This window comes from Schistocerca cancellata, chromosome 8 (assembly GCF_023864275.1).
Source record: "Schistocerca cancellata isolate TAMUIC-IGC-003103 chromosome 8, iqSchCanc2.1, whole genome shotgun sequence".
NCBI classification, from domain to species: domain Eukaryota; kingdom Metazoa; phylum Arthropoda; class Insecta; order Orthoptera; family Acrididae; genus Schistocerca; species Schistocerca cancellata.
The window spans coordinates 492,306,838-493,460,270 of NC_064633.1; the positions used below are offsets into that span (position 1 = coordinate 492,306,838).

Consider the following 1,153,433-nt stretch of genomic DNA (forward strand, 5'->3'; position numbering starts at 1 on the left):
AGACACATTTAATCTAAGTGGAACAATACCTTGTTTCAGGGATTCATTAAAAATGTGACAAGACTGCATTTAAAAAGCCACGACAGTGCTTAAGTATCTCAGTTGAAATATTATCAACCTTACAAGAGTTTTTTGATTTCATCTCTCTGATTATCTTATTGATCTCACTAATTGTTAGGGGGGTTATCTGCATCTGGCAAACTCTGGCATTGTTACCATTGTGCAGGAGAGCCGTTGCATCAACACTGAGCCTTCGCAGCCAATTATTTCAGCAGCTGTTAAATAATGTTTATTGAAGATATTAGCAACTTCCTCAGTATTATTTACAATATTTGCATCCTGAATTAATTCTGTGTCAGTCATGTACTCTACTTTTTTACCGCTCTCCCTTTTTATATCTTGCCAGATGGTTTCTGATTTTTAATTGAGTTATCAATTTCAGATGCTATGTTCATAGTTTTGGATTTTTATTACCCTTTTTAAAATATTACAGTGCAATCTGTAGTCCTGCTTTTTGATAGAATCATTAGAGAGCCTTAGGGATTCATATAATTTTTTTTTTTTTTGTTCTACAGGAAATTCTGATCCCTGTAATGATCTAGGGTTTCCACAAAGCAGCCTGAGGGTTGTTTCTCAAGATTATTTTTGGGACTATAGCTTCAAACAATGACACAAACTCATTAGAGAAGAGATTAAATTTTTCATTAATATTCCTCTCCATAAATACAAGGGTCCAGTCGATCTGCTGTAATGGTAAGGGAAGGTTGAAGATTTCTATGATATCGTTATTGACTGGCCTGACAGTTTTAAAGGATTGTTTCAGTTTATCACACAGTTTGATATCATTTACTGCAAGCAGCTGACCATTAAGAATTTGACTTACAATAATCCTGCCGCTTCTGTATCTGTCCAGGAATAAATCGTCAATTAGGCTCTTACTAGAACTAGTTACTCTAGTGTGAAAGTTAACTACTGAAATTAGGTTAAATGATTCCATCAGGTTCTCTAGTTCTCTTCTGCTGTTCTTTGTAGTTAAGAAGTTAATAATAAAACCACCCATTATAATTAAATCCTTGTGTTTTCAATATATTTGGTTCAAAAGTTGTTCCTTATAGTTTAGAAATATATATATTTTCCCTGCGTGTAAACGGCAAAAATTATAACTGACTTATTATTTGTAGTAATTTCTGTTCCACATGTTTCAAAATGAGAATCTATACTGTAAGTACTTATATCTAGGGATTTATATTTTACATTGGTTTTAATGTAGATTGCAGTCTTTCCTTTCTCCTTTATAGTTTTACAATAGCTGGCTGATAATGAGTATCCATCAATTTGAGGCATTTCAGTTCCACTTGTCACATGGTGTTCTGTAAGACATATTACTTTTGCATGGTTTACAGATTCAGCGTCAGTAATTTCAAGATTTAGAAGCTCCAGTTTGCTTCTGATACCATTGAGGTTTTTGTGTAACACACAAAATTTACTGCTACTGGCAATTCTTGGTTCGTTGCTACATTTCGATAGCTTAGCATTCCTCATAATCTTTGACTGTTCGGTAAATTATTACACCTTGGATTATCACCAGGAGCTGATTCCAAAATCAAGCTACATGAAGTCACCTCTTCCTTCATATCTCTGACACTCAAGTAGCTTAAAATCATTTTACCATATTAATTATGAGAGCAGCAGAAAAAAACAACTTTTAACAAACAGAAAAAACACAAAAAACACAACACTGTGCTACCGAGAGCTGAGCATAAATTAAAGTTCTTCATAAGTAACAGCTTGTCCCTCTTGCATAAGACTTCTCACCATATGACACACTTCAGCTTCTCTTTCCACCTATTTAATTTTCATATATTTATTTTTTTCTCTTGTGCCTAGTCACTGTGTTGCTGTATGCCATGAACAATACAGTCTGTTCTGTAGTTCTTCTATCTTTAAAAGACAAGCATTGTAAAATGATTCAGTTAAATCTGACACATACGTCCGAAGCTATATTTTCCTACTTTGGTCCTTGATTCATCAAAAAACAGTTATGGCACTTCTTGATCTGATCTGTTCGAAGTATAAATGGAAACCTTATACCATGTCGTCAAGCACAAGGATCGAAATTAATTCAAAACCCTAATCATTGGTTACATCGACGTAAATAACGTTGCTGTGACATTTTTTAAACATTTCATTATGAGCTTATCCATGATAGTAATAATAACACTAACAATAATAATAACATTGTTTTCTCTTCTCAAGAGTGATTGCCTTCGTCTGCTTACATCTTGTGGCTTGTAGAACAACACTCAGCAGTTAGCACAGTCTAACATATAGAGTCGTGACACCCACTGCTGTGAAAACTGTTACCATCCCACAGTTGGTGCGATGCTAGCGCCCCAATTGGCGAGAAAGCAGCCATAAAATTTAAGTTTGTTTTTAATCATTTTCCTTGTTAATTAGTGATACAGTTATTAAATTTTTGTGTTCCAAGTGTTACTAAGTATTCAAGAGACATAAATGATCATGAAATATATGTAAAAACAGCCAAATCTCCCTCATTCAGTGATTTAAGCTACAACTTAATGATGAAGAAATACTTTCGAATATGTCTATATTGCAGCTTACGCCACTGAAAACAAGAGAATATAAACACATATTTCATGCATGAGAAGAATATATTTCTTTTCTTACCTGTTCTTATTATGACAGGCACTTTCCTCTGATGCATAACAACTTATTAGGGAGCTTAATGTTACACACCGTCTAATACTTTACTTTACTTTCTAATACATAAATATTTTAGTAAATGTAATTACTTTTGTTTCAAAACTGAATGTGTTGAAGTTTCTTATTGTTTGTGGCTCAAATGCAACAACAATTGTGGAACTGGGTTCTCCTGCGTTGGGTAACAGTTTTATTGTGTTTATTCTTTTCTTATCATGTCTCGGTGGTTTTTCCTTCGGCTATAGTTGTGGTAGCTTATCTGCAAAGTTAAATAATGTAGGTATTGCATTCCATACACGTTATCTATCTTCTACACTCAGTGATTTGGCTGGAAGTGTGCCAAAGAAAACTTCACTTTCTGTGAAAGGTCAGGTCCTCTGCTGTTTATTAGCAGTTTTTTCCCTTACAGAACACGACATTCTCGAGCAAATATTTGTAGGATACAAGAAAATCGTAAACAAACTGTTCTGTAATGTAACAGTTCATACCTCCTAAGGTCGTTAGGAAACCTAAAAAAGACAAACAAGGTGTCTTATTCTTGTTGCTGCAATTTATTGCGCTACAGACGCTCCTGTTTGTAAAAATCATTCTTCGCACCAACATAACAATTAAAATTCGCTTTCGCTTTCACAAGATATCGTCTGACTCAACAGTATACCTTCCTGGCCGCTTGGGGCGCAGCAGTGACAGTGGGTAACAAAAATGAGACAGAGTGTTGCGACTGTTGAGTTAGACTGTGGTAGTTAGCGCTAGTGGTGATCTCATTAACCCACACTTATGCACTGGTACCTATGTTTTTATGTGATATTCAAGTGAATCTTATTGGACTCCTACATCATAATACTACCTGAATGTAAATTATGGTATTTCTCAATGTTACATAAACCTTTTTTGTTACCAAATGTATTCGCTTTAACTTTGGAGCAGATAGAGGTCCTCTTATTTTGTTGTATATTCCATGGAACTGAATTCTGTTCACAATGTCAGAAGCTATCATTTTTTCTGTTTCTGTCAAGCCTAAATTATTTTTAATATTCTGATGACCCACGTAAGTAGTCAAGTATTTGATTTTGTAGCTACCATCTTCAGTCTTGATCACTTCAGTGCCAGGAAATCAGACATTGTGAACTTCATTACATGTCATGTGACACTAATCTGAAGTATAATAAGATCCACATGTTTTATTTGCAAACTAATACCTTCTTCTAATCTATGTGTGTTTCTTTCAAGGCACATAAAATTACGATCCTGGTTAAAATGTTTACGACATAAACTAATGAAATATTTATAAAATATTTGCACCCTTCATTTTGGAGCAATACGCTCAACTTTTTTCAGTGTGCCAGTAATACATTTTTCTTCGAATTCTTGTTGTAATCTGAGCCTTTTCCGCACTCTGAACATCGGATATCAAGCCACTTATCAAGCAACTTAAGCCAGTCTGCTGTCTCACAGAATTTTCAGCTTTTCCCATAAGATATAGGACCTGTGGATCTGTAGTCGCACATCAGGAGCTAGACACAAGTCAGGGTGTTACAGATGGCTCCCCCCCCCCCCCCCCGTCGAGGGCAGAGGCACAGATAAAAAAACATCAAGAAAGGACGTGTGACAGCGTAACATCTCTGATTTTGTAAATGTGGATCGCTGCCCCGCGAGGCTGGGGAGTTAATGTGCTCTGCACGCTCGTAACGCTTACACCTGTTATGTGTATGTTCTTGCTAATAGATGGTGTGGAAATCGTACCACTACGTTGTGTCACTATTCCACTGTCACACCGCAGGTACATCACTTCCCACAGTGATAACACCGAATTTCCGCGTCGCGCAGCGATTTTGCTGGTTACACAAACGAGAATGCTGCCGTTACAAACGGTACAACCTCACCGTTTCTGCGGCAATGTCGACAACATCTCTCAACAAGCGGTCGTGAACTCCACCAACATCCTGTGTGAAAAATCGAAATTACCAGCCAAGGGCCGGCCGCTGTGGTCGAGCGGTTCTAGGCGCTTCAGAATGGAACCGCGCTGCTGTTACGATCACAGGTTCGAATCCTGCCTCGGGCATGGATGTGTGTGATGTCCTTAGGTTCGTTAGGTTCAAGTAGTTCTAAGTCTAGGAGACTGACGACCTCAGATGTTCAGTCCCATAGTGTTTAGAGCCATTTGAACCAGCCAAGGCTTGGCCAAACTACAGTGCCGAACGATATAGCGACAGTCCCTTCATTGTATGCCACATCTTTGGAACAAACTCGCATCGCCGCCGATGCCAATCAGCGTATTGTGCCACGACGAGTGTCGAATTTACCGAGTGACTTCACGATAAACATTCCAGATTTGACACCAAGTAAATCTATTCCTGGTATTTCAGACAAAAGTGCAGCAGAGATTCACAATAAACAATGGTCGCCCAAGTCCATAACAAATGTTAATCTAAGTGCCTTCGACTTATGCACAGGACAAAACATCGTGTGTTCCTATGGGTTATGACACTCGCATTAACGACCTGAACCATATGGACGCCTCCCACAATGCCGTTATGGTTGAAAAACAAAAGTCCACGCCACACCACTCTGTCGTTTTGTTGCATCATCAGTTTGCAACGGATCAAGGTTTACATCACCTTTCAGTGATGCATTCCGTTTTCCAAATCCTCTTCTGACTGTTGCGACTAAATGCGAGTTCCGCAAACTATGGCATCACTCATATCCCAACTGTGCTGGGCATCATAATAGACTCGCTTCCATTCCAGCACCGTGCTTCGCATTTGCATCACCTGCACCCAACACCAAAACCAACATGGGCTATAAGAACGCGTTTTTCACGACCTCATCTAGGCAAGGTCAGATACCGCTGCCTCCCAGTTTGAGAGAAGTCACACCCGTGTCAGCCACGTCGTGATGACTGCACATCCGCATGAACTCCATGAGACACACACAGTACTGCTGGATAATAAATGGACTATGCCTTCCTTCTTTATGGTGCTGGGACCTCATGGCCACTCTCAGATGCATTTTCTGCTGTCTCAGACATCTTACCCTGGAAAGGTCATACCTACTGCACACCTGCCTTCCAAACAGCCACTCGAGTTCTACCCATATCGCTGCATGAGGCCGACGCCACCCACACCAAGACTTGACCTGCTTCATTACATACCCCCTACATCGAGCTGCATTTTCTGCCCGTCTCATGCACCAATGCTCCCACGCCTCCCTCTGTACCACGCCCACCTTGCGATGGTGTCTTACAACCAAACCTACTATCCAAAACTACTGTTGTTCCATGCTGATTTTCCTGCGATGTGATTTGCCCTCAGCGAACCATCTTTGAGACAGTGTGGATCTTATTAGCGACTTGCTTTTGAACATTAAGGCTTCTCAGAAATACGAAACTGCCAAGAACTACTGATACAACGACTAACATGTACGCCTTAGCAGCAGCTACAACTCGTCATCAACAAGACTACTTTGGGCAACAGCAAGCTACCTTCCCGCTGGTGCTGCCTGAGAACTCTAATTGACCTAACGCTCCTGTCTGAGTACATGCTATTGACGCTTTAACACCTAAAACTGACAGAAAATATTTAAACAGCGATGTTGGCGCATCACGAGGCACCACCAGAGATTAAACTTCGACATGCTGATAGAATGCAGACACTATAACAACACTGATTTCTAATCAACAACCAATAGCGCTACAATACATTCGACGCCAGTACGCATGCACCAAAACCGATTTTGCACGGTCCTGGCCGAGCTGTCCCGACGTTCTGCACAACTGCAGACCGCCCGACGATGGCTGGAGCGACCCGACCCAGGCCGTGTGCCCCACTTCTACCATCTTGAACCCAATTGTGTATAAACAAAAGCCATGCCAACCAAATGCATCTTCTGTTTCCACAACAGACACACGACAATGTTACTGCTGGTTTCACACTAGATTTGGGCAGGACGCACAGCGTTGCAGACAATCCTGCAACTACCCATACTAGTACAGCAACCTGATGGAGACGCGCCTCTCCACATCAGAACAAAACAGCACCTACGCAGGGTTTCAATGGTCAGATGGTCAATACCTATTTGTCCATGACAGGCACCTGCCCACATACTTCCTCATTGATACTGGAGCCGATATGAGCACACTACCGCCTGATACACTGTCGCCGTCACAACTGCAACTCCATGTGGCCAGTGACACTGTAATCACAGTTGTTGTGACTGCACACATCACTCTCGACCTTGTCATAGGTTCGCAAATACTTGGACATTCCTAGTAAGAGAGACAGCTGAACCAGTCCTGGAAGCTGACTTCCTCCAACACAACCAACTACTGCTAGATTTAAACTGCGTCCTGCTATTACAATGGGATGGCCAGCAGTCGATCCATGTTGTGGTCAACGATACACTACCTGCCGGCACTGCAACATGCTCAGTCACACTGCCACTGCTCGATCCACTACTCGACCTGAAGCAACAATGTGAATATGTTTAAAGGCAACTGAGTACTCATCGTTGCATCATGACAACCAGGTCAGCTGCTCACCCATGAACAACTACAGAGACTAATCGTGGACGCCACAGCAGCACTAAATGCAAGTCAACAGTATCTCGATGACTTTCGTCATCTCGACCCGATCATTACCGTGGCGCCGTTACTACAGACACTACACAGGTTAGTGAAGCGCCATAACTCTACTTGGGTGCGCTCCTGAGACAATGCCATGTGACGTTAACAGTGACAACGAATCACGTTGCTCGTCGCTTCCTGGACTAACTCCACATTCCCCCATTAGACCACATACAATCTGTGCCACGTGGAACAAAGAACTATAATTGGCCCCTGTGCAGCGACTTCCACTACCCCAATGCCCTTACAATCCTTGACAGATACCCATGCCGAACTAGCACGATCTTTCCCACGTCTTGACCGGGAAAAAATTTTCAGCGTCACTGATTGCAAAACAGCGTATCTGCAAATTCCAGTGGCAGCTGAAAGCGTACCAAAAACTGTGATAATCACCCCATTCGGTCTCTTTGAGTTCCTCTACATGCCTCGTAGACTAAAAAGCGTTGCACAGACATAGAAAAGATTTATTGATAGCGTACTTTCAATTTACCTTTTTGTTAGGCATATCTAGATGACGTTATAATATTTTCGAGAAACGAGCAAGAGCACAACCTTCATGTCGTCCATGACAAGCTGGCCTCTCGTGGGCTCTTGATAAACGATGAAAAGTGTCATATTCGACAACCTTTGTTGGACACCAGATCGATGCATATCCTAGATGATTAGCAGATTTAGAGCCACCAATGTAAAAAACAATGGCATCCTGAAACTCCCATTCCCACAAGAAGATCCATCCGAATCCCTGGCTGAGGAACTAAGGAGGCGCGGAGGGGGGATGGGCCAAGAGAGAACATGTGGAAGAGGACAAGCAGGGGAGATGGAAGTTACGGTGGAGAGAAGTGAGGCGGAACCCAACCAGTAAACCCATCCGAGAGCAAGCAGCTGGCATGTGATGGCCCAAAGCTGGAAAAAGAATAGAATAGGAGGGGGGAGCAGGGGAAGATCAGATAGTGATGGTATATGAAACTAGCAGGTGGCAGCACCAAATTGAAAGGGGAAGGACCCCAGCACCAACCAGAAGACTATCGACAGGGCTAGGGTGAAAATTACCAGTGACTAAACAGAGGCCACAATGGTGAACCAGGCCCGAGAGGAGCAATGTGGAAGGGGTGGCTGACCCATAAACTTGACAGCCATAGTCCAGACAGGACAGAATTAATGCCCGGTGAAGGCAGAGAAGGGTCAAATGATCTGCAACCCGAGACGTGTGTGTAAGGAAGCCAAGGCCGTTGAGTTTACACAAACAGCCAACCTTCAAATGACAGATAAGGAGCAATCAAGTAAGCTTGCCAAAAAGAAAACCCAAGAAATGGAACTGGGGAACCATGGTCAGGTGTTTGCCATTGAGGTAGAGCTGTGGATCAGGATGGATTGTAGTAGTACAGCAACGAATGTACCACCCTCTACTTACGGGGAGAGATCTGAAAACCGTGTGTGTACGTGTCCACGCGGAATCGCACCAGATAGCACACTGGAGCTGCTGCTCCGCACAGGCCAATGAGTGGAAGGTATCCCAAATACAGAAATCACCCCTATACAGAACTAGTGTGACCAACGATCCGGCAGAGTCCACAAGTCCATTAATAGCGATTAGAAAAAGGACACTTAATACTGATCCCTGTAGAACACCATTCTCCTGAGTCTGCAGAGAGCTGAGAACAGTGCCAATCCAAACTCAGAACAACCAGTGGGACAGGAACTGGTGAATAAAAATCAGTAGGGGGCCCCACAGACCTCATCCATTGAGCATAAAGGTGGATGTGATGGTGCCAAGTTGTGTCACAGGCTTTACGAAGATTGAAGAAAACTGCAACAAGATAATAAAATGGCAGCACTGAAAAAAGGCCTGACGAACTGTGGTTTCTAAAGGAAGCAGATTATCAATCCGAGATCAGCGCTCCCGAAAGCCACACTGATAGAGAGATGATAGATCCCAAGAGTCAAGGACCCAACTGAGCCGAAGCACCACCATCCATTCGAATAACTTAAACGGAAAACTGTTCAGGCTGATGGACTCTTTAACTATCAAGGGACAACAGACCCTTGCCAGACTTAAGGATGGGAACCACAAAACTGTCTCTCCACAGTGAGGGGAAAATGCCTTTGAGCCAAATATAGTTAAACGCCTGAAGGAAATATTGATCTTGCAGAGAATTGAGGTGTGGAAGCAATTGGTTATGGATGGAACCAGGGCCAGGAGCTGATCATGGGAAGAAGAGAGTGCCAGACAAAACTCCCATTCAGTAAAAGGTTCATTGTAACATTCAACCCGACAAGGGGTAAAACATAAGCAGGAAGCTCCAGCCCATTGCTTCCAGAGGAGGAAGGCCGTACAATAGGAGGCTGACACCAATGCTGTTGTAAAATGGTTCATTAGGTGTTCTGCGAAAACTGATGGATCTGTACACAAAGGCCACCTGGAAGGGCAAGGTCCGGAATGGATGACTGCCGCTGACAACCATGGAGTGTACACAGTGTAGCCCACACCGGTGATGAAGGGATAGAAGAACCCAAAGAGGAGACAAAGCTTTCCCAACATGTCCATTTGCTCTGTTTGATTAAGCAACAGGCTTTGGTGCAAAGACATTTAAAGGTAATTAAGACCGCAGAGGCCATGTGCTGCTTAATATGCTACAAGGCACAGCTACGATCACAAATGGTAGCAGCAGCAGCAGCAATAGCTGTACTCTGTCATGGAACTGGAAAGGCAAATGTGGCCCGTCAAATGGGGAATGGCAATGCTGGCAGCAGACATTATCTTACTGGACAGATCAAGTACTCCATCAATGGGTCATTCCACATCAAGGGGACTAGGGGTCCCCAACTCAACTGTCTCCAAATCTAATTAAATTTTGTGTGAAGATTCTATGTGGTCTTTGATGTTTGTGTACCAAATTTCAGTCCAGTATCTTCAGTGGTTGAATGTTTAGGGGCTTTTCAATAGAGGCTACTCATCTTTGCAATAAATACAAAGGTGTAAATGTGCCAAGTTTGCTAGGCTTTGCTTTAATAGATATAGATACATTTTTATGCTGAATCACACCATGGCAAAAATTAAGGATTTACCAACATCTAAGTATAGATACAAGCCTCAAAAGTAGCTAAAAAATTTGTTGCACCATTCTGAGAGACGAGATGTGACCAACAACTGCTACTTTACATACGAACCAATCACACCACAACTTCAGAGGGTTATTCCTACCTGTGATGTCTATAAATGGATCAAATTTAATTAACATTAGATGCCTCGATGAAAAGATACGCATCTGCAAACTTGGCCAAAATTTTCTAGGTGCACATTTTAGAGTATTTTTGGGGCGCAATATCTCAACTGTGTATTGTTCAATCTTTTTTTCCTGCTACAGCTGGAAAGAGAGTGCTTTAAGCTTCCAAAGCTATATTGTTTAATATCTGGATCTTGCATATTGATGAGTATGAATAGGTTTCGAAAGGTATTATTTTAGCACATCGAGAAGATTGAAAAGTGAAACACTTTGCTCATTAAGTCTCATAATCAATCTTTTTATTCCAGTATATAAATCAGTTTCAAACATCAATTTAACACATGCCATAAAAACAAGTATAATACACAACAAAGAAAATTTGCAAAACAAAAATACTAATGAGTCAGTTCCATTTTTGGTTTAACAGTTCTACAATTTTGTCAAGGGCAAATTGTGGACAACCGTATTGTCATCCTGATCCTGATGGTGCTTCTTAAATCATGAAAATATGTTGCTCAGAATCCAGCAATTGTCATTAGCAGTTGGCCAGTCGAAGGAATAAGCAGAACTGTGTGAGTGCATAAAGCTGATGAGGACATCTTTATTGTTCATGTGGAACTTCACTTGTTTCCAAACCACCATAAATTGGCATACATACCTGCAACATATTGTCCTGGTTGTAAACTTGCAATTGAGATTGCTGGAATTTCTTCATCTGCTTCAAAGGCATGAACTGTGAATTCTGTAGCATCATTTGAACCTCTAATTGCTCTGAGCTGATTACAATTAACTGGCTTAAATTGATTTTCTCTTGTTCCAGATATTGCATGTCCCATGGCAAACCTTGTTTCTTGATCAGGCAGATTTTTTTCGGTCTCTTCGTTTGGTGCATAAAAAAACTTAATGACTGGAATACCATCATCAGAGAATTTGAACAAATTGTATGGAGTCAATATTTGGTTATCTAAGGGTCTCTGTAGACTAGTACAGGCTGCTAGCCTTTTTGCTGTTCCTCCAATGCCATCACAAGCCGATTTACCATGGCTTGTTCCAAAAGAATTCCACTCGGCAGCGAGGCCAAAATCACTTTCATGCAGACATAAATTGATGAAATTTTTGAAATTCTTATACTGAACAGCTGAAACATCACTAAAGTAATAAATGTTCTTAATGTTTTTCAAGCTTTGTCTTTAAATAAGATATAAACGTTATTTGAAAGACATGAACAGCAATGTTATCATGACGGAGACAGTTGCTGATCATACAAGTGCTAATACTCTTGATATTCTTCGCCACCAAACTAGACAACAAATGGATGCAATGTGGCCTGACTATTCTCCAAATGAAATCTTTGCAGAGTATCCGGAATAACAAATGAATAATTCTCAGCAAAATCCATCAATATAATTAATTCATTTTCGTCAAGATTTCTTTTTAGCTGCTTAAGGTGCATTTTGGCACAAAGTGGTGGCTTCTTAAATTGTTGAGTTTCAAAATCAGTGCCTCCATGAGATCTTTAACAGTTCCTGGCATGTCTCTACTGCGTGTCAGTATGGACCCATTGCTTGTATTCCGTTGTTTCTTTAAGTCATAGTCTTTAAAAGAATCTTCAAGAAAAGCCTCTAGTTGCATTTTTCCTGGCCATTCCTCACAATGTTGCTGCATACAATCTTTTGATTCCAAACTGCATACAGTTTTTTTTCATCAAATTCTTGCAGTAATCTAGGCTGGATGTTGCTGAAGCCAACATTAGACATTTCAAGGAACTGTACATACACATACTGAATGTTATCCAAAAGACTTTTAGTACACCATTTCGGCCAGAGCTCACACAATTTTGAGAAGCTCAGTTGATTTCCATATTGCTTACAATAAGCAATGAACATTTCTTTCAGGTTACAAGGGAGCAGGTGTTTATGCTTGTGAATCTTTTCCCCATTTATTCTCACTGAAACACAATCCTTTCTGCCAGGGCATAAAAAAAGTGAGGACATTTTATTTTACTTCAAGACTGAGCTTTACCCCTTTTTGGTTCACAGATGCTGCCAAAATCCCGTCTTCCATCTTAAGTTTCCTAGCCTTCTTCATCGTTTTACTTGAAACAGCAAATTCTTTAGCCATTTTTTCAATAGACCAGCTATTTGGCCAGGGTCAAACTTTGAAATTTACAGCAACTGCTTGACGTCTGAAGTTTAATCTTAAGTTCTGCAATTAAGATGTCCATATCTTTACATTTTTGGCATTCTTCCATTTGTATTTGAGCAATATCTGCTTGGCTCACACCCACAGCTGTGGCAATTACCTTTAGCTTTCAGAACTTTGCACTTTATGTATACCATTGAATCCACTGACTCTCCAAGCGATGATAATGAAGTATTAGCAGTAAAGCAAGCATCAAAACATCTATGTTTTCAGTGGATGGTGATTCTTGCTTATCCTGGTGGGATGATTCTTTTTGGACCACTTTATGCCTACATTTGGCACAAATTTTCAGACCACATTCAAAAACATCATTACTCGGTAACTTCAACATATGAGACATTGCAATGGCTATTGATGTTAAATCCTTCATGATTACACACTTTTCTTTACCAATGGGTTGCAGCAAGTCTTCTGCAGGAATTGAAACTTTGTCATCAACAAGCCATTATGGTATGGACAAATTTGGGTATCTCCAGTAAAATCAAGCCCAGACCTACATCGTAGACGCTCCTCGTCCACTGGAGACATTTCCTTAACTGATTGTAGTTGCCTTTTTCCATAATAGAATGATGCTGACTTACGACAATCAACTCCATCTGATCCACCAAAGAAGCAGGATGCAAGGGTCCCTTGGTTAACTTTATACAACAGTTTACTAACCTATAACAAGCAATTCCAAAAGCTCCTGAATATCCTGATTTGAAGCATATCAGATTCAGACTTGTTTTTGTATCAAATATACAAATAAGCATATCAAAACATATTGTTTTAGTGCATACCTTCAGCTACAACAATGAGTATTGATTATTCAAACACTCAGTACTCAACACTAAGAATGTACAATGTAAACACCAAAGATTACACCACACAGAAGACTGACACTGTGAAAACAACCAACAATAAAAGCAACAACAAAGTGGTGATTCAGCAATCTATCACTGCTGCAAGGATAGAGCCTTAACAAACTATTGCTGCTTGTTATGCCGATGGAAACTGAGTGACAATGCATATACGCACCACCACACACTGTAGAGTTAAAACGTTTTAAAGCAACATAGTGGTCCATTATGATATTCTAGATTTTGTAATCTTATGAGCATTTTCTAAGGTTTTATTATATTTATATTCTATACTGTAAAATAATGTAAAAATACTTCCCATTAGCACAGTTACATTCCTTAAACCAAAGGCAAATCTTATACTATTAAAAGACACTACAATTCCAATTTTTTTGATTTACTACTTCAAACTGTGTTAATTTTTTGTATTTATTGATAATCCATTTTTCCACTTTTGACATACGAGGGTTGCCCAGTAAATATTGCCCCATATTTTTTTTCTCCGAAATAAAAAATATTAGAAATGTGACACTTTAGGTGCGAGTTATTTGAAGTTTCCCGCGTGTGTACGCAAAGTTTCAATTTCCTCCGACAGAGAGCGGTGGTGTAGGAATGTTCTAAAATGGCGTCTGCAGGTGACATCCGTCATAAACAACGTGCAGTGATTGAATTTCTCGTAGCAGAGGAAGAAACCGTGGGCAATATTCATAAACGCTTGTGCAAAGTCTACGGAACATCTGCAGTCGATAGGAGTACTGTTGGTCGCTGGGCACAGAGGGTGAAAGCATCAGAGGGCGGTGCTGCGGAGCTCCGAGATTTGCCGCGGTCGGGAAGGCCTCCCACGGCTGTCACGCCTGACATGTTGCAGCGGGCTGATGTTCTCATTCGACGGGATCGACGCATTACGACTCGACAATTGGCACTGGAGTTGTCAGTAAGCAAAGGAAGTGTGGATGTGATTATCAATCAGCTTGGATACTCAAAAGTGTGTGCATGATAACGCTCGTCCTCACACAAGTTTGAGGACTTGTGAACACATCGCGAAACTGGGTTGGATAGTGTTACCCCATCCACCCTACAGCCCCGATTTGGCTCCTTCAGACTTTCACTTGTTTGGGCCAATGAAGAATTTCATTCGTGGAAGACGTTTTGCCGATGACGAAGAAGTGATTCACGAAGTGACAACCTGGCTCCGTAGGCAGAGTACAGATTTTTACCGGCAGGGAATACACGCTCTTGTGTCTCGCTGGAAAAAGGCCATCGAACTTGAAGGAGATTATGTGGAAAAATAAAGCAAGTAGACAAAACATCAGTCTTTCACATATGTATATTTGATTGTTGTGGAATAAATACTTCTGGAGAAAAAAAAGCAACATAGTGGTCCATTATGATATTCTAGATTTTGTAATCTTATGAGCATTTTCTAAGGTTTTATTATATTTATATTCTACACTGTAAAATAATGTAAAAATACTTCCCATTAGCACAGTTACATTCCTTAAACCAAAGGCAAATCTTATACTATTAAAAGACACTACAATTCCAGTTTTTTTAATTTACTACTTCAAACTGTGTTAATTTTTTGTATTTATTGATAATCCATTTTTCCACTTTTGACATATATTCTTACTCATCAATATGCAAGCTCCAGAAATTATACAATATAGCTTTGAAAATTTGAAGCATGCTTTTTTCACCTGTAGCAAGAAAAAGAGGAATGAACAAGACAGTTGAGATATTGTCCCCAAAAAATTTGCATACAGAAAATTTTGGCCAACTTTGCAGATGTGTATCTTTTCATCTAGGCATCCAATGTTAATTAAATTTCATCGACATATAGATATCGTAGATAGGATTAACCCTATGAAGTTTTGATGCGATTGGTTCACATGAAAAGTAGCAGTGGTCAGTCAAACCTTGTCTCTCAGAAGAGCGTGACAAATTTTTTACCCAGTTTAAAGGCTTTTATTTATATTTGATGATGATGACCCATACTCCAAGGAGCACAGGGGGACGATGCAGGAGACCTGCACTGCTGACTAGGCAAGGTCCTAGCAGAGGTGGTTTGCCATTGCCTTCCTCTGACTGTAATGAGGATGGATGATGATGAAGATGATATGACGACACCCAGTCATCTCGAAGCAGGGGAAATCCCTGAACGAGCTGGGAATCGAACCCAGGGCCCCGTGCGCAGGAAGCAAGAACACTACCACAATACCACGAGCTGCAGACTTATCTTTAGTGTGGCTTTAGGTGTGGCTAAACCCCTAATCTTTGGCATAGTGTGATTCAGCATAAACAGTAGTCTACATGTACTAGAGCAAATGACCAAATGTCTGCTAGAACTTTTAAAAAAGCCTAGCAAACTTCACACATTTGCATTTTCAGATGTGATGTGAAGGTGAGTAGCCTCTCTTTAAAAGCCTCTAAAAATTCAACCACTGAGGATACAGGACTGAAATTTGATATTTAAGCATTAAAGACCATATAGAACCTACACCAAATTTCATTAGATTTGGAGAGAGTCGAGTGAGGGGACTTTTTAATATTGGTCCCTTTTAAATGGAATGACCCCAGTGCAACCTGACAAAAAAGGTGGAAACATGACCTGGAAGGTATATAGAGGCCAATCAGTATGACGGCGATCCCAGTGGGGTAACCTGGTCATGGGGAGGTGGGAAGGAAACAAGAGAATCAACAGGAAGTGGTTACTAACACAGAGGTCCTCATTTGGAAACCAGTGTAAGGAAGGTAGAAGGGGAGGGGAAGAGAACGAAATATCAATGGCAGAGAAAGTTCCATATGCAGCACTAAAATAAGTAGGGGAGAATCATCATTAAGAAAACACAGATCGTGATCCACGATCCACAAGAAATTGGTCACTGAGGAGCCCCTGACTAGAAGCACTGCCCCAGAAAGGGTGATGGGCATTAAAATCCCAAAGGAGGAGGAAGGGAGGCGAGAGATGCTGAAGAGGGCAGTTAGGGCAGCAGTTGTAGGTGGCCTGTCAGCAGGGAGATAAGAGATTGCACAGTCCAATTGATCCCAAATGGCAACCGCTTCCAATGTGGTATGAAGGAGGATTCATGTACTGACAATATCTGCACAGGCCAACATGCATACGCCACTGGAAGCCCTCAAAGGGCTGACCTGGTTCCGCTAACAGAAAGCACGATACCCATGAAGGGACGATGAGTGAGCATCAGTAAAGTGAGATTCGTGGAGAACACAAACTACCCAGTGAAAGGCAATAAGGGACTACAAATCAGGGAAGTGATAGCAGTTGCTACTACAGTTCCATTGAATAATCACAGAGTGGGTATCTTAATGGGTGGTGAACAGGTTGGAGCCACCAGGACACCACCCATCACCAAGGACGATGGGGTGACATCCTTAAATAAGATGTCAGACTCTTGTTGCGAAGGAGGAGATGGCACCTTAAAGGGCCATCACAGTGGCCTTGTCTTGGGACTTACGTTTCTTCTTCTTCTTCTTCTTCTTCTTCTTCCTCTCTTTTGGAGGTTGAGGAGGGCAGGGCATGGAGAGAGAGCAGGCTTCTGCAAGATCAAGACACTTCTTCAGCCAGCGAGAGGGAAAGGGAATCGCAGGGAAGGGTGATAGGAGAGGGGGACAGGACTGGCGTAAGGAAGAGGTAGGAAGGCGAATGGATGTAACACAGGCAAAAGTAGAAGACATCGACAATGGATGGAATGTATCATATTTTTGACAAGCCTCAGTATAAAACAAACGATCCAGAGACGTATTCTTGTATTTTCTTTTCTTTCTTGGAAGCTGGGAAATCTGGTGAGTGTGCAGAGTGGCAGTCATGACAATTTGCACACACAGGTGGCGGAATACAGGAGCTCCACTCATGGAGTCGGTGTCCACAGTCAACACTCAGAGGGTCCATCGTACAGCGGGAAGACATGTGTCCAAAATGCATGCACCGAAAGCACCTCATGGATGGCAGGATGTACGGCTTCACTTCACATTAGTAACACACAAGCTGGACCTTCTCTAGGACTTTATCTCCCTCAAAGGCCAGAATAAAGGTACCAGTATCGGCGTGTGTCTTTACTACCCTTCTGCGCATGGTCAAAAAATTGAACGTGCGTCACTCCAGATTAGCCTGGAGTTCCTCATTAAGTTGAAGGATAAGGTCCCTATGAAAAATCACTCCTTGGACCATATTCAGAGACTAGCACGGTGTAATAGATACTGCGATATCGGCAAGATGATAACGAGCATGAAGAGCCACAGACTGGACGGCATAAGAAGCTCTGATCAACAGGGAACCCGATAGCTTCTTAGTGAGAGACTACTTCGCCAAACTTATCCTCAATATTCTTCACAAAAAACAATGGCTTTGTGGTGGTAAATGTGTCCCCACTCAACCTAGTACAGACCGTGCAGTGGGAAAAGTGTTTCACCCCAAGCCGGCAAGTCTGGCCCACATCCCAGGGCGTAGCCAGGGAAGGGAAGGCTGCAGGGTCATAAGAAGCAGCATTCAATGACCTGTTACCACTTTAACAGATGGCCATTTGAGAATTGAGAGATTTTTGTGGTTTGATACACTTCACACAAACAGCATCTGCCCTAATACCACCCGCTCTGATCAGGGGCTCTCTCCATGGGTGCCATCGAGCGACAGAAAGGGCCATTTGGCAAGGCGGCCGTTGCTGGAAGTTCCCATGCTCCAAAATGACAAGCAACCACTCCTAGGCATACAGGTAGAGGCAACAGCTCAGTTCTCAGAAGTGTGAACCCTGTGTTTTAAGAGAACTCAGCCTGATGAGTTAACAGCCTCACCAAACAGACTGACTACATATGCTGGTGACCTAGTGAGATGGAGGGGGCTACAGTGGGGAAGGAGGGGGGAGAGGGCAGAAGAATCCATGCTGCAGATGCTAGAGAGAGTTCTTCCCCAAATAGCTCACACTAAATACAGAAAATTTAGAAGTGGAGGTCAAACACCAAGGTGGGGCCAAAAATGTCAAACAGAATGAAAGAGAACAGGCAACAAGAACAAAACTGTAAGGAATGTGCGAAACCAGGTGGTTAGCCGGGTCAACTTAATTAAGAACACTGAGAGGAGAGGAGGTGGGAGTGGGCAAAGGGTGAGGATGGGGGAGGGAGGGGCACAGGGAAGGAAATGCAGCACGGGAAGAAAGAATGGGCAGCAATAGCTCAAGGCCCCAAGGGTGCCATGCACGAACTCACAAAAGAACCGCGACCCACTTGGGTGGGGGGGTAATATGTGGGGGTGGGTCTAGAGATAGAATGTAGCCTTCCTCACCCTCTCCCCCAATCACCACTTCCAACAGATTTGTTATGGAGGATACCATTCTGCTCGATGAAAGGAGGCAGAAGTCCTCAGTGTAGCTGTAGAAGGATTAGTGGGGGACAATCTTTTTGCCAGAAGTGAAATGCTTGGGAGGCCATCGGGACCTATTACTGAGGATGGAAAATGTGTACACACTTTAGCTACATTTAGTGCATTGAATATTACGCAAGTCAAATTTTTTGTTACCAGTACAGGATGTATGGATCTTGATTTCTTTTCTGAGACTGGAAGTACATTAATCATTTGGAGGTTGTGTGCTTGTGTTTTGCACTACTTCTTAAAGACCTGGCAAGTCAGCAAGTTACAGTTCATGCAAAGTGGTTTCAGCACTCTCTCAAAATGACCAGCCACAATCTCCACAGATTGGTTGTTTATATATTGAGACAACATGTAGTCAAAGTGCAAGCCTTTGAAACATCACAGTTTTATGTTACATTCTCAGACCATTATTTTCATTTTATTTGGAAAAAGGCATGCCTTTACAGGCCAGAATAAATGCTCCAGTGTTTATCCTATTATCTTTCAGGACTCATTGGACATGGTACATAAAATGAACTTCCTGTTTTTCTCAACTGGTTTCTGTCTCATCAACTTGGAGTGCAAGGATGCAGAGAAAAATTATACCTTGCATTGTGTTGAAGTTCTTACATGGTGTGACTGTTACCTAGATAATGACAAGCAGACTTCACATGAAATGGCACTCTTCGATTTTCTTCATCTCATATAATTCAAAAGTCACTGTCCAGACACGAGTTTCCGTAAGTAGTACGACTGTTGTCTCCCAGCCCCCCATCCCCCAACTTAAAAAGTAAAATCACCTCTGAAGAATAGAAGATTTCCAAGGTCTGTTAAGTAGAACACACTCGTTACTTAGTTGTTGGTAGGTCACATTGTAGAATAGTGGTCTTATAATTGTAAAGCCAGTGGTTTCACTCTTGCTAGTAACCTTATTTAAATCCCATCTTTACTAGCAAAAAAGAATGTTCATTAAAAAATAATCATGTAGCCTACTTAGAAATAATTATTTTTTAAACATGTTTGACATTTTGCATTTCAGCATCATATTTTAATTTATTTCTAATACTGGAATTTTTATGCCAGTAGTAATTAAAACCAAAAAGGTATTTTTATTAAAATTATGATTCACTATGAGTTTATTAACATTTATATTTGTTAATATTTCTATTTATTATAAATATCAAATTTAAATAGAAGTACAAAAATGATACTACTAGCAACATTTAAACCAGCTATTTTATGATCACAAGACATGCACTCGGCCACCTACAGTTATGTTAAAAAGGTTACAAACGACATACTTAAGAACACTTTGAAATCTTCTGACCTTTCAAGATGACTTTTTGACCTTTTTTTAATTGTTATTTTAAGAATTACGCTCTTTGATAAGTACGAAGAAAATCAAAGATGGCCAGCCCATAAGGGCCCCTTGTGAAATGTAAACATACAACTTGCACCCATGAAACAGAAATTAACTATGTTAACTCTATTGACTTGTTAACCATTGTTAAAATCTGCCATTAAACCTATCTACGAAAAACGTAATTAGCTAATTATGTCCACAGTTAGTAAAACACACACACACACACACACACACACACACACACACACACACACACACACACAAAAATTACACTTAACATACCATCCCTGTCAACTGAAGTTAGAACCACATAATCCAATCCCCATGATGCAATAGCTGTAGCAGTATGTAATGGTTCATTTGGATCTGGTGGTGGAGGTGTTCTTGATGTTTTCACTGAGCAAAATCTACAGCCTCGTGTGCAGGTATCACCCAACAACTGTAAACAAATACATTTATACCATATGAGAAATATTTACACTTCCTTAGATTTCAGTTTAAAAAATTTCAGATTAGTAACTTATAGTTTCAATATAATGCGCAAATATTAATTTTCAAGCTGGTATCCTCCACAAATAAATATGAATTGACAGAAACCAGACAGACAGACAGACAGACACACACACACACACACACACACACACACACACACACACACACACACACACACACACACACACACACTTCTACTGTTGTTTGGTCATACCAAAGTATGTTCAGTAAACCATGGCAAAAAGTACATTCTCAAGAACTGTAAACATTGAAGTTGGTAGGTTTCTGTCTTGGGCAGTGTTGTTAGCATTCCTCGGTGTTGTAAAAAGGCAAAGTGACCGAGTATTAGAATTTTATATGCAAGAAAGCATCAGTAGTCTTTAAAGCATACAAGAAATACTGGCAAACAATGTGTGAGGTGAACAGCAAAATTAGCATGAATAGTTAAGCCAGTAATAGTACTGTCCATGAAAAGCAAGGGTCTGCAATGGAATGTCAGCAGGTGTAAATCTAAAACTGGTATTCAATCCAAAGCGAAGTGAAAGGTTCATTTCTTCAAACCTACTTGCATCTCTCTGAAAGAGTAATTTAACACCCCATCAATTTGGAACTCGAGTTTTCTACAGAAACATTACGTGTTTTAGTTAAAATGCTGTATCACAAGGAAGAATGGGGTAGACGAATTGATAAAAACAACCATCAACCATGGCTTGGCAGCCACAGCATCATTTTAAAGCAAATATACAGTAAAATTACCATTATTGTCGCTGTAGCGGTTCCATGTGTACCACCTCCCCAGCATTCCCCTATGTTGGGACATCTTGCTTCTTCACATACTGTATGTAAATTCAGTTGACGTAATTGGTCTTTTATCTTACTGAAATTTTTGCCGGTTGGAATGTTCGTTTTCAACCATGGTGGCAATCTTAATCGTTCAGATTCACCTTTCTCGCGTTTCAATTTTCCATCGTAATTGCTCCAGTCCCTCTCAGGTTCTTGCAAAAATTCTTCTAACCCAGGGCCACTGGCAAGTTTCTTCTTAATTTTTTCCGGCAACGTATACTTCGTCCGATGACCCTACAAATTAAAGCCATCAGTCACAACCGTAAACACATCACAATGGTACAAACAAACAGAGTAAATAGCAGCAATACTTCGAACGAAGAACGACTCCCAAATAGGCAGTACTTCCGTGACTGAACGAGCCCATTTAACCTCATTGCTTCTGAATTTACATTAAACGAGGTGACACTTTTCAGTAAGCATTAACAGATCTGTTTGCAACATACACTAATTTGTATAGCTCTAGACTGCACTAGCAGACATCACGCTCAACTACGGAATTTCCTCACAACACTTCAAAGTTCAAAGATAGTCATTCCACATATACGACAATAAAGCCGCCTTCCCAAAGGCATCGAACACTTGCACGTAGGGCAGACTCGTTCTAGCTCCTGACGTGCAACTACGCCTTCAGACGCACGAAGTCAGCCGAGTTTAGGGGAGAAATACGAATTTCACTGATTTTTGTTTGGTGCACCACATGAAGTCAACTTGATCCTTAGAACCGACAGGTATACTGTACTGCCAGTGAAAGCATTTATTAACACACTGAAATTAAACGCATTTGAAAAAAAAAGTTTTCACTCTAGATGTTATATCACGTTCTTGTTCTCTGCTTGAGACGGGTTTATTTATTTACTTATTTTATTGCGAGTTCTGTTGATCCTGACAGCAATGGAGTTGCAAGAATACGGAACGAGTCAGTGTTTTTACACTGTTAGCAATATAGCAGCACACAATATGGTTAATTCATGACAAGACTCATGGTAACGACATGGAACACTACTAGAAATAAAAACGTATTACATACATTAGAATTAATACTTATGTGTACACATTCAAATTAACAAATCAAAGTAACTCTTCAAGCTTTCCCGGCGAATGTGCTGTAAATAGTCTTCACTGGGCAAGCGCGGAGAGCCGATTTGCGATTTTCGGCAGAGGAAGTTTGAATATGGTAAATCATTGCGCATGCACGATTTACGCTGCTGCGCATTCTTCGCGCGCGTGTCCGAGAAACGGGGCGTGAGTCGTACTTAGCCACCAACAAGGTTGAACAACCTGAAGATGTCAGACAGTTACTCTGAGGAAATATTGTGGAATTTGCACAACATGATCCGGTGACAAACCCATGAAGACTATTTACAATATCAAAGTATATTGAGCAACAATATAACACTACAGCAACAAATAGTTTACATTTATGCTCACATTGAATGGCTAACTCAGTTGTATAATAGAAACCTGTCCCTATGCACTAAAAAATTCACTAATTGAATAGAATGACTTTGTAGTAGGTATTCCTTCAGTTTCATCTCGAACTTTGTTGTTTCAGATGCAAGACTTTTGATGCCTGTATAATTTACTCGTTTCTGTACAAGGATATAGGTCGTCTGGTTGTTATAGAAGTCCTAATTTGACCTTGTGTTGTGACTATGATGTTCACTAGTGGTGTTGAAGAGGGAGTCGTTTTTATTAATGAAACATACAAGGGAGTATATGTTGAGATACATTGTAAATACCTGTAGTTGCCTAAACAGATTCCTTCATGAGCACCTTGGTTGCACACCACTCATGATGCGTACTGCTCTCTTCTGAGCAATAAAAACTTTTTTTGCCAAGGGCTGCTTGCCCCAAAAGATAATTCTGTAAGACAAAAGTGCATGGAAGTTTCCGAAATAAGCAGCTCTTCTGTGTGGTTGATGCAGATATACATAAGACAAATGTTGCAGAATGTAGCCTTTTTTTTAGATCTAGAATATGCCTGGACCAAATTAGTATGCAATTTATGTACACACCCAGGAATTGAGCTGAGTCAGCTTGCTTTATTTGTTGTCCATTACGTTCTATATTTATGTTGCCCAATTCTTTATGTTCCATCTGAAACTGCGCAAAATGATTTTTTTATGTTCAGAGAGAGTCCATTACAGTTAAACCATTTCAGACTGTCATCAAATGCATTGTTCACAGATGTTTCCTGGTTGTTTCCTGTTGCTTTATCAACTAGAAGAGAAGTATTGTCAGTGAATAGGGTGAACTTGCTCACTGACACAGTGCAGTGTGGAAGGTCATTTATAAATATAAGGAACAGTAAGCCTTGAGGCACTCCAGTGTTTCCACTTGGATAAAGCTGGGATCCCATTGCTGTCAATACCTATTATTACCCTTTGCTTCCTATCTGAAAAGTAGGGTTTAATTCATGTCCCCATTGTTTCACTTAACCCATAGTAGTCTGCTTTATTTAGTAGAATTTCATGGTTGACTCAGTCAAAAGCCTTGGATAGGTCATATAGGATTCCAATTGTTAAGAGATTCGTGAATTTGATCGGTGAAACTGAAAATAGCATCATCAATTGATAGGCCCTGCCAGAAACCAAACTGACATTGACTGAGAATGTTATGGCTGTTCAGGTGATTAACAGTTCTCTTGAATACCAGTTTCTCAAGGACCATTGAAAAACTTGTTATCAGGAATATTGAGCAGAGGATTGTTACATCACTTTTCTTGAAGAGTGGTTTCACACAGACACAATTAATCTAAGTGGAACAATACCTTGTTTCAGGGATTCATTAAAAATGTGACAAGACTGCATTTATATAGCCACGGCAGTGCTTAAGTATCTCAGTTGAAATATTATCAACCTCACAAGAGTTTTTTGATTTCATCTCTCTGATTATCTTATTGATCTCACTAATTGTTAGGGGGGTTATCTGCATCTGGCAAACTCTGGCATTGTTACCATTGTGCAGGAGAGCCGTTGCATCAACACTGAGCCTTCACAGCCAATTATTTCAGCAGCTGTTAAATAATGTTTATTGAAGATATTAGCAACTTCCTCAGTATTATTTACAATATTTGCATCCTGAATTAATTCTGTGTCAGTCATGTACTCTACTTTTTTACCGCTCTCCCTTTTTATATCTTGCCAGATGGTTTCTGATTTTTAATTGAGTTATCAATTTCAGATGCTATGTTCATAGTTTTGGATTTTTATTACCCTTTTTAAAATATTACAGTGCAATCTGTAGTCCTGCTTTTTGATAGAATCATTAGAGAGCCTTAGGGATTCATATAATTTTTTTTTTGTTCTACAGGAAATTCTGATCCCTGTAATGATCTAGGGTTTCCACAAAGCAGCCTGAGGGTTGTTTCTCAAGATTATTTTTCGGAATATAGCTTCAAACAATGACACAAACTCATTAGAGAAGAGATTAAATTTTTCATTAATATTCCTCTCCATAAATACAAGGGTCCAGTCGATCTGCTGTAATGGTAAGGGAAGGTTGAAGATTTCTATGATATCGTTATTGACTGGCCTGACAGTTTTAAAGGATTGTTTCAGTTTATCACACAGTTTGATATCATTTACTGCAAGCAGCTGACCATTAAGAATTTGACTTACAATAATCCTGCCGCTTCTGTATCTGTCCAGGAATAAATTGTCAATTAGGCTCTTACTAGAACTAGTTACTCTAGTGTGAAAGTTAACTACTGAAATTAGGTTAAATGATTCCATCAGGTTCTCTAGTTCTCTTCTGCTGTTCTTTGTAGTTAAGAAGTTAATATTAAAACCACCAATTATAATTAAATCCTTGTGTTTTCAATATATTTGGTTCAAAAGTTGTTCCTTATGGTTTAGAAATATATATATTTTCCCTGCGTGTAAACGGCAAAAATTATAACTGACTTATTATTTGTAGTAATTTCTGTTCCACATGTTTCAAAATGAGAATCTATACTGTAAGTACTTATATCTAGGGATTTATATTTTACATTGGTTTTAATGTAGATTGCAGTCTTTCCTTTCTCCTTTATAGTTTTACAATAGCTGGCTGATAATGAGTATCCATCAATTTGAGGCATTTCAGTTCCACTTGTCACATGGTGTTCTGTAAGACATATTACTTTTGCATGGTTTACAGATTCAGCGTCAGTAATTTCAAGATTTAGAAGCTCCAGTTTGCTTCTGATACCATTGAGGTTTTGGTGTAACACACAAAATTTACTGCTACTGGCAATTCTTGGTTCGTTGCTACATTTCGATAGCTTAGCATTCCTCATAATCTTTGACTGTTTGGTACATTATTACACCTTGGATTATCACCAGGAGCTGATTCCAAAATCAAGCTACATGAAGTCACCTCTTCCTTCATATCTCTGACACTCAAGTAGCTTAAAATCATTTTACCATATTAATTATGAGAGCAGCAGAAAAAAACAACTTTTAACAAACAGAAAAAACACAAAAAACACAACACTGTGCTACCGAGAGCTGAGCATAAATTAAAGTTCTTCATAAGTAACAGCTTGTCCCTCTTGCATAAGACTTCTCACCATATGACACACTTCAGCTTCTCTTTCCACCTATTTAATTTTCATATATTTATTTTTTTCTCTTGTGCCTAGTCACTGTGTTGCTGTATGCCATGAACAATACAGTCTGTTCTGTAGTTCTTCTATCTTTAAAAGACAAGCATTGTAAAATGATTCAGTTAAATCTGACACATACATCCGAAGCTATATTTTCCTACTTTGGTCCTTGATTCATCAAAAAACAGTTATGGCACTTCTTGATCTGATCTGTTCGAAGTATAAATGAAAACCTTATACCATGTCGTCAAGCACAAGGATCGAAATTAATTCAAAACCCTAATCATTGGTTACATCGACGTAAATAACGTTGCTGTGACATTTTTTAAACATTTCATTATGAGCTTATCCATAATAGTAATAATAACACTAACAATAATAATAACATTGTTTTCTCTTCTCAGGAGTGATTGCCTTCGTCTGCTTACATCTTGTGGCTTGTAGAACAACACTCAGCAGTTAGCACAGTCTAACATATAGAGTCGTGACACCCACTGCTGTGAAAACTGTTACCATCCCACAGTTGGTGCGATGCTAGCGCCCCAAGTGGCGAGAAAGCAGCCATAAAATTTAAGTTTGTTTTTAATCATTTTCCTTGTTAATTAGTGATACAGTTATTAAATTTTTGTGTTCCAAGTGTTACTAAGTATTCAAGAGACATAAATGATCATGAAATATATGTAAAAACAGCCAAATCTCCCTCATTCAGTGATTTAAGCTACAACTTAATGATGAAGAAATACTTTCGAATATGTCTATATTGCAGCTTACGCCACTGAAAACAAGAGAATATAAACACATATTTCATGCATGAGAAGAATATATTTCTTTTCTTACCTGTTCTTATTATGACAGGCACTTTCCTCTGATGCATAACAACTTATTAGGGAGCTTAATGTTACACACAATCTAACACTTTACTTGACTTTCTAATACATAAATATTTTAGTAAATGTAATTACTTTTGTTTCAAAACTGAATGTGTTGAAGTTTCTTATTGTTTGTGGCTCAAATGCAACAACAATTGTGGAACTGGGTTCTCCTGCGTTGGGAAACAGTTTTATTGTGTTTATTCTTTTCTTATCATGTCTCGGTGGTTTTTCCTTTGGCTATAGTTGTGGTAGCTTATCTGCAAAGTTAAATAATGTAGGTATTGCATTCCATACACGTTATCTATCTTCTACACTCAGTGATTTGGCTGGAAGTGTGCCAAAGAAAACTTCACTTTCTGTGAAAGGTCAGGTCCTCTGCTGTTTATTAGCAGTTTTTCCCGTAACAGAACACGACATTCTCGAGCAAATATTTGTAGGATACAAGAAAATCGTAAACAAACTGTTCTGTAATGTAACAGTTCATACCTCCTAAGGTCGTTAGGAAACCTAAAAAAGACAAACAAGGTGTCTTACTCTTGTTGCTGCAATTTATTGCGCTACAGACGCTCCTGTTTGTAAAAATCATTCTTCGCACCAACATAACAATTAAAATTCGCTTTCGCTTTCACAAGATATCGTCTGACTCAACAGTATACCTTCCTGGCCGCTTGGGTCGCAGCAGTGACAGTGGGTAACAAAAATGAGACAGAGTGTTGCGACTGTTGAGTTAGACTGTGGTAGTTAGCGCTAGTGGTGATCTCATTAACCCACACTTATGCACTGGTACCTATGTTTTTATGTGATATTCAAGTGAATCTTATTGGACTCCTACATCATAATACTACCTGAACGTAAATTATGGTATTTCTCAATGTTACATAAACCTTTTTTGTTACCAAATGTATTCGCTTTAACTTTGGAGCAGATAGAGGTCCTCTTATTTTGTTGTATATTCCATGGAACTGAATTCTGTTCACAATGTCAGAAGCTATCATTTTTTCCGTTTCTGTCAAGCCTAAATTATTTTTAATATTCTGATGACCCACGTAAGTAGTCAAGTATTTGATTTTGTAGCTACCATCTTCAGTCTTGATCACTTCAGTGCCAGGAAATCAGATATTGTGAACTTCATTACATGTCATGTGACACTAATCTGAAGTATAATAAGATCCACATGTTTTATTTGCAAACTAATACCTTCTTCTAATCTATGTGTGTTTCTTTCAAGGCACATAAAATTACGATCCTGGTTAAAATGTTTACGACATAAACTAATGAAATATTTATAAAATATTTGCACCCTTCATTTTGGAGCAATACGCTCAACTTTTTTCAGTGTGCCAGTAATACATTTTTCTTCGAATTCTTGTTGTAATCTGGGCCTTTTCCGCACTCTGAACATCGGATATCAAGCCACTTATCAAGCAACTTAAGCCAGTCTGCTGTCTCACAGAATTTTCAGCTTTTCCCATAAGATATAGGACCTGTGGATCTGTAGTCGCACATCAGGAGCTAGACACAAGTCAGGGTGTTACAGATGGCTCCCCCCCCCCCCCCCCCCCCCGTCGAGGGCAGAGGCACAGATAAAAAAACATCAAGAAAGGACGTGTGACAGCGTAACATCTCTGATTTTGTAAATGTGGATCGCTGCCCCGCGAGGCTGGGGAGTTAATGTGCTCTGCACGCTCGTAACGCTTACACCTGTTATGTGTATGTTCTTGCTAATAGATGGTGTGGAAATCGTACCACTTCGTTGTGTCACTATTCCACTGTCACACCGCAGGTACATCACTTCCCACAGTGATAACACCGAATTTCCGCGTCGCGCAGCGATTTTGCTGGTTACACAAACGAGAATGCTGCCGTTACAAACGGTACAACCTCACCGTTTCTGCGGCAATGTCGACAACATCTCTCAACAAGCGGTCGTGAACTCCACCAACATCCTGTGTGAAAAATCGAAATTACCAGCCAAGGGCCGGCCGCTGTGGTCGAGCGGTTCTAGGCGCTTCAGAATGGAACCGCGCTGCTGTTACGATCACAGGTTCGAATCCTGCCTCGGGCATGGATGTGTGTGATGTCCTTAGGTTCGTTAGGTTCAAGTAGTTCTAAGTCTAGGGGACTGATGACCTCAGATGTTAAGGCCCATAGTGTTTAGAGCCATTTGAACCAGCCAAGGCTTGGCCAAACTACATTGCCGAACGATATAGCGACAGTCCCTTCATTGTATGCCACATCTTTGGAACAAACTCGCATCGCCGCCGATGCCAATCAGCGTATTGTGCCACGACGAGTGTCGAATTTACCGAGTGACTTCACGATAAACATTCCAGATTTGACACCAAGTAAATCTATTCCTGGTATTTCAGACAAAAGTGCAGCAGAGATTCACAATAAACAATGGTCGCCCAAGTCCATAACAAATGTTAATCTAAGTGCCTTCGACTTACGCACAGGACAAAACATCGTGTGTTCCTATGGGTTATGACACTCGCATTAACGACCTGAACCATATGGACGCCTCCCACAATGCCGTTATGGTTGAACAACAAAAGTCCACGCCACACCACTCTGTCGTTTTGTTGCATCATCAGTTTGCAACGGATCAAGGTTTACATCACCTTTCAGTGATGCATTAGGTTTTCCAAATCCTCTTCTGACTGTTGCGACTAAATGCGAGTTCCGCAAACTATGACATCACTCATATCCCAACTTTGCTGGGCATCATAATAGACTCGCTTCCATTCCAGCACCGTGCTTCGCATTTGCATCACCTGCACCCAACACCAAAACCAACATGGGCTATAAGAACGCGTTTTTCACGACCTCATCTAGGCAAGGTCAGATACTGCTGCCTCCCAGTTTGAGAGAAGTCACACCCGTGTCAGCCACGTCGTGATGACTGTACATCCACATGAACTCCATGAGACACACACAGTACTGCTGGATAATAAATGGACTATGCCTTCCTTCTTTATGGTGCTGGGACCTCATGGCCACTCTCAGATGCATTTTCTGCTGTCTCAGACATCTTACCCTGAAAAGGTCATACCTACTGCACACCTGCCTTCCAAACAGCCACCCGAGTTCTACCCATATCGCTGCATGAGGCCGACGCCACCCACACTAAGACTTGACCTGCTTCATTACATACCCCCTACATCGAGCTGCATTTTCTGCCCGTCTCATGCACCAATGCTCCCACGCCTCCCTCTGTACCACGCCCACCTTGCGATGGTGTCTTACAACCAAACCTACTATCCAAAACTACTGTTGTTCCATGCTGATTTTCCTGCGATGTGATTTGCCCTCAGCGAACCATCTTGGAGACAGTGTGGATCTTATTAGCGACTTGCTTTTGAACATTAAGGCTTCTCAGAAATACGAAACTGCCAAGAACTACTGATACAACGACTAACATGTACGCCTTAGCAGCAGCTACAACTCGTCATCAACAAGACTACTTTGGGCAACAGCAAGCTGCCTTCCCGCTGGTGCTGCCTGAGAACTCTAATTGACCTAACGCTCCTGTCTGAGCACATGCTATTGACGCTTTAACTCCTAAAACTGACAGAAAATATTTAAACAGCGATGTTGGCGCATCACGAGGCACCACCAGAGATTAAACTTCGACATGCTGATAGAATGCAGACACTATAACAACACTGATTTCTAATCAACAACCAATAGCGCTACAATACATTCGACGCCAGTACGCATGCACCAAAACCGATTTTGCACGGTCCTGGCCGAGCTGTCCCGACGTTCTGCACAACTGCAGACCACCCGACAATGGCTGGAGCGACCCGACCCAGGCCGTGTGCCCCACTTCTACCATCTTGAACCCAATTGTGTATAAACAAAAGCCATGCCAACCAAATGCATCTTCTGTTTCCACAACAGACACACGACAATGTTACTGCTGGTTTCACACTAGATTTGGGCAGGACGCACAGCGTTGCAGACAATCCTGCAACTACCCATACTAGTACAGCAACCTGATGGAGACGCGCCTCTCCACATCAGAACAAAACAGCACCTACGCAGGGTTTCAATGGTCAGATGGTCAATACCTATTTGTCCATGACAGGCACCTGCCCACATACTTCCTCATTGATACTGGAGCCGATATGAGCACACTACCGCCTGCTACACTGTCGCCGTCACAACTGCAACTCCATGTGGCCAGTGACACTGTAATCACAGTTGTTGTGACTGCACACATCACTCTCGACCTTGTCATAGGTTCGCAAATACTTGGACATTCCTAGTAAGAGAGACAGCTGAACCAGTCCTGGAAGCTGACTTCCTCCAACACAACCAACTACTGCTAGATTTAAACTGCGTCCTGCTATTACAATGGGATGGCCAGCAGTCGATCCATGTTGTGGTCAACGATACACTACCTGCCGGCACTGCAACATGCTCAGTCACACTGCCACTGCTCGATCCACTACTCGACCTGAAGCAACAATGTGAATATGTTTAAAGGCAACTGAGTACTCATCGTTGCATCATGACAACCAGGTCAGCTGCTCACCCATGAACAACTACAGAGACTAATCGTGGACGCCACAGCAGCACTAAATGCAAGTCAACAGTATCTCGATGACTTTCGTCATCTCGACCCGATCATTACCGTGGCGCCGTTACTACAGACACTACACAGGTTAGTGAAGCGCCATAACTCTACTTGGGTGCGCTCCTGAGACAATGCCATGTGACGTTAAGAGTGACAACGAATCACGTTGCTCGTCGCTTCCTGGACTAACTCCACATTCCCCCATTAGACCACATACAATCTGTGTCACGTGGAACAAAGAACTATAATTGGCCCCTGTGCAGCGACTTCCACTACCCCAATGCCCTTACAATCCTTGACAGATACCCATGCCGAACTAGCACGATCTTTCCCACGTCTTGACCGGGAAAAAAATTTTCAACGTCACTGATTGCAAAACAGTGTATCTGCAAATTCCAGTGGCAGCTGAAAGCGTACCAAAAACTGTGATAATCACCCCATTCGGTCTCTTTGAGTTCCTCTACATGCCTCGTAGACTAAAAAGCGTTGCACAGACATAGAAAAGATTTATTGATAGCGTACTTTCAATTTACCTTTTTGTTAGGCATGGGCTCTTGATAAACGATGAAAAGTGCCATATTCGACAACCTTTGTTGGACACCAGATCGATGCATCTGGTGTGCGTACTACTCCAGAGAAAACTGACCAGATAAACCTCCTCCTCCTAGTTTCCAACAACTACTGATGAACCATTTGCCACACACCGCTGAGACTTTGCTACCATTCATCCAAGTTTTGCATGGAAAGAATACATCTGCTAAAAGATGCCTTGGTTGGACACTGCAAATACAGGTAGCCTTCGAAAAAATAAAAGAATACCTGTTCCACACCACAACCCTCGCTCACCCATCGCCCGATACACACCTAATTATTGTGTCTGATGCTAGCGATCATGTGATCGGGCTGCTTTACAGCAAGAGATTGGTGTAATCACTCAGCTGCTCAAGTTTTTCTTAAGCAAATATACCGACACACGGAAAAAACGGTCCACTTTTGGCCACGAACTACTTAGCCATATATGAAACGGATTGTCACTTTCAAGATGATGTTGAGGGAGACCCCTTACCATATGTACAACCAATTGCCCATTGGCAGACTAATTCCGCATCACGTCGGCGGATTTTGCACCTAGGAGATTCCACCACCTAGATTTCGTAGCACAGTTCACTACCAACATTCTACATGTTAAAAGTACATTACATTAAAAGATACCAATAATATTGTGACGGACTGTCTTTCGTGTATTGCAGCTACCTCCACCCACTTGGAAACTGATAGAATCGCCGATGCTTGAGCTTCAGATGCCGATCTCCACAGCTTGTTGAACAAACCAGACTCTGAACTCCAATTGCAAAAACGCACGCTGCCTAGCGTGACCAAACAAGTTTGGTGTGATGTTTCGAATAGTCGTCCAGAGCCGTATCACAAGACAATTTGAACTTCTCCACAACCTTGCACATCTGGTCGTGCGCCCCACTGCATGCAACAACATGGATGGTTTGTCTGGTCTCACATTAAAAAGGATTGTGCCACGTGGGCCACATTGACATTGTAGGGCCACTCTCTGAAGCCCATGGTTATCGTTACATTCTGTCAATGGCAGATCACATGACATGATGGGTGGAGGCCACGCCCATTTCCGACGTATCAGTAGAGACAGTAGTAAAAACTTTCATCAACAGTTGGAGTGCCAGATTCGGCTGCCCGGCCTCCTTAACGTCGGACTAGGATCGATAGTTTGAATCCCAACTGTTCACTGATTTATGATACCTATGCAGATTCCACCACACAATCCAACGGCCTTGTGGAACAGAGACATCGGATGATGAAAGCTGCTCTCATGTGCCTCTCAGAATGGTGGGTGGAGGCCCTTATATGTGTTATCCTGGGCATTCGCAAGGCACATAAAAACGTCATTCATGCATCGCTCGCCGAAATACTATACAGTGAGCCCTCTCTCTACCCACTGAGTTCATAGCGCATGAAATGGTTCCCATGGACCAGTACTTACCAGACTTAAGTGGGTGTGCACAAGTATACAAAACATCTGTGTGTCACCTCACACTCCTTTCACATGACACAACGAATTTTTATTCATACAGACCTGGCTAAGTGTTCCCATGTGACGCAACGTACAGATGCAGTAAGACCCGCCCTACAACCGCCATTTACTGGACCATACCGAATGTTGAAACGCGATACGCACACTTCTGACATCATAATTGCAACGATGTCAGTGAACAGGCTTAAATGGGCGTGGACTTTAGCGGACCTGTCAAAACAGACAGTCCCCACCTCCTATGCACCCATTAGTCAGTTTTCCAAGTCCGTGTGAAGCTCCACGATTTCCTGCCGGACGACATATCAGTCACAGTACGCAATACTGGCTTCATGACTACCGCTACCTACATGGACAGAATGTCGAGTGCAAGCTCTGTCACACACAGTTTCGTGCACACCTCATCTGTACCACCAGAAGTTGACATGGCGGGGCTCACTTCCCATTTTCAGCAGACAGTACACTCGCCATCACCGCCCCAGCTTACACCACTGCCAGCTTCACAACGCCTCCTGTGGACGCAACAATACAAGGCAACGCCGCCAACATGTCTCCCTCTTGAAAAGCTGCCACCAAGCCAGCAACAATTAAAGATTCTGCCGAGACTGCTTCCTTATCTGCTAACGCTACCCGTTTACCCGTTCGTTAACGGCGAAAACCCGTTCGTTGCACAACCGATGTCATGCTTTGGGCTCGCCCTACGTTCCCCGGCGCACATTGCTGCCTACGACATGTATTCCAGCATAGCCACCTACATCACATCAAACAGATGACATTCCACCACAGTCTCTCCTCACATGCTCCGCACTGCAGGAGGGAGGGGCTCTGTGGTGACTTTATATCTCTGACTCTGTAAATGAGGACTGATGCCCCATGAGGCTGTACGCTTTTAATGCTTACACCTGTTATGTATATGTGTTTACTAATAAATAGTGGGGAAATCGTGTCTCTCTGTTACCACATCGCCGATTCCCCACTTCCCAAAGACAATTAAAGAATTAACTACGGAAGGTACAAGAGTTCTCCTACCTCTCATGTTGCAGTCTTATACCTATGACGAGAAGCTAATCCCTAAGTCAACGACCATAAATGCACATTGTTGTCACTGTGTCAGTTCTACAGTATCATTACGTCGAAGTAGCATGATAAAGAAACGACTACTACCAAACAGACATCCACTGCTAAAATGAGTTTTGATTCACACAACTGCCAACCACCCAGCTCACTCATATCAACAATATAGTTCTCCCTGTTACCTCGATACAGTAATGTAGGATCTCAAAGGTTGGCGAGATAGTGCTAAATAAAATAGGCTATTTGTTCGGAAGAGACCAATTCTTGACCACTTCTACCAGCTGTGGATTGGAGTCAGACTGTTTGAACCAGAGTTCTTCAAAGTATCTGACAGAACAGTAAGTGCAATGGAAAACATATCTCTCATATATCACACCATTTCAAATTACTTTAATTATCCATCAGGAAACGCTTTAACTGAAAGCCCTGTATTCTATACAGATAAATGTGCAGCTGATTTTGGCGCAAAATATAGCAGAGATATTGATACAGATGAACTAGTTAATGAAACAGCTACTTTTAAGTTTTTGCTGACAGAGCTGCTGAACAGAATTGATACTGCGTCCCATTTGGATATTTTTAAAGTTTTCCAAGGTGTGGATCTGGAGATGGTTATCCAAAAATCAGAATAACTTTGAGGATGTTTATGACAATTCCAATGATAGTACCAGTTTGGGATGGCAGTCTCAGAAAATTGAAGGTGATAAGAAACTACTTAAAACTGATTTGGGGCGAAAACTGACTGTAAAATTTAGGTACTTTGCTGACAGATCAAACACAACTAAAACTAGATTTCAGTGATTTGGTTTGTTCAAAGCAAGGGAATACAAGGAGAGTTCAAAAAAACAACTTTGCTTATAATATTCTTATTGCTCTTTGCACAAATTTTCAAACATTGCCTCCTCAAAATAGTACCCTACACCAGAAATACATAGTTCCTAACGTATCTTCAGTTTTTGGAAAGCCTCCTCGTACGCACTTTTTGGGCAGATCACTTGTTGCATTGTCCTGAATCTCTTCTACAGTTTGGAAATGACGTTTGTTCAAAGTGAAATGTATTCACAGCTGCGAATATGTACAATCATCAGCTGTATAGTCGAATAACAACAGCGAAAATTTGTGCCAGACTGGAACTCGAACCCAGATTTCCCTCTTATCGCGAGTGGTCGCCTTACTATTTGCCTGTCTGAGTACAACTTACAGCTGTTGTCATGAGGCAACATCCAAGTCTGATTTTTCCTCAATTCAGGCCTCTTCCTGTGCACAGAATCCTTTAAACGTGGTTAACTTCCTTGTTTACTATCTGACCAGGTGGTATAAACTCCTAATGGATAAAAACTTCGCAGTCAAAAAAACCCAAACACAACCTGCCATCCAAGCTCCCCTTGGTCATTAATCAACCCATCTGTGCTTTTTCTACACAAAGAGACCCTTTTTGATTTTAGCTGTAACAACTATCTAAGCAATCGAAGTCTCTGTAACAGATTTTTCAGGTTGGTAACAAATTTTGACACACACACATTATTCTTCAAGTTCTTTCATTGTCACTTTGTCACTAATCGGATGAAAAGCTTGTGCACATGCTCACATCATCGTCTGTAACTTGGCAACTAACAGTCACACTGAAACGAGCCTCACGCCATCTTGTTGTTAAACTTACCACAAAGGTGTGCTCAGTAGCTGCAGCATGCTTCCGCTGCAGGTTGAGGCGCTATTTAAAGAGTTCAGTCCTTTTTTGAACACCCAACATACAATAAAATTATAATAAAATCACAATTCCTGGAAAGGGATATTTTCCAACCCTTAATTACAGCACTTTTTTAAATATTTTTCATTTAATAATTCATGCACTGTTAATAATTTATGAGGATCAGATAAAATGTTTTGCCATAAACAATAAGATATACATTTTGCTTTACTCTCATTTTTTTTAGAAAGGATAGACAAATTGTATATTTTACTGTAATGATAGCATTTACTTGTTATGTGTCATTTTTATTTAACTCACTTACAAGGCTAAAAAAAAGATAGATTTGCTAGAAAGGTAGCTTTATTTGGAAGAGGGGTGCACCTTTGGCAGTTCTGTGAAAGGTTCAGCATCATTCCAGTACAATTCTCCTTGAATATGCACCATGTATTCAATATTTACTGGAAACAATAATGTAGTGCGCAACACCCTAGTACAGTTTTATTCACTGGTAAGAAAATTTGTTTCCAAAGTATTTGGAACTTAGCAGCTGTAATACTAAAGGATTGAGGGTTAATTACTTTTCTGTGTCTTTTAGATGCACCTCTGGGCTACATAGCGTCTTTGACTGCTAATTCAAAACGTCATGGTTCCCAGGTTCAAACATCGCCATTGCTTAAATGTTGAATAAAAATCAGCAACAATGGCAGCCGAAGGCTTCCAGCATAAGAAGTCACCTTCATTCTGCCAATGGCCTTGTCAAAGTGGGTGGAGGAGTGGACAGAGGTCCACGGTGCTCTCCTGCCTTTGGGGTGGGAAACTGCCCCTAAAAGGCAGGAGAATCAGCAATGTTCAATGGCGTGAGGAGGCAGAAGGTAATGGAAACCACTTCATTAAAGATACATGATGTGTATCCACCTGACATGTGGCCTGTAATTCAAAAGTACAGGCTGGTCAGAAAATGTGTGAAATGCTTGTAGGGATGTTACAGGGCAGGTTATACTGAGACATAAATGTTAAGAAAAAAATTCGATACGTTGCTTCGTTTCCGAGTTATTTAGCATAGAATTTAGCCAATCGGGGCGTCGCGTGCCACATTCAAGCGGCCTACCAGGGGCGGTGTTGCCCAACGAATGCTTTGTCTCGTTAGCTGAAACTTGAATTTACGCGCTCGACGATCTGATTGACTAAGTTCAATGCTAAATAACTCGGAAACGGCGCAACGTACCGAATTTTTTCGTAACATTCATGTCTCAGTACAACCTATCCTGCAACATCCCCACAAGCGTTTCAGACATTTTCTGACCACACTGTATTTTGATGATTTCTCTAATAGCAAAACAATACAGATTACCTCCCATTCGGAACTCCAGCAGGGGACTGCCAAGAGGGAGATGACTATGAGAAAAAGACTGAACAACCAACGAAAGGGAAAGGTTCTAAGAGTCAGGGCATGGAATGTCAGAAGTTTGAACATTGTAGAGAAACAAGAAAATCTGAAAAGTGCTAAAGCTCAATCTAGAAATAATGTGGATCAGTGAAATGAAATGAAAATAAGACAAACATTTATGGTCAAACGAGTACAGGGTAAGATCAATAGGAGCTTAAAATGGTATTATGGGGTTAGGATTCACTACGAATGGGAAAGTAGGGCAGAGCGTGAATTACTGCGAACAGTTCAATGATAGATATGGTTGTTCTCATCGGAATATACAGCAAACCAATACCGACAACAGCAGTTCAGGCACACATGCTGATGTTGCAGAGGATGAAGAGACAGAGAAAGTATACGTGGATATTGAAAGGGTAAATCAGTACTTAAGGAGATGAAAATCTAATAGTCATGGGAGACTGGAATGCAGTCGTAAGGGAAGGAGTAGAAGAAATGGTTATGGGAGAATATCAGCTTCATAGTAGGAGTGAGAGAGGAGAAAGACTTACTGATATCTGCAATAAAAATCGGATGGTACTCGGTACAAGAGTCACAAGAGGAGGGAGTATACCTGGAAAAAAATGGATAAACTGAAGGTTCCAGCTGGATTACATCACTGTCAGGGAGAGATTCCGAAATCTGATAATGGATTGTAAGGCATATCGAGGAGCAGAAATAAACTCTGATCACAGTTCAGTAATGATGTTTAAGAGACTAGCCAGGATGAATCAATGCACAAAGAATTGGGATACAGCAGTACCAAGGAATGTAGATATGCTTGAACTTCTCTGAGACTACACCTGTTGTGATAATGAATAGCTCAGTGGGCAGTTCAGTTGAAGAGGAATGGGCATGTCTAGAAAAGGCAATTACAAAAGTTGGATAGAAAAACATAATCAAAAGGAAGGTAACTGTGAAGAAACCATGGGTAACAGAAGAAATACTTCAGTTCACCAAGAAAAGAAGGAAGTAAAAAAATATTCAGGAATACAAGTCACTTAGGAACGAGATAAATAGGAAGTGCAGAGAAGCTAAGGTGAAATGGCTACATGAAAAATGTGAAAACGTTGAAAAAGAAATGATTGTCAGAACGACTGACTCAGTAAATTCAAAACTACCTTCGGTGAAATAAAAAGTAAGGGCAGTAGCATTATCAGTGCAATGGGAATCCCACTGTTAAAAGCAAGAGGAGAGACTGGATAGGTGGAAAGAGCTCAGCCAAGCATTGCATGGCAAGTATACATCTGGTAAACGATGCCTCTTTTGGACTCTGCAAACACAGATAGCCATCGACAGAATAAACGAACAGCTCTTACACGTCAAGACTCTCGCCCTACCATCGCGCGACGCACAACTGATTATTGAGTCTGATACTAGCGATCACGTCTTCGGGACATCTCTACAGCAAGAGATCTGTGGAATCACTCAGCTGCTCAAGTTTTCCTTACGCAAACATATCGGCACACAGACAAAGTGGTCCATGTTTGCTCATGAACTACTAGCCATGTACGAAACACTTCGTCATTTTCAAGATGATGTTGAGGCGAGACCCCTTACCACACCTACAGATCATCACCCATTGACAGATGTATTCCGCATCCGGGAGATTGCGCCACCTAGATTTCGTAGCACAGTTCACAACCGACATCCTACACATCAAAGGTGGCGATAATATTGTGGCAGACTATCTTTCCTGTATTGCAGCTATCTCTACGCAGTTGGACTTTGATAGAATGGCAGATGCACGAACGATAGATGCCGATCGCACACAACTTGTTTAACAAAACATACTCCGGACTCCAATTGTTACAACGCACACTATCCGGCGCGGCAAAATAAGTTTGATATGATGTTTTTAAAGGACATGTCCGACTAGTCGTCCCAGAGCCGTATCGCAGGACAATTTTTGCCCTTGTCCACAGCCTTGCACATCCAGCCATGTGCCCTGCTGTACACCTCATCATGGAACGGTTTGTCTGACCTAACATTAAAAAGGATTGTGTCCCCTGGACCAGGACTTGCATCCTATGTCTGCATGCTAAAACAGGCTACCACGCACAGCCCAACTTTGATAAATTCCCGATTCCAACGGGGCAGTTCCAGCACTTCTACAATGACACAGTAGGGCCTTTCTCTTAATTAAATTAGAATTATATTAATACCTTCAGCTGCTGACGGGAGTTAATATATATCAAAGGGGACAGGTGAAAATGTGTGCCCCGACCAGGACACGAACCTGGGATCTCCTGCTTGCATGGCAGACGCTCTATCCATCTGAGCCACCGAGGGCACAGAGGATAGAGCGACTGCAGTGACTATCTCGCGCACGCCTCCTGCATGACCCACATTCTCACGTTGTATGTCCACACACTACATCCATAGTGTCCCACCCCAACACACTCATTACTCGTAGAAGACACTCTTACCAAGTCCCGTAAGAGTTCAGGCAATATGTGTGCATCTGCACAGAAGAAGGTCATGGCTGGTATTGCCAGACATGTCCAAAAGAACAGACACCATATCCATATAAGTTTAAAGTTCTGGCAATACCGGCCATGACCTTCTTCTTCTGTGCAGATGGACACATACTCCCCGAACTCTTACAGAACTTGGTAAGAATGTCTTCCACGAGTAATGAGTGTGTTGGGGTGGGACACTACGAATGTATTGTGAGGACATACAAGGCGAGAATGTGGGTCTTGCGGGAGGCGTGCGCGAGATAGTCCCAGCAGTCTCTGTGCCCTCGGTGCTCAGATGGATAGAGCGTCTGCCATGTAAGCAGGAGATCCTGGGTTCAAGTCCCAGTCGGGGCACACATTTTCACCTGTCCCCCTTGATATATATCAACGCCCGTCAGCAGCTGAAGTTATTAATATAATTCTAATTTCGTTCTAGACGTCTGCAGATCATCAATGGTGTCTATTATTTTGGACATGTCCGAAAGAATGTATGCTATTTTTCTTGACTTCCGGAAGGCGTTCGATACAGTTCCGCACTGTCGCCTGATAAACAAAGTAAGAGCCTACGGAATATCAGACCAGCTGTGTGGCTGGATTGAAGAGTTTTTAGCAAACAGAACACAGCATGTTGTTATCAACGGAGAGACGTCTACAGACGTTACAGTAACCTCTGGTGTGCCACGGGGGAGTGTTATGGGACCATTGCTTTTCACAATATATATAAATGACCTAGTAGATAGTGTCGGAAGTTCCATGCGGCTTTTCGCGGATGATGCTGTAGTATACAGAGAAGTTGCAGCATTAGAAAATTGTAGCGAAATGCAGGAAGATCTGCAGCGGATAGGCACTTGGTGCAGGGAGTGGCAACTGACCCTTAAAAATAGGCAAATGTAATGTATTGCGAATACATAGAAAGAAGGATCCTTTATTGTACGATTATATGATAGCGGAACAAACACTGGTAGCAGTTACTTCTGTAAAATATCTGGGAGCATGCGTGCGGAACGATTTGAAGTGGAATGATCATATAAAATTAATTGTTGGTAAGGCGGGTACCAGGTTGAGAGTCATTGGGAGAGTCCTTAGAAAATGTAGTCCATCAACAAAGGAGGTGGCTTACAAAACACTCGCTCGACCTATACTTGAGTATTGCTCATCAGTGTGGGATCCGTACCAGATCGGGTTGACAGAGGAGATAGAGAAGATTCAAAGAAGAGCGGCGCGTTTCGTCACAGGGTTATTTGGTAACCGTGATAGCGTTACGGAGATGTTTAACAAACTCAAGTGGCGGACTCTGCAAGAGAGGCGCTCTGCATCGCAGTGTAGCTTGCTCGCCAGGTTTCGAGAGGGTGCGTTTCTGGATGAGGTATCGAATATATTGCTTCCCCCTACTTATACCTCCCGAGGAGATCACGAATCTAAAATTAGAGAAATTAGAGCGCGCACAGAGGCTTTCAGACAGTCGTTCTTCCCGCGAACCATACGCGACTGGAACAGGAAAGGGAGGTAATGACAATGGCACGTAAAGTGCCCTCTGCCACACACCGTTGGATGGCTTGCGGAGTATAAATGTAGATGTAGATGTAGAAGAACAGACACCATATCCATATAAGTATAAAATTCTCTGAACTGGATGATTACCGCTACATTCTGTCAATGATAGATCATATGCCATGATGGATGAAGGCCACGCCCATTTCCAACATGTCAGCAGAGAGTAGCAAAAACTTCCATCAACAGTTCGATTAGCAGATTCGACTGCCTGGCCTCCTTAATGTCAGGTCAGCCTCGGTGGTTTGAATCGCAACTATTCAGTTATTATTATCAGTTCCACACAACCGCCTACCATCCACAATCCAATAGCCTCTTGAAACGGTTGCATCGAATGATGAAAGCTGTTCTCATGTGACACTCAGAATCGTGGGTGGAGGCCCTCCACATGTTCTCCTGAGCATTTGCATAGCACATAAACTGGACCTCGATGCATCGCTTGCTGCAACACTAAACAGCAAGCCCCTCTCTCTACCTGCTGAATTCGTAGCACATGAAACGGTCCCTACAGACCAGAATTTACCATATGTAGTCACAGGTGTACACACATATATACAAAACATCATGTGTCACTGCCCTCCTATCACGTGATACAATGAATTTTTTATTCATAAAGACCTGGCCACGTGTTCTCATGAGATGCTACGTACAGATGCAGTCAAACCCGCCCTACAACCACCATTTACAGCTCCATATCGAGTGATGAAACATGATACAAACACTTTTGATATTGTAGGTGTTGAAAAACAAGCAACAGTGTCAATGTAAAGGCTTAAACTAGTGTGGACTTTAGCGGACCTGTCACAACAGACACTTCCTGCCTCACTGCCTCCTATGCACCCATTAGTCAATTTCCAAGTGTGCGTGAATCTCCACGATTTTCTGCCTGACGATGGTTTCCCAAGATTACCAGTATCTACATGGACAGATGGTCAGGTGCTAGCACTGTCACATACAGTTTCGTGCAGACCACTCCTGTTCCACCAGAAGTCGACATGGTAGGACTCAACTACCATTTTTCAGCAGACAGTACACTCACCATCACTGCCCCATCTTACACAAGCAACAATACAAGGCAACCCCACCAATATGTCTCCCTCTTCAAACGCCGCTGCCGAGCCACCAACAATTAAAGACTCTGCCGAAAATACTTTCTTATCTGCTAACGCTGCTGGTGGCAACATCTTGGTTGCCCCACTGATGGTTCATTTTGGGCATGCCACGTGTCCCCTACACACCTTGCTGTCTACGATGTGTCTTCCATCGCATCCACAGTCACACAGCTGCCTACATCACTTCGGACAGCCCCCAGCAGCCTCTCCTCACGTGCTCCACCCTGAGTTGGGGTGGAGGATGGACTCTATGGCTGTGTAACATCTGCGACTCTCTAAATGCAGATCGCTGCCCCGCAATGCTGGAGAGTCTTTATTGCTCAGTTTTTGTGAGATAATTTGTGTTAACTTAACTAGATTTTGTATTAACGCTAATAAGTTGACTCAATTACTTACACAATTCTCTGATTTTTTTCGGTTCTTGTGTTCCTTTTTCTCCGAAAAGTTGAAAGCCTAAAAACTACTCACATGTTTGACAATTAAACTTGATCTGGTCTTTTGAACACATCACAGCATGACCGTTACTGTTACTTAGGCCTACACAATCACCGTGAAATGATTTCCACAATCCACACATTATAAATATTTCCGTACTTTTAGTTGTTTTTTTGCGCTTTAAACATTATTTACTATGGTCACTCACTGCCATCTCGGACACAGTCTAATAAGTACAGAATATGAACTGACAGAAAATCGAAGGAAGTTGGAAGTAATGAGAAGAAGTAGATATGAGAACAGCAAGAAAGTTAACATCATAATTGGGGGTCCTGAAATAGATGAAGTTAAGAATTCTGCTATGTAGGCAGCAAACGAAAGTCACAAAACATTTTTTTAATTGTCAGACAAAGTATAGTTAGAAAATGCGTTAAGTACTTTAAGCTTATGAGATAGAGATGTGTTGCTGACATATATTGATCAGCCAGAACATTATGTCCAGCACATCATAGCTGGTATATCCAACTTTGGCACGGATAACAGCAGCAGTGCGTCGTGGCACAGAAGCAATGAGGCCTTGGTAGGTTACTGGAGGGAGTTGGCATCACAGCTGCACACTTGTAAGTCACCTAATTCATGTAAATTCTGGGGAGGGTGAGGAGTGAACTCTGACACCACATTCAATCACATCCCAAATGTGTTGGGTCGGATTGAGATCTGGTGAGTTGAGGGAACTCGCCACTGTGTTCCTCAAACCACTCCATCGAACTTTTGGCCTTGTGACAAGGCGCATTATCTTGTTGAAAAATGCCACTGTCATCAGGAAACATGATCGTCATGAGGGGGCATATGTGGTCTGCAGCGATTGGTTGGCCGGTTGGTTTGTGGGAGGGGAGCAAACAGTGAGATCGGCAGTCCCATCGGATTAGGGAAGGATGGGGAAGTAAGTCAGGCATTCTGGGAACCATCCCACTATTTGCCTGAAACGATTTAGGGAAATTACGGAAGACCTAAATCAGGATGGCCAGGCGCGAGTTTGAACCATCGTACTCCTGAATGGGAGTCACCTTAAATCAGAGTGGGTTTAAATCGATAGTAGGTAGGTGGTCATAATGTTTTGCTGATCAATGTATATGAACATAATATTAACCCTGCAGAAAAGAGAAGTTAGTATTCTCCATCGAATAGGGCACAGAGACTCATGCAGGGAAATCTTTGTCCTTCATAAATAGCTCATATTCTACTCACTGTATCGTGACAAATTAATTTTATTTTTTTGTCACACATTAAAACAATTCAACTAAGAGCTCTGATATTCATATCTATAGTACAAGGAAGAAAGAGTGCTGCTATAGATGAACAAACCAAACTGAAACCAATAGACCATAGTCCATGCACTGATGACCAGATATGGTATAACAAACTGCACAGCTCGGTAAGGTGTCAGAAAGGGAGCTTATTCAAAAAGATTAGTGCTTACACTCTTTGAATGAATATTAATATTAAACTAAACTGATATCTTCGTATATTCTGTTATGTAAAACCTGAAGATCTGTAATAATTATAATTTGGCAACCAGTTCTGTTGTCTTACTAAGTATACTGATATTTGTACCATGTATATATTATTATTTATGCATGTGTACAATGTATCTGCTCTCTGCATGTACAAAAATTGTAAATTCTGTTGTCTTACTAAGTACACTGATATTTGTATCACTTATTTGTATATAAAATGCATATGCAAAACTTGTAAACGATTGTTATGACCTTTGCAAAAGTCAACAGTTGGTCTTCCATGAAAAAAACAAACAAGTAAACGTTCACCAACAGCAAATTTGTCTGTAATCAGTGAATTCTATTAAGTCACAAATGGAAGTGTTGTCAGAGGATCAACATGGAAATGCCAGTTATGTCTCTGGGTGTTTTAAACTAGACTTAGCAACTGAAAGGTATATACATAAAGTAAGTTAATTCAAGTTTTGTAAGAAAATATTATATTGACCAGAGATGGTCAAATGTAGTATCGTTTGTGCAGTACCGTAGCTGCTCAGTAGCAATTGCTGATTAAAGGTGTTATGGGTAATCTGTTAGAGTAACTTTAGATTGAGGGATGTATGGAGGACTCTCAAGTGTAAAGACCTGTCATACCTGATGTGTTGCTGGATATATACTTACTCACTATCGGCAGTAATGATTTTGTTTATTTGCAAGATACTATGATGTTTGCTAACTGTAAAAGGAATATCAACAGAAGTTGGAAATAATTAACATAAAGAGGGTTGTTTTGTTACTGATGCAATATGTGTATTCATAAGTGATGACTGAGACAATGTATAGTACTCAAATACAATGATTTAGTAAAGCTAATTGTTAATGTATAATCAGTTTATTGAGTGTGTTAATTGTGATCATTATTAATTTGCAAAGAGTCAATATACGAGTTTTAAAGTTAGTGCCATATTGTTACCAGTTCTCAGATCCATGTCATTTTTAATTAACTGTTTTTCTCAAGAAGTTACTGTCTCAGTCATATTTGATTTAATTAAAATGCATGCTAAGCAACAGCCTGACACAGTAGCTGCCTGCTAACTATACAATTTAAAGTATGGGTACTAACAGAGAGCAGTGTGAAGAGCATTATCATTGCACAGATAAAGGTAAGAAATATTATTATGGCAAGAATAGCATTCACTAAGCACAGGGTCCTTTTTTTCAAATTGATCAAGTTTTGTGTTATTACCGGGGCCAATTTCAAATGAAAAGTGTTCCATCAGATTCAGTTTTTGTGTTACAATAATTCATGCAGGTTTGGTTTGGTTTAAAGTTATTGACAGTATACTTCCTCACAGCTAAATTGCATTTACATTCCTGCAGTCAGGAAAGTTCAGTACAGGAGGGCAAAGTGCATAAGCAACGAGATAAAATACACATTCACCTGCTATTCCCATTCTTACAGTTGTGTTTCAGACTACTGTCAGTTACATAATTTCAATCATATTTGAAATGTAGATGTTTCACAATAAACACAAAGAAGTTGAATTCAATAGCAGCTGGACAGCAAATTAAACTAGCAGGAGGCGAAACTGAGCAACTTGTAAAGCCTTGGATTGAGAAAGATCTTCAGGCACAAATTTTTATGGGTTCGAATGTCAGAAGCAACTAGTTAGGTGCTTAAAATATTAGAAATTTATTTATTTATTTATTCATTTGGCATATACAAGGCAATCATTCTTACATTAATTGCTATATACTTGTACAATTATGGTAATAATACTCTTTACAGGTGTTCTTATAGTACTATACAACATTACATATACTCTCGAGCCACTTATATGGCAAGAAATCAGATTTAACAATTTATCGTTTGCAGAGAAATTTCTTCACTTACAAATATGGTACTAGTAAGCCATCTGTTCAAATATGTATGTAGACTCAAGAATACACAGAAGATTTAGCAGTAGACGACAGAGCTGTGAAAGAGAGCTGGATTATATCGCGAATTCTTGGAATATTACTACCGATGCCTTACAACTTCTGTACTACATGGAATAACATAGCAGAAGCTGACCAAAGTCTCGATGCATTATTTTAACATTTACATCTGGAAGTAGGTAGATTCATTTAAAATGAGGCAGAACACTCAAACATGTCCCAAAATGCTTTTATCTCAAATCAAAATAAACTCTTCATCAAAACAAGCCAGCAGGAAAAGACTACAGTTCAGTGTTTCAAATGCAAAAAACCAGGCATGTGAAGAAACACTGGAGGAAAAACCAATGTGCAAAATGTATTTATCATGTTGCAGAGAAAATTATTTGTGTAACAAGTGCAAACAAAAGGACTAATTTGCCAGGGAATATCCAAATGCAGAATTAGACAGAAATGAGATAAGTGAAAAACCTGAAAGTAAAGAATCAAAAGCTTTCAACAGTAAAGCGATAGATACTGTTGGATTATCTATTACCAATAAAAATGACACAAATTTGCAGTCTGACTGAGAAAACATTTAGAACCAAAATTGTGGCACCATGCAGTACATTACATTTAGAAGGGAAAGGTCAACAAATTATGTAAAATAAAATCAGTGTACATAACAAATTTTGCCAGGTAATGCTAATGAATTAGAAGCAACTGGAGTAGAAGACGTCGAATTAGAGGCTTTTGATCGAACACAACAGTACGACATAGTTCTGGAGAACATGTTACATGTACCAAATATAAACTTTAATTTATTTTCTGTTACTCATGTCTTAGATAAAAGCGATGTTCAGACTCCAAATGAGGACATCTCATTTTTCAATACTGCTGACAGTGTGGAAACTGTAGCAATAGGCAGATGTGAGCAACAGCTGTACAAAATGATGCATAATACAAAAGAATCCAACAAATGTACGACGGTAATCTCAGTTAAAATGTGGCTTCAAAAGCTAGCTCATCATGATGTTGATTACGTCCAAGGCATACTAAAAAGGAATGAGATTGATAACTGGATATAATATGTATATGTTGGTTGTTTTTACAGTATACAAATCTCATCCGACAAATAGAAAGTTTCTTGAAAATACTCCATATGTAATTCATGTTGACTTGTGTGAAGTCGGTCTTATGTCACTAGGAGCAGCAACGCCTTTTTTTTGTTTAAAGATGATTTCCTCTCATTTATGAACTGTTTGTTTTCTGAAGACGAAAGATGAAGCTGTTTTCAAATTAGAAATTTTCGTGAAAGTAGTAGGAAATTAGTTTGGAAAGAAAGTAAAATGTTTAAAGTTAGACTATAGGAAAGAAAACAAGAACTCTCTTTAAAGACCGTCTAGATGAATGTGGAGTTTTTTACACAAAGATTAATGCGTACACACTTCAAGAAAGTGGACAAATTGAAAGATAAATGCTGTTCAGTCAGCATGCTCCACAATACATGAATGGAACCTGAATGAGAATATGTGGGTTGAAACGATGAATTACGCAGTCTTTATCCCAATCAAACTGTAAGAAACTCAATAAAATGAAAAAGTCACACTGAATTGTGCATGGACGGAAATAGGCCTTATTAAGTGGAGAAATTTTGGATGTTCCTGCTATGTTCTGAAAATAAATCAAAGAAAGGAACCTTTCGTGGGTATGATTTGGATTTGCCCTGCTACAGAATCTATTTAGATGATGAAAAGGAGAGTGCTACCTCTGATAATGTTACTTTTGACAAAATAACAGAAAATAAAGAAGAAGCAACTGTAGAACGACTTTCTCAAGAAAAAGAAACAGATATCTGTGATGTCTCTGAAGATTACAGGGTGTCATCTGAATGTGTAACACAAAATTGAATCCCACGACCGGCAAAACCTTAGGTAGCCTGTCAGATTTACAGACTGCAAGACAGATCCTGTACAATGCAATAATGCAAATTTGGCATTATAGGTGAAGTTGAAGACATTTATCCTTCAAATACCGTGAAAGACAAAAATTGATATAGGGCAATATCTGTTGAATACAAATCTCTAATAAAATTGAAAATTTGGAGTCTTAGGGAACTTCCAAAAAATCAAAAACCTTTAACCTGTTTTTGGGTGTTGCATAAAAACGAGTTATGCTACCTTTTAAAAAGGTAGCCTTAACTTACATTTTCTATCTAATGGTTTGCTTTAAGCCACATATGGATTGGAAGAATTTCTATCTACTATCCCATTTTTCAGTTCTGGCTCACAAAAAATTATAAGAAATATAAATTATATTATAAAATTAGTATAAAATTAAGAGAAAATAAAAAGTTAATCAGAGATAAATAATTATTGTTAGTAAATTTATTCACAATTACCTAAACTTTTTCCTTTAATAACATTGTGTGTGTTTTAGACTCCTCTGACACTAAGTACAGGGCGCTACATGAAGATTAACTTCTGAATTGACAGAAGCAATCCATTTATTTGGGCTGCTATTAGTTACATAGGCGAAGGTGTTGTTTGTTTTAGCTAAATGGCAGCACTATCTACGCGTTACATTGTACTGACCTTCAGTAATGCGCACTCCCTGTGGTCAGCATATGTAGTAGAATTTATCTGAAGTAACGAGTCTTGAACTTTGTGTATAAAGCTGGAATTTGAGTGACAAACTTTATTTAAATTAAGTCATTTTCAACAGTTTATTTTGGGTGCTAATAAATTATTTTTTCACGTTATTTTATTTTCTTTGAAGAGAATAAATGTGAACAACATGGAATGTCAATACTCAGATTAATATGAAACAAAGAATAACTTCTGTTTAAAATGAGGTACATTCTCTAATAAGTTAAATGATGATTATCTCAGTGCAATCTGTTGACAGATTTTCGCACCAATGTATCTCAGACTCTTTCAGAAGTGCAAAATTTAAAGTATGTGAAATTTGTTTCGTTGTAACCTCTTTATTTTTGGAAATAAATGAATTCTGATTGCACTTTTGGATAGGACCCACGCCCCTATAAAAACCTGTACCTGCAATACACGTAAATAATTTGGGTTGTATAACAATTCAATGGTAAAATCTGTGTTGTTTATTTCTCAGCTACTTATCAATTGACTTTAAAAATTCAAAATACTAATATAATGTACATAATAAATGTCTAACCAAAAAAATATAATGAATAAAATCAGATATCATCTATTAATTAAAAATTTTCAATAAGTATTCTGTATTGAGAACCCTATGTCGAATTTTTCTTACTGTACATGACTATACAGAGATGTGTGTCTTGTGGGATCTTATCATTAGATATACCCACAAATTCTATTGTTGCCTTTTGACTTGTAACAGTAATCTGATATGCAACAAAATAAAATGAGCATATCAAATTCTACTGTTGTTGTTGTTGTTGTGGCCTTCGGTCCTGAGACTGGTTTGATGCAACTCTCCATACTACTCTATCCTGTGCAAGCTTCTTCATCTCCCAGTACCTACTGCAGCCTACATCCTTCTGAATCTGCTTAGTGTATTCATCTCTTGGTCTCCCTCTACGATTTTTACCCTCCACCCTGCCCTCCAGTACTAAACTGGTGACCCCTTGATGCCTCAGAAGATGTCCTACCAACTGATGCCTTCTTCTAGTCAAATTGTGCCACAAACTCCTCTTCTCCCCAATACTATTCAATACCTCCTCATTAGTTATGTGATCTATCCATCTAATCTTCAGCATTGTTCTGTAGCACCACATTTCGAAAGCTTCTATTCTCTTCTTGTCTAAACTATTTATCATCCACGTTTCACTTCCATACATGGCTACACTCCATAAAAATACTTTCAGAAACGTCTTCCTGACATTTAAATCTATACTCGATGTTAACAAATTTCTCTTCTTCAGTAACGCTTTCCTTGCAATTGCCGGTCTATATTTTATATCCTCTCTACTTCGACCATCATCGGTTATTTTGCTCCCCAAATAGCCACAGTAGAAGAAGAATGGGTAGCTTTGAAGAATGAAATAGTGAAGGCAGCAGAGGATCAAGTAGGTAAAAAGACGAGGACTAGTAGAAATCCTTGGATAACAGAAGAGATACTGAATTTAATTGATGAAAGTAAGTGAAGCAGGGTAAAAAGTAATTGATGAAAGTAAGTGAAGCAGGCAAAAATAATACAAACATCACAAAAATGAGATCGCCATGAAGGGCAAAATGGCTAAGCAGGGATGGCTAGAGGACAAATGTAAGGATGTAGAGGCTTATCTCACTAAGGGTAAGATAGATACTGCCTACAGGAAAATTAAAGAGACCTTTGGAGAAAAGAGAACCACTTGCATGAATATCAAGAGTTCAAATGGAAACCCAGCCCTAAGCAAAGAAGGGAAAGCAGAAAGGTGGAAGGAGTATATAGAGGGTCTATACAGGGGCGACGTTCTTGAGGACAATATTATGGAAATGGAAGAGGAGGTAGATGAAGATGAATTGGGAGATATGATACTGCGTGAAGAGTTTCACAGAGTACTGAAAGACCTGAGTCGAAACAAGGCCCTGGGAGTAGACAACATTATCATGGAATTACTGACAGCCTTGGGAGAGCCAGTCCTGACAAAACTCTACCATCTGGTGAGCAAGATGTATGACACAGGCGAAATTCTCTGACTTTAAGAAGAATGTAATAATTTCAATCCCAAAGAAAGCAGTTGCTGACAGATGTGAAAATTACCGAACTATCATTTTAATAGGCCACAGCTGCAAAATACTAACGCGAATTCTTTACAGACGAATGGAAAAACTGGTAGAAACCGACCTCAGGGAAGATCAGTTTGGATTCCATAAAATGTTGGAACACACAAGGCATACTGAGCCTACGACTTATCTTAGAAGAAAGATTAAGGAAAGGCAAACCTACGTTCCTAGCATTTTTAGACTTAGAGAAAGATTTTGACAATCTTGACTGGTATACTCTCTTTCACATTCTGAAGGTGGCAGCGGTAAAATACAGGAAGTGAAAGCTATTTACAATTTCTACATAAAGCAGATGGCAGTTTTAAGAGTCGAGGGAGATGGAAGGGAAGCAGTGGTTGGGAAGGGAGTGAGACAGGGGTGTAGCCTCTCCCTGATGATATTCAGTCTGTATATTGAGCAAGCAGTAAAGGAAACAAAAGAAAAGTTCGGAGTAGGTATTAAAATCCATGGAGAAGAAATAAAAACTTTGAGGTTCGCTGATGACATCGTAATTCTGTCAGAGACAGCGAAGGACTTGGAAGAGCAGTTGAATGGAATGGACAGTGTCTTGAAAGGAGGGTATAAGATGAACATCAAGAAAAGCAAAACGAGGATAATGGAATGTAGTCGAATTATGTCGGGTGATGCTGAGGAATTAGATTAGGAAATGAGACACTTAAAGTAGTAAAGGAGTTTTGCTATTTGGGGAGCAAAATAACTGATGATGGTCAAAGTAGAGAGGATATAAAATGTAGACTGCAAAGGCAAGGAAAGCGTTTCTGAAGAAGAGAAATTTGTTAACATCGAGTATTGATTTAAGTGTCAGGAAGTCGTTTCTGAAAGTATTTGTATGAAGTATAGCCACGTATGGAAGTGAAACATGTATGATAAATAGTTTAGACAAGAAGAGAATAGAAGCTTTCGGAATGTGGTGCTACAGAACAATGCTGAAGATTAGATGGATAGATCACATAACTAATGAGGAGGTATTGAATAGAATTGGGGAGAAGAGGAGTTTGTGGCACAACTTGAATAGAAGAAGGGATCAGTTGGTAGGACATGTTCTGTGGCATCAAGGGGTCACCAGTTTAGTACTGGAGGGCAGGGTGGAGGGTAAAAATCGTAGAGGGAGACCAAGAGATGAATACACGAAGCAGATTCAGAAGGATGTAGGCTATAGTACGTACTGGGAGATGAAGGAGCTTACACAGGATAGAGTAGCAGGGAGAGCTGCATCAAACCAGTCTCAGGAGTGAAGACCACAAGAACAACATCACACTGTATTGTGGGTCCGAAATAAATCGGTTGTTAAGGGACTTTAAGGGCGACCCAACTGTTTCAAGCAGCTTTGCCTTGTGTGGATTGTTTTTTTTTTTTTACTGCCTTCCCTCTGTCTGTCTTACATACTTGCGCCTTCTGCTCTGCCAAGTTCTCCCTCAGTCTTTCTTTCACATTTTCGTAACACGTTTATAGTCATTCAGGTGTTCTTTTTGTTACACCTGAAATGAATACGTTTGGTAGTTGCTAGTATTATTTTTCGGTAAAAATTTTCTTATAGTGTTGGCGGCATTTGCTTGGTATGCTCGTGATGAAAACAACTGTTGAATGCTTGGAATTGATGTCAATATTCTTAGTAAAACCTAACCACATAGAATGTAGGGAACAGTCTTTTGTGTTGTCCATAAAATAAATAATTAATGTGTTAGTTGCCAATATGAGCACACACGAAAATGCTGCCAATATTTTAAGTAAAATGTAACCCATTTTTGTATTCTATGAATCTTGAATTGTTATTGTTATACTGATCCAAGTGCCATGAAAAATAAAATAAAATTTAATCTTACCTGGAGTGAAATCAAACTTTGTCATTATATTTGAAGAGGCATCATTTTTCTACCTAAGTGTACACTGTCTGATTTTTTAAAGTTCGAATGCCGGCCGTGGTGGCCAAGCGGTTAAAGGCGCTACAGTCTGGAACCTCGCGGCCGCTACGGACGCAGGTTCGAATCCTGCCTCGGGCATGGATGTGTGTGATGTCCTTAAGTTAGTTAGGTTTAAGTAGTTCTAAGTTCTAGGGGACTGATGACCTTAGATGTTAAGTCCCATAGTGCTCAGAGCCATTTGAACCATTTTTTTTTAAGTTCGAATATTGTTGCATTACAGCCAGTTAGGTTCAGAAGGCTCTCAAGTTCAAATTTAGAAAAATTCTGCCTCCTTTTCATTGAACTCTGTGGCCTCCACAGCACAGGCACAATACGCACCTTATGAAACCAATCTAAAAAGCATGTGCGTAACTACCTCATACCACGGAGGTTACAATAGTTTAACCTCCTTGCCATAGACAGACAGCGATTATCATTATCTCTGTGTCTATAATGGGCACTTTCCTTTATAACATCCAGAGTTAAATGTTGTCAAATTCCCAGTTACCTGAATGCCTTTTGATAACTAGCGTTTAAGTTTGCTGCAGTGCAGGGACAGCTTAATCACGACTGATTTATAACTGTGATGATGGGACCCTCAGTTATCTTGCTTTTTAATCATGGTTGGTCCAGTCTGCCACATGGTTTCAAACTTACTCCATTTGCACTACTTAGCTCTCCACCCAATTTCCAGCATATGATGAGCAACCTGCTTCTCTTTGTTATAAATGTTAGATGGATCATTCACTCTATAAATCGTAATGCAATGGTACAAGTAATTTTGCATCTGTATTGAAAATTAATTAGTAAATACGGCTGCATGAAGAACTTTTATAAGATTTTGAAGTTTTATTCATCTATTTTTTTAATTATTAAATACAGGGAGCATCAAAAAAATGTATAGACACTTTGAACTGTTATAGACAATTTATTTCCCGTTCTACAAGGTTAGATATCTGTGAGAAAGTAATGTTATGCTTCTTCGACAGGTGGCAGCAGTGGCAAGGAACTAACTGCAACATGGCGGACGTGCGTTTGAGCTTTGAAGCGCGGAAGCTGATAATTAAGTGCTACTGGAAGTTTGAGAATGTAGCTGCGGTTCGAAGACAGTGGAGAAGTGAGTATGGTACAGAACCACCTTCAAGGTTAACAATTACACATCTACAAGACAAATTCGAAATTCATGGAACAGTGTGTGATGTAAATAAAGGTCGATCAGGGCGACCTCGTACAACTACAAGTGATGATTCCACAACTGCTGTCTTGGAAATGTTTCAGCGTTCGCCTCAAAAATCTTCAAGGCAAGCGGCACGTGAGAGTAATGTAACGGCTAGTAGTGTGCTACACCTTCAGAAGAAAGGCAGGTTTTGTGTGTACATTCCAAGGCTGGTGCAACAGCTAAGTGACGACGATCCAGATCTAAGGTTAGAATTTTGTGAATGGGTTCAGGAGAAGGTGACACGTGAACCAGGATTTATGGGGAGCATAATTCGGTCGGATGAAGCCCAATTCAAACTCAATGGAACTGTCAATAGGCACAATTGTGTGTACTGGGCTGAAGATAATCCCCACATTACAGTTGAAAAGGCTGTGGATTTGCCTGGCGTAAATGTATGGTCTGGTTTGCCTGCAAGGGGACTCATTGGGCCTTTCTGCTTTGAAGGTACTGTTACTGGAGAAACGTACCTAACAATGCTTGCTGACTCGATATTCCCTGTCATATTCCCTGCCATTCGTGCATTATATGGTAATGATGAGTTTTATTTCCAACAAGATGGCGCCCCGCTGCACTATCATAGGGACGTACGAGCATACCTGGATCACAATGTGACAGGCCAGTGGGTTGGACACATGCTCTCCAGACCTCACGCCGCTGGATTTCTTCTTATGGGGCACAGTAAAAGATGAGGTGTACAAACGTAGACCATGTAACCTGGACACACTTTGGAATGAGATTCAGGCAGTGTGCGCAGACATCTCATTCGACACTTTGGTACGATGTACGGAATCAGTGGTGGCTCGTACTCAGAAATGTATTGATGCTGAAGGCCACCAGTTTGAACATTAATCACATTTGCAAAGTACATTTATTTTGCCAGTTGGACTTGAAGCTTTCCATTTCCAGATATTTAATATTGTAGAATGGGAAATAAATTTTCTATAACGCTTCAAAATGTGTATACATTTTTTTGACGCGCCCTGTATATAGATGTAATATGTTAATTCCTGCCTCCCATATTTTACATATTACAATAATAGAAGTTCTTCTACAGAATAGAAGAAATTTTCAAGGAGAAACTTTTTCAGTTTGTTTTCAAATTTATTCATTGCTGTCTGTCAGACATGGTATATCACTGGATAAGTTATCAAAAATTTTAGTTGCAGCATTGTCCACCATTTTCTGCACTAAAGGCAATCTTAATGTGGAGGGATGAACGTCTTTTTCGTACTGGTATTGCAATTATATACATCATTTTTTCTTTTGAACTGCAGGAAATTATTTACAACAAACTTCATGAGGGAGTAAATCTACTGAGAAGCAGCGATCAGAATGACACTCCTTAAACACATGTCTACAAGATGGTCATGGGTGAGCACCCCATATTATTCTTACAGTATATTATTGATCAATCAAGATTTTACTTCTCAAAAATGAGTTACCCCAGAACATTATTCCATATGACATTATTACATGAAAATATGCAATATATGACAACTTAATGATTATTCTCTCATCAATATTCGCAGTGATTCTAAGTGGAGATGTGACTGAACTAAGTTTTTTAAGAGTTCCAAAATGTGTTTTTCCAGTGTAAATTCTCATCCTTATGGTAACCTAAGAATTTTGAAGTGTCCACCTTATTTATTATTTCCTGGTCATGTTTTCCACTTGTCATTGGTGTAGTACTTTTATGTCTGCAGAACTGAATATGTTGTGTCTCTATAAAATGGAGGGTGAGACCATTCATAGAAAACCAGTTCATCATACTTTCAAGAACACTGTTTACTATTTTTATGTTTCTGTGTGTAACTTGGTTTGATTACGATATTAGTCTCATTTGCGAAAAGAACTAATTCTGTTTGTTGTGTATGAGATAGAAGATCATTTACATGTATGAGGAACAATAGTGGTCATAAGATTGAGCCTTGTGGAACCTCACATGTAATTTCTCCCCAATCAGAATAATAACCCCAGACCATATTGACTGAATTACTAAGTATACTTTTCTGCATTCTTTTGATTAGCTAGGACATTATTCATTGATTGGCTATACTATGAGTTCCATAAACCCTCTGTTGATTAACACAGTCAAATGCCTCAGATATATTGCATAACTTACCAACCATCGACATTTTGTTGTTTAATGCTTGGAAAATAACACCCTAAATGCATAATGTATCTTTCCTACCTGAATGGCATTACCATTTTTTCGGAGGTATTTGAGGAACATCTAAGCCACCTGGCAACCATTTCGAAGCGTGTTCATACTGCAGTCCTGCACCTGAATCAGAGGAAGTGTCTCTGTGCTGCCCAATGAATAAATGTATTGGAGCACCTAGTGAATGGTGATGGAGCCTGTCCTGGTCGCGAATAAACAAGTGTATTCACAGATTTTGTGACCCCTCTGCACAGTGATGATGTGAGAGATTTTCCTTAAATGTGCTCATACTTCCAGCGATGAAACAAATTCATAAATTTACATATTTTGCATGCTTCAGAGGAAAAGGTGCATACCTGGGCACAAACATGGTCCCACAGGCAACAGCATGAATTACCAACAGTTATGGCGATTACTTTTGAAATAATAAACAGTTTACTTACTTTTTTCCAATGTCTCGTGTCGATTTGACTGTTTCTCAAGTGTCATAAATGCTTTTGGTTATAAAACTGATTGATAGAGTGCCTGCTCCTCAAAATATTCAATAAAGGGATTAGACATGATGGGAGACAAAGGATTCTTCAATATGACACCTTCAGAGTGTTCCTGAAAGTCATTTTTTTTATTTTATGGCCAACATTGGACCACTTCAGTCAATATTACGAATTAGCTTCTCCTGTCTTTTTGTTGCCTCAGCACTTTTTCATTCTTTCAGATTGTGCCATTCTCTCTTCATCCAATATCATCACACTTCCCATTCTCTGTTTGTTAATTTTTACTGGTAGTGTGATTCGTTTCTCCTGAAGTACCTTGTGTCCATCTGTCATGCCTTTCAAATCCTCCATCGTAATCTGTTATTTCATCAAGCTCTCCTTGATCTCTGTGATCAAGTTAATGCCATTCTTATTATCCCATAACTTCTCAATTATCCTCCTGATAATTCTATTTTCAGTGTTCCTCATCATCTGTCCTAGGAAAGAGAACCATTTCTTTTTCATTGTACCAGGTGATCAAAAAGTCAGTATAAATTTGAAAACTGAATGAATCACAGAATAATGTAGATAGAGAGGTGCAAATTGACACATATGCTTGGAATGACATGGGGTTTTATTAGAATAAAAAAAAATACAAAAGTTCAAAAAATGTCCGACAGATGGCGCTTCATCTGATCAGAATAGCAATAATTAGCATAACAAAATAAGACAAAGCACAGATGATGTTCTTTACAGGAAATGCTCAATATGTCCACCATAATTCCTCAACAATAGCTGTGCTCGAGGAATAATATTGTGAACAGCACTGTAAACCATCTCTGGAGTTATGGTGAGGCATTGCCGTCGGATGTAGTCTTTCAGCATCCCTATAGATGTCGGTCGATCACGATACACTTGCGACTTCAGGTAACCCCAAAGCCAATAATCGCACGGACTGAGGTCTGGGGACCTGTGAGGCCAAGCATGACGAAAGTGGCGGCTGAGTACACGAACATCATCAAACGACGCGCGCAAGAGATCTCTCACGCATCTAGCAATATGGGGTGGAGCACCGTTCTGCATAAACATCGTACATTCCAGCAGGTGTTTATCAGACAGGCTTAGGATGATGCGATTCTGTAACAAATCGGCGTATCTCTCACCCGTCACAGTAGCAGTTACAAAACCATAATCACATATTTCCTCGAAGAAAAAAGGCCCGATAACAGTAGATGTGGTAAATCCAACCCATACCATGACTTTCTCAACGTGCAATGGAGTTTCCACGACAGTTCTAGGATTTTCGGTAGGCAAAATTCTGCAGTTGTGGGCATTGACAGACCCTCGGAGCGCGAAATGAGCTTCGTCGTTCCACAACACGTTACTCAACCAATCGTCATCCTCCTCCATCTTTTGAAACGCCCACACCGCAAATGCCCTCCGCTTCACTAAACCGCCAGGTAACAGTTAATGATGCCGATGGATTTTGTACGGATAGTAGCAGAGGGTACGCCTCAGTGCCAACCAAACAATAGTGAATGGAATGCCTGTGTGACGTGCGACTGCACGAGCGCTGACTTCCCCGTGCATAGACGAACCCGCTACAGTCTCCATTTCTTCCTGAACTGTCTCAGCAGCATTACGCCTTGTGCTCGGTCGGCAACTACGGGGTCTATCGTCTAAACAACCCGTGGCTTCGAACTTCGAAATCATTCTCGCCACAGCTGCATTAGTCAATAGACCTTTACCCATTCGAATCCCCTTCCTATGGCGATAGGATCGTAACGCTAAACTAGCACATTCCCCATTCTGATAATACAGCTTCACTAAAAGGTAAAGTCAACATTCTGCGACTGCTGGCGCATCTGATTCTCCCTCTCATTACAGCTCCTTTTATACGCGATTGTCATGCGCAGTCACTGACGTTTTGCTGGCCAGCGCCATCTGTCGGATATTTTGTGAACTTTGTTTTTTTTTGGTTCTAATAAAACCCTATGTCATTCCAAGCATGTGTGTCAATTTTTACCTCTCTATCTGTATTATTCCGTGGTTTATTAAGTTTTCAAATTTATACTGACTTTTTGATCACCCAGTACTTGTCACTTGTTCTATTTCTTCATAAACTGTTTCATATGAAGCTATTATCCAAACTCGTGGTGGTTGTTTTAAATATAGTTTCCCTAGCATTTGTTATTTGCGTCTGTGTGACAGTGTTGTAATGCTTCAGTTTTGCTGCTATTGAGAGGCATTTTTTGTTGTATGTATTCTTGGTAACAAGATTTGTTTTAATCAGTTTGTTTATTCTACACTGCCAGGATGGATTCTCATTCAGTGCAGTTCACCCAAAATTTTATGGAACACTCTAAAAGCCATTGAACTTTTAAATTTCACAGGTGCAGTTTATCTTCAACTGTGTGGTGCAATTGTCGTTGAAAGTACGGCATTGTACCTATTACAGCTCAAAGTATTCGATGATGAGAATGGCTGTTTATTTCAAGGGAAACCCACATGTCGCCCTTTGTAGGCCTACTCATTCAAGTCATACAGCACATTCAACACAGTTTTCCACATTGTGATATTAAACTGTAAGCCTTGCCTTTGACGATTGCCTGGAGTGTAGTTGTGAGTTGGATTTCGTGGGACTTTTCACAGAGAGAGAGAGAGAGAAGGATACTGCTGAGCTACCTGGAGACAAAATGTGGGTTATTTGTTTGGCCGGCAGTGGCTGATGGAGGCGTGTGTCCCTTATGGCGGCGAGTTAGCCACGTTTTTAACGTGATGCAGTGTTAGTGAAAATTGTTCTTTAAACTGTTTCACACGAATTTGAGAGTTTTTATCGTATTACTGCAGAAGTATAAGCGGTTTGCTGATGTTCCAGTCACCAATAGTTTGCAACAGAAAGTAGTGCAGAGTAAACTATTGTGTTAATGCAGAAACTTGTGTGTGTGTTAGCAGATGAGATGAGATTGTCAGATGTTATGAAAGAGTTCATACTAATCTCTAGACTACAAGTTTCTTTCATCATAGTCCACAGAAGTCTATTTGTTGTATCAACTGACAATTGGTCATTCCTTGTGCTCATGTCTGGCGGCTTTTGCTGCCTCATTTGTGTTTCGAATGACACGTGATTCGAGAGCCATAAACCCTTCATGACAGTGACAAACAGCAACCATGTAGAAGATTGTGAATTCATTGAGTGTAGAAATGGAACATAATAATTATTTTGCTTCCACATTTAGTATTCAGTTGTTAGGTTACATTCCATTTATTTCGAAAGGTTAACTGATGTGAGGCAAGAACATGGGGAAACAACAACCGCATACCACAGTCAACAACAAGAGTTTCATGTGTTTTTCGCCATTTCCTGAAAAATATTTATGGCCCATCCTTTTTTTGTTGAAAAAATGCTTATAGAAATCTTATATTGGGATATGCTAAAGATCTGGCTTTTCCATTCATATTTACATAAGCAGCTGTATGTACAGTATTATAATACCTCCAAATGCGGCCACTTTTGCCAATACGGCGTCAGCGGTGGAGGAGGAGGACGGAGCCAGACACCCTGGGGCGAGCCTCCGCAGAGAAGACACTCCAGTCATTCTACAAGCACTCAGCGGGACCAGGCGGACATCCTCGCCTCACTAAGGAGGGACACGTTGTGAAGGGCCCGTCTGATAACGAGAAGCATGCCGAGAACTGATTGACACCTGCAGTTGTTAGGACGGAACGTGAAGAATTTAAGTGCGAAAGAATCTGATTTCTTCTGGCCCAGCGGCAGTCATTTTACCTACCTTAGACGGTAGGGGTGTGCTGACAATTCCAGCACCCCATGGGCACAGGGAGGAATGTACAAAAAGCGCAGGGAATTGGCTCAGGGAGGCGTGTGAAGGAAGATGCAACTTTAAGAAGATGTTTTTCTCGACAGTGAGGACATTCTCTATAAATCATGCGCGCCGGCAGATTTTGAGACGGAGCCCAAACATGAGTCTGTCCAGAGCTCACACAGAGAGAGCAGTTATAAAGAAATGTTGTGTAGCTCTTCTCCCAACAGCCTCGGAATGCAGGGAAACATTTTAAGCATATGAAATCGTTAGAAAGATGCCAATTCACGAGGCACACGCCGTCCATGCCAGACAGTAAATTTCCACCCCACATGGAGAGGTGTGGCGATGAAACGGCGATCTGCCATTGGGCTGCATTGAAAATTTCGTCCGCCAATTACAACGCCAAAAGGAAGAATATTTCGTAGAGGAGTTGAGCTGAGACATGGATGAGAAGCAAGAACGGAGCCGTGGAGATACCACAGAAGCAACAGACCATGGGCGCTCCTCCACCCATCGCCAACATCCGCCTTCTGACACCGTGGAAAGACCGCTTCGGTCAAGCAACCAACAACAGGCAGACAACGTGGGGATCGTATCTTGGCCCCGCTGCAAAGCTGCAATTGCTGGTGAGGTCAGCCGACTCGCGCCGCACAGCTCTGAGGCGATGCGATGAACCGACCAAAGCCTGCCCCTAACAGCAGTATACAACGAACGATAACGAAGAATGTTGAGACGATTCGTTCCCTCATCCTTTCCCTTAATAACTGAGTGATGTCCACGTCCAATCAAATCGGCACTGAGATTTATAATTTTGTTTTGGTTTGTGTAAACAGCAGGAAAATAAATACATTTCTTTCATGTTTTGACCATATGAGCAATGTTTTACATTCATACATGAACCCCTTAATTTGATACCCCTTTTGTTTCATTTCATTTAATTATTGATATCAATTAATTGTTGGCTCCTAACATGGGGCAATCTCATCAGTCATCTGCTCATCATTTCACGTCCTATAGCAGAGAGAAGAATTCACAGTTCACTACATTTTTGGCGCACAGTGCGTCTCGATCTGATTGGTAATTCTCATGGTATCTGACGTCACAAAATAATTTCTCAAGATCACAACAATTTTGGCGCCTGGCATGGGGCTACGATTTGACTTCATTCTCATGTTGTTGTTAGTGTGAGAACTTCTAAGTTTCGAGACACGACTCAGGAAGAATTCCCATTCCATTATTAGCAAATGTTAAACTTATTGTGTGAGATGGTGTGTTTGTGCGTTGCAGATGAGTATATAAAGTAGATATAGCGTTAGCTAATGTAGTTAGTTTTGGTTCCCACAACCTCCTCGTATTTTTTGATGTTGTTGTAGAATGTGTAGTTTGTTGTTGTGAATATTATGTTCCATTATTTCCATTGTTCTGTTCGCTGTTACCAGTGTTGTCATCAGCGTTGTACTGTCTCTGTTCATTCTGTGGAGTGCTTTCAGTTTTTGTTTTAGTTTCTCTATGTAATTGAGGTCTGGGAGACTCATAAAAATGGAAACAGTCAAGCCGTTTGAGGAACGTTTGGGGGCATGTGAGGAAACACAAAGCATATTTATGGCGGATACACGAAGACAGAGTCCACTAGATCGAATTCTCGCGATATTAGAAAACTACACATCGCAGTTAAGTCATAAGGGAGAAGGGTAAAACACAAATGGTTCAAATGGCTCTGAGCACTATGGGACTCAACATCTTAGGTCATACGTCCCCTAGAACTTAGAACTACTTAAACCTAACTAACCTAAGGACATCACACACACCCATGCCCGAGGCAGGATTCGAACCTGCGACCGTAGCAGCCCCGCGGTTCTGGACTGCAGCGCCAGAACCGCTAGACCACAGCGGCCGGCGGTAAAACACAGTTTGAAAGATTAGAAACTGAACTAAAATTTTGTAATCAAAAGCCTGATCGGTAGATCAGTAAAGTTAGGCATGATTTGAAGACTGAAACGGAAAAGGTACGGATGAAGGTCACCAACAGGCTGGACGAGGTGAGTATATAGGATGAAACAAAGGTTGACAACTTAGAAACACTGGTTAACGCAATGATGACTGATATCTCTTTGCGCATAGATGAGGAAAGTAAATCGTCCAAGGAAACACAAACACACATGTCAGTACTCGAGCAAGAAGCAATCTGACAAGGTAAGTATCGGGACAAATTATATTCTGGTGCAAAGTACCGTTATCCAAGATGGTGGCGACGATGTCATCCAATATGATGGTGATGACATCATCCAAGATGGCGGCCATGACGTCAGCTGATGACACAAGTACCGTTATCCAAGATGGCAGCTTTTGGCGGGAAAGTGCCACGCTCCCTCCCCTCCCCACCCCAGAAAATGGAGGACGTTCAAATTCCAACAGGACAATGCATCACACCAGGGGTTATCTCTACTAACCTAAGAAAATCAAGGAAAGATAGGTCACTTGGGCTACTTGTGTAGCTCAGATGGTAGAGCACTTGCCTGCGAAAGGCAAGCGTCCCAAGTTCGAGTCTCAGTCTGGCAAACAGTTTGAATCTGCCAGGAAGTTTCAAGAAATAATTATTTTTATATCTGCTATTAACTTTCTGCTGATTCTGCTATAAATTGGAGGTGTAACTCATGTATCTTTATTCCTACAATGGTCAACTCTTTGATAATAGTTATTGCTTCTTTCCTTCTTTGGCGATCCATTTAGCTAGTACTTTTTATGTGGTTGCCAATTAGTTTCATGAACTGAAAATTTTCAAGCATTGATCTCACTTAAATTCATAGTCATTATAATAAAAATCATTTCTAATTAAACAACATATTATAGATCCAGAGTTTCAGAGATTGAGAAGCCCTTGCTTATATCAACAAATATAATGTATAATTTGTCTGCTGAAGTGGCTGCTGCTGGTATGCCTTAACAGATACAAAACTGATCTATTTTTCCTATAAGTAGTTCAAGCAATCTAAATTTAATAAGAACTTCTCTGCTACAATTCAAATTTTGCTTCTTGCCTTGCATCCACTTTACAAGAGTATCTAGGAAGATAGAGAGATTTTTCTGTTCTCCTTTGTTTTATCCTTGGCAGAAGGGGGAGGGGGTTCTAGGTGACAAGTAAAAATGACTGGTAGAGGTGGTACATTTTGCTCAAGTGGGGATCTGATCCACTTCAAAAGATATGAAATGAAAAACTATGAACTATGTAGATTGGTCTCTGCCACAGCCATTGGGGATGTATAATGTGGCATACTGAAAGATCAGTTTCATAAATCATGGTTTCAAAGTACTAACATGAATTATCAATAGGAAATGGGATGGCAGATAGATGCTAACTTTGGGCAAAGTCATTTTGAGTTCTGGAGAACTGTGGAAACATGCAAAGTAATTCTGATCCTAAGACTTATCTTAGAAGATGGGCTGATGATAAAACCCCCATTTACAGTATCTGAACATTTAGAAAAAGCTTTTGACAGTGCTGACTGTTGTTAGGGATAAAAAACAGGTACCACTATGTACAATGTGTACAGAAAGCACACAGGATGTCCTAAGAGTTAAAGTATATGAAAGAACAGTAATAGTTGAGAAATGATTGAGACAATGTTACAGCTTATCTCTTGCATTATCCAACCAGTGAAGAAAACTAAGAGAAAAAGTGGAAAAGAAATTAAAGGTGAGGAAGCAGAAAAACCTGTAAAGTGTGCTTTTTTAGGCTAAGATAAGTGTCCAATGATGAATGAAATTAAGTAACGAGTAGCTCAGACAGGCAGGTATTAGAGATGTTAAAATATCCCAAGATTCTCATACATGCACAATGAAAAACAATGTTAGTATATTGTATCAGAATATCAGGAGATTAAAAAACAAACCAGATGAGCTTGTTGTTTGTTTACAAGATTTAGAAACTGAGGATATAATAGATGTACTATGCCTGCCTGAACATCACATAGTCACAGATATGGAAAAGGTGAATGTAGGTGGGTATAAACTTTGACCACAGGTAAGTAGAGTCTCTATGGAGAGAGGAGGAGTTTCCATATATGTTAAAATTCATCATAATCTGAAAAATTTAGAAACTAAAAATTTTATGTAGAGCAATATATAGAAGCATGTGCATGCGAGCTTAAGCTAAATAAGTGTATTTTTATAATTTTACCTGTGCATAGGCCCTCACTGAGAAATTTTCATACATTTTTGAAAAAAAAATGCGTTATTTGCTGCGCTATCTGTCAGACAGAAGGAAGCAAATTATTGTTTGTGGGAACTTCAGTGTAGATTTTCTGAAAAAGTTTAATGAAAGCTTCACCCTGAAGTGTTACTTTGTTTTTCAATTTTGTTACTCAGGGAGTATAGGAAAGCAGCACACTAATGGATAATGTTTTTATAAACCAAGATAAATTTGATCAATTTAAAATTTTTCCTGTTAAGAATGGTTCCTCTGATGATAATGCACAGCTAGTTACCGTCTATTACATAGCCCCAGACAGTAATGCAAAACAGTTCTCCAAAGCAGTGCATTTAATTAACAAGTTAACAACTGCAGATTTTACAGAAAGCTTGCAACAGTTGGACTGGGATGAGGTCTACAGGGAACCTTTGTGAGTATATTTGAAAACACTTTGCCTTTGAAAGCAATGAAACATAATTGTAAGAAAAGATCTAAAAAGCCATGGCTTACTAAATGGATAAAGCTTTCTTGTGAACAGAAAAGGGAAATGTATCTTATAGCTAGACAGAGTAATGATCCAGAAACAGTCAAACATTATAAAAATTACTGCACTTTGTTAAGAAAATTTATTAAGAAGTGCAGGAGTACGTGCATTATATCTGAATTAGCACCTCTAGTAATAAAATTAAAGAAATTTGGACTGATGTTAAAAGGGAAACAGGGCAACTGAGACCACAGGAAGATTGTATTACTATCAAACTCAATGAAAAGTTTGTTACCAAAAGTCAGAAGTAGAAAATATTTTAATAATTATTTTTTAACTGTTATAGAGAAAATAGGATCGAGCTAGTCATTAGAAAATGCAAGTATATATATATGGAAGAGGCAATATCTACGGAATTTGATAAAATTGAAATTCAACCCACATCTCCAACTGAAAGTAGGAAAATAAAAAATTCAATCAAATATACATGCTCGCTTGGAATTGATGGCATTTCCAAAATAGTACTAAAAGCTTGCTCCAACAGATATTTTGGATTCTCAGTCACATAGGTAGTAGCTCACTGAAACAGGCCATTATTCCTGGTAGACTGAAATATGCTATTGTTAAACCATTGCATAAAACAGTCTGATGCTAACAGTGTCAAATCTCACTTCTAACAGCTTTATTCACAATTTTTGAAAAATTAACACATTCAAGAGTAGCTTCACATGTCTGTAAAAATGAAATACTAACAAAATGTTAATTTGATTTTCAGAAAGGCTTGTCAACAGAAACGCTATATAGGGTTTCACTGAATTAGAGATTCTGAATAACCAAACATCCCATACTGGGATATTTTGTGATCTGTCAAAGGCTTTTGACTGCATGAATCATGAAATTCTTTTAGATAAGCTTAAGTTTCGGGTATCAGTGGGGCAGTGCAGAAATTAATTATATTTAATTTAAGTAATTATAATTAAGGATAAGGGTACTTATGAATGGTGGAAAAATCGAAATGTTTTTATGACTATTAAATTCTATAGTCTTTCCTGATTATATTGATATATACACTCCTGGAAATGGAAAAAAGAACACATTGACACCGGTGTGTCAGACCCACCATACTTGCTCCGGACACTGCGAGAGGGCTGTACAAGCAATGATCACACGCACGGCACAGCGGACACACCAGGAACCGCGGTGTTGGCCGTCGAATGGCGCTAGCTGCGCAGCATTTGTGCACCGCCGCCGTCAGTGTCAGCCAGTTAGCCGTGGCATACGGAGCTCCATCGCAGTCTTTAACACTGGTAGCATGACGCGACAGCGTGGACGTGAACTGTATGTGCAGTTGACGGACTTTGAGCGAGGGCATATAGTGGGCATGCGGGAGGCCGGGTGGACGTACCGCCGAATTGCTCAACACGTGGGGCGTGAGGTCTCCACAGTACATCGATGTTGTCGCCAGTGGTCGGCGGAAGGTGCACGTGCCCGTCGACCTGGGACCGGACCGCAGCGACGCACGGATGCACGCCAAGACCGTAGGATCCTACGCAGTGCCGTATGGGACCGCACCGCCACTTCCCAGCAAATTAGGGACACTGTTGCTCCTGGGGTATCGGCGAGGACCATTCCATGAAGCTGGTCTACGGTTCCGCACACCGTTAGGCCGTCTTCCGCTCACGCCCCAACATCGTGCAGCCCGCCTCCAGTGGTGTCGCGACAGGCGTGAATGGAGGGACGAATGGAGACGTGTCGTCTTCAGCGATGAGAGTCGCTTCTGCCTTGGTGCCAATGATGGTCGTATGCGTGTTTGGCGCCGTGCAGGTGAGCGCCACAATCAGGACTGCATACGACCGAGGCACACAGGGCCAACACCCAGCATCATGGTGTGGGGAGCGATCTCCTACACTGGCCGTACACCACTGGTGATCGTCGAGGGGACACTGAATAGTGCACGGTACATCCAAACCGTCATCGAACCCATCGTTCTACCATTCCTAGACCGGCAGGGGAACTTGCTGTTCCAACAGGACAATGCACGTCCGCATGTATCCCGTGCCACCCAACGTGCTCTAGAAGGTGTAAGTCAACTACCCTGGCCAGCAAGATCTCCGGATCTGTCCCCCATTGAGCATGTTTGGGACTGGATGAAGCGTCGTCTCACGCGGTCTGCACGTCCAGCACGAACGCTGGTCCAACTGAGGCGCCAGGTGGAAATGGCATGGCAAGCCGTTCCACAGGACTACATCCAGCATCTCTACGATCGTCTCCATGGGAGAATAGCAGCCTGCATTGCTGCGAAAGGTGGATATACACTGTACTAGTGCCGACATTGTGCATGCTCTGTTGCCTGTGTCTATGTGCCTGTGGTTCTGTCAGTGTGATCATGTGATGTATCTGACCCCAGGAATGTGTCAATAAAGTTTCCCCTTCCTGGGACAATGAATTCACGGTGTTCTTATTTCAATTTCCAGGAGTGTACATTATAGGGTTTCAAATGAAAAATGACCTATATATACCAAATTCTAAAGTTATGGTCATGTATGCCGCCACGTACCCTTTATTTCTGTTACAGAAACCAGTATTATTTCGAAAAGAACTCTGAAATTGCTCTTTCCAGTGATTATGTGTATGATACATGGTGTATGTAGGTAACAGTGCAGGTCTCTAGTTTCTGTAAATGATTATCTTTTGTTTCACTGAAGCAGTTTGTTCGCGTCTTACTGAATGTTAGTTGCACAAGTGCTACATATATTTGTGGAAGTACATATCCTTTAATGTGCAATAAATACGTAAATACGAACTACGCCACGCATCAAGAAATAAAGTAAAAGGAAATTCCGTGGTAACCAGTTCACAAACAAAGCTAGCCACACTGTTGAAAGTAACCTACGTATCAGTTCTTAAGGGAAGAAACTCATACACTGCAAGCCCCTGGTGACTTTTGTGTTAACAAGGACGCTGTTTGTCGTGGATTTGTTGTTGTTGATGTGGGCATCTTATATTCTTTGATAAAGGAATTGGCAAAATGTAAACAATGTTATGGTGTAGGCTGTCTAGAAATAACTGAACAACAAAGTAGCAGGAAGGGTTTAGCGTCAAAATTAGTTGTTCTGTGTAGATCCTGCAATAAATCTACCTCGAAAATGACTTTGAACATTGTGCATAATTAATATGATATGAATTTGAAGTCAGTGTATGCAATGTGTGCAATAGGAAAAGAAAAAAAGGCTGCTCGGACGTTTTGTGGTTTGATGGACCTTCCTCCTCTTCCCAGTAGGTTCAGCAAGTACATAAAAATACTTTTAGGTGCCTTGAATGCCATCAATGAAACACACAGTACAAGAAACTGTAAATATTAGTGGAACCAGGGACACTGCTGTTGCACTTGATGGGACATGGCAATGTCGAGGACATTGTTCCTTCAGTGTGTGTTGTAAATGCTACTTCTCTGGAGAATGGAAAAGTTGCTGATGTTGAGTGCTTATCTAAATACTGCCAAGCTGACACTGAAGGACATATTGAACATCAGTGTTCTAAGAATTATGATGGTTAAAGTGGAGGTATCGAGTGTGATGGAGTTCTAAAAATATTTCATAGGTTGGTGCCCATTTATAACAGTAGATATGCGAACTATGTAGGCGATGGGGACTCCAAAGCTTTGAATAAAACTAATGAGTTCAATGTTTATAGTGTTACCTAGGTAACAAAACTGGAATGTTGTGGACATGTACAAAAGAGGATGGGTGCTAGACTGAGGAAGCTACGAAGAGAAATGAAAGGAAAGTTGCTATTTGATGGAAAATCTCTGTTTGGCCGAGGCAGATTGACAGAAATTGAAATAGTCCTTCTTCAGAGTTATTATGGACTAGAAATTAGATGAACTACTCCTCTCAACGATATTCCAGCAATTAGAAAAGCAGTATAGGCCACCTACTTTCATAAGTTGTCCATAGATGACTACCCTGTTGATGGACTTTGCCCTAAAGGAGCAGACTCTTGGTGTGGTTACCAAAAAGCAAAAGAAAGTGGTCAAATATACCAATATAAGCATTCTCTTCCTGAGACTGTTATGAATGAAACAAAACCAATTTTTAGAAACCTGAGTGACCTTGTTTTGCTTAGTAAATATCTTCATAGGGGCACTCAGTACACAACTGAAAGTTTCAACCATTGCAAATGGGAAAGATTACCCAAGAATGTTTTTGTAGGACTAAATACATTAAACGTTGGTGTACTAGATGCAGTGATATGTTGCAATGATGGAGTGATAGGAAGGTTGAAAGTCCTGCGAAATTTAGGCATAAAATGTGACTCTAATATGGAAGAACAATTGCTTGCATGTGACAGACAAAGGGTGCTTGAAGCTGAAAGATTCGCTCTTCAAGTTATCAAAGAAGCAAGAAGAGCTATAAGGAACGCCGAGAGGAAGCTTGAAAATGAAGAAATGCTGCAGGATGAAGACTGCTTCAGGAATGTTCTGAGGCACAGTTTAATTGGACTCATATCTTCATTCGCAGTTTCCAGCAAATTGTAGTTTTCAGAATTCAGTTACAAATATTTCCTACAATTTATAAAGCATTGCTCTAATTTTTTCTCTAACTTGCAATAGTCCATACTTATGCAGTAGACCTAAGCTCTATTGCAGAATTAACTAAATTATAGAAAAAAATAACATTTTATTAGGAAAAAGATAATAAAAATTAAAATGTAAGATGTGATATTTTTTATCATTGTAATGCACATAATAGGTGGATTTAAATAGGTCTAGTACCTCAGCCATCATGTCATGCATATCTGGTAAAAATTTGGTCTCCTTCAAATGTATGACATTGGATTAAATCATACCTAAATTTCAGGAAGCATTTTGGAAAAAAATTACATTAATATCTTTGCAATTTTTAATAACCCTAAGCAGGTTCCAAAACATTCAAAATACTTCTAATTTGTTTAGAAAGTTTGCTGCATTACATGATATCAACAAAAAATCTGTAAAACATATACATTATAAACAGTGCCTGAAAGAAATAGATGCTCATTTTTATATAATATTGAGCCAGAAAAGTACACTGTATCCTTAACTGGAAGAATACAGAAGGTTGAAATTAACAGTATAGATAGTCTGCACCAATCAGCAGAGTCCTGTAACCAGGGAGGTATCAAGAACTGTGTCCCAAAGGTTTCAGTATTGGGTCCCTTATTGCTCTTAATATACAATAATAACTTGGTACCCTACATTCATGAAGAAACAAAGCTGGTTCTTTTCGCTAATGATACAAGTATAGTAATCACACCAAACAAACAACAATTAGCCGAGGAAATTGTAAGTAACGACTTTCAGAAAATTATTAAGTGGTTCTGTGCAAATGGACTCCAAATTTTGAGAAAACACAGTATATACAGATCTGTACAGTAAATGGCTAAAACAACTGATAAATATAGAGTTTAAACAGAAGTCTGTTGCTAAGAGAGAATATTCAAAATTTCTGGGTGTGTGAACTGATGAGAAATTGAATTGGACGAAACACATTGAAGACCTGCTGAAATGGTTAGGTTCAGCTACTTATCCTATTAGGATTGTTACAAGAGAAAGAGTATTCATAATATAAAAGCATGTAATCAGAATGATAGCTGGTGCCCACCCAAGATCACCTTGCAGACATTTATTTAAGGAACTTGGGATACTCACACTCCTTCACAATGCATATATTCACTTATAAAATTTGTTATTATTAACCCATCCCAATTCAAAAATAATAGCAAAGTGCATAGAAGCAACACTAGAAGAAAGGATGATCTTCACTATTCTGTGTTAAATCTGACTTTGGTACAGAAAAGGGGGAATCATGCTGCCAAAAAATCTTTGTTCATTTTCCAAATAGCATTAAAAGTCAGACAGATACCCAACCACCATTTAAAAATAAATTAAAAGAATTTATGAATGACAACTACTTCTTCTCAATAGATAAAATTTTAGATTTGAATTAGTAAAAAAATGAGAATAAAAAATAAACTGACACATTGTACATCATTAAGAATTGTCGTATTCATGATCTATGGAACAAATATTAATATAATGTAATGTAATGTAACATTGCAGATCTGTATAGAAATGGATAGGGGTTTGGGTGATCAGTTGTAAAGACTGGATAGTGTATTGAAAGGAGGTTATAGAATTAGCACCAACAAAAATGCAAATGAAAGTAAGTAATAGAGTGTAGTCAAATTAAATCAAGTGATGCTAAGGGGAGTAGATAAAGAAATGAGTCACTAAAAGTAGCAGACGTCTTTACTATTTGGGCAGCAATATAACCAACGATGATGGATGTAAATTTCCTTTATATAAAAGAAAATCTAATAAAAACAAGATTAGATTTTCTGAAAATGAAAAATATGTACAATTTGTATATAAACTGAGAAGTCTGTTTTTGAAGTACCATATTTGTCTGTAATATGGCGTTATGTGGAACTTAAAATGGGTGATAAACGGTACAGATGAGGATAATGATGTGTTATTGAAGAATACTGAGGAATGAGAGTGATGCTTTGGGCAGCTGATGAAGATGTACTGAATAGAATTAAGGAGACAAGAGGTTTTTGGCACAACTTCATTATAAGCGCTTGTATGTGTTGTTAAGTGTGTCATGTATTGTTCTTCAGGAATTCTTTAAAACTAAAATTTTATTTCTAATGTTGGTAGCACTAGTACTATTTGTAGTTATATCTTTCTTGCTAACTAAAAATATACAATTTTTTAGAGTAAAGTGACTGCATGAAACCTATTTTATATTTTTGGCAATTGAAGATTTAGTGATCTGAGGTTTTGTATTTAAATTATCACATAAAATGGCATCACATGCTGTATGTTATATTCTACTGATAGTAGACATTGTCTGAAATCAATGAGAAACAGTGATTAAAAGTTCCATTTTTTTGTAAGTTAATTAATAGAAACTGCCATTAAATGAGTGCTGAGTTCATGTTTTAAGTGGACATAGTTAACTCTTTACGTTATATCATACATCCGGAGCTCTGACCTGTAGGGCTAACTTGTATGTCCCATAAATAACGAAAATGCATGTAGTGTAGTGTGTGTTACATGATTTACTTCTATTTTTACGATTTTAATTTTTGCTGCAGTGTGGAATAAATGTGCATGTTGCTGCAGGGTAGTCAAACAGAGAATGGTACATGTACAAGATTGTATGGTGGAATTATAGTGGGTGATTGTGGAGAGGAACAGAATGGATAACTCAACGAAGATCTCCCAAGAAACTGTAGGCTCTGCAAAAAGTACAGGAGTGTCGCTGAGCAGGAGACAAATATTTGTGAACTAGATTACACAAAATTTGAACTTGGTAGGTCGAAGGGTGGGGAGTGGGACATCGTGGAAACTGATTAAAAGTGACAAATAATGGGTGAAATGCGAACAGCTCTTTAACTTCTTCATCTAGATTTGAGCCTACAGTACCTCATAAGTTTGATTTGTTACCTGAAGCTTCATCCAGCAGTAGGTCACAGAAAGGTGTAACAGGCTTCTAGCAAAGAAACTAACTGGAAGTCAGTTCCAGGAGAGAGTAGTAAGAAAAGGGTCTTGCCACTAGGGAAAAGTCTGGGTTGAAGGCCAGATGGTTAAAGACAAATTAGGAACAGGACACCAAGTTACAAGTACTGTAAAGACAAGTGACAAAGGACATAAGGAATTCGTGCAAAAATTTTGACAAAATAGATCAAGTTATCATAGTAGGTGGTATAGGGAACCGCCTTGGTAAAGACAGAAATTACAGCATGTTCATGCTCAACATATCCGCCACAGCTGTAAAATATTTTTATTTAAATATTGCAGAACAGTTGTTGCTGTCCAACAAATAATGATTTATGAACAAATTACAACATTAGTGGTGACCTGAATGAAAAAAGGAATACCAAAACTCATACATATGACAGTTTTTTGTAGGTACTACAGCGCCATAACAAGCCCTGGGTTAACACCACTGTGAACCATGCGATCATTGAGGCGAGCATGCTGCTGCTGACTGAAATGAAATCCCATATGAGTGCAGTCCCTATTACTATAATAGGGAGGTGGGAACATACTTGACATGCAATATACTTCAGTGAGAAGGAAAAAGAAAAGTTGGCTGAGCTTGTTGCAGAAAATGCATGGGTGCATTATTGTACAAAGAAAGATACCTGTGGTTACTGGTGATAAAGAGGTACCTTTCTTTATTTGGATTCAGGTACACTGTTATGAAAGAAGTTAAAATAACACAAGAGCCCCACAAAATTCTCAAGAAGGCACAGAAAAATGAACTTAGCTTATTTCATAAGAATAAGAGGCTTGAGTGACAAAATAAACAGCTTCTGGCCTGTTTGGAAAATTTAGAGAGCTCTATAAAGACAGACATCCTTTGCCTGTCTGAGCACTACATAACCACCAGGGTTGGAAAAGAATTGCTTATGAATTAATGCTGAAAGATAATTCACTTTTAATTGTAATTGGAAAACTTTGACCTGTTTGTGAGAGATATAAACTCCTTACTTATCTGTCAGACTGCAGCAAGCAGTTAGTAGTTTGATGTGAATTCAGTGTAGATTTTCTAAAGGATACTGACAGAAAAAAGGTATGGAAACCTTATTTGCATCCTACAATTCGATCTCAGTAATTAGCTTTCCAACATCGGTGGATAAAACACTAGGATTCTAATGTAAGAACATAACTGTTTATATTGGAATTTGCGCAGCTGAATAAGTATTAAGGAGAAAAAAGGACATCTTACTAATAACTATATTTGCACATTCAAGAACAAACAAAATTACAGCGAACACAACAGAATAATTAGCGCACACAAAGAGTGTTAGTCAATGTCAAAGAGGTCTATTTTACACAGGGCACTTTGCGCCGTCACACACGAAATATATTGTTCACACAATTCCAACACCCCTCCTTGAACTTATATTTTGTGTGTTGCTTCCACAAGATAAACCAAATAGTCCCACAATCTTCTCAAACTTCTCCCTTTCCAAGGGTTTGGTCAGAAGGTCAGCCAACATGTCTTCTGTATGCAGATAGTCCACGTCAATGTTCTGTCGCTCTACGTGGTCCCGAATGAAATGGTGCCGTATATTAATATGCTTTGTCCTAGCACTAGTAACATCATTTTTAGCTAGGTTTATGGCTCCCTTATTGTCACAGAAGATGGTTGTAGGTTCCTCAATTAAATTGGGTTCTATTTCACTTATTAATGTTCGTAGCCATAATGCTTCCTGTTTGGTGTAGGATAGTGCCATATACTCGGCCTCTACGGTGCTCAATGCAACAGTTTTTTGCTTTTGACAGGACCATGATGTGAGGCCCCCCATTAATTTAAAACAGCAGCCAGTGGTGGAGTATCTGTCTCCCAATTCACTCACCCAGTCCGCATCGCTATATCCCTCTAGTTTTGCGTTACCATCTCTATGGTATTTTAACTCATAGTTTGAGGTTCCTCTTAGGTATCGGAATATCCTCTTTACAGCTTTCCAGTGCTTTTCCTTTGTGTCTCTGCAATATCTGCTCACTGCATTGGTGGCAAAAACAATGTCGGGTCGTGATGTTTGAGACAAATATAACAGACTCCCTACTGCTTCTAAATAAGGAACATTCTTGTCACATTCCACATCAGTCTCATTTACACTTAACTTCACTCCTACTTCCATTGGAGTACTCATGGGTTTGCAATCACTCATGCCAAATTTCTTTAATATTTTTTCCGTGTATGATGATTGACTTATGGTCAATTCTTGTCTTTCTTCATCCTTAGTAATCTGCATACCTAAATAACGTTTGACTTCTGCCAAATCATGCACCTTAAACTTGGTTTGCAGCTGTTTCTTGAAAATTCTCATTTGGCCTTCACTTTTAGTCAGGATAAAGAAATCGTCCACCCATATCACCATTATTATTATTCTTTTCTCCCTTTATAGTAAATGCTGGGATCTGCCTTGGATTGCTTCATATTCATATTTATTAGAGTTTCATGTAGACACCGACTCCAGCAACGTCCACTTTGTTTAAGTCCATAAATACTTTTTCTCAAACGCCAAATCTTTTTACTTTCTGATCTGGTTTTTATGGCTTCCCTTGGTGGAATGACATATATCTCCTCCTCCAATTTCCCATTTAAATATGCCGTTTTAACATCCATATGATGAATTATTAAACTTCGTTTTACTGCCAAGGCTAAAAGATATCTCAATGATGCATACTTGACTACAGGTGAAAAAGTTTCTTCGTAATCTACCCCTTGTTTTTGTGAATATCCTTTTACCACAAGTCTTGCTTTGTATTTTGGTGATGAGCTTTCAGGGTTCTTCAAGTTGAATACCCATCTTGCCTGCAGTGGTTTCTTATCTCCTGGCATATCTACCCATTCAAAGGTTTCGTTCTGATATAAAGATTCTAATTCTCTCCTCATCGCTTCTTTCCATTCTTGAGAGTTTGGGCCACTCATTGCTTCTTCTGCTGTTCTTGGCTCATCATTAAAAGACTGTGATGTATACATCTCAAAATCCGGATTTTCCTTCGGTTTTGGTACACGAGAAGAACGCCTTACATTGTTTTCTTCATGTTTTTCATCCTCTAATTCATTGTCATCATAAATAGTATCCATTTGTCCTTGGCTGTCGTCTTCCTCTTCTTCACTTCCTATTTCCTTACACAAGGTTTCACCTTCTGAACTAGGTGCAGTTGACTTAGTGGTTTTGCTCTCTTTTGAGTCCTTTCTATTTTCAAAGAATATTACATCTCTACTTGTGACAATCTTTTTAGTCAATGGATCCATTAATCGGTAGCCCTTTGAATTTTCACAATAGCCTACAAAAATATACTTTTTAGCTTTCGGAGCCCATTTTCCTCTTAGCTGTTTTGGAATATGTGCCATTGCATCACACCCAAAAACCCTTATATTGCTTAGATCAGGTTTCTTTCCTACCCATATCTCATAAGGGGTTCTATTCTTTAATGCTTTTGTAGGTGATCTATTGTTCAAATATACAGCTGTTGACACTGCCTCTGCCCAAAAATCTTTGGATAATTCAGCGTCAGTCATCATGCTCCTTGCTTTCTCAACAATGGTCCTATTAGCCCTCTCAGCAACCCCATTTTGAGATGGGCTGTACCTTATGGTAGTTTAATGCCTTATTCCCTTTTCTGCCAGAAGTTTCTTCAATTTCTGGCTAATATATTCTCTCCCATTATCAGACCTGATGATCTTGATCTTCTTTCCTGTCCATCTTTCAACCATATTGCAATATTCCTCAAAGATATCTCTCACTTGGTCTTTAGAACTAAGAAAATAAACATGAGTATATCGAGAGTAATCATCAATAAACGTAAGAAAATAATTACTCCCACCTATGGATTCACACTCCATCGGGCCACATACATCTGTGTGGATTAACTGTAAGACTTCTGTGGATTTACTCTTACTAGTCTTGAAGGGTAACCTTGCTTGTTTTCCCTTTATACATGTCTCACAAGGATCCTTGGACACACTAAAATTCTGTATTCCCTTTACCATATCCTTTATTATAGACATACTCTTTCTATTTAGATGTCCAAGCCTCCGGTGCCATAAAAAACCTTCTGCTGAATATACTGAATCACTAACATTTGTATGTTTACTGTCAATGATATCCAACTTAAAATACCCCTTTCGTTACTTGCTGTAGCTATAACTTCACCACTTTCACTGATTACTCTTGCACCCTGGATGTCAAAGGTGACTGTATTTCCTTTCTTGACAATTTCCCCTACAGACAGCAGGTTAGTTGCCACATTTTTCACATAATGAACATTATGTGCTGTAACCAAATCTGATTCACCATTTACACTTACATGTAGATCTAGTTTCCCAGCCAGGTGACACTGGAGCGTGTTGCCATCAACAGCAGATATTCCCATATGAGTCTTATCTTTGATGTCATAAAGAAGTGATTTATCTTTAACAATATGCACAGATGCATCTGAGTCTAAAATCCATTCCATATCACGATTGCTCATCTCACCAAAAGAATAAAAACATGAGAGTGCCTTACCTTTGTTATTGGTCCTTCTCTCTGGGCTATCAGTAACATACCTCTCTTGCTGAGTGTCTGATCTTGGGCTTACTTTTTCTTTGCACTGAGACGCAATATGTCCCATCTTCTGACATTTATAGCACCTCACCAGTTTCTTCTTTTTGTTTTTTGAGTAGAGAGCAGACGCACCTTCCTTCTCCAATGTACAACAGCCCGGAGCACTCTTTATGTCCTGAAGGATTTTCACCTGAACACTGTCGCCTGTGATTGGTATACCCGAGCTTTCAAGTCCCATAATCATAGGTGCATACCTTTAGGGCAGTCCTGCCAACAGCAATGTTCCTATCCATTCGTCAGCGATCTCGAATCCGATGTTTCTCAGTCGGTTCGACTCAGTTATTATTTTGTTAACGTATTCGTCTACACTCTTACATTTGTCCAGACGAGTGGTAATTAACTCGCGTAATAATTCTACTTTTCTCGTAAGACCACCATCCTCGAATGCACTTCGTAAATTGTCCCAGACTTCTTTCGCTGTAGCAGCTTTTTCAACGTGAACATAATTCACCGAATCAATCAGTAATATCAATTTTGATTTTGCTTTCCTATCCTTACTTGAATAATTCTGATCTGTGGATTTCATTGTCCCACCTACCACGTCCCATAGGTCGTCTAAACGTAAATACGCTTCTACTGCGAACTTCCAGGTTGCATAGTTTTCACGACCTATAAGTCTTTCAATCTGTGGAATTTGTGCCGCACTCATTCTTAACAGTAACTTGCTTTTTATTGCCGTAAAGAACACCAAAAAATAATGCGGAAAAAAATTGCGATCGTTTTGTAAGGATAACTCGCACTTCACGTAAATTGGAACTTTTCCAATACTTTCTCCCTGCTATTTTGTTGATATACTTATTCCAAATGCACGCTGGGCCCATAACCTATTGGAATTTGCGCAGCTGAATAAGTATTAAGGAGAAAAAAGGACATCTTACTAATAACTATATTTGCACATTCAAGAACAAACAAAATTACAGCGAACACAACAGAATAATTAGCGCACACAAAGAGTGTTAGTCAATGTCAAAGAGGTCTATTTTACTCAGTGCACTTTGCGCCATCACACACGAAATATATTGTTCACACAATTCCAACAGTTTAGCCACCAGCAAATGCTCTGTTTGATTATAATGCACATTAAGTTTGCATAAAAAGGCAGTGCCTTACGGTACAGATAGTCTTCAGTGGAAATCAGAATAATTAAGGACTCCAGAAGAAACACATTTAGGAACAGCTTATGAGTGATGACCTAGTATGAAATTGATAATGCACTAAATTCTGACATAAAATTTAATCTATTTTATTAATATATTTTATTAATATATTTTAATAAATTCATATTATTACTTCAAAATAGCTTTCTGTATAAGCTCATCAGACAGTCCAGTAAACAGACATGTAGAAAATCATGGTTCACTGGTGGGATTGAAGTTCCATCTGAAAGGAAAACGGAAATATATCTGTTGGCAAGAATAATTAAAGACCCTCTGGTAGTTGCAAACTACAAAAACTACTCAAATTACTAAGAAAAATTATTACAAACCAACGAACATGCACATAATCTTAGAAATCAGTCAACCTTGCATCAGACTTAAAGCTATATGACATGTAGTGAAATGAGAGACAGGAAAACAGGCCACTAAGCAGGATAACATCACTACTAAATGAAATGGAAGGGCTATAAATGATCAGTCACAGTTGGTAGATATATTTAATAATCATTTCTCAAATGTATTTGAATATAGATGGATGAACAGTTATAGTGAAAAATCAGAAAAGTATGTTTAACATGCAACTTACATAAAATTCAGTCTTGTAGATGTCTCATCCACTCCTCCTCCGAAATCGAGAAAATTTTTTATTCTTTGAGAAATAAAATCTCATCCAGATTTTATGATGTTTTCAACATAATATTTAAGATTTGTTGTCATATAATAAGCCCTGTCATATCTGAAAATTGTAATGCACCACTAACTCAAGGCATGTTTCCAGAAATATTGAAATAAGCCTTTGTTTAACTACTCTATAAAAAAGTGATAGGGGAGATGTTAACAACTATCAATCAGTTTCACTACTGACATCATTTTCCAAAATTATTTGTTCAATAGTATCTCGTCTGAGCAACAATAATACTCTCACTAAATCACAGTTTGGATTTCAGAAGAGTTGCTCAACTGAGAATGCTATTTACGCATTCACTCACCAAATTTTAGAAGCATTAAACAACAAAACAGCAACAATGAGTCTTTTCCATGACCTAGCTAACGCATTTGACTGTCTGAATCACAATATTAGCCTAGAATAAACAGATGTTTTGTGGAATTGGTAATGTAGCCAAACAATGGACAATGTCACAGCTAACCAAAAGACTGCAGAAAGTTATACTTTAGAATGCAACCAAAATAATCAGGAAAGATTCTTTTAGCCGGGGAGAAATCATATATGGGGTTTAACGTGTCCTGTTCTAGGGAGACATCCAGAAAACTAGGCAAATAGTCACAATCACACAAATTTATTGATAAACAAGACGTTCCACTACTTCTAAGGTTCCTATGAGCCTGAATACAACAAAAGTCTCCCAAAAACAAAATAAATGAAAATTATTCACCAATGAAATTAGTTTAAAGTTCCAAGTTCACAAAGAAAATAACTAAATTCTGCAATGCTTGAAATAGTCAATCACTTTAGTGAGATAATAAAGCAATATTAAAAACTTTATCTTGAACAGAAAAAACTTTTTCTTGGTCATTTTTAGTAAATAAGTCTGCTTTCAACTTCAGTTTATAGAAAGAACAAATATTTGACGAAACCTTATGTAGATACTTCACTTGCTGAAGCATCAAGAGTCCAACAGTAACCAAAATCTTATGCGTCCGACAAGGATAGAAGACTTTAATTCTGGCACTGTCTTGTTGGTCAGTAGAAACGGTACAAATGATACTAAGTCCCATCTGGCATGTCACCAAACACTTGCAGTCCCAGGGCCTTGAAGGTGGTGTGCTGCTCAGGACAGCAACTGAGGCCTTGGCACAGCGTAGGTAAAGAGTTAACAGTTGCTGATTGTGACAAAAGGCATATGGAATATCTTCATTGGTTGGCCAGTCACCCTCTGGTTTGGTGGAGTACCAGTAGACTTGATCTACTTTGCTTCCACTATTCTGAAATAGAGCATACACAGATCAGTGAATTTTTCTCTTTTCCTCTTGTCTGCACAGCTGCGCTACTCAGGATTTACGCTGTGTTGCCGCTGCAGTGCAGATATTTGTGATGGCCTGTGGATGGAGAGAAATCGCTGCTCTGGGCGCGGACGGCGACGGGAGCGCTTTAGGCAGATGGTGTAGCAGGTGGCAGAGCAGCAGTCAGCACTGCCTCTGTGACTTTCTGCAGTGTCTTGACCAGGTGGGAAACATTTTCGACAACAGCAGGGAAGGAGGCGATCACTGCAGCCAGGTCGTCAAAGTTCACAGTGGCTGTTGCGGATTGCAGATGTGCAGTTGGGGACCAGGTGGCAGCCACTCCTGCTGCCTCCTGCTGCTTCCCCCTGAGGGAATCGAGATACTGCTCTTCTGGAGTGCCCTCTCAGACATGATTTTGGTGCAGGCCCCGTTGGGTGGAGGCTGCGGTTACAGCGTCAGTGGCTGGCATGTGCCTGGAGTTGTCCGGCCTCCCCACCTTCTGTGTCTATTCACGGACAGTGCATGCAGCGACTGGCAGACTGCTTGGGCAACTGGCGGTGATGTTGAGCCACAGAGGCCTTAATCACCTCACCAGCTCTTCTTAGAGGAAATCGAGCTCTGCTGCCTTCAGGAACCCTTTGAATACTATCTTCAGTAACTTCTCCAGAACGACTGTGTGCATGTTCCCATGCATTGATCTGTTGGACGCCTCTCCTGTTATCCTGGTGTAGTCTTCTGTGTTGGAGCCTTATAAACACACGAGGTTGCTTGCTGGAGCACTGCTTGATGAGCTGCATAAATCCTTTGTAGCCTTTCACGACCTCAAAGACGATGGGGAGCTCTCGTTGCTGCCACCGACCAGCTGTCGTTCCCGATCGTGAGTTGAACCCTTCCTTTGTGCTAAGATGTGACAGTGGTCCAGGCAAGTCCTGTCACGCTGTCATTTGCAATGGTGCATCTTATGCCATCGGTGGTGGAGACAGCAAGTTGCCTTTTCCTCTTTTGCGACTTTTTGACGCCAGCTGGCGCTCTGGACCCAGACTGCTTGCACTGCTCGCCATCAAAGCGAAACCATATGCTGTCTTTTTCCGAGCACTTCATCTCTTGTTCTGGGAGTGTGGTGGACAGTGTGTTGTGCACGATCATCAAACTCGTCTACCATAAATGAAAAGTACCAGTACTACAATATTACTTTTATTGTTAACCGGTTTTCTGGTTACAAGGCCATCTTCAGACCTTTACTGAGTATTATCACCAAAGAAGTTACAATGTTTGCAAACAACATTGGAAGAGAAGTACCACGTCTAAACTGAAGTAGAAACGTACAGTAAGTACCATCTTGTGATCCGAAGATGTATGTCAGGTCGTAGTACTCAGTTGGTCAGACAGTGTCATTGGTTGAGTAGGATCTTCCAGACAGTGGTCTGCCACACCCACAACGCCAGTTGTAATACGTGCATGGCGGGGGAGGGGGGGGGGCGGATTAGGCCTGTATGGCTCATGCGAATGGCTATCTGCCACACCCATCACTCTGCTCAGCAATCCACAGAATCCCTAACATCTCTGCACTATGTCGAAGCCATCACTCTGGGTTGGCCTAAATAGCCGCCTCACGAATGGGTGCTTGCACACCCATTTTCAATCCATGACATGGCGGGATGCATGAGGTACGGTTAGTCAACGACCTCTATTGTTTAAGACAGATTTGGTTAATCAGTGGGAATAGTGAAATAAACATCATTTTATTTTGTTATTCAGTTTTCTTTCGTTGTTTCTCAGACACTTTAAATCAAAGGCCAGTATTTATGTACATTCGTCCCTGCAAATGGCAGCCTTCACTTCGGAAACAATTTCCTCACTTCTCCGCTACGACAGGGTAGGGGCTTGGCTCAGTCATATTAATGCAGTGGCTTCCACGCTTTTGTATCTTCTCAACATTTATTTTACTATTTTCCTTTATATTCATAGAAAATTGCAATTGGTCAATGATGACTGGATACTTTTTTTACATTTAGAGTTCTTTCACAAGCAAATCCAGGTGCTTCTATGTAAATATTTTCGCTTACAAATAAGTGTAAGTGTCTTGAAATGTTGTTTGACTCCTCAGCATTTACCACACAAAATTAATGAAAAACATCTGTTGTTAGTTCCTAAATTCCGATGACTTTTTGTATCACAGATGTTATCTTGTAAGATGACTTTCTACCATGGGGCACTGGGTTAAGTGTACTGACTCGATGTAATGTCTAGCATGAATACACCCTGACATCACAGTGAAGTGACGTGAAGTGATGGACCATTGATGTTTAGCGTGTATCGATCTTAATTAAGAGGGGATAGGCTGATGCGAAAACCTTGGGGCATCAAAAAAGGGTTATTTTTGGTAATGGAGTCCGATTTAGGGGGTAAAAATTGTAGAAGGAAACAATACTTGAATAATGAAAGTGTGTTAAATGAATGCAGGTTAGCTCCATCAGTACTTGCTCCTAGGAGCTATGCATTCCACACTAACAATTGCATTGTTAGGGGAAGCCACCGATATGCTCAGTGCCTTGCGATGGAAATTAATGATGTATATATTCCTAAAAAATAAAGAAATAAATACACTCCTGGAAATTGAAATAAGAACACCGTGAATTCATTGTCCCAGGAAGGGTAAACTTTATTGACACATTCCTGGGGTCAGATACATCACATGATCACACTGACAGAACCACAGGCACATAGACACAGGCAACAGAGCATGCACAATGTCGGCACTAGTACAGTGTATATCCACCTTTCGCAGCAATGCAGGCTGCTATTCTCCCATGGAGACGATCGTAGAGATGCTGGATGTAGTCCTGTGGAACGGCTTGCCATGCCATTTCCACCTGGCGCCTCAGTTGGACCAGCGTTCGTGCTGGACGTGCAGACCGCGTGAGACGACGCTTCATCCAGTCCCAAACATGCTCAATGGGAGACAGATCCGGAGATCTTGCTGGCCAGGGTAGTTGACTTACACCTTCTAGAGCACGTTGGGTGGCACGGGATACATGCGGACGTGCATTGTCCTGTTGCAACAGCAAGTGCCCTTGCCGGTCTAGGAATGGTAGAACGATGGGTTCGATGACGGTTTGGATGTACCGTGCACTATTCAGTGTCCCCTCGACGATCACCAGTGGTGTACGGCCAGTGTAGGAGATCGCTCCCCACACCATGATGCCGGGTGTTGGCCCTGTGTGCCTCGGTCGTATGCAGTCCGGATTGTGGCGCTCACCTGCACGGCGCCAAACACGCATACGACCATCATTGGTACCAAGGCAGAAGCGACTCTCATCGCTGAAGACGACACGTCTCCATTCGTCCCTCCATTCACGCCTGTCGCGACACCACTGGAGGCGGGCTGCACGATGTTGGGGCGTGAGCGGAAGACGGCCTAACGGTGTGCGGGACCATAGCCCAGCTTCATGGAGACGGTTGCGAATGGTCCTCGCCGATACCCCAGGAGCAACAGTGTCCCTAATTTGCTGGGAAGTGGCGGCACTGCGTAGGATCCTACGGTCTTGGCGTGCATCCGTGCGTCGCTGCGGTCCGGTCACAGGTCGACGGGCACGTGCACCTTCCGCCGACCACTGGCGACAACATCGATGTACTGTGGAGACCTTACGCCCCACGTGTTGAGCAATTCGGCGGTACGTCCACCCGGCCTCCCGCATGCCCACTATATGCCCTCGCTCAAAGTCCGTCAACTGCACATGCAGGTCACGTCCACGCTGCCGCGGCATGCTACCAGTGTTAAAGACTGCGATGGAGCTCCGTATGCCACGGCAAACTGGCTGACACTGACGGCGGCGGTGCACAAATGCTGCGCAGCTAGCGCCATTCGACGGCCAACACCGCGGTTCCTGGTGTGTCCGCTGTGTCGTGCGTGTGATCATTGCTTGTACAGCCCTCTCGCAGTGTCTGGAGCAAGTATGGTGGGTCTGACACACCGGTGTCAATGTGTTCTTTTTTCCATTTCCAGGAGTGTATATAAAAGCTTTGTGTAATGACCAACCACCTATACAGAAACTTGATGGGCTGTATCAAGAAGATTTGAATAAACAGAGAATAAGCAGTACCTTAAAAATAGAACTAAGTTCAAGCTTCTTAGATTTAGAGTGCATTCTACTTAAACTCTGAAGACCGCCAACGTAATTCAGATCGCCATTATAACGAAATATCAATAGGTGATATCTTCTACTTCCCAACAAAAGCAAATGTCGGACCAGAACAATTAGTACAAACTTGCATGGCACTTTCCCAGAATATTTCCATATTTATACGAATCGCTCCAAAACCCCAGATAATGGCAGAGAGGGTTGGGCTCTTCTATGCCCAAAGACAGGTTACAAAAAATTGATTTTGCCTTCCACTGAAACTTCCAATTGCTTGGCAGAAGCTGTAGCTACACTGTCAACTTTAAAGTTTTCACAGAACCTCCCAACTGGAAACATTTTGATTTTAATGGATTCAAAAAGAGTACTCCAAGACATGCAAACACCTACCATTCTTAAGGGGAGCCGGAGGTGGTCAAATCCAAAAAATTACGATCTTTTTTTTTTTTGCTACCAAAATTAATTGGAACATTCCTCTTTAATGTAAACTTTGAATTATTGTTCTACTCGCCCTAGAAGTGGAGTTATTACCATTTTCCCCCATGCCTGCAGAGGAAATGGGCGGCGCTGAATGCATCTAACACCCTCTCGTGACTTCCTGGCGAACTGCTTGGGATTTTCTCGGCCTGTTACGTATACAGCGCCTTATGTTACGCATACAGCGAGTGTGCAAGGGTTGGCTACATTGTTTTCTGTGACAAATGAAGCGCTAAGAGAGCGGAACATCGTCTCTTTGCTGTTTACCGTTTCGAATTAGTTCAGTGTTGCGCCTGTTGTTGGTAGTATTACACTTCTTGTGTAAAGCGTTGTTCTGGTTACGATGCCACGTTTTAGTAACCGTGTATATAAGAAGAGGAAGAACGTAGGGAAAAGAAAATTAACACTAATACCAAGTTGCGATACTACAATTACTGAAACAGTGCGTTCTTCTGCTAAGCAACACATGGCTGGCCATAGAGCTGTGACATCTTCTAGCAAATACTACCTTGGGGATGGTGACTCCAAAGGATTCAAGACTATAGAGGAAATGAAATCATATGGAAATGAATTTGTAGTTGAAAAGTTGGAATGTATTGGGCATATGCAAAAGTGTATGGGTGCACGGCTTCGAAGGCTCAAACAAATTTTTGGTTCAAGTAAGCTCAGTGATGGAAAGAAAATAGGAGGGAGTGGCAGGCTTACTGATGAGGTGATTGAACGTCTACAGAGATACTATGGGTATGCTATAATGCAAAATACTAGTAATGTTAGTGACATGCGAAAAGCAGTGTGGGAATTGTTCCTTCATACTGCCTCTTCCAATGATTACCCTCAACACAGCCTGTGCCCAAAAGATTCCTGGTCCAAATATAATGCAAAAAAAGACTATGATCACAAACATGGTTTGCCAGCAGCTGTGATAAATGCAATAATACCAATTTTTCATGACTTAGCACAGCCAGAATTGTTACACATATGTCTACACGGAAAGACGCAGAATCCTAATGAGAGCGTAAACAATTTGATTTGGAAAGTGATTCCTAAAAGGATGTTTGTAAGCAAAAAAACACTGCACTTTGGCATTTATGATGCAATAGCAACCTACAACCAAGGGAACAGTGTGAAGAGTGAAGTTCTGAAGGCATTAGGATTTACAGCTGGGATGAACACTGTACGAGCACTAAGAAATATTGACAGAGAAAGGGTAAGAGGAGCAGAAAGAAGAGAAAGGCATATGAAGTACGATGGAACAACAGGCCAGAAAAGAAGACAGAAGAGGAAGCTTTTGGAGGATGAAGAAGAAGACCCTGATAATCCAACCTATAGTGCAGGAATGTATTGAGAAACTTTGATAGCCATTTCCCATAAATTAGAATTTTTCGAATATAAGGAACATTTTCTCAAATTCCACTCAAGCTAGAGAGATGAAATTTTTATACAGCTCACCTAGTGGTCAAACTTACATTATAACACAGCCATTTGGCAATATGTTCAGTAGTTTCATTTCAATTTAATTATAAAGCAATTATTTGTAAAAAAAATTGGGTCATTAATAAAAAAAATAATTGGAAGGAAACTAGAAAAGATACTCCAAAATCCCTCTGTCATAACTGCAATACTAAACCACTCTATATGTAAAACAAAATTCAAATTTTTCTATTTGGTAGTTTATTCATAAATGTTCCTCAAACTTAGTGATTTTAACATGGGCAGCAAAGGCACCTTCGGCTCCCCTTAAGAAAACTAATCCTCTAGTAATGGATATCTAAAAAACCACCAAAGAAAACGAATATCTCGGAAAGAGGATAAAATTAATGGAGATGAAAGAAGATGCTAACATGAAATATAATGAAACGATTGGCGACTTGCCAAAAGATTCCGCTCAAAATGGCACGTTTAAAAACATCTTGTTATCGTCATCATTCTTGAAGACTACATTATATAGAAGAATAAGATGTCAATGGAAATAAAAATGTTCGTTACCAATATGCGTCAAAGGGAAATATTATGGTCAAATAGAGCCAAACATTCCCTTGAAGCCCAGATCCCACACAATTAAGGTGAATAAAAAATTTATAAGTTCCATAATACGCATGATATTTAATCATAAATGGTACCCTAACCATCTTTACTGAATACATGCTCAAGATTACCCTTATTGTGAATGTGATGGAATAACAGTCAATATATCAATCACACATGTTTTGGATATTAATTGTATGCAAACCAGCAAATCGAATTTATACAACAGCTAACCTGATGTTATCAACGATTACCAACTACTATACAGTACCAACTACCTTTGATAGCAGTTTTAAAACTAATCATGAGATTCTTTGATAAGTGCAACATTATTCTGAAAAACTCCAAAACGCTGGGCGGTGGCTGTATGGCCTGCAGGTCAAAAGTCGCAATAAATAAGTAAACAAATAAATAAATGAAATATTTATTATACAGAGGTAATGAGAGCTGCACAGGATAAACTATCCGTGTAGACTACAACGACCCACTAGAAGCCCATTCATATGATTTCGATTCACATCTATAAAAAGGGACTCCACGAGAACTTCGACAACCGCATATGGATAGTCAAATCTCACCGCCACTGTAGTTTGAATCTTCAGGCCACTGGCATTGGCGCCACTTTAAAAGCATGTGGCAACTTGGCTTATGTTAGAAAAAAAAAATAATCCAAAGATAATATATCAATAAATTAAGCGGTGTGCTTGTGTGTTGTTTATGTACGTGTGGCATGACTTTAAGATGAGTTATGAATCATGGGTTTACATATTCAGCAGTGATATGAAAAGACCTGATTTTTTATGAACTGTGAGTGGGCTGTAGCGCCATAAAGAGAAAAAAAATGGTATAACGCTGTGTGAACAATTATTCGAATTCTATATTATGTGTGAAATATTCACTTTGTGTTTCCGTTTATGTTTTTATTTCAGTCGGCGCTGTTTAATTTTCAAAGCCTTTTGACAGTCGTTTTACTGTTAATATGTACATGTGCTTATATTCGTGGAATATTCCCAAGTTTGCTTGACAGGAATAAAGTCGGGTAAGTAGCTGCTTCGATATGGTTGGAATAGTTACATGCTATGTGTAAAAAAGAGAGGGAAATGTTAAGTTATATGTATCGTGTATTGTACTGTATCAGAATAAGTTTGTCCAAACTATAGGTGAAGCATGTAAGTAATCAATTTGTGGGTATATGGCAACAAAAATTCCCTTGGGGCGATCTCAATCTATACAACACAAATATTTTCAAATCTTGTATTTGCAACATATAGGGCCCACACTCATGTTTGCGCTGAAAGAACAAAAATTATAAAAGTTTCCATTGTTGTGAGACGATGGCAGTTTTCTATTAGTCTGCTATATTTCTGTTTAAAAAATAACTCTTAGGTTACACATTAAAATTACTAACTTTTATTTTTGTTGGACTATAAAGATTCAGTTCATGCGTGTGCAGACCCACTAGGATTTACAGATGGATACGTAACATTAGGTTGACACACATATGTCCTTAGAAAAAATTATGATATCTATGCTTGATGTGGTGTCATACATTCTTGTTGTTTCATCTATTTCCATTACTTCGTGGTTGTCTCTATAGATGATTTTCCAAAATTCCATAGTTCATTAGACAGCAAAGCTGCATGAAAATATGTGGAAAGGCCCTGCCTCAAGTCTGCTGTCATTTGGTGCCAACTGTTAAGTGTCCTCTCAAGCACAATTGCCTACATGTATAGAAAAGGATGTGTAAATCTTGTAATTTATGTGTTGTATTGGTATATGTAGGTCATTTCTTTCAGTCTATTGTATTACAAGCTGCTCTCACAGCTTGCTTCCAATTTCTCTTTGAATGAATATTGTGAGCAGGTGTGTTGAAGTTCACATTACACTCATTCTACTTTGTTCAGTGATGTTCCCATCACAACTTTTTTTTTTTTTTTTTTTTTTTTTATCTTTTGTCTTAGGTTTTGGTGATAGACTGATATCTAACATAGTATGAGGTCTATATGGCACTACAGAAGCGTCCGATTCCACCCACCTGCTTTGACCCATGACATCATCAGTATTTTGGAAACAGATACTTCCAGAGTATACAAAATGCAGACAACGGCATCACTACACACACACACACACACACACACACACCAATAAACATGAAAATAAATAAAAATGATACAATAATGTCTCACTCCAAAAATAAAATTAAAGTAACGGGACAACCGCAGAGAATTGGAGGTTTAGGGTGGGGACAAGCTAAATATATGACAATAAAAAATCACCCCACCACCCCAAAACAAATAACATCCAAAAAAATTAAATTACAGGATTGCCCTACACCAACAAAACCACAGGAACCAGACATTTCCGTTAACTGATTTAGCTCAACTGCAGCTACCAATATGAGAAAACCAGCACCTACAACACAAATACCCCATATTCATTACATCAGCTACCATAAATGTACAACACACAAAACATCACATTACTATACAGTAAAATTTAAAAAAAAATACGTGTCAACAAAAGCTGGCTATACCATCTAGGTACACACACATACCACGCCACAAATGTGACACCCAGCATATTCAGCAGTAAGACTGAACATCTGCAGAAACTGTATGACAGACATCACTCATCTCGGAACATAATGATGCACTTGTGAACATACGCCTACCTACCATCATACCTAACAAAAAAAAGCAATAAAAAAATTAAACTTCTTCTCACACATAAAACACAAAACTAATGAGATCAAAAATGTCAAACACATAAACAGAACAGAACTTTGATCACTCACTGAAAACACTTCCACAGTCAACGTGATGATACCAAGTACCTATGCTCAAAACCACATTAGCACGGTGACAGCCAAAATTCAAATGAACCCAATACCACAAGTTAAGTTCAGCACATCCACATCCACCACCAGAGGACACCATCAGATACAACAAGACGAAATCTACAAACACAATCAACTGGAAAAACACTGCGCCATAATGACGTCACTCACCACATCTAAGCAGACAGGTGTAATTGGACACTTCCATTGACCCATCTAGATTATATTTTAAGGTAAAAGTTTGGTTGAGGGTTGGTGAAGCTAGGGAATTTGTCAAGAAAGCAAGCAGTCAAAACTCTACAGTCCTGTGGGCTCTTAATACGTAAAATACATGTGATTTTATAATTGGCTGGTAGTGACACTGGCTGAAATTGACATACTGCATTCTTCAAAGCTTCCGTCAGATATTTGACACGCATTTGTGGTGATGTGTTATTGACACTTCAGTTGAAGATGCCGAAGTAATTTTGTATTTGTTTGACGTATTCTTGTCTAGTACTAGTCCTCAGTTATTGAACAAAACAGCCTTTTTTCTGGCTTTTTTAGTAGGTTTCAAGTGTTATGCAAACAAAAATGAGGATAAGCAGTCGCCGACCTGCAGGTAACAGAGACATGGCATATGAACATTACTTACAGCACATTCTATTGCCCCCCCCCCCCCCCAAATGTACAAATTTAAATCTATACCCTGCATATCACCATGAGGTGCATGGTGCGGGGTGCATCCCATTGGACCAATTATTAGGGTTTCTTCCCATTCCATTCACGTATGCAAGATACTATTAGAATAAAAAATATATTAAATATATTTCGTATGATAACAGATTTTTTTTGTTTTGGCTGCTTCCTGCATGAGCAGAACTATAGCGAACTCTAACTTCTGTATCTAGCGTCTTTCTAGAGCCAACTGACACTAGCACACTCTAGCGCAAAACTAGAATTAGATGGAGGCAAATAGTTCTTCTTTATGCTGTTAGACTGCGCACGCTGCCTCTTTGCAGCTGACAACTGACAGTCACTTTACACAGAAACTCGCATTTCAGACGACAATCGGCCATTGTTAATTTTTGGCCAGTGCTTTTACAGACCGTATTGTTTACATATTCAATATTCTGTATTAAAACAGTAGTGTTTGTAAAGCGTTGTTTTTCGCGGAAGCTACAGTTCACTTAGCTAAAAATGGACCGTTGTTTAAAAAGTGGTTCGTTGAAACGAGAAAGGCCTACAGGTCAAGAGGAAGATGATGCATTTTATGTTCAAGCAAGCAAGCAAGCAAGTCAGTGACTCTAAAACCGAAGTTGTCAGTGTCCATTGAACCTAAATCGTCGGCGTCCCTTGAACCCAACCCTTCCAAGATCAGTGTTAAGCTTACTGGAAAAATTAGAAAATATAACTCTGATAACTTGGAAATCGGTTTTACGTTCACTGGACCTGAGCAACAGCCTAAACCTCAATGTGTAATTTGCTATGAAAGCCTTTCGAATGAATGTATGAAACCAGCAAAACTCCGGCGCCATCTTGAAACAAAGCACCCAGAGTACAAAAGTAAGTCATTAGATTTTTTCAAGAATAAATTAGGAGAGTTGAAAACATCTCGTAAAACAATTACCAAACACTGTGGTGCAAATGTAAATGAAAATTCAACCCTTGTTTCGTACGAGGTGGCTCAGCTTGTTGCTAAATGTGGGAAAAACCACACAGTTGCTGAGGAACTTATACTGCCATCAGCAATAATACTTTGCAAGAGAATGTTAGGTGATGCAGCTGCTAAGGTAATAGTAACTGTCCCGCTCTCAAATAATATTGTTCAAAGATGGCTTACTGATATGGCAGTTAACGTTGAGAAACATTGCTGGCTAGACTTTGCATGAGTGACATGTATGCTCTACAACTGGATGAAAGTGCAGACATATCAAAAAAAGCTATAATGTTAGTTTTCGCACAATTCTTACCGGAGGACCAAGTGTTCGAAGATTTTCTTTTTTCATGCGAACTACTGCATACAACAGCAGATGATATTTTTACTGCATTAAGTAATAATCTCAATGAACACGATGTCACCTGGACAAAATGTGTAGGCTTGTCAACAGATGGAGCAAAGTCAATGGCTGGCAAAAAAACAGGACTTCTAGCTCGTATCAAAGCAGTAGCCCTGGAGGTGAAATGGACTCACTGTTGCATCCATTGTGAAGCCTTAGTAGCCAAAAGATTGCCTGAACCTTTGCAAAAGATACTTAACGAAGTAGTTCAAATCATCAACTACATTAAAACTAGACATGTGCAATCCAGATTATTTTCTTTGTTGTGTAAATAGATCAGCAGTGAGCATGAGCAACTTCTTATTCATATGGAAGTAAGATGGCTTTTTCGAAGTAGAATCTTGTCAAGATGTTTTGAATTTAGAGACAAGGTTCATGTCTTCCTTCTTGACACAAAGTATGCGGGTTTTCTCGCTAACTTCTCTTGGCTTTGCTCAGTTGCGTACTTAGCAGATGTGTTTGAACACTTGAATGTGTTAAACTTAGAGTTTACAAGGAAGAAATGTAGACATGTTCAAAGTTGAGTACAAGATTAGTGCTATGGTCAAAAAGTGTCAGATCTGGGCGTCAAGGATAGAAAACGAGTCACTAACTAGCTTTTCTACTTTAAAATAATTCTTGGAGTCAGGAGAGGAGAGTTTGCCTGACCAGATCAAGACCAATGTAGCTGAGCATCTATGCAGTCTAGCCACCACTTTTAGAGAGTATTTCCCTGAACCTGACCCTGACGACAGATGGATTCGAAATCCCTTCAGCTGTGAAGAAATAGACAAAATCTGAGCGTCACTGAAGAAGAGCAAACTTGTGGATCTGTCCAGCTGTGGTACGATGATAAACATTTCCATCGGTGATAAAATTACAGACTTATGGGCATCAGCACACAAGGACTACAAGAAACTTGGAAATAAGGCAATGAAAAAGATCCTTCCATTTGCAGCCACATATCGGTGTGAGCAAGCATTTTCTTCCATTGTTTCATGAAAAATAAATATAGGAATTGGCTCGACATGCGGTCGGATTTCAGAGTGAAAGTTTCAAGTTTGGAACCTAATATTTCATAAATAATGGACTCAAAGGTCAAATTGAACTCATCTTATTAAGAACTGAAAATTAAAACTAACTGTATTACTGATGGAGTACTCCGTTGTAACTGTATTTTTTCAAATAAGTAATACCTTGTGTGAAATTAGTGTTTTCTTATTTTTCATATGTCTACTCAATGCAATCTCAAGTATAGTACACTTGAGAGGCCAATACACTCAGTTTTAATTTTTTCCTGTCATTTTCAGTTCATACTCAACTTTTATTTTTTTGAGGAGTTTGTTATACTAAACACCCAGATTTGAAGATTTATTTTGAGCAATGATCAAAAATTTAACAATAACAATGATGGCTAAATTGAAAAAGTTTTAAGCTCAGTATTTTTTCAATAGGCCTAATGAATATGTCAGTGTTATTTCTAAGTACCGAAATTAGAAAACATATGAAAAGACTCTTAATTTGGCTTTTTTAGGTACTTGATACTGTGATAAGATAAGGTACCAATCATACTTGATGAGGGGGTCCTCGAGAAAATTTGTTGGGAACCCCTAGTGTAGGATACTACTTTTTTTTCATTTAGTGAATATTTCTGAACATTTTAGATCATATCAAGATCTTACTGAACATTCACGCAGCTTCTTTCAGAAAGTACTTGATTATAGGTAACTGCAACATCTGCAAATGTGTAATATTAATATTATTTGCAAGGTCATCAATATACAACACGAACAGCAAGGGTCCCAACACACTTCTCTGGGGCACATCTGAAGTTATTTATAGATCTGATGACTCTCCATCGAAGATAATATGCCATGTCCTTCCTAGCAAAAAGTCCTCAATCCATTCAAAAATTTCACTTGATTCCCCATATGATTCATACTCCTGTCAATACTTGTAGATATGGTACTGAGCCAAATGCTTTTTGGAAATCAAGAACATTGAGCGAGGTGGTGCAGTGGTTAGCACACTGGAGTCACATTTGGGAGGGCAATGGTTCAAATCCACGCACGGCCGTCCTGATTGAGGTTTTCCAAGATTTCTCTAAATTGCTTCAGGCAAATGCCGGGATGGTTCCATTGAAAGGGCATGGCCAGTTTCCTTCCCCATGCTTCTCTAATCTGATGGGACCGATGACCTCGCCGTTTGGTCCCTTCCCCCAGATCAACCAACCAAATCAAGAAATACAGCATCTACCTGATTGCCTTGATCCAAAGCTTTCAGTATATTATGTGAAAAGTGCGAGTTGGGCCCCACATGATTGATATTTTCAGAATCTGTGCTAGTTGGTATTGAGGAGATCATTATGTTCAAGATACCTCATCATATTTGAGCTCAAAATATTTTCTAAGATTCTACAGCAAATCAATGTCAGGGATATTGGACTGTAGTTTTGTGGATCATTTCTACTACACTTCTTGTAGATGGGTGTGACCTCTGCTCTTTTCCAAGAACTGGGCACAGTTTTTTGTTGGAGGGGTGTACTGTAGATTGTAGTTAGAAGAGGGGCTAACTAAGCCACAAATTCATTATAGAATCTGACAGGGATTCCGTCGGTCCTGGAGCTTTTCTCAGTTTTAATGATTTCAGCTGTTTCTTATCATCACTTGTACTAATACTTATTTCATTCATCTCTTCAGTGGTACAAGGGTTAAAGTCAGGCTATTCTGAGTTTTCTTTTGTGAAAAAACATTTGAAAATGGAGTTCGGCATTTCAGATTTTGGTTTGCTACCAATAGTTTCAGTTAATGTCTCATTCACAAGGGACTGGACACACAATTTGGTGCCACTAACAGCTTTTACATACAACTAGAATTTATTTGGGTTATGTGAAAGATCAGTTGATAATATTCTGCTGCAGTAGTCACTGAAGGCTTCGCACATTGCTCTCTTGACAGTCAAATGAGTTTCATTCAGCATCTCTCTATCTACAGTCCCATGCTTTGTTTTACACCTTTTATGCAGTAGTCTGTTTCTTTAGAAGTTTCCTTACTGTGACTATATCATGGACGCCCCCTCCCATTATGAACTGTTCTACTGGGTAAATTTCTAACCAGTGTGTGGTCAACCATTTTTTTAAACTTTGAGCCATAGTTTCTCTACATGCTCTTACCCTGTGCTGAAAGTTTCAAGTTTGTCATTGAGATAATGACACTACTGACTTTTTATCTACTTTACTGAACATATCTATCTTTCTGATCGTTTTAGTCGTCCTTTGTACTTTGTTAATTGTCGTTGCCACAAACGCGTCATGGTCACTGATACTAGTTTCAATGTGGACATCCTCAAAGAGGTCAGGTGTATTTGTCGCCATTAGAGCAAATATATTTCTGTTGTGAATGGTGTTGCTAATTGTGTTCTAGGTAGTTTTCAGAGAAGATATTTAGTAAAGTTTCACTGGATGGCTTACCACATCCACCACTAACAAAATGGTAATTTTCCAAATTAATTGTTGGATGATTAAAGTCTCTCTCGACAGTCAAAGGTGTTTCATTCAGCATCTCTACTGATTACAGTGTGATTGGGTTACTTACATCATCATGAGATGTGTCTTAACGGGCAATACAAGGATCCACTTACCATTTTATGCCTTTTTACTGAGTCTTGCCCAAACAATCTCACATGCAGCTTCAATTTCTAACTCAATGGATTTGAATTTTTTGTCTACAACAGAAATACACTACCTCCATTTCCCAATTGCCTATCCTTTCGATATACACTTAAATGTTCCCAAAAAATCTCACTTTTACCAGTTTCAGGCTTCAACTATCTTTCTGTACATAGTATTGTGTGAGCTTCACTGCATTTCATGAGCACTTCAAACTCACTCACTTTGTCGTGAATGCTTCGGCAGTTTACCATTAGGATTTTAATACTCTCACCTGTGGAAGGCATTTCTTTCAATCTTACACTGATACTTCTTGGTTATCTACAGCTGTCATTATCTGGACTGGGTTAAGAGTTGCTTAGTCAAAAAGCCCTTGTGTGCACCCCACACTGTCATCTACCTGAGTAGCAGCCACTGATGGGTAGTGCACACCTGATTGATTTAGGGGGACTACAGTTCTCAACCCTATGGCGCAAGTCCGGGAAGTCGCAGCCTACCTTGTCACAGAACCTTCAAAGTCTCTCTGTCTTTCCACTCAACTCAGAACCAAAGTTCCACAATCAGTTATGAGATGCTACAAACTGTGAACTTGCTTGAAATTCCATACACAAGGGTGGTCTTCTCAACCTTCTCTGCCAGTCCAAGTGACCTGAGTGTGACCTCAGAGCCCAGATGACAGACATCATTTGTTCCAATGAGGGCCACAACCTGCAGTTGGTTGCAACCTGTTCCATCAATGACTGCTGGAATGGCCTCTTCAACATATTGAATGAGGCCCCACTGGACATATGCACTTGACTGCACTTGGTATCCTTTCCTGTCTCTTGTTCCATTTCCCTAAGGGGTACCATAATTTGCTGTATGTTTGAACTGCCGAGGGTTAATAGGCCCGTACCCTTTTGTGTTTGCTTCCTCTTAACACTATACAAAACAGGCTTCCCCAAAATGGATGAAGTGAGTCCCACTGGCTGAGTTTCAGTGAGAGACAGCACATCAGACTTGTTGGCTGGCTCTCCATCTTCAGGCCATGTCATCCGCAGCTGAGAATGTGGATAGGAGGGGTCTGTGGTCAGTACACTGCTCTCCCAGTTGTTACGATCGTTTTCTGTGACCGGAGCCACTACTATTTGGTCGAGTAACTCCTCAGTTGGCATCACGAGGCTAAGTGTAAACTGAAAAATGCCAGCTGCACATGATGGCCCAGATGGTCACCCATCCAAGTGCCAGCCATGCCCGACAGCGCTTAACTTTGCTGATCTGATGGGTACCGGTGTATCCACTGTGGCAAGGCCATTGCCTCTTGTTGGCTGGGGCATCAGTAAAACACCGTGAGTCCTCCTTGCTCCTCATTCATCCTGTGCAGGTCACATAGATCTACCATTGACACACTACTTGCAATCAAGTGGAGAGATCCTGTACTTCCTGCAGAAGAGACAGGATCCACAGGAGAGGATAGTACTTGAGGTACTTCTGGTACTGTTATCACGGGTACATTACTCTGTGGAGCCCTTCCAACACACCAACTCACAGCAGCTGCCAATCACTTGAAAGTAGTCTGGGTGATTTCCACCTGCTTACAAACGTCAGTCAACTCATCCCGTGTCTGAGAACAGCATTCACAGTGGACTGCATTTTGGCTGGTACATTGTATTACAAGATATTGAACAAATAACTTTAAGTTAAGCCCGTTGATTATCTTTTAAGCTCTTCAGCTAAAAAGTTGTGATTTCTGTTAAGGTAACACAAAAACTGTGGTAAAAATTACTAGTTTTCTAAAATGGTTTGAGCTCAGTTATAGTTGTTATCAAATGTGAAAACAGAGTTAATTTATGATAAATGCAGATAATATATGGGGCTACTCCTCTTATAAGGGAAAAATAGATGTAACGTGATAGGTTAGTTAGTTAGAATAGCTGCTGCAGTAACTAAATTGCAAATGGCAATTTACTACAAACCGGCTGTAGATTATGCAAAGGACAATGGTATCTTCCATAAATTCTTAAAGGCACAGATTTATTTGTGTTGATATACAATAAAATTCAGGAGCGAGGTATTCTTTGGCAGAACTGTAACCCACAAACAGTGATTTGCTACAAAATAAATTGTGTGTGACTTTTCTCATGGTCATGATGATTTGCAAAAAATTGGCATTGTTTTGTCAAGTGAAAGTGTGTGGTTATACTTGTGTGAGTCTGTAGTATACTCTTGATACTGTTGAAGAATACCAGGACATTTGGTGATGGTTTTCCTTACTGTGTGGTGGTAATTACTTTCAATCACTCCCTTCTCTCATAATCTTCAACAACATATTGCACAATGTACACTTTCATCAGTCATATGGACAATTTAGTTACACTTATAGCAACCAACAAGCAAGCTGCCCATGATGCATGAAATAGGAAGATGGTTACCAGACTGTGAATAAAAGAGTAAATAAATATATAAATAAATTGTAGTAACAGTGGCAAATTAATTTTTTTTCTGCATGAATGAACTACTGAAAGAACATGCATAATTTCTTGTGGTAGCCTGCTTAAAATTTATTGTGGAGAGTAAAACACGCTTTCCATCTTCTTCACTTCATGGAGCAATCTTACAGCCTGTTCTGTCTTTACTGAAGCCATTTGTTCCTCAGTTGAGCTACATCTCTGTGTCCTATTTTTTTTTAATGGATAACCTGTTTAACTAATTTGCTGCCTCCCACTCCACCCATTCTGCTGGTATGTTGTTTCCATTTTATTGTGCATCCTTGCTCTATTTTTTTTCCTTTCTTTTATGCGGTATGTATTAAGTTCTTCTGTTATAATATTGTTTTGTATCTGATACCTTTCCTGAACAGTATAGAAGGCCATGTTGTGATTCTTATCTGTATTGAACACTCGTGGTTACCTATTGAAAAGAAGTGCATGTTGTCAACCACAAACCTCATTAGACTATTAATGTATTGTGTAATCAGTGCAGTAATCCCATTAAACAGTGGACTACATTCTGTTCATGTATCAGTGTTGCATATGACCACAGATAGCATTCTTATCTCTTTCACATATCAAAATGTTCGAAAATGTAATATTGAGGAAAAGTGAAATACACTAGTGAAGTGAAGTGTATGAGAAGTGGTGGCATTGGATAACATTGAGATTATTTAATTCATCATCTTTACCCCCCCCCCCTCTCTCTCTCTCTCTCTCTCTCTCTCTCTCTCTCATATATGCTCTACCCTCTGAACTCCTGTCATCATGCTGTGCAGCCATTGAACCATCTGTCGAAAGACCTACCTTAGTCTGTCCCACTACCCCCCGTTGCATCACACATCCTTCACTACCCCTGCACCACTTCCATCAGCCCAGGCAACTGCTTTCAATAATAGATAATTAGTGATCAATCTCCCAGTGGCTGTGGGAGTGTATGACTGGGTTACTGTGTGGTTGTTGTTATAATGGGTGCACTTTTATTAGAGAAAGAGCAAGAGCTTGAAAGCTAGTGTGAGTACTGTTTTCTGTTACTTGTTTCTATGCTTGACATATCAGTCCACTAAAGGCGAGTGGTTGTCTTAACTTTATTTTATATATTGTTATAGTGTCTCATTCATGAATTTACATGCCTGGAGCTTTTGTGTTGTACGTGATGGGGCAAATAAAAGGGATCCAGAGAACAAAGTTACAGAGCACAAAGATACACAGCTGGGGAAAGTAATAACCTAACTATAGTAGATGTTGAAATGACCACCATTCATCTCTCTGACACTTTCGGGCCCTGGTCAGCAAGTTCCTGAACACTGATCGAAGCTGGAATGCTGGAGCCTCATCTAAAATGTTCTACTGCAGTTATTGAAGACTATGAGGGCTGCTACAATATGCCCTAGACTTGAGCACTCCCCATGAAAAGTAACTGCACAGTGACAGATCAGGTGACCTGGGTGGCCAGCTAGGGCCATGACCAGACTGATCTTGAATGAGATTTTCACTCTGCAATGGAGTGTGCACTGATATGAAACTTCCTGGCGGATTAAAACTGTGTGCCAGACTGAAACTTGAACTCGGGATTTTTGCCTTTCATGGGCAAGTGCTCCACCACCAAGCTATCCAAGCACGACTTGCGACCCATCCCCACAAATTTACTTCCACCAGTACTTTGTCTCTTACCTTTCAAAATGAACTTTGTCTCCTACCTTCCAAAATTCGCAGAAGGTCTCCTGTGAACCTTGCAAGACTAGCCCTTGTGGAAGAAAGGATACTACGGAGACATGGCTTAGTCACAGCCTGGGGGATGCTTCCAGAATAAAATTTTCACTTTGCAGCAGAGTGTACACTGATATGAAATTTCCTGGCAGATTAAAATTGTGTGCTGGGCCAAGACTAGAACTCAGGACTTTTGCCTTTCACATACAAGTCCTCTACCAACTGAGGTAACCAAGCATGACTCACACTGTCTTCACAGCTTTACTTCCGCCACTATCTCTTCTCCTACCTTCTGAATTTCACAGAAGCTCTCCTGTGAACCTTGCAAGACTAGCACTTCTGGAAGAAAGGATATTGCAGAGACATGGCTTGGCCACAGCCGGGGGGGGGGGGGGGGGGGTGTTTCCAGAATGAAATTTTCACTCTGCGGCAGAGTGCTCACTGATATGAAATTTTTTGGCAGTTTAAAACTGTGTGCTGGACTGACACTCAAACTCGGGACCTTTGCCTTTCAATGGCAAAGGTCCTGATTTCGGTCCTGAGTTCAAGTCTTAGTCCAGCACACAGTTTTAATCTGCCAGGAAATTTCAGATTACTTCGTTAACAACTCTTTCAGATGTTGGTGCTGCAACAAGTGGCACCCACTTGTCTGACCACTTTTAATTTCCCCACCCTGTACTGTGTGCCTTTGCAATGTTGGTGTGCCATCTCAGTCCATATGATTCATACATCATTTACATCTTTGGGAAATCAATAGATTTTAATTACTTCATGTTATTTAAATATCTGAACTTCATATATTTAAAAAAAAAAGATTTAATAGAATAATGGCTGAATTTTCAATCTTAGCAGAAATAGCTGGATCATCTACAAAATCCAGGCACTTAATCTGAATACCTATGTTTTTGGTACCTAGTTTGATTCGGTTATTTATTCCAATTTTTGTAGTACATTTTTCCACCCTTGACTTACATAAAGGGCATGGGTGATATGTGGCACAGTAGTTCCTTGTCCAGAATCCTGCTTTTAATTTCAAATGGTTGTGGTCCTTTGCAGAGAATCATGGCTTGAATTTAGTATTTGTAAGGGGTTGCTTGACTAAGCTTATCAGTTTGTTATATTACTGAAATTATGGAGTATGGAGAACAGTGTTGACCCTATGTATAAATGACAAGGCAAAGGTGACTTGTTGTGTTTGTTACTTTTTTCCATACATTCTGTTCCAACACATGAAGGTCCAGTCGGTCATTGAATTTGTTTGTTTCTAGCATATAGCTGTATTCTACTTACTTCAAATAGTTTAATTTTTCCTTCATACTCTTGTAATAAATCAGAGAAAATAAGATGCTTTAGTGTCCTTATGAGGATAGTTACTTCAGTTTTTATAACTAAATTTTTGGTCTGTGCATTATATTGCAACGAGCAGTTGTCTTACATAGTTCTGGTTTGTTTCAGATTGTTGGGTACATTCTGGAAATGTGCTCGAATTGGTGAGAGGAAGAGTCCTTATGTAGCAGTTTGCTGTGTCGTCATGGCATTTAGCATTCTGTTTTTGTCATAGCTGTCCAGTAATGCACAGCTACAGTGTGTAATGATCGTGGAATAAAATAAAATGTAAAATATGTTTCATACCATATTCGTGGGTGCATTTGTATGAATGAGAACCATAATAAAAACCTGAATTTATATTTAAAATTGTGGAAGTATAACTCAGTTGCTTCTCGTATATTACAGTCTCAGTGCATAAAGGGTTAGAGGTTTGACTAAAATGCATTGTATGCCAGGTGATGAAAGGACTAATATAAAGATTTTGCTGTGAAGTGTGAAATACTAATTATTGAAAATTTACACAACAATGATTTATAACATGTCAAGGGTTGGAACCAAGAGCAGTTGTAAATAACTGATATGTAATGTTCTTTGTTAGTGCTTGGTTCTTCTAGTTGGCACAGGTGCTTACTTGATAACATGAGTATCACTGGTGCAGTATTGTTGCGGTGTTCAGAAGAAACAAATATAAAACAATTTTGTTACTAACACAGTGTTAAATGAAATGCATTTAATGAACAAAATATTACAAAAATGTTATTGATTATGAATGTTAGAATTGGTGTGGTAATGGAAAATCTTGGATGCAACAAATAAAGACTGTATAGAACCTGTGCTAAGCAGTGGATCGTGGAGTGTTAATGCTGTAGTTCTGTAGTTCGACTAAGCAAAGGTGAAGTGTTAGCTTCCAGATGATCTGGCACCTTGATGCTGGTCATATAACTTTTATGTTAATTGTATCTTTTTTTTATGGTTGCCATTCTCTAAATTTCTTGATGTAGTGGACCTGCTGTGCAGGGCCACAAAGTCTTGCCGTGTGACTTCTTCGCCTTTTGCAGAGGTTCAAGGGCCATAAGAGAGCTCTGAACAATGCAAACTACTACATGGTGTAAATGTCTTTTAATAACTCATCTGTATTTCATATCCAGTGTTAAGGACATTTACAACTGTGAGTTTACAAATTTCTTTCCATTTTGTAACCCGCAAAAATTGTTACATGTAATCATTTCGATACAGAATGGTATGACATTCTTGTTAAGCTATTCTTGTTAAGCTGTCTCCAGCTGTTCAGGACATTGTCATTATTGGCAGCACCTGTTGGCCTTCACTTTCCTAGACACCGTCAAATGGCGACGCCATTGTATAAGTGACCCACCATGACATGTGGAGATGCTCAATTGCCATCATGCCCTGTTCAGTGCACACAGTTCTCTAATTAGATCTGCACATACATCAAACTATAGTGCGCACAGTGCAAAGTTCTCTACTTAAATACTGCATGTACAGAATTTTTACATGCACCCCTTTTGTCAGTTTGAAGAAGTGTGACATGTTCTGAATGAACAACAGCTCACACTTCCCCCCCCCCCCCCCCCCCCCCTCCCCCGCTAAAATGAAAGATGTGTAAAACAACGTACATAACTGATTAAAATCATTTTATAACCTTCAACTTTTGTTAGATTATCATCATTATCAAACTTAAGTTCTCTTTAAGATTAAACACTTTTTCCCTTCACATAATAAAAACATGTCGGATCATATTTCTTATCTCAGTTTTTCAATTAATGATTATTTGGTTTTATCACATAATTCAGCTTCCTCGAGAAAAAGATATCTTGTCTTTTTAATATTTTCATTTCTTTCTTAACAGTACTTGTTCAAATTGCTAGTGAGTATTGATTTAACACCAGCATCAGTTCTTGTATTTTAATCTAGTAAATCACTTCCTCATTTCAGGTTTTATTGAACCATTATGATCCTCCAGCTACATTACCCGTACCTTGTTACATTGTCTTAAAACCCCATGAGAGATATTTGTTCTGTTTGATTTGGCTCTATTACGATTACAGTATTCGCACTCAAAGGTAATCTCATTTGAATAACTAGCAACAACATAACATTCGCAAGTTTATTGAGATGTAAAAAAATTAGGTCTTTATTTACCATCATTTTAATCTACTTTACTCCCACAATTTCACATCTCAGACGTGTATTTACTCAAACATGTAAGAAAACAAAGATTAAAAGTCATAATTGCCTAGATAAGGCTATTTGCTTTAAACTGTTTTGAAGAATACTTCGACGATGTGACACATAATTACTTTCCATCTTCCTAACTCTGCAAGAGCCCCACTTATACTTCATCCTCTGGACAGATACTATGTAAATATATTGTCCCTTCGTGATGTGTGTCCTCTTCTTTATCCTTCCATTAAAAAGAAAGTTCAGGGTATTCTTTCTGTAGATTCACCTGTCCAAGGATTAGACCACCCCTTCTTTGGGTTCACCTACTCTTCCTCTCTCCCATACCTTACATGAAGTCAGGTCCCATATCTTAAAAATTTTAACCACATTCCCAGTCTCTGACCATTGCCTTTGCGCCTTCAAATCATGAAGTTTCTCCACAGCATATCGACTTTACCTTATTATTTTAAATATACGTTTCCTGATTCTTTCTTTTGTGCTCCTGTTCCTATGCTTCTCGTAATGCTATAATTCACACACTGTGTTTCGAACTATTTAATAAAGAGCCGTCTCTCATGTCATCCTTTCGGCATTTGTTTTCCCTTTTATTATGCATACCATTCATACACATGTTGTCAAATGTTATTCGCCAAAGATCTGTTTATTGTTACTAGATTATAATGCTTATATTTACTTATTATCAAAATGGTCATATTCTGCCTACCTCAGAAATCATGCAAAAATTCAGTTTGGGGTGACTGGGACCCAGTGGTTCTACCTTACTATTTCTTCATTTCTTTAAACTGATACCAATATATATTACAGAGTAGTATTTCACATTCTGCTGAGCATACTTCTACATTTGTTGTTGATATCTGTTTCATCTTTTTTTTATGAATTACATGATACAAAACCTTTATTTTTTAGCATTTTAATCCTTCAATTTAACATCAAAAATGTAATTTATCAATAAGCATTGCATTTTGCTTAAACTTAAACAAATTCCTTATGCACTAGCACACTCCTATCAGACATAATTGAAGTTTTTTTTATACCAGTCATCTGTTAAACAAGTCATCAGCACTCCCTTACCACTGATAACACCAATTCCATCTACCACAGTCCCCTGCAGGTCCAAGGGTTAGAATAGGCCCAAGGTATTCCTGCCTGTCGTAAGAGGCGACTAAAAGGAGTCTCACACGTTTCAGCCTTTATGTGATGGTCCCCTGTAGGGTCTGACCTCCATTTTTCAAAATTTTCCCCAAGAGCAAGCCAATTGGGGAAGGGCACCTTACATGGTGCATCGTGTCCATCGTGCATTGAGATCTTTAGCCCAATTTCTTGCCATCGCATTGCAGTTGCGCCCATTCTCCATCTCTTGGGCGTTTTCCACCACACGCTATGCAGTATCACTTTCTGTGCCGACAATGACCATGGACTTCTTTGTACTTCATATCCAGCATGGTAGCCAGTCCATTGTGGCAGGGCCGCCATGTAACCTGTTGGTTGTAGCCCCATGACAACACGGATCACTCTGCTGATGCCTGCGCCATTAACTTCCCATGTATGCCAAGGAGTAGATGCCCTCACCCTGGGGCGTCAGGACTCCCAGCAATGGCCATCCTGCCAGGTGGCCTTTGCTGCAGTTGGGTGGCACCTGTGGGGAGGGCTCCTGGTAGGAGTGGGTGGCATCAGGGTGGATACCACGCCATGAAGCGTAGTTCGTCATCTCTTCCTGGCGGTCCGCCGCCAGCATTCTCTAAGCAGGCACAGTCGAACTTCAATGCCAAGAAATATGACCCCAACTCATTCCCCTCCCTGGCAACACCATGGGAAGAACACCAGGCTATGGATGGCAGTGAAGCTTATACGCCCTGGTACCTCATATGTACAAGAGTTGATGGGAAATCTTTCATGTACATGAAGCCCTAGTTTTTTGCGGAGCATTTGGAGGAAAAGTTTGGGGAAGTGGAAGGCTTGTCCAAAATGTGCTCTGAGTCAGTTTTGATAAACACAGCATCCTCTGCCCAGTCACGGGCATTACTTGCTTGTGGCAAGTTGGGGGATGTTTCTGTTACCATCACACCTCATAAGAGCTTAAATGTGGTCCAGGGTATTATATTCCACAGGGACCTTATTTTGCAGTCTGATGACGAGCTGCACACCAGTTTAGAGTGGTGAGGTGTTCATTTCGTTCGGTGTGTCCATCGGGGTCCAAGGGATTACCAGGTTGCCACCGGTGCCTTAATCTTGGCTTTCTAGGGTGACACATTGTCCGAGTAGGTCAAGGTGATGGTCTACCGCTGTGACGTCAAGCCATATATCCCTCCTCTGATGCGGTGCTTTAAGTGCTTGAAGTTTGACCATATGTTTTCCCACTGTACTTCCAGCATCACATGTCAAGATTGTGGACATCCATCCCATCCCAATACTCAATGTGCCCTGCCTCCCATCTGTGTCAACTGCGGAGAGCATCATTCCCCTTGGTCACCAGCCTGCAGGATTTTACAGCGAGAAAGAAAAATTATGGAATAAAAGACCCTGGACAGACTGACCTACACTGAGGCTAAGAGAAAATTTGAACGCCTGCATCCTGTGCGTATGACATTGTCTTACGCCGCCGCTACAACAGTTCTGGCACCATCAGCTCCGCCAAACCAGGTCACCTCTCAGAGCTGGAAGAATACACCTGCCCCCTTGATGGTGGGGAGCATTTCCCTCCCTGTTGCTCCTGCACCACCTACTTCTGGAGCAACACCCCCCCCCCCCCCCTCCCAATCATCAGGGACGTCCATCCCTACATCTAAGCCGGAGAAGCATAAGTCTTCTTCGACTTCTCTTACTAGGAAAGGATCCCTTGGGTCACTCTCTTCCCAGGTTTCTTCTAGTGGGAAAGACGACACCCGCCAGTGGCTGAAGAGCCAAAAAGCAACTGGTCGTAGTGTTTCACGCTCATCCTCAGTCCTGGAGACTGAGTCAGTGAAGTCCTCCCAGCCAGGGAAACCCAAGGAGCAGTGAGAGAAATCCAAAAAGAAAACCCCTAATCATCATCACATCATCATCATTTAAGACTGATTATGCCTTCCAGCGTTCAGTCTGGAGCAAAGTCCCCCTTATAAAATTCCTCCATGATCCCCTATTCAGTGCTAACATTGGTGCCTCTTCTGATGTTAAGCCTATTACTTCAGAATCATTGTTAACTGAATCCAGGTACCTTCTCCTTGGTCTGCCTTGACTCCTCCTATCCTCTACTGCTGAACCCATGAGTCTCTTGGGTATCCTTGCTTCTCCCATGCATGTAACATGACCCCACTATCTAAGCCTGTTCGCCCTGACTGCTACATCTATAGAGTTCATTCCCAGTTTTTCTTTGATTTCCTCATTGTGGACACCCTACTGCCATTGTTCCCATCTACTAGTACCTGCAATCATCCTAGCTACTTTCATATCCATAAGCTCAACCTTGTTGATAAGGTAACCTGAATCCACCCAGCTTTCGCTCCCGTACAACAAAGTTGGTCGAAAGATTGAACGGTGCACAAATAACTTAGTCTTGGTACTGACTTCCTTCTTGCAGAAGAGAGTAGATCGTAGCTGAGCGCTCACTGCATTAGCTTTGCTACACCTCGCATCCAGTTCTTTCACTATGTTGCCATCCTGTGAGAATATGCATCCTAAGTACTTGAAACCGTCCACCTGTTCCAACTTTGTTCCTCTTATTTGGCACGCAATCCGTTTATATCTCTTTCCCACTGACATTACTTTCGTTTTGGAGATGCTAATCTTCATACCATAGTCCTTACATTCCTGATCTAGCTCTACTTTGCAAACTTTCAATCGAACTGCCATCACAACTAAGTCATCTGCATATGAAAGACTGCTTATTTTGTGTTCACATATCTTAATCTCACCTAGCCAGTCTATTGTTTTCAACATATGATCCATAAATAATATGAACAACAGTGGAGACAGGTTGCAGCCTTGTCTTACCCCTGAAACCACTCTGAACCATGAACTCAATTTACCGTCGACTCTAACTGCTGCCTGACTATCCATGTAAAGACCTTTAATTGCTTGCAAATGTTTGCCTCCTATTCCATAATCTCGTAGAACAGACAATAACTTCCTCCTAGGAACCCAGTCATATGCCTTTTCTAAGATCTATAAAGCATAGATACAATTTCCTGTTCCACTCATAACACTTCTCCATTATTTGCCGTAAGGTAAAGATCTGGTCCTGACAACCTCTAAGATGCCTACAGCCACACTGATTTTCATCCAATTGGTTCTCAACTAATACTCGCACTTTCCTTTCAACAATACCTGAGAAGATTTTACCCACAACGCTGATTAAAGAGATACCACTGTAGTTGTTACAATCTTTTCTGTTTCCATGTTTAAAGATTGGTGTGATTACTGCTTTTGTCCAGTCTTATGGAATCTGTCCCAACTCCCAGGCCATTTCAATTATCCTGTGTAGCCATTTAAGACCTGACATTCCCCTGTATTTGATGAGTTCCGACTTAATTTCGTCCACCCCAGCTGCTTTATTGCACTGCAATCTATTGACCATTTTCTCCACTTCCTCAAATGTGATCCTATTTCCACCATCATTCCTATCCCATTGTACCTCGAAATCTGAAACATTACTGATCGTATTTTCACCTACATTGAGCAACTCTTCAAAATATTCCCTCCATCTGCCCAAGGAATCCACAGGATTCACCAACAGTTTTCCTGACCTGCCCAAAATACTTGTCATTTCCTTCTTACCTCCCTTTCGAAGACTGCTAATTACACTCCAGAATGGTTTTCCAGCAGCTTGACCCAAAGTCTCCAACCTGTTTCCAAAGTCTTCCCAAGATTTCTGCTTGGATACTGCAATTATCTGTTTGGCTTTGTTTCTTTCTTCAACATAACTTTCTCTGTCTACCTGAGTTCTAGTATGTAGCCATTTTTGATACGCCTTCTTTTTCCTTTTACAGGCTGCCTTGACTGTGTCTTTCCACCATGCTGTTTGCTTCATCCTACCTTTACATATTACTGTTCCAAGACATTCTTTAGCCACTTCTAGTACTGTGTCCCTGTACCTTGTCCATTCCTTTTCCAATGACTGTAATTGACTACATTCAACTAACTGGTACCTTTCTGAGATCACTGTTATGTACTTGTGCCTGATTTCCTTATCCTGAAGTTTCTTCACTCTTATCCTCCTACATATGGACCTGACCTGCACTTTCAGCCTCACAATCCCAATTTCACTGCAGATTAAATACTGATCAGTGTCATCAAAGAATTCCCTGAATACATGTGTGTCCCTCACAGCCTTCCTGAATTCCTGGTCTGTTATTATATAGTCAATGACAGATCTGGTTCCCCTGCCTTCCCAAGTATACCAGTGAATGTTCTTATGTTTAAAAAAGGAGTTTGTGATTACTAAGCCCATACTGGCACGGAAAACCAAGAGTTGTTTCCCCATTCCTGTTGGCCTCCATATTCTCTCCAAATTTACCCATAACCTTTTCATACCCTTCTGTTCGATTTCCAATCCTGGCATTAAAACCACCCATGAGCAGAACACTGTCCTTGTCCTGTACTCTAACAACTACATCACTGAGTGCCTCATAAAAACTATCCATCTTATCTTGATCTGTCCCTTCACAATGCGACTATACTGACACAATCCTAATTTTCTTGCTAGACACTGTCAAATCTATCCACATCAGTCGTTCATTTCATACCTTATTGCAACTACACTGGGTTCCATTTCTTTCCTGATGTAAAGCCCTACACCCCATTGTGCTATTCCTGCTTTGACTCCTGACAGGTAGACCTTGTATTCTCCCGCTTCCTCTTCTTTCTCACCCCTTACCCAAATGTCACTAACAGCTGAACCGTCCACCCCCATCTTACTTGCAGCCTCTGCCAGCTCTACCTTCTTCCCAGAGTAGCCCCCATTGATATTAATAGCTCCCCATCTCATTACCATTTGTTTGCCAAGTCGTATCTTAGGAGTCCCTGGTTTGTCAGTTAGAGGTGGGACTCCGTCACCTCCAAAGCTCCGAGGCATTTTGCTCTGATTGTTGCCAGCATCATATTTAAAGTACCAGGGAAGCAGGTTGCTAGCCTTACTTGCGCAGAGTCCCATTGAGTTTTACCCCTAACGGTTGAGGGACTAGCCGGTGGATTTGCTAGTCTTTGCTGTATGAGCACAAAGGTGACCACGACTCAGAATATGTCCGAGATGCCCAGCCTTATTCCAAAGTAACTGGTATCCTGACTGTTGGGACCACTTACTTGGCCACTCATACATTGCCCGTGGTTCATGAACTAGGACATGACTACATGAACCCACACCATGAACCCCTAAGACCAAGGAAATTGTGGTGGCACTCACACCACCGCTACCTTCAAGCTCTTCGGCTGAGGATGGAGTGGAGATTTTGGCATCCGCTGAGGACCTAGATCTCACCAGACCCTCAGACGCAATGGATATAGACTGCTCAGGCAATAAATCAGTGGCAGCAGGTGATTCTGAAGTGTAAACTTTCTCATTGAATGTTCCATGCCTTCCCAGTCTCACAATGTCATCCTCCAGTGGAATTGCGGCGGTTTTTCCCACCGCCTGGCTGAGCTACGGCAACTGTTAAGCTTTACACCTATCTGCATTGCCCTCCAGGAAACATGGTTCCCAGCAATGCGAATCCCTACCCTCTGCGGCTATAAGGGATATTACAGGAACCATAGCGACTATAATCGAGTGTCAGGTGGAGTTTGCATTTGTGTCCTAAACTTGGTCTCTAGTGAACATGTGCCCTTTCAAACCACTCTTGAAGGATGATGCAGGAAATAACTATCTGCAGTGTATATCTTTCTCCAGATTGTGCAGTACCTCTGAATGTATTAGCTGCACTGATTGATCAGCTCCCTAAACCTTTCCTACTTCTGGGAGATTTAATGCCTGTAACCCCTTGTGGGGTGGTACCATACTTACTGGCCGAGGCAGAGAAGTCGAAACTTTATTGTCACAATTTGACCTCTGCCTCTTAAATACTGGGGCCGCCACACATTTCAGTGTGGCTCATGGTAGTTACTCGGCCATTGATTTATCAATTTGCAGCCCAGGACTTCTCCCATCTATCCACTGGAGAGCACATGACGACCTGTGTGGTAGTGACCACATCATCTTTGTTTTAGATATACATACATACATACAAATATAATAGAGGGAAACATTCCACGTGGGAAAAATATATCTAAAAAGAAAGATGATGAATATACCTAAAAACAAAGATGAGTGACTTACCAAAAGAAAGTGCTGGCAGGTCGACAGACACACAAACGAACGCAAACATACACACAAAATTCAAGCTTTCGCAACAAACTGTTGCCTCATCAGGAAAGAGGGAAGGAGAGGGAAAGATGAAAGGATGTGGGTTTTAAGGGAGAGGGTAAGGAGTCATTCCAGTCCCGGGAGCGGAAAGACTTACCTTAGGGGGAAAAAAGGACGGGTATACACTCGTGCACACACACACATATCCATCCACACATATACAGACACAAGCAGACATATTTCAATATACAATATACAATAGCTAATAATTCTTTCTTAGTTGCTGTATAGTTGAGTTCATGTTTATTTAAACTTCTACTCATGAAGGCTATGGTTTTATGTTCTCAGGATCCCATTCACCTTGGAGTACCTCATGCCACACCATATTCCGAAGCATCTGTTAGTAATGTAAATGCTTCATTTACTACAAGGTGTTTTAATATTGATGCATTCATTAAAGCTTGCTTAATGTTTTCAAAAGCCTCCAATGCCACTTCATTCCATATCGATTTAGGTCCTTGCTTTAATAATGACAATAGTCTAGGATCGTTCATAGGTTGACTTTGTACATAGTGATGCTAAAGTTCAGCCAACACCAGGAAAGAATGTAATTTGTTTCATATTTTTTTGGCTCCGGACAATCTTTAACCATCCTTATTCTTTACGGATCATCTGGTTTTATTCAATGTATACATGCTAAATGCCCTAAAACTCGTTGATACGGTTTAAAATATGATTTTGATAACGTGATTGTCTCCTCATTTACTGCACGTCATAAACTTAATGGAACAGGATCTGCTCTACAGAAGCGTGGGCCATTATCTTTTATTTAAAACTGACAGAATACTTGACAATATCACCATGTTTATCAGAAATTACACCACATTCTTTAGCAAGATATTACATGAATACTGACTTGGTTTTGCAGTTGAAAGGTCAGATTTGTAAGCTTCAATCTGTATCTGGTCACTTAATCCCTTACAATCCGTTCTCGATTCCTCTGTGCTGACTGTTTGAGCAGTAGCGATTAAATGTGTGTTACCTAACAATACATTTGATCTATTCACAGAGTGATTTGTCTTAAATAGTTCTACTTAACGAGATTCTTCCCACACTCCATACGTGAATGTACCAGTTATTAAACTGGTACAATGGGACGTACCCTCTGCCATGCACCTCATGGTGGTTTGCACAGTATAGATGTATATGTAGAATCTCCACTGTTCCAGTACAACACTTTAGCACAAAGTCTAATTTCACTTTGCGTATCAGTAACCAGTCAATACCAACTGCAATTGCAAATTTACATATGGGACTAGTAATAAAATCTGCACAAAGTTCAAACTTATTTATATCTATGGGTAATCTTGTTTCTTCTTTATTTAATTTTCCCTTTTATTGCAACAGTGTGTACCCCAGTCACCGGTAATAGTACTCTTATTTCTAATTATCTCCAAAAATCTTCATATACCAGAGAAATATCACTTCCTGAGTCTGTGTAAATTTGTACATGCCTTTCCCCACACAGCATTGTAGGCTTTGTTTGCTCTTTTTCCAATAACTTTTTCCTTGTTGGAATAGCCTTGTTAAAGCAATCAGTTTCTCAGTATATGAGCCTATGATTTTATTGTTACATCCTGGATTCTGGCCAATGTTCCATGAAGTTCCCCCATTTCCTGTTACTGCAATGTGATAATTATTCTTTCCTGTGTCTTGGTTATTAAGACATCTATATTTTACCATAGCTTCGATAGGATTCGCGTTACTAGGTATAAATATCTGTATTACGAGGGTTGTTTTTTTAAGTAAGGGCTGTTCGCGCGTATAGTCCCGTAGTTCGTGCGGACGTCGCAAGACACCACGCCACTTGCCGGCATCCTTCCCGTTCACACTGATGCAAGTTGCAGCTCTGTAGCTGACGTGTACGCATCGCTGTGCTACTTTATAATGTTTATGATTATTGAATCGCCTGCCGTGTGTGAGATACGGTCAGTGATACATTTTTTGACCGCGAGAAGCCTATCAGCTGCAGAAATTCATCGCCAGTTAACAGAAGTTTATGACTTGAATGGAATGAGTGAAGGTAAAGTGCGTCAATGGGTTAGAGAGTTTAAAAATGGCCGTCAAAACGTCCATGACGAAGAACGCTCAGGCCGGCCCTCTGTGATCACTGATGATTTGGTGGCTGCAGTCGAAACAAAGATTCGTGAGGACAGAAGATTCACAATTTCCACTCTTTCTTTGGAATTTCCACAAGTTTCAAGATCGGTTTTGTACAAAATTGTGTCTGAAAACCTAAACTTTAAGAAACTGTGTTCTCGGTGGGTACCCAGACTCCTCACAGAGGACCACAAAGGGAAGAGATTTGCCACTTCATTGGACTTTCTGATTCGTTATAAGGAAGCAGGGGATGACATGTTGAGTCAAATTGTCACTGGAGATGAAACATGGGTATCCCATATCACTCCCGAAAGCAAGCGACAATTGATGGAATGGCGACACACAGCCTCACCCGTCAAGGTCAAAGCCAAACACGCTGTCAAAGCGCAAGATTATGGCAACTGTGCTCTGGGACTGGCGCGGTGTTTTGCTAGTGGACTTTATGCCACGAGGAATGACAATCGACTCAGATGCCTACTGTGCAACTCTAAAGAAGCTCCGCAGAGCAATTCAAAACAAAAGGCGTGGCATGCTGACAAAAGGAGTTTTGCTCCTGCATGATAATGCTAGGCCTCGCACCTCTCAAAAGACTCAGGATTTGATTGATTCTTTTGGCTGGGAAGTTTTGGACCATGCACCATACAGCCCCAACCTTGCTCCTAGCGATTTTCACCTTTTCCGGTACCTGAAACACCATCTTGGCGGGCAGCGCTTCAATGACGACGATGAAGTGAAAGTGGCCGTGAACTCTTGGCTGTCGGAGCAGGCGGCCGAATTCTTTGAAGAGGGAATTAAAAACTTAGTTGTACGGTATGACAAGTACTTAAATAACGGTATGACAAGTGCTTAAATAAACAAGGCAACTATGTAGAAAAATAGGTAAAAGTGTGTAGAATCAGAAAATAAGTTTTTTTACAAAAGTATTTGTATCTTTTTTAAAAATAAAAATGGCCCTTAAAAAACAACCCTCGTATTATTCTGTTGACCATTTATTTTTTTGTTTCCACTGTTGTTGTACCTTTTATCTACAAGATGCAAGTTACTTTGTTTTCTCTTTTAAAAATTTAGATGGATTACAGGTGCCTTCTCTATTTTCTGTGTTGTGGTTTGCTCCCCGAGTGTAATTTCATTATTATATACATTGAGGCCTTCTATAAAGGTTAACAGATCAACAGTGGTCCATCCCTTATACCGTATTTCTTTCTTTACATAATAAGGTAATGTTGTAACGACGACCTGTGCGAATTGTTTTTCCTCTACTGGTGTATCTAAATATATAGATCTAGTAAAGTGCAACACAATGTATTTCTTGTAACTGCCCCATGCATTAATGTAGTATTTAGATTCTAGTAATGCTAGTGTAAATTTCTCCTGTGTACTGAGAGACCAATATTTTCTTTTGAATTTTTCATGGAAATCATCCCAAGATTAAAGTCTCCTGTAAGCAGTTCCCTATTCTGCCTCATCTGTTACTAGATAAGTAAGTGGATAAGTAAGTGTAAAATCTATCTTCTTAGAATCTTCCCACTGCTTTGGAAAGATCGAGAGAACGCTCTTAAAAAATAACTTGACTGTATTATTGGTTTAAATTGAGGAAACTGCTTTGGTGAAGCCCTCCACTAAATCATTTGATACGCCAGAACTAGTGATAGTCCTTTTATTCCATAGTTATTGCTGAGTACTTTCTGAGGCTTGCTATAACTTCTGAAATTCTTTATGATGTTTTACAGCATCATCCAAAGAATTCATCATAGCATTAGCAGATTCAAGTTTCTCTTGTACCTGGTGTTCAACTAATGCCTGTAGACATTTCTTCAAATTAGTCAAAGCATTTGAGTCTGTAGTTGCATCAACCAGATCTCTCTTATGTTCTGTTGCTTCTACCCAGCCTCACATGTCTGATATTTGATAATTCATACTCTTGAAATTACTAGTTGAAGATTCTTCTATTTATGCCTCTAAACTGCTCAGCCTCCTTCCAGACTAAGTCACACAGTATTTCTGTTTCTAATTCCGTTGGTAAGTTTGCTAAAGTTTCTTCCATTTTAAAAATGCTATGAAAGGGATAGAGTGCTGCTCACTGTAAAGATAACCCATAGAGATGGCAAACAGACGCAATGGAAAGACTGTTAAGCATTATTGCTTTTGTCCAAAGCCTTCTATTTTAGAAGTTTTACCTACTTTTGTAAGTACCTTATACCTTTGCCTCTTATCTAAAATGCTACTTTTTAACTCCTCTCCTTAAATTTTAAGTGTAGTAATACTATTGGACATTTTGTCTGATTTATTTAATTTCCCTACTTGAGCTTTACTACTATTTGACAACTCCTCCAATTTCTTAAATACTTCTGACATATCGCTATCCATCTTGCTTGTAGTAATTGGCATAGAGTATAGACAGAATTATATACACTTAATAACACTTAAATGATATGTCTGTTTCAAAACCAGTCACCAATTAGTGAAATATGTTTCAAATACTTTTTACACACTATACTACTAAAATAAAATTTCTTTTCTGAGCGTTTATAGCTCACCTAATAGGTTGCATTGCTAATTGTCCTGTGCTGCTGTTGCATCATGTGTGGGTAAAGTGATGATGTGATGAGCCACTGTGCAGTTCTTGCGTAGTCAGCTGACTGGCCATTGCACTGCAAAGTGAAGCTGCACTGCAGTCGCATTAGTTGACTGCCGTCAAGATGCCATCAAATGTTGCTGCTGAACTTTGTAGCCACAAAATAAGCTTGTGAAATTTTTCCATATCGTTGATATAAAGCTTCCTTTCTCACATGCCAAAAGTTTTTACTCGGACACACAAATATATCTTCCTGTTGACCTGGTTATTGTGATCAAATATTTTCCTTTATCCAGTTCCTTGCAATAATTCAAAATTATTTTGTGTATGCCAAATAAAAATTACTTCTTCGTAAACATTTTAATTGCTTTGGGTGACACCAGAGCATGTGCTCACCTATCTCTTCTTCACTGTTTAATTAATATTATGAAAAGGGTAGATTAAACAATGGAAGATGCAGGATGGAATATAACAATATTGTGAAAAGGAAAATTGCTATTCACCATGTAGCGGAAATGCTGAGTCGCAGATAGGCACAACGAAAAGACTGTCGCAAATAAGCTTTTGGCCAACAAGGCTTTTATCGAAAATAGACAAGACACATGCAAATGCAACTCACACCCATGACTGGAGTTGTGTGTGTGGGTTGCATTTGCGTGATTGTGTGTGTGTGTGTGTGTGTGTGTGTGTGTGTGTGTGTGTGTGTGTGTGTGTGTGTTGTCTATTTTGGACAAAGGCCTTGTTGGCTGAAAGCTTATTTGTGACAGTCTTTTTGTTGTACATATCTGTGACTCATCACCTCTGCTATGTGGTGAGTAGCAACTTTCCTTTTCATAATATTGAAAAGGGTAGAGTGCTACTTACTATGTAGTGGAATGTTTGGTCATGGATAGGCACACCAAGAGACTGCCAAACAAGTAAGCTTTTGGCCAAAAGGCCTTCTTCTAAATCAGGCAACATACAACACACTCATTCACACAAATGCAACTTGCATACATATGCTCACTGTCTCTGGCTGTTGAGGCCAGACTGTGAGCAACAGCAAATGATGGAAGTAGTAGTCTGGGTGGTGGAGCTAAGGAGTAGGTTGGAGTGGGGAGGGTGAGGGATAGCAGTGTGGGGATGGTAAAGTGCTGCTTGTGGGAGCGTACAGGGATAAAGTAGGGAAGGGTAGGGCAGGGCAGCTAGGTGCAATCAGGTTATGCAGGATGGGGGTGGGGGATAAGTAAAAAGCCTGTAGAATAGACAGCTGTGTACTCTGTAGTGCTGGAGTGGGAACAGGGAAGGGTGTAGGTGGGTGAAGAGCTGTGACTAGCGGAGGTTGAGGCCAGGAGGGTTAGGGAACATAGGATGTATTATAGGGAGAGTTCTGACCTGAATAATTTAGAAAAGCTGGTGTTTGTACGAAGGATCCAGATGGCCCAGGCTGTGAAGCAGTGACTGAAATGAAGAACGTTGCGTTGGGCAGTGTGCTCAGCAGCTGGGTGGTCCATCTGTTTCTTGGCCACAGTTTGTTGATAGTCACTCACGCAGACAGCTTTGTGGGTGTCATGCCCACGTAGAATGCAGCTTAGCTCGTAGATCACGTGACTGGTTTCAGAGGTAACTCTGCCTTTTGTGGGATAGGTGATGGTGGGAAGATGCATTAGGCAGATCTTGGGTGTAGGTCTATAACAGGTATATGAGACAAGAGGTTAGGTATTGATGGATGAGGAAATTCTGTAGGTTTGCTGGGCAGTGGAATATCACATGGGAGCGGTAGGAAGGATAGTTGGTAGGACATTTACTCATTTCAAGGCACAAAGAGAGGTAGTAGAAAACCTGGTGGAGAATGTGATTCAGTTGCTCCAGGATTGCATGGTGGATTGCGGTTCTTTCCACAGATTTAAGGTTAGTGTGCATGTTGAGTGATTTGGGTATGATGAGGCAAGGCTGGGGTTAAGAAATTCTGGAAAGTTTACAGGTGTGTGGATCATGGTTGGATGGTTGAGAGAACTGAGTCAGGCAAGGTTCAATATTGGTCTGTAGTTGAGTCTGATTGGTGGGGATGGGAGAAGGACAGAAGGTCTTTAACAAGTCCAGCAGGATTGAATTTGGGAGTGGGGCAAAAGATAATGTCTTTGTAAAGGACTGATACTTCTGTGAGACTAAGGCTTTTGGAGGAAAGTTTCAAGAGTTTCAGGTCAGTTTAGGTTCTGGATTCTTTCTGATGGTGGGAGTGAGTTTTTGAGGGTGTGGCAAATGTAGTGGGTCTTCTGGGCAGGGTTTGTCAACTATGAGGGGATGTGGGAGAGGTTTGGAGGCTGTTGTAGAGGTAGTCCAAAGTAGGAGTTGGAGGTGAACAGGTTGCAGAGTTTTTGAGGTGGTGGTGTGCATGCTGCTCTAATTCCTGGAGGACAAGAGTTGCAGTGTGTGAGATGGGTTACATGAATTTGGGATTGCACAGCACGAGAATTTTACAGATGGAGAGATGGTTTGGGCCTGATTTACATGATTTTGCAAGACTATGTTGATGAGGGTAAAGGACTGCCGAAATCTGAACAGATGGAGGTCATTGTGGAAGGAAGGGTTGTAGCATGAATGGGTAATTTGAGGGTAAAGCCATTGGGGGGGATTCCATGAACCAGGCAACAATGCAGGTACAATATGTAGGATGGAGTTTTGGCTAGTGATAAGGAAACCTTTCTGTATTGGTGCAGATCCATAGTGGAAGATAAAAACACAGAGATACTAATAACACAGAAATATGAGTGAAAAGTAAGCAAAATATTTGGTAAAAATCACAGCATACAAGAACGCACCCTAGAGGCACTCAGGATTATTAGCAATGATTTAATTTTTTTTTTTAAGTTATGCTTTTGACACCACAAACATTTAAGAAATACACATTTAAAAGACAATACATCAATGAGCTAAAATCAGAGGTATTTGTTAACAGTTTCAGAACACAATTACCAGGAGCTTTTAATACACGTGTTAGACTAACCAGTATTGAAATTAAAAATCTTTAATATTCCAGAAATATTTAACCAGTATTGAAATTAAAAATCTTTAATATTCCAGAAATATTTAACTCAGTCACTCTATTAAATTCACTAAGACAATGAAACTCATCAAGGTACAGAAAATTTTTAAATCACTATAAAGCAAAAACAAACACTTTGCATAGTTAAAATGGAGCTGAAATTTGATGCATTAACCATAATAAGGTTACTGACTTGGGCTCAGGCCATGCATCAGTGAGTTGCTTGGTTCAGCTGAGACTCTTTTAAAACATACACAGGATACACACTATAATTATGTAACAGATACAAATTATGTATCACATGGGGATGCTTGCTCCCAGAACTAGAGAAACTGTGCCATTTTAGACCACAGAAACAAACAATTGAACAGGCAAATATTTTACAACAATTTAAACACATGGTCATTCAGAAGAAATGCAGATATAATTATAAAGAACCAACATACCAGTGCCTTGAAAACAAAAATAATACAAGATTCAAAACCCAGAGCATTCAAAATAAGGCAGAGGTACAGATTTTAAAGAAACAGCCTATGTACTTAATCAGGTAAAAATGAAACTAGAGCCAGTCAAAATGCGACCACCTTTACAGTTGCCTTAAAAATAACTTTGGCATGTTCTAATTACCAACTATGCTGGTCCACTTTTAAAACCCAGGCCAAATAACAGCCATTAGTAAGAGCTACACGTTCTGTAGGTTTGAACTCAATACAAGTTTCAGTTACCAGGGCAGAGAAAGTAATAGGGGCTTCTGCAAATCACACCCAACATATAATCACACACAAACCAGGTGCTCACCATTTATTTCTATGCCTGACTGTGAAGGCACAAGAAATTCTGGCAGGATCCCATCCATTAACCAAGGCACCAGAAATAGGAAGTGGCTGACTTAGAACAACAACTTGCTTCTGCAAAGACAGAGGGAAGCAATGATCCTTCATGCGGTATCACCACTCTCCACAGTAAACAACCACCAACAGCAATGTGGAAATGACACCTCAGTCCTTGGTGAGTGAGTCCTCTTTGTATGTGGAATAGGAAGCAAGGTCAGACTCTTCAAAGAGCTGTTCAAGCTGCAAGGCAGCCCACAACTGAGAGGCCAGGAACACCATCACTAGGGAATAAAACCATAGATGTTCAACCAGAATACACTCCTGGAAATTGAAATAAGAACACCGTGAATTCATTGTCCCAGGAAGGGGAAACTTTATTGACACATTCCTGGGGTCAGATACATCACATGATCACACTGACAGAACCACAGGCACATAGACACGGGCAACAGAGCATGCACAATGTCGGCACTAGTACAGTGTATATCCACCTTTCGCAGCAATGCAGGCTGCTATTCTCCCATGGAGACGATCGTAGAGATGCTGGATGTAGTCCTGTGGAACGGCTTGCCATGCCATTTCCACCTGGCGCCTCAGTTGGACCAGCGTTCGTGCTGGACGTGCAGACCGCGTGAGACGACGCTTCATCCAGTCCCAAACATGCTCAATGGGGGACAGATCCGGAGATCTTGCTGGCCAGGGTAGTTGACTTACACCTTCTAGAGCACGTTGGGTGGCACGGGATACATGCGGACGTGCATTGTCCTGTTGGAACAGCAAGTTCCCTTGCCGGTCTAGGAATGGTAGAACGATGGGTTCGATGACGGTTTGGATGTACCGTGCACTATTCAGTGTCCCCTCGACGATCACCAGTGGTGTACGGCCAGTGTAGGAGGTCGCTCCCCACACCATGATGCCGGGTGTTGGCCCTGTGTGCCTCGGTCGTATGCAGTCCTGATTGTGGCGCTCACCTGCACGGAGCCAAACACGCATACGACCATCATTGGCACCAAGGCAGAAGCGACTCTCATCGCTGAAGACGACACGTCTCCATTCGTCCCTCCATTCACGCCTGTCGCGACACCACTGGAGGCGGGCTGCACGATGTTGGGGCGTGAGCGGAAGACGGCCTAACGGTGTGCGGGACCATAGCCCAGCTTCATGGAGACGGTTGCAAATGGTCCTCGCCGATACCCCAGGAGCAACAGTGTCCCTAATTTGCTGGGAAGTGGCGGTGCGGTCCCCTACGGCACTGCGTAGGATCCTACGGTCTTGGCGTGCATCTGTGCGTCGCTGCGGTCCGGTCCCAGGTCGACGGGCACGTGCACCTTCCGCCGACCACTGGCGACAACATCGATGTACTGTGGAGACCTTACGCCCCACGTGTTGAGCAATTCGGCGGTACGTCCACCCGGCCTCCCGCATGCCCACTATACGCCCTCGCTCAAAGTCCGTCAACTGCACATACGGTTCACATCCACGCTGTCGCGGCATGCTACCAGTGTTAAAGACTGCGATGGAGCTCCGTATGCCACGGCAAACTGGCTGACACTGACGGCGGCGGTGCACAAATGCTGCGCAGCTAGCGCCATTCGACGGCCAACACCGCGGTTCCTGGTGTGTCCGCTGTGCCGTGCGTGTGATCATTGCTTGTACAGCTCTCTCGCAGTGTCCGGAGCAAGTATGGTGGGTCTGACACACCGGTGTCAATGTGTTCTTTTTTCCATTTCCAGGAGTGTAGATACAAGTGCACACCTAGCTCATTGCTGAGGTACAGAAATTGATTATAACTGTACCGAACTTAATAGGAATACTTAGTGTAAACCTAAAACATTGCTCATTTTTGAGGTAATATGAGTATGATGACCTAAATGAGTTCAAAAAGTGGACATAATACATCCACTATGATGATAACAATAATAATAAACCTAGAGAGGGTGAGCCATCTATGACTGTCTTTATATACTGAGACCAGTCATCAATAGTTGGACAGTTGCCTTCAGGGAATTTACTAACCATCTAGTGTCATGGCATATTACAAGTGCAGACCTTTTGATGGTAATCAGTACTAAGAATATAACCATATATACCCTTGAAGATATGTAAATGTTATAAATTGTGGTGCCTGAGACTCAGAGACTTACTTCATTCATTAATTTGATATATGTAAGACAGTCACAAAAAAAAAGTTTGGTTCTCATTAATAAGTTTAAAGAGTAATTTTGCACAGTATGTCCAGTTGGTAGGGAGGCCACAAAGTAGTTGTGTGTGATATTTGATTTAAGGATATTTATTGATGGGCAGTACTCCAATACAGCTGCTGTGCTGGCTACAGTCAATTTACACTGGAGCCGTACTCGTGCACCACAAGAAATTCCAGTTTTTTTTTCATGTTTTTCTGTCATTAAAAATATTGCTGTACTGATTGTTGATGTTACTCCTTTGATTGCCATTACAAAGGGCAATTTTTTTTCTCATTTTGTTTTAAATTAGGACCAAAACATTTTTGCTATTTACCACAGGGCATCACACCACATATCCAATAAACAGTTTTGTTAACTGAGAAAAGCTGACTTCAACCCAAAGTTTTTGTTTGAACTTGGCAGTGTCTTACTAGGCTCGGTCCCATTGGCGATGGCATGTTTTTGTCTTCCTCTGATCTTTAAACTAATTTACGCAGTCAGCGATTGGGGACCTCCAGGCCACTGTGCAGTTTAGCATTTCTCACATTGACAAATCTGCTGGAAGTGAAAGATGCAATAAGTGGCAGAAAAAGTCCTAGGACTGATTGAGAATCAGACCCCAGACCTTCAGATTTGCAGTCTGGTAGAGAACCACACTACACATTACAAACATAAAATAAAAAATTCACAATTAATGTACTTAATAACTAGCCTGATTACAATGAATTGGTTTTACAGAAAATTTAATGAACAGACAACAAAAACTTTCAAGGTGGTTTTACAGGAAGCTGCATGGAGGGATGTATATATTGTCACATATTTAAATGCTAAGTGATTAATATTTTGTTTGTATTTATAGACAAATTTCATTTAATTTTTAATAGCCACTCTTCTAAGAAAACCACAATGTATAACACTAATAATACACTGAAAAATCCTTTACAAAAGGAAATAAAATATCATGTTTAAGGGAAAGGAAATTATATGAAATGTTTTAGACAAATAGAGAAGTTGGAATGATTTCATGCTACAAGAAACACTATGCTGTCTCAAGAATAAGATTAAGAAAAACTCTAATATCTAAAATGAATATTTTAGGTAACATAATTATATTTAATGGGCAATAGTTAAACAAGAAACTGGGAAGTATTTAAGGAATGTAAGGACTTTGTTATTAAAGAAAGTAGCCAAATATTTTAGCAGTAATGTATTTAATAAACACTTCCTGGACGTATCTGAGACGAGTGGTGTGTATAGTTCAAGGGATAAAGCAATAGAATACATGCAAGAAGTAATGCTCAGTACAGTACATGCAGTCGGATCACAATTACTTTTTGCTCTTCAAGGTGGTACCCAGTTGTAGTAGTCCTGTAATGACTGAAACTTGATCTTTCCAAGACTCAAGCTTTTGTACAAGTTCAAAATGCCTTGTCAGTCAAATAAAATGTGTGACTGCCATTTTCATCAAGCGTGTGGGACTGAATCAGATGGAACCGTTACTGCTCATGGACCATAAGGGGTTGCCAGACGGAAAGTTGTGGCTCGGCATGAAGGTAAAGGGCTACTCCGGTAGGCACTTGCGACACTCCATTAACTTCTCAAAACATTGGCCCATCCCAATATTTTCCACATTAATCTATGAATATAAAGATGAATATTCGATATGAGTGGTGAGCTTTGACCAGTGATATAAGGAACACATGACAAATACTGTAAACAACGTGGTGATAATAACATGGTATCAGTAGCGATTTTTTGAAATGGGCTTCACTATAGGTCTGTCCATCATTACAACCGGCTTTCTTTAGTTTTAAATCTCTTGGCTTCACTAACTCGCAACCAAACCGTCACCTTCCAACCTGACCCAGGCTTCATGCAAAGCTACAGACCAGTCCATCACAACAGCCAGCTTTTCTTACTTTCACGTTAGATGGATTTGTGACTCACAACCAGACTATCACTGCCCACTTGAACCTATATTTTGGGCTAAGCTACAGATCAATCTGTCACCGCAACTAGTCGTTTGCTCCTGCCGTTCAGCTGCTTCCCCAACCAACAAAAAAAATCTGGTAACATATGCACCGAAACATGATGAGACAGCAACCATTAACATTACGCCACTGGCAAAAGCTGATGACTTGTATCGAACATTCTTCTTATCCATCCATCTTTTTTCTTGCACTGGTAGTCCCCCACACATGCAGCTTTTACCAGCTCCCTAAATTCCACACACCAAATTCCACTGTCTTTGTACTGGGCATTCCATCATGGATACATACAATGCTTCCAAAGGAGGATTCTCTGCCTTGGTTATCCAGCTTCCCCAACCAATTTTTTTATAGTGTTCCTTCCTACTTCCAACACAAATCATTACATCGATCAACATTTCATAGTTACTATCCCGGTAGACATCTTCATTTTTACTATGGATGCTACAAACATTGCCCCAAGCTTGCCTCCTGACACCATACCCATGACTTCATTCCTAATTTATTTGGCCAACCACATTCTAACCCATAATTCTTTCTTGTTTGAAGGCCAAATAAAAATAATAATAATAATAATAATAATAATAATTTGCAGAACTGTATGGATAATCATATGCCACCTTCCTGTATTAACCTGTTTGTTGAGCACTGTGGGCATTTCTTCCTGTTCCTCCAGTACATTAAAGCTGGATGTCCATTGGATCAGCATTTGACTGGTTAAGTGATTGGCTTGGTACAGTTAATTAATTACAAGATAAGTAAAGGGAATAGCAAGCGTCTGCTGCATAGGATCAAGATGGTGACTGATAAACACCATTGCAATGGTCTGTCAGATAGGGCACCTGTTGTTGGTTGTGTCGTGTTGTACTCGATTTTTAATTATTGTTAGGAATGCCAAACTTATAAATGTTGTTAATGAACTTAAGATAGTCTGATGTGAGAGTGGCAGGACATGAGATAAAACCAACATGTAGAGCAAACTGGCTGAAAATTGCATAGGCTGTGGGGATAGAAATTAAAAAGCTAAACATAACTTGGAATGTAATATTGTGCAATCAGATTTATTTAATATGTCATACAGTTTTACAAGAAAATACGACATATGGTGTAGCTTTAAGACTGGTAAAAGAATATAAAACTGAGTTGACCATGTATCTGTTGTATGTAATTAGTGAACTGCCAGCTACTCAGATTGAAGTTATGCTGTCATTTTTGTACTTCCGTCCAAAACAATGTTGCAAATTTCAGTGTATCCCTTGTAGACGATGAACTGTAACTGTGGTCTAAATTCATAAAATAAATTCTGTTATTTCAGCTAGCACCACAATTCTACTGGCTAGCTGCACTTGATCCAAGGTTTAATGTTCCTGTTACACCTACATCTGACGATGAGCCTGCAGTTGCTCAAAAACTAGTTAATGGTACAATAAGTCTTATCAAAACAAAAAGTGGCTGCTCTTGCATATTATTCCTGCATAAACTGCCAACAATGCAAAATTCTCTTGAATGAAATACATTGTATTAACACCACACTCTTTGATAGAAGCTTATATTTTTGTCAATTGTGCTGTAGTATGAGGAATGTTCATGTGAAAGGAAGTTGCATCTACAGTAACGAATAGGGACCTGGGAAGTAAGGGTGTGGAGTGCAGGAAGTGGTTTGGTATTTTAATGTGGGGGATAGCTTTTGGACAATTGGTTGCATGTGTTGGTCAACAAGGGCTGAGAGTCTTTCGGTGGAGACACTGTAACCAGCCGCAATGGGACGCCCAGGATTGTTAGGTTTGTGGATTTTGGGGAGCATGTAGAAGGGGGGGGGGGCTGTTGTTGGGGTGAGCAGGCAGATGGATTCAGGAGAGAGGTTCTAGGAAAGGCCTAAGGATTTCAGCAGAGGCTGGAGGTTACGTTGTAATTCATGGATGAGGTCACTTTGGCAGAGCTTGTATGTGGAGATGTCAGACAGCTGGCAGAGGCCCTCCGCCAGGTAGTTATTCCGGTTCATCACAACAGTGGTGGAAACTTTGTCTGCTAGGACGATGATCAGGTCAGGAATCATTTTTAGGTTGTGTAGGGCAGTCCTTTCTTCTGCTGGCAGGTTGTTGTTCTTAGGGAGGGATCTGGGGAAGGATGGTGAGGCTAGGTTGGAAGTTAGGAATTCCTGTATGGAGACTAGGGGATGGTTAGATGGGAGCGTGGAAGGTCAAGGTTGGACGGTGGTACAAATTGGGAGAGGCAGGGATTATACTGGCTTTGGATGGAGCGGTTGGTTGCAAAAAAGTGTTTCGACTGTAGGGAATGGGAGAAGAAGAGAAGGACTTTCACAAGTCCAACATGATTAAACTGGGCTAGAGCTGAATGAGAGGCCTTTGGATAGGACTGAAACTTCTGTGGGGCTGAGGATTTTGGTGGAAAGGTTAACAACAGTGTTCTGGGATTGTTTCTGTCTGGAAGATGTGGTAGGTTGAAAAGGTCAGGTAGGCATAACAGGCATAACAATCATGGGCCCCCATTGTGGCTGGTTACAGTGCCCCCACCGAAAGAATCTCAGCCCTTTTTGGCCAACACCCACAGCCAACTGCCCAAAACCCAGCCTCCCACATTGAAGATATGAACCATTTCGTGCACCAGCTCTCCACTATCCTCACACCCTTACCTCCCGGGTCCCTGCTTGTCACTGTAGATGCAACCTCCTTGTACACCAACATCCCTTATGCCCATGGCCTTGCTGCGATTGAATACTGCCTCTCCCAACACCCCGCAGATTCTAAACCTACCACTTCATACCTCATACACCTAAAAAACTACATCATAACCCATGACTACTTCACCTCTGAAGGAAAGGTATACAAACAAATTCGTGGCACAGTTGTGGGCACCTGTATGGCACCCTCATATGCAAAACTTTTTATGGGCCACCTAGAGGAAATGTTCCTAGCTTCCCAAAACCCCAACCAAATACGTGGTTTGGTTCAGATTTAATGGTGACATCTTATAATATGGGCCCGAGGCCAGGATACCTTATCCTCTTTCCTCCACATTCTCAACACCGTCTCGTAGATGGTCCCATCCACACCTCAGTCCACATCAAACCTACCAATCATCAACAGTACCTACACTTTGACAGCTGTCACCCCTTCCATGCTGAAAAATCCCTCCCATAAAGCCTGGCGACCCACGACAGATGCATCTCCATGGATGAGAACTCTCTTTCTCAGTATGCTGATAATCTCACAAAGGCCTCAGCAGACACACATAACCCCCAGACCTAATACACAAACAGACCCCCCCCCACACACACACACACACAAGAAACGCTGCCCTTGTCACCCAATGCCACCCAGGACTGGAACGACTGAACCACGTCAGGGCTTCTGAAATGGACATCCTACCCAAGATACTTCATTTCCCTTCCAAAGTGGTGTTCTGCTGCCCACCTAAACTCCACAACATCCTAGTCCATCCCTAAGCCACTCCCAATCCCATGCCACAGCGATCATACCTTTGTGGAAGACCCAGATGCAAGACCTTACCTATCCACCCACCCAGCACCTCCTACTCCAGTCCCATCGAAGGCCTATCCTACCCCTTCAGAGGCTGGGCCATCTGTGAAAGCAGCCATGTTACTTACCAGCTCTGTTGCAAACACTGCACAGCATTTGACATTGGTATGACAACCAACCAGCTGTCAACCAGAATGAACAGCCATCATGAAACTGTTACCAGAAACAAGGTAGGCCACCCCATGGTACAACATGCAGCAGAGCAAAACGTATGAGATTTCAATGGTTGCTTCACAACCTGTGCTATCTGGATCTTCCCAACCACCACCAACTTTTCTGAGTTGTGCAGATGGGAGCTACCTCCTTCACTCCCATAACCTGGCCTAAACCGAAGGTAACTCACTGTCCCCCTTCCACCCCCCACCAAATACTCTGTGTGTGAGGGGGAGGGGGAAGGGGGGCGCGCGTGTTCGTGTGATTGTTTCTCCTATGACTTGAGAAAGGAATTCCAATCTGAAAGCTAGCAAAGTAAAGCTCTGTACCTATTGAGTGTGTATCTGTCGATGACACAGTGCTTCTGCCTTTAGGTGAGTTGTCTCCTTTATTCCTAAATAAGCTGTTATCACGTACATTGGCAATGAATGATTAATCCTCATAACCACTCTTCATATTTTCATAACCTCTTCCTCAGTGCAATCAAGCCATCTTGTCATTTTCTTTGTAAAACCGATTATAAGAAGAACACCGTGATGTCACATTTATGAACAGTGAGGCACAAAGCTAAATCGAATACAGTTGAACAAGGTAACAGCAGGCTGTACATTTAAACAGTCAACTGTCTGAGTGGTGGTATGTCTACACTTGTCATTAGTACTCAGGGATTGGTGTGGAAGCACAAGTTAATTCATTGATAGTACTGAAGGAAGGCCCAGAGGCTGCACTTCAGTTCATCCACAGCATCAGAGGAACAGTGAAGTATGACGCGTTAACTCGTCAACAGCAGTCAAAGGATTAATGATATCCCCTCCCTCAACCATTGTTGTGATGGTGCCACCATTGCGGAAAGAACAAACCTGACCACAAAGCTTAGCCATCGACTACATGATTGTGTACCAGACAGCTAGATACTGAGGTCGATGGAAAGCTCCAGGGCTCAATCCGAAGCAGGAATGGAAATCACAGGTAGTAAATGATTCTTATTGGCCTCATCAATCTGAAAATATGGCTCTTGATGACCAAGAGAAGTAGACTACATGGTGTTTCTCACTATCAGTTGTGCTCTAGAGTTGGAAAATCCAGATGTAATCTCAAAAAATAAGGATTTCCATTCATCTCTACAAACTGCAGCTGCAGAGAAGTGCAGCCCATGGACCACAAGCTCTGCTGCCAATTTTGTCATGCATCCTGCACTCGGGAAAATTTGGTTCAAGCAGTTCTTGGAAAAAAATAAAGAAAAGGCAAAAGTAAGTCGTCCTCCCTTGGATAGAGTTGACATACAGTGAATAGTCACATTGTCAGATTAATAGAATTAGAAGGAAGGTCGGTGTTGGCTATAATTTTGATGATTTATTAACAGCAAAATCGATTTTTGATCACATAATGATCATCTTCAGTGCTTTAGTGTACAAATTAAAGCTCGTAGGCACTGGTGTCTAGTTATTAGCAGTAACAGAAGCTATGTTCAGTTTTCATAGCTTCTGTTACTGCTAATAACTAGACACCAGTGCCTACGAGCTTTAATTTGTACACTAAAGCACTGAAGATGATCTTTATGTGATCAAAAATCGATTTTGCTGTTAATAAATCATCAAAATTATGGCCAACACTGACCTTCCTTCTAATTTTATTTATCATATGGTTGTTGTGCACACAGCACTCCATGGAGTCACAAAACAATTGACAGATTATGTTACATGAATGAAACTAACCTCAAATGGGGCAACGTAACATGAGAGGTCACACAAGGATAGGTGCTGGGTATGCTCTTCTTGTTAGTTTATAAAGAAAAATCTTCCAATGACTTACGAGAATGGCTAAGACACTGCATTGTTTGTTGGTAAAACAAGAACACTAATCAAGGACTCAAACATATGCTTTACGGATTGCAGCCCAGATTGTTATTAAACAGACCTACAGCTGGTTTACACTAAACAAGTCTTAATCTTACAGATGTATAGTGTGCAGTCTAAAACAAGCAAAAGGGACTTCCTATGACCAGAAATAATCATTAATGGTACTATCCATGAATGTGGAATGTTTATCTTCCCATCATTGTTATCCACGCACCCCACTCAATCCAGAAACTGTCATATGTTCCAAAAGGCCTCAGCTAGCGACTTAACATAGTGGTCTTTAAGGACATTTGTGTGTTAAGCCCCCCCCCCCCCCCCCCCCCCCCCCAAGAACCATGGACCTTGCCGTTGGTGGGGAGGCTTGCATGCCTCAGCGATACAGATAGCCGTAGCCGTACCGTAGGTGCAACCACAACGGAGGGGTATCTGTTAAGAGGCCAGACAAACATGTGGTTCCTGAAGAGGGGCAGCAGCCTTTTCAGTAGTTTCAGGGGCAACAGTCTGGATGATTGACTGATCTGGCTTTGTAACACTAACCAAAACAGCCTTGCCGTGCTGGTACTGCGAACGGCTGAAAGCAAGGGGAAACTACGGCCGTAATTTTTCCCGAGGGCATGCAGATTTACTGTATGATTAAATGATGATGGCATCCTCTTGGGTAAAATATTCCGGAGGTAAAATAGTCCCCCATTCGGATCTCCAGGCAGGGACTACTCAAGATGACGTCGTTATCAGGAGAAAGAAAACTGGCGTTCTACGGATCGGAGCGTGGAATGTCAGATCCCTTAACCGGGCAGGTAGGATAGAAAATTTAGAAAGGGAAATGGATAGGTTAAAGTTAGATATAGTGGGAATTAGTGAAGTTCGGTGGCAGGAGGAACAAGACTTTTGGTCAGGTGAATACAGGGTTATAAATACAAAATCAAATAGGAGTAATGCAGGAGTAGGTTTAATAATGAATAAAAAAATAGGAGTGCGGGTGAGCTACTACAAACAGCATGGTGAATGCATTATTGTGGCCAAGATAGACACGAAGCCCACGCCTACTACAGTAGTACAAGTTTATATGCCAACTAGCTCTGCAGATGACGAAGAAATTGAAGAAATGTATGATGAAATAAAAGAAATTATTCAGATAGCGAAGGGAGACGAAAATTTAACAGTCATGGGTGACTGGAATTCGGTAGTAGGAAAAATGAAAGAGGAAGCCGCCTTATAGAATTTTGCACAGAGCACAACTTAATCATAAAAGAATCATAAAAGAAAGTTTTATACATGGAGGAAGCCTGGAGATACTGACAGGTTTCAGATAGATTACATAATGGTAAGACAGAGATTTAGGAACCAAGTTTTAAATTGTAAGACATTTCCAGGGGCAGATGTGGACTCTGATCACAATCTATTGGTTATGAACTGTAGATTAAAACTGAAGAAACTGCAAAAAGGTGGGAATTTAAGGAGATGGGACCTGGATAAACTGAAAGAACCAGAGGTTGTACAGAGTTTCAGGGAGAGCATAAGGGAACAATTGACAGGATTGGGGGGAAAGAAATACAGTAGAAGAAGAATGGGTAGCTTTGAGAGACGAAGTGGTGAAGGCAGCAGAGGACCTAGTAGGTAAAAAGGCGAGGGCTAGCAGAAATCGTTGGGTAACAGAAGAAATACTGTATTTAATTGATGAAAGGAGAAAATATAAAAATGCAGTAAATGAAGCAGGCAAAAAGGAATACAAACGTCTCAAAAATGAGATCGACAGGAAGTGCAAAATGGCGAAGCAGGGATGGCTAGAGGACAAATGTAAAGATGTAGAGGGTTATCTCACTAGGAGTAAGATAGATACTGCCTACAGGAAAATTAAAGAGACCTTTGGAGAAAAGAGAACCACTTGCATGAATATCAAGAGCTCAGATGGAAACCCAGTTCTACGCAAAGAAGGGAAAGCAGAAAGGTGGAGGGAGTATAAAGAGGGTCTATACAAGGGCAATGTACTCAATGACAATGTTATGGAAATGGAAGAGGATGTAGTTGAAGATGAAATGGGAGATATGATACTGCGTGAAGAGTTTGACAGAGCACTGAAAGACCTGAGTCGAAACAAGGCCCCGGGAGTAGACAACATTCCATTGGAACTACTGACGGCCTTGGGAGAGCCAGTCCTGACAAAACTCTACCATTTGGTGAGCAAGATGTATGAGACAGGCAAAATACCCTCAGACTTCAAGAAGAATATAATAATTCCAATCCCAAAGAAAGCAGGTGCTGACAGATGTGAAAATTACCGAACTATCAGTTTAATAAGTCACAGCTGCAAAATACTAATGCGAATTCTTTACAGATGAATTTAAAAACTGATAGAAGCTGACCTCGGGGAAGATCAGTTTGGATTCTGTAGAAATATTGGAACACGTGAGGCAATACTGACCCTACGACTTATCTTAAAAGCTAGATTAAGGAAAGGCAAACCTATGTTTCTAGCATTTGTAGACTTAAAGAAAGCTTTTGACAATGTTGACTGAAATACTCTCCTTCAAATTCTGAATGTGGCAGGGGTAAAATACAGGGAGTGAAAGGCTATTTACAATTTTTACAGAAACCAGATGGCAGTTATTAGAGTCGAGGGGCACAAAAGGGAAGCAGTGGTTGGGAAGCGAGTGAGACAGGGTTGTAGCCTATCCCCGATGTTATTCAATCTGTATATTGAGTAAGCAGTGAAGGAAACAAAAGAAAAATTCGGAGTAGGTATTAAAGTCCATGGAGAAGGAATAAGAACTTTGAGGTTCGCCGATGACATTGTAATTCTGTCAGAGACAGCAAAGGACCTGGAAGAGCAGTTGAACGGAATGGACAGTGTCATGAAAGGAGGATATAATATGAAGATCAACAAAAGCAAAATTAGGATAATGGAATGTAGTCGAATTAAGTCGGGTGATGCTGAGGGAATTAGATTAGGAAATGAGACACTTAAAGTAGTAAAGGAGTTTTGCTATTTGGGGATCAAAATAACTGATGATGGTCGAAGTAGAGAGGATATAAAATGTAGACTGGCAATGGCAAGGAAAGCATTTCTGAAGAAGAGAAATTTGTTAACATCGAGTATAGATTTAAGTGTCAGGAAGTCGTTTCTGAAAGTATTTGTGTGGAGTGTAGCCATGTGTGGAAGCGAAACATGGACAATAACTAGTTTGGACAAGAAGAGAATAGAAGCTTTCGAAATGTGGTGCTACAGAAGAATGCTGAAGATTAGATGGGTAGATCATATAACTAATGAGAAGGTATTGAATAGGATTGGGGAGAAGAGAAGTTTGTGGCACAACTTGACTAGAAGAAGGGATCGGTTGGTAGGACATTTTCTGAGGCATCAAGGGATCACCAATTTAGTATTGGAGGGCAGCGTGGAGGGTAAAAATCGTAGAGGGAGATCAAGAGATGAATACACTAAACAGATTCAGAAGGATGTAGGTTGCAGTAGGTACTGGGAGATGAAGAAGCTTGCACAGGATAGAGTAGCATGGAGAGCTGCATCAAACCAGTCTCAGGACTGAAGACCACAACAACAACAACAACAAACATGTGTTAAGTATGCAGATTATTGCAAATTACTTGGCAAACTCCCTTCACTTTTCTGGCAACAATAATATACAATATTCTAAATGAATACCCAAGTATTTTTATTGAAAAAGCACTTTCCAAATACTACAATGAACAACAATAGCAAATGCTGTTTGAGGTTTTCAGATAATAGTATATTGATGAGGTTATTGGGTATTTTGTCATATGAAGTTGCTGACAATCAATATTTTCATGTATATATTTGTTACACAACATAGTAAATGAAAAGTAGAGGGGAAAACCAGCAGACACATGTCCTGCAGATTCCAAACCTACCACTTCATACCTCATACACCTAAAGAACTACCTCCTAACCCTTTACAATTACACCTTTCGTGCAGATTCCAAACCTACCACTTCATACCTCATACACCTAAAGAACTACCTCCTAACCCTTTACAATTACACCTTTCGTGCAGATTCCAAACCTACCACTTCATACCTCATACACCTAAAGAACTACCTCCCTACCTCCTAACCCTTGACTACTACACCTTTGAAGGGAAGGTATACAAACAAATTTGTGGCACAGGTATGGGCACCTGCATGACACATTCCTATGCCAACCTCTTCATGGGCCACCTAGAGGAAATATTCCTAATTTCCTAAAAGCCCAAACCTCTGGTCTAGTTCAGGTGTATTGATGATATCTTTATAATCTGGACCCAATGCCAGGACACCTTATCCTCATTCTCAACACCTTCTCTCCCATGCACTTCACCTGGTTGTCCTCCACCCATCGTGCCACCTTCCTAGATGTCAATCTCCATCTGTACCTCAGTCCACATCAAACCCATCAATCACCAACAGTACGTACACTTTGACAGCTACCACCCCTTCCACACTGAAAAATCCCTCCCATTCAGCCTAGCCACCTGTGCCAGATGCATCTGCAGTGATGAGAAATCCCTTGCCCATTATGCTGAAGGCCTCACAAATGCCTTTGCAGACAGGCAATACCCCCAGACCTAATATACGAACAGATGTACCATGTCATATCACCCTCCCCCCCCTCCCACACACACACACCTGATCCTCACATCCATCCCAAGAACAACTCAAAGAAACATCCCCCTTGTCACCCAATACCGCCCGGGACTGGACTGACTGAACCACGTTGTTCGTCAGGGCTTTCATGTCCTGAAATGAGGGACATTGTACCCAAGATATTTCCATCCCCTCCCAAAGTGGTGTTCCGCTGCCCACCCAACCTCCATAACATCCTAGTACATCCCTATGCCACTCCCACCCCCAATCACAGGGATCATATCCATGTGGAAGACCCAGATTCAAGATCTACCATATCCACCCATGCAGCACCTCCAGTCCTGTCACAGGCCTATCCTACTCCATCAGAGGCCAGGCCACCTGTGCAAGCAGCCATGTTATATACCAGCTCTGCTGCAAACACTGCACAGTGTTTTACATTGGCATGAGAACCAACCAGCAGTCAACCAGAATGAACGACCACTGTGAAACTGTTGCTAGAAACAAGGTAGGCCACCCAGTGGCACAACATGCAGCAGAGCACAACATGCAAGATTTCAATGGCTGCTTCACAACCTGTGCTATCTGGATCTTCCCAACCACCACCAGCTTTTCTGAGCTGTACAGATGGGAACTATCCTTAGGGCACATCCTTCACTCCCATAACCTCCCCTGCCTAGACCCAAGGTAATTCATTATCTCCCCACCCCCCACTAAATAGTGTGTGTGTTAGATTTTCTCTTACTGCTTGAGAAAGGAATTCCATTCCGGAAAGCTAGAAAAGTAGAGCTCTGTACCTTTTGTGTGTGTATCTGCCGACAATGCAGCACTTCTGCCTTTATGCGAATCGTGTCCTTTATTCCTAAATAATTTGTTATTCTTAATCAGGACTTTCCATATGTTAATAAGTGATACCAGCTGTACAGAATCTGAAAGTAGCAATTCTAAGCCATCAACATTAGCAGGTGCATCACTGCAGTCTTTCGTTTCAACAAGAGAATAATAGTTTTTCTGAATCCAAAGAATTTGAAATTGACAGTAACTTTCAGAATCTGCACATCTCCATAGATTTGTAGCAACCATAAATTTGCAGAGCAGCTTCAAAGTCAGGAAATATTTTTTACACCCACAATGTAGTTCATCTCAGTGGTGACAAATCAGAGTGTGACAGAAGGAGTCAGTGCAGAAAGCAATCGAGAAATATACCCCTATGACATATGTATTTTGTGGCCTTTCTTCATTAGAAACCACTTTCACTATAATTTTTTTTTTCTTTTACTGAAGGAAGTTGCTACTTACAGCCATCTGAGTAATAGAAATGCATTCTCAGTGCACTTCACTAGAATGCACTGTCTCTTCAATAATTGTGAATGGAGCAATGTTGCTTGTGCACACTGTTCAGTTTGTTGTTGTGCCTTGTGTCATGTCAAGGCTAGACCATGCACACTTTGTCACTTTACAGCAAGGAAAGTTGTCAACCCTAGAAACTGTGCACTGAATTGGTTACACTATAGCAATTTCATAAGAACATTCAGCTGCTATGGTGAGACACAAAATACTGAAGATATATCTCATAGTGATCAACTGTGGCCAATAACACTGATGACCGCTACATAAAAATTATTGCCTAAAGGATAACATGAAAGAACTGCACACTGTCTTTTTAGAGGCAACTGGAAGTGCTGTTTTGGGCTGGCATCATATAAGGACATTAGACAACTGTCATTGATATCAAGGGTAATTTGAGGGCTGTGGAGTATTAGGTAACACTTCTTTGGGGAGCATGAAGCCAAGACTAGATCAATTACAGTGCACTCAGAGGATGTTCAGCAGCCATTCTTCCTGTGCTTCAGGCGCAAACGGAAAAACTCTTAATACATGGCACAACAGGAAGTAAGCTCTGTTACGCACATCACAGTAGTTTGTAGGGAATGGATATAGATGTAGACATAATACTACAATCTATTGCCCATCCATACAGTCAAAATTTCAGCAACAGATCCATCATTCAAGATGACTGTGCACAAGTACATTGCACAACCACCTTGTAAACCAGAGACAGAAGTCAGCCAAATGGAATAGCCTGCAGGATGTGCTGATGTGAAACTTCAGTGCACCATCACAGAAAGCCATCTCACACATTGCATATCATGAGGGTTGTCAATGAAGAGTGGGGCTGTATTGAACAGTAGCATCACAACTTCTTTGTCAACAGCATAATGAGGAAGATCAAAGCATGTGTGATGCACAGAGTGGAACAACATACTATGAATGTTACGCAGCAACAAATTTTAATTTCATAGACATGAACTTTCAAACTATAAGCCTTTCTTTTTGCTATAATTTCATTTTTATTGCGCAGAGGAGTTAGTTTTTTTTTACTTTCATAGGGCTTGTTCTTTCATTCTCTATTCACATTGAATCTAAGTCCACCCATATTTGTAGTTGATGAAAACTTTCTTTTCATCAGTGTAGAACTAATGGCTAGCCTTTAGTACATTCAAGGCATAGCGAAGCAGCGTATCCATCAGACCATTTATCGCAATTGAGAACAGTGTACTGAGTTGCTCTCATTTGGAACTGTTCACTCCAGTCACAAAGCAAGTTAAATATTCTGAAAGCTCAATATCTATTCACTGAACAACAGTACAGAACCATATCAAATGCCAAGGAGCACAGTGCTAACTTGTGTGCTTACAAAAAGAGAGCAAGCCATATTTTACACAACCACTACTTGGGGAAGCCACCTTGATTCCTATTCAGAATTGAAGAGAGATCTCATCATGTCAAGTGGCTTTGACAGCGTGTGGCCCAATCATAAACATGTCATTGACATGACGAAGAACATTACAGTGTCTTCAGTAACACAGATTTCATTAAGCCCAAAATATTACCAAATAAATCGCAGAAAGTAGTAGTTCCAGAATCTTCTTGAAATGCACAAAATGAAAAACTTTTGGAAGTGTCTAGTACAATTGAGTAACTTACACATCTATGTTGGGTTTGACTGGGAAACATTTGGATATAAACCACACTCTTGCTGCACCCATATACCAACAGTTTGCTCACTGAAAACAAACTGTCTCATGGATGGTTAGAGGAGACAGTACAGCATTAGGCAAGCAGGCAACGACGTGTGCTACCCAGATGTCAATGGTAACAACACACTCAAAAATGCAGTTCAGAAGAAAAATATGTAGTTCAGGGCCATCACCAATAGGTACACCAGAGTGCTTGCTGCATGTATTGGCAGATTACAATAGGTGAGGCTGTTGTGGTCTGTGGCAGCCCTTAAATCTGCTGCATGTGTTTTGCCATGAGACAAGGCGCTGGTGGAAATATGCTTCTGCATCAAACCTAGCGACCTCGCTGAATGTATGCAGGATTATATTGTTTAATCGATTGATACATCCAGCAAGATTACCCCAATGCCTTTTGAAAATCATTCATGTAGATGAAGAATAGAAATGGGACATGTGCCCTCACTCTGTATTTAGTTTTATTCCGGTGCTATCATTTGGTAGTGTAACCCATTGTTTTCAATTGTAGATATGTGACTCTATGTAAGGATCACAGAATATGCCAATAGATATTTTTTTCTTGTTTACTTTTATAGTTCTAATGGAACTACATTTGTGAGATATCTACCTCATGCAGAATTCGTTAAGGAAGTGACACTGAGCAGATTATTTTTCAGACAAGTGGTTCAGAATCCTGTTATCCTGAGAGAGAGAGAGAGAGAGAGAGAGAGAGAGAGAGAGAGAACACAAGGAGGAGGGGGATGGGATGTAATTAGAGATATTTACTTATCTCTACTTTTATAATGTCCCAAGAAAATCATTTGGGGTATATAATTTTCCCAGTTTGTAATTGAGAAACTAAATGCACGCAGTAATATTCCTTATTTAATTAAGTATTCAAGAAAAATAACTTCCCAGAAGCAGAACGGTGTAGAAATGTATGTTTTCACAATATGTATGGCATTACGACTTACTCACCTTATGCCTGTACAATGAGTAAGAGATACTTTGAAAAGAAAGCATGTATTACCTACTCCAGCCGTATCTTTCTGACCTTCCACTTTTGAGACGTATAAAACCAAAACCAAAGACGGTATAAAGGAGTATCAATTAAACCATTTTTTGTAATGTAACTGCAACCATATGGAACTTAATTTTTGTAAAGTACGAGTGCTGCAGCGTGTGGTAGTGACTAAACATTGCAGAAACTGTAACAACGAAGAGCAGTTGAACGGAGTGGTCAGTGTCTAGAAAGGTGGATATAAGATGAACATCAACAAAAGCAAAACGAGGATAATGGAGTGTAGTCAAATTAAGTTGGGTGATGCTGCATCATCATAGGTGTATTACTGATTTTAAAATACCATGTTAACTGACAAGAAAGGTAAGCGGTAGTGTATTAATGACGTTAAATAAAAAGTGTAAACACAAGTGTCCCAGTTTTTTTGTCTTTGAAATCTGGTCACCCTATATAAATGGGCATGACTTTTGCATATTTTGGTCTTTCAGAAAATATGCCTCACCTCACCAGCTGATTACAAAGGTAATTCAAGAGGGATGTTATCAAGCTGTCACAAAATCTCAGTACTATGGTTGATATACCATCATAGCTGGATAACAGAGGTACTGAAATTGAGGTTAGGAAAGCAACAACAGAAATTCTAAGTATGTTTCCAAATGTTCTTTTACTAACAATGGGGCCATCAGATGTGTTAACCATTGATTTTGATGAGTCTTAATTATGTTGTAGAATGGCCTGTCCTGAGTATCTGGCTAGCACCTCTCCATGTGAGGGCGCCTAGTTTCCAAGAAAACATATGTTGAAGTTTTATGCATAGCTCCTGTATCTACAACATTTATACTACTCTGACCAAGCAAGAGTTGCACAGTGGCAATGCTCATGGCTGCGATCCTGGCAGTATGGGTTCAAATCCTGCCTTTTCTTCATCATATCATCAAATAGTACAAGTCATTCCAGACACAGACAAAAGTACTCGTCTCCAATTTTAATCTCAATTATGTAATTAGTATCAATCAGACCAACTGCCAGTACTAATTGAAGCAAGGAACAATGAGCGATAACCATCCCTGTGCAGAAAAAAAGACTTCAAATAGGTCATTCCATCACAGCTCATGATTGTCTCAGGAAAGATGTTCCTTTACATTTTCTTATGCATAAAAACCCATCTGGGAAATTTGGGTGGACTGTTCAGAAAATGAGTTGATGAATTGGCTCATAAATTAAAAAATGTAATTGTGACCTGCTTAAAATCAGGGAAGATCACGAAAATGCTGTATGAAGAGTTTTTAAAATGTGTCATTCTTCTGCACAAGGGACAAGAAAAACTTGTATACCTTATTGATTTGTGGAGAGGGCAGACTGATGAAATATTTTACGAGCAAATCTTTGTAGGTGAAAGAAAAGCAGGTTCACCATAATAATTATCGTATGTACTCCATTTTGCCAACTCTACAATGTTTATTTTTGGAGACCAGTTAAAATTTTCACAAAAAAAAAAAAAAAAAAAAAAATGCACCTCACTTGTTAAAGACTAACAGAGAAATCACTTCAAGGGAAAATACCATAAAAATGTATTCTTTAATTCTGCATCAATTTAGTGCACATGCTTGTACAGAATGATCAGTTACTCAAAGTTCACATTGAAGTTTATCAAAGAGAGAATAACCTTTTTGAATCCAGTATAGCTTTTGAAATGCATGTTCCTGCAAGATAATAGCTTACATTAAATGTGCATGGTACTTTACAAATTTGTGTTTCAGTTGCTTCTACAAAAAATACCATCTGGAATTCTGTTCTAGCACAGCAAGTGATGCAAGCTACAGCCAGTTAAGATGATTCTGTAATCTGTTCTGTAAGAAATGGAATATTAATGAAATTACTAAAGCAAAAATGACTAGTATTGAATAATTTTGCATGACATACACTGTTTAATGACATTCTGTATGCTGAAACTGAAAAAGAAGGACATTGGCAGGATTTGTACCCGTACTGTCAGTGTGGTAGCCAGGAACTTTACCCTCTGCACTAATCTCACTTGTTTGAAACACTACTAATGTTACAGGTGTAGAAGGTACGCATCAAAACTCTACATTGATCTTCTCTGAAACTAGGAGCCTTCATATGAGAAGCCACTAGCCAGGTACTCAGGACTGGTCCCTCTACAACATACCTAAGACTCATAAAAATCTTTGATTAAAAGATCTGATAGCCTCTTGTAAGTGAAATAGATATTAGCATCAGTGACATTGAGAAACAGCCGATATCGCTAAAACTGAACGAAACTCCAGGGAGCAATGGACTTCCTATGAGATTCTCTACGAATTTGTGGCTGTGTTAGTCACTCTTTTAACAATAATCTTCTGTAGATCCATAGAACAAAATATAAGGGGGACCCAAAAAGTAATGGGAATCGGGCTGTAGTGGGGAGGGAGAGTGGGGAAACCCATTGTTCGTCCAGGTATCCATTACGGTCATGCCACCTGAGTCAGTGTGCAAAGTTGTGTCAGTGTGAGTGCTTTAGTTCACCCTATGAGAGTTTTTTTTAGTAAAACAACTTTTTCCAGTTCAGCGAAAACGTTATGGCAGATTGTCAACAGCAATGCAAGGCTGTGAAATTTTGTTTCCTGTTGGGGAAATCATCTGCGGAAACTATTGTAATGCTTAAGACTTCTTATGGGGATGCTGGCCTTAGTAAAACCAGATTCTATGAGTGATTTTCACATTTTTAAAATGTAGAAATGTCAATTGAAGACCAACCTTGTTCAGGATGCCCCTCAATGTCAGTAAGTGATGAAAACATTGACAAAATCAATGCCCTCATTCATGAAGATCCTTGTCGAACCATTGAACAAGTCTGTCAGATATCTGGAATATCATGGAGTTCAATTCAGAGGATTTTATCCAAAGATTTGCACATGAGAAAGGTTGCAGCCAAATTTGTCCCTCACCTTCCCACAGACGTGCAAAGGGAGCATTGACTTCAGGCATGTTTTGAGCTTCAGAATCGGCTCAAAGAGGACCCTGAATTTTTTTACAAGGTGATTACTGGTAATGAATCATGGTGCTGTGGATACGACCCTGAAACAAAGCAGCAATCAAGCCAATGGAAGACAAATGGCTCTCCTTGTCCCAAAACAGCTTTCCAGGTGAAGTCAAACATCAAGACAATGCTTATTTGTTTCTTCAATTGCACAGGTGTTGTGCATGCAGAGTTCGTTCCCCCTGGTCAAACTGTCAACCAGGAGTTCTGCTTGGAGGTTTTGAAAAGAATGGGGGAAAATATCTGGAAGAAGAGGGCAGTTCTTTGGTGCACAGGCAACTGGTTCTTCCATAACGACAATGTGCTAGCCCACACCGTCCTCTCCATAAAGCAATTTTTGACCAAAAACTGTAGGACACCAATTGTCCACCCCCCTACTCACCGGATCTAGCCCCCTGTGATTTCTTTTTGTTCCCCAGACTCAAAGTAAATTTACAAATTGTTTTGAACAATGGAAGGATCATTTGAAGAAGTGCATTGTGGTCAATGAGAATACTTTAAAGGTGATCAAAATCTGGTGTAAAAATATTAAGAAATAAAGACGTTATGACGAATTTTCTGTTCTCCCCCTCCTCCTTGTACTGTTCACAGTGGTTGGAAAGTCTTGATTAGAGCTAGTCCTCTACATTTAATAACACTCTCTCTGTTCCTGGCACGAGATACTTTGTTCCAGGATTTTACCCTAGTTTTCTTTCAGCAGCCAATGTAACTGTCCCTAATGTAAACAACAAAAAACTGTTGTGTAGCGTCATAAGAATATTTTTTAGAAAGAATTTAATTTTCCATCTTCTGTGTACCTTTGGTAAACTTATTCTCATTGTTAATCAAAGTAAAAATATATCTGGAGAGTGTGTGTGTCATAATTTAAGGTCTGCAGAAATGTACTTTTACCTTCTTAGCTTAAACGAATTGATGGGCTTGCTTTACTCTTGCCATCTGACCATTATGGTCAGACAAACAATTTACTATTGGACTCACATCTATTCCAGGTGGTTTCAAAATAAATTATTAATGTGTGTTGAGCTGTTCTTCTACTCTTGTTGGAAATTTTACTGAGAAGAACCAACCAATACCAGATATCAGTAACTCTAGGTGCTCTGAGTGTACACTGTTCAAGATCAAATCAATATTGAAAGTGTCCCTGACACTGACTGCCCAATTGTAGGGCCCAGTTTGCTGAGTGATTGGACTGGTGGGGCCCAGTGTCAGACAGATGGTTGAGAAAGACACATTACTGCTTTTAATGACAACATTTCTCTGTTCTCAATGAGAAGTAGTTAACCCCACTGCAGTGTAGCAGGCTGGTGATGGTCAATGGGTGGCTGGCCCCCACCTGAGATGGATGGTACTTGTGTAGGCACCCAGCAATGCTGATGTCAGAACTGGGAAGCGAGCCAATAACCCATCAGTAGGCCAAGGCTCTGACATTAGCGGCACGCTCCTTGCTGCTGTGTCAGCCCTGTGATGTTGAATATCCATGCCCAGACGATACAGGCATGGCTCACATCTTCCGTGGTTATGAGAGATGATTGCTGCATGGCACAAGATCCACTACCTGGTGGCAGGAATCTGATGGCAGCAGATCAGTATGCTGTAGAAACCAGCCTCCCAATGTGGGCATAATATGAGAAGATGCTGCCTCATCCTGCTCTTGAAACCATGGCTGCAGCTGGTGGCACACCACTGTCTCATTACATCATGTAGTCCTGTCATCATGGTAATACTGGCGGCTTCTGAATGCCACTGTCTCAAAATCCACAGTTATTGATACTGTTCTGGAGAGTGTACGTTGCACTATTGCCCAGCTCCCAGTCACATAGTTCATTATATAGTTCTAGCCCTTGTGTTGAGACCGTGACACCCACTCTGGCTATTACTGCTGCGTGGTGCAGGTTTTCCAGAGCATGGCTAGCTCATCTTGCAAACCTTTTGTGCGTGTGTTGCTATAACCTACATGTCACCATACAGAGTTTAGTGGTCAGAGGTAGCTAATGCAACAGTCCTTGGTGGCTTCTTTCAAATTTCATCTAAGACTAGCAGCGGCATTACATGGGAATGACCCAGCCCCTCAGGTCTTGGTCAGGACCAGTTCCCCACTGAGAACTACTTCTACCATTAAGATACAAAACAAGGGACACATTCCCAAGATTATACTAGGCTAGCAGTCTTAAGTACTACATATTTCTAATACTACATTAGACTTTATGGCTGCACCTTGTAACTTCTCTGGCACATCCACTGCTTTCTGTATGTGTTACCATTGCACAGATTTGCTCATACATTACATGGCTTTCTCCATGCCTCTATTCTTCCTTAAGTCTAACAAATTCACCTTTTACAAAATACTCTCCATCTCATGCTTGAGGGATCCATTCCACCTGGACTTGGATTACCCACAAATCCAGTTACTGAATGGCTTTCTGTCTCAAGTAAATAAAAGCTATGCAAAACAAAATCAGAGTCACTATGGTGCTAGGAATTGTGCCACTCGAGATCAAGGTTACCCATCATCCACCATCCCATTACTGTTCAACATGCTGCATTAGTTGCTCCACAGTAATCTGCCTCTCCTGTGCAGCTATCATCTGACTCTCCTGTGCAGCTATCATCTGATTCAGAGAATGAATTGGACTTGGTTCCCAGGTATCATTTAGAGAGGTAACATTTTGTTTAGGAAACATCTCCAAGGGTTCATTTGGCCAATACAGCTGCAGTTATGATATGTCCAATGAGTAGTTCCCATCATTGTAGCTGGTAAATGAAATGTTGGTCCTGTAATATCAAACTTGGTTCCATTAACTAACCCACTGCTTCCATCTTCCTACACCAAGTATACCCAATATACCCCCCCCCCCCCTCCCCCAAAAGGAAAGTATGGCTTCAGTTTCATCACCTCCTTTTGGCAAGGATGACCCTCTGCCTTGCCCTTGAACTATTGCGTGGCACATAAGTTTCCTCCCATCTGGATCTCATGAGTAAAAAATATGGTAACTACATCATTTTGACATTGTTGTAGTTCTTCGGCCATTGCCTCAAGCTAATTAATAAAACACCACTCTCTTTTATCTGCTAACACCTTTGTGTTTTTGTGTGTGTGTGTGTGTGTGTGTGTGTGTGTGTGTGTGTGTGTGTGTGCGCGCGCGCCACTGGTACTTTCACCAACACGTCCAACCCTGCACTACCCATTCTCACCTTTAAAGTTGCTACATGATATAAGAAAGGCAGATTGGTACTATTATGTACTGCTACTAACTGTAGTTCTAGTGGTGCCTCCTTCTGCACCTTTCTCAATGCCTTCAGACACTGTTTGGCTGGCAATAGGGCAGGACTTTTCAGCCTTGCGCACCTAACAAATGGCTTCGCACAAGCTCTTTAACTCCACTTTTGCATTCCAAACACTATCCCCTAGTGGCTGCAAAAGTCTTGTTAGTGTTATTCTTGCATCCAGCACTTTTATTCATACTTGAATTGCCTCTGAATTCTGGTTTAGAGTGCTAGCTGATGTTTTAGCATAACTCATTACTTCGCCAGTTAGCTGTCAAAACATAAGTGTGTTGCTCAGCATGCTGTTCTTCAAACTCACAATTCATGTGGCATGCCAGTAAACAACTACTATCTTCCCTTCAGTCAACTCCCCCATGGTTACTGCTGTCTTATTTATCTCAATCATGTCATTTGCATCTGCTCCCCCAAATATTGTCTTGAGTATCCTTCCTCCAGCATCTATCCATCCCCTTTTTCTCCTCCACAATTCTCATGGTACCACCAATACTACTTCTTGCATTTGTTCACTCAATCACCCATACACTACATATCACTTCTTGTGTTCCTCTGACACCTCTGTAAATACACCATTGCTGCTGTCTAAACTGCTATAAACCTTAGAAGACCTCATAGTTCCCATGCATTAAATATCACACTTAATGTCCACCTGTGGCTAGATAACACCACATCCTGCTGCCTTGGAAACAAAACTCCTCCCACGAGATGATCTTGCAGTGCCCCTACTGTGCCCTCACGGAATGGCAACCTGAGGACAGGGACCATTATCATCTTCCCTTTCCCAGAAGCCTGCTGTCTCAGGTCAGTGACTCACACATAATAATTAAAGATAATCATTAACCTAACACATACATGTGACCCTAGCCAACACTACTTTAACAACATACACAAAAATCCCAAGAAACACGATGAAACATAACAAAGCACATGGACTACCTTCTTGCCCTTAATGAATACAGCACATTCTAACGGTTTCGGCAACAAGAGAAGCGATGCAAAACTGGATTGCGAACTTCACACTTCTCTTACTACAGTTAACTTACTTGAAATGTTTAGCCAATCCTCTTCTCTGGATGTGCAGCTGCATCGACCTCCATAACTTCTTCTCTGAAGAACTAATGCTGGTTAGAGGAACCAAAAAGTTGCTATCTCTCTCACTTGAAATAACTCGACACGCTCATACTTTCAGTTCAGCTCAGGTGTATTTTCCTTTCCACAAGTTTCATATAAGCATACAAACTCTTGCAAGTCAACTACACCGATACCCATTAGATAAAATGAAAGATAATCACAATTGCCTGGTTTTAACAACCAAATAATTTATAGATGTTCCATTCGTCTTGCTTCGTTCAGAGCTAAGATGTTAAGTAAGTTAAAAGTCTATAGTCAAATGTTCATTTTTCTTTCTTTCTTTTTTTTTTCAACAATCACATTCGCTAACACAGCAAAGAATAGCATTTAATTACTCTGTGTACTCCACACAGTTTCTGTGGCTCTTGCGGCAAACACTTGTCAGTGTCGTTCGACTGCCCTGCTTATCGTCTTGTCATTACAAACTTCCAACCTGCACACAGAAACCGGCAGTGCAGAAGATACATTTCTGCTCTCTTACTTACTTTTAAAATATCGAGTGTTCGAGATGGTGGAAGGCCGAGTGTCTCTAGAATTTACACCGAAATTCTCGAGTCACTACATATCCCTCCCCTTAGCTCGAACACGCGATATTTTATACATATTCATTATGTACTTTAATATACCACATAACTATAATTTACATTTTAATCAGTATACATTATATTTCTTTTAGTAATCTTGTACTTAATATCTGGCTCTTCTTTTTTCATTTTGATGATAACTATCTGAGAATTTCACCTAATGTTGGAGTTAGTACTTTTACATCTAGGAATCATGCGGACAACATTTCTTGATTTTCAATCACAAACTCCAGGTGTCATAGACACTTAATTATTTCTTTGTTCATTCTAATTCTCTGTACTAGTTTTTCTTTAGTATGTAATAGTTTCATTACCTACAGTAGATTGTAGTTTGGAGAAACTCTGGGCAAATGAAATTGTTCTTTCCAACACTCATAAACATTAAACATAATAATGCTAGTGGATTATAGATTTCAAATTTACCGGAATAATTCCTACAAAATGTGTGACTTCTGTCACGATACTGTCCTTTTCCCTTTAGGAACAGTACCTATACCTTAGATACAGGTTGATCCTATGAATGCACTTCCTCCTCCTGTTTCAGGAGGTACGCCCCTCTCAGCTTAATTCCTATTTTCCTATGGTAAAGGTCAATCCCCTTCTTGGTGGCCCTGTCTGCACAGTATAGGTCAACCTTTCAGCCTTTCTTAGGTCTGCCTATCTGCCTTTTATATTCAATAAATGCTGGGTGCACCCCCTTAAACTTTACGAGTAGATCTCATGGTTCCTCGCCCTAGTATACATCTTTATGTACACTATAATTAAATATTCACTGGTAAAATTAAAAAAATCTACTTCACACTTAACACTTGCTTCTTAATACTCCATTTAATCCCCTAGAGTCCTCCTCTACTCTTTCACTTCTAAGCTTCCAGCAGACACCACATTTATATACACTATTCAATATACCACACATTTACTTATGCTGTACTTGTCCCACTATCCTACAAATCATCAGAACAAATGTTCGACTGACATTCCTGAATAATTATCACAATCAGTTCCTTCCTGGCTTATGCTCATTAGTTCCTCCTTGGCTTATGCTCTCCTTAATTACTCATAGTTTCTTCCAGGTACCTAGGCATCATAGTGAATGACAATGTGTGCATATTACCCTAAAGTGTCCCTATAAAACCATGCGTAGAACTGTCACAGTAAATGACAATGTGTGCATCCTTTCCCGATGTACACATTCCTTTCCCCCTACAATCCTTGATGGTTCTCCCCTTTTAATAAGTAAGATTTTTGTTTGCGTACTCATATTTTTGTGTGTATGCATAAGTGTGTTGGTGTAGCCTGATTCTTCAGCCTACTTATATAAAATAAGTTGAAGGTTATTGGAAATCACGGAAAATGAGAAGGACTTCTGTGATAGAAGTATATGAATATGTAAATAGGGAAAGACAGACAGGTACTCAAATGAGAAGTAAGAAAGGAAAAAGCAGAAATGGTTGCTAAGATCAAAGAAGAAAATGAAGATAGCCCCAAAGACAGGAAACCCTTCCCACCGCCCTTCCCCAGGATCTCTACCTTGTCGGTACTTGAGTGAGAAGCCGGAGGAGGTATGGTGTTAATCATCTCCTACAGAATGGACATTCTCACCTTCACCCTTGAGGTCCCCCAAGAAAAACCTTAGCAACATCTATGGAATGACAAATGGTGAAGAATCAGTCACACTTGTTTGCGAGGGTCGTTTGGGAGGCCTGGTGTGTGTTCTGTGTTAGCCATGTTTGTACTTACACTAACCACCCCTCCAAAAACTAATATAAACCCTCCACTATACATCCCATCTTACAAAAGTTAAAAAACCTTCTGCATGAAGTATAAAATTATGTATCATATTATCACAATTATGTAATGATTCACGCAAAATCCTATTTTCTATTAATCTAACATTCTTTGCAGTTTATTAATCTGCACATAGACCAACTGGATAAGAGATTTCTTTCAAAGAGTAGCTTAGGCAAAAATAAGACCTAACTATATGTGGAGAGCATCGGCTGCTGTCAGCATTACAATCGAGACCACCGCTGGCTAGAGCAGAGCGTGAAGGTGACTTAACAAGCACAATCCTCTAACAACTGAGGACAACTCCTAATGGTGGATGATAGGATAGTATAAGAAGTAGAGTGATAGCATAAGAAGTAGGGGGATAGTGTAAGATGTTGGAGGAATTCGGTGCAGGAAAATTTTATTGCAGAAGGAACACCGAAAACAACTAGGGATCCGATGGTCATCACTCCGCCCATTAACACAGAATGTTAATATCCCTGGGAGACAGATGTGACTCCGCCTGGATCCTATGGATTTTTGATTACTTACGGACCAATACTTCTCGTTAAATTTTGTGTGAAAGCCTCCCCACAACGGAACAATTACCACTTTACTAGGAAACACAACATTAAGTAAAGTTATTCTATTTTCTACTCTGCCATGGACAAGTTTGAATTCTTTGCACAAGTCATCTATAATATTGCTATTATCATTAACTTTGGAAAAGCAACAATCGAAACATTTCTGGAGATTATCCTCGCAGCAACTTTTCGATCGATTATTTCCTCTACCTGTTCCTCCAGATTACTTATATTTATTAAGTCTGAAGTGACTAGTTTCTCCTTAAAGTCACATTACACATTATCTACTCGGGTACTAACACATGAAATTTGCAATTGGACTAAAGGTATTAATTTATCCTGTTTTTCCATATTTTCTTTTAAGGTATGCAACCTCTGCTTTACAGCATCAAATGTAACATTGCATATACTTTGAAATGATCCTAATTTTTCACTGAATTCAGATTCAACATTATTACATTTATCTTCAATATCAAATTCTACTTTTTTAGCTAAGTCCTGAAACTGGTTACTCTGGGTCTGACTAAAGTCAGTGAACAGTTGGTTTACATGGATGGTCAGGTAATTACTTAATTCATCCTTTAAATCTAACTGCAAACTCTCCACTTTATCATTTAAGGCATTTAACTTAGCATTTAAAACTTCACCCTGTGCTTCTAGTTTTTCACTTAAAGTAGCACTTAGTTGCTTTCTTATAGCAGCTGAATCCACCTTCTGTTCATGTAATCTATCATTTAACTGAGTATTTACTAAATCTAACTTAAGACTTAGTTCTTGTCTTAAAGTGGCTGAATATGCACTCTGTGCATCTAATTTTTCACTTCGAGTTGCAATTTGAGCATTTGCAGCTGCACTTTGGTCATCTAATCTAGCATTCAGTTGAGTATTCACAGAGTCTCATTTCAGACTTAGTGCTTTAATTAAATTTGCTACCTCAGTCCAGTCTGGCATCTCTTTTGTTACTGCCATGGCCATGGCTGGCTCTGATGTTTCACCAGTTGTTTTTAGTATTATCCATATTTTTCTTGCTTTTAGATTGTGTTATCATTTAAAAAAAGTTCCCCCTCTGAATATAATAACTATACTAACAGTCTATTATTGACCAGTGTCCTTAACTTCACACTCACTTAATTGTCTTTTGCTCTCCCGGCGTATAGTTTTAGGCTGCATTGGTGAGCAGGTGTGGAATCAGTGCCGGTGAACAGCACGGGTGCTGGCAGTGTCAAAGGTTGGTTTCAGCGTCAGTGTCGGGAACAGATTTGTAGTCAGCACTGGTGAGCAGCAGCTGGCGTCATTGGCGTCGGTTGCTGGTTACGGAGTCCACACCCCTGCGATGTGTGAGGGCTGCTTACTCTCCACACTGGATCTTCATCATCGAATAGATCTCATTGTAACTCTTCTTAGTCTAAACTGTTGAGATTTTCCTTGGGCTTTTCTTGTATGGTATTTATTAATTTTCACCCCTTTTTACCATTTATGCAGAATCCAACTCTGCAAAACAATTTCCTTGCCTTGTTACTATTGGTTGCTATAGGAATTCATAATATCTTTTGATCTCGATTTCATTTGAAAATTCCTCTTTCTTCGAGTCCTGATCACGTCGGTCGCCACATTCTAACGGTTTCTGACAATAGAACATGTGGAGTAGATATACAAACTTTATGTTTTCACCAATTAACGATGTATTGGATTATGCAGAATAATATTCTCGCATTTCACATGTAAATGTTTCCATCTTCTCATATTTCACTCATATTTCGATCTTTTAACCCATTTGATACAATTAACTAACAACCAAATATTTTATAAACGTCCCACGTGTCTTGCTTCATTCAGTGCTAAGACATGAAGTAAGTTGAAAGTCTATAGTCAAATGTTCGTTTTTCTTTTTTTCAACAATCACATTCACTAACACAGCAAAGAATAGCATTTAATTCCTCCGTGTCCTCTCAAACAGCGTCTGTGGCTCTTGCAGCAAACACTTGTCGGTGTCGTTCGACTGCCCCGCTTATCGTCTTCTCATTACAAACTTACAACCTGCACACAGAAACTGGTGGCGCAGTAGCTACGTTTCCCCTTTCTTACTTTCTTTTAAAATATCAGGTGTTCAAGACGGTGGAAGGCCAAGTGTCTCTAGAATTTACACCGAAATTCTCGAGTCATTACAACATGAAGTACATGGTGCTTCTTGACTTGTTGCATACTCTTCTGCTTCTTCTTGTTCGCTCTCTTCTTTGGTTCTATAAATACTCCTCCTGGGTTCTGTGATAGAGCATCCTTGAACAGTCATAAGTGTTCTATATGTGTGATAATTGACCGCAGTCGTAACTGTAGCTTCATTCACAGGTAACATGGTTTCACTCAGTTGGTAAGGGCTCTGGTATTGTGTCACAAACTTATTTGTTTTTTCTTTCTGAGTATATGGACTCAACCACAGTACCCACTGGCCCACCTTGTAGTGAGTAAGGTTCCTGTGTGGTTCCCTGCCTCCTCTTCTCTCCCCAACACATTGGTGTTTGCTTTTTGGATCCTCACCTATACTTCTCTCACAGTTTGTGCAAACTCTCAGACTGACTCTCCAGTTCTGCTTCCCTTCTGCTCCATCATATCAAATGGCAATGGCATCTTTTTACCATATGCCACCTCAAATTGAGACAATTCTGTGCTGGTGTGCACTTTTGTATTATACACACTCACCACAAAAGATAAGTACAAATCCTGGTCACTATGGTGGGAGTTGAGGTAACAAATGGGCATCGTCAGGCTTGTTCAATAAACCAGTCCATCCTCCTGGTTGACTGAGAATGAAGTGAACTAGTTCTTAGTCTCTTGACTTCCAACAACCAACGTAACTCCTCCGTTAGGTCTGATATGAAGTTCGTCCTCTGATCCATTATCATTGCTTCTGGCACCCCAACTTCCAGCAACCATCTATTCACCAATGCCTCCATGACTGTGACTGCCTGTTGGATCAGCTTATCAAGAGAAAAGTCTATTATAGTCAGCACAAACTGATTCCCTGCTGGAGTTTGATTAAATGGTCTTAAGACATCCACCCACAAAACCTGAAACAGTTCCGTAGCTTCTGACGACCTGTGGAACAGTACTTTATTTCCACTTAAAGAAGCACATCACACACAAAGCACACAGTTCCTGACATACTGATTGACATCAGTTTTCCTTTCTTTCCACCAATACTTCACTGCCGTCCTCCGATTTGTTGCTGTGCACTCTCCATGGTCAGCCAAAGGTGATTATGCATCTTTCTAAGCACCTCTTCCCTTAGCTTCTCCGAGACTACCACTCGTGCCCCCAATCTTGTCTATTTACATAACAACACATCACGAATGCTTAATTTCTGCCGCATGCCATATTGCTTACATTCTCCATCAGCAACTTTGCTGCTTGGCAACCAGCAAGGTCTTGACATAGTACTTCTATCACTGCTGCCTTTCTGCTTAATGCATCTGCATTTCCATGTCTCTCCCAAGTTTGTGGCTTACTTCATACTCAAATTCACTGTGTTTCAGTGCCCATCTCACCAGTCTACTGAATGAGGCCTTCAAACCTAGTAACCACATCAAAGGAGCATGATTAGTCACTACTTTAAACTTTCTCCTGTAAAGGTAACACTGGAAGTATGTTACTCCATGTACCAGGCTAAGCATCTCCTCCTCCTTATTAGAATAATTTCTCTGGGTCTGCTCAGTTGTCTCAATGCAAAATCAATGGGTTTTTGTTTCCATTAAGCCCCAGACTCAAAATGCACCAAGAGCATGGTTCAATGAATAAAATAATAGCATAAATTCCTTCTGAAAATCCACGAACACCAACACTGGAATCAACATCAACACTTCCTTTAGTTCGTCAGATGCTTTCTGACAATCCACACAAATTGGATAAACTTTCTCGGCAATTGCATATGCAGTCACGCTATATCTGCAAACCCTCTCACTAATTTCCTACAGCAGTTTATGAGACCCAGGAAAGATTGTAACTATTTACTTTTGCCCTGGTGCTGGAAAATCTTGCACAGGCTGTATCTATCTCAGATCGGTCATCACACCATCCTTATTAATTACATATCTCAAGTAATTCACTTCTTCCAACACAAAATGACATTTCTCATTACTCAGTGTTGAACACTTTTCTCAGTCACAGCCTATGCTCTTGCATATCTCTCAAAAAAAAAAACAATCATGTCATCCAAATATACTAAACATTGATGAGGCTTTAATCCCTTCAACATACCACCTAATAAGCACTGAAATGTTGCTGATGCATTCTTCAATACTGATAATGTCCTGAAGGTAAAAGAACACAGTCTTTGGTCTGTCTTCTGGAACCATTTCCAACTGCTGGTACCCACTCCTCAAGTGCATCATTGATAAATACTGGCACTGCCCAAGATTATCAATTGTTTCTGTGATGTTTGGAATAGGATAAGCATCTGTGATAATCTTACCATTCAAATGGCCATAGTCACAGCAAAACTGATAATTTCTTGAACTGGCCATAGATTGTTTTGGATATGATTTCAATTCCTGCCCCCAATGGGATACTGCTTTCTTCTGTTATCCTACTGGCTAACTGCTGATTGATAAATTCTTCTAAACTTGGCTCTGGTACTGTGGTATTCTGTACAGCATCTAGTACACTGGCACTTCATTCCTGCAGGAATTCTGTGTTGCGGCGCAGGCATTGCAGGCAGTGGCCCCCATGGGAAAAAACAAATCCTGAAATTCTAACAACAGTTCTTCCATATATCCTCTTACACAATGCAGTCTTAGTGACACCTTATGCCTGTTATTGCTCTCATCTTCTGTCATGCCTTCTTCCTCTTCTGGAATCTCTAAAGTTGCCGCTAACATTCCCTTCAATGACTTAACCTACTCAGTGCCAAAATTATCCACGTTGGTGGGCATTATTTTGCCTCCATAATTTTTCTGTCTGTGTAAAACACTTTGTCTCACTAAAGGACAAACTGCATCTAATAAATCACTACCTTCCAGCAGTCCCACTATCCACAACATACCAGCTGGTAACTCAGGCTTCACACTCATCCAGAGTGACTTCCTGGTGCCATTCGACACACAATCACGTGAATTAAGCCTAGTGTCATTGCTTGTGGTTTAACTGGGTTTCCTAATAAAATAGATGCTCCTTTAGACAGATCAACACTGATGACAGCTTCCCTTAGTAGGAATATGTTCTCACTAATAAGAGTATGGTCCAATCCAACATGTTGAAACCTACACTAAAATTTTTCACACAGGAAGAAATGCACTGTCAAATTTGTTACTCATTTTTGCCACAAGGAGAACCACTTACAACAGTGATTTGCACAGCCCTTCCTGCCTAGTGAGTGAATTGGCAAATAAGCTGACTCAACCATGATAAGAGAATGTTGTGCCCTGTAGTGTGAAGTCCAAAGTGCACATACGCAAATTTTGAGCACTTAATCATACCAAAAAGGTCTCAAGTCATTAATTTTGAATAACTTGCAATTCACAACAACAGTACATTGTTGCAAATGTAATTGTTACATAAGTGACTAGCAGAGCAACGAAAATCAAGGCTGTGTATTATTTTACTTCACAGATGACTTTGCATTAAGCTGGACTTTAATTTGTTGATATCAAATATTTTATAACAATTCCTGTAGCACAGGTCTTATGATAATTTTTCAATAATGTATATTCTACTAACAATGTAACAATTCCTTTTTTATTCCCTGTAGCTATAAAAAAATGTGGTGTCTACTGGATGACAAAAACAAACATATTCCTTACACAAGACACACCTGATAAAAGAAAAATTAATGCATTCATGCACTTCACAATAATTACTAGTTTTATATAGACAAAATTGGGATGGAGTAAGTTGTTCTGAATAATGTGCTGTGTACCAGGCATACTTGTACTTGATCAAATTTGTAAAATGTGGTGATGCAAACTGACAATGCACAAATAACTGAAGTTTTAACAATCCTGTCCTGCTGATAAATCTGAAATGACATATAGTTATTGGAAATTATATTGTCAAACAGTATTCTGAAAAACGTTTCACACTGTCAAAAAATTTCTTTATTGAGAGCCTGAATCATTCTACTAGTTCTGGTTGGAAATTAAATTATATTAACAATCTTTTCATCGTTCTTCTAAAGACAATGGTGGTATTATGTTCAGGCCGAGAGTAAAAATATAAAAAAAAATTTAAAAAATTGAATAATTTTCTGCAATCAATAAGAAAATGTTTTGAATGTAATATTGAAACTTAACTGGATAGATAAAAAATCTACTCGCTAAGCAGCAGGAGAACACACATATAAAAGAAGGTTATAATTGGACAAGCTTTCGGAGCCAGTGGCTTCTTCTTCAGGCAGAAGGGTTGAAGGGGAAGGGAGAGGGGTGAAAGAAAAGGGCTAGAGAGGGTCTATGAAAATGGGGAGATTTTGGAAAAGTCACCCACAACTGCAAGTCAGAGGAGACGTACCAGATGGGATGAGAAGAAAAGACTGATTGTTGGCAACTGCACTGGACGAGATTTGAAAACCTGAGAGCTTAAAGGTGGAAGACAGGGTATATGCAAGACAGAGATTACTGTAGAAACATTGTATACGAGTTAATAGGAGAAAAAAGCTAAGTGCATTGTACGTAACGGAAGTCCATCCCCACTGCAAGACTTGCTCCCTATGCACCCTCCTACCACCACTTATACCAGCCCTGTAACTGGCAAAACATATACTATCAAACGCAGAGCCACCGTGAAACAACCCATCATATACCAGCTGTTACGTAAACTTATCAGCATGACTACCACCAAATTATCAATTAGGATGAATGGGCATAGGGAGAGGGTGTATACTAGCAACACACAATATCCTGTTGCAGAGCATGCTCTACAACATGACAGTTGTGTCCGTGGTGCCTGTTTCACCACATACACCATCTGGATTCTTCCCCCAGACAACAGTTTCTCAGAACTGTGCAGGTGGGAACTAGCGCTACAACATGTTCTTGGTTCTTGCCACCCCTCTGGCCTTAATTTACTTTAATTTCTTCTGTCTCAGCATTTCTTCAAAGTAATTAATCCTTCCTTCACTCTGTTTTAGTTTTCTACATATTTTATTTTCTTACTCGACTATTTTTTGCCGTACCCCTCCCACCTTTGTTATGTACAATGCTGTCAGCTTTTCACTCCTATTAACCCATAAACCATGTTTTAGCTGAAATTTCTGCCTTCCACCTTTAAGCTCTCAGGTTTTCAAATCTCATCCAGTGCAGTCCTCAACAATGTCTTTCCTTCTCATCCCTGTCTGGTAAGTCTCCCTGATCTGCGGTTCTGGGTTACTTTTCCAAAATCTACCGCTTTTCCTAGACCTTTCCAGTCCTCTTCCTTCCCCTTCAATACTTCTGCCTGTAGAAGGAGCCACTGGCTATGAAAGCTTGCCTAATTATAAGCTCCTTTTATGTGTGTGTTCTGCCACCACTTGGTGAGGAATTTTTATCTACCCAATTAAATTTCTTCAGATTACACAATTCACTGTTAGATTTCATAAAATGAAACTGACTTTGCACAGTGCTTAACTTGAAGTTTTTTCTCCCTCCTTTGTTTAACAAATAAATAAATAAATAAATAAATAAATTACAGTCTTTTCTTTCTCACAGAAAGCTACTACCGTAATGTTTTCTTTCAGCTAGGAAGGTACTGTATTTTTGTTTTGGTCTTTAATGAGCAAACAGTCTTTGTTTGAACCAAAGTTCATGGAATCATTTCTGATGAAATGTCACCATGAATGTCCAAGAAATTAATTACAAAATAATACATATGTAAATCTTCAGAGGAAATAGGCAATTTCAACTGCATGCCACGTTCTGTTTGCAAGGTTGAAAACATTAATTCAGTTCCGCATTACTGTGAAACTCGGAGCTTGCACAAAGACAGATGCTACTAGCAAGCATGTAAAAAGATAACACAAAGAAAATTAATTCAGTTTTATCTCCACTGTTAACACTTTGTGGTAACACAAAGGGAGCTTCTACTTGTTACAGATGTCAAATGAGTTGGAAATCTGAACGAATAATGACTGAACAATTGTGTCAGAGAAACTTATCAGCGGAAATTGAAATCCACTTTTGAATTTATTATTACTTTGCACCGTGTACCTGTTTACTGATGTTCCATCAACAAAAACTATTCACCCGCTGTGTTGCATGTGTACAGTCTGCTACAGCTATGGCACAAGTATATTCCTCCAACCAACCGGGGAACTGCAAACTTGGCAATTCTCAACATATATTTAAAAAAACTTGCAGTGTGTCTTAGCAGCTAAAATTTTGACATAGTGTTTCTTTCGGTGTAGTCTTCCTGGCCGGGGAGGGGGGAGGGGGGGGGGGGGGGGAACCATTCCTTGTAAGTTCCACCACACATCATCAAAGGTCAATAATGGCATTATGCTGATGCAGAAAGTCTAACCATAGGATCATACTGTCACCCTTGATTATATGAGACACAATTTCTAAACACTGCCTAAACTTGTCTCCAACAGAAAATTCACCTTTACCGACCCCAGTGGCCATATATCATTATCCCGCATCTCCTACAACCTGTAACATGGTGGGTTCCATTGCCTCCTACCTAATAAATCTCTCGAGCCCACTGACACATGTGCCCCTGTGTCCAATGGAAAGTTATCCCTTTTCCACTTACTATACCCACTATGGCACATGCTACCTCTGCATTCATATTTCCTGCATTTGTTTTTGCTGGGAATGCCATTTTAAGTGTATGGGGTTCCTTTTTGAGTTTAACGGGTGCTTATTACCACCACTCTGAAAACCACCAGTACTATTCCTGTATTACTGCTGAAGATTCATACCCCCCCCCCCCCCCCCTCTTCCGTCCACCTATTCCTTCTGGACTGGTGGCACTGCCTTTGCACATACTCCATACACCCACAATTAAAACATTTTACATTAGCTTTAAACACACTTTGTTTCTCTCTCACCCCTGTTGCAATATCAATTTTTTCAAATTCCATTGCCAGCCTCACTGCTGCATGGAGATATTTAGGTGCACCCTCCGGACATATCTGGTACTAAATACCTGAAGTATATAAAATAACTTGAGATGAAACAGATGTCCAGCAACTTCCATCATCCACCCTGTCCTGTGGATACTAAACTATTAATTCATTTTTAATTCCCATGTAAGATTCCCTAAACACAAATAAAACTACATCTTCAAATCAAATCATCATTTATTATTCATTTAAGGAAACAAAAAAATTAGTACTTGTATTGAACTAAAGGCAAATTATGGTGAATTAACTCCAATTTCTCTACATTAAGAGGTAACGAACTAATTTGCTTGTCTTCATAAACAAGGACAGCTTCAGAGAAAAGTCTTTCATTTTACAGACCACTACCAGGTGCTGAAAACTAAATTCTGTCAAATTTTGTCTACTTTGGGTACTATGCCACGTTAGTTGACCACCAAATATACGGGTCAGGAACGAAATCAGTTCGAACTGCCTTCAAATAATAGTGAATCTTGCATTTGTTTCTTGACCATCACATTGAATATCATTACTTTTATTTGCCACCTTGTTAAAGCAATCCTAAAACATTTCTTGAGCTTCGCAAGTCATTGTTGATTTCAGCTTTGTCTCCTCTACTTATTTTACCAGGAATTGGAAGATGCTTCACAAAACTCCAACAGGATCTTCTGCCGAACTATATCACCTTCAACAATACCCAAATAGTCCGTCTAAAATCATGGATCAAGAAAGGTAGCAGTCAAGTAATTTGGGTCTTCATTAAGAAGGTGACACAACTTTGTAATTCAGCTTTTAACAAGGCTCTCATGTGTGGTAAGTCACGTACTTTTTTTGTGCTGTCTCATCCTTATCTAAGCATTTATTTAATGCTGCAACATGTGATGTTACTTCAGATATGCAGAAAACATCAGAACTCATTTTTATTATTATTTCTTCAAAGGGCATCAAAGGTTTAATGCTCTGCTCCATCCAACACCTCTGAAGAGACGAAGTTAGTAAGCGTATCATGATCAGCCACATACAGCTGTAACACTGAGACTTTCCTGACATGTTTAGAGCGTGTGTTGAAGTCTCTATAATAGTCCAGCACACTGCTACAGAAAGATAGGTCATAACATAAAATTAAAACAGCTGCTCCAATCACAGATTTGGGTCGCTTGTACAATTTCAAGTTCAGGTGTAGTAGGTGCAGGACTATGAAAACCTTTATCAAAAAGACAATGAATTTAATTTGCTTCACTATGCATTAAAGGTAATTTTCTCAAGCCATCTATAACCACAGATAGCTTTCCTGAGTACATGACCATTAAGTGGAGGTAACAGAAAAATTTCTTGGTTTGCCTATCAGTTAAGTCATAGATTCCCCAAAATGACATGAAACTGCAGAAGAGCCAGTGGCCGTGGGTTTCAAAAATCCAGGCGAAGGCTGCGAAGAGTGGCACCAGCCTGTCCAATGGCTAGACATCTGGTGCCATCCCAGTAATGCCAACTTGTTTGTGGTTGGGCTGAAACACCTCTCAGCTGATATTCTAAGTGACCGTTAGTGTTCCTGTTCTGTACCACTCACGATGGAAACAGGGACCTTCTGCTCTCAAAGGAAGGATGTAGTGTGCGAGGATCTGAGTTTGCAAAACTACTCAGAGTTACCCTCTCGCCCTCAGTATGTTGCAGTGCGTGGTACCTTCCCCTCCCAGCCCCAGCCTCCTCTTTATCCCCATCACCCACAGACTGCTTCTCCCATTGGGGGTGTGGTTGCTATGCACAGTCTGGCCTCAGTTGCCAAAGGTATTGGTCTTGTGAGTCTGAGTTGTGCTTGTGTGAAAGTGTGTGTTTTCTATTTAGATGAAAGCCGTTTTGCAATTCACAACAAATCAAATGATCAATTTGTCATTCACTTGCTTCACGTATGAATGACAATGCCTGAATTCACCCAGTCCACCCAATCATCTCTACCTGACTGCAAGTGTACTCAGTTCTATACATTACAACATGAACTGTGACAATGTTCAGTCAAATAGCCAGCAACAGAGGACCCCAATACTGAATGTTTGAAGACAAAACAGGATGTAATCATTTGAAAATGGGCATAAGCCCAAAAGTGATCACATTTTAAATGAGCTGCCTTCCATTGTGATGATTAGTGGATGTTCTTCTACATTATCCTTTAAAGAAACAGTCATGGAGTTAAACAGCAGCTATGGTAGATAAAATTCACCTACTTTTTGTATAGTGGTAAATTCTTTGAAATGATTGATGGAATAGCCTTGGGTTCTCCACTGTCTCTGGTAGCAGCTAATTTCTATAGGCAGCATCTTGAAGGACACACATTAAATTCAGCTCACCTTTGACCAGCTTGCTTCTTTTGTTATGTTGATAACACCTTCATGATCTGTCCACATGGGACGGAAGCTCTTCACCTGTTCATTATCATATGATTAGTATGCACACTAAGATCAAGATCACTGCTGAAATGAAGAGAAGGAAAACTACCATTTTTATGTTTTGCTGGAATGAAAATTAGATGGGCAGCTTGGTCACACTGTTTACTGGGAACCAACACATACTGACCTATATCACAATGTCAAAAGCTTTCATCATCCAGTCCAACTGTTTTAAACATGCTGATATGTAGAGCTACAACTGTTTCTGATGAGCACCACATGTATTCTGAGATCAGATATCTGAAAAAGGTGTTCTGAAGGAAAGACTACAGTAAATGAAATTTTAATTTAGCAGTTTGTAAGAAATGAAAAGGCACAGATACTCAATCATCACAAGCTGATCCCACAGCACGCTTACATACAATTTCAGAATGGTGCACAAGCAATGATGCCACATTAAATATCATGATTTTGACAAATTTACTATTGCTTAAAATAGTCTTGTGGAGGCCTTTTGCCGCACATCTATCTTACAAGGGGAAAGTCTGACATGTCAGTCATAATTTTTGATCAAGCTTTTCAAGAACATTCTATACTGAAAATAAAGAGACACTGTGTTGGCTATTTGCTAGACATTCTGTAGTTTTTGAAAAAAATCAAGGTCACAGTTGATGAGAGAAAATAATATTTTCAATGTTATACATCGAAAGATAGCCTAGAAACAAACATTTTGATTTTGTTGTTGTTGTTGTTGTTGTTGCCTACAGTCCAGAGACTGGTTTTACGCAGTTCTCCATGCTCCTCTATCCTGTGCAAGCTGCTTCATCTCCCAGTACCTACTGCAACCTACATCCTTCTGAATCTGCTTAGTGTATTCATCTCTTGGCCTCCCTCTATGATTTTGACCCTCCACGCTGCCCTCCAATACTAAATTGGTGATCCCTTGATGCCTCGGAACATATCCTACCAACCAATCCCTTGTTCTAGTCAAGTTGTGCCACAAATTTCTCTTCTCCCCAATTCTATTCAGTGCCTCCTCATTAGTTATGTGATCTACCCATCTAATCTTCAGCATTCTTCTATAGCACCACATTTTGAAAGCTTCTATTCTCTTCTTGTCTAAACTATTCATCGTCCATATTTCACCTCCATACATGGCTACACTCCATGCAAATACTTTCAGAAACTACAGATTACAATTAAAGAACACCCTTAGCTGATTATAGGCGTTGACATACCTCAACGGGGACAGATGAAAATGTGTGCCCCGACCGGGACTCGAACCCGGGATCTCCTGCTTACATGGCAGACGCTCTATCCATCTGAGCCACCGAGGGCACAGAGGATAGCGCGACTGCAGGGATTTATCTCTGGCATGCCTCCCGCGAAACCCACATTCCCAATGTATCGTCCCGCACTGCATTCGTTGTGCCCCCGCCCATTATACTCATTACTCGTGACGCGTTGCTGATTCCCGTAAGAGTTCGGGCACCGTTTGTGCATACGCACAGAAGAAGAAGATGGTCAAGTGGCCGGTGAGCCTTAACTATATATATACAAAGATGGTATCTGTTCTTTCGGAACAGATACCATTGGTGACCGACCATGCAGCTCATTAGAATGAAATTACAATTAAAGAACACCCTTAGCTGATTACAGGCGTTGACATACGTCAACGGGGACAGATGAAAATGTGTGCCCCGACCGGGACTCGAACCTGGGATCTCCTGCTTACATGGCAGACGCTCTATCCATCTGAGCCACCAAGGGCACAGAGGATAGCACAGCTGCAAGGATTTATCTCTGGCACGCCTCCCACGAAACCCACATTCTCAATGTATTGTCCCGCACTACATTCGTAGCCCCCCGCCCATTATACTCATTACTCACGGCGCGTTGCCGATTCCCGTTTGTGCGAATGCACAAACGGTGCCCGAACTCTTACAGGAATCAGTAACGCACCGCGAGTAATGAGTATAATGGGCGGGGGCTCTACGAATGTAGTAAGGGGAGAGAGCAAGTACCATTGGATGTCAAAATAACTGCAGTTTCAGTCCCAAAGCAACATCCTAATTGGAGTTTGAAAACACTGCAGACCAAGGGACATCAACGCTAATGAGAAAGGACTTAGTGAAGAAGTGGGAAACAGGCATCCAAAACAGAGGATCCAGAGTTGACAAATTAAATGCGTTCAATAAATGGACATTCGACAAATTCGTTGAAGCCAGAAAGCATGTACAGTACGTAACAACTTCAGCAATGGGTGATAGCAGCAAGTATGTTCAATAAATCAGAGGACAGTAATTTTCATTTCACAGCATCATTATCACGGGAAAAAGAGGTTCAAAGTGACACACAATTCACCAATGTCTTGTCACGAACTACATTTCCATAAAAGAAGAGACATGGATAGAAAAAGCCCTTGAAGCTGCCAAGCTCTTTCAATGGCAGACCAAGGTCTTGACTGCCACCTATGACTGAGATTTTGTCAATCACCGAAACACCGCAAACAGGATGTGAGCATCATGCCAATATAGAAAGTACATTGGCTCATCGAGGTGAGAAAACAATGTTTGTTGCATTTGGTAGTGTGACAAAAGTTACACATTCATACATTATGCAATATTTCATCACTGCATCTGGAAAACTGCTGCCAACAGTGGTCTTGTGTTTGCAAGAACCCAATGGAAATTTCTGTCCATGGGTCTCTCAAGAAGCTGAAGCACTCCAAAGAGAATTTCAAAACATTTTCATCACGTGCTAAAAATCAGGAAAGCTGACCTCCCAACAGTATCAATCATATTTGGATCATGTTGTGAAACCTTTGGTGCAGCAAAAAACATATTTGCCCTGATACTCGATCCTTGGGGTAACCAAACTGACATGACAAGCTATGGTAGGACTTTTGTAGATGGTGATGCTCAGCTGATTTGCACTGTGGAAGTGATACCACCAAAATGTATCTGTCTTTGTCAACTGGGTGATGATTAATTTTGCCAGCAGACGAAGAATTTCACTGCATGTCTTCAAAATCGTGCAACATCACAGCAGAGCAGAAAATTACAGGATAGTATCCACTCTGCTGTTGACACCTGTCCTTTAAGATATGGTTTTATATGGCTGGAATACGTCCAAATTGATCTTTGATAGATCTGTGTTTAGCCATGTGAATCAGATGTGTTTTCCACAAAAAATGTAAATGTAACAAGATTACATTTGTGTGTTATGCATGGTGTAAGAGATATTCATGTTTTGGCAGTTTCACTCTATTGACTACAAGAATTCTCATGAATAGACAGCTGCTAGACGTGCAGAATGATGGGTACCCAAGCTACAGCAAGAAAACACAGTAACTCTAACATTATTAACTTTGGACCTCATATTATATATAAAAAAATGTTTCTCTTTGGATGATCTTTCAATGTATAGCACTAAAAATATCATTTTTCGTCGTCACTTTTCGTCCAGATTTTTTTTTTCCCCTTCAAAAACTACGGAGCGTCTAGCAAAAGGCCGAAACATGTGTACATGTCCTTGAAAAATGTTATCACACTATGACCCACATGTTAGACCCTACCCTTTTATCAATTCTGTATGTTCCTAGCTCACTATGGCCATCTGCTTATGCAGTGAGTTTCTTCCTTCATGCATTTGCTTCCATCCCGATCTTGCGATGCTGTTGATCAGATATCTGCATACTATTATTGCTGGCTACCAGTAAGGGACAATAGCTCAGTTCCTAGCCACAGCAGACATGCCACATGGTGACATGCTTTATACCGAGACGCTTATCGTAGTTTCAAGACACACCCACACTGCGTTGTCTCTACATCTTGCGAGCAGCTGGGCACGTAAATCAGTGTCTTGTACTGCATCTTCTGCAATTAATACTGTGTCATATGTCAAAAAATATCAGCCTTGTGCTGGTGAGACTCAGGGACAAGGTTATGAATTCCCTTTGTGTACACTATTCCAACCGAGCCATACCTTTGTCTAGTGCCACAAAGTGGCAAGAGACTTTCTTCAGCAACTGTAAATTTATGTTTTTTGTAGTAGAGTAGTCGTTAAAAATGTGTTTCTTAACCACATGTGGTCACTGGTCTTGTCTACCATGCCTTGTTTCAATATTTCGTAACCAAATTGTTATGTTATGTATGGAAGCTTTCCTACACTGACGACTCGACAATTAAGTTATTCAATTTAATTTCCTATTTCATCATGTTGATGTCTGCCTCATCCCACTAGCACTCATTTCAAATCCTGCTCATGATTGCATTGCACCAGCAACTTTGTTTTTCTTGCTGTGGATAATGGTGTGCTTTGGATCATGAGTTGTTTCTCTTGTGTGTGTTTCATCATCCCTTATGGAACTTAACAACTATGGCTTTTGCCACTGGCTCAATCGATGCCTTGGCACATGTGACTCCTGCTCCACCTGCTGATCACACACCTTGCAGAACTGGAATGGTGCCATGCTGACCTGTGCGTGCAACTCGCGGCAAAGCGACCACTGGTGCCCAAGTCCTCGGCACCAGACTCCACACCGATGCCTGCACACTGGCTCCTTCTCCTGCAACTACTTCTGCCATCTCACCTGCCTCCACACGCCGATCTCCCTGCATCATCACCACCACTCTGCCTAGCTGTGCCATGGCTCACCTGCTGCCCTTCAATCTGGGGGACCCGGCACCTGTGGTTTTCCTTGGCAGATGCTATCTTTGCCAGCTGTCACATCATCCAGGACGTCACCATGTTCACTATGGTAATCAGCCAACTGGAGCCAACTGGAGCCAACATGTGCGTGGAGTTGCACAACATAACCTCGTCACCCCCAGCCACTGAGCACTATGAGACACTCTGATGATGCAACACATGATGTCCAAAAAGCAGTGCGCCCCTTTCCTCTGAATACTGTTGGGACTGGCAACCCTCGGAATTCCTGTGCCACCTCCAGAGCCTGACGGAACTATGTATGGTCTCCGATGGTTCTCTGTACAACATCTGGCTGGCTCACCTCCTGGCCCTGATACAGATGGCTGTGACATCACATGCTGACCTCCCCCGAACATCACCGCCAGCCTCACTGACAGGGTGCATGAGACAAAGGCATGAGACACTCTGACTGCAATGAGACCTCCCATGGACCTTCACCATTGCTGACATCACTTACCCCATTATCGGAGTGGACTTCTCCCTGATACTGCTGGCTGGCACCTCATTGACAGCGATACCAGGAGATCAACAAAATGCACCACTCATTTTGCTGTTTCCTTCAATGTGATGCAGGTGGCATGTTCTGGCCATATGTTGATCTCCTGGTGCAATCTCCTGCTCTCACACCACCATCCAGCACACCTTAGGCGGTCCACCATTCTACTGTCCACTACATCAACACCAGCCCCTGACAACCCTCCTTCTGCTAACCATGGCCCCTGCCACTGTGCAAACTCAAGATTGCCTAGCCCAAGTTTGATCAGCTGCTCACTGTGGGCATGCTGTGTCCTTTGAATAGCGTGTGGATGTCCATACTTTGCCAAGGAGAGGCTCACCCATGTGCCAGTTATTGGAAGCTAAATGCCCTTACCATCACTGAATGGCACCCGGTGCTGCTACTATGAAGCTACAACAATGTGCTGGCTGGAGCTACAATTTTCAGCATGATCGACTGTGCCAAGGCATTCACCCAAATTCAGGTTGGACCCAAGGACATCCAGAAAACCGCCATCATCACGCCACCTGGGCTCTGAAAGAGGACCTTCATGACCTTTGGCCTGCATAAAGCAGCTCAAATGCGGCAGCATTTCTTGGACCGTGTCTTGCAAGCATTGCCCTGCTGTTTTCCTTACTTGGACGAGATACTCATTTTTTTTCCGGCAAAGCCCAAGAAACACCATGAGCCCTTCTTCAATATTTTTGAACAACTCCAGGATGCTGGCATCATCATAAACACAGCAAACTGACTTCTCAGCACCAGTGAGGTGGTATTCCTGGGCCATCTCATCCCCTTTGCTGGCTCACTTCCCCTGCCCGGCAAGATGCAAGTTACCCTTCAATTCCCACATCCAGTGACATTCAAGGGACTCCACTACCTACTCAGTACATTAACCTCCTCCTGCCGCCATCTGAGGAACCCTGGTGTTATGCATGAGCTGCCCTTCATGGCATCAAAACAAAGGGCAACAAGCCAGTGCTGTGGACCATGCAAATGGAGGACAGCTTCTTTGCCGCAAGTGATACTTAGTGGAGCTTGCCCATCCCCACCCCACTGCCCCACTTGCCCTTTTGGTCAATGCCAGCCACACAACCATCGACACTTTCCTGCAGCAGCATGCTTGTGACACCTGGCAGCTGCTCGCTTTCTTCTCCAGCATGCTTTTTGCTGCTCAACAACGCTGGAGTGCATACAACAGAGAGCTCCTCGCAACCTACAAGGCAGTCAAATACTTTCGGCTATTAGTGGAAGCCTGTCAATTCACAATCTTCACCCACCACATGCCTGTAACATTTGTTCTGGTGAAAGACATTTTACCAGCGCTCCCCATGTCAATTTTGGCAGCTGTTGTTCATCTCTGAATTTACTACTGACATACATCATGCCATCAGAAATGACAATGTCATCGCCGAGTGCTTCAGATGCACCTTCGCCATTGCCTCATCCCTGGACTACGAGGCACTTAGCACAGTCCAGGAGTATGACCCAGAATTCGCCCGTCTCTACATTCAATGTTCAGCAATTCCCAGCTGAGACAGCAGTATCTGGTGCTACATATTCATCGCCTCATTGTGCCCGCTCCTGACCGCTGCCTTCTGGAAGGTCATATTCGACCAATTACACAACTCGGCACATCTTGGTGTGGTCATGTCTGCCATTCTGGTGATGCAACATTTTGTGTGACCTGTGTGACCAGGTATTCAGAGGGACTGCAGAACCTGGGCCCGCACCTGCCTCACCCATCAGCATGTCAAGGTTGGCCACCATGAACACACACCCATCATCTTCCCAGATGTTAGGCATTCGCTTCATACATGTTGAACTGAACATCGTCAGTCCTCTACATTACTCTGAAAATTGCTGCTACCACCTCATCACATTGGACAGATTCACCCCCTGGCCTGAGGGAATGCAAATATGTGACGATGCTGCTACCACTCTAGCTGCAACTTTCATTTCCATGTGGATTGCTCATTTCAAGCTTTTTGTGCACCAACAGACCTCTGATGGGCTAACCTGCACCTGACACTGAGCTATTATCCAGCTGCCAGTGGCACGGTGGAATGGCTCCACCATATCTTGAAGATCGCCTTCACCTGCCACAACTACTGGGGGAATGCTGCCCTGCTGCTGGTACTTTTAGGCCTTTACGTTGGCCGCAAGGCCGGCCTCGAGACCTCTACTGCTGACCTTGTTTGTGGCCAACCGCTCACCATGCCTGGCAACTTCCTGGAGACTGCCAATAACATCATCCCACTTTGCAGGACTGCATGACGCCCCAATGGGCCACCCTTCCCCAGTGGCCGATGAACGCAGACCATTCATTCACGGCAACCTCATGTCATGCATCCACATTATGCAGTACACTGATGCTCACCAGCCTCCACTTTACTCACATTACGCGTCTGCACTGGATCCTGAAGTAGGATTCCAAGATGTTTACCCTGCATCTCCATGGTACCCCTAACCAGCGCATCTCCATGGTACCCCTAACCGGCATTCTGATCGATAAGATGAAGTCCACCTTTACACTGCCTGATCCCACACCACCCAGCCCAACTACCATCCTCGTCAAAACCCCGTAGAAACACGCACGCCACCACCAACACACACACCACCACCAATGCCAGTGCTTCCGATGGTGCCACCACTGATGACACCATGCCAAGCACCTCCATTGCTGAAACCTACAAGATGCTGGCTTGCCACACTACGGCTGTCGGAAATCCACAATGCTGCACTGGCACTGACACACCAGTCGCTAACACAGGCACCAGCATCCCCAACATTCAAGATGCTCATACGCCTGCCCCTCTACCTCTCCTGCAGCTTAAGTGTGATGCATCAAATTCACCTCCACCACCCTCAACAGCCCGGTATGCCCCTGATGCTGTATCGCAGCCTCCACCATTTCCACAACAACTTTATTCCACACATTCCCAGGGTCCTGTCTGCCCTCACGCAGGAGGCACTGGTGATTCATGCTGGTAACACCAGACCGAGCACTTTCAGCTGTCAAATTGGACAAAAAGCTGTCAACCCCTTCTCGTAGTCACCCGGCAATGCCGTTGTGCCCTTGCCTCCACAATCTTTAAATGACAATCACACCCAGCACCTGCCCACCCCTGCGTACGTAAGATCGGACAACGACTCAGGCCAACCTGGCCCGGCACCACCCACCCTAAGCATCGCCAGCTTACTCATCACTCACTCCCACTGCTGGTACCGCACCGCCTCTTGCTGTCACGCAGCGGACCAACATGCTATTGGCTGGAATGTCATGTGGTACACTGCTCCTTGCACCTGTACATCACCCTACCGTCTACCTTCTTACATGCACATGGCTGTAACTCCTGATGATAACAAAGTAGGAAGTAGTTGAAAGCTTGAGTTTACAATCAAATCTGACAGACCAAGGAATACGAGGAACATTAATCCAGAGTGTTTAAATATTTATTTAATTATAACTTATATTACACAACCTGCATTAGACAACAAGTCTGCAGGTTTAGTTAGAGTTATACGTCTTTGAAAAATCTAGAATCATGCCTATAAAGGCTAGGGGTTGGGGCCATTGTGAGGTCGTGATGAAGGAGCTGACTGCTGTTCATAAACAGCTGGAAGTTGCATTGATGACTATCCAGTGGCTGTGTAATTCATCAATGATACAGTGGCAGGGCAGTCTCCTGTTGTAAATGCCCTGCAGAGATTGCCTGCCAGCTACTTGTTTTCTAGTAGAGGAGCATCATGGCACAGAAGTGACAAAATGTGTACTCGGTGTGTATCCTGCAAGAAATTGTCAGCCAAGTGGAAGAGGCAATCCCAGGAGGAATCGAGAGCACAGCACAGATTGCAGTCAAATGTGGATCGTCACTCACATTGGCAAGAGTGACATCTGTCACATGGATTCTGAGGCCATTTTCAGTTCTTTGCAGAGGCTGGAAGAAGTGGTGAAGACAGTTAACCTCACTTGTGAGGTGTCTGTACAGTTGTTGATTTGCAGCATTGTGCTGAGGACTCTGGTCTGGAGCAAAGTGGGGGTTCTAAACCAGAGGCTTCATCATGCAGTATGCCAGACTTCTTGTCACCTTATGTTCCTGGAGTGCTGTGTTGCATTAGGTGAGTTTGTGTTATGTGTAAGCAATGTCTTGACTGTATTAGGGTTAAAATAGTAAATCAAACTATGTAACTGTGTTTACCTTGTCTCTTGCATGTTACCAAGTGAGAGCACAAGAGACCAGCATTGTGTACTTTCTTTGTGATGTGTCCGATAAGCAGTCGGTCGTGGAAAAACCTACCAGCCAATGGTCAGCCCACAGGAAAAGATGCCACTGTAGTGTGCACACAGAATAATGTGGCCGGTAGATGTACAATCGGCAGGGCACACATGGGGAGAGCAGTAGTGGCGGGGGTTACAGGCAGGTGCTGTAGGGGAAGTGTGATCCTAAACTGAAGCCTAAGCTCACATGTTTTTAAAAATACTAAATGGAACTCCTCCATTCCTAAACGTGCATGGAAGCCATTCAGAAAGATCTGTTACCTCTGCTTTGGTTAGTATGTAAAAAGAATTCTGCAGAAAATGAAACAATAGCAACAATTTATTTTCACCTGGCTTGTTAACCATTTTTCACTTTCAGAGAAGCATCATGTGTGGCAAATTTTGAGCAAAAACTGCACATTTCTCTTGTTGCCACATTAAAATTTGCTTCTTTTGTCAAAGCACAGTGGAGTTTTCACAATGTCTCCTCACTGACATGTTATGCAGACACAAGTGCAAGATAATTCTAAAACAGTGGTTTCTTAAGTGGGAAAATGAGGGGAAAGTACGGTCAATAGATTATGAAAAAGCAGGTCTTCAGAACAAAAATAAATATGTAATGTCTTCACATATGTTGTTCCAAAACCCATAGCGTAACATTTTTTCTTCAAAAAAGTCTGTGGTTAGTGGAATAACAAGGTAGATAATAAAGTTTTGCATAATAGCCCTGTGGCAAAATACCCTCCTCTTTCTGTGTTATCATTTGCCAAAATATCATTTCAGTATTTCAAGCCATTTAGGAAATATCAGGAATGTTGTGGATATTTCACTCTGGCTTTAGTGCCGGTGCACACAATCGCAAATGAATACTTTACATCCAGTGGTGGATACAGAAAAACCTCAAGGAGGGGGCGCTAAAGATATCTTGAGCTACCTTTACTTTTACCATAATAAAAAATAATCAAGTCACATGCAAAATTTACGAAAGTTTTATTTAAACTGATTATACACACATACAAGACAATGCCACCTTATTACTGGATATATATGCATCAATAGATGGGAAACTATTGTTACATTATTGGTAAAAATATTGTTACGAGTCTCTTAACAATATAATTACTGAGAAATTACTATGAATTACTATTATTAATACTTCACAATCAACTGATCACTCTCACTCTTGAGTAAGCTTCACATTTGCACTTGCTACAACTAGGACTTTTTACTTATTAATTCTTCAGTCTTAATATTTCTGCTTCTGAATGTAAACTAGCTTCCTATCTGGTGAATAGTCCATATTTATAATGCTATGTATTGAAGGGCCTCTGTACACAAAAATAGTGACTTTTACCAAGCAAATGTCAGACAGGACAATGTATTGAGATCACTACAGAATGGCCGTGACTTTTCTCATAGATATGTGTTAGCTATCTATGTGCAAGACAGAAACACATAAAATATGATGATGCGGACAAATGTGCTACACAGGAAAGTACAACTACTCGATAACTCGATTCAGTCGACTTGACTGACAAAAGAAATGAACGAATAGCGTGCAGGCTGACTGGGACGTGGCAATGTGGGCGGCACCGCAAGGGGCTACATCAGATCACTTTCCTCAATGTTGGTGACAGATAGTGACCTCCACCCAAGTCCAAAGAAAAATTCAATATGTTAGCTAAATTTCATACACAACAACATATTCTGTAATATGCATCAAACACAAAATCATAGCGACCCCTATTTTTCATTGCAAACTATTTCAAATATCACGCAGTGTCTTACTTACAGGCAAATATCACTATAACTGTGACCATTAATGAAATGATGAGCACATCATGAAGCTGACACATAATGCAATTTTTTTTTAAACTGAGTAGGTTCTGTAAAATTGTTTGGGAAAGACTGCAGGGCAGACACTTAAATTCTGTCATCACTGACTAGCTGAGAGGGGGCAAACACTGCCAGCCTCCCCTTCTGAACAAATGAATGAACTCACCCTCAGTTTTGAACAAAAATACGTCACTGCGCGCCAATTACTGTATCGTGTGCAGACACTGCTTGTCTGCACTGCTGCTGTTTAATTATTGTACATTGCTAAAGTAAAAGAATTGCATTGCTTTAAATATTTTGATATTATAAATCAATTGGTGTCTGATCACCCGCTAAACTGCAAAGTCTGTTTTATGTGCCAAGATGTTAATGACACTGAAGGCAGAAAGTTTGGTTGTATATTGTGTGGAATTATTTGTAAAAAATATAATGAAGCTGATTCATGAGATTTCTACAATATATGCTGAGTAAAGGTTGTGTTTGAAAATTTGAAAAATAATTATCAGAAACAAAGTGGGAGACTATTGCTGAACATCTGTGGAGAATTGATTTTATGTAAACTATCTTGAGCAGTGAAATAATTTTGCAAAAATAAGGCAATTTTAACCAAAGAGAGGAAGTGAATATTTTAAGCTATACATTTTTATTTATTTATATCTAAAAACAAAGATGATGTGACTTACCGAACGAAAGTGCTGGCAGGTCGATAGACATACAAACATACACACAAAATTCAAGCTTTCGCAACCAACGGTTGCTTCATCAGGAAAGAGGGAAGGAGAGGGAAAGACGAAAGGATGTGAGTTTTAAGGGAGAGGGTAAGGAGTCATTCCAATCCCGGGAGCGGAAAGACTTACCTTAGGGGGAAAAGCGGACAGGTATACACGCGCGCGCGCACACACACACACACACACACACACACACGGGGAAAAGCGGACAGGTATACACTCGCACGCGCGCGCGCCCACACACACACACACACACACACACACACACACACACACACACACACACACACATGTCCATCCACACATACACAGACACAAGCAGACATTTGAAATGTCTGCTTGTGTCTGTGTATGTGCGGATGGATATGTGTGTGTGTGCGAGTGTATACCTGTCCTTTTTTTCCCCTTAAGGTAAGTCTTTCCGCTCCCGGGATTGGAATGACTCCTTACCCTCTCCCTTAAAACTCACATCCTTTCGTCTTTCCCTTTCCTTCCCTCTTTCCTGACGAAGCAACCGTTGGTTGTGAAAGCTTGAATTTTGTGTGTATGTTTGCATTTGTTTGTGTGTCTATCGACCTGCCAGCACTTTCGTTCGTAAGTCACATCATCTTTGTTTTTAGATATATTTTTCCCACGTGGAATTTTTTCCTCTATTATATTTTTATTTATTTATTTTTACGAAGAAACAAAGTCTATAATCGGTAAAAAAAATTTGTATAAGCCAAAATTCAGTAATGCTGTTTTATCCACCAAGCTGCAAAGAAAGTTTTGTGGTATCCTGGGTGTGATTATTTGTGAATATAATAAAGTTAATATGATCTATGGAATATCTTCAGAGTAGCAATATCAGCAAGCTGCTGTACATTTCTAAAGGCACAAAAAACTCAGTTGAAAAGAAAATTTAACAACGAGAAGTTTCCTCCTTCCATTAGCTTAATTCTATGAGAGCCTAAGAAGAACCTGTAATGATGGGTGAAGAGAATAGGTAAAAAAAAAAAAACACCTATGAAAAAAAGTTATGGAAAAAATATATTCAAATTGGTGATGACCTGGATCAATGTAGTGGTCATGAGGTTGAGAATTTGCTTCCACTCCTCCCGCATTCACCTGCTTATTGCTACTGTATTGTGGTGCAACCTAACACAACAGGTGGTTCTATGACAAGACTGACTGTAGCTTCCTTGATCCACACTACATAGTGGACACTAGCAAAACAGCCTAGGAAAAGTCGATCAGTGCTATAGACCTAAAATGGCTATATGTGCGGCTGAGCATCTGTAGGGCACACGTGCTTTTCAAGTGAAACTCTGAGATCACCAGTAGAAAAATTAGTATCATATAAAGCAATTATACCAACAGTTTGGGTATTAAATCCAAAGAGTGACAGTCTTGAAATATCAGTTGTCAACTGCTGGAGTACTTACAGTAAAGTCTCAGAACCACAAGAGTAACTACGGTTGGTGGACACAGATTAATAATTGGCTGTACTTATCAGCCATCAGATTCTGACACACTGGTTGTAAAGTTATTCAAAAGTAGGGCTAAACTTGACATCTCAAAAATACCCCGAGTATACAATACTACTTAGGTGATGGCATTAATCTGCCAAGTCTCAACCAATAAAACTATTCATACATTGTTGGTAGTAAGGACAAACGGTACTGCAAAGTAACACTGAATACACTGTCACATAACTACCCAACACCCACATGAAAAATAAGTATTTTAAACTTTTGGTTACAAACACGCCCAATTGTTTTAGGGTGTTACCAGTGAGAGAGGGATTAGTGACCATGGCATTATCACAGGAACAGCAGTCACCATAGGAAAAATGAACAAGAAAGTTACGAGAGTATGTGTGTGGCTGAAACGATGGCGTTTACCTACCTAAAAATTGAACTGTGAAAATTTAATTGAATATTTAATTTAGATCCTGCAAACACAGAGAAATTGTGATTAAATCTGAAAGCTATTACAAATGAGAGTTCAGATAAATACATGCCAAGTAAAGTAATAGAAGACAGCAAAGACCCTGCTTGGTTTAATAGTACCACTCAGACAGTGATGGAAAAACAACATGCTATGCTGGATGGTAAATGTTCAACACAAACAAAAGTAACATCAAGTGTGCCCCAAGGAAGCACAATAGGACATCTAATGTTCTTACTATACATAAACAATTTATCAGGTAGAAACAGCAGCTCTATCAAACTGTCTGCTGATGATTCTATAGTCTACATATTACAGGAAAGTATTGTCATTGGATGATTATAAGGAAATGCAGAAAGTCTTGGATAGAATTTGCATGTGGCATAATGAATGTCTCCTCTTTTCAAATGTGGTAAAATGCAATGTAATGATTATAACAATGATAAAGAACCATAGAGTATCCAATGATAAGAATAGCGGTGGGCATATTGAGCATGTTAAAGGCAATCTCAAACTGCAAATACAGTAAAGCTTGCTTAAAAGAATTGCATGGGACTAAAATAATTTTCCAAATTGGACACGATTCTGGATTACACTAAACTCACTAGGATACATAAAATTTTTCAGGTGTCATGCATAAAAGATAAATTTGTAATTATACACGTATTTGCGAACCTCCACTCCTGTACAGCAGTTATTCCTTTACTGCACATAATAAAATAGGGCACTAGATTGTTACACTAATTGATAAATAATATGGTATTTCTGTATTTTTACCAATTTTAAATTTACTGCTGTGTGTATATGCACATTATTCCCATGATTATTTGCTTTATATTTCACTTTTTTCACCACATATCACAGAAGGAAACCAGTTTGAATTTCCTGTTCCAAATTGGTTTTTCTACACAATTTTTTTCTGCACTGTACAATAGTTCCAACAGATTGGGAGAACCTGTATATGCTGAAAATTGGTGCCTAGCATTGCTCCAGTACGTGCCTACACATGTCGATGATAATAGAAAATGAGAAATGCTGACAAACAGAGCACTCATGAATTATCTCCTACGATTTACCGACACTGCGCCTAACTTGTTTGTTGTTGCACAGAGCATTGCGGTTTGCTGTCTACACCCGCAGTGCCGTGCTGAACCTCTTTTCTTGGTTTTGCGCCACTTAACAGCATAGTCAGTTAGGGCTTTACACTCTTGGTGTTAAAAGCAGCGTCCTTATAAAGTCATGAATAACTAGTATATCCTGTAGTGCTACAATCTCCTTCCTGCATTATACAATGAATTATTAATTAAGTCTTAAAATTTGCACTCCATTTCCATGTTAAGCACGTTCTGTTTTCTTCTAAAAGTTAGCATATAAAAGTGCATTGAATGCATCAGGACTGAAATACTTGTAAAGCTTGGGCAGATTTCCAAATTACAGATGTTCTGCTTCAATAAAGTTTTACTGTATCAACATAGTTTATAGTCGTAGAGGTATCTTATCATGTGTAAATTACTGACATAGATGTGTAATCACATCACATCTTGTTGTCAATATTGAATTGATCACTGAACATCAAAGGTGATTCCAGCTGTATTTCTGAAATCAGATCCTTGTTATCTTTTATTAGTATGGAGCAAAATATTGAACACATACAAGGATATCTGAAATAGGGTTCACCCAAGTTGAGCTACTATGTTGGCACAATGTAGTCAGATGGGGCAATATAGCCATATAGGCATGATGACTGTATGTATGTATATGTGGGTATGTATGTTCGATATGTCTGAAGAAGGATTTATCTGAAAGCCAGCAATTTTCTGCCACGGACTTTGTACAAGTCACAACTCGTCTCATACCTCATGCGCGCGCGCGTGTGTGTGTGTGTGTGTGTGTGTGTGTGTGTGTGCGCGCGCACGCGCGCATTGGGGGGGGGGGGGGGGGGGGGGGCAGAAGTTGGAGAAAATTTAATAGCCAAGATTGTGTTTGGTACTATTTATTCCTGATGATCTGTTTCAACAATTAATACCATCACCTTCTGATCTTTAAAAAGCTTGTTCTATGTCCTGTTCTATTATGACTGCATCACACATGCCATGTTGACGTTATAGTGGATATTATGTAGCACATTCGACAGAGATACGTTAAAAAATAAAAATAAAAACCAGTTTTTCACAAATAAAACCAATACGTCACCTGCTTCCAGGATACTTCATGTCGAAATAGTTCATGGATGACCTGCTGGATGTGTGTCCAACAGTCACTCTTCCGGTGACACAGCTTGTCTAGTCTTTTCATGCTGTGATATGTCTCCTCCCCGTAGAGGTGCACGATACGGTTCTTCTGCTTCTCCTGGCGGACTTCATGTCAAAATAGTTCCTGGGTGAACTGCCGGGTTCCAGTGCCCGTAGGACACTGGCATCCGGCAATTCACCCATGAACTATTTTGACAAAAACAATGAATGCAGTTAAAAAGCACCTGTGTAACTAGAGATGTCCACAAGGCACTTTTTATCTGGTTATACCTAGTTATGCAAGGTGCTTTTTAACAGTATTGATTTTATCTGTGACATACCAGATTTTATTTTTATTTTTCAGAAACTGGTATGGAATTTGCTACATAATATCCACTATAATGTCAACATGATATGTGTGATGCAGTCATAATAGAACTGGCTGTATAATTACAAGGCTTTTTAAATATCAGGAGATGACAGACTTAACTGTTGAAACTGGTCATCAGAAATAAGAGAGTCCTGAATGCCATCTTGGATATTAAATTTTCTACAAAAGCAATTACAGATAACTTCTTCTTACCTCTATTTATGAGAAATTTCAAACATGTATATGCTTATGTGCATGAAAGGAAGAAAACGAATGGTTTTGGCATCTGAAATGAACTATTTATTATGAATATATTGCACAAATGTTATAATTACAGTCTCTATAACTGCTGATTTTTAAAGTACAATTCATTTGATTTCGTGTTTACAAAATTATTGTGTACAGCAAGTATACTTTTATGAAGTTAACTATTACAAATGCGATACCTAGTTCTAATGAAGGTGTCCTGCCTCCACCACAAGGCTAATTCTGGGTTCATAATGCTTATTGACTCAAATTTATAATATTTATGCTGTTACAAATAAGACAACAGATGAAGTTCTAATGCACTGCAATAAAAAGGCAATCACATTTTTCACATCACAAAAATAAGTTTGTACTTTGAGACCACAAAATATTCTGGTCATGTGTGTTCCATGTACTTGTCACTGTTCCCAAAAGCAACTTGTTTACTCTCCTATATCACACAGAAAATCATTTAGTTACTAAATAAATCAACTGTGTAATATATATGACATTTATTATTCCCCTTTGGAGTGAAACACTTCCATTTCCAGCCACAGTCAGCAAAAAACCTGTGATTCTATGATTTGTATGAATGCCTTTATACACAGATCTTCTGCATCAAAAGCAAAATACTAATTACTTTCAAAATGACAGCTTAGGCCTGTTACAGGAATTAAGTGGTGCTACCCAAAAGTTCTGGGACATTCACTACTAATGAAAATTACTTACCCTAATTTTCAACTTCCTCTGCTTAGGTACATTTACAGTGACTCACTTGATCTTCCACATATTCATGCACTCTGGAGCCCTGCTCTGTAGCTCCTTTGATGAGCTCTCTAGTGTGCTGCAACGCCTGTTGTGTTTCTATAACGTTTTTAAACGAGAAAAAGCTGTGCAGGGAAAAGCAGAAATTGTGAGGGAGACCTTGCTATGGTGGAGCAGCCTTATTGGATGTTCATGGGCTATGTAGCTTTTAAGGATCTGATGATAGGAGACATAATGGGTAACAGAAGCTACGCATGCAACTTTTCATAGTATAAAGATTTACAACAAGCGTGGTCTCTATTTTCATCCCTTGAACTTTAGGTAGCATCTTATTCATCTTTATGGATCTGAGAAACACATCCATTCACAGAATCATTATGATTTTTGTAAATTACTGGGCTGATTCTTTTAAATAAATGGAACAATTCACTGATATTAGAATGTCGCAAAAGAAATAACAAGATCATAATCTGAATTTAAAGTGTGAGAAATATTATCTAATCCCATGTCCATGGAAGACAAATACATTACTTATGAAACTGTTTACGTAAAATGTCTACTAATGAAAATGCTTCTTCCAGTCTCTTCTTGTATAAGAAGTTTCTGAAGCATTTGCTTCTTAAAAAGTTCACATGCTTATGTTCCTATAGTAAATCTAAAATATGCAGCATTGCAAAGGCAAGAATTCGAACTTTCGGAGCATACTTAGCATGTGGGCTACCAATCCACATGTCTTTAATGTCTATGTATCACCAAGTCTATCAGTAAATACAATGCACACAGTTATAGTGCTGTAATTTCAGTTCAAACACTAAAATGGAGCAGTGAATTCACAATGACTTTCTTTTTTATTACAAAGAATGAAGTAACTGTTACATCTGTATTATGCTGTTGTCCACTGGAAGCAAAAGACAAGGTACCTAAAATACAAACAAAAAAATATTTATGTAGGTTCCAGGACTACACCTTCAGTGGACACAAAATATTTATGCTGATGGTAATATAATGGATTCAAAAGAGAGATGTCACAGCTTTACAGTATCACTTTGAGCAATAATACTAACAACTGATCTTTTCAATCAGATTCTGTCAAGAGGTGTTCTGTTAGTTCATAACTGCTTTACATGCTCCATGACATAATGGAAGATGATTTATCACATATTCAAGATATTTTCAGAGTTTTCAACTGCAATTCACATTTGTCATTTAATATAATGGCAGCACTAAATTCAGAAACAACAATTTAAATGGTTTCAGTGACTGAGGGAAATGGCTTCCTAGAAGTAAGAAATTTCTTATAAACCATTGCTGATATAAGTAATTGAGTCACTATTGTAATAATTAATGCCCTGTAACAGTATATTCTCCCTGTCTTCTCCCATTCTTTCTTCACCCCCCCTTCCCCAACCTCTTACATACTGTTTTTTGTTTGCTGCACGGTATACACGCATTACCACCTTCCCTTTCCCCTTCCCCTTCCTTCTTTCTACACACAAAACATCTCACTGCAATGATATTTTTACTTGTTTTTAAGTTCATCAGTGCCTAATATAACTAGCAAATTTTATTCAAAGGAAAAACTACTCAATCAGGCCTTCCTTAGAATGATACCCTCTTTTTTTATCAAAATAGTATGAAAATAATTGTATACCAGTTGTTCTTTATTATGTACAACTGGTATTTGATTCAATTAAAAAAACTACACAAGGAATTGCTTTATACAGATCACATTGATGTATTGTAAAATTTCATACATAAAAAAGACAGTTAACAAAGATGTAATCACTAGTTCACTGGAGATTATTTTTCTTCAAATGAGCTAAGCTATATAATTTCTCTGTACAAAATGCACAAGGTAAAATGCATCAAAATATTTACATTACTGTTACATTCAAAATAGTTTTCATTCGGTTCAGACAGTCACTACGAAACATATAAATATAAAAATTAATCTCACTGTAATAAAAAAGATTCATCACATACTTATGCGAACATATATCTACTTTAGTCGAAGGTGTTCAATCGAATCGCTTCATTCATCCGTGTGTGTATACAAACTAAATATCTAGGAATTAAGTAACAGTATAGTACTGTTGCCTTCCTGATGAGTACTCTTTGTGCTATATTGTTCATTTCAAATATATATATTAGATAACAATATCTAACACGATCACATAACCTGAGTATATTCGTCCTGGCAATTGAGAAAAGCGATGCAAAAAGTTTCTTACTCTTCAGCCACAACTATTACATCTTCAACAGTCCATAGTCTTTCCTCAGCATGTCCTACTCAAATGCCAAAAGCAGAATGGCACATAGACTCACTATGGGAAACTGGATGTGCCTCCTGTTGAAACAACTACCTTATCATTTCCAGGTACTTCTGTTTGTGCTTACTCAGCATTTCTGTGACAGTGACTAGCTTCTTTAGGGTAACCTGGAAAGAAATTGAGTAGATAAATTGTTAAAACTGTTCCACACATCGGTTTTTCTGTCAGTAGTTCAAAAAATTATCTGCACACAAAGCAAAACATACATAAAAATTAAGGGAGAAACAAGAAAAAAGAAATTGTGTCTCATTTCTTGTTATCCAGAATTTTGCAATTATTTCAAGTACCAATAATATTCAAGGTGACGGTTCAGAGTGTTTGTGATATGGCCCAAACTTGCAATTTCTGTCAACATCCAGGGTGCCCTAGTTAAGGTTTCAGTTTCAAAATGCTGCAAGAAGGGAACCACTGCTCAGAATCACATCAAATTTGAACAGTGTATTATCAAATAAAAAATGAAAATTTTGCAAAGAGATGGCACTGTACGCATCAGATTATGCACACCAATACACGAGATGGCCAACATAATTGTCCCTATGAAGGGTGGCACACTGCATGTAAAGCTCTTACAAAAATGGTGACTGTGCTCCAGTAGCCTTGCCGAAGTTCCAGACACTCAAGAGTATGAAAAAAGGCATTGGTTCAATGTCTGATAAGGGCCAGTAGAAAATGATTACGACATGTGAAAAGACAGGTTCTTTTGAAGTGCAATATGGCAGGAGGAGGAAAGCAGTTGCTCTGACATCTGTCAAAGATGTAGCCACAGTGCAGGGGTCGAGCAGTGGTGTGCAAAGACGCGGTGCCTGAACAGATTGCCTGAACACTGGACTTGCCTGCGAGTACAGCGCATAAAATCTTATGAAACATCCTGCATTGCTATCCATACAAAATCACCATGTACAGGAGTTACTTCCTGCTGAGATGCTAGCAAGAAGAACATTCATTTTGGGATTTCTTGCTCGCATGGAAGTGGAAAAAGAATGGCCATGGAACATTCTGTGGACAGATAAAGCACATTTCCATCTCCAAGGACATCTCAATCTGCAGAATTACAGAAATGGACAACGGAAAATCTGCCCACACTTCAACCAGTACCACTTCATCCTACAAAGGTGACTGTGATGCTCATTGACAGCATCATTTATTGAAGAGCTGTATTTTATCGAGAAAATGAGTCCTGCAGATCCTGTTACTTGTACCCTCAGTGGTAAATGCTGTGTGAGTCCTCTGTGTACCAACGTCACTCCAATTCTTCAACAGCATGCATGTATAGATAGTACCCTTTTATGCAAGATGGCACCCATCTGCACACTGCAGAGGCAATTCGGAAATGATACAATTATCAGCCGTCATTTACCTACAGCAAGGCCGTCCGGATCATCTGATCTTAATCTGTGTGACTTCCAGCTGTGGGGTTTTCTGAAAGACGACGTGTTCAGTGCTCCAATTATGAACACAGCTGAATCGACAGCACACACTGTGCAACATATTCTAAATGTGACCCCTGAGACACTCTGACCTGTTTGGAACATGCTGTTTCTTGATTTCAACACATGGCAGAAAATGGTAGACAGCATATAAAACATGTGTTGCACCAGCCTCACAACAGTTTTGTTTTTAAAGTGTTTTATGGTCCCAGGACAATTAAAAACCAAATTAAGTTTGCTTTTTAGGTGGTTTTTGGATCCAAGACAATTAAAAAGCAATGTAATTTTGCTTCTTAGGTCGTTTTTGGACCCAGGACAATTAAAAATTGATGTCTTGATTTTGTGTGTTTTTGGCTTCAGGACAATTAAAAACAATTTTTTCCCATGCAATGCGGAACAACTTCATCAAAGCGTTGGCTGTAGAACTTGTCAGTCGTGTACACTGAACAGTATGCATGGTGTAATGTGCAACTCAAATCACAGTCATCGTACCGCAATTCATCTGTGATTTGTATCCAACCCCATTTACTTTTAGTTCCATGATGTTCCCCCTGGTGTCAACAATATGCTGTTCAAATTTGATGTCAAACAGTGGTTTTCTTTCTACAGCATCTTGAAACTGAAACTTTAAGTATGGACACTCTGTATTGTTATAATTTACCAATTGTAGCCAACTGTGTCTAAATGTAACATTCTATGGTGTGCTAATAAATGCTAATCGTGAACACTGTGCAACTAACTTTAGCTTTATGATTGAGGAAGTGGGTGAAGATACGTTGTTTTCATTTTGAAGTATTGAGGGACAGCATATAAAGAGACTTCTACAGAACTTATTTAGTTTTAATCTCCCTATCTACCCCCCCCCCCCTCCCCCCTCCTTTTCTCCTAACAGATCATTAAAAGTAACACAGTGAAGAAATAGGTAATATACCAACCCCTGCCTGTCCAAGGCATCTGGCTGTAAATCTACATCTACATCTACATCTACATCTACATGACTACTCTGCAATTCACATTCAAGCGCTTGGCAGAGGGTTCATCGAACCACAATCATTATATTTTGTATGAAAAACAGATTTTCTGGAATCAGTGCAATACTAAAGCAGTGGTTTGTGTTGTACTGAACAATGCTGACTAAAACAGGGGAAATAATGGGACCAGAGGAAGCTGGGGAAATTACACTGAGGTGATGAAAATCATAGAACACCCTGTTGGACCTCCTTTTGCTGGCCATAGTGCAGCAACTCAAGGTGGCATAGACTCAATGAACTGCTGGAAGTCATCTGCAGAAATAACAAGTCGTGCTGGCTCTAAGGCCGTCCATAATTGTGGCAGTGTTGATGGTGCAGGATTCTGTGCACAAACTGACCTCTCAATTACGTCCCACAAATGTTTGATGGGACTTATGTCAGGCGATTCTGAGTGGCTGAATCATTCGTACAAACTGTCCAGAATGTTCTTCAAACTAGTCATGAACAGTTGTGTCCCAGTGACATGGCATGTTGTCATCCATAAAAATTCCACCTTTGTTTGGGAACATGAAGTTCATGAATGGCTGCAAATGATCTCCAAGTAGCAGAACAAAACCATTTCCAGACAATGCTTGGTTCTGTTGGACCAGAGGGCCTAGTCCATACAGCGTAAACACAGCCCATGCAATTATGGGGCGACTACCAGCATGCACAGATTCTTGTTCACAACTTGGGTCCATGACTTTGAGGGGTCTGTACTACACTCGAACCCTACCATCAGCTCTGACCAACTGAAATCGGGACTCAACTGACCAGGTCACAGTTTCCCAGCCATCTAGGGTCCAAAAAATATGGTCACAAGTCCAGGAGAGGTGCTGCTGGTGATTCCTTGCTGTTAGCAAAGGCACTTGTGTCGGCCGTCTGCTGCCATGGCACAATAACGTCAAATTTCGTGGCACTGTTCGAACACATACATTTGTGGTACGTCCCAAATTGATTTCTTTGGTTATTTCACACTGTGTTGCTTGTCTGTTAACAATAACAAACCTATGCAAACGCTGCTGCTCTCTGTCATTATGTGAAGACTGTCGGCCACTGCATTGTCTGTGGTGAGAAGTATTGTCTGAAAATTTGTATTCTCAGCACACTCTTGACACTGTGGATCTCAGAACATAGAATTCCCTAATGATTTTCGAAATGGAATGTCCCATGTTTTTAGCTCCAACTACCATTCCACTTTCAAAGTCTATTAATTCTTGTCGTGTGGTCATAACAGGATGTACATGTGGACAAGGGGAAAAAATTCCCAGATTTCCTGGTTAAAAATACACTTTTTCCCAGGTGAAAATACATTTTTTCCATGTTAAGTGACAGTATATTTTCCCTCAGAACTGTAAAACTTATCAATTCTTTGAATGGTTAAGGTTTTATACAACAGTGTAGAACTTCTCAGCACTTTAGTAAACAAACACTGGGAGGAGGGGGGGAGGGGTCATTTTTAAAATGTCTGATGTGCAGCAGCATGTACGCTGCATATTTTTTGTATTACATTGCCCTACATGTTTTCATGTTACAAAAGTACACTCCTGGAAATTGAAATAAGAACACCGTGAATTCATTGTCCCAGGAAGGGGAAACTTTATTGACACATTCCTGGGGTCAGATACATCACATGATCACACTGACAGAACCACAGGCACATAGACACAGGCAACAGAGCATGCACAATGTTGGCACTAGTACAGTGTATATCCACCTTTCGCAGCAATGCAGGCTGCTATTCTCCCATGGAGACGATCGTAGAGATGCTGGATGTAGTCCTGTGGAACGGCTTGCCATGCCATTTCCACCTGGCGCCTCAGTTGGACCAGCGTTCGTGCTGGACGTGCAGACCGCGTGAGACGACGCTTCATCCAGTCCCAAACATGCTCAATGGGGGACAGATCCGGAGATCTTGCTGGCCAGGGTAGTTGACTTACACCTTCTAGAGCACGTTGGGTGGCACGGGATACATGCGGACGTGCATTGTTCTGTTGGAACAGCAAGTTCCCTTGCCGGTCTAGGAATGGTAGAACGATGGGTTCGATGACGGTTTGGATGTACCGTGCACTATTCAGTGTCCCCTCGACGATCACCAGTGGTGTACGGCCAGTGTAGGAGGTCGCTCCCCACACCATGATGCCGGGTGTTGGCCCTGTGTGCCTCGGTCGTATGCAGTCCTGATTGTGGCGCTCACCTGCACGGCGCCAAACACGCATACGACCATCATTGGCACCAAGGCAGAAGCCACTCTCATCGCTGAAGACGACACGTCTCCATTCGTCCCTCCATTCACGCCTGTCGCGACACCACTCGAGGCGGGCTGCACGATGTTGGGGCGTGAGCGGAAGACGGCCTAACGGTGTGCGGGACCGTAGCCCAGCTTCATGGAGACGGTTGCGAATGGTCCTCGCCGATACCCCAGGAGCAACAGTGTCCCTAATTTGCTGGGAAGTGGCGGTGCGGTCCCCTACGGCACTGTGTAGGATCCTACGGTCTTGGCGTGCATCCGTGCGTCGTTGCGGTCCAGTCCCAGGTCGACGGGCACGTGCACCTTCCGCCGACCACTGGCGACAACATCGATGTACTGTGGAGACCTCACGCCCCACGTGTTGAGCAATTCGGCGGTACGTCCACCCGGCCTCCCGCATGCCCACTATACGCCCTCGCTCAAAGTCCGTCAACTGCACATATGGTTCATGTCCACGCTGTCGCGGCATGCTACCAGTGTTAAAGACTGCGATGGAGCTCCGTATGCCACGGCAAACTGGCTGACACAGACGGCGGCGGTGCACAAATGCTGCGCAGCTAGCGCCATTCGACGGCCAACACCGCGGTTCCTGGTGTGTCCGCTGTGCCGTGCGTGTGATCATTGCTTGTACAACCCTCTCGCAGTGTCCGGAGCAAGTGTGGTGGGTCTGACACACCGGTGTCAATGTGTTCTTTTTTCCATTTCCAGGAGTGTATATATTCAATTTTCAACAAACACAGCAAGTTAGTTTCCGAAGCATCAAAATTTAGATTGTGATGTGCTTTTGTAAGCCAGTTGTAGCTTATGTAACATGATCTTGCAAGCTGATGATATCAGCTATTCATAGCATAGGACATCAGATGTAGTCAGCCATAGCAACATTACTGTTAAGTAACATGAACATACCAATAGCAAAAGTTAATGGTTTAAATTAATATACATAGTATAGCTATAAGAAAAGTTAAGCTTTTACATATAATATTGGACTTTTTTTTTTTTTTGGCATGTTGTCCACTTTGAGATACATTAGACAAATGTGCCAGCACAATTTCAAATAATGACATAAAAGTCTGGTCTTCTGGGCTCCAAAGTCTTCTAAGTGGCTGGCCCTCAAAGTGTTAAGCTTTAAACGAGAATCAAATATTCTGTGATCAAGAAATTCAAAGCACGGGCACACACATAACATAATTTATCTTGAGCAAAATGAAATTTATTTGTATGTAACGCTTTTCAAACCACCATTTGCAATATTTTCCTGCAACCTATTTAAGAATTCGTTTCAGCAGTTGTCAGAGAGCATCAGAAAACAGCTTTACTGTGCGTGCGGAGCTATGATGATGTAGGAAGCCCACATGTCTGTATGTATGTATATAGCATTAAGAGATCTTACATTACGTCATAAAGAAAACAGGACTTCAGAGGATACTCCAAGAGCATCTGAATTTTGTAAATCATACTAAAATGCATACTTTGTCTTAAAATAGACAGTCGTATGTCCAGATTCACAAAGAAGTAAGCCCCAACCTGATATCAAGCTTTTCAGTGTGGTTTTTAGGGTGGAAATTTTCTTGGAGTGCGAGTACCATATCTCATGTTTGGTTCTTTATTATGGCATAATGCCCTGCTTACCAGAAGATAAAACATAAACCTGAAATTCAGCAAACAGTTGACACTAACCAATAGAATTTCAAATAAATTTACTGCCTCTATGGTAACGATTAATAAAAACCAAATTTCTTAAGCAAACTGACAAAAATAACTTCATTGTCCTGCAACAAGGCAATTAATGCCCGACTGCCAAAAACCTGGAAATAATTTTTTTAGGTGAACAATGTAAACAAAGAGGAAACAGCAATATCACTAAATGTAAACATGGGTCACATGGACATCCCCCCCCCCCCCCCCCCCCCCCGCCCTCCCCACCCAACTAAACTCAGACTGCTCTGCGTATGCACAAATCTGGCAGCTTGGGTGCACCAAAAAAATTTTCCCGGATAGCATCTGGCTGCTTGTTGCTACTGCTGATGCGGTTAACAGCAACACTTCAAGTAGCCAGGAGTGAGAGGAGGTATTGCTCATATGTGACTCAACTGTGCATGTGCATCAGTCTGCTATCAACTGCTCAAATGAACCTAATCTGAACCTTTGTGACATCATGCTCATTGCAAGCAGTTTGTTGTTATGAAGTATTGCGTAGCCTTCAGCGTAAGCCTTTGACACATTTTACTGTTGGCAGACGCTTGTGTGTGCACTGTGTTTTGTTGTTGTAAATGGCACATTTCCTTTGCAACCCAAGTTTTATTTTGGGTTTTTCCCCTCGTTTATTTTTTATTGCTTCAATATTATTCTCCAGTAGTGGGCTGAAGTGAAATTCTTTGTTAGAGTATTAATTCTTACCAGTCAAAACAACAAAAATTTAACTGAAAACTAAAACAACGAAAAATTCAAAGAATTCTTAACAATTCCCGTGTTTTTCCTGGTTTCCTCACAGTTGAAAAGGTTATATAGTTTTTCCTGGATTTCTCAGGGTGCACATCAGAAACATTTTCACATGAATTACCTGAGTACAAATGACAGCTCTGCCAATGACTCCTATTTTATACCTTTTGTACACAATATTACCACATTCTGTATATGTGCACATCAGCTGATAGTATAAAAGTTGTTTACAAATTTTTAAATTCTAAAACTATGGACTGCTACTGGTTGTCGAATTACACCATTAACACAAACAATACGTTCAGTCTCCACACTATTAGCTTTTATTTTTGATAATTGTGTAGAATTTGGAGTATTTATGGAATCATTCAAGTTATCAAAAGTTATCACAGTTTTTTTAAAAAGCATCAAACAAATTCCCGAAAGATACAGAGCAGTCTCAACTGAGCCAATATTTTCAAAGATATCTGAGCCACTGCTACACACAAATAAGCAGCTACTTTGAAAAATAGAATCTCCTATGTAACAATCCCTCCCCATGAACCATGGACCTTGACATTGGTGGGGAGGCTTGCGTGCCTCAGCGATACGGATAGTTTTACCGTAGGTGAAAACACAATGGAGGGGTCTCTGTTAAGAGGCCAGACAAACGTGTGGTTCCTTAAAAGGGGCAGCAGCCTTTTCAGTAGTTGCAGAGGCAACAGTCTGGATAACTGACTGATCTGGCCTTGTAACACTAACTAAAACGGCCTTGCTGTGCTGGTACTGCGAACACCTGAAAGCAAGGGGAAACTACAGCCGTAATTTTTCCCAAGGGCATGCAGCTTTACTATATGGTTAAACAATGACGGCGTCCTTTTGGGTAAAATATTCCAGAGGTAAAATAGTCCCCCATTTGGATCTCCGGACGGGGACTACTCAATAGGATGTCTCTATCAGGAGAAAGAAAACTGGCGTTCTACGGATCGGAGCGTGGAATGTCAGATCCCTTAATCAGGCAGGTAGGTTAGAAAATTAAAAAAGGGAAATGGATAGGTTAAAGTAAGATATAGCGGGAATTAGTGAATTTTGATGGCAGGAGGAACAAGACTTCTGGTCAGGTGAATACGGGGTTATAAATATGAAATCAAATAGGGGTAATGCAGGAGTAGGTTTAATAATGAATAGGAAAATAGGAATGCGGGTAAACTACTCCAAACAGCATAGTGAAAAGAAAAAAAAAATGGTTCAAATGGCTCTGAGCACTATGGGACTTAACATCTGAGGTCATCAGTCCCCTAGAACTTAGAACTAGTTAAACCTAACTAACCTAAGGACATCACACACATCCATGCCCGAGGCAGGATTCGAACCTGCAACCATAGCGGTCGCGCGGTTCCAGACTGAAGCACGTAGAACCGCTTGGCCACAACGGCCGGCCAGCATAGTAAACCCATTATTGTGGCCAAGATAGATACAAAGCCCTCGCCTACCACAGTAGTAGTATAAGTTTATATGCCAACTAGCTCCGCAGATGACGAAGAGATTGATGAAATGTATGATGAGATGAAAGAAATTATTCAGATAGTGAAGGGAGACGAAAATTTAATAGTCATGGATGACTGGAACTCGATAGTAGGAAAAGGATGAGAAGGAAACATAGTAGATGAATATGGAATGGGAGTAAGAAATGAAAGAGGAAGCCGCCTGGTAGAACTTTGCACAGAGCGTAACTTAATCATAGCTAACACTTGGTTCAAGAATCATAAAAGAAGGTTGTATACATGGAAGAAGCCTGGAGATACTAGAAGGTTTCAGATAGATTATATTATGGTAAGACAGAGATTCAGGAACCGGGCTTTAAATTCAAAGAAATTTCCAGGGGCAGATGTGGACTCTGACCACAATCTATTGGTTATGAACTGTAGATTAAAACTAAAGAAACTCCAAAAAGGTGGGAATTTAAGGAGATGGGACCTGGATAAACTGAAAGAACCAGAGGTTGTAGAGAGTTTCAGGGAGATCATAAGGGAACAACTGACGGGAATGGGGGAAAGAAATACAGTAGAAGAAGAATGGGTAGCTCTGAGGGATGAATTAGTGAAGGCAGCAGAGGATCACATACGTAAAAAGATGAGGGCTAATAGAAATCCTTGGGTAATGGAAGAGATATTTAATTTAATTGATGAATGGAGAAAATATAAAAATTCAGTAAGTGAAGCAGGAAAAAAGGAATACAAATGTCTCAAAAATGAGATCGACAGGAAGCACAAAATGGCTAAACAGGGATGGCTACAGGACAAATGTTAGGACGTAGAGGCGCATATCACTAGGGGTAAGATAGATACTGCCTACAGGGGAAAAAAAAAAAAAAGAGACCTTTGGAGAAAAGTGAACCACTTGCAGGAATATCAAGAGCTCAGATGGAAACCCAGTTCTAAGCAAAGAAGGGAAAGCAGAAAGGTGGAAGGAGTATATAGAGGGTCTATACAAGGGCGATAATATATATATATATATATATATATATATATATATATATATATATATAATAATATTATAGAAATGGAAGATAATGTAGATGAAGATGAAATGGGAGATATGATACTGCATGAAGAGTTTGACAGAGCACTGAAAGACCTAAGTCGAAACAAGGCCCCGGGAGTAAACAACATTTCATTGGAACTACTGACAGCCTTGGGAGAGCCACGCCTAACGAAACTCTACCACCTAGTGAGCAAGATGTATGAGGCAGGCGAAATACCCTCAGACTTCAAGAAGAATATAGTAATTCCAATCCCAAAGAAAGAAGGTGCTGACAGATGTGAAAATTACCGAACAATCAGTTTAATAAGTCACGGATGCAAAATACTAATGCGAATTCTTTACAGACGAATGGAAAAACTGGTAGAAGCCGACCTCGGGGAAGATAAGTTTGGATTCCATAGAAATGTTGGTACACGTGAGGCAATACTGACCCTACGACTTATCTTAGAAAATAGATTAAGGAAAGGCAAACCTATGTTTCTAGCATTTGTAGACTTAGAGAAAGCTTTTGATGATGTTGACTGGAATACTCTCTTTCAAATTCTGAAGGTGGCAGGGAGCAGAAGGCTATTTACAATTTGTACAGAAACCAGATGGCAGTTATAAGAGTCGAGGGGCATGAAAGGGAAGCAGTGGTTGGGAAGGGATTGAGACAGGGTTGTAGCCTCTCCCCGATGCTATTCAATCTGTATATTGAGCAAGCAGTAAAGGAAATGAAAGAAAAGTTTGGAGTAGGTATTAACATCCATGGAGAAGAAATAAAAACTCTGAGGTTCGCCGATGACATTGTAATTCTGTCAGAGACAGCAAAGGACCTGGAAGAGCAGCTGCAAGGAATGGACAGTTTCTTCAAAGGAGGATATAAGATTAACATCAACAAAAGCAAAATGAGGATAATGGGATGCAGTTAAATTAAATCAGGTGATGCTGCGGGAATTAGATTAGGAAATGAGACGCTTAAAGTAGTAAATGAGTTTTGCTATTTGGGGACCAAACAACTGATGATAGTTGAAGCAGAGAGGATATAAAATGTAGCCAGGTAATGGCAAGGAAACCATTTCTGATGAATAGAAATTTGTTAACATCAAGTATAGATTTAAGTGTCAGGGAGTCATTTCTGAAAGTATTTATATGGAGTGTAGCCATGTATGGAAGTGAAACATGGACAACAAATAGTTTAGACAAGAAGAGAATAGAAGCTTTCGAAATGTGGTGCTACAGAAGAATGCTGAAGATTAGATGGGTAGATCACATAACTAATGAGGAGGTATTGAATAGAATTGGAGAGAAGAGAAATTTGTGGCACAACTTGACTAGAAGAAGGGATCAATGGTAGGGCATATTCTGAGGCATCAAGTGATCACCAATTTAGTATTGGAGGGCAGCATGGAGGGTAAAAATTGTAGAGGAAGACCAAGAGACGAATACACTGAACAGATACAGAAGGATGTAGGTTGCAGTAGGTACTGGGAGATGAAGAATCTCTAACAGGATAGAGTACAGGGCTATTACAAATGATTGAAGCGATTTCATAAATTCACTGTAGCTCCATTCATTGACGTATGGTCACGACACACTACAGATACGTAGAAAAACTCAAAGTTTTGTTCGGCTGAAGCCGCACTTCAGGTTTCTGCCGCCAGAGCGCTCGAGAGCGCAAAGAGACAAAATGGCGACAGGAGCCGAGAAAGCGTATGTCGTGCTTGAAATGCACTCACATCAGTCAGTCATAACAGTGCAACGACACTTCAGGACGAAGTTCAACAAAGATCCACCAACTGCTAACTCCATTCGGCGATGGTATGCGCAGTTTAAAGCTTCTGGATGCCTCTGTAAGGGGAAATCAACGGGTCGGCCTGCAGTGAGTGAAGAAACGGTTGAATGAGTGCGGGCAAGTTTCCCGCGTAGCCCGCGGAAGTCGACGAATAAAGCAAGCAGGGAGCTAAACGTACCACAGCCGACGGTTTGGAAAATCTTACAGAAAAGGCTAAAGCAGAAGCCTTACCGTTTACAATTGCTACAAGCCCTGACACCCGATGACAAAGTCAAACGTTTTGAATTTTAGGTGCTGTTGCAACAGCTCATGGAAGAGGATGCGTTCAGTGCGAAAGTTGTTTTCAGTGATGAAGCAACATTTTTTCTTAATGGTGAAGTGAACAGACACAATGTGCGAATCTGGGCTGTAGAGAATCCTCACGCATGCGTGCAGCAAATTCGCAATTCACCAAAAGTTAACGTGTTTTGTGCAATCTCACGGTTTAAAGTTTACGGCCCCTTTTTCTTCTGTGAAAAAAACGTTACAGGACTCGTGTATCTGGACATGCTGGAAAATTGGCTCATGCCACAACTGGAGACCGACAGCGCCGACTTCATCTTTCAACAGAATGGTGCTCCACCGCACTTCCATCATGATGTTCGGCATTTCTTAAACAGGAGATTGGAAAACCGATGGATCGGTCGTGGTGGAGATCATGATCAGCAATTCATGTCATGGCCTCCACACTCTCCCGATTTAACCCCATGCGATTTCTTTCTGTGGGGTTATGTGAAAGATTCAGTGTTTAAACCTCCTCTACCAAGAAACGTGCCAGAACTGCGAGCTCGCATCAACGATGCTTTTGAACTCATTGATGGGGACATGCTGCGCCGAGTGTGGGAGGAACTTGATTATCGGCTTGATGTCTGCCGAATCACTAAAGGGGCACATATCGAACATTTGTGAATGCCTAAAAAAACTTTTTGAGATTTTGTTATGTGTGTGCAAAGCATTGTGAAAATATCTCAAATAATAAAGTTATTGTAGAGCTGTGAAATCGATTCAATCATTTGTAATAACCCTGTAGAATGGAGAGCTGCTTCAAACCAGTCTCCCGGACTGAAGACCACCACCACCACCACCACCACCACCACCACCACCACCACCACAACAACAACAACAACAACAACAACAACAACATGTAAGAATCAGTTTGGTTTTTGCCAGGGGAGGAACACAACAGTAGCTGTTGTCGAAACTGTGGATCAAACTTTAACAGCTATTGAAGAGAAAAACGTGGTATCACTGCTACTATGTGGCCTGAGCACCTGATTGCATTCCTCTTGACATACTAATAAAGAATCTGGAGTTTTATTGGGTGCGTGGAAGTACATTAACTATGATGTATTCTTATTTAAGCAGCAGAAAGCAGTCTATCTCAGTCAGAAATGTAAATTCCTCCTTAATGGAAATCAGCACAGGTGTTCCACAAGGATCAATTCTTGGACTCTTCTTCATTGCAGCACTCAATTATTTGCCCAACAGCTCATTCTGTCATATGCTATGCAGATGATACAACACTACTTACCACACATCAGAGAATCTCAGATCTGAACAGGATAACTAGGATACAGCCTTGTAGGGGTTTATAGCTAATAAACTCCCATGTAATCCTGATAAAAGCCAACAACTCCTAATGAGAGTGTCTAATGAAATAGAAAATAAGTCAGTAAAACTTTTAGGTATTTACATTGACTCCAGACTCCACAGGGAAGAACATATCAATCACATATGTGAAAAAAATATATAACCTCATTTTGAAGGTAAGGGATTTAGTGAGGTTGGATTACCTTAGGGTGACATACTTTGGACTATTCCAGTCACACGTCATGTCGGCTAATTGTAGGGGGGACACTCCCCTCACATCAAGATTATTTTAAAAACAAAAAAAGGCCTACATATAATGTGTCTGTGCTCTGTGTTAAAAATAATATTTTAGAATTTGCTGCTATGGGAGAATCTCATAAACACAACACCAGTGCTAAGGCTAATTTAGATACACCAAGGCACAGGTTAGCAAGAAATGAAAATTCTCACACAGTGAACCTACTCAAAATTTTCTACAAAGTATCCATCTGTGTTTGCTCTATGGATCTCAAAATTTTTAGAATTAAATGGTACAGCTGGCTATCAGATGGCCCATTTTACCATATTAAAGAATTCTTTGAGATGCCCGAGGAGGATATTAGCATGTAACAAACTTCCCTATAGTGTATTGTATCATTATATGGTATGTTTATGTTCTGTGTGATTGTGCTCCTAAGGTTTTTTTTTATATAATTTTGTCATGTACACTCTATCCAGTTATTATTGCACAGTGTTTGTACCATAGTACATCATGGACACTAGCTCTTAGAAATCTTCCTGTAGCATATACTATTATTGTGGTGTTCAATATGTATACTACAGTTAAATGATATCAGCTTATTTTCTTACTATATACCTGAATGTATTATACAACAATGTTGAAGCCTATTTCATTATTAAATAATCAATGGTGAATAAAAATTCTCGATTCTTGTGTATTTCTATCCCATGAATTTTGATATCTCTGTGCATTACTGGACTTTCACTACATTCCATCGTGGGTACACTCCTCACATGTTAATGACTTCCCATTCAGTTTAAACACACAATGCTAATTATTCATAAACATTACAAGTACGGTAATCAGAAATAAGTGATGTAAAAAGGAATAACATGTTCCTCAGTTTTAAAGTAGAGAAAAAAAAGTGGCACAGTATTTACAATATCACGCAGCTTCTGTAAAATACCAGCTTCAAGAACAACAGCGCTTGGAATCACCACAAACCTTAAAGAGAAGATATGGAAGGTAACCTGATGAAGATACTCAACAGGTTTTTTTGCTATTTTCGAAGGTGAGGTTTTATACCATAATACTCCAAGACATCTCACATTAAAGGAGAAAAATTCCATATTACAAGTGTGCCATAAAAATGAAACATGGTACTCGTCCATTACTCTCAGGGGAAAATAACATTCAGAAACAGAATGGAAATCACAGGAAAGTGGTCAAACCTTGGAAAGAAGATCAGCCTAAGAGGGGGGTGGGGGTTATGAATAGGTGGTTTGATAAAACATGTGATAAACTGTAATCTGCTGAGATGTGGCTGAAAACAGAGATTATTACAAGGGTAAGAGACCTGCTAAAAGGTTGCAGCAAGGAAGAGAGCCTAGAATGCAGAAAGGAGACATAAAATAATGAAAGGACTCATATTGCAAAGTAAGGACTCATAGTGCAAAGTAAATGTGGAGAAACAGAGAAGTAGGTAGCAGAATAATCTCATGAAATGATACCATATAGTCGAAAGTGAAGCAAAATATACTGACTATAAGCCTAATCATATACCACTAAAAGTTGTCTACATACCTACATAAACAATATACTATACAATAGAAGCAATTAAATGAAAAATTAGGATGCAAACAACCTGAGCCATGAGATGGAGGAATAACATAACTCATATTAAATATCTGGTAATGGTTAAACACAATAAAGAAATGAAGTAAAACTATGTTCCCTGTGGAAGCTAGTTCTGTGACAGGAATGGTGATAGTTTACAATACAGGTGGAAAAGTACTGTCAGATGTATAGGAATGGAGCAAGAAACAAAATGAAACATAAATGTAGATATGAATGTCAAAGGACGGAAGGAAAGCTGAATTATTCACTTATGAATGTAGTAAATTGGAAAATATGACAAGAGAAGTGAAGGATATGAAGGTATGTTAAAGAAAACAGAGGAGGGAACAGGTGATAATGTTTCTCCTACAGTACCATGAAAATATACAGAGTGACAGAGAAATTAAGTGGCTGCAGGGTAGCAGTTGTAACTAGGAGAAATTTTGTGGTCCTGCAGCACCCAGATTGATTTCTGCAAGGACAAGCGTCCTCCCAGATGAATAGAAGGAAGCCTGGAAATACCTGTGTACACGAACAGACAAAGCACATGAAAGACCAACTAGATGAATCTACATTACAAGTAAAATTGTTCAAGTGATCCTAAACACATATGTAGGGGAGTGCTGTAGGGAAAACGCTGGCAGTGTAGCAGCCACAATTAACCTATTTCCAACAACATGTATCAGGAATGCTTCACAGCAGAAGGCAATGTAGTGTATATTGAATGTTCCCTGCTAAGATCTCTGCACACCAAGAGCATTGTCAGAAGAAAATACATTTTCTGCAGACATATAGTTCTGCTGTGGTACAGATAACAGGTGCCCCACAGTATGGGAGAGAAACTGGCAACTCCGAAGTATAAATATGCTGGAAGTACGATTCCTGTGGGCAAAACATCTAAATTGCACATGGATTCACCATGAAATTCTGCCAGCATGTGAACCAAATGCAATGTCATGTAGAGCCATAGTGAAATGGTGCCAACAATTTGAGCAAAGCCGCACAGGTGCAGGTGATAGCGATTGGGAATAACGGTTATTGACATTGAACACCTATGACAACTTCCAGGCAAACTTTTCAACAAACTGAAATACAATTTTGGAGGAAAGATATTTTCCAATGATGAGGAAGTTCATGCTGTAATTCTTGAATCGATCTGTGACCAAGGAACAGATTTCTATTGCCATCTGAAACAAGATGTTACCTGGCTTTTGCTAAGGGCTTGTAGTTCCTTTAGATGTGAGACACATATGTGGTGAAGTGTGCCTAAATCTCGAGCTGGATCACCTTTAATCCTTGCCTCCTCAGGTTCAGGCTTTTCTGGTAAATTCTGAAATGACATAATTTATAACAACAATTAAATTTTAACTCCAATGACATGTTCATCATTTATGTAAATATACAAATGAATTCTGTTTCTCAAATATTTGTCCAAAGTGGTGCAAATGGTCAGTATACAAAGCTTCTAATTATTAGTTATGAACATAAATTTAAACCTTCAAGCAGACTTACAGACAGCTGATCCAGGAAAACAACCATGCGCTCTTTGTTTTTGAGGATAAAGGGGTTGACAACTTCCATGTAGGGTTCCTTCCCTCCAAATTCAATGAGATTAGCAAGATTTTGAAGGCACTTAGCAACCATTATAAGAGATCTTGCAGCCATGGGTGGTGGAGGCTCTGTAACAGATGAAGATAACAAATTATGAGATATATGCAGAAATGTTGGCATTACGGATTACAGTTTTTTTTTTCCTTTTCTTTTCAAAGCAAAGATCATACAATGATGAACTGATGACGTACAGATTTCATGTTTATTTCAATGGGACAAAGATCAAGAATATAAATGTATAGAAGGCCATGTGTAGCTTTAAGAGATGAAATAGTGAAGACAGCAATAGGGTCTAATATGCAAGAAGAAAATACCCAGTAGAAATTCTTGGATAACACACGAGATACTGAATATATCTCACCAAGTACATCCTCATGCACAACTATTTCTCCTTTATTAGGAAAATATACAAACGAATCTGTGGCACAGGCATGACACCCATACGGCATGTCAACTTGTATGTGGGCCATGGAGAAGAAACCTTTCCAGTCTTCCCAGCTCAAACCCCTTGTCTGGTTCACTGATGAGATCTTTGTGACCTGGACCTATGGCCAAGACATCTTCATTCCCCACAACCTGAACACCTTACCTTCCCTTTTCTTCATCTGGTTCTCTTCAGTCCAATGTGCTACCTTTCTAGTTGTTGACCTCCACTTCTCTGATGGCTCGATCAGTACTTCTGTCCATATCAAGCTCACTAACTATCAACAGCACCTGCATTTTGACAGGTATCATACCTTCCAAACCAAAAATCCCCTCCTATATAGTTTGGCCATCTGTGGACGTCATATCTGAAGGGATGGATTCCCATGCCCAGTATGCTGAAGGTCTCAGTAAGGCCTTTATTGGAGTACAACAAAGCGGCCATACTACCCACATTAATATGTACTGAGAGAGGGGGAAAAAACTGCATACACCATCAAAGCAAAGAAAACAACAAAACAAAATTTTATTTTTTAAAATATCAATGATAATCCAGTCATGTCACAAATATAGAATACGTAAAGATCTCTCATCCACTTGTTTAACTTTAAACACTTCTTTCCTCAAAATGATATATAAAATTAGCCACGTATATCATTTCAGATGTAAAACGGACAAAGAATAAAATAATGGAAAGGCAGCCACACACCTACAATGGTCAATACATGGAGCACAGGAACGCATAACAGGAAATGGCATTCAGCAATCAATACCTGGAGCACATTAACACATAACAGGAAACGGCATTTACACTAGCTTTCGAGCATTCGCTCTTTTTCTAGCAGAAGTAAAGACATTCCCATGGCCCCGGCAAGACTAATTCTCCCCCCCCTCTCTCCCCCCCCCTCTCACCCCTTTTCAACCCCTCTCCCTTATCTGCTTCCTACTTTTCTCCCTTTTCATCTTCGTCTCCCCCTCCCCCCTTTCAGTATCCAGCACCTGTTTTTGCTCTACCTTCTGTACTCTTTTTGTTTTGTTGAATGATGGAATCATCTGTCCAAAGACCTGCTCTTTCCCACTACCCCCTCCTTCCAGCCTTCCCTACTCCCTCTGCACCTCCATCAACTCAGGCAACTGCTTTCAATAATTGGTTCAACACAGAAATTAGCTTGATTTTTTAATTTTTTTCCCGAGTTACTGAACAGAATAGAAGGAGTGAGCCATCAGGGAACTCTTCAGTTTAGACATGAAAGTGCGTAGATTACTGATAAAGATTTTTGAATTCTTGTGGCAGCTTACTGAAAATGGATGCAGCACAATAATGCAAGCCTTCCTTCAAAAAAGTCAAGGAGGTGCATTCCAAATGCAGATTGGATTTCTGCCTGATATTAACTGAGTGAAGGCTGCTTGGGAATAAGCTGATATTGTTAGCAACAAATGACATTAAAGAAAATATGTATTGAGAAGCCAATCAGAATTCCCAGACTACTAACAGGTGTTGACAAGAGATTCATGAACTTACACCACGCATTGCTCAAACCATCCATTTATGAGCCAAAAATACTCTCTTTGAATCAGAAGAGTTACCCCGAAAAATAATACTATATGTCATTAGTAAATAAAAATGAGCTAAATACACTACTTTTCCTGTTGAACTATCCCTTATTTCAGATACTGTTCTAATGGTAAATAAAGAAGCACTTAGTCTTTAAACGAGATCCTGAACATGGTCTTGCCACGACAGCTTACTGTCTATCTGAATGCCCAGTAATTTGAACTGTCCGGGCTCACTACTCATATGCCCTTTCTGTGTAATCACAATGTCAGTTTCTGTTGTATTGTGGGTTAGAAACTGTAAAAACTGAATCTTAATTGTTTCTGAGCTCCACGCATTGATCCATTATAGATGAAAGATTGCCTTTCCCTTATTTTACATATTTAAAACATAAAATATTCATACAATGACATTCACGAATATTCTGATTCAGTGGCTTTGTTAAAAGGTCAGCTTGATTTTTATTCATTGAAATGTACTGAATGTCAGTCTCCCTGATTAAATGGCATTACATGACAATTTTTTTATGTTATTTTCTTGATTTATCTGTATGGTTCTTGGTGTGTATAACTGTGGCTTGATTGTCGAAACGCTGCTCGACTCCAATCAGTTCTTTCAGTCAAGGCTCTTCAGTAACTCTCTCCATCCATACAATCTCTCCTGTGCAGGCTGCCATGTCACCTATTCTACTTGCACTATGCTCTATGCAACTGCAGTTTGTTCATACTCTTCCAATAGACTGGAGATTCTGCCACAATTATCACGTACCTGGTAATACTTTTTCAATCATCTTTGTAAGTAGCACAATCAGCATCAGCAAATGCTGCAAGTATTTGACCAGTGGGATAATATGTAAGTTTGTAGAGTGCTGTTTCCTTCAGATTTCTTAGTATCCTTTTTGTTTTGCTGGATTTCAATGGTTCACATTAAATTTTGAACAATATAATGACAACTTCGCCACCGAGAAAGCTATGTCTGGTCATTTGCCTTGTGAAAGATAAAGGCTCACAATACGGAGGGTTTTTAACTTCATTGTCACACTTCTCTTCAATGAAATTTGGTTTCATTTCTATTGGGGTCTCGATCCCTAAGCATTCTGAAGTCTGAATCTGTCAAGCAGTTGATTAATATATTCCCTCAGAGAAAGACTAATTGTTCCATATTCACGGTTTTCAAATTTCTCTCCAAATGTGTGACACTGTGCCCATGTGCTTGGTTTCAAAGTGACTTTCTAGAGAGTTTTCACCTTTTGCCTTATCTCTTCATTCTGTGGAAATGTAAGCATGTCATCCAGTGCAAATGTAAGCATGTCATCCACATATAATGGCAGATTAACTTTCCCTGTCTTTACACTTAATTTGTATACACATAGCTCTATACCATTTTGAACAAGTCCTTGTTTTTGTAACGAGTTATTTAAATGATGATTGCAGCACTTTGTTTCAGACCATATATTTACTTGCTTAACTTACAAATCAAACTTTGTATCTCTTGATGAAACTTTCTGGCTGGAGCACACATCCTTTATCCTTTCATTTGCTATGCACATATGTACCTACTCTTCACATCATACTGATCTCAAAAATGGCTGCTATCAATTCATGAATTATTTCAAAAGTCGAAACAGGACTATGAATATCATTACAGTCTATGCCTTCTACTTGACTACATCCCTTTGCAACCAAACCAGCTTTAAAAATTTGCTTCTCACCAGTTGTCTTCTTTTTATATACTCCATACGTTTTGTATTGGAATCATATCAGATGGTAGCTCAACCAATTTCCAAACATCATGTAATGTACCTTTATTCAGGAAAAGTGCAATTTCAGAGATTGTGTGTCCATAAAGTTCACAGGCCCACTTATAGATGCCACCTGGGTCAGCCCCCTGGTGCGCTCTGGTGAACCGCCAAAGAAACAGTATTATTTAAGTGCTCGCAAATGAGTGCTCAGTCTATTCTGTAACTTGTATTACTGTTGTCGAGTCAAAGTGCACAGTTCTACACGAAACCTGTACTTCATTGTATCTTATGTGTTACCCTATAAAGTACTATGTTCCATAAATCATGTTTGTTCTTGCTATAGCAAACTTGGCAATGAGTGAGGGATATGTTTTCTCCATGTGTTGGTGTCAGTGTTAGGCCTCCCAACAAACATCTTGATGTAAGAAATACTACAATGAATTATTACCCAGCAGCAAGGTTTCACGGATCAAAAGCAGGCTCCCGTTACCACTCTAAATCAAGTGGCATCTGTGTGTTCATGGCAGGTTAGTCTCCTATCAGTGTAACTTAGCCCTTTCCGGTATATGATGAACTGACTCAAGCTTGGGACACCTACAAGACATAGTCACACCATCATTTCAAGGTTTTTCACATGGGCGATGCATACCTGTGTAGTGCTTTCTTTCTTTCCTGGCTTTTGCCATGCATTTATCAGTTGTTGGGCCAACTTGCGCCTTTACAAGAACTAGCAATCTTTTCATTTGATGAAATGTGCAAGCTTCTCTCAACCTATTACTGTGACAGAATCCATGTCATTGGGATGCGTGTAGAGTTTTATCATTGTCAGAAATGCCCAAACTAATCTTACAAAGGCTGGCCTGCAGAGTAGCATGGGTTGAGCCATCGTTGTAAATTTGTCACTAGTAACCATCATGAATCCTACATAGATCATGTGGCACGTGATGTTATTATTAGTCTGGCCCAGAGAGGAAAATCCATGAAAAAGCACTTCAATGTGAGGATCCATCGCTTATGGATGTGCTCAATATGGCACAGTCCTTTGAAGTGTCATGGGCTGCAGGTGATCAGATTGCTGGAAGGGGGGGAGGTATTGGAAGTTACTCAGTCAATCCCTGTTTAGGCCGCATTCACAGTGGCACCGACAATGGTCGTCAGATACCATTGCCTGAGGTAGCATGATAACAATGGCTGACAGCTTGGTCACGGTGCTTGTAGTCTCATTCATCAGTTTTTGGTGGAGTTGAGGAGGTTAGGTTAGAATCTATTCTACGTATGAAGTTGGTTAGATTTTAACTTCCAAATGGATACCATGACACTTTGTGTTTGTATACAAATACTGCAATGCAATCTTTGCTATTAAAAAGACAGCAAATGCAGGTAAATGAGGTATAGGGCTGTCTCGAAAAGAAAGTGGCGAGTACTGTAAACTTCGATGCACTTTAAACATTTTCCCAGTGGACTTGAGAAAGAAAGAAACCATTTTTGGGGTGCTAGAGAGAAAACGTGAAAACGTTAGCTTTTATATTAGTATTTAGGGCATCATAAATGTCATCCAATGTATCGCACAAGAACTTTGGAACTGTACTTTTCAGAACATGGTATAGGCCTAGTTATTGGAAAGATGTAATTGCCAAGTGTCAAATATCAAAGTGTCACTTCTAGTTTTACTTGAGTCAGAACTGCACCTTTAATGTATCGGATTTTTCAATAGAACTCTAACCACACCTCCATAAGTACTCGAAACTGTTTTGCTGAAGTTATTTGAAGTTGTGCAGATATACACCAATCTTCAAAACTGTAATTCAGCACATGTGTGAAAGATAAACAAAGTTTAGAATAAGATACTCTGAACACTTAAAGCACTGAAAAGTGGAAAAAAATGTACCTATATCACATTTGCAAACCACTTCATGAAACAGAACCATCATTCTACTGGCATAAAAACAGGAGTAAGCAGTAATAATAGTTTGTAGACAGCTAATGTCCACCCACCACAGCTAAAAAAGATATGTTTCAGTGACTTCAAGCACAAGATACGCCATCCTTGTTACTTGAACGAATTAGTTTTTGAGGTTATAATCTGCACAAGAAACCGATTATGATATTCTTCATCCTCAGAATGGCACAAACTCCTCATTTGACTAAACTTATCAGTTTCTTAACTAAACAAACACCGTTTTTTGTGTTATTTCACAATTTTATTATTAATCTTACTGTACAACCTAGGTTTTGGGTTATAAGCCCATTTTCAAGTACATTACAGATTTCCAAAGATGATAATGTGCAGATAAACATGATGACAAGGCAAAGATAATCATCTTAACTTCTTAAAGTAGCAATCTATAGCTTAATGAAAAATTACTTCAATACCATTTTTTAACAAATGACATACATTATTACACAATTCAGCAACTACACTAACATGACATGACTAAAGTTATGCATCAACCAAGAACTTTTTAACTACAAAGGACTGGGGTCCAAAGTTCTGTTTCTATCCTGGGGTTGTGATCTCATCTAAGAGAGGTGAATAACTGAATTGGGTTTGCTCGTTTTACAGTAGGTGTGGGGTGTAAACATCTGTCTTAATTTCTAAAATTTCTAATTGGTTGAGTTTAGCCCCCTTTTCCTCTGTGTGTAGGACTTGTACATTGATTATGTATTTGTGGTTCTTGTTCAGGCTTCTTCAATCAATCTCCAGCTTCTGTGGTGTCCTTTAAGCCTAGTACAGATTGACCTCCCCGTCTGCACAATGTAGCAAGTCATGGTATGTGATTTTACAAACTCCACTTTTTGTGATGGCTGGCTGCTTGTCTTTTGCATTGAACAAGCAACTACCTATTGTCTGAGAGACATAGAAAAACACAGAGGAACCCTTTGCCTTCAAAATTTACTTATGTTATTTGATGTGTTCCCTATAAAAGGTAATCTGCACCTTTTCTTTTCCAGTTTGACTGTATTTTTCATTGGGGACAGTAGGAACCTGGCTTGTTTCTTTATAATTTTACCTACAATTTTATCAATGATGTTGGGGTTAAATTCATTATTTGTTGCTATTGTTTTTACTGTGTTAAGTTCCTGGTCAAAGTCTTCTTGGGACATAGGGATAGTGAGGAGATGGTGTATCATGTGGACCCTACTGTCCTCGAAAAACACAGACAAACAGGAAAAGGAATGGTGCAGAAAACCTTTTACAGGAAAAACATCAAATAGCATAAGTAGCAGTTTGGAGGCAAAATGGGTTTCTCTGTGTTTTTCTATGTCTCTCATTACATAAGAATGCTAAAAATTATATGGGTAGACTGGGTAACTAAAGAAGGTGTACTGAATCAAACTGGTAAAAACTAAAATTTATGGCACAACTTGACTAAAAGAAGGAATCAGTTGAAAGGACACACCAAGGTAATGTTAATTTGCTAATAATTAGAAGTGTGTTATGTAAAAATTGTTGAGAGAGAGAGAGAGAGAGAGAGAGAGAGAGAGAGAGAGAGAGAGAGAGAGAGAGAGAGAGAGAGCTGAATGTAGTAAGCTGGTTCAAATGGGTGTAAGTTTGCAATAGTGATGCAGAGAGGAAGAGGCTAGCTCAGTAAAGATTAGTGGTGACATCTGCATCATGGTAGTCTTTGGAATGAAGGCCACACCACCATAGAGGAATTACAGCCTAATAATGCAAACATACTGTTCCTTCCAGAAACTTCTATTATTGTTAATGCAATGTGGAATGAAAAAATACCTTATTAAGGAACATTTTATTCATACTTTCCCTTGCTCTGTGTTTATGATAAAAATACACACAGTGTCAGCAACTTTGGCATAAACAATTAAATAATCAGAAGACTCAGCACTCTTGACTGTCAAAGAAGCTACAGCTGGGTGCTACCGTATCAGTCTATGATGAAATGTGTCTGTCAGCACCATTAAATTTTCTAAAGCAATATTAGATTATTATTATTATATTGTTTTACGTGTTTTTTTATACTAGCTGAGTATGCAGTGTTACCTGGGTATGTACTTATTATAATCTATTATTCCATATACTCCTCCTCCCCCCCCCCCCCCCCTGGTCTGTCCATCTCCTCCTGCCACCTCTCTCTCTTTCTACCTCTTCCACACATCCCATTCTCTGACCATCTCCTTCCCCCCTCTCTGTCCATCTGCACCTACGCCCCTCTTTCTTTCCATCTCTACCTCTCCTCGTTCCTCTGTGTCTGTCCATTTCCTCTTCGCCCCTTTATCTGTTCATTTCCTCCTCTCCCTCTCTCTGTCCATCTCCATCTCCTCACTATCGTGTCGACTTCCTCCTTCCCCCTGTCTGACTGGCCATCTCCCTCCTCCCCTCTTCTCACCCCGACTGCAGCAGGATTTCTGGTTCCTACTCCCTTAGCATTTCTTTCCAGATAGTAAGTAATATGTGTACCAAGTTCGGCTGAAATCAATTCAAGTGTATACGAGGGGCTTCTTGCCCTCAGCTTTGCCCGCATATGTGTGTCACATACATTTAAAATATTTCACAAATATTTGTACACATACGTCACCTGCATTTCTAGCAAATTTTGCCCTGCAGTTTTGCATTTACACACCTAAATAGTAATGGCATCATATCTCCTGAACTGTGTGTTGTGCAATGATATAATTTTGCAGGTACATTCAGTGGTATTTGTGAATACCTTCAGCAAAATGTGTTGCAAACAGAGTTAGTAGAAAAGAAGTAATAAATTAGATCATCATGCCTGATGCAGCAGTTTAGCTGCATGAACACTAAAAATGTAGTAAGCAATAAACTTTATTCTTTTCATCATTTTGTGGTGCTATTAGTGAGAAAAAGTCTCAAAGATACTTCAATTGTGACTAAAGTTAGTTGCAAGCAACTGAGTGCTCACATTCTCAAACACTGGACGAGTATAGTCTGGCTGTTTACATATCAAGAGCTGCACTTCTTTTTCACCCCTGCTCTTACTCCTTTGAGAGGTAGGTGGCTCTTACCCCACAGTGGTTCTTTCCAGACAATAAGTGATATGTGTACAAAGCTTGGTTGAAATCAATCCAGTGGTTTAGGAGGAGATGTGGTACATATGTACATATATATGTACACACACTTTTACAATACATATGGATTATAACGTGAAATAATTGAAGATTCTGCTTTTAAATACACCCAAGGATTTGTTGTATGTCTGCTGAGCTCCATGGGTGAATCACATGACGTTCTGAAAAGTGCATAGATTGAACTTTTGTTCACAGTTGATGTAAAGAGAGAAATAACAGGAGTGTTTTATTCACTCCGTTATTCAAATCCGTTATTGCCTGGGTATTCATTTTGCCAATTTTATATCACAAATGAAAACAAAAAATGAACTGTGTTTGTAGTGTAATATCAAAAACATTTCATTTGCAAGTATTTGTGAAAACACCTCTGAAATTATATGAAACAGTCGTACACAGAAATATGCACAACATACAAATGTGATTTTGTGCAGTCTCCATGGCAACATCTCTTCATAGCTCAATAGACAGATACTGTTTTCATCTACAGTTACTTGCTTTTCGCAGTTGAAAGCTGTCAAAAGCACCATCATGTGTCAGGGATTTACTTAAGTTGACTCAACTGTAAGATTATCTTAGTAGTAAAGAATAAATGTGTTTAAAACTTCACACATGGTATGGAAGTTTTTCATGCATATCAGTGTTTATGACATCTTATTTTCTGAACTACAATAGGTAGGTGGTTCTTACCCCGACACTGATAGTTGCCTGACAGGTATAAATATGTGTACCAAGTTTGATTGAAATTGGTCCAATGATTTATGAAGAGGTGTGTGTAAAACACACACACACACACACACACACACACACACACACACACACACACAATTTTTATTATACACTATGTGATCAAAAGTATCCAGACACCTCGCTGAAAATGACTTAGAAGTTCATGGCGCCCTCCATTGGTAATGCTGGAATTCAATATGATGTTGGCCCGGCCTTAGCCTTGATGAGAGGTTCCATTTTCGCAAGCATACTCTCAATACTCTCAATCAGGTGCTGGAAGGTTTCTTGGGGAACGGCAGCCCATTCTTCACGGAGTGCTGCACTGAGGAGAGTTATCGATACTGGTTGGCGAGGCCTGGCACAAAGTCTGTGTTACCAAAGGTGTTCTATAGGATACAGGTCAGGACTGTATGCAGGCCAGTCCATTTCAGGGATGTTGTTGTTGTGCAACCACTCCACCACAGGCCATGCATTATGAACAGGTGCTCGATCATGTTGAAAGATGCAGTCGCCATCTCCGAATTGCTCTTCAACAGTGGGAAGCAAGAAGGTGCTTAAAATGCCAATGTAGGCCTGTGCTGTGATAGAGCCGTGCAAAATAACAAGCGGTGCAAGCCTCCCTCCATGAAAAACATGACCACACCTTAACACCACTGCCTTCGAATTTTACTGTTGGCACTACACATGGTGGCAGATGATATTCACTGGGCATTTGCTATACCCATACCCTGCCATCGGATCGCCACATGGTGTACCGTGATTTGTCACTCCACACAACGTTTCTCCACTGTTCAATCGTCCAATGTTTATGCTCCTTACACCAAGCGAGGCATCGTTTGACATTTACCGGCACAATGTGTGGCTTATGAACAGCCGCTTGACGCTGAGATCCAAGTTTTCTCACCTCCCGCCTAACTGTCATAGTACTTGCAGTGGATCCTAACGCAGTTCGGAGTTCCTGTGTTATGGTCTGGATAGATGTCTGCCTGTTACACATTATGACCCTCTTCAACTGTCAACGGTCTCTGTCAGTCAACAGATGAGGTCGGCCTGTACGCTTTTGTGCTGTATGTGTCCCTTCACATTTCTACTTCGCTATCACATCAGAAACAGTGGACCTACGGATGTTTAGGAGTGTGGAAATCTTGCGTACAGACGTATGACAGAAGTGGCACCCAATCACGTGATCACGTTCGAAGTCGTGAGTTCCGCAAAGCACCCCATTCTGCTCTCTTGCAGATGTTTAATGACTACTGAGGTCTCTGATATGGATTACCTGGCAGTAGGTGGCAGTAAAATGCACCTAATATGAAAAACGTGTGTTTTTGGGGGTGTCTGGATACATTCGATCACATAGCGTATGTATGGATTTCACACAACAGGTTAATCTATTATTTCTAATGTAATCAAAATTTGAACACCACTGATTAAAATTAGTTCATCTGTCTCCTTCTAAAGAGATGTGAAAAGTTTAGGGTTTAATATCTCACTAACAATAAGGTCATCAGAGACAGAGTTAAAACTCAGATAGGACAAGCATGGGGTAGGAAATCTGCCATCGTCTTTTCCAAGGAACCATTTTAGCAGTCACCTCAGCCAGTTTAGGCCTAACCATGGCAAACCTAAACTCAGATAAGGGGAAATGGATATGAACCATGCACCACCAAAGAGCTCGCCCAGTGTCTTACTCACTGCATCATGTTTCAAAGCATTTTCTAATGAGTTATGCCATTCAATGGCAAATATGAATTATTTTTTGCTATTACAAACTAAATCTCCAACCTAACCTAATGCACAGTGCATAATACAAACCGTATTTGTGATAAGTATTAAAATAATGTGTTCCTGAAACTATTACACAGTGCTGGATATATCTGTTACAGCTAGAATAATCTATTCTAAGAAACCACCACCTTACCACTTAAAACTAAATATCATGATTATTTTATGCAAATTTTAGTACACAACTGATGGAATGCACATTGTTCTTTCCATAGTTTAAGTGAAACTCCAAGATTCTATTAGAAAAACTGCAATCTTGTAAATAAATTACAAAGTTAATGGTAAATACAGAGAGTGAGACTTCTAAGATATTAGTTGTTAAGTCCCAGAAAATCCATCTCCCCTGTAAACCAGTATCATATTAGGGACTGAGAGTTGGCTCTAACCTGAATTTGTGACAGTAGGGAAATTTTCGATGTCAAGTGGAATGTACAGTAGATTGGAAAGCTACATTAGATTCCCCATGGGGTGAAGTATTAATAGCAACGAGCAGAAACATTAGGTATACTCAGGTCCAAAATGATCCAACAGCAAACTCATATCGACAAGAAAAACTGGGATAGTGGATTTAGACCAGTAACTGGTTATTTCTAATAACCACTGGACTGGTCGTCAAGTCATTTGAAGTCAGCCAAACTCAATAGCGCAGCAATACCCTGTGGGCATGGTATTAGTACATGAATACTTTTATTTTCCAAGTAACAGTCATTATTTTACACTTACATTACTGTCAGTAAGGATAAATAGTCTTATCAAGCAATACTGAGTAAATATGGCAGCCCACACACGAAAATGACATATTGTAGGTTCCTGGCTACAAACAGAGGGATTAGATGCAAAAAAATCTATTACAGAGATTTGAAAAAAAAAAAAAAAAAAAAAAAATAAGGGGTACCAACAAACCTAGCAGAGTAGGACTCATAGACAGTCACTAATGGACATCTTAAAAGATGAACTAAAATTCTTTTGTTCAGCCATGACAATGCAGGACAACTGTGATTAAGGCACTAGGGCATTACAAAACTGTAGTCTTGGTAAATATGTAATACAGTAATATAAGGCACAAAAAATCACCTTGGTTTAATGGTACCCCCAAGAACGTTGCAAAAATGCAGACTACTGTATATACTCGAAGCTAAGCCGCACTTTTTTTCCGGTTTTTGTAATCCAAAAAGCCACCTGCGGCTTAGAATCGAGTGCAAAGCAAGTGGAAGTTCTGAAAAATGTTGGTAGGTGCCGCCACAACTAACTTCTGCCGTCGAATATATGTAGCGCTACACGGGCATGCTTTGTAGGCACAAAGATAAATACTGGCGCCATAACCTCCGCATCATTTAAAAAAAACAGAGAGAGAGAGAGAGAGAGAGAGAGAGAGAGGTGGAAGACGAGCATTTTTTCTCCGCCCCAAGTTTCGACCACTGCATTTTCATACATTATCCAACGAAGTAAATACAAATTCCGTATTGTTCATCTTCGAATGTAGCAGAATTTCCATGTACTACGAAAATCCGACGTGCAAGACTGTTTGGGATGTTTGTCAATATGGCCAACTCTACTTTCTGAATTTTTTCCTACCTGTGAGAAGAGATGGTTGCTAATAGGAACCTGATGAAATGTGAATCACATGCAGTATTCTCTTCACCATAAGAATAATACGAATATCAACATTTTGTCATGTATTCTTTCGTGTTTGCTGCTATCTCATTTAAATCTTGCGTGCCCAATAAACTACGAAACTACAGTGAGACAACAGCAAACGCGGAAGAATATACGTATTGTGTCATGTTTATATTCGTATTATTCTTATGCCTAATAGTGATACAGTCAGAAATGAAGCAAGGCAACTGGCTAGATTTTTAATTCTAAGATGACTCTAATTTCTGTGCAGAATTTGATGTACTAAAGAAGCGGCCGCAAAGATTTTCAAACGGAGAAACATTTTCGCCTAACTCTCGTTCAGAACATGTTCTATCATACGCAGTCTATTATTTGGTTCTTGTTGATCATTATCAAAGAAAGCAGCAGTGTAAGTAACAACAAATAGCAGTCTCTTGCCATTGTTTCGCTAATGAGACAATTACTCTCTCTTTTTTTTTGAACTGTAAGCGGCGGTAGCGTGCACAAAAGCAAGCCATGCCGCGAGCGGCGACAGGCCGTAAACACGCACTATCAGAAGGCGACAAACAGTGCGTGACACAGTACAGTAATGCATTTTGAGCTTAGAGTGACGGAAACACCTATAACAAAGAAAACAGTACTTATCAGATCAAAGCAAAATAAGCAATCGATTCAAACCAGACGAAGCACGTGAAAAAGGAAGGGTACCCATATAAATACGGACGGAGCGCCTGACGCATAGCAATGGCTACCTGGTAAAGCTTAACTGCTAAGCTTCACGACTCGAACCAAACGACTGTACTGTATCGTCATTCATTCGACCTAAATTGTGTCTCATATTACAATGGACCAACTTTGTTTCGATTTGGAGGTGCGGCCTAAAACTTTACTCTCCCCTTGAATTTCGAGTCTCAAATTTCCGGTGCAGCTTAGATTAGGGAATTTTTTTTTTTTTCCTTTATTTCGAGTCTCATTTTTCAGGTGCGGCTTAGATTTGAGTGCGGCTTAGATTCGAGTAAATACGGTACTACACTCTTGCTACAAAAGAGAATGGGGGACAACTGAGACAGAAAACTTAATGGCAACTCGTGCACCTTTAAGAACGGTACACGTAAATCATACAAGAATTTACACATCCTGGCGTAAATTATATAAAAATGTTCTTGGAAGTTTTGGTCATATGTAATGTGAACGAATGGAACCAAACCTTCAATTCAATCTCTTGTGCACCGATTGGTATTCAAAGTAAAATCAGCTGACAGCAAACCAAAATATTAAATTCTGAATTTAAAACTTATGTACTTTCACTCATGATGCACACAATTTCAGAGACTGCACTTCCATACAGTTCACAGGCCCACTTATAGAGGCCACCTGGATCGGTCCCATGGCACACTCTGATGAGCTGCCAAAGAAACAGTATTATTTAAGCGATTGCAAACGAGTGCTTGATCTATTCTGTAACCTACATTACTGTGGCCCAGTCAATGTGTTCAGTGCTAACCTGTACCTCATTGTACCTCATGTGTTTACTATAAAGTACTACATTCTCTACACTGTGTTTATTCTTGCCGTAGCAAACTTGGCGATGAGTGAGAGTGATATTTTCTCCATGTGTTAGTGTGAGTGACAAGTCACCAAATGAATGACTCAATGGAATAAGTACTCCAATGTATCATTACACAGCAGCAAGGTTTCTCAGAACAACAGTAGGCTCTCACTACTGCTCCAAATCAAGTGGCATCTGCATGTTCGCGGCAGGTTATTCTGCCATCGGTGCAACCATTGCCCTTATACGATGAACAGGCTGAAGCTCTTACGAGACTCGTTACACCAACATTTCCAGGTTGTTGCATGGGTGATGCAAACCTGTGTAGGGCTTTCTTTCTTTCCTGGCTTTTGCCTTGCATTTATCAGTTGTGTCAACTTCTGCCTTTGCAAGAACCAGCAAACTTATTTGATGAAATGTGCAAGCTTCTCTCAAGCTATTACTTGACAGAATGCATGTCATTGATATGCATGTAGAATTTCACTGTTGTCAGAAATGCCCAAACCAATCTTACAAAGCCTGCACTGCAGAATTACATGTGTTGAGACATTGTTGTAAATTTGTTGCTAGTACCCATCATGAATCATACGCTGATCAGATGGTGTGTGATATTATTTGTCCAGCCCTGGATATGGAAGTCCGTGAAAAAGCACTTCAATGTGAGAATCTGACACTTATGTATGTGCTCAATATACCACAGTCCTCTGAAGTGTCACAGGCCGCAAGCAATCAGACTACTGCATGGGGGGAGGTATTGGAAGTTGCTCAGTCAACCCCTGTTAGATGTGCTGCAAGTGTTCAGGATGACAGGGAAGCTGTTGCAGCAGTACAATCTCTGACTCAGCATTGCATGGGGCAGAAGCGTCAGTTAAGACCACAGTACCAACTGGACGCTTCACTACAGCGACCGCACGCCCCCCCCCCCCCCCCCCTTTCATCTTGCCTGTTCTGCTTCGTCCAACACGAGTGTGCCGCATGCCCTAAGTGTTGGGCAATTCGCAACAAGTGTCGAAAGAAAGGTAACACTGCATCGGTGTGTAACTCTTCTTCAAATGTGGCAGGCACAGTAGTTCCAATTGACAAACTGCACCTCTACAATGACTGTTTCTCTGAACAAATTGTTTATTGATTTGCGTGTGTTTAATAAACCGCCAAAAATACAAGTGGACACAGGAGTTGCAGTGCTTTTGGTGAACGCACAAATGTACGTGGACTTTGGCTCCCCTTCCCTTACACAGGTTTCATGGAAGTTCGTTAGCTACTTCAATAAATAGCAGGTTCCAATCCTGTGTCAGCTATCCGCTCTAGTCCCTTACAAATATTTTTCACCCTCTCACCTTCCTTGTTGTGGATCATTCCCATACTGCAAATCTGTTCGGGTTACATGCAATCAACACTTTTGGTTTCTCCATTGCCAACGAGGTAAATTTAGTGTCAGATCAAGTCTCAAATCAGCAACTGGAGTTCCTATGCTCGTGAGTTTTCCTCACTGTTCTCCCCTGGGCTTGATTTTACGTTTTCAGGACCACATTACCGTGAAAGGGTCCACCTGCCCTTGTTTCTTTCAGGTGCAGCAGGTGACTGTCACATTGCATGACTCTGTCAAGGCTGAATTAGACCATTAATGTCATTTGATGTCATCCAGCCTTTTTCTTCCAGTGAATGGGCTACACCACTGGTCATCATTAAGAAGCTGATGGGTAAGCTTCACCTCTGTGGCTACTTCAGTGTCATGATTAATGCACTGTCCATGATAGGTACATTCCTTTTGCCCTGCCCTGATGAGTTGCCAGCAAAACTGTCAAGTGGACACTACTTTTCAAAGGTTGTTTTGTTGGAAGCATACCTCCAGCTCCCCTTAGATGATGCTACTAGGCACTTTCTCATTATCAATACATCTTTTGACCTATACCAATATCAAGTGCAATCTTGCCAAATCTCATTTTTTCCAGCCATCAATTGAGTATCTAGGTTTTGAAGCTTCTCACACAGGGGTCAAGCCACTGCATCACATGTTGATGCAAATATGGCTTTCTAATCAGTCCGGACCTAGTGTTTCATTAGGACAAGTTGCTTTGTTTCTATTTAGATATTGAGAACCATCACTAGTGCCACGATAGCATCGGCCATCACTGCGGATCCTGTACTTAGTTGGGTCCTCTTTTTTGTGCAGCACTGTTGGCCGGAAAACCCCCAGGTTGTATCTTGGATCCCTTGCGTAATTACTTCACTCTCAAGCACAGTCTTTCTGTGTTTGATGGAGTTCCTTTGTTAACTATGGAGGATGCTGCTCCCCAGTTTGTGATTCCTGCTTCCTTATGTCATAACGTACAGCAGCTTCTGCATGTCAGTCATTGGGCAACATCTCACATCAAAGCTTTGGCCAGCCACATGTGCAATGGCTGGTCATAGATTGGGACATCATGTGGCTTATTGCCACTTGCACTCACTGTGTTTGGCAACACACAGCCCCGCAGGTGTCTTTTTCACCTGGCTGACAATGCAGTGCCCATGGGAGCATCTACATGTTGATTCTGCTGGGCCCTTTCTAAATCAGTATCGGCTCACTGTAGTGGACGTCTATTTGAAGTTTCCCTACGTGGCACATTGTCCATCCATGTCTGCAACAGCCACTATTTTGACTATTTTGGCCGTGTTGAACATTTTTGCACCTGAGGGCCTTCCATTCACTGTGGTTACCGATAATGGCCCCCAGTTTGTTTCTTGAGAACTTGCATATTTTTGTCGGGCTTGTCATGTTCACCATCTCACCGCTAACCCTGTTTTAATGGAGGGGCTGAATGCATGATTCAGACATTTAAAACTGAGATGTGGAAGTATGGATCTGGCAGGGCCCTGAACCTGCTTTACGCCATTCATTGAGTTTCTTCCATTTCACTCCAGTGGGAGACAAGAGCCTGGCAAAGCTGCTACATGGATGCCAACCATGGACCCTCCTTCACTTGCTACATCTGATGCCGTCTCCACTGGTGTCACTATCCACTGGTGTCGCCAGCTCTGCGGTGGTTCAGACTGGGTGGGCCTGTCGGAGGTCATGGCTTCAGCTGCTGGCCAAACTGGGTTGCTGTCATCATCAAGTGCTCCTGGGGCCGGTGCCTATGCATCGTGCACACTCCTGATGAGTGGACATCCTGTCACTTCGACCAGCTGTGGCTGTGCATGGCAGTGTCTGTTCCAGAGGGCCCATCGCCTCCCTTGCACCTGCCACTGCCAATGCCTGTTCATGTGTTGCAGACAGTCTGGTTTGTGCTGCAGCGGGTTTTACTGCCTGGCAGATTGTTGTCTGGGGTTCCTGCCTCAGCCCCCATTTCTTAACTGCCATTGCCAGTGCAGCACCCGAGGCACCTGACACAGCAGCTGCCACTGCCTCTATTAATGGGTCCCATGTGGCCATCGTCTACAAAACCCCCACTGACCGCTGAACTTAACAAGGACGTCGTTATGGAGGCATCTCCCTCAGTCCTGCCCTATAGTATCTCACGAGAAGGGGGAAAGCACGCCAAATTCCCCCCTCATCACTTTTGCCCCTACTCGCTGGTGCCTGCCTACCACACGCTGCAGCAGCTGTTGTCATTGGGTAATGAAATGGACATCATCACAGTCATTGGTGTTTCCCATGACTCGTAATCTTAGTGCCTTGAGAGATCAGTGCTTTTTTTCTGTAGCATGGTTTTTTCTGTATCATGCATTTTTTTCTGAACCATGTATTTTTTGTGCTTTGTGTTTCTATGTATGTGGTTTTCCCACCGCTGGAAGGGAGGAATGATGTACCTTCAATCATGATGCACGCGATTTCAGAGATCACATGTCCATATAGTTCACAGGCCCACTTATAGAGGCCATGTGGGTTGGTCCCCTGGCACACTCTGGCAAGCTGCCAAAGAAACAGTATTATTGAAGTGATTGTAAATGAGTTCTCGGTCTATTCTCTAACCTGTATTACTGTTGTCCAGTCAATGTGTTCAGCACTATGCACAACCTGTATTTCATTGTATCTTACACGTTTCTCTAAAAAGTACTATGTTCCATAAGTCACATTTGTTCTTTCTATAGCAAAAACTGTATTCATACACAAGGATACAATATCAATGTTTGACTAATGCATACCTTCACGAATGAGAGATATTGAAACCCCTATCACTGAAACCAATTACGACTATTCAAAGCAAACATGAAATCAAGTCCCAGCAGAATACCTATGGAAATTTGTATCGAATAAACTGTGGAATTACCCACTTTCCTAATGATTATTACTGAGAATCTCTTGCACATTGAATGGCCCTGCAAGAATGCAGAAGTGTACAAACCATTCCTGTTTTGAAAAACAGGTTAATGAACAGATGCACAGAATTACGAATCACTTTCTATTACAAGATCACTGAGCACATTTTAAGTAAAAAATAATGAAGTTTTTGGAAGAAAAAAATACCCATTTCAAAGAATTGGCAGATGTTAAGGAAAAACAGCTTTCGTGAAACACTTCAGGCTTTATTTCCGCACTATCTTGGTAAGAGTAGATGCAAGTAAACACATAGTTACCATCTTCCTAGATATCCAAAATGTGTTTTACACTATACCAGACTGTCATCTAATAACCAAGACGAACTTCACAGATATCTGATTGATCTGAAAAATTTTTGGCTAACAGAATCCAGTATATTATACTGTATGACAACTGTTCAACAGAAACCTCAAGGAAGCATAATATGACAGTTAATGTTCTGAATATAAATAATCAATTCTCAGTCTCGGTAGCATTACCAGATTGTCTGCTGATGGTGCTATCATGCTTGACAGCATAATGAGTGTTTGGCAGGCAGAATGGCTACACGAGGAGAGCCTGAGAGTGAAATTTTAATTGACAATCTGCATATGTCATCATAATCTCTCTAAGAATATGAATTGGACACAGACAGGAACTGCAAAGACACAATGGTGTGCAAACATACTGCTCTCCATCCTTGAGTGGAACTGGAATAAAAATTCATATATGGTACAATATAAAGTAGCCTCTGTCTAGAACTGCACACAGTGCAGAGCTGTAGATATAGAAGCCTGTCAACCAATTCTAACACACATACCTGTATATAGCAATATTATGAAAGGGAAGTTGCTACTTAGCATATAGTGGAGATGCTGAGTCACAGATAGGCACAACAAAAATCTTACAGCCAGATAGGCCTTCGTCAAGAACACACACACACACACACACACACACACACACACACACACACACACACACACCGCAACTGCAACTCGTACACACATGTAACTGCAGTCTCTGATAACTGAAGCCACACTGAGTGTGGCTTCAGTTGCCAGAGACTGCAGTTGTGTGTGTGTGTGTGTGTGTGTGTGTGTGTGTGTGTGTGTGTATTTTTGATGTAGGTCTTGCTGGTTGAAAGTTTTTTTTGTGACAGTCTTTTTGTTGTGCCTATCTGCGACTCAGCAATTCCGCTATATAGTGAGTAGCAACTTCCCTTCTCATAATATTGTTACATTCCATCCTGGATTTTCCATTGTTTGATACCTGTATATAGGGATTACCACCACCACCACCACCACCACCACCACCACCACAGTAACACAATGCATAAATGGACACAGAAAAACTGACCACTTTGGCAGTGTCCAGTATTTAGTTTCAGTGTGTGCTCTACAGCATGAATCAAGAATAGCACAAATACCATTTGGATAATCCTATGCAAAACTAGTGCTCTAAAGTCAGAACAGGGGGATTAGCCCTCCAACATATCCTCTCATTCCTCCTCCCTCCTTGAATTAATCTCTATCATCATAAACTGTCCTTTCTTATGAAAGCATTTGTCAGAATTTGGCTCATTTTATTTTTATTATTTATTTATTTATTATTTTGTCCTCCCATAACTGCAACCACACATCTTCTCTCCCTTCATCTCATTTTCTTTTCTCCCTTTTCCCCCTTTCCTATTTAATATTCTTTAGTTACATTAGTCTTTCTATACACAACGCATGGTAGCTGATAATAGATAACAACACATGATGGTAACTGGCACAATCATTGCCTCTTCCAATCTAACTTTACTTTTATCTTGCTCCCTTCTATCATCTCAACACTTAAGCTAATATAGTGTTTGTGGTGTCACCGCCAGACACCACACTTGCTAGGTGGTAGCTTTAAATCGGCCGCGGTCCATTAGTACATGTCAGACCCGCGTGTCGCCACTGTCAGTAATTGCAGACCGAGCGCCACCACACGGCAGGTCTAGAGACGTACTAGGACTCGTCCCAGTTGTACGGACGACTTTGCTAGCGACTACACTGACGAAGCCTTTCTCTCATTTGCCGAGAGATAGTTAGAATAGCCTTCAGCTAAGTCCATGGCTACGACCTAGCAAGGTGCCATTAACCATTTCTAGAGAGAGTCTCACTTGTATCATCAAGAATGCTGTATACAAATGATGGATTAAAGTTAAGTATTCCAGCAGCTACGTACATGTATGTGTTACACTTCTTGAAGGTGAGTAATGTCCAGATTATGCCTATATGTGATTTTAAGTTTCCAAAATCAAATTTTCCTTTCTATATAATTTTCCAATTAAAGCAATCAAAGTTGACCACATTATAGAATAGTATGCCAAACTAAGTGACACTACAATCATCACTGGATATCCTCTGTGAGGGATAGCCCACATGCCTATCAGTGCTAGCAAATGGCAGCCTGTGCCTTTCCTTTTCATTTTGAAAAAGGCTCTTGGTCACCAGCAGTGTAACCTTCCAAAAGTGTGGAATGAGAAATGTCTGGCATTGTCATTGCTCAGATTACGCAGTTTGAAACTGCACGCTTGCTACTTTGCAGTCACTGGTGGATGACTTGTATGAAAACTGCACAAAACATAAATAATAATGGTTGTGAATGGTTGCAATACCAAGAAACCAGTTTACTTATATAAGCACTTCATGTTGCATCATAGATTTGTTCACACATTAATTTGTCAAACTTGAAAGAGACATGTAACAGAATCCACATAAAATTCACAAGCTCTTTCCAGCAAACCAAGTGGATTATCCTTTAAGATACACTCTGCCATGTCCTTGACACTCTCCTCTGCCACAGCCACCATCTACACACCGAGGTGGCTTCACCATCTCCCTCAGACGGGAAGAGGAATGCCGTATATGGCTAGTGCCTGAACACCTGGCACACCCATCATACAGCATTGTCCTTTGGGTTGCCGTCCAGCCAGACACCCGTATCTGACACTGCCCAATTTCACTGCCCCAACTGCTGCAGTAAGGATGGCACCACAAACACTGGGCACAGCCGGAACTATTTTGCATCCACAAAACCACATGATGCCGGCAGCTTTCTGGTATCCATACACCAAGTGGCCTTTATAGTACTGCTGCCTGCAACTCTCCAGAGGCCTAGGGCTGAGTCTAATTCTGAGTAAGTGACGAGTCATGAAACAATGCTACCAGATCAAGACAATGCCAGTGCACCACTGATTGTGAACGTGAATGATTCTGACCTTGCAGAGTAACCTATGGCAACACACACTGTGCTTTCTCTTGCACCTTTGTAGAACTGTACTTAATGAATGACAATTATTCTTATTAGATCAGGAAGATTTAATGTGTTCTTTCATAGAGAATCAGCATTCTGTTGTTCATATTTTCTTCTTGTTTTCTTATAGAAATAAATTTCTATCATTCAGTGCTACCTGGGCACCTACTTCTCTTCTGCGTCCACCATCCTACAACAGGATACTTCAGTTAGAGACGAGGATAAACTCTTCATGTTTTTTGCATCTTTGGAATTTTGTTCCAATACCTGTACTCATCCAGGTAGTTCCCCCTATGCATTAGTGTGCTTCCATGCTCATTTGACTGACATTCTACAGGTCTCTTTTCACTTATTCTTTTTCCACGGTTTCTTTGCATCTGAAATTTTGCTTCTGCAGCTTGTCCAGTTGTGCAGGCAGCAGTTGCTCCATCTGAATCAAGATACTGCTAATTTGTTTCAGTATTTCTTGGTAGCAACAACCCAAAATGCTATATCAGAGACAACACAGCTCCTGCCTCATTGTCTGCACTCTTCAGAGCTCCTGCAACAGTATCTCGGCTATCCCGATACTCTCCCACTGCAAGCTGACACTCCACTACTCCTGCTTCCTTCTGACTTTGACACAGCCTTGGATTCTTGGTCCACCTTTCTGGCTGCACTGGACCGCCTAATACACAATTCTGCTCTTACTGACACTTCTCTCCTGATCATCTTGACCTAGCCCCCCGCCCTTGCCCACTAGGCTTCTTGCTCTCTCACGTCCTGAACTGCTACCTTGGACTCATCCACGATGGCTCTTCTGATGTTTCCCAACATAGTGCCTTTGACACAGCATCCATGCCCACTCTGGCACCGCTGAACGCAGCTCCTAAGACCGCTTTGGTGCCTCCCCATGTGGCACTTTCATCTGCTCCTTCAAGTCCCGATGCAGGTCCCACGACCACTCTGGTGCCTCTCAATGTGGCTCCTACGACTTCTCCAGCATCTCCCTACATAGCTTCTCTGACTGCTACAGCACCTGCTGTTGTGGCTCCTCCAACATCTCTGGCACCGACCCAAACCAGCTCCTGTGACCAGTCAAGTGCCACAGCTCTCACAGGCCCCGTGGCACCTCTGTCCGCTGCGACGTCTCCTCCTGCCGTGGCACTGCTGGTTCTCACCTCCCTTCCAATGACTGCCACTACCTCCAGTATTGTTGCTGGCCAAGTCAGTATCCTCCTTCATTAGACCCACTCCTTTATTTCTGATGCCCTCAGTACCCACTCAATCCATGGTATTTCTTGTTCCTTCTGCTGCTGCCATGGTTCATATCCTCCGCCTGTTTCCACAGCTCCAGGCCTGTCTCCTCCTGATCCATCATCTGTCATCTTGCCTTTGGTGGGACCCTGTCCGGCAGTGTGCGCTCCTGGTCCCCTTCCTCGGCCACACCTCATCTTTCCACCTTCTTAGCGCTGCACGCCTCATGGTCTCACACTGAGCACCTCCCATCGCCTGCTCCCGCACCACAAGTACGCCCGCTACTGGCCTCAGCGCCACCCTCCGTGCCTTCTGCCGGTTACCTCTGTGCCGGTCGTCAGTCTGCCACACGATACACACTGGCCACCGGCCCTCCTGTGCCATCCACGCGTGCACACGGTCCACTCACCATCCTCTGTCCTGCCTGTCGCCTGTGTTCCTTCCATGACCACGGATTTGTGCAACTGCCCTAGAACATCTGTTCTCTCTCACACGCCAGGTCTTCTTGCTGACAGGCACCTTCACAGCAAACCCCTTGCCCACATCTTGCTACCACTCTGTGCAGTTCAGCTCTGATCGCGGCCCAGGCCATCTCCGCCATCCTCCAAAGTCATCTCTTCACCACAGAGACCGAGCACCAGCCCCTTCTCTTTGCCGGTGACCTTGTTATCCAGTCTGCTTTTCCAGGCGGCTGTGCCATCGCCTCTGTGCGGAAGAGGAGTGCCGTTTCCTCAGCTGCCGTCTCTGTCACGCATCAGGATGGTTTTGCCATCTCCCTCCAAAAGCAAGAGGAATCCTGTGTCCTTAGCTGTTGCCTCCACCATGGGCACTGTTCTAGATGGCTTCGCCATTTCCCTCTGAAGAGAAGAAGAATGCCATGTGCTGCTTGTGCCCAATGACCTCGTATACTCGCCACACACCACTGTCCACAGATGAGCTCCTGGCCAGTAGTAAAAACCTAAGTTTGCCTCAGAGTTGTTCATGGACTTCTACACCTTATATGAAATCATTTGATATCAGCATCATTCCACCTCCAATCAAATGGTGAGGAGATTAGTCCCAGCTTCCTAGTAACAAATGCTTAAGGCCGTAGTAGGACACACCATAGACATGGAGTCAATCCTCCTCTTATCAAACACTAAACATGACCACTCAACAGATACTTTCACTGATGTCTCCCCTGGAAGAAAGCCCTGGATATTCTGTTATCTGCTTGAAATGGCACAGTACATTGCAGCGACACCATGCCCAGCTTTTTTCCAGCAGTGATCACTACCTCGGACAAACACGTTGGCCTCCTGCTTTGAGCTGACTTCGCAGTTGCCCAACCCACACCACATGGGGTGGGGGGTGGTGGTGGGGGGTGGGAACCCTTCACTACTGGTGGCTGTGAACTGCCACATTCCTTACTCAGCTGTTGCCTACACTGGTAACTGGCAATGTTGGAATGAGTGCCACACAGGACACCTGTTTCTGCTTGTGAAATACACTATAAAAATTTATAAGCTCAGAAAGTTATCAGTGTCACCTCTTAATTTAATACTTGTCATGTTTTCTCTCTGTCAGCCATAATGAATTCTAGAGTGACTAAATACCATCACCATACAATTGCTAATCATCAGTCACTCATTTATCACAAATGCTTTCATTCTTGGCATAGCAAACATATAAGCTGAACATTACTTGTTCTATGTGCTCAATATACAAAGGAGAGGGACCTGGTGTTCCAGTCTCACACTTAAGATTTAAAAGAGCTAGCTTCTGAGCCAATGGGTACATCTGTCATCCAGGGATGCTGAGAGGCAGACACCTGTTATTTTATCTCTGAATGTGCTCTCACTTATATAATACACCTTGTGTCTTCTATGAAACTGATTAGAGAAAACTGCAGGCTTACCTACAAGTACACTTACAGGTAACAGTACCCACCCTTGCATCACCTGCCTATTTTCTTTAAGAGGTTGTACATCAAGAAATCAAGCAAATGAGTCCATACAGATTGATCACCTTTAGGACTTTATGTATGCACTTTACTTCTTGACTTGCAGATTTCTGGTTTTGCATGCTTTCTATCTGGAATATAGGGGCGACCACAGTAAATTGGACAAAGTTGAAAGTCACACATAAAATTACTTTCTAAAATTACATGTTCTACAAGTTACTTCACATTACATGACTAAGCACGACCAACAGGTAAATGGCATCTGAAACTAAAAGTAAGATCTGCTGTACAGTAAGATGTAAATCAATCAATGACCACAAAAAATTTACAAACTATTTTTTGTAAAACTATCCAACATTATATTTTTCTACAATATAAATACTAATACAAGATTACTGAACAATTTAGAACCCAAGACAAAGAACAGGAAACCACCTTCAGATGGTTTAAAAAATTGATTATTGGTAAATGAGACTGTTGAAGAAGGGGGGAAGATGAAGAGGTAGACGATGAGGAAGAAGATTTTGTAAAGTACGAGGCTCAGTTGTGGCAGTTTGTATTTTGCACTACACAGACTATGACAATATTACGGTACACAGTCTTCATTCTATTTAGGATGAACTGCTCAGTGTTCACTGTCCCAACATCTCTTGAATAAAATTTACATTGCTCAGAAGTACAAATGAGTCAGACTGTGTACAATGTAATTACCGCTCTATGTTATTTTCATGGACAGACCCAAAATAATAGTGCAACTGGAGAGTTGCACATGACAAACATGTATTAACGTTATTCATAATATCAGCAATACGATGTAAAAATGACATTAGATATAGTATAAAATATAGTAAACTTCAAAACTTCATTACAAAGTAAATCAAGTTCTGCCTGGTATCTCAAGATCTTAGCTTCTGTATATAAATATGATGTCCATTACCTGATATCAGATTAAACTGTCGAGGATTCAGAATTGCTGGGCAAAGTAACCTCAGGAATATGAATCCACTTACAACACGTGTGCGTACAAGTCTCTCATGAGGCCACTTGCTCATTACAGACCTCTGCAAGCAGCCACAGATGTATCTTACAGTCCTTCAACAGAAAAGTACAGAGAATTAAATACTGATATCAATTTACATAACATCTGAAAGAATGATAAATTATATGCGATTGCAGGCTTTCTTGGTGTATTTCAGCTATGAAATCTTCACCGGTCATCAGCCAAGTGGCATCTTCTAGTCGCAACGTTTACCGTATTTACTCGAATGTAAGCTGCACTTTTTTCCGGTTTTTGTAATCCAAAAACTGCCTGCGGCTTAGAATCGAGTGCAAAGTAAGTGGAAGTTCTGAAAAATATTGGTAGGTGCCGCCACAACTAACTTCTGCCGTCGAATATATGTAGCGCTACACAGGCGTGCTTTGCAGGCACAAAGATAAATACGGGGCCAAAACCTCTGTATCATAAAATAAATTAAAAAAGGTGGAAGACGAACTTTTTTTCTCCACCCCAAGTTTCCACCACTGCATTTTCATATATTATCCAACGAAGTAAATACAAATTCCGTATTTTTCATCTTCGAATGTAGCAGCATTTCATTGTACTATGAAAATCCGACTGGCAAGAGTGTTTGGGGTTTTTGTCAATATGGCCAACTCTACATTCTGAATTTTTTCCTACCTGTGAGAAGAGATGGTTGCTAATAGGAACTTTTATGAATTGTGAATCACATGCATACGAATATAAACATTTTGCCATGTATTCTTTCGTGTTTGCTGCTATCTCATTTAAATCCTGTCTGCCTAATAAACTACGAAACAAGAGTGAGACAACAGCAAACGCGGAAGAATATACACTCCTGGAAATTGAAATAAGAACACCGTGAATTCATTGTCCCAGGAAGGGGAAACTTTATTGACACATTCCTGGGGTCAGATACATCACATGATCACACTGACAGAACCACAGGCACATAGACACAGGCAACAGAGCATGCACAATGTCGGCACTAGTACAGTGTATATCCACCTTTCGCAGCAATGCAGGCTGCTATTCTCCCATGGAGATGATCGTAGAGATGCTGGATGTAGTCCTGTGGAACGGCTTACCATGCCATTTCCACCTGGCGCCTCAGTTGGACCAGCGTTCGTGCTGGACGTGCAGACCGCGTGAGACGACGTTTCATCCAGTCCCAAACATGCTCAATGGGGGACAGATCCGGAGATCTTGTTGGCCAGGGTAGTTGACTTACACCTTCTAGAGCACGTTGGGTGGCACGGGATACATGCGGACGTGCATTGTCCTGTTGGAACAGCAAGTTCCCTTGCCGGTCTAGGAATGGTAGAACGATGGGTTCGATGACGGTTTGGATGTACCGTGCACTATTCAGTGTCCCCTCGATGATCACCAGTGGTGTACAGCCAGTGTAGGAGATCGCTCCCCACACCATGATGCCGGGTGTTGGCCCTGTGTGCCTCGGTCGTATGCAGTCCTGATTGTGGCGCTCACCTGCACGGCGCCAAACACGCATACGACCATCATTGGCACCAAGGCAGAAGCGACTCTCATCGCTGAAGACGACACGTCTCCATTCGTCCCTCCATTCACGTCTGTCGCGACACCACTGGAGGCGGGCTGCACGATGTTGGGGCGTGAGCGGAAGACGGCCTAACAGTGTGCGGGACCGTAGCCCAGCTTCATGGAGACGGTTGCGAATGGTCCTCGCCGATACCCCAGGAGCAACAGTGTCCCTAATTTGCTGGGAAGTGGCAGTGCGGTCCCCTACGGCACTGTGTAGGATCCTACGGTCTTGGCGTGCATCCGTGCGTCGCTGCGGTCCGGTCCCAGGTCGACGGGCACGTGCACCTTCCGCCGACCACTGGCGACAACATCGATGTACTGTGGAGACCTCATGCCCCACGTGTTGAGCAATTCGGCGGTACGTCCACCCGGCCTCCCGCATGCCCACTATACGCCCTCGCTCAAAGTCCGTCAACTGCACATACGGTTCACGTCCACGCTGTCGCGGCATGCTACCAGTGTTAAAGACTGCGATGGAGCTCCGTATGCCACGGCAAACTGGCTGACACTGACGGCAGCGGTGCACAAATGCTGCGCAGCTAGCGCCATTCGACGGCCAACACCGCGGTTCCTGGTGTGTCCGCTGTGCCGTGCGTGTGATCATTGCTTGTACAGCCCTCTCGCAGTGTCCGGAGCAAGTATGGTGGGTCTGACACACCGGTGTCAATGTGTTCTTTTTTCCATTTCCAGGAGTGTACATATCATGTCATGTTTATATGCGTATTATTCTTATGCCTAATAGTGATACAGTCAGAAATGAAGCACGGCAATTGACTAGATTTTTAAATCTAAGATGACTCTAATTTCTGTGCAGAATGTAATGTACTAAAGAGGCGTCTGCACAGATTTTCAAATGGAGAAAAATTTTTGCTAAACTCTCGTTCAGAACATCTTCTATCATATGCAGTCTATTATTTGGTTCTTGTTGATCATTATCAAAGAAAGCAGCAGTGTAAGCAACAACAAATAGCAGTCTCTTGCCATTGTTTCGGTAATGAGACAATTCCTCTTTTTTTTTTTTTTTTTTCTTCCATTGTAAGCGGCGGTAGCGTGCACAAAAGCAAGACATGCCACGAGCGGCGACAGGCCGTAAACACTCATTATCAGAATGCGACAAACAATGCATGACACAGTACAGTAATGCATTTTCAGCTTAGAGTGACGTAAACACCTATAACAAAGAGAACGTCACTTATGAGATCAAAGCAAAATAAGCAATCAATTCTAACCAGACGAAGCACGTGGAAAAGGAAGGGTACCCGTATAAATACGGATGGAGCGCCTGACGCATAGCAATGGCTACCTGGTAAAGCTTAACCGCTAAGCTTACGACTCGAACCAAACTACTGTAGCTGTATCGTCATTCATTCGAACTAAATTGTGTCTCTTATTAAAATGGACCAACTTTGTTTCGATTTGGAGGTGCGGCCTAAAACTTTTCTCTCCCCTTGAATTTCAAGTCTCAAATTCAAGGTGCGGCTTAGATTCAGGAAACTTGATTTCGAGTCTCATTTTTCAGGTGTGGCTTAGATTCGAGTGCGGCTTAGATTCGAGTAAATACGGTAAATGGATTGCGTATCCATCATCTTCGATGGATCCATCTTTGATGGATACGCAATTCATTGAAGCATCGCGACTAGAAGATGATGCCACTTGGCTGATAACCCATGAAGATTTCATAGCCAATTATAAATTACTCTGAAAGAATTATATATGTCTAGAAACTGCATTTTATCCTAATCTTAGGCTGAATAACTCTGAGAAGGCAATGGCTCGAAACTAAAAATAACAAATAGCATAAGGTGGAGTAATACTGGACGGAATTTTCATACTTTTTAAGGTAACTTCGCAAAGAACATTAAATTCTCATGAAAAAAAGAGCGAGATATTTTGGATGACATTGTAGAATAATTTGATCAAAGAACTTTAGTCAAAAATATTTTTTAATTAGTCGGAGCTGTCCAATGTTGCCACTTTGATGGGGTAATTTCGGGCATTCATTTAATTTCAATGCAAAGGTCCATATTACCCTCTAATGGGTAATTTTGGACAGTGACTATCTTTTTAAAAAATAAACATACGTAGAAACATGTTTTACTTGTTTAGAAAACATTTTTTACAGATGGTTACAAAATATTCTACATATCTTCAGTAAATATTTGGCACATATTTAGAAAACCTTCACAGACATATTTACAAAATATTTCATTAATAAAGACAATCTACTCATACAACAAACCTGTAATAATCTACAATATGTTCTCAGTGAAAGAAAACTTCCCCTTTTCTTCTCTTGGAATGGTAACACTCTTACAATTTGACCTTTGTCTACAGTATTATCTGGCAAGAAAATAAACACAGATTTGCTGCCTTGATAAGGATGCTGAAATCTGACTCCCACTTCTTTTGTGCCCACTTCTGTTGTGATTCTGACAAAACTATCTATTTCACTGTTTCCCCCCAACCATGTGTGGGTAAGCCACAAGAAAAAAAGCCTCCACTTCCAGAACTGCTTCCTCCACTCTGCTGCTTTTGTCACTAGTGAGTATTGCATCATTATTCACAAGCAATTCAGACTCTGAGTCAGTATTTTCTCACTTTCTCATATTGATGCCTAAAATAGATTTTTCTGGGGCAACATCTAATTTTCAATTTTGTTGGACACTTGTGTTATTTTTCATTCCATAGCGAACATTCTGAAGCATATCTTCAAAGCTCAAAGACCAGGCTTCTAGAGAATTGATTTGAGAATTACCTCCCATCAGGCAATTTTTTGAGGACTCTTTCAAGGTCAAATGGAATTAATCCCACTGCACAGAATGCACTTCTTATATTGTCTTCTTTAGTTGCTGACATTTGTTAAGTTTTTCCTTCAAAAGTGAGGGGAAAGCATCTTTCGATACTGGCCCATGGGAGCTTTTCTTCCATAGTGTAAGCACTGCATGCCAAAAAAATGGTTCAAATGGCTCTGAGTACTATGGGACTTAACTTCTGAGGTCATCAGACCCCTAGAACTACTTAAATTTAACTAACCTAACGACATCACACACATCCATGCCTGAGGCAGGATTCGAACCCGCGACCGTAGCGGTCGCGCGGTTCCAGACTGTAGCGCCTAGAACCGCTTGGCCACCCCGGCCGGCACTGCCTGCCAAGCAGCTTCTAAAGGTCTGAAGAAATTTATGTCTAATGAAACTTTCTGGCAGATTAAAACTGTGTGCCGGACCGAGACTCGAAGTTGGGACCTTTGCCTTCCGCGGGGCAAGTGCTCTACCATCTGAGCTACCCAAGCATGATTCACGCCCCATACTCGCAGCTTTACTTCTGCCAGTATCTCGTCTCCTACCTTCCAAACTTCACAGAAGCTCTCCTGCGAACCTTGCAGAACTAGCACTCCTGGAAGAAAGGATATTGCGCAGACACGGCTTAGCCACAGCCTGGGGGATGTTTCCAGAATGAGATTTTCACCCTGCAGCAGAGTGTGCACTGATATGACACTTCCTGGCAGATTAAAACTGTGTGCTGGACTGAGACTCAAACTCGGGACCTTTGCCTTTGGCGGGTAAGTGCTCTACCAACTGAGCTACCCAAGCACGACTCGCACCCCATTCTCACAGCTTTACTTCTGCCAGTATCTCGTCTCCTACCTTTCTGGATCTATGTCTAATGGCTATAAAATACAAGTACTGTTTGGTGGCAACACAATAAAAAAAGATTTTATTCTTCTCACTTTCATCAATTACTTGCAGTGAAATGTGACTTGAAAGGTTGTCTCCTATCATAACTTTTTTCCCCTCCATTGACTTCAGGTAAGGCAGCACAGTAGTAATACGCCAGTCTTCAAATGTAGAGAAATGAAACCAACCACTTTTATTGCAATTATACCAGGTTCCTTTGTGACCTCCTCCTTGCCACGTGTCCATAATGCTCCAATTTGTAGACCACATAAGGAGGTAATAGTTTTCTGTCCCCAGTGGCAGCCACCATTACTGAATTACTACTCTTATATGAATCTAAGATGCTTTCAGGATGTTTTGTTCCCCTTCTAACTATTACATGCTTCCTCCCAGGCTCATCACACACATTTGTCTTGTCATAATGGATTACAATTTTGGGATCAATATTTTCCATTTTTTCACCAACATTCTGGAAATATGATTTCACTGTCTCATAACTCACTTCAGCACATTGCCTTTTAATGTTCTCAGATAGCTGGACACTTAATATAGCAGAGTGACGCTGTAAGAATGAACATGACCACTCAATCCCTGGCATGTTACAAGGAAATCATTTTTCTCTTCATCCACAATTATCAAGGTATCCTTTAACTATGTACCTATCATCATCACAAGTAAAAGGAAAATGCCAATGTGCAGCCCTTAAAATACCACGGACAAGTGTGTTCTCTTCAATGATACTTAAGACAGAAGACCTTCCAATCACTAGAGGGTTTGTATTACTGACTATACTCTCTAACGTTGAACATTGTACATTAAATTTGCTTGACATTTTCCTGTACGATAGTTTTCCTGATCTTACAGCAGCAACCACCTTTTCAAGATTTTCAGAATAATAATTGCGCCTCGAAAAAGCACCAAGCCTCCTTTTGTAAGTACACAGCATTGTCCGATATTACCCCAATGTCTGTGGTTATCTGTAAATAGTTCACTACACATTAGACAAAGTGAGATGTGGAGGCAAACTGTATTCACATTTCCTTCTTAACATTTAAGTAAGTAAGCTATAAGCAAATTAAGCTTACCAATTTTTTCCTTTCTTGTACAATGACAAAAGCATTTGCATTAAGATAACTAGCAACAATAGTACACTACACTGTAACTCTCAACACACCACTGTTTCAACTTCCAACTGCAACAATGCGTTTTCATGTACGCTTGGCAGTAAGTTAAGGTGTAAACAACAAAACATGCACCCGAAATAAAAGCTTGCATTCAGTGATGCCAATATAAGAACAGAAATATGCTCTTCCCGTCCAAAATCACCCCTATGTCCAATATTTCCCCATCTTACGTTACTAAAGAAAGTACCGATAAACAATCTGTTTAAGTTTCATAATTCTTTTACTGTGCTCTTGTAAACTTATACACATGATCACATTACAGTAACTTAAGAATACTGTGAGACATTCTACAATAATGACTTTACAAACAATAAATGCTTAGAAAGTTCTGCCTATTATTATAACTTTGTATAGAACTGTAGGGTGTCAACTAAACTGTTACTCACATAACCCTATTATTAAAGATGCATTACACACTTTCTTATAATGACGTACTTGCAACTTAAAACAACTATTGGGGAAATCAAGAAGTATCTGCACTCAATGTTTTCAGCTTATATATTACAATATTACATAATTCAAATGCATCACTTTGAATATAACCACTCTGGTTTAAATTGCAGACTTGAACTTACTGTAAGGCATATCACTGTGTTGTACACTACCTAACATTTAGTTTCAATTCTGAACAAGGCTACACTCCAGGCAAATACCTTCAGAAAAGACTTCTTAACACTTAAATTTATATTAGATGTTAACAAATTCCTGTTCGTTAGAAATGTTTTCGTTCTACAGCCAGTGAGCATTTTATTTTGTCCTCATTTTGACCATTACCAGCTATTTAGCTGCTCATACAGCAAAACTCATCTATTACTTGTAGTGTCTCATCCTGTAATCTAATATCTTAGCATCACCTGATTTAATTCAATCACATTCCATTACTCTCTCTCTCTCTCTCTCTCTCTCTCTCTCTCTATTTTGACCTATCCATTCAAATTCTATTCAACTGCTCTTCCAGATTCGTCGTCGTCTCTGATGGAATTATTATGTCAGCAGCAAATGTCTTTTTCTTCTCCTTGATTTTTAATTATCTCTCCAAATTTCTCCTAGATTTCTTTTCTACTTGCTGAATGTTCTGATTGAGTAACATCAGGGATAGACTACAGCCCTGCTTCACTCTCTGCCCTTTCATGTCATTCAGATTTTATAACTGTGGCGTGGTTTGAGTACAAATTTTAGATAACCTTTTGATCCCTGAATTATGCCGCTACTATCTTCAGAATGCCAAAGAGAGTATTCTAGTCAATACTACCAAAAGCTTTCTCTAAATCTAAAAATGCTATAAATATAGCTTTGCCTTTCTTTAAAATATCTTCTAAGGTAGGTCATACAGTCAGTATTCCTTTGCATGTTCCTGTATTTCTCTGGGACCCAAACTGATCTTCCCTGAAGTCGGCTTCTACCAGTATTCCATCATTTTGTAAATAATTTGTGTCATTAGTTTGCAACCATGACTAATTAACCTGTTGTTGTGGTTGTTGTTGTGGTCTTCAGTCCTGAGACTGGTTTGATGCAGCTCTCCATGCTACTCTATCCTGTGCAAGCTTCTTCATCTCCCGGTACCTACTGCAACCTACATCCTTCTGAATCTGTTTAGTGTATTCATCTCTTGGTCTCCCTCTACGATTTTTACCCTCCACGCTGCCCTCCAATACTAAATTGGTGATCCCTTGATGCCTCAGAACATGTCCTACCAACCGATCCCTTCTTCTAGTCAAGTTGTGCCACAAACTTCTCTCCTCCTCAATCCTATTCAATACCTCCTCATTAGTTATATGATCTACCCATCTAATCTTCAGCATTCCTCTGTAGCTTCTATTCTCTTCTTGTCCAAACTAGTTATCGTCCACGTTTCACTTCCATACATGGTTACACTCCATACAAATATTTTCAGAAATGACTTCCTGACACTTAAATCTATACTGATGTTAACAAATTTCTCTTCTTCAGAAACGCTTTCCTTGCCATTGCCAGTCTACATTTGATATCCTCTCTACTTCGACCATCATCAGTTATTTTGCTTCCCAGATAGCAAAATTAAACTGATAACTTGATTATTATTCACACCTGTCAGCATCTGCTTTCCTTGGAATTGCAATTATTACATTCTTCCAGATATCTGAGGATATTTTACCTGTCTAAAATATCTTGCACACCAAGTGGAATAGTTTTATCATGGCTGATTCTCCCAAGAGTTTCAATAATTCTCATGGAATTTTGTCTACTCCAGGGACCTTGTTTCCACTTAGGTCTTTCAGAACTTTATCAAATTATTCTCTCTTTACCATATCTCCCAACTAAACTTCATCTATTTCCTCTTTCCTTTCTATAAAATTACCTTCAAGTTTATTTCCCTTGCACAGTCCTTCTATATATTCTGTTCACGTTTCAGCTTTCCCTTGTCTGTTCAGCACGGATATTCACACAGCTTGTTCTCTTTTCTGCCAATGCCCTTCTAATTTTCCTATAGGTGGTATATATCTTTAACCTAGTTACACATCCTTCTACATTCTTACATTTTTTGTCATTTTGCACTTCCTGTCACACTCATTTTTGAGACATCTGTATTCCCTTTTGCTTGTTTCACTTTTATACATTATCCTTTTGTCAGTTACATTCTACATCTCAAACACTATCCAAGGATTTATACTGGGCTTTGTCTTTTCCCTCCTTTGATCCTCTACTACCTTCATTAATTCACCTCTCAAGGCTATCCATTTGTCATCTACTGTGTTCTTTATAATTGTTTCAGTCAATCATTGCATAATGCTCCCTTTAAAACTTCATGATTTCCTACCTTTCCACAAATTCTTCATTTTTAGTCTACAGTTCATGACGAATAAATTGTTGTCAGAGACAACATCTGCTTCTGGAAATGTTTTGCAAATATGGCTTCAGAATATCTGTCTTATCACTGGGCAACCTATCTGAAACTGCCTCATGTCTCAAGGTCTCATCCAACATGCAACCTTCTTTCCTGATTTTCAAATCAAGTATCAGCAATGACCGACTTAAACTCTGTGCAAAATTCTACCAGGCGGCAGCTTTCTCTTCCATTCCTTTCTCCCAGTCCATGTTCTCTTACTACATTACCCATGCTTCCTTTTCCTACTATTGAATTTCAGTCCCCATCACAATTAAATTTTCATCTGCTTAACTAGCTGAATAATTTCTTTTATTTTATCATACATTCTTTTAATCTCTTCATCATCTGCAAAGCAAGTTGACATATAAACTTGTACTAGTGTGGTGGGCACTCACTTTTTGTCTCCCTTGGCTATGATAGTGTGTCCAGTATGCTGTTCATAGAAGCTTATCCACATTCCTGTTTTCTTATTCCTTATTAGACCTACTCCTTCATTACCCCTATCTGATTTTTCACTTATATCCCTGTATTCATCTGACTGTCTTAATTGTGCCTACCTGCAGCTTAACATGTTATCTTTATAATAAATAGTAATCTATCTTTTCCTGCATTGTTGACCAGAAGTTTTATTTTTCTAATTTGAACCTATCCATTTCTCTTTTTTTAAATTCTCCAACCCACCTACCCAATTAAGAAATCTAGCATACCACACTCTAATCTGTAGAATGCCAGTTTTATTTCTCCTGATGACGACATCCTACTGGTCTCCACCCAGAGATCCAAATGGTGGACTATTTTGTCATTGGAATATTGTATCCAACATAATGCCATTATCATCTAACCACACATCTGTTGTAGAATTTTAGAACATGTTTTTTGCTCGAGTATCATGTCGTTTTTGGAAACTCAGAATCTAGTATGTAGGAATCAACATGGATTCCGGAAACAGCGATCGTGTGAGACCCAACTCGCTTTATTTGTTCACGAGACCCAGAAAGTATTAGATACAGGCTCCCAGGTCGATGCTATTTTTCTTGACTTCCGGAAGGCGTTCGATACAGTTCCGCACTGTCGCCTGATAAACAAAGTAAGAGCCTACGGAATATCAGACCACCTGTGTGGCTGAATTGAAGAGTTTTTAGCAAACAGAACACAGCATGTTGTTATCAACAGAGAGACGTCTACAGACGTTAAAGTAACCTCTGGCGTGCCACAGGGGAGTGTTATGGGACCATTGCTTTTCACAATATATATAAATGACCTAGTAGATAGTGTCGGAAGTTCCATGCGGCTTTTCGGGGATGATGCTGTAGTATACAGAGAAGTTGCAGCATTAGAAAATTGTAGCGAAATGCAGGAAGATCTGCAGCGGATAGGCACTTGGTGCAGGGAGTGGCAACTGACTCTTAACATAGACAAATGTAATGTATTGCGAATACATAGAAAGAAGGATCCTTTATTGTATGATTATATGATAGCGGAACTAACACTGGTAGCAGTTACTTCTGTAAAATATCTGGGAGTATGCGTGCGGAACGATTTGAAGTGGAATGATCATATAAAATTAATTGTTGGTAAGGCGGGTACCAGGTTGAGATTCATTGGGAGAGTCCTTAGAAAATGTAGTCCATCAACAAAGGAGGTGGCTTACAAAACACTCGTTCGACCTATACTTGAGTATTGCTCATCAGTGTGGGATCCGTACCAGATCGGGTTGACGGAGGAGATAGAGAAGATCCAAAGAAGAGTGGCGCGTTTCATCACAGGGTTATTTGGTAACCGTGATAGCGTTACGAAGATGTTTAACAAACTCAAGTGGCAGACTCTGCAAGAGAGGTGCTCTGCATCTCGGTGTAGCTTGCTCGCCAGGTTTCGAGAGGGTGCGTTTCTGGATGAGGTATCGAATATATTGCTTCCCCCTACTTATACCTCCTGAGATCACGAATGTAAAATTAGAGAGATTAGAGCGCGCACAGAGGCTTTCAGACAGTCGTTCTTCCCGCGAACCATACGCGACTGGAACAGGAAAGGGAGGTAATGACAGTGGCACGTAAAGTGCCCTCCGCCACACACCGTTGGGTGGCTTGCGGAGTATAAATGTAGATGTAGATTAGGGCTGCATGCCCTTGGGAAAAATAAGGGCTTTAGTTTCCCATTGCTTTCAGCTGTTTGCAGTAGCAGCACAACAATGCCATGTTGGCTAATGTCACAAAACTACCTCAGTCAGTCATCCAGACTGCTGTGCCTGCAACTACTGAAAATGCTGATTCACTCGCTTCTGCAACCATAGGTTATTACAGCCTCTACACAGATACCACTTCATTGTGGCTGCACCTACAGTACAGCTATCTGTATTGTTGAGGTACCCAAGCCAGCCCATCTCAGCAACGTACAGAGTTCATGGGGGGAAACATGAATTAACAGCATATATTACTACGAATCAGGCCATAGACTTATTCAGTGCTGGCATCAGTAATAAATATGGATGGATGTTCTGCTCTTTCCTCATCCTTTACAAGAGTTCATCTACTTTTGTACTGTCCAGTCCAATAGTCAACAACATGCCACGATGAAACGTTGTCTCTGTACTGCACTGAACGTCTTTTATGTATTTCTACTTATGGTAGACTTGGTGCTGTCTAGCAGCTGACAGTGTACCAGTTATAAACGATACAGCAAACCTATGAATAAGTGAAACAAAAATCCAGATACTCGCCGAATTACTCTCAGCCAGTGGCTCCTTCTTCAGGCAGAAGGATTGAAGGAGAAAGAAGAGGGGTGAAGGAAAAGGACTGGAGAAGTCTAGGAATAGAGATAGATTTTGAGAAAGTCGCACAGAACTGCCAGTCAGGGGATACTGTCTTAATTTACAGTGACTATGAGAAAGTACCATAAGGCATTTTGAGCGCCAATCTTACTGTATCTTGCCACAGCTTATGTTAACTGTCTCTTGCTCACTGTAGGATATCATAAACAACAAGACTGATTACATCATCATGAATTCTTTAATTTTGTCCTTATCAGAAAAGGAATTCCAAATATGTGATGTGGTTCAAACGTAATAGTACAAAGCTGTTTGGCTAGAGTCCTGTCTGCAAGTGAGATAGTTAATCGAACTAATACTCTATGGTTTATACAATAATGGAACATGAAAATAAATACTATTGAAGTGAAAGGGAAAGCAGGTTCAAATCTACTATGGATAACAAGTAAATACAATTCACTCAGACACAGCAAAACACAGGGAACAGAATAAAAACAGTAAATAAATTCTCGAGGGAAAGTTTTGAAAGGATCCACAACAGTGTGAAACATATACAACACAGAATAAATAAATGATTACACCATCACATGAATGCTACAACCAAATTACTTATAAAATTTACTATTTCATCGAATCAATCACAAGGTGTGGTACGAATGGTTATATTCTATGGTGATGAATCAGTCTGTATATGTATTTTTTACACAATACCTGTTGAGATACATCAATCTGAGCCCACAGTTCATTATGCAGACCACTTACGTACAATACTGGAGAAATTTGTAACACATTAAGACAAAGTATCTTGGCTTCTGCGAAAAAGAGCAGAATTTGCAATTATCTATAAAAAAAGGAAACATAATTCTTCCACAAAGTTTACAGCTTACAAAACTCTTGTTTAACTGATTCTAGAGTATTGTTCATCTGTTTGGGACACTTGCAAGGTATATTTAATTGAAGAGTTGGAGAAAATCCAAAGAAGATGAGCTTATTTCATCATCCATTTGTTAAGAAAATGTGAGAGTGTGATGAAACAGCTCATCCGATTCCAGTGCAGATGCTACAAGGATACTTTATTGGATCGATAAAAACCTACTTACCATGTGGTGGCAGAACACACACAAGAAAGAAGGTTATAATTAGGCAAGCTTTTGGAGCCAGTGGCTCCTTCTTCAGGCAGAAGGATTGAAGGAGAAAGAAGAGGGGTGAAAGAAAAGTACTGGAGAAGTCTAGGAATAGAGATAGATTTTGAGAAAGTCGCACAGAACTGCCAGTCAGGGGATACTTATCAGACGGGATGAGAAGGAAAGACTGATTTTTTGAAGACTGCACTGGACAAAATTTGAAAACCTGATAGCTTAAAGGTGGAAGGCAGGGTAATACGCAAGACAGAGATTACTGCTTAAACATCATGCATGAGTTAGTAAGAGCGAAAAGCTAAGTGCACTGTACATAACAGAGGTGGGAGGAGGGCGACAGAAAATAGACAGGTAAGAAAATGAAAGATGTAGAAAACTAAAAGGGAGTGATGAAAGGAATAGTTACTGAAAAGAAATGCTGAGACAGAAGAAATTAACATAAATTTATGCCAGATGGTTGACAAGAACCAAGGACGTGTTGTAGCACTAGTTCCCACCCGCGCAGTTCTGAGAAATTGGTGTCTGAGGGAAAAATCCAGATGGGGTGTGTGGTGAGACAGGTACCGAGGGCACAATTGTCATGTTGTAGAGCATGCTCTGCAACAAGATATTATGTGTTGCCAATATACACCCTCTGCCTATGCCCATTCATCGTAACTGATAATTTGGTGCTAGTCATGCCGATGTAAAAGGCCGAACAGTATTTACATAAAAGATGGTATATGGTGTGTCGTTTCACAGATGGCTCTCCCTGTGATAGTACATGTTTTGCCATTTACAGGGCTGGTATAGTTGGTGGTAGTTGGATGCACAGGGCAAGTCTTGCAGCAGTGACGATCACAGGGCAAGGAGCTGTAGGGTAGGGAGCTGGGTCCAGAAGGAGCATAGGGTCTGACAAGAATATTGTGGAGGTTGGGAGGGCGACTGAGAGCTATTCTAGGTGTGGTGGGGAACATCTCAGACAGAATGAATAGCATTTCAGGGGATGATTTTAGAAAGTCATGGCCTTGTCTAAGTAGCTGATTAACTGATTAATACATTGCAGACTAGGATAGTAGTGAGTGTGGAATGAAGCAGGGTTGCCCACCGCTATCCTGTTTTGGTTTTACACTCCTTCAGTGACTTAGTTAAGCAATGAACTTTTCAGATTCCGACTACAGATTCTGTGGCCTTCAGCCTCATAGTACAGAATTCAGAAATAGTTTAAATAAAATTCCCCTAGTAAAATCTATTATTTCAGTACATTCTAATATCTATTCTGAAAGTAATGAGCTAATCAATTTTATTGGAAATGCATACTATTAACAGTTATGGACAATGACGTATATTGTGCAATACATATTAAGTGAAATTCGAGTGAGCTAATAGATCAAATTCAGCTATAAGACTGCATCCAAAAGAAAGCCTAAATTTTACTGATTCCAGCAAAGTGTTTAAATTAACCTAAAGTATGTTAGTTAAATAGATATTAAGACTTAAAATCTGTAGCCTGTATGACTTTCAGTGCCAATTGTGACCAAACTACCAAATAATTCCGAGATCTAATTGTGACCAAACTACCAAATAATTCCGAGATCTGTTTCGATACTTTTGCTATCTTTATTTTTCTACGTAAAATAACTCCAGTCTCAACTTTGTAAGTGCATTAATTATGAATTAAGTAAATTTGAATATGTAAAAATTATTGTTCAAAAGGGCTGCCGTGGTTATAAGTCGGGAATTCCCACGGCGGATGCATAAGTTAGTTCTCGGTCAGATTCTCTTGGAGCAAAAGTGCACAAGTCAGTTAATTTTTCTGGTCGTACCAAAAAAGTGTAATTGTGAACATTGTTAAATACTGGAATTTTTTGACCTACCTAATGTGACAATCAAGTGTAAGAGGCCTGGTCACATGAATATTGTGTGTGCGAGTAATAACAAATAAATCGTACTGTGGTTGACATAAATGTTCAACAATGAATACGATCTTGACTTTTGAATTTGGAAAACTTCACCTAGGATCCTGGCTTCTTAATTTCAGTGTGATTTAGGTGAGACAGACGCAGCTACCGGGAAGACAATATTGAATAAGAAAAGCAAGGTAGGTCGAGGACACTGCGCACTATCTACTGGGTGAGGAAATGTTTCAATACCGGTACATCCGATTGTGACGTGAACTAGTAAGAGGCACTAATACAAACACATGTCCCGGCACATTACATGTGGTGCCTCAGGTGAGGATACAGCCCGGCATGTTACAAGTGACCAGTGGTGTGCTTCGAAATTGTTTTTGGATGGATCAGCAGTATCAGGATTGGATGTGATGGCCCAGGAAATGTTTTTCGAACTAGGCTGGTGGTGTAATTACATCCAGTGATGGCTGAGGTGAGAATAGTGATGTATTGCTGTAAAGAGTCTGCATGCAAATGAATACGTTTGCCTCAAATTCCAAGGACGCATGGGATGAAACATTTGACATGGAAAGGATGGCAACTGTCAAAAATGTAAGTACTGTTGTTTGTTAGTAGGTTTAATGTGGACAGAAGTGTGTAGCTGGTCTTTGGTGAGGATGAGATCAACGTCAAGGAAAGCGGCATGGGATTTGGAATAGGACCATGTGAAATTTAAGTGTTAGAAGGTATTCAGAGATTCCAGAAATTTAACAGGTCAACCTTACCACGAGTCCATATGATAAATATGTCATCAATGTATGTAAACCAAACCAGGGGCCGAAGAATTATGGATCCCATGAAAAGGTTGGTATAGGAAGGAGCCATCCTGATCCCCATGACCGTACCTCGGAGCTATTAGTATGTCTGCCCCTCAAAGATGTAGTAGTTGGTAAGCATAAATTTGATTAAGGTGAGTTTGGAATCAGATGGGCACTGACTGAGGAAATGTTCAACAGCAGACAGACCATTTACATGGGAGATGATGGTATAGAGGCCGGTGGCATCAATAATGACAAGCAAGGTGTGTGGTGGGAGAAGGACGGGTACAGATTTCAGACAATCTAGGAAATGGTTAGTACCTTTGCTGCTGATCAAATAAGGGAGATATAGTTTCAAATACAGCAATCTCTTGTGCTTACCAGGCTATCTGTGACCTATATGCCTCATCAGCTAATTTCCACTCCACCATACTTCTATCCTTCTATAAAATCCTGCAGTTATCTGCCCCTCATGTTTCCTTGGATGGCATCATCTACCAAGCAAACTTCAAACTGCAACAACATGCTAGACTTCACCTCCAAAAATAATTCCATCTTCTCTTACACTACCTGAACAGTGGTCTTTCCTTTCTTACCTCTCTGCAGCTCCCTAAACAGCCACACCATTAACCACCACTCCTCTCCTACAAATTGGACTTGGACAACCTTCTTAACACCCCACAGCCTTCACCACTGCCTCCCAGACCAAGAATAACTCATAATCACAAGAACCAGTCACAACATTACAGTCTAATCAACCTCTTGTCTAAAGTACTCTCCCCTCCTGAATTATCTGTACTATCTAAGGGTCTCACTTTCAGCCCTAAACCTACATTTGATCATGCTGCTTTGGTGAAGAACCTACTTTCCTTCACACATTATGTCAACTGGAAATATCAGTTTACAACCCAATCCCGAAACCTTTCAAACAGCAAACCTGACATTGACCCCTGTCTTGAACAGTTCCCACCATAATCCCAGCTTGATCCACCACCACTACATTAAAATCATCCCTTATAAGCCTTCCAAGAATTTCTCACTCCAGCATTGCTTCACAACCCTTCCTCAGGTCCCCACAACATGACCCTCACGTGTCCTCTTCAGAACTCCAGGCTCTATGTTCCCTAAAAGCTGATGACGCTCCTAGCATACAAAGAGTCTACCACTGTGGTACTTGATCAAAAGGAGCATGTTAGTGAATGGTCTGTGCCAGCTGTCTGACACCTCTACATACAGTGTCTGCCATCAATATCCCATCCCTGTGATTCAAACTGACCTGCAGTCCCTCCTTAAAACATCAGGCCCCTCATAAGGACTAACACCTCAATCCATAGAACTTGTCACCCCACCTTCTTGCTAAGGTCCACAAACCCAGTCATCCTGGCTGTCCTATAGTTGCTGGCTTCCCTCCTGTAGCAAAGATACCAATAATTTCCTAGATTGTCTAAAATCCATGTCCGTCCCACTCCCACCACACACCTTGTTTGCCATCATTGATGACATCCGTCACATGCATTGTCTGTCTGCTGCTGAACATTTCCTCAGTCTGCCCACATGATTCCAAAATTATGACCTCTTTCTTCTCACCTTAATCAACTTTATACTTACTAACAACTACTTCACCTTTGAGGGCAGACATACTAACTGATCAGGGGTATTGCCATGGGAACCAAGATGGCTCCTTCCTACGCCAACCTTATCATGAGTCACTTGGAGGGGGCTTACAGTGATCTGTAAGTCTTCAGCCCCTGGTTTGGTTTAGATACATTGATGAAATCTTTACCATATGGACTCATGGTGAGGCTGACCTGTTAAAATTCCTGGGATCTCAGAATACCTTTTCCCAATTAAATTTCACATGGTCCTATTCCGAATCCTGTGTCGCTTTCCTTGACGTTGATCTCGTCCTCACCGAAGGCCAGCCACACACTTCTGTCCACATTAAACCTACTAACAAACAACAGTACTTATATTCTGGCATTTGCCATCTTTTCCATGTCAAACATCCCCTCCCATACAGCTTTGGCATCTGAGGCAAACATATTTGTTCGGATGCAGACTCTTTACAGCAATACACCACCATTCTCAACTCAGCCATCACTGGACATAATTACTCCACCAGCCTAGTTCAAAAGCAGATTTCCTGTGCCATCACACCCAATCCTGGTACTGCTGATTCCTCCTAAAAACAACAACAGATCACACCACCGGTCAACTAGGTATTATCCTGGTCTGGAATGTATTAATCAGCTACTTCGACAAGGACATGACTTCCAAACATCATGGCCTGAAATGAGATCCATTCTGTCTGAAATTTTCCCCAATAGACCTAGAATAGCTTTCCGTTGCCCTCTCAATTTCCACAATATTCTTGTCAGACCCTATGCTCCTTCTGCACCCAGCTCACTACCCTATGGCTCCTTCCCTTGTAATCGTCCCTGTTGCGAGACTTGTGCTGTGCATCCAACTACCACCACCTATACCAGCCCTGTAACTTGCAAAACATATACTATCACAGGGAGAGCCACCTGTGAATTGACACGTCATATACCAGCTGTTATGTAGATACTGTTCAGCCTTTTACATCGGAATGACCAGCATCAAAGAATCAGTTAAGATGAATGGGCATAGGCAGAGGGTGTATACCAGTAACACGCAATATTCTGTTGTAGAGCATGCTCTATAACATGACAATCATGACCTCAGTGCCTGGATTCTTCCCCAGACACCCATTTTTCAGGACTTTCCAGTGGGAACTAGCGCTACAAAATATCCTTGGTTCTTACCACCCACCTGGCCTAAATTTATGTTAATTTCTTCTGTCTCAGCATTTCTTTTCAGTAACTACTCATTTCATCACTCACTTTTAGTTTTCTACATGTTACATTTTCTTACCTGTCTATTTTCCACCTTCCCCTCCACCTTGTTAAGTACAATGAATTTAGCTTTTCACCCTTATTATCTCGTGCATGATGTTTAAGCCATAATCTCTGTCTTGCATATTACCCTGTCTTCAACCTTTAAGCTCTAAGGTTTTCACATTTCATCCAGTGCAGTCCCCAACAATCAGTCTTTCCTTCTCATCCCGTCTGGTAAGCCTCCCATTGACCTGCGGTTCTGGGCAAGTTTCCTAAAATCTACCCCTTTTCCTAGACCTCTCCAGGCCTTTTCCTTTGCTCCTCTCCCTTCCCCTTTATACCTTCTGCTTGAAAGAGGAGCCACTGGCTCTGAAAGCTTGTCTAATTATAACCTTCTTTTCTGTGTTTGTTCTGCCGCTGCTTGGCGAGTAGATATTTTAAGTATACAATTACATTATTGTGTCAAAAATTGAGTGTTTTCATTATTATGCAAGATTAATATTTTGCATCACAAAGTTTTAACGTCAAGAATGTGTGTCCTAAGAAGAGTTGAGCAATATATTATTTTCTCTTACATAATGACACGAGGAGAAAATAAGAGGAATTGAAGCTAATATGAAGGCTTACTGACAGCTGCTCTTCCCATCCTCCATTTGCAAGTCAACAGAGGACAGTATACTGTAACCTCTTCAACACACTGTAAATTGGCCTGAGGTTGTAAATACAGATGTGGATAAGTCCAGAGCATTCTGTTCAATATGTGCCTGAGATTCACTCTGTTGGGGTAAGAACTGAGGGAAGAGTAGGGTTTATGGCCCACAGTGATTTTGTTTTTACAGAAGGAGTACAAACGCTGTATGACAAGGTGCAAGAAACTTGTTAATGGTGTCACTAAAAGTAAACACCCCAAATTACATTTGAAAAAATTCATGGAAACCAATGACAATCCCTGTCTGAAAGCCCAGATGGTATCTTAACTGTAGTGGCACCACAGTTTAAGATAGGGAAGTTAGATCTGGTGCAATATTTCTGTGCACAAGTTACAGCCAGGTGTGGTCTGGATTGAACTAGCGACATACAGCCAATCCACTACTGTCTTTTTTCCAGTTGATTTGCTACTTGTCTCACCCAGCAATATCTTTTTCCACAAGGTATCCTCAGTAAATTTCCTTTCTATGTGAGTGCTTTAATAATAAATATGGAACTAATATTTATAACTATAATAAAATATGTGCTATCTCAAAACCTGGAAGTCATATTACATGACATTTAAAAAATTAAACTAGTGGAATACAATGTTAACTACTGATTTCAGCAACATGGTTGCAAAGATTCTCAACATGAGAGGGAATACCCAATTCATTGCTAAGAAAAATAGATTACAGCAGTTGATGAAGTCACCAGTTTCACTGGTATTAACTTACTTTGGGCAAGCATCGGCAGACATAAAGATGGAATGAGTAACTTCATCAAGAACTTGAAGCAGAAACTCAGCATTGGCACAAGCATCATCGGGCGATTCCATCTTTGTTGGATTCAACTGTTGAAGAAAGACTATATTAAGTTGCATGCAAGTAAAAAAAGAAAAAAATTGTTTATTTTAAGCGCTTACTTCAGCACCATCTCAGGGGGTGATTATTATTTACTTTCAACCTCTCCAAAACACTTCTGTAACCGATTTTCTTCAGGTGTTGAAAACTATTGCTCCAAGTCACGTCTAAAAACCAGTGATCTGCTTTCAGCCTCCCCTTCCTTTCTCCCTCAGTTTCGTTTTTCCTACAGATATTTCTGGCAAACTGAGATTCATTTCCAAATGTGTGTGTGGTATATCACAATGGTATGTTTCAAACAATGGAAAATCCAGGATGGAATGTAACAATATTATGAAGAGGAAAGTTGCTACTAAGCATATAGCAGAGATGCTGCACACAACAAAAACGAGCGCGCACATATGCCCGCACGCACGCACACAACTGCAGTCTCAGTCCTACAGCTGTGTGTGTGTGTGTGTGTGTGTGTGTGTGTGTGTGTGTGTGTGTGTGTTTCTGTCGTTGATGAAGGCCTTACTGGCCAAAAGCTTTGTTTGTGGCAGTCTTTTTGTTGTGCCTGTCTGCGACTCGGCATCTCCACAATGGTATTTCTTTTAGCTACTGTTTTTTTCCTATTTTCTGTTTCATACTTTTATAATTTTACAAATTTTGTAGGATTCATGAGTACCATGATAAAGGTTTTGTTTTCAGTACAGCTACTCAAACTGTGTTGGAAGCAGTAAGATGGGAGTGACATGTAGCATTTTGTGGGGCAGTAATGGATAGCAAGCACGAGCTACCAACCACATAAATCACAACTGTGGGGCAGTTTAATTCTTGTGGAATGGCCATTGTGGTAATTTAAATGGCAGCTGGAGCCATGACTATATAAGGAGATAGTCTACTGAACTCCAGCACTTCACCAGATGACTAAAAGATAGGGAATTCTTTCCAAAACGTCACTGTGAATTGATGTGCCTAAAAACCAAGAAGATTTTATTGCATGTTTTTATAAGTTTATGTTTACTATAATTTTGGAGACCAGACTGGGCAAAGTAGGGGGTCTCCCTTGTCAGTCTACTGTATTTCCTGAAAATGTTTTCAAATTGTGATTGCCAAACATATTCACCACCGTTGATGGAGAATGCATGTGATTTTGAAGAGACAGGTGCAGATGAGGTTTTCTCTGCTCACCATTTATTTTTATTTTACAATTTCCATTGCCAACTTCAGCCCATATAAACAGGTACTCGTCAGCATTCAATTTCTTCTTTCTTCTGGTAGTCAATACAAATGGCATTCTGGGAACAAGTGTACCATATGGAACCTTAGCTAAAAGTCCTGTTGTCTCTGCTATACTCCATGTTTTCCAGGCTAAAATATTAGCATCTGGAAATGCTTCAAGGCCACCGTAGTCACAGTGATTGCCCCACACTACAGCTAGTGTAAGCCACGTACTACCTCCAAACAGAGCTTGTACATCACATGTGAAGTTCAGGTGGAGTCCTCGAAACACATTTGGACCTCCAGTAAGTTGTTGTTTATTGAACTGTCCAGCCAAGTCAATATCAATTGCCTTCAATGCACGATACACAGGAACGCTGTGCCGCAAGCGACGTCGCCATGCACGTCGCCGAGGCATTGCTGTGGCACGTTAACACAAGTGAACGTAGCAAGCCAACGCCCAGCGAGACCCAGAGCGATGCGTCCGTGCTCCTCGACGTTCGCAGAGCGAATGACGCTCCGCACTGCGGCACAGCTGCAGCCGGCGTCACCGCGCCGGAAGTCGCGCGCCTTATCGGAGCATTGCGCAAGCCACCGGAAGCGAGATTTTGAGCAACACGGGCCTAGTAATACTAGGGCCCGTGTTGCCCGGATTTGAATGCTCCAACTCTTTAAGTGCCCTTAAAGTTATTAAACCCAAGTATCTGAACCAAGAAAATCCTCTCTAGATTCTGGGTAAAAATCCAGGCAGGAATTCAGATAAACAAAATGAAACATGCTGCAGCTCACAACACTTATAATAAGTACACCACTGTAATGACGTGTTGGTGTCCCCGCAATTAGTGACATCACTGTTCTGGCAAAAAGTATGCACCAGTGGGAGAAGGAGCACATGACAGGAAGCTGTTATAGGTAAAACCCAACTCTTGGCCATTGTATACCACCTTCCAGCCGTTTTGAGAAAGTGAAGTTGCCTCATTTATGCTTGTTAGTGTACCAACTAGTTTGCAAGGCATATCACAGATTTTACGATTTTGTGAGTTGTCTGACCCCTTTAAATTAGCAGGAAGGAATAACACTGATCAACCAGAAAATTATGATCCCCTGCCTAATAGTCGATACATCCATGTTTGGCATGGATAACAGTGGCAAAGCATTGTGGTATCGAAGCAATGAGGCTTTGGTAGGTCTGGAGGGAGTTGGCACCACATCTGCACACACAAGTCACCTAATTCCCGTAAATTCTGGGGAGCAAGCCGATTCGCTCTGATGCCACATTAAATGACATCCCAGATCTGTTCAATACGGTTCAGATCTGGCGAGCCAGCACATCAATTGGAATTCACCACAGTATTCCTCACAGTCCTGGCCTTGTGACACAACTCAACATCTAGCTGAAAAATGCCACTACCATGGGGAAACATGACTCACGAAAGGGTGTACATGGTCTGCAACCAGTGTACGTTACTCCTTAGCCACCATGGTGCCTTGCATGAGCTCCACTGGACCTATGGATACCCACGTGAATGTTCCCCAGAGCGTAGTGAAGTTGCTGTCTGCCTGTCTCCATTCCACAGTACAAATATCAAGTAGCTGTTCCCCTGGAAGACAATGGATTTGCGCCCTCCCATAGGCATGACGGAAAACGTATCGGGATTCATCAGACCAAGCAACACACTGCCACTGCGCCACTGTCCAGCACCGATGGTTACATACCCATTTCAGTCATAGCTACCAATGTTGGCTGTGGAGGCCCATCATTAGGAGCATTCAGTGCACTGTGTTTTCTGACACACTTTTACTCTGCCCAGCATTGAAGTCATATGTTAGTTCTGCCACAATTCACTGCTTGTTCTGTTTTACCAGTCTGCCCAGCCTATGACATCCGACGTCTGTAATTAGGGGTGCCTGCCCAACCCCACAATGATTCAACATGGTTTCACCTTGGTTAAACCAAAACCTAACAAGTTGTATAATCTGAAAACTGCTTGTGCCGAGCCTTCAGGCCATCATAATCTACCCTCGGTCAAACTCAGACAGATTGCATCCCTTCCTCAATCTACACGCTCATGCACCATGCATGTGTCTGACTAGCAGTCATTCCTTGCCAGGTGACACTGCTATCATCTGGACGAGTTTATATCAATAGTAGGTTGGTGGTCAATGTTCTGGCTGATCAGTGTATTTCAGTGAGGCAATGGTTATTAGGACATTCAGTCTATAATGTTAACACCCAGTCAAGAGACTTCTGATTTATTACTTCAATCCCTTTGAATTTATTTTAGTTGGTTATTTGAACAGACATTTCTACATGGACTATTATAATAATTGTTAATTCTGTATAGTTGTACGTGATTTTTTGAGAAATGTAACTGACAGTAATGGAGAGCAAGTCAACTGCAACTGGTGTAACCATTAGCCATATTGACAATACTGGTTTTCCAAAACTGTATCATTATGAACTTACAGATATTTTCGTATTTGAACACTGCATTGGCATAAAGGACCAGCAACTATGTTTCATTATTTATTTAAATTCCAGTCACAGCTGCATACATATTCCTTATTGGTGACTAGATTTGAACAAGTCTATTTATTTTCGAATCAACCACTACCTGCATCTTTGTCAACTGAATGGAAAATAATTCCAGTATAACAAAACTCTTATGAATTAAAGTTGAAACAAATAAGACCTCGGTCACAGTTTTTAGTCTTATTAACCATGTGTCAACACTTCTAAGAGTGCCTTCATCAGAATTTAAATGTTTAAAGTGGCCTTTAACATAATTACAAATTTATGTGAAAAGAAAAATTTTATATAAAACTGTAAGAACTGACAAACAATACAAGACAGAGACAGTACTTACATGTTACATATAAAATAAATAACAGGCCAGAAGGGCTTTAGTCACATTTTTTTTAAAAAACAGAATGATTGAAGGCAAGTCACTATGGGCTGCTAATATCTGTAAAGCCACAGATAGCAACAGACTGAGGAGCCCGCGTTAACAAGTGTGGGCAGTTGAACATGACACCAAGAGTGCCATCTGGTAGCCGTAAATATAAGTAGGCTACTTAACATTTAAAATATAGACAGTTGAATGTTAAAATGAACAGTATTTAGTACTTGAACTCACAGGCAAAGTTTTATATGAAAACAGCAGTCATGGTAACATTTTGCTTATGTATAAGGATAGAAATACAGTTTTAAAACTAATTAACAGTATAAAAAGAAGCAGTACTTACATGTCACATATAAAATAAGTATAAAGCGAAACAGTTTAAGTCACAATTTAAAGTAAAATGTGTGGAAGGCGAGCCACTATGGACTGCTTGCATATGTCGTGCTTCAGACTGAGGTGCCCGCGTTAACAACTGCGGGCAGGTGAGCAGTGCACTGAGAGTGCCATCTAGTAGCCGCAAGTACATCTTGGCTACTTAATGTTCAAATGTAGACAGATGAATATTATGATGAACATTCTTCAGTACATGATGCAAAAGGCAATATTTTGTTTAACAGGAACAGATAATGTAACATTTTGTCTACATCAGAGCTTAGTAGTACAGTTCAATGTATAAAAACATCACTATACAAAATAGAAAATACAAAAAGGGGCTGAATGACACAGCCTGTAGAAAACGATATAACATGAAATACAGCCAACAAACCATTTAATAAATGAAAAATTATGAGTTGACTTAGATGGGGGGTGGCGGGGGGGGGGGGGGGGGGGGGGGGGGGGGGGGGGGGGGAACATTTCGGTAACTGCATGTGGAGGCCTGAAATTAAATGTCAAGTAACAGCTTTATACCGTTGAAAAAATTTTTATTACACAACTGCAGCTGCTCATTGAGAATGAGGCTATCATTTCGAGAAAGATTCTTAAAAATCTCCGATTCTTCAAGAATAGCTAATCTATGCCCTTTCTTCTTTGTGTGCCAGAAGATGGTCGGCAAAAGATGAATTTTGGGTGCTAATGCCAATTTTTCTCAAAAGGTGTCCTTTATACCTGGTTGTAAAGGCATGTTCTGTTTGTCCTATGTAATAAGAAGAGCAGGTGTCGCAGAAAATCTTATAGATGCCAGAACTTTCTAAAGGGGAGCGAGTCGATTTTAAATTATGAAGTTTTTTTCAGATTATGATTGGTAGAAAAGGCAACGTTGCAGTTGTATTTATTACAAAGAAGGTGTTGGATCTGATAGGAGATAGGACCAAAGAAAGGAATAGAAAAATATTTTTTTTGGGTTAGATTCAATGATAGAAGTGTCAAGTGTAGTAACTCTTAACAATTTTCTTTTTAAGGATGTTGTCTACTATGCCAGGTTCATACTCGTTATTAATTGCTATCGTTTTGAGTAAATTGATTTCATTGTTGAATTTTTCTTTCAAAAGTGGAATAGAAGTAGCTTGGTGAATAGCAGAGTGAAAGAAAGGGTTTTTATGAGATTGTGGATGCATAGAAGATGCAGGTACGATCTGATCAGTATATGTTTCTTTACGAAAAATATTGAATGAGATTTTATTTTCTTCTATTGCATGCGTCAAGTCAAGAAAGTTTAATTGGCGGGCCTCGTTTTCAAGTTCAATGGTGAAAGATATTTTCTCATGAAGTTCACTGAAGAGATTAAAAATATGGTCAATGCCATCAGCAGGTCCCTTGTAAATGACTAAATCATCAGCAATGTATCTGAAATAGGAGAGAATGCCTAGTGCTGTAGCTGAAAAATAGTTGAAAAAGTTTTCTTCTAGAGATTTGATGAAAATATTGGCAAGAATACCAGCTAAGGGATTTCCCACAGTGAGACCATCTGATTATTGGTAAAATTGTTCATTAAACTCAAAATAGTTGTACCTGACTACGACTGTGATGACATTCATGAAATGAGTGATTTGTTCATCTGAAAAATCTTTTTTGTAATGACATAATTTTTTTTCTATGATTGTAAGTGTTTCCTGTACAGGGACATTAGTACACATATGTTTGATGTCTAATGAAAACAACTTGGTGTCTGAACTGCATTCTAAATCTTTTATTTTATGGACTAAGGCATGACTATTGGGGATGGAACAGATGTTCTCGAAAATGAATGACTTTTTCAGAGTTTCATGTAGAAATTTGGCCAAATCATGGTACGCGCTATTCATACTATTGGATATCAGCTGTATCTGATGGTTAGGTTTTTGGATTTTAAATTGAGACAAAAGTTTTGGGGGCTGAGGGTCCATGTTAATAAGTATTTTCTTCTGAAAAGGTTTGATTACAAATTTTGCGTTATTGATGGCTGACCTGAGTTCTTTTTGTAGCTTTGGAGTCGGATCCTAATTCAGTTCCAAAATACTATTTTCGCTAAAAAATCTAAGGTTTTGGAAATATATTCAGACTTGTAGGCAATAACTATAGAGCAACCTTTGTCAGACTTAGTTATTAGAACATCTGCTTCTTTAAGTTTATTATTAATGGAATTAATTAATTTTCTATCATTATGTGTAACATTATGAAGGGAAGCTGTATTTTTACTGAGAATATTAGCTACATCATAACCAATTCTAGATTGACATGAATTATCTATTTTGCTACAATCAATACCAATTTTTAGATGGACAAGAATTTTTTTTTTAATCACATTTTTGTTTGACAAGTTAGCCATGACATTGTACTTCAGCCCTTTTTTAAGCAAGTCTGTTTCATTCTGTATAAAAGTAATGTTAGTTTTAATTAGAATTCTTTTATAAAATATGCGACCGCTTTTTTTAAAAGTACTTTGAGGACATTTTTCACCAGGAAACTGACAAAAAAGCGTATAAAGTTTCTTTTCATGCTCATGCATTATGCGTTGTTTACAAATTTCTAAATGTTCATTAAGCTGTATCCAGAAAGTGTAAATGTTAAAATTATAATTAATACGAAAAATATTTGTCAGCTCTAAATACCGATAATATGCCTCTTCACTAAGAAGGTCTTTTTTATGCATTACAATGGAATTATTTTGCAGTCGCAATGGTTCAAAAATGTACAGACTCATTCGAAACTAGTCACCATTAAAGAATATGTATGAAACTGTGATAGGAAACTAAATGAATGATGTATGTTTACTATAATAAGTACAAAATTTAACATACTTTTTTATATTAATTTATTTGTGCCTTTGGTGTCTATCATCAGAGATCAAATGCACACACAACTCTTACATGTGTATTATTATTTTAACAAAAAGATATCAACTAAATTATTCTGAAGGTTAATCTTCAGATGTATATGTCTTTGTGGAGTCCCCATGTGCCTCACAACATACAAACTGGAATCATACACGTGACCTTTCTTGCCAAAAAGGTATCCAGGTGTGTGAATTTTATCCATTAACTTACTGGATCTTTGTTCTCAGAGTGACGTAATGGCCAAGTGTCAATTCACATCCACACAAAACTAGGTAAAAAGTTTCTATTGAAACAGTACCCCCCCCCCCCAAATATTCATTACTTTAATCCATACCTAAGCTGCATTCCTGGTTGCAAGCATTATTCCCATTTGTTTCTGAGGGCCAGATCCCACACATGCAATAGTCAGACTGTTCTGCAACTTTTAATTTGTGTAACTTTTGTATTATTTTGTGTTGATGTTAGGATGATGATTGGATGTATTTCCACTAAAATATATTTACTACCTGCAGAACTTGACATGTTCAATATGGATGTTGTCGTACCCTCTGGAACAAAGAAGAAAGGCCAAGGAGGAGAAGAGCTGGATATTTAAGTACATATCTGGAGTTGGGTATCAAAAGCAGTAAGAGCCAAAGCAGGAGTCTCCATTATGATAAAGAAATCATGGGAAAAAAAAAAGAATCACAAATTGGACATTCATCAATCAACGTATTATAACTGTTGAAATGACATTATTTGCTAGGGAAGTTGTAATTACTGGCGTATATGCACCCACAAATGACACAAAAGATAAGGAGAAAGATACATTCTGGGCCACCCTCAGGGAGACTATTTAAAAAATCCCAAGAAGAAAGGAACTGATTACCATGGGAGACACGAATGGAAGAGTAAGAATTAGAGAATTCCGTAGAATAGTAAGAAAACATGGAGAGGAAGAATATAATGACAATGGGGAATGAGTGATTGCAATTTGTGAACAATTTGATCTAAAAATTACCAACACACTTTTCAAACACAAGGACAATCTTAAATATACTTGGCAAAAGACCACTAAAGAACTTCGTGGTATAATAGATTATATTATCATTAGGCAAACAAGTTGTTTCAAGGTAGTAGATGTCAGATCTTACAGAGGGGCCCAGTGTGGATCAGACCACCATCTAGTAAAAATGAAATCTTTTTGGCCATGTAAAAATGCAAGGAATGGTACAAGTAACATAAATAAAATGAACTAGATGGAGAAATATGAAAATTTACCTTTTAATATTGACAGCCTAAAAGATGAAAGTATCAGAACACTCTTTGCGGCCAGGATGGAAAGGAAACTGGTTCAATCATCTGAAGGGAGTACAGAGGAAATATATGACTACATAAAAACTAATGTAAAAACCATAGCAACAGAGATGTTAGGTAAAAAAGATAGCAACCACAATCGTGCAGCAGAGTGGTGGTCAGAGCAAATAGAAGTCCTCATTAGAGAAAAAAGAAATGTGTTCCTTCAGTGGTTGAATGATAAATCAGAAGAAACAAGATCAATATACAAAGAAAAGAAGAATGAAGTGATGAAAAAAATAAGGATGGAAAAAAATGAAGCATGAGAAAGAACATGTGCCAAAGTTAATAGCAAATTACAATTTGGGAGAGCAAAAGAAGGATGGTCAGTATTAAAAGGGCTTCGACAGGATACAAAAAGCAAAACCAATCTCCAACTGATGACACAGCAGGAATGGGAAGAGTATTCCCAAAAATTATTAAATGAGGACAGAGAAGAAAATCTAGAAGAAGGAACAGTGGAAGAAAATGGACATGAAGATGATGAGATCCAGACTTTAGAAAGTGAAGTACTTCAGGCGTTGAGAACAGGAAAGAAAGGTAAATCACCTGGACCAGGCAATATCAATCTGGAGTGTCTGAAATATGGTGGTGAAAAAATTGTGAAACTGATAACACAGCTCTTCAACAAAATGATACATGGACATTCAATACCCAACGAGATGAAGCTAGGTTACATTAATACCATATTTAAGAAAGGGGATCGCAAAATTTGTTCAAACTATCGAGGAATTTGTGTTACAAACACATTAATGAGAATTTTTGTGAAAGTAATTAAAAACAAACAGGAAAAAAAATTTAGAACCCAAGAAGAACAATGTGGTTTCATGGCTGGGAGATCACGTGTAGACCATATTTTCACATTACGGCAGATTTTGGAGAAACATTGGAGAAAATCAAAAAATATAGGATTAATTTTCATAGATCTAGAAAAAGCGTATGATACTGTTCCAAGAAAATTACTTTAGAGAGCACTACATATGGCAAACATAAACCATTCCTTGATTAAAATAATACAACAGATGTATAAAGAAAACATTTGCCAAGTGAAAGTTGGTAATAAACTTTCACAGAAATTTAGAACAAGCAAAGGCCTTTTACAGGGCTGTCCCATGTCACCATCATTATTTAAAACCTATACAGATATTAGCCTTAGAACATGGTTTTGTAAATGTAATAGTATGGGATTAGAAATAAGTTTACCTACATCATTTATTGTTTTCTGATGATCAAGTAGTCGTACCACAAGATGGGGAGGATGCTAACTATATGTGCAATCAAGTAGCAGTAATATACAAAACTTGGTGTTTGAAGATTAATTACCAAAAAACAGAGTACTTGACTAATGATTCAGATGAGCTATACAAGGATGGAAAGAAAATCAAAAAGATAAACACTTTCTGTTATTTGGAATCAATTTTAGAAATAGAGGGAAAATCAGGGTCAGAAATCAACAAAAGAATTAGTGGCGGACGGAAGGTCATTGGGATGCTTAACTCAGTCTTATGGAGCACGAATGTAATGAGCAGAACTAAAAAATTAATACACAAATCTATATAAGAGAGTGTGGTTCTGTATGGGATGGAGACCTGGACAATTAACCTGTGTTGTTGTTGGGGTCTTCAGTCCTGAGACTGGTTTGATGCAGCTCTCCATGCTACTCTATCCTGTGCAAGCTGCTTCATCTCCCAGTACCTACTGCAGCCTACATCCTTCTGAATCTGCTTAGTGTATTGATCTCTTGGTCACCCTCTACGATTTTTACCCTCCACGCTGCCCTCCAATACTAAATTGGTGATACCTCGATGCCTCAGAACGTGTCCTACCAACCGATCCCTTCTTCTAGACAAGTTGTGCCACAAGCTACTCTTCTCCCCAATTCTATTCAATACCTCCTCATTAGTTATGTGGTCTACCCATCTAATCTTCAGCATTCTTCTGTAGCACCACATTTCGAACGCTTCTATTCTCTTCTTGTCCAAACTATTTATCGTCCACGTTTCACTTCCATACATGGCTACACTCCATACAAATACTTTCAGAAACGACTTCCTGACACTTAAATCTATACTCGATGTTAACAAATTTTTCTCCTTCAGAAACGCTTTCCTTGCCATTGCCAGTCTACATTTTATATCCTCTCTACTTCGACCATCATCAGTTATTTTGCTCCCCAAATAACAAAACTCCTTTACTACTTTAAGTAGTCTCATTTCCTAATCTAATTCCCTCAGCATCACCCGACTTAATTAGATTACATTCCATTATCCTCATTTTGCTTTTGTTGATGTTCATCTTATATCCTCCTTTCAAGACACTTTCCATTCCGTTCAGCTGTTCTTCCAAGTCCTTTGCTGTCTCTGACAGAATTACAATGTCATCGGCGAACCTCAAAGTTTTTATTACTTCTCCATGGATTTTAATTCCTACTCCGAACTTTTCTTTTGTTTCCTTTACTGCTTGCTCAGTATAAAGATTGAATAACATTGGGGACAGGCTACAATCCTGTCTCACTCCCTTCCCAACCACTGCTTCCCTTTCATGTCCCTCGACTCTTATAACTGCCATCTGGTTTCTGTACAAATTGTAAATAGCTTTTTGCTCCCTGTATTTTACCCCTGCCACCTTCAGAATTTGAAAGAGTATTCCATTCAACATTGTCAAAAGCTTTCTCTAAGTCTACAAACGCTAGAAACGTAGGTTTGCCTCTCCTTAATCTTTCTTCTAAGATAAGTCGTAGGGTCAGTATTGCGTCACGTGTTCCAACATTTCTACGGAATCCAAACTGATCTTCCCCGAGGTCAGCTTCTATCAGTTTTTCCATTCGTCTCCAAAGAATTCGCGTTAGTATTTTGCAGCTGTGACTTATTAAGTTTCACATCTGTCAAAACCTGCTGTCTTTGTGATCGGAATTATTACAGTCTTCTTGAAGTCTGAGGGTATTTCGCCTATCTCATACATCCTGCTCACCAGATGGTACAGTTTTGTCAGGACTGGCTCTCCCGAGGCTGTCAGTAGTTCTAATGGAATGCTGTCTACTCCCAGGGCCTTGTTTCAACTCAGGTCTTTCAGTGCTCCGTCAAACTCTTCACGCAGTATCGTATCTCCCATTTCATCTTCATCTACATCCTCTTCCATTTCCATAATATTGTCCTCAAGTACATCACCCTTGTATAGACCCTCTATATACTCCTTCCACCTTCCTGCTTTCCCTTCTTTGCTTAGAACTGGGTTTCCATCAAAGCTCTTGATATTCAAGCAAGTGGTTCTCCTTTCTCCAAAGGTCTCTTTAATTTTCCTATACGCAGTATCTATGTTACCCCTAGTGAGATAAGCCTCTACATCCTTACATTTGTCCTCTAGCCATTCCTGCTTCGACATTTTGCACTTCCTGTCGATCTCATTTTTGAGACGTTTGTATTCCTTTACTGCATTTTTATATTTTCTCCTTTCAATAATTAAATTCAATATTTATTCTGTTACCCAAGGGTTTCTACTAGCCCTCGTCTTTTTACCTATTTGATCCTCTGCTGCCTTCACTATTTCATCCCTCAAAGTTACCCATTCTTCTTCTACTGTATTTCCTTCCCCATTCCTGTCAATTGTTCCCTTATGCTCTCCCTGAAACTCTGTACAACCTATGGTTCTTTCAGTTTATCCAGGTCTCATCTCCTTAAATTTCCACCTTTTTGCAGTTTCTTCAGTTTTAATCTACAGTTCATAACCAATAGATTGTGGTCAGAGTCCACATCTGCCCCTGGAAATGTCTTACAATTTAAAACCTGGCTCCTAAATCTCCGTCTTACCATTATATAATCTATCTGATACCTTTTAGTATCTCCAGGGTTCTTCGATGTATACAACCTGAAGCACATAAAAAAATTACAAGCTCTAGCAGATGGACTTCTGGAGAAGATCAGCAAGACTCTCCAGGAAAGAGAAGATAAGGAATACCGAAATATTAAGGAGAATATATGACGTAATGGACAGGAAGAAATTACAGTGGTACAGGCATGTACGACAAATAGAGGAAGCCAGAATACCAAAACTGATACTGGAGTGGGAACTGGAGGGGAGAAGAAGAAGACGACGACTTATGAACATCTGACTCCAAAATGAACAGCACACGAAGAGAATGGGCGCAGAGGAAGCGGACACACAAGATTGAAACACCTGGAGGAATATTTTGAAAATATAGTTAAAAAACATTTATTCTTTGTATAGTAATTTTCGAGTAAATTATTATGTTGGAGATAAGCCTATGTAATGAGGAAAAGCTCAAAATAATAAATAAATAATAACTTATATACTTGGAGAATGCATCTCAGAACACCAGCATAAAAAGTTTTAAAGTGCTGAAGAAAGAGGGCATATGGACAGCTGCACAAATGTTTTAAACTAAGGAGAGAGAGAGAGAAAAAAAACTTAAAAGTGTTTCCCAACGATTAAACCCTTGTCAACTTAACTTAAATGTTGAGAAAACTAGATTAACATAGGTATTACTACTTAAGATATGATTCACTTCCCAAATCTGTAGTAGCCTTTTTATTACTACCATCAAATATGATATCACTTCACACTTAATACACAGCTAAAACTGGTTTTAGAACTAACAAATATGTTGTCACCACAAAGACGAAAAAACAAGACAATTAACAGACCAGGCAAATCACATAAGAAAGATGAAAATAAAAATGAAAATTCCCTCAAATTCGAAGATATTTTCAACAGCATAAAATTAGCAACAAAAATGAGACATTAATGCATTCAATTCATTGTTATCTGGTAGTAGTGGCCTACCTCCATCTTCAAAGTATTAGTAGTTTATTTTTATGTCTATGTGTTCAGAAAGCAATGATTCCTTGTGTTTTTTAGACTGGTATTTTGGCCATGAAAAAGTACAAAACACAACAAAAGAATAAAATACTCAAAAAGGGCAGCTTACAAATCAGAAGAGAGATGCTATAATACAGACAATGCTTTACTGATGTCTTAATGACTTATTTGCATATTTACCTCACATGACTGTTTCGATTCAAGCAGTTTTAAAATAGTATCCTGAATAGCTGATTGTAGAAAACCAGTGCAGACAGATTTCATATATAAGTCCATGAGGGTAGTTGTGAGAGATGCTGCTCGGAAAAGCGTAGATGTTTCTTCTTCTTTCTCGATCTCAGCTTCATTTAGTGCTTTCAACAGGTCAGCTTCCTTCCTCTCATACCTGCACACAAAATTATCTTACTATACCAATTGCCTCCACGAAGATCTTTTAGTTATTTACACAAAGATATTTACATGAACAGCACAAGGTGAAACTGACTGTAAACTCAGCATTTTCACACTACTAGGAATATGAATACTTTTCTATAATTAAAGCTGTCCTTAAAACAAAGTTTGGTTTGAACACCACAAAGTTTATTAGGTAGTCGTATACTAGGTGGTATGTCCTTGCCTTCCTCCAACCTTTTGGACTGCTTTACCCAGCCAGTTAAATGGCGACAAATAGTTTAAAACGGATTGCAAAACAAGAGGTAACTTTCATGAAAAATCTCTCTCTCTCTTTTTAATGAAATGTCACAAAATTTGACACTTTTTTGGTTCCCACTTAAAAATGTTTTAAATCTGAGGGCAGCAGTTTATTTTTATTGTTGACTGATAGTTACTTACTTTCTGACAGTCCTTTTGTTCTGCCTATCTGCAACTCAGCATCTCCACTATATGTTGAGTAGCAATTATCCTTTCCATAATATTGTTACATTCCATCCAGGATTTTCCACTGTTTTATTTTCCCAAAAATGTTGTGTTTTTTAGAGATCTATAATTTGAAAAATAAATTACACTGAATAGTTTTGTAGTACCCAAGTTTGTTGTTGTTGGGGTCTTCAGTCCTGAGACTGGTTTGCTGCAGCTCTCCATGCTACTCTATCCTGTGCAAGCTTCTTAATCCCTCCAAGTACCTACTACAACCTACATCCTTCTGAATCTGCTTAGTGTTTCCATCTCTTGGTCTCCCTCTATGATTTTTACCCTCCATGCTGACCTCCTCTACTAAACTGGCGATCCCCTGATGCCTCAGAACATGCCCTATCAACCGATCCCTTCTTTTAGTCAAGTTGTGCCACAAATCCGTCTTCTCCCCAAATCTATTCAGTACCTCCTACCAATCTAATCTTCAGCATTCTTCTGTAGCACCACATTTCAAAAGCTTATATTCTCTTCTTGTCTAAACTATTAATTGTCCGTGTTTCACTTCCATACATGGCTACACTCCATACAAGTACTTTCAGAAACAACTTCCTGACACTTAAATCTATACTTCATGTTAACAAATATCTCTTCTTCAGAAACACTTTCCTTGCCATTGTCAGTCTACATTTTATATCCTCTCTACTTCGACCATCATCAGTTATTTTGCTCCCCAAATAGCAAAACTCCTTTACTACTTTAAGAGTTTCATTTCCTAATCTAATTCCCTCAGCATCACCCGACTTGATTTGACTACATTCAATTATCCTCGTTTTGCTTTTGTTGATGTTCATCTTATATCCTCCTTTCAAGACACTGTACATTCCGTTCAGCTGCTCTTCCAGGTCCTTTGCTGTCTCTGACAGAATTACAAGGTCATCAACAAACGTCAAAGTTTTTATTACTTCTCCATGGATTTTAATTGGTACTCCCAATTTTTCTTTTGTTTCCTTTACTGCATGCTCAATATATAGATTGAATAACATCAGGGATAGACTTCAACCCTGCTTCACTCCCTTCTCAACCACTGCTTCCCGTTCGTGCCCCTCGACTCTTATAACTGTCATCTGGTTTCTGTACAAATTGTAAATAGTCTTTCGCTCCCTGTATTTGACCCCTGCCACCTTCAGAATTTCAAAGAGGGTATTCCAGTCAACATTGTCAAAAGCTTTCTCTAAGTCTACAAATGTTAGAAACATAGGTTTGTCTTTCCTTAATCTATCTTCTAAGGTAAGTTGTAAGGTCAGTACTGTTCCATCATTTCTACGGAATCTAAACTGATCTTCCCTGAGGTCGGCTTCAACCAGTTTTTCCATTCGTCTGTAAAGAATTCGTGTTAGTATTTTGCAGCCATGACTTATTAAACTGACAGTTCGGTAATTTTCACATCTGTCAACACCTTCTTTCTTTGGGATTGGAATTATTATATTCTTCTTGAAGTCTGAGGGTATTTCGCCTATCTCATACATCCTGCTCACCAGATGGTACAGTTTTGTCAGGACTGGCTCTCCCGAGGCTGTCAGTAGTTCTAATGGAATGTTGTCTACTCCCGGGGCCTTGTTTCAACTTAGGTCTTTCGTGCTCTGTCAAACTCTTCACGCAGTATTGTATCTCCTATTTCATCTCCATCTACATTCTCTTCCATTTCTATAATATTGTCCTCAAGAACATCGCCCTTGTATAGACCCTCTATATACTCCTTCCACCTTTCTGCCTTCCCTTCTTTGCTTAGAACTAGGTTTCCATCTGAGCTCTTGATATTCATGCAAGTGGTTCTCTTTTCTCCAAAGGTCTCTTTAATTTTCCTTTAGACAGTATATATCTGACCCCTAGTGATACATGCATCAACATCCTTATGTTTGTCCTCTTAGCCATCCCTGCTTAGCCATTTTGCACTTCCTGCCGATATCATTTTTGAGACTTTTGTATTCCTTTTTGCCTGCTTTATTTACTGCATTTTTATATTTTATCCTTTCATCAATTAAATTCAATATCTGTTCTGTTACCCAAGGATTTCTACTAGCCCTCGGCTTTTTACCTACTTGATCCTCTGCTGCCTTCACTATTTCTTTTCTCAAAGCTACCCATTCTTCTTCTAATGTATTTCTTTCCCCCTTTCTTGTCAATCGTTCCCTATGCTCTCGCTGAAACTCTCTACAACCTCTGGTTCTTTCAGTTTATCCAGGCCCCATCTCCTTAAATTTCCAGCTTTTTTGCAGTTTCTTCCATTTTAATCTACAGTTCATAACCAATAGATTGTGGTCAGAGTCTACATCTGCTCCTAGAAATGTCTTACACTTTAAAATTTGGTTCCTAAATCTATCTGAAACCTTCCAGTGTCTCCAGGCCTCTTCCACATATACAACATTCTTTCATGATTCTTAATCCAAGTGTTAGCTATGATTAAGTTATGATCTGTGCAAAATTCTACCAGGCGGCTTCCTCTTTCATTTCTTACCCCCATTCCACATTCACCTACTAGTTTTCCTTCTCTTCCTTTGCCTACTATCGAATTCCAGTCACCCATGCCTATTAAATTTTCGTCTCCCTCCACTATCTGAATAATTTCTTTTCTCTCATCATACATTTCTTCAATCTCTTTGTCATCTGTGGAGCTAGTTGCCATGAACTTGCACTACTGTGGTAGGCGTGGGCTTCGTGTCTATCTTGGCTACAATAATATGTTCACTATGCTGTTCTTAGTAGCTTACCTGCACTGCTATTTTTTTATTCATTATCAAACCTACTCCTGCGTTACCCCTGTTTGACTTTGTATTTATAACCCTGAAGTCTAGTTCCTCCTGCCACCAAACTTCACTAATTCCCACTATAACTTTAATCTATCCATTTCCCTTTTCAAATTTTCTAACCTACCTCCCTGATTAAGGGATCCGACATTTCACGCTCCGATCTGTAGATGGCCAGTTTTGTTTCTCCTGATAAAAATGTCCTCCCGAGTCGTCCTTGTCCAGAGATCCAAATGGGGTACTATTTTAGCTCCAGAATATTTTACTGAAGAGGACACGCTTATCGTTTAACCATACAGTAAAGTCGCAAGTCCTTGGGAAAAATTGTGCTTGTAGTTTCCCTTGCTTTCAGCTGCTCGCTGTACCAGCACAGCAAAGCCATTATGGTTAATGTTACAAAGCCAGATCAAGATCAGTCAAACTGTTGCCCCTGCAACTACTGAAAAGGCTGCTGCACCTCTTCAGAAACCTCACTTTTGTCTGGCCTATCGACGGATACCCCTCCGTTGTGGTTGCACCTAGAGTATGGCTATCTGTATCACTGTGGCATACAAGCCTCCCCACCAATGGCAAGATCCATGGTTCATGGGGGGAGTAATCAAGTATAAATATGAAAACTACCAAATTAGCAGAAAAAAAACAAAATTGCCAAAAAATAACACTAATAATAACAGTAATTTTGTGGCTCACTGGTCTGGTGCAAGTCATTAAATAAACAAAAAATAACACTGAAACTGATAATAAAATAAAATGATTGTTTCCTGTCCCAAGCAATAAGGGACACAGAAAATCTTAGAATCAACTGAGAACTGACCCTGGGCCTTTGGATTTGTTACCCGTTAGTGGCCCACACACTCCTCTATACTTTCAACAATACTTTCTGTAAAAAACTTTACAAAAGTGGGAAGTTCCTGTTTCACAATGTGTTGATGTTTCTTCTATTCTTCAAAATTTCAGTAATATTTCTAAGAAACCTTTCAGCAACATTTAGGTTATAAACTTGATGAACTCAGTTGTTATTTTGTGTCTAATTCATTTTTGGGCTTTGGTTTCACAGAATGATATATGAGTAATAGTGTAACGTAAATTTTAGAAACACATGTTAACATAACATTAGATACAATGGGAGTAACTATTTATGACTAGCTCTTAACAAAAGCAACTGGACTGAATCACAAACTTACAAATGAAGGAAATACATATGTGGCAGATCTTGAGCTTTCAAAACAGCTCTGTTTGCACAGTATAGACATAGTTATGCGGACTAATGACAAGAAGTATATCTAACTTTTATGTGGACCATCTGTTTGTTAAGACATGTCATCAAATCATTTTTTTGTGAGATCTGTGAAACACAGTGAGTGGTTTACGGCAGAAGATGGCCCTACAGAACTGCTGAGCTTTTGTGTTGGTGTCAGAGCTTACAATACGCAATTCTTGAACTATCATGAGGTTCTTGACACCTTCATTATAGTGGCAAGTGGATTATACTTCACAATACTTTGTTATGAGAAATGAGCAATGGAACTGTATTATGAGACCATGAGACCACTACAGTCTATAGCTTCTTGTGGCAATAAGTATACTGTTATCTCGTATGTTGCGTGGACTCTTAAATGGCAACCTCTTAAACGTCTGTAACCTGCATTAGCTAGAAAAACAGCCATTCCACCTAAGTGAAGAATACAGCACCTTCCCACGGTACAGTAGTATTAGTAGGATCAAAATGCATTTTTTACAAATACAATGATCTTATCCCTGTGAAAGGAGATTCAGTTCCAAATGTGTCCTGCACCCATTAACTTTTCACTGCTGCGTCAGAGCAGTTATTAACAGTAATGGCTTTCTGTGCCTTTATCCTTATCTTGTTACCAAATTGGAGAACCTATGATGGTTCCTTCATTGTACATGGACTCTCTAGAAATGTAATCAGATTTTTCTGACACAACTAAGATTTCCTGTAAAATTGCCTCTGTCTGTGGAGACACTAACTTTTAGCATTAGTTTATTCACAGTAGTAGCAAAAGACATTGAAGAATTAGGGAACTGTTGTGATTTGTGTGATTTTATTGCTTTGCTGTTTGGTATGAATTTATTCACTTAAATTTTTTGGATCTTCTTCACGTTCAAGTAATATGACACTCCTGATTCTAGATGGTATAATTGTCACTACAGTTAATGCACAACTGACAAGACTAACTTGTAGTGCCAGGTTCAGAGGCTATTTGGCTATGATTTCTATATGCTGCCTAGACCTTATAAGTGTTTTAAAGTAATAAATCATGACTTTAAAGTACTCTGGAAGAACAGAGTCTCTGAAAGTCAGCTGAAATGTTGCCATCTTCCACAACGCTCTCTCAGCCTTTTTCATAACAACATGAAACGAATGGAAAGCTGACGTAACATAAGAATAGGTGTTTTAAAAAAAATCCTACAGTTGAGGTTGAGAAAAATAAGGGAGCTAGACTGTCACATAGAGAATGTAGAGGATCAGGTGGCCAAAATACATGAGTAAGGGAGATCATAATAGAAATTACCTACCAGCCTACTAGGATCACACACTCTTAGTAGCCGCAATGAAGGGGGTCAATTAAAAAGTATCTCATCTGCAGTTTTAGATCTTGTAGCTGGAGTAATTAGACTTTCCCATTGATGTTCCTATGTCTACCTTTAGCTATGGCTGTGATTAATTTAAATAGGAGTAGTGTACTGGATGCCAGTAATGGAATGCACTGAACAATTTATAATATTCTATGTAGTACTAATGATGAAGCAGATTAGTAATTATATTACTTTTCTATGAGATGACAATGCTTTATACTTAATTTTTATTACAAATAATGATATACAAGGGTTGTTACTACTTTCTACTGGATAGGTGGTAATAGTAATAATTTTATGGAGTGTTTAAATTAGATGACACACTAATATTGCTGATATATCATTATTATTGTTATGCACAAAGTATAAATTGTGCCTGACGATCAGGAGAACACAGCTGACGGCAACCAACTAAAGGAGAGTACAAAAAATGATCAGAGGATTGATGTAACAAGTTTCTATAACAAGGAGTTAAACCTAATTAAAGTACTTTGTGGGTGATGCTGGTAGTGTATGTACTGCAGGACTGGCAAACACCACTATCCTCCAGTGTGCCACTGAAGTACAAGGAGGGGGAAGGATATCCACCTTTAGGTTGGGTTGTCTTGGGGAAGGAGACCAGACAGCAAGGTCATCTGTCTCATCGGATTAGGGATGGAAGGGGAAGGAAGTCGGCTGTGCCCTTTCAAAGGAAGCATCCCGCCATTTGCCTGCAGTGATTTAGGGAAATCATGGAAAACCTAAATCATGATGGCCGGACACAGGATTGAATCGTTGTCCTCCCAAATGCAAGTCCAGTGTGCTTGGTCCCACATTTAGGGTCTATCTTCTATCCTCCTTTGGCTCAGGCTCCCTTGATCTTCCTTTTTCTATCATTTCTTCCTCTCTCTGAGTGACTGTATCTCTCTACTGTTTTTCCCACATTCAAATACTGCCACTGCGGCACCCTACTCATCTGTTACACTGAATTCCAAATGAGCAGCAATCCTCTTGGTACCACCTTCTGAAGTACCATTGAAGAAACATATCTTTTCGTCATTGGATCCCTATGGACAGTGCATTGCTCTTAATTTAGGATAATTAATATACTTATATGATGTGAAAGACTGTAGAGTTTTGAGGCAATAAACATCCCACTAGAAGAGTAGTATGTATCCCTACACGTTCTTATAAACGATACTCATAACAAAAAGTTATTTTATAACTTCTTGAATTTAGAGGTACCGATATTGTGTGGAGATTTTATTTTTATTTTGTATGGAAAAAGCTATATTAGTCCACAGCTCATGGTCTCGTGGAAGCATTCTCACTTCCCGAGCACGGGGTCCCAGGTTTGATTCCCGGCAGGGTCAGGAATTTTCACCTGCCTCGAGATGACTGGGTGTTGTGTTGTCTTCATCATCATCATCATCATCATCATCATCATCATCATCCATCCCCATTACGGCCGTAGGAACGCAATGGCAAACCACTTCCACTAGGACCTTGCCTAGTACAGCGGTGTGAGTCTCCCACACCATCCTCTACGCTGTGTTATGGAGTATGGGACTTCATCATCATCATCAAGCTATTTTAAGGAACAATGTGCACTTTCAACATGGGATGGCTATAGCACTGATTTCACAATTGAAAATATCTACTCAGACGCACAAATATGTATTCCATGGATCGCTGGCCTCACCAGCCTGCCCTGGAGATTCACAGACTACCAAAGCATTGTAATATTAACAATGAAGGAATGCTGCCAGATGCAAAGGAATGAACTTTTGCCAGACTACTATTATCCTGCATACAGAATGTTGACAGTAGTCATATAATGCAGTTCTTATATTTAGTGATGAGATAATACACAATTTGTTAACTCGAAAGTAGTATCACAAGTTACTCCTAGAAATGTGGTGTAGCAATTCTGGATTTTAAAGCAATTAGAAAAAAGTTGGAGAGAACAACGGTCACACCAAGGTAAAGCAGATAATACATCATTGGAAGAAATAGTTACAACACATAAGATGAATCATGAGGCAGCATAATGTTTGCTGTAAGCTATAATTTTACTATGAAAATATTGTCAAGGTTTTTAATTTTGTATTAAAATAAAGCTGATTTAATCCCCTAGGAGAATTTCTTATGTTGGAGTTTGCACTAAATAACAGTTGTAGCTTCAAGTATTTAACTGTTTTATGTTAAAGGAAAATTTTTAAAGTAGGGGGAAATAAATGTAAGTATGTATTACTTCCCTAATGAAACAGTTCTATTTGTATGAGAATAACTTTGTTAAACAATGGAAAATCTAGGATGGACCGTAACAATGTTACATTGGAATAAGTATCAATATAATGAAAGGAATAGTTGCTACTCATAGTATAGCAGAGATGCTGAGTCGCAGAAGGGCACAAAAGGGCACAACAAAAACACCGTCGGACAATCACATACACACACACACACACAAACACACACACACACACACACACACACACACACACACACGACCACAGTTTCTGGCAGCTGGAGCCAGACTCATAATTGTGTGTGTGTGTGTGTGTGTGTGTGTGTGTGTGTGTGTGTGTGTGTGTGTGTAGGTGTGTGTGGGGGTGGGGGGGGGGAGTAAAAAAAACACAACCACCACCCCCACAAACAACAACAACACAACTTGGAAATGAATATGCTAAAAGTAGTAGTTGCTAGTGTAGCTGAAAATTATTTGTAAGTGAAATAAAAAATGTGGCACTGATTGAAAACAGATGAGCACATTCATTAAATTAAAAGAACCCATCATATCTGCCACCAGTTAAAATACTTGGCTAATGGATACACACTTACTGTCAAAGCATAAAAATATTTTCCTTCAAAGAAAAAATTACACTGCAAAATCATACCTAAAAATACGCAGCAAAGAAGTAGCCAGTGGGGCTCTGTCCAAGTGGCATGTGTCTGCCAAAGCTCGAACCACTTCCAGAGATGGATCCAGTACCAACTGCTGCAGTGGAGAGTACTCTTCTTGTGGCATTATAAGGTCATGGAGATATCTTGTGCGCAGACGTAGTGAGCCCCATTCGCCGATTGGTGTGATGCCCGATAGCTGGTACCAGTCCTCTGTCTGAAGAGGTAAAAACATGACATAGCTGTATCCATTCCACATTTTGAGTGCAGAACATGACGTCAGAAAATATATAAATTATCACTGAATAATGACAATTTACTGCAAAAAAACTGAATTAACAAATACATTAGCATAGCTCTTAAGCAGACAGAGCTATATTAATGTACCATAAAATCAACACATCAACAACATTTGCATACATAGCATTTTTGGAGAAAGCAGAGCAGAAGCTGATACACTACTCTAAATGTGAAAATCTTATAAACACAGGAGAGGCATTGCAGAGTACACACATCTTTAAAGCTATTGCACCCTCCCCATTTTTCATTTTTGTTGTTGTCAGCTTTTAACATGACAGAACATGTAAGTTATCAGTTCTTCAGACGAAGAGTCTGAACGGAATTTACTGTGAACTTGCTGGAATAACTGTGAAAGCAATCACACAAACTTATTTACAGACACAATAGGAGAATCTTAAAAGGAAACTTCGATTTGAAACCATACTGTTCCAATATTGGTATATCACTCCAATATGAGTACAGTGTTTCAGAACTGTTACATCACACTTGACCTCGAAATTTTGCTTACAAATGTTGTGTTATCTACTTTTCTTTTCTGCATTAATCCCACTTATGGCAGGACCATTCATTATGCACAATCATCCAGTATAAAAATCCTCTCAGTATGTCACCCTACTGTAGTTAAATTCTGTTAATAAACAGAATTTTTCTGTATGGTAAAGTTTAGCTATTTATGTAACTTTCATTTCCTCCTGTTTCTAGTTTAACTAATTTTTTATCCCCCGTTGCCTCTCCTTTCCTCCATCTCTCCTTTTTTCTTTTCTTTTTTGCATTATTATTCCCATCTTTCATTTCTATGTTTCTATAAATCAATTTTTACTAATCACTCCACCCCTTCTGTCATCATTGAAGCTGATAAAGTGCTTACTAATGTACTATCTCCGATCTACGCTGACTGTCTCCTCCTCCTTCGCCATTCAAGTTATACAGAAAGCTCTCCAATTCCAGAACAGAAATGAAATGCTGCAACGTTTCATATTTATTATAGAACAAATACAAAACTTGAAAGTATTGGGCACTATCCAACTAGATAGCTTATCAACATCACAGGGCTTATTTCTTGGTCTTTACAGTGAGAGTATCATATAGTGACTGAACAGTGATACTGATTTAAGTCATACAGCAAATGGCCAAGGAAATCCACACAAAGCAAAAAAATGAGATGTCATTCTGGAGGCAGGGCAATGCTGACATGTGGGAAATAATACAATTAAACTGTAGAAGTATGGGAGATGATTCGTGTAGAGCTGGAAAAAATTACACAGCAAGTACTTAAAGAAGGAAAGCATTAATAAGAGCAATAAAATAAAATCATGTACTACAATGGAGGAAGCCACAAAATGCAGATAGCTCAACAGATTTCTTAATGACATGGATCTTTGTTTAGAGGATTCTATGTTTTGTGTTTAAACGTAGTAATAACTAAAAGATGGCATATAATACAAAAATCATAATGCTAGCAACACGGAAATTATTTATTTAACATCAGGATGTTTACATATAATATCTAAAGTGGTTAGTGTAACACCACTTTCAGATCAATTTTTATGTGCATCTAAGAACTATGATACTGTTAAATATAACACAATCAATGTACCTCATCCCCATTGGTCAAACTACTGAGCTCCACTGTCAACTCAGCAACTTCGGTATCCTTTGAACGCTTTCCTTTGTTGTACACAGTTACAGTGAATGTTAAAACATCTGGTGGGACATCACTGTGGAGAAAAAAAGAAAACCGATGACTGTAAAGTGTGTTATTTCTATGTTAACTGTAACGTTTCATTTCACTCCAACAACGAAAATCTTTTCTGGCTTGATAAACTGTTTTCACTAGTAAGATGGTGCAATTCCAACTGAAATGCAGTCTTCTGGAGAGACTACAGTCTACATTAAAAAGGTGAAAAGACTTAAAATTATGCTTCAGTAGTGTCAATTAAGTGCAATACCTGACAGCGCAAAGACGCCGAAAATACGTCACACACACGTACATCAGATAAAAAAGTAGTTTTATGAGATATAGATATCACTTACTCCAGAATAAACTCCTCATCCCAGACTGGATCTGGTCCTGTTTTTACTTTTGTACGGGCCACTTTCACTTGATTAAGAGATATAATACAAAAAGGGTTTGGCACTAACTTGTATGGCAACCTGAGGAAGAAAGAAATACCAAACACATATTGACCATAAATAAATGCACTCACATGAATTCTACAAGAAATAAAAACAACACACAAAACATATGAAGAATAGACTACTTTGAATGAACACAATTCAGTTTCTGTATTACATATAATTTAGTAACCGGGAAGGGGAAATAAAGTATTTCCAAAGGAATAGGGACAAAAAATTGATGACTAGGCATACATTTTAAAGCAGCTGCAATATATCAGTACCTATATCTAATTAGATGAATCAAATTGGCACAGTATGAAATAAGGTAAATATTATGTCACTACATAATCCTCCGATACACTGAAGGTAGTAGATGTAAGAGAACTGTTGGAACTAGAGGTCTGTCCTTTTAGAATGAAAGGACGGAAGCACTGAAAAAGTGACAACAGGAGAACAGAAATAACTGATTTCTGAATATTTTGTGTGTGTGTGTGTGTGTGTGTGTGTGTGTGTGTGTGTGTGTGTGTGTGTGTGTTTTTAGTGTGTTATATCTGTTGGATTTATCCATGTAATGTTCAGTTTTGCAGCAGAGTCTTCAGCTGTCCACTAGATCTCCCTACTGTACTGTTACATTCTTGCATAACACCTTTGGTAATTAAAGTCCGTTTCCAAAAGAGGATCTAAAATTTGATCATAATCTGCACATATATTATTGCAATTTATATGCAGATGTCTTCTCTACACATGAAAAATTATAATTACAGTTTGATTACAATTACTTGGTAGTTGACACTTGCAATGAAGTAGGCCATGTATTGGATACTACAATACAATTTTGTGTGCTCAAATGTCTGTACATAAATCCACAGGTGAAAGCATACACACCACTTGAAGTTTTCAAGATGTGCAGGGTACATGTGTGACCTTTTATTATTGGTAAACCCCTGCCTGCTGTCCAAATCTTAACCAATGTACTGCTGATGGCCATGTAGCAGTGCTGTATGGTCATGTGACAAACATGTAATAACAAACAGTTTTGATCAGTGTGTAAGGTCAAATTTTTATTTTTATGGTTACACAGAAGTTAAGTTAGCATAAATTACTGCTAGATAATCGTTTCATTTCATTTCAATGCAGATACAACTGTTCATTGCTGAGAATGTTAGAATGACCTATGATAAAAATGCACACCAGCCACATTATACACTGAAGTGACAAAGAAACTGGCATACGCATGCATATTCAAATACAGAGATACGTAAACAGGCTGAATACATCACTGTGGTCAGCAACGTCTATATAAGACAACAAGTGTCTGGCGCAGTTGTTAGATCGATTACTGCAGCTAAAACGGCAGGTTATCAAGATATAAGTGAGTCTGAACAACATGCTGCAGTCGGTGCATGAGCGATCGGACACAGCATCTCCAAGGTAGTGATGAAGTGGGGATTTTCCCCGTATGACCATTTCGTGAGTGTACCGTGAATATCAGGAATCCGGTAAAACATCAAATCTCCAACATTGCTGCAACCGGAAAAAGATCCTGCAAGAATGGTACCAATGATGACTGAAGAGAATGGTCCAACATAACACAAGTGCAACCCTTCTGTAAATTGCTGCAGACGTCAATGATGGGTGATCAACAAGTGTCAGAGTACGAACCACTCAAGGAAACATCATTGATATGGGCTTTTGGAGCAAAAGGTCCACTCGTGTACCCTTACTGACTGCACGACACAAAGCTTTACACCTCACCTGGGCCCGTCAACACAGACCTTGGACTCTTGATGACTGGAAACATGTTGTCTGGTCGGACGAGTCTCGTTTCAAATTGTATCGAGCAGATGGATGTGTAAGGGTATGGAGACAACCTCATGAATCAATGGACAGTGCATGTCAGCAGGGGACTGTTCACAGTTACAGTGATATGGGACCCCTGATATGTCTAGACATGACTGTGACAGTTCACACATATGGAAGCATCCTGTCTGATCACCTCCATCCTTTTGTGTCTATTGTGCATTCCAATGGACTTGGGCAGTTCCAGTAGGACAATGCGACATCCCACACATCCAGAATTGGTGCAGAGTGGCTCCAGTAACATTCTTCAGAGTTTAAACACTTTCGCTGGCCACCAAACTCCCTAGACATGAACATTATTGAGAATATCTGGGATGCCTTGCAATGTGCTGTTCAGAAGAGATCTCCACCGCCTCGTACTCTTGCAGGACTCATGATGTCAGTTCCCTCCAGCAGTACTTAAAGACATTAGTTGAGTCTATGCCATGGCGTGTTGCAGCACTTCTGCGTGCTTGTGAGGGTCCTACACATTATTAGGCAGGTGTACCAGTTTCTTTGGCTCTTCAGTGTATATAGCACATCCTTAATTTTGAAGGTCGGAGGGGTGGGGGGGTGGGGTGGGGGAGAGAGAGAGAGAGAGAGAGAGAGAGAGAGAGAGAGAGAGTGAGTTTCTTTTACCTGTAGTTCTATCTGATGGTTGATTTACAGAAGAGATAAAAAAATTGTCTTTGATGAGCTACAAACAGCAAAATCTTTTGTCAGATGTTGTATAGGCACAATCTATACAACTTGGGTATATGTAATTATACTGTTCTGTAATAAAACAGCTCGAATGTTACTGATGAATAATTGAATATCAAGAGTCAGAGCACATTAGTAGAATTGTACTTATCACAGAGTCTTGAAAAAATACAAATTTGTAGAAAGGAGCTTCAGTTTAGCAGTCCACTGATGTGCAGGGAATTGTGAATGTTTGGTCTCTACTGCAATCTTGCACCAGTGGTACCACTTGAAAATATGAACACCTGAAAAAGTAATTGTGAGCAGCTTTGCTACAGTCTGTGATTATGTGTAGGAGGTTCTTGGGCACTGCAGATTACTAAATTTTCAAAAGAAAGCCTATAAAAAATGTGCCACACAAAAATTAAGACTGTATGTAAACTTTCTGTCAGCATGGTAACAACCAAATAACAGCAGCAGTACAACATTGTAGGTGCAGATGAAGCTGATAAAGTAATGTTACAAATTAAGAACTTAAAAGTGGAGAGTACCAAAACACAACACAACAAAAAAATATTTTTATTCTTCTTTGTTAGGTAACAACTTACTGCTATGGTATTTTTGGCACTGAATATGTATTTGATCTCAAGTTTTTACTATTATTTGCTGTATTGTCACAATGGGGTTTTATTATAAACTAGAAAATTTGCAGAACACATGTATTTGGAATGAAGAGTAATTTAATTTTTCAGTATCTACAAAGATTTTATTGAATTATACTGTATTTTTGCTGTATCCTGCTAATAGTGTGTGTGTGTGTGTGTGTGTGTGTGAGAAAATTTGCAGAACACATGTATTTGGAATGAAGAGTAATTTAATTTTTCAGTATCTACAAAGATTTTATTGAATTATACTGTATTTTTGCTGTATCCTGCTAATAGAGTGTGTGTGTGTGTGTGTGTGTGTGTGTGTGTGTGTGTGTGTGTGTGTGTGTGTGTGTGTCGAAAGTAGTGTTGCCACATGTGCATACTTAAATTGACCAATTTTGTAGTAACCAAGTAATACATGAAACCGATCCGAATAACACAATTATAGCTTTATTCATAAACCTCTGAACAATAACGGAAATAAGTGTCCTGTGACTCCACACAACAAGACAAAAGAATCGTATGGAATATGCAACATAAATGATACAGAACAACTGATGTGAGTGATACAAACGAAAAGGACACAGTGAGAGTGAGTCAGTGCTGCTTTGTGCGTATATAGGCGTGAATCGCTGGTACATTGTGTGACAGAGATCGTGCCATGTGCACACTTCCCACAGGTGACTTCTAGTAGCTGGCCTGTGTTGATACGATTGTCAGTCGATTTACAAACACGCACACAGCGACATTACTCTCGGCGCACTCACTCACTCACTCACTCACACTCACAGACCCTAGTAGCGAGATACAGCAGTTTTCTTCCTCTCTTCTCATTAACACATCTAATATAGCTTTTTGTCTTATGAACTGCCAGTTGTACATCTTATCAAAAGTGACTAAGAACAGCCTCCCATCATATCAGTATTCTAGCGGCCTTCATACCATCTTTCCAGTTCTTTGATGTCTTGATGAATGTGCTCTCCTTTTTTCTCACTGATATTGCCCAATATTTCAGAGGGAGATCAATACAACTGTTCATATTCATAAAATGAACCTTGAAATTTTCCAATTGCTGTTATGACACAAGTACAATATGAGTCAGTTATGCTAATCAATTACACAAGTTGGGATTGAAAATAATTTTTCGAATGTTTGGTTCGACAAAAATGCCTTCCTCAATGTCACACTCAGTAGATGGGGAGACTTCTCATTGTAACATTTGAAACATTATCCGTCTTTGATTAAGGCCTTCACAAACCGTTTTGTTTGGCCCAAATTAATGAATTGTGCTACCTGACATTTCAGGTCTTTACAGGATTACGTTATTAATAGTCATTAAGTCACGGGCTGTCCCTAATAATAATCCGTACCTCTGTAGCATTCTCTGTTATCATAACAAAAGGCCGACAATAATGCTCAATATATCTCAGAACATAGACAAACTGTTGGCATTAATATACACTAAACTGAAGTATCTGGACATCTACTAGTGAACATAATTATGAATGTGTCCGCCCTTCAGCTTTATGGCAGTTTGAACTCTGCTGGGGTCACTGTCCATGAGCTGCCTGAATGCCTGTTGAGGAACGGTAGCTCATACTCGATGTCGATGTCGGATGCTGGGGTGTGGAGTGAAATTAACACAATAACTTGTCTCGAAAGTGTGGTATTGGCTTCAGCTCAGGACACAGGGCATAGCGGCCCATTTCAGGAATGCTGCTGTCCACAAACCATTGCCTTGTGGAAGTTGTTTTATGGCAGGTAGCACAGTCATACCAATACAAACAATCATCATCAGTGAACTGTTCCTATACAGCGTGCAGTTCACAATGCTGTAAAACATTTTCATACCCTTATACACTCAGTGTTTTCTTAACCAAAATAAGGAGACCACACCCTAACCACGAAAAACACCCACATACTGAACACTACTTTCTCGGTACTCCACTGTCGGCACTACATGATAGCAGGTAACATTCGCCAGGGATTTGTCAAACCCAAAGCCTTTCACTGGATTGCCACTCGGTTTAGTGTGGTCTGTCACTCCACATCACTTGTTCCCAGTCACCCAGTGATATCACTCTTTACATCACCTCAAGTGTCACTTATCACTGATTACAGAAATGTGTGATCAATGACAAGCTTCTCAACCATCGTATCCCATTCTTTTTAATTCCCGACACACAGTCATTGTGCTAACTGGATAGCTGACAACACCTTGGGACTCACAAGCAATTTCGTTAATTTCGTGTGATTTTTTACAATTGCCCTCTGCAATACTTGATGTTCCCTATCCATCAACCAGATGAGATCTGCCTGGTTTTGGTTTTGCTGTGATGGTTCATTTGTATTTCCACTTCACAATTGTGTTCCTAACAGTTGACTTGGACAGACTTGGAAAGGTTAATATGTCCCTGATGGATTTGTTACTCAGGTGACATCCAGTAACTAGTCAACATTCGAAGTCACTGAATTCTCCTGACTTATTCATTCTGCTGTCACTGCATCAGTTAATGACAACACAATGCTCCCTACCTCCTTTTATACTGGCAGGTCCACCTCTCATGACATCTAGTGGGCAATTTCACATTACAAAGGAGCACCTGGATACTTCTGATGAGATAGTGTATACAACTTACAGAAACATCCTGCACCCAAAAGAACATTAAAGTGTGAGTGAGAGTGGGAGTGTGTGAGAAAGAGAGAGAGAGAGAGAGAGAGAGAGAGAGAGAGAGAGTGTGTGTGTATGTGTGTGTGTGTGTGTGTGTGTGTGTGTGTTGTGCACATGAAAATCAGAAATGGCAGTTGAATATTTTATGATTGCTGAATACAAATATTAATTGTGACTTTGCTACCTTATACAAATATCTGGAATACATTCAATTAACTGACAGAATAACCATTCTCAGGGAAATGTATTACCTATGAGCATCAAGAATATGCAGCTGCAGGCACCTTAACTCTCTCAACCTTTGCACCTTGGGTGATCTTGTTTGCTGTGTTACACAAAGAGGCTTCAGTGCTGTTATCCAGTCCTACATATACATAAAACAAAACAAATTAACAACTTCCATATGTTGGAGAATGGAAAAGGTAGTATAAATATCAAATCATATTTTGGGTAACAATTAACACTAGTTGCAAGTAGCTGAATATCTCTTATTCTGATTGGATCATGAGCTTCAGTTCATGAACTACACTGAGAGAGGACAGTGTGTCCTTAAACAGTTTGCTCTACCATTGGCTTGCCCATGTATAGCAAAATCAAACCAGTTCTGGAATTTTATTAATTAGTTACACTATACCAATAAATTAAATTTTGTTAAAAGCCATACACATTATGTCACTGGCTTAAAAACAGCAATCTCTGGGCTTTTATACAGAGTATTTATTCCACGTAACAGATAGCCATAACATTTCATAAATGATTTAAAATTCTAAACATTTTAACTACTAATAGAAAACAAATAATCGAGTATTTTTCATGATGATTTAACATTTACAGTACAAGATTCTGAAGCAAGAACATGTGCCTTCAAATTGAATGTTATTTTTTCAACAGTGTTCATTAACTCTTATTAGTTATGATACATGTGTGTTAGATCACCAGCATGAATTTTATTGAAATTATGGGCACGAGTCAGTTTACAGGTTATATATATGACTTTTATGTCAGTAGGGCTACAAAGTGGTCATTTACAGGTAATTTACAGAGCACACTGTCTTTAAACATAATAAGAATGAAAAAAAAAAATGTCTTTAATACTACTCATTTAACTACCGATACACTTAAATTTAGTTTTTTTTTTTTTTTTTTTTTTTTTTAAGCTACACACGCAACAAGTTTTATTGAAACTTGATCTATGCAACAGAAGGAGCTGTTCAGAAGAAATGATTTTAGGCTGATTCTCTACCTGTTACACATATGCATTATGTTACTGGGCAAATTGTCAAAGGTTATTCTGCTGCATATTTAACTCCTTTCTGGACAGTGACAGTTTCATTAATGAGTAATAAAGCTCAGGTTTTCTTCTGGTGTTGCAGCTACAGACATTGTTCCTCTTATAAAATTGTGATTGATTATTTCTGATGAATTTCATTAGGAAATATACGTATTGTGAAGTTGTGGTTAAAATGTAAATTCCTTGATAGGTGTCTGTACGGTGTTTGTGGGTGAACACTACATATTATTCCTACTGCTTCCATTTGAGCAATCAGTACTTTCTTTCCAAATAAAAATTGTGCCACAAGACATTAATGAGTGGAAATACGCACATGTGTTGATTTGTTTATTTCTAAAATTAGCAATTAGCAAAATTAGTATGAGCAAAAGCTACTGAATTTCGCTCCCTGAAGAGAGTCCAGCTTCATAACTTTATGATGATGCAAATGAAACATTTTATAAAAAAACTGTTGCAAAATGTGCACTAAAGAATGTCAACACAATATAGTTTCAATTCCACTATGCGACCGAACATATGCTTTTGTGTGTCCAACCAAATAGTCATTTCCAGCGCTACATATAGTGGAAAATTTCGGCTGGAGTAACAATGATATTAAACAGGATAGATTGTGACTCACCACACACAGGAGACTTTTAAGTGGCAGAAAGACACATTTAAAAGTAGAATAAGTTACTGGACAGAATCCACCTCCAGATATAGAAAAACACAGTTCCCATTAACAGCGCCACTACCATCTGTGGGCGCTAAGCATGAGTCATTTGTGTATGTTTTTTCTTACATCTGTACAAGGATTCTGTCCAATAGCTTCTTTAAATGTGCTTGTGAATCACTCAATGCCTTCTCTACATAGTGAGAAGCAATTTATCCTATTTGTATTTCATAGTGTTGCTATTCCAGTGTTATATAAATACTTCAAGCATTTACCTAGTCATCTTTTTATAGGACATGAGCGAAAACTTGTGATTTGCTTGCTGCTCAGCTCTCAGATGTAATCTGGTTGGGATCCAGGCAACAAATACACATTAGACCATTGTTTGCTGCACATGAAAAACACTTCGTGTTTCAAATGAATGGTCTTATTGTATCAGAAAAAAGGTCAGATAACAACTTGCAGATACTGCTTCCACTGAGCACTTTACTACAGTTCCATCAAAGAGAGACATGCAGGCCATCCCACTGGGCTAGTGTCAAGACAAATACAAAGTGACCACCAGGTTTCGCCAGTGCATGTAGTATCTCTGCTTACTTTTCATCACTGTTCTTCTTTGTAGATTCCTTGTTACTTTATTTAGAAATAATTTATAACCAGATTCTAAAACATAACAAGGGGAATATCTCCACATACTATAGTCATACTCCTAATATAAATACATTTTTTTCCTTTTCTGCTTTCTTTTATTTACGCAATATATACACCATGCATACATAAAATCTACAAATTCTTATTCAAATCGTATTTTTCCAAATTCAGTGTATTATTTACAGGAAGCTGATAACAACAGCATAAACAGTTAATGTTGAAACAGTTTATGTAAAGAAATTTTCAACATCTACAGGCACTGTTACATTAAACCATACTGCACCTAGAACTGGCACAACATCTGCTATGTGTAACAAAAAAATAGCTAATCTATTGAAGCTGCTCCTTGAGCAACAGCACTTGCTAATGTGCAAGGACCATGTTGCACTTGAAAATTTGACCTCACTAATAACTGTCTGTTTTAGGATTGGCATGCTTTATTTGAAAGCCCTCCTCCCTTTTTTTACTAAAGAACATCTTGTCTTTCCTGAAAACTGTGTAATTCCACAGTTATCTTTTTTCAAAAGTATTGTTGTCATTAGAACGAAGTGGCCCAGTGTCAATAAACAAGCTAAAAAAATTGAAGAAACACGCGAATTAGGTGGCGCAGAGAGTGGGGTGGCCCATTCCCATGGTAGTTGTTGCCGACATTACTGTAGCTACAGCTGACCGTATAGCATGTGCCTCAAATTCTGCAGCCAGCACTCAAGCTGTGTCACGGGAATTCTCTCTCTCCCGGTCAACAGTTCAAAAGATTTTGCAGCACATGTTACACTGGTACCCCTACAAGATTCAGAATGTGCGCAAATGAAGCCGCAAGATAGGCTACAATGCTGTCACTTTGCCCTTCAGTTTTTGGCACACATGAAAATGGATAAGACATGGATGGGGACTGACCTTTGGACACAGGAGGCATATTTTACTCTGCATGGTGTTATGAATGGGCAGAACTGCTACAACACCACATGTTGTGCAGGAACTTCCACTGCACTCAGCTTATGTGACTGTGCAATATGGTTTCAAAAGCTCCTTCATTCTCACTCCACTTTTCTGAGCCTGTTAGGTGTACAGTGGCATCTGCATCTTGTAACGACTGCCTTCTGCAACACGATTCCAGCTTTGCGAGAACACAACTGTGTCCACACCACTATTTTCATGCAAGATGGGGCAACATCACATGTCACTAGTCAGGTGGCAGATTTCCTAGGTAATTTCGAGATTTGTGGCATTCCACATTCCCCAACTAAATCCATGTGACTTCTGGTTGTGGGAATATCTGAAAGGTAGTCTTTGTCAAGGATGTATCCAGACTCTTCCTGATCTGAAGGGTAGAATAAGATGACATATCACTCTGATTACACCGGATATGCTGCAAGCAACTGCCAACCACATTGTGTTACAGATGCAGCACATTGCTGAGTCAAAAGACCACAATGAACACATGTTGACATGTTGATAACTTGTGATGTGTTTGACCATTCCTCTCCTCTTCCTGCACGCACACCACATTCTGACTGCTTACTGCCTGGTGGCAGAAAGGGAAACCATTATTTTTCCAGCACATTTCACAAACGAACCGATTAATAAACATACCTATCATGTTTCAGCATCCTACGATGTATACAGCCCACACTGGAGCACTCAGGACACCATCAGTTTAATTTTAACCACACGGTATTTCAATTACAAAATTTGAGTTTATAGAAGAATCTTGGTGGACTTTTGTAAACCGGTATGTATCCATACTTCTGTGATATGAACCTATCATTTACACCTTTTTGAGGTTACTGTTAATGAGAACGGCTTCAATGCCTAATGTGTATGTGCTCTCAGTTTTTATGTTATTATTTAATAATTAATATCCTTGTATATTAAACTTTTATGATAACTGTCCTAGGTGTGTATTTAAATAGGCACTGCTCACAAATGCACAGTCAGTTGGTGCCCAGCAGACATTATAAAAAGTTCTGTGTCAGTTAGCACAGTTTCCAGTCAGTATGCACTAAATAATCACCGAGCAGCAGTGAATTAGCATCTAGCATTCTGCAATTGTAAAGTACGATGTCAGCAGTGTACACACAGACATGACTGAGTTATATAAATACAATCACTTGAATGGAACACCTACCACGTGTAGACGAAGTATTACTGTCACCCAAGATTACTAATCTGCTGTGTGGAACATATGAAGATTACTACACAGCTGATCATCATTGTGATAGTACTAATAAATACACATAAACTTGAATTGTTTGTTTTTCCTTTCTCAGAACAATAAAATTGAACTGAGTCATCAGAGAAATGTGTCTAGAGTTTATGAAAATATGACACCTGCAACTGCAACAGCAGCACTGTGAAACTCTACTACAGCAGCAACTCATATAGCATAGCACCAGTGGGTGGCTTGGCTACTAAAACAATAAGCTTCAGCTCTCAGAGCTAAATCAGTGTTGTCTCTGCTGCCAGCCACGTTTCCTCGATTTGATGCACAGAAGGAAGAAGGTGACATTCACCAGTGCCTGCTGCAGAAGTATATCGAGGGAATTAGCAATTCTGACATGTGCAATGTGATGTTTTAACCCCTTTGTAAACTAAATTTGTTATATTTTCCACAGTAGATGTCTGTTGTAAATTGTCTGAATGTTTCTCTGATTAAATACAAATTATAGTGGCCACTCATCTGGAATTTGTGCAACACAGGAAGCGAGACAGCTAAGTGAACAGCTCTTAGCTAGCAGATCACAAATGGCCTGAGCTAGCATTCAAAAATAAATATGAAAATGAAATGTGGACATGTTAATACACAATTCATGATGTTGGCCTTGTTCCATATAATGAGATACAGATTCAAGCACTGAAATAACCAAGCCAATCACTGGATGAGGTTTTGGCTATTGGATAATCCCGAAAGCGACTCAAAAGTCATCATATAATGCACTTGAAGTCTGAAACTACTGATAAAGCAGTAGCCAAATAAAAAAAGCTGTTAAGAAACAAGGAAAAACAAGTATCAAAGATAGAGAGAATATTGACAATAAAGCAACTGGATTGCTACGCAAAGAATGGAGATAATTAACCCCTTAACATAAAATACCGAGTTACCTCATTTTTATTGTTTTGACAGAAATTTATGATCCAGAGTACACTTGGGCAACTGAAGAACAGACCTTCAAAAAATAAAACATTGCTTATATCCATTTCAGCACTGATAGTTACATGTTTGGACACTAAAGAGCATCAGGTACTCCATTCATAGGCAAATTGTTGGGTTTTGTTTGAGGTTGTTGCTGCAAGATATCGACTTTACTATGTGCAGCTCTGGATACTCAATGACAAGAAGTGTTCTTTCACACTCTCTCCTGTATCAGCATTTAGGCAATGCTTCCAAAAAAAAGGATTGCTATAGTGATCCAGAGTTTGACATTGCATTTAGCGGCTCAGAAAGTGAAGAGGAATGTGATTTTACTTTATTACAGAGTAAAAGTGAAGACAGTTCATCAGTTGAGTGACAAATGCTCACCAGTGGTACACGTAGGCTATACTCCAGCCAGCTCCCCCGGCATTCATCTTCACAGGAAACTGTTGTGAAATACATGGACAGGTTTCACAGCTATTCAGAAACTAAAAAACGACCAAGTGTCAGGATATTTTAGTCAAAGTCCAGTGCACAAGTACACTCGGGATTTTACTATCGGTAATCTTCAAAATTTTGTAGCTCATTATTTTGAGCTTCAAAAGCTCTAAAGATTTATGTTCACAGGAAACAGTTGAGAAATATGTGGTTAGACTTAACAGCTACACAGAAACTAAAAAGTGACTTCAAGTTTCAGGATATACTAGTCAAAGTCAAGTGCACAAGCACATATGGGATTTTATTACTGGTGATTTTCAAAATATTGCAACTCATTATTTTGAGCTTTAAAAGCTGTCTTTACATGCAATGTCATTCATTATACAGGGTGTATCAAAAAGAATTATCCGATTTGGCATGTCTATATTTCTGAAACTAATAAACATGTACAACTAATTTTGTTCTTTGATGAACGAGAAACTCAAAAAATTTTGTTTCATACCTTTTCATAGGTGTTCTGTATGGTGAACAGCATATGTCAATACAGCATATGTCAATACAGTATTCAAATTGTTCCCAGACTGCAGTGAGCATGTCCTGAGTTACAGCTTCTACAGCTGCTGTTATGCAATGCCTCAGTTCATTCATTGTTGTCAGTAACGGAGGCATATAAACAGAGTCTTTTATAAGTCCTCACGAGAAATGTTGAGCTGTCTAACTGCGCGGTGAATGGATTTCTGGAGTCTCGTGAAAATATTGCAGATGTGTTTGACATCTGTGTGAGACACTCGGGGGCAGCCCGGCGATTTGCATTTAAACAAACAACCTGTTTTTCGGCATTGTTCGGGCCATCGTCTAATGCTCTGTGCTCTAGGAGGATCAACACCACACCTAGTATGAAAGTCATGCTGAACAGTTATTACTGATTAGCACTGTGCAAAATGTAGAACACAAAATGCTTTCTGTTGCCAGACACCACTTTTATTAGAGCTGAAGTGGGCTCACACTGCTACTACTGCGGGAACCATGTAAAACTCTACAGTTTACTCCTTCCAACAGTACGTTGCTCATGCACATATATCAACTAACATAATAGTTATGTTTTTTTTAATCGAATGATTCTTTTTGATACACCCTTTAGAATTGTTTCATTAATAAAAAAAATGGAATGTAGTCGAATTAAGTCGGGTGATGCTGAGGAAATTAGATTAGGAAATGAGACACTTAAAGTAGTAAAGGAGTTTTGATATTTAGGGGGCCCAATAACTGATGATGGTCGAAGTAGACAGGATATAAAATGTAGACTGGCAATGGCAAGGAAAGCGTTTCTGAAGAAGAAAAATTTGTTAACATCGAGTACTGATTTAAGTGTCAGGAAGTCATTTCTGAAAGTATTCGTATGGAGTTTAGCCATGTATGGAAGTGAAACATGGACGATAAATAGTTTAGACAAGAAGAGAATAGAAGCTTTCGAAATGTGGTGCTACAGAAGAATGCTGAAGATTAGATGGGCAGATCACATCACTAATGAGGAGGTATTGAATAGAATTGGGGAGAAGAGGAATTTGTGGCACAACTTGACAAGAAGAAGGGACCGGTTGGTAGGACATGTTCTGAGGCATCAAGGGATCACAAATTTAGCATTGGAGGGCAGCGTGGAGGGTAAAAATCGTAGAGAGAGACCAAGAGATGAATACACTAAGCAGATTCAGAAGGACGTAGGTTGCAGTAAGTACTGGGAGATGAAGACGCTTGCCCAGGATAGGGTAGCATGGAGAGCTGCATCAAACCAGTCTCAGGACTGAAGACCACAACAACAACAACAACAATAAAAAAATTATTTTTTGGAACATAATTTGGCATAAAATGTTAAGTTAAGGATTTAAACAATAAAAAGCTCACAAAATAAAAAGAAAATATAAGGATCATTTAAAAAGTCCTATACACTGCGTGACTGTTACAGTGGTGTGATCAAGTTGAAATTCATGTCGGTTGTGAGCGAGACTTCGCGTGTGACAGCCATTTACTTGTTTGCCAGTTCAAATGGCTGTGTTGTGAGTAACTCAGTTTTAAAATGGAAGCTGAAACCAAGTCAGGTTGGATTACATGTAGTGACCAGCGTTCCTACATCAAAATCTATTCCCTTCATGGAAAGGACCGAACAGAGATTTACAACAGTTTGAGGAAGATCTGTGGGAATAGTGTAGAGGATCATAGCTCCGTATAACGGTGGTGAGGTCATTTCCATGAAGGTCGGGTAAGCACTGAGGGCAACCCAAGGACTGGAAGGTCATCATCAGCAACGACTACTCGTCTCTCAGGTTACTGTTAATGATGTTTTGAGAGAGGATTGACGAAAAACACGAGGAAAGTGCATATAAGGCCAGAATGTTTGTCACTTCAGTTTACAGAATCATAACTGAAAAGTTAAAAAATGAGAAAAGTTGCTGCCTGATGAGTTCCACATGATCTGAGTGAAGATCAGATAAAAAAACATTGAAGAATTGCTTCAACATTATCAAACAGGAGGAAACAGTTTCTGGAAAGCTCTGTTGCACTTGATGAAATCTGGATATGAGATTTTGAGCCAGAACTGAAGTCCCAGCTGCCACAATGGAAAAGTTCCGACTCTCTATGCCTGAAAAAATTTCATTGCCAACAACCTGAGGTGAAGATGATGATTATTTTTGTGTACAACGTGAATGGAGTCACATCTACAAAAAGAGTGCCCTAGGGGACATTTGTAACAGGCGCATACTATGAACTGTTCCTGCAAAATGTTTCGTGTCCGATTATTTGTCAAAGGTCTGATATGCTTGCAGCTGGTGTCCTTATTTTGGACGATAATACAAACCATATATTACCCAGCCAGAGAGAAACATTCGATGAATGTGGATGAGAAATACTTCCCAATCCACCACAGAGTCCTGATATGAGTCTACAAGACTTTGATTTGTTTCCCAAACTGAAGGAACAAATCCAGGGAACATATTTTGATAAACTGATAATGCTCCCAGTGAGGTGATTCAAGTAATGAGACGACTCAACAATGAAGGTGCCCTAGCTGGAATACAAAGTTTCCAAAAGGTTGCAAAGTTGTTGTAAGCAAGAATGATTGTGTATACTGACGACTTGCAAAGGCATTTTGCAAACTACATTATTTTCTTCAATTCTATCTTACAGTTTGCGCGATTTCTGAAATGACCCTCATCACCACAAAAAGAAAAATGTCATTTTTTCCATTTTTTACTTTCCTGTGTGTCCACTGGCATTACTATATATTTTGCCTGCTGAACATACGAGTTGGCAAGCAATTCTGTCTTATTTATTACATCACTTTTTATGCTCTACATACCAAGCATATCTACAAAATTCCAGCTAGAAACCAGTGCATATGGAACACTAATATGTTTGATGTGGCTGACTCATATTCAACAACAAGAGCCATGAGCACACTGACGCCAACACCTACAAACATTTCCTTGATGAACTAGCCAATGTGTTGCATTTATATAAGTGTGCATGTACAGACGTGTATTATGTAGTCTAATTTTGCATACATTTATACAAACAACGAAATTGCAGTGAACATGTTTCTGCTTAAAGTTTTGTTTTCATGTGCTCATTTGTCTGTGACATGTATAGTTTGAAGTGGTGGACAATCAACTGACACCATGACCTTAGCACAGGTAAGACTACAAAGAATAAAAAAATTACTGAAAATTTGTTACCATAAGTCTTAGAAGATAGTGAAGATAAGGTCAGAGTTAATGCAACAGAGAAAAATGGCTAGAAGGTCAAGCATACAGAGACTGGCGCAATGATTATAGTGTGGAAGCAGAACTTACAAATATGTTTTAAGATGCTGCAATATCAGAAGATAAGGATGATGCTGTGCATCCTCCTATCACCACCTACTCCAGTCCAGTCACTAACATCACCTATCCCATTAAAGGCAGGGCTACCTGTGAAACTAGTCATATGATTTACAAGTTAAGCTGCAACCACTGTGCTGCATTCTATGTGGGCATGACAACCAACATGCTGTCTGTCCCCACGAATGACCACCGACAAACTGTGACCAAGAAACAACTGGACCATCCTGTTGCTGAAGACACTACCAAACATGATATTCCCTCATTTCAATGACTGCTTCACAGCCTGTGCAATATGGATCCTTCCCACCAACACCAGCTTTTCTGAGCTGCGCACAGGTGGGAACTTTCCCTGCAATACGTCCTACATTACCATAACCCTCCTGGCCTCAACCTACGTTAGTCACTGTCCTAACCCATCCACCTTGTTCCCATTTCAGCACTACACAGCTGTCATTTCACTGCCACACCCAGTCTTTTAATTTCTTTCTATTTCTCTCCTTTCCGCTACTGTCCACCCCCCCTTCTCTCCCACCCTCCGTCTTCACTGTCTGCCACGCCCACCATATTATCACTCCCCCTTCCCGCTCCAGCCTCCTCCTACCCCTACCCAGTTGCCACTCCCATCATGTACTGGTGCTGCTGCTCGTAATGTGGTTTCAGTTGCCTGAGGCTGCAGACATGTGTCTATTGATGACAAAGGCCTTAGTGGCCGAAAGCTATAATTGTGTGAATCTTTTTGTTGTGCCTATCGCGACTCAGCATCTCTGCTATATGATGAGTAGCAACTTTCCTTCTCTAATACTGTTACATACCTTCCTGGATTTTCCATTGTTTGACCTTTTGCTAAAGATTCACAAGCAAGACAAATGGATGTTTACTACAACAGCTTTGCTGAAATTCTTTGCGCTGCACAGGAACACTCCTAAAAAAATTGTATCTACCGAACTGGGAAAAGGAAATGCAATTGCTTGGTATTCCAAGATGTGCTGACCAGAAAATGAAAGGATAGGTGAGAGCTTAGTTACATTTTCACAGAATTTCTGAATACACTGTTGTAAGTGCTGAATGAATGCCACAAATATTCTCAAAATCACTGACAACTGTCAAATTCAATGTTAATAAGTCTGGGACTGATAGGTGGGGTCAGATGTTGTCATATTATTCATGTGATTGAAAGACCACCCACTTGCCTAAAAAACCAGTCTTACATATAATTAGCATACTACTTTTCATTTCACATTACTTGTACAACAAATGCCTGTGGATAAAATGGCACTATACGAATACAGAACAAAAATATTTAAGTAAGTACTTTCACCAATGTAAATTCAAGCAGGTATGTGAAAAAGACCTGCTACAAAAACAAGTTTTTGCAAAAGTGGCAATCAGATGACAGGAAAAATCAAGTCATAAGGAGGAGATGTAAAAAGTATGCCAATGATGCAAGCATATAGACACAACATACGAGTGCAGAGTTTGTTTAAGCAATCCTGGGCTTCAGAATGAAATTTTCTCTCTGCAGTGGAGTGTGTAGTCATACAAAACTTCCTGGTAGATTAAAACCATGGGCCAGACCAAGAATTGAGCTCGGGACCTTTTCTTTTTGCGGGCAAGAGCTCTACCAACTGAGCTATCAAGCATGATTCAAGACGCAGCTTTACTTCCGCCAGTACATCATCTACTTCCTTCCAAACTTCACAGAAGTTCTCCTGTGAAATTTTCATGACTAGCAATCCTGGAAGAAAGGATACTGAGCACACATGGCTCAACAACAATGTGGGCCATGTTTCCAGAATGAAGTTTTCACTTTGCAGTAGAGTGTGTGCTGATCCAGGAGTGCTAATTTCGCAAGTTTTGTGGGAGAACTTATGTGGAGTTTGGAAGATAAGAGATGAGGTACTGGCAGAAGTCAAACTGTATGGATGGGTCACAAGACATGCTTGGTAGTTCAGTAGGTAGAGTGCTTGCCTATGAAAGGCATAGGTCCCAAGTTCAGAGTCTTGGTCCACCACACAGCTTTAACCTGACAGGAAATTTTGGATTCTGGATTCTGCATGAATTGCTGTAAAATTACAAGGGCTTAGCAACAATTTTGTATTATAATGAGAATTATAAACAGTTTTGGTGAGATCTCTTCATTCATATGCATAGCTAGATGTAATCCCAGTGTAACTGACATTAGCATTTGTTGCATCTAGCTTCCTTCTCCATTGCAAAATTTATATTAGCAGTCGATATTGCATTACAGGACAGGAACATCAAGCTTTTGCACAAGTATGTTTTCAGCTTGAAGGTCACACACATTTACAAATGTCTGCCCAGTAGCCTAGTGACTCACGCTGATGCCTACAGTCAAAGTGTCATTTAATTTAGAAACAAAAATAAAGTAGAATGAAATTTTCACTCTACAGTGGAGTATGCACTGATATGAAACTTCCTGGCAGATTAAAACTGTGTGCCGGACCGAGACTCAAACTCGGGACGTCTGCCTTTCACGGGCAAGTGCTCTACCAACTGAGCTACCCAAGCATGACTCACACCCCGTCCTCACAGCTTTCCTTCTGCCAGTACCTCGCCTCCTCCCTTCCTTTCTCTCAGGAGTACTAGTTCTGCAAGATTTGCAGGAGAGCTTCCGTAAAGTTTGGGAGGTAGGAGGCGAGGTACTGGTAGAAGTAAAGCTGTGAGGACGGGGCGTGAGTCGTGCTTGGGTAGCTCAGTTGGTAGAGCACTTGCCCGTGAAAGGCAAAGGTCCCGAGTTCAAGTCTCGGTCCAGCACACAGTTTTAATCTGCCAGGAAGTTTCAAAAATAAAGTAGGTTGTCTTGACACAATGGCAAATTGGAGAATATTTTGTGAATAAAACTGTCTAGATTGCTTATTAAAATTTCCTTATTTATTATGGGTTTCAGCTGCTGCCATCAAATATCAAAAGACTTACATCTTATTAATAAAGATACTATTCCAGCAGTAAAACCAACACTGATAAGCCAAAACATTATGACGACTACCCACCACGATGTTGGATGCTGCCTGGTGGGTTTCGGGCAAGTGACATGGTAATAAAAGTATGTAAGTGGAGCAGACATGGATGGGGGTCACCCTAGCGAAGATATGGGCTGCAAATGGGGAAGTCCATTAAGATAAGTAACTTTGACAAAGGGCAGATTATTATTAAGCATAGCCTGTGAACAAGTACTTTGTAAATGGCAAAGTAGGAGGAGAATGAAATTATCAAAATGGCTCTGAGCACTATGGGACTTAACATCTGTGGTTATCAGTTCCATAGAACTTAGAACTACTTAAACCTAAGTAATCTAAGGACATCACACACATCCATGCCCGAGGCAGGATTCGAACCGGCGACCGTAACGGTCACGCGGTTCCAGACTGTAGCGCCGAGAACCGCACGGCCAATGAAATTATCACTAGGTGCTAAATGGTTGGATGTCCACAACTCTTCACAGAATGTGAGGTTCGGGGGATTGTCTGCTCTGTAAATTAGGATAGATAGTTATCTGTGGCAGCTCTGCTGAAAGAGTACAATGCTGGTGCATGCAAAAGTGTTTCAGAGCACACAGTTCATTATACATTGTTCAACATGGAGCTCCCCAGCAGACCACCCCTAGATGTTCACATGTTCACCTGACAATCATTTATGACTGCAATGGACATGGGACCATCAAGATTTGATCATCATTAAATGGAAACGTGTTGGCTCTTCAAGTGAATCACATTTTTGCTACACTAACTGTCTCCACAAACGCTGTCATCGAGGTGAACAGTGGCTCGAAATGCGCAGTGCACCACAAACGCAGGCTGGTGGGAGCAGTATTATGCTATGGGAGACATTCTCCTGCACCTGCATGGGACCTGTAGTGCAACTGAAGACACTGACAGCTACGATCCACGTGCGCCCCTCAATGTTTGATGTCTTCCCCGACGGTGATGTAATCTTTCAGCAGTATAACTGTCCATGTCTCAAAGCCAAAACCATGCTACAATGGTTTGAAGAGCATTGTAGTCAACTCACGCTGATATCTCAGCAACCAAATTCACTTAATGTAAATCCTGTGGAAACTGTCTGGGTCACTATTGGGCGCATCACCACATATGCAAATCAGCGGTCTCAACCGTATTTACTCGAATCTAAGCCGCACTTTTTTTCCGGTTTTTGTGATCCAAAAAAACCGCCTGCGGCTTAGAATAGAGTGCAAAGCAAGCGGAAGTTGTGAAAAATATTGGTGGGTGCCGCCACAACTAACTTCTGCCGTCGAATATATGTAGCGTTACACAGGCCTACTTCGTAGGCACAAAGATAAATACTGGCACCAACACCTCTGAGTCAGGAAAAAAAAAAAAAAAAAAAAAAAAAAAAAAAAAAAAAAGGTAGAAGACGAGCTTCTTTCTCCGCCCCGAGTTTCGACCACTGCATTTTCATACATTATCCAACGAAGTAAATACAAATTCCGTATTGTTCATCTTCGAATGTAGCAGCATTTCAATGTACTACGAAAATCCGACTGGCAAGACTGTTTGGGATGTTTGTCAATATGGCCAACTCTACATTCTGAATTTTTTCCCATCTGTGAGAAGAGATGGTTGCTAACAGGATCTTTTATGAATTGTGAATCACATGCAGTATTCTCTTCACCATAAGAATAATAAGAGTATAAACATTTTGCCATGTATTGTTTCGTGTTTGCTGCTATCTCATTTAAATCCTGTCTGCCTCATAAACTAAGAAACTAGAGTGAGACAACAGCAAACGCGGAAGAATATACATATCATGTCGTGTTTATATTCGTATTATTCTTATGCCTAATAGTGATACAGTCAGAAATGAAGCACGGCAATTGACTAGATTTTTAAATCTAAGATGACTCTAATTTCTGTGCAGAATGTAATGTACTAAAGAGGCATCTGCAAATATTTTCAAACGGAGAAAAATTTTCGCTTAACTCTCGTTCAGAACATCTTCTATAATACGCAGTCTATTATTTGGTTCTTGTTGATCATTATCAAAGAAAGCAGCAGTGTAAGTAACAAGAAATATCAGTCTCTTACCATTGTTTCGCTAATGAGACGATTCCTCTCTTCTTCTTTTTTAATTGTAAGCGGCGGTAGCGCGAACAAAAGCAAGCCATGCCGCGAGCGGCGACAGGCCGTAAACACGTACTATCAGAATGCGACAAACAATGCACGACACAGTACAGTAATGCATTTTCAGCTTAGAGTGATGTAAACACCTATAACCAAAAGAACTGCACTTATCAGATCAAAGAAAAATAAGCAATCAATTCAAACCAGACGAAGCACGTGAAAAAGGAAAGGTACCCGTATAAATATGGACGGAGCGCCTGACGAATAGCAATGGCAACCTGGTAAAGCTTAACTGCTAAGCTTACGACTCGAACCAAACTACTGTCGCTATATCGCCATTCATTCTACCTAAATTGTGTCTCATATTACAATGGACCAACTGTTTCGATTTGGAGATGCAGCCTAAAACTTTTCTCCCCCCCTAAATTCCTAGTCTCAAATTTCAGATGCGGCTTAGATTTGGGAAAATTTTTTTTGCTCGATTTCGAGTCTCATTTTTCAGGTGCGGCTTATATTCGAGTGTGGCTTAGATTCGAGTAAATACGGTAGTTACTCAAATTACATGACCTGTGCATAAACATCTAATGCCACATACCCCCACAAACAAATTATAGGATCCCTGATTTGCAGAATCAGTGATGTATTTCATTTCAAAGGCAGACAAACAAGCTATTCAGCACGTGGTCATAATGTTTTGGCTCATCAGTCTATGCCTTAGTACTGACACAGAATCCTTTTTGTAAGTTTTTTTGATAAATGGTGGTGGCTGTAGCTGAAATATCATAACAAATAAAGAAATGTTAATTGGTGATCTAGATGGTTTTATTCATAAAATACAATGATCATGGATTTATACACAAAATTAATTTCCTTTACTAATAACTAGGAGAAAGCTTTCTAAACTATGGCAAAAGGAGGTTCCATTCAAATGACACGTTCCATTCAAATGACACATAACGGTGACAGCACTGTATAAGAAAAAGGTGAAGTGAACTCTGATGTTTCTATTATTTTCATCTTCAGCATCTGAGAGCATTTTTCAATATTGATGTAGTCTGGATGTTTGGTTTTCAAAAATTATGACAAACATCTCTAGTATCAGAAACTATCCTATATAATGATCTAAAAGAACTACATAATATGTGGAACGTTTTGAACCAGCACTAAAACAGGCACTAAACCATGAAGCAAAAAAAATCATGGAAGAAATCTCTCAGTTTTGCAGAGCTCATCCAGATCCTGTCCCTGTCTATCAACTTCAGTGCTGCATTGGTCAGACTGCACGAGTAAAATGTGGTCATATCAGTTCCATCCATGCAGTGGAATACCTCTTCGTGTCATATGTAAGCCTCATAAGAACCTTCAACTGTGTAGCAAGTATTGATGTATATTCCTTTTCATGCCCAAAATAACGTATGTCAAAACTAATGCTGACAGGGAACAGTATTTTTGCAAAAACTGTTTTAATGGATGTATAACAACATCTTTTTTTTAGATATCATTTAAAAATTTGTTATCCATAGGCCCTTTTTTTATCACTAAAATCGCCTGCCTTTTGAGCTGCCAGAGCAAAAACTATTTTTCACTTATTTTTGGAACAGATGATTAATGGTATCACTCAGTATTTTAATTTCCTCGACAACATCACATTAATGGCGTTGTGGGAACAACATATTAGAAAGCACGAAACATTGTTCATATACAGTTAATGAGTTCAAATGCAATTTAAAAATACTATTTTTATTTATTTTCTTGTTTCATGAATTTTAAGGTCACACACTACTTAGTTAGGACTGGTTAAAAATCAAAAGAAATTTAGAAAGCAGTAACACATCAATTTTCAGCCTCTACTGGATGAGTGCAGGGAGATGTAATTGAAATTTAATAGGCAGTGATTTTACATTCCCTTGAGTCTGAATCAAACAGTGGGCAGTGCCTGGGATGGGATCTAAGGCGTCAGAAATACAAGAGCCACTGTCCGGTCAAGATGTTGCTCAGGCTCCATGGACTTGCTTTCATCTCTAGCCCCTTAACACATCCAGAGCAGTTAAAGCGCTATTCATTAGCTGACACATTTGTCTTCCTTAATCTGTATTTCATAGGTTGTTAGTGCATACCGCAATGCACAATGAATGTCATTGTCAGAGTCTGCTAGGTATGCTTAAGTTTTAGAGACATTCTGTTATTACATATCTTCTTGATAACAATAAGTGAGATTTAATTTGAGAAGTCCCACAAGCAGAAATCACTTACTAGAGGAATGCTATTAGTAGAAGAAAAGGAATGACCAGTGAGAATGCCTGTAGCTGGGAAAAAATTGAGTCATTTTGAACCTCTGGGCTGACTGGCTGGAAGACCTCAATGTCTAGAAAATTTCAGAAACTGTTTGGGGGTCTAATGAATGAGGAGTTGGTTGTACAGGCCATCTGAGTGCGAGAGGCAAGTCATGGGGTTTCTAAGCTAGAAGTAATCAAACAACAGTGTTACATGTTTCTGAATTGGAACTTAATAATCTACAGTGATTGCCATAGCCCTTCCAGTTCGAAAAGTTTACAAGAATTCGTATATGGATTCCTATGTATGGTTGTGGAAATCCGATAACTATTTTCCAGTTTTTGCAGGTAAGTGCTATGGCTTAAGCATGTGCACATGATTACTTGGCAGAGGCATTGTATTAGGCAACAGAGCTATTAACTAGAGGTTAGGACATACGTGACCCAGGTATCAGATGGTTTTAATTAAAGAGCAAGCTACTCACAGAGACCCAATGTGGGAAACTTAGTAGGTATTCTAATGCTTTAATGTGGAACTGATTTACGCTGCAAAAAAATTAGACCCAATTCTAGCCACTAGGTGTAAATCTGGCACTGTGAATGCAAGAAAGAAATACAAAAAGGTTTCCACATGTGTAACAGACTAGGAATGGGACATGGCAAAAAAGGAAAGGTCAAGCACGTGAGAAAAGCATAATGTTGATTTAACTGTTAACTGCAGCTTACACAATTTGTTCAATATGAACACCGCAGATGTCAACGTGATGCTGTATCTATCAAATGAAGTGATCAACAGTTTCTCATGGCAATTCAAGTGGAATCTGAGCAACATGTTCCTGTAAACTGGCCTTAATATCATGTAGAGACAGAATGTGTCCCTAGTAAATGCGTTCTTTTAGATATCCCAAGGGCCAAAAGTCACGTGGATTCAGATCAGGTGATCTTTTGTGCTATGCCTCTGGAAAACATCTGGGGCTAATACGTTGGTGGAAGATTGCATTACGCAGATCTTCCACTGGGCAAGTGACATGAGGTGTTGCTCCGTCTTGCATGAAAACAGTGGTTTCTACACAGTTGTGATCTTCCAAAGCAGGAACCACATGCTCTGCAAGAAGATCTTGATAATGTGCAGACATATGGTACATCCAACTGGGCCTCTAGGTGTGTTCTGTTCAAAAAAGAACGGATCGAGACTAGGTGCTTGAGAATCCACACCACACAGTCACGTATGGCGAGAGTAATGGCTCATATGCACAACATGTGGTTTAACAGTGCCCCAAAGTTGGCAGTTCTGTGTATTCACTGCAACCTGTAGTGTAAAATATGCCTTGTCACTCCACAGAATATTGCCCATCCATATGTCATCAACTTTGATCCAAACCAGGAACTGGAGAGCAACTTCAACTTCTGAACATTGCTGTGGATTATGAACTTTCAGTTGCTGCACTGTCTGGATTTTGTATGGATATCAGTATAAAACAGACCACAAAGTTCCTGTATTGTTGACCACAGGACGAACAATTCTCGTGACACGGCATGAGCACTTTTACTACACACGGCACATCTGCATGGTCAGTTATACCAACAGCAACCTCATCAATCACTTCCACTGTGATAAGATGCCTTTGTCTTTCACATACCACACCAAGTTCGCCTGAATTTTTTAATTTCATTATCATCATCTTTGAACCACTTAATGACTCTGGGCCTCTTCCCAGACCTTTCAGTCAGTGATACTCTCTCAATGCAAAACTGTAATTGCTGCCACTCAAAAACATTTCACTAACAGCGCCTGGTCACTCTTCTCGACATCCATAGTGTTCACTCACATGACAGTGTGGATGTCATACAAATAGTGTAAATTGTCAGATTTGTACCTGGTGGCCAAATGTGGAACCAGGTTTTTTTCAGCATAAATCAGTTACACATTAGCATATCTGCCAAATTTTGCTGCCGTAGATAATTACAGCCCACACTGGACCTCCATGAGTAGCTGCATTTTAAATTATAAGAATCTGGTATAATTCAAGTAAATAAAATCTATTTGTTCCCAAGAAAATCAGAAGCATTTTGATTTTGGTCCAACTTTTGACCTAAAATAATACTGAACTGTTATTCTGTTTTGTCTTTATGGATATGCGTGTGGACGCTGCAATAAATCTGTTGAAAGTGGTGCAGTCACTGTTAATAGTGTACATTTTCCAGTCCAGTGGTTGAACCCTGCAGCATTTCTGATTGCAGTTAGATAGCTTACATGGCTTGCATCATTGATTTACAAATGACAACCTTGTCTTGCAGATCAAAGTGAGGCCGGCAATACTTACCAAGGCTGTTTGTTGTAATAGTGCCGACAATTAATTCAGGTTCACTGATAAATATTTCCTTAAATAATAAGTGCTGTAATATGTCTCTCCAAGTTCCCGCTAGTCACAAACTACAACATGCTTTTTACTTTATTCAGTCCCATCTTTGTAGTTGTTCAAAAAACTGTTCACTGTCTGCAGTAAGTAACTGACTGTCAAGGCTTGAATTTTGATAAGAGGGAAATAATTTCTTACAGTTAGACTCGCACTTAAAAAAATACCCTAGGCTGCACAGATGAATGTAACAGCACTAACAATGGCTGTAAATTCCTATTATGCAAAGAAATAAGATCCATCCACATAGGACTGTCTGAGTGTGTTTCACCTGGTGGTCCATCAGCCCTTAAAATACATTCCTATATGAGCCACACACTAAATGTAGCACATGAAGTCATCATCCTTATCACAGGGAATGAGGACAATCGAGTAGTTACACCATCCCACTAAAGGAATACAAATTATAACTGCTGCGCAAATCTCACTGAGGCATGTTTGAAATGGGTTGGCTGCAAGAACATGTGTGTATTGGCTGCGAATCAATTCTGACATAAAATAAACAAAAAATAACCATGATTTTTAACTGCTAACTCGGTTAAAAAAAAATGAGGCAGTGCTTTTTAAGTACTCACATCCTGGGCTACGCTCCATTACTATAGGTGAGAGGTGAGAATACTTGTGCATTTCAGGGCACCTTTCTTGAGCATTGCACAAATTATAGTAGTGACTACATGATCGAAATTTTTATACATCATATGGATAAGGCCCCCCCCCCCCCCGCCCCCCGCCCATGAACCATGGACCTTGCCGTTGGTGGGGAGCCTTGCATGCCTCAGCGATACAGAAAGCCGTACCATAGGTGCAACCACAACGAAGCAGTATCTGTTGAGAGGCCAGACAAACGTGTGGTTTCTGAAGAGGGGCAGCAGCCTTTTCATTAGTTGCAGGGGCAACTGTCTGGATGTTTGACTGATATGGCCTTGTAACACTAACCAAAACAGCCTTGCTGTGCAGGTACTGCGAACGGCTGAAAGCAAGGGTAAACGACAGCCGTAATTTTTCCAGAGGCCATGCAGCTTTACTATATGGTTAAATGATGATGGCGTCCTCTTGGGTAAAATATTCCAGTCGTAAAATAGTTCCCCATTTGGATCTCCGGACGGGGACTACTCACGACAACATTGTTATCAGGAGAAAGAAAACTGGCGTTCTAAGGATCGGAGTGTGGAATGTCAGATCCCTTAATTGGAAAGGTAGGTTAGAAAATTTAAAAAGAGAAATGGATAAGTTAAAGTTAGATATAGTGGGAATTAGTGAAGTTCGGTGGCAGGAGGAACAAGAATTCTGGTCAGGTGACTACAGGGTTATAAACACAAAATCAAATAGGGGCAATGCAGGAGTAGGTTTAATAATGAATAGGAAAATAGGAATGCAGGTAAACTACTACAAACAGCTTAGTGAACGCATTATTGTGGGCAGGATAGATACAAAGCCCACGCCTACCACAATAGTACAAGTTTATATGCCAACTAGCTCTGCAGATGACGAAGAGATTGATGAAATTTACGATGAGATAAAAGAAATTATTCAGATAGTGAACAGAGACGAAAATTTAATAGTCATGGGTGACTGGAACTCGATAGTAGGAAAAGGTAGAGAAGGAAACATAGTAGATGAATATCGAATGGGAGTAAGAAATGAAAGAGGAAGCCGCCTGGTAGAACTTTGCACAGAGCATAACTTAATCATAGCTAACACTTGGTTCAAGAATCATAAAAGAAGGTTGTATACATGGAAGAAGCCTGGAGATACTGGAAGGTCTCAGATAGATTATATAATGGTAAGACAGAGATTTAGGAACCAGGTTTTAAATTGTAAGACATTTCCTGGGGCAGATGTGGACTTTGAACACAATCTATCGGTTATGAACTGTAGATTAAAACTAAAGAAACTACAAAAGGGTGGGAATTTGAGGAGATGGGATCTGGATACACTGAAAGAACGAGACATTGTAGAGAGTTTCAGGGAGAGCATTAGAGAACGATTGACAAGAATGGGGGAAAGAAATGCAGTAGAAGAATGGGTAGCTTTGAGAGATGAAATAGTGAAGGCATAGGATCACATTGGTAAAAAGATGAGGGCTAATAGAAATCCTTGGGTAACATAAGTGATATTGAATTTAATTGATGAAAGAAGAAAATATAAAAATGCTCTAAATGAAGCAGGAAAAAAAGGAATACAAATGTCTCAAAAATGAGATCGACAGGAAGTGCAAAATGGCTAAACAGGGATGGCTAGAGGACAAATGTAAGGACGTAGAGGCGCGTATCACTAGGGGTAAGATAAATACTGCCTACAGGAAAATTAAAGAGACCTTTGGAGAAAAGAGAACCACTTGCAAGACTATCAAGAGCTCAGATCCAGTTCTAAGCAAAGAAGGGAAAGCAGAAAGGTGGAAGGAGTATATAGAGGGTCTATACCAGGGCGATGCTCTTGAGGACAATATTATAGAAATGGAAGAGAATGTAGATGGAGATGAAATAGGAGATACGATACTGCGTGAAGAGTTTGACAGAGCACGAAAGACCTAAGTTGAAACAAGGCCCCAGGAGTAGACAACATTCCATTAGAACTACTGACAGCCTTGGGAGAGCCAGGCTTAACAAAACTCTACCATCTAGTGAGCAAGATGTAAGAGACAGGCGAAATACCCTCAGACTTCAAGAAGAATATAATAATTCCAATCCCAAAGAAAGCAGGTGTAGACAGATGTGAAAATTACCGAACTATCAGTTTAATAAGCCATGGCTGCAAAATACTAATGCAAATTCTTTACAGACAAATGGAACAACTGGTAGAAGCCGACCTCGGGGAAGATCAGTTTGGATTCCGTAGAGATGTTGGAACATGTGAGGCAATACTAACCCTACGACTTATCTTAGAAAATAGATTAAGGAAAGGCGAACCTACGTCTCTAGCATTTGTAGACTTAGAGAAGGCTTTTACAATGTTGACTGGAATACTCTCTTTCTAATTCTGAAGGTGGCAGGGGTAAAATACAGAGAGCGAAAGGCTATTTACAATTTGTACAGAAACCAGATGGCAGTTATAAGAGTCGAGGGGGCACAAAAGGGAAGCAGTGGTCGGGAAGGGAGTGAGACAGGGTTGTAGCCTATCCCCAATGTTATTGAATCTGTATATTGAGCAAGCAGTAAAGGAAACAAAACAAAAATTTGGAGTAGGAATTAAAATCCATGGAGAAGAAATAAAAACTTTGAGGTTCGCCGATGACATTGTAATTCTGTCAGAGACAGCAAAGGACTTTAATGAGCAGTTGAACGGAATGGACAGTGTCTTGAAAGGAGGATATAAGATGAACACCCACAAAAGCAAAATGAGGATAATGGAAAGTAGTCTAATGAAGTCGGGTGATGCTGAGGGAATTAGATTAGGAAATGAAACGCTTAAAGTAGTAAAGGAGTTTTCCTATTTGGGGAGCAAAATAACTGATGATGGTCGAAGTAGAGAGGATATAAAATGTAGACTGGCAATGGCAAGGAAAGCGTTTCTGAAGAAGAGAAATTTGTTAACATTGAGAATAGATTTAAGTGTCAGAAAGTCTTTCCATAAAGTATTTGTATGGAGTGTAGCCATGTACGGAAGTGAAACATGGATGATAATTAGTTTAGCCAAGAAGAGAATACAAGCTTTTGAAAGTGGTGCTACAGAATAATGCTGAAGACTAGATGGGTAGATCACATAACTAATGAGGAGGTATTGGAGAGAAGAGAAATTTGTGGCACGACTTGATTAGAAGAAGGGATCGGTTGGTAGGGCATATTCTGAGGCATCAAGGGATCACCAATTTAGTACTGAAGGGCAACGTTGAGGGTAAAAATCGTAGCGGGAGACCAAGAGATGAATACACTAAGCAGATTCAGAAGGATGTAGGTTGCAGCAGATACTGGGAGATGAAGAAGCTTGCACAGGATAGAGTAGCATGGAGAGCTGCATCAAACCAGTCTCTGGACTGAACACACAACGACTACAATGGATAATGTGCACCACATCAGCAGCAATGACCACAGAACTGACAAAAATACAGGGCAGGTCTGAAAGAGTGCCAGTTTTGACATATCGAAGTGATAATTTTATTTTTATGAAAAATACAAACAAAATACATAAAGTACTCATCTAACCTTCCCATTTCAGGTATGAAAATTGTGAGGAAATTACCTCCTCTACCGTGCTGGCCTGCAGGAACTCTGTCCATGACAGAGTCCATATGACTGCACGACAAGCTTCCACATGCATTTCACTCACAACTCATTAAAATTCCTCCTCCAAGTCAGGAATGTTATGATGTTTATTGGAATACACCATTGACGTAAGATGACCCTAAAGAAAAGAGTCACAAGGAGATAAGTCACATGACCTTTGTGGCCACAAAAAGTCCCTTATCATCGTACAGTATTGGTCTCCATTGGCTGTCACATCTTGTCTTGCCTCATCTTCAAAAAAGTAAGGGCTGATGACGCTGGCCAATGAAAAGCCACATCAATCTGTTACTCATTGTTGACGTGTTTACCATTTTTGGATCATGCAAGGATTTTCTGACCCCAAGTTCTGTTTATTTACAAAACCATTTAAGTGCATAAATGCTTCATCACTGTAGATGATTTTGTCAGGGAAGCTGTCATCCTCTTAGAACTCATTTTGTTGAGTGTCGTCCCTTCTCATGATCTCTCTGCTGCGTCAGCTGAATTTTATTGGCGTAGTAATGGAGATTGTACAGGAGAATTCTCAGTATTGAAGAACAGCTGAAGCACAGTTGTTGGGAATAGTGATGAATTGATTTCACTGGGCTAACAGCCACACTGTCACAAGCCACTGAAATGTTCTGCTCACTTTGACCATAGCGATGACACCAAAGACTTTTAAGGTTTACTGTTGTACCCGTCTCAAAGAACTTTTTCAGAAGTCTGCAAACTGTTGATTCACTCGCTGCCTCATTACACCCTACGACTGTGCAATTCTCCATTATGATAAAATGTTTTCATGATTACCTCACGTTGTGCGCAAGTGAACTGCTACGTGGTTAGACACCAAATGCGAGAAATTCAATTGGGCCAACAATCAGAATCTTCCTGGAAATAGAAACGAATCAAAACATTGTCACCAACTGAGAAACAAAAATTTACCAGCCATTTAAAAGCCATTGCTCTTTTCGAACCACCCTTTATTTGTTACCATGGTGATAGGCCAAGAATATCATGTAATGGGTCCCAATACAAGATCATAACATTTGCAGAATGTTACAAAAGAAATATTATTGAGTAATTGTCACTCCACCATTCAACACAGCTTCTGATAATGAATCATAAGAAATGAGTGACTAATGGTTCCACAAAAGATGATCATGTCACATTTTTATTCACATGTTAAGTCCATCTCAGTCATAAGGCAGCAGCCCTGCAAAGCTCCTGCATTTATATGGAGGCACTGGACACTGCCGAGCCTTTACCAGCTCACACCAGGGGCTTGGAAGAATGGCAATATCTCTCCTATGCAGGCTTTGCAATTTTAATGTTGAGGGCAGAAATGTACCACCAATCGAGGCTGGGAAATGCTCACTACTGATTACACACACCATCACAATGGTTCAATGAACCATAAAAAAATCTCCAGCCACCTGCAGCACCCACAATCCACTAGCACAGGGATCAGCCAGAACAATGGCTGACACCATGCCCAGAGGAACCTCAGTGAGCAGAACTGCTTCTCCCACTCGTGGAGGTTCCCACTCCATTGACAGAGATCACATTGTCACAAGCAGAGCTGGGAGTATAATATTCACCACCCATCATTGTGTAGCCACTGGAGAGGACCTCAACAGTAACAACCCCCCTCCCCCCTTACCTCACAAACGACACCATAAGGTCCATCAATGCCATTCCTATGGGTTGGTTAAAGAGGATGAGATATCTCTTTCCCCTACCTGATGTTATTGTGACATCAGATGAAGAAACTGCAAGGCTGCATGGCACCTCCATTGAACACTTCAGAACAGTGCAAAGTGAGGTATAATTTGCAGGCTGGTAAGGCTGACCCCATTTGCCACAGGCCACCTGTGGAGTACTATAAATTACAAATGGCTGCGCATAACTGGACGAAGAACTACCTTCGCCAGTGAGAGATGATGGCTTAAATGTCAGGAAACCCATTTCATCCCATGGAGATTTCATCCACACAAGAATACTTCCACAGCCTGAATGGTGCCTTATTGGTAGGTGGGATGGATCACTTCATGTGCTATTCACTATACTGTTACACTTGCTATCACTGTGTACCAATGTGTACAACGACTCTGCAATCCAGGCAAAATGTCTCCACAATCTGAGTATGCAACAGCTTTGTTTCAGCACCAAGCTAATCTCTGTGCCCTGTGACGTGGTGAGCAGAGGTACATGTGTGGTGGACAGTCTTTCACTTTCCTATAACCCACAGTGAGATGTGTGGTATGGTTCCTCATAGGTTGTTTTTTTCCAGCATTGACTTGCAGAGTCTTCTACTACAATGCAGGCCACCTATCTGCTTCTACAAATCGTGACAGATGGTCGTGACCCCTCTCATCAACACATTGCCGCACACAGCAGTTGACACTGGTGACAACAGTTCTCCCCAAATTGAGGTAATCACATACATCAATGATGTTGTGGCACATGAAAAGTGCTGTGCTCACATAACCATGGTGATGGAGTTTCCCATTTCAGGCACCCATGATCTGGCCATGAACTAATATGCTGATATTAGGCATCTTGCCTTTCCTATATTTAAATGTTATGCAGATGGCCAGTGCAAAATCTGACAACATACTGTTCATCTCACAAACCAATTAATTACAATTCTGTCTGTCACAGTGACAGGATCGCTGTCGCTCTCCACCACAGCTCTCCAACTCCATTTCAATCGCTCGTGCTTGTAATTATTTGATGTTGACTAAGCCTTACATCAGCATGTTGTACATACAATGGATGACTACACAAATCTTATAACTATATACAAGCTCCAGAGATACAACAGATGTCATTTTAGCTAAGTGTTAACAAGTTTTATAGTTATCAGTGTTTCATTGTGCTGCACACCTAAGAAAATGTAGAAACATATTTGCAGCTAAATGGAAGAACCTTGAGAAATTGCGGCACAGGTAATGGTTATAAAATACTGAGGCTTTCTAGAGTTACTTTCAAGTGGTAACAAGAAAACATCAGCAAACATGGAACACCTTTGCATGGTACACAAATCTAATTCTATTATGGTTTACATTATACATATGATCACATAGTGATCATTTGCATATGAAAGCATAGTGATTATTTCATAGCTTTCTCTCAGTTTTGACTAAGAACTGACTACCTTTAAACTCCACACATAGCGAGCAGAAGACAAAGTGTGCTGACTACAACACGTTCACCACACAGTCACTTGAGACTCAAGTTCACATGATTTTGCTTTATCAGATGGTGTATTGTGTTACTCTCTGTGCTTATTTTGTGAGTTTATGTTGTTGTGAGCAAATGTTGAAAAGCTGAAGGCTGCAGTGATAAAGTAATGTTATCAGTTACAGTTGCTCATTTTTAAAGGTGAAGAAAAAGAAGAATAAGAGGAAGAAGACAAAGAAGAAAAACAAAAAGTCCACTTGTTTCATTCCAGCATGCACACCTAGGTACAGAGGAAAAAGATAAACTTAACACCTCCAAAAACTGACATAAAACTTTCAAAATGAGTGAGAGCAATTCCTCAGAAAGACAGGCATCAGACTCATGACTGTTTTGTGTGTGATTGACATTTTGATGATAAAACTCATTATGAAAGCAGACTTAACATCAAAGGTGAATAACTTGAAATCCCAAGATAAAGGTGGTCCCTACAATCAGGAGCAACTCTTATACAATAGAAAATCTGTCAAGAAAAATGTATGGAATAAATTGGTATCAGCTGTGGCAGGAATTTCACTAAAAACACAGAAGTATAATAATATGGAAGTTGTACGATTACATCATAAATTAAGAACAGTAAGTGCCACAATCAATCTATTGTGAAAGATGCTCTGAGATGTAAAAAGTTAAGATGACTCAATCAAATCTCCTAGATCATTGTAAACTCAATAAGAAACAGAAAATTATACCTGACACTATATTAAAGAAATGTCAACTGAGAAATAATAAGAGAATGTGGTATGATGATAAGTTCCTTTTGGACAGTGTGTGCTTACAAATTATGTAGTCCAACAGATAGAGACATTGTTTGAAGCATGGATTCTTGTCACTTTCTTCCAAAATACATCTCCAATATTTAGTAAAGGTTCTTAAATGCTCATATCGAATTAATACACATGCTATGGAAACAATTCAGAATTACTTTTGGAACAACAACATGAAAACAAATGCAGAGGTGTGATGATTTTTGATGAATTGAAGCTTGAAGAAGAACTGTATTTCAATAAAACTGCTGAAAGTTCATGGTTTAGTCAATTTAAAGGAATATATTCCAGATGATTATAAAAATAAACTTGCAAATTATTCTCTGGTATTTATGGTTTTTCCTCAGCTGCATGGCTGGATTCAACCTGTTGATGTGTACGCAAGTTGCAATGCAACTCCTAGCGATGTCCTCTTGCAGATATCGATTCAAGTAATTATCCAGGTACAGCAAGCCAGAACAAAAATTACTGCATTCAGTTCTGATGACAGTCAACTGAATGAAAAGGTCTGTAAACATATAGGAACATGGGGCATAAAAACACCTGCTCTACACCAAATTCAGTTAATGAAACCTGAAGAATATGGGCATTTTCAGATGATATGCATGGAATAAAGTGCTTAAGAAATAATTTTTGTGATACTTTTTAAAGATTGCGATCATCAACTACAATTTTTATCAAAGAATTTACCAAGAAACTAATTGCCTAGAATTCTCTGGATTGAAAAATTTGTCACAAGGTAACTTGCACTCACTTGGATCTGACATCATTCTAACAAATGAATGTGAGATAAGCTCTGCTACAGTTGTTTAGTAACTCCGTAGGCAATGGCATAAAATTCTCCAAGAAACAATTAACTCTTCTTTTCCTAATGGTGCTTTGTAAAAAACCTCGAGAGGCTCGCAAAAAGCCAATGAAATGGAGGCGTATTCTTACTGGTAAAAGTATCAGCTTTGCTTCTGAAAGAACTGGACAATCTCTAAGAATAACCATTGACAGTAACTTAGGAATATCTGAATACTTAGCAAGAGGTTTCAAATATGTCCTGAAAGCAAAATTTGATCAGGATCTACATGAACATCATTTCAGTATAATAAGGTCTCTTGAGTTGCAATGATCATCCATCAATAATAGACTTCCTCAGCTTGCACCTGCTACAGTGAGTTTGCATTCCTGTAAAACATTCATTATCTTTTGGTGGAAACTGTGAACATAAATGTGAATTTTTGCTGACAGCACATGTAAGCTAAATGTGGATGTTACCTACACAATTGCACCAAATGAACAGAGACAGAATTTTTAAACTGGAAAGCATACTTAAGGAAACACTGTGCATTCTAAGTAACTTCACATAGGCTCAATCTGATCCTCAACATATGATAGAGATTCTTGAAACCAATTTAGCACAGGAATGTTTTAGTTTATCATCAGGCAGTTTATAAGGTGCATCAAGCAAGAAGAGTCACGAAACGTGCCCTAAGTGTTTGTGCCTTTTACGTGGGAATTCATCTCACATGCCACTCTTTTTGCTTACATCTATTAGAGATGATGGCTCTTCTATAAGAAAGACACTGCTCACATATCATCCAACGAAACACATCAATGTTCTTATGCAAGGAGAAAATGTTATAGTGGTAAAACTACGTGGCAACAGTTTATGGGACAACATGTTTTTATGAATGTCTAAATAGTTTGGATCACATCAGCTTTGAAATATTCAGTGCCGGATGCTGCAAAGATCATGTGACTCATATTGTTCCTAAGCAGATTCTTCATCACATGAAATACCGATTTTTCACTGGCATTAATCAAATTTGGAAGGAGATGACATCTTTAAAAACTTCAAAGACTCCCTGGAAACTAACCAAACTAGTTGACAACTAATCTCCACTGAGGTAAGTTAGTTAAAATTCACATACCTTTCTTTTCATTACACAAATTTCATGAATTGATGAGTTTTGTGCTGCATTTATACAATGGGAACATGTAATTCCATGGGTTGCATACAGAGCAACTGATATCTAGTGGCAGGAAGAGTGAACTAGGGAATCGGCACACTTTCTCATCTACTTACTACGTGCACAATAAGAAGTGTACTCTACCAATGTTTATCACGTTATCAATAACAAAAGACCAACTCAGTTATTATATCTAAATATAGGTAATAATCAAAATGGACAGCTATTATGATATTGTTCTGAACTAAATTATCAACTTTGAGAGTAAAATTGTATTTACTTAAGCAGGAAAGGAAATGCAATATCTCCTACAATTCAACGGTGAAATTAATAATGATTTCTGGACCTCATACTATAAAGCTGTATTTACTTTTGAATAATTTAAGGACATTTATGAACATTACCTGTGTGGTGTCAGCAGAATTAGAACACAAATAGGTGATTGTAGCCAAACATGGCAGTGCACGTTCAACAAGCTGGAAGCAATGTGGTCGATCAAAAACACTATCATGGACCTGATACAGGTAGGCACAGCTGAGATCAATAAGACCCTTTGGTTTTGTACGCTGTAAAAGCAAAATAATAAGATTTAATGCACAGAAGGACTAATAACAGCAAAAATAAACACCTGCAGTACTTCACAATTCATAATGTATTCTAACTGACAAAAAATGTGTAAAACATTTGGAGGTGTGAATGGAAACAACAACCAGCCACCTTTTGCTTTTGCAACCCTAGGACCTCTACAAGTAATCTGCATCTAATTTTGATAATGCAATCTATTTAAGCAAGAGAGCGTAATTTCAACTTACATATAGCAGATTGTTGATGGACACAAAGTTCATATAGTACACGAGAGCCTGATATGGCTCACCACTGATGAAGAAAATTATTCTGATTTTGATAATTATAGAACCACTTTGTGCTGTTATGTCAATATCATGAAAAGGATAGATTGCTGCTCCACCATATAGCAGATACGTCGAGTCACAGATGGGCACAACAAAAAGACTGTCAAACAAGTTAGCTTTCAGGCAAAAAGGCCTTCTTCTGAATTCGACAACATACATATGCACACTCGTGTAAATGCAACTCACACACATGACCACTGTCTTGCCTCGGCAGCCAGGGACAGTGGTCATGTGTACGCGAGTTATGTTTCCGTGAGTGTACATGTGTATGTTGTTGAATTCAAAAGAAGGTCTTTCTGGCTGAAAGCTGAATTGTTTGATGGTCTTTTTGTTGTGCCTATCTACGACTCAACATCTCCACTATACGTTGAGTAGCAATCTATTCTTTTTATAATATTTACATTATTCCATTCTGGATTTTACATTGTTTGATTATGCTGTTATGAGTTGCCTTGCCCCACGACAAGGAATCCTGTAATTGGTTCTAGTCCTTCTCCATAGTTTATCAATTACTATTTCCTCAATACAACTGTTTTTGATAATTCTTAACTTTAATTTCCATTCTTATTAGTTCCTCAGGTGGTTAAGGGGATAATGTAATAGATACAGATGAGTAAGGACTGGGAAGAGAGCCATTCCAGACTTATATGGATGGCATGATACGTTGTCAATAACAATGTAAGTATGGTTTGATTTCCAGTGCATTTGCAAACAGTGTTTATCATTGAAACAAGAAATAATGGGACTAGATGTTTAAATAAAACAACAAATGTAATAGTTTTGTGCTTACGATTTATAGGTGGGACCAAATTTAAATTGACCATTTCTTGTCATCCTCATATACACAAGGAACATATAAAGTTTGAAACTCTCATTTGAGAAGGTATTTTAATGTTACTAAGTCACAGAGCAACCTAAATTTGAAAAACAGTTAGAGTGTGAGGGAAAACATTCTGTATTTTGGAGACAAGAAGCTCCATACAGCACAAAACCTGAAAACAGTTCTGAAAAAAATCACCAGGTCACCAAAGACTTCAATAATGGTAGAGACAGATCAATGATACAGTACTGAATGACAATGTCCCCCTCCCCAATGGAGAGAGACAACAAACAGATTGAGTTTCATACAAAACACTAAAAAACTGAGCTACCAGGAGAATCAGGAACATGGAATTCCGCAAGAAATTGTGATTAATCCAGAAATCATTCTAGTGTGATGCGTGTGTGTATTTTCAAAAGGCAACACATGCAGCAGTGCTGTCATCCACAGAGGGCACCTCAGAAGTGTGTGTGTTTGAGAAGGGGTTGGAGGGAGGGAGGGAGGGAGGGAGGGAGGGGAGAGAGGGAGGGGGAGAGAGAGGGGGAGAGAGAGGGGGGGGGAGAGAGAGAGAGAGAGAGAGAGAGAGAGAGAGAGAGAGAGAGAGAGAGAGAGAGAGAGAGAGATGCTTGGCCCCAGTACTCTATATATGTTGCTACAGCTCTGTGTACAAAATTGCTTCCTGCTGCTGCTGAATGTTACTTATATACTGTGTTCAAGTTGTTAATGCTTCCATGGAATATGTTGTGTTCAGTCTATTGGTTGTGTTGTACTTATACCTAATTACAACGCTATTGGCGACGAGTGTGGTCTTGTTCTCCACACAGATTTCTATTCTGGTTGGTCCTCTGTTTTCTCTCCTGATGGGTGATGGTGTTATGGAGGACATTTAAATTGGTTAGTTGAACAGCAAGAACCATTCACCACTGTGTTGCATCACCAATCACAGTTGCTGGACATCAAACTCGGGCACTTCAATCATTGGCTTCTGTTTTGTGTAGCTGGGATCCTCCTCCATCTGTGTCACCTGCTATTTTGCACTCTGCAGCCCCCATGGTTTATCTGCCTCTCTTTTCTACATATGATAAGGCTGTTGAGGGATGGGACGCATACAAGAAGTGTCTGTGACAACACTTCCAAGTTTTTGGGATTACTGATGCTATTTTATGTCATGTCCTGTTCCTTTCATGGATATCGACAAGAATGTATCAAGTCATATGGCAACTCACTCCTTTGCAGGATCTATATTCTTAAACATCTGACCAAATGTGTGAACTTCTTTCAAAATACTACTGCCAGCGCACACATTATTGCAGCCCACACTGAGTTTTACCACTGTAGGAAGCAACCACATCAATCTATCAAGCATGGGTGGCTGAACTCCATGGGTTAAGTAATCATCATCATTTTGTGTCCATTGTGAATAAAGGACCGTTTGCTGATCAGATGATGAGAGATGATATCATTTGTTTAGTGCGTCGTGAGGTGTGGGAGTGTGCTCTCCAGTGTGAAAATCCATCCCTCTCCGAGGTTTTAGCTATTGCGTAGTCATTCGGGGTGTCGCAAACTATGGGTAACCAAATTGAGCCAAGTTGTGAGATATTAGCAATCCAACACTCTCCTTCACACCAAACTTCAGATAGTTTGGAGGGGGAAGACATGGCTACAGCAGCTGACACACGATCACAGCGTCGAGGCAGCAAGCGTCACTCCCAGCAGCAGCCGTACCAACAAAGTAAACAGGCCAGTAAACAGCAACGTACATATTCCAAGCTCCCAACCTGCCTTATTATTTCATTAACAATGAGCACCCAATCTGTCCAAAATGCTGGGCTATCTTTCATGACTGCAACAAAAAAGGTCACATTGTTGCAACAATTCAGCACAACAATCCTGATGCAGATATGGACATAAACATTGTATCGGCTATTTCTGTTGCGCCAAATAAGCTTTTCATTTATGTTAGGTTTTTCATAAAGTTCTGTGCATGCAAGTGGCCTAATTTTTTTCAGACCCGTTTGATTACAGTGGCACTCAGGAAACAATTCAAAGAGATGAATAAGATTCCATCATGGAATCCAGTGCTGTTCTGCATTTTGCATCAAATGAATGATCTACCCTCTCTGTTATGGTAAAGAAACAGCTGAGCTGGTTATACCTCTGCAGTGATTTTAAAGTTTCTGTGAACACACAATCTATAGTGGATACACACCCAATACCATGCCTGGACAAACTCCTTGCAAAGTTATTAGAGTCTTAAAAAACTGACTTGTCACGTGCCTATTTCCAACTCCCTATAGATAAAGAGTCACAAATATATTAGCTGTCGATACTCTTTTTGGACTGTAACAATACTTGGGGTTGCCTTTTGGAGTTGAAAATGCTCCTGCTATTTTTCAACATTTTTTGGAGCAACTTAATAGTGTCTGTGCTGGGTTGTATAGACTATTTTGATGACACTGTAGTTTCCATTGCCTCTACCGAAGAACATTTACAAATATCCGTACTCTCTTCTGTCCTCCAAGCAGCCAGATTGATGTGCAATTTGCAAAAATGTCAAATTTTCCAATCTTCTATCATTTATCTCTGGTTTGAAGTTTCTCACAAGGGTCTCAAACCCCTGCATCAACATGTTTCTGCTGTTGTATCGCTTCCATGCACTATGTCAGACAAAGAAATTCAAGTTTTTTTGCAAAGTTGCCTACTATCATAAATGTTTACCTGGGGCAGCGACAATTGCAAAGCCACTACGTGCAATGCTGCTCAAAAGTACCCAGTTTCACTGGTTGCCAGGTTGTGAAGCTGCGTTTTCCACCCTTAAGACCATGATGCTGTCTGTGCCCTGCTTAGTGACATAACAACCAGGTCTCTATTTGGTCCTTGCAACAGATGCTTCCCAATATGGGTTGGGGGCGATACGGGCTCATAGATATCCCGATGGCTCTGAGTGGCCTATTGCTTATGACCCAAAAATGCTTACTCCTACCAAAACTAGGTACATTCAGATAGAAAAGGAAGCTTTGGCCATTGTATATGCTGTGAAGAAATTCCAGGTTTTCCCCATGGTACCAAATTCCACTTGGTTACTGATTGCAAACCATTGTTTTCCTTATTTAGTCTTTCTGGGCCATTACCGGACAAAGAGGCATATCACATTACACGTTGGGCTCTTTTCATTTCTCATTACAACTACGAAATTCATTTCTGCTCTATGAATCAACATGCAAATGCCAGCCAGTTTGGACCCAGGATTTGATCAAGAGGAATTGCATTGTTTCCACATTGATGTCGCCGCACAGCAGATGTTTGATGCTTTTCCTGTGACTAGCACACGGGCTGCGGATGCTGTGGCCATTTTGCAGAAGGTCAAAACATTTGTATAACATGGTTGGGTTGGCCACATTCATCACCTTCTCATATGTACGAACCGCTCCATAATTATTACATCTTTTAATATCGATTATCTGTTGTGGTTGGTGTTCTGCTTTTAGATACAGATCACATGGCCCCGTGGGTAGTGAACCTTTCACTGCTTTGTTCGGAGGTTCTCTCTTTGTTACATGCAGGTAATTGGGATGTATTGTGCACAAAAGTGTTGGCCTGTCGACACATGTTTTAGCCCATCTTAGATGGTGACATTCACCTGGTTGCCTCCTGTCCACAATAGGTGCTTCATTGATTCCTTGGCCGATGCAGTTGCTTGCATAGGATCATATACATGTGGATTTCGCTGGCCCCTTTCTCAATGCTTATTGTCTATGGATCGTTGACACATATTCTTGTGTTCTGTATGTCGTTCATTGTGTTTCCACATCCATAACTGCTACCATCACAGCCTCATCCAAAAGTTTTTCATTTGAATGCTTGTTTACGATGTTACTGCCCGGTAATGGTCCCCAATTTTCATTGCAGGAGTTTGTGGCATTTTGTGATTCCCATGGGGTCTGTCACATGCTAGCCCCACAATCTAACAGGGAGGCGAAACACATAGTGTGAACCCTCAAAAGTCAGATGAAAAAGTATGTTAACAACTCTTCATCTGATGCTGTCTTAGATCGGTTTCTCTCCCCATACCGTTTCACACAGTTTGGCAAGAAGAGCCCAGAGGAGCTACTCCACCGACACGAGCCGAGGCCACTGCTACACCTCTGGTGTCCACCTGGACGTCAACAAGTGCATCCGCCACACCTGTTATGGCTGGGTGTGGCTGTCTGGGCGCACGGTTTCAGATGTCATCCTACATGGATTCCAGTTGTCATCACCAGATGCTGGGGGTGGTGTTCCTGTGACATCTTCATCGAGGACACCTCTGCTTGAGTCACCATGATTCAGCTTTGCCTTCATGTGGATGGCCAGGTACCCCCTGATGTCACAGCATTGCCTCAGCTGAGCCAGTCTACATCGGACACCACGTCACCCGCTGCTGCCGGCTCTCCATTCCCGCGCAGGTGAGGGCATCCGTCCTTGGTGGCTGAACCAACAGTTTGTCTATTGCCTCCGACACCATTGCCAGGGATTCCAGCACCTGTTCCTAGCAACTACTGATCAGTATCATCAGCACAGCTAGCACCGTCACCAGAGTCGATGCCCGAGTTTGACATGGAAACAGTTACGGCGCTGCTGGTGTTGCTGTATGGTTTGACACAGGAAGGAGGAAACAGAATGTGTCTGCACCCAAAGCACTTCAGACTGTATACTCCCATTGCAGCATGCCACCTTAGCCAGAGCCCAGCAAACGATGACAGCATGGGTGTCTAAAAAACCTGTGATCTCCCTAAAAGAGGAGAAATGCAATGACACGCATGTATTTTCAAAAGGCCATGCTTGTGGCAGTGCTGTGTCATCCACAGGGGGTGCCTCAGAGAGAGAGAGAGAGAGAGAGAGAGAGAGAGAGAGAGAGAGAGAGAGGATGAAACTCGGGTACTACACAATCATGTGTAAAAGGAAAGGCTTTAATGCAAAGTCATTGCTGGCTGAGAGCAAGCTCAGATTGTGGAAGCAAGTCAGCTGAGAAGTTTTCATGAGAACAATCCACACATTTGCCTAAGCATTTAGGGAACCTAAAAATTTTAAAACTGAATGGCCAGACAAGGAACTGGGCCCAAGTCCTGTTGAATGCAAGACTAGTGTCTTAATCACTGAGCCATTCTCCTACTGTATGGAGAAAGTAGGACAAAATTAAATCTTGGTCTATTTCTCTTTATAGTCATTTAGCATTTACTATTTTACACAATTACTTTGTGAAATACAGGTGAGTAAAATACAATTCTTTTGTAGTTATTGCGTACATTAGAAAAATGAATTATTTTACAAACTGAGTGCCCGACTACTGTGTCAATCACAATTATTTTCCTTTTTTATGGTTATATAGGCAACAAAAGAGTGAGTTTGGTCCAGAGTTTCATTGCACTTTTATTTCTAGAAGTAGCAGCAGTAAAGTTTCAGTGCCTTCCTAGCACGTTGTATGAAATGGAGAATGGACACCATAAAGCAGCTGGCTTACTGATACTGTACCACAGATTCGATTTCTCTCATTTACACACTGTGTGCAGAGTAAAATAAATGTAGAATGTGCCCTTCAGATAAATATGCACTCAGTCATAGTGATTACATGCACATAATATAAAGTGATAACAATTTGATGAATAAATTCAATTTAAAAAACAGTCAATCTCACAAAGAGACATCTGACTACCGTCAAAAAAAAGTTTTCGGGATATGTATGTTATTCCTTTTGGAAGAGAGAATGAATGGTTAAGAAAGGCTGGAAATGAAGAGAAGGTTACTCACACCCAGTGTCAAGTACTGTTCAACTGTTTTGTTTCCTTGTAATTTATGTGAATTCACTCACCTTTGGATTATCATAAAAATATAAATGAGTATCAGTTCCATCAACCAATAACACAAAATACATTGACTTCCATTTCTTGTTTTTCTCACTCTTCTTGTTGAGGTAACCCTGCATTTTAATGCCTGAAAACAAAACACATATTGTGCAATAAAACAGGTCACTGAAGTTTAAACTAAAAAGAGCATTTTTTTACTTCAGTTTCCTTACCTTTATTTTTCTTCACCCCTGATTGTTCCCTGCATTCACGAAGTGTGGCATAAATCTTCTCAGCATGCTGTACTTCTTTTGATTTTATTGTTCCATCTCCATCCATATTCTACACCAGGAAAATTGTATTGTCATAATTTGAAAAATTCACAAAAACAATGTTTTTTTATATAATCTGTAGTACTGTGGGTTCATAACAGGACAATGGCACCACCTGGATGTGGCAACAATTTCAGTCAAACATGTTTATACTCTTATTTAGTGAACAGTTCAATCTGCAATTTGTGAACAAGTGCACTTTGTAAATGACACTTTGGAAGCAAAAGTAAATATTCATTATGTCATCAGAACTCTATTTTCATGGTGGTGCAGCAAATGTATGTGATGACAGTACACTATTTGCTACATAGATTTGTTTGTTTAGTGACAGTATTTTTCAGGAAAGTACTTGCAGAAGTTATGCATATTTTTTAAAGCGCAGGAACTGTTGATTTTTTTCAACAAACGCAGTAGTGCTCGATAAGTACAAGAAATTATATGTGGTCCACTGTTGAGAACTGTGATGTGTCAAATGGCTCTATGGTTACTTGGCACAGTAATGCAATAGTGAAGGGAGGTGGACCAGCAGTCCCCCATAAGAATCAGTGGTATTTGGTAAAAAGTTAAGTCAAGCATTATGATTCGTCACCATCAAAAATCATAAAAAAACATGAAGAATGTATAGAAAATGCATAAAGGCATCCTAAGTTTGGAATTACATTTAAAGGAACATCAGCAAAAACAAACAGAACCATTATAGAGGCTTAAGACTTGTGAGGTGATGTAATCAAAAGTGTGTCATTCAAATGAAACACTCGACACACAGGCTATCATAGCAATGAGTGTATTTGTTGCTCACGGGTTGACTTTTTTGTACAAGGCAGTTTGTGTGTTTCGGCAAAATGTTGTGTAATTAGTTATGGTTAATAACAAGGTGTGTTTGGTTTGAGAGGGGGGGGGAGGGGAGTCAGCCCAAAATTGATAACCACTGCAGCAATAAACTGTACAGTCATGTAACTGAGACAGGTGAAAAAAAAAAAAAAAAAAAAAAAAAAAAAAAAAAAAAAAAAAAAAAAAAAAAAAAGTCAAATCTTCCTCAATATTACATAGCTGCAGACCTTCCATTCTGAAGCAGCATACCTCGAATCAGCTTAGAGCATTGCAGCTAAGAACCTTTATTTGAAGATGTTTGTGTAAAACACGGTGTTATTGCAGTGCTAATGTAAAATCTGCCATTTTCATCCTGTTATACATAAGGCATTAAAATTTATCCTGTGTCTTTTTGTCAGCTAAAAATGGAAATGAGTGTTTGGCGTCATTGGCTGGGAGGCCCCTTGCGGGGCAGGTCCGGCCGCCTTGGTGCAGGTCTTATTACATTCAATGGCACATTGGGCGACCTGCACGCCAGATGGGGATGAAATGATGATGATCTTCCCTGCAGAGAGAGAGAGAGAGAGAGAGAGAGAGAGAGAGAGAGAGAGAGAGAGAATGTCCCTTCCAGAGGAGCATCAGTAGCGTCTACTGTCCCCTACAAAGACAGGGACAGTAATAGGTTCTCCCGTGGTAGGAGTTTTTTAAATTCCTCTGTAAGCTTCCTGAATCTAACCATTTTCCACTTGGGAGAGGGGTGGAGTAATTCTCTGGGTAGGTAGTCTAGTCTTGGTCATATCCACATAGAATACCATGCAGCAACGTTGATAAACTATATATGTGTTTCCACGGGTGACCCTTGTTGTGGAACAGGAAATATCTATGATTAATCAGGAATAGGAGGTAGTGGGAAGATTATGGAGCAAAATGTTGGGACCAGGAGTGGCACAGGGATGGGCAAAGACATTTCATGGGTTAGATGGGTGACAGAATACCACTTTGGGAAGGGTATAGGAAGGATACTCCTCACTTCAGAACTGATGTGCGATAGTCGAGGCCCTGGCAGAGAACGTGTTTCAGTTGTTCCACTCCTGTGTATGCTAAGTGGTGATGAGTCCACTACTGTCAGGTTTTGTAACTTCTCAGGAGGTGTACAGAATAGTTGGGTGTGTTGGGAGACAAGCATGACAAATTATGTCTCTCGATAAGGCATTTTGGTTTGTTTTGATCTGTGAAACCCTCAGCAATGCCTTAGGCATATTGGGAGCCGGACTACTTGTTTTGTAGGGGACATCCATGCTTGCGAACGGGTACAAGAAGGCCTTTTGTACATATTGAATGCAGCAGCTTTCACAGCTATTGTTTGTGATTAATAAGTTTTATATGAAGAAGTTTTCTTATGAGGCCATCAATGAATTATAAAGTAACAAAATGAAGTGGCAATTCAAATACTGAAATGGAGATAGCTTACTGGGTCATTGAAGGTTAGTTGAAATGATGGAAGAGAAAGAGTTTGTGGAGGAGAGAGGACAGGTCAGTTTCATATCATGTAAAAGCCGATGACGAAACAGAACTAGGCGAGGTGTTTAAGATTCTGGTTGGGTACAAAGGATTCTTCTATATAGCCCACAAAAGTCTTTTTATTTTTTTTAATTTTTTGATAAGGCACTCAAAGTAGTATTATGGTTAAAGTTATAAAAAAATGGTTCAAATGGCTCTGAGCACTATGGAACTTAACTTCTGAGGTCATCAGTCCCCTAGAACTTAGAACTACTTAAACCTAACTAACCTAAGGACATCACACACATCCATGCCAGAGGCAGGATTCGAACCTGCGACCATAGCAGTTGCGCGGTTCCCGACTGTGGCACACAGAACCGCTCTGCCGGCGTTATAATTACAATGACTGTCATATGCTTAATTTCTATTCTCACTTTGTTTCCATGTGTCTTTGTCCTCCACTGGACTGTTATATTTCTGTTCCGTCTTACCTAATTCCTGTCTTCAGCTCCTTACCTCTTTCTATTACTCTAAACCCTCCATTTTCCCCTGTACTTTTTTGACGTTGTTTCTGGCAGCGATAATTTAGCACGTTGTTGCCATTTTCTACATGTCTGTCTGCTGTTCAGTCCTACTTCTTTATAGCGAAAAAAAAAAAAAATGCAAATGGCTCTGAGCACTATGGGACTTAACATCTTAGGTCATCAGTCCCCTAGAACTTAGAACTACTTAAATCTAACTAACCTAAGGGCATCACACACATCCATGCCCGAGGCAGGATTCGAACCTGCGACCGTAGCAGTCCCGCGGTTCCAGACTGAAGCGCCTAGAACCGCACGGACGGCTTTATGGTGAGTTGCAATTTATCCTTATACACATATTTACATTCAATACTGGATTATACATCAATTTGTTTCAACTTTAACATTTTATGGAGCAAAAAAGTGCAGGAAGCCTAGTTTGTTGCTTGTCTAAATTAGCAGGAGCATAAACTAAAATTACAAGAATTTCTGTTTCATTATTCAGGTTTATAATAATGTATAGAGCACAATTTTAAGAACATGTTATTCCATTTTTATGAATAAAAGTCATTAATGTTCATAACACAGTCTTGCTAGGAGATGACATTCTCTTTTAAATTTGTGATACTTACCCTACTCACAGCCATAACTAATGTGTGGCCTTCCACAATCTGTTCCTTTCTATATCTGTTTATGACAGCATCCAAACATTCAAATGTACGGCCACCCATCAAATATCGAACACCCTTCTTCTCAATACGAAATCTCTGAATCTGATTATTGATGTGAAAGAACAGAGAATAATCACCAGGTGAGTTGTCACTTGGTCTAACAAGGAAGCTTCCCGGTCCAGCTATAAAAAACAACCTTCACATTAAAGTGACCGGCAACACACTAACTCATCTAAACACTGATTAAAACTCATATTTTACATACCTTTAACAAGCATATCAACAGCTTCACTTTTGGTAACATTTGGATGAAACCAACTAAAAACAGTATTTGGATCAATATTTTCATCCAAGTCTTCAACCAAATCTCGGAAAATCATTCCCTGTTCGCCAGTCCGATGTGCCGTTACCCACAGCCATCCATCTCCCATGTCATTATGGACAAAAAATATATCACCTTTCTGAAAACTAAATATAAAGTAAACTGATTAAACCCAAAAGTGTGACTATAAAGATACAGTTTTATACTCTATCATATCTACAACAATAAGAACCCAAAATAAACAAAACCATATTGCACTTTCAAAGCCCACAAGCAAACAATGTTTTTCACATTCTTAGGGAATAAACCGTGCATAAATAAGGTATTTCCAGTATCACTGATAGACTGGAAGTGGTAACTCATAATTCAAAATTAAATGTGGTGTGTTGTATTTGTGAAGACCATATGGAACAAAAATTATTAAAAATAAGCACTTGTGTGTTTCAAACGCTGATATATGTTTTACTTTTTATCTATTTCATGTAAATGAAATACATCCGTCATTCATTCATTTATAAGTGTTTACAGATCCCTTCAAAAGAAGAGAACACTGGAGAAATGTGGGACAGAAAGGAATTCATTAGTAGCAGAATTAGCTAATATAAATTGCCTCTGTATGCTCGTTAACTACCAATCTTATATGAAATTAACCAGAAATATTATTTTTATTATATTTCTACATTAAATGCCAGCTTAGGAACTTAGATTAAAATCACTATTTTGAAAACAAAGTAGTTTTCAACCATTTATACACTTAGCTGTCGATTACCTACTCCATCATCAATAGTAATTTGCACATTGTATGATGCAAGGATTACTTAAGTGCTTAATGGGATTGGCAATTCCAAACACACAGTTTATAAGTGCGGCATTGGGTTATGCTTTTTATTTATAGATATACATTTTTAGAATAAACAACTTCTTACACACACTAACAGAAACCTTAAACAAAAGCCCAAATTCTCTTTTTTCCATATTCTGTCTTGTAATTGCATATACCACAGCAAACCTAAAACAGATTTTAGTCGTCATTTTTAAATACCATTTAAGAGAATAGGTGTTGGTGTGCAAGGCATAATAATGCTAATGTCCTTGAAGAAAATCATGCGTGTATTATTGATAACATTTTCACTCAGCACATTTGCATAATAAATCCTTCATTGATGTTATTGCTTAACAAGTACTTAACAATTCATCCAATGTAAACACAGGAGAGACTTATGATTGGGGGGAAATTAAATTATGGTGTTCCACAACACTCAATTTTAGGTCCATTAGTGTTTCTGAAAAATGTAAATGACCTATTTAGTTTAAATGATCTTCTGTCTAGTTTACGACAGGCAAAAATAATTCATTTACCAGATGACACTAGTATTTTAATCAGTCCAAATAGACGTACAGCAACAGATGAAAAGATAAGTAATGCTCTTATAAATGGTCCCAGTTTCAAATACACACATTACAGATTTGCTTATCTAGCGGTAATATACCAATGATAAATGAAAAATGTGGCGAGGCAACTTCAAAAATTTTAGTTATTCGATAAAGTCATATGGATAATTTTGTGGGGTAATTCATCTGAAGTAAATTTTCACTGCTCAAAAACATATTGTGAGAACAATATGTGGTGCTCATTCGTGATCATCTTGTAGACATCCGTTTCAGATGTTAGGTAGTTTGACTATCGCTTCACACTACAGCTCACAGGGAACAATGATGTATACAATTACAGAGCAAGAAGAAAAAATGGCATTAATTATTCCATAGCTTGGTTGTGTTTAGCACAAAATGGGGTGCACGATCCATCCAATAAAATTTTTGATCACTTATCCAATGTCTGATGGATGGTAAAGTTAAATTTGATCATATGGGATCATATTCTGGGTAACTCGTCAAACTGAGCAGCAGTTTCTAGATTATGAAAGCGTGTAACAAGACTCATTTGTGGTGTAAATTCAAGAACATCTTGCAGAAATCTGTTCAAGGAACTAGGTAGTCTAACCACTGCTTCTCAGTACATTTCTTCCTTGGTGAAATTTGATTCAAATAATATGCTCTATTTCCAATCAGTAGCTCAATAGTTAGTATCAATACTGTGAATAAGAACCATCTACATAAAGAGCTAAAATCATTTTTGTTGGTCCAAAAACGGGCACAATATTCAGGAACACACATTTTCAATAAATTGCCAACAACCATTAAGAACTTGGTTTCAGATAAAGTACAGTTTAAACAGAATTTGAAAGAATTTCTGATAGGCAACCCCAACTCTATAGATAAATATCTTGAGAGGGACTGTCAGAACAGCTTAGGTAAAAATGTCTGTTAGATTTCAGTTTTACCAGTCGTTTGTCTCAACAGTCAAAATTAGGAATCAATTTGTGTACGATAAATTTAACCTGATGTGTAGAAACGATTAATTCACATTTGTATTAAGAGACTCATTCCATATCACCAGATTAATCATACAAATGACCTCTGGAACATAAAACTAGCTACCTAGTGTTTCTTGAGAACGTTATCATGCAAGGCAAAATATCATTCCCATCAGCAGGTCAGCAACACAAACTGAAAAATACAAAGCTAACTTTCATTTGATTTTTTTAATCACATTGTCAGTGAGTTGGTTCCATTTTAAAATGTTACCCACATAAACACTAAGTATTGTGCATCAAGTCTCATTTAGTAGTCGACCCATGATATTTACTTCTGTCATAGACATCTGCTACCGACATTTATTTGAAACTGAGTAATTTTGTTTTTTGTAAGATAGGTAGCTGTGCAATATCCACAAATGATGAAATTTAGTGGCCTGCTGAGTATAGTGTACACATGAAGGGTAGTACCTGTATTTGGCCTTCACACATATGCAAGGCAGTTAGCAAAGCGTACAATAAATACCCGCAAACCCTTGGAGAAAAAAAATGATGAAATGCTCCTAACTTCCTCAAATCCAAGTACTCTATGAGAAAATAATTGCAAAGAAAGGGAGTAAGATAAGAATTAATGTTCTGTTTATGATGAGATCATCAGAGATGAAGCAAAATATCAAATGGGATGGAAACAGGCTGTGTCCTCTTTGGTGGAATCACCTTGTCATTTGCCTTAAGCTATTTACAAAAATAATTACAAATGAGAAACAGAACAACAGTGTAATTTGTGAGGTAGACAGATGATAACAATTCTTTCATTTGGAAATATGTTAATGTCATTTCAGCTATCAGAGAAAACTTCAAACAGTGTAGTTAAAATATTTAAATAACCATTTGCAAACTTAATCTCACTTGTTGTAAAAGATGATCGAAGTCTGTAAAATAGATTAAAAGGAACATTACCACTGTCCTATGCACTTTTTTTTCCACCCAACACAATACATTTCAGGAATTTATTCCTACTGTCAATTATTATTGGTTCCACTCCACCATGGATAGTTCTGCTCCACCATGGATATACATCAGTCTCAGCTGAAGACATTGTATGTACACAGATGTAGATCCCATATACGACATGATAATGGAAAGAAATTACTACAAAATGTGTTTCTGGTGATAACGATCACTAATTCTGTTCTCCCGAGTTACTTACAAATATTTAAAATGAACAATGACCTTCTTCCATCCATAAAGGGAACTTAGAAAATCATAAAAAAACATCACAAAAAGGGTAAGACATTGAGTCACAGACAGGCTCAACAATAAAGACTGCTATACATTTACACTTTCAGCCAAAAGGCCGTTTTCTGAAGTAGGAAATACACACACACACACACACTCTCTCTCTCTCTCTCTCTCTCTCTCTCTCTCTCTCTCTCTCTCTCTCTCGCCTGACTGGAGAGGCAATCTGTTGGTGGTGGAGGTGAAGAAGAGGCTGGATCAGGAGGCAGAGGGATAGCAGGGTATGGATGAGGGAAGGTGTAGTGCTTCTTGGAGTAAGCAGGGATATGGTTGGGGCTGCTAGGTGCTATTGGCAGCTTTGTGGAGGGATAGAGGAGGGTGCAGTGGTTGAAAAGAAGGCTGTGTAGTGCTGGGGTGAGAGCACGGGAGGTGATAGGTAAGTGAAGGACAGAGACTTGCAAAGGACGAAAACAGAGGAGTTAAGGGAACATATGATATACTGCAGGAAGAATTCCCACCAGTGCAATTCAGAAAAGCAGGTGTTGGTAGGAAAGATCTAGCAGGTGCAGGCTGTGAAGCAGTCACTGAAGGAAGTGCGTTGTGTTGGGTAGCAATTTATGCAGACAGACAGTTTATTGGTTGACATGCCCACATAGAAAGAAGCACTTGCAGTTTACTTTGTATGTTACGTGACAGCTTTCACAAGCACAGCTTCCTTTGATGGAGTAGGAGATGTCCTCGATTGAACTGAGCAGGTGGTGCTGATGCTGGTTGTGGTAGTGGTACGAGGATGTATAGGATATGTCTTGCATGTGGGTCTATTGCAGGGACATGAGATATGAGACAAGCAGTTGGGAATGGGGGTGAAGTAAGGATGGACAAGGATACATACTCATCACTGCTCCCAAGTCCTTGCCTCATATACCTGCAATATACTTAGATACATACTCCCACTCCCACTACCTACTATTCCAGTCTGGTCCCAGGTACCTTCTATCCCATCAAAGGCAGTGCTACCTATGAAAGCTGTCATGTGATCTACAAACTGAGATTCAACTGCTGTGCTGCTTTCTACATAGGCAGGACAACTAACAAGCTGGCTGTCAGTATGAATGGCCACCAACAAACTGGCCAAGAGAAAGCTGAACCACTGAGTTGCTGAGCACGCTGCTCAGCACAATGTGTTTCACTTCAAACCACTATTTCACAGCCTGTGCCACCTAATAAAACCACCTTTTCTGAACTGCAAAGGTGGAAATGCTCCCTGCAATATATGCTACATTCCTGGAAACCTTCTGGCCTCAACCATTGCTAGTCCTTACCTACCCATCTATCCTCTTCCCTATCCCCACTCCAGCACTACAAAGCTGGCTATTTCATCAACTCACCGACTACTCTTCGTCCCCTCCTCTACTCTTCTCCTTTTCTGCTTCCCTTCGCCTTCCCTCCCTAAACCTACCAGTTCTATCCTGTCCCCACCACAGCCCTGCAGCATACTCCCACAAGCACTATACCTTCCCCCCACCTTACTCTGCTATCCTTCTCCCTCACCACCCCAGCCTCTTCCTTACCCCCACCATCCACAGATTGCTTCTCCCATCAGGCGCCGTTGCTACATGCAGTACAGTGTCAGCAGCCAGAGACAGTGGTCATATATGTGCGAGTTGTGCTCGTGTGAATGTGTGTGCGTTTTCTAAATCAGAGGAAAGCCTATATACCCAAAAGGGTAAATGTATAGCAGTCTTTTTTTTTTATGCCTGTCTTCGGCTCAATGTCTCCTCTATATGCTGAGTAGCAATCTATCCTTTTCAATAATATTGTCAACATTACAATTTATGTGACAATTTAAAATTTCATTAGTTCCGCATTTTAATAAGGATCGCTTTCATGTTTTTGTTGTGTTTTTAACACACTAACTGGTACAGGCATAGTGATGGATGTTTCACCACCCGGACCAGCCAGGCATCGAGCTCTGCCTTAGCTGCTGGTGGCCTCGTGGCAGTCGCCATGTTAACGGCCTAACTTGTGAACTTTTATTGCAAATGCCAGAAACACTCTTAATTTCTCAGGTCTTGTCTTTGTGTACTGTATTATGCATGTCACACACTGAAGGATGTTTCTGTTGCTACTGCTAGTTTATGTATTTGTATTCAAGTGTAAACATTCCAATTGTCTTTACAAATGCTTCTACAGAATCTACAGTTATTAATTCCTCAAATAAATTTCACAGTTAATTTCTGAAATATAAAAACTGTTGATTCTTTTAGCATTTCAGCAAAATCTCTGATGGCAACAAAGGACAAAAATATCAAAAGTATAACTTCACATAGCAGCATAATTTTTATGGGCACGCATTTCGAACTTTATCTCTAATGCTCCTTTTAAGAAGGATCTTAAGAACTGAATTTGTGGTTTCTTTTTCTGTAGTTTGTGTTAACTGTTCTGCATTTCATGAACTTTGCAGATTGTTATTCTGCCTGGTATGAAATAAGATTTGCTGGAAGATCTGCTGTTTTGCTATTTGCTGTGTACAGTTACCTGCCTTGTTTATTATTGCTTAAAATGTCCTATTTTAATTAGGAAGCATGTATGACCAACATACATTACCTTATTTGCTTTTTATTTACTGAGGCTGGGAAATGATTCAGGCAAATCAACAAGTAATAATTAAAAGACTTGACACTGATGATGCAAGCACTTAATGTTTGTCCATGGCACCCTACACTTGAATTACCATCAGCTGGGTTAACTGTCCTGTTATTTACATGAAGCCCTACACAAATAAGTTACAAGAAACTAATGTCATTCGTCATTTTTTCTAGTGACGCATTGTTGTTACAGATCCATACGCATTCAGAATTTCATTAGCAAAATCTACTTTAAAATGAGGATTCACCAAATAATTTTGTGTAAAGTCAACACTGTTCTTGTCACATGCAATTTACATTACTACAGTATATCACAAAGAATTTTTTTGATAATTTGTTGTACAGTTCGCATAAAATAGTACTAAGTGCACACAATATTTTATTCCCTAACACAATACATTATAACATCTGGATGAACTAGTCCAATCTGAAGACTTGGCAAATTGTAGTATCAGCGTATGTCTCACGATTGAAATCTTATGTCTTGGCACAGCTTATGTAGCTGTACAACTTCTGTGTGGGATTATTTGTGGCCGCCTTTTTCTTTCAGTCAGTTCTGAAAGTCAATTCTGTGGTTATTCTTGTCAAAACCCTCAAGAATAATACGAAAGAAGTCTCCCTTTTTCTGAATTACTTTTTTGCATAATGCATTATCTTTGACGTCTCTGGTCACACTACGTAAGATTTTTAACACCGTGTATTGTATACTCCTGTAATTTTTTTTCTGCAAGTCTTCTAGTCAATGACATAATGTTCTGATCTTTTTTCTTCTCATTGACATTTGACCCAACATATGTTGTGTGTGTAAAAAAGGCTCAAATGGCTCTGAGCACTATGGGACTTAACAGTCCCCTAGAACTTAGAACTATTTAAACCTAACTAACCTAAGGACATCACACACATCCACGCCTGAGGCAGGATTCGAACCCGCAACCGTAGCTGTCACGTGGTTCCAGACTGAAGCGCCTAGAACCGCTCGGCCACTCCGGCCGGCTGTTGTGTGTCCTTTTACTAGAAAAAGAGCAATATGTCAGAAGATAGTGTGAATATTGTATGCTGTTACAAGTTTCTGTGCTCCACCCACCAATCTTCTATAGGTGAATGGCTGCCAACTCCTTTTACAAACTATCCTGTTCAGGGATTTCCATTATTGTTGTACTTCAGACAAAATGTTCACTACATCCTATTCATTAAATCTCTCTATATACTAGTTTAAGCATAGAGTTTAGGTATTTTTTGTATTGTTAACACTTTACTTCCATTTTACATGTTGCGCCGTGCGTCAAAACCTTCCACAAAGTTTTGATATTTTTCAACATTGTGCCTCTCTGGTGGAATCGGTTGTGTAGAAGCTTTATGCCAGAAATGATTGTGGTGCGAATGTTGTCCATGAGGCAGCATGGCTCATGTAGCGAAGGAGTCTCGAGTTAGCAGCAGCACGAGGAAGGTGGTGAGTGCACTAGGAGCAATCCATGAATGTGTCAGAAAAGGACTTGGCTGTATCCAGAGTGATAGTGTGGCCTCGTTGTTGTTGAGAGCCATTGTTTGGGAAGCTGTAATTTGGAAAGGAGCTCCCTTCTGCATGCAAGAGCACTTTAGTTGCACAATACTGGTGTTGCCCAAAGGAGACTGGCAGTTAAAGCAACAGTTGAAAGTCTGTGCAGCCATCACTATACTGTCACTGCACCCTGGTTGCATTGGCACATGAGTACTGGATAATCTCACATGGAGCTGAGTAACTTTATCATTGTGTACTTGCCCATCTGTGTGTTGTAGTTGTTCGTCTTGCTAAACTGTATTCTAGTTCGCCCTTGTGGGGGGAGGGGGGGGGGGGGGGGCGTTAGTTCCAAGTGAATGGCCATTTGTTTGTTTTAACTGTTTATGTTACAAGGTTGTCCCTGAGTTTGCCCTGGTGGGAGGCCATTATTTGTACATGTGTGTGGGTCTGGTGGTAATTAACAAATTTTAAATTGTAGCACAAGAAACTGGTGTGTACAAAACTTGCAATAAAGGGGTTCCACTGTAATTTATTGTGTATTTCAAGAGCTTTTGTTAAAATGGATGTATCTAAATACTTTGTGTGTTTGAATTGCTGTCAGTTTTGTTATAAATTTCTTTAAAGATTATTATATTAATTTTGAAATTTTATCACAAATAGTTATCAATCTTGAGCTGAAACTTAATTGATGTTATAATTGATTTGTAATAATTGTTGTTAATAAAATTGTTTTAAAGGATGTCTGAACTCATGTTAGCCCAGCACCTTACCACTCCTTAATAGCTCCTACTGTATCACATGTAAAATGAGTACGAGCAGTCATTAGCGAGCTTCCATATGCCTCAGACTGATATAGAAGCCTCCTAAAGACACCCTTAGCAGATGGGGACAAAATAGATCCCAGAAACCACGGTATAATAGCCAGGAGAATTTCAGTAATTTTTACCTTTCTGGGCATGAAAATCTGCATTTTATGATATGATAAAGCTATTACGACCCCAAATGAGGGCATTGTATGATTACACATGATACATTATTACTCAGACCATTAAACTTATAGGACTATTTAAACAAATTTAAGTGTGCTCTCTTTATTCAAACACCGTATATGAAATAATTTGTACATGGATTGTTCAAATACAATGTAGCATGGAAAGGACTACCACAATAAAAAAAAAAAAAAAACCACATGGTTTCTACACTATACCGATGAGCCAAAACATGACCACCTGTTTATTAGCATGTTGGTCAACTGTGCTACCGATTCTGCTTGGTATGGATTAGACAAGTCCTTGACAGGATTCTAGAAGTCTGTGGCACCAGATATCTATGCACAGGTCAAGAAATTCCTGCAAATTACTGGATGGTGGTTTGTAAACATGCAGATGGTACCCGATCCATGTTCCAGTGGGTACAGATTAGGCACATTTGCTGATAAAGACATCCTTGAGTTCACTACAATGACCCTCAATGCACTGTAGCATGATTATGACATTGCAACATGGACAGTTATCTTGCTATAAGAAGTCATCACCATAGGGGAGACTTCAAGCATAAAGCAATGTAGGTGGCACACGAGGTTATGTAGTTCACTGCTATCACAACGCCTTAGATTGCCACCACAGATATCTTGGAAGCCCCACAGCATAATTCTGCCCTCATCAGCCTACATCTGTGGTGCAGTGCATGTTTCTACATCTACATCTACATTTATACTCCGCAAGCCACCCAACGGTGTGTGGCGGAGGGCACTTCACGTGCCACTGTCATTATCTCCCTTTCCTGTTCCAGTCGCGTATGGTTCGCGGGAAGAACGACTGTCTGAAAGCCTCTGTGCGCACTCTAATCTCTCTAATTTTACATTTGTGATCTCCTCGGGAGGTATAAGTAGGGGGAAGCAATATATTCGATACCTCATCCAGAAACGCACCCTCTCGAAACCTGGCGAGCAAGCTACACCGCGATGCAGAGCGCCTCTCTTGCAGAGTCTGCCACTTGAGTTTGTTAAACATCTCCGTAACGCTATCACGGTTACCAAATAACCCTGTGACGAAACGCGCCGCTCTTCTTTGGATCTTCTCTATCTCCTCCGTCAACCCGATCTGGTACGGATCCCACACTGATGAGCAATACTCAAGTATAGGTCGAACGAGTGTTTTGTAAGCCACCTCCTTTGTTGATGGACTACATTTTCTAAGGACTCTCCCAATGAATCTCAACCTGGTACCCGCCTTACCAACAATTAATTTTATATGATCATTCCACTTCAAATCATTCCGCACGCATACTCCCAGATATTTTACAGAAGTAACTGCTACCAGTGTTTGTTCCGCTATCATATAATCATACAATAAAGGATCCTTCTTTCTATGTATTCGCAATACATTACATTTGTCTATGTTAAGAGTCAGTTGCCACTCCCTGCACCAAGTGCCTATTCGCTGCAGATCTTCCTGCATTTCGCTACAATTTTCTAATGCTGCAACTTCTCTGTATACTACAGCATCATCTGCGAAAAGCCGCATGGAACTTCCGACACTATCTACTAGGTCATTTATATATATTGTGAAAAGCAATGGTCCCATAACACTCCCCTGTGGCACGCCAGAGGTTACTTTAATGTCTGTAGATGTCTCTCCGTTGATAACAACATGCTGTGTTCTGTTTGCTAAAAACTCTTCAATCCAGCCACACAGCTGGTCTGATATTCCGTAGGCTCTTACTTTGTTCATCAGGCGACAGTGCGGAACTGTATCGAACGCCTTCCGGAAGTCAAGGAAAATGGCATCTACCTGGGAGCCTGTATCTAATATTTTCTGGGTCTCATGAACAAATAAAGCGAGTTGGGTTTCACACGATCGCTGTTTCCGGAATCCATGTTGATTCCTACATAGTAGATTATGAGTTTCCAAAAACGACATGATACTCGAGCGAAAGACATGTTCTAAAATTCTACAACAGATCGACGTCAGAGAGATAGGTCTATAGTTTTGCGCATCTACTCGATGACCCTTCTTGAAGACTGGGACTACCTGTGCTCTTTTCCACTCATTTGGAATCTTCCGTTCCTCTAGAGACTTGCGGTACACGGCTGTTAGAAGGGGGGCAAGTTCTTTCGCGTACTCTGTGTAGAATCGAATTGGTATCCCGTCAGGTCCAGTGGACTTTCCTCTGTTGAGTGATTCCAGTTGCTTTTCTATTCCTTGGACACTTATTTCAATGTCAGCCATTTTTTCGTTGGTGCGAGGATTTAGAGAAGGAACTGCAGTGCGGTCTTCCTCTGTGAAACAGCTTTGGAAAAAGGTGTTTAGTATTTCAGCTTTACGCTTGTCATCCTCTGTTTCAATGCCATCATCATCCCGGAGTGTCTGGACATGATGTTTCGAGCCACTTACTGATTTAACGTAAGACCAGAACTTCCTAGGATTTTCTGTCAAGTCGGTACCTAGTATTTTACTTTCGAATTCACTGAACGCTTCACGCATAGCCCTCCTTACGCTAACTTTGACATCGTTTAGCTTCTGTTTGTCTGAGAGGTTTTGGCTGCGTTTAAACTTGGAGTGAAGCTCTCTTTGCTTTCGCAGTAGTTTCCTAACTTTGTTGTTGTACCACGGTGGGTTTTTCCCGTCCCTCACAGTTTTGCTCGGCACGTACCTGTCTAAAACGCATTTTACGATTGCCTTGAACTTTTTCCATAAACACTCAACATTGTCAGTGTCTGAACAGAAATTTTCGTTTTGATCTGTTAGGTAGTCTGAAATCTGCCTTCTATTACTCTTGCTAAACAGATAAACCTTCCTCCCTTTTTTTATATTCCTATTAACTTCCTTATTCAGGGATGCTGCAACGGCCTTATGATCACTGATTCCCTGTTCTGCTCTTACAGAGTCGAAAAGTTCGGGTCTGTTTGTTATCAGTAGGTCCAAGATGTTATCTCCACGAGTCGGTTCTCTGTTTAATTGCTCGAGGTAATTTTCGGATAGTGCACTCAGTATAATGTCACTCGATGCTCTGTCCCTACCACCCGTCCTAAACATCTGAGTGTCCCAGTCTATATCTGGTAAATTGAAATCTCCACCTAAGACCATAACATGCTGAGAAAATTTATGTGAAATGTATTCCAAATTTTCTCTCAGTTGTTCTGCCACTAATGCTGCTGAGTCGGGGGGTCGGTAAAAGGAGCCAATTATTAACCTAGCTCGGTTGTTGAGTGTAACCTCCACCCATAATAATTCACAGGAACTATCCACTTCTACTTCACTACAGGATAAACTACTACTAACAGCGACGAACACTCCACCACCGGTTGCATGCAATCTATCCTTTCTAACCACCGTCTGTGCCTTTGTAAAAATTTCGGCAGAATTTATCTCTGGCTTCAGCCAGCTTTCTGTACCTATAACGATTTCAGCTTCGGTGCTTTCTATCAGCGCTTGAAGTTCCGGTACTTTACCAACGCAGCTTCGACAGTTTACAATTACAATACCGATTGCTGCTTGGTCCCCGCATGTCCTGACTTTGCCCCGCACCCGTTGAGGCTGTTGCCCTTTCTGCACTTGCCCGAGGCCATCTAACCTAAAAAACCGCCCAGCCCACGCCACACAACCCCTGCTACCCGTGTAGCCGCTTGTTGCGTGTAGTGGACTCCTGACCTATCCAGCGGAACCCGAAACCCCACCACCCTATGGCGCAAGTCGAGGAATCTGCAGCCCACATTGTCGCAGAACCGTCTCAGCCTCTGATTCAGACCCTCCACTCGGCTCTGTACCAAAGGTCGTGCAGCCATTCGCCCGTATGACGGTGTATAAGTACCCAGCCACTGATCTGGTGTAACAAGAAATGTTTTTCATTTGACAGGCAACACATTTCTACTGATCGACAGTGAAAACTTAGTGATGCTGTGTCTACTGCAGTCATAACTGATGATGTCATTGGGTCAACACAAGAACACACAGGGGTCATGTTATGTGGAGCTCCACATTAAACAATGGCCTTCAAATGATGTGCTCTGAAACACTTGTGCCTGCACCATCACTGTACTCTGTCATCAGATCTGCTACAGATTGCTGCCCATCCTGGATTACACAGCTGGGGATACTTCGACTGCTACATTTTGTGATGAGATGTGGACGTACAATGCCATACAGCCTACCTGAGATTAGATTAGATTAGTTTTTCGTTCCATAGATCCGTGCGGAGGAGATCCTCGTGGCAATACTAATAGTATGAATATATACAATACATCATTTGTTTCTATTAAAAAATTCATCAATGGAGTAGGAGTTGGCCACTAGTAAGTCTTTCAGGCTCCTTTTAAACTGATCTTTATTTGTAACTAAATTTTTTACATTTGCTGGCAAATTATTGAAGATGAGTGTTCCTGAGTAGTGGACCCCTTTTTGAACTAAAGTAAGTGCTTTTAAGTCCTTGTGCAGATCATTTTTGTTCCTGGTATTGTACATATGAATTGAGCTGTTTGTTGGAAAAAAGAGATATATTATTTAGGACAAATTTCATTAAGAAGTAAATATACTGAGAGGCAGTAGTGAGTATACGCAGTTCTTTGAAGAGGTTTCTACAGGACGTCCGTGAATTTATTCCACAAATAATATGTATTACACGCTCTTGGGGCTGAGAACTTTTGTTTGACTTGAAGAGTTACCCCAAAATATTATACCATATGACATTATGGAATGAAAGTAGGCAAAGTATGCGAGCTTTTTCATTTTTATGTCTCCTATGTCTGCTAACACTAATTGCAAATACAGATTTGTTAAGGCGTTTCTGCAGTTCTGTGGTGTGCTCCTCCCAACTGAATTTATTATCAAATTGTAATCCCAGGAATTTAAGACTGTCAACCTCTTCTATCTGCTCTTCTTCATACTTTATGCATATGCTCGGTGGAAAACTCTTACAGGTTCTGAATTGCATATAGTGACTCTTTTCGAAGTTTAATGTCAGTGAGTTGGCTTTAAACCATTCATTAATATATCATTAGCAGATCTTTCTAGAACTACACTCGACATACTATTTATTGCAATACTTGTGTCATCTGCAAACAAAACGAACTCTGCTTCTGGCAGTGTAACTGATGAGAGATCATTAATGTACACAAGAAAAAGCAATGGCTCTAAGATGGATCCTTGTGGGACACCACATGTAATTTTTTCCCATTCTGATGATGACTTAATTTACTAGTCCCTTGCACTGACACCCTTTGTTTCCTGTTAGCGAGGTAGGACTAACCATTTTGCAGCACTGCCCGTGACACCATAGAATTCCAATTTATTTAAAAGAATGTTGTGGTTCACACAATCGAATGCCTTTGACAAATCACAGAAAATACCTGCTGCCCGTAACTTGTTATTTAATGAATTAAGTACATTTTCACTGTAGGTGTAAATAGCCTTCTCAATATCAGAACCCTTCAGAAATCCAAACTGTGTCCTTGATAATATGTTATTTGTGGTCAGATGGTTGAGAAGCTGCCTGTACATTACTTTTTCTAAAATTTTTGAGAATGCTGGCAAAAGTGAAATCGGTCTGTAGTTTGATGGTATCTCTTTATCCCCTTTCTTGAACAGAGGCTTAATATCTGCATATTTTAGCCAGTCTGGAAATGTCCCAGTTATAATTGACTGGTTACACAAGTAACTTAGAATTGTACTAAACTCACAAGAACATGCCTTAGCTAACTTTGCTGGTATTTCATCGTAACCACTAGAATGCTTTGTTTTTAAAGATTTTATTATGGAAGTTATGTCTTTAAGTGAAGTGAATGACATATTCATGTACCTGAAGCTATTTGTAAAGGCTAGTTTCAGATATAGAAGGGCATTATTTACTGATCCTGACAATCCCATTCTATCAGTAATGGATATAAAGTACTTATTAAATAAATTTGCCACACTACGCCCATCGGTTACTAATGTGTCATCTACCCTTAGTGCTATTTGCTCCTGCTCCTTTCTGGTTCTACCAGTCTCCTCTTTCACTATATCCCATATTGTTTTTATTTTGTTCCCTGACATTGCTATCTTTTTCTCGTAGAGCATTTGTTTAGATGTCTGAATTACTTTTTTAAATATTTTACAGTATTCCTTGTATTTAGCTAAATCATCAGCATTGGAGCTATTCTTGGTCGACAGATACATTTTCCTTTTTGTCTTACAGGAAATCTTTATTCCTTGTGTAATCCATGGTTTCATTATAGACTTCTGTTTAATTTGAGTAACTTTTAGAGGAAAACAGTTTTCAAACATGGTACTGACATTCTTCATGAATGTGTTATATTTTTCATTCATGTCATGAGCACTATAAACATCTTTCCAGTTCACATCTTTGAGCAGTTTTCTAAAACACTCACCATCCTTCAACCATTTTCCATAGGTGCTCACAACAGTAATATGCCAACAGGTGGACAACTTTGCTTTTTCAAAGATTGTTGTTTCCAGCCGAAGTGCCACAACAATGTGCCCTTTGTCAAAAGTGCTTATATCTGTGGATTTCCGCATTTGCGGCACTATCTTCACTATAATGACTGCCAATTCATCTCTCTTAAACATCCATTCTTTCCTTACTGCATCACTTGCCTGCAAAACCACGAGGAGGCATTAACCCTCATGATGGGCAGTGATCACAATGTTTTGGTTCATGAGTGCATGTGTCGTCATTTAAACTGAATGTATTAGCAGTCTCAGATAAAAATGTGTGTTTCTCTGATACAGGTGTCATGTTGCAACCAATCATATACAGTTATTAGATATTGGGTCCATTTCCAATGCCTAACAACCAATTCCATGGCTTTATTGTGCATCCAAATGTTTAGAGAGATCACTAACACATGACTCAAGTGAAAAAGTGTAAAAAATCTGAGACTTAAGACCCCTGCTTATTCTTCAGCTCTTGCAAGGGTACTTGCCATCTGCAACCGGAGAAAACTAAAGAATAAAAGAATGCATAGATTTTCCCCAAACAATGAACTTAATAAACATCAACTACAATGAAACTTAACAGGTAGAAAAACCCAAAAATATTAAAATCATTTGACTGTAAATAAAAATCTCAATGCATCTACTGAGAACTAAATACTTAAAGTCTAAATCTGTTCAGACATTTAATTCAAATTACGTTAATATTGAAAAACTGTTGTTTCAGGTACAATCTTTATGTTATTACAAATTCTAATTTATATCTGAATTACAGACTATAGCAAATCTCATCTTTGATTATTGAACTGAACTTCAGAGCTTGACAAGTTTTAACTGTCAAACCTCAATGTCAAAAGAAAAACTCCCATTTGCTTTGTATTTTATTACAATTATATATTTTAATGTTTGTGTGTGTGTGTGTGTGTGTGTGTGTGTGTGTGTGTGTGTGTGTGACTTACCAAGAAATTGTTAGTACACAGCAGTAAACACATTTCACAACACTTAACAACTTTCTTGTTTGAGCACTGTGGTATCCATAAAAAAAATTTCAGACAAAGAAGGCAGCTTCAATTCAACATCATATTAACAATATCATTAGAGACTCAGCAAAGGTACAGATCAGACAAGAATTGGAAAGGTAGTTTTCCATGTCATTTTCAAGGGAATTATTGTTACTCACCATGTGAGCATTTGAGAAACTCAAACTGGGATAACCTGCAGGGAATGAGCCCCATTTCTATCAAACAAGTAATGTGCCTCAGACACTGAACTATTTGACTTGGTATAAATCAGTTTCATAGCAAGATAATCTTCAGATAATGGTGTTTTTTAAACATTAGAAATCTCATATGTCAGTCAAGTACACATGTTCTTATAGCCAATGTATACAACATAATCTGATTTTTTTCCCCTTCAATTCTTGCAATATCAGTCAAATGCCCAACAGAACACATGTCCAATGATGGTGATAAAAAGTGAACTTCAAAATTAGAGTTCTGTGAATTCTCTTGATTATCACTCTCACAATAGTTAATTTGTGTCAGCTAGTTTCTAATTATGTGTGCTGATGGTACTACACACAAAATAAAATAATTTAGTGCCTTCTCATCCTCTTCTCAAGCTGCTAAAAGATGGGGAATTTTGGAAGGGAACTGGTTAAAAATTTCATATGTCTGTCTTCTTTGCTTTATTTTGTAAGATGATTTGTGAGTGTTACTGTTCTTCTTTCATACCTACTGTTTAGTCCTTTAAATTACAACTTTCAGAACTTCATCAGTCAAACATTTAACTTTGCAAATAATAGTTTTAGACTTTTTTAAAACATCAAATGTATTTTGCAGCAACTAATTTTTTAACATGTGGTATTGTGTAAATTTCAACTAATAAACATTTTGCAAGCTGAAATTTGTAAGACTGAAGAATTAGAGAAAATATTAATTTTTCTGCTTCTAAAGCATTTAAGAAACACTTCTGGCTACACGTAAAATCAACACTAAACCTTCATCTACAAAGTAGGCAGAACTATGCTCCAACACTATATGGCAACAAGCTAGTCTGTTGAAAACACACAAATAATTAGTAAATTATTTTAGGCTTTTTATTTCATACAGCTAAGAGCTATGGAATGATGCAATATACACGAAGTATATTAAGGGCCCAAGTCTACCACAAATATTACAATATCCACAATATTTACCATAGAGATGGGCACTTATCACTGTGGTTCTTATTTCACTTACCTGAGGAACCATACTTTAATCACTATCACCAAAGTCGAGACCTTTATAAGCATTCACACTGCCATGGTCCTTTCTGTGACTGCACCAAAACATTTCGATCTTAAAAAAGGGCCAGCTAACTACACTACTGGCCATTAAAATTGCTACACGAAGAAGAATGCAGATGATAAATGGGTATTCATTGGACAAATATATTATACTAGAACTGACATGTGATTGCATTTTCACGCAATTTGGGTGCATAGATCCTGAGAAATCAGTACCCAGAACAACCACCTCTGGCCGTAATAACGGCCTTGATACGCCTGGAAATGAGTCAAACAGAGCTTGGATGCCGTGTACACGTACAGCTGCACATGCAGCTTCAACACAATACCACAGTTCATCAAGAGTAGTGACTGGCATATTGTGACGAGCCAGTTGCTCGGCCACCATTGACCAGAAATTTTCAATTGGTGAGAGACCTGGCGAATGTGCTGGCCAGGGCAGCAGTCTAACATTTTCTGTATCCAGGGAGGCCCGTACAGGACCTGCAACATGCGGTCGTGCATTATCCTGCTGAAATGTAGGGTATCGCATGGATCGAATGAAGGGTAGAGCCACGGGTCGTAACACATCTGAAATGTAACGTCCACTGTTCTCAGTGCCGCCAATGCGAACAAGAGGTGACCGAGACGTGTAACCAATGGCACCCCATACCATCACGCCGGGTGATATGCCAGTATGGCAATGACAAATACACGCTTCCAATGTGTGTTCACCACAATGTCGCCAAACACGGATGCGACCATCATGATGCTGTAAATAGAACCTGGATTCATACGAAAAAATGATGTTTTGCCATTCGTGCATCCAGGTTCGTCGCTGAGTACACATTCGTAGGCACTCCTGTCTGTGATGCAGTGTCAAGGGTAATTTCAGCCATGGTATCCGAGCTGATAATCCATGCTGCTGCAAACGTCGTCTAACTGTTCGTGCAGATGGTTGTCTTGCAAATGTCCCCATCTGTTGACTCAGGGATCAAGATGTGGCTGCACGATCCATTACAGCCATGCTGATAAGATGCCTGTCATCTCAACTGCTAGTGATATGCGGCCATTGGGATCTAGCATGGCGTTCCGTATTATCCTCCTGAACCCACCGATTCCATATTCTGCTACCAGTCATTGGATCTCTACCAACGCGAGCAGCAACGTCGCGATACAATAAACCGCAGTTGCGATAGGCTACAATCTGACCTTTATCAAAGTCGGAAATGTGATGGTAAACATTTCTCCTCCTTACACGAGGCATCACAACAATGTTTCACCAGGCAATGCCGGTCAACTGCTGTTTGTGTAGGAGACATCGGTTGGAAACTTTCCTCATGTCAGCACGTAGGTGTCGCCACCGGCACCAACCTTGTGTGAATGCTCTGAAAAGCTAATCATTTGCACATCACAGCATCTTCTTCCTGTCGGTTAAATTTCGCGTCTGTAGCATGTCATCTTCGTGGTGTAGCAATTTTAATAGCCAGTAGTGTAGTTTACAACTAATTTAATGATGTAGCAGTAGCATCAGGCTGGCGCTCACCAGGTCAGATACAGGAATAATTATTTTACAGGCAGTATGTAATGGGACACCCTTTTCTAACATAACCTTTTTTTTTATAGATGTAGCCTATACCAGGATTAATCTTGACTGTTTCACTGAAAGAATTTCATTTGATTTTGTATGATGTATTATATTTCAGACTAAAATGCATAAAAAGAAATTAATTTGTTACAATCGTTACAAACTATATGTGCAGTTAAAATTACTCTTCTTTTAAAAATATTTGAAATTATGAAATATCTGATATATTCAAAATTCATATTATTAATTGCACAATTTAACACTAATTATTAAATTTATTTCTGGACTCCCTTATGAAATAATGATATAACTTGGTGGAAATTCTTCTTTTGTCAAGAAAGTTTGTAAACTCTTTTGCTTTGTAAACTCTTTGGATTATTGTGAGTACCGTTGAATGTTAGTAGTAGTGGGCATGCCTCTGATGGAAACATGTGTTTTTTAATTTTGTCTACAACAATGAAATTGATGATTATGAAAATGGAGATTGTGAAGTTAGTGTGATATAAAAGAATGGGATGAAAAAAGAAACCTGTAGCAACAGATAGAACTTCATCAGTTATTTAGTCATCTGGAACCCAGTAAGTAAAAATTTCAGCCACAAGAATTACCCCTAGATGCAAGAACTGGAGCCAATAACAAGAAGAGAAAATAAATATAAGTAAAAAGTTTTTCTTTTGTATATCTTACACCTCTTGAAGCTTTCGAAACTTAGACACAGAGGTATATAATGGTGAGGTTTGGGAGGGTAAGATTACGACACTTTGGGGCAATAGATAATCATGGTAGTTTCAGATAAACTGCTAATTCTGCAGAGCCATTTGCTCAGTGAACTGGATGTGGTGATTTGGAAATAAATTAACTACTTTGATCACAACAGGATATTGTTTTAATAAACAAAAAATCCTGTATCTGTACATTGATTGTCCTGTAAAGTGTTACAACTTAACACTGCAGAGCACACAGATTCAAAAAACAATGATTAACTGAAATTTTTATGCTTTTAACCAGACTCCTGTGACCCGATGTTCAAGTATGTGAGTCTTGGTATACACAACCAAAGGCTCTCTAAGCACTATGGGACTTAACTTCTGAGGTCATCAGTCACACAACCAAAGTTCTAGGATCTGATTGTAAGACTACCCATGGAGTTTTTCTGTCACTTGTAGCCTCTTTCACCTCTAGCAATAATTTTTTTGATGCACAAAACATCAAATTACATCATGATTCACATTCCACGTAAACTATAGGTTCCTATGAAAGTCAGAGGGAAGCAAGAGCATATCATCTCCAATAGGACCTTGGTTAGTAAGGTATATAAGTTGAGGACAGTTTTATAACTAGTCTTAAGTATTTTATTAAATGTGAGATAACTTTTATATGTTATTATATTTGATCAAGAATGAAGGCTTCACACTAGCACATCATTAAACTAGATCACGAAGTGAATGTTAAAAGGCAATTTTTTAAAGATTTAAATATCTACAAGAATAAGCAGAGTTAATAGGTGGGCTGAAGTGTGTTTTTTTTACTGTGTTGTAATTAAAACAGCCACATATTCCAAACTGTTTTTTTCTCCCAATAACCTCCTCTTGCAGTGATTTACTTTTTGTGTAGAAAGTAACAAATTATATCAGCTGCTTGAATTCTGTTCTTATACAGGTGCATTCGGTCATTTTGTACAAAGATTGATTGTCGCTACTTGCACAATAAATACTCCAAGACTGATAGATGAACTCCCTTACGTGAAACATCCCCTGCTAAAAGCAATAAAAAGGAGTAACTCATAAAATCATTTGTACAATCCACTTTCTTCCAAAATGTATCAAATATTGCCTTTAATATTTAAAATACATCAATCAAAATGGTCCAATTTAAGAATACTGTATTGGGAAAGGAATGGGCTACACTTCACCAGGCGATACATCCACATCTTGCATTATATGGCAAGTATCTTCAGATTTTCATGCTGTCACATAAAGGGCACTGTTTTTAATTACTCTTATGCTGGAAGATACCGATTATTTTATCTATACTGGTTACAGTACTTTCTACAGTGTACACCCCTTGGGTGCACAAAGGGAATGAAAAAGCTTTGGACCGGTATCAACATTCAACTTCTCCTTTTATTTATATGTTCAATACAGACTTACAGATCAACCATCTCAACATCAAATACACATTCCTAAGAATGTCTTAGCATTTATTCATAGTAGTAATTTGTGCATGAAATCTTCCAGGAGATGCCATGACCAGTCGTGTTATTTTCACCAAGGGTCAGTGGAAAGTTAGGACACCATCTCCAATAATTTTTAAACAAACACTGAAGTTTAATAATTCATCCACTTTGAGCCATTACAATCATACTGATTACACAGCATGTCCTAGAGGAATAATTTGAAGCATAGTATACGTGGACTCAACTGTATACCTTAAAGAGCTACAAGCAGTTTTTCCATCTTCACTACTGTGAAATGATCTTGTCTACTCTTGTCTACTCACAGCTACACACACACAAATGCTCACAGCTCTTTAAGGTATACATTTTGGAGCCCATGTTGACAAGACCTATTTGCTCTGAATGACTGTTCTTGTCATATCACTGAATACTGACCACCACTCCTGGATTATCCTGCGTAAACACATGAACTGACTGTCCTCAACAGAGCACTGCCAAGTAATATGTGAAATGTTAGAACAGAACGTTAATTATACCCAATGTTGAGTATAAACAAACTGTTCAATAAAAGTTTTGTGTCATCTGCAGAGCTGTGAAGGTGTGTGGACTTAAAATTGTGGGGTACAGACAATGAAAGAATAAGCCTTATGGAACTAAATATTTTACTGTCAAATAAAAACAAAATAACAGCAGTTAGTTACAATGTACACACAATTATACATCTAAGAAATAAAAATCTACTGCTGTGTTAAATTCAGTATCATACTGGTCCAACACACGCTTTGTAACATGCTCGGATGCTCCTCCCAGGCTGTCCGCAAGAAGGTTGAGACACTGCTGCTCGAGCCTGCCTCGTTCTTCTACAGGGGCTATATTGATGTTACCCAATATGTGGGGTTCGTGTGACTATGCACTGTAAGTTCCGATTGGTCCCAAGAATGCTCAACTGAGTTCATGTACACAAATACTACAGGTCATTCCATTCAGTTGATTCCTGCCTCCTAGAGGGCAATATTTACACTGAGGGCACAGTGTGCTCTTGCAGAATTAAGGCAGCACCAAAATATTGACTGTAGAGCTGGCCAACAGATTAGAGAATCCTGTACCGGTATTCCACAGCCCTAAAATTACCCTCAGTGGTGACGAGAGACTTCCGATGTCCATAGAAACTAACTTGATCCACCTCACCACTGAATATATGAGACTGCATGCCTGAAACTTACATTCAAACCTAGCCACCTCCATGCTCTCTAACAACGATCATAAGATGTCAGAATAATCTTGCCTGTCCTTGACAATAAAGCTGTCATTGATTCAGATGTCATTTGTTAACCTCTCATGCACCAGCAAGGGGTGGTTTGTGCCAATGTTGGCAATGGATGTCTACATGCAACATTGATCATGTGGAGACAGTTGCATACAGTGTAGATCAAGAACGCCCTCCCAGTTGCCTCCAAAAAGCTGCACAGACTTCTATTGCAGTCTCCTGGGGTATCTATGGTCCATAATTTGTAGGTAGCAGTCATTAGCTGTGTTGACTGCAGGCAGTCATTACAAAGCAGATCTTCAGTGTGTTGTGTGTTCACAATAGCAGTTAAATGATGTCACTTTGGTGAACATCGCTTCGGCAGAAGACTTACGCTGACAACCCCGCTTGCAACAAGGTGACAATGAGTGCACACACTCTTAGCCTAAATGACTTAGGCAAGTGACTGAACAGTGTACGAAGATGTATTGGCCTGTTCACAATAGCCACAATATGCTCTACTGACTTCAATGACACTGCAGGTTTACTATTCACTTTCTGTAGTCAAAAAGGGCATTCAGAATAAGATTTTAAATACAGAAAACACAAACGAAACAAGTTAAGTTATAAGAGTTGAAGGACGTGAGGACGAGGCAATAATCGAGACAGGAGTGAGTGTTGTAGACTAAAGGGGCTCTCACAAATTCAATACGTAATGCTCAATACTGAATATTATGCACTTATACTGACTGTCAGAGCATACTGATGGTTTGTGCAATATACTGAAGGAATCTGCAGGGCTTTAAAAATACTGACACTTGCTCAGTATATTGTACTGTGTAATGATAATATTGTGCAATACACAGCAGCAGCTGCTGCTGCTGCTGCTGCTGCCACCAAGACTTTGTAATTCGTGGACATGCAAAAACTGATGTAATGATGATTATGAATCTGAATATATCAGAGTTGCAGATATGCACAACAGAAAGACTATAGCACATTGAGCTTTCAGCCAAGACGTCCTGTCCTCATTCCTTCACAACCTCAACACCTTCTCTCCCACCTGTTTCACCTGGCCCTCCCCAACCCAGTGTGCCACCTTCTAGATGTTGACCTCCCTCTGATGGCTCCATCCACATTAAACTCACCAACCACCAACAGTATCTGCATTTCAATCGCTACCTTCCCTTCCACTCCAAAAAAATCTATCCCGTACAGCCTGGCTACTCACAAACACTGTATCTGCAATGACAAGGACTCTTGTCCTGTATGCTAAGGGTCTCAAAGACCTTCAGACAGGCACTATCCCCCACACCTAATCAGCAAACAGATTTCTGGACTGGAACAGCTTAACCACATCCTTCATCAGGGCATTGATTATCTATCATCATACCCTGAAATGAGTGACATCCTACCCAAGATCATTCCCATCCCTCCTAAAGGGGTGTTCCATCACCCACCCAACCACAACAACGTTCTAGTCCATCCCATGCCAGTCCCAATCCTAATCCCTTGCCACAGGGATTGTGTATAAGACTCATGTTGAAGACCTGTCCAATCCATCCACCCAGCACTTCTTATTCCAGTCTTGTGACAGCCTTATCCTACTCCATCAGAGGCCAGGCCACCCGTGAAAGCAGCCACATCATATACCAGCTTTGCTACAAGCACTCCACTGATTTCCACCAGGATGAATGGCCACTGCCAAACTGTGGCCGAGAGAAAAGTGGAGAACCCTGTGGCACAACATGCAGCTGAGAACAATATACTTTATTTCAATGGATATTTCACAACTCAGGCCATCTATATCCTCCTCTCCACCACCAGCTTTGCTGAGCAGTGCAGAAGGGAGTTATCTTTACAACACATTTGCTGTTCCCGAAATTATCCCTGCCTCAGCTTATGGTAATCTACTGACCCCACACCCTTCACCCAACAGTTTCCACCTCCCTCTGTCCTATCACCTCATCCCAACTGAAATCCCCTCACCCTCATTGTTCGTATTTCTTTCTACCAATGCACTCATCGGTCTTTTCCCTTCACTGCTCCTCTCCTTTTCCATTCCCCATTCTCCTCTTCACCCCTTAACTCCCCAAGCCTCCCCACAACCTGGCAGTATCATCCCAACACCATCCAGTCCCTGCATGCTCTGGCAGACAGTGCTCTTCTCTCTTACACCCTTTATCCTGCTATCCCTCCCCCACCACATTCCGGATTGCTGCTTTCATTCAATGGGATACTTGCATTCTGGCTGGAGTAACCAGGGATAGTGGTTGTGTGTGTGTGTGTGTGTGTGTGTGTGTGTGTGTGTGTGTGTGTTCAATATGTAACACTCTTTCCATTGCGTCTGTCTGCAAATAAAGGTGTTATCTTTACAGAGAGTAGCCTTCTATCCTTTTCATAATGTTGGTGATGCTTTAACCTGGACTTTCCATTGTTTAATACATATGTAAAGACAGAGGAAAGGAAACATCTGCCGAAGTGCACTAAAGGAAGTATTTTTATTACATATTTAATACTTCTAAATTAATTAGACGTAGAAAATCCGACAAAAGTTTTTAAGTGCAGGGAAATAACACTCAACTGCTTATTTGTTCATTTCAGAAACTATAATTATCTATTGAAGAATTACATTAACAACACTACCTGCTGAACTCCTACAATAACACATCTTACTCCTTTCAAGTTTATAGATCACTTCTTGCATTATGGAAAGTGAAATACCATTATTATCTGTTTTTGTTGTTTTGTTTTGTTTGGTTTTAGGGCGCAAAAACAACTAGGGTCATATGCGTCCAAGTCAAAACTTTATAACACGAAGACAGGGGGGGGAGGGGGGGGGGGGGGGAATTAAAAAATGGCTATATGTCAATCCCAAGTGACTTAGGAGAAGACAGCTAAAGACAGGGATGTGCAGAAAGAGCTACAAAGACGTCATACAGAAATGAAGGTCCAGGACTAAAAATTAAATGGCCTTTGCCATATTGCTACAACGGATAAAATTAAAACATGGTTGACAGCCCACACATTGTTTGCTTCAATGGCCGATAACTCCGATTGGAAACCTAGGCAGGAATGTAAATGATTAAAAAAATGGGCATTCCATCAGAAAATGGTGGACAGTTAAAACCTAGGCACAATGTGTACAAAGTGGTGGGAGTGCACCACTTAATAAATGGCAATGGCTAAAAGGCAGGGCCCAGTACGCAACTTGGTTAAAATGACCTCCCAGTAGGAGGGCCGAGAGGGGGTCATCCAAGCCCCTGGGAGAGGCTTAACAATTTGGAGTTTATTCCCATGAAGAGATGACCAATGGCAATGCCAAAGCGAACCACCTCCTAACAGACGGCGACACAGAGATCATTGGGAGGGAACATCTGAACTAGGGGACAGAGGTATGAGGACTGCAGCCTTGGCAGCAATGTCAGCAGCCTCTTTTCCTGGCAGATTGACATGCCAAGGAACCCATATAAACATCACAGTGGCCCCAGAAAGAGTGAGGAAGTGACAGTCTTCCTGGACCCATTGCACTAAGAGATGGGCGGTGTACAGTGCACAGAGACTGAGGGGAACAGAGAATCTGAGCAGAAGACTTGTATTAACGTGGCTCTGCAATGGCTGTGCGGCATGGATATTGTCGCCATTTGTGGTGCAGTGTTCCTGTGTACAAGTCATTGAGAGCAATAGAGATTGACCTGGCTGGTCAATTCAATAAGCAGCAGCTTATGGGTGGTCCAAATATTTTTCGTGGACTACGAATGCAGTTCACATGTGATGTCGAAGCTGTGTTTGGAGGCAGTACATGGTTGACCTTGGCTGCAGTATGGGGGAACCATGCTGATTATGGTGACCTTGTACGTATTGAACAGAGACTGAGGGGAACTGAGACAGTCTGAGCAGAAGATCCAATTGAAAAGCCTTTGTTGCCAAATGTACTCCGAAGCCTGATACATGGCAAAGAGCTTGGCTGGAAATACTGAGCAGTGCACCGGAAGCTGCCACCGAAAAATGTTGGCGTCAATGACAGAGTCACACCCGACACCATGGTCGGTCCGAGAGCCTTCAGTGTACAGAATGATACAGTCGCAAAGTTCCATGAGAAAGTCGTGAAACTGAAGGCGATACAGTGAGGCTGGAGTAGTGTCCTTAGGAAGTGAATGAAGGCCAAGGTGAACATGGGCTGCCACAGGAAGCCAATGTGGTGAAAGGTTCACACCCATCAGGAAAATTGCAGGTAGTGTGAAGTTAAGCTGCTGGAACAAGAGCCAAAAGCAGACTTCAGGAGGTCCAGAGAAGAGGGACGTACTCCATACTGGCAATCACAGGAGTAATTGAAGGAGGAGGCATAGGATGGGTGGCCAAGCATACCTCCTGAGGAGAAAGTCACAGCAGTAGGACAGTGGGAGTTCAGCAGTTTCGGCATACATACTCTCAACAAGGCTAGTGCAAAAGGTGCCAGTAGCCAACAAATGCCACAATGGGGGAGAGCTTAAGATTGACAGACGTGCAGATGCATAAACAAAGCACCCATAGTCTGATTTCGAACGGACAAGGGACCAGACAGACGTGCAGATGCATAAACAAAGCACCCATAGTCTGATTTCGAACGGACAAGGGACCAGTACAAATGGACAAGGGTGGTCTGATCTGCACCCCAGGAAGTACCACTGAGGACACATAGGACACTGAGGGACTGCGTACAGCAGGCTGCCAGTTAAGACATGTGGGAGGACCAAGAGAATTTCCTATCGAGCATGAGCCCCAGGGCAACAGCTCAAGATGTGAAGATGGTGGGAGGAAACAACTGTACCACCGGAAATTCAAACAAACAGTTTTGTCAGTGGAAAAATCAAATCCATTGTCAATGCCTCATGAGTGAAGATGATCCAAACATCGCTGAAGACATCACACAATGAGACAGGTCTGTGGAGAATTGCAGTAGAGGGCAAAATTGTCAACGACAAGGGAGCCGGAAAAACCTAGTGGGAGAGGGTTAATGTCATTAGCAAAAAGAATGATGCTCAGGATGAAACCGTGAGGCACACCATTTTTCTGGATAAAGGTGTCTGACAAGGCAGAGCCCACACATACTTTTAAAACTCTGTCTTTTAAAAATTTCTCAATGAAACGGGGCAGGTGGCTACAGAAGCCCCACGTGTAGAGAGAGTGGAGGATACCAGTTCTCCAGCAGGTGACACAGGCCTTCCCCAAATCCAAAAACATAGTCACAGTCTGGCATTTCCCCAGAAAAACATTCATGACATGGGTGGACAAAGTGAATAGATGGTTAACTGCCGAATGGAACGCTCAAAATACTTACTATGCAGTGGTTAGTAGCTTGCGAGACTTGAGCCACCATACCAGCTGGTCATGAATCATACATTCCAGTACCTTGCAAACACAGCTGGTGAGTGAGATGGGGCAGTAGCTAGAAGGAAGGTTTTGTCCTGAGTGGGCTTAAGTATGGGTATGACAATAGCTCCATGCCAGTGACTGGGAAATGTGCCTTCTGCCCAGATGCAGTTGTACATATTAAATATAAAGTGCTTGCCTGCAAGAGAAAGGTGCTGCAACATCTGAATGTGAACAGTGTCTGGCCCTGGGGCGGGGGATCAGGATTAACAGAGCATGACCTAGCTGCTCATAGTAAAGGCGGCATTGCAGCACTCACGATTCTGAGAAGAGAAGGGTATCGCTCGAGCCTCCTCCACTCGTTTCCGATGGAGAAAGGCAGGATGACACTGGGAAGAGCTTGAAATTTCCACAAAATGACGGCCGAAGGTGTTTGAGATAGCAATAGGGTTAACAATGACATCATCTGCTACTGTCGGGCTGGAAATTGAGGGATGGATCTTGGTTCCAGAGAGCTGTCAGAGGTTTGTCCACACAACAGAGGAAGGGTTGGAACTGTTAAAAGAACAAGTGAATGAAATCCGGCTTACTTTTTTGCTATCCTAAAGAACGCGACGATACTGTGCATGCATGTGTTTATAAACGAATGCAGTTTGCTATCTTAGGACAACGGGGTTAAAAATGTGGAGAGTATGTCTCTGCACATGAATTGCGTTGCGGCATGCCTCAGTCCACCAAGGGACTGGGACATGGCATGGTTAAGAGGAAGTGTGAGGAATGGAGCGTTCTGCAGCGGTAAGGATAATTTTTGTAAGATATTCCATCTCGTCTTCACAACTGGCAAAACCTCCTCCTTTGAAGGGTGCCAGGGAGGTGTAAAGCCGCCATTCAGCCTTAGTAAGCTGCCATTTAGGTGTGCACGAGGGTGGGGTAGGAGTCAGCAAACGGACAACACAAGAGAAATGATCACTTGAGTAGGTGTCAGAATGGACCACTCGAGATGATGAGCAAGCTGGGCAGTGCAGAAGGATAGGTCCAAAGGGAAATAGGTGTGCAAGGAGCAGAAAGCAATGTGGGTGCTCCTGTGTTAAGGTAGATGAGGTTAAATTGATTAAGAAAGTCAGCCAAGAAGGCACCACAGTAATGACCCATTTGAAGAATTAAACAGTGCAGCTGCATCAGATCCCAGCCAACTGCTTATTTGATTCTTAATTATCTCTTTGACAACTGCCTTATTATGGGATTGTTTCACTAGCACAGAAACCAAGTCATTTTCCTGCATGGATCTTAAATTTGTATATTACAGGTTCCCAGGTCATCTGAACAGCTCTTCCGACACTGTCATCTAGCATGACCTAACATTGATATATGGTGTGCAAAGTCTGCAGCAGACTCCAGGGACAGTATTGCAAAACAAATCATACTTGGTGGGAGGAGGGTGGTGGTGGTGGTAGTGGTGGTGGGAGGGGTAATTTGCTACGAACAGATAAGCCTTTCTGAAGTACTGGGTTATATAGTCCTCTGAGCAAAAAGTATAAGACTTTACAGTTATTATAAGGAAGAAGAATAAAAAATATCGTGTACCTTTTTCTGTGGGGGAATAAAGAACTTTTATAAGAAACCAATCTACGTATTACATACTTAACTGCAAAAAGGAAAAAAGGCATCTCTCATTCCTGGATGGAACAATACGTAAAATAAGAGTGTCAAAGGCAACCAACCACCAACAGCATATTGATGTGTGAAGCACAGAACCATTATTCAATGGACAGTGTTACATGTTTCTATGCTGCACCCATCAATCCATTATAGGTGATGGGTAGCCTTTGGTTGGTTGGTTGGTTGATTTGGGGGAGGGGACCAAACGGTGAGGTCATCAGCCCCATTGGATTAGGGAAGGATGGGGAAGGAAGTCTGCTATGCCCTTTCAAAGGAACCATCCAAGCATTTGCTTGAAGTGATGTAGGGGAAACCATGAAAACCTAAATCAGGATGGCTGGACGCAGACTTGAACCGCCATTCTCCCGAATGTGAGTCCAGTGTGCTAACCCCTGCACCACCTTGCTCAGTGTGGTAGCCTTTCCCTTATTTTACGTGTTAATAATAATAATAATAATAATAATAATAATAATAATAATAATAGTAATAATAAGTCTGTTGTTATAAGATTTATTAAATGATGAACTTCCAAACCAAATAATTAAGACTTGGCAATAGTCTTGGATAGTGCATATTCTTAATTAGTTACTCTATTTATACTGTTAATGAAGACTCACCCCGCCAGAGGACAGATAATAGTATGGTATGACCCAAAAATACGATTCTCTACCGGATAACATGTTGGAGTTTTTTTTAATATCACATAAGAGTATGTGGCTGGTCTTTGCTACTGTGACTGATCTAATTCCGTCACAGTGCACAGCATCTGTAACAGTGTTCAAGCTCCAGGGTCCGTCCTCTGACATCCAGGAACATGCGACACACACACACACACACACACACACACACACACACACACACACAGGGTCTACCTGGCAATCCAAGCTGTGCCTGTCCATAGGTGAACTGACAGGTGTCTGTGCCCCATGGGGCAATATTTGAACATTTTCATCGAACATTTTCATCTATACTTTAATAATACATTGCACATGTAATCAATCTGAGGTTATAAAAGAGACTTATTGAGAGGTACCAAACATATTCAATGCCTTGTCACCTTTGTTCTTCAGTTTTCTGAAAGTTGGGCTCAAGTATCCACTTTTTTAAAAATAAACCTTAACAGTGTTCATCATATCATAGTAACCTGAACACCAACGATACCACTCAGTTCAGTTCACTGACTGCCTCCAACATTCTCTTTAATAAATCTTTTCTTTTTTTTTTTTAGTGCAACACTGCCCTTGGGTTTCAATATCAAAATTTCATGTTTAACTGCACACAACATAAATCGTGACACAAAATTCGTTGTTGGAAATTATGGGTTATACATGAAGTTTCAGTACTGTTTACTCTATGCAAATCTCATATTTAGGTATTTGTTATGATCTCAAAGTTTCAAGTAACCAGTGCATGACACTTTATACTGTGCCTCTATTTATCTTAGCCCAACTTCCTTCCAGATAAACTGCCTACATGGAGGAAACACTTATCAAGGGCTGTCACTAATACACTTCCTGTCTACTAACAACTGCACAAGCAATGAGACATTACCACTGTAACTACTGTAGCACGAAGTGCATAAGCAATTTAAACAGTAACTGAAAGAATCTATCACAACTTCCAAAATAAGCATCCCCGTTTAATAACAAGGCCACCATTTAAATGATGCATTTATTATGAAGAAATGGGAAAGTGCTTTGATGACAAAATCTTTATAGAAGTGAAGAGTGATTTGTCCCAACACTTATTAATCCTCTAATTAGAATACAAAAAATGCCATGTCAAAAATTAATATTAACATTAATCTATATAAAATTACTGCTAATGAGATGGAGCATTATTCTGAAAAATCCCACTTTCCTTTATAATGAACATTAGATTCACATAAGACTTTATGAGCACATGTATCCTGCTCAAAATAATTAGTTTTTTCTTCATAACACGTTAAAATATTCTTGTCTCAGCCTGTTGTTGATTTTCATTCCTGTATATAGGGAAATGAATACACAGTTTTAAGTGTTAACAGGAAACACAAAATTACCTTTATTTTTGTACTACATGAATTGCCAGGACTTTTTCGAAGAAGAACAGAGTTCTCACAGTAGCGACAATTTTGAGTACAAAGGTTTAACTGTTTGGTAAACATTACAGTAAAATGGGTATAACACAAAAGGAATGAGTTTTGAAACTACTCCTGGTGTGACACATGTATACAATCGAAGGACTACAGCAAGGAGGTCATAAAAGACATCACTAATTACATTGAACCACAATACATCAGGTAACCAGCTGCACCTTGTTACCTGCACTGGATGTGAATTATGGATCTGGTGACAAACCACCATTCACAAAAGTAAAATGACAAGAAACATCCTGATTGACATCTACATCTGTCTTCCACAAGCCATCTTACACACTACAGCAAAAGCTACCTCATGTGCCACTATCATTTTCACCTTTCCTATTCAGTCTGCATATGTTGCACAGGAAGTAAGCCTCTGTATGAGAGCAATTTCTTTGATGTTTCTCTCATGGTCATTCTGTAACATGTATGTTAAAGGACTCTTCTTGGAACATACACCATGTGCTTTTAACAGTGTATCTCTTAGTTCTCCTGCTGGAGTTGGGTGAGCATCTCCATGACATTTGGCCTGTTGTCTTTCACCTCTAGACCTCTAACCAATGTTTAACAATTTTTCTGATGTTTCATGGGCCCAAGTGGCTGGCATTGCCAAAGATTCAACCTCCATTGATGGTGGTCATAACCCACAAAGAGACAACAGTGCTGTGTATCTATCACACTCTCATTAAACAAGCTTTTGATTAAATACACTATTTCGAGTACATTTATGGATATTTTGTAATTGTCACTGTTTTCAGTGACTGACTGCCAACTAAGTAGTACAATACTGAATCTTTTCTACTATTTGTGCACAGTCTGTGATTAACCAGTCGTTGATCCACTGCATGTTTTCCACCCTTTTGCTATAATTTCCTACATGCTGTCTGCCTGTCTTAACAATAGTTATACTGATAATTTATGTAACATACTATAACAGTTAAAAAAATAATAGACCTGCATTACCAAAGACATTAAGAAATTAGTGGATTAACAACAAGTAATAATTTTGCAGCAAGGTGCAGATCTGCTGACAGCTTTTACTCAGTTACATTCTCCTGTGAAATTCAGAATGGTGAGTTTCCAAATAACTCCTACAGCAGAATTCTGTGACAGGACTTTTCTCAGATTACTAAGTGGTACACAGAAATGGTTGATGGAATTGACCAGTAACAATATGAAAATGACATATCTCTTAACAGTCTTATCAATACAAACAGAAATTACAGAAGCATTCATAGCATAAATGTAACAGCTTAAATAACTGGACATCAAAGCCCTAAAATGTGATGGTGTTATCATTGGGTGTGTTGACCTGCTGATAATGGATGTTAATTTTAACCAAGACTGAATGATGTGACAAAGGTAATTTGATGTTATAACGACTGATTCTTGTTCTGTTATGTATTTTATGCATAACAGATTCCGATGAGGTTTATAGTCACAATTTTGATGTTGCAGGCTGAAGCAAGATGACTGGTATCAATGTGTTCCATTTTCCCCTCTAACTTTCTGAAAATTTTTTACAATTTGCAATACTTCATCATAACAGAAATATCAGATAATGTCAACAATTAACACATGTCAATCTGCAAGAAGAGAAGCTAAACCTGTTCTCACCCGAAGGGTTGATTTGAACAGTTTACCATGGACTCCACACTACAACCAGGCATTTTTAACATATGCAGATCTGTCACAGGTATAAGGAGTGATGGGCAAATAAAATATTCCAGGACTTACTTCAAACATTTGGATATGTAATCTCACACACCCAATTAGCCACTGACAAGCATAATCATCACATGCTTATTGATGCTTCTTACAGAAGGTAAATGATTCAGGATCGATTTATTTGTTTATTAACATCATTGCACATATGATGTGAAAACAATAGAGCAAATTTGTATAAGAAGATGCCTTGCATGTGAATATGACTAAGATATGTGTTTATCAATGTATGAGAAATTTTATCAAGTTTGAGAGTGGTTAGTCAATTCTTCAAAGTTAAACAGTAATTTTTAGTCAACAGAACATTGGAAAGATAATGTTTCTTGTTAGTGAGATCATGACAAAGAGGATGACTGTTTATAGATGGTATCACTGGTGATAGAAGGAAGCCTAGTGACAATAACAAACTTTTTTTGATGAAATGGTCTTGTATTTAACATAAGAAGGTAAGTAGCAGAAAATGGGCTGGTAGTGCTGCCTGACAACAGTAAAAATCAGTTCAGCTGGAACATGGTAATGCATAAAAATGGACTGTCCTGGATGGATAGGTTTGTGAATTTCTGAATGTATATAGATAGTGGTAGTTGGAGGATGGTGTTGTTGAGCAAGCATATTTTGAATGGGTCAATGCATTTTAGCTGATGCTGATGCTAATGTATTGGTACTCTGTCATCTATCCAATCTAAGTAATATCCTTGTCCAGCCATCGGAAATACGGAAGCGTCCGATCCCGCCCGTCTGCTTTGACCCATGACGTCACAAATATGGCGGAAACAAAAACACACACACACACACACACGCACTCCACAAGAAGCCTAATGACGCTAACGGGACAAGCGTGGGAAATGGGGTGTTTTGGGTAGGGGGGCAAACTAAATACAAACAAATTTAGACGCCTTGCTTAGCTACGACGTGTAAGTGAAGACAGCCATGCATGAATACCCACCAACCTCCCCATGGGTCGTAACCCCAGCAACCCATAGAAGATAAAGATGCTTCAGTAGCTGATTAGTGTTTGTCTTTTTAAAAAAAAAAAAATCTCACGGGATAGAACGAACAGATCAGAGAGATAAATATAATAAAGTAAAACAGAAATTGGAGGAAACAGATAATTAAAATAAGTAATAAGCGTTTTTAAATTTTAAAAAATCTCATGAGATAGAACGAACAGATCAGAAAAGTAAATAAAATAAGATAAAACAGAACTGGAGACAGCCACACTCAAACCAAACTCCGCACCGTCATGACGTCACACACAACACCCTTACGTCACAGGTCAAAGCCGACGTGTGGGTTCGGACGCTTCTGTCGACCCCAGCCATCTTTGAGTCACATCACCGTAGTCTTACTGTGTAATACCCAAATGCAAAACAAGTCCTACACATCTGTTCAATCAACCTTTCAACAACCACCAATTTCTGCTGACAATATATAAAACTTTATTAGAGGTGCACACACACTTGTAAAAGCTGTCACGTTGCACAATAGTTTCATTACAATTTCTGTAGCTTTCTGTGTGGAGGAAACCAATTTGTCATAGTAAAATTGGGGCCAAGGGCATGTTAATTGCAGTTCATATAAAAATGTATTTAACTTAAATAACTGCTTCGTGATCTGCATCATTTGGTTTCTCTGATGAAAGCTCAATGTGTCTGAACTGCACAGAAATAGTCACTACCCATCCAATATGCACTTCAGCCTGAAATCTTTTCCTACCAGCTATTCTCTGTCTGCTATCTTTTTCTACTTCCTAGCTATCACAGTTCTCAATCTACCCCCACCCCCCCTCCTCCCAATGCTTCATGTATTTCACTCAATTAGTATATCTGGTTTTACACATCATCCAGATGTAAGGCATTCACTGTAAAGCAATAGCAGGGATGTACCTGTCAACTAGATCCTGAACTGTAAAAGTCAGGAAATGACCTAAATCATACCAACTCAACCTGCCTCTTCCCACAGCAATAAGCAATCTATGTCTACTTTAAGCATGTTGTTACCAGAGACACCATTTGGGGGGAGACACACACAAGGTTCAGAGACTGGATCGATAAACCAAGAAGAGGTTTTAGGAAGTATTAACCAGTATTTATAAATGAAAGTACAACTAATCTGTAAACAAATTCGGTCACTTGTTTAATTTGCTAACAACTATGCTACCATGTTTACTTTTACTGAACTAAATTAAATAAAAATACATACACATTCTACAAAACAAAGTGTTTATATTATGTACACATGTAAATGAGCACTAGCTTTCTACAAATTAATTTTACACACACAAGAGAGAGAGAGAGAGAGAGAGAGAGAGAGAGAGAGAGAGAGAGAGTGTGTGTAAAATGACAGTCTGCACTATCTAAAATGTGACTGCACCAAAAAGTATACCAAAACTACCCAACAAACGCCACGCTGGGTTGTTTAAAAATGTTTGCATTTAGATGAAGAAATATAATAGCGCATGCTTAGTTGATATACCACTCAATGGAAGCAAACTCACCTTAGCTCATCAGTGTCGGGCATTTTGGTGTATGGTAAAATGGCAACAATTCTCTTCTTATCGTTTACTGGTTCAGGTGGAGGAACAGGATGCATTAACCTTTCGCGTTTCAAAAGGTCTGAGCAGCTTGTGTAGTAACCTATGAGATCAGACAGTGAATCGAACTGCCTACCACCAATGTAGAAATCACCACAGACAGCAGTTATCCTTAAACAGAAACGCAGTTCATTAGTTTGCGTCAGGATTACTAGACGGATCGTTGCTAAATCTTAAATGCTGTTACCTAAAGTGATTGATTCCTGTTCGACCAAGATACGATAACACGTACGACCCTGGTTTTCTGTCACTTTCACGAACAAGGTAACTTCCCATTTTTGCTGCTTGCCATAGACGTTCTTCGGCTGTATACCGATCAAGCCGTCCATGGTACCATCTGCAAAACATTGAATTTTTTGGTCTTTTGTGATAAACAGATGATGGCATAGAAACAGTCACATACACAACCTTGCATTTTCGTGTGACAAATCACTAACAAATCTTATCACTCACAAATTTTCAGGAGGTGCTACTACCGTTGACACATTAGCACCTTCAGCTTCTTCGGCGTCTCCCAAAAAAGGATCGAACTCCTCCCCAATAGCACCGTCGTGTCCTTCATCACTCCCTGTGCTAGGGGAACCCTGAAGCTTTTCTTTCGGCAGAATTATCCCCGTCGCCGGTCCACCCCTCACAAACTCAGCCATCTTGGCTTTAATCTTACCTTCCTATTACTAATACCTTATCATCCTTCACTCCCCACACGCCTCACGCTATAATGAAAACTGACTTCTACCCTAAACGTCAAATTATCTTTGCACTACACCAGACGAATAAACAGGTTATAATGTTTCACATCTCTGCCTGCCTGCAAACAAAGTACTATCACAGATTTTCTAACACGCGTGCTGTTGGAGAAGGGTAATTTTCATATTCACTTAAGTCACTTCTTAAGTAATAAAAGGAACTAGTTAACATAGTTGTTGTGGTATTTAGAATTTCGTAACATGGCCAAAAGGATTAATGCTACGGATTTATAAACAATTGTTTGTATTGATTATGTAGCTGAAAGTTTGCATGTGCAGAGTATTCCCTTGCTGTGAGGAAACTCTCGAAGTGACAGTAACATTTTGAATTAGGGATGTGAATTTGGCCAACCTGCACATATCGAAGTGCTTTGTTCTTCGAAAGAACGCGGGAATCACAGCACAAACAAACAAGTAGAATTTTGTGATTTCTTAGATTCAAGTTCACCGAAAGACGAATAGGTACTTTATTTGCAAATAACGCGCATTTTCATTAGTAACATGCCGACTGTGTCAGATGAACAAATCAAAGGTGCGTTACGAACCACTGAAATTACATTTAATACTCTGATGTAATTGATACACCATTTCGGACGTTTTGTTACAGAAATCTTTCGAGAGTATGCCATTTCCAAACACAAGGATGAACTAATGGCAATACTGCAGACGTCTGACGACCTTCAACATCATTCAGTTATAGTTCAGTAAGTCATTCATATATACTGTTAAGAAAAGTGTCAAAGTGAAAACTTTGCCTTCCGTAGCCATTTCTGAATATTAATTAAATGTACGTTATCCAGAAGAATGTAACTGATGCTAATAGGAACATCCGAAAAATAAGATTAAAAAATCAATGATTTCCACATACGCACATTTTCTGCTCTGTTTCCCACTTGGTTGTCATTCTCAAAGCACTTTTGATATACAATTTGTTATAAACACTCTGACTGTCCACTATCTGGAATTTCATCCACACCAGAACTGACGATTCCAACATATTGGTATCTAAAAAATAACTAAACAAGTCAATTCTTGAGCATCGGAAAATATGTGAATCATAATGTAATTCAAACATTTATAATAAAAGTCACTTAATAGCTAGTTATCTAGACAGACTCCACCATGTTAGCTAGAATTGGTATTGTTGAGATTGATTTGTAGATTGATTATTTAGCCAGATCACCTCTTCAGTTGACGGATACTGTAGGTGTTAATTTAAAGAGGAATGGGACATTACAGAAGAGTGCCATTTTTTTATTATTGCTCCTGGTAGTTTAGCAGCTTCAGAAGAAATCTTGATCGCAACACAGCATGTGTTATAAACATTAATTCTTATTATGTTACTTGGATGCAATATTTTAGGAGTTAATCCAATTTTGGAGTTGTTCTTGTATCAGAGCTTCATCTAAAGTGCTTTCCACTATCTACAATACCTACCGAATTGTCTAGGATCATACCGCATCACTGTGATTTTTTTTTAGTTCATTGTGATGAGCATTTTTAGTATAATTAACATGACAGCTTTGTAAAAGGATGCTTTACTAACTGAATAGAGCTGTATATGCACTACAGTGACTGCACATATATGAACAAGCAAGAACCACAGAGTAATAGTAAAAACAAGGAATAAATAGATAATATTTGATAGTAATTTAAAAATTTGACACATCCCTTTAACTGATATTGACACACAATAGGAAGTTCAAATAAACAGTGACACTCTAACTACATTAACGACATCTGATTCTACTATCTTATTGTAAAATGATATTTTGTATCTACAGGGTGTTACAAAAAGGTACGGCCAAACTTTCAGGAAACATTCCTCACACACAAATAAAGAAAAGATGTTATGTGGACATGGGTCTGGAAACGCTTAATTTCCATTTTAGTTTCTTCCACCTACGCTCAATGGAGCACGTTATCATGATTTCATACGGGATGCTCTACCTGTGCTGCTAAAACGTGCCTTTATAAGTACGACACAACATGTGGTTCATGCACGATGGAGCTCCTGCACATTTCAGTCGAAGTGTTCGTACGCTTCTCAACAACAGATTCAGTGACCAATGGATTGGTAGAGGCAGAACAATTCCATCGCCTCCACGCTCTCCTAACCTCAACCCTCTGTATTTTCATTTATGGGGGCATTTGGAAGCTCTTGTCTACGCAACCCCGGTACCAAATGTAGAGACTCTTCGTGCTCGTATTGTGGACGGCTGTGATACAATACACCATTCTCCAGGGCTGCATCAGTGCATCAGGGATTCCATGCGACAGAGGGTGGATGCATGTATCCTCGCTAACGGAGGACATTTTGAACATTTCCTGTAACAAAGTGTTTGAAGTCACGCTGGTACGTTCTATTGCTGTGTGTTTCCATTCCATGATTAACGTGATTTGAAGAGAAGTAATAAAATGAGCTCTAACATGGAAAGTAAGCGTTTCCGGACACATGTCCACATAGCATATTTTCTTTCTTTGTGTGTGAGGAATGTTTCCTGAAAGTTTGGCCGTACCTTTTTGTAACACCCTGTATATGCTTGGATCTAGAATTTGTCGCAAGTTTTTTGCAAACTAAATTTTTATTGTTTCAATATATTTTAAGTGACTTTGTGACACTACTTGGCTCTAACTTGGACATAACTTGTCTAAACCAGGTAAGTCTTGAAAATTTGATACCAAAACTGTGTGTCCAGCTTCGCAAGTAGAGAGTGCAATAGACCCCCAAATTAACGAATGGTTGTTTTTATGCATGAACAGCTATTGATTATCTACCATTGATTCTTATTTTCCAGTGTATTAGTGGAGGCCATTTCTGGTATCATCTCTGTAAAATTCTAGCATACAGTCAATGGTTCCCTTTAAATATTGGCAATGGACCTTTTTTAAAACAGTGATTATTCTGCTAAGGAGACTGTCGGCAAAATATATGTCAGGTCTGGAGGTTTGCCATAGATATGGAAGACTTTTTATTGACTCCTGATAAAGCATGTTATGACTATTGATAGTTACTCCCCCTACAGTTCCTGGAAATTTAGCTGAAGCTCTTTGACTGGGCACTTGTCAGCTCCATCTTGTTCTTGTGTATTGTTGTTTATGTCTCTTGCATTAGTACAAGACCTCAATCTTACAATCAACTTGTGAATCATTCTATTCTCCAGTAAGTATAGGACCCAATATCCCACAAGTACACTGACGTCAGTTGATTCAACAGCTTCAAGTACAAACCAAGTTTGAGTAGTGTTGACACTGGGTTGGCTACTCTCATTCCTAATTTCTCCAGAAATTTCCTTGCATAGGATTCTTGGGATGTCACATTTTTCTTTTTTTTATGATTTTGTGTAATTTCCATACCTACGCATTGCTACACTGGTCCTAAGACTTTTTATCTCAAATTCATTTCAAAGGATTTTTGTTGTGATTCAGGACACTTCCATCTTTTGTGAATAATAGTGTATTGTTTAAATCCATAAAAAGATTAATTCAGCCTCCATATTTTCCAGTGTAGTGACACCATAAAGACAACTGTGGTGATAACAGCTTGGCCGATCTCTAGTTCTCTCAAGCTGCCATAGATAAGGGATATCTAATGGATGCGTGTTTGACCAATGGTGCAAAGATTTCCTGATAATTAACTTCTTGAACTTGAGAGCACAGTTTTACCACTAGTCACATCTTAAATGTTTCTGAATATAATATAATTTGATAGATAAAAAAACCTACTCAGGTAGCGGCAGTAGGATAAAACGCACATAAACAATGTGGATGTGTACAAGCTTTCAGAACCAGTGGTTCCTTTTCTGGCAGACAGATTGAAAGGAGAAAAAGAAGAATGAAGGAAAATCAGTGAAAAGCATTAGGAAATATGGAAAGTTACGGAAAAGGCACATAGAACCCTTGCTCAGGGTATACTTACTGGATGGGATGAGAAAGAAAGACATTAAATGTTTTTGGTAGTTCTGCATGTTCAAATGTGACATTATGAACCAGAAATGAGAATTCTTTCTTCAGTGCTTTCTTTCCATCCTGCCTTATTTCTCTCTTCTAAGACTTCTGTGACATCCACGCCTTCATTTGGAAATCCTTCTTTCAAGTAGCAAGTAAAATGGTCAGGCCATTCGTTGAGTTTTGGTCCTCTGCTTGACCTTTGAGGTGTAACCCGCTGTTGAACTATGGATCTATTTTTTGATTCTAATGTTCCCCATCTTATTATTCAGTTTCCATTGACTCACTGTCAAAACCACAAAAAGGTTCATTACCATTGTAATTTCTTCTTCATTGTGTGGAATACTGTTGTAACGAAGGACAGCTTCGTGTTCTAATCGTAATGCATTGATAATCTTAGGTTCTTCTAACTTTGAACTCCAAAAAATCTAATTCTCCAGGAAATTTACATCCCTCCTGACAGTTTTATCGCAAGTCTCCCTATCAATGAATCAATAGCTTTTTATTACACGGCAGTAGCCCATGAATGTCAACTTCAGTGTCTTTATATCCTGCTTCTTTCAGTGGGGTTTTGGAATGTGAACCATTGCAAGGCATCCTAAAATCTTAAAGTGAGAGTCTCCTGTACCAAAAATTCATATGGCGTTTTATTTTCTAGCATGGTGGACAGAGAACAGTTTGATAGGTCTATGCATCTGTAGACAAAGATTGAGCCCAGTACCAGTACTCCTTTTAGTTAGTTGGTATTGGAACTTCATAGAATAGGTTTTTTTCAATCAATGTTTGATTAGCTGTCTCTGCAACACCGTTTTGCTGTGGAGTATATCAGACTGAAAGCTTGTAGATGATATCCTCAGAAGCCAAAAAGCATTTTGTTTAATTGTTGACATATCCTGTTCCATTGTCAGCCTGCAACTTTTTGAAATTTATGCATGTCTGCTTTTCCACCTTGACTCGGGCAGTCGGGTGAAAGTAAATTTGCGTAAAAACAATACACATCATTACATATGCTACATTGTCTTTTTCAGAGCTTAGACTGACGCCCACAAATTTATGATAAGGGTTTCTGATCAGTTAACAGGTTGAATTTTCACACGAAACATCATGTTGCTGTAAATTACTGCTAAAGCTTCCTTTTCAGTTTGGGAATAGTTTATTTGTGTTAGTTAATGCTTTGGAGGCATAAGTGATTGTGCTTTCAGAACCATCCTCCTGTTTTGAGACGAAACTCCTACAGTCCTTTACTGAGAAGCATCCATAATTAGCATCAGCTGCAAGTCCGGTGAGTACAGCAACAGACAGTGTGCTGTTATGAGACAGTCATTAAAGTGTTGAAAAATCTGTTGACAGGAAGCTGACCACACAAATTTGATGCTCTTTTTGTGCAGCTGTTGAGCGGTGAGTGATTTGTGCTGCTTGGAGAATAAACTGTGCATAACAAGTGATCTTGCCAAGATAGGACTTAATTGTTTGAGCATAATGGGTGGTGGCATATTTATTACGAGGGTCACTCCAAAAGAAATGCACACTGTTTTTGTAAAAAAACAGTTTAATTCTGCATGTGTGAAAGTTTTACAGTGTGCAGATACATCCTTCCCGCTTGTTTTCAAACTTAGTTCAACCTGTTCCCGTGAGTGGTGCCGTCACAGCCTGTCTTCAAGTTGGCTGCTACTCTTGACGTTCATCAGAAGCAACATGCTGTCATAGGATTCCTGTGCTGTGAAAACAAGCCAGTGTGAACCATCCACAAGAGGTTGAAAAAGGTGTATGGAGATGCTGCTGTCGATCGCAGTACAGGTAGTCGGTGGGCAAGCAGGTTACGTGATGGAAGCGGGCATGGCAATATTGAGGATTGTCCTCGCAGCAGCATTCCTCGTTCTGCACACACTCTAGACAATGTCCGGGGAGTTAACGAATTGGTGACTGCTGACAGACGCATCACAGTGAACGAATTGTCACGCTATGTTGGGATAGGGGAAGGAAGTGTTTGCAGAATACTGAAAGTGTTGGTGTTAAAAAAGGTTTGTGCCAGGATGTTGACAGTGGCTCAAAAGGAAACAAGAAAAACAGTATGCAGCGAACTTTTGGAACAGTACGAGAAGGGTGGAGATGAATTTCGTGGAAGAGTTGTGACAGGTGATGAAACATGGCTCCATCATTTTTCACCAGAGACGAAGAGGCAATCAATGGAGAGACATCATGCAAATTCACCCAAGGGAAAAAAAAAAAATTCAAAACCACACCTTCTGCTGGAAAAGTTAGGGCTACGGTGTTTCTTGATTCCGAAGGACTCTTGCTTGTGGACATCATGCCAAGTGGAACAATCATAAATTCTGATGCATATGTGACAACACTGAAGAAACTTCAAGCTTGACTGAGTCATGTTCGACCACATCGGCAAAAGCAGGATGTTTTGCTGTTGCACGACAATGCACGGCCTCATGTCAGTGAAAAAACCATGGAAGCGATCACAAAACTCAGATGACCAACACTGAAACACTTTCTTTACAGTCCTGGCCTGGCTCCATGTGACGATCATCTCTTTGGGAAACTGAAAGACTCTCTTCGTGGAACAAGGTTTGAAGATGATGACTCCCTTGTGCACACTGCCAACAGTGGCTCCAACAGGTTGGTCCAGAATTTTACCGTATGGATATACAGGCGGTGGTTCCAAGGCAGTTGAGAGGGATTTAAATTATGTGGAGAAATGAAATATTGTTCCTAAAGGATGTATTTACACACTGTAAAACTTTCAAACTTGTAGAATAAAAGATGGATTTTAAAAACAATAGTGTGCATTTCTTTTGGAGTGACCCTCGTATTATGTTAATGTGGCTCAGTACCCTTGATGGTGGGGATTTTCCTTGGGTATATAACACAGGGGGCAAAAAAACTGCAGTTGTCTTATTGACACCATAAACTCCTTTATTCAATCTGTATATTGAGCAAGCAGTGAAGGAAACTAAAGAAAAATTTGGACTAGGTATTAAAATCCATGGAGAAGAAATAAAAACCTTGAGGTTCGCCGATGACATTGTAATTCTGTCAGAGACAGCAAAGGACTTGGAAGAGCAGTTGAATGGAATGGATGGCGTCTTGAGGATATAAGATGAACATCAACAAAAGCAAAACGAGGATAATGGAATGTAGTAGAACTAAGTCGGGAGATGCTGAGGATATTAGATTAGGAAATGAGACACTTAAAGTAGTAAAGGAGTTGTGCTATTTGGGGGGCCCAATAACTGATGATGGTCGAAGTAGAGAGGATATAAAATGTAGACTGGCAATAGCAAGGAAAGCGTTTGTGAAGAAGAGAAATTTGTTAACATTGAGTATAGATTTAAGTGACAGGAAGTCATTTCTGAAAGTATTTGTATGGAGTGTAGCCATGTATGGAAGTGAAACGTGGACGATAAATAGTTTGGACAGGAAGAGAATAGAAGCTTTTGAAATGTGGTGCTACAGAAGAATGCTGAAGATTAGATGGGTAGATCACATAACTAATGAGGAGGTATCGAATAGAATTGGGGAGAAGAGGAGTTTGTGGCACAACTTGACCAGAAAAAGGGATCGATTGGTAGGACATGTTCTGAGGCATCAAGGGATCACCAATTTAGCATTGGAGGGCAGCGTGGGGGGTAAAAATCGTAGAGGGAGACCAAGAGATGAATACACCAAGCAGATTCAGAAGGATGTAGGTTGCAGTAGGTACTGGGAGATGAAGAAGCTTGCACAGGATAGAGTAGCATGGAGAGCTGCATCAAACCAGTCTCAGGACTGAAGACAACAACAACAACAACAACAACAAAGCTCCTTTGACACTTTAATTTCATTAGTGAATGTAGGCTGAACATTGGAAGCAATCTTGAAAGTTTTTGCAATCGTAAGAACTTCACTAAGACTAGGATTGAATATGACTCATGCTTTATTCGTGACTTCCCTGTTTTAGGTTAGCCATCCAACCACTTCACAAATTTAGCAAGTTGCCTGTAGGGGAAACAGTCACTGTTGAAATTAAGTTTTTCAGGAAACCATAAGTCACACCCAGTATGTTTTATTGATTGGTTTCACTCAGTTTAAGAACATCATCAGAAACTGTGGAATTTATATTGTAGAATAAACAAAGTGTGGTAATATGGAATCTTAAATTGATGTGAAAGCTCATACTCCAGTTGCAATATGGCAACTTACATTTTAAGTGCAGCAGTGGGCTGATTAGACTGCAGTTATCAGAGATTATCTCAGTCATGGCACTATAGATTACTTCTGGCTGCCCTAGCTCATTGCAAGAGGTGCGACCCATGTGAGACATCAGTTCTGCCACCTTTTGCGGCCAGTCGGCCTGTTATAGCAAGGTTCAGCATCTCTGAACTGCTATGATATCCACTGTAGGTGGGGCACCACATACATAAGAAGAAATTACCACCATGATAAAGTAAGAGAAATGAGAGCCAACACAGAAAAATATAGGTTGTCATTTTTCCCAGATGCTATTCAAGAGCGGAATGATGGAGAAATGGTCTGAAAGTGGATGTATAAAATCTTCCGCCCTGGCTGTTAAAATACTTGGCAATACAGAAGCATCCAATTCCACCTGTCTGCTTTGACCTGTGATGTCACCAATATGGTGGAGACGACCATTCTCAACTTTTCCAATATGGCGCCTGTGACGTCATTACATAAACGACAACAAACACGAAAATACATATAAAATCAACACGCACATCTCTCTCCAAAAATATAATCAAACTAACGGGACCAGCACGGGAAATTGGGGGCTTTTGGGGAGGGACAAACTAAATATAAACACATACAGACACAAATTAAGATCCCAAACCACACAACACCATGACATAAAAACACCACAAAATTCCCAAGTTCCGCTACACTTACAATATCGACAGGAATCGGTCCTTTCCCTTCACCTATGTAGCTCAACCGCAGTTGTCGATACCACAAAATAAAAACCAACTACTCCAAAAATTATAACCACACCACAACTATCGATACCAAAAACAACAAAAATTGGAATCAGACACTTCCCTTGACCTATATAGGTCAACACAATTCATGATACCAAAATACACACAGCTAAGATGACACATTGGAATCGAACACTTCCCTTGACCTATATAGGTCAACAACAGCTCACGATACCAAAACAAACATAGCTACGATGACAAATTGCAATCGGTCACTTCCCATGACCTATGCAGCTCAAATACAACCGACGATACCAAAAAAATTGAAATCGAGTACTTCCCCATAAGATACATAAATCAACCACAAGTGCCGATACCAAAACATCAACCACCAACACATGCAAGTAAATAACACCGACCCAACAACACATAAAAACCCCACAGAACATCATTAACACGCGAACAATAGATTTTTAAAGTTCCAGCGCTACTCACTAACCCCCAACTCGCACATTCTGCTTGCATATGCCGCATTTCACTATCTCCGTCACAAGCCCAAAAAGTTACAGAAACTTAATGATGGACAACATGTCGTTCCCCATGTCAGCGCGCAGATACGCACTATTAAACTTAGAAGTCATATCAATACCTAATAAAAGAAGCCACAAATTCAATTAAATGACTTACCACGCAATAAACAGCAAACCAATAACATCAAACGCCACCGCTATAACATAAACACAACGGAAACTTAATTCTTAACTCAGTGAAACTAATTTCCATTCTTCTATAACAGTCGCGACCGATAAATGCACACTTCAAGCACCGACACCCAAATGAACTGAATACACCACCAGAGGACACCACCAACTGCAACAAGACGACATCTGCAAACACAACACTCTCATAAACTAAACTCCGCGCCGTCATGACGTCACACAACACAACACACACCCTTCCATCACAGCAGTCCACTTCTTCCTGGTCTTGAGTCACAGCAGCAACTAAATCAGCATCAGTAAGGTTCTTGACACATGCCCCATCCGCTGCCATCCACTCATCTACGTCTCCTTCACTAGCTTCTTCACACTCATAGATTGTCTGTATCACTTGTAGTAGATCATTCTCAGCTAGGTTGTCCTGAACTTCAAGAGATGTCCACTGTTTTCGCCACTATTTTTTCAGAGTATTTTCTGAAATATTCTGCCATGCCTCAGCGGCCCAATAAACAACGTACTTCATGTTGGTCTTTTTTATTTTGTCCACTAAAGGAATGCTATTATCTTGGATCAGCATTCTTAAAAATTGTTTTCTGTAAATCAGTTTTAATGTTTGCAGTACACCCTGATCCATCGGCTGTAGAAGTGGTGTAACATTCAGTGGCAAAATCTTTGCCACAGATTCTCCATCACATAATTTCTCAGTGCTGGGATTAGATGGTGCGTTATCAGTCAAAAGGATTGCATGGGGAGACAAATGATTTTCCTTAGAAAACCGTCGAGCAGATGGAACAAACTGGCTGTGAAACCGTTCTTTGAACAGCTTACCATCCATCCATGCTTTTTCTAGTTGCGATAATATACTGGCAGGGACTTCACATTGCAGTTTTTTAAAAGCTCTGGGCCTAGCAGATTTGCCGATCAGCATTAAAGGCACGCATTCGGGAGGATGACGGTTCAATCCCACGTCCGGCCATCCTGATTTAGGTTTTCCATGATTTCCCTAGATCACTTCAGGCAAATGCTGGGATGGTTCCTTCGAAAGGGCACGGCCGATTTCCTTCCCCATCCTTCCCTAATCCGAGCTTGTGCTCCGTCTCTAATGACCTCATTGTCGACGGGACGTTAAACACTAATCTCCTCCTCCTCATTAAAGGCAGCTTAGGATTACTAGCAGCATTGTTGCATGCTAATAAAGTAACATGATCTTTGCACATTTTAAAACCAGGAGCTGGTCTTCTGCTTTTGATGCCAGGCTTTTTGTTGGCAATGCCCTAAAATTAAGGCCAGTCTCGTCAGAGTTATAAATTTGTTGGGGAGAATACTTTCCCTGTCTTATCATTTTTGCAAACTTTCACAAGTATTCCTTCACTGCATCACGGTCAGGAGAAAGCTTCTCTCCAGTAATTGTTAGTTGACGGATTCCATAAAGTTGTTTTGAATCTGTCCAACCAACCCGTACTCACACTAAAAGACTTATCACCATTCATTAACTTGTTCAGGTAAACAGCCTTCTTCTGAACCAGTGCTCCACTCAAAGGAGTTCCCCTTTCTCTTTCCTGCATAAACCAAAGGAAAAGAGCTTCATCCACTTTATCTTACTGGGACTGTTTCAAAGTCTGCCGAATTTCGAGTATTTTTCCTGAAGACGTTGCACAGGACTGTTCAAGCTTCACTTCCAATCACAAATGGTCACTTTTCCAACACCCAGTTCCATTGCCAGTTTAGATACATTCTCACCATTGTCTATCCGCTTCAAAGCATTCAGTTTTTCTTTGAGAGTTTTTGTTGTATGTTTCTGTTTGCTCATGATGAAAATATGTACACCACTACTCCTGAACGAACACAATACAACTGTTACATGTACCAGCGATCGACAACTAACATAACCAAGCGCTTTGCGAGTCAGCTGGCAGTGCACTGACTGCAGACACTAAAAAGGTCTCAACAATGCACAACAACAAGGGCAGAGAGTGAGAGTGAGCCATTGTTTCCACACTTGTTCCCATTTGTTACCATGGTGTATGTACTTATCTGCATGGAATACTTCATTCTAGAAACTTGCCACTGTAATTCCGGCTAATCTGAACAAATTGGTAATCCGAACAAGGTCCGGTCCCAATTAGTTCGCATTAATGGGACTACTGTATTTTCTGGTTTCAAAATTATGCGATATGCAAAGCAGGCAGATCCTTCTCACTGAATTCCAAGTAAGGATCGAGTCATTTAATTCCATTATGAAAACTTGTAGGTTAACAGGAAAGTGTAAAATACAGAGTGATCCAAAAGTCTGGAAACACCCTCGTATAATTCAAATGGAGTAGCAAACAGTAAAACACCGCCCCTACAAAAGAGGAAGGGAAAGGCGGAAAACCTCCAGGCTATGTCACTACCATGGCAGCCATCTTGAAAGCCACTATCTTGAATTCAACTCCAAAATTTCCAATGGGAAGATGGTTGTGTGACATATCAGACAGATAGAGAATTTCGTCAGAAAAATGACGACGTTATTCTGAACATAGCTTTATTCATTTTCAAGTTATAACCAATTATGTGTGGCAGCAGTGATACACTTGGGAGCGTGAGTGTTACGTACCAAAAAGGCAATACTCCTCAGAGAACACCAGCAGTTATGAACAATTCTATGTGCTGCCCATTTTGTTGGAGTGCCCATTCTGTCTGAGTGCTATCCTCCAAACCCAGTCCTGATGAACTTTGACCACATACATCAGTACTGAGCTGCTTGATATGAACCAGATCCCATACTTTCATGGCATAAACCAGTGGTTTGAAATGTCCCCACAGGAAAAAATCCAAAGGAGTTAAATCTAGTAAATGTGATGGCCACTCCACTGCACTCCTATGACCACTCCACTTTAGGGGAAATTAGACAAATAGGTATGCCCACACACTACATCCATAATTCATAATGGGGCTCTGTCGTGTTGGAAATGTCCCGTCCTCCATTAACAGCAAAGGAAACACCACTTCTTGCAACAGCCTCAGATAACTGTTGGCTGTTAATGAATCTTTAATAAAAAAAACCAGTTAGGTATCCTACACACCACAGCAGACCATCTCTTTTTGTGAGACGATTGATTTAGATGCGTCAGTCCAGTGTGGATTTGTGTCCAACAAATATCTGTGATTCCTCTTGTTCACATTACCATTGATAAAGAAATGGGCTTCATCACAGCACAGTATCTGATAGGGAAAACAAGGGTTCACATGTAGTTGCTGCATCACCCATTCAGAACATTCTACCCAATGATCTAGGTCATCCTCATTCATGTGTTGGAACAGTTGAATTTTGTGCAGGTACCATTTGTGCTAAGACAAAATTCATAGAATTGAGGTACGGCTAACCCCAGAATCTTGCCAGCACACTCATTGTTGTTGCTTCATCAGTAGTGGGTTTTGGTCTTCCAACTTTCGGTTTATCTGTGACGGAACCTCTTGTCTGGCATTTGGCCAAAAGTTTGGCAACTGCACTGTCAGAAATGGTTTGTCTGGCTGGCTGGCGACTGTTGAAATCCTCAGCAAGGACCTGTTTGCTTTGTTCTCACTTCAAGGAGGAGGAGGAGGATATTAGTGTTTAACGTCCCGTCGACAACGAGGTCATTAGAGACGGAGCGCAAGCTCAGGGGAGGGAAGGATGGGGAAGGAAATCGGCCGTGCCCTTTCAAAGGAACCATCCCGGCATTTGCCTGAAGCGATTTAGGGAAATCACGGAAAACCTAAATCAGGATGGCCGGAGACGGGATTGAACCGTCGTCCTCCCGAATGCGAGTCCAGTGTGCTAACCACTGCGCCACCTCGCTCGGTTTCTCACTTCAAGATGATTTCGATGCGCTCTTCTAGTGTTAATGGGATGAGGAAACGAAAGATTAAAACATGAGCAGGGGTAAATGTTACCTAACATTTAAACACATCTAACATATTAGGCATGGGATTTGCACTCTGAACCATTTAAGACTCCATCTGATGCCTTTTTGGTACGTAATATTCTCACTCCTGAGCGTATCACTGCTGCCACTCAGAATTGGTTATAAGTTGAGAATGAATAAAACTATGTACAAAGTAACAGCATAATCGTTTTTCTGGTGAAATTATCTATCTGTCTGATATGTCACATGACCATTTCCCATTGGACATGCCATATGCCAATGGCTGCCTTATTGGTGATGTAGCCTATAAGTTTTTCTCCCTCCCCTTCCTCAAGTGCAGGGACTTTTTTTAATTATTATTCCATTTGGATTGTATGAGGGTGTTTCCAGACTTTAGGACTATCTTGTACTTTAATATTGAATAATAAACCAAGCCATTGGCAAAAGTCTTCATTTGTTCTTTTAATGTGGTGTAACTGAAATGTAAAGCAACATAAAATCATTATGGTTATTAAACCATTCACTTGGAATCCAATTACTTCCATGTTACAGTAAGTACATTTTCTTTTATAAGGTGGGGTTTCTCACATATCGGTTTTATTTTATGAAAGGAACCATTACTCTTTGCTATGTGCAAAATATGTATGTGACATCATACTCGTAAATATAGCAACTAATTTATCTATTGGGTGCAAATATATTTGTTAAAATTAAAATCAAAATAATGAAGGAACACAAACTTCATACAAGAAAAATACATGGAATTTATTGAATGCTTTCTTGCTTCAAGTAAATAAAGTAATATTCATCATCTCGTAACACTGTAGTGATCTTCTGGATGAATTTATTCCTGAAACAAGCAATTAAGATATTAGAAATTTATAATAACGAAAATAGGATGTTAATGCCAATGTATCTGGAACAATCGTATTGCAGTGCACCATAAGCAAGTCATTCACATTTTCCTTAAATAACCCATTACGTTTATCTATAATGACAAGCCCAATCCTAACAAAATACTGTCTCGCTAGAGACAGTAGAGGCAGGTGCACATAGAACTTCTTGTGTCACTTGCGACAGCCTGGAATAAGTATTTGCTCTTGACTTCCCACTCTTCAGAAGCGACTGTCCCTCATGTGGGTTTCCCATCAACAGATACATGGAAATTTCATCGACAGTACCCTCCGCCTCCTCTGCCCACAATACAAAGACAGTCTTTGCAGGTATTGAAGGCTTCATTCTCTATATGAAATAATACAACTTGCATGCGTTAAGGACAAATATGTTATATTGCGTAGTTCCTAATAAATCTGGTGCTTTGTTCACACGAATTTACAACTTTTTCACTATTATATGATCAAACATTTAGGACTTAGTACGTGTAAAATATTTACTTTGCAGATCCACATAACATCGCATTTACCTTCAAGGTAGCACATCTAGAATGTGTTGCGACATAGACTGCCTATCTTCCAGTTATTGAGGGTTGCTTTAAATGACACGCCTGTGCTATTAGAAATAATGCAAGCAAATGAACTGACTTTATTTCCATTTTTTCGCTTAAGAGATTTCAAGTGCTTGCTTTCAGCAGTGCTGTTTCCTGCAAATGTTTAGAGATACTGAGGCACACAGTCTTCTTTAAATATGACCCCTTACCCACTTCTGGATGTTTAAAATATTTAACCAAAATATAAATGTTTATGAATGTGTCATTTTACATATACGAGTATGGTAGTGCTAATCTCTCTGTCAGCCACATTCTCAGCTTAGTGTTCCTAGCACCTGGCACACCAATGGCACAAGCAAGTGGAGCCTCGGACCACTGTCAGCTTCTGTAGCCTTGTCTGCCTCTTGAAATACTTAGAGAAACTGATTTAATTTGTCTGCAACCTGGTGTTCACAGTCCCCAAACAACTGTATTTTCCCAAGTCTCTTGAGCAATTTTCTCACACTGTATAAACACAGATTTTAGCATGATGCACAAAGTATTCATTGAAGCCTCAATGTGCAGCTTTATGGTCAACTATAACCATGAGTCTCTCACATGGCCATTCCTTTTTAAATAAGTTACAGCATTTTCAATTTATTCCCATAATGCTTACACATGAGGACAATTTTTCGGCAATCTTTTGTTCTCAAGGGTGTAGTACGGAGCAGTGCTGAGGGAATAGTTGTTGTATGAAAGGCGACGTAGTTCTCTAGTGCCTTTTTCACATTTGTCCCCTGATTGCTAATGAATGTAGCACTTAATAGGTGGCTTGTAACTGTCCCAACTTGCGCATGTTAGTTTCAATTCTGTCCTGTATATCTGTAGCACTTTTCTCCATATCAGATGGCAACTCTACAACAAACAGGACCTGATTTTTGCTCTGCAGCAATGAACAGCAAAATTGTAGTAAGTGATAAACTTTTTTTCCTTTCATCATTATGTATGGGGTGTCAGTTAGAAAAGTTTCATAAAGGTTTGAAATTATGTGTAAAGTTTGTTGCAGTTCACTAAGTGCTCTCGTTTTCAGATACTGGTTGAATGAAACTAGATGTTTGAGCATTGTGGCATACACTGCTTTGTCACCCTCACCGTGCACTGCTTCTTCACTCTTAGCCATGCCTGACCTCTTTGATAGGCAGGTGGTTCTTACTCCCATGGTTATTCTTTTCAGACAGTAGGTGATATGTATGCCAAGTTTGGTTGAAATTGGTCCAGTGGTTTTGGGGGAGATGTGGAACATACATACATAGATGATGAAGCAACCTTGGGTTGCGAAAGCTTGAAATTTGTGTGTGTGTTTGTGTGTTTTTTATTGTGTCTATCTACCAGCGCTTTCTCGTTCGGTACGTCACAGCATCTTTGTTTTTTTATAGATATATGCTTACATATTTATAACATTCCTGAATATCTTTTTCACTGTGATACAGATTTGATGAAAAATGGCCTACACAGTGACCCTAGCTGCATTGAAGTTATTAGTGGAAACCCCATAAAAATCCACCTAGTAGTTTTGGTGATTAGTGTGTTGGGGCAGACAGATAAGAAAGTTTCATCATATCTTTTTTTATGTGCTCCAGTTATGATGATTAAAGCTTATACCATGCCCCAAACTGTGCTCAAGCTACCTGCAAAAACCCCATGAAAATTAGTCTTGTACTTTTGAGATTATCATGTTAAAAGACAAACAAACAGTTGCAATGGTTTTACAGATTTATTATTAGTACACAGATTACCAAATCATTTACTGCCACTTCCTTGTCATATTCTTTATATCAGGGGTTCCCAACTAAATTTTCTCGAGGACCCCCTCATCGAGCATGATTGGTAGTACCTTCTCATATCACAGTATCAAGTACCAAAAAAAGCCAAATTAAGAGTCTTTTTATACGTTTTCTATTTTTGGTATTTAGAAAAAACATTGACATATTCATTATGGAAAAAAATATTGAGCTTAAAACTGCTCGTGCAGGAAGCGGCCAAAACAAAAAATCTGTTATCATACGAAATATATTTAATATATTTTTTTATTCTAATAACGTCTTGCGGACCCCTCTGGCACAGCTCGTGGATCCCAGGGGGTCCTCACTCCAGGCAAATGCTGGGATGGTTCCTCTGAAAGGGCACGGCCGACTTCCTTCCCAATCCTTCCCTCATCCGATGAGACCAATGACCACGCTGTCTGGTCTCCTTCCCCAAACCAACCAACCAACCCAGGGGGTCCGCGGACCACCTGTTGAGAACCACTGCTTTATATTCTTTCGCACATTTTCCCTTTCAGCTTCTCATCTCTTTACCAACTGTGTCTCAATAGAACAGTGATAGACATAGTTCAACAATGTAGGAAAAGATAGATCACTACTTACCATGAAGAAGACGCGTCAAATTGCGGATAGGCATGATTAAAAGCCACTCGCATAGCTTTCAGCCACAGCCTTTTTCAGTAAACACACACACACACACACACACACACACACACACACACACACACATACACACACACACATAATGCAAGCACACCTCACCCACACACGATCCTCAACTCCAGCATCTCAGGCCATAATCCCTACCTCGAGTTTCCATTGTTTGGTTTGATAAGTTTAGTTCAGAATAACAGTACCACCATCTTCCATTTAGTTAGTGAATTCCTTCCATTTTCTCTCTGTGTTTTGTTCTGCATCACTGCTAATTCCATTGGATGCATGGCCATCTCCTCACCATATTCAGCCATTTCCTTTCTCCTACAGTATTTTATGAGAATACTATCCCGTTCCTCCAGCATCATTTCCTATTTCTGAGATCACAGAAGCCTTATTAAAATACAAGTTTTGTTTATGCTTATTCAACAAATCTACAGGGACCATTTATTTTTCTAGGTGCCAATACTTCATACTTAATGGATTTATTTACTTTCCTAGGGGCAATAATTATTTGAGTTCCAGAAACAGGCATTATTACCATTTAATTCTTATCAACCCCCTGCTGGTCTTGGGGTTAGAATGGGGCTGAGGTATCCCAGCCTGTCTTAAGAAGGCGACTAAAAGGAGTCTCACACTTTTGAGCACTATAAGTTCAGGTCCCATTTTATGGTTTGACCTGCCACTTTCCAAATTCTACAGAAGCATTGGACCATATGGGGAAGGACGCCATACATGGTGTGTGAGTTATCCCTAGTGCCCTTAGATTCAATCTCCTGAACCTCTTGTCATGGCTTTACATCTTCACCTGCAATTCAACTGTTTGGTCGAGGACACTTTCCGAGGTATGTCATCTTCTTCCATTGTCTCCTGTCCTCCTTCGCCCCCCTGACAGTATTGGATTTCTCTGCGCCCAGTATCCAGCATGGTAGGCAGTCCGTTGTGGGAGGACCTTCATGTACCCATTTAGTGGTAGCCCCTTGACAACACAGGGATCGCACTGCTGATGCCTGAGCTGCAAACTCCCCACATATGCCAAGGAGTAGATGCCTGTCTTCCTGGGGCATGAGGACTCCTGGCAATGGCCATCATGCCAGGTGGCTTTTGCTGTGACTAGGTGGCGCCCATGGAGAGAACCCCTGATTGGTGTGGGTGGCATCGGGGCATATGACCCGCAATGAAGTGAACTAAGTCATCTCTTGCGGTGACCGTATGGCACCAACAGTCTCTAAGAAGGGCAAGATCGAGGACAATGCTGACAGATATGACCCTAAATCGTTTCCCTCCCTCGCTACACCATGGGAGGAACATAGAGCTACAGAAAGAATAGAGCCATATTAGCCTCGGTATTTAGTCTGTAGCAGGATGGACGGGGACCCCTTTCTACCTACAAAGCCTCAATTTTATGTTCAACATCTTGAGGATAAGTTTGGGGAAGTGACAGCACTGTCTATGATGAGAAGCGGTGCAGTCTTGATTCAAAAAGGATCCCCATCCCAATCCTAGGTGTTACTCACTTGAGACCAGCTGGGTGATATTTCTGTTTTCGTCACTCCCCATAAAAGCATCAGTATGGTCCAGGGGATCACCTCTTGCAGTCTTGATGACGAGCTCCGTGCCAATCTAGAACGGCGGGGTGTTCATTTCATTCGTCGCATTTACAGGGTACCCAGAGACAACAGGATTGCTACCGGTGCCTTCATTTTGGCCTTTGAGTGAGTTTCATTGCCTGAAAAGGTCAAGGTGATGGTTTACCGCTGTGACATTAAACCATACGTCCCTCCCCTTATGCGGTGCTTTAAGTGCTGGAAATATGGGCACATGTCTTCCCACTGCACTTCCAGCGCCACGTGTTGAGACTGTGGACGTCCACTGCATCCATGTGTGCCTCCTCCCACTTGTATCAACTGTGGAGAGCAGCACTCCACCTGCTCACCAGACTGCAAAGTACTCCAAAAGGAACGGAAAATCATGGAGTACAAGACCCTGGACCGGCTGACTTACCAAGAGGCTATACGTAAATTAGAATGATTATACCCCATTTGGTTGACGTCCACATATGCTGCAGCTACATTACAATCGCTGTCACAAGTACCAGTCATACCACACTGTGTGCCATGAACAGGGACCCTCCGGAATACATCTGCCCCCTTGGTGGTAGGGGGGAAATCCCCTTCTGTTGCTTCCAAAGTACCTACTTGCGGAGCAAGGGAACCCCCCCCCCCCCCCCCAAAATGCAGGGGACATTGGTCCCCTCCCCCCAGCTGGATAAGCAACAGCCTCCTCCAGCTCCTCTCGTGCGGAAGGGGCCCCTTAGGACTGTCTTTCCCAAGGTCTCTACTAATGCCACAGAGGTCACTCGCCAGTGGCTAAAGGAGCCAAAAGCTGTTGGACAAAGAGCTTCACAGTCTTCCTCCATGCCTGGAGCTACTTCGGAGAAGTCCTCCCAGCAAGCCCCTAAAGAGAAGTGAGGGCAAGCAAAGAAAGAAGTCTGCTAAGAAAAAGGACAATTCCCTACCAATTCTGCACCTGAGAATGAGGTGGAAATCTTAGTGTCCCCTGAGGACCTGGATCTCACTGATGCCTCATCCACAGTAGGAATGGATACAAATACTCAGTTGGTGGCAGCAGGTGACCCTAAGGCGTAACTTGTCTCCCTGCGTTCTTCGTGCCTTCCCAGCCTCACGATGACATCATCCTGCAGTGGAATTGCTGTGGTTTTTTCCACCACCTGGCTGAGCTATGGCAAATGATGAACTTTACACCTGCTTTCTGCAGGAAACCTGGTACCCAGCAATACAGACCCCTGCCTTCTGTGGCTTTAGAGGATATTACAAGAACTGTAGCGACTATAATAGAGCGTCAGGTGGAGTTTGTGTCTATGTCCTGAACTCGGTATGCAGTGAACCTGTGCTCATTCAAAGCCCTCTTAAAGCTATGGCTGTCAGGATAAGGACCATGTGAGAAATAATTGTCTGCAACGTATATCTTCCTCCAGATGGTGCAGCATCCCTGAACGCATTAGCTGCACTGATTCATCAGCTCCCTAAACCCCATAACTCCTTGTGGGGTGGCACTGTGCTTACTGGCTGAGGCAGAGATATCGAAACTTTCCTGTCGTACCTCGACCTCTACCTCTTAAATACTGGGGCCCCCCCCACATTTCAGTGTGGCTCATGGCACTTACTTGGCCATTGATTTATCCCTCTGCAGCCCAGGACTTCTCTCATCTGTCCAGTGGAGAGCCCACGATGACTTGTGTGGCAGTGACCACTTTCCCATCTTGCTGTCACTCCCTCAGCTCCATCCCCCTGGATGTCTATCAAGATGGGCTTTAAACAAGGCAGACTGGGAAGCTTTCACCTCTGCTGTCGCTGTTGAATCTCCCCCAAATGCTACCATTGATGTGGTAGTTGAGTGGGTCCCTAGAACAATCATTTCTGTGGTGGAAAACACTATCCCTTGTTCTTTAGGGTGCCCCCGGCGAAAGTCAGTACCTTGGTGGTCGCCAGAAATCGCTGAGGCCATTGAAAAGCATTGGTGAGCTCTATAGCGACATAAGTGGCACCCTATAGAGCATCTCCCCCCTGCGGGTCCGGGGATTAGAATAGGCCCGAGGTATTCCTGCCTGTCTTAAGAGGCGACTAAAAGGAGTCCATCCCCCTCACGGGGGTAGTTAGCGCCTGCGTCCGGAGACGGACGGTTCCACGACCTATAATTGTGGTCTTTCTGGTTTTTCACTTCTCGTTTCTTCCTTCCTTTTGTTGGTTCCTTTCTTTGCTCTTCTCCACCTCACTGTCTTCCTTACTCTTTCCCTTGACTTCTCCTTGCCTTCTCATTGCCTTTTTCTCCTTGCCTTCTCATTGCCTTTTTCTCCTTGCCTTCTTCTCCTTGCCTTCTCATTGCCTTCTTCTCCTTGCTTTCTCATTGCCTTCTTCTCCTTGCTTTCTCATTGCCTTCTTCTCCTTGCTTTCTCATTGCCTTCTTCTCCTTGCCTTCTCAGGTCTCCGCCTCGGCGTTTGAGACAGTCTGTCCTCTTTCTCCCTCTCTCTCTTCTTTTTCCTCTTCTTCCTTCCTCCCTGTGCGTGCCTGAAGGCCGACCCACGCGTTCGCACGCGTAGCCGGTGACGGGGTAACGCGTAAGTCCCCGCCCTGGGTCGACATGTAAGGCACGCGCGTACCCCCTGGTAAAGGCCAGGCCCAGGGAGGGGTGATTGCCTGAGCTGATACCTTCTGACCATGCCGATTGGTCCCTCCGTCTGTTTCTCGGGAGGTGTGACCTGAGGTGTAAACATTCACCTAAGGCGGGAGTGCCCTCTGAGAGGGTCCCCACAAGGAAGGAGCGCGCCATCGGAGACGCTGGCAATCATGGGGGATTCCTCCGCAATGGATTCTACTCCATCGCTTTCGACTTCTGCCCAAAAACGGAAACGTGACCAGCCACCAGTGACAAAAGTACTACCGCCTGCCCCACAGTTCCTCGATCTGAGGACAGAAAGGATTTTTCCTCTGTCAATGCTTTCGTTATCCAGAAGGGCGTAGATGCCATAGCCGGATCTGTCAAATCTTGTACCAGGTTGCGTAACGGTACCTTATTACTAGAAACTGAGAGTGCCTTTCAGGCACAAAAACTGCTTCGGGCCACACTCCTGTACACGTTTCCTGTCCGGGTGGAGGCCCACCGAACTTTGAATTCGTCTCGTGGTGTAGTCTATACTAGCTCCCTCGACGGATTGACTGACGAGGAGATTCAATCTTTCCTCGCTGAGCAGGGCGTGACGGCTGTCCATAGGGTCATGAAAAAGGTCAACAATGACCTTGTACCGACCCGGACACTTTTCTTGACCTTCGATAGTGTTAAGCTGCCATCGCGCATCAAGGCGGGCTACGAGGTTATTTCTGTTCGCCCCTATGTCCCGACACCTACGCGCTGCTACCAGTGTCAGCGTTTCAATCACACTCGACAGTCTTGTTCCAATGCGGCTAAATGTGTCACTTGTGGCAGGGATGCCCATGAGGGTGACTGTCCACCTCCGTCTCCTCGTTGTGTGAACTGTCAGGGTGACCATGCCGCATCCTCCCGCGACTGTCCTGTCTATAAGGAAGAACGCTGTATCCAAGAAATTCGGGTCAAAGAGAAAGTGTCCACCTTGGCTGCTCGCAAGCTATTGGCTAGTAGGAAGCCCGCGCTGCTCCCAGCGGGGAAATACAGTACTGTCCTCACCTCTCCTCGGACTACCAGGGAGGTAGCAACCCAGACATGCGATCTGACCTTCAGCACCACAGTCATCCGTTCGGCCAGTGCTAAGATCGCACGGTCGATGTCTCCTCTTCCTCCCATCACCCCACAGACACCAGCTCCTTCATCAGCTTCTGCTAAGACGAAGACCCCGAAGTCAGATGCACGGGCCTTCAAGAAGGAACCATCCCGTGCAGACTTCCTACGTTCCTCGACCTCCCAGCCTTCGACCGGTACTTCCACCAAACGTCCTTCCAAAAAGGCTCATAGGAAGCACAGTTCTCCTTCTCCGCCACGGCGCATTTCTTCTCCTGCGCCACCCAGCGGTTGCCGCCCCAGGCCGTCATCCGTTTCGCCTGGCCGCACCGCTGGTAGCCGTACATCTGGCCGTTCACCGGCGGAGGAAGCTCCCCCTCCCGGCCATCCTCCCGAGATGGCCGATGAACCTATGGACCCAATGGACGATGACTGTCCGCCTACTGATAGCGGCGGCGGTGCTCGCTCGAAGCCATGCCCTCAGCGGCCTTCGAGGTGACCCCTTTTCTCATCTTCCTTTTCTTACGATGGCACTTATTCACTGGAATATTCGCAGCATTCACTCCAACCGAGAGGACTTGAAGTTGCTGCTCCGCTTGCACCGTCCGCTCGTCGTAGCCCTCCAGGAAACGAAGCTACGCCCATGCGATCAAATTGCCTTGGCACACTACACCTCTGTGCGTTTTGACCTACCCCCTGTGGTAGGTGTCCCAGCTCATGGAGGGGTTATGTTGCTGGTCCGGGATGATATTTACTACGATCCCATCACGTTGCACACCGGCCTGCAGGCAGCTGCCATCCGCATTACTCTCCCCACTTTTACGTTTTCCTTTTGTACCGTTTACACTCCATCGTCATCTGCCGTTACCAGGGCAGACATGATGCAACTTATTGCTCAGCTACCTGCACCATTTTTGTTAACTGGAGACTTCAATGCCCACCATTCCCTTTGGGGCTCTCCAGCATCCTGCCCAAGGGGCTCCTTGTTAGCAGACCTTTTCAACCAGCTCAATCTTGTCTGCCTCAATACTGGCGCCCCTACTTTTCTTTCGGACACATCTCACACCTATTCCCATTTAGACCTCTCTATATGTACTCCCCAACTTGCACGCCGGTTTGAGTGGTATGCACTTGCTAATACATATTCGAGCGACCACTTCCCGTGTGTTATCCATCTCCTGCAGCATACTCCCTCTCCGTGCTCCTCTAGTTGGACCATCTCCAAGGCAGACTGGGGGCTCTTCTCTTCCAGGGCGACCTTTCAGGATCAAACCTTCACAAGCTGCGATCGTCAGGTCGCGCACCTCACGGAAGTCATTCTCGCTGCTGCTGAATATTCCATCCCTCACCCTACTTCTTCTCCACGTCGCATACCGGTCCCCTGGTGGACCGCAGCATGTAGAGACGCTTTACGTGCTCGTCGACGTGCTTTACGCACCTTTAAACGCCACCCTACAGTGGCGAATTGTATTAATTATAAACGATTACGTGCTCAGTGTCGTCGTATTATTAAAGAAAGCAAGAAAGCCAGCTGGGCTGCTTTCACAAGCACCTTCAACAGTTTTACTCCTTCTTCTGTTGTCTGGGGTAGCCTGCGCCGGCTATCTGGCACTAAGGTCCACTCCCCAGTTTCTGGCTTGAAGGTCGCGAATGACGTCCTTGTGGCCCCTGAGGCTGTCTCCAATGCCTTCGGCCGCTTTTTCGCAGAGGTTTCGAGCTCCGCTCATTACCACCCTGCCTTCCTCCCCCGCAAACAGGCAGAGGAGGCTAGGCCACCTGACTTCCGCTCCTCGAATTGTGAAAGTTATAATGCCCCATTCACCATGCGGGAACTCGAAAACGCACTTGGCCGATCACGGTCCTCCGCTCCAGGGCCTGATTCTATTCATATTCAGATGCTGAAGAACCTTTCTCCTGCGGGTAAAGGTTTTCATCTTCGTACATACAATCGCATCTGGATTGAGGGACATGTTCCCGCATGCTGGCGCGAGTCTATTGTTGTCCCGATTCCTAAGCCGGGGAAGGACAAGCACTTACCTTCCAGTTATCGACCTATCTCGCTTACCAGCTGTGTCTGTAAAGTGATGGAGCGAATGGTTAACTCTCGATTGGTTTGGCTGCTCGAGTCTCGACGCCTACTTACCAATGTACAATGTGGATTTCGTAGGCGCCGCTCTGCTGTTGACCATCTGGTTACCTTGTCGACCTTCATTATGAATAACTTCTTGCGGAAGCACCCGACCGCGGCTGTGTTCTTTGATTTGGAGAAGGCTTACGACACCTGTTGGAGGGCGGGCATTCTCCGCACCATGCATACATGGGGCCTTCGCGGTCGCCTCCCTCTTTTTATTCGTTCCTTTTTAATGGATCGACAGTTCAGGGTACGTGTGGGTTCTGTCCTGTCTGACACCTTTCACCAGGAGAATGGGGTGCCACAGGGCTCAGTTTTGAGCGTCGCTCTCTTCGCCATCGCGATCAATCCAATAATGGATTGCCTCCCAGCTGATGTATCAGGCTCCCTTTTTGTGGACGATTTTACCATCTATTGCAGCGCGCAGTGTACACGTGTCCTGGAGCGCTGTCTTCAGCGTTCTCTTGACCGTCTTTACTCCTGGAGTGTCGCCAATGGCTTCCGTTTTTCTGCCGAGAAGACGGTCTGTATTAACTTCTGGCGCTACAAAGAGTTTCTCCCACCGTCCTTACGACTCGGTCCCGTTGCTCTCCCAAACGTGGAGACAACCAAATTTTTAGGCCTTACATTTGACAGGAAACTTAGCTGGTCTCCACATGTGTCATATTTGGCCGCCCGTTGTACCCGTTCTTTAAATGTCCTCCGTGTTCTCAGTGGTATGTCGTGGGGAGCGGATCGAACTGTCCTACTTCGTCTATATCGGTCGATCGTCCGCTCCAAGCTGGATTATGGGAGCTTCGTATACTCCTCTGCACGGCCATCCATCTTACGCCGCCTCAACTCCATACAACATCGGGGTTTACGACTTGCAATCGGAGCATTTTATACTAGTCCCGTAGAGAGTCTTCATGCTGACGCTGGCGAATTGCCACTCACCTACCGGCGCGATATACTGCTTTGTCGGTATGCCTGTCGGCTACTGGCAATGCCCGACCATCCGTCTTATCGTTCCTTTTTTGACGACTCTCTCGACCGTCAATACGGGTTGTATGTCTCTGCCCTGCTACCCCCTGGAGTTCGCTTTCGTCGCCTCCTTCAACACCTTAATTTTTCACTCCCTGCAACCTTTCAAGTGGGCGAGAGCCACACGCCACCTTGGCTCCAGGCTCAGGTCCGCGTTCACCTTGACCTCAGCTCGCTCCCAAAAGAGGTTACCCCCGGTTCGGTCTACCACTCCCGTTTATTGGAACTTCGTTCGAAGTTCATCAACATGACTTTCATTTATACAGATGGCTCTAAGACCAATGACGGGGTCGGGTGTTCCTTTATTGTTGGGGCACAAAGTTTCAAATACCGGCTCCATGGCGATTGTTCGCTCTTCACAGCTGAGCTCTTTGCCCTCTACCTGGCTGTTCTTTACATCTGCCGCCACTGACATTCTGCTTATGTCATCTGCTCCGACTCCCTGAGCGCCATCCAGAGCCTCAGTGACCCGTACCCGGTTCACCCTTTCGTACACCGGATCCAACTCTCTTCAGCAGCTGGTGGACGTCGGTTCTCCGGTTAGCTTTATGTGGGTTCCTGGCCATGTCGGTATCCCTGGGAACGAAGCTGCAGATGCTGCGGCCAAGGCTGCGGTCCTCCAGCCTCGGACAGCTTCTTGTTGTGTCCCTTCGTCCGATTTTAGCAGGGTCATTTGTCGGCGCATTGTGTCGCTGTGGCATGCCGATTGGGCTGCACTTACAGACAACAAGCTTCGGGCCTTCAAATCTCTTCCCGTGGCTTGGACGTCCTCCTCACGCCCTTCTCGGCGGGAGGAGGTAGTTTTGGCCCGGTTAAGAATTGGACACTGCCGGTTCAGCCATCGCCATCTGCTGACGGCTGCGCCAGCGCCGTTCTGCCCATGTGGGCACTTGCTGACGGTTCGACACATTTTAATGTCCTGTCCATATTTTAACACACTGCGTCTAGATCTTAACCTGCCAAGTACTTTCGATGCCATTTTAGCGAATGACCCACGAGCAGTTGCTCGTGTTCTTCGTTTTATCAATTTGACAAACCTCTCTCAGGACATTTGATGATGCTGTTTTTTAATCCTATGCCTGTCAGTCTGTCTTTTATCATGTTTTCCCTTTTAGTTGTTGTTGTCCACTTGTGCCTCGCGGTGCATTCTTAGAGTAGTCAGGGCGCTAATGACCATTGAAGTTGTGCGCCCTAAAACCACAAAAAAAATCTAATAGCCGTTAAATGGCTCCTTGCCCACATTCGCCAGCTTATAAAAAGACGGAAACAGGAATGTTGGGAGAGGTATGTCTCAACCATTGGGTGCCATATGTCACCTTCCTAAGTCTGGATGAAGATCAGACGTGTTTGTGGGTACCAGACCCCGACAGGTGTCACTGGCATTAACATCAACGGTGTGTTATCTACCGATGCAACCGCAATTGCTGAGCACTTTGGTGAGCACTGTGCTCGAGCCTCCACATCGGAGAATTACACCCAGCATTTCGCACCCTCAAACAGCGGATGGAAAGGAAAGCACTCTCGTTCACTGAACGTCACAGTGAACCCTAAAATGTTCCTTTTACAGAGTTGGAGCTCCTCAGCGTCCTTGTACATTGCCCCGACACAGCTCCTAGGCCAGATTGGATCCACAGTCAGATGATCAAACATCTCTCGTCCAGCTACAAGCGACATCTCCTCGTCATCTTCAACCGAATCTGCTGCAATGGTGTCTTTCTATTGCAATGGTGAGAGAACACCATCAATCCAGTGCTCAAACCCTGGCAAATACTCGCTTGATTTGGATGGCTATTGTTCTAACAGCCTCACCAATATTTTTGTAAACTGTTAGAACATGTGGTAAGTTGGCAGTTGTGTTGGGTCCTGGAGTCATGTGGCTCCATGACAGGGCAGTTTCTGTCAGGGCCACTCTGCCACTGATAATCTAGTTTCCCTCGAGTCTGCCATCCAGACAGCCTTTTTTCCAGATGCCAACACCTGGCTACCATCTTTTTTTATTTATGAAAAGCTTGTGACACGCCCTTGTGACATCATATCCTTACTACATTATATGAGTGGGGTCTCTTGGGACCACTCCTGATTTTTATCCAAAATTTCCTATCGCTCCGTACTTTCTATGTCCAAGTTGGTGCCTCCCATAGTTCACCCCATATCCAGGAGAATGGGGTCCCGCAGGGCTCTGTATTGAGTGTGTCTCTATTTTTAGTGGCCATTAATGGTCTAGCAGCAGCTGTCGGGTCGTCTTTCTCACCATCTCTGTATGCAGACGACTTCTGCTTTTTGTACTGCTGCTGCAGTACTGGCGATGCTGAGCAGTGCCTGCAGGGAGCCATCCACGAGGCGCAGTCATGGGCTCTAGCCCACGGCTTCCAGTTTTCAGCTGCAAAGTCATTTGTCATGCACTTCTGTTGGTGTCGTACTGTTCATCTCAACCAGAACTTTACCTTAATGATGATCCACTCACTGTAATGGAGACATATTGATTCTTAGGATTGGTTTTTGACACCCGATTGACTTGGCTTCCTCACCTTTGTCAGCTTAAGTGAAAGTGCTAGCAGCACCTCAATGCCCTCTACTGCCTGAGGTGCAGATCGCTCTACGCTGCTGCAGCTCTTCAGAGCCCTTGTTCAATCCTGCATTGACTATGGGAGTGTGGTTTATAATTCAGTGGCGCCCTATGCATTGCATTTATTCAACCCATTGCACCACTGTGGTGTTAGACCGGCAACGGGAGCTTTTAGGATGAGTCGGGTGACCAGCATCCTGGTGGAGGCCGGACTCCTTCCATTGAAGGTTAGGCGTGCACAACTGCTTGCCAGTTAAGTTGCACACATTCATAGTTCTCCTGAGAATCCGAATTACAGTCTCCTTTTCCCACCCACGGCCGTTCATCTCCCACATCGGAGGCCCAGGTCAGGGCTTACGGTTGCGGTTCATGTCTGATCTCTTCTGCCTGGCGAGGAGTCCTTGCCTTTACTATCTATACTCAAGGGCCATTCACGTACACCTCCATGCTGTACACCTAGGCGAAAGCTTTGTCTGGACCTTTCGCATGGTCCTAAGGACTCAATTAACCCCGCGGCTCTCCACTGTCACATCCTCTCGATTCTTGACATGTACCGGGACCATGAAGTGGTTTACACCGACGGCCTGATGGCTGATGGTCACGTTGGCTTCGCGTATGTTCATGGAGGACATACTGAACAGCACTCTTTGCCAAATGGCTGTAGTGTTTTCACTGCAGAGCTAGCAGCCATATCTCATGCTCTTGAGCACATCCGCTCATGCCCTGGCTAGTCGTTTCTTCTCTGTACTGACTCCTTGAGCAGTCTACAAGCTATCTGGTCGATAGCACATGCTACTCCCGCCGTCCTTTGGTAGTGACCATCCAGGAGTTCACCTATGCCCTGGAATGGTCCAGTCATTCCGTGGTGTTTATGTGGACCCCAGGCCATGACGGAATCCCAGGAAATGAACTTGCTGACAGGCTGACTAAACAGGCCACATGGAAACCACTTCTGGAGATCGACATCCTCATAACTGACCTGCGATCATTATTATGCTGCAAGGTGCTTTGGGAGATGGAACGACATAATCTCAGTACGCACAACATACTGTGTGCCATTAAGAAGACTATGAATGTGTGAAAGTCCTCCATGCTGGCCTCTCGCAGGGACTCGGTGGTTCTCTGCCGGCTCCGCATTGCCCATACGTGGCTAACACTTGAGTACCTCCTCCGTTGCGAGGCCCCACCTCGGTGTCACTATGGCTCACATATGACTCATCCACATCTTGCTGAGCTGCCCAATTTCAGCCCCTCTGCGGGGGACTTTTAACCTTCCTAGCACCCTGCCTTGCTGTTGGGTAACAATGCTTCAACAGCAGATTTAGTTTTACGTTTTATTTGTGAGGTGGGTTTTTATTGTACCATCTAAGGGTGGACATTTAGCCTTCTCTCTGAGGACGCCACCCTCCCTTCATTTTAAATCTGTCACACTTTCTTTGCATTTGTTTGTCTTGATAGTTGTCTTTTCCCTACATGTGTTCATCTCGCCTTGTCTTTTTTGGGTGGACATTTTAATGTGTTACAGAGTGGCTGGCTCATCCTCTTATATTATTGTGATTAGCCAGCCCGACCATCTGCTCTATGGTTTTAATACCTTCTACTTTTCCTTGTGGCATATGTTTTCCCTGTTTTTTGTTTGTTCCATTTGTTTTCTTTCTAGATATGGTTACCCATTCCTTTTCCCCCTTTTACTTTCTCAAACATACTTTGGGTGTTTTTGTACCTTGAGCCTTGCTTGCATCAGGAAAAAGGGACTGATGACCCTGTAGTTTGGTCTCTTTCTACCCCAAACAAACCAACCAACCAACCAGTTTCTTATCAGGTAGACTCTATCCATATTTGACTCATGCACGTAGATCACTGCCACGATCAGCATAAACATTGTCCCTCATTGTGTACTAACAGATTAATAACTGTCTGTTCTCTCTGCTCTCCACAACTATTAATTTCTGACTCTTACAGTAAATCGAAACCTTATTTGTTTCTAGAGGTTACACACGTATGCTTTGGATTGTTTTCACTATAGTCCTTTGAACATTAGTCAGTCTGTCTATTAATGATAAGTTAAAGTACCTTATTAAATCTGCCTTCTCTCTGAGAATCTCCATAAATTTGTCTCCCAATTTATACTCTTTGCTCTTGGTCAGTGTGGAGGTGGCCAATCATTCTGGTGAACAGCTGGTTTGTAGTCATACCAATATAAAAAGCCGTGCAGTGATTGCAGCAGAGCTGGTAAATGACATGGCTGCTTTCACAGGTGACCCGGCCCCTGATGGGGTAGGATAAACTGTGACAGAACTGAAATAGGAAGTGCTTGGTGGGTGGATTGCATCTTGGTCTTTCCTCCACAGGAACATGATCCTTGTGGCAAGGGGCTGAGATTAGGAGTAGCTTAGGGATGGTCTAGGATGTTACGGAGATTGGGTGGGTGACGGAACATCACTTCAGGAGGGGTTGGAAGTATCTTGGGTAGTATGTCCCTCATTTCAGGGCACGATGATAGGTAATCAAAGTCCTGGTAAAGGATGTGGTTCAATTGTTCCAGTCCGCAGTGGTATTGGGTGATGAAGGAGACTCTCCTTTATGGCTGGTTCGTGGGTGGCAGGGGTGGGGATGGGGAAATGGCATGGGAGATCTGTTTGCAGACTAGGTCTGGGGTATAATGCCTGTCTGTGAAGACCTTGGTGAGATCCTCAACATACTAGCAAGGGAGTTTTTGTCACTGCAGATGTGCCACTGCTGGGTAGCCAGGCTATATAGGAGGGATTTTTTGGTGTGAAAGGGATGACAGCTGTCAAAATGCAGGTACTGTTAGTGGTTGGTGAGGTTGTGAAGGAACTAAGATAGGATGTCTTTGCCCTGGGTCCAAATCATGAAGATATCATCAATGTACCTCAACTAGACTAGGGGTTTTGTGTTTTGGGGGGCTAGGAAGTTATCCTATAGATGGCCCATAAAAAGGTTGGCATAGGAGGGTGCCATAAGGGTGTGATGTGGCTTTGTTTATATTCCTGGAAGATGACCAGTGTTTGGTTAGCTGACCACTTCAACTTGCCACCCAACCCTCCACCAAATCCAAAGCCAAAACACTCATGTAACACTTTTGTTAATCTTTCCACCAAAACCCCCATCTCCACAGAAGTTTCAGTCCTATCCAAATGCTACACCTTTAGCCCTACACCCAAATTTAACCATGCTGGACTTGTCAGAGACCTACTCTCCTTCTCCCGATCCCTGCAAAGGAAGCACTTTTTTGCTGCCAATCCCACCAACCAAACCCACCTTAATTCCAATACTGAACCCTTCCTCTTCCATTTCATACCCCCCCACCTAACCACCCACTGGTCACCTTCCAGAAATTCCTTACCTCCAACTTATCCTCACCATCCATCCCCAAGTCCCTTACTCAGAACACCAACCTTTCAGTAGAAGAAAGAACAGCCATACACAACCTCAAAACAAATTCTGACCACATCATCCTAATGGCAGGCAAAGGTTCCACCACTGTTATGAATCTCAGTGGCAACCTGGCAGAAGGCCTTCGCCAATTATCTGACTCCTCTGCCTATAAACTCTGCTAGAGTGATCCCATCCCAGGTGTCCAACACAAACTCCAGTCCCTTCTTAAAGCCTTAGGCTCATCCCAGAACATCTCCCCTGAATCCATTTCCCTCCTCACCCCTAGGACATCCCATACACCTACCCATGCTCCTCAAAATCCACAAACCTAACAATCCTGGACACCACGTTGTGGTTGGTTATTGTGCCCCCACTAAAAGAATTTCAGCTCTCATTGACCAACACCTCCAACCAATAGCCCAAAATCCAGCCTCCCACATCAAAGACAACCAACCACTTACTGCATCGGCTCTCGACCATACCTGCTGCTTTACCTCCTGGGTCCCTAATCATCACCTCATTCCTCATACATCTTATAAACTTCATCCTAACCCACAACTACTTCTCATTTGAAGGAAAGATATATAAACAAATCTGTGGCTAAGCCATGGGCACCCTCATGCTAGCTTCGTATTCCAACCTTTTCGTGGGTCATCTAGAGGAGCCCTTCCTAACCTCCCAAACCACCAAAAACCCCTAGCCTGGTTCAGGTTCATTGATGATATCTTCATGATCTGGGCTCAGGGCAAAGACACCCTATTTCATTCCTTCACAACCTCAACATCTTCTCTCCCATCTGCTTCACATAGCCCTCCTCAACCAAGCGTGCCACCTTACTAGATGTTGTCCTCTTCCTCTCTGATGGCTCCATCCGCACCTCTGTCCACATTAAACCCACCAACTAACAACAGTACCTGCACTTCGACAATTGTCATCCCTTTCACACCAAAAACTCCCTGGCTACCCAGGTATGGCATATCTGCAGTGACAAAAACTCCCTTGCCAGTATGCTGAGGGTTTCACCAGTGCCTTCACAGACAGGCACTATCCCCCAGACTTAGACCATAAACAGATCTCCTGTGCCATTTCCCCTCACACCCCCAATCCTCCCACCACCGCCAAGAACCACCCACAAAGAAGTATCCCATTCATTACACAGTACCACCCTAGACTGGAACAACTGAACAACATCCTTCACCCCAGACTGGAACAACTGAACAAAATCCTTCGCCAGGGCTTTGATTACCTATCATCGTGCCCTGAAACAAGGAACATCCTACTCAAGATACTTCCCACCCCTTCTAAAGTGGTGTTCCGTCACCCACCCAACCACCACAACATCCTAGTCCATCCTTATGCCACTCCCAATCCCATCGCCTTGCCACAAGGATCATATCCCTGTAGAAGATCCAGGTGCTAAACCTGCCCAAATCACCCACCCAGCGCTTCCTATTCCAGTCCTGTCAAAATTATCCTATCCCATCAGGGGCAAGGCCACTTTTGAAAGCAGCCATGTCATTTACCAGCTCTGCTGCAGTCATGCAATATCATTCCATAGCGTTTTTTTATTGGTATGATAACGAACCAGCTGTCCACCAGGAGGAATGACCACTGCCAAACTGTGTCCAAGAGCAAAGTAGACCACCCTGTGCCACAGTTTGCAGCTGAACATAACACACTTGATTTTAATGGCTGCTTCACTACCCAAGCCAACTGGATCCTTGCTTCTCCACCAGTTTTTCTGAACTGCACAGGTGGGAGTTATCTGTACAATGCATTCTTCACTCCCACAATTATCCCGGCCTCAACGTACGGTAACTTACTGCCCCACACCCTCCATGCAATAGTTCCCACCCCCTCTGCCCTACCATCTCCTCCCAATTCTCATCTCCTACCTGTTTATATGAAGCCCCTGCCAATGCATTTGCCCATTTTTCTCTTCGCCTTTTCTTTTGTACTCCTTTTTTCCCCACTTCCGTGCCCCACAACCTCCTGATGCTACACCAGTTGGCAGTCTAGTCCCTGCACATTCCACCAAACAGCATTCATCTCTCTCCCCACCCATACACTACTATCTCTTCCCCTTCTCCTTCCTCACCCCCTCCAGTTTGCTGGTGTTTTTTTACTGATGAAGGCTGTGACTGAAAGCTACATGTGAGTGTCTTTTTAATTGTGCCTGTCTGCAACTTGACATGCCTTCTTTATGGTAAATATCAATCTGTCCTTTCCTGCATTGTTGATATTCCTACCCGGAGTTTCCATTGTTTGACTTTATCCTCCTCCCTCATTATTGTCATCCTTTTTCACATTTACCCGCAATACAAATAAATCTACCTTTACCACTCCCAACACCATCTATATTCTCCTGTTTTGGACCCTCCAGTCCTCCTTTCATTATTCTTGCCCCTTCTTCCTTACAAGATTCATCACCTGTTTCATGGCACACACTTCCCTGTTTATCTGATTCTTTGTAGTGTTCAACGGATTCATTTAATAATGTACATATATTGCAATGTTTGCTTTTGTCCCTTCCAGTGCTTGATTTGTGACGGTACACACCGGTACTCCTTACTGTTACCTCCGCTGAAAAATTAGAACCACAGATGTGAAGATGTGGTACAATAGAACTTTGCTGTGGTTGAAGAAATGTAAAACAATGCCTTCTTGTTGTTAGACTAGACTTCACTTTATCTAGATATATGTAGTGGCAGTCAGTGAGAGATGGCTGTGGCCAGCTGACTCATCTTTGCCCTCCCTGCCTGGTCCATCACTCTGCATGTGCTCCGCTACTGTCAACTGCCATATATCACTCCTGTCAGTTTGTTCGATTCGACTTGGTTGTGTGTGTCAGGTGCCTGTTCAATATGTCACTGTTTTGTTGTGCTTGCTCATTTCCATTGAGTAACGTTCTAAAATCAAAGTGTGTGAAATTTTTGCTTCTGTTGTAACTAGTTATTTCAGTAGAAACCTAATAGACAAAAACTACACAAAGAAACTGAAAAGTGCCCGCCCCTGCCGCCAGTGAAAATAGTTGAGTAGAATCCACATTTCCTGCTTCATCCAGTGACAATTCATCTTCTTCTGTTGGGGACATCAGCTGATAAACAGTGGCCAAAGTGAAACTTTAGCCTGCCCAGCAACATATAGCACTGGGGGGGGGGGGGGGGGGGGGGGGGGGGGGGAAGATATTTGATCACAAAGACAGTGCTGCACATGGAGCAGCTGTAAAATTTTTAGCTGAGTCCCAAAAAGTAAAACTGGAAAACATTTGTTTGAAAATTGTGTCAAAAGAGAAAGACGTTACAGTGAGAATATTTCACGCTGCCTATAAGGTTGCAAAACAGAGCCAATCTTTCAATAACTTTGAATGATGTTCAAGGGCTCAGTGGATTGAGTATGGGCCGAATTGTCATGCGTGAATGTTGTTAACCATATTAGTGCAGTAGTAAGGAAACATTGTACAGAAAATAGTACAAACGAATGATAAGTTTGCAATCATCATTGACAAAGCATCTACGTTAAGCAAAAAATCAGCTCTAATTTTGTACATTAGAGTTTGCCATACAAAATTGAGCGTGGATCCCCTGTAAATTTATTTTTCGATGTTGCTTAACTTGAAAGTGTGACGTCTCTTGGCTTTTTTCGTACTGTGCTTCAGTGTCATTGAAGGCTTCAAATTAGATGAAAAAATTTAAAAAAGTATATTAATTTCTGTGTCGCGTGGTGAAGCTGCAGTGATGATTGGATGACGTAAGCGGCTCGAAAACTTACGTGTGGTCCTGATTTATGGCCGGCGCAGCTCCGTCTACGTTCGCCCTAATGGTTTTAATTTTGACTGACATAATCTTATGATTATGCGTCTTTAATGTTTTAATTTTTAATCTGTGACATGGCCAGTGTTCGGCTCACAAAATAATTTCATTGTTGTTCTGAAGAAGATTCCATTACTGGAATCGAAACCTAGGTAAACGAATAAAATTACCTTGCAACTGAAGGCTGAAAACATTGTTTATTTGCTGTACATTTCACAGTTGCTGACATGCTGCAATATGTTAAAGATTTGTAGATTTGTTGTAGCCTTAGCCAAGCGGTGTGGTTGGCAGTAATTGATATGCATGTACTGGAATAACAATTGTTTGTTTATTAACCATACTTTAAACTCAGTACACCTTCTGGTGATGAAAGTCCACAATTGAGTACAACTGAAATGTCATTTCGTGATGATGTGTAGCAAGAGCCCACTATGATGAAGCCCACGATCGTTGGTAGTGGTGATAAGCAGGGAGGTGCCGTGGAGAGCACAGTGACGTGGTGCCACAAGGCTGTGAGCTTGTGGGCAGTCAGGGCAGAAGCACATTGAGTTGGGGCCTTCAGGAGTGGCTTATGGACAGTCAGCGGCTGTGATCCTGGTGAAGGCACAAGACGTCAGTTAGGCTCTCCAGAGAGGTTGACGGACATCCAGCTGCTGTGATCCCGGCAAGGGTGTGAGATGGCACTGTTTGATGGGTAGCAACAGCAGCAGGTATTGTGGATTGAAGCATACGTTCGAAGGTCGTTGGCAGTCAGCCTGGAGCCGAACTGTGTGGCTAGGGGCTGAGCAATGACCTGAGTACCCCTTAACTGAGGAATACAGGCCCAATGGCCGTGTGGGCCTACATAGGTGCCTGTGTCTGCAGCACTGTTTAGCTGTTTACCGTGACCTTGATACTGCCTCTCTGTGCAGCTTGTGCACCCGGACACTGTGGTGACTGCAGAAGGATTGATGGTAAACAGCTCAGCTACTCTACTGTTGACTATCTCTGTCCTAAGGTAAGGCATGAAACATACCCATGATTGTGATGGCTGAATATACAGGGTACAGGCTTGCACATACTGCAATTATCATATATGAAGAATGATTGCCATATGGAGAGAAACATAATCACATTGATCATTTACTTGAAACTGAGGAAAAATATTCTAAAATTCTGTTTATGAAATGTAGTTCAGTGTTTGCTATGTAGCCCAAACTCTGGGAAAATCAGAAGATACGAATACTGCATGTTAGCTCATTTCTAAATATACTGGGGATAATATTTTATGGCTGTAAAGATTGTGCTGTTATAGTTTCCTGCTTTCTCATAAAATTCTGCTCTCTTGTTTTGAAATGTCTCATTAGGTTATTAATTCATGCACTGTATATATGCATATTCAGTGTTTGTGTGGCACCTACAAATACTATAGGTGCACAAAGAAAACGTGACTATTCATTTAGATAAAACAACTTTTTCAGTGTCTCATCTAAGAAAATTAATATTTTATTCTGTCAGTGAAGGAATATTGACTTTAGAAAGCTCTGACAAAATCTGTAAATCATTGTTATTGTATCTTTTGTTGTTGTGTTGCTGCATTTCATGCTCAGTAATATAATGTGCGTATTTTAATTCATCCACGTTTACATTAGTTTGTTTTTCACTGAAAAGGTTATGACCAAACAAAACATTGATAAAATTTGCAGTTATCACTGCTGCACAGAATGGAAGCTAGAATTTTTATGACTTACTTAACATTTAAATTTGTCTTAAAGCTGACCGAGTGTAATTAACTATAGTTTCTTCTAACAGATTTTCTCAGTTGTTTGAGAGAAGTGCTGATCTTGGCAATGGTATCATTTCTGCACCTAGTCGTTTTTTGCCATTATGTGATCAGTCTCTTGCTGAGGCACAGAAGACTTTGTATGAGGCTCAGTCCGAAGAGATGAAGTGTGATTTAAGCATAAAAACAAAAACTCATGCCCGTATTACAGGTATGTTAATTTAAATTAGTACCTTTATTTTCATACATTTTCCAGTATTTTCCTGCATATATTATTATTAATTTACAGGTTTACCAGTATGTCCTGAACTGCACCGAATTGCATTTCCTCGCAATGACGACATAGGAAATTTTTTGAGAGTTTCCGGGACAGTGATAAGGATTACAACACCTAAAATGCTAGAGTTTCGGAGAAGTTACATTTGTGCAAAATGCAAACACATTTTTACAGCAGAGGTACAGTTTAACTGTTAACAAGTTATTGCCACATAACTTGGTATTTATGTCTTATTTTTCCTCAGAATACTCTTCCAAGTAGCTTCTCACATCATAGATATTTGATTACAGTCTTATGTAAGTAAGGATCTCTGTCAAAAGTCAACAAATCTTTGCCAGTTGCTGCAGTGATAAAAGCACTGGATTGAAATTCTAGAGAAGTGAGGTTCGAATCCTCATCTGTTTGACCTAATTTAGGTTTTGTGTGATTTGTACACGCTTGCTAGGACCACATGCAACAAAGTAAGTTTACATCATTTGTTTTATAAATATTATCCTTCTGTAATATGCCATTTAGTAGTTTGCACCAGGGCCATCTCTCATTTCTTGGAAGGAATGAAAGATGATTATTAAAAAATATATATTACAAGAATGAACTGAGAGTGGCAGGCTGCCATCAGTTCAGTGGCAGGCCTCGTGTGGCCTGCAGGGTGGGGTCTCTGCATCTCTGGTCTAAATCATTCAGGCAAAGTACAGAATATTTCCTTGAACAGGCTACGTCCTGTTCCTTTTGCCAGTTTTTTTCCCAACTGAGCTGGCTCCCTTCCTTCAGTGACTAATATGTTGCTGCATCATTAAAATTCTAAATACCCATCCATCTTATAGTTGATTAGTGTTTTCACATTTGTTATGCTTGTGTCCATTTTGAAGTTGTGACAGTTATTATACCTGTCTTTCACAACACGCATTGATGTTTTTCGTCATTATTCTTCCTATCCAATACATTTAATATCAGTTTAATTTTGTCCTTGATTATTGGCCGGCCGCGGTGGTCTAGCTGTTCTGGCGCTGCAGTCCGGAACCGCGGGACTGCTACGGTCGCAGGTTCGAATCCTGCCTCGGGCATGGGTGTGTGTGATGTCCTTAGGTTAGTTAGGTTTAAGTAGTTCTAAGTTCTAGGGGACTTATGACCTAAGATGTTGAGTCCCATAGTGCTCAGAGCCATTTTTGTCCTTGATTATTATTAGTATTTTCTTGGGAAATACATTCATGCTAGATGACGGGACAATAAACATATATTACATATATTTGTCTAGTCTCAAATCTCTCTTTCTCTGTCTGTGAGTTGAGTACACACATGACGGCCTGACCGCCGCTCGTGGTCTCGCGGTAGCGTTCTCGCTTCCCGAGCACGGGGTCCCGGGTTCGATTCCCGGCGGGGTCAGGGATTTTCACCTGCCTCGAGATGACTGGGTGTTTGTGTTGTCCTCATCATTTCATCATCATCCAGGACAGTGGCGAAATTGGACTGAGCAAAGGTTGGGAAATTGTACGGGCGCTGATAACCACGCAGTTGAGCGCCCCACAAACCAAACATCATCATCATCATCATCATGACGGCCCTGTGTCGTTTTGTAGGATTAATGCCTTCACTTCAGTGAAAGGTTTGTTCTGATGTGCACAGAACGATGGACACGATAATGAAACAGTATGAAAATTGATGTCCAATGATTCCTGCAATGAGTCTTTGGGGGGGAGGGGGGTTATATAGATTGACATACCCCAGGTATGTGATCTTTTTTACTACATTTATAGCAAGAGGCCAACTGCTTGGCGCAGGCTGCTTGCTCATGCTGTGCAAAACAAGAAAGATACAAAGAAAATGGGTTTGCTGTTCGCGATGCCAACGATGCATTAACCTGTGTCAGCCTGGTTGGGTTGCTTGTACCGTAGCTACCTCCTCACCTGCAGCGCACCAGGCTCCATGCATCAGTTTTGTACGCTGTCCGCTGATAATGTCAGCATTGAGTGCCCTTAAGCTCCTTCCTGCATGCTGTCAACAACGAAACCACCCAGAGCCTCTGATTAGCAGCCTGTGGTGTGAGAGACATCAAACAGCTGCAGTATTCAATGTAAGGTCTTCAAACTGCAGAGCACATTGACGTACCACCTTATCTGGTGCCAGACGAATTATTGTGTCTTTGATTGTGGTGTCTGCATAAGATACCGGAGACTCAACTTTGACAAACTGATGATTGAGGCCAGGAAGCATGGCCGCCCAAGCACGATATGATTGCTCCAACTATTCCCGACGTTTGTAGAATTCAACATGCGCATTGAGCACATGCTTACACTTGTGGTGATAGGAGGACAGCAAACTACACAGTGTCAAAAGAAAGTGACACTGGTTCTTGCAGAGGAACTAACTGTCACAGTTAGCATGATAAGAAAAGAGCCTTACTGGTCTCCTTGTCAACTACTCAGAATACCATAAAATGTTGACAAAGCCACTTCTCGTAAACGCCTCAGTCTTCTGCAGATTCACGATTGGGGTGGGGGGTGAACAACCAGCAGATGAGCCTGGGTCAACGTAGCCAACAACATTCTAGCGTGGCCATATGTCTCTGTTATTGTTGCAGAAGTGATTGGAGTAAAGCCTCCATCAAAGAGCCAAATGCCAGAAAAACCCCAGAATCCGAAACACCCAGAAATTTATCCCATCCTTGTCGCCACTTGTGTTCTAATTTGGAACACAAGGAAATACATGACCATAGGAGAGATACACTTTATTGGGTAACAGAGTGACATCAACAGGAATACAATGAAAGTAGTGTTCGCTTCTCAAACACTTAAACAACTAAGGGCTGAAAGGACTGTGCATGCCCTTATAAAGATGTTATCCACGTCAGGTGACACAGGTGTAGTGCTGTCCTCACCAAGCAGACAGGGTGCCAGCAGCGGTCGGTAACCAGGCTGTCCCTGGGGCCACCTTGTGTAGCTGCAGTTCATTTGCAAGTGGCCCGACTTACATTCGCTGTGGGCAGTAAGTGTGGTATTTGGCGGGTTACTACAATCTGCATCTAACAAGTGCATACTTATGTGGAATCATTTGCAAGTGTTATATTTGCATGCTCTCTATGAATATTCCAAAATATACTAGCACCACCAATGTGGGTATATCGCAAGTAGTTTATGTGAACTGCAAAGCTACGTTGCTTGCATCCATGAAGATGGGTGATTCATAGTCATATTTATAAAATACTTTCAGAATATTTCTGAGAATATCTTTTATACACCAAGAACAAAACTATTTAATAAATGAATATGTGCACCATAGTTAACCAACTAATTTTACTATTTTTTCATTTATTTACGTGCACTGATTTGACGCACATACTCATTTCTGTCTACATTTATTGTCATCACCTATTAATTATTGCTCATGAAAGTAATTAAAGCTGTCATTTGACCTTTTTCTCCAATGTTACATACTTGATCTTCTATTTCTCTGTTTATCTCAGAAGAACCTAACGAATAAGAAATTATAAAAAAATTAAAGAATTTTTTTGTATTGGCCCTGGGATTTGTACTGGTTCATTGTAATTAAAGTGCAGTTACTCACGGATGTCCATTATGGGCTGTAATTATTGTATGGCAGCAAAACTTTCTAGGTATGCTAATGTCTAATGTGGAAACGGTTTACTCTGGGGAAAAATTAGTTCCAATTGTAACCACCAGATGCAAATCTGACACTGTACACTGTATAGTGGTATAAAATCCGTGCTGTCATTTGACAAGCCATAATGTGAGTGAACATTATGGCAATAGAGAAGAGCCAGCATGCACTGTTAGTGAAACAGTTTTGTGTGATCAGCAGCACAGTGCTGCATTGAGAGAGTGTTGCCAATTGACAGGTCCGAAGAGAGGTCCAATGTTATTAAATAGTTTAAAGATGATGATAATGAAATTTGAAAACATAGGTGAGGTTGGTATTGTACCTGGAAGAGGATGGCATCCTAGCCCAGTGGAAGTTACTGATGAGGTTGCTGATGCTGTAACTAACCATGCAACACATGCCCCAGGCAATGCTACTGCTCGTGCAATATCGTGGGAATTTTCCATTCTCCGGTCAGTAGTATGGAATGTTTTGTGGGCTATTTGACAATGCTATCCGTACAAGGACAATGTTGACTGGAATACTCTCTTTCAAATTCTAAAGGTGGCAGGGGTAAAATACAGGGAGCGAAAGGCTATTCACAGTTTGTACAGAAACCAGATGTCAGTTATAAGAGTCGAGGGGCATGAAAGGGAAGCAGTGGTTGAGAAGAGAGTGAGAGAGGGTTGTAGCCTCTCCCCAATGTTATTCAATCTGTATATTGAGCAAGCAGTAAAGGAAACAAAAGAAAAATTCAGAGTAGGTATTAAAATCCATGGAGAAGAAATAAAAACTTTGAGGTTCGCCGATGACATTGTAATTCTGTCAGAGACAGCAAAGGACTTGGAAGAGCAGTTGAACGGAATGGACAGTGTCTTGAAAGGAGGATATAAGATGAACATCAACAAAAGCAAAATGAGGATAATGGAATTAGTCGAATTAAGTCGGGTAATGCTGAGGGAATTAGATTAGGAAATGAGACGCTCAAAATAGTAAAGGAGTTTTGCTATTTGGGGATCAAAAAAACTGATTATGGTTGAAGTAGAGAGGATATAAAATGTAGAATGGCAATGGCAAGCAAAGCGTTTCTGAAGAAGAGAAATTTGTTAACATCGAGTATAGATTTAAGTGTCAGAAAGTCTTTCCAAAAAGTATTTGTATGGAGCGTAGCCATGTATGGAAGTGAAACATGGACGATAAATAGTTTGGACAAGAAGAGAATAGAAGCTTTTGAAATGTGGTGCTACAGAAGAATGCTGAAGATTAGATGGATAGATCACATAACTAATGAGGAGGTATTGAATAGAATTGGGGAGAAAAGGAGTTTGTGGCACAACTTGACAAGAAGAAGGGACCGGTTGGTAGGACATGTTCTGAGGCATCAAGGGATCACAAATTTAGCATTGGAGAGCAGCGTGGAGGGTAAAAATCGTAGAGGGAGACCAAGAGATGAATACACTAAGCAGATTCAGAAGGGTGTAGGTTGCACAGGTTAGAGTAGCATGGAGAGCTGCATCAAACCAGTCTCAGGACTGAAGACCACAACAACAACAACAACAACAGCAACAACATCCGTACAAGATGCATATGGTGCAACAACTGAAACCTCACGATCTGCAACAATGTTCTGAATTAGCTCTTCGTTTTTGGACAAGGATTGACATTTATGACGTGACCCGAAAATATTCTGTGGAGTGATGAGTCACATTTTACACTACAAGGTGCTGTAAAAAACCATGTGTTGTGCACGAAGAGCCATTGCACTCAATGTATGTGACTGTGGTGTGGACTCACAAGCACCATTATTCTCATTCCATTCTTCTTTGATTAGACCCAGAGGACCGGTCAGTTGTACCGTGACTTCTGCACGTCATCAAGACGTCCTTGTACAACCTGTGATTCTTGCTTTGGAAGAGTACAATGATGTGGAAATCACTGTTTTCATGCAATAAGGGACAACACCCTATGTCACTTTCCCAGTGAAAGATCTGCTTAATGCAACCTTCCATGAATGTGTTACTTCCAGAGGTTTCCCAGATGTATGGCCTCCAAGATCACCTGATCTGAAGCCACTTGATGTGAGAGTTTGGAGATATCTAAAAGAACGTGTTTAACTGGGACACTTTTGATCTCTATCTGGTCTGAAGGCCAGTATAGGGGAACACATTGCTCAGATGCCTCCGGAACTGTTTTTGAGCAATTGCTGATCACGTCATTTTACGGATGGAGCATCTGGTTGATGTCTCCAGTGGCCATATTGAAAAAATTGTGTAAGCAGCAGTTAATAATAAAATAAACTTTATGCCATTCTCACTTATTTGACCCTTCCTGCCATGTCCCATTTTTAATCCATTACATATGGAAACATTTCATAACATCTTTCTTGCACTCGCACCACCATATTTGCACCTGGTTGCCAAAATTGGAATTAATTTTTTTCTCAGCGTAAATCTCTACCACATTAACGCATTAGAATATCTACCAAGTTTTGTAGCCATACGATAATTACAGCCCACACTATATCTCTGAGTAGCTGCATGTTAATTATAACCAGTATGTTACAGGTTACATATGTGTTGAAATATGTCTTAGTTGCCATTTTTGTATGTAAAGGATACCCTTAATTACAGTTCCAGTTTCAAAATGATGTAGAAAGGGAAGTATTGCTCAGAATGGTGTCAAATTTGAACAGTGTATTACTGACGCAGAGGGAAATGTCACGGGGAAAAAAATCACGAAAATTTTACCAGTAGATGGTGCTGTTATGTTTCTTACTGTAAACGGGATCAGATACAAATGACGGATGAGTCGCAGTACGACGGCTATTATTTGAGTAGCTTATTACACTATCTGTACTGTTCAATATGCATAACTGCATGACTTCGGCATTCAACAGTTGTTAGTTAGGTAAGCCCATCCACCACAGCAAGGTCGTAGCACATTGGTTGGAAAAAATCAGTTTTTAACTGTCCTTGGACCAAAAACTGCATAAAAATCAAAATGACATCAGTTTTTAATTGTCGTGAGACTCGTGCAAGACACGTTCAGTATGTTGTCCATTGTTTTCTGCCACAATTTGAAATTGAATAACAGCATGTTCCTTGACAGACCGGAGTGTCTTGGGGGTCACATTCAATTCAGAATGTGTTGCACAATGAATGTCTTCAATTCAGCTATGTTCCTAATTGGAACACTGAACACATCATATTTCAGGTGACACCAGAGCCAGACGTCGCACAGATTAAAATCGGGTGATCTGTACGACCAGTCTGTAGGGAAATGACTACTGATAGTTCTAGCATATCTGAAATGCCTCTGCAGAAGCCAGTTCACTGCCCGTGCAATGTGCAGAGGAGTACCATCTTGCATAAAAATGATACTACCCATACATCTATGTTGTTGAAGAGTTGTAATAACACTGATGCATAAAAGCCTCTCATAGTGTTAATCAGTGGTGGTACAGGTGACAGTACCCACAGGGCTCATCTCCTTGAAAAATATGGCCTTACAATGAACAGTGCCATCAACCTGCACCACCTTTGCAGAATGAAGTGGTACTGGTTGATGTGTGTGTGTGGATTTTTCATTGCCAATGTTCTGCAATTCAGCTGGACATGTCCGCTTGTAGATGGAAATGGGCTTTGCCTGCCCACAGTATTTTCCACGGCCATTCATTGCCCACTACCATGTGAGCAAGAAATTCCAGATCAGCAGGCCAGCAGGAAGCGACTCCTGAGCATGGATGATTCCCTACAGCAATTATATGCTGTTCAGATTTCTTTCTAAAGCATTTTGAAACTGGAATCTTAATTATGGACACCCTGTAAAACAATCTATAGGTTAGTAACATTAACATAAGTCTCAATAATTAAAAAAGAAATAAAGAAATCCTTCACAGTTGTGTGCTAAATCTCCATTTTGCTATATCTGTTTACTTATTCTGTGTGTTCTAACTCAGGTAGCATTCCTTCAAGAAGGTCTTACAAATTTCGTCTCTTCATCCTTGTTTTTCTGCCCATAAGCACATGGATACTGATAAATCCTTAACCTTCCCCTTTTTTCATTCTCATCTTCTTCATATGATAATACAACGAAATGCAAAAATTAAATTTATGCATTACAGGTGTCAGTCAATGTATACTAATTACAAACAGTAATATGCAGGAAAACTGGATCTCCAGCATTAATAAAAATAGGTTCTTCTCTGGAATCTGGAGATGCTAAATATGGACATGAATCAGTTATATCTGGTACATCTTTTCAATGCTTTAAATGGCCAAAACTGAACTATATGCCAAAAACTGAGGATGTTTAATAATTTCGTTTTGATTGTTTGTCAGTGAACACAGAAATGAGATGTTTTGCTGGGTTGTATCCTCTCTCATACCAATATGTCAGTTGTTATCTGCATCCTTAGCTCTGAATTATGTAAGACGTACCTTCACATTTTCGTAGCCCAGTAGTTTTCCCCATTTTTTTCATTCTGTCATTTTGCCTTAATCCCTGATGGTAAAAAGCCTGTAGACTTGATAGCTGGAGCTCTACCCCTATCCTCAGCTTGTTGCCATCTATCAAAACGTAATACTACTTAACAGATTTCTTTATAGACAACTGTTATTTACTTTGTTATGTTTTATAATATTTTTATATAATTGTATTTTTACTGTATTCCAGGCCGATTATGAACTTTATTATGTAATACCAAACCAGTACAAGTGCAGGAATCCTGAAGGCTGTAAAGGAACAAATATCTCTCCAGTTAAAGTGATTGATCATGACAATTACAAGGATTACCAGGAAATAAAAATTCAGGTAAAAGAAAGCTTTTAAGCATGAAATTGAATAAAGTCATTTACAATTCAGTAGTGTCTGTCCTTGTTTCATAATGTTGTTGTTTTGAACAGTAAATCATAAGTTTTGAAAAGAAACATGTGAAAGTGATAATACATAAATTCCAGAAACAATATATTTGTACTTACTTACAGCAGTAAAGCCATCTATGAATGGATATGCGTTAGATGCCAGCTTGTCTGCTGATCTACTTTTTACATAGTGATTATATTCACAATGCTATCAATAAGAATATAGACAGTGACTAAATTAATTGCTAACACACCATCGAGGATACAGTGTGTTAAGATTATTTATTTCAAACACACTGCAGAAGGTGTGCAAAAGCCTGATTCCTCAGAGATACTCTTACAACAACACAATACGAAACACTTTGTTTTACCAGGCCAAACAGCCCAGTGCACTTGCATAACAAAGATATGGAAACTCATCTTTCACTTGTAAGACAGTACACTTAGTATATTTCTTTTCAATGTTAACACTACCTCCATAGAATACATATGAGTATTGAATTTCACATGGATTTAATCTTCTGCATCCAATTATTTCATGCAGCATCTCGAGTTGGATCCTTATAATGTCTTTTTAGTAGCTCACCTGTTTTGTGGTCAAACTGGTCGAGCTTCATTTTCTCTGCAACATCTCTGCAGCAATCACTACCAACAGGGTTCGAATAGTATCATAACGTGCAACAGGGCTGAATGTCTCTTCATAATCAAGTCCCTGAATTTGTACATGTTCGTTGCCATAGGTCAACTCTTGAAGCAAACTTTCCCATTGTCTGCAATTTTCTTGCATAAGACCCATCAATTCTGCAAAATCTGTCCACCACTTGAACTCTTAACTAGTACTCACATGATGTTGTCTTTCAGGTATTTCAGTTCTTCATGAATGGCCTCCAGCCAGGCCAGCCACTTTTACTGCTCATCTGTAGAGCTTCAGTTTGCAGTCTTGGATCGTAGTCCCTGATGCATATAATACTGCAACAGTAGGACTCGGAAGACCAGCCATTTATGCCGTTATTTAAAATTTCACTGGCACATTTGTGTGTGATATATCTTAAAGGGTAACATGCTATAAAAGACCAATATTACACATGAAAGCTTAGCTTTTCTTGTAGCTATTCTGTATGTTTATTAATTTAAACCATCAACTTTTCCTGTTTGTGTGTTTGCACTACTTAACTCATGTTTTTGTTGACAGAATTCATCACATGTCCTGTGCTCTGAATATCTGCTATCTGAATATCTGCTATCATTGGCTTGCGAGGTCCCATGACATGAGCTATGAGTGGCTGACAAAAGCACATTGCAATGTTGATTTAAGTGGTTCCGAAGTGACCATTCTGTATTTGGTGAAATTCGTATTTATACTTTTGTAATACAAAAATATGCATCATACGTGTTGTCATGCATCAAAGTTCTCCCCAGATTCATTGGTTTTTGCTAGGTTTCATTCTGAGCAATATGTTTCTGTACACTGGCCTTCAGATCAGGTAGATATCGAATGTTTCCCTCGTAAGTGCATTCTTTTAGGTAGACTCAGAGCCAAAAGTCACACGGAATTAGATCAGGTCATGCTCTGGGAAACCTCTGGAAATAACATGTTAATGGAGAATGTGGAAGGTTGCATTGAGCATATCTTTTGCTGGGCAAGTAACATGGGGTTTTGTCTCAACTTGCATGAAAACAATGGTTTTCACACAGTTGCACTCTGCCAAAGCAGGAGTCACATGCTGTACAAGGAGGCTTTCATAACTTGTAGACATCACAGTACACCTCTTCAAAGAAGAACGGATTGAAAAATAAAGATGCTATTGAATCCACACCACACAGTCACATACAGTAAGTGCAGTGGCTTTAAGTGCACAAGGTGCTGTTTAACAGTATATCAAATTCAGCAGTTATATTTATAAACTGGGCACTGTAGTGTAAAATGTGCCTCACTGCTCCACAGAATATTGCCCGACTACCTGTAATCAACTCCAATCCATGACAGAAATCGAAGAGAAAATTCAGAATGTTGCTGTGTATCATGGGGTTTCAGTTGCTGTACCATGTGGATTTTGTACTGGTACCAGTGTAAAATAAACCACAAAACTTTCCATGCTGTTGTAAATGGGATAGACAATTCTCGTGACATTGCACAACACTAGCACTATCCGGGCATATGTTGCATGGTCAGTTACAGCAACACCAACCTTGTCAATAACTTCTGCTGGACTAGGACACTTTCCTCTTCTAGGTGCACTCCTAGCTCACTTGTGTTTTTGAATTTCATTATCATCTTCCTTAAGTCATTTAATGATATCAGGCCTGTTAGAACATTCACTCAGCAATGCTCTCTCAATGCAGCGTTGTAATTGCTGCTGTTCACGTAAAACAGTTTCACTAACAGCGCGTGGTCTCTCTTCTCAATAGCTATACTGTTCACTCACGTTATGGCTTATCAAATGACAGCATGGATGTCATATTATCATACAAACAGTGTACAATGGCAGATTTGCATGTGGTGGCCAAAATTGGAATTAATTTTTTCCAGCATAAATTGGTTCCATTGTCGGAAGACAGTCATTTTCTCCATCAGTAGGTGGCAGGTGACGAGAAGCATAAAGTTCTTCAGTTAATTTATAAACTGTGCTGGAGTATCTGGGACATAGTTTTACTACAGTATCGTAATCGTAATGCTGTGAATGCCGTCGATCCCAGTGACCAGCTGACAAGAGCTAGAAAACTGGAGTGTTTTAAAGGGAGCTAGTGTGACGCTATGATGTGATGCGCAGATCATAATATCTGTACGTGTTCTCGTTACTCTGCTGTATTCACCTAACAGCGTGTTAACTGCTGTATCAGATCCCCATTACGTGTTCTTGTACAAGAGAGAGAGTTTCTTGCACCACGTCTCACAAGCTAACAAATTTGCTTGTCTCTCTTCCCTTGGGTTTCTGTGGCAGTCTTCTTTCTGCTGAATATTTATTTATCATTTGATGGATGGTGTTGTAATGTGTCGAAGTGCTGACCGACTTGTGACATATCGGCACGTTTCCTGCTTTATCTTCTATCTCTGGCTTAACTTTCTAGTGCCTGCAGCTATGCGAATGAGTTTCAGTAAAAATTTCTGATTTCTCACCCCCTTCTGTTCTGTACCTTAACAACACAGTAGCATGTCTAACATGTTTGTGTGCCATACAATAATTATAGCTCACACTTGCCCGCGAAAGGCAAAGGTCCCAAGTTCGAGTCTCGGTCCAGCACACAGTTTTAATCTGCCAGGAAGTTTCATATCAGCGCACACTCCGCTGCAGAGTGAAAATCTCATTCTGGAAACTTCCCCTAGGCTGTGGCTAAGCCAGGTCTCCGCAATATCCTTTCTTTCACGAGTGCTAGTCCTGCATGGTTCGCAGGAGAGCTTCTGTAGAGTTTGGAAGGTAGGAGACGAGGTACTGGCGGAAGTAAAGCTGTGAGGATGGCGTGTGAGTCGTGCTTGGGTAGCTCAGTTGGTAGAGCACTTGCCCGCAAAAGGCAAAGGTCCCGAGTTCGAGTCTCGGTCCGGCACACACTTTTAATCTGCCAGGAAGTTTCAAATGCTTATCATTTTTATTGTTTAGCTATGTATTTAATTACTTTTAATTTTGTTTACATTTGCAGGAGCAGGTTGCTAAACTTAGTGTGGGGTCTATTCCACGTTCCATGTGGGTGACACTAGAAGATGACCTGGTTGATAAATGTAAGCCAGGAGATGATATTACAGTATGGTGAGCATGACTTGTATTTTTTAAATTCATTGTATAGTGGTTTTTCTTGCATGCTAACTAGTTGATAATGCTGTGAACAGTACTTCATTTTATTAGAGAGGATTCTATGATGCCTTTTTCTTCTATAAAAAGTATATCTCACTTCACAACAGATCATGGTTTAAGAGTGGTGGTTTTATTTGGATAGAGCAGAGGTCTGTTATTGACCTCATGTTTTTTTGCAGTGTTCCAGACTAACATCAGACACAGAAAATTTTCATGAATGTATATAAAAATACTATGGAAAAATATATTTAATACATCCATAGACATTCTTAAAAAAAGCTCAGAAAAAGAGCTGAGTCGGGGGGGGGGGGGGGGGGGGTAAGAGTTACACCAAATTACTGCTGTTTATCTTGCAGAGTACTGTTTGCAGTATATTGATACCTGTCATGCATCTTCACAATAAACACTATTACTTGCCACATAGCATCCTTCAGTGTAGCTATTCCGGTAATTTGCAGAGTAAGTGGCTAATGAGGTAGGTGTTCAATTTTCTTGTGAATTAGTAGGAATTCCCATTTTCTTGCTTTGTGTTGGGTGGAGGTTTGTTGAATATCTTTCCACCTATGTATATTTATGCACTATAAACTCAGGAAAAGGAAACAAAATCTACATAAAAAATTTGTGATTGTGCAATCATAGTTCAACTGAAGCTTGTTTTTGTCAGCAACAAAAAATATTAAGCAGAAAATGTGTTGGTAAGTGTGTTCATAAGAAATCCAGATTGCTTAAAAATTCTTCTGCAAGATGTACAGTTATCTCTGTCACACAATGTTCTTATGCTCCCTTCTGCCGAATAAACATATATTTACTTTAGGAGCACTGCCCTGTAAGATAATTCCATAGGACAACAAAAAGTGGAAATATACAAAACAAGCCATCACCCTTGTTTTTAGGTCAACACAATGAGGAATTAATCTCTGTAAACATGCTGGCCATAACAGTGGTCACAATTAACAGCAATAAAATATTATATAGAACAGTCTTGATCACATAAAACATTTTTACTCATAAGTGGTGACTGGTTTCGACCTGATGTGGATCATCTTCAGACCATACTCTGTAATTTGGAGGACAACAATAATATAATAACAACAGTAATGCAATGAACACTAAATTAAAAATAAATTACAGTTGAACTTTCTTATAATGACATCGGTTACATTGACATCTCGGCTATAACATCATGATTTTTGTGGTACGGCCTTATTCCTTGTAAGGAACATACTTCTCATCCTTGCTTAGTATGACAAATGTATATGCATGTACCTCGCACATAACATCATTTTCAGCCTCAGTTATTAACAGGATTTTTGAAGAAGGAAATCTGTTGTTTTAATACGGCAGCCTGACATATTCTCTCTGCCTTTCCATCAGCAATAGATGTAGAATGTACACCTCACCTCATCGTTAATGTAGCACATTCATAATACACTAGTGGTGACAATTACAGAACTCGTCAACAATACAAATTATGTCAATTTACATAACAATTTGTTAAGAAGTGCACACATTTTAAAACAGCATGGCCAGTAAACGAAAAGTTTTGACAGTAGAAGAAAAAGTGAAAGTGGTTCATGAAATCGAGAATGGCACAAAAAGTTTGTCATGTGTCATCAATTTGTAAATTTCATGGTCCAAATTATTTGGAGGAACAAGGATAAAATTGTTACTATGTATAAACAAAACGGATCTAAAATTAAGCAGATAAGAAAAGCTGAACCGAGCAATGTGGATGAAGTGCTGCTTAAGTGGTTTAAGCAACAGAGAGGCATCAATGTACTCATTAGTGGACCTCTCCTTATGATAAAAGCAGAAGAATTTGCCAAGAAAGTAAAAGATGAGGAATTTGTGTGTAGCAGTAGGTGCATCGACAGATTCAAGTAATGTCATGGCATTTTCCCACATGCTGTTAGAGTGTGGAAAGGTAGAGAAATAGTCTGATGATGGTTCAAAGAACACACTGCCAGGCACTTAAGTATGAATTACATAGTAGTGATGTAGATGTTCAAATGAGCAAGCTCACAAGTTGTTCACAGCCAACAGTTTAAATTTTGCACTCACATACACTCACATTGTATGATTTCAAACAAGCATAATGACCTGATGTGACCAGAAGCAGATATTAATGCTCAAACGCTAAATGACACCATGTGTAAAATTCCTTGGAGTTAAAAGCGTATCATCACATACATAAACTAATGAAGAGAAGCTCAGTCAGTTGTATTTTGACCGTAGAGGCAGTTGTCATTGGTAAAATATTATACAGAACAGTTTTGATCACATAGAAACACTTTTACATGCAAGTGGTGACCGGTTACAACCCAATGTGGATCATCTTCGGACCATACTCTGTAACTTAGAGTATAATAGAATAGAGGGAAACATGTAAGATAATGAACACTGAATTAAAAATAAGTTATGTGATGTTATACCCAGTGATGATGTGGGGAGATAAAAGCACAGAGTAGGCAATGATGTCAACTGCTGACTGTTGTGGCATCATGGAGTTAAATAGCAGAAGTCCTGCCCCTTGCTTGTCACCCTAATCATTTTTAGCCAAGTGGATACAACACATCTGACATATGTGAGGCAGCATGAATATAAAACTTAATATGTTCATGTTGTCTGACATATGTTGCATATGTTGTAGCCTGTTGGCTAAGGATGACATAGGAAGACAGGCAAGGGGCAGGACATCTAATGTTTAACTCCGTAACACCGCCAATAGTCAGCAGTCAACATTAGTGGATGGTATCTACAGTTCCTGTTCTGTGCCATCGTCTCCTCATATTTTCGATAGGTGTAACGTCATATAGAATGGAACTTTCTAAATTACATTCTTTCTAAATTACTTTCTAGATACTTTCTAAATTACATTATATGTATTTGCAGTTTCACTGCTCCACCCCCTAGCTTCATAAAACATGTTCATAATTCTAATGGCTTCTAAAGCGTCACTAACAGAAGGGATAGGCATTTTATTTATGTATTTCTCCCTCCCTTCCTCTTCTTCATCATCTCTTCGCTCAGTTCATGGTCACTGTGGCCCCGAGTCTTCAGTTCATTTGCAATTTAATCTTCAGTTTGTGCTGCGGTTGTAACGAGATCATCATCTATTGTTGCATACATTTTATAGTCACACTGATTTCTGGCAGCAATGCAAATAGCACCAGATCTTCAGTGCCATTGAATGTGTCTTCAGTTTCAGCGGCATTTATTCCTTTAGTTGTGATTCCCACATGGCAGAAACAGTTCTTGATGGTTTAGGCTGTGACCCAGCTCCAAGCTTTGATAATGAATCTGACTGCATCCATCAATGTAATAGAATAATCCTACTTTTTCTTAGTGCATTGTATCATTTTCAGTAATATGAGCTTACAGTAGTGGCATTTCAGACTCCTAATTACTCCTTGGTCTGTGGGCCGCAATAAGCTTGTCGTGTTAGCAGGAAGAAAAAGAGCGTAATATTCTCCAGATCAGAGAGCGCAGGATGTGCTGGAAAGTATTTTCCTTTCCAGACTTCTAAGCCCCCAGTTCCAACACCTTATGCCAGCTTCAGGACTTCAGAGGTCATCCGAACCTTGTTATTAGCATTGGAGTGCATTGACAGATTTTTTACATGTTTAAAATACCTAGGATTTTTTATTTACATATCATGGGCAGCTTTTCTGTACAAGCTCTGCTTTCTCTTATTTTATTATGATGGTCATTTCTCCCTATGTAGGTTCAGAGGAGAAAGTTATTGATTGAAATTTCATGAAAGATCTTGGTACTACAAAAAATGTCTTTGTTTTCATGATTGCCACCACAGTTCACGTATCATATCCATGGCACTCTCTCCCCTATTTTTCAGTAATATGAAACAAGCTGCACTTCTTTGGTCTTTTTCAATGTCTTCCATCAATTCTGTCCGCAAGGATCCCCTATCACACATCAGTGACCTAACAGACGGCAAACAAGTGTAGCGTAGGCGTCTCTTTAGTAGACCTGGGATAGACCTGTTGTAAGTGTTCTGCCAATAAAACACAGCCCTTGGTTTTTCTTCTCCACAACATTGTCTCTGTGATTGTTCCAATTTAAGTTGTTTGTAATTGTAATTCCTAGGTATTTAGTTGAATTGACAGCCTTTAAATTTGTGTGAGTTATCATGTTACCAAAATTTAATAGGTTTCCTTTCATACTCATTTGGATGTCCTGACATTTTTCCTTATTCAGTGACAATTACAGTTTTCCTTATTCAGTGACAATTGCCACTTTTTGCTTCACACATATATCGTATCTAAGTTATTTTGCAATTAGTTTTGATCTTCTGATGACTTTACTAGATGGTAAATGACAGTATCATCTGCAAACTATCCAAGAGGGCTTCTCGTATTGTCTTCTAAATCATTTATATAGATTAAGAACAACAGAGTGCCTATAACACCTCCTTGGGGAGCACCAGATATCACCTTTGTTTTACTCGATGATTTTCCTTAGATTACTAGATACTGTGACCTTCCTGACACAAAATCGCAAATCCAGTTGCACAATTAAAGCAACACTCTTTAGGCATGCAATTTGATTAGAAATCTCTTGTGAGAAATGGTATCAGAAGTCTCTAGAAATATAGAAACAATTTGAGATCCCCTGTCAATAGCACTCATTACTTCATGCGAATAAAGAGTTAGTGGAACCTCAATATTACAGTCTCCAATTTTATATTTTTCACAATTCTGCACCATAAGTTGTAGCCTCTGTGAAAAACCCACAAAATCAATGTTGAAAATTCCCCAATTTTATATTTCTTCCTAGTAAGATTTACCTCAATTCTAAGTTCTTACTGGATGTCTCGCTTAGTGGGAGGCGGCGGAGTTAAGGGAATATTGTTGGCCATTGTAAAGAGGGGAGACGTGAGAGAGGAAAGCTGACATAAGCAGCAACTGGTGTTGCCAACACAACTTTCAACATTCACGATGTGATTATGATGCAATTACTGCTAGGTTACAGCGGTAATGGAAAAATGATAGTCGATCCAAAGCATTTTGGACCGATAAAACATGTGACGAAGGGCCCAGCTACCGCTTTCTCTTGTACCACTTATAACTCAGTCTCATCTTTTTGCATATATCTACAATGTACTGTAATCAGCAACAGATTCAAACACTGAGTCTCGAAGAATATGTTCGGTCCTAATCAAGGAAATATCTCCCATTTCTGGTTAGTGAACTCTTATTGACTGGTGACTTGTTGAGTCACCCAATAGCCAGCGCAAGCACCACACAACAGTAACACATGTAAAATGAGTTCATGTACTGGATGTGTGGAGAGGGCGAGTGGCATGTAAATGAAGGGAGTGTGGTTAAGGGCGAAAGCATTTTATGAAGTGCTGAAAATGTACTTTTCCAGTAGATGATGTGCGGTGACAGAGATGTCACATGAAAATAAAACTAGGGTTTTGTGATAGCACATTTTAAAAACTTTTGTGTTCAAATCTGAGACGATAGTTGCAAAAATTTCACACACTACTCACATATATACTTTGCACCACACACTCCACTCAGTGTAGATCATACAGATTGACAGCAATGGTAGAGGGCATGAAGCGAAACTGTATAACCTGGCTTTCTTTCAAATTTACATTTTACACAGCGTACAGAAATTCACTGAGCTGACTTCTAATAGGCTTGTAATGTCAACTGGGCAAGTAAACCCTCATTTTCACATCTCTGTTTCTGTCGTCAAGCCAAAAATAACACTTTATCAGTGATGAGCAATGAAGTGAAGTGCAGCTCATAAGGAAAGCAGTAAACAATAACAGCAATGATGACAAAGTTTGTCATTAAGCATATGTCCGTATTTGTGCTTGTGGTTTAAGCACTTAGCTGTTGTGATGTTTTTGGTTGAATTCAACGTGTTCATAAGTTTTGCTTTTTTCTGGGTGAGCACAAAGGATGATCTCTCAAAAACACGTTTTGAACGTATAATTTGTGGTACTAGCAGGTCAGAAAATAGCTCGACTACCTTGTACCCAGATACCAATTTAAGGTTTTTGATGAGTTTGTATGTGCTGTTACACACCTGTGATTTTCACGAACTGATGAAACTCATTACCACAAATTTTTGTGTAAACATTGTATTGTACATTAAATTTCTTTCACTTGGACAGATTTTATACAAAGTATTGGAAAGGATTGCAATTTTTAATCATATATGAAATTACATTCGTTTTTGCTCATATCTTTGGGCGTTTTAACATTTTCTTCGGTTCTGCATTTTCCTCAGTTTTGCATTATTTAAGTCTGGACTGCATGAATATGTAAAATAGGGGTTGCAATGTAGTTGTGTTTAACAAGAATAAAATTTTCTGAATCCATGCTGACTGTGTGTTAATAGACCATATCTTTGAGGTGATTTATAATGTTTGAACACAGTATATGTTCCAAAATCTTACTGCAAATTGACATCACTGATATGAGTCTTTAATTCAGTGGATTACTCTTATTTCTTTCTTGAATATTGGTGTGACCTGTGCAACTTTCCAGTCTTTTGGTATGGATCTTTCATTGAATGAATGATGGTATATGATTGCAAAGTATGGGGCTATTGTATCAGCATACTCTGAAAGGAACCTAATTGGTGTGCTATCGGGACAAGATTGCATGCCTTTAAGCTATGTTGCTACACTGATGATATGTACTTATATGTATCTCAAATTGGCAGCTGTTATTGATTCAAATTCTGGAATATTTACTTCATTGTCTGTGGCGAAGGCATTTTGGGAAACTGTGTTTAATAAGTTAGGTTTTGTGGCCCTATCATTGGTAGTATTACCACTGATATTGCACAGTGAAGCTATTTATTGTGTACTTTACATACAACCAGAATCTCTTTGGATTTTCGTCAGATTACAAGACAGAGTTTTTTTGTGGAAGTTATTGAATGCCTCTCACATTGAAGTCACTGCTAAGTTTCAAGCTTCGGTGAAACATCACCAATCTTGGGGATCTTGTGTTCTTTTGAATTTGGCATGCGTTCTTCATTGTTTCTGAAACAGTGTTCTGATCTCTCTCTCTCTCTCTCTCTCTCTCTCTCTCTCTCTCTCTCTCTCTCTTTTATTTATTTTTTTTTTCCTGGAGGATCAGTACCATTTTTTATTAATTTATTCAGTATAAATCACTCAGTTGCCTCACATACTAGTTCTTTGATTTCAAGCCACATCTTGTCTACACTTACATTGTTAGGTGGGAAGAAGTGGTGACAATCTTTTAGGAAGGTGTCAAGTGAATTTCTATCTGCTTTTTTAAATAGATATATTTTGCATTTACTTTTGGTGGAGTTGGACGTTGAGATGATCAGTCTTTCTGCAGTGACCCTGTGATCACTAATCCCTGTATCTGTCATGGTGCTCCCTATTTGCTCAGGATTATTTGTTGCTGAAAGCTTAAGTATGTTTTTGCAACTATTTATAGTTTGAGTGGGCTCCTAAACTAATTGCTCAAAATAGTTTTTGAAGAAAGCATATAGTGCAATTTCTGACAAGGTTTTATACCTACCAACAGCTTAGAACATGCATTTTTGCCAATGTATCGAGGGTGGATTGAAGTCACCACCAACTATGATTGTATGCGTGTGGTACATACTTGAGACGATACTAAAGTTTTCTTTGAACTGTTCAACAACTGAATCATGTAAGCTGGGGAAGGGCAGGGGTCGGGAGGGGGGGGGGGGTCAGTACAAGAAACCAATTATTAGTTTATCCTGGTTATGAAGTGTAACCTCTACTCAATTTCACTGCAAGATAAACTACTTCTAACAGCAATAAACATGCTGACACAAATTGTATTTTATCTATCCTTTCTGAACACTGTTAGGTCCTTCGTAAAAAATTTGACTGAACTTATCTCTGGCTTTAGCCAGCTTTCAGTACATAGGATGATTTGAGCCTCTAGCACTTGAAGCCCTGGTTCTTCCCCAATACAGCTATGACAATTTATAAGTATAGTACCAATTGCTGCTATGTTTACCCTCTTCATGTGTTTGTCCAGGACCATTCAAAGACTGAGGTCCTATCTGCACTTTCCCGACACCCTCTAATCTAAAAAAACCACCTAGTGCATTTTACACAGCCTCCACTATCTGTGTACCCACCTCCTATGTGTAGTGGACACTTGACCTGTTAAGCAGAACCCGAAACCTGAGCTCTTTGCAGTTCAATGAGAAGTCTATTTGGTCTCCTTTCACATTTACTATCAACAAAGTGCATTATAAACAGATAAACTTCAAGTGTGATTTAATTAGTGGAGTGTGACTGGCTCTTGTATCCTACTGCAACACTGCTGTATGTACTGTGAGAGCTGCAAGCACAGTTAATCACTCATGAATTAGAGGTCAGCCGAACATCATGCACAGCAACAGTATTTCACATGTGTGAAATGTAGGAATGGCTCATCATCTGAATCGCTCACAAAGGTCACTCAGTAACATTATAGAGTTAGCAAATCTTAGTATAGATGTGCAATAAGTTTTCCATAAAGTATTATTCTTTGCAAATGAGAAGAGTAGTCATGTAAGTATTAAAACAAGGAGTGATAGATTAATGGCAGAAAAGACCTATAACTGATGTAGCAGCTATGCTGCCTAGCAAAAAAAGTGAAGCAGCCAGAAAGGGAGAAGGAAATGAAATACAACTTTGCAGGCAGTGAGGGGATATGATGTTAATTCAGTGCTTATAAAATTGAGTCAAATTTACGAAGAACTTGGCAGTATGAGTCCTCTTTTCGTTATGATGATGCACCTCTCGCTGGTCTGGTTGCTAGTGCTGTTACAGTTGGAAATGGTGTCACAATGTCATTGTATCATCCTCTCCTGAAGCAAGCTGGCCCACAGCTGTTGTAATTAGTCCTCGAAATTGTGTATACTGGCACCAGGATGGAGATGGTATCCGAGCTGGTCCCACGAATGTTCTGTCAGGAACACCGAGCGAGGTGGCGCAGTGGTTAGCACACTGGATTCACATTCGGGAGGACGGCGGTTCAAACCTGCGTCCAGACATCTAGGCATTCCATGATTTCGCTAAATTGTTCGAGGCAAATGCCGGGATGGTTCCTTTCCAGGCGCACGGCCGATATCCTTCCCCGTCCTTGACACAATCTGAGCTTGTGCTCTCTGTCTAATGACCTCGATGTAAATGTGACATTAAACTCTATTTTTCTTCCTTCCTTCCATCGGGGACAGGTGTGGGGACCTTGCTGTTTGTGGAAGTACCTCAACATCACAAAGACAGTTTGTGGAGACATTTTGTGTGTGGACGAGCATCGTCCTGTTGAAAAAATGACACCACAATATTGTCACGTAAGAGCTAACACATAAGGATGCAGTTTGTTCACGACTTAATGTTATGCTATCGGAGTTCCCTCAAACATGGTAGCATCTGAGGGAACTCTGACAGCACAACGATTCGTCATGAACATTTTCATGTGTTAGCTCTCATGTGATGGATGACTAGGAGTTATTTGATATTTTATTTATTTATTTATTTATTTATTTATTTACACAGCTGGTTCCATACGACCAAATTGAGGAGCAAATCTCCAAGGTCATAGAACATATCAGGACATGAAATTACAACATAAAAGTAATAAGAGATAAAAATAAAATGTTTATTAACCTGACAAGTCAATCCATAAGTTTAAGTAAACGCAATCAACAAAACAACAAGAATCGGCTTAATTTTTCAAGGACCTCCTCGACAGAATAGAAGGAGTAACCCATGAGGAAACTCTTCAGTTTCAATTTGAAAGCGTGTGGATTACTGCTAAGATTTTTGAATTCTAGAGATAGGTTATTGAAAGTGGATGCAGCAGTAGAGCTCACACGTTTCTGCACAAGAGTTACTGAAGTCCGATCCCTATGCAGGTTTGATTTCTGCCAAGTATTAACTGAATGAAAGCTGCTTATTCTTGGGAATAAGCTAATATTGTTAACAAGAAATGACAGTAATATATATAAAACAAAGATGATGTGACTTACCAAACGAAAGTGCTGGCAGGTCGATAGACACACAAACATACACACAAAATTCAAGCTTTCGCAACAAACGGTTGCTTCATCAGGAAAGAGGGAAGGAGAGGGAAAGACGAAAGGATGTGGATTTTAAGGGAGAGGGTAAGGAGTCATTCCAATGTCAGTCGAGGCAGAAGTACAGAGGCAAATATGTTGTTGAAAGACAGGTGAGGTATGAGCGGCGGCAAATTGAAATTAGAAATTAGCGGAGATTGAGGCCTGGCGGATAACGAGAGGAGAGAATATACTGAAGGGCAAGTTCCCATCTCCGGAGTTCTGACAGGTTGGTGTTAGTGGGAAGTATCCAGATAACCCGGACTTTTCTTCTTACTGTGATTTAGCATTAGTTTATTTTCTACAAGCCATGAACTTCGGTCATGAACTGCCCTATTTGAAACCAAGCCAATGCTGCAACCAACATCCTTTACTACCAAGCTAGTCTCATCAACAAACAGAAATATTTTAGAGCTACCCATAATACTAGATGGCACATCATTTACATAAATAAGGAACAGGAGTGGCCCCAACATGGATCCCTGGGCACCCCCCGACTTGACCGTACCCCACTCAGACCCCACATCATAACCATTCTCAACATTGTGAATAATGACCTTTTGCTGTCGGCTGCTAAAGTAAGAGGTGAACCAATTGAGAGCTACTCCCCGTATTCCATAATGGTGCAACTTCTGGAGCAATATTTTGTTATCAACACAATCAAACTCCTTAGTTAAATCAAAAAATATGCCTAGTGTTCGAAACCTTTTGTTTAACCCATCCAGTACCTCACAGTGAAAAGAGAATATAGCATTCTCAGTTGTTAAACGACTTATAAAGCCGAACTGAACATTGATAGCAAATCGTGTGATGTAAAATGATCAATTATCCTTCCATACACAGCCTGTTCTATAACTTTAGCAAACACCGATGACATAGAAATAGGTCTAAAATTATCTACATTATCTCTTTATCTCTTTTTATAAAGCAGCTTTACTATTTAGTACTTTAATCGTTCAGGAAACTGACCATTCCTAAAGGAAAAACTACAAATATAGCTAAAGACGGTGCTAACATGTGCAGCACAGTACTTTATTATTCTGCTAGGCATGCCATCATAACCATGAGAGTCCTTAGTTTTCATTGACTTGATTATTGACTTAGTCTCCCCGTTGTATGTATCACAGAGGAGTATTTCAGACATCAATCTCAAAAAGGCATTTGCCAAGAAAGTTATATGATTCCCTGTAGAAATTAAATTTTTATTTAGTTCACCAGCAATGTTCAGGAAATGATTGTTCAATACTATACACAGACTAAGTGATCAGAAGTATCTGGACACCTGGCTGAAAATACCTACAAGTTTATGGCGCCCCCTTCGGTAAAGCTAGAATTCAATACGGTGCTGGGCATACATTCAGTCAGGTGCTGGAAGGTTTCTTGGGGAACGGCAGCCCATTCTTCACAGAGTGCTGCACTGAGGAGAGGTATCGATGTCGGTCGGTGAGCCCTGGCACGAAGTTGGCGTTCCAAAACATACCAAAGGTGGATTGTAGGATTCAAGTCAGGATTCTGTGCAGGCCAGTCCATTATAGGGATGTTATTGTCGTGTAACCACTCTGCCACAGGCTGTGCATTATGAACAGGTGCTCGATCATGTTGAAAGATGCAATCAACATACCCAAATTGCTCTTCAACAGTGAGAAGCACGAAGGTGCTTAAAACATCAATGTATGCCTGTGCTGTGATTGTGAGACGCAAAACAACAAGGGGTGCAAGCCCCCTCCTGAAAAACACGACCACACCATAACACCACCGCCTCCAAATTTTATTGTTGGCACTACACATGCTGGCAGATGACGTTCATCGGGCATTCACCGTACCCACACACTGCCATCGGATCGCCACGTTGTGCAGTGTGATTTGTCACTCCACACAATATTTTTCCACTGTTCAGTCGTCCAATGTTTACACTCCTTACACTAAGCGAGGCGTCATTTGGCATCTACCGGCATGATGTGTGGCTTATGAGCAGCTGCTCGACCATGAAATCCACGTTTTCTCACATCCTGCCTAACTTTCATAGTACTTGCAGTGGACCCTGATGTAGTTTGGAATTCCTGTGTGATGGTCTGGATAGATGTCTGCCTATTACACATTACGACCCTCTTAAGCTGTCAGCGGTCTCCGTCAGTCAACAGATGAAGTCAGCCTGTACGCTTTTGTGCTGTACGTGTCCCTTCACATTTCCACTTCACTGTCACTTTGGAAACAGTGGACCTAGGGATGTTTAGGAGTGTGAAAATCTTGTGTACAGACGTATGACACAAGTGACACCCAATCACCCGACCATTTTCAAAGTCCGTGAGTTCCGCGGAGCGCCCCATTCTGCTCTCTGACAATGTCTAATGACTAATGAGGTTGCTGATATGGAGTGCCTCGCAGTAGGTGGCAGCACAATGCACCTAATATGAAAAACGTATGGTTTTGGTGATGTCTAGATATTTTTGATCTCATGTGTATCTGATTTATCAGTAACAGAAATATTTTTACAGCGAACTGACTTTATATCGATCTTGTGCTGCTGACCAGACACTTCCTTCACAACTGACCATATGGTTTTAATTTTATCCTGTGAATGAACTATTCTGTTTGCGTATGACATACTCTTTGTTTTCATAATAACTTTTTTAAGCTAGTTACAATACTGTTTGTAATGGGCTACTGTGGCTTGATTGTGACTACTTCCAATGTTTTGATATAATTCCCACTTTGTTCTACGTGATATCTTTATCCCTCTAATCAACCACCCAAGCTGCCTATTACTGCTAGTACCCCGTTTAGAATGTTCTAATGGAAAGCAACTTTCAAAGAGCATGAGAAATATGTTAAGGAGAGCATTATATTCATCATCCATGTTATCGCCACTATAAACATTCTGCGTACATATTTTGTAATTATATGTGATATTTGTTTGAGTACAAAAGCCTGTTATTGTTAGAATTTGTGCATCATGGTCTGACAAGCCATTCACCCTTTTACTAACAGAATGCCCTTCTAGCAATGAAGAATGAATAAAAATATTCCCTATAGCTCTGCTACTGTTCCCCTGTACCCTAGTTGTTAAAAAACACAGTATGCATGAGATCACATGAATTTAGGAGGTCTGCCAACATGCTTTTTGTTGCACCATCATATAAAAAATTTATATTGAAGTCACCACAAATAACGAATTTCTGGTACTTCCTATAAAGTGAATCAAGAACCCTTTCTAGCTTGAGCAGAAATGCTCTGAAGTCAAAGTTAGAAGTGCTATAAACAGCAACAATTAGAAGTTCAGTTTCACTTAATTTAACTACCCCTGCACAACATTCAAATGTCTGTTCAATGCAGTGCTGTGACCAGTATGTGGAGTCAAATGGAATACTGTTTTGTACATACATAGCCACTCCCCCTCCCACAAGGAACTCCTTGAAAATCAACCAGCTAATCTGTTTCCTGGTAAATCAAATTATTTAAGTGGTGCTCTGACATACCAATAATTTCAGAGTCAACATCTATAAGCAGTTCACTAACTTTATCTCTAATACCTCTTATATTTTGATGAAATATGCTAATTCCTTCTCTACTTGGAAACATGATGTCCTCTGAAGGTGAGCCCTTAGTTAGAGGGACTTCCTTTAAGCAGCTGACTTCAGTCTAAACAAGGGGCAGCTCTAACACCAACTATTACATGGAATTTTTCCATGAGTGATCTCACCACCACCCACTACCCTGTCACCTAAAAGCTTTGCCAGGCTCCCATTCCCAAACCTACTGAGGTACAGGCCATGCCTAGTGAAACCCGATCTACTAATAGACCCAACTGGCACCACTGAAATGTGACCCATGCCCTCTGCCATCAGCGCCCTTCGCAGCCCCATTTTAACGCACCTAACAGCTGCATTAAGATTAACCCGATAATGACGCTGAAACAGTTTGAGTGGCTATCTTTACCAGGTCACCAACTACGTCATATTCCCCGTCCCTATCAAGACTGTTCCCTGTTCCATCCACTATCACTACCTGATCCTCCTCACACACACACAAAAGTTCTCAGGACTTTATTTCAATTTTCATTTGCAGTTCTCCTTTTCATAATTTCACAATATTCTAAAAACAAAGATGATGTGACTTATCAAACAAAAGCGCTGGCAGGTCGATAGACACGCAAACAAACACAAACATACACACAAAATTCATCCACACTAATTTCATAACATTTTGTAAGGATGCTAAAGTCCATGCCATCATATACCCAAAGAAACCTTATCACAACCACCATCATCATCATCATCTTGACAACTAGTTTGCCTGTCCTCACCCTCCCACCCAGTTTGACATCAGGCCACTTTCTCATCCCACCCCTCAAATCATATTGCATGATTCAACTAGTTGGCCGTATGAAGACCAACAATGAAGCCTGTCTCACATGAGTATGCAGCATCTATTCCCCTTCAAAGTGATCACTGAACATCTGATGCATTTCGCATTTCTTATATACCTACCAAGCCCGGTAACAACACTAATGCACTCTTGTGGCTGTTGTTCTATTTGTTAACATAATTGCAACTCTAACCATTTACCTGCTCGCCATTGCTGTGTACATTTACAAATTGACAATAATATCTGACCATGTCTTCTGAGTACGTGTGGCCTTACTGTTAATTTTGTTTTATTTGTAGTTAGTGTGAGCACAAGTAGAAAGTGATGTTTTTGTCATAGTTAATGGATAACATAGCATACAGAATTTCTTTGACTGATACTTGTCCTGTTTTATGTATACATTAGTTAATTCCGCACCATTGAAAGATCTCCTTCATGAGGACTTCACCAGAACACATAGACTGAATGAATAAGTAAATGTGTTTAATATCAACTGCTGCAAAGTAGTTTGTGTGGTTATTGTTCACTCAACCAGTGACAGTAGCAAAACTGTTGATATGGATGATGATCTCATTGTACACCATGCTTACTCAGCAATACATAGAGGTCACTATATTGATCAAGCTTCTTACGGTGTTCTTCTTCAGTGGTATTCTACTAGGGTAAGAACCAGTCACATGTCAACCATAGATTTCAAGATGCCTCCCACAAACAGTAAAGTCTGCTTCCTGGTCTCCACATTCACCCATTGTGTAAATGATTTTGCATATGTGTAACTTCCTTGGTCAGCAGTCAGTCTGATGGCATTGGCTGTTGTAAGCAGTAAAATACTTGGATTAACAATCCAGCCCATGCTGCAGGAGGAGAAGCAGTATCTTTTTTAAGTCAGAGTCTTGTCCTGTTTAAGCTGTTATTTTTATATGTTGAAGTTTCATGAATTACAAATTTTCTCAGCACAAAATTCATATTTATTGATGAAAATAAAATTACGTAATGGGTTTGTTTGTGAAATAACCGTTTCTGGTACCATTCATGATTTTCTGTTCTTAATTTTTGGTACATTACCTTTATTTCACGAAATGATCCCCATTTCCAAGTTTTTTTAAGGTATTTATGCGTGATGATTTTGATGTGTGACACACAACATTATTCTGTTGCCTTTATTGTAGTATAATTTATATATCAGTGTTGTAACACTGGCTGTATGAACAGTAACAAACAATTTAAAGTTGTAAATAAGTTAAATATGTTGAGGTGAAATCATCACCTGGACCTGAAACAGGAGAGCCTCAATAGAAAGCAAAACAACTAAATTGAAACAAGAAAAATGAAACACCTGGCCAATCTACAGGAAGAAATGCCAAATTCAAGCTGTACTACTCTATTGGTAAATCTGAAGCAACATACACAAGCGAAACACTATTCAAGTTGAACACCAAAACAACAACAGATAAACTACAAAAGGGACACAGAAGAATCATCTGGGGGGAAAAGGAAAAAGAGAAAAAAAAAGAAAACTAACAGTGGACACTGCTGTCTAACGAAGTGGTGTATCAGGAGAGTCGGTCAGTAATAGATACATTGTGAAAAAGGAGATATTGCACTTTTCTGCCATACATCAAGAGTGTAAGAAACTAGGCTAGTGGGACATCTCTTCAACTACTTTTGGAGAAATAAAACCAAGACTGACTACTTCAAAGAGGTCCACAATGATTCAGAAGAGTTAAATATAGCAGTGCTGTTCATATGTGGATTCTTCTGATTCTTGCTTGTGACTAACTGGACCATTGTTCAATAGCAGGGTTTCTGGAAAACACATATCAAATTATTAATACCATGTTAATTAACACTAAATTGTTAAGGTGTTCATGGCCATTTGTTGATAAACTGCCTGTTGGCATCTGTTTCTGGTTCTTCAGCATATGTTTGTTTAACGATTTTTGTGATGTTTCGTGAGCACGAGTGGCTGTTATTGTCAAAACTTCACCCTCGATTGCTGGTGGTGGACTGGAGTCGAGCTCACAGCTGCATATTGTATTTACCTGGTAATGCCACTGTCCAAGGGTCTTTCTGTGGTTGTTTCCAGTGCGGTTCTCCCCTTACTACCTGAGCTATAAAAATACATAAACATGACAGTAGCTTCAACAAGAAAGAAGAAAGCCTTATGGTGAATGGGACCTGGATTCCCGTGTTGCAGCAAATGACCAATGCAGGTAGCAAAGTGAAAACCACACCGTAAATAACCGTGGGAAAGCCCTCGGATGTTGGCACACCCGTATAATCTGGGGCTGTGAGCTCAATTCCAGTCCACCACCGACAATAGAGGATGAAGCTTTGATAATGCCAGCCACTCGTGCTGGCAAAACATCAGGAAACTTGTCAAACAAATGTAGACTGAAGAACACTTGACAGAAGCCAACAGGCAGTTTGTTAATTAACACACTTTTATTATGCTCATGAAACCATAACATCCATTCCAAGTACAAAAAGATTTTAAATCTATTCTGGTTGAGACTATGCCAATAAATGAGATGGTCGTTCTCCAGACGTAAACACTGTCTGCTGCTAAGTTCTTTACTGATGCTGTTGACTAGTTGTGGCTGCAGCGGTTGCAATATCCGTGGAGTGAAGATTTCAGATGAAGACAAGACTGCTGCTAACTTGCTGGGATGCCTGTTTAATAACCGTGTGTTTTGATACTCGAATCCGTGGAATTGGCTGTGGGCACCGGGTGATATCAAGTGTCTGCTCATTGGCTTCTCAGGTAAAGTGATGCCATCACTTTGCACGATTGGTGCACATGACGAAGATGCACAAAGTAGTGCGGCTGCCGTTAGCAGCTTCTGTGGAAGACCAGCAATGTATCACTGTCCTGGATTTGCCTTGATGCAGGTCTAATCACCTGCTACCTTGTTGGATGGGCAGACTACCCAGCACTGGTTGCAATGTGGGACATTACCCCCCCCCCCCCTCAAGTGAGAGAGGTGAAATTTCTTCTTCAACTGCCATTGTGGTTAGTGGGTGAGGTCTACTTCCATCCTGTCCTCTGTGCTGCCCATACTGGGCTCTTGAGTCTATCGGTTCTGGTGGTAGCACGGCATTGGCGCTGCTGTGCTGCTGTGGTTCTCTCTCCCCCTTTCACCTTCCAGAACAGAAGTGTTGTCTTACATGAAACTGAAACAGGGCTATGGCTCCTTGAAGGAGAAAAAGTATCAACGTGTTGCTGAAGCTGATCCACATGTTTGCGTCTTGCATCACCTTTTGCAGTCTGTATGACTTACATTGTGTTTCCCAGGTGACAGACCACAGCCGCAGGATACCGCACCTTCTTTCCGTACCAGATCTCAGAATAGGAGACTGTGGCATTGCCTTCCCAATGCCATTTTTTTGCTTCCAAAGCCAGCTGCAATGAGGATCTCCATAGATTAGGTGTATGAGGGACAGAAGGATCGTCATCTCCCTTACATGGAATGTCTCGGTGGGATCCTTATGGGGAGAGCTTCTGTAATAAGAAAGAAACATGCTGAATCCCATGAGCCATGCAGAGAGACTCAAATTCTTGAGTACTAAGCTAGGTACGATTATCTACAACAATAGTTGTTGGGAGACCTCCCACTCTGAAGATCTGTTTCAGGGAGTATACCATTTGGGGTGCACCTCTATTGCCCATCCTGACAACATAGGTATAGCTAGTGTGTCCTCCCACTAGAATAAGCCAGTTAGCTCCCAGAAATCTCCAGTGTAGTCTAGGTGGAGCCTCTTCCGTGGTTCTGTTGCGCCAGGCCAAGGAAAGTAAAATTTCAGCAGTGTAGTTTGGTATCAGACATAGGGTTGTGTACCTTCCACATTCTCATCCCTGATGTGGATTCGTTTAGCTGAATCTTGAACTATAACTGAACGAGATAGCTCAGTGGTTAGCACACTGGACTTGCATTCAGGAGGACAACATTTCAAAGCTGCGTCCAGCCATCCTAAATTGCTTGAGGCAAATGCCGGGATAGTTCCTTTGCAAAGGCTTGGCCAATTTCTTTCCCAATCTTTCAACAGTCCGAGCTTGTGCTCCATCTCTAATGACCTCTTTGTCAGCAGGATCTTGAGCACTAATCTCCTAATCTTTAACTATGAACTCAAGTTGTAGAAAAAAATTCAGTTCCATTATGTTGACAGCTGCATGAGATTACATCACCAGTTGCAGTGCCTCCACACATTTGTTTATATACTGGGCAGTCACTACACGGTGACCTTTGATTTGAGTTGGCTGATCTCTCTAAACTCATCATAGGTCCTTTAAATTTGATCAACTGTGGAGAGCCAATAAAGTCATAAATAGCACTATTCATAATAGCTTTATAGGAACCTATATGAACTTGAAATTGTGCATTTCACCCTTTGAGTCCAGCATCATTCAAAACTGCTATGGTACCTTGAAAAATAATACTATAAATGCTACTTTCACAGTCATCCTACATGTGGTCAATGTCACCCATACAAGTAGAGTACTTGACAGTGCGATGTTACTTCTGCAGACAACCTTTTGCCTTGTGCCCCCCCCCCCCTCTTTTTTTTTTGACAATGTAAACACTTCATATTTTTGTAATAACATGACCATCTATCAAGAGTAATGAAGCACTAAGCACAAAACTTTGCTTTAGATTGCTAACTTCCAATAAATTTTAATTTTACCTCCTTTAGGTGGAGTGGAACTATCCCTGGAAGCCTGGCAGATTTTGCTGTTCTGCCATCACTTGTCTGAAAATTTTTTGCCACAATAGAAGTCCATCTTAAAAATCTTGGCTCCTCCAAATTGAGAGCTTGCTGCATGTGCTTTGTTTTTCCAGAAGCCTGAATAATAGATAAATAATAGATAAACATTCTTCCAACATTGTGTTATTTAAGTGGGTAAGGTCATTCTGCAGACCTTCATCTGATGAATGAATGATAAGCATGTCCCTGACCATTGTATCGGTGTAGGGAAAATTACAGTTCAGATTTTGAAACTTGAATTTAAATCCATAGTGAGACATTGGAACATGGCAACCCAATTCTTGAAATATCATCCGGGTTTCTTATATGCCCTATGGAACTTATAGTGTGCCCCTGCCGCTGGAATCTTACTCTCAAAATATTCTGTCACTTTGTCCTTCACCTCCGAACAACCTAGTGCACATGAGTGTTTATCTGTAAACAGCCTTTGCACCAATCCATAGGTATGAGGATAAGCCTTGGATTATAAAAAAGTACATTGGGTAACATCACCTGTTGCTCTTCGTGCCCTGACATGTTGCTCCAGTCAGGCGATGTAGTTCGGACAAGTTTCTTTCGCTGTGTGAAATGGATGGAATGTCAGTGGCATCCACCTGACTTCCTCTTGCTGTTGGTCCTGTTCATGTAGCCTTCGTTTGTTACAGCTATTCGTGAGTAGCACTAAAAGACTACAAGAGATGTAAGATTTGGACTGTGTGATCAGTTTTCTCGACCATATGAAATTAGGTAATCACAGATTACTGTTCTCAACCAGAACTCCTAGACAAGCTCAGTGAGACAGGGCATTTAAAAAAATACAACACAAAAATTACAGAGATCATAACATTACTGTATTGAGGCCCACTGCAGCCACTGACTACCTACAGTGGGGAACAGCTGCTACAAACCGAGCGAGGTGGTGCAGTGGTAGCACACTGGACTCGCATTCGGGAGGACGATGGTTCAATCCTGCATCCGGCCATCCTGATTTAGGTTTTCCGTGATTTCCCTAAATCGCTCTAGGCAAATGCTGGGATGGTTTCTCTGAAAGGGCACGGCCGACTTCCTTCCCTAATCCAATGAGACTGATGACCTTGCTGTTTGGTCTCTTCCCCCAAATAACCCAACCCAACTGCTGCTACTGTAACTGACTGGTCTTCAATAATAAGGGCATCTACCTGCTGTGCAATGGTATCAGTAATGCGGTGTGGGGTTCCAGATTGTGCATTGTCAGCCAATGAGATTCGTTCTTCCTTGAATTGCTTGTGCCATGCCTTGAGCATTGCAGTAGATACATGTGCCATTCTTTCATGAGTTGCCATTCCCCACATTCCTCTCACATTCAGAAAATGCAATTTGCCCCTTTGCTTTCATTCTGAAATATCCATTTCACTGTTTTCAGCACGACTGAGTACAGTGAATAGCTGATGCGTGCACATGCATGCTCTGTCATCATGTCCCTCTACTGGTGAGTCTGGGATCTCAGTGCTCTTATAGAGACCACAACTTCTTTCACGGGCAATGAAATTATGATTCTCTCAGCAGTTTTCATTTTACAGCTTCCAGCTGAAAATTTCATTCTGGAAACATTCCCCAGACTGTGGCTAAGCCATGTCTCCACAGTAGCCTTTCTTCCAGGAGTGCTAGTCTAGAAAATTTTACAGGAGAGCTTCTGTGAAGTTTGGAAGGTAGAAGATGAGGTACTGGAGGAGATAAAACTGTGAGGACGAGTCGCGAGTCGTGCTTGGCCGGCTCACGTGCCCCCCAAAAGGCAAGGTCTCGAGTTTGAGTCTTGGTCCAGCACACAATTTTAATTTGCCAGGATGTTTCACATCAGTGCACACTCAGCTGCAGAGTGAAAATTTCATTCTGGAAACATTACATGTCATTGTGAAGACTTCTGGTTTGTCACACACAAAACTTATGGTATGACAATGAAAGAAGAGCCTCCCTTGCCAGCTAGGACTGAGTAGCAATATCCATGCTACCAATTAAATTAATTTTAGATCTATTAAACATTCATCAATGGGCATTCGCTTGAAATTTTCAATCTTGTTGATTTGAACTACCTATCACTTAACTGACAATCACTATGCTTTGCTCATGACTGCCCCACCCTCTGCATGCTAACATTGTCAACCAAAGTCATTATGGCTACTGTGAGACATGTACACTGCAAGTGATATTCAGTTACCTTCATGATAAAATGAATGTAATCCTCCATACATAGAGATATTCCATCATTTTTCTGGTTTGCATCCTCTTCCGAGATTTCAGCAGAGAGTATTCCAGCTATTTCCAAGGCATGTCAATGACTGAATATTAAATATGAAACTGTGCCTGTATTCAGGGACAGCAAAACCATATGACTCCTACTTGTACCGGGGAGCTTAATGAAGATGCTTCACTGATAACACAGTTGGCAGAATCAATTCACAGGTAGAGAATATGCTTCAGAGACAAAATTTTACTCATGCTAAATATAATGAAACACAGAGCTGCTTGAGATGCTGCAAATACAGGATGATTGTGTCATATGGTTCATTAATCATTTTGATGTTAGTTGAAAGATTGCAAAGCAAGAAACACTGAACAGAAAGTGCTCTTAGAGCGAAAATGTGAAATGAAAGGAAGATGCGAAGTTAAATGATCCCACGAATTGTCTAGGTGGAAGTGCTAATCCCAGATGATCTTGTTGCCTGCCAGCCATATTTTCACTGTTTCTTTGACCACAGAATCCCAAAAGGATGAAGATGTGGCCAATATCTGAATGTTGTCATAATCCATGAAATGGACATTGGAAATAAAATGTCCAGATGTCACATATTTGTTCTGTTGTAGAGGCTATGTAGCAATGATGTTCAGTACATCATTATTGTAAAGTAGCTGTGGTTTGTGCTGTATAATTTTCACCACAGTGGCACAGAATTTATTTATTTCCACCTTTTGTAGAAGGAGATCATCCTTCACAGTACCCAGAAGAGTTGGCATATTATCAGTTTGGTGAAAGATCACTTTTACATGATGTTGCTTTGTGATTCTGGTAATATTTTTAGAGAAGTTCCTAGTATACTGAAAGAAATCTGTAGATTCACATCATCTCTTTCCTCTTCCTGTGGTTGGTTCTGATTTATAGAGCTTTCTTAATCCGATAAGAGAATCCATTGCCCCTCCTTCCCCTGAATACAGCCCCTAGGCTTACTAGGTCATTCTGGGAGCTGTCATTGTCAGACACTGCTTAAGCCATGTGAAATGAAGTTATAACGACACTCACAATCTTTGAAGGAAGGGTGCAGTTGGATGCCTTCAAGTATAAATCTGCATGGATGTACTTGCAGTACACAGAATTCCTCCTTCAGAGAAACTAATATATCCCTTTCTCTTTCCATTCCAAGATAAACCTAATATTCCCATGAATGGATTTGAGATACTCTGTCTGCTCCAGCAATTTATCCTTTTCATGGGGTTGCACTAGGAATGTGTCATTGACGTGTGTGTCCATTCTTAAACTACCGTAATAAGAATTTGCTCTTCAGAGAGATGGCAACATGTAGGAATACTGTAAGTTTGTTGAAAAGAATGGCTATTAAGTAAATGTTAGCTCACGCTACATTGGTAACTTACAAATCACATCACCACAGAACTGTGAAAGGATTAGGGTTCACAAACTGTTCTTTAATTGGAACATTGACTCTCTCTCTCTCTGTGTGTGTGTGTGTGTGTGTGTGTGTGTGTGTGTGTGTGCGCGCGCGCGCACGCATGTAGGATTTAATAAAAGTCTGGTAAGGTAACTGAATTATCTCTGTTTACCAGTTTAACCTACAACTCCATGGTTGCTTTCCCTCTTTCTTTTTCTTTTATTTTTTTTTTCCATTGTTAATAAAGGAATTTTTTTGTTAAATGTCCGTAAATGGATTGAAACACTGCAGTTGTATTGCTTTTAAGAATAAATCCTACAAGTCAGTTGCCAAGCTCATTGATTTTCATTCAGTGTGAATTTTTTTAACTCTCCAGTTCATTACATTATTTGACAAATAAAAAAAAAAAAAAAATTGGGTTCATATTTGCTTTTCGGCTGCTGTTTCTAAGCCTTGCAGGCATGCTAAAGTGACGACCTGTACCACATTGCATAATGTTGCTCTGTATAATTAGCATTTGCCAAAGTTGCACATTGCCAGCTTTCTTGGTTCAGAACCCTCTCTTATCATAATTAATAAAACCCACAAAGGGAATGTTTTCATGGACATATAACTTTATGTAAGTATACACCGTAAATAGTTCTGTTACCTTTATAGAATACCAGACATCATCAAGTGATGCTAAGTTATAGGACTGTTAAAATAGGCATAATGTATTTTGCTGATAGGTAATTTTGGTGATATGATAATCTATATTATCTTTATACAAATAGCCCACCACAAAAGACATCATGGACACAGTTTCATTTCTCTTATATTTCATAGCTTGTTTCTTTATTCTGCTTCTGCTTCTTCTTCTTTTTCTTCATTTATTTTTTTTTCTGTTAATTTTGTAGTGTTTAGTTAGACAGATTATATTTAGAAGGCACTTAAGAAACATACATTTCTGTTTCATTGTACCACCAAACAAATTTTAGTGGTACTGTACTGAGAAGATGGCGCAGTATAAATGGTGGAAATCGGTGTGATATTGAGCTAGTGCTTAAAGGCAATTACTTGGAAGTGTGCAATGAACAAGCTTCATCAGTTTTGATAACACAGGAAACACATGATATGTTTTCAAAATTCTGGGAGGAACATGCTCGTGAGCCACTTGTAGGCAGAAATTTAATACTGGCTTCCATTTGCCCACAGGTAAGACAGCTTTTTTCTCTTAACATTTTTAATGCAATACATTTTTATTGTAATTGGCACAAATAAAACAGGATTTGATAATAATTTGAGTTCTGTTTTCCTTTTTCATACACTTTATGTATAAGAGCAATGTCGTATATTTGGCACACTTTCCTTTTTCATACACTTTATGTATGAGAGCAATGTCGTACATTTGGCACACTTTCCTGTAGCCTCAGTGCTACCACTATGAAGTGTCAAGTACATGGGTAGTCAAAAGTAAGGAGGAGGAGAATGCTGAGGAATGAGAAAAGAGAATCCAACATAGAACATTTGTGAAGTGTCCAGAGTAGGAAGTAGAAAAAGGTGAGATGACAATTGAGGCCTTTCTAGGAATAGCAGGCAGGAAGTAATGTCCACACCCAAAAATGCCAGAAACTAAAAGTTCCAGCAGTTAAGGGAGAAATGCATAGAAAAGAAGCGAACTAAAAGCAAAAGGCTGTTAAAAAGAAAATATGTTTCTTGGAGAAAACAAAAACAAGCAAGTAAAAGCGAGAAGGAATTAGGTGGTGGTATGATGTTACTGAACGTAAGGTATACTGGAGAGATTGCAGGTATATAGTTCATGTAAGAAAATGTACAGGAGATGCAGTTGGCTTCTATAGGGAAACAATTGTGAGTTCTGAGGTCATCCAAACATGATTGATAGGGGATGTGTATACAACATGTTTGAAAAATAGTGATACACATTACAACAGTTACTGCCCCCTTACCACAGTGTCCTGCTCATCATTACTGATGCTACCTCCCTTTACACTAACATCCCTATGTCCATGGCCTTACCGCTATTGAACACTATCTTTCCCAATGCCTGACGAATTCCAAACCAAAAACCACTTTCCTAGTCACCATGACCAGCTTTATCCTCACCCACAATTACTTTCCCTTTGAAGGCATTACCTACAAACAAATCAGGGGTACAACTTTGGGCATCTGTATGGCACCATCCTGTGCCAACCTATTCATGGGCCATCTAGAGGAATCCTTCCTAAACACCCAGAATCCTAAACCCCTCACCTGCTTCAGATTCACTGATTACATACTTGCGATCTGGATCGAGGGTGAGGACACCCTATCCACATTACTCCAGGATGTCAACACTTCTCCTCCATTTGCTTCACCTGGTCCTACTCAACCCAACAACCCAACAAGACTTCTTCCTAGACGTTGTCCTCTACCTCAAAGATGCCTACAACAGCACCTCCGTCCATATCAAACCTACTAACCACCAGCAATACCTCCACTTCGACAGCTGCCACACATTCCATACCAAGAAGTCCCTTCCATACAGCCTAGCCATCTGTGGTCATTGCATCTCCAGTGATGAAATATACCAAGGGTCTCACTGAAGCCTTCACAGACTGTAATTATTCTCCCAACCTTGTACAAATACAAATCTCCCATGCCTTATCTTCCAGTCTCTTACCAGCTCCCAAAGTCCCACTATCCGGCCATAGAGGAGCATTCCCCTCGTAACTCGATATTATCCAGGACTGGAGCAACTGAATTACATTATCCACCAGGGTTTCAACTACCTCTCGTTGTGCTATGAAATGAGAAATGTCCTTCCCACCCGTCCCACAGTGGTATTCCACTACCCACCTAACCTACACAGTATACTCGTCCATTCCTACACAACCCCTGCTCCCAACCCTTCACCTCATGTCTCATACCCCTGTAATAGACCTAGATCCAAGACCTGTCCCATATATCCTCTCACCACCACCATCTACTCCAGTCTGGTCACATTTTTCACCTATCCCATCAAAGGCAGGGCTACCTGTGAAACCAGACATGTGATCTACAAGCTAAGCTGCAATCACTGTGCTGCATTCTATGTGGTCATGACAACAACAAGCTGTCTGTCTGCAAGAATGACCACTGACAAACTGTGGCAAAGAAAAAAGTGGCCCATCCTGTTGCTGAACACGCTGCCGAACATGACATCCTTCATTTCAGCCTGTGCCATATGGATCCTTCTCACCAACACCAGCTTTTCTGAATTGTGCAGGTGTGAACTTTCCCTGCACATAGCTGCCATACCCTCTCTCCACCTCACCCATGTGCGCTCTCCAGCTGCACTTCACTGTCTGCCACCATAACCCTACTATCCCTCCCCACCACAGCCTCCTCCTACCCTCACCCAGTCTATTTTTGATGAAGACTGTACTGGCCGAAAGCTTTGTTTGTGACAGTCTTTTTGTTGTGCCTGTCTGTGACTCAGCATCTCCGTTATATGATGAGTAGTAACTTTCTTTTTCATAATATTGTTACATTCCATCCTGGGATTCCCATTGTTTGAAAACTAGAAGAAAAGTTCATATAATGATATGTCAGAAAACCAATACATTTTGAGATAAGGGTTGTTGAAGATCTGGACTTCACAGCATACATTTTATTTACAGACGGAACAGGACTCAAAAGATATGGCATAGTAAATTACCACAATATGCGCATGTGTGCAGATGCAGACCTTCAAGCAATTGTGGAGGTTATTACAGAATGTTACCATTGCATAAAGACAATGGTGTGGTTTATGTATGACAGGGTACCTCTCCATTTTCAACATTTCACCAGTAAAATGTTGGTTGAGGACATCCAGTAGCATGGCTTCCCTGTTCACAGAACCTGGGTTTTGTGGATTTATGACCTATTGACAGTGTGCAGATGTTACAGGAGCATGTGACCCATGCATATGATGCAATATGAATGGAGTCAGGTGTCTTTGAAAGATAGTGTGACTCAGTGTGAAGGAGGCCTGAATGGTGTTCAGGATGCGTGGGAACCACATGTATCGTTGCTTATAGTGTCTGCTTTTATGTAAGAGGCAGATGAAGAAAAAGAGGTCAGATTGGCCCACGTCTCAATACATAATGGGTTTTGTACTTTTCTTCTAGTTTTAACCAAAACCACCTCCTGTAGGATTATGTGACACTTCTTTTTAATCACCCTGTTACTGGATTTCCAGTTAGGTTCATTATTCTACTCATCATCATCTTGGACAGTTTCCAGCCTCTGGCTGGGTATGCATGGAACATAGGCCTCTCCATCGTCTTCTGTCTTGCCGCCATCTCTCAGTCTTCACCTTTGTCCAGTCTTCTCCTTTCTTCTGGGTGCATTCCTCTACTCCTTTCAGCCATCTGTCTCTCGGTCTTTCTCTTGGTATCTTTCCTTCCAGTTTCATCTCTTGTATCCTCATGCGTATCCTCTTCTCCTCCAGTCTCTTAACATGTCCATATCACCTCAGCCTTGATTTCTCTATCTCCTGTAATGGTTCCACCTTCATTAACTCTCTGATCATCCCATTTCTTAACCTGTCTGTCTAGTCACTCCAGTACTCTTTCTCAAGAATTTCATCTCACTAGCTTGTACTTTGCTTCTCTCTCTTCCTTTCATAACCCTGTACTTTGCTTTTCTCTCTTCCTTTCATAACCCAGGTTTTTGATGCATATGTCAGGATCGGGACATAGTATGACTGGTATATAACCCTTTTACTGATTTGGGGTACATCCTTACTCCATATCAGGTTTCTGACACTCTTCCAAAATACTTCTGCTTTTCTTCCCTGCTCGTTTATTTCTCTGTCCTTTTTTTCATCTTCATGTATGAGGCTTCCTAGGTACTTGAAACTCTCCACCTGCTCTCCTCAGTCGTTCCTCACCAATTGTTAGTCCCGTTGTTCCACTCACCTTCTTTCTTGTTGTGATGATCATCTCACTCTTACTTATAGTAAATTTCATCCCATATTCTTGTACTGTTTGTTCCCATACGTCCAACTACTCTTGTACTTCCTCCTCCTTATTCCCCATATCATCAGATCATCTGCAAACATCACAGCTTTCATCTTCCTTTCACCAATTACTTGTACTACTGTACTAATTATATCATCCATCACTACAGTGAAGAGTAATGGTGAAAGTGCACTTCCCTGCCCCAAGCCATTCCTCTGTTCAATCCAAGCTGGTCTCTCTCCTCCCCCTTTCACACAGCTCACACTTCCCTTCTCCTCCAAATAATCTGTTTTGCTACTCCTCTGTTCTCCAAGGCTTTCCTCACTTTGCTTCTACTTACACTATCATTCGCTTTTTCAATGTCCAGGAAGGTCATTAGTAGATCTATTCCATATTCATAGTGCTCTTGCAGTTGTCTTACAGCAAAAATTAGATCCACCGTGGACCTTCCTGTTCAGAAACCTTGTTGCTGTTCTCTCATTCTTCCTTCTAATTTTGCCCTGCACAATGATTCGTCAGTGTTATCCCCCAATAGTTCTTGCACTCTTTTCTATTTCCCTTCTGAAAGATTGGGACTATTCTTCCAACCTTCTGGGATCATCTCCTGTCTCCACACAAGTTTCAGTACTCGATATAGCCATTGTATCCCCACCTCCCCTGCTGCTCTCACCATCTCTAAACTTAGCTCATCCATACCTGGTGACTTCCCGCCCTTCATCTTGCCGAATGCCTCTTCCACTTCTCCCCATGTAAGCTCTTTTTCTATTTGCTGTTCCTCCTCTTTTTTTTTTCTCCTCGGCTTGTTCCTTTTCATCCAGGTCTCCATTTGGGTTCAGGAGTTCTTCAAAATACTCCTTCCACATATTCTTGAGTTCCTCCTTATTCTCTACATCTTGTCCACTTTTGTTCACGATTTGTCATACCATTCTTCCTCTTACTTTTAATCATCCCATACAACACCTTTTTTGAACCTTCACTATCCTCCTCCATCATTCTGGTCCACTGTTCCAATCACTTTCTTCTTTCCTCTGACACCACTCTTTTCGCTTCTTTCTTGCTTGCCTGATACTCTTCTCTTGTCTCTACTATTCTCTTCTGGACCCATACCCTAAAGGATGTATTAGTCTGCTATTTTGCAAAAAATATTGTAATGATATACTAGTGCTGTGAGTGATAGTTCCAGACGAGATCATTGACTGGGCACTGATAATATAGCTGTCACTGTCAAGAATATTTAATAGAAATGCTTTTGTTATTCATCAAACATTGTTCAGAAAAATGGAAGAATTGTTATAACTGAAAACATGAAAATGTGTGTTATAATTATAAGATGTAATTGTCTGCTCAAAATTGTGAAATGGAAGGTGTTTTGTAGTTAGGCACTTGAGCTATGTTATTATCGTAGTTCTTCAAAAAAGCTTGTAGTAGTTGTATAAATTTTACTACGAAGTTAATTTCTTTGGTTATTGAACATTAATCACTTTTACGCATAACAACTTGTTTTTTATTTGAGCAACAATTTGGAATCAATATTTAGATTGTAACTGGTATTAATTTTTATAATGTATCTCAAATGAACAGGTGTTTGGACTATACATTGTCAAGTTGGCAGTTGCAGTAGTGTTGTGTGGTGGAGTCCAGCGTGTGGACAAATCTGGATGCAGAGTTAGAGGTGAATCTCACCTCTTACTTGTGGGAGATCCTGGTACAGGCAAATCACATCTACTAAGATTTGCTGCTAAAGTGTGTCCTCGTTCTGTTCTTACAACTGGTGTTGGCACGACTTCTGCTGGATTGACTGTGAGCGCTGTAAAGGTAAAATATTGTTCAGTGATATCTTACATGTATCAGTAATTAGAGTTTCTATATTTTAATTGCCTATTTGTTATGTAGTTTATAAAAGGAAGCTGTGAAGCAATTTGATACAGGAGATAGGGTTGTGACACTAACCTCACCATACTGTAGAATTATAGATTTTTTTATACAACTAACAAACTCGTGCAGATACGTTTGCACTGTCCAAAGTCACTTATATCAGTGCTGTCATTTTAGCCACATATTCTGTAATGTAAATAGTCAATTAGTCTGTAAACCAAGCAGAAACAGTTTTTGGAAAATATGCATCTGAGCCATGATTGAAGTTATTCAGAGATTGTTCCAGAGTACGAGATAAGTCCAAGCATGGCATAGCCAGGTAACACATTAAAGTCCAAGCATGGCATAGCCAGGTAACACATTAAAGTCCAAGCATGGCATAGCCAGGTAGCACATATATTGTAATCAAAGTTACTTGGAGGCAGGAGGGCGTGGAAACTGCAAGTTCATGCCCTGTCGCACTAAACACACAATAAACAGTCAGCATTGCAAAGTCCACTCGTAGAGGTGATTTGGATAACAGCAAATGAGAGGGAGACTGCTGCTGGGAGTCCTTATATTTGGCCTGTTGTGGAAGCTCATGTGACCAGCCTGCAATATTGGCCTTGTTTCTGCCACAGACATCCTTGCCAGACAAACGCAGCATCAGTATGCAGTTAATCCCATAAATTATCTGGGAGTAGGCATTAGGAGTGATCTAAAATGGAATGACCATATAAAATTAATCATCGGTAAAGCAGATGCCAGACTGAGATTCATTGGAAGAATCCTAAGGAAATGCAGTCTGAAAACAAATGAAGTAGGTTACAGTACACTTGTTCGCCCACTGCTTGAATACTGCTCATCGGTGTGGGATCCATACCAGTTAGGGTTGATAGAAGAGATAGAGAAGATCCAGAGGAGAGCAGCGCACTTCATTACAGGATCATTTAGTAATCGCGAAAGTGTTACTGAGATGATAGATAGACGCCAGTGGAAGACGCTGCAAGAGAGACGCTCGGTAGCTCGGTAAGGGCTTTTTTTGAAGTTTCGAGAACATACCTTCACTGAGGAGTCAAGCAGTATATTGCTCCTTCCTACATATATCTCGTGAAGAGACCATGAGGATAAAATCAGAAAGATTAGAGCCCACAGAGAGGCATACCGACTTTTTTTTTTTTTTCCACGAGCAATATGAGACTGGAACAGAAAGGAGAACCGATAGAGGTACTCAAGGTACCCTCCACCGCACAGCGTAAGGTGGCTTGCGGAGTATAGATGTAGATGTAGATGTAGATGTAGATGTAGAGAATATGTCTGTATCATCCATCTGCAGGTTAATATACCTAATATCAAGAGTCCTTAGCAAAAACTGGTCAGAAGAAAATGACTAGATCTACATCTACATCTACATTTATACTCCGCAAGCCACCCAACGGTGTGTGGCGGAGGGCACTTTACGTGCCACTGTCATTATCTCCCTTTCCTGTTCCAGTCGCGTATGGTTCGCGGGAAGAACGACTGTCTGAAAGCCTCTGTGCGCACTCTAATCTCTCTAATTTTACATCCGTGATCTCCTCGGGAGGTATAAGTAGGGGGAAGCAATATATTCGATACCTCATCCAGAAACGCACCCTCTCGAAACCTGGCGAGCAAGCTACACCGCGATGCAGAGCGCCTCTCTTGCAGAGTCTGCCACTTGAGTTTGTTAAACATCTCCGTAACGCTATCATGGTTACCAAATAACCCTGTGACGAAACGCGCCGCTCTTCTTTGGATCTTCTCTATCTCCTCCGTCAACCCGATCTGGTACGGATCCCACACTGATGAGCAATACTCAAGTATAGGTCGAACGAGTGTTTTGTAAGCCACCTCCTTTGTTGATGGACTACATTTTCTAAGGACTCTCCCAATGAATCTCAACCTGGTACCCGCCTTACCAACAATTAATTTTATATGATCATTCCACTTCAAATCATTCCGCACGCATACTCCCAGATATTTTACAGAAGTAACTGCTACCAGTGTTTGTTCCGCTATCATATAATCATACAATAAAGGATCCTTCTTTCTATGTATTCGCAATACATTACATTTGTCTATGTTAAGAGTCAGTTGCCACTCCCTGCACCAAGTGCCTATTCGCTGCAGATCTTCCTGCATTTCGCTACAATTTTCTAATGCTGCAACTTCTCTGTATACTACAGCGTCATCCGCGAAAAGCCGCATGGAACTTCCGACACTATCTACTAGGTCATTTATATATATTGTGAAAAGCAATGGTCCCATAACACTCCCCTGTGGCACGCCAGAGGTTACTTTAATGTCTGTAGACGTCTCTCCGTTGATAACAACATGCTGTGTTCTGTTTGCTAAAAACTCTTCAATCCAGCCACACAGGTGGTCTGATATTCCGTAGGCTCTTACTTTGTTTATCAGGCGACAGTGCGGAACTGTATCGAACGCCTTCCGGAAATCAAGGAAAATGGCATCTACCTGGGAGCCTGTATCTAATATTTTCTGGGTCTCATGAACAAATAAAGCGAGTTGGGTTTCACACGATCGCTGTTTCCGGAATCCATGTTGATTCCTACATAGTAGATTATGAGTTTCCAAAAACGACATGATACTCGAGCAAAACACATGTTCTAAAATTCTACAACAGATCGACGTCAGAGATATAGGTCTATAGTTTTGCGCATCTGCTCGACGACCCTTCTTGAAGACTGGGACTACCTGTGCTCTTTTCCAATCATTTGGAACCTTCTGTTCCTCTAGAGACTTGCGGTACACGGCTGTTAGAAGGGGGGCAAGTTCTTTCGCGTACTCTGTGTAGAATCGAATTGGTATCCCGTCAGGTCCAGTGGACTTTCCTCTGTTGAGTGATTCCAGTTGCATTTCTATTCCCTTGGACACTTATTTCGATGTCAGCCATTTTTTCGTTGGTGCGAGGATTTAGAGAAGGAACTGCAGTGCGGTCTTCCTCTGTGAAACAGCTTTGGAAAAAGGTGTTTAGTATTTCAGCTTTACGCTTGTCATCCTCTGTTTCAATGCCATCATCATCCCGGAGTGTCTGGACATGATGTTTCGAGCCACTTACAGATTTAACGTAAGACCAGACTTTGACATCGTTTAGCTTCTGTTTGTCTGAGAGGTTTTGGCTGCGTTTAAACTTAGAGTGAAGCTCTCTTTGCTTTCGCAGTAGTTTCCTAACTTTGTTGTTGTACCACGGTGGGTTTTTCCCATCCCTCACAGTTTTACTCAGCACGTACCTGTCTAAAACGCATTTTACGATTGCCTTGAACTTTTTCCATAAACACTCAACATTGTCAGTGTAGGAACAGAAATTTTCGTTTTGATCTGTTAGGTAGCCTGAAATCTGCCTTCTATTACTCTTGCTAAACAGATAAACCTTCCTCCCTTTTTTTATATTCCTATTAACTTCCATATTCAGGGATGCTGCAACGGCCTTATGATCACTGATTCCCTGTTCTGCACTTACAGAGTCGAAAAGTTCGGGTCTGTTTGTTATCAGTAGGTCCAAGATGTTATCTCCACGAGTCGGTTCTCTGTTTAATTGCTCGAGGTAATTTTCGGATAGTGCACTCAGTATAATGTCACTCGATGCTCTGTCCCTACCACCCGTCCTAAACATCTGTGTGTCCCAGTCTATATCTGGTAAATTGAAATCTCCACCTAAGACCATAACATGCTGAGAAAATTTATGTGAAATGTATTCCAAATTTTCTCTCAGTTGTTCTGCCACTAATGCTGCTGAGTCGGGGAGTCGGTAAAAGGAGCCAATTATTAACCTAGCTCGGTTGTTGAGTGTAACCTCCACCCATAATAATTCACAGAGATCTAGAGAGAGAGAGAGAGAGAGAGAGAGAGAGAGAGAGAGAGAGACTATCTCAGAAATTAACTACAAGAAAAGTTGTGTCAACTGTTCTAACAAGAAACTTTCATTTCTTCCAGTTTGTTCTGCAGAAGTCAACTGAATTATCAAACTGTTGCAGTAACATTATATTAAGTCAGTTTCCAGACCACTGCCACAATTTCAAGAACTCCAGATATCAGCTAAGAGCAGTAAAGAATTTAAGGCTTATCACACTTAAAGTACTATTAAAGTACTATTTGAATTCCAGCATTACTATACTGTTAATGTGCTCTGCGAGTCAGTGACAGAACGTGCATGAGAGAGTTTTGTGCTTACAGCATTCCTGAAAGCCATCTGTGACAGAACATGCCTTTGAAAATCATCTCCATACTTCAAATAATAATACTTAGGTTGTCTGATGAAAAATTTGTTTCTGGGTGTTGCCATGGAAAAATAAAAAATGATGTGATTTGCATTTTCTCTACAATTCTCAATAAAGATGGCATAACACTCCTCAGCAGAGTTAAAGTGGGCTTGATAGAAGCGAAGTGAGAGAATAACATTTGTCACATTGTCCTTTTATTTTCCTACATTGATATTAGAAGTTGACCCATTTTATTTATTATGCTTCCTGTTTTGTGGAAGACACTAAATGAATGTTCTTTCAAACACACAATTTTGTATAAGCTGGTGTGTTTGGCTTTACTAGTAGTTGTTTCAGCTGTAACAATATTAGCTCTGCAGATAAGGGTTTGAGGGGATTCTAGCCTGAAAAGACCCAGTGAAAACGTAGAAAAGCACTGGAATAGGATGGATATTGCTTTGGTCAGATACTGGACTCACATTTGGTAGCACAACAGTTCAAATCCCTGTCCAGCCATCCAAATTTAGGTTTTCAAACAATGGAAACTCCATTTTGGAGTATCAGCAATACAACAAAAGGTAGATTGCTCCTTACCATAAAGATCCCACATTAAGCTGCAGACAGGCACAACGAAAAGACACTTATGCATTGACTTCCGGGCAAAACCTTCATCACAAAAGGAAACACTCCACTCGTCCACGTAAGCAAGCACATCTCACGCACACATGATCACTATCTCTGGCAGGTCAGACCAGAATGCAGCTGTCATGTAGAATGGAAGCAACAATCTGGAAGGGGCGAGAAAGGGAAAGGGATAGCACGGTACAGATGGGAAGAGAGAAGACCACTGTCTTGTGTGCAGGGACTAGACTGCCAACAGCAGCAGTGTTGGGAGGCTATGAGGCAGGGATTTAGGGAGGAGGGGGGGGGGGTCGAGAACAGGAAGTGGAAAAGGAGAAGAGCAGGGAAGGGGAAAGGTAGGCAGATGTGTTGGGAGAAGGCAGCACACAGAGGGAGGGAGATGAGAATAAGGAGGAGTTGAGGTGATAGGACGGAGGGATGGAAACTGTTGGGTGAAGGGTGTAGACAGTAGGTTACTGTAGGTTGAGGCCGGAATACTTTTGGGAGCAGAGAATGTGTTATAAGGATAACTCGCATCTGTGCAGTTCAGAGAAGCTGGTGGTGAGCAGAGAAGCTGTTATGCTCAGGTGCATGTAGTGTCACAAGATAGTCTACTCTGCTTTTGGACACAGTTTTGTGGTGGCTGCTCATCCTGATGGACAACTGGCTGGTAGTCACACCAATATGAACAGTTGTATAATGATTGCAGAAGAACTGGTATTTGTTGTGGCTGCTTTCACTGGTGGCCCAGTCTCTTATGGGGTGAGGTAAGCCTGTGACAAAACTTGAATAGGAAGTGCTGTGCAGGTCTTGCACCCCGTTCTCCCACAGGGATACGATTCCTGTGCCATAGGGTTGGGATTGGGGATGGCATAGGGATGGACTAAGATGTTGTGGAGGTTGGATGCGCGACAGAATACCACTTCAGGAGGGGTGGGAAGGCTCTTGGGTAGGATGCCGCTTATTTCAGGGGATGATGAGAGGTAATCATAGCCCTGGCGAAGGATGAGGTTCAGTTGTTGCATTCCAGGGGGTATTGGGTGACAAAGAGGGCACTCCTATATAGCTGGTTCTTGGGAGTGGTTGGAGGAATGGGGGTGTGAGGGGAAACAGCATGGGAGATTTGTTTGCAGACTAGGTCTGGGGATAGTGCCTTCCTGTGAAGGCTTGGTGAGACCCTCAGAATATGGACAAGTGAGTTCTTGTCACTGCAGATATGCCATCCCCCAGTGCCAAGGCTGTATGGGAAGGAATTGTTTATGTGGTAGGGATGGCAACTGTCAAAGTGCAGGTCTTTAACGTAGACAGAGGTGTGGATGGAGCCATCAGAGAGGAGGACATCAACATCCAGGAAGGTGGCACACTGGGCTGACCCGCCGAAGCAGTTAGGAGAGAAGGTGTTGAAGTTGTGAAGGAATGAAGATAGGGGCCTTGGCCGTGAGTCTAGATAATTAAGATACCATCAGTGAACGTGAGCAAGACTAAGGGTTTGGTGTTTTGGGAGGCATTGGAGGCTCCAATGCAGGTGCCTATGGCTGTGCTGTGGACTTGTTTGTATACCTTCCCTTCAAAGGAGAAGTAGTTGTGAGGTAGGATAAAGTTAGTAATGTGTATGAGGAATGAGATAGTATGTTTAGAGGAAATTGGGAAAAGTAGTATTCAGTATTGGTAAGACCACGAGCATGAAGTGATGCTGATGTATAGGGAGGTGGCATCAACAGTGATGAGTAGGTATCCAGGAGGAAAGGGGTAGAGATGATGCAGACTTGGTGAAGGAACTGATTGGTATCTTTGAAGGCTAGATTGTGGGGATTTGGTTGGAGGTGTTGGTCAATGAGGGCCAAAATTCTTCCAGTGGGGGCATAATAACAAGCTACACTGCAAAGTTTAACTTCATCGCGCTATTTTGACACTAAAACTGCTAGGTTGCTGGCATTGGCAAAAATCAAAAGCAGGAATGTCGATATGAAGTGATCCGGACAAATCCAAGATGGGATGAAACTGAATGACAGACCCATCAGACACCTTTTGTTGTGCCACTTGCATGCAGTTACTCTTGATAGCAAAAGTAGTTATTGCCAAGCGTAAATGTGCATCATTTTCCTCTCAATTTTTGCTCTGAGGGAGATAGGCGAACTGCTAGCTTGTTGATGTACAGAATATCTAATGGTAACTCAATACTTAAATATACAGCTCTAAAACCAGTGTTATATTTACAATATGTGCCAGTATTTTTATAGACCAGTAGGTCGATATTTTTTTCCGTCAATATATCGATGGCCAATATTGATATTTTTTTTAAATATCAGTATATCAGATTCCCCATATTTTTAAAAATATCAGCAGTTCAAAGTGGAATACAACAGCAGGTGAGAACCCAAATAGAGGAGGTGGAGCAGTGTCCGTGGCTGATGCCAGCAAGAAAAACAGTAATGTCTCCTCTGCAGTAAAACCCTGCAGATATTTTTTTTAACTGGGTCTTAAAGGTACAAACCATGTGCTCGGCCAAGATAAACAGATAATAACAAACACAACACTTTATTACTTTAAGAACACAGATACAGGAAAACACGTGCCATGGAGTAGCTGCACTACTAATCCAAAATACATAGGCTGAAGGTCAACACATGACTGAAAGCGAAGAGACTGGAAGGCTCTGCCAATACTAGTGTCTAGTGGCTTCCATAGCACTCCATACAGCTGTGCACCCAGGTTGTTGGAGTGGAACCTTACGTGATCACTATTGATGAAAGCTCAGTCTGTCACTCAACACTGTGACTGTGATTAGCTTCCTTGTTCAAATAAGGCTCTTTAAAAGCTTAAATGTTATTATTTAATGTCTGTATTCTCCAGGATCTTAATTATTGAGCTTGTCAGGAGTATAAAATTAATTTTATCCAAATAGTTTACTCTTTAAATTATTTATATTTGATAAATGATTTTAATTGCCATATTGATAACTGTTATCTAAACTACAGGTACTTTTTATGCTGCTTCAAAATACTTCTATCACCCTCATTCAGAACTGATTTTCATTTGATCTTTTTTTCTTAGTTCTAGCCGTATGTTGCACTCACAATTACAAGTGTCTTCCCCTACTTATGTGTTATTTTCAGATGGAGAGTTTTTGAATGCCACTGTCTCCTGTCAGTTTTCATGTTCTATGACCTGTCAGCCTACTTGCATGATACACTTCATGTTGATGCACTGTTAGCAACCAGCCTGTGTATTTGGTGCAAAATTAAGGACATAGTGCAGTATATTTACACTGTACCTGTGATGGTGTTTATGCACCTGTACAATAATTCTGTCTAGTGAACATCCATGTCATACCAAACAATCACAGCAACCTTAGTTTAGCACATTGAAGAATTGGTTAGGACTAAGTTTTCGCTTTGGAGGTATCTCATCTACACTTATGCTACTGGTACATACCATCTGTGTTTGTGTTGTGACTCGCCGATCATTCAAAGTGCCGCCGCGCAATTACGCGCGTCCTCTATGTTCGGCGCTGTCTGCCAGCCATGCAGCAGCTGTGCCACCTAAGCGGCCAGCCGAGCAGCGGCCGCTAGACTGGGACTCAGTGCTTATTCGAATGCTAACGAATACACTTGTCAACTTACTCTGTGACTTACATGTGTTGTTGTGTCGTTCCAAAATATATGTGTTAAACTTGAAGTTCTAACAATTGGCGACGAGGTCGTGGATTTTTCCTTTTCACCGTTGACTCACAGGGTTCCATGGCTACTGTCGAGCAACTCTTGCAAAATCTCCTGGAACAGCAAACACTTCTAACAGCGGCGATTCGCGATTTCGTCGCGGCGTCAAATGCGGGGCGTTTTTCGTCGTTGGCTATACCTCCTTTTCCTCCTTACGACGAGACGGCGGAAGAATGGTCTGATTATGAGAAACGTCTTCGACAGCACTTCTTGGCATTTCATGTCACGGACGAACAACCATGTAAGTATCTGTTCCTTTCCTGGATTTCACCTCAAATGTATCGGTTGTTGTCGCAATTGGCTCCTTTGAAGGATCCTGCGTCTTTGTCCTTCGCTGAAATGTGCTCACTTCTGTCTGTCTATTTTCAAAAGCAAACGCATGTGGTAGCCTCTCGTGTTGCCTTTTATCGTTGTCAAAAACAACCAAATCAATCCTATCGCGCTTTGGCTGCTGAACTTCACGGCCTCAGTCGAAAGTGTCAATTTGTTACTGACGTTCACAAAGAATCCTATGCCGATTCCATGGTACGGGATGCTATTATCCGGTCAGCGCCCAACAAAGAAGTTCGGCAACGCGCCCTTCAGTTGGTGAATCCGACTCTAGATGAAGTTCTCTCCATTGCGCAGTCTTTTGAAATTTCTCGCGCCGTTGGGGCGCAAATAGAAGCGTGGGGTGATGTCGGGGAATACAACCTCTGCGCTGTTGACGACGCATGCGGCGCGTCCCCGCCGGCCGACGTGGCCGCAGTGCGCTCCCACGCGCAGCCTCGGCCTAGCCGTAAACGACGACGTCATGTGAAGCGGCTTTTCAGAAATTAAAGACTATGCTGAAACAGGCCCCGTGCCTGGCTACTTATCGACCTGGCAAACATCTTGTTCTTGCCACAGACGCCTCTCAATACGGGGTCGGTGCAGTCCTTGCGCACCGTTTTTCTGACGGTTCGGAACAACCCATTGCTTATGCCTCCAGAACGCTCACGGATGCCCAACAAAAGTATTCTCAAATTGAGAAAGAAGCTTTGGCCATCATTTATGCTCTTCATAAGTTTGGTGTTTTTCTCTATGGCTCCAAATTTCATATTGTTACGGATCACAAACCACTTGTTTCCTTGTTTCATCCATCGACGTCACTTCCCAACAAGGCTGCACACCGCCTCCAGCGTTGGGCTCTTTACTTGTCCCATTTCAATTATGAGATTCATTTCCGGCCAACGGCTCAACATGCAAATGCTGATGCTCTGTCTCGCCTTCCCATGGGTCCTGATCAGGCATTCGATTGGGACGAACTTTTGTGTTTCCACCTGGATGTTGCCGAGCAGCGGGTTGTGGACGGGTTCCCCATCACTGGGGACAGGCTGGCGGCTGCTACGGGTTCTGACCCTACCCTCTCCCGGGTTTTACGCTGTATTCAGAAGGGTTGGCCAGATCGCCCGTCCGCTAAGACCTCTGATCTGTTGCGGAACTACTACACTTTGCGCTACCGCCTCACGGCTAGGAATGGTGTTATCCTCCTCTCCACTAACAATACTTCGCCGCGTGTTGTGGTACCTGCGTCTTTGCGTGCTTCGGTCTTGCGCCCCCTTCACCAAGGGCACTGGTGTGTGTCTCGCACAAAATCTCTGGCGCGCCGTCTTGTGTACTGGCCTGGCATCGACTCTGAAATAGCACACATGGTCGCTGCCTGCAGCCCTTGTGCGTCACAGGCCGCTGCCCCGAAGTCATCTTTGTCACCGTGGCCTTCGCCTGAGAAGCTCTGGGAGCGCATTAATGCTGACTTTGCGGGACCCTTTTTAGGTACTTATTGGCTCCTCGTAATTGACGCCTACTCTAACTTTCCTTTCATTGTACGTTGCACGTCACCTACCACCGCTGCAACCACCAGTGCTCTCGCCCGCATTTTTTCTTTGGAAGGCCTCCCCTCTACTCTTGTTACTGATAATGGTCCGCAATTTTCCTCTTCCGAATTTGCGGATTTTTGTGCTCGTCATGGCGTTACGCATGTCACGGCCCCGCCGTTCCATCCACAATCCAACGGTGAGGCTGAACGACTGGTCCGCACATTTAAGGCTCAGATACGGAAACTTCTGACTTCTTCTGCTGCTGATGAGGCGCTTCTCCAGTTTCTGGCGTCTTACCGTTTCACCCCCATTGGCGACCACAGCCCGGCTGAGCTCTTACATGGCCGACAGCCCCGCACGCTACTTCATCTTCTGCGGCCTCCCAACTCAGTGCCGCGGGTGCCTTCACTTGGCCGGTTCACCACCGACGACCTCGTCTGGGTACGGGGATATGGCAGGCGGCCAAAATGGAGCCCAGGCCGCATCTTAAGACACCGTGGCAGACGCCTGTATGAAATCCAGACGGACACGGGTGTTGCAGTGCGTCATTCGGACCAGCTTCGGCCTCGGGTGCCAGCAACGCCTGTTCCGAATGCCGCCACACCACCTTTGGCTCTACCTGATGCTCGGGATCTTGGCATCTCTCAATACTCACAACGCAGCCCTCTCACCGTCATCGCGATGCCAGCACCAGAACGGACGCCACCAGGAGACGTGCCCAGGCAGGAACCGGAGGACCATCCTCTGTCTGAGCAAATCTACTCGCCTCCTCCTCCAATGGACGCCGACACATCGCCCATGTCTCCTGTCATATCAACTGGACTTGCCACAATGGGCAGATTGGTGCATGGGGCCCCAGCAGATTCGACCCCTACGTCTCCTGTCATCTCGACCCGTTATCATCGGGGACACTTCCGTCCGCACGGGAAGCCGCCTCCTCGAGACTTTACGGCGAGTCAGACAACGCCTATGGACGTTAGCCATCTCCAGGACACCTCCATCAAGACCAGTGCAACAATTTCAAAGGGGGGAAAAGTGTTGTGTCTCGCCGATCATTCAAAGTGCCGCCGCGCAATTACGCGCGTCCTCTATGTGCGGCGCTGTCCGCCAGCCATGCAGCAGCTGCGCCACCTAAGCGGCCAGCCGAGCAGCGGCTGCTAGACTGGGACTCAGTGCTTATTCGAATGCTAACGAATACACATGTCAACTTACTCTGTGACTTATATGTGTTGTGTCGTTCCGAAATATATGTGTTAATCTTGAAGTTCTAACAGTTTGGCTATTTCAAACCAATGGTGAGAAAAATGTGATTATTGGGAGTTTGATTATTTCATCTCATTGCCTGTTTGTACCCTCTGTGATATACAGAAACTGCTTGTACTTCAGGAGAGAGGATTTATCATAGCAATCATGCATTCCAAATATTACACTGGTTGGCTTTCGCTTATTCACAGAATTTCAGAATTATTTGTGTGGAAAGGCTTGCAGGGTGTATACGCCCAGGACAACCGGGAAATCCTGGAAAAACATGGGAATTTTTACATCCTGAGAGAAATCAGGGTAAAACCCAGAAATTTTTCAAAATTCTGGAAGGTTTCCATTGTTTTAGATTTCAGTTAAATTTTGTTATTTTGCTTGCTAAGAGCTGATACTCCAAAGAAGAGTTTTACCTTAGCCCGCTACTGCAGAATAATGCTGCAGCAATAAAACATAAATGAGAGAATAACACCAAATTAAAACTACAGCGTCATCTATAACAACAAAATTCAGTAAACACACGGGCTTTTGCAAAACACAAAATGTGTCAAAGGCTTCAGGACAAAAATTATGCAGTACTTTGGAACAACAAGTGTCCTACTATGAGTGTGAGATCACAGCTGTTTATATTTCTTAACTGGTCACAGGAAAATATTATGAATGGTTGTTTGATAAGTGTTACTTGATAAGTAAATTTCCTTTTACGCAAGATGAATCAAGTTATGTGTGAGACTGAGAAATGAATTTCTTAAATCACAGAGCATTTGACTCTCATACAAAACTTAACACTTGGAGGGCCAGTCAGTTGGAAAAATTTTGAGCCCAAAAGACAAGCCATTTAAATGATTATTTAAAATCTTACTGGCACATTTGTGTTTGATACATCTTGAAGTGTAACACAGACTGAGAAAGACCAAACTTCAAGATTAGTTTTTCATGTTTATTTTACTTCTTTCATAAATTATCAATTATGCAATAATGATGGCAAAAAGTATAATTGTGCTTCAAAAAAAGGGTGAGGTGAGTTCAGGATTTTCACACGTAATTGGCTTTTCTATAGAAAAGTCAAAGTGCTTGACAGAACATTTATTCAGCCAGGTAACCCATGAAATGTTCAGTGCACAGTAGTGAAATTTATAATTGTGCTTTTCAGAAATATTCAGCTGCTGCAATTTAAGTTGTGCTCTTAGGATCCTGCCAAACCACACCCTCGGAAAAAAAATAGCAAAAAATTTTTGACAATTGATATTATACGTGAAAGCATAGTTTTTCTTGTAGCTATACTGTATGTATATTAATTTAAATCATTAACTTTTTGTATTTGTGTGTCTCCACTACTTAACAGTGATGTTGCTTGGAAGATTACGTGTCCTACGTTGTGAATATCTGCTGTCATTGGCTGGCGATATCACATCAGCTGTGTTGGGTTCCATTTTCTAAAGTGCCGGGAAGTTCTATGCCAGTATATGAAACCTTTACCCTTTAAAGGACTGCCAAGTTTTAAAGCTCCAAGGGAAAGTATATTGCCACTTAATACAAAAAAATGTACTTTCATCCTGGGCATAGTATGTGTCTACTTGGGGGAGAAATGTATCTTCACCCATGAAAAGTTGTATCTTTAGTCATGAAATCCAGGCAAAAAGTGGGAATTTTTTTCCTTGCCCGCATATACACCCGAACTTGCAGACAAGTTATTCTAGATGTCTCTACTTTATGTGGTATGTTACAACAATGAAAACAATCAATTATTGACAAAATTATTTAATAGGATAGATAAAAAATCTACTCACCAAGCAGTGTCAGAACACAAAACATAAAAGATGGTTGTAACTGGCAAGCTTTCGGAGCCAGTGGCTCCTTCAGGCAGATGGGGTGAAGGAAAAGGACTGGAGATTATGCTTAAACATTATGGATGAGTTAATAAGAGTGAAAAAGTAAGTGCATTGTATGTAACAGAGGTGGGAAGGGGGTGGTGAAAAATAGACAGGTAAGACAATGAAAGATATAGGAAACTAAGACAGAGCGAAGCAAAGAGTAGTTGCAATGAAGAAATGCTGATATGGAAGAAGTTAATGTAAACTAAGGCCAGGTGAGTGGCGAGAACCAAGGACATGTTGTAGTGCTAGTTCCCACCTGCAGAGTTCTGAGAAACTGGTGTCTGGGGGAAGAATCCAGATGGCGCATATGTATCACATTGTAGAGCATGCTCTGCAACAGGATGCTGTGAGTCGCCAGTATACACGCTCTGCCTTTGCCCATTCATCCTAATTGGTAATTTGGTGGTAGTTGTGCCAATCGATGTAGAATGTCCAACAGTGTTTGCATAACAGCAGGTATATGACGTGTTGTTTCTCAAGTGGCTCTCCCTTTCATTGTATATGTTTTGTCAGTTACAGGGCTGTTATAGATGGTGTAGTAGCAACTTTCCTTTTCATAATATTGTTACATTCCACCCTGGATTTTCCATTGTTTGATTTTCTGTATCTTTCATTGTCTTACCCATCTATTTTTCATGGCCCCTCACCTGCCTCTGTCAGAGTACAGTGCACTTAGCTTTTCACTCTTATTAACTCATGCATGTTGTTTAAGCAATAATATCTGGCTTCCACTCTCAGGTTTTCAAATGTCGTCTGATGCAGTCCCCAACACTCAGTCTTTCCTTCTCATCCCGTACGGTAAGTATCCCCTGACCCTCAGTTCTGAGTGACTTTTCCAAAATCTACCCCTTTTTGTAGACCTCTCCAGTCCTTTTCCTTCCACTTCAACCTTTCAGCTTGAAGAAGGAGCCACTGGCTTTGAAAGATTGCCAGTTACAACCGTCTGTGTGTCATATGTTGAAATACAGATTTGCTCTGTGTGAGTCATGAACAGAAATACATTTACTTGATCCGCTCTCATATGTAACCTTTCCTAACAGACTGTTAAAACCATTTGTATCAAAAGGAAACTTCACTTTAGAAAAGTACTAACAATGTACGCACGCACATAAAAGTGCGTGTAACTATCCAGCTACTGGAACTAGTAGTCCGCTCCTCAGGGAGCAAAGAGGGGTGATTTAAAACAGAAGGGCAAGTCATTCAGATACCAGAATGAGAGACATCCACCTGCGACCCCCACAAAAAATTCAAATTATTCAGCAAAACATAAAATTCACACCTATGATATTATGAAAGGGATACATTGTTACCATACAGAGGAGACATTGAGTTGCAGACAAGCACAACAGAAAGACTGCTGTACATTTTAGCTTTTGGCTGAAAGGCCTACTTGTAAAGTAGGGGAAAAAAATCGCGCGCGCACACACGCGGGTGTGTGCGCCCGCTCAAACACTTTCTTGCGCGCGCGCGCGCGCACACACACACACACACACACACACACACACACACACACACACACACACCTCATATGCACATGATCACTGGCCCTGGCATGCTGTGAAGCAGTTGTTGACAGCCTTCCTTCCAACAAAAGCTTTTCTGAACTGTGCAGATGGGAATCTCCCTGCAGTGTATCCTATGTTCCATACCCCCTGGTCTCAACCTTTGCTAGCCCCTGTCTTCCTCTTACCTGTCCCCTTCCCTGCTCCCACTCCAGCACAACACAGCCTTTCATTCCATCAGTGCACCCACTAGCTCTTTTCCCCTTCAATACTTCTTTCTTTTCCTCACTCCCCTCCTCCCCCTAAACTTCCCAACTGCATCTGTCATCTCTACCCTGTCCCCACCATGTCCCTGCTATTCCCCCCTCCCCCCCCCCCCCCCTGCCCATCCTGTGCCTACGCCTTACCCCACTACCTGACTGCTGCTCCCATCTTGTTCCGTTACATGTAGCAGTCTTTTTGTTGTGCCTGTCTGCAACTCAAAGTTTTCTCTATGTGGTTAGTAGCAATTTGACCTTCTTTTCATAATACTGTTGTTATTTCATCCTAGACTTTCCATTGTTTGGTATTCACAACTATGCATTCTCATAATCTGTCACAGTTTATGTTGCACAGTAGCTGTCTCATCTTAGCAACAGTAATATGGAGAAACAAGGGTGGATACAGTGTTTGGAGAAATTTATTAACTCCTTTATTGTTCATCTATTCATACAGCTCACTAATGACCATATTTTCCTTTCATTGTATACAATATTTACTTCTATGCCTTGTGAGCCCCACAGCAGGTGTGTCACTTCTGTCATTTGATTTTTCCTTATTTCTCTTTATTACTCAGATTTATTGGTGGGTGTACAAAGGAAATAACATTTTTTTCATTCTCTTGCAAGTTATCAATAGCTGCAATATGTGTATTCATTTTAAACTTCGTAATTAATGTTGCTATGTTGGATATGTTATGATATGTGGAAGAGGTACTGACATAGGAAAGACACAGTGCAAAGTAAACATGGGAACTTGTTGTTGTTGTGGTCTTCAGTCCTGAGACTGGTTCGATGCAGCTCTCCATGCTAACCTATCCTGTGCAAGCTTCTTCATCTCCCAGTACCTACTGCAACCTACATCCTTCTGAATCTGCTTAGTGTATTCATCTCTTGGTCTCCCTCTACGATTTTTACCCTCCACACTGCCCTCCAATAGTAAATTGGTGATCCCTTGATGCCTCAGAACATGTCCTACCAACCGATCCCTTCTTCTGGTCAAGTTGTGCCACAAACTCCTCTTCTCCCCAATTCTATTCAATACCTCCTCATTAGTTATGTGATCTACCCATCTAATCGACATTCTTCTGTATCACCACATTTCAAAAGCTTCTATTCTCTTCCTGTCCAAACTATTTATCGTCCATGTTTCACTTCCATACATGGCTACACTCCATACAAATACTTTCAGAAAATTCCTGTCACTTAAATCTATACTCGATGTTAACAAATTTCTCTTCTTCTGAAACGCTTTCCTTGCTATTGCCAGTCTACATTTTATATCCTCTCTACTTCGACCATCGTCAGTTATTTCGCTCCCCAAATAGCAAAACTCCTTTACTATTTTGAGCGTCTCATTTCCTAATATAATTCCCTCAGCATCACCCAACTTAATTCAACTACATTCCATCATCCTCGTTTTGCTTTTGTTGATGTTCATGTTATATCCTCCTTTCAAGACACTGTCCATTCCATTCAACTGCTCTTCCAAGTCCTTTGCTGTCTCTGACAAAATTACAATGTCAACGGTGAACCTCAAAGTTTTTATTTCTTCTCCATGGATTTTAATACCTACTCCGAATGTTTCTTTTGTTTCCTTTATTGCTTGCTCAATATACAGATTGAATAACATCGAGGAGAGGCTACAACCCTGTCTCACTCCCTTCCCAACCACTGCTTCCCTTTCACGCCCCTCGACTCTTATAACTGCCATCTGGTTTCTGTACAAATTGAAAATAGCCTTTCGCTCCTTGTATTTTACCCCTGACACCTTCAGAATTTGAAAGAGAGTATTCCAGTCAACATTGTCAAAAGCTTTCTCCAAGTCTACAAATGCTAGAAACGTAGGTTTGCCTTTTCTTAGTCTAGCTTCTAAGATAAGTCGTAGGGTCAGTATTGCCTCACGTGTTCCCATATTTCTACGGAATCCAAACTGATCTTTGCCGAGGTCGGCTTCTACCAGTTTTTCCATTTGTCTGTAAAGAATTCGCATTAGTATTTTGCAGCTGTGACTTATTAAACTGATAGTTCAGTAATTTTCACATCTGTCAACACCTGCTTTCTTTGGGATTGGAATTATTATATTCTTCTTGAAGTCTGAGGGTATTTCGCCTGTCTCATACATTTTGCTCACCAAATGGTAGAGTTTTGTCAGGACTGGCTCTCCCAAGGCTGTCAGTAGTTCTAATGGAATGTTGTCTACTCCGGGGGCCTTGTTTCTTCTCAGGTCATTCAGTGCTCTGTCAAACTCTTCATGCAGTATCGTATCTCCCATTTCATCTTCATCTACATTCTCTTACCTTTCTATAACATTGCCCTCAAGTACATCGCTCTTGTACAGTCCCTCTATATACTCCTTCTACCTTTCTGCTCTCCCTTCTTTGCTTAGAACTGATTTTCCATCTGAGCTCTTGATATTCATACAAGTGGTACTCTTTTCTCCCAAGGTTTCTTTAATTTTCCTGTAGGCAGTATCTATCTTACCCCTAGTGAGATAAGCCTCTACATCCTTACATTTGTCCTCTAGCCATCCCTGCTTAGCCATTTTGCACTTCCTGTCAATCTCATTTTTGAGATGTTTGTATCCTTTTTGCCTGCTTCATTTACTGCATTTTTATGTTTTCTCCTTTCATCAATTAAATTCAATATCTCTTCCGTTACCCAAGGATTTCTATTAGCCCTCATCTTTTTACGTACTTGATCCTCTGCTGCCTTCACTACTTCATCCCTCAGAGCTACCCATTCTTCTTCTACTGTATTTCTTTCCCCCATTCCTGTCAATTGTTCCCTTATGCTCTTCCTGAAACTCTGTACAACCTCTGGTTTAGTCAGTTTATCCAGGTCCCATCTCCTTAAATTCCCACCATTCTGCAGTTTCTTCAGTTTTAATCTACAGTTCATAACCAATAGACTGTGGTCAGTGTCCACATCTGCCCCTGGAATTGTCCTACAATTTAAAACCTGGTTCCTAAATCTCTGTCTTACCATTATATAATCTATCTGAAACCTGTCTGTATCTCCAGGCTTCTTCCTTGTATACAACCTTCTTTTATGATTCTTGAACCAAGTGTTAGCTATGATTAAGTTATGCCATGGAAATCCTTGGGTGACAGAAGAACTTAGTTTAATGAATGTAGGCAGTAGTTAATAATTAGTGTGGGAAGGAATATATTTTTAAAAAAAGTTAGAAAGCCCATCAGAAGGACTCATGGTATGCAGGAGGTAACCAGGAAGCCAACAATGACAAAGATAATTTCAGGAAATCAAATTCAGACAGTTTTTCCATTTTTGTGCCCTCTTTTTTACAAATCACTCTCATTAAAATCTGCCATTTGAATGTGGTCTGACGAACAAATTTAAACATATAATGTGTTCAGCAGTTGTAGGCAATTTCTCCTTTCCTAGTTGTGATCTGTAGCAAAGTTGATCTTGCAGCATATGAAATATTCATTATACTTTTGGCTAAATGAGCTGTAAATTGTTTATTTCTTGTTAATTACATGACTTCACGATAAGCTTGTTGTGCTATTGTCAATAAATAAACAGTTTGGAGCTAATTTTGACAAAAGTGAAAAGATGATGTCATATTATAACTGTATGGAAGCTGTGGGCCCAGCAAAGAAGTAGTACATGCAATCACCAGATTATTTCTGTCAATATCTCTCTGTAATTTATGTTTGTGAACCAATGTTTTATGAATTTTCTGTTATCCAAATTTGTATATTACACCATCAGGAGAATGGAGAATGGCAACTTGAAGCTGGTGCTTTGGTTCTTTCTGATGGAGGAATTTGCTGCATTGATGAATTTAATTCCATTAGGGAACATGATCGTGCTAGCATCCATGAAGCTATGGAACAGCAGACAATCAGTGTAGCTAAGGCAAGTACTTAAGAAAATGATGTTCCATTTCCTCTTACTCTGTAACAAAAATTGGTTAATGCCAATTTTTAGCCAATGAAGTATAAATTATATTAGTTATTTTTACTTAGTTATAAATAAAAGCATTGCTTGAAAATAACTACTCCTACTCATATTATACGTACTTGAACAGATGCAACATTTAAACAAGGGATGAAAGATGAAATGAATGGGTGGTTGTAAGGTGGTATGATTAGCTGACTTAAATAGGGCATCACTTAACGTGAGTACACCTAAAGATGAAAATGTCAATTCATCAGAATGTGTGCTGAAACATTTATTTTAAATCTGATGATCCTTCTCTACAGGGAATTAATAATCTTGTTGTAGAAGTCAGTTTCCTGATGACAGACTCAAATGCAAAGTACCTCACCACTTGATAGCATTTTTCCAACAGGTGCAATAATTAGAGACTACTAGTATGTCCTATGCAGACTTTAGAGAAAATGTCTCTAATGCCAGTACAGTTGCACAAAAGTGGGCATATTTGCTCTGATACATATCCCAGTGTATGTGCTGTAATCATCTCCCCCTTCCCATCCCTCTTCCCAGGCAGGCTCCCCCTTCTTCCCCTCATCACCCTCTGCTGCCTCTCCCTCCCTCTCCCCTCCCCTCCCTTAATTCTTGCCATGTAATGTGGGCAGTGGTAAAGACACTAGGCTCGCAGTTGGGATGATGTAAGGTTTATGATGCAACTTGTGGTCAGTCCTAGAACATATCCCTTGAAAATAGAGTGTGAAAAAATGCCATGTTATTCTGTAGTTTGGGGTCCTTGTGAAGCTGTAGGTCCCCCTATAAGTCTCTGGGTTGGTCAGTTAAAATGTTGGAAGAAGGCAAGGTTATATTATCTCCAGTGAGATTATGCTTAGTGAAGGGCTTCAGTGTTCAAAACAACCTTCAGGTTTACCTTAACATTTTGCTACTGATGATCAGATGATTAAAGCCACTTGTCTTCTCCTCTTATGCTTCTTAATACTTTCTTCTCTGACCACCATATCTCCCCCCCCCCCCCCCCCTCCACTTATTCGAGTAGTGTCAATAATTAAGAAATAAGTGTAAATCTCTTAAATATTAAAATTACATACAGTACACAATTGTGCCATGACACCCAGAGTTGACAGTGGCCATGTGTGTGTGTGTGTGTGTGTGTGTGTGTGTGTGTGTGTGTGTTTGTGGTTTGTGTTTGTGGTTTGTTTTGCCTAGTGGCTTCTCGTAAAGATGATTTGTATGAGGGTCATACCAACACTGCGAGTACAAATAATGACATAAAGTGTCTGGACAGTATCATAAGTGTGATTCATGGTTACAGATGTACAACATAGCAGCATATCAGGCAAAAGTGTCAGTGTATCTTTAATTAAGAATTAACTGGGGGAAAAAAAACCTTGCAAGAAGGTTGCTCCATTTGTTGAATGTTACAAAAAAAATGTGTGAGTGAATTTCTTCGCAGTTTTTGTAAAGTTTTAAAAATGGTACAGCTGATTTAGAATACCAGTTAGTTAATTTGGATGCAAGATGGAACGAACTAGTTCATACGAGAATAGTAGTAATAATAAAAATGATTGGCAGAAGATGGTGACACTGGTCCAAAAACAAATTATGGTTCATCTACTAGAAACAAATTGGCCAATATCAACTGTTTGGGAAAAAAAGTGAGAAGTCTGGAATCCAAGAGGGGGGGTGGGGGTGGGGGGGGGGGGGAAACTATCACCTGAACAATGAAAGTTATTTTGATCATTGGAACACTGAACCATTTGAACATAGAGTTCATTCATACAATCATGTGATTTGGCCCCAATTGATTTCCTCCAAAAATGTTGTGCGGTATCCCAGGCTGGTGCAAGCCAATCAATTTGGTACCACTTCATCAGCTTCTGTGCCAGTTTAACTGTTATTTTATAAAGTAGCGAATGAAACGGCAAGTTTACTGTTACCAAGCACTGTTTGTTTATATCCACAACACGTTTTGAAGATTTAAACCTTCATCATCAGGTAAACTACCCCCGTGAACCATGGACCTTGTCGTTGGTGGGGAGGCTTGCGTGCCTCAGCGATACAGATGGCCGTACCGTAGGTGCAACCACAACGGATGGGTATCTGTTGAGAGGCCAGACAAACGTGTGGTTCCTGAAGAGGGGCAGCAGCCTTTTCAGTAGTTGCAGGGGCAACAGTCTGGATGATTGACTGATCTGGCCTTGCAACACTAACCAAAACGGCCTTGCTGTGCTGGTACTGTGAACGGCTGAAAGCAAGGGGAAACTACAGCTGTAATTTTTACCGAGGGCATGCAGATTTACTGTATGGGTAAATGATGATGGCGTCCTCTTGGGTAAAATAGTCCCCCATTCGGATCTCCGGGCGGGGACTACTCAAGAGGACGTCATTATCAGGAGAAAGAAAACTGACGTTCTATGGATCGGAGTGTGGAATGTCAGATCCCTTAATCAGGCAGGTAGGTTAGAAAATTTAAAAAGGGAAATGGATAGGTTGAAGTTAGATATAGTGGGAATTAGTGAAATTTGGTGGCAGGAGAAACAAGACTTTTGGTCAGGTGAATACAGGGTTATAAATATAAAATCAAATCGGGGTAATGCAGGAGTAGGTTTAATAATGAATAAAAAAATAGGAGTGCAGGTAAGCTACTACCTATGCATTATTGTGGGTACGATAGACACAAAGCCCATGCCTACTACTGTAGTACAAGTTTATATGCCAACTAGCTCTGCAGATGACGAAGAAATTGGAGAAATGTATGATGAAATAAAAGAAATTATTCAGATAGTGGAGGGAGACGAAAATTTAATAGTCATGGGTGACTGGAATTCGAGTGTAGGAAAAGGGAGAGAAGGAAACGTAGTAGGTGAATATGGATTGGGGCTAAGAAATGAAAGAGGAAGCCGCCTGGTAGAATTTTGCACGGAGCACAACTTAATCATAGCTAACACTTGGTTTAAGAATCATAATAGAAGGTTGTATACATGGAAGAACCCTGGAGATACTAAAAGGTATCAGATAGATTATATAATGGTAAGACAGAGATTTAGGAACCAGGTTTTAAATTGTAAGACATTTCCAGGGGCAGATGTGGACTCTGACCACAATCTATTAAAACCGAAGAAACTGCAAGAAGGTGGGAATTTAAGGAGATGGGACCTGGATAAACTGAAAGAACCAGAGGTTGTACAGAGTTTCAGGGAGAGCATAAGGGAACAATTGACAGGAATGGGGCAAAGAAATACAGTAGAAGAAGAATGGGTAGCTTTGAGGGATGAAGTAGTGAAGGCAGCAGAGGATCAAGTAGGTAAAAAGACGAGGGCTAGTAGAAATCCTTGGGTAACAGAAGAAATATTGAATTTAGTTGATGAAAGGAGAAAATATAAAAATGCAGTAAATGAAGCAGGCAAAAAGGAATACAAACGTCTCAAAAATGAGATTGACAGGAAGTGCAAAATGGCTAAGCAGGGATGGCTAGAGGACAAATGTAAGGATGTAGAGGCTTATCTCACTAGGGGTAAGATAGATACTGCCTACAGGAAAATTAAAGAGACCAGTGGAGATAAGAGAACCACTTGTATGAACATCAAGAGCTCAGATGGAAACCCAGTTCTAAGCAAAGAACGGAAAGCAGAAAGGTGGAAGGAGTATATAGAGGGTCTATACAAGGGCGATGTACTTGAGGACAATATTATGGAAATGGAAGAGGATGTAGATGAAGATGAAATGGGAGATACGATGCTGCGTGAAGAGTTTGACAGAGCACTGAAAGACCTGAGTCGAAACAAGGCCCCCGGAGTAGACAACATTCCATTGGAACTACTGACGGCCTTGGGAGAGCCAGTCCTGACAAAACTCTACCATCTGGTGAGCAATATGTATGAAACAGGCGAAATACCCTCAGACTTCAAGAAGAATATAATAATTCCAATCCCAAAGAAAGCAGGTGTTGACAGATGTGAAAATTACCAAAAAATCAGTTTAATAAGCCACAGCTGCAAAATACTAACACGAATTCTTTACAGACGAATGGAAAAACTAGTAGAAGCCGACCTCGGGGAAGATCAGTTTGGATTCCATAGAAACACGTGAGGCAATACTGACCTTACGACTTATCTTAGAAGAAAGATTAAGGAAAGGGAAACCTACGTTTCTAGCATTTGTAGACTTAGAGAAAGCTTTTGACAATGTTGACTGGAATACTCTCTTTCAAATTCTAAAGGTGGCAGGGGTAAAATACAGGGAGCGAAAGGCTATTTACAATTTGTACAGAAACCAGATGGCAGTTATAAGAGTCGAGGGACATGAAAGGGAAGCAGTGGTTGGGAAGGGAGTAAGACAGGGTTGTAGCCTCTCCCCGATGTTATTCAATATGTATATTGAGCAAGTAGTAAAGGAAACAAAAGAAAAATTCGGAGTAGGTATTAAAATCCATGGAGAAGAAATAAAAAGTTTGAGGTTCGCCGATGACATTGTAATTCTGTCAGAGACAGCAAAGGACTTGGAAGAGCAGTTGAACGGAATGGACAGTGTCTTGAAGGGAGGATATAAGATGAACATCAACAAAAGCAAAAGGAGGATAATGGAATGTAGTCGAATTAAGTCGTGTGATGTTGAGGGTATTAGATTAGGAAATGAGACACTTAAAGTAGTAAAGGAGTTTTGCTATTTGGAGAGCAAAATAACTGATGATGGTCGAAGTAGAGAGGATATAAAATGTAGACTTGCAATGGGAAGGAAAGCGTTTCTGCAGAAGAGAAATCTGTTAACATCGAGTATAGATTTAAGTGTCAGGAAGTCATTTCTGAAAGTATTTGTATGGAGTGTAGCCATGTATGGAAGTGAAACATGGACGGTAAATAGTTTGGACAAGAAGAGAATAGAAGCTTTCGAAATGTGGTGCTACAGAAGAATGCTGAAGATTAGATGGGTAGATCACATAACTAATGAGGAAGTATTGAATAGAATTGGGGAGAAGAGAAGTTTGTGCCACAACTTGATCAGAAGAAGGGATCGGTTGGTAGGACATGTTGTGAGGCATCAAGGGATCACCAATTTAGTATTGGAGGGCAACGTGGAGGGTAAAAATCGTAGGGGGAGACCAAGAGATGAATACACTAAGCAGATTCAGCAGGATGTAGGTTGCAGTAGGTACTGGGAGATGAAGAAGCTTGCACAGGATAGAGTAGCATGGAGAGCTGCTCAACCAGTCTCAGGACTGAAGACCACAACAACAACAACAACACATGATTTCTGGTTGTGGAGCTACCTGAAGGACAGGGTTTACCTAGGGAACATTCATACATATGCTGATCTGAAGCACATCATATTGAGAGAGGTACCTACAGACATGCTTCATTCTGCTGTGTAGAATGCAATCCTGCACTTTCAGACTCTTCTGAACACTGGTGGGCACCATATTGAGCCGCTTTTGTAGCAGTAATAATGGCACTGTTATGTAATGGTATGATGTACTGTAGCAACACATTAAAAGTGTTTCAGTTGAATTGATTCTGCATTATTTCTCTTCCCCATGTCCTTGCCATTAATGCTACCAAGTTTGGTACTCGAACGGCAATAATTTTCTGTATTATAACGTGTTAAATAGGAAAAGTTTAATTATGACCACGCAGTATGTTCTGTTATTATTGAGCCTAGCTATTTACACTTTTCCACTCTTTACTATTTATTTTTATTGAATTCTCTCCTCTATCCCCATCATATCTTTGTTTTATCTATATTAACTTCCAGTCCTGACTTCTGCACTGGCTTTGATATTCTTTGAAAATAATGCTACATCACAGCATATGCCACTACCTGGACCTGCTTGTTAAATATTGTTCTTCTTGGGAAATGTCCGCAGTCAAGGCTATTTTTGAGTACAAAAACACCTCAAAAAAGCTTGTGATGACACCACAGCACATTCACTTCTACTGAAATTATCTCAGAAATAACATCGTTCCACCGACCTACCCAAGCACGACCATGACCCTTTCTCACAGCTTTCCTTCTGCTAGTACCTTGTCTCCTACCTTCCAAACTTGCCCACGAAAGACAGAGGTCCCAAGTTTGAGTCTCGGTCCAGCACACAGTTTTAATCTGCTAGAAGTTTCAAATCAACACACACTCCAGTGCAGAGCGAAAATTTGATTCTGGAAACATCATTCCAAATTATATCAAGATTGATGTCAGAACAGATCCAACAGCTGCAAAGATATAATTGGAAAATGCACAAAAACTACAGGGGAAAAGCAAATTGAAAGAAATTTATAGTAAGAAACAAATGTACAATACACAGCTTTATAGAATAGAGTTACAGTTGGGAAAGTTGCTTCATTGAATATTATTCTATTACTTGGAAAAGTTGGAAAATACACTGAATTCATTGTACAGGAAACAAAAGCCACACATATGAAAAAACTAGCTACTCTTAAGAAAACTGTTACCTCCCAAAACTGAACCAAGACAGCTGAAAGAAACTCACATTCTATACCCCTTTCCTCAACGACCCTGACATAAAATCCACTGCAGAGGAAGAGGCACTATTCAGCAAAGAATTACAACACAACATTCAAGTTCAATTGGACCACAAGAACTGAGAGAACCTTATCACTAGTGTTTCACAGCTTTCAACCCTTGCCTTTGAGAAGAAAAATGACAGAATAGGAGCCTGCAACAAAATAAACGTTATTGAGAAGGAGACTGCAAAATCTCTGCTTTCCCACCAAACGAGAAAAGAGAAGAAGGCTTCACACCTAAATTAAATACAGATAATGCAATAATTGTAAGAGCTGACAAGGGTAATACTATTGGTGTAATGAACAAAGCAATATACATAGAAAAAACTGTAGACTTCTTCCAGGCCAACAACATAACAGAAATACTATAAAATCTAACAACCAGAATACAAAAAGAGATTAAATACATCTCAGATAACATAAACTTTCTACTCACTATTCAAGAAACACTGTAGCAATGAACCCACAAGCAACTTGCCTTAATCATACCCAAAGACAAAAATGGGGCTCCTATGAGGCCTATTGTGAATTGTAGGAACAGCTCAACATTCAAATTCAGCAGAAAGATCTCCAAAATTCTTAAAGAAAATTACACATTCGTTTATAGTAGTTCACTTAAAAACACAGAAGAATTTACACAACATGTCAAAATCATAAAAGTTTCTGATGGACCCACACTTGCCTCATTTGACATACAAAACCTTTATTCCTCTGTACCAGTACATCTCACACTACAGATAATTTATGCCAACTTCCAAAAGCACAAAAAAATCCCTTCCACTCACATTACTGAACTAATGGACCTGTTGGAATTCACATTCTCACATAACTATTTCAAATTCAACAATTAACTCTACAAACAAACAGCTGGCCTAGCAATGGGCTCAAACATTTCCGGATTGTTACCTGAAACATTTATAAACAATTTAGAAGATGAAGCTCTGAATTACAATCACCACCTTCACAAAAATATCATCTGCTACTACAGATATACAGATGATACCATCATTTTAATCAATGAAACAAAAGATGATATCAATAAATTGCACCAATTATTCAACTCCCATGAAAATATGAAGTTCACAGTTGAATACTAAGCTGCCAATAGTGTAAATTTTTTATACCGCACCATTAAAATAAGAATAGGCACCTTCACAAAAATATCATCTGCTACTACAGATATACAGATGATACCATCATTTTAATCAATGAAACAAAAGATGATATCAATAAATTGCACCAATTATTCAACTCCCATGAAAATATGAAGTTCACAGTTGAATACTAAGCTGCCAATAGTGTAAATTTTTTATACCGCACCATTAAAATAAGAATAACAGGCACCAATTTGAAATTTATTGGAAGCCTATCACAACACACACTACCATTCAGAGCTGCTCCTGTCACCCCACAGCCCCCACAGAGTGGCAATATTCCAGTATATGGTCAACAGAGCTATCCAACTACTGCTCTCTGAAGATAAATGTAAACAAGAAATTGAAATAATAAAATAAACAGCTTTTGCAAATGGCTATAAAAATTCCATAGTAAACACCCTTAAAACACTCAATAGTGGCAAACCAATCGCATCACAAAAAAGAGAAAATAATGTCTTCCATATAGTCCCATTTCTGGGTAGTATTTAGGTTGTGATTTGAGCTTTAAATGAAAATGCACTTTCCGTGTGAAACCAAATAACAAACTATTATTAGTTCACAGAATGAAAGTAACACGATTAGACTCAAAATGAAAAATAACGCAAAAGAGCATGTATGTGAAAGTGACCGTAGCAATTGCACCAAAGATGAATGTTCTAGCAGAGGCATTGATTCTAAATTTTCAACACCCTCACTAAAAGCGATGCCTCTCAGCACTTCAGTTTCGTAGTGCAAATCCTTGGATTAGTTGATGATGTCTGGTTCTTTGTCTGTGAGCATTCATCTCATTGAAATCTGCTCCACTGTGGTTTCTCCTGAAACAGTTTTTCCTCTGATGATATGATGTCTGGTATCAATGAGTTTAGTGCAGCCTTTGTATCTGCTTGTCTTTGACAGATAAGTTGCACCTTTGTTGTCAAAAAACAATTTAATCGAGCCTTCATTTGGATAAGGGGATATTTCTCTTTGCAGCTGTTGCAGCCTGAAGTGCTTCTTGACATGCAGAAGCTAATGCTGTGCACTCTGCTTCTGTTGTCGAGAGAGCTACTGTTGGTTGTTTTCTGCTGTTGCTGCACCTTGAGAAAAAAGAAAAAAGCTGGTGGTCAATTTTCTATCTGCAATGCCCCCAGCCCAGTCACCATCACTGTATCTTGTGATGTCATGGCCCTCGTCTTTAGAAAATTTTAATTTGAAATCTTTAGTTCCTTTTAGATACTGAAGGACTCTTTTTACAGCTTGCAAGTGGGGTAATCCTGGGTTAGTGTTAAATTGACTCCCCACTCCAATTGCATATGCTAGATCTGGTCTAGTACCTAGTTGAACATACATTAGGCTATGTATCCAGCAGTGTGGATACCAAATGACAATCTTCCATGTTATATATTTGTAAAATCTGATTTATATAATAGGTCTTATCCAACCATAATAGTCCATGCTTATGATATCTTGTTACTTGGATTCCTAGACAATTGGATACATCTCCAAGGTCTTTTAGTTTAAAGTGCTCTTTTAATTTCTCCTTAAATGCAATTTTTTGTTGCAGATTGTTGCACAAAATTAGCATGTCACCTACATATGCTGCCAAAATGAATATATCGCTTCCTTCATTTTTGTGGTAAACACAAGTGTAAACTGTGGATCTACTGCAATTCAGACTTAATAGAGCTTTGTCTAGTTAAATGTTCCAAATGAAACATCACTTTTTATATCTGTAGACTGCTTTCTTAAATCTTTTAATGCCTTCGTATTTAACCATCTTCGTCATGTAGTCAACTGTGGAAATTTTGACATAAATTTCTTCTTTTAAGTTAGCCTGCCAACAAGCTGTCACTATATCACAATGAGCAAAGTCCAAGTTAAATTTAGCAGCTAAACTAAATAAATATCTGAGTGAATTGTATCATATCACTGGGCATAAGTTTCTTTGTAGTCCATACTTCTGACTTGTGCACATCCCTTAACTACCAGACGAGCTTTATGACAGATTATGTGTCCTTGTAAGTCTCTCTTTGTCTTAAAGATCCTCTTGACATCTGTAGCTTTTTTGCCTGGAGGCAGGATTGCTTATTCCCACATTTGATTTTCTGATTCTGATTTTAAATTCTTCCTGAATTGCCACAGTCCATTTCTGCGGGTCCCTGGATTGCAATGCTTCCTCCAAAGTTAATGGTTCTAGTTCTTGTGAATATTCAGTGTGCTAGGACACATGTTCATCCATGTTCTTTATTCTTGGTACTTGGAAGATCTTCTGAGTACTTGTTGAGGTGGTTCAGAGTCTAATTGTGTTACTTTTGTTCTGTGAACTAATAAAAGTTTGTTATTTAGTTTAAAACTGGAACAGCATTTCCATTTAAAACTCCAATCCCAACATATTCATATGAGATTACCAATGTCTTCAAATGAAGAGGCATAAACATGTCCTTGACCACTGACAACAAGTTTGGGTAGAAGTTACCTCACAACAGCAACACACAGAATCCACTTCACCATACAAATGTATACAGAATGGAATGTTTGGACTGTGACTATTTCTACATAGGCCATACAGGTGGATCATTTGAGATTAGATTCGAAGAACTCGTGGCAGCACTAAGAAACAAAAAGTACCACACATCACTGGCACAAAAAGAAACACCATGTTCAGCAACACAAGTATCAGTATGTTACATATCCAACCCAAACGGAAAAAAAAAGACATCCTTGAAACATTCCAAATATTCAGTCATCATAGAACACAACCTGAATCCATCTTAAATGACAGAAATTCTGGTCCGGGCTGCCGAAGTTGGTGGTCATGTGTGGATAGGATGTGCTGACATGTGTGAATTAATGGTGTGTGTCTGTCTCTCTTTTTCTGACAGAGGCCGTGGCCAAAAGCTTACATGTAAGTGCTTTTACTTATACCTGTCTGCAACTTAACATGCCATCTTTATGGTAAGGAGCTATTTGTCTTTTTCTATATTGTTGATATCCTAGCAAAATTTGCTATTTATGTATAATTGTACCACTGTTGGCAACATAATTATTGTACTTATGTTTTGCGACAGGTCACTTGAATATACAAATGAGTATGAAATTTTAAGCTATATAAACTTGAGAGAATAGGATTTGTATACCACTTGAAATATTTATTCTAATGCATGTATTCATGATCTCACACAAAGATCTCCAAAATCCTTTGAAACTTATTACGAAATACTTATGTTATTTTGTTAAATATTCTTTAAGTATGACAGTTTACATTTGATGAATTACAACAGAGATAGGAACATAGAACCACTGGAGGTCTTTAAGTGTTTGATTTTCACATTCAAATATACTGTATGTTTAGTTTTTAGTCAAAAACCTCCCTGAAACCACATTCTGAAGTAGTGTTTTTGTTTCTCCACTAGACAGTGCCACAAGCTACCCCTATGTTGTAACTACTAACACTTGTAAATCCACCTGATGGTGGACGTTTAAAATGTTCAAAACGCATTGTGGATATAAACAGTGACTGACAACAGTAAACTTGTTTCATTTGATACCAGTAACATTCACGGTAAAGCCTAACCTAAAATGTTCGCTTTTAAAGTTATCTATTAGCTTCTCATCTGGCCTTGTGGAGCAGAGTGAACCCTGTTTTTAGAGGTATTCACCAAAAGAAAATTTGTGGTGGTCCCTAAGAACTGAAGCCAGTTTCTAAACATCATTAGCTAGCAACACTAATGCTGAACTACAAAGGATATCTGATTTCCACATATTACTGCATGTAATGTTGTTTGTTAGTGGAAAACATTTTGGGTCCAATGCAAAAATTGTAGCTGATGTAAATAAGTGGGCTTCCAGAATCTGATTCCCAGGACAAAATATATTCATCGCAAAAACATTGATCAAAGTGCATTGACTGAGAAATGGACTGTCAAAAGATAAAATATAATTTTGACATAAAAAAGTCTTTCAGGGTTAGTCTAAGAACTTTTCATCTTTCTATAACAATACAGTTTCTAGCTATTTGCTAAAGCAGATGTGGATATTATCTATGAGAGTAAATTATTTACTCTTGAAATTTGTTGTCAACAATCTATTCAGAGTTGAGAGCAATAGTGGCATTTACAATTGCAATACTAGAAGAAAAATTATCTGGATTATCTAACAACAATCTAAAAGGAAGGAAGATTGGGGTTTAACAGCCTGTCAGTAACAGTGTCATTCATACCAAGCTAACCTTAGATTGTGGAAGTAGGTAATACTTGTAAACTCTGAAAAATCTATAGAAAAAAACAAAGAAGCCATGTATTCCAATGTGTAAATTCCCAAATTGAATGGTTGCAGTATACAGAATTAGATGTGCAGTGTTGCACTTCTTCACTTTATTGGTATTTGTACTTGTTCTTCCCTGTCTTTTTCCTCTTTGAGAAAAATTTCTCTATATATTTTTCTCAAATGTTGCTAGAGTGTTCTTCAAATTTTTCATATGCTCCCAAACTTTTGCTATCTTTCTATCATACATCGAGAGGTATCATACATCGAGAGGTGAAGGGCCCACAAAAGTTCTATCAATACAGAGAATGTGGCTATCTAAACCAAAATTGTCTTTTATCAGCATATTTCCATTGTGCAGCTAAGTTTATGTTTCACTTCAGAAGCCTTTTGTAACTATATAATTATATTCAATTTCAGGCTGGTTTAGTGTGCAAGTTGAACACCAGATGTACTGTACTTGCTGCTACCAACCCTAAAGGACATTACGACCCCGAGCAGCCAATCAACATTAACATAGCACTGGCGAGTCCATTATTAAGTCGCTTTGACCTAGTTCTTATACTTCTAGATTCAAGAAATTCTGACTGGGACAGGTAACATTCTAAAGCACAAGAACACTGCTTGGAAAACTAAACTTGTATTTACTGTCTGTCCTTAATACTACTGAAAGTAAATTCACATTTATATTAAGTAATTTTATGTGATCCAGATTATGCTGAATATTAGAAAGCCCCGTATGTTGTGCACCTGTGCCACGTTCTCTTACATCCGGTCCTGCCATATCTTATTTTGTGGAAGAATAAAAAGTCAAGACAGTAAACAAAAACAAGTGTTTTTAGACTGTAAACTTTCCATTCAATGCTTATGATAAGTTAAATTTTGAAAACTATTTTCATTTTCCAAAAGCATTACACACCATTTTAGTGATCTCTTGCTACCCATCCACTCTAAATAGCAAACCTCTTGAACTGGCCCTATTCTTCTGTTGTTAATGTGAACAATTTTTTTTCAGTATGTTGATCATATATTGTTTTTGTTTGTTTTTCAGACCAATTTTCAAATTTGCAATATGAAATTCTTTGATTTCTTGTTCTGTGTTCAAAGCAAACTGTACAATGTCATCATCAAAACAAAGATTGTTCAGGTTTGTTCCATTAACACGTATTCCGTCTTCTTTTACCCAATGTAATGGTGTAAAATTTCCTCTAGAACTGATGAGAATAGGTTTGAAGATACAATAGAACCCCCTCTAATCCGACTTTGAATGGTCCGTCACTCCAGTTAGTCCGACCATGCTCAGGCTCGCGAGCCTGTGCCGACTTGTCACTGACTGGATGCCTGTCGGGCCATTGTTGCGGTGTGTGTCGCTGTGCATATTGTTATACTGTATGTTATTGTGCAGTTTTATCCTTTATTGGGATTAAAAAATTCCATTGTTTGCTTAATTCCGTGTTCTCTACAGTACTTATTACTGTAGATTCAATGTGTGTACAGTTGTCTGTTTTTCAACGTGTCTGGATTCAAACGTAAACACTAAATGAAAAATTACCAGTGCTACAAAGACTGGACGAAGGAGAATCTCTCCAAAAAATTGCAAAGGAACTGAATGTAGGTGTTACGACAATTAAGGATTGGAGGAAGAGTCGGAAAGACATTGAATCCTATACAGTTAAGACTGATGGTGAAAACACTCTGAAGAGTCGCAAAACATTAAAAGAACCTAAACTTGAACTGCTTGATAATGCATTGTGGGTGTCATTTTGTCAAGAAAGAAGAAAAGGAACTCCAATATCTGGGCCAATTCTCAAAGAAAAAGCAATAGTTTTGCACAAAAAACTGGAAGCTGAAAGTAAATTTGTTGTCAGGGAAGGCTGGATTGATTGTTGGAAAACTTGTCATGGTGTCCAATTTGTTTCTATTTCCGGTGAAAAACTATCTGCCGATGCCGCAGCTGCTAAGGAGTTTTCTATTAAGTTTCAAGAAATTGTAGAAGAAAATGAACTGTTACCCTGCCAAGTGTTAACATTGATGAGACAGGGCTGAACTTTAAAATGTTGCCAACAAAAACACTTGCAGCTTCAAATGAATCCGTGGTAGGAACAAAACTTATAAAAGATAGAATAACAGTCATTCATGTAGCAATGCAGATGGTGCCCACAAGCTCCCCTTGTTCTTCATTGGCAAATCTAAGAAGCCAAAGGCATTCAAAAAATAAACTTGCCGGTTTATTACCGCAATCAAAAATCTGGGGTGGATGAAATTAAGTTGGAACTTGTCAAATACAGTGGAATGTCAGGTCTTAAATGGCTACACAGGATAATTGAAGTGGCGTGGGAGTCAGGACAGGTTCCATCAGACTGGACGAAAGCAGTAATCACACCAATTTTTGAACATGTGAATAGAAAAGATTGGAACAACTACAGAGGTATCTCTTTAATCAGCATTGTGGGTAAAATCTTCTCAGGTATTGTTGAAAGGAAAGTGCGAGTATTAGTTGAGGACAAATTGGATGAAAATCAGTGTGGGTTTAGGCCTCTTAGAGGTTGTCAGTGCCAGATCTTTAGCTTACAGCAAATAAGGGAGAAGTGTTACGAGTGGAACAGGGAATTGTATCTAAGCTTTACAGATCTAGAAAAGGCATATGACCGGGTTCCTAAGAGGAAGTTATTGTCTGTTCTACGTGAGTATGGAATAGGAGGCAAACTTTTGCAAGCAATTAAAGGTCTTTACATGGATAGTCAGGCAGCAGTTAGAGTTGACGGTAAATTGAATTCATGGTTCAGAGTAGTTTCAGGGGTAAGACAAGGCTGCAACCTGTCTCCACTGTTGTTCATATTATTTATGGATCGTATGTTGAAAACAATAGACTGGCTGGGTGAGATTAAGATATGTGAACACACAATAAGCAGTCTCGCATATGCGGATGACTTAGTTGTGATGGCAGATTCGATTGAAAGTTTGCAAAGTAATATTTCAGAGTTAGATCAGAAATGTAAGGACTATGGTATGAAGATTAGCATCTCAAAAACGAAAGTAATGTCAGTGGGAAAGAAAGATAAACGGATTGAGTGCCAAATAGGAGGAACAAAGTTAGAACAGGTGGACAGTTTCAAGTACTTAGGATGCATATTCTCACAGGATGGCAACATCGTGAAAGAACTGGAAGCGAGGTGTAGCAAAGCTAATGCAGTGAGCGCTCAGCTACGATCTACTCTCTTCTGCAAGAAGGAAGTCAGTACCAAGACTAAGTTATCTGTGCACCGTTCAATCTTTCGACCAACTTTGTTGTATGGGAGCGAGAGCTGGGTGGATTCAGCTTACCTTATCAACAAGGTTGAGGTTACGGATATGAAAGTAGCTAGGATGATTGCAGGTACTAGTAGATGGGAACAGTGGCAAGAGGGTGTCCACAATGAGGAAATCAAAGAAAAACTGGGAATGAACTCTATAGATGTAGCAGTCAGGGCAAACGGGCTTTGATGGTGGGGTCATGTTACATGCATGGGAGAAGCAAGGTTAACCAAGAGACTCATGGGTTCAGCAGTAGAGGGTAGGAGGAGTTGGGGTAAACCAAGGAGAAGGTACCTGGATTCGGTTAAGAATGATTTTGAAGTAACATCAGAAGGGGCACCAATGTTAGCACTGAATAGGGGATCATGGAGGAATTTTATAAGGGGGCCTATGCTCCAGACTGAACACTGAAAGGCATAATCAGTCTTAAATGATGACAATGCACCATCACATCCATCTGAGGAAGATTTGATGAAAGGCGACGTAAAAGCTCTCTTTCTGCTTCCTAATGTAACCTCACTCATCCAACCAATGGATGAGGGCATTATCGAATGGTTAAAAAGGCGATATCGCAGAAAATATATCAGCTCAATCTTGGAAAAATCTGGAGGAGGTCATAACTTACTTGAGGCAATGAAATCCCTGAACATCAAAGATGCTATCTACACAATCACTGCAGCATGGGATGAACTGAAACCTGACACACTGCGGAAATCGTGGCGTAAGCTTTGGCCACAAGTTATGATTGAAAATGAGCATACCGAAGATGAGCAAAACAACGAAGCACTGGAAATCATTAAAGATCTACAAACTCTGGAGCTGGACGTCCCTGGCAATGAAGTTGGAAGGGTGGATCAACGAATGTGACAAAGACTGTGACACTTTTGAAGAGCTCAATGACGACCAGATTGTTGCTGCTGTTAGCCAGGAAACCGTGAATGACGACTCGGACGGCAAAGACGGACAACCCACCCGGATTTCACACAATGATGCAAAAAACGCTTTTGACATCGCCCTTCAATACATCGAGCAGAATCCAACTAAACTCCAATGGACATTTTCTGGATAAAAAAATGTAGGGACACTGCAGCGAAATCTAGAATAACATCTGCTAAACAAAAATGTATCACTGACTTTTTTTCCAAGTAATTTATTTTCGTTTTTACTGTAAAAACAGTGCACACAGTATACTCATTTCTTAGTTTATGCATACAGTAGTTTATTTCTTTTTTATATACAATGCTTTTTAGTTTACAGTATATATCGTTTATAGGTTATCAAGTTCAGCACAGTACTGTAATTTGTTTGTCATTTTTCCTTTTAAAACCAATACATATTATCGTGTGTGTAGATATTTTTAGTTAATATATTGTTTAACACTGTGTAAAAAACATCTTTTTATATTACTGTAAACATCTTTTAGTTCTTAAATCGTTTAATTTTTTGTACTAAATGTCTTTTTAAATTTTTTGCAATAAATATTTGATTTTTCGGATAATCCAACCTTTTTTTCGTTCCGACCATGGTCCCGGTCTCGAAGGTGACGGATTAGAGGGGTTCTACTGTACAGAATCTCATTCGTTGGCCCCCTTTCTCTTTTGAATTACCCAGTACCATGATGAATGGTAATAGAAGCTGTAGCATTGACATATATACTTCTCAGTATACTAACAAAGGTTGAATCAGACCTTCTTTCTAAGTGGATTTCAGTTGAAATTCTGTTGAAACTGGCTAAAAAGCTTTCTCAGAATATATGAACCCTAGACAAAGTGCTGAGTTATACTCGTTGCTACATTCTGCAGTTCTGTTAATGGCTTGCAAGAAAAATCCCTTGTCATTTTTCCCACAAGGTTGGTGACATTGTAGTGAATACCTTGTTCATTTCATGTAGGTGGCTGATTGGTCTGTAGTTTTTCAGTCTTGCTTGTCGTCATCCTTGGAAAGTAGAAACATTAGAGCTATGTTCCAATGTCTGGGACTTGTCGTGGCCTACAGAATTTCAGTAAATAATTTTGAAATTACTTTTTGTACTGCTCTTCCTCCAGCTCTGATCATTTCTAGTGACACAGTATCTTCTCTTTGTGCCTTTCAAGAAACTTCAAAAAACTATACACGTTATCTCTTGTTCATTCACAAATGTGGTTATTTCCATGATTAACTACGTGTTTTGGAATTCATCTCTTAAACAGTATAAACATTTAAAAAATTCTTTGAACAATTCCCCCCCTCTTCCCCCTCCATCCCATCACCCCCACTCCACCCCCATCTCCCATTTGGGATTTTTCTTTTCTTTTTGTCTTTTTCAAAGCATTTTTCCCAACTACATTTATTATGTGATTGTTCCTTTTATCTATTTCCTTCTAACCTTAAATTTTCCCAACACCCAGAACTTGTTACTTAATTTAATCTGATATAATGTTCTATTATTAAGTAAATTTTCATAACATACATTTCTGATTTCCTGCAAACAGTTTGATTCCCTTGTGGCTTGCCTTTTATTTTGAGTCTGCACTGCACTAGTCTGTGATCACTTTAAATTCTGATGTAGATTAAGACTGCAGCATCCAGTACAGTTTGTTTATTTCTTGATAGAGTACCCCCAAATTAATTTTTCATTCCATTTGGTTCATGCCAAGTCATTATAATATTGGATAGTGAAATGGATGACATTACATTGGTTCCTGAGGCTGTTGGAATATTAATGTGTGGAACAACTTAATCGTATCTTTCAACAGGGCTTCAACTGTGTATCATTGCGCCCAGAAATGTGGAACATCCTACCCACAATCCTTTCCGTGCCTCCGAAAGTTGTACTCCATTGCCTACTGAATCTATATAATATCCTTACACCACATCTACTCTGGAATAGAGCTGCACCCACATCCTCTAGTTAGGTTTTGTCCATTTTGTAACAATACTGTGGACTGTGTAAACAGTTCTGGTCCAGAAATGGATTGCTGCAAATATTGCAGGCCACAGTGGCCAGCAACTTTGCTAAACTTGTAGCTGAGGTATTTGTACCTGGCAATGTTATTGAGCCATATTGGTGGATATATACAATTTATATGATATGGCCTGTGTAAATGCACATTAACTTCACTCATCCTGCATTCGCATCCTTCACTCCATAGTTTGTGCCCCTGGTGTACTCCCACTTGCACTGCAAATCTACACCTCTATATCATTGTGCGCAACACACAGTTCCCTCTGCCTGCAGTGAGAACTTGCTCACCTGTGCCACATTCCTATTTTGTGTGCTTGGTGCCCCTCTTTCCCACATGTCAGTCACCGTACCTCAACCCTCCCTCCGATTGCCCATCTCATTCTTCCTCTTATCAAATACACACCATGCAGCCCCTCACCCCATTTGACTTCCAGTGCTGGGGCAGTATACCTGTACAGGTGTGATATATAGAGACTTACCAAACAAAAGTGCTGGCAGGTCGATAGACACACAAACAAACAAAAACACACACACAAAATTCAAGCTTTCGCAACAAACAGTTGCTTCGTCAGGAAAGAGGGAAGGAGAGGGAAAGACGAAAGGGTGTGGGTTTTAAGGGAGAGGGTAAGGAGTCATTCCAATCCCGAGAGCGGAAAGACTTACCTTAGGGGGGAACAGGACAGGTATACACTCGCGCGCACACACACACATATCCATCCGCACATACACAGACACAAGCAGACATATGCCAGCGCTTTTGTTTGGTAAGTCTCATCATCTTTGGTTTTAGATATATTTTTCCCACGTGGAATGTTTCCCGTCTGTATATGTGCGGATGGATATGTGTGTTTGTGCGAGTGTATACCTGTCCTTTTTTCCCCCTAAGATAGGTCTTTCCGCTCCCGGGATTGGAATGACTCCTCGCCCTCTCCCTTAAAACCCACATCCTTTCGTCTTTCCCTCTCCTTCCCTCTTTCCTGACGAAGCAGCTGTTGGTTGCGAAAGCTAGAATTTTGTGTGTATGTTTGTGTGTCTATCGACCTGACAGCGCTTTCTTTTGGTAAGTCACATCATCTTTGTTTGTGTGTGTGTGTGTGTGTGTGTGTGTGTGTGTGTGTGTGTGTGCGAGTGTATACCTGTCCTTTTTCCCCCTAAGGTAAGTCTTTCCGCTCCCGGGATTGGAATGACTCCTTACCCTCTCCCTTAAAACCCATATCCTTTTGTCTTTCCCTCTCCTTCCCTCTTTCCTGACGAGGCAACTGTTGGTTGCGAAAGCTAGAATTTTGTGTGTATGTTTGTGTTTGTTTGTGTGCCTATCGACCTGCCAGCGCTTTTGTATGGTAAGTCTCATCATCTTTCTTTTTAAATATATTTTTCCCACGTGGAATGTTTCCCTCTAATATATATATATATATATATATATATATATATATATATATATATATATATATATAGAAAGATGATGAGTTTTATATATATATATATATATATATATATATATATATATAGGTATAATAGAAGGAAACATTCCACGTAGGGAAAATATACCTAAAAACAAAGATGATGTGACTTACCAAATGAAAGTGCTGGCAAGTCGACAGACACACAAACGAACACAAACATACACACAAAATTCAAGCTTTCGCAACAAACTGTTGCCTCATCAGGAAAGAGGGAAGGAGAGGGAAAGACGAAAGGATGTGGGTTTTAAGGGGTGAAGGTAAGGAGTCATTCCAGTCCCGGGAGCGGAAAGACTTGCCTTAGGGGGGAAAAAAGGACGGGTATACACTCGCGTGCGCACACACACACACACACATATCCATCCACACATATACAGACACAAGCAGACATATTTAAAGACAAAGAGTTTGGGCAGAGATGTCAGTCGAAGCAGAAGTGCAGAGGCAAAGATGTTTTTGAATGACAGGTGAGGTATGAGTGGCGGCAACTTGAAATTAGCGGAGATTGAGGCCTGGTGGATAACGGGAAGAGAGGATATATTGAAGAGCAAGTTCCCATCTCCGGAGTTCGGATAGGTTGGTGTTAGTGGGAAGTATCCAGATAATCCGGACGGTGTAACACTGCGCCAAGATGTGCTGGCCGTGCACCAAGGCATGTTTAGCCACAGGGTGATCCTCATTACCAACAAACACTGTCTGCCTGTGTCCATTCATGCGAATGGACAGTTTGTTGCTGGTCATGGGATTTGGAGTAGGACCCACAACTTCTTCACTTTTGAAGACCAGACATACCAACAATTAAAGGGAACAGCCATGGGTACCAGGATGGCCCCCTCGTACGCCAACCTATTCATGGGTCGCTTAGAGGAAGCCTTCTTGGTTACCCAGGCCTGCCAACCCAAAGTTTGGTACAGATTTATTGATGACATCTTCATTATCTGGACTCACAGTGAAGAAGAACTCCAGAATTGCCTCTCCAACCTCAACTCCTTTGGTTCCATCAGATTCACCTGGTCCTACTCCAAATCCCATGCCACTTTCCTTGATGTTGACCTTCACCTGTCCAATGGCCAGCTTCACACGTCCGTCCACATCAAACCCACCAACAAGCAACAGTACCTCCATTACGACAGCTGCCACCCATTCCACATCAAACGGTCCCTACCCTACAGCCTAGGTCTTCGTGGCAAACGAATCTGCTCCAGTCCGGAATCCCTGAAGCATTACACCAACAACCTGATAACAGCTTTCGCATCCCGCAACTACCCTCCCGACCTGGTACAGAAGCAAATAACCAGAGCCACTTCCTCATCCTCTCAAACCCAGAACCTCCCACAGAAGAACCACAAAAGTGCCCCACTTGTGACAGGATACTTTCCGGGACTGGATCAGATTCTGAATGTGGCTCTCCAGCGGGGATACGACCTCCTCAAATCCTGCCCTGAAATGAGATCCATCCTTCATGAAATCCTCCCCACTCCACCAAGAGTGTCTTTCCGCCATCCACCTAACCTTCATAACCTCTTAGTTCATCCCTATGAAATCCCCAAACCACCTTCCCTACCCTCTGGCTCCTACCCTTGTAACCACCCCCGGTGTAAAACCTGTCCCATGCACCCTCCCACCACAACCTACTCCAGTCCTGTAACCCGGAAGGTGTACACAATCAAAGGCAGAGCCACGTGTGAAAGCACCCACGTGATCTACCAACTGACCTGCCTACACTGTGATGCATTCTATGTGGGAATGATCAGCAACAAACTGTCCATTCGCATGAATGGACACAGGCAGACAGTGTTTGTTGGTAATGAGGATCACCCTGTGGCTAAACATGCCTTGGTGCACGGCCAGCACATCTTGGCGCAGTGTTACACCGTCCGGGTTATCTGGATACTTCCCACTAACACCAACCTATCCGAACTCCGGAGATGGGAACTTGCTCTTCAATATATCCTCTCTTCCCGTTATCCACCAGGCCTCAATCTCCGCTAATTTCAAGTTGCCGCCACTCATACCTCACCTGTCATTCAACAACATCTTTGCCTCTGCACTTCTGCCTCGACTGACATCTCTGCCCAAACTCTTTGTCTTTAAATATGTCTGCTTGTGTCTGTATATGTGTGGATGGATATGTGTGTGTGTGTGTGTGTGTGTGTGTGTGTGTGTGTGTGTGTGTGTGTGTGTGTGTGTGTAATCAATAGCTCTGAAGATGCAGTCATCCAAAAGCTAGCAATGTTCACAGTCTTGTTTACTTAGTGTCTAAACTATACATTGAGTTGTTGATTTCACTGCTCAAATTGGTTATATTCCTCCAAGAACTTAACGTTACCAGAATCGTGCACATTCTTTGCCATTTCTGGCAGACTTAACAATGGAGAGAGATAATTCCCAAACATCAGTTGCAATGGCTCATGGTACTAGTACACACTTAAACCCACTTTGAAATTGAAAATAAACCACTGTATTGAAAAGCTCCTAATCAGCCAAGCACTGGAAATGTAGAACATGATGTTGTAGATGTTTCCTCTCAGTTTTTTTATTATAGTTATTCATGCTTTATACTTTAAGTGATAAGTTTTTTTGACAATGCAGTTGTGTGCTGGCGAGGAAGTTCAGACCAGAACGTCAAAGCTTTCAGAAAGACCCTGTCAAGAGCAAGCTGTATGTTAGTGCATGTCTACATGTTCCTGTTTATTTTCACAGTCTCTCAATATTTTTGCAGGCTAGTTTCAGGCTTTATTCTTAAAGGGAGGGATCCTGTCAGGATCTTTTCTGAGAAGAGCAAATGCAGTTCCAGTGATTTATGGGAGCTAGAAAAGCTTCAGGCATATTTCTGCATCATCAAGCACATTCAACCATCCTTCACAGAGGAAGCCAATGTCATTTTGACACAATACTACCAAGCTCAGCGTAAGGCTGACTCTAGAAATGCTGCAAGGACTACTGTACGTTTACTGGAGAGTCTTATAAGGTATGTCTCAAACTAACATATGGATCTGTATGGAAGTCAACAGGAAAAACACAGAATGAATAACGTCTCATTAGAAAAAACTATCTTTCAAAAGCAAACCAAATGAAATCGTAACATATTCAGAAGACGACAAAGAGATAAATTTCACAGCTGTATGTCTAGGACAGTGATGATTAAAAATAGTGACACCACAGATGAAAGGGTCAGTAACCAAACAGGAGACAAACAAAATTGACCTCTTGCTGCCAGGTCACTTAGGTGGACCTCGGCCATGCCAACCCGTTGCTGAGATCTCTGTGTGGCTGGTGCTCCAGATTCGTACACAGACACCTGCCGCGCTGGCTCTGGGGGGGGTGGGGGAGGTAGTGACATGCCCACATACACCACCACCACAACCGCAACTTTATATTTGGTGCCACCCACAAGAAGACAGTGTGAGGGCAGCTTCCTCACTCGATGTAGTGCCACTGTTGGACAAGTGTTCCTGGTGGCATGCTGCCAACATGGCCTCACCCTCTTGTGCTTCAACCATGCTGGGTGACAGATCCAATCACAGACAAGTACAGTTATGTGTTATTGTATGATGAACATTGCTTGTTATCAGACTCAACATGGACTTGTATTCTTCTGTTCATGTTCTCTCATTCTCGGGTAATTCTGGTGCTTGGTATCTGCCGTTGTATATATTTATGTGTTGCTGTTGTTATTGTTGATAAAGAACTGTAAATGTGACAGAATGCAGCCTGATCACAGACTAAAAACATACTAACCGATTTGGCCCACATTCTGTTGTATGTATCAAATTACATTTTTCCAGAATGTTCTAGGTACTGTTTGCTCAAATTGGAGTTTATTATAACATACGGTTTCAAAACAGAAACAATCTAAACTTTCATCTTTTTGTGTGATCAGAAATCTGAGAACAAAAGTGATAATAAAAATTCTTTGATATAGTCATAAAATAAAAGTGTAAACTTTAAAGATATGCCACATCACAAAGCTTGTTTACATTTAGACTTTATATCATAATAAGTACTTTTCTGAAACTGAATGTATTTCTCAAATATAAGAATGATTTTTAATGAATGAGATAAAACAAATTACGTATTTTCTAGAGAAAAAATCTCTCTTGTGAAGTGGAATCTCTAGGATGGCAAAGTTTTTTGTACTGTACATCATTCACATAATAGTTCATAAAATAGTAATATAGACAAATTTGGAAAAGATTATAATTTCATAAATACTTCAAAGTGTAATAGCCTTATATAAAGACCATGAATTTCATACCGTATAATCAAAATCAGTATAAACATTGCCAAAAAATGAGATGGAGTTGATGGTACCAAGATATAAAAAGCCCATGATCTTGGCTTGTTATAGTACAAAACCAAGACTGTACCCAGGCATACATCTCTTTGCATGAAGTGAATCGACAGCCATGCATGTCTCTTTTCCGGGCTCCAGAAATATGAAAATTGCATGGGGAGAGATTGGGACTGTATAGAGGATTTGTAAGGGAGTCCCAGTGAATCATCTGCAAGGTAGGTGAAACAACCTTGGCAACTGTGGGCGTGCATCATCCTGCAGTGGTATGATGCCGTTCATCAACCTACTGTTCACTCACTTTCTGGAACATGGCACCACAGTTATCACACAGCAGTACATGGATGCTTTGCAAAAATTGAAGCGCAGCATCAAATTCGAACACTGAGAAATGTTGACGAACGGCATCATTCTGTTACTATACAATGCCTGCCCACATATTGCCAAGGTTGTTTAGACTTCACTGCAGATGTCTCGTTGGGTAGCCCTTACACGTCATCCATACAGTCTCGATATCTTCCCATGAGATTTTCAAATTTTTGGAGCACTGAATCAATTTGCTTCAGAGAGTTGCACACCTTGGTACAATCAATGTTCCGTAGGCAACCACAAACATTTTTCATGAAGGCATTGACCAACTTTCCTGTTACTGGACTAAATGTATTAATTGTTTTGGTGATTACTTTTGAAATATTAAACAGTTTACTTATTTTTTCTTTCATCTGTCTCATTTTCATTGGACTCTCCTTGTCCAATAATACACAGATGTCAATTAATAAGTCCTGTAGATACCTCTCAAATGAATCGGATGGCAGGTTTCTCATTGCAAGTGGGAGTTTATTATATAGCTTTTGCCAATATATTTGAAACTATTTTTGGAGTTACTTATTCTAGTATATTCTATGTCTACATTAGTTACGTTCCTTGTTGCATAATTGTGGATAATACTCCTGTAAGTTAAAGTTTTTTTTTTTTTTTTTAAGGAGATGCTTAATTAGAGAGAAGGTACAATTATTAATATTTTTAGTACTTGGAAATGTAGTTGGTTCCTTTACCATCTGGCACCCTGTTCATCACTGTCGATGCCACTCCTATCTAAACTAACACTCCCAGTGCCCATGGCCTTGCAAATGTTGGAACACTAGCTTTCCTAATGTCCAGCTGACTTTAGATCTACAGCCTCCTTCCTGGTCGCTATGCCAACTATATCCTCATCCACAATTTCTTCTCCTTTCAAGCCACCACTGACAAACAAATCTGTGGTACAGCAACGGGCACTTGCATGGCACCATCCTATGCCTACCTATTCATGGGCCATGTAGAAGAACCCTTTCTAAAAACTCAGAATCGCAAACACCTCACCTGGTTCAGATTCATTACTGACATCTTTGTGGTCTAGGCTGAGGGTGAGGACACACTAACCGCATTCCTCCAGAATCTCAACACCTTTTTCCCCATTTGCTTTATGTGGTTCTTGTAAACCCAACAGGCCACCTTCCTTAATGTCGACCTTCATTTCAAGGATGGCTGTCTCAGTACCTCTGGCCACATCAAACTGACCAACTGCTAACACCACCTCCAACTGCCACCTGTTCTATAGCAAGGACTCCCTTTATACAGTCTAGCCAGCTATGGTCGTCATATCTTTAGTGACGAGTAATCCATCTGAAAATATGCCAAGGGTCTCACTGAGGCCTTCACAGACTGCAACCCCAACCCAGCCTTGTCCAGAAACAGATCTCCCATGCCTTGTCTCTCCAGTCACTTACCACTTACCACATACCCACTGTGTGGCCACAAAGGAGCACTCTTGTTGTGATTCAGCACCGCCCAGGCTTGGAGCAACTAAATCACATTCTCCACATGGGTTTCAGCTACTTCCCACTGTGCCCTGAAATGAGGAATATTCTACTCACTATCCTCCCCAACCCTTCCACGGTGGTATTCCTCTTCCCACAAAACCTACCCAGTATCCTCACCCATCCTTACTCTGTCCCTGTATCCAGCCCTTGCCTCATATCCCTGCAGTAGACCTAGATGCAAGATCTGTCCCATATATCCTCCCACTACCACCTACTACAATCCTGTCACTGGCATCTCACATTCCATCAAAGGAAGGGCTTTCTGTGAAGGCAGCTTGTGATCTACAAAGTAAGCCACAACCACCGTCCTGCTTCCTTCATGGACATGGCAACTAACAAGCTATCTGTCCACATAAATGGCCACCGCCAAACTGTAGCCAAGAAACAGCTGGTCCTTCCACCTATCTAACCTATCACCTCTGGTGTGTGTGTGTGTGTGTGTGTGTGTGTGTGTGTGTGTGTGTGTGTGTGTGTGTATGTTTTCTATTTGCAAAAAGGACTTTTTTGTCTGGAAGCTTAAATGTTCAGAAGTCCTTTCGTTCTGCCAAGTCGCAGACTGACACTTCCTGTATATGCTGAGTAGCAATCTATCCTTTTCATAATATTGTAGATATGATTTGTTTTACGATAGTTCATTATCCTTGGTTCCATATTTTTCAAATTTAGATGTTAGGATGTCAAATGCTTTGCTCAGGTCAAGCAGCACAGCACAGGGAAAAGAATGGCTTTCAAAGCACTGCAGTACACCTGTAGTCTGAGACGTTACAGCTTAAATGGTGGATAGACCAGGCGGTTTCATCCAGTGCTCTTTGACCTTAGATATCATGGCACTGAGGGATATTGTAACTGTCAGGACTATTTTATTACCCTTCTTATAAATTAGGACAACAATTGTGGATTTGAAGATGTCACGGAATTTCCCACTATAACATGCAGTTTACAAAGTCAGTCAGAGGAGACACTGTAATATCAGTGATATGTTTCAGGATGTACTTTGAGAAACCATAAGTTCGTTTAGTACACGAGTTAGCTAGTTTACATACAGATCAGTGTACAACCTGGCAACTAACCTGTGTCCACTTGAAAGTAGTGTGTCTCAAATCAAGAAGGTCCATGTTGCCCAAAGTACCCTTAGAATTATTTCACCTATTTCTGTGATATCAGATTTACCAGGATTGGCACAGTTTATGAAGGAGGTTATTTAGCATCTCAGGTGACACTGAAGTCACTTGCATGGTTCATGCCGGCCGGAGTGGCCGAGCAGTTAAAGGCGCTACAGTCTGGAACCACACGACCGCTACGGTCGCAGGTTCGAATCCTGCCTCGGGCATGAATGTGTGTGATGTTCTTAGTTTAGTTAGGTTTAAGTAGTTCTAAGTTCTAGGGGACTTATGACCACAGCAGTTGAGTCCCATAGTGCTCAGAGCCATTTGAACCATTTTTTGCATGGTTCATGTTGCCCTTCTATAGCATTCACTTCTTTCCAGGTTGCTTTATATCAATCTGCCTGCTATGGCCATTACCACTGTGTGGTGCTGTTTTGTCCTGAGTGCAGCTAACCTCGTCTTGTAATCCCTTATGTGCATGTTATTCTGACCCACATATCGCCACACTCGCATTTACCAGCCTGTGGCTGCTAATGCAGTACTTCACAGTGGCTTTCTCTCTACTTGTTATTAATTTTTGCTAAAAACTGGGTAGTAGCATTACATATATTAAAAAAATAAGTAAACTGTGTCCATCTGAATATTCAATATGGTGTTGTCCAAAAATGTGAAGTAAATTGGTCAAGAACTTTTCAAGATATTAGGTACCAATGTTTTCCTTTATATACAGGGTGGTCCATTGATAGTGACCGGGCCAAATATGTCACGAAATAAGCATCAAACAAAAATATTACAAAGAACGAAACTCGTCTAGCTTGAAGGGGGAAAGCAGATGGCACTATGGTTGGCCCGCTAGATGGCTTTGCCATAGGTCAAACGGATATCAACTGTGTTTTTTTTAATAGGAACCCCCATTTTTTATTACATATTCATGCAGTACGTAAAGAAATATGAATGTTTTAGTTGGAGCAGTTTTTTCGCTTTGTGATAGATGCCGCTGTCATAGTCACAAACGTATAAGTACCTGGTATCACGTAACATTCTGCCAGTGCAGACGGTATTTGCTTTGTGATACATTACCTGTGTTAAAATAGACAGTTTACCAATTGCGGTAAAGGTCGATATCGTGTTGATGTATGGCTATTGTGATCAAAATGCCCAATGGGCGTGTGCTGTGTATGCTGTTTGGTATCCTGGATGACATCATCTTAAGTGTCCGGACCGTTCACCGGATAGTTACGTTATTTAAGGAAACAGGAAGTGTACAGCCACGACCTGCAACAAATGATGATGCCCAAGTATGTGTTTTAGCTGCTGTCGCGGCTAACCCACACATCAGTAACAGACAAAATGTGTCAGAATTGGGAATCTCAAAAACATCGGTGTTAAGAATGCTACATCAACATCGATTGCACCCGTACCGTTTTTCTATGCACCAGGAATTGCATGGTGACGACTTTGAAAGTCATGTACAGTTCTGCCACTGGGCACAAGAGAAATTACGGGATGATGACAGATTTATATAACTGCATAGGCATCCGCGGCCAGAGTTAGTCAACATAAAAGTTTTCTAGATATGGTAGCACATCATAATGTAAAAAACTACTGCTGCTGGAGAAAAACCAATGTTTCGGCCACAGTTGCAGCGGTCTAAGAAGAAGGCCGCTGCAACTGTGGCCAAAACGTTGGTTTTTCTCCAGCAGCAGTAGCTTTTTACATTATGACACAGTATTATACCCAAAAAACTTTTATGTTGATGACAGATTTTTTGCACGCGTTCTGTTTAGCGATGAAGTGTCATTCACCAACAGCGGTATCGTAAACCGGCATAATATGCACTATTGGGCAACAGAAAATCCATAATGGTTGCGACAAGTGGAACATCAGGGACCTTGGTGGGTTAATGTATGGTGCGGCATTATGGGAGGAAGGATAATTGCCCCCATTTTATTGATGGCAATCTAAATGGTGCAATGTATGCTGATTTCCTACGTAATGTTCTACCGATGTTGCTACAAGATTTTGCACTGCATGACAGAATGGCGATGTACTTCCAACATGATGGATGTCTGGCACATAGCTCGTGTGCGGTTGAAGCAGTATTGAATAGCATATTTCATGACAGGTGGATTGGTTGTCGAAGCACCATACCGTGGGACACACGTTCACTGGATCTGACATCCCCAGATTTCTTTCTGTGTGGAAAGTTGGAGGATATTTGCTATCGTGATCCACTGACAATGCCTGACAATATGCGTCAGCGCACTGTCAATGCGTGTGCGAACATTACAGAAGGTGAACTACTCGCTGTTGAGAGGAATGTCATTACACGTATTGCCAAATGCATTGAGGTTGACGGACATCACATTTATTGCATTAATGTGGTATTTGCACGTAATCACGCTGTAACAGCATGCATTCTCAGAAATGATAAGTTCACAAAGGTACATGTATCGCAGTGGAACAACCGAAATAAAATGTTCAAACATACCTACATTCTGTATTTTAATTTATAAAACCTACCTGTTACCAACTGTTCGTCTAAAATTGTGAGCCATATGTTTGTGACTATTACAGTGCCATTTGTCACAAAGCGAAAAAAGTTTTCCAACTAAAACATTCATATTTTTTCATGTACTACATAAATATGTAATAAAAATGGGGGTTCCTATTTAAAAAAAAAAAGCAGTTGATATCTGTTTGACCTATGGCAGTGCCATCTAGAGGGCCAACCATAGCGCCATCTGGTTTCCCCCTTCAAGCTAGACAAATTTCCTTCTTTGTAGTTTTTTCGTTTGACGCTTCTTTCGTGAGATATTTGGCCCGGTTACAATCAATGGACCACCCTGTATATCGAATGTTAATTACGGTGTAAAAATCTGAAGCCAAATTGGTCAAGAATTTTCAGAGATATTTGGTAACAGTGGTTCCCCATTTATACAAGTATATTGCACGTATATTTAGACATAATATATATTAAAATATGGGATAATCCCAAAAGTAAGGTCTCCTATTTTATAATAAGTACATAGACCTGTTCATTTCTACAATGGTTTACACAGTTTACAGCTTGAACATTTAGCTATTTTTCGACATAATCACCATTTCTGTCAATGCATTTTTGTAGACGCTGTGGCAGTTTTGGTATGCCCATGTCATACCAGCTCGCCGCCATGCTGTTCAGAAAGTTATGAACCTCTTCTTTCACATCGTCGGAGGAGGTGAAAGACTTTCTGAACATCATGGTGGCGAGCTGGTATGACATGGGCATACAAAAACTGCCACAGCGTCTACATAAGTGCATCGACATAATGGTGATTATGTCGAAAAATAGCTAAATGTTCAAGATGTAAACCGATATAAACCATTGTAGAAATAAACAGGTCTATGTACTTATAAAAAAATAGGAGACCTTACTTTTGGGATTAGCCTCGTATGTAGCCTATTTCTGTCTGGATGTTGATTAGAGTAATGTGGAAAAATTTAACGTCATCAGTCAAGAACTTTTCGAGATTTTTGGTAACAAAGTCATCTCTTCACATATTACATATACCATATGTATTTTTTATCTGTTCAAAAATATATATACCCTGCATGGTCATTAGAGTAACATGGAAAAAAGTTGAGTAAATCAATCAAGAAATATTAGAGATTTTTGCTAACAACATTTTCCCATTATAGAGTATTTATTAGAGTATCTTGTAAACATTTGAAACAAATCAGTCAAGTATATTTTGAGATTTTTGGCAACAGCATTAAACAACAATTCGTCTGTATGTAGTAGTACAGGTACCTTTTTTTCCTGCCCTATTCTCTGCTTCATAATAGAATCACCAGCATTTGTTATGATTTTGGCACTTTTAGTTAGTTGTAAGCAACACTTATTGAGTAAGTTGCTGAGAGTACCAATAAACATATCAAAGGCACTGTCACGTTGTTACAGTTACTCAGACTTGAGCACTCAGCTTCGGATAACTTGGGCCTCAAGCGCATAATGTGGTTTGCTTTTAACATTATGAACTCCTTAACATGGGAGGGTTGCTGTACACTATGATTAACACTTTCAGTAGTCAGCCATAAACGTAGATGATCTGATTGTATTGGATCCATCACATCGTAACTGAATTAATTTTTATCTAGGTTGTTAATTATAGTGTGCTAGTATGCATCTTGTCTTGCTGGATGTTCATTAGTCCAATACAAATTGACAGCTTATAAATAGTTAAGCAGGCCACAATTTGTGTTTTACACATAATGTTAAGATTAATTTCGGCAAGAAACACAAGGTTGAAGTTGCCATATTTCATCTCCAGGTTCTCAAGATCTTCAGTAAACGCTGTAATATCAGATTTTGAGTTACAATAGACAGAGACAAGTATTAGCTTAATGCTAGAAATGAGTACAGCCACAATTTCAGAACCTTCCTCTTGAAAAAAAAAATTCACATTTAGTGTGTCATAGCTAATATTAAACACTTTATTTACAAAAATAGCTATTTCTCCAAGGCTATTTTAGTCCTACAGTGTACTTGCTTAGCACATGTCCTACAGGGAAGTAAAAGGCAGATTCAGCTTGTATGAGCCACTGGTCATTTACCACAGTCTGTGTTTAAGGACATACCTAGTTCATTTAATTTTTTATGCGAAACATTAGTAACGTACTGTCAGTGGCTACTGGTAGGGAAAGCATATGACACTCGTCTTTTCACATTTATTATTGGCAGCGGGCTCCCACTCAGCAGTCTTAAATATCTGCTTTGACTCAGTGCTCCAATTTATCTCAAGTTATAACAGTTTATTTCTAAGACAATGAATGTTTAGGCTTAAAATCTATGTGTAACTAGGATAAGGACTGGTTACAGTCATATTTATGTTATGCTGTGTCATATTCCTTCGTATGTCCTGTTGACATCCCAAAAATCCACGAGAAGCGCAGGTTTTCTCTGTCTCATGGGTCAATCACTGAACTGTGATTAGTTGCTTGCTACTGTTGCATCCATTTCTGTTGTTGTTGTTGTTGTTGGTGGTGGTGGTGGTGGTGGTGGTGCTGCTGCTGCTGCTGATTGAGATCCAACAACTTATATTTGGTTTCAAGTGATGCAACTTCACTGTCTGCAGATTTGACTCCTGATTCTCTAGATAGCACCTATTTCTTGTTCATGAGAGGTATGACCTCTCTGACATCATCCTGCACATTTGAGATTTTATTTACTGATCACTGTTGTTATCACGCTTTCTCGTTCCTGTTCACATACCGGACAGTTGTTGTTTCACTTAGGATATTCTGAGCCAGTGAATTAGCATTAAGTGATTTCTGGGGCCATCTAAGAGGAATAGGTTTCTATTGTGGTGGTATTTTGTTTTCTTCTTCCATAATTGCTGCATTTAGAAAGGTACCTAATGCATTTTTTCCTGACAAGTTTAGGTGCATCACATGGTTAGTAAACTGGAAATTAACAAACATCTAGCTCACAGCCAAGATTTAATCCTAAATGACCAAACACAGCTCAATACTTCCCCTCTCCTAAACTTCATATAATCGTCACTGTTGTTCATTACTTCTCACTCTGTCTGTTCCTACATATTCCCATTTTCCTGTATTCAGTAAGTTCTTTTGTTTTATTGAACCTGTCTATGTATTCCGTATAGACTGTAGTTTCAACTGTTAAGGCTTTCATTCAACTGGTACTTGTATTATGGTCCATGTTTAACACCTCTTGTTGTTGTCTCATCAAATATTGTGTATATTTTACTTGGTTCATTAATTTAGTGCAAACTGTTACATAGCCACAGTTTTGAATTTAATGTTAATGTTAATGTTAAAATGCAGTACCACCACACTCTCAAAGATTGCATTTACTGTATGTTCCCTCAAACTCCTCCATTTTCCTGCATTTATTTATTTCTGATTATCTTATTGATATTGCTTAAGTTCCTTATGTATTCTGTAGTTACATTGACAATTGTTTCTTCTTTTAATTGGTAGGTGTATCACTCTCCATGTTTTATACCTCCTGATGTAGCCTTGAATGTAGAATGTAGGTTATTTGTCTCATAACGCGCAGTTACAAATCAAAGATTTTTGTACTGGAGACACATCAAATTACTTAAAAAAAGGTTATAATAATTAACAAATTTCAGTAGGCATTTCTGCATTTTTACAAATGAACAATTTAAGAAGAACATATATAACACTTATGGTCATTTTGCAGCTTGCAGTACAATTTATACAATATATTAACGATTTATTATAGAATACATATTGTTTATTTTCTTTTCAAATTGCCAAACTGTCCTGTGTGAGTTCTTCAATTGAATAATAACGTTTTTCCACTAGTGTATTAAATAACAATCTTTTTATTGGGTCAAACTCCATATTTAACAGATTTGTGTTATTTAATTTATTGTAAATTTTTAATCCTTTGTAGAATGGTGTTTGACCATAAAGTTTTAAATTATGAGAGGCAAGTTTGAAACTGTGTCTGTGACGAGTACTGTAATTGTGGTTGAAATGAAAATTGCCATGAGTCTTTTGATTTTTACAAATGAAAATAAATATTTCATAGATGTACATAGAAGGAATGGTTAGTATTTTTAATTTTTTAAATAAATAATGGGTACATGATGTTCTTTGTTGGACTAAACACGTTTCTTATGATTCTCTTTTGAAGTGTAAGTAATCTCGGCTGTTCATAGGGTTTCTGCAGAAAATTATTCCGTACTGAATTATAGTCTCAAAGTAGCTGTGGTAGACTATCTTCCTGGTGGCCATAAGAGTGGAACCAGATAAGACATTCATTGCATAAGATAGGCTGTTTAGTTTGTTTACTAAGAAGTCTACATGTGCCTTCCAATTTAAATTTTTATGAAGATTTATGCCTATAAATTTTACGTAACTTGCTTGAGTCATTTCCTGATAGTCGTGCACTATTTTTATGGGAGTGATGATGATTTAGCACTGAACTGCACTAATTGTGTTTTTGTGGCATTGAGTTTTAATACATTTTGCTGAAACCACAATTCTAGGTATCCCATTATGTTTTCCACTGTTTCATGAGTTTGTTCTAAATTGTCATTTTCAATTAAAACTGAGGTGTCATCGTAAATAAAACTGAGTGAACATCAATGTTTAAAGGTAAATCATTTATGTACGGCAGAAAAAGATAAGCCCTAAAATTGAGCCCCGTGGGACCCCTGTACAAATCTTGTTCCAGTCCAAGAATGTTTTTTTCCATTTGAATTTAGAGTAACTCTAAGTTTTCTTTCTGACAAATAAGATTTGAACCACTGCAATGCCCTGTTCAAGATCCCATATCTCTCTAGCTTGTGTAGAAGTATTTTAAGTGATTGACCAAGTGAAAAGCTTTGGCCAAATCACAAAAAAATATGTGACCTCTTTACCATTGCCTAAAGCAGAGCTTATCTTTTCAGTGACTTCCTTGATAGCATTTATTGTATTGTTCCCCTTTTGAAATCCAAACTGATGTTTAACTGTAAAATTGTTTTCTATAAGAAAGTTTTCAAGATGTTTTGCAACAATCCTTTGTCGCCTTACCAAAAACTGGCAGCAGGGAAATAGGGCAGTGATTTCCCCTGTAATCCGGTGAGTGATTGACCAAGTGAAAAGCTTTGGCCAAATCACAAAAAAATATGTGACCTCTTTACCATTGCCTAAAGCAGAGCTTATCTTTTCAGTGACTTCCTTGATAGCATTTATTGTATTGTTCCCCTTTTGAAATCCAAACTGATGTTTAACTGTAAAATTGTTTTCTATAAGAAAGTTTTCAAGATGTTTTGCAACAATCCTTTGTCGCCTTACCAAAAACTGGCAGCAGGGAAATAGGGCAGTGATTTCCCCTGTAATCCGGTGAGCCTTTCTTAAACAACGGTCTTATTTCTACGTATTTTTACGTGTCTGGGAAATATCCTTCCTCAAATGACCAATTAATAATTTTAGCCAATGGATGAGAAATGATGTTATAAACAGCGTTGACTACAGTAGTTGGAATTTCATCCCACCCATCTGATTTCTTGTATTTTAAAGACACTATAGCATCTTCCACATCTTTTGGGATAATTCTTTCGAATGTTTTAAGGCTTGCATTTTGTTTTATACTTACAAAGTTGCCATCTACCTTGTCCTGGCGGGCTGTGATATCTACTTCTGATTTTGTCAAGTAGTAATTTTATTTTATTTTATTAATTTTGTTTATTAATAGAAACTGATGTGTACACATGCTGTTCCTATTATGTGTTAAAGTTTTTCCTGTCTACTCCATTTTTATTTACTTACTGTTCAGTTTTTTACTTTTTCATTGCATTAGCACCACACTGTCAAAGATGTTACTTACTGTATGTTTCTGCTTCAGTCTAGACATGTTACTTCTCTTCCAATGTTGTTTGCAAACACTGTAACTTCTTTGGTCAAAATACTCAGTAAATGTCTGAAGATGGCCTTGTAAGCTGAAAACCGGTTAACACAATAAAAATTAATACTGTAGAACAAAAACAAACTGGTGCTTTTCATTTATTATAATGTTGTTCTACCAAGAACTGACAGAAGATTCTGTTGACATAACTCATTGCAGGTGGCATTTTTTTGCTTAATGCTTTTATTTGTTGTTTACTTACTCCAAGTTCATACATGTTCACCAAACTTTGAGAGTTCACTTTTGTATTCATCCCATGCTACCTTTTTGACTTCATCACTTTTTTCATTCTAGGAGTAAAACCATGTACACCTAAACTTGCCACCATGTTGAAAATATTTGTACCAACTAAATGTGGTCTGCCACCTGCATCGTATATGACTGAGCTTATGTGATCATTAACAGTGTAGGAAAATATACGTTGCTACTTACCATAAAGATGACACGTTAAAGCGATCATTCCATTTCATAACCAAACAGATCATTACACCTGGGCATTTGTCAGTATACAGGCAGCGTGAATTCTCCTCCTTGATGTGATGCAGCCTGCTGGCTGTGTGATAAGTGTCAAACTAATTTTTGAAATATGCAGCTCTACTCTTTCCCAAAGCCTACTTGTTCTACAATCAAGAACAATTTTGTATTTTCGAAATGTTTGCAAGATAAGTCTCTCCAACACATTATGATAGTTGAATAAAAGGGAAATTGCACAATATCTTTTCTGGGATTTAAAATTGCTATAATTTTAGCTCTTCACTCCCCCACTCCCCCTTTTTGTATCTTTCAGATTTGAAGACCGTTATCCAATAACTTTAACAGCTGTTTGTTTTTTATGGTACCAGATTTTTTTAAAATCTGATTAGTTTGCAAATCATCCACTTCAACAGCCTTACTCATCCTATATTTCCCAGAACAAGTTTCACGTCATGTAATGTGGAAGTTATTTTGTAACTCACTCATTTTGTAATTGTATTCTTGCTTGCTTTGGTACAAGAAGGTGAGTTTCTATTAAATAAAGATGTGAGTTGTCTGATCTACTTTGCAGCTACAAGAAATGTCTCACTTGAAAAAAGAAATATAAAATACAACATATATATATAATTACTGGCTAAATAATTAATTAATTAAGGAAACATAATGTATTGGACTCACAGTTTGTTTTATGATGAGAAATGCTACCAAGTCCCTATTCTGTGTAGAATGCGCATGAAATGTCTGGAAATCTGTCAAAGACTTCATTGATCTGTCAGAAAATAGACAGGAGGCACCTCAATCACTCCCTGTTCAATGATATGAGTAGCTGAGTACTAACTTTCAATTTCATGCAATCTGAATAAATAGTAATAAGATCCTGGAATGCTATATACTTATAATAAAGATTTTATTACAGTTTTATTTGCTTGAAATTAATCCCCCCCCCCCCCCCCTCCAAGTACTCTTTTTCATTCTGTTTCATGTGTTCCAAAAGGAAGCAGAAAATTAAATTTATTGTAAGCTTGTCAGCAACTGTAATATTGTACAGATTTAGAAATAAATAGCACATGTGATGCCACACAGCTTGTAACAGAATCACACATTAACTGTTGAAATATTAATTCCAGCTGGTAGTGAGAACAATCTCTCTCATTACAGACTATCACAGGCTCATGCAAGGTTGATGTTTAGGGAAACTGTGACAGTGCAGGATGCAGTAATAGCTATAGCACTTATGGAATCCTCAATGCAAAGTGCTGCTCTTATCAGTGGAATGGATACTCTTCATACATCTTTCCCTGACAATCCAACAATGGAATACAAGGACCATGGTAAGCAAGTCTCCCTAATATATATATTTTACTCAACTCTTTACAAATGACTAAAACTGGACATGTGTATACAATGAGCATCATTCTCATATGAATTAGAAATTAAGAAACAAGAGAAACATCAAAAGTAATTTGGAAAATCATAGGAATCTTCAAAAAATCTAAGCTCATAGAAATAGAAGAAACCAAACTTTTTAAACAAGCACTTAAAGGGTATCAAGTACGAAGAGTTATTTTCAAGAATGAAAATGGCAAAATAGGATTAAATAACAAGGAAAATATTAGCAAAATTTTTTGGCTGGCTCTTTAATACTTTGCGTGCAGCTCACGTAGATTTACGTGTTTCCACTTCCAACTACTTTGGACACATACCATAAATTTCTGTTTTTCGACCTGCACACGTTTTCTTGGACCTGTTGCTCATACCAGCAACTGTTTCAATTTAACAAAATGTTGCACATGAATTGAAAGATTCATTACAGTGAAGAATTGTATGAATTTATTTTTGTCTTTTGTTTTACCGCCTTGTGCATTGAGGCTTGAAAACGGTTGATAGAAAACGAGATTCTTGCTGAACTGTTTGCGGACAATTGTTCTGAAGTTCCAAGTGATAGAGTTGAGGTTATTGATAGCGGTAGTGGAAGTGAAGAAGAAAATAACAGGGCTATTATCAACCAAAGTGAGACCATTGTGAACGATTAACTAAGTTTATGGCAGCAAAAGTTGGTGAAGAAGGACAAGACCATTATTTTAGAAACATTTAAAGGAATTTCAGGTGTAAAATCCCTTCCCAGTAAGATCAGTAGCTTTATAAGAACTATTTAAAGGACTGTTGGTCAACATGTCCTTCAATAAACACACCGATTTTTGGCAAACTAATGAGCAGAAATTTATTTGAGCAGATAAAGAATTAGTGGCATTTCAATGACAATTTCTTACAGAGTGGCCAGGAAAACAGTCTCTACAAAATTGAAGCTGTGCTAAAGTACCTCATAAATAAATTTCAGACCATATACAGAACTGAACAAGAGCTTTCTCTTGCTGAAGCAATGATAGTATGGAGAGGGCGGCTTTGTTTCTGGACATATAATCCTCAAAAATTCACCACGGTTTGCTTGTTCGTATGGTTTGTGAAAGTGTAAGTGCGTATATCTCCAATCTGAAAATACACACTGGGGAAGGAAAAAGCTTAAAGACACTATTCACTTTGTGCTTTCACCTCACCTTGGCACGTGGCATCACATTTATCAAGACAACAGTGCAAACAACTAAGCTCCATCCAAACAGACAATGAAGGCCAAATGGTACCAATCGGCTGCTGTATCATCCTCAGCCCATATGCGTCATTGGATGCAGCATGTGGTCGGCCTTTTACAATGGAAAACAAGAGTGTGGTACATATGAATCAATAGAGGTCTCCATCAGTGTCTACAAGCAGAACCTCTAAAGAAAGGGGGCACTAACTTTGGAGACAGGATGAAATTTTGCTGCGGGCATGGAAAGATAAAATGGGGGGTAAAAATATAACAATTCACGAAACGTCCATGGTGGCAACAGGAAAAATAAAAAAGAAGAAGAAATCATGACAAGTGATTAATGGAAAATCTCATATAAAGATGTGAAACAAATACTAACAAAGAGATAGAGGGCCTGGCCAGTACTTACCTCAGCTCAGTACAGCCGATAGATACACATAAAACAAAACCGAAAATTTACTTTCCTAGCTTTCGGAACAAGTGTTCCTTCATCGGGGAGGAGAGAGGGGAAAGAAAGGGAAGAAGGGAAAGGAGATCCAGTTACTCACAACCCAAGTTATGAAGCAACAGGGAAAGGAAAATGGGGAGGGTAGCAAGGATGGAGGCATGGTTGTCAGAGGGAAGCCAAAGATATTCTACTGTAAGTACTGTGCCAGCTTCAAATCAAAGAGGATGCATACAGAAGTAAAGAGGTATATAGTATAAAGATAAACACAACTATGTAGGATGAAAAGATGCGTGAATGGCTAAAGAGGAAAGGGAAAGAGGAGAAGACTGAAGAGTGAATGGGAGTGAGGTTGTTTAACGTAGGTTCAGTCCAGGGGGATGGCGGGATGAAAGGATGTGTTGGAGTGCAAGTTCCCATCTCCGCAGTTCAGAGGGACTGGTGTTGGGTGGGAGAAGCCAAATGGCACATACGGTGTAGCAGGTTCCTAGGTCCCTAGAATTATGCTGGAGGGCATGCTCCGCTACTGGGTATTGGGCATCTCCTAGGCGGACAGTTCGTCTGTGTCCGTTCATGCGCTCAGCCAGTTTAGTTGTTGTCATGCCGATGTAAAAGGCTGTGCACTGCAGGCATGTCAGTTGATAAATTACATGTGTAGTTTCACATGTAGCCCTGCCTTGAATTTTGTACGTTTTACCAGTAGCGGGGCTGGAGTAGGTGGTTGTGGGGGGATGCATGGGGCAGGTTTTGCAGCGGGGTCGGTTACAGGGGTAGGAACCGCTGGGTAGAGAAGGTCGTCTGGGAATATTGTAGGGTTCAACAAGGATGTTACAGAGGTTAGGGGGTGCGACGAAAGGCAACTCTGGGTGGTGTGGGGAGAATTTTGTCAAGGGATGATCTAATTGCAGGGGTTGGCTTGAGAAAGTCATATCCCTGGTGGAGTAATTTGTTGAGGAAAGCACTGTTCAGGTTATTGGTATAATTGTTGAGGGATTCGTCACTGGAGCAGATACGTTTGCCACGAATACCTAGGCTGTAGGGAAGGGAGCGTTTGATGTGGAAAGGATGGCAGCTATCAAAGTGAAGGTACTGTTGTTTGTTTGTGGGTTTGATATGGACAGAGGTGTGGACGTGAGCTTCAACAAGATGAAGGTCAACATCCAGGAAGGTGTCTTGGGTTTTGGAGAAGAACCAGGTGAAATTCAGATTCGAAAAGGATTTGAGGTTATGGAGGAAATTAACCTCACTCCCATTCACTCTTCAGTCTTCTCCTCTTTCCCTTTCCTCTTTAGCCATTCACGCATCTTTTCATCCTACATAGTTGTGTTTATCTTTATACTATATACCTCTTTACTTCTGTATGCATCCTCTTTGGTTTGAAGCTGGCACAATACTTACAGTAGAATATCTTTGGCTTCCCTCTGACAACCATGCCTCCATCCTTGCTACCCTCCCTATTTTCCTTTCCCTGTTGCTTCATAACCTGGGTTGTGAGTAACTGAATCTCCTTTCCCTTCTTCCCTTTCTTTCCCCTCTCTCCTCCCCGATGAAGGAACATTTGTTCCGAAAGCTAGAAACGTAAATTTTCGGTTTTGTTTTATGTGTATCTATCGGCTGTACTGAGCTGAGGTAAGTACTGGCCAGCCCCTCTATCTCTTTGTTAGTATAAATCATGACAAGTGGAAATCATACAGCAAACAAAATGTATTGTGATGTACAATAAATTTATGAAAGGCATGGACAGATCTGATCAGTAACGTTTGTATTGTGGGATAATGCAGAAAATCAATGAATGGTCAAAGGAAGTAGTTAGGTTGCTAACAAATTGTAGTTTGTATAAATCCATACAAAGTGTACAAAACCTATATCCAGATATACAGTATAGTTCCTAAAAGAAGTGCAAGAGCCTGGACAAGTGGTGATCAAGTTGGTGCAGCAACTATGAAGTATACTAAGCAGCCCAACATACAAAACTTGCACCTGCTAATGATCCACCTGGTCGATTGTCCAGGAATATGAAAGAATATACTATTCGGACTATTGAGGGAAGTTGAAAATAGAAATGTCCAACACGACCTTGCAGAGTTTGCGCAATGCATCGTAAAAGAAGTGAAACAAGATTCTACTGCCAGTTTTGTGGAGTACTGTTACAAAAGATGTTGTGTCCAGAGGTATCACACCCTTCAAGAATATTAGAACATCGTGCAAAAATGTCTGCATAGTTTTATCAGCTTCAGACACCAGTAAGTGCTCATTTCGCGTGCTCCTCGTCGTCACTGTCTACAGTGGATTCACTAATCATTTCAGCAATTGCAAGATTGGTGACTTCAGACCTTTCATTACTCTTCATCCATTCTGAAACATCAGTCGCTTTTGCTTTACACATCCAGCTAGGTTTTTCATCAGTTCTATCGTTGGTAGGTTATCTTTGTCTGTACTGTAGGTATCCCATTTCATTCCATAAAATCTGGTTCCATTAGGAATTTCGTGATTGTTCCTTCACCTTCTGTTCTTTGTAGAAGCGTCTGAAGGAAATGATGATGATACCTGTTTTTCAAGCATTGCAAAGCATCGTGTTCCGTAGGCTGTATTAAACCTGCCATGTTAGGGAATAAGATGAATGCACAAATACAGTCACATTGTAATTCTTCCTCATCAGATGTGAACAAAAATTGCCTAGCGTTAATATTGCTTTGGAAGGCAAGAACTTTTTCTTTATGTATCCTTAGCTCTCTAGAACAAAATCTTTGATAAACCACTTCTTTAAAATATTTTTGTCCATCCAAGCAGATTTTTGGTGCACATATGTAAAAGGCAGTGCAGAAGCAGTGATACGTTCTCAAGCTTTGGGCTTAGGAGACTTCCCTATCAACAGCAACTTCAGTTTATAGTCTCCACTTGCATTCGATGCAGCAAGAACTGTTAACCTCTCTTTACATTTTTTGTAGCCTAGGGCAGCCTTTTCTTCTTTTGAGGCTAGAATCTTAGATGGAAGCACTTCATGATTTAGCCCTGTTTCATCACAGTTATACAGAGATCAGAAGTACGATTTTCTTCTTGTATAATTTTTCTTAACTTCTCACAAAATGGTGTAACAGTTTGAGAATCCGCAGAAAGTTCTTCACCACAAATTTCAATTGTATTGCTTCTTCTACCTATGCAACTATCATGAACTTTCAGTAAAATTGTCCTCACATTCCTTTCATTCATTTCTAAAAAATACAGTTTTATCTTGTACAATAGACCCTGAAATTGAATTTCCTTTTTGTCTTTGTTGAGTAAACCAAACAAACCAAGCTTCACTCATTTTTTCCATTGACTGCTGTTCAAATAATGAAACAGAATACTTGTATGATGAAAACTTCTCAATTTTGTCACTGTTTCTACACCAATCTACGGCTTTCACTTCACCGACTCCATACTCAGCAGCAAGTTTTTTTCGTGTTTCTTCTTTGTCTAGTCTTTTCAAAACCTCCAATTTGCCATTTAATGGTATAAACTCTTTCTTACTTCTATCACTCATTGTAATGTATGAATTAATACATTAAGAAACATCAAGTTACGTATGTACAGTACAGATGTTACTGCACAACCAACTAAAGCACATATGACAATGGTCACCCAGTGTTGTAAAATGTGTACTATGTTGCTATTCACGCATATTGTATTTTAATGGCCATTGTTACTGAGTAGGCACAACAGGAGTTTGTGACACTTGCACAGACACGCACTTGTACGGAGAGGAAATGTATTGACATTTACACGGAGCCTAGGACACTGCATGTAGTGGACAGGGTGTTCAACGATTACGTAACCATGGCCTGTCTGCCATTATCTGTTACATTTTCTGGGAAAGCCCGTTTCCTGTACAAAGTTCCCTGTCCCCGCACCAGTTTGTGGTGTGTGTGCCAGTCAGAGGTCAACAGCAGTGCTGAACTCTGAAAGAAAGCCAAAGTGTTCCGTGTTTTAGTGCTGCGACAATGGAGTTCACCAAGACCACCAACGGGAAGCCTTTACTGATTTGCAACAGCCATCAGTATATAGTGGACTGTACAAACAAACAAGAAGTGACCCACTGGCGTTGTGTAAACTTTAAAAAGAATAAATGCAAAGAAAGACTATCCATAAAAAGTGACACAGTTTTAGGACAAGGGAGCCATGTTTGTATCCCAGATGAAGCAGCAAATGAAGTGCGATAACATTTTGTCAGCACAAAGGAACAGACACTACAGTTTCATTAGTTTATGTTGAAGAAGTAGGGCATCTCTTGAATTGAGGTTATGACTTAGCACCATTGTTACCATCACACACAAGTGTGAAACAAACATTACATCATATTAGCTGAAAACATATGCTAGATCCCACTGATTCTGGAGGAATATTCTACCAAGAAAATAATTTGCTGATGAATGATGGTAGCAATCTTTTACTTGTAGATGATAACAGGGGACTGAACGCCAGAATACTGGTGTTTGTCAGCGAAAAGGGAAAAGCATGTTTATCAAACTACAAATTGTTCAAGATTCGAGCAAGCAGTTTGGACAGTTGTTTGTACTCCACGCTGACCTTAATAGTTCCTGGGAGGAAACTAACACCATTCCGATTGTTAAGTTTTGTGCCATATAAAAAGCGAGAAACATATGAATGTTTTTTAAAGCTATTAAAACTAATGTGGCTGGATGGACCTCTGCATCTCTGATGATGGACTTCAGAATTGCCATCGTCCAAGCAGCTAACAGTTTGTTGCCTAGAACAGAGATAGTTGGTTGCAATTATCATTTTAATAAATGTTTATCGAAACAAGTACAGTGTTATGGCCTCGTTCCAGCATACAAGGAAGACGAGGAAATACATCGCCACATAAGGATGCATTCTGTTCTAGGACATCTTCCCTTGGAAATGTTGGATACCCCGGAAAACCGAAAGCTTCAGGACTTTAATGACTATTTTGTGGACCAGTGGCTCGATAACAAACGTTTGCCAAGAAAGATGTGGAACTGCAGTGGAAGGTGCCATCACACTATTAGCATCCCAGAACGATGGAACCGAAGAATAAACATGTTAATATCAAAAGTTTATCTGAATGTTTACTCTTCAGTGAAAAATCTCTGAAAAGATGCAGAGTCCATGGCCACCAGTTTGACCGATTAATTTTAAACCCTGATGGGAACAGAAGGAAAAAGTCAGCAATGAAGATTGACAAAACGATTGCAAACGCTTTAAAGAAACTCCAAACTGATGGGAACTTAAAATCATTTCTGACCTGAGTGGCCTACTTACTGAAATTGCAATAGTGTAGAAAACATCGGAAGCATTGAAACATTTGTAAATTTTGAAAAGTAGTCTAACATAATCATTGGCAATCTTGTAAATAAATTTAATGGGGGACGAAAATAGAATACCTCCTCGTGGCGTTTCATGGAAACAACAAAGTCGGCTAAATATCTCTTGAAATTTGTAAAATATTCCCTAATGAAGACTGACAAGACATCTCAAAGACCAAACTTTTTATAGAGAATAATCACAGCATTCACCTTGAGAAGTTCTTAGAATCAAAATCTTTGTGGTAGGAAATGCAGGCAAATGTCATACAATGAAATCTATGCTTTCTACTTCCGTTAGAAGATTGGTAAACCAGCATGAAACTAGCAAAGGCAAATAAATTATCATAAAAATGTGACTAATCAGTTTTGCAACCCTTGAACATACATTAAAACTAATTTCTAGTAATACATGTCGTACACTACAGCAGGCCTATTGAGGGTGCAGCTAGGTCACCTTTGCTCGCTGCCCGTGTTGTGAGTGCTCACGGTAAAATGGGACGGTCGGGTGTCATTACATAGCACAGCATGGTCGATTGGTAGTGCAGGAGAAGTGCAAACAATGTGCTGCTTTCAGAGGAATGACCATGATTAGGTTCGGCATAGCCGTAGATACAAACATACAGTATATACTGTGTAATGCTTAAGGGGAAATTACACCCAAGAACTTAAATTTTGTCCTACTTTGCTGATAGCTGCCAAATTTTAAAATTGTGTCTGTTATATAAAGATGTAGCAATACCCACGTTTCGAAGTCCATAAAGTCACATGTTATCAAGTTTTGAATTTTTTAATATGATTTTAATGGTGTACTTGAAAACCAACTTTTGGTACTTACAGCACAATTTTCTTATGATGGATTTTTTTATGTACTTTCTTCTAGACATAGTTTAACGGTTCTGTGTATTCATTTTATGAGAAATAATAATAATTTTTGCAGTGTTTATTTCAAATTTCAGCCTTAAATTTTCTGTAAATAAATGTGATGATAAAATAAACAAATTAGATTTTCGATAATATTAATGTATAGAAGTAAGCAAACACATCAAGACTACTTCCTGCAAAAATTTCATTCATATTGGTGAACAATTATGATAAAAAAGTTGGCACTGAGCTTAGAACAACAAATCTATTGTAAAATGGATTTTAACATTTTATCAAAAAAAGAATGTTACTACATGACACATACTCATTAAGATTCACCAGTATGATAATGCTTTCCCTTCTTGCTTATATGAGGCTGCTTCTTGTAAGGTTAAGGTAGACTTGTTCTTTAATTTTCTGAATTAAGAAACCTACTCAGTCTCCTTCAGGAGGTACAGTGTCAGGGATATCTGATTGTAAGCCAGTACCTATTTCCTTGGAGTTTGTTGACCGCATTCCACAGGATTTCATTGTATTCCTCAAATTTATATCTATACAGTCAACGTATTGACTACCAATTGTTTCGCTTCGGTTTTCCTGGAAATCCTGCAACTCGTTTTTCCCAGTTTGAGCTTATGCCAAGTTTGGTGCAAAGCTGGTTCTTTTTGATGGTGGTAGTATCAAAAATTATCTTTGATATCTCTCAGTGTGCCACACGCCCCTTCTACAGCCCGTATTTCAAGCATTTCTTAGACGTACTTGTAATTTGAATATAGCCAAATCGTTTCGGAATGTGAAATAGACATTAAATTTTGTTTTGAAAAAAATTGAAATTTTAGGGTGGAATCTCCCATTAAAAAAGTAGAATAGTGATCGGGTTAGGAACTTCAAAGCAGTCAAGAAACATTAACATCAATGTCTCAGTGGAAGATGCCTACTCTGTATGTTTATTGTATGCGATGGTATTTTCGTACACTTAGTGTTCTACTGATGTACTTCAAAACTTTGAACACAACAAAAAAATTCAGTTTACATTACAATAGCATCCATGAAAAAGATTATGGACACGTGGAAGGCTAACAGCGAGAAGCAGATTTTTTTTTTTTTTTTTTTTTTTTTGGGGGGGGGGGGGGGGGGGGCGGCTTTTAAGTGGTGTGACTGAAGAAAGTATTCATCATGCAGGAGCAGAGAAATAAAGATCTCAATAATTTTCCCAATATTTTCACTACGAAAATACATTTTTTACTTTTTCTGGAGAGGAACACTCAATGAATGAATCTGCAGTTAAATTAAGTTACCATAAACTGCCTTTCAGCTTGCAGAAGGTCATGCAGTTTCACTAATTTTCGGGTTATGCTGACAGTGTGCATTCTCAGCTGCCCTAAAACTTATACACATGAAGTGTAATGTTTGGGTGATTATAGTTTCATAGCAAGATTAATCTCATTGACTTCTGTTTCTTCAATGTTAATTTTCACAACTTTAAATGTCTGCTGCTACAATCATGTTGTTTAGACTTACATGTACATGCTGCTTTTTTACATAACGAAGAGAACGAAAACTGGACACAACAGCTCATTGGTAGACTTAAGAGCATGGCTTCGAATTAACATTACTCAGAAGATGGTACCAGGCATTGATCCTTTAGTGAAAAGTAAAATAAGTAATATTCTTTGACATTCTGAATTTTTATGTTTATCAATTTAAATTACGTCCTAAAATGTCAGTCATCATAAGGGTGCAATAGTCATAAGAAATACCTTGTTTCACACTTAGCTGGCCCATGTTCTTTGCGCCATAAAAATATTAAAAAAGATGTTGAATTTCTTTGCCATTTCTCATTATGTCCACATTAATACAAGAGTCTTAAAAATAAATTTGGCACAAAACACATTAATGAGCCGCCCTAAAGCGATGCATGGTTGCTCACTGCTGTGGTGCGAGCGCGAGCCAGCTTGCACAGGTAGCTGTACTGAACTGCTAGACTTCTTAGTGTGGCTGTACCTGTGAAAAGCCAGTTAGCCCGGCAAGAGCCCGGGCCTCCATGCAAGTATCACTCTGTGGAAGTGTTCCAGCCACCCCAACAGTAAGGGTAACGATGAGGATGGTATGCATAATACAATTGACACAACAGTTGCATTCTGGCTGTAGTGGTCAGAGAGAGTGGTCATGTGTCAAGGGGTGTACTTTCTTGTGTGAATGAGTGTGGTAAAGAAGGCTTTGGCTGAAAGCTCAACGTGTAAGAGGCTTTTTGTTGTGCCTCTCTGCAACTCCATATGTCATTTTAGGGTGAGTAGCTATCCATCCTTTTCATAACATTGTTAAGAGCCTAGATCACCAGTTTCATATGTAACTTGGAGGTAAAATGAAAAAGGATTATAGGGAAATCAAGAAACTTGTTTAATTGTTGGAAAAAGTAAAAAACTCTTAAAGGAAAGAAAGATGTAGAACACACATTTGGCAGTACAGCGGGAGTGAGGAATATATAGGAATTAAGTTGAAAATTAAAGATGATGATAATTTGAGAAGAGTAGTATAATGTGACTCATATAAGGTGCCAAATTTACTGCTTTTCTTGACATATGTAAGTTTGTTCTGAGAACTGTAGATTAGTGCAAAAAATATTAAAATTCTCAGTTTTAATTGGATTATCTACGTAGCTATCAAATTGTTCTGCTTATACTTGAAGACATTCAGATAGCATATTCCATATCCCAAGTACTGATTTGAATTCCTCCCCCCCAAGCCATTTTTACTCATATTACATCTGGTCCCATTTCTCTAATTAATTGACAGTACCACATATCTAATATGTTTTTCTTTCCCTCTGACAATTTTGCTTCTGTTCTGCTCAGACAAGGCATATGCTTCCAGAATGAGTTTTCACTCAGCAGCGGAGTGTGCAGTGATATGAAACTTCCTGTCAGTTTAAAACAATGTGCCAGATTGAGACTCAAACCCAAGAGTTTTACCTTTCACAGACAAGTGCTCTACCAACTGAGCTATGGAAGCATGACTCACATGTCCTCACAACTTCTGTAAAGTGTGGAAAGTAGGTGATGAGATACTGGCAGATATAAAGCTGACGATGGGTCGTGAGTCATGCTCGCTCAAGTAGAGCATTTGCCGGCGCAAAGCAAAAACCTCGGGTTCGAATACCAATTTAGCACACAATTTTAATCTGCCACGAAGTGTCAAGTCATATGTAGTTGCAAAGAACTTCTCCACTGAATATTGGGTTCACAAACTCGTAGGTGTGTGAACCTGTATCCCTTCAGTGCCCCTGGCCCATTATATCATTTGTTTCCAATTAATAAAATTTCATCCAACTGACTTTATTAGAAAAAGAGATGTCGTCTCTATCTTGGGCTGTCAGCTGAATATACACCTCACTCCCAGTATAAATCACACCTCATCTTACATACAATACAATTATGAATACCGTATCTCACCACTTCCAAGAGACTAGCTATGCATATCAATCCTACTACGAAATTGCTTCATAAAGTTTGAGTTTCAATGAGCATATTCTATTACCTGTCAACTTACAGTCACCATCCTAAAGCAGGGGCTAGTATGATAAGGTAAGTCGAAAATCTGTGGTTAAGGTAGGTCACAGATTGAGGCACTGAATCTGTTATGCATGCTTCTGGAAGAACTCTGTCCAAGAAAGGCGCCACCAAATACTAGTCTCCTTTGTATATAGTTTGGTTCTGAGATGTAGTTCCTCACAGCAGCATTAATGTGACTGAGCTTCACATACCTTATAGAGGTACACCTACAAATTCTTGCCCCTGTTACAAGGTATATTCCAAAATTAAGATCCATCTGGTTATATATAAGCACCTGAGAAAAGGTTTTATTGACAGCAATATTTTACTAAATATCTACTTTACTTTTCCACATAATCCCCATTCACATCTATAGACTTTCTGTAACACTGCACTCTGCATAGAAGTATGCCACCTGGGTATTGAACCAAAGAAGAGGAAATAGTCACTTGGTGTAAGGTCAAGACAGTACAGAGGGTGCTCAAAAAGTTCCCAAGGAAAATCTTGAATCTTCTTGGTTTTGGCAGTGTTGTGTGGACGTGCATTGTCATGACAGAAGATAATGCCAGTTAACAATTTCCAGCTGTCTTGATTTTGGATTGCACACTTCACTTTCATTAGCATTTCACAATATATTTCGTAGCCATCATTTTTTAATCAAGAATGGAGATTGCTTAAACTTTTTTTGGTTTGAGTGGACACAAATGGTGCCACTGCATTGACTGTTGTTCCAATTCTGCATTTGTGTATGATATCCACATCTCATCACACATAATATTGTGGAAAAGGAACACATCTTGCGCACAGTATGTGACAGTCTTATAAATCGAGGTTCGAGCAACATTTTGGAATTCATTAGCCAGACCACTAACAGTCAGCTGCCGATTAAAGTTTTTGCTTTACTTGATCAACTATGTTATTGGTCTCAATATTGAGCCTGCTATTCCGCTGCTCATCGTTAACATTTGGGAGGCCATTTTGTAATTCTTAACACCATTTTCTTCACAAGTGGCAGGATCTACAATTGTGCTGGGCATTGCCAGTCTGTGAGAGCAGACTGCAAACAACTACTGAATCAAACAAACACTGTGGTAGTTTCCTAAATAGTCGGCAGACAGCACTGCGTACAATAAACTTCATCAGTTAAATATTGGTCACCAGACCTTGCTTTTGGAATATGCCTTGTACATATTTTTCTATGAGGGTTAAAATCCAAGGAGTTCAAATGTTAATATAGATTTGTGATTGCAACTGCTCATACCAAGAATAGTTTTATATTGCTGGAAATGAGGATTATTATAATTAAAGATAATATTGATTATCAAGATCATTAATATGATGAACAGATGGAACAATTTTTTTTCCTGGCAAGCCAATGCTGCCATTCTGAAGCATGTGTTATCTCAACCAAAAATATTTTTGTATCACTGAAAAGTGCCGCCACCTCACACAGGCCCTTGAGGAACACCTTATAGGCAGATAAACTGGAATATGATTTTCCTAAACCATTTACATCTCTAGTCCACAGTTCTCTCTTAACACACTAAAACAGGGAACCTTCATATTTTCAGAAATCTCAACAAAGGCCCTGGTTAAAATGTTGTCCCCTCCATGCAATTATTGGGTCTTCCCTACAAAACAAAAAGCATTGTGTTACAGTGGAGGGAAAATAAAGTGTAGTACATAGGGATATCTTTGCATCTTGTGACTACTGCTCCTCTGATGAGTACAGTAAATATATCTATTAGTGGACTGATAGTTCCCCTATACAAAATTGCAGTGATTGATAAATTCACTTTCATAATGAGGCCCCAAGCAATGGTCTTAAACACACTTACAGCTTGCATTCCAACCAGGTTGTGAGGTATGGTTGCCAACACACCATAATTTACACCCATGCAGCTCATGACACTTGCAATGCACACTGGTTAGTGCTTGTTTTCCAGTGACTGTGACAATATTCTGTTGTGTGTTCCCACAATGTTTTTAATTCTGGTGCATAAAATCTTAAACTGGAACTTTCATCCATCTCAAGTTTGATTTCTTAATTATAGTGTCCTTGGAATAACCAATCCATCTGGAAACACGGAAATCAGTCACAAAATAATCACGGGACAAAAATTAACCATATCTGATACAGCCACATGTTGCTCACAGCCATTGTTGTAACTTAATATGACACACCGCAGTATCAATGATACGGTTATAATAGAAGGAAACATTCCACGAAGGAAAAATATATTTAAAAACAAAGATGATGTGACTTACCAAATGAAAGTGCTGGCAGGTCGACAGACACACAAACAAACACAAACATACACACAAAATCCAAGCTTTCGCAACCAACGGTTGCCTCGTCAGGAAAGAGGGAAGGAGAAGGAAAGACAAAAGGATATGGGTTTTAAGGGAGAGGGTAAGGAGTCATTCCAATCCCGGGAGCGGAAAGACTTACCTTAGGGGGAAAAAAGGACAGGTATACACTGGCACACACACACATATCCATCCACACATACACAGACACAAGCAGACATTTGTAAAGGCAAAGAGTTTGGGCAGAGATGTCAGTCGGGACGGAAGTACAGAGGCAAAGATGATGTTGAAAGACAGGTGAGGTATGAGCGGCGGCAGATTGAAATTAGAAATTAGCGGAGATTGAGGCCTGGCGGATAGCGAGAAGAGAGGATATGCTGAAGGGCAAGTTCCCATCTCCGGAGTTCTGACAGGTTGGTGTTAGTGGGAAGTATCCAGATAACCCGGACGGTGTAACACTGTGCCAAGATGTGCTGGCCGTGCACCAAGGCATGTTTAGCCACAGGGTGATCCTCATTACCAACAAACACTGTCTGCCTGTGTCCATTCATGCGAATGGACAGTTTGTTGCTGGTCATTCCCACATAGAATGCATCACAGTGTAGGCAGGTCAGTTGGTAAGTCTTTCCGCTCCCGGGATTGGAATGACTCCTTACCCTCCCCCTTAAAACCCATATCCTTTTGTCTTTCCTTCTCCTTCCCTCTTTCCTGACGAGGCAACCGTTGGTTGCGAAAGCTTGGATTTTGTGTGTATGTTTGTGTTTGTTTGTGTGTCTGTCGACCTGCCAGCACTTTCATTTGGTAAGTCACATCATCTTTGTTTTTAAATATACACCGCAGTATCAGATAGAATTACCTCTGTGTCTCCAAAATAGACAGCAGTGGCTGTGGACTGAATGAAATTCTATGTATAGTATTTATTTATGCTTAGATGATTAGACGCTAGTAAAATTTGCACATTCATAACGCGATCAATGTTGTAGAACATCCACAATTTTGTGCTTTTTATTTATGATCAAAGTTGTCCTACCTTTCTTGTTATGGGCATGCAGACAAACCATGCAACTAAGGGGACTTAAATATTAATATGTAAACTACGCATAGAGAGGGGGCCTTCATATCTTCTACCCACCCCTCTCCTTTTTGTGTTGTGTGAAAATTCCATGTTTATAATGAGATTGAATCTTTAATATTTATCTATTTAGTATTTCTGGATTGTTTGAACTTTTGGATTCAAGAAGTTTAGTAGCGCAAATTGAACCAAAATTGTTAAATCTTAAATAAAATATACTCTAATTTTAAGATGTTTCACTTTACTGTTGTCATACTAATGGAGGCTGTAGCCTAAAATTCTAGATATGCTTTACTGTTGTTGGTGGGAAGTATTGGAAACAGTATAGAGGATGAATCCAAACTCTCCACTGAAAAATTTCAGAGGATTTTGGTATAAGGGATGCATGGTCTCTGGTGGCTCATCACAGATTAACTGTTTTGATTTTTACCCCTGTTTTCATCAGTGCAAATACCAATGGTATGTACTGTTTTTCTGCGAACAGTTAACCACAGCAATGCCAATTAATTCTTCACCCTCAATCTTGCTTTCAGTACTTCTTGGAATTGTTTTTCTGTCAGTGTTACATAGTTTTACTGATAATGAGTCAGCCAATGTGCACTTCCTGTATGGGTTCACTTAATGCAGTGGAAGAGTAGCTTAGTGACACTGATGAACTGTTTCCATAGCAACAAGCAACAGTGCTTATGTCTCTGAAGGATGTTGCATTTCATAGGCTCTTTCACTGTTGTAAAGATATTTTAACAAAAAAATTATTTTTGCTGACACACCAAATAAATTATTACCTCTGTAAAGAGCAACTGGAGACCACAGGTCCCTAACACTCAGTAAATATCCATGAACGTGTCAGTAGAGATCAGATGTGAATGTAGAAAAATAAGTCTCCTGTGTTCATGACACCTGAGAATAATTTACCTTTCTGCTTTTATAACAGAACATTGATTTACAACTGCAATCTTTTTGTTTGTTCTTCCTAATTTCAGCCACACTGATTTTGCGGCAGTTGAACTTGGAAGCTATTTTGACAGAAGAACTCAAATCACTCAATAATGTGCACAAGGATTTTTACACAGAGAATAATTCCATACACACTAAGCCACATAGCAGTAATCATCATGCAGTTGAGTGTGAGAATAAAACACGTGCACAAAACAATGCACCTTCTAGTCCCATAAGAGGGCCTTCAAGGAAATATGCATTTCCAACATTAGAGTCACTAGCAGTCTCCCAGAGGCTAACAGAAGTGTTTGATGATATTCGAAAAACAAAAGTACAAAATGCTTGCCAAACAGCAGAATATCAATCAAAAATTGCAGGAATAAAATCTAAAAGGAAATTATTACAAACAAAAATTGGTGATATACAAGATCAAAACAAAACCAGTGCAGTGAAGAAGAGTAAAGTAAATCCTTCAGTTCCAGATAATACTGAGGTGGACGAGGAAGATGTTCATAACACACAATCAGAAAAGACCCATAACAACAGCCCTTTAGTAAATAAAGATGAAGACAGATTGCATCCCAACATTCCCTCACACAACTGCATCAGCAGGGAAGTATTAGAGAGAGAATTTGGTTACAAAAGATCTGATGGTGAACAGGTGAAAACTCTTTCTAATGAAGCACAGTGTGAGAAACCTTGTACATCAGAACGCAGAGACTTGCACTCTCAGCTGGAAACGCCTAAACAAATGCAGGTATGTTTAGAAGACTCGGCATCTCCAAGCAGTAACAAAACTCTAGAAGAACATCATAAACAGCCAGCTACTAAGACATTAAATTTGACTTCTTTAGTAAATTTCGGCAGGAGCCTTACCTCTTCACAAGTGTCATCTAAGAAGCTTCGGGTAAATGAATCTAACAAAAAGAATGTTTTAACATGGTCAGAGGGTTCTGCTGAGAGTATTGATACTGCTTTAAATTTTGATAATACTCGAAGCAAACCAGAAAAGACAATGACCTTAACTTGCATTTCATCAGGGAAAGGAAATTATTTGGCAGCAACTAAGATGAATGTATTTGAAAGAGAAAATGAATTCAATGATGAGGATTTAAGTTTGTGAGAAAATATATACATTTTGGAAGGAGTCTACTAAAATATATGTTTGATATCATTTATTATTTTTATTTTGGTTACAGCAAAGCAATGTATAAAGTAAAGCAATATTTTTACAGTGACAATTTTACAAATATTCACCCATTAACTTATGTAAACTTTCGATGTTATATGCTGTATACACCATATGTACAGATAACTGATAAGTGCTGTGACAATAATAAAATGTTTTATATTCAAATAATGGAAATCTCAGTATTCTACATTTGAGTTGAGATTCCTTTAATTAGCAGGTCACCAAAACCAAAAGTTTGTTGCACTTTTTTTGTTTCAGCAGTGCATGAATCTGCAAGTCTGATATTTACAGCCAAAAGAAATATGCAGATATGCTCCAATTATTAAAGCTAGCTTTAATCCACTGATTATTGAACTTAAAAAATTAAAATTTTAGATGTTTGGTAATGTCCATCAGGTTAATTTTTGTTGTGTGACAATTCTCACAAAGCTTTTTTTTTTTTTATAACTATATACGACGAAGTAAGTGGTGGGATTGTGCAGCACTCACTGGTAAATAGGAGAAGAAATATTCTGCCATGTAAACGATTCAAATTATTGATGTCCAAATGTAGCATTATTGCATCCTCTGAATGTTCATAAATGATAATATTTTAAATATAAATACTGTAACTGTATCATCATGATGCCAGTATTCGAAAGTGAAATCAATCACCCTTATGTCAATTTCTCACATGTTCATGTAAGAATCGCTACAGGTTCTGGTTACTGTTCTTGACAACAGAGTGACTTATTTAGCGAGTATCTTACAAAATGAAATTTTAATAGTGTTGTCCCACACAAATACTCAAGCAGCAAAAAGGCATGTTAAGCAAGCTAATAATGAAATTTATGATACACACAAAGTATACTTTCCAAAATGATGGGGACTAAACATCTCCATATGGGAAGAGCTATCATAAATAACTACTATACATCAATTTGAGCACTTTGCTGGGTACATCCAATTTATTCATTTCTAAACAAACAACAGTACCTTCATTTGCTATGAGTTTATGAGTGGGATTAAAGTTTAATTCAAGAAACAGGTACTTCAAGGCTAATCAAATTCTAAATCCATGTTGAAGTCTGATGGATGAGTACTGCGACTACTGCTGGACGTGGATGTCCCAGATGATGAACCCAATGAATTTCGACCTCCCATAGACTCATTGCCAGCTCTGTAGAATGGAAAAAAATACATCTTATACAAATGATAACATGATCTTAAAGTTTGTAAAGTGACTGTGACTGTAACTTAATAGAACAAAACACAAGAACTCCACTAACTCCATAGTCTAGTGGTAACTGATGTGGAAACCAGTATGCTCTGTAGAAAAATGCAAGTGAAGTCAAGTGGCTGACTTATTAAATTTTCTGTATTCCATTCACAATTTGTATCATTATCAAACAAAACACAAACTTGTGTGATGTTCCCTATAAATTCAATGTTGTTACTGATCAACCAATGTCAAGCCAGAACTTTCCCAATGGTGCATGTGCGTGTGGGAGGGGGAGGGGGAGAGGTGGACATGCCGAACTATGGAACTTCAAAAATTAACAGCCCTGCAATTTCTTCATGCAAGTCACATTCGAAATGACATCCCTCATCATATGTTACTATTAACAAAACGGAGCAAACGTGAAAGTTAACTCATTAAATGACAAAATACAAATAACAACAAAGAGGATGGATAACTAACATAAACTGCTGGAGACACACATGAAAAGTAGTGGGACTGCTGGTCTACTGAATTGCATTGTTCTTCAGAGCATGAAGTTAATATTTCAAACATTTACTCAGCTTTTGCATTTATTCTCTTTCAGCAGATAAGTGTGTGATAACATAAACAGATACTATTTCTTGTCTCTACTTCTGAAGAATAATTGCTCAACATCCAGATATCATGTGTGTGTGTGTGTGTGTGTGTGTGCGCTTTTTTCCTAAGTTACAAAGTGAAAAAGCAGGAAATGACTACGCTTAAAATCAGTTAAACAATTTTCAGGTTCTTTGTAGCACAAATATATGTATATATACAGTATAAACAAAACAGGTTAACATTTATTTTAGTTACCTTATCAGTGCAGCTAAACTTGAGGCCATACTGGATACAGGGCTACTAGGTGTAGTAGAAATCTCCTCAATATCTTCTCCAAGAGTCTTTCTACAAATTGGACAGGTCCCATGCTGAAACCAATTTTGTATCATAACACAGAAGGTAGATTTGGGAACTTGAGAGCAGTGACATAAATGATAGGTCTCTTGGTACATTTAGATATCTATGCAGTAGCTTTTCCTTTCCCATATAGTATCAGAAAATGAGAGACTGCACCTACTCTGTTAAATACGACCAGTTTGAAGATTAATGGCTAATGTTCTTAGTCAAAATGGCACCAGAGGACATGCTGCAATAAGAACAGTGAAGCACTGCTGAACTGGATGGAACGGGTAGATCGTTATTTGGTGTTTGATGACAAAGATAGGAAACCTTCATTCAGCTCAGTGCCACAGTGATACCAGTCCTGACCTCTGATTTGTATCTGTGTGGTAACTACAAAAAGGTGCAGCCCACACCGATGACTGGTCATTGAAAATATCACGATACAGTCGCCCAATAATCAGAGCTGCCTCGAAACGACAGTGCAAGTTTCAGAAAGGTGAACTAGGTATTCCAACCCTGTGTTAACAGAATGTGTAAATATTTCTGGTCTGTGTGGGAGGAACAGCAAAATGAAACCCAAGAGGGCCATTCTAAAAGAAAAGAACATTTGTTTCTCCAGATATTTTTATTTAAGATAACTTTTCTTACATTGTTTTACACCATATTTTTGCGTCTTAGTTACTTTTCTACATACGTTTTCATTTAAATTCACACATTATTCATCGTCCTCAACAAGCTTTCATAAGCCTTCTGCATATTCAGTTGTCACCAATTTGTTGAACCAGAACACCGATGTCTTCTTTCAGTTCACTGTCATTTCCATAGAGCTTTCCCGTTCAGAAACTTATCACTTAAACTGCCAAAGCAAATTCTTCATCAAAGCAAAATAATGTGGGCGAGCAGTACTACAAAGAAGCATGATGCTGCCTACCATAGTTCAGAGGATATGACGTCAAACACTGAGATGCCTGAGGAACTGTTATGTCACGCATGACGTTTGAATTTATTACTTCTTTGCTAGTAACTTTATTTGTAACATGTTTCACTGACAGTATCCACACAAGCTGCTGAATGTACCTACACAAATATATCATTGTACAACACACAGTTCAAGAGATATGATGTCTAACACTGCAAATACCACATTATGCGTGAAGTTTTAATATATTTATTCTTTACCACTAAGATACTTTTACCGTTGAGTCAACTTAAAGAAATCCCCGACATATGGCAGTGCTTTTGACAGCTTTCAACTGAGCAACAACAGCTTTAGGCAGAAATTATAGCCGTCTATAGAACTGTAAAGAGGTGTGGCCATAGAGATGTTTATGAAATCGTGTTATAGATATGAGAAGCAGCTTACAATACAGAAACTGTGATCATGTTTCTCGAATTGGATACTGTACTTACACATTTGTACATTATGCATATTGCTTTGTATGACTGTTTAGAATGATATCATTGAATTCACTGGTTCTGCTTCCTGACTTTATGCATAACCCAAGTCTCTTCATTAGTAACAAGTCTCTTCATTAGTAACAATGTGGTTCAAAACTGTGTTGCCATCCTTTTCGTAGCAAGTGAGGAAAGTTAGTAGAGATCCCATTTGGAGGAATGGAGATGGTGATATGGGTGCATGGCGGCAAGGTCTTTAGTGCCCATGCAAAAGCAGATTGAGACGAGTGTCAGTAAAATATCCAGTACAGAAAGATAAAACCTAAAGTGAAACACAAGTAACAAAGGGTAGAAAATGATGTGTGGACCTACATTGAAGCAGGGGCATCAGTAGTGAAACATCAACGACACAGTCTGGGTTTCTGGAGGAGCCAAGGTGGAAATCTGCTCCAACCTAGACATAAAACATTAAGACCAGCCACATACATTTCTAAAAGGCAATCCTGGGTGCGAATCCCATAGGGCTCGTTGCTCATTGCCAGGTATGAAAAAGCCATGCCAGTGGAAGCCAAGCAATGGTACGGTATGCAGGTGTGTATGGCTTGGACAGTGTTTTATATATCTGGTGCACCGTACACACCAGTCACTAATGTGAAGTGGCGGTTTACCAGCCTCTGCACAGTAGCTTGGTATGGGGCTTGTTCTGAATGCCCCAGTGGCCAATTGAATGCCTTCATGATGCACCATGTCCAACATTTTCAAATAAGGAGGTCTCTCAGACCGTGCACCCATAATCGAGCTGAGATCACACAAAGGCCCTATAAAACTGGACCAGACAAGTCCTGTCTGCTCCTTATGTAGTGTGACTAAGCCAATTTAAAATACTGAGAGCCTTAAGCAACCATTTCTTCATGTCCTTAAGATGTGGCAACCATGTAAGTTAGCTCTCAAATATGGGACCCAGAAACCTCACTGTGTCTATGTAATTGTCCCTCATCCTCAACTCAGGAAAGTTTAAAATGGAACGAGAATGGTTAAAAAGAACACACAGACTTCTTGGTTGAAAACTTAAAACCACTCTTCTACACCGATTCATCCAAATGTCTAAGAGTGAGTTGCAAAAAATGGTTCAAATGACTCTGAGCACTATGGGGCTTAACATCTGAGGTCATCAGTCCCCTACACACACACACACACACACACACACACACACGCACGCACACCCGAGACATGATTCGAACCTGCGACCGTAGCGGTCGCGCGGTTCCAGACTGAAGCACCTAGAACCGCTCGGCCACACTGGCCGGCAGTGAGTTGCAACAGACGTGTTGTAGTGGCAAGCTTGGAAGAAGAAAAAAACACAGAGAAGTCATCCGCAAACAAAGAACACTGGACAGGACTCTGCACTGCTGACATAATATTATTAATAATTACGGCAAAGACAGTCACACTTAACACACAACACACTACCTTGAGGGACTTTGTTCTTCTGCTCAAAGCCATCAGAGAGAACGTCACCGACTCGGTATAAAAAATACTGTAGCGAGAGAAAGGACCGAATAAAAATGGGAAGACAACCATGAAAACCCCAGTCATGAAGCTGCTTGAGAATAAGATGACTCCAAGTAGCATCGTAGGCCTTGTCGATGTCAAAAAATATACCTAAAAGGCAATGTCAACACAGGAAAGCCTGTTGTTGTTGTATAGCTGCCTCCAGGAGGGCCAAGTTATCAAAGGTGGAGCAATACCTCCTGAACCCACACTGAAAGCAACTAAGGAGTTTCCTGGATGCTAACATCCAGACAAGGCAGCAGTTGACCATCCACTCCAAGGTCTTCCGCAGGCAGCTAGTGAGCGCAACGTTGTGATAGCTACTCGGGCACGTACAGTCTTTCCCAAATTTTAAAAGAGGAAAGAAACTGACCACGAGTTGGGAAAGTGACCTGATGCTCAAATGGCATTAAACAGTGCGAGGAGGGTACCTTTGTTTTGGTTGGTGAGGTGCTGCAGCAAACTGTAATGAATTCTATAGTGACTGGGGGATGTATTAATGCAGAATCCGGCTCCAAGTAGTAATCTTCATCAGAGGCAGACCGGAAGTCCAAACTGCTCCTCTCAGCAACCGCTCTATGGTGCTGGAAACCTGGACCCTGACTGGCAGTTGTAGTAACTGTGGCAAAATAGGCCGCCATCATCTGGGCAATGTCTTGCGGATTGGTTTGGAGAGTGCCATTCTGCATTACAGCAGCCATGGGGCACCTCCCACCTCTCCCAGAAATTCGCCTGATGGTCTCCCATACAACAGAACTCTTTGTGGAACGATTAATGGTGTTTAGGAACTGTTGCCATGACCTCTTCTTGCTCTCTCAAACAATCAACACTTTGCACCGCCACCCAGAAGGCTGCAAGATTCTCTGCAGTTGGCTTACACTTGAACTTACGCAGAGCCGTGTGCCTAGTCCTGGTTGCAGAGCGGCATTCATCACTCCACCAAGGGACAAGGTGGTTCCAATCTGCTCTACGGAGCACCCATCTCAGTGGCAGAGAACGACCCAGTTGCAGTGCAAAAGTGCGTAATCTGTCCTGCATTTAGCAAATACGCACACAATGACCTCAGAAGCCTCTCAACTGCTCTTCCCCGGGACAGGTAGTTGCAAAGCCCCAAAGTATACTGTGTGCATTAGAATCACCACAGATGATGAGAGTCCGCCGCTCGTGGTCTCGCGGTAGCGTTCTCGCTTCCCGAGCCCGGGGTCCCGGGTTCGATTCCCGGCGGGGTCAGGGATTTTCACCTGCCTCGAGATGACTGGGTGTTTGTGTTGTCCTCATCATTTCATCATCATCCAGGAAAGTGGCGAAATTGGACTGAGCAAAGGTTGGATAATTGTACGGGCGCTGATAACCACGCAGTTGAGTGCCCCACAAACCAAACATCATCACAGATGATGAGGTGGTGGGGGAGCTATGTAAGGTGGTCACTAAGAGCCTCTTCGTCGAGCACATCATGTGGCGGCAGGTAAAGGCAAGCAACGTATTGTCAATGGATGACGCAAGATCACCAATATGGCAACTGCTTGTAAATTCATTGTAAGGGAGAGAGGTGAGGAGTGGTAGTCGGTATTGACACAAATACCTGCTCCTACCCTAGCTCTCTCTCCACTCAGGTTGTCGTCTCTGTGGAGAACATAGCCCCGAAGCTCAAGGGTGTACGATTGATGGAAAAGAGTCTCCTGGAGACAGAGACACAGACACAGGAGTCTACCTTGAGAGAGCAGACGAAGTACCTCCTCATCCATCCTGAACCCCTGCAAATTCCACAGAAGTATGGGAACCATTTATCACGGGGTAACACCTTCATCCTGTCTCTCCACCAGGGTGGGGAGACAGCAGCAGGTGGAGGGGCAGTTGTGGGTCGAGATGATTGCCCCACACATACCACGTACTCCATCAGCACTGGGGACATCGACATGGTCGGATGGTTTACCACTTGATTTTACCTCCTCTTGCTGCTTTACAGTAGCTTTCCGCTATTTTGTAGGCTTTGCTTGAGCCGGAATAGGAGTGGTAATAGACGTGCTGACCTGAACAGCTTCAGCCATTGGAGGTGCCTGGGGCTCCCTCAAGTTGGCCACAGTAATTTTGTTTGGTATTATGAGGGGTGGGGCTACAGGTGTTGGAACACTTGCTGCCTTGCAAGTGCACTGACACGCGCAGGTGTTAGTGCCAATACTCCCCACTTCCGTTTGCATAGAAGCATCAGATTTCGGAGTAGGCTTCTGAAGCAAGGACACAAAAGGTGTAGCAAACATGGGAGGCTGCTTGACCATGTAAATCTTTTTGGCCTCACCATAGGGAATACGCTTAGTTGTTTTTATTTCCTGTTCTTTGCGTTTCTCTAGAAAGATTCTGCAGTCCCTATTCCCAACTGGGTGTTGTCCAAAGCAACTGATACATTTAGCTGGAGACAAGCAATCAACTCCTCCTTGAGCGGCCTTACCACACGTCGCTTCTCCTTTACACCCGAGGGTTGTATGCCCAAAAAGCAGGCATTTAAAACAGCACATTGGGTTTGGGACATAAGGCTGTTGGTTTAGGCGAAGAAAGCCTGCCTTGATGTGCTTTGGGAGTTTGAGGGTGTTGAAGGTAAAAATGAAGGATTTCACCAGATTTCCATCCACCCTTTTCGTAACATTCTGAACATCCACAACTACCTCCGGAGCCCACTCACTCTTCAGTTCTTCGAGTGGTAAATAACAAGGTCCCTACATGATACAACACCTTTGCTAAAGTTCACAGTGCTGTGAAGCTCTGTATTAATGGCATATTTGTCCAGGCACTTTCCACTCTGTAGGTCAACAGCTTGTTGGGAACTGGATGTTTCAACCAAAAGCATCCCACTTCGCAACCGCTTTGCAGATTTTAAAGTCCCAGCAATTCCTGCTAAGCTCTTCTGGATGTAAAATGGCGAGCCCTTATCGAAAATACTTTCTTTCCTTATTACTAAAAACACATTCCGATTACTATCCTGTGCTCTGTTACTCTTTACTGCTGTGTGCTGCCTTACTCTTGCGTCTGGAGGGTTGGCTACTTGAGCCCTCTTATTAGTTGGGGTATTGTACTTTTCAGTGGCCCACCCATTCTGCTGGGAGAAGGAAAAGAATATTTCTGAGGATGCATTTCGGTCCCATGAGCAACTAGGAAAATAAGGGTCCACTCAGACAGAGCCCCACACGCCTGAGTAATCCTCATACAACTGAGGTGCGGCAGGTTCCCCAGAGGCTGCCTGCTAACAACTGTTCCACCTCAACAGCCATGCATCTTCTCAGCACGCAGCACACCTTTGAGATTGAGGTTTTTTTTATAAAGGTTTATTCTGACCTCGCAATCCGGGCAGTCAAGCCAAGATCCCCATTCCCTGATACACACAACGTTCCACTGCCGCGCCGCACAGTGGTCACTGAAGCATGCCCAGAGCTTACGGTGACAGGAGACTGGCGGCGCTTACCAGTCCCCAGTTCAGGAACCCTGGGGTCGCCAAGCCTGTACCCAGCAAACGAATGCTGAGCCCCTGAGGGCAGAGATCCCATTTGTTCTTTTTGTAAGTTGAGGAAACCACTAGACACATACTTTTCTATAGCCCAAGTGGCCACTAACAATTTGATGAACAGCTGATCGTAAAATTTCAGAAAAAGCACAAGCTCAGTCTATCCTGTACAGTAGCTTTCTTTGAGGAGCTGACTGTCCTTACTGACATGGTATGGTTTAGAAGGCTTGTGAAGCTAGAGAGAATAATTTACATCCCAAAACTTCTCAGATACATGGAGAACATTATAAAAAATTGGGCTGGTGTGAGTAGAACTCTTACACTGACAGTTCCAAACAAACTTAATTATGTATATAGACAGATCATCCATTTTCAGAATCTCTACCATTTTTAACTGTTATTGATATTGACACTGGCAAGATACTGGTTTCAGAGATTCCAAGAGTTTCGGGAATGTGTTAATTTCAATAATATAAATGCGATGTAAAGTCATGCAAAAGACAGGAGGCTTAATATAATAATGATCAGTAGTTTTTCATTCAGGTAGAATAGGTCATGATGGTAAAAGACAAACAAGGAATGACTTTATCGCTCATATGATGCGTTTCGGAGTTTATCCATCATTAAATATCCAGGAGCGATTACTACATGTAGTCTTAGAGTTGTGTATGAAATAAACACCTGGAAATGCCATATCTACATGCAGTAATCACTCCTGGATATCTGAAGACTGATAAATTCTGAAACACATCATATGAGCAAAAAAGTAATTCCAAGTAATTCCTTGCCTGATGTTTGACATAATAGTGTTGTGACCCTGTCAGCCTAAATGCAGATCTACTGACTGTTTCAAGTTTGACACTTAATAACAAATGAAAGAAATGTTGTTTCATATTATGTAATTATATATTAACAATTTTCAGATTGTTTTCTTTACTTACACTGTAAAAAGTTTCTTCCAGCCAAATTGCATGATTCTAGGCCAATGGGAAGTACACTATAGGTTTCGATAAGCGAGTTTTATTGTGCGACATAATTATAAATTTACAGTTTTTGGGGTTTTTTGTTGTACTGTGAAACTTCCTTTTTCCAAATTTCATGATTCTAGGCCTACAGGAAGTGCCCTATAGCTTTTGATAGCAAGTTGCGAATGTTAAGGTATGTGACATAAATGGGTGTATCTTTTTATTGCACAGACTTAGAAGGTTCAATTTTTTATACCACCAAGGGACCATAGACATCAGTATGTGCACAAATTTCAACTTGATAGGTGTACCCATTCCTGAGAAAAATGGTTTTTAACAGAAAGATAACAAAGTGTTCTTATAAGGGTTCCATTTTTACCGATTGACATAAGAAATCCTAAAAACCAGTACTGCAGAGTCCCTGTAAGACAAAATACTAATAAATTGCTATTAATGAAAAATGAGCTCCCACAAGAATTACTATTAACAATTTAAGTAATTTCTAACTAACGGGGACAACTCATTGGATAGCTGAAGCATTGTGTAACTGATAGGCACAGAAAAACTAGGCTAACTTCCAAACAAATCCTATGAGGAACTTAAGTACAAACACACAAGTGTGTGCACGCACGAGGGCATGCACATGCGTGCATATGTCAGTGAACTATAGCTTATTAAAGTATTTGTCCGAAAACTACCAAAGTTTTCATTATTTTTTGTGAGCCTGTCATAGCTATCCGAACAAAACATGTAGATACAGATCTGCGAAAGTTGAATGAATATTACAAGCAGTGGTGACAGTTTTGAAATCCAGCTTGAACAGACATTGTGCACTGTATGCATTCCACCTTAATAACCAACTGGCAGAATCAAAGCTCTACGTTTCAGTATGCAAGTAGCTGACAGAACACATTAACTGTCCAAACTACCTTGGCATCCCACTTCATCATTCCCCAACAAATACAAAATAAACAAATCTAAACAAAGTTCCCATTGAAAGTGTGGTAAAACATTAAGTTATGAGACAGTCCTGTATTTCTTTTAAATTTTTACCTCAGCAAGATTTGGAGTCTAGAGAGGCTCGTTTTCCCCCGATATTAGAACAATTTCCCCCAACGTTATAAAGTCTTGAAGTTTCTTAAGCTAATTTGTCTCAATTGCCTGCGCATTTCAGGAACATTATCTTCTTGCCTCGAAGGCTTAACACAGTCCCTAGTGTCTGCTGAAAAGTATGGTGCTGGTGTATGCACTTCATTAATGTAGAAATACACCTAATTGAGTCAGTGTGCTTTGTAAATGAAATACCCGAATCCGCACCAACACCAAAACTCTCTTCACTGCAGACACTACCCTGCCAGACCTGATGGGGTAACAGGTCACCATTAGAGAACACGACAAGTCTCATACACTACTAATCCCCAAGTAAACTTCTAATCCATACTGTGCAGGATAATGCTCTGTGCTCCCACCAGAAGACCCACACACCTGTATGGGAAGACTAGGTCTCGTTGCAGTGTCAACCCTTCTTCTGGAAGAGGCAACACTTTCCATTGTAATGATAACAAAAAATCCACTATACAGGTTCCAGGGTCTGAACTACCCATACAGGTATGGTACTGCCCAGACAGGGTTATAATATGCTATGCCAAAACTAGGACTACTCTATATAGACAGGGTATTGTCAATACCCCAAATGTGACTGAACAAAAACTGCACAGACCACGGACCACAGAACCCAACAGTGTTCCAAGACAAGATATCCTGGAAAACGGAGTTCCATCACGGAAGCTATAACTAAAAACCAGACTTAATATCTAACACTGCCAAAGATTTGTGAACGTGAAAATACTGCATAAAAGTAAAACAATGGACCACTGTCTCTGGCTGACCTCGGCAGCCTTTCACAAGGGTCGCGCGTGCGCGCGCGGGTGTGTGTGTGTGTGTGTGTGTGTGTGTGTGTGTGTGTGTGTGTGTGTGTGAAGAAGGTGGCCTTTTGGACGAAAGCTTACTATTTGGTGGCCTTTCATAAAAGTAACATCTTTGTGTTGGGGGTGGGGCGGGAGATAACTTGCAGATGTTATTTTGTCCCATGACAAATGGTAAGAATCTTCGTCTTATAACCAGTTGTTAAGTTCCTTCAAGGCAAGAAGACCATGTTCCTGAAATACACTGCCAATTGAGACACATTAGCTTATGAAGCTTCAAGAGAGGAAGTTACATAATGATATTATAACTTTGGGGAAAATTGTTCAAATGTTCATGATAAGTTGGGGGAGAAGGGGCCTCCCTCTAGAGTCAAAATATCATTCAGGTAAAAATGTAAATGCAATACAAAACTATTGCTTTATCACAATGTTTCACCGAACTTTCCAAACGTTTTGATGGAACTTTGTTTACAATTGTTATCTGACATGTCCCGCTGCCCACACAGTTCGTGAACAAAAAGTACAAGAGAAATTAAGGAGCACATGTGTTTGAAACATATGCAATTGTAGGGTCAAAGTAGTATCGAGTTACAAGTTGAGCCAGAATAAATCATGCGAAACCAGTTTCATAGGAAAATCTTGTTCTGCTGCCACAACACTATTCAGGAATCTGGTAAAATAACCACATTTTTGTTGTGTCAATGATAAATGGGAATACTCAAGGTCATAAATTAAGCACTTCCACTATTATATGATAACAATTTTAAAAAATGTCACAATTTGTCATCAGTCATTTCATATTCATGTAAAGCCTATACTAACCATACTTCTGAATAATTCAGTGTGCTGACTGAGAGAATTACTTGACACTGTTTCATGGATAATTTGCAATAAACCTATTGAAATGGCATGGAACAACTCAGTTTTCAGTATATAAAGATATAAACTGGCCGTTTACACGGTATTAAAAGTAACAATGGCTTAAATTCATCAAAATATTTCCACTTCATGCAGATGCTTCGACTTTTTATCTATTCCTTTCTTTACAACTTATCAGCCCTTTATTGAAAAATACAGTTTATGTAATAGACCATGCATTATAAACCATGATGGGATGCACCAACAGCCACAGTACCCCATCCACTACAGAATATTTATATACATATTAAAAACAAAAAAAAGACAACCTACCAGTTCGAGCCATGGTATAATGCAGTTTTCATGGTACACATGTTCACATGGTAACTTGCGAACATGTTCATCAAGACTAAAGTCTTCCCAGCAAACTGAACATTGCAGACTTTTACCTGAAAAAAGTAAAGAATTAATATGAGAACTTATCTTTTGCGTGGGTGACATAGCAACAGCTTCAGTGGAACCAATACCATTCCTTTCAATGGTTATCTCATCATACTCGCTTTCCTGGAGAAAGACCACACTTTTCTTTATATTCTTTTCTTTGTTAACAGCAGGAAAAATAATGTGGTACAAGTACCCAAAGCATTCATTCATAGTAATAAAGTCGACCACTAAATGACACTCAAGCATGAGAATCATGGGCCATTTTCCTGTTCCAAATATACTGTTTTACATTTTCATTGTTTTACCTGCCATTTTCAAATATTCTAGCAACTCTGTAGCAAACCTCCACTTTTACCTTCACTATATGTGGTGAGATTCCTCATCGAAGAACGCCTCAAGTGCTACATACACTGAGAAGCCCAAACATTATGACCACTGCCCACTGTGAGACAATGCAGCATGGGAGTGCTGCAGGCACGTGAAGTGGTACGGAAAGTATATAAATGGATCAGAGACAAATGGGGAATTATTCTAGTGGCAATACAGGATGCAAATGGGGAAGTGACTCATACAATCCATAAGTAAGAGCTGTACAAAGATAAAGTTCGAAGAGACTCGCCACCAACAGCCAGGAAATTTGGGCTGATGACGACAGTGAGTGAATTAGATAAAAGGCAGAATATTATAACCTGTTGCTTGTAAATGCACTACTCAGAAATGGTAAAGCTGGTCAGCTGTTCATGTGCTATGAGTGTAAGGAGAGTCGTTGACTGGCAGTGATGCAACAGCTATTGGATGACGTACAACGTGGAGGTCAGAGGCTTGCCCATTTTGTAAAGCAGGACAGATGGCGATGTGTGATGACCACGTACAATGTTCAAGCAGGCAAAAGTGTTTCAGAGCGCACCACGTTGGTTGTGTCCAGATAGAAAAACACCAAGTGAGTGGTTACTCAAAACATGCACTACACCACATACGCGGGGTGGCAGAGGCAGGATTATACTTTGGGAAACATTCATCTGGTCTTCCACGAATCACTTTAATCCCTTCATGACTGATGTCTCTCTTGACCACAATTGAGTCTTTCAGCAGAATAATTGTCTGTATCACAAGACCAGAATCATGCTACAGCAGGGACTTGAGAAGCAAGCACAATAGTAATGTCACATTGATTTCTCAGCCAACAAATCTTCCTAATCTGACCCTGATTGAACACATCTGGGATACTGTCTGGTAACAGCTCCTTGCTCATAATCCACCAGCAAGTAAATTTCTAGGAATTGCATGAACTGTGTTTAAACACCTGGTGCCATATACCTCCAGACAGCTACGACGGACTTGTTGAATCCATGCCATGCAGAATCACTGCTGTACTGTATTCCAAAGGTGGACCAACACACTATCGAGCAGGTATCTTAATATTCTGGATCATCAGCATACATAGTTTGTGTCACATTGCCATTTGTAGGCACTACAAGGAATGTTACTCAGATAAGTAATTTAGCATTCAGCATACTATAAGATAATGCAACCTAACTTATACCTAAGTGCACAGTTTTCATATTCTATCCCAGAAGATAATTATTATAAATATATGAATACAGCAGTATTTGACAAAGATAACCTGGATTCTGAAACAATGCATCTGAAGAATGCCTTTTGAAAATAATGGCTATTGTGTATGAGACATTCAGTTAGTGCTAACTACTAAAAAGAAAAGATGCTGATGCTGAATCACCATAAGATTTATTGTGTTGCTTATTTTCTATGAATCCATAACCAATAAAAGACACATAAGACATTCAACCTATTTTCCAACCTTCCAAGAAGATAAAAGATGTGCTATGCCTGGTAAATCTTGGTTAGAGCATTTCCGTAATTTGTAACATTCCACGTGGATATGACAACTTTTACATTTGTCAGTCCATACATTGCCAGAACTCTGCGCATAGCACTAATGCTACATTAAATATTAAGATTTAACCTACAGTTGCCAATCACTACCTCACAAACATGCACAGAATTATGTTTGACAATATAAAGAAACATGTGCCATCTACTGACTTCCTGTAATACTATCTGCAAGGAAGTTACTGAGATCATATTATGCAACAACTAACTGGGACAGTGGCTGCACAGCTGGTGAGTAGTCTATACTTAAAAGAATATGCAGTGCTGTTTATTGTCCAAAAAGATTGGCTTACAAACTAGCACTCCTCACTGCAGTCATGAATATGATCACTGTTAAATTCCTTGGCATCTGCATGTCTTCAATACAATATAATTCGGCTGATTTCTGTATAAAATATGAGAACACCATTGGTTACAACATTCATCTGACTATGACAACAGAAGACGTCATTGCAAGGATTTGATACCATTTAATCCAAAGGCATCTAGAGAAGTATGATAATTTATTTCAGCTTATGGTTTGTTGTCCTGATGTGGCTGTTGCCTGTAACTGTGGCTAGACCTGCCCCCTTTTGTCATTCTAGTATATGGTAATGTGACAGCCACCCAGCTGCAGCCGCTGCTTTTTCTCAATGTGTGGCCCTGGCTGCAGCCTCAGCACACAATCAGCAACAAAAGCATGGCTGAATTGGATTTAACTTTAAACTACTTTGATATTTTACTACAACAAGAATAAGACAGGGTAATAATCTTGGGGCTCTTCAAAAGGAGGAGGAGGAGAAAATTAATACAAGGTGTACAACTTTGCCTCCGCCATTTTTTCCCCCAACATTTGAGGCTTTAATGAAACAAATTGGTTACACATGTATCATTCAAAGTATTTTCCATCGCTGGCCACTATTTTCTCCCCATCTTTCGGGCAGTGTGAAAATCCTGCATCGAAAAAATTGTTCATCTTTTGAAGCGATCCACAAATCGGTCCAATTTGTGACTACTTTATGAGATCGGACGTGTTGGTCAGTCAGGCCATGCATTGTATTGCAGCCATTTGTCTTTTAATGCTCTGCTCAAACGCATTATTTGCATTCTATAATGAGCACCAGAGATTGTTTCACTTGGTTTTAACACCTCATAGTATACGACACCGAGCTGGTCCCACCAAATGCATAGCATGATCTTGGAGTCGTGAATATTCAGTTTGACCGTTGACATGGAAGCATGGCCGGCATATCCCCATGATTTTTTGCATTTGGGGTTATCGTAATGAACCCATTTTTCATCCCTGGTCACAATGCGGTGCAGAAATCCCTTCCGTTTGTGCCTCTGAAGCAAACATACAAACGACATTCAACATCTCTTGGTTTCAGCTCACACGGGACCAAAGTTCCTTCTTTCTGAATCATGCCCATAGCCTTGAAACGTTTTGAAATGGCTTGCTGTGTCACTCCCACTAATCATGCCACCAATTCTTCTGGAGTTTGACACGAGTCTTCTCTCAGCAATGTCTCCAATTCTGCATCTTCGAAAATATTCTCTCTTCCACCACTCTGCCGGTCTATGAAGTTAAGATCTCTGTTCTTGAAGCATTGAAACCACTCACGACACGTTCTTTCACTAACAGCTTCCTTACCATACGTACTTGAAAGCATTCGATGAGACTCAGCCACTGTTTTCTTCATATTGAAACAAAACAGTAACACCTCCCACAAATGACAAGAATTAGGCTCGTAAATTGTCATTTTCAATCAAGAACAACTTTATGATGCAGACACAAATCGACTAATGTTTGAATGCAGTCATGTTGACCAAGGTTGAAGCTAACTGCCTGACGTCTGCGATCTGTTTCTTTCTACTGCTACTTACCGTTGTTGTCGCCACCTATCGGCAAACGGGGGAAGCAAAGTTGTACACCTTGTAGTATTTTTGAGACTCATTAGGGTGAAGGTTTTTATAAGATTTTAATTAACAGGCATCTTCTAAATTATGACACAAAAGTCAAGCTCTAGTTTAGATTACAGTAAATGTGTCAGGTTGTGCACATTTTGCAACTTACAGAAAGTAATGTACGTAAAAAAGTGCAACTGGTTGAAGAAACCCATCAATCAGCTGTAAAACTTCTAGTGACGCTAATTTTCTTCTCAGTTCCACAAATTTTTGGTTAAAATTATTTAAAATAATTTTGTTTGACTTTATCACAGTTGTAATGATGTAACAACTCATAACCCTTTAAACATCATTAAACTTTAAGTAAATACTCATTTCTTATTAAGAGTGAATGTTTTCAGATGGTAATTGAACTCCTTCATGTTAGGTACTGTTGTATCTCTCTTAAGATGAAAACCATGAAATGTGTGGAAGATATGTTTTCATTGGCACTACTGCATAGTACTGAATCACTGCGATAAAAATCCGATCTTTGATACGTTTACAACAACTAAAAGATAAAGAATTTAATATAAACAGAAACTTAGAAAATGCAGTAAAAAATTAAAAACTTTATATTAAACGGGAATACATCAAGGTCCTAAGGTATCCACAACTAAATTCCTTATGATGCTGCTGTTATATATATATATCTCGCCTGAAAAACAATTGTTGCAGTATGTGTTACCACCAAGAAGCTACTCTTACTTTTACCTATCCTAAAAAAACGCAGGAATGAGCAGTCTCTTGTAATAATATTTTATATGACACAGGTTTTGTTAAATAGTACAGTATCCTGAAAGTTTGAAACCGCTTGACTTTCTGTTTAAAACTGCGAAAAAGGCCTAGAAATGTTTTGCTAATTTCATAAGTCCACACTTGTCGAGTATTTTAGCCTGACATCCACAAAATCCTTAGCTTTCTACAATGCTGTTAAATATTGAAGTCTTTCATCTCCTGTAAGACAACAACGCATCCATGAGTGGTTATATAATCACCACAATGGCTTGATGTTTTAAAATTCAAATTTAACTTAACACTGTGCTTTAATATGGCTAAATAGTTGTTGCATTTATAAATGCTATCAGTCACATAAAATCCACATGGACAAAATATACAACTGTTGTACAAGTATCATGCAAGAATATTTATAATAAACAACAAGAAATGTTAAAAGACTCAGTTAGAATCTATTCTTCAAAAAGGAAATATCTAACTCACTGACCAGTCTATGCACTTATTTTTAAAAATTTCAGTGCATACGATTTATTCAATAGCTTTGAAGCTCATATTAAAACATTATATACTTGCTTGTGTGCCTGTGCATATGAAGAAACTATCTTTTAAATTATATATGGTAAAGATAGACACTTGGCCTGTTTCATACACTATGATTAGGCAATCCATTAAGACAGCATCTAACAAACTAACAGGAGCAACCAGCAAACAATTCACGTAAAGAAAATAATCTTTCTCCTAAACATCCCAAATATCCACTCCTATGCAAACTTTTTTTTGGTGACCCTCACTGATAAGATCCTTGCAGTTAATAAACCAAGTAAATTTCTTCATATTATCATACCCCAATGATATCTTGGGTTATCACCTGCAGAGAGTTCCATGGAAATTTACTGATTACAAACTTAATGTTAAATGGTTACATATCATTCTTCTTAAATATTTGTACCCCAACATTTACACTGTGTACCTTTCTTATGAAAAAATGTGTTTCAACTATAGAGCATACTTACTGACTTGATCTTCTGTAATCATCACAACTGGAATTTCTTTAATTTTATCCTTAGCAAGTGGAGGAGGACCAGTTCCATCCATCTGATTCAACAGCTGGGTTACAATTGCATCCAAACCCTCTCGCCCCCATGCATAATCTCCTGGGTTTCCCAAGAAGAGTCTAGAAAAAAAATACATTATGTAAGTAACATAGGAAGGAGCAACATATCATTTTCCTACTTTGTGTTTTACCAAATACGAGACAACCTACAACAGATCAAATAGTTGGGTACCATCAAGACAATATTCAAATGAAAAAAATAAACAATTTTTATTCATGAACAAGTTAGGTAAAGCTGTCCTCTATTAAAAAATTGGTTTGAACATTACAGTACTTTACTAGGCAAGTGCTATTGAAATGGTACAGCCTTGGCTTCCTCAGATTTTTGAACTGACTTAACCAGCCATACGAGGACCTATACTTTTAACCACAGTGAAATATAGCATGTTTCACATTTACAAACCATCACGTAAGTGAAAGAAGCAGTAAGTGAAGGAAAAAATTCTAAGACTGACTAGGAAATCCAGGATGGAATAATGACAATATTATGAAAAGGATGGTTGCTACTCACCATATACTGGAGATGCTGAGTCACAGATAGGCACAACAAAAAGACTGTCATGCAAGTAAAATTTTGGCCAAAAAGGCCTTCATCAGAATTAGACAAAAACACACACACACACACACACACACACACACACACACACACGGCCTCAGCAGCCAGAGAATGTGGCCATATGCGTGTGTGAGCTGCGTGTGGATCTAGACTAATTCTGATGAAGGCCTTTTCGCCCAAAAGCTTACTTGTTTGACAGTTGTGCCTATCTGTGACTAAGCATCTCCGCTATGTGATGAGTAGCAACTATCCTTTTCATAACATTGTCATGAAGACTGAATAGGGTTTAAGCCTTTGCCTCTGTGGCTTAATCGGTAACTGCCAGATTACCAATTCAAAGATAAAGGCTTAAATACACACAGTTCTGCTTCAGAAGAAATACTTTTTGCAGAAAGTTAAAAAAAAGTAAAGAAAGCATCTAATCTTAAATAAATGAAAGAACCTTTACAGAAGTTTCCCAACATCCTTCAGTTTTATGTCCCTTCTCCCCTAACATTTTAATGGCAATTCTTAGATACTATAAAGCACTTCTGTCATGTGAGTAAACTATTTGCCCACTGAAACTCAACCAAGGTATATGATCATGTAAGCTATGGCCCACCTACTGGTTTCCTGCATGTCAGTTGCTAGCCCACCGTTAACTGCAAGTGCGCATGGCAAGTGCTCAAGATGGAACAGCCTGCCATAATGGAAACCAACTGAAAGACTTATCAGTATTATAAAAATACTCCCACATATATTTAAACAAGTAAGGTCTTGATTATTAATTACAATGAGGAAAAAGAGTATGTAAATTCTTTGTAGGAAAGTTCTTGTAGAATGTAAATACTGTATAGTTACAGGGACCCCTCACTGAAAAGCCAAAGCATTGAGTTGTCGAAAGGCATGCACAAAAGAAGGAAAACTTGCTGGCTTTCAGAGTTAGCCCTTGACAAGCTAGAAGTGTACACACACACACACACACACACACACACACACACACACGTTCCTACATGGTACCAGACAGACTGACAGTGCCCCTTGCTATTGTGGGGGTAAGGGGGAGGGCATCTGGTGATGTGATGTAGAGAGAGAGAGAGAGAGAGAGAGAGAGAGAGAGAGAGAGAGAGAGAGAGAGAGAGAGAGCGCAGGCAGGGAGAGGGACTGGGGCTGGGGCTGGGTGGCTAGCAGCTTGGAGCACCCACCACAACCAGTCCACCTGCCACAAAATAGCACTGGTATTGTCAAGTCTAGCTGGCACCATGTAGGGGGATAGGCAAGAGTGCGAGTTTGTTGATGTTTTGGTGTTTCTGTGTTATTTTACTCTAGCTTGTCAAAGGATAACTCCAAAAGCTAGCACATTTTCCTTCTTTTGTGTGTGCCTACCAACAACTCAACTCTTCTGCTTTTTGGTGTGTGTTCCCATTTAATCCTATGGTAAGTAGACTGTTTATTATTTCAACAGTAATCACCATAACTGTTAATACATTTATCTCAAAGTGGGACAAGCTGGTCACTGCCTTCATGGGAAAATGTTTGCGGTTGACTGTAGAATTGAGGCAAATCAACAGCCATAAATGTCTTTGGGCAGGGCTCCAAAAAATGTGGAAATGGCATGATGAAAGATTGGACTATATGGAGGATGTGCAATGGCTCCGCAGTGGAACTTCTATAGCATAGTCTAAACATCCTTGGCAACATGTGAGTAGGCATTATTCTGCAAGAGAATAATGCAGACCTGAGCAATTCCAGCAGGACAATGTGACACCCCATACCTTGCAACATGCTGTTCAGAAGAGATCTCGATCCCCTCGTCCTCTTATGGACAGCAGGATTCATATCACACATTGTGAAGTCCAAATGTCCAGGAACATTGATGGATGGCATTATTCTGCAACAGAATAATGCCATCCGTCAACATTCCTGGGCATTTGGACTTCATGGCATGCTTCAATTTTTTCAAAGTGTTCATGTATTGCTGTAAACAATTATGGCCCTATATTCCTGAAAGCTGGTGAACAATGGGCCTTTGCAATAAAAGAAGAAGGATCATCATAACATTCCCCGAGCAGGTATGCATGGCTTTGGACTTTTTCAGTGAGAATCAATCCATGTTCTTACATGGTCTGATACTTGCTCTCTAGCTCAAAATGATGATGACACCATATTTCATCTACCTTGACAATAATAAATAGAAAATGATATTCTTCATTGTGATACTGTTCCTGGTGCTGCAGTGATGTTGACATTCTGTTCAACATATGTTCCTCTGTCAGACTGTGGGGAACCCACTGTGCACAGATTTTTCAAAACTTCAGATGCTTTGTCATGATGACATTAGCAGTTCAGTGACTGAGGCCCAACAGGAATGGAATGTCTTCTACAACCCGATTTCCATCATTTCTGACAGTAACATCCACTGCAGCAATAATAAAAGGATTAATGACACAATGAGCCTATCATGGCTGACTGCTGTATTTTAATGACAGCCAATTCTCTTGAAATCTTTTATTTCACATAAATAGGCATGTAACCTACTGTGTTCGTCATACAGAACAGACATTTTGGCATCAATTCCACTTCCTCAGACTCTTTCCATGGTCAAAAACAACCACACACTTCGCTGCTTATCGTTCCTAGCCTCCACAGTGAAGACACAAACTTGCAGACCCCGTATTGAGCATGTCGTGCAATCGAATGGCACAGTGGTGACATTCATGCTCTGCCTTCCTAATTCCCAACAGAGGGGCCACATTTGTCAAGGGTGTTTCAAGTACACTGCGGAAATTTCACTGTGAAGCCCTTACACATCCACCATACAGTGCCAATCTCTCCCCATGCCGTTTCATATTTTTACAGCCCTGAAGAAAGACATTTGTGGTCATTGGTTTGCTTCAGATGAAGAGATGCACGTCTAGGTACAATCATGGTTCCATAGGCAACCACAAACATTTTTCCATAAAGTCAATGACCAACTTGTCTCACAGTGTGATGAATGTATTAACAGTTATGGTGATAACTTTTTGAAATAATAAACATCTGCCTTCTTTTGATTTGACTATACCTAATAGAATTTGACTTTTGTGTAAGACATTAAGAAGTTGTACAGCTTGTGATTTCATTGTTAGTTTCATTTCTGGTAGTCTTTCAATACCCAATTATAGTGTAATGTTGGGGTTATGTGAACAATAAATAAATTGCTCATTATGAAATCACTGACTTCTGTTTTGTTTCGATCCATATTTTATGATCATAAAATTAAGTTAGTTTTGGGAAAAATGGCATAATTGTTGTCACAAGTTCATATCAACATAGATTACGATCGTGATGTATGTGCAAAAGCAAAATGATTAGAGTTAACTGACCTTTAAATCTTCAAATTATCAGATTTAACATTGGCATGAGTAAGGCCAGTTTCTATCCTAATTTATTAAAATATTCACATTAGTATGAAAGGACTATGTGGGTGAATTTTTTTTATATTGTTGATTCAAATTAATTTAAAGTTGCTTTGACAGATTACTGTGTTCAAATTACAATTCATTCATTTAGATTATGTCTACATATAGTGCTGGTACTTTATGATTTAATTACATATTTCGAATTGTCTTCTTTTAACTATGTTTTGGAAAGAGTAGCTTTTTAATATACTCAGTTCTGTAAGAATTGTAATAAGGTAGGACTTGTGTGTTTCCCTCAGACAGGCTACACTGAAGAGCCAAAGAAACTGGTACACCTGCCTAATATTGTGTAGGACCCCCATGAGCATGCAGAAGTGGCATGGACTCAACTAATGACTGAGGTAGTGCTGGAGGGAATTGACACCATGAATCCTGCAGGGCTGTCCATAAATCCATAAGAGCATGAGGGGATGGAGATCTCTTCTGAACAGCACATTGCAAGGCATCCCAGATATTCTCAATAATGTTCGCGTCTGGGGAGTCTCGTGGCCAGCAGGAGTGTTTAAACTCAGATGAGTGTTCCTGGAGCCAGTCTGTAGCAATTCTGGACATGTGAGGTGTCACATTGTCCTGCTGGAATTGCTCAGGTCTGTCGGAATACACAACGGACATGAATGGATGCAGGTGATCAGACAGGATGCTTACGTACGTGTCACCTGTCAGAGTCATATCTAGTCAGAGTCATATCTAGACGTATCAGGGTTCCCGTATCACTCCAACTGCACATGCCTCACCCCATTACAGAGCCTCCACCAGTTTGAACAGTCTCCTGCTGACATGCGGGAGATTAATGAGATTCTCTCCATACCCATACATGCCCATCTGCTGCATACAATCTGAAATGAGACTTGTCCAACCCGGCAACAAGTTTCCATTCATCAACAGTCCAATGTCTGTGTTGACAGGCCCAGGCGAGTCATAAAGCTTTGGGTCATGCAGTCATCAAGGGTACTCGAGTGGGCTTCTGAAAGCCCATATCGATGATGTTTCATAGAATGGTTCACATGCTGACACTTGTTGATGGCCCAGCATTGAAGTCTGCAGCAATTTGTGGAAGGGTTGACTTCTTTAACATTTAATGATTCTCTTCAGTTGCCATTGGTCCCTTTCTTGCTGGATCTTATTCCTGCTGCATTGACGTCGGAGACTTGACTTCTTGTCCCATCGCTCATGTACCGACTATAACACCATATTAAAACTAACTTAGATCTTGATAACCTGCCACTGTAGAACCAGTAACCTATCTAACAACTGCACCAGACACTTGTCTTATACAGACGTTGCCGACCACAGTGTCATATTCTGCCTGTTGACATATATCTGTGTTTGAATATGCACACCTATACCAGTCTCTTTGGTGCTACAGTGTATTAGCCAACACTAATTTGTAAGGAACAACTGATTTCTATTCTATTAAATTTTTAAGTATTTAATTTAATTCATTTTTAAATTGTTTTGTTTTCCATTATTTAACTGTTACAGATTCTTCATCTTCTTCTTCTTCTTCTTCTTCTTCTTCTTCCTCCTCCTCCTCCTTTGGGTTTCTAATTCTTGTGTGTCTTAATAGATTAAGCATTTACAGTGTTAACAATTTTTGGCTGGTCATCAAATTGAAATTATTATTTATTAGGTTCTTTACGTTCTGTTGCTACAACCATTTTGTATTAAGTTGAGTTTAATTTTATTATCTTTATTTAAATTGGTGTATTTTACATAAATGAGTTAGAGAATCATCAGCTTTATTGCTACTGCTTCTTACCCTTTAGCTTGTTTTAGTTTTCTTGTTAGGCAGATACACACTTACTTTTTTTTTTATTTATTTTATTGAAGGCGAATCATACCTAGTGTCAGGTTTTAATATTGGGTTTCGTACAGGACGATTTTATTTTATTTTATGTTTTTAGCAGAGTACACTATAAGTGTTTTTATAAGGATACTTGTAGTTTACTTACTGTAGCAATATTTACTGCAAATCCTCCTCAGCCTCAGCAACACAAATTTGTTCCTATGGAAGGAACATCTAAATGCTATTTCAATATTTGAAGTGTAAGTATTAAATAAAAATAATGCATTTACAATTTTATGAGAAGGAAAGTTGCCACTCACCATATAGCGGAGATGCTGAGTCACAGATGGACACAACAAAAAGACTTTTACAATTAACGCACATATGTGCCAGCACACACACACACACACACACACACACACACACACACACACACACACTGCAGTCTCAAGCAACTGAAACCACACTGCCAGCAGCAGCAACAGTGCATGATGGGAGTGGCGACTGGGTGGGGGTGAGGAGGAGGCTGGGGTGCAGAGCGGGAGGGATAGTATGGTGGGGGTGGCAGACAGTGAAGTGCTGCAGGTTACACGGAGGGCAGGGGAGAGGTGGGAAGGGGGGGGGGGGGAGTAGCAGAAAAGGAGAGAAATAAAAAGACTGGGTATGGTGGTGGAATGACGGCCATGTAGTGCTGGAATGGGAACAGGGAAGGGGTTGGATGGATGAGGACAGTGACTAATGAAGGTTGAGGCCAGAAGGGTTACGGGAATGTAGGATGTATTGCAGGGGAAGTTTCGACCTGTGCAATTCAGAAAAGCTGGTGTTGGTGGGAAGGATCCATATGGCACAGGCTGTGAAGCAGTCATTGAAATGAAGGATGTCATGTTTGGCAGCTTGTTCAGCAACAGGGTGGTCCACTCGTCTCTTGGCCACAGTTTGTTGGTGGCCATTCATGCAGGCAGACAACCTGTTGGTTGTCATGCCTACAGAGAATGCAGCACAGTGGTTGCAGCTTAGCTTGTAGACCAAATGGCTGGTTTCACAGGTAGCCCTGCCTTTGATAGGATAGGTGATGTTAGTGACTGGAGTGGGTGATGGTGGGAGGATGTATGGGACAGGTCTTGGTCTTGCATCTAGGTCTATTACAGGGGTATGGGCCATGAGGTAAGGGACTGGGAGCAGGGGTCGTTTAAGGATGAACGAATATATTGTGTAGATTCGGTGGACAGCGGAATACCACTGTGGGATGGGTGAAAAGGATAGTGGGCAGGACATTTCTCATTTCAGAGCATGTTGAGAGGTAATCTAAACCCTGGCCTTCCGTGTAACCTGCAGAACTTTACTGTCTGACACCCCTACCATACTATACCTCCCCCTCCCTCCCCACCCTCCTCATTACCCCCACCCAGTCGCTACTTCCAACTGCACTGGCACTGCTGCTCACAGTGTGGTTTCAGTTGCCTGAGACTGCAGTTGTGTGTGTGTGTGTGTGTGTGTGTGTGTGTGTGTGTGTGTGTGTGTGTGTGTGTGCGCATCTATTGTTGACAAAGACCACTGGCCAAAAGCTTAACTGTGAAAGTCTTTTTGTTGTGCCTATCTGTGACTTAGCATCTCCACTATATGACGAGTGGCAACTTTCCTTCTCATTATATTATTACATTCCATCCTGGATTTTCCATTGTTTGATAGCATTTACAATTTGAATTACTAAAAATAATTCCAATAATGAAATATTTTAAATGCAGTAAAATCAATGAAAGAGCTTTTAATAAATCTAAATATGTGTTTATCATCATACAGTAGTGCAATTTAACTAATTTCTTGAATTGAGCCTGTTCACAATTATTTTATTTAACTTCTCAAGGGATATTATTATTTTTTGATAATTAATATGAATATGATAATTCATCTTGTTAAGGTAAAAATTATAGTAACTAATTTTGGCTGAAATATTACATTAGATACAATCAGACTAATGTAGCATTTAAAAGAAGAATCAATGAATAAATAAATAAAAGAAACCTCCTATTTTCCTCACTATTAACCCAATTATGAATTTCTGTGAAATAATGAAATTACTGATATAGGATGTCTTAATTTAATATTATTAAACATTTGAAAATATGATAATATTGTAATAATTGTTTTAATACTTTCAGTAATTAATTTTTTTTAAAATACCAGTTTTTTGGGCTGAGGCTAGAAGTAATTTTGTATGCCTGAAGTTCTAAAATGAGGGGGAGTCATACTTCTGATTTACAAGATGTTTTACTTAATGTTTAGATTTTCCCTATTTTTATCTACGTTCCATGGTTGAGGTGTGACTGTATTCAGTACACAGGAAGTAGAAATGATGCCTTCTGTCACGTATTCCCGTGTTTTATTAACAATTTGCAAACTTTTAAACTTCACAGCTAATCTTCTCACAATAACAGTATATATTTTACATCACCTAACTTATTCAAAAATTTGTGACAGAAGGTGTTGTTATTAATATTTCCTGCATATTTTTATGTTTTCTATATTTAACCTTCACATTTTGAAAGAAAATGTAAACACCAAAATAAATAAATCAAACAATGGAAAATTCAGGATGGAATGTAACAATACGAGAGAAGGGAAGTTGCTACTCACCATATAGCGGAGATGCCGTGATAGGTACAATATAAAGATTCACACTATCATAGCTTTTGGCCATTAAGGCCTTTGTCAGCAGTAGACACACACATACACGCGCGCGCGCGTTAGGTGGCACTGCTATTACAACTAACCTATTGCATTTTAAAGTTGTCACCCCGATACGGTGCACATGCATTTCCCCCGCTCCGAATCACACCACTACTGCGAGCTGGATCCTGTGCAGGGGTGAGTGCTCACTCAAAATTATTGAGTTATTCAGCCTGCTCTAGAAGCAGGTTATTCTCAAACAAAATCATACCATTAATCACAAGGTAAGATAAACAACACTACACTAAGGTATGGACTGATTAGTGTCTTCCCTGCTACGATTTTTGTGGTGACATATTACACAGACAAATGCTGTACATCATTAATACAATTACAGATTTCAAATACCTGACTATAAACTGAAGTTGTATGCATATAGCGTACGCTGCCGCAACTCTCTGCAGTTAGAGAATCTTTGGTTTACTTTTCATAGTACTGAGGCTACAGTTGACAGAGATGATGGAGTGATCCTTTCTTTAAAAAAGAAAATACACAACTCTATTCCATATGATGCTCATATTCTTGGCAATATCAGGATTTTTTTTTAAGGAATTACTTCTGATTTCTATTCAAGCAGTGATGAGAGCAAAAGTGAATGCCTCCTTGGGTACAATGCATTATTGCCTAAATCCAAAAACCAGATGATACTCTGGAGGATTAATTGCAAGACGAGACAAACTTAACAAGAAAAAATATATATACCTTAAAGCAGGGGTATACCAACTTGCTAGTATGGCAGGCAGCAAACCACTCACTGTGATTAATTCACATGATTTGTTTCACAAATTTGCATTTTATTTAAATTTTTTACTTTTCTTATATTATTACTGACTGATGATCATGAAGTACGCACTTACAGGTTCACACAAATACATAAAGTTGTTGTTTACCTTCAATGCAAAAGTTCAATGCACTAATGAACAGGGTCACGAAGCTCACTGATGCAAGTTATGTACCGTAGAATACATGAACCACTAACATCTAAACAATGTCATTCCCTGCAGGTCCATGTGCAGCTTCTGATGCTGTAACTGCATTGTTGTGCAAGTTCAAAAATAAAGTGCCCTGAGACAAGTTATTATTCTTATCTGGGTTGCCCCTGCCTGAACGCCAGAAACACCATCAGATCAATGGCAGGCCCCATACAGCCCACAGTCTTTGCATCCCTGCCTTAAAGTAATGATATTCAGGAGCCTGAACTTGTTTCAAAAATCTTAAAGGTATGAGTATCAAAAGATAAAGCAGAGTTGAAAGTTATGTTGTATTGTAAACAAATTTTCAATGGGAGCCAGTGGAGCAATCAATAAATGACAAGATAAAGGAAACAGAATAGAAAATTATGGGAACAATTCCAGTTCATCTGATCTTGTCACTCTTGGCAAATATGATCCATGTGTTTGGTAACTACCCATTCCTTTACAAAAAAGAAGAAGAAGAAGAAGAAGAAGAAGAAGAAGAAGATGGGGGGAGGGAGGGGGGGGGGAGAGAGAGAGAGAGAGAGAGAGAGAGAGAGAGAGAGAGAGAGAGAGAGAGAGAGAAATCATTTTTAAGAGTAGAGGTATCCCAGTTCTGCTACTGACAAAATATATACAACAGGTTGATGTTTGTTAACAGTTGCATCTTGGAATATCATTCCAGTAACAAAGGGAATATTTTCTGCCACTACTGGAATATGTGTCTCATGTCCTTATTTGCATACAGCAACTATTGCTCTGTCACTTCTGCCAGGGAATTCAAAAAACATTTTCCTGCAATATCAGATGCAGAAAAGTTACCTCTGAATCTTCCATATATGAATCATAAATTTGCTTGTCTATCTCAACACATTGGAACACAGTTCAGTACTCAAGACTCCAGAATATATTTTGTCACAGAAGCTTCATAAACCATGCTGATGATGTTATTACCTATAAAGTGTTTTATCTCACACACTACTCAGTCAACAATATCTAGATGGTCCCATTACGAATCAATCTTGACAGTTACTGGAGTCATCCTAGCTGGTGGATGGAATGGAGGCCTTCATCCACTACCCACTGATTTGTAACAGCATGAACAGGAAAGTCAAAGCACAAATCAGTAGCATCACTTCAAACATTGCCCTTCCAGCAAATATCACCCTTCCACTCAATGGCACAGCTTGCGAAAACAGTTGCATAGTCAAGTTTGAAATGTATTTCTTTTCGACAAACAATCACACCAAACCAGACAAAAAATAAGTCACCCCTGGCAGACATAACACTAACACCATGTAACATTGCCTCTATCCTTGACAATGTCATCAATTCTGTGAGAAAGGAGTCCACAAGTTTATTCATGTATGCCATATCCAACTGGAACCATTTGTTGATTATTAAATACCACAGAGCTATCATAGTGCAGAAATGCTGAGTGTCATGTTCCACTTGGCATTCAAAATCATCCCAGACATTTTCTGTGGAATTAAGGCTAGGTGATTTAGAATGACAGTCAAGGTGCAATATGTGTCTCAGTGTTTGTCACACTAGAAGCGTATAGGTGCAGCTCTGTGCCCACACCGTACTCAGCATGAAGATGTAGAAGATGGAGCAACACTTTGTTACCAAGGTTGAAATAAACACCCTGGTTCATGTTCATGATAACCTGAGTGAACAGGTCCCAAACTGCAGCATGAAAAGCACCTTTAAAAAGCCATAGAACCACTTTCAACCTGAACTGTACCAGCCCCACACTTCAGGTTGAACACGTCCTTGGGAATCCATGCACTCAACATCTTACATTATTTGAAAGGACGGAAAACTAAACTTTTTAAACCACACTACATGCCTTCTGTCAGCTACAGCCCAGTTACTGTGTTATTTGGCCCATGCGCGATTATATGCCACTATGAACAATGGCCTGTTCCACAATTAAGACTCCAAATGTACATTGCATACCATTCCCTTCACAATGTTTTGAGGGGAAATTGGTTGACATGGACCTGCATTCAATGACGGGAGCAATTCAGGCTTGGAAATGATTGTCATGGGGAAGAGTTTCATTTGTCACGAGCCACAGTCAGGTACACAGTGTTATATGGCTTCACATGGTACACAGTCCCTTGTCGACAGTCAGACCATGTTGATACACCAACCAGTTGGCAGCCAGGGTGGCTACTCGATCTTGGAAAAAAATTCCCTGAAAATTCCAGATTTGGGGAGGAAGATGGTGTCATGAAGCTCGCGCCCCTGCTACACTAATGACTTTTCTTTCCTCTCAGCTAAGCTATATACCAGACATAGCCAGTAGTTTAACCACAGTTTTTAAACAATAATATTTTATATGGAACAATATTTGTATAATTAACATACTTTGAGATGATATTTATTTTATAATCTGTGATTTATAAAATTCAATGAAATTCAATTTCAGCGTTAACAACACAGAATTCCTTGAGATCTTTTTGAAATTCCTGAAATTCCCTGAGAATTCTCTTATTTTTCCAGGTAAAATTAAATTCCCTGGGAATTCTAGATTTTCCCGAAGAATCACCATTCATGGTGACATCATGGTTAAGTCAAAACATGGTGGCACCTTTTTGCCATTCTCTCATGTCTTGGCATCATTCCATAAAACGCACTGGTATATACATGCCACTTCACTGCCAAGGTCCAAGTCAGCAGTTAAAATGTGACATGACATTTATAAAAAATGGAATTTCCCACTTCCAGGCTTCTTCAATGACTAAAGACATTTGTGTGGTTTAGTAGTATCCCACTGTGGGAGATATTACTACAAGACGTGTTTTTTAAGTAAGTACCATTTTGAAATTAAAAAAAGATGTGCAAAGATATCTCAATAATTTTATTTTTACATGAAAGCCTGTACCTTAATCTATGCACTGACGCCATTACAGTCTGATTCTTCCTTGTTTACGTTGTGTACTGAGTGTTTAAGATGCCTCCAATAATCTTGAGTCCCGCCGTCTGTGAAGTACAGGCTGTTATAAGATTTCTTAGTGCTAAAGGCCTAAAAGCGATCGATATTCATCATGAGATCTGTGCAGTTTACGGAGAAAACATTATGAGTGATGGAATGGTAAGAAACTGGGTGAGAGCATTTGAAGATGGCCCCACAAATGTGCACGATGAACAACGGAGTGGGTGTCCTTCGGTCATTAACGAAAGTTTGGTGCAGGAAGTGGACAATAAGGTGAGAGAAAACAGACTCTTTACGATTTCCTCCTTGCGGAATGACTTTCCTAATGTTTCTCATAGTGTTTTCTATGGCATTGTGACCGAGCACTTGAATTACCGAAAATTGTGCGCATGTTGGGTACTGAAAATGTTGATGATGTGCACAAAACCAAATGTTTAGACAGTGTATTGACTTTCCTTGCGCAGTACCACGACGACGGTGATGCTGAAGCCAAATTGTTACAGGTGATGAAACATGGGTGGCAAGCGTCACACCAGAATCAAAGCAACAGTCCATGGAAGTTGAGCAAGGGCATCGTTTTGCTGCAAGACAATACCCATCCGCATGTGGAGAATCAGACCAAAGATCTCATCACATCTTTTCGATGGGAAACTCGAAATCATCCTACGTACAGCCCCGATCTTGTGCCCAGTGACTACCATCTGTTCCTGCACTTTAAGAAACACCTGGGTGGTCAGTGCCTTCAAGACGATGACGAAGTCAAAACAGCGGTGATGCAGTGGTTAACAAGTCAGGCAGCAGACTTCTATGAGGAGGGTATTCAAAAACTGGTACAATGTTATGATAAGTGCCTCAATATTGACGGAAATTATGTAGAAAAGTAGATTAAGGTAGAGGCTTTCATGTAAAGATAAAATTATTGAGATATCTTAGCATGTCTTTTTTTTAATTTCAAAATGGTACTTACGTAAAAAAACACGCCTCGCACAATATGTGCAGATGGGAGAATGTTTTGTACCTACCTCGTCTACAAGGCAAGACAGCAAGTGAGCATTCCACCTACTGTGAGTGGCCACCTGTTTCTTAGCTTCAAGGTTTGAAGGTGTTCAGATGATAAGGAGAAAAAGAGGAAAGGTCATGGCTACAACAGATGCCATGACAGATGACTGTAAAACTAGAGAGAACTTCTTGTCTTGATATCGTCCAAGCTGGATGTTTTAAAACAGATTTGTCAACTCACATTGTATACGAGATTGTTTTTTGTAAGAGGAAGTGTGAGTACAGAAAGTTTAAATTTCAGCCGATTAAGTCATTCAAGTAGCTTGGAAGACAATTAATTCTCTCTCCCAGCACCCATCCATGCGTAAGGGGACAAAGGCCTGGTCTTTCACGTCAACACTCCGGCCCCCACCCCTTTCCAAAATGATTCAAACGCTTTACTCCACACTTAATGATTCCATTAAAGGCAGCACAGTGTTCATGTGACCATAAAAACTTGTAAGAAGTTCTTTTCCCAGTATCAAATTCAGAACATGTAAGTGTATTAGATACACCGAGGTGACAAAAGTCATGGGATAATGATATGCACATATACAGTTAGCAGTAGTATTGCACACAAAAGGCATAAAAGGGCATTGCATTGGCAGAGCTGTTATTTGTACTCAGGCGATTCATGTGAAAACATTTAAAACGCAATTATGGCAGGATGATGGGAATAACCAGACGGAAAACAGAATGGTAGTTGGAGCTACGTGCATGGGACATTCCATTTTGGAAATCATTATGGAATTCAATATTCCGAGTACCACAGTGTCAACAGTGTGTGCTAACACAATCAACATTGTGTAAAGTAAATAAAAAATAAAAATAAAAAACACAAAAAATGAAAAAGTTGTTATATTAACTTAAGTATGTTGTTAAATTAACTTAATTATGTCATGTTTTGGAAAATTTGACTTGTTCCACATCATTACGAAATATCATATTCATGATCCATGGAACTAGTATTAATCTAATCTAATCTAACTGTGGAAATGAATGTGGGATGTACGCCCCACATATCTTTAGGATAATGTGGCAAAATTTGTCATTAACGGGCTATGGCAATAGATGACAGACACGAGTGCCTTTCTAATAGCATGGCATTGCCTGCAGCCTGGACTCGTGACCATATTGGTTGGACCATAAACAACTGGAAAACTGTGGCCTTGTTAAATGAGTCCAGATTTCAGTTGGTACAAGCTAATGGTAGGGTTCAAATGTGGTGCAGACTCCATGAAGCCTTGGACCCAAGTTGTCAAAAAGACACAGTGCAAGATGGTGGTGGCTCCATAATGGTGTGGGCTATAGTTACATGAAATTAACTGGGACCTCTGGTCAAACTGAACCAATCACTGATTGGAAATGGTTAAGTTCGGCTACTCTGAGACCATCTCCAGCTATTCATGGACTTCATGTCCTCAAACAATGATGTAATTTTTATGGATGACAATGTGCCTTGTCACTGGGCCACAAATGTTTGTGACTGGTTTGAAGAACATTCCAGACAATTCAAGTGGATAATTTGCCCACCCAGATCACCCAACACGAATTCCATCAAACATTTATGGGATTATTGAGAGGTCAGTTCGTGCACAATATCCCACACTGGCAATACTTTCACAATTATGGATGGCTATAGAGGCAGCATGGTTCAATAATTGATTTCTGCAGGGGACTTCCAATGACTCGTTGAGTCCACAACACGTGGAGTTGCTGGGATAATGGAGGTCTCACATGGTATTAGGAGGTATCCCATGACTTCTGTCACCCCAGTGTACCTACACATGATGATAAAGTGTGCATAAGAAGGATAACTGTTATTGAAATAAATATATACCTTATCATACTACAAGAACAGTTGTTTAACGGAAATGCGTAAATTAATAGATGCCAGGTGATAATGGGACAAGCTCTCTTAACACTTATGTTCCATATATATCATCAAACCATTTATAAAACCAAAAGACAGCTGTTGTCCAAAAAGTTCACAAGATGATAACAATAAATATTGTTATGCAGTAGATGATACAGAGCCAATGCCAATGCATTATGTACTGGTCTCACATGAATTATGAGCCAGTCATTTGTGGATGCGGAGCTGCTGCCCGATACCCTACTAGACATTTTCATAGGGTTCTGACCAACAGGCAAATTTGGTGGTTACGACATCTGCATGAGGCTCACTATCAAGCTCCTCAAATCACAGTAGCATGATTCTGGCATTCTAACACAGGCAGTTATCCTGTTGGGAGATGCCATCATTGTCAGGGATGACGTCAAGCACAAAGGGATGCAGCTGGTCTGCAATAACATTCAAATTGTCCACAGTTGTCATGATGCATTTGATTACTAACACAGGTCTAATGGAAGCCCAAATGAATGTTCTCCATAACATATTATAACCCCTACAGGCCTGGGTCTGTGGCATGGCGCAAATTTCAAGCAGCTGTTCGCCTGAATTACAGTGTATCGAGGCATATACAGTGTCCTGGAGCAACAAGAAACACGATCCATCCAACCAGGTGACATCTACATATCCTTGGTCCAATCTCTATGCTCCCTTGCCCACTGCAATTTCAATTCACATTGTCACTAGGTCAAAATAGGAGCATGTCACCGTGGTTTGCTTCAGACCCTCGTGTTCAGTAAATGTACTCTGAATGGCACATTCGAAAAACTTGTTTGTACATCAGTACTGTACTGTCAACAGATCTATCACATGTCGTGATCTATCCTGCTTTATAGAGTGGGGAAGCCTATAACTTCCACGTTCTGTTGTCATTTACACTTGGTTTCACAAACCATCAACTTTTCATGGGTGATCATGATAGTAACACACCAACAGCTGACCAGTTTTGACATTTTTGAGACGCTCATTCCCATGTGCTAGGCTATCACAATCTGCACTTTTTCAAATTCACTTTCCCCATTTGTCTCCTGTACCATTGCTAGAATGATTCCCTAGTTATTCCTGCTCCACTTACAAACCTTCCTAACCACATCACATGCCCTCAACATCACCATGTGGCACTCAGTCTCACATGGGTACAGGTCATAACATTTTGATCATCAGTGTACGAGCTCCTTTAACACTGGTTGTTTTCTGAATAATGACTAACTGTTCAGTAATTGTAGCTAACAAACTTACAACCAAACTATCAACTTCCAACCCAAGTGGAACCTTAGGCAACATTAAAGTTAAGTCTGTCATACAACTTATATTTCACAAATAATAAAAATATAATTGACATCATTCTAAATACAGTAATAATATAATCAAGGCAGTGTTTTATTTCATTTCTGAATACATGCTTACAGTGAGAAAATGTGTGGTTCAAATCAAGTAGCTGTGCATTTACAAAACATGCCATAAAATTATCCCAGACAGCGTTATCTTTCTTCCTGTCTGGACTAAAACAGGAGAGTCAAAACAAAACAGCCGCAACATGAAGAACTAAATGCACATCTTAACATTGTGCTATAGCTGTTCAACATACTGACAATGATTTTCTGCATATTCTGTGAGTTCATATACCCAGACAGACTAGACCAGTGAACATCTGAAGAAATGAAAAAAAAAACTAAAGACTCAACTCTTCGAATAACAAGCCATTCATATACAATTAGCAGAACTGAAAATGTGCACATTGGTATGGAATCTGTACTTTGTGAACAACAGAAAATTGTGAAGAATAAAGATACAGGTACATTAACATAATGTTCTTACACAACAACCTTAATTTCCACCTGCAATACTAACCAGAATTTCAATTTTGTCAGCCTTTTATGTATGCTATTTTTCACTCCAGCATTGATTTCTTGTGTTCAGACTCACTAAAACCAGCTTTCTGCTAATCTCTTTGCTGTTTAGATTACATTGGCATGAAAAAAATCTGAGTCTTTTTATTGAGGCCATCCTGTACTGAAGGTAATATAATGTTCAAGTTTGGCTGGATGCGATTTTTTCAACGAAAATTTAGTATTGTTCCACTTTACATCCTGTTTGCTGAATTGTTGTCTTGAATAAGGCAACAAATGACTGTCTCCTCCTCACTTGATTATTGCTGTACGGAAATGTAATACTGCAGCTTAGACTTCTTTTGAATAAAATACAAATAGCCTTTGTATATACACTTCATATATTGCCCATCAGTGTATACATCAACTAGATAATATCTACCTTCTATTACACAAAAACGTCAAACAAAAAACCTCCACATGCAAGTCACTTCAAAGGGTGAATGAATCTGAATGACACTTCATTCATGTTCTTAAACATCATTATTATTCTTAAGAAAATATGTATTCACAGAGGGCTTCATGCTTTTCCAAAGTAGGCCAGGGATACTAAGAGTTTCTATGTTTTCACTCACACAGGTACTTCCTCTCGCAAAGTTACTGCAATTGCTATCCCACCTTTAAGACTCACGCCATCCCTCAGCACAATTCTCCACATGCACATAAAATAACAAATCCACACAATGTCTGTGCTCTCTGCTACAATAACTTGTTATGGGGTTTTCATTTGTATCATTCATCACTAAGAATACATGGATATACACATCATTCCTCTTGATTGGTATGGAGGATCACAGTACCTTGCCCTGGGTGTGTGTGGTATGACACACTGCCAGTTGGCTTCTGTCTTGGGGCTCTTCTGACAGTGTTTAATGATTTTTCTAATATTTTGCCAGCAAGAGTTGGTAGTGTTCTCACAGGCTCACCCTTATGGTGGCAGGCAGGAGTTGAATCTGCAACTGGGAATTAGTCTTGCCTGTTGTGCTAAAATCTGGGGGCTTTTCCCTGGTCATTACTGCTGTAGTTCTCCTCCTGATACCTGCAACAGTCATTCCCAGCTGCACAGGAATCCAGGACTCTTGACTTGAACCTTTCTTCTTTCTTGTTGAAACTAATTTTTATGGCTTCCCTGAACAAGTGAGTATGGTACCTCTTCTCCACAGGGAAAATGTCTGCGACAGTGAATTTTATTATATAGTCTGAATATAATAGAGGGAAACATTCCACGTGGGAAAAATATATCTAAAAAGAAAGATGATGAGACTTACCAAACAAAAGCGCTGGCAGGTCGGCGCTTTTGTTTGGTAAGTCTCATCATCTTTCTTTTTAGATATATTATTATATAGTCTGTCTCACACAGTGCATGCCACACCACAGCCAATTTCTCCACCTATCCCAACCAGCAATACTGTTTATGTTAATTGATTCTGGTGCTGTTGGGTCACCCAGTCTTTCCAACACAGACTTTTGCACATGCAAACAACATGTGGTACATTTGTGACATTATAAGTGGGGGCCCTTTTGCCCTTTACCAATTTCAGCTACTCTGATTTTGGTTGGTTTGAAATACTCTTTGTGTCAAGTTTGTGCCACTGTCACTTTGCCCAGTGTTATGTTTTGTTACACTTCTTATGTAACTGGTGGAGTACCCATCAGTCATCGGAATACATTCAAGGTATTGGATCTTGTGTTTGAGGTGCTGCAGCTCATGTATTCTTGTTGCACATTAATCATTCCTCCTTTCTGGCTCAGGTAATGATTTGACAGTTTGTGCAGCTATTGGTCTGGTCTGGTCTGGTCTGGTCTGTCCCCCCCCCCCCCCCCTCCCCCACACATGCTGTGGCCCAGGTATTCAACATTTCTTATACGCAGCACAACTACAAAGGGTAGCTATTGGTCCTTTTCTACCTACACAGTAAATTTAAATTTGGTGTGGAGACTCTTCAGATGTCTTAGAAAGGCACTAAGCTGTTACTCAACATGACGAAGGAGGTGCTGGCATACCTGTACCATTATTTAAGTTTACAAGGTGCCAAGTCCAGCACTTGTCTGTCGAATTGTTCTAAGAAGAAATTGGCAACCACTAGACTACACAGACTACCCATGTGTTTCAGATGTTGCTAGAAATTGCCATTTCACATAAAACAGCTCATGGTAAGACATGCACGAGAGAGCTTTGTGGTGGCCTGAGAGAAAATGAAACCGTTATCCTCCAGAGTGTCACTGAGAGGCACTTTGGTACACAAAGAAGCAACATCAAAGCAGACCAAAATACACTCCTGGAAATTGAAATAAGAACACCGTGAATTCATTGTCCCAGGAATGGGAAACTTTATTGACACATTCCTGGGGTCAGATACATCACATGATCACACTGACAGAACCACAGGCACATAGACACAGGCAACAGAGCATGCACAATGTCGGCACTAGTACAGTGTATATCCACCTTTCGCCGCAATGCAGGCTGCTATTCTCCCATGGAGACGATCGTAGAGATGCTGGATGTAGTCCTGTGGAACGGCTTGCCATGCCATTTCCACCTGGCGCCTCAGTTGGACCAGCGTTCGTGCTGAACGTGCAGACCGCGTGAGACGACGCTTCATCCAGTCCCAAACATGCTCAATGGGGGGACAGATCCGGAGATCTTGCTGGCCAGGGTAGTTGACTTACACCTTCTAGAGCACGTTGGGTGGCACGGGATACATGCGGACGTGCATTGTCCTGTTGGAACAGGTCTAGGAATGGTAGAACGATGGGTTTGATGACGGTTTGGATGTACCGTGCACTATTCAGTGTCCCCTCGACGATCACCTGTGGTGTACGGCCAGTGTAGGAGATCGCTCCCCACACCATAATGCCGGGTGTTGGCCCTGTGTGCCTCGGTCGTATGCAGTCCTGATTGTGGCGCTCACCTGCACGGCGCCAAACACGCATACGACCATCATTGGCACCAAGGGAGAAGCGACTCTCATCGCTGAAGACGACACGTCTCCATTCGTCCCTCCATTCACGCCTGTCGCGACACCACTGGAGGCGGACTGCATGATTTTGGGGCGTGAGCGGAAGACGGCCTAACGGTGTGCGGGACCGTAGACCAGCTTCATGGAGACGGTTGCGAATGGTCCTCGCCGATACCCCAGGAGCAACAGTGTCCCTAATTTGCTGGGAAGTGGCGGTGCGGTCCCCTACGGCACTGCGTAGGATCCTACGGTCTTGGCGTGCATCTGTGCGTCGCTGCGGTCCGGTCCCAGGTCGACGGGCACGTGCACCTTCCGCCAACCACTGGCGACAACATCGATGTACTGTGGAGACCTCACGCCCCACGTGTTGAGCAATTCGGCGGTACGTCCACCCGGCCTCCCGCATGCCCGCAATACACCCTCGCTCAAAGTCCGTCAACTGCACATACGGTTCACGTCCACGCTGTCGCGGCATGCTACCAGTGTTAAAGACTGCGATGGAGCTCCGTATGCCACGGCAAACTGGCTGACACTGACGGCGGCGGTGCACAAATGCTGCGCAGCTAGCGCCATTCGACGGCCAACACCGCGGTTCCTGGTGTGTCCGCTGTGCCGTGCGTGTGATCATTGCTTGTACAGCCCTCTCGCAGTGTCCGGAGCAAGTATGGTGGGTCTGACACACCGGTGTCAATGTGTTCTTTTTTCCATTTCCAGGAGTGTATTATTTGGTCCAGGTTTAAGTGTTCTGGTCCAACTTCAGTTCTCAATGAAAGGTCTAGAGTCCTTTACATATGAGGTCAGTCCAAAAACTTCCGGAACTTTGTCCACAACATTTTTCTGTGTTTACCTTTTACTTACTGTGCAGTCTCCTTTGAAATACTCTCCTCCGCAATTGATGCACCACTCCCAACACAGTTTCCACTTCTGGAAACAGTCTTGGTAAGCCTTTTGCTGGATCACATGAAGCACAGTCTGAATTTTCTTTTCTCTCTTCTATCATTGCAAAATCTTCATCCTTTCAATAGGGTTTTCACCTTTGGAAATAAAGAAAAGTCAACAAGGGCCATATTATTCTCTTCAAGAACATCTCATTCTCATTTGCGCAATCCAAAGGCTTTTCACAGACTGTGAGACAATGGTCTTTCTGGTCTTGACCCATGAGCCGTGGGGCGAACTTTGCAGCAACACGAACCATTCGAAGATGCTGAGTCAGGATTTCACGAGATGATCCAACTGAAATGTTACATTCTTCTTCAATTTCCCGGACAGTCAGTCTTCGAGCAGTGATAATTTGCAAATCACAATTAAGTGCCTGGCAAAGGGTTCATCAAACCACGTTCACAATAATTCTAATTGGTTTGCCTTCTCCATACGTTTTCTATCTGTTCTTTCCAATTTAAATTGTTTGTAATTGTGATTCCTAGGTATTTAGTTGAAGATATGGTCTTTAGATTATACTGGTTTATCATGTAACTGAAGTTTAACAGATTCCTTTTAGCACTCTTCTGGATGACCTCACGCTTTTCATTATTTAGGGTCAATTCCCAATTTATGCACCATTCAGATATATTTTCTAAATTGTTTTGCAAAAAAAATGGTTCAACTGGCTCTGAGCACTATGGGACGCAACTGCTGTGGTCATAAGTCCCCTAGAACTTAGAACTACTTAAACCTAACTAACCTAAGGACAGCACACAACACCCAGCCATCACGAGGCAGAGAAAATCCCTGACCCCGCCGGGAATCAAACCCGGGAACCCAGAATTGTTTTGCAATTTGTTTTGATTTTCTGGTGAGTTTACTAGACAATAAATGACAGCATCACTTGCAAATGACCTAAGATGGCTGTTCAGATGGTCTCTTAAATCATTTATGTAGATAAGGAACAGCAGAGGGCCTGTAACACTACCTTGGGGAATACCAGAAACCACTTGTATTTTACTCAATGACTTTCCATCAGCTGTATGAACTGTGACCTCTCTGACAAGAAAACACAAGTCCAGTTACAGAACTGAGACGATATTCCGCAAGCACACTACAAGCCACTTGTGTGATAACAGTGTCAAAAGCCTTTCGGAAACCCAGAAATACAGAATCAATTTGAAATCCCTTGTCAATAGCACTCAACATTTCGTGTGTGTAAAGAGCTAGTTCTTTTTCACAAGAACAAAAGGTTTTCTTCAGTTCCATGCAAAATTTTATGCAGACGCACAGCTCCTCTAACTCTGCAATCTCGAAATTGGCAAATTGTGTGACACAATATTCTATTCAATACAGAACTGAACAATAACCAACAGACATACAACAATGAAACTTACGGCAGTTACACATTAATCTCAGGCGTGTGTAGGAATGCCAACCACATTTCGCTCCAACACACCATTGGCGCGAAATAACGAATTTTCTGGAACTTTTTGAACAGACTTTGTATGTGTCAGTCTTTCCCACATGTAACTATAGAATGCAAAGTGTTTCGCCAGTTTGTACAATGGTAGGCTCTAAGTTCTTATAGTCGGTGTTTTGGGAAGCCATCTTTATGGATTTCTGGCAACCTATAAAATCAAGGTGGTAGGGCGTCTGCTTTGTGAAGGTTTCTCTGTATGCCCTCCGAAAGGGAAAGCACCCTGGTTAAAAAATTTACATTCCGACTAACCCGCTGTCTCAGATCTGTTTAACTTTCTGTGTATTGTCTGGTCTAGTATGTCATTTATCTTTTATTCACTATCTTCAGTCTTCATTACAATATCACAGTTTCCTTATCAGCAGGGAGTATCAATATGCTCTCGTCAGCATTAAGGCTCTCAATAGCTTTTAACTCTTCTCTTTTCAGGTTACAAGTTGGTTATTTTGTTCAATACAATTTCCTACCTGTTTCCGTGCACATTTTTTTATTTTGTTTTTTCACATGGAAAGCATCTGATAGTCACTCCAGTGTTACCAATGATATCTTCCATAGATAAATGTCTGGGGATGATAACAAAATTCCCTCCTCCTTGGACAGCCAGCTCCTCCAACATTAATGGTTGCTCGCTTAGGTTATCACTGTGAGTGACGTGTCCATAAACGGCATGTCATTCTGATTTTCACATACTTCAACATTTTTCTTCTGTCGTTAGGTGTTGTGGTCATGATCGTTCTGCATGTTCCAGTGAGTGCTGCTGTTGATCTTATCCCACTTGTCTTGATGCTTATTACCACCACATTGACAAATGTCCAAAAGTTGCTCATCAGTTCTTGTGAAGTATCTCCATGTTGCATGAATTTGCTGACTAAGAAAACTTCATTCCATCCTGTCAGATATTTTGCACCTGGACAGTAGTGAACAGGTGCTCGCATTTTAGAAACTTTCGTGTGGTTTAGTCACCCTGGCACCGTGACTGAAAGGCATCTGCGGACAGCAAAAGAACTTTCTTCTTCCTTCATTGGTTAAAGTGTCATTACTATCTTGAAGCCTCCTCTCCCCAGAAGCATAGTATAAAACTGTTGAGGCTTTCATAGCCACTTGTTGATGTATTACCTGTTGGCTTCTGTCTCAGGATCTTTGGTGTGTGTGTGACAATTTTCTTTACGTTCTGCCAGCAGATCCTGGATTTCTATCCTGCAGCAGATTACCAATGCAGGTACCGGGGGGAAAACTACAGAGGTAATGACCAGGAGAAAGCTCACAGATGTTGGCGTAACAGGTACATAAAAGTTCAGCCTGGGGCTCAACTTCTGACAACCACAAGCGATTGACAGTGACCCTTTGACAATGCTCACCCCTTGTGCTGGCAAAGCATCAGGAAAATCATTAAATAAATGTAAAATGAAGACCCCCAAGACAGTAGCCAAGTAGCCATCAGGTGATATGTCAACAAATGGCCATACAAGCCTCCACAATTCTGTGTGGTACTTCCATTCCTCTTACATTTAAAATAGCTATGCAAAAAGAAATAACCACATTTTACAAATTTCATCCCTTCGGTGAGCATGACTGCAGCAGTTAGCCGCAAGATTTAGCTTTCTGTTAGTATCAAAGACAGTGTTATAATTGGGTGCATGTCCAAATACGTATTTGTTATTCATAACAACTTACTACATTTGTGCAATTCACGCTTACAGTGGCTTGGTTGCTATTGTTGTTTGGAAAGTGAATGTTGTGTCTGCAGTCTGTTTACCACTATGTGGCTTCTGACTTAAGTATTTTCTATACTTGGGTTTTTCTCTCGCTTCAAGGTAATGTTTCTTTTATTTTAGTATGTAATGAATATTCAAATGAAATCAAAGTTCCTATATGAAATTTTCATTATTTTTTAAAATCTTGGATATAGTTTTACAAACAATATCTTACCTTATAGACATTTGTTTCATTAGGTCTCAGAAAAGTGTGGAAATGGAGAAAAAGAATGCATTTTACAGGTACTGTCAAATTGTACGTACTGAGGACTATGAGAAGAATAACTAACAGATTCATGCGAATCTGGGCTGGAAGAAGAAGTTATTGAAAAAGAAAACCACAGCAGTGAATCTGAACAATCAACAGAGGTAACAGATTATCACATGGTTGAAGAGGGGTGACAACAAACAGACGATTACCATTTTTACACAGGAATATATGAAACTATTTGGATAAGTGAAGCACTTCCTGCTCCTCCTCCTCCTAAAACCAATGCCAAAAGCAACCTAAAAGTTTTGCCAAGTTCACAAGCAAGTGCTATAATTATGAAAAAAGAAATTGATATATTTTATCTATTTATTACTGATGCGATGATTGACAACACTGCGGGAAATACAAATCAATACATCCAGAATAATACATAATCGGAAGTTCAATATTAAAGAGAAAGAGACTGCATACACAACACAAAACCAGGGATAACGGCTTCTTGGGTGCATTATATCTAATAGATATAAGGAAATGAGGGCACACGAATTGCTGTGGGATTCAGATGGCACAGGAATGATTGTTTTCTGAACTCTCTTCACCTGTAAGTGCTTTCACTTTCAGCTTTCAGCTCTTAGGTTCGACAACTTGGGCAACCGGAATAAGAGAAAAGAAAGTGAGAAACTAGTGTCTATTCAGGACTTCCATCACGAATTTCTCAACAACTGACTTGCTCACTATAGAGTCAGCTAGTTTGTCACTATTGAAGAGATGTTGCATCCTTTCAGAGGACCCCGTGAATTTGTACAGTATGTCTCTAATAAGCCTGCAAAATATTGGATCAAGATTTATGTCTTGTATGATGCCAAAACATCTTATACCCTGAACTTTGAAATCTCTTGTGGCAAGTAAATGTCTGGTCCCTAGCTGGAGTCTAACAAGCCTGATGACATTGTACAGAGGTTGGCAACACCAATTGGGAAAACAAACTGAAATCTTATGACTGACAATTACTACAGTAGCTACCCGCTGGCTGAAAATCTCTTCGGCACAGTATTGATTTTCTTGGGATCCAGGAAGAAAATTAAGAAAGAAATTTCTCCAGAATTCCATGAAAATAATACCACAGAACTCCAATCACGTCATTTCAGTTTACAAGATGATTTTTGTTTGTCCTTGGCTGCTCCTAAAAGAACAAAGCTGTAATTTTTTTTTTATCGACAATGCACAGTACAACAGATCAAGAGACTAAGAAATCAATAGTGAATTTAGGCTACAATGCTACCTAAGCGGCAGCAGACACTAAGGATCAGATGTGCTGATCCTACAGCACTTCCTGATTTACACGACTATGACCACTTGCACTTTTCGACAGACATCTAGATATTGCCGGGGTAAATGCAACAATCCTCATAATAAAGGAAGAAGATGAATTTTTTGAAACATCTTGCTCTTGGCCTGATGGAAGAACATTTAAATCAACGAGTGTTACTTCAAACAATTCCCAAGGACATTCTACATCTACATCTACATTTATACTCCGCAAGCCACCCAACGGTGTGTGGCGGAGGGCACTTTACGTGCCACTGTCATTATCTCCCTTTCCTGTTCCAGTCGCGTATGGTTCGCGGGAAGAACGACTGTCTGAAAGCCTCTGTGCGCGCTCTAATCTCTCTAATTTTACATTCGTGATCTCCTCGGGAGGTATAAGTAGGGGGAAGCAATATATTCGATACCTCATCCAGAAACGCACCCTCTCGAAACCTGGCGAGCAAGCTACACCGCGATGCAGAGCGCCTCTCTTGCAGAGTCTGCCACTTGAGTTTGTTAAACATCTCCGTAACGCTATCACGGTTACCAAATAACCCTGTGACGAAACGCGCCGCTCTTCTTTGGATCTTCTCTATCTCCTCCGTCAACCCGATCTGGTACGGATCCCACACTGATGAGCAATACTCAAGTATAGGTCGAACGAGTGTTTTGTAAGCCACCTCCTTTGTTGATGGACTACATTTTCTAAGGACTCTCCCAATGAATCTCAACCTGGTACCCGCCTTACCAACAATTAATTTTATATGATCATTCCACTTCAAATCGTTCCGCACGCATACTCCCAGATATTTTACAGAAGTAACTGCTACCAGTGTTTGTTCGGCTATCATATAATCATACAATAAAGGATCCTTCTTTCTATGTATTCGCAATACATTACATTTGTCTATGTTAAGGGTCAGTTGCCACTCCCTGCACCAAGTGCCTATCCGCTGCAGATCTTCCTGCATTTCGCTACAATTTTCTAATGCTGCAACTTCTCTGTATACTACAGCATCATCCGCGAAAAGCCGCATGGAACTTCCGACACTATCTACTAGGTCATTTATATATATTGTGAAAAGCAATGGTCCCATAACACTCCCCTATGGCACGCCAGAGGTTACTTTAACGTCTGTAGATGTCTCTCCATTGAGAACAACATGCTGTGTTCTGTTTGCTAAAAACTCTTCAATCCAGCCACACAGCTGGTCTGATATTCCGTAGGCTCTTACTTTGTTTATCAGGCGACAGTGCGGAACTGTATCGAACGCCTTCCGGAAGTCAAGGAAAATGGCATCTACCTGGGAGCCTGTATCTAATATTTTCTGGGTCTCATGAACAAATAAAGCGAGTTGGGTTTCACACGATCGCTGTTTCCGGAATCCATGTTGATTCCTACATAGTAGATTCTGAGTTTCCAAAAACGACATGATACTCGAGCAAAAGACATGTTCTAAAATTCTACAACAGATCGACGTCAGAGAGATAGGTCTATAGTTTTGCGCATCTGCTCGACGACCCTTCTTGAAGACTGGGACTACCTGTGCTCTTTTCCAATCATTTGGAACCTTCCGTTCTTCTAGAGACTTGCGGTACACGGCTGTTAGAAGGGGGGCAAGTTCTTTCGCGTACTCTGTGTAGAATCGAATTGGTATCCCGTCAGGTCCAGTGGACTTTCCTCTGTTGAGTGATTCCAGTTGCTTTTCTATTCCTTGGACACTTATTTCAATGTCAGCCATTTTTTCGTTGGTGCGAGGATTTAGAGAAGTATAAGCACGGAGAAGAGCAGACCATGAACCAGCAAAACCTGGAATTTGTTACATATGTGACAGGCATAAAAACAAAAGAGCAAAAACAGTATGCTGAAATGCAAGAAACATAGTGTCACAGACACAAAGTGTATGCAGTGTGAAAGTGAGTTGCAGATGGAAGCTAATTTATTCACAATTGTAAACAAGAGTGGGAGCTTCTGAGTTCTCAGTTTCATAATGTGTTCTCTTGTTACTTTCTTTTTACATAATTCAGTGCGATTAAGTTATTATTTTTTTTTTTAAATAAGTGGGTGAGGGAGGGGGGGACAAAGACTATTGGCACCTTATAAATTACAATGACAGACAGTTGTGAAGGCAAGAAATAAATAAAAGATTATTTTTATAGAGGCAAGTAAAGTTGCATTTGTTCCTTGAAAATGCAGCTACTGATCATAATTATAAATATTATAATTCCTAATGTTAGAAATGTAACTTTAATTATGGTGTAAAAGCAGCAAGATACCCATCACTGAAGTTTCAAAGGCACACCCACCAAAGTGTAAAATAAATCCCTTTGTCCTTGCCAGAGAAAGATCACTCTCATTCTTGAGTCTAAGTGGCCTGCCTTCCTTTCCAACCTTCCCCAACCTATCCCTCCAACGTCCTTGGGAAAGGAACTAATGGTTCTGAATGCTAGTAATAGTTTCACTTTTAAATGTTTATCGGGAGTACTGTAATTTTGCATTCTGAAGATAAGTACTGACCAGACATTTTTCTCTGTGTGTGTTTATAATTATTGCTTGTGACAATCAAAAAATTTTTATTCCTTATGATAGTAGCAATAAAAATTTGTCATCTGTAGCTAAATATCACAAATCCACATATGCACACAGACAAATTATTCTGAATTTCAACCAAGTACAAGCAGTGTCCAGGACACACAATAAACACAAAAGAATCACTAAACTCTCGTGTCTATATTCTCTACCAATTAACAGGAAGGGTAGAACAGAACAGAGGAACTTTATTAACTTTACATGACGTGCATGAGTACACTCCACTTTGACTGTAAGAGACAAGTTAAAATTATTTCCAAGACTGGAGACTACGCCTAGTACCTGCATTTAAGCCTTCTCGGAATGTAGCCCAAATCTTGTGGATTTCCCTTCCCAATACAGGGCTCAATATCTCAACTTGACAACTGCCGTGTAACTGACGTATGGCAGATATAGTCACTTCAGTGCTTAAAAAGTATATCTGGCCATATATCCACCACTTTTTTTTTCTAATATCGATGAAAAGTCAAGTAGCTGTCATGGCACCTAATGTATATTTTTTGTGTATCTTACAGGAGCTGTGCCAAAGCTGTGACATGGCCAAATATTTTCTTGTAAAGAAAGATTCAACTTTTAATCTCCAGAGATCTTTTAGGTAACATTGAAATGTAAAAGAGGGGCCAGAAATGCAGCAGCTTGAGAAACATCTTATCCAGATTAAAACAAAGGCAATGATACAAAGACACCTCTATCTATCAAGTGGGAAGTAATACACCTCTCTTTCATTTTCTCTAGTTTAAGAAAAAAAATAATAAAAAATAATCATTGATTCCTCAAGTCAGGATATTTCCAATCAGCCCATATTTTAGATAAATAAAATCAAGTATGATTGTAGATTCAGCACCCAGGTGTCACAATATACTATAAAGTATTAAGTCTGGCCCACGAGCAGCATTATAAGCAACAATACAGGCCTCGTCATAGTTTAGGTTTAAATTAATTCTTCCCCTCTTCTAGCTTCTTGGTAGGCCAGGACATCATAGAACTGGACTCCTGATAGATTTTTTGTCAGGAAAGCACTATACCATGGTGCAAGATATTTCCATTAGTGTGACTTTCAGAATTGAATTTACCTATAGGCTTATGCTTTTCCCTGAGATGATCCTTATAGATTCTCATACTACAGTGATGAATGTCAACTATATGGTGCAATGATCCCTTCCTGCACACTTTAACTGTCAGTAGGGCTTTTGCATTCACTAGCCAAAATGCTTCAAGATTCTCTGCAGGTGTCTGTACTTTAATCTTAACAGCACTGGCCACCAATACCATATTTCAGGATGACACTGAGGACACTAGGGCAAATGATCAACTCGCACTTCGCTTGTACTCTAAAATCTAGAAATCTCTTAAGTCACTTCCAGAGTGGATTTTGAAGGTACCACTCTCCTCTACAGAACCTGGACTTACTGCAGACAGCCAAATTTGAGGTATTCCTATGTACAAAGCATCTATAATAATCTTCTGCAATACTGAAAAGGTATACAGCACCACTTCATCTAAAAATTACACAAATAATGATTCGGTGCTCATCTCCCCATTCTTCTAGAGCCCTCCCACCTGAAAGTTATTTTAGATACAAAGTCACGAATACTCTCTCCGACTTATTTCCTTACACTAATTGTATCCCACACACACACCTGCGCCCACGCCCGCACCCACGCCCACGCGTGCGAATGCAGTTTCAGGCAACTGAAACCACATTGTGAACAGCAGCACCAGTGCATGATGGGAGTGGCGACTGGGTGGGGATAATGAGGAGGCTGGGGCAAAGAGGGGGAGGGATAGTACAGTGGGGGTGGTGGACAGTGAAGTGCTGCAGGTTAAACGGAGGGCAGGGGGAGAAGTGGAGAGGGGAGGGAGGGAGTAGTGGAAAGGGAGAGAAATAAAAAGACTGGGGGTGATGGTGAAATGGCAGCTGTGAAGTGCTGGAATAGGAACAGGGAAGGGTCTGAATGGGTGAGGACAGTGACCAACAAAGATTGAGGCCAAGAGGGTTATGGGAACATAGGATGTATTGCAGGGAAAGTTCCCACCTGCGCAGTTCAGAAAAGCTGGTGTTGGTGGGAAGGATCCATATGGCACAGGCTGTGAAGCAGTCATTGAAATGAAGGATATCATGTTTGGCAGCGTGTTCAGCTGCATGGTGGTCCACTTGTTTCTTGGCCACAGTTTGTGAGTGGCCACTCATGCAGACAGACATCTTGTTTATTGTCATGCCTACATCGAATGCAGCACAGTGGTTGCAGCTTAGCTTGTTTAGCTTTTGGATCATGTGACTGGCTTCACAGGCAAGGTAGCCCTGCCTTTGATGGGATAGATGGTGTTAGTGACCAGAATGGAGTAGGTGGTGGTGGGTGGATGTCCAGGACAGGTCTTGTGTCTAGGTATGTTGCAGGAGTATCAGCCATGAGGTAAGGGATTGGGAGCAGGGGTTGTGTTGGGATGGACGAGTATATTGTGTAGGTTCAGTGGAATACCACTGTGGGAGGGCTGGAAAGGATAGTGGACAGGACACTTTAAATAAGAAAGTGTTTGCTAGAATAAGTTTAATTTCTATCCTGAAAAATAGTAAATATTTATTTTAATTATGCTCTCTCTTTTTCATTCACCAAGGCTAAGGTTTTGGGATATTGCTTTATGATTTAAGCATTTTGTGATTTTCTTGCCCTTCTTATTTGATAAGAAACTGACCTGGCTACTGCTTTCAAGATTGTATGTTCTGTGACTCTCCAGTTCTGTGACTATTAAAAATGCAGGAATCCATAAACCTTATAGGACAAGCCCTATTCCAAATTTACCTGCAGAAGCAGACTCCTTGTGGTCAAATAAGCATTCAAGCTCCAGAAGTTTCTTATCAATGGTCTTTCCAGCAACAATTAACTTCCTAACAACAACCTTACAGAAGTCACCCACAAGCGACAAAACTGTTCAGTATAAGAGCAATGTAGCATTTAACAGACCTAAGTGTATCTGGGCAGCAAAATAACTGATGATTGCTGAAGTAGGGAAGGTATAAAATGCAGACTAGCAATAGCAAGAAATGTATTACTGAAGATCAGGAATCTCTTTAACATCTAATATAAATTTAAGTATATACAGCCTGTATTCCCACGACATATTGAGTCTCACCTGTATCTATGATAATGATGTAGGCCAAAGCAGTGAATCAAAATTTGTACCAGCATTGAGATTCGAGCCTGGGTCTCCTGCTTACTATGCAAATGTACGGTCTGTTTTGCCATACTGGTACTACACATAGCACAGTTGCATGGACTACCCTAGTATGTGTCCCTCATAAATACAAATTCCAACTCATGCCTCAGCCCATTGCTATTCCCCTTTTTAACTCACAAACATCCTAAGGTAGTCTGTGCAGCTGTGGTATCTGTAGAGCCAGTATGGCGTAATGGATAGTGTATCTGCTTAGCAAGCAGGAGACCCAGGTTTGAATTCTGGTGCTGGTACACATTTTCATTCATTGCTTTGGCCTACATCATTATCATACATAAATTTAAGTATTAGGAAGGCTTTTCTGAAGGCATTTCCCTGGAGTGTAGCCTTGTATAGAAGTGAAATGTGGATAACAGGAAGTTCAGATAAGAATAGAATAGACTGTGGTTCTGTAGACAAATGCTGAAGGTTAGATGGGTAGACTGAGTAACAACTGAAATTGAGTTGGCACCAAATCTGAACTGTGGGTGGTGGGGGAAGGGAGGGTGGAGGAGAATATGGCACAACTTCACTAAAAGAATGAATTGGTTGATAGGACACATCCTGAAGCCATAAGGAATAGTCGGTTTGGTAATGGAAGGAAGTGTGGAAGATGAGAATTGTAGATGGATGCCAAGTCTTGAATACACCATGTAAGTTCAAACAGATGTAGGTTGCAATTGGTATGCAGACATGAAGACCCTTACAAGATCAACCAGCACGGTGAAGTTCATCAAACCAGTCTGCACCGAAGACTGCACCAACAACAACAACAACAACAACAACAATGATGTGTGATATTAACATACTAAAGCAGGGTAGGGTCAGAGTGTCACCATCGTTGTTGATGCCCAGGATGTTTGTAAACTTAACTGTTTGTATCCAACTTTTCACTCAAGACTATTTTTTAAGAACAGATTTTTTAACTTTTTAAATATGTTGCTGGATCTTAGCTTAGTATGTACTGTTGAGTACAAACAGGGACACACTATTAGCTGTTCCATCCCCCCACCCCCAAGAGCATGTCTTCCCAATGAGTTTAATATATTCCATGCTGAACCCTACGTGATTCTGAGAGCTGTGGATCAGACGAGGCACGATGAGGGGCCGACATTCTTGATGTGCTCCAATTACTTCAGTGCTTTGCTCACCATGGAGGATATCTATGCAGCAGATAAAACACTCCAAAACATTCAGGATGCACTTCTCCAGTTGCAAAGGCTCTGTGGGGAACGAGGACAGGTGGGAATTCGCGGGAATGAGGTAGCCGATGGAATGTGTTACTGAAGCCTACCTGCTAAACTTATTAGAATAGAGCAACCAGATTGACATATACACAAAACAATAAACATGAAATATAATAAATACTACAAAATTTCTCCCTACAAAATACCCTCAGAGTGCCAAAATGTCATTGCTATGAGGACTAGTAAACCTGCTCAACACACCTTCAAATTGGGCAAAGCCTCTTTACACAAGACTTCCTTCTCTGCCATGAAGACCCCCTCTTGTGTGATCCTTGTGACATACTATATTCCATACGGTGAGAGAAGAGCTCTGACAGTTGACACGGCCTTGGCGCATGTGCTTCATGCATCCACAATGACCAATCAGATCGTGAACTTTAGTTTACGTTACTGTGGCAATGCCCAGTGTAGCTGTAGTGCTGGGCGACCACTGCTTTCAGTCAGTTGCGCCACATGCTATGTTCAGGTTTGTGTGTAGATGTGTGCATTCTGCTACTTCTGTGAGTTTCTTGCCTTGTGTACAAGAGGTAACGTAAGTATAAGTGGAAAATGGGTGCCTGTAAAGCAGAGCAGAGGGCTTTTCGGAAAGGAGCAATGCTGAAATCTCAAGCACATACTTGGGAAGAGAAAGGGACAATGGTGGACCTTTGATATCAGTGAGTAAAATGGTTGACAGAATGGCAGAAGCATTGAACATCTGTACAGCCACAGTAAGAGTATCACAAATGATAAAGAGGCTGCCAATTCAGCTGTGATCCCTGTTATTGTGACGCCTGGAAAGTCAAGGAAGAGATTGTGTCGTGCGACTGACAGGCAACTTTGACAAAAGTGCTATCAGGCAACACACATACGTGTGCTACAGCAGGAAGGAGTATCCGACACTTTAAAAGTTGATGGCATCACTGTCAGACAGTGTTTTGTTCACAGACAGAATGACAAGTCCCTCCATTGTTTTGAAAAAAAATTGGCTTCCGTTGGAAAAAGTTCTCAGGACAAAAGGTATTAATGGAGTGCAGAGACAGTGTAGCATGGAGATGATGTTTCCTGTGTGAGATGTTAGCAGTGAATCCGGAAAATGTAATATGGATTGATGAAACATGGGTCAATGTGCATCATGCACACTCCGCTGTATGGACAGACAACACACGCCACGGAACTATGAGTGTGCCAACTGGTAAGGAAGGGCGACTCATTACAGTTCATGCTGGCTCTATGAACAGTTTTTTGCTCAATGCTCTGATAATATTGCAGGAGGAGGGGGGGGGGGGGGGGGAGACACCACCCGTGAGGAGATGAATGCAGATACATTCAAAGACTGGTTCGTTACTCGTTTGCTATCAAACATCAGTCCTGGTAGTGTTTTTGTAATGGACAATGCGCTGTACCATTCAGTACAATTAAATAAGGCACCAATGGCTTCTGGAAGGAGAGAGGATATAGTCAGCTGGTTGAAAGATAATAAAATAGACTTTGAACGGAATATGCAGAAAGCACAACATCTGGAATTAGTGAAACGATACAAGCCACAGAAAAGGCATTATGCGATTGATATACTAGCAGAGAGCCACAGCCACAAAGTTATACGTCTTCCACCGTACCACTGCCGTTACAGCATAACTGAACTCATATGGGCTCAAACAAAAGCAGACGTCATGGAGCAAAACAAAACCTTTACGTTGAGACACACAGAGCTGGTAAATGAGGCTGTCATACGAATAACGCCAGAAAATTGGAAGAACGTCGTGAACCATGTGTGGAAAAAGTTTACAAGGTCAAACGTAGAAGAAAGTGTAAGAGAAGAATCCGTTCATAATACTGTAATTTCTTTATCAGACGATGAGGACAGCAGCAGCGAAGATACCGAAGACTATGTCGTCATGACAAGAGATGACCAATCAGATGTCTATTATCTTGGTGTTTCCGTTCTCCCCCACAAAAAACAGAGGTAACATCCTTATTCAATATTTTACATGTAACATTTGTTTAATTTGCTTTACCTTGTTAATGTTGAAAATCTGTTTGTGAGTAATTTTTATTTTGGCTGGAACCACAGACATGGTAATTTTTTTAATGACAGTAATAATTGTGTTTTACTGTTATATGATCCAGAATTCAGCCATAGGCCAGTTTGAAGTACAGTAACTTATTTTATGCCAAAAGCTATCAGACTGGTATGAAATACAGTAAAATCTGAACCGTATAACAATAAAATAAAAATTGTTGCTGTCAAATGGCTGTAACATCATTAAAGAAAATATCTACGTGTGTGTTTATGTAAGTTGACAAACACCGGTAGTGCATGTTAAAAAAATATTCCATCAAGGAACACATTGGTTAGCAAAATGCTGCCCCTACAGGAATGCTGCAATGAATGACGTGGCATTGTTAGGCTCCGAAGGAGCCGAGTGTTACCACGGCTCGAGTGTTACCACGGCTCGAAGTGTGGGATGGAAATGTCTGTCACGAGCTGGTCTCTTGACGTATGGAGTATAGCTACTGAGTGTACTTGATATCATGACAAAAGGGCAGAAGCTGTTTTGTTAGCAGATACGCCCCCAATTTGAAGTGATGGTGAGATGAATGTGAGCCTTGTTTTAAGATTTTGTGTTGTGCCTGAGCTTCTTCACAAACTATTACAAAATATACTTTAATATGTGCAGAGGATGGTTAGCCCATCCAGTTAATATATGCATCATCAGTAAACCAACAGTTGCCAACTCACAGCTGTGCTTTTTTTGATCTGGTAGCCATATTTTTACAGTATGTCTTAAGACATAGACTGTGTTAACACTTTTCGGTTTTCTACACTTGAGTGTGAAAGCAAAAGGAAAAAGTGGGAGATGGCAAATTTAGTCTTGCCTATTTTCTGCCCTGTCTGCAATTTTACATATATTAACCACATTCATTTCTGAAGACTTGCAAGGACTTTTATAACCACAATGTTGAGCTCATTAAACAAACAAACAAACAACTACACAACAAATGTGGAACATTAAGCATCAAAGGGCCATATACTTACACTGGTGCAGCATTTCCTTGTCTCCCTCCAAATGCTCCCCATCCAACTCCTGATAGATTCACAATAAAATCTTGAATTAGGTGCTCTATAGGTTCCAACTGACGAGTTCTAAACCTAAAATGTAAAAGAGCACATTAGCAATTTGAAAACTGAAGTACTACTTGAACAGAGATGAAAAACCTGCATACCAATTTCAACAGAATTAACTGGTGCTGGGTTCACAACCAGACTATCAGAATTGCTCCAGTAATTCTTGTTACAAAATTAGTATGCAAATGCTACTCTTCTGGCTTATATAGTACTGAAAGTATATTCGGAATAATAAAACTAGTATATGAAAGACATAAAGTAAGCATAGCCAGATTATATCAGGAAACATGAAAATAATCAAAACTTAAGGACCGAACTTTATTCATGCTAGAGACACCAGCTGTATTAAACTAAACAACATGGGGGATTTAAAATCATGTAACTGCAACATAAATTTTATGTTTAAATGGGAAAGTTATTAACATAATACACTAATTTGTCCAGAAAAAGGTAAAAAAAATGAGGCCCCAAATCAAGCAAATAGATTCAGCAGTTGAGATGTGAAACCAATGATAAAAATATTTATGGAGTCTACGAAATAGACAGCTGCAAAACATGAAATCATAATCAAGATTAATATAGACTCAATGCAGATGGAATCTGTTTATCAGTTACACTTTAGAAACACTATTTTTTCCAAAAACTAGTTTATAATTCAGGTTTGTACCCAACTATTCAATGTTAATATTTTGGCATTGGATGACAGTACTTACATTTCTACCACGAATCTCTTAGTTTTACTGATGAAATACTTCCACCATTTTCTAATCTTTAAACTGACAATATTTTTAATGCACTAGTTTGAGGAGTTTTAGATGGTGGAGGGAGAGGGGAGGGATGGGGATGACACGAGGCTAGTAAAAGTTATCAGCAAAGGACAGTGAAAAATCCATTTAAGTTTGATTACCATAATAAGTAATAACATGAGATTAATTTCCTAATTTACACACATTCTTCAAGGTACAAAAATAGGTCCACGTTTCTTATTGTTCTTCACAACTTTCTGTGTCTCTCCTCTCTTACTGGAAAGCAGCAAATATCAAAACTCACAACTTTTTTGTGATTGTGATTGTGTGTGAACCTATTTTTCAATCTCTAACTGTATGTGTCAGCACTGTAATAAGTTTCATTAAATCGATCAACTTAGGCACCTGAACAGTCTACTACAGACGAGTCCTTAAATCCACCACAAAGTCATGTATGAGGTCTGTCATGAAAGGAACATGATTCATGCTCATAAATTTATGTAAGTGTCACTTATGTTGAATTAATGGTAACTGCCTTCAACGTAAGACCTACTTCTGTTCATGAACGCCAGTCACTTTTTTCCAATATTTCAATGTATGAAACTAGTCACAGCGTAAAGCTGAAGGTCCAAAAACAGTTGCAAAACAGTAAGTTACAACAAAGAGTTCCTCAGAACTGCAAGTACTCTTGTTTCTTTTGTGTTGAACTAATATGAGAGGATAAATAGACATATCTGTTAATGACAAAAATAGCTGAGCGATCAGCGTGATTGAATGCTGTCCTACAGGTCCAGGTTCAATTCCCGGCTAGGTCAAAGGTTTTCTTCGGTCAGGGACAGGGTGTTGTGTTGTCTTCATCATCATTTCATCCCCATCCAGCGCAAAGGTTGTACAATGTGGTGTCAAATGTAATAAGACCTGCACCAAGGCGGCCGGACTTGCCCGGGGCCTCCTGGCCAATGATGCCAAATGCTCATTTCCATTTTATACCGTAAAGATGAGACGAGACACCAAGTTGCAGATAGCCACAACAAAAAGACAGTTACACAGTCAGATTTCGCCTATAGCTTTCTTCGGAAAAGAAGACACACACACACACACACACACACACACACACACACACACACACGGATATGGCTACCAGGTGCAGCTTCGGGAGGCTGTGGAAGAGGGAGGGAGTAGGGGCAGGGGCTGGGGCAGGGGCTGGGGCAGGAGCAGGAAAGGAAAGGAGATGAAAAGGGGAAATGTTCAGTGGACACACAGGCAGAGAGTAGCGCACAATGGGGGTGAAGAAACTTTAATTGGGAGGAGGTGATAGGACAGAGAGAGAGCAGAAACTGTTAGGTGGAGGGTGCAGGGACAGCAGGTTACCATAGATTGATGTCAAGAGTGGGGAATGTGTTTTAAGGATAACTCCAACCTGTGAAGGTCAGAAAAGCTGGTGGCAGAAGGGAGGATCCTGATGCCCTGGATTGTGAAGCAACCACTGAAATCAAGCATATTAGGTTCAGCTGCATGTTTTGCCACAGGGTGGTCCACTTTGCTCTCGGGCATAGTTCGGCAGTGGCCATTCATCCTGGAAGACAGCTGGTTGGTAGTCATACCGATATAAAAGCTGTGCAATGATGCAGCAGAGCTGGTATATGACATTCCTGCTTTCACAGGTGGCCTGGCCTCTAATGATGTAGGATAAGCCTGGGGTAGCAGTGGAGCAGAAGTGCTGGATGGGAGGACTGAGCTGGTCTTTCACCAGGTCTTCCAAAGGATACCCAGAATCACACATCAATATAGTGAATATGGTAAATAAGGAAGCGGTCATTCAGAAAATCTCTCAGTGTAATAGTAGGAAGAAGGGAGCAATGAAAGAATGAACCACGACAATTCAGAAGACATAGTCTGGTTTACTGATATGTCTGAAACAGATGAGGGCACTAGAGCCAGTATATGGGGTACAGCCTAGACTAGAGAGAGCAATCTCTCTAGTGAAGCTGGATACAGTGTTCCAGGTGGAAATGCTAGCTATCAAAGTAAGTGCAGAGGAGTATTCGCATAGGTGCTATGAAGATCATAACATCTCCATTTATTCAGACAGACAACCAGTTCTTAAACCTGTATTACCACCCCCCCCCCCCCCCACCACAATGAGATCAGAGATCATTGCGGAAAGCCATGAAGGCCTTAGGAGACTAGGGGAAAGCAACAGGGTAAACCTGCTCTGTGGGTCCCTGGTCACTCAGGAATTAATGGCAATTAACAATTCAACAGAATGACCAGGGACAACATTCATTGGACTGGAACCCATCCCAACCAACACTAAGATGATAGTAAAATCCAGACTGTGTATCTGGGTCAGGAGACAGCACAGAATATTGGAGTACAAAACAAAAACACAACAAGTTAATGATACCAAAGCCATGTTTCAACAGAAGTTCTGTAATCCTGGACTTGAACAGAGGACAGATCAATCTCGTGGCAGCGCCTCTGACTGGCCATTGGAAGTTTAAGAAACACTCTTCACAAGATGGGTTCAGAGAAAGAAGCTCCTAAATGTGGACTATGTGGTGAGGATGAAACCGCACCCACTTAATCTTCCAATGAGAATTGTTGGAGTGCAAAAGACATAGAATATCTGGACCATTAAGTCATGAAGAAATCATGTCTCGTAGGTGTCTCCTACCACTTTTTAAGGGAACTGGCCAGTCTTACTATAATCACAGGGAGCAAAACTGCACAATAATCTCAATTTTCAGTGAGGGCAATAGTGGGCTAAGACTACTGGTTTGTCTCTTGTGTTAATCAAATCAAGTGTTTTATTCTGTGGATTCAAAATTCAATCATAAACATGAACTTGCAGTCAGCGAGAGAAGGCTCCATTGTTCCATACCAAGAAGCCCTTCCATATAGCCTCGCTACCTGTGCTCAATTACACCTGTACTGAAAAGTAGTCCCTCCCTAACTATGTGAAGGGTTTCACTGAAGACTTCACAGATGAAGATTACTCTCCCCACCTTGTACAGAATCAGATCTCCCATGTCTTGTCTCTCTAGTCACCTTCCTCTTCCCACATACCAACCATCCAGACACAAAAGAGCACATTTCTCGTGACTCAGGATCATCCAGCACTGGAGCAATTGAATCACATTCTCTGCCAGGGTTTCGACAATCTCTCATTGCGTCCTGAAATATGGAATATCCTATCCACTATCCTTCTCATCCCTCCCACAGTGGTATTTGCCGGCTCCTGAACCTATGCAATATCCTTGTCCATCCTTACTCCACCCATGCTCCCAACCCCTTACCACAAGGCACATATCCATGCAAAAGATCTAGATGCAAGACCTGTCCTATACATCCTGCAACCACCACCACCACCACCACCACCACCACCACCACCACCACCACCAATTTGTCTGGTAACAGGCATCTCCTGCCACATCAAAGACAGGGCTATCTATCAAACCAGTCTCGTGTTCCACAAATTAGGCTGCAACCACTGTGCTGCTTTCTACTTGAGGCATGACAAATTACAAGCTGTCTAGTCCATATGAATGGCCACTGACAAACTGTAGCGAATCAACAGCTGGACCTGCCAGTTAATGAAAACGCTACCCAACAAAATGTGCTTCATTTCAACAACTGCTTCACAGCCTGTACCATCTAGATCCTTTCCAATAAGACCAGCTTTTCTGAACTGCACAAGTGGGAACTCTTCCTGCAATATATCCTACATTCCTGTAACCCCTGGCATCAACCTTACCTTCACCACATCTGGTCATTCCTCTATCCCCTACCCCTTGATTCCTCCTTACTCCCACCACCCACACCAGACTGTTGTGTCCGTCAGGTGCAGTTGTCCTCTGCAGGGGGTCGTGAGCGCGCGCGCATTTGTGTGTGAGTCTGTGTGTGTGTGTGTGTGTGTGTGTGTGGGGGGGGGGGGGGGGGGGGGGGGGGCCACGCGTTTGCGCACACGCACATGCATGTGTTCTACTTCAGAAGAAGGCCTTTCAGCTGAAAACTGAAATATTTAGCACCCTATTCATTGTGCCTGTCTGCGAATCAGCATCTCCTCTATATGGTGCGTAGCAATCTATCCTTTTCCCAATATTGTTGTTACTCCTACATTATTTACATAACCCTCTATTTTGTATGAGTTGGACAACAAAAGAATGTTATCATTAAACCAGATACATAAACAAAAATACTGTCTACAAAAATTTCTGTTCCAGTGGTACTATTTTTCAGGCAAGTACAATAATTGCAACTACATATCGGTGAAACATATGACTTTACAGGTCTGACAGCAAATGAATACTTTTCTGAATATAATACACACACTATCTGCAACTAAACTGCAAACCACCAACTCCAAGCAGGAAAACCCAACATGTATTTTAATAATAACAAGAAAAGGAAGCAACATACAACTACTCAATTTCAAAACACAAACAATTTCTACCTGTATGACAAACAAGGATTTGCATGTGTAACACCTTTCTACCGTTAAATCTAAAAACTTGTATTACGCCAAGGGGAAAAGGCAGCGACAAACACCCAGAAAAAAAAGGAAAGAAAAGACACAAAACCTTATTCTAGTACAAAGAAACTGATTATAATTAGAAAACAACGACTGTAGGAATGAGCTTAAGACTGATCATAGGTAAAAGCAGTAAATAAGGATAACATAGCCATAAAGTATCACAAAATTTTGTATTAAAGAGGAATATTTTACTTAACTCTCTAATCATAAAGTCAGAGTGCATCATCATTAAAAGATATTTCAACCTGTTTTCCAAATTTGCACATTGTTTACAACACACAATGTATCCGAATAATTTTGAGAAGTCCTATCCTCTGTTCCTCCATCTTTGCAAACATCCAAAAATTAAAATAATGAGGGTTCAAAAATAAAATATTGAAAAGAAAGACAATATAAGGAAGTAAAAAAAAGCAACTTCTCCAGTAAGAAATATTTGTCATTCATATTATTACACAATGCATCACAAGGTGCAATCTGTTTCTCACACCATTTTCTTTGCTCTCGAGTGAGATGAAATCTTAAGGTCCAAACATGTGAGCAAACTTTCTTGTCAAAGTTGCCCTTATCCAGCCACAGATTTGTCAAACAAGCCCATACACGTACAAAGTCTGTCAGTTTAACTTCACTCTGAAGCATACATTGTGTGTGTTTGAGAGTATTTTGCCACGATTGAGAATGGGTGCAAATACAAAGAAAGTATTTCTGGCATCGACTCTGGCACCATGTTTGAAGAAGAAGAATGCAAGATGCTGGTCCAGGGAATGGATTAAAATGAGAGATTCACCCACAAGAACCTGATACAGGAAATATTACTCCGAGGACCTAATGATTATATCAACTTTTTACGAATGGACAATGAAACTTTCAATAACTTGTTAAGGTCCTCATGAAAGATCAAACTTGTTTGTCCAATTTGCTCTTATCTATCCATGGATGTGTCAAACAAGCACGCACATGTACCAACAAGCCTCGTCAATTATGCTGTATTTTGAAACTAGTAGGAATGGCTACAAATGTAAAAAAAAAACATTTCTAACATTGATTCTGGCACTGTGTTTAAACAAGAAGAAGATGAAAATGAAGAAGAAGTAATCACGTCATTGGTCCCAGGAATGGTTTAAAATGAGAGAAATATACAAATGAAAGTCTGTTAAAGGAAATGTTATCTTCAAAAACTGATGATTACATGAAATTCCTGTGGATGGACAATGAAACTTGCAATACTTCTTTAGAGTTACTTCAGCCTCACACTGAAAAAGAAACCACAAGTAATGTAACTTTTAATACTTGTTTACAGTTACTTCACTCTCATATTGCAAAAGAAGACACAAGTATGCGAAAATTATTCCTTTATACTTGGTCCTCTAATAAAAATTCATTAAAATATCACATCGTGCGAATGTATAGCCCAGATAATCCGTGTAAGAACTGGAGAACTTCGATATTTTTTTTTTTTATTTCAATGCACTTCCGTTTTTATGATATGCGTAGAATACTGATTTTCTTCTTCACCTCTTCACGCATAATATGACAGTGAAGGATGCGACACCATTACCAAGTAAAAACTGTTTTTCACCATAAATATGTTGCAAAACACTGACATGGTCATTGCCCACCATGTCAAGTTTTTTGTCAAAATTTCTGGCAAACATGTAAACACACACTACATTTGACAAACAAGTCGAACAGCACTTCACAGAGTCAAATATTTGACAAACATAGTAAAGTTAGACAAACTGTTTGCTCCTGTATGGGGGCCTTCAGGAAAGTGTGTTCAAGAAGTTTGGGTGCTGACTTTTACTTCCAGATCTTGTTATAAGATCAAATATAAAACTTATTTGATTGCATCAATGAAAATATTAAACATACAAAGCACATGAATACGTCCAGATCAAATTATATATTTAAAAAAAAAAAAAAAACAGCTATTACACAGCACATGCTTGGTATTAAATACACTGTTAACAGTATACAACACAATATGATACTCCTACATCCTAAGTGCAATTGTAATTAACTAGATCTATTCAAACAAAAAGAAATATACCTCTATGAAACCAAAAGACCAGAATCCATGCAAAATGAGTAAATAGAATTTAGAATCAACAGTTATTTTAGAAATTTTAAAGAGAGTTATTTTGGAGATTTTAAAGACTTACCATAATGTACCAGCATGTAGTAATTTGATATAATGTAACTGAATAAATGTCAAATACAGTTTAATGCTGGCTACAAATGAGAAGCAACATTTATGGACAATATACTATATCTTTTAACTGATTTTGAGCTATACATAAACATGTACTCTTTGTGGTAGTTAAGTTTTGTGGAGTGTGTTTGCAACATTAAACATGCAGTATTACATGCCAATACAGTGTGGAACTGTACCTCCCATCTTCTCTGTTAAACTACTCAACTTAGCTCATTTTAGCTGCTTTGCATTTTTTCTTTAATTTACTGTTTTCAAAATTTAACACATAATCTTCTTTTAACAAAAATGCTCTCTACTACTATTTCATCCTGCTCAAGAACAAGGTAAACAATGTCCAAAGCAAATTGTACCTGACAACAGACCCACAGGGATTGAAATCCAATGTGTAATAACAAGTGCAACGAAACTTCCTGGAAGATTAAAATTGTGTGCTGGACAGGACTTGAACCCAGTTCCTCTACCCAGTGCAGACAAGGCTGTGAGGGGGAGCTCGTTTGAGTGGTACAGTATTTGTCTGCTAAAGTATAAGATTCCAGTCTCAAGTACAAGTAGAGGCCAGAGTTTTGACCTGCTAAGAAGTTTCAAATCAGTGCACACAATGCTGCAGAGTGAAACTTCATTATGGAAATAAGCAGAACCCTTGAGACTGGAGGCCTTGTCTGTTGAACTTCCGACATGCTGAATATGCCGAGGTCCAGAATTACAATTTACGAGTAAAATGTAAGAAAACAAAACAAAATAGATCTTATATACCCCTCCCTCCTTAGTGTTTCAGTCACAGCTTTCTGGTTGATCATTGCATCTCTTTTTCTTGGCACTTTATGTAAAATACACAAGTTTTTCCATTTAACTGCAACACCTTACTTAGCCACTGCAATAGATGTTGCCATATGATAATGACGCACTGCTGCTCAGATGGTTTTCTAATCCAATCCTCTTTGTAGAGCAACATTCCAGGTGGTCAATGAGCTATCGGCAGAATGAATTTTCCAATTACCAAACTGTATACCCTTTCCCGGTCAAATTGTGCGTCTTTTTAAAAAAATTAATTTCATTTTACTTTCAAATAATTCCAGATATACAAATTATAGTTTTTATTTGTGAGATATTAAAATGGCTTAATATAGGTCCCCTGACAATAGGAAGTTGTGGGCAAATCTTTATTCAGCAATTATGTGATGATGTAAACAGAGAAGACTTTGAATTCAGGCCATTAAATTTAATTTTTGATAGTCCTGTAGACATGTAGTTTGCCATGTAGAAAACATGATCTGACACTTGAACGTCTTAACTGTGACTGCTTCTACATACAACTCGCACCTATGTTGCTGTTATGCAATGGCCAGTGTATATTACCGATTAGCATTGGATAAATAGTTTGTCTTCTTCCATTTTCAAGTGAAAATTCCACAAAAACCAATATTTATGTTTCTGCTGTTGCTAATGTCATTTATACAGAAGCCTATCATTGCCTGCAAACACAACATGCCCATAATTAAAAGATCAGTTTCAAAATGCAGTAGAAAGAGAACCACTACTCAGAATGACATCAAATTTGAATAGTACATTATTCATACAGGAGAAACGCCATGGAATAAGCAGTAATTTAACGAAAATTTGACCAACAAATGGCACTGTATATGCCAGAATATGCACTCCAACAGACATGCGGCACATGGCTGTTCCTCAAGTTTGCGTCCGAGATGCACAACATGGCTGCCTCTGTGAAAGAGCATGCATTGCTGATAAAGCTCTTCCAGACTGCGTCAGGAGCCCTGCAGACGTTCCAGAGACTCATTGGTATGAAAAATAAAGCATTGGTCCAAAGTCTGCTAAGGATCTGGAGAAAACGATTATAAAATTCGAAATGACAGGTCCTTTTGAAGTTCAATGTGATAGAGGGGTCAAGCAGTGGTGTCCAAACATGCAGCAGATGAGGAAATTCCCAAACTTTGGATATGCCTGCAAGCACAGTACATAAGATCTTACGAATCATCCTGTATTGCTGTCCATACAAAATCATGCAAGTTCAAGAGTTGGCTCCTGCTGACCTGCCAGCAACACAAACGTTCGCTCTGGAATTTCTTGCTTGCATAGATGTGGACAATGAACAGCAATGGAGAATTCTGTGGACAGACAAAGTCCATTTCCACCCCCCAAGGGCAAGTCAATATGCACAGCTGCAGAATAAGTCAAGATACAGAGCTGCAGAATACGTCAAGATACAGAACTATAGAATATGAAGAATGGAAAATCCGCATGCATATCAACCAGTTCCACCTCATTCTGCAAAGGTGACTGTAGGTCGGTTTGATAGCATCATTAATAAGAGAGCCACAATTTTTCGTGGAGATGAGTCCTGCAAGTCCTTTTATGTGTAGCATCTCTGGTAATGGCAATGAGAGTCTTTTGTGCACCAATATCATTCCAACCCGTCAACAGCATGGATGTGTGAGTAGGATCATTTTTATGCAAGATGGCATTCCTTCACACACTGTATGCTCAGTGAAGGGGCCACTGCAGAGGAATTTTGGAAATGCTAGAATTATCAGCCATCATTTTCCTCCAGCCTGGTTGTCCATATCACCTGATCTTTATACATGTGAGATCTGGCTGTGGTGTTACCTGAAACATATGTTCAGTGCTCCAATTACGAACATAGCTGAACTGAAGGTATTCACTGTGCAACACATTCTGGATGACAGATGGTGAATAAATCACCAAAGAAGTTAGGATCAGTCCCTCGGACATGGGAGAGCATGTGATCATTCAAGACTGTGCAGGAAAATTTGTCCATTCGTATTCTTAAGAACAGTACATTTTCATATGAAACTATTCAAATCCATTGAATGCAATGTATACTACAGTCCATGTGTTGAAATCTGGTTTTTGGAATGAAAACTTCAATGTTTTTATCAAGACAATATACTCTTTCACAGAGGTTTGCAGATGCTCTGATTAACAATTCCAGGGACAGTACCAGGATACAACAGCAACACAGAGAGAAATTTATTAGCCTCCAGTGAGACTATGCCCTCAAATTAATGTGTGTGAAATTATTAGATTTGTACATGCTCTAATTGCATTTGTGTGAGTGGCACTCTTAGGCTCTTAGAAAAAACATATAGTCTTTTCCAAGGTACAATATTTGACACATGCTCGTGCTTCAATACAACATAATTTTGAGTGGAAACATGAGAACATAAAGCAAAGGTAGTTGACCTTTTTACTCCTACCGCCCACATTTTTAACTCTGTTAGTAGTAAAATTTTCTAACAGCTCACTTGTTCCACAGCAATGGGGTGGTTTATGAAGTAGGGAAGTGACTATATAAAATCTGTAAAGCTGAGTTACAGCAAGACAAAGCATATTATAATAAAAATAACTCACTCAAATACTTTATATTGAATTTTCACTAATTTTGGCAGAATAAATCTTCATAAAACAACTTACTGTAGTTAAATTTATTTTTGTATTTATATGTTGAATACCTACTCTTAGAAGCAGAAAGTCTGATGAAATTACATTTAGGTAATTAAATATTTAATGAGAGCCCTGAGGCTGCGAAACTAAATACTGATTATCTGGCTCAATTTTTGTAAGAAACAAACGCAGGTCTCCTCTTCAGGAAGTATATGGGCAGTTTGTCTCTGTTGTCATATGATTAACAGCACTAAAGCCAGATTCCACAAGATATGAGGTAGAGAAAAGTATCAATAAACTGAATGTAATTATACACATATATGGATACGAGACAGACTCTCTTGTTTTGCCATAGGTTTTCATATCCACTTCTATTGGATTTATGTTTACTCCTCCATCATATCTAATTTCTAAATTATTCTTGGTAAGTTGTATCAGCATCTGCAGTAAAAACCATAAATCTCCAGTTTCAAACTATCTTCAAATTGTTTTTTACGTCTAATTTAAATTCATTGGTGCAGCTACTGAATTTGACAATATCATCTGGAGCTACATTGTCTTTAATAGATGGTAATTCAAGAAAGAGGTAAAATTTTCACATCAAAGAATTATAACTCAGCAGTTCAAGTTTGTCAGAAGTAATGAAACAATATTCTGGCAATCTATAAGTGTTTTATTTGCCTCTTGAAGTTACAAACTGACATAATTAAATCTCTTTAAAATATCTGCCAAATAAATGGCATTATCCTTTTTGGTTCTTAACTGCTGATAGAGACTGCTCATTATTTCTTTCAACAAATTGTACTGCACTATCATATAATGCTATAAATGGAGCCAAAAATGTACTCTTTGACAGCCACAAAAAGTTTGTCTGCAAAAGTGACTTAATAAAATCTTCATTACTATTCTGGCAAGACTGCCAAAATATTCTATCATTTTTTGAATTGGATCTAATCTTGTTTTTGGCTCGAATTATTGTAGTTAGTGATGAGATTTGTACTTAACTGATTTCCTACTACATGTCGTCCATGTAACACTCGATGAATACGTTAAACATCTGGTGCTTCTTCCTTCAAATAAGCAACAAATCCACAATAGTAACCTACCACCGATGGTGCTCCATCAGTAAGGCATGCAACAATATTACTCAAAGGAACAGCATTTCTTCTTGCAATATACTGTTTTCATCATAATAACATACATGTGTCATCAATAAAGTATTATTATCTGCAATAGTAAACTTATCCAGATGCATATAAAATGAAAAATGTTGAAGAATACTTGCAAAGGCTCCCCCCCCCCCCCTTTCAACATTGACTGCCATGTCTTCAATTCACTGCTTTACTGCACTATTACTTAGGGGCAATGTTTTCAAAATTTGATGTACATTCTGATGCATTACTGTTGAGAAATTCTTTTATGGAGGGTGTTATTACCATTTCTCAAGTATTATAGCTTTTACTACTTTGTAATTAATTGTGAAATTCAATAAGTGGCAATTAATCCACCTTTATTCACTGCATGTCATTTCTTAAATGATATAATGATTGTTGAATGATTTTGACATTTTTATATTTTTCCTGAAAATATTAAATGGACTTGCCCATACCATTTGACTGCCTTTTAGAAAGATGATCTCACAAGCATCTTGGCTTCATCACCTTATTGGATAATTTACGACACAATCAACACATCTGATATTTTTTTATTTAATATTGATTCTATGAAACCCACCTTCAGATATTCTAACAATTAGCCATTTTGAGTCATGGGCTCACAATATTTCACAATACTTTGTTTGAAGCTGTAGGCATGTGTACACTGTCATAAATCTGCTTACCTCCAAGCGCAGCCACAAACGAAAGAGTCTGTGCCGTGTGTCGTTATCTATGCATAACTCTCGCACATTGTGGATTGGGTTTGGGGCAGGGGCAGTGCCGGCTACCAGCTCTGCTTGTCTGATACACTTGGGAGGTGCACAAGTTGTTCTGGGATAAGACTTGTTTGTATCGCACTATAGTGCCACTGAGTTTTTCTAACATTACATGAACTACACTTATGCCTGACTGGCACTAGTAGTAGATTTTCTGAAATGTAAAGTGTCACAGGGAATGTTACGCAATTCTAATGGAAACGCGTAATATGTTGTCGATTCACTTCAGATAAAATTCCAAGCTTTCAACGATGCCCTCCATCACCACAGTCAGGGACTAAAACTATCTGTCGTGAACTGGTAAGGTTCCCACTTTTATACTCATAGGACAGCATGCTATAGGCTAGATTACATCATGGTGACACATACATAGGCTGTGCACTCTGCATCCACAAGTTTTGCTTGCACACTCTATCCAGCATTGCCAGCAGTATCATGCATCGCATCAGGCAGTGAACTAGCTAAAATGACTGATGGATCTGCAATGCGTTTGCCACTATCACCAGCCGTAGCTAATTTTTTCATGGAAATTGTTTAAGAACTAGCATTGAACAGTGCTCCCTTCCCAGCCTTGCGTCTCCAGATTTTTAACCTGCAAGCATGACAATATAGCACTGCAGCAGGTCGTTGCTCACTTGAATGGCATACATCCCAACATAAAATATACAGTGGAGATGGAGAATGACTGGAAGTTACCTTAGATGTGTTCATCGAATGGAATTAGGTTGAAGACTAGGTCATTCCGTATACACAAAACCAATACAAACAGATCTGTACCTCAACAGGTGTAGCTTTCGCCATCTAACTCAGAAGAGAGCTATGCTGAACACCTTAGTACACAGAGCCAGAACTATTTATACACGGACCGCCTCGGCTCCGAGATTGAGCTTCTGGTAAGACCAAGACATGATGCTGTTCAAACAAGCCAAGAGGACCGGAACATAGCACCGTTTCCATTCTGCTGTACAACTAGCAAGATAGGAGTAGTCGTAAAAGGCATGGCATCACACCAGTCTTCTGGCCAGCCAGAAAAATTAAAGAAACACTGCAACTGGTTAAAGCTAATCTCGGTCTGAGAGTGCCAGGAATTTATTACATTCCTTGCGAGTGGCAAGTGGTACACTGGTCAGTCAGTACGGAAGGTTGCCAATCGTTGCGTAGGAGCCTGAACGTCACATGTCATACTACTGATGTGCATGCGTGCTCACATCATAACTTCTGCCCTCACAAGCATCTTGGTACCCTCCTCACCACAATCCTGTGTTTACTACACAAAAAGTGGATTTGTTCTTTATTGTAGGTCCATTTTACTGATTGTTTTTCTGGTCACAGGTCACACTATCCTGTGTCTTATCCTGCATAAGGGCTGTGTGTCATACAGAGAGACAATAAACTCTCAATTATCTGTGGTAATTTGGACTTTAAAACTATGGATAACCAAATCTGGCAGATAATCCACAATTAAAAGCTGCTCAAAAACAAAACTTAATTACAATGTCATAATTAAAATCACTTAGCTAATATTTATTATAAATTCTGCCTTAATCATCATAGTATATGTGAAACATCGGTACTTACAAAGAATACAGTACGATCCAGTTTCATATTACCTTACACTATTTTGAGACAAAATACAGTCCAGTGCTTGCTGTGTTCAAGCAGCAGATTGTTTACTATATTCATGTGGTAACATGAAATTATCACTCTCCTGAGGCCACTCCTATGTTAAAGAAATATTTTCAGCATGGGGGAAAGAAAACAGGAAGAAAAGGAAAAGAAAAGAAAAGGAAAGAAGGGAAGAAGGAAAGGGAAGGGGGGAGGTGGTAGGGGAAAGGGAAAGGGAAAGGGAGAGAGAGAGAGAGAGAGAGAGAGAGAGAGAGAGAGAGAGCATGGATAATTGAGAGTTTACTGTATATGTCTTTGGTTGTTCTGACTGAAATAAATGTCTTTTGATATACTGTGTGTGTATTGCAGTATTCTCCTTTGGACTTGCTACACAGTTTATAGTTTGGTACATCACCTACCCACACACCTGCCCACCAGCAGACTTCTCATTTTCAAGATAATATTGGGTGTGACCTTTTCCATACGATATTTCAACACTTTCTGTTTAGTGCAAGTTCGTTACGGTGTATTACATTAGCTCTACAGTTTGGTTCATCAAAATGTTTTTATTAAATAGGTGGTTCCTTGGTAGTCTGCGATTGATAGATTACTCTGCTGTAACTTTATATTCTCGTTTTATTAGTTATTATTACTATACGGTACATGGTGATACAGGTAGTTAACAGAGGGGGGGAGGGGGTTGATCTCCAGTAAGTGGTTTTACGTTTTATGACAACATATAAATAAATATTTTACCTTCCAATTGTACTCATCGGTATATCATGGGAGCTCATCAATAATAAGTAGGAAAAAGAGTGGGCATAGTACTGAGCTTTGTGGGACTCCACAGATTATTAGCATTTTGTCAGAGAATTTTTGCATATTTTATCTCTGATGCAATTAGCTTCAAGCTACTGAAGCAACAGTGAGCAATTAACAACATCAAAAGCCTTACTAACATCAACAACAATACCAAAGGAAAACTCTCTTTGTCTGAAGAATTTAAGAATGTTCATTGAAATTAAGAAGTGCATTACTACAGCCCCTTTTTAATAAATCCAAACTGGTGTTTAATCAAATACATTTTCTCCAAAAAAGCTGTTAATTTTATATGATTTTTCAGTTATTGTAAATATAGGCGGAAGTACAGAAAAGAGGTAATAACTGCTTAAACCATGACTGTCTCAATTTTTGAATAGTGGAATTACCTTTGTGGCCTTTAATAATTCTGGGAAATGCCCTCTGTTTATTGACCTGCTTATCACATTACATAGTGGTGTCAAAATTTTCACAGTAATATTCATTTATAAGTAATCTGGGATACCATCAACACCACATGATTAAGAGGATTTTGTGGTTGTAATGATTAATGACTTTTACACCTCTTTATCAGTTACCGGGGTCAGGAAATTTCATTTGCTTGAAGTTGGGAGTAAAGTTGTGTAGGATTCTGCTGATACAATGATTCTGGAAGAAGATCTTCACCAATCTTTGAAAACTACTTGTTGAATAATATAGCTCTTTGCTTTGCACTCAAATTTTTGTAGTATTAGCTGGCGATAAATAGTTCCACTTGGCATTGGTGGGGACCAATGACTACTTTCCAGAAAGCTTTACTCATTATCTCAATTTACAATATAATGCCTCCCACGAACCACAGACCTTCCCGAGGAGGTATGCCTTGCGTGCCTCTATGATACAATAAGCAGTACCATGGCTACAACCACAACGGAGGTGTATCTGTGGAGAGGCCAGACTATTATGACGTTCCTCAAGAGGTGCAGTAGCCTTTTCATCAGTTGCAGTTATAACATCAGCCAACATGGCCTTGCTACGCTGAGACTGCTAACAGCTGAAAGCAAGGACAAATAATATTTGTAATTTTTTTGAGGACATGAAGCTCTACTGAATGGTTAAATGATGAAGGCATCTGCTTGGGTAAAATATTTCAGAGGTAAAATAATCCCCCATTCAGATCTCTGGGTGGGGACGAACAGAACAGTGAACACATTTTCAAGGCGAAGACAGACACGATGCCAACTCTCACCACAGTAGTACAAGTTTATATGCTAACTAGCCCTGCAGGTGATGAAGTGATTGGAAGAATGTATAGTGAGGTAAAAAAATTATTCAGATGGTTAAGGGAGATGATGATGTAAGTATGATGGGGGGATTGAAATTAAATAGTAGGAAAAGGAAGAGAGGAAAAAAATAGTAGGCAAATATGGACTGGGGGAAAGAAATGAAGGAGGAAGCTGCCTGGCAGAATTTGCACAGATCATAATTTAATAATGATTAACACTTGGTTAAAGAATCATTTATATGTGGAAGAGATCTGGAAACACAAAGGTTTCAAACAGATTACATGGAGGTGAAACAGCACTACCAAGACCAAATTTTAAACTGCAAAACATTTCCAGAGGCAGCTGTGAACTCTACTCATAATTTATTAGAATATTACAACAACAACAACAACTTGTAGAAAGGTAGGAAATTAAGAAACTGGGACCTGATAAGTTGAAAGAACCAGAGGTAGCTGAGTTTCAAACAGAGCATTAGGCAAAGATTTACTGAAACAGGGTTAAAGATGACAAAAGAATGTGAATAGGTGCTCCTGAGAGGTGAAATAGTGAAGAGAGTAAAAGATCAAATAGGGAGAAAGTCAATACCCCATAAAAAATGCACGACATATTGAATCTAACTAAGGAGAATATATATAAATGGCAGCAAGTAAAACAGATAAAACAGAATGCAGACATCTAAAAAATGAGACAGATAGGGAGTGTGAAGTGGCAAAGCAGAATAGCTATATGAGAAATGTAAAAACGTACCCTCCTGCACAACTAGAGGCAAGATAGAATTAGCCTGTAATAAAATTAGAGAGAGAGTTTCAGAGAAAAGAGAAGCAGCTGTGTGAATATCAAGAGATCCAATAGCAAGACAGTTCCAAGTACGGAAGGAAAAGCTGAGAGGTGCAAGGAATACATAGAATGGCTACAGAAGGATGGGCTTGAAGGTAATACTGTAGAAAGGAAAGAAGAAATACATGAAACTGATTTGGGAGATATGATACTGTGAGAAAAATTGGATGGATTACTGAAAGGGGTTGAGTAGATGACATTCCCTGTGAATAATTGAGACCCTTGGAAGAGCCAGCCATTACAAAACTATTTCACCTAGTGTGCACAATATAGCAGACTTCAAGAAGAATGTAACAATTCCAATTCTGCTGACAAGTGTGACTACTACCAAACTATCAGTTTAATAAGCCAGGGCTGCACAGCACTGACACAAATTATTCACAGAATAATGGAAAAACTGTTAGCATCTGACCTTGAGGAAGATCAGTTTGGGTTCCAGAGAAATGTAGGAACGAACATGTGAAGCAATACTGACTATGACTTGACTTAAAAGATAGGTTAAAAACAAAAGATAACCTACATTTATAGAATTTGTAGATTTAGAGAAAGTTTTCAACAGTGTTAACTGGAATACAATCTTTGAATTTCTGAAGATAGGAGGCATCAAATACAGGGAACAAAAGACTATTTTCAACTTGTACGGAAACCAGGCTACAGTTAAGAGTGTCGAAGGATATGAAAGGGAAGCTGTGGTTGAGAAGGAAATGTGAGAGCTGCAGCTTATCTTCTATGTTTTGCAGTGCCAACATTGAGATAAATGTAAAGGGAACCCAGGAGAAATTTGGCAAGAGTGTTGAAATTCAAGAAAAAATAAATAAAAAACTTCATTGTTAGCTGATGACATTGTAATTCTGTCAGAGCCAGCAGAGGACTTTGAATAGCAGTTGAATGGAAGGGATAGTGCATTGAAAAAAGGTTATATGATGAATATCAACAAAAGTAAAACAAGCATAATGGAATGTAGTCAAAACACGTGGTACGGGGGGAATTAGATTAGGAAAGGGCACACTAAATGTAGAAGATCAATTTTGTTATTTGGACAATAAAATAACTAATGATGGCCAAAGTAGAGAAGATATAAAATGCAGACTGGCTACAGCCAATACAGCATTTCTGAAAAAGGATAATTTGTTAACATATAATATAAACGTAAGTGTTGTGAAGTCTTCTGAAGGTATTTTGATGGAGTGTAGCCTTGTATGGAAGCTAAATGCACGCACGCGCCCACGCGCACGCACAGAGAGAGAGAGAGAGAGAGAGAGAGAGAGAGAGAGAGAGAGAGAGAGAGAGAGGGGGGGGGGTTGGGGAGGGGGGGCAGGGCATGCTTGCACTCGCTCACAAGGGGGAGGAGTGTGCTAGGCTTGCACATGAGAGTGTACAATAGGCAGCTGTATCAAAACAGTCTTCAAACTGAAGATCTTGATGAAAAAAAGTAGTAATGGTTCGAGATCTGTTTTGGGTTTGATATGACTTTGTTGAGGAAATTTCTATATTCTTAAAGCATCTATGGGAATCGATCACTGTTTGACTCATTTTCCACATGAAGATGTTTACAGCCAAGGTGGTTATTCTTTGTATGCTCCATCCATTGTATGGAACATGCAACTAACTATCCACTGTCTCTAAATGTCAGTTATTAAATACATATAGTGAGAGGAAAGGGAGTTTAACACACTGACACACAATATCAACATTTGTTTACCTTTTCAGTGTCACTCTTGATAAACATTTTTTTCAGATCTTGTGCTTCAGCAGGTACTGCAAGTAGCATTACTTTGTTGGAATCTATTACATGTCTCCTGTAGGCTATCTTTGGTACTGAGAGCCTGTTTTCCAGCCTTGTATGTTCATTTTATTTTGAGGAGGACACCTTCACTATAAAGTTCTTTGGGGCCTTAACTGAACAGCAGGATGTGGGTGTTACTGTTGTATGCACCTTGATCACATTTGTCAAACAGGATGTACTTCTTGGTGTAGTAGTAGTAGTAGTAGTAGTTTTCAGTCCAGAGTCTGGTCTGATGCAGCTCTCTATGCAACTCTATCCTGAGCAAGCCTCTTCCTCTCTGAATAACTACTACAACCTATATCCTTCTGAATCTGCTTAGTGTTTCCCTCTATGATTTTTACCCCCCCCCCCCCCCCCTTTCCACACTTCCCTCCAATACTAAATTGGTGATCCCTTGATGCATCAGAATGTGTCCTAACAACTGATCCCTTCCTCTAGTCAAGTTGTATCACAAATTCCTCTTTTCCCCAATTCTGTTCAGTACGTACTGCTCATTAGTTATGTGATCTACCCATCTAATGTTCACCATTATTCTGTAGCACCACTTTCAAAAGCTTCTATTCTCTTCTTGGGCTAAACTAGTTATCAGCCATGTTTCACTTCTATACATGGCTACACTCTATACTAGTAGTTTTTGGAAAGACTTTCTGACACTTAAATCTATACCTGATGTTAACAAATTTCTCTTCTTCAGAAACACTTTCCTTGCTATTGCCAGTCTACATTTTATATCCTCTCTGCTGTTGCTCTTCCAGGTCCTTTGCTGTCTCTGACAGAATTACAATGTCACCGGCAAACCTCAAAGTTTTTATTTCTTCTCCATGGATTTTAATACCTACTCCGAATTTTTCTTTTCTTTCCTTTATTGCTTGCTCAATATACAGATTGAATAACATTGGGGAGAGGCTCCAACCCTGTCTCACTCCCTTCCCAACCACTGTTTCCCTTTCATGCCCCTTGACTCTGGTAACTGCCATCTGGTTTCTGTACAAATTGTGAATAGGCTTTCACACCCTGTATTTGACCCCTGCCATCTTCAGAATTTGAAAGAGAGTATTCCAGTCAACATAGTAAACAGGTTTCTGTAAGTCTACAAATGCTAAAAACACAGGTTTGCCTTTCCTTAATCTGTCTTCTACGATAATTTGCAGAGTCTTTATTGCCTCACATGTTCCAACATTTCTACAGAATCCAAACTGATCTTCCCCGAGGTCAGCTTCTACTAGTTTTTTCATTCGTCTGTAAATAATTCTTGTTAGTATTTTGCAGACTTGACTTATTAGACTGATAGTTCGGTAATTGTTACACCTGTCAACACTTGCTTTCTTTGTGATTGGAATTATAATGCTCTCTCTCAAACACTCTACAGTCTATGGTTCTTTCAGTTTATCCATATCCCATCTCCTTTGCAGTTTCTTCAGTTTTAGTCTACAGTTCATAACCAATAAATTGTGACCAGGGTCCACATCTGCCCCAGAAAATGTCTTAAAACTTAAAACCAGGTTCCTAAATCTGTCTTACCATTATGTAATCTATCTGGAACCTTCAAGTGTGTCCAGGCCTCTTCCACATATACAAACTTCTTTCATTCTTTTTAAACCGAGTGTTAGCTATGATTAAGTTATGCTCTGTGCAAAATTTTACCAGGCAGCTTCCTCTTTCACTCCTTACCCCCAGTCCATATTAACCTACTACTTTTCCTTCTCTTCCTTTTCCTTTCGAATTCTAGTTCCCCATGACTATTAAATGTTCGTCTCCCTTAACTATCTGAATAATTTATTTTATTGCATCATAATTTCTTCCATCTCTTCATCTGTGGAGCTAGTTGACATATATAATTGTACTACCGTGGTAGGCGTGGGGGCTTTGTGTATATCTTGGCTACAATAATGCGTTAACTATGCTGTCCATCGTAGCTTATCCGCATTCCTGTTTTCTCCCCCGCACCCCTTCATTGTTAAACCTACTCCTGCATTACACCTATTTGATTTTGTATTTATAACCCTGTATTCACCTGACCAGAAGTCTTGTTCCTCCTGCCACCAAGCTTCATTAATTCCCACTATTTTAACTTTAACGTATCCAATCCCTTTTTAAATTTTCTAACCTGCCTGCCCGATTAAGGGGTCTGACATTCCACACTCCGATCCGTAGAATGCCAGTTTCATTTCTGCTGATAACGACATCCTCCCAAGTAGTCCCCACCCGGAGATCTGAATGGTGAGACTATTTTACCTCTGGAATATTTTATCCACCAAGAGCACGCCATCATCATTTAACAATATAGTAAAGCTGCATGTTCTCGTGAAAAATTACATCTGTAGTTTCCCCTTGCTTTCAGCCATTTGCAGTACCACCACAACAAGGCAATTTTGGTTGAAGTTACAAGGCCAGATCAGTCAATCATCCAGACTGTTGCCCCTGAAACTACTGAAAAGGCTGCTGCCATTCTTCAGGAACCATATGTTTGTCTGGCCTCTCAACAGACACCCCTCTGTTGTGGTTGCACCTACGGTATGGCTATCTGTATCGCTGAGGCATGCAAGCCACCAATGGCATGGTTCATGAGGGAGGATGTATTTAATAGATTAATAAACAAGTTGATTTCCACAACTGTACAACAAAGTTTGTATTAAAATCACCTTACAATATAATTATTTTGCCTTTGGTCCTCGAGAGCTCCAATTTATCCTGAAATACTAACACATTACTAACTGGTGCTGTACAGATGCGTATAACAATTGATTTCTGTTGCCAGTACCACATACTTCTGCTTTTCACATTCCACAGTGCTTTCCTACACGCAGTGTCACATTACCAATACAACAAGAAAGAATATGGTAGAGCTGGCTTACACACAACCTAAGTATTGTTTCCAGAGTGGAAAGTAGAAGAGCTGTAGTGGCAGAAGACCAAGTCTGGTTGTCTCTTGTCCTTCCATAATTCAGTCAGTGACAGCACTGCACATGAAACGGGAGCGTCTATGTTCGAGACCACGTGTGGCACACCGTTTTAATCTATCAAGAAATTTTATAAGGTATACATTCCCTAAAATACATACTGAAGGATTTATACTGGCAATTGTTAGTGCTCTACCTTCAAAATACCAAGATTCAGAATAACAAAATAATTATTGTACTGTGTGAATTGTGTGTATAATATCTTCAGACAGCAGAAAGATTTTTCCTGCAACTAAAATAGTTGTGGGAACAAATTAAGTGTTTCACTACTACATTTATGAAAAAATTATACACAGGTGGCGATTAACACTGAAATGATTTCTTGAGGAGCACATTTGAGGAATAGGAATTCAACTGTAGCATTTTTCCATAAAATCATGAATCAGATGAACAAAGAAATATATCGCTTTCTGCTGTCTAATGTACTGACACACTCCAGACAAAACCTCTTTTCTTTTTTCCATTGCAAGGAATAAGATCACATTTTATTGTCCTGCACATATGATTTGGACATAAATTAAGTAACATTTGAAGAGATTACATACCAACAATGTTCCTCATGTGCGAGTATGTAAACTATGGCACTTTTCCCCAGTTTTTCCTAACATGCACGATACTATCTTACCTAGGACCAGGTCGGCGAACATCTGCTCCATCTCTTTCACGAACACGAGGTACACGTCTTTCAAGGCCACCACGGCCAACTCCCATCAGAATATCAGTGATGCGGTCTTCCAGCCGCTAAACACCAACAGAAATTGAACAAAGTGTACAAAGTTTAGAAAGCTACAGCATTCCAATAAAGTACTTATGTTAATCAAAACATCTACAAATTAGTTAACTGACAAACTGCTCTACATCAGTGACAACAGAACTGAGCATCAATGCAATTATTACCAATGCATGATTGTGTTAGAGCTTTCAATCAAAGACACAACTATAACATTTTAAATAATATGAGATCATTTACTTTGGAGTATATAGGATACAGCACCACTTACTTGATTTGCAGAGGAATTGTGTAGCAGCCAAGCAGAAGAGGATGAGCTTACAGACAAACAGAGTATATATTCTCTCAGATATTTTCCTTTTCTGAGAGCATATATACTCAAAACAAACAATGGAAAATCCAGGATGGAATGTAACAATATTATAAGAAGAAAAATTGCCACTCACCATATAGTGGAGATGCTGAGTCGCAGATATGCACAGCAAAGACTTTCACATTTAAAGCTTTTGGCCAATGGCCTTTGTTAACAATACACACACACACACACACACACACACACACACACACACACAAGTGCACGCGTGCACACGTACACAAATACAACTCACACACACGACTGCTGTCTCAGGCAACTGAAACTACACTTCGAGAAGCAGCCACAGTGCATGATGGGAGTGGCGACTGGGTGGGGGTAAGGAGGAGGCTGGGGCAGGGAGGGGGAGGGATAGTATGTTGGGGGATGCAGACAGCGAAGTGCTGCAGGTTAGGCGGAGGGCAGGGGAGAAGTGGAGAGGGGAGGGAGGGAGTAGTGACTAATGAATGTTGAGTCCAGGAGGGTTACGGGAATGTAGGATGTATTGCAGGGAAAGTTCCCACCTGCGCAATTCAGAAAAGCTTGTGTCGGTGGGAAGGATCCATATGGCACAGGCTGCAAAACAGTCACTGAAATGAAGGATGTCATGTTTAGCAACAGGGTGGTCTATTTGTTTCTTGGTCACAGTTTGTTGGTGGCCATTCATGCAGACAGACAGCCTGTTGGTTGTCATGCCTACATAGAATGCAGCACAGTGGTTGCAGCTTAGCTTGAAGCCCTGCCTTTGATGGGATATGTGATGCTAGTGACTGGAGTAGGTGGTGGTGGGAGGATGTATAGGACAGGTCTTGCATGCAAGTCTATTACAGGAGTATGGGTCATGAGGTAAGGAATTGGCAGCAGGATGTTGTTGTGTAAGGATGGACAATTATACTGTGTAGGTTCGGTGGACGGCAGAATATCACTATGGGAGGGGTGGGAAGGATAGTGGGCAGGACATTTCTCATTTCAGGGTGCGATGAGAGGTTATCGAAACCCAGGTGGAGGATGTAATTCGTTTCTCCAGTCCTGGGTGGTACTGAGTTACGAGGGGAATGCTCCTCTATGGCCGGATGGTGGGACTTTGGGAAGTGGTGGGAGATTGGAAAGATAAGTCACAGGAGATTTGTTTTGCCCTTTTGCGCCTATCCCATAAAAGGCAGGAATACCTGTGAAACCAGTCACTTTGTCTACATAGTAAGCTGCAACCACTGTGTTGCATTCTACATAGGCATGACAAACAAAAAGCTGTCTGCCCACATTAATTGCCACCAACAGACTGCGGCCAAGAAACAAATGGACCACCCTGTTGCTGAACACGCTGCCGAACATGATATCCTTCTATCCTTCATTTTCAATGATGGCTTCACAGCCTGTGCCATATGGATCCTTCCCACCAACACCAGCTTTTCTGAACTGTGCAGATGGGAACTTTCCCTGCAATACGTCCTACGTTCCTGTAACCCAGCCGGCCTCAAACTTTGTTAGGTACTGTCCTCACCCATCCAGCCCCTTCCCTGTTCCCATTCTGGCACTACACAGCCCTCATTCCACCACCACACCCAGTCTTTTTATTTATTTCTCTCCTTTTCCGCAACTCCCCCCCCCCCTTCCCACCTCTCCCTGCCTTCCACCTAACCTGCAGCACTTCACTGGCTGCCACCCTCACCATACGACCCCTCCCCCTCCCCGCCCCAGCCTCCTCCTTACCCCCACCCAGTCGCCACTCCCATCATGCTCTGGTGCTACTGGTCACAGTGTGGTTTCAGTTGCCTGAGACTGCAGTCATGAGAGTTGTGTGTGTGTGTGTGTGTGTGTGTGTGTGTGTGTGTGTGTGTGTGTGTGTGCGCGCGCTTTGCCTTTCTGCGGCTCAGCATCTCCGCGATATGGTGAGTAGCAACTTTCCTACTCATAATAGGATATATACTCAGTTGTTTGCCTTAATTTCAATGTAACTCTGAATTGTACTTTCCCAATGGGCAGTCAATTATTTTCCTCTGATGTTGAAGGAATTTTATTTCCTGCGCACCGTTCTTGTAAAGTGGGTAACAAGGCAATCCAAGACAAAATTGATCATTAGTCTCAATACACAGTATATTGCTTTGAATGCTAAATCGTTAAAAATATTCCACCACCTTAGCAGAGCAACTCATCTTAACACGTACATCTACAGAGAACTTTATGAATTACACCTCTCAGTTTACTTTAACAACTGCTCTTCAAAAAATTTAAATAGATTAAATCATATGAATCCTCAAAAGTTTTATGAATATTAGTGACAGATACAGCAGTGACAATGATAACATGCAATACCAAGTCTCTAGAATCTGTAAGATGTATATCACTGGTAAGCTAGAAGTCTTGTTACTGGAAATGCATACGGCTCCAAATGTTTATTTTTCCCAATGTGGGTAGTCTTTGGTGTTTTGTATTGATAAAATGTATAAATACCAAAACTGCTTCCATTGAGAAGAGCAGGAAAGATACTGATAGAATTAAAAAACTACAGGGAACAAATCTACAACTGAAACGCATATTCCACAACATTTGAGACAGGACGACAAGTTAACTCCACATTGAACCAAAATTCTGGCCCATATCCATTTGAGTGACCAAAAGTAAAAATGAACATTTTATAAAACCAAAACAACAAATCTTCCACATGTATTTTTCTCAGTTACTACCCTTTCTGCCAGGTATATAAATTCCAAATGCAATTTTCAGCTACAAGTAAGTGAAACGGATTAAATTATTAACTGAATTAGATGAATATACCATACCTTTTCCTTAAAAAGCGTCCACCAAAAAGTTTTTATGTATCAAAAGGTAGCTTAGATTTGAAAACTTTAATTCTTTTTATTAGCCCTGAATAAGAACTCTGTTTAAAAATTGTGTAATTTTGTGTCGTTTTCCAACAACTTTTGATAGTGCTTGCATGACATTGTTATTTAATCACACACTACCAAGAATATAAGCATCTTTGCCTCCCTGTCTTCTCACACAAGGTGGATCACTAATGCCTTAGGATCTGGACAGAGCCTCTACTGAAGCCCCCCTTCCCCATTTTCTAGCAACAGTGGAACTTGTGGCTCCATGAACTTTCCCAGTGTAGTAATTGATGATATTCGTGTTGGGTCTCCAGCCAGAACATAACATCATCTTGGCACAATATTTCGGCGGTCCATCTGGGCGCCATCTTCAGGCGAGTAAGCCATTGCACTAACTCACCGAAACTGAAATCGAATATGTCACCGCGGCTCCTTTATACACTGTCTGTAGGTCCACAACACTTGCAAGAACATAACTGCTCTCTAGAGCAAGACAACAGTGCACTGCTGGGGAAAACTTGTGGAAACAATAAATTGATACACACTATTGACAGCTATTGATGACCAAAACACAGACCGTTGTTTAATGTCAAACAAAACTGGGTTCCAATGCTTACTTAAAAGGACACCCATTATCTCTGTTTATAATCTAGTCAAACAGCTGGATTTCAAGTACTTCTTTCACTACACAGTCCCAATAACGCAACATAGGGGTGACCACTTGTGTCTCATCGTGTAACATTTCATGTCCTTCAGTAAGACAATGTTCCGCAACCGCAACTTTTCTGGCTGAAATAAACATGTGTGGCGATGGTGCTCCATGCATTGATCCTGGAGCATACAAATCATTTCTCCGGTACACGCTTTCCTGCAGTGGCAGGCAATTTTGTAGACACCAGGCTTCCTCAAACCCAAATAATCCTTCACTGAGCCCAGCAGAACTCTAGTTTTAGCTAGCGGACGGAATACACTTTTAATATCAAATCTTTTTAAAATTCTTCCTATTGGTGAACATATGCTTCCCACAAAAGGTAGGAATGCCACCAATTTGCCTGTATGTTCTGTTGGTTCCTGCAAGGGTCCACCCTGTAGAGCATGACAGATCTGATTGTTGGTATACCCATTTGGCTCGAACACTACTTTTAGATGATCCAGTTCTTGTGTCAAACTATCTACATCTGAGGTGGCATAAGCTCTTTTTACCAATGTACTTAGGACCCCATTGCCTTAGTATGGTGATGACAACTTGATGCATGAAGATATTGGTCTGTGTGCGCGGGCTTACAATAAACACTGTGTCCTAATGTCCCATCATCCCTCCTGTAGACAAAGATATCTAAAAACGGTCGTTTCCCATCCTTTTCAACTTCCATCATTAATATTTGGATGCAGACAATTAAAATTATCTAGGAAATAATCCAGAGCATCTCTCCCATGCGACAATATGGGAGAAGTGCCAACTGTGAAATAGAGAAGGATTAGACTTGGCAGCAAGGCCTTCTATTAGCAGTAAAGGCAAGTCAGCATTGTGTAAAACTGACATTGTCTTTGCACTTCAGTCCACAATGTGAGGAATTGCATTGATTTATACAAAAAGATGGGTTTAGTGTATTGTAAGATGCTGAACAGTTTCAGGAAGTTCAACTAACAAAGGCACTACATGTTTTACCACGTCAAAGAATGAGGAAAAGGAAAATGTGAAGGACCTAGGAGAGTACAAGAGGTTTTAAAACTTAGAAGGAAGCTCTCTGAAGAAGAGAGAGAAAAAAAAAGTGTTTAATTTATACGAGGTAAAAAGTTGCATTACTTTTAGCAAAGTCCTTGTGCCCTTTGAAGGATGATGATTTAATAGAAGATTACTTTGTAGTTGCAACTGATCATTTATGTCCATTTCAGGTACAAAAATCCATGTAATGCCTATATCAAACCTGATAACTGTGTGTTGCATACAGGTTATGGCAGACAAAGTTCGGAGCTAGATGGTAAAATTATTGTAAAGAGTTTGTTGCCTGTTCTTTAGCATTCTATGAAAGTGTAGATATCACTTGCACACAGATTGATGTAATATTCTCAGCAGTTTTGAAGAAACTGTAAGAACATATATTTGTCGTGAAATTTGTTAGTCTGTGTGCCTACAGATGGAGTGCCAATCATGTTGGGCAGGGGGATGGGGGGGGGGATCAAGATCTTTCTAAATCTATACTACCAATCCAAAGTAAAGTGCATGGCGGAAGTTACATCACATTAAACCAGTTATTAGAGGTTCTCCCTATGATTGTTTAAATGCCTCTGTGTATGCTGTAATTAATACAATCTTGTCCTCATGGTCCCTATGTGAATGATACATAGGGGTGTTTATTTGGTAATAAATAAACAATCAGTCTATTTTTTTTTTTACGATTTATTCAACCATAAACATGTTTTCGAGCCATTGCAGGCTCATCTTCAGATGGAAGTGTTACAGAAACATTACCCTGTAGACCAAGTGTAGCTAGATGCACTGCTGGTGCTGCTGGCGGAAATTACGGAAATTTAATAATCGGTGATGAAACATTTATGTATCCAAAAGTTTTTATGTTTTAGGTACTTACAGTACACTGCCTTGTGGTATTCACATCAGATTGCTTCTTATAACATGCATTATTATGCTATGTACACAAATAAACACAGTATGTAGCTACATTTGGTTTTACACTGGCTCACAGGATGTAAACATTCTATGTTTTTACAAAGAACATGGATATGAAAGATACTGCACTTTTATTACATAATAGTCTTTGGCAAGAGATGCACTGAATTATGATACAAATATTACTAGTACCGGTTTTATATTTCAGTAAATGTCGCTTGCTACATACAAAAGGTAAACAGCTAGAGATGAATATGTAATACCATAATTAAAAACTTTTTGTGAGTTAGAGAATTCCATAGTCGTTACACACCAAGAAGAACAAGATTTATGCAGGAAGATGAATTACTGTCATTTTTTTGTGCCAGAATATCCTGGAAATTCTGGAAGAAAAGGTTTTGCATTGATTCAGTCTGTTCGTTCAGGATTTTTTGGGGCAATTTCTAATTGTTGAAGGAGGTCTTCTCAGCAATGTGTAGCGCAGAAATACTGTCATTGAAGTCATCAACAAAGTATTCATGATGAACAACATCTGATACAAAACTGGACTTATCTAAGTTTGTGAGTTGAAGAGCATCCATATGCTCTTTTGTAGCAGGTTGCAAAAATTTTCCCTGTTTGACCTATGTAGAAAGAAGACCAGGAGCATGAGAGTTTGCCTATGCCAGAATTTTTATGCCAATCTTTAGTGGATTTATGATTGTGAAGAATTTTATTTTCTATTTTATTGTCAGTGTGGAAGAACATTTTTATGTTGTGTGGTCTGAAAAGATTTGCAAGTTTAATAAATGACACTTTGCCAAGGAATGGAAGACAGACAAATTTTGGCATTTCTTTCTTAGTTTGTAATGGTGATGGTGGTTGCTCGAGTTTACTTTCAATTTTTTTAAGCTACACTTCGTCCACATGATAATGTTTCTGTAATACCTCCATCTGAAGATGAGCCCACTGTGGCTCAAAAACATGTTCGTGGTTGAATAAATCGTTAATAAGAGACTGGTTGCATATTTATTACCAAATAAACGCCAGTTTAAATCAGAGTATTAGTTCGTCATCCCCAGTGGATATACTGAGAAAAAAAAGATACATGGGGGTTTTAGTATATTCCTAGAATCATCATTTAAAGCTAATTCTTGAGACTTGATAAGTAGGAACACACACACGGGTCAAAGAAACCTGTTGCCATCAGTGCTGCCTTTCTCCGTGTATGTTCAATATTTTGGCACAGGTCTCACACACGTAACAGTATTCTAGATGGGGTCACACAAGTGATTTGTACGCAGTCTCCTTTGTAGACTGATTGCCTTTTGCCAGTGCTCTACCTATAAACCAAAGTCTAGCACCTGCTGTACCAATGACTGAATGTGTGTGATCATTCCATTTCAAATCCTTATGAAGTGTTACACACAGGCATTTGTATCAGTTGGCCAATTCCAAAACTGACTCACTGGTATTATAGTCCCAGGATACTACGTTTTTACATTTTGTCAAGTGCACAATTTTGCAGTTCTGAACATTTGAAGCAAGTTGTCAATCTTTGAACCACTTTGAAATCTTACCAAGGTCTGACTGAAAATTTATGCAGGGTCATTCAGGCAGTGCTTCATTATACGTAACTGCATCATCTGCAAAAAGTGTGAGGTTACTATTAACATTGTCCGCATGGTCATTTAACATACAACATGAACAGCAAGGTTCCAACACACTTCCCTGGGGCACACCCAAAATTACCTCTGCATCTGATGACTCTCCAGCCAAAATGATATGCTGCAACCTCCCTACCAAAAAATCCTCAATCCAGTCACAAATATCACTTGATACCCCAGACAATTTTACTTTAGACAATAAGCATAGCTGTGTTACTGAGCTGAATGCTTTTCGGAATTCAAGAAATACTGCATCCACATGGACTGCCTCGCTTCAAAGATTTCAGTATGTCAGGAGAAACCTGAATGTTGGGTTTCACTTGTTTTCAGAATCTCAGCTGGCTGGCATAGAGGTGGTCATTCTGTTTGAGATACCTCTTTATGTTTGAACTCAGCAACATGATCTAAGATTCTACAACAAACTGATGTAAAGGATATTGGGCAGTAGTTTTGTGGGTCACTTCTACCACCATTTTTGTACATGGGTGTGATCTGTGCTTTCTTCCAGCTACTGGGCACTGTTTTTTCTTCAAGGGATCTTCAACAGATTACAGTTAGAAAAGGGGCTAACTCAACCACAAATTCAGATAGAATCTGACAGAGATTCCATCGGGCCATGGAGCTTTGCTCAATTTTAACAATCTCAGCCATTTCCCAACACCAGTAATTAACACTTATTTCGCTCATCTTTTCAGTGGTGCAAGGATTAAATTGGGGCAATTCTGCCAGGTCTTCCTTTGTAAAGAAACATTTCAAATTTGAGCTTTTGCTCTGCTACCCTCAATTTCAATTCCTGTCTCATTTGCGAGTGACTGGACACTAGCTTTGGTTTCACTATCAGCCTTTACACATTACCACAAATTCTTTGGGTTATGTGCCAGATCATCTGAAGGCTTCACGAATTGCTCTCTTGACAGCTAAATGTGTTACTGACTCTACAATAGAAGGCCTTACTGTTTATTAGTAGCCTGCAGACTCAAATAGCCTTTTTCAGGAAAAGGCTGGCTGCCTTCTATCACTGTAATTTGACAAGTTTTACCATGTCTTTGGACGGATTTGTTGTATAAGGATTGCCACAGGTGAATCTATTGAGAGTCATACAAAACAATTAATTATATTTTAGAGATGAATACAAGTCACAACTTGAACAGAACCAAATGTCCAATCCAGAAGTTCCTAGCACATAGCTGTTAGGAATCACAAGGAACAGTCTTCAAGAATTGCCTTAGGGAAACAAATATGGATGGACAGGTCACCAAGCCACACAGAAAATAGTAATTTGAATCAAGGATTTCTACTATCTGGACTAAATGCAATGCAAATGACAAATGTATTAATGACCACATGACAATACTGCACAGATATTTGAGAGCTCGGCTGGTACTTCCTCAGCATGGAAAATGGTCATGAGTCGAGGCTCTGATTCATAGGCAGTCATGTGCTGACATTGCTGTGAGTAGAATTCTGCCAAGGTTCAGAACTGTTCAAGTGCCTCACCAAACTGTTTGGCCCCCAGAAAACTGCTGTAAAATAGTCCAATGTGGCACAGAGATGGTGTCCACATTGCATTCCACCTCAATCTCTGATTACTAAATAACTGATTTCATGAAATAATATAAACTTTATTTATTCATGCTTAAATTTTATTTGCCATGTAATTAATTTTCTGAGCTAACAAGCTGAGCAAATTATGCATCAGAGGAGAGATAGACATGAAAGTATTGGGAGCTAACTTGGGCGACATTAAGGTGTATTCTCGCTGGAAAGGGATACATGGAAGTTGGAGCACTTTTAGACATGGTGGTGGAGTACATAGCTTTTTAACATCTAACAAGTGGTTTTTTTTTAGGGGGGGGGAGAATTAGAACTGAGGTAAGGTGCAGGAAATGATTTTATACAACACCACAGGTACTGGAAATCAGTAGATGTGTGGTCACAAAAACAATACGGAGCACTTCAGCTGTTATTGGGAAGCGCAACAAGAGGGTGCGAGAGACTTTTAGTGAAACTGGAGGCAGTCAGCTGTGTCACAAGAAGCAAGTTGTTCCAGTCCACTCTGTGGGCATTCCACAACAAACAAGATCATTTTGGTCATGACTGCCTCCCTCCTGCATTCCTGAGTCACCGGCCATGGCAGTTTCCTAGTGCAGCATTGCGGAAGGACGTTGGCATTTTTGTATCAGTTGGGGCGAGTGTTAGAAATCACCATGCCACCACACAAATTTTTGCCACATGGCTCACCACAGTGCCATTCTTCTTGGAATGTCACGAAATCAAAGTTATGTTTTTTTGTTCCTGTTACAGCTTGTTGCAAAAATAGTTCAGGTGCAGCAGTTAGACATAACAGGTAGTCACAGAGATTTGGAGTTACGCAAGTGAAATCAATTCCAGGTTGTCAATGTAGAAAACCTTACAAAAATAGAATACCTAGATGAATCTTTTGAAGTAGAATTAGATAATATCTGTGTCCTGACTGAGGAAGTAGAACAAAAACTGTCACAGAAGACAGATTCTATTGACTAGAAAGTCAAGCTGTTTGAAATGTTAAGCAATTTGCAATCTGAAGTTAGGATCAGTGCGTAACATTCTTGTCAGACAGCAGCCACTTTCAAAAACAAAGTTTTGCAGTCAGTTACAAAATTAACAGAGAGCCTAAATAAGCAATTTTCAGAACATAAACAGCAGTTGGAAAGCACGATGTCTGATAAAACTGCCGATCTGCAGAACAAACTATAGACACAAAATGTACGCTGTAACTAGAATCCTTAAAAATAAAAACATCAGAAGACCTGGTGGCATTCAGTAACAATTATTGAGCTCTTGCATCAGAAAGTGAAACATACTACATTAATCATGAATTATTGCTCACTAATTCTCTTAACAAATTGTATGATTTGCTGTTGCACGATCAAGATGAAAAACCTACTGATCAAGTAGCAGAAAAGGATCGCTTGGTGGTCAACAGGCCCACAGAGCACTTAAAAACAATCGTGTAGAATTTAACAAAGATGTGGACAAAAAGATTGTTGATTTCTCTGAAAATAAATCATAACAGTCTACAAAAATTAAAAAAAAAAAAAAAAAAAAAAAAAAAACTGAACAGCAGGCTATGCTTTATTAACAAGCGTGACCATGCATTAACCGAGTCCCAGAGTCGAAAGGAACAAACTGTTTTTGTTGTTGGTCATACAGTTGGGGATGCGGCCGGATGGGTGCAGGAAGTCACAGAAACATGTACTGATATATGCAAGTTTCGAGAAAAGTTTTTGCAAGAGTGCTGTTCACAAGAAACACAAGGGGAGTAGTTTGTGAATTTCTGGGCAGGAAAAATGAACCAATAGCAGCAAGGCTCCAGGAGAAGTTTCTTTGAATAGTGGTGGTCATGAAGCACCTGGAACAAAAACTTCCCTTTGATGTGGGGTGTGGTTTAGGATCAGCGTCAAGGAGTAGTTACAATCAATTTGTCAGACTCTTGGAGTGAGTTGAACGGTTACTAAGAAATAATGGCCAAGACGATGAGCTCCCAGATTATTCGAAGAGGGAAAGCATGGGAGGATTGTTCAAACTGCAGTAGGAAGTGTGCCAGATGGATTTTTGAACCAAAGACAGATAATTAATGATGAAATTATATTAAAACTCTAAGTTCTCAAGGCAGTAAGTGTTTCCAAAAACATGGCGAACTGCAGAAGTAAAGCAACTAGGACAAATTTACGGTGTTTACATTGATGGTAGCAGTTAATAGGGAGACTGATTATGTTTCAGAGTTTATGAGAAAATGGTTGAATGAAATAAATTCTGACACTGGGAAACCTACATCTATTAAAATGTCTGTAGAGTCTGCAGGCCTGACTTGTGAAGTTTTGTAATAAAAGAATTCCAACTATCAAATGCATAGAAAATGAATTTGATTCATGAAGCAGTGTGGATGACCCATAAGCTCTGTGATCTATCACTTCACAACAGTTTACCCCACACTTTGAGCAGTTTACCAACAAATACCATGCAGTATACTCCCTTGTTGTTTGATTTCAGTCAGCCTGGAAGAAAAAGAAGAAGAAATCTTTGACAAAGTAATTAGTCCTACAATATAGATTAACATCATAAATGTCGAAGTTAGTGCTTGTCTAAATAGTTGATCAGAAAATTTTTTATGACTCACTTCCTGATAAAGATAAGACTCTTGAAATGTCAGTGTTGAGGAATAGTAGTAGGGTTGAAGAGCACTTAACAGAAGAGGTATTAAGAAGCAGAATTATTTCATTGGAACAAATATCTTTTGAACAAAAACAGGACCTGCTGAGCAAACTGCTACATAACAGTAATGTATTTTCTAATTGTCCAGGTTTTGTGAAAAGCTTTGAGTGCAAATTAACTATATTCCCTCAAGAATTTTGCATCAAAGTAGTACCCGATCTGCCTCTCAAAAGAGGAAGCAGTAAGGAAGGAGATCAACTGCATGTTGAAACAGAGCTTTACTTTCAAAGGCTTCCAGCAATTAGATTAATCCACTGGTGGTTGTTCCAAAACACGATGGAATCAGACTGGTCTTCCTCACTGGGAAATTCATTCACTACATCAAATGTTGTGTCCCGAATTAATGAGCCAGATAACAGTTTACGTTGACAATGTTTGATGGCAAAATCCCATTGGGTGGAACACTATCAACTGCTAGATCAAGTGTCAATATCCATGCAGCTAAGTGGTATGAAACTGAAACATGCCAAATTTGTAGAAAAGAAGTTTTGTTCCCTACTTTGTGATATCAGCAAAAAGGGACTGTTCCCAAAGCAGGAAAATTAAAGACAACTGAAGAATTCTTGGGCCCTAAATCTAAGAAACAGCTGAAAGCCAAGTGTGGTTTATTCAGCTTCTACTGTCATTTCATTCTGACACAAGCTTTTAATGAGCCAAATTTAAATACATCACTGAAAAAGGATGTCCCTTAGAAATGGACCGAAGAGGTCAAGCAGGATTTTTGGGAACCGAAGGTTTACCGGTAGTCATTCAGTAGCATAACACTGCATCACCTAAATTTCTCTATACTATTTTACATGTCAACTGACTCGAGCAAGGTTGGTCTGGGATTGCATTTTTCCAGCTGGAAACATTGGATGGGGTAAAACACCCACACACTGTCTTCTGTCAGCAGGACATTCCTAGCTGCTAAAAAGAATTATTATGTGTCTAAGCAAAAGACATTATTTACTATCTATAGTTTTCAGAAATTTGAGGGATTTTCAACTAGTTACCACACTATGCCTTAATTGACCACAAAACCCCACCCCCACCCACCCGCGCGCACACGCACGCAATCACGCAGGCGCGAGCGCGAGCGCGCGCGCACACACGCGCACACACACACACACACACACACACACACACACACACACACACACAGTCATTAATTACTAGTCTGTAATGAAGGTGATTATCAGGAAGAGTGACAACAGGGAATAAACTTGTTTTACTTCAAGGGTATGTAAGCAAAGCAGAGGTTTGAGAAGTCTATAGAGAATGATGAAGGGAGCAGAATGTAGTGAATATATTCAAATGGATAAACATCTCCTGCACTCTAAGGATTACCTGAAAATGACAATATAATATAAGCTGCATTATAGTGCATGTTGTTTAGGAGAAGAAAGATAGAAAAGAATATAGACTGTATGTTCCCGATCAGCATACTGACGTTGTCACTGAGTATGATTATTGGGTGTGAAAGTGCATCACAATACTACAGAAGTCAAAGCTAGGGAGCTTTAGTCCTTATGGTTCTCAGTGCCTCTAGCCTCATTTGTATTCTAGTCAAGTGACCTTGTTGGTACATAGCACTACTTGAATTTAATCATTTCTTCAAATGGCAGTTTGTGGTTGGAGTTGGTTGTCTAGTATGCAAGAATCGGCTTTCGTGTGGAGTGTCAACATGACCTCTGTTGAACCTGTATTAAGTGCTAACAGAAAAGAAAATTACGAGGAAAAGTTAGCCCTAAAGAAGCTAGGGCTTTCCAGACCCGATCCGTTGTCTGAGAAAATGACGAAATCAAATAAGTGTGACTACAAGCGAACATTTAGTAAATAAGAGTATAACAGTGCCCGATTTTCAGCCCAGAAGTTAATTTTCGTTAACTAATGCATGAATTAGGGATCATGTACATTCGTCCTGGGGGAGGGAGAGGGGGGGGGGAGGATGGATGGTAGGGAAAGCTTTAACATTATTTCGTTCTTGCCATAAACTGTACTTAATTGTGTACAAAACAATAAAATTCCACAAAAAGAATTCTTTTTTCAGATAGGTTCTACATATCATCATCATCATCATCATCATCATCATCATCATCATCATCGATAGTGGCTAAAGTTGTGTAAATATGTTGATAAACATAACTATTTAAAAATTTGTTAACACCCAGAATGCATATCTGTGTCTCATATATATATATATATATATATATATATATATATATATATATATATATATATATATTGAAGTCTAATTTTTCCAGCACTTATAGCTATTAAGACTAGATATCATGTTCTGGAAACATCTGATTTGTGCTAGGGATTTCATCACTGCTTTGGTAGCTTTAACACAATAATGATTTTAATAATTTTAATATTTAGTAAAAATGTGTCTATTGAAGCAAATGTATGTGTTTTCCTAAAAACATAACGACTTTTAACATACAGAGTCCATAATTGGAAAAATAAAGTTGTATATTTGGTTACTGCCAACAACTTTACTGAAATCTGATTTTTTGAGAAAACAAACCGAGAAAGAAGAAAGTTGGCAAATTATTAAAGCTGAATAACTAAATAGCCTATCAGAAAATGTCTGTTTTCACAACACTGGAATGTTGGAGGTATTAAACATGAAGCCTACCAACTGTAGGTAATGATTTGTCTGCAGCTGGCAGTACTGAAGAGGAAGTGGGTGAGAGCCAGAGCTTCCTCTACATTACAAAACTTACCTCCAATGGAACAACATCTTCCATTTCAAATTCAGCTTCTTCTGGTTCTTGTGGCTGTTCTTCTAGTCTCTCAATGAATCCCAAGTAACAATTGGGACACACAAAGTCCTGGAAACAAAAATTAAATTTCAAGAAAACGCTATTCTACATTCACTCTCAACACACAATTAATAAATTCAGTCCATGCAAACATTATCTTTAAATAAATTTACACATTTTATTCAAACAATATCAGCTTCATATTACAAACTTAAAAAAAAAAAAAAAAGAACACACAGTGTGCTCGTATGTCTTAACACTCAGTGCACTAGATTGCAAAATAGGGAGGTGAGCAAGATCCCGAACAAATCTGCATAGCAGTTTAACAACTATGAGCTTTTACACCAGCCATTCTGAATGTGGTTTTTAGGCAAATTTCCATGATCATTTAAAAGGCTGGGCTGTTCCTCAACCTCAGAAAATATGACCCACAAACAGTTAAAATACAGTAATAGTTCACAGAACAGAGCTTTTTAAGATACACAGACAGATGGTGCAAACTACTGGCCTCAATTCTGGGCAAGAGTAAGTGATTTTAAATCTTTATATATACTGTTCTCAGTCATGATATTGATACCGTGTACTAAGCAGTTAGATGGAAAAAGAGATGTATTATTTACAACAAATTTCATTAAGGAATAAATATACTGAACAGCTGTGGTTAATATGCCCAATTCTTTGAATAGGTTTTGACATAGTGTTCTTGGATTTACACAACTCATTACTCTTATTATACACTTCTGTACTCTAAAAATTTGTTCTCTGTTTGTGGAGTTACCCCAAAATATGATACCATATGAAATAATGGAGTGAAAATAAGCAAAATATGCTAGTTTTTTTATATTTATATCTACTACGTCTGACATCATTCGCATTGCAAACACAGACTTGTTTAGGTGCTTTAGCAGTTTGTTAGTATGTTGCTCCCAACTGAATTTATTATCAAGTAGTAATCCCAAGAATTTTACACTCTCAACTTCTCCTATTTCCATGTCATCATATTTAATATAATTGTGGTGCTAGACTGGTGTGAATATTAAATTTTCTGGTTGAGTGAGAGTAGTGCTCAGAGTTCAGTAGACAATAATTTGGTACAATTTTCATCCTCTTTAATTTTGATTTGAATAGTAATTATGTGATGGCGACTCTCTTCGTTTTTCATAAAGTAATGATTAGTAAATATATACTACTGCACATCTTGAGTTTTTGCTATTTATGCAAATGGGAAAGAAACAAGTCCTTCAAATTTAACCAGTTTCAGACAGTATGACTTAAAGTAACGTTTTGTAGTGTAGTGTGTACTTTATTTGAACATTGTTACTAGTACCTACCTTTCGTACTATAGTCAATTTTAGTGCTACTTATTGTTATGATGTGAGGACTATGTAATGCTGTGTAATGTATATAGGGTGGTCCATTGATAGTGACCAGGCCAAATATCTCACGAAATGAGCGTCAAACGAAAAAACTACAAAGAACGAAACTTGTCTAGCTTGAAGGGGGAAACCAGATGGCGCTATCATTGGCCCACTAGATGACACTGCCATAGGTCAAACGGATATCAACTGTGTTTGTTTAAATAGGAACCCCCATTTTTTTATTACATATTCGTGTAGTACATAAAGAAATATGAATGTTTTAGTTGGACCACTTTTTTCGCTTTGTGATAGATGCCGCTGTAATAGTCACAAACGTATAAGTACCTGGTATTGCGTAACATTCCACCAGTGCGGACGATATTTGCTTCGTGATACGTTACCAGTGTTAAAATGGACCGTTTACCAATTGTGGGAAAGATCAAAATCGTGTTGATGTATGGCTATTGTGATCAAAATGCCCAGCGGGCGTGTGCTATGTATGCTGCTCGGTATCCTGGACGACATCATCCAAGTGTCCGGACCGTTCGCCGGATAGTTACGTTATTTAAGGAAACAGGAAGTGTTCAGCCACATGTGAAACGTCAACCACAACCTGCAACAAATGATGATGCCCAAGTAGGTGTTTAAGCTGCTGTTGCGGCTAATCCGCACATCAGGAGCAGACAAATTGAGAGAATGCTACATCAACATCGATCGCATCCATACCAATTTCTATGCACCAGGAATTGCATGGCGACGACTTTGAACGTCGTGTACAGTTCTGCCACTGGGCACAAGATAAATTACAGGACAATGACAGATTTTTTGCAAGCTTTCTATTTAGCAACGAAGCATCGTTCACTAACAGCGGTAACGTAAACCGGCATAATATGCACTATTGGGCAATGGAAAACCCACAATGGCTGTGACAAGTGGAACATCAGCGACCTTGGCGGGTTAATGTATGGTGCGGCATTATGGGAGGAAGGATAATTGGCCCCCATTGTATCGATGGCAATCTAAATGGTGCAATGTATGCTGATTTCCTACGTATTGTTCTACCAATGTTACTACAAGATGTTTCACTGCATGACAGAATGGCGATGTACTCCCAAAATGATCGATGTCCTGCACATAGCTCGTGTGTGGTTGAAGCAGTATTGAATAGCATATTTCATGAGAGGTGGATTGGTCATCAAAGCACCATACCATGGCCCGCACGTTCACCGGATCTGACGTCCCCGGATTTCTTTCTGTGGGGAAAGGAAGGATATTTGCTGTCGTGATCCACCGACAACGCCTAACAACATGCGTCAGCGCATTGTCAATGCATGTGTGAACATTACAGAAGGTGAACTACTCGCTGTTGAGAGGAATGTCGTTACACGTATTGCCAAATGCATTGAGGTTGACAGACATCATTTTGAGCATTTATTGCATTAATGTGGTATTTACAGGTAATCACGCTGTAACAGCATGCGTTCTCAGAAATGATAAGTTTACAAAGGTAAATGTATCACATTGGAACAACCGAAATAAAATGTTCAAACATATCTATGTTCTGTATTTTAATTTATAAAACCTACCTGTTACCAACTGTTTGTCTAAAATTGTGAGCCATATGTTTGTGACTATTACAGCGCCATCTATCACAAAGCACAAAACGTGGTCCAACTAACACATTCATATTTCTTTACGTACCACACGCATATGTAATAAAAAATGGGGGTTCCTATTTAAAAAAAAAAGGCAGTTCATATCAGTTTGACCTATGGCAGCGCCATCTAGCGGGCCAACAATAGCGCCATCTGGTTTCCCCCTTCAAGCTAGACGAGTTTTGTTCTTTGATGCTTATTTCGTGAGATATTTGGCTCGGTCACGATCAATGGACCACTCTGTATATATTTATGATGTATTGACTATAATTTGCCATTAAACACGTTTTTTTTCTTAGACTGAAGTTAGAAGTAAAAAGTGCACTGAAGTAGGATATTTTGTCTGATTTTTTAATGTACTGTGGCAGAAGAGAACCACCTCCGATGGAACTGATCGCAGTGCATTTCCTAACTAACTGCCACTTGGATATGTTGAAGGCGTGGACAGCTTGGTGAGAAAGTGACAATGTGAAAGTGCTTGTGAAAGTTTTTGCAACCCATGAGCATTTACTTTGTTTGCAAGACAGGACTTGCATCAAATGATATGTATCTTTAAATGTAATCTTCACTTAGCCAAAAGGAGATCACTTATGATGAAAATGCCTAATTTTTTGATAAAAGTATAACTTGTAGATATTTTGTGATAATGTACAACAATACACTGTACGTAATTATTTTGTATAGGGATTTTCGTATGGCCAGTTAATATAAGTTAGAATTTGAAAAACGTATTTCCTGTAGTTTTTAATAAGATTTCTAATGTAATATTTTTTTGTGTGTAGATTTTAAACCCAATTTCCGGCGTCACATGTGGTCATTGAATTGCCCATTTAGCTATTACCAATACCTATCTGGTCAATCCAATGAGTGGGTGATGTGACAAAGCAAGCTGGGCTATTTTTTACTTCCCCTCTAGTTTTGCCATCTGCTTCCTTAAAATTCATTTTTTCAATTTTAAGTAATTACCATCAACATATGTGAGTATAATCTGCATTTTCGTAAGAGAGAAAGGTTGGCCCTCAGTTTTAAAGAATATACCACCAGATCCCTCCCCCATGAACCATGGACCTTGCCGTTGGTGGGGAGGCTTGCGTGCCTCAGCGATACAGATGGCCGTACCGTAGGTGCAACCACAACGGAGGGGTATCTGTTGAGAGGCCAGACAAACATGTGGTTCCTGAAGAGGGGCAGCAGCCTTTTCAGTAGTTGCAGGGGCAACAGTCTGGATGATTGACTGATCTGGCCTTGTAACATTAACCAAAACGGCCTTGCTGTGCTGGTACTGCGAACGGCTGAAAGCAAGGGGAAACTACAGCCGTAATTTTTCCCCGAGGACATGCAGCTCTACTGTATGATTAAATGATGATGGCGTCCTCTTGGGTAAAATATTCCGGAGGTAAAATAGTCCCCCATTCGGATCTCCGGGCGGGGACTACTCAGGAGGACGTCGTTATCAGGAGAAAGAAAACTGGCGTTCTACGGATCGGGGCGTGGAATGTCAGATCCCTTAATCGGGCAGGTAGGTTAGAAAATTTAAAAAGGGAAATGGATAGGTTAAAGTTAGATATAGTGGGAATTAGTGAAGTTCGGTGGCAGGAGGAACTAGACTTTTGGTCAGGTGATTATAGGGTTATAAATACAAAATCAAATAGGGGTAATGCAGGAGTAGGTTTAATAATGAATAAAAAAATAGGAGTGCGGGTTAGCTACTACAAACAGCATAGTGAACGCATTATTGTGGCCAAGATAGACACAAAGCCCATGCCTAGTACAGTAGTACAAGTTTATATGCCAACTACCTTTGCAGATGATGAAGAAATAGATGAAATGTATGACGAGATAAAAGAAATTATTCTGGTAGTGAAGGGAGACGAAAATTTAATAGTCATGGGTGACTGGAATTCGTCAGTAGGAAAAGGGAGAGAAGGAAAAATAGTAGGTGAATATGGATTGGGGGGAAGAAATGAAAGAGGAAGCCGCCTTGTAGAATTTTGCACAGAGCATAACTTAATCATAGCCAACACTTGGTTCAAGAATCATAAAAGAAGGCTGTATACCTGGAAGAATCCTGGAGATACTAAAAGGTATCAGATAGATTATATAATGGTAAGACAGAGATTTAGGAACCAGGATTTAAATTGTAAGACATTTCCTGGGGCAGATGTGGATTCTGACCACAATCTATTGGTTATGAACTGCAGATTGAAACCGAAGAAACTGCAAAAAGGTGGGAATTTAAGGAGATGGGACCTGGATAAACTGAAAGAACCAGAGGTTGTAGAGTTTCAGGGAGAGCATAAGGGAACAATTGACAGGAATGGGGGAAAGAAATACAGTAGAAGAAGAATGGGTAGCTCTGAGGGATGAAGTAGTGAAAGCAGCAGAGGATCAAGTAGGTTAAAAGACGAGGGCTAGTAGAAATCCTTGGGTAACAGAAGAAATATTGAATTTAATTGATGAAAGGAGAAAATATAAAAATGCAGTAAATGTAGCAGGCAAAAAGGAATACAAACGTCTCAAAAATGATATCGACAGGAAGTGCAAAATGGCTAAGCAGGGATGGCTAGAGGACAAATGTAAGGATGTAGAGGCTTGTCTCACTAGGGGTAAGATAGATACTGCCTACAGGAAAATTAAAGAGACCTCTGGAGAGAAGAGAACCACTTGTATGAATGTCAAGAGCTCAGATGGCAACCCAGTTCTAAGCAAAGAAGGGAAGGCAGAAAGGTGGAAGGAGTATATAGAGGGTTTATACAAGGGCAATGTACTTGAGGACAATATTATGGAAATGGAAGAGGATGTAGATGAAGACGAAATGGGAGATAAGATACTGCGTGAAGAGTTTGACAGAGCACTGAAAGGCCTGAGTCGAAACAAGGCCCCGGGAGTAGACAACATTCCATTTGAACTACTGATGGCCTCGGGAGAGCCAGTCATGACAAAACTCTACCATCTGGTGAGCACGATGTATGAGACAGGCGAAATACCCTCAGACTTCAAGAAGAATATAATAATTCCAATCCCAAAGAAAGCAGGTGTTGACAGATGTGAAAATTACCGAACTATCAGTTTAATAAGTCACAGCTGCAAAATACTAACGCGAATTCTTTACAGACGAATGGAAAAACTGGTAGAAGCCGACCTCGGGGAAGATCAGTTTGGATTCCGTAGAAATGTTGGAACACGTGAGGCAATACTGACCTTACGACTTATCTTAGAAGAAAGATTAAGAAAAGGCAAACCTACGTTTCTAGCATTTGTAGAGTTAGAGAAAGCTTTTGACAATGTTAACTGGAATACTCTCTTTCAAATTCTGAAGGTGGCAGGTGTAAAATACAGGGAGCGAAAGGCTATTTACAGTTTGAACAGAAACCAGATGGCAGTTATAAGAATCGAGGGGCATGAAAGGGAAGCAGTGGTTGGGAAGGGAGTAAGACAGGGTTGTAGCCTCTCCCCGATGTTATTCAATCTGTATATTGAGCAAGCAGTAAAGGAAACAAAAGAAAAATTCGGAGTAGGTATTAAAATTCATGGAGAAGAAGTAAAAACTCTGAGGTTTGCCGATGACATTGTAATTCTGTCAGAGACAGCAAAGGACTTGGAAGAGCAGTTGAACGGAATGGACAGTGTCTTGAAAGGAGGATATAAGATGAACATCAACAAAAGCAAAACGAGGATAATGGAATGTAGTGGAGTTAAGTCGGGTGATGCTGAGGGAATTAAATTCGGAAATGAGAAACTTAAAGTAGTAAAGGAGTTTTGCTATTTAGGGAGTAAAATAACCGATGATGGTCGAAGTAGAGAGGATATAAAATGTAGACTGGCAATGGCAAGGAAAGCATTTCTCAAGAAGAGGAATTTGTTAACATCAAGTATAGACTTAAGTGTCAGGAAGTCGTTTCTGAAAGTATTTGTATGGAGTGTAGCCATGTATGGAAGTGAAACATGGACGATAACTAGTTTGGACAAGAAGAGAATAGAAGCTTTCGAAATGTGGTGCTACAGAAGAATGCTGAAGATACGGTGGGTAGATCATGTAACTAATGAGGAGGTATTGAATAGGATTGGGGAGAAGAGAAGTTTGTGGCACAACTTGACTAGAAGAAGGGATCGGTTGGTAGGACATGTTTTGAGGCATCAAGGGATCACAAATTTAGCATTGGAGGGCAGTGTGGAGGGTAAAAATCGTAGGGGGAGACCAAGAGATGAATACACTAAGCAGATTCAGAAGGATGTAGGTTGCAGTAGGTACTGGGAGATGAAGAAGCTTGCACAGGATAGAGTAGCATGGAGAGCTGCATCAAACCAGTCTCAGGACTGAAGACCACAACAACAACAACCACCAGATCTAATTTTGTGCTTAGTTTTAGGTATGTAATTGATTTTCTAATTTACTTCGACTATTACTAGTTAGTAACTTTTGTCGTAAGGTGAAATCAGCAATTGTTTTGCAACTTGAATTCTATTGTTGAAGTATAAACAAATATGTTAGCAAAACCAGCCCTTCATTAATTCCTAAGTAATTAACAATTTTGTCAAAAGTGTTGTTTGGGTAACGATATTTGTTAATTTCATGATTTAAACAAATAATTCAGCCTAACTCTTGCAGTAGAAGAAACTGTTAAAAAGAACGAAGGTCTCGATATTTTCAGTTAATTTAATGAGTCAAGTTTTAATTGTAATTTCTGTAAATTTAACTTTGAACAATGTGTAGTTTCAGTACTTATTATTGTGACGACATATAAGGGCACAATTTTTGGTTACAAGACAGTCAGTCCACAGCCGAGTTTCAGATGAGCAACCTGAGTTGGTTACTACAACAACAATGCTTCAACTTAACAGTGAAATAAGAGTCACACCAACAGGCCATGTGTTAAAGCAATAACAGTGTCTGTTCCATACGTACCTTATTATTCTGAAAGAACTATGAATTATGTGGTAATGTTTTTACTGCTTGTAGACGTTCAACAGTAAACTATTGTAACAGTATGTGGAGGTTCGCCTGCTAACTGTTAATGAGGCTTATGGATAATTTAAACAATAGTGCACTGGCCATACATATATAACTATTATTTGGGGGGGGGGGGGGGGTGCAAAGTGAAAATAAACTACAGTGAAACACAAATGTGTACCTGTCAGCTACATTATTTACAGTAGCCAGTGCAGCAACGCAGTACGTCGACACCGAGGACAAAATAATAATAAAAATAAAGCAGGCAGAACTGCTACAGGCTCTGGCCACAAGCTAATGTGTAAGTGTTTTCACTGTGCCTCTCTACAACTTAATGTTTCGTCTTTACGGTAAGTAGCAACTATCTTTCCCTCACACAGTATACTTTTATGGAGGAAAATCTTCATTGCTCAGAATGGAGCACAATCATCTTCTAGACATCTGTTTCGAGTTAGGCATTTTGACTACTGATTTGCAGTATATTTATCGCATCATGGAGTTTGTTGTAAATAATTCACTGCAGTTCATAATGATCAATAATGCACATAATTACAATATCTGAAGAAAAAATAGACATTCACTATACAGCATTAAGGTTTCTTTGGTGCAAAAAGAGGTGCACATTGCTGCAACCAAAATTTTTGATCACTTGTCCAGTGTTAAAAAAATGCCAGACGGACAGCAAAGCAAAATTTGATAAATCGTATGAACTGAAAACTTTTCTCCTTGACAACCCCTCCTGTGGTGTAAATATAAAATGAATTTTTCCTTATCATTATGATTTATCATGTAAGTTATCTGTGGAACATGAAACTAACTAACAAGATTTGCAAAAAAAAGTCTTCTTTTATTACCATAAGTCCTTCAACGATCTCTTTGGTCAGTATCTACTGAAGTGTGTGTATTGGAGTGCCCCAATTGTTATTGTCACTGCTTTAGGTCATTATCTGCAATGTTTACTTTATCCCATGCTAGAATGGATTCAGTCACAAAAAATAAACCATGAAGATTGTTTTCCCACTCATTCCTTCCGCTAAAGTTTCACTGTTGTGTTCTAATATACTTGATCTTCTCTGAAAAATGCAATTATTTTCTATGAAGTGCATGCTCTGGTCTTAAACAAATCCTTTTTGATAGCTGGAACACAAAAAACACATTCGAGGCATGCCTCTTTCCACTTACCATCAAATTCTTTGTGGACATGTCAGTTCTCGTATTGATGGCTTGACATTAATCATTATCTCTAAATGATTTGTTTTGTACCATTACAAACCAAAATTTCGAGAAACATTCCTGTTGAAAAAGTCATGTTACATGATGCACAGTATCTATCAACCATATATCCAACTGATCATACTCAGGCCATTTTGTGCACGTTTCTTGTGATGTTCTGACAACAGGATGTTTTATCTAATGAGACAGTTAATGCAGAGTAGATTTTTATCTTTGACACTTTTATGTTTCTCCACATACTGCTTTATCTTCCAGCACTTTCCAGCTAAATATACAGGCTTTTTGTAGTAAAAACACTATACAGCAATTTTTCCCCCCTTGTTTTTAGAACCATTAATGTTGTCTTCTTGAACTACATTTTCCATTTGTTCGTTGATCACCACCACTGCAAATACACCAACTATTTCCTCGTCCATAGCCAGTTGGGACTCTTCTTGGAAGAGAGTTTCTGCCAACAAGTCTTCATTTTGTAGACCAGTTTACATGTTGACCTATGCTGTTTTGAATGCGTTGAATTTTGATGGCAGTGGTACAGTGAGATTCACCATTATAGCTATATCCAACTCACTTTCAACAATATTTAAGAGCTACATTGCCAGGTTTTCAACTTCAACTACATGCACAACAAAGAATCTCCACTTCTTTCTTATTCCTTGCACTATTGTAGGGGTGGGAAGGTCTTATATAGGATATCTCTCATTTCGGGGCATGAAGATAGGTAATCAAAGCCCTAGTGAAGGACCTAAGAGAAGACAGCTAAAACCAGGGACATGGAAAGGGCTAAAACAGACACCATACAGAAATGGAGGTCCAAAACTTAAAATTAAATCGCCTTTGCCATATTGCTTTAACAGATAAAAAGTAAAATTCGATCAACAGCCCGCGCGTCGTTTGCTAAAACTACTGATAACTCAGATGGCAAACCCAAACGGGGAAAAAAAAGGGGTGGGGGGCATTCTGTCAGGAAGCGGCAGAGAGTTAAAACTTGGACACAATGAGTACAAAGTGGTCGGGTAGCACCAATTATCAAATGACGATGGCTAAAAAGGCAGTGCCCAATATGCAATCTAGTTAAAATGACCTCCTCCCAGCGAGAGGGGTGAGAGGAGGTCGTCCAAGCCACTGGGAGACACTTAATAAGCCGGGGCTTATTTGCATGAAGGGAGGAACATTGGCGATGCCAAACGGACACCATCTCCTGACAGACGGCAACACAGAGATCATTGGAGGGAATATAGTAACTAGTGGGCTAAGGTTCGAGGACTGCAGCCTTGGCAGCAGTGTCAGCAGCCTCATTTTCTGGCAGACCGACATGACCAGGAACCCACATAAACATCACAATTGCTCCACCAAGAGTGAGCAAGTGACAGTTTCCCTGGACCCGTTGCACTAAAGGATGGGCATTGTATAGTGTGCACAGACTTTGAAGGGTGCTGAGAGTCTGAGCAGAGGACACAATTGAAAAGCCTGTTGCCGAACATACTCTGTGGCCTGATACAGAACAAAGAGCTTGGCTGTAAATACTGAACAGTGCACCAGAAGCTAATATCAAAAGACACGGGCACCAATGACGAAGGCACATCTGACACCACGGTCAGTCTGAGAGCCATCAGTGTACACAAGGTACCGTATTTACTCGAATCTAAGCCGCACTTTTTTTCCGGTTTTCGTAATCCAAAAAACCGCCTGCGGCTTAGAATCGAGTGCAAAGCAAGCGGAAGTTACGAAAAATGTTGGTACGTGCCGCCACAACTAACTTCTGCCGTCGAATATATGTAGCGCGACACAGGCTTGCTTTGTAGGCACAAAGATAAATACTGGTGCCAAAACCTCTGCGTCAGTAAATAAATTTAAAAAAAAAAGTGGAAGACGAGTTTTTTTTCTCCGCCGCGAGTTTCGACCACTGCATTTTCATACATTATCCAACAAAGTAAATACAAATTCCGTATTGTTCATCTTCGAATGTAGCACAATTTCAGTGTACTACGAAAATCTGACTGGCAAGACTGTTTGGGATGTTTGTCAATATGGCCAACTCCACGTTCTGAATTTTTTCCTATCTGTGAGAAGAGATGGTTGCTAATAGGAACCTGATAAAATTTGAATCACATACAGTATTCTCTTGACCATAAGAATAATACGAATATAAACATTTTGCCATGTATTCTTTCGTGTTTGCTGCTATCTCATTCAAATCCTGTCTGCCTAATAAACTACGAAACTAGAATGAGACAACAGCAAACGCGGAAGAATATACGTATCGTGTCATGTTTATATTCGTATTATTCTTATGCCTAATAATGATACAGTCTGAAATGAAGCACGGCAAGTGACTAGATTTTTAAATCTAAGATGACTAATTTCTGTGCAGAATTTGATGTAATAAAGAAGCGGCCGCAAAGATTTTCAAACGGAGAAAAATTTTCGCCTAACTCTCGTTCAGAACATGTTCTATCATACGCAGTCTATTATTTGATTCTTGTTGATCATTATCAAAGAAAGCAGCAGTGTAAGTAACAACAAATAGCAGTCTCTTGCCACTGTTTCGCTAATGAGACGATTCCTCTCTTTTTTTGTTTTAATTGTACGCGGCGGTAGCGCGCACAAAAGCAAGCCATGCCGCGAGCCGCGACAGGCCGTAAACACGCACTATCAGAATGCGACAAACAATGCATGACACAGTGCAGTAATGCATTTTCAGCTTAAGAGTGACGCAAACACCTATAACAAAGAAAACGGCACTTATCAGATCAAAGCAAAATAGGCAATCGATTCAAACCAGACGAAGCATGTGAAAAAGGAAGGGTACTTGTATAAAATACGGATGGAGCGCCTGATGCATAGCAATGGCTACCTGGTAAAAGTTAACTGCTAAGCTTACGACTCGAACCAAACTACTGGAGCTGCATCGTCATTCATTCGACCTAAATTGTGTCTCATATTACAATGGACCAACTTTGTTTCGATTTGGAGGTGTGGCCTAAAACTTTTCTCTCTCCTTGAATTTCGAGTCTCAAATTTCAGGTGCGGCTTAGATTCGGGAATTTTTTTTTTCCTTGATTTCGAGTCTCATTTTTCAGGTGCGGCTTAGATTCGAGTGCGGCTTAGATTCGAGTAAATACGGTACTATTGCGAAGTTCCATGTGAAGGTCGTGAAGCTTCGGGTGATAAGAGTGAGGCTGGAGTAGTGCCCTTAGGAAGCGAATGAAGGCCAAGGTTGACACAGGCTGCTTCACGAAGCCAAGGTGGTGAAGGGTTCACACCCACTGGGAAAGTTGCAGGCAGTGTGAAGTTGAGCCGATATGGTCAGTGCCTTCATCATTGGTGCCCCTGTCTTTTTATATTAGCTTCCGGCACACTGTTCAGTATTTACAGCCAAGCTCTTCATCGTGTATCAGGCAATAGACTTTTCAATTGTGTCCTCTGCTCAGACTCACTCAGCACCCTTTTAAGTCTGTGCGCACTATACAATGCCCATCCTTCAGTGCAACGGGTTGAGAAAATCTGTCACTTGCTCACTCTTGGTGGAGCAATTGTAACGTTTATGTGGGTTCCTGGTCATGTCGTCTGCCAGGAAACGAGGCTGCTGACAAGGCTGCAGTCCTCATACTTCAGCCCACTAGTTACTATATTCCTTCCAATGATCTCTGTGTTGCCGCCTGTCCAGGAGGTAACAGAGAAGAGGGATGCACACCATACTAGCGATCAAAGGAATCATCGAAGAAGGAGGTGTAGGATGGATGGCTGTGCATGGCATACAAACAGCATGCATACCTGCTGAGGAGAAAGTCACGGCGGTAGGACAGTGGTAGTTCAGCAGCATCAGCATACAGGCTCTCAACCAGGCTAGCGTAAAAGGCGCCAGTGGCCAAACAAATGCCATGATGGTGGATAGTGTTGAGGTGGTGTAAGAAGGATGGATGTGCAGACACATAAGCAAAGCACCCATAGTCAATTTTCTATCAGACAAGGGACCTGTACAAATGGTGCGTATAGCGGGCTGCCAGGTAAAACACATAGGAAGACCAAGAGAGTTTTCAGTCGAGCATGAGCCCCAGGAAATTCGTAGTTTCAACAAACGGAAGAGCGACAGGCCCTAGATGTAAAGATGGTGGGAAAACAAACTGCGCCGCCAGAAATTCATAGATGGTTTTGTCAATGGAAAAACGAAAGCCATTGTCAACGCTCCAGGAGTAAAGACGATGAAGACATCGCTGAAGAAACCACTCAGTGAGAGAGGTCCTTAGGGAACTGCAATAGATGGCAAAATTGTCTACAAAACAGGAGCCGGAGATGCCCGGCAGGAAATAGGCCACAATTTTCTATTATTCTAATCTCATAAGGCGCATGGAACGAACGAACACCTATATCTTTCCGTACAAGCTCCGATTTCCCTTATTTTATCGTAGTGATTGTTTCTCCCTATGTAGGTCGGTGTCAACAAAATATTTTTGCATTCGGTGGAGAAAGTTGGTAATTGGAATTTCGTGAGAAGATTCCATCGCAATGAAAAACACCTTTCTTTTAATGATGCCCATCCCAAAGCCTGTGCCATTTCAATGACACACTCTCCCATATTTCGCAATAATACAAAACATGCTGCCCTTCTTTGAACTTTTCCGATGTGTCCGTCAATCCTATCTGGTAAGGATCCCACACCATGCAGCAGTATTCTAAAAAGAGCATTGACAAGCATAGTCTCCTTAGTAGATCTGTTACATTTTCTAAGTGTCCTGCCAATAAAACACAGTCCATTGTTAACCTTCCCACAACATTTTCTGTCTGTTCCTTCCAATTTACGGTGTTTGTAATTGTAATTCCTATGTTTTTAGCTGAATTTAAGGCCTTTAGATTTGAGTGATTTATTGAGTAACAGAAGTTTAATGAATTCCTTTTAGCACTCATGTGGATGACCTCACAGTTTTCGTTATTTAGGGTCAATTGCCAATTTTCGCACCATCCACATATCTTTTCTAAATCATTTTGCAATTGATTTTGATCTTCTGATGAATTTATTAGTTGATAAACGACAGTGTCATCTGCAAACCTAAAACGGCTGCTCAGATTATCTCCCAAATCGTTTATATAGGTAAGGAACAGCAAAGGGCCTATAACACTACTTGGGAAATGCCAGAAATCACTTCTGTTTTACTCTACGACTTTCGGTCAATTACTATGAACTGTGACCTCTCTGACAGAAAATCACAAATCCAGTCATATAACTGAGACGATATTCCATAAGCACGCAATTTCACTACAAGCCGTTTGTGTTTTACAGTGTCAAAAGCCTTCCGGAAATCCAGAAGTATGGAATCTATCTGAAATCCCTTGTCAATAGCACTCAACACTTCATGCGAATAAAGAGCTAGTTGCGTTTCACAAGAACGATGTTTTTTAAACCCACGTTGACTGTGTGTCAATAGACTGTTTTCTTTGAGGTTATTCATAATGTCGAACACAATATATGTTCCAAAAACCTGCTGCATATTGACGTTAATGATATGGGCCTGTAATTAAGTGGATTACTCCTACTATCTTTCTTTAATATCAGTGCGACCTGTGCAACTTTCCAGTCTTTGGATACGGACCTTTTGCCGGGTGAACGGTTGTATATGATTGTTAAGTATGAAGGTAATGCATCAGCATACTCTGAAATGAACCTAATTGGTATACAGTCTGGACCAGAAGACCTGCTTTTATTAAGTGATTTAAGTTGCTTCACTACCCTGAGGATATTTACTTCTACGTTACTCATGTTGGCAGCTGTTCTCAATTCGAATTCTGGAATACTTACTTCATCCTCTTTTGTGAAGGCATTTCGGAAGGCTGTGTTTAGTAACTCTGCTTTGGCAGCACTGTCTTCGATAGTATCTCCATTACTACCGTGCAGAGAACGCATTGATTGTTTCTTGCCACTAACATACTTCATGTACGACCAGAATCTCTTTGGATTTTCTGCCAGGTTTCGTTGTGGAAACTGTTATAAGCATCTTGCATTGAAGTCCGCACTAAATTTTGAGCTTCTGTAAAAGATCGCCAATCTTGGAGATTTTACATCTGTTTAAATTTTGCATGTTTGTTTCGTTGTTTCTGCAACAGTGTTCTTACCCGTTTTGTGTACCAAGGAGGATCAGCTCCGTCATTTGTTAATTTATTTTGGATAAATCTCTCAATTGCTACCGATACTATTTCTTTGAATTCAAGCCACATCTGGTCTACACTTATATTATTAATTTGGAAGGAGCAGAGATTGTCTCTCAGGAAGGTGTCAAGTGAATTTTTATCTGCTTTTTGAATAGGTATATTTTTCATTTATTTTTGGAGGATTACAATATTCAATCTCACTACGACAACCCTGTGTTCACTAATCCCTGTATCCGTTTTGATGCTCATTATTAACTCAGGATTATTTGTTGCTAAGAGGTCAATTGTGTTTTCACAACCGTTTCCTATTCGCATGGGCTCATGAACTAACTGCTCGAAATAATTTTCACACAATGCGTTTAGCATAATTTCGGATGACGTTTTATGCGTACCTTCAGAATTAAACACGTATTTTCGCCAACATATCGAGGGTAAATTAAAGTCACCACCAACTATAATTGTATCAGTCAGGTACAAGTTTGAAATTGAACTAAAGTTTTCTTTGAACCTTTCAGCAACTGTATCACCTGAATAGGGAGGTCAGTAAAAGAATCCAGTTATTATTTTATTCCGGTTGCCAACAATCACCTCTGCCCATACTAACTCATCACAGGAAGTATCTACTTCAATTTCGCGACAAGTTAAACTACGTCTAACAACAACAAACATGCCACCTCTAACTGTTTTTAGCCTAGTCTTTCGAAATACCATTAGGTTCTTCACAAAAATTTCGTCCGAGTGCCTATAACAATTTGAGCATCAGTGCTTTCTATTAGCACTTGGAGCTCTGGTACTTTCCTAACACAGCTACATCAATTTACAACTGTTATACCGATGGTTCCTGTATCTACATTCTTCCTGCGTTCAGCCTGCACCCTTCATAATTGAAGCACTTCTTGTGTTTTCCCAAGACCTTCTAAACTAAAAAACTGCCCAGTCCATGCCCCACAGCCCCTGCTGCCCATGTAGCCACCTCCTACGTATAGTGGACACCTGACCTATTCAGCAGAACCCAAAACCCAACCACCCTTTGGTGCAAGTCAAAGAATCTGCAGCCTACACAGTTGCAGAAGCGTCTGAGCCTCTGATTCAGATCCTACACTCGGCTCTGTACCAGAGGTCTGCAATCAGTCCTGTTGACTATGCTGCAAATTGTCAGCTCTGCTTTCATCTTGCAAGCAAGACTAGCAGCCTTTACCACTTCTGTTAGCCGCTCGAAACTAGAGAGAATCTCTTCTGATCCAAAGTGACACACATTATCGGTACCAACGTGAGCAGCCACCTGCAGTGCTCTTCATGGCATCCGGGAGGATCCGCTTCACATCTGGAATGACTCTATCCGGTATGCACACGGAGTGCACATTGGAATTCTTTCCGTTCTTGGCAGCCATGTGCCTAAGGGGCCCCATTACACACCTAATGTGGAAGCTCCCAACTATCAATAATCCCATTAAGGAGTTAATGGCGATAGCAAAGAGGACAATGCTCAAGATGGAACTCTGAGGCACACCAGTTTCCTCAATAAAGGTGTCCGACAAGGCAGAACCCACAAGCACCATGAAAACTTGGTCTTTTAAAAATTCCTGAAGGAAACAGGGCAGGTGGCCATGGAAGCCCCCCCCCCCCCCCAAAAAAAAAAAGAAGGGCCACTCTGGGATTTCCGCAGAAATCCATTCATAACGTAGGTGGACAAAGTAACGAAATGGTCAACTGCAAAACGCCGCGCTCAAAATCCATACAGTGCAATCGATAGTAAATTGTGAGACACGAGTCACCATACCAATCAGGCAGGAATCCATGTTCCATCACCTTGCAAACACAGATGGTGAGAGGGATGGGCAGTAGCTATAAGAAAGGTTTTTGTCCTTACCGAGCTTGGGTATGGGTATGGCGGTGGCTCCACACCAACGTCCGGGAAATGTGTCCTCTGCCCAGACGTGGTTTTATGTATTAAGCATAAAGTGCTTGCCCGCAAGAGAAAGGTGCTGCAACATCTTAATGTGGACAGCGTCTGGCCCTGGGATGGAGGACTGGGATGAACATAGAGCATGATCTAGCTCCCTCGTAGTAAAGGCGGCATTGTAGCACTAACAATTCTGGGAAGAGAAGTGTATTGCCGAGGCTTTTCCATTTGTTTCTGATGGAGGAAGGCAGGGTGACAGTGGGAAGAGATGAAATTTCCGCAAAATGCGGCCCAAGGTGTTGGAGATAGCAATAGGGTCCACAACGACATTGTCCGCTACTGTCAGGACAGAAATTGAAGAATGCATCTTGGTACCACAGAGCCATCGGAGATTGGCTCACACAACAGAGCAAGGGGTGGAACTGTTAAAAGGATTAGTGAATGAAAGATGGCTGGCTTTTTTGCTACCCCGAAGAACACGGCAACACTTTGCGCGCATCTGTTTGTAATGAATGCAGTTTGCCATCATAGGATGATGGTTAAAAACATGGTCAGCATGTCTCCAGGTGTGAATTGCGTCACAACACACCTCAGTCCACCAAGGGACCAGGACACGACGTGGTAAAGAGGAAGTGTGAGGAATGGAACATTCTGCAGCAGTACAGATAACATTTGTGAGACATTCCACTTGTCTCTTTGAAGGTTGCCAGAGAGTAGAGCCGCCAACCTGCCTTAGTAAGCTGCCATTTGGATGTGCACGCAGGTGGGGTAGGGGTCAGCAAACGTATAGCACATGGGAAATGGTTGCTTGAGTAGGTGTCAGAAAGAATGGACCACTCAAGAAGGGTAGGTCCAAATGGGAATAGATGTGTAAGGAGTCAGAAAAGAATGTGGGTGCTCCTGTGTAAGACAGAAGAGAGCACCTCTCTGACAGGTTCTAGGAGAACCCCATAGGAGATGTTGCGCATTAAGGACACAGAGGGGACTGATGACCTCAGATATTGAGTCCCATAGTGCTCAGAGCCAGCCAAAGACACCGAGTAGCAGAAATGAGGGAGGTAGCTGTCCAATAAGCTGAAGGAAGTCTGCCTTGGTGACATCAAATGATGGAGGTATATAAATGGTACAAAGGGAAAATGCCAGGTGAGGACGGAAAAGGCGAACTGGAACAGCTTGAAGATGGGTAGTCAGGGTGATGGGGTGACTATCAATGTCATCCCGTACGAACAGCATGACACCCACACGAGATGGAATGCCGACCTCAGTGGGAAGGTCAAAATGAACTGGGAAGAAATGAAGCTCAAAGCGGTCAGATGCAATTTTGTTTCCTGAAGGCAGAGTACAAGGGGACACTGCGATGCTAAACGCAACTGTAAATCCTGTTTGTGGGACCGAAGGCTGCGAACATTCCATTGGAGGAGTGTCATGATGAGGAAGAAATGAAGGGGTGTCACTCGGCAGCTGCCAAGTGACTGTCTGCAAGGACTCAGGTCCACAGAAGCATCGGCTTCCTTGTGCTGTCCGTCTGTCGAGTACAACGCAGAAAACGGTTGGTGGTGTGCACTGGCCGGGCTAAGGTATCAAATGGAAACACCGTCTAAGAGGATCTACGAATCGGCAAAAGAGATGACAGTTTGCCTTTGTTGGTCTTCTTCAAGCCTTCCGATTAGCAGAGGAAGACTGAGGTGGTGTTTGACTGGAGGGACAGAGTAAGTCTTTGTAGGAGTACTCCTCCTGTCTTTTACAGCCTACCAGTGGTGTAGCTGGTGGCTTCACCCTTTGAGGCGTTAAGTTTGATGGCTTGTTGCACACCTGGAGGGGGGATGGTGATGCTAGCTTGACACTGGGCAATTTCACAACCTCAGAGCTAGGTCGCATGTCTGCATGGCCACATCCTTCACGGAGTGAAACTATAAAGTGCAGACAGGAGAATGCAGGTTTGCGGCTAGCCAATAACTTGTGAGAGACTGGGTAAGGCACTCTTTCCTTTATCTGTATCTCGTGGACAGCCTGCTCATCAAGATACATGCGACAATACCGAGAGTAGGCAACATGCCTGCCATTGCAGTCAATACAGCGGGGAGAAGGAGGCGGACAATAACCCTCATGCGCATCCCTACCACAGGTTACACATTTGGCTGCGTGTTGACAAGATGTTAGAGTGTGGTTGAAACGATGACACTGGTAGCAGCGCACTGGGTCTGGGATGTACAGTCAGATTGTGATAATTTCATAGCCTACTTTGATCTTTGACAGAAGCACCACTCCATCAAAAGTGAGAGAAAGAGTGCAGGTGGGCACTAAGGAAGAATCTACCTTTTCCATCAACCGACGGATGCCAATGACTCCACGATCTGAGAGGTAAGATTTGATTTCGGCCTCAGTCAGACCGTCAGGCAGCCAAGTATAGATAACACCACAGGAAGAATTCAAAGTTCCATGGACCTCAACACGAACAGGTTAGCTGTAGAGAAGCGAGGCAGCAAGCAGTAGTTGTGCTTGAGAATCAGAAGTAGTTTCCAAAAGCAAAGTGCCATTACGTAAACGAGAGCAGGATTTCACAGAGCCAGCAATTGCATCAAAACGTTTCTGAATAATAAATTGATTTACCATTGCAAAGGACTAATTGTCTTCGTACAGGAAACCACGAGGAACCATGGTGCAGCTGGAATGATCTTTTGAATTTTTAACGTCATTCCGTTCACGTTTCATCGACGTCAATTGTGAAGATGATTGGCTCACTGCGAGAAAACCCCCCATGATTGCCAGCATCTCTGAACACCTGATAGAGGGACCAATCGGCAATCTGGGAAGGTAGCAACTCAGGCAATCACCCCTCCCAGGCCCTGGTCTGTACCAGGGGGTACATGCGAACCCTACCTGTCAACCTGGGGCTGGGAATTACGAGTTACCCAATCACCTGTTGTGCGTCAGACATGTGGGCTGGCTGTCAGGAGCGCACAGAGAGGAAGAAGGAAACGAGGTATCTCAAACGCGTTAGTGGAAGTATGAGTGGAGAAGGGAAACAAAGATTGGGAATGAAAGACAGTGGTGAGACTGTTTTTACTTCAGCAACAGACAATGTGGAACATTCCAATAACACCCCAGACATGTTCCCCAAGGGAGGTGAAAAAAGAACAGCAAGAGGATAGGCATGCAGTACGGAAGGGAAAATATGCTGCAAAGGCTGGGACCCCGTGGTAGCCAAGCATGAACCTGCTAAAGACATCACAACGAAGCTTCCACTGAGGTGTACACCATGGACATGTATGCCAATGGACCTCAAGTAGAGGTGGTAAAGGGAAGGACTGCAGTTCGGAGAGACGGGATCCCACGCGAACTGCAATCATGAGCCCTGACCTGGGCCGCCGATGCAGGAGACGAACTGCCTGGGTGGGAAAAGGAGATGGTAATTTGGATGCTCAAGAGAACTACAAATGTGTGCAATGTAACTGGTGAGCAGCTGTGCACGTCATATCTGCAATGGAGTGACTCCAGCCTCCACCAGGTCACTGGTCACCAGACTCGTCCTAATAGCTCCCATCACTAGGCAAACGTCACAGTGGTTCACTGGGTCGAGGAAACGCAACGCTGAGGGTGCCGCCGAACGGTAAATGAGGCTCCCACAGTCAAGGTGGGATCGAACAAGGGCTCTGTAGAGCTGCAGCAGCATAGAGGGATCTGCACCCCAGTTGGTATTGCTCAGGTAGCAGAGAGCATTGAGGTGCTGCCAGCACTTCCACTTAAGCTGACGAAGGTGAGGTAGCCAAGTCAATCGGGCATCGAAAACCAGTCCTAAGAATTGATACGTCTCCACTACAGTGAGTGGATTGTCATTAAGGTAAAGTTCTGGTTCTGGATGAATTGTGCAACGCCGACAGAAATGCATGACACACGACTTTGTGGCTGAAAAGTGGAAGCTGTGGCCTAGAACCCATGAATGCGCCTTGTGAATGGCTCCCTGTAGGCGCCGCTCAGCAACACCAGTACTTGAGGAGCAATACGAAATGCAGAAGTCATCCGCATACAGAGAAGGGGAGACCAACGGCCCTACAGCTGATGCTAGACCGTTGATGGCCACTAAAAATAGAGATACACTCAATACGGAGCCCTGCAGAACACCATTCTCCTGAATACGGGGGGAACTATGGGAGACACCAACTTGGACACGGAAAGTACGAAGCGATAGGAAGTTTTGGATAAAAATCGGGAGCGGGTTCCGGAGACCCCACTCATACAATGTGGCAAGGATATGATGTCACCAGGTCATGTCGTATGCTTTACGCAAGTCAAAAACAGACGGCAACCAGATGTTGGCACCTGAAAAAGGCTGTTCGAATAGCAGACTCAAGGGACACAAGATAATCAGTGGTAGGGCGACCCTGGCGGAAGCCGCCCTGACGTGGAGCCAGTAGGGCACATGACTCCACGACCCATCCCAACCACCAGCACACCATACATTCCAGCAGCTTACAGAGAATGCTGGAGAGGCTGATGGGCTGATAGCTATCCACATCAAGAGGATTTTTACTGGGTTTTAGCACTAGAGTGATGGTGCTTTCCTGCCTTTTTGATGGAAAAAGGCCATCGCACCATATCCGATTGAAGACAATGAGGAGATATTGTTTGTAGTCAGATAAGAGATGTTCAATCATCTGACTGTGGATCCGATTCGGTCCAGGAGCTGTGTCGGGGCAATGTGCAAGGGCACTGAGGAGCTCCCACTCTGTACATGGGGCATTAGAAGGTTCACTGTAGTGTGTAGTGAACGAGAGAACTTTCCTTTCCATCCACTGTTTGAGGGTGCGAAAGGCTGGGGGGTAGTTGGAAGTGCTACCTTTGTTCATCCAGATATCCAGATCTAATCCACAGCACTCACGGAGGAAAACAACATTGAAATGTTCATTCTAGAAACAGTCACTTGCACCATTACATCACTTTATAAATCACCTCGTACTGAATTCATTGTTAACAAACCACCCAATTTTCTAAATAAACATGAGCAGATTGTGATCGGTGATTTCAACAGCCATATGGCTATGAACATGAAGCTGAGAGTGGGACAGCAGTACAAGTATGGGCAGAAGCAAGTCACCTGACTTTAATCCATGATGAAAAACTGCCTGGATCTTTTAACAGTGGAAGGTGGAGATGAGCTTAAAATCCTGACCTAATTTTTGGTAGCAGCAGTATCAGCCAACAATGTGTGAAATCTGTCTGCTCTCCAATACCCAACGCGCAGCATAGACCAATGACGTGTCAATTATTTGCTACCGTAAGACCACAGAAGTTATCTTTTTATAGAAGGTTTAATTTTAAGAAGGTCGATTGGTCAAGATTTGAGGAATTGCTAAACATCGAAGTATCTTATATAGAACCAATACCCAAATGCTGATACCTAGACGGCAACTGTAAAGAGTTGTTCGAGAATGTCTAGCCCTCACGGCTGTCTAACATCTTATATCCCCAGGCTTACTTCAGACCAAGCCACCCTACCAGTGGAATACAGATACTCATTTGAAGAAAACCCTTTCAGTGAAGCAACTGTGGAAGCAGGGAACAAGCTTATTTCCTCTATAAGGGAGACAAAAAGGGATACGTGGATAAAAACTATAGAAAACTTGGATCTGAAAAGAGACAGCCATAAAGCTTGGAGACTTCTGAGACGCCTAAACGCCTAAACGCCTAAACAATGTTCTGACTAAGTCCATTAAACATCATAATATCACTGCCAATCAAATAGCATTACTGATGAATGGGAAGCCAACACACAAATCACAAAACCAGAAATTGCAAAGAGGAGAGTAATGGCCTTACATCATCATTCAGCATGGAAGAACTACAGAAGGCTATCAAACAAAGTAAAAATGGCAAATCAGCTGGCTTGGATGAGCAAATTAAACACATCAGCTTAAATACAAAGAAATGGATTCTCCAACTTTTCGATAACTGTGTAAGCAGAAACCAAATTCCAAAGATATGGCAGAAGAGTTGAGTGATTGCTTTGCTGAAACCTCGCAAAGAAGAAAATGATCAAGATTTTTAGACCAGTTGCACTACTTCGTCATCTTTATAAAATGCTGGAGAGACTGGTTTTAAATCGCCTATCACTTATACCTCAGTAATCTGGATTTCGTCCAGGTAAAGGCTGTACTGGACAACTGCTAAATCTCACACAGGTTATGGAAGATGCTTTGAAGCTTGGAAGGAGACAGGTGTGGCATTTGTTGACTTATCAGCGGCATATGATACAATCACCAGTTACTACTAGTCGAGGTCTACAATCTGACCAAAGTGTTATAGGTCTAACCATACTCATCACCTCCCTTCTGCAGAATCGCAGGTTTTTCCATCAACTTTCAAGGACAGCGTAGTCCATGGAGAGTACAGAGGAATGGCCTCCCACAAAGAAGTGTTTTGGCTCCAATTCTGTTTAATATATACACAAACGACCAACCTATAGCCCCAAACACCAGGAGCTTCTTATATGCTGATGACCTCACTCTAGCCACCCAGAGCACAGATTTTGAATCAGTGGAGAACAACCTCACAAATGCCCTTCAGAGATCTATCCAGATACTACAACGCAGACCAGCTTAAACCAAACATTTCAAAGGCCCAAGTGTGTGCGCTTTTCATTTGAGAAACAAGGAAGCCACTAAGTTGAAAATAGTATGGTCTGGGGTCAAACTGGAACACTACGAGACTACAAAATACCTACGAGTGGTACTTGACAGATCTCTCACTTTCAAAAAGGACTGCATGGAATGCAAGTCAAAATTTTCCACCAGGAGCAAACTCCTACAGAAACTGGCCTGATCACAGTGGGGTAGACAACCTGAAACAATACGAACATCTGCAATGGCACTATGCTATTCTGCAGTAGAGTATGCCTGTCCTGTTTGGTATAATTCAACTCATGCCAAACAGGTGGATGTAGCTCTCAACGAAACCTGCAGAATCATAACAGGTTGCTTGAAATCCACTCCAGTCAAATCGCTTTACCACCTCGCAGGAATAGCACCGCCTGTTCAAAGAGAGACAGCTGCAAACAAGGAAAGAAAAACAGTGGAACAGGAAATTACCCATCCTTTGTATGGGCATGAACCACATTCACGATGACTGAAGTCAAGGAAGAGTTTCCTTAGGACATCAAAGGAACTTGGAACCACTGCTAAAAAGGCTAGGTTACAACTATGGAGGGCTACGACCTACCGTCCCACTGGTTGGAAAAGAGTTGAAGTTTTACCTCCAAACCATGACAGGGAATGGACAATTTGTAATTCCCTTAATAGACAGATCCAGAGTTGGAAGATCAAAGTTAACTTGGCAAAATGGGGATACACACATCAAAATGATATTTGGTGCAACTGTGGAGAAGAACAAACAGTTCAGCACATGCATCGGTGTTAACTGTGCACAGTCTCCTGTACAGAAGATGATGACCAACAAGCAACAGAAAATGCACTGGAAGTGGCCAAGTTTTGGTCAAAAGTAATTTAACCATAAATGTGCAAAATGTATGTACATGTACCTGTATGTTTCTGGCACAATAATAAAAATATTATTAATAATAACAATAACAATAATAATGTCATCGTATCAAGTTCCACAGCGAAGAAACAATTTACCCTAGGAACCAATGTGAATTTATACATTTGGATGTCTGTGGTCCGATGTCATTTGAATCAAAGGGCGGTACAAAGTAGCAGTTTTTTTTTTTTTCCCGCTGAAAGATGATGCATCTTGGTACAACCTGACACCACTGATCAATTTTGAAAATTCAAGGATGAATGAACAAATTAGGTCAAAGAATAAACGGCAGCATGTCCATATAGGTCTCAGTATATTAATTATATCTAAAAACAAAGATGATGAGACTTACCAAACAAAAGCGCTGGCAGGTCAATAGACACACAAACAAACACAAACATACACACAAAATTCAAGCTTTCGCAACAAACGGTTGCTTCATCAGGAAGGAGGGAAGGAGAGGGAAAGACGAAAAGATGTGGGTTTTAAGGGAGAGGGTAAGGAGTCATTCCAATCCCGGGAGCGGAAAGACTTACCTTAGGGGGAAAAACGCGCGCGCGCGCACACACACACACACACACACACACACACACACACACACACACACACACATCCATCCACACATACACAGACACAAGCAGACATGTCAGCACTTAAAGAGGAGTGGCGCTTCTCCCAGTGGTATATAAGATAGCAACAAATTTTTCCCTGGACGGAGTGGTAGAAACTTTAGACAACCAACAGGGAAAATATCAGAGAGGTATTCAAAAGGGAAGATCCAGCACATAACAAATTTTTAGCCTAAAATCAATAATTCCACACAGAATGTTAACCAGAAAACATATAATAGTAACAGTTATCAACTTCAAAAAAAGCACCCGATTCGGTAGACACAGAGATAATTGACAAAACCATTAGATAATTTTGTGTTAAAATCAAATTAGCAAACATAATTCATGAATCTCTAACAAAGACAATATCTAAACTTAAATATATGGGAGAACTATCTCAGTTATTTGAAATAAAAACTAGGGTTAGACAAGGGGACGGTCTATCACCTTTACTATCAACTGCATTCTAAAAAAAATTGTAAGGATCTGACATTTGAAGCTAAAGGATCACAAAACTCAACCAATAATTTTAGGAAGTAAAACAAATGGAATTATGGTAAACGGCCTGGCTTTAGCACAAGATTTTGCAATACTTTCAGAAAATCTGAGAGATGCAGTTATTTAAACAAAGCTTCTGGAAGAAATATCAATATCAAATAGAACGGTCCTCAAAATTTCAGCTGGGGGGGGGGGTTCATAACAAACATAAAAAATGCACAAAAATTCATAGAAACAGAAATAGGTAAAACAGAGCAACTAAGTAAATTCAAATGTCTTACAGAAACTATACAGCAGAATGGACTAGAAAAATTTTCAGTAATGGAGAGAACATATAGATTGACAAAGAATGTTTACAACAAAAAATGCATATCTTATATATATATATATATATATATATATAAAAAACATAGGCTGGGCAGAACAGAGGTACTTGAAAGATGGACAATTAGAAAGTAATGCGTGCAACAATACGAACTAGAGACGGCTGGAAAATGAGAAGTCATGAGGAGATCCATAAGAATATAGAGAAAATATCAGAAGTAATTACTAAAAGAAGATTAATTTTTTCTGGGCACCTAAACCAAATGAATGAGAACAGGCTTATGAAACAAATATTCACATATTTCTGGAAGAAGAAATTAACAATAGCATGGATTACAGAAATAACAAAATATCTAGAAAGCAACATCAAAGAATTGCGAATAACAGACAGAAATCTTTCCACGAATAAAATATTGAATTTAGAAAGCTTTCAATGTAGAAGAAATAAGAACTTGGGAACAACATGGACAGAAGATGGAGAGGTACTGGAAAAACAGAAAACAATTAAAAATAAAATAAAAAAATGTGTGAAGCACTGGTGATTGACACAATGAGTGCTGAAATCTACACAGTTGCGAAGTTGCTGTAAAAGATTTAAGCAGGCTTCTTGATGCTGGAACAAGAAGTCTCTACATTTTCTTTTGCAATTTAATTTTCAAGCAGATGATGTTGCCCCTTGCTTAATCTGTGGAATAATCATTGGTAAAGTTGTTATGTTAGCATTATTTATAGATGATTAACTTATCACATCCAAGTCTATGAAAGTGATTCATAAAATTATCACATCACTAGAAGAATCTTTTCGTATTCCAACGAGAGATGGCCATTGTTTTTTGGGAGTGGAAAGTGAGCGAGATTGTATGGGAAAGAAAATGTTAATACCTCAATCGGTATACAGGAGAAGAGGAACTGAGGAGTCTGGAATGGGGCATGCCATTGGTTTGAGTGTTCTAGTTGATCCTCAAGTGCATTAATGAACAATAATCTGAACTTAGAAAATGTCGCACATTGAAGCAATCAGATCAGTTATCTTGCAACTAGATATTTCAATGGTGAAGAACAGTGTAAAACACACATTTGAACAGTTATAACAATACACATCACCAAGCAGTAAAGAGAATTTCTGAAATAGCAAGTTATGGTGCAGAGTACTCCAACAGCAGAAGTAAAATGCAGCTAGTGGGTTTCTCTGATGATGATTACACGTGTGATATTATACTATGAAAACTTATTTATTTATCCATTCATTTATTTGTGTTCAAAACTTTATACTGTAAAAGAACAAAAGCAACCACTAAAGCAGAGGGACTATTGAAATACTTGGACTTAGTTTCAGTTCTGTCAAGGTAAAACTCCTAGTTCTCAGAAATGCACACATATTTACTCTTTTTTGGCTCTGTGTTCTTAGTCTTAAGTCAGTCATTGTAAAGGATGCTAGTTCAGTCAAATCAATACATCATTTAGCTGATTCTCTCTGCAAATTTTCAAATACCTCATCCAATTGAAAAGCACAAAGTGTAAAGCCAGTTACAGCAAGGTTGGAGGAAGAGGGGAATACAGTAAAGTTAACCACAATAAACACATGCTAGAATGAATACAACGGGATTAACTGTTACAGAAAATACAGATACACTATGAGCAAATCTCCGAGGACACCCTTCTTTAGTTAGTATCTGTCTACCAAGATACTGCCAACTCAATATTTTATAACATATTAGGAGAGAAAGAACTGTATAAAACTGGGAAAATGATACTGAACAGCCAATTTTTGAAGCTGCCTTACAAAATTATTCCACCAATTGTCAGATTTCACAAGACCAAAAAAATTGCCTTTATAACCTAGTTTTTTTCAGCATGAGAAAGCATCTCCAACAAAGTGATATTACAGAAGATTGAGTGATACTGCCCTGAACCTACAATGTAACTGACTTAGGTAATTGCAAGCAGTGCCTAATTTCTAGACTTTTAGGTACCGGAATGTTCCTCTTGAACCCTACAGCCATAAAAATCACAAGTTTTCATTTTTGAAAACTTTTGATAAAACATACAATGAGAAAGCACATTTTTACAAAATATTATTCTGAAATTCAGAATCCTAAAACATGATTTCTTTTAATAAAAATGTAGCAACAAATTTAGTATAACCAACAGTTGCTACTGTCTGTTTCTGTAGCTGTGTTCTACTCTATGCATATCGGCACGAATCTGTAGTCTTCAAGACTATGACTCATGTTTTCAATTGCTGCCAGCCACAACATTCAAACAGCTGCATTGTAGCTGTGCCTTGAACATGTACTATTTTAAATCTCTTGTGCCAACTTGTTTCAGTGTGTTAAAAGAAAAAAAGAATTGCAACCAAAATTAAGCCCAGATTCCAGCAATCTATGACCTACACCAAATCTCTGTTGACCAAATGTCTTTTCTACTTGGCAAGTATGAGAACACTACAATAACAATTGGGCATTATACAGTCAGTCGCTGATTTCATGACAGCAATCCAGGCTGCCTCTCTTTATTAGTTAGGAAGGCCCCCAGAAAGCATAAAGTTTATAAAAAAAAATTGAAAGATTTTACCACCTCCCTAATATTGTATAGCGGTTTTAATTGATGTCTGTTCCTAGCCCCATGTCTCATGACAACACACAAAACAGATCCTAAGTAGAAAAGAAAAAAAAAAAAAAATCCATTTACTCTCTCACTGTCATTGTGGTGACAGTTCCAACAAGCACTCTTCATTAATGTCTGATGACAGCAGAGAACTGTTGGATAGTCAATTTCGTGATATACTTTGACATAACCAAGGTAGTCTCCAAGTAGTGTATTGAGACACTACATCTTTATTTATTTATTTTATTTATTTATTTACATGCCAAGTTACGTAGGACCAAATTGAGGAGCAAATCTCATAGGTCATGGAACGTGTCAGTACATGAACTTACAACATAAAAGTAATAACAGATACAATAAATGTTCATGAACTGGGGGGGGGGGGCGGGGGGGGGGGGGGGGGGGGGGGGAATCAGTCCATAACTTTAAGCAAACGCTATCAGCAATACAATGAGAATCAGCTTAATTTTTCAAGGAACTCCTTGACAGAATAGAAGGAGTGACGCATGAGGAAACTCTTCATTTTCGATTTGAAAGCACGTGGATTACCGCTAAGATTTTTTAATTCGGGTGGCAGCTTATTGAAAATGGACGCAGCAGTATACTGCACACCTTTTTTGCACAAGAGTTAAGGAAGTCCGATCCAAATGGAGGTTTGATTTCTGTCGAGTATTAACTGAGTGAAAGCTGCTTATTGTTGGAAATAAACTAATATTGGTAACAAGAAACGACAATAAGGAATATACATATTGAGAGGCCAATGTCGAAATACCCAGACTCGTGAACAGAGCTCAACAAGAGGTTCGTGAACTCACACCATTTATTGCCCGAACCGCCCGTTTCTGAGCCAAAAATATCCTTCTAGAATGGGAAGAGTTACCCCAAAACATAATACCATATGACATGAATGAAAATAAGCAAAGTAGACTAATTTACGTGTCGAAGTATCACTCACTTTCGATACCATTCGAATAGTGAAAGTGGTTGTATTAAGTCTTTGAACAAGATTCTGAATGTGGGCTTTCACGACAGCTTACTGTCTATCTGAACACCTAGGAATTTGAACTCTTCAGTTTCACTAATCATATGCCCGTTCTGTGAGATTAAAATGTCAGGTTTTGTTGAATTGTGTGTTAGAAACTGTAAAAACTGAGTTTTACTGTGATTTAATGTTAGTTTATTTTCTACAAGTCATGAACTGAGCTCATGTACTTGAAACCGAGTCAATGTTACACACAACATCCTTTACTACCAAGCTAGTGTCATCAGCAAACAGAAATATTTTTGAGTTACCCATAATACTAGAGGGTATATCATTTATATAAATAAGGAACAGGAGCGGCCCCAACACTGATCCTTCAGGCACCCCCCACTTGACAGTACCCCACTCAGATCCCACATCACAGCCGTTTTCAACATTGTTAACAATGACCTTTTGCTGCCTGTTGCTAAAGTAAGAGGTGAACCAATTGTGAGCTACTCCCCTTATTCCGTAATGGTCCAACTTCTGGAGCAACATTGTGAGATCAACACAGTCAACTGCCTTTGCTAAATCAAAAAATACGCCAAGCGTTCAAAACTTTTTGTTTAGCCCATCCAGTACCTCACAGAGAAAAGAGAATTTAGCATTTTCAGTTGTCAAACGACTTCTAAAGCCGAACTGTACATTTGATAGCAAATCGTGTGATATAAAATGATCAATTAACCTTACATACACAGCCTTTTCAATAAGTTTTGCAAACACTGATGGCATAGAAATAGGTCTAAAATTATCTACATTATCCCTTTCTACCTTTTTATAAAGCGGCTTTACTACTGTGTACTTTAATTGCTCAGGAAACTGACCATTCCTAAAGGAAAAGGGTCGACAGAAGCGTCCAATCCCACGCATCGGCTTTGACCCTTGACGTAAGAGTGTTGTCGTGTGTGATGTCATGACGGGCGGAGTTTGGCTTGTGAGTGTGGTGTGTTTATAGATGTCGTCGTGTTGTGGTTTGTTGTGCTCTCTGGTGGTATGTTCAGGGTTTTCGTTTGTGTGGTGTAATGGGCTCAGTTTGCTTTTGCTCATTATCCAGAATTGTTGGAGTGTTGGCTGCATTTGCAGTGGAATTCGTTTCAGTGAGTTAACGATTTTGTGTGAAGGTTAATTCAGTGTTGTTCGCTGTACATCGTGTGGTAATTTTAGTCAAATTAATCGGTTGTTGTTTTTCTTCAGGAATGGATATGACGGATAAATTTAACAGTGTTCGATCCCAAAGTGTGGCTGTGAATGTTGATATTTGTATTGGAAGATGTTTTTGAGCTATATAGGCCAAGGGAAGTGTTTGATCCTAATTTATGGGATCGGTAGCTGCTGTTGAGCTATATAGCTCAAGGGAAGTGTCCAATTCCAGATGATGTGGTTAGTGGTATTTGGGGAGTTTTGTGATGTCGGTTTTTTTCGTCGTTTTGGGTGGTTTTGTATGGGGGTGGGTGTCTAAATTTGTTTATATTTAGTTTGCTCCCACCTAAAAACACCCAATTTCCCGTGTTTGTCCCGTTAGTGTCATTAGGCGTTTTCTAGAAAGTGTGTGTGTTCGTTCTTCGAAGTATTTTCGTCCTCATAATGTGTATGTACCGACTTTATATGCGCCGTACTGCAATCGTGGTTTCTGGTCATTTCCGCTATATTTGTGACGTCATGGGTCAAAGCAGACGGGCAGGATTGGACGCTTCCGTATTTCCAAGGAAAAATTACAGATATGGTTAAATACAGGGCTAACATGTGCAGCACAGTACTTTGATATTCTGCTAGACACTCCATCATAACCATGAGAGTCCTTGGTCTTCAGTGATTTAATTATTGACTCAATCTCCCTCTTGTCTGTATCACAGAGGAGTATTTCAGACGTCAATCTCGGAAAGGCATTTGCTAAGAAATATATAAGATTTCCTGTAGAAACTAAATTTTTATTTAATTCACCAGCAATGCTCAGAAAATGGTTGTTAAATACTGTACATATATCTGATTTATTAGTAACAGAAATATTATTACTGCAAACTGACTTTATATCATCAACCTTGTGCTGCTGACCAGACACTTCCTTCACAACTGACCATATGGCTTTAATTTTATCCTGTGAATTAGCTATTCTATTTGCATACCACATACTTTTCGCCTTGCTAATAACATTTTTAAGCACCTTACAATAATGTTTGTAATGGGCTACTGTAGCTTGATTGTGACTACTTCTAACATTTTGATATAATTCCCACTTTGTTCTACATGATATCCTTATCCCACTAGTCAGCCAACCGGGCTGTCCATTACTGCTAGAACCTCGTTTAGCATGGAAAGCAACTCTCAAAGAGCATGAGAAATGTGTTATGGAAAGCACTGTATTTATCATCTATATTATCATCATTACAACATCTTGCCACTCATGTTCCTTGACAAGTTTTGAAAAACTCTCTATTGCTGTTGGATTAATTTTCCTACGTAGTTTGTAATTAAATATGACATTGGTTAGAGTACAAAAACCTTTTAGTGTTAAAATTTGTGCATCATGGTCTGAAAGGCCATTCACCCTTTTACAACAGAATGCCCATCTAGTAATGAAGAATGAATAAAAATATTGTCTATGACTGTGCTACTGTTCCCCTGCACCATAGTTGGAAAAAACACAGTTTGCATCAGATCATATAAATTTAGGAGATCTACCAACATCCTTTTTCTTGCACAATCATGTACAAAAATTAATATTGAAGTCACCACATATAACTACTTTCTGGTACTTCCTACAAAGTGAATCAAGAACCCTCTCCAGCTTAAGCAAAAATGCTCTGAAGTCGGAGTTAGGGGACCTATAAACAACAGCAATTAGAAGTTTAGTTTCACTAAATTCATCTGATGCTGCACAACTTTCAAATATCTGTTCAGTGCAGTGTCATGATACGTCTATGGACTCAAATGAAATACTGTTTTTTACGTACAGAGCCACTCCCCCACCCCGCAAGGAACTCCTTGAGAAACAGCCAGCTAATCTGTAGCCTGGTACAGGAAGCCTCTGAATTATCAAATTATTTAAGTGGTGCTCTGACATACCAATAATTTCAGAGTTAAAATTTATTAGCAGGTCACTAACTTTATCTCTAATACCTCTTATATTTTGATGAAATATGCTAATTCCTTCTCTACTTGGAAACATTACATCCTCTGGAGGTGAGCCCTTAGTTAGAGGCACTTCCTTTAAGCAGGTATACCTATCAGCTGACTTCAGTCTAAAAAAGGTGCAGCTCTAACACCAACTACTACAGGAATTTTTCCATGAGTGATACCACTACCACCACCACCACCCACTACACTGTCACCTATAAGCTTAGCCAGCCTCCCATTCCCCTTCTTTACAACATTTATTGCTAACCTGCCATGTTTATCCAAAAAGTTCCTGATGATTACAAATACCTTTCTACAGCTAGACTTACGATGTATCAAGACAATGAAAAATTTAGAAAGTCTTCTTTGCCTCAGCATATGACATGTGCTTAGTCACCTTAATGCCTTCAACTTTCTTCTCTTCCAGAGATATAGGACATTCCATTTTAGACTGGACGTTTATTTACTTCAAAATTGACCCTAAATATATTATAAGCAGAGCTATAAAATCTATGATATCAGACTTTTCATACAGATCAGCTTCATTTAATAACACTCCTTGGAAGCAACAAATATTCCGGCAGGTGGAGCACCAACAAGTATCAGTTTCAAATTCCTTTACGCATGATTGACAGGATAGTGAAACAAGTCGTTCCTGTCATTTTGAATGTTCTTAAACGTAATTAGATCGTAAAAGTTCCTATAAACAACACAGAAACACACAACTGCAATGCACTGAAACATGGCCAATTAGTTGTATAATTTTCACCTGTTGCATTCTACTTTTTTAACCTATCATTTCCCGTTAATAGCTAAAAAATCAGAAAAATCATCAACTGTAATATTACAGTAACATATGCTTACTACTTTAAACAAAATGCTATTATTACACGATTTCTAAATTTACAGTTTTTGAATTTCCTCTGCAGAACATGACTCGGTCCTATTACGTTCAAAACTTTAGTTTCTTTGTTTTGCCATGGCAAAATCTGTTTGGGTGATCAGCTACGCAATGGTGTGAAACTGTCTCGGGTGATCACCAAAGAAGATTTTATCACTAGAATAAGGCAACAAAGCCTGCAATCACATAACAGGGATAACTGATATTTTCCTACATTCCTTGTGCTTCATATATTTTTATTACCTGATTTAGCTTTCCAAAACTTTGGTTTTCAGAGTCATTTCTACATTAATGAGAAAAAGTTCGTAAACAAAAACATAATTGTGTATTGTGTCGCACACATTTCCCATGTTTTTATTATTTAATTGCTGGAGTTACCTAGCTCACATAAAAAAAAAATAGTAAACATGCCATGACCATCTCACTGTAGAAAAATTTTAGTTAGTCAGTATGTATCAATCCGGTTATCTGTGGAATGTTAACAATACAATCTAGCACACAACAGAAGTATTCAATTATACGACTAATGAATCGTATAAGAAAGAAAATAGTAAAAATGTGTGAAAGATAAATTAAAAACATCTTTAAGGTGGAATGTCGTTGAACAATGGTTCGATAACACAAGTAGCAGGTCATGTAACAGACTTGTCGATCTAGCTTTGGTGGAAAACGCTTCGGACCTCACGAAACTAACCGTATTGAGTTATGGTATTAACAGCACTTCAGTTCAATTATACTCCCTGAGATAAAGTTTTCTTGTGATCTGCTTAATGGAAACGAATCTCGTAATATGGTAACACAAAAACAAACATACAAAAATAATTTGTGTAAACAAATGCTTTTTCAAATAAAAAAATTATACTTTCACACCCGGAAACGTGAAATGAAACTCATGTACAAAAACACAAACACACAATTGTGACAGGATATGAGGCTCAATTTCAACCCATGTATTAATATCGATGTAAGAAAGAAATAGATCCAGATTACAACAAATAACGTAATAATACTGAAATCCTGTACTTATGTTACATGATAGATGTGATAAAATTATCTGGTCCTAGTGACAGATCACAATTTTTCCCCATATCTAAATAACACGCAAATGTGTTGACAAACTTACCGGTAGCAATGGAGTTATTTCCACACTGCATTTATGACAAAAAAATCTAGAAAGTGGAGGCGCCTCCACTACTGCTTCAGCCATGGTTGTATTTTATATTCAGACTTAAATTCTCACCACCTAAAACGATGTTCCACGATATAGGTTCTATATTACTCTCCAGCAGGCCTTCCAACCGTAAACCACTGGTGTGAGGCGTTAACGCAACCCATTACTATAATATCCAAAGATTTTTACATGTTGTTAAACTTCACAGTATATTATTGTTTGTATTATTTATCTGTATAACTCAGCCACGTGGAAATTTACAACATTCTTCCACAAAATAAACCCAAAGATGTAAGAAACAGTTAATGTTTCTGCATGTTTTCAAAAAACAAAAGTGAATCAGGGAACTACAACATGATGTCTACGTCAATCACATATTGACATCATTTACTCATGTGCTGCATATCTTTCATTAACATTCTAGTGTTTAGATACAATGGACTGTGCTGTGTGTTCGATGACATTTGCCACTGAGAACATCTTTGTGAAAATGATGTCTCTGTAGCGTTTTTCTTAGTTTACCATTACTGTGAGTTGTACAGCATGATAAACAAAAGTGCGATGGAAACTGAGTCGTCTGTAAAGTATGTTTGTTGACGTACTGCGTACCTGTGGATACGTGTAAAGAAGTTCGTCATGTTTTTCATAGTTTTCATAAGCTAAAAGCGGCATCAACATGTATAGGAAAACGTGTAGTGTTGCAACGTTTATGAACAATGGAAGACAATCTGAACGAAGACACCTGTAAACACACCATAAAACCAAGATACATCCCTCCACAGAATATTGTCCACCGATTAAGGAAGAGAGAAACATTTGGAGCCGTTCATCCGGGTACACATTTCCACGTTGCTAGGGAATTTCATCAAAACGTTTTCCCCAATTTCACAATAATAAATGTCGAAAAACCACCTTGTTTTCTCCGAAAATTCAGTCCAGATGGCCAGTACTTCATTGCTTTTTCATCCGATCAGACATCGCTGGAAATCTATGAATATCAGGGATGTTCAGCAGCTGCCGACCTCGTTCAGAACTGTAAGGGCGAATATATTGGACACACCAGCGACCGAGAGAGTGAGTACATACGAAGTTCAGTCTTCAGTCGTTTCTTTAAGATCAAATATACAGTCAATGTTGCGCAGAGTGGAGAGCAACTTAATAGAGAGTGCAGCCTGTTTACCGACGATGGTCGGTATGTTATTGTTGGTTCGGCAGCTTTTATTCCAGACGATTTGCGCCCTCATTTTTATGAAATTTATACTAATAACGAATCGGTGACACCAAACCCTCGCTCACCATTGGAGGATTACTCTCTTCATCTAGTTGACATTCAAGCTGGCCGTCTTTGTGATACCAAAATGTTTAAAGTTGATAAAATATTCTTATCTCACAATCAGGGTTTGTACTTATACAAAGATACATTAGCCGTACTCTCAGTACAGCATCAGACAATACATATTTTTCAGTTGTGTGACGGCATGTTTATAAGTGTGCGAACTATAGGTCGTTTCTGTTATGAGGATGATGACTTCATTTTGTCACCAGTATCGAACCCAGGACAGAATTCTATTAATTACCGAGCCTTTAGAGAAAAAAGTATAAACTGTATGAAACACAGACTGTTGGTTTTCTTGTTCAAGAGAGCGAAGCATATTTCGGATACAACCAATGACCCGTATGAACTACGGAAATTTTATCAGTACTTCGATCAGGTAAGTTTCACTGTACAATTGAAATGTTATGTAACATCACATTACTGTAGTTTACTTAAAGCCGATTTCTACTAAACCATTCCTTCTCTGATTTAGTTTAGGGCACTCCGAATGTGGAGGATGCAGCTTCTGGATGAGAATCATCTGCTTGTTAAGTATGCAAGTGAAGATATTGTTACATTAAAAGCAACAGAGGCCAATGCTCAGTCATCCTTTTTTGTGGTGTACAATATTGTTACCACTGAAGTTATAGCTGTGTATGAGAATACATCTGAAGAACTCCTTGAGCTGTTTGAAAACTTTTGTGATTTATTTCGAAATGTAAAGTTACACTCGGAATCACAATTTACATGCTCTCCATCCAACAACATATATGCAAGGTAATTTATTTCTTAACTTACAGTAATTGGTGAGATCAGTTCATAATAAGGAAAGGAAAGAGTTAAGCAAAACCCTTCTCACTGGGATTGTAGGAGAAAAAGTGGGCATTAATTAAGATTTCCGGTCATATAGCACACAGTTTTAAATGTGGATGTATTTGGGCCAATTCACTCTGATAGTGAATGTAAAAATTATTACGAGATTATAAATTTTGGCTTTATATTTTTTTATATATATGAGCAGCGAGGACTCTCAAATTTGTCCCCAGAGCTTTCAAACAGGTTAAAGTGTTAGTATCTCTTCTGCTATGTGCTGCTGTTGGCAGCTCATTTCCATTTGTCATAGTTAATCAGTTGATAGTAGTGCTATACAGTAGCCAGTGATAATCAGTGAATCTAATGACTTTTTTTGGCAGAAGATATGAATTGATTACTTTTGTTTTCGATACAGATAGTGCAAGATTGACATTTATTGATCTGGCTATTACAGATCAGGCCTATACAGTTGTTTATTGGTTTTCGTATTTGTCTTGTGTGTTGCATAGATTATGACAAGATTTTTTGGGATATTGTTCTGTATTTCAATGTTATAATTTCGTAATGAGTTGTCAAAACCAGCAAATGTCACTGGAAGAAAACTGGCTATGGTAATGGACTGATACATAGTGTAGACCAATGATTGTTTCTAAAACTTGGTGCATTTTTTTTCGAAATGTCCTGATTTACGAGATTGTGGTTATGTAAGAACCTAAGACTTCATTTAAATGTTATGAAATATTATGTTTTATGTGACAACATTTTTGCATAATATGTGTATTGCATTATGCCACGACCTAATTTCATACACCCCGCAACATGACAATGTTTATTGAAGACTATTTTCTCATTGGTTCTGTCATCTTTTCTAATCATCCGACTCACCATTGATTAGATTCACTCCCCCATCACTCACTGCATAAACATTTACCAACTATGGCATACAGTGTAAAAGCCACAGACACTGTAAGTGCAATTCTACATCTGGCCTAGTTTTGCTCTGCATGGATACCACATCTACAAAAATTCAATGCTGCATCCTCATCATCCATTCCATTAACAGCCCTAGTAGTCAGCTGCTGTCTGCTTCCATCACTTGTTTGGCCAATACACTGGTCTACATTCTTCAGTTACACAGTTACAGTTTGCTGTGGCAGTTGCATTTACCTAATGTCTTGAAGTTAGTTTTGTTTGTGGTCTACATCTACATCCATACTCCGCAAGCCACCTGACGGTGTGTGGCGGAGAGTACCTTGAGTACCTCTATCGGTTCTCCCTTCTATTCCAGTCTTGTATTGTGGTCTTGAAATCAACCTACAATAAATGATACTTTAAGCTCTTTGGCTGTTGTTTCATTGTGGTTAAGATCTCGTGAAATGTGGCTAACAGTTTTCCTCATAAATTTAATCTCCATGGCTTTTAAGTGTTTCCTTGAACTTGATTGCAAATGTTCGCACTCAGCTACAATAGCAGAACACTAGTCAAGCTAATACTCTTCTGTGTAATCTATTCATCTTATTTGCTTGTGGACTTGTGTTGTTCTGAAAACCTTGTTGATAATTGCATGTTGTGTTGTAGTTTTGTATTTTGTGTGATAACATGCAAGTATCCAAAAAAGAATTGATTTGCTCTGTTATTGAAATATCTACATATAAATTTTGCTTTTATCAATTTTTTCCTCCTTGAGGGTGACTTTACTTACTGTTGCTAACAAAAATGTTTTTGCTGTGATATTTACAGTTCTATTGATGTCAGTGTTAAACAGAAACCTTGCCATACTCAAACGGACTTCTGTTCCTAATTTCATAGAGCTCACATTTTCCCTGAATAATTTATATACTGATTGTATAACCTGATTAGGCATTTCATCGTCTAGCTAATTCGTTATGTCAGATTTTCCATATAACCATTGAATGCTGTGTGTATTTCTGTATTAAATTCTCTATGTTGTTGAATCAAATATTTTATATCAATATAGGCTTCAGAGTGAGACCTATCTTAGGAAAATAGTTTATTTTTCACTTACAGATATTCATAGTTAGTTTGAAGTTTAGTTTTGTTTTGGCAAAAGTTTTATATTGACTCTTTAACCTGTGTACCTCAGTATAGTTTTCACAGTCTTTAAGATTTTGTTTTTTTAATTACTGGTATAATAATAACTTTTTGCCAAGGCGGTGGTGGTTCTTCTTCTCCTGCGCATATTTATTAGCAGTCCAAGAAATTTTGAGTTTAGTCTGCAGTCAACATAATTGCTGATGATTTGGGAATGCAGCTGGTCGCCCATTTACTGTGACACATGGTCTTTCATCTGGGCACCTACCAGACATCTTCAAGTGAGCTGTCAAAGACTGACATTAACAACCCATGTCACACAATTTATTACCAATGGAAGAAATTGGTGATGTCTGTTGATATAAATTTGTTTTGGAGAAAAAAAAAATATTTATCCTCTTTAATGTGATTCCCCTTCACACATGTAGTTTATGTTGTTTACAGCCATGACTGGTTTTGAGGAACTCAATTCTTCATCACCAGGCATATGTGGTGAAAATATTTATCAATGGTCATCATGTGAGCACAATAATGAAGCCCTGAGTGTGCCTGTAGCTAGTAATAAACAACGTTAAATACTGCTGTGTGAAGCTGTCATCTTAATAAAGAAAATAAGTATTTCCACAACACGAGTAGCCGATGTCACACCTCTAGGGCTGTACTCTCATGTCATCATCAAGTACCCAATACACCAGGAACATTTCAAGATTTGCAAACAGTTTATTGAAATGTGTCCAATTTTAAGTCCCTCTTCCTCTGCTGCTTTATTATTGTTAACAGAACTTCAGTGTTGAGTTTAATTCTGCCTCAAACATGCTGCTGTTGTCTTCAGTCAGAATACTGATTTGACATAGCTCTCCACACTACTGTATGTTGTGCAAGCATCTCCATCTCTGAATAACTAGTGTAACCTATCGTTTTGAACCTGCTCACTGTATTCACCTATTGGCCCCACACACACTTGCCTCCAACCCTAAATCAGTGGTTCCTTGATGTCTCAGAATGTGTCCTATTAACCAGCCCCTTCTTTTAATCAAGTTGTGCCACAAATTGCTTTTGTCCCCAATTCTATTCAGTACCTACCAATTAGTTGGATTCTCTTCTTGCCAGAACTCTAATCTATGTTGAAGCAAATTATTCTTTGACTTTGTGACACTTGGCATATTGACCATAAAGTTCGGAAATAGTTTACCTTTGATTTTCTATTAATCACATGCTCATTGATATGACAGCCTATGTGCCTACTGTTTCACCTGAATGACACATTCAAACTGACAAATTTAATGTTTCTCTGTAAGTCCATCTTTATATTAGATAGTTGCAGGACCTCGGCTGCTCAATATAAAATGTCAAACCAAAAACATCTTCAACCGTAGAATGGTGGCATTGGCTGATCATATTGTTTAAATATTCATTTTCTGTATTATGATGAGCCATCAGAAAAGGGAAACTAGAAGAAAAGAGAGAGAAAATTAATAATTTTGTTTGTAGTTTAGAAAGGAATCTAAAGGTTAAAAAAAAAAAAAAAAAAAAAAAAAACTATTCATTATTACAGCACTTCAGCCAAGATGTCAACTCACACGGCTGTATTTAATTTTGTCTTCAGAAGTGTCTGTAGTTGTGTACTTTTGAAATGCTTTTTGTTTTTCTTCTATGATTATGACAATTTTATCTCTTCAAATTATTGGTCTTTTCTGTTGTCATGGAGGTTTTAAAACGCCTTGTTTTAGAATTTTACAACTGTTTCAATAGTCATCATTTATGTGGCCTGCTGCTTCAGAATTATGCATTACAAATTTTATCTCCCTTTGTGTACAGCCATCTAATGTTGATTTGATTTATTAAGTTTATTTTGAACATTTTAAAATGATGATGTCAGTTTTTAGAAGATAAATAAATGTCATTCAGCATTAGCAGTCAGTGATCTATAGTGCAACAAGAATTTTCATACTGATGTGTAGGTTTTATGTCAGTTTCATCAGAGAGGTAATTCAGATTAGTTTAACAAGGAACCTTGTCATTTGTGATGCTAGATACTTCCTCACCACAGCATTAGTTTCTGCCTTAAAATCTATGAAAGAGCTGTGGCCTTCTCAAATGACACCAAAAACAAATGAACTGACTCCTGAAAATCAGTCAGATGTCAATCACCAGGCAAGAGTTCTTACTTCTAACATACCCAGGACAGACCAGAAATCTTCAAACATCTTACAGAACTGTGGTGTCAGAACCAGAGAAAGGTGTAGGTACGGGGCAGTTGGCACATATAAATGGTAAAGCTGCTTCCTGGTTGATGGGAATGTGCCAGGTGACATCTGACAACGACGACGATGAGGACGATGACGACGATGAGGACGATGAGGACGATGACGACGATGAGGACGACGACGATGAGGACGATTATAGGTTACATTGTCAAATATTGTGCCAAGGGGACATGAGGAAGTGGTGGCCTATACAAAATGGGACTATGAAGAGAATGTCTTGATGATACAATACAAAAATATGTATCGTGATCACTGTTAAATGTTGTTTAACCTACTGATTAATAAACAGCTCTAGTGAATTTCTCAGCTGTCTACATTTCCTACCACTAGTTTTGTGTGGTCATTTCACCATAAATATAAATCAGGTTTGATATTGTGTGAACTTGTATTTTGTTCAGTAACGCTGAAGTGTATTGAAAGCCTTCCAGAACTCAAAGCATGCAGCATCTACACGAGACACATCATACAACATTTTGTGAAAGAACAGAGGAAGCAGAGTTCCAAAGATTCAAAGTTTGTAGAGTCCACGTTGATTCCTATTATAGAGAAGACATTTGGTTTCTTAAGTAATATGATACATTAGCATAAGACGTTCCATAATTCTGCAATGATATAGATTTATAGCGTTGTGTATGTCAGACGACCCTTTTTGAAAACCTACATTTGGTTTGGACCAAAATTGCTTTAGACATGTCATCACTTCAACAGTCTATGATACACTGCTGCCAGAATTGGAGCACGTTCTTTTAAATAACATATGGAAAAGCGCACAGGATTACCATCAGGTCCTGTTGTATTTCCTCTGTTGAGCAATTTTAACTGATTTCTCTTCTCTAATCGTGTATCTCAATATTTTCGATTCATTTGTTGATTGGCAGAAGGAACAGTAGTTTTAAAAGGCAGAAGTCAATATTTTGACCTCATCTCTGTCATTATTCATTGCGGTGCCAGTAAGGTCACTGAACAACTGACATTGTTGAATTCTGCTGTGACATTCCAGTCTCCCTTCCCCCCACAGCACGTGCGTGCACACACACACACACACACACACACACACACACACACACACACACACACACACACAAAACTGTGTGAAAATGACTTTCACAGACTATTCGTTGAGTTGTTTCAAAGCTGGTGGAGATGCTTGCACTTAGTCCCAACAGTCAGTCAGTGCTGATATTTTTTCTGCCAGTTGGACATTATCAGAGCATTGGTTTTCAGGGAGCTGGATTTGGTAACCATTATGTTCAGAATATTAAGGAGATATCTGTGGAAAGATGACACATCTCTGTGTATAGACAGCTGTGGAAAAGCCTGTGTGGAAACTAGATGTCAAACCAATGATAGTTGCATATTCTTTTTTTAAAAAAAAGAAAGAAAAAAAAGTATCTAATATAGTTCCATTTCATTTAGATTGGGACTAAATGTTAGGCATGTGGGTAGTGAAAACATGAGTTTACAAGTGCTATACAGTCATTTTCCATATTCCTTTGAGAATGATGACACAGTCATCAAGGCATTGATTTAGGATATTATAGAAGTTGTGGTTCAAATCAAATTTAATCATCGTGATTTAGATTTTCTGTGGTTTCACTGTGAGGAAAACATTGATTTGTTAAATGAGCTACAACTGCTTCCTCCCCCACCCTTCCCCAACTTGGTTATTGATCTGCCTCTACAATTGTCAAACCTAACAGTCGTTGAGACATTGAAACATTGTTCTTCAAGGTATCATGAGATATTCAAAGTTTTTATAGGGAAACCTCCATGGATTACCGAAGTTAGATTTTTGAAATGTAAGACATGAGACTAGGTTCTGTGGATGAAAGGCTTGAGGGGAGATGATCACCCCTTTTTGTCTTGACTGTGATAGGACTGGACAAGAAAGACAAGTTTGTAGATTTATATTTTCTGACTGAGTTCTGGGTTAAAGAAATGTTATGGAGAGTCCTGCTGCTTGCATAGTGGTGGAGATTGGGCACAGGAGGTGTTACATACTTCCTTATGTATCCTACAACATAAATACAAGATATTTAACAGTTACCAAAAAGAATTTTTAGCATATTACAGCCCCATCAGCAACTGTGATAGACTAATATTTTGAAGAATGAGCCTCAGTTGCACAAATTTTCTGGTCTTTACCAGGTTTTGGCTAAATTAATCTAGCCTTCTTCACAAGCATAAAATTACTATAACATGCTTACATAAGGCACAGTCAGCATTAAAATTAAAACCTATAGTACCGTGGTACTGAAATGTTTGAGTTCAGCTACTTATGCTATTAGTCATTGCAAATTTTGGTGATATACATCTGAGTAAATTAGCTTACCACACCTATTTTCATTCTCTGCTTTCCTATGGCATCATATTCTGGGGTAACTCATCATTGAGTAAAAGAGTGTTCATTGCACAAAAGCGTGTAATCAGAATAATTGCTGGAGCTCATCCAAGATCATCCTGCAGACACTTATTTAAAGAGCTATAAATCTTCACTGTAGCCTCACAAAATATATACATAATAGAGGGAAACATTCCACGTGGGAAAAATATATCTAAAAAGAAAGACGATGAGACTTACCAAACAAAAGCGCTGGCAGGTCGATAGACACACAAACATACACACAAAATTCTAGCTTTCACAACCAACGGTTGCCTCGTCAGGAAAGAGGGAAGGAGAGGGAACTTTTGTCTTTCCCTCTCCTTCCCTCTTTCCTGACGAGGCAACCGTTGGTTGCGAAAGCTAGAATTTTGTGTGTATGTTTGTGTTTGTTTGTGTGTCTATCGACCTGCCAGTGCTTTTGTTTGGTAAGTCACATCATCTTTGTTTTTAGATATATTTTCCCACGTGGAATGTTTCCCTCTATTTTATATATATATATATATTTGGTAAGTCACATCATCTTTGTTTTTAGGTATATATATATTTTCACTTATGAAATTTGTTATCAACAATCCGAACGAATTCAAAAGTAATAGCATGTAATGGGTTGAAGGTGTTGATCTACGTAGGCAGTCTCCCATCCTTCATCAAAGACACCAACCACTTCCTCGAACGCCTGGAATCCCTACCCAGTCTGTTACCCCCGGAAACCATCCTTGTTACCATTGATGCCACTTCCTTATACACAAATATTCCGCATGTCCAGGGCCTCGCTGCGGTGGAGCACTTCCTTTCACGCCGATCACCTGCCACCCTACCTAAAACCTCTTTCCTCATTACCTTAGCCAGCTTCATCCTGACCCACAACTTCTTCACTTTTGAAGGCCAGACATACCAACAATTAAAGGGAACAGCTATGGGTACCAGGATGGCCCCCTCGTACGCCAACCTATTCACGGGTCGCTTAGAGGAAGCTTTCTTGGTTACCCAGGCCTGCCAACCCAAAGTTTGGTACAGATTTATTGATGACATTTTCATGATCTGGACTCACAGTGAAGAAGAACTCCAGAATTTCCTCTCCAACCTCAACTCCTTTGGTTCCATCAGATTCACCTGGTCCTACTCTAAATCCCATGCCACTTTCCTTGACGTTGACCTCCACCTGTCCAATGGCCAGCTTCACACGTCCGTCCACATCAAACCCACCAATAAGCAACAGTACCTCCATTATGACAGCTGCCACCCATTCCACATCAAACGGTCCCTTCCCTACAGCCTAGGTCTTCGTGGCAAACGAATCTGCTCCAGTCCGGAATCCTTGAACCATTACACCAACAACCTGAAAACAGCTTTTGCATCCCGTAACTACCCTCCCGACCTGGTACAGAAGCAAATAACCAGAGCCACTTCCTCATCTCCTCAAACCCAGAACCTTCCACAGAAGAACCCCAAAAGTGCCCCACTTGTGACAGGATACTTTCCGGGACTGGATCAGATTCTGAATGTGGCTCTCCAGCAGGGATACGACTTCCTCAAATCCTGCCCTGAAATGAGATCCATCCTTCATGAAATCCTCCCCACTCCACCAAGAGTGTCTTTCCGCTGCCCACCTAACCTTCGTAACCTCTTAGTTCATCCCTATGAAATCCCCAAACCACCTTCCCTACCCTCTGGCTCCTACCCCTGTAACCGCCCCTGGTGTAAAACCTGTCCCATGCACCCTCCGACCACCACCTATTCCAGTCCTGTAACCCGGAAGGTGTATACGATCAAAGGCAGAGCCACGTGTGAAAGCACCCACGTGATTTACCAACTGACCTGCGTACACTGTGAAGCGTTCTATGTGGGAATGACCAGTAACAAACTGTCCATTCGCATGAATGGACACAGGCAGACAGTGTTTGTTGGTAATGAGGATCACCCTGTGGCTAAACATGCCTTGGTGCACGGCCAGCACATCTTGACACAGTGTTACACCGTCCGGGTTATCTGGATACTTCCCACTAACACCAACCTGTCAGAACTCTGGAGATGGGAACTTGCCCTTCAGCATATCCTCTCTTCTCGCTATCCGCCAGGCCTCAATCTCCGCTAATTTCTAATTTCAATTTGCCGCCGCTCATACCTCACCTGTCTTTCAACATCATCTTTGCCTTTGTACTTCCGCCCCGACTGACATCTCTGCCCAAACTATTTGCCTTTACAAATGTCTGCTTGTGTCTGTGTATATGCGGATGGATATGTGTGTGTGTACGAGTGTATACCTGTCCTATTTTCCTCCTAAGGTAAGTCTTTCCGCTCCCGGGATTGGAATGACTCCTTACCCTCTCCCTTAAAACCCATATCCTTTTGTCTTTCCCTCTCCTTCCCTCTTTCCTGACGAGGCAACTGTTGGTTGCGGAAGCTAGAATTTTGTGTGTATGTTTGTGTTTGTTTGTGTGTCTATCGACCTGCCAGCGCTTTTGTTTGGTAAGTCTCATCATCTTTCTTTTTACATATATATATATTCCCAAGTGGAATGCTTCCCTCTATTTTTTTAATATATATATATTTAAAAAAATAGAGGGAAACATTCCACGTGGGAATATATATATATATATATACACACACACACCTAAAAACAAAGATGATGTGACTTACCAAATGAAAGTGCTGGCAGGTCGACAGACACACAAACATACACACAAAATTCAAGCTTTCGCAACAAACTGTTGCCTCATCAGGAAAGAGGGAAGGAGAGGGAAAGACGAAAGGATGTGGGTTTTAAGGGAGAGGGTAAGGAGTCGATGATGGACGAGTATACACTCGCGCACGCACACACATATCCATCCACACATATACAGACACAAGCAGACATATTTGGGTCTTTAAATATGTCTGCTTGTGTCTGTATATGTGTGGATGGATGTATATATGTGTGTGTGTGCGAGTGTATACCCGTCCTTTTTTCCCCCTAAGGTAAGTCTTTCTGCTCCCGGGACTGGAATGACTCCTTACCCTCTCCCTTAAAACCCACATCCTTTCGTCTTTCCCTCTCCTTCCCTCTTTCCTGATGAGGCAACAGTTTGTTGCGAAAGCTTGAATTTTGTGTGTATGTTTGTGTTCGTTTGTGTGTCTGTCGACCTGCCAGCACTTTCATTGTATAGGCACCTTTTATTAACCTGACACGTTCCACATCATTATGAAGTGTCGTATTCGTGATCTATGGAACAAGTACTAATCTAATCTAACCATGTCGAATGAAAACTACTGAACTGAAGTCCAACCCTGACAGCTCTCCACCATGCTGTCATTTGGCAATGGCAAGTACATTGGCACTTAGTTACAAAAAATCTTGAAAAGTTCTTCAGACTTTTATACGATGCTTTAATAAACATTTGAATGGGTATAGTGTACTATATTTTAATATATGTAGTGTACAAATACATATATGTAATATATAAAGGGGAAATGTTAGCAAAAATCTCAAAGTTCTTGACTGTTTTACATTAAATTTAACATCTCAAGACGTTCTTGATTAAAACTGTGAAATACTGCCATTAAAGCTAACATCCTCACAGATCCAGCAACTGGATGGGTGTCCCTAATACCCTGTATACCAATGATCCCAACATGTTAACCCACTCATTTTAAGCAACTTCAATTCTGCATTAAGGTTTTGTTTGCGGTAGCAATAAACAAGGTTCAGGATCAGAAGGGGGGGGGTGTGATGTGATGGAAGAGATGGGAGGGGGGAGTGATGGACAAAGGAAGAGGGGAGGGGGAGGGGGAGGAGCTGGACGAAGATAGGAAGTACAAGAAGATGGACAGAGATAGGGTGCAGGAGCAGGTTAGAACATGTATGCAATTTTAGTCCATATTTCGCAACTTCCAGTATTTCTGTGTGTACTAGTGGAGAATAAAGACTTGTCTCTTATTACTTTGTCTCCACTAGCTGGGATATTCTTTTACTATCAAGTTTGAAGCTCTATAACATGATCTTCAGGCACTTTTAATTCTAAAATCAATACTGTGTACCACCACAACTATACCTGGTCGCACAGCATCCTCTGTTGTAATTACTATATAAGTGGCAAATTCATCTAAAATGCTAAAAATGGTTAAAATGATTCCATTGCGGAACCATATTTTGCAGTTGTTGTTAAATGATTGGGCATGAGCTGAGACAGAAGAAACGAGTTGACCAGTAGTACTGCAAAAATGTAGCTGTGCCCCTGTATGTGTGCATGTTCTGAATAATGTAAGTTCCTAATTAACGCTTTCATATTCCAGTTCTTGCTTATATACATAGGTAGTGCTAACCATATCCATTTAATGTTATCTTTACTCATCACACAGTTTTAGTCGGATGCCACTTTCATCAATGTTGCTTTTTACTATGTCGCTGTATTATAAGTTAATGACTTTTCTGTACTTTATTTTATTTGATTGCAAGGTCATGTAAAGAAGAATATCCAGATAGGCTTTAGGCCTACTGTCATGTAATTTTGGTGAGAATAAGCTGTGGCCCACATAATGTATTGTGAAGTTCTCTCTTTAGTGGTCTTTTACTGCATTATATCTCCTGCAGAATTTTCTAGTTTTGCATTTATTTTTAATGAAACTGATGTTTGCGATACAGGGTGATCCAGCAGCGTTGTAAGCAAACATTTGTGAGTGCACGGTTTGGTGGTGTAACAGAGGCAACCAAACGAATGTTAACACAACTACCAATCAGCGCTCAGTCATACAGCTGCTCTCCATATCTAGATCTGTCACTCTTTAGTTATGATGACAAATGGGTCTCTGTTATGGAGCGACCAAAAGCTTGTGGTGAACATCCCATCAGGTAAGCTGCATCACTTTTTAGAGAATGCCGTTTTATAGAAGTATATTTCATTTTTAAAATGAATAGACTGTGAAATTGTTCAAAATATACTGTATCATTCTCGTAGTTTTGACATGCAGTAAGTGTATTGTATCCGAGGTTTCAACTCAACATGTCACAAAAAAAGTGACTGGGGTTACAAACTCTGTCAGCAGTCTGTGGGCTGTCATTGTGTACAGTGAACTAAAATTCTGCATGGGGAGCATGACAACACAAAGTAAATTTGGAATACAGTGTTCCCAATTACCACCCCGAAGGCATGTGACTGTCGACATAGCCGACTTGCAGAACCATCACACCTTACCGTCACACTTTATGTCAACATGTGCCATGGTTCTCGTAATGAGCTGTTGATGCAGTACTGTGCCAACCAGCAGTGCATTATTTGTATCCAGTATTCAAACAGCAGTCAAGTGCTGCTAGACCACTCCACCATACACTGGACAGCTGTCAACATCGTCAGCCCACCTCTGTGCCAACCAGCACTGCAGGCTTCACAGGCCAATGCCAGCCACAGCCACAAGGGCCTATGCTACCAGCTTCTTACTCAGCTCATAGTCTGTCAGCACCACCAAGCCACCACACTGCTGCGAAGATGATATGCCACAGCATTGCTTCGGTGTGGGCCGCAGGATCACCACCTGATCATCCCTGAGGAAGAGGGGTGCCATGGGTCGACACTGGGCTGCATTGGAAAATGAGAGCGTGCACCTGTAACTGCTGCAGCAGTGATAAAGAGTTTACAAGCATGCCATCTGTCTTGCCGCAGCCACCTTCACCTTTGATGGACCCCCTTTGCTCTTGTCAACCCTTCAAACTGACAATGCCCAGGTGGGAGAGCCATTACCCTCCTGACAACTAGAACAACTACTCTTCCACCCCTCCATATACCCCTGACTTGCTACATTTTTACGTCCAATTTGGGGAAGGGGGAGGGGCGGGCAGTAGCAACAGTCTATCTTACAGCACTGCTAAATTTTGATGACAGCAGTAGGGTTGGCATAGATGCTGAAGTCATCGGCAGAGCAAGCAAGTAGCAGAATGTGTTTTTGTACCGTCTTGTTTCTGTTTTTCTTGATTTTGTGTTTCTCCCGTTTTACCCTTTCTGTGTAAAATATATCAGGTATTACGGCGAGTCTGTGTTCAGGAAGTATATACAAGAATAAATAGGAAATGATTATTTACATAATAGGTAACTGAAGACATTATTATAGATTGAGTTCTGCAAGGGTTGACACTAGTACACATGTAGTTTGACATCCACAGAGCACCTTAGGCATGTGTGGAGCTTTTCTTTTTTCATTACTGTGCTATTCTCCTACTGCTTATTTTATTTTCCAGTTGGGTAGTTGTGAACAATTGTGACAGTTCTGACAAAGTGAAATGTAGGTCAGTGTTACAACAGTATCTTATGGTCTGAATTTATCTTTCCATTATATGGCACTGACTCAAAGCAGCAATACGCTGAAGGCACCACACAGATAGAAACAAGTAATTCCATCTGATTTCATCAGTTAAACCACACCTGATTTTCCCTGTAACAGTGCACATGCTAGCAGAAAATCCGCCTTGGATAACTGTCAGAATCAATGTAAAGGAGAACATATTAGGTGCTAAGAAGCTTTATGGAATATTGTAAATTCACTAAAAGATACAGATTGTAGTTGGGAAAGTGCCTACGGTTAAATAAGTTAGTGATATTGAGGGACTCATGGGGCATAATACATTAGATAGATCTCTCGTGGTGAGAGCTTCAGTTTAAAGTTTAAGTGATAGTTCTCAGATTGTTGCAGGCATTATAATGTGACTGATGTGATTCTGCCACCAGCTGCCAACTCAGCTATGGTCGATCAGCCCCACTGAGCCACCATGGTGCTGCACAGACAGTTCACCACAGCGTCGCTTTGCAATGGGCTACCAGATTGATGTCTCAGCATGCCTCTGGAACACGAACACTGTTGGTCGATGCCGGGCAACACTACCAGAACACAGCATGTACCTGTAACTGATGTAGCTTGTTGGAGTAATAAAGAGTTCATATGCACACCGTCTGACTTGCTGCAGCCACCTTCAGCTCTGACGGACTCCCACAGCCCTTGCCAAACTATCGAATTCACTGTTCCCAGGGGGAGAGTCATTGCCATTCTGACAACTAGAAGAAAGGCTCTACCAACCCTCCATAGTGATCACTCCACCCACAAACTGCTGCAACTGCATGCTTTCACACATTTATGTAATGTCATGGATTTTGGAGTGATGAATTCCCGCCGGAGATGAGACTTAATTGTGCATCCGCTCTGAAGGTGATGGGTTTATTGCCCATTGAGATGAATCAATTATATGAATGCATGGTGTCTGCTGTTTCGGACATGGACATAGACTGTGGGTAGGTGGTGCCAGGTGGGAATGTCAATCAGCCAGAAGATGTGCCGAAGTAGTCCATATAATTGTGATAAATGTTGTCTCCTGACCGAGGGAGGTGGCGCAGTTGTTAGTACACTGGACTCGCATTCAGGAGGACAATGATTCAAACCCGCATCCGGTTGTCCTGATTTAGGTTTTCCATGATTTCCCTAAATCACTTCAGGCAAATGCTGGGATGGTTCCTTTGAAAGGGGACTGATGATCTCACTGTTTGGTTCCCTCCCCCAAATAAATCAACCAACCAACCAGCTGTTTCCTGGTGGTGCAGTGGTCAACGCAACTTGCCTAGCAAGCAGGAGAATCTCGGGGTCAAATCCTGGTCCAACACACATTTTCACTCACTGCCACTGATTCTGCATGCAGTCCTAATGCATTTGACATAAACAGTCCCTTTCCTTTCTCTCCCCCCCCCCTTTCCTCCACCTTCCATTTACATAATATGTACCACAGCTGCAGATTTAGTGTGGTGTCTGTTCTTTTGGACATATTTGAAAGAACAGACACCGCACATTCATTTTACACTTATATTTATTTATTTGTGTATTTTTTTAAAAGAAAACTGTTACATGAAAAATGTATATTGGCATAGGTACAGCAATATTTTAAGTATTTCTTCAACATAATCACCACCAGAATTGAGACACTTGTCATAACTTGGGATGATCTTTTGTAGTCTATGTCAAAGAAATCTGTAACATGGGAGTGGAACCAGCATGTGAGAGTCATTTTCAGCTCTTCATTATGGTGAATATGCTGATTGGAAGCTAGGAATTTCTTAAGATGCAAGGAAAGATGGATATCACTTGGAGTGAGAGCAAAACTTAAAGGTGGGTGATCAAACATTTCTCAGCTGAACTACTTCAGAACAGTTGTGCACTGAGCTGTATGTGGACATGAATTATCATGGATCAGAACAGCTCTGTAACAGTTGGCAGAGGGCAGGAAGTCAGTGAGCAAAATGCCTTTCCTGGCCAGAACACTGTATGCATCACTTTCCACACTGACACGGTCTGTTTAAACTGCACACTGTATTTGAATTTCATTTTCAGCGGGGATCCACTCTGATACCAATGCATCAACTGCTGCTTGGTTTCCTGGGTAAAGTGAGCAATCCAGGTTTCATCATCCATGAAGATCCTGTTGAGGAATCAGCAGGTGCTTAGTTGCAATTTTATGCAACAAGGGTCGTGATATGTGCAGTATGTAGCTGCTGAGATCCATAATTACGGAGTGATAGTTGTCCGTATGTGCTGCCACACAAGGTTATCATTGACGAATGATGGTCCTCTCTTCAGTGAGGACTCTTTGACAACCTCAGAAAATTCTCTACACCAATAACATTGCTCATGACATCTGTTGCCCATACATCTCACCCAGGTGATGACAAATTTCAATTAGCACTCTGTTTTGTGCATTAAGAAACTATATTACAGACTGACCCTCACAGTTGGTGGGAGCAAGAATAAGAGCCGTCATTGTCAACCACTGCTGCAGTGCTCCTGACAATAGGCAATGAGACTTGTCAAGCTGTCATATGATTGTTACATCGTAGTTCTGGGGAAACTTAATTTTTGGGTGACCCATGTATAAGTCTAGCTGCCACTGTGACTTAATGAAGCTTTGTTGTGGATATGATTCACTTCATTCATTCCTTCAAGGAGAACCTTCATGAATGTGGAACAAGACATCAGAATATACATTAATGAAAATTGATGTGGTAATAGAAAGTTCTGGTTGAATGTAAAATTCCTGATCATCAAACTTTGCTCCCATTCCCTGGTTTAAATACCATACCGAACGCCTCTTCAGTGGCTCATGAAGTGAGGGTGTGTTCCTAGGTGGGTACTGAATATAATTTGGGAGATAAGAAATTTGTGGCACAACTTGACTAAAAGAAAGGTTTGGTTGATAGGATACATTATGAGGGAAGTGTGGGAGTAGAAATCGTAGAGGGAGACCAAGAAGTGAATGCAGTAAGCAGATTCAGAAGGATGTAAGTTGCAGTTAGTTGTTCGGAGATGAAGAGGCTTCCATGTGATAGAGTACTGTGGAGGGCTGCATCAAACTAGTCTTCGGACTGAAGCCCACAACAACAACAACAACAACAGCAGCAGCAGCAGCAACCTATATTGGAGTAGGAACTAGGATGTGCTGGATGGGTGTATTGGACAGGTCCGGCACATGGGTCTTCTGCAGAGATATGTCCCATGTGTCAAGGGATTGGAAATGGGTGTGGTATAAAAAAGGACCAGAATATTGTATAGACTGGTTGAGGAAAGGAATACCACTTTAGAAAGGGTTGAAAGATTGTGGGTAAGGTGTTCCTTATTTTGTGTGCACAATGATAAATGGTGAGAGCTCTCGCAAAGTATGTGCTTCAGTTGTTCCAATAAAGTATGATATTGGATGATTGGCATACTCCTCTGTAGCTGGTTCTCAGTGGTTGTATGATTTGGGGAGTTTCAGTATATTATATGGGAAATCTGTCTGCATACAAGATTTTGGGGATATTTGCTGTCATGAAAGCCTTGGTGAGACCTTCACCTTACTGAGCAAGTGATTTCTCATCACTGCAGATGTGTCATCCATGAGTGGCCAGGTTATACAGGGTGGTCCCGAATTCATGGTACAAACTTTAATGGTAGGTACAGGACATTGTAACAAGGATTTATTGTATAGGAATGTATAGTCGCAGGTGACGCGGTGAGGCGTAAACAGGGGAAAGAGAAATGGAGTGATCGGTTGGTGTCACTGCCGGTAGAGGGCAGTAGATGAACATGATGTATCGCAGTAGGGACAAGCGCCATTCACAATTGTGCTGCCGTAGACGATGGGTGACTTTACGTATGCAGAAAAAGCAGACATGCATTACATGTACGGCCGTGCAAATGGTAACGCCAGAGCTGCGTTACGAATGTATCGCGCGGAGTATCCTAATCGACGAATGCCGGATCATAGAATTTTTCAACGGTTACATCGTCAACTTTGTGAAACAGGTACGTTCGACGTCAACAGACATGACGCTGGTCGATTAAGAGCTGTACGCACTCCAAGACTGGAAGAACGCATCTTGAACATAGTGGCTGATAGACCCGAGTCAAGCACAAGAACTGTTGCGCGTGACGTACATGTGAGTCATCAGACTGTATGCAGAGTGTTAAATGAAAATCGCTTACACCCCTTCCATTTTCAAAAAGTACAAGCATTGAATCCGGCAGATTATCCTCTTCGCGTGAACTTCTGCCAGTGGTTGTTGCAGCAATGTGCGTTGCAGCCGGATTTCGTAGGTCATGTGCTATTTACAGATGAAGCGACATTTTCACGCGAGGGTGTCTTTAATGCGCACAATTCCCATGTGTGGGCAACAGATAATCCACATGCAACACGTCCACATGCGTATCAACAACGTTTCGGTATTAATGTGTGGGCTGGTATTGTGAACGACTTTTTGATTGGGCCATACTTACTACCCACGCGACTCTGTGGCGAAAGCTATCGTATTTTTCTGCAAGAAGTTGTTACCAGAACTGCTGCAAGATGTTCCGCTCGCCATTCGTAACCGCATGTGGTTTCAGCACGATGGAGCGCCAGCACACTTCAGCACTGCTGTACGGAATTACCTGAATGCCACGTTTGGTGCTAGATGGATTGGGCGTGGTGGACCAGTCCCTTGGCCACCCCGATCTCCTGATTTCTCTTGCCTCGATTACTTTTTATGGGGACATCTTAAGAGTCTTGTTTATGAGACTCCAGTTGACTCAGATGAGGATCTCGTTGCTCGCATATCTGTAGCTGCTGCAGGTGTGCGTGAAATACCAGGCATCTTTGAACGTGTACGCCAATCGCTGCACCGACGCTGTCAAGCATGTATCGCTCATGGTGGACGCAATTTTGAACACTTACTGTAAACATGACACTTGTCAACAACGATTTCAATAAAATCTTTCGTTTTCCTTTCGGCCGTTATTTCCCCTGTTTACGCCTCACCGCGTCACCTGGGACTATACATTCCTATACAATATATCCTTGTTACAATGTCCTGCACCTACCATTAAAGTTTGTACCATGAATTCGGGACCACCCTGTATACAAGTGAATTTGTTGTGGAAGGGGCAACAATTGTCGGAATGCAGGTACTGTAGGAGGTTAATGGGCTTGATGTGGACAGAATATGGATGAAGCCATCATAGAGGTGTACATCATACCCAGGAAGGCGGCATCTAGAGCTGAGGATAACCAGGTGAAGCAAATGAGAGAAGAGGTGTTGATATCGTGGAGGAATGAAATAGGGTACCTCGACTCTGATTACAAATCACGAAGATATCATTAATGAACCTGAACCAGCTAAAGGGTTTGGGTTTTGGGAAGTTAAGGTTTCATCTAGGTTACCCAAGAGGTGCGTGTGGGTGTGCGTGTGCGTGGGTGCGCGCGCTCGTTAAGGTGGCTCTTTAATTTTTTTGGTTTGATTCCCTGCCACTCCTAATTTGGTTCCATTGCACAAAAAAGAGTTGTCTCAATAGAACAAAGAAGGGCTTGCACCCTTGATCCTTGTACTTGCCAAAAAAGAATGAAAAGAAAATTCACTTAAAAAATTCATTTTTTTTTTTATCTTGTATACTGTAACACAGAGGTAGCTGATTAACCTGTATATTCATTACTCAGTTTAATTACCAATGCCATATTAATTATAATAATAGAATCTGCAACACTCTTATGTACAATGTTGTTATGTAAATACAAAGATAAAATAACACTTTCAGTTTAAATTCTTGACTCTTTCAAGAAGTCTCTCGTCAGATACTAAAAATATATGACAACATTCTGTAACATCCTGGAGTATGTATTACTTCTGTAACCTTATTTTACTTGATTTATTTATTTGAAAGTAATGTGTTGTAACTTCCTGGCAGATGTGAACTGTGTGCCAGATTAACACTCAAACTCGGGACCTTTCCCTTTTGCAGACAAGTGCTCTATCGACTGAGCTGCCCAAGCATGACTCACGGCCCATCCTCATAGCTTTACTTCCGCTAGTGCTGCATCTCCTAATGTATTATAGTCCAGAATATCTACAATTTTCAGTATATTAGCTACATGTAGGATTTCCTCACTCAAGTCGAATCTGGTAAAAAAAATTCTTATCTTATTAGACAAATAGTTCAATTCAATTATCTTAGATATCTGGGATTTGATTGATTACTACTTAAAACCTCTTGGGCTTCATCAGATGATTCTATATCATGATTTGGTGCATTTTTTATATTGATTCATAAGGCTAATTAATATCAAAAAATGTACAGCTGTCAGATTCATGAGAAAGGTTCTATAAACTGATTTTTCAGTTTTTTAAGCTACACAGAAATATTGTGATTGTCACTCTGATATTTAATGAATTTTGATAGGAAGATGGAAAAAAATAAGCCTACACCACTTTGGTTTGCAGAAGGGGCATAGATCACACATCAAGGAAAATACAAATAATACAGATTGATTTCTCTTCTTGTGGTGAGATTCACATTCATCATGGAACACAAACATTTGTAAGCAATAATTGGCTTCCTCCGTTTGCCTTGCATGAAGGACAGCGTCAAGAATACAAAAAAATACACCACAATATGATGCTTCCCCAAGAATTAATGAAGTAAATTTTTAAAATACACCATATTTTTGTAGTTGCCTCCATTTCTCATACAAAGCTTCTAATTTTAGATTGCAGTTTCTTGTTTCCTATGGCAGAATTTGTGCTTTTCCCAAGAAAGTCTCACCGCGCACAAAGCAAGGGTGACACTTTGTCAACCAGTTAAATTAAATACTGCAAATTGTGAAAGAAAGCTTATTTGACAGATGGAATTTGCTTGCAGTTATTTTATACAAATACTACTTGAACAATTGAATTATCTATCGTAAAATAACTGAAAGACATCATACTTGCTACGACTGTTGGCTACCCTCAAAGTTGAAAGACAAAGTGCGTTGTTCTGTAAAATGTAATGGCTCAGCTTGCTCTGTCCTCTTTCTAACCATCTTAGGGTCACTGACTTCTCATTATTCCTGAACAGTATGATCTATGCAACGACAACACATTCAGTAAAAGAGACTGAAGTAAACAATGTGCCTACATTACGAAATGAATAAATTTGCTGTGAAGAAGTAATATTTTGTGGACTTGTTTTCTGAATTTTCAGATTTTGGAGGACTGGGGATACCTATCCCTTAATCCTACTGAAAGTAAATTTTACACAGCTCATTTTTAGATGGAACTGAGCAAAATCATGAAAAATTTAGAAAAAGTGGTATGTAAGAGCCACGTGTGTGTGTGTGTGTGTGTGTGTGTGTGTGTGTGTGTGTGTGTGTGTGTGTGTGTGTGTGTGTTTGTTTCTATATTACTGACAAGAGAAAAACATCTGAGGGGGGGAGGGAAGCTCTGACTACATGTTCAATCACATCCCAGATGGGTTCAGTCAGATTCAGATCTGACGAGTTGGGGGGCCAGCACATTAGTTGGGACTCATCACTGTGTTCCTCAAACCAGTCCGCAACACTCCTGGCCTTGTGGCATGGCACATTGTCTTGTTGAAAAATGCTGCCAGGAAATATAATTGTCTTGAAGGGATGCTGTGATATATCGAGAGGTTGAACAATGGAAAATTGTACTGAAATGCAAGAGGATCTGCAGCGAATTGACGCATGGTGCATCTTAATGTAGAAAAGTGTAATGTGCTGCGAATACATAGAAAGAAAGATCCCTTATCATTTACCTACAATATGGCAGGCCAGCAACTGGAAGCAGTTAATTCCATTAATTATCTGGGAGTAAGCATTAGGAGTGATTTAAAATGGAATGATCATATAAAGTTGATCGTCAGTAAAGCAGATGCCAGACTGAGATTCATTGGAAGAATCCTAAGGAAATGCAATCCGAAAACAAAGGAAGTAGGTTACAGTATGCTTGTTTGCCCACTGCTTGAATACTGCTCAGCAGTGTGGGGTCCGTACCAGGTAGGGTTGATAGAAGATATAGAGAAGATCCAACGGAGAGCAGCGCGCTTCGTTACAGGATCATTTAGTAATCGCGAAAGCATTACGGAGATGATAGATAAACTCCAGTGGAAGACTCTGCAGGAGAGATGCTCAGTAGCTCGGCTTTTGTTGAAGTTTCGAGAACATACCTTCACCGAGGAGTCAAGCAGTATATTGCTCCCTCCTACGTATATCTCGCGAAGAGACCATAGGAGAAAATCAGAGATCAGAGCCCACACAGAGGCATACCGACAATCCTTCTTTCCACGAACAATATGAGACTGGAATAGAAGGGAGAACCGATAGAGGTAGTTAAGGTACCCTCCGCCACACACCGTCAAGTGGCTTGCGGAGTACGGATGTAGATGTAGATGTACATGGTCTGTAACCAGTGTAATATATTCTTTGGCCATCATGGTGCCTTGCACAAGCTCACCAGACCCATGGCTGCACACATGAATGCTCTCCAGAGCATAATGGAGCTGCCACCAGCTTGTCTCCATCCTGAAGTACCAGCACCAAAAACTGTTACCCTGTAAGACGATGGATTCGTGCCCTCCCATCAGCATGATGAAGAAGACCGTGCAATGCTCTGCAACTGAGCCAACATCCAGGGCCAGTGGACACATGCCCATTTCAGTCATAGTTGGTGATGTTAGGATGACACTTGCATGGGTCGCTGGCTGCGAAGACCCATCGTTAGGAGTGTTCAGTACATTGTGTGTTCAGACACACTTGTACTGTGCGCAGCATTAAAGTCTGATGTTCGTTCCACCACAGTTTGCTGCCTGTCCTGTTTTACAGTCTGCCCAGCCTACGACGTCCGACATCCATAATGAGAGGTGGCCGCCCAATCCCACAACATCTCAATGTGGTTTCACCTTGGTTCTGCCACACATTGGAGACACTCACCACAGCATTCCTCAAACACTCAAAAAGTTGTGCAGTTTCTGAAACGCTCATGCCGAGACTCCAAGCCATCACAATCTGCCCTCGGTCAAACTCAGATTGCGAGCCTTCCCCATTGTACACACAGACTCTCATTGATACTGCATGCACCATACATGTATCTGACTAACAGTCACTTTTCACCAGGTGACACTATCGCCTGGATTGTCTTATATTACTTGTAGGTTGGTGGTTGCAATGTTCTTGCTGATCAGTTTGTGTTCTTATGCCACCTAAATGAAACATACAAATTTAGCAAAAAGCCAGTACATTCACAAAAGTTGCTGTTTACCCAGTTTTATTAAGTAGTTATTGTTTATTTCCCACTGGCAGAATAATGTGTAATGAATGCATTGGTAGTTTTCAAAGAAAATAGTTGTTTATAGAAATAAAAACTGAGAACATGGTAAGGAAAATTCTGGCAGAATGTACATAATTTAACAGTGAAGGAGACCCCTCACTAAATAGTATTAATCAAAAATCTAGCAAAGCTTTCACTCTTTTACTTGTTCCTGACAATGACACAATGCTTTTAGTGTTCAGTGATTGGTCTCCTTTGCTCCCAAGTTATTTTTGTAACAACAGAGACCTATTTACAAAACTTTTTCAAACATGCTGCAGAGCTGGGGGATTGTCTCTAAGTAGTCTTAGAGAAAAAAAAACGGTAAGTCGCCAGGAAAAAAAATAGACCGACTGGATGACAGTTCGCCATACAAAATCTGAAATGACAAACTGAGAGGAATTCAATCATGAAACCATGTGAGGTGGGAGAGCTGGCACAATGATTAACATACTGGACTCACTCTTGGGAGGATGACTGTTCAAATACCCATCCAACTGTCCAGATTTAGGTTTTCCATGATGTCCCCAAATTGCTCCAAGCAAATTCCTGCATGGTTCCTTCAAAAAGGCCATGCCAATTTCTTTCCCATCCCTTCATGATGCAAACTTATGCTCCGTCTCTCATGACAGGGTGTTTAACTCTAAGCTTCCTTCCTTCCTTCAGTCGTGAAGCCAAGAATCATCGGTAGCGTACATGCAAAACCTGAATGATAACAGAGAGGAGCAATGAAGTACAAGTGTGTCACTGTGTGCAAATGGTAACATCTCCAACTGGTAAGCTTTGGATGCAACAACGTAACTAAAAATACACTTTCCTCATTGCCTACGCTACTAGAGGGTCTTGCCAACTGACACTATGCCGCCCATGGTGCGGGTGTGACACTGTACAGCTCTGGATGGCCAACCCTGATGTCGTTGTCCGAGTCTGGCAGTTATACGAAATCCCTCCCCTTCTAACAGACATTTAGCATCACAAATGACTATACCTGTGTTACAACTGCTGGGGCAAGAACGAGCATCGTGGGGGCAGCCCTGCCATTGGCTCCAACGGCATCCCAATTTCTCGTTGCCTTGGCCCTCTCGAGGCTGTAATTACTGCTGAGGCATTGAAACTGGTGGTGACTGCAGTGTTGTAGGGAGTGACTCAACCTTCATGGATTGCAAGTCCTGTGCCAGTTTGGTTGTTGGCTGTTGTCACTGCTAGTAATGATGCTGTGAGCACAAGCTGTAACGAAACTGTGGCTGTGTCCAGGGGGCGAACCAAGGAGCACCGGCAGTTTTCAGGGATGGGCTGAGACAGGTGTTGCTGGCAGTCCCCTTCACTGGCACGAGGAGGGGAGGGGGTGATTAGCTGATGTGTATGTCATGGCCACAACTGGATCCAGTGACAGATCGGGTACTCCCTCTCGGGAGCGACAAGGAACATTAGGCAATCCTTCTGGCCGAGAATGACACCCAATGTCCAACCTGACTTCTAGCCAGACATGCAAGCCCACACAGCAGAATTCTGCTGGTAGCACAGCTTTTGGCAGGATGCAGCAGACCCAAGAACTTGCGTGGCCTGCATCCATTCAGAGGCCCAGCTGGATTTTATCCATTGATTGGGTGGACCAGTAGGTGGTAAGAAATACTGTCGAGGTCTCAGCAGTGGTCATTGTGCATCAAATGCCCTCACCATCTGCTCCATTTCAGAATTCTATGCAGAGTGGAAAAGGGGTGATGGTCAGATGCTGTATTCCATTGCACTGGCAAAAAGCCCCAGATTCTGCTGAAACTTACTGAGGCCCATTGTCAGACACTAAAATGTGAGGAGCACCCTGTGTGGCGAAAATGGTAGCTAGTGCTCTGATTAAAGTTTGTGTAATTGTCAAAGAGATGTGTGCCACAGAAAGAAAATTTGAAAGCACATCCACCACCAGCAACCACGTTGCACCGTAAAAAAGATATGCAAAGTCAGTGTGCAACCGTTCCAAGGGTACTGAGGCCTGGGTCAGAAGGAAACACTTTTTGCTTGGGAGGCCTGGTAGTGGGCACAAGCCTGACATGTACAAACTGCATGATTGCACTGTTTGTCCCTGGCCAATAAATGTGGAACCCAGATGGAGCTTTTATCGAAGACACCACCGGGTGGGATGTATGTACCAACTACAAGTAGTGGCTACATGGCATAGGGTGAACAATGAAGCGACATTGAGCATCCTCTACATGCAAGGTACTCCCAGAACAACATTAAGCCTATGATTCACAGAAAAATAATTTTGCAACACATGGTCTACCGTATTTACTCGAATCTAAGCCGCACTTTTTTTTTTGTTTTTGTAATCCAAAAAACCACCTGCGGCTTAGAATCGAGTGCAAAGCAAGCGGAAGTTCTGAAAAATGTTGGTGGGTGCCGCCACAACTAACTTCTACCGTCGAATATATGTAGCGCTACACAGGCATGCTTTGTAGGCACAAAGATAAATACTGGCACCAAATCCTCTGCGTCAGTAAATAAATTTTAAAAAAAGGTGGAAGACGAGCTTTTTTCTCCACCCCGAGTTTCGACCACTGCATTTTCATACATTATCCAACAAAGTAAATACAAATTCCGTATTGTTCATCTTCGAATGTAGTAGCATTTCAGTGTACTACGAAAATCCGACTGGCAAGACTGTTTGGGATGTTTGTCAATATGGCCAACTCTACGTTCTGAATTTTTTCCTACCTGTGAGAAGAGATGGTTGCTAATAGGAACTTTTATGAATTGTGAATCACATGCAGTATTCTCTTCACCATAAGAATAATACAAATATAAACATTTTGCCATCTATTGTTTTGTGTTTGCTGCTATCTCATTTAAATCCTGTCTGCCTAATAAGCCACGAAACTAGAGTGAGACAACAGCAAACTTGGAAGAATATACATATCATATCATGTCATGTTTATATTCATATTATTCTTATGCCTAATAGTGATGCAGTCAGAAATGAAGCACAGCAATTGACTAGATTTTTAAATCTAAGATGACTCTAATTTCTGTGCAGAATGTAATGTACTAAAGAGGCGCCTGCAAAGATTTTCAAACGGAGAAAAATTTTCGCTAAACTCTCGTTCAGAACATCTATCATATGCAGTCTATTATTTGGTTCTTGTTGGTCATTATCAAAGAAAGCAGCAATGTAAGTAAGAACAAATAGCAGTCTCTTGCCATTGTTTCGCTGATGAGACAATCTCTCTCTCTCTCTCTCTCTCTCTCTCTCTCTCTCTCTCCCTCTCTCTCTCTCTCTCTCTCTCTCTCTCTCTCTCCCTCCTTTTTTTTTTCTTTTTTTTTTCTTTAAGCGGCGGTAGTGCGGACAAAAGCAAGCCATGCCGCGAGCGGCAACAGGACATAAACACGCACTGTCAGAATGCAACAAACAATGCATGACACAGTACAGTAATGAATTTTCAGCTTAGAGTGACGTAAACACCTATAACAAAGAAAACAGCACTTATCAGATCAAATAAAAATAAGCTATCAATTCAAACCAGACGAAGCACGTGAAAAAGGAAGTGCCTGTTGCATAGCAGTGGCTACCTGGTAAAGCTTAACTGCTAAGCTTACGACTCGAACCAAACTACTGTAGCTGTATCGTCATTCATTCGACCTAAATTGTGTCTCATATTACAATGGACCAACTTTGTTTCGATTTGGAGGTGCGGCCTAAAACTTTTCTCTCCCCTTGAATTTCGAGTCTCAAATTTCAGGTGCGGCTTAGATTTGGGAAAATTTTTTTTCCTGGATTTCGAGTCTCGTTTTTTAGGTGCGGCTTGGATTCGAGTAAATACGGTAATCCTTTTGGGAGACACTTTGGCCAACTTCCTTGCACCCCTGACATGATCCTATGCAGGAGGGGTCCTGACTAGAAGCCACTGCTATTTCGTGAGCAGTGATTTGGAAATCTTGCAAAGTGTTGTGCATTGTCGCATCTAGTAGATCAAAACACATTGATTCCATACCATCAAAGTCAACATCAGGGCCAGTGGGGAGGTGTGATAATTAAACAGCATGTGCGTGTTATGTGGTACCCCAAAAACGAATGTCAAAATGAAAAGTGCTCAAGAACAAAATCCAGTGATGCACACTCTGTGCAGTTTTTTGTGAATGATGAGCACATGGACCAAACAGACAAATGTTGGGTTTGTCATTTGTAAGTACCTGCAGCTTATTCCCATAGATGAAAACACAGAATTTTGTAGCACCATACACAATGGCCAGTGCCTCCATCTCAATTTGTGACTAATTTTGCTGTGCCTGTGAGATTGTATTCAGGACCGACAGCTTCTTGATTGCATCCGCATGCTCTGCCATCGACATAATTCCGTTGCTATTTAACATATGTGGTGCAAAGAACTTGCATTTGTGTAGGTTATAATGGAGCACATTCTCCAGTAGCCACTGAAATTTATGTTTTGCATGTGCTCCTCCCTAGTAGCACCCCTTACCTAAAGTCCATTCAAAGAGTCATTATTTGACTACCATGAGTTGGTTGCTCTGTGTATCTTTGGAAATTTCCCGGTGCTGAGGGACCACAAAAGGCAACCTCTTGCACTGATGATTCCAAAAGACATATTTATTGCCAGGATTTTCTGTGAGTCTATATCCAGAGGTAACTCCAAGTATGCATCCTTCAAATCGGTCTTTGTAAAACTCTGTACTCCTGATAACTTTGCTGAAAGTTCCTCTGGCCAAGGGATAGCATGAGTCTTGACCTCACTGTACGCCTTAATCATGGCCTTAAAAACACCACAAATTTTGATTGACCCATTTGCATAATTTTTAGGACTAAGGGAATTGCCCATGGACTGGCTGAGATTGGTGCAGTTGCCCCTAGTTCCTATATGCCGGCTAACTCTGTCTTTACTGTGTCTTACATTTGCGAACTGCTCGCTTTTGCAAACTGAACTGGCCGTGTACAACAAAATTAGGCACTGTGGACCTCATGAGTGACATATGTCCTTCAAAGTCTTTGGCCATACCCAAAATTTATAGTAATAATGCTGATATATATCTAATAATTATTCTAAATCCTGGAACAGTACTGAGCTGGACATCTGATTCGCCTCACCCAGTACTTGGTCTGGGTCATGTCATCCAGTACTTGGAAACCAAATGCAGTGAATGCATCTAAACCAAAATATTTACACTCGATTGTGAACTTATTTCCTACAAAGGGATTTGCCATTCCACATTCTTGTATTGTGGCCATACAGTAAATTGGACTCACAAATGGATCTTTTAGTGACTGTATGAAAGAACCTGCTGGTTAGTTGGTTACATGCTCCATAGATCATTTCAACAATTCTTTTATCAAAATGTGGCTGCTGCAGACAAAGGGAGCTCCTACACTGTTAGGTTTCTGGTTAAATCAGAGAAGGAACAAGATCTGTATCAAGTTGCCCAGCTAGGTTGTGCCTCTTTACAAAATTTGGTGGTGGAAATGCACATTCAGCATAGTGCTTAGTTCATTAAATTCTAATGCTTCAGTGTCCATGCATGGGTGCTGCACTTGAACCATAGCATGTGGAAGCTCCAGAGGGACTGACGACGTAAGCAGTTTGGTCCCTTAGGAATTCACACACATTTGAAGCTCCAGAAACTTCTGATCCATCATTACAAGCTATTTCACAAGCAAGAGTCAGTCTCATTGCCACTGTTGTAATGCACTACTAACTTCGGAAATGTGAATAGGTATTACCAGAGAAAATGGGTAAGTGGTTGGCAAAAAAAAAAGACAGATGATAGCAAACTGTACACAAATCCAGAAAGATAAACCAAGGTGAATTCAGTTTGTTAGCCAAGAATAGTCAGCAATGTGCACTGTTCATAAAATTATAATGCTTCAATGTCCATGTGGGAACACAGCTTTTGAACCATTCCATGTGGAAAGCACTACTGTTGCTAACTAATGGAGAACTCAGGACCATGGGATCTGATGATTTTCTTACATTGCAATACAGCCTGAATCTATGCAGGCAGTTATCTCACCTCTCTACAGCCATACACAGCAAATTATGGGGACAGGAGCGACAGTGTTTGTCTGATAAGCCACTTGCTCACTTTTTGGCTCAGCACCACATCCTGCATGATCTGCTCCTGCTGCAGTTGTTGGAACTGCATCTGTTTCTGGTGTTGTTCGTGCATTATTTGATACTGCAAAAGCTCCAGAAACATTTGATCCTTCATTAAAAGTTATTTCACATGCATGAGTCAGCTTCATTGCCACTGTTATAAAGCACTATCAGTTGGGGTAGTGCATTTAGGTAGTACCAGATAAAAATGGCAAGTGGTCGGAAGAAAGAGACTGAGCAGATGATGGCAAACCTTACACAAATCCAACTTTATTTTTACCAGTTCTGCTGTTCTCTCTCTCTCTCTCTCTCTCTCTCTCTCTCTCTCTCTCTCTCACTCACTCACTCACTCACTCACTCACACACACACACACACACACACACACACACACACACACACACATCACATTGAACAGCTGTGTAGTGATAAGCCACTATTAAAAAAAAAAAAAAAAAAAAAAAAAAAAAAACATTGTCCTTAGGTCATGGCTTTGTGATGTAACACACTTTATAATCTGTGTTAAATCTCTGAATATTATTGAAGAATGATCGTTGATAACAAAATTTTTGTTGAATGTATTAAACAGCTGGCATGTGTTTATGTTTAAACATTAAATTGTTTTCAGTGAAAAAAACAAAAAAGTGGTTTATTGTCAGATTTAGCGACATTTGAGACAGGCTATAGTTTTCTACTCCACTTCTTTATTTATCTACTTTCATGTGACTGCAATGCTGTGAAGATAAAATGAGAACACTAACATGAAAAAGATTTAATAACAAAGACTCAATGTCCAAGACACTATAATCATTAGATTCTGACACTAGTTGATTCCTAGAGAGTCTGCGATTCTTGGAATTGTGGAATCGGAAATGGTACGCGACACATCCCTAACTAAAATCATTATGGATAACTGTTTTTACTGTAATTCCAGTTATTCTAAGTAAAAGTTAGTGCTGTTGCTATTATTGAAAATAAGTAGTAGATGAAATTTTGAGTGAATAGCCATTAAATTCGGGTAATTCCTACAATTCTGTGGGTTATTTAGTTTATTGGAATTGGCAACACTGGTCTGACCATAAGTCACATTCCAACAAAATGGAAAAGCATGTCAAAAAGTGTTTAAAGTGCCCTCATAATTTGGAAAAAGTGCTTTACTTATACAGTAATTGAGAACTTTTTTTAAAGCAGGAAGAGTAGTATAGCTATAAGTAAAAATACTATCTACAGGCTAGGTACTTAAATATAAACTGTACTTTATGTCAAAAATTACTTTTAAACTATATTGTCATTTTCTTTTTGTTTTTATTATGTACTACCTCAAGAACTGACCTTATTAAAGATGTAAAAAGTTATGTGTACAGTCGAATTTATTTCCCCTAATAACTCTCCCATAAATCTTAAGCAGCTTTTTTCAACTTGGTTATCCAGTAATTGAAGGAGCAGTGCTGTGAAACACCTTTTGCAGTACAAAATACCAGCTTCAGTTTTACCTTTCCCAGTACAAAATACCAGCTTCAATTTTAATTTTAAGTGCAGTTTATCAGTTAAACTTTAAAATGCATAAATGCCTGGGCATTTATGAATTTTGGGCATTTGCCGAGGCACTTATCCTGGGGATTTGCCCCAACTTATAAATGTCCAGGCATTTTACTCCACTGCAGCAGTGTGCAAAAACCTGAATAGTGAACAGAAAGAAGGAACCATGAAAAAATGCATCACTATGTGCAAAGAGTAACATCTATGACTGGAAAGCTTTGGATACATCAACATAACTAATTGAGGAACATGCACACTTTACACACTTTACTCATTTCCTAAGCGGCCAGAGACCTAGCCAACTGACACAGTGTCCACACCACCCGTGGTCTGGCCGTAAAACCATAAACTCTGGATGTCTAGTGCTGATGTGTCCATTTCAATATCAGTGTCCGAATCTGGGAACAATGCTAAAAATACAGTAGGGGAGGCTGAGAACAAAAGTAACATTTTGCGTATTGCTTTTTATTTCTAGCTCCCTCTAAACATATGAAACATAATGGACTAATTTGTGTTTTCTGTGAGACTTTCCTAACACAATTAAATTTAGTTTACCTGAAATTACATATAATTTGTAGTTGTGAAATTAATTTTAAAGGATCAGTGTGTTACCTTTGACTTCATTACTGGAGAAAGCACAGAGTAACACAGGTAGAGTACAAAAGTAACATCATAGATAAAGCTTCATTTTATCATTTAAATGTTTGATAGTGTAACTTAAAGTAAACTGCCATTAGAAAACATTGAACAAACATCAATAAATGGTGGGAAAACATAAAAGTTCAATTTTACATAAATTTGCATTTATTAAATCAACTGAAATAGTGGTTAATGACTCTGAATGAATTCAGGCTTTACAATTAAATGTCCAGTGAGTCAGTAAAACTAAAGAGTAAAGCATATCTTGAGACCTATTCAGATTCACAATTGTGATACAAGTATATATCCTTCCATTTGATACAAGAAACATGAGACCAATTCTTACTTTCCCAAGACTGAATCTACTTCTCATTGGGACAACTGTGATAGTATGGTTCGAGACATACTAGGCACCCATTGTCCTCACCTTCCGACTATGTTTCTTCAGGTTTTTTCTGTTGTTGCATTCGTAGCATGCTGCATTTTAAGTTTAGCTTCTTCTTCGCTTTCTTCACCTGGGAACGGCTTTTAGCTCTACTTCTATAGCCAGTTTGTCTGGAGTATAGGTCAAAATTGCAGACTTTCTCTTCTTTCTTTCTTTTCTTGGGTTTTGTCTCAGATCTGCTTTTGGGAATGGATGACCTACTTCAGATGAATTGAAGGAGATGATTGTGAACCACTAGACTGCTCATCACAGGTTTCGACACCTTTAAGTGATTCTTCGCGTATTGCTACTGGATCAGCATTAAATATGCTCACAGCTTCAGATGGTCTATGGAAAATCTTAACAGTTTTGCTAAGAGCGTAGTTTGTTTTCCATCATCATCATCATCATCATCATCATCATCAGAAGCTTATGATGCTGGGCAGTCAGTGACAGCAGATGGGGTAAAATAGGTCTTGCTGACCACGTTGCTATTGAATGGTACTATGCATGTGCAGTTAAAGCCCAGTGCATTGTTTCTGGGAGCAATTGAAGGTATATCATAATTTAGCATGGTCTGTCTGGGATGATGCCCGATCCAGCTGTCACCAAAATCATTGACCATCTTTTCAAATGGACCATAAACTGAATGTCCTAGGGGCTGCGTCCTGTGTGTACAGTGTGGTGGGAATGACAGCATAACAATCCCCATGATTTTGCAAAATTTCACGCTGCTGATGGATATGTGAAATTCATGATTGTCAAGAAGCAATAAACCTTTGTGCTCTGTAATTGATTTAGCTAATTTTTGAAAGTGGTTCAAGAATGCCAAAAATTTTTCTTCTTGCTTCCAACCATTTGCATTTCCTGCTCCAGTGCAACCAATAGGACCATCTCAAACAGCAATTTGATCAGGTCATCTATCCAAGCTGATGGAATTGATATATTGTTTGTAGTTGCCAGTTCATGAGCTAATTTATGAGTATCTCTAGGATTAAACTCACGTAATATTGCCAACGCATTAATCACATGTTCATTTGTTTTTCATCAGAGAACACCTTTTTAAACTTCTGTGTCTGATCTGAGGCCTCGAAGTACTGTCATCATTCACACATTTTTCTTTGTTTTTAATCTACCGGTGTGGTTTTAAATGACACAGTGTGTTTATTTGCTGCTGCTCTAAAACTTATAGTTTGCAACATCATCTGCCCCTATTTAACACACAGTGTTATTCCTCTAGTATTCATCCTAACTTGTGTTCTTGCCATAATTTCCTGCAATGAAACTACACAGTAAATAACGGATTTGTTGAGTAAGACATGCTGCTGCTAACAGTATTATATCTAATTTACTGATCCAAAGTAAAAAAACTGAGTCTCTTCCTGCCCCTACCCTGCACCCTCCCCCCTGCCCCCTCTCTCCCCCTGCACCCTCCCCCCTGCCCCCCTCTCTCCCCCTGCCCCCTCTCCACCTGTCCCCTCTCTCCCCCTGTCCCCTCTCTCCCCCTGCCACCTCTCACCCCCTGCCCCCTCTCTCCCCCTGCCCCCTCTCTCCCCCTGCCCCCTCTCTCCCCCTGCCCCCTGCACGCATACAGCACCTTCACACTCCAGGATACCAGATATTGATGTCTACAACATTGCAGTCAAGCTAAAACAAAAATATAGGGTATGATGGTGTACCACATATAAATGAGGATTTTGTAATCATTTTTTTTAATATTAAAAATTAATCCAACAGTTCCATTAGCTGTTTCAAGTTTCTGAGAGATTTCAAGCACAGTTCAGTGACAGTCACCTTTGACTAGTTCAGGAATTGTGATGACAACATATTTCACCTGCACTGTTATTAAATGCATTAATTCGCAGTACCGATTTTGGCTGTTGTGCATTCTCAAATGACAGTTCACTATGAAATGTGTCAATGCATAATCATTCCTTTTAAGAAGACACTATCCTTCTATCAACCACATTTACAAATTTCACAGGCATGCTCAGTGGAAATTAAGAACGCAATGTGACATGAAATTAGTTGGAATTATTTCATAAAGTGGTACGTCCTTTTATATAGATGACAAGTAGTCCTGTCTTATTACACATATGAAATCCATAAACATGACTGACACAAGGGCAGTGCCATCTTAAAAGGAATTATTATGGATTGCTGCACCTCATAGTGAACTGTCACTTAAGAATGGCACAACAGGCAGAATTGTCACTGTTAATAAATGCATTTAATAACATCCCAGTAGAATATGCTGTCATTTCTAAAACAAATTATAGGACTGAGGATACAGATAAACACAAAATAATTCACAAATAGCTTAGCTGTGTTCTACACTTTGTTGCTTGTGCAGGAACAACACAACTAGGCAATATTTTCTAGAAGCACACATCCCCTCTTGAACTCCTTCCATCAACACGAAAGAGTAGTTTCCCCACACTGTGGGAGAAACTGGTGATTAACATTCTTGTGCATGTGAAAATTATTATGATGAATTGTCAACAGTAAAGTGCTCCTCACTGCAACAACTGATGAATTTAGTGACAGTGAAATGTCCCAAATGTCAGCAGTGGTCTCCAGACATCACTCCCCAAGTGATCACAGAAGCTCAAAAGCATCATTTATTTTAGAACCAACCTTTTATTTCAGATCAGAAATACTTTCTTGTGCATCCTACATCTTTTGGTTATACAGTTAATATATCAGGTGAATTACAATCTAAGACTCCCATGATTCACCTGCTCTCTTTTGGATTGGATTTCATATCCAAAGCGACTTTGCATTCGTAATGTCTCCCAGTCATGCACTGTTAACACAAGCATACTAAATACTTGCATGAAAAGAGTGGCAGTGGAAGGCAAGAAGAGGGAGTACTTGCATCTCCCCATCTGGAATCTTGCTATATTTTCAACACTGATTCCCAATCCTAATTCTCAACCAGTTTTTTCATTGATACCACTATGTTACTCTAGCAGAATCAAAGACAGCTGCAAAGGAGGCTCTTGCTCTGCATGGATCTGGAGAATTGGCATCTTATTCATTTAAGAATTTTCATGCATTTCTAGAAATGGTTGTGCTTTTCTATGAATGGATGGAAATGTGCATACAGTCAACACTATCTCTGATCATACATTTAAAGTAATGATAAAATGTAGCTGCATAAGTGTGCAATAAAAGGCTGATTCACAATGTACTTTTCTAAAAAAGAGAGGCATAATGGATAACATCGGGATTAGCTATAAGGAAGGAAAGTAAGTTGGAATGTACATGAAACCAAGGGTATGTGGAAGGAATATACTAAACCCCAGTGGAAATACGGAAAAGGCAAATGAGCAGTCTGAGAATGTACAGGATGCCAAGATGAGCCTAATCTGGACAGGGTAGAAGAAGTGATAAAGATCATGAGAGGGGGGAAAAGCACCCGGCTGGATGATGTAAATATGGAGATAGTGAGAGCAGCTGGTACAGTAGGAGTGGAGTAGTTCTATTATGCCATGAGAACAATATGGAAAGAGAGGACACTTGAAGACTGGAGAAAGGGAATTATAATGCCAATTTTTAAAAAGGATGGCACAAAACTATGCAGAATTGTAGTGGGGTTATTTTGATGTGTCATGCTGTCACAGTATTTCAAAAGATTCTGGAAAAGAGGGTATGGAAAATAATAGGAGGAGGACTTGGAGAGAAACAGTATGGGATTAGACCAGGAAAGTCAACAGTGGATCTAATTTTTAGTGTGTGGCAGCTCCAAGAGAAACACTACAAATATAGTAAGGATTTAGTAATGGATATTGAGAAGATGTATGATAGTGTGAAAAGAAAAAAGATCTGGGAAATCCTTCAGAAAAGGGCAATTGGAGGACATACTATGAAAAGAATAAAATAAATGTATAAAGGAATAGTGAGTTGGATAAAAGAAGGAAAACAGAAGACAGACAAATCACAAAATAACCAAAGATAATGGATGAGATTGCCACATGCAAGAAATCACAATGTAAAAACTGTCTGTAAGATAAAACAAGCTTTAAACAAGAACCACATAGTAGAGATTGAGAAAGACTTCAAGAAAAACATCCGAGCATTCCATAACACTTCAAAACTAAATCTCTCAAATGCAAATCTTCAGGTACGCTATAAAAGGGCTCCTATGATAAATTTTTCTACAGTAATAATGATATATGTCATATCTGGACTAATTATTTTGAATTCTTCAATTGCAAGGGTTTAAATCCAATGTCAAATTTGAAAACGGCATACCTGCCCATAGCATTCATCACCTCCCACAAGAGAAGTAAGTAGATAGATCATAAATTTACTAAAAACAGGAAGACTCGATAACTTCCAAAATGTGAAACAGCACAGTAAACCTTGCACCTGATAAATTAATTGAGCCTAACTGCAACATTTGGGAAAACTGAGAAACTTCAGGGGCATTGATCCTTTCACTACATAAGAGAGGTAACAGAATGGATGCAGACAATTATTGTGGCATTTCTCTTGTCTTAGCAACCTTTTGAAAGCACTTCTGACTAGAGCAAAGAAACAATTGGACTCGAAGCTGGGTAAATACTGTGGAGGGTGGAGGAAAAAATGTTCACGTGCTGAACAGGTCATGACATTTAAATATGTTCTCTGTTACCCATAATGTAGAAGAAAGAAATTCTTAGTGACCTATGTAGGCTTCTAAAAGGCTTATGATTCAGTTAACCAAATAACACTTCTCAAAATCCACAAATAATTTGTCTTGGATGACAAAACAAGAGCTATTGTCCAACAGACCACTATTCCTAAGTGAAATTGATGGAAATCAAGACTGGAGTCAGACAGGAGTTTGATTTTTGTTACACCTTTTCAACTGTGAGAAATAAGTCTGCAAGTGGTGAAAAGGAATGAATAACAAAGGTGTAAAAAATGGGGCCAGGGTAGGCTGTAAAAATATGAATTTTGCAGTTGACTGTCTAGCGTTTGCTGCTGATCTCAATTTTTTTTTTATTCACTAGGGACAGCTGCAGAACAAATCAATTAACTGAAGACACCCAGCAAAGATGGAGTTAATGATTTTTCCAAGAAAATTGATTGATTGATTGATTTTTAGTAAATGTCATATCAACATACAGGCTCAGAGATAAAAAAGAAGAAAATCAACTACACATAAAAATTTATATGCTGTAGGAAAAAGGGATGGATTCCAACACTACCTGGAAAGAGCCTCTGCATCACAGATTAAGAAAACAACAATGGTATATCAAGTAATAAAAATTTGTACAAGAGTAAATGAATATCCATAAGTGCCAAAATACAGTGCTACAGCACAGTGATATGACCAGAAGTGCTATGTGCTGCAGAATGTGTTGCTATGAATAGAAAAAGGTCTAAATTAGAAGTAGTAGAGAGACAAATCTTGATGAAAATCCTAGGTCCATTCAAATAAAATAATGAATTTAGATTATGATTCAACAAAAACTGTACACACATGCTAAAAGATCAGACACCATTCGTAGGCCAAAGATTTTTTTTCCTATGAGAACATGGTTCATGAGTCCTGTGAGGTTGCACATTCAGATCTTCTGCTACTTTTTCAACAAGCACATCAAGGCTGTGTGGTTCACCAAGGTAGAAGTATACCTGCAAGAAGTGGGACATCTAGAAACATATTCTACTTGAGAAAAAACTCCAAAAGCCACTAGCACTAATTGCCCAAATCAATTGTAATTCTTTAAGGTGTTGAGTTAGATTCCACATCTGTTTGTTGCCAAATAGAAATGTCTATAAAGAGATCAACCAACTGCATTTGATTAACATTGATGAAGAAAGGAGAGATGTGGCACAACTTCTTGTGACCAAAAACAAAATTTAATTCGCTGCTATACACTGTAGAACAAGAGTACATACATAGTGATGGAACAGGGGAAAAGCCCTAGCCAAAGCTAAAAATCATGTACCAGCAGGGAAATCTCAAGACAATTCTCTGAAGACATTACAAGAAGTGAATGCCGTGCACATTTTCTTCCGAAGAGGAGGATTGTGATTGTATCTCAGTTCTGAAAGCTACTTTCTGCAGCAAATGATGAATCAACCTGTTCTATACATTCTGATTGTAGATGCTTAGGCAGGCTTTACCAGTAGTAAACTGTGAAATTTATTAGCCAACTGTAGAACAACATCTGCGCAGCCTCAGTTTGTCCCCAAGCACATACCACAGCCGTAACACCTGGAAGAGCCCAAAAACTCAATGATAGTGAGGCAGTTGAGCATTTCATGTGCAAATGGTTGTTAGAACGTCTCCAATTTCTCCTTCTTCTTTAGCATCGTGTTGATTTTAAGGATGAAGATATTATTTGCCATTGGAAGATGTGCAGAACATGTAGAAAAGACAATATATTGCTTAGCATGGGAAAAGACCTTTCTTTAGAATTAATACACACACACACACACACACACACACAGAGTTGTCACCAGATGCTGGAGCCCAACTGCAGTGTGCTGTACTTTGAATACACACTCATGCTCATAAATTAAGGATAATGCTGATACATGATGAAACAATGCTCTGGTGGGCGGTTTGCAGGTTTAAATCACCTCGGGGTATGACCATGCATTGCATTTGACCCACAGTCATTGCACGGTGGCGCTGGCAGCAGTCCACATACACAGAGGTGTGTTGGTGCATGTCAGAGTACACTGCAGCGAGTACGTGTGCAGACGTTTCAGACGTGCTAATGGTGACTGTGTGTTGAAAATGGCTCAAAGAACACATATTGATGATGTTATGAGGAGTAGAATACTAGGGTGACTGGAGGCTGGTCAAAGACAGCAACTCGTAGCACGGGCCCTCCGTGTGCCACAAAGTGTGATCTGAAGATTATGGCAACGATTCCAGCAGGCAGGAAACCTGTCCAGGCGCTGCAGTCGGGACATCCACAGTGTACAACGCCATAAGAAGACCAATATCTCACCATCACTGCCCGCAGACGGCCACAGAGTACTGCAGGTAGCCTTGCTCCGGACCTTACCGTGGCCACTGGAACAGTTGTTTTCAGAGAGACAGTCTACAGATGACTGAACAGACGTGGTTTATTCGCTGACCTGCAAGGTGCATTCCACTGACCCCTGGTCACAGGAGAGCCCATAAAGCCTGGTGTCAAGAACACAGTACATGGTCATTGGAACAGTGGTCCCAGGTTAGTCTGAACAGTGATTCTCACCAGGTTTTCATCTGGCGTGAACCAGGAACCATATACCAACCCCTTAATGTCCTCGAAAGGGACCTGTATGGAGGTCGTGGTTTGATGTCGTGGGGTGGGATTATGTTTGGTGCACGTACACGCCTGCATGTCTTTCACAGGCGAACTGTAACAGGTCAGGTGTATCAGGACGTCATTTTGCACCTGTATGTTCGCCTTTTCAGGGATGCAGTGGGTCCCACCTTTCTCCTGATAGATGATAATGCACGGCCCCACCGATCTGCCTTCGTGGAGGAGTACCTGAAACAGACGATATCAGGTGAATGGAGTGGCCTGCCTGTCCTCCAGACCTAAACCCCATCGAGCACATCTGGCATGCTCTCGGTTGATGTATCGCTGCAGGTCTTCAAACCCCTATGACACTTCAGGAGCTCTGACAGGCACTGGTGCAAGAATGGAAGGCTATACCCCAGCAGCTGCTCGACCACCTGATCCAGAGTACACCAACCCATTGTGTGGCCTGTGTACCTGTGCATGGTGATCATATCCAATATTGATGTCAGGGTACATGCACAGGAAACGGTGGCATTTTGTAGTACTTGTGTTTCGGGATAGTTTTCTCAACTTATCACCAATACTGTGGACTTACAGATCTGTGCCGTGTGTGTTCCCTATGTGCCTATGCTATTAGCGCCAGTTTTGTGCAGTGCCACATTGTGTAGCACCACATTCCGCAATTATCCTTAATTTTTGAACATGAGCGTAGATGCTGAGGAAATGTGAGTGGTGAGTCTACAGAGAGGAACAGCAGGGAAAGGGGCTAGGAAGGATTGCACTTAACAGATTTTGAGTCCAGTGAGCTTCTCTAAATGAAGGATATGCATGGAGACTTCCACCTGCACAATGCAGGAATGATGGTGTTGGGGGCGGGGGGGGGGGGGGGGGGGGGGGGGCAGATCTAATTGGGGTGGGTCAATGAAAGAAACATAAAGATCATCATATGCACAGTGGTTCCAGCGGGGTTTTAAAGAACACAGCATATGCACAGTGGTTCCAGTGGAGTTTTAAAGAATACAGAACACTACTAGGGAACTGAAACAATTATTGCAGATGAATATGAAAAAGTTATTGGTAGACAACCATCTCACAGGGAATGAGAAGCTATGAAGAATGTTGCCACAGTAAAGACTTTCACTTCTTAACTGGAAGTTTACTCACTGAAATTGTATGCTGATACTGTGTACTCTGTTTTAATTTTGGAAAGCATTTCTCTACATTGTACTTACTTATAGTTGACGTGTGCCAGATAAGTACACCATACCAAAAATTGATCGCCCACAGGAGATGTCACACTAACACCAAATAACACTACCTCTAGCCTTGACTCCATCTCTATTGATCATACTTACTTCATTCTAGTTCCTATAATGGCCTCAATTCAGTGAGGAAGAGTGTCCACAAGTTACATCACGTATGCCATATCCAGTTGAAGACCGATTTTGATGATAATATTCTTTAGAGCTATAAAATTGCAGGGTTGTTCGTTGGTTGCTATTTTTCACCCACTGTTCCATTTAGTCCCAGGCATTTTCTACAGAATTAAGATCAGCTGATTCAGTGGGCCACTCAAAATGCAAAAGGGTACTTGAGTAGTCATGAAACCAGGATCATATGCTTGGCACCTTATAAACACAGGAATTGTCATTCTGGAAGGCGATAGTGCCCACAGCATACTCATCATGAAGATGTAAAAGATGATATGGTCATTGAGGATGTTCAAATAAATATTCTGGTTATAGTTCACTGTAACCTGTATAAGTAGGCCAAAGTCATGGTATGAATAAAATGTCCAGAACATCACCTCTAGCCCGAACTATGCCCTCCATACACTGTGGGTTAAATACTAAAATGTTACTTGTATTAATTATAAATAAATAATATTGTTGTCGTGGAAATTATGTTTGAAATCGAAGTGTATTGCTCTGAGTTCTACAGTGCAAGTGTATTTAACCTTACCCTTGAATATCAGTATGTTCAAATCCTATCAAAGTGCACACTCACCAGAGCTGAAGCTTCACTGACATAGGTTTCATTTCAGTTTGTATGCCTTACAATGAATTTATTATGTTCTGTGTGTAAAGATTCTAATAAAATAACAGCAAGTGGTGATATGTCATTTCAGTGTAGTTGTTCTGCAATTAATCTGAAATGACCTGATAGCAGTGCACTAGTTTAGGCTCTTGCATTTCATACAGAATATCTCTGCTTATGTGTAAGTAACAGGGGGTCAGCACTAGTGCTAATGCTACTGACTGCTTGGAGGTTGAAAGGGTAGCTGTAGGTTTTACATATAATTGATATTCAAGTTAAATAATGATTTACGCAAGAGGCCAAGACTGTTCTGCAGGTTTGATCTACCCAGTCATCCAGCACACCACTTATAAAACACTGATCACAGTAAGTGATATGTTGAAGATCAGGTTATTCAAATGAAATAGTTGAAATGTACCGTAATATAAATCCATACATATTCTTCATTAATTAATGTAAGTGTTCCCAATCATTTGCAACAAGAATCTTTATCAACCTTGTCCACAGGCAGACGTGATATTCATTATTCACAAAATTATTACAATGGCCATCTCAACAGTGAATGAGTATAGCAAATCAAGCTATCTATACATTTTATATATCTAAAAACAAAGATGATGAGACTTACCAAACAAAAGCACTGGCAGGTCGATAGACATACAAACAAACACAAACATACACACAAAATTCAAGCTTTCGCAACCAACGGTTGCTTCATCAGGAAAGAGGGAAGGAGATGGAAAGACGAAAGGATGTGGGTTTTAGGGGAGAGGGTAAGGAGTCATTCCAATCCCGGGAGCGGAAAGACTTACCTTAGGGGGAAAAAGGGACAGGTATACACTCGCACACACACACATATCCATCCGCACATACACAGACACAAGCAGACATTATTTGGCCTTTACAAATGTCTGCTTGTGTCTGTGTACGTGCGGATGGATATGTGTGTGTGTGCGAGTGTATACCTGTCCCTTTTCCCCCCTAAGGTAAGTCTTTCCGCTCCCGGGATTGGAATGACTCCTTACCCTCTCCCTTAAAACCCACATCCTTTCGTCTTTCCCTCTCCTTCCCTCTTTCCTGACGAAGCAACCGTTGGTTGCGAAAGCTTGAATTTTGTGTGTATGTTTGTGTGTCTATCGACCTGTCAGCACTTTCATTTGGTAAGTCACATCATCTTTGTTTTTAGATATAAAGATCTATTTATGTATACTAAAACAATATGTGTACTGTTGCTTGTAGATTTTATGGACGTGACTCTGGTTTGCTCAAGTTCAGAATTTATGCTGGGGTACTTGGACGAAGTCCTCCTCCTGCAGCAAGGCGGCTCGTGGCATTCACTTTCCATCCGAGAGACCCATTCGCCATCAGTGTTCAGAGAACCAATGCAGAATATGTTGTTAATTTTCATATAAGGCATGTATGACAAAGAAGAAAAATGATACCACTCAACTAAAGGCACAGGCAGATTTGCACACCCTGTCATAGCTTCATAATGTGAAATTACATGATGGAATGGATGACAGAGTCCTTGTGAAACAAGATTAAAACTTTTACTGTTATTTCATTTCTCACCTAAACTAAATAGTCTCAAATTAAATTTCATTGTGGAACATAAGATTTGGTTTTCAGTAGTGTATTTCAGAAAATCTTATGAGTATGAAATACTAGTGTAGTATTTCAGTTTTGATTCTCGTGTATCTAAATACATCATAACAACATATTGTTTCCACTTTACCAGTGATAAGTTATTTTGAACCTGTTGTGTTATATTTAGTCTGTAGTTTCAATCTCCTATGTTCTGCCTGTTTTTGTAGAATATGTTGAAACAACATGATGTGCATTACAAGAACTGTAAGATGTGGCAGCATATTTAAGTTTCTTTGAAAGGAAGCCGAAAAGGAGGAGATCTCCAAATGGATATGTTAAAGATAGAATAAATGTATAAAAGAACAAATGCTTGAATACTTTGTACTGTCACTTCTGTTTATGTGTATTTATAATTTTGGAAATAGCAAAACAGGATTCAGTTTCCACTATGAGCAGTAAAACGTAATTCAAGCACCAGAATACGATCATAGTGTGATTGCTCTGATGACTGATACATAATGGGCTCTACAGATAGTTTCATGATAAAGTCAGATATTCAGTGTTATGTGCCATTTGCAGTTTGTAAGTAGCCTTCTAATACTTTTTGCAGCACTAATTACAATGCAAAAGGCTTTTTCTTAAATATAAATTACAATTTCTCATTTAAAGTATTGTGATCAATATAATATTAGAAGGTGTGCAAACAGATAATGTCATTGTTAGTGAATGTGTACCTTATTTACAAGTGCTGGCACTTGGATAAAAACCCTAAAACCTATTGTTATTTAGCTGGTGCCATTCCTACAGGCCTGCTTGTCAGTTTTTCATTATTTTTTAGTATGAGTCAAGTAAGCTGCATCCTATACTACTCAACGTTTTCCCATTTACAGCAGTTTCCTGTGACATAGAAGTTATGTACATACTCATAGCTTCAGTAACACAGATGATGAGAGGCTTCATTTTAAAGTAGTTAATTTATGTTGGGACAGTCAAATACATGTTACTGAATTTTGTAATAAGTTCCAATGCTTGTAACAGTTTTATATAATGTCAAAGCAGAATTGATTTTACATTATTTATGTTCAAAAATTTTTTGACGATACCTAGCATTATCTGTTGTGAGAACGATGACTTTTTGTCTCAATGACAATTAAATATTTACTGGTATCTTTAAACATCCATAGATCTAAGAAATAACTGTCATTAACATATATAGGTGTCATTTTCAAAACAGAATAATGTGGACAGAGAATGCTGTAGAGATGTCTTTGCTAGCTCTCTGCCATGCTCACTAACCTTTAAGTATCTGAATTCCTCGACACCCACTATTCAGACATTGTTATCTCTTGTCTAGGCAGATCAGTCACTAACCAACAAACTATTGTTAAAGGACAATTTTTTCAAAAGCTGTCTAACATAATTCCAGGAAGAATATTGAGATTACAGTAATGTAATGATTTTTGTTCACAGCTTGTTGGCCCAGGTGCATTGAAACCATCAAAATATTATCCCATATTTGACACAAACACAGCTATAAGTGTATTTCTTTTTTTGCTAGCAGTTCGACACAGCAACATTTCTTTGAGTTTTTATTGTTACTTTATTGACCACAATAAGTGATAAAGGCAAAATACTTTGTGTGTGTGTGTGTGTGTGTGTGTGTGTGTGTGTGTGTGTGCGCGCGCGCGCATGCGCGCACGCGCATGCGCGCACGCGTGTGCATGTGCGTGTGAGTAAATGCGCATGCAGGTGCTGCATATGCGTGTGGATTTGTAGAATATTAGAGAAGCGATCTTCACCTCACACTTTTTTTGGGAAGATCGGTGTGCAGAAAATAGTGTGATTGCAGTCCTAACTAATTCCCCAGAATATGTTTTTTAACACTAAACCATTTCAGCACTGTTTTATGCAGTGCTAGGGCTCAAGGTTCATAGAGATTCAGCCTGTATAATAAGTGTCAATGAGTTGATTGACATTGTATATGGTTCTTAGGTGTTAACATGAAATACAAAGCCTTCACTTACCACATACATGACACAGAGTGTCATAGTTGTTAGGTAAAGAGCTATGTTTCCTGTATTTTGTAAACTATGTTGGCAAGACTTTTCCTAATACTCTATAATGTATTAAATGTATTCTGCCCTGTAAATATTTGTTCATCGTATCTGTTGTAATGTACTTAATGTTTCATCACTGACGAATTTGTCATCTTCTTTGATCATTTTTAATTTTGAAATTGAAGTGTAAAACACTGGCTTTGTGTACATAAAACTTTTATGAAATTTAACTGAGGGTAACAATAATTCTGAAAGACTGTTTTATACATAAATTTTCATGAGCAGAATGGTACTGACAATATGTAAATTTGTATTCTGCAGAGTAATAGTTTTTGCTTTGGAAATGTTTTCATGCAGTGTTCATCTGCGGCAATAAATATTATTCTCGTCTTTTCTGTAGGCTCTACACAGGGTTATATACCACTCTTGGAATGTGTTCACTTCAGTGAAGCTGTAAAATTTGTGATATTTTTGTAACTAGCTGTTATTTTGTGATGACATTTTTATTGTTGTTGAATTTGATTAGACGTTTTGCTATACCATTGTACACTTCAGTGCAGAAATCACTTACATATAAATATTTTAGAGTAACATTTTCTTAATTATCTTTCTCATTTTTAGACCTGTAAATAAGTAATTTTTGAATTATTTAGAAATTTCTATCATGGGCAAATTTCAGATGACGTGTGTTATTTGTAAGAAGGTGTTACTAAATTTGCTGATGGAATTTTGCAGCTATTAAATTATATTTTTGTGAGAATGGGAACTGTTAATTATGTAAATATTGATAATTATTTTCAAAAATATACTTTTCACTGAAAATAATTGGTGTTTTTTTAAGTTAAGTCAGTGGTATGATAGTGTTCTGTCAGATGCCATGCTAAAGCATCTCCAGTAAGCCCCTCATTTGGCAGAGTATCACACCATATTCCTATTAGATTGTCCCAGTTAAGGGAACCAAAACTCCGTTTAGAGTTACTGACACCATATGTAACATTACTTTTGTTAGGATTTGCTTTACCTTCTCAACTAGGCAAACCAATATAGCAACACCCACAATCATAAGAATTGGGTAGTAGTGGTAGTATGACTGAATATGCCATATATAACATTACTTTTTGTAGGATTTGCTTTACCTTCTCATCTAGGCACACTAGTATGGCACCACCGACAATCATAAGAATTGGTAGTAATAGTAGTAGTAGTAGTAGTGGTAGTAGTAGTAGTATTAATATTATGTTTTACAATGGGCTATCACACACCTCACAGATCAGATATGTTATGACAAATATTTGCTGTAATTAAGTATCATGTTCATATTACCCAAATAGCAGGCACTGTTTGAATTAGTATGCAAACCATCATCATTCATTTCCAATTGGAGTGCATGAGAAGAATTATATAGGCATGCCAGTACATTGTCAGTGTATTTCACTCTTCTTCATCATCCTCATTAGCCGTTAGACATCTCCTGCTGGATAAAGGTCCCATCAAAACTTTTCCATGCATTATGGTCTCCAGTGATAAGATCCACTTGACATGAATTCAAAAAACATATCTGCTTCAGTGACTTAATTGTTAATTTTTATTATTTTTTTCATTAGACAAATTATAATTGTTTTTGGGCATACTTTAAAACTTTCTCTATTAAATTCTTCCAGTCATTCTTAAAGTTTATCTAGACTAGAGGCAAAACGTACAATGACATCAGCAAAATGAATGTGGTTCATATGTATTCCATCAACAAAATTCCTATTGGATTGTCCCAGTTAAGGTAACCGAAACTCCCATTAGAGTTACTGAAAATAATTCTCCTGATACAGATTATCTTTGGCTGACTCCTCTTCCAGCTCTGAATTTCCTAATATTCTGATGAATTCTAGTAGAGGTAGTGGTGTTTATGTACATATTCTTCAGTGTAGTAACACAGGTTGACTCAATGCTGTGTTTCTCATCTGTATCAGTGTGTGACCTGCAGTCCAAAGACTGGTTAAATGCAGCTCCCAATGCTACTCTATTCTGTGCAAGCCTATTCATCTTTCAATAACTACCTGCTCACTATATCCATCCCTTGATCTTCTTATACAATTTTTACCCTCTCACTCCCCCCCCCCCCCCCCCCAAATTTCTTTTCTCTCCAATTCAATACTCTATTTCCATACTAGTTATCCAGTCTACCCACACAGTCTTCAGCATTCTTCTGCAGCACCACATTTCAAAAGCTTTTACTATCATCTTTTCTAAATTGCTTATTGTCCACATTTTAATTCTGTACAAGGCTCTAATCTAGCCCAGTACCTTCACAAAAGACTTCCTGATACTTAAATTTATATTACATATGAACAAATTCCTCTTTTTCAGAAGTATTTTTCATGCTCTAGCTAGTCTGCTCTTTATATTTTTCTTTACTTTTGCCATCATCAATTATTTTGCTGCCCTGATAGTACAACTTATCTACTACTTTTATGTCTCATTTCTTATCTAATTTCTTCAGTGTCATCTGTTTTAATATAAATATATTCAATTGCCCTTGTTTTGTTTTTTCCGATAGTCATCTTACAACTTCTTTTCAAGACTATCCATTCCATCATTGCATCAATAGCTTTCTCAAAATCTGTTAATATCAAACAAAATGGTAAAGAATATACATTGCTCCATTCTGTAATTTTGTTTTACTTGCAAGTAACCCATTGCTATATCATCTTGTAAAGGCAACATGTTCCTTTGATTTACTGAAATCAGATGTTATTCCTTTGTTGTTGGTTACAATTGTAGAGACTCTCTTGCACATTAAAAGATGTCTGCTAGATCTTCAGTTTTTCTTGTCCTGTGTATTTCCTTTCTTGTGAAGTAGAATAATTTTCAGCATTGCTCAAGGGATGGAGATTCTTGCAAACAATTTTACAAATTTCTTTTATATTACTTTGCATTCAAATTTAACCATTTCTATGGCAATATCTTCATTTCCACATGTCTATCCTCTATTTACATCCCAAATTGCTTTATATGCCTCATGGCATTACTTCCCAAACCTCAATATTTTTATCATTCATATGTGTGTAATTCACCTCTTATATGAATATAATTAAATGGCAGTTATCATCACTTATTAACAAAACACCAATCTTAAAGGTGTTACACCTGCTAATGATGAAACAAATACTAGTCATCATGCTTTTAGTTGTGAAACACTGATACTTGTTGAACTTACTCATTTGTTTTCTGCTGGTTTTACTGCCTCATGTACATTTTGTACAGTTCTGAATTTTTTGTACTGTATGGTTGGAAAACTGCGGCAGTGAGAATACTTCAGGTTCAAGACCTTCAACAAATACTATGTCAGAATGTGTAAAGGAGATGTGGTATTATCTTCAGTACTTGTATCACCACAGACAACTTCAAACTACATTCTGTTTGATTTGTGTATCAGAGCCATGACTACTAATCATCAGTTTCAGATTAACATTTTGCTTGAAACAGGTGAAAATTGCAGACATTTGCTGGAAATCTGAAACTCAAAATTCTCCATATAACTGTCCATTGAAATATTTATGATTAATCCGCATATGTAGTTAGGATCTTAAAAAGTATTTCATACCTTAATTTATCAATCTCTAATCTTCTACAGTCTTCTGTAACACTGCGTCTCAAAGATTTCTAATCAGTTCACTTATGTCTTCACTGTCCATGTTATGCAACATTACAGTGCTGTGCTTCAAACAGTTGTTCATCAGTCATTTTGTGAATTTCAAGATTTACATTTTTGGATGTTAGCAGCTGTTGTAAAAAGTGATTTTACTTTGTAAAGTCTTCACCATTATGTCTTACTTGCACTTTCTTTCCTTATCTGCCGGGTGGTTATAATTAAACTTTCCCTATTGACAAATTATAACATGGAAACTAATTACCATACGAGTACCAAACATTGTAGCATAAATCTCAAGAACATGGGGAAGAGGAATAATGCAGAATCAATTCAAATTAAACACTTTTAATGTGCTGCTACGGTATTTCATACCATTACATACTGGTACCATTACTACTACGAAAGGGGCTCAATATGGCGCCCATCAGTGTCCAGAAGCGGCTGAAAATGCAGGATTGCATTCTGCTCAACAGAAAGAAGAATGTCCTTAGGTGTGCTGGCTACCTCTCTTGATATGCTGCACTTCAGGTCAACACATATGTGAATGTTCCCCTGGTCAATCCTGTCCTTCAGGTAGACTCACAACCAGAAATTACAGGGAGTCAGGTCAGGTGATCATGCCAGCCAAGCATTTGGAAACAATTGGCTGATAATTCAATCATTTCCAAATGTGACTTGGAGAAGCATGTGAAATTCGTGAGTGATCTGCGGTGGGGTCCCATCTTGCATGAAAACTGTTGAGTTCACTCCGTCTACCTCGTGCAGGGCAGGTACGACATGCTGGCGAAGCATATCGCAGTAATGCTGGCCAATCACTCCACATGTCCTTGTGCACCATTCTGTTCAAAAATAACTGGGCCAGTGATGAACATAGCTGTGAAGCTACACCATACAGTGATATGTTCACCATACAGAAGAACTTCATGCACAATGACTGGAGGTGAAGATTTCCACACTCAGCTATTCTGTGTGTTCACTTCACCCGTTAGAGAAAAATGAGCATCTGTCCATAGGATGGTCCAGAGCCAGCCCTCATCAACTTTCAAGAGAAAGTGGAGAACGAAGTCAACATGTCGTTGTGCATGCTGTGGTGCAAGCTTATGAGGTGCCGAGGCTAGCAGTTTATTTAACACTAAATTCTTCTAGAATCTTCGTATGGAAATGGTGCTCTAAGGCCCCCCTTTTCTAAATCCAACTTTTGCTGTTGAGCATAAATTAAGAAGAAACGCGAACTGACTGTAATCAACCCTGCAAGTGCTGTAGAAAAGAGTTAGGCACCTGCAATAAATTAATTTGATAAAGGAAAGTTTCATTAACATAGTGAGAAATGAAAGGGTTGCTCTACCGATCAACAGAATGAAAGTTCTGTCCAAAATAACAACTTGATTTATTATGACTGAACTCAAAATAATAAACAAAACACATGAAACATTTACAGTACATCAAATTGTATACTCAAATAAATGCTGTGAAGGTGAAGTTGTCCATAAACTAGATTGTGACATTTATGACCAAGTGGTATGTGGAGCCAATTCCTTGCAACTCAAATCTTAAGAGAAACACTCAGCCAATTACTGCTACAGTAGTGAGAACTCAGACAATGAACACCCAAGACAGAACCACGATAGCAAAGACGGGAACAGGCGCGCTCTGCTGAGCTCTGATTATCACATAGCAAAATTCCCTAAACTGCCAGTGCTGCGGACATACATTGCTGTCTTCTTAACTGCAAGGACACGATTTGGCATACTGGAGGTGATGACTGGTTGCATCGACGTCCCGTCGTGGTGATGATAATGTCGCGAGTATAGCCCGAAACAAATTATCCTGGTCTGGTTGTTCCAAACTAAAGACTTCCTAGTAACACAAATGCGCCTCTGAGGGAGACAAAGAAGGCTCGCTACACAATCACTGACAGTACAGTGATTGATTTTAACAAGCGAAGTCACACAGTAACTCCAATACAATCAACTTTAGCCAAAACTGCTCAAGGCGGACAACATAGGCCACTTGTACGCAGAACACTCAATTGCCAGCTGTACTCGGAAAGTTATGTTGAAGTCGAAACTTCAGCAACTTCGTCAAACAGTTACAATTAAATGAAAGTATATTAGCCAATGGAAGGCAGGCTGTCCAGAGCAGCGAGAGCTCAGTCTTGTAACCTACTCCGACCGAAAGGCGAGAGCCGACACTTTCAAGAGGACACGTACAGGCCGAACACAGAACATTACCACCCCCACGACCGTGGCCGTGGTTAAACGTGCCAATCAGCAACTTGAAAACCGGTGGAAAATTCCACTTTATTGCCGAAGCACTACTATTCCACCAATGGAGATACTTGACGCCAATTTATGCGCCGATTTTGCTACGTCACATAGCTATTCCCTGAGCAAGCCAATCACAGTTATGATTTTTCAGAAAATGCAGGACTTTGCCTGCCAAAACTGCATGGGAACACAAGTCATTCCCACACCTCGCTCATAGCACGTCAGAAAGTGTTTTCACAAAGTTTCTGCAAAGTAACGGAATCTCTAACCCCAGCCTCTTCTTCTGGCCCCTGTGGGCGTGTCGCCCCCGCTCTTATGACAATGTCAGCGTCTGGACAGCATCCACTTGGCTCCCTCACACCCATCGGCATAACCCTTTCAAGATCATCAGAACCCGCCTGTCACCAGACTACCCAGGTGATGAGAGACGCTGCGTGGGAAGTCCGCGCGTGAAGGAATAGCAACTTTTCACCGCATGCAATTAGAGAGGAAAATATTGATAATATTCTTCTCCGGTGTGCAGCCGGATCATAACGTCATCTTGACACAATATTTCCGTGGTCCAACTGGCCGCCATCTTCAGGTGAGAGTGCTGGTACACGATATCGCCGGAACTGACTTCTCAGCACAAGCAGCAGCCCCTATATAGGTCACAGAAGGCCCACAACGCGTGTGCGAGAAGGTACCGTAACTACCCTCTAGCGCAAGTAAACATACCGCGCTGCCAGTGGTGGAAACAGGTGAAATCGAGATATCGCTATCAAAAATTATTCCAACGACAAAAACACAGACCGTTGTTTTTTAATGTCTGATAACACCGGGTTCCAAGTCTTACTTAGAAGATAACCCTTGTCTCTATTAATAAGATTATCAGATAAACGAATCTCTATGGATTCTTTTAAATCACAGTCCCGATAGCGGTATGCAGGGGCAACCATTTGTGTCTCATCATACAGCATTCTATGTCCCTCGGTGAGACACTGCTCCGTCACTGCAGATTTCTCCAGTTGAAGCAACTGTGTGTGCCGCAGGTATTCAACACATCGGTCCTGAATGATCTGGAGTGTCTGACCAGTATAAGGCTTCCCACAGTGGCAAGGGATCTTGTTCACACCGGGCTTCCTCAAACCCAAGTCATCCTTAACAGAGCCAAGAAGCGCTCTAATCTTGGCTGGTGGATGAAAAATACTTTTGATATGATATCTTCTCAGAATTCTTCCTATCTTCGAGGAAATGCTCCCTGCAAAAGGTAGAAAAGCCATCGATTTGCCGGTATCTTCTGGTGGTTCAGGCGAAGGTCCAAACTGGAAAGCACGACAGATCTGTTTATCTGTATAGCCATTCTGCTTGAACACAACCTTAAGATGGTCCAATTCTTGTGTCAAGCTTTCTCCATCTGAAATGGCATAAGCTCTTCTCGCCAACATCCGCAGGACCATCGTACACTGGAACGATGAATGACGACTAGAAGCATGCAGGTAACGGTCCTTGTGCATAGGCTCTTGATAAACACTGTGTCCCAGTGTCCCATCATCCTTTCTGTACACCAGAACATCCAGAAATGGAAGCTTTCCATCACTTTCCACCTCCATGGTAAACTTGATGAACCACCAGAAGATACCTGCAAATCGGTGGCTTTTCTACCTTTTGCTGGGAGCATTTCCTCGAAGATAGGAAGAATTCTAAGAAGATATCATATCAAAAGTATTTTCGTCCACCAGCCAAGATTAGAGTGCTTCTTGGCTCTGTTAAGGAAGACTTTGGTTTGAGGAAGCCCGGTGTGTACAAGATCCCTTGCCACTGTGGGAAGGCTTATATTGGTCAGACAATCCGGACCATTCAGGACCGATGTGTTGAGCACCAGTGGCACACACGGTTGCTTCAACCAGAGAAATCTGCTGTGGTGGAGCACTGTCTCACCGAGGGACATAGAATGCTGTATGACGAGACACAAATGGTTGCCCCTGCAGAACAGCACTGACCTTGAAGTGTATGTGACATTTTTAGAATGGCATGACCCACATTCCAGCTTCCACAATGATGAAAGAGGTTCATGATGTTTAGTAGTTAATAAGTGTTGGGACTTCCCACTGTGGGAGATAAACGCATCAAAAAAAGTTTTGCATCACCTTGGTTCGGAGCGTTCTGGAACCGGTACAGAAAATTGGAATATAGATCAACATAAACATAATTTCCGCCCTTTTTATTGCTCATGAAAACCACACATTGCATGTTGTACCACCATACAGTGAGACATTCAGAGGTGGTTGTCCAGATTGCTGTACACACCTGTACCTCTAATATCCAGTAGCACATCCTCTTGGATTGATACATGCCTGTATTCGTCGTGGCATACTATCCACAAGTTCATCAGGGCACTGTTGATCCAGATTGTCCCACTCCTTTACGGCAATTTGGCATAGATCCCTCAGAGTGGTTGGTGGGTCACGTCACCCATAAACAGTCTTTTTCAATCTATTCTAGGCATGTTTGATAGGGTTCATGTGTGGAGAACATGCTGGCCACTCTAGTCGAGCAATGTCATTATCCTGAAGGAAGTCATTCACAAGATGTGCATGACGGGAGCGTGAATTGTCGTCCATGAAGATGAATGCCTTGCCAATTTGCTGCCAATATGGTTACACTATTGGTCAGAGGATGTCATTCATGTATCGTACAGCTGTTATGGCACCTTCCATGACCACCAGCGGCATACGTTGGCCCCACATAATGCCACCTCAAAACAGCGGGGAACCTCTACCTTGCTGCACTCACTGGACATTGTGTCTAAGGCGCTCAGCCTGACTGGGTTGCCTCCAAACACGTCTCCAACGATTCTGCGGTTGAAGGCATACGCAACACTCTTTGGTGAAGAGAACATGATGCCAATCCTGAGCTGTCCATTCAGCATGTTGTTGGCCTCCTCTGTACCACACTGCATGGTGTCATGGTTGCAAAGATGGACCTGGCCATGGACGTCGGGAGTGAAGTTGCGCGTCATGCAGCCTATTATGCACAGTTTGAGTTGTAACAAGACATCCTGTGGCTGCACAAAAAGCATTATTCAACATGGTGGCATTGCTGTCAGTTTTCCTCCGAGCCATAATCTGTAGGAAGTGGCCATCCACTGCAACAGTAGCCCTTGGGTGGCCTGAGTGCGGCATGTCATCAACAGTTCCTGTCCCTCTCTCTCTCCTCCATGTCTGAACAACATCACTTTGGCTAACGTCGAGACACCTGGACACTTCTCTTGTTGAGAGCCCTTCCTGGCACAAAGTAACAATGCGGATGCAATTGAACTGTGGCAATGACCATCTAGGCATGGTTGAACTACAGACAACACAAGCCGTGTACCTCTTTCCTGGTGGAATGACTGATTGGCTGTCAAACCCCCTCTGTCTAATAAGCGCTGCTCATGCGTGGTTGTTTACATCTTTGGGCGACTTTAGTGACATCTCTGAAGAGTCAAAGGGAATGTGTCTGTGATACAATACCCACAGTCAACATCTATCTTCAGAAGATCTGAGAACCGGAGTGATGTAAAACTTTTTTTGATGTGTGTATTATTATGGTATGTACAGATGGGAGAACAGCTTGTGAACCCACCACTTCTACAATGCAAGGCGATGAGAGTGTCACCACCTGCTGTATGGGGCAGCTTGTTTCTTGGCGTCATGCTTTGAAGGAGTTTAGAAGACAAGAATAAAAAGAGGAAAGGTCATTGTTACAATGGATGCTGAGAAAAATGAGTGTGGGATTGGCTTATGTAAATTATGGTTCTTGTCTTGATCTCGATCTTGCACAAGCTGCTTATGTTTAAGACTATCTGTCAGCCTGTGTAGTATATGATATTGTGTTGTTATAAAACAAAGTGTGAATACAAAAATTTCAAAGTTCAGTCATTGACATTGTCAGAGTGGCCTTGTGTCTGTGGCATTCAAACAAATTATTATGTGCATACTATTAGCCACCGATGCAGTGAAAGAGGCTCCTTTTGTCAGAATCAGTAGACACTTGGTTCAGTTGCATAAGGCTTTGGTTAATGACAAATACTGGATCGAAGTACTTTACACAAAAATAGAACAGACCTGACAAATAGAATATTCAGTAGGCAAATGTAACTCTGTAACTAACTGACAACAGAATGAAAAACTGTTCTGATACTAAGCGCATGTGTTTCATAGAATGCAGCACCTCTGGCAGCTGGTGTGGAAGCACTTTGACCGCATTACATACAGGTGAAAACTACATAACTTGCACTGCACTGTAGTGTCACCTCTGTCTGCTACATCAGCCCCCAGCAGTAAAGCAGAGCAATGTCCAAAAACCTTTTAGGGAAATGGACTCATCAACCTAATCATGTTGCGTGACCTGGGGCTTCTTCGCATCGACGGTTGGCGGAGCCAGCTGTGACAAGGCAGTTGGGACGGGATCAGGATTGTGCTGTGTTGTCTTCGGAATTTCGTCGTGAAAGAGGTATGCAGGTTTCATGTGGACCAGTGAGACAGCAGTGGTTTTTCCATTAACAATAATGCCAAATGAGCGGTCTCTTTGTCATGCCACTTTATTCAGTCCTGAGTAAGGCGATTGTAATGGGGGTTCGAAGTTGTCAGAGTGTAGTATAATGTGTGTGCACTTGTGAAGGCCTTGGTGTATTTACGTATGATGGGTGCAATGTCTGGTGATTGCCAGACCCTGATGTGGGATATGTGTTTCTTAACTGACAAGTAAAATAAGGACTGTAAATCCACATACTCCACCACACAGAAGTTCGGCAGCAGAAGCATCAAAATCCGGCTTGTAAGTGCTTCTCAGAGCATGCAAAACCATTGGTAGGGCTATGGTCCATCTTGCATCATGGTGCAGCAGGGCTGCTTTCAGTAATCTGTGCCACCATTCTATCATCCAGTTGCTGGTGGGGTGATGGCTTGTCATTCTGTGATGCACAGTGCCACAGAATGTAATCATCTGTGTGAACAGATCAGACTCAAACTGGCATCTGTGATCTGTTATGATGTGAAGAAAAATAAAGGTGGATACTAAGGTCTCTACTGGGATGTTGTCTGCTGGTGCTGCTTTTGGCCTGAGGGTTAAATGAGCTATCATTGTTAGTAAATAATGTTAGCCATTCAATGGCGGTAATGGGCCAACACATCCATATGAATGGGTGCAAATTGAGTGATTGTATCTAGAAACTTGCCCACTGGCATGTGCACACGTCTTTTGACCTTGCTGCATTGGCATTTAGTATGTGTCCATGCCCAGCCGCGGCATCTTTTTCGAATCCTGGCCACACAAAATGACTGGAGACTAGTTGTGTTGTTGTACGAACTACCAGACGGCAAAGGTTATGTATATTTATTGAAAGCACACCTGCTGAATGCCGTGGGCATGGTTTGCCACTAGACACATTGTAGTACAACTGAGTGTCAGTGCTGGTGGGAATCTCTACTATCTGGAATTTGTGTGATGATTCGGAGTCTTCAAGCAGCTCATGCAGTGTACAGTCTGATCATTGTGCTGCTGTGAGTTGTGTGAAATTCATCAAATGAGTTATACTGCTGATGTGATAGAGAATATCGGCCACTACTTTGTCTATCCCAGAAATGTAAATTATGTCTGTGCTGAACTGAGAAACGTAGAATGAGTGTTTGTGCTGCCAAGGTGAACAATTCATGTTATTTTGTAGGAAGGCATATGCAAGCAGTTTATGGCCAGTAAAGATAAATTCTCTGGCGTCCAGTAGAGATCAGAAATATTTACTAGCTTTGTAGATTGCTAACAGCTCTCTGTTGTAGGCACTCCATTTTTGTTGAGACGGAAAGTGCTTGTGCAAGAAGATTGCTAGCGGCTGCCATGCTCCCTTGTGTAGTTCTTGCAACGCTGTGCCAATTGCTGTCTGACTCGTGTTAATTACCAATGCTAATGGCGCTCTCAGTTCTGTGTGTGTGAGTACTGCCACATCCACTATACTCCGCGTGGCTGCTTCAAAATCCAAGGTCAGTTCATCCATCCCTGAAACAGCTGAGTTTCCCTTGCTCTTCGGGCCAGTGATTGCCACTGTTAATGGTGCCTGCAGCTCAGCCGCATTAAATAGATGTCAGTAGTAGAAACAGAAGACGCTGAGGAAATAACACAATTCCTTGCAGGTCTTTGGCCAAGTCATCTGCAGGATGGCTTCACTTTTCTCCGCCAAGGGCAACAAGCCCGATGACATGATCCTTTGACCCAAAAAATCAGCTTGTGGCTAGCTGAAGATGCACTTGGTGGTGTTTAGAATGATGGCCACACTGTTCTAATCTTCTGAACACTTCAGTAAGATGCTGCTGATGTTGCTCCAGAGACATGGAGAAGACCAAAAGGTCACTGAGATAAGTTAAGCAAAAGGTGAGCCCTTGTAACATGGAGTCGATGAACCTTTGCCATGTTTGTGCTGCATTTTATAGGTCAAACATTATGAACTGACACTCAATAAGGCCAAAAGGAGTGATAATGGCTGTCTTTTGTATATCTGCCTCCACCACTGGAATCTGCATGTATTCCTTTGTACCATCTAAAACACTGAATAGAATCACGTCACATAATGTGTTGTTATTGTCCCAAAGTAATGGGGCAATGATCAGGGACAGTTCTAGCATGTAGGACCTGATAATCACCACAAAGGTACCATGCACCATCTTCTTTGGTATCAAGTGTAGTGGAGACAACCGAGGGCTGCTTGACAGTTGCATCACACCTTCATGAATCATGCCATCAAATTCCACTTTTGATGTGGCAAGTTGATCTGGTGAAAAGTGCTGTGGCCAACAGGAGACTGGTGAGCCTTTGGTAGTCTGTGTGTGATGCACTGTGTCATGGAGTATCTCCTTTGGTGCTCCAGGAGGCCTTGTCAGCTCTGGGAATTTCTTACTCGCTGCTGGCACCTTGCATGAGTTTAGCCATATGCACTGCTGCATCTCGACAAAAACCTGCAGCAGTTAACCCAGTTATTCCATCAATAAGCCATGTATATGCCATGTTGGAAAGCAGTTGACAATGTGCCAAAACATTCATGCCTATTGTGGGTTCTGCCACATTTGCAACCACGATATTCTATAAAGTCACAGTGTAGTCCAATTTCCAGGCTGATTCACAGTATTCCGTATGTCAATGTAGTTGAATTGTTGGCGGCAGCCAAACAGAAGGGGGTGCACAGCTGCTAGTGTGCAGCTTCGTGTGCAGAGCCAGTATCTATGAGATATTTCTGCCTGGACTTTACGATCACTACCGAACAGGCACTGAGATGCCGCCGCAGTCAGTCAACGCACCTATATCTGAATGTCACCAGCATTTGGCTGTGAGCAGGTCATAGTACATGTGCTTGCCTGGTCTCCCTGTCTCTTGTGATACCAGCAAACAGTGTGCTTGTCAGTACCTGACATCAAGGAAGTGGTAGCTGAGTGGCTCCCTGACTGCTTGCAGTAATGATCCCTGTCCCTGCTGTGGTCATGCCAAGCCAATAATTCTTCCATCTTCTTGGTCAGCAAATCCACTTAGGTGGAGAGGACATCGTAATTGGCTCATGTTATTGTGTGCAATGACAAGCTGTTGCACACCGCCATCACTGTATTCACTAGTGCAAGCATTATAGCATCAAATATTTTGTCAGCTAACTCTGCTACAACATCTAAGTGGATGCTGGGTTGTGACACAATCATGGCTTTCACCTGGGGTGGCAAGCGATCACTCAATAGCATGCGCAACAAACTACCAGGCACAGTTCCCATGTTTGCCTTACTCTGCAGGTGTCGCAGATATTGAGAGGGTCTTCAAGCAGAAACCCATCGTATCAGTTCCATTTTTAGCTTCTGACATGTGTCCATTGTAGCCAGAGTGGTGATCTCATCTTTGGTCCACACTGTTTATTTGTGATCCAGTTGGCTGACTATGATTGCGAATTTGCTTGCGTCTGCCATAATTCTGGCATAGAGAAACCTGGCATTAACCTGCTCAGACCATAATGCCAGGTTATCTGGCCAAAAGTGTGACAAACGCATGGCAAGTCGTGAGACTGAAGGCACAGGCTTTGTCGATGCATCCATCATGTCCAATATGGGCTGGCTAATTCTATCACATCAAGGTTACCAGGGTCAGAGAGGCTTTGTGACTGTGGCCATTCAAACAAATTGCTATATGCATGCTATTAGCCACCAACTTAATGAAAGGACTCTTCATGGCAGAATCAGTAAACACTTTATTCAACTGCACAGGGAGTAGGTTAACAAGTACTGGATTGAGGTATTTTTCATGGAAGTAGAACAGACCTGACAACTAGAACATTCAGTAGTCAAATGTAACTCCATAACTAATTAACAATGGAATAAAAAAGCCATTCTAAGAGTAAGCACACAAGCATCATATAATACAGCACATCTTGTTGCTGGTGTGGAAGCACTTGTACAGCATTACAAAATTACATTTGAAAACCACACTACTTGCACTGTACTGTAGTGTTACTTCTGTTTGCTACAGTGCCATTCAAGTAGCTCGGAGGAGAATTAACACTCTCTTTCAGCACCCATCCATGCACAAGGAGTTGAAGTTTGTGAAGATTGGTGGAGTATTTAACGACCTCCTTTGTTACATGCAGCCAGCCAGAGTGGCCGGGCGGTTCTAGCCACTACAGTCTGGAACTGGGCGACCGCTACGGTCGCAAGTTCAAATCCTGCCTCGGGCATGGATGTGTGCGATGTCCTTAGGTTAGTTAGGTTTAAGTAGTTCTAAGTTCTATGGGACTGATGACCTCAGAAGTTAAGTCCCATAGTGCTCAGAGCCATTTGAACCATTTTTTTGTTACACGCATTGGATGGCTGTTAATTATAATAATTGTTCATGGAGTAAAAATATTGTTGTTCAGGTCTAGTGATAGTTTTAAAAAAATACTCATCTTGTTTCTTGAGAATCTCCTTACATCCATTGCTTGAACTATTTCTGTCTGGAATCCAGGTTCTCTTGTAGGTCTGGAAGCCCTATTGGCTGACATGTTTGTAGAGTAATGTAGATGACAAAATTGATTAATATGTAATTTTAAACAATGGGAAAGCCAGGATGGATTGGAGTTTCAGCTCTCTGAGACTGCAGACGTGTGTGCAAGTTGCGCTTGCATGAGTGAGTGTGTGTGTGCGTGTGTGTATGTTTGTCTACTGCTGACAAAGGCCTTAATGGCCGAAAGCTATGATTGTGTGAATCCTTTTATTGTGCCTATCACGACTCAGCACCTCCGCTATATGGTGAGTAGCAACTTTCCTTCTCTCATATTTAATAGTCCTAGATGCCTTGCTGCCATAAATTTACAATGTTCACTCAGTGAAATACATTCCATTTGTACACAACTCTAGAAAACTTTACATTTCTCCTTCCTTCCTTCCCACCACACACACACACATGCAAGCCAACCATACCCAGTTAACGTCGTTCCAAAGGATTCTCTCAACAGTACAATACAACAATTACGGTAATATATATATAATATAAACAAAAATATATATCTTTTTGTAGTATAGTAATTTTATGTAATTTGTATTTTAATCACAGGGTTAACTGTGTTAGCATGACATATTATACAGTCAAATTTTAAAACATTTCAACTAAGATTGAAAAAAGAATAAAATTGTAAATTTTTGTATATACGTGGTCCCAACTGCTTATTGCACATTACATACCCTCCGAGAGTTTCACTTGCATTCCACTGTGAGGGAAGATCTCACAGGCATGCACGCTGTTTACAAATTTGAAAAGTAGAACATGCAGTAAAATGGACGTTTTTGAAATATTATCATAGGTTTCTGTGGTCTGGATAGTTGAAGGCTGGTAAAAAGGAGCATCTGGCATGCACTGAATTGTAGGGTGGTGTCTGATGGTTCTTCATATTGCTGATGGTCTTGATGATTTTTTAGGAGTGGCCACAGCTCCCAGAGTATTTCCAACAACATTTTGCAGTGTATCAGCTTCAGAATCCAACATTCTCTAATCACATATATTGAATATTTCATGTGAAAATTGCAAGTTAAACAAGGTCCTCACAATATGAATTTTTAAAAAAAGACAGAAATGTCAAAATTACTTCTTAACTGATTTGAAGTTAAGTGAGAATAATACTTGGCATTCTCTTAGGCAAAAGGAAATACTAACTCATCTTGAAAAAAAAATTGAAAAAGGTCACTTCGTGCAGAAAAAATATTTTAGATTTTTCCAGAATGAGATTTTCACTCTGCAGCGGAGTGTACGCTGATATGAAACTTCCTGGCAGATTAAAACTGTGTGCCCAACCGAGACTCGAACTCGGGACCTTTGCCTTTCGCGGGCAAGTGCTCTACCAACTGAGCTACCGAAGCACGACTCACGCCCGGTCTCACAGCTTCACTTCTGACAGTATCTCGTCTCCTACCTTCCAAACTTTACAGAAGCTCTCCTGCGAACCTTGCAGAACTAGCACTCCTGAAAGAAAGGATATTACGGAGACATGGCTTAGCCACAGCCTGGGGGATGTTTCCAGAATGAGATTTTCACTCTGCAGCGGAGTGTGCGCTGATATGAAACTTCCTGGCAGATTAAAACTGTGTGCCCGACCGAGACTCGAACTCGGGACCTTTGCCTTTCGCGGGCAAGTGCTCTACCAACTGAGCTACCGAAGCACGACTCATGCCCGGTCTCACAGCTTCACTTCTGCCAGTATCTCGTCTCCTACCTTCCAAACTTTACAGAAGCTCTCCTGCGAACCAGGAGTCGTGCTTCGGTAGCTCAGTTGGTAGAGCAATTGCCCGCGAAAGGCAAAGGTCCCGAGTTCGAGTCTCGGTCGGGCACACAGTTTTAATCTGCCAGGAAGTTTCATTTTAGATTTTGTCAGATGTAATTAATATTGTCAGATGTAATTATGCTGTTGAATTTTGAACAAATGCTATTTAGCAATATCAAAAAAAAATACTTATACTAAGACAAAACTGTAAAGCAAATATTAATGCATTAGTTGTAATAAGACTAAAACTAACACTCAACAATCAGTAATTTTTTAACTTGGCTGCAGAAAATAATAAGATAAATGATTTGTTCTCTTACACACTTGACTTTGTAAAGTTACTTAATTTTTGAAAAGTTAATAATCATTTGAAAACAGTCTTTTCTGTTACTTTCATCATAACTGTAAAATATGATACCAATTGCAATATTGTAGATTACAGTACCAACTTCTCTACCAAAAAATGGGATTCCATATCTCAGAAGCGAATCCTCTGTGCCTTTTTGGCACTACCATGGTTTACAATACCATTTACATTGTCAATAGTTCATGAAATACTGTGTGCAGCATAGATACTACTAAAACGTCAAAGCATTTGATAAAGTTCTATGTGCTGCATAAGTACTACTCATTTCCAGGATACTAGATTATGTGTATAGTAGTTTCAAATATAAGTCCTTTGCGCTAACATGGGAGCGAGGTGGCGCAGTTGTTAGCACACTGGACTCACATTCGGGAGGACAACGGTTCAATCCCGCGTCCGGCCATCCTGATTTAGGTTTTCCGTGATTTCCTTAAATCACTCCAGGCAAATGCTGGGATGGTTCCTTTTAAAGGGGCACGGCCGACTTCCTTCCCCGTCCTTCCCTAACCCAATGAGACCTATGACCTCGCTGTTTGGTCTCTTCCCCCAAAACAACCAACCAACCAACCTGCTAACATGGCACAATTTCAATTGGGATTACTATGCAGTGTGTTTAAACACACAACTAAGTTCACTGTCAATTTAGCTCAACTCTTAGCTGAGGATACAATACAACATCAATGAAATAACTTGTATTTATAAGCACTATGGTGAGTTTCCATGGAACATGTCATGTAACTAACACTTATAGCACGGGAAAAAAAAAAAAAATGTTCTCCCCAGATCATGGAGTTGTCTAAAATTTATGTACCATTTCTGGTTGAAAATTCACTTAAAACTAGAAAGAATTGGAAAATGTCCACTTAGGTAATACACAAAATTATGTACTGTACACAGACAATGTTATGTATCAGTTTTTGGGGAAACAAGTGCCCACAGATTTCAATAACTCTCCTGATTTCTTTTACACACATCAGTGAAGATAGGATTTCTTTGTTTCAGAGTTCTGTGTTAAAGACATCTACATAAAATTGCATGGTGCATTCTGCACTGTTCACAAGTAGTTCAAAGACAAAGACCTGTCTACAATATATTACTATTTATCAGACCGTATCTTCAAGGTATTTACAAAAATGTTATGCAGTATTTATGAGGTATGGGTATAGTATTCAATAGCAAAATAGTCTTGTACCTGTTAGTGTCATTCAAGAATCACCCCATACTCATAGTTGGTAACATAAAAACAAACCATCAAAGAAGAAATGCAATAGCACTAAGATATTTGCAAGTCATTGTGTGGGATATGATTGTGTTGAAACAGTTAAAAACTAGAATTTATGTACAGATATATGTTGATCATTCCATGTTTCAATAAGTCACTGTATGGTTGTAACACTTGGTGCACATCAAGCACGAGACAAATTCAGTATAAAGTCTCCCGTCTGGGGTAAAATGTTTCAAAACTTAGTATATATCGCATCATGTTTTCAGAAAAGTTACAATATAACTCCCACCTCTCTTCAGATTTTCAGAAACAGTAATGGAACAGTTATATGTCTCAAGTAGATAATCTGATACAATAAGTAGTTCAATTTATAAAGCCTTTTGAGTAATAAATACGTCACCATTCAAGTGTTCAGATGTGTTGTCCTGACTTACCTTATGTGATTCAAATGTAAGTATAAAAAATTTCATAAGTTCAGAAGTAAACAGTTTTCACTTCTCATTGCCTTTTAACAGTGTATTAGCATGTAGTGGTGTACAGGTGTAGCTGTTAATTCACTAAAAACATTCTCCAGTTTACTTCCTATTTTCAAGTGTCATTTCTTCACATTAATTACCAACAAGATGCTTAATCACTTTTCAGTGTAGAGATTACTGACATGTTGCATAATTACAAAAGATGTCATACTTCACATAGAAGCAACCTTTCTGCCTAAATGTAACTAAGTATTTACTTGCAACTGTTACTTCAAATTAAAAACAATTTACATTACAAACCTGGCTGACTATGCGTGTCTTTCATAAACTTTCTCCACAGTAAGAAAAAACAGGTTCCCTAGCCAATCCCTACGGAACATCATTCTTATCTTTACATCAGTAATACATCAATACTTCCTTAAATATATCAAATATCTCCTAAGTGCATCAATGTAATAACTGCACGTCATATCCTCATAATATCACCTCATTACTCCACTAAATACTCCATAATAATAATCACCTAAGAAAAAATCACCTGTGTCATCTTACACAATAGATCAACCTCACAAAATAATATCACATAGCAGTGGATCTCACAGCTCGTATAGCTTTTCTTCTAACAGTAGCAACAGACCATACATTATTTACATGTTTTATTACCTTACTGTATGTAATCATTGCATTGCTTGCACGACTCATTACTGTACACAATCAAAGGGGACAGAAAGGTGACACTCCCTAAAATCACTTCATTAATTTCAAATATGCTTCACTAAGCAACTGTACTTTCCCTTGTTACATTATACAAACACTTTGAAAACTAGCGCACAACACTAACATCTCAGGTGTACTCTTCTACTAATAGCTGTATATATCCCATGTACTTCCTCAAAATTTACAAAAAATTGTGCATACACTGTGTACTAATCTCATTATTTCTGCAATTACACAGCCTTTTACACTTACATGTTTATTGGTTACTCAGGGTGTTCAACATAATTTGATATACTTGTACATTTTGTAAAATTCCATTACCTTACCTTTTTCATACAATCGATAAATTTTTTTCACTACAAGTAGAAAAACATCCTCCTGTATTACTTTTGTACTCAGAAAATAATCAAAAATGGTGTTAACTCTCTAAATTTTATATGATCAGTGTTGTATAGGTTTTATGTTTCTTTTTAATTTTTTTATTCTTTTTTTTTCTGCCAAAAATGACTGTTCACCAATGTTTCCACAAACCAAGAGAGTTTCAGTTTAACCTATCACCTCTACTATCATTCTCTCTCACATGTGGGGGGGACTGATTTTTATATGTCCACTTTCCACCTCTATTTTCAAAATTCCTATCACAATTTCTGTTCCCAGAATTTCTATTCTCATAAAAGTGTTGGTCCCTACAGTTTGGTCCTACATCCTGATAATTTCTAAAATTATTTTGATTCCTTTCATTCCTCCCCAGGGTTGTGTCCTTGGTTAAAATTGATATTATTATTTGTATTTCTATTATGATTGTGGTTACTCTAGTTTGGCCTCCTGAAACCAGTACTATATTGGCCAAACCTGTTACATCCCCTCTCCAACTCTCCATATATTTTAGGAACTTGTCTACAGAATCATCTGGCCTGTAAACTAACCCCTTTTGAATTCCTTCTGGTAGCCTTCTCTTAAGTGCATCTGTTTGAGTTAATTCATCAGAAGGTTGGTCTAAGATTGCAAGTTTCATTATCTGCTCCCTGTATATTGGACCATTTAAAAACTCACTCTTTATCCTTGCCTGTTCAGTGTCAGACCAAAACTGTTTCAAGAAACTCTTTTCAAATTCATCTACGGATAAATTGCTAAAGTCAAGTTGGTTGGCCCATGACAAGGCTTCCTCTTCTAACGATCTTTTAATGAACTTAATTTTTAATTCATCACTCATACCAGGGAGAAAACATCACGGCAATGTTATATAGATCCGGCCACTGTGGCCAAGCGGTTCTAGGCGCTTCAGTCCAGAACCACACTGCTGCTACGGTCGCAGGTTCAAATCCTGCCTCAGGCATGGATGTGTGTGATGTCCTTGGTCAGTTAGGTTTAAGTAGTTCTAAGTCTAGGGGACTGATGACCTCAGATGCAAGTCCCATAGTGATTAGAGCCATTTGAACCATTTTGTTGTATAAAATCAACTGGATGAAAATGTTTGTCACCAGGGAAACACTTTAGTGGCATAGTAGGACAGCTTGAGTATCCTAAATTACAGAATGTTTTTAGATAAGCCCCATCTTGTAACTGTTGTACTAGTTTTTTGATAATGGTGACATCACTATGTAAGTCTGACGCATTTGAGTCTGTTATCTCGGCTATATTCTAAACTGTTTCATCTACATCTGAGGCAACATTGTCTATTTTTTCAGTTAGCTTATTTATAAAGGTTACAGCTTGTTTACTAATGTCTCCAACAGCATCTTTACATCTATCTTCAGCATCACCTATCTCAGATGTGAGATCAATGTCTACTTCCCCTATTTTGTCCCTAATGATTGTATTGTGGTTTCTGAAGCCTCTACCTCCCTCTCTACTTTTTTCACATGTTCATCTGCAGCTTTCACTTGAAAAAAAACACAACTAAGTCTTTTTTAATATCTGAAATTTGTGCATTAAGCTCTGCTCTAATGAGATTACTTTGTTTTTCACTATTTTTTCCATTGATAACAGTTTTTTTTCAAGTTTTTCACTATTTTTTTTCCATTGATGACATTAATGCAGTAAATATGTCTTGTAAATTTAACTGTTTAGGATTTTCACTCAGCATTGCTTTACTTACTTGTTTCTCATGGTCTGGACTCAAATATAACACACTACTGTCTAAAAATCCCAAGTCTGCACTGATTTCATTTAACTGTTTTGGTTGGCTATTGTCTAATACATCCTGAAACATGACTTTATCAGCTATGTCCTGTTTAAAGTCACTAGTTGAAACTGGTAGGTTCGGCATATTTGTTTCATTGTTCTGATCACGATCCATTTTCTGTAAATTTGTTCGTAAATTATCAATGCAAGAAAAAACTGGCCAAAATGTTCACACAGTACTGCACTTAGAAAATACAAAATTAAATGTATTAGTTGGTACTTAGCTTATTATCATCCTGGATTGGGTAGGTGGCGTCAACGTTGGTAATAATGCTTCAACCTTTTACAACTGTACATGTCCATAGTGCTGCATCATCCCAAAACTTCTCCACATGTATTATATAAAACTGTATTTAGTTTAAAATCATTCCACTTTGCAACAGAATTATACGCTTTTTGGTCATCTGAAACATAAACACTGTCAAAAATTCAAACATACAAGTATCCTGGTCACAATGGCACCACTTTAACGTCCTCCTTTGTTACACACATTGGATGACTGTTGATTATAATAATTGTAAATGGAGTAAAAATATTGTTGGCTGAGTCTAGTGGTAGTTTTAAAGAAAAAATACTCATCTTGTTTCTTGAGCATCTCCTTACATCCGTTGTTTGAACTTCTTGTCTGGAAGCCACGTTCTCTTGTAGGTCTGGAAGCCCTATAGGTTGACGTGTTTGTAGAATAATGTACATGACAAAACTGATTCGTATGTAATTTTCATATTTAGTAGTCCAAGATGCCTTGCTGCCATAAATTTACAACGTTCACTCAGTGAAATACATTCCATTTGTTCGCAACTCCAAAAAACTTTACACTTCTCCTTCCTTCCTTCCTTCCCACCACACACACATGCAAGCCAACCACACCCAGTTAACATCATTCCAAAGTACATCAGTACATCAGTAAAGATATATTCATAGTAAAATCAAAACATACAACATAGAACATTAAATCAAAAACAATTTACAAAAAAATGAAATTCTCTCAACAGTACAATACAATAATTACGATAATATATATCACATAAACAAAACTATATAGATCTTTTTATAGTACAGTAATTTTATGAAATTTTTATTTTAATCACAGGGGTTAATTGTGTTAGTATGACATATTATACAGTTGAAGTTTAAAACATTTCAAATAAGATCAAAAAAAGAATAAAATCATAAATTTGTGAATATACATTGTCCAAACTGCTTATTGGACATTACAAGTACAGTTGAGTAAAATTGACTAGCACATCCACCTCAACAAACATCAAGAATAGGCAACTGAAACATATCTTATTAAATTACACTACTGATATCAGACGTCAAAGAATTACAGATTCACACAGAAAATGGAACACTGAAGACATACCATACCTAGATTAAGGACCCAGATTAGCGGTGATAAAGAAAGAGAGAATATGAGGATTTTGTGCAAATTTCGTTGTAATAATTTGGAAAATCCGTCATTGACAAGGATCACTTACCAACAACAAACATTTAAGAAGACTTAACATACACAGTGTAGCATAACAAACTGAACTACAAGAATAAAAGTATCTTCAAAAAATATTTAAAAGAATAATTTAAGAAAATTTGAATGAACAAGGGAACTTTGAATTAAACGTTGTTGTCCATAGCGGCTCAAACAACAACTGTAGATACGACTGTGTTCAAGTCGACCTAGACATGTAAATACTAGGAGATTTCATCATTTGAATAAGAAGATTTCCTGTCTTTGATTGGATGGCTACAACTGACTCAGCAGTCCACTATGCAGCTGACAGTCGGCATGATGGTGGATCATCTTCATGCACCATCTGTGGCACAGTTCATCGACACGCTGCATTGGCTATGTGTTAGCTACCAATACTTACCAGCACTGAACTGCAGGAAGCCGTTTTCATCATCCAGTGAGATGTATTCAGCCCAGTACTGAAATTTCGAGTGCTGCGTTTATGTTCAAATTTCCAACGAGTTGAATTGGTTTAGAAAGGTAGATAAGAAGTGACATTATTGAAATACTTTTAAATGTACATATGTATTCTTGGTTAAAGTTGTATGCCAGTTTGGAGTAAGAAAAGGTGGAAGCGTTAATGGCTTTCATGAAGGATCAAGCAGAAAAAATTTGCAAAATTAGGCAAGCTGTCAAATAGTATTACAACACAAGGACAAGCATTGTCAGGTTTAAAAAGGCAAGTGGAGGAGGCAGCTACAAAAGGAGATAAAATCTCTGATATAGAAGAGGCCTTATTAATACTACCAAAGGACTTACAGACTGAAGTAAATAAACAGTGTTACCTAGTAAGAAATAAAGAGCATTAGCTGTTAAAAGAGATACCGGTACATGATGAACCTAAGATATTAAATAATCAAAACTCAGATATTCAAGAATGGGTAGAGGTTTTAGAACTGACTAGTAGGAAACTTAGTGAAGCGAAAAATACTCAAGAAATACTGCCTGGTTTAGAGGAATGACTACAGGGATTAGTAGAGTTGAAAGTATAACAAAAGATTGACTATGTCAGTGCTGCACATAATATTGTGGGCGATATAGCGCAAAACCAAAAATAAGCTCTGTGCTCTGGCAAATACACTAGAGTACATGATGATCGTAAGCATCTTTCATAGTGTAATAAAAATTCAGGGGAAGAATAAAACTCTGAATGCTATGTGTGTTACTATGAGAGTATAATTACATTTAGTTATATTTATTGATTTGTTGATCAATTTACTACTTACCTGAGGCTCTATTGCCTTAGTACTTATTTATTTACTGGGTGGTCAAAGCTAAAGGAGAGTTTTTCAAGCTACATGACAAAGTAAGGAGCACCTTCAGTTGTCAGAAATTAGCTGTTAGATTAAGCAGTTTAAAGATGATCACTGGAGAAGGAGCACTGCTTTATTGTTGGATGCTAATGAAATACAACAAATGTACAGTTATTATAAGTAATTTAATTATATGGGGTCATTCAGCTGCCTCTACCGATGTCATTTTATGTAACCTGCAATGTTATATCTGGTCTTCAAGAACCATGCACAAGATTTTCATATTCTCTCACTCACTGTGAATGAACTTTAGCCCTATAGAAAATATCAACAGGACCTTTTGTAGGAAATTTAATGTATACTGGGCTATGTTTTCACTGAAGACCACGGTTTTTGAGTTATTCAAGAAAAGCATACCAAAGTGACCTTCAAACACCTCACACTCATCCCTCATCAGTCAGAATTTCTAGCATGTTGCTAATGGCACTCGCTCCTACCACCGTACAAAAATTTCCAGCTACATGAACTATTCCTGATATTTGACCTTTTTTATCTCTATTAATTGAGCCACCAGCATAGCCTGCTATTTCATTAACATTATTATTGTAAACATTCCTTTGAGAGCAAAGGAAGAAAAGTGATGTTTGTAAACATTACACGAAAATTAATTACATTGACAATTTGATTCAGATTTAACCCTTACAAGTAGTCTCATGGTCAGGCCTGGTGAATACACCAATATAATTCTTTATTTTATGCTGTTAAAATTCACAAAATTGTTAGGTAAAATTTACACAAACATCAATTTTGTAATTTGTAAGTATTTGACTAGTTGGTGGCATAATAATACCAATGGTCAAATGCGGGATATAATATGTGCAGTCGCAAATTTGTGTGCAGTGGTAGGAGGGAGTGCCATGAACAACATACTAGAAATCTTGAGCAGTAGGGACTGAGGGTGGGAGCTGGGGTGCATTTGATGGTCACGTTTGTACGTTTTTCTTGAATGACTGAAAACCTATGGCTTCTAGTGAAAATGTACCTCAGAACAAAATTTAACCACCTTACATTTCCTACAAAAAGGTTCTGTCCATTTTTCTGTAGGACTGATACTTTGCACATAGCAACCAAAAGAATATGAAAATCACAAGGTGGGTTTTGAAGGCCAGGTATAAAATTGCAGGTTGCATAAAGGGACATCGGTAGGGGCAGCTGAATAACCCTGTATGATCCTGATGCCGAAAAATTTTATCAGAAATAGTTACATGGACAAGAAAAAGATTTATATAGTACAAAGGTATAAAGAAAATGAAGTCCCCAGGGGAACCTACACTCCAAGTGGGTTTGACGGTTTGACATCCACCAGGCTTACCAGGTTAACTGTTTCATTATTTCCTGTTTAGTCTCCCTTGAAGCAATTTCTTACCTTTTCTGTTGTATTCCAGCTAACTTAATCTCTTGCTTTCATTTCTTAGATTTAGTTAAAATGGGAAAAGTCACAGTTATGACTGTTTAAAAAGATGTTAGAACAGGACTAACCCCTACTTTTTATAAAGATTAAATAGTGGTGCTTTGTAACAAAACATAGCAATTTATTTGTACATGCTTTATTTATGTATTAAAAAGATGGGACTCTCTCTTCATGGATCTGTCTTCTTTATTTCTTCAATCCTAACACACTTAATTATACCTTTCATTTCTGTATGAGGGGTAGACGAAGTGAATGTGAGGAACTACTTGACTGAAAAGTAGCAGCTGTGGTCATGTAAGTTGTCAATGGCTGGGAGAGCAGTGTGCTGATCATGTGCTGCTACATATCTGCATCCAGTGATTCCTCTCAGCTGAGGATGACACAGCAGTTGATCAGTACTGTTGGGCCTTCCGAGGCCTGTTTGGATGGAGTTACAGTTTAGTTTTAGTTATAGAGGAAGGGAAACCATTCCCTAAAGCAGATTGTGGCATGCTAACACATAAGCGAGAAGTCATAACTTAATATTTGTGTATCCCATAAGGTTCTTAAAAAGAGATAATAATTTCATGCTAGGAGAGTTAAAATAAGGTACCACAGAGGAGTGAAGATTTTGCTGATGTTACTGCACTCTACTAAAGTGAGCAGTTGTCTGAAGTATTCTAGAACTGGTATCATGAGTGATTTGTAAGCAATCTCCTTTGTAGACTGACTGCACTTCCCCAGTATTCTACCGATAAACCTAAGTCTGCCACCTGCTTTGTTCAATTTTAACGATTTCAGCTGTTTCTCAAAGCCACTGACACTATTACTTACTTCATTTATCTTTCCAGTGGTATGATGATTAAATGGGGGGAATTCTTCTGGATTTTCATTTGTAAAGGAGCATTTGAAAACAGCGTTAAGAATTTCAGCTTTTGCTTTACTACCCTCAATTTCAGTTCCTGTATCATTCGCTAGGAACTGGACAGTAACTTTGATGCTACTAACAGCCTTTACATATGATCCGAATTTCTTCGGGTTCTGTGAAAGATTACTTGACAATATCATGCTGTGGTAGTCATTTAAGCCATCATGCATTGCTCTCTTGACAGCCAAACGTGTGTCATTGAGCATATCTTTATCTATAGCCCTATGCTTTATTTTACATGTGTTATGCAGTAATCTCTCCTTCTTAAGAAATTTCTTTACAGTGACTGTATACCATAGAGGGTCACTCCTGTTATGAACTGTTCTACTGGATACATTTCTACCCAGTGCATGGTCAACTGTTCTTTTAAACTCGAACCAGAGTTCATCTGTGTGCTGCCCTGTGCTGTAAGTTTCATATGCCTTATTGAGATATGACACTACTGATTTTTATCTAGTGTACTGAACATATGTATATTTCTGCTTGTTTTTTCTGTCCTTTGTACTTTGGTCATCATTGTTGCCACAACTGCATCATAGTAACTGACTCCAGTTTTAGTATGGACATCCTCAAAAAGGTCAGGCCTATTTGTTGCCATTAGATGCAATATATTTCCATCCTGCCCCTCAGGCCTGACAATGACTTATTTTAACCTGTCTGGGAAAATACCTTTAGTTAGTGATGCATTACATATGTGACTCAGAACATCAGCTGTAATTGCTCCACATTGTTTTAATATCTTATTAGAGATGTCATCTACTCCAACAGAACATTTATTTTTCAAAGATTTAATAATTTTACTTATTTCACAAGAGGTTGTTAGGTGAAAGTTAATCTGACTAAACTTTTTTTCAAAACAGACACTTCTATGTACTGCCTGGCTTTTTCTTTTGCACTGTTCTCAGCAATTTTTTCTCCTACACTTAAGAAATGGTTGTTAAATACATTGCTACCTGTGTATTGTTGGTTAGGATGGTCTCGTTCTCTTTAATAGTAATACTACCTACCCCAGTACTTACTTTTCCTGCCTCCCTCCTAACAACATTTCATATTGATTTGATTTTATTGCCGGAGTTGTTAATTTATTCTCTAACATACATATTTCTTGATTTCCTTAGAACTTTTCTCAGTATGTTACAATAATTTCTATAGTGTAAAACTACTTCTGGATCTTTACTAGTTCTTGCTGTCTCATACAGCTTTCTCTGAAGTGCTCTATAGATACCAGGTTGAGCGACCTCACACTTTTACTTAATGGTTTCCTAACTGTATGCCCTGTTAGGTTTTGTAAGTTAATCAGTTGTGCATCATGGTCTGACAATCCATTTATCACAGGAAAAGCATGTGCTTGTTTTACATCCTCTTTCTGCACAAATAAATTATCTATTAGCGTGCTACAGTCCTGAGCTATACGTGTAGGGAAATTCTACATCTACATCTATACTCCGCAAGCCACCTGACGGTGTGTGGTGGAGGGTACCTTGAGTACTGATTCTAAATTATACATTGTTAATAACACTTCTAGTTCACTTTTCCTATCAGAATTACTTAGAAAGTTTCCATTGAAATTGTTATAACCTTTAATGTACTAATAAACTGCGTGGATACACAAACGTAGAAACAATAGTGGGTTTCATGCTACCAACTCCGTAGCTGTCACTCAACTGCCGTGCCGCGACATGCGGCCGGCGCCGTTCATAGCCAGGTGGCGCTCCCGCGCTCAGCCGAGCTGCGGAGCGCCTCTATCGCCATGTTTGCGTACTGACGTAGCGGCACTTTTAAATCTCGTGGCACTGTCACAACACTTTTCCCCCCTTGAAAAAAAAAGACACTCACTTCCTTGGAGACACGGACAGTGCGGAGACATCCATGGCCTCTTGGGAGACCCCGAGAAGATCCCGCGGAGAAACACGAGAATATGGTCGAAAATGTCCAGGACGGAAGCTTGTGCGTGGAACGCGCCTCCTGGACGAGATGATGGGTGAAAACTCCGGAGCAGCATCCATAGGTGTCGTGGACCTGGGGGTGTGCTCCAGCGAGATGGGTCCCGGAGAAGGCGGCCTCGCGACTGGGACCGGTTCCGGCGTACTCGGAAGCGGCAGCGACGGCAGCTGCAGCGACACGCACGGGAGACCGGCAGCAGCGACAGGACTGGCTTCTCGGGCTGGTGGAGGCGAAAGAAGGGGCGGTGGCACCGGCGTGGCCACCACTCGTGGGTGCATCTGGTCGTAATGACGAACAACCGTGCCGTCGTCCGTACGTATTTCACAAAGCCGGCGGCCGCGAAGAGCCTTGACCACCCCTGGAATCCATTTAGGGCGAGATCCATACCCTCGTGCCCACACGTCGGCGCCTACCGAGTATTTTCCCGCACTAGGGGACACAGGACTAGGCCTGACAGGGTGAAGCAGGTGCAGTAGAGTGCGCGGTTGGCGGCCATGCAAGAGTTCAGCGGGGCTGCGATCACCCAGAGGCGTGAAGCGATAAGAACTCAGAAATTGCAACAGGGCGTCATCGGTAGAAAAATCAGTAAGGAATTTTTTCATCTGGCTTTTGAAAGTGCGGACAAGGCGCTCGACCTCCCCATTCGATTGGGGATGGAAAGGCGGTGCTGTAACATGATGAATCCCTTGTCCAGTACAAAAATCACGGAAGGCCTGCGAAGAGAACTGAGGGCCGTTGTCCGTGACGATCGTAGAGGGAAGACCTTCTAGCGCAAAAATTTTGGACAAAGCCAGCGTCGTCGCCGCAGTGGTGGGCGACGGACATCGAACCACAAATGGAAACTTCGAGAAGGCGTCAATCAACAGGAGCCAATAAGCGCCGAGTAAGGGGCCGGCAAAGTCAGCGTGCACCCGTTCCCATGGCTGCGCCGGATCAGGCCACGGAGAGGGCATTGCACGGGGTGCAGCCAGTTGTTGAGCACACTGACCACACGCAGCGACCATATGGGAGATGTCCGAATCGATACCGGGCCAATAAACATGCCGGCGGGCCAGGGACTTAGTCCGAGAGATTCCCCAATGGCCCTCATGCAATAGTTTGAGAACATCTTTGCGAAGAGAAGCTGGCACCACGACCCGTGGAGATGCGCCATCCGTGGCCAAAAGAACAACACCCTCACGAACAGACAGACGAAGGCGCAAGGCATGGTAGTTGCGAAGGGGATCCGACGCCCGGCCCTTGGTCCTGTCCGGCCAACCCTGTTGAACAAAACCGATCACCCGACGCAGGACCGGGTCCCGCGCAGTAGCCGACGCGACCTGCGAACCTGTAAGCGGAAAACCCTCAACCGCACGACGTTCTTCCTCATCAATGTGGAAACAGAGCAGCTCATCTCGATCGAAAACCGGGTCGGGGCCCATCGGCAAACGCGACAACGCGTCAGCATTGGCGTGCTGGGACGTGGGGCAATAGTGAATCTCATAGTGAAAACGAGACAAGTATAAGGCCCAACGTTGCAGGCGGTGAGCCGCCTTATCCGGAAGCGACGCCGAAGGGCTGAACAGAGAGACCAGCGGCTTGTGGTCAGTGATGAGGTGAAACTTAGAACCATACAAAAAAACGCTGAACTTTTTTAACGCATAAATGATAGCGAGCGCCTCCTTTTCGATTTGAGAGTAACGCCGTTGGGCATTGTTGAGGGTCTTTGAAGCATAGGCGATGGGTCGTTCGGACCCATCCTCATACCGATGGGCGAGAACAGCCCCTAGGCCATACTGTGACGCGTCAGTCGCCAGAACCAAGTGCTGACCCGGATGGAAGGTGGCAAGACAAGGCGCCGACTGCAAATGAGCCTTCAGGCGAACAAAAGCCTGCTCACACTCGTCGGACCAACAGAAAGGAACGTTTTTGCGTAACAGCTGAGGCAGAGGATGAGCCACCGCCGCCGCGTATGGAATGAATTTGTGATAAGCAATCTTGCCTAGAAACGCCTGAAGTTCTTTGACCGTAGACGGCCGGGGGAGAGCGGTGATGGCCGCAACGTGCTGACGTAGAGGACGTATACCTTCACGGGACAGGTGGAAACCAAGATACACAATGGAGGGTTGGAAGAACTGTGACTTGTCCAGATTGCACTTCAACCCAGCCGAATGCAGAACCCGAAATAATGAACGCAAATTGCGAAGGTGCTCCTCAGTGGAGGCCCCCGTGACAACAATGTCATCCAGGTAGTTGATGCAGCCAGGAACGGAAGCCGTGAGCGGTTCCAAAAACCGCTGAAAAATGGCCGGCGCGCTAGCGACACCAAATGGTAACCGCTGGTACTGATACAACCCACAAGGAGTGTTGATGACGAGAAATTCCTTGGAAGACGCATCCAACGGCAACTGATGGTACGCCTCCGATAAGTCAAGTTTGGAAAAGAACTGGCCCCCAGCGAGCTTGGTAAATAACTCCTCAGGACGGGGAAGAGGATAAGTGTCAATGAGGCTCTGAGCGTTGACAGTGGCTTTAAAATCGCCACACAATCACAGACTCCCGTTGGGTTTAGAAACCACCACGATGGGCGATGCCCATTCGCTGGAGGTAACAGGAAGGAGAATCCCTGAAGCTGTTAACCTGTCTATCTCAGCCTTGACAGGTGCACGCAGCGCCATCGGAATAGGGTGTGCCCAGAAAAACTTAGGGCGAGCTGTAGGTTTTAGAGTAATGTGGGCTTCAAAATCCTTGGCACGACCCAGACCAGCAGAGAACACGGACGAGAATTCAGAACACAATCCATCCAGCTGTTGATACGGAATATCCTCAGATATGAGGTGCACATCATCATCAATGGAGAACCCAAACAACTGGAAAGCATCATAACCGAACAGATTTTCAGTGCCCGCATGATCCACCACATAAAACGTGAGGGGCCGAACAACAGACTTGTAAGCAGTGGAAGCATCAAACTGGCCAACGATAGGAATTTTCTGTTTATTATAAGTCCTCAGATTTCGCGTAACTGGAGACAAGGGAGGGGAGCCCAACTCCAAATACGTGCGAGAATTAATGAGAGTTACTGCAGAGCCAGTGTCCACTTGCATGCGAATGTCTTTATCCAGAACACGAACAGTAACAAACAACTTATTTGTTTGAGAAAGCACACAGTTGACATCCATGTCCGATGCCTCGTCATCGGCGACAGGAACGTGAGGGGACTGACACACAGAAGCAATGTGGCCTTTTTTCCTACATGAATTACACGTGGCCCAACGTTTTGGGCACGCGGCCCTGTCATGCTGTACGAAACAACGTGGACAAGAAGGAAGGGCGGGACGAACCTGTTTCTGTGGTTGCTGTTTTCGCTGCGAGCGTTGCGGCCCAACGCGACGTTGTTTACGCGAGTGAACCGCCGCCACATCATCGTCCTCCTGGGAAACAGGCAAATTGTCCGTGTCGAAAGTTGACTGTACAGCGCCCACATCACACCACGCGTCTATTTGCGCGCCAGCAGCGTGAGACACTTCAAAGGCTTGGGCGATGCTTAGAACTTCCGACAACGACGGGTTTGGCAGTTGTAGGGCACGTTGCCGAACTTCTTTATCAGGAGCAAGCCGTAGAATAGCATCCCTAACCGTTGAATCAGCATAAGACTCATGATGAGTGTCCGTGACAAACTGACATTTCCTACTCAGACCGTGTAGTTCCGCCACCCAAGCCCGGTAAGATTGATGGGGCTGTTTACGACACCGGTAGAACGCCACGCGGGCGGCAACGACGTGGGTGTTTTTTCGGTAATAGTTAGACAATAAGTCACACATTTCTTGGAAAGACAGAGAGGCAGGTTCCCGCAGAGGGGCTAACTGAGATAGCAGCTGATAGATCCGTGGGGAAATCCAAGATAGAAATAACGACTTACACATCGGGGCGTCGACAACGCCGAAAGCCAAGAAGTGTTGCCGCAAACGCTTCTCATAATCCTCCCAGTCCTCAGCGGCCTCGTCGTAAGGAGGGAACAGAGGCGGAGAAGAGGACGACAGACGATGAGTAAGCGACGTCGACAACGCCTGAATAGCAGCCGTCAGCTGTGTTTGTTGTTCAATGAGCGCTTGCATAAGCTGTTCCATGTCTGCCCAGACACGAACGCGCAATACTCCAACGCTGGAAAAAAAATATCCGACCTCGTCGCCAAAAAGTGTTATAACCTTTAATGTACTAATAAACTGCGTGGATACACAAACGTAGAAACAATAGTGGGTTTCATGCTACCAGCTCCGTAGCTGTCACTCAACTGCCGTGCCGTGACATGCGGCCGGCGCCGTTCATAGCCAGGTGGCGCTCCCACGCTCAGCCGAGCTGCGGAGCGCCTCTATCGCCATGTTTGCGTACTGACGTAGCGGCACTTTTAAATCTCGTGGCACTGTCACAACAGAAATCACCCAAGATTAATAACTTTTTCTTTTTGTCTGACAGACAGCATAATAAGGAGCCAAACTTTTTTATGAACAGCTCCCAGTCTCCTAATGGGCACCTGTACACTGTTGCTAATATCAATACTACATTATCTAGCTGAAGTTCACAAACCTCAAAGTTCTGATCAACACAAACTTGCTTACTTCTATAGTTTTACATTTATACCCTTGTCTTATGAATATGGCAACTCCTTTATCCATCCTAGATCTACAAGTGTAAGATGCTAAATTATACCCACTTATACTGGCGCTGTCCATGCCCACAGTTACATGGTGTTCTGACAGACAAAGTATATCAATCTCATTATTATTTTTGAGAGCATCTAAACACACTAATAACTCATCTACTTTATTTTTTATTCTCCTGATATTTTGATGAAGCAAGTTGACACTGCGCTTAGCTTTACCCCTATTTACTGTACATGAAGTTTCTTTTGTTCTATTTATCTTGATTGTCATCTGTCTGGACTTTGGCTTTAACTTTAAAAACCTGTCTGCCTGGACCCATGAACCATAGAGTTTGTGCAAAAGGTTGCTGGAATTTGAACACAGGTTCCTTGCTGAATTCTGATGTAATATTTGCAATAAACTGGATGATTGTTAGAGTGCCAGAAGGCAACAGCCACAGGAAAGACATTTCATCACAGCATATAACAAAAAATTACTGCTATTTTAATTTGTAAATATGTTAACATTGTCTGTCATTTCATAGCAACATCATGACACAAAAAAATTAGAGTTTTTTAACCTGAAATAACTATGAAATATAAGTCATGCACTAAGAAGGAGAATCATTAATGTTCAGAGATAATTTAAAAGATCACAGAAAATATATAATAGGATCTTAATGTAATTCCTCCACAGTCTTGACAGCTTGTTTCCCACATGGGATTATTTTGTGAAGTAATTCATCAAACCAAGCTGAAGTTTTCTGAGCCCAAAAATGTGCAATATGAATTATTTGTGATGTGAACTCAAGAACATCTGAAAGAGGGCTGTTTAAGGAACTGGGGATACTAACTACTGCTTCCCAATACATTTGTTCCTTAATGAAATTTGTCATTACAAATAATCTTTTTTTTCCAAACCAACAGCTCATGGAATCAATACTAGAAATAAGAAAAACTTTCACAAAGATTTAAAGTCACTTGCTTTGGTTCAGAAAGCTGTCCACTAGTCAGCAATATACATTTTCAATAACATGCCAGAAACCATGAAAAGTTTAACTAACAATAAAGTTCATTTTGAGAAGAGTCTAAAGGATTTATTGGTGGTTAACTTCTATTCCACCGATGAATTTCTTAGCAGACCTGATTGATGAATATATGTTACCAATAATATCACATAATGTGAATATTGTATACAATCTGACTTCTGTACATATATTGTACAGTTATGTGATCACTGTAAATAAGTGCTATAATTTTTTTTATTTGATTACTTGTGGCTACAATACTCTAAGAATTATCATATGCACCTAAGTGTATTGAACATTTAATATTTGTTGACAAGTTATAGTTTCTTAAATGTAAATATGCTTAAGATTTCTTTTTTCTTTCTTTTAGCATATCTGTTCTTATTTTGTAAATATTTATTGTGTATTCTTGTTTTCTGATACATTCCACAACCCAGAGGATCTCCTCATTATGGATCAATTGGAATGAAAAGTACGTCTAATCTTCACCTGGTCCTCCTCAGCCCTCATTGTTGGCCTATGATGGCTCCAGCCAAACCTCTATCCATATCAACCATGCTAACTGTCAAAAGTGCCACAATGTTATAGTGGCCATCCCTTCCACACTAAAAGGTCACTCCCATATAATCTGGCCATCCATAGACTGCACATCTGTAGTGATGAGCAATCCCTCTCTGAGCATGCTGCATGTCTTACTAAGGCATTCACAGACAGGCACTGTCCTCCAAGCCCAGTCTGCAGGCAGATTTCCCTTGCCATATCTATGCACACCCCTAATTCTATGACCATCCCCAGGAATCAGCTGCAAAGGAGCATTCTTCTTATCACTCAATGTGAAGCTACACTGAAACAACTGGACCATAGTCTCCAACAGCACTTCACTATATTTCATTGTGCCCAGACAACCTACACACAATCCTTCCCACCCTTTCCAATTTGGTTTTCTTTCACCCACCCATTCTACCTAGCCCCTCTGTCTGCCACACCCCTTGCCGCATGGGAAAAATCCCTGTTGAAGACAGAGGAGCAAGACCTGTCCTATACACACACCTATCACATCGTACTCCAATCCCATCATAAGGTTATACTATCCTGTTGCAGGCAGGACCACCTGTGAAAGGAGTCACATCATTTACCAGCTGTGCTGCAATTTCTGCACAGCATTTTATGAACTAGCTATCCACCTAAATGAATGGTCCTTGCAGGGTTCAATGAATACTGCCCCCCAAGCATCAGAACATTCTGCTGAGCATAACGTCCTTCATTTCAATAGCTCCTTTGTCACATGTCTACATCTATGCAACACCAGCTTCTCTGAATTACACTGATGGAAGTTGTCCTTGCAAAACATCCTTTGATCTCATCCTGTAAACCTCCTGGCCTCAATCTCCGCTAACCCCTGCCTCAAATCCACCTTCACCCCTGCCTCACAACTCCAACGTGATTAATCTTGCACCTACACCCTTGTTCACACTGCCTCCCCTAAGTCTGTTCTATCTCACCCGCCCAGTCAATCCCTCCACATCACTGTATGCTGTACAAAACTCTCCTGCTTGAGGTCAGAACAAGTTCACCAAGCCAGTGTCACATGAAACATATCTATCCATATTGTGCATTGAACATAGTGGTAACAAAAGAGAAGATGATAAAATGGATGCTGAAGTATTTAATTCGGCTTTCTGAAATTACTTCACAAGACAGTTACTACTTTTAACTATCACATAGATGCAAAAATAAGAAATATAGGAAAAATATGAGTAAAATAGAAAAAGTGTAGATGATTGATAGAGGAAAGATCACTGGATTTTAGGTGTTACCCATTGCTTTCAGCACTGAATATGTGGAAGAAATAGCTTATCTTATGGCAACAGTCTATTATTGGTCACCAGCACTGGAATTATGTTGTGCTCACATATGATGACCTATGTGAAGGCATACCAACACTTCTGTTGGAACAATATAGATTAAGCAAGCAATGAATGTGTGGAAGTCAGTTCTTTCAGTTAATTCATGAAATCCAGACATCTGTAGATTATAGTGTCCAAGTTGATACATCCTGTCCTCCTCCCATTCCATCTTCTGGAATGCTTGCAGTAAGTTACATTTAAATATACACACATATTCCTCAAGCCACCATATGTTGCATGCTACTGATTCCCTTTCCTGTTCCACACACAAATGGAGCAAGGGAAAAACAACTGCCTGTATGCTTCTGTACAACACCTGATTTCTCTTATCTTGTACATTGGTGGCACTCTTTTTGCAAATGCTTGTTTCTTAACTACTCATCTCTCAGTAGCGATGCATCTGCTATTTTGAGGGAGATTTCCTTTTCTCCTGAATTATTAATACTTAGACAAAATTGTACATCACAAGACATATGGAGTGCCCTAGTGTCTATGGTAAAAATATATATTTTTAACTAGATACAAAGAAGAGCTTACTCTTTGTTATTAATGACTTCTTTTTCAAATACTTATGATGTGGTCTACTACATGAGACATTTTACTCTTTGCACACTTGGGATAGAATTAGTAACCATAACTTAAAACTGAGTTAACATTTCTAATAACTAATAAGTGCCTGTGGCACCCAACCTTACATTTATAAGTAAACCTTCACATAACACTTACATAAATACAGGCCATTATGTAGAAGATAGAGGCCACATAACACACTATTGTATCATGAAACTCCTTTAACTATACCAAGAGTATATATTTTCTGCCAAGTAGGCACTAATGCCTGTGTTTCAGTTTACACAAGTAGTCTCTACATGTAGGCTGTACCGTCAAGAATCACAAAATCCTAGGTAGACTTTCCCATTTGTCTTTGCTAATAGTTTACAAAATTCATTGGAAAAACAATAGCAATGTTTGGCATTGGATAATTAAACTTTATATAAAACTGATGACATCATCTGCCATCTTCATGGCTTGATTTTAAGAATTGTTGACAGAGTATACCATAATGAACAAATACATAACGGATTGTTCCAACCACATACAAGATCTGGGGTTACCTGTTCCACCTTCTTGCCATCTCTATTCCTGACAACTGTTGGTTGGTTGTGGCTCAGGGACAACGTCTTTAGGTGAGTTGTAGCACTGCTTACAATAACCCTTCTTGCATAAGGTCCCGACTGCTATTCCAGTTACAAACAGAGTCAGAAGAGCAGAGACAGCCAGTCAATGTTACAGTCATCTTGTACTTCTGGTGATGGCAGTCACTGATGTGTGCAACAGGATGACATGAGCTAATTTGCCCGTTCTCAAGGGCTAAGAGCTGACCAATTGACTGTAGCAGATAAGTATCAGAGACATTAAGCAGTGCTATCCAGCTATTGTGGTGATGCATTTCAAAGAGTAATTCTGGGAGATACAGAAGAAGTGGATTCAGGTTCATGGTAAAAGTGTATTTCAGCTGAAAAGACAGTTCCTCATAGCCATGACATGGTACATGTAGATCATGTCATAAGAGCACTCCATGAAGACATACAGTGTATGTGGCATAGTGTATCATCAGTGTTCCTTCAGCTGGATTAACCCTCACAGTACCAAGGGGGAGGGGGTTGTTTATGCTCACATTTTGAATACCTTATATCAAGTCATGTATTTTATATTTTAAAATTTTGAATAAGATATTTATTGTTTTTAATTTTTTCTTATGCCAGATTCCATAATGGTTTTAAATTTTTCAGCACAACATAACCTAAAAATTTAAGTCTTAATAGTGAATGTGACAGTTTGCAACAAATGTCAGATTCACATTTTCAGGTTCAGGAGTCTTCTTAAGCATTTACATATATTTACATAAGCATTTACATAAAATTTAATGACAATTAACCAGAATTTGCAATTTCTAAATTTTTTTTTGTGGTGCTCATAAAGCACTCCTTGTCTCGGCATGATGGAAAACACATTATACAGGGCTATTACAAATGATTGAAGTGATTTCATAAATTCACTGTAGCTCCATTCATTGACATATGGTCATGACACACTACAGATACGTAGAAAAACTCATAAAGTTTTGTTCGGCTGAAGCCGCACTTCAGGTTTCTGCCGCCAGAGCGCTCGAGAGCGCAGTGAGACAAAATGGCGACAGGAGCCGAGAAAGCGTATGTCGTGCTTGAAATGCACTCACATCAGTCAGTCATAACAGTGCAACAACACTTCAGGACGAAGTTCATCAAAGATCCACCAACTGCTAACTCCATTCGGCGACGGTATGCGCAGTTTAAAGCTTCTGGATGCCTCTGTAAGGGGAAATCAACGGGTCGGCCTGCAGTGAGCGAAGAAACGGTTGAACGTGTGCGGCCAAGTTTCACGCGTAGCCCGCGGAAGTCGACGAATAAAGCAAGCAGGGAGCTAAATGTACCACAGCCGACGGTTTGGAAAATCTTACGGAAAAGGCTAAAGCAGAAGCCTTACCATTTACAATTGCTACAAGCCCTGACATCCGATGACAAAGTCAAACGCTTTGAATTTTCGGCGCCGTTGCAACAGCTCATGGAAGAGGAAGCGTTCAGTGCGAAACTTGTTTTCAGTGATGAAGCAACATTTTTTCTTAATGGTGTAGTGAACAGACACAATGTGCGAATCTGGGCGGTCGAGAATCCTCACGCATTCGTGCAGCAAATTCGCAATTCACCAAAAGTTAACGTGTTTTGTGCAATCTCACGGTTTAAAGTTTACGGACCCTTTTTCTTCTGCGAAAAAAAATGTTACAGGACACGTGTATCTGGACATGCTGCAAAATTGGCCCATGCCACAACTGGAGACCGACAGCGCCGACTTCATCTTTCAACAGGATAATGCTCCACCGCACTTCCATCATGATGTTCGGCATTTCTTAAACAGGAGATTGAAAAACCGATGGATCGGTCGTGGTGGAGATCATGATCAGCAATTCATGTCATGGCCTCCACGCTCTCCTGACTTAACCCCATGCGATTTCTTTCTGTGGGGTTATGTGAAAGATTCAGTGTTTAAACCTCCTCTACCAAGAAACGTGCCAGAACTGCAAGCTCGCATCAACGATGCTTTCGAACTCATTGATGGGGACATGCTGCGCCGAGTGTGGGAGGAACTTGATTATCGGCTTGATGTCTGCCGAATTACTAAAGGGGCACATATCGAACATTTGTGAATGCCTAAAAAAACTTTTTGAGTTTTTGTATGTGTGTGCAAAGCATTGTGAAAATATCTCAAATAATAAAGTTATTGTAGAGCTGTGAAATCGCTTCAATCTTTTGTAATAACCCTGTGTTTATTTTCATGTTCAGGAACCCACTTATATACCAGCACATTTTTAAAAAGTGTTGTTAATAAAAGTTAAGAATTAACAAAACTTCTTTTTGTGATGGTCATAAGGCGCAACCCCCCCCCCCCCCCCTCCTTGGTAGTATATACTATACAAAGTGTGTTGGTTCTAATAAATGGTGATAAATGTGCATCCTATTTCTGCATCAGGTGGCAAGGCCTAGCCACTGAGGATGGGAGGAAGGAGCTCATTATGTCATGGAACATAATGGCTGCTTGCTCAGGAACAGCAAGTGGGGAACTGGAGAGTTAGGAAAAGTTAACACCCATGCAGACGCTCCACATGTATGCTCCATGGTAGCTAGGTGGGAGTGTAGTGTAAGTGGGAATGAAAAACATGACTACCTATTCAATTCATGCCTTTGTTTGAACAAGCTGAAAACATTGTACACTATTTTGGGTCATACAGTCTGCACAATATTAATATCAGGGAGTCTTAGGGTAGGTATGATGTGTCAATTCAAACAAGTACAAGTGAAGGAGATACAGCAGTTTGTGTTTCTTACTCACAGTGCCTGTGATGGTGGGCAGTACAATGGTGTCATGCCATTATCATATGATAAATGTGTGGTAAATCACTGATGAACTGTTTTGATGATGTCTCTCAACATGACCCTCCCACATAATGAAAGGATTCGTACAGAGAGGATGGTTATGTAAATGGCCATTAGTAACACTAGACATTGACCAACAGAGTTTTTAGAAGAGAGAAGAAAGAGAAATTGTACTATCATTCTGATAGTGGCAGGAACCAAATGGTCTATAGTCCTCCTAAAATACAACATGTAAGCATTAGCAAAATATTAGCTGCACCTCTCTTTCCTTGGAGTACCATAATTCTCTCATTACTACTGCATATAAACTATCAGATTTTAAAAGTTGGAACTCTAGAGATTTCTGCCTGCCACAGTAAGTTTAAGTAATATCTATGAAATGGTAACATTTATGAAATATCTGAAATACGAGGAAGTCAGTACATATCCACAAAATTTCAAGATGATGCTTCTTGCACCATGCTCTGATTGGACAGAGCTGCCAGTGGTAGTAGTCATGTGTGTATAAGATGTGCCCCTGCAGAAATATTGACCCATGCTGCCTCTGTAGCCATCCATAATTGTGAAAGCATTGCCAGTGCAGTATGTTGTGCAAGAACTGACCTCTTGGTTATGTCACATAAATGTTTGATGGGATTCATGTTTTGCAATATGGGTGACCAAATCATTCCCTCAAATTGTCCTCAGTGTTCTTCAAACCAATAGTGAACGATTGTGGCCTGGTGACATGACACATTGTCATCCATAAAAATTAGCCAAACATAATCATTTCCAGTCAATGATAGGTTCAGCTGGACCAGAGGATCCAGTCCATTCCATGTAAACACAGCTCACATCACTATGGAGCCACCACGAACTTGCACAGTGACATGTTGACAACTTGGGTCCATGACTTCATAGGGCCTGTGCCACACTCAAACCATACCATCAGCTCTTACCAATTGAAATCACCTCCCTTTTTGCCCCACTTCCAAATTCAATCATGCAGTACTTGTTAAAGACCTTCTCTCCTCCCAGTCCCTACAGTGAAAACACTTTTTTGCCCCAAACCCAACAAATCAGACTCAACCAGAGACCAATATTGAACCTTGCCTAACTCAGTTCACTCCTCCATCCAACTGTGATCCACCCCCACTGCCTCCAAACCAACCCCTGTTAACTTTCCAGAATTTCTTAACCTCGAACCTTGCCTCACCATCATTCCTGAAATCCCTCAACAAGCAGACAAACCTGCATAAAAAAGGGGATACGACTGATGTCAACAACTACCGCCCAATCTCTCTTCTGACTGCCTTATCCAAAATTCTTGAAAAAGTAATGTATTGTAGAGTAGCTTCACACCTTTGTAAAAATAAAGTTTTAACAAAATGTCAGTTTGGTATCCAGAAGGGATTCTCAATGGAAAATGCTATATATACTTTCACTAATGAAATATTAAATGCTCTGAGTAACCGGAAGTCACCCGTTGGGATTTTTTGTGATCTATCAAAGGCTTTTGATTGTATAAATCATAGAATACTTCTAGATAAGTTCGAGTACTGTGGTATGAATGGGACAGTGCTCAAATGGTTTAAATCATATCTAACTGGAAGAGTGCAGAAAGTTGAAATAAGCAGTTCCCATAATATACCAAAAACTGGTGATTTCTCAAACTGGGGAACAATCAAGAATGGGATGCCGCAAGGTTCGGTCGTGGGTCCTCTACTGTTCTTAATATATATTAATGACTTGCCATTCTATATTCAAGAAGATTCAAAGCTGGTACTTTTTGCCGATGATACAAGTATAGCTAACACACCCAACAGACAAGAATTAACTGGTGACATTGTAAATGATGTTTTTCAGAAAATCATTAAGTAGGTCTCTGCAAATGGGCTGTCATTACACTTTGACAAAACACAGTATATACAGTTCCACACAGTAAATGGAATGACCCCATTAATATCTGTAGACTTTGATCAGAAATTGGTAGCTAAGGTAGAATATTCAAAATTTCTAGGTGTATGCATTGATGAGGGGTTGAACTGGAAAAAACACACTGAGGATCAGCTGAAATGTTTGAGTTCAGCTACTTATGCTATTAGGGTCATTGCAAATTTTGGCGATATACATCTGAGTAAATTAGCTTACCACGCCTATTTTCATTCTCTGCTTTCATATGGCATCATATTCTGGGGTAACTCATCATTGAGTAAAAGAGTGTTCATTGCACAAAAGCGTGTAATCAGAATAATTGCTGGAGCTCATCCAAGATCATCCTGCAGACACTTATTTAAAGACCTAGAAATCTTCACTGTAGCCTCACAATATATATATTCACTTATGAAATTTGTTATTAACAATCCGAACAAATTCAAAAGTAATTGCAGTGTACATGGCTACAACACTAGGAGAAAGAAAAAAAAAAAAATAAAATAAAATAAAATAAAAAAGAATAAAAAAAAGAATAAAAAATATTGAGTGTCATGTAATATTTTGTCTAATGTAATATCTTGCATATACACCTTTTATTAGCCTGACACATTCCACATCATTACGAAGTGTCGTATTCATGATCTATGGAACAAGTACTAATCTAATCTAATCTACATCTGCAGAAAGAACCGCAGTCCACTATCTAAATGCTGATCCTGGCCTTATAATCCTACCTGTGGACAAAGGCTCCACCACAGTTGTTTTGAACTGCAAGGATTATGTGACAAAAGAACTCTATCAGCTCTCAGATACTTACACCTACAAACCTTGCCACAGTGACCCCATTCCAGTAATCCAGCAGGATCTCCAGCCACTACTCAAATCTTAAGCCCATCCCAGAACCTTTCTCCAGAGTCTGTCTCTCTACTAACTCCTACCACTCCCCGCACTCCTACTTCCTACAAAGTCCATAAACCTACCCATCCAGGACGTCCCATTGTGGCCAGTTACTATACCTACAATGAGAGAATCTCTGCTCTTGTAGACCAACAAATTCAAACTATTACCCGGAACCTACCCTCCTATATAAAAGATACCAACCATTTCCTCCACTGACTCTCCACAGTTACTATCCCTTTACCACACGGTACCCTGCTCATCACTATTGATGCTGCCACCTCGTATACTAACATTCCTAATGTCCATGGCCTTACTGCTATTAAACACTACCTTTCCCAATGCCTGATGGATTCCAAACCAACAACCTCTTTCCTAGTTGCCATGACCAACTATATCCTCACCCACAATTACTTCTCCTTTGAAGGCATTACCTACAAACAAATCTGGGGTATGGCTATGGGCAACCGCATGGCAACATCCTATGCCAACCTATTCATGGTCCACCTAGAGGAATCCTTCCAAAAACTCAGAAACATAAACCCCTCACCTGGTTCATATTCATTGATGACATCTTTGCTATCTGGGTCGAAGGTGAGGACACCCTATACACATCTACATCTACATCTACATCCATACTCCGCAAGCCACCTGACGGTGTGTGGCGGAGGGTACCTTCAGTACCTCTATCGGTTCTCCCTTCTATTCCAGTCTCGTATTGTTCGTGGAAAGAAGGATTGTCGGTATGCCTCTGTGTGGGCTCTAAACTCTCTGATTTTATCCTCATGGTCTCTTCGCGAGATATACGTAGGAGGGAGCAATATACTGCTTGACTCTTCAGTGAAGGTATGTTCTCGAAACTTCAATAAAAGCCCGTACCGAGCTACTGAGCGTCTCTCCTGCAGAGTCTTCCACTGGAGTTTATCTATCATCTCCGTAACGCTTTCGCGATTACTAAATGATCCTGTAACGAAGCGCGTTGCTCTCCGTTGGATCTTCTCTATCTCTTCTATCAACCCTATCTGGTACGGATCCCACACTGCTGAGCAGTATTCAAGCAGTGGGCGAACAAGCGTACTGTAACCTACTTCCTTTGTTTTCGGATTGCATTTCCTTAGGATTCTTCCAATGAATCTCAGTCTGGCATCTGCTTTACCGACGATCAACATTATATGATCATTCCATTTTAAATCACTCCTAATGCGTACTCCCAGATAATTTATGGTATTAACTGCTTCCAGTTGCTGACCTGCTATTTTGTAGCTAAATGATAAAGGATCTATCTTTCTGTATATTCGCAGCACATTACACTTGTCTACATTGAGATTCAATTGCCATTCCCTGCACCATGCGTCAATTCGCTGCAGATCCTCCTGCATTTCAATACAATTTTCCATTGTTACAACCTCTCGGTACACCACAGCATCATCTGCAAAAAGCCTCAGTGAACTTCTGATGTCATCCACCAGGTCATTTATGTATATTGTGAATAGCAACGGTCCTATGACACTCCCCTGCGGCACACCTGAAATCACTCTTACTTCGGAAGACTTCTCTCCATTGAGAATAACATGCTGCGTCCTGTTATCTAGGAACTCCTCAATCCAATCACACAATTGGTCTGATAGTCCATATGCTCTTACTTTGTTCATTAAACGACTGTGGGGAACTGTATTCGTCCAGAACCTCAATAACTTCTACCACATTTGCTTCACCTGGTCCTACTCAGCCCAACAAGCCACCTTCCTAGATGTTGACCTCCAACTCGAAAATGGCTACATCAGTATCTCCATCCATATCAAACCTACTAACCACCAGCAATACCTCCACTTCAACAGCTGCCATCCATTCCATACCAAGAATTCCCTTCTGTACAGCCTAGCCACCTGTGTTTGTTGCATCTGCAGTGATGAGCAGTCCCTCTTGAAATATCCTGAGGGTCTCACTGAAGCATTCACTGACCATAATTATATTCTCAACCTTGTACAAAAACAAATCTTCCGTGCCTTATCTTTCCAGTCTCCCACCACCTCCCAAAGTCCTACCGTCCTGACACAGAGGAGCATTCCCCTTGTAACTCAGTGCCACCAAGAACTGGAACAATTGAATTACATTCTCTGCCAGAGTTTAGATTACCTCTCGTTGTGCCCCTGAAATGAGAAATATCCTGCCCACTATCCTTCCCACCCCTTCCACAGTGATTTTCCGCTGTCCACCGAACCTACACAATATACTCGTCCATCCTTACACAACCCTTCTCCCAATCCCATACCTCATGGCTCATACCCCTGTAATAGACATAGATGCAAGACCTATCTCATACATCCTCCCACAGCCACCGACTCCAGTCCGGTCACTAACATCACCTATCCCATCAAAGGCAGGGCTACCTGTGAAACCAGTCATGTGGTCTACAAGCTAAGCTGTGACCACTGTGCTGCATTCTATGTATGCATGACAACCAACAAGCTGTCTGTCCATATGAATGGCCACTGACAAACTGTGGCCAAGAAACAAGTGGACCACCCGGTTGCTGAACACACTGCCAAACATGATATTCATCATTTCAATGACTGCTTCACAGCCTGTGCCATATGGATCCTTTCCACCAACACCAGATTTTCTGAACTGCACACGTGGGAAAATTCCTTGCAATACATCCTACATTCCCATAACTGTCCTCACCTCAATCTTTGTTAGTCACTGTCCTCACCCATCCAGTCCCTTCCCTGTTCTCATTCCAGCACTACACAACCATCATTCCACCACCACATGCAGTCTTTTTATTTCTCTACTTTTCCACTACTTCTCCCCCCACCTCTCCCCTACCCTCCGTTTAACCTGCAGCACATTACTGTCTGCCACCCCGACCATACTATACCTTCGCCTCCCTGCACCAGTCTCCTCCTTACCCCCACCCAGTTGCCACTCCCATCATGCACTGGTGCTGCTGCTAACAGTGTGGTTTCAGTTGCCTGAGACTGCAGTCGCATGTGTGAGTTGCATTTGCGTGAGTGTGTGTGTGTGTGTATATTTGTGTTTATTGTTGATGAAGTCTTGTTGTGCCTATCTGCAACTCAGCATCTCTGCTATATGGTGAGTAGCAACTTTCCTTCTCATAATATTATTACGTTCCAGTCTGCATTTTCCATTGTTTGTTTTTCAACTGATATCAGGGTTCATCTGATGAGGCCATGATTTTCCAGTCGTCACTGCATTGTCCATAATGAGAGGTAATGCTAAGAATGTGGTATTCTCAGCACACTATTGACATTTTGGGTCACAGAATATTGAATTCTCTAATGACCTGGTAGTGTGAAGTTTTGTACAGTAGTACAAGTTCCATTAATTTCACCTTATACATGGTAGGTTCAACTTTATCTCATGGAATATTTCTTTGTGCACAGAGCAAAATATCCACTTTCCTCCACTGCATGGTTGGAGCTTTGTATATCACATCAAAGCTGTATGGTGTTTTCTACATTACTATTGTTGAATTCCAAGGAATGTTTTGCAGCAGAATGTTATCTTCCCAGCCGGTAAATATGTCATTGGACGACACTTTTATTGTAAATCATGTATCCAGATGTACTGCAGTGCCAAGACAAAACACTTGTTCACAATACCTGACAACTACAGAACACTTGAACACCAGAAAATACGACTGGAATATTGATGCATCTAATGTATAACATCAAGTGGTACTGTTTATTCATAGTGTGGCAACAGGAGCACTTTATCAGCAGACTGGCGGTGTGGTAGGGAAAGCCAGCTCACCATTGGTGTTACCCAGGCAACGGCGTCACACACCCCTCCTGTCAGCCATACGTCAAAAGTCACAACTAATTTTAAACACATGATAAGTTACAGCAGACCAAAGTCTGGAGTGTTAGGAGCATGTAGGAAGTTTGCATACTGTCAGGCCGGAGGCTGAGAGCAGAGTTAAAGTCCCTTCTGGAACCGATGCTGTGGCCACATTCCCTGTAAGCTCACATGACTATCTTCCCACATTTGTAAAGTGAGCCTAGCTGGCAGGTTCTAACCAGTACAGAATGCCCTTGGCCTGCAACATAGACCAGTTCTGGTGCACAAGTTGAGAATGGTCATATGAACAGACACCAGCTTGGAGCATTAGAGGAAGAAAATTTAAGAACTCAAAATCACTAACAAAAATGCTTCTGAACAGGTGGTCACCAGCAGACTGCACCGAGTAGCCACTATAGACAGAGGATGACTCATAGTCAGTCAGTACTGAGTGACCCAACAGGGCCAGTAGACAGAGCTTTAGAGCTTTTAACTGAAATGCTAATAATCTGTGTACTGAAGCATGTAGTGTACTTCATGTCAGGCATCTTCATGGTGTTGCACTGAAACAGAAAGAGAGAATTCAAAGAGGAGCTGTAATGTGATCTTTCTCTTGGTTTGATTTAGTCAGCACAAGTCACAGCAATGCTTGACAATCTTCAAAAGTAGGTATTGAGAGAAAGCTACAGTACATTTCAAGACTGATTTTTTTTTTCAAAAATCATGAGAGCACCCAAATCAAACAACATATTGCTTTCTCAAAGCTACATATTGCAAAATTCTGCAAGAGCAAAACTACAGATCTCTGGGTATTTTCTGAGAACCATTATTTCCATACACTAGCCATGAGTAGAATAGGAAGGAAGAAAATGATCCTGATGCACTATTTACTGTGTGCCACACATGGTAAAAATTTTTGGAATGTAGACGTAGATGTGTAGTCTGCATAAGGTACCAAAAAGATTTTCTAAATTCTTGTTTGCTCCAAACCCGTCTTGGATCATTGTGATACTTTATTTATTTATTTATTTATCTCTTGTTCTGGTGATCTATGTTGTGACACTATCACAGGGTATGGAACGTGTCAATTTTACAAGATTTTGGCCAGAATTTATGGTAATACATAAAACAAAACAAAAACAGTAAACAGTAACTTAGGTCCCACTACAAAAAATACATTTTAGAGATAGATAAAGATTACAAAATAGTAAGTGTTACAGAGAAATAAATATTGTGAAATATATGTTTACAATAAAAATATTCGGTATTACAAATACAAATTTGGGCATACATTTGCAATTTACAATACAAGAAATGTTAAACACTGTAGTTCAGAAACTCTTCTATTGTATAAAATGATCCTTGCAATTGGAACTGCCTTAAGGTTTTTTTAAACAAGAGATCATCATCTACCAAACACTTAATTCTTGAAGGGAGGGCATTACAAATCTTACAGCCACTGAAATGGACTCCTTTCTGCACCATACTTAGATTTGGCTGTTCATAGTGGATATCATGTTTCCTTCTAGTATTGTGACTATGATATGCACTATTCAGCTTAAAGATGGATTTTTCTTTCCTTATGAAGCAAATCAAAGAGAATATATATTGCACAGTGGATGTAAGTATTTCAAGCTTCTTAAAAAGATTATTGTGTGTGGCTCTAGGATGGACTCCACACATGATCCTTATGGCTCTTTTTTGTACACACAGTACTTTTTTAGCCAGTGGCTGATTTCCCCAAAATATAATTCCACATGCCATAATTGCATGAAAGTAACCATAATACGCTGACTTCATGGTTTCCATATTTCTATAAGAAGAAACAATGCGTATGTTGCTGAACTTAGTCTTTTACATAGATCCAGGATGTGGTTTGACCAATTCACTTTGCTATCAATATGCAAGCCTAGGCATTTTGAGCAATCTTCCTTGGTTATTGTCTGCTCACCTATTTTTACTACTATTTCCTCATCTTTGGATGTTGCGTGGAACTGAATGTAGTTTCCAGAATGAGATTTTCACTCTGCAGTGGAGTGTGCGCTGATATGAAACTTCCTAGCAGATTAAAACTGTGTGCGGGACCGAGAATCGAACCCGGGACCTTTGCCTTTCCGGGCAAGTGCTCTACCAACTGAGCTACCCACTTGCCCGCAAAAGCCAAAGGTCCCGAGTTCGAGTCTCGGTCCCGCACACAGTTTTAATCTGCCAGGAAGTTTGAATGTAGTTTGTTTTAAAGTAATTTAAAGAAAGATCATTAATGTTAAACCAGTTCACCGTTTCACTTGCCTGGAAAGGCAAAGGTCCCGAGTTCGAGTCTTGGTCCCGCACACAGTTTTAATCTGCCAGGAAGTTTCATATCAGCACACACTCTGCTGCAGAGTGAAAATCTCATTCTGGAAACATCCTCCAAGCTGTGGCTAAGCCATGTCTCCGCAATATCCTTTCTTTCAGGAGTGCTAGTTCTGCAAGGTTCGCAGGAGAGCTTCTGTAAAGTTTGGAGGGTAGAAGATGAGGTACTGGCAGAAGTGAAGCTGTGAGGATGGGGCGTGAGTCATGCTTGGGTAGCTCAGTTGGTAGAGCACTTGCCCGCGAAAGGCAAAGGTCCCGAGTTCGAGTCTCGGTCCCGCACACAGTTTTAATCTGCCAGGAAGTTTGAATGTAGTTTGTTTTACAGTAATTTAAAGAAAGACCATTAATGTTAAACCAGTTCACCGTTTCATTTAAAACCTCATTTGCTGTTACCTCAAGTTTATCTACTGAATTATCAATAAGTAGTGTAGTGTCATCAGCGAAAATGGTGAATCTACAATATTCCATACAGATAGGGAGATCATTTATAAATACAATAAAAAGTAGGGGGCCCAGAACTGAGCCCTGCGGCACTCCACATGCGATGGTACCCCATTCTGAAGATAATGGGAACCATCTTGACTATCTACTACAAATTTTTGTTTTCTGTTTGACAGATATGAGTGAAGCCATTTCCCTGCTGCACCACTTATACCGAGATGTGCAGCGTTTTGTAAAAGAATTTGGTGATTTACACAGTCAAATGCTTTTGTTAGGTCACAAAATATGCCAATCACTTTCAGTTTTTTGTTGATAGATTCCAAGAGTTTGCCAGTAAATGCAAATATTGCATCTTCTGTTGACAAACCTTTCTGAAATCCAAACTGACTTTTGCTGAAGATTTTTTGTTCACTGAGATGCTTAACTATCCTGGCATGCATTAGTTTCTCTAAAACCTTTGAAAAGCTTTTCAGTAGTTATATTCTCCTATAGTTAGCAGTATCCATCTTATCCCCCTTCTTATACAGTGGTTTTACAACTGCATACTTAAGCCTCTCAGGAGCTATTCCTTGCTTAAGTGACACATCAAAAATGTGGCAAAGGACTTTATTTACATAGCTGGAGCAGTATTTTAATAATTTGTTAGAAATGTTGTCAATTCCAGCAGAGTTTTTACTTTTCAGGGATTTAATAACTCTTTCAATTTCTTGAACAGTGACTGTTTTTACCTTCAGGTGTTGTACTGAACCAGGTACTCTAGCTATCAGAAGATTGATGGCTTGCTTCATGGACCATTGTAAACCTATTTTTTCTGTTACTCTTAAGAAATTGTTGTTGAACCTTTGATTTGGATTTTTTCACTACAAACTGCATTTTCCCCCGTTTCCTTCTCTACAAATTTCCAGATAGTTTTTACTTTATTGCTCGAGTTGTCAATTTATGCCTTCAAGCACATGTTCTTTGCTGCCTGAATAGTCTTATTCAGAACTTTATTGTAGATTTTATAGTGTGTAATCCTACTGTTATCATTTGAACTCCTGGCTACAGCACATAGTTCTCTTCTTGTTTTAGAAGAGATTTTGATGCCTTTAGTAATCCAAGGCTTGTTTCCAGGTTTGAACAGGTTTCCTCTCACTGATTTTTTAGGAAATACTTCTTCAAAAAGGCTTGTAACTTCATTTATAAATATATTAAATTTTGAATTAACATCAACTGTAGCATATACAGGAGACCAGTCCACAAGCTGTAATTGCTGATTAAAGGTTTCAGTGGTGTGTCTGTTTATAATCCTAAATGTTTTCCAAATAAAATTTTCTTTTCTGTGTACATTCATTTGGTTTAGAGTGAGGAATTGCCTTTCATGATCAGAGAGACCATTTATAATATTTTTCATGGTTAAATTATTGCAAATATCCTTATCTACAAATACATTATCTATTAAAGTGCTAGAGCGGGCAGTTACTCTAGTTGGAGTGTCTACCATTGGTACTAAATTGTAAAAGTACATTAAATGTTCAAAGTCTGTTTTGTTTCTATTTTCTGTTAAAAGGTCCACATTGAAGTCACTCATAACAATGGTAGATTTAGTTTTCCTACATAGGTGGGACAGAAGTGATTCAGTTTGTCTTAGAAATACATTTAGATTTCCAGCAGGTGCCCTTTAAACAGCCAGAACAATAACAGTTGCACTGTCTGCTGTTAACTTGATGCCACACACCTCAAAATGTTGTTCATCGCAGTATTTGCTTAAATCTAGGGATTTATACACTATATTATTTTTTATAAATATTACAACAACACCTTTTTCTATAACAGATCTACAGTAATGAGTAGCTAAACTAAAGTTCTCAATCTGTAGCATGTGGATTCCACTCATAACGTGATGTTCTGAGAAACAGAGTATATCAGGCTCACTTTCACACTCGTCTTTTAAATTTATTAGCAACTGGTCTATTTCATTCTTGAGCCTACATATATTTTGGTGGAATAAAGACAAAGTTTGACTTTTTCTCACCTCTGCATTTGTGTGATGTTTGCTAGGAGTGGCTTTTTTCAGTACATTAGTTGACAGTATTGCTTGAGGTGTGGAAAACGCATATTGAACACACAATAGAGATGCTTCATGCAACCTTAAATCCTCATATCTCGTGTTACTTACCATAAAAAATGCTGAATTTGTTTTCTGTTGCGTGTAGGACGGGCAACAGTTACCACTGAATATGTTGCTTTAGCTGTTGGTTCCGCCACTGACGATTCTGCTGCTATTGAGGATACTTCTTTTTCTTTTGCTGAGACTGGTGCCATACCGGTACATGGAATTTTTCTGTTTGCTCTCTCTCTGTTCGCAATGATTTCATTAATCATTTTACACACAAAGTTTTATTCGCACAAATCAAAAAGGAAAGAAGATAGATTAGGGTTTAAAGTAATGTCGAAATCGTGGTCATTAGAGACAGAACACACAAGTCTAGATATAGGTCAGGTTTCTGATTGCAACACAGAATCACTTGGATGCCATTTGGATCAGCTTGGATCTCTTAAACATGAGTAAGACCCCTACTGTCAGCTTTCTTTTTAAATCACGAGTTTCAGCGTTCACTACCATATATGGAATAGTACCCAAATCTTTCATATCGATCAGCACTGCCCAAGAAGCCTGTTACTTTGCAGCTATGGCATCCGTGTCACCAGATATCACATGCATAACATCCCCCTCTCTTCACTTTGGATACACTAATATTGTCAGGGAAGTGTCAGAGACAACTACCACTTTCGCTCCAAATCAGTATGACACCATAACATTTCAGCAGCTGAATATGCTACATTTTTGTCTGCTAGAATTATGCTTGCTAAGTATCTGCTGAAAGAATTCCTAATGCTCACATTTCTGTACTTGTGTTGACATAAATATACGAATTGTAGACCCTATAGATCTCTTATCTGAGCTTAGTCATGCACTGACCCTACATCATGAATATGCTGATTCTAAATACATTGGGAATCTTTTTCAAAAGTTCTCTGAATGGTACACATGGCTGTTGCTGTGCCCTCAGCATGTCTTCCACCTTCAGTCTCCAAGACAACTGCTGTGTTTGCTGCATAACATGTGTTAAATTGAAACTGCCATGTGCATTTCCTTTTTTTTTTTTTTTTGGCTAATAAAATAAATACAGGATGAAAGTAAAGCTGAACAGCATTGTAAGAATAAAATGAAATATAAGTTTGATTATTGGCATATTTAATTTTAATATTTATTTTCCCCAATTCAGTTTTCTCAGAAACTTATTTTTGGACACAACACACTTCATGCAACAAACACAGTGATTTCGTGAACTTATGAAAGATAGAGGCTATTGAAGGAGAATTAAGTGTCAAATGCAATCTCTCAGTGAGCTGACACCAATTCAGACCAACTTCTGACTTGAAAATCTTCACTGTGCGACCAAGCTTTCATCTGAACTCGTTAGCTGACATAAGAAAAACCTGAAGAAAATGACAATGTGAAGCCTTTCAGGGTTTCTACGCAGCTTATTATTAGCCAGTGTTGACTGCATTGTCTCCCATCAGCAAGCCATTTGCACTCTTCCAGTTCTCCACAGCCCTGCTCAACTCATTCCAAGTTATAGTTTGTGATAACAGTAAGATGAAGTTCACATGGAGACACTCAAATCAGGTCTCCAGCTACCTGGCAACCAAGAGACCTGAGAGACTGGAGGACTCGAGTAGCTGGTCACATTCACAGAAGCACGACATGAGTCTCCAGTACTGCCAAGTACTGGTGGTGTAAACAGGAAATTAAATCAGTGTCATCGGTTGTGGGCAAAGGAAGTAAGTAGTACACTTTTTTGTGTACCGTAGCCCCAGTAATACAATGTCTGGTGACTCTACTAGTTGGTCGGTTGATTTGGAGGAGGGACCAAACAGAGAGGTCATCGATCCCATTGGATTGTGGAAGGAAGTCGGCTGTGCCCTTTCAAAGGAACCATACTGCCATTTCCCTGAAGCAATTTAGGGAAATCACGGAAAACCTAAATGAGGATGGCCTCCCGAATGTGAGTCCAGTGTGCTGAACACCATGCCACCTCATTTGGTGACTCTAGCAGTGATAACAATGTTCTAATACAGTATTATTATACTGTCAGCACAGAAGGAGAAAAGATAGAAAGTTGTGGGTTCATCTATACATTGATAACAATATAAATTGTAGGTTACATGTTGCTCCAAAACTTTTTTTTAATGAAATTATGCACTATGCACACAGATTTCATTATGTTACCACTCTTTCTTTACTCTAAGAACGAATGGGAACTTGGAACTTCTGTATCAGCATTCCAAATGTGCACTCCATAGTTTCTTCCTTTGCTTAATCTATGATAAATTCTCTTCATATTATCGAGTGTTCTTTGTGGGTACAGTCTCATCAAGTAACGTGATAATGAAAATGCTTCATCTCCTACAAAGTAATAAGAGAAATTATATTCATTTTCACCATCTGGTAATCTCGGAGGCAATGGACATTTAATCTTCCATTCGTAACCTTGTGTTTGGTTGCTGAAGCACAAAATATCCCTCCATCACTATTTCTACCTGCATAATCATTTTTAATTGTAGTGTATTGTATTGTATTTTTATTGATCCAGGCAATCATAGTATTGTACAGCTGTACATATGATATTGGATAGGTCAAGAGAGCTATTTACAAGTAATTTTTACAAATTGATTTTTACATTATTTTGTAGCAAGGAAATTATCTATCTTAAACAAAACAGTTAATACAAATTTTTACAAATTGATTTTTACATTATTTTGTAGCAAGGAAATTATCTATCTTATACAAAACAGTTAATATAAATCATAGAATTGTAAGGTTGTACATACAATATTGGACAGGTCAAGTGAACATATTTACAAGTAATATTTAATAAATTGATTTTACATTATTTTGCAATGAGGAAGTTAGCTATCTTTAACAAAACAGTAAATACAAATGTTGTATGGTAAAATACAAACAGCCAATACAAATGTAATAGTAAAATAGTTGAATAAACCTTCAGCATCACTGCACAATACTGTGGAGTTGTATTGTTTATAATTGAAGTTAGTTGAACCTGTCCCAGGTAATTTTTCAATGTGGATTGTGATATGTTTCCCATCCTGTGCAACCAAGCAATTGGGCAACTTGTAACCTACAATTTATAATATTCTCAATGTAAGGATGAGCTCACAACTTTCTCACTTTTTTCCTTCTTTACCGGCGCTAAGTATAATACTGTGTTATAATATGAAGATCAGTAACGTCCACGTCGATAGCTGAGTGATTTGCCAGTATCGTAGCTCAGTGTGTTCGGTCAGAGGGTTAGCTACCCTCTGTAACAGAAAACTAAGTGAACTGATCAACGAAGAACCTAAACGCTTCTCATCCGAACGGGGTACAAAGGGGCCTGGGTTCGATTCCCAGCTGGGTCGGCGATTTTTCTCTGCTCAACGACTGGGTGTCGTGTTCTCTTCATCATCATATCATCCGCATCGACACGCAGGTGGCGTCAACTCAAAAGATTTGCACCAGGCGACTGCTCTACCCGACGGGAGGCACTCCAAAGACATTCTGTTGTCATATGTGAAGTATGTTAGCCATGGAGGTAAGTATTCTTACCTCCATGATGTTAGCGGCAAGAAAAAATCAATGCCTTCTCTGCGCGATACATGGAGGTGGCGCGATAGCACTAGAGATACTATCCAAGACAGTGCTGCCAAAGCAGATTTACTAAACACATCCTTCCGAAATGCCTTCACAAAGAAGACGAAGTAAATATTCCAGAATTCGAATCGAGAACGGCTGCCAACATGAGTAACGTAGAAGTAAATATCCTCGGAGTAGTGAAGCAACTTAAATCACTTAATAAAAGCAAGTCTTCTGGTACAGACTGTGTACCAATTAAGTTCCTTTCGCAGTATGCTGATGCATTAGTTCCATACTTAACCATCATACACAACCGTTCGTTTGACGAAAGATCCGTACCCAAAGACTGGAAAGTAGCATAGGTCACACCACTATTTAAGAAAGGTAGTAGGCATAATCCACTAAATTACAGGCCCATATCATTGACGTCGATATGCAGCAGGATTTTGGAACATATATTGTGTTCGAACATTATGAATCACCTCGAAGAAAATGGTCTATTGACACACAGTCAACATGGGTTTAGAAAACATCGTTCCTGTGAAACACAACTAGCTCTTTATTCACATGAAGTAGTAAGTGCTGTCGACAAGGGATCGTCTCAGTTATATGACTGGATTTTTTTATTTCCTATCAGAGAGGTAACAGTTCGTAGTAATTGACAGAAAGTCATCGAGTAAAACAGAAGTGACTTCTGGCATACCCCAAGGTAGTGTTATAGGCCCTTTGCTGTTCCTTATCTATATAAACGATTTCGGAGACAATCTGAGCAGCCGTCTTCGGTTGTTTGCTGATGACACTGTCGTTTAGCGACTAGTAAAGTCATCAGAAGATCAAAACAAACTTTAAAACGATTTTTAAAAAAATTCTAAAAGGAACTCGTTAAACTTCGTTTGCACAATAAATCAGTCTAACCTAAAAGCTACAAATTCAGCTAAATACCTAGGTATTACAATTACGAGCAACTTAAATTGGAAGGAACACCCAGAAAATGTTGTGGGGAAGACTAACCAAAAGCTGCTTTTTATTGGCAGGACACTTAGAAAATGTAACAGACCTACTAAGGAGACTGCCTACACTATGCTTGTCCGTCATCTTTTAGAATACTACTGTGCGGTGTGGGATCCTTGCCAGATATGACTGACAGAGTACATCGAAAAAATTCAAAGAAAGGCAGCAAGTTTTGTATTATCGCGAAAAATGGGAGAGAGTGCCATAGAAATGATACAGGATTTGGACTGGACATCATCAAAAGAAAAGTTGTATTTCGTTGCGACGGAATCTTCTCACGAAATTCCAATGACCAACTTTCTCATCCGAATGCCAAAAGTTTTGTTGACATCGACCTACGTAGGAGGAAACGATCACCACGATAAAATAAGGGAAATCATAGCTCATACCTAAAGACATAGGTATTCATTCTTTCCGCGCGCTATACGAGATTGGAATAATAGAGAATTGTGAAGGTGGTTCGATGAACCGTCTGCCAGGCACTTAAATGTGATTTGCAGAGTATCCGTGTAGATGTAGACGTAGAGCCACATGAAATTTCATTTTTTTATCATTAGTAATAGATTCACTGAACTTTGTACTACTGGAACCACGTTATACAAAAAGCACACTACATAGGTCCTTTGCCCACAGCCAATGAAACTGATTTACTTTTCTATTCACACTGCAAGTGACGTAGCAGCACAGATTACTCATGTCGTGCCTGTTTGAAAGTGATCGGCTACTCGAATCATCCAATCTCCCAGTCTCTTGGTTTACAGGTAGCTGGAGACCAGATTTGAGTATCCCCATTTGCATAGGGCTAACATGCATACGTTACTGCAGTTCCAGCAACAGGTTAACTTGGCTGTTAAAATCACTTGTTTTTATTTTATGTTTGACACTGAACGTTTTTTTCAACATCTCGTTCACTCAAGAAATTTCTTAAAGGTCGCTGCTTGTGTCAATCTCTTATTATCTGCTGGACAAATCTGTATAGCTATAGCATGAGAAAAGTTACGAGTGTGCATTGTTGTTAAGGCTCTTTCTTGATCCAGGATATGTATAGGAAATGCTCTCGTACAAGATCAATCCATTTGACAAACTTTTCTATCGTTGTCAAATCTTGTGTTGTTCGACATGTTTGTCAAATGTAGCACGTAGGCTATCTGACGTGTTTACAAGAAATTTTGATTGACGAAAAATTTGACAAGTTGATGAACGTTGTATGTTTCTATGTTTCGCTTCATATGTTTAGTGAGAAAGAGTGTTATTACAATTTATCTCACGGTATCGAGAGTTTCCACAACTATGAAACTACGATCAGGGATAAAAACAAAATAGCACTAGCAATTACAAAAATGGTAGTGGTGCCGTATCTTTCCTGAACATATAGATTGAAGCACCAAAAAATTGTTATAGGCATGCGTATTCATGTACCGAGATATGTAAACAGGCAGAATACGGCTCTGCGGTCAGCAATGCGTATATAAGGCAACAAATGTCTGGCGGAGGTGGACATTCGAGGGTTGGATTCCCTCACTTCCTCATCGAGGACTCGCACTGCCTGGGCTACTCTCAGGGTGTATCTTCGACGTGGAAGAGCCCCAACCGTGCTTGTCGCGTTGTTGCCCCTCTGCACGCCATCACTGCTGCCCGCCGCCGCCGCTGCCGCTGCCGTCGTCGAAGTCTGTTCGCCGCCGCTCAGTGCTTGCCGCCGCCGCCGCCGCCGTCGCCTGGTCGCCGTCTGTCGGTGCTCGCCGCTTCCTCTTCTGCCGCCGCTGCCTGGTCGCCGCTTCTTCAGGCGCCGCCGCCGCTGTTGCCGTCTCTTGGTGCTTGCCGCTTCTTCTGCCGCCGTCTCTCGGTGCTCGCCGCTGCCGCCGTCTCTCGGTGTTCGCTGCCGCCTGCAATCATGGACGCCCCAACTATCACCATCATCTACACCTCTCCTTCACCTGCCCCCACTGTAACGTCATGGAGTGCTTCCTCTGGGATTCACTCGTCTCATGCACCTCCCCTACTCACAGTCTCCTCCCCATCTATCTCCTCTCCATCGCTGTATCCCCACCTGTACGTCACTCCTGCTCCTACCCCTGCTCCTGCCCCTGCTGCTTCTTCCGCTCCTGCCTCTGTCGCTGCTCCCAACCCCCCTACCACTCCTGTCGCCCGCCGAGACGACTTTCCCCCTCTCCCCCCTGCGACTACCACTGCTTCCCCTGCCAGAGTCTCCGCCCGCCGCGCCACAGTCGCCGCCACAGAGCGCCCTACCCTCTCATCCGGTGCTACTGCCTCACAGGAGGGCCCTGCCTCCCACCACCTCCCCATCCATCCAGTCCCTCATCCCTCCTCCCAGGCAACACCCACCAAAAAATCTTCCAAACGGCCCAGTGGCGACCTCTCCTCTACTCCTTCCTCCAAAAAGCCACTGCCCGCCCCACCTCCCACTGACCCCGCTATGGATACCACCCCACCTCCCTCCTCTCCAGCCCCCTCCCTGTATACCTTTGTTCTAGCCAACCCTGATCCGAAATTCCTGGGTGCCCGCACCCTCACCCTTGAAATCCGGAAGTACATCCCCAGTGCACCCATCACCCAACTTATCCCTCGCAGAGACTCTGTTCTCATCAAGTCTCCCTCTCCGTCCTTCCATACTGATCTCCTCCGGCGCCTTCCTCGCATCACCTTTGGGCCCCACGCATCCCTCACCCCATTCCTTACATCCTCCTCTCCTCGTCAACCCCAACCGCCTCGTCGTCCGCCGACCCTCACTGCCGTCATCACAAAACTCAGCCCTGTGGTCACGGAGGCTGAGGTGTTGGCGAAACTGAATGCCCACCCCTCCCTGGAAGTCCACTCTGCCCGCCGTATTTACAACTCCTCTGGCCCTACTTTCCTCGTGCGTATCTTTACAGAGTCCGCCTCCTCCATCGACCACCTCCTCACGCAGGGAGCCCTGATTTTCAACCGCCGCCACCCTGTTGACCCGTCCCGTTCCCCTCCTCAATCCTACCGCTGCCAGCGTTGTCTTCTGTACAATGACCACCTCACCCAAAACTGCAAGAACCCACCCACATGCCCCCATTGTAAAGCCTCCCACTTCCTCAAACAGTGTCCCAACCTCGCCTCCCCCCCATCCTGCAACACCTGCAATGAACCTCACCCCACCTATTCCTCCAAATGCAAAGCCAAGCCCCCTCCCACCAACCCTGAACTCACTGTCCCCGTTCGCCCCATTGACCCACCCATCCACCCTAACAATTCCCTCCGCCCTCCCCCTACAGCAGAAGACATCATCCGGTTCCTCACCGTCGTCCTGCAGAACATCCACCCCTTCCAGCGCCCCCACACACTCCAGCAGATTTCCCTCGCTGCCTGCTCTGTTTTCCACTTAAACACCTACGCCACATACTCCCACAACCAGGCCCACTTTACCTTCACCTGCCTAGACACCCTTGTTTAAGCCCCTCTCTCCCCTTCCCGCACCCTTCCCACACCCAACCTCATGGCTCGTCAACAGTATCGTCTCCTCTACCTCAACATTCGCTCCCTCCCTGCAAACAAATACCTCTTCATGCATACCCTCTCCCAGCACCAGGTTGACTCCTTCATCCTTAATGAAACCTTCCTCCAACCCTACAATGTGGTCCGCATCTCCCCTTATCTCTTTCACCGCACTGACAATCCCCTTCCCCTAGCTCAAGGCGGGGTCGCTATAGACCACCTCAGGCATCTCCCTGTCTGGCCACAACCCCTCCTCAATGACCCAACCGAACACCTTCTCCTCAGCCTCTTTTTTTCCCTCCCTCACCATCACCTGTGCCACTATCTATATTCGCCCCGCAGCTCCTCTCCCCTTTGACTTCATTTCCCTTGTTGACCGTACCTTCTCCACCTATGTGATCGCCGCTGACCTCAACATCCACAGCCGTGACCCTGCCACCCTTCGGCGGTGGCATCAGTTCCTTGCCACCCTCCATGGTGACCTTGTTCCTCTCCCACAGCACACCCGTCCTGAAAGTAACTCCACCCCCGATGTTATCCTTGCTTCCCCCAACCTCCTTGGTTGCATTGCCATTGATGTCCTCGATCCCGTCGGTAGTGACCATCTCCCTGTCCTTCTCACCATCTCCTCTACCCGTCCTGCCACTGCAGCCACCCGCCCAACTGCCCCTCCAAAGTCTGTCCATGACTACCACCGTGCCAATTGGGATGCCTACCGGGAATCCATTGCCTTACAGGTCAAAAGCCACCCCCTCACTTTCCACCACCCTGATGACATCACCCATGCCTCTTCCTTCCTTCAGAAGACCATCACTGACGCTATGGAGGCTCATGTCCCTACCAAACTCATCCACCCTCACCACCCTATGTTTCCTCCACAGGCCGTCCTTCTTCTGCGTGAATCCCGCAGGCTCTACCGCTCCTTCCTCCGCACTCGTGACCGGGATACTCTCACCCGCCACCGGCAATTACAGCGATATATCCGGAACCTCCTTACAGCAAAGAAATGCCAGGACTGGCGTCAGACATGCACATGCCTCAACTCCACCCTCCCTGTCAACTCCTCCAAGTACTGGTCAGCCTCCCACCGCCTTACTGGTAGCCATCCCACCCCGCATTACCCCATCCTCCATGACGATCGACCCTTTCCTGACAACCTCTTCTCCATTCCTGACGATCCCCATTTTGATTACTCCCTCTTCCCCACCGTCCTTGACCGCACTGACACCTCTGTCCCCCCGCTCGCCCCTAGCTTCCAGTACTTGGATCGGTTACCCCCCTCCGACATCAACACCCCCATCACCATGCAAGACATCACACTCGTCCTCCGCTCCAAACGCAACACCGCCCCTGGTCATGATGGCGTCACCTACCGTCACCTCAAGGAATCCCCTCCATCCTTCCTGTCTGTCCTTGCTACCCTGTACAATGTCCTCCTCTCCACTGGATTTTACCCTGACCTGTGGAAGACTTCCCGTGTCCTGCTGTTCCCTAAGCCTAACAAAGCCCCCTCTGCTACCTCTTCCTATCGTCCCATCTGCCTCACCTCCGTGTTCAGTAAGGTCTTTGAGGCCATCCTCTCTCGCCGTACCCACCGCCACCTTAACCAGCACAGCCTCCTTCCTCTTACCCAATGTGGCTTCCGGCCTTCCTTCTCTGCTGACAACCAGCTCCTTAACCTTACCCATCTTCTTTCCCTCCAACTTAACTCCCGTCGCTCTGCTATCTTTGTTTCCCTTGATCTCCAGAACGCCTATGACCGTGTCTGGCATCCCGGGCTCCTTTTCAAACTCCAGACTTATGCTCTCCCCATCAACTTCATCCGCCTCGTTGCTTCCTTCCTCTACCATCGTCCCTCCTATGTGACTATCCACAATTCCAACTCCCGTACTTTCTACCCCTCTGCCAGCGTGCCCCAAGGTTCTGTCCTTTCCCCTCTCCTCTATCTCCTGTACACTGCTGATATGCCCAAACCTCCCTCTCCTGTTCATCTTCTCCAGTTCGCTGATGACACCGCCTTCCTAGCCCTTTATCCTACCCTTCAACGGTCCCAACGTACCCTCCAAACCCACCTTGACCAATTCACCGCTTGGTGCAACCAGTGGTTCCTCCGTGTTAATCCCTCCAAGACCCAGGCGATCGTCATAGGCCGCACCACCCGCTCCTTCCGCCTCCGTGATTTCTGCCTCACCATTTATGGCAGTCCTATCCACCTCACTACTACCCTCAAATACCTTGGCCTCACACTCGACCGCCACCTCACCTGGACTCCCCATCTCCTTACCATTCAAAACAAAGCTCACAACCGCCTCTGCCTCCTGAAACTCCTGTCCGGCTGGACGTGGGGTCTGCATCCTTCCACCATCCTCCACACCTACAAATCCATGATCCGCCCCATCCTTTGTTATGCCAGCATCGCTTGGATTTCCGCCGCTCCCCGTTTCTATAAAGCCCTCCAAATCCTCGAACGCCATGCACTCCGCCTCGCCTTCCGCATCCGCCTTCCGTCCCCCACATGCATCCTCTATGACCTCATTCCCTTCCCCCACCTTCTCCTTTTTCTTGAACACATCCGCACACTATATATTGTCCGCCGCCTTGATCCCCCTCACCCCCTGGTGTCTCCCTTCCTCTCCACTCCCAACCAGTTGCTGCGCCTTTACCGTTGTGTCCCTCCCTCTCTCCATCTCCACACCCTCCATCCCCTTTCCCAACACAACTTCCACCGTCTACCCCTCCCGGATGATGAGCTTCGCCCTGACATCTACCCTTCCTACCAACTCTAACCCCCTCTTCCTGCCTCCTCCTCAGGGCTCCCTCTCCTCCCCCTCCCTCCTTCTGAGCGGATTTCCCCTCCTACTCCCCCTCCATCTCTTGTGCCTTCTTTCAGTGTCTCTGCGCTCCCTCCTGCCCTGTCTTCCCTTTTCCTCTCCCGCCCCATGTGTCTCCTGCCTCTTCGTGAATCCACGGTTGCCCCTCCTCTCTTCATCCCGCCGCTTCCCCAGCTGCCCCATGCTCTCCCCTCCTTTTCCATCCTCTCTAACCTTTCCCTCGGCAGGTCCCACCTGGTAGTTTTATTCTTCGTCATGTGTGCTCCAAGTGGGTTTTAAGTGTGTTGTTTCGGAGTGTTTTTAACACTGTGGCCAACTTTTAACCTGTGCATGCGCATCCAGTGTCTTCTCTGTGTTTTAAGAATCGCCAACTGTGTTTTTTTAACTTTCTGGTGACTTTTTTAACTGTCCCCAATGAACGTCTACATGTCAATGTATTTTTACCTCCATTTTCTCCCCTTACTCTGTTTTATGTTCCCCTTTTTTATCTTCTTATGTATGTATTATTTTATTCTTGCCCATATGGGGCACGAGAATGAAATCACAATAAAGGAAAAAAAAATGGCGGAGGTGTTAGATTGGTGACTGCTGCTACAGTGGAAGGTTATCAAGATTTAAGTCGGCGCACGATCGGTGGGACGCAACATCTCCAATGCAGCGATGAAGTGGGGATTTTCCATACGACCATTTCACGAGTGTACCGTGATTATCAGGAATCTGACATGCACTTCAAAGTGGCTCGTAGAGTATAGATGTGGGTGTAGATGTAAATCTGCTAGCTCGGCCTCGAGAATTTTAGGTCTCCTACTTCGTGTATCGCTGAGCGCCGATTGTTTCTATTTATTATACAACAGGTTGACTCAAATTATGAAGACAGTTTAGTGTGTTTGTTCGTCCATCCCCTCGTTCTTCACTCTTGCGCTTCACGAGTGAACTAGCTTTCCAGACCTTGGTTTACTATTTCGAATTACCTCATCCCTCAACTGTCTTAAATGTAAGTAGCTCCTAGACGGTCAGTATCACAGTACAATAATAATATTGTGCAATATTATCGAACTTCTTCGTAGACTGATCAATGATACTATGCACAGTTTCCAAATGTTGAACGATCAAGACGACGTTGCTGTAGTAATTGGTGTCGTATGCTGCAAAAAAGAGAAGAAAAGCTGAGCAAAAAAACTAGTAGAAGTAGCATCAAGAATCCACACACGAAAACTTGTTGAGGATACAGAGGTTGAAACGATACAAATGATGATCAGAAATTTTTACGTATGGGTCGTCTAACATCACATTACTGGAAATGGTTGTCCCTATGATCAAAAAGGAAAACGCTTTCTTTGACCTTCTTATCCTTCTATTTTCCTTCGTGAGGTTTCCTTATAAATAATTACTTAAAAGGTGTACCGTCTGTATAAACCAAGGATTATTTCATTATTCAGACGTTGGTGGAACTGCTTCGGCACGCGTGTATTCGACGTCTGTTTGTTTATTAAATAGTTTGTGGTAACGTGATTGTTGTGGACTATACTTGTTGTTGTGTAATAAATATTTATTAAGGCCGTCAGTGGTAATGTGTCGCAGTGAGTATATGTTGGAATTTGACGAGACATAATATAAAAAAAGCATGTTAATGTCTCATGGTTTTTTTGATAGCATAAATATGTAATGAACTTCAGTTGCATTTCCCTAAAAATATTACCACGCATGTCAAGAAATGACTAAAATGTTTTAAGTGTGCCAGTGCCTCCACATACTCATGTTTGCCGTAGGATGGTTTGGTTGGTTAGTTTCATGTTCCGTGGATCATTTTGCACGATAGATAATGTGGAATGAGTCATTTTACAATCACATCGCAAATTCAGATGGTTACATTCTGAACACTTAATTTTTTTTCAAAAAGAGTAAAAGATATATGAATGTTGTGAGTTAGTACGTCGTACCCATCACTTTTTAGACTTACAATACTAAAAATTCTTCCACGGAATAGGAGGTATTGTCAAAGGGAAACTTTATCAGGTATTAACTATCTGCATAGATGAATTAGAGTCTTCAAACCCAGCTGACATAATCTGCCTCTCTGAACATCATGTGACCACTGATATAGAACTTTTAAGTGTTACAGGGTTTAGGTTAGCATCTCACTTTTGTAGATCAGAAATAGAGAAAGGAGGAGTTGCCACATTCATCAGGAACTGTCATAAATTTAAGAACATAGACATTCATAAATTTTGCCTAGAACAGCATATGGAAGCATGTGCAACAGAATTAGATTTTCACAAAAAATCTTTCATAATATTAAGTGTATATTGAGCACCTGCAGGTAACTTTAATCTGTTTGTAAACCACCTTGAAGCTGTACTGGCCCATTTAACAACCAAAAACAAAGAAATAGTGGTTGCTGGTGATTTCAATGTAGATTTCCTTAAAGACTCTCCCAATAAGAACTTATTTGAGTTAGTAACACTATCATTCAACTTAATTGCCACAGTAAAGTTCCCCACTAGGATAGCCACTTGCTCACAAACAGCCAATGATAATATCTTTATAGAAAAGTCCAATGAACAAAATTATATTACAAAACCAATAGTCAATGGCCTCTCAGATCATGACATGCAGTTCCTTCTGTTAAATGTTAATACTGAACAGGATATAAAATCTGTTAAATCTGAGCTCAAGAGGGTAATCAGTAAGCCAAAAATTGATTATTTTAGGACACTCCTCAGAGACATTCACTGGACTGATGTTTACAGTGCTCATGGCATGAATGAAAAATATAACATTTTTGCTAATAAAGTGCTTACCTTACTTGAACACTGCTTTCCTCCAAAACTTACCAAGGTTAGAGCAAAGTCTACAAAGAAGCCATGGATTACTCGAGGAATAGGGGTATCTTGTAAAACAAAAAGAAAACTGTATCTGTCAGTCCGAAACATTTCCAATGTTGATGCTATAGCACATTATAAGAAATACTGCAAAATATTAAAGACTGTAATACGGATGTCAAAGCAAATATATTACAAGGAAAAGATAGTCATATCAGATAACAAAATAAAGACAATATGGGATATAGTGAAGGAGGAGACCGGTAGAACCAGACATGAAGAGGAACAAATAGCATTAAGAGTAAATGATACATTGGTGACAGATGTGTATAGTGTTGCAGAACTTTTTAACAAACATTTTATAACTGTTACTGAAAAGATGGGGTTGTCAGGTTCGGTAGATGCTGCTATGGATTACCTTAGACCAGACATTTCAAGTAACTTCCATAATATGAATTTGACCCTCACTACCCCAACAGAAATATGCCATCATAAAATCTTTAAAATCAAAAACATCTAGTGGGTATGATGAAATATCAACAAAGTTAATTAAAGAATGTGATTCTGAGCTAAGTAACATATTAAGCTATCTGTGTAACCAGTCGTTTATCAGTGGAATATTTCCTGAATGGCTGAAATATGCTGAAGTTAAGCCACTGTTTAAGAAGGGAGATAAAGAAATAGCATCAAATTTCCGTCGAATTTCACTGTTGCCAGCATTCTCAAAAATTTTCGAAAAAGTAATCTACAGTCGTCTTTATAACCAGCTTATCTCAAATAACATACTGTCAAAGTCACAGTTTGGATTTCTAAAAGGTTCTGATATTGAGAAGGCTATCTTCACTTACAGTGAAAATGTGCTTAATTCATTAGACAAAAAATTGCAGGCAACTGGTATATTTCGTGATCTGTCAAAGGCAATTGACTGTGTAAATCACAATATCCTTTTAAGTAAACTAGAATATTATAGTGTAACAGGAAATGCTGCAAAATGGTTCAAATCTTATATCTCTGGCAGGAAACAAAGGGTGTTATTAGGAAAGAGACATGTATCAAGCTATCAGGCATCATCCAACTGGGAACTAATTACATGTGGGGTCCCACAAGGTTCCATTTTGGGGCCCTTACTTTTCCTTGTGTATATCAATGACCTTTCATCAGTAACATTACCAGATGCCAAGTTTGTTTTGTTTGCCGATGATACAAACATTGCAATAAATAGCAAATCAAGTGTAGTCTTAGAAAGATCAGCCAATAAAATATTTGTGGACATTAATCACTGGTTCCTAGCCAATTCTTTGTCACTAAACTTTGAAAAAACACACTACATGCAGTTCAGAACTTGTAAGGGGTGTCCCAAGAGTATATGTCTAACATACGATGACAAGAAGATAGAAGAAGTGGACAGTGTTAAATTCTTGGGATTACAGCTTGATAATAAATTCAACTGGGAGGAGCACACCACAGAACTGCTGAAGCGTCTTAACAAATCTCTGTTTGCAATGCGAATTTTGTCAGACATAGGGGATATAAAAATGAAAAAGCTGGCATACTATGCTTACTTTCATTCCATAATGTCATATGGGATTATTTTTTGGGGTAATTCATCAAGCCAAGCTAAAGTTTTCCGGGCACAAAAACGTGCAGTAAGAATTATATGTGGTGTGAACTCAAGAACATCCTGCAGAAGCCTGTTTAGGGAACTAGGGATACTAACTACAGCTTCCCAATATATTTATTCCTTAATGAAATTTGTCATTAAAAATATATCACTTTTTCAAACCAACAGCTCAATTCATGGAATCAATACTAGAAATAAGAATAATCTTCACAAGGATTTAAAGTCACTTAGTCTTGTACAAAAAGGTGTGCATTATTCAGGAACACACATTTTCAATAACTTGCCAGCAGCCATAAAAAGCTAACAACCAATGAAATTCAGTTTAAGAGAAGCCTAAAGGATTTATTGGTGGCCAACTCCTTCTACTCCATTGATGAATTTCTTAGTAAAACCAACTGATTTGTATATAAGTACAACATAACTTCTGCACAATTTCAGTGCAGTAATGTGTTCACTGAAAATTTGTGTGTGTGTGTGTGTGTGTGTGTGTGTGTGTGTGTGTGTGTGTGTGTGTGTGTAAGTAAGTATAATCTAACTTCTGCACCATTTCAGTGCAGTAATGTGTTCATTGTAAATAAGTATTACAGTAGTTGTATTACATGTTTATTACCTTATAAATAAATAAAAAACTTTTTTATTTTAAATTCAGTGCATTAGTATTTGTAAAATGACTCTTAGTGTTCATTAAAAAATGACGATCATTCCACTTGGGACCTGTGGAATGGTACATTAGCTTATTTGTTTTAGTTGTAAATATTTGTCATGTATTGTTTTTCTGACATGTTCCGCATCCTGGAGGACCTCCTCACTACGGATCAATTGGAATGAAAGTAAATCTAATCTAATCTATCAAATTTTACTTTGCTGTCTGCCAGGCATTTCTACATCACTGTGTAAGTGAACGAAAAATTTTGTTGCAGCATTGTACACACTGTTTTGTGCTGAAGACAACCTTAATGTGGCGTAATGAATGTATCTTTCCTTCTGGTGTTGTAATTATTTACGTTATTGTTACTTTTGAACTGTAGTGGACTATTTACAACAAACTTCATGGGGGAGTAAATACACCGTGAAGCAATAGTCAGAATGCCAAACTCTTTAAACAGATGTCTGCAATACAGTAGTCGGTGATCGTGCTGTATTGTTCTTACAGCTCATGTTTTTGAGCAATGAAGACTTTCTTTCTTAAAGAAGAGTTACCCCAGATCATTATTCCGTGTGACATTATTGAATGAAAATATGTCAATTTAACAGATTTGCCTGTCCCCAAGATTTTCAACGATTTTAAGTTCAAATGTGGCTGAAGTAAGTTGTTTTAGGTATTTCAAAATGTGAGCCTTTTCCAATTCATTGATATGGACACTTAAGAATATTGAAATAATTATTTCCTTTATGTTAACTCTTATCGGTCTAAGGCGCTGCAGTCATGGATTGTGCGGCTGGTCCCGGCGGAGGTTCGAGTCCTCCCTTGGGCATGGGTGTGTGTGTTTGTCGTTAGGATAATTTCGGTTAAGTAGTGTGTAAGCTTAGGGACTGATGACCTTAGCAGTTAAATTCCGTAAGATTTCACACACAAATTAACTATTATCATTGGTGTAGTACCCATAGATTGGCTGAACTGATTGTGTTGTGTTATTTTAAAACTGAAGGTGAGACCATTTGCAGACTATTGCTCAATGATATGTTTAACCCTGTGGTGCATGAATTTCACTGCAGTGGAAAACTTTTAATGGTCAACTCTTGCAGCGGTTTCAATCAGTCATGAGGCAGCAAATGCATGCAGGACACAACACCAGTAGGGAGTGCCCACTGCAGTTTACTGTGTGCATTTGCAGTCTCAGGACTGATTGAAAATGTCAAAGAAGCAACCATTAACAGCTGTCCACTGTAGTGGACACTATGTGCCACAGGGTTAAGAATTTGTTTACCATTTCTTCTGTTTATGCACAGACGCTTGGGTTGATTACGATACTAGTGTCATCGGCAAAAAGAACCAATTGTTCGTGTTGTATATTATGTGGAAAATCATTTTCATATATGAGGAATAATAATGGACCTAAGATTGAGCCGTGTAGACCCCGTACGTGATTTCTCCCCCGTCAAAATTGTGTGTCCAGACTATATTGGCTGAATTACTAAGTACAACTTTCTGCATTCTTTTCGTTAGATATGCCATTATCCATTGGTTGGCTATACCATCAGTCCCATAAAACTTTAACAAACAAGGAGAATACTGATATTCACACAGTCAAATGCCTTAGATTGGTCTCAGAAAAAAGTGGCTGGCACTATTTTATTATTTAATGCTTGTAAAATCTGTTGAGTGAACATGTATTCTCTGTGATTAACACTTCTCTGAAACTCAAACTGTGATTTGCTGAGGGTATTATTGTTGCTAAGGGAAGATACTATTTGAGAATACATTCCCCTCTTAATTTTGGAAAATGATGTCAGCAGTGAAATAGGTCAGTAGTTATTGACATCTCTTGTCACCTTTCTTAAATAGTGGTTTAACAACAGCATATTTCAGTCTCTCTTGAAAAATGCCTTGAGTTATTGACGCATTGCGGATTTTGGATAAGACTGGGCTTATTATATCAAAACAAAGCTTTAGTACTCTTCTGGAAACACCATCAAAACTAGATGAGCTTTTATTTTTTGAAAGAATGTATTATTTTCTTAATTTCAGAAGGAGAATTTAGTGATACATTCATATGATTGAATTTTATGAGAGTTACTTAATTTCAACCTACTGCTGCGATTTTTCTCTTGAACTTCATGTCTGTATGGCTTTCTACTATGTATAAGAAATGATTAGCAAATACATATGCTACCTGTGACTCATCATTTATAGCCCTTCCATTACATTCAAAAGTGACATTATTCTGCTCTGTGGCTGATTTCCGTGCTCTTGTTTCACTACATTTGATATCGGTATAGGCTTAAGTCTGTTGTCGGAATGATTTCTGAGATTATGTGCATGTTTCTTGATTTTTTAATAACCTTTCTTAGTAATTTTGAGTAGTTTTTCTCATGTGCAACTACTGCAGGATCCCTACTTCTTCTTGCTAAAGGCTATATTTCCTTTTTCCTTTCACAATATACTTAAATCCCCCTAGTGATCCAAAGTTTTTTACATAGCTGTTTAGTGTCCTTTTTTGATTAGATTCTGTGAGGAGCTGTTTTCAAGTAATGATCTGAATTCATCATGGAATAGATTAAATAATGTATTAAGCATTTGGTTCATTATAAATTTCATCCCAGATCATCTCATGTAAATTATTCTTGTGCTTCACCAAAGAAATATTATCAGTTAGGGTCTTTTTTTTCTTTATCCATCTGTGTTAGAAAGTTAATTACTGAGATCAAATTTTAGGATCCAAATAAGGTTTCCAGATCATCTTCCTATCAGAATCCTTTAGAAAATCTACATTGTAGTTGCCATTAATTGCTTGCTGCTGTCTGACAGATTCCTCATAAACAATTCAAAATTTCTCAGTGATGCTCAGTATACAGTTACAATTAAAAGTGAGGGCCAATATTCTATTAGGTACTGAAAGCTGGTTGAAACCAGAAATAAATAGGAGTGAAATTTTGATCTCGTATTGGACAATGTTTAGGAAGGATAGGACTGATGCTGTGAGAGGTTGTGTTCTCATTGCAGTTGAAAGCTGTTCAAACACAGTTGAGATCTTGACTGGGTCGGACTGTGAAATAGTCTGCATAAAGCTGTCAATCAAACAAGGAGTGACCATTATATTAGGATGTTTTTATAGACTACCAGTACCCGCAACAAACGTTTCAGGGAAAGTCTTGAGTACATAGGAAATAAATATCCAAATTAGCCATTAGTTATAGGTGGAGACTTTAATCTGGTGTCCATTGTCTGTGAAAATTACATGTTTATCACAGGGGGCAGAAGCAAAGACTCATGTGAAGTTATTCTAGGAGTGCTCTCAACATACAACCTTGTGCAATTGGTTAGCAAAAAACCAACTCAACATGGGAACATATGAGATATCTTGGCGACAGAATGACCTGATCTTTTTGAGGAAGTTAATCTAGTAGAGTTATCTTGTTTGGGAAAGCAAATAAGTGTCATTAATGAATATCTTCATAGTCAGCTCCAAGCATTCACTGCAGGACTCAAAGATATTGAGCATCTTTGGTTGGAATTTAAAGGTATTGTCTGTCACGTGCTAGAGAAATATGTGCCTAACAAAAATATAGGGGAGGGAAAGGATCTACCTTTATTCAACAAACACATTAGGAAGTTGCTGAGAAAGCGGAGAATTTTGCACACTCATTTTAAACATAGTTACTGCCTCACTGACAAACAGAAATTATGTGAAATGAAATCAGCTGTCAAAATGTCAATGAGAGATTCTTTTAACGAATTTGAAAGCAGTACTTCATCTGCAGATTCTAAAAATAACGCCAAAAAATTTTGGTCATGCGTAAAATCTGTGAACGCTACAAATAATTCAGTACCTTCTCTTGCTGACAGTACGGGTAATGTAATGGATGATGATGATAAGCAGAAGGCCGAAATTCTAAACCTGGCTTTCAAAAACTAGTTTACAGTAGAGGACTGTAGCGCCATTCCCCCTTTCAATTATCGAACAAACACAAGGATGGCTATCATAGAGTTTAGTGTATCTGGTATTGTAAAACAGTTAAGATCCTTTGATGCCAGGAAGGCATCTGGCCCAGACAGTATCCCCGTAAGATTTTATGTTGACTATGCCTCAAATATAGCACCATTCTTATCCATCATCTATCAGAGATCATTGGAACTGCGGAAAGTTCCACGGGACTGGAAGAAGGCCCAGGTCATAGCAATCTATAAAAAGGGTAGAAAATCGGATGCATGTAATTACCGGCCAATTTCACTGACATCGATTTGTTGTAGAATCATGGAACATATTTTGTGTTCAGACATAATAACCTTCCTTGACTCTGAGAAGCTCATCTGCAGAAACTAACATGGTTTTAGGAAACAGCGGTCATGCGAGACATAGCTGGCCCTCTTTGTGCATGATATACAACAGGCTCTAGATACTGGCTCCCAGGATGATGCCATATTCCTCGACTTTCGAAAGGCATTTGACTCAGTTCCACACTGTCGCTTGCTCCAAAAAGTGCCCGCTTACGGTCTATCTGATCACATTTGTGGTTGGATAGAAAGTTTACTGACAGACGGAGAACAATGTCGTCCTGAATGGGGAGACTTCAGCAGAAACAAGTGTGACATCAGGTGTGCTCCAGGGCAGCGTAATAGGTCTGCTGCTTTTTATGATTTACGTCAATGATCTAGTTGATGGTATTGACAGCAGCATTAGACCGTTTGTCGATGATGATGCTGTAGTCTACAGGTAAGTAGTATCACATGAAGGTTGTGACCAAATCAATGAGGATTTGCGGAAAATAAATGCTTGGTGTAATGACTGGCAGTTATCTCTCAATATTAGTAAGTGTAACCTACTGCATATAACAAAGTGAAAATCCCCATTAATGTAAGAGTACAGAATAAATGCCCAGTCTTTGGAAGCAGTGACATCCATCAAGTACCTGGGTATGACTATTCGAAATGATCTCAAATGGAACGATCAAATTACACAAGTAATGGGTAAGGTGACCTCTAGATTGTGGTTTGTAGGTAGAATCCTGAAGTGATGCAGTCCTTCAACAGAGGTAATTGCTTACAATCCAGTCTTAAAGTATTGTTCTTCTATATGGGACTCATACCAGTTGGGTCTGATTCAGGAGATTGAGAAGGTCCAAATACGAGTGGTAAGATTCATGACTGGTACATTTAGCCATCGTGAAAGCATTACAAATCTCATAGAAAATTTGAAGTGGGACACACTTGCAAATAGACGACGCGCTAAATGGAAGGGGCTGTTCACTAAATTCCAAAATCCGATCTTCGCCTAGGATGTAAAGCATATATTATTACCACCAACTTTCATATTGCGCAATGATCGCCATTCAAAGATAAGGGAAATTAGAGCTCGTACTGCGGCATTCTGACAGTCAATTTTACCTCGCGCGATCCATGACTGAAACGGGGGGGGGGGGGGGATACGATGACTTTGGCGCAAATAGTGCCCTCCGCCACACACCGCTTGGTAGCTAGAAGAGTATGTAGATGTAGATTAATTCACAAGCATTTCCATGTGCTGATAACTACAGAATCTACGTCTCGGTGTTTTTGAACTTGTGTTCTGTCTTAATATATGTAACGAATACTCTTTTTCCCATTATTAGTTCTGCATGCGTAAGCTGCTGTGGTGTAATCTTTTATATGTCACTTATCTAACCCTGTGGTTATATTGTGCTTATACAGGCGTAGCATGCCCATTTTTTCAGAACTCTCTAAATTTTCCAAACAGACAAGAAGCTGAGGGTGTAAATTCAAGAACATCATGTAGAAACCTGTTCGAGAAATTGGGTATTTTAAACTGCTTCTCGGTATATTTATTCCGTAATGAAATTTGTTGCAAATAATGTCTCTGTTTCCAACCAAGACGACAAATTTAATACTTTATTTTCTACATAAGCAAAGGAACACAGTTTATTTAATTTAATAGTTTAAGTTTCATTCATATAATGGGACTAATGTAAAAAAAATAAATAAATAAATAAAAAAAAAGTTCTGCTTGCCTATTCGCTATAAGAATTCACAAAAATTGTATTGTGAAGGGGGATAAACGGGAAACAAAATAGCAAGAAGATAAATGCACAAAACTAATATTTTACTAGCAAAATACAAAAAAAAAACACTGATCATGGAATGACACTTAATAGTAAGGGAATGACACTTCCACTTGAAAATTAGCAGTTTATTCTGCATTGCTGATTGAGTAGGGAAAATGATACTTATCCCTCTGATCGACGGTAGGTGCAGCTAGTTTCTCTACAATTTGGTCTTTTTCTACCCAACATTTAATTTTCTGTGCAGGAAATGTAAATATCTTTCCATTTGCATAATTCTTTCTAAGAAATTAAATTTAGTAACCATCTTCAACATAGATCACTGCCCCACAAAAAATCTTGATCTGTTTCTTCCAGCATAGGAAGCCAGAGCAAAATCCCCTTGATGCAAGGCTGTATGATTGATCAGGTCTTGTGAATTTTCTTTGGCCGAAGATCGCTTTTTGAAATTGTGCACAAACCTCTGGGGGATAGTAATTCTGGTACTCAATAATATATGGAACAATAGATGTAAGAGCCTAGATGGTTTTGGTCTGCTCTATTGGAACTATTCCCATCCACATTTGATCTAATTCCTCTTTATTCCCTGCAATTTGCAAAGCAGGGATACCAAAAATGTTATGCCATTACATCTTTCACATACAATTTTTGCAAAGTCCTCAGCATCAGAACTATGGGTTTCCCAGCTTTGCAGATATTCCAGACTGCACACTTTACAGTTCCACCAATCCCATCCACAACACCTTTGCCATGTGATGTGGCAAAGAGGTTCCATGAAATATTTATTCCATTGTGTTTTCTGAAAAATTTCAAGTTGGCAAACAGTAAACGCTGCTTAAATTGACTGGCTGCACCATCACTCATGAATATGACATTCTACCTCTGGGTTCGTGGATATAATGTGCTCTACAGTCTTACTTTGGAAAGCATGCACTGAATATTTATTATGGTCAAGTTCATAATTAACAACAGCACAAGAATATCCACCATTTTGTGAGTCCCAAACACATGCTATAAACAAAGTGATTTATTGTTTTGACCAGTGGGCTCTCTGGACTTCTTTCTGCAGTTGAACAGTATAATTTTCTGCAAAATCTACTTGCACCAAGATGTTCTTCTTGTTTGCAGAATTCTTTTTGATTAAAAAAAATTATTGGTGTCTTAATAAATGTATGTTGTAAGAATTGGGCTAGCATGTTTGAAAGAGCATCAAGAGACTGACCAACAGCACCATGAATCTCTTTCATAGTGATTCGCTGGTTCACTGTTTGCCATTGGGTCCATTTTCCATTTGATCAGCGTTTTCCTCAAGTTCTCTGCGCTTAATAAAACTCCATGAGCAGCAGCTAATTCCAAGACAACTTTCTTGCACTTCTAGGTAAACAAGTTTCCACACGTTTAACTGCTTTCCTTAACATGGCGGGAGATTTATATGGACTGTTGGTGTAGATGAAGCAAGCATCACCACCATTACCTTCACTGCCATCTCTAACTTTCTTTCTGAATTTTCTTCGATTAAGTTTCCCTTTTTCTCTTTGCTTCTAAAGTTGAGCAGCAGTTAAACTTTCCCATTTCAACCTTTTCCTTTCCATATCCCCCCCTGCGGATCCAGGGGTTAGAATAGGCCCAAGGTATTCCTGCGTGTCTTAAGAGGCGACTAAAAGGAGTCTCACACCTTTTGACTGTTATGTAATGGTCACCTGTAGGGTCTGACCTCCATTTTTAAAATTTTCCCAAGAGCGAGCCAATTGGGGAAGGGTGCCTAACATGGTGCAATGTGTCCGTTGTGCATTGCAATCTTTAGCCCACTTTCTCATCGTGGCATTGCAGTCTTGCTCATCCTCCACCTCTTGAGCGAGGACACCTTCCTGGGTGCGTTTACTGCCACCCACTATGCAGTGACGTTTTCTGCGCCGGTGATGACCATGGAAATGTTTGCACCTCATACCCAGCATGGTAGACAGTCCATTGTGGTGGGGCTGCCATGTACCCTGTTGGTTGTATCCCCCCTGACTACACAGGGATCGCTCTGCTGATGCCTGTGCCATTAACTCCCCTCGTATGCGAAGGAGTAGATGCCTTCACCCTGGGGCATTGGGACTCCTGGCAATGGCCATCCTGCCAGGTGGCTGCAATGGCCATCTTGCCAGGTAGCCTTTGCTGCAGCTGGGTGGCGCCCTTGGGGAGGGCCCCTGGTCAGAGTGGGTGGCATCAGGGCGGATGACACGCGATGAAGCGTACCACGTCATCCCTTGCTGGTGATCAAACACCAGCAGTCTCTAAGTGTTCCAAGTCTCAGTACAATGCAAGGAAGTATGATCCTAAATTGTTCCCCTCCCTGGCCACGCCATGGGAGGAAAGCCAGGCTAAGGATGGCAGCGAAACTTATTCGCCCCAGTACCTCGTATGTATGAGTGCTGGTGGGGACTCCTTTGTCTTGATGAAGCCTCAGTTTTTTTGTAGAGCATTTAAAGGACAAGTTTGGAGAGGTGGAGGGCTTGTCCAAAATGCGGTCAGTCAGTCTTGATAAAAACGGCATCCTCTGCCCAGTCATGGGCATTACTCGCTTGGCTAAGCGAGGGGGCTGTTTCCATTACCATCATACCTCATAAGAGCTTAAATTTGGTCCAAGGTATGCATTATATTCAACAGGGACCTTCTGATGACGAGCTGCACGCCAACTTAAGAGTGACAAGGAGTTCATTTCGTCTGGTGTGTCCTCCGGGGTCTGAGGGATACAGGTGCCACCGGTGCCTTGAAGTTGGCTTTCAAGGGTGACACATTACACGAGAAGGTCGAGATGATGGTCTACCACTTTGATATCAAGCCATATATCTCTCCCCCAATGCGGTGCTTTAAGTGCTGGAAGTTCGGCCATGTACTTCCAGCATCATGTCTATATTGTGGACGTCCATCCCATCCCAATACTCCATGTACCCCGCCTCCCATCTGTGTCAACTGCGGAGAGCATCATTCCCCTTGCTCACCAGACTGCAGGATTTTACAGCGACAAAAGAAAATAATGAAACACAAGACCCTGGACCGACTGACCTACACGGAGGCCAAGAGGAAATTTAAGCTCCTATGTCCTGTGGCTATGACCTCCTCTTATGCCACTGCTACGAGAACAGGTGTAGCTCCATCAGTTCCGCGAGTTCCAGTCGGCTCTCAGAGCCGGAAGACTACACCTGCCCCCTTGATGGTGAGGGCACTTCCCTCCCTGTTGCTCCCGCACCACCTACCTCAGGAGCACTATTCCCCCAAACCATCAGAGAAGTGTAAGTCTTCATCAGCTGCTCTTGCTAGGAAATGGTCCGTTGGGTCACTCCCTGCTAATGGGGAAGATGACACCTGCCATTGGCTGAAGTGCCCAAAAGCAGCTGGTTGTAGGGCTTCACGATCAGCCTCAGTCCCGGAGACTGAATCAGTGAAGTCCTCCCAGCCAGAGAAACCCAAGTATCAGCGAAAGAAGTCCAGAAAGAAGACCCCCAAGCCCAAGGGACGTGTGGTGGCACCCACATCACTGCTGGCTACAAGCTCTGCGTCTGAGGATGAGGTGAAGATTCTGGCATCCACTGATGACCTATATCTCACCAGACCCTCAGAAACAATATAGCCTGTGCAGAAAATAAGTTGGTGGCAGCAGGTGACCCTGAGGCATGAATGTTTCATGCCTTACCAATCTCACGATCATGTCGTCCTCCAGTGGAATTGCGGTGGTTTTTCTGCCACCTTGCGGAGCTACAGCAACTGTTAAGCTTTACTCCTGTTTTCTGCATTGCGCTCCAGGAAACCTGGTTCCTGGCAATGCAGACCCCTGCTCCTCGGGCTACAGGGGATATTACAAGAACTGTAGCGAATATAATAGTGTGTCAGGTGGAGTTTGCTTTTCTCTCCTTTACTCGGTATGTAGTTAACCTGTGCCCCTTCAAACTCCTCTTGAAGCTGTGGCTGTCAGGATACGGACGACGCAGAAAATAACTGTCTGCAACGTATATCTCCCTCCAGATGGTGCGGTACTCCTGAATGTATTGGCTGAACTGATTGATCAACTCCCTAAAACTTTCCTAATTTTGGGAGATTTTAATGCCCATAACCCTCGTGGGGTAGCACCATGCTTATTGGCTGTGGCAGAGATTTCAAAAATTTACTGTCCCAACTCGACCTGTGCCTCTTAAATACTGGGGCCGCCACACATTTCAGTGTGGCTCATGGTAGTTACTCATCCATTGATTTATCAATTTGTAGCCCAGGACTTCTCTCTTCTATCGACTGGAGAGGTCATTGTTGGCAACTGGAATAAAATAATAATTGGATCCTTTTACTGACCTCCCAGTTCAGATGATACAGTTGCTGAAAGGTTCAAAGAAAACTTGAGTTTGATTTCAAACACATACCCGACTCATACGATAATAGTTGGTGGTGACTTTAATTTACCCTCGATATGTTGGCGAAAATACATGTTTAATTTCGCAGGTACGCATAAAATATCATCCGAAATAGTGCTAAACGCATTTTCTGAAAATTATTTCGAGCAGTTAGTTCGTGAGCCCACGCGAATAGTAAACAGTTGTGAAAACACACTTGACCTCTTAGCAACAAATAATACTGAGTTAATAACCTGCATCAAAACTGTTATAGGGATTAGTGAACACAAGGTTGTCGTAGCGAGATTGAATATTGTAATCCCCAAATCCTCGAAAAATAAACGAAAAATATGCCTATTAAAAAAAGCAGATAAAAATTCACTTGACGCCTTCCTGAGAGACAATCTCCACTCTTTCCTTAATAATATTATAAGTATAGACCAGATGTGGCTTAAATTCAAAGAAATAGTTTCGGCAGGAATTGAGAGGTTTATACCAAATAAACTAACAAACAACAGAGCTGATCCTCCTTGGTACACAAAACGGGCTAGAACACTGTTGCAGAAACAGCGAAACAAACATGCCAAATTTAAACAGATGCAAAATCCCCAATTTTGGCGATCCTTTACAGAAGCTCGAAACATAGTGCGGAATTCAATGTGAGACGCCTATAAACTGTTTCCCCAACGAAACTTTGTCTTGAACCTGGCAGAAAATCCAAAGATATCCTGCTTGTATGTGAAGTATGTTAGTGGCAAGAAACAATCAATGCCTTCACTGCGCGATAACAATGGAGATATTATCGAAGACAGTGCTGCAACGTAGAAGTAAATATCCTCGGAGTAGTGAAGCAACTTAAATCACTTAATAAAAGCAAGTATGCTGGTCCAGACTGTACACCAATTAGGTTCTTTCGGAATATGCTGATGCATTAGCTCCATACTTAACAATCATATACAACAGTTCACTCGATGAAAGATCCGTACCCAAAGACTGGAAAGTTGCACAGGTCACACCAATATTCAGGTAAGATAGTAGGAGTAATCCACTAAATTACAGGCCAATATTGTTGACGTAGATATGCAGCAGGATTTTAGAACATATATTGTGTTCGAACATTGTGAATTACCTCGAAGGAAATGGTCTATTGACACACAGTCAACATGGGTTTAGAAAACATCGTTCCTGTGAAACACAACTAGCTATTTATTCTCATGAAGTGTTGAGTGCTGTTGACAAGGGATTTCAGATCAATTCCGTATTTGTGGATTTCCGGAAGGATTTTGACACTGTACCACACAAACGGCTCGTAGTAAAATTGCGTGCTTACGGAATATCGTCACAGTTATGTGACTGGATTTGCAATTTCCTGTCAGAGAGGTCACAGTTTGTAGTAATTGATGGAAAGTCATCGAGTAAAACAGAAGTGATTTCAGGTGTTCCCCAAGGTAGTGTTATAGGCCCTTTGATGTTCCTCATCTATATAAACGATTTGGGGGACAATCTGAGCAGCCGTCTTTGGTTGTTTGCAGATGACACTGTCGTTTATCGACTAATAAAGTCATCAAAAGATCAAAACAAAATGCAAAACGATTTAGAAAAAATATCTGAATGATGTGAAAAGTGGCAATTGACCTAAATAAATAAAAGTGTGACATCATCCACATGAGTTCTAAAAGGAACTCGTTAAACTTCGGTTACACGATAAATCAGTCTAATCTAAAAGCCGTAAATTCAACTAAGTACCTAGGTATTACAATTATGAACAACTTAAATTGGAAAGAACACATAGAAAATGTTGTGGGGAAGGCTAACCAAAGGCTGCATTTTATTGGCAGGACATTTAGAAAATGTAACAGACCTATTAAGGAGACTGTCTACACTATGCTTGTCCGTCCTCTTTTAGAATACTGCTGCGCGGTGTGGGATCCTTACCGGATAGGACTGACGAAGTCTATCAAAAAAGTTCAAAGAATGGCTGCCCGTTTTGTATTATTACGAAATACGGGAGAGAGTGTTACAGAAATGATACAGGATTTGGGCTGGAAATCATTAAAAGAAAGATGGTTTTTCGTTGCGATGGAATCTTCTCACGAAATTCCAATGACCAACTTTCTCCTCCAAATGCAAAAATATTTTGTTGGCCCAACCTACATAGGGCAGAACGATCACGATGATAAAATAAGGGAAATCAGAGCACGTACGGAAAGATATAGGTGTTCATTCTTTCCGCGCGCTGTACAAGATTGGAATAATAGAGAATTGTGAAGGTGGTTCGATGAACCCTCTGCCAGGCACTTAAATGTGATTTACAGAGTATCCATGCAGATGTAGACATGATAACCTGTGTGGTAGTGACCATTTCCGCATTTTTCTGTTGCTCACCCGGCATCATGCCCATGGATGCCTACCCAGATGGGCTTTAAACAAGGCAGACTGGGTAGGCTTCATCTCTGCTGTCACTGTTGAATGTCCCCCACATGGTGCCATCGATGTTGTGATGGTCACTACAACGATAATTTCTGTGGTGGAAAACACGGTCCCTCGTTCTTTTGGGTGCCCCCGGTGAAAGACAGTCTCTTGGTAGTTGTCGGAACTTATTGAAGCAATTAAAGAGCATCAACGAGCTCTACAGCGACGTAAGCGGCACCGTTCCTTAGAGCACCTAATAGCCTTTAAGTGGTTCTGTGCCCATGTTCGCTTGCTTATAAAACGATGGAAACAGGAGTGCTGGGAGAGGTTCGTGTCGACCATTGGGTGCTATACGTCACCTACCGAAGTCTGGACGAAGATCAGACGTCTTTTTGGGTACCAGACCCCAACAGGTGTCCCTGGATTTAACATCAATGGCTTGCTCTCTACCAATGCAAACGCGATTGCCAAGCACTATGCTTGAGCCTCTGTGTTGGAGAACTACCCCCCAGCCTTTTGCACCCTCAAATGGCAGATGGAAAGGAAAGTCCTCTCGTTCACTGCATGCCCCAGTGAGCCCTATAACGCCCCATTTACAGAGTGGAAGCTCCTCAGCATCCTTGCACATTGCCCCAATACAGCTCCTGGGCCGGATCGGATCCACAGTCAGATGATTGAACATCTCTCATCTGACTACAAGCGGTATCTCCTCATCATCTTCAACCAGATATGATGCGATGGCGTCCTTCCATCACAATGGCGGGAGAGCACCATCATTCCGGTGCTAAAACACGCTACTAATCCGCATGATGTGGATAGCTGTCAGCCCATCAGCCTCACCAACATTCTGTGTAAGCTGCTGGAACATATGGTGTGTAGGCAGTTGGGTTGGGTCCTGGAGTCATGTGGATTACTGGCTCCATGTCAGAGCAGCTTCCATCTGGGTCACTATACCACTGATAATCTTGTGTCCCTCAAGTCTGCCATCCGAACAGCCTTTTCCCGATGCCAACACCTGTTTGCCATTTTTTTTTTTTTACTTACAGCATACGACATGACTTGGCGACATCACATCCTTGCCACGTGTATGAGTGGGGCCTCCGGGGCCCCCTCCCAAATATTACCAAAACTTCCTATTGCTCCGTACTTTTCATGTCCAGGTTGGTGCCTCCCATAGTTCCCCTCGTATTCAGGAGAATGGCGTTCCGGAGGTCTCCATATTGAGTGTATTTCTATTTTTAGTGGCTATTAACAGCCTAGCAGCAGCTGTAGGGCCATCGGTCTCCCCTTCTTTGTATGCAGATGACTTCTGCCTTTCGTACTGCTCCTCCAGTACTGGTGTTGCTGAGCGACACATACAGGGAGCCATTCACAAGGCGCAGTCATGGGCTGTAGCCCACGGCTTCCAATTTTCAGCCTGAAGTTGTGTGTCATTCACTTCTGTTGGCATTGTACCATTCATCCTGAACCTGAACTTTATCTTAATGACAATCCACTCACTGTACTAAAGACGTATCGATTCTTAGGACTGGTTTTCGATGTCCGATTGACTTGGCTACCTCACCTTCGTCAGCTTAAATGGGAGTGCTGGCAGCACCTGAATGTTCTCAAGTGCCTGAGCAACACCAACTGGGGTGCAGATCGCTCTATGCTGCTGCAGCTCTAGAGAGCCCTTTTTCAATCCCGCCTTGACTATGGGAGTCTGGTTTATGGTTCGGTGGCACCCTCAGTGTTGCGTTTACTCGAGCCAGTGCACCACTGTGGCGTTCGCGTAGCGACGGGAAGTTTTAGAACGAGTCTGGTGACCAGTGTCCTGGTGGAGGCCAGAGTCCCTGCATTGTGGATCCGATGTGCACAACTGCTCGCAAGTTATGTTGCACACATTCATAGCTCTCCTGAGCGTCCAAATTACCGTGTCCTTTTCCCACCTGTGGGAGTTTATCTCTCACATCGGCAGCCCAGGTTAGGGCTCACGATTGCGGTTTGCGTATGATCCCTTGTCTCCAAACTGGAGTCTTTCCCTTCACCATCTCTACTTGAGGTCCCTTCAAGTACACCTCCATGGTGTACATCTCGGCCAAAGCTTCATCTGGATTTTTTGCATGGCCTTAAGGACTCCGTTAACCCCACCGCTTTCCGCTGTCACTTCATCACAATTCTTGACATGTTCTGGGGCTCTGATATTGTTTACACCGACGGCTTGATGGCTGATGGTAATGTTGGCTTTGCCTATGCCCGCTGAGGCCATATTGAACAGCATTTCTTGCCTGCTGGCTGCAGAGGTTGTGGCCATATCTTGTGCACTTCAGTACATCCGTTCTGGTGAGTCTTTTCTTCTCTGTTCTGACTCCCTGACCAGCTTAGAAGCTATCAAACAATGCTAACCTCGCCGTCCTTTGGTAGCGAACATCCAGGAGTCCATTTCTGCCCCCGAACAGTCCAGTCATTCAGTGGTGTTTGTGTGGACCTCAGGACACATCGGAATCCCAGGCAACGAACTTGCCGACAGGCTGGTCAAACAGGCTATGCAGAAACCGCTCCTGGCGATGGGCATTTCTGAAACTGATCTGCATTCTGTCTTACACCGCAAGGTTTTTCGACTTTGGGAGACAGAGTGGCATAACAGTATGCACAACTAACTACATGTCATTAAGGAGACTGTGAATGTGTGGAAGTCTTCCCTGTGGGCTTCTCACAGGGAATCATTTGTCCTTTGTCAGCTCCCCATTGGCCATTCGTGGCTCTCACACGGTTACCTCCTCCATCGCGAGGACCCACCTCAGTGTCGCTGTGACTCCCAAATGACAGTCAGCCACTTCTTACGGGACTGCCCACTTTTAGCCACTCTGTGGCGAACTTTTAACTTTCCCAGCACACTACCTTCAGTGTTGGGCGAGAATGCCTCAACAGCAGCTTTATTTTTGCGTTTTATTCATGAGGGTAGATTTTATCATTTGATCTGAGTTTTAGTGCATGTTCTTTGTCCCTCTCTGTCATCCACCCTATGGCTTTTAGGATGGAGCCTTTAATGTGTTGCAAAGTGGCTGGCTTCTCCTTTTTTATTCTCGTGGTCAGCCAGCCATGGTAATCTGTTTTATTGGTTTTTTTGTACTGTTTTGCCCATTGTAGTTTTGTTGTCCTCCTGTCGTTCTGGTTCTTCCTTTCTCCTGTTATTGGGCCGTATGTCTTCTTTGTTTTCTTCTTTCCCTTGTGTAATTGCTCTACTGAGAATGACGGACAGATGACCTTGCAGTTTGGTCCCTTCCCCGCCCCCCCCCCCCTTCCCCTCCCCTCCCCCAACCCCTTTTAAACCAACTTTTCTTTATCCTTCCCCTTAATCTCATCATTAACCCTTTCTCATTGAGTTGCTTCCAGTATTCTCTCATTTTCTCAGCTGATGTGAGAGGCATGATAACAACTGTAAAAATGAAATATCTTGTTTGAGAATTATTGTCGAAACAGTGAAATTGCTAGTGATAAGCCAACATCTGTTTTAAATAAAAAATTCTATTCAATATAGTGATCTTATAACAACACAATACATAAAAATGTCTGTTATTTAGGCGTAATACATAGTGACCTTCAAAGTTAGTCGACATCCTGTTGCAGTACATAGGAAGTCAGTAACTTCTTTTTTTATAGGCTATATTGAGGTTTTCTTAAAATTTGGCATTGCTATTGCTTCCCAGAGAAAGAATGGGTTATGGAACAATAAATACTGTTTATCAAAATAATTAACTCCATTCTATATGTTGTATGCAGCCATTCAGTCATTTCATTGTAATCTTTATTAAAGAAGCTTATTAACTCATCTTTCAGCATTTACCATTCAGACTCACTGAATGTAAATTTCTTCTCTCTAAAAAGTACATTGTTGGTTTGTAGGCCTTCACCATTTTCCCCTCCAATATTTACTAACAGTGTAGCCAACATACAGAATTGCAGTATTGCCAACATATAAATATATTTGACCTACAACAGTTCAAGGAATGTCAGTCAAATTCAGTTATAAAATTATTGTTATTCCATTACTCCATTTATGTTATTCCATTACTGCAAGTGTGTCATTCCATTACCACTAAAAAATATTTGTTATAATGAATATTTTTTTCTCTGCTGTGAGGCTGTTATCTATCTCATAAATCTGTATTTGCATGCCTATTTCAAGCTTTCTGTAAAATTGCATTGACCCTAAAAGACAAATTTCAGGCTTTTTTTCAGTAACAGAATGATAGGAGATAACAATAAAAAATAAATCAACCTGGGGACTTTACTAATTAAATAAAATCAATATAAGCTATTGAAATGGGCTGGCCGTAGATACTTGTAAAGTTTTTCAGATATATTCTGTTAATAAATTACTTTACACTGCATCATTGTAGTACTTTTGAAAACTAATTTCTTAGAGAGTCTATAAGCTGAAATTTTAGATAAGCTAAAAAACCGTTTGTTCAGTTCCAGCACTTCTTAAGATGAAAATGAAACTTCAAATTAAAAAAAATTGCGTTTCATCCAACAGACCTGATAAGCAGATTTGTAATAAGAATATTTTTAATTTTTAAGGTTTGTGTCCATGTTCTCATGGAACAGCCCCTCAAGTAAAAATGTCTATTAGATTTCAGTTCTGACAGCACTTGGTCTCATCAGTCAAGATTAGGTATTTTGTGTATGATAAATTTGTTAACAGTGCATCACTATGTTTCTTTCTGATAGTGTGTTAATTCTTAGCAGTTCCAGTTTACATTAATGTATTCACATGCTATGACAATATCCTGACAAATGGACAGGCAAATGTGTGTATTATATTCAAATGCTGTAGGTTTCTTTTTATGTTATACATTTATCTCATTTTTGGGTGTATAAATGAAAACTGAATTTGATCCAATCTTACTCTGAGCCACTGCTAATTCTAGGCATTTTTCATAACTTTATAAATGACATTTATGTGGGTAAGTCAATTATTATCCGCAAAGCAGTTATAAACTTTTGTTGTAATCAAATAGGAAACTTACAAGGACATCATTTTTCGGCATAGTCTCCTTGCGTTTCAACACACTTGGTCCATCATTGTACAAGCTTCCAGATGCCCTCGTAAGAGAAGGTTCTCAGTTGAGCTACAAGCCAGGAATGCACTGCTTCTTTCACTGCTTCATCCAACGCAAATCGACGGCCCCTTAGTGCCTGTTTCAGTGGAACAAACAAGTGATAGAAGAGGTAAAATTGGGACTATATGGAGGATGATCCAGTACTTCAAATTTGAGTTTCTGGTGCGTTTTACATTATGGGCAGCAGTATGCGGACGAGCATTGTCGTGGAACAACACAACCCCTTTTGACAGCAGTCTTCATTGTTTGCTTTGAATTGCAGGCTTTAGCCTGTCAGTAGCATCTCACTGTAACATACACTGTTTATTGTTGTGCCCCTTTCACCATAATGTTCCAGTACTGGACCTTGTGCGTCCCAAAAAATCGTAAGCATCAGTTTTCCTGCGAACAGTTGGGTCTTGAACTTTTTCTTGCACGGTGGCGAATGTGGGTGTTTCCATTCCATAGTCTGCTGTTTACTCTCCGGCTCGTAATGATGGATCCGTGTTTTGTCACCAGTAATGATCCTGTCTAAGAAGTTGTCCCCTTTGCTACCATAGCGATCCAAATGTTGTTGCAGATGTCCAAGCGCGTTTGTTTATGCAACTGTGTGAGTTGTTTTGGGACCCATCTTGCACAAACTTTATGAAATCCAAGTCCGTTGTGGATGATTTCATAGGCATAACCTCGACTAATTTGCAGACGATGTGCCACTTTGTCAATAGTTAATCGTCTAAGGGAACCATTTCACAATGCTCAATGGTTTCTTCATTTGTGGCGGTAAACGTTCGTCCGACTCCTCCATCATGCGTAACACTTGTGCTACCATTTTTGAATTTTTCAATCCATTTGTAGACACCCTATTGTGGTGAAACACTGTTCCTGTACTGTACCTAAAGTCTTCGATGAATTTCGGTCCCTGATATGCTTTCCGACCACAAAAAATCGATCACTGAACATTGTTCTTCTTTGGTGCAAGTAGACAGCGGAGCTGCCATGGTTAACAGCACGGCAGCAATAGCAAAACTAACCTAGCAGCTTGAAAATTGCAAAGATATAACAACAAATAAAGCCTGTGTCATCAACGTAAAATGACAGTACTACCAAAATAAACAAAAATACAACTAAATTGCGGATAATAATTTACTTATATATCTAAAAACAAGATGATGAGACTTACCAAACAAAAGCGCTGGCAGGTCGATAGACACACAAACAAACACAAACTTACACACAAAATTCAAGCTTTCGCAACAAACGGTTGCTTCGTCAGGAAAGAGGGAAGGAGAGGGAAAGACGAAAGGATGTGGGTTTTAAGGGAGAGGGTAAGGAGTCATTCCAATCCCGGGAGCGGAAAGACTTACCTTAGGGGGAAAAAAGGACAGGTATACACTCGCGCGCACACACACACACACACACACACACACACACACACACACACACACATATCCATCCGCACATACACAGACACAAGAAGACATTTGTAAAGGCAAAGAGTCTTTCCCTCTCCTTCCCTCTTTCCTGATGAAGCAACCGTTTGTTGCGAAAGCTTGAATTTTGTGTGTGTGACTATCGACCTGCCAGCGCTTTTGTTTGGTAAGTCTCATCATCTTTGTTTTTAGATATATTTTTCCCATGTGGAATGTTTCCCTCTATTATATTCGTAATAATTTACTTACTCTCATAGAAGATAGTTGTGAAGATTTTTCACTTCTTATTGAGTTGAAGGCAAAGTCAATGAGAAGTGCTAGAAATCTTCGTGACTGTCATGCAAATGTCATTGATAAAGTTATAAAAAAAAACCAGCATCAACTGTGGCTCAGAGAACCATCTGAAAAAGTGGATGAATGCTTATTTTTCTGCTTATTTGATTAACAGTATAAGATAAGATGTAGAATTTTGTATATCATATAATAATTTAAGTCTGCTGTCTCCATAATATTTTTAGAAACATGTTAGTGTTGTAGTAGGACTATATGGTTCTCATCTTTTCCTGTACAGGCTGTATGTTTTTCAGGTTGTGGTTGTACTTTCACACAGAGTTCACAACAGTATGTTCATTAGTACCTGTTATACAGTGCATAAATAACCAAAGATTTGTTGACTTTTACAGAGAGAAGAATGGAGTCAGATTCTAGTGACTCAAGTGATGACTATGACAGTGATTATTCTGAAAGCTCAGCAGGTGATTCAAGTATGGGCAGTGGACATAGCAGCGAAGATGAACAGAACAGGGGGAGTTCCTCAGGAATGGCTATAAATGCATCTAATCCTGAAGAAGCTGCAGATGAAGAAGAAGAAGAGGAAGATGATCTTGTGAAAGCTATAAAACGTGAAAAGGAAAAAGTTAGAGAACATCCTCCAGACATACAGTGTGAGGATTATGTAGTTGATATTTCATTTCACCCTCAAGAAAACATATTAGCTGCAGGAAGTATAACGGGTGATGTTCTACTGTAAGTATATTTCAGCATTGCTGTTAGATAATGATTGTAATCTGTGCACAGAATTCACACTTTTATGCTGAATAAGACAGTGATATGTACTATTCGTGGACTTGTCATGTAAAAATAAATTTATTTGTGCGCACAACATAACAGTTAATTACAAGTAATCATAATTGCAAGCCTTCTAAAATTGTCTACATCAATACCTTGTTTTTAGCTCAGAGACAGTGAGGAGAATCAAAGAGTTTACACAGCACACATGAATTATTTAGCAGATGATTCACTGTTCACATCATTCCCCCCCGCCGTCCCCCCCATCCGCCACCCTCACCCTATGTGTGAACAGTCTTTGGGGCTGAAACGTATGCTGCACCCAAAATGTGTAGATGGTGGCAGTGGAAGACTAGGTGGGCCCAGTCTCCTCGTAGAGCTAGACATAGATAGCATCTTGTTGTTAGCTCATGTGAAGGGCAGCTTGAGTCAGCTAATGGATATTGTGACAGAGGAGACATTGATATAAACGTCAAAACTTTTGTTGTGACATGCTAATAATACTCTATGGACCATCGTGTGGTGGTCAGAGAGGTTTTCGAATAGCATCATGCTTGATGAAAGCCTGTGTGCATGACTCTAAGGCACTGAAAATGAATAGTCACTGGGTAAAATATTCTTTGAAGTCACACGACAGAGTTTGTAGGTCTGTGAATGAATGAATATGTTGCACATAATCTGAGCCTTCAATTACATTGTTGATAAACAGCTCTCACCAAGTGAGGTGGCACAGTGCTTAGCACGCTGGACTCTCATTCAGGAGGAATAAGGTTGAAACCCGCGTCCGGCCATCCTGATTTAGGTTTTCCGTGGTTTCTCTAAATCACTTCAGGCAAATGCTGGGATGGTTCTTTTGAAAGGCCACAGCTGACTTCCGTACCTACCCTTCCCTAATCTGATGGGACCGATGACCTCACTGTTTGGTCTCCTCCCCCAAATCAACCAACCAACCAACCAAACAGTTCTCCTGGTAGTCAGAGTGTCTGCCTGTACACTAATTCAGCTGTTGTTACATTGGGATCTCCATTGAAGACCTAGTAGAAAATAGGCAGACTTTCAGCCCAGTGTTCTGTGGCATGGCATCTGATGGAGCACTTAAACTGCTGACGAAGCCATTCCACAAAACCATTAGCAGCGAGATGGTAGATGCAGGGTTAAATACGGTTCATGCTGAACTATGCTGAGTGCTTTAAAGAGGTATGACTCGATTTACTTGCCCTGATTGGTAATGACACGGGGAGGAACAGTGAAGCGTAGGATTAACTCATGGAAGAAGGTTGTGGCTACAGTTACTGTTGTTGTGTCTTTCGGAGGCTAGAGTTCAGGCTAACAGGAAAATGGTCAGCTGCTGTGGAACAATATTGGGAACCTTCTGATGCTGGCAAAGGTCCAATGATGCTGATGTGAACATGTCCAAAGCATTGACTTGGAGGGGCAGGGGTACCGAGCGGAGCCACTACGGGCTGAGTTACTTTGTTGAGAACTTGGAGACATGCTAAAGTGGTTTAGCATGTCTCCAAGTTTAGGTGAACCTTCTAAAATTTCATTGAGAGGTGCTGCCAACAATGCTTGTTTGCACACAAAAGTCTGTGAAAGTATTTTAAGCCCAAGAAATGACGTAATTCTCATACTGTAGTGGGCTGGGGAAGCTGAAGGATACCTTCCATTCTGGCTTAAGGTGGCAGTTTTCCTTGTGCATTGATAAGGTACCATAGGAATTTTACTTCCATTGCTTTGAAGACACATTTTTGCTGATTAATCACTAAACCAAGTTCTTGTAGTATAGAGAATAGTTGCTGTAGGTGTGCTAGATGCTCTTCCATTTTCTTCTGAGGAACTGTGTAGAGTAGATGCCCTGCTACTATTTCAAGGGTGACATATCCCTTGTGCTAACATAGAAGTCTTGTTTTGTGACCTTTAGTTTTTCCAGATGCAGATGATAAAGCTGTGAATGGAACTGGCTGTCCTGGGTGTAGTAGTGTTGTGTGTCTTACTGGTACTGGAGTAGGCAATGGACACGTGACTTCAGGATACTGATGAAGCAATTTTTTTGTATGTTGAATCATCTGCAATCACTTTGATGCCAGTATGGTTGGTATGGCATAGGTACCCATAGGCTGTGTTGTAGAATCAAACAGGACTCGATTGTCCCCCCCAGGGGGCTCATCGCTCTTTGGTGAGTACGTGCTTGGTGACCACGGGGCCCCAGCCCTCGCAGCACCGCTTTTCTTTCAGTGCTGCTTGTCTCCTCTTCTTCTGTCATTTTCCCTTCTCTTGGGGAGATGTCTCGTGCCGCCATGGGCTCTTGAAGCTCATTTGTGTTGGTTTACTTGTAGGACTCTTCTCTCTTGTACTGTTCTTTCCCTATACTGTTCTTTCCCTATACTGTTCTTTCCCTACACTGCCCTTTTCCTGTGCCGCCCTTTTCCTTCCTTGCTCTGCTCTTCCCTTGTTCTGCTCTCCTTTTCCTCCACTGTGGCGTTTGAGGCCATCCTTTCTCTCTTCCTTTCCTTCTTATCTCTTCTTCTCCTCCCCTTGTGTGCCTGACGGCCACCCATGCGTTTAACGCGCAGCAGGAGACTGGGTAACGGGTATCTCCCAGCCCCGGGTTGGCATGTAGGGCCCACACGTACCCAGTGGTACAGGCCAGGCCCAGGGAGGGGTGATTGCCTGAGCTGTTAGCTTCCTCCTATGTCCATTGGTCCCTCTGTCTGTCATTCGGGAGGTGTGACCTAAGGTGTGGACAGTCGCCTAAGGCGGGCGGCTCCCCTTTGGAGGGCCCTTGCTGGAAGGAGCGCGCCATCGGAGACGCTGGCAGTCATGGGGCACTTCTTCCCAATGACTTATTTTCCTTCTCTTTCTCTGAGTGTTTCACATAAAAGAAAGTGGAATGAGGTTCCTGCCTCAATGTCTCTTTCTGTTGCACCTCGATATCTAGTGGTCTCACATTTAGACAAAAACAGACTTTTGCTTCTGTAAACCCCTTTGTTATACAGAAAGGCGTGGATGGCATCACCAGCCCTATGAAGCTATACTCTCGTCTCAGCAAGAGGATGCAGCTTTTGTAAATTGATAGTGCTCTCCAGGCCCAGAAACTACTCAAGGCCTAAATCCTCCACGAATATCCTATAAAAGTGGAGGCTCACAGGACACTTAACTCATCCCGCAGTGTTATCTACACCCGGCTGTTGGATGGCTTGACAGAGGACGAAAGAACTAATTATCTATCGGAACAGGGTGTTACTGCTGTTCATCGAGTTATGAAGAAGGAAGATAAAGGGAGGCTATGAAGTCATCTCTGTGCGCCCTTACATTTCCAATCTGTTGAGGTGTTACAAATGCCACCAGTTCAATCATACTAGCACATCATGTAAAATCGCGGCCAAATATGTCACTTGTAACAGGGATGCACACGAGGGCGCCTGTTCACCTCCTTCCCCTCGCTGCATTAATTGTCATGGAGAACATGCTGCTTCTTCTCATTCTTGTCCCGTCTATCAAGATGAGCAAGCTGTTCAGGAGATAATGGTGAAGGAGAAAGTACCTTTTCCTGATGCCCGGGAACTGTTGGCAAGTCGTAAACCGAATGTCCCTTTGTCTGGAAGATACAGCACCGTGTTAGCCTCTCCCCGTCACACAAAAAACATGGCTGTGCAAACTTGTGTGAGAATTATCTTTACCAGGCTTAGGTAGGGGAACAATAATAGCTTCACGCCAAAGCGTGGGAAATACACCATCAGTCCAAATACGGTTGTAGGTATTGAGGAGAAAGCGTCTTCCCACAGGAGGAATATTCTGCAGCATGAGGACGTGGATTGTATTGGGCCCAGGAGCAGAAGACCTGGATGACGGGAGAGCACGTTCGAGATCCTCATAGTAAAAGGAGTATTGTAGCATTCTCGATTCAAAGAGAGAAAAGAAATTGCACGTGCTTCCTCCACCGGTTTCTGAGGAAGGAAGACAGGATGGTAGTGGGTGGAGCTTGAAACCTCCACAAAGTACTGGCCAAAAGCGTTGGAAACATCTACAGGGTTGACTATGACATTTCCCACCACAGTCAGACCAGGGATTGGGGAGTGGGCGGTAGTCCCAGAAAACCGGCGCAGGCCACCCCAAATGAGAGAGGACGGAGTAAAACTGTTGAAAGAGCTGGTGAAGGAAACCCAGCATGCTTTCTTGCTTTCCTTAATAGTGAGACGGCACTGCGCACATAGTTACTTGTAGCAGATGCAGTTCATTAACATAGGATGACTGTGAAAGACGCGAAGCACATGTCGTCGGGCACAAATTGCATTGCCGCACTCCATGGTCCACCAAGGGACCGGGACCTGACTGGGAGTAGTAGTAGTATGAGGGATAGAGGATTCGGCAGCCAAGATAATAACATCAATGAGGTGCTCGACCTGATTATCACAGCTGGGAAACGGCTGTTTGTCAAAGACTGCCAAGGAGGAATATAGCCTCCAGTCAGCAAGAGAGAATTTCCAATGAACGGGCCTCTGTGGTGGGGTATGATTGTACAGGTGAGTCACACAAGAGAAGTGGTCACTCGAGTGAGTATCTGAAAGAGCACACCACTTGAGACGTCGAGCGAGCTGGGCAGAGCAGATCGAGAGAAAAGAGAACCACTTGCATAAATATCAAGAGCTCAGATGGAAACCCAGTTCTAAGCAAAGAGGGGAAAGCAGAAAGGTGGAAGGAGTATATAGAGGCTCTATACAAGGGCGATGTACTTGAGGACAATATTATGGAAATGGAAGAGGAAGTAGATGAAGATGAAATGGGAGATATGATACTGCGTGAAGAGTTTGACAGAGCACTGAAAGACCTAAATCGAAACAAGGCCCCGGGAGTAGACAACATTCCATTAGAACTACTGACAGCCTCGGGAGAGCCAGTCCTGACAAAACTCTACCATCTGGTGAGCAAAATGTATGAGACAGACGAAATACCCTCAGACTTCAAGAAGAATAGAATAATTCCAATCCCAAAGAAAGCAGGTGTTGACAGATGTGAAAATTACCGAACTATCAGTTTAATAAGCCACAGCTGCAAAATACTAACACGAATTCTTTACAGACGAATGGAAAAACTGGTAGAAGCCGACCTCGGGGAAGATCAGTTTGGATTCCGTATACATGTTGGAACACGTGAGGCAATACTGACCCTACGACTTATCTTAGAAAATGAATTAAGGAAAGGCAAACCTATGTTTCTAGCATTTGTAGACTTAGAGAAAGCTTTTGACAATGTTGACTGGAATACTCTCTTTCAAATTCTGAAGGTGTCGGGTAAAATACAGGGAGCGAAAGGCTATTTACAATTTGTACAGAAACCAGATGGCATTTATAAGAGTTGAGGGGCATGAAAGGGAAGCAGTGGTTGGGAAGGGAGTGAGACAGGGTTGTAGCCTATCCCCGATGTTATTCAATCTGTATATTGAGCAAGTAGTAAAGGAAACAAAAGACAAATTCGGAGTAGGAATTAAAATCCATGGAGAAGAAATAAAAACTTTGAGGTTCGCCAGTGACATTGTAATTCTGTCAGAGACAGCAAGGGTCCTGGAAGAGCAGCTGAGCGGAATTGACAGTGTCTTGAAAGGAGGATATATGATGAACATCAACAAAAGCAAAACAAGGATAATAGAATGTAGCCGAATTAAATCGGGTGATGCTGAGGGAATTAGATTAGGAAATGAGACACTTAAAGTAGTAAATATGTTTTGCTATTTGGGGAGCAAAATAACTCATGATGGTCGAAGTAGAAAGGATATAAAGTGTAGACTGGCAATGGCAAGGAAAGCGTTTCTGGAGAAGAGAAATTTGTTAACATCAAGTATAGATTTAAGTGTGGGGAAGTCTTTTCTGAAAGTATTTGTATGGAGTGTAGCCATGTATGGAAGTGAAACATGGACGATAAATAATTTGGACAAGAAGAGAATAGAAGCTTTCGAAATGTGGTGTTACAGAAGAATGCTGAAGATTAGATGGGTAGATCACATAAATAATGAGGAGGTATCGAATAGAATTGGAGAGAAGAGAAATTTGTGGCACAACTTGACTAGAAGAAGGGATCGGTTGGTAGGACATGTTCTGAGGCATCAAGGGATCACCAATTTAGTACTGGAGGGCAGCATGGAGGGTAAAAATCGTAGAGGTAGACCAAGAGATGAATACACTAAACAGATTCAGAAGGATGTAGGTTGCAGTAGGTACTGGGAGATGAAGAAGCTTGCACAGGATAGAGTAGCATGGAGAGCTGCATCAAACCAGTCTGTGGACTGAAGACCAGAACAACAACAACAACAACAACAACAACAACATGTAACCGTGTAACACATAAAGGGGAAATATTATTACTAAAAATCTCGAAAAGCAATTAACCAACTTACTTCAGATTTGTATGTGGTACTCTAATGAACATTTGGATATACATAGGCTTTTTTTTTTTTTCAAATATATATACAATATATATATAAATGTTTAATACAGAAAGTGGAAACATTGTTACCAAAAAACCTCAAGAAGTACTTGACCAGCTTACTTTAAATTTTTGCCCGACATGCTAATGAACATTTGTACTGACAAAGGATACATATTTTTTTAAATATATGGGGTGATTATAATTAAACTTTCAAACAGCTGTAGAAATAACACCACTGGTCAGAATGATGTCAAATTGCGACAAAATATTATCGTAGAAAGGGGAAAACATATGACAGAAGAAAAATAAATAGTTAACAAAATGTGGCAATGGATGGCACTGTAAGGTTCAGAATTACAAATGAATCATACAACAATGCCTAAGGTGTACATTTGACATACTGTACTACTTAGTGTGCATGGGTGTACAGGTGTGATACTGTTAGTTACATGAGCCCATCCACCACAGCAAGGTCACATCACTTTGGATGGGAAAAATACATTTTTAATTGTCCTGAAGCCAAAAACTGCACAAAAAGCATCAGTCACATCGGTTTTTAGTTGTACTAAGGCCAAAAACAACATAAAAAGCATCAATGACATCGGTTCTTAATTATCCTGTGGCCACCAACCGCACTGGCTCAAAACATGTTCAATATGCTATCCACCGTTTTCTGCAACAAGTTGAAATTGAGAAACAGCATGCTCCACAACTGATTGAAGTGTTTCTGGGGTCACGTTCAGAATGTGTTGCGCAATGTGTGCCTTCAATGCAGCTAAGTTTGCTTTCAGAACACTGAACACAACATCTTTCAGATTGCTCCACAGCCAGAAGTCACACGGATTAAGATCAGGTGATTGGGATGGCCAGGCTGTAGGGAAATGGTAGCTGACAATTCTAGCATTTCTGAAATGGTGCTTTAGCAGCTGTTTAACTGGATTTGCAATGTGTGGAGGTGCGCCATCTTGCATAAAAATGGTCCCATCCACACATGCACGCTGTTGGTGAGCTGGAATGACATGGTTGTGCAAAAAAAACACTCATAGCACTTACCAGTGACAGTGCATGTAACAGGACCGAAAGCACCTGTCTCTTTGAAAAAATATTGCCCTATGACAAATGATGCCGTAAACCTGCACCACACAGTGACATTTTCAAGATGAAGTGGTACTGGTTGATATGCGTGTGGATTTTTTGTTGCCCATATTCGACAATTCTGTGTATTGACATATCCTGTCAGGTGGAAGTGGGCTTCATCTGTCCACAAAAACTTCCATGCGAGCAAGAAATTCTAAAGCAAAGGTCTCTCTTGTTGGTCGATCAACAGGAAGCAACCCGTGCACATAGGTAATTTTGAATGAATAGCAAAGAAGTATGTTTTGTAGGATTTTATGCACCGTGCTTACAGTTATGTCTAGTGTTCAGGCAATTCTCTGTGCACTACATGTTTGTACACCACCACTCGTCTCCTGCATTGCTGTGGCTACTGCTTCCACTGATGTTGAATCAATTTGTTTTGTCCCTCTACCAGGTTGCACACCAAAAGAACCCGTTTTTTTGAATTTCCGAATCATTTTCTCCAGACCCACGGGAGTCATCGGACCAACGCCTTTTCTCAAATGCTTCAGTGTTGGGAACTTCCGCAGAGTGACGTGTACACAGTCATCATTCTTGTAACACAGCTTACAAGAGAGTGCGATCCTGCATTGAGACAGTCACGGCGAACGTCGCATACGCGAAAGGAAGAAAAACCGTCTACTCCGCGTGTTTATATCAACTTCAATGGGTCTTGCGCATGACAAGTGTTTTCATTTATGTATTCTGACACAAACAGCGCCAATCTATTGATCAATTTTCATACTATTTTTTTTTTCTTCTGCCGTACATTTTCACCCTTCTTCGATAGCATTCTGTTGCAATTTGGCGTCATTCTGACCAGTGGTGTTATTTCTACAGCGCTTTGAAAGTTTAACTTTAATTGTAATCACCCTATATATATTGTATTAGTATATATGTAATATATTAAGGAGAAATGTTGTTATCAAAAATCTTGAAAAGTTCATCAGTTAGGTGCAATTTTTAGAGCGTACTGTAATAAACATTCATATAGACATAAGCTATATATTTCTTTAGACAACAATGTACAGGTTTTCTGATAAAACCAACTGTGGGAAATAAAATGCTATGCTGTGCTCTGCCGTGAATATGCATGGTTTTGCTTTCTTTCTTTTTTTCTTGCAGTTTTAACGAAGATAGTAGGGCATTTCAACCATTAGAGAACTTGTTTCTCCCATACATATTGTTCCTCGTTATATATATTTTTAAACAAAAATTGTATATACAACAATGTGCTATTATGTTTTCTTCCTTGCAGTCAATTTTCACAGGAAAGAGGAAAGTTGTAGTTGTTGCTTATTGGCTTATTATTAGAATATTATTATGGAATCTGAATTTCCAAAAACAATAACCGAGGCTCAAGGTCAGAGAGAGGGGGGGGGGAGGGGTAGATGGATACAGGTTGGGGGGGGGGGGGGAGGAAATGGACTGAGAGGGGAAGGAAGAGGTGGACAGAGAGGGGAACTAGATGGACAGAGAGTGTGTGGGGAAGGAGATGAATAGAGAATGTGTGGGGAAAGGATGGACAGAGAGTGTATGGGGAAGGAGTTGAACAGAGATGAGAGTCGGGGCCCGCATCTCGTGGTCGTGCGGTAGCGTTCTCGCTTCCCACGCCCGGGTTCCCGGGTTCGATTCCCGGCGGGGTCAGGGATTTTCTCTGCCTCGTGATGGCTGGGTGTTGTGTGATGTCCTTAGGTTAGTTTGGTTTAAGTAGTTCTAAGTTCTAGGGGACTGATGACCTAAGATGTTAAGTCCCATAGTGCTCAGAGCCATTTTTGAGAGTCGGGTGGTAGATGAACGGAGTTGGTGTAGGTGGTGATGGACAGAGGTAAAAAGGAGGATGAGGAAATGGACAAAGAGAGGAGGAAGGAGGAGATTGAGAAATAGAGGGGGGAGAAGAAAATTAGAACAGATCTCCAATTCCCAAACAAGTTTAGCAATTGTGAAGCATTGCTGGGTTCACTTGTACACTATAAAACATTTTTCTAGTTAAGGAGGAATTCGTCCTATCTTCATTGAACCATCACCAGTGTTCAAACCATTGTTTCCATTCAGTTCTGGAGGGAGCCCAACCATCACCAGTGTTCAAACCATTGTTTTTGTTCAATACTGGAGGGAGCCCATAATGTAACTTTTGCTTAGAAGGGTGTGGAAGCTCAAAAACTAAGAGATTATGTATATATCATCTTTTTAAATATACTTGTGGTGGTGAGCGGTTGTCAGCTCTCATTTTTGTATACAGCAAAGGTTTAAGATATCCTCTGTGTACAACACAGTGGCTTGTGAAGTGTAAATATCAATTTTTTCACACTTATAACATTTATTATTCTTATTATTGAAGACTCTTTTAATGTAATGTTTGATGACTTTTAGTTATTACTTTGGACATATTTCCATGGAATGACATCTTTTCCATAGGTACAAGTACACCAATGAGAATGTTGAAGTATCTGAGACATGTGAATTGCATACTAAAGGATGCAGAAGTATTCAGTTTAGTGAAGATGGAAACACAATATTTTCTTGTTCGAAAGACAAGTCTATAGTACTTACTGATGTGAAAAGTGCAAAAATGAAAAAATTTTATGACAATGCTCATGAGTAAGTAGTTTTATGCTGGTGTTATGAGCATGCATCATGAAATATAATTGTACAATTTCTAATATTTATGTTAATGTACTGTTTTTCAGAGATGCACCATATTGTTTATATGTGATGGACGAAAACTTATTTGCTTCAGGAGATGAAAGTGGTACAGTGAAGGGTGAGTACAGTTACATTAAACATTTGAAATTTGGTGTTTTATGACATACTTTCAGTTAATGTTTGTTTTGAAAGAGGAACTGTAGAGATCGCTAAGAGATGTGTTAAATAGATCAAGGATGGGAGTGAAAATAATATGCACAAACATCCACATGAAGTGATCTAGAGAAACCAAAATTTGGATGACTGGACATGAATTTGCTCCTCAGCTCTCCCAAACACTTCTCAGTGTTCAAAACATAGCTCCACCTCATTTTGCAGATGCTTCATTCTGTTCTAACCACGGTATTGTGATGACTTACTTTGATGTTCCTAGACAAACATTTATCATTATACAGAGTCCGCCAGAAAAATGTATACAGTGTTTGTCAGGCTCTATCGAGATTTCGATATTGTTGTTAGATTTGAGTTATGAGCGTGTTGTAGTATGTTCTTTGGCTCAACAGATGTTAGTACTTTCATCTCGGTATTGAGAAAACAAGATGGCTGGAGCACGCTTGACATTTGAGCAATGAAAATGTATTGTAAAGTGGTTTTTCAAGTTTGATAATGCCATTGAAATGCCCCTTCAGTGGAGGCGTGAGTTTGAAACAGAATTGCCAACCTGCCTAGCAATTAAACGCGTCATTTAGAAGTTTGAATTGCATGGAACGATTTGTGACATTCACAAAGGAAGATCAGGAACACAGCGTACAGCTACAAGTCCTGCTTCATCGGCTCTTGTGTTGGAAACGTTAATTAATCCTCCACAGAAGTCTGCTATGCAGTGTGCACGTGAAGTGGGGGTTAGCAGTACAAATGTACGAGGCATTCTGAAAGATGCAAAGTGGAAAGTTTACATTCCACGATTACTGAACACGATTAATGATGATGATCCTGATCGCTGAATGTAATTTTGCGAATGGTATTAGCAAATGGTAACTGATGATGAACAGTTTGTGACGAAGGTAGTGTGAAGTGACGAGGCACAATTTAAACTTAATGGAACTGTGAATTGGCATAACAGTGTGTACTGGGCACCGGAAAATCCGCATGTTTATGTGGATAAAGTGGTCCAATCTACCAGGGGTTCATGTACAGTGTAGACTATCATCTAGGGCTTAGTGGGACCCTTTTTCTTTGATGCTATTGTCACTGGAGAAGTGTACCTGTAAATATTATGCACATCAGTTTTGCGAGGTACATGTGTGCCTTATGGATCTGATGAAGAGCTCGTCTACCAAGAGGACAGGGCCCCATCACACTACCACCTAGCAGTATGAGCTTTCCTGGATTACAAGTTTCCGCGGCATTGGATTGGACGAAGAGCCCCCATTGAGTTCCCTCCACGGTCGCCAGATCTAACACCTATGGACTTTTACTTGTGGGAAACTGTGAAAGATAATGTCTATCGATGTAAGCCACACACGCTGGAGGAACTTCACTAGGAGATTTCAGTGACATGTGCAGCGGTCTCCACTGTAACATTGACTGATGCAGTTGCTGCGACAACTCGTCATTCTGTTATCTGTATAGCCGTCAACAGTGAACATTTTGAACATGCCAAGTAACCATGTGCTAAACTGAATATTGTACAACATGTATGATCAAATATTAAATGTAAAATAAACACATTAGTAATAATTTTTGTTATTTAAAGTATGTGTACATTTTTCTGGCGGACACTGTTTATATTCTGATATAACCCATATGCTCTTTGCATTTTGCCTGTTTGCTCATTTATTGCAGATCTTTATAATTAATTTTCATGTGTTATTGCTCCAAGATTTTCTTGCAGTATTGTTCTAAGGTATTTAAGTTTCTGACCTTGTCCATTTTAATTACTTTTACATGTGTGTTATTTGGGTATAATTGTGTATTATTCACAAACATACATACTTTTTTCATCTGAGATTCTGGAAAATGTATCACTTTTATACTGTAAATGTTTCTGGTGCCGTTACTCAGCATTTTGTCTCGTGAAGGCCTCTTTGTTATTTAGTTTTTGCAGTTGAATTTTCTGTTTCATACATTCTGTTCAGAAAGTTGTGCAGTTACAACATATGTTGGAAGTGATGTCCACGGGGAAAATACGTTCTGCAGACTTTGTAAGTCACAGACTGTGTGTCGGTGATTGTGATACACTACAGATTTTGCTGCTTCCTAAAGAAAAAAAGTCTGGTGGATAAGGTCCGGTGAGTGAGGTGACCATAGGTTTTTTGAGGTGATACATTTCCCAAAAAGCTCTGCCAGAAAGTGCATAGTGTTGTTAGCTGCGTGTGCAGTAGCACTGTTTTGTTACTATGAGTAGATGATTTCACGTTACTTTAGCTGGCCAATGAAATCATGGATCATTAAATGATAACTTTCATTGTTAACAGGTTTTCAAAAACTAAAGGGTCAGTAATACACTGTCCGGAAACTGCTACCCACACTTCACTTTTCTGAGCATGGAATGGCATTTCAAGCACAGCACATTGAATGTGAAAGTGTGTTTTATGTTTTTGTTTTGTATGTTAACATTACCGTAGATGTGGAACCTGTCCATGTCCGTATAGAAGGTGACGTCAAGAGTATAGAAGGTGACATCAAGAATATCTGTGATATTCTTCTCAGTAAAAGATGTAAAGCATTTGCAGCAGTGCATTCGGTTTTCATGATCTGCATCTTTCAATTCAAGCACTGCTGTCACTTTATACAAGAAAAATTTTGTTTTTGACTAACCATTTTACGTACAGTTGCAAGCCTGATATCTGTTTTTAGTGCAAACTCGCACAATGATTTTGGTGGATTCTCCTTCATAGAGTCAGAGATACCCAAAAACTTCTGTTTGTTTAACTTAATTGGTCTTCCAGTTTGTTTGACGCAAAAGATGCAGCCCATTTCTAAAAATTTCTCAGTAAGTTGACGAACTGCATTATGATGAGGTACATCTAAAGGCTGAGTAAAATGTTATTGTGTCCATTTGCTGTTAGGATGGAATGCGTGGGCGGTAGTTCTGGGTAGTGCAGAATGTGGAACAGGAAAACTTAGTTTTACCATTTATTAATAAAGGCGGCGTGACAATGCATTACGCTGGTAATCTGTCATCACTGTGTCGAGAGCGATACATGTTCTCAACTGGCCGGTCTCAGACAGCTCTTCATAGACAGTGGCTGTGTACACACTGCGACGCGCGACTCAGATTGCATTTCCCATCAGCATTCCACGTGATAAGCGCACAGCGTGGCGGCTCTCCCGCTGTCCGCTACGGCCGTACAATTCTGCCGTTTCAATCACCCTCTCTTATGAAAACGAGCTACCGAAGGTTGCTCGAGACGATCTCCTGGACGTCATGCATTTGTCTCGCCAATGGCGGTGTTGGGGGGCACTTCAACATTTATTCTGTTTGCAGACACAGTGACAATGGGCACTACAGAGTGGGTTTTCAGGACAACAATTTCATACATTACATAGGCTGTACATACAAGAGACATCAATAAAAGCACAAAGAACACAACACTGACAATCAAATATGGATTAGCATTATTGGAAGATTCAATAGACATAATTTTAGTTGCTACTTCTAAGAAATTTAACTCATTATTAGTATTTAATACACTTTCATCTATATTCGCAATTAAATTGTCATCCTCGGGTAAGCTGGACAGAGAATGATTTGCATAGGTCAGTAAGTATGATTCATTGTAATAAACAGGTGCTAAAATATTCTGATCATCAGCTGACAAATGTTCAATCTTCCTCGAAATTTTGTTCTTTAATTTGATTTCATTTTCAGCTCCTTGTTGTTTCAATGTTTCAATATCACTACAAGAATCTGTTTCCGTGACTGCTACATCTGCTGCTTCGTTTGGAATCGGTATTACATCATCTTTACTTATGCTCGACATTTCAGCAACCTTCGTTCCTCGTGGCAAAACGACATCTGTATTGCTCATATTAGGTATTGTTATTGGTACTCTCGCTACATTCGGCCTCACCATTGTAGCTACGCCTATACTTCGGGCTACATAACAATGCATTGTGTCCAATAATTCACAATTTTCCAACCATTCGGTCAACAACAGAGCTCCTTTTCTGATCAGTGGCGACTTTACTTCAACATGGATTGTCTTCCCTGTTCCCTAAGGTTTTGCTGTGGCTGGGTAACTTGTACTTTGACTCGGAGGGTTCCAACTGATGCGTCGGTCGGGGTGATCGGTCCCTTGACGTCAGAATTTCGGCTCCTTTGAGTGCGACATGAAGAATGATTTTCCAGGTTGTAATTGTTACGACCTAGTCTGATCCTTCCTTCTGAGACAAATATCTCTGCCCTATTAGCGGGTAAGAAATCAAATCCAAGTACACCATCGGAGTGCGTTTCATTATTAGAAACCACTTGCGCCGTTACTGTGTATTTGTCCTGGCCTAGGCACAATTCTACATCAACTTCTCCATAGTTACGTAGTTTCCCACCGTTCAGCCCCCACACATTAAACATTGGCGGTCTCAGCTAGTCCCTTTCATCTGTAGAACACCACATCAATGAGGTCTGTGCTCCCGTGTCAATCAATAATTTAATATTTTTTCCGTGATAAACAGCACCTATCACGAAGTCATTATCGAATTGATTTTCAGCTGCACTAACAGGGATCACTGCCTCGGGCAAGGGGTGGTCGCTGTGGTGGCAGTACGTCCCCGCACTCAATTAGAGATCTGCTGAGTTGTCTGCTGCTCACATTTGGTTTCTTTTTGTTGTGACAGTTCCTCGCTAAGTGACCCTGTATCCCACAGTTGTGGCAGGTCCTGTTCTCCTTACAGTCCTTGCGCTTGTGACCGGGCCTATTGCATCAGTAACATTCCGCATTTGAGTTGAACACATGACGTTCTTCTTTTCGCATGTCATTTGGGTGTCTCAATGCTTCGACAAAACCAACAGCTGCCTCTACTGCTTCTTGAAATGTTCTATAGCGTGCGGGTCTGACTGCTTTGTTTTCTTCTTCTCCATACAACCCATGGATGAATGTGTCAAGTGCTCTCTGATCAGCTTCGAGAAGCTGGATCCGGTTCTCATTTTCGTCCTCTACAAGCTCGTAAGTCTGAGCATTTATGTTTCGGATTCTATCAGCGAATTGCTCGATAGATTCGTCACGCCGCATGCGCAAACTATGAAGTTGCTCACGGTAGAATCTGATTGCATTTTTGTGTTTGAACCTCTGAACCACTACCGTTTTTAAATCATTGTAAACTTCTGTTTTCACGCAAATCGGCTCCGTGCTAATGAAATCTTGTGCGGCTCCTTGGATTCTGAATTTAGCTACAGCTAGCTTATCTGAATCAGACCACGGACCCAACAGAGCTGCGCCTTCGAGTTTCCGAAAAAATACTTTCACATCTTCCTCAGGTTTTCCACTGAACACTGGTACAGATGGGAACAGTGAAAAATTCTTTATTGGAACAGAAGTGGCGTCATGTGGCAAATCAACCGGGAGACTACGCTCGCTTTTATCTGCTTTTAATTGTTGAATCTCTCTTCGTAGTTCTTCTATAACAGTTTGGAAATCAGCCGTGTTACTCACGCTTGCATCTACCATTTTGAATGCAGTCTATACCGCTCACTCAATACAGAAAAATTTAAAATCCATCACTGCCTTTCATTTTAAGCCAATCTGAGTAGACTAACCTGAATTCCAGCGCTGGATGTTCCCGTGTTGTCGGACGATGTCCTTGGCGGCGGCTGCTGCTTGCTGTGTTGTCGTGAAGATGCTCCGATGTTAAGTTTACACATCACTGCACTTTTCAGGAATGTAGGTTTTCCGAAAATAATCCCACACCTGGCACCGCTTTTCTAATGGGGTCTTTTGGATGGCTGAGTAAAATGTTATTGTGCCCATTTGCTGTTAGGATGGGATGTGTGGGCAGTAGTTCCGGGTAGTGCAGAATGTGGAACATGGAAAACTTAGTTAATCATTTATTAATAAAGATGGCGCAACAATGCATTACGTGCGTCTGGTAGCCCGTCATCACTGTGTCGAGAGCGATACATGTTCGCAACTGGCCGGTCTCAGACTGCTTTTCTTAGCCGGTGGCTGTGTACACGCCACGGCGTGTGACTCAGATTGCATTTCCCATCAGCATTCAGCGTGATAAGTGCGGCGGCTCTCCCGCTGTCCGCTACGGCTGTACAGTTCTGCCATTACATACAGCTGTTTCCAGGAAATTTTCAGCAAATACCTCCTGCACTAAATCTCCATATTTTTAGCATTATATTAACACTTGTTAAGGATGAAAAGTAGTTCCTTGATTGGAAGCACCATAATTTAAATACAAAATGAGCATACAAACACCACACATCACATTCAGTAGCTTTCATCAACTGAACCCAATAGGTAAATGTTATGAACCTGTAGAATGAATTAAAAAAACCATCGCACATCTATGAAAAAACAGTTTTGACATCTTTGTTTCGCAAATAAACAATTTTTTGTACATTTCACAGTTGCTGACATGCTGCAATATGTTAAAGATTTGTATCTTTGTTTCGAACTTCCAATGTAATCTGCATCCATAGTCTGTATTCCAATGCACAGATACTTGCCATACACACTTTATTGTTGATTCTGGTATTGAGTCATGAACTGGCTTAAACTACTCTCCCCATTCTGCAGCGTTGTTACATCATGTACTTTATTACTTGCTTTCTCACCATGATGGATTAATCGGCATTTTGAGGGAAGTATTTTTGATTTAGAACCCAGTACCACATCACATGATGAAGAATTTGGGTAGGAATTGCAGGATAGCACTTAAATATTCTTATGCTCATTGGTGTTGCCACCTGTGATAGGTTCTCTGGGGAAAGCTCTTGATATGATAAGAGAGGGCAAGATATGTTGGCTAAGCTGATTGCAGAAAATGTATGGGACGAGGAAGGGGGGGGGGGGGGGGAGACAGCGTCACATAAAGCAAGATCTCTGGGATTTTGAAGTGCCGTTCTCTTGGTTTGAATCAGGATTTGGGCACCCTCTTGTGAAAGAAGTTAAAACTCATGGAAAATACCCACAGAATGCTTAAGAATGCCCAGAAAAATAAGGTTAGTCCATTTCATATTAGAAGACTGAATGATAATGTAGAAGCACTTCTTGTCTGGAAAACACTTACAGAGGTCTGAAAAGACACGACACCCTGTGCCTATATGAGCACCACATAACCATAGGGTTAGAAAGTTAAATACAAAGGGCGTTCAAAAAGTTTTGCACAGTCATCTCTAATTTTTTTATTTTTTGTAGGAGGAGAATGAATTTTTTTGTGAACTTGCTTGGAACATTTAGCTATACATTGAACCTACTCAATGTAGCCTCCATCAGCTGTGACACATCTGGCCCAACGTTCTTTCCATGATGTAAATGCACTTTGGTAAAATTCTGGGGATTGACTTTTATACCATTGCTTGACACAGGAAATAAGGTCTTTCTCGCTATCAAATGTTTTACCGTGCAGACGGAGCCAAGTCAGACTGTAGGGAGGTTGAGGAACAATTTTCCAACCCATTTTTCCGATTTTCTCCTCATAAGGACTGTATGGTATTTGGCACTGTCATGGTGTAGTCTGATGAGCTGACCCTGAAGCTGTGGTCTGCCAGTCTTGATGGCACATCGCAGCTTGTCCAATGTCCTATGAATCGATGTGGCAGAGTCACCGCTATTGTTGAAGAGGAACTCCATTACCGACTGTTGTCGCAACCTGACATCTACTTCACAGTCCGTTATGGCTCACCTGTAAATAAAAGAAAATACTTTTATATACCAAATTATAGCTAAATGATCCAAGTATGTTCACAAAAAAATTCATTCTCCTCCTGCAAAAAATAAAAAAATTAGAGACGACTGTGCAAAACTTTTTGAACGCCCTTTGTATAAAAGACTACACTCTAGCATCTTAACTCCTGTAGAACTCATATGGGAAAAGAAGGTGCTGTTAAATATAGAAGGTGATTTTGCTAAATGGGGTCACACTGCAGGAAATTATTCCTGAAAGGATAAAGACGTTATTTGGACATATAACCAGAAATGTATTCCTCTGAAGCTACACCCACGTGCAGGTAGAGGTATAAGATCTGTGAGAGCGTAGGTCTCACTGATTGAAAGAACACTGGAAACCACACCAGGCAAGTGGAAATGTTCTGTCAGTACTAGCGTTTGCACTCCACACTTGAGGGCAAAGATTTTGTCCATGATAGTGGTGCACTCACACATTGGTACTATGGGACACCACCACATGTGAGGGGCAGTATTGAAACTTTCTCAGTGCCCACCTGTGGGCTACGGAGAATCCCCAGGATATAGTGGGGTGAACTGTTAGTACCAGTTCAGCCCCAGTATGTGGGCAGGGATTATTGATGACCAACTCATTGAATCAGTCGTCCTTCTACAGTGCCTCACAAGTGAAGTTTAGCTACACAAAATACTGTGGGAGACCCTGCCTTCCCTGCCAGAAGATATGCCGTTGGTGGACATCAAGGGTAATTTGGCTGCTACGTGATGATACTCCAGCTTTGAGTGGCAGTTGATAGTGGGAGATGGGGGCATCCCATTCTTGGGGCCAATTTTTTGCCATTTTATGGTGTTTTTACCAGACATCCAGCATCACCATTTCCTCGACACTACTATGTACCGGGTGATCAAAAAGTCAATATAAATTTGAAAACTGAATAAATCACGGAATAATGTAGATAGAGAGGTACAAATTGACACACATGCTTGGAATGACATGCGGTTTTATTAGAACCCAAAAAATACAAAAGTTCAAAAATGTCCAACAGATCACGCTTCATCGGATCAGAATAGCAATAATTAGCATAACAAAGTAAGAAAAAGCAAAGATGATGTTCTTTACAGGAAATGCTCAATATGTCCACCATCATTCCTCAACGTAGCTGAAGTCGACGAATAATGTTGTGAACAGCACTGTAAAGCATGTCCGGAGCTATGGTGAGGCATTGGCGTCGGATGTTGTCTTTCAGCATCCCTAGAGATGCCGGTCGATCACGATACACTTGCGACTTCAGGTAACCCCAAAGCCAATAATCGCACCGACTCAGGTCTGGGGACCTGGGAGGCCAAGCATAATGAAAGTGGCAGCTGAGCACATGATCATCATCAAACGACGCGCGCAAGAGATCTTTCATGCGTCTAGCAATATGGGGTGGAGCGCCATCCTGCATAAACATCGTACGTTCCAGCACGTGTTTATCAGCCAGGCTGGGGATGATGCGATTCTGTAACATATCGGCGTACCTCTCACCCGCCATGGTAGCAGTTACGAAACCAGAATCACAGATTTCCTCGAAGAAAAAAGGCCCGATAACGGTAGATGTGGTAAATCCAACCCATACCGTGACTTTCTCATTGTGCAGTGGAGTTTCCACGACAGTTCTAGGATTTTTGGTAGCCCAAATTCTGCAGTTGTGGGCGTTGACAGACCCTCGGAGTGTGAAATGAACTTCGTCGGTCCACAACATGTTACTCAACCAAACGTCATCTTCAGCCTTCTTTTGAAACGCCCACACCGCAAATGCCCTCTGCTTCACTAAATCGCCATGTAACAGTTCACGATGCCGATGGATTTTGTACGGATAGCATCGGAGGGTACACTTCAGTGCCAACCAAACAGTAGTGTATGGAATGCCGGTGCAACGTGCAACTGTATGAGCGCTGACTTCCCCATGCATAGACGAACCCGCTACAGTCTCCATTTCTTCCTGAACTGTCTCAGCAGCATTACACCTTGTGCTCGGTTGGCCACTACGGGGTCTATCGTCTAAACAACCCGTGGCTTCGAACTTCAAAATCATTCTCGCCACAGCTGCATTCGTCAACGGACCTTTACCCGTTCGAATCCCCTTCCTATGGCGATAGGATCGTAATGCTGAACTAGCACAGTCCCCATTCTGATAATACAGCTTCACTAAAAGCAACTTTTCAGGTAACGTCAACATGCTGCGACTGCTGGCGCATCTGATTCTCTCTCTCATTACAGCTCCTTTTATACACAATTGTCATGTGCAGTCACTGACGTTTTGCTGTCCAGTGCCATCTGTTGGACATTTTGTGAGCTTTGTTTTTTTTTTAGGTTCTAATAAAACCCCATGTCATTCCAAGCATGTGTGTCAATTTTTATCTTTCTATCTACATTATTCCGTGGTTTATAAAGTTTTCAAATTTGTACTGACTTTTTGATCACCCGGTATTTAACCAGCCATGTAGAATTATGCTGTGGTCCTCGTACTACTGTATGTACTACCACAGGTGAAGTAGAGCTGCTGAAGCAGTTCCCAGAACTCGCCTGACATATGCTCACACTAATGCCTGTAGAGCACACCATTTTGCCCTGTATGCCCTAGGACCTCCAGTCTAAGCACAGTCTCATTGATTTAATATTTGGGAAGTTAAGAATAGTGAAGCAAGAGATTTTGTCCACGTTGACACAAGCAAAACAAATGAAATGAGAACTTTCTAATGAATGATGGCAGTTCTCTCAGTATTACTGATTAGAAGCAAAATATGTTACCACTGCACGATGGCAGTCTTAAAAACCACTACCTCTTTGGCAGATAATGGCTGGGTCTCTTTGATAGTGCTGAATCCATGTTTCCACCGCTTGCTTTAATCCTTTGTCTTTGGGTCATAAAGTGAGACACCCAAGCTATAGGAAGCTATAGAAGTCATGTTGATTGCCTGACACAGCTGCAGCATTTCCACTGCTGGCTCGGTTCAGCAGGCTTTTCGAAGGGTATGAGCAGTCACTAACCTTTACTATGTTCATAATGTTAGGCAGTATGTGGAAAATTGATCCATGCCTGATCTTCAATTTTTGCCGTACCACAGATGTGATTCACCGATTGTCACAATACCAAGGCCTCCATTTCTCATGTGGTTCCTGCTCTTTATGGAAAAAAGTCTTTTGCTTCATTATTCTTCATTCGGACTCTTTTGACCACACTCAAAGTGTCTATGCTATTTAACCATTGTGTTGTGGTGCATTGTTACATACACTTCCACAAACTCAGCATGAGTTGTAGTGTAGTTCCCCTTCAAATGCAGAAAATTAGTTACTGTATCATACTCCATTTTATCAGCAACCTGTGCCATTTTGTTTTGGCTGTTCTAGTGATGTGCTGCAGTGCTGTCGTGCAGAGATTTCAATGTATGCTAGGAAACATGCAAAACATTAATTATGTAACTTTGAAAAAGTAAATTGATAATCAAAACTTTATTACTACCCCTAGTAGGCAATTTACACTATTTCTTGCCCCTTTTACAAGTGTGTCAGTTGTGCTGTGCATTGATAACGAGCATCGTTTTATATATAACCCTCCTGTTTAGAAGGCATGAATTAACTGCTCCATTCATTCTCGATTTTTAAATATTTCTATCTGCGGCACTTTGCTTTCTTTTCCAATAATTTCTTCAACATTCTTCTGCAAATGTCTTCCACAAGTTATCTCGAAATGTGAGGCAGCTAGCTTTCAATTTGGAAGGAAATAACTCTTTGATTACGTATGTATCTACTGCGCATTCCTTCCTCTATATAGTGAATAGGTGTCCTTTCAACTATGACAGTAATAGTGTTTCACCGTCTGAATGAAATGCTGATTTTTCAGCATCCATTAACCCATACAGCTGTGTCCTACGAGTAATAGGATAATTTTCGGAGATGTGGAGTAAGCTAAGCTCAGCAACACAGAACTGAGTTTACCACTCACGTTACCAAGGGTCTTCATGTACCTTATAAGTGTGACTGCTTATGGCCTTGTACTGTCTCACCCAGAAGACAATGTGTTTTGGAACAGAGACAAGACTGATGCTTGAAAATCGTGTGCTTAGAAAGTATGTTCAATTAGTGGCAATTTTCTTCAAGTACAATTCATTCCACACGATTCTGTGCCTATTCCTCAAAACATTTTTACATGTTACCTTCTGTGATGGTGCTCAGGGTCCATCATTTTTGCCTTCTGGTAAAGCATAAGAAAAGGCTGTAGAAACTGCTAATCCGGTGTTACAGCGGTGATTAATGTGTCACAGTGTCAGAATACATTTGTATGCTAATACACCACAACAAATTGTTCTTGCTGATCCAAGTCTCTTTTCTTTTGTGTCAAGTTAGTACATTAGCAGGGAGTAAACTGTTTCTGGAGGTTATGTAAGAAATTAATAATAATTGGCAATAATCTGATACACACACATTTTATTTGAAAGGTTATTCATGAATATCTTATACATTGTCAGAAAAGCATTTACTGTGAACATGTTTTCTGCTTTTCCATTTTAACTATGTACCTACTGTTTACCTACTATTTACTGGTTCCTGCATCACCTGTAAAATTGAAGAAAATAAAATGTTGATAAAATGACATACATTACTGGTATATGCCAATCTAAACATCTGCTTACTCAACATTAATACATGGGTAGCAGATGTGGGTGCACTGTTCAGTTATGTCTATAGGTGTATCTTAAAAACATTTCTGCAAACAGTATTTGAAAATTAAACAACAATTTTTTAGCATTACATGTCAGCATTGCATCACAAAAGCAGCAATATGCCACTATAGTGTCATTAACAAATCAGTATTATTATCTCAAAAGACTATTCTACACCAACTGAACTAGAAATTTGGGAAACTTCTTAAAAACAACAAATATAGTGAGGAAACCTGATTAAAAACAGAACTACTGAAATACTCCGAACCAGAGATAATATTGGACCTTGTTTGTTCCCTAAGATGAGGGGGGGGGGGGGGGGGGGATATCAGAGAAGAATTAAAAATAGGTATATCCCAGTTATGTCATAAAAAAGAAGACGAGAGAGAGAGTGTTACACACAAAATACTGTCAAGAAATGTTGTAAACAGAGTTCGGTAAACAACTGAAGAATGCCAGGGTGGCTCTAGGAAGGGAAGATCCTGCATAGAACAAATTTTTCATTTAAAATCACTAATTTGCTGTAGAATTCTAAATTTAAAAACAATATCAGTTCTAATAATGTGCTTATTGGTGTTCAGGTTGAAGCAGTACATCATTAGTTATCCACCCTACCACCCAATCTTCAGAATTCTTGTGTAACTCCACATTTCAGGATTTCTCCTGTTGCCAAATGTCATCGTAATAGTAAGAAAAGATTCTGTTTAAACTGAGGCAAAGTCTTTTGTAAGTGATCCTAAACAAAATGGTGATTTATAATCATGGCATTCGTCTATGATTCCATTCATAAGTTGCAAGTTGCATAACAGTGTGCTTTTAAAAACCACTTTCTTGCTTTGCTTTATTAAAATTCAGTATCGGATGGTGATAATTTTGGTGGATGTTTTGTACATAATGGGGAGGGGACTGGTAGATCCATAGCTTTTCATGTATTGTCTTGTGAACAAAAACATTGAAAATGTTGTTTCAGTTTTGTTGACTGCTTACATGATTCATATTATATTGTGGTGTAATCTACCATCTCTCCTCTCTTTCATTTTCTTTCATTCATTAAATGATACATTAGTAGACAGTTGTTTCCATTGTTTCCAGAGGAAATGATTCATTCTTCAGCTAAATTAACATAAGCATAAGGAAAACAGCTTTAAATTTGTTGGCTATGCCCGAGTTTATCCAAACTAATGTAGAGCTCTGATTTCCATCTGAGTGAATCCTCAAAATGTCAAGACGGTGTCTTTGTTCTTGGTTATCCTTGTCTTGTACGGGCACTGCAGTGTGTTGGGCCACACACACTCCTCCTGCCTCACCCCGGGACAGGTGGTGTTGGGGGAATGTTCTTCTTCTTCTTCTTATTCTGTGATAAAGCAGGACAAAGATTTGCATTATTCTGTATGCCTTCTTTAATCACCCCTTGTTTGGAAGACAGAGAAGATGCCAGACAAGTTAGTTACAGTTTGTGAGTGAGAACAGCAAGGTGTGCTTTGTTAACTGGTCTGCCACTATCAGATGTCCACCATTACAGTGTAGTGTAATTAACATCACAATAAAGTGACATATTTAACATCACCATAATATAAACAAGATTATGAAAAGGAAAGTTGCTACTCACCATATAGCAGAGATGCCGAGTCACGACTTCAAACATTGTTACATTCCATCCAGGATTTTCCATTGTCATAATATAAACAGCATATTTAAAGGCAAGTGCATACTTGGTGTAGTGTTATGAATCGAAAGGAAAATAAAAACACCAAGCTAATTTGAAAAGTTATTCTGTGTCCTGTGTATATCATTAATACAAAAGAATCGTATGTTTCCAAAACCATATCCACAGAGGATCAACAAAACATTTTGCTGTTATATTATTCCTTGTCCCAAGTCAGAGACCACACAATGCATAATTTATATGGAACAAATAATGTAGAGAAAGTCTCAGAAGAATCCAAAATAATAAAAAGGGACAAAAATTTAAGGAATGCTATAGGGTAGTGGCCATGTTCAAGACCCAGTGTGGTGTCAGTCAGACTCTACCTTGTGTAACCTACAGAACTTAATTGATAATCACCTCTGTTTACAAAGCCAACATTGGTCCGTATTTTGATGGTGTCCTTTATTATGCTGTCCCAATATTCACAAGAATCCAAAATTAAACATACAGCTTTTTTTCAAGCTGTGTTCAGTGACCACTGATTTGTCTTTCTGCCCCATCCGTATGCACCTGGATTGCTGCTGAATGCAGCATTGTATCTGTCCGGTGTACCAGAGCCCACACTCACATTGAATGCTGTAGGTAACGCAAGTGCAGTCCCACTGAATCCTTGGCTAAGTCAACTAGATCTTTAACCTTCTGCATCTCCCAGAAGACAGTTGTAAGATCATCTTTCATCAGAATCTTTGCTGTTGGTGGTCCCACATATAGGGGAAAAAGCCAGTTGCATGTCTTCTTCCTGCCATTTCAGGACAGCACATTGTATGCAATGCCTTCTTAATTTATGTGTCACTGTAGCCATGTCTTTCCAAGTCTTCCCTCAGGTGTTTCAGTTTGGTCCTGATGGTGGCAGCTAAATGTATGGAAATACAGATCAGTGCATGTCAGTTTCCTGTGTACAGAGCGACATAGTGTTCCATTTTACTTCTTCCATACTCAAATATTCAGGAATGGAAGACAGCCGTCTTTCTCTACGACCATGGTGAATTTTATGTTCCCATGAGTGGTATTGATATGTTTCTGAGAAATTTTTCGAGTGTTTTCCTGTCATGTGGCAACACAAAGAAAGTGTCACCCATGCATCTGTAGAAGCATCTGCGTTTTAGGCTTGCAGTCTCTGAAGTCATTTCCTCCAAATATTCTGTATTTAATTGGTTATAGCTGTTGCCAGGGGAGACCCCCCCCCCCCTGTCTCTGAAGTCATTTCCTCCAAATATTCTGTATTTAGATTGGTTATAGCTGCTGCCAGGGGAGACCCCCCCCCCTCCTCCCCAAGTCACAATGTCCACCTGCTTGTAAAAATATGCATCACTCTGAAATTCAGTGGTAGTGAGAGCGTGTAGAAAAAGTCTCATTGTCTGTGGCTCAAAATTTTATGCCATCAGTGCCATCCATTGCCACATTTTGTTAACTATTTATTTTTCTTCTGTCATATGTTTTCCCCCTTCTACGATAATATTTTGTCGCAATTTGACATCATTCTGACCAGTGGAGTTATTTCTACAGCTGTTTGAAAGTTTAATTATAATCACCCCATATATTTAAAAAAATATGTATCCTTTGTCAGTACAAATGTTCATTAGCATGTCGGGCAAAAATTTAAAGTAAGCTGGTCAAGTACTTCTTGAGGTTTTTTGGTAACAATGTTTCCACTTTCTGTATTAAACATTTATATATATATATATATTGTCTTTAAATATGTCTGCTTGTGTCTGTATATGTGTGGATGGATATGTGTGTGTGTGCGAGTGTATACCCGTCCTTTTTTCCCCATAAGGTAAGTCTTTCCGCTCCCGGGACTGGAATGACTCCTTACCCTCTCCCTTAAAACCCACATCCTTTCGTCTTTCCCTCTCCTTCCCTCTTTCCTGATGAGGCAACAGTTTGTTGCGAAAGCTTGAATTTTGTGTGTATGTTTGTGTTCGTTTGTGTGTCTGTCGACCTGCCAGCACTTTCATTTGGTAAGTCACATCATCCTTGTTTTTAGGTATATATATATATATATATATATATATATTTGAAAAAAAAAAGTCTATGTATGTCCAAATGTTCATTAGAGTACCACATACAAATCTGAAGTAAGTTGGTTAATTGCTTTTCGAGATTTTTAGTAATAATATTTCCCCTTTATGTGTTACACAGTTACATGTTGTTGTTGTTGTTGTTGTTGTTGTTGTCTTCAGTCCACAGACTGGTTTGATGCAGCTCTCCATGCTACTCTATCCTGTGCAAGCTTCTTCATCTCCCAGTACCTACTGCAACCTACATCCTTCTGAATCTGTTTAGTGTATTCATCTCTTGGTCTACCTCTACGTTTTTACCCTCCACGCTGCCCTCCAGTACTAAATTGGTGATCCCTTGATGCTTCAGAATATGTCCTACCAAGCGATCCCTTCTTCTAGTCAAGTTGTGCCACAAATTTCTCTTCTCTCCAATTCTATTCAATACCTCCTCATTATTTATGTGATCTACCCATCTAATCTTTAGCATTCTTCTGTAAAACCACATTTCGAAAGCTTCTATTCTCTTCTTGTCCAAATTATTTATCGTCCACGTTTCACTTCCATACATGGCTACACTCCATACAAATACTTTCAGAAAAGACTTCCTCACACTTAAATCTATACTCGATGTTAACAAATTTCTCTTCTCCAGAAACGCTTTCCTTGCCATTGCCAGTCTACACTTTATATCCTCTCTACTTCGACCATCATGAGTTATTTTGCTCCCCAAATAGCAAAGCATATTTACTACTTTGTTGTTGTTGTTGTTGTTGTTGTTGTTGTGGTCTTCAGTCCTGAGACTGGTTTGATGCAGCTCTCCATGCTACTCTATCCTGTGCAAGCTTCTTCATCTCCCAGTACCTACTGCAACCTGCATCCTTCTGAATCTGCTTAGTGTATTGATCTCTTGGTCTCCCTCTACGATTTTTACCCTCCACGCTGCCCTCCAATGCTAAATTTGTGATCCCTCGATGCCTCAGAACATGTCCTACCAACCGATCCCTTCTTCTAGTCAAGTTGTGCCACAAACTTCTCTTCTCCCCAATCCTATTCAATACCTCCTCATTAGTTACGTGATCTACCCACCTTATCTTCAGCATTCTTCTGTAGCACCGCATTTCGAAAGCTTCTATTCTCTTCTTGTCCAAACTAGTTATCGTCCATGTCTCACTTCCATACATGGCTACACTCCATACAAATACTTTCAGAAACGACTTCCTGACACCTAAATCTATATTCGATGTTAACAAATTTCTCTTCTTGAGAAACGCTTTCCTTGCCATTGCCAGTCTACATTTTATATCCTCTCTACTTCGACCATCATCGGTTATTTTACTCCCTAAATAGCAAAACTCCTTTACTACTTTAAGTGTCTCATTTCCTAATCTAATACCCTCAACATCACCCGACTTAATTCGACTACATTCCATTATCCTCGTTTTGTTTTTGTTGATGTTCATCTTATATCCTCCCTTCAAGACACCATCCATTCCGTTCAACTGCTCTTCCAAGTCCTTGGCTGTCTCTGACAGAATTACAATGTCATCGGCGAACCTCAACGTTTTTATTTTTTCTCCATGGATTTTAATACCTACTGCGAATTTTTCTTTTGTTTCCTCTACTGCTTGCTCAATATACAGATTGAATAACATCGGGGAGAGGCTACAACCCTGTCTTACTCCCTTCTTAACCACTGCTTCCCTTTCATGTCCCTCGACTCTTATAACTGCCATCTGGTTTCTGTACAAATTGTAAATAGCCTTTCGCTCCCTGTATTTTACCCCTGCCAGCTTTAGAATTTGAAAGAGAGTATTCCAGTCAACATTGTCAGAAGCTTTCTCTAAGTCTACAAATGCTAGAAACGTAGGTTTGCCTTTCCTTAATCTTTCTTCTAAGATAAGTCGTAAGGTCAGTATTGCCTCACGTGTTCCAGTATTTCTACAGAATCCAAACTGATCTTCCCCGAGGTCGGCTTCTACTAGTTTTTCCATTCGTCTGTAAAGAATTCGCGTTAGTATTTTGCAGCTGTGGCTTATTAAACTGATTGTTCGGTAATTTTCACATCTGTCAACACCTGCTTTCTTTGGGATTGGAATTATTATATTCTTCTTGAAGTCTGAGGGTATTTCGCCTGTTTCATACATCTTGCTCACTAGATGGTAGAGTTTTGTCAGGACTGGCTCTCCCAAGGCCGTCAGTAGTTCCAATGGAATGTTGTCTACTCCGGGGGCCTTGTTTCGACTCAGGTCTTTCAGTGCTCTGTCAAACTCTTCACGCAGTATCGTATCTCCCATTTCATCTTCATCTACATCCTCTTCCATTTCCATAATATTGTCCTCAAGTGCATCGCCCTTGTATAGACCCTCTATATACTCCTTCCACCTTTCTGCTTTCCCTTCTTTGCTTAGAACTGGGTTTCCATCTGAACTCTTGATGTTCATACAAGTGGTTCTCTTATCTCCAAAGGTCTCTTTAATTTTCCTGTAGGCAGTATCTATCTTACCCCTAGTGAGATAAGCCTCTACATCCTTACATTTGTCCTCTAGCCATGCCTGCTTAGCCATTTTGCACTTCCTGTCGATCTCATTTTTGAGACATTTGTATTTCTTTTTGCCTGCTTCATTTACTGCATTTTTATATTTTCTCCTTTCATCAATTAAATTCAATATTTCTTCTGTTACCCAAGGATTTCTACTAGCCCTCGTCTTTTTACCTACTTGATCCTCTGCTGCCTTCACTACTTCATCCCTCAAAGCTACCCATTCTTCTTCTACTGTATTTCTTTGCCCTATTCCTGTCAATTGTTCCCTTATGCTCTCCCTGAAACTCTCTACAACCTCTGGTTCTTTCAGTTTATCCAGGTCCCATCTCCTTAAATTCCCACCTTTTTGCAGTTTCTTCAGTTTTAATCTACAGGTCATAACCAATAGATTGTGGTCAGAGTCCACATCTGCCCCTGGAAATGTCTTACAATTTAAAACCTGGTTCCTAAATCTCTGTCTTACCATTATATAATCTATCTGATACCTTTTAGTATCTCCAGGGTTCTTCCATGTATACAACCTTCTATCATGATTCTTAAACCAAGTGTTAGCTATGATTAAGTTGTGCTCTGTGCAAAATTCTACCAGGCGGCTCCCTCTTTCATTTCTTAGCCCCAATCCATATTCACCTACTACGTTTCCTTCTCTCCCTTTTCCTACACTCGAATTCCAGTCACCCATGACTATTAAATTTTCGTCTCCCTTCACTATCTGAATAATTTCTTTTATTTCATCATACATTTCATCAATTTCTTCGTCATCTGCAGAGCTAGTTGGCATATAAACTTGTACTACTGTAGTAGGTGTGGGCTTCGTATCTATCTTGGCCACAATAATGCGTTCACAATGCTGTTTGTAGTAGCTTACCCGCACTCCTATTTTCCTATTCATTATTAAACCTACTCCTGCATTACCCCTATTTGACTTTGTGTTTATAACCCTGTAGTCACCTGACCAGAAGTCTTGTTCCTCCTGCCACCGAACTTCACTAATTCCCACTATATCTAACTTTAACCTATCCATTTCCCTTTTTAAATTTTCTAACCTACCTGCCTGATTAAGGGATCTGACATTCCACGCTCCGATCCGTAGAACGCCAGTTTTCTTTCTCCTGATAACGACATCCTCTTGAGTAGTCCCCGCCCGGTGATCCGAATGGGGGACTATTTTACCTCCGGAATATTTTACCCAAGAGGACGCCATCATCATTTAATCATACAGTAAAGCTGCATGCCCTCGGGAAAAATTACGGCCGTAGTTTCCCCTTGCTTTCAGCCGTTCGCAGTACCAGCACAGCAAGGCCGTTTTGGTTATTGTTACAAGGCCAGATCAGTCAATCATCCAGACTGTTGCCCTTGCAACTACTGAAAAGGCTGCTGCCCCTCTTCAGGAACCACACGTTTGTCTGGCCTCTCAACAGATACCCCTCCGTTGTGGTTGTACCTACGGTACAGCTATCTGTATCGCTGAGGCACGCAAGCCTCCCCACCAACGGCAAGGTCCATGGTTCATGGGGGGGGAGAAGATATTGGGCAAGCATAAGGTAGATACGCAATTTTTGGCTTCGGGAAAGAGGTTATGACCGAGAATGAGGAAGACAAGCCAAAAATTGCGTATCTACCTTATGCTTGCCCAATATCCAGAAAGATTAGTAGACTCCTGCAGCAACGAAGCATCCAGTATATTTTGATCCCTACAGCTAAGATAAAAAGTTAAAAACGATGTAGGGCTCTGAAAGCTGGGCGTGTATTGCAATTCATGTGAATGTGGCATGTCTTGTGTGGGGCAGACTATCAGAACCATCTGGGAGAGATTCAAGGAACATCAGCGACATACCCAACTAAAACAATGAAGCAAATCAGCTGACAACGAGCTCTGCCTCAAATGTAATCATGATATGAAATACAATGAGAGTGCTAGCATAGTGCAAATGCCAAGTTTCTGGGATAGCATAATGAAAGAGTCTTACCAAAATAAAAATGTCAGGAAACATAATAAAGGTTTCAATTTCAATAATGCTTGAAGTCTGGCACTCAGTTATTAAAATCTCGTTGGCCATTATATCCACTACAGTTGAAAAACACTGAATGAATTTGTTTTTCACAGAATATCAGTGTGAGCTCTGAAATCGAAAGAGCACCAAAGGGTGTAGTGGGCATTGGGAACTGAACTTGGCTATAAATAGTGGTGTGAGACCAGCAGTAGTTCAGTCTGATTGTAGTCCAGGCAGCAAGTGCACATAACAGAAAAACTCGCAGCACCTGAAGAAGATGGCTGGGTCAATTCATTGAAATGTTGTGCTTAAAATGGAAATAATAACTCGGCAGAACATCCAAAACAACAGTATTAATCAATTGCACCAAGAAAACCTGAATGATCATGAAGAAAGGTATCTGGAGTAGATAATATTCCCTCAGAAGTGTCGATCTCTTTGGGAGAATCAGTTATGATAAAACTATTCTATCTGATAAGCATGATATAAGATAGGTTAAATACCCTCAGACTTCAGGAAGAATGTAATAATCCCAATTTGAAAGAAGGCTCATGCTGCATATATGAACGTTATTGACCATCAGTTTACTAAGTCATGGGTGCAAATAATGGCACAAATTATTTATAGAAGGATGTAAAAACTGGAGGAAATCAACCTTAGCTTTGTAGCTCATCTGTTATTCAGCATGTACATTGGGGAATCAGTGAAAGAAACCAAGAAGAATTATGGAAAAGGGATTGAATTTCAGGGAGAAGAAATAAAACTCGATTTGTTGATGACATTGTAATTCTGTTAGAGACAGCAGCAAAGGGTCTGGAAGATTTGTTGAACTGAATGAATAATGTCTTAGAAGCAGGCTATAAGATGAACATCAACAAAAGTAAAAAAAAAAAAAAAAAAAAAAAAAAAAAAAAAAAAAAAAATAAAGGAATAAAGGCAAATTAAATCAGGCGATTATGAGGGACTGAGACATCTACAAGTAATAGATGAGTTTCGTAAATTGAACAGTAAACAACTGAGGATGGCTGAAGTAGAGAGAATAGAAACTGACAATTGCAAGAAAAGCATTTCTGAAAGGCAAAATTTGCTGACATTGAGTATAAATTTAAGTGTTATAAGAACTTTTCTTAAAGTATTTGTCTGTAGTGTAGTATTGATCTGGAAACAAAATGTGGTCACTAAACAGTACAGATACCAAGGGAATAGGAGCTCTAGAAGTATGGTGTTTAATGCTTAAGGTTAGATGGGTGTATTGGATAACTAATGAAGAAGTATGGAAGTGAACTGGATAAAAAAGAAATTGCGATAGAAATTGAGTGAAAGAAAGGATTGGTTTAATGGGTTACATCCTGGGCCATGTGTAGGATACAAATTGTAGAGAGCGAAGAAGGCTTAATGAAAGTAAGCGGGTTCAGGTGGATGTAAGTAGTAATTGTTATGGAGATATGAAGGGGCTCTCACAGGATAGACTAATGTTGAGAACTCCATCAAACCAGTTTTCAAACTGAAGGCCACCACCACCTCCAGCAACATAAAACAAACAGAGGGTCCAAGGAAAGGAAGTGTTCACAAAGATGTTTGGTGGAAATGAACTGGCAACTGAAGGAAGCAGTCCATTGCTCAGGTAGAGGGTTCTTGGCCAAAACAAGAATTGGAACTTATTGAGTGTGGGGCACAAACAGAATACATGCAAATGGCTGTAGAAGACCACAAGGAACTTTTGCGAATTATGCCTTGTAGATACTATTCTGAACCAGCAGCTGAAGTATTTGGGAGGGAAAAAGAATTGATAAGTATGGAAAATGTCTGAATAAATGTATTGATGTAAAAATCAGTGATAGAGCAAGTGACAGCTGGTGTAGAGTACTGTATCTAAAAAAAAAAAATTAATTAATTAATTAATTTACAAGGGAGCACTGTTCTTGGAACTGATGTAACCTCCAAGTATTCAAGCATGTTTAGGGTTTTTATCAGAGCTGTTTCAAAATGTTTCCTGAGGGAGATGAAGTGTGGAGATTTCTGTTAATTACTATTTTTTTTTTTTTTTTTTTAAAAATGATATATTTTCAAAGTATTCTTGCTGATGTTTTATCCACCTCAGCACCCCTTCAAACCATGAGGTGAAAGCGTTATGGTAGGCATCTCATGTGATGTACTTTGGCACATATCATACACAGACAAGTGATTCTCCAATACTCATTAGCACACTGGACTTGTATTCGTGAAGACAACAGTTCAGGCCCGCGTCCAGCCATCCTGATTTAGGTTTTCTGTGATTTCCCTAAATCACTTCTTTCAAATGCTGAGATGGTTTCTGTGAAAGTGCAATGGCGGATTTCCTTCCCCATCTTTTCCTGATCTGGTACTCTGTCTATAATGACCTTGTTGTTGATGGGATGTTGACCACTCATCTCCTCCTCCTCCTCCTCCTCTTCCTCTCAGTACTCAAATTGATGGTTCTGAATGGTTTCTTTCAGATTGAGGAACAGGAAGAAATTGTGCAAACTTAGATTAGGGCTGTAATGTGGTTGAAGAAGTTCTGGGCCAGTTATCAACGAGAGAGGTGATTTTTACCATCTGGTGAGCTGATGTGTGCTTATGATGGGGCCAATATCTAGCTCAGACCTGATTTTGGACATATTTTGTGGGGGACACTTCAATAAATCTTGAAACTTCCAGACTCTCCAAGTATTGAACTTTGTGACAAACATAGTATGTGGGACATAACTGATTTAGTCTGCTTATACAACAGAAGTCTTTATTTTTCAGTGTGGGATGTACGAAGATCTGATCCAGTATTCTCAATAAAAGAAACAGATGACTATGTCACAAGTATGATTACAAATGAAGATAAACAATTCTTAGTTTATTCAAGCGGTGAGGGTACTATCACATCAGTGAACCTACGAAGCAGAAAATTGCACTTGCAGGTATTTATGAGACAACAAATTAAGATGGTAATTAAAGCAGAATTAGTAATATGTATATATATACATATATTTAATGTCTTTTCAGTCAGAACCATATGAAGAGGAACTAAATTGTGTTGGGCTTATGAGAAGTGAAACAAAACTTATTACTGGCACCTCTAAAGGCAAGATTTACATATTTAACTGGGGTGAGTTTGGTTATCATAGTGATGAGTTTCCCGGCCCTAAGCAGGCAATAAACTGCCTAATTCCTGTAAGTGAGAACATTGTGGTGACAGCTGGTGAAGATGGACTTCTGAGGTAGATGAAATTGTAATACAGTCTGAAAGGTTGCTGTATTACTTGACTCTGTATCTAATCAAGCTTTTATTGACTTTCAGAGCTACACATTTGTTTCCTCATCGTCATTTGGGCATAGTTGGCCAGCATAAGCTAAATATTGAGGCAGCTGACATATCAGGGAATGGAGAACTTCTGGCCTCGAGCTCCCTTGATCACACAATCAAGTTCTGGAATATAAAATATTTTGAAGATGTGCAGGTAGACGAAAAAAAGAAAGCAAGAAAGAAGGAAATGAATCACAATCTACCATCATCAAAATTTAGGAATTCATCAGATTTTTTTGCTGGTCTGGCATAAAAAATGTGAGATTTGCACATTGTAAATATTGTGATTTTTTACAAGTGTACAATTCATGAGTAAAGTTTATTTATTCTTGAGAATTGTTTTAATTACATTATTGGAAAACAGTGTGCAGTCTTTAAGATCAATGTTCTAAATTTTTTTTTAACTGTAAGCTTTACTCTTTGAATTGATTCCAGCAACCCAGCCTCAGTTTAGATGTCTCAAGTTATAAAAATGGAAAAGGAATTGGCAAGAATTCCAAAGATGAGTTTAGTTCAAATTCATCATTAGATATATTAAATGTTGCTTTTCAGAGAGAGAGAGAGAGAGAGAGAGAGAGAGAGAGAGCGTTTAATAAATTAGACAACTTTTAACACTAGCCTTTGCGTTAAAAGCTACAGTAATATGGAAAAGGCCAAGTAATATTATCAGCCAATAATGTTTGCTTCCAAAGAAGGGAAAAAATGTGTAAACAGATTTCTTGTATGAGGATAACAAAAACTGTTCTTTACCCACTGTATCAAACAACTTTTTGTTGTAAATCAGTAGCTTGCACTTGCTAGGTACAATATGCTTGAAACCACCTCTGTCATTTCCCTTTCTAGTCCCTTAGGTTTGGTTTCTCAACTTCATATTTTTATGCAGTTTAAAGATCCTCTTGACTCCGAAAGCTAAAATTTGTCTTGTTTGGAATGATTTCAATTCCTGTTATTTCCCAAATTGTGTTCTATACGATATTCACCTCATGGTGTGCTTTCTAGGATCCTGTATGTCAGTCGGTAAAAATTGACCGCTTATACAATGAAGCACCAAAGAAACTGGTATAGGTAGGCATATTCAAATACGGAGATATGTAAAATGGCAGAATACGGTGCTGCGGTTGGCAACGCCTATATAAGACAGCTAATGTCTGCTGCAGTTGTTGAATCAGTTACTGCTGCTACAATGGCAGGTTATCAAGATTTAAGTGAGTTTGAACATGGTGTTATAGTCAATGCATGATTGATGGGACACAGCATCTCCGAGGTAGCGATGAAGTGGGGATTTTCCCATATGACCATTTCATGAATGTACTGTGAATATCAGGATCCAGTGAAACATCAAATCTCCTGTGGCCGGAAAAAGATCCTGCAAGATAACTGAAGAGAATCGTTCAACGTGACACAAGTGCAACCTTTCCACAAATTGCTGCAGATTTCAATGCTGGATCATCAACAAGTGTCAGTGTATGAACCGTTCAACGAAACATCATTGATATGGGCTTTCGGAGCCAAAGACCGATTCATGTATCATTAATGACTGCAGGACACAAAGCTTTACACCTCACCTGGGCCCGTCAGCACCAACATTGGACTGTTGATGACTGGAAACATGTTGCCTGGTCGGATGAGTCTCGTTTCAAATTGTATTGAGCGAGTGGACTTGAATGGGTCTGGAGACAACCTTATGAATCCATGGACCCTGCATGTCAGCAGGGGACTGTTCAAGCTGGTGGAAGCTCTGTAATGGTGTGGGGCGAGTGCAGTTGGAATGATATGGGACCCCTGATGCTTCTAGATCTCAAAATTATGGGTTCAGTACTACAAGATGGTCACTCTCATGAAACAGTTTATTGAAGCGGATCGATCAGGCGATTGGAAAGTTCATCTTGAAAGCGTGCGAAAAATGCTTCCCTACTTCCATTCAGCTGGACATTTTATGTACGCTAAAAGTGGCCACCTCTACTTACAGGATATGTTGAGACTCGAGGAAAAAATGGATTTATCAGAATATGAGAAGTTCACAACGAAAGGACATTTTACAATCAGGCGATCAGAAAAGTATTGGTCAGGGGTTCCTTCTGACATGACTATAGAACAAACATTGATGGGAACCATGAAGAGTCCTGGAGGACTTACTTCTGGCTGAAGAATTACGGATAGTGTATTAACCAGATGGACATTGGGTATGATTCACATGCAGAACATTTGTGAAGAAATTGAGTCGTATTGCGAAGTGAGCGCCGTAACATCAGAACAGCATGTAGATGCAAGAAGTTGTCGCATAGAACGAGATGGCATAGACTTGCGTAAGCTGCGTGATTGGTTTTCAGTGCACCCTCCCTTCCCTGAAAGTGATTTTATAATGTCTATCAGCAGTGGTGTTGTCGGAATGGAGGACGTTAATTGTCATATGTGTCACGAAGAGGGGGAAAAGGCATGAAAAGAATAGTTGGTGACAATTTCCATGATGTAAAGTTCCGTGGAAAAGATAAAGTTGTGACTCTCCTTTCTGCGTTCGATTCTGTAAAAGCTGGGAGCACTAAAATTACCTCTGTTGATCCTGGCGAAGATTTAAAAGCCTTTCTGAAATATGAACCTGGTCCTTACCCGATGTCCCTATTCTCAGAAAAAAGCATGCGAAAAGGAACAAAATCTGCATTCTACAATGCCTTCATTCCAGTGGAAGATGTGAAGTCAGGTGGGCCGAGTAAATTTTTTGTCATTGATGGAGGGTACCTTATCCACAAAGTGACTTGGACTCGAAATGTTTGCTTCAAGTCAATAGCCCAAAGCTATGTTTCTTATCTGCAACGTCGTTTTGGATCTCAATTTCCTATTGTATTTGATAGGTATCCATGTGAGGGAGACAAATGTAGCACAAAGAGTGCTGAGAGGATTCGTAGGTCCAAAAAACATTCTTCGGTTGACGTTGTGGTTGAATCAGAGATGGTGAACCAAGTCCCTCAGGACAAGTTCTTGTACAACGAACGAAACAAGATGCGTTTGATCACACTTTTTAAAAAGGAATTTCTGGAGTGTAGCATTGAAGTGCACCAGGCACAATTAGATGCTGACGTTATGATTGTAACATCTGCCATTTCAAGAACCAAAGATTTTGGAAGTGTTGTCATTGTAGGAGAAGAAGTTGACCTGCTTGTGCTCGTGACCGGTTTGGGGCAAGGCATTGAAAACTTATTTTTCTTAAAGCCAGGAAGAGGAAATGCAGAAGACAAGTGGTTTTCCACTGCATCTTACAAGTTTGACAGTGAATATATTCTGTTCACTCACACCTTTGGCGGATGTGATACAACATCCGCTTTTTTTGGTCAAGGAAAAATTAAGTGGTGCAATATTGTTGCGAAAAATGAACACCTAACCTCAGTGCTTTGCACATTCAATAAACCACATGCTACCTGTGAAGAAATAATAACAGCAGGAGAACAGGTTACTATCGTATTGTATAGTGGAGGTGTCAGCAGTTCCCACACACTAGACCATTTGCGGTACCAGCTATTCGCCAAGTCTGCCACAAAAAGCAAACTGAATCTTGCACGGTTGCCACCTACACAAGATGCTGCACATCATTCGTTGCGGACTTACCAACAAGTCCAAAGTTGGGTGGGAAACTGGAAACCTCCTGAGAAATGGGACTGGCATCACAGTGACCATGGTCCAATACCCGTTATAATGAGCCAAGATCCAGCACCTGAAGCACTTCTTCACATTGTTTCATGCTTATGCAAGCTGAACTGTGGCGGAGCATGCTCCTGCAGAAAAGCGGGTTTGAAATGTTCTTCAATTTGCAAGAAATGTATTGGGGTCAACAGTGAAAATGCGCCAAAATGTTTATATGAAGACAGTGAAGATGATGTTATGGAGGATGTTGAGGAAACCGCTGACGAAATCAACGAACTTGCTGAGGCTGACTCGCTTTTTAAAGAAGAGGTCAATCTGGGATCAACGCTATGTACAGACCCTGAATCCGTAACTTAAGGTATTTCTGGTGACACTGAGGAACCTGGCCCATCAAAACGTTGGAAGTGATGCTCATATCTGTCTCAAGTGCACTAAAGTGCGATATTACAAGTATTACACTCCCATAACTGTCAACATTTTTTAGTAACCGACAGTGCATTTTAATTGTAATAAAGCTACTTAATTTTAATGTCAACTGTGTGGCTTTTATACACAAGAATAATTACCTACCTAATTAGGTTGCCTATTGCAGCTAATAATATTTAAGTTTCCTGAGACTATTTATTGTGTGTGTGTGTGTGTGTGTGTGTGTGTGTGTGTGTGTGTGTGTGTGTGTGTGTGTGTGTGTCTCTATTGATGATGTATTTTTATGTTTATAGTTTTACAAATACCAGGGCTGAGGTGGCCCATAGTGAATTTCAGGTAGTGATGTAAGAATCACAATAGTTGGGTGCCCAGCAATCCTCATGTTGCATACGGAGAAATTGAATACCTGAAAGTGAGGTGGTAAATTCCAACATATAACATGATGTATAATGTATTTATACTACACAAACAGAAACTGAAAAAAATAGTGTTCAAAAATAAGGTATCTTGCCACTATACTCAAAATTTGAAAAATTGGTATTTTTTGAGGCGCTGTAGCGCCTTAGATATTGGGAGTAGAAAAAAATGGCAAGAATCAAATTTGTAGAGAATTTTGTGCTCTTTAGAAAAGAAAATAGACGTTAAAGCGATAGGAGCAAAAAAACTGAGATATTTTGAAAAGTGAAAAAAGGCCGAAATTTTCCAAGTTTTTTGACTGCAGAAAGTTTTCCCAAGCGAAATTTTGTTGGCAAAACTCGGGTTTTCTAATCTTCCCAACCATATGAATGAGGTGAAAAAATAAACTCTTCTAACCCACCTTTTGCAAGGTATATCTGCTATTTGACTGGACTAATAGGCGACTCAACTGCGCATGCGCAAGAGTCCGCCTGCAACTGCTCAAATGAATCAAATGTAAACAGCTATCATGTCATGCTCATCGGAGGCAATTTGTTGTTAGGAAGCACTGCATATTCTTCCTAAAGCCTTTGACACACTTTGGTTGGCAGACACTTGTGGCACTGTGTTTTGTTGTTGTATATGGCGCATTTCCTTTGCGACTTAAGTTTTATTTTCATTATTTTTCTCTCGTTCATGTTTTTTTGCTACAGCATTATTCTGCAGAAGCGGGATACAGTAATATCCTTCGTTAGAGTATTGGTTCTTACCAGTCAAAATCACAAAAATTTAACTGGTAACTAAAACAAGGAAAAGTTCCCGGAATTCTAAAAAATTCCCGGGTTTTTCCCGGTTTTCTCCTGGACGAAAAAATTCCCGGATGTCCCGGGTCGTATACACCCTGATAGTTCCTGCAGCATGTTGACCACATGTTTTGAGAACAGAGAGGCCTACTATGGTAACTTGATTTAACAGAACAAAAGAACATAATAGTACTCGTTCCATGACCATGGAGACTTCTCCTTAATTTGGTCCCACGGGACAATAAATAATTAAATAAATAACCAAATGTGATACGGCATTAAATGAAATTCGCAGCATATTAAGAATGTAGGCCTCAGATAAGTGGAGGAAATTAAAAAAATAAATAAATAAAAATAAAAACTCCGTGTTCACAGTATTGCTGAGAAAGACTGGTCATTGAGACCTTAAGAAGTAGTGATTGGGCAGTATGTTTATGAACCAAAAATGTTGTTATTTCCTTCAAGTCACCAGTAGTATGGAATCTCAATGTAGCTGACAATTTCTCAGGAGTAATTGATTTTCTCATCACAGTCTCTTGCTATGTTAATTCCTGTTGAAAAAGATTAAGTAGGAATTGGTAATTATTGTCTGTCATCCTCAAATAATTTTAAATTAAATATTTGTCTTCTAAAAGAAGTTTTCATTTTTCAGAGAAATGTCAAGCTTCATCTCTGCTTGTGTCTTCTATAATTACCATTTTCTTCTTTTCATATTTGTATATAATGCAGTGGCCACAGAGAAAGCAGAAATTCCCAAGCTCCTTGAAGTTTTCGACACTATGATTGATTCCGCTCTGTGCATCCAGTACTGATGTACAGTTTGTGGTGTTTAACTACACAGAACTTTCCCTGTTCACTTTGAGAAATGTGTAAATGGGCACTGTGAAATGATGCCAAGATGGTCTTTATGAGAACATATTCAGAATGGGTTTGGTACTATGTTTGACATTCATTCTGTCCCAGGTATGGCAAGCTATTTGAAGATGTTTGTTTCTTCTTGCAGCTTTAACTAGTTTATATATGTCGCTGCCTGTAATATGATCACTACTAGTTTCTACATGTCTTTCAACTTCACTAACTTTTGGCTCAGTCTGAAATTCCTAAATGTTCCATTACTCCTCATCTGGCAACTTACACAGGGCAAGAGACAATAATCAGCTCGAAAGTTTCGGCATACTTTGTAGCATCATGTCACAAGCATTTGCATTACTTGCTGGTAACAAAGATGATGCAAAAAGTAACTTTAAGTGATCAATATGACTGGTCCTGCAGTTTTAGATAAGCTGTAATGAAAGTATATAATTTCTAGAGTGCAATCTTTCATATCATAATTTCACTGTGGTTAATTTGACAGTTATCTCAGTTCTAATGTTAAACAATTTCTTTAATCGATCCATGAATAAAACTTTTATCGCTAGAAATAAACATTTTGCTATAGATGTGAGAAATCTTTACCAGAGCATACTGACAGAAAGTGATCTGCAACTGTGAACACACATTGCAGGGCCAATGTAAGATCCAAGCAGCCGCTAGGGGCGCCAAGCTGAGGGGGACCACCAGAGGCACCTGTAGTTCAAAATTCACACACAGGGCATATCATATGAGGTCTGTTCGAAAAATTTCGGAATATTCGTTATTTCACACCAAGGGTGTGTTGAGTGAATTGTGTTTGGCATCCCTGCACAAGCCTGTGTTTAATGTGTAACCACTGGAAGTTTCATTGTTGTATGGCATTATTCAGTGCTGTATTGAATATAATGTTGTGTCGCACAGTTTGCAAATTTCGAGATGGCAGAGTTATAGAAGCAATGTGTCTGCATTAAATTGTGTGTGAAAATCAATAAAACCTTTACAGAGACACACCAACTGATGTGGGAAGCCTACGGCGATGAGTGCTTAAGCCGGACTTGGTGTTGCAAATGGTACACACGGTTTAAAAATTGTCAGACAGAAGTTAAAGATGACTCTTGTTCAGGACTCTCTTTGCCATCTACCAACAACTCTCATGGCAAGAACGTTGATGAAATTGTTTGCTTGCCAATTGAAGACTGACTTTCCAAGAAATTGCAGAATAATGTAACATTGTAATTGGATCATGTCATGATATCCTAACTCAGCATTTTGGAATGCATCATGTTGCTGCCAAGTTTGTCCCACAGCTCGTGAGTCACTACCAGAATGATCTTCACCCCCTAGTCTGCGAAGACCTTTTCGATCATGCAAGTGAGAATGAGATGTTTCTTAAGAGGATCGTAACAGGTGATACGACATGGGTGTTGGGTTATGATGTTGAGACCAAGGTTCAATCTTCACAGTGGATCAGAAAACATCGGGCAATGGGCCAGGAAACAATCTACAAGACCAAAAATGTCTTGCCAGGACAGGTCAAATATGAAAGCTATTCTGAGTTTTCTTTGAGTTTGGAAGATTTAGTTCATCATGAATTTGTGCCACGTGACAAATGGTTAATTGATGGTACTGTTGGGACCTGTTGTGATGCCTGCGAGAAAATATGAGAAGGAAATGGCCTGAAATGTGGCAAGACAAGACAGTTTGTGGCTCTTGCATCACGATAAAGCACCTGCACACTCATCCCTGTTGTTGCATGACTACTGCACAAAAAAAAAACGAAATCACTGTGCTGCCTTGCCCTCCGTATTCTCCAGGTCTGGCCCCTGCAGACTTCTTTTTATTTCCAAAGCTGAAAATCTCATTGAAAGGATGAAGATTTGCAGTGATAGACAAAATTAAAGAAAATTAGCAGATGGCACTTTGTGCGATCCAGCAAGAGGCATACCATACTTTCGGAAATGGAAATGGCATTGGGAGCAGTGCATCAATCGTGGAGGAGAGTATTTCGAAGGACACCATGCACAATAAGTAAAAGGTAAGTGCAGAATAATTTCATGGACAAAGTTCAGGATTTTTTAAAAACAGACATGGTAATTAGTAGAGAAACAATCTATTACCCTGCTGAGTAGATTAATTTTTTAAGGTCTTGCCAAGAGCTCAAGGAATGGCAACTAATGGATGAGGGAGGGAGGAGGGATGCGAAATGATATGTCGCTTGGGTGGAAAAATGTTCTCAAACCACGTCTGACAAGTCGTATATCACCTTTGCAGGTCTTCTGTTCCCACGCAGCAGTACCCAACACGTGTCTTGTGTGCAGAACATACTATAACTGGTTTGGGCCAAAGTTTTTAAGTGTACATGGCCATGGTGCAACGTATCAACGATTCTCTGAGGCAAGAAGTGTATCTGCTTAATCACATCAATATTGTATCTTAAAATGTGGAATCTAATCTAAAGAGTATTGTTATTTTAGTCTCTTTATCACAAGTATGAACAGTTTTGCTAGAGACACAGTAATCTTCTTCTTGCCTAAAGTAATACAAAGATTGCTTAATTTCCTCATGATTGATCCAAGTACAGCTATCACCTTAATGAACTGCCACAATTCTTACCTTTCAGTGTAATTTCTCCTATCAAAGTTGCTCATGCCATTGTGTACACTTAATTGTGAAACATCTTTCCAGTTCCATTCATTTATTTACATCCTCCCGAAAGATTTTTACAAAATGTTTTCAAAAAAACTTTAATATATTTTATCAAATATACAAATACAATAACAGGATAGAAAATGGCAAGTGGAATACATTTTTAAGCAATGTGATAGTTAATACTGTGTTTACATTTCAGTGCTGGAAGCAGTATGAACGTGTGCAAATACGCAAGTGCACTGAAAACTACCAAACTAAACATACGTATTTTGGTTATAACATAGTACAAATGACATATGTCTGCTTGTCATATGTCAGTTTCAACTGCATACAGACTGTGTGTATCTTGACCTGTGATGCATATCACACTATTTTTTTTATTCTGGAATGGACTCAGCAAGTTTAATGCTGAACAGCCTGTCGAAGATGTTCTGGCCTGTAATAATGTGCTTGTGCAGCCAAAGAAGGATGTATTGGTGGTGGAAAACAACGGACATGTTCCACAGACATGACATCTGAATCACTTGACTTCAAGAACTTATTAAGCACTGCAAATATCTGTGAATTTAAAACTTGGAACCGCCGAATCCTGTCTACCATTCGCTTCAGTGCCTGAAAAATGAATTACTTTAATTACTGTCTCAGCATTTCCTGAATATACAAATATTTCAAAAACTAAAACTTACAAGTTAGCTGTTTTATTCTAAAAGAAAATAATTAGAAATGCTTTACATACATACGTGTGTGCGTGTGCACACATACAAATTGAGAAAATAATTGATAATTATTTCCATCTCTCACCTGTTGCCAATTCTGACCTAGAGATCAGCCACAAACATTTTAGGAATAATTTTTCAAGGAATATACACATTGTTTTAATTTATCAATGCCCTGTAGTGTTGAATGTGGATTCCATGTGTAAGTGGCATTTTCATTTTGTTCTTTGCCAATGAATAAAGTTAGTTAGGATGTTGTTCTTTCAATTTAACATTGCTACCCGATATGTAAACATTCCACAAAAAAAAAAAAAAAAAAAAAAAAAAAAAAAAAAAATAAATCAAGTTGAGAGTCAACTGTCTACGTACCTCCCCCCCCCTCAAATTTGTCAAATCTGTTGGAGTTGTCTTTAAGTGAAGGTCAGAACTACTAATTGCAGTGCCAATTTTTTTCAATGTTATTTATACTAGGACTGAAAAGTTACAGAGCACAAGATGAGGTGTCTACTGTTTCCCTGTGCGAAGTTATGATTTTTTTAAATATTAAAAATTTAAAGCACAGCTTCGAAAAAGTGTTTTTTTTTCAACATTTTTTATAAAAAAATCTGAGTGATATACCCTACTGTTTTAAATTATATCAACTTCATGGCCTACATAATAAGTGCATAAAAAACTTAAATATATACACTTCTGGAAATGGAAAAAAGAACACATTGACACCGGTGTGTCAGACCCACCATACTTGCTCCGGACACTGCGAGAGGGCTGTACAAGCAATGATCACACGCACGGCACAGCGGACACACCAGGAACCGCGGTGTTGGCCGTCGAATGGCGCTAGCTGCGCAGCATTTGTGCACCGCCGCCGTCAGTGTCAGCCAGTTTGCCGTGGCATACGGAGCTCCATCGCAGTCTTTAACACTGGTAGCATGCCGCGACAGCGTGGACGTGAACCGTATGTGCAGTTGACGGACTTTGAGCGAGGGCGTATAGTGGGCATGCGGGAGGCCGGGTGGACGTACCGCCGAATTGCTCAACACGTGGGGCGTGAGGTTTCCACAGTACATCGATGTTGTCGCCAGTGGTCGGCGGAAGGTGCACGTGCCCGTCGACCTGGGACCGGACCGCAGCGACGCACGCATGCACGCCAAGACCGTAGGATCCTACGCAATGCCGTAGGGGACCGCACCGCCACTTCCCAGCAAATTAGGGACACTGTTGCTCCTGGGGTATCGGCGAGGACCATTCGCAACCGTCTCCATGAAGCTGGGCTACGGTCCTGCACACCGTTAGGCCGTCTTCCGCTCACGCCCCAACATCGTGCAGCCCGCCTCCAGTGGTGTCGCGACAGGCGTGAATGGAGGGACGAATGGAGACGTGTCGTCTTCAGCGATGAGAGTCGCTTCTGCCTTGGTGCCAATGATGGTCGTATGAGTGTTTGGCGCCGTGCAGGTGAGCGCCACAATCAGGACTGCATACGACCGAGGCACACAGGGCCAACACCCGGCATCATGGTGTGGGGAGTGATCTCCTACACTGGCTGTACACCACTGGTGATCGTCGAGGGGACACTGAATAGTGCACGGTACATCCAAACCGTCATCGAACCCATCGTTCTACCATTCCTAGACCGGCAAGGGAACTTGCTGTTCCAACAGGACAATGCACGTCCGCATGTATCCCGTGCCACCCAACGTGCTCTAGAAGGTGTAAGTCAACTACCCTGGCCAGCAAGATCTCCGGATCTGTCCCCCATTGAGCATGTTTGGGACTGGATGAAGCGTCGTCTCACGCGGTCTGCACGTCCAGCACGAACGCTGGTCCAACTGAGGCGCCAGGTGGAAATGGCATGGCAAGCCGTTCCACAGGACTACATCCAGCATCTCTACGATCGTCTCCATGGGAGAATAGCAGCCTGCATTGCTGCGAAAGGTGGATATACACTGTACTAGTGCCGACATTGTGCATGCTCTGTTGCCTGTGTCTATGTTGCCTGTGGTTCTGTCAGTGTGATCATGTGATGTATCTGACCCCAGGAATGTGTCAATAAAGTTTCCCCTTCCTGGGACAATGAATTCACGGTGTTCTTATTTCAATTTCCAGGAGTGTAGGTCAACTCATTACTGATTAGTAGGTCTCTGAAAATACGGAAATTGGTGCCTGACTCATGACCGGGTACACATCCTTGAGTCTTCAAACCTGAATTTATCAAAAATGGTTAGAGTTAAGACTTAAGCAATTTTACTATCAAGACATGTAGGTAACAATGTACCAAATATGACTAAATTCTGAAATGGTCACCTTAGGATCTGCCAAAGTATCTGATTTTATATGGAATGACCCTGAGGTGAGAACGGTGATTGCTGGAAAAAGTCTGCATCTGCCTCAAGGCCAAGGCAGTGCAAGAGGGAACATTTGACATGGGAAGGATGGCAACTGCCGTAATGTAAGTACTGATGTTTGTTAGTAGTTTAAAGTTAACACAAGTGTGTAGCTGACCTACAATGAGGCTTGTAATATATGATTTTGAGGTAGTGGGGGTGGACCAAGTTGGGATCTTGGTCAGAACTGTTTGTGGCAGGGCTCAATGTCAGCTTTGCTGTTGGAAAGATTTTGGGATTGGGTTGCAAAGCGATATTGCCAGGGCTGAAAGTGAGACACTCTGAGAATACAAATAATTCTTGAGGAGAGAGAGTGCCTTAGATGAGAGGTAGTGAACACTGTGCTGTTGTGATTGGTTCTTGTGATCTTGAGTTATCATGGGAGATGTTAATAAGATTGGCCAAGCTCAGTTTGTGGAAGAGGGGTGATGGTTCATGGTGAGACTGCAGAGGGGCAGGTAGGGAAAACACCACTGTTAAGGTAATTTAGGAGAAAGTGGGATAGCTTTTTGAGGTTAAGTCTGGCATGTTGTTGCAGTCTGAAGTTGGCTTGGCAGATGACACCGTCCAAGGAAACATGAAGGACAGATAACTGCCGAATTTTGTAAGTGGAGAGAAATCTGATAGTGTGGAAATTAGCAGATAAGATATATAGGTCACAGATTGGCTGGGTAAGTGCAAGAGATTGTTGTATTGGAAACTGTAAAAGGGGCTGGTAGAGAATAAGACTGAATCTAAAAACAGAGACTTTCAATGTTAGGCCTTTGGGAGTAATTTACAGGAACAAGCAGGTGTGAAGAAACAGAATATGGAGCCTTAGTTTTGATAGTGCAAAAACATGTTTTCAAAAGGAACAAATGTAATACAGGATGGGGTTCATCATACTAAGAGAGAAATGTATGGTGGATTAGAGATGGTAGGAGTGGCAAAAAAGGAGCAACAGAGGGTGGAAGAAGATCGGGAAATTTGTATGAAAACACTGACAGAACAGACAAGGGTTAACAACAAAATGTAATGAATAGGTGAGGATTTCTCACCAGAAATATGGCATACATGATATGAAAAAATTGTAATTGTTAAAAAAAATTATGATTGGGAAAGTCGTGGATGGGGAAAGAAAAAGAAAAAAGCAGAAAAACATGAAAGAACTGCGTACAAATAATGTGAGTTCTTATAATAGCATCTAACCACTCAGGACTTGTTTAATGGAGGTAACATTTTACGAGTAAAAATTCAAGGCACGCATGATCAGTTTGGTCTCTTGAGCTGAATGCCACAGATCATATCTGTGTTACTTTTGGGATACATGCTGAGGCATATACACATATAAAATGTCAGACAATTGCACAAACTGTGGTTTCTTTTTATCACACTGCACAGCTGTATGAGAGATTTATTGCAAAAATTTGTGCTAATTATACAGAAATAAAATGTGAATCACATTAGAACAGATTGTGAACATGACAATTTATGAATGAATTGGATTATAGAATCATACATAATTTTTGATTCAGAATTCAGTATGGTTTAATACTCCAATCAGAGCCTCAAAACAATGGAAAAAGACTGGGCATGTTCCTGAGGAATCTCTTGTTTTTTTGTCATATGATGACATAGTTGAAGACAAATGTTGATGGTGTTGAGACAGCAACCGGCCACAAATTTATTTTCAGTTTCTTTATTCAAAACGTATCGTTACCTGTTTCGAATCATGATGATTCATCTTCAGACGGTTTTCATGCTTTCATTACAATATGTGGTGCATTTTTTTTTACATATTAATTGTCCTAAAATATAAATAATACATATTTATAAGCACGCCACACAGATGGTTGCATTACAGATTTGCATTGGATAAGAAATGTTGGTTTGGAGTGTTTGTTTTCATAGTTTAAGTCCAACAGATGTGAATACATTCCCACTGCATTCTTATCATTGCACACTGAACACTTTATATTTGTCACAGAATAGACTTCAAACACACACAGACACACTGTACTAGCGTAAAAGGCATTTCAGTTGCATAAATGAGTATATGATCTTTTTCCAAACATGGGACATCTTTATAATGTTGCGATGTATCATAGCACCTTTGACACTCATATGTTTGTAAGCACTTCGTATGTATCAGCTCATGTGGTGTATGTTAGAAATCTATTCTGTGACAAATCTAAAGTGTTCAGTGAGAAAAATTTACATGTGGAACGATAGTAATGCAGTGGGAATGTATTCACATCTGTTGGACATAAACTATGAAAACAAACACTCTAACAAGAGGAGGCCGCCAATTGTGAAATTCAGATTTGATTCATACTGCGCATAATACGAGGTGCATTCAAGTTCTAAGGCCTCCAATTTTTTTTCTAATTAACTACTCACCCGAAATCTATGAAACTGGCGTTACTTCTTGACGTAATCGTCCTGCAGACGTACACATTTTTCACAACACTGACGCCATGATTCCATGGCAGCGGCGAAGGATTCTTTAGGAGTCTGTTTTGACCACTGGAAAATCGCTGAGGCGATAACAGCACGGCTGGTGAATGTGCGGCCACGGAGAGTGTCTTTCATTGTTGGAAAAAGCCAAAAGTCACTAGGAGCCAGGTCAGGTGAGTAGGGAGCATGAGGAATCACTTCAAAGTTGTTATCACGAAGAAACTGTTGCGTAACGTTAGCTTGACGTGCGGGTGCGTTGTCTCGGTGAAACAGCACACGCGCAGCCCTTCCCGGACGTTTTTGTTGCAGTGCAGGAAGGAATTTGTTCTTCAAAACATTTTCGTAAGATGCACCTGTTACCGTAGTGCCCTTTGGAATGCAATGGGTAACGATTACGCCCTCGCTGTCCCAGAACATGGACACTATCATTTTTTCAGCACTGGCGGTTACCCGAAATTTTTTTGGTGGCGCTTTGTTTCTGGACTGAAAAATGGCATCCACGTCTCATCCATTGTCACAACCGACGAAAAGAAAGTCCCATTCATGCTGTAGTTGCGCGTCAACATTGCTTGGCAACATGCCACACGGGCAGCCATGTGGTCGTCCGTCAGCATTCGTGGTACCCACCTGGATGACACTTTTCGCATTTTCAGGTCGTCGTGCAGGATTGTGTGCACAGAACCCACAGAAATGCCAACTCTGGAGGCGATCTGTTCAACAGTCATTCGGCGTTCCCCCAAAGCAATTCTCACCACTTTCTCGATCATGTCGTCAGACCGGCTTGTGCGAGCCCGAGGTTGTTTCGGTTTGTTGTCACACGATGTTCTGCCTTCATTAAACTGTCGCACCCACGAACGCACTTTCGACACATCCATAACTCCATCACCACATATCTCCTTCAACTGTCGATGAATTTCAATTGGTTTCACACCACGCAAATTCAGAAAACGAATGATTGCACGCTGTTCAAGTAATGAAAATGTCGCCATTTTAAGTATTTAAAACAGTTCTCATTCTTGCCGCTGGCGGTAAAATTCGATCTGCCGTACGGTGCTGCCATCTCTGGGACGTATTGACAATGAACGCGGCCTCATTTTAAAACAATGCGCATGTTTCTCTCTCTTTCCAGTCCAGAGAAAAAAAAATCAGAGGCCTTAGAACCCTTGAATGCACCTCGTAAAAGTTCATGGCCAGAGGTGTAATGTGGCAAAGCACCACGATGCACTTCTCAGCTGTTGTCAAGACAATCAACAGTTAAAAGAAACCATTGCGGTGAAATACTCTCTACGATTAATAATTTTCTACAGCGTCGTGGCACAGCGGTTAGCACTCGGGTTCGTAATCCGAAGGTCGCCGGATCGAATCTCGCGCCATGCAACCTTTTTTTTAGTATTTGTTCTTTGTAATTCAAATGTATGTACACACACACACGGCAATCAGTTGCAACAATTATGCATATAATAAGTTGTTGAAAGTCGTTTGTCGTGGAAAAACTGGTGACTTCAAACATCATTATGTTTTCTGCAAACAAGTTGTATTTCACAAATGTTATTAATTGTCTTCATAATGTTTCCCACATATAGTTAACGGAAGACGTAGAAACGATATTCCGAAACAAATACGTATAGTGTAAGTCAAACGTCTGCTTGTGTCTGTTATGTGCGGATGGACGTGTGTGTGTGCGCGCGCAAGAGCCACACCTACTTTCCGGGACTGGATCAGACTCTGAATGTGGCTCTCCAGCAGGGATACGACTTCCTCAAATCCTGCCCTGAAATGAGATCCATCCTTCATGAAATCCTCCCCACTCCACCAAGAGTGTCTTTCCGCCGTCCACCTAACCTTCGTAACCTCTTAGTTAATCCCTATGAAATCCCCAAACCACCTTCCCTACCCTCTGGCTCCTACCCTTGTAACCGCCCCCGGTGTAAAACCTGTCCCATGCATCCTCCCACCACCACCTACTCCAGTCCTGTAACCCGGAAGGTGTATACGATCAAGGGCAGAGCCACGTGTGAAAGCACCCACGTGATTTACCAACTGACCTGCCTACACTGTGAAGCGTTCTATGTGGGAATGACCAGCAACAAACTGTCCATTCGCATGAATGGACACAGGCAGACAGTGTTTGTTGGTAATGAGGATCACCCTGTGGCTAAACATGCCTTGGTGCACGGCCAGCACATCTTGGCACGGTGTTACACCATCCGGGATATCTGGATACTTCCCACCAACACCAACCTGTCAGAACTCCGGAGATGGTAACTTGCCCTTCAGTATATCCTCTCTTCTCGTTATCCGCCGGGCCTCAACCTCCGCTAATTTCAAGTTGCCGCCACTCATACCTCACCTGTCTTTCAACAACATCTTTGCCTCTTTACTTCCACCTCGACTGACATCTCTGCCCAAACTCTTTGCCATTACAAATGTCTGCTTGTGTCTGTGTATGTGCGGATGGATATGTGTGTGTGTGTGTGTGTGTGTGTGTGTGTGTGTGTGTGTGTGTGTGTGCGCGCGCGCGCACGAGTGTGAGTGTATACCAGTCCTTTTTTCCCCCTAAGGTAAGTCTTTCCGCTCCCGGGACTGGAATGACTCCTTACCCTCTCCCTTAAAACCCACATCCTTTCGTCTTTCCCTCTCCTTCCCTCTTTCCTGACGAAGCAACTGTTTGTTGCGAAAACTTGAATTTTGTGTGTATGTTTGTGTGTCTATCGACCTGCCAGCGCTTTTGTTTGGTAAGTCTCATCATCTTTCTTTTTAGATATATTTTTCCCACGTGGAATGTTTCCCTCTACTATATATATATATATATATATATATATATAAAGAAAGATGATGAGACTTACCAAACAAAAGCGCTGGCAGGTCGATAGACACACAAACAAGCACAAACATACACACAAAATTCAAGCTTTCGCAACAAACTTTGCCTCATCAGGAAAGAGGGAAGGAGAGGGAAAGACGAAAGGGAGAGGGTAAGGAGTCATTCCAGTCCCGGGAGCAGAAAGACTTACCTTAGGGGGAAAAAAGGACGGGTATACACTCGCACACACACACATATCCATCCACACATATACAGACACAAGCAGACATATTTAAAGGTCTTTAAATATGTCTGCTTGTGTCTGTATATGTGTGGATGGATATGTGTGTGTGTGCGCGAGTGTATACCCGTCCTTTTTTCCCCCTAAGGTAAGTCTTTCTGCTCCCGGGACTGGAATGACTCCTTACCCTCTCCCTTAAAACCCACATCCTTTCGTCTTTCCCTCTCCTTCCCTCTTTCCTGATGAGGCAACAGTTTGTTGCGAAAGCTTGAATTTTGTGTGTATGTTTGTGTTTGTTTGTGTGTCTGTCGACCTGCCAGCACTTTCATTTGGTAAGTCACATCATCTTTGTTTTTAGGTGTGTGTGTGTGTGTGTGTCTATATATATATAAATATACCTAAAAACAAAGATGATGTGACCTACCAAATGAAAGTGCTGGCAGGTCGACAGACACACAAACGAACACAAACATACACACAAAATTCAAGCTTTCGCAACAAACTGTTGCCTCATCAGGAAAGAGGGAAGGAGAGGGAAGACGAACAGGTATATTTTTCCGTCAGGGAATGTTTCCTTCTATTATAACCATATATATATATATATATATTCCATGAAGGAAAAATATACCTAAAAACAAAGATGATGTGACTTACCAAATGAAAGTGCTGGCAGGTCGACAGACACACAAACGAACACAAACATACACACAAAATTCAAGCTTTCGCAACAAACTGTTGCCTCATCAGGAAAGAGGGAAGGAGAGGGAAAGACGAAAGGATGTGGGTTTTAAGGGAGAGGGTAAGGAGTCATTCCAGTCCCGGGAGCGGAAAGACTTACCTTATGGGGAAAAAAGGACAGGTATACACTCGCGCACACACACACACACATATCCATCCACACATATACAGACACAAGCAGACATATTTAAAGACCAGTTGAAAGGCAAAGAGCCTTTACAAATGTCTGCTTGTGTCTGTGTATGTGTGGATGGATATGTGTGTGTGTGTGTGCGAGTGTATACCTGTCCTTTTTTCCCCTTAAGGTAAGTCTTTCCGCTCCCGGGATTGGAATGACTCCTTACCCTCTCCCTTAAAACCCATATCCTTTTGTCTTTCCTTCTCCTTCCCTCTTTCCTGACGAGGCAACCGTTGGTTGCGAAAGCTAGAATTTTGTGTGTATGTTTGTGTGTCTATCGACCTGCCAGTGCTTTTGTTTGGTAAGTCTCATCATCTTTCTTTTTAAATATATTTTTCCCACGTGGAATGTTTCCCTCTATTATATATATATACAGGGTGTTTCAAAAATGACCGGTATATTTGAAACGGCAATAAAAACTAAACGAGCAGCGATAGAAATACACCGTTTGTTGCAATATGCTTGGGACAACAGTACATTTTCAGGCAGACAAACTTTCGAAATTACAGTAGTTACAATTTTCAACAACAGATGGCGCTGCGGTCTGGGAAACTCTATAGTACGATATTTTCCACATATCCACCATGCATAGCAATAATATGGCGTAGTCTCTGAATGAAATTACCCGAAACCTTTGACAACGTGTCTGGCGGAATGGCTTCACATGCAGATGAGATGTACTGCTTCAGCTGTTCAATTGTTTCTGGATTCTGGCGGTACACCTGGTCTTTCAAGTGTCCCCACAGAAAGAAGTCACAGGGGTTCATGTCTGGCGAATAGGGAGGCCAATCCACGCCGCCTCCTGTATGTTTCGGATAGCCCAAAGCAATCACACGATCATCGAAATATACATTCAGGAAATTAAAGACGTCGGCCGTGCGATGTGGCTGGGCACCATCTTGCATAAACCACGAGGTGTTCGCAGTGTCGTCTAAGGCAGTTTGTACCGCCACAAATTCACGAAGAATGTCCAGATAGCATGATGCAGTAATCGTTTCGGATCTGAAAAATGGGCCAATGATTCCTTTGGAAGAAATGGCGGCCCAGACCAGTACTTTTTGAGGATGCAGGGACGATGGGACTGCAACATGGGGCTTTTCGGTTCCCCATATGCGCCAGTTCTGTTTATTGACGAAGCCGTCCAGATAAAAATAAGCTTCGTCAGTAAACCAAATGCTGCCCACATGCATATCGCCGTCATCAATCCTGTGCACTATATCGTTAGCAAATGTCTCTCGTGCAGCAATGGTAGCGGCACTGAGGGGTTGCCATGTTTGAATTTTGTATGGATACAGGTGTAAACTCTGGCGCATGAGACGATACGTGGACGTTGGCGTCATTTGGACCGCAGCTGCAACACGGCGAACGGAAACCCGAGGCCGCTGGTGGATCACCTGCTGCACTAGCTGCGCGTTGCCCTCTGTGGTTGCCGTACGCGGTCGCCCTACCTTTCCAGCACGTTCATCCATCACGTTCCCAGTCCGTTGAAATTTTTCAAACAGATCCTTTATTGTATCGCTTTTCGGTCCTTTGGTTACATTAAACCTCCGTTGAAAACTTCGTCTTGTTGCAACAACACTGTGTTCTAGGCGGTGGAATTCCAACACCAGAAAAATCCTCTGTTCTAAGGAATAAACCATGTTGTCTACAGCATACTTGCACGTTGTGAACAGCACACGCTTACAGCAGAAAGACAACGTACAGAATGTCGCACCCACAGACTGCGTTGTCTTCTATATCTTTCTCCATCACTTGCAGTGCCATCTGTTGTTGAAAATTGTAACTACTGTAATTTCGAAAGTTTGTCCGCCTGAAAATGTACTGTTGTCCCAAGCATATTGCAACAAACGGTGTATTTATATCGCTGCTCGTTTAGTTTTTATTGCCGTTTCAAATATACCGGTCATTTTTGAAACACCCTGTATATAGTGTGTGTGTGTATACATTTGAATTACAAAAAAGAAATAATAAAAAAATGCTGCATGGCGCGAGATTCGATCTGGCGGTGCATCTTGGTGCTTTGCCACATTACACCTCTGGCCATGAGCTTTTATTATGTGCAGTATGAATCGAATCTGAATTTCACAATTGGCGGCCTCCCCTTGTAAGTCTTATCAAATGTAAATTTGTAACGCAACCATCTGTATGGCATGCTTATAATTATGTATTATTTATATTTCAGGACAATTAATATGTAAAAAAAATGCACCATATTTTGTAATGAAAGCATGAAAACCGTCTGAAGATGAATCATAATGATTCAAAAATGGTAACAGTACCTTTTGAATAAAGGAAATGAAAATAAATTTGTGGCTGGTTGCTGTCTCAACACCATCAACATTTATCTCCTGTTTTGTAGCTGTATGTGAGTTCACAAAGCATTAACCCTGCTTACTGGAGGTTTTGATGAATGCATTCCAGACCAACAGTATACCACAGATTCAAGATCTATGGCAGTGTTGGGCAAGCATGCAGCAGGGTTGCACTTCTCCCAGTTCCTCAGAAAAGGTTTGGATATTCTTCCCACAACTGAACATGGTGTACATATCTGTAGTAGTGAAGGGTGTTCATACTGGAGTCAAGATTGCTTATTGCATCCAATGGCCTCCAAGTAATTGTCTTTGGTGTGTGTCTGCTATGTTGCTTAACAGTGCAGGGCGCCAGATTGTAGTAATCAACCATAATAACAAAAAAAGAGACTCATGCAAATGTGCTACCTATATATTGCATGTGTGCTACGGGACAAACTGTAATCATCCCATGCTGTGATCAAAGTCCATATGAACCTCTTCTGTTTACTACGAGAGTTGTCTATAAAATAAGGTATCGAAGGACCTGCAGATGTGAGGAACGCTGAAATGCGGGATCTGGCAATCTTGCGTGTAGCTTGGTTCTTGTTCTATTTCCCACCCAGCAAGCTGTGTGCAATGCTCAGTCTTGCCTTGGCAGTCATTAAAGATGGAGCTCCCACTCATGTCTCATGCCAGGTGTGAATTACATTTTGTGATTTGCTTTTTGTGTGCAAAAAAACTTACTAGTACTACAACATGTCCTTGGTTCCCTCCACCCACCTGCCCTTAATTTATGTTAATTTCTTCTGTCTCAGCATTTTTCACAGTAACTACTCCTTTTTAATTTTCTACATCTTTCATTTTCTTACCTCTCTATTTTTCACAGCCCCTTCCCACCTCTGTTACGTACAATGCACTTAGCTTTTCACTCTTATTAACTTGTGCATGATGTTTGAGTAGTAATCTCTGTCTTGCACATTCTTCCACCTTTAAGCTCTCAGGTTTTCAAATCTCACCCAGTGAAGTCCCCAATGATCAATTTTTCCTTCTCATTGTGTCTGGTAAGTCTCCCCTGACCCACGGTTCTGGGTGACTTTTTTAAAATCTACCCCTATTCCTAGGCCTCTCCAGTCCTTTTCCTTCATCGCTCTTCCTTTTCCTTCATCGCTTCTGCTTCAATAAGGAGCCACTAGCTCTGAAATCTAGCCCTGATATTTCACCTGACGTAGCTGACAGAACTTTGTGCCATTTGCTTTACAATTTCTGTTTCATTTCACAGTTCAGTGTAATAATGATGTTCAGTGAAAACAACTTGCCATTTCTCTAGAACCTAAATCACTTATTTCTGACATATTGTTCTACACTTTCTGAGCTTAGACCGTTCTTTCTGGATGACGCATTTTTCACAAATACTGGTATAGACCTTCTTTTATGTGTGTGTTCTACTGCTGCTTGGTGAGTAGATTTTTTTTATCTATCCAATTAAATTATTTTGTAAAAAATTGATTGATTTTTTTGTTGAAGAACTTATGTCACAGTGATCCAAAACAAAGAGGCATGCTCATGAAGGGAGTGCTTTACCATCAGGACAACACTTGTCTGCTCATCACCTGTAAACCAATCTCATCAACAAATTTGAATGACATACTGTCGCACACCTGTCCTACTGCACAGACATAGCTCCAAGTGACTTCCATCTCTTCCCTGAATTTAAGAAATGCCTAGGTGGGACACATTTCACAACCAGGGAGGAGCTGAAAAAATAAGTTTTAAGCTACTTTTGTGACATGGCAGCAGAGTCCTACAATGCAGACATACAGAAGATGGTACACCGGATGCAAAAATACACCTATCTCAACGGAAATTATGTCAAAAAAATAGGTAGAAGTCTACACTTTCCATACATGTATTATTCAGTACTAACAGACATGTTTTTCATTGTGAAAAATAATTGGTAACCTTATTTTATGGAGAACCCTCATAGTTCCAACCAAGAATCTTTGCCTGATATTTCATCTGTGCCATTTGCTGCTTTACAATTTCTGTTTCATTTCACAGTTCGGTGTAATAATGATGTTTAGTGAAAACAACTTGTCATTTCTGACATACTGTTCTACACTTTTTGAGCTTAGACCGTTCTTTCTGGGTGATTCATTTTTCACAAATTCTGGTATAAACCAACGTGTCCTATTTGGTTACAGACAGACTTTCATTACTGTGAGACTATGGTGAACAGATGCCAGTAAAAAGAGTTTTCTAAAACAATAGAACAACAATAAATGTACTTACAATTCCTTTAACATTTTCATCCTTGTTGTCAACTCTTTGAACTCTCAATATATGATAACAAAAATCTAATGCCTCAAAGCGACGCTGCTGTCCCAGTAGAACAATCATTGTGCAGCCAGCCCAGTTCAGACCTTCTCCAAACAGCTCCCTAGTTGCACAAGAGAGATGCCTTAGTGACAATTTATGTATCTGTCAACTTGATGAAACTAAAAAATATAAATTATTTCATTAAATTAAACTTCATCCTATGTACTCATCAATACATAACATTTTGATACTAACAAATGTAAAGTGTCTTAATACTTCTTAAACAATAGCAACTTTTTGTAATTCTTGCCCTCTTCTTTCTCTTGTCATGTGCTTATGACTAACTACACTGCTGGGCATTAAAACTGCAATACCATAAATGATAGCAAGCAAATAAAATTTTATGTATCATGCATATACAGTTCTGTAGGAAGAATACATCATTAAATTTGTATTGGTACAGATTGTGAAATTTAGTACAAAGAGATGCCACTTTTACCAACACCAGCTGTAAACCAGCTCAACATTGAGTTGAACTAAGCTAGCTAGGGCATTTCATGCCATGCTGCTTCAGGTCTTCGTAAGAACTCATCAGTCATAGCAGTTGGCATGCCAGTCTGTTGTTAACCTGTGACCAGATGTTTTCAACGGGTGAGAGATCTGGAGAACATTTTGGCCAGGTCAGTTGCCTAACTCCCACTATATTGAGGGAAGACAGGACAGCAGGTGCAACACACTGTCTTGCATTTTCTTGTGGAAAGGTAACATCTCAGAGACAAAGTCAGCGGTCTTAACATGTCAGACGTGGAATGGCCACTGTCCAAATCAGGGCTGTGATAACCGAAGCAGCACTCCAGCTGACAATGACAAAAGACAAATGCAATCGAACAGCATTTGTTCTCCTCGGAGCCCCTACACATGGTTTGTCTTTTATGATGTATACACAGACCCAGGATTTGTTTGAAAAGACAATACTGTGCTATTCCTTCGCCCAGTGTTGTCACTGGGCACATCACTGTCAGTACTCCTCTTTGAGCTGCCATGTCATGGGCAAACGCAACAATGATTATCGTGTTGACAGTTTTTGGTGCACCAGACATTGTTATTGAACTGCCTGTGTAGATACTTATCTTGCTGCAAACAAGCCCGTTACAGGGCCGTATGATTCTGTATGGCCACTCAGACACTATTTGAGGACGTCTTTTGAAATCCTGCATAGTGTTGAGTACAGCCCTCCTGATCCCATTCATTGCATATTCACAGCCACAAGATTCTGCCTAAAACAGCAATACTGAATGAAAAATGAAATTCTTGATGAGTCACAATCCTTTTGCTGTCAAATTCTGACAAATGCTGATAGATTTTTCATCTTTTTACCTGGGGGCATAACCTGATCTTTTCACAAACAACAAATATCCAAACAAAACCCACTGCGTAATATTTGCTAGTATACAGAATGTATGAAGTAGACGAAGATGAGATATAGTGCAAGAAAATCTGACAGCACTGGATGACCTAATTTGAAATAAGACCCCTGCAGTAGATGACAGTCCCTCACAATTATCAGAATGCTTGGGAGAGTCATTGAAGATAGAACTATTTTAACTGGTGTGAAAGATATGAAACATACAAAAATACCTTCAGATTTCATAAAGAATGTAATAATACATACTTCAAAGAAGACAGGTGCTCATAGGAGTGAATAATACCAAACTATCAGTTTAAACATGACATCATGTTTGCAAAATACGACACAAATTATGTACAGAGGATTGAAAAACTGGTAGGAGCCAATCTTGGGGAAGACTGGTCTGGGTTCTACAGAAATGTAAGAACTCGTGAGGCAATATTGAGATACTGACCCTACAACTTCTCTTAGAAAATAAGTCAAGGGAAGGCAAACTTACATTTATAGCATTTGTAGAACAGAAGAAAGCTTTTGACAATGTCAATTGGAATACGGTTTTTGAAATTATTAATATAGCAGGAGTAAAATACAGGAATCAAAAGGCTATTTATATCTAACACAGAAACCAGACAACAGTTGTTAAGAGTCGTGGGGCACTGAAGAGAATTAACAGCTCAAAAGAGATTGAGACAGGGCTGTAGCCTATACCTGACACTACAGCTTCTACAACTGTACAACGCTACAATTGTACATTGAGCAAGGAATAAAGAAGACCAAGGAGAAATATGGAACTGAATTAAAGTTGAGGAGAAATAAATAACAACTCTGCAGTCTGTTGAAAACATTGTAATTCAGATATGGGCAAGAACTTTGGGAGAACAACTGAACAGAATAGATAGCGTCTTGAAAAGATGTTATAAGATTACCATAAACAAAAGTAAAACAAGGCAACGTAATGTAGTCTAACTAAATCATGTGATGCTGATAGAATTAGGTTACAAAATTAGACAACAAAGGTAGAATATGAGCTTTTTTAATTTGAGCAGCACAAAATACTGATTATGGCTGAAGTGGAGAAGGCATAAAATGCATACTGACAATAGTGAGAAAAGCATTTATGAAAAAGAGATGTCTGTTACCCTCAAATATAAATTTAAATGTCCAGAAAGTTTGTATATAGTTTAACCTTACATGGAAGTGGAAAGTGGTTGATAAACAGTTCACACAAGAAGCGAACAGAACCTTGTGAAATGTGGTGCTACAGAAGAATAATGTGTAGATTGAATAACTAATGAAGTGGTTCTGAATTAAACTGGGGGGAAAAAATTATTGCTAAGCCATGCTAAAAGAAGTACTTTGCTGATAGGACATCCTGGACATCACAGAATTGTTAATATGGTAACGAAGGGGGGGGGGGGGGGGGGAGACTGTGGAGGAAAACAAAGCTTGAATAGAGTAAGCACACTTAAATGAAAGTACACTGCAGTAGTTATGTAGGGATGAAAGGTCTTGTGGAGAGCTGTTCAGTCCAGACTTCTGACTGAAGACCACAACAACAAAATGTAGACTGAGTTACTCCTACCTACTTGGTGTGTGGTTGTCCTGAAATGCTAATCATTTACATATCTAAGCATATGATACACTTCATGCCAATTTGACATTTTTTGTCAGTTGCCTTTATGGTGTTGCAATTTTAATGATGAGCAGCATAGTTAAAAAATGTTGGCTCTTTACACAGTAGCAAAAAGAATTCATTCTTAAAAAATAAACACGGACTGTTTATGATACACTTCATGCCAATTTGACATTTTTTGTCAGTTGCCTTTATGGTGTTGCAATTTTAATGATGAGCAGCATAGTTAAAAAATGTTGGCTCTTTACACAGTAGCAAAAAGAATTCATTCTTAAAAAATAAACACGGACTGTTTTTAATTTCATATATCAGAAACAAAGTTAAAGTTTCCTGGAAAACTTACTCTACAGTGAATTCTGTTTCCCCAACTGGAATGCAGTACACAAACTGCAAAGCAGACCACAAACGATGAAATTCAGTGCATTCATCAACATTCATTACACCATTTGTTGGTGGTGGTCCCACCCAAATAGGATCATCAAGAAAGCTTCTGAGACGACTCAGAACCACTTCAAATATTGACAAACCACAGCAGAGACGTTCTCTTGTCAGAAGGTCTCCTTCTCTTGCTATTAATGCTTGCTGAAATAAGATAACTTGACAGTGACTCCACAATCTCATTTGTCAACATATTATTCAAAATGATGTTTAACACAGTTTCTATAAATCATCAAAGCTTAATACTTGTGTGACAATTTTTGTGTATACTTCTTAAGTGATGAAATTGTATAGTGTTGCGAAGCCATAGAGCAAGGGGTTGTTAAATGTTTTATTTGCAGTTCTCCCTCCATTTTACAGCAAAAAGATATCTTAATGCTTCAAGGACACTAATTATGTTTGTATGTAAATGTACATTCTACTAATGGCATACAATCTTCATATTGGCTTCCTGTTTTCTAATTCACCTTAACAAACATAATAGCCCAGGCATAATTATCTAAAAGAGAGAGGTCACCACTCACCAGATAGCAGAGGAATTGAGTAGTAGACTTTCTGACGGAGTCCTTTTTTAGAGCAAACAAGCTTGGGCCCCACACTGATCAAATATTGAATTTTTAATTATAGGAAAGAAAACACAAATGCCAGTGATTTGGAATCTCAGTTGCATCATGACATCACTGTGTAACCCAATAACAGCTATGCAGATTTCAATTACAGGAGACACTCACACACACTATCTTATCATCACAAACACCTCGTAATATTGTCAGACGCATTGGAAGTGTGTGCTCTTCTGTTATGCTTCATGAAATAACTACGTACTTCTGTAAATACTCTTGAGGGGGGGGGGGGCTAACTGTACAGAAAAATACTGTTTCTCATCTCGATTTATTACAAGTAAAGATGCTTCTGACCTTACATTTAGTACCCTTAAACACTAACAAACAATTCTGTTTTCACATCATGGAGAGGCTCTTGACGCAAGGAGAGGCTCTCAATGCAACTGATCAGGATTTTCAGAACTCAGTTGTTAATTGTTCTGTGAATTCGTGTGCACAGATCAATGCAACTATGCTTCATTAGGAAAAAGGGCATCTCAACATCAACTAGTCAAGTGACGTGACAATTTTCTTGGACTTCTTTCCAAATCCACTTCTAAATCATCTAGTTTAATCCTGGTTGAAACACTTGGCTTTTTAGAGGTTTTTTTTATCTTAACATAGATCCAATTTCAAAATTTCTTTACTAATCTATGTATTGGCAAAGCATTAGGAACTTGTACAATGGGAAATTTCATTATAAAGGTAATCTTAATTCGTCAAATGACAATTATTCTTTTATAGTTCATCCGAAGAAATACTTATTGAACCTTTGTCTATAATGCAGTGAATGGAAATTACACACAACAAAGGAAACGAAGTATACTCAATCGCTCAGTAAATGAGCAACAACACTCTGTTAACCAAAGTGCCACCTTTCCAGCGTCATGTAGTGGCTGGACTACTTACGAGGGTACTCTTTCCTGCACAGCGCTGAAGACAGTGCTTGTGTAACATGTTAATCACCTTGTATTTTATTTTTCAAAACAAAACATATTGTTAACAAGTAGCAGCAGGAACATGCACAAATTTCCACAAAAAACACATACATGACCCAAGATCTAGCAAACAAAACAGGAAGTACAAAAGTTTAACATCATTCTTGAATATCAAAAAGAAAATATCAACCATCCTCTGTGGTTTAAAAAATGGTAAATAAAAATAAAAGAATACTACAATACAGATTTGGTAGGTATCTCCAAAACAGAACTATTCTGTATGGACCCGTCAATACACTCCCAACATACATCATTTTCAGACTCCACTGCTGGCTTATCTACTGCTGTGTGTTCTATTCCAATACTACAACTGTATGTTGCAGCCGCAGTCATCCTCTTCACTAAATAATTATTTCATTTCAGTTATTTTCATTGCTTCCTCACCATAGAAAGGACCATGTGCATTTAATCCTACAGGTTTGACTATAATTCCAACTACTCTGACAGCAAAGTATGAACAAACGCTTACATAGAATGATCCTCCATTATCTTTTTTTCTTTTTTTCCCAAGCAGTATCCCAAACGAACAATAATCTCCACTATGAAACAGCTAAAAGTGTGCACACTCCCAGTTGTAGGCTACCTATATAACAGCATCCAGGAGCAATAAAAATTTGTTTCTTCATTTCATTATCGACCGAATTTAAGAATGTAAAATGCTGCAGTAATCTATTAATCAAGCAGTATAATCTTATGTTCAAGGTTTAACACAACAAGAAAAGCATTAAAGTCAGAAACTGTGGATATGTCGAGACAGCGTACACATGTTGCACGAATTAACCAGATGATATTCATTCAGTATTTGCGAATGAGAGACAAAGATGGAAAATGAGAATGTTGAGGTGGATGAGTGGGGTGATACGAAAGGATAGACTACGGAATGAGTACATCAGTGGAACAGTGAAAGTGGGGCCAATAGGGAAGAAGATCCAAGAAAGTAGGCGAAGATGGTATGGATATGTGCAGAGAAGAGAGGAATACTATGTGGGGAGAAGAGTTGAAGACCTAGAAATCAAGGAGAAGAGGAAAACCGAAACTGAGATGGAAAGAAGGGGGCCTACGGGAGAAAGGACGGCTCAGAGAAGAAGCAATGGATAGGCATTTATGGAAGAGAAAGATTCAGCAAAGCAACGCCGAGCCCACATGACATGGGAAAAGGCTGATATGGTGATGATGCTGATTTGCAAATGAAAGTGTTTGGTGACTTCCAACAAACTTTACACATAATTCCAAATTTACTCCCCCCCGGCCCACATAATAATGAAAGAAAAAGGTAATTGCTTACTACATTTTTGACGTTCAGATAATAAAATTTCAGCATCTGGTAGAAGGCTTTAATTTATTACTTCTTTATTATTAACTCTATTTGCAGAGATTTCACAAACAATATCAGTGTATACCACCGAATATAAAATTATAATGTTGCACAAAATATAGTTCATGAGATACGATGTCATAAATGAAACTTCCTGGAAGATTAAAACGGTGTGCCGGACCGAGACTCGATCTCGGGACCTTTGCCTTTCACGGGCAAGTGCTCTACCAACTGAGCTACCCAAGCACGACTCTCACCCCGCCCTCACAGCTTTACTTCCGCCAGTACCTTGTCTCCTACCTTCCAAACTTAACAGAAGCTCTCCTGCGAATCTTGCAGAACTAGCACTCCTGAAAGAAAGGATATTGCGGAGACGTGGCTTAGCCACAGCCTAGGGGATGTTTCCAAAATGAGATTTTCACTCTGCAGTGGAGTGAACGCTGATATGGTAGAGCACTTGCCCACGAAAGGCAAAGGTCCCGAGTTCGAGTCTTGGTCTGGCACACCGTTTTAATCTGCCAGGAAGTTTCATATCAGCGCACACTCCGCTGCAGAGTGAAAATCTCATTTTGGATGTCATCAATATTGAGATGCATGAAAAAACTGAGCACATATTACCCAGACTATAGGGTCAATTCAAGTGAAGTGATCCAATAAAAATTAGGTTGATTGTTTGACCATTATTAATTTTTTTTTTGTGTGTGTGAAGTTCAAAACAGTTTATTAAAAAAGATTTACCTCGCACCGTTAATGAATGGCAGCTATTTTTATTTGCAAGCACATAATGACTTTTCAATTTAGAGATATTAGCATTAATTTGAATCTCTCTGCACTGGGTTAAGTCACAACACTGCAACTGACATGATCGTTTATCACCCAAACTACCCTACAGTCAAATATAACCAGTCAAAATGACCTCCAAAGTTTGGTATTGAAAACTTAGAAAATCCACTTTTTAGACCCAAAAACAACAACTGAGGAGTGATTTATAAGAGTGTATTTTTTTCTCCAGTTAGATATAATAAACTACTAGCCTTATATAGGGCAAGAACACTGACAAATGTTCCCATAATTTTTTATAAATTTTTGAAATTTGAAAATATTTATTTTTTGTAAAGTTAGCAGGTAGTTATCTGTGGTGAGACTGAATATAAAAATCTGATCACATTTTGTACACATATATGATGGCAAAGTTCTGCAAAAATTTCAGCATTGAAATTTGACTGAACCAATGATATGAACTTTTGAAAAAAGAAGAAATAATTCACATTAAACTACAATTGATCATATGGCTCTTGGCTTATTCATGTGTGATGCTGGTTAGAAATAATCAATTATTATTGAAGTTAAGGCACTGAATTATATGCAAAAACTCAGAAAATTACTCAACTCAACATTTACATTATCCTGATAAATTTAAAATAAATATTTTCAATTAACATACTTTTGAGATGCAATGCTTCCTAATCCTAGTTGTGATTGTTAAGAACACTCACTTCTTCAGACAGTTTTAGTGATGTAGAACAAGATCTCCCTGTTACTGTGATAAGTTCAAGGACTGAAAGCTTCCTTAATATGTTTGTCATTGGTATCCAGACTTTGCCACTAATAGATTTCTTGAATGATGTTCTTGGGTCAGCAGGATGGTAAAAATGCACAAAAACATCACTGATTTCCAAACTTATTTTTTCAACCTGTGCAAGCCACCATTGTCCATCATACACTCGTGCCACTATGTCATTCAATGTTAAAGGCAGAGATGTAATTTTACTGACAGAGTGATCCTTGTAAATTTTGGTTTCTGACGTTACATATCATCAAACTAAGTTTTCTGCAATGCCAAGGAATTTGTGGAATTGCTTTGCTCCTTTTATTGTTATACAGTTTTTAAACCTGGTCTGAAGTGTTGTTTTGATATTAAGAACTACCTCTTCTTTCTTGATGAGAAAATAGGTGATGCTTTTAATATCATTCTTGCAAAATGCATCCATGTCCTCTACTGTAAGAACTTGGTCTAGTGTCTTTCTTTGTAGGCCAGCTTTACTCACTTCATGTTTTGTTGTACCTCCTAAACCATCACATGCATTTTTACCAGGGCAAGAGCCAAACAAGTGCCATTCAGCCTCCAACCCGAAATCTACTTTGTGGTTGCAAAGATTTGAAAATTTTTTTGTTCTTGTACTGACTACCACTTCCATTTGAAAAGTACATGAGCTTCTCAACCTTGGGCAACTTTTCTGTTATGTAATTTGTTACACACTTTTGAAATACACGGTCAGCTGAAGCGTTGTGCTCCAAGTAGTCGCTTAGAATGCAAATTCGTCTTTCTCATTTTTGAAGTGCAGAAAAAATGGATGCACTTGGTCATTGACCCAAGTTTGCTTTGGATTTTAGAAACATAGTGGGGACTTCTGAGATTTTCCAAGTTATCAATTAAAGATTCAAAGTTCTCTCCCAAGATTCAACCTGTCATCATTTCAGCCCTGTTGGTTGTGACCCACTGTTTGAAGGTATCATTGTCAGGCATTTCCTCCTCACATGTCAAGAATGATTTCTTTACCATGGCATTCATCATGCAAACTCATCATGCAGTCATAATTGTTGGTGTCACAGACCATTAAATCTAGTAACTCTTTGTAGTTAACATGATCGAGTTTCACACCCACAGTCATCAGTTTGACATTTTGATGATATAAACAAACAAATACGAGTTGTGTTCCTGGGTAGCCAGCCAAAATACATCACTTAGTGTGAATGTCACAAAATTTTGATCTTCCAATTTTGCATTCAGGATGAGCATTTTTGAAAGCTACGCAAAGTTCATTTAATTGTACAGCACTAGTCGTTTCTGCTTTTTATAACAAATCGTTTGCTATCTTTGCTATGTGGGCACATTCTACTGTTTTCATTGTCTTCAAAAAACTGCCGGACCTTTTCAATTGTTTCTTCACTTACACCTATTCCTTTCTTCTTTCCTAAAACTGGTAGAATGCCCCTAATTTTCAGGTTAGTCTAACCAAACAATCACAAACATTGAACTCTTGAACTATTTTTTCTCTTGACAAAGAGTCACGGAGCAAACTTACAATTTTAACTTTTTTCTCTTCAGGTGTCACTGAACACTTACTTTTTAATTTCTCAATTGAGCTCAAGTATTCAGTGTTGGATGATCCTGGAAGTAGGTTTTCTTCCTTTTAGAAATACTGTTGGTATCCGCATTATTAAAGCACGATTCTAAATCTTTTCTAATTTTGTCTGAAATTCGTTGTTTCTTGCTTACAATAGCTGCTTTTGTTTTTCTACTACTCAGTTTTCTTATTTTTGAAGCAGGTGATACCTCTAAATTAGAACATGCAAAATGCAATTTGCTAATAGCGTCCTAATTAGGAATACAAATGTCATTAACAAGGTTACATTATTCTGGTCCTGGAGTCATGATAAATATTTTTGAGTAACAGTTTGGGCACAGGGAAATTCCAGGAATCACATTAAGTTTACCACAGGAAGCTGTTTTACTCGGATCTAACAAGGACAAATGTTCAAGTTTTATTTCCCTCAAACCTTTAATAACTGGCTTTTTATGAACTTTGAGTGGATCAGAGCTTTTCTTTTCCAAAAATGTGATTGTACTTCAGAATATATTTTTTCTCATAATACACACAGATGATACAGAAGATTCTGCTCATAATTTAAACAAAGTTTGTCTATCTTCATCAAAGTCATTAACATTTTTTAAGTTTTTTGAAACTGAACCATAAACAGTTTTGTGACATACTTCACTTACTACATGTCCAATACAGCACCGTTCATCCATTTTGTTGCATTCAAATCAGCCTTTCAAATTTATTTATTATTAAATTTTAAAATTTTTTAAATAATTAAAAATTACACTCAAGACAAAATCACATAAAATATTTTACACTCTCAACGAAGTATTTACTTCCACTGTAACAGAGGTTTCTGAACAGACTGACTACACCAGTGCCACACCCCGCAAATGTAGTGGGGGCACACAGCACATGAACAGACTTGTCACTGACTACTGGGCTCTTGTGCAGACTTGTAACTCTGGCCACTGAGCTGCTGTACACCCTTGTCTTGAGGACTAAACTCATGCACAACTCATGTTGTACCATCCATCATGTCATCCAGTATCTGGAATCTCTTCCTTCGTCGCTTCCTTTTCCCTTCTACATAACCTTCTAAAACTGTTTTTATCAGTCCGTCATTCTTTCTTAATATATGCCCAATCCAATTTCTTTTTCTTCTCTTTGTTACATTTAGTAACTGTCTTTTCTATCCCACTCTTCTCAGTACCTCTTCATTTTTTACTCTGTCCATCCAACTTATTCTTTCCATCTTCAGCCATGTCCAGATCTCAAAAGCCTCCAGCCTTTCTCTGTCTTTTTTCCTCATAGTCCATGTTTCAGCGCCATATAGAAGAACACTCCATACAAGACATTTTATGAGTCTCTGTCTGAGTTCTCTGTCCAGACCGCTGCAGAAGATTCTCCTTTTCTTATAAAACGCCTCTTTTGCCATTGCTATCCTTGTTTTAATTTCTGTGGTGCACTTCCAGTCGGTGTCTATCCTGCTTCCAAGATACTTAAAATTTTGCACCTGTTCTAGTGTTTCTCCATTCAGCACAATTTTTATTTCCTCCTATTGCCAATACTTTTGTTTTATTTGTGTTAATTTTCATTCCATATTTTTTTCCATTGGTTGCAATGGTGTCCACCAAATCCTGTAATTCTTTTTCCCCTGTGGCTAGAAGGACCATGTCATCAGCAAATCTCAAGCACCCTACTCTTCTTCCTCCAATTTCTACTCCTTTGTCATCTAATGAGCATTGGTCAATCATATTTTCCAAGTACAGGTTGAAAAGAGTAGGTGATAAACAGCATCCTTGTCTTACTCCTTTCCCTAGTCTGATCCAGTTTGTACTTTCTCCTCTCACTTTAACTGAACCTGTTTGATTAAGGTATAATGAGTTTATAAGTCTTCTGGTTTTCCAGTCCACTCTCTTTTCCCTCATAATAGTCGCCAGCTTGTCCCAAACCACATTGTCAAATGCCTTTTCTAAATCGATGAAGCACATATATAGGTCTCTTCCTTTTTCAATAAACCTTTCTCCCAAGATTCGTAGGAGCCCTATTGCATCTCTGGTGCCCGTATTCCATCTAAAGCCAAACTGCTCCTCTCCGAGATTCTCCTCTATTACTTTTTCAAGTCTTTTATTAATTATTCTTAACATCACTTTGGCTGCATGTGAAATGAGGCTGATTGTCCTGTGCTCGCTGCATTTCTTGGTTCCTTGTTTTTTTGGTAATGGAATCATTACTGTTGTCAAAAAATCCTCAGGCCATTCACCACTGTCATATATTTTATTACATAACTTCAATATTTCTCTTATTCCATTGTGGTTCAAGCATTTTAGTATTTCTCCCGGTATTGTATCCGTACCTACTGCTTTGCCATTTTTCATTGCAGCAATGGCAGACTTTACTTCTTCCATTATGATGGTCGGTCCTTTCTCTTCATCACTTACACTGTTGTGTGATTCAAGTTCCAGAGTTTCTGGTTTGCTATTTGTGTCATATAGCTCTTTTATATATTCTTCCCACCTCTGGAGGACATCGTCACGGTCTTTGTACACTACCTCTTCGTCTTTACTCAAAATTTCCATAGTAGCACTTCCTGCTCTGTTTTGTTCCCATGTCATAGTCTTTACTCTGTTGTATAGTAAGTCATATCTTCCCTTCCTGTCCAGTTCTTCAATTTCATCACATTCCTCTTTCAGCCATTTTTTCCTAGCCTGCTCTGTTTCTCTTCGCAGTTCGTTATTTAACCTTCGGTATATCTTTCTTGCATCTTCAGTGTTCTTGTTTTTCAATTTTCTTCTCTCCTCCATCTTGGAAATCATTTTTTGTGTGACCCATGGTTTTTTTACCTTTTCCCTTTTACATATCCTATATTTTGCTGTCCTGCTTTAATGATTCCTTCTTTCAGCATATTCCAGTACTCATTGGCATTATCAGGTGCTTCTTTGTCTCGTAATGTGTTTAAAAAGTCCCGAGACAGCATTTCTGTAATTTGTTCTTTGTTGGACCTTATCTTCTCTAGATCCCACTTCTTCACCATTGTTGCCTTTTTCAGTTTTTTTCATTCTTATTTTTATTTCTGCCATAAGTAAGTTGTGGTCACTATTAATATCTGCACCTGGTAATGTGTACACCTTCTTGATTCCATTCCTGTATCTTTCTTCTACCAGTATAAAATCGATTTGGTTTCTGTATTTATCCCCTGGTGATTTCCAAGTGTAGATCCTCCTCTTATGGTTCTTGAACCATGTGTTTGCCGCTATCAGCTGCCTTTCCCTGCAGAAGTCAATTAACCATTCACCTCTGTCATTTCTCTTTCCAAGACCATGACTGCCTACTATGTTTCCCTCTTTCCCTTCTCCCACAATGTCGTTCCAGTCTCCCATTACTATTTTGCAGCATTTTTTATTTTCGTCCATTATTCTCTCTATTACATTGTACGTTTCCTCTACAATTTGGTCATCATGTTCTGAAGCTGGCATATACACCTGGACAATCAGTAAATCTTTTTGTGCTCCTTTCAGCCTTACACCAATAGCCTTACACCAATAACCCGGTCATTTGCATAGTCTACATATTCCACACATTTAGCCAATTCCTGTGTCATAATCATTCCTACTCCATTAATTCCTTTTACTTCTCCTCCTGATAATATACAATAAACTAATATAATAATATACAATACAATAATAATACAATAATAATATACAATAAACTATCTAAATAGGCAACAACCATAAGATCAGCTGCTGTGTAATGTCAATTATTTCAATTCAGTCCCACCAGAGATAACTAGCCCCAAACTTTACACAAAATAAAAATAGTCAAATTTCAAAAAATTATAAAAAATTAAGGAAACATTTTTCAGCGTTCTTGTTCAATATAATGTTAGTAGTTTAATGATATCTAATTAAAGTAAAAAATACACTCAGATAATTCACTACTTGGTTGTTATTTGTGGGTCTACAATGTGGATTTTCTGTGTTTTCAATAGCAAACTTTGGAGGTAATTTTGACTGGTTATTTTGGGTAATAATCAATGTTGTAGAGGAGACTTTTCTAAAAACAATCATGTCAATTGCGATGTTGTGGCTTAACCCAGTGTACTGATATTCACATTAACACTGACTTCTCCAAACTGAAAAACCATTATGCGTTTACAAATAAAAATGGCCGCCCTTCAGTAACGGTGCAAGGCAAATTTTTCTTTTCAGAAATGTTTTGAACTTCCCAATTATAAGTTAATCACACGTATATATATATATATATAAAAAAAAAAAAAAAAAAAAAAAAAAAAAAAAAAAAAAATTTAAAAATGGTCAAGCAACCCTCATTGGACACTTCATATGGAGTGACCCAATACTCATTAGCCTAAGAGTGAATAATATGAAACTAAAAATCAGCATACAATTTAGGGTTTTGCATTTTCATCCATAAAGGTTTTACCTGCTTAACAACAAACAATAACTCATTTTTAAAGAAAGATTTTTGAAGTTATTTCATAAATAGGAGTTTGATTCTTTAAAGAATTGGGAGTGGGGCATTGTTGTTACTGGTACACTAATCTGCTACAGTGGTGCCCCAAGGTAAAGGTTCAGTCTCACACTATAACAACTTTAATAACACTGATAACCCAAACAGGAAAAAACGTAAGTTTTGGTTAAACCTTTTGCTTCTGCAGGTTACTTAGGGCAATAATATTAACTTTGTTACGAGAGATCAATAAATTACCTTTGGTGTTCCCAGTTTTTCTACTGAAGGTACTATCTGAAGTGAAGCATACTTTGCTTCCAGTCTCTTCTGCTTGGTTTCTGGCTTTTCACCATCTGTACAAAAAAAAGTTTCAAGATATCCTTTAAGCTGCAGATTTAACATAAAACAAGAATAATAGATCATTAAGGTGAGTTACCCTTGCAATAAGGCCGAGGCAAAATATTTTGGAATGTTGCAGCATGTAAAAGATCACAGACTTCTTCTTGTGAGAGTGCTTGTTCCATCAGTAAACAGAATAGAATAGTATTTCCAAATTCCCTAAAGCTATGGAACATTTCTGTTCTTGCATCTGGGTATTGCACAATATCATTCAACTGTGCATGATAGTAGCCAAGGACACCTAAAACGACAATAATAATAATAATAATAATAATAATAATAATAATAATAATAAAAGATCAGACAGTCCAAATAAGAACACTGTAAAAAAAAGGGATGCACCACGAAGGAATTATCTTAATGGGATGGCAAAAGGTAGGTGTAACATACATGTACAGAGAAACAAATTACTACACTTTCAGAAAAATTGAATGATTTATTTAGGAGAAAGAGCTTCATAAATTGAGCGAACAACAAGGCGTTGGTCCACCTCTGGCCCTTATGCAAGCAGTTATTCAGCTTGATATTAATTGATCAAGTTGTAAAATATCCTCCTGAGGGATATCAATCAAAATGCTGTCCAACTGGCGCATTAGATCATCAAAATCTGGAACTGGTTGGAGAGCCCAGCCCATAATGCTCAATTCCAGGCTGGACTTATCACTGATGATAATGCTGTTCCAATCGACGAGATTCCAGGCCTAATGATCAGTGAAGACGTGTCTGGAGACACCCCAGTCAACAATGAGATACCAACCTGACTATCGCCCACCATACAGACAAACCACCAGCAATGGTGGTCTGGAATGCCATTTCATTTCATAGCAGAACCTGTTTGGTTGTCATCCACTGTACCCTTATAACACAGCAGTACATCGATGATATCCTAGGTCCTGTTTTGTTGCCCTTCATGGCAAGACATTCTGGGCTTACATTTCAGCCCTTCCACATATGGTGAGAGTTTCTACTGCTTTTCTTTGTGCTTGCCAAACCCTACCCTGGCCAGCATGGCCACCAAATTCTCTCCCCAATTGAAAATGTTTGAAGCATTATGGGCAGGGCCTTCCAAACAGCTCAGGATTTTTACAATCTAACAAGGAAATTGGACAGAATTTGGCATGATATCCCCCAGGAAGACATCCGACATAGCTATCAATCAATGCCAAGCTAAATAACTGCCTGCATGTGGATCAACACAGTATTGACTTGCCGAATTTGTGAAGCTCTTTCTCTTGAATAAATTATCCAATTTATTATAAACTGTAATTAATTGGTTGTCTGCACATGTATGTCACATCTTCTGATTTCAGATAATTCCTTCACGGTGCACCTGCAATGCAAGTCTCTATAACTCTGAAATATGAGAGCTTTACTTCACTTTTCATATCTTGTTACACAGGGCGTTTCACATATGATGCAAGCACTGCCTCTGGATTCACACAGCAACCAATACCTGAGGTAAGCTCTGTTCATTTGTAATGCTGCAGTCTGTGACTTGGGCCCTTGAGACATGGGAAATCAGTTTTAACACAACCAGACAAGTTCAGAGCAGCCTTGGGAGGAGCTCTTTGATAACTGTTGCTTCATTTAACAGTTCACGTTAATGTGTCATTAACATCTGCCCACAGAGCTGGGTACAAATGCAAATAGTCCACTGACTTATCAATTAAGATACTCTTGCTCAATGTCACTCTTGCAACTGTCTACTACAATTCGTGCATAATCACGAGGTTGATCCCAAAAGACGTGGCTACATTTATTGGGGTAAATGAACTTGGAACACAATCAATGTTGGAATTAGCCTATAATTAAAAACGCTGTAGTACTGTCACTGCCACATTGTCCTGCAGGAAATTAGTTGTTAGTTCTCTGAAAAAAGATTGCCGTATTTTGTTCATATACCCTTCAGAAGTTATGTTTTCTTGGAAAAAGGTCGGTCAAGTTATGTGTTGCTCTCAATGCATACCATGGTCCTGTTTTCACATAATGCAGGAGTTCTTGCTGTATCTGATGAGAATTTTCACAATTCCAGTGTCAACTCTTCTGTGATTTCACATATCCTGGCAAACACAGCCATGCTTCATTTTCTCCATCATGCACAGATAGCAACAGCCAATTGTAGTACTGGCACAAGGAGTGGATGCAGTATCATTACTTCCTAAAGTTTCAGTTAGCTTTTGTGCACAACTAGTTGATCAGATACTACTGACATATCGGTCTGAAGTGCTAAATGGTGCAACAATTTTCTTGAAACTCCTTAGACAGCCTCCTAGGACTCGTCTAGTTTGGCTAAGACCAATAAACCAACTGTCTGAGACTGAGGAACGATCCACAATGCTGCTGGTGATTGGAAGTTGGCCCTCTGAATTGGTTGCCATAACTCCAGGCATAACTTGTATATGAAAAAGAGGAATGAGAAGGAAATAAAAGTACGGATGGGAAACTAGTGACTCCCAGCCGCACAGGGCAGTGTGGAAATGCAATAGCAAAAGTTGATAATTCGTGCCGGACTGGGACTCGAACCCAGATTTACTAGTTTTTATGAGCGGTTGCCTTAACCACTTCGGTCAGCCAGACACGGCCCTGACCAACTCAAATTTCCAACTTATCACATGCTGCAATGCAGTGTCTCTCGTCCATTAATCCCCTGCTCACAATTCCCGTAGGAGTTTGGATGATTTTAGTGCATCTGCACTGAAGCAAATATCATGGAGCCAGCAGACAGAACAGACACTACCTGTATATACACACATTTCTGTGGTAGTGTGATGGACTCATGACCTTTGCTTAAATGTGGATGGACTAAAATCGTTCAAACTCCTATGGGAATCAATAATTTGTGAGTACGGGGTAAGTGGACGAGGGATGCTGCATTGCAACATGTGATAAGTTGGAAATTTGAATTGGTCAGGGGCTGTGTCTGTATGGCAAAAGCAGTTAAGCCAACAGCTCATGAAAAGCAGTAAACACAGATTCAAATCCCAGTCTGGCACAAATTTTCAACTTATGTCACTGCATTTCCACAAGGCCCTGAGTGGCTGGAAGTCACTACATTCCCACATAGTACTATAATTTGGGTAACCCTGTGTATTAAAAGCCAAGCCAAGAGTAAGGCTGTCATAATAATCTGAAGTTTCAGTTCATGCAGCTCATTGTTAAAGTGTCTTGGAATCATAACTCTGCTACGATTTCACATCTGTTGCCTTTTGGGAATTGTAGTTAACACTATGGACTCATACAAAAGAAGTGTCACATTGACTGAGTGAAGGCTGAACATAAACCACTTTTTACTTGGGTAACTCTTCCTTAACCACTGAGAAGAAAGGACTGTACTATTTTTGAAGTTTTAATTTTAATGGGCTTTCAACTGAAATGGAACTTTGAGCAAGAAACACCATATTTTAAAATCTATGTTAATAAAAGACTTCCTTGTAGCATATTCCTTCTATTCTGTACAGAAATTCCTGACAGCAGTTTAGAGTAAAACCGGCTACAGTGTGCAAACTTCACGTGTTCAGCGTGTGTGGGCACTTTGTGATAAATTTGCAAGCCTGGAGTATGTGTAGAAATTAGTCATATGAACAGTAAAATATCTGAAGTCGCATGCATTATTCCATTGTCAGTCGCAACTGTCTTTGATGGAACGGAACGAAGAGTAGGGAGACTTCACATATTATTACAAAGTATGTTGGTTAAGTCAAGGGCCATGGCTGGAATGATTTTTCAAATTATAACTCGCTATTGTTGAATTTATGAAGGAAAAAGGAGTGCAGGAATGAAAATTAGAACATATGGAATGGATTGCAGACTTTGCATTTTAAGTAGACTTGACTGTACACTGCTCACAGTGAGACATTGCAAGGTAACTTATTTTCTGATTTGATGGGGATGTATTAAAAAGAAAATAGCATAGCAGAATGGACACATTCTGATGAAGACAGTCCACTTCTCTAGGTTCACTACCGTTAAAGAAAATGCCAGGTTTGAAGAATTCATTGTGACCTTGAAAAAATTATGAGGACAGTTTTATAAAGATTTTGAGTACAGTGTCAGTCTTACATCTGTTTCTGTGCTATTTTTGAGACCATTTGCCATTTCAGTTGAGAGGCCGCCATGCCTGGGCTGATGTAGCAGATTGACCTGCAAGGTAACTCCAGTTTTAATGACAAATCTTTTTATGTTAAAACTGTCCAGTACATTTACTTTACTTTCCTCAGGTGGAGTTTCCAAGTCTCCATAATGAGGTAGCAAAAGTTCTACAATATTTTGATCGACACATTTGGGTGAAAGATCTTTTTTTTATTATGAAACTAAATACGTCATAATTACATGACAACTTGGGTGTGAATCTCTGCGAAATTGTCTGCGTCTGTCCGTATGCCGACAGTCTGTACCAGATAAAAATTATATTATGTCTCCAGTGCACCAAAAATAATTAAATAATACTGAAAATTTGTTTTGTTTGTGATCTATGTTGGTGATAAATTCGAAATATAAAACCATAACATATGCAGTGCGGCTACACTGCCATTTAAATGTAGCGCATTCACAGTTTTTCCCCCTTCCTCTTCCTTGCGCTCACATACTGTTGTGTGGTGGTGGGGGAAACATGAAGTGAGGTGGAGTGCTTGGGCACTGGGGCCCGGGCAGGGCCCGCAAGCCGAAATCTTGGTTGCCCCTAGTTTATAGCCATGAATGTTATTATTTATCACACATACTTAAGCAAAGATTTTCCGGCCCGTTTTGAAATTCTTGTAGACTTATTTCTTGAATTTTAAAATTTTCTATCAGTTTTCTGGAGATTATATCATTAGATGATTCGTGTCCAAGTACTTTGGTTTGCATGGTACCATAGAACCTGATGAACTAAAAACAAAACTAGTGACGCTTTTGATGTTAAACTTGAAAAGTTTTTTTTTTAAGAACATCGTATTTGCCATTGACTGTAGAATTGGGATTGAGTCAAATGCTTTTCAGAAATCAAAAAATACTGCATCTACCTGACTGCCTTGATCCAAAGCTTTCAGTATGTCATGTGAGAAAAATACAAGTTGGGTTGCACAAGACTGATGTTGATGGAATCTGTGCTGTTTGGCACTAAGGTCATTTTGTTCAAGATACCTCAAAATGTTTGAGCTCAGAATGTATTCTAATATTCTACAAAAAATCAATGTCAAGGATATTGGACAGTAGTTTAGTGGATCACTTTCTTGTAGATAGAAGTGGCATGCTTTTTTCCAAAAACTGGGCATGTTTTTTTTTGTATGAGAGATCTACAACAGATTAATGTTAGAAGAGAGTCCACAAATTCAGCATAGAATTCCAGGCATTCCACTGGGCTCTGGAGCTTTAACAATTCAGTTGTTTCTCAACATCACAGACACTAATACTTATTCCTTTCTTTTTCCAGTGGTATGACAGTTAAACTGGGGCAATTCTCCTGGGTTTTTCTTTGAAAAGGAACATCTGAAAACAAAGTTAAGCACTTCAGCTTTTACTTTGCTGCTCACAATTTCAGTTCCTGTCATTTGCTAGGGACTGGATACTAACTTCGGTCCTACTAGCACACTTTATATACAACCAAAATTTCTTTGGGTTTTTCAAAAGATCATTTGACAATATTCTGCTATGGTAGTCACTGAAGACATCGTGCATTGCTCTCTTGACAGCCAAACGTGTTTCATTCAGCATGTCTCTATCTTTAGTCCTACACTTTGTTTTCCACCTATCATGAAGTTGTCTCTGTTTCTTCAGAAGTTTCTTTACAGTGACCATGGAGGTTCCCTGGGCACACATCTATCCAGTGCAAGGTGACCTACTTTTAAACTTGAGCCGAGCCATAATTCGTCTACATGCTCCTGACCTGTGCTGAAAGTTTCAAGTACCTCCTTTAGAAAGATACTACGGATTTTTTTATCTAGTTTACTGAACACAGATATCTTTCTGCTTGCTTTAGTTGTCCTTTGTACTTTGGAAATCATTGTCACCACAGTTGCATCATGGTTGTTGATACCAGTTTTGACGTGGACATTCTCAAAGAGGTCAAGTCTGTTTGTTTCCGTTACACCAAATATACTTACATCATGAGTGGGGCTCCTAACTATCTGTTCTAGGTAGTTTTCAGAGAAGTTATTTAATAATGTTTCACAGAATATCTTATCATGCCCAACACTAACAAAACTGTAATTTTTCCAGTTGTTGTACGATTAAAGTTTCTGCCAATGATTACAGTATAATTGGGAACTTACATACAAATGAATTGAGTTTTTCTCTAAAGTTTTAAGTTACATCAGGAGATGAGTTTGGTGGGCGACAGAAGGATCTGAATATCATATTATGCCCAACTCTGATACTGAGTCTTGTCCAAACAATCTTACATGCAGCTTCAATTTCTATCTCCAAGGATTTGAGTTTCGAGTCGACAAATACACCACCTCAGTTTCCCATTTGCATATACTTTCAATATAAACTTCAATTATCCCCAAAAATCTCACTGCTATCAATTTCAGGTTTCAACCAACTTTCTGTACCTAATATTACGTCAGCTGCTTTTCATGAACACTTCGAACTCTGGCACTTTGTTGTGAATGCTTTGGCAGTTTACCATTAGGATTTTAATACTCTCACCTGTGGGAGGAAATGTTACACTGATACTTCTGGGTTTCCTACAGCAATAATTATCTGGATTGGATGGAGAGTCATATAATCTAAAAAAAAAAACCTACCTAAGTAGCAGGCTCTGATATTAGTGCACACCTGACCTATTTAGGGGGACGCTACAGTTCTCAGCCCTATGGCGCAACTCCAGGAAGTTGCAGCCTAGATTGTCACAGAACTTTCGAATCTCTGGTTCAGTCCTTCCACTCGAGTCAGAACCAAAGGGCCACAATCAGTTCTGGGGACAATGTTGCAAATTGGGAGCTTCGCTGAAACTCCGTGCACAAGGTTGGTCTTCTAAACCCTCTCTGTCAATTGCTGGAATGACCCGAGTATGACCTAAGAGCCCAGACAACAGACATCATGTGTTCCAATGTGTGCCACAATCTGCAGTAGGTTGCAACCTATTCCCTTAATGGCTGCTGGAAGATACCTCTTCAACGTATTGAATGAGACCCCCAAGCATACACACTGAGTGCACCTGGTGTCCTTTCCTGTCCCTTGCTGCCATTTCCCTAAGAGGTACCATCATTTGCCGTATGTATGAACTGCCGGCGATTAAGAGATCCTTGCCCTTTGGGGTTTGACTCCTCTTGAAACCAGACAAAACAAGTTTCCCCGAAACAGATGAAATGAGTCCCACTGGCTCAGTTGTAGTTTCAGTGAGAGATAGCACTTCAAATCTGTTGGTTGGGGGATACAACAGCCCGAGTCCTCATTAGTCCCTGTCCACCCCATACAGGACACCTAGATCTACCATTGACCCACCCCTCATAGTCAAGTTGACAAGTAATGTTAGATCCTGTACTTTCTGCAGAGAAGACAGTAACCACAGGAGATGATAGTATTGAGGTACCTCTCATACTGGTATCACAGATACACAACTCTTAGGAGCTCTTCCAACACACAGAGTCACAGCAGCTGCCACTTGTTTGACAGTAGTCGGAGCCATTTCCAGTTGCTTGTGAATGTCAACCAACTCACCCAGTGTTTGAGAACAGCATTCACAGTGGAGCTGCATTTTGGCTGGTGCACTGTATTATAAGGCAGTGAATAAATATCTAAAAATTTGCTAATTTCCTGTAAGAATTGAAGCAAACTTCATCAGAATTATTTTCGTAGCACGGAGGAAGACTTGCGAGTGCGTACGTGTGGCTACTATCATTGAGCGCAACATAAAACCACTCTCATGGTGGGAGAGAAGTTCTCTTTTCTGCCCCACTCTAAGAGAGCAATGTGTATTACTGGTTAATCACAGCAGGTTGCTAATGTTATAAATTTTTCCTTGGTCAGATCTCAGAAGGTCTAACACAATTGGCTAAAGAGAATATGGTGTTGGCAGAACCAGCAGGATTTTGAGAAGCAGAGCACATGGATACTAAGCCTTAGATCTCCAGAAAAGGAGTAGTTCATTTTAGATCTGTTTAGGAGGAGTTGCTTTGTCTCTGACAATACCCTGGGCTGAAATTATAACTTTTAGCTATCACTGTAGTTATCTTCTGCACCCAAGGTTTAGAATGATGACAAGCAAGACCTGCATTTGCATGGGTCTTTGTAAAGGGACTGCAAAGATGTTTGTTACAAGTTAGGGCTTTGCTTTTGTAAATTAATTCACGCAGTCAGCTAGTTACACACTGCAAGTGCTTAACAAGGGAACTGTTGCTTGCATCTACATTTTTGGTTCTGCTCTTTAATCTGAGTTAGGTAGTAGCTTATGACCCTGTAGCAAAGTCCACTGATTCAATTGTGAGTTGACACAGCTTCTAATAAAAAGCGACTTAACTTTGATTTCCAGTGTCCTTTTTAAATTGATACTGTAAATTATTTGCATGTTTCCACATTTTAACAAATTTCTAGTGCATATTTCTATCATCTTTAGTGTGGATAGGAACTGTGATTGCTTAATTCTGATGAGAGCTGAGTTGATGACTGTTTGGTCACAGCCCCAGTAGGTGCTGGCTTTAATCACGCAGCTTGAGGCTGTTGCCAATGGGCGTCATTGTGTGGGGCTGAATGTGGGTGAGGAATATCCAGCACTATCACCTGTTGCCCAATTGATCCACTACTATGGCCGCCCTGGTTACTGCCCACACTGAGATTGAACCCTCATCTGTGGTTGAGTGGGAACTTGTTCCAAGGTAAGGCAGGCAGCAAAAGACTTTCCAGGGGGCCGATTGGAGGGCCTCCATGATTTTCTATGAAACAGGTTTCAGGTGATATCTGCGTCTGATAAAGATCTTCAGCCAGATGCAGTCACTTGCCCTGTTTGAGGCGAAGTCTTGGCCTGCAAGTTCTGGGGAGTTACAGAGAGTGGGATTACTGGTAGTTGGGAGCTCCAATGTTAGGCTTGTAATAGGGCCTCTTGGGGATATGACTGCCGAGGAGGGGAAGAAGTCAATTGTACATTCCATGTGCATACCAGACGGAGTCATCCCAGATGTGGAACAGGTGGTTCCAAATGCCATGAAGAGCACAGGGTGCAGCAAACTGCACATGATGGCTGATGTTGGTGCTGACGATGTGTGTTGCTTTGAATCAGAATAGGTTCTCTCTGGCTTCAGGTGGTTAGCTGAAGTGGTAAAAACTGCCAGTCTTGCTTGTGAGATGAAGGCAGAGCTCACCATCTGTTACATCATTGACTGGACCAACTGCAGACCTTTAATACAGAGCCAAGAGGAGGGTCTGAAGCAGGTGCCCAGATGGTTCTGTTACCATGTAGGCTACAGATCCCTCCACTTCTGCCATATGGTGATGGGGTTTCAGGTTCCGCTTAATAGATCAGGGATCCATTAAACACAGGAGGTGGCTACCATTACACGCAGGAGTTGGCTACATGGGTACCAGGCCCTCATCGAAGGGACTGGGCAGATTTTAGGTTAGTGCATCTCATCTCAGGAAATTACAGAAAGGGCATTAGTGTAGAAGGGCACACAGCAAAAACAGGATGAGCATAACGTAGCAGCAGTCAGTGTTATAGTTGTCAACTGTCAAAACTGTGTTGGGAAAAAACTAGCTCCAAGTGCTAATAGAAAACACTGCAGCTCATATCGCCATGGGTACTGAACGCTGGCTGAATCCAGAGATAAGTTCTGCGGAAATTTTTACAAAGCATCTAACGGATTTCAGAAATGACAGATTAAATATAGTTGGTGTCGGCATGTTTGCTGCTGTCAGAAGTAGTTTATTTGTCATAAAATTGACATACTGTGAGTTAGTACAGGTAGAGGTTAAACTTGATAACCTGAATAAATTAATAATTGGTTCCTTTTACTAAACACTAGACTCAGGTGAACAGTTCAAAGAAAACTTTAGCCTCGTTTCAAATAAGTACCCCACTCATACAATTATAATTGGTGGTGACATCAATGTCTCCTCAACATGTAGGCAAAATTACGTCTTCAAAGGTGGTGGTAAGCATAAAATATCACCCAAAATTTTACTGAATGCTTTCTCTGCAAATTCCTTTGAGCAATTAGTTCAGGAGCCCACTCAAAGTGCGAATGGTTGCCGAAACAACAAATAAGACTGGGCAAATAGAAAGCTCATGACGGATACACAGAATCAGAGACTCAGATAGTTCTGTGACCATGTAGCCTGCAGATTCCTCGACTTGCACTACAGGGTCACCAGGTCATCGTAACAAGACTGAATATTGTAAAACCCAACTCATAATATGTCTATCTAAAAAGGCAGATAAAAATTTCACTTAATGTGTTCATAAAAGACAGTCTCCTCTTCTTCTACATTGTCTGTGTAAGCATAGACAAGAAGTGGCTTAAATTCAAAGAAATAGTATTGGGAGCTACTGAGAAATGTAAAGCAAATTGTGTTGAACCCCCATGGTACACAAAACAGGTGAGAACATTGTTGTGGAAATGCCAAAAAGGCATGCCAAATTTAAAAGAAGACAAAATCTCCAAGATTGGCGATGTTTTCGAAATTTAGCATGGACTTCAATGTGAGATGCTTTCAATAGTTTACACAAAGAAACTCTGTCACAAAACCTAGCAGAAAATTCGAAAAGGTTCTGGTCCTGTTTAAAGTATACAAGCCGCCAACACAATCTATACCTTTGCTGCACGATATCAATGGTAATGTTACTAAAGATAATGCCTCTACAATGGAGTTACTAAACTCGGCTTTCTGAAAGTCCAAAGAAGATAAGTAAATGTTTCAGAATTCAAATCAAATACAGCTGCCAATATGAGTAACTTAGAAACAGATATCATCAGTGCAGCAAAGCAGTTTAAATCACTTAATCAAAGGAAGTTTTTCAATTCAGGTAGTATACCAATTACAGTCTTACAGCTCCATCATATGCAACTGCTCGCTCAACGAAAGAACCATACTTAAAGACTGGAAAGTTGCGGAGGTCACATGAATACTCAAGAAAGGAAATCTAAATTATCTACTGAATTACATACCCATATCACTAACAGACTTTTGCTGTAGAATTCTGAAATATATGTGTGTTCAAACATTATGAATTACCACAGAGAAAACAATTTATTGATAAACAGTCAGCACAGATTCAGAAAATACTGTTCTTGTGAAACACAACTAGCTCTTTATTCACATGAAGTAATGAGTGCTGTCAACAGGGGGTCTCAATTTGATTCCATAATTCCAGATTTCCAGGAAGGCTTTTGACATCATTCCTCACAAGTGAATTCTAATCAAATTGCATGTCTCAGTTGTGCAACTGGATTAATGATTTCTTGTCAGGAAGGTTGCAGTTTGTAGTAACTGTTGAAATGTCATGAAGTCACAGAGAAGTGACATCTGGCATTCCCCAAGGCAGTGGTGATAGGATTTCTGCCATTTCTAATCTATATAAATGAACTGACCAGCCACTGTAAGTTGTTTGCAGGTGATACTTTCATTTGCCATCTTGTAAAGTCGTCAGATAAGCAAAACCAATTGCAAAATGGTTTAGACAAGTCAGCTGTATGGTGCAAAAAGTGGCAACTGACTCACAGTGATGAAAAGTGTTAAGTCATCCACATGTGTACTAAAAGGAATCTGCTACATTTTGGTTACACAATAAATCACACAACTCTAATGGCTGTGGAGTCAACTGAATACTTGGGGGATCACAGTTGTGAATAACATACACTGGAATGGTCACAAAGAGAAAACTAACCGAAGACGTATGCAGGATGGCCCATTTATCTTGGCCACCCTAAAAAACTGTTTGTCCAGATGCAAATTACAAACTGTTTCAAGCAAATGTTCTTTAGCCATCAGGGGGCATCAATCAGCATGATTGCCTTCATTGTAGCTTTGGTTTTTACAAAGATATGAACAGCGGTATTACTTTTTTAAATGGCACCCTGTATTTTTTATTCGGTAATTCATTCCCTCTCCTAAAGACCTCAGATGTATCACAGTGTACCATTCACTGAAACACAACATTATTAATTACATAACACAACACTGATGTTGATGCTCCCAGCACTTAGTGCAGGTACTCAGGGTAATGGAACAGATCCTTGTGCTGACGTTGACAGAGGACAAATGTAAACATAAGTAGAATGCACACCTGTCATTCCATCAATCATCATCAGTTGAAGAGTTGTGTGAGTAGAAAGTACACCAACAAAGAGAAGGCAGAAATGCTCTACTCATCTATGGGGAATTTAAGTTAATAGAACAGTAATTGCAGTACTGTTTTCTTATGTATGGGTACATTTAGTACAGTAGTTTAGTCCTTTTAAATACTGTTGCGTAAAGTAGGCATACAGTAAAGGCTGTCCTTCCTACAAACTGCATCAACATAACGTTTCTTTTATTGTTGTTGAAGGTAGGCGAAATGTTATGCAGGCAGTGGAACTATACACCGAGCGATATCCTGACAAGAACCCACCTTCCCACTGGAAGTTTTCTCGTCTTGTTGCAACGCTTCAGGAAATCGGAAGTTTCAGCACACGATAACGCAACCATTGTATCACTCGCACAGACAAAGCTGCCGAAGTTACTGTTCTCGCTTCCATTGGTATGAATCCACAAGTGAGCACACGGCAGCTTGAACACGAGATTGGCATTCCTACAACCAGTGTACATCGTATTCTTACACGTCACTGGTTCCATCCTTACCATGTACACCTACATTAAGAATTGCATGGGAATGATTTCCAGAATCGTGTACAGTTGTGTCAGTGGGCACAGCAACAAAACCTCGCCAACCTGAACTTCTTCTCCAATGTTCTATTTACTGATGAATGTTCCTTCTCAAACAAAGGACAGGTAAATACAAGGAACATGCATTATTGGCCCAGTGACAACCCACGATGGCTTAGACAGGTGGAACATCAGCGTCAATGGAGAGTTAACGTCTGGTGTGGGATGCTTGGTACTACAATTATTGGCCCTTATTTCATCAATGGTAGTCTAAACAGCATAGTGTATGCCATCTTCCTCAGACAAATTATTCCTCCTCTTCTCGATGAAGTGCCGCTAAGAACCAGACTCTTATGTGGTATCAACACGATGCATGTTCAGCACATAATGGCTCACGTGAACATCATGTTCTGAACCGAAGGTATTCTGCCAGGTGGATTGGTTGAGGAGGAACAGTTACTTGGCCTGCTAGGTCTCCTGATTTAAATCCACTGGACTTTTTTCTTTGGGGATGCATTAAAGACGTTGTCTATAGCGATATTCCAACAACAGAGGACATGCAGGAACATATCATGCTTGCTTGTAATTCTCTTCAGCAGGCAACACTGGAAGCAGTAAATAATTCTTTCATTCATTCAATGAGTGCACCAGTTTATCGGTGTCCAGGGTCACCACTTGAGCACCTTTGAATGTTCTACTCCTGGGCAACGGTACAGGAGAGTCATAGTCAATTTTTTTACTTGGTTTTCATTTGTTTTCTGACAACTTCAGCAAGTGGACAAGTCTGTGATCCTGGGCTCAAAGTCTATGTTGCGTTATGTAATTAATAACATTGTGTTTCAGTGATACATTTTCGAATAGGTCTTTAGGTGAGGAAATGAATTACTGAATAAAAAATAGAGGGTGCCATTTAAAAAAGTCATACTGCTGTTCATATCACTGTAAAAAACAAAGCTACAACAAAGGCAATCATGCTGATTGATGTCCCCCTGACGGCTAAAGAACATTTACTTGAAACATTTTGTAATCTGCTTCTGGACAAACAGTTATTTAGGGTGGTCGTGATAAATGGGGCATCCTGTATATTGGTAGGCTAACTAAAGTCTGTGGTATATTGGTGGAACACTTTTAAGTCACAACAGGTCTACTAAAGAGACTGACTATACTACACTTGTCTGTCCTGTTCTAGAGTAATGCTGCACATTGTTGGATCTGTGTAAGATAGGATTGATGGAGGATATCGAGAAAGTTCAAAGAAGGGCAGCTCGTATTGTATTACTGTGAAATAGGGGAGAGAATGTTACAGATATGATACATTAACTGGCTTGGCAATCGTTAAAACAAAGACAATTTTCATTGCAGGAGGATCCTTTCACAAAATTTCAGTAACAAACTTCTCCTCTGAATGCAAAAATATATTGTTGGCGACTACCTACATATGGAGAAATGATTGTTGTAATAAAATAACAGAAACCAGAGCTTGCACATAAAGGCTTTACAGTTTGTTTTTCCTGTGTGCTGTTCAAGAGTGGAAAGGTAGAGAAATAGCTTGAAGGTGGTTCGGTGAATCCCCTGCAATTAGGTACTTAATTGTGAATTGCAGAGTAGTCATGTAGATGTAAAATGTTGACTAATTCATGAATCATTGGCAGTTTCGTAGGTAATTGTATCATGTCCTTTCCAATTTCATCCATCTGTGCCAAGTGATTATCATGTAGCTTTTGTAATTCATTCGGACCTTGTGCATTTTATAATTATTTATTTTGCCAATCAGTGATTGGAATCAAGTTAATTCATCTTAGTAATAAACAAGATGTTACTGCTATCTTTGGTTTCATTTTGTAGTTCGATGAAACCTACCATTATATGGAAGTGAGCTACAGTACCCATATTTCATGTTTAACTGACCACCCCTGTTTGACTTCAGATGTTCAGTAGTTTCCACTGTGCGACTTTCTCTTCATAACGTTTCACACGATCTTATGGTAAGCAGTCTGTTCAATGTATGGGCCACTGGGTTTAGATCTTATTATCATATCAAGGGTATGCCAAATGTTCAATCACAGTCTCTCACATATCCTGCAGGTAACTGACTCAACTATCAATACAGATTAACCGAAGTCCTTGTGTGTCCTGTACCTAACAATGGGCAGCACACTGAGTCACACCAGTTGATAGCTGACCATGATGTGGTTAACTTGAGATACTGTGCAAGCTCACAAAGCTAGAACACTGCAGAGTTTGGCTGTTAATATAACAACTCACCACCCTCAACAAAGAACACGCTGCTAGTGTGAATTCTGAACATACATGATTAATTCAATGGGTTGACTGATGCTAAGATTTCAACTACTACAGAGGGCTTCATGGACTCTGGTAATGCAAATTGGTAGGTACCAATTTTTCCCCTTTCCATGCCATAATGAAGGACTAGCATTGACAGTTTAAAATATACCCCTGCGTTGTCATAATTTCATCTGAGTATCTTATAGTTATACAGTGGTTGGTCATTTGGAGAAACATTGTATGATAGGCTGATACATATCTATAGAAACACTGAATACCATGTACGTGTTATTAAATGTGTATTCTACACTAACATTACAGAGCTATGTATTATTCCATTTCTCCTTCCTTCCAACTGTTGGGTTTTCCTGTGTTTCTCAGCTCCACCACGCCTTCTCTTTAACTTCTTCGTCTATCTATTTTATGAAGTTGCAATGCCAGCCATGAAAGTTCAATACAGTATTTACTTTTAATAATATGGCTCCCTATATCAAGAGACTTAATGTTTAATAACTTGCCAGATACTTACAGATGAAACTCAATATTTTTTCAAGTTCATTTACTCGTCAAATCTTTTCCAAATAATGACAACTACCAAAGCTTACAGAAAACTAACATGAAGTACATACCTGGAGATCCATAATCATATCGAGGTAATTTGCATACTTTAGGCATTGCATCCATCAGTGTCTTTGTGAATTGCAATAAATTTCCTTGTATTAAGCTCTTAACAATTTTCAGAAGCTCCTCCATTACTACAGCTATTCCTTGATATCCCAGCAAGGCACACATGGTACGAAAATGGTGTGGCCCAACAAATCCTGCAATCAAATTGTAAATTATAATTTTTTTTTTTTTTCCAAATTCTCAAGTTTATGATTACGAAGTGTTGCCTTCACATACCATTGTTATGTTGCAGGATATGCGCACTTACATTAAGATTTCCCCCAAGCAAAATAGACTATTCATTACTGAACTTTTCAACTAACAAAATAATACTTACAAAAAATGCACTCTTGCATTTTGTACCAATCTTAGTCACTCTACATAAACTGCTAACAAAACATTTTGCACCATCCTCATGACTAGCACAGTTCATTATTTTTTGATCAGAATTCTCTTTCTAAATGCTCTTTTGAAAAAAATGGATGTCTCTATGTACAGATGAGTTATGTAATAGATGTAAGAGTAAATTTCCCCCCATCAGTTTAATTCAGCAGAGTCTCCAGTCACGAACGAGACACTGTGGCATGTATGCACTGCTCAGCCTGTCAATATGCTCTGAAGTGACATTTCAAGCTTAAGCTGGGCACACACTAAGGCTTCATGGTGTAGGAAGTTACCTGTCGAATTGGCATTCAACTCAGTGATACAGTTCAAATATTCATCCACTATTTTGAGACATAAAAAACACTGAAGGTTTGCCTCAAAATGATTATCCACAGTCATAAACACTGCCTGGTAACTCACAAACACCACCTGATAATGACTACATACAAATTAGATCATAGATACCCTGAGCAGAATTCAATAAAATTGTCTTTTAGGTGGCAAATGAGAGACTGTTGTGATACAGACAGTACACAACAGTCTCCAATGATAACTATTGGCTTCCAAGCATCGATCCAATTAGATGCAGTCATAAATGACACCTACCATATAATAAAAGGTTTTGTGAAAATTTGTATGACATAGCACGCATTTCAGCTCCAATAGTGAGAAGAACAGGTCACAAATATAGTGAGAAATTCAAGCAGATCTCTAATAAAATGTATGCTATACATGCAGCAGATGACACATACAGTGACTAAAATCAAGAATTCTTGTGTTATACCCTAGCATAGAACCTCCAAGCTGATACCCATCCCAAGAGGATGGAGCCTACGGGCTTCTTTGGAAGCCTTGAGAATGTCCAGTCAATTACAAGTAGATATGGTGCTGGTGGCAATCATCTTACAAGGGAATCTCCCCATCACACCCCCCTCAGATTTAGTTATAAGTTGGTACAGTGGATAGGCCTTGAAAAACTGAACACAGATCAATCGAGAAAAGAGGAAGAAGTTGTGTGGAACTATAAAAAAAAAAAATTAATAAAATATACAAACTGAGTAGTCCACTCGAAGATAGGCAACATCAAGGACAATGGGACCCAAGGAGCGCCGTGGTCCTGTGGTTAGCGAGAGCAGCTACGGAACGAGAGGTCACAGGTTCAAGTCTTCCCTCGAGTGAAAAGTTTAATTTTTTATTTTCAGTATATGTGACAAACTCTTATGTTTTCATCACATTTTTGGGAGTGATTATCACATCCACAGGAAAACCTAAATCGGGCAAGGTAGAAGAATCTTTTTACCCATTCACCAAGTGTACAAGTTAGGTGGGTCGACAACATATTCCTGTCATGTGACGCACATGCCGTCGCCAGCGTCGTATAGAATATATCAGACGTGTTTTCCTGTGGAGGAATCGGTTGACCTATGACCTTGCGACCAAATGTTTTCGGTTCCCATTGGAGAGGCACGTCCTTTCATCTACTAATCGCACGGTTTTGCGGTGCGGTCGCAAAACGCAGACACTAAACTTATTACAGTGAACAGAGACGTTAATGAACGAACGGACAGATAATAACTTTGCGAAAATAAAGAAAGTAAAATTTTTAGTCAATGGAAGACTTGAACCAAGGACCTCTCACTCCGCAGCTGCTCATGCTAACCACGGGACCACAGTGCTCCTGAGCTCATAATCTCCTTGATGTTGCCTATCTTGCGCATGGACTACTCAGTTTGTATATTTTGCTTATTTTTTTCATAGTTCCACACAACTTCTTCCTGTTTTCTCCATTGATCTGTGTTCAGTTTTTCAATGCCTACCCACTGTGCAAACTTATAACTAAATCTGAGGGGGGGGGGGGGGGGGGGGGGGGGGGGGGGGGGGGGGGGGGGGGTGCGATGGGGAGGTTCCCTTGTTAGCAAGACTGGACCTGAATAATACAGACAAGATACTTTATGATTATGGTCTGGCCCAACATGTGCAGCCTTTCTGGAACGCCAGTATTTATGGAGGCAAATACATGTGTCACCACTCTCCTCAAAAACTGAACAGTTGATGACTTCCACACACAAAAAAAGAAACAACAGAAAGGACGATTAGATTTAATGAATGACAAGTTCACTGGAGATGGAATGCTAGCTTCGATTGGGGAAGGAGAGTGACAGTGTCCTTTTTTTAAGGGACCATTTGCCTTAAGATATTTAGAGAAACTACAATAATGTAAATCATTGATGTTGAATGTAGATTTGACACAGGATTCCACTAAATGAAGTCCAGCGTCTTAACAACCATGATATCTCACTCAGTCTTGGAAAACAGGAATGTGGCAGTGGTAGACCGAAGCTGTGAAATAAGCGAAAGGCATACTAACCATACTCTCACCGGTTACCCATGTCTGGCAGTCTGCTGGTGTCTTTTATGTAAAATCATAAATGTGTCAACGAGAACAAATAACATCTACTGTCCTTAATATTTCTTTACAAAGCTGTTAATTACACTTAGACTGAGACACAGCATCTCCAATTACAGATGGTAGAGAGGTTAAAACTCATTAACTTTAATATAGTGTCAATGTTTTAAAGAGAAGACAATTAATTGCACTGTTTACCGTATTTACTCGAATCTAAGGCGCACTCGAATCTAAGCCGCACCTGAAAAATGAGGCTCGAAATCAAGGAAAAAAAAAAAAAAAATTCCCGAATCTAAGTTGCACCTGAAATTTGAGACTCAAAATTCAAGGGGAGAGAAAGTTTTAGGCCGCACCTCCAAATCGAAACAATGTTGGTCCATTGTAATATGAGACACAATTTAGGTCGAATGAATGACGATACAGCTACAGTAGTTTGGTTCGATTCGTAAGCTTAGCAGTTAAGCTATACCAGGTAGCCATTGCTATGCGTCAGGCACTCCGTCCATATTTATACGGGTACCCTTCCTTTTTCATGTGCTTCGTCTGGTTTGAACTGATTGCTTATTTTTCTTTGATATGGTAAGTGCTGTTCTCTTTGTTATAGGTGTTTACGTCACTCTAAGCTAAATATGTATTACTATACTGTGCCATTCATTGTTTGTTGCATTCTGTGTTTACGGCCTGTCGCCGCTTGTGGCATGGCTTGCTTTTGTGCACGCTACCGCCGCTTACACACAAAAAAAAAAAAAAAGGAGAGAGGAATCGTCTCATTAGCGAAACAATGGCAAGAGACTGCTGCTTTGTTTGATAATGATCAACGAGAACCAAATAATAGAATGCGTATGACAGAAGATGCTCTGAACGAGAGTTAAGCGAAAATTTTTCTCCGTTTGAAAATCTTTGCAGATGCCTCTTTAGTACATTACATTCTGCACAGAAATTAGAGTCATCTTAGATTTAAAAATCTAGTCAATTGCCGTGCTTCATTTCTGACTGTATCACTATTAGGCACAAGAATAATACGAATATAAACATGACATGATATGTATATTCTTCCGCGTTTGCTGTTGTCTCACTCTAGTTTCGTAGTTTATTAGGCAGACAGGTTTTAAATGAGATAGCAGCAAACATGAAAGAATACATGGCAAAATGTTTATATTTGTATTATTCTTTGGTGAAGAGAATATTGCATGTGATTCACAATTCATAAAAGTTCCTATTAGCAATCATCTCTTCTCACAGGTAAGAAAAAATTCAGAACATAGAGTTGGCCATATTGACAAACATCCAAAACAGTCTTGCCAATCGGATTTTTGTAGTACATTGAAATGCTGCTAAATTCGAAGATGAAAAATACTCAATTTGTATTTACTTCGTTGGATAATGTATGAAAATGCAGTGGTCGAAACTCGGGGCGGAGAAAAAAGCTTGTCTTCCACCTTTCTTTCTTGTTTTTTTTTTTTTTTTTTTTTTTTCTTCATTTATATACTGACGCAGAGGTTTTGGCGCCAGTATTTATCTTTGTGCCTGCAAAGCATGCCTGTGTAGCACTACATATATTCGACAGCAGAAGTTGGCTGTGGCGGCACCTACCAACATTTTTCAGAACTTCCGCTTACTTTGCACTCGATCCTAAGCCGCAGGCGGTTTTTTGGATTACAAAAACCAGAAAAAAAGTGTGGCTTAGATTCGATTAAATACGGTAACTGTGCTGATTGATTGCATCCCTTATGAAATACTGATTGAGAAACTCAATTTTATGGAGTACAAACTACAGCACTAATAATAACTGCTTCATACTTAAGGCACAGAAAACAATATATTTCAGTTAGAAACAGACATTATCTAATGAAAATGGTAAAGACAGGGGTACCACAGGGATCAGTGCTTGGACCATTCTTTTTCATAATTGCCATGACAAGTTCCTCAATCTGTGGTCTGCTATGCAGATGACAACAATAATTGCCACTCACCAGGACACGTCAGCATTACAACAAATGCACTGGAATCACTAAATGCTGCAGTAAACTACTGCATCTAACAGACTACTGTATAATCCTGACAAGACCTAGAATCTTTTTTAGGACTATTTAATCATATAGAAGCAAGAACAGTTAAAACTTTTAGAATTCCATATTGACTCCAAATTAAGCTGGGTAGAATACTTCAGTCACACCAGTCACATTATCATAGGTAACACACCTAATGTGGAAACTGAGAGATTTAGTTACTCCCAACTATCTAACAATGAAAACAATCAACTCTGCAGAGTTTCTCAGAACTCCACAGGTGGGAACTAGCACTACAACATGTCCATGGTTCTTGCCACCCACCTGGCCTTAATTTACGTTAATTTCTTCAGTCCCCGCATTTCTTCACAGTAACTACTCTTTTCGTTACTCTGTTTTAGTTTTCTACACCTTTCATTGACTTACCTCTCTATTTTTAACTGCCCCCCCCCCCCCCCATGTCTGTTACGTACAATGCACTTAGCTTTTCACTCTTATTAACTCAGGCATTATGTTTAAGCAGTAATCTCTGTCTTGCTTATTACCCAGTCTTTCACCTTTAAGCTCTCAAGTTTTCAAATCTCGTCCAATGCAGTCCCCAACAATCAGCCTTTCCTTTCCATCCTGTACAATAAGTTGCCCCTGACCTGCAGTCCTGGGTGACTTTCCCGAAATCTACCCCTTTTCCTAAACCTCTCCAGTCATTTTCCCTTCACTCTTCTTCCTTTCCCTACAACCCTTCTGGCTGAAGAAGGAGCCACTGGCTCCGAAACCTGCCTAATTACAAGCCTCTTTTATGTGTGTTCTTCCGCCGCTTGGTGAGTAGATTTTTTACTTCGGACTGCTAGCTGATACATTGAAGATACAAAAAAATGTATAGGGCTAGACCATGAGGTCACTGTTGACCTCTGTGTAAAAAACTCAATATACTTAAAATTGTAAATCTGTGATCAAAAAGTCAGTATAAATTTGAAAACTGAATAAATCACGGAATAATATAGATAGAGAGGTACAAATTGACAAACGTGCTTGGAATGAGATGGGGTTTTATTAGAACCAAAAAAATACAAAAGTTCAAAAAATGTCCGACAGATGGCATTTCTTCTGATCAGAATAGCAATAATTAGCATGACAAAGTAAGACAAAGCAAAGAGGATGTTCTTTATAGGAAATGCTCAACATGTCCACCATCATTCCTCAACAATAGCTGTAGTCGAGGAATAATGTTGTGAACAGCACTGTAAAGCATGTCCGGAGTTATGGTGAGGCATTGGCGTCGGAAGTTGTCTTTCAGCATCCCTAGATATCACGATACGCTTAACCCCATGTCATTCCAAGCACGTGTGTCAATTTTTACCTCTCTATCTACATTATTCCGTGGTTTATTAAGTTTTCAAATTTGTACTGACTTTTTGATCACCCGGTATAGGTCTCATCACTACACATTAAGACATATATAAAAGAATTTCATGTAAGAGAAGATATACCAGCATAACACCAGAGGAAAAACTGAAATGTATATTCTGTGACACAGCCTAGTAAAAATAGCCCACTCATCCACAGTCAGCTCCCTAATAATTTTTAACAAATTACCACCTTCAGCATGGTCCATGCCTTCTAAAATATTTCAAAGAAAACTGTACAGCTGGCTGGCTTACAATCCATTATATAATGTAACAGAATTTTTTGATGAAAATAAATGTGAACATGTTATAAATTATTGTAATTGTGTATATAATTAAGTGTACATATCTGTGACTGAGCATGTAATAAAATATATGAAACACACGTTAAAACTTTGAATGTATGGTAATTATGTATAGAACTAAACATATCAGTATCATGTATAAGTCATAAAGCCTTTTCCATTATGTTAATGAACAGAAAATAAAGATGAATAAAGAATAAAACAAAACAACTTGCATTTTGTTTTAACTTCTAGTCTATAAGTCAGTTTCCTGGTTGATCATGCTTGTGTAACAGTGTGTTAGCAATATAGGCCCCAAGGCTTAAATCTGTTTAATTTTGCAATCATATTCTGTAAGGATTCTTTAGTTAGGAATGAGAGCTGAAGCTTCTTTGTTGACTGCATTGCTTCACTATAAAACAGATAACTACCACAGGCAACAAATCATCATTTATGTAGCAACCATTCCACCTTTTTATTTACCTGCTATTTTCAAGGTTCTTCTCCAATACCATTCTCACTGACAACCCTGCCCCCCCCCCCCCCCAGTCCCTCCACACACACACACACACACACACACACACACACATGCACTCTACAAGACACCTGCTTACAATTATGTGAATACGGACAAGTAGAAAATTAATAATAAAAATACTCTCACTTCATTCTAGAACAAAACAATCTATTTCTCACCTGAGTACTGTCCAAATATGGTGCTATATGCCAAGTTGAGCTGTTTACTACCCCATAGATAATGGTGACCCATTTGTGGTGGTTTGTCCCTGTGCACTGGCTGTGTAAATACCAAACCTTTGCATTTCACAAACCTAAAAATTGGGATTATGTATTACAATTTCAAAATTGCAAGTGAATGGTTTGAAAGGACCCATAAAATGCACCTGTGTTTTCTACCTGTTCGTGGCTGCATTGTAGCAATAATTTGGAAGAAAATCATAATTTAGTTCCCAAAATACATGGAGGGTAATTCGTCCATATGGAGCCAAAACATTATGATTTGCTTCACGATACATTGCATCATATTCATCAAGTGCCAAGTATTTTGACAACAACTTGTGACATAATCTATTTACTTGCAGTAAACCATCCAACTCCTGAAATGTATAAATTTACACTTAGAATTAGATGCAAAAAGTCTGCAAAACATTTATTATATTTGAAACAAATAAAAAATCATGATAGATTACTAAGCATTCATTCAGAGTTATTGTTTGTCATTGCAAAATGAGGTTAATGGTTGATGCACTGTTGGAAGACTTGAAATTTCTTAAATTAAAGAGGCTTTGGTTACACAAAGTAAAAATTGAAAACTTCATGATAGGCATTTAGTGATGGTAATACTACAGACATATCATCAGTTGGATACAAGCAAGAAAAACATTCTCAGTACTAACGTATGTCGTAATGCTGCTGTTGAGTCTGCAACATGTTAATTAATCATAGCACAAACCACAAAAACAAGACAGAATATTTTACTTCAATACTAAACTTGCCAACATTAATAGCAGATGTTCAAATAATGCAATGAAGAAGAGAAGGGCAAGCAAAACATTTTCTTATAGCTGCAATTCAAAACACTGCTCCTCTATTCAAACCTTCAGTGCAACAGTCCTCGTGAATATTTGTGCGAGATAATAGCAAAAGAGAATGCAGAGATTGTGAATAGTTGGTTGGTTAAGCTAATACATGATGGTATAGTGAGTAGCTATGGCTCACTCAAGATGGAATTCCTGTTATAGACTGTACAATGGCTAGACCGTTATTATGATGAAGTCAATTAAGAACTACTACCTATACTTGAGCGAAGTCCCATCAATATCTGTTAGCCCAGTAAATGGGAAATGAAAATCAGAAAGATCAATGAGCTTGTTTCTTCAAAATACGAGGGAAACTACAGAAATCATATACACTATTTGTGATCCTTGACTTTTGCATTAACTGTATTTCAGAGCATCACTTATATACAAGTGGAATACTAAAGCTCCCCTTAAAGCAGTGATCATACCTGATTTCTGTGTAAGGAGTTCTCTGTGGACGGGACAGTGGCCATTTATGACAACTGTAACAATTTCTTGAAAAGTAATTATACTGTACTGAGCAAATATTTTAGAACTTTGAATGAGAGATTTCTCTCTCCAGATTTGACACTGTTTTATTTCCAGTCCATAAGAAAGACATTAAATTAATTCAGACAAAGGAGTTCCGCATCAGAGTAAATGCAAACAGTGACAGTTCTAGATAATGCAATCATAGATTGTTCTACAGTGGAGGGGCACACTGAGGAAAATTAGTGTTGTCCTGTCAGACCACTATATACAAAATTAACAGTGAAAGGAATTAATGTAGAGTTATAGCTCAAGGTAATAAACAAAATATTGGTACTATCTATCACATACAGCAGAAAATGCTTTGTTATTACACAAGTCAAAGATTTTTACACCAGTTTTCTTAAAGAGAGAAGGTAATTTTATATCAATATTCTTAAAAACTAATGTCACTATTGCCTAAGTCAGAAAATTCGATTATATGGTAAAATGGGTGTTTCAGTAGCCAGCTACAATCTAAATTTTGGAGTTGCCAAAGGGCGTGGACAGAGTAGACAGTGGTAGTTCGTTTACTAATAATGTTCTTAAAAAATATATTTTATTTTCGGTGTGTTACCTGTCCTTAAAGCTTTGTGTCTTGTGATGCGTAACTTTCCTTTGCATCTGGTGTTGCATTGGTGTGTGTCTATTCTGGTACCACAATGGTTTACATTGCTCTTTAAATATAAATTAGAGCAACATAATCAGAAAGATTTATGGCTTAAGTGTGGTGTATGTTACAATGAAAGTACAGTGATCCATATGTTAAAAATCTGTAGTACCAGTATTTGTATAAGTCTCTTGACTGCAAGAAGTTTTTATGTATTTTTTAATTTGATTACTATATTAGATCAATAATGGTGATCTTCAGATCAATCTGGGTTAATAAAACAAAACATCATAATGTATGAGCCATTCTTCAAAGCATAAATGTGGCACCAATAAGCAACCAGTTTTGATAACCAATGGAGTAGGAGGAATGGAAGCTGTTTAATAATATGACAGACAGACACATCCTAGTTATAGAATGTTGCTACAGCCAATGTTACAAAATGCTGCAGAAAGTTATTACCCAGGCCGAAACAATGTATTATGGGGAAAAAAAGGCAGCACTCAAAACAAAAATAAAATTATTCAGTTAAAGAAATAACAATGTATGAGGTCAGTCCCAACATATTACATTTCTTCTACAGAAGAATGAAACTGTTAGAGGTCTGCCAGAGTTGTGCAAGATATTTAACAACTTCTACGGTTTTATCAAAATTTTACTGGTTCAGGTAAGTGTGCAGAACTTTAAAAAGCTGGTGCTCCAAGACAATTATGTCATAAGCAACTACAAGAAACAGGAAAGGAGAGTACTCAATTAATTAATAAATCACTAGAGGGTAGACAGTAACTATGATGAAATAATTTAAGTAGAGTTATAGAGACAAGTGAACAATGCATAGCCCTGTACTCATGTCAATTGAGCAATAGGTCTCTCAGGTACAGTTAGTTTTTAGATACCTTCAAATACTCATTAGTAAAATTGCCTCACACAAATGGAGAAAATAATAATGTAGACAATTATAGGACAATTTACTTGCTACTAGCATTTTCGAAGGCAGTACATGAAAAAGTAGTACCACATCTTAAAGTTGGCAGATATGTAACTCGGACTCAAAGAGGCATTAACAGAAAATTAAATTTACTCGTTTGCACAAGAGGCACTTTCAGGTTTAAATGGTAAGTTGCAGACAATGGGTAACTTCTCTGTATAACAAAAATGTTCAATTGTGGGATCATTCTATACTTCTCGATCTTTATGGAATTTGGCAAAATCTAGCAAACAAGAGACAAAAGTTTTCCTCCAGTGCAAAGAACTGCGACAAAACTAAATGTGACTGGGATGCTGTAAAGTGGGCGGAGACACAGGGTTCTATTCTGGGTCCACCACTTTTTTTACTACACATTTGTCACTAAATATTACAAATGATAAAAAAAAAATTGTTTCAGATATTACAAATGCTATAAAAATATGGTATGCATGTAAGAGAGTGAGGCAATAAGCTAGTAGGTAACAGAAGCTTGTGGCATATAGAGAGAAGGTTGTTGTGTAATCGTACGATTTCCTGGCAGATCAACAGTTTATCTTGGTGTCCAAAACATTTACGTAACATGATATTTCGACAATGTACCTAGCCATCATATTCAGATGATACCAGTGCAATGAGCATCTCCACTACACCGAACGTCTTTTATACTCTTATAACACCCCTCCCATTCCCTCACTACAGAGTTGCTCGCACATCGTGTGAACTGGTGATGGGATGCAATTTCTTAATGCTGGGCACTAACTCTGGTCCCTCAGTGCTTCTGCTGACCTGTCAAGTGTGAGAACTGGTCTCACCCAAGGTTGTGACTTCAGTTGGCTGAGAGTTGGGCCCATGCTTTACTGAGAACTGAAGTTGTTTTGGGATAGTGTTCTCATGGAGGCTCTTGAAATATAAGTGGCTGAGGTTTAACCAAAGAGGACAGAAACCCCTCAGTAAAGCATGGAACTCAGCACTCAGCTAATTGAAGTCACAACATTGGCCAAGAGTGACTTCCACATCCAATGGGGGTGGCAGAAGCACTGAGGGGATGCAGCTCAGGCCCAGCATTGATAACTTCTTTCCACCACTCCACACAATATGGTATGTGTCTGGGTAATGACAGAAGGGGTGAGGAGCGATAAGAGTATGATGGGGGTGCAATGTAGTGAAGACACTCATTCTACAGGCATCGCCTGAAATGGTGATAAAGTATGCTGACAAAATATTCTGTTACATAAATGGCTGACCTGGCTCGGCACCCGAGAGCAACACAAAGAGAAAATTATTATTGAACAGCAACAAAACACAGTACACAATGTGCGATCTGTAATTCTCACAATGTGAAATGTTACAGTCAATTGATAACCAAATAACCATAAATCTGATATTTTTAATACTTAGCACTGATAACACATAACAAGTGTACTGGGAAGTTTACCTTCAGGGTCTTGTACAAAACTGAATGCTGCTATCTTAACTACAAGAATAATCACTGACACACAAATGCAAAAACTTGTTTCACTCTATTATTTCCTACGGCATTTTGTTTAGAGAAATTATGTGCACTCACAAAAACATGTTAGTTCACAAATTTAGGGAACCCTGTTGGAAAACCATTTCAGAATTGTGGATCCCTGTAATCCCTGTACATAATTCTCACTTAGGAACTCAAGATTTGGGTATAACAGCCCATCAGCAATGAGGTCACACGAGAGAGAGAGAATATGCTCAGGTAGGACAAGGATGGGAAAGGAAATTGGTTAGAACCGACCTGGTATTTACTGTAAATGATTTAGGAAAATCCTAAATGTGGGTGGTCAAACAGAGGGCTGAAAGCGCCACTCCTTCTGGAAGCAAATTGGATGTGTTAATCACTGTGCCACTTTGCTTGGTTCCCTCTTAGGATTAGTAGTTAATATGTTCTCATTCAGAAGGAATTACAACATTCACTCAAACAAGACTCAACAGAAAACAATTTGCATTTGGAACCATTTCTCTGACCATTATACAGAAAAGTGTGTACAACCTGCAGGTTCAACTGTCAAAAGACATGAAACAAATCTGAAACACCCTTTATTGTCTACAGCAACGGCCTTGGCCACAGTGGATACACCCGTGAGATCACCGAAGTTAAGGGCTGTTGGGCGTGGTCGGCACTTGGATGGGTGACCATCCAGGCTGCCATGTGCTGATACCATTTTTCGGGGTGCACTCAGCAAATTGAGGAGCTACTCGACCGAACAGTAGCGGCTTCGGTCAAGAATACCATCATAACGACCAGGAGAGCGGTGTGCTGACCCCACGCCCCTCCTATCCGCATCCTCCACTGAGGATGACACGGTGGTCGGATCGTTCCGGTCGGCCATTCGTGGCCTGAAGACTGAGAGCTTATTGTCTACAGGAGTTTATTGCAATAGCTTAAAGTCTTTCACTGTGATATGTTATTTATTTGCACATAATATCACAAATCTTTTGTTTTATTGTTCTTTAACTTATTTCTAATTTTAAGATTTGTAATCAGTGTTTTGAGAAGTAAGCAATGAACTGTTCTATTAATGATTACCTTTCGTTCGTAGGGTCACAAGGAATCTGGGAAGAAATAATACATAATGACAGATAAACATACAAGTAGTGCATAAAATCATACAAGCAGTTGATGAGATTTTGTATTAAGGCAGCCGACAACAATGACTGGATGGGCAACAAAGTCAATAAACAGAAAGGGAGATATCACCTGCGGTGTTTTTAGTAAGCTATACAGTGTCATCAAAATTTAATTTGCAGTCTGTCTGAAAAAGAAAGTTTATAATCTGTGTATATTACCATTTTCATATTACGGCAGAGAGACATAGAACATTAATGTGAAAAGCATTCAAAACCTGAAATTCCTCAAGCAATGGAGAGTTTTATGCTGAGAATTACTAGGAGATGCAGGAAAACGTAAATTAGATAAAGTGAACTGGAAGATGTCATTAAGACTGCAATGAAAATGGCATGTAACTTCCAAGAGATAAGATCAAGTCAATTAAATAAAATGTTCAGCGCAATGGGGGTGTGTAAAGCTTAAGACTTTAATGCAAGGAAAGTTTAGAGGATGCTTTTATCCAGATGATGATGATGATAACCATTATAAATTATTTGGAAACTCATTCAACAAGAATAATGTTTAGCATTTCTTGGCACAAACTCTAACAGCATCAAGGAATGTACATGTACTCACCACTACTCCTGTAATATCGCCTGCTTCAAATTTACTAATAGCAAGATCAAGTGATTTTTGCATATCTGCATTTATCCTTTGTGTTATAAGCTTATTAAGATCAATGGAGCGGCCCAATAGTTGCACATGTCTCTGCTTTAAGAGTGTCTCATAACGATTAGCACGAGGATATGGCAAGAGATATGTGCCCTGGGCAACACATTCAACACGGAACCTCTTATCCAACAATATGCTGAAAATTAGAACAAAAACAATGAGCTGTTGCACACTGCTTGTAGGTGCATAACTTTTATATAAAGGGTGTTGACTTTAACTGAAGACATTGAAATATCTTAAAAACTACATATCCGATCAAAAAAAGTTATAATTCCAATTTGTCTCGGAGGGGGACATCCAACAGTACCACACTTGAGAATCCACCCCACCCTGAGTGTGGGTGGTGGGTGCAACTTTGAAATACTCAATTGAAACCTGTTTTTTATTGCTGATTACAATTTGGCCACAGATGGCACTGTAATCAGAGGAACAGAAATGGGTACACAAACGTAATTTACAACATGCTACTCAATGGTCCTTGAATATCCAATGGCATGTAGGACCCCAACTCCATGCTGCAACGGTAGGACAGGCCAGTATTTCATAACTTCTACTTGTAAACCCCATTTGTTGTCTTCCTCCAACGTATCATCATTTCAAACAGGGGACTACTCGATGTGCCACTGTGGCCGAGTAGCGAACTACGTGTATCATAACAAGCAGTACACTGCAACTGGACCTCGCATATTGTGCAGATGTAGAACAGGTAGCGGCTCTAAACATTATAATACTTGTGCAATGTTTATTGCCTGCACACCTACCTATCATTTGGAAAACAGACATGAAAATAGACAATGGATGTTGCAAACACAAAAGAAAAAATTGAAATGATACTGATTTATGGAGAACGAAGGAGAAATTTTGAGGGTGTTGTTGCCTTGTACGCTGAGTGTTTTCCTCAGAAAGCTCACTCTCACTCATTTTGTCTTTATGTCTCATGGCAGCATACACACCAGTAAAAAGAAACAAAGTAAATGTGTTACAAGAAAATCTAATGAAATAGCTGTACCAGTGGTGGTGCACCACAACCCACAGATAAGCGTCTAGCAATGACACTGCGATTCCAGTAAGTCTGTAGGTAGTGCTGTCACAATACTGCATTATCATAAGTATCATCCTTACCAAGTGTCACTGCATCAAGAACTTCATGGTGCCAATTTCCTCAACCACGTAGTGTTTTGTGAATGGGCACATCAACAAATGCAAACAACTCCCATGTTATTTGCCAAGGTACTATTTTCCAATGAGTCTACATTCACAAAACATGGTAGCGTTAACTGGCATAACATGCATTACTGGAGTTAAGACAATCCCCACTTGTAACAACAAGCTGGCCATCAATGTTGCTCAGTTAATGTATGGTGTGGCACCAGAGGGAGCAAACTCATTGGTCCGTATTTTATCAATGGCACACTGAATGGACACAAATATACATGTTTGTAGAACAGGAACTACTGATACTACTGCAGAACGTTGTCCTGGACATTCCACAACATATGTAATTTCAGCATGATGGCTGCCCAGCACATTACACAATTGAAGCATGAGAGGTATTAGACTGCATTTACATGGGCTGGTGGATCGGCAGAGGTCATCCTATTAACTGAATCTGATGTTGTCAGATATCTTTCTGTGAGGTTATTTAAAAGATAATGTGTGCCAACAGGCCAAGAAGACATGGTGATCAGCATCAGAAACGTCTGTGCTAACATTCCCACAGATATACTTCTGTCCTGCATACGGTCATTTGAAAGGCAGATCACTAACGGTATTGAAGTTGGCAGTACTACATTTGAACATATACTCAAACTGAAAAGGTAAAGCAGCGTTTGCCTCAAGCCACGGCCACAGTAGTGCATCAAGTAGTTCCCTGTTCAATATATTGGAGGAATACAATGTTGCAAATGGAGTTCCCAATTACAAGATATGAAATACTGGCCTGTCCAATCCATGCAGCATGGAGGTGGTGTCCCGCATGCCATTGGATACTCAAGGGCCATTGAGTAGCATGTCATAAATTATGATTTTATACCCGTTTACACTCCTCCGATTACAGTGCCATCTATATTGAAATGAAGAAAATGTTTTAGAGAAAACATATGTCAATTTGCCATAGAATTTTAATCTGCAATAAAAAATGGAAGTTCCCACTGAAGATTTCAAAGCTGCCCCATGCCACCCGTGTAGGAAGGAGGGGGAGGAGAGGGAGTTGAGTGTGGCATCACTGAATGTCTCCCTCCAAGACAAACAAATTAGAATTATAACTTTTTTTGATCCAATGTATAGTTTGAGATATTTCACTGTCTTTAGTTAAAATGAACACACTGTATATTATAAATAGCATATTGACGCACCTTGCTGCAAGCTGCTTATAGTGAGCAAAAATCTGTTCACTCAGTTTATAAACAAACTGATCAAAACATAGATTCACTTCAGCTTCTACCTCATCATAGAGGAACTGCTTACGAAATACTGTCAGTGCATAAACAGCACTATCATTATACAGATCCAATGGGTACAGAACATACCTGAAACAACAACAAAATTACTAGATTCCTAAACTGAACTTGAATGTGAAATGCTACATCAAGTATAAAAGCATTATCACGTGAAGAAACACAAATACAGAATAAAAGTAAATTCACCTACCTATTAATTAAACATGAATATACAACACAGGAAGTGTGGTAGCAAAAAAAATTACTGTTTTACAAAGAGCACCTGCAGCATTGAAAATGCAGTCAATAAAAACATTGTATTTATGAAGATATCAATTTATCACACCAACTGAAGATGGGAGGAAACACAATGCACCTTACCATAAGTAAAGCTATATGAGAAGTGGCTAGTTGCTGTAGTCCTTCAGGTAATTTGGTCCACAGTCACGAGCTCAACCACCATTAACATGGATAAATTAAAACTCTGCCATCCGCACATCTCGTACAAATTTATTCGCTTGGCGCCGGCAGCGTTAATTCCGATTACTTGGCTTGTTGCCGTCGCTTGTCACCTTTCCGTTGATGACAAGCTTCATACATACTGACTTTTGCGCACTTTAATTTTCCGGAAATCCTCTATTTTGCCGTACTGTTCCACAAACTCGAATTTTCTTTTCAAGTGAAATCTCTGCAAGTTCTACATTGTTATAATAACTGTCCATGCAGAGGTGATGCCACTTTCCATCGGAAGGTGTCAATAGTTCTAACACTGTTTTTGCTAAAGGCTGTCCAGTGCCAGAATATATCTTAAATGAGAAAATGCATCCTGTAATCGAATCACACAGCATCCGAATGAGTATGCCATATTTCGTAATTTTCGACGGATTGTAAACTTTAAAATTCAACCATCCATGCCATGGTATCATTCCTTCATCAATTGAGATGTTTTAACTTAGATTAAACATTTCTTTAAACTTTTTGGGAAAATAATCAATTACAAATTGCTTTTCAAAGCCTGGCGGCATTATACGGTTTATTGTTATTGTTGAAAAAATGTAAAAATGATAATATTTGTCTGTGTTGGTTGCAGGACATCGTTTTGCAAAATATCGGTGTATCTATCAACAGATTCGTTGACCAATAATCATCGATACTTGTTTTTGGTACAATTCCCATAAGGATAGCAAGACAGAATCATTTTCTAAGTTTGGGCTCCCTAATGTCAACAAATTTGGCATTTTTTAAATCCAGTTTCCTTCTATTGCAATTTTGACTGTAGTACTTGTTGGTTTCATTGCTAATATATTAAAACAGGTTGTTCCCAATATATAATTCTACGATATCCTCAATGCTCTGTGTATCTTTGAGAAATATGTTTGGACCCAGAGATCCTTCAAATTTATTATTGGTCCTCGGTAAATCAAAGTCTGACCACTGTGCACTATCTTCTTCGTCTGATTCGGCCGAATCAGTTGGAACCGTAGAGTTCGCTGAATTCTTCTTGGACGTATTTCACTATCTTCCAAAGATTCTGCTTCCCTTTCATTTTTTTTGATATCCAATGTCTTCTTCCCAGTCAGCCAAGTCATCCGGAATGTCAGACAAGACGTCTGCACATTCATCGAAAATAATCCTATTGTCTCTTTCGTCTGCCATGATGAAAGGGCACAAGTACTCATAAAAACAAAAACTTGTTGACATGTGTATAACGTACCGTTACCTAAACAAACCACAAACAGAATGCAAAAGATACTAAAGTGCTGTCGTCGGCCAATGCGCAATACTATGCTCACGAAACCACTGTGGTGTCGCCGGCCACTGAGCAACACTATGTAGACAACACCGGTGTGGTGTTGCCAGCTGTTGACCGCTATTTTGGGCATGAGACCACTGTGCTGTCGTGACGGCAGAGTGTTAACAGGAACATTATAGTAGATGTAGCTGTTGCTGTGTCAGTCTGAAGCTCAAAGACTGGTTTAATGCAGCTCTCCATGCTAGTCTGTACTGAGCAAGCGTCATCATCTTTGCATAACCACTGTAACCTACAGCCATGTGAACCTGTTTACTATGGTCTCCCTCTCCAAACCCCCCCTCCCCTTTTCACCTCCACCCAAAAATTCTACAATTCCTTCCATTACCACGCTGCCAATTTTTTAATGCCACAAGAAGTGTTCTATCAATCAACCGCTGTTTCTAGTCAAGCTGCGCCATAGATTTCTTTTCACCTCAATTCAATTCTCTTGTATTTCGCCCAGATAACATCAATTCCGCCACTGAAAATATCGAATCAAAGAGGTTGTGGGACATGGGAATTCAGGATAGGCGGTGCACTGCTGATCTATATCATCCCATCACCTAGAGGTCAGAGTACCTTATAAGCAATGGCCAGTAGCTCTGTGGGTGTATAATTTGCTGAGTGAAGAGTGTTGACTTCATCCTCACGATGTGCTACTCTCTACTGGAATGGATTACAGATTGCTGTACAGAATCTTAATTGCTGTGCTGATAATCACTTTGTAAGGATTTGCAGATTTTCTGGTACCAAAAAAATGTGTACAGAAGGAGGAAGAGGATTCCAGCCACAGTTCAGGGGCACACAACTCCAACTCAGCACTCACTGAGTGAAGGTGCACATGGACCCAGAGTTTCTTAAACTTTAGCAGCAGCAGTTAATGCTGAAACAGCAAAACATCAACAGCAACAATGTCAATAGTAACAGTCCCACTTGAAACAGTGGCTGGCATTGCAAGCCAAGCTCAAGCAGCAACTCCTGCTTCGAGTAGCAGAGCCAGTATACCAGCCACTGCTATTTCCATCTTTTCAGTCAGAAGCTGAGTAATGGAGCAGCTGTAACTGGCACCTCTCCCTGCACTTCCAGGCAGTTAACATTTCTGATATAGCATTCAAACGTGCATGTCTTCTGTCTACTAATTCTAAATTGTTGATTTTGTTTTGCAAACTTAAAGCCATAGCAGACACACAAACTTCAGAATTTTCAAATATTTGTAAGTTATTTTCTTCATATTATGAACAAAAGTCATACACTCTAATAAACTGTACACAGCTGAACTTCAAGGTCTTTCCTACAAATGGCATTTAACATGCGCTAACTCCAGTTGCCACCAATTGTACGGAGATTCTTTTGCACGAGGTGTAACCATATGGTTTGCTTCAGGCTAAAAGTGTGTTCACAAGCACTACAGTTGAGCAATCCAACACTACAAAAGGTTCTTAAACTTGCTGCAGCTCATGAAACTGTACGTCAGGCACAATGCTTATTTAAGGAACAAGATGTGTCTTATATCAACAGCTCATCCTGTTCCAACATAAAATTGCAGAACTAGGACTCAGATTACTCAACTTCTAGTAGTGATAGCACCATTCAAAGTTTATCCCATTTCCATCCATCCCAATCCCAGAAACAGGAATTGAATCACTTATTCCCTAGCAGAGAGAGTCAAATTAAAAAATCACACTATCCCAGATATCTGGAAAAAAAGCTTAAAATTGGCCAAAAAATGATGATGTCCAAATCAAAATCCCATAAGTCCCCAAAAATTCACTCTGAGGAAAATCTGCTATCTTGGAATTTTTTTTTAGTTTCAAACATCATAATTGGCCAAGGATCCGATTGGCTTCATTTCTGAGTCAAATTGTTTGTTTTGCCATCTATGTCAACCAAAAATAAAGATAAAAATACAAACGCTAAAATAATCAATTGTACTTCTTTAAAATGTTGTTTTATATTTTGAAGAAGTCAGAACCAGTTAATATTCCATATATTTTGGCACAATATTTGTTTATGGTGTTCTTTCATTAGAGTGCATCGTTCAGACAGCAGATTAATTTGATGCAAAACTAAAACACCTTATGTCATGTGAACAGTGCACTGCAATGCTTTGAAATGGAATCATGCGACTGGTTGTCAGAGCAGGACATTCAGATAGATTTGGCCCTTCACCTGTTCTACATCCAAGGCGTGATTCCATTTTTCTACACTGCTTGAGACTTTAACTATGCGAAATATTCTTACAATCATTTACAGCAAATGTTGCAGGTTGGAAACATCATGACTCCCTTGGAGTACCATCAATTCGTCAATTGAGGCTACTTCACTGTCCAACAATCTGGAATGTTATGGTCAAGTACGTGGACAGACATGACTATAGAGCAAGTGTTGATGAGAAATATGAACATGGTGGGCGAGCTCATGCATGGACACTTGTCTGGAAACGTGTGTGCTCAATGACTGCACGTACACATGTAATCAATGTCATGAAATATTTCTGTGGAGTGTTCTCTGAAATCTCTGACCAACATGTGGATCTACAAGTGTCTCACAAAAGTTCAGAATATGGCACATTTAGGGATGACACTGAGCTGGCTTCATTTACACAATCCTTTTTACGGCCCAAACAACCTTCTATTGACTGTGTCTGCTGGGATGGTAGCTAATGACAGTGTTTCCTGTGATGAAGCTCTTTCACTTGGTCTGCGTGCAATGAAGCTGACTGAGTGTCAGCAATTCAATGACGTCTATTTACAAAGAAAAAAATGAAAGTCACAACTCTTGCCTGTGTGTCTATAATGGTTAAGATCAAAGACACTGTCATCAAAATAAATCCAAATAAATTTCATCGCCAGCAGCGTGCTGTATGCAACACTGATGCCCTTGGAGTATACCTAAAATATGAAATAACAGCAAGGATTTCTGCAGTGTTTAACACGCTGTTGATGCATAAAGACATTAAGTCAACATTAAATGACATCCTTGTAGAGCTGGCGCCACCCAAAAAGGACTTTCCATCCAATGCAGAGATACTGAGTCGCAATAGGCACAGTAAAAAGATTCACACACTCATAGCTTTCGGCCATTAAGGCCTTTGTCAGCAGTACACACACACACACACACACACACACACACACACACACACACACACACACACACACAAAACTTGCACACATGTCTGCAGTCTCACAGAACTGAAAGTGAGTGTAGTGTAGTGTGTGTGTGTGTGTGTGTGTGTGTGTGTGTGTGTGTGTGTGTGGTGTCTACTGCTGACAAGGGCCTTAATGGCCGAAAGCCATGAGTGTGTGCATCTTTTTATTGTGCCTATCGCGACTCAGCATCTCTGCTATATGGTGAGTAGCAACTTTCCTTCTCTGGTATTGTTACATTCCATCCTGCATTTTCCATGGTTTGATTTCCATCCAATGCAGGGTTTATAGTTGGTGGGTTCCTACTGCATTGGGTCATGCAGTCATGGCCAGCAAATTACAATCAATTCTGTGTCCATTATGTCAACCACATCAATAATCACTGTAGTCTGGTTGTCACTTAGGTCTTCAATGGCTACAACTCTCCAAGTATCAAAAGTGAAGAACACACCCTCAACATCTCATTGAGAAGCCTTTTTGATTTATGTTAAAAACGAAGTGCGCTTCATAATTCTGTTATTGTGACATCTTACATGAGGTAGGATCGAGGTAATTCAAGCTCCTGGAGACATGAATATTGTGAAAGTAATGACTGCTGTGCATAATGCCAAGAACAGTGGAGCGTCGGTAATAGTGGACAAAGTCATCGACCTTCTTGTCCTAATAGCTCTTATATCCAACACTGGAGTTAACCTCCAAATGCTAATACCAGGAAAGAAAATGCTGAATGCTACGTTTTCAGCAGTGAACAGATCTTTGTAACAACCTTCTTTTTTCCCATGCAACAACTGGATGCAACAACTTCTGCCATGTTCAGAAAAGGCAAAAAGGGATCGTTTAAGAAGTTCAAAGAAGGCACCTGTTTAAGGGAAAGACTTTCTGTCTTCAACAAGCCGGATGCTACACACCAAGAAATCACAGCAGCTGGAGAATATTTCCTTTTAGATTTGAACGGCTATGGTCTTGAAGACAACCTAGACAGTGCCAGAAATCAGCTGTACTGCAGGACTGTTGCAAAGCAATCCATCAAAACAACATTTGATTGGGTCACACTTCTGTCAACATCTGCAGTGAATAAACAGTATTCGTACTGAGTTTACAAACAGGTAAGAAAGATACTACCTTTAACTGATTTCCATCATTACCTACAGGTTCAAGTATGCATGGGGGGAAAAAATGGGGATGAGTCACAAATGCTGGTCAGCGTAAACCAATTCTGAATGAAGACAAACCAATACCAGAGCAAGTGCTTCACATTAGATCTTGCAACTGTAAATCTGGCTGTGAAAACAAGTTCATATGCAGGACAGGTGGCTTACATTGAACAAGTAGAGGTGACTGCTGTGCTGGAGGAGGATATTAGTGTTTAACGTCCCGTCGACAACGAGGTCATTAGAGACGGAGCGCAAGCTCGGGTGAGGGAAGGATGGGGAAGGAAATCGGCCGTGCCCTTTCAAAGGAACCATCCCGGCATTTGCCTGAAGCGATTTAGGGAAATCACGGAAAACCTAAATCAGGATGGCCGGAGACGGGATTGAACCGTCGTCCTCCCGAATGCGAGTCCAGTGTGTTAACCACTGCGCCACCTCACTCGGTTGCTGTGCTGGCCATGGATGCACAAATTGGATAAACTTCACAGTCTCTGACATCACACAAGTCGTTGAAACACTGACTGACACAAAATGCAAAAAGTCATGTCCATCGTTTTTTTTTTTTTCTTTCATCTTTATAAAAGCAATTCAAAGGTGGTTTTTTTTCCACATAACGTTTTCCTGTCATTAGTTTTTGGCCAGTGAGCGAGCATTGATTCGGTGGACCAATCAAGCTTACAACAACTTTGCCCATTTTCCATAAAAACAATGTATTATTGTTGCCATTTTTCCCATCTCATGTAAATTATTTAGCTCACTGAGGTAAGGGGTTTTGTACCCTGCCCGGACAACAACATCAATTCCGACACACTGTACACGGACATTATCGAGTCAAAGTAATTGCGGTGCACAGCAACTCAGGACAGGCAGTGTACGTGGTGACTCACCCAGCCCTGCCACCTAGAGACCAGAATGCCTTTATAAGCAGCAGCCACGAACTCCACAGACATACTGCTCACCAAGTAAAGACTGTGAATCTACTGGAATCTGGCCGCCACAGCTGGGGTGGACTATGGATTGCTATATGGAGTGTTAATTGCTCTGCTGATAATGGCTTTGTAAGGACTTACAAACTTTCTGAAACCTAACAAGCAAGCACTAAAGATTCAAACCACCTCTTTAGTTACTGCATTTATTCACCTAATCCCCAGCATTATTCTGTAACATCATATATCAAAATGTTCTATTCTCTTATTGTCTGAATTGTTATATTCCACATTTCACTTCTGTACAAGGTTACACTCTACAGAAATACCTTCAGAAAATACTCCCTAACATTTAAATTTATATACAGTGTTAATAAATTTCTCCTATTCATAAATGTTTTTGCTATTGGCGGTCACTATTTTATATCCTCTCTACTTCAACTATTGTCAGTTTTTTAGTGCCCAAAAAGAAACACTCATTGACAGCCTGTAGTGGCTCAATTCTCCAATTGAATTCCCTCAGCATCACCTGGTTTAATCCAACTACATTCCACTAACCTTGTTTTGCTTTTGTGTTGTTTATCTTATAAAACCTCTTTTACGACACTATCCATTCTGCTCAACTGCTCTTGCATGTCATTTTCCAATCTCTGACAGAATTACAATGACACTGGCAAACCACAATGTTTTTACTTCTTATGCATGAAACATAATTCATTTATAAAATATTTTCATGACTTCCTTTACTGTTTGCCCCATGTACAGACTGAATAACACCAGGAAGAGGTTACAACACTGCCCCATTCCCTTCTCCTATGATACATAAATTACTCACTCCATCATAGAGGGCTCCTTAGTCTTCAAAATGTGATCTGTGAGTATCCATGGCATTGACATTTCAATAGGAAACTGGAAAAAAGAGAGATCATTAACAATTGCTGAATGACACCACAATCCATACTAAGAATGTCCATCTTACAAACAGTTCCAACCTATGATACACTTATCCATAACCGCACAGTATGGGTAAATCAAAGCAAGTAACGCATGAACAGCGGGCATAAGATACAAGCCAAGTCAGTTAGTTTTTCACGTGTTAAAATGACAAACCCTAAAACAAAATCATGCAAGGACATACTTATTTAATAAAAAGAAAAAAATAGTTTTTGCTGTACTATTTTGAGGATTCAAGTAATTATAAAGTATATAAATGTTTTTACGAATATGTCATTGTTATTGCAAATTATGAATAGCACTTATTCAATTGCACATAGACATAATCATAAAACAATTAATTTGATGGTACTAACAACCAGTGTACTAAATGGGTTATCAATTAAAAATTGTAATAAAACTGCAATGATGAATGAGTAAAATCCGTAAAATGCATTGCACTTGCCTGATTGTTTTCTTCTTTTTGTCAAACAAGAACTCCTGAACTGAGAAGCATATTTGTGTTATATTAATTATCAAAGATTACTTTTACAGATTTGTACAAGCCAAAACAAACATTCAAATTTTCTCATCACATATATTTGCTACAAAAATATATTAAATTAATATCTCTGAATAAAGATAGGAATACGATAAAAGAAGCCAGTAACTAACTAACTAACAAAGAAACTAACTAACTAGGAACTATTGATGACACTTCAAAAGCATTTTTTCTACTTACTGATCTAATTTTTAAATTTCATATTCTATTAAACTACTGCAGCAGAAGACTACTCAACATTACATATTTTTTTAATTAATGTGAAGTGCTCTTCCAGGTTGAAACATGGATTCTCTGCAAATTTTCAGCAATAACACTCACTGTCATCTTCATTTTCAAGTTACTGTTTATTAATGTTGGGTTGCGCTCTCACCGAGACTTCCTCATTCAGGCAGCAAGGGGTGTTGTAATGCGGGTTGAGGGATTACTATATTCCTGTCAAGTTTGATTTCTACTGCTGGGTGATTTCATCTCAAATCATACAGGTCATGTCAACTTGTGGTCGTGAATTTCTCTGGACAAAATATAAAGAGTGTCCGATTTATCATTGACCACCCTAAATAACTGTTTGTCCAGATGCAAATTATAAAATGTTTTGAGCACATGTTCTTTAGCCATCCGGGGGACAACAATCAGCATCAATGCCTTTGTTGTAACTTTGTTTATTGCAAAGATATGAACAGCAGTACGACTTAAATGGCACGCTGTATTTTTTATTAGGTAATTCATTTCCTCTCCTAAAGACGTATTCAAAAATGTAACACAGTGTATTGCAGAAATATCTTCATACTCAAGTAACGGTATTAGCATCACATCCATTGTGCAGGAACTCACTAGAAGAATAAATTTAGTGACAACCCGCCTGAACAATCACCATCACACAAATCTGAAACTGAAGAAGATAAAGCAGATGTTTATATTCCTGGGTGTGAAGTTGTTGACAAATTCAAAATTATTAAGGCTTTCGTGGCCATTTGTTGACAAACTGCCTATTGGCTTCTGTCTCGGGTTCTTCGGCCGACATTCATCTAATGATTTTACTGACGTTTCGCCAGCACGAATGGCTAGCATTGTCAAAGCTTCACCCTCCATTGCCGGTGGTGAACTGGAGCCGAGCTCGCGGCTGTAGACTATATTTACCTGGCACGCCAACGTCAGAGAGCTTCTCCGCCGTCATTTCCGGTGCAGTTGTCCTCTTGCTACCTGCGACGGTCATTCGTTGCAGTACGGGAAGCCAGGATCCGTTTACCTTAAGGCTCTCCTCTTTCTTGTTGAAGCTGTTTGCATGTTTTTGTATTTCTACAGCTTCTCTGAACAAGCGCATGTGATAGTGCTTCTCTACAGCCAGAACTTCCGTGTCAGCGAATTTTATTACGTGGTCGGTCTGCAATGCCGCTTATGTTCTTTGAACCTGGTGTTGATTGATTGTCCAGTTATTCCGGCATAAACTTTTCCGCATGTGCATGTGCATATGGTATATTCCAGACATTGCAAGTGGGTCCCTTTTCTCCTTTGCCGATCTAAGACACTCTTTGATCTTCCTTGTCAGTTTGAAAATCGTCTTTACGCCATGTTTGTGCAATATACGGCCGATTCTGTCCGTCACTGTGGGAATGTATGGCAGAAAGGCCATACCCGATATTTCTTTTTCTGATTCCTTACTTCGCCGAGTGTTTGGCTCTTCTAATATAATTTGTGAAGTACCCATTGCTCATCAGAACCCTTTCCAGGTGTTGCATTTCGCGTCTGAGGTGCTGTGGCTCACATATTCATCCTGCTCGCGATGCGAGCGTATTAATCATGCCTCTTTTCTGGCTCGGGTGGTGGTTTGATAGTTTGTGCAGGTATCGGTCCGTGTGTGTCAGTTTTCTATAGATGCTGTGTCCCAGGTTGATAGATTGCATGTTAGCAAGTCTGCTGTAGCCCGACTATATCCCCCCTTAAATGTCCAGGAAAGTCAAGAAGCACAAGAAGAAAGCAGTATGTAAAAAGAAAAGCGGAAAAAATTGAAACAAGTTTTAGACTAGCAACATCTTCTCGAAACTTCGTGAAGTGTATAATGTAGATGCACTTCATGTAAAATCTGAAGATAGTGATGTGTGTACAAAATGTGATGTGTGGTTTCAAAACCTAAATACTGCTATCTTCGCAGCAATCTATAATGAGATGGTAAAGTTACTGACACTGATACCAGGTAGCTACTCTTAGCAGCAGATACCAAAATACATACCCACTTCCTCACATCATTTGATTTCAAAAACTCAAAAAATAAAGAATGAGAAGAGTATTTGGGCATTGTAAGATGCCTCTTACATGAGGAAGACATTTTTACCAGATTTAATGAATTATTGTCTCTTATTGATGTATTCATAATAGTTAGGAAGTGCTGTAGTCCGTAGCCGCCCATGAATCGGAGAGCATTTCCCACGCTGGCTGGCTAGTTGCCGAAACGACCATATGTCGCTCATAGTGGGGTGGGGCTCGGCGCTGGACCGTAGCAACAAGCGTTAGCCTGGGAAATATACATGACAGGATGTACCGCCATCTTGGCGCCAAAGTCACCGATTTTGTTTATTTATATTTAATAATTAAAATCATTTATGACAACATGAATATTAGGAGGAGCCTCTGGATGTTTAAAACTATTTATCACAATTTTGCCTTGTTAAAATTCACACCTGTTTATTAACAAATGCATATCTTAGTAAGTACGAACTTGATCGGAAATCCACGAACTGTGACGAAACTAGTAAGAGATATGGACTGCGCGCCAAAATCAGCAGTCGGCGTTAAGAGCTCTTCCTGTCTTGTTCGATGGTAGCCATGCTCTCGGTTACGAGTTGTTTGTGACACGAGTGTTTCATTATTGATCTAATAGGAATAAAAGTGATATTACGGTATTCTGAACGTTAATTTCGAGTAAATACATACCCCAAAGTTCACCGACAGCAATTTCAGATAATTAGCTTCCACCGACAGAGACAACCAATGCGCCAATGAAGAATTTGCACGGGACGACATTTACGAGAGCTGCACCGCGCACAGGTAGGAGGAAATCCGACGACACGACCCACCATGGAAGATCAAGGAAGGTCCAACTTACACTAGCAAATTCCGGGTGGAAATGCTGACCAGTCATACTGTACGTTACATATACCACCCTCTGCGGACTCGCGGCTAAGCTGAGTAAAAACAGTAACAGTTTAGAAGCGAGGGGATCCTGCAGCATGCCCAGACTCTTACTGTGGGCATCTAAGTGATGGCAAAGATTGCAGCAGGCAAAGTCCTAACCAGGCTGATGTTATCTATGTTAGTGAAAATGGTGAAAAAGTTAAAAAGGTACAAAGATATGTGACAAGATCAATAAGAGAAGCAAATCTCCTAACAAAAAGGAGAACCTGAATTTAAAAATCGGTCTCACAAAATTCTACTCCTTATGACCAAAATAGGTAAAATGTCAACCAGTGAAGGAAGTATGCACATGTATTTACTGCACTAATTTGAAACTTGTCTGTTTTTCCATAAGCAGTGTCACAGGAAAAAAGTACACAGAGATGGACCTGATGCTTCTGTGTATATGTCAAGAGCTGCAAGATAAATGCTGGTTGCAGGACTGTCCAATGTGTCCTGGTGCTGAAGTGATGACCGTTGAAGCATTACACCTTCAGGATACTGACAATGATGTTACCTATGCACTGGTGGGGGTGGGGGTGGGGGTGGGGGGGTGGGGGGGGGAGGATAGTTGGTGAAGAGCACAGCAGAGCCAGAGAAATTTGTTACAGAGGTTAGGCATTGGGTTGTGAAAGTAATAGCTCACCATCATATCTGGATGATTCAGAGACAGGTCACAGCGGAAGTAAAATCAGCCACATCCCAGACACATTAATTTTTCGTTTCGACTTTGCTAAGAAGTAGTCTGTTGCTTTGCAGAACAAAATTCAAAGCCACCACTGGCACACATCACAGGTATCATTAGTCACATGTGTTTTTCACTTCCTTGGAACATCACAGTGTTTTGCTGTTGTCAGTGATGATCTCATTCATGACAATGCACATACATGCTATGCTGTCAGCCTGTAAATTGATGATATGGCATCTAGAGGCCATGCGTTTCCTATTTCCTACGCATGTGTACGTGACTGATGGTGCAGCATCTCATTATAAAAACTGCTTTCAACTTTATGAGCTTGGTCAACACTGTGGTAAAGGAATTAAGACAAAAAAATGGATATTTTCAGCAACAGGTCATGGAAAAAGTACATGTGATGGGGTAGGAGGTATCTGTAAACATCTTGCAACAAGATTTAATCTCCAGCAGTTATAAGAGATGCTATTGGATCTGTACACACCATATCAACACTAATAACAAGCATGAAACTCTTAATTTTAAATGAAAGTACATTAAGGGAATTCCATTTAAAAATGAGAGAGGAGTGGTCTGCTATGAAGCCTGTGGTAGGAATTCAATCAAGTCACTACTGGGTTGCATCCCAGAGTGGCACATACATTTCGAGAAAGGTTCTCCACGAAATGCAACCTGTTACTACATGTGAAATGCAAGACCACAGTATACATTAGAAGACTTTGTAGAGAGCCACTTCATTTCTTGTGTGTATGAGAATCAGTGGTGGGTAGGACTCATAAGTGTCTCTCATGAACTGCAAGATATAACCGTCTCCTTTAGGACTCCTGATAGTCCTTTTAATGCTATCAAATGGCCACCATCGAAAGATCAGCAAGCAGTTTCCGTTTCCCAAGTACTGTTCTTGCTGGATCATCCTTGTCTAAGTGCAAATCCAGCTTGGCTATACAAGTTCAGTGAGAAACAGATGAAAAAAACAAATGAACCCTTTTCAACAGTGCAGTGTTGACTGTAGGCAATTATAATTCATAGAAAGTCATGAAGAAGTAAAATCATGACAGAAGACTACAATAATTTGTGAATAATATCATAAAAAGAAAAATGGTATATATATTCTGATACTTGTTATAAAATGCTCTCTAACAAAATTATGAATTGTTTTCTCACTCACTTGTAATGTTGTAAGTAATTATTTTGATTCATAAATACCAGTTTTGCATGACATTTACTTAAAATAAGAGATCAATTTAAATATTTAAGCGTCCATAATTTCTCGTCCTTGAGAGTAGAGCTAGGTCTACCTAAAAAATTTCTCACATTTTATACAGCCAAGTATTACCCACACTGATTGCACATTCCCTATGTACAATGATCAACTAACGTAGCATGACATTTCAGAACATTTACAATGGGGTTTTTGGAAAAAAATAATCTCTAAATAACAAAATCAGATCCTCTCATATTTATGTACGAATATTTTCACAGCTTGAGAATTTCATGCATTAATGTCATAGCTGACAGTTCCTTCCACTTCATCATTTTTCAAGACAATTAACACCCTCCCCCCCCCCCCCCCCACAAGAAAAAAATAAAGCTCAGAAGCGTGTATGTATTAATCATGTGTCATAGTACTGTGAACAAAGTATTTATTGAAAATAAATTCAGATCTCTATCACCTTTGGTTTCTTTATTACAATTTTTCCCTTTGTTATGACATTTTCACAAATACTCTCATTTTGGGAGGTCTGTAGCATCTTAAAGAATCGTCATAAAATCAAAATATTGTAGTTTTCAAGAGGTATCATGTGGAACTTCAACATATATTTTATTTAGCAAACTTTGAAATAGTGATGTAACACATTCACTGTTGGCCTGAATGATCTGAGATCACCCTGCTTCTGTATGTACACTGACCCAGAATCAAGATGATTGTTGGGTAACTGAACCAGCCCAGCATTCATCAGGCATCTGAAGACAGCAAGATAACTCTTTGACAAAAATTTATGGAGGACCTAAGGTTCAAACAAGCAGAGTTCTGGATGGATTAAGTTTTAACCTTGTATTCAGTGATCTCACAGGACATTACTGATCATGTAAGGCTTGCCACAAATCACATTTTAATCGCAGCCAAGCTTCCTCAATCAAACAGCAACAGAGCATACAGAGAGGGATTCTGTGCTTTGTGGAGAGATAAGATCTAGTTGTACTTCCGGTTGACAAGGGAAATACCACAGTGGTCCTTAATGCTATAGAGTATTGTAGCAAAGTATTATCACTGTTGGAGGATAATACATACAAATCCCTAAAATATGATCCTACTCTGTCATACAGCAGAAAAACAGCAGTATTGCTGAAGAATTCTAGTCTATCTGTACAGCTTAACCAAAATCCACAAGGAACACATCCCACTGAGATCTACTGTTAGTGTTATCGGTTCTCCCACCTACAGGTTTGACGGGTATTACACGACGATCCACCGCAAACAGTACTGGTCTAGGGCGACAGCCATCTGGTGGCAGAGCGGGTGAAAGTACAAAAATTAGCAGACATATTATCCGTGCGCCAAAACAGAAAGCAGTTCTAAACTGCCATCAATCCGTGCATGCACACTAGGTAGCGATAACTGACGCATGCCCGAAGGGGGTACCTCAGTGCTTTCTGCTTGTTATTTGCTTACTGTCGGTGGTTAGTAGCTAATTTCAATTTTTGTGTTGGGGTTTTCTGGTTTTTTTTTTCAGTAAGTAGGTTTTCATAAATGCAGAAAAAAAACTTTCTTTTATACAAGTTGTTTGTGAAAGCATTCTTTATTTTGATTACTTCGTATTATAGAAATTAAATGGAGCAAAGATGCATTAAGCATCTTACTTCAGGCATACAGCGATAGAAGGTGTCTATGTGACACGCTGTATCATAATACAGTACGTTGGCAATCGTTTCTTTCTGAGTAATATGCGAATAAGGTTACATGGTAATTTTTGATTCGTATCGTAATGCCTTAGCTTACGAAAGTTCATGTTTGCTTTAATTGCATCTCTTGCTTTATTTCAGCATGCCAGAAAAGAGATACTAGCACTGATGGCGAGAAAGTCAGTGCAGTTTCACCCAATGCGACAAACGATGAGTGCGAAACTCTGAGTAGCACATTGCATTCCATTTTCTAAACTTTGAAAAATAACACAAGTGCACCTTCAAGTATTAGTCCTTTAAAGAGTTGCAAATTGCAGTGCATACACCCACAACAACTTCTGAAATGGTGGGCTGTGCTATTCTTTGGCCAAAAACCAGACACTTCCGATTCCTCAGTCACCAGGAAACGTAATGTCACAACCAGTCTGCAACATGGGCATGTCCTGGTACTTTATCAGTGAGTTGGTTGGTATAATCACAAAACATATAAATATATGATTTAATTCTTTTTTTCGATATGGTGAGATAGCCTCCCTCATGACTGTGTCACACTTGCTCATTCCATCTTCTATTGTAGACAGCAGCTTCTCAAAACAGACCATGTCCATCCTCACAAAGTTCCGAAATTCTTGCAGATCTTCAGGCCTCAGTTCTCTCATAAGCAATATAATCCCCTGCCTTCGTTCCTTCTTTTCAGCCAATATCGAACTCAACATCTGGGTTTTCGTTTTTGTTGTTGCTCTGCCCTAATCCAAAGATTTACTGTCACTGCCAGAGCAATAGCTCCAAAAACAAGTGGGTCCTCCACGTGCAAAATGTAAATTTAGATATAGATGTACCTGTGTAATCAAATGTCATAATATAAAACTAACTGTTTAGTCTGTAATTCAGATCAGTAGCAACCTACGTAATAGAATAACAATTACTTAATAAATAATGATAAAAAATAATTTCTTATTAAATAGGAACTTTGAGATCACATAAATAATTTGAATGAATGACGTTCCAATGTGTCACACGGACCCTCTTGTGCCTCGCGCGGTAGAACGAACGACTTTACAAGAGATCAGACGGTTCTATTTGTGTTTCGCGCATTAATACCATCCACTGCGCATGTGTGTCAGGTATATCCTGCATGGATGGTATAATAGGTCTACGTGAACCAGCTCGGAGTCACAGATATGCACACTTGGGGGTGCTAGTACATAGGTGTACAGTTTAAGTACATTGTGTAATAGGGGCTTTAGCCAAATGTTTAACAAAACTATTCTTTCATCTTGCCTGCAATATATTGCAATTTAATGTAATTTCATACTCCAAGCCTATATTCAGCAATCTAGATATTTAGAAGGTGCATGTTCATTATTATAGGTAATCTGTCCCTCTTGTGCAGATGTGGTATGAAAACAACATTTCTGTTTTAGCTTTATTCTGAAAACTGTGATGACAGATGAGTCTGTCACACCACATAACTGACCTCACTGAAGCAGAAATTCTGTAATTTTAGTTGACAGGGTTTAGAGCACTAAACATTGAGGTTTGTGAGTTTTCCAGCATCTACTAAAGATGTTTTATGACTAATTCCTTGGCTGAGTCTATTACTCGACGTACATTAGACCCTTAATGGCTAATATTTTATATACACACAGTTTCACATCAGGTCAGGGTGGAAATATGGTTTTATAATTTGTGCAAAGAACATATCTAGGAAATTATAAATAATTTATATTTTTCTACTAACTAACACACACACACACACACACACACACAAAGCAATAAACCATACAATAAAAACATGTATCATAAAAGAGGAAACAAAGCCAAAATAAAAAAACTACACGGCAACTACCAATACATGAGGCTAGTTAAAAACTACAGAAAAAAATTATGATATGTTCCTTAACATATTGAACTACCCACATCCCAAGCTTAAGAGTTCCTACACCATATGAGATACACAAAAGCAGAAAAAATAATACAATAGAAGCTCTAGTTTAAAATATTTAATCCCATGGTCTGAAAATTCAGTTTTTCTTTTTTTCCATGCACAATCCTGCTACATCTGAAACTGTTTCACCAGCTGTTGATGTATACCATCTGATCAAAAAAATATCTGGACATCACTATAGAATGTGGACTTGACCACTAGATATCATGAGAGGCAGACCTGCTAGTATAAAAAGAGGCAGAGAGTAGTGTGTTAGCAGCAGAGAAGCAGTAACAGCATACTGGGTCAGTCAGCAGAGCTCAGTGACTTCGAATGTGGACTACTCACTAGATGTCACCGGAGTAACAAATCCACAAGGGGCATTTCAACAATTCTGAAGATGCCCAACTCAACTTCTGGTGATGTGACTGTGTAGTGGAAATGTGAAGAATGAAGGACAGCTAAGCCAAAATGAGACTATGTTCACAGATTAATGGACAAGAACCACTGAGCATTGCAGAGGGTGGTTGCAAAAAATTGCACGAATCAGTGGAAGGAATCACTCTTGATTTCCTAAGTGCTACCAACAGTCCAGCTAGCACTATTGCACATAGTAAGTTAAAAAGCACGGGGCACAACCGTCGAGTGGCTCCTCATAAGCTTCACATTTCCGTAGTCACTGCTAAGCAACAGTTTATGTGGTGTAAAGAGTGACACCACCGGGTAGTGAACGATTTGAAATGAGTGATGAATCACACTATAGACTGTGGCAATCCAATGGAAGGGTTTGAGTGTGGCAAATGCCTAGACAATGTTACCTGCCATCATGTGTTGTGCTGACAGTGAACAATGGACGAGGTGTTGTTTGATATGTGGGTGTTCTTCATGGTTAGGGTGTGGTCCCTTTATTGCACTTAAGAAAACACTAAATGCAGAAGTATATGAACACATTTTACAACACTGTGTATTGCATACTGCAGAGGAATAGTTCAGAGATGACAAGTGTTTGTATTATAAAGATAATACACCCTACATTAATTTATCAATATTACTGGTTACTGAACTCTGTGGCTGTGGACTAGAAAGACAGTCACTTTTTTATTTATACTAACTCATGCTTTGAGCTTTTCCCCCATCTTACATTTTCCACTAGCACATTGTTAAAAAAACCAAATGCAGTTTGTATGCTGCAGCTGCCCTGTGCAAAATAATGATCCTGTGTAACTACTACACTTCACGAGTTGTGCACTATGTGATCAAAAGTATCTGCACACCCCAAAAACATAAGTTTTTCATATTAGGTGCGTTGTGCTGCCACCTGCTGCCAGGTACTTCATATCAGCGACCTCAGTAGTCGAACATCATGAGAGAGCAGAATGGGGCACTCCGCGGAACTCACTGACATCGAACATGGTCAGCTGATTGGGTGTCACTTGTGTCATACGTCTGTACGTGAGATTGCCACACTCCCAAATACCCCTCGGTCCACTGTTTACAATGTAATAGTGAAGTGGAAACGTAGAGGGACACTTACAGCACAAAAGTGTACCACCTCATCTGCTGACCGACAGAGACCGCCGACAGTTGATGAGGGTTGTAATACGCTGACATCTATCCAGACCATCATACATGAATTCCAAACTGCATCAGGATTCACTGCAATTACTATGACAGTTAGGTGGGAGGTGAGGAAACTTAGATTTCATGGTCAAGCAGCTGCACATAAGCCACACATCACGCTGCTAAATGCCAAATGATGCCTCGCTTGGCGTAAGGAGTGTAAACATTGGATGATTGAACAGTGGAAGAACATTGTGTGGAGTGACAAATCACAGTACACAATGTGGCAATCCGATTGGCAGGGTGTGGGTATAGCAAAAGCCAGGTGAACATCATCTGCCAGCTTGTGTAGTGCCAACAGTAAAATACGGAGGCGGTGGTGTTACGGTGTGGCTATGTTTTTCATGGAGGGGGCTTGCACCCCTTGTTGTTTTGCGTGGCACTATCACAGCACAGGCTTACATTGATGTTTTAAGCACCTTCTTGCTTCCCACTGCTGAAGACCAATTCGGGCATGGCAATTGTATCTTTCAACACGATCAAGCACCTGTTCATAATGCACGGCCTGTGGCGGAGTGGTTACACGACAATAACATCCCTGTAATGGACCGGCCTGCACGGAGTCCTGACCTGAATCCTACAGAACACCTTTGGGATGTTTTGGAACACCGAATTCGTGCCAGGCCTCGCTGACCGACATTGATACCTCTACTCAGTGCAGCACTCCGTGAAGAATGGGCTGCCAGTCCCCAAGAAACCTTCCAGCACCAGATGGAATGTACACCTGCGAGAGGGGAAGCTGTCATCCAGGCTAAGGGTGGGCCAACACCAAATTGAATTCTGGCATTACCAATGGAGGGCGCCACAAACTTTTAAGTCATTTTCAGCCAGATGTCCGGATACTTTTGATCACATAATGTATGTTTACAATATACTACTCATTAAATGCATGTACTTTCTATTCTGCTTGTTGCTGCACCAATTTTCCACACTTATCAGCATGGCACACATCATCAGAAAAATAACACAAAATCCATAAGCCAAACACTCATAGATGACCCATTATAACTAGTTACTGTTCTCCCACAAAAAGAGTCTCTGCTCTTTAGCCCACCTACTCATATTAAAGATACAAACCACTTTCTTCTCCAGCTCTCTGCTATCAACATCCCATTAATGCCTCAATCCCTATTTGTCACTGTTGATGCCATTTCCTTAACACCAACATTCACCATGCCCATGGCCTTACTGCTATGGACCAACAACTTACCAATGGCCTTTCCACTCCAAACTGGCTACCACAATACTTACAAACTTAACCAATTATATCTTCACACTTAACTTCCTTCTCTTTTGAGGAAAAGATATATAAACAAATCTTTCGCCTGACCACATGCCCCTGCATGGCACAGGCCTATGTCAATCTATTTATGAGCTATCTAGAGGACATTACAACATAAAGTCAAGCACTGGCACACCAGTCAGGAGTGACAAAGAAGAGAAGGCTGTGAGAAGTAGTCAGCCAATCGCACGCTGACTGGACCTCTCTCCAAAACAACAACGCGACAGCAGCAGCCCCTTTATGAAGAGGACATAAGCACCACGACCAACTGGTGATGGCCAAGTTCAATAGCAGTGTAAACTCTAGTCACTTCACTTGTATTCTCTATGTAGCACAGACTTGGGATTGTTTGTACTGATGAAGATTGGTTATTTTGTGTGTTGCCATTTGCTTGCAACACATCTGTGTAATTGCCAAAGTTAAGTATTGTGATTTTCTTTTTTTAAATAAACTCATTAATGCGGCTTGTTTGAATATTTGTCTAGCAAATTGAGTAAGCAGGCTTTCTAGACACTACAAAGGAAACCTTTCTAACCTCTCAAAATACCAACCTCCTTATCTTGTTCAGATACGCAGATGATACCCACACTGATTGCACATTCCCTATGTACAATGACCAACTAACGTAGCATGACATTTCAGAACATTTACAATGGGGTTTTTGGGAAAAAAATAATCTCTAAATAACAAAAATCAGATCCTCTCATATTTATGTATGAATATTTTGACAGCTTGAGAATTTCATGCATTAATGTCATAGCTGACAGTTCCTTCCACTTCATCATTTTTCAAGACAATTAACACCCTCCCTCCCCCCCCGCCCCCCCCCCCCCCCCAAGAAAAAAATAAAGCTCAGAAGCGTGTATGTATTAATCATGTGTCATAGTACTGTGAACAAAGTATTTATTGAAAATAAATTCAGATCTCTATCACCTTTGGTTTCTTTATTACAATTTTTCCCTTTGTTATGACATTTTCACAAATACTCTCATTTTGGGAGGTCTGTAGCATCTTAAAGAATCGTCATAAAATCAAAATATTGTAGTTTTCAAGAGGTATCACGTGGAACTTCAACATATATTTTATTTAGCAAACTTTGAAATAGTGATGTAACACATTCACTGTTGGCCTGAATGATCTGAGATCACCCTGCTTCTGTATGTACACTGACCCAGAATCAAGATGACTGTTGGGTAACTGAACCAGCCCAGCATTCATCAGGCATCTGAAGACAGCAAGATAACTCTTTGGCAAAAATTTATGGAGGACCTAAGGTTCAAACAAGCAGAGTTCTGGATGGATTAAGTTTTAACCTTGTATTCAGTGATCTCACAGGACATTACTGATCATGTAAGGCTTGCCACAAATCACATTTTAATCGCAGCCAAGCTTCCTCAATCAAACAGCAGCAGAGCATACAGAGAGGGATTCTGTGCTTTGTGGAGAGATAAGATCTAGTTGTACTTCCGGTTGACAAGGGAAATACCACAGTGGTCCTTAATGCTATAGAGTATTGTAGCAAAGTATTATCACTGTTGGAGGATAATACATACAAATCCCTAAAATATGATCCTACTCTGTCATACAGCAGAAAAACAGCAGTATTGCTGAAGAATTCTAGTTTATCTGTATAGCTTAACCAAAATCCACAAGGAACACATCCCACTGAGATCTACTGTTAGTGTTATCGGTTCTCCCACCTACAGGTTTGGTGGGTATTACACGACGATCCACTGGAAACAGTACTGGTCTAGGGCGACAGCCATCTGGCGGCAGAGCGTGTGAAACTACAAAAATTAGCAGACATATTATTCGTGCGCCAAAACAGAAAGCAGTTCTAAACTGCCATCAATCCGTGCATGCACACTAGGTAGCGATAACTGACGCATGCCCAAAGGGAGTACCTCAGTGCTTTCTGCTTGTTATTTGCTTACTGTCGGTGGTTAGTAGCTAATTTCAATTTTTGTATTGGGGATTTTCTGCGTTTTTTTCAGTAAGTAGTATCTAGAGCCAGGGCCAACACACCCTATCCTCATTTCACCACAGCACCTTCCATCCCATTCACTCCGCCTGGTTCTCATTGGCCCAACATGTCGCCGTCCTGGATGTTGACCTTCACCTTTGATGGCTTTATCCATACTTATGTCCATATCAAGCCCACTGGACATTAACAGTACCTGCATTTTGACAGTTGTCATCCCGTCCAAACAAAAAATCACTCCCACATAATCTGGCCACCTACGAACAGTTTTGAAGTGACAAAAATTCCCTTATCCCCTACCTAAAAGTCTCATAAAAGCCTTTACAGGCAGGCACTAACCCCCAAACCCATTCTGTGGACAGGTTTCCAAATTCAGCCACACAGCAAAGCCTACTCTAGTCCTGTGACAGGCTTATCCTATCCCATCAAAGGCAGGGCCACCTGTGAAAGTAACCATGCCATCTACCAGTGTTGCTACAAGTTCTGCACAGCATTTTATGCAAGCATGACCACTAAACAACTGACCACCAAAATGAAGGGCCCTGCTAAACTGTGGCCAAGAGCACCCAGTGGTAGACCACGCTGTCGAGCACAAGCAGCTCAATATCAAAGGCTGCTTCACAATTGTGCCATCTGGATCCAACACCAGCTTTCTGAACAAAGTAGATGGGAATAACAACAAAAATTACGAAAAGGACAGATTGCTACTCACCATAAAGATGGCCCCTTGAGTTACAGAAAGACACGAAAAGACTGTTACGCATTAATAGATTTCAGCCATGGCCTCCTTTAGCAAAGAAAACATGCACACACTCATTCACACAAGCAAGGACACCTCAAACACACGACCACTTCCACCAGCAGCTCCTTATGCAGTGCTACTGTCACTGATTAGCAATCTGGAGAGATTGGGATCGTTGGGATGAAGGGAGGGGAGGGGAGGGGAGGGGAGGGGAGGGGAGGGGAGGGGAGGGGAGGGGAAGGGTGTTGTTTGGCAAGCACCAGCAACTTCCAGGTGCAGCATCGGGAGGTGCAGTGTGGGAAGGAAAAATGGGGAATGGAAAAGGAGAGGAGCAGGGAAGAGGAAACGACAGGTGCATACATTGGCAGAGGGCAGCACTCTAAGAGGGTGAGGGAATCTGAAAAGGGAGAGGGTGATAGGATGAGAGGCAGAAACTGTTGGGTGGAGGGTATAGGGGACAGTAGGTTACCATAAATTGAGAGCAGGATAATTTTGTAAGTGGAGAATGTGTTGTAAGGATAACACCCATCTGCACAGTTCACAAAAACTGTTGGTGGAGGGAAGGATCCATACGGCCCAGGTCATGAAGCAGCCATTGAACTCAGTGGGCAGTGGTCACTCATCCTAGTGGACAGCTGGTTGGTAGTCATACCAATTAAAATGCTGTGCAATGGTTGCAGCAGAGTTGGTATATGACATGGCTCCTTACACAGGTGGCCCAGACTCTGGTGGGTGTAGGATAAGCCTGTCACAGGACTAGAATAGGAAGTGCTGGGTGGATGGATTGGGCAGGTCTTGTACATGGTCTTCCACAGAGATATGATCACTGTGGCAAGCGACTGTGATTAGGAGTGCCATATGGATGGAATAGGACATTGTGGAAGTTGTGTGGGAGACAGAACACCACTTTAGGAAGGTTGGCATGATGATTCACAATGAAAGCCGTAATCAAGGATGTAGTTCCAGTCTAAGATAGCACTGGGTGGCGAAGGTGGCACTCTTTTGTCACTGGCTGGGGATGTGTGGGGAAATGGCAAAAGGAAATCTGTTTGCAAACTAGGAAAGGGGATAGTGTTGGTCACTGCAGGCCTTGGCGAGACCTTCAGCATACTGTGAAAGGGAGTTCTTGTCACTGCACATACACTGTCCCCCAGTGGCAAGGCAGCATACTGTGAAAGGGAGTTCTTGTCACTGCACATACACTGTCCCCCAGTGGCAAGGCTGTATGCAAGCCAATGTGGAAGGGACGGTAGCTGTCAAAATGCAGGTGCTGAAGTGCTGTTGATGGTTGGTGGCTTTAATGTGGACAGAGGTGTGGATGGAGCTATCAAGGGTAGGAAGTCAGCATCTAGGAAGATGGCACACTGGGTTGAAGAGGACCAGGTGAAGTGGCTGGGAGAGAAGGTGTTCAGGTTGTGAAGAAATGAGGATAAAGTGTCTTGGCCCCTAGTTCAGATCATGAAGATATCATAAATTAGCCTGAACCAGGCCAAGGGTTTGGTTTTGGGACCAAGGGTTTGGTTTTGGGAGGCTAGGAAGGTTTCCTCTAGATGTTCCATAAACAGGTTGGCACAGGAGGGTGTCATGCAGGTGCCCATGATTGTGCCACAGATTTGTTTGTATACCTTCCCTTCAAAGGGGAAGTAGTTATGTGTTAGGATAAAGTTAGTTTGGCGAATGAGGTAGCAGGTTTGGAGTCTGAAGGACATTGGGAAAGGTAGTGTTCAATACAGCAAGACCATAGGCATGAGTAATATTGGTGTATACAAAAGCGGTATCATCAGTGACCAGTAGGGAACCAGGTGGTAAAGGGGTGGGGATGGTGCAGAGTCATTGAAGGAAGTGGTTGGTATCTTTGACATGGGTGGCTAGATTACAGGCAACTGGTTGGTGGTGTTGATCAATTATGCCCAAAATCCTTTCAGTAGGAGCACAATAAAAAGCTACAATGATATGTCCAGGATTGTTGGGAGCATTTAGAAGATGGGAGTGCAGCATGCCATAGAGCTGAGGAGGGAAATGGATTCAGGGAAGTGGTTTTGGGGAGGGCCTTAGACTTTAAGCAGGGACTGGAGGTTATGGTGGACTTCTGGAAAGGTATCGCTTGGGCAGAGTTTATAGGTGGAGAGGTCAGACAATTGGAACAGGCCTTCCACTAGATACTCATTGCGACTCATCAGTAGAGTGGTGGATCATGTGTTTGCAGGAAGGATGATTAGCTCAGGACCTTCCTAGCCTCCCAAAACCCCAGACCTCTGATCCAGTTCATGTTCACTGATGATATCTTTATGATCTGGGCTCAGGACCAAGACATCCTATTCTCATTCCTTCACAAGCTCAACACCTTCACTCTATTTGCTTTACCTGATCCACTCCAATCCAGTGTGCCACATTCTTAGATGCTCTGATGGTTCCATCCATACCTCTGTCCGTATTAAATCCACCAACTACCAACAGTACCTGCATTTTGACAGCTGCTATCCCTTCCACATATAAAAATCCCTCCCATACAGCCTTGCCACATGTGGATGGCAAATAACTCCCTTTCCCAGTATGCTGAAAGTCTCACAAAGGCCTTCAAAGACAGGCACTACCCCTGCACCGGGTCCACAAACAAATCTTTTGCCATTTTCCCACACACTCCCAACCCTCCCTCCACTCCCAAGAGCCAGCTACAAATGTGTAACCCTCCTCATCATCCAATACCACCCTGGACTGGAACAACAGAACCACATCCTTCATCCACCCACCCAGCACTTCCTATTTCAATCCTGTCATGTGCCTATCTTACCCCACCAAAGGGTAGCTCACCTCTGAAAGCAGTCATGTTGTATACAAACTAAGCTGCAGCCACTGCACAGTCTTTTATATTGATATGACTACCAAGGAGCTGTCCATCAGGAATAATGCCCACTGCCAAACTGGCCGAGAGCAGAGCAGACCACCTTGAAGCACAACATGCAGCTGATCATAACATGCTAAATATCAATGGCTGCTTCATAACCTGGGCCATCTGGATTCTTCCTTCCACCACCAGTTTTTCTGAGCTGTACAGATGGAAGTTATTCTTACTCCGCTCCCGAAATTCTCTCTCTCTCAACCTACAGTAACCTACTGTCCCCTACACCCTCCACTCAAGTTTCTGCCCCCTAACCTATCACCTCCTCTCTTTTCATATTTCCTCACCCTCTTTGTGTGTTGTCCTCTGCCAATGCATCCAACCACCCTTTCCCCTTCCCTGCTCCCCCCCACACACACACCACCTCCTGGCGCTATGGCTGGTAGTCTCTGGTCCCTGTATGCCCCACCAGACAGCCCTCTTCTCTCCCCCGCCCCAGCCCATACACTACTATACCCCCCACTCTAGATTCCAAATTGCTCTTCACGTGACAGTCACATTCTGTTCAGAGCTGCCAGTGGGAGCAGTCATGTGTACGCGAGGTGTGCTTGCTCTCGTGTGTGTGTGTGTGTGTGTTCTTTGTTGAATAAAGTTTTGGCCCAAAGTTATTAATGTATAACATTCTTTTTATTGTGCCTATTTGCAACACAATGGGTCATCTTTATGATGAGTAGTGGTCTGTCGTTTTCCTAATATTTATTGATATTCCAACTGGAGTTTCTATGTAGATGGGAATTATTCTTGCAACTTGTCCATTATTGTGATCCTCCTGGCCTCAATCTCTGTGAACCCACTGCCCCACACCATTATCCATCAGTCTCCTCTTCCTCTGTCCTTTCATCCCCTCCCAAAGCCACTCCACCACATCACTACCATACCCATACCCATACCCATAACCATCACCATCACCATGTGCTACACTTAATCATCAGTTCCTGTACTCACATGTCCCTTCCTATCTCAGGCACCTGCTGCCTCTCTCTCTCTCTCTCTCTCTCTCTCTCTCTCTCTCTCTCTCTCTCTCTCCTTCACTTCTAACCTGCACGCCTGCTGCCTCCCTCCACACTTCTCCAACCTTCCATCCCACTTCCTGCCTTTTATCTCCCTCTACCCACCACACACTACACAATCTCTCATTAAAGGATTTGTCTGAAAGCTAGTGAAGCTTTCATTCTTTCTGTGTTCCTGTCAACAATTCAACACTACTCCTATTTGAGAGACAATTAAAATACATTTATTTCAAACGGTAGTCAAAATATACCTCTTAAATAATGTTTACTATGCAATTAAGGATTAAGCAAAGAGTTAAGAGTAGAGCTTGATAAAAAAGATGATAACTAAAACACCTGTGTCGCACTATAATATACAATCACAGTGTAATGTTTTATAGTAAAATGATTCAACCAATGTCTGTAGCGATTCAACCAATATCTGTTGTGCAGAACAGAAATGTCTATCAAATCTGACAACAATTGGCTCATAGAGGGGATGCTGACTTAGTTTTTCAGACAGGAAGAATGGAAGATAGCTGTAACAGATATGTGGCAGTGTGCCAGTTGTGGCACTCTGATTGAATGTTGGCACTATGATATAGGTAGAAGGTTTTTGCCTCACCGAAGTGTTGGCAGAGATTGTTATTTCTTCCAGACAATGTGTGAATGGTCAATGGGAATGACAGTTACTTCTGGATGGTCAGCTGGGGTAGGTGCCAGGTGGCAATGTTGTGGACTGGGACTGTGCACCAGTAAAATGGCCAGTGAAGTGAAGATTTGAACACTCACCTTGTACAGTGTTTGTTTACAGTTTGTGAAGGTTGCTATAAGCAGCATCAAAGCTTGCACTGCTCTGTGTGGAATCCAGGGCAATTACTACCAAAGGTGCCTTCCAATAATCCTCAGAACAATCAATAGTCCTGCTGAATGCATGTGTAAGAAAAGTGGACTGCCAAACTGAGACATAAGCAGCAATTGGGGATGGCTGCTTGGCTATCAGGCTGGGTAACAGAAAAGGTAATGTTGCTTTGGACTGAATATGTTGTCTAGTTTTTTAATAATGGCTTGAGGCAAATGTTATTTGTAATGGGTTAATGAATTGCTCAGTTTGATATAGGAGTTCTATTTGTGTTACCATACCTGAGACAGGAAGTGTTACCTGTTAAATGACAGAAGCACAACTGAGTAAATTATCTGTTGTCTTGAGTGTTGCGTATTATTTAGGTTAAAGGAAGATGTTAGGCTGTTAGTTTTGCTGAGCCAGCTAGTGGCTGACGTTAGTTAAGAAAGTAATAGTTATTAGAAAATTTCCATTTGAGAATTCAGTAAAATGTAAATTTTGGCTAACTGTGTGTGGTTGTGTTTTAATTAGTGAGGGACTGTTGTAACTGTAAAATAGCTTTTATGATTAGCTGTTTTCTGTAGTCAGCAAGGGAAAAGCATTAGTTAGCAAATCAGTTGTGAAATTTCATAAAACTAAAAGAAAATTGTCCATTAAGTACAGAACTTTAAAGGTTACACAAAATCCGTTGCAATTGAGTGTGTTTTTAAATTAAATTTTAATGCTAAAAATAAACTGGTCAAACTTTAGTTGTACGTTTTTTGCTCCAGTAAACTCACTACATCAAGAAAAAAGCCCAGTAAGCACCACAGCGGCCTGGCCGTGTTCCCGAATTAATCTGGAAGTGTATGCAATAAACGTGGCGATCTGATTTTGATACACATAATGAACGCTGTTTAGGCGTATGCCATCTTACAAAACTAAATTATTCCAAGTATATACAAACATAAAAGTATTGTACACTGAATACAAACTGAATGAGGCAGTGTGTTTGTTAAGTCACTGAGCTCAGGTCTTGGAGGAGGGACACTTATGCTCTGTCTGGCAATCCTGATTTATGTTATATAATCATAAAAAATCCTCATATGAGTAGGTTACTATACTACACTAAAACCAGACAGAAATATTAAATCCCCCCCCCCCCCCCAAATAATGAATATAGTAGAAATTTTCATTAGTCCTGATCCATTAATTCTTCCTGAATGTTATGTATATGCAAATAATATTCAGAAAATCTTTTCACTCTAGCCGAGGAATTACTTCCATACAGTTTTCCACAAATAATGAACAATCTATGTAAAAATGGATGTGGCCATAATCAACAGCTAATTAGCTTGAACAATGCTATCAGTGACTTGCACCAGTCAACAAGTAACATCCTACAGCCAAGGAAGTGACTTTAAGGATGTAAGCATGAGCTTGAGCACACGCGTGTTCACTCACTCACTCACTCTCACACACACACACACACACACACACACACACACACACACACCAACTGAAATAAAGTTGTGTGGAATCCTGTATTACTACAGCTTTATTTGCTTCCCATAGTAGTAATAATAATAATAATAATAATAATAATAATAATAATAATAATAATAATAATACTTTTATCAAGAAATGGACTAGTGTAAGCCTACACATCAATATACATATCTTTGCAGCATTGATTTACATCAAAAGCAACTTAAGTTATGTCAACACCAGGGAGAATACATCCCATCACAACAATAGAGGCAAACTGGACTCGAATATACCAAGACAGAAACCACAGACTCATTAATAGAAACATGCTTAAAAATCTATAATAAACTTTCAAAATATGTTCACTTCATGCCCTATAATATTTTCAGAGTGAAGATTTATGACGAAAACTCTCATTCTATTAGGTAACACAACTATTTGAAATAGACATTGCCACTACTAGTTTTTAAAAACATTACGGAAAGTGGAATTAAAGTGTAAAAAGGTTTCTGTACAAGTGTTTTTAATTTTAATGTCTGAACCTATTCCACTGTAAGAGGTCAATAGCTAATAATAAACTGAATTCAACTGAATAAGCAAAAAGTATGTATTAAAACTGTCAACATGGGATAGTAGAAGTAAGGATTAGACAATCTGAATAATTGCATATTCCAAGATAAAATCAATCTGCTTTATCTACAATACATTTCTCATGAACAGCTGGAAAAAAAAGTCAGTCAAATGTTTTGTGGAATGATTTGCCTAAAAGTAAGAAATAAAACAGATTACAGAAACATTTGATGCGCCTTTGAATGATGCTTCAAATCATGACAGAAGCTAAGATGCTCATACATTACTGACGTAAATAGACCACTGAATGAAATTCTAAGAGACAAATTCCATCCTAATATTCTAAATTAAACAATGAACTTCAGATTTTCAGTTGGCACCTCATTTTCTCTACATGATCTTGAACATGATTCAGAGGTGTGTCATATGTTTCTCTATTCTATTTTGTTTCTTACTTTTAAACAAATATTTCATGGAATAACTGACCATTTTTTTCCAAGATTATTTTTATTTTCAGGTTTTGTTCAGAAAGCATGAAAAGATTGAAATATTGATCAGTATTTTGTTACTATTAAGAGTAAATAGATCACAAGAAATCAAAGCACTTTACATTTATGCTGTGATTTGATATTTTTTTAACCTTTCAGCATCTGTTTGAGAAATTTTCAGTTTTCTCTCAAATCACTAATTAAGTTTTCCCGTATTACAGTGATTATTTTCCAGCCCCCCCTTTTCTTTTCTTTTTCGCATGTTTATAGACTTCACAATGGGCAATTTGATGGGCCATTTGGACAAAAATTCATTGTTTAATTTCTAGGAAGTCTTGTTTTCAGCCTGCTCATACTTTTGACCAAAACAGAAAAGAACTAAAGTCACATCTGCAGACCATATTTTGTTCCTTGGTTATATTCACTTTACTTACCTTTCCCTCCAAATCACTTTTTCCATAATGCTCCTTAGCTACTTGAAAATGTTCTCCACATTTATTACCAATCAAACTCCTTTAACAGCTGTTAACCTAAGAGCATATGAAATGGAAATTGTTCGCAACATGCTGAATTCACCATCAAAAATATCTGTACCCTTTTTCTTCTTAATGTCATGCATACATTTCAGTTGTGCTGAACTTATTGGGCATCTAGTTGACACTTGTAAGCAAACATCTAAAACTCTATGTTTCACAGTGTTATATTGTGAATCCAGTATCATCTAGTGGTGGCTACCAGGGAAAATGGCCATCTTTTACCAAACACAACAATTTTGTCATCTGTATGCAACTAGTTTTTGTGAGTCATTAGCATTCAATGCTTATTAACCATATGATTTTTTTAAAAACTTACATACTGATTTAGAAACAAAAAGAACAAAACTAATTTAGTTATGATCTTACTGTACAAGCATGCATTTCATACCCTACCAACCATGCATCTCTGCTCATCATTCATGATAACTTCGTAAAATTTCTACATACTAGAAAAAATAGCTACAAACTTATGAGAGCTCTAATTTGTGCCATTACAGGAAACTTGGGTTTGATTACTTAGTTGCTATTTCATATTTCAAATTAAGGAAGAAGGAAATCAGCATTCCAGTAACAACAAACTGTAAAAGAACTAAGAACCTAGCAAATAATTCCTCAACATGCCAGAAAAACCACAAACCACACAGTAAACAGCTGGCGACAGATCACAGTCCTGATTCTGCAGTATTTAAAGTTTTTAAAGCTGTCTGATAACTAGTTCAGACAAAACAGAAAAAAATTAAAAGAAAAGTTATGCACATTTGAGTGAGTAGATTGTGCAATTAACCAAATCCAATAAAGTTTTGCCATTAAGTGCCTTCATGAAAGTGCAACAATTTATGTTCATGGAGTGTAGTAGTGTATCAAAACTTGCTTCAAACTGTGTTTGGCAAAGGAAGGTCACATTCTACACAGGACTATGTTCTAGTCTCAGCAAGTTTGGTAGGGTTTTTCTACCTGTATGCGCTTCTCCATGGTGATGAGGTCACTGCATTCTTCATTGTGTTGGTGTCTCACGGTACATTTCTAAACAAGAATGGAATAGGACACCAACACCATTACACAATACAATTAAGTCTAAAGTAGTTTCAATGTGCCTGCACATATGCAATTCTAACATGTGTAGCAAAGCAGCAAACTTGTCTCACAGAAGAATACAAAATTTAATGAGGTACAGCAAATTGGGTTTTAAACAAAATTCAATACTTTTCAACTGGAAAGAGAACACATGGAAAGACCAATGCATATGTTGCTTCTAGATGAAGTACTTCTCATGTTTTCTTTCTTATATTGGCTTGAGATTTCATGCTATCTACATCAAAATCCACTACCATACAGTCTATAAGAATTTCCGACAATGTATATCTCCACAAAGAATTCACCCAAGTACTGAATAAGTATTTCCTTGATTTGCTGTCAGTACGTAACAGAAGATACACAATAACCAGAAATAAGTTCTGGATACATTAGATGGTCATTCAAACTACAATTAGTAGTCAGGTAAGGAGTGACAATGAGCGCTTGGGAAATTTACAATTTATTAATCTTTCGCCCGAGTAAGACCTACAGCTCTCAGAATCTGGGACTGTATTATGCCCAAAGGACTTAATACAAGTTGCCACTAGTGCAAATATGGTGTATAGGCTACTGCAGTTAAAAAAGAACTATTCTACTAAAAGAGAACAATATCAGTAATCTTACGGTATCAATAATGATTATATAAACATCTAAGTGCCCATGTCATTCATGTGGATTAAATAGCTGGCCTCAATCCTTGATACATTTCTGTGCCACTGCTATCCATCTAAGGTGAATCTACAACTGCATTTTAATACAGTGGTTTCAAGGAGAAGATCTACTCCAATTTCAAATACAATGGATACATTAAAAATAAATTAAAGCACATGAAGAAATTATAAAGATTGTATTTCAAAGTGCAATAAGTATGTGCAAACAATTACTGAAACACAAATTCTTAATATAAACTGCAGTACAATATCACTACTTTTTTATGCAAAATTATTAAATAGACCACTGTCTGAAACAAAATATTTTTTTGGAAACACTACATTTCTCATGAACCATGAATCAGAAAATGTTCACAAGAACAATTCACATTTGCAACACAGACAGTATAACAAGGAAGGATACCATTACAGACCACCGAATTAAGAAATTTATACGACATATATTTAATGGCGTCTAATTTGGAGGATGACTGCATTTTCATATATAATACACAGTCATGGATTTTGTTCACAAAATCACTGTATTCCTTCCTTATAGTCTCTCCCTGAACCAATACAAAGATGAAATCATTTGAAAAATGTTTTGAAACAATCATTGCAGTCCTTTTTTTGGAACTGCAGGAGGTACTGCAGTACAATTGTCTTGCATGTCCTTAATTCCATCTTAATGGTGTCCTTTCAATTTGGGGAACAATTGGAAATTGGCTGGTGCCAAATTCAGTGAATATGGCAGGTGGTCAAGGACTATTAATACATTTACTGGTGAAAAACTCGTGCACGATCCTCACTTTGTGGATTGGAGCATCGCCGTGAAGGAACAACTAGGAATTTGCCTCTCAAGTGTTCAGGTCAAATGAGACAAATTCACTGGCTGATATGCCTAATTCAAACAAAATCTGATGCTGCGACACTGCTCCACCACCAATTTCCATTGAGCACGACACATATAATGTTACATTCCAGGCCAGAATGCTTCTTGCATTTAGACTACTGCGTTGGCCTTTTACACGGTTGTTGCTGAAGCTTCTACAGATCTCATTGCCGTAACTTGCTACAAGGTAATATTGCAGTTTGGAATTTCACACAAGCAACCACAGCAGAGCTAGGACACACTATGTACTTCAATACCTGGCTTCATTTATATACTGTACACCTAAATGGAAGCATTATTCTAGCTGGAGAGGAAAATGTATATCTTTTATAACCATGCTCAAAAAATCTCAAGAAACAGCTGTCAAATTAAAAAAAAAGACAAATGATTAACTTTTCTAAAATGAAGAAAGATTTTCACCACATAAAGGTATTTGTTTAATTACAAGGTAAACTGATGAAGCTCCTTCCCATTTTTCTTATGACTGGAAACATACAGAAAGTGTTTGAGAAGGGTTTCACTGGAGAAGAAAGTGACAGGTAGATGACAGCTATGTGACAGCTATTTTATATAAAAGTTAAGCCAACGTAAAGATCAATGGAATATACAATGTGCAGCAAATTCATGAGATTAAGTAATTGAAGACTTGCAAATACTAGCACAGACAGGAGGGAAAGTTCCAAGTACCAATTGTCATAGCCATAACCTGACCATCAACATCACCTAATGTTTGTTGATACTTGAAAAGGCAACAATGTAATACACTTCTCAAAGTAATGTAGATAACTGGAATGCAAAATATGAGCTGGAAAGAGTCTCCCAGCCTCACATTGCAATCTACCTAGACATGGTTCAAAACAAATAAAAAATACAGTTACTTGAAGTTCATTAGGTCAATGTTAGTACAAAATATATGCACTGTCGTAAAGGGCAAAATTTACAACTATACAGAATAGATTGTGAAAAGAAAATGCATATTTGCAAATATCTCAGTATAAGCAAAAATGTTCTAGACTTTATTTGAACATCATCACTGGAATCTTTAGCATGTACGAAGTCCAATTTTCAGTGATTCAAAGGCAGTGCAATATTTTTACTAAACACAACTTAGAAATCATACTGGATATTAAATATTACTGTATACTATTCTCACCTGAATTCTTCTTCCCATTGTCATTTCTAAATAGAATTCTCTATACCACAGCTGGGACAAATCACAGCACTCTTGAAGGGAAGCTGAAAATATTGGAGTCATCAGTTAAAACAGTGAGCCAAAACAGGATCTCACAAAATCATATTACAATCACACAAACAGAATGTTACCCAGACTGAAACACAAATGGAACAAACAAGAAGAAAGGCAATATGGAAGTATGTGATTCTGCCCCTCTGCTTTGACCTGTGACATCATCGAGATGGCGGATACCCCCATTTCCAGCTCATACAATATAGTGACCATAACATCACTAAATATACCCACAAACAAAGTATAACCAACTTGAAATATTTCACTTCAGCAATAAAATGAAACAGGACACTGCAAAAAGTAGGAGTTTTAGGACTAGGACAAGCTAAATATGCAGCAACAATAAGAATAACGTCATCATTCCAAAACATACAAGACTGAAAAACCAAACAATGGAAAGTTCAGGATGGAATAACAACAATATTATGAAAAGGAAAGATTGCTATTCGCTGCGTAAAGGAGATGTTAGGTTGCAGACAGACACAACAAAATGACTGCCATACACCAACCAAAAAATAACACAAATGACATTACTGAGAATAAACTGAATAAACAATTAAAAAACAACAATTGGACTCGAATGTTTAAGTTAATCTAAACAGCTCAAATGAAAACAGCAGTACCCAAATTTCACTTAACTATATAGCTAAAAAGAAGACAGTTTATACCAAAAAATGCCCAACACAACCATGAAAACCAGTACCGCAAATTGCACTTGACCTATATGGGTCAAACAAAGCCCATGATACCAAAAACCAACAACTAGCAGGTTAGGGATTACTAATTAGTAATATTTCATCATTAGTTACACATTTTTACTTTTCAACTGCTGCCCAACATGTTTCGAAGCTACAGCTCCATTTTCAAGGACTTGGGCATTAAATCCACTTAAATTTTTCACCTAACAGTTACACAATGAAATGCTTTAACGAGGCAAACTATACCTCAATTGGGACTAATGAGAAAATATCACATTTACATAATAGTAAAACTGAAACTCCAATATATCACTGTAACATAGTTTATATTTATAGCATTTGAGGCTTGTACTAACATGATAGACTTGTTAAATGGTTTCAAGAATATTGCTATAACTCTGTACACAACACCTGGATACGTGCTGCGACACCACGCCGCCAACCTGCTATGCTACACAAAGTATGCCGATGGCAGCTGCCTACGCCGGCCAACAGAGGACATCCACGCTGGGTCACAAGAGTAATGTGTACAGCATGACATCTGCCGCACCGCCTACTGGAACCCCCCTCTATGTAAAGAAAGTGAAGCCTTTGCTTCTTCTCAGTTTGTGTTCTACTGCTTATTGTACTGTTTTATGTTTGTAGTTCACTTGAATGTGGAAAAATAAACCCTTGTTCTTAGTGACTGCACTACTGGTTGTGTCTTGCATTATGACACAATTGGTGACAAGTATGGTGTTCACACCCATGTACTTATTCTATCTGGTTGTTCCTTAGGTTCTCATGTCTATCGAGGTAGTGCTCAAATCTCTCCTCAAGCAGCAGCATACTCTTACGTTTGCTATCAGGAATTTGTCGGCCACATTGAGGTGTGCAGTCTTCTACGCCAATGGCGACCATCTGGCAGTTGTCAACTGTGCTGATGGATGTAAAAATAATGCCTTACCAAACTTGTGGCAAGCATGAGAGCACTTTGCAGAGCATGCTTTGTCATCTGTGGTGATCACACATCCTACTAAAGATGATGTTTCCCTTTTGCAATGTTCAGGGGAAAAACATAAATTGCGGTGACTTCGCTTTGAATGAAAGTGTCATTTCTGTTCACCTCATTATTTATTTCTTTCAGTTACTATACTGTAGCACTTCTTTCTGTGAATGGCCCCAAGTTTCATCGAGCTATATTACTTGTTATCTCTCTACTATCTAGAATTTTTATAAAAAATATAAATTACGGAAGTTATGGAAAACACATTATACAAGAAAATTTTATACTCTACAAAAAACAACTATGAAGCGGGAACTGGCTGTGCTTACACTTGGGCACAAGTGAACCCAGAGTTTGTCACAACTCCCTGATTCTCTCTCTTCACCTTCCCTGTCATAGAAGAATCTCTTAGGATGTACTATAGATAAAGAAATGCGTTAGGTTACCCATGAAAGCATAATTGTAGGAGGAGAAAGGGTAAACACAATTCAGTATCCAGAGGATCAAGTATTGTTGTCAAAATAAGGGAAGAACTACTATATATGATGGAGAGTTGAAAAAGTGAGGAAAGAATATGGAATGAAGATAAATGCACAACAAAGAAACTGATGAGAATCAGCAAACAAACTGAATGAATCAGAAGGAAAGTACTTGGAACAAGTAAAATTTTTTAGGTCCTAAAGAAGTCCGGTGATGGAAAATGGAAGTTGTGTCGAGAAAACAAGAAGAATGCGTATGGGTAAAAATAGTTTTTGAAAAGGAGAAAGTTTTTTTGATGGCAAAAATAAATTAAATACAGCTAACAAAGAGATGTAAAATCTGACGTCTATTATATGTGCCAGTGAACCATGGTCAGTCAAACAGAAAGAAAAAAACACAATTGGTTAATTTTGAATTATTGCTGAGAAGGACACAAAGTGAAATGCATTGAAGGAACAACAAATAATGAAATACTTTAAAAAATATGAAGAATGGTCGGTGGAAATGGTAACAATGAAGAAAACCTCTACGGCAAACATGTGCGAAAGAGCATTGAAGAAAAGACTGCGAAGAAGAGAGGAAGAGGGACAGAAGGAGTGGAGGAGGTTGTGAAGAAGAAGAAGAAGAAGAGGGGGAGGGGGAGGGGGAGGGGGAGGAGGAGGAGGAGGAAGGAGGGTTGGAATGCTGGATGGCAGGAAAAATGGATAAATTTACCAGTAGACTAGGGAAGAGGCACAGGATACAAGGTAGCCAAGAGATTCCTGTCAGTACCTGTCACAAGGTACGTCAACTGAAGAAGAGAAAAAGTGCTGGAAAATAATTTTTATGTATTATAACTGTGGAGATATATTTACTACCTACAATAACCCTTAGCATTAAAATAAGCATGTAAAAGCAGAACCCAAACATTCAGGTAAGTTAAACAACATACAACCAGTGCACTAATCTCTTAAATTGCATCTGAACTGTTATGGAATCCTTGTTTCCTCCATTACACCTGTGGGCAGCTTTCTGAAGACTTTTTCAACATAATTCTCCTCTTAACTTTAAATGCTGGTGCTAAATCCAAGTGGAGGCTGATTTTTACTCTGTGAGAACACTTCTCGACTTATTCAGGATCCAATGGAGCGTATTGCACTGCAAATTCATCCTCCCGTGTGGAAAGGCAATGAGAACTCAACTCATTTCAATGTCTCACATACTGAACTAGCTACATATACTCGCTCACATTTTGGAAAATTCAAACATCTGACATGGTTGTAACCTTGGAAGACAGTTGTCTTGCAGCCACAATCAGTTTCATCACACAGTTAATGTCCATAATATTCTTGCAATACCTTTAAATTGGCCAATAACAAACATCTGCTCCATAGGGGAGCCACTTCTTTGTATCATGTTCATGTTACACAGAAAAAGTATATTGCTGGTCTTCAAAATATGAGTAAATCCAGACTACAGTTCATTGAAATAACAGGCTGATACACAGACAAGAAAAAGTTGCAACACCAAAAAGTAATTAATACAGAGTAACGAAATTTCGGGAATACATTTGTCTAGCTAACATATTTAAGCGATTAACATTCCAAGATAACAGGTTAATGTAAGTGCAAGACAAGCCATTGCAAATGTGAAATGCTATTAAATTAATAAACAATGTAACCACCAGAATATTGAATGCAAGCATTAAAATATGCACGCATTATGTTGTACAGGTGCCCAATGTCAGTTTGTGGGGTGGAGTTCCATGCCTGACGCACATGGTTGCTCAATACAGTGGCGGTTAATGCTGGTTGTGGATGACGCTGGAGCTGTCATCTGATGATGTCCAATATGTGCTCTACTGGAGACAGACCTGGTGATCAAGCAGGCCACAGTAACATGTCAACCTCAGTAGAGCATGTAGAACTACAAAAGTAGTATGTGAGGGAGCATTATCCTGTTGGAACGTTCCCCCTGGAATTCCATTCATGAATGGCAGCGCAACAGGTCGAATCACCAGACTGACATAAAATTTGCCGTCAAGGTGTGTGGAATAACCATGAGTGTCATCACGGTGTCATATGAAATCGCAAGCCGGCCCATAACACCACATGTAGGTCCAGTGTGTCTACCATGCAGAGAGGCTGGTTGCAGGTGCTCAACGGCCCTTCCTCCAAACAATACATGGTCATCACTGGCACCGAGGCAGAACCAGCTTTCATCAGAAAACACAACAGACCTCCATCTTACCCTCCAATGAGGTCTCGCTTTACACCATTAAAGTCACAAATGGTGGTGGTTTGGGGTCAGTGGAATGCGTGCTACTGGTTGTCAGGCTTGGAGCTGTCCTTGAAGTAATCCATTTATAACAGATCACTGTGTCACTGTGGTGCCAACTGTTACTCAATTTGCTGCTGCAGATGTAGTTTGATGCATCAGAGTCATATGCCAACCATGATGGTCTTCACTCTCAGTAGTGCTACATGGCAGTCCGGAACCTGGTCTTCTTGTGACCATACGTACCATACCGTCTTCTCACCACCACTGCCAACAATCATTTACACTGGTGACATTCCTGCTAAGTCTTTCTGCAATATTGCTGACGGAACATTCAGCTTCTCGCAACCCTATCACATGACTCCATTCAGACTTAGTGACGCATTGATAATGGCCTCTTTTTTGCCTTAAAGGCATTCTTGACTAACATACATTCATCATGTCCAATCTCAAAGGTCACTAACAACCATGACTGTTCCAGCATTTGCATACTCATAGAGGCGCTACTACTGCCACTCTTGTGCAACTGGTGCGAAGTCTGAATAGGCATTATCTTTCAGATGTAGAAACATGTCTATCAATTTTCGGTTATGTAGCACAACTCTGCCTTGGTGTTGGGATTTTTTTTTTCCTGTCAGAGTATTGAGTGTTTAACCTTTCTTTTTAAAATGAAGTGTGTATTACAAGAGGCATAATTAGTTTACAAAAGGTCTCAGAGTACGGACACCACTTACCACTAAATCCAAGCAAATAGTTCCAATAAAATGATGTTTTATGAAACTGATCAATCTGAACAAGGTACTGTCCATCAATGTCCTTTCTCAATGTTCTTTTACCACCCGATTTATCAGCAATTAGTGACTCAAGCATTGTTCGAACCATATACAGCTGTGTAGAAGAAGGACCTGAAAAAAGATGAAGAAATCTCACTGACATACGATTATTTTATACAGAAAATAAGATAAATTAGTAAAATAAAAATGAACAAGTGTCACTACTTACACAAAGAGGCAGTCTCCCCAAAACACACACACACACACACACACACACACACACACACACACACACACACAAACCCTCCTCCCTCCCCACAAAAAAAATCATCTTTTTAAACTCAATCTCTACCTGAACTTCTCCCTCCTTTGGATAATTGAGTTATTTCTCTGAATTTTATAAGAACACAAAGTACTCAATAGTAGTGCGTTTGAGTACCACAAATACACTTTCATCTGTGTCAAGTTTTGCTATTGAGGATGATTCATAAAGAATACAAATTTTACACTTGGATACCCTTGGTACCTCCCCCTCAACCTGGCACGACAAGCAGCTGCTGTGAATTGTGACACATCCTGTACAGAAATCTTTCAGTTGTGGTGCCTCTGGTGCTCCTCAACTTGGCACACCAGTGGTGACTTGTGTCACTTGGGCTTTAAACCTGCCCTGCTCACAATTTAAAATGCTGGATTTTTTGTTATATCCCCAAGGCAATTTACTGTGGACTTCTGACTTACTCGCTTTGTCAGAAAAGTTCCAGGAGAGGTGGTTTTTTTTTTTCTTTTTTTTTTTTTTTTCCCCCTGCAATACTGAAAAGGAACAGACATTGTTTTTATGTTACCTGGTACATGTTGTTGTTGTTGTGGTCTTCAGTCCTGAGACTGGTTTGATGCAGCTCTCCATGCTACTCTATCCTGTGCAAGCTTTTTCATCTCCCAGTACTTACTGCAACCTACATCCTTCTGAATCTGCTTAATGTATTCATCTCTTGGTCTCCCTATACGATTTTTACCCTTCACGCTACCCTCCAATGCTAAATTTGTGATCCCTTGATGCCTCAGAACATGCCCTACCAACCGGTTCCTTCTTCTTGTCAAGTTGTGCCACAAACTACTTTTCTCCCCTATTCTATTCAATACCTCCTCATTATTTATGTGATCTACCCATCTAATCTTCAGCATTCTTCTGTAGCACCACATTTCGAAAGCTTCTATTCTCTTCCTGTCCAAACTATTTATCGTCCATGTTTCACTTCCATACATGGCTACACTCCATACAAATACTTTCAGAAATGACTTCCTGACACTTAAATCAATAATCGATGTTTACAAATTCCTCTTCTTCAGAAACGCTTTCCTTGCCATTGCCAGTCTACATTTTATATCCTCTCTACTTCAACCATCATCAGTTATTTTGCTCCCCAAATAGCAAAACTCATTTACTACTTTTATTTTGCTCCCCAAACAGCAAAACTCACCTACTATTTTAAGTGTCTCATTTTCTAATCTAATTCCCTCAGCATTGCCTGATTTACTGGTTTCAATTAGTAATATAGCAGAGAAAATATCATTAATCATCCTGTGTGCACAATTAAAAATTATATGTAGCTGCAGTTGGGGAGCAACAGAATTTTTGTTTTAATATATAAGAAACACTAAATTTTCTTTTGTAATCCCATATTACAGTGATTGTGATCTTATTGAAGCACTTACTAATGCAGTACATTCAAAGCATTTGCGAACTTCATATGATGTCTGCACATTTTGAAAACATTTACACTTCATTTTCTTTCTACAACATAATTATGACCAAATTTCCATCATTTACCTCCCCCCCCCCCCCCCCCCCCCAGGCACCCTACTCTTCAATTTATGTTTTTGTCACAATTTTCATTAACACGAATATTAAGATTGTTATTATCATCATCATCATTATACATCTAAAACAGAAGACAAATGTGATTTATGTTGCATCCTGCTTCTCACAAAGTTTTAATGATAACTACAATGGTACTCACCAACATTTCTTCTTGGTACTTTTATTCCAAAGCCATTGTCGGGATCTTTCTTGCCTTTTAAAGCTGGGTCCTGCTGAGGTTCCACTCCTCGTTGCCAGTCAGCGCATGTCTCCCGTACAGACACTATTATGCTGTGCATGGAATATCTCACACTCAGGACCTTCTTCGATCAATAAAACCAAATTCAAAAAAACTAAGAGTAAATGGATTTTATTTAAAGGGAATTTACTACAGTTTACAGAATACTTACAGGTGAAAACAGAATTGAACCACAAGGTTGTGTGTGTGTGTGTGTGTGTGTGTGTGTGTGTGTGTGTGTGTGTGTGTGTGGTGTCATGTTGGACATCATGAGGGAAGGGAGAGAATGAAACCTGGAGCCTGTACATATCCTACTCCTCTTGAAGAGCTCCATGGGGACTGCTGAGCTTAACATCGAGATCAATGGATCACCATCAACATTGTAGCATGTCATCACTCCATGAGACACTGGAGAGATGTTTGGAATTTAATTCAGGACATCGGTGCAAAGACTTGTGATCAGGAACTTTACACCACCACCCCATATGTCCTCTCTGCCATCAACTCAAAGGGAAAATTGTCAACATAGTGCAGCATACCTGAATGGTCACGTGTCCAAGTACTGGCCACGCCAGATAGCTCTTAACTTCAGTGGTCCGATGGGAGCCAGAGCATCCACCTTGCCAAGGCCATTGACATATTAACTTGCAGGAGTTCTTAAAAGAACAAAACAGGTTGTGTAGGACAAAAAAACGAAATGATCGTATGGCATTTATTGGCCAGGATATCCCCTTTGGGGTGCGGCTGCCATATTGCAAGTCTTTTTAGTTGACGCCACTTCGGCGACTTGCGAGTCAATGATGATGAAGGACATACAACACCCAGTCTCCTGCCGGGAATCGAACCCAGGCCCCCTTGCATGGTAGGTCGTAATGCTACCACTGCGCTATGGAGGCAGACCTTTGTGGGACAACATACACCCAAAGAAAACAGTGCAGCTTGCACCTTGTGATGTCTTTGCTGAATCCTAACATGAAAAACTTTATTTCAGGTTCATGTTTATTTTCCTTCGATGAGAGCTAAAGAAATAAACAGAGCCTTATCTACATCCACATCTATACTCTGCAAACCACTGTGAAGTGCATGGCAGAGGGTATGTCTTATTGTACCACATATTAAGTTTTTTCCCCATTCCATTTACCATACAGAGCACAGGAAGAATAATTGTTTAAATGTCTCTGTGTGCACTGTAATTTATCTAATCTTGTCCTCATGATCCCTATTGAAGCAATATGTAGGGGGTTATAGTACATTCCTACAGTCATCATTTAAAGTCAGTTCTTGAAACTTTGTAAGTAGGCTTTCCCAGGATAGTTCGTGCCTATCTTCAAGAGAGCCAGTTCCAGTGGTACGCACTAGTGATTTGTACGCAATCTCCTTTGTAGATCGATTGTGACCATTCCACTTCATGTCCCAACTAAGTGTTACACCCAGGTATTTGTAAGAATTTACCAGCTCTGAGACTCCCTGATATTATAATCATATGATACTGTGTTTCTTTTTCCATTTTGTGAAGTGCACAATTTTATAATTCTGAACATGTAAAGCAAGTTGCCAGCCTTTACAACACATTGAAATCTTATCAAAGTATAACTGAATATTCGTGCAGCTCCATTGAGACTGTTCTTCAGTGTAGATAACTACTAATATTGTTCGCAAGGTCATTAATATACAAATTAACAGCAAAGGATCCAACTACTTTCCTGGAATACACTTGAAGTTACTTATACACCCATTGATGACTCTCCATCCAAGTTAATACATTGCATGTTCCCTACCAAGAAATCAGCAGTCCAGTCATAAATTTTGTCTGATATCCCATATGAAAATACTTTTGATTATAGGCATACGTGTGATACTGAGTCACATGCTTTGCGGAAATTAAAAAAAAAAAAAATACTCCATCTGCCTCATTGCTTTCATCCATGGTTTTCACAATTTCATGTGAGAAAAGCGTGAGTTGGGTTTTACATCATCCCTGTTTTCGGAATAAATGCTGGTTGGCAAGAAGGAGGTTATTCTTTTCAATATACCTCATTATGTTTGAGCTCTGAATATGTTGTTTGTATGTTCTATGATTCGCAACAAACAGCTGTCAAGGATATTGGATGGTAGTGTTGTGGATCACTTCTATTACTCTTCTTGTAGACAGTTGTGATATGTGCTTTCTTCCAATGACTATGAATGGTTTTTTGTTAGAGGGATCTCTGCCAGATTGTGGTTAACCATGGGCTAACTCATCCACAAGTTGGGTACAGAATCCGATAGGAATTCCTTTGGGCCCTTGTGCTATGTTCAATTTTAATGATGTCAGTTGTTTCTCAATGCCACTGACACTAATGTCTATTTTCCTCATCTTTTCAGTGCTATGTGGATTAAATTGGGGCAATACTCCTGGCTTTCCCGTTGTAAAGAAATATTTGAAAACAGAGGTACGCATTTGTGCTTTTGTTTTTCCGCATTGTTCTCTTTGACAGCCAAACATGTTTCATTCAACATCTCTTTACCTATAGTCCTACATATTGTTTTATATCGATTATGCAGTAGTCTCTGTTTAGAAGTTCCTTTACAGTGACTGTATACTGTGGAGGGTATCTCTCATCACAAACTGTTCTACTGGGTACATACCCACACAGCGGACATTCAGCTATTCTTCTGAACTTCAGCCATAGTTCTTCTACTTACTCCTCTCGTGAGCTAAAAGTTTCTTCCTCATCAAGATATGACACTACTGCTTCTTTGTCTAATTTGCTGAACATATAAATCTTTCTGCTTGTTTTAGTTGTCCTTTTTACTTTGGTATTCACTATCGCTATAATAGCCTACTGTTCACTGACAGCAGTTTCAATACAGATGTCCTCAAAGATGACAGGTCTGTTTGTTGCCATTAGATCTAACATATTTCCATCAGGATCCTGTGGAGAATAGCTAACTGTAACTGACGGTGGGAATTTTGTAAATCATGCACTCTCCATAACAGTAATATTGGAAAGTAACCATGTTCATGAGAATTTGGTTTTATACAACACTTTCTCTATATCAACATCAATCATGTAACACAAAGGAGACACTTCTACTTGATACTTGTTTGGAAAAAAATATGACTGACTGCAGATCAGCTTCCACATACACCACCCCCTTTTTTTTTCTTTGTGTTTTTAATTTGCCATTTTCTTGTGTAGTCTCACTTGTTTACCTTGACATTCATCAACTTTGTAGAGTTCCATTCTTTTCTGTCCATGTCCAGTAACCTCTCAGCCACTGCCAATGTCTCTATCAACAGAATTTCTCTGTCATTTTCCTCACATCTTATCCCAAGTCTTTCCCTTGATCTGGAGTCTTGGGTGACTTTCCTTACGATCACATTTATTCCAGCCCTTTTTCTTCCCTCTCCTACTAAATGAAATGGCTTCTCAGCATCAAAACAGGCAGGACAATGAAGACCAGTAGTCAAGAGTTGCCATATGTAACTAGTTAAGTTACTGTTACAAGCTGGTGAGTTTGGTTTTCTTTTTATTATATTCCACCAGAAGTTTCTAGTAGCATTTTGAAAACCAAGAAGAATCTATTTACCACATACAAATAAGGCTGTGCCATACTGAACATTTCATCATTAAGGTAGCATAGAAAGGGCTGTTATAGAATATTAACTTTGCCAGAAACATTGCAACCACCTGGATAGCCACTGTGTTAGCATGCTGCTTCTGGAATTCACGCAAGTGAACCAGACTCAGATCAGATCCATCAGGTGGATTCACAACAAGGGCCCCTGTCCTGGCCAGCCTAGATGTGGTTTTTAGGCAGTTTCCCAATCCAAATAGCTGAATACATGGCTGGTACCCGTGTCCCAACTCAGTTACATGGTTCACATTTAGAAAACATTTGCACACTATCACATGGATAACACTAGTTGGCGTACTCACTAGTTGGGATACACAACTTACATCTGGGGGAGGGGGAGGGGGGGGAGGAGGGGGGGTAAAGGATGATGATGATGATGACGATGATGATGATGTTTGGTTTGTGGGGCACTCAACTGCGAGGTTATCAGTGCCCGTACAAATTCCGAACCTTTGCTCAGCCCAATCTCGCCACTTTCATGATGATGATGAAATGATGAGGACAACACAAACACCCAGTCATCTCGAGGCAGGTGAAGGGGGTGAAGGAGTGGCAACAGGGAGGGCATCTGGCCACCCTTTAACATTAACATTGCCAAACCTGGTAATAACCATGTTGATCCACTGTGGATACAGGATGAAGGCAAAATAAGATGGAGCTAAGAAACATTGTAGATAATAGTTTCGTATGGCATATTACTGCATATACTTACCTAGAACTTCAAAACAATTTAGGTCTAACTGGAAAATGAGGTAAACAAACCTACAACAACAAACATTATGTCTCAAGCTGTCTCTAATCTAACCTAATCTAATCTAATCAGTCCTGATACTTTACTCCTTTATCAATGGAACACTAGATCAGTTTGAGAGAATTTCTGTAAAGTAATTGGGCTCTGTAACCAGTTTAGTGTAGACAATTCCAGTCACACATAACAGGCACCCAAGACCCATCCACCTATTGTTCTGCAGAATATTCTGACATTAATCAACATGAAGCATTCCAGAACTTTACACTGACACTGCAATTCAATGTCAAGATGATTTTATGAGGTACACTAATGTGTAAGATAATGGATATTGTTTGCCTTCACGGGTAATAATATACTTTAGAATTTTAAATGGAACATGAACTGACCCCCCTGAACCACTATCATTTTAAACCATAGAGCCTCCTTAAATTTTAATATAGCCATGACCAGAATCAAGCCCTTGTTAATTGGTTCTACCACATTATTATGTATCTATCTTTTCCTAGATGATGTTAGGTTAATGGCATTTTAATTTCTCTACATAAAAACAGGTCTTTTCTTGGTTCAGTTGAGAATAATCTCTAACCAAGAATCTGGCCCACACACCAGCACTTTCTGCAGTATTTACCCAAAATTATTCACTTCTTTCTTCTCAAATAAACTTTTAAAACAGATTATGCTTATCCATTATGGATATTTTAGAACCATGACTGTATACTGAATGTAAATAAGTTATACAGAACTGCAACCAGTCACTTTTTTGAATAATTATGTTTTATTCCATGAACCGGTTTTCGAACCTTCGTTCATCTTCAGATGGTTTCAGGAGGTTACATCATTACTGGTAGTAGCATAATGCTGGGTGCTGGCTCTATGGCAGAAAGATGGGTCACACTTTAATGTATCGCCATGACTACAGCTTATCTGTCGATATGGATGTAAATTTAGTTTTTACTTACTGCGACAGTATAGGCGGCTTTTTTCAGTTAGTGTCCATCTGTCTGCCTCCATTTTGATGTCCAGTAGTTATAAGGACACACATTTCCACACAAACTACATTAATTTACCCTTTGACAGCGAGACTTTTCCAGCATCCAGCATGCGCTTTACAACTGTTGCTTGTAACAAAGATGCTGGATGCTGGAAAAGTCTCGCTGTCAAAGTGTAAATTAATATAGTTTGTGTGGAAGTGTGTGTCCTTATATAACTACTGGACATCAAAATGGAGGCAGACAGATGGACACTAACCGAAAAAAGCCGCCTATACTGTCGCAGTAAGTAAAAACTAAATTTACATCCATATCGACAGATAAGCTGTAGTCATGGTGATACATTAAAGTGTGACCCATCTTTCTGCCATAGAGCCAGCACCCCTTCCTGAAACCATCTGAAGATGGACCCGAAAAGGTTCGAAAACCAGTTCATGGAATAAAACATAATTATTCCAAAAAGTGACTGGTTGCAGTTCTGTATAACTTATTTACATTTTAAAACAGAGAAAAAATTAGAGAATTTTATGTAAATAACAAGATGGTGAGTACAATTAAAGAGACTCTAGAAAACACAATTTTCACGCTGAAGTTCATGGACAACCCTCCCAACTTTTCAAAATCCGGACATAAATAAAATAAGGATGATGTGCTATTGCAAATCTCATTTAATTTTATTCCAAGAGAAGAACATGATAACTGGGAACATAAAATGAGAAGGACCACAAGGCGCCCTAAGTGTGCATACTCAGGGGCCACATCAACATGTTGAAGAGGGTTTTCTGGCAGCCATTGAGGGAACACAGTACAAACAACTGCCGGTTGTGGCACATGTTGGAATGAACAAAACCTGCCATCTAGGTTCTGAGGTCATACTTAGATCATTCCAGTAACCCAAAGAAAAGGTCGAGCAGACCAGCCACGCCCATGGAATTTCAACAAAGCTCATAATCTGCAGCATTGTCCCCAAAATGATTGTGGCCATCTCATCCTGGTTCGACTACAAGGCTCGAAACAGAGATTTCAAAGGTTCTGTGACAAGCTAACCTGCATCTTCTAGAACTGTGCCATAGGGCTGAGAGCTGTAGGGTGCTCCTAAATGGATCAAGACTGCACTACAGATCAGAGGCAGTGACTTTCCATGTAGTCCAGATAACAACAGCTGTAAGAGGCCCAGCAATATCAGTGTAAAATTCAAAAAAATGTCCCCCAAAAGTGACAGTATTACAATACTAATCATTAACTGCTGAAGTATTCACGTCAAAGTGCCAGGATTTGAAGTACTCCTAAAAAGCAGTGGAGATCACTTAACACCAGGGACAGAAATCTGATTAAAATCCATAACTGATAGCAGTGAGATTCTTGGGGAAAAATTTGTATGTATATTGAAAGGATGGGCTAATCGGATATGAAGGTGGTGTATCTTTCACAGTAAACATGAAACTCAAAATCACCAAGATAGAAACTGAAGCTGCACATGGGATTGATTGAGTAAGACAGTATCAAGAGTGCCATAAACTTAAAAATGGATGTTTCTATCAAACACCACTCACCTGCAGGTGTAACTAAAAACTTTACAGAAAATCTGAGTTCACTAATACATTAGTAGCTCTATCATATCGTCATGATCCAGAAGAGACTTTAAACATCCCACAATCAATAGGGATAGTTAAAGTATTGTAAGTGACGGACACGATAAGATATCCTGCAAATCATTACTAAAGCCTTCTCTCTGAAAATTACCTAGAACAGATAATTCAGAAGCCCGCTCATGATAGATATGTATTACATCAAATGGCAAAAAATACACACGGGCTCTTTCAAGATGATTACCATGAAACTGGTATCAGTGACCATGATGCACTTGTAATAATAAACATGAAGAGAAGCTAAAACTAGTGGGAAGATTTGTATGTTCAGCAAACTAGTTGAAGAGGCTGTAGTATCACATCTCACTGAAGAACTGTGGACCAAGCTAAAAAAATAAAATGCCTACTTCACGACACACTTGATAGATGAGCATCTACTAGAACAGTTCATGATGGGAGTGATCCTCTATGGTATACAGTCATCGTAAAGACTTCTAAAGAATATGTTTTAAGAATATGGTGGCGCACAGATTGTAAATATTTGAAGAATGTTATCCCTTACTGCAAACAGCTGCTAATAAAATTCCATTATTGAACAACCAGTTTCAATCCACACACCATCATCAATCAGCTGTGCAGTCTGCAGTATATACGATGCCTCTGTTCATAACGTTACTGCTGGTGGTTAATGCGTACACTGTTTTGGACATATTTATGACTGACAATGGAATGATCAGATTACACAAGTAACGGGTAAGGCAAACTCTAGATTGCGGTTTTTTGGTAGAATCCTGAAGCGATGCAGTACTTCAAGAAATGAAATAGCTTACAATACGTTAGTTCACCCAGTCTTAGAGTATTGTTCGTCTGTATGGCACCCTTACCAGTTGGGTCTGATTCAAGAGATTGAGAAGGTCCAAAGAAGAGCAGCAAGATTTGTGACTGGTACATTTAGCAATCGCGATAGCATTACAAATCTCATAGAAAGTTTGAAGTGGGACACACTTGCAGATAGACGGAGCACTAAACGGAAGGGGCTGCTCACTAAATTCTGAAATCCGATCTTCACCGAGGACGAAGAGTATCTATTATTTACCATCAACCTTCTAATCGCGCAATGATCACCATTTAAAGATAAGGGAAATTAGAGCTTGTACTAAGGCGCTGAGACAGTCGTTTTTCCATCACGTGATCCGCAAGTGAAACAAAGGTGGGGAAATATGACTTTGGCGTGAATTGTGTCCTTCACCACCCATTGCTTGGTGGCTAGCGGAGAATATTTGTAGATGTAGATGTAATTTCTTAGTATTTGACAACAGTGATTAATTCATGGCTTTCATTATTTGGCACCACTGCTTTTATCACCTAGTGTGAAGGTGTAAATGTTTTTATGAAGCAGATAACTGTTTGTGTAGTACAAGTTTATATGCCAACTAGCTCTGCAGATGACAAAGAAATTGATGATATGTATGAGACAAAAGAAATTATTCAGGTAGTGAAGGGAGACGAAAATTTAATAGTCATGGGTGACTGGAATTCGACGGTAGGAAAAGGAAGAGAAGGAAACGTAGAAGGTGAATATGGATTGGGGCTAAGAAATGAAAGAGGAAGCCACCTGGTAGAATTTTGCACAGAGCATAACTTGATCATAGCTAACACTTGGTTCAAGAATCATGAAAGAAGGTTGTATACATGGAAGAACCATGGTGATACTAGAAGGTTTCAGATAGATTATATAATGGTAAGACAGAGATATAGGAACCAGATTTTAAATTGCAAGACATTTCCAGGGGCAGATGTGGACTCTAACCACAATCTATTGATTATGAACTGTAGATTAAAACTGAAGAAACTGCAAAAAAGTGGGAATTTAAGGAGATGGGACCTGGATAAACTGAAAGAAACAGAGGTTGTACAGAGTTTCAGGGAGAGCATAAGGGAACAATTGACAGGAATGAGGGAAAGAAATACAGTAGAAGAAGAATGGGTAGCTTTGAGAAATGAAATAGTGAAGGCAGCAGATCATCAAGCAGGTAAAAAGAAGAGGGCTAGTAGAAATCCTTGGGTAACAGAAGAGATACTGAATTTAATTGATGAAAGGAGGAAATACAAAAATGCAGTAAGTGAAGCAAGCAAAATGGAATAGAAACGCCTCAAAAATGAGATCAACAGGAAGTGCAAAATGGCTAAGCAGGGATGGCTAGAGGACAAATGTAAGGATATAGACGCTTATCTCACGAGGGCTAGGATAGATACTGCCTACAGGAAAATTAAAGAGACCCTTGGAGAAAAAGAGAACCACTTGCATGAATATCAAGAGCTCAGATGGAAACCCAGTTCTAAGCAAAGAAGGGAAAGCAGAAAGGTGGAAGGAGTATACAGATGGTCTATACAGGGGCGATGTTATTGAGGACAATATTATGGAAATGGAAGAGGATGTAGATGAAGATGAAATGGGAGATATGATACTGCGTGAAGAGTTTGACAGAGCACTGAAAGACCTGTGTCGAATAAGGCCCCGGGAGTAGACAACATTCCATTAGAACTACTGACAGCCTTGGGAGAGCCAGTCCTGACAAAACTCTACCATCTGGTGAGTAAGATGTATGAAACAGGCGAAATTTCCTCAGACTTCAAGAAGAATATAGTAATTTCAATCCCAAAGAAAGCAGGTGTTGACAGATGTGAAAATTACCGAACTACCAGTTTAATAAGTCACAACTGCAAAATACTAACGCGAATTCTTTACAGACGAATGGAAAAACTGGTAGACGCCAACCTCGGGGAAGATCAGTTTGGATTCCGTAGAAATGTTGGAACACGTGAGGCAATACTGACTCTACGACTTATCTTAGAAGAAAGATCAAGGAAAGGCAAATCTACATTTCTAGCATTTGTAGACTTAGAGAAAGCTTTTGACAATGTTGACTGGAATACTCACTTTCAAATTCTGAAGGTGGCAGGGGTAAAATACAGGGAGCGAAAGGCTATTTACAATTTGTACAGAAACCAGATGGCAGTTATAAGAGTCGAGGGACATGAAATGGAAGCAGTGGTGGGGAAGGGAGTGAGACAGGGTTGTAGCCTCTCCCCGATGCTATTCAATCTGTATATTGAGCAAGCAGTAAAGGAGACAAAAGAAAAGTTCGGAGTAGGTATTAACATCCATGGAGAAGAAATAAAAACTTTGAGGTTCGCCGATGACACTGTAATTCTGTCAGAGACAGCAAAGGACTTGGACGAGCAGCTGAACAGAATGGACAGTGTCTTGAAAGGAGGGTATAAGATGAACATCAACAAAAGCAAAACGAGGTTAATGGAATTAGTCGAATTAAGGCGGGTGATGCTGAGGGAATTAGATTAGGAAATGAGAGACTTAAAGTAGTAAAAGAGTTTTGTTATTTGGGGAGCAAAATAACTGATGATGGTCGAAGTAGAGAGGATATAAAATGTAGACTGGCAATGGCAAGGAAAGCGTTTCTGAAGAAGAGAAATTTATTAACATCGAGTATTGATTTAAGTGTCAGGAAGTTGTTTCTGAAAGTATTTGTATGGAGTGTAGCCATGTATGGAAGTGAAACATGGACGATAAATAGTTTGGACAAGAAGATAATAGAAGCGTTCGAAATGTGGTGCTATAGAAGAATGCTGAAGATTAGATGGGTAGATCACATAAATAATGAGGAGGTATCGAATAGAATTGGAGAGAAGAGGAGTTTGTGGCACAACTTTACAAGAAGAAGGGACCGGTTGGTAGGACATGTTCTGAGGCATCAAGGGACCACAAATTTAGCACTGGAGGGCAGCGTGGAGGGTAAAAATCGTAGAGGGAGACCAAGAGATGAATACACTAAGCAGATTCAGAAGGATGTAGGCTGCAGTAGGTACTGGAAGATGAAGAAGCTTGCACAGGATAGAGTAGCATGGAGAGCTGCATCAAACCAGTCTCAGGACTGAAGACCATAACAACAACAACTGTTCGTGAACCACAACTGATTCTTCAAAAAATAAATACTATCAGTAGCTCTCGGAAGTAAATCATGACATTCTTTGAACTGCATAATAGGTGTAAACTATAGCATAGGGCTACAGACAGAGAGGTGATGAATGAAAAGCATTTGGCCAAAGAGGGCAAGGCAGCATGACATCAATGACTACCATAGTAGAGTATTACCAAAAGATCCCTCACAAAACCCACAGAAATTCAAGTCATTTTTTAAGGCACCAAAGTTAGGGTCCAGGCACTGAGACAGGTGCCAAAGCAAAAATGCCAGCACTCCATTTTCAAATTCCCTTCCCATTGGAAAGGCAATGAGTATTAATTCTCACACCACTGCAAAGAAAAGTTAAGTGTCAGTGGAATTGAGAAACAGCTGAAATCACTAAAATTAAACCGAGCTTCAGTGCCCAGTGGAATTCCTATCAGATTATATACCAATTGTTTAGTCGAATTCGCCCTTCTTTCAATCATAATATACTGTAGATCTCTAACAAAAAACTGTGCCCAATGGCTGAAGAAAGTACAGTGGGATATCCAAACCCACACTCTGATTGGACTGCAACTACAAGCACACCCATGTCCCATGGAAGCCTCAAGCACCGTCTGCTATCAGAAGATGTGTATGCAAGCCATCTCAACAACAACAATGTGGTTTGTTATTGGCGAGAACTCAGAACACCACTACTGCAGGCACTACTCTTGCCTTTTGGCAATACTCCAATTGATGACAGGAGGCACAGCCAGCAAAGAACTATTTCCATCCATAAGTCACATACACAAAGGTAATCCACACAGTATACTTCCACCTCAGCAGCACTTAGGCCAGTGTGCGGCCTCCGAGAAGTCAGTCACCACTGGGAGTTACACCAGGCAATTGTGCCAACTGCTCCGCAGTTCCTTGTCCAGAATAACTCCTGACCAGTGCTGATCTCCACCAATTTGACATATCCTTCCCTCAGTGGATACCTACATACGGACTTAGGCCATGGATTATACCTCAGTGCTAGGGCTCCATTGCACACTTCAACACAGTTACCAGACTGGTGCTATCTCCTCTAGTAACATCCTAAGTGCTTACTTCCTCAGTGCTATGTCTTCCCGTAACCCACGTACACCGTACAGTTGCTTGATAGTTTTATTTCTTCCTGTAACTGTGTCCTGAATAAACTTGTTACTACTTCCAGTCTTCTTGACTGCTGTTTTAACCATAACTACCAAGCCTCGGTACAAAACGCATGTCACATCCACTACAAGGATAGCAGAAGTGATCCACAAAACTACAGTCCATCAAACTTGACATTCATTTGTTGTGCAGTCTTAGAACATATTCTGAGCTCAAAAGTAATGAGGTATCTCAAAACTCCCCAAGCCAACCAGCACTGATTCTGAAATATAGACCACATAAAATGCAACTCATGCATTTCTCACTTGATATCCTGAAAGTTATAGATCAAGGCCGTTAGGGAGATGCAGTATTTCTTCACTTCCAAATCGTGTTTGACTCTGTACCACACCTTCACTTATTAACAAAAGTATTATCATATGGGGTATCAAACAAAATTTGTGACTGGATTGAAGATTTCTTGGTAGGGAGGGTCTTGGATGAAGAGTTATCGCAATATATAGAAGTAACTTCATGTTGTGACCTTTACAGATCATGTTGTATATTAATAACATTGCAGACAATAGTAACCTCAGAGTTCTTGCATAAAATGTGATTTCTATAATAAAGTATAGTCTGAAAAAAAAAATTGAAAAAATATTTAGTCACATACTCATTAGATTTCAAAGAGGTGCAAAGACTGACAATTTGTTTTAAATGTTCAGAAATAGAAAACTGTACAGTTCACAAAATTAAAAGCTTAGTATCCTATGAGTATCAGTCAACTCACACAAATAACAACAGGGTGTCACTATTTGTAGGGTTATGAAATGGAATAATCACATGCATTCTGTCATAGGAAAAGCAGGTGGCAGGCTTCAATGCATTAGTAGAATATTAGGGAAATGTAATCAGTCTACAAAGGAGACTGCTTACAAAACACTTGTGTGACCAATTCTACAACATCATTCACATATGTGGGACCCACACCAGATATGACTGCGAAGGGATATTGAATGTAGAGAAATCTCACATAGCAGAAACATATTCTGGAGAAATGTGAAATTTTCCTGTAGTCCTCTCCAGACAGGGGCAAGCCAGCCAATACCCCGTGTCACAATCAAAATGACAAACAGGTAGAAAGCCGACATATTGGAAAGCAGAACAAACCTGGAAGAGATCACACAGCCTCACCTCAAGAGTGAGGTGGTTGAATGAAACTCGGCAACAAGATCTCAGTGAAGAAAAGGTATCTCATTACTGTAACCGAACAGCTGGATTTCAAAAGAGAGCAAAAGTTTCACAAGAGCAGCTATCAGCTTGCAGATATGGTGGAAAAGCAACAAGCTACAGTCCTGAATGCCATTCTTATGAAATAGAGGGGTGGTGAAGACCACTGATGAGCATGAAAAGGTAGGCCTCATTCCGTCATCGCCAGCTCGACATAACGTTACTGTCTCAAACTAGTAATAATAAAAACATACACTTTTGAGCCTTAGTGTCAATCATATTGCAGTACATCAGCTACAAGGCCAAACCTGTGATGTGCTGCTACCATTCACCATGATGACTTTCACCTCGAAGGCTGCTACATGTCTGATCTACCAGACTCTGTCACTGTGAGCTGCTGACCTTGCAAACAATGATGAGTAGACTTGAAGACTTCTAACACACACTAACCTCTGCCCCCCCCCCCCCTTTCCCTCGAATAGTACCTGTAAGCAGTCATCGACAATGTCTGCTATCCTTGGGTAAGTAATATTCTGTTGTTCATCTACACAACATACAGAGATGTGAGGCATTACCCGAGCACACCTCTTTGAGGTGCTCTAGTAATTTGCAGTCTCCATTCTGGCCAGTGACACCTGCCATACAGGCAACATCATTGGCCATTTGATCATGAGGCCTGTCTCCCACGCAAGACCATGATTACGTGAGCCAGACGCCGAGAGCCACATCCTCCGCAGTTTGCTAACACAACGTCAGAAAGTTCTGAGTTCCAAGGCCACACGCTGCATCACTGCCAGCCTGGGCACAGAGAAAGAGGAGAATACATGATTGTAAACTTTGATGAATAAATTCTTGTTCTGCTAATGTTGTATCATTACTGTCCAGCACACTGACTGGATGCCTCACCACACTCCACATTCTGTCATCCTAAAAACAAACAGGAAGGAGGGCAACAAGAATGGTCACATGATTGTTTGACCCATGGAGACACTGAAAAAACAGAACTGGAAGATGTTTGAAGATGATTTAACTGTCCCACGAAAGCCAACTTACAAAGCACAAGAACCAACTAAGAATGTTGGCTATTACTACAAACCACTACATGTCACTGGCATAGGGACTGGGAAATAAGATTAGACTAACAGCAGCACACACAGGTGCGTTTAAACAATCATTCTTCCTGCACTCCACATGTGGTACTATGGAAGGGACACTCTGCCATCATTTAATGGTGGCTGTAGAGTATGAATGTAGATGCAGAATTTTAAAGTCAAGAAACAATGAAATATGCTTAGGAAGAAAGTCAGAAGTGATTTAAATTAAATTCTTGCAAAATCCTTTAACACAGCTCAGCAGACATGACAATACAAGTCAATCTCTTGGAGATCACCAGGAACAAAGCAAAAGATCTCATCAGAAAAGGATTAAAAGGGTCAAGAAATTCAAGTACTTGGAAGAGTGAAAGCCAGAATGGATTGAAAACAAATGTTACCAGCAACACAATATCAAAAATGGAAAGATTACTTGGTCTGGGAAAACCTGTTCACGCTAAGTGTATTTTCAATACAGCTTAATATTATTATCAAAACAAAATGCTTATACATCAGTGAATACCTTTTAATGAACTACAACATGGAGAAGTGAGAGGTCTTGGGAAGGAGAATCTTAAGAAAATTTGTGGGCATGATCCAGCATGAGGACAGGTGGAAAACTCAAAAGATCACAAGAGTCTGCCACAACATATGCAGAAGTTTGAAGACCATGAGGATGAGGAGGCGGAAGATGTTCCTAAGATATTTGTATGGCATGACACTGACCGGACAGATAGTCACATATCTATGGAAAAAGAGGACCACAATAGGATGAATTAAGGAAGCTAAGAAATCTGAATCAAAATCTAATATTTCAAATGTTCCAAATGACAGAAAGAATAGAGCAAAAAATTCGGAATTTTTGAAGGTCAAGTCTATGATATGGAATGCTTAATTTACTTGTGTGTGTGTGTGTGTGTGTGTGTGTGTGTGTGTGTGTCGCTTGTAAAACATGATTTGTTTTAATTCCATTTCAAAATTATATTTAATGGACTTATTGCAATATCACAACTCTCAAACAATATTTTTGTAAAACTCAAAAATGTATAATATTTTAGTATAATCAGCTACCACCATAACTGGCAATGGCAGTTGCAATGGCCAAATATAATACAGTTTGCTCAGAAATATTTGTTAGTTATGGCAGAAATCGTTTGAAAATTGTTTTAAAGAGCTATCCCTTGAAAAACAAATGGGAAAAAATAACAGCAGAGCATAAACCACTTCATCAAAATCCCAGAAGTAACAAACAGAAAAAAGTAGTCACTTAACTGCCATGTCATATTCTTACCTCCTGATGAGATCCTTCTTGTTTTTTATTGCTTTCCTTAATGGTTCTCTCAAAACAAGTTGAACAAAGTCTTGTAATTCTGCATATATATTACGTCGTATTGCATCAGTGAATACTGTCTCCATTCGGGCCATTAGCACCTGCAGTCCTTTTATCATTGCTATTACTTCAATAAGTGCAAATTTCTCTTCATCTGTATAATTGTAACGTGTTGCCTAAGGCATAAATTTGTTGCAAGTGAGTTATTTTACAAGCATATGAAGGAAAGCTTTTTATGGGGGGGGGGGGGGGGAGGAGGCTACTTACCCTCTCATATTCTTCTGCTTCTGGTGGGCATTCTTTATTTTGATGGTGGTCGGTTGGATGAAGAAGTTTCCACGAATACAATTCAGTTACAACGCTAGTCCACTCTGATAACAGCTGCAAACCCCTTAATGCTAAGTCTGCTGTTTCCTTATTTTCTGCATCACTCCTTGTTTCTTTGTATGTTGTTGTTACCTATAATGAAAAAGTCCTTTGTTACCTAGAAACTGCAGATATGACATAGCAGGAGAAATTAACTTCAGATGAGAAAGATCAAAGCCTAAACATAATTGATAAAACACAAGCGGTGCTTCCTGATACATGGAAAGTATCTCTCAGTCTGAGACTTAAATATGGACATGTGCCTTTCATGGGCAATACAGTACTCTTAATGTACATTTCTTGATCTACTTTCAAAGCTACAGTCTTACAGAATCTCTGAAGGTTTGCAGATTAGTGTTTAATGCCCTACCTGACCACTAGATCATTAGTGATAATGCACAAGTTCAGACGGAGGGAAGGGGGTGGGGGTGGGGAACAAAGGTAATGAAACCGGACTTGACTTTCCACACAAGCTATCCTGGTTTGAATCCCTGATATTCTCCACATGCCAAAGAGAGACTCTGGTATACTGAACAGTAAAAATTCTGATTGGGGAAAGAACACAGCAAATAATAACTTAGTCACAAATTATATGTTGGTTCAATGACAAAACTGTAGAGAGAGTATACAATGAAATGAATGTGCTTTCCCCTCAGCATATCAAAATTTTTACGAAGCCATTCTCCATCATATTATCATATTATTTCAAGATGAGACTATTTTTGCAAGGAAAAAAAGAGAACCTCTGACAGAGTTTAGAAAGAGTGGCAATAAGGGTACATCTCTGCCACTACGCATGATAGTGGAAAAGAAACAGGTCTGAGTTCCAGCGTCATTCGCACTTGCAAATAGCCAGCTACTGAAGTCCCTGAGCTTCAAGCGCTAATAGAAAGCACAGAAGCTGAAATCGTTATAGGTATAGAAAGCTGGCAAAAGCCTGAAATAAGTTCTGCAGAAATTTTTGCGAAGTCTCAGACGGTGTTCAGGAAAGATAGATTAGGCAGAATTGGTGGTGGAGTGTTTGTGTCTGTCAGTAGTGGTTTATCTTGTAGTGAAGTTGAAGTAGATACTCCATGCGAATTGGTATGGGTGGAGGTTATACTTAACAGCCGAACTAAGTTAATAATTGGCTTCTTCTACCAACCCCCAGACTCCAATGATATAGTTGCTGAACAGTTCAGAGAAAATTTGAGTCTCGTAACAAATAAATACCCCACTCATACGGTTATAGTTGGTGGGGACTTCAACCTTCCCTCGATAGGTTGGCAAAAATACTTGTTCAAAACCGGTGGTAGGCAGAAAACATCTTCCGAGATTGTCCTAAATGCTTTCTCCGAAAATTATTTCGAGCAGTTAGTCCACGAGCCCACGCGAATTGTAAATGGTTGCGAAAAGACACTTGACCTCTTAGCCACAAACAATCCAGAGCTGATAGAGAGCATCATGACTGATACAGGGATTAGTGATCACAAGGTCGTTGTAGCTAGGCTCAATACCGTTTCTTCCAAATCCACCAGAAACAAACGCAAAATAATTTTATTTAAAAAAGCAGATAAAGTGTCACTAGAAGCCTTCCTAAGAGACAATCTCCATTCCTTCCGAACTGACTACGCAAATGTAGACGAGATGTGGCTCAAATTCAAAGATATAGTAGCAACAGCAATTGAGAGATTCATACCTCATAAATTGGTAAGAGATGGAACTGATCCGCCGTGGTACACAAAACAGGTCCGAACGCTGTTGCAGAGGCAACGGAAAAAGCATGCGAAGTTCAGAAGAACGCGAAATCCCAAAGATTGGCTAAAATTTACAGACGCGCGAAATATGGCATGGACTTCAATGCGAGATGCCTTTAATAGGTTCCACAACGAAACATTGTCTCGAAATTTGGTAGAAAATCCGAAGAAATTCTGGTCCTATGTAAAGTACACAAGCGGCAAGACGCAGTCAATACCTTCGCTGCGCAGTGTCGATGGTACTGTTACCGACGACTGTGCCGCTAAAGCGGAGTTATTGAACGCAGTTTTCTGAAATTCCTTCACCAGGGAAGACGAATGGAATATTCCAGAATTTGAAACACGAACAGCTGCTAGCATGAGTTTCTTAGAAGTAGATACCTTAGGGGTTGCGAAGCAACTCAAATCACTTGATACGGGCAAGTCTTCAGGTCCAGATTGTATACCGATTAGGTTCCTTTCAGATTGCACTGATACAATAGCTCCCTACTTAGCAATCATATACAACCACTTGCTCACCGATAGATCTGTACCTACAGATTGGAAAATTGCGCAGGTCGCACCAGTGTTTAAGAAGGGTAGTAGGAGTAATCCATCGAACTACAGACCTATATCATTGACGTCGGTTTGCAGTAGAGTTTTGGAGCACATACTGTATTCAAACATTATGAATCACCTCGAAGGGAATGATCTATTGATATGTAATCAGCATGGTTTCAGAAAACATCGTTCTTGTGCAACACAGCTAGCTCTTTATTCGCACGAAGTAATGGCCGCTATCGACAGGGGATCTCAAGTTGATTCCGTATTTCTAGATTTCCGGAAAGCTTTTGACACCGTTCCTCACAAGCGACTTCTAATCAATGGGGTATCGTCTCAGTTGTGCGACTGGATTTGTGATTTCCTGTCAGGAAGGTCGCAGTTCGTAGTAATAGACGGCAAATCATCGAGTAAAACTGAAGTGATATCAGGTGTTCCCCAGGGAAGCGTGTCCTGGGACTTCTGCTGTTCCTGGTCTATATAAATGACCTGGGTGACAATCTGAGCAGTTCTCTTAGGTTGTTCTCAGATGATGCTGTAATTTACCGTCTAGTAAGGTCATCCGAAAACCAGTATCAGTTGCAAAGTGATTTAGAAAAGATTGCTGTATGGTGTGGCAGGTGGCAGTTGATGCTAAATAATGAAAAGTGTGAGGTGACCCACATGAGTTCCAAAAGAAATCCGTTGGAATTCGATTACTCAATAAATAGTACAATTCTCAAGGCTGTCAATTCGACTAAGTACCTGGGTGTTAAAATTACGAACAACTTCAGTTGGAAAGACCACACAGATAATATTGTGGGGAAGGCGAGCCAAAGGTTGCGTTTCATTGGCAGGACACTTAGAAGATGCAACAAGTCCACTAAAGAGACAGCTTACACTACACTTGTTCGTCCTCTGTTAGAATTTTGCTGCGCAGTGTGGGATCCTTACCAGGTGGGCTTGATGGAGGACATCGAAAGGGTGCAAAAAAGGGCAGCTCGTTTTGTATTATCACGTAATAGGGGAGAGAGTGTGGCAGATATGATACGCGAATTGGGATGGAAGTCATTAAAGCAAAGACTTTTTTGTCGCGGCGAGATCTATTTACAAAATTGCAGTCACCAACTTTCTCTTCTGAATGCGAAAATATTTTGTTGAGCCCAACCTACATAGGGAGGAATGATCATCAAAATAAAATAAGAGAAATCAGAGCTCGAACAGAAAGGTTTAGGTGTTCGTTTTTCCCGCGCGCTGTTCGGGAGTGGAATGGTAGAGAGATAGTATGATTGTGGTTCAATGAACCCTCTGCCAAGCACTTAAATGTGAATTGCAGAGTAGTCATGTAGATGTAGATGTAGAAACATAAAATTGACAAAGTCTTCAGCCCCCCCCCCCCCCCCCCCCCACGGATCTTGCAACTATGAAGCCTGTGAAAGACTATGTAGGCCTCAGAACACCTGGAATGTACAAAATATCATGTGAATGTGGGCAGTTTTATGTTGGTCAGACTTTCCGCACTGTTGAACAGTGCTGCATAGAACATGAAAGGGGTTTCATCTTATGCTACCCCAAAAAAATCAGCTGTAGTGGAGCATGCACTGGAAAACGGACACCGAACTGCATTTGATGATACTTCTATTATTAAATGGACCAAGGGCTTCTGGGATAGTGTAATAAATGAAGCAATAGAGACCAAAATATCAGAAAACACCCCAATAAAGATGACAAAGCTGAGTACAGCCTGGAATCCTGTGATTGGGGAGTTGAAGTAAGTGCAGTGGTCGCACTACCCAAACACTGCCATTAATGGTGCAAGACTAGGCACCAGTGACAACACTGGAGGCAGCGCAGCTATATAAGCATGGAAGAGGCATTCACACGATAGTCAGCCACTTGACAATGGCAGGGAGATCTCTGCCAAAAATGTGTGGACAGTTAACCACTTGATGCGGCTTGAAACCCGTGGCTTATTAATGGATATCGTTGCGAGAACATGCATTCATACTATATCTATTTAGCTTCTCATTAGTGCTACTGCTTCGCAAGACATTAATTTCAACTGACTTTAGTTAACTGCAGCACATAACAACTTACTGCGAACTAACATTTCCGCTGGCTTCAGTGTCTGATATCCATCAAAAGTTAAACAGTTGTCACCAGTCAATGACAAATTAAGATACACACACATTGCGTAAAATTTAAATTCTTACACAATTGACGAAGCCAATATGCCACAAAAAATTCTCTCTCCAGCACTGCCTATCGTCAAACTCACTGCACAGACTCTGACACAAAACTTTCACATCTTACTTATGAAGTGTCACTGATATCACACTGCCCTGTTTGTTCAATCAAAATCACCACCAATAAAACTTTAGAGCTATATATGTATAATGACAATCCTCTTTCTTGCAGTCATTTGCCACCCACAAACTATAGTATAAGTCTATTGCTTTCCCAGTTACTGATAAAATACATATTCATATAAAACTAGGTAGTTCCCGAGATCTTTTCAAGTCTCAAATAATTGTAAAATACATACATCATAAATGTTTGAGACTTGACAAGTTCTCTGGAACCATATAATTTCATTTTATTAAAGCACTTATGCCTGGGCTTGAGGGAGAATCCCCCCCACCCGTTTCGTTTGATACAGAGTTCCTTTTCCAGTATAGTTAGAGTGCCTCTGCAATACTATTCAAGTTCAGGGCGAATACCAAGTGAGCTGAGACATGAATGGGAATTTGGATTGAGGAAGAAGGCATGCTAGCATAGTACATGCAGTTGTGCAAAGCCACTGTGCTAGATTGGCCTAGTGGTTACTGCATCTCCCTAGGGAGCAGGAGATTCGGATTCGAATCCCGGCTTTTGTACAAATTTTCATTTGTTGCTGCAGTCTACACATATACAAAATACATATTGAAACCTTTCTGCAACAATGGTTTACACAATGAAATCCCATTTATAAATTAACACAAAATTTAAGTGGTCAGTTATTCCGAATTGTCTTTCAACGACCTTTCACCTAGTGCCCTCAGAATTTACAATATATGCACAATACTCAAAGGGCAAAAGCCTTTATTAGTGGGCTATTTAAATAAATTTAATATTACTATTAAAAATACTGAATATTGTAAAAGCATCATGACAGGAAACAGGTAACAGATGGGTATAAGCTGTGCTGGTATCATAACACCTGTTACTGTGAAGAACCACATATTCTGGCTTACTTTAGTTGTATAACTGTTTGAGTTCAAACTATTTACTGTATTAAAGCATGGTGCTCACAGGTTATACTACAAAAATGTACATTTCTTTTGCTACCTCGTTTGAATTCATAGCACAAGTTCTCAAACAATTAATTTGTGAAGGAAATTAGCATAAATGCCAATTATTAATATTGCTGTAAACTACAGTTTTCAACATGTAAAAACATTCCAAGTGGTGATGGACTCGTCATCATGCTCAGTTTGGTATTAATGTAGCATTATTAGACTGTGAGACAATAAATATCCAATATTTTTATGTAGACTTTTTTATTTCGGCAAGCACTCTGACCATGACACCCCTTTCATTCCACACATGTGGATGTGATTTATCTTTCCAGTAGGGAAATACATAGCCTGTTGAGTGTCACATACACCTTGACAATCACACGGCAGCCATGAGCCATGACCCTTGAGTTGGACTATCACCACTTAAATCCACATAAGGTGGAGTCTTAGGAAAGGACACTCTACTTTTGCAGAAGACCTGCTTAAAGAATGCCTCAGTTACAAAGTCTTATATAACATCCACAAAGGGATGAATAACTACATTGGAGCACCAAAGAAACTGGTATAGGCATGTGTATTCAAATACAGAGATATGTAAACAGGCAGAATATAGCGCTGCAGTCGGCAATGTCAATATACAATAAGTGTGTTGTGGAGTTGTTAGATTGGTTAACTGTTGCTACAATGGCTGGTTATCAAGATTTAAGTGAGTTTGAATATGATGTTACAGTCGGCACACGAGCGACAGGACAAAGCATCTCCGAGGTAGTGATGAAGTGGGATTTTCCCATACGACCATTTTATGAGTGTACCAAGAATATCAGGAATCTGATAGAACATCAAATCTCCGATACTGCTGCAGCTGGAAAAAGGTTCTCCAAGAACAGGACCAACAACGACTGAAGAGAATTGTTCCATGTGACAAAAGTGCAACCTATCTGCAAATTGCTGCAGATTTCAACGCTTAACCATCAGTATGGGCTTTCGGAGCCAAAGGCCCATTAGTGTACCCTTGATAACTGCACGACACAAACGTTTACGCCTCGCCTGGGCCCATCAGCACCGACATTGGACTGCTGATGACTGGAAACACGTTGCCTGGTCGGACAAGTCTCGTTTCAAATTGTATCGAGCTGATGGACATGTACAGTTATAGAGACAACCTTGTGAATCCATGAACCCTGCATGTCAGCAGGGGACTGTTCAAGCCGGTGGAGACTCGTCAGTGGGGTGGTGTGTGCAGTTGGAGTGATATGGGAACTCCAATATGTCTAGATACGATTCCGACAGGTGACATGTACATAAGCATCCTGTCTGGTCACCTGCATCCATTCATGTCCATTATGCATTCCGATGGACTTGGGCAATTAAAGCGGGACAATGGAACACCCTAAACATCAGAATTTCTACAGAGTAGCTCCAGAAACACTCATCTGAGTCTAAATACTTCCGTTGGCCACTAAGCTCCCCAGAAATGAACATTATTGAGCATATCTGGGATGCCTTGCAACATGCTATTCAGAAGACATCTCCACCCCCTCGTAATCTTACAGATTTATGGACCGCCCTGCAGGATTCATGGTGTCAGTGCCCTCCAGCACTACTTCAGACATTAACTGAGTCCACACCATGTCGTGTTGCCGCACTTCTGCAAGCTCGCAGGGGCCCTGCACGATATTAGGCAGGTGTACCAGTTTCTTTGGCTATTCAGTGTACCTTGGAAGGAAATCAATAAACATGTGTCTACTTGCTACATATCTAAATTTTTCAAAGTTCTACCAAGCGAGATCAGAACAAAGAAGGGTAGCTACGCGGCAGTGTGCCAGTTGGAACGTCAACAAGGCATACCGCCAATGTAACAGACCGAGGAAGGAAGAAATGCAAACACTGCACTGCTGCATAACAAGGCACTGTAAAGTAACACTACATAACTTCCAAACTTCAGTGTCGGTGTGCTACTGCAAAGTCACGTGTAAGCAGAAGCCCAGTGATGCAGAGTAATTACTGAATTACCACAGTGATGCAAGGAACTCTGACGGGACTGATAAATGAAGGCATACACACTCGTGCACTCAGAGCCACTGTATTGTAGGCATATGCTCGGCCCTTTAAATAACAAGGCTTTTGGAGCTCCAAGACACATTGTCATGCTGCCATTCTGGCTGTGTCACTAGAACCAGAGAGAATGACAGATGCCGAGTATCAGTGACACCACGACAAGTTGACTGACGACGAGTCTGCACGCTACCTGCTTGTGGACTTCAGTACCAAGACAGAGCCAACCTGACGCGTACGACAGCTGTGGTCTGCTGTTGCTGGTTACTAGTTATCACAGATGATGTGCAAGCTGTTATCTCCAGACCAATCAGGCACGGCACTTTTCCACAGGACCCTGACTGACTCGTGAGCATCTATTGTAGTCTTGGTCAACTGGGTTCTAGTCGTCATAACTACTTACATCCTGGACCACAGTCAGCAGTCTCCACCTAAGCGCGAGATGGACTGTCTTCAAAAGTTCTGTGGTGAGAGCTGCACTGTATCGCTGAACGTTTGACAGGTGGCACCTCCTTGCCCCTACACTATCGCCAACACAGCATGTAACTGTGGCACTGACCTGCAGCACAATGTCACGACTAGCCTATGAGGCATCCGCCATTCTTTGCGACATGTGCACTTACGTCTGGCTGCCAATCACCACTCTGAACACCCTTATAACTCTGTAGATTGAAAATTATACATAAATGTTACTGCAGATATCAACGTTTCACTGACATCTCCAGGTGCAAACTGGAGCACTCACCCACAGTCCGGGCTCGGCCTCCTGGTCACAATGCAACCTCAACTCCCCAGGCCACAACAGTACTGAATGATTAGACACAGTTACCTTACACGCAACTTCTAACCACAGATACTGCTAATAATGCCTTCCAAATTGCTCTGTAATTTTCCCCTTCTACTCAAGTTCCCCATTTTTCCTTTATTTCAGTTTCTGTAGCTTCACTTGCTGGGTTAAAATTTTATGTTGAATAATTACAGTCAATTCACTTGCCTGTTTAGTCTCATTTGTAATGTTTTACATGTTTCTAACACTGGAGCTGTTAAGGACAAGTTATCTTGTTCAGTCACCCAGTTGGAACATATTACCAAAGTTTGCTATGTATTGTTCAACTTATTTTTGTTCTCAGAACATTGTTGTAATTTGCCACATAGTTCATTATTTAATGTGCCACATACTGTATCTAAGCTAAATAGTTTTACATCACATTTTTCCTCTTGTTTTAGTCCTAAATCAAACATCAGAATTGTCATCTTTGAACATTAAATGAGACTCTCTGTAAACAAACAAAGTTTAAAATCTTCAAGCTGAAAATATGTTTGTAAAATAATAAATATTGTGGAATGTTACACCAGTGTTATGCATTTTTCATTCATAATGTATAAAATATTCTGCCAAGAACCAACAGAACAGTCAATTAATGCAGTTTGTACCACAGTTCATGGTGAAGGAAAATGTGTCTCTACTGCCCACCACATTGGCATATGGATGTTCTGAATTAACACATACCAGGCTGGTGAATTGGCTGCGAAAAGAGAGAATATATGCTGCACCTTGACAACCCACTATCCCCATATTTCAGCATGTGATTTCTACTCGCAGTGTTTTGGCAATGAAAAATGGCTCATCATTCCTCTTACACTAAAAATATTACAACTGAGAAGGCACATTATTGTAGTCACCAAAAATTTAACACCACCTTCTCGAGAATGTTAGCTGAAATAGGACTACTATCTGCTTGTCTGTCACATTTACACTTTGTACAGAAATCAAATGTAATGCCTCTACAGTTAGTGCACAAACTTCGCAGCCTGTGATATCATCAAATACTTAGCAATCATCCTGTGTAGTTTAAGAAGCATGTAGCAGTAATGGAAATTCCTAGATGAAATGATATGTAAAAAAAGGGAAAGGTAACCACTCACCTATGGCAGACTGATGTGTGGCGCATAGATGCACATAACAGAAAACAAGTGTTCACTTGCTTTCAAGCTCTGGCTCTTTTCCTAGTAGAAAAAAATGATGCTGCAGCTGCTAGAGTTTGTGTGAATTCATGTACTTTCTACTAGAAAAAGAGCCAGAGCTTTAACGCCAGTGAACACTGTTTTCTGTTACATGTATGTATACAACACTTATCAGTCCTTTAGTAAGTGAGTACCATTTGTAAAAAAAACACACACACACACACACACACACACACACACACACACACAAAATCAACACGTAGCAGATAATCAGTTTTGGCAAAAAAGTCTCCCTCAGGTGGCACCTTAACCATAGCAGAAAAGCCTATGAAATGATTGTCTTACCGTTCATAATACACTTCATTGTCAATACAGCCTTATTTCTGTCAATATTCTGTACAATGTATAGCAACTGGCCCTGCTATAATGAGTATAGAAGAATTAATTTTATGTTAATTCTGATCATTAATATAACAAGCAAAATGAGGCATCTACACGTCAATAATCCAATTAAGATCTTGTGATAATTACTCTTACTTCATTGCTATATCTTGCAAGTTCACTGATGTATTTAACATGGTCTTCTCGTATCTGGGGCAGGTGCACCATTAAATCAGCTTGAGGACTTATGCTGTTGGAACTGGACAGAGGCCACTTGGACGGATCAAAATGCTTGCTACGCTTTATATAATTGAATGGCGCTATCTGCATATCTCCAAACAGTGGCACAACTTCCAGATTCTGAAATCATTCACAAGGTGTATAGCTACAGATATTAAGAGAGAATGTATTTGGTAAATAAAAGAATAATTGTAAAAACATGGAACATTAATCTCAAATTTCTTTACCTTAAATATCCTGTCAATCTTCTCTAGCTTTAGCTTCTTCTTTTGATCAAGTTTATTGATATTACACAGATCACTATCCATGAGAAACAGTCCAAATCCCATCACCTTAACAAGCATATGCTTCTCATGTGGTGTCAAGTACATTTTTGTCTCAAACATGTGAACACATATATTCACTACATCTGCTAAAAGTTCCTCATACCCAGGAATTTTTTCCAAGTTTTCTTTAACTGTATCTCTGATTTTATTCTGAGTTGCAAGGAACATTGAAAGGTTTTGAGATTCCTGAAGTGTCTGTGAATCAGCCATCACTTTTAGAAACTGGGCTGCCCTACAAAGCAAACAAATACATATTTTGCAGGTTATTAATAGCTCAACTGAGAATAAAATAAACAATCTGTTTTCAAACAGTGATACCTTCTGTAAGTAGAATAGTCATTTTTCACACTTGATTTCATATTCTTTAATTCATCAAGAACAGCAAACATGTTAATAAATTTTCCTAGTGTAAGAAGGTATGCTTCTGAAACAAAATCTTTTCTTTTTTCTTGATGGCATAATCTCTTCACTTCAGCAGAAAATCTTTCTATAGCTTTCCTCTGCAAAGAACACAATTAATGAGCAAATTTATACAATCAGCACTTGTATGTATACAAGGGGCTTTGAAGTTAATAAAAGTGGTTTACCTGAAAATACATAAAGTTCAAGAGTTTATTCACTTCTGGTGCAAGAACTTCTACAGTTTTCTCATATATTTCAACCCTATTCGGTTGTTCATTTGATTTTGGCTGTGGAATAGCACGAGAACAGCACCTCCACGTGTACAGCATTACAGCGTGCACTAAACCTTCCTCAAGCAGTTCGTTCTGCAAAAACAAAATTTGTTGATGAATTTCATACTGTAAACTCATTCTGCAGAAATTCAAACTGACTAATCATTAAGCTGATGGAAATTTCAGAAGAGATACAACAAAAAGTAACAAAATACTGTATTCTGTGAGGTTGCCTTCAAGACAACAGCAAAAGCAGTATCTGATTGTAGATCCAAGAAATTTAGAAGGCTGCCTTTGCAGAAGAATCTGCTTCCAGCACAGGGCATCTACGCAGGAGACTCTGGCCAGAGGGTATTGTCTGGGCCACAGATGAAACAGTACTTATTCCTATGCTAAGAATACTAGTACGTAAAAAAAAATATTTACATCCACCTCAACTTTTTTTTTTATGACACAAGCACATGACCGTTTCATGATAACGTAAGCTGTTTCTGTGAGCCTATCGTCATCTTCTTCAGATGACAATAGAATGAGGAGACAAAGAATTATTGCGGAATACATAAAATCTTCCAAGTAACTATCTGCACAACAATAAAGGAACAATAAAATTATACCTAAAGGCACACGCCGTTACTGGCGACAACGTTCCCGTCGCATTACCGACAGCACTAAAGGCAACAGTCGGTAGAGGTCGAGATTTTATAAGCGAAATGAAATCTCTCTGTTTATTCGTACATGTCTGTATTAGCAAAGGGAGTAGTTACTTCAATCAATCGTCTAATCACCAAGGACAGTAGTTCATTTTTTTCTAGCTACTGTGCCAGCTGATACTGGTGTACTGGTTGTGGTAGCCATTTTTAAAGATAAAAGAAAGGAAAGGAAAGGAACAGTTCACAAACACAAATCATCCCTACAGTCGAGAGGACGTGAAAGACACTCACTTCCACGAAGATCAGGGGACCCCGTAATCGTCGTCGTCGTCGTCACCATTTTTCAACTCCAGGTTCCAGGGTGTGGTGTACAAGTGGTCGCCATCTAGTTCTGGCTTCATAGATCTTCTATTCCAAGAGAGCTTCCCAGTTGTGTCCTTTTCCCTCCACATCTGGTCTTACAGCCTCTATCCAGCATTTTCTCGGTCTTCCCTGTGGTCTTCTTCCAGTTTGAAATACTTTTGGCAGGTCTCTGGCTGTTCATTCTCATTATGTGCCCACACCACTGAAGCCTGCGTTTCTTTAGGACACGGCTAACTGGAACCTCAATACCGTCTACTTATTTGTTCACCTCATTCCTGAATTTGTTCTTCCTAGTTGTTCGATTCAGAGTTCTACTGAATCTCACTTTTGTTGCCTAAATTCTGTCGAGGTCTTTGTTTAGTAGAGTACACGTTTCTAAACCATACGTTAGGACGAGTACAAAACAGATGTGGTACTGGTCGCCTTTGCTTTTCGTGGCATTTTATCGTCCCAGAGAAGATTTCTGACTTGAATGTAAAAATTGGGTGCTTTCTGCGGCCTACTGAGTATTTCCTGCTTAATGATGTTGCCTTTTGAGATCACGCTTCCTAGGTACTTGAAATGTGAAACAGATTTTACTTTGACTCCTTGTAGAAATATACTTGAGGTCGTTCCTCACCTGTCGACGGTCATTTCTACTGTCTTTTATTTTTTTATTTTTAGCCCAAAATTTTTGATTGTGTTGTTCCAATCACTATGTTTCCTCTGTGTTTCAGCTTCTGTCTCTCCCCATACTATCAAATCAGCAGCAAAAACTAGGGCATTTGGTTCACTGTCTATTTTCTTGACAGATTTTATGATCTTGTCCGTTACTGTTACGAACAGGAGTGGTGATAGGGCACTTCCTTGTTAGACTCCTCTCTTTGTTTCAAACCATTCTGATCATCCATTGCCTATCTGGAGACAGCTGTAACACTTTCGGTATAGCATCTTGACTTTGCTGTCATTCGCTTTTTCAATGTCCACAAATACAATCACAAGATTTCTTCCATATTCCCAGTACTTTTCTGTCAACATTCTTATTGCAAAAATAAGATCCATTGTAACTCTGGCTTTCCTGAATCCACACTGTTGTACCTCAAGCGAAGGTTCTACTATCTTTCTAATTCTCATTTCTATGATCTTTTCTAACAGCTTCAAGGCGTGTGACAGCAGTGTGATGCCTCTGTAATTTCCACAATTTCGTCGTTTGTCCTTTTTGAGCAGATGGACAACGACTCCTTTACTCCAGTCTTCTGGGATTTTGTTTTCTTTCCAAGCCACTGATAACGCTCTATATAGCTAATTTATGCCTACTATATCAGCTGCCTTTCTCATGTCTGAATCAACTTTCCATTCCACACACTCTTCAATGCTGTTTCTATCTCCGCCATGTTAATGGGTGTCCACTAGTTTGGACTTCACTAATTACTCTACAGTCGTTGATGGTTGTGTTGTCCCCATCTCCATTTAGCAGCATGTTGAAGTACTTTTCCATTTCATCCCTGATTCCTTCCTCTGTTCATATTAAGTTACCGTCATCTATTTCCAGAACAAGGATTTTTACATATTCATTTCATTTGCTCTTTAGTACTCTGAATTGTAATTTCCTACTTCCTACTTCCCTGAGATTCTTCCTCTATCCTTGTAGTAAAGTCTTCCCAGCACTTTTCCTTTTCTTCCTGGATCAGTCTTTTTACAGCTAGTTTCTCTTTGCAGTACTCCTGAGCTACATGGTCAAATGCTAATTCATTTCATCTATCATCTATTTTTCATGGTCTAATTTTCTTTTCAGTATGTTCCCATCTTTTACTGCTATCTTTAACCAATCATTCCACCAAGGAGCTTCCTTCTCTTTTGTTGTGGCACTTGTTTTTCCACAGATGTCCGTGGCTTCTCTAACAAAGGTTTCTTTGAATAAGGACCATTCTTCTTCTATTCCCCTTCTCAATTTTGGGTAATTTGGCTGCTATTTGTGCTTTATACTTTCTATTCTTCTCCATGCCCTTCAACAGCCAAGTCTTAATCTTTGACATTCTCTTTTGTTTAAACTTTGGCACTTGAACACCTTTCAGGTCAGCAGTTAATAGCTGGTGGTCGTTATCTAGGCACTCACTGGGTATGACTTTAACATCCATACCATACTGACCAGCTTTGCTACTAGAGATGAAGTCTATCACAGTCCTGAACTTACCATCCCAGCTGCATCTCGTCATTTTATGACTTTCCCTCTTCTATACCACGTGTTCTTTATGGCTAAGTTGTTTCGCACACAGAAGTAGATACTAATAGGTATCATTTCCAAAATTAATAAAAGATTATGCTTTATCTATACATCAACACAGGACTGTGGGCTTCTTTGGTTTGGCTTAGTTTAGCAGACCACCATGGTTTAGTCCACAACACAAATGCTTAAGAATTTTGTTATTATAGTCTAATACTGTGATGTGATTAGTCAGTTATTATGTCACTGTATGTTACAAGGCAGTATTAGTAATTCACAGTGACTTTCATTATTTATAACTGCAGAGTCAATTTATAAATAACCCATCTAAAGATGAGAATAGTCACCACAATTACTGATATTACTCCTTTCATTCATTTTCTAGCAAAAAGATGAGAGAGAGAGTGTGTTTGCGTGTGTGTGTGAGAGAGAGAGAGATAGGGGTACACATGAATATAGCTTTCTGTAAACATTCAACAAACGGAAAGTGCTGAAGTATCTATCAGGTGTAGCTCCAGAAGAATTATGCATATGCAAATTGTTTGACCAGTACTGCATTCTCTACAACCTCCACTGTGAGATATGTACCTAATAAATAACATGAGACAGTGAAACATCGGAAGGAAATGGTGGAACCAAGACTGGCTCCTATTACCAGTGCCATGTAAAAATCCACAAGAGAGAAAGTTGGGGGAAATGAGCAAATCCATAAATAATAACAAATAACATCAAAACACTGCTGACATCCAAATTGATGTGGAGCATATTTTGTTGAAATTTTTATTGTAATTATATGTTAAGGTATTTATAATCCATCTTTAAGCATTTCCATGCATTTGCTATCAGGTCTCATTTTAAAAATAACTTCTACATTAGAGATTAACATGTTAGAGAAAAGGAGACTACTTACTGTACTATAATACACACTATATTTCAAACTATACACAATCAAATAAACAAATGCATATACTAGGTGTCCAGGAGGAACGGTCAAAATTCAGGGATATGACAGGAATGATTATTTGAAGCAAAAAAAGTCTAAAATACCGACCTTACGAGCTAAAAGCATTACTTCATCTTTGATACTATGAAACAAATCTCTTCTACCACTGTCTATTTGCCTTCCATGTTTTGGGAGGAAATAGTATGGACCAAAAGAAAAAATTGTCTAGTAACCACAGGCTTTAAAATGCACATCTAAACAGCTGTGTTCAGTAAAACATGTGTGTTTCACAGTTGAAAGGCTATAAATGTCTTCAGACTTGGAGCAGCTCAGCTCAGTTTTGTCACTGATTTTTTAAAACCGTGTACTTCTACTTCCGTCCAGATACAAATTATTATAGTGTTTGCAAATTTTTGTAGAAACTCATTAACATAAGCAGAGTTAGTGTCAGGTGTGGGCTTTGAATATCAGGAGTTGGAAACCGACCTTAGCCTTTGATCATTTTAAAAAAAGTCATCTGCAGTAACATTAACATCATCTGTAGCATTTTGTCACATGTTCTACTAAGTTCTGTGTTAATGATACTCTGATCATTATATTTATTATAATTTTGAAAGCAGTCATCATTTGTCCAACAGCTGGCTAATCTAATTTCTGATTTATATTGCCTTGATTCATACAAAAAGTGAATTTGTAATAACCCACTTCCGTTTAATCACAGAACTCATTAAACTATCCTGAAGACCTTTTCACAAACAACAAACAGAATAAATGGCTAGTGCCTTTCTTGATTTAAACTGAGCTGATAAATACGAGCTGATGTACATTAGTGTAAGGACTCATTCTCATTTAAGGAGAAAAAAACAGATGAAGATCCTCTATTCAGATACTTGAACTGACACCAAAACCGAAGTCCATTATCCAAGAGTAAATTGCAAGAGGGCAACTGTCTGAAGGCAAAAGTCAGCCAAAATGTAGTTATCAAAGGAATATATATTTTTTATTGTTACTGATGGGCAACTATTGCTGCTTTAGTGACGTAAGTTGAATGTACGGAATACATACTGCCTCTCCCACTGGCATATGGCCGCTATGAATGACACACAGAAGACTAGTTAGTAGGTACCTTATGTTCTGGCGTAACCAGACGCACTGGAATGAAGAAGAAGAATGCAAGACCAGAGAAGGCGGTGAAAAGACGTCGGCCAATACTGTGCTAACCAGGATGCGACAACCATAGGAGTGACATATAGCCGAAGTGAATATACGCATCGATCCCGCCAGCCTCAGCAGGACATTAGTGGACTGTATTTGCAGAGCATTAGCATGGCCTAGCAAAGAGTGCTACGATATCAGATTGTAGTGATCCATATCCATTGCTTGTTTAAACACTGTGTATAGCAAGGACTTGGATTTATGTTGCATGTCACCCATCACTTCAGACATCATTGCATTCCGAGAACGCAGTATCCTTTAGGTACCCTATATGAGACAAGTGGGCAAGACCCCACATTTACCGACAAGGACTCAACATTACTGGCGACGAGTATCCAACCGAACTCTGTGCTTGGCAGCCATGGCATTCTCCTTTCCGTTTTTTTGCTGGCGCCTTAATTCTCTCGTCTTTATTTTGCAGGGGCGCATATTGCTTTAACAGTTTGTTGTGGTTTTTGCTAATTCATGTTTTCAGGTGGGTGTTGCAGAAAATTTCTTTGTACATATTTTTGTCTGTTTGTTGCATTTGTATCTTCCAACATGACCATCCCACCTGCCCCGCCCCCTGCTCAGGCACCACAGCCGCAAGTGTTAGACGCCACACAGTTAATGCAGATGTTCAGTTTCACACGCAGCAAATATCAGCGCTACTCACAACAAGGTGCAGCAGCTACTCGCCAACGCTGTGTGCCCGATGGAACAGGCACTGCCTACTACAGCTGCTATACCACCTTCTCGACAGTTTTGTAAACAGGAAGACGAATGGTTCGAGTGGTTGGCTCAGTATGAGGCCCATATACTAGCCCATAATGTTTCAGGTACTGTGAAACTTCCCTACCTATTATCCACAATAGGAAGTGCAGTGCTCCGCCTCATTCAAAAACTTTTTCCTAATGCCACTCAGAGTGAACTTAGTTACAACCAGATTATTGTTTCACTAACTAACTATTATTACCAACAAGTGAATGTGGTAGCAGCTGGGTATCAATTCTTTAATTGCAAAAAATGGTCAGAACAAACTTATAGCTAGTGGGTTACAGATTTGCAGGGTATGACAAGTAAATGCAAATTCGAATGTGCTTGCGATGCTTTGTATTCAGATGCTATGTTGTGTGATGTGATCGCGTACAATGTACCTGATGACAAACTCTGAGAACAAATTTTAAAACAGTCTAATCCATTATTTCAGCAGGGTGTGCAAGTATTAGATCAGTACGATTTCGGTGCCTTGTTGGCTCATACATTTGAGCACCCAGCTATTTGCTGGGTTGAGTTCCACAGTTGCAATCGCCCCATTCCACACCGGCGGTGTGCACTAGCCATGCCGAGTAAACAACATTCCATGCCCACGTAAGCAGTTAGTTAAACAGGCAGCTACACAGACAAACATAATTAAGTCTTGCCCTAGGTGTTATTCACAGTACAAACGCCCAGGTGGCCCCTCCCGACAGGCTCAGTGCTACGCTTGTGATAGGAAAGGACATCTGCAATCTGTATGTTTGCAACAGAACAAACATAACAATTTGACCCACTCCCAAAAATCTAGTCACAAGGCCCATGTCATTAAATGTAGTATATTCCAAGTCTGCAACTAGCAAGAGTGCTGTTGCGTCAGTGATACACCAGTCAAACAAACTTTTTGTTCATTTACTTATTTGTGGGAAATATGTGAAATTTCAGTTGGACACGGGTGCCTCTGTCACATTGCTAAATCGTCACACATATGAACTGTCAGGCTCCCCACGCCTGTCTAAAACTAGCACGCAACTGACAACTTATAATGGACAAGACATTCCCGTTCTCAGAAAATGTACTTTGCCCACTATGTACTGCTTGCATAAACGAACAGTGACTTTTACAGCGCTATAATCATGCAAGTGTGAGGACATATTTGGTCTTAATTCATTTGATTTGTTTGGCTTTAACATTCACAACAATGTGTTGTCAGTGTCTACATTCAGTGCAAAATACAGTCCAGCTAACTTTCTAAATTACTTCTTGGAACTCTTTTCTGAAGGTTTAGGCAAAGCTAACAATTTTGTTGTATGTTTTACATTGAAAGACAATGCTCAGCCGGAAATTTGCCAGGCCAGAACTGTTCCCATTGCCTTATGGGACAAAGTCACTGCTGAACTTAAAGAATTGCAAGGTACCAGAGTTATTGTGCCCATACAAGCAAGTCAATGGGCAAGTCCATTGGTTTTGCTCTCCAAACTCTCAGGTCGCATTCGCCTCTGTGTTGACTTTAAGTCTTCAGTCATCCCACAAACTGTCATTGATACTTGTCCATTGCCACAACCAGAGGATCTCATAGACAAATTAGGCACTGGGCACTACTTTATGAAAATTGATTTGCGCAACGCATATCTTCAAATACCGCTCGATGAAGAATCTCAAAAAGTGTGTGTACTAAATACTCATTTGGACTTGTTTAAATATTTGCATCTGCCTTTTGGCAGTGCTTCCACACCTGCTATTTTCCAATGGTATTTGGAACAGGTGACTGCACAAACTGTTCAACTATTTGAACAATATTGTAGTAGCAGGTTGTACACCTGAAGAAAATATTCAAATTTACGTGCTTTGTTTCACGTGTTATCGGGCGCAGGACTAAATTGTTGACTGGACAAGTGTGATTTTTTAAAACCTGAGCTGCAGTATCTTGGTTATGTCATAAATAGTCAAGGTGTACATTCTCTTCAGTTGCATTTGTTAGTCATACGAGATTTGCCAATTCCTCTCAATGTCACAGAATTGCAGTCGGTTTTAGAAAATGAACTATTACATTCATTTTATACCTAATGCTGCGCAAATTGCAGCTCCATTGCATCACTTGCATTGCAAGAATGTCCCCTTGTTTTGGACAGAAAAGTGCCAGGAAGCTTTTCAAAACTTTGAAGCACTGCTCAGTTGTATTGAAAGTTGACACTTCACTATTGCTTTTGCCTCAAAAGTGTTGCCCAAAGCTCAGTTTAACTATTCAGTGAAAACTGAAAAAGAGGCTTTGGCTACTGTGTATGGTGTCACCTTGGCTACTATGTATGGTGTTACCAAATTCGACCACTATTTGTATGGCAGAAAATTCTACTTAATAACGGATCACAAGCCTTTGCAGTCCTTGTTTCATCCAACAAAACCGGTTCCTGTAGGAACTGCCCAAAAATTGAAACTTCCTGGCTGATTAAAACTGTGTGCCCGACCGAGACTCGAACTCGGGACCTTTGCAAAGGTCCCTTTGCAAAGGTCCCGAGTTCGAGTCTCGGTCGGGCACACAGTTTTAATCTGCCAGGAAGTTTCATATCAGCGCACACTCCACTGCAGAGTGAAAATCTCATTCTGGAAACGTCCCCTAGGTTGTGGCTAAGCCATGTCTCCGCAGTATCCTTTCTTTCAGGAGTGCTAGTTCTGCAAGGTTCGCAGGAGAGCTTCTGTAAAGTTTGGTTCAAATGGCTTTGAGCACTATGGGACTCAACTGCTGTGGTTATCAGTCCCCTAGAACTTAGAACTACTTAAACCTAACTAACCTAATGACATCACACACATCCATGCCCGAGGCAGGATTCGAACCTGCTACCGTAGAAGTCGCACGGTTCCGGACTGGAGCGCCTAGAACCGCACGGCCGGCTGTAAAGTTTGGAAGGTAGGAGACGAGATACTGGCAGAAGTAAAGCTGTGAGCACCAGGCGTGAGTCGTGCTTCGGTAGCTCAGATGGTAGAGCACTTGCCCGCGAAAGGCAAAGGTCCCGATTTCGAGTCTCGGTTGGGCACACAGTCTTAATCTGCCAGGAAGTTTCATATCAGCGCACACTACGCTGCAGAGTGAAAATCTCATTCTGGATATGCCCAAAAATTGCAAAGATGGGCTTTGTTGTTTTCCAATACAAGTACGAGATTGTGTATCGTCCAACAGCTCAACATGGTAATGCGATCACACTTTCACGTCTTCCAAGTGGCTCTGACACAGACTCTTGACGTTTCTGTGCATCTTGTTGTAACACTGATGCTCACTATTCTGAATTGCTTTAATCTTTTCCACTGAACTATACAAAAACTGCACAGGCCACAGAAGCTCATCCAGATTTGAACATTTTGCCAACATACATTCGCACATCTTGGCCTCACTCAGTGAATAGCATAAAAAACTCTATAGTGCACCGATACTTTGCACGCTGGCATAACTTTGCTGTATAGGAAGGTGTAATTCTTGTTCAGAATAACAGTGGACAGTCATATGTGTTGATCCCTAAAGCTTTACTAAAAGAAGTGTTGCACTTACTTCACCAAGGACACTGGGGGATTGGTTGTACGAAACAGTTAGCGCGTCAACACTGTATTTGGCCAGGTATGGACGCTCAAACAGAACAGATGACGTCACAGCGTCACGCATGAGCAGAAAATCAGTCCGCTATAACACAAAAATTCTCTGCTTGGGCTAAGCCGCAATCGCCATGGCAAAGTTTGCACATAGACTTAGCGGGACCTTTTTGGAACATTCGTTGGTTAATTGTGATTGACTCGTATAGCAAGTTTCCATTTGCTGTGCCAATGAACTCGACAAAATCACATAACACAATTGAGGTGTTGTAATGGATTTTTTGCCTAGAAGGCTTACCTGAAGTAACAGTGTCAGACAATGGATCTCAGTTCAAGTCAAATGAATTTGAACATTCTGTGAACATAATGGCATATAGTATCTAACTAGTGCACCATTCCACCCACAGTCAAATGGTGAAGTGGAACGTTCTGACAGAACCTTCAAGCAGCAGATAGCCAAATCTCACTCTGCACACACCAGGTATCAAGCATTGCAACTGTTTCTCACCTCATATTGTTCGCATCCACGAGATGGACCATCACCGGCGGTATTGCTTCACAGCTACCACCATCGGACACTGCTCCACCCTCCTCAGCATCCGGTGCCAAAGGAAGGCCGCAAGTATCGTTTCGGGCTGCACGATATTTTTTTTACAGGGTTTCTAGCGGCAGCAGAAGGTAGGTATGAGGCAAGATCGCCTGTCGGCTTGACGCTTGCATGTATCTTCTTTCAAGTCCAGATGGTTTGCAGCACCGCGATCAAAATCAACTTCGCCTATCTCATGTACCTGATGATCTTTCAGTCTCTCTTCCCCCAGATTCACGGGTCCAGAGGACAGCGCAGCCACAACAGCCGCCAGAGGGTGTCATCACATCACCATGGGACGACACCATGGAGACGGAGCCTTCACCTCTATACTACCGATGGAGCTGGACCCACCCACACCGCAGGAGGCACCGCCTTCTTCGTCTGGTTCATGGCAGCAGGAGGTGGATGCATACCCTTCTGGTCGTCTTCTGGGGGATGTTTCTGCCAGAGTGGAGGCCAGAAGGTGGGGTAAGGCCGGAAGCTTGATGTACCCTGCAGTCACAGCTTCTGGTCCAACATTGCGCCCACACTCCTGCACCCTCCGCTGTGGTTGCACTCCCAACACGATGATGGTCTGTCACTTTGGGGATGGGGAATGTTCTGGAATAATCAAAAGTGCTGGAATGAAGAAGAAGAATGCAATACCAGTGAAGGCGGTGAAACGATGTCGACCAACAGTCCACTGACCAGGACGTCACGATGATAGGAGCAGCACCTAGCCGAAGCGAATATAAGCACCGCTCCTGCCAGCCTCGGCCGGACATTAGTGGACAATATTTGCAGAGCATTCGCATGGAATAGCAGAGAGTGCCATGATATCAGATTGTAGAGATTCATACCCACTGCTTGTTTAAACATTGTGTATAACAAGAACTTGGATTTATGTTGCATGTCACCCATTGCTTGCGACACCATTGTACATTTAAGTTAAGTATTGTCAACCTGCTTTATTGAAATAAAACCACTAATGTTATTTGCTTGAACTGTTGTATAGCATTCCGAGAATGCAGCATCCTTTAGGCACCATATACAAGATGAGTGGGCAAGACGCCACATTTGGTGACAAGGGCTCAACATCTTACACTTTCAGAAGCCTATAAATAGCTATCAGATGACTATAAATAGATAAATAACCTCAGAAAAGCTAACTGAGAAAACACAACTAAATCAAACAGGATGGAATCACAAATACATGGTAAGGACAGAATGCTGCTCACCACATAGAGGAAGTGTTGAGTCACAGACAGGTTGCCATGTAACCACCCAGCTGGGGATAAATTTTGTCAACAGAAAATAATTCTAAGTAAATATTAATTCTGTCAATAGTAGCTGAAATAATTGTTCTTGAAATTTGGTGGGTGTAACACAGATTGTTCAAAATAACAAGTGTTGACCAGAACTTATATTTATTTCACTGTTTTGTTGCGGTTGATATTTCCTATTCAGTTTCTTGTGTGAAAATGGGGCAGATAACAACACAGCTCTCACATAACGGGAAAAGCCTGTTATTTCAGGTGTACAATTTATTACATCACAGAGTGCTGCTCACGATCTTACACCGTACTGGGCCTCCCTCACAGTTCCTCACAGGTCTTACACACTCTTGCTAACAACTGTGTATTGTTGCGTAAAGTAAATTCACTAAATAAAATTACGGAATTCGTTTATAATTACAAAAAACATTATCACCTGGTGGTTGCAATTCGAAACACATGGAATGTGGTACAGAGATGATTAAGTATCTCTTGTTTTCATAGAAAAAAAGTGAAATGATATGAATAAATAATGTTAATTACACTTAAACTACATTATCCCAAGCACTCATACCATGTTTCCTGTTTCAAATGTAAGTACATTATTTTTTTTAATGTGAACAGAGTTTCAATAGACAGGATGTTCATTTTAACTGAAGACAATGAAATATCTTGACAACTACAAACTGGATCAAAAAAAGTTATAGTTCCAATCTGTTTGTCTAAGAGGGGGACATCTACTGATACCAAACTCAATCGGACACCACACCACCCCATGCAGTTGGTAGCAGGGGTAAAATTGAAATCTTCAATGGGAAGCCCCATTATTTACTGCAGATTACAATTCCATGGCAAACTCTACATACATTTTGTCTGAAGCATTTTCTTTGTTTCACCACAGACGGCAATGTAATCGCAGAAATAGAAATGGATACACAATCATAATTTATGATATACTACTCAATAGCCCTTGAATATCCAATGGCATGTGGCGTCCCACCCCCATGCTGCAAGGGTAGAACACGCCAGTATTTTTTAACTCCTAATTGGAAACACCATATGCAATGTTGTATTCCTCCAACATTTTGAACAGGGGACTACTCGACATGCCACTGTGGCCAGATCTCAAGGTGTATGCTACTCTGCTTCTAGAAAGGAAAACAAGAGCTTGTGATACAATATGAATCAATTGAGGTCCCCCTAAGTGTCTACAAACAGATGCCAAATCTGTAAAGAAAGGTGACACTACATTTCAAAGACAAGGTGACATGTTGCTGTAGGTGTAGAAAGATAAAAGGGAGGTGAGAATGATAACAGTTCACAATGCATCCACACGTACGACACAAAAATGCAAAAAATCAATAAATGGACAAAGAAAGTAGTTTTGTTTCTAATAAATCATGCTTTGCTTGCATACAAAGTGTATAAAAAACTAAATCCAGACATTAAAAAACTATCAGAACATTCCTAAAAGAAGTTGCAAGAGTCTGGACTATTGATCAACAACCGGGCGCAGCAACTATGGTGGAAACTGAAGCAATTCAACCTACAAAATCAGCATCTGCTAAGGATCCACCCAGTCGATTGTCAGGGAACATGAAAGAATATACTATTCCGACTACTGTGGGAAGTGGAAGAAAAAAATATCCAGCACAACCTAGCAGAGTTTGCGCAACACATCATAAAAGAAGTGAAACAAGATACTACTGCCAATTTTATGCTGCCAATTTTATGAAGTATTGTGTGTGTTTCCAGAATACTGCCCTTCAAGAATACTAGAACATCACACAAAATGTCTGCCAAGTTTCATTAGCATCAGACACTGCTAGGTGCAACTACATTCAAATGAAGAAGGTGCACTTATTTCTCACCTGTCTTACAAAAGTCACTGGTACCTGCAACAATAACCGTGGTGCGGCAGCCAGTATGCCTTGTCTTAAATACAATATGTATTTCATGGCTACATTTACATCCCTGATCAAAATCCCCTATCTTTCCGCTGTGGCCCGATCTTGTCAAGTTTTCTAATGTATATGACAGAGTTAATAACAAGAACAAGCCAACCCAAAGCCCCCTGGTTCGCAGAAGATCCAATGACTTTTCAGATTTTATTATGCTAATGTTTTCAAGTTATTTGTGATACCAACCATCAGCTGTTTTGTAAGCCACCTATCACCTTCACGTTAATGACATCATCAGTCAATCTGTGTGCTTATCACATCGTTAACCAACACCACTCTCATTAAATATTTACAGGGTGTATACGTGGACAAGGAAAAAAAAATCTTGGATTTTTCCCGGGTTTCCCGGTTAAAAATACACTTTCTCCCAGGTGAAAACACACTATTTTCCTTGTTATTAAGTGATAGTATATTTTCCCTTGGAACTGTAAAACTTAGCAATCCTTTGAATGGGTACGTTTTTACACATGGGTGTAGAATTTCTCGGAACTTTAGAAAATGAAACTCAGGGAAGAAAACTCCTTTTGGAAAGATTTTTGGTGTGTTGCAACATGTACGCTACATATTTTCGTATTACGAAAGTATAAATTCGAATTCCACCAAACACCGCATATTACTTTCTGAGCCATTGTAATCGAGATTGCGATGCACTTCTGAAAGCCAGTCATAACTCATGTCACGTGATCCCGCCAGCTGATATTCCGACCACAGGACACGTGATGTAGTCAGCTAATAGCAACATCACTGTTAAGTAGTGCAGATACACAAACAGGAAAAGTTAATGTCTTAAATTAATGTACATAGTGTTGCTACAAGAAAAGCAAAGCTTTCACATATAACAGTGGTCTCTAAGGTTAATAAGCTGCAAGAGAAGCTAAGCTTTCACATATAATGTTGATATTTTTTGCACATGTTACATTTTAAGATATATCACACAAATGTACCAGTAAAATTTTTAGTCGAGTCCAGGGACTTGTCCTCAGTTTTCCACAAAGTAGCTACTGTAGAGGAGAGAGCTTCCCGTAGCGCTACATCAATTTGCTAATAGTAATGACATGAATGTCTGATCTAACTTCTAAGCAGTTCATCATCAAATGCTCTGTGATTTAAGAAATTCATCATACATTCTCGCACATAGTTCAACTTGCGTAAAAGGAAATTTACTTTACATTATGTCATAAAAGAAAAATGACATTAGAAGACACTCCAACGTCGGAATTTTGTGAACCATACTACAATGGCATGTGCATGTGCTCTTTAAGTGCATACTTAAAAGAGCACATTGGTATGTCCAGAATCCCAATGAAGTAGGCCTCAACCTAATATTAAGCTTTGAAAAAGTGCACTTGAAATGCAGTGAGCAGTTGAAATTAGGCAATAGTGTGGAACTAAACACTTCGTTTCTAATGCACTGACTGCCTCAGCATAAGAGATTAATAAAAACCCAACTTCTTTAGCAAACCGACAAAAGTAACTTCATTGTTCTACAAGGCGATTAATGCATGGCTGTCAGAAAAGTGGAAATAAAATAAAATCTGAAACTAATAACGTATATTAGCCTTCCGTAATTATGTGAATGTATTTTAATTCACTTGATAGCTCTTGGCCACAGAAATCCGTTTTGTTTTCATTTGACGTGAGAGCAGTAAACAAAGAGAAAACAGTAAAATCACTACATGTAAACACGGGTCACGTGGAGACTACACAATTCCTCACTATAAATCAGACTGCTCTGCTCATCAGCCTTGGATCTGTGATATTTCCGAACTGGGCAATATTAAGGCCCCCCCCCCCCCCCTCGAGCGTTTGAGATATGACGTCAAAAATTTAAAAAATCAAATTTTCAAAAATATGTCAATTTTGTAGCGTACATCTTTCTGAAAAATCTGATGCATGAAACATATATGTTTGAGTAAATGTAAGACATGTTATTTGGTATTAAGTGTGCCAGAGTGTAGTGCCACCCCACTTCACACAGCATTCTTCTATCACACACCACTGTATGTCGCTCCGTGGAACTGAAACATGTATATTTTGTACTGGATGCCATCAAACTATATTCAGGACAGTGTAAATTAAAATGTCCTGTGGTGCCTCTCCTGCTTCCAGTCGCCCGGTTTGACGTTTGCCCCCTCTTTTTTAAAAATAAAAAATAAATAAAACTTGCAATTATTACTGGATGGGATTATTTGTAATCGGGAGAACAAGTACTCTTCAGAAAATTTGCACTCTTTATTGCCTGTTAGTTAATAACTTTCCGTTTTGTGTGACATAAAATTAAATATAGGATACATAAAACCAGTAAAGACAAGAGACAAGCAATAGAGCACACATTTCTTCAATTCTTAGCTCCTAGCATTGTTTTTTTCTCTAATCTTGCTACAGCTTTACATGGTGCGCTTTCCTTTCTGCAAAGTTCGTCAAACGTTATGCTACATGAAAAATCAAAATATCGTTCTCTAGTACTGCGTAAGCTGTTAATACAAATAGTACCCAAGACTGGTGTGGTTTCCCGATCTGATTATGTATATTTTGTCATTGTCTGCAAGATAAAACAAAATAGACCTTTCTAACACTGCAGAAATCGTAACACACACCAAATAAACGAGACTGTTTTGGCACAAATGGTCATTTTTATAACATGACAGAATATAATCTGCAAAGACCAACATAAAATGCCTATTAGGCCTACTACAAGCAAAAAGCTTTATGTTAAAAAATAGTTTAACATTTCATTCATATGCTCCAGTTTCTCGAGCATGAGACCGAAAAATAGTAGTATGAATGAATTTTATCCATAGTGGATGTTATAGTACGAGATTTTTATATAAATTTGGAATCGTCATATTCTTCCCCAATTTGTGTGATGTCCCCATTTCTTCTCCTTCCTCGTTCTAACAATCTTGTCATGACTAATTCTGAAACTATTCCTGCTTTTGTCAAAACTTATTTGATGGTTAATTTCACTCGCCCTGCCAGAATCACCGGTTTAGTTATCCCTGATTATTCTCTGGTTAGGCATTGTTAGAATGTTCGTATAAACCATTTTCCGCACTACTTCCAGAACAGAACTTAAGCGGCTGCTAGATGGGGACTGTACAACTGACCCTTACTAGTGTAGCGATCTGGCCAAAAATTTTCTGACAAAATTTCATTTTCCTGGATACACCGAGAAGATAATACATAATCTTTCTTACCTGTTATTCATGTTAGTCATTTATTTCCACTCTGTTAGTCTGAATCTATGGGTTTTCCTAGTAATTATAACAATGCTGATCATTCACAAACCCAAACAACAACATAATCAGACAGCGATTGGCGTTCACTCGTTCAGCTTTACTCCGCTCAGCTTGTGTAGCCCGGTCCCCTTTTGCCTGCAGGAAAGTTTATTTCTACATGTGATGGGGATTCCCCTGACAGAGAAATCACGTACACTATGCACGCATTCAAAAATCAACTTGTGTGGTTTTTTCCTTGTTTTTTTCTATGGGACCAAACTGCTGATGTCATCAGTCCCTAGGCTTACACATTACTTAATCTAACTTAAACTAACTTACGCTAAGGACAACACATCCACCCATGCCCGAGGGAGGATTTGAACCTCCGACGGGGGGGAGCCATGCAAACCATGACAAGTCGCCTCAGACTACACAGCTACCCCGTGCGGCTTATGATTCATTCAGAGATCAACTTACAGAGAGTGTTCAAAAAGCAACAGGGACGTGCATAAAAATCATATGAGTAATCAATAGACCAACGTGCGCTGAATGCTGGGAGCTTCGTGAAACAAGGTGTTTCTCCTCAAGAATTTGCTCCCCCCCCCCCCCCTTTCCCCTCTCTCCATCATAGATCTGGGCCCGCTGCGCATGCGTGAATCTGGCAGCTTGGGCACAGCAGTAAAATTTTTCCCAGTTGCATCTAGCTGCTTGCAGCAACTGCTTACACAGCCAACAGCCACATTTCTGTAGCCAGAAACAGGAGAAGGCACTACTCATACGCCACTCAACTGCAACTGCGCATGTGCATGAGCCCACTCGTAACTGCTAAATCAAATCTAATGTAAACAGTTTTGACGTCACGCTCATCGGAGACAATTTGTTGTTATGAAGCATTTCATAGTCTTCCTAAAGCCTTTGACACATTTTGCTGTTGGCAAACGCTTGTATGAGCACTGTGTCTTGTTGTATATGGCACATTTCCTTTGCAATTTATGTTTTATTTTCATTTTGTTCTCTCATTCACGTTTTATTGTTGCAGTATTATTCTGCAATAGCGGGATACAATAATATCCTTTTGTTAAGTATCAATTCTTACCAGTCAAAAATACAAAAATTTAACTGAAAACTAAAAGAACAAAAAATTCCCGGGTTTTCCCTCGTTTTCTCCCGGATGAAAAAATTCCCAGGTTTTTCCCAGATCTCCCAGTTGTCCCAGGTCGTATACACCCTTATTTAAGAAAAAGGTTTGCATAGAGGCAGGACTTGGCACAAACCATATTAGTTGGCATAAATTTTCATAATCTGCCACATACATCATTCCAATATGGAAATCATCAAGGACCTTAACTTCAAAGCTTCTTGGACAATGCATCACATGTTGTTACGGAAATTCAGTTTCCACGACTACTTCTGTTGAAATGCCTGAAAACCATTCAAACAGTTACACTGGGGAAGCCTTTAACAGCAGAGTGGATTTCTTTTTCTGTTGCCTATTCTTTGACCAAGACCACCTTTTCAGAATAATTATTATGATCACTAATTCACCCGGTATTGTTAGATACATAGCAACATTCCTGGTCGTACAGGAATGGGACAAGGCCACAGGAGAAGGCAACTGCCCCAGTAGTCACCTTTTAAGGTCATAGGACTTTGTAAAAAATCTAAACCTGAATAGCCAGCTGGGCATTTGAAATCCATTCCTCCAGTGCCTTGAATACAGGTTCAACTAGTTTCGCTACACTGTACTTTCGGTTGTATTTATACACAGGTTACAAATTATTCACTATTGAAATGATATAATAAATATTTCTTTAAGCATTTCTTGACTTACAAGACTTGCATGAACTGTTGCTTCTTCGATGTATTTTGCTATTCCTGTAACAAATCCATTACGATCTTCAAAGTTTGTATCAAAATTTGCTTGGTATAAAACAGAGCATGGTTGAGCTTCGATGCACGGTTGCTCATCAGGCAATGTCAGTTCATCAAGAACGTCCACATTAGACAGAGCATCTGCAAGAGTCACTTTCTCAGTTGCCATTTTCGTCCTAAAATTTGAGTATGTTCACCTGAAATAAAAATTCACACAGCTGTGTAAAAAGTTTCATTAACTACTAAATTAACTGCAGTATCTGGTACAGAAACCACACTAATCATATATAGAGAACTGAACACTGGGACTGACAGCTTCATCTTAACAAGAAATACATTTAATGATCTTACTATTATTATCTAATAACTGTGTTACTAATGAAACAAGTTGTCAAAGATGTTTATATGGTAATTACAGAGAACATTGTTATGCAAATATCTTCAGAATTAATTTGAATAGTGTTTGACACAATAAACAACAAAATACTTGACCATTACCTAGACACACTAGGTATATGGGAAACAGAAAACAGTTGGTTCCAATTTTATATTACAAGTGAACTATGAAGAGTTAGAACTTAACATGCTGAAAGAAAACAAATGTGCAGTAGAGAAAAATGTCAGCTGTGAAAGTTCCACATGGGAGTATAATGGGCCTAACTGGTACTTCCTTTTATTTTAATGTTTATATAAATGACTATCCAGAAAACGTCAAACTAGGAGACTAAATTATTTTGTGAATTTTAATAATTTCCTTGTGAACTAAATGTCCAAAGCAATTTAGGGTTGAAGCCAGTCGTCTGCTACAATCCAGAGATTTTTTTGCACACTTTCCAACCATTCTCAGACGAGCCCTTCAAAGACTGACAGAGACATCCACTATTCTGCAATATATGACATGCTTATGAGGTATTCCATGCATGTGTGAAGATCATGTTGATGTACTGACCACACTACCTGGTGGAAGCACCCTATTTGGTGGAACTGTGGGACCTGATAGTCCAATAGAGTTGCTTTGGTGATAGGCATGCTCTGTCATCTTTGATTAGAGCAGTTCATTGAGAGGATAGGATTCCACTCATTATCCAGCTGGTAGCTACTGTCGCGGTTCATTAAGTTTTCTGCTGTGTATTTCCGTGAATTCTTTAGTAATGGAGTACCAAAAAGACATCCGCAGCTTGTGGTCTTGCGGTAGCATTCTCACTTCCTGCGCACGGGATCCCAGGTACGATTCCCGGCGGGGTCATGGATTTTCCCTGCATCGAGATGACTGGGTGTTGTTGTGTCATCTTCATCATCATCAATCATACCCATTATGGTCAGAGGAAGGCAATGGCAAACCACCTCCACTAGGACCTTGCCTAGGAGTCAGTGGGGTTCTCCCGCATCATCCCCTACACTGCTTGGAGTATGGGACCACCACCACCACCACCACCACCACCACCACCACCACCACCAAAAAGACATTGCTGTGGCCGTAATTATTGTTTTATCACACTCCATTGAATAACTAGTGGAGATTCAATGTTTCCGAATAGCCGATTTGCTTGGTTTCAAAAGGCAAGTGCAGTGCAGTGATCTTAGGCAAAGCATGTGGTCTGGCCTATGTAAGACACTAGCAAACCCAGCAATGCTTTTGCAATTGCTGAATATGTATGGAAATTGGGTACACATCCTTAACTCCTCCTCCCGTCCCCCCTTCCTCTCTGTCTGTCTTCTCCCGCCCCCCCTTTTTCTCTGTACATTAACTCTTCCACACTATCTCGATCCATCTCCACCTTCCCCCTCTTTCCGTCCGGTTCCTCCTCCCCCTCTCTACGTCCATTTCCTCCCCCCCCCCCCTTTATCCATCTCCTCTTCTTCCCTCTCTCTGACCTTTATTCGAAATGAAACCTTGATTGGGAATTAAAATCACTCAAAATGAATGAGTAAATTAGTTGGGATTACTGGTATATAAGAGTATGAGAGAGGCCTTTCCAGCAGTTAGATCTGTGGGGGTAGTAGCTTCAATGACAGTATTCCGCATAGTTTTAATAAGCAAATGGTTAGGATTACAAAGTTTTAGACAATTCGTATTCTTTAGTAATATTTTAATCAAAGCCATAAATTAAAGTTGCCTGTTTTCTGTAAAACCAATGCCAAAGAAGAAAACAAAACACCACACTGTTGTATGTAAAATATTTTTAAAATTTATATATTAGGACGAAATATAAACATGGGAGAAACAATTTGTCTAATGGTTTACATGCCCTGCTACTGTAATTAAAACTAATGTAAGAAAGAAAACGAAACTGCACATTTTCACAGCACAGCATAGCATAGCAATTTCTTTCTCACAATCGGTTTTAACAGAAAACTCTACACTGCCATTTAAAGTAATATGTCTGTCTGAATCCTAATTACTGACTTGCGTAAAGATCTGAAGTAAATAAAATGTTTATTAGAGCATCACGTAAAAATTTGAAGTAAATTACTCAATCACATTTCAAGATTTTTTGGTAACAACGTTAAAGACGGACTTGTCTTTATATAGTAGTATAGATATCACACTAGCAGGGTATTTTGTGAATTCCAGATTCTCACAGTACACTGTCCTTCAACAGGTCGGCATACTTAGATGGTGGTCAGAAAAACACTTTCACCTGAAAATTACTGCTGCCCCCCTTCTACAAGACTGCAACAAACTCATATCCCAAGGGTGGCCACACTTAGGCTTCATTGCTGCAAAAGACACAGGGCATCTGCAATCCAAACACCAATCTGTACTCATCTCTTATTTTGGTAAATGTTCCAGACAACAACATGCAGACTTGTTGTCCTCAGATTCTATGCCACCCTGCACAACCACATGTGCTTCCACGACCACTACACCGTAATTGCGGGCACTATTTTCCTACATGATGTCACATGGCCGCTAGCATCTCGCACTGTATCCATGCACTATAACGGTATTTATGCCGGTGCACAACCATGGAACGGCAGTTCAGTCTTAGCTAGCACATCAGTGATTCCTGCGAGTTCTCTATACCAGGTGCCAACCACATGAGTTTTCTATCAGAGCTCTCCTTAAGGAAACATTGCTGGACAGTTGGTGTCGTCTCTAACTTCTAATCCCTATCAAGCTTAGGTCAGTGTCTTTACTTTTCCCCGATTGGTTGGTTGGTTTAAAAGAGGGGTGACAAAGGGGGGTGAGGGGGGGGGGGTGACGAAACTGCTAGATCATCAGTCCCTCATTCCGATTAAAATAATTCCACAAGGGTGGGAGTAAAATAATCGAGACATACAAAACACAGCTGGAAGAAAGGAGAAAACCACAAGAATGACACAAGGGCAACAAACAGTAAAATGGACAAAATCAGCCAAGAAAACCACAGAGAGACGCAGGACACATGTACAAGAAATCAAAACAAGAGAGCAGATTACCACGGCAGGGTGATAATGAGAATAAAAAGGAGAAGACAGCCACTCTGCAACACATTAAAACTTCCACCCTAAAAACCCTATAGTGGAGGACACAGAGGGACAAAGGACATGTACTAAAACTTAGGTCAGATGATAAAACCCACCCTCACAAATAAAACATAAAACTAAAGCTGCTATTGAGGCACTGTCGCACAGCACTAAAGGTAGGGTGCTGGGAAAGTTAAAAGTCCGCAGCAAGAGTGGCGGAAAGTGGGCAGTCCAGCAAGTGGTTGATGACCATCTTTTGTGAGCTACAGTGACACCGAGGTGGGTCCTCGTGACGGAGGAGGTAACAGTGCGTTAGCCACGTATGGCCAATGCAGAGCCGACAGAGGACAACTGATTCCTTGCGAGAGGACTGCATGGAAGACTTCCACACATTCGTAGTCTCCTTAATGACACACAGTTTGTTGTGCATACTGTTATGCCATTCCGTCTCCCACAGCCAAAAAACCCTGCGGCATAAGAAAGAACGCAGGTCAGTTACGGGGATGCCCATCTCCAGAAGCGGTTTACGCATAGCCTGTTTGGCCAGCCAGTCGGCAAGTTCATTGCCTGGGATCCCGATGTGTCCTGGAGAGGGTAGCACTGGTCGATCGCTTGTAGGCTGCTCAAGGAATCAGTACACAGGAAAAATGACTCGCCAGGGCATGAGCAGATGAGCTCAAGAGCATGAGATATGGCCTCCAGCTCTGCAGTGAAAACACTGCAGGCATCTGACAAGGAGTGCTGTTCATTATTTCCTCCATGAACATATGCAAAGCCTACGTGACCATCAGCCATCCAGCCATCGGTGTAAACCACGCCATGGACCCGGTACAATTTGAGAATCGAGAGGAAGTGATAGCGGAGAGCCGCAGGGTTAACGGAGTCCTTAGGGCCATGCAAATAGTCCAGAAGAATCCTCGGCCTAGGTGTACACCACGGAGATGAACATGAACGGACCTCGAGGAGAGGTGGTAATGGGAAGGATTCCAGTTCAGACAGAAGGGACCGGACGCAAACTACAATCGTAAGCCCTGACTTGGGCCGCCAATGCGGGAGATGAACCGCCGTGGTTGGGAAAAGAAGATGGTAATTTGGATGCACAGGAGAACTACTAATGTGTGCAACATAATTGGATAACAGTTGTGCATGCCTAACCTTCAATGGAGGGACTCCAGCCTCCACCAGGACACTGGTCACCGGACTTGTTCTAAAATCTCCCGTTGCTAGGCAAACGCCACAGTGATGCACTGGATCAAGTAAATGCAATGATGAGGGCGCTGCTGAACCATAAACCAGACTCCCATAGTCAATGCGGTATTGAACAAGGGCTCTGTAAAGCTGCAGCAGCGTACAGCGATCAGCACCCCAGTTGGTGTTGCTTAGGCAGTGGAGGGCATTGAGGTGCTGCCACCACTTCCGCTTAAGCTGACAAAGGGTAGTTAGCCTAGTCAATCGGGCATTGAAAAGCAGTCCTAGGAATCGATATGTCTCCGCTACAGTGAGTGGATTGTCATTAAGGTAAAGTTCTGGTTCCGAATGAACGGTGCGACACCGACAGAAATACAGGACACACGACTTCGCAGCTGAAAACTGGAAGCCGTGAGCTAGAGCCCACGACTGCGCCTTTTGAATGGCTCCCTGTAGGTGCCACTCAGCAACACCAGAACTGGAGGAGCAGCACAAAATGCAGAAGTCATACGCATACAGAGAACGTGAGACTGACGGCCCTACAGCTGCTGCTAGACCTTTAATAGCCACTAAAAATAGAGACACACTCAATACGGAACCCTGTGGAACACCATTTTCCTGAATGCGGGGGGAGGGAGGGGAGGGGAGGGGGAGGGGAACTCTAGGAGGCACCGACTTGGACATGGAAAATACGAAACGACAGGAAGTTTTGGATAAAAATCGGAAGCAGGCCACAGAGACCCCACTCATACAATGTGGCAGGGATATGATGTCACCACGTCTTGTTGTATGCTTTACGTAAGTCAAAAAAGATGGCAACCAGATCTTGGTGTCTGGAAAAGGGTATTCGGATGGCAGACTCGAGGGACAAAATTATCAGTGGTACAGCAACCCTGGCTGAAGCTGCCCTGGCATGGAGCCAGTAGGCCACGTGACTCCAGGACCCAACCCAACTGCCAACACACCATATGTTCCAACAGCTTGCAAAGAAAGTCGGTGAGGCTGATGGGCAGATAGCTATCCACATCAAGTGGGTTTTGACTGGGTTTGAACACTGGAATGATGGTGCTCTCCCGCCACTGCAATGGAAAGACGCCATCGGACCAGATCCAGTTGAAGATGACAAGGAGATGTCGCTTGTAGTCAGATGAGAGATGTTTAATCATCTAGTTCTGACAGTAAATTTTCAACCTCCCTACCTTGGCCAGTAAGCATGGCACCATCCCTCAAGGGGTTATGCGCGTTAAAATCTACCAAAAGTCAGAAAGGTTTAGGGAGTTGATCAATCCGTGCAGCCAATATGTTCAGGGGTACTGCATCATCTGGAGGAAGATATATATTGCAGACAGTTATTTCCTGTGTAGTCCTTATCCTGATAGCCACAGCTTCAAGAGGGGTTTCAAGAGGCACAGGTTCGCTACATACTGAGTTCAGGACATAGACACTAACTCCACCTGACACTCCTTTATAGTCACTACGGTTCCTGTAATACGTCGGGAATCAGCTTTCCTGGAGAGCAATGCAGAAAGCAGGTGTATTGCTTAACAGTTGCCGTAGCTCAGCCAAGTGGTGGAAAAAACCGCCGCAATTCCACTGGAGGATTATGTGATTATGAGACTGGGAAGGCATGAAACAATGAGGCATTACACCTCAGGGTCACCTGCTGTCACCAGATGAGTACCTGTGCGATCGACATCCATTGTGTCTGAGTGCCCAGCGAGATCTAGGTCCTCGGAGGACGCCAGAATCTCCACCTCATCCTCAGACACACAGCTTGTAGGGAGTGGGGGTGTGGGTGCACCGCAGTGCCTTGGTTCTCGGGAGTCTATTTCTTTTTAGGTTTCTCTCGCTGCTCCTTAGGTTTGTCCAGCCGAGAGGGCTTCACTGATTCAGTCTCAGGGACTGAGGAGGACCATAAAGCCCTTCGACCAGCTAATTGTGGTTGCTTCAGCCACTGCAGGTGTCAGCTTTGCCACTGGTAGGAACCTTGAAAGGGAGTGACACAAGGGATCCCTTCCTGGTGAGAGGAGCCAAAGGAGACTTATGCTGCTCCCGCTGACAAGTGGGGACTGATGCCCCCAAATGGTTGGGGGGGGGGGGTTGCTCCTGAAGTAGGTTGTGCAGGAGCAACAGAAAGGGAAGTGCCCCCCCCCCACCATCAAGGGGGCAGGTGGAGTCTGATGGCTCTGAGAGCCAAATGTACACAGTGGAACGGAAGATGGTAGAACCGTTCTCACAGCGGTGATGTAGATAGACATCATAAGCACAGGATGTAGTCACTCATATTTTCTCTTAGCCTCAGTGTAGGTCAATCGATCCAGGGTCTTGTATTCCATTATTTTTCTTTCTTTCAGAAGAATCCTGCAGTCTGGCAAGCAAGGCAAATGGTGCTCTCTGCAGTTGACACTTTGGGAGGTGGGGCACAGGGAGTATTGGGTTATAAAGGACATCCACAATCCTGACAGGTGACTCTGGAAGTACAGCAGGAAGACATATGCCCGAACTTCCAGCTATTAAATCACTGCATCGGGGGGAGGAATATATGGCTTTATGTCACAGCGGTACACCATCACCTTGACCTTCTCGGGTAATGTGTCACCCTCAAAGGCCAAGGTGAAGGCACCGGTGGCAACGTGATTATCCCTCAGATCCTGGTGGATGTACCAGATGAAATGGACACCTCGCCACTCTAAATTGATGTGTAGCTCATCACCGGACTGCAAAAGAAGGTCCCTGTGAAGTATGATACCCTGGACCATATTTAAGCTCTTATGGGGCATTATGGAAACAGAAACATCCCCCAGCCTTTCACAGGCAAGTAGTGCCTGTGACTGGGTAGAGGATGCTGTTTTGATCAAGACTGACCCTGACCGCATTTTGGACAAGCCCTCTACCTTCCCAAACTTGTCCTCTAAATGCTCCACAAGAAACTGAGGTTTCATTGACAAGAAAGATTCCCCATCAACTCTCATACATATGAGGTACCGGGGTGAATAAGCTTCACCCTCATCAGCCTGGTGTCCCTCCCATGGTGTGGCCAGGGAGGGGAATGATTCAGGGTCGTATTTCTTAGCATTGAAGTAAGACCTTTATCGCTTAGAGACTGCTGATGATTGACCACCAGCAAGAGATGGCGTACTACACTTCATGGCATGTCATTTGCCATGATGTCACCCACTCCGACACCATCTACTCCTTGACATACGTTGGGAGTTAACGGCGCAGGCATCAGCAGTTCAATCCCTGTGTGGTCAGGGGGCTACAACCAGCAGTGTACATGGCGGCGCCACCACGATAGACTGGCTACTGTGCTGGATCTCAAGCTCAAATGAGCTAAGAAGTTCATTATCGTCAACAGCACAGAAAGCAATACTGCACAGAGGATGGAGGAAAACGCACCCAGGAGGATGACCTCGCCTAACACCTGGAGAATGACCATGCAGGTCAAGACTGCATAGTTGTGTAGCACCAATATTGTATGGCCTTCCTAAAATTCATAAAGAAAGTCTACCTTTACAGCCAATAGTAAGCAACATTGGTGTCCCAGTATTTGATCTAGCCAAATATCTTACTCCTTTGCTGAGATTAGCCAAATATCTTACTCCTTTGCTGAGATCATTGGTGAGCAAATTTTCACATTATATATGAAACTCTGCCGATTTTATCAACAAACTGGGGCTCTCTGTCTAAGTACGTCAGATTGTTTAGATAGCTTCGACATGGTATCTCTTTTTACAAAGTCCTTCCAGCAGATTCATTGGCTATAATTGGTAACAACTTTCAGGTGGACTAAACTGCTTTGTTTTGGCACAATCCTTCCTCAACCAGTTTTATGTTTAGCCATGAAAATTTTGAGCAGACTGATGGTTCCACTATGGGTAGTCCCCTGTGTGCTTTGCCCTTTTGTGGGAGGACGATGAGAAGAGCGCATTTGAATCAGCAGCCCATAGACTAACTTGGTGATACTTTCATAGTGTGGCCTCATAGAGAAGATGAATTAATGGAGTTGGGATCAGTGAAGAACCATGTATTATTACGGAAGGGTGGAATTTACAAAATACCTTGTCAGTGTGGTATGGCTCATATAGGCCAGAATACACACCACAGAAGAACGCTGCACCAAATATCAGTGCTGTACTTGCCTTCTGCTATGAAGCAGGCTTGCTATTGTACCTCCACTGAAAATGCAGCAGAGTATGATAAAACAATAATTTTGGCTATGACAACATCTTTCAAGTACTCCATTATTAAAGAATCCATGGAAATGTACACGACAGAAAATCTTATGGACCGTGACAGCGGCTACCAGTTGAATAATGCATAGAACTCTCTGATCTCCTCATTTCCACCATTTGCTCTAGTCAAAGATGAGAGAATATGTGCCAATGGCCATGGCAACACTGAACAGCCGAGTTCCACCAGCGAGAGCACTTTTGCTGGGTAGCGTGCTCAGTCTGTCACCATGATTTTGTTGCACAAGTGGGATACTCTCAGCGAATGACATGTTGCAAAATGGAGGATGTCTTTGTCAGTCTTTGATGGCTCACCTGTGGATGACTGGCATGTGCCCAATTGAAATATCATGGAGTGTAGTATATGATGCCCAGTTGCAAGGCAAAATTTCTTCAAAAATCATTTTTGCTGATGAAAGCAATACCATAATTACCAATAAGTTACCACTGCTACAGTTAAGCAAAGACTTTGACACAATTAAAGTGTACGAAAACAGTCAGGAAAAACACAGTAAGCCTTATCCTAAATCACACATGCACAGGTTAGCTGAACCTACCGATAGCAGATATCTGCTTCATCATGTGATGTAACATATGGGCAAATCAGAAAATAACAGAACAGTGATAACATTTTTTTTTGTGACTACACTATTTTTTTAGAATACAGGTTGTGGTGACAGATTGCACTGTAGCATAGCCCAACATATACGTCATAATGAAAGGTAACAATTTGCTTGTCAGTTGGCAAAGACAATGAACCTAAATACAAAATCTTAGTTGTGCTTAAGCGTTCAATCTGTAGCTTAGCCCTAGTCTTAGGTTAGGTTGAAAAGTGACAGCTTGGTTACGTGTTGGCAAAGCAGTATCGAAGGTTTCAGTTAATCCCCACACAAATACAAATTTTTGGTGTTGAATATACCTTCCTTCCTTACCATTTATTTATGACACGAAAATATAAACCATTTAGTTTTATTTATTCACTAATTTTTAAATTTGTATCAGTAAACTGTATGGTGTAAAATTATGTGGAGCCATTCCAACTTGGAGGGAAAAGAGAGAGAGAGAGAGAGAGAGAGAGAGAGAGAGAGAGAGAGAGAGAGAGAGAGAGAAACTAAAGTCGTAGCCTATCTATTCAATTCTAAAATTCTAACATAAAAAAAAGAAATTCATATATTGTATTCATTAACTTGAGTTGCTCTATATTACTGGCACACTCCTTGTAAAATGAGTAACAAATCCACCCCCTGCCCGTTAAAAAACTGCATGACACAAAACACTTGACCCAGTTTGTTCTTTGCTACAGGTTAAGTTTCCTAGAGCCGAATGGTCATATGGCCATTGCAATCCTGGCTTCTATTTATTTAGAAACATTTTATGCTGACACTAACTAATATGTTGAAATGATGGCAAAATGAATGTCACCTGCACACTATGCCCAGATATATTAGCATCGGTGTGTAGCAGAACTTGCCTCCAAATAACTTACTCTGTACATGTAGGCATAACTCATTACAATTTTTTGGCGAAGCACACAAAACAACTTTTATGTCATAGAAGAAAGCACTCAAAGAAATAAAAAATAGAAACAAAATGGATCACTGCTTTCAATTATTTAAAGGGCTACAAATTTTAACTGTTCACTGAGAATATAAATTTTTAAAATTCTTATGTAAATCCATCACTATGCAAGGAAAGCATTATACACAAAAGAAATGACTACTAGGTGTTGCAGCTAGGTTGTAAACACAGATGATGAATTCAAAAAAAAGAACACAACACGAGCATTTCAATTTTTCTGGTAAAATATCTACACAGTTTGAAAAGATACATCAATGAGCAGCTTTGAAGAAACTACTAATGAATATGTGCACAAGAAAAGTTAATATTAGGATAAAGGTTATTCGAATGAAATACAGTAAGCACATTAGAAGTTTAAAAAAAAAAAAAAAGAAAAAGAAAAAAAAAGCAGCAGTAAGTACCTACAGCACAGTTTCAACTCGTGCTGTATTTAAACAATGTAATCAATTTCTTGTGCTGGCCGTGAAATAACCACATACAGCGCTGGTCCACTTGGCATATTTTGATAGTGTGTAATATATAAAATTTATTTATTGTCTACACCCGTATCGTAGAAAAAATTGATATAACTCATTTTATGTCAATCACAAGGTGTACCATGCCCTATCCACTGTTCGCATTTAATTCGGATGTAATACTTTTGCAACGTTAAATACAAAGAGAGAAATCAGTTGCGGTTGTTATTACTACTGCATCAGCTCCATTGTATACACACTAGTAATTTCTTTTAAAAAAAGTAAGCAAATAGACGTCTTTATGGGTATTGTTGTTCAAATGTCAGCAGTGTGTGTAGTATTTCGATCTGGTACAATACTGTCAACAGTTACCACAACAAATCAAACCAAAACATAAGTTGACAACTCTTGTATGCAAACAGCCAGTGCGCAGAGGTGGCTTTAATGGCATAACGATCTACGAACGGAAGACATAAGATGTGTATCCGATAAGGGCGGCTACAATGTTCACTAAATTTGGTACCTTCAAAATTATTAAGCAACCACACCCAACACAACAATCGCTCACATCTTCCACGGCGTCGCCCACTCCCACTTTGCTCTAACACTCTGACAGTAGCATACAATTACAGCCCAAAGTTAATCGTGTGTGCATATCCTCCGACCATAGATACTGGCCCTATCTTCAGGGTTCCATCTGAGATCATTCGCTTGCATCGGCCGCCACAGTTTCTACGTTACTAATAACTACCGGAACGGTGATTTTCTGAACTACTTTCAACTGTGCGAATCGGTGGAATAAGAAAAGTGAGTTAAGCACGGTTTCACTGGGGATTTACGATATGCTACACGATACGCGATGCTACTCACGATACGGCGCTGAAGCAACCAGCATTGATGGTGCACATAGCAAAGTAATTGAATAACCAGTTCACATAGGGATACGACACTGACACGTATCTCTATCGTATTACCTGACGCAAGAGGGAGTGCTGGGTGCTCCACGCAATTTTGTTGTACAATATAAATTTCGTGTCTTCGAATGTGCATCGAAAAAAACTGTTTTATGCCTTGAAGCAAAGCTATACATCCGTCTTTCAACTCAGTTTCTTAGTAAAAGTCAATTCAAACAGTTGACTTTGTTTGCGGATACGTTCCGAGAGGTACTGTGGCTGCGCTCTTTTCATAGATATATTTTGACTGAAGCACATGGCAGAGGCCATTTTGGATTCCATCAAGCTCGTATTCAATGTCTTTTTATATTATAACCACGTTATAAACCATGTCCAACAAATAAATGCTGTTCCAACACACTGGTACACTGAGGAAATCACGAAAAGATGCAGGACGTTGGTATTAAATGTCACATAATGAGATATCAGCATGTAAAGGTTTCAGAACGGATATGACGCAGGACAAAATTCAAAGTTGTGCGGTACCTCTGTTGTGTAATGGGCAAAGTCGTTGGCACACGGGACGAGACAGCTATGTTCAAGTGTACACAAATGATATATACCACGTCACGACACACAGCACCGTCGGCTGCCCAACGTGATTTTCTTCCCTCAGCATTAACCAGCGTCAGATTTTGGCTCGCAAACGATATAATTATTCCACGAAAATGGATGTGCATAGAGTTTCTTCGTTAGATTTATTAAAACGCATATTTTCTTTCTTCGACCATATGCTAGTCATGTCGTTCTGTCTGCGGTACACATTGTAGTGTTACAAAAAATATAGTGTTGAAGATATAATGAAATTCTGTGTGTAGCTTGGCAACAGAAACCGAGATTGATTGTTCTGTCTTATCGTAACAAGTCACTGTAATGATTACTTCACCTGATAAATATTTTTAAACACCTGACATTCTTTGGACATAGAGCAGCAGATTAATTTATTTGAGATTGGTAGGAAGCAGCATTATGATTTCCGTGCGTTTTCATGACCTCAATGCAGTCATACCCGGATCGACATTAAGGGACCAAAAGATTTACTGACTTATACAGAAAAACAACACTGCACAATTAAAAAAAGGATTGATTCAGAAATTATAGGAAATCGATAATGTTCCTCCTGCCTCAATGCTGCGTTCAGTCCATCAGCGTGATCGTAAGATCTGGAGATAAACTGATACGAAATGATTAACATTCAAGTAATGAGGAGATGGAGATACTTCAAATGGCTCTGAGCACTATGGGACTTAACATCTATGGTCATCAGTCCCCTAGAACTTAGAACTACTTAAACCTAACTCACCTAAGGACAGCACACAACACCCAGCCATCACGAGACAGAGAAAATTCCTGACTCCGCCGGGAATCGAACCCAGGAACCCGGGCGTGGGAAGCGAGAACGCTACCGCACGACCACGAGATGCGGGAGAGATACTTAAGGATAATTTGTCTAAATAAGCACACGTCATATACAACACACATTTTTAATGCTATGTACCTTTTTATATTACAGTTACAATAGCTGGTGCACATTAACAAAAGCTTTGCACATAACAGGCTATACTTGAGTCTGATGTCCTCTTGATGGTGCCTGCTCGTAATTAATTACATAAACATATATGTTCTCTGATAGAGAAGACCATTAGCACATTTACAAAATATTTTCCACAAATTATAAAACACAGATTCCGGAACACAGCAAGTCCGTATCCGCCTTTCATGGAATAGAAATAGTAAAAGATGAAGCGCTCAAGGCCTCATTTGTCTTGAACAACAGAATTCTTTGTAATAACTGTAAAAGTGAAAGCGAGACGCTGAATGAACGATTACAAATCCTTCAGCTAGTTGTTGATATTCTGTGGCGAGATATCAGTAATCTTCGAGACGAAAACCGCCAGCTACAAGCAGCAGCTTCAAGTAACATCCAAAGCAAATTACCCGGTATAAACGTGATACAGAAAATTGAAGCAGATCGAAAACTCATGTGCACATCTGGTTACAATGCATCAGTGCGAAATAATAGTAAAAAATGCGTAAAAAAACACTCACACTTCCAAGTGAAAATAACGGCCAAAATAAATCAAATAGACATACTATGAGGCCTATCAGTGTAAACAACAGTGGACAATGAGTAATAATGTCTAACACAGAATTAAAAGTAAGGAAGATATTACCCATAGAAAATGTGCAGAAACATAACATGGTTTCTGGGCAAATACATGTTTTCATAACATCGAGTGCAAAAAAAGTAAAAAACGATATTTGTGTGTTAGGTGAGAGCCACGGACGTGGAATTTCTGCACTGTTGACAGAAAAATGTAATTTAAAGGTATCAGGCTTTGTCAAACCAGGAGCGCCGTTTCGTGAAATAGCAAAACAAACAAATTCTGCTCAGATATCCAACTTAAATAAAGATGATTTTGTCATACTTTTAGGTGGCTCAGACAATGTTTATTGGAATGAAACGTACAAGTTAATAAAATAACTGTTTAAACAAAATAACACACACCACTATTTGCATTGTAAACATACCACCGCGATATGACTTGCCTATCTGGTTGTGTGTAAACCATGAAATTTGTGCTGCTGACAAACAAATGTCTGAAATATGTTTTGACTTTCAGAATGTGGAAGTTATTGACATACATGCCTTAGGTCGAAAGTTTTTCGCAGCTCATGGACTCCATTTAAATAAATCAGGAAAAGTATTTTTAGCAGAATAAGTATTTACCAGTACCTGTGTCATGAGGACACATACATCAAGCTTAAAATCGCCAGAAAAACACGAATTACAGATTGGCTTAAACCAAAAACTGCAATCTTGTTAGCAGAAGCAGATCACTATCACCAACTTCAAGACATATTATGTACTGATGCAGCAGGAGAAACCATCCCACCGTCAGCAGCCAGCCCAACAGCAGAAACCAATCCACCACCAACAGCCAGTTTGACAGCAACCACTCGACTCCCAACTCAAACAACCATTGCACTTAAAGGATTTTTTACTGCCAGTGAGCCTAAGGCAAATACAAAGCTAAGAAACGTTTTTATTCATGATTGTACTGGTTCCCAAACATTTCCAACAAAAACTGTAAATAAGGAAAAATAGAATAGGAAGTGTAAAAATCCTATAAAGAAAGCTTTTCTTGAAACCTTAGGCAAAATGCAGCAATTTTTAATGCACTTGAACATAAATGGCATGGTTACAAACCATCAAAATGAAAGAATGAATGGAATTGATGAACTACAAATTTTACTCTCTAAATGTAAAAATATTAAAACTATTTGTTTAAACGAGCATTGGCTTACAAAAGATAGTACCATAATTTTAAATAAGCTAAAAAATTTCAATCTAGTCTCAAGTTTTTGTAGAACAAATAGTACTCATGGGGGCTCATGCATACTTGTAAATACCTCTGTAGAGTATAAAGTAAAAGACGATTTCAGTTTTCTAACTGAAGACGGAGCATTTGAAAGCTGCTCAACTGAATTAGAAACAAAAAATATTATTATTGTTTAGAATCCTAGGTGTAGAGGTAAAAAAATTATTTTTACCAAAATTAAAATATCTTTTACAGAAAGTCATCAATGAGTAAAAGAAAAAGGTATTACTAGCAGCTGATTTCAATATAAATTTATTAAATCAAACAAATGACTAAATAAAGTTTATGGACTTAATCAAAAAATTTGGTTTCAGGGTAAACTTCATGGAAATCACAAGAGAAAACGAAAATGCAGGAAGCTGTATTGATAACATTTTAACTAATTATAAATTTGATGATGCAAGGAAGTTATGTGTGGAATTATGACACTAAGGCCACTGTGCTCTGTTCATTGAAATAGCAAATGCAGATGCACCAAGAACTAAAATACTTATAGCAAAAGACATTTTACTGCTGAAAATTTAAAACAGTGCTGCTCTAAATTAGAAGAGGTGGAGTGGCAAGTTGAAGATGACACTCCAATCTCTGTACAATTTAACAGGTTCCTAGAAAGTTTCTTACATGTATTCAATGAAATATTTCCACTTAGAGTAATCCACACAAAGGTGTCAAATAAGCTAAGTTGGATCACCACTGGAATAAAAATATCCAGTTGGAAGAAAAGACAACTGCACAAGGAGTTGAAATACAACAAAGACCCTGTTTTCACAAATTATGTCAAACGGTATAATGGCTTATTTAAAAGGGTAGTGAAAGCTGCAAAGGAAGTGGTAAATAATAAATACATCTTGGTTTATGAAACCAAAACAAAGGCAGTCTTTTCTGTCGTAAAATCAGAACTGGGGATGAGAACTAACAGCAAAGTTATCTCCAAAATTAAGGTGGGAAGTAAAACTACAACAAATCCTACTCTGATTTCAGAATCTTTTAGTAATTTTTTTAAATGAATCAAAATCAGTTTGCAGATGTGGATGATTATACTGAAAAAGTACAATTAGGTCACAAGGCGGAAGAATGCTTTAACAGGTTTTTAAAAAATTCAGCCAAAGATGTAGAGAAAACTATATTACAGCTCAAAAACAAAAATTCCCACAGGGCGGGATGGCATACCTACTATAGTAGTTAAATCAGCTGCCACGATAATAGCTCACCCAATTTGCTCAATAATCAATAAATCACTCGAAGAAGGCCACTTTACAGACGCCCTGAAGCATGCAGAGGTAAAACCTTTGTTCAAAAGAGGCTCAAGAGAAGATATGGGGAACTACCGCCCAATCTCTATTCTCCCCATTTTCTCAAAAATATTTGAAAAAGTGGTAGTAATGCAAATCAAAAATTTATAGAAAAATCAAACATACTGTCAGATATTCAATACAGATTTCAGAAAGGCAAAAACACAATAGACGCCATAAATGAGTTTGTGAAAAAAATTTGTTCTGCCTTAGACAAGTCTAGCAAAGTTGCAGGATTGTTCTATGATCTCACAAAAGCATTTGATTGTGTAAACCATCAATTGCTCCTGTATAAAATGGAAAAATATGGAATTGGAGGTTGTGTTTTAGAGTGGTTCAGGTGATACCGCAAAAAGAGAAAAGAAAGAGTAGTTATATCATCAAGCAAGGGAAATTTCTTCTCTGAATGGATTATTATTTCAAAAGGCGTTCCACAAGCCTCAACTCTGAGTAGTCCAATTTTAATCTTACTTTACATAAACAACTTGCCACTAAACATAAATTCGCACTCAGTTTTATTCACTGATGATACGTCTGTCCTAATCGAAGGCAATCATTCAGAACAAATTCCCTCAACTGTCACAAATCTACCAGACTGTTTAGAAAACTGGTTCCAACTAAATGGGTTAAAATTTATTACATTTTAAAACTGAAAACTCTAAGATAAATGAAATTCATATTACCTGCATAAGCCAGGAACTGAAAGAATCAGATCCTGTTAAATGTTTAGGAATACGTTTGGACCAAAATTTATCCTGGTCTTCACATATAGAATACTTAGCAAATAAGTTGAAGAGCCTGACATTTGCTGTGAAGATTCTGCCATATTCAACTGGCATGGAGATAAGAAAAGTAGTTTATCACTGCTACTTTGAAGATATTATAAGGTATGGCATTATCTTTTGGGGTAATACAAGCAAAATCATTAGAATACAAAAATTACAAAAATCAGTTGTTAGAAATATGTGTAACGCAAGACCAAAAGAGTCTTGTCTCCCACTGTTAAGAAATCTAAAAACATTAAGTGCCCCCTGTTTGTACATCTATGAACTGATTATTTTTGTATATAGTAACCCTACATTCTTCACAGACAACAATTTTAAGCATCAATACAGCACTGGGAATAAGACAAACTTGATGCTTCCTACTCACAGGTTAAAGTTATATGCACAAACCCCAAAATACATGAGCATGAAAATCTATAACATGCTAAAAAAGAAACAAATAAACAGCATGGAGCTAGGGCAACTGAAACCAAAGCTGCACGAGGTATTAGTGGAGAAACGTTATTACTCCGTAGAAGAATTTATGGATGATGATGTGGAAGTCTGAGCAAGGAAACATCACCTGTAAATTAAGCTTAACAGGTTTGTGTCAAATAAATGATTGTAAAAATATGTTCACTAAGTAAATGCTGTTATATATTACTTAGTAATACATGTAAACTGGAGTGTTCATATATTGTTTTTGTAATACTTTATATACAATTGGGGGATAATAAAAATTATGGGATAATAAAAAGTCTCATTCTGATACGTGTACATAGAGATTTCCAGCTGCCGTGCAGGAGTGTCAAAGATACAGAATAATAGTCTGTGTTGCCGCTATGTGATAGTTCATTTCTTTTACATTTCAACTGTCTGATAACTTCAGGCCATCAGACGTTTACTATTGAGCGTATACTAATGTTTGTGAGGCGAAAATTATCAATATTACAACATAAATATAAACTTCAACATCCCAGAACATGTAATAAGACAAAAATGAAAGATTAATGACAACTCATGAAAGACATCACCTTAAAAAGTTCACCAAATTGAACAAACTCATCTGTGACAAAGAGTGCACTTATATTTACATAACATCAAGTATTAGGAAACTTCCACAACCTTTCAGAAAACTCAAGGGTGGAAAAAAATTACGATACAACAGAAGGCCAACTCACAACCAATCCACAGCTCGGTTCCCTACTGAGATGCTTAAAAAAAAACACTATGCTAATAAATCAGCTTGTACTTTCTTGGATCTTATATTAAAGTGCTCTAAAAGCTTCAATTTCCAAAATGTTATTGATTTTTATTTATAACAAATCCCAGTAAGAATAACACGTTTTCATGAAACTTCCTTCAACAGGTCGTTGTCTTTTAACGGCTTTCTCTCATAACAGGCGACTTATAACGCGAAAATAACTAAATACAAAAAATTCTTCAACCATCATTTTATTGTAACAAATCGTACAAATAACGTTTCGTTCTGGGGCATTTAATGGGCTGTTGCTCAGAAACAGCATACATTCATAGGTTTTAATGTATAACATAAAACCCACCGAATATGGGCTTCTACTGAACACGACAAATGTAGTATGAGGTCTTGCTTTCTGCTTGTGACGTAGGGAGCGCTCTCGATTCCTATTCGTTCCATTTTACATAGCACGTAACCGAAATATCGCTGAACTTATTTTCTCTTTTACGTGATGAAATGGTTCATCAACGAGAGATAGCAGGAAGTGACGTCAGAAAAGTCGCAGAGCGCCACGTCAGTGTAAGGTAACTCGTTCTGTGGTTCGACAGCTTAACGTAGTGAGACTGCAGAATGAAGGATGGAATTGCTAAAAAGGACAATTTTGGTTCGCATCGTGCCATCGGCTAAAATTTTATCATTCATCTTGACATTTCTGGGAGGTTCCGGTACTTGTAAATGTCAATAATTTACAAATCAGGCGTGAAACACAGAAATGCAAGCTAATATTGATAAACTGCTAAAAACAAACGACCACTCATTCTCAGAGCAAAAATCATTAAAAGGACTGACACATGTGATAAAGAATTAAAAGGTCAGTTAGTCTTAGTGTCAGCTGCCTACAAAGTATAAAAGAAAACTTACAAGCTAGTTTTTTAGGAGATTTCTGTTTCAAACAAGATCGTCTTCTAATAAACCAAATATGCAGAAGAAATTCATAGTGGTCCTCGTGCAGGCATATTCCTGTTGGTATTTTTTTAAATCTTTGTTTCAGTTACTTTCAAGAGGAAAGGTATATTTTATTTTCGTTGAAGTAATTTTTCTCACAAATTAGAACATACTTCACACAACCAGCACTTTTATTTAGCTGGGGGGCGCTTCTCTAAGTAGTTTTTGTGACACATACCACTATGTAAATAATTATATGTGGTTGACAGGCTCTCACTTTCAAAGGAAGGAAATAAGTAATAACTGTAATTTTTGGCAGAAATTACAAAGCACTTCACACAACCAGTACATGTACTTCCCATTGGTGAAACTTCTTAAGTGTTTTTCATACTATATGCTAATATGTAAATAACGAGAATGTAGTGGACAGCTTCTCACTTTAAAAGAAAGAAAAGACAACAATAGTTTCTAAATTTGCAGTGAACGAATCAGCTGAACATATAAACAGCTTCTGCTTTAATTCGTCTGCTTGAGACATCTATCAAGGCCATCGAGAAAGTCGAAGGATATCTTTGAAGGGAGCACAGCCGCTAACCATAGTACCTCTCGTGAAGTATAAACAAATAAAAGCCTGTCAGTTCACACTTGCGGACAAGTCATGTCAGAATCTTTCACAATGATTTTCAAATGGGGGTATTCACACAGGGTGTCAACGGTTTGGAACGTCAAATTACGTCACATCACACCACCATCAAGGTTTCTCGAGAAGTAAGTTTTGCTGGTGACTTTGCGAGGGGGAGGGGGAACAGTGTTGTGGTTTGATAACAAGCAAAAGCGGGGGTTAACCTACTTTGAGCCGGTTAAGCTCTATTCTCGAAATAGCGCGAGAAACGCGTTGTACGAACCCGGAAGAGTGTATAACTCAGAATAACTTAACTGGCAATTTCTGCCCATTTAGTGAACTTAATGGGAGAATAAATTTTCAAGGTGGCTGGAATAGTGACAGATTCAGAAAGCAATGATAAGATTTTGGCTGGAGCTGTTCATGAGAATGACGAAGGAGAAAATGAATATCCAGATTTTGCTAATCAAAGGGAGTCATATTTCGTCTTTTCAGTCTTGTACTTGAGAAACTGGAGCATATGATGGGCAGGTGAGACTATTCTTCTGTTTTTTTTTTAAATAGCAGTGATAATTTGTAGTAATATGCTTTTGATTTCAGTACATCGTGAATCCCATCATGTTATTTATGTAAATTAAGCATATTAAAATGACAATTCATGCCAAAATAGTCTTGTTTACCTGGCATGTGTTACAATTGGTGCAGTAGTGGAAAGGTGTGTTTCGTTTTATTTAGCTGACAGGGCCATAATAGACTTGTGGGTGTTGGAGAAAGCAATTCCTTTATTCCCACATATATTTAGCAATAACTTAACACTAGACACATGAATGAATTGTGTAGACATGAACAGCACGGAATAGATAACAAAAGCTAAATCAAAGAATAACTATATCACTGCACGTAAATTAACACTCCACGGAATGTCTACACTTGTAGGGATAGATTGTCAGAAATAGGTCACTATGGGTGTTGGAGAAAACAATTCCTTTATTCTCATATATATTTAGCAATAACTTAACACTACACACATGAATGAATTGTGTAGACATGAACAGCACAGAATAACTAACAAAAGCTAAGTCAAAGAATAACTATATCACTGCACATAAATTAAAACTACACAGAATGTTTATGAACCACTGTACACTTGTAGGGATCGGTTGTCAGAAATAGGTCATTACAGACTTAACCAAACCGAAAAACCACACCTGTTATGAGTACTATTTGTATTAACTGCATTTTCGTTTTAGACAAAATCATTATAATTCTTCACGTTGCAAAATGTTTTGATGAAACAATAGTGTTCCAGTTTCACTCATCCACATTACATCAGTAGCAGAAAATATTGTTCCACACTGTTTTCTATTGGGACTCCCTCTTTTTGTAAACAGACAGCAGTGCCAGAGCAAGTTTCCACCTTTTAGTGAAAATATTACTATCACAGGCCCATTAATGCTTTAGAGAAACATTTTCTCCCACTTGCCATTAATCATTGAAGCCTGTGAACTCTTTGCACTTACTCAAAATTAAAACAGTAAGATTAACAGCAAAGCATTTTTCTTTTCTTTTTTAAAAAGAAGGTGATTCTTTCCCACCTATAGAACGTAGTTGTTGTTTCTCTCAGTTATTAGTATTGTTCACATAAGGACACTCATATTATCATGAAATAATAGCTATATATATATATATATATATATATATATATATATATATATATATATATATATATATATATATATATATATATATATATACACATGTGTTATGCGTGATATAAGAGGAGAACAGGAATCTAGTTGTTGAATCTACATAGTTGTAGCATGTGGAAGGAGTGTATAGTATGCTATATTTTTAACTTTTGTTGAGTATCAAGTTATTTTCAGTGTCATCCTTTACATCAAATTGTAGCTAGCCGAAGATAACTTAAATTGAATTATCTCACATTGTACTTGTGCGAAGTACCATTTTTCTGAAACTGATGGCTTATTATGATTCCTTAGTGTAGAAAATTTTGATAGTACAGTAATATCCGAAGTTCACTCAGGCACATCGGTAGTAGAAAATATTTTTCACTCTTATCTCCCATTGGGACAACAACTTTCGTTCTTTTAGTGAATGCTTCAGAGCAACAAAATTGTCCACCATCTAGCATTACTCCTGTGGTGACTAGGAAGCCTGCATACTCGGTTCGCTAGACAAACATTCAAAAAATCATATTAATGAGTTTTATTACAAAAAATTACAATACTTAACTTTTGCAATTACACAGATGTGTTGCAAGGAAAGGATGACATCTGAAATAATAAATCTTCTTCAGTACAAACAATCCCAAATCTTGCTACATAGAGCGTACAAGTGAAGTGACTAGCGTTGATTCTTTTATCTGGGCTGACACCAGTCGGTCACGACACTTATGTCCCCTTTACAAAGAGGCTGCTGCTGTCGCATTGTCATTCTGGAGGGAGGTTCTGGTCAGTGTGCAATTGGCTGACTTCTTCTCACAGCCTTCTCTTCCCTGTCATTCCCAACTGGTGTGCTGGCATTTCACTATATGCCATAACATTCCTCCCCCCTCCCCCTTCCCCCCTCGCCCTCACCCAAAGCGACGGACTGCCGTCGTATAAGGAGCATGACAACGGGAGGGGAGGCAGGAGTGTTGATGCTCCGAGGGATTGGAAACTGTGGCTGCAGGGGACATCGGATTTCCAGTTGTACCCTGCCATCCAGCCTGCGTTCTGGTGGAAACGCGCCCCAGAAAACGCCCAGAAGCGTATGTGTCCACCTCCTGAGGTCCATACCCAGATGTAGAAGGTGTCGGCTGCTGCAGCATGGGCGGGTCCAACTTAATAGATAGGAAGAGAGGAGGCGAAGGCTGCGTCTCCATGGGGTCGTCCCGCAATGTCGTGATGACACCCTCTTGTGGCTGCTGTGGCTGTCCTCGCGATCCATAACTCTGGAGGAAGAGATACAGAAGGATCATCGTGCACATGACAGTGGCGAATTTTATTGTGATGTCGGCGCTGCAATCTGTCTGGGCCTGAAATAAGGTACATGCATACACCAAGTCGACGAAGGATCTCGCCTCGCGCCCACCATCTGCTGCCGCTAAAAACCTTGAAAAACACAATATCATGCGGCCCGAAGCGATACTTGCGGCCCTCCTTCGACGCCGGATGCTGAGGAGCGTAGAGCTGGTGAAGCTGATTCCGATGGCGGCGGCTGTGAAGCAATTCCGCCAGCGATGCGAACGATAGGAGGCGAGAAACAGTTACAATGCTTCTTGATTCCTGGTGTGTAAGGTGCGAAGATAAGCCATCTGCTGCATGAAGGTTCTGACAAAACGTTCCACTTCACTGTTGGACTACGGATGGAATGCTGTACTAGTTAAATGCTTTCCGAGTTTGAGTCTCAGTTCAGCACACAGTTTTAATCTGCCAGGAAGTTTCTTTAGTTAGATTCTGTTTACCACTGCGTTCACAGACGGTTTCAAATTCATTTGACATGAACTGAGGGCCGTTATCCAACAGTATGACTTCAGGCAAACCTTCGAGGCAATGCCTGCACTGTGCTACGTGACATAGTCGAGTTCATTGGCACAGTAAAAGGAAACTTGCTATAAGAGTCTACCACAATTAATCAATGAATGTTCCAAAAAGCTCCCTCAAAGTCTATGTGCACATTTTGCCGTGGTGACTGCAACTTAGGCCAAGCAGAGAATTTTTGAGGCGGAGAGAACTGATTTCAGCACATGCGTGACACAGTGACCTTATGTGTTCTATTTGGGAGTCCATACCCTGCCAAGGACAGTGTCGACGCGCCAACTGTTTCGTACAAACAATCCCCCAATGTCCTTGGTGAAGTAACTGCAACAGTTCTTTTTGCAAAGCTTTGGGGATCAACACACGTGACTATCCACTGTCATTTTGAATAAGAATCACACCTCAATGTATAGCGAGGATATGCCGACGTCCAAGGTATCGGCACACTTTAGACGTCTTTACGCTACGCATTGAGCAGGGCCAAGATGTGCGAATGTGTTTTAGCACAACGTTCAAATCTGAATCATCTTCCGTGGCCTGTGTAATTTTCCTATAGCTCAGAGGAAAGGACTGAAGCAATTCAGAATCCTGAGCATCGATGTGACAACAATTTGCAGCAGAAGCGTCAAAGTCTGTATCAGGGCTAATCAGAAGATGCGAAAGTGCCTCAACATTACCATGTTGAGCTCTCGGGCGATACACAATCTTGTACTGGTACTGAGAAAAAAACAAAGCCCATCTTTGCAATTTTTGTGTAGTTTGTAGAGGAACCGGCTTCATCGAATGAAACAAGGATGCAATGGCTTGTGATCCATTACTAAGTAGAATTTTCTTCCATGGAAATAGTGGTGGAATTTGGTGACACCATACACAACAGCCAATGCCTCTCTCTATTTGTGAATAGTTACACTGAGCTTTGGAAAACACTTTTGATGCGAAAGCAATAGGCATGTCTTCATAAACAATTCTGTGTGGAAGCACTGCACCAAATTCTAAAGAAGAAGCGTCAACTTGCAACACAACCGCTTTGTAAGGATCAAAGTGAATTAAGCATAGATCACTGAGAAATGCATCTTTAAGTTTTTAAAAACTACTTTGCTCTCATCTATTCAAACAAAGGGGATATTCTTGCAACACAAGCGATACAATGGAGCTGTGATTTGTGCAGCATTCGGTTTGAACCGAATATAATAGTTCGTTTTCCCTAAGACTGACTGCAATTCTTTGACATTGCGAGGAACTGGCAGATCACGTATGGCTAACAAATGTTATTCAAGAGGATGTTTATGACATAACATGACATGACCAAGGTATTGCTACTCAGATTTTATAAAAATCACACTTGTCCAGTCTACACATCAACCCCTGCATCAGATAACACATGAAACAAAGCACACAAATTTGCAATGTGTTCTTCAGGTGTATGTCCTGCTGAGACAATATCGTCAAATAGTTTGAACAGTTTGGTAGTTGAGCAGTCAGCTGTTCCAAATACTGTTGGAAAATGGTGGGTTCAGAAGCACTGCCAAAAGCCAAACGCAAATGTTTAAAGAAGCCAAAATGATTGATCACAACACACACTGTTTTGAGATTCTTCATCCAGTGATATTTGAAGATATGTGTCACACAAATCAATTTTTGAAAAGTAGCGACCAGCGCCTAATATGACCGTGAGATCCTCTGGACGCAGCAATGGAAAAGTATCAATCACAGTTTGTGGGTTGACGGTAGACTTAAAGTCAACACCACATGCTAGTTTTAGACAGGTGTGGGGAGCCTAACAGTTCATGTGTTATGACTGAGCAATGTAACAGAGGCTGAACAACTGAAATTTCACACATTTTCCACTAATATGCAAATGAACAAAAGGTTTGTTGAACTGGCGTAGCACTGAAGAAACTGTTTGCTTGCTAGTTTTGCTAATGCCTGCAGCTGGCTTTGAATACACTACATTGATTTCGTGGGCCTTGTGACTAGAATTTGTTGAGTGGGCAGAATTCTTATGTTTGTTCGTTGCAAACAAATGGATTGCATGTGACCGTTCTTGCGACAAACGTAACACTGTGCTTGTTTGGATGGGCAATCTTGGCGTTTGTGCCTTGAATAGCATCAAGGGCATGTTCGCCTGTTGAGAGAACTGTTTATGCGGCGAGGTGCGTGTGTGCTGTTGCTGTCTAGTGGGTCACTCATAAGAAAGGGACGAATCAAACCGACAAATTGGTGGCTGCTCAGATTTATCGTCCACTATGGCACCTGACTCTTATTGGCTGGCTCTGAGCACTATGCGACTTAACTTCTGAGGTCATCAGTCGCCTAGAACTTAGAACTAATTAAACATATCTAACCTAAGGACATCACACACATCCATGCCCGTGGCAGGATTCGAACCTGCGACCGTAGCGGTCGCTTGGCTCCAGATTGCAGCGCCTAGAACCACACGGCCACTCTGGCTGGCCTGAATCTTATTGAACTAGAATTTGCACTATGTGCTGAAATGATGGATATGACTGTTTCAAAATCTGTTCTCTAAGTCTGACTTCAGTTACATTGTACACGATCGCATCACGCAACATGACATCAGAATATAAATCACCACAAACACATTTGAATTCAGATTTCCTCGTCATACCCTGCAAATCTTTTGAGATGAGTTTGTTCTGTCATTTTCTCGCAATGAAAAAATTGGTACCTAGTTGCCACCACATTCACTTGTTGGTGAAAATAGTTAGTTAGAGAATCTACAACCTGATCATAGGAAAGTTCACTCGGAGTGGCGTTAGGGAACAATTTCTGAATGAGGCGAAGACTGAGCTTCCTACCACTAACAAAAAGTAATGTGAGCAATGATGTGGGCTTCATACTGTTGTAACCACTCGAGCCATTCCTCTTCTTTTTTGTTAAACTGGTGAAAAGGCGGTATGGCACTCAGAGCTACAGTTGTTGCCTGTTGCGCTGCATTAGGTGTTTGGTGCGCCAGTAATTGCTGTACCATATTTAGAAGAGTGGCGATCTGCAGCTTCTGAAACTGAAACATCTTTGTTAGTTGCATTGCATCTATCGCTTGCAGCTGTGGCGTCTGAGCAGGGAGCGGGAAAGGTGGGTTGATCATTTTGAAATAGGCAAATGCAATAGTCAAACAACAAAAGCAATAAAAATTGGAATACAAGCAAAGAAAATTTCTGCAACTCTCACCTGAAAACTCTGAATTGAAAAAAAAAACACTATAAGAGACACAGTTAAATCATGTAAACACACCCCTGCAAAGAAAAGACAAGGTAGAATTAAGTCGCCAGCAAAACATAAAAGCCCATGACAAAACAAAATTATGGTAGCCAGGCTCTGGGTGCGAAACGTGAACAGGGTGTCACGTGTGTCGCAAGCAGAGGGCGATTTACGAAATAAATCTTCTTCGGTACAAACAATCCCAAGTCTGTGCTGCATAGAGAGTACAAGCGTAGTGATTAGAGTTGACGCTTCTGTCCAAGTTCCTAATCTTGAAGCTGCTACCGAAGTTGGCCGTCACCAGTCGGTTGCGGCACTTATGTCCTCTTCACATAGGGGCCATTGCTCTCGCGTTGTCGTTCTAGAGGGAGTTCCGGTCAGTGTGCGATTAGCTGACTTCTTTTCGCAGCCTTCTATTCCCTGCCATTCCCAACTGGCGTGCCGCTGCTTGACCTTACGCAGTAACAACTTCTTTAAACATGTAAATTATTTGTGTTTGCTCAAGCTAAGTTTAACACTGTAAAATTAACAGGGAAGACAGTTTTTAAGGAAAGCTATAGGATATAGCGGTTGTGTTTTTCAGTTATTAGTGTTATCCACATAACAACATCCATACTTATCACAGAGTAATTGTTATTTGTTTGTTATAATAACATAGGTACTTTACATTCAGCTAACAGGAGTCTTTAGGTTACTGAATTTACATAATCATAACAGTGGAATGAGTGGCTGGCCACTTTATGTTCTTAAATTTTTCTTGAATTGTCACACAAATTGTTTCACGTCATTTGTTTTTCTTTCCTTTATAAATGACTCTGTTGCACCAATGAGCAAGCTGCTATTGACACTCTGGTATTTTTCCTCTGGTTATTTCTATCTGTCCATTGGAGACTTCTTTGGTAACAGCAAGGGAACGGCCACCAGGATTATTAAAAGGATGTGTATGACTCTGGAAGACGTGTATGAGAAACAGTTTTCTCAATTGTTACAGTTCTCTGATGTAATTAAACGAAAATAAAATTAACAAAAGTATATGGAGTAATAACTTTTATTCTGAAATCATTTGTTTTAATTTTTACTTTCTGATCACGATTTTTAGTTTTATGCTCTTTTTAAAAAAACAGTGTAATTTTTCCTCCTACCTACATGATTATGTAGCTCTCAATTCGTTTGAGCAATCAGTCATTCATAATATGAAACACAGTCATAGCTCATTCACTCAAAATGATTCAGAAATTTTGCTTGTTAGAATGAAATCAGGCGATGATTCTTCTTCTCTGGAGGTTCGTGCTTTGCGGCAGTCTGCTAATCTGTACAAATAAAATGCCTCGCAATTTTTGGGAGCATTGTATAATCAGTCGGGAAACCTCAGATCAAGCGGATATTTGGCTTTGATGAAGTTTAACCTTCCGAACAAGTAATGGAGCTCTTGGATTATTAAATGCAGGTTCGTATCCAGTCTTTCGGAAGTTCCCTTCTGATTAACAACTACGCAATATATCGATGAATATCATTAATTCTCAAATGTCAAATACACACCTTTTGTATGAAGGAGCAATATATATATATATATATATATATATATATATATATATATATTTCCATTTTAATCGTACAATTTCGTATCAGTTATCTTCTGTCATAAATCTCAATAATCAGATTACAGTTCTTCAAACCAAGCTCAGGCTAATCGGCACGAAGACAATCTCGGAAGCTTTTTTTCTAACAACCACCAGAGAGAGTACTACAAAGAATAATTATGCGCTCATGGCATAGCTATTGTATGAAACTATTTTGCGCATGGATTCTGCGAGTATGAAGATAGAAAATTTGTAAACATCATTCAAGGGTAGAATTGTATCAGAATAATTCATCGAATATAAAGAGATATCACAATTGCCCCTCGCAGCGAGCAAAGTTAATGATAATACACTTTGCGAGCTAACAGAGAAAATTTGTTGGGGTGTTTATTCAAAAGAGGAATATTTTGAATTAGTAGAATTTTACTATAGAGAGTATGGGTAACATGTTAAGACAATAAGTTACGAGAATACCTAAGCTGTAGCTTTTACATGTACCGGGGTATACCCGCATCCCGAGTACATAACCAGGGAAGATGTAGATTGGTGTAATTATGAAAAAGGTCTACCCATTTGGGAACTGGCCTTCACAGGGAAACCCTGGAAAACCTGGAAGAATAGACCCCAGCTCAGGTATTAAAGAAGATAGGAAAGCCTAAATCCCGTAATTTTGAAATATATAGAAGGTCCATAGATTAGATCGAAGGAAAAGTGCCTGATAGCCAAAAACAATTTTACAATATTGTTCAAAAAAAACTTTCAAAATTCTTCTTTCGACGAAGTAGCCGGCGATCTCGTTGTGAAGTCGATGGAACAGGAACACTGGGTACGGACACCGGGTAGGCGACGTACAGCGTTTGGTGGAGGCGGCACGGAGGACAGGCGATGGCTTATGGTATAGGATAGAAGCTGGAAATGTGCTGTAGAAACAGCAAGATGATCTCAGGGACAGATGGTCAGGGACGTGAACATGGAACAGGTTTAAAGTGGAATAAGAAAAGGTTCTGACTGAATAAATCCCTGGAAGAGAGTGGATTAAGGCAACGAAGTCCATATTTCATCGTTGAACTCAAAATCGGAGTGGATTCTTATATTCTTCCATCTGTACTAGACTGGAACATCCATCAGTCCTCATAATTGCGAATTTTTTTGTAGTCCTCAATACCAATTACAAATGCTGATTGTCCAAAATATTGCCAAATAGACTGTGGGCATTTAAAGTTTGTTGTAGCTCATATCGAATGTATTCCTCTCAAAAATTTTTTTAAAAAACTAATCTTCGTTTTGTTATAGTGCAGGTGGAAGTAGAGCATTGAATCTGTCCGAGGTTTGCTTTCAATTACGAAATTATGGATAAAATTTAAGTTTACACCTGATGAAAAATTTTAAACATAGGCATATGACACTGACTCCACAAAAGGAATAATTTCTAGAAAAAAATTCTCTGAAAAATTTTCATTATTCTTATAATTAATTGATTTATAGATCCACCTGCAAATGAATATCATTAATGATGACGTATGTTCATTTAACACATCATCCACTCGCAGAATCTTCTTCATTCTCTCATGAGCATTTATGGAAATATATTTCAACAATTATGTCCATAATATGAAACACACAAACTGCTATTCTTAAAATGTTAATTAATATTCTTAAATTAATTCTCCTGGTAGAAAGGCATAATGAAAAAATCTAAAAATTATAATAATTTTCTCTCTCGCAACCAGAGTGTTTGTTCAATTGTTTGCAACAGTGACACTATCGACTGCTGCTTCATTTCACAGTTCATTTGTTTTCTTGCACGAACAGTGCACATCATACACACAGCATATTTACCTACATATCCCGCACTGTTCAAGTTTGACATAAGTGCCGTCTCACATAAGTGCCGTGTCTTGAGGAAATGTAGATGCACTTTCATTGTATATCACTATGGCTTCTGCTCATAGTCCACACTTACAAACACTAGTAATGAACAAATTCTTCTATCTTAAAATTTTGTGCTAAACTATCACAGGAGTAATCTCACTGTCTCCTAACCTATCACAGGAGTAATCTCACTGTCTCTTAACCTATCACAGGAGTAATCTCACTGTCTCTTAATCTATCACAGGAGCAATCTCACTGTCTCTTACCCTCTAGACAACATAAACTTCTTGATATTTATATACACATTCGACTCACAGTCAAATTCCACTCTAAATTCTTCTCCATATTTGATATCACAGATCTACGATCCTTCAAAAAATTTCTTAATATCATTATACGGGAATAATCCCTTTATTCTTTTCGATTCGGAATATGCCAACAAGTATGATCCAAGATTTGGTATATTTGCAATAACATATGGTCCGGTATAAATAAGATTCCAATTCTTTATGTTCTTCATCAGTTTCGAGGAATGGATGTGTCGCCTCAATAAAACCTTTTCTCCAAGATGAAACATCTGAATCTGGTGAATCCGTTTATCATATATCAATTTCCGTTGTATTGCCTTTTTAGTTAAATTGACAAGTGCGAGTCAAATCTTTTCCTCCCATTTTAAATTCTGATCTTCATACTTTGGCAGACGGTTTATCCAGAAGTTCTTTTCAATCTGACTAAACATAAGCTCTGTTGGAGTAAAGTTGGTTGAGGTAGGTATGTGTCAGATTATAAAATAGTTGTTCAAATTCTGACAAATAATCAGCCCATGATGTTTGTTTACTGTGACAGTATGTACGCATAAATCGGTTTAATTCTCGGAAAAATCGTTCTATTGGACTACCTTGTATATGATAACATGATGTCAAAATTTGCCGAATACCAAGCTGTGTTAATGTTTGCTTCCATTTAAATCTGGTAAAAATTCTGGCGTTATCTGTAATTATCGATTTCGGTAAACCTACATGCGGAAGATAGTCACGCACCAATCTCACTACAACAGCTCTGGCAGTAGCACACTTTAATGGATATAGTTTTACATATTTTGTAAACACGTCAAAGAATCCAACAATGAATTTGACTCCTCCTCTTGATGGTGGGAGAGGGCCGCAGGTATCACATGAAATTAATGCCCTTGGCTCTCGTGGAATAATTAGTGATTGATGGTCACAATACACAATCGTTTTCGAACCATACAAATAATAGTTAAACTTCTTGAATGCCCAGATAACCGCAAGTGCTTCAAGTTCTGTGGTCATATAGGCTCTTTCACAGGGCGATAACACTCGACTAGCAAATGCTATCGGACAGAATGTTGGTACCCCTTTTATTTTCCTTATTTGGAAGAGACAAGCACCTAATCCAACATCCGATGAAACCGTGGACAGACAGAACTCACAATTCATATCAGGGTGATATAATAAGGATACGTTAACGAGTTGGTCTTTAATGTCTCGAAAAGCTGGTTCACATTCTTCAGTCCATTGCCATGGCACATCCTTCCGTAGAAGCCGGTTTAATGCTTCAGAATTCATGGCTTGAGTCTTTATGAAACGACAGAAGAACGATGCCATACCTATAAATCCCTTCAGCTGTCTTTTATTCCGTGGTGATGGAAAATTTCGAATTGCACTTATCTTCTTCTCGATAGGCAGGATACCTTTCGCATCTGTCATATGTCCTAAGAACTTAATTTGTGGTAAAGCAAAATGAGACTTTTGTAAGTTTACTGTAATTCCGGTTTTCTTGAAAACATCAAAAATCCTTTCCAAAATATGCAAATGCTCTTCCCATGTTTCCATGGCTATTAATAAGTCGTCAACAAACACAGTTATACGACTACACAATTCTGGTCCAAGAACATAATCCAACGCTGAAATAAATATTCCGGCACTAATATTAAGTCCGAACGGGACAACTCTAAATTGGTAACTTCTCCCAGCATAGATAAATGCGGTATATTTCCTAGATTCTTCATCCATTTGGACCTGCCAGTACGAACTTCTCAAATCAACACTAGTTAAATACGAAACATCCTGGAAATTTTGAATTAATTCACCTATATTTTCCGGATGAGTTCTTACAGGTACTATTTTTTTTATTAATCTTTCCCGCATCCAGAACTAATCTAACGTTACCTCCAGGTTTTGGGACAACTAAGAGCGGAGAACAATATGGACTAGTTGATGGCTCAATCAAGTTCCATTCTAACATTCTATTTATCTCCCTTTGAACGGATTGTTTTAAACGCCAGGGGATCGGATAGTGCGTGTGACAGTAAGTCTGATGTGGCTTCACTTGTAGGTGACAAATATACCCTTTAATAATTCCTGGTTTCTCATCAAAAATCTCTTCATATGCCTCTAACAAATAATGAAGCTGCTGCCTTTGTTCTCCAGTAAGCTGATTTGATTCACTAGCTTTTATCATTGTTGTTTGGTTTAAGTCCTCCTGTTGTATCAAATCCTTTGAAAGCTCCTTCCAACGACCGTTTGTAGTGCCAATTAATTGATCTATGGCACCGCAACAATATTTCTCATGCACCGTTTCCTTTCTATTTAAAGCCAGTGCTATCTCTTCTCCATTTAATCTAAATTTAGCTATTCCTTCCAAAAAATCAATCTGACAATCGTACTCCTGCATACTCTCAATACCAAGAATACTGTCCACTAATAACTTCTCCACTACAAGGAATGTGCATTTTATCGCTACATTTCCCATTTTCATCTCTAATTGTGTTTGTATTTTGACATTGGGAGAGCGTGCTCCAACAGCTCCGATGATTTTGTAGTTCTGTACCGGCAAAAGTGGTACCTTCTTCTTCCTAATAATTCTCCTAAAAAGAGCGCCTGAGATGACATTGGCGGAAGTGGCGGTGTCTAATATCACATTCGTTGGAACTTCCTCTATCTCTACAAATACTTCTGATACCGGAACACTCGACCTGTCATTATGACACGTTATTGAATCCCTTGTTAACTCTTCAGTCAAAAGCTCACCATCATTATATCTTAACAATTGTAATTTTACTGTTTCGCCCCTAACAGATTCCCTGACCGCTCCTCCGGGGCACAATGTGGTCATGTTTAGTTTGACTGATTGTTGGTCCGATTGGTATTTGTCTATTCAGCTACTTCAGTGATTATCGGTTGTTGTGGTGAATTCTGTCTATATTGTCTTGCCTGATTCATGTAATTATTATTGTTGTTCTGCTGGTGTTGGTAGAACTGTCCTGTGTTGCCATACATTGGATTATATGGATTAAAATTCCTATTGTTCCTAAAATAGCCCCTCGCTGCACCATTACTAAAGTTTCCGTTATGGTAATAATTATTGTTTGCATTTTCTCCATTTATAAGTCTCCTCAGAGAGTGTAGTTGGTTATGATTATTGTTACTGCTACCATTACTGCCATTTCCATTCGAGTTGCAGGTCGGATTCGCTTCTATTCCTTTTCTTTGATATGACATTTCTCTTCCCCTTTTATTGTCCTCCTCAATTATATCAATATGATCAAACGCAGTCATAAATGAGTCTATATCCTTATCATTTATATATAACAGCTGATTCCTTATACCGGTGGGTAGTCTGGACTTGAATATCCTAAGTATATCTGGCAAAGATATTGGTACATCCCAATACAAAGATTTATTAATGTATTTCGCAAAATATCTCTTTAGAGATCCTCTAGAAAATGAGAAAGGCTCAGGATATAATACTTCCTGCCTAAGTCTTTCTTGTATTCCAGCAGACCAATATTTTGCTAGAAAAGCCTGCTCAAATTCTTTATAACATTTACAAGAAGATGTTTGTTCGGATGCCCACAATGCTCCTGATCCTTGTATATATCTTTTGCCATTCTGTTCAAGATCGTGGAAATAGACCTCTGAAACTTCGAAAAAAGACTACATGATGAACATTATTTTTGTCAGGGTTAAAGATTTGAAATTGTCTCTGTTTAATCATCTTCTCCTCAACGGTACTACGATTCCAGAAATCATCCTGTTCGTACTTTTCCCTGTGGCTCTCTGTTATATCGAATCTAACTTGTGACGTTCCAGTTCTGTCTACATCGGATCTTGACGTGGACGGAATGTCACGCGCAGATTGAGAATTTTGTTTCCTACTTCTCGCTGTTTCTAAATCCTCCTGCGAGAGATTTAGTGATCTTTCTATATTTTCTTTCCAACGTGAGAATTCTTCGCTAAGTTGTTCACGAACTTCCTTTAACCCTTTGTTGAAAAAATTCTCCTCGGAACTCTCCGAAATTGACTGTAAAGCTACTTTCACAGTTTCTTCTATCGTTTCCGAAGGAAAATTTTGCCGCTCTAATGTCATTTCTGAAAACTTTCCCCCAAGTACATTCATTCTATGTTCCACTGTCTACCGTTTTTCCTTCACTTCGTCAAATTGCTTCTTTAGATTATCTTGGGATTCTATAATTTCTGGTATCATAGCTATGGAACACTGTATGTCCTCTTGAGCTTGTATTACTTGAGGAAACAGTTCTACTTGTTTTTGTATCGTGTCAATTTTGATGGATACGTATTTGGTTAGTTCCGCTTTTAATTTACTATTGTTTTCTTGGCATTGTTGGTGGACCTGCTCAATTTGAGCAATAAGATTCTGTTCGGTCCTTACTGCCTGTTCTTTTATTTCCTGTGTCTGGGTATTTAATCTCTGATCTAATTTGGTAAAGGTTGCTCCTAATTGATTTTGTAATTCTGTTTGATTTTCGGCTAATTGAGTTTGGAGTTCATTTTGTATAACGGATAAGTCTCGTTTTACCTCCGCTTGGTCTTCGGCTAATAGAGACTGTTGCATAATAACAACTAATGTGTCAACAACACTCTGATCAGCTGTTGTATGAATGTTTTCTGAACCAGCGGGATTATTTATATTGCTACCGCTAGCCACAACAGTCTCAGAATTGCTATCTGTGGCCTCTGCTTCTGCGCAAACAGCTGAATGCTGTTGCACATCTCGTTGCTGGTTCAATGACATTTTAAATGCCGCTCTAGTCAATACCATTAAATAACTGTCAATATCAGGTTCTAGTCACTAAATACAGTTTCAAATTTAGTGTCGTAGACACACTTAACTTTCAAATTACTTCACAGATAGTATAAAGTTCAATGTCCAGATACGAAAATCACACAATATACAGTTCTACAATCTAACTACTATCTGGAAAAAAGTTCTTTCTAAATCGATTTCAAACTATATTAACTACAGGATAAAAAAAATTAGATTTATCTGGCCTTGTTCTGTAGTCTCGGTGTTGTCCACTAGTTGAAATCGTTTCTTGGTATCAGCAATCTTTTACTATGGGCACCGAATCTCTTTTCAAGTTAGTTACCTCTCGTTCTCGTTGGTTTTCATGAAACAAAAAATACATATATTATATAACAATCCAAGAGAGTCCTGTCACACTGGCGCCACTGTAATTTTTCCTCCTATCTACGTGATTATGTAGCTCTCAATTCGTTCGAGCAATCAGTCATTCATAATATGAAACACGGTCATAGCTCATTCACTCAAAATGATTCGGAAATTTTACGTGTTAGAATGAAATCAGGTGATGATTCTTCTTCTCTGGAGGTTCATGCTTTGCGGCAGTCTGCTAATCTGTACAAATAAAATGCCTCGTAATTTTTAGGAGCGTTGTGTAATCAGTCGGGAAACCTCAGATCGAGCGGATATTTGGCTTTGATGAAGTTTAACCTTCCGAAGAAGTAATGGTGCTCTTGGATTATTAAATGCAGGTTCGTATCCAGTCTTTCGGAAGTTCCCTTCTGATCAACAACTACGCAATATATCGATGAATATCATTAATTCTCAAATGTCAAATACACACCTTTTGTATGAAGGAGCAATATATATATATATATATATATATATATATTTCCATTTTAATCGTACAATTTCGTATCAGTTATCTTCTGTTATAAATCTCAATAATCAGATTACAGTTCTTCAAACCAAGCTCAGGCTAATCGGCACGAAGACAATCTCGGAGGCTTTTTTTCTAACAACCACCAGAGAGAGTACTACAAAGAATAATTATGCGCTCATGGCATAGCTATTGTATGAAACTACTTTGAGCATGGATTCTGCGAGTATGAAGATAGAAAATTTGTAAACATCATTCAAGGGTAGAATTGTATCAGAATAATTCATAGAATATAAAGAGATATTACAACAGTATAGTTCTTCCTTCCTTTCTTGTTGTTGTCATGCTACTTTTGAAGAAACACAACTCTGCTAATTCTTTCGCAATTGGGAACAAGTATTTTTATTCTGAAAAAAAACTGACGTTTATAAGCTGAGATGACTGTAGAAAAGAAGAAAGAACACAGTGAAAGTGGCACATGTTCAGTTACTTCAGCTTCCCTCCCAGATTATATGTAACTGCTAGAAATGATTGCACAAGGCAAAATTATGTGCGAAATATGATTGTTTATTGTAAATGTTGGCATCTTATTCTCCACTTATGCCCTCAATATAATTTTTGATAATCATCATATCATAGAAACGGGGTTTATATAGATATGCCCAAGAAGTGAAAAAGTTGATGCACAAAATAATAGTGTTCAATAATTCATCACAGGCACTTTCTGTAGAATACCCATTGCTGTTGTAATGACTTGATCACTCTAAGATGTAAATACAACAGCAAGCTAGGCAATAACACCTCTCAGAACTGTCTGTAAAATCAATCTCCATGATATCTGTCTTGTCACAGTTTGTTGGAGACCTTGTAAAGGCATACTATTTCACAAAGCAGACTGCATTTAACAGTTGATTCTATTTTCTGTTCCTACTTACAATTAACCATCTACCACAAAGCTACATTTGATGGAATACTATCCTGTCTAGAAATGTTGCATCTGAGTCAAACTGACTGTGACATTCTTCTGTTGACAACTTTATCAAGTCGTTTATTTCCTTCTGCACTGCCTGAAATTTACATTCCATATATGGGGCGCCACCAATCTATAGCCCCTGCTACCTTTTCTGGGTATAATGTTTATGTGTTTCTTCTTTGAATAAAAAAAACGAATAAAAATATTGTACGTCTGCTGTAGTATTCCGTCAATCAATATGAAATTCTTTGTGAATGGAAACAATTGCACACTTTTTCCTTACTATACTCGGCAGTTTATAACTATCTCTTACTGGTCAAATAACAAATAGCTGATCCATTAACTAATTTCATGACATATAGTTATATTGTTATATGTACAGGTATCCTACAAACTTAGTTAAATGTTTCACACTAATATTTTCATTAAACGAGACTGTTGTAGTTTCCATGTTTTCTACCACACTCTTGAACTCATTTACAGTTTCTACCAGCCTCAAAGTACCCTCAAGAGAATATTTTAGCGATCTCTAACGCTTAGTGCTGATGCTGGAACCTTTATCACTCATGTTAGACACACTATTTCTGCAGACGAGGACTAAGTAAATATGATATGACATATTCGAAAATACCCAGCTTGCTCTTCAGTGGTTGCCAACTTAGCTGGATGGGAACACTATTCTGGGCATAGCTAACCGGGAAATAGGATGGAATCATACAATGCGCACGCCACGTTAACTGGTGATTAGCCTATTTGTCAGTTAGCTATCCCGGGATTTATCGTGAGATTGTACAACTGGCCTTTCTGTGGACTCACTCATGTTATAAACATGTTGAAATAAAATGTGGTGACAGAGAAACATCGAGAGTTAGTCTTCCAGATTCCTTGGATTACACATAAACAACAGTCTGAACTGCTCAGTTCACATCAGTGACCCATGTAAAAGAATGAATTCAGCATCGTTTACCATTCGCTCAATTTATTGGAAACAATTAAAGCTGCATACTAGGATATTTCCATTCACTTATGACATATGGCATCATATTTTGGGGCAACCAGTAATGGGCAAACAAAGTCTTTATTGCACAGAAAAGAGTCATCAGAATTATGGCAGTAGTGCATGTCAGATGCTCTTGCAGAAACTTATTCAAACAGCTCGTGATCCTCACCTTGCCATCTCACTACATTTTCCCACTAATGTGCTTTGTGAACAATAATCATACAATTTACAAAGCAAATTGTGAATATTATGTTCATGATACAAGAAGTAAATATGATCTTCACAAAGTTATAAATAATCTCAGCATGGACTTGAGCAATTCCAGCAGGACAATGCGATACCCCATACGTATTGAATTCCTACATAATGGCTCTACGACCACTCTTCTGAGTTTAAACACTTTGGCTGGGCACCAGACTCCCCAGACATGAACATTATTGAGCACATCTGAATGTTTTCCAACATGCTGTTCAGACGAGATCTCCACGCCCTCGTAGTGTTGCCGATTTATGGACAGCCCTGCAGGATTCGTGGTGTCATTTCCCTCCAGCACTACTTCAGACATTAATCAAGTCCATGCCACATCGTGCTGCTGCATTTCTGCGTGCTGGCAGGGGACCTGCATCATATTAGTCAGGTGTACCAGTTTCTTTGGCTCTTCAGTGTATATGAAACGTGGACAGTTTTTCTTGAAGTCCTGTTGCATTTAACGTATGTTAAACACTGTTTTCACATACAGTTTTCCTTACACGTATTTGTACAAGTGCATAAAATTTTACATGATGTACATAAAAAAATTAAAACATGATGTAAATTTGCTCCTTCTAAATACACATTAAAGTCATCTTAATATTCGCTGAAATGCAAGGTCTAATATATTTACCTTATACTCAAGTTTATACATAAATTAGTCACATTCTTTTCAAAGTTTGCATAACAACAGTTAAATACAAGTAAATTACATCGAAAAAGTCGTTTTCACCTTCAAAATTCATAAGACAACATTTCAGTGACCTGCTATTTCATATTAACCCTCATCATTAATAAATCATTTATATTTGTAATTTTTATGATGAGCTTATACTTCCTTTAAATTTTAAACTCATGATATAACCTTTTTTTACATGATTAATTTGCAAAATATGTTACATATCACCACTGAAAAACAATATACCTATACACAGTCTAATGATATGCATGAACTACTACCATCATTGCATTTAACTCAAGCGTTTGTAATTCCAGATCGCTAGCGAAGGGAATACAGTACTTCACATTCGCCTTTCCAACATAAGCAAGCATAACTACACATAACCACATCTCTCTCAGTTCTACTAGGAGGCAGTCTGCAAATCTATGAGGCGTTATGATAGGGAATGGAAAGAAGTATTTATCATCTCCTGCTGAAATCCATTGTGTACGCATCACACAATAACTGATTCTCTGTGATTGCTTCTTTGAGTTTTGCGAAAAACCAATTACTTAACATTGCATCGCTATAGGTAAAATTCTAACATCATTTTCTCAACAAGTTTATAAATGTCATTTGCTTAAAAGTACCTGTAATGATTGTACTTCAGTGTACTTCATTTATACTTTTCTCTGTGGGACATATCTCATATTTAATATAATATTTATATGTGTAAATAGCTTGCTATGAAGGTTGTGTCAAAAGAAATGTTCTTGGAAGGACATTCAGATAAGCCATGATCATGTGTATCTGTTTCTGGAACGCTTGTATTTAGCATTCATATCTGTTGCATGCATTCTTCAACATACAGTCTGACCCTTTATTTTTATCCTGTGGTAGTACAGTTACTCGACTTCATTTCAACATTTCACTTATTTTTATTAACATGTAACATTAACACACATATTTATGTATAAATTATTACTCATATTGTGGTGTGGCCCATTTCTTTTAGAGCCAGCTACCTAAAGTCTCTTTCTTCTCATTATAGGGACATGTCCTTGCATCATATCCCTTGGAAAAGACTTAATATTGACTAGTAAACTAAGTATGTAGTTGCTCCAAGGCCAACCAACATATCATTTACACTTATAGCATACATTTATTTCCATTCAGTATGCGAATATTTTTTGTTCATTATTCTTCTGATTGGTTCTCAGAATTTAACCCTTTTTTGTGAAATGGCAAGTATTTATAGTCTTTCTGTCATTTCGACTTACCTTTTCTGTCTCTTCCATACTGATTCAATGAGCGCACATGAAACAAATACATATCTTTCTAGACTAGGCGCAGTGTCACTACCCCCTCTCATAGCTTATACAGAACATGAGCATATCCCAAGAATTATTCACTGTTTCATGGTGTACACAGAGTTTCTATACTATAGCGCATAGTTTATTTTGTATATAGCCATAATCTACATTTTTTGTATATATTGTAAATAGTAATCTAGTCTGTAGACATCTTCTTGTAGTTTCTTCATTGTCTTTCCTTCCATGTAAATATTTCCCTATCTTAGTTCCCTTTTTCATATTAATTTTATTCTTATAGAGCAGATCTCAGTATTTATTTTAGTAACCAATTTATATTCATAATCTTTTGGGTTTATTCTATTTGATGTATAGATACTAATGTTAGCTGAGTGTCAGGCATATTAAGCAGCATGTTGGATTTGTTTTGTCTTTGCATATGTCCCAAGGTCACTGTTGTGCAATGCAAATTTCTACTGCACTTGTGGGTTGGCTCTCGTTGTAATGCTACACCATTTATTTCTCCCCACAAAATTTGTCAGTTTGCAGTTGGAAGGTGTATGAATTTCAGTAGTGAATTTGCATCATTGCAATTAAATTCAAATTATTACTTATTTCACAACATACTTTAGTCACTGATCAAAATCTTAAATAACCAATGACTTATCTTATTTCTGTTTACACACATGTAAATAACAAGAGAGAAACTTATTCTAGAACTAAGTGAACATCTTTCAAAATTTATAGTGAAATATTTTCGCTATTCTTAAACACAACAAGTTCACGAGGTGGTTTAGCCTTTGTCAGACCTATTCAGTGTACAAATTCCTTTAGATCCTTGTGTGAAGAAAAGCCCTTGCCCTTTCCACTTATAGGGTAATCGTCTCTACATGATTGTGAATGAGGGACTTGTGTAATTACAAATGGATCAGTGTATAAGAGTTCCCATTTGAGTTTAAGTTTTCTGTGTTTGAAGGACTTTGGGTGCATTGCGGGAATACTTCTTGTTCTATGTGGAATCGTACAGTGCGCCATAACCTTTTGTCATAAGACTTTTTTTCTCCTTGGCCTTTTCTCCTAGATTAATCAAGGCTTGCCATATTTTTTCGTCAAATGACATGTACCAGTATGTGTTTTATCTGATCTGTGGTTGTGAATTCCTCCAAATTGTTACCCGTGAAGTATGGTGATTATCAGTTATCAATATCTGTGGCTTCCCTACTCTAGAGAGATAGTTGTCTGTAATTCCTCTAATAATAGAACTGGCGGTCACTGATCTCAAATACTGTTTGTTAGAGTTTAAAACACGGAAGCAATCTTGCACAAGGTCAAACATGTGATTCATTCTGTAGTTGTATACTGTAGCCTCAACCTGGTAATACAATGCTCTTTAGCTAAGGACACTTTATAAAAATCTGTAAGCTGGTTGCTTTGCGCTCATGCCTAGGCTTGTGATCCGACATATATAAATTTATTACTATACATTTGGAGGTCATCCACGATAAACAATTTCCCAGCTGTAGTATCGCTGTCCACAAAAAAATCTCCCTCGTTCTTGGTGCTTCCATGTCAACTTTTACTCATATATTACTCCCTCTGTCACATACTCGTTCTCATATACAAGAATTTACCTGCACCAAGCAGACATGTAACTACTCCCTCATTTTCCCTCAATTTCTCTGCAATTTGGAGTATTTTTCCCCCAATTTCTATACATTATCTTCTGCTTTTCGCTGCGCATTCTAAACATGCTTGTAAATGTAGTACTGCTGTCAACACGTAGTGCAACTGCTCTATTTTTCCTGTATGAGTGTGTGTGACTGCATCGGTTTCACATACCCCCCTTCCCCCCCCCCCTCCGAACATCCTCTGAACTTAATGTTGGGCAATCTACCTTCAGAAGAGATCACCCAAGATTAGTTACAAAGAGTGCTCCGAACTGTCGGCTCTTGCCTGTGACTGCAGGGGCAAATCCCGGTGGCGGCGCTGTCTGACTGACAAACGAAATTAGTAACCAATGCACTGGGTGATCAGCGACAGAAGTGGATATATGTATGTTGAGTTAGAGGATTTAATATGACTGTTGTTTGCGCTGGACGATTTTCCACATGTAAATTGATCGCTTGACTGCTTGGTGACAACTCTCTGAGCATTCGGTATGGGAGGCATTGTGGACGCTGTGGGCTGTGCATGCAGCTGCTGGCTTATGGAAGTTTCCACGATTTCCGACGTTTAATCACAGCAACTGCTATGGAACGGATCATGTCTTAAGTGTATGTGTTTACAAAGTGCCCTATCCATGTGGTGATCATGTGGTACGCGCCTTCCCATCCTTCTTCCTCTTGGTATAGCAGAGTGAACCAACCTGGGAACTCTATACTCGTTTAAGGATAGCGGCTACTTATAAATGGTGGAAAAATTTAAAATTTTATATGACTTTATTAAATTCTATAGTCTTTCATGATTACATTGATATATACATTATAGGGTTTCAAATGAAAAATGATCTATTAAAGTAACGTTCATGTATGCTGCCACACCTCCTTTATTTCTGTTACAGAAACGAGTATTATTTCCATAAGAGCTGTGAACTTTCTGTTTCTAGCGATTATTTGTATGATACATTGTATATGTTGTCAACAGTGCAGGTTTCCAGAGTTTGTAAATGATTATCTTTGCTAGTAATTACTTTTGTTTCACTGAAACAGTTTGTTCACGTCTTACTGAATGTTTGTTGCCCAAGTGCTACTTATATTTGTAGAAGTATATATCCTTTAGTGTGCAATAAATACGAATTTTGCTCCACATCAAGAAATTCAATAAAACGAAATTCCATGGTAACCATTTCACAAACAAATCAAGCCACACTGTTGAAAGTAAACTATGTATAAGTTCTTCAGGGAAGAAAGTCCCACATGGCACACCTCATGGTGATTCAAATTTTTGTTTTAAGGATTACGCTGTTTGCATGGATTTGTTGTTGTCGATGTGGCAATCTTACCTTCTTTGATAAAGGAAGTGGCGCAATGTAAACAATGTGATGGTGGAGGCTGTCTGGAAATAACTGAACAAGAAAGTAGCAGGAAGGGTTTAGCGTCAAAAATTAGTTGTTCTGTGTAGATCCTGCAATAAAGCTACCTCGAAAATGACTTCGAACATTGTGCATAATTTATATGATGTGAATTTGAAGTTAGTGTATTCAATGCGTGCAAAGGAAAAGGAAAAAAGGTGGCTCAAATGTTTTTGGTTTGATGGACTTTCCTCCTCCTCCTAGTAGGTTCAGCAAGTATGTAAAAATTCTTTTAGGTGCCTTGACGGTTGTGTCTAAAGCATCTATGAAACACGCAGTAGAAGAAACTGTAAATATTATTGGAGCCAGGTACATTACTGTTGAACTTGATGGAACATGGCAATGTCGAGGACATCATTCATTGAATGGTGTTGTAAGTACTACTTCTCTGGAGAATGGTAAAGTTGTTGATGTTGAGTGCTTATCTAAGCAATGCCACACCTGCCATGGTAACACTGAAGAACATTTTTAACATCAGTATTCTAAGAATTATGATGGTTACAGTGGAGATATGGAGTGTGATGGAGCTCTAAAAATATTTCAGAGGTCGATGCCTGTTTATAAGGTTAGCTGTATGAAGTACCTAGGCGATGTGGACTCTAAATCTTTCAATAAAATTAATGAGTTCATGGAGGCACTCAGAATACAAATGAAAGTTTCAACCACTGTATATCGGAAAGGTTACCCAAGAACGTTTTTGTAGGACTAGATACATTAAAAGTTGGTGTACTAGATGCAGTGATATGTTTCAATGATGGAGTGATAGGAAGGTTGGAAGTCCTGAGAAATTTAGACATAAAATATGGCTCTAATATGGAAGATCAATTGCTTGTGTGTGACAGACAACGGGTGAATGAAGCTGAAAACTTCGCTCTTCAAGTTACCAAATAAGTAAGAAGTGCCAAAAGGAATGCCAAGAGGAAGCCTGAAGATGAAGAAATGCTGCAGGATGAAGAATATGCTTCAGGAATGTTCTGAGGCACAGCTTAATTGGATTCATACCTTCATTTGCAATTTCCCACAAGTTATATTTTTCAGAATTCAGGTATAAATGTTGTATAAAGTTTATAAAGCATTGCTCTAATTTTTTTCTGTACCTCACAATAGTCCATGCTTATTTAGTAGACCTAAGCTTTACTGCAGAATCAAATAAATTACAGAAAATCACATTTTTACTAGGAAAAATATATTATGTGATGTTTTTTATCCTTATAATACACATAACAGGTGAAATTAAATAGGTCTAGTACCTCAGCCATCATGTCAAGCATATCTGGTAAAAATTTGGTCTCCTTCAAAGGTACAACACTGCGTTAAATGCTACCTCAATTTCCAGAAGCATCTTGGAAAAAAAATTGCATCAATTTCTTTGTATTTTTTTTTCATAACCTTAAGCAGGTTAAAAAATATTCAAAATACTTTTGATTGTTAAGAAAGTGTGCTGCATTACCTGAGATAAACAAAAAATCTGTAAAACATATACATTATAAACAGTGCCTGAAAGAAATAAGTGTTGATTTTTACATAATATCGAGCCGGGAAAATACCCTGTATCCTTAAAAACTAGGTCGTTGGAAATTACACAAACATGGTGGCATAAATTCAGGACAAAATTTGAAATTAAAACTATATTTTTATACAGCACTACTTCCAATCACAATGTCAAATTCCTGATTGATCAATAGCAGTATTGCCAGCATACTTCAGTCAATCCCTGCCCTGTCTCCTTCAAACTGGTTAAGGACATAGTGGAACTGAAATGAAATTTGAAATTCTCACTACCATTTCAGCTACTTCCAACATAATGAATTTCCCGCCAAATGACGTACCTGTTCCAGCATCCACCAACAGAATGCAAGAAAAAAATCCGGAAAGGGGAAAGTTGCGAGATCGAATATCGAATTCCCACCAGATATTCCAGTGCTAGTATTGACGAATAGGAAGCAAGGAAAAACTGTACCACACAGAGAATATAGATTTAAGTAATTAGTCAATCAATGTGATTGAATGGAGATAGTGCAAAAATAATATTTCCAAGATATCCACAACCCAGCATTTTGGGGAGTTCTGGGGATTTACCAAATAACCATTGCTTTGATCAGGACAAAAGATGGGTTAGTGTGGTTTCCACTGGCATGTGACAGACTCTCACTGGGCAGGGAGTAGCCACTTGAGAGAGAGAGAGAGAGAGAGAGGGAGCATGTGTTTTGACAGGACTTTCCCAGGTGTCAATACCAAAGAGTCGCCACCATCTGATGCTTTGTCTGAGAGGAAATAACTAGGGGGCGGGCATGAGGGGAGGAGGGGAATGGAGGGAGCTGGGGTGGGGAGATTGCTTCTCACAGCGTCCTATGTTGGTGGTATTGTGAACTAACTCAGCCAGTATCTGCACAGCAAGGCCAGTGCATAGAGCAGCTGCTTCCACTGACCTGGTATGGAATGTGGTTGCTTGGGAGCAAAACAAGAACTGAGTCTGGTATAAAAGGGATAAAAGGGAAACCAACACCTGATGCTTTGTTGAGGGATTAAGTAGCAGTCTACTGGGGGCTGCTGTCGATGGTAGGCAGGCACTCCTTCAGTCGCTGCTCCCTGTTTTGTTCGAGTCTGGCGCGACCCTGTCATCGATCAATCGTTTGTGGACAGCATGCGCAAAGAAGTAAGTGTGTATAATCAGAAAGTACACTCCTGGAAATTGAAATAAGAACACCGTGAATTCATTGTCCCAGGAAGGGGAAACTTTATTGACACATTCCTGGGGTCAGATACATCACATGATCACACTGACAGAACCACAGGCACATAGACACAGGCAACAGAGCATGCACAATGTCGGCACTAGTACAGTGTATATCCACCTTTCGCAGCAATGCAGGCTGCTATTCTCCCATGGAGACGATCGTAGAGATGCTGGATGTAGTCCTGTGGAACGGCTTGCCATGCCATTTCCACCTGGCTCCTCAGTTGGACCAGCATTCGTGCTGGACGTGCAGACCGCGTGAGACGACGCTTCATCCAGTCCCAAACATGCTCAATAGGGGACGGATCCGGAGATCTTGCTGGCCAGGGTAGTTGACTTACACCTTCTAGAGCACGTTGGGTGGCACGGGATACATGCGGACGTGCATTGTCCTGTTGGAACAGCAAGTTCCCTTGCCGGTCTAGGAATGGTAGAACGATGGGTTCGATGACGGTTTGGATGTACCGTGCACTATTCAGTGTCCCCTCGACGATCACCAGTGGTGTACGGCCAGTGTAGGAGATCGCTCCCCACACCATGATGCCGGGTGTTGGCCCTGTGTGCCTCGGTCGTATGCAGTCCTGATTGTGGCGCTCACCTGCACGGCGCCAAACACGCATACGACCATCATTGGCACCAAGGCAGAAGCGACTCTCATCGCTGAAGACGACACATCTCCATTCGTCCCTCCATTCACGTCTGTCGCGACACCACTGGAGGCGGGCTGCACGATGTTGGGGCGTGAGTTGAAGACGGCCTAATGGTGTGCGGGACCGTAGCCCAGCTTCATGGAGACGGTTGCGAATGGTCCTCGCCGATACCCCAGGAGCAACAGTGTCCCTAATTTGCTGGGAAGTGGCGGTGCGGTCCCCTATGGCACTGCGTAGGATCCTACGGTCTTGGCGTGCATCCGTGCGTCGCTGCGGTCCGGTCCCAGGTCGATGGGCACGTGCACCTTCCGCCGACCACTGGCGACAACATCGATGTACTGTGGAGACCTCACGCCCCACGTGTTGAGCAATTCGGCGGTACGTCCACCCGGCCTCCCGCATGCCCACTATACGCCCTCGCTCAAAGTCCGTCAACTGCACATACGGTTCACGTCCACGCTGTCGCGGCATGCTACCAGTGTTAAAGACTGCGATGGAGCTCCGTATGCCACGGCAAACTGGCTGACACTGACGGCGGCGGTGCACAAATGCTGCGCAGCTAGCGCCATTCGACGGCCAACACCGCGGTTCCTGGTGTGTCCGCTGTGCCGTGCGTGTGATCATTGCTTGTACAGCCCTCTCGCAGTGTCCGGAGCAAGTATGGTGGGTCTGACACACCGGTGTCAATGTGTTCTTTTTTCCATTTCCAGGAGTGTAGTTCTTACTCCAGATGTATTTAGCATGATCTGTAACAGTGTAATTATGGGTGGTTGGTTATCTTGACGTCGATTTAGTGACAATATTCCTTACACGATGGGGAAACAGTGATCTACTTATGTATTTAATTACTTTTTCGATGTATATTACTAGACCTGGCTCCTCCAAAACAGCAGGGAATGATGAGCTGTTCTCGCCAAATAAAGGGGGATCCAAACCTTGGAAATTGAATTTCATAAATAAACAATATACTATTATTATTATTTGCTCCATAATGTAAGTGATTTCCTGTCACAGGATTCTTCCAGACCACCAGTTCACCGATTTTTCCTACCACTTTTTTGGGAGAGGTGGGCAGGGGGTGAGTGAGGGGGTGGGGTGGGATGTCATATGGTGGTGGCATTGCGCAATAATTCAGTCGATCCGTGCATCTCATGATGAGCACACAAATATGACAGTTTCCAATAAGACAACACCTCCAATGTGCATCAACGTAATTATGTAGTTACAGTGTGGAGCTGCTGGACGAGATAATACACACATCTTCGAGTCCAATAGCTCAGCACAGACTGACCATCTTCCGCCATTTCTCTAGGTGGGGTAAGTGGGAGAGAGGACGGGCTGAACTTTTCCTGCCAATTACCAACAGGCTAGCACCCAAAATAAAAAAAATCTACCCAATGTTCTTCCTTTCCAGCAACTCAGCACAGACTGAGTCTTTTCCTGAAAATTTCAATGGGCAGGGGGGAGTGGGAGAGGGGAGGACTGGGTGATTTTCCAGAGGAGAAGGGGCTAATTAATTGATCAATTTAATTAATTAGTAAGTTAATTTGATATCAAAAGTGTGCTTGTATCGGTGAGGGAGTGGGGATAGGGTGCTGTGTCATCATGTAACATCTTGAAGTCATAATCTTTTAGTACCTTGTGGATGAAAACTTAAGGCGCTGAGTGTGGAAGAGATGGAAGTATGCAAAGCTGAGCAGTGAACCCCTTAACTAGTGAGGCCAGTTCAGATAGATCTGGAGGCATAATTGAAGATTCTTGGAGCACAAAGTCCAATGGCAGGGATAGTACTTCACTGTATAGAATTTCAGCAAGGAAGACTCCAAGATCAAGTTTGTGAGCCATACGGACATCCAGAAGTACCCACAGTAATGCCTGCATCCAAAGCCCACCATACGAAATGAAAGCCACCTTGAAGGAGCAGTGCCACCACTTGACAATCTCATTACTCTGTGATTAATATGCGCCCATTATGAATCGCTGGGTGCCAATCATATTGCACAGTTCAAGGAAAATGGCAGATATCTTTAAGCAATACAGCTTCTACCCACTGAGTAGAGTGGTCGATATCCAATAGGAAGTACCAATAGCTGTCAGAGATAGGTAGTGGTCCCACAAAGTTGACAAGTACATACTGGAAGCATCATTTTGGAATTTCAAAGAGACCTGGGTGTGGCTGAGCATGGCATGAAACTTTGGTCTTTTGGCACAGGACATATGCACTAGTTCATAGCTCGTAATCCTTTTTTCACATTAGGCAATACGAAACTGTTTGTCACCATAATTGTAGTTGGACATACATGAAAACGAAACGACTGAACGGATGGGGAACAACTGGGCATGACCGTTTTTTCGAAACATCACAGAAGAATTGGATTCGTCAAGCCTGAGATAGATCGAAGTTCGTGGAGGGGTCATGCGAAAGATCTTGTTACTGCTGGTCTTGCTGTCGCGCTTCGCCATAGTTAAAGTGGGATAACATGGATGTGATGGATGAGAAGTAATCTGCCACGACGTTTTCCGCCCCTTTTAGATGACATATGTTGGTGGTGAACCGTGCAATTTTATCCATGTGCTGAAACCTTCAGGGGCAAGGGTCCTTTGAGTGGTTTCAGACAGAGTCAGCAAGCGGATTGTGGTTTGTATAACTAATCAGTTAGCGTCCTTGAATGTATACCGCAGAGACAGGCTGAACAGTGAAGGGGGAGGCGTGTTTATAGCGATGAGAAGTGCAATAGTATCGAAGGAAATTGACGGAGATCCGAAATGTGAAATGATTTGGGTGAAGGTCACGGTTAAAGCAGGATCAGACATGGTAATTGGATGTCTCTATAGGCCCCCTGGCTCAGCAGCTGTTGTGGCTGAGCACCTGAAGGATAATTTGGAAAATATTTCGAGTAGATTTCCCCACCATGTTATAGTTCTGGGTGGAGATTTTAATTTGCCGGATATAGACTGGGAGACTCAAACGTTCATATGGGTGGCAGGGACAAAGAATCCAGTGAAATTTTTTAAAGTGCTTTATCTGAAAACTACCTTGAGCAGTTAAACAGAGAACCGACTCGTGGCGATAACATATTAGACCTTCTGGTGACAAACAGATCCGATCTATTTGAAAAAGTTAACGCAGAACAGGGAATCAGCGATCACAAAGCGGTTACGGCATCGATGATTTCAGCCGTAAATAGGAATATTAAAAAGGGTAGGAAGAGTTTTCTGTTTAGAAAAAGTGACAAAAAGCAGATTTCAGAGTACCTGTTGGCTCAACAGAAAAGTTTTGTCTCAAGTACAGATAGTGTTGAGGATCAGTGGACAAAGTTCAAAACCGTCGTACATTATGCGTTAGATGAGTATGTGCCAAGCAAGATCGTAAGAGATGGAAAAGAGCCACCGTGGTACAACAACCGAGTTAGAAAACTGCTGCGGAAGCAAAGGGAACTTCACAGCAAACAAAAACATAGCCAAAGCCTTGCAGACAAACAAAAATTACGCGAAGCGAAATGTAGTGTGAGGAGGGCTATGCGAGAGGCGTTCAATGAATTCGAAAGTAAAGTTCTATGTACTGACTTGGCAGAAAATCCTAAGAAATTTTGGTCTTATGTCAAAGCGGTAGGTGGATCAAAACAAAATGTCCAGACACTTTGTGACCAAAATGGTACTGAAACAGAGGATGACAGACTAAAGGCCGAAATACTAAATGTCTTTTTCAAAAGATTGTCGCACAGATGACAAAATGGTAGATATCGAAATAGACGACAGAGGGATAGAGAAACAATTAAAATCGCTCAAAAGAGGAAAGGCCTCTGGACCTGATGGGATACCAGTTCAATTTTACACAGAGTACGCGAAGGAACTTGCCCCCCTTCTTGCAGCAGTGTACCGTAGATCTCTAGACGAGCGTAGCGTTCCAAAGGATTGGAAAAGGGCACAGGTCATCCCCGTTTTCAAGAAGGGACGTCGAACAGATGTGCAGAACTATAGACCTACATCTCTAACGTCGATCAGTTGTAGAATTTTGGAACACGTATTGTGTTCGAGTATAATGACTTTTCTGGAGACTAGAAATCTACTCTGTAGGAATCAGCATGGGTTTCGAAAAAGACGGTCATGTGAAACCCAGCTTGCGCTATTCGTCCACGAGACTCAGAGGGCCATAGACACGGGTTCCCAGGTAGATGCCGTGTTTCTAGACTTCCGCAAGGCGTTCGATACAGTTCCCCACAGTCGTTTAATGAACAAAGTAAGAGCATATGGACTATCAGACCAATTGTGTGATTGGATTGAGGAGTTCCTACATAACAGGACGCAGCATGTTATTCTCAATGGAGAGAAGTCTTCCGAAGTAAGAGTGATTTCAGGTGTGCCGCAGGGGAGTGTCATAGGACCGTTGCTATTCACAATATACATAAATGACCTGGTGGATGACATCGGAAGTTCACTGAGGCTTTTTGCAGATGATGCGGTGGTGTATCGAGAGGTTGTAACAATGGAAAATTGTACTGAAATGCAGGAGGATCTGCAGCGAATTGACACATGGTGCAGGGAATGGCAATTGAATCTCAATGTAGACAAGTGTAATGTGCTGCGAATACACAGAAAGGTAGATCCTTTATCATTTAGCTACAAAATAGCAGGTCAGCAACTGGAAGCAGTTAATACCGTAAATTATCTGGGGGTACGCATTAGGAGTGATTTAAAATGGAATGATCATATAATGTTGATCGTCGGTAAAGCAGATGCCAGACTGAGATTCATTGGAAGAATCCTAAGGAAATTCAATCCGAAAACAATGGAAGTAGGTTACAGTACGCTTGTTCGCCCACTGCTTGAATACTGCTCAGCAGTGTGGGATCCGTACCAGATAGGGTTGATAGAAGACATAGAGAAGATCCAACGGAGAGCAGCGCGCTTCGTTACAGGATCATTTAGTAATCGCGAAAGCGTTACGGAGATGATAGATAAACTCCAGTGGAAGACTCTGCAGGAGAGACGCTCAGTAGCTCGGTACGGGATTTTGTCAAAGTTTCGAGAACATACCTTCACCGAAGAGTCAAGCAGTATATTGCTCCCTCCTACGTATATCTCGCGAAGAGACCATGAGGATAAAATCAGAGAGATTAGAGCCCACACAGAGGCATACCGACAATCCTTCTTTCCACGAACAATACGAGACTGGAATAGAAGGGAGAACCGATAGAGGTACTGAAGGTACCCTCCGCCACACACCGTCAGGTGGCTTGCGGAGTATGGATGTAGATGTAGATGTAGATGTCTTATCAGAAGTAAGATACCGCTTTGTAAACTGCTAGCAACTCTCGATCATACGCCGACCACCTGTACTGCAAAGATGAGAGCTTGTGCAGGAAGAAACGAAGTGACTCTTGACCATCCCCCTCCTCTTGTGGCAGGACAGTGCCAATAATGGAATCTCTCGTGTCAGCAGTTATGATGAGTTGGCGGCGTGCCAAAGTAGTGGTACAGACAAGGCAGCCTCTATTGCATTCGAAGGTGTATATTATCCCCTGACGTCCATGTGAGATTAAATTTGCACCAGCCTGTGGAAAGTGCCTTTGATAAAAATTTATCATGCCAAACAACCAATATAGTTCTTGGTAGCAATGCAGCAGTGGCAGTTATTATGGTTCACATGACCGAGGAAAACGATTTCTTTCAGAGCTGGCATTTCTCTTTTTTGATCACAACTGTACTGTGCGAAAACACGTCGAGAACTTATTTGAAACGTGAGTTATGGGAGTCATCCTCCACTTGAGATGGCAACTTCACTTGTACTCTGTCAATAAAGTGCTGACATCTTTGGGAGGCAGTCTTAAGACCATATGGCATAAACCTGAACTCAAAGAAGCCATAAGGGGTAATGATAGTCGTATTGTGAATATGGTTCGGCCGCAAAGGGGTCTGCAGGGATGCTGACTCGCAGTCAGTAACACTAAACACAGAGGCATTCATCAGATTATGAATGAAATCCTGGATGATCGAAGCTGTACAGCTGTTCAGTATACTGCGAGAAATCTGTAATCACCACACAACCTGATTGATTCATTTTTTGGGAAACAATTTCATGGGTGAAGCCAAGGATCTGTCATGGGTTTTATGATGGCAGTTTGAAGGCGTTCATCTACTGCTGCCTTCGCAACAAGGAGTAAATTGGTCACTAGTGTCTGCAGTCTGAGGCACTGGGGGACTGAGCACAGATACAATCTTATAAAATGTTCCGGTTTTAATGGCGCATTGCACAAACTGGTCTTGTTGGAAGGGGTCATGATGGTACGTTAGAGGGATGAGCAAAAAGCACAGTACTGACCTTTGTGTCAGTAGATGAAGACGGTGCAGTAGGTGTATCCATAGATAGGATATCAGCTGTTGTATGCAAATCCTACCAACTGAATTGACGTGATTTCGAAGTAGCCAATTTGTGAGCAAAGTGGAATCTATTGCAAAATCACAGAGTAGGTTCTCCAATGAAGTTCATTGTGCAGCACCATTGTTCACTGTTGGAGTGCTGACGTGAAGGGTGTCACTACCGGTTTTAATAACTTGAGGTGTGTGGAGGGTGTTGTCCATAGCCTGAGAACTGTTGTTCAAATGTGTAACTGCGCAGCACAACAGGGGCATGGCGGCATAACTGCTGTTGTGCATAAGCATAAATGTACAAATTAAGTGTGAACACAACCGACAGAGTCACCAGTGCAGTGCTACACTATATGGATGATATGTGGGCTGTACAATAATACGACCAGAGTCCGTTATAGTACAATTTTTTTTTTCATTAGAGCTGTACAAGCGAGATACAACCACACACTCTGAAGCTATTAAGTGAACAACCGGTCGAAGATCTCGTGTGTGGTCTTGGTCAGCCACCAGCGATGTTCTTGGTTGTCAAGGAGTTCCCACACATACATTATGGTTGCACATCTGGCATGTTATTGTAATGCCTCGACTTTATTGTGGTATTTTTTATTTAATTTTACATATTAGATATTATATTTTGACTTTAGATCCCATCTGTCCATATGAACAGCGTTTTGTGTAATTTATTATCTTACAGCTCATTGTACATTCTTCTTCTGACAGAGTACTTTAAGTCGTGGAATGATGTAACTACCACAGACGGGCTTTATGTGTATCTAACCTTTTGTCATTGAGTTTTTGTGTATGCACTACAGTGTTTTTACACTGCTTTAAGCCTATAACCTGCGCATATTGTCTTTTATTAATCCAAAGATGCCAATTTATATGGTATAATGTAGTAAACGACTAACATGTTAACATAGTGATCATCGGCAAATAAACAGAAGTTTCATAAGAAGTGTGCAGTAGAAATTTGTAGAACGCTTCCTGCATCAACTCATTATGTCAGGCAACCACTGAATATCTTTGCCCAGATAAATATGGCTGGATGAAAAACATGAACCTAATTGTCTTTGAAACACAGGGAACTAGGTTTGTGATAAACTACACAGGTTAACAAGTTTCATGTTTTTTTTTCTTTGAGAAAGTAACATAAAGATTCAATTTTGCAATGTATTGGAATAGCGTTTTGTTTTAAATAAAATTATTATTTATGTAGGTAACTTATTTGTTTTTGAGATTCCTTTTCAAGAACATCAAAACTATGATATCCTTGGCAGAGTTTCTGAGAATTTGGAAAGAAAGAGGGAATGTTGGTGAATTGCAATATAGTAATTTCGTGTTCTAAGATTCGAAATAAATAACTTATGGAGATTTGAATGATCTGTTGCAGAACTGCAACATGACGATGCAAAGGGTTTAGTTTTGCTCACCAGTATATTTGTAGAGTGTTGCAATTTATTATGTCTAAAAAGTATGTATACTAGAAGCCAATAATAAAATAATTAATGAAATGAAATGCACGCTATTGCTACTGCCTGACAAAGGCAATTACTGTGAAGATGTATCGATAATAAACGCTAGGAGTGATGATTAGTTTATTCATACATTGCTTCACTAGAAAAAAGTCAGGATATCTTGCAGAACTAAGAAAACATTCAGTCCAGTTATTTAATATCAAGAGACTTTCTTATAACACTGTCACAATAGTTGGAAGTGGAGGGCAAAATCTTTGTTTTGTTATGCTCGATGTGATGGTCAACATTAAGGCACTGTGCTCCATCGCTGCTTTGTATAGCTGTTGTGTGTAATTCCAATGCTGTACACAATGATATTCAAGGGTTCTAATTGACTGAGACATGTTAAGTCGCAATTGTAAAGAATCAAATAGGTGCCTTCTTCATGTAGAACAAGCTCATTCAAATGGACCCTTGGAGAGGGATCAGAAATTACAGTTCACATTATGGTTCTTCAAAATGTGACCAGTCACAAACCTTTGTATTTACATTACTCACCCAGCTGAGCAGGATATCTGTGTGCAGGAGAGACTGGGCAGTTTGGTGACTGTGAGGATGTATTGTATGTAATGTGATATAAATAAAGAAATTGTATCTCATCAGCATGTTGTCTTTACTAACTGTACATTTCCTGCACACAGTAGGCAAATTTACAAGATATCGATTTGCGTTGCAACTGTTGAGCTTTGGGAAAACAGTGACAATATTTGTCATCTTTCTAACACTTTGTCCAACAGCATAATTATAATAAGCCTTGATCATGGAAAACGAATTATATTTGTTGAATAAACACTATAACTTCAAACTTGTACTAGATCTGATTCAGCAGTAACGCCAAAGCATTTAACATTGTCTGTGAACCATTCATTGGCAGCATATATTCATAAAGGTTTACAAGGAAGTTACAAAAGTTGTCAGTAGGTATCAGCACTGCAGTACATCAGCACTATGACGAATCAGGTTCAACTGTTTGAACTTGTGAGTCACTATAGTCATAAGATCAACAACAAGTTACTGATTTTTGAAGTGATGTGGCTAGAATGCCTATAGACGGTTTTCCATGTATTGATGAATACTGTGTTAATCTTGGCTTCGTTGCCTACTAACATTTGCATATCTCATTTAAAAATTCACTGACGAAACGTTGTAATCATTGTTGTTCTGCACGGAAATTATTCATTCTAAACAAAAAGCAAAAGTAATGCAATAAGCAAGGGCAAAATTCCACAACTGTACAACCAACTTATATCAGAGAGATAGATCTATGGTTACGTTGACTTGTCCCTATATCATACTGGTGGATTTGAGCAACCCATGTACTTCTTCAGTTGCTTATTCTACTGTGGCCGCCAGATTCTGTAGTAAACTTCTCTGTGTTGGAATGGATAACACTCAATTTATCCACAGTGTGTGACTTTATTGAATGATAATGAGAGTGCATTAAATTTGTCTGCCAACCATTCAAAGCAGAAAAGGCCAAATCACGTTGATGTTAAACACTATTGTTTAAGAGAAGTTGTGTGTAATGAAGTAGTAAAGACAGCGTATTTCCAAACAAGTGATATTTCAGCAGATATAGTTACAAAAGAATAACTAACGGAAAAGATTATTAATTTATGAACTGTAGCAACAAATACGTTTTTAATGAAATAATTTCAATATTTTGAAGTGGCACTGTTGAGCTTAGTCAAAAGCATCCAAATGAACATTTGTGGACTAGTGTGAGCCATACTAACTGTATGACTTTGCTTTTATGTACTAGTGTCTTTGCTTAGTCTCAGTGCATGCGCTCTTGACTGTCTGTCTACTTGCTAGTGTGTATTTGCGGTGTGTGCTTTTTTATTGTCATATGTCATGTTCATCGTACAGTATGTCATGTAGCACACAGTGCAGTATAATGGGTAACTTTGTTTTAGAAATAAATGGTCTAATAAAATGTTAAGCATTACGTTTATAAGTGTTCTAAATAAAAGTAATCAACTAGCTGTATCCACAAGTATATACACATATGTTAGAACTCTTAACTAATACTTCAGTACAAGAGGAGAACAAGAAGCACATAGACTGGGCATCAAAACAGTAGAGAGAGATAAACGGGAGCTTTTAAAACATAGATCAGTTTTGGGGAGGCCACTCCCTGGAATTGTTATAGAAAGCAAACCTGTATCAGTAATAATTATGCTAGAAAATTAAAACTTGTTAAAACACTCACACATAATCAGAGAAGTAAATATCAAGAATTAATTGCTTATTTGAACACCACCATATAGACTGTAGGCAGTACACTACCGGTAACGAAAAAGTAGCACAACAGTTCGAGAGCAAGAAGACAATATTTCACAAACAGAAACACAAATAACGACAAAAAGCAAGTAGCAGACTAAATTAACCATCCATGTAAACAAGACAGGAACACAGGTGAGAGTAGTGGTACTAGAAACAGAAGTAAAATACCAGGAAAGTGAAACCAAGACAACATCAGTAGCAGAAGGATGAAGTGTGCAGATAAGATCGCCTGAAAATTAAATGAACAAGACAAAAGAAACTATTATGGATGCTGTAATATTTGAAAATCACATTAATGAAGAAATTAATAGGTCAAATGTTAACAGGAAGGAACTTCCCCTTAATGGTATAGTGGGTTATCCTGTTACACTTTATGATAGTACAGGAGCTGTAACTAAAGAAGAGAAACAGTAAACACATGAATGTTGTTCCTCCTCGACAGCACAACATGAGATCAAGATGCAGTTAAATCACATCAGTGTTATGTGTGTTGGAGTAGGTGGAGTGGAAACAACTGTAAGTGGATAGTTAGTTAATTTTCACGTTTCAGAGAGTGGAACTAGTGAAATTACAGATAATAGATTGAAAATAAACCAAGGATCTACTGAGAAGGAGAAACATGTTGATGCAGACAGAGAGGCGGTCAGGATTGCTTATAATACTGGGTGATCAAAAAGACAGTATAAATTTGACAACTTTTAAACCATGGAATAATGTAGATATAGAGGTAAAAATTGACACACAAGCTTGGAATGACATGGAGTTTTATTAGAACAAAAAAAACAAAGTTCACAAAATGTCCGACAGATGGCGCTTGCCAGCAAAACGTCAGTGACTGAACATGACAATCGTGTATAAAAGGAGCTGTAATGAGAGAGAGAATCAGATGCTCCAGCAGTCGCAGCATCTTGACGTTACCTGAAAAGGCGCTTTTGGTGAAGCTGTATTATCAGACGCATGAATGATCTCTTGCGCGCGTCATTTGGTTATGATCGTGTGCTCAGCAGCCACTTTTGTCATGCTTGGCCTCCCAGGTCCCATACCTCAGTCCGTGCGATTATCGGCTTTGGGGTTACTTGAAGTTGCAAGTGTATCGTGATCGACCGACATCTCTAGGGATGTTTCCAGAATGAGATTTTCACTCTGCAGCGGAGTGTGTGCTGATATGAAACTTCCTGACAGATTAAAACTGTGTGCTTGTCCGAGACTCGAACTCGGGACCTTTGCCTTTCGCAGGCAAGTCGTAGAGCACTTGCCTGCGAAAGGCAAAGATCCCGAGTTCGACTCTCGGTCGGGCACACAGTTTTAATCTGCCAGGAAGTTTCATCTCTAGGGATGCTGAAAGACAACATCTGACACCAGTGCCTCACCATAACTCCGGACATGCTTTACAGTGCTGTTCACAACATTATTCCTCGACTACAGCTATTGTTGACGAATGATGGTGGACATATTGAGCATTTCCTGTAAAGAACATCATCTTTGCTTTGTCTTACTTTGTTATGCTAGTTATTGCTATTCTGATCAGATGAAGCGCCATCTGTCGGTCATTTTTTGAACTTATGTATTTTTTTGGTTCTAATAAAACCCCATGTATTTCCAAGCATGTGTGTCAATTTGTACCTCTCTATCTACATTATTCCGTGATTTATTCAGTTTTCCAATTTGTACTGACTTTTTGATCACCCGGTACATCAGAATTAGAAAATAATACTATGACTATAATCAAATATAACCTACCTGGAGCAGAAATGAATAACCTTGTTGAACAGCCAGAGTCATACAAAATAAGAGGAATAAAACATTCAAATACCACTAAACTAACAGACAGCGAAACAAATAAAAGCTGCAGAAAGGAAGAAGCCAAGAAACTGAAAAAAAATTAGAGTGAAAGAAGATATTTTATTTTACGAAATGGGGACAGGAAGACAGGTGGTACTGTAAAATCCACTAGTTTTGATTGCACTCGGTTTGGGGTAATAGTGTAGCGAGTATACATGATGATTACATAAACAAAAGAGTAAATGGCGTCACAAAAAATGCAAGGTGGTGAAATACGAGCGAAAACAAAAAACCAGATGTCTAAGGAAGACAAAATAAAAGATTCATGATCTTCCTATGAAGATCAACCATGTAGTAAGTAGGAATAAAAGATATAATAAGTATTTTGGACTGAAAAGGAATGGAAGGAAGAAGAAAAAAGAAGACTAATTAACAATTCCAGCAGCATCGTGGGGTGATTAAAGGAAAGTGAAATATCCTAAAATTTTATGTGGTTGCAAAAATGAAGACATTGACCTGATACTGAATTCCCAATACTGAAAACTTAAGCATGTAGCAATGTTAGTTTTGCAAAGAAGGAAAATAGGACACGATGTGGTCTATTGGTGAAACAGAAAAGAAAAAACAGCAAGGTGAGGATACACGTAGTCTAGTGAGGAGCACTCAGATAATCACTAACACAACCAACCTTAAAATAACTCCAAATGGTTCAAATGGCCCTGAGCAGTATGGGACTCAACTGCTGTGGTCATAAGTCCCCTTGAACTTAGAACTACGTAAACCTAACTAACCTAAGGACATCACACACATCCATGCCTGAGGCAGGATTTGAACCTGCGACCGTAGCGGTTGTGCGGTTCCAGACTGTAGCGCCTTTAACCGCTCGGCCACTCCGGCCGCCAAAATAACTCCAATATAAGGCATATTAAAAAAAGAGAGTAGGAAGTTATTGTATCTTCTATGCAACACGAGTGAAAAATTGCACAGTGGCATAGGGATTAGGGTGTTACATTATCCACGTATAAACCACAGTGCAAATGAAAGGGTATGGACAGAGCAGAAAGAGGAGTAACGACACAAGTAGAGCAGTAGATCACAGTGACAGAGTTGCCAATGGCATCCACAATGAGAACTGGGGTGATGTCCACAGTTGTGGCCCTGGTTCACTCTGGCCACAACATGAGAGAAGGTCGGCTTGTGACAACATCAACTATGTGTCACATACCAGGTTCGTAAATGACCAGTGGATGAAAGGACATGTCGAACGATTATGAGTCCAGTGTCCACCAACAACACTGTGGGCCTGTTTTATAGCGCCAATCATAACAGAAAGAAACAGTAGATGTGTGTGTTGCACATCCTACCTCCCAGAATTTCACTTGACAGTGCTATCATAAGGTACTGTAACGATTCACCACAGGATGTGATGTCTCTAGAGTCAAGACAAATAATGGAAGTGTTGTGAAAAATGTTGTGCAAAGCAGTACTTGGTGAAAAATAAGTGATTTTTTTATTATTTTAGACTCGCCCTTCATGGTGGTGACTATAAATTTACCTTGTAGTGTGTAATATTCAATGTTGATACAAGCATTTACAAAGATATGTTAATCAATGATAGGAAGATTTGTGTTGGAACTACACAATTTTCCATTTTTGGTGATTTGTTCACCTTCTACATCAGACATTGTTATTGCACTTTTTTTGTTTGGATGCAGACTGAAATATAAATGATATTTCTCGTTTCTCTCTTGTATTTTACTTCTGATAGCTTTTGTATTATACCATTGTGAATTAGTCTATGTTTTCACGCTATGATCAAATGTTCTGCATTCTGTATTCCTTATTTTACATTCCTACATTAGCTTGTTCATTAAAATGTCTTAATGTCTTTTCAAAGAAAAATAAATGTAAGTATAATGGAAACAACCTTTGTAAATTTAAAAGGAAAGAGTGAATGTGGAGTAAAATATGACTTCCATCGTGTTACCAGCGATTCAAATGAGCGTAATATATGTCCCAGTGGCAGAGGATTTAGCATTTGGTTCTGAGAAGTTTTTTTTTTTTTGTATCCTGTCTCAGGATAATTACTGAAAGAAGTTATTGTGAGGGTGTAATAATACAACTCACCTTATCCAGCAGTGGTATACCGTTTCTTCAAGTATTGGTTCAGTTGCTGGAGTGAACAGTGTGTAGTTTGTGTAGTCTGGGGCCAGAATATGGTAATGGGGCATGTGATCATGTTAAATACATGAAAGAGAATATAGATGTGAGCTCCACTACTGATTAAACTGTGTGTTCGCTGAAAATTAGTAAAATTAGGGTATCTGTATACTAGTAGAGAGCTTACAACTTCAGTTTGACAAAATCACTACGTCATTTAAAGAATTTTTTAACAAAACCTTGGCTGTTTGATGTTAGTTCGATTTTCAAGAAAGCTGATTTCTTCAATACCGCATTTCATCCAAACAAATATTTTACTTCCTCTTGCCATACAGGGATTCCTTTAGATCTTGAGGCTCATAAAAACTATTTATTTGATACCATTATTTCTTAACAAGATATTGTTTTAAATGTTCAAGACAACAAAATATGCTTTTTGCTCTTCTTAATATAAATTAATTAATTATGTTATTACGAATTGGAAGCAACTCCAAACAATTGTGAAGCAGTCAACCAGCGCCGGCTTTAGGGTGGGGCGACTCGGTCGGTCGCCCAGGGCGCCGGGGCCCAAGGGGCGCCACGTACTAAACGCATGTAAAAAAAAAAAATTACAATTTACAATCACCCATTTCACGAAACTAAAATATTATTCAGTCTCATTCAACATACCTCGCTAATCTCACGAATGAGTGATGAATTCGGGGTAGCAGAAGAGAAATCATGCTGAATGCAATCTTTGTATTGTCTGCAACCATCCATGTTTGACGCGGGCTAGCACGGGCTCTACCAAAGCGCCTCTCTTATTTGTTTCAAGAACTGCAACAAGGAAGAGCCCATGCAGCCGCACCATCTCTCGTTTACAACATCTACATCTACATTTACATCTACATTTATACTCCGCAAGCCACCCAACGGTGTGTGGCGGAGGGCACTTTACGTGCCACTGTCATTATCTCCCTTTCCTGTTCCAGTCGCGTATGGTTCGCGGGAAGAACGACTGTCTGAAAGCCTCTGTGCGCGCTCTAATCTCTCTAATTTTACATTCGTGATCTCCTCGGGAGGTATAAGTAGGGGGAAGCAATATATTCGATACCTCATCCAGAAACGCACCCTCTCGAAACCTGGCGAGCAAGCTACACCGCGATGCAGAGCGCCTCTCTTGCAGAGTCTGCCACTTGAGTTTGTTAAACATCTCCGTAACGCTATCACGGTTACCAAATAACCCTGTGACGAAACGCGCCGCTCTTCTTTGGATCTTCTCTATCTCCTCCGTCAACCCGATCTGGTACGGTTACAACAGAAACTACCGGTCGCTCCAAATAAAAGAAAATACAGACTGTGAAATATACATTACATTATGATTTAATTAATACGAATGTATTTATATCGAATATTTGTGACTTAATGACTCATGTACATTAATTAATAGATCATGCAATGCGTGCACTGCATTCATAGAGAATTCTCCCCTAACTTACTGAAATAATACAGCGCCACACAATGTTTGTTAGACTGCATATGTTGGCAGCGCTACGATTTGCACCCGCATGTCAGTAATTGTCAGTAAGAGTCGGAGGCAGCGGTCATGTTTTCGTGGCTGAATAATTGTGAGTGAAACGAGTGTTTTGACTGTGTCAACATTTTAATTTTCTGGTAGGTGCGAAAAACATTTTTATCTTTCAGTTCAGGTTTTTTTTCTAGTTACGTCTACTGATAGGTGAATTTCTTTATTTGTTATAGATCGAATATTGTGGTCGCGAAATAGAGCAGTGTCCAAGCAATAATTTGTCAAATTATTAAATCATGCCAGAAGAGAAGGAAATGATTAAAAAAAAGCTTTCTGGTTCAGAAAATCGGAAAAGAAAAGCTGAAAAAGAAAAAGTTCTTGAAGAAACTAAAAAGCACATGAATATTTATAAGTACCTTAAAGGAAATTCTAAGGCAAATACTTCAGATATTGAATCAAAAGTCCATGTATCAGCAAATATTTCTTCAGACTGTGAACAATTATACACAAAAAATATACAATCACCTATTGTAGGTGATCAAATTGACCAGCGCAGTACATCTTTGCATGAATCCTCTGACATTTCTCCAAGTCAAAATCAACACATGACATCTGTGGTCGATGAAAGTATCAACGTTCTTCAATGTTTCTGATGTAGGTACATGGCCAAAAGTACTTAATGCTAGAGATATAGATCACGTTATAATATGTGGACCCTCACAAGTATGTCTAAATAACTTTCCAAAAGATGAAAATGGGCATCATTTCTCTTCAACTCATTACACAAGAAAACTATCAAACGAAAAAACTATCAGACGACGGTGGCTAGTTTATTCTGTATCAAACGACAGTGTCTTTTGATTTTGTTGTCGACTGTTTGATTTAAAGTCAACTACTAATTTGACTACCACTGTGGGTTTCAGAAATTGGAAACATTTAAGTGAAGCTCTGAAACTGCATGAAAATAGTCCTAACCACAAAAAAAGCATTTACTCAATGGACTGAAGCTGAAATCAGGTTTAAAGCTGGATTAACTATTGACAAGGAAGAACAAAAGCTAATTTCTAAAGAAAGTTTACGATGGAGCAATGTGCTTCAAAGCTTGATGCACATTACTTTGTATTTGGCTGAAAATAATATGGCATTCAGAGGGTTATCAGATAAATTATTTACCCCAAATAATGGAAAATTCTTAGGTCTTGTACAGTTATTGGCAAAGTTTGATCCAATCATGGAAGAGCACGTCAGACTGGCATTGAATGGTGATTTGGCTGACCATTATTGCGGCAAAAATATACAAAATGAATTAATACAACTCATGGCATCACACGCTATGTCTACAATCGTATCCCGCATAAAGGGTTCAAAGTATTATGCAATCATAGCTGACTGTACTCCAGATATAAGCCACAAAGAACAACTTTCGATAACTTTAAGATGCGCCGACATAACAGAGGATGGCGTAAGTGTAAAAGAACACTTCATCTCATTTCTGCAAATAGATGATACAACCGGTGAAGGCCTCACAGAAAGCATTTTAAAAACATTGAGTGATCTTGACCTTAACATTAATGACTGCAGAGGACAGGGCTACGATAACGGCGCGAACATGAAGGGGAAAAATAAAGGCGTGCAGAACAGAATTAAGAAGTTAAATCCACTAGCTTTTTTTGTGCCATGTGGATGCCATAGTTATAATTTGGTATTGTGTGATGCGGCAAAATCATCAGTAAAATCCGTGACACTGTTCAGAATGTTACAAAAAATGTTTAATCTATTTGCTGGATCGGTAAATAGATGGAAAATTTTGACCGACCATTTGAAGATATACACCCTGAAAAATGTAAGTGACACACGCTGGGAAGCTCGAATTGATAGCGTCAAAGCGGTTCGTTATCAATTATGCGAACTGCATGACGCTTTGGTTTCCTTGGCCGATGCTACTGAACAAAGTGATGCTGCGGTGTCACACGTAGCGACAACACTAGGAGGACAATTAAAAAGACTTCAGCTTCATTGTTTCTCTCGTGACATGGTATGATGTTCTGTTTCAAATTAACGTTGTGAGTAAAGCAAATCAGTCACCCACAATCAACTTTGTCGAGTTTATGGGAATCCTTGACAGATGTTGCTCTTATTTGGAAACATATAGACAAACAGGTTTCGAACAAGCTATTGTAACAGCAACTGAACTGGCTTCGGATCTTGATACGCAGCCATTATTTAAACCACAAATGCGATTAAGACGTATTAAGCGCAGGCCGGGTGAAGAGGCTGTTGATGATCAAATAACTGACCCAAAAAAGAAGTTTAAAGTAGAGTTTTTCAATGCACTGTTGGACACCGTGCACATATCCATGAAAGAAAGATTTGAACAGATGCAAGAATTTTCTGCGACATGGAGTTTCTTGTTTGACATTAAAAAAAATCAAAATAAAGAAGAACTAATACAATGCTGTTCTAAATTACAAGAAAAGTTAACTGTCAACATGAAGTCAGATATTGATGGAAATTTGCTGTGCGACGAAATTTTAGGCCTGCAACACTATCTCGAAGACAGCCAGGCAACGCCTATTGAAGCCTTAAACTTCATAAAAAAGCATAATCTTCAAGAGTTATATCCCAACATCTGGATAACGTTACGTATTTTGCTAACAATACCAGTGACTGTCGCAAGCGGCGAACGCAGTTTTTCCAAACTGAAGTTGATAAAAACGTACTTGCGGTCTACAATGACTCAAACAAGACCAACCAGTTTGGCCTCACTGTCCATTGAAAATGAAGTTGCAGAAAACCTGGACTTTGCTAATCTGATCAGAGACTTTGCCGACAGAAAAGCGAGAAAAGTAAAATTTTAGTCGTTTATAATTGTTTTTCATTAGGTGTAATATGTTTTGTGTTCAGATGACTGACAGAAACTATAGGTTTATGGCTTACAGTTATATTAAATTCAATAAAAATATGGTACCCAATTCAAAATTAGTGTTTTTTCGTTATACATATTACCTCCTATATATAAAAATCAATTGTTGTGTGTTAGTCTCACCAAAACAAAGAAATGGCTTGACCAATTTGAATAATTTTTGTTTTGTTTTGTTTGCTTTAGTACAGGGGTGCTTCAGAAAAGAAAAGAAATATTTGGGATATACGAGCCTGTTTCAACCACATTTTACGCATCTTTTCTTTGTTTGGAACACGCAAAAACAATTTTCTGGAGTTGTTGTAGATGTACAGTGCAGTACTACGCAATATTTTTAGACAATTTCCCAAAACGTGAATGCCCAAACAATATATCACTGCTATACTGACTGTTACGGCAGCGACAGCAGCATGCTGGACTGATGTCACAGGCTACACAAGACTCACAGGAGCGTCTTAGGGGGTTTTCAGATTATTTGGATTTCATTTCCATTAAAAAAAATACTCAAATGTACGATGGAAAAAACCATGTTATAATCATAAGATGACGCCATTAACCACTTAAGACGATTTCTAGAAAACAGTCAAATACCGTGTTGCGAAGCACTGCCAGGTTCGCTATTTATACAATAAAGGGCGCCAACTGGACGACTCGCCCGGGGCACCTGGATGGCTAAGGCCGGCCCTGCAGTCAACACGTGGTTCTTTGCTGCTTTCAAACCTGTTGTACAGTGGGCTAGCTCTCTGTCACGTCCATGCACAAAGTCCAAGCTGTAGGCACGGGTGTAATAAATTACACATGGTTACACACAACACATTCATTTACTCACACAAATATACGTTGAAAAGATATAATAATTACACTAGGAATGTCGACATGGGTAATCCCCTGACCATGGTGAGCAGCTCGATCACTGATCCCAGAGGGTATACACTCCTCATTGATTGAGTGCTTAATAGAGACGTGTGGCCACAGAGCAGTGGGTGCATATCCTGCCGAGTGTGCGAAAGTTCTCTCGTGTGGCAAGAGAAACGTAGCGAACGAGTAGCGGCTGTCTGATTTGCGTATGTGATGGTGGGGAGCACGTGTTGTGTTCGACCCACTTGGAGTGGACTGCGGCTGGCGACATCACAGAACGGTGCAGGCGTCCGCCGTGTTACAGTGGTTAGCTCATACTGTGCCTCTCTCTTTGTCCCGCGTGCCCATCGGCGCCAGATAGTTGCCGTTTTTTGGCCTAACAGTACTTTTATCCAGGGATGCGTGCAGACGGATGTCAGCCCATTGACTGTGACTTCTGCAATTGCTGTGCTGCTCCCTGAGGCTGTCACACAGATCCCCCCTTGGGGAGCGGAGCTTGGTAGGCATGAGAGGCGAAAATGTTCTGTCTATGCTCAGCATTGTTTGTGCTTCGAGCATTTGTGGTGACGTCAGTCCGAGCACGGTGTCGGCGACCGCAGTTGTCGTGGTGTGTGATATCATGAGGGGCTGGTGGGCCACATGGGGGTGTGTTCCCACGCAGCCCGCTAGAACAGCAGTGCCTGGTGGCGCTATACGGGAGCTGTCTGTGGCAATGAGTGCCTGCAGATCAAATGTGTAGATGTCGAACACTGGCACGCAATCGCTGGTTAACTGCAACAAAGGATAAGAAATGAAAAATGAAGCTTTGGTAAAGACACGTTATTGATACCACTGAGTTCATACACAGATAAGCAAGGTCACGTTGACTGTGAGAAAAGAACTAAACAAAAAGTACGCGGGGTGGCACTGTACATAAAAGACAAACCCAGCGTGGAAGGGTAATGCGGCACTCGATCCGGTCCCAGTGCTCCCGGTAGCAGAGACTATGGAGAGCTTAATTTGCGTGAATGTGGTGTCGTCGGGGCTCGACTGCCACTTCTGGAGCTGCGGCGGACATACTCGGCGGCGTGCAAGGTGGTGTCCAGAGCTCATCAGGGACGCGGTGCAGGAACTGGCTCAGAAATCGAGCTGACCTCGACACCCGACGTGGTGGAGGCGCAGACATGCGACGGCGATTCCAGGAACAGTGACTGGCAAACAGCTAGTGAGATGGGCAGCAGTGTCAATTACAAACCTATTGTCAGCTGGTGAGACGGTCTGCCGGAGAGAGGGTCTCAACAGCAGGCAGTGGGTGGTGTGTGATCGGGCTGATGTGTGCAATATGACGTCATTATGACACAGCACAGGCGTTTGTAGTGAACACGGCGGCCAACGAGCGTGATGTAGTCTGTTGGCTGCTATGGTTGGACTGGCTAGTATGCCTGTGTGGGGTGTGGTGTGAGCAGCTGTCTTGGTGGGGTTGGGGCAGGCTGGGGGGCATGTGCCTCCTCAATGACAGCTGGTGGTGCACGTGAGTCACCTGCAACTGCTGGGGCAGGCTCTGCCTAGCCAGTGTTGTATGTGGAGCATCGTCTGTTACTAAGTCTTCTGGTGGACAAAGGTTTTGCCAACACCATGCCACATCAGTGGGTGCGATCAGAGGCCAGCCGGCAGCGTGTTGCCACAGTATTTCCTCCACGAATTCACCAGGGATGGCAAGTGACTGACTGTAGACGAGGTCAGCATGTGAGATGCCAATCTCTTCCTTCAATGTCACTCACAGGTCGAGGCGTACAAGCAGAAGTGCTTCCATCCAGTCAGAGTTGTGGCATGTCAGGGATGCCTTCAGCATATGATGAAGCCACTCGACCACACCATTAGACACTGGGTGGTAGCTTGTCGTGCAGTGTAGCCACATGCCACAGAGTCGGGTGACGTGTTTGAACAGCACACAAACTGGCCATAGCCTATAGTTAAATGGCTGGGGCAACCGAATCGCACCAGCCAGATGTCGACGAAGGCAATAGCGACTGTCCTGGTGGTAATGTCCACTATGGGTGCTGCCTCTGGCCGGCAAGTGAAGTGGTCTACGACTGTAAAGCGGTATCGCTTGCCTTGGAATGGAGGAAGCAGGCCTACAATGTCCACATGAACATGTATGAAGCGGCATGTCGCATTGGGGTAGATGTCAATGGGTGCATGACTGCATCTCCCGACTTTAGTGCGCTGACACGCCACACAGGCGCATGCCAACTGGCGACAGTCCTTCCAGAGTCAAGGCCAAACGAAATGTGTTGCCACAAGTGACATTGTGGTGTTTGCACTGGGATGTGAGAACCCATGTACAGAGTTGGAAGGGCTGTGCCAGAATATTTTCGGGTTAAACGGGCGAGCTGGGAGGAGCTGGGTACGGGCACCAGTTCTAGAAGTAGGCTGCTGGAGGAATCATGTCGGAAATGTCCAGTTTTCCATCGCCCTCGTGTTCTTATGCAACATCTTCGAAGTTCACAGGGGAAGAAATTACTGCACAATCGCAGGAGAAGCAGTGAGCGACGACGTTATCTATCCAGGAAATGTTTTGGATGTCTGTTGTGAACTGGGACACATACTCCAACTGCTGTAGTTGATGTGGTGGACAGTGGGTGTTGTTGATCCAGAGAGCGTGTGTTACAGGTTTATGGCAAGTGAAGACAAAGAAGGGGCATGCTTCTTCTGGCGAATGGAAGTATTTCGCCACCCGATACACTGTGAGCAGTTCATGATCGTACGCTATCCCAGAGCGCTGCGTTGCTGACAGCTTCCGTGAGAAGAAGTCGTGTGGTTACCAGATGCCTTCAATGCATTCTCAAAGTACTGTGCCGACAGTGGCCTGGCTGACGTCCACAGTGACGTCTAACTCTGCATTGTGTATTGGACGAGCGAGCACCGCCGCTAAGGCGAGGCATGGTTTATCTGCAGTAAAACTTTGCTCCATTTCATGAGCCCAGGTATTGGGAGCCTTTCCTTTCACCGTGGGGCCAAGTAGTGCTGCAGTCAGAGGTTCAAGCACTGCAGCAGCGGTACACAGATGGAACCAGTAGAAGCTGACCGTTCCTAGATAGGCCTTTGTGAGTTTCTGGGCGTGATATGTTCAGGATCCCCTGCACTTTGTCCAGCTGAGGTGTGAATCTGGTAGTGGTGATTAGGTGACCGAGAAACTCAATCTCACTGACCCTGAATACACATTTCAATGGATTGAAATGCCACCCTCACTGAGGCGCTGGAAGACGGTTGTTAGATTGCTGCAGCGGAATTCAGGTGTTTTCGAGACACATGGAATCAGCAAGGTAGGCGAAGCAGCATGGTAACCCTCGCAAGACGCCATCCAGGAAACAGTGCCAGGTTTGGACAAAATTCCTAAGGCCGAACATCATGAACATGTTCTCGAAGAGCCTGAAGGGAGTGGTAATCGCGGTTTTTTCTATGTCCTCTGGTACCACAGGAAGCTGTGTGTATCCCTTCGCTGCACCAGTTTTACTTAACACAGTCGCACCTACCAAGGCATGGCAAAAATCCAGCAGATGTGGCTCTGGATATCCATCTGGCACTGTCCTTGAATTTAGCATTTACTAGTCTCCAAATGAGCGCCATGAATTTTCCTTTCTGGGTACCAAATGCAAGGCAGAAGACCAAGGCTGCTCAATGGTCGGACGACACCTTGTCACAATATCGCCTCAAACTCGGCCTTTGCCACTGCGAGCCTGTCGGCGGTGAGGCGACGTGAGAGGCACGAGTTGGGGGTACCAGGTGTGGTTATGGTATGGTAGCACATTGAATGCTTGACATCCCACAGTGCCCCAGATGTGCGAGGTAGTTTCGATCAACTGGGCATTTGCGATATTAGCAAGCAACTGGTAATGTCCAAGGAAATATGCACCCAGGATCGGTTCATTGACATTGGCCATAGAGAACCTACACACGAATGTGTAGTGCAGTCCAAGATCCAAATTCGGGAGATAAGTGTCATACATTTGTACGGTGGAATTCTTTGCAGCACAGTGTTTCAGCCTTCCTACTATCTTTTAACATGGTTCTGGGAAAAAGTGATAAATCTGACCCAGTGTCTACCAGGTACCGCATGCTCCCACCCAGTTCTGCCACAAATAGGTGCTTCAATATGGCACTGCAGCCAGGTGTGTCTAGGCCCAATGGCAGATGGTATTTGGGTGCAAGGAATGGGCATGGCACTTTGTTGCATCGCTGTTGAAATGGGTGTGATACCAGCAGATGCTGCTTGGAGTCTGCTGTGACAGGTACCGTTAGAGTGGCTATTGCTGTGGTGCCACCGCTTGAGCCACACTGCCTGTAGCCTGGTCTGCTGCCACCACAGTGCCTGCTGCTCTCTTGCGTTGAGCACATCAACCAGTCGACGTGTGTGCTGCATGCTGCTGACTGGGTGGCCAAGTTCTGCATGAGGTGCTGAAGGTCAGTGTCCATTGCTGAGGTTGGGAGCAGTGTGTGTTGCTACAGAGTGAAGGTGGCTGATGGGGGTAAGGGCTCGTAAATGTCTGCAGATGCCGTGCTAGCCGCCATTGCCAGCATGTCGTGCACCTGTCTGCCAGGTCCTTCTCCTCGGACAACGAAATCTGGTGTATCAACTCATCCTCAATCCACTTGTAGGAGGACTGCATCAGTGGGGCGTTTATTATGTACTGTACTTTGTCTGTGTAATTCTGGTCCAGTTGGCTCACCACATGTCCAAATTTTGTGAGGTTACTTGTGATACTATTGCTTAGAAAACTTCCTCCACTTGGCTAAACCACATGAATAAGTTGCAGGGCCAAAAGGCACAGGTGATGGTAATTAATTAAACATGGTTATGCACAACACATTTATTCACAGCAATATACATTGAAAGTTATAATAAATGCACTGGAAATGTCGGTATGGGTGATCGCGTGATCGAGGTGAATGGCTCGACCATTGATCCCAGATGGTATACACTCCTCAGTGAATGTGCATGCAGTACAGATTCGTGGCTGTGGAAAACAATAGGCGCGTGTTCAGCCGAGCTTGTGAAAGTTCTCTCGTCTGGCGGGTGCCGTTTAATTCGTGGGCGCGAGAAACGTAGCGAACGAGTGGCGGCTGTCCTATTTACATAGGTGACGGTGGGGATCGCGCGTTGTGCTCGACCCATGCGGACTGTGGTTGGCGAGATCGCAGGACGATGGCGCTGGCGGCGAAAGTAGACATGCTATGCGCATCACTCTACTGTCTCAGGGCGGTGCTTGAAATGAAAGATGACGCAATCGTCAGAGATCGAAAAGCCGATCATCAACTAATGCTGCGTCGTCGAACACGGAACACCATATACGCTGGAACCACTGCAGCTTTGGCGAACATGCATCTAAATGTGCAGCACCACGTTTGCGTCCAAATGGCAGCGGCAGCTGATAGTAGGCACAACCGACTGGTTAACAACGTCAGGGCGCCTGTTTGTTAGTGATACAAGATCTAGTCAGAGATATTTAATAGAAAGATCTGACTTTACCATCCTGCTAAGAATTTCAGTCCATTGCTGTAGACCATCGACTACATTCCGTTTATCTGCTGCAAACAACTAATCCATCTCTACGTATAGAATGCAGCAGATAAATTTAAATTTGGGACTGTGCCATCTGTTTACATGGGACTTTACCATCGCTGACGTTACAGAGCGGATAATGGGAGCTCAGCTTCTGCCACATTACCGTATTTTTATCACATTTAGCAAACGCCAAGCTGGTTGACAGAGTTACAGGACTGACAGCAGCTGCTTTTCATCTTGACACATCGGTGCATAGAGCCAATCGAATACAGGTGTGTGACAAGAAGTACACTGCACTGTTGGGACGATGTCCGACCTTGACCAAACCACCAGATGCATCTACACATATGGCACACAACAAGGTACACCATATAGGTGCACTGTGTAGAAACCACAGATGGTCCACCTGTGTCTTGCAAGGCACAGGAGGTTGACACCTGATTGTCTGGCCATCGCTGAAGTGGTATTCAGTGTGGTGTTTAAGGAATGCATAAGCTGGCCATCAAGTAGCCAATGGTCATCCATGTTGCACCTTGTCCAGAAGGAAGGAGGAAGTTGGTGCCCATGCTGTGAATATCATGCACTCAACATAAGAACTGTGCCTGATCAATATTCTTTGCCTTTGTTGCATGACTATAACTATGCACTACATGGCACAATAAACGCCCCAACATATATCACACATACCTGTGGCAGAAGAGGACATTCCCGAGACATTGATAATCACTCTATTTGTACTCTTTTCGAGCAAATTTATGACGTCTGGGACACAGAACGCATGAGGAAGAGGTTTATTGACTGTTCTACGAGGACTGGCGTTCGCTTTGCACATCTGGAAGACATACTGGTGTTTTCTGCCTCCAGGGAGCAACGTCACCTGCATCTACAAGAAGTATTTAAGCGTCTAGCGTCTAGAACAATATGGCGTAATTTTGATTGTGCTCGAGTTCTGTTTGTACAGCCTGAGGGGATTTGCCTGGGCCACCACATTTCGTCTACCGATTCTCTACCACTAATAGAGAAGGCCAAAGCAGTCTGCAGATAGCACGACTGACGTCAGTCGCGGAGTTACGTCAGTTTTTACGCATGCTAAACTATTACCACTGACACTTATCCTGTGTAGTGAAACTGCAAGAGTCATTGAATGCAGCACTTTCCAGCCCCCAAAGTTCGAGGTGGTGGTCCAGGGCATTGGACTGAAACAATCTGCTCCACTTTCGAGGCCATGAAAAACAGCACAGCAAATGTAGCACTGCTCGTGCACCCTAAGCTGCATGCGCCTTTAGCATTAGTGGCAGACGTCAGTCAAATGGCTGTCGGCGTGATACTGCAACAGTGGTCAGAGGATTCGTGGGAACCGCCTGCATATTTCTCCTCCAAATTGTCGCCATCTCAGCGGAAGTGTAGTGCATACAGCTGAGAACTCCTGGCAGTGTACGAGACAGTTAAATACCTTGGCCCACAAACAGAAGCAAGGATGCTTATAATATTCATGGATCACTATCCACTCATCTACACATTCAGAAGGAATGGCGTCAATTGCTCTTCCTGTCATTTCAACCATCTATAGTTTGTAAGTCAATTCAGTATGGGTTTAAGGCACATTTCTGGCATCGATAATGTAATAAATAAAGTAATTTCTCTCACATGTCAGCAGCATCATCAGCAAGGTTTCCCTGGTAGGGTAAAATAAATTCAGCCTTGGTGTCAATAGATGCTAAACACAGCCCTCGGCGAGACATATGTGAATTTGATTAAACAGTTACAAGCTAACATTGCTGCAAATTGTTGTCCAATTGTAAAATAAGGCTCTTGATCCTTATCAATGATTTTCGTCACTCTGCATTGTGTGTGAATTCCTAAGCAACAAAACTGCTGAGGTTATCAGTCCCTAGTCTTACACACTACTTAAACTAACTTATGCTAAGAACAACACACATGTCATGCCTGAGGGGGCTCTCGAACTTCAGGCGGGAGGGGCCGCGGGAGGGGCCACACAATCCGCGACATGGCGCCTCTAACCACACTGTATCACTTTGCATTATGGCATATTGTACACTGATCGTAACGCCTTATTTCCACAAATAATGAAAACTTGCACGTGCACCGACCAACTATCATCTACAGAAGCCAGTAAATGTTTCCACATGTGTGGTCTGATTTTATAGATATTTTAATTGGCATTTAATTCAAGATGACATCTACTGAAATACGCTGTGGTGGCAAAAATCTAATTCTGCAGAATGTAGCTCAAGAGCTCACAGAAGCGCTAATGAATTGGACATGGACCCACACTGTAAAAAATTCTAATAAGTCTTTTGTTGAAAGAGGATAAACTGTCGTTCGAAAAGTAAATGAATGAATGAAACTACTTTTGTACAGTTAATTGGAGTAACTTTGTACCACTTTTTACCATTTTTTTTGCAAATACTGGATACAAAATAAATTATGCATCACGACAGACATGGTAAAACTTTGCATCTGTAGTTACTGAATGCTTGGAAAAGTGAAAATGTATACTAGAGTAAAATTTCACCTTAAATGCTGAAAAAAGTAGCGTCGTCGTTCAGGATAACCTTAGATCAATCTTAAAAAAACAAAGACTTTTTTCTTTATCTAATTTTCTGTGTAAATTTAGATCATACCAGAAGAATAGCAGATGTTAATAAGACGTAAAAACAAAGAATATTAATTCAGTAGTCCAGGTTTATTCTGAAATTTCAAGATATTTGTATCGACCTGTTATTGTTCAACTTAAATCACTAACGCCAGAAGCTCCCTTCGCAGGCAGCGCATTTAAAGGATAATCGTGAGGGGAACAAAGAAGAAGCCTCCCTGAAGAATGTACTAAACTTGATTATCACGTTTGGGCGTCCCCTGGCCAACAGCGGTTCACTGGCTAATCATTCCAACTAGTGCTGCAACACAGCAAACTTGGTCACTACAACATTAAATTCAAATGATCTTCCTCAAGACTGCAAAATCCTGACAATGGGTACAACCCTGAAGATCTGCGACCTGAATATCGAAAGCATCTCTAGAACCAAATGTGAATATCTCTCATGTCTGTGCTGTGAGAACAATGTGTACATGTGTACATAATTTCTCTACGAGAAATACACACAAAGCAAAGGAAAAATACCAAGGTATAAATTGGTAGACAGTTTTCACAGCGAACGCCATGTGTACAGAATAGCAACATATCCTGGGATGGACATAGCTGATTACAGAGTAGTTTCCAAGGACTCTACAGACAACACTTTTATCTTGGCAGTGATGACATGTGGAGCTACTATTATCAACATCTACAAACCTCCAGTAGTGATCTGGCCCACACCCCCATTCAGACTTTTTACTGACCCTGCCATCTATGTTGTAGGCTTTTATAGCCACCACCATGCTAATGAGTTTAAGGATAATGATACATATGGCAACATCTTACATGACTGGCTGTCCTTCAATAACCTGTATTTCATTTTCAGTGCAAAGGGCAAAGGAACATTCCAGTCGACAAAAGGGCAGAGAGCCACATCACCAAACCTATGCTTTACCACTGCCAGTCAAGCTAATGGAAATGAACTGCCAAATAGGAAAATTACAGACTCTTTTCCACACAGCCAACATATGCCCATTCTCATTGATTATGGCATCCAGATGCCGCTAGTAAATTCAACTGCTAAAGCTCACTGGAATTTTAAAAAACGAACTGGCAACAATACTCTGACAAACTCGATGAGATTGTGGAATTCATTCCTGTGCAAATTAAGAACTACGACATATTTACTAAAGCTTTCAAGAGGTAGCAAAAAGAACGATATTTCGAGATAATACAAAACGTGCTGCCCTTCTTTGAATTTTTTCGGTGTACTCCATCAGTCCTCTCTGGTAAGGACCACACACCACGCATCAGTATTCTGAAAGAGGATGGACAAGCGTAGTGTAGGCAGTCTCCTTATGGGATCTATTACATTTTCTGAGTGTTCATAAAACACAGTCTTTGGTTAACCTTCCCCACAACATTTTCTGCGTGTTCCTTCCAATTTAAGTCGTTCATAATATAAACTTACACATTCAAATAAAACAACAGACGAACTTCTTCAAGCTCTAAACGACCACAGAAGAAGGAAATGGGAAAAACCTACAGAGAGACTCGAGTTCATCCATTCGGCTCATAAAGTTTGGCAGCCAATGAAGAAATTGAATGTAGATTCTAAGCCTGGGAGATACCAACACAACATCACACCAAACGAAGTCGCAACACACTTATTGCAGAACTCTAAAGTAGCTATGAACAAGAGCCACACTAGACTTACGAAGACACTGTTACGATCCAAACACTCTCAGCTAGTTCCCCATCCTGAGCTCTCATGCGATTTCACTTCTGAAGAGCTGGAGCAAGCTTTGACAATTGTACATACAAATAAAACAGCTGGTTTCGACGAAATATATCCAGAGTTACTGAAAAATGCGGGTCCGAAAACTAAACAATGGCTGTTGTGGTTATATAATACAGGTATTGGTCAACAAAATTTAGGGCCACAAAGGTAACAACTGTCACAAAACATGGTAAAGATAGTAGCGAAGCATCACATTATAGACCATATCACTACTAAGTGTAGTTTATAAACTACTCAAAAGAATGTTGCTAAACCGAATTCAACTATTAATTGACAAAGTAACTCCATTTCGTCAAGCCAGTTTTCGAAAGACTTGCAGTTACTGTGATCAGGTGTTGGCACTGACATCTTTCATCAAAGTGGGGTACCAGCGCAAATTCAAGACTGTAGTAGCATATTTTGTGCTTAAGACGCCTTTAACACCGTATGGCGCCATGGCCTGCTACTTAAATATGCAGAAATCATACAAGGTAAAAAGTGAGTTAATATAATGGATACCATGCTCAACAACAGACGATTTCAAGTATTCCTTGGAGACAAAGGGAGCAGATAGCTAAGGCTGTATGATGGGCTACCACAGGGCTCTGTGTTATCACCAAGCATTTTTAATCTTTATACCAGCGATATAACCTACAGTAGAGCTAAAAAGAGGCAATTTGGTGACGACCTAGCACAAGCTTATCAAGCAAGAAAAAAGGCAAATCCATCTAAATGGAGGTAAATGTTTACTATCTTAATAACTATGAGGCAAATGGCAAAAAATTGCGGTCTCCGAAAACGCCCCCCTGGAACATAACTCACATCCAGGATTCCTGGGGGGTCATTTTAGACTGGGCTCTGACGTTTAAGACCATATAGAAAACGTAGCAAAAAAAAAAAAAAAAACTGAACACCAGAACTGATATAACCAGAAAACTGGCTGGGTCAGGGTGGAGTGCAAATGCAGATACTCTTCGAATTGCTACATTAACATTAATTTGCTCCACGACAGAACACTAAGCTCCAGTGTGGAGAAATAGTAAGCATGTAACATACTTGATCTCAAATGGCATCAAGCAATGAGAGTAATGCGAAAAGTGGCACTACTAAATGTGCACCAGTGACATGTCTGTCTGTATTATGTAATATTGTAACTCCATCAATAAGACGAGAAGCAGCAGCAATAAGTGGGTTCTAAAAGTGCTTCACTCACCAGAACTCACTTCTATATAGTTGGCTACAGAGTACATCTGCCAGCAGGCTCAAATCTAGAAAACCATCCTGGCCAATGCAAAATGTGCCTCTTGTATATGACGTTTGTCAAGAATGGAAAGAGGTTTGCAGAGATTTCCTACGACTAATTCTCATCTTATAACTGACCCTAACAAGTGTGTGAATGGATTGGTCTTCCAAGAAAACTATGGACACCCCTGAATCGATTCCATATAGGGCATGGAAAATGAGGTGCCTGTTTGTATGAATGTTGGTTGGAAGCTGCCTCAGTGTATGATTGAGGTGTTCTGTGCAAACTGTGCACCACCTGATTGAAGAGTGTGTACTACGAAATTTTCTTGGTGGACTCAGCGAGCTGCATTTGGTGGCACAAAGAGCTGCAGAGTGGTTAAGGAACTTAGATTTTCAGTTACTATTTTCTGTGGATTGTTTGATTACTTGTTTATGTTACATATATTTTGTGTATATTTAAGCTTTTATATATGACCATGTAAGCCATAGAAATAAATAACAATAAAAAATATGACTCTGTCTTCTTTAATTTTGTAATCAGTCTTTGTATTACTGCACAGAACAGTCATTACACAGTGGCTACACCAATTAGAAAACTATAGTATTTACATTAGATTTTAATTAGGTCAAGATGAACTCACAAATAAATTTACTAGTTACACTACACTGTGACATTTGCATACATTGACTAAAGCAAAAATTATTATCATTATACTGAAATTAAAATACCTTTACAATACAGACTGCTGTGTTTGATGTAAACTTCAGCAAGTCCATACTCTGTTACAATACTTCTGGAATACATTGTGTCATTTCAAATGGTGCTGTGTTACCTTACATCAAGTAAGTCATTATAAGGAATTGCTAAAGGCTAGAATGAGATTCCTATCACAAGGCTTAGTAACATGTAGTAATTTTACGAAGTATTTACTTATTTAGTTGAAGACCAAGTCCTTTTTTGCCATTATGCTGACAATTCAGGTTCACAAGTAAACGATCAAGACCTGTGCTGTCGAATGAACAAAAGGTAGAATGAGACAGATCTGCCTATCGGAATTTGCTCAGTATCACATCCATACTTATTATCAAAAGCACGATCGTATGAGGTATCAAGGAAACTTTGTAAGTGGATTGAGGATTTTTTGGTAGGGAGATTGCAGCAAATCATAGAAGGTGGAGAGTCATCAACAAATGTAGACAGACTTCAAATGTGCCTCAAGGAAGTGTGTTGAACTCTTGCTGTTCATGTTATAAATTAAAGACTTTGTAGGCAATATTAATAGTAACCTTAGTGTTTTCGCAGATAATGCAGTTCAGTTATCTATACTGCTGTATAAAGACAAATTGTGGTTTAGTGCTGTTACCAAAAATCTCGAAACGTTATTGACCAATTTACTTACAATTTTTACATGATACTCTAACAAACGTTCAGACGGACATAGACTACACATTTTAGAATATATATGGTGTATAAATATACATTTACTATATAAAGAGAAAGGTTTTTAGCAAAAACCTCGAAATGTTCTTCACTGTTACACTTCAAATTTTTACACAATACTCCAATAAACGTTTGAAAAGAGAGGCTACATTTTTTTTTAATATATGTACGAAGAGAGGGCATAGTTTAAAGCTATTACCAAAAATCTCAAAAAATTACTGACCAATTTACTTCAACTTTTTACAAGCCTCAAGATCTAAAGGAATCAATGTATGGCAAGAGGAAGTAAAATATTTGTTTGGATGAAATGAGGTATTGAAGAAATCAGCTTTCTTGAAAATCGAACTCACACCAAACTGCCAAGTTTTTGTCAAAAAATTCTTTAAATGTGGAGCTCATATCTATATTCACTTTCATGTATTTAACATGATGACATGCCCCATGACCATATTCTGGCCCCAGACTACACAAACTACACACAGTTCACTCCAGCAACTGAACCAATACAGGAAGAAACGGTATACCACTCCTGGGTAAGGTGAGTAGTATTCTTACACCCTCATAATAACTTGTTCCAGTAATTATCCTGAGACAGAATACAAAAAAGACCTTCTCAGAACCAAATGCTAAATTCTCTGCCACTGGGACATATATTACACTCATCTGAATCACTGGTAACATAATGGAAGTCACATTTTACTCCTCATTCACTCTTCCCTCTTAAATTTACAAAGGTTGTTTACATTATACTCACATTTATTTTTCTTTAAAAAGGCATTAAGGAATTTTAATGAACAAGCTAATATGGGAATATAAAATAAGGAATACAGAATGCAGAACATTTGATTATAGTGTGAAAAAAAGAGTCTAATTCACAATGATATAATACAAAAGCTATTAGAAGTAAAATACAAGAGAGAAATTAATATTTCTTCTATACATGCACAGAAAAGAGAAATATCATTTATGTTTCAGTCTGCATCGAAACAAAAAAAGTACAATAACTATGTCTGATGTGGAAGGAGAACAAATCACCCATAATGGAAAATTGTGTAGTTCCAACATAAATCTTCCTATCATTGGTTAACATATTTTTGTAAATGCTTGTATCAACATTGAATATTACACACTAAAAGGAAAATTTATAGTCACCACCATGAAGCCCGGGTCTAAAATAATTAAAAAAATTCTTATGTTTCACCAAGTACTGCTTTGCACAACATTTTTCACAACACTTCCATAATTTGTGTTGACTCTAGAGACATCACATCATGTGGTGAATCGTTATAGTATCTTATGATAGTACTGTAAAGTGAAATTCTGGGAGTTGTGATGTGCAACCCATACATCTACTGTTTTGATCTCTTATGATTGGTGCTATAAAACAGGCCCACAGTGTTGTTGATGGACATTAGACTCATAGTCGTTCGACATGCCCTTTCATCCACTGGTCATTTAAGAAACTGGTTGCCACAAGCCGCCCCTCTCTCATGTTCTGCCCCGTGTGGTCCAGGGCCACAACTGTGGACATCACCCCAGTTCTCATTGTGGATGCCATTGGCAACTCTACCACTGTGCTCTACTGCTCTGCTTGTCTCGTTCCTCCCCTTTCTGCTATGTCCATACCCTTTCATTTGCACTATGGTTTATACATGAACAACGTAACACCCTAATCCCTATGCCACTGTGCAATTTTTCACTCGTCTTGCATACAAGACATAATAACTTCCTACTCTCTTTTTTTAATCTACCTTATATTGGAGTTATTTTAAAGTTGTTTGTTTTAGTGATTGTCTTTGTCCTCCTCACTGGACTACGTGTTTATTCGTGGCACCCATCTTGCAGACACTTTGTGAAACTGGAGCACATCATGCACAATGTGGTGTGCTGACCCATGACTAGTCTGTAAACATGCTGCAATGTCATTCTGTGTCACTCGGCGGTTTTCCTTCACTATGGCTTCAACTTTTGCAATGTTCTGTGGAGTCACAACTCATTGTGCCTGACCTGGACGAGGAGCATCTTCCACTGAAGTTACGCCATTTGCGAACTTCCTACTCCATTCGTAGACTTGCTGCTGTGACAAACATGCATCACCGTACTGAACCTTCATTCGTCAATGAATTTCAATAGGTTTCACACCTTCACTACGCAAAAACCGAATAACAGAACTATGTTCTTCCTTGGTGCAAGACGCAAGTGGGGAGGCCAACTTTATACTGATACTGCGACGGTGTGTGTGAATATGCACTATGCTGCCACCTACAGGCCATTCTGCACGCTGTTTGTAGCACGCTTACCAACTTACAGGATAACGGCTCGAAATTTCGATTTGTTATTACAAATTTAAGGTTTTCATTTGATTCGCCCTCGTATAAGAAACCTCGAACATTTCTTGACTGATTTTCTTCAAATTTTCTCACAATTCCCTGATAAACATTTGGACAGACTTAGGCTACATATTTTTAAAATATAGATGGCATATAAATGCACATATCTACACTTCAATACAAAGACAAATTGTAGTTTAACATTGTTACCAAAAATCTTGAAAAGTTCTTGACCGACTTGCTTAATATTTTTACATGCTGAAGTTTAGATGGGTAGATCACGTAACTAATGAGGAAGTATTGAATAGGATTGGGGAGAAGTTTGTGGCACAACTTGACCAGAAGAAGGGATCGGTTGGTAGAACATGTTCTGAGGCATCAAGGGATTACCAATTTAGTATTGGAGGGCAGCGTGGAGGGTAAAAATCGTAGAGGGAGACCAAGAGATGAATACACTGAGCAGATTCAGAAGGATGTGGGTTGCAGTAGGTACTGGGAGATGAAGAAGCTTGTACTGGATAGAGTAGCATGGAGAGCTGCATCAAACTAGTCTCAGGACTGAAGACCACAACAACAACAACGATACTCTAATAAGGATTTGGGCAAAAGAAGTGGCCCTGATAAGTCGATACAATTGGAAGTGAATGTATGCATATAACCACACCCTGTGATGTGCACACCACATGTTGCCCTCCATGTAATCCACACTGGTTCAGAGCATATTGCAGGTTGTTTCAGTGTGAGTGAAGTAGCAGGTGTTTGTCGTGGAAAGTTATGTAACAACAAAGTCGTGGAAATGGTGTGGCTAGTCGTTTGCTGAGAAGTTAAATGGTGTCAAAATGCCAGCAAAAAGTGCCATACAATCCTTAGTCCGAAAATGGCATAAGATAGGACCTGTTCTGAACACATCAGAAACATTCCAAAACGTGCCTGCACAACAGGAAATGTGGCTGCAGTTCACCAGAAAATGCTTCAGAGTCCTACCAAATCAACTCAAATCCTGTCGCAAGAGACCGGCATATCACATCTATCTTGTGGTCGAACACTCCACCTTGACCTACAGATGCATCCCTACTGAGCATATGTTATGCTCTTCAGCACCTCGTGTTTTGTGAGATGCTGTTCAACGAGATAACAATGAATGGCTTGGACATGGATCTGTACTCTATGTCTGATGAAGCCTGGTTTCACGTGTGGAGTTATGTAAACTCAGATAATCACAGGTTCTGGGCAGCAGAGACTCCACATAACTTGCACAAAACACCATTGCATGATCAGAAGGTTGGGGTTTCGTGTGCAGTGTCTGTACACCTCATTATTGGCCCTATCTTCTTTTATCACACACTGACTTTTGTGCCTTACATTGCCAACATTTTGAAACCATTTGTGGTAACATTAATGGAGGAGGATAATACCTGCTGTTACTTACAACAGGATGGATATACTGCAGGTACAGCCAGATGAACCCTGGAGCACTTTTACACAATCTTCACACCTAATAGAATTATTAGCAGAGGTCACTCTGGTTGTGGCCCTAGATGGCCACCCAGGTCACCTGATCTTTCAGTGTGCGATTACTTTGTGTAGGGAGCTCTCAGTACTAATGTGAATCATGACAACCCAAATAGTCTTCAAGAACTGCAGTAGGACATTTCAGATGAGACTGCAACAATTCCAGCAGTCTAGCTACGATCTGCCTTCAGCAGCCTGCCAACGAGGGCTCAAAACTGTCAAGAGATGAATGGTGGTCACTTTCAACATCTGCTGTAGTCAGGTTAGTACCGTATTTCCTTTCCTCCATCATATATATATATATATATATATATATATATATATATATATATATATATATATATATATATATTGTAGCCTCCCCACAGAATTATTTAAATTAGAGACCATGAACCATGTGTAACCTCTGCACAAAAATAATAATTAAATGAATTTTATATATTGTAACCTCTGAACAAAATTTGGCTCCCATTTATAGTCTCCGTGCAGAAATGCATTCACATTTAATGTAACCACAAAATTCAATTCCTAAACACAAAAATAATAAATAAATTCAGTATCCTGGTAAATTTTATGACGACAGCCTCGGCCCTGTATTCTGAATAAAAAAAAAGGAAAAAATTCTTACCTCAATAAAAACTGTGAATATATCTGCTCTTACGTAAAAATTTTTGGCACAGCTTCGTGCAATGCTGGCCTATATTTTTTTCTGATTCTTGGAAGGAATGATCATGCATTGGAAATATTCCTTAAATTGAAATGAGTGCTTTTGTTTAAAAAAATTACTTTATATTATAAAAATTATTATTGGGGGCATTTTTTTTAAAGGAAATTAATGACAGTTAATATACATTACTAGATATGCGCAAGGCTGCTTCTTTACCTTCTACAATAATACTCATCCTCCAGAGTCCTGACCAGAGCAGACTGCCGACACGCGCAGGCACGCGCCGACTCCTGTCGACTACTGCAGACTAGCACGGACAGACGACTACTCGCTACTACTACTGGACTGACTGCTGTCGACTCGCACAGACAAGTGCAGACTAGCAACAGCTAACGATAAACTACTCTCTGGTCAGAGATTCTGTCATGCCTCGCCCATCGCTGGCAATGTATACATCTTACAATATATATATATATATATATATATATATATATATATATATATATATATGTTGGTCCAAAAGTTTGTTCAATATTTGAAAATATATAGGATGTAATAGGTAAACATTGTTAGCAAAAATCTCAAAATGCTCTTGGTCGATTTGTTGTACAATACCATAACAAACATTACAATGGACATAGGCTATATATGCTTTTAAACAACGATATATAGATTTTCTGTTAAAAACGACTGTGAACAAAAATGCTGTGTGGCGACGTCCTGTGAAAATGTAAAGTTCAGTTTTATTTCTTGCAGTCAGTTTTAACTAAGATATCAGAGCATTTAGTACACTACACAGCAGTTTTTCCTGCACATGTTCTTTCTCCTTGCACATGATTTTAAACAAAATTCGTGTACATGAGAATTATTCCTTGCGATCAGATTTAACACAAAAGAGGAAAGTTGTGTTTATGGCTTCTTGCCTTTTGATTAGTATACTACTACAGAATCTGAATTGTCTAAAACTTTGTAATTTTACTCAAACACAGATTAAAACGATGCAAGATACTGTTATTGGAACAACTATCCTCACACACCCAGCAGCTGGAGAAGTCATTCTCTCATATCCTTTGTGTCAATGATCCACCTGATTTACTCATTCATTTCAAGCGACTTCAATTCCTAATCAAGATTTCCTTTGGAACACCAATAAACAAGGCCTAAAGTCAGAGAGAGGGGGAAGAGAAGGTGTACACAGAGTGGGAGGAAATGAACAAAGAGAAGAGGAAGAAGGAAATGGATGGAGAGAGGGTGGGGAGGAGATGAACTGATACAAGGGGAAGGGGGTGAAAGACAGAGAGAGGGAGGAAGAGGTTTTTGGACAGGGAATGGAATGAGGATAAGGAGATTGACAAAGAGGGGATGGAGGAGAAGATGGTTAGAGAGCTGGAGATTACGACATACGTCCGATTCCCCACACACATCAGCAACTGCAGGGCATCGCTGGCTTCTTTAGTCTATAATAAAGTACTGTCTGAAAAAAGCTGCACAAATATTAATCAGATTTTGATAAGATTTCGCATTGGTGTAAAGATTGGCAAACTGCTTCAACTGTTCTGAAATGTAAAACTCTGCACTTCACAAAATATAACAAAAGTAGTATTCCGTGACTACTGTATCAGCGGTTCACAACTGGAATCGTTCAACTCAGAAAAATACTTTGGTATAGCGCTTTGTAGAGATATGAAATGGAAAGCTCACATTGGCTCGGTCGTAGGTAATGCAGGTGGAAGACTTCGATTTATCGGTAGAATGTTAGGACAATGCGATAAGTCTACAATGAAGATTGCATACAAATTACAAGTGCGACCCATCTAAAATATTGCCTATGTGTGTGGAACCTGACCAAATAGCACTAACAGGAGATACGGATAGAAAGAAGGACAATATGAATGGTTTTAGGTATGTTTGACCCATGGGAGAGAGTCAGAGATATGCTGAAGAAACTGAACTGTTAGACATTTGAAGATAGACGCAAGCTAACCAGGTAAAGCCTGCATACAAAGTGAACCAGCTGCAGATAATGACATTATAAATATGTGTTTCGCTCCCATATTAATCGTATGGACAAGGACAGAATACCTGCACCGCGCGCAAAAGCACTCCTCATACGTGAATGGAGCGGGCAAAAGCCGTAATAGCTGACAAAATGAAAAATATCCCTTGCCATGCCCTTCATAGTGATTTCCTGTGAACAGATGTAGAGTGTAGAGTTGGCACGGCAGTGAGCCAGTAGGGTGTCTCCATTGGCCAGTTAACTGGCCGGTGGTGTAGTGGGGCGATGCACGTGCAAGTTTTCGTTGCCTGTGGAAACAGGGCCTAATGCAGTTATTGCAAAGTGAAGCGCATTCAAAGATACATTTGTGTTGCATGTGTTTTGCAATCTATGGAATGATGTAAACGTGCGAAAATCTATAATCACAAACGCAAATAGAAGTGTTTCCATGTCGTTTGAATAAATGTGATGTACATCATGAGATAATTGGCTAGAATGTGGTTAATATTCTCCGAGAGATTCACTTTACCATTTGATTAGGCACAGTGAATACTTAGGTAATAAAGTTTTGCATGTGAGTGTTTTCCCGCATCTGCAGTATGGATGTAGTAAACCGGCAATTTTGAATATCTGCTTATCGATTTTGTCAGTACTTCACGAATTCACTGCACGAGCGTTTACGGAAGTTGTTATGTGAAAGGAAAGCACTGTGCGTGTCCGGACGGACAGTTTCTGTGTATATACTGCATGTAGACGCATGACTTGTTATTTAGAATAGTTTTATTAGATGCATGAGCAGTAGGAGTTCAATATGTTTTATTAAACAGCCTTACTATATCTTTATGCGAAATAACGTGTTTGCAATAATAATTTTATATTATTTGCAGTGATAGCTGCTCTACGTGTGAAAGTGACCGTGTAGTAGTAGTTTACGAATAATTGATGACAGCGTGAAATTTTATGTGCCAAGTGTTTCCTATGGAGGCGTTAGGCAATAGTTTTGTCATAAATTGAATCGTGAAAGAATAAGTTCTTAAAATCAAACTACTGCTGTTAGTTTTAGTACATTATCGACTCGCTACTTTAAACAGATAGGCCTGATAGCAAAAAGGCTACCCTCAACAAAGGAACTATCTATTGCCCAACTTTCATCAGTACAAGGATCTTAATTACCTACGTAAAAATCATTTCCAGTCAGTTTCGCAGTGTTAAGACGGTATCTGTAAAACAGGTGAACATTTAGAATTAACTCACGTAAGGAGTGGCGTTCTCGGATTACAGGACTTATCTTCAGAAACGTATAACTCCTGCTCTCGAATTCCTCAATTTTAACCCGAGCAAGGTGCTTCAACGAATAAGTTACACGACTCTTGACTCCTGGGGAGCAGTGTTCAAATACCTGTCTTGTTAACTAGAACATTCCCATATTTTCCCAAATTGATGGGTATTAATGTTAAGATAATTCCTTTGGCATGAACAAGCCCATTTCCTTCCCTGTCCTTCAAAATCCGAGCTTGTATGTCGTTTTTAATGACATCACTGGCAGTTGGTCATAAACACCCTGATCTTCATGATTTTTGATTGAACTGTAGAAGTAGTGTGGTGCATTTCTTTCATAAGCAAAGTGTAGCATCCGAGCACATTGGAAAGAAATTATTTTTTGTTTTGTATTGAGGAAGTGTAAATTACAGTCCAGTTGGAACAGACTTTTATTGGTAAACAAAAAATGAAAGTTTTTGAGAGTATATATTAGAATTCAGAGACCTCTACAGTTTGTGGTAGTACCTCCTTCATAATTTGTAATGCGTTTTTCTTTTGCTGAGTGAATAATATATTTTCTTAATCTCTAGTGTCTCAAAAGAGAATTCCATACGACAGAAGCTGAGGGAAAGTATGCAAATAAGCTATCACTCAGGCCTAATCATGAGTATAAAGAGAAGTACATCTACATATAGACTCCGTAAACAGTCTTATGGTGTCTCGCAAAGGGTACTGTGTGTAACACTCATTACTGCTTCCCTGTTCCAGTTGCTTATTGTGGAAAGGAAGTAGGGCTGATTAGATTAGATTTACTTTCATTCCAATTGATCTATAGTGAGGAGGTCCTCCAGGATGTGGAACATGTCAGAAAAACAATACATGACAGATATTTACAACTAAAACAAATAGCTAATGTACCATTCCACAGGTCCCAAGTGGAATGATCGCCATTTTTTTAATGAACACTACATGAAATAGTCATTTTACAAATACTAATGCACTGAATTTAAAATAAAGTATTTTATTTATTTATGAGGTAATAAACATGTAATACAACTACTGTAATACTTATTTACAATGAACACATTACTGCACTGAAATGGTGCAGAAGTTAGATTGTACTTTATACTGAGAAAACTATGGTAAGCTTCTGTGAGTTCGAATTGTCAAAATGAGATTTTTGGTTTGGGCAAGTAGAATTTCTGACTATAGGCTAAAATAATAAGCTCTGTGGTTGTGCTGGGTGCTCTTCCCAATGATGTGATACCAAATGAAGTGTTATAATGCCCTTATTAGCTTGTTTTCTAAATTCAAAGTAGTTGGTATATTTTTACAAATCAATTGAGTGTTCACTGCTGTGAATCTCTTTTGCTTTACACAAGCAACTATATACAGGGGATAGTTTGAAAAATAGCATGGAACACAAGTTACTAATAAAATGGATGAATATAGAAGAAAACTAAACATTGTACAAACTGGTAATTCTCAGTCTGCATTTGCACATTATGATGGAGGGCATTTCATCAGTACTTTGTAATATTATTGGTACATCGTTGCTTAATAATTTTTATAGCTCATGATAAAGCATCAACTCTTACATTGGAGATTACAACATGTGGGAGTCGTCTGATATCATTTTATGTTCAGAGTGCTTGGCAATGGTCTCAGTAATTAACACATGGTTGTAGCAGATTACTTCTATTCCAGCACATACAGAGGATCGACAGTGTGCACTGGTGTGGCAGTACAATTTCTTTGTGCTGAAAACCTGCGTGTGCTAATGTGCCATGACATTGGTGATTTCAGTGGAAGCTATTCAGAATATTAACATTTTTGTCCAGCAGTATATGAAAACATTGTTGGTTCAGAGATGAAAGAAAGGATTGCTACCTGTGACCAGATTAAAAGAGCAATTATTTAATCTCCATTAAACAGGGCCAGTGTGAGGCCCAAGCGATGTAAGCTACCATCCAACTGTAAGATTTATATGCAGGACATACTTCAGTTAGTTGCAGCTGATTGAGTTGCCATGGGAAGAGGGGTGTCCACGTGCAAGATTTCTATATAGTGCATATAACAATTAGCAGCAAAAACTGACAGATGAAAGTGTAAGAGGGGAAAGGTGGGGGGGCGGCCCAAGCTCCAAATGATAAGTGGCTTGTGAGGAAAAATGTTCTCTAAGTGGTCTTGGTTATAAACTATTATACATATTCAGATTATTGGAATATTGTAGTTGGTGACATCAGCACTTCCTGTATGCCCAATAATTGGTTTCCCAATGTCACAAATCTTACACTTCTGACTACTACAGATATATATGGTTTTTCTACATTTAAATTTCTTTAACATTTCGCGGCCCTTTCAGCAACTGTGTAAATTTTAATTTTAATAATTAACAGCCTCAGTTTGAGTTCCAGTACAGCACTCGTGGCTGAGGCAGTTCCAGATAAGTCTTAGGCCTATAGTCTGACGATAATTTATGGATTTGTAGTTTTAGCTTGACGATGTACATTATGGAAAGACAGTAGTTACTGTTATTCTGAAGGAGGTTAGGTTATCCCAGCTGAAACCTAGGTAAAGTCTAGGCAAACGGTGCAACTGAGGCTGTTAATTATTTTATTAAAATTAAAATTGATTTTTCTATGTTGACAGATGGAGATACTTTCCCAGACGAGTAGTTTACGAGACATTAATGGTAATTACAAAACAGTAATAGTAATTCTTAGAATCCAAGCAAATATAATTACCATTGATGTCTTGTAAACTACTGCATCTCGAAGGAATTATCTCAAAAATGGTGATGTTAATCGCCATTAAATTACTGAAACAGATGATTTCAACAATAAATTAATTTGTACTGCCTGTTACTGTGACATTAATTAAAATTAAACCTTTTACTGAAAGCACCTTACACTTACAACTGAAGTAAGAAAACAATAGTGTAGTGTGACGAGTAACAGTGCACATAAATGCAATTAAGGAAAGTGCTCCAAACACGCTAATATAGATGCCAGTGCGAGACCCAGTGAAGCACAATGTACTTGTTTTATTATCAGAGTGTAAGTATTTGTTAATCAGAGCAATCTGCAGTGACAACTCTCATTGCATCACTGTAATGAAAGTAAAACGTCAAACTCCGAAAAAGGAATTAGGCACTGCTTTCATTGTGTTCACTCCCCTGCCTTGCATGTTAACAAACTATACTTTATATCTAGATGTGGACAGCTGTTAGCTTCATTACAGCTTTTATTTTTCAATGATGAAAAAGGTGCACGCGTTAACATGTCAAGAGCAGTTAAGGGGTTAAACAGTGTTGATGTTAGTGACAGTTTTCGTTGCACTGTGTACAAGTTGTTACCCTTGAAATGTCGGATCTGATCATGAACTTTCAAGTAATACACTGCTACCATTAAAACAGCAACCCTGATAAAATGACATGCAACAGATCTCAAATTGACATGAAGTGTACTACACACAAGTATATTATATCAAAATTATTAGTATTTCAGTGCAAATTCATGTAATATGTATGGATAACAGCAACATTTTGCATACTGAAGCTGGGTATACTTCGATCACTCATAAACCAAACGTCTTACAGTTGTTGCTGGCTCTCGGCTTGATGTTTGGTATATACTGTTTGGTGGTAAAGTTCCATCAGTATACACTAAATGGCACCATGTATTGCCAACTTTCTTATTCAACTGTTGACAAACAAGATTCGGCTTAAAATTATATATGATAAAAGTATGTTAAAATCAGGTTGTGCAAAATCCACCAATATCATTTAACCGCAAAACGACTGGTGTTGTCAACTATATAATATGTTACTCCAGCAATTCTCAAAACATACCACTGATTAGCTTTTTGTTCGCATGTACATAGCTGCCACTGTATTGAGATTTCTGAGGTCATGTGCATGGTTTCTCTGTTTTGGGGTTACTTTGACCCCTGATCATTGTTATCCCAGGATTGTGGATGCGTAGTTTATTAACCCTTTAACTGCTCTGGACGTGTTAACGTGCTGCGCGCCTTTGTACCTGTCCCTGTGTGTTCTGAACGTCAGAGTACCAGGTAGAAGGACTGGTGGTGCACTTAAACACATTCAGAGCACACAGGGAGAGCTACAAAGGTGCACGCGTTAACATGTCAAGAGCAGTTAAGGGGTTAAACAGTGTTGATGTTAGTGACAGTGTGGACCTAAGGATTACATACAGTAACCATCAGTGTACAGATGAAGGCTCATTTGTACCTACAGCTAAGAAAAACAAATGTCAATCATATGTTGCACAAATTGCAAGCTGTTGTGGTGTGACATATAATGACAAATATCTCTAGAACCAAGGAAAGTGCCAGATATTGCCTCAGTAAGTGAAGAACAGATAGCCTTAATTCTAACTGCAATGGATAGGTTGAAGCTAGGATTTAGGTCTGAGAGGCGTGAAATTGAAGGTATTATGCTGAGCGAAATTTGTAGCTGTATGTATGGTACTCCATCATAGTACCTCTCATTATATTTATGATTTTGATGACGGATCACATTGTTTGATTTATGTACTGTAAGAGGTTTTTTTTATGAGGCTGAATAAAGCACTTAAGAAAACTTTAGATCAATGTATTTATTTAATGGTAGTTGAAGTTTCATTGTGTTTTTAAAATACTGATCACAAATTTTTTGAATGATAGCTGACAGCTATGGTGGAAGTACTGGCCCGTAAGTGTATCCTCAAGTCTGTGCTAATTTTGACCACCTGTTGTTTCCCCCCATGTCTTCGTCTACATTTTAGAAAATGTGTTCTATTCCTTAGAATGTAACCCTTTCATACAAGACCTTACGTTCACTAACATACATATCACAGAAGTTAAAAAGTAATATACCTAAAAACAAAGATGATGTGACTTACCAAATGAAAGTGCTGGCAGGTCGACAGACACACAAACGAACACAAACATACACACAAAATTCTAGCTTTCGCAACCAACGGTTGCCTCATCAGGAAAGAGGGAAGGAGAGGGAAAGACGAAAGGATTTGGGTTTTAAGGGAGAGGGTAAGGAGTCATTCCAATCCCGGGAGCGGAAAGACTTACCTTAGGGGGGAAAAAAGGACAGGTATATACTCGCGCGCACGCGCACACACACACACACACACACACACACACACACACACACACACACACACACACACACACACACACACACACACATACATCCGCATATACACAGACAGTTTGCTTGTGTCTGTGTATATGCGGATGGATATGTGTGTGTGTGCGCGAGTATATACCTGTCCTTTTCCCCCTAAGGTAAGTCTTTCCGCTCCCGGGATTGGAATGACTCCTTACCCTCTCCCTTAAAACCCAAATCCTTTCGTCTTTCCCTCTCCTTCCCTCTTTCCTGATGAGGCAACCGTTGGTTGCGAAAGCTAGAATTTTGTGTGTATGTTTGTGTTCGTTTGTGTGTCTGTTGACCTGCCAGCACGTTCATTTGGTAAGTCACATCATCTTTGTTTTTAGGTATATTTTTCCTTCGTGGAATGTTTCCTTCTATTATAACCAAGTTAAAAAGTAATTATGATAATCACATTTAAATCTGAAAATTGGTTCAGGTATTCCCAGTTCATGGCATAAAGAAATATGCAGGTTTCTCTTTCAGAAATATCAAAGTCAAAATTCTACAGTGTCCGTATTGCAGTCTGTTGAGAAAGCAATTTATCATTCCATGGTTGTGTTGCTTTCTTTGGTTAGGATACCACAGGTGTCATGCGGATATTGAATACGTAGGTTCAGGAGGGCCATTCTGGTTGTTGGTAATCCAAAGTGATTAATGCCAAGAGGACGGACATTGTTAGCTCTACTGTGCAAGGTAATACAGTTAGCTGATGGACCTTGAATGAGAAGTGGACACTTGTATGTGGCAAAACTAGTATGTACAGGGATAGTACGATGACGTCTGGAGCATGATGGACTGTTCCTTTTTGTGCAGCACCAGTGGTGCACCCAACAAGGAGATGGCACAGAGTATTACCACATCATCTTTTCTGGCGGGTGTCGGTCCTGCGTACAGTATCATAATAGACATATCCAATACGTGGAGGTTCCAAGGAGAACAAGTATCATAATGATATAGGTCCAAGACATGGTGTGATGGTATAGTGTATCATTCAGTAAGCACCTCATTCTGGTTAGCATAGCCAGTCATTTGAACAGGATGCTTAACATTTCTAATGTGTTATCACCAGTCTTCGAGGTCTCTCTGCTGTCATCTTTCAATAATATGATGGAAGGCTACATATTCTCATGCTATCCTGGTGTTCCTTAATATAGAGGGTATTCAACTGTTGCCCTGGCCAGCAGTCTCCAGATCTTTTACACGCTGAAGTCATGAGATGCTGAAAAGAATGGTGCGCCAGTGCCAGCCACCATAAGTGATGAATTCTGTTATAGAATTTAAGCAGTGTGGAATGATGTGTATGTGTCCATCGCCTAAGCTCTGTTAGACTCAATATCCAGCCTGGTTGGAGTTACTATTGCTGCTGTAAGTCTGCTGTGTATACTGTTTTTTTGCGCCCTATGTATCCAAAATTAGGTATAGATTTAATTATTTATTCTTAGAGCTATACTGTATACAAACAACAACTATAAAGATTTTGTCACTTGTTATCCTTCTGGGTGTTGCAGTTTTGATGGTCAACAATACAGTAATTGATAAAAAGGAAACCAAACTGTATAGAGACAAATAAAATATCTCTTAATTACAAATGTGTCCCCTAAGTAGTATCAAATTAATATAAATATTAATTATGAATATATTTCCTTCATCATTGCTCTCATACTCACAATAGGTGGGTCTGTGAAAAAATAGAAATATGATGACAAAAAGGACATATTGCAGGAATTGTCCAATATTAAGTCATGGAGACAGAGTTCGTTCAGGAAACCCATTACAAGAAACTGGACGTTGGATCAAGATGGCCCAATCCCCTCATTTTTGTCTTCCCTTGCCCTCATGATCAGTTAGTTCTCATAACAGGTGAGTGTAAGTAACCTGCCCCCCCCCCCTGTCAACCTTCCCCAACTCGTCCATCCTTCCTCCCTGAGGGAGCTACTATCAATTCTGAAAGCTAGGATATAGTGTTTTCTGCTTGTATATGTAAGTAGCAAAAGTTCTGGAATTTTGCCTCCTGGTGGTAAGAAATGCCCTTGTTAGGGTTTTGTTTAGCACAAAAAAAAAATGCTATCACATAAATAAAACAGAAAGCACATTTAAATTTAAACAAACTCAATTAATGAAAAAATCATAACAAATGTCAGCTGTAAATGTAATAAAAATCTACAAATTTGCTAGTGAAGATGAAATGTGGAAAGAGAATCGTAGAAAATAACATAGACATTTAAACAAGTCAGATGATACATAAAAACAGGAAGCTCCAAAAAAGCAGAAATGCATATAGGTCCACTCTTCTGCTTAAGAGTGGAAGCAAGATGGTCATTAACAGCTGCAGAAGAATAATGTTGGCAATTATATAAAGAATAGTTTCTGAACTCCTGTTTCATAATTTTAAAGGCCAATACGTGACATGATGAAAAAAGATTCTAGAAAGGCTATTTGTGCATGGAACAGAATCAAAGTGCTAATTTACATGTTGTCTGCCACATAAATAGTGATGAAAGATGGGAATATCACCACATGAGGCCCTGCCGTGGCAGCCAGCAGGCACATGGCATCTGCAAGGATCTCAAAACGAATTTTTTTTAGGGTTAATGCTGGTCTGTCAGATTTGTCTGAAAATTTAAGAACAGCAATAAAACAAGCCACAGTTTAAAGAGGGTTGTACAAAACTAGCTTCCAGACATATTTCACAAAAATTAGTCCAAGTTTACAACAAAAGATTGAAGATTCATTTAGTGTTTCAGTAAATTTAAATATCTTTGTGAAGGCGTATTATGGAGAGAACATTAAACTTCGAGTTAGAGGCAACGAGTTTACCAAAGAGATCTAAAATAAGAGATACTTACCTCCCTACCCAAGTTGCTAAACTTCATTATAATTTAAATAAAATAATCATATTTCTTGGGTTCCCAGCTGTTTATTTTCAGTTAGTAATTAAACAGTATGGTGGTGCTTTATTAAGTACGTTAACTGAATGAAATAATACAGTACTGAGTATTTAAAGTGAGGTTTTCAAAGCACACCTGATCTAGAGATGCATTAGACTCCCTTGACATTTAAAATAGTCTAAGTCCCCTCATACTATTAGTAATTGGAGTTACAGGAACAACATGCACTGCTACTGATAAGATTTTGATGAACAAATTGAGATAGCAAAGTCATACTGTGTACCACATAGTTGTTACCTCTTGGCTCATGATCTTCAAGTGCTAACATCATGGTGCACCTCATAAATAATAAGTACTGAAAAACCACGAAGGTAATAAATGGAAAAAGGAATTGAGGCATTCAAGAAGTATTTGTGAAATACACTCTGGACAGACTATATATAGCTGGAGCCACTAATGGATTATTAAATCTGTAGAACTACCAAATCACAGGGATGTTGATTGCTTCATTTTACACACTGTTTCAGATAGTCCAAGACATTTTTCATATGATTAAGATCAGTCTTATTAACAGACGAGTCAATGTGTGACAGGGTGCATGAGTGTTCATTCAACCAGAAATGTATGTATGTGGCCCCATGCACATGTCTATTGCCATCTGGGAATACGGTAATGTTCACAATATTCAAGAAAGTGCAGAAGTGATGGCAACACTTGGTTACCAAGAAAGTTGAAATGAACATCATGGTTCACGGTCTCCTGAATGAGTAGACCCAAGGAATGGTATGGCTCTTGGTGCCCTCAGCACCTTACATCATTTGAAAAGAAGCTACATAGTGACTCACAGCACGACACTACATGCATTCAGTCAGTTACTCTCCAGTACCAGTGTTGTTTGGCCAAATAAAGATGTGCAGCCTTGTGTATCACTGTGAGAAATGGCCTCTCACAAGGTACCCAACTACAGATGTCCTTTGCAGTCAGTTCCCCAAGCAATTTCTGCTCAGTGTGGTCCTTTGTGAACATTTGCTGTCGTCAGCCTCCCCTCACCAGTGTCAACATGCCCAACATGTCTGATTCCAGAATTAACAGACACAGCATGTGCAGCCCACTTCCTGCTTTACGACTGTCCACTTGAGAAGCCAGCAGCACAGAGGGAACAGACTCTTGTATAGGAACTCGCCCCTGTGAGTGGCTGCATATGGCATCTGGGTGCACTCGGGGACGCAGTAAAGTGAGCCAAATGGTTCAAATGGCTCGGAGCACTATGGGACTTAACATCTGAGATCATCAGCCCCCTAGAACTTTGAACTACTTAAACCTAAGGACATCACACACATCCATGCCTGAGGCAGGATTCGAACCTGCGACCGTAGCGGTCTTGCGGTTCCAGGCTGAAGCACCTAGAACTGCTCAGCCACACTGGCCAGCAAAGTGAATAGCTGCACTGCCAGAGTCCTGAGCTGCTGCCCTCCGAGGCAGGTGTCTGGCAACAGCTAAGTGATACTGAGGGAGGCCCTCTAGTCATGAGCACTAAGTCCAAGAAGGCAGACTTAGTACTGCAGTGGCCAGTACTCGTAGCACGTGCGTGCTGTTCCATGTCGACCAGGCACCCAGCATAGCCCTCATGTCATGTTGGGTACTGCTGGACTGACCCTCTCCTGCTAAAATGGGAGGGCATTTATACTCAACTTTAACCCACTTGTGCCGAGGTTCTGTTTTCCATCACATACTGAAAACATGACAGTGGCCAATTGGTGTGGTAAGAAGTCGCTGTTGCAGAGATGGCTTGTAGTTTAGCAGACTCACCAGTATTGTAGATGTTCATCTGCCCTTGATACACCTAGAGTGGGGCCTGCAGCTGTTGCAGTGATGTTATGACTTCTGTGGCACCCGTGGCAGTCTTGCATCCACTTTGGTGGTGCTACCATTTTTCGTGTCAGCTACCAAAATTGTTTACCTGCCCCTTCAGAAGGCCCAGCTCCTGGGTCTCAGTCCCAGACCTGTCTGTAACAGACTTGAACAAATATGGACAATTGTACAATATTTACAGTTTCCTTTCTTAATGCCTGTAACCTCATCTTCAATGGCTGCTACCTTATTCTACAGGTTTTCAGCCCTGTGATTCCTTCTCTTACACTAGTATGTCTCACTATTACACAGTTCTTATTAAATATGTCAACACACTTACAACTACTGTCATCACTTTATGTTAGATGTGCCACCGCGGCATTGTGCTCCTTGCATCATTTATGTCCCTCAAGAGTCTGTCAAGAGTCGCTTGCCTTATTCAGTAGTTTTTACAACATTTTAAGTACTAGATAATATAGCTTTTAACACTACTTGCATGTACTCATACACATTTCCTTACTTCACACTTCCGTTTTCAGTGCTTCGTGCAGTATTAGTGATCCAGACTGGGATGTGTGCCAGTGGTTTACTTGGGCAGGCAACTGTCTCAAGTAGATGAAGGCGGCACAGAACCGAGTCAGAGTTAGCATTGTGCCTGATACGGTGACACTCAAAGTCAAGACCATACTGTGTTGCTTTTCCTGGGACTGCTGGACATCTGTTCCACCAAAATACATCCTTCTTAATTATCCATAAGTTGTTTCAGGGAGAGGGTTAGGTCTGGCTTCAAAGAGTTGTGGAGAATAGTCAAATTCTGCTCTGGAAGTACCTCTGTGAATTTCTCTGGCCAGTACAGCTGTAGCTGTGTCATGTTCATCTTTGTAACCCATGAAACAGTGCCTGACAGGTGAAATGTCAATCTGGTTATGTCGCAGACCATTGTATTTATCAGCAACCCATTGCTGTGCAGTTCCAGTGTCTTTGCCGTTGAGAGCCTACACTGCTTACAACAATTTGCAACCACCACTGTGGAATTGTACATGGAGTAAATCCAATGTAGCCCTGCTTGCTGAAAATGGGCTGCAGCTCCAAACTGTCTTGTGAAAAACGTTGCCTGTCTATTTTGTCTGGGTGCAAATGACTTTTGCATGTGTCCATGCCAGTATGGTTGGCTCTGGTTGGGCAGAGTGTAATCCTTTCCCTCTGACAGTGCTGGAATGCCTCTGCTGTTACCACTGCGTGTCAACCGCCATCCTGTGATGTTAGCAAGGTTTCTCCCATTTTACCTGCACAAACTTTAGGGAAGTTCTCCATATTAATGGGTAAGAGTGGATGATGAGAACTATATATTTTTGTCTGGTAAAGAGCTTTCCACTCTCTAAGAGCTGGTCGTGGAGCACTCCAGTCCCACCTTTGGTGAAAAGATGCAGCACTGCTATGACTAGATCTCCTTCATCGCCATCCTTGGCACTCAGCAAGCTGGGAAAAGGGAGCTGTAACAACTCCTCCTCCCCCTTTTGAAAGGTCTGCAGTTATTTGTCAAATATCATATACAGCTTATCTTTCCCTTCCATGCATGCAGTTGGACAAAGAGAACAGTCTGTTGAATTAACACAACTCACAGTCAAATAACATAACTATTCATTTACTTTTGAAATGCACTTATTTTTATAGCTCTCCACAGCAGTACTGATGGGAATATGTGTGGAATTATTTCTACTAATATAACACTTGATTTCCAATGTAATATAAGAAGCAAGTTAAGTATAGATTTAAAAAGAGTTACCTGTCAATATCTTCAAAGCTAAGTTGTACAGAATACTAGTAAATAATCCTTTCTACATAGTAGATGAATTTTTTGAAACTGAAAATACTGTCTTTCAACACTGTATCTAGCGGATGGCCTTATGTAATCCAAACTAAATTGTATTTAGTAATTAATGTTAAAAATGTAAGTGATCTTGACGTTGTCTATTGCTTTATAAGCTGAATGACAATAAAATTTGATTGATTGATAGCTGAAAAAACTGAGTTGTGTTATGTGGCAAGTATGTTAATCTCACGCTCTAACTGTTGTAAGTGCAGTTACAAACACTGTCCACTAGATACAACTAAACACTACGAATATACATGTCTGACATAATCTTCACAGAGTGCTGACATGATGTCCCTGTCTACTCCAAGTAGATGTAGTACTGCAACTGGAACTCAAAATGGAACTGCCATGTTTGTCCTCCACAGCTGTATTTCATAAGCACTTCACGGTGGCAGTGCCTCACAACTCCCAAGAGCCGTGGCTTAAGCCTTGTCGGGATTGGTACCGTCGGTGGTGCTGTATGGACATGCAGCATCTTTTCGGTGGTCGATTGCTTGTGTGACAGTATTGATGAACGACAACACCCACACAGCTAAAATACATAAATCCTATATACAAATACAAAATTGTGGCACGCAAACTTATCCAGTAAATGTTTCCATAAAATCCTGCTGCTTTTTGACACACCCCTCTTCCTTACTTTAATTCTACCTAGCACATATTCTTAACACAACACAATACAAAATAATCACTATAACCCCTCATTTCCTCAACCTCAGACCATATGGTATGTCTCATACCATTTTTCAGTCTAACCATGTCAAATGGTGACATTATCTTCCTTCTTTAAACTGACTAACCAGGGAACAACCCAGTCTGTTATAGACCATTGAATAGTAAGCTGACATGATGAATGACAAATACATACCCCAGTCATTGTGGTGAAAGTTTACATAGTAACTCAGCATCCTACCAAAAGTAGGATAAACATATTCCAGTCTATCGTTAGCTTGTGGGAGCAGTGGAGTTGTTTTTAATTTCTGAACCCGTAGCAAATCATACAACTGTTTCATTAAGTCCAAGTTGAAGGTTTTCTGTTGATCACTGATTTATCTCTCAGTACGCCAGACTTGAGCAACCAGCTGTTAACCAAGGCTTGTGCAACCATTATTGCTTGCAGATTGAGGATGACAATCATTTCCATGGATTGTGAGACATGGTCAATAATTGTTAAAACTAAAAGGTTTCCCACTGTAGTCTGATTAAATGGACTGAAAACATCCATCCTAATCATTTTGAATGCTTTTCTTGCTTTTAGTAACCTCTGTCATGGCATCTGTTAATGTCTCATGGCCACTCATTGTTCACAATGTACACAATTTTTCACATATTGATCCACATCGCTAGAGGACAAATGTAAGGATGTAGAGGCTTATCTCACTAGGGGTAAGATAGATACTGCCTACAGGAAAATTAAAGAGACCTTTGGAGATAAGAGAACCACTTGTATGAACATCAAGAGCTCAGATGGAAACCCAGTTCTAAGCAAAGAAGGGAAAGCAGAAAGGTGGAAGGAGTATATAGAGGGTCTATACAAGGGCGATGTACTTGAGGACAATATTATGGAAATGGAAGAGGATGTAGATGAAGATGAAATGGGAGATACGATACTGCGTGAAGAGTTTGACAGAGCACTGAAAGACCTGAGTCGAAACAAGGCCCCCGGAGTAGACAACATTCCATTGGAACTACTGACGGCCTTGGGAGAGCCAGTCCTGACAAAACTCTACCATCTGGTGAGCAGTATGTATGAAACAGGCGAAATACCCTCAGACTTCAAGAAGAATATAATAATTCCAATCCCAAAGAAAGCAGGTGTTGTCAGATGTGAAAATTACCAAAAAATCAGTTTTATAAGCCACAGCTGCAAAATACTAACACAAATTCTTTACAGACGAATGGAAAAACTAGTAGAAGCCGACCTCGGGGAAGATCAGTTTGGATTCCGTAGAAACACGTGAGGCAATACTGACCTTACGACTTATCTTAGAAGAAAGATTAAGGAAAGGGAAACCTACGTTTCTAGCATTTGTAGACTTAGAGAAAGCTTTTGACAATGTTGACTGGAATACTCTCTTTCAAATTCTGAAGGTGGCAGGGGTAAAATACAGGGCGCGAAAGGCTATTTACAATTTGTACAGGAACCAGATGGCAGTTATAAGAGTCGAGGGACATGAAAGGGAAGCAGTGGTTGGAAAGGGAGTGAGACAGGGTTGTAGCCTCTCCCCGATGTTATTCAATCTATATATTGAGCAAGCAGTAAAGGAAACAAAAGAAAAATTCAGAGTAGGTATTAAAATCCATGGAGAAGAAATAAAAACTTTGAGGTTCGCCGATGACATTGTAATTCTGTCAGAGACAGCAAAGGACTTGGAAGAGCAGCTGAACGGAATGGATGGTGTCTTGAAGGGAGGATATAAGATGAACATCAACAAAAGCAAAACGAGGATAATGGAATGTAGTCGAATTAAGTCGGGTTATGTTGAGGGTATTAGATTAGGAAATGAGACACTTAAAGTAGTAAAGGAGTTTTGCTATTTGGGGAGCAAAATAACTGATGATGGTCGAAGTAAAGAGGATATAAAATGTAGACTGGCAATGGCAAGGAAAGCGTTTCTGAAGAAGAGAAATTTGTTAACATCGAGTATAGATTTAAGTGTCAGGAAGTCGCTTCTGAAAGTATTTGTATGGAGTGTAGCCATGTATGGAAGTGAAACATGGACGGTAAATAGTTTGGACAAGAAGAGAATAGAAGCTTTCGAAATGTGGTGCTACAGAAGAATGCTGAAGATTACATGGGTAGATCACATAAGTAATGAGGAAGTATTGAATAGGATTGGGGAGAAGAGAAGCTTGTGGCACAACTTGACCAGAAGAAGGGATCGGTTGGTAGGACATTTTCTGAGGCATCAAGGGATCACCAATTTAGTATTGGAGGGCAGCGTGGAGGGTAAAAATCGTAGGGGGAGACCAAGAGATGAATACACTAAGCAGATTCAGAAGGATGTAGGTTGCAGTAGGTACTGGGAGATGAAAAAGCTTGCACAGGATAGAGTAGCATGGAGAGCTGCATCAAACCAGTCTCAGTACTGAAGACCACAACAACAACAACAACATCGTCCTTCCACCAGTACCATTCTGATACCTGCGGGTTCATGGCCGTCTGATCTCCATGCCCAAATAGCTCGTGCTCTCATAACATTTCTTCCCTGAGATTTGCTAGTACTACAACCATACACAGCCCCAAACTAGTTAGCTTGGATAACAGGCTGTCATATGTGCTGAACTGCAGCCAAGTCACTGCTTGTAGACAGCATCAGCGGTTTGTACCTCTTGCCTCCAGCAAGGCCTCTGCCCACAGCACATGTATTCCAGCTACATCTCTGTTCAGGTCATCCACTGTTCTGTCTTCTTGCCTGCCTTACACACAGCTTCATAGTCAAATTCTCTCAACCTTATCACCCATTTGTTGAGCCTGCTACAAGAGTCCTTCAACTCCAACAACCATTTTAGAGCTACATGCTAGCTCACAACCTTTAATTTTTTCCCATTTAAATAACACTGAAAATATGTAACTCCATAAATTAACTGAGCATTTCCTTTTACATTGTGGAATAGTCTTTTCTGCTTTATTTAGTTGTCACAAAGTTAACCCACCAAATGCTCCTCACCATTCATTACTCTACTCAGTCAATATGCTAATGCCTGATTAGAAGCGTCACTTGATATTGCCAATTGCATTTGATAGTCTCAAAAGTCAACACTGGGCTCAGTGTCAACACGTTTCGCAATCCCTCAAAGGCTTCTTAGCATTCCTCAAATTTTGCATCTTTCTTCAATAGCTGCATGAATGGTCTAGCCACATCCCTTCACAAATTTCCTGTAAAAATTTGATAGACCTAAAAATTATTATAGCCCCTTACTATCTCAGGAACCGGAAAATCTTGCACTGCTCGAACCAACCTTGGGTCTGTCTTTACCCATTCTGTACTTAATATATGTCCCAAGCATCCTACTTCTCTTAAGACAAAAGAGCAGTTCTCCGTGTGCAGTGTAAGATGTGCAGCCCATAAATTTCTCTCAGCCACTGTATATGTTCTTTCGTATCCCTTATGAATGCAGTTATGTCACAGCGGTATAATAACACTACCAAGGTTACAACTGTCGTAGTACCCTATTCAAAAGCTGCTGGCATCCTATGGTATTGATAGTGACCCCAGGGAGCCAAGAACACAATTTTTGGTCAGACCTCCAGAACCACTTTTAACTGATGGTACCCACTCCTTAAACTCCTTGGTTGAGAAGACTGGCACTGTCCTAAGTTATTAATGGTCTCCGTAATATTAGGTATGGAATATACATATGTCACCATTTTACTGTTGAGATATCAGTAATCACAGGAGAAATCTCAACTACTTTGGCATGACGACAACAGCTGCACTTACGGACGAATACTCTATTCTATTATTCTATTGGCTAGCTCTTGATAAATGATGTCTTACATAATTTGTTGTAAATGTTGAAGTAAGTGATGTGGTTTATGATATACCGGTGCCTCATTCACCGTTGGGATTCGGTATTGAGTTTAGGATGTTATAGGTACGGGCCCACTAGATAAAATAGATCTTCAGACTCCACCAGCAACTTTCTCATTTCCACTCCTTCTGGTACTTCCAGATGCTCTACCTTCTTGTGCAATGCAGTTCTAGTAGCAGTCTGCACCTGATCACCGTTTCCACTTGCCGTGAGACAATCATCCTCCTCTAAAATGTCCACGTTCACTACTAACAGTTCGTTTGTCAGCTCACCTTCACTGCCTTTATCTAGATTCATGGGCACCACCTTCCCACTATCTCTCCCTTGTACAGGTATAATACTTGCTCTTACGAAACAATATGATGGATCCAACACATTGTTTTCTTGTAGTGGCCCTATTACACGCAGCATATCAACAAATAAGTCAGGTTCTACACCCACCCAACATGACTTCTCAGTGCCCTGTGGCACAATATCATTTGAACCAAGCCTTAGTGTTTTTGTATGCAGTTTAATTGATATGTCCACTAAGTCCACAGTACTTCATTGGTGACAGTTTCCACCAGCTGGAATGTCGCCTCTAGGTTCCACCATATGTCACTGAAAGTCAATTTTGGCATGCTGTTTTAACAGAAAGTCTAAGACCAGGATCATACAGTAACACTCACTCATGTGGGGCACCATTTCCATAAACTTTACAAAACTGAACTTCCCCCACCTGGAATTTCAGTACTTCTGACCCTAATGACTTCATGTCGTTATCACCTACCCATGCAGCCCACAGCCTGGTGGATTGAGTCACTCCCAGCCTATAAGGCACCAATTGTCCAATGACACATGCAACACCATGTCCAACTTACATTTCTGCCCTTCGCAATTCCCACTACTCCACATTCGACTTCCATACACTTATGTAGCATCAAAACTTAATGGGGACACTGTTTGGTGGACATGGGGTTCCCTTTTGTATTTAACACTTCTGCACTTAGCCCTTGCCTCATCCTACCACTGAATCTATCATCCCATTGCTGGTATCTTCCCATACTGTTCGTACCCCACTGAGGCTGCCTACACTGCCTCTGGATATGTCCAATCGTCCACACATACAACACTTCACATTTCCAGACAACACCCCACATTCATTCTGTACTCCTGTTGCCAAATCCATCTCCTGAAATTTAGTTACCTGTGTGACAGTAGAATACAGACCTTTCAGAGAACCAGTCTGAAATCTTCTTGACATATCTGGTGACAGGCTTTGTAGGAAAGCTTCGAGTGCCCTAGGTTTGACTTCCTGCAGTATAACCTTATTTGCCTTGTCACTCCATCATAACTCATGTGCCTGTACATCAGTCTTGCTTATTTCATGTGCAAAATCCTCCAGTTCTTCTCTGTGTCTTATTGTTACTCCACTTAACCATTCCGGCAAAAAACTCACGCTGTTTCGCTTCATATATCAATGCAGAAGGCCTTGTTCCAACAGCCCAAATAGCTTCGCATTTTTCAATGCCTCATACACCTAACAAATGTTTTTGCCGCTTCTACTTAGCATAACCTTACTACTTGCAACAGCTGACCATCCAACCAACTACCCTTCCCTGCCTTTCACGTAGTAAAGGCACCATGTCATAATCAAACTTTCAGGGCTATATCCATTATGGGTTCCAGTGGCTGGGCTGGCCACTAATTGCTCATCCCTAAATGCTATTCAGCTTAGTAGTTCTATATTATCTACATTGAACTGTACTACCTTACCCAGTAACACACTGCCACCCACTCAGACATGCCCTGCGTCCCTGACTCTACCATTGTTGAACCTTTGTTTCCAATATACTAATTTATACAATTCAGTACAATACAATACCACTCACAGTAGCCACATGGTCATGCCTGTGCCAGTAAGATGTATCACTGCCACTGACTCAGTACATGGTACAGTGTGCAACGGCAATGTAGGGAACACATCACAAGCTGCAGTTAATGCTCCCTGATAGAGCTCCTAAACTGTGACATGTCAGCTAGTTCTGAAGATGGTTATCCCACCTCAACCCTGAGTTATCTGCACATCAGAGTCAGTTTAACGGATTGCTCATTCACCTCACCGTGATGGCTGCGGTTGTGACAATGTGCTACATAAAGGATGAATGTCCAGGCCACATCCTGAAACATCTGAAGACGATTCCTGACACCAGATGAAGTGGCCTGGTGATGCAAGGTCCATTTTAGTGCAGAACTGGGTAGTGACGTCAGGTGTGGTGAGATGGTGAACTGTTTGCAGCTCAAATAAACTAAGTCAAAGATTGACTCATTTTATTACAAATGAAGGAACTACAATTGCGGTGTCACTGCTTGATGACCATATCCCTCTCAGCTTGACTAGGATGGCTTACAGTAAGCACTTGCTGTTGTCATCCTTCCCTCAGCTGCATCAATGTCCCCAGGACTGTTGACTCCAGTACCAATGAACACAGCAAGTGCAGCCTACTTCCCACTTTAAGGCGGTGTGGGTGGAATGAGATGGGAAATCTTGTCGAGGATGCCAGCCGTGGGTAAAGAAACTCACTCCTTCAAGTGATGACTTGTGTCGTGTAGGCAACCTCAGGAACATGGTGAAGTGGGTTGGGTGGTCACACTGCCTGAGTACTGAGCTATTGCCCTTCAGGGCATGTATCTGGTGGCTGCTGCGCAATGCCGGAGGCTGATCAGTGGTGAGCGCAAAGTCCAGAAAGGCACACTTGGAGATGGTGTGGTGGTGGCAGGCTCTCATAGTGGCTGCATGCTGTTCCACCTTGGCCCGGTGTAGCCCTCATGTTCAGGAAGGTACAGCTGGACTAATCCTCTCCTGTTAAAGTGGGAGGCCATTTATGCTCAACTGTAATGCACTTGTTGTCCAGAGGTGCCGTTTTCCTTAACATACTGAAACCACGACAGTTTTTTCATGACAGTGCTCAGTGCATGTGGTAAGAAGTTGCTCTTGCAGAGGCTGGCTTGTAGTTTAGCTGATTCACCAGAACTGCAGGTGTATGCCTGACCTCAATGTAGCAAGTGTTGAGCCAGCGGCTGTTGCATTGATGTTATGACTTGCTCAGGTCTGCAACTGTCTTGCGACCATTGTGGTGGGGCTACTAATTTCTGTGGCAGCACCCAAAATTTATTAGTGGCAGTACATCTGCAAGTGATACATCATTTCTTGTAAATATGTTGAATAGTGTATGTTGATTCACCAAGAAATCAGCAAACTTCATTGACGGTGTATTCATGGGTACATCTAAATACAGTAGCTCCTTTCTGCCATTCTATCACAGCTTCACATTGTCTTCTCTCGGCAGCAATATCTTGTGCCCAACAAACTTCAGATCACCAAGATGGAATTAGACACAATTGTTCAGGCGGTTACAGCATGGCAATTAGAAAGCACATACGTGCCACCACTGCATGTGGTGACAAACCAGCCAGTTGGTTGGTGACCAAGCAGTGATTATGAATGCTTAGACAATTCCCAACCACTATTTAATGTGATGCATTGGAGATTTCACATATCATCTTTCTAGTTACATATTTTTTCCCGCATTGAACTTTGTCATGGTCTGCAGAAATCAGTGACCCAAGAAGAACTTTAACACCAGCTTATGGAAGTTTTCTACCACTTTGTCAACTACACGATACTGCTGAATCCCTCCGGTTGTGTTACTGACATTACGGAAGTGACCTTTAGTGGATACAAGACATCTGTTACTGACATGCACCCACCTCTGGGTTAGATCACGGCAGTGAGAAATTATCTGATTGCCAATGATAGCTTGAGAACTGTGTCAATAACTGCGTGAAATAAACTTCTGTTGTCGTTTTATACCTCACGCTACTGAAGTCCATCCACCACTGCATGGAGGTCCTAACTGCTCCTACAGAGGTTCTGGACCTCTTGTGGAATAGTGCCCTACAGTAGGTGTCATTCACCAGACAAGCTTGCATATCCTGCTGTTGGAGCCCCCTTGATGATTTTTTCAGATGCTTCAGCCCATTTTGTGGGTGCAGCCCTGCAGCAGCATGTTAATGGAGCCTAGGAACCCCTCTATTTTTTCACACAATCTTTGTACATGGAGCTCCTGGCTGCCTTTGAGGCCATGAAGTACTTAAGGTTCATTGGCTGAAGGGCATGTCTTCACTATATACACTGGCTTCTACCATTGGCTGCTGCCATTTGCATTTTCTCAGCATCAGAACAACTATCTGCCAATCTAACAGAAGCACTTAAATTTCATAGCTCAGTTTCCAACTGACATTTGGTACATCAGTAGTGGCAAAAAATTGATTTCTGAAGCTCTGTCTATAGTCAAAGGCATAACTCAGGCAATAGATTTCAATAATCTGGCAACGGAATGGAACAATGACACTAAATTCAAGGACCTGTTCCAAGTAATGTCGGCACTTAAATTGGGCACTTTCCTCTGACAGGAGTTGATGTAGCAGTTAACTGTGATGAAGTCACAGTCCATCCACATCTGTATGTAGCCTCTTCAGTATGTTACTGTGTTTTTGAGTCCATGCAGAGGAAAGTCATCCAGGCAGCTGCATTTTGAGGGCAATATTTTTCTTATGCCTTCTGTGCAGAAACTCTACTGCTCAGGGACCTAGAAATGTGTGCACTGCTAGAAGTACTGAGTGACATGGCAAGTACAGGCACCTTGTTACTCCAGAAGAAAGTTTTGCACAGCTGCATATGTATCTCATTGACCCACTAACTGTTTCTGATAACTTCCACAACTACCTTACAGTGATAAACGGGTCCATGAGGTGGCCAGAAGTTCTACCACCGCAAGATCAGACAGGTGAGAGTGTGGCGTCCGCCGCTCGTGGTCTCGCGGTAGCGAGCAAAGATTGGATAATTGTACGGGCGCTGATAACCACGCAGTTGAGCGCCCCACAAACCAAACATCATCATCATCATCGAGAGTGTGGCCCATGCCTTTATCTTCAGCGCCGGCCACTGTGCCCGAGCGGTTCTAGGCGCTTCTGTCTGGAACCGCGCTGCTGCTACAGTCGCAGGTTCGAATCCTGCCTCAAGCATGGATGTGTATGCTGTCCTTAGGTTAGTTAGGTTTAAGTAGTTCTAAGTCTAGGGGACTGATGACCTCAGATGTTAAGTCCCATAGTGCTTAGAGCCATGTGAACTTTTTACCTTCAGCTGGTTAAATGAGCTTTGGCTCCCTAGAATACGTGATATTTGGCCTAAGTCCCAAATGGGAGGCAGAGGTGTCCTGTTCCATGGTAAGACTGTATATTATTCACCTCAGCAGAGCAACACCATATCAGGCAGCTTCTAATGGTGTGATAGAATGATTTCACCACTCACTTAAGGCTGTTGTCATATGCCACTTGACTCGCTCTTGGACAGACACACTCCCACTACTACTGCTTGCACTGTGCAGTGTGCTTAAGGATGACTGCCAGGCATCTACAACAAGCTTGTGTATGCCAAACCTCTGTGGTTGATGGGTGAGTTTTTTCTCCAGTCTGCTACATCTGCTTATTGAGCATGTAGATTTGTAATGAACTTCCAGAATAAAATGGATCTATTATGAGCAAGCATGCCTCGTGTCACAACAAACAAGCCACATTTTTTTTCACAGACTTGGTCGAGATGAAACATGCTTTTTTGTACATAGATGCATTATGTTAAGCTTTGGAGCCATTTTACTGAGGCCAGTTGTAGAAAGGGCTAACAAGATGCTGATTCTTCCGGTACAAGATGAAAAGGAAGTAGTGTTGATTGATTGATGTAGATCTTAGAGCTGATGACGTCACTGGACTGCCACCCACAACTGCATCAGCCCCTCTGCAGCCCACATCCCTAGCAGCTCAACTGGCAGCCAGTGAGGACAAAATCTATAAAGAGGCAATACAGACAACAAATGCAATTTTACCTGGCACCACTGGTGATTTTTATAAGCTATCGTGTGGGGGCTCCAGTTCCCCGCACTTCCATTCCAGGCCAGGCTTTACCTAGAACTATGACAGATTACTTGCGGTAAGAAGCGCAGTTTGCACCTAGCTGGTGACCAGTCTGGACAGGAATTGTAAGCACTTCTGTGTATTAGGTGAAGCAATAAAACTGTGTGCTACTACATACTGTGCAGACCTATTTGTACTGTGCTTATACGTACCAATTACTGCATTTGTGAATAACAAGGTGGGCAGGTCCATTTGTTACAGCTTTCATGAAGTGTGACTGCTTTCTTCACTTGTTTCAGAGCTTCAGTTTTTATTTGCAACATGTTTGATATTTGCCCAAACTTACGATTTTCTGCCTTTTTTTAAGTGAATGACTGCAATGTTTGAGTAACTGAAAGTGGTTTCTACTCATTGTCATAGGAAAATGTTGTTCTTGAAATATCTGCTGGTCTCAGTCACTTTCAAATTACTTCCTCACCAAGAAATATGATGAAAACTTGGTGTGGTTTCAAAGCATTCTTATCAATAGGTTACTAAGCATTGTAATTATATATATTGTTACCGATACATAAATTCCCATTCATTTGTACACCACTGACATAACACCATTTTGCAGTGAAGGCAGACTGACTAACATCTGCACCAAGACCTCTGAACCACCGTTACCAACACAGTTATCATATTTGCCTATGTGATTTGTCATCAGTTGTTTATACAAAATATCTTCATAGTCATTGTTGTGGTCTTCAGTCCTGAGACTGGTTTGGTGCAGCTCTCCATGCTACCCTATCCTGTGCAAGCTTCTTCATGTACCAGTACTTACTGCAGCCTACATCCTTCTGAATCTGCTTAGTGTATTCATCTCTTGGTGTCTCTCTATGATTTTTACCCTCCACGCTGCCCTCCAATGCTAAATTTGTGATCCCTTGATGCCTCAGGACATGTCCTACCAACTGGTCCCTTCTTCTTGTCAAGTAGTGCCACACACTCCTCTTCTCCCCAGTTCTATTCAATACCTCCTCATTAGTTATGTGATCTACCCATCTTATCTTCAGCATTCTTCTGTAGCACCATATTTCGAAAGCTATTCTTTTCTTGTCCAAACTATTTATCGTCCATGTTTCACTTCCATACATGGCTACACTCCATACAAATACTTTCAGAAACGGCTTCCTGACACTTAAATCTATGCTCGATGTTAACAAATTTCTCTTCTTCAGAAACGCTTTCCTTGCCATTGCCAGTCTACATTTTATATCTTCTCTACTTTGACCATCATCAGTTATTTTGCTCCCAAAATGGCAAAACTCCTTTACTACTTTAAGTGTCTCATTTCCTAATCTAATTCCCTCAGCATCACCCGACTTAATTCAAATACATTCCATTATCCTCGTTTTGCTTTTGTTGATGTTCATCTCATATTCTCCTTTCAAGACACTCCATTCCATTCAACTGCTCTTCCAAGTCCTTTGCTGTCTCTGACAGAATTACAATGTCATCGGCAAACCTCAAAGTTTTTATTTCTTCTCCATGGATTTTAATTCCTACTCCAAATTTTTCTTTTGTTTCCTTTACTGTTTGCTCAATATACAGATTGAGGCTGTCTCACTCCCTTCCCAACCACTGCTTCCCTTTCATGCCCCTCGACTCTTATAACTGCCATCTGGTTTCTGTACAAATTGTAAATAGCCTTTCGCTCCCTGTATTTTACCCCTGCCACCTTTGGAATTTGAAAGAGAGTATTCCAGTCAACATTGTCAAAAGCTTTCTCTAAGTCTACAAATGCTAGAAACGTAGGTTTGCCTTTCCTTAATATTTCTTCTAAGGTAAGTCGTAAAGTCAGTGTTGCCTCACATGTTCCAGTATTTCTATGGAATCCATACTGGTCTTCCCTGAGGTCGGCTTCTACAAGTTTTTCCATTCGTCTGTAAAGAATTTGTGTTAGTATTTTGCAGCTGTGACTTATTAAACTGATAGTTGGGTAATTTTCACATCTGTCAACATCTGCTTTCTTTGGGATTGGAATTATTATATTCTTCTTGAAGTCTGAGGGTATTTCACCTGTCTCATACATCTTGCTCATCAGATGGTAAGAGTTTCGTCAGGACTGGCTCTCTGAAGGCCATCAGTAGTTCTAATGGAATGTTGTCTACTCCCAGGGCCTTGTTTTGATTCAGGTGTTTCAGTGCTCTGTCATCTTCTTAGTCATGAAACTCCAATAATTCAGGATCTTCCAAAAATCTGATTCTTCCAGTATCTTCAATAATTCTACATCACTAAAAATAGTCATTTTTGCTGTATGTAATTTTGTGTCATCCCACTGGTTGACAGTACAAGAGCCATTTGAGTTGAAACCATTTATATTATATAATAATGCAAATCTCACTATTAACAATGAAACATTCATTAGCAAGGAATTTTATGATGCAAGTAGAGCAACACTGAAGATTGGTAACAAAAGCTAACGACAACTTAGTTGAAAGTCAATTTGATAACATATAAATAAATGGAAATTAAAAACATCAAACAAGACATTATATCTAATTTACTGTATAACAACATCAGCTCAAAGAATGCAAATCTATGCACAGAAGAGCAGGTAGAACTGTTAGAAGCCACAGCTGCAACTTCTCACTGACTCAAGATTGCATCTACACGCCATATGGCATTAAACATTGTATGTTTAATCAAGAAGCTGGATTGTATTAAAAATGTGCCAACCCAAGGTCTTGTGTTCTAAGTAGAGAGGAACAAATAGCCACAGGTGGGAACAAAGTGTCCTACCAGACACACTGTTGTGGCTCCTGTAGCAATCAACATGTTTAGGAGAAAATTTATAAGTGTACTGATACTCCATCATAGCTCCTGCTAATAGTGAGTAAAATGTTCATCCTGTCATCATTATAGAAGAAGGGTTTTAGTTGTATTAATGAGTTACTAAAGTCAGCAAATATACGCAATTTGTGTACCTAGAAAGAAAATTGTTACAATGCTGAAGTATAATCACTACCGTATAGATTAGGCTATATTCAGTTAGGGCTAGTTCACCTCCACTATTGAATATTATCTCTGAATGGTTTCTTCTAATTAATAATTAATAATTATAATAGAATTAGCATCACCCCTTCACCTTCTGCATATGTACAAAAATGTATGGGCTTAGATTTAAGGAAATGAAAGGCAAAGCCTAGTGGGGAAAAAACTTTGCTGTGAAATAAAAACGAAATAGTAAACAAATACAAACACAGTCTTTTCAAAAATGCACACCTGTGATATTAAAATCTGCTGCTGGGTAACTTTGGATACGGTGTCATTCCACACCATGCATTGAAATATGCATAGATTCCTCTTGGCATGTGGTCCACAAGGTGACTGGGTCACTGCTACTCAAGCTTATCTCACTATTCAATGGCAGCCTTCCTGAGATCACCCAATGTATGTGGAGGTTTCCTGTGATAACACGCTGCAAGTTTCAGTTGGACAAGCACATTCAATCAATTTCGTGTCAGTGGATACTACTGGCCATTCCATATATTTGATTCCTGCCTCCCATGGCTCTCATTATGGATGTATGGTGCTCATGTATTACTGCCTTGAAATATGAACCTACTGAAATATCGGTTGACTGCAGGGCTGGAAAATAGAGCAAAGAATCATCTCCTAAAACTGCACTACCCTCAAATTGTTAGTCATGAAAGGTGTCTGACATCCATACATGATACTACCCCAAACCATGACTGATCCTGTTCTCTTCTAAAACTGTGTCACTGCATACCTGAATAGTTAATTGGTACCTGGAAAACTGCACACACTTCTACGATTATCATCAGGCATCGGACATATCCTGTATTTATCTGCGAAGAGAACCCATTGTCATTGATCCAGGTTTTATTCCAGGTGCTCTGGTACTCACCTTGCACCACTGAGCTGGGGGTGTAATGTTACTAACCTGATTGTAGATTGAGGTCCCTGGTAGCACCTTAAATTCGTAGTCTCTTGCTGAAAACAGTTTGGGCATTATTTTCCACAAACTGTGTTAACACTATACTGAATACAGATATGAGTTGGTAATACTACAAAAAGAAGTAAAGTTTATGGACAGATTGTATAGAAATCTCAGCACACTGTTTTACAAAGCTAGATGGAAACTGGTTCCAAGTCATCCTGCACGGCAGCTGTAGTTTTCTTCTGGCAAAGGTACCTTCCTTCACCGTGAGTACTGCATATGTTTCTATTTACAGACCGACTATACCTCCTCAGCGTTTCCTGCCCAGATCTCTCATGTAAGTAGACAAAATGATTTCACTGAGCTCAAGTTAATTTAGTGGAGTTACTTTTAGTTTATTAGGTGAATATTTATTTGCAGTTATTAGAGAAGCTCCCCCCTCCTGTGTAACACACTGTCAATAAGTATTTGACAATTGTAGTTTCATTGTCTCCGCTAGTAATGGCTAGAATACTTTTTGCAGCCTGAGGGCATCAAATGCATCACCACAGCCTCAGCAATCCCATCTGAAGATGCCCAGGGACTTAAATTGGATCTGTCTGTAACAGAAGTAGGTAACCTAGGTATTATGGAACTCCAGATATTTCAACACAAGTCAAGCATTAGAGCAGATTACTGTTCTAGATTTAAACATGATCAGTCCTGTTCCATCAGACAAACACACCCATCTTGCAAGGTATACTGTAGATGTTTGGTAAGAGGCATGACTCAGTGCCAGCAATTCCTGAATGGAAGAGAGTTATACAATCTGCCAGTAACACAATCTATTTTCAGTTTATTAAATGAGTACTTATTTGTAGTTGTTAAATCAGCTTTTATGTAAAATATATCCCTATAAACAGTTGCTGAGAAGTTCTTAATTTGTAAGTGTGATGTTGTCAGTGACCTATGTAGTGTTTGTGGGAAGGGGACTGAATTCATAAATGTGGCATCTTGCTGCTGTCTGTCATAGATAGCATACTGTAAAGCCATTAAACGTGTTGCAGTTGCCTGGTTGTTAATTAAAGAATGATCAGGAAGTTACTGCACCTCTCTCACCATTGCTTACTCCTCTATATAAACATGAGAAAAGGCATGAGAAATGGACAAGAAATGCTGGGGAAATATAGTCTGTAAACTGGAAAGTGAGCAGCACTCTTGGTGGGGGATGTCACCTGTCTCAGAAGAATGCTATAACTGCTGTACGGAATGAGTAACTATTCAGTCATCTGTAACAGTGTATAAAAGTGTGCAGAGATTTATTTAGAATCTGTCCATACGCTGTGCTTGCATTAGTATTACTAGCAATACATATCTGGGAGTGTTTGTGTACTGTGTTGCCAATGATTCATAATTCATAAGGTGAGCTGTCGAAGATTCAGTATAAGTTTGTGAAATACCTTATAGTTTCTTTTTGTGAAGTAGTGTGTTAAAGAGAATGGGGAATTGCCTGCTTGCTTTCCATTTGGCAGACCTATGGAAGGGGGAAGTGCATGACCACAATCTGCCAACCTACTTTACCTCACACTTCTAACTTCCACCCACACATTTCCAAACTGTTACACCCCCAGAACACAATTTATCCCTTAATACAGTTCTACTGCACTTATACGTGATACAGACTTTTAATATTTGTTCTTAACCCACTTAATTTAACAAACAGCATCAAATTTATGCCATTGAAACACTAGTTTTAATAATCTGCAATTGTTCTATACCCTGCAATGCTCAAACTATTAGCCATAGAGAAAAAAATTAATAAGATCAGTTTTGTAAGAAATGTAATGGGTTTAATTTTGTACTGGGAAACATTTTCACTAGAAGCTGCAGTTTTCAGGATATTCGAAGAAAACCTACAAAAGTGATGCTTAAACACCACCTCCCTTACCCAGCCCCCTTCCACCCAGCTACTCCCTGTGGCCACCCCCATGCTCACACCCCACCACCCCACCGATAAAGATGTTTACTGTGTTGTTTTCTCCCAGTTGTCATTTTTTTGGTCTTCGCTGACTGGTATAACCTCGATAGGACTTTCGAGGCATTTTGACAGACTTAACAGTGTGCACAAGTTCCATTATCCCCTTCCACCTTCCATAACATAGACGGCAGTATGTAATGCTTTACCATGGTCAAAAGTTCAAAAGAGTATTGGGGAAGAAATTTATGATTTAAAAAAAAAGGGGGGGGGGGTGTGATTGTGCAATTCACAAGGTTTGCACCAACCTTTTATGAGCACTGTAATAATAAAAGTTTCATGAAATTAATTACTTCTGTTGTTTTGCACTTCTTTCCACATCCGAGAGACTCTTTTCCTTGGTGGAACACAATTATTGTAATGTAATTTTATAGAATTATGAGATAAGTGAGTTTAAGAAAATGCCTAAGTTAGAATAAAAAGGGAGCCATGAAAATAGAGAGGAAAAGACTGTAAGAAATGGACTGGGATCATCATGATGAATACAGAAACGTAAATAGAAAATGAGCAGCTTGATGTAACAACAGGCTCCTAGTCAGCTTGAACTACAAAATACCATGCAATAGAATTTTTGATCAACTTAATAAGAATAATAATAAAATCATGCTAGTACAAAAGAGTACAATAAATTAGAAGAGTTCTGTGTGAGGTAAGAAACAAATACAGTCAAGTGTGAAGCAGATATATTTTTAGGAAGAAAATTCCAGAATCCCCACTACAGAGAGTAGTAGCAGAGTAGGTTGGAATTTTATAAGAACCAGCACTTAAATAATTATTTCCTTTGCTCAAAAACTTTTCAATTTTTTTTAATGTGAAATATTTTCCCTACCATGAGACATGGATTAAAAATACAATGTTTGTTTTTTACCAAACTTTGTCAATGTGGTGGCTGACTGAGATATTGGCTTGAGAGTAGGATATGTATTTTATTTTCCATTGTAGCTCAATGCTGTTTCATTTTTGCTGGCCAATCAAGGCATCTGAACCTGTGATTTACCTTATACAAAACCCACTGTTAACCATTTCACCAGTTTCTGAGACAGTGGATAACATCAGCAAAAGAAACTAAAGCAGTAAAATATGGAGTACCGCAGGGCTCGGTACTGGGCCCTATCCTATTTTTGATATACACTCCTGGAAATTGAAATAAGAACACCGTGAATTCATTGTCCCAGGAAGGGGAAACTTTATTGACACATTCCTGGGGTCAGATACATCAAATGATCACACTGACAGAACCACAGTCACATAGACACAGGCAACAGAGCATGCACAATGTCGGCACTAGTACAGTGTATATCCACCTTTCGCAGCAATGCAGGCTGCTATTCTCCCATGGAGACGATCGTAGAGATGCTGGATGTAGTCCTGTGGAACGGCTTGCCATGCCATTTCCACCTGGCGCCTCAGTTGGACCAGCGTTCGTGCTGGACGTGCAGACCGCGTGAGACGACGCTTCATCCAGTCCCAAACATGCTCAATGGGGGACAGATCCGGAGATCTTGCTGGCCAGGGTAGTTGACTTACACCTTCTTGAGCACGTTGGGTGGCACAGGATACATGCGGACGTGCATTGTTCTGTTGGAACAGCAAGTTCCCTTGCTGGTCTAGGAATGGTAGAACGATGGGTTCGATGACGGTTTGTATGTACCGTGCACTATTCAGTGTCCCCTCGACGATCACCAGTGGTGTACGGCCAGTGTAGGAGATCGCTCCCCACACCATGATGCCGGGTGTTGGCCCTGTGTGCCTCGGTCGTATGCAGTCCTGATTGTGGCGCTCACCTGCACGGCGCCAAACACGCATACGACCATCATTGGCACCAAGGCAGAAGCGACTCTCATCGCTGAAGACGACACGTCTCCATTCGTCCCTCCATTCACGCCTGTCGCGACACCACTGGAGGCGGGCTGCACGATGTTGGGGCGTGAGCGGAAGACGGCCTAACGGTGTGCGGGACCGTAGCCCAGCTTCATGGAGACGGTTGCGAATGGTCCTCGCCGATACCCCAGGAGCAACAGTGTCCCTAATTTGCTGGGAAGTGGCGGTGCGGTCCCCTACGGCACTGCGTAGGATCCTACGGTCTTGGCGTGTATCCGTGCGTCGCTGCGGTCCGGTCCCAGGTTGACGGGCACATGCACCTTCTGCCGACCACTGGCGACAACATCGATGTACTGTGGAGACCTCACGCCCCACGTATTGAGCAATTCGGCGGTACGTCCACCCGGCCTCCCGCATGCCCACTATACGCCCTCGCTCAAAGTCCGTCAACTGCACATACGGTTCACGTCCACGCTGTCGCGGCATGCTACCAGTGTTAAAGACTGCGATGGAGCTCCGTATGCCACGGCAAACTGGCTGACACTGACGGCGGTGGTGCACAAATGCTGCGCACCTAGCGCCATTCGACGGCCAACACCGCGGTTCCTGGTGTGTCCGCTGTGCCTTGCGTGTGATCATTGCTTGTACAGCCCTCTCGCAGTGTCCGGAGCAAGTATGGTGGGTCTGACACACCGGTGTCAATGTGTTCTTTTTTCCATTTCCAGGAGTGTATATAAATGACCTAACATCAACCAACCAGTACCATAGCACTATCCCGTTTGCAGATGACACAGGCATATTAGTCAGTGGGAAGACTGCAGAGATACTACAGACAAGACTGTATGTAGTTCAACCAACACAAACTAATAATAAATAAAAGTAAAATAGTAGCATTAAATTTTCATAATGTCAAGAGAAACACTGAAGAGGATATAAGAATTCAGATGTCAGACACAGATATTGCAAGTGTGCCTAATACAAAATTTCTGGGGGTCTGGCTACAGGATAATCTTAGATGGGAAACTCACAATGACAACATATTAAAGAAGCTAAGTACCACGTGTTATTTAATGAGAGTGCTAGTAAACTGCTGTCATAAGGACTGTCTAATGACAGTTTACTATTCTAATATACATTCTGCCCTAAAATATGGGATCACTTTCTGGGGTAACTCGCCATCCTGCCTAAAACTCTTCAGGATGCAAAAAAGAATAGAGAGAATCATGGCTGGAATAAAAAGGAACAAACCATGTAGACCATTATTTAAGAGGATGGGGATTCTTCCCCTTCCATGTATTTTCCTATTTGAAAGTGCAATGTTTGTAAAGAAATATACAATAACAAATCCTAGTATCCTTCCCAAAAATGAAAATGTTCATCATCATAATACAAGACAGAAAACTGACTTTCATGTACTCCATACAAAAACCAGTTTGTGCCAAAAAGGAACATTACACCATGGAAAAATTATCTACAATAAATTGCCAAGAGAAATTAAAGTAAAGACTGATGTAAAAAATTTTAAAGCAGCATTAAAAGAATATCTGTTGACACATTGCTTTTATAGCATGGAAGAGTTCCTCCAAAATCCTCGAGAGTCTAAGTAATGATTATGCAAATACTGTAACCATTAATACTGGCCTATAAATACATTCAGATGTAATTCTCAAGTTTCTAATGGGGTTCAAGTATAAGTTGTATACCGACTTGCCCAGTATATGAAGTAAAATTCTGTGAATGTAATTCTCTAGTGTACATGTCAATTCATAGTGTAGAAGAGTTACTCAAAAATCCTTAGAGCTTAAGTGAGGATCATGCAAATACTGTAATCATTAATATTGGCTTATACATGTATTCAGTTGTAAACTTCAAGTTTCTAATGTGGTTTAATTATAACTTACACATTGACTTGCCCAGTATATGAAGTGCTATAAAATTTTATGAATATAATTTTCTTGTTTCTAAAGTGTTTTAATTGTAAGATATACTTTGACCTGTCCAATATCTGATGTGCTGTACTGAACATGTAAGATTTACTGGACCAATAAATACAATACAAATGACAACCTCAACTTTCTGTGATGGAATGTTAGTTTCCGTATTGTGTGAAGCAGAGAGAATTCTGTGTAATCACCATTTCTTTTTGAACAACAATAGCCAGAGAAAAAGAGGAAGTTTCTATTCTGAAATATTAGAAATGGGCACACCTCAAACAATGCTTCATATGAAAGTTCCTGCCAGATTAAAGGTGTGTTCCGGATCAGGACTTGAACCTGAGATCTTTGCCTTTTGTGGGTAGGTGATAGGTGCTCCACCAACTGAGCTACCCCCTTACAACTCATAACCCATCCTCACAGCTTACTTTTTCCTGTGCCTGATCATCTTTGTATCAGCATGTACTCTGCTGCAGAGTAAAAGTTAATTCTGAAAATGCAACATGTGTTAGATAGTGAACACTTGGCTAGAAATTTACCTAGCATATTGACTTTCTAAAAATTGTTAGAAGAAGAAAAAAATAGGGCAATGTGAGTGCTACTGCAACGTGATTGAGTTGTAACTCACACCGAGAAAAATAGTTAAATTTAACTTTCACATGTTTTGTCGCCACAGTCACAAGGCATACTAAATTGGTGTGTGTTCATGCATAGGAATATTTGCTCCTCTTTTTCTAATACACTAACAGCTTTTGAGTAAGGTTTCTGCCTACTGAAACAGCTGATAGAAACCAACACAACAATAATGTGATGTTAACAGAATTTAAAACTTTCCAAATCAGACAGGCTGTTTTCTTCCAGACATGTGGGTAAAGATAGGAATACATTATTCTGAAATCTGGATAAGAAAAATATGGAGCAATACTGTGAGTGGTCATAAAGTGTTAATTATTGTGTGAAAACATCATTTGTGACACTAAAACTGAGTGATAATATTCAGTGTGAACACATTTTTCCTCATTTTTCTCAATATTCTGCCTATCTTCACAGATAGCAGAATATTGAGAACGTATCAAGTGAGAGTCATCTTTCGCCCTCCTTCCAAAATTTCATCACTGGTGGGATCCGTTAAAGATGACCTGGGCCAGCGTAAATCAGGTGTTTACAAAATTCCGTGTGAATGCGGCAAATCATATATAGGGCAAACAACACGAACTGTGCAGGAACGCATTGTGGAACACCAACGGCATACTCGCCTTCTCCAACCCACTAAGTCCACAATCGCTGAATGTTTGTATTTCCACAGATCATTCCATGAATTACAATGACACAAAAATTTTGGCCCATACGTCAAACTTCTGGAGCTCGATTATCAATGAATCTGTGGAAATAAGATTGTCTGACAACGAGACTCTCATCAATCGAGATAACGGTTATCAGCTAAACTCTGCTTGGAATCCTGTTATAGAGAAACTTCGTAGTCGACGTAGTTATCTGCATAAAGATGGAAATCTACCTGGTACCGATACGCCAGGCTTTCACAGTGGAGGACACGCGAGGCGCAGCGCACGGAGCCGTCATGAATGCGCACGCTGAGCAGCGCATGCGCAGCGTCACCTCAGTACGGCTTTAAATAGCAGAGCTCAGCGCGTACTCACCAGTACTACTACAGTGGCACTCACCTGAAGATGACCAGAAGACTCTGCGCCGAAATATCGTGGCAGGACGTTACTGATATCTGGCAGTTCTCCTGTGTTTTTATGGAACAATCAGTATGCCGGGAAAGCTTTAAACTTCACAACAAGTACATTTAACTTTGAATGCAATTTTGCTTGTGCATGTGTCTCCATTTTGTGCTACAAATTAGCTTTCCAGTTTTACACACTAACACTGCAAGCTTTATTGTGTGTATTGTCTTGCTACATATAATTATTTCATCCATATAAATATAGCTGGGCATCCTATTACTTTGTATTATTTTCTTTTAGTGACTTGTTATTTTAAGACATGGCTATCTACTGCGAAAATGTGTATGTCATGTGACTTCAAGATAGAGCAAGTCTAATGAAAAAAGACATGTGTGATGTGAACTACGTATAAAACAGGTACATTACAACACTGGACCATGGTGCTTCACTAATATGGTATAGTTTGCTGCTCACACTGCAATATTTTACTCTGAAATTTCCTGTTTGTATAAATATAATAGCTTAGGAAAATAGTGCTTTTAGTCCTTGTCTTTTCATAGTATATTTGTATTTTGTATGGGAGAAATAATAAGTATAAGAAAATTTATAGAACAATTGACAGGTAGGACCTATTGTGGGGTTACACAAGTAATTCATTGTTATAGTGACACATAATTCTTTGAAGTATCTTGAGATTAATGAATAAAGCAAATTTATTTCAGAAACTAAAATTTGTGAAAGTAGATGAGAAATAAAAATAAGAGTATTGGTTTCTTTGTTTCTTTCAGGTATCATTTACTGGAGGAAATTGCTGTTGCAAGCTGAGAGTTCTCAGCATGGAAATTTTGCTAAAGACAATATTCCCCTACTTCTGGAAAGAGATGCTATTCCTAAAGGCCAAATTCAATATTTATTAACATCAGAAATACCCCATAATTTCAAGTTGTTTACAATGGAAGGAAATTCCATTTGTAACAGAGCAGCTGTCGTATTCCTCATAAGTTTTCGACAGTTGTGTCTAGTGACAGTTTCCCTACCACTTTGTGCATTGCTCATTTGTTTTGTTACTGCATATATCTTCCAACAAGATGACATCCATGAGACTCATTGCAGGGTGAGTTAAAACAATATCAATGTCTTTATTGTTATAAATGTATTTTGAAAAAGTCCCCACATAATGTTTTTTAAAGAATTTTTTTCTTTACTTAAATGCACAGCACATGTAACACTTTTCTGAGATGTCACACTACACATTGGGTTAGTTCATACTCAGATGCACTTGCAAAGAAATTACTGAAGAAACACAGACTTCTTTATTTTGAAATTCATTACACAATACTCCTTAAACTGTTTACAGATGAGAAATAGTTAAATAAAAATAAGTTATATTTGTATTGCAATAGATGGAATCAGGTTTGCAGTATATCTGATTTTTGGAGCAACATGTTTTTTTCTGTTGATAAAGAAGGAAAAACAAAGTAAATAAAGACACAGAAAGCCACAGAAAAATGCAAAGGGAAGGCCTAGATCGAGAACATCTAATGTCACTTCATCCACCTGTTCTAATACCTTCTCGGGTATGAGCAGATTCCAGTATTTGTCTTCTACCGCAAAGTATTTAAATTTGTTCAAAGTGTAGAAGGCATAGATGAAATAATTTATACTTAGCTTTTTGATGTTGTTGAAGTTCTGCGTGATGTCTCCCAGGCTGCTGTTGCTGCTTCTTGTGCAAGTTTATTAAAAAAAGGTTCTGGTAAGAAGTTTGACATTCGTCTTTAAATAAAAAGTCTTGGCCATGACATCATTTTCCACCATATGCTTTACTTCCAAATTCTGATACACTTCCACTGCTGGTTACAATATTCACAAGTATTAGTGATGGTAGCAGTTTGTAGAGTGACCCTCAAAACACATTCTACTTCCTACCATCCCTGGCACAACCAAGTGCATCGTCTCCCTCAAGATGTCAAAACCTCCAGGTTCAGGCTGGAGCTATTATTGTGGATTTTGTCCACAAGCCTTTGACATAGGTTAAAACTATAACAAAAACTAGAAAAATTTGAAACTTACAGGTTGATAATAATTATTTATGTGAATGTGATGTTTATCTTGTGTTGACAATGGTATATTCAATTTGACTTTCGCATGTTTTCCATTCTGATTGTGAAACAGGTGTTTTGCAGTTTTGTGTTTTTCTACAAATAGGTTACATCCGTTTTATGTTCCATATCAGGATTCACAAATAATAAAAGTAATTTTGGTGTGAACACTTTTGTGAATTAATCATGCTTTTTAATTCAGAATTCCAATGCAATTCTCATATTTCAAATGTAGCTATTTTCTGTTTGGGATAAAATTGACAAAAACTAGGATGCATTTCAGTGTCTCTGTCTCCTAAGTTTTCAGATGAAACATAAAGATCTGAAAGATATTTAATTACTTAGTTAATATTATTGCACAATTTATAATTTTCATCTTTTGGTTTGTTACTGAAATTAACATGGATATTTCTATGATGTTAATGTTCAGACATTTGTTTACATGTAATATGCATTTTGTTTGTTTCAAAATTTATGTTTTCTCGATAATTGTGTAGCCGTGAAATTTGTTGTAAGTCTACATTGCAGTTAATTTTTGATAAACTGCAAAATCCAAATTGCATTTCTTGTCTATAGAACTTATAGGATGGCTACAGGTGTTATTGGTCAAAATATTGTGTGAACAGGTTGTAAGGATGAACTAGAATGTTTTACTGAATCTACTGATACCATCTCGATAGTGTTATAAACAGCAGTTGAAGTGATGAAGATGAAAATAAGCCACAACAGTTTGATAGCTAAGATTGACATTCCTGATACATTAATGAAGTGTAGTTGGAAATAAAGCATTTGGAAGTCTAGCAATGTAGTAATCTTTAACAGATTGTAACATTCTGACAGTTAGATGCAATTTCAATTGAACAACTCTCTATAAGTGTTCTAAATAAACTTCCTTGTTTTATTCAAGCTATCTTGCTCTCAAATTTAACATGTAGTATATTCCAAGATTTTGAATATATGCTGGCATAATATTCTAAGACACTGTTCCCACCATCTTCTACCTGGCATCTATCCTCTGACTTCCCCCCCCCCCCCCCCCACCCCATCCCTCCCCGGTCCCCTCTATGTGTACTACTACTACTATAGAAGTCTGAAGATGGGTAAATGATATTGTAAAACAATGTTTGAAAGACTAGGCGATGTCTTCAATCTAGAATAGAAGCTTCCTTTGCTGGGAGTTAAAGAGGAATACAAATGTAAATAAATTGTACAGAGAGCATACTGGGAATGACTTATTGTAGGATTTCAAAAGAAGGAAGTCAGTTAAGGACCTAGTAGTCAAGGTTCAAATTGTGGAATGGATAAGGAAATGCCACTCCCAGAATCCCGGTTAAATATGAAACTGATTGATACTCACGTCATCTACAGAAAAGCAACTGGAATCACTCAACAGAGGAAAGTCCACTGGACCTGACGGGATACCAATTCGATTCTACACAGAGTACGCGAAAGAACTTGCCCCCCTTCTAACAGCCGTGTACCGCAAGTCTCTAGAGGAACGGAAGGTTCCAAATGATTGGAAAAGAGCACAGGTAGTCCCAGTCTTCAAGAAGGGTCGTCGAGCAGATGCGCAAAACTATAGACCTATCTCTCTGACGTCGATCTGTTGTAGAATTTTAGAACATGTCTTTTGCACGAGTATCATGTCGTTTTTGGAAACTCAGAATCTACTATGTAGGAATCAACATGGATTCCGGAAACAGCGATCGTGTGAAACCCAACTCGCTTTATTTGTTCATGAGACCCAGAAAATATTAGATACAGGCTCCCAGGTAGATGCCATTTTCCTTGACTTCCGGAAGGCGTTCGATACAGTTCCGCACTGTCGCCTGATAAACAAAGTAAGAGCCTACGGAATATCAGACCAGCTGTGTGGCTGGATTGAAGAGTTTTTAGCAAACAGAACACAGCATGTTGTTCTCAATGGAGAGACATCTACAGACGTTAAAGTAACCTCTGGCGTGCCACAGGGGAGTGTTATGGGACCATTGCTTTTCACAATATATATAAATGACCTAGTAGATAGTGTCGGAAGTTCCATGCGGCTTTTCGCGGATGATGCTGTAGTATACAGAGAAGTTGCAGCATTAGAAAATTGTAGCGAAATGCAGGAAGATCTGCAGCGGATAGGCACTTGGTGCAGGGAGTGGCAACTGACCCTTAACATAGACAAATGTAATGTATTGCGAATACATAGAAAGAAGGATCCTTTATTGTATGATTATATAATAGCGGAACAAACACTGGTAGCAGTTACTTCTGTAAAATATCTGGGAGTATGCGTGCGGAACGATTTGAAGTGGAATGATCATATAAAATTAATTGTTGGTAAGGCGGGTACCAGGTTGAGATTCATTGGGAGAGTCCTTAGAAAATGTAGTCCATCAACAAAGGAGGTGGCTTACAAAACACTCGTTCGACCTATACTTGAGTATTGCTCATCAGTGTGGGATCCGTACCAGATCGGGTTGACGGAGGAGATAGAGAAGATCCAAAGAAGAGCGGCGCGTTTCGTCACAGGGTTATTTGGTAACCGTGATAGCGTTACGGAGATGTTTAACAAACTCAAGTGGCAGACTCTGCAAGAGAGGCGCTCTGCATCGCGGTGTAGCTTGCTCGCCAGGTTTCGAGAGGGTGCGTTTCTGGATGAGGTATCGAATATATTGCTTCCCCCTACTTATACCTCCCGAGGAGATCACGAATGTAAAATTAGAGAGATTAGAGCGCGCACAGAGGCTTTCAGACAGTCGTTCTTCCCGCGAACCATACGCGACTGGAACAGGAAAGGGAGATAATGACAGTGGCACGTAAAGTGCCCTCCGCCACACACCGTTGGGTGGCTTGCGGAGTATAAATGTAGATGTAGATGTAGATTGTTTGGGGATGGGGAGGGAGAGGGAGTGGAGAGGGGGGGGGAGAGAGAGAGAGAGAGAGAGAGAGAGAGAGAGAGAGAGAGAGAGAGAAGAAGAAGACAAAGAAGAATAGTGTTGTAATTTGTTAGCAAAAACCAGTTAAAATCTTGAGAAGATCTCAGTTATTGTCAGAAAAACTTTACATTGTGTTACCATATGTGACCAGACTTCACAGCCAGTACAACTTGTAGAATATGAAGGAAAAAACTCTGAGTTTTAACCTGAAGAAGATCCCAGCTATTTACATAATTTTGCTGAGTGGTCCACAAAACTTTCATAATAAATTTAAAAACTGGCAAATTCTGAGGCATTTACTAGAACAAGTTTAGAATCAATGGAAAATCTGGGATGGAATGTAACAATAGTATGAGAAGGAAAGTTGCTACTCACCATATCATATAGCGGAGATGCTGAGTCGCAAATAGGCACAACAAAAAGACTTTAACAATTGTAGCTTTCAGCTGTTAAGGCCTCTGTCAACAAAACACACACACACACACACACACACACACAAACACGCACACACAAAAATGCAACTCAATGCTATGATTGCAGTCTCAGGCAACAGAAACCACACAGAATCGATTTTCTTTAGTTGTCTCTCTCTCTCTCTCTCTCTCTCTTTCTCTCTCTCTCCACCCCCATCCTCCTTCCCTCCCTTCCGCTGTTTTGATTCTTTGAGTGTTTTACATGGGCATCATGCAAGGCAGCAATATCGCCAATTATAACAGATGTGTGAAATCAGTTATGTGTGTTTGTTGTTGGCATAACAGCATGTTAAAATGCCTGTTCTGTTTGGACAAATTATTTAATTTGAATCAAACAGATATCTTTCTCCCCATATTAAGCACAAATAAGCCCATTACAATTTCTGAAACTCACAGACAGTATAAGATTACATCACTTTTTCACTTTATCATTATCAAGTGTTTGATTTTTTTCCAACAAAAATTGTACATAATTAATTGTTATCCTAAATTATATACATTATGATACTTTTATGAGATATAGTACAGGAAAATGAAAAATGAACACGTGTATGATCATAATCATACACCTATCTACATATACATCCATATGTGACAAATTACTGTGAAGTGCATGGCAGAAGCTACAACCCCTTTACTAGTTACTAGGGCTTCTTCCCTCTCCATTAACCTCCCAGGGGCTCATCATTCATTTACTGGGTACATGCTTAGTGACCCTGGGTTCCTAAGCTGCGGACTGGTAAATGCTGCCAGTCCCCTGCTATTGTAAGCTATGGGCATGCTTCAGCGACCACAGTGGTGGAATGTTGTGTGTTTTGGAGAACAGGGCCTTTCCTTCATTGCCTGGACCAAAAGGATGGTAGAGACCTCTATAGAAACACTGTCAACCTCAAAGTGTGCTATGTGCTGATGAAATGAATGGCTGTTGAGGTAAAATAATCTCTAGCAGGCAACCTCTGGGACACCTGCCACCACCTAATTTTATATGGCTTCTTCAGGCACACAGCGCTCTGCCTGGTCAACATTTGTTTCCCTATTGTCTTGTGGAATCCCTATGGAACAGTCTCATCAAGCAACTACTCCTGACGGCATGGGTGTATCGTCAGGTAGTACCTACACCCACTCATCAAAGAGAGCTCAGTTGGTCAGTCATCCCGAGAAGAAGTCTCAGAATTATAGTAACAGGGCACTAGTGTGCCATAACACTTTCATTATAATCAAGAGAACAGGGGGAACCTGTGAGAAGGTCTTCCCTTCCTGTATTCACAAGGCGTTGGAGGCTATTGCTGGATCCCTAAAAAGTGTCAAACGACTTTTTAATGGAATGCCTCTACTTGAAACTGCTATTTCAAACCAAGTATTCAAGCATCTGGGATGTAAGGTTTTAGGTGACCACCCTTAACTTCCATAAATGTGTGGTTACCTGCTCCGATATAATGGAGATTGACCCTGTGGAGTTACGTGAAGGATGGAAAAATATGGGCATCACAGAAGTGCTGAACTGTATGAGGAGAGTCAATGGCTATTGGAAAGATCTGCAATATTTGGCACTCAAGAATTAACTGGACACATCCTTGCAGGCTATATCCATCTTAAAGTTTGCCTATTTGTTCTGAACCCAGTGCGATGCTTCAAATGTCAAAAATTTGGCCATACCACTATGGATGTAATGGGAGGCTAGATGTGTAAATAGTGAGGCTCAGCTCATGAATCAGGCAATTCATGCACACTTCATTTTAAATGTATAAACTGCTCCAGGGATCACTCACTATGGAGAAGAAAGAATGAGGTTTACAAAAAGGAAAGGAAAATTCAGGAGTTGAAAGTCATGAGATGCAACACTATGGTGAAGTTAAAAAAGCTTTCAAAGGTATGCAACCTCCGGTTTTTGTTACTCTGCTTGTGTCGGACCTTAAGAAACCAATTGTCAAGTGTGATACTGCCACACAAACGCAGACCACAGATTCAAGTATGAGCACATGCACTTATTGGTGTACCTGTGGGGGAAAAGCTACACTCTAACCAGAAATCATTTGGAAGCCATCGGCGATGGGCTTACAACCTAAACCACATACCTTTGCCCATCATTAGAAGCCTACTAAGCCATCCTGTCAACCCAAGCAACCAACTCGCTGCCCACCATCAGAAGCATACTAAGCTGTACCCTCAACCCAAGCAACCAACTCCTCAAATAAGTAATGAAAAATGTCCTTCAGAAAGTAGTTCAAAGTCTAGGAAAGTGGCATTAAACCTTTGGATTGGTGAGCTCTCTCCCTCTCAGATGATGAATTTACTTTTGAGAATATGGATTTCCACTTAGAGGAAACAGAAAGCCAGGCACCATCTTACATTCCCCATGGCCTCCTGGGTAATTTGATGCTTCTGGGGGAGAAAGACGAGATCAACCATCAATAAACAATGGCTCCCACAGGGGCTGCCATGTTGCAGTGGAATTTAAATGGAGACTGATCATATTAGGAAGAATTACAGCTCCTGATCCAGGCGAAACCATTCTACTTCTGCTTGCAAGGAGCTCATTTTAAAGTCACTGACACACCTGCATTAAGGGGTTACCACCCCTACAGGAAGGACAATATTACTGGAGATGGGGCTAAAGGTGAAGTGGCTGTTTTCATTGATGACAGATGCCACTCCTCTCCTGTTCCTCTTACCATGGCCATACAAGCAGTTGCTATGAAAGCTCTAGCACCATTTAACATCACAGTGTGTCACCATTTAACATCACAGTGTGTTCTTTATATCTTCCATCTCATAACCCTTTCGATGCAGGTGCACTGACAGAAATCTTCTGAGCACTCCCACACCCATTCCCCATTGTGGAGGACTTCAATGCACATAATGTGCTGTGAGGCTCAGCTACCACTTGCTCTGTGGGTTGAATTATCAAGTGACTTGTCCATTCTGAGAATATCTGCCTTTCAAATTTGGGTTACATCACAAACTTTTTGACAGTTACAGGATCTTTTTCAGCCATTGACCTCCGATTTTGCTACCTGGCTATTGCAGACTCAGTTAAGTGGAAAGTGGTTACAGATTTACATTCTAGTGACCACTTCCCAGTGTGAAGCCATCTACTGACTCAGATGGTGGTTGACAGACCATGAAGATGGCTGATTCAAAACCTTGTACGGTGATGTGCACATGAGATGTTGGTCACTCTCACTTATGAGATCCAACAGGCTGCCACAAAGTAGATCCCCCAGTTTAGCAATCACGTCACACAATGGCCTGTACCTTGGTGGAATGACAACTATTGCTCAGCAGTCAGAGCCAGACAAACAGTTCTCTAGAACTTCAAACACCATCCAGCTACAGAAAACCTTCATGCCTTCAGATCTGTGAGAGCACATGCAAGGCAAGTGATAAAAGAACAGAAGAGGGATTCCTTGAAGGAATTCATGACTTCCATTAATTGCTCCACATCCACTGTGCAAGTCTGGGAATGAATAAGGCAGATTTCAGGCAAGGGCAGTACACAACCCCTTATGTCCTTGTTGAGAAATGGGGTCTTGGTGGACATGCCTAAGATATGGTTCAGGTTTTAGCTGAGCACTTTTTTACAGTCACTGAATCATCCAGGCAAGCTCCTGCATTTCAGGTGTTCCGTAGAACTGCAGAGATGAGGAAGCTCCATTTCTTCTTGCATGATAAGGAAGTCTAAAGCCTTCCATTCTCCATGTGAGAACTGGAATCAGCTCTGCCTGTGGCCAGAGACACTGCTCCAGGACCTGATGAGATTCATTATGCCATGCTCCATCATCTGTGCCCTGAAGCAAAAGGACAGCTCCTCTCATGTTTCAATCAGATCTGGTCTGATGGACAGTATGGTTTGATGGACAGTACCCCATGACTTGGAAGGAGGCAATATGAGTTTCATTACAGAAACTAGACAAGAACCATAGCACCCGTAACAGTTACCACAGTGTAGCCCTTAACAGTTGTATGGGTAACATTCTTGAATGCATGATCAACCACCACCTCGTCTGGCTGCTCGAATCCCAAAGTCACCTGAGTCATTCCCAGTGTGGTGTCAGGTGCTACCAGTCCACACTTGATAACTTAACTCTACTGGAGAAGACAATAGAGGAGTCCTTCTTAGGCAAAACTGTTTGGTTTGTGTGTTTTTTGACCTCAAAAAAGATACAATACTACTTGGAGGTACAACAAACTTCACTAGCTTCATGAATGGGGACTACATGGGCGTCTGCCACTTCTTATCCAATCTTTCTTAGAGGACCAGCTTATCAATATCGCGTTGGTGATGCCTTGTCTGACTGTTATGTTCAAGAGAATGGGGTGTCCCAAGGCATTGTACTCAGTGTCACATTGTTTGCCATTGCTGTCAGTGGCATTTTCTCTGCAGTCATGAGCCCTGTCAAATGCTCTTTGCTTGTGGATAACTTCGCAATCTTCTACGCTTCCTCCATTCTTACAGTGATGACAAGGCAGCCACAACTGACCAGCAGGAGGCTGGAAACCTGGGCCAAGACAGCTGGTTTTCAGTCCTCATCAGAGTGAGAGTGTGTCAGTTTTAACCATACTTGTCAAAGTTTTAACCAACCAGTGCTCACAATGGGGGGACAATATTTTATGTTTTCAGAAAACTGAGCTCTTTTTGGGTTTATTACTTGACTGAAAATTAACTTGGCTCCCACACCTGAAACACCTATGAACAAATGGCTTCCAGTCATTCAATATTTTGATATGCCATAGTGGAAAAGCATGGGGAGATGACAGGTCCCACCTCCAGCAGTTTAATAGGGCATTCGCATGATCACGTTTAGATTATGGCAGTGTGGTCTATGGATCAGCCCATATTTGCTACCTCAAGATGTTAGGCACTGCCCACCACAAGGGCATTTGGATATCAGTGGAGCCTTTTGGACCATCCCAGTTTAGAGTCTGTGTGCAGAGGCTGGTAAACCACCTCTCTGGATTTGGCAACTTATCCTTTTGGCTCACATTGAAAATTTCAGTGTCACCTCAGTAATTGGCATTTAGTGCAGTGGTCCAATTCAGCTTTGAATGGCTGTTCAGAAATCAGCCCCATGCGACCAAGCCATTTGAGATGCATGCTACTGAGTGTCTCAAGGATGAAGGTCTATCAGACCTTCGAATACACAGCCAGGGATGGAATGTGTTGCACCTTGGTGGCCCAAATAATTTTAAGCTTGACATGGTACAAGAAAACTTGTACTCTTTTGGAACAATTTAAAAATTATGATGCAGAGTTATATAGCATTATGAAGGCACTGGAGATGATTCACAGACATCACCGTACAAGGTTTCTTGTTTGTTCTGACCCGTTTAGTGCATTACAAGCACTTCACCAAATGTATCCAGTAGACTCAGCTCACCCATGACTCCTTACAGCCACTCCCAACACTGTGGCAAGGGAGTGATCTTTTGCTGGTTACTTGGCCACATTGGGATACAGGGCAATGACATGGCCAACAAAGCAGCCAAGAAAGCATGTTGGGATGGTGGTGTTCGCCAGTGTCTCATCCCATTGCACACCATCATCTCATTTTCTGACAGAAGTGTCATGCATCAGTAGGAGACTGAATGGTTGCAGGTGACAGAAAACAAACTGTGGTCACTCAAATCATTCACACAGGCATGGTAGACATCATGTCAGCCTCACCTCTGGAAGGAGGTTCTGCTTACCAGGCTGCACGTCAGACATAGCCCTTTACCACGTGGCTTTTCCTCTGGCAGTAGAATCCACCACTCTGTGAGGTTTGTGGTGTGCCACTTTCAGTTCAGCATATTTTGATATGTGTCTTACATACTGATATCAGGGCAGCCTTCTGTCTTGACGGAGATCTGCCCACCATCCTCACCAATACTTATTCCAGTGTTACAAGAGTGGTGAAATTTTGTGAACTGTCAGTCTCACCACTAAATTGGAGAGAAGGGAAGCAGACTTTGCTGCATTATAAACTGCTGTGCATGTGGGGACAGTCTTTTTCCCCACTCATGAGGCTGGCATGCTGACTTTTCATCAGGGTGCTGATGACCATGATGTTGAGTGACCATCACCTAAAATTATCATCATCATCATCCCATAAAAGTTTGGAGCATGGGAAGAATGACTGTTTATATGTTTTTGTATCCTCTGAAATTACTCTAATCTTGTCCTCATGATCTCTATGGGAGCGATGCATAGAGGGCTGTAGTGTATTCCTAGATCCAGCATTTACAGCTGGTTGCTGAAACCTTGTAAAAATGCGTTCTCTGGATAGTTGTTGCCTGTATTCAAGAATCTACCAGTTTAGTTTCTTTCATATTTCTGAGACACTCTCCCATGGATCAAACCAATCTGCAACTATTTGTGCTGCACTTCTCTGTATACATTCACTCTACTCTGTTAGTCCTATATTGTACAGGTCCCACACACTTGAGCAATATTCTGGGATGGGTCATGTGAGTGATTTGTAAGCACTCACCTTTGTAGACTGAATGCATTTTTCTAGCATTCTACCAAAAAATCAGAGTCAGCCACCGGCTTTACCTACATTGAGCTGAAGTTATCATCCCATCTCACGTCACTGCATAGTGTAACACCCAGGTATATGTATAAGTACACACATCAAAAAAAGTTGCATCACCCCAGTCCCCAGAACTCCTGAAGATAAGATGTTCATTGTGGATATTGTATCACAGACACAGTCCCTTTGACTGTTCAGAGATGTCACTAAACCCGCCCAAAGATGTAAAAAACCAAGCATGACAGAGGGGGTCCAACAGCTGATCAGTTCCAGTCATTCCACCAGGAAGGAGGTACACGGCTCGTGTTGCCTGTAGCTCAACCATGCCTAGATGGTCAATACCACTGTTTTATTGTGTCCGCATTGTTACTTTGTGCCAGGAAGGGCTCTCAACAAGGGAAGTGTCCAGGTGTCTCATAGTGAACCAAAGCGATGTTGTTCAGACATGGAGGAGATACAGAGAGACTGGGACTGTCAATGACATGCCTCGCTCAGGCCACCCAAGGGCCACTACTGCAGTGGATGGCCACTACCTACAGATTATGGTTTGGAGGAACCCTGGTAGCAATGCCACTATGTAGAATAATGCTTTTTTGCAGCCATAGGTCATCATGTTACAACTCAAACTGTGCACAATAGGTTGCATGATGCTGACGCACAACTTCACTGTTGATGTCCATGGCAAGGTCCATCTTTGGAACTATGACACCATTCAGCGCAGTACAGATGGGCCCAACAACATGCCGAATTGGCCACTCAGAATTGGCCTCACATTCTCTTCACGGATGAGTGTCACATATGCCTTCAACCAGACAATCCTCAGAGATGTGTTTGGAGGCTATCCAGTCAAGCTGAATGCCTTAGACACACTGTCCAGTGAGTGCAGTAAGGTGGAGGTTCCCTGCTGTTTTGGGGTGGCATTATGAGGGGCCAATGTACACCGCTGGTGGTCATGGAAGGCCATGACCAATAATGCAACCATATTGGCAGCATATTGGCGAGGCATTCGTCTTCATGGATGACAATTCGTGCCCCCATCATGCACATCTTGTGAATGACTTCCTTCAAGATAATAACGACATTGCTTAACTAGAGTGTCCAGCATGTTTCTCCAGACATGAACCCTATTGAACATGCTTGGTATAGATTGAAAAGGGCTGTTTATGGATGATGTGACCCACCAACCACTCTGAGGGATCTACACCGAATCGCCATTAAGGAGTGGGACAATCTGGACCAACAGTGCCTTGATGAACTTGTGGACAGTATGCCTCAATGAATACAGGCCTGCATCAATGCAAGGGGACATGCTACTGGGTATTAGAGGTACCAGTGTGTACAGCAGTCTGGACCACCACCTCTGAAGGTCTCGCTATATGGTGGTACCACATGCAATGTGTGGTTTTCATGAGCAATAAAAATGGCAGAAATGGTGTTTATGTTGATCTCTATTCCAACTTTTTGAGGTGATTTAAAACTTTTTTTGATTGTGTTGACTAATTCTGATTGTGACTCACTGATACTGTAGTTATAGGATACTGTGTTTTCCATTTCATGAAGTGCACAGTTTTCCATTTCTGAACATTTAAAGCAAGTCATGACTCTTTGAAATGTTGCCAATATCTGACTGAGTATTTGGAACAATGTTAATGGACAAATAAAAAAATCTACTCACCAAGCGGCAGCAGGGGAACACACACACAAAAGGATTTAACTTTCACAAGATTTTGGAGCTGGTGGCTCCTTCTTCTGGTGGTAGAGGTGAAGGGGGAGGAAGAGGGTTGAATAAAAAGAACTAGAGAGGTCTAGGAAAAGGGGTACAGTTTACAAAAGTCACCCAGAACCCCAGGTCAGGGGAGACTTACCAAAAGTCCGGTGTGTTCCCCTGCCACCGCTTGGTGAGTAGATTTTTTAATCTGTCCATTTACATTATGTTATCAATAACTGAATATTTAAACAGTTTTTTCAGACATTACTTCATTATGGACAATTGCAAAAAGCCTGACATTACTATTAATATTGTGTGCAAGGTCATTAATGTGCATCATGAACAACAAGAGTTCCAACACACTTCCCTGTGGCACACCTGAAGTTATTCCTGCATTTGTCCATGACTTTCCAACTATCATAACACACTCTATCCTCTACACAAGAAATCTTCAATCCAGTCACAAATTTCACTTCTACAACTTATAATTGTACTTTTGATACTAAATATAGACGTGATACTAAGAGAAATGCTTTTTAGAAATCAATAAATACTGCATCTACTTGACTGTATTGATCCATGGCTTTCAGGATGTCATGAGAGAAAAATTTGAGTTATATTTTATATGATCTATGTTTTCGGAATCCATGCTGATTGGCATGGGGGAGGTCATTATGTTTTGGGTCAGAATATGTTCTCTCTGCAACAAATGGATGTCAAGGGTATTTGATGGTAGTTTTGTGGATCACTTTTGCCACCCTTCTCGTAGATGGGGATGTGATCTGTGCCTTCTTCCGATGCTGGGCATGGTTATTTTGTTCAGGGGAACTATGGTAGATTATACTTGAAAGAGGGTATAACTCGACTGCAAATTCAGTACAGAATCTCTCCCTGGATCTTTGTTCAATTTCAATGCTTTCAGCTGTGTCTCAGCACCACTGTCACATCTATCTATTTCACTCATATTGTCTTTGGTATGAGAATTGAGCTGGAGCAGTAATCTTGGCTTTTTCTTTGTAAGGGAACATTTGAAAATGAACATTTCTGCTTTTGCTTTGCTACTAACAATTTCAGTTTCTGCCTCGTCTATGAGTTACTGGGCAGTAAGTTTGGTGCCATTAATAGAGTTTACATATGGCTAGAACTTCTTTGGATTTTGGGAAAGATCTTTTGACTATTTCTGCTATAGTGGTAATTATAAGCTTCATCCATTGCTCTCTTGACAGCCAAACACATTTCATTCAACGTCTCTTTATATACAGTCCTCTGCTTTGCTTTACCCCTATTATGCAGTAGTCTTTGTTTCTTTAAGAGTTTTTCTATAGTTACTGTATACCATGGGCGGTCACTCCCATCGTGATGTCCTACTGGGTACATATCTGTCCACTGCATGGTCAACTAATCTTTTAAACATGCACATAGTTCCCCCCATATGCTAATGTCTTGAACTAAAAGTTTCAAGTTCCTCACTGAGGTGTGATACTACTGAGCCTTTATCTAGTTTACTGAGAATATAAATCTTTCTGCTTGTTCTAGTTGCCCTTTGGTTATCATTGTTGCTACAACTGCCTCATGATAACTGATACCAGTTTCAATATAGACATCATAAATGAGGTCAGATCTGTTTGTTGATATTAGATGCAATATATTTCCATAATGAGAGTGTTCTGAACCATCTGTTCTATGTAATTTTCACAGAGTGCATTTAATAGTGTTTCAAGGATGCCTTGTCATGTCCACCACTAACAAAATTGTAATTATCTCATTTGGTTGTTGATTATAAAAGTCTCCTCTGATAATTAAAGTATGATTGGGGAACATACCCATTAGAGAACTGATTTTTCTCTAAAATTTTTGGTTACATCAAGAGGTGAATCTTGTGGTTGATAGAAGGGCCCAATTATAATATTATGTCCTCTGAGTCTTGCCCAGACAGTCTTGCATGTACTTCAGTTTCTATATCAGCAGATTTCATTTCATTGTCTACCATGACAAATACACCACTTCCATTTCCCATGAGACTATCCCTTCAATATATGCTTAAAATTTCTCCCAAAATCTCACTGCTGTCAACTTTGGGTTTTAATCAGCTTTCTGTACCTTGTATTATGTGAACTTTTTTATGTGAACTTCGCTGGTTTTTAAGAGGACTTCAAACTCTGGCACTTTGTTTGTGAATGCTTCTGCGGTTAACCACTAGAATTTTTATACTCTTGCCTGTAGGGAGCATTTCTTTGGATCTTCACTGATTCTTCCAGTTCTCCTACAGCTATCATTATTGCTGGAGAGTTGTCTAATCTCTTGTGTGCATCCGACAAACAGTCAACTAGCAGCCTCTGGTGTGTAGTGCATGCCTTGACCTATGTAGGGCACCCAGCAATTCTCAGTCCCATGGTGCCAGTCCAGGAAGTTACAGCTTAGCCTGTCATGGAATGTCCACGGTCTCTGGTTCATGCCTTCCTCTCAGATTAGAACCAGAGTCTATGATCTGTTCTGGAGACAATGCAACAGACTGCGAGCTTCATCAAAAGCAAAGCTGTATTCTCAACCTTCTCTGCCAGTTGCTGGAATGATCCAAGTATGACCACGGATCACAGATGACAGGCATTGTTTGTCCCAAAATGACTGACAGTCTGCAGTTGATTACACTCTGTTCCGTCAATGGTTACCAGAATAGCCTCTTGAACATACTGGTATGTGAAACAAATTCTAGTTAATGGCACATTTGATTTGATTTAACTAGGGTAATAAAACAGTAGTGATCCTAACTCTCTGTTGGCCACGCCAAAATAAGTTTATTGTACTCTCTCTCTCTCTCTCTCTCTCTCTCTCTCTCTATGTCATTCTACAACAGCCAACTAGTACCCATAAAGACTATTAGGAGTCCCTTTACCCTTTCTTTAGCCACAGTTTCTCCAGAAATTGATGATCCAAATATTTTGTGTCTTTGGTCTCCAGTGCTTAGCACTAGAAAATTAAATGTGATATGGTTTCATCCTCTGTACTGCACAATCCACACTTAGGGGCTTCTTCCTCTATTCCTACTGTGTACAAATGTTTGTTGAAGTTTCCATGGGCATTTTTAGACCTACCTTCAGTTTAATCTGCTACCTGTTCAAGCCAAGTTCAGGATCATAGAAGTTTTCCTTGAACATTTTCTCCAGCCCCAGCACCTTTATCAGTTCCGACTCACCAGTAAATTGTACTAAGTCACCCAAAAGGTATTGTAGTTTGTTCTTCCACTGATCCCTACTTCCTATCATTGCATATCATATAGTGAGCCAGCATTTCCCCAACCGTTCTTATATTTGCCACATTCATTATATTAATGTGAGATCCTGGGTACCCTGAAGATTTCCAGTTTTTTTCCAGTTTTTAACCTGTATGCTCCTATTGCTGCCTCCATTGTAACCCAAAGATGTAGTGGGTGTGCATGATTTTCCACATGCATGTGCACACCATGTTTTGTGAAGTGAAAAGGAGATTGCAAAACCTAAAATACACATAGTACATGGAATAAGTCTGTGTAGTGCCCTTGGAATGAGAAAGAAGAAGGATCAGTCCCAACAATACATGACCAGCTAGCAGTGCAGGACACCATACACATCGAACTTCAAAACCATATAATGTAGAATAAAGTTGCCCAATAAACAAAACCCACTGATGATGGCACAGAGGTGCTGAAACATGTTTTGGTAATAAGAAAAAACAGTGTTTTGCATAAAAGGTGGAACCTATATCCAATAATTAACGTCAGATTTCTATGTGAGTAATACCTAGGGAATTGTAGTATATGTTGTGGGTGAACTTAGGATATAATTTTATAGGAAGAACAGAAAATTTTTAGGAATAGTGATGTTCTTCCTTTAACATCTAAAAGATAACTCATGGAAACAACAACAAAAACTTCATAGGGTAAAAGCACGGAAAATAAAAGAAACTATTATCAACAAAGAAATTCACAAAACACAAAACCAAGCACCACCATAGGAGAGGAGAGGAAACACACAGTCCTGATTTATTTAATGTATCACTTCCCCCAAATCAAACTGGTGCACTGAACAACTTTTAAATAAAAAATAAGTAGTCAAAACACATTAGTTACGAAGTCCTCTCTTGGTACACATTGCTTTAAATTTGTTTGATTTTAAGGGCTTTGTAAATATGTCACCAAGATGATTTTCAGAACACACACATATTCTGCATTGATACCCTCATTTTGATAGAGATCCCATACAAAATAATACTGTACTTCGAAGTGCTTCGAGCTTTTGTGGAACTCTGCATTTTTCACTAATTTAATGGCACTTGCTTTGTCAATGAACAATACAGGTGTGTTTCTTTTTCCACTGATCTCCAACAGTAGTCTGTTGAGACATACTAATTCCTTGGCTCCTTCACTTGCAGCAACATACTCCGCTTCAGTGGTGGATAATGCAACTGATTTCTGCAGTTGAGATGTCCACAATACAGCCATGTTGCCAATCATTGAAGTAAAACCATTTGTTGATCATCTTGTTTTAGTGTTGCCAGCAAAGTCAGCATCAGCATATGCACAGAGTTTACCGCCAGATGAAGTATAGAAGAGACCTATGTCTGAAGTACCACAAAGATATCTGAAAATGTGTTTTACAGCATTCCAATCAGAGGAAATGGATTTAGCCATAGATGGAGCAACTTTTGGAACAGCATAAGCAAGATCTGGACAAGTAGAGCATGCCAGGTGTATTAATGATCCCACAGATGAACAATAAGGAATGTTGCTGTCAAGAGTATTGTTATATTCACTGTTCATTATCACAGGGAGTTTTTAATGGTTTTGAATCAGCCATGTTAAAATGATGTAGAATCTTTCCTGTGTATGCTCGGTGTGAAATAAGCAAGTCAGACTCTTGTTGCTCTATTTGCATACCTAAAAATGAGTCTAAGGATACCATTGTTATTTTGAATTCAGACTTTAACATAACTAAAAATGAATTCACTGCACATTCAATTGTTCCTGCGATAAGTCCATCATCGACATAAATAGCAGTCAGCAATTTTTCTGTTTTGCTTTCTCAAATGTGATTGCAAGGATCTGCTGTTGAACTAATAAAGCCATTTTTTGTCACAATGAGGTGATTAGATAAGTCCATACAATGATTTCATGAGGTGACAGACACAACTTGACCCATCATTGAAACCTTCTGGCTGAGCCATGTCTATTTCTGTATCCAAGTCACCATATAAAAATGCAGTTCTAATGTCGAACTGACCAAGTTTCACATTTTCTTCTGCTGCAATCACTATTATAACACAAATAGTGTCATAAGGAGCAACTGGACTAAAAATTTGATCATAATCAAGTCTGGCACATTGAAACATAACACGCACAACCAAGTGAGTACGGTATCAATCAATCGATCCATCAGGTTTATGTTTAATACAAAGTACGCATCGATTATGATCATAACATGTTTTCCTTTAGGCTGTTCTACCAAGTCCCAGGTATCATTTTCTTCAAATGCTGTCATTTCTTCTTTCATCACAATAAACCATTTATTGGAATTACTACTTTCCATAGCTTCATTGAAGTTTGTTGGTGCAAGCTCTTCATGGATTGCTTTTGTCAGGCAAACTAATGCATTTGCTTCTTGAGAGTGGTGAGGTTGGTATCCTAATTTGTAGTCACTAAATTTCACTGGGGGATGTATTTCACGAACTGAATGTTGATTTGGTAACTCATTCGAATATTCTTGGTGACTAGTTTCTGTGTGATCAACAGTAGATTCACTTTTCTCTCCTGTTTCTTAAGGTATGGAATTAAATTCTGATTCAATCAAATTTCTAGTTGTACATAGCTTTTCTGGTTGAAAATCAACATTGTGTGATTTCATCACACAATGTTTTGAGGAATCCAGACTTTGTAACCGTTTTTGTCATTCGTGTAGCCAATGAAATGGCCAGGCACAGCCTTGTCATCGAACTTAGAACAAAATTTCTTTGGCAAATAAACGTAGAATTTTGATCCAAAAATTCGTAGATAGCTAATATTGTTAATCACTTTGCCAGTACACAACTCAAAAGGTTTTTTACCTTCAACATTTGACTTCCCGGTATGACTGAGTACAAAAACAGCTGTGTCACATGCATGAGTCCAAAATGATTTAGGTAAACTGCTAGACGTTGACATTGAGCGAGCTAATTCAACTATATGTTGGTTAGATTGTTCAGCAACATCATTTTGCTCAGGAGTGTCTGGAATGTTACAATTAAACTCTCCTCCACCATCAGACTGAAATACTCTTACCTTATGATCAACAGCATCACACTCCTTCAACAACTTTTTCAAATTGTTAGCCACTTCAGATTTATTTCGCATGAAATATATCCAAACAAAACAAGAATAACCATATTTGAAAATCACATAGTAATGAAAACCATTTATAGAGTCAACAGACATGGGTCCATCAACATCTGCATTGATCAACTCACTGACAGTTTGTGGATGATCTCTGCGATGGCTAAATGGTTTACGGTGGGATTTGCCAAGAACACATCCATCACAAAACGATGTGGTATAAGGGCACTTAAGTGATATACTGAAACCAGAGAGCAGTAAGGTCATGGGCATTAGGAATGTTAGTGTACAGGGAGGTGGAATCAGTAGTGACGAGCATGGCACCGTGTGGTAAAGGGACAGGAACTGTGGAGAGTCGGTGGAGGAAGTGGTTGGTATATTTTATGGCCTGCTCCTTATTATTGATGCCACCCCCTGTACACTAACATTCCTAATGCCCATGGCTTTACCGCTATTTAATACTGCCTTTCCCAATGCCCAGCAGATTCCAAACCAACTACCTCCTTCCTAGTCGCCATGACCAACTATATCCTCACCCACAATTACTTCTCCTTTGAAGGCATTACCTACAAACAGATCCGGGGTATGGCTATGGACACCGGCGTGGCATCATCCTAAGGCAACCTATTCATGGGCCATCTAGAGGAATCCTTCCTAAAAAACCAGAATTGTAAACCCCCCACCTGGTTCAGATTCACTGATGACATCTTTGCTATCTGGATAAAAGGTAAGGCCACCTATCCACATTCCTCCAGAACCTCAACAACTTCTTCCCCATTTGCTTCACCTGGTCCTACTTAACCCAACAAGCTACCTTTCAAGATGTTGACCTCCACCTCAAAGATGGATACTTCAGTACCTCTGTCCTTATCAAACCTACTAACCACCAGCAATACCTCCAGTTCGACAGCTGCCACCCATTCCATACCAAAAAGACCCTTCCCTACAGCCTAGCCTACCGTGGTCATTGCTTCTGCAGTGAAGATTAGTCTCTCTCTTCAGTCTCACTGAAGCCTTCACTGACTGTAATTATCTTCCCAACCCTGTACAGAAACAAATCTTCCATCCTTATCTTTCCAGTCTCCCACCATCTCCCAAAGTCCCACCATCCTGCCACAGAGGAGCATTCCCCTTGTAACTCAGTACCACCCAGGACTGGAGCAACTGAATTGCATTCACTGCCAGGGTTTTGATTACTTCTTGTCATGCCCTGAAATGAGAAATGCCCTTCTCACTGTCCTTCCCAGCCCTCCCACAGTGGTATTCCGCTGTTCACCGAACCTACACAATATACTCATCCATCCTTACACAACCCTTGTTCCCGATCCCGTACTTCATGGCTCATACCCCTGTAACAGACCTAGATGCAAGACCTGTCCCATACATCCTCCCACCACTACCTACTCCAGTCCTGTCACTAACATCGCCTATCCCATCAAAGGCAGGGCTACCTGTGAAACCAGTCATGTGGTCTACAAGCTAAGCTGTAACCACTGTGCTGCATTCTGTAGGCATGACAACCGACAAGCAGTTTGTCTGCATGAATGGCCAAGAAACAAGCGGGCTACGCTGTCACTGAATGCACTGCCAAATATGGTATCCTTCATTTCAATGACTGCTTCACAGCATGTGCCATATGGATCCTTCCCACCAACACCAGCTTTTCTGAATTGCACAGGTGGGAACTTTCCCTGCAATGCATCCTATGTTCCCATAACCATCTTGGCATCAACCTTTTTTAGTCACTGTCCTCACCCATCCAGCCCCTTCCCTGTTCCCATTTCAGCACTACACAGCTGTCATTCCACCACCACATCCAGTCTTTTTAATTCTCTCCTTTTCCACTACTTCCTGCCCCCCTCTTCACAACTCTCCCCTGCCCTCCATCTGTCTACCAGTCCCACAGTACTATCCCTCCCCCTCTCCACCCCAGCCTCCTCCTTAACCCCCACCCAGTCGCCATTTCCATCATCCACTGGTGCTGCTGCTCGCAATGTGATTTCAGTTGCCTGAGACTGCAGTTGTGTGTGTGAGTTGCATTTGCATATATATATATGTGTGTGTGTGTGTGTGTGTGTATGCGCACGTGTGTGCACGTGCGTGTATGTGTGTCTAGTAAATGGAAAAATAGTCTGGTGAACAAATACTATAATTCTCAGAATCTGAAACGTTCAAACCTGGACCCATAACCTGTTGTGGGTGAACTTAGGATATAATTTTACAGCAAGAACACAACACTTTTAGGAATAGTGATCTTCTTCCTTTAATATCTAAAAGATGACTCATAGCAACAATAAAAACTTCATAGAGTAAAAGCATTGAAAATAAAAAAAACTCTTAGGGGCAAATAAATTCACACAACAAAAAACCAAGCACCACTGTAGGAGAATAAAGGAAACACACTGTTCTGCTTTATTTACTTTAACAGTATATTTCTAGAGCCATCTTTTTATACTGGTTCTTGAAACTTCATTAACAGACTTTCTTGGGATAGTTTACATCTATCTTCAAGACTCTTCCGATTCAGTTCTTTCAGTATCTCTGTCGCACTCTCCCATGGATCAAAAAAGCTTGCAACCATTTGTGCTGCCCTTCTATGTATATGATCAATATGCCCTGTTAGTCCTATTTATATGGGTCCCACACACTTGAGTAATATTCTGGAATCAGTCATAAAAGTGATTTGTAAGCAATGTCCTTTGTAGACTGATTACACTTCCCCCGTATTCTACCAATGAATCTAAGCCTTCCACCTGCTTTACCCACAACTAAGCCTATGTGATCATTCTATTTTATCTCATTACAAAGTGTTACACCCAGGTATTTGTATGAGCTGGCCAATTCCAACAGTGACTCATTGTGAAGTGCACAATTTTACATTTCTGAACATTTAAAACAAGTTGCCAATTTTTGTACCATTTTGAAATCTTATCAAGGTCTGACTGGATATTTATGCAGCTTTTTTCAGATAGTACTTCATTATAGATAACTGCATCATCTGAAAAAGTTTGAGGTTACTATTAATATTGTCTGCTAGGTCATTAATATACAACATGAACAGTAAGGGTCCCAACACACTTCCCTGGGGCACACCTACAGTTACTTCTACATGTGACGATGACACTCCCTTCAGCATAACATGTTGCATCCTCCCTACCAAAAAGTACTCACTCCAGTCACAAATTTCACTTGATACCCCATATGGCTATACTTTTGACAATAAGTGTAGGTGTGGCACTGAGTCAAATGTTTTCAGGAAACCTAACCACCTTGATCCAAACCTTCCAGTATGTCACGTGGGAAAAGTGTGAGTTCATTTTCATATGATCAGTGTTTTTGATCCCCATGTTGGTTGGCATTGAGGAGGTCATTCTGTTCAAGATACCTTATGATGTTTGAGCTCAGAATATGTTCTGAGACTCTACAACAAATCAGTATCAAAGATATTGGATGATAGTTTTGTGGGTCACTTCTATATCCTTCTTGTAGACAGGCGTGATCTGTGCTTTTTTCCAAGAACTGGATGCTCTATTTTATTCAAGGAATCTATGATAGATTATTGTTAGAAGAGGGGTAACTCAGCCTCAAATTCAGTATAGAATCTGACAGAGATTCCATCAAGCCCTGGAGCTTTGTCCAGTTTTAACTATTTCAGGTGTTTCTTAACACCACTAACAATGATATTTCAATCATATTTTCAGTGGTATGGGGATTAAATTGGGACAGTTCTCCTGGGCTTTCCTTTGTAAAGGAACATTTGAAAATGGAGTTAAGCATTTCAGATTTTGCTTTGCTACCCTCAATTTCAGTTCCTGTCTCATTCTTTATGGACTGGACACTAACTTTGGTGCCACTAATGGCCTTTACATACAACCGGAATTTCTTTGGGCTTTGTGAGATATCATTTGGCAGTATTCTGCTACAGTAGTCACTGATGCATCATGCATTGCTCTCTTCACAGGTAGATGTATTTCATTCAGCATCTCTCTATCTATAGCCCTATGCTTTGTTTTACACCTATTGTGCATTGAAATCTATTTCTTTAGAAGTTTCGTTACAGTGATTGTATACTATGCAAGTTCCCTCCCATTATGAACTGTTCTACTGGGTACATATCTATCCAGTGCATGGTCAACTATTCTTTTAAACTTGACCTATAGTTCCTCTACATGTTCCTGTCCTGTGTTGAAAGTTTCAAGTTCCTCATCCAGATACAACACAATTGATTTTTTGTCTAGTTTACTGATCAATAAGTGTAGGTGTGGCACTAAGTCAAATGCTTTCAGGAAACCTAACCACCTTGATTCAAACCTTCCAGTACGTCATGTGAGACATGTCTGCTTATTTTAGTAATCACTGTTGCCACAACCGCATCATGGTCACTTATAACAGTTTTGATGTCAACATCCTCAAAGAGGTCAGGTCTATTTGTTGCCATTAGAGCCAATATATTTCCATCATGAGTGGGGTTAATAACTATCTGTTCTGGGTGGTTTTCAGAAAAGACATTTAGTAAAGTTTCAGAGTGTGTCTTATCACACTCACCACCAACAAAACTGTAATTTTCCCAATTAATTGTTGGATGATTAAATTCTCCAATGATGATTACAGTATGATTGGGGACTTGCATACAAGTGAACTGAGGTTTTCTTTAAAACTTTTAGTCACAACAGGAGATGAGTCTGGTGGGTGATAGAAGGGTCCAATTATCATTTTATGCCCACACCTGATACTTAGTTTTGCCAAAACAATCTCACATGCAGCTTCAATTTCTGTCTTGGTGGATTTGAGTTTCTTGTCTACTGTGATATATACACCACCTCTGTTTCCCGTTTGTCTATCCTTTTGATGTACAATGAGAAGTCTCACAACAGTGAGGTTTCAACCAGTTTTCTGTACCTTGCATTATGTGAACTTCACTGCTTTTATGAGTGCTTCAAACTCTGACATTTTGTTTTGAATGGTTTGGCAGCTTATCATTAGAATGTTAATACTCTCACCTGTGGGAGGCATTTCTTTTGATCTTACACTGACACTTCTGGGTTTCCTACAGTTATTGTTATCTGGAATGGATGGAGAATTGTGCCATCTAAAAAAACCCTTGTGTGCACCCCACACAAAGTCATATACCTGAGTAGCAGTCTCTGATATATAGTGCACACTTCACCCATGGCACAATTCCAGGAACTCAAAGCCTAGCCTGTCACAGAAACCTTGAACTCTCTGGTTCAGTTCTTCCACTTAACTCAGAGCCAAAGGGCCATGCTCAGTTCTGGGGACAATGCTGCAAATTGTGAGCTACTTTGAAACTCTATGCACAAGGGTGGTCTGCTCATCCTTCTCTGCCAGTCACTGGAATGATACAGGTACGACTTCAAAGCCTAGACGACAGGCATAATTTGTTCCAATGTGGCCTGCAATCTGTAGTTAGTTGCATCTTGTTCCTTCAGTGACTGCTAGAATAGCCTCTACCACATGCTGAATGAGGCCCCCAGGAATACACACTGACTGCATGTGATGTCCTTTCCTGTCCTTGCTGCCATTTCCGTAAGGATTACTATCATTCACCATATGTTTGAACTGCCAATGATTAATAGATGCCTACCCATTTGTGTTTGCCTCCTCTTGATACCAGACAAAACAGGTTTCCCCAGCTCAGCCTAGCCATCCTGTGTCACATCTGCATCATGCCAGCTTCATAGTTTGTGGTAGTGTAACAGGTGCAGCCGCAGATCTACTGTGTTAAAGTTCATTGTTTCACACCCTGCTGTCACCAATTTTTTTATCCATCTTTGTGTTTTCTTAATGATGCTGGGACTTTCATATTAATTTAATAGAAGCTTACCAAGCAAAAGCACTGGCAGGTCGATACACACACAAACAAATACAAACATACACATGTTTGTGTTTGTGTTTGTTTGTGTGTTTATCGACCTGCCAGTGCTTTTGCTTGGTAAGTCTCATCATCTTTGTTTTTAGATATATTTTTCCCACGTGGAATGTTTCCCTCTATTATATTCATATCATTAATTTAATAGAAGTACGTTCTGTAATTTTAGATGTTATGTATGTGTAACAGCTGTCTTTCTCAGAAGTGAGTTTGTTCCATTGTGTTAACTTGTTGGGGAATATGGACTCAAGAATATTATTTTCTGAGTTTCTGCCTGATTTGATCGCAGTTCAGGATTTATTTAGTAATCCAAAAATCACAGTCACAACACAAGACCCATGACATCACAGAAACACCACAATTCCATCATACAAACTCAGAAGTGCCACAGATTTTGCACAATTAGAATGTTAAAATGCCCCAAGTTTGGACTTACTAATACAAAAAACATTAAGCTTACACCAAAGATAACACACAGAGCATTAAAGATCTCTCCAAAATGTGTCTTTTAGTATGGTTTCTTGTGATAAAGTTCCAGGAAGGTGACATCAGTGGATAAATATGCTACCTATAGATTTTATCTTGGAGTTAGTTTTTGGTGTTATTTACTAACTGATTATGCAACAGAAAGAAGACAAAAATATGTCAGCTTTTGGCTAGAGTGTGATATTGCCCCCTCCCTGATTGAAATCTTGGTTGCGGTGACAGACTGATGTGCAGCGTAGTCCGAGATCTAGGTTGATTCTGACTGATAAATGCCACAGCCTTCCCTAGTATGGAAGCCATGAGCCTGGTAGTGAGTATTTTGTGAAGTCTGTCTATGACAGTTGTACCTTCTACTTCCTCACAGAATAGCTCCCAGGATGGTTGTTTCACTTGCTTAACCCTCAAGCAGGCATGCCTTTTTTTTTTTTTTTTTTTTTATAACGCAAGCAGGCATGCAACATACATTGTACACATGCAAAGAATAGCTGTCTTTATTTACCAAGGTAAATGTGGATGAGCACAATTGCATTTTAATCATAATATAATTAAACAATGATAAAATAAGCTTACATTATAATAGCTAAATCACTGTCTAATTAAACAATAATAAAATAAACTTTCATTATATCACACTGTTGCCATGTACAAGTGTTACCCCACAGTAATGACCCTCTTGAAGCATTAAACAGTGCAATTGCTTCAAATCCCAGCCACTCACTTATTCGATTGCTAATTATCTCATAGACAACTACCTCACTATGATACTGTGCCACTAGCTCAGAATCTTGGTCATTTTCTTGCACGGATCATAAATTTTTTCTCGCCTAGCTCACTGTTTATTTTATATTACTCCTGCTAACTTTGACATGTGACAGCAAAACTTATCATAATGCTGGCTGAAGCAATAATGAGGGAACAGGTATGGGATTGCAATTGTAAAACAACAATTGAATGTACAAGACAATGTTATTTGTGGTAGGAACATTGTATACATATGCATTCTCAGTCACAGGTTAACAGCAAGATTTTGCTCATTGGTCTTTCCTGCTTGCAAGGTTAAGTTCTGACATTCTTTATTTGCAATTTCAGATTGTTGTTCCACCAAGATACATTTCTGTTTGTGCTCTTGTTGGGAATTGGACAGATTTCTAAGTATGAGGTCATGAAGGCCGCCACTACTTCAACTGCCATTTCCTCCAAGTCCACTGAATTTCCTATCAAAGTTTTAAGTCCATATAGATGTGAGTTTATGTCTTTCTTATATAAATTTCAGTCTGTATGCCTAGGATTTCTATAGGCCATGGCTTGTTTAACATCTATTTAGACCTTAAACGAAATATATATGTGGTCAGCTAAGGACGGTTACATTTGCCACATTCCATTGTTTGATGTAACTACCCATTAAGATGGCCCCAAAAGTTATGCCAGCTACTTCCTCCCTTGTTCTGTTTCTGAAGGTGTTTTCCTTACCCCTGTTCATGATCACTAGGTTACTCTCCAGTAAGTATTCAAGTAGGAACTTACCTTTGCTGTTGGTGTCGCTACTTCCCCACACTGAGTTGTGCTCATTGGCATCACAGCCAATCAGCATTCACTCATTCATTCAGTTGCAAGCAGCTGTCAGTTTTCAATCATCTCACTTCCTGGGATGGAGGGGCACTGTCCTAATAAGGAAGGTATTCTAGGCCAATACCACTTCACTAACGTTCCTGCCCTCTTCATTCTGATGGTCACTATGTTCCTAGAAACAGATGTTCACCATCAGCATCAGTAAAATTCCATTTTTAACATAATGCAAGTTATTGAGTTTTTATATTCCTGGTGTTATTCAGTTTAACTCCAGGTCCTTTGAGGCCTAATATACCCCGATTATGTAAGCAGGTTCTTTGATCAAGGCCACTTCCACCTCTTATCTTCCCACAAGGCAAGTCAAGGTGGCATTTTGTACGCTTGCTGTGCTGCAGGTTTACCCAAAATACTTCTTGCCACCAACTTGCGACCATTGTCAGCTTTGATGTCTTTGATTACAGTAACCTATGACAACCTACTACAAACAGCATAGTGAACGCATTATTGTGGCCAAGATAGATACAAAGCCCACACCTACTGCAGTAGTACAAGTTTATATGCCAACTAGCTCTCCAGATGACGAAGAAATTGAAGAAATGTATGATAAAATAAAAGAAATTATTCAGATAGTGAAGGGTGACGAAAATTTAATAGTCGTGGGTGACTGGAATTTGGTAGTAGGAAAAGGGAGAGAAGGAAACGTAGTAGGTGAATATGGACTGGGGCTAAGAAATGAAAGAGGAAGCCGCCTGGTAGAATTTTGCACAGAGCACAACTTAATCATAGCTAACACTTGGTTCAAGAATCATAAAAGAAGGCTGTATACATGGAAGAAGCCTGGAGATACTGACAGGTTTCAGATAGATTATATAATGGTAAGACAGAGATTTAGGAACCAGGTTTCAAATTGTAAGACATTTCCAGGGCAGATGTGGACTCTGACCACAATCTATTGGTTATGACCTGAGATTAAAACTGAAGAAACTGCAAAAAGGTAGAAATTTAAGGAGATAGGACCTGGATAAACTAAAAGAACCAGAGGTTGTACAGAGTTTCAGGGAGAGCATAAGGGAGCAATTGACAGGAATGGGGGAAAGAAATACAGTAGAAGAAGAATGGGTAGCTTTGAGGGATGAAGTAGTGAAGGCAACAGAGGATCAAGTAGGTAAAAAGACGAGGGCCAATAGAAATCCTTGGGTAACAGAAGAAATACTGAATTTAACTGATGAAAGGAGAAAATATAAAAATGCAGTAAATGAAGCAGGCAAAAAGGAATACAGACGTCTCAAAAATGAGATTGACAGGAAGTGCAAAATGGCTAAGCAGGGGTGGCTAGAGGACAAATGTAAGGATGCAGAGGCTTATCTCACTAGGGGTAAGATAGATACCGCCTACAGGAAAATTAAAGAGACCTTTGGGGATAAGAGAACCACTTGTATGAACATCAAGAGCTCAGATGGAAACCCAGTTCTAAGCAAAGAAGGGAAAGCAGAAAGGTGGAAGGAGTATATAGAGGGTCTATACAAGGGCGATGTACTTGAGGACAATATTATGGAAATGGAAGAGGGTGTAGATGAAGATGAAATGGGAGATACGATACTGCGTGAAGAGTTTGAAAGAGCACTGAAAGACCTGAGTCGAAACGAGGCCCCCGGAGTAGTCAACATTCCATTGGAACTACTGACGGCCTTGGGAGAGCCAGTCCTGACAAAACTCTACCATCTGGTGAGCAAGATGTATGAAACAGGCGAAATACCCTCAGACTTTGAGAAGAATATAATAATTCCAATCCCAAAGAAAGCAGGTGTTGACAGATGTGAAAATTACCGAACTATCAGTTTAATAAGTCACAGCTGCAAAATACTACCGCGAATTCTTTACAGACGAATGGAAAAACTAGTAGAAGCCGACCTCGGGGAAGATCAGTTTGGATTCCGTAGAAATGTTGGAACACGTGAGGCAATACTGACCCTACGACTTATCTTAGAAGCTAGATTAAGAAAGGGCAAACCTACGTTTCTTGCATTTGTAGACTTAGAGAAAGCTTTTGACAATGTTGACTGGAATACTCTCTTTCAAATTCTGAAGGTGGCAGGGGTAAAATACAGGGAGCGAAAGGCTATTTTCAATTTGTACAGAAACCAGATGGCAGTTATAAGAGTCGAGGGACATGAAAGGGAAGCAGTGGTTGGGGAGGGAGTAAGACAGGGTTGTAGTCTCTCCCCGATGTTATTCAATCTGTATATTGAGCAAGCAGTGAAGGAAACAAAAGAAAAATTCGGAGTAGGTATTAAAATCCATGGAGAAGAAATAAAAACTTTGAGGTTCGCCGATGACATCGTAATTCTGTCAGAGACAGCAAAGGACTTGGAAGAGCAGTTGAACGGAATGGATAGTGTCTTGAAAGGAAGATATAAGATGAACATCAACAAAAACAAAACGAGGATAATGGAATGTAGTCGAATTAAGTCGGGTGATGCTGAGGGAATTAGATTAGGAAATGAGACACTTAAAGTAGTAAAGGAGTTTTGCTATTTGGGGAGCAAAATAACTGATGATGGTCGAAGTTGAGAGGATATAAAATGTAGACTGGCAATGGCAAGGAAAGTGTTTCTGAAGAAGAGAAATTTGTTAACAACGAGTATAGATTTAAGTGTCAGGAAGTCATTTCTGAAAGTATTTGTATGGAGTGTAGCCATGTATGGAAGTGAAACATGGACGATAAATAGTTTGGACAATAAGAGAATAGAAGCTTTCGAAATGCGGTGCTACAGAAGAATGCTGAAGATTAGATGGGTAGATCACGTAAGTAGTGAGGAAGTATTGAATAGGATTGGGGAGAAGAGAAGTTTGTGGCACTACTTGACAAGAAGAAGGGATCGGTTAGTAGGACATGTTCTGAGGCATCAAGGGATCACCAATTTAGTATTGGAGGGCAGTAGGGAGGGTAAAAATCGTAGAGGGAGACCAAGAGATGACTACACTAAGCAGATTCAGAAGGATGTAGGTTGCAGTAGGTACTGGGAGATGAAGAAGCTTGCACAGGATAGAGTAGCATGGAGAGCTGCATCAAACCAGTCTCAGGACTGAAGACCACAACAACAACAACATTACAACCCCAAATACGGTTTTACATTTTGCTCTTGCATTGCCATCAGGGATGTTTCTACAACTTCCACCATAAGAGTTTGGCCATTAGTTCCAACCTCTTTGCTGCCTGGTGTGCTGTTGACAGCTTATGCCAGCACATCCCCCCCTTCCTCCTCCACCCCAGAAATGTTGCACTGTTGTCATGTAGCGCGGCTGTGAATGACACCGGGGAGGGAGGCAGGACTCTGGACATAGAGATGAGGCAGGTGCCGTGGCTGTGGAGGCCGGTGTACTTCCGACCGTACCCCACAATTTGGCTTGCGAAGCAACAGGAGCATCCTCTGGAAAATTGATGCCAGGGCACACGTACCGGCCTTAGGGTGTGTCCTGGAGTGATAATGGTGATGGCGATGGCGATGGAGGGTCCGGGTCCATTGGGTCGGCGAGCAGGGACAGTAGGGGTGAGGTGCATCGTCCATTTGCTCCTCTTGGGGGTGCTCTGGTGGCAACTGCTGGTAGCTGCAAAGGCCGCGTGGTCCCCTGAGGCTATGAATTTGGGGGAAGAAAAGCAGCAGAATCACAGGGCAAATGACATGCATGAATTTGGTTCTGGTGTCAGCATTGCAACTCATCGGGACCTGCAACCAAATACATAGAAGAGCCAATGCATTCCTGGATCATGCCTGTTTCCCAGCACCCATGGTTGCCATAAACCCAGAAAAGTACAAGATTGCATGGCATAAAGCGATACTTGTGGACCATTGGCGGCACCAGATGCTGCGGTGGGTGTAGCAAGTGCAGCAATGTCCAATGGCTGTGGCCGTGCAAAAGTTACACCAGTGATGATCCGTCTCATGGGTGGGCATCTGTTGCCATGTGTGGGTGGTGTGAAGCTTGGCCATCTGTTGTTTGAAAGTGCTTACTAAGTATTCTGATTCTCCATTGGACTGTGGGTGAAACAGAGCACTTTTTAGATGACAAATGCTGTTGCATTCACAAAACTGTTCAAAGTCATGCAAAGTGAACTGTGGTCCGTTGACTGACACAAGTACTTCTGGCAAACCTTCTATGCAAAATAGGGAGGACAGTGCTTGAATGGTGCTACATGATGTGGTAGAGTTCATAGTCACTTGTTAAAAGAGTCTACCTTTATGAGCCAACGAGTGTTCCAAAATGGTCCTGCAAAGTCTATGTGTACTTGTTGCCATGGCGACTGAGTCTTAGGCCAAGCTGAGAATGTCAGTGGTGGAGGAGATTGGTTCACCACACATGTGTGACACTGTGATATCACCTGTTCAATGTGGGTGTCCATGCCCTGACAAGTACAGTGCTGTTGCGCTAACTGTTTAGTGCGAACAATTCGCCAGTGTCCTTGGAATCCCAGCACAGCAGTTTGCAACACTTTGGGAATAAGCACATGTGATTGCCCACTGTTATTTTGACCTAGAATTCCACCCTGTTAAACTGAAAGGTTAATTCTGGATATTGTTCAACGAACGAGGCCAAGATTTGCAAATGTAATGCAACAAAATCTTGAGATCTGGGTCTGCTTCCGTGGCCTGTGCTTTATTTCTGTAGTGCAAGGGAAAAGATTCCAGCAATTCAGAGTCCCGAGCATCGATTTGGCAACAAGATGTCGCAGATGCATCAAAATCAGAGTCTGGGCCAATCGGAAGGCAAGAGAGAGCATCTGCATATCTGTGCTTTGCTGTAGATCTGTATAGTATTTCATAGTGATATTATATCGTTATCCTGCAATTCTTTCAATTCACTGGCTGCTTTGCCACGTAAAATAATTGGAATGGGGTGGGCCTTGAGAAATTTAGGCTGAGCATTGTCTTTCAATGTAACATCCACCAAGAAGTTATTTGCTTTCCCCATTCCTTCTCAAAATAGTTCAGGAAATTCTTTAAGCAAGCTAGTAACACTGTCCTTTTGTTCAAATGTGGATATGGAAAGTACATTGTCTTGGACGCTAAGGCCAAGCAAATCAAAGGCACCTAAACCAAAAATGTTCTCACTGTCACTTGATTTCAACACGGTAAAATTTACTGTCCTAGTGTGAGATATATAAGTTACAGCAAACTGCAATGTCCAAGCACTGGAATTTCCTGTCTGTTGTAAGCAGTTAGGTGCTTGCCAGATTTAGAAAGGCATGGTGAGCCTAACTGTTCATACATGGCATGATTAAGCAAAGTTACTGAGGCACCTGTGTCCAACTGAAAGTTCACACAACAGCCAGCAATTTGTAATGAGACAAATAGTCTGTTAGAATGTCGCTGGATGGCACTAGGGTGAGAATGAGTCACAACCTTAATCTTACTTTTGTCAGAACCTGTTGTAGGTTTTGAAAACACAGTGTTCATGGCATGTGCATGAGACTGTTTTATTCTGGGAGCAGGGAAAATTGGCGTTTTTTTTGGTTGCAAAGAAACTGCTTGGACATGGTCTTTTTTTACACATGTGTAACACGTCGCGTTACGTGATGGGCAATCCTGTCATTTATGGTGAGCAAAACATCTAGGGCAAGACTTCACTAAATTCACAGGTCTGTTTACATGTCTACGTGGCCATCCACGTGGCTGTGTATGCACTCGTTGTGGCCTCTCTCCTGATAGGTGCATTAGTTGCACCTACTATTGATCTTCTCGCAGTCTCTTTGCTGTCTGGTGTGCACGCTATTCCTTACCTCCCTTTTCTCTTTGTTCTCTAATAAGTTGAATGAAGAATGCAAGGACTTTGCTCACCATCACCTCTACCTGGCTTCTACTCTCCCAGTGCATGTAGTTCACATAGGATACGATGGCCGATGCACGGTGACCAGTTTTCGTCCAAAGTGCTGGGTGAGTTCATTCGTTTATACAGAAGGGGAGGCCGATAAGTGTTTTCCACCTTTTGGCTGGTCAGTGATGAAGGAATCAAGGCATGCACCCAGCAATCTTTCTCAAATGATTTTACAAAAACTATTCCATAAAAAAAGATTCATTTTTGCTTTACTTATAGCTTTATATGTCAAGTTCATGATGATGTGTTCACCGTTTCATTAATGGTCATAGTTATTGTGATATTTATGTGAAAGTAAGACACTGCGTGAAATTCAGAAAAATTTGCAATGAGAAATAGAGGTTGGTATGATTTTATGTTTGGTCATATTATATAATATGTTGTTGTATGTGAAATTTAGCAAACATACTGAATTTTTCTTTATACTTGCATAGAGGTATCTCTCTGTCACCAATCTTGAGAAAATTTACCTGATGTAGCACACTCATTTGTGATCATGCCATGCCAGCAATAAAGCCAGAGTGAAATATCCACAACATTCCTCATATTTCATAAATTGTTTGAGATATCGAAATAAGGTTTTGGAAAATGATAGCATGCAAAGAGGAGAGTGTTTTACTATATCATTATTATTTAAAACTTCATTATCTATGGTGTTATTCCAATAACTACAGACTTTTTAAGTGAAAGAGTGTAATTTTTAAGGGCCATCAGTAACTGGTGAAATGAGAAATGCTATGGCTTTGGAACAACATATGCGAAGACATTACACATATTTTTGTACCAAGGTTGTGCTTTTTCATAAGCTACTGACTTTACTTTTCCTCAGTTCCTCTCTTAATAAACTTAACAAACCATTGCATCAGAATACTCTTGTGATTGTGTCTGCACAACATGTTAGTGTTGTGATTGTGTCTGCACAACATGTTAGTGAGGTGAGACAGTGTAAACTCCACAGTGTTCTGGCAAAAGAAGCAAATTTTGACATGGCAACCAGAGAAATGTGTAGACTTTACTCAAAATTCGCCACTCCTGATGCTTGTCTGAATGTTACAAATGGTTAACAAGCCAGGTGAAAATGAATTGCAGCACTTTTGGTGGAATTTTTTCTAGATACTAATAAAAGCAGAGGCAACAGTAGATATTTTTAAACAGTCACCATACAAGTGTGGGCATGGAGGAGCCCCATTTAATATTTACAAAAAATGTGAGCGTAGGCTTCAGTTTAGAACAGCACTTCCCCTCCAGCACTCAGCATTTCCCTTACAGTGCTCTTAGTGACCCCCTACCACTGCCGCTCTCCCCACACTTCCCCAGCCAACCGCGCATCTAGTGGCCATGGAATTTTGTGCGCACTATTCCTGGGAATGATTGGATGGTAACACTTATGCAAGCAGTGAGCTCTAGAAGAAGAAAACCACTAAGAAATAGTGCAAAACGTTTCTCGAACTTCATATGGCTCGACAGCAGGAGAACAAAACCAGCAATGGTAAGACCATCATCATATAAATGTAGATGTAGATGTAGAAGAGAGAGAACTAGATGTGCCAACAATCTCTGTGTTGTCAGAACTTTGTTCCAGTTCCAAGAACATTACCAAAACGTGACATCATCAGCAACATTGAGCAAACCATACATGGTCTCCCATTGTAGGCTGCTGAGTAAGTGAGGAGGGAGAATTGCAGGGTACTTGAGAAAGCAAGAATGCTGAAGAGCAACATTTTGGCAGCAGAATGGGAGATGCTACTGGCCCTTCACAAAGACAAAGATATAATGGTCTTAGCAGTAGATAAAGGCAATTTGAAAGTGCCATTGAAGTCAGAAGGTTACCGGCAGAAGATCAACACTTTACTGCACAATGCAACGTATAAAGAAGCCTGGAAAGATGTGACTACTTCTGTTACATATAAGACCATCGATCTCAGCAGCTCAGGACTTGGTAGAAACACCATCAGGAAACTTTACCCTCGGCCACCAGTGCCACCACAGCTGTACAGCCACCCCAAGATCCATAAGGAGAATGTCCCACTGCATCCTATACTCAACACAATAAATTTGACAACATTTAGAATAGCCAAGCATCCAGCACAGCTGCTAAAACCACTCATGGGTCACTGCCCACATCATGTCAAGAACTCAACAGAATTTGTTAAAATACTCCAAGGGCTACATATGGATGAGATGGACATACAAGTCAACTTTGATGTCACATCCCTTTTCATCTGAGCACTGTTGGATGATTCCTTAGGGTCACTTTGATGTGGTCACAATCAAAATCTTCTGTCACGTGCTAACCATCACCTACTTCAAATGTGGTGTGAGGTTCTTTGAGCAAATAGATGGTGTTGCCATGGGTTCCCCCTTAGCTCCAAGTATTGCTAACTTTTACACGGAGTACTTTCAAGATGTAGCCCTGGATATTACCCACCTTAAACCAGAGGTGTTCTACGGCTATGTAGATGACACTTTCGTAGTGTGGCCACAAGACAAGGAAAACCTGCAGGAGTTCCTACGTCATCTCAATGGCATAGATGACAGTGTCAAGTATACTATGGAGGTAGAAGAGGATGGATGCCTACCCTTCTTGGACGTTTTGATCAAGAGAAATCTGGACAGTGTATTGGGACACTTGGGCTACAGGAAGAAGATCCTCATAAACCTATGCCTTAATGCTCTGAGCTGCCACCATCCATACTAAACATGTTAGTACAAAAAGCCAGTTCGATCTGTGACAGGAAGAGCTTGTTGCAGGAGTTGCAGCATTTGTGGGAAACTTTCCACAAAATGTCCACAAGAAGACACAAATAAGGTGGCCCTTACATACAGACAAGAGGTGGGAAGACAAACCAGGAGAAGATTAAGTAAACATGTGGCTCTCTTGCCGTATGCTGGATCACCGACAGCCAAGATTGCAAGAATATTATAAAAGCACCAAATAATGATAGTCTTCCATGCTGTGCAAAAAGTTAAGAAAATACTTGGCTCAACCAAAGATCAGCTAGGTCTGCAGAAGCCAGATATCTGCAGTATTGAGTACAAATGTGGGATGCAGTACATTGGGCAGACACTGTGATGTATCTTACAGTGCTGTACGAAGCACATCAATAATGTACGACTAGGACAGACAAACAAGTCTGTGAGAGCAGAGCATAGCTTCAGTGAGGGACAACCATGAATTTCAAACAATGAAGAAGCTATGCAGCACCAACAGTTTCTCAGACTTGGTTGTAAAAGAGGCAGTGGAAATACGTTTGCACAGCAAACTAGTAAAAAATAATAATAGATTTCAGCTTAGCACAGCACGGGGTTCCACAATTAAGAAATTACATCAGGAATGGTCCATTCTGAAGGCAGCAGTGTCTGCAGACAGATTGGACAGCAACAGGGACTTAACGCCCGTGTCAGGGCTGCACCGTGATTCCCCAACACCGGTTGCATTGTGTTCCCCCACCACTGATGTAGCACCCCCTTCCAGAGGCACATGGTTTGCCTGCCTGCAGAATTGGACACTGGTTGAGTGGCTATATAGATAGGTGGAACAAAGGCATCCCTACACTTTGCTCGAAGATGATGGGTGTGAAACTCATTGAAATGTTGCAACAACATGACACCACCACTCGGCTGCTCACCCAAGATTTCATTGGTGATAGCATGCTCACTACACACTCCACAGATTGCATAACAATTGACTCAGATGAGCCCTGAGCTGGCTTTTATATCAGATTGTGGTGTGGTCTTATCAGAGGGCACACTGAAGACAAGTGCCCTCCATGTAGTGATAAAAACACAACAGTTGACACCAATGTTCCCCGCAAGCAGCATAACTGCTGGTAGAGAAGACACAGGTGGTGCTTGTTTCGAATGATCTGTTACTGGTAAAGGTAGCTGATCAGGAAGGCAGAGGCAAAGTTCATTTTGATGGCACCACAGAAGTTGATGCTGTGATATACATCACAGATCTGTGTTGGATGTAGGTTGTCCTGCAGATACAGGTTGGCTGGTGCACAATCTGATGGGCCCACACCTAAGTGATGATGCATGCTGACTGTGAGCACAACATATCCGAGAGAGTGCATTGAGATATAAAGCATTGCACACAACTGTTGGAAGATGGATGAAAAGGCACGGAGTGTTTAATCCCACTGCAGGTACAAAACCATTCAAATGCCATCCCATTACCAGAAACAAAGTTGTGCATGGTGCCTTCAGGGGCAAAGACGTTTTCCAAGGATGTAATAATAGCAGTATTGAAGGTGGGCCTATTTTCAGCCATTTTGTGCATCCACCAACATTAACTGCTAGCAGCCAATAAGATTCACTCCCTCTCCGAGTGGCTAGCTGTGAGTTACAAACTAGATTTCAAGACTCTTTCTCCTGAACACTGTGCTGTTGCCAAATTTTGAGGCAATGAATTTCATTCACAGAGCAACCAAATTATTCATTCAGATGATGATTTTACTTTCCTATAGCAGTATAGCTGTAAATTTTTTTACTGTTATTTCCAAATGAATAAGTCAGGTAATGGCAATAAAAATGAAGTTCCTCACTAGGCAGCTTTAATTAGATGGCATGCTTATGGAGTATGGTCTTAGTCGTATGACTGGATATGTGATTTCCTGTCAGAAAGGACACAGTATATAATAATCGATGAAAAATCATGGTATCTGGCATTTGCAAGGAAGTGTTGTAGGCCTTCTGCTACTCCTGATCTAATAAACGATTTAGGAGACAATCTGAGCAGTCCTCTTAGACTGCTTGCAGGTGATGCTATGATTTACTGTCTTATAAAGTCATGTGTTGTTGTTGTTGTGGTCTTTAGTCCTGAGATTGGTTTGATGCAACCCTCCATGCTATTCTATCCTGTGCAAGTTTCTTCATCTCCCAGTACATACTGCAACCTACATCCTTCTGAATCTGCTTAGTGTATTCATCTCTTGGTCTCCCTCTACGATTTTTACACTCCACACTGCCCTCAAATACTAAATTGGTGATCCCTTCATGCCTCAGAACATGGCCTACCAACCAATCCCTTCTTCTAGTCAAGTTGTGCCACAAACTTCTCTTCTCCCCAATTCTAAACAATACCTCCTCATTAGTTATGTGATCTACCCATCTAATCTTCAGCATTCTTCTGTAGCACCACATTTCAAAAGCTTCTATTCTCTTCTTGTCCAAACTATTTATCGTGCATGTTTCACTTCCATACATGGCTACACTCCATACAAATACTTTCAGAATCGACTTCCTGACACTTAAATCTATACTCGATGTTAACAAATTTCTCTTCTTCAGAAATGTTTTCCTTGCCATTGCCAGTCTACATTTTATATCCTCTCTACTTCGACCATCATTCATTACTTTGCTCCCCAAATAGCAAAACTCCTTTACTACTTTAAGTGTCTCATTTCCTAATTTAATTCCCTCAGCATCGCATGACTTAATTTGACTACATTCCATTATCCTTGTTTTGATTTTTTGATGTTCATCTTATCTCCTCCTTTCAAGACACTGTCCATTCTGTTCAACTGCTCTTCCAGGTCCTTTGTTGTCTGTGACAGAATTACAGTGTCATCAGCGAACCTCAAAGTTTTTATTTCTTCTCCATGGATTTTAATACCTACTCCTATTTTTCTTTTGTTTCCTTTACTGCTTGCTCAATATACAGATTGAATAACATCGGGGAGAGGCTACAATTCTGTCTCACTCCCTTCTCAAACACTGCTTCCCTTTCATGCCCCTCGACTCTTATAACTGCCATCTGGTTTCTGTACAAATTGTAAATAGCCTTTTTCTCCCTGTATTTGACCCCTGCTACCTTCAGAATTTGAAAGAGAGTATTCCAGTCAACATTGTCAAAAGCTTTCTCTAAGTCTACAAATGCTGGAAATGTAGGTTTACCTTTCCTTAATCTATCTTGTAAGATAAGTTGTAGGGTCAGTATTGCATCAAGTGTTCCAACATTTCTACAGAATACAAACTGATCTACCGTGAGGTCAGCTTCTACCAGTTTTTCCATTCGTCTGTAAAGTATTTGTGTTAGTATTTTGCAGCCATGACTTATTAAACTGATAGTTCAGTAATTTTCACATCTGTCAACAGTTGCTTTCTTTGGGACTGGAATTATTATATTCTTCTTGAAGGCTGAGGGTATTTCACCTGTCTCATACATCTTGCTCACCAGCTGGTAGAGTTCTGTCAGCGCTGGCTGTCCCACGGCTATGAGTAGTTCTAATGGAATGTTGTCTACTCCCAGGGTCTTGTTTCAACTTAGGTCTTTCAATGCTCTGTCAAACTCTTCATGCAGTATCATATCTCCATTTAATTTTCATCTACATTCTCTTCCATTTCCATAATATTGTTGTCAAGTACATTGCCCCTTTATAGACCCTCTATATACTCCTTCCACCTTTCTGCTTTCCCTTCTTTGCTTAGGACTGGGTTTCCACCTGAGCCCTTGATATTCATGCAAGTGGTTCTCTTTTCTCCAAAGGTCTCTTTAATTTTCCTGTAGGCAGTATCTATCTTACCCATAGTGATATACGCCTCTACATCCTTACACTTGTCCTCTAGCCATCCCTGCTTAGCCATTTTGCACTACCTGTTGACCTCATTTTGAGATGTTTGTGTTCCTTTTTGCCTCTTCATTTACTGCATTTTTATATTTCCTGCTTTCATCAATTAAATTCAATATTTCTTCTGTTACCCAAGGATTTCTACTAGCCCTCGTCTTTTTACCTACTTGATCCCCTGTTGCCTTCAGTATTTCATCTATCAAAGCTACCCATTCTTCTTATACTGTATTTCTTTCCCCTGTTCTTGTCAATGGTTCTCTAATGCTCTCCCTGAAACTTTCTAAAACCCCTAGTTCTTTCAGTTTATCCAGGTCCCATCCCCTTAAATTCCCACCTCTTTGCAGTTTCTTCAGTTTTAATCTACTGTTCATAACCAATAGATTGTGGTGAGAATCCACATCTGTCCCTGGAAATGTCTTACAATTTAAAACCTGGTTCCTAAATCTCTGTGTTACCATTATATAATCTGTCTGAACCTTCCATTGTCTCCAGGCCTCTTCCATGTATACAACCTTCTTTCATGATTCTTGAACCAAATGTGAGCTATGATTAAGTTATGTTTGGTGCAAAATTCTACCAGGTAGATTCCTCTTTCAGTCCTAAATCCCATTCCATATTCTTCTACTACTTTTTCTTCTCTTCCTTTTCCTACTATCAAATTCCAGTCACCCATGGCTGTTAAATTTTTGTCTCCATTTGCTATCTGAATAATTTCTTTTATCTCATCATACATTTTATCAATTTCTTTAACATCTGTGGAACTAGTTGGCATATAAACTTGTACTACTGTGTTAGGTATGGGCTTTAGATTAGATTAGATTAGATTTACTTTCATTCCAATTGATCCGTAGTGAGGAGGTCCTCCAGGATGTGGAACATGTCAGAAAAACAACAATACATGACAAATATTTACAACTAAAACAAATAAGCTAATGTACCATTCCACAGGTCCCAAGTGGAATGATCGTCATATTTTAATGAACACTTAGAGTCATTTTACAAATACTAATGCACTGAATTTAAAATAAAAAAGTTTTTTATTTATTTATAAGGTAATAAACATGTAATACAACTACTGAAATACTTATTTACAATGAACACATTACTGCACTTAAATGGTGCAGAAGTTAGATTATACTTACACACAACCACACACACACACACACACACACACACACACACACACACACACAAATTTTCAGTGAACACATTACTGCACTGAAATTGTGCAGAAGTTATGTTGTACTTATATACAAATCAGTTGGTTTTACTAAGAAATTCATCAATGGAGTAGAAGGAGTTGGCCACCAATAAATCCTTTAGGCTTCTCTTAAACTGAATTTCATTGGTTGTTAAGCTTTTTATGGCTGCTGGCAAGTTATTGAAAATGTGTGTTCCTGAATAATGCACACCTTTTTGTACAAGACTAAGTGACTTTAAATCCTTGTGAAGATTATTCTTATTTCTAGTATTGATTCCATGAATTGAGCTGTTGGTTTGAAAAAGTGATATATTTTTAATGACAAATTTCATTAAGGAATAAATATATTGGGAAGCTGTAGTTAGTATCCCTAGTTCCCTAAACAGGCTTCTGCAGGATGTTCTTGAGTTCACACCACATATAATTCTTACTGCACGTTTTTGTGCCCGGAAAACTTTAGCTTGGCTTGATGAATTACCCCAAAAAATAATCCCATATGACATTATGGAATGAAAGTAAGCATAGTATGCCAGCTTTTTCATTTTTATATCCCCTATGTCTGACAAAATTCGCATTGCAAACAGAGATTTGTTAAGACGCTTCAGCAGTTCTGTGGTGTGCTCCTCCCAGTTGAATTTATTATCAAGCTGTAATCCCAAGAATTTAACACTGTCCACTTCTTCTATCTTCTTGTCATCATATGTTAGACATATACTCTTGGGACACCCCTTACAAGTTCTGAACTGCATGTAGTGTGTTTTTTCAAAGTTTAGTGACAAAGAATTGGCTAGGAACCAGTGATTAATGTCCACAAATATTTTATTGGCTGATCTTTCTAAGACTACACTTGATTTGCTATTTATTGCAATGTTTGTATCATCGGCAAACAAAACAAACTTGGCATCTGGTAATGTTACTGATGAAAGGTCATTGATATACACAAGGAAAAGTAAGGGCCCTATCTTGGCTACAATAATGTGTTCACTACACTGTTCATAGTACCTTACCCACACTCCTATTTTTTTATCCATTATTAAACCTACTCCTGCATTACCCCTATTTGATTTTGTATTTATAACCCTGTATTCACCTGACGAGAAGTCTTGTTCCTCCTGCCACTGAACTTCATTAGTTCCCACTATGTATAACTTTAACCTATCCATTTCCCTTTTTAAATTTCTAACCTCTTGCCCAATTAAGGGATCTAGCATACCACACTTCAATACATAGACTGCCAGATTCCTTTCTCCTGATAACGGTGTCCTCCTGAGTAGTCCCCACCCGGAGATCCGAATGGGGGACTATTTTTTCCTCTGTAATATTTAACCCACGAAGACACCATCGTCATTTAACCATACAGCAAAGCTGCATGCCCTTGGGAAAAATTACAGCTGTAGTTTCCCCTTGTTTTCAGCTGTTTGCAGTACCAGCACAACAAGGCCATTTTGGTTAATGTTGCAAGGCCAGGTCAGTCAATCATCCAGACTGTTGCCCCTGCAACTACTGAAAAGGCTGCTGCCCCTCTTCAGGAACCACACATTTGTCTGGCCTCTCTACAGATACCCCTCTGTTGTGGTTGCACCTATTGTACAGCTATCTGTATTGCTGAGACACGCAAGAAATGATCATCATAATAGCATAAGAAAAACTAGAGTTCACACGGAAAGACTAAAGTGTTCATATTTCCTGTGTGCTATTCGAGAGTGGAACAGTAGAGAAATAGCTTGAAGGTGCTTCAATGAATCCTCTGTCTTGCACTTAATTGTGAATTTCAGAGTAATCATGTAGGTGTAGATGCTTCACAAGCAGTCAAGGTGATTTATGTCTTGCATTTATAACTTTTTCAAGTGTGAATCTGAAAGCGAGACTTCTGTTTTTGACATTTTGAAGACTCAAGAACAAACTGCAGAAGCACATGTCAGCAAGACAACTGTACAGAGAATAGTAAACAAGAGTGTCAGAGCTGTAGAAACGCCAGGAAAATTTTGTTTTCATGTCACCTGGAAAGCATCAAAGGTGACCGAGACGTTTAAACCAATGGCACCTCGTACCATCATGCCGGGTGATACGCCAGTATGGCGATGACGAATGCACGCTTCCAATGTGCATTCATGGCAATGTCACCAAATGCGGATGTGACCATCATGATGCTGTAAACAGAACCTCGATTCGTCCGAAAAAATGACGTTTTGCCATTTGTGCACCCAGGTTCATCGTTGAGTACACCATTGCAGGTGCTCCTGTCTGTGGTGCATTGTCAACGGTAACCGCAGCCATGGTCTCTGAGCTGATAGTCCATGCTGCTACAAACGTCGTCGATCTGTTCGTGCAGATGGTTGTTGTCTTGCAAACGTCCCCATCTGTTGACTCAGGGATCGAGACGTGGCTGCACGATCCGTTACAGCCATGCTGATAAGATGCCCATCATCTCAACTGCTAGTGATATGAGGCCATTGGGATCCATCATGGTGATCTGTATTACCCTCCTGAACCCACCAATTTCATATTCTGCTAACAGTCATTGGATCTTGACCAACATAAGCAGCAATGTCGCGATACGATAAACTGCAATCGCGATAGGCTACAAAGTCGGAAACATGATGGTATGCATTTCTCCTCCTTACACAAGGCATCACAACAACATTTCACCAGGCAACACCGGTCAACTGCTGTTTGTGTATGAGAAATTGGTTGGAAACTTTTCTCATGTCAGCACATTGTAGGTGTTGCCACTGGCACCAACCTTGTGTGAAAACTCTGAAAAGATAATCATTTGCATATCACAGCATCTTCTTCCTGTCAGTTAAATTTGGCATCTGTAGCACGTCATCTTCATGGTGTAGCGGTTTTAATGGCCAATAGTGTATTTCCCTCATGTAGAGGACTGATTGAAATCGGTTTTAAAATGTATTATTACCTCTTAGATATGAACCTTTAATACGATGTACTGAAGGCAAATGAACCTGATTGTTGTCCACAGCAATACAGTTCAGCAACATGGACTTTCTTTGCCTGCTCTCTGCTGCCATGCACACGCAGACCTCATCCCGTCTATGCTTCCCTATTGCTCTGCCTCTATGTGTGGAAGCGCAGTCCTACATGACATGGGCTATAGTAACCTGAGACATGTGAAACACAAAAGAGAAGTGAGAAAAGGAGTCAGACATGACTAATAACATGAAGCTCAAAAATGGATCAGAAAATTCTAACTAGATACGCTCACACTGCTCTGCAGCTTTGGGCCAAGGAGAAATCCGTTGAGGAGCAACAGCTTGATGGGCCCGACATGTGGAACCATGGCAGATCTTATGCATGTGTACTGGAGGGCACTTTAACGTTGTGTCATAAAATGATTATATAGATGAGAAAAAGCAATTGTGATGAACAACTGTTAATACGCCACACACACATACACACAGATGGGCAATACTCGACTCTGAAATGTTAGGTAAATATTATCTTAGGCCAAGCCATGCAGTCTGCTCTCATGCCCAGCAACTAGACTCACTGCAAGATCGTATTAATACATGATTTGGCAATCTAAGTTTTGGTAAGTTAAGGAAAATTAAATAACACACCCATTGAAATAAATGAAATATAAATAAAATAGTGAAAAGGGTTGCACTGTTTTGAATAATTGATTATAGACAACACTGTGGGATTTAGCTTGAATGAACTGGTGATTTATCCAGTCAGTAAAAACATTCATTAACAGTCAAAATGGTGGCCCTACATACATTCATATATAAACTAAACTAAACTCCTCACGAACAGCCTATGAAGGCCCAACGGTACCGACCAGCCGCCATGTCATTCTCAGACTATAGGTGTAACTGGATGTGGATATGGAGGGGAATGTGGTCAGCACACCACTCTCTTGGCCATATGCCAGTTTCTGAGACTGGAGCTGCTACTTCTCAGTCATGGAGCTCCTCAGTTTGTCTCACAAGGGCTGAGTGCACCCCGCTTGCCAATAGCACTTGGCAGACCAGATGATCACCCATCAAAACGCTAGCCCAGCTTGACAGTGCTTAACTTTGGTGATCTGACGGGAATCGGTATTACCACTGCAGCAAGGCCATTGGCACATTCATATATGAGCGAAATAAAATAATAATCATAATCAGTTGCAATAAAGATTGTGTATCTGTGTATGTAAGTGCTAGCAGATTCCCCAAATTCAATGGTCCAAAAACTACAATGCCCCATTTCACTAAACTGTACACAAAATAATTGTCGGCTCACAAATAATTTAAGTTCAATATAATGATTAACATATATAAACTCATGTAATCATGAGTAGATTCCAACAGGCTAACGAGCAATAATTCCAGATTCGCTGACACTTGTAAAATGTTAAGAATCCCAACTGACTCACAGATTCTAAATCCATTCACCTCAAAATTCTTCTAAGAGTGAATGAAAATTAAAATATTTGCACAGTCATTTGCCACCTAAAATCTATCAAGTTATATGTTTATAAATCACACTAGTAACTCTCCAACAAGCATGTTACCTTCTTGTCTGCCAGGAATAGAATGATAGCTCAACACGGAATTTTACAATGATCCCAAAAATGTGTAAAATGGACCACAGTTAAAAATATATACAGTTCACAAATACAACATAAATGTTAAACGAAGCATTTTTCTTCAGGCCTTCTCAGACCACATACGGTGTCTTATGTCTAATATTTTATCGACAATTAATTAAAGCATGAAATTTGTCCACACACACACTCAGTATTAATGACAAAGAAATTGTTGTTAATACCTGATAAATAGTAAGGATGGCCAGCTCAATTGAAACATCACTATGTGCTCTATTTAGTGATGGTTTTAGATTTTATGTACATGTCAACACTTTCAAATGATGAATGTCTTTCTATTACAGGCTGATTTATCATTTAATTATTTAATTAAGATATTACTCAATAAACTACCCAGATGATACATGGTTACATAAGGAGATTGTAAGGGATGACATGATGCTTTCATTTTCTCCATAACTGTGGAGAATCTGATTTTCTGACACATTTGCGTAATTAGAAAACAGAGGATTATAAAACACAGGATTATTCAATAAATAAAATGTATACACACGTGTTACTTTCATTGTTGATAGTTAATGTCCTCAGCTTTTATCCATCACCTTGGTCATGAAGATCACATGACAAATTCAGAGTTATTAGTTTGTAATGGTTGTATAACAAAACATTTACAGTGCTGTCAATACCATGATTAAGCTGATGACATTTATTTTGTGTTATGAGTAATCCGTGAATTATTGTTTAACTTTAAAGTATTACTAAGCAGATACTGTCTGCCATTCTCAGACAGTTACCATTTTTTTCTATCTTAGCCATCTTCATCCTTGCTATCCAAATGCTGTCTTCCCCCAACCCAAGGGTCTTGGAAAATCATCCTTACCTTCCGTGACTTGCCTCTGCTCACCTCTCGCCAGCAGCTGTGGCCGTTCAGCCTGGCTCAGCCCAAGCTGTGCCAAAAATTGTGGTTTCATTGACTGTGCCCCTTTGGCAGCTCGCCAGCACATGTGCTAACTCACAGAGGTTTGCAGTGTCAAAATTAATATTAGGCCAGAATATGCATTGAGGCACCAAACATCTCGTCTGGGACATGCTCCAAGTTTTCAGGAGGTGCAGCGCTCACAGCCAAAGAGCAGAGGAATCAAGATAGAACAGCAGTCCTCGTCCAAGACCCACAACAGGTTCCCATCGTTCAGGTTAAATAGTGGCCTCCATGGCCAGTAGGAATAAAATTCATGTCAGGAGGTGCTTCTGACTAACTGTGTTCTACAAAGTGAGCAAGGCAGCATAACATTGGGTTCTTATAGGTGGCACCCACAACATCATGCGATGTTACGGGAAAGATTGTATTCTAATCACAAAAGAGAACACCACGTGATGATGGACACAACAAACTTTATTAAGTCTAGGACACAACTTACTATAATAGGTGCACTAGCTACAGAGAGGCGCACAGTCACAGTCCGATATCACTTATGCAAAGGTAAACATGTGACTGAATCTGAGCTGGCTGGGCTCACCTCTAAAAGTTCTTGGCCAGTGGACGGACAATAGGCTATGTGCACATCTACGAGTGGTGACCTCTGACAGTTTTCAAACTTCTAGCTGTGTCTGCCGACTTTTGTGGTGCGGCTTGAGACTGCATGCCCAGATCTTGGGTGTGGGTCTATGTGGGCTACTACAATCCCTCCTCCCCCCCCCTCTCCCCAGCCCTCCCCTCCTCTCTTGGGGGGCCAGAGTGTTGCTGACCCCCAGGGCAAGTTGTGGATTGCTGCAATGTGGAAACAATGGAGGCCCTAGAGGTGAGAGGAGCGAGCAATGCCCAGGTGCTGGAGACCCAGGGATATAGATGAAAGTGGCCAGCTTGGGCAGAGTCCCAGTACCCCCCCTCCCCCCCCCCCCCAATCAGATCACAAGACAACAGAACCAGTGACAGACAGCTTAGGTCGAGGATCCATGATAATGTCCGGCAGCAATATCGAAGGTGGAGATGACACCACTGCAGGCTGAGACTGCTGCTGTGACATAAAAATGGTGATGGGTATGCACTCTGGCTGCCACTGGAGTTATTGCTGGAGACTGTGAAGGCATAGGTGCTTCAGGCGGAGGTGCTGCCCCAAGTGGAAGGGGAGGATGGAACATTCACAGTTTTCTGACAGCTGGGGTACTGGAGAAGGCCAAAATAAATGGAGGGGTTGATGGTGTGATCACCAGGGCACATAGGTGATTTTGATGGTGCCAGACCTCCTGTCTCCCTGTCTGTAGGGTGTAGATGTGGCTGCCACTCTGGCACACAGTGACTGTTGGTATCCAGCAGGGACTCTGACCATAACTACATGCCTAGACTGCCATCCCTGGCACCTGGTATGCCAGAAAGCAATGGCAGATTAGATCCAGGACAGAGGAGATGGAAGTAGTGCCTAGGCTGGCTCCCTCAGAGAAGCTCTCGTGTGCTGTGGGAATCAATAGGAGTTGTCATCCGATAGGCTGTTAGAAAAATAAATACCACTTCGGTGGGGAAGTTTTCCAGATACTTTTCATCTGGGTCTCAAAGGCATGAACCATATGCTTGGCCTCTGCATTAGATTGTAGGTGAAAGGGAGGGGATTGAACACAGTGAATGCCTGACCACACACAGAAATCACAAAATGCGTGAGACAGGAACTGGAGTCCGTTGTCAGAAATGAGGGTAACTGGAAGACCTTCCACAGAAAAAATTTTGGTGAGAGCAAGAGTACTTACCTTGTTAGTGGTCGAGGGGCACTGGACCATGCATGAAAACATGTCAGTGACAATTAGACAGAACATTCAGAAGTGGACCTGCAAAATCAACATGAATGTGTTCCCAGAGCTGTGTTGCTGACTGCCATAGAGAGGGCAATGACCAGCACATTTGGGACATGCAGTAACCTAGTGTTCTGGCTCTCAGTGAATGCCAGGCCAGTTAATATGACAGCAAGCCAAGGCTTTGGTGCAGGATACATCCCCCTTACCCTGATGTAATAGCTGTAAAACCTCCTGCTGCGCACTCCTGGGAATGACGACCTAGTCATCTTTGGAGATGAGGAGACCGAGAGATGATGGTGTAAGACAAAGTATCTGCAAAGCGGATCGGACCAGCAACCAGAAGTATGAGAAGACCAACCCTGTTGGATGAGGTGGACTACTTGTCTGAGGATGGGGTCAGCTACTGTTGTCTTGGCGACTCGGGTGCTAATGACAGGAAACCTGTCTACCCTTTGGCAGGAGGAGACATCCAAATGAAAACACATGAGCTCCTCCAGTTTGAACTCAGGGTTCAGGCCAATGGAAATCCAGGATAAGGTGTCCAGATTGGCGGGGCATCTCATAGGGTGAAAGTGAATGTCATAGTTGTATTTAGAGGGAAACAAGGCCCACTGCTGCAAGCTCTGGGCCGCCTCCTCGGGGACCTCCATGGATGGACTGAGGCTTGTGGTTCATTACTGGTCAGAATTTGGTGCCATTCAAGAAAATGCAAAATTTGTTGACTGTATACACAATGGCCAGAGCCTCCATCTAACCTACGAGTACTCTTGGAGCTGTGCTGCACAAAAAGTTTTAAATGCAAACACCACCAGTGACTGCTTGGAGCCATCCACATTCTTATGGGTGAGGACTACCCCACACAATGCTGTGGGGTATCTGTAGTCAAAACCATTGGTTTGTTGGGATCAAAGACAAGGTAACAAGACACAATGCTGACCAGAGGCACTCCTTCAGCTTGGTGAAGGACTGGTCCCATGCTGGAGACTTGACAAAGAGATCACCTATTCTGTGAAGGAGATGCAGTGGGTGCATGATGTTGAATTACCCAGGAATGAACCAGTGAAAATAGGCAATTTTATCTAAAAAAAAACCCTCAGTTCATGCAATGATGAAGGATGTGGCAGTTCTGTAATGGCCTGAAATACTCTGTATGGGTCAGACATCCTGCCTCAAGATGACATGGCCCAGATGTTCAAGAGGTGGTTGGAAAAATTTGAACTTCTGCAGACTGCAACACAGATCCATGGCCCTGAGTTTACAAAAGAGGGCCCAGAAGGTGTGCAGGTGGTCACTTGTAGTATGTCTTGTAACAGGATGTCATCCAAGTAGTTGAAGCAGTGCAGAATAAGGGACATGATCTGTTCCAAATAGTGTCAAAAAACATCAAGTGCACTTGCTGCCCAAAACATCAACTATTCATATTGTTAAATGCTGAATGGTGTGTTAATGACCATGATATGCTTGGACTCATCATCCAGTTGTAACTGGTGATACACTTTGGAAAGATCAACTTTGGAGAAGAACTGACCCCCTGCTAACAGTTTGTCTGGACATGACAAGGAGTACATGTTGACATTGACTGTGGTGGCCTTAAAATTGCCATGAAGGCACAATTCACCAGAGGGTTTCTTAATGATGACAAAGGGTATGCACCATTCACTGGAGGAAATGGGAACCACAGCCCTGAGAGAGGCAAGCTGGTCCAGCTTCTCCTCCTTGACTTTTGAGCAGAGGGCCAGGGGAGTCTGCCTAGCATGAATAAAATCTAGGACTAGCTGACTGCTTCAATGTTATGTAGGCTTGAAAGACTGTGATACACCCTAGGCTTTCCAAAAAAATCTTCTGACGTTCTGAGCACAGAGATTTCAAAGACTAATACAGGACCTCTGCAGATACCAACTGTATGGAGTCCATGACCGAAAAGCCAAAGACCTGAAAAGCATCAAATCCAAAAAGGTTTAAATGTGAACATTGTAGGTTAGGCCTTACCATGACTGTTACTGACATTAAATGAAACAACAAGTTTACTGTTACCAGTCACAGTGATTGGTAACAGTAAACTTGTTGTTTCATGTAACAAAAAAGTTTTGCTGAGCTAGCATCATGGATGACAATAAGGGCAATAGATTTAGTCACTAATTTATGGATGACTCCTGCCATGAACTGCCCAAGTGAGAGGCTTTGCTGTTTACAATATCCCCTGAGGTACCTGTTTACCAGTGGCAACTGTGAAGTATGAGGTCTGAATATATTTGGACATTAAGCAGGAAAACTGCCACACTGGTATCTACTTGGAAGCACAGCTGTAGCAAGGGAACCAGAACCTCAATAAAAAGCTTGTTGGCATTGTGATCAGGAACCAGCCCTGACAACAACTCTTCCTGAATATCCACATCCATGTTCTCTGAGGCTACATTCTGTGCAGTTGATTGGCAGACTACCACAATGTGCTCTTTTTTCGACACTTATGACAGACAATCCAATGCTGGGGACACTCTGACCTGTTGCGTTTGGAGTCACACAACACACACGAAGGCAACAGGAAGCAGCAGCTGAAACACTGTAAACAGGTTGTGCAGGAGCCACTGAATCAGCTGCTTGGACAGCTGTGATGCCATCCTCCCTAAATGCAGTGGACATAGGTGGCCCACGCTGCACTCATGTGAAATCACACCAGGCTCCAAGTTTCTGACCATCAGCATGAAAGACTTCATACAACTGGGCAATCAGCAATACCTCTTTGAGGGAGGAGTTTTCTGATTGGAGGGCCCATTGCCTGACTTCCGTACCTGGGGCAGAGAGCAGATCATAACATTGTGAACTGTGTTGTCTGCATATGACTCTTTTGACCTGTCTGAGGCAAAATGACACTTGTGTCTAAGGCTGTGGAGGATTGCAGCCCAGGCAAGATAAGGCTAATGGGGCTGCTTCTGGCAGTGATAAAATTCAACCCTAGTGGTCACAACAGGTGTGTGGTGGTCATAATAGGGAGACAGCAATGAACGTAAGGTGTCAAATGAAAACGAGGGAGGTTCCTGCAACAGGGTCAGCTGTCACAACAACTGACACAAGGTGGGGGTAATCTGTGACACAAACAGTGCATGACAAACCTCAGCATCTGTAATGTGGAAGGCTCAAAAATGCTGCCATAACCAGTGTTCGGATACCTCCTGATCTTCCACTGCCTCATCAAATGGTGGGAACTGAGTAGGAAATCGAGCTGAAGATAAAGATTTGAAGAGCACTGCTGACTGTGATGGATGAAATTCTGCTGTTGCTGCACAAATGTTTTAATTGGAGACTACATGCCACAACAAAATGAGGAAAGCAATTGTACAATAAAAAACATGTCAGTATGTTCTAATCCCACAAAGGAACATCACATAGTGACAGACATAACAAACTTTATTTAGTCTCGAACACAACTTATTATAATAGGTACACTAGCCACAGAGTGACACACAATACTATTCAGATATCACTTATGCAGAGATAAACATGTGAGTGAGTTAGAGCCAGCTGGGCCCATCTCTAAAAGCTGTCAACTGGTGGGTAGAGTGTGCAGACAAGATGCTGCACACACATCCACAAGTGGTAACCTCTGACACTTATCGAACTTCTAGCTGCATCTGCTGACTTCTGTGTCACGCCTTACACGTGTGCACCTGGGTCTCTGTTGTCAATCTATGCAGGTCAGTACAGATTGGAGCATTTGAATGCAGCTCTGAATTGAGCTTGAAACAAACCAATTCATGTTGGTCAAAGGCCATGTCAGGTCCCATGGGAGATCAGAATTGCTTGTCCATATTTTCCTGTAATGTGACTGCTTCATAATGGACAGAGTAAAGAAAATTAGCCAAATAAAGTGCCCTTGGCTGTAGCTGATTGGTGGTCTGATCCAGTAATTGATGCTTGGGGCCAAATATGGTAAATGACAGGTGATCTATGTCTACATATGTACTCTGCAAGCCACTGTATGGTACATGGCAGAGGGTATGTTGTACTATTAGTCGTTTCATTTCTGTTACAGTTGCAAATAGGACAAGGAAAAAACAACTGTCTGTGTGCCTTCATATGAGCCCTGATTTCTGTTATTTTAACTTCATGGTCCATATATTAAATGTAGGTTGGTGGCAGTAAAATTGTTCTGTAGTCGGCTTAAAATGCCAGTTTTCTAAATTTTATCAGTAGTGTTTCATGGAAAGAATGTTGTCTTCCCTCCAGGGATTCCAATTAAGTTCACAGACCATCTCCATAACACTTGTGTGTTGATCAAACCTACCGGTAACAAATCTGGGGCAGCCTGCTTCTGAATTGCTTTGGTGTGTTCCTTTAATCCAACATGGTGGAGATCCAAAACACTTGAACAGTATTCAAGAAAGGGTTATACTAGTCTTCTATACAACATCTCCTTTACAGATGAAATGCATTTTCCTAAAATTCTGGCAATAAACTGAAGGTGACCACTCACCTTCCCTACTACTGCCCTTAAATGCTAGTTTCATTCCATATTGCATTGCAACGTTATGCCCACATATTTAACCGATGTGACTGTGTCAAGCAGCATACTACTAATGTTATATTTGAACGTTATGGGATTGTTTTCCCTACACATCTGCATTAACTTACATTTCTCTACTTTTAGAGCAAACTGCCATTCACCACACCAACTATAAATATTGTCTAAGTTATCTTGTATCATCCTAAAGTCACTCAATGATTGACACTTTCCTGTACACCACAGCATCATCAGCAGACAGCTGCACACTATGTCTGCCATTTTATTTGTGTAAAAGTGGTCCTATCATGACTCCCTTGGTCACTCATGATAATATCTGTGACTAGATAAAACTCCTGTCCATAAATGACCAATTTAAATTCTTGAATTGCCTAAATGATAGTAGGAGCCCACTGCTCTATTTGGAAGCAGCATTACTGAGAAGCGGGTAATTTTTTGGAAGCGTATGCACAGACATCAATAGGTGAAACAGTTGTTACTTATCTGAATTAAGAGAAATCAATGACATCAGCTGCTTCTGGGCTTTGAAATAAATCCATAGACAACAAATGGAAATTTTGTGCCAGTCCAGGACTAGAACCTGGATTTCCAGCTTAACGTGAGTGATCGCCTTGACTGCCTTGGCTTTTTTGGGACGCTACCCATCTAACCCAAATTCCCATGTTACCACCCTGATTCTGACAAAAGGTCAGACAATTATTTCAGTGCAGATGCACATTACATCAGAGCTCCTGTGGGAATTGTGGTGAGCTGTCAGCAGAAGGAGAGTGGATACTGATGCTACTTGCATATGACAGGATGGGAGTTTGGGTTGAATGGGAAGTATATCAGGATAGCTGAAGCTCAGTCTGCCTTTGGCAGTGCTACGGTGCAGACATGTGACTTTGTTCCTCAGTGAGGCATAGCTAGTAAGTGTTTGTGTTCACCAAACAGGACTTTGCCAATACTGTGGGATACAAGTCAGTTTCCACTACCAGCAGCAGACCAAAGATATGCATTGCCAGTCACTGTGTGCACTTCAGTAGATCAATCACTCACTGGGTTTTCTTTCACTGGTTGGGGTGTATTTGCAGCAGAACTACTAAAACATACCCATTCAAGTTTTTCTTTTGCCGTACCCGTGACACATTGCATGCCAATGGGGCCAAGCACTGCATCTGTGATGAAGGAAATGATATATATAGCTGAGCAATGACATTGCTGCCAACATGGCCCATCACTGCTGATATAGTTGCTTACAGAGTTGCCCAGGCTACAGAGCAGGTGAGGGCTCTGCTGGAAGTAGCGCTGACATCCCATATGCCAAGCACAAGGAAGCTGGCTGCCATGACATCTTCTTCCATTCAAAACAAATTTTTATTTGTGGGCTTGAGCTATGGATCCAGTTTTCTCAGTACTTGTTTTTCCACTTCCAAATCAGGTGTAAGCCACACTATAGTGTCCCTGATTAAAGAGTCCATATAGTTCTGCCTACATGAACATTTATCCTTATAGGTTGGCAGCCCAGTCTCCATAAGAACAATGCAGATCCTTTTTTTGCTGACAAATTTTAACCTGGATGCTATAACATGTTTCTTCTCTCAAAAAATGTTCTTGTAATGTATAAAATATTCTAGACCACTCAAGTTCTACTGGATTTGTTAATGGCTCTAATTTATATATTAGACAATACAGTTCAGTATTTCCTGACAGAATATGGCTGCTTATCTTTTCAAGTCCAGAAATTTTACAAGCAAAAAAATATAACTTCATCATTGGTATTAAGCATTCCACTCTTCAGACTGTTCATTAAATCATGTTGTTCATTAAATGATGGAAAAACCATGTATGTGGGTGGTATAGGAGACATTCTTGCTACATTCGCTAATGCTTATACTGCCTGTGATATAGCTGTAGTTAGTTCTTGATAATCCGGAGTGATTTGTGTTTGTGATCATTGTTAGTGTTTCCTGTTTGAAAACCCACAATCTCACTTAAGTACAAAAATGTTCATTGTTCAGTGAGCACACAATATGGGTCCTGTGTCATCACTACTCTGTAACAGGCAAGCTACACACGTAATTAACAGAGGCTCACTGCAGTTTATTCAAAACAATAGATACATACAGGATACTCCTCAGAAACACTGCAAGACCTCTTACGTCCTTATCCCAAAGCAAAGTCCAATCATGCCGTATCAAAGTTCTACCTATAACAAATAAGACTCCACAATAAAAGCACATCAGTCAAACCGATAGCACACTTGCCACTTACTTCACAGACTGCATCACAACTTATTCAGACTGGTCCTGGGCCAGCTCGTATGCCATAGTATGGGACACTCCTGATGACAAGTACCCTGTAGGTAATTGTGCCACAGCTGGTGACAGTAATGTTGCACTAGCTGTTCAGTTTCTATAGTGACATTGGGTGGTGCCACTACACTCTGAAACATCACAATTTATTCCTTTCCAGATACTTTGAGAGCTCACTTAATAGTTCAGCTAACACTTATAGTGTTAAGTTATTTGCAACCAACATGATAAAATATGATCTAAATTCTTTACATTAGCATCAGAGAAATGTGTGCAATAACTTTTACTAGCATGCCATGATATGAATGCAGAAAGCATAAATGCTTGACAGATGTAACACTATTTACATATGCTTCCCACAGGTGTACAATGTCATCCCCTCAATTAGTGCCATCACTGGCATCAGTCCTCAGAGATATCTTTGGAGGACCTGCATAGCATTTCACATTGGACCACGGGTCATAATAGCATCTGTATATAAAATTCATTACCGCTATCTGCTGTCAAAGCTGTATAGTGAACCAAATGCCACAGCCAACAGGCTTCTGAATCTCTGTTACTGGCTGAACATGCTTGAGATTGGAGCTTTGTGTGGAGTTACGTATGTTTCCAATCGAGAAAACTATCGTAAGTATTCTTATAAATTCGTTTGGAGTCCATATGCATAATTAATGAATGAGCTATATGTCTATCTGTTTCAAAACTAGTTATGTTTCATTACAAAAATATGAGTTGTGCATTTTTAAAGGTGTCAATTTTTTGATATGTATTTCTTATTTTACAGCTGCACATGAAAAAATATTCATCACTTTTATGATTGGATCATTAAGTTACATGCTTGTGACCTTGAAAGTTTTCAAAATGGTTAAACCAACTATGACAGAAAGTGAAAGGCGTTCATATTTTATGAAAAAGGTTCTGTTTGGAACATCTATTTGCAGTACTGCTGGACTGTTAGTCTTCTTCCTCAAGCATCGACTGTTATGCCATGAAATGGGTAAGTAAAGCACACAAACACCTGAACTTAACAGAGAAGCGTGAGTTCTTGGAAACAGAAATTGATTTTTATTACACAGAGAAGAGAATGAGATATACGTTTAAGAGACCACCATGGACTCTAACATAACTTATTGGAAATAATAGCCAGCAGCCTTGCCACATTGGTAACATCAGGCTGGTAACATCAGTTCATACCTGATCACTGAAGTTAAGCAAAGTTGGCCTCAGTTATTACTTATATTGGTAAGCATCCAGGGAAATGCCCTTGGCTGACGGACACAAATGTTGCCGAAGTGGCTTCCAATTGAAAGACTTATGCCAGGCTGGTGTGTCTCATGACATTATTATTATATTATTGGAAATAATGAAGCCTTTCTCTCTTCAACTCAGTACTAAATCTTCGCTATTGCAACCTGTCCATTTTTATGTTCAATAGTCACTAACAAGAAAGTACAATTGTTTTGCCAATGAATGTGCTTAGCACTCTGTTTTCAACTGTTCAATAGTATTTTTTACAATCACCACAGACACTAACACAACAAAGAATACAACAGAATTATTCGTTGAATTCTGCTCATGTTTTCTGTGGCGCTGGCAGCAAACACTTGTCATCATCAGTGACTCACCCCTCTTACAGTCTTCTAATAACAAACTTCCGACCTGCACATAGAAACAGGTGGATCAGCAGAAACATTCTCACTCTCCCACACTCATACTTTAGATTAGATTAGTACTTATTCCATAGATCTTGAATATGACACTTCGTAATGATGTGGAACGTGTCAGGTTAATAAAAGGTGTCTATACAAGATATTACATTAGTTACTATATCCAAAAATTCATCTAATGAATAGAAGGAGTTTCCATTAATAAATTCTTTTAATTTCCTTTTAAATGGTATATGGCTATCTGTCAGACTTTTGATGCTATTAGGTAAGTGACCAAAGACTTTTGTGGCAGCATAATTTACCCTCTTCTGAGCCAAAGTTAGATTTAACCTTGAGTAGTGAAGATCATCCTTTCTCCTAGTGTTGTAGCCATGTACTACTTTTGAATTTGTTCAGATTGTTAATAACAAATTTCATAAGTGAATATATACACTCCTGGAAATTGAAATAAGAACACCGTGAATTCATTGTCCCAGGAAGGGGAAACTTTATTGACACATTCCTGGGGTCAGATACATCACATGATCACACTGACAGAACCACAGGCACATAGACACAGGCAACAGAGCATGCACAATGTTGGCACTAGTACAGTGTATATCCACCTTTCGCAGCAATGCAGGCTGCTATTCTCCCATGGAGACGATCGTAGAGATGCTGGATGTAGTCCTGTGGAACGGCTTGCCATGCCATTTCCACCTGGCGCCTCAGTTGGACCAGCGTTCGTGCTGGACATGCAGACCGCGTGAGACGACGCTTCATCCAGTCCCAAACATGCTCAATGGGGGACAGATCCGGAGATCTTGCTGGCCAGGGTAGTTGACTTACACCTTCTAGAGCACGTTGGGTGGCACGGGATACATGCGGACGTGCATTGTCCTGTTGGAACAGCAAGTTCCCTTGCTGGTCTAGGAATGGTAGAACGATGGGTTCGATGACGGTTTGGATGTACCGTGCACTATTCAGTGTCCCCTCGACGATCACCAGTGGTGTACGGCCAGTGTAGGAGATCGCCTCGGTCGTATGCAGTCCTGATTGTGGCGCTCACCTGCACGGCGCCAAACACGCATACGACCATCATTGGCACCAAGGCAGAAGCGACTCTCATCGCTGAAGACGACACGTCTCCATTCGTCTCTCCATTCACGCCTGTCGCGACACCACTGGAGGCGGGCTGCACGATGTTGGGGCGTGAGCGGAAGACGGCCTAACGGTGTGCGGGACCGTAGCCCAGCTTCATGGAGATGGTTGCGAATGGTCCTCGCCGATACCCCAGGACCAACAGTGTCCTTAATTTGCTGGGAAGTGGCGGTGCGGTCCCCTACGGCACTGCGTAGGATCCTACGGTCTTGGCGTGCATCCGTGCGTCGCTGCGGTCCGGTCCCAGGTCGATGGGCACATGCACCTTCCGCCGACCACTGGTGACAACATCGATGTACTGTGGAGACCTCACGCCCCACGTGTTGCGCAATTCGGCGGTACGTCCACCCGGCCTCCCGCATGCCCACTATACGCCCTTGCTCAAAGTCTGTCAACTGCACATACGGTTCACGTCCACGCTGTCGCGGCATGCTACCAGTGTTAAAGACTGTGATGGAGCTCTGTATGCCACGGCAAACTGGCTGACACTGACGGCGGCGGTGCACAAATGCTGCGCAGCTAGCGCCATTCGACGGCCAACACCGCGGTTCCTTGTGTGTCCGCTGTGCCGTGCGTGTGATCATTGCTTGTACAGCCCTCTCGCAGTGTCCGGAGCAAGTATGGTGGGTCTGACACACCGGTGTCAATGTGTTCTTTTTTCCATTTTCAGGAGTGTATATTGTGAGGCTACAGTGAAGATTTCTAGCTCTTTAAATAAGTGTCTGCAGGATGATCTTGGATGAGCTCCAGCAATTATTCTGATTACATGCTTTTGTGTAATTAACACTCTTTTACTCAATGATGAGTTACCCCAGAATGTGATGCCATATGAAAGCAGAGAATTAAAATAGGCATGGTAAGCTAATTTACTCAGATGTATATGACCAAAATTTGCAATGACCCTAATAGCATAAGTAGCTGAACTCAAACGTTTCAGCAGATCCTCAGTGTTTTTTTTCCAGTTCAACCCCTCATCAATGCATACACCTAGAAATTTTGAATATTCTGCCTTAGCTACCGATCAGCTGTTCAAGATGGTGGAAGGCTGGGTGTTTCTAGAATTTACCCCAAAATTCTTGAGGCACTAAAAACTCTAAAACAGCAGACATTAGGCAGGAAACTGAAAATTCACAGTTATTTAAAAACAAAGTAAAAGAATAGCTCAGTAGCCATTCCTGCAATTTATTAGAGTACTGGGACTCAAGAATGCAAATTCTGCATAATATTTGTATTAGATTGACTCTCTGCCAGTACATAGAGAGCTAATAGTGGTCTTTGTAACGTTGCATAACTACTTTGTTTTGAAGTGTTGCATAAAAGCAGCTGCTGAGTGTAGGATATGAGGAAGACAAATCTTTTTTTCCTGCCCCCAAAAGAATTTGTTTTTCTACAAACATACATATACATGGTAATCTAGAAGTAATTATTACAATTATAGTTTTAGAAGATTAGCACTACATATAATTTGCTGTTAATATACAGTAGTGGTCACCTCTGCCTGCTAATGTATTACTTGACTTGTTCCAAATCCCTGAAAGCTCTCATTCATGACAGGCCATGGTGTGTGAATGAATAAATGAATGAGTCAAATTTTTCCTGTACAAAGTCCTAGAGGCAAGTAAAATTACTGAAATTGTCTATTAGATGTGCTTGGGTAGCTCAATTGGAAGACAATTTCATGCAAAAGATAGGTGTTCAGATCTGAGTCTTGGTCTGGCATACATTCTTAACTTGCCAGAAGCATTCAACAGGGTATCTTTCTTCTCTAACTGTCTGATCACTAGATTACTCTGTGATTTCATTCTGCACAAATGTGCTGACCTTTATCTCTCTTAAAAGAATGAAGAGCAGCAGAAAGAGACGGCCAGCTTAGCTAAATATTCATTATAACTGTTGACCCTCACTTTCTGATGTCAGACTTCTCTCCATTTTCCTTAAGCAGACTGACTAATATTTATTACCTGTGAAATCTTAGGGTACAGTATTAGTTCTTAGAGAAGCCTGGTCAGTTCCAGAGGTCTTAGAACAAGGGAAAAATAGTAGATTCGTTGTTTAATGCCCTGTCAATGCTGAGGTCTTTACAGAGTGTCAGTACCAGTTTGAATTACTGCGATTGATGGTTTAACATCTGTGTGTGCTTGTAGGCTGAATAAGGAAAGTAGACATGACTTGGCTTGATGTAACAATTTATTAACGAAGCCCTGCAGGCAGAAAAGACAATAATACACTGCAATCAATAACTCATGCAAAGGCGTGAGAAGAGTTCAGTATGGCAAATTATTCTGTATCTAACACTTGGATTCATGCTTTACGTCAAGGAGTAGGACGTGGAACAGAAACCAACAATCAAAGAGTAAATCACAGAAAAAAAGTTGCTTGTGTATAGCGTCTCTGGTGTCCAGCAGGAAAGTTTTGCGGCACTGTACTTGCGAACACCCGCACATATCACGGTGCTGGACTATGACAGAAGACGCCACATCAGCCCCCATGGTGGAAGCAGAGCATCATTCCAAATAGCATGCTGGAAAATTGACATGTCACCCGTATCTTGAGGTGTGTGGTGGTGGGTCAACTGCAGTCCCTGGCTGCATCTGTGTTGGCAACAATGTTGATGGAGTGATTGCTGAGTGAGGCGGAAATCGTGGTAGGTCAGGCATTGTTGCTTCCGGAAATACGTACTCCAGTTTCATGCTGTTAATGAAGACTGTAGTCTGTTTTCCATTGATGAAAATGTCTATGGTCTTGCTTCCTCTGGTTATGACATGGTGTGGGCTGAAATATGGTGGTTGGAGCAAGGGTTCATAACATGGCGTGTGTGCAGGAGCATAGGTCATGATGGACAAACAGCAGGAGTCCTGTGTCAGTGAGGTTGGTGCGGACGGAGGGGAGCCACATTTTGTTGCAGTTGGTGAAGAAATTCCGTCTGGATGCCTGTAGGATTCAGCAGAGCATCGGTAGCCACGAGTTCTCCTGGCAGGCATAATGCTTTGCAGTAAACCAATTTGGCTGAAGAAGCATCCAGGTCTGGCTTGAATGTGCTTTGGAGTCTAAGTAATATCACAGGAAGTTCTTTGGTCCATTCGGTGTCATGACACATTAGGGCAGCTTTTTTGCCATTGCTCTATTAAACCATTGCTGGCAGCTCGTCATCCGGTGGTGAAGTGTGCCACAAAATTTTGTCAACTCTCGAAACAAATCGGACTCAAATTGATTTCCCCTGTCCGTCGTAATGTGCAGCAGGCAACCAAAAGGTGACACCCAGTGTGTGATGAAGGTGAAAGTGATAGTTTCTGCCGTAACATTGTCCCCTGGTGCAGCTTCTGGCCATTGAGTGTACCAATCAGTCATTGTAAGTATGTAACAGTGACCATTGGATGATGACAGTGGGCCGACAAGTCACGGTGGACATACGTGAATCATGCTGTCGTGATTGGAAAGCTTCCTGCTGGTGAGTAGACGTGGCGATTTATCTTGCTTTGCTGGCATTTCAAGCAGCATCTCGCCCATTCGCAGCAGTCCGTTTGCATTCCAGGCACCACGTAATGCATTGTTATTAAGTGTGTCATAGCTCATATGCCTGGGTGACATAAGTTGTGCAGCAAATGGAAAACGTCCATCTGAAATTCCAGAGGTAGGATGGGTCCCAGCTTCAATGTGGACATGTCACAATATAGCTTTATGTCGCTTCCAGGAATGTCTACCAGCTGCAGGCTGCGCTGATTCACCATTTGACAGAATTGCCTGTAATTCCGCATCAGCTTGCTGTGCTGCAGCAAGGTTGGTGTAACCAATTGTATTGGCAATGCTGCTGACTCTGGACAAACAATTGGCCACTACATTGCCAATCCCAGACACATGACGTATATCAATGGTAAACTGAGAAATAAACATGAGCTGGTTGTGTTGTCTGAGGGAACAGTTCATGTTGTTCTGACAGAATGCATATGTTAGTAGCTTGCGATCTGTAAAGATAACAAAGTCACGTGCTTCTAGTTGTGGTCCGAAGTACTTGACAGATTCGCAAATAGCCAGAAGTTCTCTGTTGTATGCACTGCAAAGTCTTTGTGAGGTTGTCAACTTGCGTGAAAAAAATGTGAGTGGCTGCCATGTGTCACTACATTGTTGTTGCAACACAGCGCCAATTGCAGTCTGGCTAGTGTCGTCTACCAAAGCTAACGTGGCGGTAGGATCTGGATGTGCCAGCAGGGCTGTGTTGATGGCGCTTTTCTTGGCTGCTTCAAATGCGACAGTCATTTCGTGAGTCCAAGTTATGAGCGCATTACCCTTGGCTTTCGGACCAGTTAGTGCTGCGACTAAAGGTCGCAGAGGAAAAAATTTAACATTCCAAGGAAACAGCATAGTTCCTTGGCTGTAGCAGGCCTCGGAAAGTGCAAAATGGCTTCCACCTTCTCAGGTAGTGCTAGTGATCCTGCTGCAGAAATTTTATGTCCGAGAAAGTCTACTTCAGGCTGGCCAAAGACACATTTTGAAGTATTGAGCACAATTCCGTAGTGTTCCAATTGCTTGAATCCTTTGGTTAGATGGTGGCGATCTTCCTCAGGTGACAACGAAAAAATCAAAATGTAATCCAGGTATGCAAACGCAAAAGGTAAACCCTGTAGCACAGAATCTATGAAATGCTGCTATGTCTGTGCGACATTCCTCAGTCCAAAAGTCATAAACATGCTCTCGAATAAACCAAAAGGAGTGATGATGGCTGTCTTTGGAATGTCACATTCGGCTACAGGAATCTGTGTGTAGGCCTTTGCGCAGTCTAACAGTGAACCACTCAATGCGTAATTGTAATCATGCAACAAGGGCACGGGATAACAATCGGGTATTGTCCGGGTGTTCAAGGTTCTATAATCACCGCACGGCCTCCACGCACCTTCCTTCTTTGGCACTAGATGTAATGGTGAGGACCAAGGGCTGTTGGAAGGCCAGATTACACCTACCTTTGCGCAACATACAGTCAAATTATGCCTTTGCTATTGTGAGGTGATCTGAGGCTAAACGCCGTGGCCTACAAGAGGTATGGGGTTCATCAGTAGTCTCAATATAATGTGCAGTATCATGTCTTAACTCCTTAGGTGCCCCAGCTGGTCGCATCAGGGCCAGAAATCCTCAAAGCAGCTTCGTGTACTCGCCATCCACTACCTGGATTACCTTGGCAGTATGGACAGTGGTGTCTCGATGGAATCCAAAAGTTGTTAGGCCGGAGGTGGTGTCAATCAAGCAAGAGTTCCTCATGTCAGGTGGCAGGTTATAGTGGGTGAGGAAGTTGGCTCTGATGATTGGTTCAGCAGCGTCTGCGATAGTAAAGTCCCACGCGAAAGCATGCAACAACCAGTGTCCACTAAGTACTTCCAGGTGGAACGTCGATCACTCACAAACAGGCACCTGGATGTTGGACAGCAACCGGAGGAGGCACTCATTTCTGATCACCACTGCTGTTTGGGTAGGCACAGGCCGTTGTGCACTTATGTGCTTGCTTGCCAAACTTGCAATGATACCAACAGACTATTTGTTCTGTCCCTGTCGTAGACGAGGCTGCATGAGTGACGGCGGAATAGATGACAGCTCCTGTTGTCTGTGTCACAGCAGTGTAACAGCTTGCTGATTTGCTGTGATAACAAGTCCACTTTGTTGATGAGAACATCATAATCCATGCATGAAACAGTTGTTGCCGTGCAGGCACACGCCGCTGTGGTATAGCTAACTATTGACGGCATCATTGCCTCTTGGATCTTATCAGCTAATTCAGCCACTGCATCTAAAGATGTGTCAGTCTACAACACCGTGCTTGGCCTCACTGGTGGTGGTAACCAGCTGCTCCAGATCGTGTGCAAAGTACCTGCTGGATTCGTTCTTCTTGCGAAGTGGACACATGCCAAATTAGTTCTGCTTTCAATCAGTCATAGCTGTTCATTCCCGGGTGGGCTAATTATGATCTCTTGAACCTCAGCGACATACTGGTGATCTAGTTGGCTGACCACTAGCGCAAATTTTGTGGCATTGACCATGATACTCGCATAGGAAAAATTTGCTTCAACTTGCACAAAGCACAGGGATGGATTGTGTGGCTCGAAGGGTGGTAGATGCACCACAGAAATATTTGTCGGCTTTGGTGGATTTGCCATCTCAATTTCTTGGAAGGACTTCTCGTAAATTCAGCGTGCATACAGAAGATCATGTTGGGGTCACCACCATGTCGGTACCAGTTTGCATTACCACTATGACAGTTTAACATCTGTGTGTGCTGAATAAGGAAAGTAGGTTTGACTCGGCTTGATTTAACAATTTATTAACGAAGCCCTGTGGGCAGAACAGACAATAATACACTGCAATCGATAACTCATGCAAAGGCATCAGAAGAGTTCAGTACAGCAAATTATTCCATATCTAATATTTGGATTCATGCTTTATGTCAAGAAGTAGGACGTGGAACAGAAATCAACAATCAAAGAGTAAATCACAGAACAAATGTCGCTTGTGTATGGCCTCTCTGGCATCCAGCGGGAAAGTTTCACGGCACTGTACTTGCAAACACCTGAGCATGTCACGGCACTGGATGATGACAGAAGACACCATACAGAGAAATGCAACAACAGCAAGCCAGTAGTATAATGCAAGTATATTAACTTCTAGTGAAGATGTCTGTTTAAATATTGAGAATTCTATCAATAGGTTCTGATATCTACATATCCTCTGAGGGAATCTTTGGCCATATTGACATTTCAAAACGATGTTGCTGTGTCCACTCTGCAAAGAAACTATCAGCTATCTGAAGTATATCTTCAATTTATGCAACCAGTTGGCTGATTTTATCTTTCATTAAAAGCTCAGAATATTGTTAAAAATTTGTTAACAGCCAACAGATCCACTTTTATACACCTTCATAATGCATTCTGACTGTGCTATAAATGTACCAGTAGTTAACATGTAATATTCTAGACACATTAGTGCTCTTTCAGAATTCCATGGAATTTTGCAACATGGGCATATAAATATAGTAAATAGTCTTAATCAGTAAAAGGATATGGAGTTTAGAAGTATATTGATATATAGTTGGAGATCAGTAGCAGTCGTTCTTCAGTTTCTCCCAAAGTAATTTTTTCCATTCAATAAAATGCTTCTATGTATATTTGCTAAAAACACCCCAAGGAAGGCCATTTTCAATAGTGGCTGAAACATTGGAGAACTTTACACATTGACAATGCAGTCACATATCTGAAAGAATTTAATTGACTGTGATAATGGTTGTGAAAGCCTGCAGTTACATTTAATTTTTTCCAGATTATTTTCTAATTTTTTGTCTCACTGTATGTCAATACTGTCACAAACAACGTGATGTTTCACACTATGTTTCTGCTGTCCAGTTGGTTGACAGTTTTACTTTCATACAACAGTTAAATCATCAACCTAGCTGGACATCCAAAAACATACTATGTATAAATCTCACCAAAAAACAGAGCAATAACTAAAGAAATTTATGTGCAATCTATCTCAACTCTTGCCAGTTCTGTGTTCCAAGTAATATTTGCCTTCTTGCACCTACTTCTCTCTCTCTCTCTCTCTCTCTCTCTCTCTCTCTCTTTGTGTGTGTGTGTGTGTGTGTGTGTGTGTGTGTGTGTGTGTGTGTGTCAGCAAGATAGAGAACTGAGAAGTCATATACTGTTTAAACTGCACTATAATATAATTTGTGAAGTTTATATCAGAAGCATTATTATGCATTATTTTGTAATTCCAGAATACTTTTAAAACAGTAATTATTCTTTAATTTTATCTTTCAGCTTTCAGTTGGTTCTCTCTTTGTGAGTACATCATAGCTTGTGCCAACATGGCCTTCCACTTCACAGTGGTCATGGACTTCCCTACAGAGAACCTTGTTGTTGTCCAAGGTTCATCTTCTGTGCCGCTTCCACTTAATTCTGTGGATTCAGAACAAAAAGTGAAATAGTAACTCAGGTATTTTTGCCATGTCAAGTACTAAAGTGTGACACTGCCGTTACTTGCTTTTCTTGGAATGGGATAGCCAGTAGTGGCACAGGTTGTTTTTGATGTACAACATTTGCATCTGAATTTAAGAATTAGTAAGCAGTGGTTACAGTAGTCAATGAAAAGAAATACTTGTCAGCTGCATTCTCATTATAAACTTAGCACTAGTTTTAGTTGTGTTTGCATAACATTGGTGCTTACTATCTTCTTAAAGTCAAACTGAGGTGGCTAGTTGTACTTGAATCTAGATTGCCTCATGAAACTCTTATGTGCCTTTTCTTCTTTTTGATTTGGCCTAGAGAATAACACACATCTGGAAACAGAAAGGACTTATAATGAATGAAATTTTGAAATGAGGCTAGTCATTTTTTTATCAAAATTAGTACTTAATCTAAGACATAAACATTGTTGATAACACATATTTTTTGTGATTATTGACATTATTTGTAGGTTGGATTTTGTTACATTAGTTCCAGGTCTAAAACCAACTATTTCTGTAACACATCAACCAGGTTTTAATACTTACACTATTCATATAATAATTTTAGTAACTGGTATTAGTATTATTTCTTAGTCTCTGCAGCTGTGATACACAACACATGAAGTGTAGTGGTTGGTTTGCACTAGAAGATCACTGTGTAGATTGAGAGTCGAGGTGAATGTGACTTTCAAGTATCAAGTCTGTGCATTTCACTAGTACCTGCTCACAAAGGGACGCATCCTTGTTACTTTTAATGTCTTGCCAAATAAGACACATTAACATAGGGACATCATTTAATTGCACATATCAAAAGTAATTGCTTCGGAATACAAAAGAAAGCACCAAGCATGTATACATTTTAGATAGATACTGAAATGTTGGTGCAGAATTTTGTAAAATTTACCTCTTATTTCATTTTTTTCTTGAAGTCTGTACTCTGTTCATAATAATTCTGTCAATCTTAGCTGTATGCCCATATGGGACAGAAGTGATAACTATGAGCTTTGTTAATGTTGTTCAGAATTTATTCTGCAGTACAATTGTGAAACATTCCTGTGACTGCTTAGACATAAATAATACTTCCAGTACTTTTTGTCTCAGATTAGGTGATGGATAGTGTGTGTTGTGGTAATGATTCCATCAGTAAGACTTAAAAGACTGTTTTCATTGGACTTCCATTCCCTAATTAATATTTTATTGTTTTTCATTATAAATGTACACCGAATCGCCTATGATAAACATTATGTGTGGAATTTTTTCCTATCTTGTTTTACCTGTATGGATCCTCTAATTTCGAAGCTTGTTATGGTTGAGTGTAAGATTACTCTTATTCTGGGGATTAGCTCCATGACGAGAGTAACATTAGATTAACATAGCTCAGTATTGTGGAACAGTGTCACTTTTTGCTAATGGGTAGTGTAAACTTTCATAGAAGTGTCACGTTGCCTTAGTGTGAGTATCGTACAGCTAACAGAGGTTGAAGTTTATCCAGATAACATTTCTCTAGTCACGAGTGGAAAATTCATAGTGAAGAGATTCAGGTTGAGTACCGTATTATAAACAGTGTTCGATGTGTGATCCAATTACTGTACATTTACTGTACCAGTCAGGGAGATAAGTATATTGTCATTTGTATCATTGTAAAAAAAGTCAAAGAAATTATAATTAAATTTGGTACTCTCTCTCTCTCCATCTTACTAATTCTTCCACCCTTCCCCTCATCTGCTTCTCCTTGCACTCTCTCCCTCCACTTCTCTTCTCTCTTAGTGTTACTGTCATCCATCTCAAGGAGCAAGAAAGTCATCTAATCATTAGCATTCAAAATATGTAGTGTGATGCTTTTGTGGCCACCTGTTTCACCTACATATTATAGTACACCACACGCATTACAAAATTTAGTCAAATGAATCAATTTTGTCCCATCAACTAAGATAAAATCTTCACTTGAAGCAGAATAATCCTTTATAATGTCACACCTTAATGAAAATGTATCTCGGTTAATGCCCTTAGAGGAACTGGAATGAGTGAACTGTAACCTTTAAACAAATTCTCAGCACTGGACGAAAACAAACAAACAACACAACACAACAAGGTGAACATCTAAATTTGTTGCATACAAGATTTTCTTGTTTGTAGACCTTAAGATATTATTTTATAACATATACTTACCGGTGAAATCAACTAATCAACAATATGATTAGTATGTATTCTGCAGTGAGAAATATGGTACTTTACTGTTGAAGAACAAGGGAAGACATAAAGTGACTTGCACATTATTATTCCACAGCAAGAAACTGTAATTGATCAAATCATTACAGTACAAAATTACCTAAAAAACTGACCAGTAGTCAGCCATTCCTACACAAAAGATGGCTGCATGTTCCACTGATCGTGATTATGTGATTCTGTTTCTGGCTTCTGGAACTATTGGTGCACATTGGCTTGCATTTTTTCACTCTTGACAAGATTTTGCCCTCCAAGATGTTCCTCAACACAGTGAACGTACAATATCAGGTAGCAAAGTATCCTTCATGCACCCCGAATATTTTCTATGTCTGGTCAGAGCTGCTGCAATAAAAACTATTGTATATGATGTTTGGACACTGCATTTACATCTATGGCAACTCATGTTGAACCATCTGGTTTATCTTGCAATCTGTAAAATGAAATATGATTTCCAAAGGCAACCATCTGTCCATGATGAATAGGATTAAACAGCAGTCCACCATTGACTTCATGACCAAAGAGAGGCATTCTGCTATTTGGCAGATGAAAAATAGTATGCATACTTTTCAAAGTATATGTGGTAAGAGATTCACTTGCACCTGTTATATCATACTGCTTCAATCAGAATATGTTTCTTGTTCTGAAATAACAAGTATAACATCTTCAATCCCATCTGCATGAAACAAGATACGTTGTTATCTTTTTCCTTGGAGATGTAACACATCTTGAGAGCTGATATGTTATCATAACTGCCAATTGATTCAGCAGGTACCATTATTAATTGACCCTGAATAAAAAATACATTTACATCAACAATAAGAACATTTAAAATTAGAGAGGTCACCTTTCTTATTGAGGTCAGATCAGGTATCAGTGATCTGTGACATTTTTCTGCTACACATAGGAATGAATATCATTTATTATGCTTTGTAATCAAAGCCTCATAAATCTACTCTTCTTTTCATTGGTCAGTAGTAGTTAAATATGTACCTAAAACACTCAACTCCCTCTCTCAAAATATTAATCCAATTACAAAGTAGTGGGGGCCCAAGTGATTGTAGCTTCCTTTCCTTCCTTTTAACTGTGACATAGATTTTGATTACTATAGTTTTTTGTCAGGCTACACCAATTATTTGTTGTTATTAGAAGTTTGCCATAAATACTTGCCTTAACACTCCTTTTCTCTGCCTTTCTGTTTGCTTCCCCCATTCATTTGCCTCATCATCTTGCTCCTGCACTCCCCATCAAGATTTATTTTTCCATTTCTGAATGTCTCTCTACCACGCATGCATGAAGGCAAGCTTGCAATTTTTTCCTCTCGGTGTGAAAGATTAAGCACCTTTTTTCATGAGTGCTGTTTTAATTCACATCATTTATGCTTGTATAGCTGATGTTGATTTGTCTTTTGTCAACACATAAACCATGTATGATTATGTGCACTGCATACATTTTTCAACAGGTCTGTAACAATGTACCAGTTCATGTTCATCAAATTCAACTCATAATGTATGTCTTGTGTCCCTTATTTAATAAGAGCTTCTATCTGAGCTTTATTGCCACAGCCTACAAATATACCCCATACACTTTTCTTTCTTTTATTTTTGTTTTTGGCTTGTGCTGTATGATAAGTTCATTCACACATCACAAAACTGTGTTTTCTGAATGCGAGATTTAATACTAATGGCTCTTCCTTTAGTTGGCAGATAAGCCTCAGTTGTATTATTGTCCTGTTGCATATGAAGTCTCCATACTCCAAACGAAGACTTAAAATGCAACAGGACATAATGCAGCATCTTCCTGCCAATCGCTCAAATGAAAAACTGAGGCTTGAATTCCTCCAATGCCTTTTTCTCTTGTTCATATTTCTCTGTAGCATGGTTTTACATCAGATTTTCCTTCCATGCCATCCACCTCTTCACTGCATCTCTACTCTTGCAAGAAAACCAGTTAAAAAGTTTCTTGTTTGGGAATACCAATTAGTCCATATATCTTATTGCTCCTCCTTCTTGCACACCCTCTTGTTAAGTTAGTGTGTATTTTGTGACAGCTTTTCAGTTAATGAACTGCCAGAATCTATATTATCTCACCATGCTGTGTGTAGCATATGCTCAGAGCACATGACTAACTTGTTTGTGTAATTTATCAACACTGCTGTTAAATACATAGCATCTATTTATTTCAAGCATCCTTCTGTAAATGTCATTAATTATTCATGCCTCAGCTTTCATTATCATTATACATATTTTTGTTTATAAGTATTTACAGTGTTTCTGCCTACACACAAACATTTACATATCACTGTTGTGTACACAAATAGATTATTTTTTGTTATTTGGCAAAATTCAAACCATAAACAAGACCTGGAAATTTAATACTTTCAAAACACATGTGAGGAGAGCAAGACACATAAATTATCTTTTATCTTCTGGTTTTGAAACTGTTGTTTTTGTGGAAATCTGTAGATAGTATGATCTTCTCTGTGTGTCAGTTATTGTCAATACTCATATTTTACCTGTTGGCTGTTATTCTTGTCCATACATTTCTACTGCTGTAAATTTCTGCCTTCTTGTTGAAGTAATCATAATTACATAAGAAGAATGCTTTAAATGAAGGCATTTCATATTCAATTTTTATATGACAGTATGATAGGGCATTATGGTCACATACACAGAGAGCATCATAAGCTTCAAATTGTCTTGCACTTCTATTTGTCAATGATTGTTGAGTAAAGACTGTAGTGAAGTCTCTGTAATTAAATAGATGGTTTCTCTTTGTGTGATTTTAATTAGCTCCAAGGAGTCTCATATTTTAATCAAAATGCATTTACCATAATTTCTTATATATTTATTCTTATTTTTTATTTCTTTATTGTAAAATATGGAGTCAGTGTAAATTGAATGATTTATTTTGTTTCCTAAATGATAAGAAGGCAGCTCACATTTCCGTCTTTATTTAAAGCAAGTTTTATATTTAACTAAAATACTATGAAGACTTATTTAAAAATTATGTTTATTTTCAGAAGATTATTTATTTTCATTATATCAATGGCCAAAATTCATAATATAATAACTGTAAATCTGCAAAGTGAGCCATACTGTGTGTGTGTGTGTGTGTGTGTGTGTGTGTGTGTGTGTGTGTGTGTGGCCGTAATGCAAACTGATACAATTAATGTACTATATTACAAGAGCACAGCTCTTATTATGAAAAGTGCAATAAGGTGTGAATGTTTGTGTGCACTGTTGTGTGGGTTTACAATTTTTTGTGAGAAGCTTGAGTTGGAAATGCAATGGCAGTATATGAATTTATACATTGTTTGTCTTTGAATGAAGGGACATGTTCACTTTACAAGTGTCTTATGTTGTATTTTTGTACTGAAGCAGTTACACAAACTTATTTTTAGAAAACATTTCTTTTTTTGTAAACATTATTAATGACAACAAAGTAGCAATACAAGAAAGTTGGATCTCTTTCTGATTTCTGTGTGTGAGTTGCTTTAAGTGAAATTCACAAAATCTTTTAAAAATTTACATAAAATTGTTCTAGAAAAATGTTTCTGCGCAATACAAGGTACTGTAGTATTTCTTTTCTCGACAGAAATAATATTTGTATAAACTTATCTGTCTAATCAGTCATGTTCAACCTGCAGTGAAATTTGAATTGTAGCAGGTAATTACAAAAGTTGTGAGTTGCTTAAGAATTTAAGGTGGATTTATGTAAAGAAACAGCTTTTGTCCCAAGTTAATAGTTCATTCTGAGAATGTGATTTTGAAATAACAGTTCACGTGTAGAAGTATCTGTCAACAGTTGTATGTCTGAGACACAAAAAATAAAACTGAAAATATCCTGTTCTCAATTAAATATTATATTACCCCTAAAATCAGTGATTATGTCTCAAGCATATTGTGCAGTCTCTGTTTTGCTTGAGTTAGTGTGATTTTAGGTTGTGATAATGTGATAACCAAACAGTATTTATTTTAATAACTGTTAAGTTATTAAAGTGCACTATTTTGTCACTGCTGTTTACATATAGAAATCAATCCTGATGCCTAATACTTTTATAAAAATTGTTTTTGTTTCTGTGATAACCTATCAGCAGACTGTCAGATTAATGTTAAACAGGATCTCATAAAACATTTGTTCTGAGGTAATAAATGATTTGCACTACTGTAATCTTTTCTTTTCAAATTAAGTAATCCACAGTATGTTAAGTAATGTTATGAAAGAGATCACAAACCTATTTTTTACATGTAATATTATCAAACGTTTCTAGATAAACAAGGCCTGAGACTCAGGTGTCTTTGTTTAGTGATACAATATTGTTAACAAATATGACTTTCTCATGCCTTGCTTCACTTGCATTTTTATGTTCGCGGCTTGGTTGCTCCACCCGCACACATAGACATTTGTAAGTTTGTCAATCTTCTCTCCATCATGAAGCTTTCAGTCTTCCTTCATCAAGTGAATGGCACATTGATAAGAAACTGGACTTATAGTCATGAGAAGAGCAGTTCAAATCTCTCTCTGGCCACACAAATTTATGGTTTTTGTGGTTTCCCTAAATTCCTTAAGGCAAGTCCTGGGATATATGTGACTGGAAGCTTTTTAGGTATATTCCAATCTTCTCACATGATAAGTCAAGTGGTGGGACTATCTTGTCACAGTTCTGTGAGTTTCGAACGCATCATCTTCAGGTGAAGTGTTGGGATACTGTGTTCTGTGTATATATATAGCCACTGGACTGCTGAGTTCTTCTGTGTGTAGGCCAATCATGTGTTTCTGCACTGCATTCCCCCACCACTGGCCATGCCATGTTCCCCCACCATTGGAGCAGTGTGTGATTGGTCCACACACGGAAGAGGTCAGCGATGCAGCAGCTGTATAAATAGGCAGAACACAGCGTCCTGCCACCTAGCTTGAAGATGATGGGTACGAAACTCATCAAAACATTTTGACAACATGACACCACTACTTAGCTGATCACCCAAGAAGATTTTATCAAATGCTGAGATGATTCCTTTCAAAAGGAAGGAAACATGCTCGTGCTCCATCTCTTAACTGTGTCATCAATATGATTTTCTTTTTCCACAACTGATGGTAATAATATGATCCCTTATTAAAACATTTTGTGTCTTTAATAATGCTTGCTCAGTACATTATAACCATTTACTAAGAGAAAAAGTTCCAAAATTCCACATTAGAATTGGTTATCTTTATTTGCACTGGCAACTATAAGTTTACATACTATATCTAAAAACAAAGATGATGTGACTTACCAACCCAAGTTCACCACAGTATCAACACAGCTCAGCTTTAACCAACACTTTTTCGATTTTTTCACACCAGATCTCCAGTTGCTTTCTAGTTCACCTTTATCTCTCCCCATATATTTTTATTTTCATTTTCATTTCAGCCTCATGTTACACTTTCCACCTTCTAATACCATGTCACCCTCACAACATACCCACAACGACCCCATTAAGTTTTATTTACATTCCCTCCACAAACATGCAGCACTTTCGTTTGGTAAGTCACATCATCTTTGTTTTTAGATATATTTTTCCCACGTGGAAAGTTTACATACTATGTTAGACATATTATCATTCAGAATTCAATTAACAGAAGGTCCAACAAAACTTGATGCTGAACTTCAGATTGAAGAACCCGATTCCACCAAAGAATGGAACAGTGCAAGAACATAAAGTAAAATATTTCAGAACATGAAGACAAAAGAAATGAGGTTTTCTAGGAAAAACTATTTTTTTCTAACAGCATCCACATATTGCATTAAGAACAAGATAAACTAGCTGATTGATTAGAGAAAACAGTGCCAATCTTTAGTGTCCCCACCAGCAAACATCAAGATGGGTAAGGATGAACTGGTGTGGTTATTGAAGCAGAGGCTCCACATGAAGTGTGGCATGGGAAGAGACACTGACTGTGGTGTTTACCTGTACATGGTGATAGTGCTGGCCCAGCAGTTGTTATGCCAATTTCAACTACCGCAGAGCAACCCTTTGCCTCATCCTGTGCCCTGTTTTCTGCATGGTAATGAGAGTCCTTCATGTTAGTGAGGTTTGTGTCTATTCCATGCTTTATCTCTGTGTGGTGTTTGGTCTCCCTGATGTCCTATAGATTGACTCACATGTCGAGTTGGATTCCCTCATCCGAGGTGTGGTTGTGTGCAGGTTGTCGAGTCACCGTCTGCTTGTATAGTTTACATTCATTCCAACAGTGACAGTTCACGGCATTGTCACATCTTGTACTGATACTAAAAAGGTGATGTCGAACATTCTAAAATGTGTGACAGACTTCTTTAAAATTTTTCATAGTGTTAAATTCAGGCCACAATGGATGTAGCATTTTTGCAATTCTTGAAAGAACAACTACATCTCCAGGAATGGCAATAAAAGCTGGAGCTGGAGCAAATGCAGGAACTGCTCACCAGAATGTGTAATTACTCCATATTCATGCCATGTTGCTAGTGGGCCAGGCACCAGCAGAGATGCTTTCTCACCTGTCACTGCTGATGCCATTATCGGTTTCAACAAATATATGGAAATATGAGAAAATTATCTGCACTGGTTCTTGCTGCACAACCAGGTAAGGCATATGAATGGCCCTGTTGATAGGATTGCCCTGTTATTGTCTAGAAGTGTGGGATTATATGGAATCATACAGAATTTGAAGTCCTCTACTAACCTTGTGAAACTTAACTTTGATAAACTTTGTCAGTTGCTTGTGCAGTATTTTGGCCATCACATCTATGTTAGGATAGTTTAACCAGCACCACGAGCACCCTGAGCAGGCATATGTGTTGTGGATCGCCAACCTGTAAGGTCTCTTGTGCAAGTGTTGGTCTGAGTGGTCCCTACATACTACTTTATAACCAGACTCACTAATTAAGGGTGTGACTGTCTGGTTAACACCCAATCTGGAAGTCCAAATTAGGGAATTGGCATTGTCCAACCCTTCAATAGCCAAAGCCGCAAAGTTTGCTGAATCACATGAACTTACGGTGGCAGCAAGGGATGTACTTCCTGACAAATGGCATGGCAGTGTTAGATGTGCATGATAAACAGCCTCTTGTGACTTGTAGGGTGAGCCAGGCAGGCTTGCCTTCCACTGAACTGCTGTATGTTGATGCCATTGATGCTTTGAGTGCAGTGACATCATGGCACTGTCCATATTCCTGGCTTCAAGTTTGGCTGGTAAGCATC

The 1,153,433-nt window shown here is 40.3% G+C and overlaps 8 protein-coding genes, 1 long non-coding RNA gene and 4 other non-coding genes across 17 annotated transcripts in view; 7 read left to right on the forward strand and 6 right to left on the reverse strand.

Annotated features, from left to right (window-relative positions):
• LOC126094590 (lipoyl synthase, mitochondrial) overlaps positions 1–22,189 on the reverse strand; it is a 133,562-nt gene extending 111,373 nt beyond the window's left edge. Inside the window, exons 1-3 of one of the 2 annotated variants that reach the window (XM_049909057.1) lie at positions 21,979–22,189; positions 21,581–21,901; positions 20,615–20,771 (exon numbers count right to left, since the gene is read on the reverse strand). In XM_049909057.1, the coding sequence (XP_049765014.1) occupies positions 20,615–20,771; positions 21,581–21,901; positions 21,979–22,044 (544 nt within the window). In that variant the 5' untranslated portion in view covers positions 22,045–22,189. The remainder of the gene's footprint in view (positions 1–20,614; positions 20,772–21,580; positions 21,902–21,978) is intronic. The other variant, XM_049909058.1, reaches the window with a different exon arrangement.
• Positions 22,190–40,179: 17,990 nt separating this feature from the next.
• Trnaa-ugc (transfer RNA alanine (anticodon UGC)) lies at positions 40,180–40,254 on the reverse strand. Its single transcript has one exon. It is a non-coding gene; the product is annotated as a tRNA-Ala (tRNA).
• Positions 40,255–88,554: 48,300 nt separating this feature from the next.
• LOC126094607 (uncharacterized) lies at positions 88,555–102,064 on the forward strand. The gene is made up of 3 exons (XR_007521855.1): positions 88,555–88,689; positions 88,812–88,921; positions 102,037–102,064. It is a non-coding gene; the product is annotated as an uncharacterized LOC126094607 (long non-coding RNA).
• A 59,432-nt stretch (positions 102,065–161,496) lies between these two features.
• Positions 161,497–161,571, reverse strand: Trnat-ugu (transfer RNA threonine (anticodon UGU)). The gene has a single exon. It is a non-coding gene; the product is annotated as a tRNA-Thr (tRNA).
• A 15,512-nt stretch (positions 161,572–177,083) lies between these two features.
• Positions 177,084–352,473, reverse strand: LOC126095200 (ras GTPase-activating protein 1). Its single transcript, XM_049909932.1, has 18 exons — positions 352,131–352,473; positions 351,865–352,014; positions 351,582–351,788; positions 315,704–315,906; positions 315,400–315,620; positions 311,838–311,946; positions 311,631–311,752; positions 304,456–304,617; positions 274,307–274,419; positions 268,134–268,253; positions 267,697–267,817; positions 265,796–266,016; positions 256,843–257,047; positions 243,006–243,121; positions 222,764–222,918; positions 196,541–196,707; positions 196,233–196,358; positions 177,084–180,245 (listed from the first exon to the last, which is right to left on the reverse strand). Exons 1-18 carry the CDS (start codon positions 352,322–352,324, stop codon positions 180,168–180,170), a joined length of 2,790 nt encoding a protein of 929 aa, XP_049765889.1. The 5' UTR covers positions 352,325–352,473; the 3' UTR covers positions 177,084–180,167.
• A 309-nt stretch (positions 352,474–352,782) lies between these two features.
• Positions 352,783–505,414, forward strand: LOC126095199 (DNA helicase MCM9-like). Its single transcript, XM_049909931.1, has 13 exons — positions 352,783–352,955; positions 353,031–353,127; positions 389,800–389,981; positions 390,060–390,226; positions 398,316–398,453; positions 402,140–402,246; positions 426,113–426,329; positions 431,681–431,914; positions 451,001–451,147; positions 463,518–463,693; positions 473,518–473,766; positions 488,118–488,290; positions 504,093–505,414. Exons 1-13 carry the CDS (start codon positions 352,925–352,927, stop codon positions 505,169–505,171), a joined length of 2,997 nt encoding a protein of 998 aa, XP_049765888.1. The 5' UTR covers positions 352,783–352,924; the 3' UTR covers positions 505,172–505,414.
• Trnal-caa (transfer RNA leucine (anticodon CAA)) lies at positions 401,973–402,047 on the forward strand. The gene has a single exon. It is a non-coding gene; the product is annotated as a tRNA-Leu (tRNA).
• Positions 505,415–505,637: 223 nt separating the features above from the next.
• On the reverse strand, positions 505,638–632,272 carry LOC126095204 (E3 ubiquitin-protein ligase Iruka-like). Its single transcript, XM_049909937.1, has 8 exons — positions 632,027–632,272; positions 597,012–597,119; positions 582,487–582,602; positions 559,649–559,762; positions 523,597–523,757; positions 517,901–518,016; positions 507,294–507,406; positions 505,638–506,399 (listed from the first exon to the last, which is right to left on the reverse strand). The coding sequence occupies exons 1-8, from the start codon at positions 632,108–632,110 to the stop codon at positions 506,279–506,281; spliced, it is 933 nt and encodes a 310-aa protein (XP_049765894.1). The 5' UTR covers positions 632,111–632,272; the 3' UTR covers positions 505,638–506,278.
• Positions 632,273–632,426: 154 nt separating this feature from the next.
• Positions 632,427–677,756, forward strand: LOC126095201 (DET1 homolog). Of its 2 annotated transcripts, none has more exons than XM_049909934.1 (4): positions 632,427–633,786; positions 633,883–634,166; positions 645,526–645,732; positions 647,600–647,808. In XM_049909934.1, the coding sequence occupies exons 1-4, from the start codon at positions 632,791–632,793 to the stop codon at positions 647,778–647,780; spliced, it is 1,668 nt and encodes a 555-aa protein (XP_049765891.1). In that variant the 5' UTR covers positions 632,427–632,790; the 3' UTR covers positions 647,781–647,808. The 2 variants fall into 2 exon arrangements, with proteins under 2 accessions (XP_049765891.1, XP_049765890.1); XM_049909933.1 differs by lacking the exon at positions 647,600–647,808 and adding an exon at positions 675,713–677,756 and having other exon boundaries at positions 632,431–633,786.
• Positions 677,757–694,797: 17,041 nt separating this feature from the next.
• On the forward strand, positions 694,798–694,872 carry Trnas-cga (transfer RNA serine (anticodon CGA)). The gene has a single exon. It is a non-coding gene; the product is annotated as a tRNA-Ser (tRNA).
• A 46,756-nt stretch (positions 694,873–741,628) lies between these two features.
• LOC126095202 (WD repeat-containing protein 55 homolog) lies at positions 741,629–800,951 on the forward strand. Of its 2 annotated transcripts, none has more exons than XM_049909936.1 (7): positions 741,629–741,783; positions 765,926–766,268; positions 776,268–776,450; positions 776,540–776,613; positions 800,069–800,229; positions 800,315–800,529; positions 800,610–800,951. In XM_049909936.1, exons 2-7 carry the CDS (start codon positions 765,934–765,936, stop codon positions 800,866–800,868), a joined length of 1,227 nt encoding a protein of 408 aa, XP_049765893.1. In that variant the 5' UTR covers positions 741,629–741,783; positions 765,926–765,933; the 3' UTR covers positions 800,869–800,951. The 2 variants fall into 2 exon arrangements, with proteins under 2 accessions (XP_049765893.1, XP_049765892.1); XM_049909935.1 differs by lacking the exon at positions 741,629–741,783 and adding an exon at positions 742,216–742,369.
• An 8,507-nt stretch (positions 800,952–809,458) lies between these two features.
• On the reverse strand, positions 809,459–968,664 carry LOC126095197 (cytoplasmic FMR1-interacting protein). 2 transcript variants are annotated; one of them, XM_049909929.1, is made up of 23 exons: positions 968,518–968,664; positions 957,051–957,288; positions 938,424–938,603; positions 938,155–938,336; positions 937,738–938,068; positions 937,427–937,630; positions 927,238–927,429; positions 926,932–927,146; positions 911,190–911,320; positions 909,133–909,303; positions 903,887–903,969; positions 901,072–901,140; positions 877,344–877,417; positions 869,410–869,583; positions 866,960–867,191; positions 860,976–861,175; positions 860,757–860,890; positions 853,537–853,728; positions 837,882–838,085; positions 837,704–837,798; positions 826,862–827,100; positions 823,451–823,598; positions 809,459–809,989 (listed from the first exon to the last, which is right to left on the reverse strand). In XM_049909929.1, the coding sequence occupies exons 2-23, from the start codon at positions 957,258–957,260 to the stop codon at positions 809,780–809,782; spliced, it is 3,870 nt and encodes a 1,289-aa protein (XP_049765886.1). In that variant the 5' UTR covers positions 957,261–957,288; positions 968,518–968,664; the 3' UTR covers positions 809,459–809,779. The 2 variants fall into 2 exon arrangements, with proteins under 2 accessions (XP_049765886.1, XP_049765887.1); XM_049909930.1 differs by lacking the exon at positions 901,072–901,140.
• Positions 968,665–1,042,870: 74,206 nt separating this feature from the next.
• On the forward strand, positions 1,042,871–1,150,372 carry LOC126094921 (post-GPI attachment to proteins factor 2-like). Its single transcript, XM_049909568.1, has 5 exons — positions 1,042,871–1,043,181; positions 1,078,197–1,078,522; positions 1,133,568–1,133,832; positions 1,133,990–1,134,202; positions 1,143,806–1,150,372. Exons 2-5 carry the CDS (start codon positions 1,078,361–1,078,363, stop codon positions 1,143,970–1,143,972), a joined length of 807 nt encoding a protein of 268 aa, XP_049765525.1. The 5' UTR covers positions 1,042,871–1,043,181; positions 1,078,197–1,078,360; the 3' UTR covers positions 1,143,973–1,150,372.
• The last annotated feature ends 3,061 nt before the right edge of the window (positions 1,150,373–1,153,433 follow it).

What these genes read in the sequence shown, in the direction of transcription:
- LOC126095200 (XM_049909932.1), bottom strand. Translation starts at nt 352,324, where the DNA reads ATGGCTGAGTTTGTGAGGGGTGGACCGGCGACGGGGATAATTCTGCCG. An exon ending in GATGAGGAGTTTATTCTGGA is followed by an intron (nt 267,818 to 268,133) that starts GTAAGTGATATC and finishes TTTTCTCCACAG; the next exon opens with TGATGTCCCACCAGATGTTT. An exon ending in TCTTTGCTGCGTATTTTTAG is followed by an intron (nt 257,048 to 265,795) that starts GTATGATTTTGC and finishes TTTTGTGTGCAG; the next exon opens with GTATGAGAGGAAGGAAGCTG.
- LOC126095199 (XM_049909931.1), top strand. Translation starts at nt 352,925, where the DNA reads ATGCCGACTGTGTCAGATGAACAAATCAAAG. An exon ending in AACACATTTTTACAGCAGAG is followed by an intron (nt 390,227 to 398,315) that starts GTACAGTTTAAC and finishes ACTGTATTCCAG; the next exon opens with GCCGATTATGAACTTTATTA. An exon ending in TTACTGGAGAGTCTTATAAG is followed by an intron (nt 473,767 to 488,117) that starts GTATGTCTCAAA and finishes CTCTCATTACAG; the next exon opens with ACTATCACAGGCTCATGCAA.
- LOC126095204 (XM_049909937.1), bottom strand. Translation starts at nt 632,110, where the DNA reads ATGGCTGAAGCAGTAGTGGAGGCGCCTCCACTTTCTAGATTTTTTTGT. An exon ending in AAATAACTCCATTGCTACCG is followed by an intron (nt 597,120 to 632,026) that starts GTAAGTTTGTCA and finishes TTTTGTTTCCAG; the next exon opens with GACTTTGTGTGTCCCAATTG. An exon ending in CAAGGAAATGCTGCACCAGT is followed by an intron (nt 523,758 to 559,648) that starts GTAAGTATATGG and finishes TTTTTTTTCTAG; the next exon opens with ACTCTTCTTGGGAAACCCAG.
- LOC126095201 (XM_049909933.1), top strand. Translation starts at nt 632,791, where the DNA reads ATGGAAGACAATCTGAACGAAGACACCTGTAAACACACCATAAAACCA. An exon ending in TTTATCAGTACTTCGATCAG is followed by an intron (nt 633,787 to 633,882) that starts GTAAGTTTCACT and finishes TCTCTGATTTAG; the next exon opens with TTTAGGGCACTCCGAATGTG. An exon ending in TCCAACAACATATATGCAAG is followed by an intron (nt 634,167 to 645,525) that starts GTAATTTATTTC and finishes TTTGCGATACAG; the next exon opens with GGTGATCCAGCAGCGTTGTA.
- LOC126095202 (XM_049909935.1), top strand. An exon ending in ATAACGGGTGATGTTCTACT is followed by an intron (nt 766,269 to 776,267) that starts GTAAGTATATTT and finishes TCTTTTCCATAG; the next exon opens with GTACAAGTACACCAATGAGA. An exon ending in GGTGAAGATGGACTTCTGAG is followed by an intron (nt 800,530 to 800,609) that starts GTAGATGAAATT and finishes ATTGACTTTCAG; the next exon opens with AGCTACACATTTGTTTCCTC.
- LOC126095197 (XM_049909929.1), bottom strand. Translation starts at nt 957,260, where the DNA reads ATGGCAACTGAGAAAGTGACTCTTGCAGATGCTCTGTCTAATGTGGAC. An exon ending in GACTATTCTACTTACAGAAG is followed by an intron (nt 938,069 to 938,154) that starts GTATCACTGTTT and finishes TTTGCTTTGTAG; the next exon opens with GGCAGCCCAGTTTCTAAAAG. An exon ending in ATGAAAATGTTAAAGGAATT is followed by an intron (nt 809,990 to 823,450) that starts GTAAGTACATTT and finishes TTCATTTTTCAG; the next exon opens with GCACTGAAGCGAATGGTAGA.
- LOC126094921 (XM_049909568.1), top strand. Translation starts at nt 1,078,361, where the DNA reads ATGGAAGGAAATTCCATTTGTAACAGAGCAGCTGTCGTATTCCTCATA. An exon ending in TTCCAATCGAGAAAACTATC is followed by an intron (nt 1,133,833 to 1,133,989) that starts GTAAGTATTCTT and finishes CTTATTTTACAG; the next exon opens with CTGCACATGAAAAAATATTC. An exon ending in ACTGTTATGCCATGAAATGG is followed by an intron (nt 1,134,203 to 1,143,805) that starts GTAAGTAAAGCA and finishes TTTATCTTTCAG; the next exon opens with CTTTCAGTTGGTTCTCTCTT.